The 1056826-nt window shown below is 35.5% G+C and overlaps 1 protein-coding gene across 7 annotated transcripts; it reads left to right on the top strand.

Moving 5' to 3' along the window:
- The first annotated feature begins 133544 nt into the window (after window positions 1-133544).
- Window positions 133545-1004929, top strand: NKAIN2 (sodium/potassium transporting ATPase interacting 2). 7 transcript variants are annotated; one of them, XM_088795477.1, is made up of 9 exons: window positions 133546-134689; window positions 434445-434508; window positions 558525-558662; window positions 619630-619710; window positions 863710-863910; window positions 978095-978155; window positions 998237-998318; window positions 998960-999048; window positions 1002484-1004929. In XM_088795477.1, the coding sequence occupies exons 2-8, from the start codon at window positions 434458-434460 to the stop codon at window positions 998982-998984; spliced, it is 639 nt and encodes a 212-aa protein (XP_088651603.1). In that variant the 5' UTR covers window positions 133546-134689; window positions 434445-434457; the 3' UTR covers window positions 998985-999048; window positions 1002484-1004929. The 7 variants fall into 7 exon arrangements, with proteins under 7 accessions (XP_088651599.1, XP_088651603.1, XP_074189631.1 ...); XM_088795476.1 differs by lacking the exon at window positions 434445-434508 and having other exon boundaries at window positions 133549-134222; window positions 134498-134689; XM_088795475.1 differs by lacking the exon at window positions 434445-434508 and having other exon boundaries at window positions 134287-134424; window positions 134498-134689.
- The last annotated feature ends 51897 nt before the right edge of the window (window positions 1004930-1056826 follow it).

The following is a 1056826-nucleotide window of genomic DNA, read 5'->3' as shown; positions in this document are numbered from 1 at the left end:
TTTATTTTCCCTCATTTTGTGTTCTGTTTGTCATGGAAAATCTCATTCTGTCCCCATTACTTTCTCTAAATGGCCTGTGCTCATTTGTTTAACCAGAGACTGAAAGTCATTCCATAGGTTTGGCTTACCATCTGATTTTTTAGAAACAGTGTAATCCAACTCGTTTCAAATGACAGAAGGCATTCCAGTGCAATTAAAAACTTTCCTCTCTTTAACTCTGACTCATGAATAGCTGAGTCTCCAATATCAGGCTTCTTGCCTCACACATATTTGACATTGTCAAACATTCTCTTAGAAATTTGCCTACGTCAATCCAGTCTTCAATTAACAAAGGAAACGGATACCCCTTCCTTCTTAGACATTCCATTCTCTGGAGAGCTGGCTTCTGTCCACCACCACTGTCCTTTTTATGAGAATCTGCAATATCCTATAGTAGGCAGCCCATACTATACAGTGGAGTCCATAATTCAGATCACTTTCTGCTCTGCAGCCTACAACATACGACCTTTAATTTGTAGTCCTGGCTGCTATTCAAAAGCAATTTATCATTTATGCTTTTTTTTATTTTCTTATAAAAATACAATGCCTTTTCTTATGAAATATAAAATATCTGCTGACCAGTTCTTGGATACAAATTTCTTTCTCTCTAAAAGTAATTTAAATGGGTATTTCTATTTACTAATTTTGAAAAAAATTCACGATGTCTTCATCGTATTCTTTATATTTTGATGTTTTTATACTATCAATGATGTAATCTGTTATATGTGGTCTATTATTACTGAATACCAACTAGAGTCACCAAGTTGTGAGCTTACTTATAAATAAATAATGTATGTTCAATTAATTCCATTAATTTTATATATATATGAAATTATATATACATATATACATATAGTGTGTATGTATGTGTATATGTGTGTGTATATATATGTATAATTACATATATATACATACACACACACACATACACATAGATACACAGTTTACTCTGCCTCGGCACTAGGCTAGATTCTACCGATATCAAGATGAACAAGGATTTCGTATTCAAGGAGCTCATGGTCTTGTAGGAGAGTAAAATGAGATACACCAAACATTATAATACAATGTGATAAGTATTAAAGTAAACACTATGTGTTGGGTCATATAAAAAGAGGAAAGGCTTTAAGAGGAAGAAAATACTGCAGTTGGGTCTTGAAGTATAAGCCAGTATTTAAATAAATGGTTGATTGAGGACATACTTACCAAGTAGAGAAAACAACTCAGAAAAAATTATAAAGATTCAAACATAATTAACTTTAGATGGTTCAGTAAGATTTGGTCACAGGGTACTTGGAAGGATGCTACAGAAGAACAAAACAGAGAGTAAAGAAGAGCGAGATGCTTAAGTATCTTATAAGGCATCTAAGGTGTTTGGACTAAACTCTCATTTCAGATGATGCTGAAGTGTTTTAAGCAAGAACATAAAATTATCAAATTTACCTTTTAAAAACACTATTCTTAATAACAATGTGATTATTAGTTTTTTATGACAATTTCAAAGGAGACTTAAAAATAGAAGCCAGATTACTGAATGTGGGGTGAGAGAACACAAAATGAAGAGAGAATCTAAAATACACTTAAAGGAAGCTTATATGAAAAGCAAAGTAATAAGTTGAATTAAGAGTTAGAGGGAGGCACAGGACAAAGTAGGAGATTTTTTTAAAGATCAAAGAATCTTGATTATGTTTATCCTTTTAGGAAAGGAATACAGGAATGAGAGAAGAGAGATTAATAATATGGGAGAGAGGAAAAAAATAAGGAATATAGAGAAAGCTTTAAGCAGATGAAAGGGTAAAATCAGAGCTCATGTGGAGAGGAATTATAAAAAGAAATAAAATTCTTAGTAAAGTGAAAAGAAGATTGAGACAAATATGGATAATTTTTGAGTTGTGAAAGGGGAAAATTAAAGGAATCCGTGCCTGATGGCATTATTTTCTCTAATCATTATCATCTGCTGAGAAACAAAAGATTAGAGGTTAAAATGACATCCTGAAGAGAGTTATAAAGGTTTCAGAAAGCTGCAGAGGCAAAGAGAGAGAGGCAGCTTCTTAAGAATTGCAGAGTTCTGCTGAGAGGCCAGGTAGACTTAGAAACCACAAGTTTATAGCAGCAATCTAGATTTATATCAGTTAGGGTAATCAAAGAGGCAAAAACAAGGAGATCTCCAAATATATCTCTCGAAAACTAACATCCTTCTCACGTTAACAATCCAGGGAAATGTTCCAGGTGAGTGGGCGGCTATTCGCTCCAGAGTCATTTAGAGATCCAGGATAATGGCAGCTCTGCCATCTTTATGTGACTTCAAAAATTGTTCTTGTCATTACCACTGCAGCAAGCAAATAGGGGAAACGCTTGTACGTCTGGAAGTGACATGGAGCACTGCTGCTTCTTTCTATTTCATGCTGAGAACTTGACTTTTGGCCATACCTAATTGTAAAGGGATAGGTTTGAGGCTGGCAGTGACATCATGCTAAAACCCTATTACTAGGAATGAAATCTCACCACAGGATTGTTTTTGAGTTCGCCATAGCCGTGTTAATAGATTGAGCATTGGAGCAGAGAAACAGCAGTTGAACTGAAATCTCTGGTCACGGGTGGCCTTCAAGAAAAGTTTTAGTTAAAGTTTAACGCAGGTAAGGGTATGGAAAGAGCAGTACAGAGATGACAATTCTGGAGAAAATAGATGATTTAAAAGGCTTTTTTTTTAAAGTAGTGTCTAAGGATTATAGTGCATATTTGTAAATCAATCCTTTTGCATTCAGAATATGAATTACTTTGAACTTCTAAACACATGACGAGTAACTACATGCTATGGATATTCATGTGAATAAATAACAAAAACATACCTATCAAGAATTAAATCATTTAAAAATGATTGGATATCAGGGCATTTGACTTCCATTTTTATAAGCAGTTTTTAAGCATTTGTTTATCCAAATCTCTCTTCATCTCATTTTATTTGGAAAGGGGAGTGTACTATCTCCTGAATGTACCCCTGCAGAGTATTTCATCAATTCAAATTAAAGATGTATTTTACAGTTGTCACTGATATATGACTTGGAGAATATGAACTGCTGTATAAATGTTGAATGTTCCTATCCTCATGAAAATCACATTTCACCTCAGAGCCGTGTCTAGTCTTTCTATTCATTATTCATTTTAAGTCAGTTTTCCATTTTCAATATTATAATTAATTTGAATATTATTAAATGTTGTCACAACTGGTAGATTGTCAGCTTGATTTCCTTACATATATTCACTCTCATTTTAAATACCTTATTTTTATTCTTAATCTCCTTTTAAACAAAACAGAACCGTTTGCTGTCTCTAAAAATTCCATTTAACAAAATAGATCCGTTCCTCTTTCTTCACTCCTTCCCCTTTCATTTAACAGGAGTTATTTTCTGTCTTACACGCCCCCGACAGTGTCAGCCTGACTACCTGGAAGCCAATGCATGTAAGATTTGCATTAGGGAAAAAGCGTGTGTTTTGTCAACTTTACATCCTACACAGAAATCATGTGCTCTAAGTTCAGGATAGAATTTCAAGACAACATAAGTGATATTTCATTCTGGGAACAAATTTGAGTTGTGAAAGACACCGGGGATAAAAATTGATGCTCTCTTGGCATGGTCAGTAAGAACAATAATGTAGAAAGTACCCTTATCCCAAAATGTATCAACCAGGAGTAAAGCATGTTATGTACAAATCAAAAGCTCAGGCCTATCATTTAGAAATTGAATGTGAAAGTTTTCTATTAAAAGGCAAACAACATTTGGACAAAATTAAGTTAGTGATTGGCTGGTGCATACCCATCACAGTCACAAAGCTATGTTTTCAAGGATTGTGCCCTTTGCAGACACTGCTTATTTATCATCGCGTCCTCTCCCACAAACCTGGATACAGTCTTGAAACCCTTTCCAGCACAGAATTCCATGCATCCACTACAGTTTATCCTAGTTGGCCCTGATAATGAACTTTATTGCCATGAACTTGAGAATGGAGCCACAAAAACAGGTTGAGATCCCACTGAAAAGACAAACAGGAGCATGTCCAATGCCAAATTTCATGAACTTCTAAATTCAGTGTAGAGGTTGCTGTTTCTCTGTGTACATAAGTGCTCAGCACTATAATCTGCAGAGACGATTGATTCTGACAATTCACTGTTTCATTGGAACTATACAAAAATCAGCAATTACTTCAGCTGGTTCAAATTAAGATATATAATTTTGTTTTTGCTTTGGAGATGTTGTGGACTACAGACACTTTTGATTTAGTCCTGATTACACTTACATTCCACTGGTTACTCTAGCAGCATCATACTTTTTTTTTTTTTTTTTTAAGAGAAAACTTAAAGCCAAAGAAAGAAAAAGAAAAAAAAATGTTATTATAAGAAAAAAAAATAATATTTAATACCTATTCACAGGTGGGGCACTTATTTCAAAGTGTAATTAGTTTAAAAGTGCATGTTTATAGTTTTAAAAATCTTATAAATAGTTGAAGATAATTTTGTTATTTTACAGTGAGAACTGAGAATTGGAAAGGCTGAGTGACTTGTCCACATTTACATGAATTGTTATTGAAGAGCCTGAACTAGAAGTCAGTTGTCCTGACTTTCAGCCCACTGTTCCTGACTTTACCCCTTGCTGCGTTATTTTTTGTCTTGCCTAGTTTGTGGGGATTTGAACGAGAACACCATTTATCATAAATCCCAATTCCCTTCTGTCTATTCTGAATCTTAAAGTAAGATGGATAGTTTTACATGTCTTTGAATCCAAGGATATGAAAAATATTACCAGTACTTTCTCCATATTTCAGCTCCATTCTTATCTATATATTTGCTTCATTCTCTTCTACTTTATAAAACTTTTTTCCCCCACAAATTGTAGGCATGTCTATAGATAGCGCGAGGTTCATTCAGATTAATCAAGATTATGACCTAAAGACAGAGTTCTCCTTTCTCAATATCTGTATAAAAAAATTATAGGGATGGACCTTTATTGGTTGGACTTAAATCACATGCACATCCCCCAATCAATCTTTGTGACCTTTGACGAAGCCAATCTCTTGTGGCCTGAGTGGCTCAATGCAAAGACTAGCAGTCTCATCAGAAGCCTGGTAAGATGGGGGATGGGTGGAGAGAGGAGCAATTACCCAAGGGAGAGGATGGTATCATCAGAAAACTGTGACAACGAGTACTAAGCTACCCAAAATATATGTCTTCTCTTGATTGCATATTTGAGTGCAAACACACACACACACACACACACACACACACACACACACATGCAATGTCCTGTCCTACTAACACAATTATCCAACATTCAATTAGAAACTTACTCATATTCTCCCCTGCAAAAAAACTAAACAAAATATCACATCAGTTGATTCGTCTCTGAGTGATGAGCAGTACTCTTGATTTTGTCTATAAAATTTTTTTTAATAATGTTGAACCTAGAGTTAAGTGATGAATTTAAATAATTTAGACTCACCTAATATATAGTAGTGGGAAGAGAATAATTTCATTAAAATGAAGAAATAGTAGTAACCTGTAGTCCCTTGTCCAGAATACCATACATAGTTTAGAAGGGAACAGGATTGATTTGTTTCTATTTCCCTTGAAAACTACACATGAATGATAACACAGTACAATCTTAAAATTGTAATCTCTCCTTAACAAAATCCTCAACGTCTTTTCTGTGTTCCTGTCAGCTTTGTGCTTTTCTCACACAATCTGTTAAGGAGGGGCAATATTTGCTTTTGTACCTCTGGGTCTGAAGGAATTCTTGGTGTCTTTCTTGTCATTATCTTTTCCAAAAGGAGAAACCTACCTTCTCCAAAGAGCATGCATTTACTATACCCCTTCTTGTCATTACCATCTTTACTATGTCCCAACAAGTCCCCTCATTCATTGAAAATTTTAGCACCTATATCAATGTCTTCTCCATTTCTGTTTCTATCATACATCCATATAAGTGCTGCACAGAGCAATATTGGATCATAAGGCAAAAGATAAATGAGTACCCCCTCCAACACACTTATTAAAATATCCTCCTATATTTTGAACCAAGTAGAAAAAGTTAATAAAGTTCTACAATCAAAAAATATGACTACATATAAAGCCTCCCATTGTCTAAACTATTTGCACACCAATGCTTATCCCCTTTAATCCATCCAGTGGTAGATGCAGGTACACAGGGCCAAGGAACTGCAGGCTGTTGGAAATGACTTTATGCATTAATAAAAGCAGAGTTTGAGCATGTGTTATATGCTGGAAAACATATTAAGCATTTTTCGTAGATTATCTCATTTAATCCTGGGTGTCTCACCCACTTCTCTCTAAGCTTCATTAGAGCAAAGGATCTATCTTGTTCACATAGTCATAATGTATCTCTAATACCTAGCACAGTGACAGGCCCTTGATATGAGTTATAATACTAACAGTGTAAATGTTGAAATAGAACTGAAAGTAAACTTGGATTAAAAAAAAATAAAAATGCTTGAACCCGTTAAGAATGGACAATTTTGAATCATTTCATGTTTGTAAAAATGCTTTCCTAATTGAATTAGAATATTTCTGTTAAATAAACATGCTTCAATAAATTGGATTCGGTTTCAGTAGCTTTAAACTATAGATATTTTCTTTATCTGTTATAATGGGTCTATATATGAAGAGTAATTCCAATTCTAATAATGTCAGATGAGGTATTAGCAGTTAGTACCAATTCTTTCACCACAGACAATAATAAAAGCTGGACAAAATATTTGTAAGACTGTATTTTAGAACTAATAAAACAATGAAGATTAGTAGGTCATGATCCAATGTGAATAGAGGCTCAGGTTATGAACTTCTCCTCTTTTGAGGTTATTTGTCACTTTAGAAGGGACAACTGAAGCCTAGACTGAGTTGCACTTTTGACAGTCTTCATGACTAGGAGAACAGAGATTCAGAGTACAGGTCCTCACAAAAGAAAACAGACTTTGTGAACATCACTCACTGAAAGGCTGTACCTGGGAGTAAAAGGTAAATCCCACAGGAACTGCAGCTCATCCTCATGTAATAGTAAATCCAGAAATCATATTAAGATAATCCTGAAAAAAGCTGTTTCCTTGATACAGGATCAAAGTAATAATAATAATAATATATAAATCCTCTCTGGAGTAAGATAATATCCTAGGCTACAGATTATTTCTACCAAGTGTTTGCAAATATAGTTTGAAGACATAGTTAGAAATAACTGGGCAATAAAGACAGATGACAACATGAACCAGAAGAAGCAGAAACAATAGAAAACAGAAACAGACCCCCAAATTCTCTGATATTGGAGACAGCAGATATTGACTTTAAGATAATTATACTATGTTCAAGGACATAAAAGATAAGAGTGAGAATTCTGAGGACAAAATACTTTTTTTAAAAATGGGAATCCTAGAATGGAAACAACACAATAATTAAAATTAAGTACTCAGATGATAGATTTTATATCAGATTAGGCATAGCCAAAGTGGGTTAAAAGAACATATCCAGACTAAACCAGAAAAAGGACTGAAAAATACAAATGATAGGGTACAAGACAGATGATTGAGAGAATATTTGTTAGTTGTATAATTGTTGTTCTAAGAAGACGGGTAATATTTTAAAAGATAATGATTGATAATATTCCAAATTTGAAGAATGTCATCAAGTCACAGTATCAAGAAGCATGAAGAATTAATGCAGAATTAGTACAAAAAAATAAAACATCACAAGGCATATCAATCAATAAAACCACTGCAAACCAAAGATATTAGGTTGGTGCAAATATAACTGTGGTGGGGCGGACGGGTGGCTCAATTGGTTACAACGCAAACTCTGGGTAATGGGGCTACTGGTTCGATTACCACATGGGCCAGTAAGCTGCACCCTCCGCAACTAGAATGAAGTCAGTGAGCTGCCGCTCAGCTCCCATGTGGCCAGATGGCTCAGGTGGTTGGAGCGCGGGCTCTCAAGCACAGGTGGCCGACTCCAGCAAGGGATGGTGGGCTGTGCCCCCTGCAGCTAACAATGACAACTAAACCTGGAGCTGAGCTGTGCCCTCCATAACTAAGACAGAAAAGACAACAACTTGACTTGGAAAAGTCCTGGAAGTACACACTGTTCCCAAATAAAGTCCTGTTCCCTTTCCCCAATTAAAAAAAAAAAAAAAATCTTAAAAAAAAAATAACAATTGTGAGTTTTGCATTTATTTTAACCTTTTAAACCATAATTGCTTTGCACCAACCCAATAAAAGAACCAAAAAAGTCTATGTACAGCATGAGAAAATAAGAGGTTACCTTTATAAAAAGCATATTTGAAACTTACAGCTAACTTTTATACAGGAGAATGTAAGCTAAAAGACAATGAAATGCCATCTTTAAAATGCTGAAAGAAAATGACAAATTAGAATTCGTTTCCCACCTACAAATGTCTTTTAAAAATGGAGATAAGAAACACATTTTTAGAAATACAAAATATGGAGACTTAATTATGAGCCTATCTGAAATGAAAAACAAAATTCTATAAGTCAGTATTTAATCAGATAAAATGAAAGAACTGCAGGGAATAAATAAATAAATAAATAAATAAATAAATAAATAAATAAATAAAAAGGTAAGTGTGAATATTTTTGTGGATACTGATCTTATAAAACATTAATAATGATGTTTTGGCAGATTTACAATATAGAAAGAATTAAATACATTTAAAAATGGCTTTAAAATATTTTTTAAAGTATTCTAAAATCATTGAGTCATGTAGAAATATAAAAATAATAATTAGTATGAGGCTTTAGAAAGTACGGAACAAAGGTGTTTTTTTTTTTTCAGAGAGCACAAAAAGAGTCTTAATAGTACATATCATTCAAGGTAGCAGAGGAGGAAAAAGAGTTTTTAAAAATTCAATCTAAAAGAAGTCAAGAAAGGAGAGAAAAAGAACCCAAATTGTAAAAATAGAAATAACTAAGATGGTAAAACTGAAAAATATTGATAATTACATCCAAATGTAAAGGAACTAATGTTCCATTTAAAAGACAAAAATCAGACTAGATTAAAAATACAAAACTCAAATATATGCTGTTTATAAAACACAAATTTGAAATATAATGATACTGAAAAATGAAAAGGAAACAGGTTTTATAAAAAAGATGTGTGCTTTGTAGTATCAACCAAATAAAGCAGGCATGACAATATTCATATCAAAGCTCTAAGGCAAACAAAAAAATAAATTCCTAGCGATGAAGAAGAGTGCTACATAATGAAAAAAGTTACAATGAACCAAGAATAGATAACAGTATGAAATTTGAATGCACCTCATAACATATCTTTGAACCATATAAAGCAAAAATTTACACAATGTCTTGAGAAAAATAGATAAATCCACACACTTCTCACTAACTGATCAAATAAGAGAACAAAACAAAATCATAAAGGTATAAAAATACAGAAGATTGGAACAATTACCATAATTGGACTGTATAGTACAGTGCACTCAAAACTGCAAAATAAACATACTTTTCAAAATGAAACATGGCATATTCTAAAAATTGTTCATTTGTTGAACTATAAAGTAAATCAAAACATTTAAAAGAACTAAAATAATACAGAATATATTCTCTGGTCACAATGTAATTATGCTAGTAATCAATAGCAGAAAGATCACTAGAAAATCCTTATATATTTGTAATTTAATAAAAATACTTATAAATAACCCATGAGTCAAAGGAGAAATTTCAATGGAAAAATTAAAAGATCTTAAGCTGATGAGCTGAAAGAAAATTGTGCATAAAAGGAAATTTATAGTTATAAGTGCATACATATGAGAAATAACAGCTATATATTCATTTTAAGTAAGTCATAAAAATAAATGATGAAACAGAAAAGGTAGATGGAAGGAAAGAATAAAGAGAATGCAGGACATCAAGAGACTAGGAAATGAACACATAACAGAGAAAATCAGCAGAACCAAAAATTTGTTCTTTAAAAATAATAATATAATGAATAAACCCTTAATAAGACATATCAAGTACAAAAGAAAAAAGAAAAATGGGAGGGAAGAGAGAGAGAAATAACCAGCATAAAAAAAAAAAAAAAGGTTGGCTATCCAGTGGACATTAAAAATACAATAGAATATCATAAGTGAATTTATGGCTACATTAGCTTCCTAGGGTGCCATAACAAATTAGCACAAACTAGGTGGTTTACAAGAATAGCAATGTATTATTTAACAGTTTTGGAGGTCAGAAGTTGTAAATACATGTGTTAGCAGTGTTGGGTTCTTCCAACGGCTATGAGGGAGAGTATGTTCCATGAATCTCTCCTAGCTTCTGGCAGCTGCTGGCAGTACTTGGTGTTCCTTGACTTTAGCTGCATCACTCCAACCTCTGCCTTTATCTTCACACGACAGTCTCCTCTGTGGTTCTCTTGTTTTATTTGCATTCTTTTCTTTTTTTCATTTTATTTTTTTTCTCTTCTTTTCTTTTCTTTTTTTTTTTTTAAGGAGGGCACAACTCACAGTGGCCCATGCAGGGATCGAACCAGCAACCTTGGTGTTATTAGCACCATGCTCTAACTAACGGAGCTAACTGGCCACCCCTTTTTTCCCCCTTTTCTTATAAGTGCACTTGTCATGGATTCAGGGCCCACACCCAGTTAATCCAGGGTGGTCTCACCTCAAAATCCTTCACTTCATTACATCTGTAAAGTCCCTTTTTCTAAATAGGGTCACATTCACAGGTACTAGGATTAGACTTTGGACATATCTGAGACAGGGGCCATAGTCAACCCACTATAATGCAATAAATGTGAAAAGGTATAAGCCGAGATATCTTCTCTACTGAATGCTACCAAATGTTTAAGGATAAATGAATGTCAGTGTTCACACAAAATCTCCCAGAGAAGATATAAAAGAATTATCACTCAAATGCATGTTTTATAAGTTCATGATAACTTTGATATAAAACCAGACATCAACATTACAAGAAAGAAAAATTACAAGCTACTTAATCTCTTCATAAATATAGATGCAAAAATCCTAAAGAAAAAATAGCAAACCATCCTAGCAATATATATTAAAAAATTATACTTCCATGTCCAATTTGGGATGACTCCAGGATCATAAATCTGTTTTAACATTACAAAAGCATTAATATAATTAATCACATGACCATCTCAAGAGATGTGGAAAAATTATTTGATGTAACAAAGTATTCTTTGATGCATGTGTGAATATTTATAATATTAAGGATCTTCCTTAATCTAACGAATGGCCATTATACAAAACTTAGAGCAAACACCTTATTTAACCATGAAATGCTAAAAGGTTTTCTTTGTGAAACTAGGAACAAAACACTGGCATTTCCATTCAACAAAATACTGGTAGTGATGGTCTTATTGCAATAAGGAGATTAAATAACAAAATGTTGAACTTTTTAAAAGATAAAAATAAAACCATCATTAATCACAATTTTTAATTATGTTAACCACATAATCGCAGTTGACATAATTGTGTACGTAGAAAATACAAAATAATCTTCAGATAAACTATTAGAATTAACAAGTTAGTATATGGAAAACCAGCATTAATACTAATTCTGCTCTCAAGCACATACCCAATATAATTGCAGGTACATGTACCAGATGTGTCCCGAGAGATTTTACAAGAGTGGTTCTAGCAGCATTATTAATAACAGCCAAAAACTGAAAATAAACTCAGTACCCATGAATGGATAAATGTGATATATTTATACAATAGATCACAATTTAGTATGGAAATTAAACAAACAATAGATATGTGAAACAATAAATCTCAAATCCTGATGTTGAATAAAATAAGCCAGGCATAAAATAATAGATAATGCATAGGCATCATTCTATTTATACAAATTGTTAAAATATGCAAGAGTAAATTATAATATTTGAGAATGCATGCTTAGATGGACATTGATCAAATAAATCAAGGAAACAATTATCACAAACATCAGGACAGGAGTCAACCTTTTAGAAGGATTGAAAAGGATCATTATTCGGGGGGAGGGTTATGAGATGCTGGCAATGTTCTATTTTTTTATCTGAGTGGTGTTACATGAGCATTTATTTGCTTTGTGTTAAGTCACACACACACACACACACATATCTTTTTAAAATAAAATTTTTACATGAATTATATACTTCACAATTGTAATGGTTAAACAAAAGAAAGAAGCACTTTTTGAGTTTTATCAGGGGCATCAAGAAAGCTAGTAATGGCAACAATTTATGGACAGGGTAAGGATAAGATTAGTATAAAATGAGCGAGGCATTCACCTTGAGTGCAAAATTTAAGGAAGGGCCAAATAAATCATTAATCACAAGTAAATAATATTGTAATGAAATATTATTAGGTTGTTGCAAATGTAATTGCAGTTTTTGCATTGTTGAAATTTGCTGTTTGATATTGGAATACATTCTTAAATAAATGTGATTATGTTGTACATCATTTTAATGCGCATTTCTCGCTTTACGCTTTTTTTGCTCATGACTTATTACTTGCTGTTTATTTTATATTTATTTTAGACTATGGAAATTATGTGAGACAAAAAGCAAATTTGAGTGATTTTCTTATTCGAGTTCAAAATGGGTCAAGCAGCGGAGACAACTCACAACATCAGCAACAGATTTGGCCCAGGAACAGCTAATGAATGCACAGTGTAGTGGTGGTTCAAGAAGTTTTGCAAAGGAGACGAGAGCCTTGAAGATGAGGAGTGTAGTGCCCCATCATCGGAAGTTGACGACGACCAATTGAGAGCAATCATCGAAGCTGAACCTCTTACAACTGCACAAGAAGTTGCCTGAGTACGCAATGTCTACCATTCTATGGTCGTTCCACATTTGAAGCAAATTGGAAAGGTGAAAAAGCTTGATAAGTGGGTACTCCAAGAGCTGACCACAAATTAAAAAAAAAAAAAATCGTCATTTTGAAGTATCATCTTCTCTTATTCTACGCAACAACAATGAACCATTTCCCTATCAGATTGTGATGTGCGACGAAATACGGATTTTATACAATAACCGGTGATGACCACCAGCTCAGTGGTTGGGCTGAGAAGAAGCTCCAAAGTACTTCCCAAAGCCAAACTTGCACCAAAAAAAGGTCATGGTCACTGTTTGGTGGTCTGATCCACTACAGCTTTCTATTATTTTTTTTTTAACTTTATTGGGGGTGATAATTGTTAGTAAAGTTGCATAGATTTCAGGTGTACAATTCTGTAATACATCATTTATATATATCACATTGTGTGTTCACCACCCAGAGTCAGTTCATTTTCTATCACCATATATTTGATCCCCTTTACCCTCATCTATCCCCCCTTATCCCCCCTTACCCTCTGGTAACCACTAAACTATTGTCTGTGTCTATGCGTTTTTGTTTCCTCATTTGTTTGTCTTGCTTTTTCGTTGCTTTCAGTTTCATATACCACTACAGCTTTCTGAATCCCAGTGAAACCATTACATCTGAGAAGTATGCTCAGCAAATCGATGAGATGCACCAAAAACCGCAAGGCCTGCAACTGGCATTAATCAACAGAAAGGGCCCAATTCTTCTCCACGACAATGTCGGACCCCACATTGCACAACCAATGCTTCAAAAGTTGAACAAATTGGGCTATGAAGTTTTGCCTCATCCATCATATTCACATGACTTCTTGCCAACCGATTATCACTTCTTCAAGCATCTTGACAATTTTTTGCAGGGAAAATGCTTCCACAATGAGCAGGATGCAGAAAATGCTTTCCAAGAGTTCGTTGAATCCCGAAGCATGGATTTTTATGCTACAGGAATAAAAAAACGTATTTCTCATTGGCAAAAAAGCTTTGATTGTAATGGTTCCTATTTTGATTAATAAAGATGTGTTTGAGCCTAGTTATAATGATTTAAAATTCACGGTCCGAAACCACAATTACTTTTGCACCAACCTAATATAAAGAATCAATATTAATGCAAAATTATGATGAACAAAATGTCAAAAGGATAAATACCAAATATGAAGACAGAACCAATATGTACCAGGCATTTTTGTTTGTGCTTTTATTGTATTAACTGACGTAATTCACATAACACCCTATAAGGTAGGCTGCATAATTATCCCTTATTTTACTAATCAGGAACCCCATGGCACAGAGGAAAGTAGTTATTTTCCCAAGGTCACCCAACTGGTCCATGGCAAAGCCTCAGTTCAAACCCAGTTCGAACTCTAAAAGTCGTGTTCTTATGGGCACAGTGATGCTCCCCCTGCACATTTGCAATAGTAGTAGTCCGTCAGTTTGTGACAGCCAGTAATGTCCCTTGATACTATTCAGATTCCTTCCACTGTACACATGCCCTCCACATCATGTTCGTAAGTGATTATTGTGTTCAGAGGGGAGATGAAATTGAAGGAAGGATATTAGGGAAATCAATATAATTTGGGATCTTATGAAATCTTCATGAAGCCTCTCTTTTCTTGAGTGTGATTCCCATGGTATAGGCTATGTCGAGCAGCCAAGAAAATCTTCTATTCTTTCAGCCAGATGATTCTGTCTCAGGACCATAATTCATGCTACTCTAGAACTCTTGTAAGGGTTATGTCCAATAAACATAATATTTCATAAAGACAGTTGAATAAAAATACAGATTTATATTGATTAATTAAACTATTATACCACAGTATGTTACCACATTCTAAAAGCAAAACTATGAAAAAATCGATGCCTTTCTGTAAGGATGAGGGCCTGAGTAGAGATTATATGGCTTCAGGTTTTATTTACCTTCTGAAATGTTAACTCGTTAACCAAATGTTATCAATTAGACTGTTGTTTTCTGTCAAATTAAGCTCAGTCTAAGCTAGAAAAAACAAATCAGAGAATCAGTTTGGTAACAGTGCCCAAAGCAGCTTAAATCTCAAATGTTGCTCAAAAATGAATGATTCTTAGTTTCCCCAAGGTACAACAGTATGCTGGGAGAATAGAAAAGAAACAGAAAAAAAAAAAAAAATGAGGAAACTAAATAATTCCAATGAATATTAATGAGAGATGGGCTCTTTTCAGCCAGAGCTTTGTAGGTAGAAAGGAAATAGATTTTGTGAGAGGGTAAATTTCAATAAACAGTTATTTATAGCCATGGGAAAATGAGTTCTGCTGAATGTCAGTGCTTCTTAAACTGTGACAACGTCCATTTTTTTTCAAACAACTCAAACTTTTTGAGAAATAAGGCTTGCTATAGGCTGCCAATAAATCTCACCAGAACATGAAAAATTTTATTAAACAACCACTTTAAAAAATCTTTCCTAAGTAGCCAGTTTAGTGGTTTCACAGAACTATCACTCTGAGTCAATTTTCTGAATCTTAAAAATTGCCTTCAAGTATTTAGCCATCCTACTTTTTGTTTTTATCAAACTATGGCATAATAGATCACTGAAAAAAAATGAGAGTTCTGTTGCAGAAATACTCTGTATATGACAATGATAAAAGTAGAATTGAGAAAGTGGAACTGAAAAGCTAGGGTGGAACTCTCAGCACTGAGCTAGGAGGTGGTAATAGCGTTAAGGTAAGACTTAGGGTATCAATCATAGTAGGGGGAAAAATAGAATCAAGTGTTTTAAAGAGCCATTGTGAGAAAGTCACAGTTTTCTATTCCAAACTTAAATTAGCAACCTGTGAAGGAAATTTCTCTGAGGCTGATTCTGAAAATGTTAGAATGAAAATTAATAGACAAAATGTCAGGTCCAAAACCTTAGAATAATCTTTGTGATACTCACTTGGGTCCCAAAACCTTTCAATTCACCTCCTCCTCATTATTTTTTGTAACAAAAGGAGTTATTTTTGACTGTTAATGTTTCCATGCAACCATCTTTGACTGTTAAAGCCAGAGATGGATCTGTCAGAGCTGTCAATATCTCTCTCTGTTTGGGATTTCAGTCTTTTATCTGAACATATAAATGCAGAGCTTTTGTGCTTGGCACTTTTATTTTTTCATGAGCATAAATGCAAAAGAAATGGAGCTAAGAATGGCAGCTACAACTCTTCTGACCAAAAGAAAATAAGGGGTAATACAAAAAGGTCCAATTTTTAAGAGGGAAAATGTTTGGGGCATTAACGGTTTTGTGACCCTAGCAATATGTTTCTCTTTTCCGAATTGTTCTTCATTACTGTCAATCATCATCCTATCCTTCGAATTCTAGAACTCTGTCATCCACATTTCCAAATGCAAATGAAAAAAAAAATATATGCCTTTTAAATCTGATCTTCAGATTCACTTTAATTAATTTTGTTTTGTTTTTCCCTGCATTGAAATCTAAGTAAATGCAAGAAATGGGGAGTACTCTCACCTAGTTGTAGTTAAATAAATGAAAGCTCAGATCTTTCAAGGAGACATTCGCAATTTGCGCTGAATGTCAGGAGATTGCAGTGAGCTGTGGACCACTCTTTAAGGGAAATGAATGATGGCCACTGGGGCATACAAGTAGATTCCATGAAGAACCAACTACCGTGTGAAAAGAATACTAAAAATTTCCATTGTATATCCATAGCTATTTCTTCCTTCAAGAAACAGTAATTGAGTTCTATTCAGGTACTGTACCAGGCCTGGGAATATAATGGTGAACAAGTCACGGTCCCAGCTTCAAAGAGATTATTGCTTGTGAAGGAACACTAGACTAACACTGGTGAAACAGTGTGACGTTTTCGGTGCCATTACCCCTTGTTCACTCCCAGAAGGCAGGGAGTCTATGGTAGCAGTGTGAGTTTTTAAGAAGCAATAAAAAATTACAAGTTTTGTCTTTTAGCTGTTTTCATTTTGAAGGCTCTGAGAGACCTAGAGCTTTATGTGCTGACTAAATGAAAGAGGTTAATTTGTGAGAACATACACGTTCTCTTATCTCATATGAACTAATGATCAAACTAGATCACTGTCTGGCTCAAGCCCCTCAATGATTTCCCACTGCAACCGAAATAAAATCTAGACTCTTTCCATGGCACTGAATAGCTTTCTGAACTCCCCTTTTGCATCCCTGTGATTAATTCTACTGTCACAAGAGCCTATTTCAGCCTTCAAATATGCCAAGCTTGTTCTCATGCCAAGATACCAGTATATTCTTTCGGCTTTGAAATCTCTTTCTCCAGATCATTGTATAGCTTCCTTCTCCACATCATTTAGGCCTCACTTCATAATTCTCTAAACTAAAATGACACCCTCTTTTCCCCCTCTCCCTGGATTCTAGTTAGTCTGCCAGATTTTCCTGTTTGGCTACTTTTAGCATTTACCTGTACCTGAAATTCCGTGTATGTGTCTATGTTTATTGAATATAAACATAGAATACTGTGGGCATTCCATCTTCTTCAGTCGTCTATTCCTAGAGCCTCAAGCAGTGTCTGGCCTCGTAGTGGGCTTTTCAAAAAATATTTGCTGACTAACGCCCAGACTCATTTCAAGTATTTTCAGAAATAGGACAGGAGGATGGGCAAGAGAGTTTCTACAGGTATAAAAGTTGGGTAAAAACAACAAAAAAAGTGTTTTAATGTCAATATAACTTCATTCGTATATATAGACTAAAGAAAATCATATACAGGTTATGCAATGCAATATGAAAAGTGCCACAAAGAGGGTATGTCAGAATTTGAGATGTCATAAATACCCACAAAGTAGTGATATCTTAGCTGAAACATCAAAGATAAGTCGGATATAGCCACATTCTGGAAGAATAAGATATGGATGGGAAAGGGTGTTTCAAAAAAAAAAAAGGTAATAGTATGTACAAAGCCCAAAGAGGTTTGAGATCAACTAAGAAAAAAAAAATCAAAGCCATTAAAAAGTGTGAAACAGAGTAATGGTATTATACAGGGTGCCACAAAAATGTATACACATTTTAAGAAAGGAAAAAAAACTGTATTAAAATTGTAATAATATATACCAATACCAACGACAAATGCAAGTCATGTTCGACTTTGCAGTTACAAGAGGTGCTCAAAGTGGTTACCGTCAGCATAATTTTAATACCGTTTTTTTCTTTCTTAAAATGTGTATACATTTTTTTGGTATTTTCATGATAGATCAGTGGAAGAGTTGAGACTGAAAGCAGGGGACTGAGTTAGAGAGATGTTGAAGAAACTTATAAGAGAGATGATAGCATTCTTGAACATGGGTAGATCCATAAGGGATGGATGCAACTGAATGAATCAGGAGATTAACGGTGTTACAGAATTAATAAGACTTGGTTGATTGGTTGTGAGAATAAACAAAGGAAGTAATTTTACTCCAATTGTCCTTAGTAGGCATTTGGATGCATGGTAGCCCCAGTTACTGACATAGAGAATCTCTTCCAGGAGAGGCAGGTTTAAGTGGTGAGCTTAAACTATCAGAGGAACAGCCAAGTGAAGATATCCAGGTGACCGTTGTATATGATACACATGTCTAGGAATATGCATCTGTGAGTTACCAGAATATAGATGATATTAAAAGTCCTGGTAGTGAATAAGGCCATACAGTAATAGAACACAAAGGTACAAAATAAAAAAATGCAGATGGAACCGCATTAATCACCAATATATAACACATAAAAAAGAGAAAAGAGCTAGCTATGATATTTACTTTGAACACCAGAGAGGAAGAAGTAAAATAAGAGAGAACATTTTAAATACTGATAGAAAAGAGTCAGTGGGGAGTGTGGTTTTGAAGATACAGGAAAAAGAGATAGTTGACGGAGCAAGATTACTGAGGAGATGAAAGAAATGGCTATGTAAGACTGAGATGGATAACTTATAAGAAGGAAAACTTCTTTCTCGTGAGGCAATTATAAAAGGAAAGAATATGTGTAAACCAAGTAAATTAAAGAAGTGCAATAGTAGAGACAAATAGCTAGGAGAGCACAGGGAGAATGACAGATGGTATTGATATGGATGTTTCAAGGCACCAGTCTATGTAAATCTGTGATTTCCTTCAGCAGAGCTCAACTGCCTAAATATAGAAAAAGATGGTAGCTATATTGGTCAAAATTTGGGGTCTTCTTGGGAAGTCAAAAAGATAGCAAGACAATTAAAATTGATTAGAAATTGTGATCATATAATCTAGAATAAACAGTAAATAAAGTAAGGCATAACTTAAATGTCAAAACAAAGGGGAGTTAACATGCTGGCAACATTCCAAAGAGCTGAATATTCTGACTTATCTTACTTCCCATTTGCTGCTTTTAATTCATTCCAACAAGTTTTCATCCCCACACAGTCATAGAAATTTTCCTGTGAAGAGCCCTCAAGATTTCCATCTCAGCAAGTACTGGTGAGTAATTCTCAGTCCTTATCGTCTTTGATCCCTCAGCAGCATTTAGCACATGGTGATCACTCTTTCTTGAAATTCTTTTTTGACTTGGGTTCCAAACACCACACATCTTTGGATTTGCTCCTACCTTATGAGCCACTCTTCAGTATCACTTTTCTGCTCTATCCTCTTTTTGAATAATTTTGAAAACACCCAGAGCTGAGTCATTGAACTTCTCCTTTCTTATTCCCTCCGTGATCTCATCAAATCATAAAGCTTTAAATACCATCTATTTTCTGATAACTCCCAAATTTATATCTTTAGCACCAATTTCTTTTTTTCTCACTCTCTCAACACTTAATGTCTACTCTGATGTCGAAAAGAGTCTCAAACTTATGTTATATTCTAGATCCTTACCACCAATGCCATTCCTCCTTCAGTTTTTCCCATTTTATAAATGGCACACCGATTTCCAAATTGTTCAGGCTAAAAATTTAGCAGTGATCTTCGAGTCTATTCTTTCTCATGTCCTACATCTCATATCCAAAGCATCATTGTGTTACACTGGGATTTACAGCAATATGCATCAAGAATTCTACTTCTTTAATATCCCACTATGAGTTATTATTTTCCTTCCCTAATATTTCTGCAAAAATATTTTACCTGCTCTCTTTCTATTTTTGTGCCTCTAATGTCTATTCTCCCCATAGCTACATGTGAACTTTTAATTTTTTTAAATTTGTTTATTAGTCTCAGGTGTACAAAACAACATAATGATTAGACATTTATACCCCCTCACAAAGTGATAACACCCCTCCCAGTCTACTACCCCTCTGGCATTGTATATATCTGTTACAACTCCATTATATATCTGTTACAATACCATATTCCCTATATTATACTCAATACCATTAACTATATTCCCTATGCTATACTTTATAGTGATATATATATATTATATATATATATATATATATATATAATATATATATAATATATAATTTAATTATAATTGACATTCAATATTATTCTACATCATCTCAGAATGACTACCATAGATAAGTCAATAAACAAGTGTTGTTGAGGATGTTGAGAAAAGGAAACCCGCGTGCACTGTTGGTGGAATTGCAGATTGGTGCAGCTGCTATGGAAAACACTATGGAGGTCCCTCCAAAAATGACAAATAGAACTACATTATGAACCAGCAATTCCACTCCTGGGTATCTAGCCAAAGAAATCCAAAACACTGATTTTAAAAAAATATATGCATCCCAATTCTTATTGTAACACTATTCACAATAGCCAAGACATGGAAACAACCAAAATGCTCATCAATAGACGATTGGATAAAGAAATTGTGGTACATTTATACAACAGAATATCACATGTGTTCTTTTAGAAACAGAAACTTCATCACATCTATTTCCTGCTCAGAACTTTTCAAAGCCTTTTTAATTCATTTTGATTAAAATCCATTTTTTTCTAGATACTTCAAAGTTTGCAATGATTTTGACATTAAATGACTATTAACTTGTCTTCTACCACCTTTCCATATCACTCACTCCACTTCTCCCACACCAATCAAACTGCTATCTCCTTAGTTTGTCTCTACTTCTAAGTCACTACAGTTGATGTGCCCATAGCCTGCCACGCTCTACTCTCAGTTATTCACATCACTTGTTCATTCACCTAATTCAGGTCTTGAATGCAATTTCAAAAAAATTTCCCCTTTCACACAAAGTGGGAGGTTCAATAATACATCTCAACTTTTCACTTCAATGTATTAATTTTATATATCTACAGTGTTGCATGTCCTTATGGTGGGTATAGCATATTTCTCTGTCCTTCGATTTTGAGTCTAGCCATGTGATTTTCTTTGGCTGAGGAGATACTATCCAACTGGACAAAAAACAAAGACTCAAAATGTGATTGCCCGATTGGTCTTTCCCTTATATTCCTACCTTTTACCATAAAAAGTACATGTGTGGCTAGCTGCTGATTCAAGAGACTGATAAACATGGACAAGAACTGGACCCAACCTGAATCGTGGAACCAAGTCTAGCCAAGCCCAGCCTTGACTACCAAACGCCAGACAGCCTGCAGATACTTGTGTTTTAAGCAACTGAAATGATGAAGTTATTTTGTTTTTGCCACAATATTGTGGCAAGAGCTAATTATTGTACACTAAAAGAGCCACACATATCTTACCACTTTTTATACCATTTCTCCGCTAGATTTTTGATATCACTCATTTCTACCCAAAATTATAATGCATATTTTTTATTGCTTCCCTCTCTAAAGTATAATGCCCTTGAGGAAGTAGTCTGTATGTCTTGTTTAGCATCTTCTTCCCTGTGCCTAGAACCTGATGTAGGGCAGAATAGGCACTCGATAGATATCTGTGACTGAATGAATGGTGACGCTAGAGGAATCTGAATACTGAAGGTTACAAAGTTGAAAAATCTAGTGCTGGAATTAAGCAAATTAAGTGAGTTGGCATGTTTTAAGGCTACAGACAGCAAGCCAAATTTTGAATTTGACATTGTAGAGGTGGAACAGGTTTAGTTTTCTATCATATCACAGAAAGACAGCGTGAGTAGATCTTGTGCTGTCTAGATAGAGGAATCCCCTTTTCTCCCCAGACCTCTGACACCCACCAAAACGTCAGATAATTATCTGTAAGTATTCTTTTAGGTCCCTATTTGTAGAGAATTGGATGTAACAATTTCCAAATGTGAATAGGCAGGAAAATGTTTTTTTTTCAAAGTATTAAATCACCACAAGTAGAGAACTAACAGAATAGATAAGTGGGGAAGAGAAAGGGAGCACTTGAAACTCTAAAAGTAGCACTAAAATTATTTGAATTTGTCCATTAATGTTAACAAGTAATTTGAGTTTCAGAAAAACTTCCTCTTCTTACCTAATAACTTTTACGAAGCAACCACCTCAGAACATCTGTTTGCATAATGGTTTTTCCAGGGTTCTTGAACTAAAATGTCAATTGGCAGGTAACATTTAACATTTTGAAATGCCCTGAAACTTGGGATTTGTTCATTATTTCTCCATTTTTCTGTGTTTTTACTATTTTCTTCTTTGAACAGTCATTTTCCTGAGGGCTATCTAATTAATGGTCAAGCATTGAGTATATGCTTAGCATTGGAGTGACACAAAGTCTATTAATTCTGACAGTAACTCCTTAACATTTTTATGGCAGTGCATAAACTCATGAACTCTGACTGCAGTTAGAATGAATGTGCTCCAACCCTTTTTCCATATGCTTGTGTCTCTTCAATCAAGAATTAAAGTGCCAGGACAGAGGTTCCAATTGTCCAGGCTTTGGTTAGCTGCCCACAGTGCTAGAATAGAACAGGGCACAGTGGGCTTGCAATAAAATAGAGAAAGCCCCTCAAATCAAGTGGGGTTGCTGCTCCTGAAAGAAGAGATATGGCAGCTACAGGACCCAAAACAATAAAAGTTCACCGTTCTCATGGAACTCGCACTTTTCAACAAGTCAGTTGACATAACACAGCATTCTTCTGAGGGTGCACCTTAGTAAGTGTTACTCTGACCATCAGTTCTTGATTTTCTCATTAAGATGGGTTTCAAACAGTTCAACTCTCAGATATAACAAGGCACAAAATATTTCCTTAACTTGTAATTTTTATGAAGATGACAAAGTAATGTCTGGAGACTACATAAAACAAAACCCTGTCCTCATACATTTTACTTTTTTTAAGCAAAGGAAATTATGGAGCTGTGTGTGTGTGTGTGTGTGTGTGTGTGTGTACACATATATAATTCTGTATATAAATATCTTACAAAATTATGCATCAATAAATCAGTATAAATATGTCAATGGAATTGATATAAACTCCCACTTTCCTTCACTGCTAGCTTACTGCTAACTGGATGACAGTTTTTAACAAGAGTGCATTAAGGGTTCTCTACTCTGACTCAACTTCAGGTCCTCGTCCCTTTTCTTTGCCTTAGCTTGTGGTCATTTCCAATGAATCATTAACATTAGGCCCCTGCTGTTTTGCAACTGGTTATCATTATCTTCTGAACCCAGTTGCAAACTTCATAATCTTACACCAGCCATTTAGTTTAAATACTGGATCTTTATGAATTGAAGGACATGGAAAACTTTGCTTCTCTCCAGTCTCTCGTGAATTGCTCGATACTTGCTTTATCAACAGAAATGAGTCTGTGATGCTACAGCTTTGTCTTTCTCTCTAGCCTGAGCAACCTATTGTCAATAATTTAGCATGACAAGTAGTCTCGATAAATCATTTAAAAATCTTTTGTTTTTTTTTTTTTGGATAGAATATTCACTTCCACTTGAGTCCAAGGTTTAAAAGTAAACGTACCACTTGGCAATACCATAGCACTTCCAACAAATAATGCCATCAAATGCTTTTCTGATCACAGTGCTCAGCAGTAGTATTAGTTACAATTACCACTATTAAATGCCCTACATATTGTCTATTATCATCAAATACTATTTATATTATTTAAAATATAAAGGTATGTTGGAAATTTCTCGTTTTTTTTTCCAATTTTGCTCATGCAACTTTTCTTTTAACAGTTAATAAGCCTGTCAAAGCTAACCTACAAAACAATTAAATTCAAGACACTCAGTTTATAACTACACAATACCATATATTTGATTGAACCACCTTTTCTAAGAAACAAAAAAGAAAAAGTAAGACACATTTATGTACTAGGAATTTAATATCAATTTGATTTTCCATGTATAATAGTTTATTCTGTTATACCAGGGGAGCCGCCCCCCAAAAAATGCACATTTTAAGATAACATTTCTAAAAATTTATATAAAAGTATACACATTTTAAGATAACATCTCTTAAAATGTGTATACAATTTTTTTTGGCACTCTCTGTATACAGTCCCAAATATTTCACATGTATAAAATATAACTAGCTGGATTAGATGTGTTATGATTTACCATATGTTTTAATCTATTTTTAAAGTAATCTAATGTTGACAAAAAATTTTATTTTAATTGTAGCACATGGGTGATCTTATCTTTTTACTTTGCAAACATTAGAGCGTCTCTTTGGTAGTTCCTTAAATCCTACCTTAAAATTGTAGTGTATGACAGCATTTGACACTTATTGGTAGGAACTAAACATATTTTAAAATACAAAAGTAAGTAGAAACCCATGCCAAATTCTGCAAATATTCAGTATGGCATGATTTTCAAGACAATATTAAATACAATACTGGTCTAAAATAGATATAAACTATTCTTCGGATTAGGTGGTATAAGACAAAGAGTTCTGTATACCTACACATTCCCACATTCCCAACTTTTAGTAAAACAAAAGCTTGCAAATAGATATATTGGAAGCAGTTAAAAGCAAAGTATCTTATGTTGAAGGTTTTTCATGTGCAATGATGTATATTGCAGAATTAATACTAGTTTGAGACCAGATAAATGTCAAAAAATAGGAGCATTTGGAGAATTGACACTTTAAGAACTTTTAATAATATATGTTGTTTAGAAAAATGTTAATTATGTGAGAAAAATATTCACAAGTATGTAAGTGTAAAAAAGCATGATTAAACTATCTCTATATCACCAATGTTTACTAAATAGATTACATAATCACATAGTAAAAAAGGCTGATGGAAAACACTTTAAATAATGAAAGATGATTATCTTTCTGTAGAGATGCATATGACTTTCATTTCTAATATTTCATTTCTAATATTTTCCTAATTCTCTATATTAATATAATTTGCTGATATAAAAAGAAAACTACAGAAGGCATTACAAAGCAAATAAATCCTTTCAATTATAGTGTCTGATTGTTATGTCTGCATAATAAGGTTTACACAGAGTGCAATAAAAATATATTAAAAATACTTATAAAATAAACTCAGTCTAAAAACGTTCTATTTTTAATATCAGAGTGAATTTCCCTTATGACACTAAACTATTTATTACACTAAAAAATAATATCAATGTTAGCACTTCTAAATCTACCCCCATCCCAAAAAACTGGGTGAGAATATCATTATCTGCTTTATACATATTAAAATGTACTAAACACAAAACATATAACTGTGAGGTTCCTTAATGAGAGCTAGCCAATAGTCAAACCCCCAAGTTATCTTTAAGTGCATTATTAATTTTTTTGTTAAAACAGTTTAAAACAGAATGTCAAATTTTCGAGACTGCTGGCAAGAGAGAATTATTTTTAAATTAGTTTTATAGTTCTTTAAAATGAACATTTGTTCTTCAAAATATAATTGTTTCAATCTGGTATCATTTAGATGCAAGCAATAAGAACCCCTCACAGGTTCAAAGCGCGATATTTATCGAGTGGATTTCAAGCTACTTTCTGAGAATCTAAAGTAGAAATCAGAGGACAGCTTGAGGGCCGGGGGGTATCCCATTTGTCCCCCAAAAGCCATTGATCACTGATTATTTTCACTTCTTAATTCTTTCTCTGTCATCAGATTGATAGTATCTGTGTTTCTAAGTACTTGATAGCTCTGAAGGGAACACCATGTTCTTAGATTTTAAATGTTCACGTATACTGAGTCCCCGTACCAAATTATTGGACTGTGAAACTGATTTCCACAGCTTGGATAAGGTGGCCCCAGGGACACACTCCTGTGCATAGTTCAACAGAACAGGTGGAGCTTGCCGATATGCATGCAGGACATTTTTATGACATTTGCTATATGACGACCAGTGGGCAAAGACAGATACAATGAATATGTATGTATATATATAATTTATTATTGACAAGAATAAAAACAACTCTTGTATAATACTTATATACCTTATATGCAAACAAAAGTACCAACAGTTATTAATAATATAGAACATACAATTTCATAATTAAAGAAAATTAAATTATTTTCCTAAATTCTCACTCTATAATTACACTTGCAAAGATCTGAGTTAAGAAATAAGGGCAGTAAAAGTATGGCTCTGGAGTTACTCTGTCACATTTTGAACCCTGACTCTACCATTAATTAGCTGTATAAATAAATGTGATTCACTATATCGCTCATGTCCCTGTCCCTTAATTACCTCATCTGCTAAGTGAGGGTAATGACACTCAAAGGATTGCCCAGAAGACTAACCAAGCTACTATATGAAATACTTCGACTCTTGCTGTTATGCATCAGGAATGTACTACATTTTAATTATTAAAATTTTTCTGTATATTTTGTTTTCAGATAACTGAGGCTCTGGCTTTTGGTTGATATGAACTACTAAAATACTCATTGTGGCTATAAAGTGGATTTCATGGAAGTGGTTTAACAAAATAAAGTCTACAGTGTTCTTCTGTCTCAATGTAGATATTAATGGTAAAGCAAGTATATTTGTAGAAAGTTGCAGCACAAATATAACTAAATTGTTAATTAAATGCTTTACTGATCTATACTTTTTTACTATAAAATACATACTAATTTTAGATAATTTAAGAAATAAACTAATATATAATTAAGTAGCAAAATAGATCACTGATAATTTCATTCCTCAGAGAGATTAACTGTTACAATTTTTTATTTAATACTTTATTTATACGTATTTATAATTTGAGATCATTTGTATCTATAATTTTGTCTCTTGCTTTTTCATTTAATGTAAAATAATGATTTAATAAAATAAAACAATGATTGTTATAACTATTTTATAATCGTATTTTTCCTGGGTTTGTAAATAACACAATTTATGAAGTGTTTATTATTATCTAGATACTTTGTAGTCTGCCATGTCCACTTTGAGATCATGAAAATAATAAAAATATTTACATACTTTAAAGAGTTATTTATTCAACACCTAACTTAGAGAGCCTAAAGGAGTACTTTATGCTACATAATTTAGCTTGTTCACATTCTTTGCGGTTCCTCAAGGACTTCAATACACAATATCCCTCACCCTTCTTACCTACTTCCTGAACTTCTACGACATTATCACAGATATTTTATAATCAGAACACAGATTATCTCTTCCAGTAAGATCTTGCACAAATAAAATTTTACACAAACTTAATGGTCCCCTGATATTCCTGTGTGAGGGGAGAGTTGATTAGAAGAGTAGAAATCTTCATGTTAAAGACTTCACTGACATGCATTTAAATATGTTCTAAGTCTCCTGTTGTTGTTAGAACAAATTACCACAGAATTGGTGGCTGAAAAACAACATAAATTTATGATCTTACCATTCTGGGGGACAAAAGTCCAAAATCAGTTCTTTGGGGCTACAGTCAAAATGTTGGTACAGCTTGTTTGTTCTGAACAGTCGGAGAGGAAAATCTGTTTCCTTGCCTTTTTCACCTTTTAGTGGCCGTCTGTATTCCTTGACTGCTGGTCCTTCCTCTACCCCCAAAGCACATCATTCTAATCTTTGTTTTTTTCATCACATATCTTCTTCTCTGACTTTGACTCCTGTTTCATCCCTCTTATATAAAGACCTTTGTCGTTATATTGGTTTGCCTTATAATCCAGGATTATCCCCCATCTCAAGATCCTTAACTTAACCACATCTGCAAAATCTCTTTGCCATAAAGGCAAAGTTCACAGATTCTGGGGATTAGGAAGTAGACATATATGAGGGCCTTTATTTAACCTATATATATATACACACATACATATATATGTGTATATATATATATATATATATATATATATATACACATATATATATCAATAGCTAACCCCTACAGCACATTTATGTTCTCTTTCTTAGATTATTATTAATATATTGATGCCTTTTTGCTAATATCCATATCTTCATCTCAGCTATTCTTTTTGTTCTACCAAATGCAATTATTAAATTCATAAATCATACCCAACAACTGCCCATCCCCCCAAAAAAAGAATATACCATACTATACCTAAATATCTCCCTGTTTGGGAATATATAGTTATTTCCAAAATTATAATCAAATAATGCTGTAATGACTACCTCTGAGCAAAAAACTGTCTGTATTTCAATTATTCTGCTAAGAGAGATTCCTAAAAGTAGAATTATTAGGTCAAAGAATGTAAACATTTCATTAATCTTAAGAACTATTGTCAAATAATTTTCTAAATATGTTGTCCTAAATAATATTCCCATAAGTAGGAGAAGGCTTAATGATGGGGTAGATAGACAGAAATGAGCAGGAGAAGGAGAAATTTAGCCCGGGTTAGAAAGCCTGTTGCTGCAGCTCCTACTTGCGTCAAGACCACTTAGGGCTGCCCAGCAGGATTCCAGGCTTACACTCACCTCTAAATCAAAAACATCCTTCTTATCAACACATCTTCTTTGTCAGGACCACTGATACATCACTAGCCCAACAGGTTTCCAGGTTTTTACATACCCCAAAGAGATGTGTTTACACATGCCCCCAAACCAACGGGATATGTTTACACATACCCTTAAATTGAAGAAATGCATTGCTAAACGCCAAAAAACTAGGCACTTCAGAGGAAGAGAGAGATAAGAGAATGGAGAGAGGGAGGCAATTCTACCAATGGAAATAAAAACCTTCACATAATGTAAGACCAGGCTGCTCCCCTCCTTTAGGTCAACCCATTCCCTGTCTCAGAATGTATGAGGTATGACAATTAAGTTTGCAAACTTGTTGCAAGGACGTTGCTAACCTTTTTTTTGATATCAGGGGCATTATTCAGTATGAACTTGTACCAACTGCATGAACATTTAACCAAGTTTACTATTTGGAAGTGCTGAAAAGGGTGTGTGTAAAAGTTAGATGACCTGAACTTTCGCTAACAATTCATGGCTCTTGCATCACGGCAATGCAGCAACTCACATGGCACTGTCTGTGAGGGAGTTTTTAGCCAGTAAACAAAATAACTGTATAGGAACACCCTCCCTACTCACCTGATCTGGCCCCCAATGACTTCTTTCTTTACCCAAAGATAAAGGAAATATTGAAAGGAAGACATTTTGATGACATTCAGGACATGAAGGGTAATATGATGACAGCTCTAATGGCCATTCCAGAAAAAGAGTCCCCAAATCGCTTTGAAGGGTGGACTAGATACTGCCATCAGTGCATAGCTTCCCAAAGGAAGTACTTCGAAGGTGACCATAGTGATATTCAGCAATGAGATATGTGGCATTTTTTTCTATGATGCGTTCGTGAATTTATTGTCAGACCTCGTACTTTGTTTTACTAACAAACTTCTGCTGTTCGTGCTACACAAAATTCTGTCTCTTGATTGAAGTCTTTCCTTTAAGAAGACAAGAGGTGAGGTTTCAACATCATTTCCTGGTAACACTATCTCATGACATACTTGCTGTCCCTGAGATTTCACAATTAAAAAAAAAAAATCATAGCTAACTTGCTAAAAAAATGTGAAGGGAAAAATTTTTCAGTTTAATTTTTGAAGAGTAATTAGTGATTATTTCTTTCATTTTATAATTCTTCATTTTCTTTATTGTATGCTATTTTTTAACTGTAGTTTATGTCTTAACATTATTTTTTTCTTCTTTGGAATAAAATCATTTGTGAATCCCTAGGAAAATATGTTGTTCATGTATAATTATTCTTGTAATAAATCAATTAATTCTATTTACTAGGACATTATTTAAAAGTTTTTGTAATTGTGGATGCAGTAAATATCCTGGTATGCTACTGAATTTTCTTTTCATTTTATACCCTATCAGTTCATATCAACTAATCTTTCTTCAATATATTAAAACATGGTCTCTTCAAAACCAAGGATTTATATCCAAACTTCTTAGACTACTTGTAGTTAGATGTGATAAAAACTGAATGGACTGGGGAACCTGGTGGTTCAGTTGGTTAGAGCGTGAGCTCTCAACAACAAGGTTGCTGGTTCTATTCCTGCATGGGCTGGTGGGCTGCGCCCCCTGCAACTAAGATTGAAAATGCCAACGACTTGGAGCTGAGCTGCGCCCTCCACAACTAGATTGAAAGACAATGACTTGGAGCTCACGGGCCCTGGAGACACACACTATTCCCCAATAAAACAAAAAAAAACAAAAAAAAACTGAAAGGTCTTTCATTCTAATGTTTTCTATTCAGTTTCACAACTTTAACTGACATTTTTACTTTAAATATTTCAATCCTTATTATCAACCTAGCTCACCAATTATTATGAGTGTAACATCTTTCAAAAAGTATTCTTTATAAATGCTTTGAAAAATATTTTGTACATTTATAAATAAAAATTGTATTATTTTTCTGTCAAATCCAGTTTTAGAGAATCTACAAAGTTATTTTTTAATGTGTGTTTAGAAATCTGATTTATTTCATACTATTTTTGAGAATACATATTGGAAGAGATGAATTATAGTATTTTCTATTGTTTTGAAAAGGATTATGCCTAGAATCACAATTTTTATTATATAAACATTTATTCTATAAAAAGATAAAATATTTTTATGTAATTTGAGAATTTATGATGCATAATGATAAGTTAAATTGGTCTGGATGATATTTATATAATTTTATAGTAGATTCTAATTTATTATCTAATGATTTTATTTATTTTAAGATGGCTATTCATATGTTGCTAATGAAACATTCTAAAGGAATCACATTTTGGTATATTTCAATCATGTCATATTCTACATTTTTGCTCACTTATCAATCTGACTGGCAAACAAGTTTTCAAAAGGAAAATTCTAAATAATTTTAGATTGTCTTTGGAAATTTGATTAGTAAGATTATGAGATAATTATATATTTATTATACCATACCATATTTGATAAATGACAGGCATATTAATTTCCTGAAGCTATAGTAACAGATTACCACAAACTGGTTTATCTAAAACTACAGAAATTTATCTCACCATTCTGGAGGATAAAAGGTTGAAATCAGTTTTATAAGACTGAAACAAGTTGTTTCTGTCTGGAGGCTATACAAGCAAAAAAATCCAAAAAACAAAAAACAATTTTTCCTCTTACCTTCTAAGTTCTTCTAGTTGGGCTAGTAATCAAATTAACAGGGGTATATTAACAGGAAAAAAAAACAAATTTTAATACGTACACAGGGGGAATTCATATAAACATGAAAATTCCAAAGACAGTAAGGCAAATTGGTTATGTAGGACATTTTTGACAAAGGAAAGAGGAGTGTTGGGTAGGAGTTAGAGATTTCAAAGGAAATAGACAATTTGCAGGTAGTTTTGGAAGAGCTGAACATACATGGCAGGTAAACTTTTGCTCTAGCGGGCACAGGGTGTGATCTAGCGACCAGGCCCTTGCCTGGAGCCTTCTTATTTAACATACCTAGTTCGAATTAGGCTAAGTGAACATCTTAAAATTTTCTTCCTGGGGCAGATCTTTCCATCTAAATCTCTTAGGGAGGAAAAGAGGGAGGGTCAAAGGTTCTCTCTGAGTTTCGTTTCTTAGTTACCAGCTTAAAATCAATATCCCAAAAGGCAGTTTTAGGGAAGCGAAACTTTGGTCCCCTTCAAAGCTCTAGGGGAGAATCTGTTCTTTATCTCTTCTTTGGCCTGTGGTTGTATCACTCCATTCTCTGCCTCCAAATTCTGATCACCTTCTCGACCCTGTGTGTGTATCAGCACTCACTCTGTCTCACTTTTTGATACCTGTGATGCATCCACATAATCCATGATAATTCTATCTCAAAATCCTTAATTTAATTACATCTGCAACAGCATATGTGACCATATAAGATCCAAAGACCAGGACCTGGTATGTGTGGGGATCACCTTTCAACGCAATACACCAGTATCCCAAGAGGTCTTTCAATGGGTGTGAATCTCTAATTACCCTTTGTCAAGAAAACAAGAATCCAGAAGGATTCTCTAAGGGTTGGATGTTTTGGAGAGTAGGTGTGATGTAAGCCCCATGGATGCTACACTGAGAAAGAGACAGAAAAACAGAGAGAAACAGAGAGACAGTTTTGCTTTATCTGGAACATTGGTAGCTAATTAAATTTGCTGCTTTCTACTGTTAGAGTAGTGAAACCATTGGTCCTATGACTTTAACTATATTTAATTTTAAACCCTATCATCTGTCTATCTTCTCTCTCTCCCCCCCCCCAACACATACACACACACACACACACACACACACACACACACACACACACAGAGTCCTCAGATACCCAGCCTACCCTGGGATAATCAGCAACCCCCAAGGCAGCAGAAGACAGTACCCTGGACCTGACTCATGGTCACAAGGCCCAGACCTCTCTGGCAGGCTAAAGACAGCATCTTGGCCTAAATTATATTTCAGCTCCTGAGCCCTGAGGTGGACCACCCCCTGACTACTTTCCCATGAAACCAGAAAGAAGGATGCTGGAGCAGACCTCAGAACTGTCCTCAAGACCTAAAGAGATGACTTGTTACCCTTACCTCATCTCTGATCAATCAGCTACCAGCACGACCCCAAACCCCCTAACCCACAGTGCCTTGCGATCATGCCCTATATAATCTGTAACCTACATGACACTGGGGAGTTGGGTTTCAGGCATTACATTCCCATTTCCAGATTGGCCAATTCAATATTAATCTATGTTTCTTTCTGTATTGAATCTCCTGCTCTCCTGCTTGTGAATTTCTTTGGGCCAGTGCTTGCAGGCAGATGTACTAAAAAATATTGGGGTCTGTTAACAGTAAGACTAAGGGAGGAAATGTTAGTACTAAAGAATATTATATATCCCATGTATATGTGAAATGTTTGTTTCAGAAAAGAGAGTATTCTAACGTGAAATAATCTCAACAACCAACTCTGGGAATTACAATCTTCTGATGACTACATACTTAAAAAATACTGAGAAAATCCAACACTGTTGTAGTTATGTGCATTAATCATTAATTTTTCAATAAAAATAAATTTGATTATTTTTAAAATGCACATCTATTCTTAAAAATAACAGCAAACTATTTTCATCTAAATAGTAAATTACTTTATATTATAAAATATAAAAATTTCAAAAACTAGTTTATACAATATCACACTTTCTATTTTATTATTTTTTAAAAGTTTATTAAGTAAAATGTGTCTTTTCTGCATATATATAATGCTCTTCATATATTTATTTAACTCATAGAGCTATAGTGGTTTTTATTATGAGAAATTCACATACCTCTGTATAAATGATCTTTTTTGGGGGTATCTCTATAGCTCATAATAGTTACAAAAGAGCTTGTTAAGATTTGTCAGAACTATCCTCAAATACTTCAGTAGTTTTCTTCTATAAAAACAGTGCCGAAAAGAAAAAAAAGTGAAATTTTAAAACAGATATTAGCCTGTGTCTGAGATAATAAGACTGGTATTCTGACAAAGGCAGGGCAACTTGAAAAAGTGGTTATTTCTTTCCTACCTTTTGCCCCTTCTTCCAGATATATTGCAAGTGCCTCTAAGAGTGTGTTGAGAAAATTGATGGAGCATATGTGATGCAATACTTGGTCAAGGGGAAAAAAAAAAATATCAGGCTAGTATCACACTTAAAATGTTCTTGAGGATGCATTAGATTTGGATCTTTATTTCTGCCAAATTCTTCAATGTCTGTGCACATTATTAAGTCTAATAAAAGAATAAACCAAAGCATGGGTCTCTTACTTGACACAGATCTGACAATGAATATTCATATTCACCTTAGAGACATTTTTCCCCACCACAGGCAGTCATTTGCTGACATTTCGATTGAGAGATTTGCAATTATAGACAATTGGTATCTAAATGAGTTGTGACAGCTGGAAGAAAAACTACTGTTTTAAATTTTTCTTTCATATGCCAAATCATTTCATTACATAATTTTCAATGGTACATTTAATGGCATTTTTCATCATGATAAAATTAATACAATCCAGAAATCCATTTCTCTTAACCTGCCATGTATTTTGACATACATCAAAAAACCTATTAAATTTTTAATTCACACCACATTGTGGGTCTCTAGTTCATTGTTCTTTCATCATTGGACATCTACAATATATAAGTGCTCTTCAAAATATTTGAAAACTCTCTGACCTTTCTAAAACAACATGTTTGATGGTTATTTATTTTGTGAAGAGACTGAGAAAAGTTTATTCACTAGAATTCCCTAGAGATGAGCGCTAATGTGGACATTTGAAAAATCCTTCCGGATGCAAGGCTGTCTCTAGGGGGACTCAGTTATAGTGCAGAAGCTTGACTACAAATTCTAGCATTACGTATAGCAAGGAGGGTCCCATATCAGGAGTGGGGCTTTTAAATGGTTATAAAACTCTCTAACTTATTAGGAGGAGACCTGCCACAACAGATAGAGAAAACAAAACTAGAGTCAACTAGAGGAAGGAAGTCACACACTTTGTAAGGCATTGTACCTGCCACTACTTCTTGCAAATATTCCCTGGATATGAATATTTACCTAAGAAGCTGAGAATGTAAGAAGGAACTGGGGAATTTAAGTAAGCCACTGAATATCCTTGTGCAGGTAGTGCCTTGCAAAATGCACTTGGCCCAGGGGTCAGTGAGGGCTGAATTCAGCAAGAAGCTATATATCGATATGTCTTCGGTCAGAGCTGTGTCAGTCTGATGCAAAAAGGACCCATTGGACCTCTGGGTTACATTTGGTGGCTCATCTAGGATTTTTGAACTAAGTACTAGAATTAGGAACTTAAATCAACATGCTAGCACTACATTAAGAATTTACCTTCCCCTCTGTTGAATTCATAATCCTTGGAATATCACCAAGTAGTCAAGAAAGTTGTTGAAACTACTGAGTAGAATCACAGCCTTTGGTAGGAAATGAACTATTTTACGTTAAGTGGTCCTGAGAAATAAAGAAGCGTATTATATGGTTCACTACAGTGAGTAAATTAATTGGAAAATTTCAGACTGGAAGTCGGATTTCAATCCATCCTTGACTGACATAAACTTCTTAAAAAACTGAAGTCTTTAAGGGAAAAACTAGTTCATTTTGGCAGACACTTTATGCTGATAAAGAGTCTGATCCTAAATGTAAATTGATGTGTCACTATATAAAACAGCATGAAGATTCCTCAAAAACTTAAAAGTAGAACTACCATATGATCCAAAGGAAGTGAAAACACTATCTCAAAGAGCTGTCTGCACCCCCACGATCATTTCAGCATTATTTACAATAGTCAAGACATAGACACAACCTAAGTATCCATCAATGGATGAATGGATAAATAAAATGTGGTATAGACATACAATGGAATATCATTTAGCAATAAAAACATGAAATTCCTGCTTTGTGCAACATCATGCAATGACTTTGACGGCATTTTTGCTAAATAAAATTAGTCAGACAAAAACAAATACTGCATGTTTTCACTTATATGTGGAATTTGTGAAGTTGACTTCATAGAAATGGAGACTAGAATGGTAGTTACCAGGGGCTGGAGGGTTGGGGAAATTGAGCAGATGTTAGTCAAAGGGTACAAATTTTCAGCTACAAGATAAATAAGTTCTGAGTATCTAATGTACAACATGGGTACTGTAATTAATAATAATGAATTATATACTTGAAAGCTATTTAGATAGATCTTAAGTGTCATCACCACAGGCAAAAAAAAAAAAAAAGTAATGATGTGATGAGATGGAGGTGTTAACTAACCTTATTGTGGTAATCATTTTGCAATATATGTATATCAAATCATTACATTGTATTATTACAGGGTTGTGATAATATTCCTAAATTCTTTGTCTTCTGGAGGGAAAGAATTCAGTTGAGAGACAGCGTTTGTGCAGGTATAGGATAGTAAGAAGTTTATTAGCAAAGGCAGATATACTCCACTATGTGGACTGGGCCAATCCCAAGAAAGGAAAACAGCCTCTTTTTACATTGTATGAAAGCTTTTATTTCTATGGGTAGAATTGCCTGCCTCTGCTCCCTTCTCTTTATCTTTCTCTCTTGATGAGGTGCCCAGTCCTCCCTTTTGGTTCTCAAGGCATTTTTTGTCAATTTTCTTCTTAGGATTTGTTTGAGAAGCTCACTAAAATGGTCCTGAAAAGCAGGATGTATACTCTGATAAGCCGGATGTCTTCTTCCCTTCTCTGGCTTTTAACAATATATCCCTTTGATTTAGGGGTATGTATAAGCTTGGGATCTTGCTGGGCTAGTAAGGTATTGGTACCCAAAGTGAGGGCAGCCACAAGGGGTCTTGAGTCAAGCAGGAGATGTAGCAAGGGGCTTTCTAACCAGAGTGAGGTCTTTCCTCTTGCCCATTTCTATCTACCTACCTACCCTATCAGTATGCTTTAAATTTGCATATGTTATGTATATGTCAATAAAGCTGGGGGACATAAAAAAAAAAGTACTTAAAATACAAATGGCAAGCAAAGAAAAAAAAAAACCCTGTCCCATTTCACTTAGTAAAACAGTAGTCCCCTGAGGCTGAATAGCTAAAGGGCAACTGGCTGAAAACCATTTCTCAGAGCTAAAAAAAACTCATAGAGATCCTAGCAGGGAATACAGTGAGGGGCTGGAAAATTTAGAATTTGGAGCCATCGTTGTAACAAAGTCCTAAAATATTAGAGGTGCAGGAGCCCTCAGAAAGAGAAAAATATTATGATCATGAACGAACAACTTCATGAATATATAATACTAATAGCCAGTGGATTGTACACTTTAAGTGGCTGAACTGCACAGCATGTGAATGATATCTCAATAAAGTTGTTTTTAAAATGGAGAAACAATGACAATGACTAGAGAGTTGCAGAATCTGTCAGTTGTACATGTAGTTGCAAAGCCTGAACCAGGGATGCAAGTAACTTTCAAACAAGATCTAATGTAGCAATGTTAAAAACTTAAGGCTAATCAGGGGGGGAAAATGTTGCGATAGAGAAATACGTGTGTATATAGTAAAAAGCTACTGTAGAAATTCAGACTCATGAAATAATAAGACTTATATAGTACTTCCTACGTGCCAGATTCTGTTCAAAGTGTAATAAATGCTTTAATCCTCACAGAATTGCTGTGAGGTAGGTACAATCATTATTTCCACTTTATCGTATGAGAACTAAGGCATCCAGAAAGGTCATGATATTTTCTCAAGAACATAGAGTCAACATGTAAAATAGCCAAGATTTCAGCTCTGGCAGTCTGGTTCTTCCTTTAAATGCTCTGTATATTACCTAAAAGAACACTAGGAACAGTATAAACAACACTCAAAGTGCAATAGCTTAATAAAATAGAGATTTGTTTGTTATTTATGTAAAATTTAATGTGGTTTTTCCTGTTTCAAGGCACCCTTCTTTCAAACAGTTGTTTAGGGACTCATACTCCTATCTCATGGCTCTGTAATCATCAACATATGATTTTCAAGGTTGCTACGCTCATCTGCATCAAGCCAGATTGAAAAGAACATGGAGCATGGCAAATGACAGATTTTCATGGTCTAATCCTGGAAGTGACATCACTTTCATTCATATTCTGTTGGTTGTAATTCAGTCACATGAGTACATTTAATTGCAAGGGAGACGGGAAAGTATGACCTAGTTGTGTGCCCAGAGGAACAGGTAATGGTCAGGTGTTCAGTCTGCAGCCTTTATCATTATGTTCAACTTTCACTGGAGACTAAAGATCTGTCTTGGAATAGGCCTCTTCCCTGAAGTGATCTACTCCTTTGTCCCAAAATTAAGGTCATGCAATATGGTAGACACCATAGTTATAAGTTTGCTGGACTCAAAAGAAGCAAGGTGGGCACAGCATCCCATTTCTTTAGCAGAAAGAAGACATCTATCTAATTGTTTCTACGCAGTGTGCATCTCTGACACTGGCTGAGGCTTTGAGTCAAATGGTAACAGAAGAGTGGGCAGGACCCAAGCTAAGAATTCAGCCTGCCAGATCACTTAAAATCTACCAATGAGTTTGATATAATGAAAAACACACATCCTCCAGTCTCCCAGAATCCTCGGTGAGTTTTATTGACAAAGGAAATACTCTTTGACCAGCCAAGAGTGGAGATCCCCATAGGCTAGGCATGATTACTCCCCAAACATATACAACTAGCAAGTATTTTCTCCCTGAATGTGACTCAGAGAAAATCCTTGCACAACCACTAAGGAGGAGGAGCATGAGTCAGGGAAATGTCAAGTACATGCCATGCTTTTACTATGCCTCAGATAAAAATGTGTGCCACAAAACTTGCTAAACAAATGGTGTTTTTTCTTTTTTGCTCAGAGAGAGAGAGGTTTACAAAATGTATTCCCCCAAATTCTTGAGTGTCTGGAGAAGGCAGAATACCTGAACACCGAGAGGTTTACAAAACAGGAGTATTAGCGTTTGGAAAATCTGTGACTATGAGGGATTCTAAGGTGACCAACCATTCTGGTTTGTCCCCTGAAACTGGAAGTTTCTGTTTTAAAACTGGGATAGTTCTGGGCAAACCAGAATAAGTTGGTTACCTTAGATTCATATCCAAGAAGCTAAAAGTGGGTTTGATGCTACTGAGTATTTTTCATTGTGACCGTCCTTGTTATGATTAGATTCCTGGTGGAAGAAAAAGACAAAGCAGAGTTTTGCCTCTTGGATGGTGGAGAAGGGATCTACTTGGTGTCTTTTGTAGGCATAGAACTAGTCAGAAGGTTTGTAATGGGCCTTAGTTTTGAAACTGACTAACCCCAACCTCTGAGGGGCAGAAAAGTCTCCATAAATACTTTCACTGTTGGCCTCCGGATGGCTCAGTTGGTTAGAGCGTGAGATCTCAACAACAAGGAGGCTGGTTCAATTCCCGCATGGGATGGTGGGCTGCGCCCTCTGCTACTAAAGATTGAAAACTGCAGCTGAACTTGGAGCTGAGCTGCGCCCTCCACAGCTAGATTGAAGGACAACGACTTGGAGCTGATGGGCCCCAGAGAAACACACTGTTCCATAATATTCCCCAATAAACATATTAAAAAAAAAAAAAAATACTTTTACTGCAAGTTTTTTTTCTTTTGTAAGTTACTTCCGTTTCTGTTTTGTTGTCAATAGAAAAATATTGCAAAATATTTAGGCAGTTTCAGCGCAGTTACAACCCATCTTACTTTTAGTAATCATAGCCGCTCAGTTTCTTATATTCCATTTATTTTCATAACAAGCTGTCAAAAATCAAGAAGTAAATTTATATCTAAGAAATGAAAGTGAAATGACTATAATAAATAAGAAGTGAAGTGGGATTTCAAACATTCCATGTCCTGCCTCCTTATTTTAGGATGATTTTTGTTTTCTTTAGTCATCTGAAACAAAGTTAAAATGATTGGTAAACCTTTAGGATTACAAAAACAATTAGTCTAACTAGCTCTGGGAAAATATAACACCCACTTCCCTATTCATTGGAATGTTTCTTCTGTGTGCTCTCAAATTAATGAATTTTGATTTCCTAGGTTGCTGAATAAACTTTTTGTCATCAAGCCTCAATCAGTAATGATTTATTGAGTTTCTAAATATGACATGTAGAATGTGAATACCTTTTTAATTTAAAACATATCTAGATGTTTTTAAATATGTCATTTTACAATTCATTTTCCCCCAAATTTTTAAACAAGTTTTATTCCCATGCAATTCAAAAATATTTCTTTTTTTTTCTTTCTTTTAATATACACAGGGAACATGCTGTGTATATTTTATGCAAACAATAATATAAACCCTGCCTCAACTATGTTGAAAGTGAAACATTACTGCTATTTAAGTGGCCAAAGGAAAGCTGCTGGGACTGGTGGGGCAGAAGCAGAGGGGCGGTCACCTCTGACCTTGAGGAGTCCACAAGCAGGTGGCCAGTTGAAAGATGGTTCCCAGAGGAGGAGGGAAGAATCTGACCAGGCTGACAGAGCAAAGAAGGCTCAGCCAGGGGAGTCCCAGTACCTTGGGACATGAGAATGGCCTTTCCCCTCCCTTCCCTGGTGCCATCTCCAGCATATGCCCCAACATGACTAGGTGTCTGGTATACATGACTCAGTCTGTCCTTTCACCTAAGAGCAAATGAGTGGCTTGAACCTGCCAAGCAAAGAGGAATGGGGACAACTGTCCACTCTCTGAGGAGCAAGTGCTGTTACTGTTCCCAGACAGTTGGGTCCCAGGAGACAAGTCAAAGGCTTTGCTTGTTGGGCCTGTTGCCAACCTCTATGGCATACCGTGCCCCTCACACACAAAGATTGTGGAGTGAGAGGACCTGGTCCCCAGCAACTCACTCAAGTCCCTGGAGCTTCCTCCCCTTGTAAAAGCAGTGGCTAGCTGACCAGAGCCCTCAGTGGCTGGAAGCAGATGTTTCCTTGGTCAGTGTTCACTATTACTTTCTTTAACAGACACCCGCAAAAGAATTGTATTCTCACAGGAGAGAATAGGAGGGGGCACAGGTGGAGTTGACTTTCGATTACACATACTGCAACTTCTTTTCAAGTTTCAGGCTGAGGCTAGAACATCAGTGGCCTAGGGGAAGGTCTCCCTACAGACTCCCACTCCTCACCCCACCAGAAGCACAGGCACTGGGACAGCGGAAGGTGCACTCTCCCCCGTCCTCTGGCCAGCATGCTGCTCCTAAGATGTCACCCGCTATCTACTCTGGTACATACACACATTCTGCTAGAAGAATCTCACGTGGCAGCATGCTTCCTGTCTTAAGCAGGACAAAGGACCAAGATGGCGGTGGGGTACAGAGCACCCAGGAACAGCACTGCATAATTCTCCCAGCATTCCATGTCAAGTTATGGGAAGACTGACTTAACAGAATGCTATGACACCTAATATGCAACACAGCCAATAATTCAAGACTGATCCATGAGTCACGCCTCCTAACCATGGACCTGCTCAAGTAAGTTTGATAACATGAAATGTTTACTGAAATGTAATTCTCTTCGATAAGGTTTTCAACAGGTTACCATGCAACAGAATGCCAACATTTCAAGGTTCTGTCAGTATTTGAAACCCTATTAAGCACTAGAAAATATGCATTGTGCCTCTTGTTTCCAAAATCCCAATCTTTTCATTAGTTTTTACCTTGAGTAACTTGAATTCTATTTTATCAAGTATAATTGTACAAAACTGTGACCTAAATGCACTGTTTTTTTAGACATATCTGTGATTGCAAGGTACAGAAATTCTGGAATATTAATATATCAATAAATTATTTTAAGATTCATGTAAGATTTTATCTGAAAAACAAATGTATTTTAGAGTCCTTCCTAGAGGAGTTAAGGTTTGACAGCTAAATTTTTCCATCTTTGGCCACTCTGGGGAAAGAGGCTTCCATATATTGTATGTTTATTAGGTTCTAGATATAAAACAATTTGTAGGTCCATCAGCACGATTCACTCTGATCAAGGAAGAATCATACCCCATGCACATCAATCTAATTTGTAAGTACCTAGTGCAGAAATCAAACTATATCTGATTAACAATTTGCCTTTCGAGCCATATAAAATTGCTAAATTTAAGAATCATAGAATGCAAGAACAATAAAAAAAAACAAAGATTTACATTTAAGAACTTTTTTCTTTTTCTCTCTTTTTTGTTTTTTTTTTTCTGAAAAAGAAAAAAAACTAATGCAGTATTTGGAAGTGGAGAGGAAAAAATCATAGACATGCCAAAACATATCAGGTGCCTAAGAGCAATAAATGTTAGGAATTTTCATGTTAAACATAGATTGTGATAACTATGTTCTACAAAAGCTTTCACAGAGGAAAGCTTTTCTGAAAAAAAAAAAGGGGGGGGTTGGGGTGGAGGAGTTATCGAGACAAATTTTATCCAGAAAGGACCAGGTTCTGGGACATGAAGCCTGAATTACCAGTAGTGGGATTAGATGGACCAGGCAACATGTTCACTGTCCTGGAGCTGATGGGCTCTTCCATACATTGTCTTGGGGAAGAAAGATGTAAGTTGTTTTGAAAGAATTTACAGTGCCTATAGATAAGAGAGGTGGGAAAAAGTGAAGTGGGGTCAGTTCTAGAATAGGTGCACAGTCTGTAAAGAAGAAGTATTTACTACTTTCCATTGGTGGTGGCCAATAGTCCTGAAAGTTCATGCTTATGCAGAATGTGGTGGCATCTGGTGTTTTCTACAGAAGTTGACTCAAAGCTCCAACATACATTCAGGAGCAGTCTATAGTTAGTTGGCCCATGATTCTTAACTGGTAAAATACTCTCTTCTCTTTCTCTCACTATCCAGCTTGCTTTAATTTAATTTAGGATATCTCAGAATATTTCTCCTGCTACCCAAATCTTTCAGGTACTATGCTATACTATTTAGGAGAAAAAAAAAAAATAAATAAAAAAAAATGTATATTTCAATATTCATTTTGCTATATATATTTCAATATGCATTTTGCAATATATGTATTTTATATATATATTGCAAAATGCATACTGAAAATACATCTTTTCATATCTGAAAAATAAATAATAACAACTTAAGATGCCCAGAAGTTCAGCAATCAAATCTCCCTTTCATGATGGGTTTGGAGCATTTCTCCATGTTATAACCATATTCCTACAATTCTCTTGTTTTTACAAAATCATAAAGGTAAATAACAAACTGGAATGAGCTGCATTACCAGAGGACCCTCAGAAACTTTACTTAACACCACTAGATTAAGGTTTTTTGAAAATGAATGGAGAGTTTCTAGGCTTACTATTTGCTGATAAGAAAAGAGGATTGTCATTTCATTTGCTCTATTTGCATTTTTCTTAACGTACACTTGAAATACCCACAGCTGAAAATGTGTTGCTTTCAAATTCAAATAAACAGATGAACTTTCTCTTCCTCATCCAATATTCATTCTATTCCTTTATTGACTCCTCTTTCTAAATAGCAGGTCACATTAATATCTTTTTCTTTACACAAAAGAAAGGCGTTCAAGTGTCAGAAATTTACTGCTGACCCATAACCTCAGTGAGCAGAAAACAGAGCCCTGGTAACTCTTAGGGGTTTTACACCTGCCTCTAATTTAATCACCTACTGTGACTGTTGCTCAACACCAAAATAACTCAAGTAGTCTTCATCTGCCAGGAAAAAAAAAAAAAAAAAATGAATTTTTAAAAAAGAAGCTTACTAAGAAATCTCAACTGCTCCGACACATCTCTAGGAAAAAAAAATAACTTAAAAACTATTTTTTCAAGTGATTAACATTGATTAATTCACAACTCACAGGATCATTTCCATAATTTTAGAATATATAATTAACTCCATGATTTGTCTGAACACTTCAGGCATAAAGAGTTTGGTTTTTCGAGGTTTTCTCCCTCTGAATTAATTTGCTATTTATACCCATACCTAATGTAGCTGAATCAAGGTGCTAAGGGTCTGAGTAATGCTGGGTATAGGGAGCCCAAAGAGTGCAGAGGTTAGAACAAAGGCTTTGGGGTCACAGATCTCAGTTCCAATGTTGACTCTACCAGCTACTATTTAGCCTATCAGTACATGAGTACTCCTGGTATAATTATTGTTATGATAATGTCTTTCAATGTTTTTATCATTGCCATTATATAAATTTCAAGGTCATGATAAATTCATAGAACATTTAGTATTTTATTTACTGTCACAAAAGGTTGACCATAGAGGCAGTGAGGGGTGAGATGGGAAAGGCAACTAAAGGGACTATTTCTCCAGAATGTCTTCTCACTACTTAAGAGCGTATGTCTGTTCATAGCAGTGATAAAAACTAATATATGCTTTGGGCTTCATATTTGACAAATCCTTCTATGTTCATATCTCTGTTTAAATTAGTATATAGCCAGGCAAATGCTGGGTAAACAAATAATCAGTAGAAGGTATAGGTGCTGGCAAACAAGAAGCAGAGGAGAAAGGCAGTAGCTGGAAAATTGCAACTTCAGCACAAACAAACTTCATGAATATTATAATAACCAGCAATAGTAAGTGGGTACTTAAAAATAATAAGATCTAACAGTAATTGACTGCCTAGTTGAGGCAGATCCAGGTTTCGTGAAGTTGAAAACTTACATGATTTGTGCGGCCGTGTACAAGAAAAAGAAATACAAGCTTAAGTGCAGAGCTTTAAAAGGTTGTCTGAAATGTAGGGGTCTTGAAGCCTTACTAGCTTCTTGATAAATTCACTTTTGGTGCTTACCATATGCCCAGCTCTGTCCTAAGTCAACAAAGATGCTATAGCAAATGATATGAACTCAGACAGCCTCAGTCCATATCAAGCTCTGCTCTACAAGATATATCAATTTAGGCAAGGTTCTTTCATTCTTTTATTTTCCTCTTTAAGCCTAATTTTCTTATTTCACAGTGATGCCCAGGTAACGCTGCTGTTGTGAGCCTGAAAATAGCATATATACATGCATCTGCATATAGAAAGTGCTAAGTAAATTTCATCTCAGCCTGTTATTATTTATTAATAGTTTTCATCGTTTTACTTACAAACAGGGGAAATTATGAAATTTGATCACCATTCATATAGAGAATAAGTAAAAGCAATGGCGTCCCAAATTTGTCTGTCTGCTCTGTACTCTACTCTCATCATGCTACAGTACTCTACTCTCTTCCAAACTCAGGGTGGAAGTGGAACTTCTGATAATATCTAAAATTTTGAAGAGGAATAGAAAGTATATAGGTATGTTAGCTCTCTTCCTTTGTTAATGTGTAAACAGTTTCAAAGAAGAACTAAACCCTACAGAAGATACTATAAATTTGAATTCTCAGTTAATTGAGCTAAGGCCAATTCCAAATCCTAAGAAAATACGTCCGTAGACATCCTTAGTGAAAACTAAGATACTGCATTGCCCTTAGAGTGTTTTCCTGATTTTCTATGTATTCATTCATTTCACTGCGGTCTAGAGTAATTCTTTTTCATCACTTTCCCATAAGGATGATCACTTTAATCCTAAATAAACTTGCTTAGAAAATAGGCATAAAAATATTTGTTAAACAGTAAAACTCTAAGATCTCTCCAGTTTAGGAGTGATGGAAAGAAAGTGTGAGAATGTATAGGACAGTTGTATAAATAAAAACACCTTACCCAGGACTAAACCAATACAGAATATTGCATTCCCAAGCTTCAACATTGTCAACGGATAAAGGAAAACACAGTATTTGCTTGTAAAATTTATGAGACTTATTAGAAGGGAAAGACTGAGATTCATAAAATATGGAGGGTTTCACAAAGCTGGTGAAACTTGTACCAGACAGCCTGATGCTTACCTTGAAATACATAGGTTAAAACTGTTGAAACCCACATATTTTATGTGACTTGTTTCTCTACACAAACTAACCTTATCTCTGGGATGAAGTAACAGTTTTGGATACATAACTGCCAACACAAGATTGCTGGAATATTGGACAATAAAAGAATCACCAGTAAATCTAAAGAAAACCCAGTATAAGCCTGTTTCCATCTGACTGGAGGAGGTTCCCTAGCAAAGCAGACAATAGTATGGACCATCTAAGTTCAAATCTGGGCCATATACACCTCAGTACCCTTTTCCCACATGCTAGGTATGTGAATTAATGGAGTTGTTTGATGTCTCTCTGTACCTTGGTATTCTAAAATGGAGTTTATAATAAATCAACATCATTGGGTTGTTCTGAGGATTAAATCAGTTAATTCATGCAAAGTTCTTAGAGTAGTATCTGGCACGTAGGGTGAGCACTCAATACCTATCAGCTATAGTGTCTATATTGCTATTTTAAATGCATTCGTTTCTTCCATTCACTACCCTAAAATAAAGAAATGAAAAAGAGTTATATGATCAATACTCCAGGTATTTACCTGGGATGGCTCTCTGCTTATCTTTATTCTGCAGCTCCTGACTAATCTTCTTTCCTGGTTTTCAGGGCCTGTTTCCCACTTCCATCTTCTTTGACAGCACATTTACCTTCAGATCCTGGCTTCCAAAACTCTAGTGGTAAACTTTAATCTAATCCTGTTTATTCTCTGAAGTTTCATATGGAATTCTGATATCACAAACCACAAGGTGATGTCCAAGGTGTTCTAACTCTTAACAAGTCTCTGTCCATCAACTGTTCACCAACCCTAACCAGAAGAATTTGAGCATTTTTTCTATTTAAAAAAAAGTGGGGGGAATCTAAGGACTAGAAAGTCCTCTTATTGCAAAAGCTCTATTTAAGGGTATCTCAGGAAAAGCGAAAAAAATTTCCTTCCTGAATACAGACTATATTAGGGGAGAGGAAAATCTCCTTAGGTACACAGTTCAAAATATTTTGAGCTCTGCAATTATGAATAATGGCCCCTCTTGAACATATTACCTTCTAACAAGAATATGAAACATACTTTAAAGTGCATAAAGGATTAGTATGAAAAATATGCCCAAAGAAAAAAATAAACTTGGAGAACTTACCATTCTTGGTTTATAGATTTACTATAAAGCTAATCAAGACAATTTTCTGTTAGCAAAAAGATAGATGTATTGAACAAATGAACAGAATAGAGAGTACAGAAATAGATCAACACATATATGGTCAATTATATTATAGCAAACATGTCAAGGAAATTCAATTCAATGGGGGTAAAGAATGTCTTTTGAACAAATGTTGTTTGATCAACTGGATGTCCGTATAGAAAAATAAAATAAAAGAACTTCAATTCAATATCAAATAAAATTTAGAACTAAAAAAAAAAAACTAGGAGAAAAGCATTGTAACCTTGGAATAGGACAAGGTCATATATATATATATATATATATATATATATATATATATATATATATACATATACACATATATATATGTTTTATCAAAATTAAAACTTTGGCTCTTCAAAAGACACCATTATAAAGATAACAATAATATACACTACCAAAAATATTCACAATGTATATGTCTCACAAATGAATTATGGGCAAAATATATAAAAAACTCTTATAACTCAATAATTTAAAAAATTAAATAAGGGCAAAAGATTTGAGAATAGAATTTACAACAGAAGATATACAATAAGCCTATAAAAATTATCTTCAAGAGTATTAGTTACAGAATTCAAATTAAAACCATAGTGAAATATCACTAAGTTCACATTAGAATGGCCAAGAGTAAAAGAACTAACCATACCAAGTGTTGGCAAGAATATAAAGCAACGGAAACTCATGAACTTCTGATCAGAATATAAAATGGCACAGGAGCTTTGGAAAACAGTTTGTTGGTTTCTTGAAAAGCTAAAAAAATAAAAACCTGCTCTATAAGTTCATACAAAGACTTATGCGTCAATGTTCATAGCAGCTTTATTTGAAATAATCTAAAACTAGAAAAAACCCAAAAGACCATCAGTAAGTAAGTGAATTAACAAATTGTCATATATCTATTTAATGGAATACTACCCAGAAATAAAAAAGAACTATTGATACATGCAACAATATGGATGAATCTCAGCATCATTATGCTGAGTAACATAAGGTAGACAAAAAAGAATATATATTGCCTGATTAAATTTACATAAGAGACAAAAAATGTAAACTATTGATAGTAACAGAAATCAGATCAGTGGTTGTCTGGGGATTGGGAGTACAGGAAAGTTTGATGGAGTGACAAAAAGGTTCATTTATTAATTGTGGTCATGAATTCATGCGTGCATATATTTGTGAAAACTAATCATATGATACACTTAAAATATGTGCAGTTTATTGCATGATAATTCTACCATATAATTCATATTATATGGTAATTATTTGTTAATTCTACAATTTCTATCTGATAAATTAGTAAAAAAAAATTAAAAAGGGCGTTAAGAAAAGTCAGCCCATGTTTTACTATCTTTTTGTAATAATGAATTAGAAATTAAGACTAAAACTACTAAGATTTGTATACAAAGCAGAAAGCCTAACAGTGCTTTTTCCCTTGCTTCTCCAACACATAAAGAAAAGGTCTTTTAAAGAGGCGGCTTAGAGGCTAGAAGGTTGGAGCAGAATTGAGACAGTGATATGGTTTAAGGTAGGTCATTTTCTGAAGAGAAGGCTGGGACAAGTTTGTTGTGGGAAGACCTGGAAAAGAAATGGGCCAGAATCCAGAAGAGATTTGATTAAAGAGGACAGGAATAAATGTAGAATTTTCATAGTTTGGCTCTATCCCTGAAATTCATCCTAAATTCAGTCTGTGGCCCAAACAGTATCAGAGCTCATAGATCAGGAGAAGAAACCTATGAAGAGTCAATATGCAAGTGCCTAGAAGCTGTGTGCACCCAGATAACCCGCTTAAGCTCTAAAACACAGGAACAACTGGTCATACCAGGTTGCCCATCTCATGGGTGCAACCATCACAACTACCTAAGTCCTGAAACTTCACTCAGTTAGAGTGTGAAAGGAGATCACCTCTTAATTGGTTCTTTGGGTCCAAGATGCCAAATCATTGATCTACTTCCAGACATCATCTTCCAATCACATCCCACACTGCTTAGAAATGCTTTAGGAATCAGTGGAGACATATCAGGGTGTTGGCAGAGACAGTTTGAAAACCTACATATGAGGACAAAACTGAGACATGCTAAAGTATTCCAAACTTGGAACAGAGGAGTCATACATAGAATGAATAATTAAAACAAATTATATATAATGTATATAGTTTTTCAATCTGCAGTGTTACTTTGGCGATTTCAAACTGCATTTTTTAAAATAAAATACTGATTAAGGTAAACACCTAGATCAGTTGGACTTACCTAAATAGCCTACTGAAATCAAGAATCTGGTAGTCCAACTGGTCCAACCAGATAAGCAGCACACTTGACAGATTCCTGTCTGAAGCAGACTTACTGCTGTCTAGTTCTGGTCCAGCTTCACATTTCACTGCTGAACAGTTATTCTATCTCTTCAGCTACAGAACTCATTCTTTTGGGTTAAAGTTATTGTCTAAATCTGTGGAAGATTGCATTTTTCAGTAGGTTTAAACTAGGTTTATCAGTTTATTATTATTTCATGGTTCTAACTTTCCAGTGAAAACACTGATACACACATATATACTCAGAAGAAAAGCTGCCCAATCAAAAAAAAAAATTCCATAGAACAATATTATGGGATTAAATATAGAAAAAAAATCAGTCATGTGGAAAGAAAACATACACATCAGAGTAGAAGAAAAGATAGATTTAAAAATAGAACTCCTGAGTAATGAATCTTGAAGAAAATAGAACATGTATTTCTTCTGTGGTTTTTCCTCTTCGGAACAATGATTTAATACTTTTATATCATTTTATGTTACTGTGATTTTGTTTTGAAAGAATCATTCAAGTTTCTTATTACAAAGGTTAATATAAATAGAAAAACAAAACAAAAAATAACCCTATTTTCATAGATGTTTTTATATCAAAGTTCTATTGGCTTCAAAGCATTACTGAGGTATTATTTTTACATCAGTTAAGTACAGTGTCATTTAAGTATGATATCTGAAACTGGACAAAAGTGCGTTGGACTATTATAATTTACTAATAATATAACACATTGTTTTAAAAAGTGCATGAGGATTTAGGTGTATACCAAAGTGGTCATTTTAACTCTGGAGTTCATTGTCTGTATGACCCTGGGAAAGTTCATAATTTTTTTGAATCCCATTCATAACACCAGGATAATACTACTTACATTATGAGATTTATTATAACATTTCAATGGGATAATGACATAGATAAAGTACACCCTCTGACACCCAGAATTCATATTTATGTTTTTAGAATATTTGCTGAAGACTGTTCATGCTAGAGAATTAGAATAAATTCATTGTTGGAGACATTAGGATGGTGAGCATGTATTGTTACCTATATGACCCAGAGGTCAATGAGCATTTGGCTTATTTTCTCTTGCCTCAGAGATTCAAAGGCCATGTTGCTATTATCTTTATCATTAGAGAGGATGCCTGAAACAACAACCATTCTTCCACTGTTGCTAAAAGTGCACCTGATGAGAAGGCATATCAGCACATGTTGGTACAGTGCACATGTCAGTAAAGTGGAGTTGGCTGCATGAAACTGAATGCCAGCTATACCATGTGTTAATACTGTGAGCTTGAGTAAGTTTCTCCATCTCAGTGCCTCAGTTTCTCATCTTTAAAAGACATCACAGTATTGTTTGGGGTTAAATTAGTTAATACATATTAGTTAACATACATAAAGCAAGAAGAACCATCCCAGGCACAAAGCAAGCTCTCAAAATATAATTGCCATTATTATTTCTCTTGTACTTTTCTTAGCCTCAAGCCAACAATTAGCTTTCACTTGAAAATGGAATGTAATATCCTATTTCCATTCTTAGTATTAAAAATGTTGATGTAGACAGGAGATGCTAAGTGTGCAACTGTTCTGTCCTCAAGCTTCGTAATTCATTCATTGTGAAAGAGGAGAGGCAAAACAGACTTTCAAAAAGAAAACACGCTGATGAACACAAATGGTTTTCTTTGCTTTGATAGCATAAAAAAATATTTTTTATTTGCTTGCTTTTTTAGTTTTGAATTCTGTACCATCATGTCCAACAATAAAGTTAAGAAAAAAGGCCATGGAACCATTTAGAGAGGAATTGAAAAGTGAGGAGGAGAGAAGGAAAACCTGCTTCTCTGTATTTATAACAAAACAATATTTTTGAAAAGAAAGTGAGGAAAGAGTGAGGTAAATAGTCATGATTCTTTTCTCACACATTCTATTTTCTGTCTGTCAGTATGTCTTGTCAACTCTCCCTCCAAATATATTCCAAATATGCAGCTTCTCACTATCTTTGCTAATGTTTCTCTGGTCCAAACCTTCATTATGTCTCCCTGGATTTCAGTAGCACCACTTACCTCATCTTCCTGCCTATTCTTGCCCCCAGTGTATATCTACCACAAAGCAGCCTGAATGATCTTTCTTAAGTGTAAGTCATATAATTTCAGTACCCTTTTTAAAACTACAGTGGCTACCAGTTACTTTTAAATAAAAATCTGAACTCTGTGTCATGGGCTGTAAGGTCTTCTGTCATCTTCCCATTGCCATTTTTCTGGACTCTGGTCCGTCTACCCTCTCCCTTATCCACTTTTCTCCAGGCACTGGCCTCCTCCCTCTTCTTTGGAACACATCATGCTGTTTCCTGGATTAGGGCTTTGCATTTGCTATTCTTTCTGCTTGGAATTCCCGCCCCCAAATCTCCACATGGCTGCCGCTTTCTCATTATTCAGGTCTTAGTTGAAATGCACTTAGTAGGAAAGTCTTTTTGTAACTATCCTAGACACAGAGTCATTCTCTACTATTATTTATCCTCTTCATAACACTTTTCAATACCCAAATTCATCTTATTTATGTTCAGTTTCTCCTTCTGCCCCCTTCAATTAGTTAAGCAGCTTAGAAAAATGGCTCGGTCTGTTTTATCTCTGTAACCCCAACACCTAGAACCAACAGGCATTTGTAGCCTGACTGGCCTCTCCCCAGGTGCCAGGAGCCCAGGACTTACGGCAGCTCACAACTGATGCTATCACACCATAGAAGCTCAGGCTCTTTCCGGCCTCTACCAATTCTTCTACCCTTCCACATACTTGTTTAAATAATTACTTTAAAAATATGTGCTGTGTCACTTGTAACAAGAGGAATAAAAATATTGTATGTGCTCTTAAGTTATACAAAAGTCTGTAACACAAACCAAATGGGTCTCAATGATTCCACGTCCCTGGCCTAACTAGTTACCTCTATTCTTTATTAAATGCTTTTGTCAGAGGCAAGAAATTACGCATAGAAAAAATGTACATAAGTTAAACTGATTTTCAGAGATCACAAGAGAATGTTTATATGATGCTACATTTTTTTCTAAAATACTTTTATTGCCTTCTTGTCAATAAACACCATATCTGTTATGTCTACCTAGGCAAAGCTAAGCAGAAAATCTAAATATTTGTCTAGTTACTATCGATAATATTTCTCTTAAAATCTCATAAAACAATTACCAAACATTTGTATATTTGCACACACACACACACACACACACACAGACACACACACATAACATATTTGGTAATTTTAAGAGAAAGGAAAATCTATATATTCAAACTATTCAAATTGATTACATTAGCTTTCACTTAAAATGACATTATATAGTGGTACATAACTAGTGACTTTATTACTCAGCCACTTCTCTTAAGTAAACCCTATTCAAAGACAAAATAGTATCAGTCCTGTTTTATAAAAATATTTGTAATTACTTGACTTTTCTAAGCAGTCTTTCTAACCCATTAAGGTGCAATAGTTATTTGTATCCCTTATTTAGAATTTATGAATCTGAATCTCTGACAAATCAACCTATTAATTGTATAAATTACTAATACACTTCAGGCTCTCATTACTACAAAATCCCTCCACTGTACAGCCCGGAAATACCAAACCCACTGCTTTGAAGTTAAAGAATGTAGTTAATTATTTTCAGTGAAAGTAAGACAAGTTTGGATGTCATCTAAGTGTTAAAAGTAAAACTTAAGAATTGACTGTGTATAAAAATAATTTAAATTGTGTGGGAAAATACACTGTTAGAAAACAATAACAGATAACAGAGGACCAATGGAAGGAAATTGATTTGGAGGAAAGCAGCTGTATCTTCCATCTGCACTCTCACAAGAGAAAATGCTAAACATTACATCGCAGATTTTTTTTTTTTAACCTCTCAATTGTGAACACAAGAAAAGCAAATCCTGCTTCTGTAGTTGGCTCATAAGAATCATTCTTCTTGATTTTTTTTTTTTTTAATTTATTGGGGTGACAATTGTTACATAGATTTCCGGTGTACAATTCTGTATTACATCATCTATAAATCCCATTGTGTGTTCATCACCCAGAGTCAGTTCTCCTTCCATCACCATATATTCGATCCCCCTTACCCTCATCTCCCACCCCCCACCCCCCGCCCCCCTTACCCTCTGGCAACCACTAAACTGTTGTCTGTGTCTATGAGTTTCTGTTTCTCATTTGTTTGTCTTGTTCTTTTGTTGTTTTTAATGAGAGGATTTTAGGAAGGAAGGACCAGACATTTCAAACGATCTCGTACACTGAAGCAAGGATCGTAGGGGGCAGAAAGGGTCTTCTGTAAGTACACAGTGACATTAGCAATGGAGAGCAGAGAGGTCTTCGATAGTAGTCATGATCCCAGAATATTACACACAATTATGAGAATGAAGCACTATAGGATGGATATTCTAATAACTGTATGAAGAAACACAAAATGGCATATAATATGCTTTGAGAACAATAGTATTTGTTAAGCAAATATCATCTAATAGGCTGTGAATTGAATTGTAGATTTTATTGGAATTAAAAGTAAATGAATAAAGTTAGTAGATAGATTGGATTACTTAGATTTTTTTTTTTTCTTGTGCCAGGGATTACATCATATGCTGGGTGGTGAAATAGTACATGAAACGAGGATTCTCAGTTCTGGTTAGTGGACAAAATTGATAGAACAGAATATTATGCCCTTGGTCAAAGTGAAGTAGAAGGAAAGGTGTTTTAAAAAGTGATGACACAAGTGTGATGGAAATGAAACAACAAAGTGATGTAATGCTAAACAATTTCTCTCAACTAACCAGAATTGTGCTAAGTCACAAAGAAATTCTGGTAGAAAATGAGGTTGCTTATTACAAATATTTTTAGTCAGATGTGTCAGTGGAGATTTCAAGCTGTCAATAAAGAGTTGGAAATGAACATACATGGGAAAAAATTACTAAGCAAATATTTTTAATAAATATTTTGGATTACTTTGCATATAAAGCATTATATAACTACCCTATGTGGGCATAATGTAGAATGGAAGCTGATTTTGCACACCTCTTTTAATCATCACAAGCATTCTATAATTTAAGTATTAAACCCATGTCACAGAAAAAACAGAGACAGAGTTAAATGAAGAGTACGTCCCTAAATCACACAATAAGTAATAGAACCTAGAGTTAAAATCAGGTCTTCTTATTCCAGTTTGCATCTCCTTCCTTTATGCTACAGCTGATTGTGGACAAACTATGAAGAGAAAGAAGAAAGGAAGGTCAAGGAAAAAACATGGACAAATTCATGACTCAGAATTAAGTTAGCATGAAATTTCAGTCAGCATAATTTTGAGAATTTATCCAGCAAAGTCCGGCAACCTGGGAATAAAATTTGAAAAACAGATGGTGGAGTGATTCACTTTTGAAGATTTCTAAGTTGACACAGTGCAAGGCTAAATATACAATATTTTTTTTAAGGTGATAACGGAAAGTCACTGGAAAGTTGAGATGTGTTTGCAAAGAAGAAAATGAAGCCAGAAGGTGACTGATAGACTAAGAGGTTGAAAAAGCCTTGACTTTCTCCCTCTCATTATCAAAGCTCAAAATACAGATTTTCGTTTTCTCAGCCTCCATTGATTCCAGAACACAGGTGTAATGGAGATTTCTGAAACTGGTTCTGCAAGATATAGGGCAATTCTGTAAGCTTCCTCTTATCCTCTCAATAGATTTTACTTCATCTTAATCAAAGGTTTGCAGTTTTGTTTATTTTTTCCTATTGACTAATACGATATTTGATCATTTTTCTGCCCTCCCTGTTATCCTAATTCCTTAAAATTACAGAAAGTACGTAAAACCAGTGAAGGATGTGATCAACATCAAAGAAATTGGGAGAAACTCTTAGAAGATAGGAAATAGATAGCATTGGATTGACAGGAGTAAAATAACTCACAAGCTTAAAACATTTTCCCAATCCCAATCAGACCTTTTTTTTTTTTTCAGTAATCATGGAAAAGTGCTTACTGTGAGCACTTATTACCCAATTGAAATGATTTCTTTTAGGGATGACGATGATTTTGATTTTTATCCAATTGGAAGCTTATCATGAAGCATGATTGCCTATCTTAATAAATTATATACAATCAGAAAATATACGTGAATTAGGTAAATTCTGTTGAAGTATGTTTATGAGATGCTAGGTTTAGAAGACATTGAATTCAAAATTGACACAGGCATATTCTCAGGGACAATGTCTAAAGCAAACAAACAAAAAGACCAACAACAGTAACATCTGTCCACGAATGTTCCTATGAACTTCTCCTGTCTTTGATTTCTAGTTGACTTTTATTGGTTTTAAACTCAGATTTTTATCTTGGAATTTGATTTTCACATTCATCTTATAGATATGACAACTTTTCTTTGCCAATCTGGTAACTAACTTCAGTTTATCAGTTATATTTTGTTGAGCTATATTTTATTAAGGCTCGCCTTAGCTCTCAATCCTGACCTGGCCAGTTCTTTTTGTTTTTCTCAAAATTTTATTATTAAAAATATCAAATATACAGTAACATTCTATCACTGAAATTCTGCAATTAATATTTAACCACCATACTGGATTTGCCACATACATGTCATGCTATGCATCCAATAATCTATCTCTTTTTTGATGCATTCCAAAGTTAGTTGCAGACATGGCGCTTTACCATCCATATCATTAACTGGAGTATAATAATTCTTTATTGTTGTTTTTAATTCTTTTTTTAAAGGATATTTTTTTTCCATTTTTTAACTATAGTCAACATACAATATTATGTTAGTTTTGACATAGTGATGAGACATTTATATAACTTATGAAGTGATCACTCAGTGAATCCAGTACCCCTTTGACATCATACATAGCCATTACAATATTATTGACAATATCCTTTATGCTATACTTTATATGCCCATGACTATTTTGTGACTAATTTGTACGTCTTAATCCCAATCCCTTCCCCTTTTTCACCCATCCCCCAACTCCCTCTCATTTGGCAACCATCAAAATCTCTGCATCTATGAGTTCATTTCAATTTCGTTGGTTTGTTTATTTTGTTCTTAGATTCCACATATAAGTGAAATTATATGGCATTTGTCTTTCTCTGTACTCAGCACAATACCCTCTATGTCTATCCATGTTCTTGCAGATGGCAAGATTTCATTCTTTTTTATGGCTGAGTAATATTTCATTTACATATTACCACCTCTTCTTTATCCATTCATCCATTGATAGACACTGATGTTGCCTCCATATCTTGGCTACTTTAAATAATGCTGCAATGAATATATGAATGCGCATGTGCCTTCAAAGTAGTATTTTGGGTTTCTTTGGATGAATAACTGGAATTGATTACTGCGCCCTCCTTTGTCTCTTGTTATAGCCTTTGTTTTAAAGTCCGTTTTGTCTGGTGTAACTATTGCTACACCAGATTTTTTTTTCCATTTCTATTTTCATGAAATATCTTTTTCCATCAGTTTACTTCCAGTCTGCAATATCCCATGAGAGCTCCCTTGTAGGTAACGAAATGTCTTTCAATTGCTGCTTTTAAGATTCTCCCTTGGTCTTTAACCTTTGTCTTTTTAATCATGATGTGTCTTGGTGTTGGCCTCTTTGGGTTCATCTTGTTTGGAAATCTCTGTACTTCCTGGACTTGTATGTCTATTTCCTTTGCCAAGTTAGGGAGGTTTTCATCATTATTTTTTCAGATGAGATTTAATTCCTACCTCTCTCTTTTCTTCTTCTGGTATCCCTACAAATTATACGAGTGTATAGGTACGATTGATGTCCCATAGACCTTTTAAAATATCCTCATTTCTGGTGTTCTTGTTTGTTTTTTTTCTTTTTTCTTTTTCCTATTCTGATTGGGTGTTTTCTGATACATTATCTTTCAAATTGCTGATTTGAATCTCTGCTTCATCCAATCTGTTGATTTCCATTGATGTATTCTTCATTTTAGTTATTATATTTTTTATTTCTGATTGGTCCTTTTTTATGTTTCCTATCTTCATTTTTATGTTTCCTATCTCTTTGTTGAAGTTCTCCCTGAGATCATTGAGCATCCTTTTAACCAGTATCTTGAACTCTGCATCTGATACATTGCTTGTCTCCATTTTGTTTAGTTCTTTTTCTGAAGTTTTTTTCTGGTCTTTCATTTGGGACGTGTTTCTTTGTCTTTCCATTTTGACTATCTCCCTGTGTTTGTTTCTATGTATTAGGTAGGGTTGCTATATCTCCCGGTCTTAGTAGAGTGCCTTTGTGTAGTAATTGTGCTGTGGGGCCCAGTGGTGCAGTATGCCTGTTCACCTGAGCCAGGTTGTTTTTGCTCACCTGTTGTTGTTGAGACTTGGTTCAACATGTCAAGGGAAGGGATTGATCCTCAGGCTGATTGATGTGAGGATTGACCATGACTACAGTGGAGAAGCCTTTGTGCACGAGCTGACCCTACAGAGCAAGGTTTGCTTTACAAAGGATCTGGTGCCTGCCCAGTCTGCCATTTAGGTTCGTCACCTGTGGAGGTAGCCTGGTGGTGCTCCAGCACAGTCTGAAAATGGCTACCAGGTATACCTGCCGTGGGGCCTCCTGGGAGGGGTCCCGCTGGAGGCCAACTTTGTCCTCCACCTGCACCCTTCTGCAGCTACCTGGCATGAGCCACAAAGTGATCTGTGGATGTCTTCCACCTGCACTGGCTTTGGAGGTGCCTGGGAGAGGCTTAACTGCAAACTGAGGTTGGCTGCTGCTAGTGCTGAGCTTGGGTCTGCTTAACAAGAAGCACAGGACACACCAAGTCCAAATGCTGCTTGTTTGAGGTTTGTGGACCTTTTGAGAGATTTTAGGAACATTTGCAGCATGAGTCAAGACAGGCTGTTTGGATGGAAAAGCCACTGGAAGCAATTTGGGTGGGCCTGTAATTTGTGGGGTGTGGTCTCAGGTATATACCAGGGTGGGGCAAATGGTGTTAGCCAGAATGAGGAAAACTCAGATATGGCAACCACCAGGGTCTGCATACCAGGAGGTGGGTTCAACAAAGAAATAATGGCTTCTGTCAGCATGTTTGTCTGGGAGAAAGCTGCTCTTCCAGCACTTGCCCTGAGATCAGAAAATTCAGATCCTCCCCATACGTTTCTGGCACCTTTGAAGCTGCTGCCACAGTGCTGGAGCTCAGAGTGAGTATGTCTGCCAGCGAGTAAGTCCATGTGTGAGCCCTTTAAGGGGAACATCTGGGAGTGCAGCCTCCCTCTGTCTCACTCAGCCACAATCTCTGCTATTTTTCGTAGCCAAAAGTCATGGAGATATCTCTCCCTGACACTGGAATGCTAGACTAGGAAGCCTGGTGTGGGGCTAGTTCCCCTTGCTCCTCAGAGTGGGGAGCGGGTGGGGAGGACCTCTGTAGCCAAGATGTCCTTCCCAATTTTTAACTGCCACACATGGGTGTGACACCAGCCTTTTCCACTTCCCCACTCCTCCTACAGCGTTTCCCCAAAAATAAGATCTAACCAGAAAATAAGCCCTGGCATGATTTTTCAGGGTGACATCCCCAGAACATAAGCCCTGATGTATCTTGTGGAGCAAAAATTTATATAAGACCCAGTGTTATTTTCAGGTACCAGTCTTGGTGTAACTTCTTCTGTATATCTTTAGTTATAGAACTTCGGTTTAGCTAGACTTCAGATGATTTTCAATGATGGCTATTCTGTACTTTAGTTGTAATTTTGACATGGTCATGAGAGGACGAAAGCATGGCATTTACCATCTAGACTGTAAAGTCTTTATTTGATTTTTTAGAGGTAAAATTCATATACAAAGAAATGTTCAGATCATAAGTATTCCATTCCCGTAAAATTTTGACAAATGCTTTGACCTGTGTAACCAAACCCCTATGGATATATTTCTTTCATTGTAAAGCTTCTAATAGCTAACAAGTCATAGTTCCAAGAGACATTGACATGTGACTGAATTTAGCCAGTGCAAGAAAAACCTTACTGAGAGACAAACTTGTTTTAAAAGCAGTCATCTTGTGGCATCTTATAACTAGGCTAATAAATAATGCTATGTAACATTGTCATTTGCCCTTCAACATGGAAGTCAACCTTCTTACCCTCAACTCTGAGCTCAAAACTGACAGAGGAAAATTTCACTCATCTATATCCCTAACACTTAAGAGGAGATGAATAGACATTTTACACTTTAATAAATAAATAGAAGTTACATATTAATCTACACTAGAAACGTGTCCAAACTGATAATAGATAATATATACAAGTATTCTTTGTTTCCAAATAGATTTAGTTCCTGAGATTAGATACGAAGAGTGAATATATATGATGTATGAGTATGTAGCATATATTTTTATTCATATATTATATATGAATATATATAGGAATTCATACATATATATGAATTTTAAAATTTTGTATGCACTTTAATTTCTGAATAGAGATTCTGCCTGCCCAAATACTTATTATTATTACTATTATTATTATTATTATTTCCTAATTTGACCTGTATTAAAAATCAGAAAATCAATGTCTTATCCAGATGAGGATATCTGTAACATGCTAGCTTTGCATGGTTTGCCAGTTTAATAATCACAGGTAAGACAATCTTATGAGGGATTGATTCTATATTCTCTCACTGCAGGACAGCAGGGTTGCTATAGGGGAAAATAAATTCAAATTTTTATAGACTGTATTTTATTTTACAGAAAGGATCAAATGATAACAAAAAGCACCAGAATTTTGGTATGTTTGGGAGCTCTCATGAGGTCTGCTTCCTTCACCCCAGCAAAGACTCCTCTTAGCATGTCCTTAGCAAAGGTATCACTGGGGATAACACCCCATGTGTGTCACTTCTGGATTTTATCACTTGTTGAGAGCTCATGAACTAACACCACTATTTCATGTTTTCAGAATCATTTATATTGCAAATACTTGGCTCCAAAAGTGTTTTACCTCTTCACTATATCACATTCTCAGTGTTGCACAGCTTCACACCTTTGCAATGATCATAGCATTGTGCCCTATCCTCAGATGACCCATCACTGATTATTCTGTTGGCAGTAACTCTCTTCAGTCTTCCAAGTGTTCAGAAACATAAAACAAGGTCATGTCAAGAGAGTGAAACAAGAGTGAAAGTAGATCTGACACTATACAAATTAATAATAAGAAAACAAAAACAAAAACAGAGTTTTCCAAGAAAGAGACAAACCAGGCTGTCAAGTCTTAAATTGACCAAATCTAACTTAGATCAAATTAACAAAGCTAGTAAGGCTGGGAGATTGTGTTTCGCAGCAAGCCTATGGAAACAGACTACTACAAAGCCTTTTTGCAACCTGATTCTGATATACTAGAGTCTGTTTAGTTGCCTATATTAGTCTGCTTTGGGTCTTTCCTTCCGCCTGCTGTGACACTTACAAGATCACTAATCCATCACTTACCTTCCTTACCTTCCTGGCCTCCTGCACATCCTGAATTCTAAGAACTGCATGTGCTTTTGTATTGATTGATTTACATGCTCTGATATTCCAGGTAACTTCTTTTTATTATGCTCCTTTAGTTTTGGCATTTTAAGAGTTACCAGCCTAGAGCGTTTTGCAGCACTATTAGATAGCCAGAATTGAAGTGAACCATAACAGATTTCTTTATCTATTCATTTATTCAAATATTTATTAAGCATCTATCATATGCCATGCCATAAATTAAAATCTGGGGCAGGACACTGAATACAGTGTGAGTTATATTCAGTCATAATATGAGAGGATTAATATATATACACTATACACACACACATACACACTCACACACACACACACACACACACACACACACACACACAAGAAATAATTACAACACTGTGTGATCGGTGCCAAAATAGAGATCTGTATTAGGTGTATAGATATAAATGTCTTTTACTTAGATAGGAGTGGAAAGTGGTCAAGAAAGCCTACAGAGGAGACATATAAATTGTCTTTAAGGACGAGAAGTCTGCTACTGCTGAAAATTTTGTGTAAGGTGCAAAGGGCATTCCAGGCAGATGAAGCGGCAAGCACAAAGATATATGGTATAAAACATTAGGGTGGATTAACAGTACCTTAAATAGTTTAGAATGGCAAGATGAATGCTACTGCGCGCATTGGTGAGAGATGATGTTGGAAAATTATAATAGTAACAAATATTAATGTGATAACTTGTTCTATAAATATTACATGTTGTAACTCTTTATAACAACTCTGTGAAGTAAGCATACTGTCTTTATCATTGCTCCCATTTTATAGATGTAATAACAGAAAGAGAAAAACTAAGTAAAATGATCAAGGTTGTATGTCTAATAAATTATAGAGTCAGGATTGACATGCAGGCAGTCTGTATTTTTTACTCCGGATTTTATTTCCAAATTCAGTTTTGAGGTAAAATGTACATATTATAAAGTTCATGCTTTTTACAAAGGTATGTGACAATCTGGGGATTTTGATGATTCAATTCATCCATATCATGGCATATATCCAAGTACCATTCTTTCTTTTTTTTTTTTTTTTTTTGCTTTCCTTATATGAGTTCATAATAAGTTTATCAATTACTAGTTGGAAGATATTTTAGTGGTTTTAGTTTTTGATGATTATGAATAATATTATGTTGCAGTCCCTGTTTGATAGTTCCAAAATCTGGGCCATCTCTGAGTCTGGTTCTTTTGATTGCTATATCTTTCTACAATAGCAATATTTTTTCCCTTGCTTTTTTATGTGTTTCATAATTATTTATTACACACTGGAGATCATATGTAAGCAGTAAAAGATCAAGTAAATAATATTTATACCTGGAGATGGAACTCTTTTTCTTTCAGGTGATAATGTAGGATATTGAGTCAATCCAGTAAGGAGTTAGCCAAATTTGGATTTTTTTCAGGCTTTGATCATTGTCAGTGTATGACAAGCTTCCTTTGTCTGTAGCAGTGCCTCGTGCTTAGGGTGGAGGCTAGAGTACCACGGGGGTTTTTGTTCTACCCTCCTTTTCAGCACTGTCTATACCACAAAAGGAGCTCTGCTCTTTCTTGCTCTCCCTCTTTCCCACTCTATCCATGTTCACTTACTAACCAAGGGGCAGAGTTCTGTCGTTTGTGATTTGGTACTTTTTAAGCCTCTTTTTAAGTTGGGGACAGAAGCTTCAATCTTAAGCAGGTACTGTGCACCTGGACCTCAGGGGAGGGCATTCTCAAGATTTATGCTCCTTCTTCCCATGATTGCTAAATTCTATCTTGTATTTGTGGCAGAATTTATGAGAGAATGTATTCTTCCACTTTCCTGGTAGTATCAGGATAGGATGCTTGTTCTAGGACTCTTTTGTGTTGCTCTCTCTGGGGTAGAGGGTTTTTTCCTTTTGTCTTTTGTGCAGCATTCATGTATCTTTACCTGTATCCTGAAGATGACAGGGTTTGCTCTCCCTCCCCTAGCGTCTTTAGGCTTTTGCTCCATATGTGAGACAGATCAGGAAAGTGAGTGGGGTTCCATACTTGTCTCTCACTGGTGGCTGATCTCCTCTTCCATGTCTGAACCACCATTGGGGGCTCTTTCTGCTCTCCCGTATTATCTCTCAATCTTTCTCATTAGCAAAGAGTGAAGGTCCATGGAAAAGAGACTGTGTGTGTGCAAATTCCTCTTGGATCTAGGGCTCCCAGAGATTCAATATTGTCATGCTAGTCCACTCTTGACTTCAGAAATTCATTGATTTTTCTTTTTTCAATTCCTTTTCTTTGTATTCACTTGTGTGGTGGATAATGCTTCTTTCTCCTGTGCTATTACCCAGGTGAGAAAATCCTTGTGTTCCATCTCTCCTGGGAAAGGTCTGCCTCTCTTTGGAATTCAGGCTATTTTATTGCCTTGAAACGTCCACAATCTGATGGATTCAATAAAAGCTCTGCCTTTGTAGTTAATCTAATTTTCTCTCATTGTTGGGAAGGGGCAATTCTCATTCCATCTTTTCACAACCTAGGCAGAAACCAGCTGTGCTTTTAACCATTATACCAACTTTTCCTTCCAACGTATCCATCCAAATTAGATAATTTAGGGCTTACGTTTATATATTACACTAAAATTTTATCCTCAAAAACAGATAAGAGACACAAGAAGATTTTAAACAAGGGAATAACATAATCAGAATTGGGATTTAGAAAAATAACTTCAACAGCAGTGCTAAAAGCACGTTACCATGTTTCCTTGAAAATAAGACCTAGGCAGACCATCAGCTCTAATGTATCTTTTGGAGCAAATATTAATATAAGACCCAGTATTATACTATATTATATTATACTATATTATGTTATGTTATATATTATATTATATTATATTATATTATATTATATTATATTATATTATACTATATTATATTATATTGACCAGGTCTTATAGTAAAATAAGACCAAGTCTTATATTAATTTTTGCTCCAAATGATGCTTTAGAGCTGATGGTCTGGTTAGATCTTATTTTCAGTGAAACATAGTAGAAGCAGAAGGATCAGCTGGATCTGGAATATTCTAGGGATAAAATGATAAGTAACTGAATTAAAACAACAACAACAAAAAAAACAAGTCCTGAAAAATGTAAATAAATTTTCCAGACTCAATGAACAATTAGTTGACAAAATAACAACAACAACAACAAAAACACAGACATTATAGTATAACTGCACATCCTAATTGACCAGTATATCAAATCCCCATTTCATTAGCGAACATATCATAGTTTAAATGAAAAATTAAATTATTAGTTTGGTGCAAAAACAATTGTGGTTTATAAGGTTAAAAATCATTGCAAACACTGCAATTGCTTTTTTTTAAAAGATTTTATTGGGGAGGGGGAACAGGACTTTATTGGGGAACAGTGTGTACTTCCAGGTTTTTTCCCAAGTCAAGTTTCCTTTCAATCATAGTTGTGGAGGGCACAGTTCAGCTCCAGGTCCAGTTGCTGTTGTTAGTTGCAGGGGGCGCAGCCCACAATCCCTTGTGGGAATCGAACCGGAAACCTTGTGGTTGAAAGGACATGCATGAACCAACTGAGCCATCTGGGAGCTCAGCGGCAGCTAAGCTCAAGGTGCCATGTTCAATCTTTAGTTGCAGGGGGAGCTGCCCACCATCCCTTGCTGGACTCGAGGAATCGAACCTTGTGGTTGAGAGCCCACTGGCCCATGTGGGAATGGAAACTGCAGCCTTCAGCTTTAGGATCATGGAGCTCCAACTGCCTGAGCCACCAGGCTGGCCCCGCAATTGCTTTTGCACCAGCCTAATTTATTGTCAACTTCAGCATAGGGTGATCCCAAGGTTTCCAACTTGGGAAACTGGATTGGTCATTAATATGGTAGAGATATGCTTTAAATAGAGCCAATATTGGAGTAAAGAGGATATACTCAAAGAAATATTACTATATTCCTATCAGGTGCTTAGGTTGAGCAGAGAGCTGGATATATGGGTTTGCAGATATGAAGAGAGGCCTAGGGTAAACATATAGAATTGATGATTTTTAGTTTTGGAATTTATTGATATAGATTACCCACAATGACCAGAGAAGAATGAGTGTCAATGTAGCAAACTGCCAAGATAGTAGGAGGTGTGATCAAACAATACGGTGAATGTTTAAATTTAAAAAAGAAAATTACAGTAAAATACACATTGCCATTAATCCCCCTCAAAATGCTCCCCCTCGTTTCAAACACACTTATACCATTTTTCTTGCCACTTTCTGAAGCAGTTCTGGAAGTTCTCTTTCATGAGTGTCTTTAGTCGCTATTGTGGCTGCCCTGATGTCCTGAATCAATTAAAAATGTTTTCCTTTCATGGTCATTTTGACTTTGGGGAAGAGCCAGAGAAGTTGCACATGACAGATATAATGAATAAGGTGGATAAGGACACAAGGTAATGTTTTTATTTGACAGAAATTGCCTACCAGAAGTGATGTGTGACACAGAGCATTGTCATGATGAAGATGATTGACAGCACTCTTTAAAGCACACTTTCTCTCAACCGTAGCTCACACCCAACTGAATGCACCGAACGAGTTGAAACTTGCCACACACTGCTAATAAGGTTCAACATGCCACTTCCCATACTGAAGATCCCTGACTTTCTGTTGGACGGCACTCAGCAGCAGCATTCACCATATTATTTTATTGCAATGGAAAGGCTCTGAGTCACACATCACTTGTGGTACAGCAATTTCTGTCAAATAAAAACATTATGGTGTGTCCTCATCCACCTTATTCACTACATCTGACACCGTGCAACTTCTGGCTCCTCCCCAAAGTCAAAACAACCATGAAAGGTAAACGTTTTGAATGGATTCAGGACACTGAGGCAGCCACAACAGCATAACTAAAAACACTCACAAAAGAGGACTTCCAGAACTGCTTCAGAAAGTGGCAAGAATGATGGAATCAGTGTGTTTGAAACAAAGAGGGTTATTTTGAGGAGGATTAATGGCAATGTGTCTTTTACTGTAATTTTCTTTTTTTTAAATTCAAACATTCACTGTATTTTTTGATCATACCCCATAAGTAGTTTAAGCATGGAATGATCAGATAGTCACTGAGTGAAGTAAAGATAGACTTAAATTTAACCAATAGAGTTTCAAACCCAGACTACAGAGGAAATGGAGAACAAAGCCCCAGAAGGTGTATTATACAATTGGGGAATTCAAAAAAGCCCTGTTCCACATATATCTGCACTTCTCCTCAATATTATATCTCAAGCAAAACAGTATATTTGGCAGATTAAAATAGTATGTGGCAACGATATGTTAATTTAGAAGATGGTATTCATTTTTTTTCCTTTTCTCTCACATTTGTAGCTTGATGAAAAACTTTTATAAAATCACATAATAAATAGAACTACAACTTCTATATCACAATTTATTCAGCTGATTTGATGTACTATCAAATTTTATGATTTATTACATTTCATACTATTAGAAATACTTCAGAATGTTAAATTGTGCAATATAAGGGAAGGGAGTGGTAAAGACCAGATAAAAAGGTTTTAACCTAGGACCAAAAGGATGTGTGTGTGTGTGTGTGTGTGTGTGTGTGTGTGTGTGTGTGTACAGGCATGCACACATGCACATGCCCACTACTGTTTCATTACATTAAAGAGTGTGATTAATTTAGAATTAAAAAGCCTTTTCTGGGACAGTCATCTCAATTTGACTTGTTTAAGAGTTAATTTTTCAATATTGATGAGTCAATATTTGTTCTCTGTTATGAGTGAATTTAAAGTTAGTCATCTTGCTTTTCTGCATAAAGCAAAATAATTGGATTTGTCTGGATTTATGTTTTCTTCTAACTGCATTTTTTCTAAGAATAAAGTTTTCTTTTCTTTCAGTTTTTTTTTTTTGCAAGTATAAAACAGTATTTCCCTTTCTCTACTTTTTATATCTTATAACTTCAACCAATTTAGACATATCTCTACTTTTGAAACAAAGGATATTTGTGAAATGCCATTTCTGCATGTCGTTCCAAAAGGATAGTCTCTACTCTCCCATTAAAAGTACATCTCACTTTTCAAAAATTTCCATTAGACCACTTCACTTTTACAAAAGACCTACATTAGTACCTGTTTTCCGTAATTGAAAGAAATCTAAAGAGGATTTTCACTTTTACTAAAAAAAAAAAAAAAAAAAGAAGATAAAAAAGGGAAAATAGCATTCTGCATTTGTTTTCCATTATAGAGGCAGTGGCACCCCAGCAGCGAGAGTCGCTCCGCCAAGCTCCTTCCCTGGGAACCATACTCAACATTTCAGCATCAAGTTGCCATGGCTTTGAACTGTGTCTGTGAGTATCTGTGCTTTATTTCCATTTATTTTGTGCATCCATTAGCACATTGTGTCCTAAGGTATCAGAAAAGTCTAAGAGAGCCTGTAGGGTGTTATGGTTAGCATAAAACTGGGCATATTAAGCCTTTCGGTCTTGGTGAACAAAACAAAAACATTGTGCATGCATTGAACTTATTCACATCCACTATTGATCATACTATTTACATGCAGGGATAAAAAAACATCTTGAAAGCTGCCGAAGTTACTATTGGTTCTGCTGGTAGCAAAGTGGTCTTCTATAGTCGGCATCCAATGATGAATAAAATGGAAAGTCTATTGTTTGAGTGGATTGATGGGTGAACAAATGTGGTTCAAGAAACTAGTCAGTCTTTTTAATAAATGAAACTACATTGTGCATACATTAATTCTACTTTATATAAGTGTATTTATCATGTTCCTGCATAATATCAGTGTTATTTTAGGTTTTGTGTGTTATTTGATATGATGTGATAGGTTATTTTTGGGGTCTGGAAATGCTCAAAATTTTTTCTGTATAAATTAATGATAATTGCTTCTTTGCTTTATGCCATTTCAGCTTATGAAAGTTTTCACAGGTATGCTCTACTTTCCAATGGAGGGGGGAACACCTATACTCTGACAGTGCAAACCTTTCTATTCATTTCTTTTTGTTTGTTTCTGATTATGTTTAACGTAAACCTTCTATGACCTTTTTAGAGACCTCTCAGTCTAAACAGTGTTGGCAGTGATTTTTCTTACCCTTAATTGTGCTCACGATTTTGGTTTAGTTTGTCCTTTTCTGCTCTGAGCTTCATGGTTTGTTATTTCAAAGTATCCATTCATCTGCCAGTCACTTTCCCCTTCACTCTTTGCATAGGCATTCATAAAAATCTGTCTTGTTATGCTCTGACTCTTTCTCTCTCTGGGATTTAGTCTGGAAAGAGAAATGGACTCTAATCCCTTCATTATCTTTGGAGTGGGAAACATTGAATTTTCCTTTTACCTCATCTGTTTGTAATCCATCTGAACTAGTTTACCCTCAATTCCACTTAAACTATTATATTTTAAGTACGTATTGAGAAAGGACTCTCCATTTTCATTGATTTATTTCTCTCTTTGCCCAGACAATGCTTTTTTCTCTCTATTTTCCCCTCCATCACTTATATACAATCATCTATTTTTCCTTTTTCTTTTCATTAGTCTTTCTCCCTCCATTCTTTTTAGGCCTCAGAGATATATATTTCCCAGTCATTATCTTTGCATGGGTTTCCACTGAATCTAATTTGGGAGTTCTCAACTCTTCCTGCACATGGGAATTCTCTGACAACTTAAAAGAACATAACCGATTTCTGGTGTCTTATGCAACAAAATAAAGCTGAATCTCTAAGTGTGGATTTAAAAGCTTCTCAAGTGATTTTAATGTACAGCCAGGAATGAGAACCATTGATATACCTATCCTTAGTCAGTTTGTTTTCACTTACCTTCCTGTTCAAATAAGGAAACTCATGGAGGATATCCTTTCAGTGCTTTTTCTTTTGCTGGTAGTAAAACCATATAGTATTTACAAACAGTACTGATAATCTTCACCTAAACAGATATGACACTTAACGAATTATATCATATTTACTGTTACTGGATGAGAGCTAGGTAAGGCAGGGAAGACAGAGAAGAAAGTAAGGCAAACGAGATAAATAAGTGGTGGGATGAGTAGGCTGAGAGACACACAGAAAAAGTAAGGAGAGTGGATGCAAGTTTTCCTGAAAGTGCTCACATCACCTAGGGATGCTTGTTACACATGCAGATTCCTGCCCATTCTTAACAGACTAGATCTGAGATACTCTGAGGGCCTGGGAATCTCTACTTTCATCATTTTTGAGATGATCCTATGCTTCCTAAACTTTGAGAACAATAATACTGATCAACAAAATATTGATAAATCCCACGAGAAGTCATCATTCCTTCTTTTTCAACACTTAATATCACTAATAAACAATGAACATGAAAAAACTTCATTGAAAGGTGGTCTAATATGTTTAATGTAAACATATGTTTACATTAAGCAGAAATGCTGCATGTGTAAGGATGTGGGGGACAGGTGAATGGTGCTTGCAGTTGTACATAGCATCATATTTTTGCAGCACTCCCCAAATTGGTAAGATCTGAGGATTACCTGGCTCACTTGTTTAAAATTTAGATTTCTGAGCCCCTCAATGGGGGTAAAATGAATATTTTGATTCAGTATATCTGGAATGGGCTGCAGAAGTGTGTGTGTGTGTGTGTGTGTGTGTGTGTGTGTGTCTTTCCACAAATTCCAGAGGTGGTCACTAAATAAAAGATTATTAAATAAGGGTGATTATTGACTAAGGGAAATCTAGAAAACACTGACCTTGGGCAATTTCGAGGAATTGGGAAGATTCCTCTGACATTAAATAGCCTGTTTTCTAATGCCAGAAATTCTTTTCTAAAGGGTCACTCATTTGGTAGATATAAAGTATAGATAACTGGTACCATATTTTTGTTTAAATTATTTACTTTACAGCAAATGGTGGTAAAAACACACAAAGTATACAAAGTCAGTTTTACTTTCTTTGAACTTGTGCTTTGATTAAGTGGATTAGCATAAGTAGCCGACTTGATGTTCTGGGTCATTCAAAAACTGACTGTGGGTTTGCTCGCTGGCATACTCAGATAGGTGATGTCGCCAGTCCAGCTGGCTTTCAGGGGACCATGCAAAGAAAGCGGGAAAGTGGACTTCCTCCTTTGTCTTCAGCTTCAGTCTTTAATGTATTTCCCTCCCTAGAGGCCCCAAATTCTGCCGACCTCTCCTCTGCTTCTCTCCCAGGTCCCTACATTACCTAAGAAGCCTTCCCCACATAGGGAGTTCACATTCTTTAGTGTGTTGGTGCAATTGCTTATCCTGGGATGAATGTACTCCCAATAACTCGTGTTCCATGTATGAGGAGAGCGAAAGAACCCTGCTTGGCCTACCAGCTTTTCCATGGGTAATGCAGTTCATTGATTGCTTAAATGATTATACCTGGAAACCAGTTCTCTTTCGTTTGTACACTTTGAGCATCTTTGGATCTGCTCTTACTATGAATTTTCCTAATGCTTTCCTCCTGAGCATGTAGTAGGTACATAAATTGTCCTTCATTTTTCATCCAATAATGTGCAAAACTAGGAGCTAGGCAGAAATAGGAGCTAGGCTGAAAAGGGGGCATACTCTTTCATGAAGTATCTCCTGGCTATGAAAAAGCTCTAGAATGTTTAGGGTTTAGTACAGTGTTCGTTTCCTGAGGATAAATCCCCATTATATTCATGTCTTCATCTCCATTCCTTGCCTAGTATGGAGTTTATTTTCAGTAAATGTGATTAAATGAATGACTGATATAAATAGTAAACAGAAAATGGAAGCGTTTAAAAGGGGGAGAAGAATCCAAATTGAGGGAGGAATAGTGTTGAGATAAGTAAACATATATTTGGTCATAGAAATAAAAGAAAAAATATGAGAAGTAAAAAATAAATATGATAGGGCAGGAAATGAGACAATTAAAACTTAACAGAATTTAACTTTGTTGGAACTAATGTTAAAGATTTAAGAGAGATGTGTGCCATTTCAACATGCTATTACCTCTTTTCTCGCCCCAAATGCTGTTACCTACTTCTGCCTCCCATCAGCACACTGAACTGAACCAAGAAATGAGCAAATATTTAAGATAATTATCTGCAAGAGCAGCAAAAATAGAAAGGTCTCTTCAACAGGCCTGAAAATTTGATTAATTTTGGAGAGAGAGGAGACTTGTCAGCCTTGTAAGATAAGATTGTTGTGCTGTCAACTCGTTATGAAACTGCAGTGAAAGCTGCTCAGTGAAAAAGTGGATAAGTTTCTTCCAGTAAGTATGGCATTAGTCTGGTCCCAGTGAGAAGCAAGCTGTAAGAGAAAATGGGGAGGGGTCCAAGGGAGGCTGCAAAAGCCATCACAGCGTGATTGAAATCTGACCCTGAATGAAAAAGAGAGGAAAGGAAGGAAGCAATGTAGGGTGGAAACATTATTGACTGAAGTTCAAAGGAAAGTTTGTCAAGGCTGTTGGGGGGCCAAAGTTCCTGTCAGAGGAGTCCAACACAGGAACAGGCCTACCTTTGAATCCCTGACAACCTCAGTCATTGGCAAGAACAGCCTGTGGGAAATGTGACCTCCATTAAAATGTGGCAATGAATGTCAGAACGCAGCAGCCAGGGCTGTCAGTGAACTCTGCACGCTGCAACCCAGCCCTGAGAGGAGCATTTTCATGGCTGCTGCAGTTCACCCTTTGCTTCACTACAAACTTATACAAAGGAAAGCTCCTCCATGTTTCCCTTGGGCCTCAGTTCCTGAGGGGAATTTTGAATAATATCAGTAATCTGAATTTTCAGTAGGGAGGTTTGTGAGAAGAACGGTAGCCACACTCTTTGCAGTTGATCTAGAAACTGTCATTGTTCCTCATTCTCCCTCCACTATTTGTTTCAAATTCCCCTCATCCTTGGCTAGCATCTTGGCAGGTCATGGTGTTCCGTGGTGGTATGAGGCAAACCATCATTTCTGAGAGCAGTGACTTCTTGACAATTATAACCTTCATAGTCTGGGGTTGCTGCACATGCCCATTTACAGTTACAGTGAAGCAATGGAGCAGCAAGAGGTAGCCAAGTGGACCATCTGGGTTCCACACTTATTCTTCCCTGACTCCAGTTGTAAGAGCTGCCTAACCACCCTTGAGGATCAGTGTCATTGTCTCATACCATTAAGTTGATGCCTCTTGCCGATTCGTTCCTGGCAACAAGGAGTTCAAAGTGGGAGCAGCTGAAGCTTGCATGTCAATGGCACTCCCAATGTATCCTTGTCATGGTGATGCCTCCTAAAGGCAAAGTATCTCCTCAGTCAGAATCCATTGCTTCTTGCTAGATGAGATAGTAATTTCTGCTGTGATCATAAGTATGAGTATGTGATATATTTCTGACTTTCTCTTTTTAATTTGAATCTTAAGCCATAAAATCACTTTGGAACGAACTATATCTGTTTCCCCCTTCTAAGACACTCTCAGATTGTTGAAAGAAGTACATATAAGAATGCATGTAAAAGAGATTAATGCAGTGCTTGCAACAAATTGGACTAAATAAATATTGAATCTTTATCCAAATCTTTCCCAATGATAAGCTATAATATACTTATAATGAACATTTGATTTCATGTTGCTATTGTAGCACGTGCTTGTCGTTTAACACACAATAAGTGAGGGCCAACTTGTGTCACGTGCAGCGCTGTGCATGGGAATGATTAAGATGGAGTTGTCTTTAAGACATTTCAAGTTGGGTCCTGGGCTCTCCAGTCCCTCTTTGATACTCAATCTATAAAAATTCCACTGGGACTCATATCTTACACAAATAACTTATGCTTTACCACTCAAAATATTGAAATATCCCTGAACATGTAAACATATTGAAATCATGGCATTCATTCTTTTCAGGGGAAATTACCGAAAATTGCATTCCCCATTTTAATATATTATTTATGTTTAACATGTAGCCCAGTTTTCAACTAGTTTATAATAGATGTATGTAGTTTTAATTTGCATCTAGATATTATTCATATTTCAGATGTTTAGTAAAGCAAGCAGGTACTCATCTTCCCGACACTTTCTGTACAAATCTGGGACTTTTTATTTGGTTTCAGTTGCTGATTAAAACTTTTTACACTAAACCCTTTGTAGTTTATACTGTCTGACAGTCATTAGCAAGGAGAATTTGTTAAGAAACAGTGAATAGTATATTTGAAAAATCAGTATCCTTAGTAACACCAAATTTTCACTGCCCAGAGGCAAGAAAAAAAACAAAAAACATTTTTTCTTTGGTCTCTTCTTTTGTCCTATCACAATACGTTGAATATTTTGCTTTGAATAACATTCCTATCCTGGTGTTCTTTACAATTACAGTAAAAGCTCTACACTTATCAAAAATATCAGCTTTGTAGCTGTGTTTAATTCACTGAAAAAATTTGAGCAATGAAAATTTTCCTTTCAACAATACCAGTTGAAGAAAAAATAACGAATATTTTACATCTTTACAGTGAAAAAATGAGACAAGTAAAGATAGTCAAAAGGATAAAGAGAAAAGATTGGGCAAGGGAGCAAACAATAAGAAATCTGAGAATATAATTATCATGAGATATATAATATTAGGGACATTTTCAAATAACTTTTATTCCATGTTATAGATCAATCTTAGCATATAAATAGCAAGTTCCAAAAATGGAACTTTAAACCATTTTCTCAATTATTAGTTTGGGGTTTTGAAAGGATACAATTCTGATATTGTTCCTACTGACTAAAATATAGAAGAAGCAAGACAAATGGTTTTTGGACCTGATAGTCCCACTAGATTCATTGCTAAAGTTAAGTTAATGATTCCAGATGGCCTCTGTAATAATGCAAATATTTCATCAGTAGACAAAGTATTAATCTATTGTCATTAATTTAAAAAATTATAAATAGCTACCTGCCACTTCTTAAAGTATATGGATTACTGAAAACACATGACAGAAATGCTGAGAGGAAGCAGAAAGAATGTTTCAGATCAGGTGTGGACTCAAGACCCTGAAGTTGTAAGATGAGGTTTTGAAACTGGGAAAGTGAAATCAATCAATCAATCAATCAATCAATCAATCAATCAGTAAATATGCTAGGTAGCATCATCTGGCACTCAATAAAATATTTACTTTCTTCTTATTTTATGCTCGCAGCCCCTGTATCACAAGGGTTATGTGGTTAAAAACTACATATCCTAGATGCCCTTGCAACTAACTAGTTTCCTACAGGAGATGAACTTCTACTGCTGGAGATGATGCACACATTTGACTTTGGAAAATGGAAGAGGTGAAGGCCATTTTTTTTTTTTTTGCATTACTTGGTGGAGCATCTGATAAGCAGGATGCAGCACATGTTCCACATGTTAAATAAAGCCGGCCTGTCTGGTGTGGACAAATGAAAGGTATGCGGGTGAGTGGCAGCTGTGAGGATGGTAGTGGAGTTTGCACTTTCCTGACCACTGGATGGCAGTAGCATTTTTTGACCTCTAACCACCTCTAGCACAATTTGTAAGCACCTTAATTCTGGTATTAAATTCCTGTCTGCTTAAAAACATTGAGTGATTTCTATTCCCTGCCATGACTACTGACAAAAAAAGGTACAAAAGTTCAGGAATTAGGAATGCCAAAGAACTAGCAAAGGAAGAAAGAAAATAGATGCAAAGAGCCTGTAGCAATGCTAGCTAAATTCCTTGTCTCAACCTAGGAATTGATATGTGCCACTTAATAGGAAAGTGGCCAATCCCTGGGAAATACAATCAGAATCCTTTGGACACACGAGGAGTGTAAGAGGGCAGCTGCAAGTAGAGGTGTATGAGAAAGGCAGACTTTGTCATAGGTCTGGATCTGAAGTGCTGCCTCAGGGTGACTGAAGCAGAACAGAGCAATAGGCTGGTAGAAGGAAAGAACCGGAGTGTTTAAATCACTCTCTCCACATGGAATTTGTGGCTTGCTTGTATAATTTGCTAAATATTAGAAAACTTTAGTGTTGGGTAAGATTTTTTCATTCATCTAAGTCTGCTTTGACGATTTCACATTTTATGGCAGAGATTGATAGCACTGACAAGATTATCTTTCAAGTTTATAAATGATAAGGAGATTTTTGTCAAGAGAAGAAAGAGGAAAGAAAAACTTGATAAGAAATTGAGATCTAGATGGCTCCCTACACATTATTGGTAAGAAGTAGGAAAAACTTTGTAGAAGGTTTTAGGGACAAGTCTTACCAATCGGTATTTAGTGCTTTAGCTTAATAGATTTAATTTAAATTTAGAAAGCTCTCAATTTAAAGTATGTTAGAGATGCCACTGTTAACCCCATTGATTATAAGACTGTAGGTGTATGATTCCATTTGATAGCATGTCAGGTAATTTGCTATGTTATTGTAACTCAATTAAAATAATTAGCCATTAGATTCTATAACCAAGATACAGGACTAGCAAATGAACAACACTCTAGAGTCCTGGCTTCATTCCCAGCTCAGTCAATATCTATTACAAATAAATAATCTCACCTGCCTATTTCATTTTCTCCATCTATAAATCAGAAATGCTTAGAGTTACTTAGTTAAGCCGTCAGAGCAAGTTGCAAAGATAAACAAGGTAACAGTTGTAAAGCTGTTTGTAAATCCTTAATCATAAATGCAAGGGTTATGATTATGTAAGTACTATTTAAGTCAACAACATAAAATTATATTTAATTTTAAAATAACTGGGCAGATAGAACTGTTGATATAACACGCAAGTGTCCAATGGCTATTTATTTGTATATTTTCAAGATATATTTGAAAGACATAATTTGATTATGTCTTTGGAAAAAAATGATTTCTATATGCTAGCACAAAGGAGAAAATTAGAGTAAATTTATCATTTGAAAGTTTGAGGTCATTACCTGACATAAGAAAGTCGTTACCTAATACAAGTCAAAATCAAAGGCAGAATTTAGCGTTTGTCTGCATGACTAATATTTAATCTCCCAAGACTCTAAAAACAATTCTACTGCTCTCAGTCTGAAAAACTTCAACAATTCTTCAATCCAATATTTTTTACATTTGAGTTCCCAAATGTAAAATCCTTGATTTTTCACTTCAAGCCTTAAACCAAAATATCTCTTTGAATTCTATCTTTTTTTTTCTTTCTCATAATTAATTGGATAAATTTTAGTGATGTGGGATGAGGGACAGTTTTATCAAGATACATGAAGTTTTAAGGTTTAAAAAGAGCATCGCCTTTATAAGTATTAGACGAGAGGAAATCTTTGGGAAAGAATTTGTGAGAAATGTTTACTAATTGAATTAAAAGATTTAGATAAAATAAATGTTCATAAAAGAGCATTTTTTATAATAGTGAAAAATTGCCACAAACCTAAATAGGTGACAAAGAATACAAATGAATTTTGTTTTCTGCATATAAAGAATTACTGTCCTGTCCAGCTTTTAATTGGATTTTATATCATTTTAATATTATGAACAAATGCTTAAATATGTTGCTATGTAAAATATACAGGATAAAAACTGAAATACAGAATATCTATAATTGAAAAAAAAAAGAAAAAGAATACTTATAAAATTGAAGAGCAACTGTGAGGAAAATATACCAAAATGGCAGTGAAATTATCAAAGACTTTTTTAGTTTATATATCCTTAGCTTCTTTTTTCAATTTTATTTTCAAACATTCTTCATTTCTTTAACTTCTTGAGGAAAATTCGTCAATTTGTGATATGTGAATTTTAATTAAATATTCTGTTTTACTTTTGTGATGACATGTTAACAATTTATGTATATTCATTTGAAATATCTTTAGCATTCATTCACTTAAAAGGTTTTAAATACCTCTCACTTCTGACCTCACCTCCCACTTGACCACAACTATCCTCACTTTTTCTAGAACAATCGTGCATGCTCTTGCCTCAGAACCTTTATAGGAATAGCTACCTCTTGCTGGAGTGCTTTTTCCCCAGAGAGATTGCTATATTCATTATCTATTGCATGGCAACCTATTACTCCATGATTTAATGAAATAAAGAAACCAATATTTATTATCAAACATCTCTGTGGATCAGGAATTCAGGAGTGGCTTCATTAGATGGTTCTGGTTCAAACCTCTTTTGTGGTTGCATTCAAGATGATGGCCAGGATTACAGTTATCTGAAGCTTTAACGGAATTGGAGTTATTTCTAAGGTTGATCACATGGCTGACAATTTGATTCTGAGGGTGGCCTCAGTGATTGCTAACATGAGTCTCTCTCCAGGACTCCTTTACTGTACTCACAACCTAGCAGCTGGCTTCTCCAGAATGAGGGATACAAGAGGATGAAGTGGACTCCTCATTGCTGTTTATGACTCAGCCTCAGAAGTCCCGCATGATCACGTCTGTCACACTCTGTTGGTGACTTAGACCAGTTTAAAATCAGTATAGGTCAGTAGACCACTGGTATGCACTTAAACATGTGTGTGAATACCAGGAGGCAAAAATCTTCTAGGGATTATCTTGTAGGCTGGCAACCACACTTAACTCATGTCTTTTAAGGTTCTGTTCAAACGTTTCCTGATGAAAAACATCTCATCAAGTTGTATAACGTAGCACTTTCCTGAACACCCTTCTATTGCAAGTGTTCATTTTTGTTCATATCTCTCTTCAACTGTGTTTGTTTAAATCTCCCAACTAGAATGTAAGCTCCACCTATACAGGGAGTTCTGTCTATCCTGGGTGCCTGGAATGATGCCTGACACATGGTTGGTGCCTAACAGGTAATTTTAAAAGAAATGCTCTTAACTAATTATACTTATTTTTGGCTTTTCCAAGAAAAGGATACAAGGGTGAGGGAGACAATCAAAAGGTCTTTACCCATATATGTAGAACTGATAATATGGGCTTTATAGCACACATGCCATATAAGCAGTTTTATACTGATATCAAAATGGCATAGAGATTACAAATCAGTAAAATTACCATTTACCTAAAAGATTATCATGTATATTCAAATTAGCATATACAGCTAGAGAACAAAAAAGCAAAAAAAAAAATTAAGAACTATAAAATAACTCTAATTATATAAATACTATATTAATACATTGTTAAAATAAATATTAAAACAGTTCAGGTAATGTTTGTGTTTCCATTGCTTTTTCTCCTCATTCCTTGAGTCCTCCCCTGTGGCAAACTTGTTTTCAAATGACAGATAAAAATCCCAAGCCACACACGTGATTGTGCAAGAAATTTCATTTTGTTTTATCATGTAATATATATTTTGAGCTATTATTCTACCAAGTGAAAGAAACTATTTTTTAAACATAAATACATGGATGTGGTCATTGCATACATGCTTTTTAAAAAAGAACTGTATTTTATTTGATATTATATATACTTTATGAAACACATATTACTTTATGAAACATTTCTGCCGATATAAAAACTTTCCCTTGATTGTCAGAAAATTAATCTCAATTTAATGTTTCTTCTTTTTTTTCCCAATGGATGAGAACATTAGAATTAGTCCATTGAGAGTCACTTTTTTCTCAATCCCCTTGTCCTAGGGTAATGCTTAAATCATGGTTGATAGAGTGGTGTTAAGATATACAAGGAGTTTATCTAAAGCCAAAGAGTAGCCAGGATGCACCTGTTTCTTACTAGTCATCTTTCCACACAGCTTTCTTCTGAGAAATCGTACCTGTCATCTGCTCTCTGGTCATTGGTCCACACTGATATCCACTAAAACATTTTATTTTTCTCATTTGGTCTATGCATAATGTTTGTGTCATCTTAGGTTTAAAAATAAGACTTTTCATGGTGAGGTTGGTTCTTAGGCAGTCCTTCTGCGTAGAAAAATTTGGGTACTCTTTTGCTTTACCTGGATTATGTAATCGCCATTAATTTGGGGAAGCTGGAAAAAATGTGCTCTGACCCATTACATATACATCTTCACCAGCAGCCTTGGCTTCTACTGTCAGAAACAGATTTTGTTCTTTTAGAAATCCAGTTTCCAAATGAGAAACAGAAACTCATAGACACAGACAATAGTTTAGTGGTTACCAGAGGGTAAGGGGGTGGGGGGTGGGAGATGAGGGTAAGGGGGATCAAATATATGGTGATGGAAGGAGAACTGACTCTGGGTGGTAAACACACAATGGGATTATAGATGATGTAATACAGAATTGTACACCTGAAATCTATGTAATTTTACTAACAATTGTCACCCCAATAAATCTAAAAAATAAATTTAAAAAAATTAAAAAAAAAAAAAAAGAAATCCAGTTTCCAACCTCTATAGTTAGCTAGACATTACCAAGGTAATTTAAAATATTTCAAAGCATTCTCTTAATATTAAGGTCATTACAAATTATGAGTGTTTCTGAAACAGTCCAACTCTTCTTCACCAATCTTCTCAAAGGTTTATGGCCACTGGCTTAAGATAACTTTGCTCTAATTCCAGTCTAAAAATTTTAATCAGTATATGGTGATGAAATATCTTTCACGTGGATACTTTGAAATTCTGGAAGGGCCTATAAATGAGTTAACATTCATTCTCTCCAGTTAGGCTATTGGCGTCTTTTCAGTATTTTTTTCTATGTATTTATGCATGGATGTCCATAGAAAAACATATATTATTATTATTCCATGGAGATACCTCAAAAATGACACTAATATCAATAATATCACAGTGTACACATCACATGTCAACTTTCATTGTGCCACTCTAAAATATGTCTGGGAGAACTTTATAGCATAGTGTACTGGAATGAATAGTGTTTCCCTAAAACTCATGTTAATTGAGAACCTGTGAATGTGACCTTGTTTGGAAATAGGATATTTGCATAAATGCAATCCACTTAAAATGAGGTCATACTGGATTAACATGGGCCTGAAATCCAATGACTGGTGCCCTTATAAAAAGAGGAAAATTTGGATACAGAATACACACACAAAGGGAAGACAGACTGCAAAGACAGAGGCAGAAAGTGGAATGATGCAGCCACAAGCCAAGGATGCCAAGGATGCCAGTGACCACCAGAAACTAGAAAGAGGGAGGAAACATTCAAGCCTTCAGAGGAAGCCCAGCCCTGCTCACACCTTGATTTGGGACTTCTAGACTCCAGAATTATGAAAGAACACATTTCTATTATTTTAACACTCAGTTGTGCTATTTCAGTAGAGAAGCCCTAGAAAACAAATAACCACAGAGATTATGATTAGAAAACACTCTAAGAACTAGACTGTCTCAGTAAAAATCTTGTCTCCCGTTCTCATTATCAATGACTTTGGTTGAGTTATTTAATCTTTCTTTACCTCGGTTTCTACAGCTATAGATTGGGAGTAATTTTATAGGGATGTTGTAAGAATCACATAAATTTATTTAAAGAGCTTGGGATGTAGTTACATCTGTGGCAAACACTGAAAGTTGTTAATTATATACCACATTGTCATAAATGCTAAAGATATTCCAATCTACTTTGCATTCCATGATTAACAGATATAACTTGTTTTGTGCTCTTCCCTATTAAAATCATGAAATAAACAATCCATGTTCATGGTATGTATGTATGCTGTTTTTCTTAGAGTATATTACAGGAAGTAAAACTTCTGGTTCTCAAGGAATGCACAATTTAAGTTATAAAACAAAATGATTGAACCAATTCATATACACCCACTGTGTGAGAATTCCTCTCTCTATGTTCCCTTACCAACAATACCTGACATTATAAAACTTCCTTAACTTTGTCAACAGAAAGTATGAAAAATGGTAACATTATTATTTTAGAGTAAATTTTATGTAAATTGTGCTCTGTGACTTGCTAATTTTTCTACTGTTTTTTTTTACAAGTTAGTAGATATCTTATAATTGTGTACTAATCTCTTACTGTCATGTATGTTAAACTATGTTATCCCCATCTATCTATCATTTGTCTTTCACCTATTGTATGATGTCCTCTGTCATATTCTTTTGCTTCAGATATAATCACATGTATTAATTTTTATGTATTTTGCTTTTATATGTTTTGTATTGGAGGCAATATTCTCTAACATTTTCTTCTGATAAATTTACTGATTTTTGTTAAAACAAACATGGTCTAGTACACTTGGAATTTATTTTTGTGAAAGGTGAGCGATAATGATTTAACATTACTTTTAAATGGACAATAAATTATGCTAAATTAATTTATCAAATAATCCATTATTGTCTGCTGACTTTATATACCAATTTTATCTTCTAAATTCCCATGTATAAAGAGTGCTACTTGTAGTCTTTATTTATTGTGTTATATTGAATTTTTAACACCAATCCAATGTATTTATTACAGATTTATAATGTATTTGGATATCTGGAAGGAAAAATTATCCTTTTTACATTTCTTTCAAAAATTTTCTTGACTGTTATGAACTTAATTTCTAAAAATAAATAATGTATGTGCACTTGGTGATTGCATTGAATTTGTGGCTTAGTTTTGGCTTTACAACATAGATTATTCCTACTGAATTCCACAGTATACCTCTTTATGAAATATCTTTCAAAGTTTCCGATAAAGTTGTAACATTTTTTTCCATTAAAGTCTTGCCCAGACTTAATTCTAATTGTGCCTAGTAAAATCATTGTGGAAAGGCAATTGATAAAATATTTTTATATTAAGAATAAAGAAAGATTTATTTGAGCATAGAGGTAGGAAGACAAGGTAATATGTATAAGAAAGAAAATCAGAGTGACATTAGGTTTCCTTATAGCAACACTTCATACCAAAATAAAATGATGCAACAAATTTATGAAGCTTCAAGAAAAAAGAAGGTCAATTTTTATATCCTGCCTAGTTGGTCTTCAAACATAAAGACCATAGGCAAGTGGTTGTAATTATGTAAGAATGTAGGTTTTACAACCAATTGGAAGTTATAAATGTGAAATCGAAACAAATGTCCAATTCAAATCCTGTGCTCCTAACATAGTATAGTGGGCGAAATGAAAGCCCCAAAATTGTTTAAATATGTAGAAATGACTGATGAAGTCATATCATGGGCTCATATTTGTCCTCCTGTTATTGGCTGTAATTTTAAGACTACAACCTTAACCCAGATAGTCTTGCTGCAGATACAAATGTACAAGTGATTTAAAAAAGACTTTGCAGAGGTATGCTGTGTGGATGTTTCAGCCAAAATTCATATCCATAACTACAAATAACTCATGCAGCTCTCATTTTTCTTGGGAGAGTGGATTTTCTTGATCTGTTAGTAGGTTCTCAATAATTTAACAAGTGCTCATATCAAATTATTCCTCTAATAAAGTCTAGACTAGAAAAAAGTAAGGTCATTTTATTCAGAAAATTTCACAATTGAGACAATTGGATTAATTTATGTAATAATAAGATAAAATAATATGTGAAGAATTGTAATTTTTCCAGTAATGACTTGGTATAATGGGGAATTATGGAAGAACAACAACAACAAAAATCCAAATCCAATTAAGGTTGTTTCTAAATATATTGTAAACTTTCTGTCAGTTTATGTGTGTCTTATTTTTGTATCTTCTAAAGTTCCTAGCACTACACCTACATTGCAATAGAAATGTTTAATAAATTTTGATCGAAACAGTATAAAAAGAATATACTTTCAGTCTATGAAGTCAATGTACAAAAGAACTATCAACAAGGAAAATATAGGAGAATATCTCTCTGACCTAGACTTTGTGAAGAACCTGATAATCATAATAAAAGGGACTGATAATTTAAAATGCATTAAAATTGAGAATCTTTATCTTTTAATGCTTAAATCAAAATACACCATTTCAAATAAAAATCCAAGCTATAAACTGGCAAAATATCTTTAGAACATATACAACCAAGCAAGTCTTATTACCTATAGTATGTAAGGAACTTCTACAAATAAATAAGAAAAAGATAAATAATCTAATAGAAAAATGACAAAAGATATCAAAGGCATTTTAAATCAAAGAAACATGAATGCACATAAACATAGGGACAGGCTCAACTTCCTCAGAGATCAGGTAAATGCAAACTAATACAATGAGATACCTTTTTAATTTAATAAATAGGCAATAAGCAGGCACTTTAACAATATCAATTACTCTAGAAGATGTGAATCAGTAGTGACATTCCTGGCAGCAATATGAATTGATACAACCACTTTGGGAAACAAGTTAACAGTAACTGCTAAGGCTGACATTCGTTATTTTATAACTAAAAATTTCACATCCACGTGTACTCCTATACCATAGAAATACTGGCTGGTATGTTTCAGGCTTCATGAATAAGAATGTTCATGGGAACACATTTGTAATAGCCACAAACTGGACATAATGCAAATGTCCATATGTAATATTAGTTAAAATAAAAAGTTAGGTATAGTCTCATAATGGAATATTCATCAGTGAAAAATAAAATGCATATTTACTTAAAATATTTTGTCATTTAAACAAATGTTTATAAAGGAAAAAATGAAGGCAGCATCTATCAGCCAAAATTTGAACACCTGTTTCACCTCAGACTTAACAAAGCAATTTTACTTTTTTTTCAATAAATGAGTACAACCCCACCTCCCAGCCCCCAACACACACACACACACACACACACACACACACACACACACACACTTTTACAGAAATTGCTTTGGAATCACCACAGGTTTATTTATTCACAAGTAAACTTAAATTTAAAAAGTGATTAGAGTATACATTTTGAAAAAAGGGGGAAAAGTTCAAGTAAACAAATAAAATATACACATGAAAGGCCATATGTATATATAAAGCCTCCATTTGAAATAGAGTCGCAGTGTTTGTATTCTTTCAGAATTTTTAACTTATAGAGTGGAAGGAGGTGTTTGCCTGTTGTATTATAATGTGTTTAAGAAACAATATTAACTAGAAAAAGCACTTCCCAGATGATTGCAAAGAAGATATCATTTTTAAAAGCATAAAACAACTACAACTATAATATTACATATATTTAGGCAGCCATACATATATGTAAACCTAATCATATGATTATGTTATAAGTGAAGGACAGGTGACCAAAGTTGGCCCCACAGGAAAATCCTAAACTCATCGTCACCCACAATCACACTGAGTCCACAGTTAAACATGAAACAATTCTCTCTGAAAGCAGACTTGAAAATTAACTAAGCAGCTCCTTTCAAACAAATAGTGAAAGGGCCACACTGAGATGTGTAGGCAAAGCAGAGAAGTGGTCATGCCAAAATCCCCACCCGTGGTACAGTGACCCACAAAAGATCTCACAAATCTCGAACTTCTGCCTGAGGAATGGGGAGTTCGTGTCTCACATCAGGAACCCCAACCCTTGGGAGCTGCACTGACGGAATGAGCCCCCAAATTACTGGCTTTGAAAACCAATGGGGCTCACATCTAAGAGACACAAAGGGCTGTAAAGAACTTAGATATTTCTCATTAACGGCTAACACGCAGACTCATTCACTGCAGGGACCAGTGCAAAAGGAGAAGCTGGAAAAGCACCTAGACTATACCACTTAACGATAGTGATATGTTCTGAGAAATGCATCTTTAGGCAATTTTGTCATTGTTAAACACCATAGAGTGTACTTACACACGCCTCGATGGTATAGCCTATTACACATCCAGGCCATAATCGTATAATCTATTTCTCGTATGATGTTACAATGGCTATAACATCACTAGGTGAAAGAAATTTTTCAACTCCATTATAAGTTCCATTATAATTTCCTGGGACCACTATTGTATATTTGGTACATTGTTGATCGAAACATCGTTATGCAGTATATGGCTATATATGAAGGAGATTAATTTGTTAATCCTAAAGCATCTGTCAAGGGCCCTGTTGGGACTCTCCATAGGGACAGAAGCACTGGTGTACACCGTTTCTGCACTCTCCCACAAGCAGGCGCAACCTGCCCTGTGCTCTCCCACAGCCTTGTGAAAGCCAGCTGGCTTCATAAGAAACTACTATGAGCATTTATACACCAACAAACCAGACAACATAGAAAATAAAAAATAAAAACCCTAGAAACATACAATCTTCTAAGACTACATCAAGAAGAAATAGAAAAATCTGAATAGAGCAATTATCAGCAAGGTGGATGAATGAGTAATCAAAAGTCTCCCAACAAACAAAAGTCCAGGGCAGAGGGCTTCACTGGTGAATTCTAACAAATATTTGTAGAAGATTTAATACCTATCCTTTTCAGACTCAGTTTCTTTAACTGGAGCTTGGTGTTAGAAACCAAAATCTGGGCACTAGGTTTTCTCACTGCTATTGGGGTGTCATTACTTCTAGGCCCTGTCAGATGAGTTACACATATGTATACAAACCTGTGTATATACACATATCTATATGTGCTTATATAAATAACCATCGCTATATTAAGCTAAACATGAGTTCATACTAATATGTCCAACCAACCTAAATCCATTATACTTATTCCTTTATAAGCAAGGTGTTTTTCTCTGACTTCCTTCAAGCATTCACCTTTGTCTCTGTTGTTCTGAAGTTTTAATGTGATATTGCATAGGTTAATGATGATGGCAACATTGATTATGATGATGATGATGAATTGGGTATTTATTCAGCTTGCTATTCTCCAAACTCTTGGATCTGTGGTTTGGTGTCTGTCATTAATTTTGAAAAGTTCTTGATCATTTTTAATTTTTCCTTAAATAGTTCTTCTCTCATTTCTTTACCTCCTAGTATTTCAATTACACATTTGTTACTTTTTTTTTTTTTTTTCCTGAAATTGTCTCACCATTTTGGATGCTATTTAATGTTTCCTTAATTCTTTTTTCTCTTTACATTTTCAGTTTGAGAAGTTTCTGTTTACCTATATCCACGCTCACTGATTTATTTGTCAGTCCTGTCAAATCAATTTATGGGCCCATTAAGCCATTCTTCATTTTTATTACAGTGTTTTTGATTTCTAGGACTGTCTTTTGATTCTTTCTTATAATTTCGTTCTCTCGCTTACACTACTGATATGTTCTTGCATGTTGTCTACATTTTCCATTACATCTCTTAAGATGTTAATTATAATTATTTTAAATTCCCTGTCTGATAGACTGTTGGTGGAAATATAAAGTAGTACAGTAGCTATGGAAAACAGTATGGAAGTTCCCCCCAAAATTAGAAATAGAACTACCATATAATCTATCAATTCCACTTCTGGGTGTATATCTAAAATAATTGAAATCAAAATCTCAAAGAGATATCTGCACTCTCATGTTCATTACAGCATTAATCACAATAGCCAATATATTTAAAAAAAACCTAAGTGTTTACTGATGGATGAATGGATAAATAAAATGTAGTACCTACATACAATAAAATATTATTTAGCCTTTAAAAAGCAGAAAATCCTGCCATTTACAATGTGGTTGAACTTGGAGTACATTATGCTAAGTAAAATAAGTCAATAACAGAAGTGTAAATACTGTATGATTCTCCTTATATGAGGTACCTAAAATAATCAAACTCATAGAAGCAGACACAATAATCAGTAGTTGCCAGGGGTTAGGGGAGGAGGAAATAGGGAGTTCATGTTGAATGTGTAGGAAAATTTAATTATGTTCTAGAGATCTGCTGTATAACATTGCAGCTACAGTTAATAACACTGTAATTTACACTTTATTTTTTGTTAAGAGACTAGAGCTCATGTTAAGTGTTCTTATCACAATTTAAAATATATATATTCTGTGCCTGATAATTCCAACATTTGTATTAAATGTGAGTCTGTTTTTGATACTGCTTTATCTCTTAAGTCTTGTTTGTTTGTTTGTTTGTTTGTTTGTTATTCCCTTCTCTCATCTCTTATAATTTTATACTAAAAGACAGATATTTTGTATTGGGTAATAAGAACTGAGTTTAATACTCCTTTAGACTGTAGATTTATGTTATTCTTGGTAGGATTTGGATTTTGCTTAATATTTGCTGTGGCTAAAAATGCGAAAGGATTAAAATTTCTCTAGTGTTTTTGTGTTTATTTCCCTTACATTAGTTTGCTACTGTTGGACATTCTTAACGAAGTACATAGTCCCATCATGGACTGGTCACAATCAGTTTTCCGACTAGCCACTTAAAATAGCACTATTCAGCCTGATATCCAAGTACATATTTTCTACTACTACCTACATTTTGGAAAATATGAATCCTCAGTCTAAACCTGTTTGTTGTGTTCTTGTTCTCTGATTCAGATATAGCTTATCTTCCAGGCCCTACACCTAGGCCTGCAAATGGTAATACTGTTCCAGAGTCAACACTAATCATTCTTTTGATATGTATCCTAAGATAATAACTTTCTCAAAACATTACATTTCCAAAAGAGATCCAAGAGGGTGGAGTAGATAAAGATTGTGACTGCTTCCTTCCATGAACACACTAAAATTACAACTAAATTATGAAACAGTCAACCAGGAGAATCATCTGAATTCTAGTTGAATAGGAGTTTTATAACTAAAGATATAAAGTAAAAGCCACAACGGGATAGTAGGAAGGGCAGAGACATGAAACCAGCTAGCCCCAAACCTTCCTGTGGTGGTTGAAAACTGAGAGGGATATCTCAGGCACAGGGGTTCCCCTCAAGGAGCAAGAAACCCACAGCCAAAAATCAGTTTTGACAGCCAGGAATACTGGTGCCAGGAAGAGAAGCCCCCACAACAACTGGCTGTTAAAAACGATGGGGATTCCTACCGCCTGGGTGAGATGGAAGGCTACAGGAAACCCAGACATCCTCTTAAACAGCCCATGCACAGATTCTCTCACAGGCACTCACCTTGAGCTCCAGCAGAGAGACAGTGATCCGGGAGGTGTCAGAGACATACAGGGTTCAGACTGAGGTGTGTGGCCACATAGTGAGGGCTGGAGGGCAGTTGCATTGTCCACTGTGTGGCTTCCTCCTCCCATGCAGCCGGCAGGCAGGTGCCATCTTTTTTTGTGTTGAGCCCACCCCCAAAAGGCCAAATCTGAATCCAATTGGTCTGGTGAGCTCCACTTCCTCCACCCTGCTGATTCACGGAGACCCCACCCAACACCAGAGGCACTTTCTCTGCAAGCAGCTAGCCCAGCCTGCATTATTACACTCTTTCTTGGAAAACTATCAGAGTCTATAGGCCCCAGGTGGGTGGAATCTAGCCTCAGTGTGCTCTGAGATTCTTGCTGAGTAGCTCCAGGCTTAGCACTGGCACCAAACTAGAGTCTACATTAATCTGTTGACCACAACTTTTCCAAAACTAGTAACTCCCTGAAACCCCACCTCACTCAACCTGCTTACCATAAGAGGCTTTATCAGTGGCTGAAGCTGAAGGGAGTCGGCAGGTGGCAGCAGGCCTTGGGGTGTCCTGACATTTTGTGGAGCTACCCTGGGTCTGGTACTGGTGGCAGCCATCCACAGTTCATAGCATGGCCTCTCCCACATGCCTTCAGGGTTAGCACAGGCATAGAACAACTGCGGATCACTTTGTAGCTCCTACCATGTAGTCCCTGATAGTGACAGGCAATGGGTGACCTTGGCTTTCACCAGAGACCCTTGCCGGAGGCCCCAGAACCAACATACTTGGAGGTTGGCTCAAACTACAGCAAAACACTGACCAATTAGCCCCACAAGCTGCATACCCAAAGGACAGACTCAACAAGCACCAGAGCCCACTGGGGTAAATTCCTCTCAGTGGGACAAGGCCCCCCACACACATAGCAGCCTATAAGCAATGGACCTGGGAAAACCCCACAGCTAATCACCCTACTGATTAGGGTAAATTCCTAATTGGGATTGGGTCAATCCTACCTACTAACTTACCAATAGCAATCAAAGCTCAACTGTAACAGGAGGGCACAAACAACACACACATGGGACACTCAAGGAGCACCTGGAGCAGGCAATCAAAGAGACTGTGCCAAGTCCCCTCAGGTCACTTGGCCAAGACTGAGGGACATAGCAGATCTATCTGACATAGAAAAAACAAACAAACAAACAAACAAACAAACAAACAAAAAACCAGAGAGACAGCCAAAATAAGGAAACAAAGAACAAGACAAAACTCCAGAAAAAGAATTAAACGAAATGGAGGCAAGCAACCTATCAGAATTCAAAACAATGGTTATAAGGATGCTCACAGAATGTAGTGAGAACTTCAACAGAGAGATAGCAAGCATAAAAAAAGGATACATAAACCATAAAAAAGAACCAGTCAGAAGTGAAGAATACAAAAACTGAAATGAAGAATGCACTAGAAGGAGTTACCAGCAAACTAGATGAAGCAGAGAATCAAATCAGCAATTTGGAACACAAGATAGCATAAAACACTCAATCAAAACAGCAAAAAAGAAAAAAAGAATCCTTAAAAAATGAGGAGAGTTTAAGAGCTCTCTGGGACAACATCAACCATAATAGCATTATAGGGGTACCAGAAGGAGAAGAGAGAAAGCAAGGGATTGAGAACATATTTGAAGAAATAACGACTGAAATCTTTTCTAACTTGGTGAAGGAAATAGACAAACAAGTCCAGGAAGTGCAGAGAGTGCCAAATAGGATGAACCCAAACAGGCCTACACCCAGACACATTATAATTAGAATGGCAAAGGTTAAAGACAACCGGAGAATCCTAAAAGCAGCATGAGAAATACAACTAGTAACTTATAAGGGAGCTCCCATAAGATTGTCAGCTGATTTCTCAATCCCGTCCAGAGGGACTGGCGGGAAATATTCCAAGTGATCAAAAGCAAGGACCTATAACCACAATTATGCTACCCAGTAAAGCTATCATTTAAAATTGCAGGACAGATAAAGAGCTCCCCGGACAAAAGTTCATCACTAACAAACCAGTATTACAAGGAATGTTAGAGGGACTTGTTTAACATAAAAAAAAATAATAATTAAAAAAAAATCAAAAAAAAAAATCAAAATTATGAATAATAAAGTAGCAACAGCTACATATCTATCAATAAATACTTTAAATATAAATGGATTAAATGCTCCAACCAGAAGACATAGGAGGGCTGAATGGATAAGCAAACAAATACATAATGCTGCCTATAAGATATTCCCTTATTTTTTTTTTTAAAGATATTCACTTCTGATTGAAAGACACATATAGTCTGAAAGTAACGAAATTCAAAAAGATATTTCATGAAAATGGAATTAAAAAAACAAACAAACACAAAACAAAGCAAAACAAAAGCTGGGCTAGCAATACTTATACCAGACAAAATAGACTTTGAAAAAAAGCCTATAACAAGAGACAAAGAAGGACACAGTAATCCCACTTCAGGGTATTTATCGGAAGAAGCCCAAACACTACTTCAAGGGGACATGTGCATCCATATGTTCATGGAAGCACTGTTTACAGTGGCCAAGATGTGGAGGCAGCCTGAGTGTCTGTCAATGGAAGAACGGATAAACAGGAGATGATACATATATACAAAGGAATATTGCTCGGCGATGAAAGGGAACGGGTTCTTGCCATCTGTGACAGCATGGATTGACCTGGTGGGTATTGTGCTGAGTGAAGTGTCAGACAGAGAAAGACAGATGCAATGCGATTTCACTTATATGTGGAATCCAAAGAACAAAATAAACAAATGAAACAGAAACAAACTCATAGATACAGAGAACATATTGATGGTTGCCAGATGGGTGGGGGGTTGGGGTTGAATGAAAAAGGCAAAGGGATTAAGAAGTACCAATTGGTTGTTACACAGTAATCGTGGGGATGTTGGATATAGCATAAGGAATATAGTCAATCAATCATATTGGAATAACTATGTATGGTATCAGGTGGGTCATAGATTTGTTGGGGTAGTAGATGGGAGAGGGTTGGGGGCAGAATAAAAAGGCGAAGGAATTAAAAAGTACAAACTGGTAGTTACAAAATGGTCATGAAGATGTAAACTAAAACACAAGGAATATAGTCAATAATATGATAATAACTATGTAAAGTGCCAGGTGAGTACTAGATTACTCAGGGAATCATTTCTTAAATTATACAAATGTCTAAAGAATGTGCTGTACACCTGAAATTGATATAAAATAATATTGAATGTCAACTGTAATTGAAAAACTTTTAAACGGGGGAAATAGCTGAAGGGGAATAAGAGGTCCAAATTTCCAAGTATAAAACAAATAAGTCATGGGGATGTAATTTACAACATCAATAATATTGTGATAGCGTGGTACGGTGTCAGATGGTTGCTGGGCTTATCATGGCGATCACTTCTTTAGGTGTATAAATATTGAATAACTATGGTGCACACCTAAAACTAATGTAATATTGTACGTTAGCTATGTTTTAATAATTTTTGTTAAAGTAAGTATAATATAAAGAAAAAAACTAATGGAAAAGTAGCGGGGCAATTTGTGTCACAAACCTTCAAATTTTACATTAAAACTTTAATATAAAAATTAGAAAAAAACGTTAAATTTCTAAAATGAACAAGGTTTTCTATGGCTAAATGGGAAATCGGTGATATCATTTTATTGATAAGATTCATTGTTATATTTAATATACTTAATATTTAAAATTAAGAGTATAAGTGGAGGCATAAGTTTTATCAACAGTCAAAATATATGTTGAATTTAAATCACTTACGATACTGTATAAAACTTTAAGCTCTTAGATTCATAGACATACTTATTAACCATTATTAGTAAATATTATTAATCAATATTCTTCTTGCCTGTATAACTTAAGACCCTTATTAGTATATCTTCCTTGATAGGAATTATCAAACAGTTTCAATATTCTCTAACTTTTTTTATAATGCCATTATATATCATTAAAAACAATATAAGTAACCAAGTAAGTTAAAATATTCTAAACTTCTAAACTAAAAATGTCTGGTAGAGTCTGGAATATTTCCCAGAAAGAATCCATTGAATGCAGGTTACCATGGTGATTAGCAAAAATGTGGAATGAAGTTCATTTCATGATAATTGCTACATATTTGCAGCTGAAGTGCATCTTTCAGTTTCAGTCTTACACTTTGAGACCATAATAATAGCTCTGGAATCTGAGTTATAAATTTAAACCTATAATATTGTGCAGGGACATATCTAATTCTGTGAAGATTCTTTTTTTTCTTGTGGTGACCAACATGGCAATATTTAAGAGTTTACCCATATTTATTGGCATTTCTATGTACAGTTAATTGAGATTATGTTTGACTGATTCTTAAAAAAATAGAATTTACAATGTCCACAAAGCAACTTAAAGATAAAAGAAAAGCATTTTATTTTAAAATCCACCCCCTTCAGGAAGAATTTTTAAGGCAGCTAAATACTCCTGTGCTATAATTATTTCTGAAGTTCATGGTCTACTGCCAACTTTTGTGAATTAATAATAAGTTTTGAAAAATGATGCCAAATTCAGAAAGTTGGTGATTTGAAAAGCTATTTTAACTCTTTTGGGGCTAAGTGAAAATTAAATATAAAATGTAGCAAATTGCTAAGTGTTAGTATGCAGTATTGCAATTCTATAAATAAACCTAATAAAAAATTATTAATGTTAGATACAGAATAGCTATGTCAAATTTGCTTTATTGTATACTGCTACTTCAAGTTTGTGTAATGATTTGATTTTAGAATACCGTCTATTTTTTCTTAATTCTTACAATCCTCTGAAGAAAAATAATATTAAAATGAAAATGATAACATTCATTGAGGACTTACTATGTCACAAAAACTACTCTACATGTACTCATTTAAGTCTTACAATAATACTAAGAAATAGATGAGGAGGAGGAGGAGGAGGAGGAGGAGGAGGAGGAGGAGGAGGAGGAGGAGGAGGAGGAAGAGGAGGAGGAGGAGGAGGATTGTCTTCATTTTACGGACGATGAAACCAAGGCACAGAGAAATGAAGCAATTTGCCTGATGTTACACAGTTAGTTAGAACAGAATTACATTCAGAGAGGCTGGCTTTAGCGTCCTTACTCTTAATCATATAATGTTATACTACTGATCTGAATTATGTTTATTCTCAATTAATAGAACCCAAACTATAGGCTCAAAGAAGCCAAGTACTGCCAATGGTACACAGTTATCAAGTGGCAGAAGCGGTACTGAAGTTTGTTTCCTGATTCAAAATCTAGGAAGCACTCCATCACAGTTCGTGGTCTCCTTTGACTTGAACATAAGTTGGTATTCTTTTCTCCCTGGCCAGTTGGGAATGAAACAAGTTTAGTTTAAACTGCTTATTACAGTTATAGCCTTCAGATTGGACTCGCTATCTCTTATGTATATTTGCCTTTTCTATATAGCACTGATACATAAGAATTAAACCACAAATGAGTAGTTTGCCATTAGTAACAACCAGTTTACGACTTAGCATTTTTTTTTTTTTTGAAAATTTTAGTTGAAAGGAAAAAAGATGACTACTCGCTATTAAGAAACCTATGGAATTAGCCTTTACATGTTATAAGAAATTTTTAGTCGGATTACAATAGTCCTTTTAAAATTAAGAAAAAAATACAGGGATGTGTAGCAGTGGATGGCTGAGAAATAAACTGTCTCATGTGATTAGCAGAAGAGGAAGGAACAATATTAGAATACCTAAATTTGTTCTCTAATAAATACTATAGAAGTAACCCTACCCATGAAATGCTTCAAAAGTCTGGCTGTGTGTGTGTGTGTGTGTGTAAAATAAGAGCAATTGAAATTGAAGTCCAAATTTAAAAAAAAAAAAAGACAAACGAAAAAATAAATGCCTTCTCCTCATATCAATCTAGTAGGACAATCTGCTATAGAAAAATACTAAGTGTCTCTGACAAGCAAAGGAAAGCACTTAGTAGTAGGAGAACCAGAGGAACTGAACTGCTCGCTGTGACTCGCAGACATAGCTCGTAGAAATACTTTAAATGCATAGTATTTAAGGAGAGAATTTCCATGCTGCTTTAAAATTTAGGTTTAAATAAATAACAATCAGATACAACTAATATTTTCTGACTCTGCAATGATGTCCATGACATTAAAAGAAGAAAAACTATTAAAATAACGTCCCTTATAAGTGCCCTGTGAGGGATGGCATATTCAGCATTCATTTAAGGATAACTGTTTACTCTCTGTTTATGATTATATTTGCATATACACTCGCAGCATAATTATGGACCATATTTATGAAGGAAATTAGTGTATTAGAATGAAATATAGTGAACGTCTTTTTACTGATATTAAATATTTTTTATTAAATTAAATTACAGCAACATGCATAATAGTAGTGAATTTTGATAACTGAAATTAAACACTAAGTTGCAAAATCCTTAATCTTTACAGTGAAATGATTGCAAATGGGAACTCTTTTTAGTGCTTACATAATAAATACTTTACCTTTGAGAGTGCTGTGATTATCTTATTAATGAAGTAATAGACTAGCTAGGTACTAAGTGTCAAAGCTTATGAAACATTTTACAAATTAGTCCTCAGTGACATATAAGGATTAAAACCCCCAAATGAGAAATTTGTCATTAACAAGTAGTTTGCCACTAAGCGCTCTTTTTTTTCTTTTTATTTTGGTTGATTATGCTTATGAAACCCTTATTGAGTATTTTAATTAGCTAAATTATAAAGATTCTTTAGAAATGAATGATTAATATGAAAATGTTTCTATTTTTATCGTGCCCATTTAGCAAACATATGTTGACTCCTATGGTTCGGGAAGTATGGAACGCACTTGATATTGTCTGAGAAAATGATATAGACTATTGTTACTCCTCAAATTTGCCAATGATATTTTAATATATATTATTCCCTATAAAACATTAAAATAAAACTGAACATATTAAGGGATGACTTGAAATACTTAATGATTAAATAAATACAGAACAGAAATTATAATGTTATTAAGGCTAATTACCCTACTAAAATAAAGCAGGCATTATTATATCCCTCATTCTATTATTAATATATCTAGATGAAGTTGCACATTTTTTTTTCACAGCACAAGAGTTATTGCTGATGTCGCAGATAATAAAGTACAACAAATCGATGTCAGATTGTGGATAGTGGGAGGTAGCCAATCTCACCCATCATCTGGATGAGTCATTACCACACATTCATCTCACAAAGCAGTGGTTCAAATTAGTGCCTCATCAAAATCACCAGTGAGGACATATCACAGGCCTACTATTCATAGGAACAGAAACTCCAAGTGTTAAATTGGCAAATGCCAAGTATATGTTAGTAATTGAGATCGATTCAAAAGAAAAATGATATCCTTTCAGAACATAAATAATTTAGTTGGCAGAAAGAAGACGTTCATGGAACATTCAAAGCAAACAACATCCAAATTACTACAAAAATATAGTACATACTAAATGGTTCTCTTTCTTCTATAAGAATTTTCTTAAAAATCACTTCTGTTAAGTGGCCCTGATGTCTCTAAACAAATTAATCATTTCTTCCACTGGGAATATGTTTATTAAGCATTTCTCAGTATCTATTTCAATGTTGTTGTTTGTTTTTTTTCGTAATGTCTATACTCAGCAAGAATTTGAGAATGTCAAACACAGTAATGTTGTCATACTTATCTTTGTGTGTCCTAGTATGTTGCCTGCAGGAAATATGTAGTTGTTAATCAAATGAACACATTCACAAGAAGCTCTAATGGTCCTCGATTATTGGGCACAGATCATTATCTTGCCTCTATTTGGTCCCAGAAGGCACTTACTCTGGTGTTGTCTGTTGGAGATTCAGAGCAGAAGTAGTGGCATTTAAGTACCTTTCACACAAGTTGTTACACCTTCTGGACACCATGCACACAGATACACAGAAAGAGGACACATAGAGGTATTGTTATTGGAGAGGCATATGCTGATGTGGGAGTAGAAGATTACCTTCAAGAGGAAATGCTGATAGTTTATCTTTGTTTTCTGATTTCTGTCTAGATGAAAGATTTGCATGTTTACGCTTTCTCAAAAGACAAAGTAAGGTGGCATATGTTGCCATTCACTGCGGATTTATGGGTTATATTTTATTTTCTGCCATGATTCAGACAGTTACATTTTTCCCTTTCTGTGATTTTAGTCTAAGCTGTGATAGCAGGAAGCATTTTGATTCTCTCCCATCAGGGTCCACCCCTCCACAGCTAGCTGTTGATTGCTCGGAAAAGTAATAGTTTGGGGCACAGGGGTCACACACACCTCTACTACCGAATTCCCGACACCAGATCTTTCATCTCTAGAGATTCATTATCATGATTGAATGATTTTGTCTATTTTTTAAAAATATAACTACTCATTAGTGAGGAATTCTTACTGTGAATGAATTGATCAGATCACATCTTTCTAGACTGAAGGAACCTTAAAACTTCCTTAAAGGACTTGTCACTAGAGGCGTGCATGAATGATGCACTTTGCCATTGTCTTCCTGTCCTCGTTCTGATTAACTATGGCATTTGGTTATTTTTAAAACATCATTAAGAAGAGGGGATCAGTGTGATCCCTTTTTAGTATATTCTTTTATACTTACCATAGGAAGTGGCATAGCATTACACTAACCAAAACTATTTAATAATTACCTTTCCATCAAATAATTAATAAAATATTTGCCCTTTCTCTTTCAAATATTATTTTCTTTAAAAAAGTTATTGTAACAGACATGAAGTTCTGATATTTTCGTCAAGAACGTGCTTTAATTTCAAAACTCCAAAATTTGGATGCTTCATTTACCAACTATTCAAACATTTTGCTGAGTTGACACTTGCTTAGCAGCCTAGATTCAGTGGCATTATTGGAGAACCACTTAGCTAATTTAGAAAGTTTTACAGTCTAATTCAACATGATATTTAAACAATATGGAAGATTTTCAGAAAAAGAAAACATGAAGATCTGAATTTGTATCACACTAAATTATACTAAATATTGATATAATACCATAAAAACAGAAAGACTTAGGCTTTTTTTCTTGTAAACCCTCATGAGAGGCGACATTATCTGTCATTTCTTTTCTTTTTTTGAGCTATTTTCAACTTATGTTCTTCTTGGCTATGAAATAAAGGCTAGCAAGCACTTTCTGGTTCCAGAAGTGTTGAAATGTATTCCTTCTGTTTTGGGTTGTTTTCAGAAATGCTTCCGTAAAGGCTTCATTTTCACCAAGATTGATAGTAAAAAAAAAAAAAAAAAAAGGAATACACAGACTAACAACATAATTTTCATGGATGATAGATATTTGGATGGGAAATCAATTTCATACTACTGCAAAATTCATTTAAAATATATGTGTATTTTTTATGTGTGGTCTTATAAATGTTTTGTCAATTATTGCTTATCTTACCATTAATATGGACTTTGGTATGTCAAGTAATTTAAACTATACATCTAGATATAGATAGACATACATGTAGATATAAATATAGATAGATAGATAGGTAGATAGATAAGCTATATATAGACATATATTTGCCTTTTGAATACCCAAAGTTCTATTGGCCGTGTTGTAGATGGCCAATTAGCAGGTGGAAAAAGATAACCATTTTCTTAATAGAAGCAATAACTAAGTAAATTACTTGTCTAGTTATTTTTTTAAATGTATTTATGTTTACAACATTTAAAATAGGATGATACTATGTACAGGTAACATTCTAGTTCTTGAGGAAAATGCAGTGAACAAACCATAAAAAAGTGCCTATTGTTGTACTGATATTCCTAATGGGGAGGGGTGATATAAGTAAATAAGTAAAATTAGATAAATAGTTATAGAAAAAAATGCAGCACAGAAAGGGAATGACAATTAATTTTTTAGAAAGTTAGCCAGGGTATATAAACTAGATGTTAGTTAAAATATTTTGCTGATACACTGTGTGGCTTTTTCAGACTTTTAGTGACCTAGCTGAGATAGCATATGTCTTTTTATAGACTCTATAAACTCCAATGATAATCCTGAAACAGGATCTTTACAGTTTACCAGAGTCACCTTATTAAATAGCTATTAAAACACTTCAGGGCACGAATAATGTGATTTTTCTCACCCTAGAGATGACATTAACCACTAAAAAAAATGTGCATTTTTTTAATTCAGCGGAATCAAGAAAATTTGTCAAGACTGGTTGTGCGGACGGAGGGGGAAGTATAAAATGTTTTATTTTCTGATATATAGAGGTTAGAATCTGATGCTTGATTAACCATTTGATCCCATCAAAAGTAATAATTTTTCATAGGCAGTAAGATTAATCATGGGTTTCTGTTGCATTTTGAAACGTAGCTCAATAATAATGGAGTAATATTAGTGGGGTAAAAAAAAAAGTCCCTGTTTTGAAATAGAAAATTTTATGAGACAATAGATTTATAAGCTGAAAACATCATAATAATAAACTTACAAAGATGAAAGACTCAGATCAGTGCCACGATGCATTTAATAGCAAAATCTATGAAAACAAATTATTTTGTAATTTAATTTTTTGCAAAAAGAAAATAAATCAGAAAACATTAAAATGCTTGATTAATTTTTATTTGTAGTGTAAAACAAGTTTATTTTAAATTGTAGTCTTATCCCTTTCTTTTAATGTTATTAGCTGAGAGAAAAGCTTAAAACTAAGGTCCACATAAAATTATCTTTTAATCTCAGATAACAAGTTATGAGTTAACTACAAATAATAACAACTATATTTCACATTTATAGAAGGGATACTATGTGATAGATATAATCATATTTGTTTCTTACAGAAACCTTGTGTGGTAATTATTGTTATATTAATGAAGAAATCGAGGCTCAGAGATATTGTTAGTTAAACAAGCAGTAAAAGACCGAGATATGAATCAAGTATACCTAGAGTCCATATTGTTAAAATACATCTGTTTGACTCTTTTAAGTAATATCCTTTTTTTAATGCTATCACAATATTGTTCACTATATTCTCCATGGTGTACATTATATCCCCACGACTTATTTGCTTTATACCTGGAAATTTGTACTTCTTTCCCCTTTACCTTTCCCCCTTTTCTAAATGATTCAATTAAAGTTGACATTTAATATTATTTTATATTAATTTCAGGTGTACAGCATAGTGGTTAGACATTTATATAATTTAAGAAGTGATCCCTCTGATAAGTCTAGTACCCACCAGGCACTATACAGAGTTATTATGATATTATTGACTATATTCCCTACACTTTACATCCCCATGACTATTTTTAACTACCGATTAGTACTTTTAAATGCCTTCAAATTTTTCACCCTATCCCCCAACCACACCCCCATCTATCACCCCAATAAATGAATATCCATCTGACAATATACACAGTTATTATAATATCATTGACTATATTTTTTATGCTATACCCTGCATCTCCATGACTACTTTTGACAACAAATTTGTATTTCTTTCTTTTTTTTGGGAAGCTGTTATTTTTATTTATTTAATTAGTTGATTAATTAATTAATTAACTTACTATTATTTTTTTAAGGAGGGCACATCTCACAGTGCCCCATGTAAGGATCAAACCAGCAACCTTGTTATCAGCACCATGCTCTAACCAACTGAGTAAACCAGCTGCCCCCAATTTGTATTTCTTAATCCCTTCCCCTTTTTCACTCCCATCTGGCCCTCCCATCTGGCAACCATCAAAATATTCTCTGTATCTATGAGTTTGTTTGTTTATTTGTTCTATATATCCCACATATAAGCGAAATCACATTCATCTTTCTCTGTTTGACATACTTCACTCAGCACAATTCCATTCAGGTCCATCCATGCAACCACAGAGGGTGAGAGCCCATTTCCTTATTGCACATATGAGGTCGGACAATTAAGTTCGCAAACTTGTTGCAAAGATGCTGCTAACCTTCTTTGATATGAGAGAGAGGGATTATTCATCATGAATTTGTACCAACTGGACAAACAGTTAACCAAGTTTACTATTTGGAAGTGCTGAAAAGGCTGTGTGAAAACGTTAGACAAAAATGACCTGAACTTTTCACCAACAAATCATGGCTCTTGCATCATGACAATGCATCAGCTCACACAGCACTGTCTGTGAGGGAGTTTTTAGCCAGTAAACAAATAACTGTGTTGGAACACCTTCCCTACTCACCTGATCTGGCCCCCAATGACTTCTTTCTTGCCCAAAGATAAAGGAAATATTGAAACGAAGACATTTTGATGACATTCAGGACATCAAGGGTAATACAACAACAGCTCTGATGGTCATTCCAGAAAAAGAATTCCAAAATTGCTTTGAAGGGTGGACTAGTCGCTGGCGTCGGTGCATAGCTTCCCAAGGGGAGTATTCAGAAGGTGACCATAGTGATATTCAGCAATGAGATATGAAGCACTTTTTCTAAGATGAGTTCACAAACTCAATTGTCAGACCTCGTATGAATCTAAGAAAGAAAGCATTGGGAAAATGAAAATTTCTTATGGGAAAGAGTAGAACACGTAAAGCCGACCACATTGTGAAAGGTTTTACATATATTATTGTGGAATTTAAAAATGCTAGTGGCTGTGTGTAAACATTAAAAGATCTCAAATAGTGAAATTAATAACGAATATATTTGACAGCGATGTGGAAAATAAATTGAGGGAGAGAAACCACATGAACATGGACAATAATGAGTAACTGAATTAAGATATTGACAATTGGGATAGAGTAGTGAGAGAAGTTTCAACAGCTGTTAGGAGGAAGGAACAATTTGTCTTACAAAAACAAAAAAGAAAGCTGACGGATAACCCCAAACAGAAGCGGGATATAGGATTGAAGAACAGATTTTTGTTTAATTAAAGTTTATTGGGGTGTTAGTAAAATTAAATAGATTTCAGGTGTACAATTCTGTAATACATCATCTATATATCACATTGTGTGTTCACCACCCAAAGTTAGGAGGTGGTAGATGAAGAAGAGATTTTAAGAGGTCAAAACTTTTGCATCCGTTTGTGCTAAAATGCAAGAAGTGCTGAAAAGATGCTGCTATGGATTTGGCACATCTTAGGTCAGATCATGACTCTAATTTCCAAACTGTATAATCATGTGCAAAATACTTCAATTCTACAAGCCAAAGTGTCTTTACCCCTTCTTTCTTATGTCCCCCAGTCAGTCCCAGCTATCACTTCTATTTCTTAAAAACAGTTTTGAATCTGTAACTTACTAGCTTTTGTATCCCTTTATTACATCTCGTTTGACCTGCAGAATCCTCTTAACCAGACTTTTTGGCCTCTAACACTGTCTTCTTTTAGTCCATCTTCCATATTCCATCTTTCAAAACAAACAAACAAATTGAAAAACGGTAACAGTTTTCTTTAAAGAACTCAGTGTAGACAATGCATAAAGGGAGACAAGACTTGTCCAGGGAGATTACTTGGGATTATTACAGTATTCTAGAGGTAGCTTGATGATTCAGAAGTGATAGATTAGAGATGCAGCAATAGAGGTGCACAATGTGGATGGATTTGGAAGACTGTGCTCTGGGTAGTATGGGGATAGAAGTTGAACTGTGAAAAGGAAAGAGAGATATTTTGCTTGTAAGGGACATAGGTGCTGTAAGAAAGGAGTGCATTTAGTTGTGAAGTCCATCAGTGCTCAACAGTGCCATATTGATCTGAGACAAAAGCAAAAATGTGCACCCCTAATACGCTTATCAATATATCCTCCCATATTTTGAACCAAGTGTTAAAAGTTAATACAGGTTTTACGATAAAATATGGCTGTAGATAAAGCTCCAGACTGCCCAGTCTGTTTACATATCATTGTGAATCCTTGTAAAACCAGCCTGCACAGGAACCTGGGAGCTGTGGGTTCGTAGGAAGACTGTTGTTTTTCTTGCACAATAACACAAAGTCATAAAACAAACAGTATCTTTATTTAAAATTTTGCTATTTTCTTTATTATGCATTTTAAGTAGTGCATTGAAATCTTGTTTATATTGATTACTGAGTTTATTAACATCCCTTTAAATTTTGCACTTGAATTGAGTGCCATACTCACCTTATTTTAATTGGAAATCCTAATCTAAAAGCAAGGACATCTGGTCTGGCTATTGTAGTTAATAGTGGAGATAGTGGGATTAGGACTATTCATGACAATTTAGGAAGTATGCTAAGTGCACAGCATCCTTAGGAAAGAGCTGTGAATAGTGATGAGGTAGCAAACAGGAAAGCATATATTAAAGGGACATTCATTTATTTATTTAAACAGAAAACATTTAAATATTCAAAGCACTAACTTGAGTTTTAAAACCTCCATATTTACTTATATGACACAGTTCGTTTTCAAAAGTGTATATGGTCTATTTTTGCTTCCACACTTCATAGGTAAGAAATCATACTTACATGAATTGAGAAACCTCAAGGTATAACTTTTTCTCAAGGGAAAAGGAGGGCTGACGTTTAATGTAAATTAATTAGCACTTAGACTAAGTGGGTGGGAGGCTATAAGTCAATACCATTTTATTACTAATTTTGAGTCATGTCAATAAAATGTATTCTATGACAGAGGGAGGTGCTTGATTGTTTCTTTGATACACAAGAACACAGTGATTGTGAATATGCATCTTTTGTTAGCAACTTCTTTTATAGGTCATGAAGCCTAAAAGTACCAAGCATTTGTACTGAGGTCCTTTTAACAGTGTTTTGAAGGGTTTATCTTCATTTGGCTTATGTGTATTAATTATTTCACTAGAATAATGCTTTGTGTTTAACAAGTATATTACAAGTCAAACTTAGATCCGTGGACTTGCTACTTTCTGATTCTCATTCTGAGCTCCTACTCTACCTAGGGACATAATCTGTGTAGAGAAAGTTACAGATTTCAGGAGCAAGTGTTCTTCTCACTAAGTATTCTATTGATTTATAAACCCAAACTATCCACAGTGATTTGCTTGTGCGTACTATGTCCTCTTTTCAGTTTCTTTAAAATTTTATCTACATTCTAGATTATTGACATACATAATTATTGATAGTATTTAAAATTAAAATGTCACTTAACATCTCAAATGTGAAACTTTTAAATGTATTCCCTTGTTCTAGCTGACATTGTATTTTCAAGACAATATGGCTTTGGATAGTCCAGCATATGTCCTTCCATTTGCTGGCATTTAAGGGGGTTGATAAATAACACTCATGTCTTCTCTTGTATTCAAAACTGGTTGAGATATCAGCACAGCAGTCAAACAGATGGAGATAAACACTTTCAGTTTTTGTTCTTCTGATAAATGCTTATCGCTTATCAGAAAATTGTGTCTTGAGCTTTGCACAAAATGGACAGTGTTACCCCAGAATTCGGCCTAGCTATCCAGTCAGATATTTTACCGGACAATCCTAAACCACCACTGCGGGATCCTGCCTTATAAAATAAATGACATGGAGAGCAGCTCACTGCCTTTTCTAAGTCATTTTCTAAGTTGATTACTTATAAAATAAGTAAGTATTTTATGAAACAGCTCCTCCCTGGAGGGGAATGAGTGGGGATACAGAGATTAGGATCTTTTCTTTAAAGGAGTTGTTCTCAAAGTGTAGTCAGAAGATCCCTGGAACCTCCTTTTAAAGGTCTGTGAGGTCCTTTTTTCCAGTCACATAGCTATGTGAGACTGGATCCTCTTCATGTACTGCAACCGAAGCAATATATTGCATCCAAATAAATGAGATGAAAATTTGAAGACTCAGCTGTCTTTTGTTAAGTTCAGACATTAAAGAGATTTGCCAAAAAAACACAAAATGATACATCTCATGTCCCTAATTTTTTGGTTTGAAAAATGTAATTATTTTATGAAACAACGCTATATATGTTAATAGGTAAAAAAGTTTTTTATTGCTATTTTAAATAAATAAATAAATAAATAAACACATTTTAAAAAATGTATCAGTTCCTTACTCAGCAGATGTAACCCATAGAAACAAAAGTTCTTTGACATCCTCAGTCATATTTAAAAGTGTAAAGGTATCCTGAGATAAAAAGTTTGAGAACTATTGTTCTAATGGAAGATCCTTCATCTGGAAAGATGAAGAGTGGCAAATAACCATCTTTTGTTCCTCTAATTCTCAGCATAAAGTATTAGACTGGGGTATATGCAGACTATTTTATGAGATACGGATGCATTGATCAAAAGTATATGTATTCATCAAATTTCTTTTTGAACAGATCTTGGTAGTCTTCAATGTTAGCTCATTGTAGATATTGACTAAGACTCTCTCCTTGAACAAACTCTAATCTCCCTCGAGCCCCCTTCTTGACTAGGCCTCAGATGTGAACTTCTGTGTCCAACATATCTTTGCTGGACCTGCATTGTCCAGTCTTAGTGAAAATTCTGCTAAGTGAGTTTATCAAGAATTCCCCATCCTTGATATCTGATCAAGTCCCTCACCTCCTTCTTCTGTTGTGTAAGTCTTGCCTGTAGCAAGAATTCCGTAAAGCTGATTTAGCAAGAACCTCTGCCCCCTTGATATCTCTTCTTAGTAATTTTCCATCCATTTACCCCCCACCACTCTGCTCCATGCCTATAAATGCCCACTTCTCCTTGTTCTATTTGAACTCGTACCTCATCTCTCTCCCTATTACAATACTCCATTGTAATAGTCTTAAATAAAGTCTCCTTTATCATTTTAATAAGTGTTACAATAATTTTTTTCTTTAACAGTATCTGGGGAGAACTTTAAATTTTATTTGCTAATAATTGTTTTCCAGTATTGTGTTATTGACTTAAACTGAGGGACATTATGAAAACAACACATTGTTAAAGAAGCAAAAGTTTCCTCTGGGGGGAAAAAATTATAACAATTTTCCTACGAAAGGTAATTATTTATTTATATATTTGTTTTAATTACAATATAGTGGTATCTTTGGGAGGACTCAGGAGAAATATCTCTCAGGTCTCAGCAACAAGGAACATTGTACTTATTTTAATCCACAGACTTTCCCTACACTGTAGAGGTGGTCAGTCAAGGCCCTATCCTCATGCCCTTTGCTGGTTGCTGGAAAGTTTAGGCCACACTGGCAGTCCTCTGTTAAATGCACTGCTCAGCATAAGGAAGTTGTGTGCTCATCTAATTCCTAGCTTCAGTTTAGCTTCTCCACTCTCATTTTGTTCTCTGCTTATATTCATTTATTCTGTTACCTACCCTCTTATTTTTCTTGCTTTAGTTTTTTTAAGCCATCCTAAATCTTTTCCAGAAGTTAGCAGATTTTCTAGAAATGGTTTAAAAATAGTAAGCTGAGTGAATCATAGGGGCTGAGAAAGCAGTGGTTTTCAACTCATCCCATACCTACATTAAGTGTTAGTTATTATTTTTCCCTAATTTCTGGGTTAGAAAACAAAGAAAGGAAATAAACTATGTAAATTTGCAAGGCTAAAGTTTTTATATTAATTAAACATGGGGACCTCAGGGTTTTTTTTTGTTTCCCCCCCACACACATAATTACTCCAGGATGCCTCTGTCACAGACTACTGCCATTCTTTCATTTGGAAATTTTACAGATCATTGATATAAATGCAAATATAAATGAAAAGACTTAAAACATCCAAATTCCTATCTTGAGTCATTTACTAAAATATTCTCCCATATTGGCCTTTTTTCTTCCTCTACACAAAAGGTATTTATTTCTTTATTGAAAAACTCATTGCATATGCTTGTGCAATGTCAATTAGCCATGGTGTAACAAGAATTTTATGTTTGAGCTACAATGAATTTCTAAGGAAATCTGTTGTTTTCAAGGCTGAGGCTGCAATTGGAAAAGATCCAAATCATTACCTAAATTTACATTCTATTGTTATGCATGAATCTTTTTATAACTTCCTATAGGGTATTTAGAAATAAACAAAAGTTTTGTTTGTTTTCTTTTCTCTTTGCTTCTATTGTGCTAACACATTTTTATATAGCTAACATTTGGGGGTAAAAATCTAAATTAGAAAAAAAAAAAAAAGCAGATGAACTAAGTCTCAGAAAGAACTCTACTTTGGAAGGAAGGTTGGAATCAGAGCTTCCTTGTAGCATCAGAAGAGAAACCCAAACCAAAAGTAACAGTAAAATCTTTGCTTTACTATGAGACTATTGCATTGTTTGGGAATTAATTTAGGCAGTTATGTCTCTACAGTTTTTGTATTTGAAATCCACTTTTTAAAAAATGCTATTAATTTATTTTACAATGAAAAAAATCAAGCCATTGAGATAATATTGTGGGGAAGAAATAAAATTCCACTTTCCCTCCTTGGTTCTTTTGGCTGGCCTAACAATCATATTAACAGGAGACAGATTGATAAGAGAAAATAAAATTTAATCTCATATGCACTGGAACCCCACGTATATGAGAGTCAGAGACCCCATATACATGAGAGCTTCAGAGATAGAAAGGGGGATTGAGCTATATAAAGCATTCTAAGCTAGGGGTGAGGTAAGTTGCTTTGGGCGCTTCAAAAGGTTGTTACAGGATGATAAGAAAAGTAGATGTTCAGTTCAGTAATTAGTAGTTTTTACCCCTGCTCTATAGATAGATCAAAGGATGATCTCTTATGAGCAAGGCCTCTAATTCAAGGGTGGGTGAGAAGTTTCTCTGGAGCCTGAAGCTAAAATTACCTTTAGCTCAAAGTCATCTGCTTACCAATAAAGTACATCTTGGGGTGGCTCATCCTGGACCCCCACAATGCCATAAAGATTACTTTTTCACCGTGTGTCCCCCAGAAAACTGACTCTGAGATTGAAATTAGTATAAAGGAGGTTGATGGGGAAGGTGCACCACAAAAACACTTGTAAAAAATTGAGGGCAGAAGGATTGGACAGAGAGAGAATTCGACTGAGATGCAGGTACAACAGAGCCCCAGCCAATCCCACAGGGAACTCAGGATCTAAACTATACCTTCAGAATTGTGCCATATTATCTCAAATGGAGGCAAGAGCCTGGTCTTTGTATCCGCAACATGGTCCAGCCATTAGATGAGAGCTGACTGATGGAGGGGATCATAACCTTGGGCCAGGCTGTACTTCTCATCTGCGGGCAATTTGTGGTGAAGAACTCAGCTCTGAGCTGTCAACAGGCAATGATCCAGGCAGCTAGGGTGGTAAGTCATGGTCCCCAGGGGACATCTGAGTGGCACACTGCAGCATCTGTGAGCTGCTTGGATCCACTTGCTTTGCATTAGGTTGGTACAAAAATAATTGTAGTTTAAAAGGTTAAAAATATTAGGTTGGTGCAAACGTAATTGCGGTTTTTGCAATTCTTTTTAACCTTGAAAACCACAATTACTTTTGCATCAATCTAATATAAATTCACTCCCATCTAGGAACAGTTCCTTCAGGTTTCTTGTTGGTCTCTTTCCCTAAGGAGATTTGCAAGAGGAACACTAGTAGGATAAACTATAGTCCTCATGCTGTGGCTGGTTTGGAGGTCACAACTGATACTCATCTTTTCTCTCCTCTACTACCCAGTCTGGATTTCCTCTGCCTAGTGCCTTTGCTGGTCTAAATGACTTACCCCGTGGGTTCACCCTGATCCTCTTCTTGAGGTGTCTTTTCTCCTGTCACCATATCCTTTGTCAGGTCATGGCTGCTGCATTTCTCCATTTTCTATCACAATTGGACAGAGAAGTGCTAAGAGACATGCTAATGGATCACTTGAATGCTAAACATTTCCTTCCTTGCCTGATTTACATAACAGGAACTCTACCTCCTCCTGAGGGACAAGGTTAAGTCCACCTATGAGAATGGTACTCAGTTCCTTCCTTCCTTCTTTGCATAAGGAGCCCAAAGTGACTGAGCCCCAGCCACAACTAAGTGTTTAATGGGAGATTTACTATGTTCCATGGTAGAACCAGCACATCTAGAGCTGCAAAGCTTAGACTTGCAGGTGACAGTGAATCACAGAAGCAATGGTAAGAAGGGCTTCTCCTCCTTTTACCCCTTGGCTCCCAGACTCAGATACAAATATTCTATCTACTGGGGACACAGAAACATACAAGGGTTCTTGATTTTATGTGTTTACTACGTCATAGAGGGTGAGGCCTGATCCTTGCAAAGTGTAATCTCCAAGCTGGCACCTGTGCTGTGCCTTCCAAGGTTTTTCCATCACTCTGTCAAGCTGACAGCTTCTGGGAGGTGCAGTATGTGGTAGGACCAGTGGACGCCATAGTCATGTGACCACAACCTCACCTAAGTTTCATGAAAGCATGTTCTTTAAATGATGTGATTGCATATAGAATTTCACTTACGAGTATTAAGTCTTTGCTAAGCCTGGAATAGCAGTACTGGCTGAGGCCCTACCAACAGAAAAGGGTTCAAAGTAATCAATTTAGTCCCAAGCGTCCAGTAGATCTCCTAAAAGGATGATGGCATATTGAGGGTTCAGCATTGGTTTCTTTGCTGGAAAAATTGGACATTTGGCAGCTCCTATAGCTAGATCATTTTTGGTAAGAGAAAACTCATGCTGGAAGACCCATTCAGAACTCCATTCCTACCACCACAGCTATACCTTTCATGTGCCCATTGTGCCAGCACTGGGGTGGCTCATGACAAAGGCTGGCTGATGTCAACTGGCTGAATAATTTTGTCACATTGGTTATTTAACATTTACCATAATGTGGACATTCTCTGTAGAGCTTGAATATGTGATACAAAATACTTCAGGTCCACTCCCATAGGCCCATCCACACGCTTGTTTCCCAGACCTCCTTGTCCCTAATCTCCAAATCTTTCTTCTTCTAAACAAGCTATCTTTAAATGGCCATTGTTTCATATATTCTAACCTCAGACCACTTCTCTCCTTGCAAAGGGATTACCAATGATCTGTCTGTTGGGAAGATTTTTCTTCACTGCTATCTTTCTGGCCCTCCCCTGAGCAGAGTTAGACTGTAGCTGCTGTTCATTTTCAGCTTATAGACATATACCAAGCCAACCCATCCTTAAAAGAGCTCAGTAGTTTTCCTCCTATCATTTGATCTTATGAGATACTCTCCTTCCCCTGCAATGTTGCTATAGATGTTCATACAAGGAGAGAGTCCAGTATGACAATGGTGAGTGACACAGGAGTCATGGCCACCTGTTCATGTAACTTACTTTGCCTTTGGACCCTGCTCATGTGTGATCATAGATGTACCATTTCTATTTGACAGTGGATCGCTGCTGGCCTGGCCTAACTTTTGCCTTGATGCATCTCACAGTATCCAGTTCATGATGGGCAATTCTTGCAGCATAGTTACTTTACCTCCCATGATCAGGTGCTACACCATAGGACCCAGTAGCAAGCCAGGGGCTCTTTTAGAATGGTATATAATTCTTTTCTGCAGATGACATGGTTTTGATTCAGAATTCTAAATCAGAACTGTAAATACTCATGGTGTTTACATTATAATACTTTTACTGGGACTTTCTAGAACCACCACAGGACATCTTTTCCACCACAGATGCCTCTGGAACAATAGATACTACTGTATTACGTAGCTCAAATGCCAGACCTGGTCATACTCTAGCCTGGATCTACTATAGAGAACTTTTCTGGCCTGGGCCCCACTCAGAGCTGGTGGTCTTTCATGTCACTTGATAATAAGGGCAGAAAAGAATTCCCAACTGAGGAATGTGCCACCTCAAAGCCAAAGAAGCCTACAAGGCTTGCTTCCTTATTTCTGGTGGGAATTGTAAGATGCCATACTTCATTCTTTATTTTGAAAGGGATGTGTCAGAATGCCCCAGAACACTTAACTACTAAAAATGTCCCTCATGTGGAAATTCTCTGATTCTTCGTAAGTTTTATTTCGAGTCCATTTCTCTCTCTACATTTGCCCTCACTGAACTCAACCATTGTCAGTCTAAACACAGTTAATTATTTCCCTTCTTGAAAATTTTTCCTCACTTGGCCTCCAAGACACTCTTAATCACTTCCTAGCTTTCAGTTCACTCCTTATCAGTCTCTTTGGTGTATTCCTTTTCATAAACCTGACCTCTAAACATTGGAAAGCTCCAGGTTTCACCTCTCAAAATACTTTTCTATCTATACTCAATTCCCAGATGATCTTTTCTAACTGTGCAGATTTAAATACCATCAATAATATGATAGCTCTCAAATCTTTAAATTGTTTTTGGGAATTCTCCCCTAAACCTCAGGCTGAAATATCCAATTGCCTATTTAACACACCCACTTGAATATCTGAAAGACATCTTAAATTAAAAATGTTCAAAATTAAAATCTTTAATCCCCTCCTCTGTAGCCCCCATCATCCACCCCAGAAAAATCTACTTACCCAGTCTAACCCATCTCCACAAAAGGCATCTTCATTTTTCTAGCTGCTTTAGGCAAAGATATTTAGGCTATTCTTAAATCCTCTTTTCTCTTACATTCCACATCCAACCCATTAGAAGTTTCTTTGAATTCCTGCTTTGAATCATACCTGATATATGAATACTTCCTCGCACGTCTACCACAAACATCCAGGCCAAGCCACCATCCTCTCTTGCTTGGATTGTATAACTTCCTAATTGCTCTCTCATCTTCCTCCCCACACGCTCCAGCCCCCACAGGCCATTATGTACCCTGAAGCCAGTGTGGGCCTTTTATAATATAAGCCTGATTATGTTCCTTCTCAGATCAAATTCTTAAATGGCTTTTTATATTAGGATCAGAATAAAATTAAAATGCATCACGATAGCTTACCGAGCCTTACAGGGTTTGGTGTCCCACTATTTCTCTGAACTCATCTCCAAACCCTCTTACCTGGGGCCGCAGAATTTTTTACACACTCCAAGTCTGCTTCTACTGCAGCGCCTTGCTCTTGCTGTTCCCTCTGCCTGAAATGCTCTTCCTTAAAACTTCTGCAGTCTTTTTAAGCGTTCCTTTATAAGAGGTGGCTTTGCTAACTACATTATGTAAAATAATACCCCATCGTGCTCTATCCCCGCTATCCTAAGTTGTTTCTCTTCATTGTCACTACTTCCACCTCATGTACATTTATTTACTTCCTTCCTTCCTTATTTATTATTTATTTTTTCTCCTTTCTAGAATGTGAAATCCACAAAAGAACTGGTCTTCCCTATTCTGTTTACTATGGAATCATTGCTCCAAAAACAGTGCCTGGCACATAACAGTATACTAATACATATTCGTTGACTAAATGAATGAAAACAATTCTATGAGTATTAAAACAGTGAACTAAACATAAACTTCCTCTCAGGCATGCAAATGAAATGTGTAAAATTTCACATAGGTATATTTTATTATGTTATGATGTGTATTTTTATTTTAGATTATTTCATATATTTTGATTTTATTATTTCTTATATTTTTAAGTATTAGGATAATAATTACATGAGAGTTTTAAATACTGTCCCTCACAGATAGATTTCTTTTTGCTATATAACCTTTTATGCAGTAAACATGTTATCAAACTTATCTAATTACAATAAGAAGTCTTTCTAGATAATCAGAATTTCAGACTAAGAAATTCCATAGCTATTGATATTATCAAAATGTACTTTAATTTCCCAAGGAACAACTAGGTAAGTATAATATATTAGGAAAAATTACCTCCACTACTTAACTGGTGCTTCTGTGGACTACGAAGACAATAAAGGAAATAAAATATACATAGAGCATTAGATTAAAAAAATGGTAGAAAAGAGGGAAAATAATGAACTATACACTATATCTCAATACTAGTTAAGAAAGTAGAAAGGATGAGAAATAAAAACAATAAATAACACATAAGTTTAATTAAAAATCATAGTTGGAATATTAAGCACTTTCCTGTGTGCCAAAACTCTGTGAAATACTATTTTAGTTCATTCAGGCTTCTGCAACAAACTGTCACAGACTGGGTGGCTTAAAAACAACAGAAATTTAATTCTCACAGTTCTGGAGACTGGAAGTCTGACCAGGGTGCCAGATGAGGGCCTTCTTTCAAGCTGTAGCCTTCTCTCTGTATCTTCACATGAAGGAAAGGGCTGAGGAGCTATCTGGGGCCTCTTTCATGAGGGCACCAATTCCATTCATGAGGGATCCACTTTTGTGACATAAGCATCTCCCGAAGTAACTAACTCCTAATACCATCTCATTGGGGGTTAGGATTTCAAAATATGAATTTTGAGGGGACAGAAACATTCAGATCATACCAAATGGCAGACATATATTTTCTAATTTAGGACTCATGATCACTCCATGAGGTGGATGCGAACACCCTCTTCCACTTCAGAGATGAGGACTCGGAGTCTAAAGGAAGATAGGGGATGGCCCAAAGCCAAATAAATATTGTGAGGAGTACAGCCAGGTTTTCTTATGTCAGACTCATTTTCCTTACCATTGTACTAGGAGATACGGTGCATAAATTCACAGCAGAGTATTCTAATAGGAGCAGCAGTCTGTCATCTACTGTGTATTATGTTACTTTGGAATTTACACTTAATTGGGCATTCCCTAGCTAAGATCTCACTGGGCCAGTTAGATCATTTGCCTATGATCTAACTACAGCAGTTCTCTGAAATTGGCAATAAAGGACATTACCCATGATTACAAAGAAAAGAGAGCTGAAGGTTATTTTATTTTTAGTGCTGTGTAATAATTTGAAACTGTTGTTCTTACAGCTAACAATGCAGTAAATCACTTTGGAGCAAGTCCTGAGAAGTCCTACACATTACCTTAGTTCAAGCTGGTTCAAAGACTTGCTCGGACAGAAAAGAAACATAACCATTCCTCGAAAGTTAGAAACAGCTGGGTAATGAAAACTCCGGTGCTCTCAGTTCCATTTAGGCATTTAAATTTCCCAAATTTCCATGTAGGCATTTATTTTGAACATTTTAACCCAGAACAAGGAATATTCCTTAAGATGGAATTCAAAACACTTTTGGGATGTTAGTTCAATATGCAAAAACCAGCACTGAGTGGTTTGGTGACACAAACAAGTAAGATTTAATCCCAAGTCTTCAGGACACCTTATTCCAAAATATTAATCTTTGAACAATCTAAACTTATCAACACACATAGAATGAATCCATACTGGTCCTTGGAAGGGATTGTTTTGTGATTAAAGGCCTTAAAAATAAATTATGTTGCACTGGCATGGGCCTCTCCAATCACTCATAATGGCATATATGTCTTGATATATAGCACAGACTATTCTTCTGTTGTTCTTGGTCTAATAATTGCAGGCATAAAGCATTAGCCACATGAGGTCACTGTTGTTCGTACATGAATTATAACTGCAATATAAATCTTTATTCTCCTGGTTGAGTGGTCTTGATATCTATGACTTGAATAAACAATGCGTGTGTGGTGAGGGGTGGGTAGAATATTGAGCAAAGCAGACTTTAGCAATTCATTTAACTTAGTTATACTTTTTAAATTTTAAGGAATTCTTTTATAGATAAATCAGCAATTATTTTCAATAAGTCCAGAATTTAAAAATTTTAGAGTAGTTTGATTTAGAAAAAAGATTTAATAATGTATACAAAAGCCGCCTTTGTCCTTAGAGGCATTCTGAAATTATCTGGCTATGAGACTTTCAGTCTAGTTTTCACGGGTGGTTTTTAAAGAGCACACTAAGTTTCATAGTCTTATGTGCAGTCAATTATTGTGGAATATATTTAGAAATATAAGAAATAAATCATTTATTATTTAAGTGGCATCTTTTAAATCCCTGAGCCACGATATTGATGTTGTCCCTTCCTCATAGTCAGAGGTTCATTTTTAATTAAGACAATTCAAAGTTAATGAATTAAATAATGGTTGTAGAAATACCAGGCTTTCTAAATAATGGAACATCCTAGATACAGTGTATATTTACCAGAGGACACCACAACTGGTCTTGTCAAAGTCACCAACTACCTCCGTGATACTAAGTCAAATGAACCCTTCTTTCCCTTCTTTGTTCTCTTTTTACTGTATGTCTCAGGAACATTCAACAGAATTGAGCACTCTTCAGCACTCCCTCATTCTTGAAATTCTTTTTTTTTTTTTGGTCTGCTTTCTATAATGTCACCCTCTTTAAATTTTCCCCTTACTTCAATAGCTGCTCTCTGTCTATAATACCCAACCGCTAAATATTGATTTTCTTTAGGTCTCCTTTGAATCCTCTTATCTCTCTCCTACCTCCCCAAGTGGTCTTACCCTTTCCATTTAAAAATACCATCCATATTCTGATGACTATCTAATTCATATCTGCAGCCCAGTTCTTTCTTCTCAGCTCCAGACGAGCATATCCAAACTGCCTTGTGAATAGCTCCCTGGAGGTGTCACACAGACATTTCACCTCCGTACCTAGCGCATTCCTGGCATATAGTGGCAGCATAATGGACATTTCTTAAGCGAATTAGCGAGTGAGCGCATATGTGCATCATGTGAGCAGCAGCTCGTGTATGAGTTATTTGTGTTGGGATTATCTTAGTTCACTTACGTGGCTATGAGCAGAACCATATAAAATGAAATTCTAGCATATGTGAAAGAAGTTCCTAAAGTGCTTCTCAATGACAGTATTTTTTTGAAGATTGTTGGTAAATCACATAAAATATGCTATCTTATCACATAACGTACTGAGAGTCATAAGGACTGGTAATTGAGTTTCTTTCTGCACTTGGTCACTTTTTCACGTGCCTGTCCAAACTTTCTTATATCCTTTCCCATCTCTGTTTTCTCCACTGCTTTCTAGGGTTCCACTGTGAAATATGGTCCTTTATTCTACATACGCCCTTTCAAGTATAAATGAGAAAAAGGATACATATTGTGATCGCCTCATTATGATGCTTTCATTCTTATCACACATATTTCCATTGAATATTTGCCATCTGATTATTTTTAGGATTCTTTCTAAAAAACAAATTCACCAACGTGATTCAGTGGAGACAGGAATGATAAAAATCTCCGTGAAGATGAGATAAAGAAATAAAGGAAAATTATTTGTTGATGAGAGTGTCAGCATTTTAATATTAGTATCATGTGAGATAAAACTAATAGACATGTTAAACAGAATAAAATAGGCCTGGTGCTTCTTCAGGGTATTTTCAATGTTAGAGAGTCTACCTATCTATTCATTTCTCTTTTTATGATTAGTAGGCTAATTAATTTTGAAGAGCTATTTTTGGCAAGTCCTTATTAAACTAGGATTATGCAGTCTTGATTGTCTCTTTTATGGGACTAGAGATGACTAATGAGAAATATATACTAACTTCACATTTTGTTAAAGTTTTTCACCTAATGAGTCCATTCTGGATGGTTAATTTTAAGACTTATTTTAGTCACTAACTTTCTACTTCCTGTTACTGCAAATTATGAAATGCCGAGCTCCTTATCTTTTGCTGCTCTTCCATAATATTCAATTTAAACCTGTTTCTATTTATAAGTTCTAAGTATTACATTTTTATTTGATGCAACACACGTTGAAGTCATACGAGTTTATCAGGGCTCTTGACTGTTTTGTGTGTAAATACTTGGAAGATTGATTGACACTCTTAGGGTTAAAAATTATAAGGACACCGTCATTGACACCTGTTCTGTGTTCTTTTTAATGCCTATAATATTCCTGTACGTAGAGTGAACAATAACGTACAATAAATGTTTTTGTGTTTGTTTTTTTTTTGATTTGTAAAGTAACTATTTTTTCCCTGTTCGGTCATAAATATACACTCTTACAAAGAGAAACATTTCATACCTTTCAAACCATTGCTAACAATTAGAAGTAGAAAGAACATAGAACCAATAACAGCTGTTCTTCATGGCATTTTTTTTCCATTAGTTTCAGAATTTACCGCTAACCTAACTGACATCCAATTAAAGACATTGGGAGGCCGAAAAAACAGCCTTCAGAGATTATTGACTACTAATACCTGTGTGTGTGTGTATGTGTGTGTTTGTGTGCATTTGCTAGGGTGTTTTAATGCATACCCATATTTGTTCATTGCAGGTAGAAGATATACGCAGATGCTATTCTAATAGAGCTATTTTTTTCTCTACGATTTCTAGATCAGAGTTGCCTGATTTCTATTTTAGTGCATAATCAAAATTCATATGTTGTGGTTGCTGTGAGATGTATTATACATGCTGTAGTACATTCTATTATTCCCAGTTTTATGTTGCCCTCCCTGTAAGGGGTTATACTTCCATGCTCTATTGACATTGGTTTGGCCACGTAACTTGCTTTGGAAATGATGTGGCCACATCCTTGCAAAAGCTCTAAGAGCAATTGTGTGGTTTTGCCATTGATCTTTTTTTTTTTTCCTGCCAGCACACAAAGAGTATTTAACATTAGTGAGCTTCATTTCAATTGAAATATTATTGCAATTAATAATAGTACGGTCAATCCAGATAGGTCTGATGCTTCAGCCAGGGTTCCAGGTTGCAGACATGGGATGCGAGGCTCTAGCTGACCTGCAGTTGAGGCATAACTGAGTAAGAAATAACCCTTATTGTTGTCAGCGCCTGAGACTTTCAGGTCATTTGTTAACACATAATAATTTAGGGAAAGCTGACTAATGCATGTACATATAACTTTAGCATAGTAAGCCATCACCCAAATATGTATTATTCTACTGTCTCTGCTTAATTCTCACGATAATAAAAAGATTGATTAATATAATTTATGGTTTCAAATGTTTATTAGTAAAAAAAAAAATGCAGTGCACCTGGTAGGCAAGCAGAAACATTTTACAGTTCTTCAGATCCACCTCCCCCTATTCATTCAGCTGAGAACAGATAAAAAAAAAAAGAGTCGAATGTTCAAACATTTGTATGTAAACTTCCTTTTGTTCCTTAATTAGGCTTGCTCAGTTGTTCTTTAACAACATGGCAAATAAGAACTACTTTAAGAGGTGTATATATAAAAAGTAGTATATCATTTTTCATGAGTGGTGTAGAACCTAATTTATAACAATGTTATAACCTCACTGTCTCACTATGGTACAACTAATGCTTTGCATGTTGTATCAATGTAGTAGACTTGAGTTTGTATGAGACAATTCTTTCTTATAACAAGTGCTATTTAAGAAAATATTTTCAACACACTTATGTGTTCTGAAATTTGTTAAGAACACATTTTCAGTTCTCAAAAAGCCCAGTTAGTTAAAACCTAGTATTATAAGCTCAAATTGAAGCACTGTGTTAGATTACACTTTTTATGTAATTATCTTCCTAAATTACAATTTAATTTCTGGAATTTGTGGCCAGATGTCTCCACAGTCCTTTACCAGTTCAACTAATGTGACACCACTTTTGTGCCTCTTGAAATCATTGAAAAAGATTCTCTGTGTTCATATGCAGAGATATGCTCTTTTGTACTAAGGAAGGCACAAAGATGTAGATCTCACATCCAGTCCAATCAATGCTCTTTAAAAAATAACCACCAACGTGTCTCCCATGATGCCTGCATAGTATTTCAGTTTCAGTCAACATTGATCCCACAGTCTCTGAATATCTAAAATGATAAGACTTAGTGAGACATTTAAAGATACATAGAGTTTACATTTATATAAAAGAGGAAAACTACTTTTATGCTTCAACAGAAAATAATCTGTAGTAAGTGTCATGTGGGTGACATAAAGTCACTGAAGGAACGCTGAATCAAAAATGAAAGAATGGATTCAAAATTGAGTTTTGAAGGATGGGCTGGATTTCAATAGATGCCTAAGAAGGATGAGTGGAGGGGCACTGTGGGGTAAATAAACGCATGCTCTGCCACCTCAATGGCCTCGATTTTTCCTTTTTAAAAGAGGAAGAATGTGACACTTGTGGGTATTTGTACTCTGATCCAAAATGTTATGAATAACTGATAAAGATTTTTAAGTTTTGAGTGACCAAATAATTTGTCAAAATTGGGATACTTTTGCGAATTAAAGGGGGGAGTATTAATAATTATCTTGGGACAATAGGTATAAATTAGGTTTCCTTTGACACACTGGGATGTATGGCCACCTTTTTAGAGAATCTGATAAAAACTCTGAACTCTAGGTTAGAAACCCTTGGTTATTATCTACCAGAGCCTCTGTAATTGAGTCTTATTTGCACTCTCCCCAATCTTTGAAACGAAAATAGCCAAAGTGAAATTTAAAAACTCAATTCAGGTCACATTTATTCACAGCTATAGACACTCCAGTACATTATTTTTTCTTTTTGAATAAAATCTCTCTCTTTTTTTAAAAAAAAATCATGGCCTACAAATTCTCCTTTTGATGATCTAGGACCTGCCTAGCTTTCTAGGCTCATTGTCTCCTGCTTCTAGGTTCCTTTCTATTACATTCCAGTTACTCTACTTGTCTTTCTGCCCTTTGGACATAATAAGTGTGTTTCCTCTAAGGATCAGTAAAGTTTCTATTTGTTCTACCTAGAATGGTTTTCTCCTATATACTCTTATGGCTATCACCTTCACATTCACCTTCAGGTCAACTTTTATTTCCTTAGAGAGGCTTCCCTGACCATCCTGCTTAAAGAAGGATTACTTTACCCTTTGGAAACATTTTTATTGTGAATTTCCTTATGATTACCAGCTACTAGCCTGCGTATGTGTGTTGTATGCATGATTATGCTTAGTTTATTGTTTGTTTCCCCAATAGAAAGTACATGCCTTAAAGGCAGGAACTTTGTCTTTTCCATTACTATATTCCCAGTATCCAGAATGATGCTAGCACATACTGGATGCTAAAAATATAGTCGCTGAGTATATGATCTTTGCTCTCTAGTCTGTTTCCTAAGCTTTCCTGGTTTTCTTCATACACATGCAATCTATAACAGTGTGAAGAATAAAACACAAGCCCACACCTATAACTTTACAGACCAAATCATAATCTTAAAGGAATAGGCAACTGACTCACTGTTACTTGGTGTTGACGCTGGCCTAATAAATAGTGTCAACTGAGAAAGAATACAATCAATAAGGCAATATAAAGGTAACATAACACCTTTATTACTGATAAAGTTGATATTAGAGAATATATCTGCAGGAAGGTGATTTTCTTAATATGAATTAGACAGGCATGGCTGAATAATCAGAGCCTCCCCATGCAGGAGGTTGCATGTAAAACTTACATATGGGCACGTGGGAATGTTGGCTTCTCAGAATGAGGAATGGCTAGACTGCATAAGCCTATTTTCTCCTTTTGAATTTACCAGTCATATTAAACCCCTCCTTCTCCCCTGCAGAGATGTGAATAAGAGGGCAGAGTTAGGCTGCAGTAGTGTAATCATGGAGCTGTCACCAATAGACATAACATAAAGACTGGTGAAGAAGCACCTCCAAGTCTATGACTAACACTGTGCTTTTAAAAGTGTATATATTTTTTATTAGATTAATGCTCATACATTACCTTTCCTCATTCTTAACTTTTTTAAAAAAATGTGTAATTAATCATGAGAGTAAAGGAGATAGGTCATAGTGTTTATTATTCTAGACAAAGATGAAATGGCCATAACTTTAGGAAAAATAAGTGATTTCCAAGAGTAACTTTTGAAGATACGATCCTGGGGAACTATCATAATAAGACTAATATTTGAAATGTATTTTAAGTCAACATTTTAATTCTATTGGCACTTATGCAGAAGCTGAAATGGAGAAAATATCCATTTTTATTGAAAAATGATTGCTTATTATGCCTACATTTGGAAGTTCTGCATTACTTACCCAGTGCTATAGCAGACACTCAAATGCTCATTACTAAAAGAAAGTCTTAACTTCAATTTTTTCTCCTCTAAACATTAAAAAATGTAGAAGTATTTGGAGCTCAGTGCAAACTTAACGTTAATAGCACTATTTTTTCAACTTTAAAACCAAACAGTTCCAAAATGTCTTTGAAATTTTGTTATTTTAGTTTTCAAAAGTTTTTGGCATCTATACATGGAGATTTTCAGGTATGCCAAGCATCATAATGTATGATTAACGAAGAAAACAGTACAATGTAAGTTAGCAAATGGAGAGTTTTCAGAGAAGGGGCTATATGACACATTCCCTCAGTTTCATCCCTAGGGAAGGATCAGTACCATCATATTGACCCTGGTCTTTCTGGCCATTTTCTGTGTCCTACTGTTCCTCCTAAATGTCTCCTTAACTTTATGTTTCTGTCAGGTGGCTTTTACTGAATAAATCTCATGTCATTACGTCATTACTTCTGTGATTCCTACTAGCTAGATCAGCAACTCTTCCCAGTGTTTTTTTACCAACCAGATGCTTGTCTCTCCTTTCCTAAAATTATTATAGGATGGTGAAATATCTCACTCTAGCCATACATGATACCCATTGTTAGCTTCTCCTAATCCAATATCTCACGTGAGGGAAGTGTATAACAGGACTACCTGCAAACCCTGGTCAGCTAAATACTAGCTTGAACACCCTGGGATTTCGGTGGAACTCCCCGAAGCTACTGGATACTCTATTTGCATAAGGCGATTGTCATCAGATCATGAAAGGACTTTTAGGGAATAATGAATTGTTTAAGAGCACCGTGAATCCAGTGCTTGGTGTTCTAGGCTCTAGGGATCACCACATTGTTTCAAGTCAAGTGGGTTAATGTGGCTACGTACTTAGGAAAAGTGTTAACTACCAAGTATCTCAGGAAAAAAAAATCCCAGGTGTTGCAATAAAAATGCTAAATGTTGGGTATGGTGACCTCTCTAATATAGGTTGCTCATCTTTTTCTGGATCTGGGTTTGGGCACTGAGGCAGCAGAAGCATAAATGATTCAATGGCCTCTGTGGGGACTCAGAACCATGGACAAGACAAGCGCCTGTCAGCAACACAAATTCCACCAGAAAGGATCCTTCCTGGGTGCTTGTGTGGGTTCAGAAAAACTTCACTGTGTCTTCAGCCCACAGTATGTGGTAGGTGTTGGTTTGAATCTGACCTTCTCCGTAGATTGTAATATTATGAACATTCTTTGTAGGATATGAGGCTAGTTTATTTGCCTATAGAAAATATTATGGTATTATCTGCTTAGCATGCTTGCAAGTAGGGAGGTGTCAGCTTGATGGGCTCTTGGGTGGAGCAGTTAGTACAGGTTTCATAGGTTTAAAAATGGTTCCCTGGCCTCAGGCATTTTAGATGTAAGTTTGCATATGATGGTCAAGTGAACTGAATCCACTATCAAGCGCTGGTAGAGCTAGTAATAGGTTTTGGATTAGAATTTAAATATATAAGAGGGTAAAAGAGAAAGTAGGAATTCAAACATTTTAAAGGGAAATATGTGATTTTTAATAATTAATTATATAGTGCCTAATAATAATATGCAAACAATAACTATTCTGAAGTCTTAAACATTAATACATTATTTACGATAAATTTTCAGGCAATATAATGTAATTATTATGTTATTATTCCCATATTATAGATAAAGTTATACAGGGTTAGAAAAGTTATATGAGATGTCTACAGTTGCATAAATTATAAATAGCAAAGGGGCATATTAAATGCAGGACTTGTTGACTCCAAAGCCCATGTTCCATATTTGGCCTAGCTTCACATTTGCATTGTTTTCTAGAAGCTTTGTGCTAGAATCAGAGAACTGGACTTCGAGCCCCATTCTGACTCTTCTAACTTCTTGATCTTAGTCAGATTGCTTAATCTCTTTAAGCTTCACTTTCCTGGACTCTACAATGGGGATAATAGTATTTATTTCAGATTCAATTGTGAGAAATGAGTGAGAGTATACGTAAAGTAATTGGCACAATGCTTGAAACCTGATAAGTACTCAATAAATAGTACTAGAAATAAAGAAGAAAAAAGAAAGAAAGAACAGTAAAAATTATAAGACTTTGATGACAGAAATAAATAATGACACAAGTAAATTCAAGGATATCCTGTGTTCATGGATTATAAGAATTAATATTGTTAAAATGTCCACACTTCTCAAAGCCACCTATAGATTCAATATAATTCTTGTCAAAATTCGAACGGCATTTTTAAACAGAAACAGAAAAAACAATACTAAAATTTGTATGGAACAGATGCCAAACAGCTGAAGAAATCCTAAGAACAAAGCTGGAGGTATCATACTTCTTGATTTCTAACTATATTACAAAGTTATAGTAATCAAAATAGTACAGAACTGGCATAGAAAGTAGGCACATAGATCAGTGGAAAAGAAATTGAAAGCCCAGAAGTAAACACGTGAATATAAGGTCAACTGATGTTTGATAAGAAAACCTAGAATACTCAATGGGGGAACGATAGTCTCTTTGATAAATAATGTCCCCAAAACAGGAAAACCATGTGCATAAGAATGAAAATGGATCCCTATCTTACACCACTCATAAAATTAAGTGTAAGTACATTAAACACTTAAACATAAAACCTGAAACCATAAAACACCTAGAAGAAAACTTAGGGAAATGCTTCTTGACATGGTCTTGACAATGATTTCTTAGACATGACACTAAAAGCACAAGCAACAAAAGGAAAAAAAAATCAAACTGAAAGGGTTTTGCACAGAAAAGGAAATATTAACAAAATGAAAAGGCAACCTCCTGAATGGAGGAAAATATTTGCAAATCATACATCTGATAAGGTGTTAATATAAAAGATACATAAAGAACTCATAAAACTCAAAAGCGAAAACTAAAGAAAACCAAAAACCAAATAAGGACAGAGAAACTGAGTAGACATTTTTTTCAAAAATGACCTACAGACAGTCAACAGGTACATGAAAAAGTGTTCAACATTATTAATCATTGAGGAAATGCAAATCAGAACCACAGTGAGACATTACCTCACACCTGTTAGAATGGCTGTCATCAAGAAAACAAGTGTAAAGAAAATGTGGAGATAAGGGAACCCTTGTGCACTGTTGGTGGGGATGCAAATTGATGCAGCCATTATGGAAAGTGGTATGGAGGTTCCTCAAAAATTTTAAAGTAGAACTAGCATATGACCCAGTAAATTCACTTCTAGATATTTATCCAAAAAAGAAAAAAATCTGGATCTTGAAGAGGTATCTGCACTCTCATGTTCATTACAGCATTATTCACAAAAGCCAAGGCATGGAAACAACCTGTGTCTGTCAGTGGATGAATAGATATAACTACAGTAGAATGTTATTCAGCCATGTGAAGAATGGAAATCCTGCCATTTGCAACATGCTTAGAATTTGAGGGCATCATACTAAGTGATATAAATTAGAGAAAGAAAAATACTGTATGATATCACTTACATGTAGAGCATAAAAAGCCAAACTCATAGAAACACAGAGTAGAATTGTGGCTACCAGCGGTTGGGGGCTGGGAGAAATGGGGAGATATTGGTCAAAGTGTACCAACTTTCAGTTATATGATGAATAAGTTTTGGGGACCTAATGTACAGCATGGTGATTATAGTGAACAATACTGAATTAATACTTAAAAGTCGCTAACAGACTACATCTTAAATATTCTCACCACAATAAAGAAATGGTAATTATGTGGTAATATGGTGTCAACTAATGCTAGAGTGGTAATCATTTCACAATATAAGTGTATCAAAACAACATTGTGTACACTTTAACTTTACACAATGCTATATGTGAATTATATTTCAATACAACAAGGAGGGAAGGAAGGAAGGAAGGAAGGAAGGAAGGAAGGAAGGAAGGAAGGAAGGAAGGAAGGAAGGAAGGAAAAAAGGAAGGAAATATAACATCAAATGTAAATCAAATAATTTGACACTGGATTACTACAAGGAGTTCATCATTTAGAGAAAATATGCAGCAATATTTTTTTCTAAAATTATTATTACTACCTAATTTTGACTTCTGGATTTTCACATTTTGTTTATTTTTAGAATGCTGTAATAATTTTTCATGGTGTTTTGCCTAGTGTGACATTGTATTATTTGGACTCAGAATATGCAGAAAACTGGAAGATGCTTCACTGTCTGGATGCTGGGTCCCTCTGGTTTTGATGGTGACAAGTATTATATCCTGTTTAACTTTACAATAGAATATTAAGCAGTAAAAGATGGAGTGAGTCATGGTGATAGGAAAAAGGGTGTGCTCTGCATTCTATATGAGCAGGGAAAAATGAGACTCTGATGTTCATAATCACAATAATCTTTTACACTAATAAAAATTATATCAAAACATGTGTTTTCAGTGTATGAATTTCATTGTAAACTATATGTGAAATATTTGAACTAGTGAATATTTTTGTGTAGGCAACCTTGAAGATACTTTGTAAGCTGTTGAGAACTATATATTTGTTAATCACTACCATTACACAATTTTACTGACCATGAATACCATTCTACTTCATTAAGCTTTTATCTATAATAATATAGGAGGATTTTTTTCTTGTTCTTGAACATCCAAGGCGTTTTACAGCTTATGATACTTTTCCCTTTATCAAAGAAAAAAGAAAACTCCAAAATTTGTTTTTACTTGGTTAAAATAAAGTTTTTCTTTTAAGAGCTCTTTACAAAACTAGCTCTTTACTTAAAAAGATTTCAAGCATAAGACAATATGACAATTTTGTCACCATGCAAAATGTGAAAACTGTAATTAACATAAGGCATTTCATAAAAGTATGTGACAGTATAAATGTCATTTAAGCAATCAAATCTTGAAATCCTGTAGGAGAAAGGGAAAAAAAAAAGCACTTAGCATTTTATCTTCATAGGAACCACAGTCTATCATAATTCAGTATTACAATAATCCTGCTAGAATGAATATAAACAGCTCTAAGAACTATAAACTCCCAATAATTTTTATTGTCTTAATTATATAAGTATTTCCTTGGCTTTGCTTTCCCCCTCACATCATAAACACATTTTCTAGAGCATTATTTTAAAATGACATTCTTTAGTTCAACATTGATACTTAATCACATATTGTCTTTAAATAAATACATTTAACTCCTATCATTTTATCCAAATAGTCATATTTTATTGGTAATATATTAAAAACCCAGCAAATTACATGTCTAAGTATAGTCACATGTTTTAATACATTTAAGATTGAGGCGTAATGAAGCTATTGAGAGACAAAAATGTGTTCCGTGTTTTATTTGGAAATGAAACTAATGATATATTTGGATCTGAGTATGGTGATACATACGTGACTACAACAACTGATAGGGAAAGTGTATTTTTTAATTCTTAGAATTCAAATATTAAAATACTTGCCAAAGGATCTTGGAATCAAATCTATCATATACATTTAAATTGGCAAAGGGTTGAAAAAAATAGAGATAAACTATATTCAGTGTGTTAGATTAAAAATACATTTCTAGATGTCTTGGCTTTAGTATACAACATAGATCAATGTTTTTTGGCTCCAGTTTTTCGTGGCTGCCTATAGCTACACTCCCTTCTTTTCAATCCATTTTATGCATAGTTGCTAGGTTAATCTTCCTGGGGCACTTGTCATGTCTCTGCTCAAGAACTGCAATGGGCTCCTTATTGCCTACTCAATAAAATCCAAACTATTCAGACTGACATTCAGACCTGCCATTCCAACAGCCGGGCCCACTATTCTCCTCCAGGCTCCTTATGTTGCAGCTAAACTGACCTATTTGCTGCAGCTGTATCTGTGACCTTTTTTACCTCTAAGATTTGAGCCAGTTTAAATACTGTGTTCCTGGTTCACCCAGGTGGCAGAAACTTCCCCTTGTCAGAACTGCCATACCCCTCAGCCCTCACCTCCATTGATATATGGCTCTTAATAATTTTTCTGTTTTGCTATGGTAATTTTTAGAATCTCTCCCCACCATTCAAATGTTAGCCCCTAAAGGTAACATCTGTGTTTCAGTCATCTCGCTGCTGTTAACAGGTACAACAATTATGTTCCCTTTCGGCTGGCTGCTCTCTCCCTGCACTCCACCCTTTACTATTGTCCCCTCTTGGAAGAAAATGGTATCATTTAGAGGGGGTTGCTGACCAGGCAAGGAGAAGAAAGGAAAAAAACTCACTTTTTTCAGTCAGTGGAGGGATGGTGGAAAGTGGCAGAAGCAGGAGTAGCAGAAGAGGGGAAGGTGTTTCCTGGTCTCTTCCCCACTCGCAGGGCTGAGGCTGAGATTCTTGCATGGTGGGTGTAGATGGAAGGCAAAGTCTAAAAAAGCATTGTTGCTACACTTCCCACTCCAACCCCGACATGGGGCAGAAGTAGCAGAGTAACACTGACAAGGCCATGTGGCTGGACAGAGTGAAGACCTGGGTAGAGTTCTCCAGTGTCTCCTGGACTCCTAAGTCACGAGGACAGTATCCAGAAATTTTCTGTGCCCCCACAGAGGACTCTTAAGTCAGGCTGGCAGTTCTAGCTGGAGACTTACAATGATAATGGTGTGAAGCCCAGAAAATTGGTTGTTAGATTGAACAGCATTATGACTAATGAAAATTTTATTGATTTGAAGTTAGTGCTTATGTGGGTTTCCCAAAAAAGTCATAATTGAAGATAAAAATACTACGGAAGAGGGGAATCATTCGCCATGCCCCTACTCCCAGGACCATTATCAGAAAGTATCAAAGGAACAACTATATTTACCACAAAGTACCTAGGCAAAGCTTCCTGGAAGTAGGTTAGAATCAGTTTCTTTACAGAATAGTTTCAGGATGGGCAATGGAGGCTGAACAGACTTACAAGGGAGTCACAGGTCTATATTCCAGCTCACAGCAAAAGAAAGCAAACCTGAAATGCCTTTCTGCTTCACCCACCTTCAGATTTAAAAAGGACAATTTAAATTCAGTATTTCACGAAAGAATCCACTCCTTCTCTTTCAAAAAGGGAAAACAAACATTGGATTAGAAGATTGTGTTTATATTACTGAATGTCTTAACTATAAAAATGACACAACTGTGTTTAGGGATTTATTTTTCTCCCCTCCAGAAGCTCAAAACATACCACTGTATAAGGATTTTGAATTAATCCTATTATAAGTAAGTACACTGCATCTACTTTCCCAACATTTCTCTTTGTCACTTTCTAATATTCTATTAAATTGGTATTTATTAGGGTTGTAGAAGGATAAACTGGGGAAAACACAGCAAATAAAGAAATTTTACAGTAACTACATTAGCTGGATAGATTCTTTGAAACTGTGTAATAAATCTTAATTACATTGAAAAAATGTAGAGTACATATTACTATTGCCTCACTAAAGACTAATCATTTGTTTAGTCGCATTCTATTGAATGGTTTAAATACTCGATCACTCATCTCATAATTGTAGGAAATGAATCCCAACTTTTAATTTGCTCTTGAGAATGTGAAGTCATTTGAATGGTTAGAATATATACACTCTATTTGCCGTGTTCACAATATATGAAACCCAAAGTTAAATTATTATTAATCGATTCATATTCTGGTTAATTCAGAGTAACACTTTCTTTTATGTTCAATCAGCTGGTTGCTCTGAGATGTTAATGTAAAGGTAACTTTTTTATTGTGACACAACGTCATGTCTAAATTTTTACTTATTTTAATTTTCAGGGAACAGTAAGTTTCTTTCAATAGTTAAAACGGTTTGAAAACATGGTCCTCAACTTCTTTGGCATTCCTCCATTAATAGGTGGGGATCTAGGTCTTTACCCCTTTGAGTAGACTTCTGATCACCTTGTAACTAATAGGATGTGTTGGAAGTGGAGCCGGGTGACTTTTTAGGCTGCGCGATAAAAGGCAGTACGTATAGCGTATGCCTTGTTTGCTGGGATCCTATGCTTGGAATCTTCAGCCGCTGTGTGAGAAGTCAGACCTCTCTGATGCAGCCACCTTGTGAGGAAGCCAAGCTGCAAAGAAGAGTAGATCACATGATCGCATATAGGTGATCTGCTAGGCAGTCCTGGTCTTCAAGTTCTTGCAGCCCATGTGCCAGACATGTGAGTGAATGAATCTTCAGGTAATCCCTGCCCCCTGCCCTAGAGCCACTCCAGTCTTGGAGTCTTTTCAGTTGGAGCCTCATGGAGCAGAGACAAACTTTCCCTACTGTACCCTCTTCGAATTCCTGACCCACAGAATTTGTGAGCATAATAAATCATTGTTTAAAGCCATTATGATTGGAGTGGGTTGTGACACAACAATCACAAATAGAACACCAGTTTTCTCCCTACATTTATTTACCAAGTCTTCATGGTTTTGTTTTGTTTTGTTTTTTTGTTTTTTGGTGTGTGTTTTTTTTTAATTAGCACAAACTAGAGAAAATTGAAAAATATGATTATGGCTTTTCTAATCTCTATCAAATGTTTTTATTTCTAAAAATTGTGTCTATATGAGATAATGTGCTAAAATAACATTTATAACTAAGACTCTTACATTTGTGAAATAATAATATTAATATGTCTTAGGATATTTCATATCTCATTGACTAAACGTTGCAAATATTCAAGTTAATGTATACAACTGACCACCAGTAAATAAGTACTGAGATCCCAGCATGTTCATGGTAGTTTATTTGATGTTGTATAAAATTTACATGAATTGCAAGTTAAAATAATTTGATGTAGAAGGATATAGCCCAAAAGGTGTTTAATACAAAAACATGACTTGTTAGGAATTGATAATAACTATAGTTCTGGCCATTATCATGGCATAATCTATCTTCTTGGCTTACCAATATCTCTTCTAGTTTTCTCTGAAGGCCAGAATTTTGGTCAAATACATAAATGGACTTCTGTTGCTAAGGTTCTATATATAGAATTTGTCATTAGAAAATTATTAGAAATGGAATTGAACTTTCAAGAGCTATTATCACAGAAAGGTGAGAGTCAATGCAATGTTTATAGACCTCAGTCCATTCTAGCACATTTTCTAGGTATTTAATAAATGATTATTGTATAAAAGAAATGCAACTTAAAATGGAAGATGGAAAGTTTTTTTTTTTTTTTTAAAGAAATGATAATATCGAGTCCTGATTCTTGCATAGGGAAAATGGCAAACACATTCCATGTAAGTATAAATTGATAGAACCCCCTCACAGGAAAATTGGTATTATTTATCCAAACCATTATAATTTGCTCCATTCTTTGACTGACAAGTTCACTTCTAGAAGTTTATCATAAGGAAATAATCATAACATAGGCAAAAAAATACTTACAAGTTTAAATATAAAATTTATAATACTGACACATTGGAAACAAATGGTATTGGTTTTCTATTTCTGCTACCGTGTTTTCCTGAAAATAAGACCTAGCCAGACAATCAGCTCTAGTGCATCTTTTGGAGCAAAAATTAATATAAGACCCACTCTTATTTTGCTATAATATAATAAATATAATATAATACTGGATCTAATATTAATTTTTAATTCAAAAGATTCATTAGAACTGATTGTCCAGCTAGGTCTTATTTTCTGGGAAACGGTATAACAAATTATCAGAAATTTAATGGATTAAAATGGCACACATTCATTATATTACAGTTCTGACATGGGATTTAGTGGGCTAAAATCAAACTGTTGGAATGAATGCATTCCTTCCGAAGGCTATAAAAGAGACTCCGTTTCTGTACTCTTTCTAACTTCTAGAGGACACCTACATTCCTTGACTCATGGCGTCCTCTCTCCATTTGCAAATCTGTAAATGGCAGGTAGAATCTCTTCTCACCTTGCTCTGACCCTTCTTTCACTTCTTCCATTATTCTCTCGCCCTTCATCCCCCAGTCTCTTTTTAAGGGCTCAAATCATTAGATTGGTCCCATCTGGGTATTCCAGGCTACTTTCTCCATCTCAAGGTTCTTAACCACATATTCAAAGTCTCTTCTGCCTTGTGAGGTAACATATTCACAGGTTCCCAGGATTATGGTGTGGTCATATTTGAGGGGTCATTATTCTGCTTACCACAAAACCTGTATGTCTAAGAAAAGTATATGGATTAAATAATTGGGATACACTCTTACAATGGCATGCAATATAGTCATTAAAGCTGTATTGTATGCAGAAATATGGTAATTACAAATCTTAAAATGTTAACTATGTGCTAGGCACTGTTCTAAAAGCTTTACATATATTAACATTTACTTAATCCTCCCAACAACCCTGATATATGTGAATTATTACTCCTTGCACTGCTCCTTATACACAAGGAAACTAAGGCACAGAAAGCTAAGTGATTTGCCTAAGGTTACATGGTTGCTAAAAGGCAGAGCGGGGGTATGAAGTCAAACTGACTTCAGAGTCCCTTTACGTAATAGTTAATGAGTTGGATATATGTTATTGATCTATTGTTAGGAGAAAAGAAAAGCAGATTAAAACATATGGTGTATGATATAATTCCATTCTTGTAAAAAAAATGGTCTACAAAAATAAGAGAGATTATCTATGGGTGGAAAGATTATGAGAGATTATATCCTTTTTTAAAAATTTATTTTGAAAATACTATTACTTTCCAAACAAGAAGAAGAAATCTAAGTTTGTATAAAATATTCAATGAATAAAATTTGTTGGTTTTGCAATTGTAACAATAATTGCTGCCTTTATGTTTTTAAACTATGATGAAGTAAAACTAAGAGTGAAATGATCAATGGTGTTACGAAGACCAGCTTGAGCTCTTTTGCTCTTGCTAAAGTGACTGAGTACTGAACAGACAGAAACTTACTTTGTGGTTGTGTACCTATTGCATTCCATGAGTTGTTCTGAGAGATAAATGAGATAATAGGTATGAAATAACTTGAAAAGTACTTTACAGTAGGATGCTAAGGTCAGCCAGATGGAGATGTGTAATATGTAACACGTTTTCCCCACAGAAACAAGATAATTAACAATAGTTATGTCAATAGACTAGTCAACAAAAGCTTTATGTAGTTGAATAGTATATGACTTTATTTCTAAAAGGAAGTGCAGTTGACATTCCAATTTGAGACATCTCTCTTCACACACTTCCATGGGACAGTTGAGATTCTCTTCAAAATATTTTCAACTAAGGCTCTTGGGTTAATAGGACATGGAACAAGATGGGCATGGCCACCTTAAGGACTAGAACTCAATTCTTCTTTTTTTTCATATGTCTATTTGCCATTTGTATGTCCTGTTTTTTTTTTTTTTTGTTTGTTTGTTTTTTTTAAGATTTTATTGGGGAATGGGAACAGGACTTTATTGGGGAACAGTGTATACTTCCAGGACGTTTTTTTTTTTTTTTCCAAGTCAAGTTGTTGTCCTTTCAATCTTAGTTGTGGAGGGTGCCGATCAGCTTCAAGTTGTCCTTTCAGTCTTAGTTGTGGAGGGCACAGCTCAGCTCCAGGTCCAGTTGCCGTTGCTAGTTGCTGGGGACACTGCCCACCATCCCTTGCGGGACTCGAGGAATTGAACTGGCAACGTTGTGGTTGAGAGCCTGCGCTCCAACCAACTGAGCCATCCGGGAGGCAGTTCAACTCAAGGTGCCATGTTCAATCTTAGTTGCAGGGGGCGGAGCCCACCATCCCTTGCAGAACTCGAATTGAACTGGCAACCTTGTGGTTGAGAGCCCACTGGCCCATGTGGGAATCGAACCGGCTTCCTTCGGAGTTAGGAGCATGAAGCTCTAACTGCCTGAGCCACCGGGCCGGCCCCTAGAACTCAATTCTTAACTAGGGCACCTTTATATAAATCAGGCATTGCTTACACTGTATCTAAAAGATGTGACATGAATTTAGTTTAGAGAAAACAAAATATGATCTCAATAAAGCTGGGGAAAAAAGAGATAAAGTATGTGATATATATATATAAAATCTCAGGGGTGCCAAAAATATGCAAACACATGACTTGTAGAAGGTTTGACAATTAAGTTCATGAACTTGTTGCAACGATGTTGCTAACCTTTTTTTGGTATTGGGGGGTATTATTCTTTATGAGTTTGTACCAACTGAACAGACAGTTAACCAAGTGTACTATTTGGAAGTGCTGAAAAGGCTGTGTGAAAAAGATGAAAATGACCTGAGCTTTTCGCCAACAATTCATGGCTCTTGCATCACGACAATGTACCAGCTCACACGACTATCTGTGAGGGAGTTTTTAGCCAGTAAATAAATAACTGTATTGGAAAACCCTCCCTACTCACCTGTTCTGGCCCCCAATGATTTCTTTACCCAAAGATAAAGGAAATATTCAAAGGAAGACATTTTGATGACATTCAAGACATCAAGAGTAATACGACGAAAGCTCTGATGGCCATTCCAGAAAAAAAGTTCCAAAATTGCTTTGAAAGGTGGACTAGGCACTGGTGTCAGTGCATAGCTTCCCAAGGGGAGTACTTTGAAAGTGACCACAGTGATATTCAGCAATGAAGTATGTAGCAGTTTTTCTAGGATGAGGTCGCAAACTTAATTGTCTGACCTCGTATTCATCTTGTCGCTACATACGAGGTCAGACCATAGGTACATTAATGTAAATTGTAAGTAAGTAAAGAGGGTATAACAGTGGTTTGGAACACAGATTTTGATGTCGCACTTTATACTCTAATTCTGCCACTGAGAACTCGTGAACCTGTGATCAAGATGCTTGCTTTGTCTAAACCTTATAGTCTCTGTATCTTTAAAATGAGCAATACACCAATTCATCAGTTTCTTGTGACTGATGGAGACAATGTAGTGGATGAACACAATAAATGTTCAAAGATGAACATGTATCTTGTTCACTCTTCTGAGAATACTGTGCCAATGATACCAGATCAGGAATAAAAGCTATTGTAGATTGCCTTTTATTGGGTTCCTCAAGAGGAAGCCCTGACACAAATGAGTGAAGTGGTTTATTTGGGAGGTGACCCCAGGAAGCACTGGTAGAGAAGGGAAATAAGGCAAGAAAGGAAGGAAACTACTTAAGAATGCATGAATAAGCGGGTTACCACTATTGGCTCAATCCTGGCGGGGAAGTTTATGTGTAGACTAAAGTATGTCTCAGGGGTTCCTGTCTCTGGGCTGAGAAGCTGGGGTATTTATCCACCAACTCCCATCCATTATAGGGTGCGAGTTGTTCTCAGGGCTGTAACTTGACTCTTAAATCAAGCAACTCCAGTAGCTAGAAAAAGCCCCCAGAGAGTCCCAAGTGGCTGCAGAAAGAAGATGGGCACGTACTGAAAGGCAAGCATGCAGAGACTGGGGCAGACACTGAGACTCAGCTACAGATAGCATTATGCCTTCTTTTAGCCCATAAAGCCTAGAGACCATTGAGGCTCTTGCTGGTGCAGGGAAACTAGTGCAGGATTATTGATGGATCCACATAAATGCATTGCTGCAATTATGAAACTAAAAAGGTAATAATGGAATGTTTTTCACAATATGGCAGCAACTTCTTCAATATTCAGCATCTACTTATAGCTTTTTTGTTGTTTGTTTGTCAATACAAAATACCTGCATCCCCAACAGCTAGTGGATGGTTAACGTGTAAAGACAGAGTAATAACAACTAACAGAAAAATTTGCCACTAGACATCTCTGACTTCAGTTTCACCAAGGGTTGTGGAGCAAGTATTACCTGCCAGGTCCACAGTGGGTAGGAGCATGTACTGGGTTCTTATAATTTCAATATTGAAAGGGATTTTCCAGAGAAAAGTCCATTAACAAATGAGGCGATTAAAAGTAGGCATTCTCATTACAGCAATAAAATATCCATATTACATAAATTTAACAAATCAAATCCCCTTTCGGTCTCTATGATTGACAAAATATTTTTGAAAATTCAGTACCAGGCTTCTGGTGACTAGGTTCCCTATGCCCTATTCAATTTCTTTATGTGTAGTCATTCTGATACACCATAACATTTATTCAAATGAAGCAGTCATGTGGGATCCTTATTCGTGGTTACCAGCATAACGTTATCCTACACAAATGCCATTATCTCAGTAGGGCCAAATCCTATTTGCTTCAAAAAGCTCTTGACTTGATGTGGCTTCATCTGTTTTAATCTTAGTTTTCTAAAGAGTTTTATTTATTTTTAAATCAATCTCGGCTCCTGATTCTAATGACTCAGTATCCCTGCAGATCTCAATACACCTTCACTTTCTGGAAAGGTTAGTTAGGAATGCTAGCTGCCCAGGGCTATAAAGGAAACTGGAGCCCTTGGATCCTGAACACCTAGGCCCCAGGGGTCGCCGCCAGGGACGCACCGCCTCGCTTTTCAGCTTTCGGCCCGCAGGTGGCAGCAGCGGGCTCCGAAGCTGCTCTCTGCAGGTTACAGGAACCGCTCGCTGCACAGCTTCTGGCCCGGGCTCCCGAGCGGGGTCTGCAGTGTCGACCTCTAGGAACCTTCACCCAGCCGGGACGGTCCGTAAAGCCGAAGTACTTCAGTGCTAAAGTTGTCTCTGATCCTTTAGTTTCTTGAGTGAAAACCAACAACAGTTTGAAGCAGCACGGAAACTCATTGTGTCCCTACTCCCTCCGGTTCCCAATTTCCCCACCAACTCCAGGAGCAACCCCCGCTCCCTTTTCCAGAGCAGCGTCTGCTCCATACTCTCCACGCTGCGGCCCTTGCAGTTCGTCGGGAGCCGGGTGCTGGGCGGCGGGCAGTGCGTCGGCTGCCGGGGCGCCCCTTCTCCTCCTCTGCTCCGATCCTCCCTCCGCCACAAAGGTTTTTCAGATAGTCGGGATGGCTGGGCTGCACCCCTATTTCATCACCCCATCCCCCTTCCCTTGTCCTGCTCTTCATCTCTCTCACACACACACACACACACACACACACACACACACACACACACACACGGCTCGCTTGCGCATAGCGCTCCAGGCTCAGCTATAGGTGCAGGACCAACACAAGCCCAGCAAGCCACTGACATGCCACCCGGACTCTTCGCCCCTCGGTCCCCAGCGCCACCACCGCCGCTTCTGCGCCGCTCCTTCTCGCCTAGATCCTGCTGCCAACAGCCCCCTCGGCGGCAGGCCAGGCCGGGCTGGAAGAAGTTGACGTCTTGGGAGGGGGCGGCGGGGAGCCGGTTGAAGGATTTGTTGTACGAGGATTAACACATCTGGGCGAGGGGAGGGGCAGCGCCGCTGCAAGACGCGGCGCAGACCCCGCATCACTGCGCGCCGCAGCTACCGCCACGGCCGCCGCCCGGGACCGCGGAGCCCGGACGCCCCCTCCCCGTACGCGCCCCACCGCGCCCCGCAGCGCTCCGCGCACGGGAGCCGCGGGCAGCGCAGGGAGGCGGACAGTCGCCCCCAGAGCCGGCGCGCGGTGAGCGTGGGGCGAGCGCGCGTAGGGCGGCGGCCGCGCTGGGGGGCGTGCGGCGCGGAGAGCGGCGGGGGCGAAACTTCGCGGCCCGATGCCCGAGGGCGCGGCGGCGCTGCAAGCTCACCGCTGCTGCCCCTGCGGGCCCCGGGCGCGTCTTTGCGGGCGGCGTTGCCCGCGGCGCGGCGTGTGCAACGAGCGAGTGAAGGTATGTGTGGCGGGCGCGGCTGGAGCTGCCGCCGCCGCGGCGCCAGCAGGTCCTAATGCCTGTCACTTCCCAGGACGCTGGCAGCAGCAGCCCGGAGCCCCCGAGCCCTCGGCAGGTTTGCCTGTCCTTCCCCGCGATCTGATTGGATAAAGTGGGGGCTCGACGGTGGCCGACGTGGGACAGTCTGGCTGTGGCAGGGGTCTCGGAAACCATGGGTTATTGCAATGGCAGGTGCACGCTTATCTTTATCTGTGGCATGCAACTGGTAAGTGACACTTAGATTCTGTAACGTGCCTTTGAGATAGTGGGCAGGGGGCTGCAGAAAGGGTCTGACATTGATTAGCATGGAAGAAAAAGTAAAAGAGAGAAGGTGACAGATATAGTGCCTATATTTAAAATGATTTCAGGGAGGCGCACTGTCGGGTACAGGAGAGGTGAGCCTTTCTGCCCCCACCTATTTCTATCCCTCTTGACAGTTTGGCAGGTGCGGGTTAAACTTGTATTTAATTTCTTTGAGCAAAGCAAGATGTAGCTCTTGTTCCTTTATGTTTTGCATTCCTAGTAATGTAACAACGTGATCGTCACATATAATTTATTATACAGGTGTTAAAGCAGAGAAATAAAGAATTTTTGACTTTTCTCCCACGTACTAATTTTTGCAGTATCTTTGTTTCTTCGTTGACATGTGTTATTTTTCATGGAGTATATTGTCTTATAAGTATAATACTCTAACAAAACACTATGTAGGGCAGATGGTATCCTTACAGCGGTCTGATCTGGAAGCCACATTGAGTTTTAAAAGTATGTAGGTTGGAGTGAAATACTTAGGTGAACTCAGCAACACATTGCCATAGACTGACCCAGTAGCCTTTAAATCACAATTATTACAATTCTAAGGAAAAATATTCTGTCTTATATTATGTGTGTAATTGCTCCTGAAATAGATACTGTTGTTTGATCCCATAGGATGGAGAATTATATGTACTTTTTGAGGGATGTTGTTCAGTTGTAAAGAGGCAAAGAGCCAACAATGGAAAAATGTCACGTCTCTGAATTTAAATTCCCTAAGGGCAATAGAAAGAGGGGCTGAGAATACTTTAGAGGTGACAAATACACCACTGTAAGTGGTTAATTTGAGGTAGGAGGTACTTGCTCACTCCTGTTATCAAATAGCTTTCCCTGGAAAGTATAAATTAATCTGAATAGCCACCTATGTTTCCAACATTGTTTCATAAAGGCTGAAAGGACTACAAAACTGAAGGTAATTTCTGAGATCCCAATCAGTAAAGTGTTCAAAAGAGCAAGGGTTTGCTATTGAAAATGACAGAAGAATTCCTTAAGTGTTCTTCATTGTTTATCAGTTGTCATGAGGTCCATGAGTGGTGGCTGCTGTTGTTTTATTTAGTATTTAGCTGAAGCAGTGCTTTTTCTTGTATATTATCTCAGGATGTTTTTCTTTCCGAGGAAAGTTCTGATGTATATTTTAATCTGTAAGTTACTTAGGTGCTTGGTTTAAGAAAAAGAAGATAAAAACATAAATATAATTGTAAGAATGTAGTATTTTCTTAATGTATAAACCACTTTATTTTTTCCTACCATGTATTAAAGTTTTGCAATAAAGGATGTTTACTCTTCATGATAAAACTAATCAGAACAATAAGAGAGCTTACTTTGTTAAACTACATTAGGCCAAGTATATCAAATCGCATAAACATTTTCAAAACAATCTCATGTTCATATATAGTTCAAGAAACAATACATTTGCTTGTTCACTGTGTGAAAGCATGAAGCCGTGAGATGAGTGGGTGGGTAAAAGCCTTCTTATGCTGTTTTCATTTTTAAAATGTGATTTAACTTTTAATCGTTTTACATAGTGGGGCTTTATTATGGCACATATAGGCATTAGATCTATATGGCATGTTGTGTGATGAATACAGACTCCTCAAGAACTTAAATGATTTTAGAAAAACATAAAAGGTACAAATAGGGAAGCTAAATATACCAAGGAATAGGATAAGGCTAAAGGTTTTTGTGCGTGTGTGTGTGTGTGTGTGTGTGTGTTCATGTGCATGCATACATACCGTGGTGTGTTAGAGATATGCTACATCACTTATGAAACAGAAATTCTGAATCAAAGCTAAGTTCTCTAACAAAATAGAATCTGCTGCCATATAGGAGTGTTCAGTCTAAGCAAGTATCCATTTGAACCCTAAAAAGTATTGGATGCTCTATAAGGATTATGAATTTTTTTCCATTCAGACTTATGTACCACCAGGATAATATAATTAGCAGCCATGTTCATGCAGATGCAGAACAAAAAACAAAGGACGAAGAATATCTCATTGTTTTGATAGGGTGAACTGATCACATTTAAAGGACCTCAGAGATTTCTGGTAATTGTTGGTTCTTAGAAATATAGTATTCAATTTTAAGTAAAACACTTCTTTTGCAAGTTAATAGTTGCAAAGGACAGCAACAACAAAATAGATGGGTGTATATATTTTCCTTTGCTCTTGACAGATCTTTAAAAACTTTTTGTATCTTTCAGCTTTACAAGTAAAGATTGTTTTATAAGTAGCCAGGTTTCAAGAATAAGTCATGATTCATGTACTACTGATCGACACAGAAGTTTACTCAGTTTTGTTTACTTCTGAAGTGTTTAGTGTGCATTCCTGTAACATTTGGGTGTAGCTTTTTTTTTGTAGCTGTACAGAAAAAATCTTAATTTATTAAAATTAATTGAAGACAAAGATAGTCTAAGATAGAAACTTTAGTTTCTTTAGGTAACTTTACTAAGTTTCTGGAAATATTTACTTCCAATTCTGTAAGTACTTAAAGGTATATTTATGTCTATGTAAACTTGCAACTAATCTTAGTAGAAGATGAGGTAGCTTTTGGTATTGTGGAGATGGGAATCTCATTCATTAATTAATTATCAGAGCAGACACAGTATTTTGATCCATCAACAAGTAATGGACAGATACCAAACCTCCAGAGAAAGTCACCTGTCAAGATTCTGTATCTTCACTTTTAATTATATTCAATGTGCTTTCAATTTAATGTTTGGCAGACTACAAGTGTGGATAAACGTACATTCTTTTAAAAATCTCAAAATCAGTTTATAAGACAAGAAATTAGAATTTCATACTGTAGAGATTTCATACAAAACTTCCATTTTATGAAAAAGGTGTCTGTCTCTGTATATAATAAATTAAGATATTTGATCTATATTGCTACTCCAAATTCAGATTCAGATGATTTCTGGAAACCGATTTGCTGCATGTGCAGAATCCAGAGTTTAAGCTCATAATCTCAAGAAGGTAATTTTCTTTTTATCATTGCTGTCCTTAATGCTCAGAAACTGAAGATTTCAGATAGTAACAAAACCATCATGGAATTTGAAGTGGTGGATATAGTGGGTACAGGACAAGCACAATTTAACTTCTTATCTACAACTTTCAGCAGTTCATGAGTTTCAGCTCCTCCCCACTCCCAATGTTTGGTTGAATGAAAGAGTCCTTTATATAAATGTTGAAAACTAGTACTCAGCAATTTCCCAGTGAAAAATTAATCAGTTATAATATGGAAGAATATAACTTATTTTAGATGGAAGAGACAACTTTGTTTTCAAGTATAGAAATTCAAAATCACCCACATTTTTGTACATCAGGCCCCTATATGGCACAAAGCACACGAGCCCTAAACTACTACCAGGAGAAAGTATAGATTTACATTCAACCGATTAACACTTGAAAATGCCATTCTTGCCATGTGCTCTATGAAATATTGCTAACTTGGAGCAGGTGCAAGTAACAATTAGGTTAGTACACATGTGTGTGCAGCTGTGTGAAGGAGCACGTTAGAGACTTAATTAAGAATGATCAGTTGCTTTCTACTGCAGTTACTAAACATTTTTAGAGGTACACATTTATTAGAGAAGTCCTTGAGTACCTAGATGGACTAAAAAAACCCAAATTTATTATAATTATGGAGTATTTCAGTGGTGTCAGTTGTGATTTATGCAGTGTTCATACTTACATGCTCTTTGATTACTTTTTAGAAAATAAAGCATTACATGAATTGGCTTGAAAAAAGGTTGGTAGAATCTTACGATTTTCCTAGGATACCTTTGATAAGTTTGAAAGTTCTCCAAAAGTATGGAACTTTACCTGTCACAAACCTTCCTGCCCAGAGAATTAAAAAAATGTAGGTTCAAATATCATTGATAATAAAATCTTGAGGTAGTTAACTAATCTGATTCATGGGCAAGTCTAAAAATGTTCATGTAATATGTCAGAAACTTATGATGTAAAACTATGCTAAGAGTTTGCTAAATTATAAAATAACTTACTTCTTTTTAAATGTTTTCTACTTTTGCACCCTATGTTTTGTCATGCATCTACATATATACATATATATCATTTAATTTACTCTTTCTGTGTAATTTAGCACTACTCTGCTCTAATGTTTACCAAGAAAGATGTAGAAACTTCTTCCAGTGTCCAGCTCTCTTTCTTGGTTCATAAACCAAGTGGCAGCTTTTTCTCATACACCCAAGGTTTCAAACAGCCAATCTGTGCAGAACTGTTCCCCTTTCTCAAATAAAATAAAGGCTTGGATGGCTGGCATCCTGTGTACAATGCCAGAGTCCTCTCTGGCATGGGGCCCATATGTGGGCAGTGGCCCAGAAATGCGAGTGGGCCTTGCCACTTCCTTTTCCCTCTGATGCTACTTTACTTTGGGGTCAAATTCTCTTACTTACCCAGTCAAGAAGTTCAGAACGGCAGCCATGGATTCCTTAAAATAGGAGGTCTTTATTTCTTGGTCTGTTTCTTCTTTGTGCATGTGTGTGTTTGACAAAAATAAAATCTGAACCAGAAGCACATTTTAACATTTCTATGTTTATATTGGAAATGAAAAAAAGTATTGAAATTATGACAACAATTGCATTAAATATTTGTATGTACTACTAATGGCTAAAATTTAAAAGGATATATTCAGTTATTTAGTAGAATTTCAAACAACTCAGTATAATTTATTCCAAAGTAGCTTTGAAACTCCTATTGCTCATAACGGAAATTACCCTGTTTCCATGCCTTAGAACACACAGATGTGACAAATCACACACACACACACACACACACACACAAACTCTCTCTCTCTCTCTCTCTCTCTCTCTCTCTCTCTCGCTCTCGCTCTCTCTCTCTCAATATTTCTAGTCTACTTTTTCACCTAGATAATGAACTCTTTCAATTTTGGTTCCCTTTCAGCACCGCCCCCCCATCCCAGAAATTGATTATTGTTTATTTTCAATATAATAAAATAAATAGGCCATCAAGATGTGATGTTATCTAGGATTCCTCTCCCCCCCACCCCCAACAACAATAGAAACAAGTACTGGATTTACACCTACTTCATTTCTGTAAGGTGGAAATAATAGCATATGAAACATTTGTTATTACCAACCCTAAGAAATTGAAGGACACTTAAAAATTATGAAGGCAGTTATATTGCTTTCTTTCTCTAGGTTATGGAGGAAAATTAAATTTATAAACTGGTTTCTCTTTTTATAGTTCAGGTGTGTTTAGAAAGTTCTTACTATTTAAAGGCATTATTTGCTTCATCTTCCTGAAAGCACCATTTTCCTTTTTTTTTTTGCTTAAACTCTAAAACATTCACTGGGTCTAACTGACAGAAACAGTTTGCAATGTTTAATGTAATGCATGCTATAGACTTTTCTCAACCTGGAAAAGGAGTAGTGTGACATTTAATGTCAATAATTTTTACCTTTTAAATTACTTATGGATCACATGCTAACTTTGATTGCTCTAAAAGCACTTTTTGAAAAGTTACAAATAAACTGACTTTTACGTGCATTTTGAAAAAATCTCTAAGTTTGGGTGTTTTTATAACTTGCTATGTTTTAAAAATCTAGCTTTGTGAAATACTTAATAAAAGACTGTTAGTATTTATTGGAAGCTTGTTCTGGGCTAAATGATAAACGTGTGTGTGTGTGTGTTTTCCACCTATACCTTTCTAGTAATCCTATGAGGTAGGTAATAGATATTAATCTCCCCATTTTACAGAGGAGGAAACGGAGGCTCTGAATGTTTAAGCAGCTTTCTTAAGTCACCCTCTTAGTAAGTGGGAGAGCTTACATTCAAACCCAGTAGTTCCTGATTTTAAGCCAGACTAAGTTTGTGCTGCTGTGCTACATTGCATCCTTTCCATGCAACATAAAGCAACATCAGTAGCTTCCATTTGTTTTGCTAACAAATGCAACATATACCTACTAACTGCTGGTTGACACAGTAACCAACACAAGACTAAGGAGGCTCAGAGAGTGGGGCTGATGGCAGGTTCCTGTCCACACCTGACTGGCCCAGGTGGACTTTGGCTTCACAACAATGAGCTGCTGGTACCGTGTTTCCCTGAAAATAAGACCTAGCCAGACCATCAGCTCTAATGATTCTTTTGGAGCAAAAATGAATATAAGACTCAGTCATATTTTAATATAAGACCGGCTCTTTAATGTAATGTAATGTAATATAATGTAATGTAATGTAATGTAATACCCGGTCTTATTTTAATATAAGACTGGGTCTTATATCATTTTTATTAATTTTTGCTCCAAAAGACACATTAGAGCTGATGGTCCAGCTAGATCTTATTTTCAGGGAAACATGGTCTGCGGTCTAGAGAGTAAACGGAGACCCCCCTCCCCCCCTTGCAGTCAGTGCCCCTTGCCCTAACATTGCAAAACACTCTTGTATTTCTACTCCAGACAAATCATTGCTGGTAATAGGTTGCATTTCTGTCATTGATTAAGGATGGGACAAAAAAAAAAAAAAGGTACAGCTACTATGCATTTCTAGCCGATTACTGAGACATAGCTATGCAGTAATTAGTGGCTTGGACACTTTGATATGTGTGTTTAAAAAAATTCTATGGGAATAAGAAATGTATTCATTTTTTCTCAAATTTCAGCTTTTTTTTTTTTTTTTAAACCAAACCCTGATGAATGGCTAAGGCAGAGTAAAGTCATTTGCCTTTTTCCCCCCCAACATGCCCAAAATCCTCAATCCATCCAGACCACTATTAGTGAGAATATTAGTTACAATTATTGTTGTTGGAAATGACTTTGAGTAATATGTTATTTTAAATATACATTGAATATCCTACAACACATCTGGAACTTGAGAGTACCTCTGAGTCTCGTGCAGGCTTTTTAGTACACAAATCGATGGGCTCACCCCAGACTTTCTGATGCACTAGGTCTAGGGTATGGCCTAGACCTAGAATTTGCTTTTCTAATAAGTTCCCAGGTAACACTAATGGCCCTGGTCAGGGGCCAGACCTTGAGAACTACTGGCCTAGGACACAGGTCTTCACTTAATGGTGTTGCACGAGAGCATGACCTGTTTATGAAATTCTTCACCGGCTAGATAATTAGCTCATTTCTTCTTTTGTCCTGTTATGTGAAAGAAAACTTTTCTTCAGGACCAAGTATGCCTATTTCTGACAGCCAGCTTAGTCCCTATTTAGAAGTTTAAAGGAAATGGAAGGTCTTTTCACAGCTGTTGTGTGTTTGCAATGACGAGAGATATAGAAAACACATGAAAGTGATTCAGTGCCTCTAGTCTATACCCTCTATGCCTGGTGGTGCTGGAGTGGAATTGGTTCCTTTAACTGCCTCTATTTGCTAGCCTAGCCCCTCAGTTTAAATTTCTGGAACAGCTTCTCACTGTGCTAAAGCACAGCCCTGGGAGAGTGAGAGAGAGAAAGGAGGCAATATGCTGGAAAAACACTGGACTAAGTGAGAAGGCAGATTTTTCTGTACCCAGACTGGTGCTGTTAAACTGGGTAAGTAAATAACAGTGACTTTGCTCCGGCCATTTATATTCCTGAGTGCCACTTCCTCATTTGAAAAATGGGGCAAATAATTCCAGACCTATTTACACTATAGGACACTTAGGAGTATCGGGGGGAGAAAACAGGTTTAAGTTTACATGAAAGACTTTAGTGTTGTGTTACTTCTGATACCTTGAACATTTTTTGTAATTATTAATAGTTTAATCTTTCAGAACTGTTCATCTAGTGAGAGTAGTAGTAATTTATAGGGGGGTTTATATATCATTTGACCAGTGGCACTAGTTGCAACAAGTAGTTTCTTATAGAAACATTTTTTTCTTCACCCACCATCATTTTGGGGAGACTCTATAAATAAGGATTGTAACACGAGGTGCAAATGGTTTGAACTAGATAAAACAATTTGCTTAGGTGTCTAATATACTTAGATTTTACAAACCAGTCAGCATGCTCCGTCATCTGGCCAGAATTTCTAGAACTGTGTTCCATGGGAACTAGTTCTGCAAAATGCTCGACTAAACATGAGCTCTGAGGTTTAGTAAGATGTTGGTGCTGCAAGCTTTATCATCTCTCCTACCTTAACCCCTAAGGGTCACAATATGTACATTAGCAGCTCCTGGAAGCCCTACACTAAGGAAACCCTTGCTTAATTCCATTTAACTCTGCAAATACGTACAAAGAACTTGCTCTGAACCAAGGAAACTCTTTCTGTGGTATATCTCCTATTACTCTTTCATGGAATGAGTATTTTCAGAAACAATTTTCAGTGACATTTTACTCTAGGCTAAAGATGCAGTCTTAATAATATTAAAGTATTATTTAAACTATGTAAAGGCCAAGAATTCAGTATGGAAACTTAGCCTATTAAACAGGTATCTAACAAATAAGACATAAATATGTGTAAGCACATCTAATATTATCACATAATTAAAATAAATGAAGGGAACCTTGTTTACAGATACTTGGCTATTATATTATTTTTATATGTGTACCTGAGTTTCTTGAAATTATGTTGCAGCCACTAAAATCACAAACCTTAATGTTGAAACTCAGTCAAGTCCAATTGCAGATGTTGTAAAAAAGAAGATGACATGTTGCAATAGGTTTCCAGGGATATTTAGAACTTCAGCACACCTGGCAAAGGGCATCTGCAGAAGCACTTTGTTTTAAAAGCAGTGGTGAGGAGCAATGTCTGTATAAAACCAAACTCACTCATCCAGCATCATACCCTAAATGTTTGCCTTTGCAGGCAGGGTGGTGAGGAGTAAGTGCTCATACTGACTTTTGTTTTCTAATCAATGCATGCACTCTAAAACTGTGGCACATTTAAAAAACCCAACAATGTTTCATTCTTTGAAAACAAATGGGTCTTAGTTTGGAATGGAGGGATCAAATCTCTCCTGTTAACAGAAGTCTTTGTATGCATTTGTATGATGCTAATTACAGAACAGAATAAGGAGGTGTTTCAAATCCTTTAACTGACAGCTGTGTGTCCAATGATGGACGGGTCAATGTTATGTCTGAAATGTTTAGTGGTAGGGAATTCATATGAGCCTACTCTATAAGGCTTCTAGCCATAGGAAATATACAAGGCAGATCTCTCAAGAGTATTATTTTTATAAATGACAGGCTCTGATGGCACTGGGAGACACAAATTGGGGAGGACTTCTGCAGGCCCCAGTAGGAAGAGAATACTGCAGCCTGGTGGTATGCTGCCTTCTATGCTTTTGGCCCCTTGGGAAGGGGTCTGCTGACTGGCCTTGGCATTGAGCACCTTTTTTGTTTTGGCACCTTTAGTAGTGGGAGGCAGTTTGCTCCTGGAGGTCACAATTCATCCCTGTAGACACAGGGATTCTGACCTCATTCTCTTTATAAGATAAGGATCAGTACCCTGTAGGATATGGTGTATTCAGGTGCTACCTGTTTGTTCCACTTGATTACACTGAGGTGCAGAGATGAGATTTGGGTCTGTGGATGTGTTTAACTCCAGTTATTGGGAGCAGTGAGCGAGCTACATATTTGAAAGCTTTAGAAGCTATTGTGAGTTTGACATTACACAGGTGGTACATAAAGAGCCCTGTATCTCTTTGTTCCTTCTTCTTCTTTTTTTTTTTTTTTTAATAAAGCTTGCTCACAAATTTGATGATTGTGAACCTATAACTTGTGAGTTTCTAAAATATTGGAGCTATGTGTAGGGTTATGTATTTCTTACCCTTATCAACGGGAATTAATTTTTAAACAAGATTTTCATTTTTGTCCATTTTTCATAAAATATTTCCATTTTCTTTATTTTATTCAATTCCATTTTATTCAATCAAAGGATGATAGTTAGATCATGGCTGTTCAGTAGCATTTATGAACCTAAGTTTTGCTTTTCTTTTGGCCTGGTATTAAAATTTCTCTTTTCTATAGGACTGGGGGTTGAGAGCAGGTGGCTGGCTCCTGCATGTCTGTCAATTCAAAAGCAAGGAATACTAATCTACTTAAAATGATGGATAATTTTTAAAGGACATTCTGGTGAAGTCTGGGAAGTTGACTGTGAATTCATTAATAGTTTTATAAGAACATATTTATTGTTTTATGTAAAACATTCCTGGGAAGTTCCACAGGCTCTTAGAGATGTGGGATGGTGCTTTCCCAGTTTACTATTTTATAGTGTCTTGGATTAGATTTGTTTTTGTTCAAAAAAGCTGCTCGAAAATTCAGTCAAATAGTGTAAGTTCAGTCTACACTTACTCAATATAAATCTTGTAACAACGTTTTTTGGTAACGTTTAATTATTTGTTTTTTATTATAATCTTTAAGGGAAACCTGTTGGTTTTTTGCTTTCTTTTCATAAGAATGAGGTAGTGATGATATTCTGTTACTGTATGTACCTCCTTTGATTCTTAGGTTTTGTTAGGTACTAAAATGGCCTAAAATGTTAGCTTGTCCCTAAAATTGAAAGAAATAAACCTCAGTGAGTTTTGTTTGTTTGTTTGTTGAGATTTATAGCCCGATTTGGTATAGACTGTACACACAAAAGAATTTTGTTGAATGTTTGCTGCTGATAGGTCCCTCTTTTAATTTTATCTTTCATAATATGAATAAAAACATTGAACTTTAACAGGAATACTTGCATAGGAAATATTAGCAAATTTATTGACAGAGGCAGTGATCTCAGTTTACAGGCTAAAAATCATTCCGTGAGATTAAAATGTCTCTTTTACAGACATATCTCTCTGAAGGGCTTTCTGATGTAGTTTGGATGCAGCAGTGGGTGGGCCCATTACCAGTCATGTGCTGAGAATTAGGTGTGCACAGGGCCCTGCCCTGGGTGTTGGGAGATGGAAAAGACCCAGAAAAACTCCAGGAATCAATCTGGACTCGGTTCCTAAGCTGTGATGCTGCAATGCTGTGTTCCAGCTATGATTGTTTTAAAATGAATGAATTAATTAATGAACAGTGGGAGGAAATTAAGTAATTACTAAATCAGCTTCATCAAGTAGGATTTGTGAAATGTCCACACATGAATAGCATAATGACATATGCTGAATAAATTAAATGTATGTTTCTACCCTTTTGTCAATTAGGATATGATCTAACTGAAAGGAATGTCAAGCTGTGTGTTTCTATCGTAAATTGATCTAATATCTAGTAGTTGTAATAATTGAAGATTGGTTTAAATTTCAACCTGATCCTTATTCTTTGTGTATTTAGTAGCCATACTGCTTAATGTGATAGTAGCTTAAAATGCTTTACTGTTCTGTTCATTATGTACTGGAAGATCACACATAAGCTTAATATAAATAAGATCAGTGTTGGTGAAAAATAATTGTTGATGTAAACTGGGCCATCATGGTCCATTTTTTAGAATTTTGAATTTATTTGTTTTAGATTCACATTAACTAGCTTTGTTTAATGCAGTTATTTAGCTATTATTTAGATATTCCAAAAGTTATTTTAGATCCAAATAAATAACAAAATGAATTTTGTCTTTATGTTTCATATCTCCAGAGGAGTTTTTAACTTTTGTGTGTATCATAGACTCTTTTGAGAATCTGTTAAATTCTATGAACTTTTTCACTGCAAAAATACTCATATAACTTGAGGAGATTCACAAATTTCTAACCCTAATTCATGAAACTTAGGTGAAAACCCCGATAATTTCTTTTCTTTTCTTTTCTTTCTTTTTTGGTCTGTCACATCATCAAGATATTTCGCTTATCAACAATTTTAATTCCGTTACTTTGAACTTGGCATCGTTTGAGGAGATTATATACTGGGGGTGCCAAAAAAAATGCCTATACATGACTTGTATTCATCTTTTGTTATTGGTATATTTTGAGTATTACAATTTTAATACAGTTCTTTTCTTTCTCAAAATGTGTATTCATTTTTTGGTACCCTCTGTATATGTATTTGGTATGCATTATAATATATTGTAAATATATATGCACATACATACATAAGTACACATGTGTGTCGGTCTATGTGTCATGCAACATATAAGAAGCAGAGTGCAGTCGAATAGTGTTAACAAATTGACAAATTTTGTCAAGGAGATTGAATGATACGTGTAGATACTTACAGCATAATATAGGATGATGAGAACTGTAAGAGAAGCAAGAATAAAATACTAAGGAGATATCAGTTATGTCTTCCTCATAGACTGATCACACAAGGTATGAAGGGCTAGCATACGATAGGTTAAGATAACTATAACTAGAGATGGGAAAAGAGAATCTCAGGAGGAAGAAATGATAGTAGCGCAATGGTGAGAATGAAAGAGCATCTGTGTGGGACAATGAAGAGACAGATTTACTGGTAAGTAGGGGAGAATTGGGAGGTGAAGCAGGGAATGGAAGGGGAAGGGGTGCAGTTTGTGGATGACTTAAGCACCTATGGAGGGAGTTTAAGCTTTATAGGATAGGATGTGTGTTTCTATAGTTGTTAGTTCTCAAGATGAATGGCCCAATTCCTCATAGTAGAATAAGAGGCAGCATGATGTGAGAGTGAGAGCCGAGATTTGGAACAAGTCCTGTGGGAAATGTGAGGGCAAAACAGCAATAAATTACAGGATTGTTGAATTGCATCAAAGGCCTTAATGAAACTGGGTGACATGCATTTGTAGGGAAACCAATTACTTCTCCATGATTCCCCAACATTCTAAAAACTGGAATGGAGAAACAGGAAATGGAAGTTCCCTTGTTCTTAGACTGAACCAAACTGAGGGACTGTGAGAGCATTAAGGTGTCTTTGAGAATGAAATGTCTGACCGCAAGTAGGGCCAGGTGGGAAAGAGTGTTATCAGAATGGGAGGGGTAGTTAGATTACTGGAATGCTATTGCAAACATTTGAGAATAAGGAGGTGAGTACAGCAGAAGGGGGCTAATAGAAAAGGTGGGAGGTAAGACGGTTGTGGTGAGATGATAAACACAGCTCAGAACTTGGAGAGGCATGCTACCTGGGTGATGCTGAGACCCTTGATTGGCTACAGAATTGGGTGGAGGGTTTAGTGGTCCAGAAAGATGAGAGGCAGTGAGGCCCAGCTATAGAAGAGCCATCACTGTGCATTGTGGCTTTATTAAATATGAGCAGAAGTAAGAGACTGAAGAGGAACACAGCCAGGAGAAAATGAGTGTTGTGGAGCTTTTAAATTGTGAGAATTGGGGAGAGTGGTTTAAGCAGGTGATTGGCGCTGGAAAATGAGGATGGTTAGGGACAATCTGAAGGTAGCTGAGGCAGGGAAGATGAATTGGGAGGAATGGAAATGTTTATTTAATGAATAGATGAGTGCAGTGATTAAGGAAGGGGAAAGGCAGGCTTTAGGCAAAGCACTTTCTCAACTTCAGCAATAGTGCCAGTTTGGACTGGACAATTCTTTCACGCACGTGTGTGTGTGTGTGTGTGTGTGTGTGTTCTATTTATTGCAGGATGTTGAGCAGTGTTGCTGGCCTCTACACACTAGATGTGGGTAGCATGCTCTCAATTGTGACAATCAGAAATGTCTCTAGACAGTGCCAAATTGCAAAATAGACCGCCTGGTTGAGATCCATTGAGCTAAAGCAAGGTGCTAGAAAGATCACTTAGAACAGCAGGTTTTCTTTATAACAGATTTTGATCTGTCTAGAAGACAGTGGAGGCGATTGTGAAAGGAAAACTAGCCTTGAGTTGGGTCATTGTGGACCTCTGGGAGATGTCCTGCTCACCATGGCTCTGGGTCACAATCTTGGGCGGGGGGGTGCTTTCTGAAAAGTCAACACCAGCACCTCATCCCCCAGCCCCTTGACCTATGGAAATACATTTTTCTGGGAGGCAACCTAGTTGTCCAGACATTTTGAAAGCTCTCTACATGATTTTGTTTTGTTCCCAAGCTGGTAGTAAATGAGGAGAGCAGTCTGGTGGTTTAGCCCTTGTGATGGCACAGGGAAAAGCAGGAGCAAAGGAAAAGGAGATTGGAAGGTAGGTTGAACCTACATTAGGGAAGGGGAGTGCTGAGTAAGCATTTGTGGGAATATTGACTGGAGACAAAATGTTGAACTAGATTTATTTGAAAGCTCCTTTTTATTGTCAATTACATGCTCAACCAAGCCTTTGTATTCTTGGCTGTTTTGCTCACAGTAGTTTGAGCCAGGCTGTTATCTAAGACGTGGTGAATGATAGCTATCCTTTGGTGCCAGCAGAGACTGTTAGTGAATATTTGACACTTTTAATTTGTCCTCTTCCAAATCCGACAGTCTGCTAAGATGTACATATAGTGTGTATGTGTATATGAGTATACACACACATACACCACACACAGATCTTCATGAAATGTCTTAAGAAAGATTTCAGATAAGAAATACATATTAATTATGAGATAGACATGTAATTATTTACATGAAGAGTGAAAGGTGAAAAGTTTGGGGTCAAATTATGAATTTTAAATTCAATAAAACCGTTGGATAAGAGTTAATTATATGGCAGTCAATTAAAAAAAATAAACATTTTTTAATGCTAAGGAATTTGGAAACCTTTCCTCACTCTTACGGAAGTACATGCACACACACACACACACACACACACACACACAAATTATAACCATTGCCTTTTAGGAACTTACAATTAAAAAATACTTAAGCTATTAATACTCTTAGGTAATCTCCCCAATCCAAGAATATTCAACAATATTTTAATACTTGATATCCTGATTCACCAGAAAGCCAAGTTTTGTTAAAGAAGTATAGTAAAACAATAGAGATTAATCTTTTAAATTGTCCTATCTTAGACTGTATAATTTTTCTTGGTCCAGCTTAATTTCTTTTGGTAGCTCAGACATTTGGTGGACTTTAATTTGCATGCCTGGAGGGAGGGGAGTAAATTACATGACTTCTTGAAGATTCTTCTAGCTTGATTTTATGATTAAATCTTGCATTTAATAATTGCCTTTTTCTGGAAGATCCTGGCTACAAAGTGCTTTTCCAGCTCCATATTTGTGTAGACATCAATCAGTATATCTCCTCATGTATTTTTCTTTAACATATCACAGGGCAAAGTAACAGTAACAGAGGCCAAAACAAACAAACAAACAAACAAACAAACAAAATAACCTCAATAAACTTAGGACCAGATGCTTCAGATGCTTCTGAAGCTTTTCTTATTTGTAGTTATGGGTAATCCTTCTAAAAGTATATGTGGGTCCTCTGAAACTTCAGATGTGTGGAAGGTCTGTGTGTGTGTGTGTGTGTGTGTGTGTGTGTGTGTGTGTGTGTAGTGGGTATATTGGGTGCAGGATACAAAGAAGGGAGAGAATAAAAATGGTGTTGTTCATAGCAATTAACCTAGGTGTTCTGGATATATGTGAGAAGAGGGATGTGAGTGTTCTCAGAACACACTGCACTTCTTAACATATTCATCTTCTGTATGTGGTAGGTTTTCAGCAGGTCTTGTTAACTTGGTATCTGTAATGCTCAGGAGGAAAAGCAGGAGCCCTCATACAGCATCCATGAAGAACAAAATAGAGACCGAGAATGGAGGTGACTACTGTATTCCGCTGAAACTACTGTATTCCGACTACTGTAGAAGTTTACATAGGCCAGATTGCAATGATTCCCCACTGGAATTGAGCCAAGAGACACATAGTGCATTCTACTTTCAGTCTAGCCTAATTAAAGGCTTGTCAAGAACTAATAAAGTTGGCTGACTTGCAGAAGTCGGTGCTTGCTAAAATTTGAAAGTTATAAGTGCTTAACAGTGCAATCTGATTTTTATGCTGGGGTCATCTTATTAATTAAAGTTTTCCGATCCTCTAATTAGAAATCACATTCTGAACTGAATCTGGACGACCCCCAGCCTTACATGCTAATTTAACTTCACTGCATTAATTGATTTCAAGTTTTGTTTTCAAAATGTGTCAGAAATCCACAAAAAACAAAAAGTTGACATTTTGACTATTTTATGCATAATAACAATTTGAGCTGCTTTGTATATAAATGACATTTTTGTGTAGAAAAATTTCTTATTGTTATTCATTCTTGAAAAACACAAAAAAATATAGAAAGATGTATATCCTCTTTCCTAAACTTCCTTTCTGGAACACTGACAGGATTCTTTATATTTTACTTTTGAGTGATAATTCTCAAAACAAGGAACAACACGCATTGCTAGATTTCCAGGACACATAGCACAATAATACATGGTTTGTTTTTGTTTGCAAGCACCTTTCCCCTTTTTTGCATATTGTGAGGGCATAATGCTGCACACGCAGGAATTAGGCTGCTTTTTCTTCTCAAATTGCCTGGGAAAATGGCACTCTGTCAGCCTAACTTCTTTTGGTGCAGACCCCTCTTATTTCCATCTTTTCTTGAAAATCCATCTAATAAGCCCTCTATTTAACTTTTTCTGTGAATTTCCCCTGGGTCAAGTTATTGTTAGGGTTTTGAATGTTGTAACATATATAACCATTTACTAGTGCCAGTTCAATGAGAAAATGCCGTATGGTTTGATACCACTTCTTAGACTTCATATCAAAAGGATAAGCAGCACAGAGTAGATCAAAACAGTCAACTGCACCCATAAATGCACTGTACAGAATTTGCATATTTGGTTTCAACACAGATCTCATTCCATTTTTTGATCTTACATGCACTTCACTGACACCACCATTTCCCACAGTGGAGATCATGTTAACTCTCCCTGTATCCTGGTACGTGCAAGTAAGCACTGATCGATCATGATTTTCCCACATCACCAGGAGGTCACCTCGCAAATCTTCATATCTGAAAGTAGTCCTTTCCTATTGGCACACACTGTACCATGTGCTCCAATGTTTTTCAGTCTTAGACTCTCAAAAAGTTTTACACTTGAATAAATCTTGTCTGTACAACTACATGTCCCTTGCCTTCAAATCCATTCGGCAAGCTGGACACCACTCTGTTCCCAACCCAACCTTCCTATCTTGAGATGAATCTTTGCCTGTGTATACATCAAACCACAACAGAAATCCTGTTTGTGAATCACAAAGTGACCAAATCTTTATGCCCCACTTTGTACTTGGTTTGCTGGGAAGATAACTGCTTGAAAAATAGACGCCCCTTGAATTTCAACATGAACTCTTCCACACACAACTCCTTATTGCTATTATAGGCAGAAATATATGTATCTTTCAGTAAATCTATTATGGGCCTGATTTTTGCAAGCTGATCCGTCTTTGATGGTTCATCATCATTATTGGAAAAATTAAGGAAGGACCTAATTAGCTGATATTCATCCCTTTTTAAAACAGTGTTGAAACCAGGAGTTTGAGTCAACTAACAGGTATCCTGAAAGTATGATTCTAACGTTGGCTTGTGTACCAACCCCATGGCAATTTCAACAGCTATAAACACCTTCATAATTTGGTCAGTAACAGACCAAATTATGCCACTTGTTAAACTAGACCTAGGCGAGAGTTTTTCAATCCAATATAGAATGCTTTTAGCATATCTGTTTGTTTCATTGGCAACAAACTCAAAAATAGACGAAGGAAAAAAATTAGTAAAACATCCATATGGTTCTAAATTGTAGAAACCAAGAACACTGTGTTCTCTGCTAACGTCTGGAATAGTCTAATTCAGGTAAAGAATTATCTTCCACGTTTCCAGTCTCACACCAAGATGCCAAGGAATGTGATGCCATGCTTGCAGATGGAGTCCTCTACTTCCTCCTCCGTATCGTCGTCTTCACAGGCAATTTCGCTGTCTTCATCATCACCAGTTTTTCTTTTTTGCTTCACTCCATTCATTTCTGAACTTGGAGGAAAAAATATTTCGTATATGAGACACTTCATTGTTACTGCCAATGAACTATATATACGTGTATATCTTTCAATAATGAGAAGTATTATTTCAGCAAGCTATGAAATACACATAAAATAAAAATTTACCTAATAAGTATCAGAGAAAACTAATGTAATGTTGAAGGAATGCCAGTCTTCCTTAAGAATTGCAAAATAACCGCGCCAGCCCCTGGACACCAGAGCACGAAAGGCAGGTCGTGATGGTGATGGCGTGGGGAACGCAAACCTAGGTGTTTCCTGTTCTCGCACGTTTACGGTGGTACTCACCGACTTATGGCACTGGATTCAAGTGCCTGAGAATATACTTAAACTTCACAGTAGAGGGAAAATTTTTTTTGAGGTTGTGGGGTAAATTCAAACGCCACAGTCAGCTGATGGAACTCTTCATTCGACTATGTTCTACTGTCACGTTGAAAGGGTTAAAGAAAAGTGGAAATGAAAAGCAACAGCATTCAGTTAAAGCACTGCAATGGAAAGCTAGTTTCTGGACATGCCTTCAGAGGTGCCCCATATCAGTGGGATAATTATTTAGGATGACTTTCAGTAGCGACATTAAAGGGACACCAGTTAGCTTTTAAACATAGAAACCTGTGCCAGCCCCCAAATTAACTCTTGGACTGGAATGTGAGTGCACAATGGAAAGCTGGAAGGCATGACTAACATTACTGATTTAAAATAAGCAATTTGCTCGTTGACACTATGACTTATAGTTTCAGCTCAAATAGTACTTTGTCAAAATGGCAAAAAGAGAAGGAAAAGTCTGATACAATTTTAGATGATTACCTGACACTTAAAAAAATCATCTCTCAGAAAAAAAAAAAAAGTAAATATTCTGTGTTTTCTAAAGGTAAGCTTCTGTAACTAAGATGTCATGTTTAAGACCTTAATAGCCTGGAGTTTAGTTGTCATCAGTTTCTTTATATTCACACCAGGCTGAGAACAGTGCTGTAACACACACACACACACACCAAAAAAACAGAAAAAAAAAACTTGTAAAACATTTTATTTAAACATCTCTTATGTGCCACCTGTTGGACTAACCAGAAGGTTTTAAAAGAAGGACATAACCGATGTGGCCAATGAAACATACATGGGTCAGTCTGTATCTGTCAACTGAGTAATCATAGTTTCTCATTCTCCTACTTCAGTAGCCAAAATTGAATCACTATTTCTCTACAGGCACTAGAGGATGAACTATTGGTTCAAAAAGGTTTTTAATAAAGAAGTTACGTCTTCACAATTGAACAAAAAAGATAAACAGGAACTTTTAATTTTGGTTGGAAATTTTAAAATAAGCTGCCCGTATTCTAAGTTGTCTTGATCAGTTATCTAAACACGTGTTTGTAGATGCATTTGCCATTTACGTGGCAGCAGCAGAGGACAGCATTGTGGGACATGAACACTTTTCCATGCTGGCCATCTAGATGCTTTACCACTGAACACATCATGCCAGCACCCCCAGGTGGCTGTGCCAAACCAGAATCTCTCCTTAACAGCCATTTTGTAGATGATGAGTGCAGATCATGGGTTGACCAGAGGTATATTTATTTACTGGTCAACTTAAATTCAACTGAACTGAATTGAAAAAAATTGATACTTGCTTTGAAATTAGTTGGGATGTTGTTGCCAACCCTTTGCTATTTAGTAATACCCTCCCAACAATTTTTATGTTTTTTTAAAGCCTAGAGGAATATGCTAACTAACTTAATATTTAAAAGTTAAAATATTGTGCCCATTGTTCTATAAGAGATTTTTAAATAATACATGTTAAATTAAAATTACAGCTTTAGGCCTTACTCAAGAAGCAATTAGAATGGATATATCACAAACCTTATAGGATAACTATAAACAATCGAGTTGTTTCACAGTGATTTGGCCTCAAAAATAAAGCTGATGGTTTATACCAACAACATTGTTCAGGATTCACTAGGGCTGTTGCTACTGTGTTTTTAATGAGTAATGTTGCATGCCAGCCAATCATATATCACTAGATCATTCTATAAATTGACAATTTAGAAAAAAATAAAGACCACTAACCTGAAAAGGTAGAAGTGAGGCATTTATATAAGTCAATGGATAGCGCTATAGATACAGATACAGATATGTAAAATCAATTTTCAATTGAGAAGTTGCAATAACACTTTAATGAAACATGGCTCCTTCATATTGTTCCTCACTATTTTAGATCAGGCATTTTATTTTCAGTTTGCAAGATGAGAGCAGCTGGTTCAGGCCAGGTGCTCATAGTGCTAATGTTGATGTAAGATGCTGCTTAGGTGGATAGTGCAAAGGGGATCATTGTTCTTTGATTTGGTCATGCTGGCACTAAAATTTATTTTTTGAACTGGCATTTGACTTTATGTTATGCTCAGAGAGTTGGAAATCACAAAGCTGTGCAGCTGCAGAATATATATACTGTTTTTCCTTGAAAATAAGACCTAGTTGGACAATCAGTTCTAATGCGTCTTTTGGAGCAAAAATTAATATAAGATTAATATAAGACCCGGGCTTATTTTGCTATAATATAAGCCCAGGTTTATATAATATATATGTGTGTGTGTGTACACACACACACACACACACACACACACATATATTATATAAACCTTAATAGAAGACCCATAATGTAAGACTGGGTCTTCTATTAATTTTTTCTCCAAAAGACGCATTAGAGCTGATTGTCTGGCTATGTCTTATTTTCAGGGAAACAGGGTAGATAAGACCCTGTAACATTACCTAACATACCCTAGCAGTCACTATTAACAGTCTTTAAATGGAAGATTCTGTTGTATAACAAAAGCTGGTTAGTTTTCTTTCTTTTTTTTTTTAACCATCCCTTGTGGGACTCGAGGAATTGAACTGGCAACCCTGTGGTTGAGAGCCCACTGGCCCATGTGGGAACCGAACCGGCAACCCTTGGAGCCAGGAGCACGGAGCTCCAACCACCTGAGCCACTGGGCCGGCCCCCTAGTTTTCTTGTAACTGTAAGAGAGGCCTATAGTTTGAACTCATTGTGGGTGTGTGGGGGAGATATTGGGTGGAGAACTGGGGCAAGAGGTGGGGCTATTGGAAGATTCTAGAGCCAGCCAGTTAAAAACTACTGTTTCCTTATGCTGTTTCCTTGATCTTTGAATGTATCTATGGATAAAGTGATTTTAGAATCTGAATCAGAGTTTTAATCTTGTTTTTCAAGCTGGTAAGAGTAAAGGGGTTGACCTGTGTGAAAACTAGGGAAAAGAGAGGTCAGTTGGAGTTAATTGAATTTGAATGCTTCTTTTTCCTTCCATACATTTTTTTTTTTAATTTGGTATTTTTTTTTTTGGAAGTCATGTAGTAAATAACCATTTACTAGATAACTTGTTTCAAAATCTTACATGGAATTACAAACAAGACAAAACAAAACTGTTGCTTGCAAATATTACTTTGCCCTCGTTACCACATTTAATGAAATAATTTACCATATCCAGATAGTGATTTACACAAATGCCATAATTCTTTGCAGTAGGATAGCTATGAAAAAAAATTACTCCCAGGTTTCTGATCACTTATTTTTATACCTCTGTTGTCTCCTGATTTCTTCTTACTTCCTAACTTGGGCATTTCTGATGGCCTAGTTCTCTCTTTGCTGTTCTTCAAGTTTTGCCATTGGAATGATATGTTCTGGACTTGATAAATCGGTTGGTCAATAAATATTGATTGAATATATACCGTGGGAGTAGTACTGAGCTTGATGTTGTGGAATATGAAGGGGAGGAAAAAAGATTTCCTCCACCCTCTTAGGATCCCTGGCTGGGTTTGAAAATTAAACTGACAAATACAGAAGAATAGGAGAAAAGCATACAAATTTGTTTACTATAAAGTTTCATGTGACAGGATCCTTCATAAGGAAATTAAGCCCTGAAGAAACAATTAGACCTGTATCTATTTATGCTAGGTTTGAGGAAGAGTGGACTGTCATGTAGAAATATGATAGATTAAGCAGTAGGAGGTAATTATATAGTAAGCTGGGAGAAACTTGGCAAGTCCTGTTTGTTAGGATTTTTCTTGGCATCTCCTTGTCTTCAGAGATAAGGATGCTGCTTTCCTGCAGGGACAGGGAGGGCACCTTCCACATGAGAGTTATATGACCTGTTTCAGGGGAGAAAGGTGAGGGGAAGGTCAGAATGACTCTGCTTCTGCTGTTTTCTCAAACTCTTTGGTTTAAATATTCAGTATGTCAAGGTTGTATATTTGGGGGTAGCATGTCCTGAGCCCCATCAAATACAAGGGAGGAAGAAAAGGAGCTTTCCACCTGGTCAGCAATACTAGAATGATTAGGCTGTATTAGGGAAGGTTCATTGATGTGGTCAATTTAATTCAGTGTTGAAGCATGGGTAAAAGTTAGATGATTTAACATCAGAGAATAAAGGGAGCCATGAGGCTGGGTTGATCTGAAACATGACTCCCTCCCCAGTTTAGATTGAAACATTTATGTCGGTGTAGTGGGGGTTATGAATACATAGTTAGTTAGGTAAGATTATGGATTTTAGAGTATAATGTAGTTTTTAAGGGCTTAGCCACTGGAATCAGACTCTCAAGTGCTGACTCGATGATTTGTGTCACCGCACACAAATTACTGAACCTCTTTGTGCCTCACTTTCTTACTGCACAGTGATTATGATCACAGCATTTATCTCATATAGCTGTGGAAAGAATTAAAATAATTAATACATATAAAATGGTTAGAACAGACACTAGCACTTGTTAAGCACTCAATAAATACAACTTTTGCCACGATGGAGAGTTTTGAAATCTGACAAAGAGTTTAAATTTTATGTGACAAGTAACATACAGCCAGGATAGTTTCTTTATTATATAGTGACATGTTCAAAGTGACATTTAAGGAAAAATAGGTAGAAAATACAGGACCAAGTCACATGGAGGAAGGCTCCAGCCAGGGAGACCACCTGTTAAGCTACAGCAGGAAATATCTAGTTGTAAGGTAATGAGAGCCTAGGTAATAGCTGCAACACAAATCATGATGACAAAAACAAAAAACGATGTTTTCTTTACAAAACACTTTTGACATAACAGTACCTCTACTGATACAATATCTCCAGTTCAGTTATGAAGAAATGGAAACTTGGTTCTGGCTTCCATCATGTGGTAAGAGTAAACAGAGTAAAAAACTGGTATCAGAGGATCTTTAGAGAAGTAATGGTTGGTATGGAATGGCAAGGTAGTTGGGGAGAGGGGTTGACAGGTTGCTAGGTCAAAGTTCTCAGGGAGAGAGAGGGAGGAGTGACCTTGTTGGGAGATAACCAAGTTGGGAGAAGAAACTGGTTAAGTGAGAATGAGTAAGAGCTTGTTTTGAATTCTTTTGCACTTAGTGACAGTAGTAAACTGATGACAATGTCCTTCAGGCAGTCACAGAATTTATTTAGATGTCAAACATTGTAACTCAGACTTGGATCTTTTCTGAGTAGTGGGAAGCAAGAAAAGGACCGGAGACTGTGTTTTTAGAAATGCTCCTCATGGGATTTCAAGAGAAAAATGAATTATTGGAGGGGAAGAAAAAGTCCGTTACTTGGAGTAGCGAGACAAGGATCCATCGTGTATCAAGGGAAGACATCGAGTAGGGAGAAGGCGTTCCAGAAGGGAAAAACCGCTGAAGACAAAAGCAAGGAGGAGGGCTGGGCTAGCGAACACTTGGATTCAAAGCTCGGGGAATTTTTGATAAAACAATTTCATTAGAATGGAGAAAATCAACTTGGCGGGTTTGGGAAGAAATAAGTAGTTAGGAAAAGAGGGCAAAATATATATAGAACATTTCTTTAAGGAGTTAAAAATGCTGAACTGTGAGGCAGGCTTCTTGGGGTTTAGTTCTAGATTTGCCATTACCTGCATGACCTTGGACAATTTATCAGTTACTAACAGAATTTATCTGCACATAACTGAAAGTACTTATTTTCACATTTAGGAAGCACTTTTGACCTTTTTGATAATCCCATTGTATATACTAATATAACACGTAGGATCCTGATAAGAATTGAACAAGGCCCCTGAGCATCCAGGCTGACCGATGTCACTAAGTCCATACTTAGAAGCCTATGCACCCTATAAATAAGCGGGAACCACAGGCCCTCATTGAACTGCCTGTGCTTGGGTTGAAACTAATATATGTGAGCATGATTATCTGGTATTGTACCCCACAGCTGACCACTTTTAGGGGCAAGAAAAAGAAAGAGCTTTGTGGCAGGTACACTGATGGAAATCACAATTACATTATCTAGTAAAATCCTACAGGGACAAAAGATAAGTTTAGCAAATGTAAGAATTAAAACGTATAGCAGTATGGTGACATTTTGGGGGAAAGTACAATCAGCTCCTATTCACCTGACTTGCCTTTTTAAAGCATTATTGTAGGAGCTTAATTAGTTTACACTTTAAAAGTTACTGTCCCATTACCCAGTTAGCAAGTGAAGGGCTTGCTTTTCGGGGCTGGGTCTCCTGCTTTGGGGTTGAGACAGCAGGCTGGCTGCTATCTGCTTTTTTGCCTAAAGGAAAAGTTGGGCTCAGTATATTCTGTTTCAGATTGGAGAAAGTACAAATATTTTTGAAAGATTTCTAGTCATTAAGACTGAACATAATTGATTTTTAAAGAGATTATCTTTCATTATCTGGCAAATAGCAGTTGTCTTCAAAAGGTGTATGTGTCGTATTAGTTTGGTGCAGAAGTAATTGTGGTTTAAAAGGTTAAAAATAAATGCAAAGGAGAGGAATCAAGATGGTACAGTGAGTAAACACTGTGTTTGCCTTCTCTCACAACACATCAAAATTGCAACTAATCTATAAAACAGCTATTGAGAATTGCCTAAAATCAAGCGGAACTGGAGTCTTTCAACTAAGGATGTGCAGAAGAAGCCATCTCCAGACTGGTAGGAAGGTCAGAGATGAAGAACGAGCTGGTCCCACACCTGATTGACCATTAAAGATCGGGAGGGCTATTTTCTCTGTGGGGGTCCCTCCCCATTCCCTAGAAGGGCAAGAGATCCTAGCCCCACTCCAGCCCAGGGTTCCAGTGCCGGGGAGAGAAGTCCCCATAATTTCTGGCTGTGAAAACCAGCAGAGATTGTAACTGAGTGAGATGGAAGGTAGCTGCACTTCCAGGTGCTCCTCTTAAAGGGACTACATGTGGACTTACCCACCAACAGAATCACTCGCTCTGAGCTCCAGCTTTCGGGTAGCAACTGGAGAGGAGGCAGGGGCTTATGGTGGGGAATTGAGTTGTCTGACTTGGGATGGGGGCTGGAGAGGCGGCTTTCTCCTGGATGGGGGGAGCTGGCAGAGGCCATTGTTTCTTTGTTGAGCCCTCCCCCTTCCTGGCAAGCGAACACAGGCAGCCGCCATTTCTGAGTCTCTGCCATTGGTTCGCCCCACCCTACTGATTTGAGACCTGGTCCTGCCCAACTTTCAGGCACACCAGGTTGCTTCCAGGGCTTTTTCATGCAGACCGCTTGTGTTGGCTCAAGCTGCAGACTTTCCTAGGCTCTCAAAGGTTTGCAGAACCCAGACAAGCAGCATCCAGCCTCAACATGTCCTGTGCCTCTGGCTGAGCAGCCCTAAGCTTGGCATTAGCAGAAGCCGGCTTAGGTTTGCAGCTTTGCCTCTCAAGGTGCTTCCTAACACAGCAGAGGCAGCAGCTATATCTGTGGATTTCTTTCTGGCTCCTGCTGGGTGTCCCTCGGTGGGGCACAGGCTGTGGCTGAAGTAGACATACAGCAGATCCCCTCCAAGATGGTCAGCTTCAAAACGAGCTGGAGCCATAGGGTCAGCCCCTGCACAACAACTCTTCCACTGTAGTCAAAGCCAGTCCTCGCAACCAGTAAGCCCAAGGGTCAGTCCCTCCCTCACATTGATGTGCAATTATCAACCAAGACTCAACTATAAGAGGAGGGCACACACAACCCACACAAGGGACACACTTGGAGTATGTGGCTCAGGTGACCAGAAAGACTGCACCATTGAACCCCACAGCACACCTACTACACAAGGCCATTCTACTCTGACCAGGAGACATAGCAGCTGACCTACTACATAGAAACAAACACAGGGAGGCAGCCAAAATAAGGAGACAAAGAAACATGTCCCAAATAAAAGAACAGAACAAAGCTCCAGAAAAAGAACTAAGCGAAACGGAAATAAGCAATCTATCAGACACAGAGTTCCAAACACTGGTTATAAGAATGTTCAGTGATCTCAGGGAGAACTTCAACAGAGAGACAGGAAGCATAAAAATGGAGATGGAAACCATAAAAAAGAACGAGTCAGGAATAAAGGATACAGTAATGGAAATGAAGAATATATTACAGGGAATCAACAGTAGATTAGATGAAGCAGAGGATCTGATTAGCAACACAGAAGATAAGGTAGTAGAAAACACCCAACCAGTACAGCAAAAAAAAAAAAAAAAAATCCAACAAATGAGAGTTTAAGGGGCCTTTGGGACAATATCAAGCATACCAACATTTGTATTATAAGGGTACCAGAAGGAGAAGACAGGAAGCAAGGAATTGAAAACTATTTGAAAAAATAATGACAGAAAACTTCCCTAGCCTGGTGAAGGAAATAGACATTCAAGTCCAGGAAGCACATAGAGTCTCAAACAAGATGAGCCCAACACCAACACACATCATAATTAAAATGCCAAATGTTAAATACAAAAAGAGAATCTTAAAAGCAGCAAGAGAAAAGCAATTAGTTACCTACAAGGGAGCATCCACAGACTGTCAGCTGATTTCTCAACAGAAACTTTGCAGGCAAGAAGGGAGTGGCAGGAAATGTTCCAAGTGATGAAAAGCAATGACATACAACCAAGATTGCTCTACCCAGCAAGTCTGTCATTTAGAACTGAAGGACAGATAAGGAGCGTCCCAGACAAGAAAAAGCTGAAGGAGTTCATCACCACCAAACCAGTATTACAAGGAATCTTAGAGGGACTTCTTTAAGATAGGGGGGTTAAGGATGGGTGAAAGGGGAAGGGATTAAGAAGTACAAATTGGTTTTTATACAGTAGTCATGGGGATGTAGGGTATAGCATAAAGAATATACTCAATAATGTAATAACTTGGTGTAGTGCCAAATAGGTACTAGATTAATCGGGGTGATAGTTGGGAATGGGGTTGAGGGCAGGATGAAAAAGGTGAAGGCATTAAGAAATACAAATTGATAGTTAATACAGTATGGGGAATATAATCAACAATGTTGTAAAGATCACGTAAGGTGCCAGATGGGCACTGGACTTATCAGGGGATCATGTCGTAGACTGTGTAGATGCCTGACCAATGCACTAGACACCTGAAGCTGAAGTAGAATAATATTGAATGTCAACTATAACTAAATATATAGGTATTTATATAGTTATAGGATGTGGAGTACAGCATAGGGAAGATAGTCAATGGTATTGTAATAGCTATATATCAGAGGGGTAGTAGCTTGGGGGGTGGATTATCAATTTATGAGGGGTTTAAATGTCTAAGTATTACGTTGCTTTATACACCTGAAACTAATAAAAAATGGAAAAAAATAAATAAAAGATAAGTAAATAAATGAAAAAACTGCAATTACTTTTGCACCAAACTAATGCAATATATTTTCGATACTAGTGAATTATCTAAAATCTTATTTTCAAAGTACACTAACATATTGGCACCTTTTTTTGACACAAAAATAAGTGCCAGTATAATATCCTAATCCTGAAAGAATGCTGTATCACCCAGCCCCAAATCAGCTAACTATTGCATACCAGTCTCATTGGATAATTCTTTTTCCCCCTCACATACCATTAAAGGGATCATTAAAGTATTCAGGATAGGTTAAAATGGGCATATTCGACTGCCCTAAAGCAAAATTTCAAGTTGAAGTTTGTTTTGAAAATCACTTAAACTGGCTTTGTGTAATTCAGTTACTTTGGTCATTTCAGACCACCTTATTTTGCCATCTATTGAAATCTCCCACCGTGTTTAAAGATTTCCTTTGCTTTAAAAACCATGATAAAAACTCTTATGCAGCATTTGGAATGATATGTGTTTTCAAACAGCAGCCTGTCTTATTTCAAGAGATGGAATAAGTATCATTAAAATGGTAACTCAAATCAGTCAAAACACTTTTCTGGAAGATTTAGATTAAAAGTGATTAAGAACTGCTGTGGTTTGCCAATAGACATTATTTTATATTACATTAATTTCCTTATTTAAAAGTAGATCACTGCTTTTAGTGCTTTAGGGGAACATTCAGTATCCCCTGAAACGCATGGATTTAGTTGGGTGATCCCATTACATGGTATCTTTAGCTTGAAAAGAAGAACAGTGTGGGTAGAGGACATCCTGGAAAGGCCACTCTCTCAGCATCAACAGATCCACTGCAAAGACAGCAGGGAAAGGAGAGATTTGTCATATTTTGCCTCCAGATTGGCCAGGAGAAAGTTGAAGACTAAAAGTGTAACTCAAAATGTATAGTTGAGCACCCCCAGAATGTCATTTCGAACAGAACTGGTTAGATGCTTGGTCTTTAAGAATGTTAATTCTTGGCACTAGATCAGGCAAACTGATTAAAAAATGGACTTCCTATCCCAGATGCCTGCTTTGCTCCAGAACAACTCTGGAATGACTTTGCAGCTTTTACTCATTGGCTCCATTTAGGCTTTTTCTGGGACATTTCTTGCATATGTATGTACCAGGTTATAAAAGCAAAACAAAACAGAAAACAGTAAAATTCAATTACTTGATGGATTCTGTTTTTTAGTGAAGTTAGTGTCTGTCAGTCAGAATTATCAAACTTCCTAGTAGATTAGTAACTGTGTATTATTGTTTTATGTATCAAATGTTTTCAACAAATCTGATTTAGAAGAATGTGGAATATGTGAACTTATTAACTTATATGTACCCTTTAAACAAAAGTATCCTTTGTATTTGAGCAGTTTTTTATGAGGTGGTGTTACGATTAACATAGTAAAATCTGGAAATATTTAAAGATATTTCCCAAGGTTTTTCATATTTTGAAAGGGCAAAGGTTAAAAATCTAGATCAAGAAGATGAAAATAAAGAAGAGAAGGAAAAAAAACACACCATTGTTGTCTATTAAAAATCGGGGGCTGTAGAGTTAAGTTTTCAAAACATCACAGGATGGCAGCTTCATGCATTTGAATTGTAGGTATCTATTGGAATTGTTACTAGAAATGAAGTTTAAGTAAAAAAAAGGATTACATTGCTGATCATTTTAAGGATTTTTCTCATGTTTTAAAATATTGATAGGTAACACGCAGGGAGGGGTTAAATTAATTCCATATGTATTATCTCTAAACTTTGGGAGAAATTGCTGATAATAAGACACTGTGGCAGAATGGGAGGGCTCACCCTCCCAGTCCACTGGTGTTTACCTGACAGCTCCTAAATTCTTTTGTCTTTCTGGCAAGGCAGTGGAAGAGGTGTTGTGGGGCATAAAACTGGTAATCTAGAAGATGAGCTGGACATGTTCCATCAACTATCTCTGGGGCCTGGCAGTAAGGGTCACCATATTCCAAGGGTCCCTTCATCAGCGTTATATTCTGAACATATATTGATTCCTCAGCAGTATGCTTGGTAATTTGCAAGATATGGGGAAATCTAAGGCAATACAACATCCCTGAAGAAGTCAAATATTCACTTAATTTAGTAGCGTCTCGTCTATAGAAATGCCTGTGGGAAAGGCTTGGGAATGCAGGAGAACTGACATGAATGGGGTGCCCACTCTGTGTCCGGCACTGCACCCCAACTATTTACTTGGAGCTTCATGATAAGTATATGGAGTAGATATAGTTAACGTCAGTAATTTGATAAACTCTGAGTCAGTCCTGTATCCTTTCTTCCCCTCTAAATACCTGTTTGGAAAATGATTCAATCTTTCGTTCACTAATTAATATGATGTTGTATCCTGACTCTACATAGAAGATCATTCAGACCAACTCTCATTTTACTGTTGAGATTATGAGGGCGCAGAGGGGTCAAGAGCCTTCTTGTTCCTTATTACCTTATTAATAAACCAAACATAGCTACTGAAATTGATTACAATGATGGAGGTTAATTTAATGAAAGACTGAAACACTGAAAAGCATTTTCCCACAGCCTCTTTATGGGGCATCTTGCTCTAGTCACTGTGAGGTGCAAACTAACTTAGGGCACTGGGGCCTGATGCTCCTCCTTTGGAAAACCGGACCGGAAGAGGGATGTTTCTTTTTCAACTTGATGCTTGATGGAGCAGCCTCTCTTTCCTACATTAGAGGTTTGGATTTAGAAGCAATTAAAAAAGTACTCTCCATTTTTAAATTACAAATATTATTTAATTATGTGTGGGTTTTCCTTTTTACTCTGAGCAGATTGTGAAAACCCTTTAAAGTGTAATTTTACTAATGGCTGTTTGCATCAAGAATCTGCAATTATAAGAAAAAGTAAAGTTGTAAGTACTTTACTAGAGCTTAAGTCATTTCCTCCTTTATTTCAAAATTGATTGCATTCAAATCTGTTCAGTAATACTGTCACAGTAGAAAAAAACGATCTAGCCAACATGTGGTATACTTGTGTTCTGTTTTATGACGGAGATGTCATTAAGGATATTTCTGTAGAAATGTCCAAAAATTATGTATGAGTATGACTCTTTAAACTATTAAACAAAAAATTCTCTTTAGTGGACAAAAGGAAAAATGATTGCATGAGGGTTCTCACTTTTACATCAGCTAATTTAAAAATTATCAATAGAAGAAGCCCAACATTTTGCTAAATGAAATCTACTGCATTTCTCCTTTTGTACCTAAAAGGAAAAACTTTAATCTTCTGTGAAGTTGAACATTGAACTAAAAATATGATAGGCCAGATAGGGCACCTAGGGTAACGGTGAAGAGATAATTGTAATACGCTGTTATGACCTATAATGGTATAAACTAAGCAAACAAACAAACTTGCAACCCTCTTTTCTAATTTGTATTTAGAAGAGCCTGCTTCCTTTTGTAAGAAATGCTGCTTAGGTAATACTAATGCAGCTAACCTCCTGTTTTAAGTAACCATTGGGAGCTTTCTCTTGTACCTGTAAAACTGAAAGGAATCTGAAAAGCAAATGTCACTAATGGCCCATAGATACCCTGTTTTCATTGACTTCTGAAGTATAGAGGAATAGTGGTAAAACCGTTAGGCTTTGAAAACAATTTAAAGTCAAATCAAGATATTTGATTAGGGGAACAAAATATCCTGTTTTTTCCTTCTATCTTCTGAACTTTGTCATGGAACTCTAAGCCAGGGATTTAAATATATATATATATATTTAAATCCAGTGTTTTAGTTACTTCAGTGAACAGAACAGACAAGGATTATTGACTGCTCTGGTGATGGCATATTCTGATGGCAGAACAGGGAATAAAAAAGAACATAATACTTATGTAAAGTACATATTATGAGATAAGTTAAGTGCTATGTTAGAATAAAGCAGAGCAAGGTATGGCAGGTGAAGTTTGCTGTGTGTGCCATTTTATGAAGGGTTATCAATATGTAAACTTCTTTGCCTGGCCTAAAGAACCATCCTGCAATCGACCTACATATTCAATATGTACTTATTTATGTTTGTCATGAAATTTTATTTCTCATTTGATTTTGCTTTTCCCTCTGTTTGGAATGTCACTCTCTCAAGCACTCTCTGTTAAACTTTTGTTTAACCTTTGTGGTCCTGCTCAAATATCATCTCCTCCTTGAAGCCTTCCTGAGGCCTCCATCTCCCCTCTGCATTTACCGAGTACTCAGGACTCGTAATACTGGCTTATCATTAGGTTTTTCTCTCTCTACCTCTAAATAGTAAGCTTCTTGAGGGCAAATAACAAGTCTTACTTGCCTTTGTATTACCTCATCTATTCAGTATTTGTTGAATGCACAATGCACTGGTTAAACTTAATTGGGGCTCCAAAACTTAAATAGGTCTCCAAAATTGTGTTGGTGAAGTTCTATAGAAGCTATAGTGACACTAAGTTGCTAACTGAAGAGTATTTGTATGGTTAATTTATACAGTACAGTTAAAAAGGGGTCTTAGACCCAACTCCAATATGTATGTGCAAGTTTCCCCACATCAACATGCAATTCTCAGACACCAGCAGGGTGTCTGAGAATTCAACTCAGTTCTGGCACTATCTACCCAGAGTATCTAATCAGATTCTACAAGTAAGGGCTCAGTTCCACATGACTGCCCTCCACTTCACACAGGTCACAAGCCCAGGTTGTTACCTATACTTCTGACCGACAGGCTATAAATCAGAGGTTCCCAGAACCACCTCCTTAGTTAATTTGCTCCAAGAACTGAAGAAAACCCATTTACTCAGTAGATTACCAATTTACTACAAAGGCCATTAAAGGATAGGGATCTACCTCCACTGAGATACATAGGCTGAGGTCCTGAACCAGGGAGCTGCTGTCTTTGTGGAGCTTGGGGCCTGGTGTGGTGGCACTTGGAAGCACTTTGTTTCCTCGGTGCGGAATCTTTTGGATAAAGGACCGATGAGCTGTCCTCCTGGGATATTATGGAGGCTGGGTTACGTATTCATTCATGATTGACTAAGTCATTGGCCAATGGCAGTTGAACTCAATCTCCAGCCCCTCCCTAGAGGTCAGTGTGTGTGTGTGTGTCTGTGTGTCTGTGTGTGTGTGTGTGTGAGAGAGAGAGAGAGAGAGAGAGAGAGAGAGAGAGAGAGAGAGAGCGCGCGCGCGCGCGAGAGAGAGAGTTTTGAAAATTCCAAACCTCTAATTACATGGTTGATTCTCCTGGCAACTGAACCCCTCCCGGGGATGGGGTCTAAAAGTCACCTCATGGACAGAACAAAAGACACTTTTATCATACTCAACAAGAATTACAAGGGTTTTGGGAGCTGTGAGCCCAGAACTGTGGATGAAGACTGAATATCTTTTAAACTACAGTATCACAGCAGTAATACTCAAATAACAAAGAATTTGAGTTAACAATAGCTTATAAGAAAGTGTTTCATATACTGGAACAGAGTTTTCCCTTGGAAATAAAATATGGTGCTTAGATTGTTAAACAGCTCATAAAAGCCTACCTAAAATCACAAACACGCAACAAAATTCTGGTGTTACTATTCTGTGCTCAGGAGTTCATGCTGTGCCAAGCCCAAGAATGATCTACCCACCCACCTTCACCCCAGCCAGTCTAACGCCTACTAAACTTTCAGGCCTCAGCTTAAAAGATCCTTTACAAAACTCTCTGACTTTCAGGTCCAGTAGGATTCACTGTTATCAGCTATGATAGTGATCTTTCTGAGAACGTGATAAACATTGCATCTGTGTGCCCCAAACAGTGCCTGGCATGTAGTAGATGCTCAATAAATATTCATGGGGTAAAAACAGGAGTGTAGACAGGCTGCTGAACCATCGTTGAATAGATAATACTTCTGGATATCAGTATTGACTTAAACATTCAAACCTGTTTTTTATGAGTTTTTTTGAGCCAAATTGATGACAATTGCTGGGAAGCAAAATCTCAACAAATTGAAAAAAATGCTCTGGAGAATGGCAGTTTTGCATCTTATTTTATACATTAAAAGGAAGAGATATACGGAGGGTTAGATGAAATCATTGGTGGTAGATTAAGGGGGTGGGAAAAAGCAAAGCGGGAAACTTCTGGGATCAGATAAAAAGGCAAAATAGAGAAATATATACTTCTTTTACATTGGTGTCTACAAGATATTAATGATTAACATTTACAGCACACAGAGATGGTATTTGGGGGGACAAGAGAACAATGAGGGGTTTTGTCCTCTTCTGTTCTGGTGCCAGATATGCCTTGAGGGAGCTGGAAAAGATTATTGATATTTCAAAGGTCTGTTGTCTTAGATGCAAAAAGACAATAGACAGGCTCATTTAAGGTAAAGATTGACCTTTGTCAAGGAAGCTACCGGCCTAGGACTACTGACTAGGACCTGCGTTTAATTAGGAATCTTTATGTTCAGACCATCCTATGTGGTTTCTTTCAGTCTCTGAGTTTGCAGGCCTCCCCGAAGCTTGTCAGGTTTAGAATGTGCCCCCTATGAGATCCACGCCAGTAACCATCTGCTATACCTCTACGTCTGTAAGAAGAAAATAACTTCATATTTCTGTACCTACATAAGTGAAGTCTTCCCTGCTGTTAAACTATCTAAGAGTCTCTCCCCTTCGAACTATATTTTTTCCTTAAGCCGTCTCATCCATACCAGCAGCTTTATTTGTCATCATTACCCAATTGACTCTGAAATTAAAGTCTTCAGAGTTCTCCCTTGAGCTCTGGATCTATTTATCTAATCTACCTGACAGCTTCCCATGCGTGTCTGAAAGGCACATCAACCTCTATGCATTAGTTAGGATATTGCTAGCCGTTGTAACAAACATAGTCCAACATCCCAGTGGTGTAGCCTAATAAAACTTGATTTCTTCCTCATATAACAGCCCAGTTCAGGGTTTCTGGTTGGTGAGCAGTCTCCTACATAGTCATTTAGGGAAATAGACTCCATCCTTGTAGCTTTACTCTATTTTGAGGTTGTAGACTTTTGCATGAGATCAGTAGATGGGTAATGAGGAGATCGAAAAAACACTACCCACTTTTTAAGTTTTGTGGCAGAGTACTATTGTTTGCACTCCATTTGTGAGAACCAACCACTTGGCCTCAGCTAGATGCACAGGAGTGGAGATGTTTGAGAAATACAGCTATTTTCCAAAGTAATTCCCCACTATGAAATGTCAAGTGCAGATCTGTAGGTGACAGCTAGTCATATCTGACAAATTCAGCAGGACCAAAATTCAGCTAATTTCCTGAAGTAACCAAAGTAACCAACCAACTAAGCAAACAGATACACCCTGGTCTTCTTCCAGTGTTCCTCATTTCAGATAATGCCTTATTACTGCATTAGCTGGAGACATAGATATCACTTTTGCCACCCTCTTTTCTTTAGCTCTTTTATCAAAGAGGTCTGTAATTTGCCTGCTGCTTTAATTAATGACCAAAAATCTGGAAAAATTAAAAACAAAAAAGCAAACAGACAAACAAAACTTTAAAGGTTAGGGAAATGGGAGTCAAAAGCCTCTGACTCTTCCCACCCCAATGTGCAGTCATTACCTGGTCCTGTTGATTTTGTCTCCTAACTATGTGTATCTACTGGGTTCCTGTTTCTCCTGCAGCCACCCTTTCCTGGACCACGAAATAGCCTAACTGCTCTTCCACTATCCTCTGTCTCCCCTCTTGTCTTCTTTACACAGCAGCTAAAGTGAGCGTTTAAAATGCAGATATAATCGTATTATCCCCCTGCTTTTAACACTTCAAAGCCATCCTATTGCTCTTGGCATAGAGGCAAAACTCCTTAACATGATTTACAACACACACATAGCCTGGCTCATACCTCCATAACCCTCTTTCACTGTTTTCTGTCTTTTCTAAACACGCTGTCTTCTGGTATTCTCCATGCTACCTTCTCCCTGAGAGCCTCACCTTGGAACTTCTTTCCTTTTTTTCTCAACTAGTTATCACTGCGAAGTATCACTTCCTCAAGAAAGCTTTCCCTGGTTGCCCTAATCATGTCAACTTCACCCATTTAAAAATTTTAAAGCAATTTATATTTCTTTGTCTTTTTTTTAATGTATGACAATGAAAATTTCACATTTCTTTGTGTGATTATTGGCTTAATATCTGTGTCTGTCACGGATATATTTTCCCAGTGGCCAGGGAGTGTGATTTGCTCAGTTTTCTCTTTCCAGTGCCTATATCGTAGTGCCTGACAAGTGATCGATGTTTAATAAAAAACTTTTTGAATGCACGAATCAGTAAATGATAAATGAATGAATGATTTTGTATACCAGGTGGTGTTATCAACTGAAGAATGAATGGCCATTATCTCCACAGGTGTATTGATTTAAGAATTTAGACAACCCCTAATATTTTTATAGCTGCACGGTTTTGTAAGTTTCACGGTTAAGATTCTTTGTGGAACAATGCATGTCTTGCAAAAGTTAGCGCATAAAGACCAGAAATGAATTTGTTCTGCTTAGTGATTTACATCAGATCTTTACGTGGTTGCAACTTCCTTTTTTTCACTGAGTTTCCTAACAACATGTGTTGCCATTATGGTAGTACATTCTACAGATAGTGATATCCTTGGTGTCATTCTGAAGTATTACATTTATCCCAAAATAATATACTTTGCAATTGCATTTCCTAAATATATCTATATGTATTATACATATGTATATGTATGATATTTGAAAATAGTGTTATATACGCATATTGTACAAAATTTAAATATTTTGTCGTTATGGTTCCCCCAAATTTCCTTGCATTTATTTTTAAATTTCTGGGAAAATTTATCCCAGTGGGTAAATACTTAGATTTTACTTCTTCCTCTCCTCTTCCTTTACTTTTTCTTCTTCTTCCCCGTCCCCTTCCCCTCCTCCTCCTTCCCCTCCTTCTCCTTTTTTATTGTTGGTAATTATAGGTGTTAGATTTTCTTCTCAAGTCCTCTGATCAAATATTTGAGGTATTCATTAAAGTGTATATTTCTAGTATCTTGGCCTTTACATTACATTTCCATGCTGCCTCTTGGACCCCATAGCAAAACAAAACAAAACAAATCTTGTTTTAGACTGTTGAACCAATGTGGTATTTAGAAAATGGAGATTTTCTGTAGTAATAATATATTTCACATCAGTATACACTTTTGTTTCATCCATTCATTTTTTTTTTTTTGATACACAAAGTAAATAAAGACATGTGGAAGGTGATCACTTACCTTTTCCCTGTCCCCAGAATTGACTTTATGCTGCCATTCTTTGGTTCCAAAGGAAACAGTATGGTACAAGAAAGTCTGGATAGCCTTTTTCATTAAAAACAAACAAACACAAAAAAACTTTCCAGCAGAGTTTAGGGATTCAGAATGAACCTAAGCACTTGTGAACTCATGCTTTGCTTTTTAGAATTGTAAAGGTCTTTCCTTAAAAGGAAATTCTATGCTGGGTAGACACACAATCAGAGTGTCTACCCAGCATAGAATTCCCTTTGTCATCTGATTCCTGCATTCTGAACTAAGATCATGGAGTGTTGCTGTTGCTTGCTGGTCTCTGTGACCTGATGCTGTTCAGTGTCTCTATAATGTTAGGAAACCATCCTGCTCACTGTGCTCGTAGTAAGCTGGGCCCAATCCTGTATCATTTACTTAAGACATGGCATGAACTGAGGTAAAGTTCTAAGGCAACAGATAGTTTTATATTAAGCAAGTTTGTATTGTAGTTTGGAAGATATGTAAATATATGTGATTAATACATGTGACACAGTCTGTTCTCAATACAGAAATCTGAGTGATTGTGTTAACAAAAACTCATGTCTTTTCCTCCATGCAAAATCCTTCATTGGCCTCCCTTATTACTCAGGATAGCACCAACGTTCTTATTGCACTCTGCTATTTTTTTTTTTTCTGAAATCCCCTACCGCCATTTTATTATTAATTTTAGTGTTGGATTATTTCTTACTTAGAGGAAATCTGAGATAGTTTTCATTACGGTTCCACTGTGGAACATTCTGTTCTGTGCAACGGGAAGTAGAAACTTCCTTTTTATTATTTCTAAGAAGTCCTTGTGTGTGGAAATAGTGGCACTGATTGTGCGCAGTTTTGTAGACTGTTTTAACTTGACAAAGAAGACATGTTTATAAAAAAAGTTATGCAACTACACCTGGTCTTGAGAAAGAAGCAATGGAAGATAGGAGGAAGAAAATTTTACGCTAAACAGTATTTTCCAAAAAAGATTGACACAGTAACTAAGGCAATATTCTAAGAAATGAAATGCCTAAAGTTTGTTTCATGAATGCAGAAGTGATTAAGGGATTTTTACTTTTCCTTTTGATCTCTGAGTTAAATAAAACTGAATTGAGGTAAATATAGTTTAAAAAGTGATAAATAGAAGCTCAAGTCCTGAAGTCAACCTGTTTGTTTCTAATATATATGAGAAATTAACTGAAATGAGTTTAAACCCTACATTATAAACTCTACTTTATGAATCTGTACTTTTTGCCTATTATTGCCTCATGAATTTTAAGGGATGATTTATATAATTTAACAGTGTCCTTGTCCTTCCATTGTTGATCAAGAAAGAACCAATCCACTCTTTGATATAAAAGTTATAATCTTATTCATTATGCTGCCACCTGAATGTAGTAATTTCTTATTTGAGTTATGTCAAATTTCTACTCTTAGGAAGGTTTTTAATTGCATATTTAAAAAAATACACTGTAAAATTCTATCTGTTAATAACTAGTACATTTATCTTATTTTCCATACAGTGTAAAAATAAATGTGCGTTAGGCAAAACGGTCTATCAACAGAGACACAGTAAGCAAACATAGCACATGGAGGGATCATTATGTTAAAGCAGTGTTTTTTGTGTTTTTTTTTTACTGTTCTACGGAAGGAAGCTGAGAATCTGGGGATCTTTTTTAAAGGGGTAATTGCCTTTTAACTGTACATTTGAAATCAAGTGTCTTTCAGAGTGTGAGATTTCGCCCTATGTTCCAGAAAAAAGCAATTTGCCTCCCAAGGTTAATCTAGAGAATTCATTCTTTCTTCCTTTGCATGCATAAAGATGCTGCTCGCAGTGTGCTTTCTTGGATGTGAATGAAGAGCCTCTCTCACAATTTAACCTGCAGAATTGCTACTCATACATGGCTTTCAGCTCCATCTGCACTGTAGCCAGTCTTGTAGTGTTTCAAGTCCAGAGAGCAACGCAGCTTGGGAACTGAGGACAGCAACCATCTTGTTCTGCTTAGGTTTCCCCTCTGAATGTCCTGTTTGGTCAGCTCAGGAAGCTGGCGGGACAGAGCACACCCTCACATGGTAAACTTTCAGAGGGCAAAAAGGTCATGAATAAAAGGTCATAATAATACTTCAAAACTGGAATCCTCGAAAAAAACACACATGAAACAAAAAGCCTATTTCAAAATAATTTTTCCAAGTTGTGAAATGTATAATTAATATAATTTTCTTTTTAGTGATTTGAAAATACCATGAAATTGTTTTAAATGCTTTATAGGCTCCTCATATGGAAATTTCTATTTTGACTTGATTTAGACATTTTTTTCGTTTATGAAAATGTTGATAGATAATCTTTAGATGCTTAAAAATGTCTCGAGAGAGTGTGTGCTTTATAGTCTTAATCTCTCTGTAGGGTTACACCTAAACAATACAAAACGAGTATATATCTCTTTGTTTTATATTTTTAAAGTTTTTAGAGTTCATAGTTACTATGGATAGTCTATTCTTTTTCCAGCTTTCAAGATTTATTTTCATGTTGCCTGTTAAACCTCCCCCCATCCTGCTTTTTTTTTTTTCTTAGCATTGCTGTTAGCTAATATTTCTGGCTTTAATAACTGAACTGTTAAAAGTATTTACAGTCTCTTTTTTATTCACAAGGTATTTATTCAGAGCTTAATCACACAGAGAATATAGCAATGATTATGAAAGAAGATGTTCTGTGCTCAAAATATCACTTTTTAAAATAAGAAGCCTCTTAAAGGATACAAGCACATGTACTTGGAAAAATGTTTCAGATGTCAAGAAACAAATATACAAGCATAATCCCCTTAAAAATGAATCAGCTATTCGAAAACTGTCCTTATTACTGGCCATGATTAAAAATATATTGGTTTGTTATATTTTTTGTTTTCCATGTTTTTAATTAAATAGATGTTATTTTTGACATAAAATTCGGGATAACATAATCACCTCCAAAACTTGTTTCTCCCTTAGTTTCTTTATAATTTCATATATATGGCACGAAGTATAATTGACAAATACTTTCTGTGTATGTGCGCGTCTAAGAATGTATGTTTATGTATGTTTAATTACTACTATTATCCAAAGAGTACTTAAGCAAATGCTGTATTCTTTATATGATTATATGATGTTTCTAAAAATATTTACTTTTTCCAACTACGAAAGTTGTACTCATAACATTTGCATATAAATTATATCTCTTGTGCCAAGAAATTATACAACACATAGGAATGAAACACACAGTTTTTTCTTTCACTTAGAGATGGATATTCAAGCTTGTAAAACTCCTATATTTATGCCAAAAAGTTATGTTAGATTGAGGGTAAGCTTGTTAATTGTTTCTACCTGGTTTTATTTTTATAATTCCAAGTAATTGCTTACACAGTTACTGTCAATATCAAAATAAAGAAAATAAAGAGGAATCATGGATGTCAAAGATCTAAAATGTATTTGAGGTAGTTTTCCCAGTTTTGAAATATGCATTATTAAACTTTTACTGTATTTAGAAAAACATAAATGCATTATACAGATTTTTTTTTAATATCTAAAATATACTCTGGTTGCAGGGATGAAAAGGGGGGAAAAGTGTGCAGTAGGACTTCATTTCATCATCCTGGGATTTGTATGTGATAAGGTCCCTTCATTACTTTTGTTTGGTACTTTAATAATTTATGCACCACTTTTGAATGTTTCCTTTAAGACTGTTAAAAAAATATTTAAAGTATATTCTAGATAAGATTTTATATCATTATGAAAAAGGAAAATGACTTATTTCTTTTAAATCATTAGAATTATTACTATTCTTTTCACTTCACAATTGGCTGCATTAGCAAACTAGTGGGACTTTTCTTCCCTTTGTGTTTTTTAAGTGTAATGGCAAATCCAGTAAAAATCATGAAACTCAGGTACTTTTGAACCTTAGCACAACTACTCTTTTGTACCTCCATTAAGAAAGTTGCCTAGTTTGAGAGGCGTGAATAGAGCAGTTTATGTGCACAAATAGAAGAAGAAGAAGCATAAACTTCTTGTTTTTCTTTTTGGGCCATATCTTTGGGAACTTTAAAAAAGTACTCTCATTGGGACCAATTTGCAGGTAAGATCATCTTATAACAAGGTACTTTAGATATTCTTAATTAAATTCTCCTGGATGGAGTCCAAAATAGACTGGCCTAATACCAAACTCTGCCCTGTAGTGAATGTTGTGATAGTGAGATGTCAGAGTAGAGTGTCTATTTTTTAAGACACAATAATTATATATGGACAGATAAGTCCGAAGGGAGTGACCTCCTTTATAACACTGTATAATACAGCTCCTTTGGAAACCGAGCAGGCCTCTGCCCTTATCACTGCAGGGAAGAAGAATCCCGTTATGATGGTAATTCACACCTCAATAACTTTCTCTTACGGCATCCATCCATCATCAACAGCAAGGTTGTACAGAGTGGAAGGAGGTTTCCGGATGTGGCATTCTGAGTAGTGCTCCCATCTCCCGAAGACAGTAATGCAACCAAGAGCCAGGGGAACCATTTCCCTTCAGCCGCTGAGACAGTCCTAAAGAACCCTCAATGCCCAGGCTGCTGAGGATTTTTAGAACATTTCAGTCATTTTCATCAGCAAAAGGAAAACCGGCAGAGCTCACAGTAGCAATAGTCAAGGGATCCTCTATCATTGTTAAGACTTTAGCTTGAGCTTTCTTGGATCAGTTATTGTGTAACCTTGTCAGTCATGTATGTTTGGAAGCAGCATAGTATGACTTTTACAGAATGACAGATGCTAGATGGGTTCAGAAAGCCTCATTGAGAGCTCAATTTTACTGGCCACTAAACTGTTGGATACTGTTAGCAGATAATGGGCAAATTCCATAGTAGATGAAATGGAAGTGTTAATTAGCCCGTTGTGATTTTAGGTGGCTCTGTTTACAGACATCAGTATCTGTCCAATTTTGCTTTATTCCCCCTTTTTCTAAGGTGATAGAATAATGCTGGCAACACAACAAAAAACAAAAAAAACAAAATAAATACTTTATTCAATTCATTTTGAGACATTATACACAAAAGTTAATTTTGGTGCTTGTATTACTCTGTTTGGGCTGTCATAACAAAAACCAGACTGGGTGGCTTAAACAACAGTATTTGTCTCGTTTTGAAGGCTGGAAAGTCCAAGATGAAGGTGCCAATGGATTCAGTTCCTAGTAAGGGTTCTCTTCCTGATTTGCAAATTCTTCCTTCTCCTTATGAACTCACATCTTGGAGAAAGAGAGCTCTGGTGTCTCTTTCTCTTTCTATAGAGGCACCAGCCCTATCAGATTAGCGCCCCACCCTATGACCTGATTTAACTTTTATTACCTCCTAACATGCCCTTTCTCCAAATACAGTCACTTTGGGAGTTAGGGCTTCAAGATATGAATTTTGGGAGGCCACAGACTTTTACTCCATAACAGTGTATACATAGTTAGGTTAAATATATTCTTTTGACCTTGTTGGGAACTTCACCACTACAGAATTTGAATGTTCTTGGCAATGAATTCTCTTCTACAGTTGTCCTCGAAATTTAACCCCCATTTGGAGCATTAACTCTGCTCCATGCTGGAGGGTCATTTTTTCCCTCTTCAGAAACTAGGGATATTAGAGGGCTTTATGCTAGGAGTTTAGTGAATCCTTATGTCTGTGTGTTTGGTGTTTTTGTTCTGAATTTCTACTTGGGCCCCAGCAATGAGCCTCCTTCCTCTTGTCTGGTCTGATTCTATATCCTAGACCTGGTAACCAGGTCCTGGTCTTGTGTATTCAGTGCCACAATCAATGTCTTGGTTTACTGGTTTCTTGGGAATCAGGTTTCCATCCTCAGTATATCTCTATTGATGAAACGTTAATGTCTTACCTTCCTGAACTGATGGCTAAGTATGTATTTTATTTTTGTAGTCACTATCTGCTGTGGAATAGACCTAAATAAATAGGCAATTTCAATATAGTATGCTAAATGTTAAAATAAGGAGGGATTATAAGGTGCTACAACACAATGATAGGATAGCCAAACGTGACTTGGAGAGTTGGAGAAAGTTTCTTGAACAAACTGACATTTATTTTAAGTCTTGAAGATGAAGAAGAGTTAGCTAAAGAGTTGGAAGGAGAGTCATTCTGGCAGAAGGAACTAGGTATACAGGGCATAATAAGGAACTAAATGTTTGGCTCAAGCATGGGTTATGAGGAAGGAATTAGTTCTATCTGGTTTTCACTAATATCTTCCAGATATTGGAATTCTGAGTTTGAATCACCATTTTTGTAGGTTTATTTCTCTCCACTCTGCATCGGCTGCCCCTTTAACTGCTGGTCTCTACCAAAACTCTATTACTTGCCTCCCCTGAATCATTCCTAGATAGCTAACATACGAGTATATACGTGTTTTCTGAATAAATGAAATAACTGTCAGGCCATGTAGGCTTAGATTCACACCAGGACAACATATGGGAGGGGAGGGGTCAGGTCCTAATCATACCACATGGACACATATGTGTTTGATCATGACTGGCATTGTTTGAAAAAGTAACCAATCTAGATTTGATGGCAAAGCTTATTTATTCATACCACACTGGTGGCATAGAATTTTAGTGCTAGGAGGGAGCTAAGAGATCATCTGACCCGACCTTGCTGTGCAAGTCTAACAGATGTGATACTTTCTGAGGTACAATTTGAGTTCTTTCTATATCACCATATGGCTTTCATATTTATACAATGGTAGAGATACACTCTTCCTCAAGAATTACCTCCAATTTGGAATCATTTGAGGAGATAATTGCTACTATTGTAGGCAGACTTATGTCTAACTCTCAGTAAGTGAAGCTGAACTAGATTACTTAGTGTGAGTGACAGAGCAAATATCAAATAAATAAATAAATAAGCAAGCAAACAAACATTACCCAAGAAGAAATATGCATTAACATGTTTATTTGAAAAAAGCTTTAGATCCCAATTGAATGGATAGCCTTTGATTTTTGAGGGGCCTTTTCAGACTTGAGACTAAATGTTGAATATTCTGGTTATAGTTGACCCTTGAATAACGTAGGGGTTACGGTACCAACCTCCAGTGCAATAGAAAACCTACATATAACTTTTGACTCCTCAAAAACTTAACTACTAATAACCATTGTTGACTTAAGAATTCCACCTTACTGATAACATAAATAGTCAATTAACAAATATTTTGTATGTTATATGTATTACATACTATATTCTTATAATAAAGTCAGCTAGGGAAAAGAAAATGTTATTAAGAAAAATCGTAAGGAAGAAAAAAATAAATTTATAGTATTTACTGAAAAAAAATCTACATATAAGTGGACCTGCACACTTTAAACTTGTATTGTTCAAGGGTCAACTGTATAGGTTTATATGCTTGGAGTACAATCAATACATGTACATTTTTTTCTTTGCTGATAGCTTGCTACATTTCTGAATTATTCTGAACACAAATACTATCAAATGTGATATCTTCTATAACATGCAACAATTCAGTAATATAAAGAATCCAGTCATCTGTGATAGTTTAAAAAAAGGCATGGGACTCAAATACCTTAAAAGTCTTTTGACAGAAATAAAACGTAATCATTTTTAAACATTTCATAAGTAGACATGCAGTCATCAAAAAGAATAATATAAAAATGACATGAGAAGTGGAGATTTAACAATTTTTGTCTTATGTGATATGTTTTCCTTTGATGCTTATGCCAGACACTGTATTATTTATCGCAAGTGAATTGTGCATTTTGTTTTCTCTTCATTTTCTTGATTTTTATTATATACCTCATACTTCTGATAGTTATAGAGAAGTGGCCATATCAGTAATGATAAAATATTCTAAATTAAAATACTATTTGACAAAGTTATGTAAAATTTTGGTTTCTATTGTTCAATTCATATATAAACCAGTTTTATTTTTGTTTCTTGAGTCTCTTTGAATACTCTCTGTTCTTCCCTGAAAACTTTACCAACTCTCTCTGACTCATGCTAATCTCTCTCTTTCAATTCTTCCCACTCTAATTTTATAACTGTGCTTTTGGAAGCTTGTATTTTTACTTGAATGTTTTAAATGCATCCTGTTTCCCTAACTATTAATGTGCTAAATTTGGAGCAGAACTCAATGTGTATATGCTGAGTTGGAATTAGGCTTTTAGCCCTGTCATTTCTAGGTATATGTAAACCTAGAGATGGTAGAAAAGGAGGCAAAACTGGCTTGAATGAATGGTTTTCCTTGCTTACTTAATCCCTCGTAGGCTAAAACTATTGCCCTCCTCCTGCCATCCTAGCCAGGGTAGTGCTTTTGCCTCGTTGCTTAAAAAGTGAGCCCGATACTTGCTTCTATTCTTATCAGAACACGGGGACAAGTAATGGAGAGAGGTATGCAGCTATGCACTGTTTTTATTTAAAATCTCTACTCCATGGGCTTTTCTTGATATTATCTCATCTAACTTGTAGACATCTGTTGCATAAACTTCTAATACTTTGTGATCTATTTTTTTGCCATTTAGAGGTACTATTATCTTAATTGTGATGAAATAAGTGAGATGTTAGGAATAAAAAAGTGATTTTTATAGCAACATTGCATCAAGGAAAATTAGGTTGTGAGAGCAGTAAAACAGGATGTGAGAGCAGTAAATTCCTCCGATAAAAAGGTAACAAGCAGCATTTGCCTATGGACTCCTCACTTCAGTATTTCTCAAACCCAAACTTCTGGCTGAAGGTGTTAATGGAAAATAATCTTGGAAATCTCTTTCCTAGAGACATTCCCATTCCATTCATACACACACACACACACACACACCTCTCTTGATTATTCTTTCGTTCACAAATATCAAGTGAGCTGCCAGTCTACCAGGCACTGTAGGGAGGAGGGGGATACATGGTTGAACATGCTCTTAATGGGTCCTTCAGTCTAGCACTGTGTAGGGTGGTTCAGAACTGAGAGACGTAGTTGACGAGGCACAAATTCTCTACCTCAGAGTTCCATACCTTGGCTAAAAGGCTGATAATTCCCAAATGTGCTGGCATCTTTTCTAAATCATCCTAGGTTACTATTATCCATGCATTTGTATACATGATAGTGAACAAGTGTACCCACATAATGAGCACATACAAGGGGAAACATAGTCTACAGTCTATAAAGGCATTTCATCACAAGATGACTTGGGAGAATTCTCAATTTATAGATGTCAGTTTGCTGAAAGATGGTGGAAAGGGGTTAAATCTCACAATGGTAATGATCTCCTTCTTCTTAGCTCGCATTAAAACCTGTCAGCCAAGAAGAAAAAGAAAATGTACACAGATAGTTGCACTATTCAGCAAAGGGGTCTAAAGGATGTTATTTTTTGTAATAGACAACTTTTAGAGCTGTTTTGGATTCATAGCAAAATTGAGAGGAAAGTATAGAGATTTCCCATATATACCTTGCGTATTAATATCCCCCACCATAGTGATACATTTGTTACAATTGATGAACCTACATTGACACATCATAAAACATAAAGTCAGGAGTTTGCACTAGGGTTCACTCTGGGTGTTGTACATTCTATGGATTTGCACAAATGTATAATGACATGTATCCACCGTAGTGTCTGTCATACAGAATAGTTGCGCTACTCTAAAAATCTTCTGCTCCAACTATTTATCCTTTCCTCCCCCCAGGGTGTTATGTTTTGAAGCATTAAAACAAGTGGCATATTCCTTGACTGACAGAACTCTGTGCCTGGAATTAGCAGCTGTGTCCTGATTCTACTATTTATTATTCTACCACCTTGCATATAACACATTCATTTTCTTAGGATTTGTTTCCTCTTCTTTAAAATCATTCAATACTGTTTTAATCTCAGGGAAGATATATATGAGCATAATTTGTAAACTGACAGGACTTATACAAATATTAATAATATCATTGTTTTTCACTTTTGGATCACCTGTCACCCAGCACTCAATTTAATATTAATATTGATGTATCTCAGATTCAGACCTATCAGTCTAAAGCGTTAGTTGCATTGAGAACCACCTCAAGAGCTATTAAAAAAATACCATTGCCTAGATGATAGGGTGGGATGGAGCCTGGCAGTCATACATTTTTTTTTTTTTTTAACCCTGTGTGATTCCACTGTGCAGTCAGGATGAGAATTACTGGTTTCAATGTCAAGTCCTTCAAATATGAAGACCTTCATAAATGGTCAAGCATCAGCCTTCTAGCTCATAGAGCAGTGAACTCCATCTGTAGCCAAGAAATAAACGGCAAATTTTCTTTATCAGAAAGCCATCATAATGGTGGGTACTGTTAGATGAAGGTGAAAATACTGCCTCAGAGTGTATGGTACTGTGGTCATAAAACTACATGCCTCAGTGCCTGGAGATATTTTGCTATTATCTTGTGGCCTAAAGATGAAAGGTGCTTTAGAAACCTATACTGGAGCATATAGCTTGGATTGACAAATAGCCCTACACAACAATGGGATACTAAGGAAGAAAATACAAGGCCACTACAGACTAATGCCAACTTACATATGACTTTTAAAGTGTGAATGTTTACACACTGCCACAGTCCATTTAAGGATTGGTGATGGGGAGTGGGGGGTGTGCTCACTTTCACAGTGCTCCTGCATTTCGGAATAGACAGGATTCTGGATAGTTGGAGGTATTTCTAGAATATACTTCATACCAGCATTAATATTTCGAGAGAAAGGACTAAAAAGCACAGCATCTCTGCTAATTCTAAAGAGGTCCTGCTTATATTACATCCATAAAAAGCAGAAAAGCCCTAGGACGTAGTGATATTTTTACTGAGTTATTCAAGTTAAGTTTTTAAAATCATGACATGGCCTCTCCTACTTAAAACCTTTCATTAATTTCCCATTTTCTATCAAATAAGTTGCAGTCCCATTTTCTTGACACGCAATACCTTTTGGGAATTTGGCAACTTGATTTCTCTTTACTTTGCTGTACAGCAGGTCCTTGGATAATGTTGTTTTGTTCTGTGATTCTTTCGTTAGAATGTTAATAAGATGCCATAGGAACTTGACTCTTGTTTTTATCAATTAGCCTGTGGTAATATTGGTTACATTATATGTCATTTTGCCACAGTTCCATTAAATGAGGACTTACTGTGCTTGCTCACTGATCCCTGTCATTTTGTATAACTTTTAGGAAAACTATCTCATTCATCTTTCTATTATTTTCAATCACCCTTAGTAATAGCAGATATAACAGTATTAACGATTACCTGTCCCCAGAAGCTGTCCCTGAGATGGGATTCCTGTGAAGGTGATATATCAGGATGTGTTCCTGGAAGAAACTCCAGTAGCAAGGTAGGAAAGTAGAACATGGACTGGAAGGAAGAGAAGGAGGGTAAGTTTTCCAGGAAAATCCCACAAGGGGTGGGAGTAATAAGACTCAGTCTTGCAGAGTAGCTCTGGCGAGTGTGAGGCACACAACAGAGCTGTCCCACTTAGGAAGCTAGGGGACTTCAGTATTTATAGGTCTTTACACCTGTAGTCCTTGGCTCAGGGGTCAGAGTAGAAAGGTGACAGGAACTCCCTGGTGCTTGCCACTTTCTGTGCACGTAGGCAGAGCAGTGCCGCCAGTCTTTCGGGCAGCCTTCGAATGAGAAGCTGCAGACGCTGGTGTTGGGCTGAGAGTGCATGTGAAGCTGGTGTGCAGGAAGCTGGTAGAGGGATTCAAAGGGTTAGAGGCAGGGATGCCATATTCTTTTAACTTGTGTTCAATTACTTCTTGGATTGGAAGCTCCTTGAAAGCAAATATGTTATGTCATTTCTTTTCTATCACTAACTCCTACAACACTTTATCCATAATACTGAAAAAATGTGCCTTCGTAAATGTTTATTCAGTGATTTAATGGATGAGTTAGGGTTTATTTTTTCCTTTCTCCAAATGCTTCTTTGTATCTGCTGGTCCTGAGCATCAAGCTGCAGAACATGTGCACTTGGGAATGCTGTTGGATGTGATCAGAATTCCCTCATGGTATTCGTTATAGAACACCCTCCTGGGCTCAAACAGCAAGGATGGCAGGAATCCATATTAGCTGTTATTTAGGGAGATGATTTAAGAGCTTCAGAGTTAAAAAGAACAAAATCGCATTCCCCTACATAACTGGGAAGGACCAGAAGAAAACTGAAGATAATAGCACTTGCAAGTTGCCAAAATGATAACTATTTTTTGAGCTAAGAGCCAATGAGGGGCCTACAAGTTAATGTCACCCAACAGAGACAAGTATTTTGAATTGAGACAATAAGTAGTGAAAGGAAATTGTACTCATGCTCCTTATGGGCATCTTTTCATTGTTTAGTCGCTTTAACTGTTATTTGCATGAAACACTCCCATTGTATTTTGGTAGAACCTTCTCTTCCCAAGAGTTCAAACATTTCTAGTCTCTTCCATACACATGTCATGGAAAGACCCTTAAGGAATATTGAGTGTGTAGAGTAGATATGGTGTTCCTAATAAAACTTTGGAATCAAGATACTATTGAGAATCGTCATTGGTGTATCCTAAATAAGTGCCATGATTCACTTATAACCCATATTTTTTATACTACACACCATACTGTATAATAAATAAAATTACGTATTTTAATGTGGATGTGAAACATTTTTTGATCCGTTTTCTACAAATGGTTAGGTTTACTTTGGAAAAAAAAAAAAACACACACAAAGATTTCTATTGTGACAGTGGGAATTTAGTAATTAACCCAATGAACAAAACATGTTACTCACTTTAAGCTTACTCAACTTGAATGGACATGTGCTGAAGCTTAGTAAAATACAGTGCCCTTTTTATACATAATTTACAACCTACAGTAGAAAAACTGAATGGTATCTTCAGCCTGTAGGCAAAGTACATAATAAAAAAAATTTCTGAGGAAGAGTTGCTCAATATTCTCAAGTGAAGTGGTCACAAAGAAGAGAAAACCTATAGGAAATTTAATATTAATCAAAAAGAAAGCAGATAATTAGATCTGACATTCCATTCATTCATTCCACAAACATTTATTATGCTATAATAAAATCTTAGTTATTGCATTATCAGATAAGCAGAAACAAAGAGCTATGTTACGAACACTAGCCTTTTCATTATGTTTATGAAAACATAAGGAAAAAAATAAATACAGATGACACTCAAGTACTTGGAATAATGACAAAAAAGGAGAATATTCAGTAGAGAAAAATCAGACTGGTAAAATCACTCATTCGTGTGAATTGTAATGTTTATCTGCAGTTTACCTTTGGATGGAATTGTAAAGAAGAATTTTTCTTTTGTTATTTTTCTCTTAGAGCAGGGTAAGGGGTTTAAAGGTGAACCGTGAGGGAAATTTAATTTCAAAGATGTATGGGAATCAATGCTTTCAAAACAAAATTTGAAATATACTTTGCCATGCCTTTTTATGCTGTACAAAATCCATCATTTATAAAGCTACTGATCTGACAGTGCCTATCTGCCACACAGGACATAACACAGAGCAATCAAAAGACATTTTAATTTTTAAAATGCTCTCATCTGCTTTTCTATTGCCTTTGGTAGCTTATGTAATTTTAGAACATATGCTGCATGCCAAGTTGTGTGGCTTTATCTTCTCTGTAGAGGAAAAATGTCACCACAGCAATGCTTGACTGGTTGATGGAAATGGAGATTTTTTTTCCCATGGATCAAACTTATTGTGGGTATTAAAAATACTAAGAATTAGCATTATTAGTTAACGATTATTGCTACAATTAAGTACTCTTTATATGCCAGGCACGGTGACAAATGCTTTACATTGTCACACTTTATTTTCAAAGAAGCCTTTCAAAATAATCATCCATGTCCACATTTTATAGACCAGAAAGGTGAGACTTAGAATGCACGAGGAACTTGTGTGAGGTCCATGATCTTAAAGAATGACAGGAGAAGGTCCAGCACTTGGGTGGGGGAAAGCTCCATTGTCTGGAGAGGGTGTGTGGCTTTTCTGAACTTTTCTGGAATAGAATGTTAAGGTCATTCATTTAATTAGATCTTCAGGCCTTTTCAAGAAGGATGATTCATACTGAGGCAGATCTAAAGTAGCTTTTGTCTTCTGGATGTTTCCTTGACTGGGACAGGACATCAGTGACTATCCCTGTTTTCATCTGAAACAGAATCATTCTCTTTGTTGTCCTTGGAGCAGCATTCATACCTTTGTTTTGTCCAGGATGTCCTTGTAGTCCAAAATCAAAGTCAATTAGGTAGAGATGAGCTTGGGAAGTGATCAAATGAAATACTGTACTAGGAAATAGTATGAATGTATCCCTTTACATAAGCAAATTTAACATCTTACATGAAGTTTGCAGTCTGAAATCCTTATTAATCACTTCATTGCTGTAGGTTTTCAGCTTACTGCATTTATGAGTTTTCCTAAGAGCATATCATCTCTAATTTTGATGAATTAAAATATTGTGAACAAATATTATTGCCCTTCTATCACAGTACATATGGCTGAGGCAAACAGTGAAAAATGTTCTTGGATGTTTTAAGTTTGACATTTAGAAACTGGGTGTCAAATACAAAATACTGCCAAGGTGACATCATGTTTCCTACTGAATGTGAAAACAAATTCAAATAGCAAACATTTACATTTATATTTGTATATGAATGTTATTTAAGAGGTTTTTGACTATTGCAAATTGACCCAGAAGTGATGTGTGGAAAATAATATTATCTAGCACTCATTCTTTGTGATTAGGAGTCTCTATACCCTCAGACTACGTACCATATTGGCCACCCACCCTTGTCAGACTACTGTAGACTTTCCAAGATACCTACAGTTTCCTGTCAGCCACCCTTACTGTGTTGTATGTGCCATGTCTGAGGATGATGGAAATGAGACAGATATGCTGGTGTTTTTAAATTAAGGAGGCAGTTCCTGAGTGACAAGGCTATTTGTGTATCACGTACTACATATTGCCCATTGATGTCTGAATTCACATGAATTCACTGTAGAAAACTTGCATAAATGCCAGAGAATTAATTGCATTGCTTACACTTATGGTGAAATGATTAAAATAATAGCTACAGTTTGAGGAATTTTAGGTTGGCTTTATTGGTTATACCCTGCTGCATTTTTAGCAATTCTCCGGGTTATATTGTTTTGAAGTTTTACAGTTAAGTGTGTTTTACCTTTCCACAATATGTTTCAAGATTTTATGTTTCCAATGACCTATTATTTAAAGACACCAAATTGGAAATTAAATCTTATTTAAAGACACCAAATTGATTAAATCTTTCTCATATCCTTGATTCTTTTTTATTTCTCCTTTTTCACTAATCATAATGAGCTGTCAAATTACATGGCTTGTTTAGTTTAGAACTTAAAATAAAATAACTCTTTTTTTGACATGTAAAACTAATTGAATGTTTGAGAATTAACTAGAAATCTCATAATTGTTATGAAAACTTTGATCTTATAACTCCAGCATTATAGGGATGTAAAAAATGTTCTTGTTAAACTGAGGCACAGTCTGGAATATAAAATAAATTTTATTTATGTTTTTACCTTCAATCTCGTAGTACCTGTAATCTACACTTTTGATTATCTGGTTTTCATTTATTCCTGTTTTAGTGAATGATAGCTGATAAGATGACCTTGGCGATTATCATTTGATATCATGAAAGTTTCTGAAAGTAGCATTGGCATAAAGGTATTTATTTTTCTATAGATTTACTCTACATTATAGCAGCTATAAGGACATAGGTTGCTTTTTGGAAAAAATGCTAATAAACAGAATCTTGCCTCAGGCTACCTGGTTTACAAATTACAGCAAAGCACAGACCATTTAAGGAGACGTTGTTAATGGATTGGAAGGAATGCAGTGCTTCTCACCAGGGGTTCTGTTGACTGCTTATATCTGTATCACCCCCTGTGCTTGTTAAGCAGGCCGATTCCTTGCTCCATCACAGTCCTACTGAACCTCCTGAGTGTACAAGCCCCAGGTGATTGAGCACACTTAAGACTGAGAATAGCTGATGCCTTTCAATACCCTCCTCTAATGGAGTATGTTTTGTCACACTGGCAACATAAATAACTGTGTGATTTATGGCACCTAACTTTGGGATTCAGAGCAAGAGCCAGAGCGAGAGATATTGAGATTCCTCATTTTCTCTTTTTGACCACATAATTAGATCTAGATTTAATTTTTTCATCTTCTTTGTACTATTTTTATTTCTCCTAGTTGAAGTATAATATTCTTAATCTTTTATTTATTTATGTTTTTGACGGGGAGCGTGATGAATTGCTTTAGCAGTCTCGAAAAAGGGTGGAACCTCTGTCCAGAAAAATGCGTATCACATTTTTGCATACAATATCAGGGGTTTATGGAACACTTGAAGCTCACTTTGATCCCTAAATTAACAATCCCCATACCAGTAGGACCTTATTATTAATATAAAACAAGCCTATGATTTAGAGATTTTTTTTTTTTTTTTTTTTTTCATCTGTGATAATTGTTGGACAGTATAACCAAGAGCTTTTTAATGTGTATATGATTTACTTACAGTGTATAATGGGTCCTAAGGATGTAAAGTTATAATTATGGCATTTAAAAAGTCTATACAGTTCTTCAGGTAGTTCCTAATAGCAGCAATGTGTAAACATGCAATTATGTTGTTTTTAAGGATACATTTACTCAATAGGTCATGGAAATTTCATAAACTTATTTTTTACGTTTTTGGAAAGACTAAACTCAGAGAAAACATTATATTAAAGCAGCCAGAGCACAGCGTCAAATTAACATGGATGTACCTTATAAGACCTTATGATACATTTCAAAAGTCCTTATGAGAGGACTTTTTTTTTTCAGTTCTTTTAGATATAGTCCCAGAAGTGGGATTGCTGCATTATATGGTAGTTCTATTGTTAATTTCTTGAGGAATTTTCTTACTGTTTTCCGTAGCAGCTGACGCATTTCACATTCCCACCAATAGTGAGCAAGAGTTCCAATTTGTCTTGAAGTGTCTAGAAGTGTTTTTTGGTACATTATTGGATTCTATTTGATAATGAAAAAAAAAATCTTCCTGTATATTCCCTGATTCTTCATATGAGATTGATTATTAGGTTTTGGTATGATATTTACCTTAAAATTAATTTAAGGATTTTTTTTTTATTTTTGTGTTTTTCTGTGGTCTAGATACTTTAAATAATTTTGTAATTTTCTGCTTTAAAGGTTATAATAGGATTCTTCTCTGAAAAAAAGACATTTTATATTCAGACATTTATTTAACACAGGAAAAAACATACTTATTTAGGATAACTCTTCTGAAGGTTCAAGAGAACTGTTTCTTAGGAAGAAAGACCACGCTTATTGAATGAAGCACAGAGCTATCAGTTGCATTCATCAGACACACTGCAGACCGGAAGATCAAAGTTTCCCCTTTCATAATTTCATTTAACCTCTCCAAAATGTAGTCAGCTGCCCCATGTAACCATGCAATTGTATCTGAAGACTGAGAATGACACAGATTATTGGCTTTACAAGGCTAACTTGCTTAAACAAACACATATCATGTTTATCTGATGACTTGGAAAGATAGTGTGGATATGTTGTTTCTTTTGTCATTTTGAGAGTGTATTATGGAGATATGAAACTGATCAATGAAAAGTATCCACTCGTGGGGAGAAAGGAATTTAAATGTGTTTTCACGTGTTATGTACTAATTTGTCCTTTCTAGCAGTACTGATGTAGATCAGTACATTCTTTCTGTATAGATAGACCTACATGGGAAATCAAATTATAATTTAAAAGGTATGTGATGAATTGGATGAATCAATGGGACTGGTCATGATAGAAATACTCCATTGGGCCCACTGGGTTCAAAGACACATGAAGCACATTTCCCCTGGACATGTAAGTTACAGGACCTCGTTTTAAAGAGACAACCCAATTCAGGACTTGATAGAGTTCTCCAAATCTGTTGTCCAGCACCAATTTCAAGAGCATGTTGAGAAGGAACATTTCAGCAAGTAGCTCCCCATTTGTGTTGTTGTCTACCCCCTATCCATCATCAGCATTCTCACAGTTGTCATGCTGTGAGAACAGTAGTCAGCTGTATGTTTGCCTGTCTGCTTTTGAGAAGAAAGTTTACTGGCCCAAATGGCCCCTTCTATTTAGTTAGTGAACTGATTTATTCGTAGTGCTGCACTGGACGCCCTAGGAGGACCTGGTGTCTAGTCCTGAGGATCTCACCCGACGTCAGCAGAGCATTTCTGTGCCCACAAGCAGAGGCTGGAGAGAGATCCATGTGGTCCAGAAGATGCATCCATCTTCCTCTGCAACTGTTTCTCAGAAATGAAAAATGTGCTAGGAGGTATCCAAAAATATATATAACCATCAGAAAAAGTAAACATAAGGTTGATGGTATGTTTTTGCTTGACAATCAACTGTACCAATGTGTTCCAAGAATTTTAAATAGTGCTATACATAATTATCTGTAGTAAACTTCCTAGAGCTTTCCATATATGAAAAATGATCTTTCTCTCCTGTCTTGCTCTCTCTCTCCTCTCTCTTTTGTATTTCTCTTCTCATGTAATGTCTCTTTGCCTCTTCAATCCAGCTTGGTCTTTGCCTCCTTGAGGAAGCTAACGGAAATAATAGTTAGCATTTTTGGAATGCCTGCAGTGTTCCAGGCACATTGCCAGGTGCCTCCCCAAAGCTCTAGTCCTCACCCAGCGCTGCCAAGCGGCTGTGCTTCACAGATGTCTGGTGGGGGATTGGAGACGTGGAGAGGCTGCTAGATGGATCCACACTGACCAGCTCCCAAACCTTTGTTCTTTCCACATCATGTCACCTCCTGTGCCTATTAAAGGACTTGGGACAGAGGATCATTGCTATGTAATGGTCAGTTCAAACTTACCACCAAAGCCTCTAAATCTCGTCTTCTTTTAATAAATACCGGTACTTCTAATAAAGATGTGTTAGAAGTAGAGAAGGAAAGTAAATGTAAACAGAGCAAGAAACAAATGAGAAGAAGTGCCTTGTATTTCAGTAGCATTTTTAGAGCTCAGGAACATAGTTTTCTGAATATCTGTTGAGGGTCTAATATTTTATTGTCTGTGTGTCCAAATGAAATCAGTCTATAAAGGGCAACCATGTAAAATGTATCCATGTGTTTCAGGTTAAAATTTATGATGTGCCCTATCATGATGTCTCATTAGTTTATAGCCCTGGTGACACACTATTGAAAGACATTTGGAAGTGAAAAAATAAAGGCAAACTTTGTCATTTCCTTATAGAAATAAGCCAAAGGTCACCCTGAATTTTGCTGGGATTCTATCCCTAGGTAACATTAAAACAAGTATTTTTTTTTTCTCTCTCTCTCTCTAATTCTATCATTTTAGGGGGGAAATCTAGAAAATACATCAAGTAATCTAATAGGTAATTAATTACATTGTTTTCATTTATGTAGAAAATACCAGAGATTAAATGTAACTTCCACGTTGTTCCCCCCCCCCCCCAAATTGTCCTCCTGTCTGGACTTTGAATATTGTTATATCACATATTTCTCTTTAAATTTCCCCTCTGACTTTATTTTCCTTTAATTTGTTTTGATAACTGATTTGCATCAAAATCTTGTTTGTATTGTAACATTACCAATTAATTGGATATTACAGAAGAGAAAGAAATAAGTCTAGTAGATTAAAACATATATGCATTTGATAATTTGATATCAATTATAAATCTGTATATCTGGGAACAATCTTGGCATGAAAACTATGGTTTTATTAGTAGTAGTAGTATAACCACACATAGCCTAGAAATTATAATCAAGCAGTTTTCAATCTAGATTCCAACTTTGTCAATTACTACAGTGCAAGTTGTCCATCCTTCCCAAGCCTCAATTTTCTTGTGTGTAAAATGGGAGGGCTGTTTATTAATTTATTGTAGTGAGGCGTGAATGACATACAAAGTGCTAGGAGAGTATGTAGTACTCCCTCACATCACTGAAGTTCAACATCTCAGAATTGTTATTGACATGTTGGTCTCTGGTAGCCAATCCTTTGCAAATCCAGTTTTCAGTTCTATTTTAATTATATTGTTGTTGCCTGTTTTGATTATCAGCACTTTATTCCAGATCCTTATCACAGCTCACCTGGACTTTTGTGATTGCTTCCTAATGAGCCATTATATCTCCTCACTCCCCCATCTCAGTTCATCCTCATTGCAGTTAGATTATCATTCATAATAAATAAACACAGGAATACCCTTACCTTGTTTAGATTCTTTTTATTACTGACTTTGGGCTACTGAGTTCAATGTAGCATCTTAACAGCCGTGGTCTTCTACAATATGGCCTCCCAGTCTGTTCCCTACTGCTCCACTGCATATACCCTGTGATCAAATAAACTGAACTTTCTGTTCCTACGTATTCTTCCTTATTCCTTATGTGTGCCTCTGCAGTTCTTTCTGCCTGTAATAACTTTTCTTACAATCCACTTCTCATGACCTATTTCAGTATTGGATCTCACAAATACATGCAGTATCATCTTTTTAAACCCTCAGAGACTTTGACTTTCCTTCTGTTACAGCATGTATTTCATCTTTTTATGGCATGCATTACAATCCACCATATATCTGTCTTTTCCCTCCTACTGTACTGTAAAAACTTTGTTGCATAAAGATAATCTTATTTACTATTGAGTTCCTGGGAGCATCCAGCGCAATACCCATCACAGGCGGCCAGTGACTAATCACTGAATGGAATAAGCTACATCTCAAAGCGGTCCCTTTTCCTGTTATTGGTTCTGTGGGGTTTTGTAGGTATAGAAGTCATCAACATAATACAAAGCTTTAAAACTTGTCATTCTCTAATACCAGCTGGCTTCTGCAGGAATCAACAAGGGGCAAAGGTAGACAGACAGAGTTCTGTGGAGATGGAGGGGGAAATAGTTATGTTGAAAGAGCCTCTAGGGTGGAAGTATATATTAAAATTGAGGGTTTCTTTTTTTTTTTCTCTCTAATTTTCTAACTTAATTATAATAGTCTGCAGGCTGTCTGCAGTGATCAATGTTCGTCCTCATTAGGTTTACAGGTAACTAGTAATTAATATCATAGCCTGGACTTCAAATTTACTTACTTATCCCCCATCGATTTTTATTTTTACTTCCAAGTGAAGCTCTGTTTTTACCACCTTATTTTTATAGACATCTGTGAACTTTCCATTTGTATGAGCCAATTGGAGAATTAAGGTATAGAGGGATGAAAAAGTCTCCTGACACTTTTCTTGGAGTTTCCAGTGTGTCCTTAGTTAACGATCAAATGATCTCACTCCTGAGCAGATTGTTTGGAACTATAGCATTAACTGACAGAAAGGTGATGTGTGTTCAGACCCTCTTGGCCTGGGGGCAATGAATGCTTGTAGCAGAGTTGGTACATTGCTTGGCACCTAGCCAGATATTCCTCCTGGGCCTAGAAGAACACCAGTGCCTGTGCGCATGCTCTGTGTTAAGGGCAACAGCTCTCTCCCCTAAAGTAGTAAATATTGCAAAATATTGCCGAAAGCCATTAAATGTTAATAAAAAGCTATATCTGGTACTATATCAGCATAAGATGTCTTTAACTTCAGCGGATTCCTAAAGAGTCCTGATGGAAAGACAACTCTAGAATGACATTTATTCTAGGAATAAACTTTTTTAAAGAATGCAGGCCTCATCTTCCTCCCATGCTCACCTTTTTTCTGTCTCAACGAGGGAAAATGAGGCTAATGTACCAAAACCCAATTATTTCTACCATAACAATAAAGCTATGTCATAAGTCAAATCATATTGTTATCATGAAGGGTATAAAATGAAGAAGAGGCAATTCATAATAATATTTTATACATATTTTCCCTTCTTTGAACTATGAAGATCAAATTATCATAGAACATACAATAATCTTTTGAAGACAGATATTACCTCCTCCATCCTGAGTTTGTGTTTTCTTTTTTGTTGTTGGTGGTTTGTTTTGTTTTTCTTCTGTTCCTGTTGGTGAAAGCATGAAGAAGACATAAAATAAAGTTTTGGAATCTATCTGTTGGCCAGTGTCTCTCAGATTGCTATAGCCTGTTTTAAATATTATAAGAACTGGTGAGATTATAGTTGGCTTCAGTGTCATGAGCTTTGTATTGTAAATAGACAGGAAAATATGGGTAAGTTACAGAGTGGATTTCAATGATTCAGACTCTTCTGTTTCAAAATGAAATAAATCATCTTTTCATCTCTGGATTCTTTATCAATTGTCTTCCACGTACCTAGTCTGTTAGAGGAGCTCGAGATTTAGTAGTCAACAAAACTAAGTCTACTCTTATGAAACTTAGTCCATTTGGGTTGCTGTGACAAAATACCATAGACTGGGTGGCTTCTAAACAACAGAAATTTATTTCTCATAATTCTGGATGCTAGGAACTCCAAGTTCAAGGCCAGCAGATTAGATACCTGGTAAGGGCCTGCTTCCTAGTGGCCATCTTTTTGCTGTGTTCTCACACGGTGGAAGGGGCAATATTTGCCCCTGAAACCAAAAAATGTGCTAGCTGAATCTCCATTGATCTCCTAATAATTAATTGGTTCCATAGAACAATTAGTAATAACATTATATCAACCTTTAATAATTAAACTTTCGTACAGCAATATCCTGCTTAATTATATTTGCTTTTGTTGGGGCTTTATTGCATTTTTTTGGTCATCTGGGCTCCAAGAATACTTTTACATTTTTCTCTGTTCCTTTTAATTAAATTAAATGGACTATCCTAGAAAAGACCAAATATCTTTGTGACCCTTTTAATCAAAACAAGAAAAATATTCTTAAGAATTTCTTAAAATTGTCAATAGTCCAATCACAGCTTCTTTTGATGTGAACAATGCATGGCTATTGACAAGTTAATATAAAATGTCTATTGTACCATTTATGAAATCAGTCTCTTGGAAATTTTGGTAATTTAATCGTAATATTTGAATTTTTTTCAAAGTAGTAAATATTGCAAAATATTGCCAAAAGCCATTAAATGTTAATAAAAAGCTATACCTGGTACTATATCAGCATAAGATGTCTTTAATTTCAGTGGATTCCTAAAGAGTCCTGATGGAAAGACAACTCTAGAATGATATTTATTCTAGGAATAAACTTTTTTACACTATGTATTAAGCTGTATGGAAATCTCTAACTTCTTCTAACTCTTTCTTATAACCATTCTTTAATTTTTATGGTTGATTCAAAACAAGAGTTAGAGTAATGATAGATGTATTGTATTTCACTTATTTTTGCTATATATTATATTCTACATATAGAATAAAATATTTACAAATCTTTAATATAATAATTCCGTAGTTTACTTTTGTGATAGTAATATTCTTAGGAATAAACTTTTGAATTTCAAATGGCTTAACATCTCTGGAACCATGTGGTTTCATGATTCTGTGTCAAGCCATTAACATACTGCAAAGGTCAGCAGTCCTTGGGACAATCAAAGATAAAATCGGCTTTTTTGAATACTAACAAAACAAAAATGCATAAATAAGTAATAGTGAGGGAAGATATAAAGGGTGCAAATCACTTAAAAAACATAAGCATTGTGATAAGATTTTCAAAATTTTTAATTACACAATGTACCAAAATGTTTTATCTTTCAGTTATATTTTATTAGACAAATAATCTAGCTCTCTTGGCAAACTATTTGAATACTCCCAAGGGTACCTAAGAAGGATTCTGTAGATGGCTTTTGGAGTCTGTTCTCCCTAGAATAAACCAACGGTGTGGTTTATTACATGGGCAAAACTGACTTTCCCCCTGGTAGATGTAGCTTAGAGATACATTTCTCTTGATCATTTCACTCAAGGCCTTTGCTTACTCAGTTTCCCCTCTCCTGTGCCCTCAATTTCTCCTTCATACTGACACTTTTCTCTCTCCCCTCAACCTCTGTCCTCACCTGACAGGTACACCCTGTCTCTCTCTAACCCTTAGCAGCCAAGTTTCTTAAAAGAATAATTTGCATTCACTGTTCTACTTCTTGAAGTCCCTTTTCTTCTTCAACCTCTTATAATCGCCTTCATCCCGGACTCTCCAAAGAAAGGTTCTAAGGAAACAACTAGGATCTTAATTAGCAGTTATGTTGCATGCACTTTTCCTTCTTGCCTCTCTTAATTGTTTGGGCAGCAATTGACAATGGACTTCTCATGTTAAAAGTTTCTTATCTTCCATGGTTATTATAGCATTATGTTCTTTATCCTGTTTGCCCCAGCCGTTCTGGGCTGCTCCTTTTAGCTTTTTTTAAAAAATTAATTCCTTGTCTAACCCATAAATTTTGTATTCCTTCAGTTTCCACTTTTAGCACCTCACCTTTTCTATTTATAAAATTGTCATTCTTTTTCATAGTAATTTTTTTCATGACTATACATCCCCTAGTACTGTATACATACATGTTTCTCTCTATACCTGTCTTCTGAGCTCTAGAGTGTCATCTACGTATTGCCCAGGCCAGAACCCAGGGAGACATTTCAGCTGTCTCTCTCACCATCCACACCTAATCAGTCGTGAAATCTTCTTGATCCTACCTCCTGGAGATCTCTGGACATTAGGTATTTCTCATTTTTCATCTCCACTGTTACCCTTGGATCTTATTTACACTCACTTGGAACATTAGAGTAACTTTTTTTCAATATATATAATTCCCCATCTTAAAACCTATTAATGGCTACTTACTCTGTTAGGGATAAGTCCATGCAGAGTATTACAGCATTATTTGATTATGTCTATATTCTTTTCTTTAGTCATTTTACTGTTAGCTAACCTTAAAGTCCAGTGTACATTGGTTGATCAGTTAAGAGCAAAAGCTGTGAAATCTGATTACTTGAGTTCAAGTCTAATTTTTATGTGAACTGCACAAGTTATGTAGCCCCTTTGAGCTTTGTTTCCTTATTAAAAATATGAGAATAAAATACTTCATAATGTTGTTGTTAAATGAATGCTTATTAGTATGCCTGATACATAAATAGGTACTCAGAAATGTTAGCTATTGTTAATTATTTGTGGTTTCCAGGTTGTTTTGTACTATATCAAATATATGTGCCTTTGTATAAACCATTCCCCATTTAAGAATGTACTTTCTTCACTTTATTCAAGATTTAGCTCAAGCATTTCTCTTCTCTATCTTTCCCTAAGCACACCCCATCCAAGCTCCTTCCCCCTGACATACACTGTAGTTCAAATGAGAGCTTTGTGGAGTGTGAGCATCCTTTTGTTATTCATCGATATACTGGGTTCTAATTGTTGGCTTACTTCAGTCTTCTTGAGGTGGCGGGCTCCTTGGGGACAGGGTTATGTCACATGCATCTCTAACTCTCCAGCATTGCTCAGAGTTGGCTGGTACCAAGTGAGTTCTCAGTCAAGATTTGAAGAAAAAAATGACTGGTTGATGGAATACATTAATGAAAGTCTAGAAGATAATATTTATATATATATGCGTGTGTGCCTATATATATTAAGTTTAGCGGGAACATCTTGTCCTTTTTGTTTTGTCATTGGAAGTGTTTTAGTACTTAATAATTTATTTTTTTTCAAACTGCTTGTTTTATTTTTCTAAATGATTAAAAAGAAAGTAAATCCATTTCTGGCTATAAATAAGATGTAGACTCAAGGTGAGATTTTCCAGTAAAACATGCATAGTTTACTGGTAATATCATGATGTGATTAATATGAATAGACAAGAAGAATGGATTAGAAATTAATCAATTTCAAAATTATTTATAAAAATTATTTATAAATCTCTGTCTTTACTTTGTGTTACATGGGTATAAGTAAATAAAGAAAAGGTAATTACAAACCAAATCACTACATTGGTTTCCTCATTGAGGATCTTTCACATTTTATATAGACAGAGTTACTTCACCATATGTCCTGTTATATCTTGTACTCAGAACTCTGAGTAATATTAGGAAATAATAATAATAGGGTAATGATAGAAAACATCTGGTGAGTTCTTGTTTGTATTTTGAAGATAGTGAATAGTTTTTTAAAAAGCAAAGGATAAAACAATTGAAAAGGAAAGAAAGAAAACTAGTTACTAATCAAAAAGAACAGTTTATCAGGAGAAATTGTCCTGTCCCAAATAAAGTCTGTTATTGATAGTTACATCCTAAATGTCCAAAGAACTAGCAGATCTTGAAGAGTTAGTACATTTACTTCTAAATCCAAAGAACTGTAAAGACAAATAAAAAACCAGGCATATGTGCTTTCAACAAACGGGAAACAAAACACCTTGGGAAATGAAACTTGCTTGCAGTGGCTTTATTTGTCATTAAACTCAGTGACTGCATCCATTAAAATGGTCCAAATGTGCCCATTCCTAGCTGTTAATTAACCTCTTATCAGAAAGTGCTCAGTATGTTCAGGTATGAACAGGTAATATACTGAGGATATTGCGTTGACCATTAGCTAGTTACAGCTGTGAAATCTGGAAAAGATAATACGAGTAGCCTTTTCATCTTTTAGTCTAACCAGCAATAGAATAAGTTCTCATCTTCAACCCTTCTTACATCCTCTTCCAGAATGCTAAGTTCATGCATTTATGAATTGATTTGAAATCTAAATTATTACCTCGTAAAACTTGCATCAATCCTGAGTACACCGAAGGAATAGGAAGAACATAATGATCTTCCTGTCATTAAGAGGGAGCTGAACAAATTGCATAGTTCAGCATCTACAGGGACATATTTTAAGTCACTCAATTCGATTAATAGCCATTTCTTCAGTGATTGTGCAATTTCAGGTGCTTTCTTCTGCTTGGGAGACTTTGAGGAAACACATGGTTTTCTATTTAGTTTTCCTACAGAAACTTCCCCCCTGTGAGGGACTTGTTCTCCACTCGTGGCATCCACTTTGCACAAGGCATTTGCTTATGGTTGGTTACCAGGAAAAGTCAATACTTGGAAAAACAACCCTTGTAAAGACAAAAGTAAATAAAATAACTTTTAAGACAGTACTATAAGCCATTCTTTTACATAGGAAGAAGAGGTGCAGTCTTTATGGACTAATCAGTAGGGCCTGATTTTCCATAAAAATGTTTTCACCCATGCTGTTTTTTTTATGATATGTTGAAAGTGTTTTGACAAAACTCGATAATCCCTACAACATTTTACAGTGAGTAACTCGAGTTGACGATATTGTATGGTGGTGGTAAAGAGCTCAGATTCTACATTCATAGATTCATGAATTTTCAAGCAAATCCAACAATTCGTTTTGTCACTGTTATATGCTACATGCTCATCTGAGCACTGAGGACGTGACAGATAAAGAGACAAAATCCTTCTTCTTATGAAGATTACATTTAATTGATGAAACAGACAATAAATAATATAAATAAGTGAACTGTGTGGTACATCAGATGGAGAAGTGTTCTGGAGAGAGATTAGGAAATGCTGTGTGTGTGTGTGTGTGTGTGTATGTGTGTGTGTGTGTGTAGGAAGAGAATTGGTTTCCATTTCAAGTAGGGTGGTCAGGGAAATCCTTCTAAGATTGTGATATTTGTACACAGACCTGAAGGAAGCAGAACAGTGAGCCATGTGGATTTCTGGGGAACAAGCATTCCCACCAGACAGAACAGAAATCCCACCGCTGTCACTTTCTGGGTGTGAGATTTAGGCAAAGATTGACATTTTCTTTCTGTTTTTAATTAAAATTCATTTGAGTGATGATGGTTAGTAAAGTTACATAGGTTTCAAGTGTACAATTCTGTATTACATCATCTATATATCACATTGTGTGTTCCCTACCCAGAGTCAGTTCTCCTTCCATCACCATATATTCAATCCCGATTGACATTTTCTAAAACTTAGTTTCCTCCTCCATAATGTGGGGACAACTGTAATACCTGCCTCAAAGGGATACTGTGAGAATAAATGATGTGTGCATTACAGATACATACTAAACACTAGAAAATGTCAGGGATTATTATATTGCTATTTGGAAATCTAGAGTTTCTCTTTCAAATCACTTTATGTCCTTCGTCTATTGATTGAACTAATCAGCTATGATAGAAAATATTCTATTCCTTCCAGTGGATATAAATAATATTAAATGCTCAAGTATTAGATGGGAGAAAAATTGCTCAAAGCTCTTTCTTCTCTTTTAAAATTTTATTTATTTATTTATTTATTTCCCTCCCCCCTCTCACCCTCTCACCCCCCTCACCCTTCCTACCCCCTTCATCCCCCCACCCCTTGATCCCCCCAAACTCCGAGTCAAGCCATTGTTCTCAGTCTCGTTATGGAGGACGCAGCTCACTGGCCCACATTGGTATTATGGGCATTGTGCTCTACCCAGCTCAGCCACTGCGTGTTGGTAAGCAGATTCACAGCAGCTTACCCAGCAGCCCAGCTCCAGGGAGAGCTGTTGTTCACAATCTTAGCTGTAGAGGGCGCAGCTCACTGGCCCATGTGGCAATCGAACCGGCGACCTCGGTGTTAGGAGCACAGCACTACAACCACCAGAGACACCCAGCTGTCCCTTTTTTCTCTTTTTGTAGTGTTTCACATTACTAGTTATATATGTACATAAATGCAAGTCTTTTTTCTTACCTCTATAATCCCATTTCCCAATCTTTAGAAGCAGCTACTTTCAACACTTTTTTTGCTATTCCTTTCAATGTTTGCCTCCATATATTTAAAGAACCATGTGTTTGTTGCTGCTTCTTGATTTTGCAGTTTCAGATATTCCCTATTAATTTTCCACTATAATTAATGAGGATTTGGCTCCTTTATACTATCATACATGTACACTTTTGATTCCTCCAACTTTCTAATATAGTTATGTCATACTTCAGGTTAGAGAAGTATTCAGTGATTATGTGATTATGACTATAGAGTGCTCTTCACAGATTCACAATGAATATTTTCCTTTCTTTTATGCTTTTCATTGCCTTGTTAATAACTTTATTTTCTTTGCTACTGATTTCTTTCCTTTGTTTACCACTTTGACCCCAAATACTCCCTTAGAAATACGAATTTCCTTGCAATTGTTTCAACACTTCGGGTATCCTCTCAGCTTATTTATTTATTTTTGGAGATACATTCCTTAGAGCTACATTACAACCTGCCGTAGTTTGGCCAGGCTACTCTCTAAATCAGCTTCAGCGCCAATTTTTGTCCCCCTCACCTGATGGAGACGCTTTTTGCCTTCTCTCTTCAATTGGATCCTCTTTCTGGAAAATCACATATTCCTCCTTTTTGGTTTATCCTCTTCTTTTAATGGAGTGCACATCTAAGAGCTTCCTGGGAAAAGGTGCATGAGAGATATGTTTTGACACTTTTCATGTCTGAATGTCTGCTTCACTCACAACTAATAGTTGCCTGAGTATAAAATTATATTGTGAAAATAATTTCTTAGGATTTTGAAGCTGTTACTTTTCTGACTTCTTGCTTCTAGTATTGCTGTTAAATGTCTGATGCCATTTTTTAAAATTAAATAATTCATTTAATGTAAAACATGTAAATGTCCATTTGCCAGTATTTTTTTTTAGGAAAGCAGGGTCTTTTCTTTGAATATGCCTCCCTGATTGAATTTCCTTGTCATAGTCTCATTAAACACACCCATAATGCAGCATCTATAATTTATGCTTCCATCTCTTTAAAGTGGAGTGAATCCTAGATTTTTACGTTTACCATTGACATGTCTATTCTCAATTTTACATCTCTTTAAGCTACTTATGTTATTATCTCTTACATGCACACAGTGCTATGCAGTTTTGGTAGCATCAGCATTTCCAGACAGTTTAAAATTATGGTTTTTCATTGTTCATTAGATATGTATATAATATATGTGTTTGTGTGTGTATATACAGTATATACACACACATATACACATATATGTACATATATACATATATTTAGTATATATATATATATATATATATATATATATACACACACACACACACACACACACACACACACACACACATACACATACACACACATATAATTTTGTTATGTTTCACTCCCTAGAAGCAGACCCTAAGATGAGGACTCATGTGGAAGCAAGTTCTTAGGAAGTATTCTCAGGAAAAACTGGTAGAGAAGTGAAGAAGTAGGACTGGGAAGGAAAAGCGTCCACACAAGGGTGTGATATTGAGTGTAGTCCTACTGAAGAAGCTTTAGAGAGAGTGTAGCATGTACCTTACAGTCCTCCTCACCAGGATCCAGGGACCAGAGTGTTGACACCCATGCGCCCTTTAATCAGTGCTTCAGGGAAGCCCCAGGAGGACATAAGTTCGTAGGCTCTCAGTAGGCTGATGCAAGGTGAGCTACAGCAGCCTGAAGTAACTTTCCTATGAAAAAGACACAAGTCGTGATGTTGGGACTGAAAGCATGCCAGGAACTGATGTTCGCAAAACATAGTCTAGAGATCCGAGGGGACGTGGGCAGACCACTGATTGTATCTGCTGCATTAGTTCACAAAAAATAGCTGCTCAGCAACATAGATGTGATCCCAGTACTGAGTAGCATCTGACACACAGAAGCTACTCAATAAGCATGCTGAAAGTGAGATTACTTTAGTTTCAATCAGACATGCATTGCCCTTAAATCACATGACTCCTATATTCAATTATGGAGGAATAAAACAAACTAAAAGATGTTTGTAAGTGCTGGCAACATTATCAGATTTTCTAAAAGGCTAGTGTAATTAATTATGGGACTCTATAATATTTTTATCTCTCCAGGAAGTGAATCCTTATTGTGGCACCTAAGACTATTACTGGACAGTCATATATTCTTCTATCATATATGTTTGCAGGAACATCTTACTCTCACAAGTATTTGTTGACTTATCTTGTGTTAGGCACTATTTTTGGTACTGGAGTCAACATTTTGAACAATATACGGGGAAGGTCTTGACTCAGGGTGAGTACATTCTAGTGGGAAGAGACAATAAATAAATAATGAGTAAAATGAAAATACCAAATAATGATAATAACTGTGAAGAAAATAAAATGAAGTGAATTGATTACAGAGTACCAGAGAATAAACTGAATGTTCAAGAAAGACCTCTCTGAAGAGGTACTATTTAAGCTAAATAATGAATGATAAGAATGCATCAAGCATGTGAAACGGGAAAATTATCTCCAGGAATAGGGAACTCAGGTGCAAAGGGAGGAGTGGGCTTGGTGTGTTAAAGGATCTGAAAGATCATTACCCTGTCATTAATGTTATTGCCTACTATTACTCAGACTTCTGAGTACAAGGTGTAGTGGGATATATGGTGAAGTAACTATGTCTACATAAACTGTGAAAGATCTTAAGTGAAGAAACCAGTGGGGTATCTTGGTTTGTAATCAACCTTTCCCTTTTTGTTATACTCATATAATACAAAGTAACGGCAGAGATTTATGAAAAAAAAAAAAAAAAAAAAGATTGGCGTGTCAGAGCAAGTAGGGGATGAGGTTCAAAGGTATGCAGGGCCAAATCATGACAGCCCTGGGAATGGATTTTGTGTTTTTATCACTTTGTTTCAAGAGTCATGGGAAGCCACTGGAAAGTTTTAAAGCAGGACAGTGACATGATCTGCTCTCTATTTGTGAAGTTCCCATTGAAAATTTTATGGAAAATGGGAGCAAGTGTAGAGAGGGAGAATGTGTAGGAGGGCATCTCTTTAGACTGAAAGATGACAGTGCAGTTGGAGAGAAATAGGCAACTTCTGAAAATTATTTTGGAGTACAGTTGATAAGCATTTTGATGTGGAACAGATAAGGTGCTGAAGAATGGGTGGAGTAAATTATGACTCCTAGGTGTTTGGCAGGAGAGACTGAGTGGACGGTAGGACTGTTTTCTGACCTTTATGTCTGTACTTATCAAGTAGAAGTGGTTATAAGTAATGTTACTCTTTGTTCACAGGCTTAAATAGTAGGTAAATGTGCACTATCCATCCAAATCTTCTTTGCAGTTCATGACTGATGATTTTAGCCTTTTTTCTGGTTTTAAATTTTGTTTGGTTCAAAATTTTTTTGACATACAGGAAGAGCAAGAAAAAATTTGCTCACATCATGCCACTAGCTCCTTTTTAATTCCTTTCAAGAAAATCCTCCAAGGGAATGCATTATCTTTTTGATGCCAATTTTGTCAGAGAGACTATTTCATCTCAAGTTTTAACACTGACTGGGCGTGTAGCCACCAGTACTGGTTTACTGGACACTTCCTTTCCACCATGGAGGACACTTCCTTTCCACCATGGAGGCATCCTGCTAGGCTTTGAGGAGAGACATGCTTTCCTTCCCTCTTCTGATGTGATTAAAACTTGGGCCGAATTCCTAAGTCCTAGTTTGTGACACTGTTGCCTTGTGTTTGTATGTCAGTAAATTTGTAAACTATATCTGATTTAAAAATCCCATTACAAGCATTCCAGATTATCTGGTTTATCTAAGGAATTTTTGGCCTTTGAATGCCGGACCTTGACTTCAGAAGCATGTCTACCTGTTTACAGACCTGACAGGTAAAAGGCAAGATTAAGGAAAAACAGATTGTACACCAACATTACTGAATGCATTTCAGCTGCTGTGTGAATTAGCATAGTTCCTAATACAGAACCTGAAGACATTAATTTTGGTACTACATGAAATAATTTCTTAGAAACAAAAATATTAATGTAATTTTAAAATGTAACTCATGGGTCTAGAAATGTATTTTTCCAGAATTGATTCTTATTACAATGAGATACATTACACTGAAAAAGGTTCATAAAAATTGAGTGGGTGTACTAAAATATTTTTATTGTTTCTTGTGATTATAAAAATATGTCTACTGTAGAAAATTGGCAAAAATATATGAAGTTGTGAAAAATAAAACAGCTTGCAATCCACTGCCAGAAGACAGCTACTATTGCCATTATTGGGTAATTCTTTTATCTTTTCTCTCTCTATATATATGTGTGTGTATACACACATCTACATAAAATATATGAAAGATATTTATTGCTATGTATATAGAGTTTTAAAACATGAGGTCATAGTGTTGACACTATTTTGTATCCCACTCTTCCATATAATGATACGTACATTGGAAAATTTGATGATTGTATTATATTTTATATACCATAATATACTTTACCTGTTCCTCTATTTGGGGACCTTTTATGTTGTTTCTGTTAGTTTTAGACACTCAGACTGTCCTACATAATAAATGATGCTGAAATGAAATAATTTGATAAATACATATTTAACACCATTTCTGAGTTTTTCCTTAGCATAAATTTCTAAACCACACTTATTTGGTTAAAATGTATAAACATGTTAAAAGTTATTTTTATATAACTTCCTATATGCATAAAAAATAATATATTTTGTTAATTTTCGCCAATTTGTTATATTTTTAAATGTAGTTCGCGTGTTTCAGTTTGCCTTATTTTGATTATTGGTGAGGTTGAACATTTTATCATGTAAACATATTCATTTCTTTTGTGAATTTCACATCCATGTTTTTATCCATGTTCCTTATTGGTGTTTTTATTGGGATATTAATATTTTAATTACTGATTTGTCAGATAAGTACATCTTTCTCATCTTTGTTTTAATTTTTTTTCTTAATTGAACTTTGCTTTAAATTTTGTCTGAAACATTCTTGATATATATACACATATTAAGGTATATATAATTAAATCTATTTGCCTTTTCCTTTGTCATTTTATTCCATATTTTTATGCTTAGGAGACTTTAAGGTATTAGAAGTACTTACTTGTCTTCTATAGTTTTATTTAAAATTTTAATCCACCTAGAATTCATTTGACTTATAATTTCGGAGGAAAAAAATAAGGACTTTATTATTTATCTAGTAAACTTTCCCAGTATCATTTAATGAACAATTTAACCCTTTGTTTTTATTGTTGTTATTATTATTACTAATTGTTTTTATTTTTGTTGTTATTATTATTATTACTATTATTACATACCAAGTTCATATATACCCCCAAGAATTTCAGGGCAATCTCAATAGTTCTACTATTATGTTAATTCCTATGTGTAATAATATTGTTTTAATTGTTTCAGTGTGTGTATATACACCCTCCAGTCATTTTAATAATATGTTTAGCTTCATTTGTTAATTTAGTCAGATAAATACTGCTGAATCCCTAATTATTTTCCTCACTAGATTTTACTGAAAACTACTGCTCCAGAAGTCTGCCTGCTCATATATATTTTCCACCCCAAATGTGTGATATTTTTCCATTTTTGCAAAATTATTTTTAGATTGCTTTATAAAATCATATTTTGTGTGTGTGTATATGTATGTATATATATAGTCGGACAAACTTGTTGCAACGATGTTGCTAACCGTTTTTGATATCAGTGGGATTGTTCATTATGAATTTGTACCAACTGGACAAACAGTTAACCAAGTTTACTATTTGGAAGTGCTGAAAAAGCTGTGTAAAAAAGTTAGACGACCTGAACCTTTCACCAACAATTGCTTGCATCACAACAATGCACCAGCACACACAGTGGTGTGTCTGTCTGTGAGGGAGTTTTTAGCCAGTAAACAAATAACTGTATTGGAACACCCTCCCAACTCACCTGACCTGGCCCCCAATCATGTTTGTTTCCTGAACCAAACATAAAGGAAATATTGAAAGATATTTTGGTGACATTCAGGACATTAAGGGTAATACAATGACAGTTCTGATGGTCATTCCAGAAAAAGAGTTCCCAAATTGCTTTGAAGGGTGGACTAGGCACTGAAGGGGAGTACTTCTAAGGTGACCATAGTGATACTCAGCAATGAGCTATGTAGCACTTTTTGTAGGATGAGTTTGCAAACTTAATTGTCAGACTTTGTATATATATCTTATTATTTTTTGCTAGAAAATTTTAGGTCACTTAATGATTTTAGGTTATTTGTATTGGGAATAATTTGTTTTTCTTTTCTTTAACAATTTTGCATATGAACATTAATGTTTGTAATTTTATCTTATCATATTTTCTTAATGATTTAAAGGTATAAAGTTTTTTTTTATATTTCCAGGCATAAAAATTATCTGAAAATATCAGTAGTTTTTCTCACATTTTCAATACTTCTTATTTCTGTTTCATGTCTGATAGCCTGATAGCATTGGCTAAAATTTCTATAAAGTTACCAAATAACAACAAGAAAAGTATTTTTGTTTTATTCCTGATTTTATCACAAATGTGTATTTTGTTTTTTTATTTTAGTATGCCATGCATATAATATTATTTAAAAATATAGGCTCACCTCATTTTATTGCTTATTGTGCTCTGCTTTATCATACTCTACAGATACTTTTTTTTTTTTTTTACAAATTTAAGGTTTGTAGCAATCCTCTATCAGTGCCATTTTTCCAATAGCATTTGCTCACTTTGTGTTTTTTGTCATATGTTAGTAATTTTTGCATATTTCAAACTTTCTCATTATTATTATATTTGTTGTGGTTATCTGTGATCAGTGAATTTTGGTGTTGCAATTATAATTACTTTGGGGCACCATGAAATGGTCCCATATAAGGTGGCTAACTTAATGGGTATATGTTGTGTGTGTTCTGATTGCTCCACTGACCAGCTGTTCCCCCATTTCTCTCCATCTCCTATTCCTTGACCCAGTAGTATTGAAATTAGGCCAATTAATAATCTTACAATGGCCTGAGAGTGTTCAAAGTGAGAGGAAGAGTCTCATTTCTCTTACTTTAAGTCAAAAGCTAGAAATAATCAAGCTTAGAGAAGAAGGCATGTCAAAAGAGATAGGCTGAAAGCTAGGTCTTTTTTCCAAACAGTTAACCATGTTGTTTTGAAGGAAATTAAAAGGAAAGGAAAGTTTTGAAGGAAATTAAAAGTGCTACTCCAGTGAAAACATGGACGACAAGAAAGTGAAACAGTCTTATTGCTAATATGGAGAAAGTTTTAGTGGTCAACATAGAAGATCATACCAGCCACAACATTCCCATAAGCCAAAGCCTAATCCAGACCATGGCTCTCTTCAATTCTTTTAAGGCTGAGAGAGGGAGATGTGGAAGCTGCAGAAAAGTTTGAAGGTAGCAGAGGTTGGTTCATGAGGTTTAAGGGAAGAAACTACGTCTATAACATACAAGTACAAAGTGAAGCAGCAAGTGCTGATGTAGAAGCTGCAGCAAGGTATCCAGAAGATCTAGTTAAAATAATTCATGAACGTGGCTACACTAGGAAACCAATTTTCAATGCAAACAAAACAGCCTTGCATTGGAAGAAGATGCCATCTGGGACTTTCATAGAGAGGAGAAGTCAATGTCTGACTACAAAGAATCGAGGGACAGGTTGAATCTCTTGTTAGGGACTAATGCAGCTGATGACTTGAAGTTGAAGCCAGTGGTCATTTACTATTCCCCAAATACTAGGGTCCTTACGAGTTATACAAAATCTAGTCTGCTTGTGCTCTAGAAATAGAACAATAAAGCCTGATGACAGCACATCTGTTTACAGCATGATTTACTGAATATTTAAGTTGAGACCTACTGCTCAGAAAAAAAGATTTTTCAAAATATTCTGCTCATTGATAATACACTTGGTCACTAAGAGCTCTGATGGAGATGTATAGTGAGATTAATGTTGTTTTCATGCCTGTTAATACAACATTCATTGTGCAGCCCTTGGATCAAGGAGTAATTTCAACTTTCAAGTCTTATTATTTAAGAAATACATTCGGTAAGGCTATTGCTGTCATAGATAGTGATTCCTCTAATGGATGTGGGCCAAGTAAACTGAAAATCTTCAGAAAAGGAGTCACCATTATAGATGCCATTAAGAATATTTGTGATTCATAGGAAGACATAAAAAGATCAACATTAACAGGAGTTTGGAACACCATGATTCCAACACTCATTGCCGACTTTGAGGGGTTCAAGACTTTAGTGGAGAAAGTAACTGCAAATATGATGGAAATAACAAAATGACTTAGAAGTGGAGCCTGAAGTTGTGACTGAATTGCAGCATTCTCATGATAAAAGTTTAACAGATGAGTAGTTTCTTCTTAAAGATGAGCAAAGAAAGTTTTTGCTTGAGATGGAATCTACTCCTGGTGAAGATGCTGTGAAAATTGTTGAAATGACAACAAAGGCTTAGAATATTACATAAACTTACTTGATAAAGCAGGAGAAGGGTTTGAGAGAATTGAGTCCAGTTTTGAATGCAGTTGTGCTGTGGATAAAATACTATCCAACAGCATGGTGTGCTACAGAGAAACAGTGAAAAGGAGTCAATCGAGGCAAACTTCGTTGTTTCATTTTAAGAAACTTCCACAGCAACCCCAAACTTCAGCAGCTACCACCCTGATCCATCAGCAGCCATCAACATCAAGTCAAGACCCTCTACCAGCAAAAAGTATGACTCACTGAAGACTCAGGTGATGGTATTTTTAGCAATAAACTGCACACTAAATACACTACAGTATAATGTAAACATAACTTTTGTATGTACTGGGAAAAAAATTGTGGGACTTGCTTTATTGTGATATTTTCTTTATTGTGCTGGTCAGGAAATGAATCTGTAATATATATGAGGTATGCCTGTATAATATATTATTTCATATTTTTCTCCTTTCCTAACAAGTGTGTTTAAAATCAAGAATGTGTATTAAGATTTATTGAATGTTTTATTTAGATCCTATTGAATTTATCACTTTTTCTTTTACCAGTTACTGTGTTATATTTGATTAGTAAATTTCTAAATGTTAAATCATCCTTGTGTTACTAGGATATTCCTTACTAGGTCCCGGTCACTGTTCATTTTAATATATTATTGAATTTGGATTGCCTGTGTTTTATAAGACACATATTCATCTATAATCAGAATTTAGATATAAATAGATTCCAGGCCAACTACAATCCATTCTTAGTAGCAACAATCATTACTATGTTGACAAATGTTATGAGGTTGCTGGTTTGGTTCCATGGACTCTGTAGATAGTGGTGGCATGGTGGTAGGTTGTGACAAAATACTTTGTAACATGACATCTGCATTTTCCTCGTTTTTCTCCTTCACGTCTTACCCTCCTCTTTCTCCTTCTTTTTCTTCCTTATTGTGGACCTCTAATGCCCTCCTCCATCCTTCTTCCCTATCCCTGGTCCCCAGCACACATACATAACCTTGCTATACTAGAAAACCATTACGCCAGACTTTATTCAAAAACGATTACTCCATTGAATCTCTTCTTGACCTGAATAGCAGGGATAATGCTTTTTTCTACCTTCTATTATGCCTCCCACCTTTTTTTCTGTTTCACTGCTGAAATTGTTTGTTTGAGTGGCTTTTTCTAGAAGGCGCTGTTCTTTTCATCTTTTATCCTTGAAGCTTAAAAAAAGCAATAGTATGTACATGTAATTTAATTGAGAAATCAGATTAAATATATTCCTGTTCTAGGCATTGCCTTGCTTCTTGGGAACTAAGTTGAGCTATTGGTGCTAGAAAGTCATGAGTTCTGCCATCAGTTCAAGATCAAATGTTGCTCAGACACTTTGTCTACTTATGAAGCATGATTATCTTTTAACAAGTACATAAAAACAATGGCCTTAGTTAATCCAAATTGCAGAATTTCATGTTTTATCTTTCATGCTTTATTCCACTCCATCTCATTAGAGTGAAGGATGAGTTGCTATAATAAAGATACCCTGAAATACAGTGCTTTAAGAACATAAAAATTTGTATTGATCATGTACTATTCTTGAAGGGAGTGGTTTGGGTTATTGGCACAGGTCTGCTTGTGGTCATTCGGGGAATCAGATTCCTTCTGCTTTGTCGGTCTACCGTCGCCTGATGGCATGGTAACAACTGGAGCATGAGCATTTCAGTATTCTTGGAAGAATAGGAAATACAGAAAAGGGAGAACATTCATGGCCTCGAAATGACACACATCACTTCTTACATTTATTTGAAGAGATCGTAGCAACATGGGAACCACCTGCAAGGGAGATTTGACAATATAGCTGGGCAGCTGTAGCATCTTTACTGATTGGGGAGAGAATGGAATTTAATGGACCCCTAACACCCCCTTCCCTTAACACGTCTCTACTCAAAGACTTCATATTTGACAAAGACAGTGTAGACACCAATGTATTGAAAAGAAACCTAAAAAGATAGAAGTGCAGAAAGTTGATCACTACCTTTATTTTAGAACAACCAGTTAGTTGGAACTTTCAGTAGTAAAAATAATGCTTACATAATGTATCTTGGTATGATTTTGTGGAGCCAGTTGGGTATAATCAAAGGTTTAGGTGTGGTTTTCAGAAAGTAGAACATAAAGATATTATTTGTTTCATGTAATTTTGTGTCTTCAATACTTATTTTAATGTAAAAAGTTATTTCTGACAGAATGGTAAATATTTCTTGAAAAAAGATCTAATTCAAAGCTGTACTTGAGTCAGTTTTAGTGAGAATGACAAGAATTACCAAGTATGATTCTGTAGATTTTCATCAAAGTCACATTAAGCGATGACAGAGCTGTAAGCAAGAAAAAAGCCCACCAGGGACTACTAATAGTATGCTGAGTAGGCTGTGGCCAGGGATGTCATTCCAGAGAATGAGTCAGAAAAATGGAAACAAGTCTGCATGTATGAAGAACGGTTTCATCTCTTGTTACCACTGAATGGGATCCCAAGGAGGGCAGAAGGAAAAGCAATAGAGTATGTGAAATGAAATGAAGCTGTTTACAGCAAAACCTGATGTAGTGTATCTGGTGTCATAATTTGGATTGCTCAGTAGGGAACTAGCATGGCTTTAACTGTATGAAGAGATATTAGCCAGTGACTGCATAGAAAAATGCATTATCTTTCTTAAGGAACTGTTTCTAGAGTCTGTTTTGTGTGTATGCCCATTTAAAAATGTTTCCTATTTGTGCATTTCATATATAATGCTTCACTTGTGGTAATAAAAAAAGTGCAGTTCAAAGCATGAAATCATATTAGGATAGTTCCCTAGTGACTAATATGACAGAAATATGAGACTGATATTTTGTTCTATAAACCGCTATCGTAACACATACGTATATGACATATATTTCTTTCATATACATCAGACATATGTAAAAGAAAAACATAGACATATTAAATTATATGTAGACCTATCATACACAAGTGAGTGAGCAGGACACTTTTAGACAATATTCTGCAGATCTTTAGTAAAATTTTGTGCTTAAATTCAATATTACTATTACTGTTATTATTCATGATGTTATTAAAATTCAGTAGGCCATATTACTAAAATAGAAGCTACCATATTATGTGATGAATTATATTGGAATTCACATACAGAATGTATAGACTAAAATATCTATGCAGTTTTTATGGAACTTAAAGAGATTGTTGAAATTTTTCATATTGCTGAAATATATAATTGATAATTGCCACCATCTATAAAGACTAATGTCTTCTTCTTATTTAATGTTAACTCTTGGTTTAAGTTTTTGCATAGTAAAATATATCAATTATATCTGTTTAAAATAAGTTTACATGTATATACTGTTGTTATTTGGGTAAACTCTGGTACAGGCATTCTAGAACTTAGGTAATTAATTATGGAAAAATCACTTCTTTGGATATAATGTTGAAATAGATGACATGTGTGTCATTTCCATTCTGAAAAAAAAATGTTATCTGACACTACTGGACAACAGGGGTAGTGATTTCATTTTGGTTTTCAAGGATCATCTGTAAGACTTTATGTAAAATGAGTAGAAGTAAATAATTTACAGGTGCTGTCAATGAACTTGATTGCAAAATATTTGTATATTGTTTGAACTGACTTTAGGAATATTATAGTCCTTATTTAAATGGAATTTATCTTTTACTCAATATTCAGACTCTGTGTGTGTGTGTGTGTGTGTGTGTGTGTGTGTGTGTGTGTGTCTAAACACACCGTATATATTCCTTCCTTTTAAGGAAGCAAACAGGAATTCAAAAGTAATTGGAAGGACTGAATGCACATAGTGAACAGATTTTTCAAACCAGTCCTGTGTGTGTGTGTGTGTGTGTGTGTGTGTGTGTGTGTGTGTTCTGTGTAGTATGGGCAAACAACTTTTCTGAAGGAATGCTTACACTTTTGATTTTAGTTTAATTAATACGCTAATGATTTGGCTTGAGGAAGAGAAATTTACCAGTGAGGAGGTGTGGGGCAGAGCCCCAGAAAGTAGTTTCCAGGCTCTCGGCCTCACACAGACAGGTGCTGGCTCAGGTAGTAAATGGCCATCAACTGTGATTGGCCATTGCATCAGCTGTGGCTAGTTGGCCGTCAGCTATAACCAGTGAGCCATTGGCCACTAATATAACTGCTGTGGCTAGGCTAGCAGAAAAATGGGGGCTAGCAAGAAGATGGTGGCTGAGCCTGCAAGCGGAGCAATGAGGGTTGAGAATTGTATGGCTCCTGTTTCCTGTTTCTCCAACCCAGCCACCAGCGAGAATATAGTGGTATGACTCCCCCATCTATGGCTCCATGGGTGTTCCTTTTTGGCCTCACCATGTCCTGCGTTCTTATGTGGGGAGCGGGACCAGGGACCCTGCAGGCCTCCCCTCACGACAGGAGGTAATGACAGAATCAGTTGGTTACTAGTCCTACATTTCTGTCATTGTGATCATCTATCCAGATACTTCCTAGGTTTACAATTAACAGACAGTAAAAGTAATTTATTACAAAAAATGCATGCTCATTTGTCATCATATTAGATAAAGTATGCATTCAACTCAATGTGGAGATTGGTGAATATGTGACAAAATTAACATCGTACACTACTGTACCTCAGATTACTATTACAGTAAGCAACAGGCAGTATCTTGATTATACACTGATTATTTCAGTTGTTTTAAGTGTCTGTATTCATATTTCTATATCATTGATTGTATTAAACATACATCTCATTCTTTTGATTATCCATCCCTGTTCTATATGCCTATTAGATTTCTCATTATCTCAGGTAAAAATAGGAAGTAATTTTAACCTACTCAGTTCATAAGGTTTGGTCCAGTTTTAAGTGACAGAAAGAAGTGATAATATATTCACATATAGTATTTTTAAGTACCTTATTTGATATTGTGCCTTTTAATAGATTTGTTTCCATAATAATATGATGGCATTTTTCTTAACACATATTTACCTCCGTGTCCTGTATTCTGGGTGCCTTTCCTTCTGAACATTGTCAAAAATTTCCACGTGAATTCACTTTTTAATCAGGCTTCAGGGACATTTGGCCTCTAAGATTTCAGGGTAGCCTTGTAACAAATTTGCTTTTGAGTAGCAGCTACACAGCTTGGCCTCCTACACCTTTGGTGTTTATCTCATATCGGTTATTCTGATAGTCACTTCTATAGTAGCTAGAGTTTAATAAATTCTGATACATTAGTATTGAAAAGGGGAAAAAAGATGTTTTGATTGAAATTTTTGTTGTTGATCAGATTTTGTATGCTTTAATTTTCTCAGAAAATTTTTGATTGAAAATAGTTAACATTTAGCTTGAAAATGCTCAAGTATAAATAATTAACATGATAGGAAAATAATCGTGACCACTGAGTTTTAAGAACAGCTATCAATGAATCTCTTCATTCTAAATTTGAGGCCAATATATTTTCTGTGATAAAAAAAAGCAACCACTATTCTAAGGAAGTACAAGAAAGATGTTTGAATTGCTGAGCTATATAATATTGCCTTGTATTAGTTTTATAGACTTTGTTGCGCTTCCAGTCTGAGGTTTGTTTCGTTCATCATTGCCTCTTATTTTTGTACAAATGTTGCATTTTGCACACAAAGACAAGAAAAGCAACCAAAAAATGGTATTTTTATTTTTAAGGGCAGAGTACTTTCCTAGACTTGAACTTTATGGTTTTGTTTCCACATCAGCCAATGAAGAGTGAGAAATCCAGCTGAGCTAGAGCAATGATCAAAAGAAAAGAAAAAAAGTAAGACACCCAGTTAAAAAAATGGCAAGGATATAGTCAATTCAAAGAAGAGACAGTACAAATGGCTAGTAAACAGATGAAAAAGTTTAAATTCACTCATAATAAGACAGGCAGGTTAATTCATTTTATGTATTAAATTAGTCAGGATGAACTTCAGTTGTGATGGTGAAGAACGTATATATCAGCTGGTGATGTCCACACAACCTTCACAGTGACAGTTTGGCAACAATTAATGGAATCTTTAAAATTTTTCGTACTTTTCGGTAAAAATATTTTACTTGCAGAAATCAAAACTAAAGGAATAAATACAGATGACGATTTGTATATATGTATGATGTCCGACTTGTGGCCCCGGGGGTAAGGTGTCTGCAACTCTGGGAGCTGGAAGAAGATGCATGGAGCCGAAGGCAGAGTAGACATACTTTATTCATTGAGTTTCTGGAGGCAGCCAGGCTCATTGCTGGGTGCAGCCAGCCTTGTCAGGCTACAAGCAGAAGCCCCTGGGCATAGTCAAGCAGCAGCCCCATTTCTCAGCAGCCAGCCTTGTAGAATGGTTGGACCCTCTTATACTGTACTGGGACAAAAGTGGCTCACAGCCAGGGTGCTTACATAAGCGTATATAAACAGCGACATCTTCAGGATGGACGGCGCCTACAACATTCCACCTCATGTGGCCTGCAGGTCACCGGGTCAGGGCCACCAGATGGCCAGGGAGGAAGCCTAACAAACTTTATTGTCATATATGTATATGTATATGTATATGTATATGTATATGTATATGTATATGTATATGTATATGTATATATATGGAGAGAGAGAGAGAGAGAGAGAGAGAGGAGAATTATGTAACTTTCACACGACAGCGTAGTTTGTAGTCATTAGAATATTTTGGAAGAGTAGTAAAGAATTGGAATATGCTCAGTATATAATGTTAAACATGAAACAAAGACACCAAATATACATACCTTAGTATCTAAAGCCTGTTAAAATATATGTACATCAGGAAAAAATGTGGAAGGAATATAGAGAATGCTGCCAGGCCTGTGTTGTGTCTGGGATTATGAATTTCCTACAACAAAAGTGTTAATTAGAGTGTAATCATGAAAATTGCATATAAAGAGAAAATTGAAAACTAAACTCATGCCAATAAATACCTATTTTTCCACCTAGGATATATTGAATAGAAAGGTGGAAGTATATAAAGTTAATTTTTGATGGAATTGTCCACAAAAGTAGCCAATCAATTTAGTAAAAAGGAAAATCAATCAGCTGGTCACTTCTTTCAGAACAGTAAAACATTTTGTCAGTTGCTCCAATGAAATTATTCCTCAATTGACTGTATTGACTAGCTGTTTTGCACTTGTGTAGACATGTTTTTGGAGAAAAAGTATTGCTGAAAAATACTTAGTCAGTGAAATTTAATAACAGGACACAGGAGGAGATCATTAAAATGAATCCTCTTTCTTTATTGAGGCAATATATTGTAATGCAGATTGTATTGATTTACAGCAAATATCTGTGTGAAACTGGTGTTCCCTTAAAGTGAGCCTATATGTTAAAATCTGTATATTGTAAAAGCATGCAAATTTGTCTGATATTTTTTTTAACGAACAACCAATCTAGATTATTGTGTAGTTATTGGTTCATCTTTAGATTTCTTTCTAGCATTACACAGGAATTCATTAACTAATTACATTTTCTATTTTCTCTCACTACTCAGCACACAGAAAAATGGACAATTCAGTACTGGTCTTCTAAGCTACTTGAAAAGATGATTCTGTATTTGTGACGTTTAGTGTAAATGCATTATTCATTCACAAGGTCTGCACTCACATGTGGCATGCTATAGTTCTTCATGGTTAAGAAGAAGCTCACTCTTGTCTGTTGTAGCTTAAGTGTTTGGATAATTCACATAGTTTTTGTTGTTGTTTGTTTTTTACAGTGACACCATTTTACACTTATCTTTACACTGAGAAGCCATTTTGAACATTAAAACAAGATGGAACAATCAGGAATAATTAGTGGAAAGCTATAAAAAGGACATTAGTTTTAAAGCAGGTCATGCTGTATCCTTGTCTATGTATCTTCAGCTCTTGGTGTCTTCATCCTTTACATGCCCAGGTTTTTGGAACTCTGTTGCTGATATTCTTAACTATCCTGAATATAATGAAGGACAGTAAATCAGAATTATAGAAGTTTAGAAGAAGAGATCTTAATAAAAACCTTCCATTACCTTAATGAAGAATGAGAGGTCCAGAGAAATTGCCAAAGGTCTGATGTAGTTAGTGACAAAATCAGAATTATACCTTTGTTCTGTTGTCCAATTATCTATCATTTCTTTCTTCTTTGAGAGCTGCAAATGAAGCCTCTCAATAGCATGGTGATTAAGACCATGTAATCTAGAGCTAGATTTCTTGATTTAAATTCTGGCCCTATTCATTACTAGCTTTGTGACTTTGGGAAAATTAACCTTGCTGTCTATCAGTTTCTTTATTTGTACAATGAGAATAAGAGAATGACTCATTTCATGGGGTAATTATGAAGATTAAATGAGCTAATATTTGTAAGGTGTATAAAATAGTGCCTAGGATAAATTAAGTGCTCTATAAATGTTTCTTAATATAAATACCAAGAGGAAAAGCAATCTAGACAAAGAAGACACATCGTCCCATATGCATATATGTCACTTTTAATAGTGTAGCTAATGTTTGTTATAATAATACTAATTTAATGTAAAGGAAATATAGGCACCATATAACATGAGTTATAAAGATTAACGGAGGTCATGTATGATAGCTTTCCTTAATATCTTCAGCCTGTACATTTTTCAAACAGACCCTTTATTTAGCTGTTGTTTAGAAATGCTGTTCAATTGGGCCTTTTTGAATTGATAGTTTTTAATATACACTTTTTGATAACAAAAATAAAACATTAAGTCTTACCAGAAAGTGAACAAAGGGACCATAGTGGGGAAAAATGCTGAGTTACATCTAAAACTTGATAATGCTTAAGTTTTGTTCCTTTATAAAGCATCATTTGACAATATTTGACAGTTTTCATCTTTTGACAGTTTTCATCTTTTGTATATCCATTCAATGATCCCTGAGAAATATTATTGACGTCTTCTGTTAACAATATGTGATCAATATTAAAGTTCTTATACAATACCTTAAATTTAACTAAGAATAATTTTCTTTGTTCAAATTAAAAAAAAAAAAAAAAAGATGGTCTTTTTTTCTTTTTTTCTCCTTAGTTTGAGGACTATCTTTCTGCTTAATTAGATGCCAAATGATCCCTCTATATTAGCTCCTTTTTTAATGACCTCTATTTGCAGAGAATATTTTAGAGGGACGTTTTAACTATATCTCTTAGGGACTGTCCAAACTTGAGAAAAATAGCCTCAGGCTTAACATATTCTGTGCATGTTTGAAATGGTAACTCTACCATCATGCAGGCTTCACATTCTTGAGCTATTTTCAGCTGCTTTTAAAACAGAGTGAAGAGTGAAACAGCAGCTACAGAAGCTAAGCTGGATCGTGCACTTTCAAGTGTAGACCTGGCCTTAAAGAACTATCTGCCGAATAGTATTGAAAGGATAAGACCCAGAAGAGATATTATTTTCTCTATTTTAATGCTTTCTGAGTGCCTTAAAAGTGATACTTGACCTGTATATCATAAATCCAAGCCAGAACATTTTAGAAGAGTCATTTATATCTCAGCTTTTCATGCTTTCATTGCATCCCCTGATAGTGCATATCATCATATTATTAGTTAGACTAAGTGCTTCTTAGGGGGCATTATGAGTTGACATATATGGAGCTAGTTGACCTGAATGGAATATTCTAAATGAGGTGTATTGCTTAAGTGACTAAGAATGGTTTCAGGGTGACCATTATATTTTGCCCTTTTCTACCCCAGAATGACCTGAAATAGAAGACAACTGGTTTCATTCTGCTGAGAGTGAACCTTTTATTCTGTACAAATTTAGGTTTCTTGGCATTTATTCCAAGTACCAGAAGAGAGGATAGAAGAATCAACCGTATAGTTCATTTGCTAACAGTGACAGGAGCAGGCTGTCTCTGTGTGAATGAAAGAATGAGAGAAGGCAAGGAAAAAGAAGAGGGAAATAAAAAAAAGAATTTTGGGTGGCAGCGAGTGAGGAAACACTCTTATTAAATGAATATCCTATATACTTCAAGTAAAAAGGACTCAAAGGAAAGGCTTATTTCAAGCTTCTTTTTGTAATAATAGTTTGCACAAAGGAGGATTGGTTAAATAAAACACTGATTGAGTCATTAAGTTTAAAATAAAATTAAATCAACTCTTGAATGCTAGGAACGTATTAAAGGTTAGGGGGCCTGTAATTCATGCCGCTAACCTCCATGATTTTGTCTGTTTTAAAATGAATTTTGTTTCATCCTTGAATTTTTAACAAACTCAGGGCATAGAATTAATGTTTTAGATATTTTAGTTCCTTTTTAATTTGGGGGTTGATTCCTGCTATTTTTCTTCTCATTTGTAAGCCACAAAGATGACTTTTTTAAATGTCATATCTGTATGGCTGCCATTCATCTGTATCTATTCATTGATAAAAATGTGCCATTCCTCTATTTCATTTTTCTGTCCATATTTAAAGTCCCCTGCTATGATTACAGCTCATCTATTTGGATTATTTTGGCCTCAGATACTAGAAACCCCATCTCACAATGGCTTAAAAAATAACAGCAGTTTGTTACATTAAAAGGATGTCCACAGGTAGAGTGCATTCTTTGATTCAGTGATTTTGGCTTGAGTATATCATCAAGGATTCAGATTTTTTTTTCTTTTCTTTCTGGTCCGTCATCTTTGGAGTTTCAGTCTTGTCCTCAGACTGGTTCCTCTTGTACTTTATAAGATGGCTAGAACAATGTGTTCTTTGTTTCTAGTGTTGGGGCGGCATGGTGAGGTATAGAGATAGATCACGGAGCATCTTTCAAGCTCTTTTGGAGTCTTGTTTTGTGTGACTGCATCCATCCTGGACCAAAATCAGTCACGGGGAACAGCATGAGCCAAGTGGCAGGCTGATCAACATCACCATCTAGAGCTGGCAATACAGTTGATACTTGAGTAAAATGGAATACTTTAGAAAGGGGAAAAGAAGAAACAGATGCTGGGTAAGTAATCTTCAGTGTCCATGTTAATCAGAGTCTTATGGAAGAAACAATATAACCACTTCATACCCATTAGAATGGCTATTATCAAAACAAACAACAAACAAAAGAACCACACGAGTGTTTACAGGATTTGGAGGTATTGAAACCCTCATGCATGACTGATGGGAATGTAATGAAGCCAGTGTGGAACAGTTTGGCAGTTTCTCAAAAAAAGTTAAACGTAGAATTACCATATGATCTAATAATACCACTCCTAGGTATATTCCTAAGATAACTGAAAGCAGAGACTTAAACAGACACTTGTATACCCATGTTCTTCATAGCAGCATTATTCACAGCTGTAAGATAGAAATAACATAAATGTCCGTCAACACAGATGGACAAAATGTTGTATATAATGCAGTTATTATTATGTATATTATTATTATATTATTATTATTCAGCCATGAAAAGGAATGAAGTTCAGATACATACTGTAACATAGTTGAAACTTGAAAAAAAATACACTAAATGAAATACACCAGACACAAAAGGGCAAATGTTGTGTGATTCTACTTTTATAAAGTACCTAAAATAGGCAAATTCATGGAGCAGAAAGTAGAATAGAGGTTATCAGGAACAGGGGAAGGAGAAATGTAGAGTTTTTATGGGTGTAGAGTTTCTGGTTGGAATGATGGAAAAATTCTGGAAATAGTGGTGATGATTACATAGCATTGTGAATGTGTCTAATGCCACTGAAATTATACATGTATAATTGGTTAAAATGGTAAATTTTATGTGTAATGGATCACACAAGAAATCTATACAGAACAAACTTGAGATCACATATTGCTCACATCAAGAGATTGTGGATAATCTTCAAGAATCAAGAAATTAGTTTCTTCACTGTTTTTCTTTTTCTTTTTTAAATTAAATTTATTGGGGTGAGAATATAGGTTTCAAGTGTACAATTCAACAATACGTCATCTATATGTCACATTTTGGGCTCACCACCCCAGAGTCAGTTCTCCTTCCATCACCATATATTTGACTACCCTCTTCTACCATGCCCCCCCCGTCTATGGCCATACCACCCTGAACGTGCCCAATCTCATCTTTTGATTTCTTTTGTTTGTTTTTGTTTTTGACATATGAACCATTTACTTTATTCAGTTTTTTAAATTTAAACAATTTTTTTTTAGTTTCAGGTGTACAAAGCAATGTAATAGTTAGACATCTGCACCCCTCACAAAGTGATAACCCCCCAATCTACTACCCCTCTGACATTGAATGTAGCTGTTACAATGCTGTTGGCTATATTCCCTATGTTGTATTCCACATCCTGTGACAATATATATATAGTTATAGTTGACATTCAATATTATTCAACTTCAGGTGTATAGCATAATAGTCAAGCATCTACAGAGTCTATGAAGTGATCCCCCTGATAAATCCAGTGCCCGTCTGGCACTCTGCATAACTTTTACAACATTATTGATTATATCCCCCAAACTGTATTTCATATTCATGTGGCTATATTGTGAGTGTAATTTATACTTTTTAATCACTTTACCTTCTCTCCCATCACCATCCCCATCCCATGTAGCAACCATCAGTTTTTTTTCCCTATATCTCTGAGTCTATTTGTGTTTTGTGTGTTCATTTATTCTGTTATTTAGATTTCACATATAAGTGAGGTCACATGTTATTTGTCATTGTCCTTCTGACTTATTTCACTTAGCATAAAGTTCTCTAGGTCCATCCATGTCATTGCAAATGGTAAGATTCCGTTCTTCTTTATGACTGAGAAATGCTCCAATGTATAAATGTACCACATTTCTTATCCAGTCCTCTACCAATGGGCCTTTCAGTTGTTTCCATATCTTGGCTATTGTGAATAGCATTGCAATAAACATAGGGGTGCACATATTTTTTTGAATTAGTGTTTTGGATTTCTTTGGATAGATACTCAGGAGTGGAATTGCTGGGTCATAAGGTAGTTCCATTTTTAATTTTTTGAGGTAGCTCCATACTGCTTTCTATAGTGGCTGCACCAGTCTGCAATCCCACCAACAGTGCAAGAGTGATCCCTTTTCTCCACATCCTCACCAGCACTTGAGGATGTTTGTTGTTTGTTGATTTATTGATGATAGCCATTCTGACTGGGGTGAGGTAGTATCTCATTGTGGTTTTTATTTGCATTTCTCTAATGATTAGTGACTTTGAGCATTTTTTTATGTCTGTCGGCCATCTGTACATCCTCGTTAGAGAAATATCTCTTCATGTCTTCTGCCCATTTTTTAATTGGGGTGTTTTTTTTTTTTTTGGTGTTGAGTTGTATGAGTTTTTTTATAAATTTTGGATATTAACCACTTATCAGATGTACCATTGGTAAATATCTTCTCCCATTCAGTAGGATGCCTTTTTGTTTTATTGATGGTTTCCTTTGCTGTGAAAAAGCTTTTTAGTTTAATGTAATCCCACATGTTTATTTTTTCTTTTGCTTCCCTTGCCTGAGGGGATACATCAGTAACAATATTCCCCAACAAAACAAAACAAAGCAACCACCAAACAAAAATACACACACACTCAAAAACCACACACAACAAAAAATCAAAACAAACTGAAATACAAAAACAAGAAAACAAAACAAACAAGCAAACAAACAAAAAACAGGAAAAATGACCCAAACCAAACCAAAGAAAAACAACAGAAAGAATAGAAAAAAGAAAAAGAGAGAAAAAGAAAGAAAGAAAAGAAAAGAGAGATAAATAAAAAGACAAAAAGAAAAAGAGAAGAAAGAAAAAAAATACGCTAAGTTCAGCCACTGCTGTCTACATTGCAGAGCAGGTCTTGACTTAAAGCCCTCCAGCAGTTTCCCCAGGCCTCTGCGGGTTGTCCTGTGCTGTAAAAATACTCCTTTGCTCAGATTGCAGAGGTGGGGCCAGCCACTAGGTGCCCAGAGAGCCCTAGCAGTGCAGCTCTCCCTGGGCAGGGCAGGCTTCCAGCTTGCTATGGGGTGTGTTCGGTTGTTTCCACAGAATCTCTGTCGTGTCTGCCCCAGCCAGCGAAAATGCACTGAGAACACCAGGGCCAGAACTTCTGAAACCCCAAAACTTCCCCTGCAGCCCGATGCTGAGTCTTTGTGTCTCTGCTGCTCTGATTACCCCACAGGGATCCTCCCAGAAAGGTGGGAGTGGGGTGGGATGTGGAAAGGTGACTGGTGCTTGTGGCTCGGACCAGCCCTGAGATGTCTCGTCCCATCTTCCCTCCCCGGCTTTTCCCTGTTGCTGGAGTGCTTGGGACTGTTGGTGCAGTTCGGGGTTGTAGATATTTTGTTCTTTAATCCGAGACACTGCTGCCTGTTTCTTCTGGAGCCCACTTCTAACACTGAAGGGTGGGGCAGGCAAGCTCTGGGATGGTGGGGGAGAGGCAGCCAGGCTGTGTCTTTGTCTTCTGATTTCTGCCTGGCTGTGTGGCCTCAAACCACCCTCTCACCTGAGAGGTCTCTACCTGGAATGCTAAATTCAGCCTTTTTGTATGCTGACCCCCCAGGCAGGCCTGTGGGTCACAAGGGGTGCACCTGGAGCCTGGATTCTTCTCTCTCCAGAGGCTGCAGCTCCCGTCTGCCTGAAATGATTTTCTGATACCAGCGTACCAACATAAAGAGGAACTGATTTTGGTGTATTGATCTAATATCATTCACCGATACTTTTTTCTAATTCCCAAAGATCAGCTCTCAAGCATTAGTGTTTGTTCCCCAGAAGAAACTTGGCTTCTTTTGCCATGTAAAGTTCTGATAAGCTAGCTTCAGTCATTCCTATAAAACAAATGTAACACAATGATAATCTTCAGCAACAAACACAGGGTTTAAGCTACAACTTTCCATGAATTTCTAGTCTTAGTATTGATTCTCAATTTTTTTGCTCAACATACTGACTGATAAGTTAGCAGTTGAATCATAGAAGAAAATGCCCAATCTCTATTTCTTGTTTTATTTTCCAAATGAAATAAAGACTGGATACAAAAATAAAGTGGAGATGAAAGTGAGAGCATTATTATTGGTTGTCAAGACCCCACTTTCTCTCTTAAAGCAGGACTGGTAGTCTGTATGATACAGTGAGGCTTCTACCCACAACCCAGGCAGCCCTCTGGCTGCTTTGGAACAGATCTGTGAGCAAGACTAGCTTTTCAGGCCAGGGTTGACCTATCTCACCCAACCAACCTCAGAAAACCTGGAAGAGAGAGAGAATGTGTTTCTTTTTTTTCAACGGGGAGGTCCTGCCCAGGTGTGCCTAAATGGTGAAGAAAAAAAATAAATAAATAATGAGTGTCCTCTTACAGCTGAACACAGGCCAGTCAAGATACATTATGTAGCACTTGACTGTAGCTACATGTGAGTAATGACCTAAACACATGGCTCCCCTCTACTAACAGAATATGATTCAATGACTTTCAGGCTTTCCCCAATGAGATTAGCTGCTACTCCTTCCTTGGGGCGGGGGGGCGGGGGGGACATGCTATTTTTATACTTATGGAATGGGTGTAGAAACAGGTCTAGATTTTTATCTAACAGATAAAACTTGCTCTTTAGTGGGGTCATACAGACGAGCATGTGCAAACCTTCCAGGTGGATCTGGCTAGTGGGCTTTCTATCCCAATCTTAATTCTTATACAGGACTATCCTAAGAGCAAGCGTTCCAAATGTCATTTACTTCAAATTAATCTCTTTGACTTTGATTGAACTCAATCTTTTAGTATTGTTTCTGAAACAAAGTTAGGAAACAAACGGAAGGCAAAACAAACTTAAATTCTATGATGCTAAAAAGGAAACAATTAAATGAATTTTGGTTCTTTATATTGGGTACAGGACATCCTTACCTGCCTCTCTTTCAAACATATTGTATGCAAAAATGTCTAGCTCTTATAGCTCTCTCACTGAAGCTTATTAATATAGGTCAGTAACTTCTCTTAAAGGGTTCTCTCAGCTCAGACTTATTTTTCTTATTGTATTGAAAACCAAAGAAAGTATATTATTAAATCTTAACCGCTGTAAGAGATGGCAAATATCTGGTTGATCCACTCATTTTAAAGGACTATGCAATTGATGCCTATAGCTTGTAAGTTATTTACGAGAGTCCAGTGTTACGTAACTAGTTGGTGGTAGGGTAAAGTCTGGAATGTGGGTTTTTTGTCCCTTTTAGTTAAGAGTTATTCACATATTTAAAGAAAAGGTCACAACGAAAACCTTACAAATATAGAGCTGTAATGTATTCAGCTCTTGGGGGTGATCATCCAGGAGACGTGACTGCCACTTGGCCTCTTAGCTGGACCCAGGCAGTGAGAGGCTCCCCACCACCTTCCCTGTCCATGAATGTGCGTTCTGCTTGCCTTCCACATTCCTAGAAGCTGCCTCAAGGACACGGTCTTCGGAAAGAAATGTGGTATTGGGACTATACGAATTGTATATGTGACTGAACCCAGTAAAACCTCTAAATGCACTTTTAAGACTTGGCAGAAATCTACTTGTTTTGTGGCTTGTTATAGAGACAAGCCTGGTGAGTTCCACTGTTTATTAAAATTACCACCTATCAATCTGGTGTGGTCTGCCTCTTCCTTAGGTATTTCCCGGTCCTTAGTGTACGGGACTGGTTTCAGATTATATGCAGGAAGCTCCTGAAGAAGCTGCAAACCAACATAAGATCATATCCACCCCTTGGGTGTCTTCTCTATAAGATTTCTGGCAGGGATTATCCCAGAGGAAGTTTGTCCATTTACCCAGGGCCTTAATTCAGAGAAGACCTAGAATCGTAAATTTAGATGTTTCACCTTACTTTCTCTGGGTAGCGTAAGGATATGGCCTGATGTTTTTAGGTTAAAAGTGTTAATATTTTAATATATAAAATATATTTAAATTTTTAAAAGTCTGTTTTGGCATTTTGCCCAATTTTCATGTCCCAGGTATCTGAAAAAAATGGGCATTTGTGGAGTCTCTTGGAGCCTTGAGCAGCCCTGTCCGTGGCTGTTGGCGACATAGCCCACATGGCCAGGCCTGTGTTGCTCCCTGTGGGGGAACAATTGCTGCTGTTTGATAGCTCTCACTGTCAGAATTTCCAGCTGTTCAGACCCTAGCCTTCTGAATCTTAACAGGCTTTCAGAATTTCTCAGGACTCAAGCATAACTGAAGAAAATCTAGAAACCATTACCTTTGGTAGTGAAAGAGAATCTGAAATGGCAGAAAAGAGCACAGGTTGTGAAGATTAGAGAGGGTTCTCTGGATGGTGCACAGATTGGCTGTCTGTATTTTTAAAGGACCTTTGAAACCTGAGACGCATTCAAGGAAGGGGAAAAGCAGAAGCTACCAAGAAAGGAAAAGCAGAGGAGAAAAGAGGAGGAGAGTGGGTGAGGACGAGCATCAGTAGTGTAGAAAGAGAACCAGTGAGAGGAACAGCAAAGAGTGGGCTTTCTGAGGAGCTAAAACTCAGAACTACAGACAATGAGTCATTTATACTCCAGGGTTTTGTAAAGGAATATCGTGTCTCTACAATGTGATATATGGATGGGGGAGAGGAGCAGGAACGGAGGAAGAGGTGTAGCTGAACTCTAAGGTCAATCTAAACTTATGGCAGCCATTGCGGTTCAGCACATTTTACAGGATGAACCTAACTGAGGCATTGTAAGTTGTGTTTTGACACCACTGTAATGTATCAGACAGGCTAAATTGATTGAAGGAAAAAAGAGCCTCTTAAGTTACCTCAGGGAAAAAAAAAAAAGGCAAAGGTAGTGCATTTCGAAGAAAAACATAGCATAGAAGTAGAGCTTTAAAGTCCTTAGGGTGCAGGGCATCTTTAGAGATTAATGTGTCTCCTCTTCTGCTCCCTACACATTCTCTCTCTCTCTCTCTCCCTCTCCCTCCCTCCCTCCCTCCCTCCCTCCTCTTTCTCTTTCTGAACTCTGCCTCTCTGCACATCTGATTCATCCTCCTCTCTGTATCTTTTCTGCTCCTTCCAAACTTTGAATTATTTCACCATTACCTCACAGCTGGCTGGCACCGTTTCTTGGTGTTTCCCTTTGTACATTTTGAAAACAAAGAATCTGACTGGCTTAACACCCTTTCACACCTATCCATAGGCTATGCCATATACTAGATTATGAATGACCTGTCCATACCTCTAGTGCTGATTCTTGGGCCACCCACCTGGGGGCAGGGCCAGGGTTGTGTCACAGCCCTATGAAATGTAGGTGCTTATGCAAAAGAGACTGGGGTTAGGATGCAGAGTTAGCCAGGAGAGGTCCTTTGACATCACTAGTGTAGGTTTAAGCTCAAATATATTGCAAGATAATGGATTCAAATGCAATCGAACAGAGCTGTGTTGTGGTATTGTAGAATACTGTGTGGTACAACACGGATACCTGACTTAATTTATAAAAGACAAGGCCAGACACATAAGAAAGTTGTGTTAGCTGTAAAAGAACAAACAAATGCTGTTGTTGAGAGGTTGATGAATCACTGTAACACTTGTTCATCTCCTCTCTATGATATCAAATCTTAGAAAAGCAGCTGTTCACTTTTGTTTTTTCTGTGCCTGGTAAATTATCTTAAGCTGCTGTGGAATCAGTATCATGTATATGACAAAATGAGGGAAGGCAACTGTGTGCTACATGAGTGGCTCATTTTGCTTGATGTTCTGTTACATTTGCAGCTTCATCTACATCTCAGACATGAAACTTTAAGTGATGTTCATAATGATAACCCTGAGTCATCAAGGAAATGTTGTATTACGTCCGGTACAGTACAATTGAGAAGTAAAAAGGTATAATGAAGAAAGAACAAAGACCTACTGAATACCTGCCGAATTGTAGACACAGAGAGAGATGGGGTGCTTATGCTGCTCCCCTATGAGGCAGGTATAGTTACATCCACTTTACAACTGACAAAACGTGTTCAGATAGGTTAAGTAAGATGTCCAGAGTCAGGACAGGAATCCAACTCCATCTTACTCTAGAACTTGCGCTGTCCCCATTATACCACGAAGTTATTCAATTTTTTTAACAAGAAAATTTCAAATCAGAATTTATGTGAGTTACTGTTCACGAGTCAATGTCAGCTAGTTGATATCTTAGACCTGAAATAATCCACAAAAAAGGGGAGAACTAATGTTTGGGTACATGATCGTGTGTAATGATGGTTTATTATTCTATGAGCCAGGTATTATTATCCCCAAGTTATGAGTTGAGGAAATTGAAGGTCATTGAGGCACAGTGACTTGCCTGAGGGCGCACACTTAGAAAGCGGTGGCTTTAGTCTCTGTTGCAGGCTTCTCATTCTCAATCCACTGCTTAAATCCTAATTTACGTAAGTGAGTTCTGACCTCAGGACTTTTTCCTTCTCTTTCAAAATACTTTTTTAAAGGCAGTAGCAAAGTAGTAAGTCCAACATTTATAACTTTAGACTTCACCTCTCTCTCAAGTTCCCTACCTAACTTAGATACTTCCTTCTTCATATCCTATGAGATGCTCAAATTCAAAATATGGAATCTGTTGTTTCTGTTAGTCTCCAAAGGTGCCTTGTACCTACCCCACATTCTTTGTCTTAGTGAATAGCCCTAAGTGACCAAGTTATCTCTGTATTATCCTGGTTGTGTTAATAAATATTAACCAATTACCATCTGGTATCTTTGAGGGTCATCGTCTCCTTTCTCTTCTTATGCTATTTCTCTAGTTTAGGCTAATCCTACACAGTTGCAGTAGCCTTATTAGTCTGTCTTTCTCAATACCATTGATTCTATTGAATAATTTTGATCATGTCACTTTCTTGCTTACAGTTCTTCAGTGGGTCCCCAAAGTCCAAAGGATAGCATCCATACTTCTTTGCATAGTACATAAAACCCTTCATGACCTGGCCTCTGTATGCCTTTCTAATCTGACCACCTGCCACTCACTTCAACCATCATGATAATATAGTAATTTTAAGATACTTACGGTTCCCCAGATGTATCAAATATTGTTGCAGTTTTCTGACTTTTAATGTTGTTCCCTTCACCTGCTGGTTCACCTGCTGTTGTCAAGCTTCACCTTAAATGCTATTTGATTATTATTTTTTTTATTTTTTATTTTTTATTTTTTTTAGTTTCAGGTGTACAAAACAATCTAATAATTAGACATTTACACCCCTCCCAAAGTGATACCCCCCACCAATCTACTACCCCTCTGACATCGAATGTAAGTGTTACAATTACATTGACTATATTCCCTATGTTGTACTTTACCTCCCGTGACTCAATGTGTATATATACGAGGTCTGAAAATTAGGTTCGCAAACTAATCCTAGTAAAAGTGCTACATACAACTCATTGCTGAATATCACTACGATCACCTTCAAAGCACTCTCCTTGAGAAGCTATGCACTGATGCCAATGCCTGGTCCACCCTTCAAAGCAATTTTGGAACTCTTTCGAATGGCCGTCAGAGCTGTCGTCGTGTTACCCTTGATGTCCTATATGTCATCAAAATGTCTTCCGTTCAATACTTCCTTTATCTTCGGGTAAGGAAAGAAGTCATTGGGGGCCAGATCAGGTGAGTAGGGAGACTGTTCTAATACAGTTATGTGTTTACTGGCTAAAAACTCCCTCACAGACAGTGCCGTGTGAGCTGGTTCATTGTCGTGATGCAAGAGCCATGAATTTTTGGCGAAAAGTTCAGTTTGTCTAACTTTTCCCACAGCATTTTCAGCACTTCAAAATAGTAAACTCAGTTAACTGTTGATTCAAGTGGTACAAATTCATAATGAAGAGTCCCTCTGATATCACAAAAGGTTAGCAACATCATTTGGACTCTTGATTTTGGCTGATAGACCTTTCTTGGTCTTGGAGAATTGGGTAACTTCCATTGTGCAAGTTGACGCTTTGTTTCAGGGTTGCATTGGCACACTCATGTTTCATCACCAGTAATAACACCGCCGTAAACATCGTCTTGCCTTTCCAAAGGGTTTTGGCAAACTTTGACTCTTCTCTGCTTTTGTTCCTTTGTGAACTCCTTCAGTACCATCTTTGCACACACCTTTCTCATGCCAAGATTTTCAGTTAAGATTTTCCTGTTTCTCTATCGATGTTTACTTGGTCTGTTATGTTTCTTACAGTCAGCCCACAATTTTGATTCACAATTTGATAATTTGATAGATTTTTGCAATGTTTTCATCAGTTCTGCTTGTTACTGGCTGCCCTGACCTCTCTTTCTCCATGATGCGTTCTCTCCCCTCATAAAAACATTAAATTCATTTGTACACTGACATTTTCTGCATGACATTATCCCCATAAACTTGGACTAACATGTCCCCAATTTCACTTCCACTCTTGCTAAGTTTAACAAGAAATTTAATGTTGTTCATTGTTCCAATTCAAGCTCAGATGTTCTCGCAATGACACACAAAAACATGCAACAACAATAATGAACACTACTCAGCAAGACACTGCCACACGTCAACACGAACACAGCTGTGAGACATTGATATACCAAGGTTATGAAACCTTACCGAGCTGTTTGTACAGTGCTGCCAATGTAAGCTCACTGTTGCAAGTTTGTGAACTTAATTGTCAGAACTTGTATATATATATTTTAAATTAATATATATTTAATTAAATATATATAATTAAATTAATATACATAATTAAATTTATATATATATATATATATATATATATTTAGTTATAGTTGATATTCGATATTATTCAACTTCAGATGTATAGCACAGTGGTCAGGCCTCTACACAGTCTCTGAAGTGGTCTCCCTACTAAGTCCAGTGCCCATCTGGCACCCTACGTAATCTTTATAACATTGTTGATCATAGTCCCCAAATTGTATTTCTTATCCCTGTGGATATACTGTGACTATTAATTTGTACTTTGTAATGTCTTTACCTTCTCCCCCCTCCCTACCCCCCTCCAATCTGGCAGCCATGAGGTTCTTTTTCCCCCTGTGTCTCTGAGTCTGTTTCTGTTTTGTTTGTTCATTTATGCTGATCTTTAGATTCCACATAAGTGACATCATATGATATTTGTCTTTCTCCATCTGTTATTTCACTTAGCATAATAATCTCTAGGTCCATCCATGTCATTGCAAATGGTACGATTTCACTCTTCTTTGTGGCCAAGTAATACTTCATTGTATAAATGTATCACAGTTTCTTTATCCAATCATGTATTGATGGATATTTCGGTCGTTTCCATGTCTTGGCTATTGTGAATAGCACTGCAATAAACATAGGAATGCATATGTTTTTTCGAATTAGTGTTTTGGATTTCTTTGGGCAGATATCCAGGAGTGGAATTGTTGGGTCATAAGGTAGTTTCATTTTCAATTTTTCGAGGTACCTGCCTACTGTTTTCCGTAGTGACTGCACCAATCTGCAATCCCACCAACAGTGCACCAGGTTTCCCTTTTCTCCACATCATTGCCAGCACTAGTTATTTGTTGATTTATTTATGATAGCTATTCTGACTGGGGTGTGGTGGTATCTCGTTGTGATTTTTATTTGCATTTCTCTAATGATTAGTGATTCCGAGAAATGCTATTGGATTTTCAAGCCGTTCCATTTCTTTTTCAGGGCTGCTACTACTCTTCATTGCAATTTTCATATAGCACGTGTCTTACTATGCTGTAATTACACATGGACCTTTGCCCCCTCCACTGAATACTGAATTGAGATGCGATATGTACTGCAGTGGTCATACTGCTGTTTGTGGCAGGCATCTCTTGTGATTGATCAGGTATCTGTTCTGATTAGTTGGTACTCATGCCGTACAGCTGTTAAGTATTATGAATATCAATTTCATCTTAATATCAAGCAGTGTGTGGCCTAAAGAGGGTGACCCAAAATAAATGTTGATTCTTGAATTGTGTATGATTGGATGCTTGCGTTATGGCCCCCATCACATGCTCTTCCTCTTAGCAGTGCCTCTGGCTGTACTGCGTCGAACCAGATGGGGTTCACATCCACCAGGGTTAGTTCTGTTCTTTAGCAAAGCTATAAACAAATGTGTTTTATGACAAGCTTTCACTTATTTGAGGAATGTCTGCATGTCTCATTAAGGCTTTCTTTTTAAACTAATAGTACTCACTTCCCTCATTTATTTCTCAGATAGTTTTAAGACCTCATACTCCCCATAGATTGTGCTCTAATCATTTAAGTTTGTACTTACAGCACAAGAATGAGAACTAAGAATAGTAAATCTTAGTTGCATCACGGAGAGAGAATGCATCACGGAGTAATGCACAAAGTAAGATGGTTGACTCCCATGACAAGGAAAAGCATTGACTAATTCTGATGCAGCCTTGGTGATACTGGCCCCTTCACAACTATATGGCATGGAACTTGGGATCACGTAAAGCCCAGGATTGTATTTATTTATTTTTACATATGAACGCCTATCAAATCAGATTATTCTACTTCTATACTTGTGCAATTGATTCTTGAAATCTAAATGCAAGGTTTTAATTGTGACCCTGCTCCCTTTAAAAAATAAATTTGTATTTCTGACGACCTCACCCTGCATACACCTGTGCTCTCTATCCTAGTTTGGTATTATCTGCAATGTGGCAAGATTGTTTTCTATATCTTCCTTACAAATCACTGATAAAAGTACATAAACAGCAGAGTAAATCCCAGAGCTATGTAATACCACTCTTCCTCCAACATCAGATGGATTAGATAATCATCATTTGTGCAAAATGGGTGGATATAGATTCCTGATTCTTGGGTTTTGTTTTTAATTTTAATTTTTTAAATTTCCCCTTGTCTTATTTCTCTAACTGGTTCACAAGATGTAATTAGAGGCTTAATGAAATGCCTTGCTTAGATTAATGAGCACCATGTCTGAAAATTTACTTAATCTATCAATTACTTGCCCTTATTGGAAAAGCATCACCATCATCATCATCATTGTTATCATATCATCATCATCATCATGATGTATCTTTTGAAATCAATTTTCATATGTAAAGGCCAGTCTTAGTTGTTAGCTGGGCCCCAGTCCTACATCTCAGAGTGATTTGTAACTTAGATTAAGTTCCCATTCACTCCAGGATCTGCATGGTGCAGGCTCTCTCCTGAGTTCCAAAAGGGCTCACTGATATGACCTCCTTTGCTTCTGTCTCCTCTCAGATACAAACTAATTTCAATAGAGAATGTTCTTTTGAGATTCTGTCATTGCTACAAATAATATTTCCTTATGGGTCAGAAGTAAATTTACAGTAGACATTTCCCTTCCTGCTGCCTTTATATATCAGTCATTTTTCTGCAAAGAAAGTGAAAATTTATTGGTTGGGAAACTTTGAAACATTACAATTCTATTTCTGTGTTGTGGGCATACTTCATGTCTTTGAATGGAGACTTGTTCATTCTCATATTATGAACAATGAACTGTTATTAAAACTGGCTTAAAGCAAGAGTTTCCAAGATACAATTAATTGATAATTTTAGAGAATTGAGAAAAAAGTGAGGATAAATTGATCTTGGATACAATCCTTTCTTTGCTCTTTTACTGGAAGAACTTTAAATAAGCTGATGTTAGTTTTCTTGCTATGTTCTTAGTTATGTTAAATAACTTTTATTTTAGTGGACTGTTAGACAAATTTTAAGAAAATAAAACTGTACAGAATAGTCTTTGTCTCTGTAGAAGCATAGCCTTAGTTTGTAGTCTGGAAATGTAAAAGGGTGGTAGGTAATTTAAATACTGATGGACACAATTTATCAAATGGTAAGTCAGGTGCAAAAATGGTCTTGTAAAAAGATGACTCTATTAAAGGAGGAAGTAAGCTATTTAGTAAAGCCACTGAGGATACACACAGGTGGAAAGAGACAAATCTACGTAAAACAACCTGACCTGGGACTAGATGGACTTGTTAATGGACATGAGTGGTCCTTAAGAATGGAAGTTTTGTGTTTATATGGCCTCTGTGCATCAGAAGGTGATCTTACCCAACAAAACCAAAATGAAAAAGGCCACCAAAAATGTTTTATTTTTAAAACAGGATTTCCTGCATCTAGTGTGAGTTAGATGGTTCAACTACTTTAATATATACATTTTTGATATTTATATGTTACATTACTATTTTTATATTAAATGTCATTCTATAAAAGTATGACCTCCCTAATATCGATATTGACACGGCACTATTTGCAGTCATGCAATTAATTCTAATGAAACATTACTACAAAATCTGGATGATCAGGAAGTTTTTAGTGCTGTTTTGAATCTTACGATTGCAGAATTGATTTAACAACCCTGTTTGGTGATAATACATTCCAAAAAGAGATTTGAAGAAGCATCAATTTGTTCAAAGGGGTTGTATCTGCTTCATATGCATTCTTCAGTGGTATTCAGGAAACAGCTGTCAGATAAATTATAAAAATACATGATAAACAAAACCAACTCATCTTTTTAATTGATTTTAATCTAGCTTCATCTAGGCAGCATAATGGTCTTTACTGATAGTAGGGTGAATAATATGTGTGCAATTATTTAGCAATTCACCATGACTTAAAAATACTCAGAGCCTTCATCTATTACTAATATAATCTAATGTCCAAAGTGGAAATTATTGGTAGAAACTATTGAAGATCAACTGATAATTAGTCATTTTGCTTTGTTCAAGTTTAATTTCAAGAAACAAAGGAGGAGACTTGATTACTGGTAGTAATAGCAATGACTTATGGGAAATTGCAACTGAAAAAATTATTGATTGATAGTGACTGAAAGTCATTATCCTTTGATGGCTGTTCGAACAGCTAATGTGAAACAATGCAACTGATGTCGATCATGAAACCCATGCCATATTAGCTCTTTCCTAATTGTTGCTTTTATTCCTTGCAGCTGAAAATGAAAATTAGATGGAAGACTCATGAATCTAAATTTTTTTTTTCCCTGATGGAGAAAGTGCTTTTCAGTTTTATATGCCTGCCAAGATAATAGGGAATAGAATTTATTTAGTTACTTGAAGAAATATTAAATATTAAATGATGAAGAATATCAAGGTTCCTCCATCTCAGGATATACTTTGTAACACCCAACATCAAAGGTTAGCACAGGCTCTTCAAGAGTGCTCCGTGATATTGCTATCAACCATGTATAAAAAGGGAGAAGGTTGACTCTGGCAGCTATCATTATCATTATTTTATTTCTCTTTCAAACTTAGCCCTCTCACTTTGTAGCAATTGGCTGGATTTTTCTTGAATTTGTATTGCTCACCATGAGCTGTCAGGAATACAGTAAGATTTCAGGATAGGATTCGTAGGACAAACCCAATTATCTTGATATAGCAGATATTGGAAATACGCAGAAGATATCATCAAAGTGTACTAATGTCATTTATTTAATTTTAATCCTGGTTAATAAACACTAATTTAGTTGCATGCTATCAATGTGATAAAAACACATGCTTTGAAAATTATCAACTGATTATTTTTACCATTAAACTGTACAAAGCTATTTCTGTCCATTATATGGAATTTTCTATAAAGACAAGAAACAATCAGTTATATGTGTCTATTTGAGGAAGAGAATACTGACAAGTTTTGTTTTTCTATAGATTTGGTCCATCATGGAAGTTTATCAAAATATCAAAAGGTTATCAAAATGCAGAGGCAGGTTATTATACGTGTGTTCCTGTCATCTTCAAATTGATCAAATGTTTACTATCTGCTTGTTTTGTGCACAGAACTTGACTATTATCGTAAGCATAATAGAGTAGACTTACTGGAATAGGTCCAATTGGTTGTTTCTCAGGTTACTCTCGTCACACTTGTGCAATGTTCAGCTTTGCTTTAATGATTTCTCATAATGTATAAATATGTCTTAAATATCTCACTGAGTGTTTTTCTCCAGAAGGGTTATGTATGGGAGTATATGGGGGAAGAGTCTGTAATTGAGTAGTTAATAGGCTTTTCACTCAGTGAACATATCCATGAACCTGACATGCATTTGTTTTGACATCTCAGAAATGATATGCTAAATTACTTCTTTTGGTTGTTGATTAGCAAGACTCCATCTAAAATTTTCAGTTAAATTTTTCTCCTGCTTATTTGGATGTAAGCCTAATTAGCTGAATTGCAGATGAGAAGGAGAGAATGGGTTGGCGGTGGCAACCGGGTTTGACCTATTTTGGGGGTGTCCTATAAATCTTAATCCATCAGAGCTCAAATGGCCAATAATTATATTTTTTCAGAAATCAATAGTCATGAAATTACTCCTATTATTTGTATTTTTACAGATAGTTCCTGAAGGGGCAAATTACTATTCTATAATCTTAAAACAAAAACAAACAAAAAAACTATAAAATGGAAAAATCTGCTAGGAAAATTCATTATTTTTATGAGAAATGTTTAGTGTCCTTTGAAGAATGTAAAGGGTCTGAGAATTTATCTTACTTTCAGGCCAACAAAGTAGTCTGCAAGTTTCATGGCAGATTTTGGCAGGAGACATGATACTTGCGGGTCAGAGAGAAAGACTTTATTACAGCACAGCAAGTAGCGTGAACTCCATTATTCCCCCAAGTGCTTCGGGGATGACATGGAAGGGACCAGGAGGACACTGTTTACACAGTGGGTTAGGGTCACAGCTGAGGAATCTTGAGTTTCAGAAATCTGAATCTTTTATAATGGGCACTAAGCGAATATGCCTGAACTTCATTCTGGAGAGAGAGCCATTATTTTGATTATACTGGACAGTAAACAAACGTGCCCTCGGTTACCATGGGAAACACTATCTCTGTCTGCCAAAACAGTTTACTCTGGACAGCTAGTATCTTCTGCTCTCAATATGTGCAGAAATATGAGAGACCCATGGAGATCTAGCTTCTAACGTACCTCCTATGCTGTAGAGATTGTGCTAGTTTATGGTACAATCATGTCCAGGACTGACAAGGCTCTTGATGACCTTGCATATGGCATATATTTCTGACTCAGATAAAATAAAGGGAATAAATATATGGAGATGAATGTGAACCAGTTTTACCAATAAAATTGTCTAAAGAGTATACCTAAGACAACAATATTTTTAACCTCAGGTTGAATGAATATGCACTGTCATACATCAAGTTTGAGTGCTATTGATCTTTGATATGTATTTGAATATATATTTTGTTCTCATGTTGTTAGTTTAACATTGTATCTCATATGTACCAATTTAAGATTGGTTTTGGAATTGTGTTCTGACTTTTAACACGTTTTGTGTATGGCAGGGTTTAAATCCCTCATGAAGATTCTCGTGATCCGTACGCAACGTGTTAGAAAAACAAATATGTATATGTATATATATTACAAATATCTGCTACACGTAGTTTTGATTTTCTTTTAACAGTTTGTTTTAAAACTAAGTACTAAAATTCACAACCCATTTTGAGAAAAGAATCGGTCTAAACTATTTCTTGAATTATATAGTAATAATAGATATGTGTAAAATTTCCCTTGATCTCATTTTTCCAGATTATTTTGGAAAAAAAATTGTTTTGCCTGTTATACTCTTGCATGATCCTTCAGAGACTTTGATGAATTTTATTTTGGTGAAACTACCCACATTTATTATCACCACTTTCTAAGCACAAACTAAAAAGCTTACCTTTTGGTGAAAACATCTCCATTGCCACGTTCTTTTAACCTCATCAGACTTTTATCATCTCTTATATTAAGTGGCTATGATAAATGAAGATTTGCAGTCAAATTTGATATCTGCCTTTTGATAGGTTTTATGGAAATTTTTTATCTGATGATAAAGTTTTCCATTAAGCTATTTTATACCAATTTCTTATTTACTCAAAAGTATTGTATAATATAGTATTTAGGTTAAATAAGCATTCTGGTGAACTGAAAATTATTGACACATATATAGCACAGCATTTATAATACCATAACAAGTTCTTAAAGGACTAAAAGCCAAGTATGTATTAAAGTAAGTTTGTGATTTGATCTTTCCCTTCCATTGTATCTAGTATCTTATTATGAAAAATTGTGATTTCTAAATAGTTTTGAAGATTTAAAATATTTGACCCCATCTTTATTTGCCTGCTATTTCATTTTCTATTTGCTCCTTCCTTTCTTCTATTAGTATGGTTACTTTTACGTTTTACATTTAAGAGCCTGAGTACAAAATTCATAGGAAAAAATACTCGTTACTTCTATTTTATGTTTATTAGCATTTCAAATTAATGGGAATTTTAGTGAACCAAGTTTTTCAGTACATATTTTAAGATAGATTTGTTGCAAGTATTTAAAATTAATAAAAATGTATAATGTCATAGAACTAGAAGAGACCTTAGCAATGATCTAGCTCAATATCTTCTTTTTACAAGTGAGCAGTTTAGGGTCCAAATAATTAATAGACTGACTACCGGTTTCCAGGATTATTATTTAAAGAGCTGAAACTAGAACTCTCCTACCTGCCAGTTAATTTTACATATCACTAAAGAAGAAAAAAATACTTTCAATAATAAAATTATCATGGTTTCATTAATGATAGTTCCACCCAACCCACGAATCCATCACATCTGTCCATCATTGCTTTGAAACATTTTTCTGTCTATTCTGAGAGATTGGGCAAATTTGCCTTTTTTTCAACCGCACTGAGTGGCATGTGACACAGTTCTTTTGCATGAGTATCAGTAGCAAAATATAACACAGCTTCATGGAACTGTGGTTATCTTTCTCATGTTTCATAGAGCACGTCTTTGTTACTTTGCAGAAAATCAGAAATTGTATTCATCCCTCCAATGAAGAATATTTTAAGTAAGACCAAATTTATGTCCTGTACTTTTTTGCCGTGCATTTCAGGGTAAACAGTAAATTTGTTTTAGTGATGAATCGAAGTGTTAACATTTTGAAGATGTTTTAAACAGCAGATAAACATAGCATATATTGTACCAACAATGCATGTAGCTAGGTCAGGAGAAAGACAGTTTGCTTAGCTATGACCAAAAGCAGGTAATAGTAACTATGTAATGACTATCCCTATGCTTGTCTTCCCAGCATTTGAAAGACAATATCGACTGTAAGAGGCCTCTTGATTTCAGAAATGTTAAATTGTATAATAATAATAATAAAGTCTGAGTCTCAGAATTGGTGAAATATGATACCTCCTGAAGATTTGCTAGAAGTATGCTTCTGAATATTTCTTCTTGGACTAGTATTTTTGCAGAATCCTATGGTTATTTACCTATAAAGGCTCTTTATTTCTTGTTAACACATGCAAACAGAAAAGTACATCTGGGGCTTTTGATTTCATACACATATCATATATTTCTATACTTTGCCAAATCTAATAGGTTTCTTAGTAAATGTTCCCTGATCCACATGTTCAAAGTTCTAATTTTGTATTTGGTAGGGTGCTCTTATTTTAGAACACTTATTTACATGCAATGAATGTCATAAATGACCATGGATTTTTAAAATTGAGAGTGGTTTATTCTTCATTATTTTTAAAAATTGAAATTTATTTCAAGCGAACATGATTTCAAAATCATTAAACCACTCAAAGCATTTCCCAGTTATAAACTGTTTATCTGAATCATGTTGTTGAATATTCAGTAATAAAGAGTTTGATTAGTTTTTTTTTTTTTTTTTTTTTTTTTTTTTTTTTTTTTTTTTTGATACCTTGGTTTGGAATGTATTGTGTCTATGTACATGACAGGAATTTAATTTCAAATAAGTTTTCAGACTCGTTCTAGCTCACCAAGTCATAATTACTATTTTGACAGTTATGTCTCATAGACATTTATTTTAATTGCATATGTTAGCAATTCATTTTGGCATGACAGTCTTTGCCATTGTTGTGTTGCCGAATTATGCTTACAGAAACTATGTCAGAAATTCAACATGTGGAGAACAGTAATTAACCTGAATCATCAATTAGCTTTTGTGAATACAGATGTCCTATGAATACACTCTAGTTTTTTTTTTTTTTTTTCTTTTTAATTTAAGTAAAATTCTTACTAATCCTGACTCTCTTTCCTTACCCCGTATTTCAAACCGATGACTAAGTCTTCTTGGTTTCTTTCCTAAATATGTTTTGGACCTGTCCTCTTTTATCTCCACCATCATTACCCTCATGTTATCTTAACATTAGCTCTCATCTGAGGTCTGCTTGCAACCTGTTGTCTCCACACACCCACTCTTGCCCCCTCCAATTCATTCTCCACCTTGCAAGTAGAGGAATGTTTATAAATGTGAGTCATACCTTGTCATATTTATTTCCTCGAAATGATTTGGGAGGGGTTTTTGCATAGGAGAAGACTAATATCCTTAAGAGAGGCTACAGGGCTGTGCACAATTAATTCCATTCCCCTCTCTGAGTTTCACTGTGAGCCTCTATCTAATACCCACTGGCCACATTGACCTGCATTCAGTACCTTAAAGGTGGACCCATGCTTCCTCCTTCACAAGGCCCTTGCAGATGCATTTGTTTCTCCTGCCTAGGTTATTCTTTCCACCCTACCTAGCTCTTCTTGGTCAGCTTGCACAGTTTGCACATCACGTCACTTCGAACACTACCTTCTCTGACCACCCAGACTAGATTAGGTCTTCTTTATGTGTTCCAGTAGAAACTTGAACTCATCCTATACCCTTCTCATCACAGAGTGTGAACATATATGTGTGTGTATATTTTAATAGGGTGTCTGTGCTGGACTATAGTGAGTTTCACAAAGGTAGGGATTCTATCTACCACAATATTCCCAGGCATTGGCACAGCAGTTGGCAGATAATAAGTGTGCAATAGTTGCTTGTTAAAAAAATGTAATGACTTTACTACAATGGCAGGGGTGGTTAGTAAATCTGAGCTAAAGTTGACTATTTTAAACACATGTTTGCCATGAAAAATAACATGACCAATACTGTGGTCCTTTTTAAATGGACTTTGAGGTGTTTAACACTACATTTGGAAATGCTATTAATTAAGAAAATGTGTCTTATCATTTGTGAGTCACACACCTTATATATTTGGTGGGGCATTGCCACTTCCTGGCTGTGTGAAAATGAGCACTTATAATTACCTTTCTGAATCTGCTTCCTGCTCTACCTGCTCTAAATATATCTCTGGCTTGTAAAGAGAAAGCAGGTGGGGGTGGGATTTATAAGGGGACATAATTTATATACCAAGCAGATTCACTGGCAGCCATTGATTTGATTTTTACAATGCCATTGAATATAATTTTTAAAATACCTATAAAATTATCTGCACTTCAGATTTTCCACTAATTAAAACTTACTTTCTTGAGAGTAGTCTAAATTCTTACATACTTTAAAATATTATAAATATTTGTTTAATTAAACATCATTTGTTTTGAAGACAATACATTAAAATGCATGCTTTTAAATCTAGAAATTTCAACTCACCTGAAGAAGAGCTTATAATGAGTATAAAATAACTTTATGTGAAGGCTTTTTTTCTGCTGTGTATACTGTGTTTCCCTGAAAATAAGACTTAGCTGGACAATCAGCTTTACTGCGTCTTATGGAGCAAAAATTAATATAAGACCCGGTCTTATATAAGACCCAGTGTTTTATATTATATCATATCATATTATATTATATTATATTATATTATATTATATTAACCCAGTCTTATAGTAAAATAAGACCAGGTCTTATATTAATTTTTGCTCCAAAAGACACATTAGAGCTGATTGTCTAGCTAGGTCTTATTTTCGGGGAAACACAGAAAAATCCTTATTAAGCTTTTAGCTCTTTTTTTAAGCTAATGGGTAGTCATGCAAATTACAGAAGACATTATTGAACTTAATGCAGTGACTATTTTAATAATATATATGTATTCAGCCCAAATATTGATTAGGCTTTTATCTAGATTGCCATGTTTGCATTTTATATATAAATGTACCATATCATACACATTTTTATAAATATACATTTCAGCACAAAGGTATGTGTATACCTTTCTCTTAAAACCTTAAACACTTATGAAAACCTCCTTTGATTCTGCCCATTCCATGTCATGCCATTATCTTATATACAAATTTGTAAAATAAATATTTAGAGTGCAATTGTCAAACCGTATTTGATTAATCTTTATTTTTAGTGATTTACAATGATAGTTTACAGCAAGAAGCCCTGTATTACATCTATATTGCAGTAAAATAGTTTATATATGGATATGTATATAACACATATGCATATGTTTGTTATATAACATATATATGTTATATATGTGTATATGTGTACACATATAAATATATAATGCATGCATATGTATAAATATACATATACATACACATATATATGTGTGTATGTATATCCCCAACAGTATATTTTTCGAACAGAGCATGAAACATTTGACCGGCATTTTTCACTGAATTCATTCTGCAGTTTGGATTAATGTTTATGTTTATAGCTTAAGTTATTTAATAGTAAATTAGGTATTAATAAGATTAACCATGCTTCTTACCTCCTGGATAGTCTGGAATCATTAGAGCTCAAAGACACCCTTCAGCAAAATATAGGGAGATAGATATTTTCTTGCTTAGTAAACCAACTCCCATATTTTACTTCTAATTAGGATAATTAAAGTGATTAAAGGGATTTTTATTGCTGAAATTAATAATCTTTTTCCTGTTTCAAAATATTCTTGAATGAAATATAGTCCTAATGATTAGAATTCAGATATAATTTGTAATACATGATAGTTTACATATTTTGAAATTTGTATGTAATATAATTTATGACACACTTTAGTAAATCATAGCATTTAATATTGAGTCCATTTTAATTTGAGTCGAATTACCAGCAGCTGTCCAACTTAAATTGTATTTGAAATTCATTTGCTTTATTCCAAATAGGATGTATTTTTGTTTTTGTTAAGGTGTTGAGTTCAAATTTGTCTCTTTTCACTAATACTGTGTGACTGTTGGACATTTCCTCTTGTAAAAATCTAGTAAAGTATCTATTAACTACTGAGCTTTAGCTTAAGACTACTTATTAAAGAGGCTATGCTTTTATTTTTTTGTATTATCCCTAAGTTGAAACTTGAGGCTTCTTCGACATCTAAATCAAGGCTCTCTAAGTACCTAATTCAATATTATAACACCCGCTAGTGCAGGCCAATGTGCATATTTCCATTTTCAAGCGTCATGGCTAATTGTATTAAAATATTTGTGGAAATACTGTGGCAGAAGCTAGGGTTTGAGGGAACTTCACATTTTCACCCAGATTAAATTGCTTCCCAACTCACCAACGTAACTTTCTCACATGCCAAAGGTGGTTGAAAATGTGTATGTTAATAGGAATTGATTAAGACCAATGAAACATGATGAAACATAAAAACTAATAGTGCCGAAAATCAACCATTTAATTCAGAAGTAATCAGATAGCCATATTTTTATTGACCAAACTGGAAATTATTCACGGAACACTTTGTTCTTTTATAAGCATTTGGAGTTACTAAAAGAGAAGAGAAAGTAGTTTTATTTCTCTTCTAATACTGAAATTTTCCTGTGATTATAATTAATTTTCATGAAATATTACCATCACAATTCTTCCCATCTCCAAAATGAAGATTTTGTAAGACAATAGTATTAGTCAGCACTTACTCATTCCTGTGTGCCTGAGACCATTCTAAATGCTTTTACATACGAGTATATTATTTTATTTCATGTTTACAATAACCCTCTGCTCTGGCTGCCATGACAAAATACCACAGACTGGGTGACTTAAAGAATAGAAGTTGATTTTCTCACAATTCTGGAGGCTGGAAGTCCAAGATCAGAGTGCCAGCATGACCTGTTTCTGGTGAGGACTCCCTTCCTGGCTTGTACATGGCTGTGTTCTCATCGTGTCTTCATGGAGAGAGCAAGTTCTGTGGTGTCTCTTCCTATAAGGCCACTCATCTTATTGGACCAGGGCCCCACACCTACAACCTCATTTACCTTTAAGCACTTCCTTATAATCCCTATCTGTAAATACAGCTCCATTGGTGTTAGGCTTCAACATGACTTTTTTTTTTGGGTGGGGAGGGCACAAACATTCATTCCACAGCAGCATCCAAAGCAGGCTCTGTGATAATCATCCCCAGTTTACAGAAGAGGCGATTAAAACACAGAGAATTTGGTGATTTGCCAAGTGCCACACAGTAGCAAGTGTTAGAACTAAGATTCAAACCCAGGCTATTTCACTTGAGCCTCATGCTCTCAACCATAACGCTGTCCTCTGCGTTAGCCTGAGATCATATAGAAAAGATGAATAGAGTAGACATATTTTGTGATATGAATAAGAGATGAGAAAAGGGACTTAGAAGATTCAGACGTCCTACTAGTAGTACATGTGAAATTGCTCTAATCTCTAATGAACACATACTTGCACATATCCATCTGTCTGTCTATTTATCTATCTATCTATCTGTCTATCTATCTATCTATCTATCTATCTGTCTGTCTATCATCTATCTATCTATCTTCACATTACTGAAACTAATTGTCTCGGGCTCTAAACTTAAGATATAATATCGATGTCGTAGTCAGTCTTCTCTAAGACTTTTTTAAAATTGAGAAGTTGCTGAACAAGAGAAGACCTAATACCCTGATGTATATGGAGACAAGATCACTGTCATAAATTAGAACATGTGGCACTTTCATTTTTACTTTCAAGTCTGCCATTTTTATTAGTGTTCTTAGAATTTCTTTCTCTGAAGACAGACTTTGAAACTTTCTGTAAAGTTTTTAAAGAGAAAAACTCTTTAATAAATTCAGCGAAAGCAAGTGAGCTTGGATTTCATTTCTTTTCATTTTCCTTTAGCATGAATATAATAGATTAGCAAAATTCATGTGTGCCTTAGGTTGTGACTGTCATGCTTGCATCCTCTGTAGTATAATACAGTTTTTCTCTTGAAGTGGATGTAAAAGTGTATATCCTAAGAACATGTTTCTTGAATTTTAGCTTGAAATCACAAACCATTCATAGACTGTACTTTTAGGCAAAAACTCTATATCTGAATTCTAGCTAAAAGCTTAGTTAAACTGAGCAATTAAAATTTTTCAGTATTTGCATTTATGTCAGAGTAATGCATAACTACATGTGAAAGGCCAATCCTAACCTAAATTGTCATTTTGGCACATTTCATTTCTGTGAGAGACTCTTCTTCAGTCTATTTCCTTTTCCACTTGTATTTTTTTTTTCCACACCCCTTCACATGTCTCTGCACTATCACTGTTCATCAAAGCCTGCCCTCAGGAAAGGAGCTGATAGGCGAGTTCATAATGAGTATTAATAACTGATAAGGTTGAACACATTACAGGAAGAGTTCATTATACTTTACTAATGTTAATCCTTGATTCCAAGTGAATTAAAGTTCTCTTTGTAAAATTTCATCCACCAGCAATGATTAGGAAAGGTAAGGATACAGTAGCTTATTGGAGCCAGCTTGTATTATCTCACAAAAACAGATTGTTAATTTTTTAGGAATTGGGAGCTGGCTGTTAATATAGCTATTATTAAAAATTAAATTATGTAAATTGTCAATTAAGTAAATATTATTACCATCCAAGATCTTACTTAATGCTGTCGTGTCCTAATTATACTACTACATTTCAATACTACTACATTTCATCTGTGCTCTTGAGGGTATTTCCTGTATTGGGTCAGTGGGTTGTGTAACTGCACATCTTGTGCCAACTTTGGGTAAGCGACATATTGGTAGCTTGAAATTGGCCATGATAGGCGTATTTCCATTATGGAAATTAGCAAACACTTTAAATCAGAGTTTGGTTTACTGTTTTGCTGATTGTCTAGACCTAACAAAATCCTGAAGAAAATGTTAATAGTGAAGATTAACCTTAAAAGTGTGCCATAGCTACAGGTTTTTTTTATGTGTACCCACATGTTTATCAAACATATTTGATATAGGTAACAAAAAGCCATTCTTGTCCATTATGAACATTAACTGAAAGCTGTGAATGTGTTGTTTTCCAAATGGGGAACAGCTAGCGTTAACTGTATTATCTCTTTAATGGAAATCCAAAAGGAATTATGGTTTAATAAATATATTTTCACAAACAGTGCTGTTGGGATGGGATACTTCTGCAAAGGCAAAGTTCATGTGTGAACAACTGCAGGTGGTCCGTTTTCAAAATCTCTTAAAACACTTGAACATTGAAACCTACATGGTATTTTATTTCTTGAAGAGATTCATAGTTTCAGTGGATCCCACAGTTGTTTGAAGTATGTAGTTTCATAATGCCCCAGCATTTCAAATTCAAGATTTAATAATCTCCCACCTGCCAAATCATCAAATGCCCTTTCATAACACAATCCTCTACAGTAGTACTGTTCTAACAGCCACGGGATAATATGTTCTCAAGCCACTGATATTGATAAAGAACCTGCAGAGTATGGGGGGCGGGGGTGGGAAGAAAGAAACATCCAGCTTGGATTTAATGTTTTTGCTCCTTCAGATGGTAGGAAATATTAACTTTCACTTCTTTGGTTGCTTATTTTTTTTCAACCTGCAGCATTGCATAATATAGAAAATAAAATTAAAAGAACAGACATGCAGAACAGTAGTAAGCCCTTTGCATGAACAGAGCTTCCTTAATGTTCAGTTATTGATTTCTTTTGCGTGACTTGACTTTGCAATGACTGCGACAGAAAGACACCATCAATGTGAAATAAAATTTACATAAGGGCCGTTTACTATGGGATACAGAGTTTATACATTTCCAGAGTATGTAAGTTTGTCTTTGCAAAGCAGTTTAAAAAGAAGTATATGAATTCAGTGGCAATAACCATGTGACAGAAAAAAGTACTTTATTTGGAGAATGGTGGTAACAGAACCCTGCTTTATAATTTATAATTACTACTTCATAGCACTGAGGTTTTAAATTGGGCTGATTTGGGGTCCATATTTTTTAAACTACCCATGGACCTGAACCCCATATTTAGAGCCAGTGTTACTTGATATCTGTATGTAGTGTTATGAACAAAATGTTTCCATTGCTATTATTTCATTTTAGATGCACAAAAACCCAGGATGCAGGAGAGGATAAATAGATGCCATCTTTTTCTATTTTACATGTGAGAATATGGCGTAGATTGAAGTATAGGTATGAAACTAAGGCTTCTTTATTCTCTGCCTTATCCAATCAGCATCATCATTTGCTCTACTACATCCCAACCAACAATAAGGAAAACAATTTGGATTCCTTAAATCTTCATGTAATACCCACATTCACATTTTGGCTGCATCTATTATTCAATTGTGACAGATTCAGATAGGACCAAATTATTTAGCTTCATTAATCTCCTCAGTCTATCAAGATGACTATAATGAATAACAGTAGGAAATTAGCCACATCTGTATCATTACTTGAATCATCATCTTTAGAAGTCATAGAAAATGTGCCAATGTCATTGTAAAACAAACCAGAAAAGAAGGAAACACACACACATACACACACACACACACACACACACGGTGTTTGTAGTCTAAGAGCATGTTGGTTCTTTTCTACTCCTGCTCACCAGGACCTGGAACATGACTGTGTGGTCCGCAGTGGGATGAATAAATGAATGAGCAGCTGAAGACTTGTTCTGCTGTAATAGTACTTGCTCATACGTGGGGATGGAAATGAGAATGGATTTTCAGGGCAGAGGGAAAAACCAGAAATTAATCAGCTCAAATGAGAAATGAGAGCCTAAAACAGAGAAACTCAAAGAGGAAAAGAAATCACAGCATCATAGGTTTTTAAAAAGTCAGCCAGTCCAAATGCCCATCTGTAAGCACTCCCTTCGGTAGCAGCCAAGGGGAAGTGGACGTGGCTTTGGGAGACACTCAACCTTAGCGATAGCTCATTTATTGTTAGACAGCTATAATTTATCATTTTTTTCATATATTCAAGTAAAACTCTGCCTTCCTATAACTTATACCTAATTCTGTGTTTCTAGAGTAATTTTATGGCTCTGGAAATAATCAGCAAATGATGTGTTTTAATTGATTCACCCTCTCAGTCGTAGAGTCAATATTTAACATACCTATAACATGTTAGGCACTGTGCCAGGTGCTGGATGTATCTGTTAGTTTGGTGCAAACGTAATTGTGGATTTTGCAACTATTTTTAACCTTTTAAACTGCAATTACTTTTATACCAACCTAATAGCTCTTCTGTAAAAAACAATCTATCGAATAGTTGAAGTCCTGTAACCCGGAAAATATGTATTTTATTTCTCAGATGACATCATTCGATGTCATTCACTGTTTTTGTCTCTTCTGTTTGCATCCAGTTTCTCAAATAGAAAGGGGAAGATGACCACTGGATATATCTAATTAAGAGGATTTTTTTTTTTTTTAGTTCATAAACTACAGTACATTTTCTTAGTATGTGCATCACATACTGTATATCATTTACCAGAGACTGAAATTCTAGTATTGTCAGTTTGTGGCCATTATTGCATTGTTTTTTGTTTTTTTGTTTTTTCTTTTTTTCAAATGCTTAATTTGAGGAATTATAGTAGTTTATAAATTATTGGGTGCTTTTATTTCAAGGTGTATGACTGCCATTATGCAGTGGCCATTAGTTTATCTTAGGGTTTCTGACCTTCAATCTTCATTAAAGAGACATCTGTCTAAATGTTGTTGTTGTTTTTAAGTAAAATCAGAATGAACTTGTCAAGCAACTTAATTATTTCATTTCTCAATGGATTGCCTATTTGAAACTTTTAAATATTCTTAGTTGGTAGGCAACTTGTTTAAATAGTTAAACAAGTTTCCAAACTTCTCAGCTATTGAATATTACTTTATTTTAAATCCATGCTACTTAGAGTCTAAGAAAAAATATCTATGGAAATGAGAAAGGAAGAATTTATAATCAAGCTATGAAAATCAATCATTACTTGGACTAAGGCTCACGTGTATGTGTTAGAAATTCTTGGGGAGTGACTGTTTTACATATGACAGTTCTGTTGGGCTTTAATCGCTTCTTGGTACTTATTGATTTTATAGAACTCTGTCCAGACTTGAAAGCCCCCATAGATAGTAAACTGTTAGATTAATATTGTGAACTCCTTATAATATTTTCAGTGCTTTCCTTAATGGTTGCCTTGTTCTAGCGTTTCCCTATATATAGCTTTTGGTCAGTTTGGGGGCAGGGAAAGAGGAACCCAGATTTAGAATAATGTGCTATAGTCACAATAAATAGTGTCTGACTATTTATCAGGGTGATGAGGCTCACTTTTCTCAATAAATATGGATTAGAGTGCATAGGAATATAATTTATGCTATTTGTTCAGTAATATATTTCATTTATTCCCTTGTTCTGAAAGTATGTATTGGATAGAAGTGGTGGTTAGGAGGTAATTAGAAAACTAATATTTTACTGAATTGGCCTCTTTTTACTCTATTGACGTATAAACCGCATTTTACTTTTGGTATTTTGGCTTTTCATATTGAAGAAATTGACTGTGCTGCAGTTAGAACTCAGCTCTTTCAACATACATTTCTGATAAAATATTACATAGTTTTTGTACTACTTTGGGTACATTCTGAGAATATGCTTAGCTTCTTTCTGTAGGTAGCATCTAACTAGAGGGAAAGGATAGTATTATGGCTGAATACATGGGCTCTGGAGGCAGACTATTTGAGGGTCTTCATGGCTGGCTAATCCAGTCAAGTTTAATGCCTTTGAATTTCATTTTCCCATTGTGTTAATGGTGTCCAAAAGAGTAATTTATGACCTGAAAATGTTATTGAAGGGATTAACTGAAGTAATACATGTAAATAGCCATGTTAATGTTACTACCATTGTTACTTTGAGGAAACCGCTTACTGAGTTCACCCATTTAATTTTGGTTATGGGAAAGATAAACAAAGTAAATAATTCTGGCAATTAAATAAATAAAGCCTGTGAAAGTTTTGGTTTGTGTTACAACTGACAATGGTAACTTCACTATAGCTATTTTATTATTTAAAAATTTTTTTTTTCTAAATGATTCTAAAGATGCCATTTGCTTGCTTTGTAGGAAATAAGTTTTGTTTTTGTGTTTGGTGTTCATTTATTACTGACTCTAAAGAAAGCCTTTGACACATTTAACAGATAGATTAGATATTTAATTCCCATTCATGGCAGGTGGACATGTCGATATAAACTTGACTATATATGAGAGAAAGAATTTGCCAAAGCAGGTAACATGTTGATTTTTCAATATCAAAAGTCTTTTCAAATGTGGACCTTGTTTTAATGGTTTCAAATATATAAATGGTTAAGATTAATTGTAGTTTTGACAATTGAAAATTTTCTTGTCAAGCACCATTCTATTCATGTACAATTGAATTGGAGAAATGAATTTGACAGTGATTTAGGACGTTGGGTAGACGAAGGCATTACCTGTGAGGACAGTCTGAAAGCAAGCTAGCTATCTGATAGCCAAACTTACCTTATAACATTCCATCAGGGAGGTGGTATTGTTAAGTCTGCACTCTGCCCTGACTTGACTTTCCCAGTTTGTTCATATAAACAGCCATTTTATATTTAATATTGTATATATATATGTAGAATATCAGAGATAATGCTAAATTCACTACCTATGTGACTTTGAGTAAATCACTTAACCATTCTGAGCCTATTTCCTTATCTATAAAAAGTAAATAATCTTTCTATATATCACACCTCATAGATTTTATAGTAGGGATCAGAGCTTTATAGTTTATAAGGAGTGATATGTTTATAAAAGGATGTTATTCTATGGAACTTGTAATCTTCTGCAGAATTTATTTATTGCTCAAGGACTTACTTTTTGCTGTGATGGAGATTTAGCATACAGTAGAAAGAGAATAGGACTGGGGTTATATAGGCCTGGATCATTTAATTAAGCTTTGTGTCTGAATGAATTGATTGGACTTTATGATGTCTAAAGGTTCTATCTAGCTCTAAATTTTAACTATAATATAATTTAATGGTATCTTCTTAAATTTCTTCAGGAATTGTTCCTTGTGTAACATCACTAAATGAAGGAAATGCTTTTGCTGTTTGTACATAATTCACAAAAGAATGAAACTAGGAGATTGTGTTATACTTAGAGATTGCTTCTCATATATATCTCTATATAAATATAGAGATATAGAGCTATATCTCTATATATAGAAGGTGCCAAGAAATGTATACACATTTTAAGAAAAGAAAAAACTGTATTAAAATTATTCTGATGGTAACCAGTTCGAGCACCTCTTGTAATTGCAGAAGTCAAATGTAACTTGTATTCATCTTTTGTTATTGGTGTATATTAAGTATTACATTTTAGTACAGTTTTTTCCTTTCTTAAAATGTGTATACATTTTTCTGGCACCCTCTGTATATATATACCTGTGTGTGTGTGTGTGTGTGTGTGTGTGTGTGTGTGTGTGTGTGGCGTATGTATTTTTATATATAAATAAGCACTTTAATTATGTTTTATTGATAAATAAGCATTATAATTATATATTTTTGAGTTGAAAAAAGTGTAATTAGAGCTAAAAGAAAACATGTTTATGAGGATAACATAAAATTGTAAGTATATTTCATTCAGTATGGGTTTTCTCATTTTCTAATTACTTGTCTAAATTACCATGATTTCTTTTCTATTATAGGTGCTAGAGTGGGTATGTTTATTTAAAGTACTAACTTTCCTTATTAATATAATGTATATTTTTTAACTGAGACAATTATTTGATGCACAGAAAAAAGAAAAGAGGTCAATGGCTCATGTTTTTACACCTAATGCAAATTTTGATTATAAAACATTGTGTTATAAATAATTTGTATTCAAGAAAAGGACCTCAGGATCAAGACCCAAATAAAAAGGCACTGGATCCAGAAACAGTAGCAATATTTTAGAAATGTCCAAAAGCTATACAACAAAGTGGATTTGACTAGAACTATTTTCAATTTGCACTTGCCTCCTGGGTATCTGTTCAGACCTGCTTATGAATAGACTCAGATTGATTTGTGAAGGGGGTTTGGTTTCTGTTTCGGAACAATGTGAAGCATTCTTGTATAAGCTGCATTCTTGTATATTTCTTGTTTGGTTATATATTACACTGCAAGTTGCCCTCTGTAAATTAAAAAAAAAAAGTTCTAAAGATAAAATGCAAACTGATGTTTGTTGCTTTGGTTAGGTTTGCATATGAAATAGTTCTGAAATCATTCTGACTGCATTATTGAGGATTTAGGAGACATTTTTTTGATGCATTTCTTTCTGTGCATAGCATTTTTATGTTCTCTTCAAAACTATCCAACAGATCCCTTAGTTTTGTTCATTAATTCTTCTTTTCTGCTCACCTCCAAACACTCGCATTTTACGTGCTATTTATCATTCATTCTCTTTGCTTCTTGCTCTATTCTGCTCATGGTTGTAGCCACAGCTGTATAAATACTAGCCCCTTTCTGGATATCCAGAAAAATATTTACAGCTTTCTTTGTGATATTTCTACTTAAATGATCCACAATTATCTTTAAGCAGTCTGTCCTCCCCCCTCACCCCCCGCCCCACCAAAAAGCCATGATCACTTATTTATTTATTTATTTAGTTAGTTAGTTAGTTTCAGGTGTACAAAACAATGTAATAGTTAAACATTTACACCCCTCACAGAGTGAAATCCCCCCCAGTCTACTATCCCTCTGACATCGTATATAGTCAATTACAACACCATTGACTATATTCCCCATATTGTACTCCACCTCTCATGACTATATATGTGTATACACTGTGTGTGTGCGTGTGTGTGTGTATTATAGTTGGCATTCAATATTATTCAATTTCAGCTTCACGTGTATGCACAGTGGTCCGGAATCTGCACAGTCTAAGAAATGTTCTCCCTAATAAGTCCAGTGCCCATCTGGCACCCTACATAATCTTTACAATATTATTGATTATATTCCCCCTTCTGTATTTCGTATCCCTGTGGCTATATTGTGACTACTAATTTGTACTTTCTAATCCCTGTTTTCCCTTATACCTACCCACCCCCCATCTAGCAACCACCATTTCCCTCCCCCCCCATATCTCTGAGTCTATTTCTGTTTTGTTTGTTCATTTATTCTGTTCTTTAGATACCACATATAAGTGAGATCATATGGTATTTGTCTTTCTCCATCTGAGTTATTTCACTTAGCGTAATGTTCTGTAGGTCCATACATGTCATTGCAAATGATAAGATTTCACTCTTCTTTATGGCTGAGTAATACTCCATTGTATACATGTACCATGGTTTTTTTTTAATCTATTCGTCTATCGTTGGGCATTTCGGTTGTTTCCATATCTTGGCTATTGTGAATAACGCTGCAATACACATAGAGGTGCATATATATTTTTTTAGTGTTTTGGATTTCTTTGGATAGATACCCAGGATAAAAACTCTGAGCAAATGGGAATAGAGGGAACATAATATGATAAACCCACAGCTAACATCATACTTAATGGGAAAAGCTAAAAGCATTCCCATTAAGATCAGGAACAAGACACTTTTATTCAACATAGCTCTGGAAGTTCTAGCCACAGCAATGAGAGAAGGAAAACAAATAAGCAGCCTGTCTTGAACCTAACTCTCTTCACTCCCCCGGATTCCTACTGCAGTGCTTACTATCTTTGTTTTCTAAGCTAAAACCTTGAGTAAGCTTCACCACTTCCCTTTTTCCTTACCCTCCACCAACACTCTTTTCACATTCTCTTTGGAGATAATGCCCAAATTTTGGCCCTTGTCTTTATTTTAAAGGATATTACTTTGCTCCAGGCTATATACATGCCTTCCTTATCTAAATTCGTGGCCTCTCAAAAGCTCTCCTTACCACCAGTTTTCTCCAGTCAAACTTTGGACACACAGTCACATCAGCTATTACCTCGTTATTTAACAAGTCTGTTTTGTCACTTAGTCTTTCAGGTCATTCATAATCTTCATCTTAAAGTCCTTCATAATCTGACCTAAATTCATTTTTAATGTGCATTTGTCCCCTTCTCTATGATTTCTCATTTATCCTAATGTGGAAGAAGCTTCTAGTGGTCTACCAAAATCCAATGTATTCTTCCTAGAAACAAGGGAACACTCGCAGTATTTTTTGCAGTTAAGATGTGAAAATGTGATTAAGTTCCTGATAATGAAATGAGAGCAAGAGTGACATATAACACTTCTGGGTGTATACCCTAAGATATTAGTACAGTCTCTTTTCCCTTTTCCCTTTCTACTGGCTAGAGGCAACCATTTTGACCATGGAGAAGATGACAATGGAAGGAACCTAATAACCTCAGTGCTTTCTTGCGACTGCCACAGCCAATCTGACTCTCTTCCTTGGGATGATTATATGGAAATGAAATGAACTCCTTTTCTTTAAACCACTAAGTTCTTTGTAGTTTAAGGTTTCTATACAGTATTTCTTCATTTTTTATATGAACAATCTGTTTTGCTCCTGGGAGTTCCAAATCTTTGCAGAATGGAGGTAATCAGAAAGCCTCTTATTAGTCAGTGAAACTGTTTCTAAGAATAGCAAATATCTTTTTGTAGATATGCTTATTTTATATTCCAAGATAAGGAATTACCTATATCCATGGGGGGGGATTGAAACTTTAACTTGGCCCCTAGATCACTGAACTATTTTAAAAATTTCCATCGCTAGCTTCCATGTGTTAGGATATCATTTAGTATGTATGTTATCGAAGCAAGCATGTGCGGATATCATTTAAAGTGTTTTAGCAAACCAAATAAGAGTGTGGTTTAGCCAAGAAAGATGCTTATTTCTAGAGTAAAAGTCTAAAACAATATACTGGAGACTAAAGCAACTCTGTTCTATAAGAGACTTCTTTAGTCTTGTGGTTCTGTTATTCTTGACTACATTGCCCTCGTTCACATAGCCAAATTGTGTCATCACCTACCCTTTTTAGTTAATAACTGGTGAGGAGGAAACAGAAGCCTAATCATTGTTACCAAGGCCATGACCTATAACTTATAGAATAACTTCCATCCAAATCCCATTGTTCAGAACTTAACCACATGGCCACACCTACCTGCAAGGGAGGTTCAGGGATACAATCTTTAATTGCAAGACCAGGAGCCCAGTTAAAACTTGGTTTATTCCATACTTAAAAGGAAAAAAGGGATGATGAGTATTGGGGGAAAACTAGTGATATCTGACATAGTGCATGCCTATATAAAATCTGTAAAATTACCTGCTAGATTGTTCTGAAATTCATTTTTTTGTTTTTTTGTTTTTCTTCTAAATATTCCTTTCCTATGGTCTGTGTTCTTGTCAGGCAGCACCACCATCTACCTAGTCAAAAATAAAAATCCCCCCAATACTTCCTTATTCCTTATATTCCTTATATCCATGGCACATCTTGTTGATTCTGTCTCATTAACATTGTGTTCAGTCTTTTCCTTTCCTCCCTTTTGCAAAGATTACAATAAGCCATCATTGCCATCTTGCTCTGTAACTATTAACAGTAGATCTTTAAATGGTGTTGGGCTTTTAATATTTTGTCCCTCTAATCCATCCTCCAAAGCCATAATGATCTTTCTGAAATTCAAGTATGATCATTTACTCCTCTGCTAAAATCCCTCTGATGGTTTCTCATTGTCTAGGAAATAAAGTTCAAAATCCTTAGCAGAACACTTAAGGCACTCCATGGTTTTACCTTTTATTTTGGAATATTTTCATACTCATCCCTTTAATTTACACTTTAGCCATCCTGTCCCAGTTTTCTAACTGGATTGCTGATAAGATCTTTGATGGCTTTGCTTACAAATTTTCCTTTCTAGGATAATTCTTTCCTCCTTGGTGTCCCTGGTGGAAAACCATCTTTTAAGGCCAATCTTAATATTATTATTTTCATGAAGACTCTCTTTATTCCTGTGTTCATGTAGGTTTAACAACTCACTCATCAATACCTGTGTTGTCTCCTATATAGTTATTCACAACCAGGATGAGTGTTGATCACGTGCATGTCATGGAGGCAGAAACAAGATTAAGATTATACAGATACTTGTATTATCATAGTTTTAGATTTTTTTTTTTTTGCATTAAAAAAATATGTATCTGTTATCTCTATTTGACTGAAAAGTCCTCAAGAAAAGATTCTGTCCCTTAGTCATATTTGCAGTCTCAGGATTTGACATGGAATATGCTAGGTAGGTATGCAATAAATGCTTCTTAAAAATCTAAGAATATATGCTTAAATGCTAATGGTAAAAAAGTGAATTAGTACCAATTTGTAAAACAGTCTGGCAATGTTTACTAAAGCAGAATGCAATCTACTATATGACCCAGTAATTTCATTTCTAGTCATATTTCTAACATAAATGCTCGAACATGTGTGCCAAGAGACATGGACAAAAAATGTCAAGAGCAACATTGTTTCTAATAGCAGAAAAATGGGGAATAAAGCCCACATGTCTATCTCTATCAATATTATAATGTATAGAGAAGTTGTAGTATAGTCATACAATAGAGTTTTATATAGCAAAGGAAATGAATCCACTACAAATATGTGCAATAACTCGGGTGCCTTTCTGAAAGCAAAGATCAAAGCAGAAACAAACAAAAAAGGCTGCAATGTACATTCAATTTGTATAAAATTATAAAATAGACACCACAGTGTTAGAATCAGGATAGTAATTTCTTTGGGAGATAAAGGAGAGGGAAGTGACCAGGAAGGAACATGAAGATGTTGTTTTGGTTTACTGACAATGTTGTGTAACCTGAGATGGTAGTTGGTTGCATGTTCACTTTGTGGTAATTCATTGAGCTACATGTTTCATACTTCAGCACAAAAGCTGAAAAATGAATGACTGAATGGTATGCTAGCATGAAAAAGGACCCAAAATGGGTCAGATATAATTTGTTGTCATGGCTTTTTGGATGGGTGTCCTGGGACACTCCCTCAGTGCTTCACCTTCTCTCACAGAGGATAGAAAATATTAACCCAAGGTCCCGATGTTCATTCGAGTTCTGGTATTCTATGCAGAAATTAGAGATGAAAGTCTTCTATTTCATTTCTTTTTTGATACTGCCTTATGGATTATCTCAGGTCAAATTAAAAGAAAAAAATCCAACATTTTGCTATGGTCATGCTTAAGTCAATCAAAGTTCTGAGGTACTTTGATGATAAGCAACCTAAACAATACAAGTATTTGCACTGCTATTACTTTGATTACAATGCAGAGCAAATAAATTTCCCAGTTGGCACTGGGAAAGATGTGCATGCCCCTCACTATAGCATGTAGAGTACATATTATGTAGATCTTTATCACTAATAATTTACAAGTGGTTGTCTGTGGGGGATTGTATAATGGAAATCTACTATGAATAAGAATCATCAGCCTTCAGTCTATTCAACATTTAATACCAAGACCAATGTACAACTCTTCAAAATGCCAGCAAAAGGGAAATAATTGTCCTTCGCATCTGGGTAATGATGACAATGAACCTACTTAAATAATTACTTTAAAATAAAATGCAAATCGAAAAAAATAATCAAGAATAAATTTTCACATATTGGATATTTTAGAAAAACCCGGTTTTGGACAGAATTATTTATTTTTTTACTCATAACATTTGGTAAGTGTAGATTTATCCAGAGTATATTTTGATTTAATTATCCAGAATACATAGGTATTTAATCTACTCTTTTTCAACTTTCTTCATCCTTTATTCTTATGGTCGAATTGGGGATAGAATGTGTAATAACCCTGCTTTTTTGTTTATGCTGTACATGCAATGATTAGACCTGTCTCTGCTCCAACAATCCAGACTATGTCTTGAAAGAAAATGTTCTTTAAAATTCTTGAAAGCTGGTGAGGTGAAACATTACTTTTTAACTATGAAGTCTATATTTTGAATTCTACAAACATTGCTTCTGTGGTATCCTGTTTTTATCAGTCATTTATTAGATACATGATTTAGTATAATAAATCCCCTGGAATAATAGAGGAGAGAGGAATTTCCCCTTTAAATGTGTTTATAATATGTCTCTCTCGTCGTTCAATCAATTAGAAAATATTTATTGCACATCTATTCTGCAGACTCTTGGAAGGACACAGATTCAGAATAAGGTATGTGCCTCTGTCTGTTTGAGACTCTAGTTAGGCATATTGAGACTCAGAATTACAAAAACAAAACAAAAGAAAAAACTAGAGAACTGATCAGAAGTGTGTATCATTACACATGGAACGCACTATAAGGATAATAGAAATTCAGGAAGGAGGATGATTATTGTGTATGGTTGCAATCTTAGGTGATTTCAAGAGAAAAACAAGCTCTTAAAAATAATAAGGTGTATTCTGCCTGAGAGGAGGGTTGTGAGTGTTCCAGGCAGTGTGACAGGACAGAGTCAGAAGTCCTGTTGTTCTTTTCTTTACAGAGGCTCTCACAGAAGTTCTTACCTTCTCTCTCAGCAGGTGAGATGACCTCTTAACTCACGGAGACCATCAAAGCTCTGGCCTGAATTCTCTCATCTAAAAAAGTTCAGTGTAGCATCATTTCATTTACATTGCTCTATAGTTTCACATGTTCTTCTCTCTTTCCTACCGGTCTTTGTGGAAGAGATACTAGCATTTTAATTCTTGGTCCCTTTCCTTCCCATTCTAACACCACCCTTGAGTAACTTTTTCAGATTCTTCCATTTCTCACTCTCTACTAAAATATGTACATCACACTTTGGTATTTAAAAAAAATAATTGGGCTTATTTATTTGTTCATTTCATTAGGACCTTTACTAGATTCTGCTTTGATATTTAGTTAACAGTGGAATTGTACATATGGCCATCACTGTAAGTTTTCACATATATTTTCATTCTTGTTTTCCCTCATGGTATCTTGCATATAGTAGATACATAGTGTTGGATAAATAAAAGACTACACATTTGTTCATCCTTCATCTTTTTCTTTTCTTTTATATTTTCTTCTGTTAAGCTCTCTTTCTCTTGATTATTCAAAGGATTGTAGGTAGTCTATAAAATAATATAAAACATTAAGTTAATGACAAAAACATAAACATATTTAAAACGATTGCTCATTTACCTTGAAAAAATATTTTACTTGATTCTGCTAACCCTACTCAACTCTCTTCTATTTAAATTGACTTACAAAGCATGACTTAAAAATGAGCAGTGCAGGGGAAGGTCCAACATGGTGGTGTCCCTGAATTCACCTTTGCATGGACACGCTGAATATACATGTACAGATAGAGCAATTCCTCTGAAAAATGACTGAGAGATCATTTTTCAGAGGAATGAACAGCCTCAGCATAGCAAATAAGAGAGGGACCACATAGAGAAGGTGAGAAGATCTGGAGACGTGGTAACAGTGGGAAACTTAACCTGATGGGGTGACCTACAATAGGGAGGGTACCATTGAGGGCCCACAGGGACAGACTTGCCTGCTCTCGGGCACAGTGATAACACAGCAACTTAAAAGGCTCCTAGATAATACATGAAAAAATCCATTTATTAACCCCAAGGCATCTGACAAATAGGTGAGGAACTGCAGGGACTCTCTGGGATCTGTTTAAATTCTCCAGTATCAGAGATGCTGGGGAGCACCGTTGCTTACGTTACCCCTCCACCTACATAGCATGGGTAGGAGCTCAGTCCAAATACTCTAGCTGCCTTAAAAGACCTCCACAGTGTGCCCTGGGCCACCTCAGCTAAAGCTCACTGCAGCCCCAGGCACCCCGGGCCACCCCTGGAGTCCTGTGTCCCAGGCCTCTTCGGTCAGCACCTGCTACAGCCTCAGCCAGCTGGTCTGCTGGGCACCCCTAGAGCTGCACGTCCTGGACCACATTGTTACTGCCCACTGCATTCCTGGCCAGCTGGCCCACTAGGGCAGCCAAGGAACGATATGCACCTGCTTCAGCTCCAGTGACTTGCTGAAACCACCCAGCACATACCATCTACACCAGGGGTGTCCAAACTGCGGCCCGCGGGCCAACTGCGACCCATGATCCATTGTTAATTGGCCCGCAGCAAATTCCAAAAATATATTTACTTTACTTAAATAAACCAGGTGAGGCAATACGTACTTCACCTTGAGTGAGTGGCCCGGCTGTTTGTGTATTTTACCGCATATGGCCCTTGGTGAAAAACGTTGAAAAAAGTTTGGACACCCCTGATACACAGAGGTCACTGCTACACAAGTTCATACTTAAGGTCGGGAGAGATACCATGTTTCCCCAAAAATAAGACCTAGCTGGACAATCAGCTCTAATGCGTCTTTTGGAGCAAACATTAATATAAGACCCGGTCTTATTTTACTATGAGACCAGGTATATAACATAATATAAAATAATATAAAATAAAATAATATAATAATATAATATATACCAGGTCTTATATTAATTTTTGTTCCAAAAGATGCATGAGAGCTGATTGTCTGGCTAGGTCTTATTTGGGGGAAAACACGGTAGCTATTTTCTTGGATTCATAGAAATAAACACAGAAAGAAAAAAAGAGAGAAAAGGCTGAGGAACATGTTCCAAATGAGATACTGAGAAAAACAAAACAAGACAAAACAAAAACAAACAAATAAACCAACAAAACCCTAATGAAATAGAGAAAAGGAATTTGCCTGATGAAGAACTCAAAGTAACAATCAGAAGGATTCTCCATGAACTTGGGAGAATAGAGGAACTCAGTGATAAGTTTAACAAAGAATTAGAAAATATAATAAAGGACCAATCAGAGCTGAAAACTACAATAACTAAAATGAAGACTAGGGAATAAACAATAGATTAGATAATACAAAAGAACTGGTGAGAAACCTGGAACACAGAGTATTGGAAATCAGAACAACAAAAGGAAAAAAGAAATAATTGAAAAAATAAGCAAGAATGGTTTAAGGGACGTCGGGGAGAACATCAGGCATATTAACATTTGCATGATTGGGATATCAGAAGGAGAAATTGGAGAGAAAGGGGCAGACATTTTTTTTTTTTTTTGAAGGAACAATAACGGAAAATTTTCCTAACCTGGAAAAAGAAACAGATATCCAGGTCCACGAAGTACTGTGAGTCCAAACAAAATAAACCCAAAAGACTCTCACCAAGACACTGTAATTAAAATGGTAAAAGTTAAAAACAAAGAGAGAATCTTGAGGATAGTACGAGGAAAAAAATTAGTAATATACAAGGGAAACCCCATAAGGCTATCAGATGATTTCTCAGCAGAAAATTTGCAGGGTAGAAGGAAGTGGCAGTGTACATTTAAAGTGCTAAAAGGAAAGAACATACAACCTAGAATACTCTACTCGACAAGGTTATCATTCAGAATTGAAACAGATGGTTTCCCAGATAAGCAACAGCTAAAGAAGTTCATCACCACTACAGCAGCTTTACAAGAAATGTTAGTCTTTTTTTTTTTTAATTTATTGGGGTGACAATTGTTAGTAAAATTACATAGATTTCAGGTGTACAATTCTGTATTACATCATCTATAAATCCCATTTTGTGTTCACCACTCAGAGTCAGTTCTCCCTCCATCACCATATATTTGATCCCCTAGAGTCTTCTTGAAGTGGAAAATAATTTTAAAAGGCCACAACTAGATTATATATGTATATATATATATACATATAAAAGACAAAAATCTCACAAACAAAGGCAAATGTGCAGAGGGTGATAAAAAACGTGTCCACATTTTCAGAAAGGAAAAAAACTGTATTAATATATACCAATAATAAAAGATGAATACAAGTCACATTTGACTTCTGCAATTACAAAGGTGCTCAAAGTGGTTACCGTCAGCATCCAGACGATTTTGACTACAGCAAACTACTTCTTGAGCAATGTTGACCAAAGTGTTAACATCTTTTAAACTGTGTATACATTTTTTGGCACCCACCCCCGGTATAATAAAGGCAGTGGATCTTTAAAAAGTAGCAAAATCAAATATATATACAATAAGTAGTTAAGGGATACAGAAAATTAAAAAAATCTAAAATATGATGTCAATAACATAAAATGTGGAGGGGAAAGTAAAATATAGCTTTTTTTAGAATACGTTCAGATTTATATGCATCTCAGCTTAAAATAGACATATATATATATGTATATATATATATGTATATATATATATATATATATATACACACATATATATGATGCAAAAAAATGTATACACATTTTTATGAAAGGAAAAAACTATTAATTGTAATACTCAATATATACCAATAACAAAACATAAATCAAGTCACGTTTGACTTCTGTAATTACAAGAGGTGCTCAAAGTGGTTACTATCAATGTCCAGACTTCTGATTATGGTGAAGTACTGCTTGAGCATAGCTAACATCTCTTAAAATTTGTATACATTTTTTGGATATATATATATATATACCTCATGGTAATTGCAAACTACAAAAATACAAAAAATACACAAAAAGTAAAGAGGAAGGAATCCAAACATAACACTAAAGAAAACTAGCAAACCACAAGGGAAGAGAGAAAGAGAAGAAAGGAAAAGAGAAGAAGTAGAAAAAGAACTGAGAACCAATTAACAAATTAAAATGTAAATGGATTTAATACTCCAATAAAAATATAAATAGGGTGGCTGATTGGATAAAAGCAAACAAACAAACAGAAAATGAAAACAACACCCATCTATATGCTGCCTACAAGAGACACACTTCAGATCAAAAGAAACACAGAGATTGAAAGTGACAGGATGGAAAAAGATATTTCTTGTAAATGGGAGTGAAAAGAAAGCTGAGGTAGCAGTACTTATATCAGACAAACTGGAATTTAAAATAGACTGTAAAAAGAATAAAAGAAGGGCATTACGTAATGATAAAGGGGTCAATTCCAGAAAGGGATATAACAGCCTTAAATAATTATACACCCAACATTTGAACACCTAAATATGTTAAGAAAATACAGACAAAAAGAAAGAGATAAAATATTAATGAATAATGTTAGGGAACTGGAATATCTGATTTACATCAAAGGATAGATTATCCAGACAGAAAATGAGTAAAGAAATATTGCCTGTAAACAACACATTCAAGCAGATAGAGAAAGTAATACAACACTTCATCAAAAAACTGTATAATATACATTTTTTTTCAAGTACACATGGAACATTCTCCAGGGTAGATAACATGCTAGATCACAAAACAAATCTCAATAAATTCAAGAAGATTGAAGTCATGTCAAGTATCTTTTCCAACCACAACAATATAAAACTAGAAATCAATTACAAGAAGAAAACTGTAAAGAACCCCACAAAATCAAGGAGTCTAAGCAACATGCTAGTAAACAACCAATGAGTTAAAGAAGAAATTAAAGGAGAAAAAAAAAACCTATATCTTGAGATAAATGAATATGGAGACACAACTATCCAAAATCTGCATGATGCATCAAAAGCAGTTGTAAGAGGGAAGTTAATAGCTATCCTACCTTAAGAAACAAGAAAAATTTCAAAATAATGTAATATCATAGCTATAGGAACTATAAATTAATTAATTAATTAATTAATTAACCCAAAATTAGTAGAAGGAAGGAAATAAAGAACAGAGACAAAAAAAAAAAAGAAAGAAAATATCAATTTAACTAATTTTTTCTGCTCTTCCATGGTCTCTCAACTTGTCACGTTTTCTTCCTTTTTTTTAAATTTCAATTCAATGTTCTTAGTAAGGAAAAATTAATAATTTAAGTTACCAGCATGGTTTTACTGTTCATCTTTATATTTACTGTTCATCTTTATATTGTTTCAATGCAAATATAAAACCATTTAATTTATGCATAAACATTGATATTGCACAATTTGTATTTTGTAGTTTGTACATGCATATATATTTATTTCTTACCAGGTCAATGGAAATGCTGCATGCAACTAATTCAAATGCTTTTATTTAACTTTTTGATACATTTACGTTTTAGTAATATTCTCATTTGGCTTACAAATGAAGAAGGAAGAACTGAAAGTAAAAGAAACTATGTGTTACCCTATCTTTATTTTTCCTTCTATGTCATCATTTTCAGTGTAAATGGTTGGCTAATACAGAGAAGCAGTGTGAGCAAGAAAAGGTATGACAGGGTACCTTGGTCATTTCTGTTGCTTAGAGTGCCATTGCTTTCTTTCTGCCTTCAATGCAAATTTTGGTTGGAGCAGAATGCATGGCCTCTTGGGGGCTATCATCAGCTCCATTTACTCAGCCATAAATATAGTAAGTTTATCTTATATTCACTTTGAGTCTTGCTGAATTTTTCCCCTCCCCCCCATTTTGGGTCCATTGTTATTTTGTGCCCATGGGCCATTGAGAACACTATATATGAATAGAGTAACAAGGAATGGCAGCAGACAAAATGGCAGCTGATAAAATTATTCAGAATTTTATGATGGCTACAGCAGAATATTCAACTACGTTTGGGGCCCTTATTACCATTGGGGCCCTGTGCGACCACACAGGTTGCACTGTATCTGTGGATCATTTAAAAAATAGTCTCAAATCCTACCTTCTGGAAATGAGAACCTCTAGAGTGGTCCCTAGACATGTGTATTTGAAACTAGCAACAAAAACAACTTCACTAGGAATTTTGTGAGTTTATATGAAGGTCCATATTCCCTTAGGCTAGCATTTAAAGATCTTTGTAATCAATTCCTTAACTACTTGTTTAATTTTATCATACTGCTTCCTATTTTGAGCCCTTGTCTGTGACCTAGTAGGACTATTTGATGTTTCTGGTTATATTCCTGTTTTGGTTTACTCTGTATTGCTCACATCATTATCCCCGATTTCAGTGCTCACTCTGCTCATAGGAATTGTATCATCCTTTTTCTCAAACTCATATCAAAGCCTAACTTCTCTATAAAATCTTTCTCCACTACTATAGCCCATGGTGAACCTTCCAGTTCCTCAGTTTTTATAGGCCTTATGTTCTAGGCCATTTATTTAATGTGCAATATTCTATAGCGTGCCATTACTTACCCTTTTTATGTACATGTTCTTTTTTCCTCACAAGATTCAATGTATCCTGAGCACCTGTTTTTCTATTGCTGTTTAAAATGACCATGATAAGGTCTAAGAATTATGATTGTTCCTAGAAAATCTTAAAGAATACATAACTGTAATAAATAAGCTGGTTTCTGTTTCTAAATTTGATTGGACCATAGTGCTTTTCCGAATGGAATTTCTATTCAGAATTTATTTTTGTCAGTCACCATGACAGCACTTATTTTCTGAAATGTAAATAAAATCATTAGAATTCATCTGAAATGTGATGCCTTAGCTATGCTGTCACAAGTCTCTACAAGAGTTGTTAAATTTATTTTCTATAATGTTTTTTTCCTCCCTCCGAATGACATTTGAGCAGTTTTCTTAAAATAATTTTCAAACAAAATTAAGAAGCTCTTTTTAATGAATGAAAAAGGTAACTGTATCAGGCTTGTTTCTGTAAACTTGATTTGGAGCCAGAAAGAAAGATATATAATTGGAATAGTTTTCTTTTATCCTTTTTTTTTTTTTTTTTTTTTTTTTGGTGGAAATCATTGGCAATATACAGGAGTCTTATGCAGTGATGTCTTTCCTGAGGAAGAAGTGTGAAATTGTGAGGCTGTATTCAAGTGATTGGCTTACAACTTTTGCAATTATTGGCAAAGCTAGTATTTTATAAAGTGAACTTGAATAGTAAAGTATGTTCCTCCCACATAAACACACACACATGCATGTGAAATACTTATGATTAATTAAAATCATTATTTTTTTGATAAACTATCAGTGTATCTAATTTTTTTAAAAGTTATTTTATGATTCTATGTAAGTAAGTGTATGATGTTTGTATCTACACACACACTCACATATACTAAAAGCACCACTTTAATTCTGAAAAGCTCAATACAGTGTCTTCCTATTTTGGCCTTGAAGACAGAAAGAGAAGCCACATTTCTTTTGAAGATGCATTCTGAGTATTGTACATCACACACATTGGAAAACAACAGTTCCAAAGAAAGGAACGTGCATTATAGGGAAAGAGAAGAGAGCAGCTGCAGAACTGCCTCTAATTGCTGATCTTGGATGGATTTGATAATCCAATGACTACTCTGCATAAACTAGGAGTAAAATACTAAAACATTAATTACTTCTATTATTGCTTTTAGATATTGAGATGTGGGACCAAATAACTACATAAAACATTTTAAGCACAGAAATCTAAAGGAAAGCACAATTTCCGTATTAAGATATCTGCAGTGGTGATGAAAAGAGTCACAGGAAGAAAGGAGTCCTAAAATAAAATGCTGACAGAGACACAATAAAAGTTATGTATCTACAAATTGCTGTCATTTCAAGAACTTAGAAAATGAAGGGAGGTAATAATATAAAGATACTTTATTAGATATTTAAAAGAATACAGTATTTGCAGTGTCTTAGTCTGTTGGAGCTGCTATAACAAAATGCCATAGACTAGGTAGTTTATAAACAACACAGATTATTTCTCCCAGTTGTAGAAGCTGAGAAGTCCAAGATCAGAGTGCCAGCACGGTCGCCTTGTGGTGAGGACCCTCTTCCTGGTTCACAGCCAGCACCTTTTCACTGCATCCTCACATGATAGAAGGGACTAAAATCACATGGCTTAGAACTGAATAAGCTCATTTCTAACATTAGGGGAAGAAATAAAAGGGAAAGGATAAATGCCAAGAAAACACACTCCAAAAATTGTTTTGCTTTCTTAGACATTCATTTGAGCACTTTGTGTTCCACTGTGATTGCCTTTACAATTCCTCAGTCAGGTGGCCAGAGATGGAACAATCTGAAGTTGCCATGAAACCAGACCTCATTTCCAAGGGCAGCTCTTAAAAAATGTAGCTTATTTTCTAAGACAGACTCAGAGGATGGCCTGCGTTTACTGAGTATTGCATACCTACCTGACACCAAAAAGCTGGGAGAAAGCCCGTTTATGGAATCATGCAAAGTTAGGGTGGAAGTTGTTTTATCTCAGGCTCTGTGGATATATTAGGAATTATACTAGTTAGTAAAGTTAGTGGAGAAAGTGTGAGCCTTTGCTATGCCGAACTGACCTTTACGGAGGGTTGTTAGTTCTTAGAGGGAAGTCATCGATCTGCTGAGACTATCCAAAGAACGTAGTAAAGTCCAGCCTTGTCTTCCAGGAAATTAAGTTTTGGTGGCTAGGAAAAGGCAAAAGGAGGGTCTAAGAAGCAAGCAGTGGTTCTAGAATGTCAGGTGACATTGTAGCTGTAATTTATTTTCCGAGCAGATCACCAGGCTGACTGACTTAAACAAAAGGGTCTGTGTAGCGGGAGGAAGAGTCTAGAAGGTTCTAGGCAAAATGTTAAGGCTTGGACCAAGAGAGTTTGGGATCTCGATCAGTCTCCAATCTTGATGAAGTCATGGAGTGCCAATCAGGACACTGAAGCAGAGCCCAAAAACCCAGTCATGAGGGGAGTGGTGGTGATGGTGTGGGTGGCCCTTTGCCCAGTGTTTAGCAAAGCATGAACGATGTTAGCCCACGGAGACAAATTCCTTACTGTGCATGCTTCTCAAGCTGAGATTACTTGTCAGGGCCATTGCTGTATCCTCAGTCCCTTTTGCCATGGGGAGTGCATGTCATGAAATAGAGATGCTAAATCAGCACTACTTGTGGTAATTTATGTTTAAGCTATTGGCTTTCATGCATTTTAAAATGTGACCCATGGCTAGACATTATGTGACATAAGTGGGCATAAATTAGAAATGGAGCAAAAATTGGATGGCCGGTAGTTAACTTTACTGTGAATGATGGACGCACTGTGGTATTTTCATTTTATTCAATTTTATCCTGTTACTACATGAAAAAGAAAATAAAAAAAGCTCTTGATCCACAAAACTGATTTCATGAGCCACTAATAGGTCTGGACCTATAGTTTGAAAAGTCTGGCTTAGCTCCCAGGATGATTCATTGTTAATATCCAACTTTGGTATTTTCTCTTCAGTTCCTCCAGTCAGGATTCCTCTGGCAACAGTTTCTTCCACATACCATTCACACAAGTGCTGTCCCAGCCTTCCCGGTTCTAGTGAAGTCAGTGGTGCCTTTCATCATGCCAGAAGGCTTTCACCCATCCTGACCATCTTGAAGATCTTTACCTAATGTTTCCTCAACCATTTTTATGAAAGGAACCTGGAGCCATAATACCGGCATACTGACAATCAGTGTTAGGAATTTCCTTTGTGTTCCACTAGGAGGTCTAGCCTATATTTGTCAGTCATTGTAGGCCTGAACTGCATCTGAGAACACAAAATAAGTAGCTGAAAAAGACACCACAGTGAGTGAAACATACACTGATGAAAATATTCCACTCGGGATAAAGTTGGAGGCGCTATAGGCTGAGAGTGTTAGCAGTCTGGTGCTCCTGGGCCAAAAGTTCCAGTTTAGTCTACCAGGGCAACCACCATTGGCTGATCTCATGCAAAAACACTTAAAGCACAAGAAACATTCATATAGGCTGTGAACTACATAGATTACATTTGTACACATGTAGTTTTTTTAGGAAGGTATGTCAGACACAAGTGTTATTCAAGTTAGCACAGCAGCATTAAGCATAATGCTTATTTGATCTGGTCCATTCTTACATATCTCCAGGCATTTCTTACTCTGCTTCAGAGTTCAGAAGGGAGTCTGGATAAGGAAATACTACAAGAAATACTTATTAAAAAAAAAAAAAAATTCTTAGGGGGGGAAAAAAAGAAAGAAATTCTCTTGTGGCTTTCTTGTATCTGTCGTATTGTAGGCGTGCGCCCATGAGATGCTGCTGTATGCCGCCTTTTCTTTCCCCAAGCCCTGCTTTGCAGATTCTATCCTTGGGCTTCAGCCTTAATTTGACTTTACTTTACTCTGTGGTTCTGCAATCCAGTTCCAAAGCGAGCTACATCAGAGCGAGATGTAGCACCATAAAACAGCTAGTTGGCTTTTGCTAACGCCATCATTTTATGGGTGTGTATAAAATTGGATCACTTTATTTTTTACGTATTGCTGATAAGTCCTCAGAACAATTGTGCCAATGGTTTCATAGTCTGACATTCGTTACTGATCAGCACATGAGAAATTATTTTTCTGTTTATAAAATGAAATGGAAACTGAGCATATAGGAACGGAATGTTCATTTACCTTCTAAATCAGTGCACTAGGAATAACCAAAATAATGACGAACATTAATAAAAAAAGACATAATATTGATGAGATTTCATAACTAAATGGAAACCAGTGATAGAGTTTTTCTACACATAGTTCTAGAGAGTGAAAAATTCCTTTAAGAGCATGATATAGTAGGATTAAAATAAATATTATAAAAATATTTGTCCCTGGAGTAAAGTTCTGAATTATACAAATTAGGTACTGTTCAGAGGTTTCATAGTCTAAGTTATATTCTTTGATTTTTGCTGTGACACAGGACTGAATTTTACCTTGCAGCTCAGTATTATTTTCTGCCATGTGTTAATTTCTTGCATGAATGCCTTATTTACCTTCATTTAGACTATGCTGCAGGTGGAAAGCGAACAGTACTTACTGCTAATATTTTGTTGGTCAGAGCTGAAGGAGAGCTCAGGGTCTTGCACAGCTCTAGGGTTGTATGCTTCTGAAGGCGATTATGAGGTGTGATTTGTCATCATGGAAGAAGACTGGCTTCTTAAATATTGTCCTTTGAGCTATGATTTAAATTAATACATTTTCTCCATAGCTTCGGAACAGTCAGTGTGTGTTTTAAAGGCCCTACTTTGTAAGATTTCATTGTACCCACAATTGAGTTCATTCCTGTAGGAGTGCTTATTTATACAATAATTGAGTCAAGTACTTTAGTAAACTATTGTTAAGTTTTAGCTGCTATGTTAGAAGCTCCATTTTCCTTTCATAAAGCAGCAAAGATATTACATGTTATTCAATCCCATGTGCACTGCAAAACATATGGCCATGAATTTTACAATGCAGTTTGCTTTATTTCAATTACATTTACTTTGGTAATAATTGCACATTTCCATCAGGGGTAGTTTGAAGGGAATACAGTTGACAAACTACTATAATAGGTTGGCATCTAGTGGGCTCATAAAATAATCTATTAGTTATCTCTGAGCTATAATTAATAAGTATATACAATATATATAGGTCTTTCAGAGGTGGTTAAGACCTATAAAATATGACTATTATTCTTTCCTCAAATACTTGTAAATTGGGACAGATATATAGAACTTGCTTTCACCCTAAATAGTAAATCAGTGCTTTATATAAGGTGTTTTATATGACTTGAATTATTACTTGAGTCCTTCAGGAAAAAAAAAAAAATTGATACGAAGATATGATAAAACATTTTAAGAATTCTAGTAGTCCTCTGGAGGTGATTCTTACTTTGTCCCCTTGTGGAAAGGGGGCATGCTTTGGAGTCGGCAATCTTGGACTCAATTAACTTTGTCCCCCAGTTTTATTGAGATATAACTGACATATAACATTATGTATGTTTAAGATTTTGATTTGATACATTTATATATCCCCATTTCCCCTACCTTCTAGACCCTTATAACCACTACTGTATTCTCTGTTTCTCTGAGTTGGCTTTATTAGATTCCACATATAAGCAACATCATACAATGTTTGTCTTTCTGTCTCTGACTTATTTTAGTTAGCATAATCCCCTCAAGTTTCATCTAAATTGTTGTAAATGGCAGGATTTTCTTTTTTCTCATGGCTGAATAATATTCCATTGTGTATATATACCACATTTTCTTTGTCCATTCTTCTTTAATGGACACTTAGATTGTTCCCATATCTTAGCTATTGTGAATAATGCTGCAGTGAACATGAAAGTGCAGATACTTCTACAGTTCTACAAGATCCTGATTTCAATTGCTTTGAGTATATGTTGGACTCAATTCTTAACTCTGTCCTTAAACTCAGCCTCAGTATTCCAGTTTGTAAAATGGAAATAATGCCCGCCTTATTGGGTCATTGGGAAGATTTTAGGAGAAAAATACGTGAAGTATCTGACTTACAGTAGGTACCCAATAATTATTAGTCTCTAGATGCAATTTGACTTTAATAGTTATCTCCACTTCACTGAAAATTAGACTTTAATGTAACAACCATGTTGGTTATTCCATTGTTCTAGGTATTCAGCTGAACTGAGTAGCTGGAAGAGCAATTTAGAGATGCTTTGTGGAAGTCAGAACATTTTAGCTCAATAATGTCATTTTCATTCATTTATGAAATGCTTAGTGATATTGTAATAGCTTTAAAAAACAAAACAAAACAAATGCAAACAGATGCACTATTCACAGGGCTCTGTTATTGGACCTTATTGAATTTAAGTATTTACCTGTCAGACACCTTTGAGTGACTTCTTAGATAAATATTTGTAGGCACTAATTGATTCCAAAGGGATTCTTTGAAGTTTGCTCTAGAGCCTTATGGGATAACTGCAGTTTATTTCAAAATTTGCTGGGCTTGAAGCAAAAAAAGCAAGTGTCAGCCCTTTTTTTCTTTTTCCCATACTTGAGCCTTCCTCTTGTTTCTCATTTATGCGGTGCCTTTTTTCCAGTTTTAATGCAAGCAGAGAATTACCAACCCCCTTTCCAGCTCATCCCATCCTGGTAGGATTTAGAATTATATCATTCTTGCAGATGATAGATCCTGAGACCTAGACTGTGAGGGATAGGTGATTCCCCCTTTAATCCCTAGTCAGACTTTCGACCTTGCCCCTCTGCCTCAAAGGATGATACCCCAAGTCAACATTCTCCTTGAGTCCCAACGATGTCCTTTTGACAACCCCCCAACCTTCATGTAGCTGTGTGTTTTGGTTTCTTATTCTTTATTTAGTTCAGGAAGTTACCTAGAATCATGCCTTCAGTCACAAAGCCTAACCGAGCAGCACTCCCTAATTGTCACCTTATCCCGTTACACCTCTTCTACTTCTACTCAGTCTCCATTACAAACACTTTGATAATAAAAATAAGTAAATACATAATAAATAAGACCTGAAAAATCAAATCAGTCTCTTTTCTAATAAGATCATTTCCTTTTTGGGTAAGGTGAAACTACGAAGAAATCACTCAGACTTGCTCTTTATGTACATACAGTGCAGTATGTAGCAACTTCTTAGGATTATTTGCCATACCTTGGTACCTTCAAAACTCTTTCACTGAATTCCTTCACTTAAGGTCACAGTTTGATATTTGGATAGAATTGCGTTTTACCTTGTTAGGTTTGTTATATCTCTGCCACCATGATATCTAAGGGATAAAATCAATATCAAAAGTGCTAGAAAGTGTCAAATCACACACACACGTATAAATAAATTTTGTATGTGGAAAACTCAAGTTATGAACTGTATTTAGATATTTCTACACACTTATAAAAGGAAGGTGAAATAGTGGTGGTTCATAAATTAAAGATATTGTTAATGCTTGAAATGATAAAGCACTCACATTGAACTCTAGTTTTTTGTTTGTTTGTTTGTTTGTTTTTTCCTTTCTCACTTATTTTGCCCTGGGTCAGTATAACTGTTTATATGTGAGAAAGGAATTACTGTGCTAAAGTCCTCTGCTCTGATGGTTAGTCCTATTAAATTTACTAGGAGTGCTATTTATGACAATATCCTAAAGCCAATACAGTGGAAAACTTTACCTTTGATATCTGCCATTTTTTTCTGTTTGTTTCTGGGTTTCCCAGGGCCTCTCCAAGGTCAAGATTGGTCCAGCTACTTCCATTGTTGTGCGTCCTGGTGTATTATAAAATAAAGAAATGTCTAATATTCTTATCAAAATGTTGGTATATTGAGAACTTTAAATGAACACCTTTTCCATTCAAGTGTTTCAGTATATCAGTGACTATGTCAAATAGAGATAACATCAAAGGCTAAATCTGAGGTCTTTCAAGAAGATGAAGCCCAGACTATGGCTTTCACAGCCCTCTCAGTGTTAGGCCTGGCACCCCAACTTCCATAGGGAGTGTGTGACTGTGCCTTAGGTACACATAGTGAGTGTGTACCTTTTGGTCTCTGCACCTGTTTCGCGAATCTGCTTGTACCTCTGAGTTCAAGTTGGCAATGGTGCAACTGCCACCACATCCTGTTTTAGCATGTTAGATTCAATCCCATTTTTCTTCTCCTCCTTGTGTTTCAGCAAGTAAACCTTCACGACTTGTGTTTCCATGAATTATTTTTACAGTGAACTATTTCTGTACAGCAATTGAATTTCCAAGATAATCAATTGTGTCGAATTGAAACTTTTAATCACGCGTAATTCAAGTGAGATTAGACCATATTTAAAATGTTTAACCCTGATTTCTGTTGAGGAAGTCAAAAAGAAATCCACTATGGATGACTGAGCCTTCAGCACAATTTCACCCTTAAATTATCAGACTGTAATTAATGGTAACATCTGTTTTCGATACCATATCATTTCTTTCAAGTGAATATTTTCCTTCTGTCAGTATCAGCTTCATTCAATTTTTATTATGGCAATGGAGAATAATGTATAATTAGTAAGTTATTTCAAAATCTGTAACCACCTGTATAGCCTTATTTGCATAAAAAAGGGGAGGGAATCAGCTGTACAACAATGTTGCTGTATTCTGGTAGGTTAATGGGGAATTTACTTGGCGAGTAGAGCAAAGTATTTTTCTTGAAATTAAAAAGAACCTTGGATTTAAGTAATGATTTTAAGAATGAATGCCTATAATTTCAGTGTCACACATCATTAATTTCCCTGACATGTATTTGTTGTCTGTATTTTTTCCTTAAATGTTGATTATATAACATTTATTAAAAACATGTTTCTTTGAAATACATTGCTGCGATATGCACATTAAGGTGGAGGTGCTTTAAGTGAAATTCACTTTAATTTTTAAATCTAATTTACATGGAGCTTCAGAACTCTCACTGTGCTAATGAAATTATCGCTGTGGAAATTTTACATATTTCCCTCAAGGAATTTGAAGTCTTTTCATTATTTTCAGATGATTTGCCTTAAAAAATTAACTATGTCACATTATGTCTGATGATTATGTCATTGTATTGTGCAAAGGAAAAACAATTGGAATTAGGGCAACCTGCTAAATTGCTGCTAGCTCTAAAGAACAACTTTGATAGAGTAAAACTTGTAGATTCTGTAAGCCTAATTGTTTAGAGTCCTAAGAAATCTCTACAGTGTTTCCCGGAAAATAAGACCTAGCCGGACCATCAGCTCTAATGCGTCTTTTGGAGCAAAATTTAATATTAAGGCCCAGTCTGATTATTATATTATATATTATATCATATATCATATCATATCATATCATATCATATCATATCATATCATATCATATCATATCATATCATATCATATCATATTATGACCCGGTCTTATAGTGAAGTAACATGGAGTCTTATGTTAATTTTTGCTCCAAAAGACGCTTTAGAGCTGATTGTCCGGCTAAGTCTTATTTTCGGGGCAAAATGGTATGTTGGTTTTCTTTTTTCCCCCATTGCTTAGTGTTTGGTAAAGTGTAAAAGTAAAAGCCATCTGAACCTGTACTCTCTGCATCAAAGGGGGAGTAGTGGAATCAATCAAAACCATTGATTGGCGGTCCCTCGGTATTGGGAAATGATCATTCAAGTGCCCACCTTGTAGGTTCTAGATGTTATTATACTAGGGAAAGAAGACATTTTCTGCTGGAGTCTCTACTAAGCTGTTGTATGTCTGGTCCCTCCACGCTTGTTTTCCTACACTGAGCAACAGGATGGCGTCTCAATGATGTGAAAAAGTAATATGGCTGTATAATTCAGTTATGCCTGCCCTTTTTCTTCAAGGTCAGAGCTCTGATCCAGGGAGCATGTTATCGCTAATATATATCAAAGTTTACACAACACTTCTACTTTTTCTTGATCTGACTATGAGTCTCTCCAGCTTAAAGTGGGCATGTGTGTCTATGTTTTATCCATGGAAACTCAAGTTTTGATTTGGGGAATTTGGGGAATAAATAATGGCATTTCTAATATTATATTTGTGAAAATTAACTTGTGTTCATTCTTCTCAGATAGTCTTTCATGTTACGTCCCCCCCCCCACGTGTACCAGAATATTACTTAGATCCTGTGTTGTAGAAAACTTTAAGACAAGACACCATTAAGGACTTAAGAGTATATATCTGGCATTGTTAACTTCTTTTAGCCATAGCCAGAGAACCAGGACCATGGGATGCGAAGGGTTTAAGAGCTCTTCATCTGCATTCACTCATTCCTTTTCCCTATCCCCCACAGCTCCCTCAACCCTAGAACCTCCCAGATGTTCAGTCCTGGCCCTTTTTCTGACTTGTGTTCTTTGTTGGGCATCGCACTGCCTTGTTCTTTTCTAACATTTGCTCTCAGCATTTGAGCCCTTTATGCCCAGGAGCTGAGCTTTCTGACCACGGAATGGGGAGCAGGAGAGTGTTGAAAACCTTTCCAGTAAAACAGGCTGGAAGCAGAGAACAAAACAGTGATTTGGGGGAAGCCCTATCCAGGACCTGTAATGCGTGGTCTGTGGGGAAAAAGGTGCACAAAGCAGAGAGGTAGGAGAGAAAGAGAGAGGGTGGCGTGACAGGGAGGGGAGAGGATAGATAGAGCTGACTAAACACACCATTCAGCATTTTAAAGCAAACGTTTATTATATGACACGTTTGTGCTTATAGGGTAGAATCATGTATAGCTGACTCTCAAGGAAATACTGAAGAACTGGGAAAAAGAAAAGCCCAAACTTCATAAGGCTATGTAAATATAGAACAGATTATGTTAATTAATGACATTTTTTATTATGTGTGGCTAATTATCACGACACAGACTAATGATTATGGATATCATGAATACACTTATTTGATTGTTGTTCTAAACCATTCCTATATACTTAATCTACTGCAACTTTCAATATGTGGGGCATTTTGCATGAGCACTATTGATTCTTCAAATTTTTCATTACTGAAATAACTAGTAAAGAGTACAGATGAAGGCTTAAAAAAATCAGCTATGTAGTAATGTGATCTCCTTCAAATCACTGTGAGGTTAAGCTTTTATATTTAATGGCATGATTTCATTCATAAATTTGGTTGTAATTCAATATAACATGTTGTATGTATTTCTTTAAATATACTTGGATGCTTGACTCTGAGGGAAGGAAGGAAAAGCAGTTGTTTGGTCCTTATTTATGAGTAACAACATCTGTTCTGGAGAATTGGTGAGTTCAGACATGGGAACATCCACTCCCTCGATGCCTCTTTCCAGTTCTGAACATTCAGATTCTCAGAATTTTCTGGGAATAGTATTTTCCTAACACTTCCACCTAAATTATAAGTTAAATCAGGAAAAAGAGAACACTGCACTTCAGATATGCATTTATTAGTGTTTCACTCAAGAGATAAAGCTACCCTCTCTGTGGGTCAATGCTGAAAGACTAAAAATGAATTCAACTAAGGGCTTCTATGATTCTATTGTGAAGTCTCTGTTTAAATCAATTATTTTTAATACATAAAACTTGGGGTCCCATTTAGCTATGGAAGCACAGCATTATATAGAAAAATATTATTAGCCTATAGAAAAATAATACAATTTTAAATACTCCACTAGTACTCAAAAATAGATAAGTATATCATCACTGTATGAATCACTAACTCTCTTATCTTTTCAAAATGTGTCACACTGGAGCTACTTCTTCAGGGCATGTCTGAGCTTTTTGGTATCATCAGCACCTTGCACAGTGCTGGTTACATCTTTGAAACTCAACAAAAGCACATTGAATAAAGGAATGCAATTACATTGCATATATCTGTTTTTTCAATAAATAGGATATTTTCAGTTACTGTTATGTTTAACAGATCTACATCAAATTAATTAATTTTGAAAAATTCTTTAATTGTAAGTAGTGATTTTATATCTAATTATCAAGATTTTTCAACTCTAACATCAGTTCCTGTTTTCCTGATATAACTGTTGTTTTTAGTTTAGATATTTACAAGCGTATCCATGTGGTATGCTCTTGAATTACACAATATGAAGAATCTACTTTGTGATATAATTTATTCTTAGAGGAATTGTCTTTAAAACGCCATTGTTTAAGTTAATATACTACTGAAAAAGACAATTTGTTTCTTAAAATAATTAAGATAAGAAGAGGTTAAAATGCAATTTTAAAATTAAATTTGTTTACATTAAACCTTAGTGTTTTTATTACCTAATTTTTTTTAACTGAAATTCTAGTCATTTAAAATGCTCAATGTGGGCATGATGCTATAATTGTTAGGTTGGATTGAGTGTGTTTTATAGAAGGAAAATATATAGGCAATACTTGCAAAGTACCATGTGTCATGATACTGGTAATAGTTTTAGGCATGAAAGAGATATTTGCTGCTAGTATGTCTTCCCTAAACATACCTATTGTCTTTCTAAACTTCTGACCCTGAAAAGGCAGAAAGAAAAAGGCATTTAGGGTCTCAGCTTCCTAATAGCTTGGAAACTGGGCGGTGGAGGAGGGTGTACTTAGGCCTTTCTGAGTGCAGTGTGACCTGGGAAGTTGAACGAGAGTGTTTGTAGGATAGAAATAATTTGCAACTCATCCGCAGTCATTAGAAGAGGATTACTAAATTTGAAACCATGTATTACGCTATCTATCGTCCTCATCCCCATGAAAGCTGTGGGCAAATCCAGTGAGGAAAGACACCCTAGGGGCAGCAACATCTACTCTGTTCACCTCTCTCCACCTGGGGCCCTCTGTCACTCTCTGGTCATCAGTCCCCTGGTGAAGTGTTAATATGTAGGTTTCCCTGAATTTTAGATTTAGAGTTCTTGAAGTTGGATTTAAAGTTGTTTCAAAGCAGCTGTCTTTTCTGTCCAGTCAGTTTTCTCTTCTGACCAGCTGATGCAAGAGATGACAGATTTAAATATTAACCCCACTGAAATTAGATTAAATTTCCATTTTTACTATGGCTTGCAAGGATTTTCTTTTCCTGGCCTTGCCCACACGCTCCTCCCCAGTGCCAGCTCCGGTTCTTTACTATGGTCCAGCAGGAAATAATTGAACACAAATAGAAAACCAACTAACATATCACATTGTACACATTTATTTGATGATAACTCGGAACCCCCTGCATCTATTGAGTCACATAGCCTGTTGGCTCTGTCTTCAAATTATGTACCGGATCGTACTGCTGCTCTCCACATGCACAGCACTTGTCATAGTCCGAGCCACGGTCATTGTCTGTCTCCTAGACTTCCGCAGTAGCCACTCTTTTCATGCTCTCTTTCTACTGTCTTTCTTCCACAATACAGAATACTAAATAATCACTTAGAAAAAGAGTCAGATCATGTCATGCTTTCGATGAAAATCCCTTGGTGGTTTCTAAATATACGTAACTCTACTCTGTGGCCTACAAAATCCTAGACAATTCTGCTTATGTATTCCGATGTCACTTCATAACACTCCGTTACTCCAGTCCAGCCAAGTGATCTTGGCCATTCTTGCCATAATTGTTCCTTTCCTAATTATTGTTCCTTTCAACTAGAATATTCTTACCCTTTGACTTTCCTTTGACTCTGTTCTCTACTCAAATGTCTTCTGTGGAGGACTTCCCAGAGCACCCTATCTGAAATCCCACCCTGTATTCCATCAGCCCAAGTCACCTATCCTATTTCAGTTTTCTTTAAAGTGCTTACCATTGATTGACATTACGTATTCCCTCATCTATGTAATTGTCTTGGATAAAAGCTTCTGAAAAGCGGGGGTTCGGCTGAATTGTTTACCTCATCCTCAAAACTTGCAAGACTGCTGGCCATGTAATTAGCGTATCAATAAATATGTGTGGAGTGAATGAATGAATGCTTATTTTTCATAAAATGGAAGAACAGAAACATTTACACATGAGAAAAGAAATTCCAAATGGCCAGTAATTTTCTTGGCAATTATTGGCCATTTTCTTGAATATGTGGCTTACATTAAAGATACATTTTCTTTGAAACCAACCCCAGGGAAGCTTTTGCTCCTAGGTACTCAAGCTCTAAGTGTGAGTATTTGGGGGCTAGGGATTCAGAGGAGGGGATGATACAGGAAAGAAGGGTTTATGAGAGGGAGTTTATATACACAGTGTGTCTATTGGTCTAGAAAATGAGCCAGGATTTGCCAGATAGCTATATGGAAGAAGAATTAGAGAATGAAATTATCTGTTTGATGCCATTTAATAAATACATTGATGCTGTAAGGTCCAGAGTTTGCTGTGGCCTAAGGAGTGAACCTATCTCTATAAATGCCTCTTTTAAGGTTATTGAGACATCATGGAATCCTTTGCCCTGTGGCATACAGTAGATTCAGAACGTGCTGACAGAGGCCTGTTGCTTCCTGCGTGTGGCAAGCCTGCACTGCTAGGAGTCCCTCAGGTGACTGGGGAAAAAAGGAGGAGAAATGAAGCATAGATTTAATATCGGCAACCACTGTACTCATTTTACAGTGCTCATTTTGAGAACATGGTTGTTGTAAAAACAATTTTTATATGCCCTTGAACCTAATAGTCCTTCAGTTTTTATTGTGATTGCCAAAAAGTGTATTCATACTCTTTTCTAAATGAAGAAATGGATTCTCCAGCTCAAATTGGGTTTTTGTTTCTCATACAGAGAGCAGAAATGTATTAGTTGAACTATGAGAACACTTGCTAACTTGTTGTGTAACTCAGGTTCCATATGACTATAGTGGCTAAATAAATGAGTTCCCCCTCCCCCCCCCAAAGACACATTTTCTTATTTGGTCCAGGCAGTTATAACATATATCATTAACTAGGTAACTTAACCTACCATGTTTCCCCGAAAATAAGACCTAGCTAGGCAATCAACTCTAATGTGTCTTTTATAGCAAAAATTAATATAAGACCCGGTATTATATTATATTATTATATTATATTATAAGACCGGGTCTTATAGTAAAATAAGACTGGATCTTATATTGATTTTTGCTCCAAAAGATGCATTAGAGCTGATTGTCTGGGTGGGTCTTATTTTGGGGGAAACACGGTAGTATACTATAAACAACAGAATTTATTTCATAGTTCTGGAAGCATGGAAGTCCAAGGTCAAGGTGCCTAAGGTCAAGGTGCCTGCTGATTTGGTGTTACTTCCTGGTTCACAGATGACTGTCTTCTTGCTGTGTCCTCACATGGTCGAAGGGGCAAGGGAGCTGTCTGGGGCCGCTTTTATAAATGCACTGATCTCATTTCGAAGGGCTCCACCCACATGACCTAATTGCTTCCAAAAGGCCCCACCTCCTAATAACCATCACATTGGCATAAGGATTACAACATAAGAAATTTGGAGAGAGGGGCACAAACATTTAGTTTATAGCACATATCTCTCTTGATCTATCTTTTCACGTTTCTCTTTTATAAATATGGATAAAACATAATTCATAGTCAGGAGTTGTGCCAATCTAGGAACTGAAAACATGTGCCTTTCTGAAAACATAAACGGATTATTGTCATATGGGTTTGCTGTAATGCAGGATTGCATATTTAAAATAAATAAATAAATAAATAAATAAATAAATAAATAAATACACTGGAAATAATTATGTAAACATTCTATATTTTAATACTGTCATTTAATTCTTTTTTTTAAGGAAATACTTGTAGATCAACACTAGATAGAACATCAAATTAAAGACACCTATGAGGTGCAGTTGGCTTATGACCACCATTTTGCTGTCTCTAGTTGAAATCAAATGGCATTCATCTCCCGTGCTGGTCCCACCCACATCCCCACCACTGCGTTGTGCTCAACAAGCCCTTGCTGTTGTCACTCGTCTTGAGTAGGGACTACCCTTCCCCCAGATTTTCTCTATTATTTTTCCCTGAAGCACTGAGCAAAGTCTGCATCACTAGGCAGGCTTTTCCAGGAAACTCTGACTTACTATCCAGAGAGCTCCTGCTCCAGAGTACTCAGTTGGATCTGGTGAGTAGAGATGGAGGCCCTGCCTCAGATGCATAACTTTCTTGACAATTCCTGAAATGAGATCCTAACACAGTTTCAACTCCAAGGTTCTCCTAAGGTGGCCTTTTGGATAGCTCTTCTCCTTCATGTTGTCTCCCTTGCTCTTATGCCTAGGCCACAGACCTTTGCCACATGTTTTCCTTAGATGGAAGGAGGACCCCAGCCTTCAAGGTGAAAAGTCACATATAGTGAGAGGCCCCTGCTAGGCTCTATACTCTCTTATTGTACAAATATCCCTTAGTCTCTCTTTCTAGATACATGAGAGCCATACTGGTGGATCCCTCTGAGAAGTGGTGGGAAGTCGGTTTTACTGTAGCCCTTGTTTGTTCTTTTCAAGGATTACGAGCCTGGGCAATAATGTCAAGGTTTTGTTTTTTTTTTGGTTTTGTTTTTTTTTCCCTCGAAGCAGAAAGAAAGCAGTTTCAACTCTAGTACATATTCAGATAAAAAATAATAATAATAAAAAAAAAATAGCTGAGTGGCATTAGCTAGCTTGAGTATGTTTTCCAAACACTGCACAGGTGGTATTAGAAGCACACACTATGGCAGATGAAGAGCAGAGATGTGTGTATCTTTCCCCCTGTGCAGTTCTGTAGGCTGCGATGTGGCTGTTGCTTTCGGTGATCATGCACGTTGCTGACTCTAAATCTGGAAGTGACATTCTAGTAAAGAAGACAAAGCAGAAGGAAAGAAAAACATAGTGCCATAAATGCAGTGAGTTCCCTCCTGTGTGCCATTTCACACCACAACAACAGAATAAGTCTTAAAATTGTACATAAAGCCTTTCTCTTTGTATAGTACTATTATTCTTGATTCATTAAATACTTTTGTGGCTGTAATCAAACTTGTTTAAAGTTCACGTGCTCATGGGCTAGAAACACACTTTAGAAGAAATGTGAACAATCATAGCACAATTGCCAGCATGTTATTGGTATTTTTCAGCATAATGCAGTTTCTGTTCTAGTCTACTCCCCTTTCTGAACATTTTATGTCTGTAGGCATATGCAAATACAAATCCCTAATAGAATTTTCATTACATCAGCTCTTGGGCTATATTTGCTTGCTGGAATATTCATAATGTTAGGTACCTTGTGAAAACTTTTTATTTTATTTTTTATTTTTATGGCTGAGATTGTATGAGAGAGATGATGGTGTGAACTAAGAATAACCACCCCTACTTGCTGTTTGTGGAGTGGTATAATCTATTTTCTCTGTTTGATAATAGATAAGGACACATTTTTAAACAGCTGGTAATAAAGCTTTTCTACTTTTCTTTAACTTCTTAGATTATTGTGTTAATGTTGATAACTGTTAGAGCTTTATTGAAATTAGTACTTTAATGAGACGGGAACAAATAATAAAAAAAGAAAACTATTTAAATCTCTTCCTCAAACAGCTTAGATGTTCATGTTGTTACTTTATCCTATTTTGTACTGGATGTTAATGAAAACAACAAGATAAAATTACTTTTATATGCAATCTGACCATTTTATAATTAATCTTAAGACAACTGGAAAGCAAGCATCTTTTTCAGTTTATCTGAATGAAAACCTCTAACAGTGTCACACCGACCAAAAACTTAGCATTTATTTTTAAACCTTATTTAAAGGTTTAAAGAAGACTGCTTTTTCTTTTGGGAATTTTGGAACATATATTGGTGTAGTGATATATTTCATATGGAGACCCACCAGTCGTCATTCTGGAATTAATGTCTAGAGACAAGTCTCTGAGGGAGGGGATTAATTAATGTTGGGAGGGTTCATTTGACCATCATCATTTCAAAGTCAGATAAGTCGTTTCCTTATCTCTTCTTACAGAGCTGTTTAGACGCGATGATTTTTTTTCCTGCGTCCTTTATAATCTTATTTATACTTTCAGTTTCTACTGTCAGATTTACAAGTGCTCTGAGATTAAAATTGTTTGTGTATAATGTCAGAGTTTCTACTTTTATCACATCTCATTTTTTCAGTCCTCTTCTTCATCGCTGGCTGACAAATACTGAATTTCTCTTTCATCACATATATCGGCCCATTGTATTAGAAGCTTGGTGGTTGAAGCTTACAGTGGTGGGTGGAAGACATTGCTTCATTCAGGGAGACGTTGTACAGGGGAGGACGTTGTACAAGGAGAGGAGAATAATGATTTGACTGATGTCCTGGGAGCCCGGGAGCTCACACGCTTTCACAGCACAGTCCTCATCAGGGGGAGGACTTGTGCAGCATAATGACTCACTTACTACACACACTCCTTAAGTTGCCACTTTGTGACCCATTTTTATGAGGTTGGTGCAAAATTAATTGCGGTTTTTACAATTATTTTTAACCTTTTTAACCCCAGTTACTTTTGCACCAACCTAATATCTTCCAGTGAATGGTTAATGTTTTGGGAATGAGGAAATAAAGGGGGAAGAGGTGAACTAGAGAACCAAGGGCAAAACTCCTCCCTTCCCTTCTCACTTGAAAGTTGGAAGTAACTTTTTTGAAACAAACAAACAAACAAACAAAAATCCCACCTTTTAACACAACTCCAATGTCACTGTAATGCTTCTGCTTGTTACAGGGAAGTTTGGAGAGAAACAGCGCTTGTCCAGAGAGGGGTCATAGTGTAGTAGTTTGGATCCTGGTTTCCAAACCTGGCTCTATCCGTCCCTCATGAGCTGTGTGACTTTAGGCAAGTTACCTCACTTCTCTGAGTTATAAAATCAGTGTAATAATTGAACCAATATTATAGTGTTGTCAAGAGGATTAAATAAATTAGTATCCATAAAATTCTTAGAAAGGAACCTGCAACAGAGCAAACATTATAGATAGATAGATATAAATAGAAAATATGTATGTTAGAAAAAGCAGATATTCAAGGAAACTTCCATCATGCCTATTTTCAAGTTCCAAAACTAGCCTTCCAAGATAATCCATCTGAATTCTAAGAAGGTACTCATTATTGTTGATTAAATATTTAAATTATATTTATTGTAGCTAGTATATTCATTTTTAGATAGGTCAAATTTACGAGGCAACAAAGTTGCAATATTATGTATGGTGTGTACAGTTTTATAGTGCATTTGGGCTCCTTGTATAATCAACGTGTACTGTTTATTTATGCCCATTTGATAGGATTAGGAATATAATGATGATATTTTAAATTATACAGGCCTAACATTGTCCTATCTTTGCCTTTATAACATTCTTGATCATATCTCTGATTTATTTGAAAAACAAATTCTTGTTCGGGAACACATTAGGCAATTACAAAATTATTCCTAGGGGAAAATACAAGCCGTTTTATTGTATAATTTCCAAGAATGCATTGTGGTGTGAGGTAGAAATTACCTACATCAATTTTGTTTTATTTGTAAGAAAACCATCTCTGCCTTCAAGTTTTACCTTCTTTGTTTTAGTAGCCTAAAATTTAGTAAATATGTCAATGTTTTATCATTCATAAACAAACGTTTATTCATCCCTTGATCCTTCTGTTGCCTTTTCTTGAACCTCCTCTAGTTTCATTGTATTTAATTAGTATCAATTTCTAGTGTCAGCAACATTGGATTGCTTTATAAGTCTGTATAAATGGCCTCTGATGGCTTTAATGTAAATCCTAGTCATCCCAGCTCAGATGTAGAAAAACTTTGTTTAAAAGTTGTCTTTTTTATAAAGACAGTTTCCCTCTCATCTCTATATCATATCTCAATTTCCTCTTTCATTACAGAAAGGACATGGGGATGCAGAAAGGGCATATATGAGTTCCAAAAATGATTAAAGTTTTGAAAAATAATTCTTAAGCGAAATGTCAAATGGATTTTGGAGTGTTGCCCAGCCACTTTCCTGAACCCACATTCATCAGTTTCCATCTACTTCTCCTTACCCCATCTGGAAGCTCAGCTTCACTCCTGTTCCTGGAAGCAGGCCAGCCCACATTGAAAACTAAATGAGCTCAACATCCATTTCTTACCTAACAGATTCAAGCTAAACATGTTTCCTGGTCCTGTCATCTGGGCTCTCATTTTATTCCTTTGCTCATGTTCTCACCTTGTACCTATTACCAGTCTCCCATCTTTTTGTCTAAATTCGAGTCCTTGCTTAAATTTATTGACCAGGTAACCATTGTTCCCTGGATTTTATTGTTTATTGTTACTAAGCCCCTACTTTCTATGCCAATCTTTCTTTTATGCAGAATATCTGTGTGTATTTAGCTTCCATTTAATTCAATATTAGGACTGTCTTGATAGCACATGTAATGATTTTTTGTTTTTGTTTTTTGAGAGATCCATCCATTCTTTGCTGCTGGAACTCCATGATGTTAGATCTACTCAGTTTGATCCCAGTCCCTTATGTTGTTACTGAAATGTCCTAAGATGACCACAGAATCCAGAAATGTCCTAAGATGACCACAGATGCCAAAAATAAAAGCTGGACTCTGACAACTTGGACTTGGCTATCAAGAGGTAGAGACAATAAGTTTGTCAGTAATAGGTGACTTTTACTTTATAGTGAAATGAAATATTAGAAATGTTCTTACAGCGTTTGGAGATTAGTTTGATTGGAGATTAGAACTGGAAATTTAGGTTTGGGAATCATTACATTTGTCCTTCCATGTTAAGCTCCCTTACTTGATGGTCAAAAACCTCTGTTGTCTCCCAGTATGGCCAACATTTTGCTCACAGTTCTTAGCAGACTATTCAAGACACTCTAATTGGTATTCATTCCTTTAAAGCCTCACATGCTTCATTCCCCTACTCGTATCCTGTGATCTAATAAAACTAATCTACTACTTTATTTCCAAAATCCCTCACAGTAGCCAACTTTGTCCTGTTGTTCATTTTGTTGCTTTGCTTGGAATTATCCCCTCATTTCTGTCGCTCAGAATTCTATCCTGCTTTTGAAGACAGATTTCAAATACTGCTCCGTCCATATTTAAATTTTATTTTTTCTCCAATCAGATGTGAGCTCTTCCTCCTTTGAATTCACATAATAATTTGTTTTGGCATCTCTTACTGAATCTGTTCTTAAATTTTGTCTTGTATTATTGGTATACAATTAAACAGTCTAATTACTTAGAGGGGTTCAACATTCTTAAATGTTAAAATGCTTAAAATGTTAGTGCACGTTATTGGAAAAATAATACATACGTACAGGCAATCCTCCTGAGTAGTTAGGTGGCCTGTAGTTCTCAACAAAGGGCTGGCTGCTAAAACCACCCCATTCTGATGGTGGCTATGGTTTGGTGCCACCTGCTGGTCAGGGCCCATTAAAGTTTAAATATCAGTGGGGAATGATTCTGGGTCTTATGGTTGGCTGGAACTCCCAGTATGATGGTAGCAATTTCAGGAACTTTTCCTTGGTTAATGCTCTTTTTGTCAGCCTGACCCAGGAATAATGGCGGGGAGAATCCTTGCAATGCAAGGGCACTCCCGTGCTTTCATATTCAGAAACTCAGTTGTGCCTAGTCTCAGTACTACGTAGGCTTCTTCCACTTTAATTCTAACTATGTCCTTTCCTCACTACTTTGAGGAAAGAGTCTAGGTGATGTGTATGAGCTAACTGCCAGCTATTTAACGTTCTAATTTGCTTTACTGCCAACAGACTATTATAGGATTTTACTGCGTATGTATTATATGCTTCACCAGGGCACAGGATTTTCTTTGTAATCCATCAGCAGGTGGGATGGGGGGGGTGCAGTGAGTTGATACACTGTGTGCTTGATAGTTTCTTACTTGGATTGAAGCCGAGACTGAGATCTCCAAGCAAGAGAATATGTCAATGGTGGACTTTCTTGGAAAAAAGTATAGGGAAAACTAGCAATGCCAAAGAAGCAAGCATCACCATTCATGTGTTTATGTAACAAAAACAACCAACATATTGAGCAACTCACATAACTTTGAGTCTCAAGATCGTTTTTAAAATGCTAATATTAATGTCTATGACAGAGGCTGTGTGGGGACAGAGTCCCAGAGAGCAGTTTCCAGGCTCTCGACCTCACGCGGAAAGGTGCTAGTTCAGTTATTAGATGGCCATCAGCTGTAATCAGACAGCCATCCACTGTGACTAGCTGGCCATCAGCTGTTACTGGTTAGCCATTAGCCACTAATATAACTGCCATGGCTACACTAGGGGGTTGGTTGGTTGTCAGAGAGTGGATTGCAGCTAGCAAGTGGGGGTTGGTTGGTTGGTTGGTTGGTTGGTTGGTTGGTTGGTTGATTGGTTGGCTGGCAGAGTAGTTGATGGCACATTGCGCACGGTGTGGAGCCTGCTTCCTGTCTCTCCAACTCAGCCACCAGCAAGAATATAGTGGTATGAACCCCCTATCCATGGCTCTGTTGGCGTTCTTGTGCGGGAAGTGGGAGCTGAGTCCTTGCATTACACGTGGTGCAGCAAGCAGGGTACAGTGCAGGCTAGAATCCCCAAAGGGGTAATGGAGCAGTTTATATGTATGAAAGCTCTGTTTTGGGAGGCCCATGGGGAATGATGCCGGGAGCAGGAAACGCGATCTGCCTGGGAGAAACGTGACCCCTCGGTGAATTGGTGGTCCTCTCGAGCCTCCGGATGGCATGCCACCCTATTGGCCAAAGCAAGAGTTGTCTTCCTTTTGGTGGTCTGCTGCTGCCATGGGCTCCTAGAGTTGTGGACATCTTATAGCGGGGCCACCACCCACTCGGATACCTGGCGCAGTGAGCAGGATTCTGGCCAGGTAGGAATGATGTCTGACTCTGGGCAGGAGGACATGTGGCCCTTACACAGTGTGTGGTGCCCAGTGGCCACTGTTCTCGGGCGTTGGACCCCTGTGGAGGAGTGGGAAGACATGGTCGGTTCTCCAACCAGCATAGAAAAAGCCGTGCAGCTGCTGGAGAACTGGATCCCTGTGGAAGGGTGGAAAGATGTGGATGGTTCTCCAACCATCATAGGCTGGAGAAAGCAAAGGTTGTTATGGCTGTGTGGCCTGGGAAGTGCTTGCTGAGGCTGCCCATATGTGGGACTTGCAGTCCCAGGAGGAAACGCTAGCTGAGTCCTTGGTGGAGGATGCGGGTGAGGTTGAGGTCGTCCCTCACTCCCAGGTTGGGGAGGACTTGGAGCCCTTGCCCTGTGGAGAGGGCACACATTGTAAGGCCAATGCACAGCCCTGGCGAATGACTGTGGACTATGGGGAACTGAATGAGGTGATGCCACCTGTGCATGCTGCAGTGCCTTCCATCCCTAATGTGATGGACTGCTTGACTGTTTACTTGGGAACGTACCACTATGTAGTGCAACTGGCAGATGTTTGCTTCCTGTGTCTCGACCGGCCGCCATCGAGAATATGTAAGCACCTTCGCTGTGAGCTACTACTGTTTCAGCACAGTGCCCCGAGAACCCTGGCTGTGCCCAGGAGGTCCGGCTGTACCCAGAAAGACTGGTGGTACCGTGAGAAAGACTGGCTGTGCCCAGAAAGACTGGCGATACCCTGAGAAAGCCTAGCTGTGGCAAGAATATTGCATCCACCTCCAGGTTTCTGGCACAGGGCCTCTTGCGGGGGATGCTTATCACATTGATTGTGGTGCGAGACCCTGGAGGGGTGGAGTGTGGAGACAGAGTCCCAAAGAGTCATTTCCAGGGCCTTGACCTTACATGGAAAGATGCTGGCTTGGTTATTAGATGGCCATCAGCTGTTACCGGTTAGCCATTAGTCACTAATATAACTGCCATGGCTACGCTAGGGGGTTGGTTGGTTGGCAGAGAAGCAGACGGCAGATTGCTCACTGTGTGGAGCCTGCTTCCTGTATCTCCAACCCAGCTGCCAGCAAGACTACAGTGGTATGAACCCCGTTGGTGTTCCTTTTTGGCCTCCCCATATCCTGCGTTTGTATGCGGGCAGTGGGAGCTGAGTCCCTGCATGACAGGCTGTTTTTCAGTTAGCACGTATTGTCATGAGAGACACCCTGCTTGCTGCGCCATTTGTCATGCGAGGCGGCCTGAGGGGTCTCTAGTCCAGCTCCCCACATAAGAACACAGGATATGGTGAGGCCAAAAAGGAACACCCACAGAGCCATAGATAGGAGAGTCATACCACTACAGTCTCACTGGAGGCTGGAGTCACACAACCTGCAACCTGCCGGCCGCTTCTCTGCCTGCAACCAACCAACTACCCAACTCCGGACTTAACTCACCAGCACAGCTGCAGCAGTTATATCAGTGGCTAATTGACTAGCTGGTAACAGCTGACAGATGGTCAGCCACAGCTGATGGCCATCTACTACCCGAGCCAGCACCTTTCCACGTGAGGCCGAGATCCTGGAAACTGCTCTCTGGGGCTCTGTCCCCACACATATTCATTGGTTTTGCCTATCACATGCCGAGTGTTGGACACTAGGGATACTTCAATGAAAACCATACACATGGTTCCAGATCTCATGACATTTTTTTATCTGAAATAGAATTATTTTATGCTTTAACTATTAAAATATTAAGGACATGGTTTACATAAATATTATAAAAATATCTCTAGTCTGAAAGAATAAAAAAATCATTTGACTCTCGGAAAGGATCATTATTGGAATATCTATACTTATTTTCCCTTTCACTGAACTCTAAAAGTATTTGTCCAGCTGGAGGGAAACCCAGAAGTACTCTTATGCGTAATTGGGATAGGCAACACTCTGCTGTAGGATTTGAGAAGCACTGTAGTAGCTTCTTCACACTAGCCTTCAAGTAACTGTTTATCTACCTACACAAAAGCCACTCTCAGAAATACATTGTGTGTGTACCTGTGTATGTTTTAAGTCACTGCAACTCCTAGAGTTTCTTTTGAAATAGCAAATGCCCTACAGGGGAGAAAACACATTTAAGTATTACCCATTATGCATATAATTAGTTTCTCTGATTTCTTCTCTTCATGGTACCTACCTGAGATCAATGGGAAGCCAGCTAGATCAATGGGAAGCTTGAGCACTGGGGCAAACACCATTTCTATACTTAAGAAACTTAGAAATTACCCTCTTCTTTACTCTATGACAATTCATAATTTGTTGTTACCTTGTCCTATCAGTAATTTCATCTTTTCATTAATATTTGAAGTACACTTGGTCAGAAATGGTATTGGCAGAATCTTAACTGTTGCTTTGCATGTCTCCCCGTGGGAGCAAGTCTGTGTGGAACACAGAAGTTGAATGTAGCCAATGCATCATCACCCAGTGTTCAAGACCATGATGAGAAGTGTCACTATGTAAGTGTTTATACATGCAGATATATCTATGTATATGTGTGTAATACGTATTTAGGTACACATATGCATATATGTGTTTGTGTATTATGTATATAGTAAAGATAATTCTAGTTCCTAGCACATATTTCCACCTATAAGCAAAATAGCAAAATATAGGATTGGAATTCTCTCTCTTGTCAAGCCAGCTCTCTGAATATGAACAAACCACCTTGAGATGTTAAAAGTGAGGAACCAGAGTGCTTGATCTCTGTAGCATCACAACACTTAACTAATTGTGCCTATAAAGTGACACTCTGAGGGCTCTTTAAGAAGAGAAGAGGGTTCAGGTGCCTCTCAGGATGTAAAATGACGAATTCTGGATGCACGTTTTCAACAGATGGACACGGCATTCAGAAGGCAGCCACGAAAGGCAGCAGGTGGAGGAGGCAGCGGGAAAGCGATGCCACTTACAGGAGCACTTGACATTAATTACACCTGTTGGAATTCTCGCCCAGCCTTTTGTTTTCAAATGTGTTCTCAATATAATCACTGTGAGGAGAGAGGGCAAAGAAGCTGAGAATTGTAAATGGAAATGGAGCACTTGTACTGTAAGAACAAGGAAAAAGGGGCAGATCAGGGCTTCTCTGGCTTATGTCCGCCACTTAATCACATGTGCAAAATGAGGAGCCACGGGCATAAATACTTACAGTGATCTCGGTTATTCCCTCTTGGAGCTGAGGAGGATTGTTTAAAAACTGAACATTGAAAGCTGAAGTATGCATGTAGGTCTTCAGAAATGAAACATGTTCTTCTGGGTCTGAAGAGATGAAGTTAAATATATACATATTTTGTTTCATATCGTCTGAACATATTTAAAAATACTTTGTTTATTATTATTTTTTTAATGCTTAAGATTCTTCGTTCGTTTGTACCTATAGATTTGGATCCTAACTTCCCCTGGGCTGTGCCCTTGTCAACCAGCACAGCCTCATCTGCTACCCTACAGCTCACACTGAGCTTCAATTCATAATACACTTTTGCCTGAAACTACCTGCGTGCTTCTTGTCTTTGCTCATGCTGTTCTTTCTCTCTGGAATGCCTTTGTCTGCCATGCAAATTTCTGCTCATCATTAAATGTCAATTCAAGGGTTAAATTTGCAGTGAAGATTTTAGTGATTGTCCCAGGAAGACCCGAGCCTTTATCCTCCCTAAAGTCCTAGGACCTGCACATTCATCTGTAAAATGTCTGGAACCTGCCACTGTGCAGGGGCTGTCTCCTCTTCTCTCCTGGGCTGTGAACTCCACAAGGAGAATCCCATTTCTGCTCCTCTGCAAGTCTGCTCCTTCCCTCCCAGCTCCTCGTCCTACACTTAATTGTGCCTGATAAATGTGATTGGATCGCCTTCACTTGTAGGTGTACGCCACGTCACCCAAATAAATTTAACAGTTTCTCGGTGTCCTCTGAAAAAATAAGATATGGCTTTCAAAATTATCAATGTCTCCAGGTTTTCCTTACTTTTCAATGAGGCTTACCATAACTACTATATTTTTTAAAATGGCAAGCACTACCCTTTTCCCTTTAAAAATGTATGCATGGTGAGAATTTTGCTTATTATGGTATGAAATCATGTGAAGCAGACTATATATTTTCATTAGGAAGAAGGAGTAGAGTTAAAAAAAGAAAGATCTATTGAAATGAAGGAAAAGGGTAATGGAATGGAAATAAATATAATTGTGAAGAAATGGGTATGGATTAACAATGATTTAGCTGCAAATAAAGAGAAACATGACTAATGATAGAGTCATGTTTTTCTCACCAAGACTGACACACAGTTATGTATACATAAATGATGGCATAGTTGCCCCCGCTCAGTTATGTCAATTCCAGCATCGATGCAGGTTCCCCCGCCCCCCTTGTGGTTTCAAGATACCTGCCGGAGCGCCAGACATCAGGCCCATACCCAAAGGTGACAGTGAATAGAAAGTTGCACAGAGTCCTTTAACCTCTTTCTCAGAAAAGCAAAAGCTTTATCCACTTTACAGATACTTGCCAATAACTAGATGAACAGATTAACGTCACCTGGTCTTCCCTAGATGCAAGGGAAACTAAAAAAGGAATAGCTTCTCCAGGCTCTGTAGTAGAGGGAAGAAAGAGAAACAGAGATTTAGCATGGGCTTTGGGCTACCCAAGCAGAAATGTCTGCCACAAAAATAAAAGGTAGATAAAATGAATTGATCAAAGTAAATATATTGAAAGACGACATTAACTTGTAGAGGGATATATAAGAAAAATGACTAAGTCTATCATAGGATGAACTAACATGTGCAGTACAAATGTATAAACTAGATATATATGTGTCAAATACATAATATTGAAAACAAAATGTAGAGTGATAGGAAAGCAGATATGTACAATATGCTACTCATGTGATTAAAAACACAAAGCAATAGTGATTTTTCAATGGATATATTTAGGTATAATGACATACAAAACAGACTGGAAGTTACACATCAAATTCAGCCTAGTGGTTGCTTGCTTGGGAAGGAAGAGGGTAATGGAACTGGAGAGAGGAACAAAAAGGTCTTCAACAGTATTTGCAAAGTTTCACGTCTGTCATAAAAAGTGTGTGGCTGATGTATACATGGGAGTTCATTGTACATGCTACCTTTTCATGCATTGTGCAGAAAAATAAATGAAAGAAATAAATAAGAGTTGAAATTTAGTTATATTACTGAAAATAAATTGAAAGGAACATGAAAACACAGGTGGGACTCTCATTGCCATAAAAGCCTAGGACATAGAGACATAATTTATCATGGGAAACAGTACTGAATGAGGAAGAAGACTAAGAGTCAGCCCTTGACTTATTTTCTGAACTTAATTCTCTTTGGACCTTAGTTTTCTTATTTGACAGATGAGGCTTTTGTGCTTGTTTGTTTGTTGGTTTTTTCTTTTTTCCATTTGTTAAGAATATTGATCTTTTAAAAGTATTATTAGTCATTTTGTAATAAGACATGGTTCAAAAAATCTGTACTGTTTGAATAATAAGCTATGGTAATCATGTTTCATAAAGCATCAACATTATTCATTTATTGAATATGAATATATTATTTGTGTTTATTAAATACCTACTAATATGCCAGAAGCTGTTTTAGGATTGGCAATGTGGTATAACGAGTAAACAAAGAAAAAAGTCCTTGTTCTATGAAGATAATATTCTAGTTGGGGGAGATTAATATCAGTAATGTATATACATAGTATGCAAGTAGTGATAAATGCATAAAGCAAAATGTAGCAGGCTTCGAGGATGCTTAGTGCAGGAGGTCCATAGAGCTAATTCTATTTTGGATAGATAAGGCTTCTCTGACAAGGGACATTTAGCATAGAAAGAATATAAAAGTAAAATATCTTTCCAGGTGAGAATTGTCAGGAATGATTTTAATTATATATGTGTTCTATGTATGTTAATTATAATAATTTTGACGACACTATATTTTAATACTGGGTTGTATGTGATTCACTGGCGTTTGCTCTTTCTTGTTGCACACACGGTGCTTTTCCTGGAAGTACTCCTGTCCAGTCGAGATGGACACATTCTCTGCTTTCTAGTCAATCTCTTTGTGTCAGTTTGGATGGAAACTTGTAGTTTGATCCCCACACATGTAAAAGTATCTCCTCTAGGCAAGCTTGTTGCCCTCATCACATCTGTATTAAGCAGTTATTAGATACAGTGTTGGCTGGTATTGGGAGGGTTCAGAGGATTTTCTTATCAGTTGTCTCCTGTTTCCTGGACAAGTGAAATGTAATGAGATCCAGATAGGTTATATGTCCATTTTCCACTTGAAATTTTAGCTCTTGTATATGAAGATTAATATGGATGAAAGTTGATATATTCCTTTAAAGGCTTTTAAAAGGTGAATAGGGGGCTTTACAAGTTAATTGTATTCTGGAATGACCTAAACAACATATATAAATTATTATCCAGATTTGATCAATGTGAATTTTCAGTATGTCTTTGATTTTAGGTCATCCCAGAACTCAAGGGGTTCTTGTGACAAATAGCATAGTGAACGGTTGGTTAGTGCAAAGGTCTTAATTTATTATACTATGAAAATTGATATTAGGAACCAAGGTTTAGCATCTGAGGAACTGAGATTGCTGTCACTTAGCCCAGTGTCAGGAACGTGGATATTACTGAATGATTAAAAGAAAAAAAAAAATACATATTTGAACTGTGGGACTCTCTGGATGTTATAGAAAGCTCCATAAGATAGAAGAGGACGATGTTAGCTTTGAGCAAGTCTCCCTTGAGCCATTGATATTGGTGTAACTTTGTTCCTACTCAGAAAATATTTGTCATTGTTAAAACCCACACACATTTTCATAAGCCTATAATATTTTCCCACTACTTATTCCTGCATCATTTACTCTTTGACTTCTAGGTATAAGTCCCATTCTCTGCTGTGCAGCTCATATTATAGGTAGACAGACAGTTGTTGTGTGGTCTATATAGGTGATAAAATACACATGCAGTGCTTAGAAGAGTGCCTCATACATGGTAAGCACATAGTACTTATACGTTTAATATTATTAGTCAAATAAACAGGGGACTTAACACTATCAGAATCAGAGATCAGTATATTCTACAACTTTCATGTTTGCAGCCAGATTTTCTTTGTTCCCCATATTTGAAAACTCTGACACTTAAAAAAAAAAAGAAATGATCCAGGAGAGTTTTTGCTTCATCCGTAAGCAGTCTTCTCTGTGCTGTAGTGTAATCTGGGCTGTTTTCTTTCAAATCCATCATTCTGCTGGAAACCGGAAAGTCTTTTTTTGCCATCAGAACTTAATTGTTTTCTGCCTCTGCATGCTCATAATTAAGCTATGTATGCATACCCCTCAAGGTCAACAGCTTATTATTTATGGTAAAAGACATCAAGTTCAATAAAATATTCCCAAAGAATTAGAGACAAGCTAGGAGTTGAGATATGGAGTGAATTTGAGGAGGGGAAGAAATGGAGGAAGATACCAGCAAGAGGGAAAACAGGCTGACAGAGCAGGGGAAGGCACCAAGCCTTCTGTAGCTTATATCTTTCTGTTCTTTGGAGGAGGCCCTGGCCTGCCTGTACAGAAGAGAAGAAGATTACCTGTTACCACTTGATGATTCAAGTTGAAGATTCCTAGACTTCACATTCAAGGGTTTATCACTATGGCAGGACTGCAGTTTGCTTCCTGGGTTCCTACTTATTCATAACTCCAGATTCACAGTGTGTATTCACAAAGTAGTATGAATCGTTTTACCATATTTATGAATGCAGCTATTCTGTTAGACTCTTGGCCAGAATGTTTGAAGAACTGTTAAAGGATGGGACTCTTCTTATATAGCTCAATATTGCAATAGAGTCACAACACTAAAAATAAAGGGAACTTATTTGTAAAAGATGTCTTTTTTTTTTTTTTTTTGAGACTTATTTTACAAATCAAGTTAGGAAGGAAAGAAAAAAATTCCATGGAATTTTTTTGATATTAATAGCTAAGTTACGAACTTTTTCATTGCAAGAAAAAAAGAAAAAAAAAAGTGAAAGTAAAAGTGCTTTCATATAAATGATAAAAATGAATCTGTAATATCTATCCACTCATCTATAGAGAATGTTATTAGGTCAGAATGAGAACATCCTAATAAAGAAAGGAAATTGAATAGGTACGTTATGAAGCTTTACGGGATGCTGGAAAAAAAAAAAAGGTTTGGATTTTCTACAGCTGCCTGAGGTGAGTGCCAGTACAGCTCCCCAAATTAGTGAAACTATAATTCTTTGAAAAAGGATATTTTCCCTTAAAGATGAGAAAAAGTTGAGAAATAAGGTCTTTTTTCAGATGAAACTTTGAAGTAAGGATAGCAGGAGGATTTATCAGTTCCTGCTGTGTTTCCTTTTCCTTTAGGTTAAAACTATGTCTGTTCAAGGGGAAATGATTGTATCGATTAAAATAAAAATTAATATGGTGCTTGGAAACATCTTATTTGAGTGACTTCGATAGAGGCTGAGAAGTTTTCAGTGGAGATCATAGCCTGCATATATAAGTATCCGATTCTGGGAATAACTGGAGACAAAAACTCAATGTCAATATACAGGCCCGCTGTATCGACATATTAGTTTGGGTGTTTTCTGCTTGTGTGGGCAAAAGCTTGGCTGTTGAACTGAGGAATGTGCTTTTCAGAATAATCAGTTCTTGCCAGAGAAAAGTCAGCTGACTCAGAGGACAGATTATGCAAGTGAGCTGGAGCACATCAGTGGGGGCCCTCTGAAAGGAATTGATATTACGGGAAGCATTATCTTCTGTTTTCTAAGTTCTAACAGAAAATTTAATGGAACTTAGAGAAGACGAAGTTTATTGCCTGCGCACCTTTTATTAACATTTTGTCTTGTTCTTCAGAGAGTATGTCTTGCAGAAGGTAAGAGAAGATAAAGCACTTGTCATGCTTTTAATAATGAAATGTTAGTGTGCTTGACCTCTACAGGTACTCATCATTAAAGAATTAATTTTCTGGACCTGAATCCATTTATTTCCTCATTTTAGCTTATGTGTAGTTATTAAGAGAAAGGAAGAGGAAAACTAAAAATGGAAACAAAAAGTTATTAACCTTTCTTGCCAACAAACCATTACAAGAAATAGGGAAATTGTTGAACTACTAGTTAGGTACTTATAAAGTTAAATAGATTTAAAACAATGAAATAAAATAAAATAAAACACTTCTAAGAAGGAACAAATGAAGAATAAACTGAATTTTAAAGAAATATATAATACTGTTTAAAGGGACTAAAAATGCTCAGGGAATCCACTACTCAATATGCTTCCCTTTTCTCACTTGAACATGAAAAAAAAAGTACAGATTTTTAAAAATTTTCATGGGGGTAAGAAATTGCATAAATGAATCATACCATAACTAAAAGATATCCTCACGTACAAGAAGAGCTTTTTGAAGTACTCTAACTTAACTATGGATAAAAGATATTTTTTATAAAAACAATTTTTAGAAAACTTACTGGTCTATGTACCATTTATTAGTTCAGTTTCTCCAGAGAAATAGTGTATAAATACATAGAGAAAAATATTCATTGGAAAGAATTGGCTTATGTGATTGTGAGGCTGGTGCGTTCAAAATCTACAGTGTGGGCTGGCAGGCTGGTGACTCACGAAAGCCAATGGTGCAGGTCTAATTAACAGGCAGTTCGCTGGAAAATACCCTCTCGCTTAGGGAAGATGATCTTTTTGTTCTAGTCAGGCTTTCAGCTGACTGGATGGGGCCTGCCCACATGTCAACCCTCCAAGTTGATATGTAAAATTAACCATCACCCACATACATTCACAAATGGTCAAGAATTAGGAGGTGCTACTTTGATACTCAACTGCATTGGAAGCAAAATTTTCTACAGGAAAAATGAGTTAAAAATAAAAACATACAAATTATATAAAGTTGTGATAATTTCCCCCTTCCATCATTTCAGTGCCATTACGAATACATTACAATATCTAAGAATCTGGAAGAACAGACAAGAAAGGGGAAAGAACAGTGGTAATGTTCATTCTCCTTTATCCAACTGACCCTTTTGTCTTATTTTCTCCAGTTTAGAACAATCAGAAAAGAAATGTGGTATATTAATATTCCATTCATAAATGTGTTTTAACATTAACATTGACTTAACATCAGGACAGTCATCTTTCTATTAGTGCTTTAAAAATTGAAGAGAGAAAATTAGGTAGGCTTAGGAGGACTGTATATGTAAGGGTTACATTTTAGTCAAATGAGTCTCTTTATCGAGAGGAAGGCTGTAACTCAGTAGCAGAGTTGTGGGATATATCTCATTTAGGAAAAATATGCTAACTAACATGTAAGACAAATTTCCTTTCTAATTACTTGTATCTTACCCAAAGTCCTTTCTCCAGCAGTGAATATAATGAAGCAGACAGTCTTTCTTCTGTAATCCTGGTCATGTTTGTGCTTCAGACATCCTTGGGCAGTCTGAGCAGGAATAACAATGAATTATGCAGATATATTTCCTTAATTCAGAATGTACAGCCCTTGCATAGAAAAAAAAAATTACATCATTTTCTTGATTCATTTGTCTTCCTTTTTATCTTAACTCCCATTGGATGAAAGAGTGTATTCATATTTGGATTTATTTGAACAAATCCTCAAGTTTCACAGATAGACAATATGTTGTACGGAACTTTTAAAAAATGTACCTCATGTCGTTTGAGGAGGAATATTCCATACTATATGAGAATGATAAAATACAAACAAACAAAAAAAAAGAAAAAAGGTATCAATTTAAAATATTGAAATGCTCCTTTTCACTTACAAATAGTTATCATTTTTCTGTATTACCATTAAAAAGCAACTCTTTCTTTAAATTTCCACTATATATTCATTTAAAAAACGTATCTTGTAGGAATTGTGCTTTTTTTGTTTGTTTACATTAGATGCATACCAGATGAGATCTTAATTTACTTGTTCAATTGCAACTGGACTCTGTTGGTTTCCTCACATGATATTTAGGTCAATAAAGTCAAGAGTCCCAGAGACCTGAAGGACTACAAAGAAATAGTGGTTAAAATATACTACTAATGTACGTACCATTTTCCCTCTTGAATTTGTAAAGGCATTAAAATTTGCAACTTTAAATCATTTTAGAGTTGTCAATTGAAATTCATACTTTGGGGCAAAATGTAAATAGAGTGTAGCCTGTTAACAATTATTAATATGTGATACAATGCAAATATAAGCATCAGAACAGTAAATGTTAGTCCTAACCACCTGTGTTGATACATAGTTTGAAATATGCAACTTGTCTTTATCATAGTCTCCCAGAAAATGAATGCATTATCGAACAATGTAATCAAAAACAAAACAAAAAGTGACACCGAGGAATTTTGTTTTCTGTTTGTTTTTTAACTTCTAAAGCTCAAATGTGCATGTATTTATGTATGTCTGAGTAAGCACACACACACATATTTCACATATTCATATATGAGGTTGGACAATAAAGTTTGAAAACTCATCCTAGAAAAAGTGCTACATACCTCATTGCTGAATATCACTAAGGTCACCTTCGAAGTACTCCCCTTAGGAAGCTATGCACCGATGCCAGTGCCTAGTCCACGCTTCAAAGCAATTTTGGAACTCTTTTTCTGGAATGGCCATCAGAGCTGTCGTCGTGTTACCCTTGATGTCCCGAATGTCATCAAAATGTCTTCCTTTCAATATTTCCTTTATCTTTGGGTAAAGAAAAGTCATTGGGGGCCAGATCAGGTGTGTAAGAGGGTGTTCCAATACAGTTATTTGTTTACTGGCTAAAAACTCCCTCACAGACAGTGCCGTGTGAGCTGGTGCATTGTTGTGATGGAAGAGCCATGAATTGTTGGAGAAAAAATTCAGGTCATTTTGGACTAACTTTTTCACGCAGCCTTTTCAGCATTTCCAAATAGTAAACTTGGTTAACTGTTTGTCCAGTTGGTACAAATTCATAATGAATAATCCCTCTGTTATCAAAAAAGTTTAGCAACATCATTGCAACAAGTTTGCTAATTTAATTGTCACACCTCATCTATTGTTCAGGTTTATTCTCAACTGACTTGCTTCTACAGGGCAGAGTCTATTGTCGATAAATTCAAGACTTCAATATTTATTATGCCAATTAGCTTCTTGATTAAATAGGTATGGACTGAATTCCTTCTCAATCAAAGATGACACATTTTTATTATTTGAACTTCATCACAGAGCATATGTATGTTACTGATTAGGACTTTATCCTATAGCTATGGCGAAGCATTCCATTTAAACAAGGCTTTGAATATGTACTGAACTCCACCCTCTCCTTAGGAGGCCTACTCAGATGAAACAAATACTGTAGAATTATCACTTATAGACATAAATTTTAAGTAATTATGCTTGTGACTGTTGCCTAATATTACTGCATAAAAACTTCTTTCATGTTCTTCATTTCTCTCTCATTTTTTTAAAGAAGGATCAAATGTCAATTCTGATTTGAGCCGAGTGATGCCTAACTCTCAGAAAAGCTTATATCATTTAAAAACAATGTTATTTTTAATACCAATTTAAAACCTTGTCATTAGAAAACCATACATTTAAATTATGATTTGTAGGTGATGGCATTTAGTTTTATCAAACGACTGAGTTCTAATCTTTCCGGACCGTGTGTGTGTGTGTGTGTGTGTGTGTGTGTGTGTGTATACATGTGTGTGCACAACCGTAATGTTTTTCTGGCCTAAATTATTTATTGCACTGCCAGACTGTCACTAAAGCCTCTTGGGCTTCACCAGTACTCTGAGACGTTTAAACATCTTTAGTTCTGTAAGACACTAAATGATGTCAGGGCCCAAATCCTCTGTAAGTGCAGTAGTTTATGCCATTCAGCAGTCAGAGAATTATCTCTGAATAGATGTAACTATTTCTTTGGTTTCCATTTAAGAAGGCCAACTTACCTGACTAGGACCAAATACAAATTTTATTAAAAAATGAAAGCCCATTGCACTGCACTGTATTGTTTTGCTCTTTATCTGTACCAAGGGTCAAGTTCTATTTCTCTTTGTACCATCATTTTCGGAAAGTTCAGTTGTTCAAAGACATGCTTTTAGAATGAAGCTTTAGTTTTCTGTATCTCCTTAAAACCCTTCTCAGCTCACCCTGGTTTGAATGAGCAATGGGGACAGGACAATGAAACCTGAGCAAAGGAAATAGCTATTGTTTGTATGCATGTCTTTCTCTCTCTCAATCTCTCTCTCTCTCTCTCTCTCTCTCTCTCTCTCTCTCTCTCTCTCTCTGGTAAATGGTAAATGTCATCCAATTATCTCCCATAACTATGTACAGAATTGTTAGTCAATATTATGATATAGGTATTAGACAGTGATTGGTCTAATTAGTTTTGTGAACATTTGCATGTTCAGAGAGCTGTTAGTAAATTTGGAATATTTTTTAATTTGATGTTTATATAGACTTTTTGTGTTCTTGGGGATGCTTTCATAATTGTTGTTAAGATTTTGATATGTTTCATTATAGAAGCCAGAATACTTCTTGCTAATAAAACATATAGATAAACATTATTCTAGTAACACCTCCAAGAGGAAAGCAAATTTTCTGGGCTTCTCCTAAAATAAATGTCTTTTGAAGATTGGAGGCTGTGAAGGTGCTAATGAGATATGGAAGGGGCATTTGTAAAAGTGACAAGTTATTTTAATCAAAAAGGTCATGCATGTCAGATAGCATTACTGTTTCCTAAAGTGGCTTGACTCTGCCTAAGTCAGTGAGAATTAAGACTTCAATTATACATCACTAATGGGTAGGACAGAGGGTGAGTGAGGTAGAGGTTTAAAACCTAAGTGTTACTGAAACGTCGTCTTGATTTACTGGTATCACTGCTAAGTACTCTGTAAATGCCAGCAGTTTTACCATGTCACGAATGTCCAAGAGTGATGCCACGTTCAAATACAAAACAGAAGGTGTTCTGCAGTCTGGGGCTGCAGAGTTAACTTCCAAACAAGATTCGAATACTAAAATGAGTGGCATCTGAATGATTAAGTCAGTTCTGTTTAATTGTTTAACTGAGGCTTAGGGGAGGCTTACTCTCTGTGGATGTATCTGATCCCTCAGTGGACTTTCATCCTGCTAAACTGGGAGCCAAGAAACATGGAACAAAAGAAAGACCCTAGGATTAAGTGGGATGTTCTCTTTCTATGCTATTTTAAATTATCCTTTTTTGTCCACTTATCCTTCCCTTCATGTCTCTGTTTATACAAGTGGTGGATGCTCAGTGAATGGGGTAGAGTCGTTAATGGTTCAGTCCAAAACACTATTATTTTCCTGAGGTAGGGTGTGTGTGTGTGTGTGTGTGTGTGTGTGTGTGTGTGTGTTAGAGAGAGAGAGAGAGAGAGAGAGAGAGAGAGAGAGAGAGAGAGAGAGAGAGAGAGAGAGGCGGGGTGGTGTCAATGGAGGCAGGGAGAGAGGGAGAAGGAGGGAGAGAAGGAAGGAGGGAAGGAGACAGAGGAGAGAGAGGTAAGAATAGATCAAGCAGAAGAGGAAGCAGGAGGTAGGGAGGAGATGTTTCTTTGGGTCCAGACCAGTATGTCTTACTAGACTAGCATTTATTGAAGTTGGTCAGTATCAGAGGGATCCTGGGTGCTCATTACAAATGTGAGGAGCATTGGAACACTGCAAAATTGCATGAAAAATCAAGTTAAAATTATGTAACCCATCTGACAAGCTTGGAACTTTTCTTCAGGTCTATCAAAAACGCTAATGCCATGCAACTTAACTGTTTTTCTAGAAAACATTTTGCAGTTACTGTCCACCAAGTAGCCTGATGTTTGCAGAGCTGTTCTTAGCTCTGACTTGGTGCTGGAGATGCAAAGATGCATGAGAGTCAGACCCTGGATAACCTTCAGAGGTGCTGGCAGCCTAGGGAATCCTGGAAAATAAAGTTATGTGCTTGTATTAGTCATGTTCAAATGAAAATGAACACTGTAATACACTTAACACAATTTTGTAGACACACAAGCAGGGTGGGGTGTTTTAATTCTGAAACTGTCAAAGAAGGATTTATCGAGGTGACTTTTAGGTTGACTGTTAAGGAGAGATTTAACTGCACAGGGTTCAGATGAGAAGGAATCAGGTTATGGTATTTCAATCTGTGAACACAGAATGAAGAATGGTGGCAAAAACACCGAGTCCATTTCACTTGTGCCTCTATATGACCTTGGTGTCCATGGGAGTAGGAGAAGTGTTGGATTTGGGGCTGCCAGGAAATGGAGATATAAAAGCATAATAAGAATAGGATTTTAAGGGCCCACATTAAGCTAAGGAATTTGAACATGATTTATAAACAGTGGGGTTCATTAAATATATTTTAAACCAGAGGTGACTATTACTATAAAATATACTGTACAAGCAGGATAAATTTCATAGCAGGGGAGCAGTTTGGAGAGATGAGAGTATAGTTGACAGGTGGCAGGAGACAAGTTGAAGGCTATCGCAATACTCCAATACAAAATAGAAGTGCCTGTCCAAGGGTCAGCGATGTGGAAATACAATAGAAACAGTGTATATGAGCCTCAATTTAACCTCCAAGTGGAAAGAAACTCCCTCCTTTCTCTACCCCCCCATTCTTTCTCTTCTTCCTCCATTCCTTCTTTTTCTTTTTTTCATTTTCATTTACATATAGTTACTCAATGCCTGCTTAGAGCCAGGCTGTGGAAGTGGGGAAGGGAGTGGATCAAAGATAATGCCAGAAGGTCTAGCTTGTTGAAGTAGGAGGGCTTTTAACCATGACAGAGGACATTTAGGAACAGAAACCATTTCGCAGCAGGGAATAAAATGACTTTGAGTTTGGGCAGATTGATTTGGAATTGCCTGTGGGACTTTCTTATTGAGATGTCCCACAAAGGGCTGAATGAGCTCTCTGGCGTAAGCGCAACTGTGTGGAATGAACAGTTGCTTGGTGAGCCCTTGAACTCCTATCATGAGGAAGAGACGTGGCTTGGTCTGGTGGCCTTAGGTGAGACGTGTTACATGGAACTTTGATGTGGGTCGCGTCCAGCATGACAAGAGGAGTGGGAAGCGAGAAGGGCAGCACAAAGTTAAGAAAGACAGTAGACAAGACTAGAGTGCAAGCGGGGCAAGGGACTCAAGTCTCGAGGACTGAGCCCCAAATCGGGCCAATGCATGGCTTTTATTAGTTAGGTATGGTAGTAAAAGAAGTAAAGCTTGTCAATCTCAAGATCTGTGAATCCCATACATTACAATAGGAAACTGATTCAAGCCAATCACCCTTGCCTGCAGGCCTTGGAACTATAAGTCTCAGGATAAGTACTTCCCCAAGGGACAAAACCTTTATGCATATGAATAGATGGAGAGCACATCATTGAATCTCTTCCCTTGCAGGTTGTGGGAAGGAATGCAGCCACAGAGGCAGAGGCTCTCCTTAGCCAGGGGAAGGTGGGGGGCTGTGCCCACTTCTATTGACCCCACGAGTTCCCCTGTGTCTGGCTTGGGTTGCCCCTCCCCCCCATCTTTGACTAGCCAGCCATAGATGTGGGATTATTAGCGTGCTTCAACAAAAGGGGATGCAGTGTCCTTCTAACCATGCAAGTCTATAAGTCTGCAGATGCGCATGTGCGAGATCCACACACACACACACACACACACACACACACACACACAGAGAGAGAGAGAGAGAGAGAGAGAGAGAGAGAGAGAGAGAGAGAGAGACCGACCTTGGCTTCTTTTCCTTGTATGTGACCGTATGTAGTATCATAAGCATTATTACATCTGTTGACATTTTCTATATCACTCTTCTTAACTTCTTAACCACTAAAGTGAATGATGTCTAGACTGCTAGGGATTTTTACTCCCTATTTCCCTACTGCCCACTCACTTCTTGTCTAATTAGTAGATATTCATGGTATTTGCTGTAACCTAAATATCATTTGGCACCTCATATTCTCAACCAAGTTAGGGTAAATCATTGAGAATATTTTTTTCTATTCTCAGTATTAAGTGTGAGGATATCCTATTATAATTTAAAACTGAAAATTTTATGCAGTGTCATTCTTGATTTTTTGTCGGTTAAATTTTTATAAATAAGGGTGAACCGATATTTTGTCCCACTCTCCATTATTTAAGGTGAAAGCTCAGGTTGTATTACTGGTATTATTGTTATTATTGTTACTTTTATTAATTATTTAGTTTCTACTTTTTAAATAGCAATGACACTCAAATTTTTACATATACTTCTATGAACTTCCAAGGCTTTGGAACATGTGTGAAATGGTATGCTATTCAGAACTTTGACATACGTATAAATACAATTCACAGCTTATGTAAGATTCTAAAACGTAGGCAGTGACCTACGCTATATTATCAAAACTGAAAAAATGATATTTGATCTACCATCTTATTTTTGATTTATACATGTACTGCTGAAACTGCCTCCTACTCATGAAAATTAATTTTAGATGTGAGGGTTTTTTAGTGGATTAAGTTCAAGGTAACCAAAATAAATGCTTAGGAGAGCTGTTATTACCATTCAGTTATCTATCATGAATTTGATAGGTGAGTTAAAGTTTAAAATGTTGACCTAGAGAGCTGTTTTGTACCATTCAGTGTTCATAGTTCTGTGAAATGAATCACTCTGGTCATTATTGAATGATTCATAGAGGTTGTACATGTATTTGTTAAGATGAAATATAAATGGCTTTTTATAATAGTAAATAAAAGAAAATGACAGTAACCGTTAACATTTAATAAACAAAATAAAAAGATAAACATTGAAATAATTAATGCTATTGATGGAAGTATAAATTAGAAAGAAAACTGTCAAAATGTATCAAATTAAAATTAAAATTATAAATTTTTGACACAATGAGCCCACCTGAAGGACTCTAAGCAAATAAATGTAGAGGTGACCTAATATGTATGTACAGTAGTCCCCTCTTATTCTCCGGGAATATGATCCAAAACCCCTAATGGATGAAACCACGGACAGGACTGGGCCCTATATATACTATGTTTTTGTTTTGGTTTTTCTACACATACAAACCTTTTCACTTAAAGAAAACACTACAACTTCTCTTTGGCATATCCGAATTTCCAGCATCATTACTCTTGTGTCATTATTAAGTGAGCTAAAGGTTACTTGAACACAAACACTGTGATACCAGTGCAGTTGATCTGATAACTGGTAGCTACTAAGTCACTAATGGGTGGGTAGCCTATATAGCGTGGATGCACTAAACAAAGGGATGATTCACATCCTGGGGGAGACCAAGTGGGAAAGGATGGTTTTGAGATTTCATCACACTACTCAGAAGTGCACAATTTAAAACTTTTTATATGAATTGCTTATTTTTTGAATTTTCCATTTAATATTTTCAGACCACGGTTTACCGTGGGTGACTGAAACTGAGGAAAGTGAAACTGCAGAAAGTGAAACCACGAATGTAGCAACACTTACAAGGATCTTGATTGCACCATAAGTTCTACTAGTAAAAGATTTCATCAAGCTAATTAGTAAATACAGAAGAGTATAAAAAAATGGAATTTTATAAAGTTAAACAATGCGTTAGGTCTATATGTTCTGACTTGGAAATGTTCATGACATTTTGTTGAATGAAAATTAAACCTAACATATATGGTGTAAACCCATTATAAATATATTTACATGCATTCAAAGTCTGGAACGATAGATAGCGCACTCTTGCCATTCTTTCATTCAATAAATATTTAGTGAACCCCAATTATGAACTAAGCACATAACAAGTGGCAAAGAGAGCTATTAAACAGTTAGTGTAAATTGACCTAGATGAGTTATGGTCTGTTTCGTTGTAACTGAAGTTGCAAGGGTTCTTTTGGGAGGGAAATTCCTAGTTTAGACATCGGCAAGACAGTCTTAAAAAACTGATGTTTAACTGAAACCAAAAAGGGAAGGGAGGGTTAACAGGGAAAAAATTATTTAAGGCAGAGGGAACTACATCTAAGAAAGGCTACAGGCCAGGGAGACTTAATATGCTCAAATAACTGAAAAAGGTAGGTATGAATGGATTGTAGAGTATAGGGGAGGTTTACCTCTGGGGTTGGTATTATACATGCAAATTTACTTTCTACTTTATAAATTTCTATTTTTGTTAATGAAGCTGTCCCCATTAAAGCATAAATAATTAAGAAACTAGCTAAAATTATCACAAGGGAAAAACAATGAAATGCTTTAAATAGGATACAGAAAAATAAGACAAAAGAAGTTGTAAACAATTACGTTGAAGCCTAAAACAAAAGGATAGCATTATATATTTAGCTGAATTGAAGGAGACTACAAACAGTGATTTTAGAGGACAAATCTACTTCTTTTAAGTAGGCTTAAACAGAAACATTAAATAAAGCAGCAATGCAAATCTTTTAAAATTAGGCTCCCATTGTGGAAAGGCCCACAGGAATACTTATATCAACAGAGCTGTAAAACATTTATATTTAGCGAACCTTTCTTTCAGTGATTCTTCCAAGGCCTCAGCTGCCCATATAGATATCTTGGAGCAAAAGCAGAGCCCCGTAACCTGTGTTAGTGTTTTCCTCTCCCCATTTCTTCCAGTCCAGTTAATATTCCCTGTAGTCCTTTCCAAAGGTATGATCCAATTCTACATAAGTGGCCCTCAAACTTGGCTCCATGTTGGAGTAACCTGGAGAGATTTTAAAAATTTTGACACTCAGATCCTGCATCAGGCCTATTAAATCATTGTCTATGACACTGGGACCCAGGCATCAGATATTTTAATGCTTCCAGGTGTTTCTCACATGCAACTGGGACTGAAAAACCACTGCTCTAGGTAGGCTTGTCCTATTAATACCTTCAGTGTGTAAATAAAATTGCCTAGCAGCAAACTCAGGGAACGACATCACTCAAATGGACAACTCCAAAGAACTGAGTCAAGAACTATGAATGAGAGGATTCAAAATTCATTGTCTGGTTTGGTGTTGAGGTTGTCTGGGATGTAGCCTTTGAAAGTGTTACATGCTGAGTGAAGATGGAGTCTTTGGTGGAGAGACACTTTATAAAACAGGAGAGAGAGAAGGTTGCGATAACATTAAATATATGAAAGATAAACTTCAATTCCTAGGACTCTCAGTTTTCTGGTCTGTGAAATGAGAATGTAACTACTTCATCACGAAGTTTTGGCAGTTAAATGAGAATGTATATCTGAGCAAAGTTCATAATGTAGTTCACTCATAGTTCAGAGGCTCAGTAAATAGGGTAAAAAAGACAAGTAGGGAATCAGTCGTTTTCGTATCTTATTTGTCAAATGTGTTATAGCTTCAATTCTAGGTTCCATCAAGTAAGTTTATTTTCCTTTTAGTGGACACTAGTGGGCTTTTGTTCAACGTATACAGTCAAAATCAGTAGATGAACAAACATTGTACATATTATCTTGGACAGGTAGATGGGCAGTGCCCTCTTAGACACTTTGACAGTGTTTGAATTTCCCTAATGACCCATTTGTGGAATGCATATGTATTAGTTTTCTGCAGCTGTATTACAAATTGCCACAAACGTAGTGTCTGTTAGAGGAGGTCATTGAGAGGACATGACTGCTGGTTGACCAGTGAGCTGGACCAGTGCAATCAGAGTCTCCTCACCCATTCCCATCTTTAGAATGTACATTCTGCCCACCTTCCCACAAAAGAAGCTGTTCCAAGGAGGTAGCCTTGAGAGAGTAAGGTATAGAGACCAACTGGACACTATACGTGACTGAATCCATTTAAGGCCTCTATGTAAACTTTTAAGATAATGGCGGGCCAGTGGGGAAATGTACTTACAATATACAAGTTTCATACAGAGTTTCCTTGCTTGTTAACACTGCCACCTACCAATCTGGAGTGATCTTCCTTCTTCTTTCTCTCCCTGCCCACCATGTACAGGCCAGTTTGTAAACCAACAGTGCCTTAAATCATCTCTTTGTTAGCTGAGTTCTGTAGGTCAGAAGACTAGGCTGCTAAGGCTGGTTTCTCCCCTTAGTGTCTCACAAGGCTAAAATCAAGGTCTCAGCTGGGCTGTGTTAATCACCTGCATCCCAGGGTCTTTTTTCAAGCTCATGTGCTTATGACAGAGTTCAGTTTCTGGAAACTATAGGCCTGAGATTTTTTATTCCTTTCTGGCTATTAGCTAGGGCAACTTTTAGAAGCAGCCTGCATTCCTTACCAGGTGTCCCCTTCCCTCTTCAAAGCCAGAGAATTTCCCTCTCATGCTTCAAATGTCTCTCAATCTCTCTCTCTCTATTTCTCTCTCTCCCCCTCCCCCCTCTCTCTACCTCTCCCTCTCTCCCTCCCCCTTCCCTCCTCATCTCTTTCTCTCTCTCCCCCTTCCCCCTCTCTTTTGTTCTCCCCCTCTCCCTCTCCATATCCCTCCCCCTCTCCCTCTCCCCCTCCCCTTCTTCTCTCTCTTTCTCTCATCTACATCTAGATGTAAAGGCTCTTGTGATCAGGTAAAACCCACTGAAGAGACTTCTGCTTCTCACAGTCAGTTGTACCAAATAACCTAATAATGGGAGTGATGGCCCATCATATTCACAAGTGTTTCTCATACCAAAGATGGAGATGGCGCTCTAAAAGGTGTGGGTCATTAAGGATCAACTAAAAAGGCTGCCTGCCCCTGCACATAAAAAGGTTGAGAAGATGGTGTCACGTTAAGGTGATTTTAAAGGAATGAGAAGAACGTCACTGTCACTGCTTCACTTTACCAGTGAGTACCCCATTCATTTGGTATGCTGTATAAAGTCATTGTTGGAGAGGGGAGATCAGCGTGGATTTAGTTCCTGCAGGAAACATGGGTGGGAGAGGAACATGGAAGGTTATTAATTCATAAATTAAAAACACGAGGGGATGCGCTCTCTTATTTCTTAGTTATTGTTTTTCCTTTTCATTCTTAATAAGTAAAATTTCTCATACAACGTAATCCCACGACAAATATATGCTAAACGAAAAATAAACCTTCCTCAAGGAATCACATTCTACAAATGCAAATTGACATACATGTGTTGTTTTTTGGAGGTTGTGTTGTTTGATATAAGTAACCAACAATAACTTGTTGGTACCCTCAGGTAATGTTGAGGTGTGTCTGGTTGTATGAGTTCCAGGGATTTACCACAGAGCAAGGGAAGGCTCAGCCTGCAGCCTCCTGCGGCTCTAAAACTGCTTAGCACTTGCATTAAGTACTTAGCTGCTTTCTTAATAATTTCCTATAACACTTTAAGAAACGATGGTGTTCATAGCCAGGAAGCATTGTTTATAGTTGAGCGAATTTTCTGTTTCTCCGAACCTAACTAAGGAAATACATCTTCTAGTTGTTTTTCCCGTTAAAAGAATGGGTACTACTAATAATGCAGTGTGTTGTTTGGTTAATGCAATCTTGCTGAAGAATATAAAACAAACCCTAGCATTTTGGGGAACATTTCTGTATAATTTGTATTAAAACTGTATAAGTTGCCATCAATATTTGAACTATTAATGTGTGTATATAGGGGATGTATGTGTGTTTATTTGCTGATGATAACAGGAAGGTTTGTGGACAATCTTTCCGTTAAAGGTATTTGATTCAGATCTACTCTGTGCTCTATTTTTACTTACTGGTGTGCTTTTAGGAGAACTGAACATATCTAAATGTATAAATTGCCATCATGTTGTTGTGTAGTAGACTTTAAACTGGAGTGTGCATATCCTTGGGGCTATGTAATTTTTTCCATTGGGATATAACTCAGAGAGCTTTGAGGATACCAAAATATACATACATACATACATAAATACATACATACATAAGCGCGAAGGAGAGAGAGATAATTCATTTGATTGTAGTATTACCATGAAACGGTTCGATGCCTGGGTAATGAATCCATTTGCAAGTCAGGTGGTTTACAATTCTCTATTTTAAGCAAAGTTGCAGAAGGGCCTAATTGAGTTGTCAGCAAATATATGATTAAAATAATTTTTGATGAAAGATCACTGACTTTTAGCATGTAACTGAGGAGTTCAGGGAATTGAGTACCATCCATTGCTATAATGGAAGGAATTTCTTCCATTTCCTATTTATGTGAACAGAGTCTTCACAATTACAGTAATAAAAACATAAACTAAAAAAAAAAAAAAAAAAAAATGGAAGAAAATTAATTCTGGGTCCTGTCTCCTTTTGGTAGTAAGTAGCAGTAACTCATGGAATACATGAAAAAAAAAAAAAAAAAAAAAAAAAAACAGAGAAAAGCCAAATATATACATCTCAGTAAGAGATTAATTTCCAGTAATTTTGATCTTTGCTTAATAATTATTCATCACCATTTTACAGGTTTATTTTGATATTAGTACTCTTCAAATAATTTTAATTGTAAGTCACCCCAGAAGAAATTTTATTTTTATACTTAGAGTCATATGGTTACAGGGAATTTTTTAAGCCATTTTTCAGTACGTATGTTTATTGCAGAGAAATGTCAATAAAAATACTTTCAAGCATAAAAGTTACTACATTAGGATAAAATTCAGTGGAAATGGAAATATGAGTTCAAAAAGAAATAAGATCTTGTTTATGTAATTCTCTTGAGTATTCAGATTACTCTGAATTCATTAAAAATGTGTTTTATTCCAAAACATCAATATTCTTAATATGCTACAACTTATACCTCTTGCTATTTAAACGTATAAAAAAATTAAATGTCAACCTTAAATTGTGTGAGGGATACATAGTTTTATAAAGTTACTTTAGGAGGGTCGGTTGTTTGAAGGCTACTGCTGTTGGGAAAAGGACTATCCGTGCAATCGTTAGCTTTGTCAATGCTGCAGTACGGGGTTTGGTATAGGGGCTCAGGGCCCAGATGGCTGATGCTGATAGCAACTCTCCTTTCTCTGAACTCCTGTGGACCTCACAAGTTACCTCAAACATTTGCTGTTTATTATGTATGCGATGTTGATTCAGCACGTTTTGGTCATATGTTAGATTGGTTATTGGGTTCCATTTTGGGCAAGCTCATAGTAATCCACCATCAATACAATGTCACCGTTGGTTCCAGTGAAATGATTAACCGGTTGGTGTTCAAATAATAAAATAACGTTTCATGAAATGAAATGTAAATACTGTCTTCTAAGTCACAAACCTAAGGTAATGAATATAGATATTCGGAATTATTTTATGTATATGCATATTATATGTTTTAATGAGTAAAATAGACGTTACGAGTAATAGTATTATAGTAAAGAAATAAAGCAATGTTCATTTTTCTAAAGAAATAAATAATTAATTTGAGCCAGTGTTTATTTGATGAGTGTCAATTTGTTTTATTTAGTGCAGTTTAAAAGTCTACAATTAGTTTTGATTAACATATGTTTAACGAGTGACAATACTTGATGGTGTGTTTACTGAAGGATTCTTCCCTTTAAAACCTGCTAACTTTTGAAGTTACTGACAGAGTTTCATTTGAAGTCACGGGCAGGAATGAGATGCAGTAGGCAGAGTGTGTACTGTGAGAAGAGAAAAGAAGTGAGGTCCTCGGATATTAAATAATGGTGGGAGACAGTGGGGGAGAGAGGCTTGAAAGGATCCTGAGAAGGATAGTTAGGGAAGAAAACAAGAGGCATGTCGGGATTCCAAAGCAACCGGAAGAGACTGTGTCATGGAATGCTTAGCAACTAAAATGAAGAATGAATATGTCTGCTAGATTTTTTTTTAACATAAAATATTTCCAAAATCATTACAAATTTCAAGTAGATATTTGAGTTTAAGGGGAGGGAAAAGCCTCATTTTCTGTAGGGTGCATAGATTTAGACAATATTGGGGGGTGGTCTTTAATGATTAGTTTTGTCCTTTCATGTCAGACATCTAGTGAGAGGGAATCAAAAAAGATCTTTTTAATAGTCTTGGGTATGGGCAGTGTCTCTGGGCTGGGGGTTGGGGGCTGGAGGTACGGTAGTCTTCTTGGAGGTGGAGGCATGGAAGGGAGAGGGATAGGGAAGAGGTTAACATCTTCTCCACTGACCTTGCTTCTGCATCTTTTGGTTTCTTCTGTCTTCTTCCAAGAGAGAGAATGATGTACATGAGAGAAAAAGGAAAACATGCCTTCCATAGGCAAAAGACCGACAATTATATATCATTACGTGTGGAAGGAAGAAGGCATGGCAACGTGTTGCAATAGTGTGTGGCTGGAAGAAAGACGTTTTCTCTGTTTCCTTATGAAAGTGGGTAGTTCTGTTTTTCTTATGAGATATGAAGGCACTTCTGCTGGAAATGAAGGGGTAGGAGAGTCCCAAGTGTCAGAGATTGAAAATGGTAGAAAATTTTGGAGAACATGAGCAAAGTAGGAGAATGATTTGATCAGGGAATATAGCAGGGTTGCAGGACTTAATGGATGAAAATAGTAAAATGTTAACCCAAATCTTGAGTATTTTTTGAGGAGACAGTAAATTAATTTAAAGTCCTATACTAATATTCAATCAAATCGAACAATAGGTATTTGGGTTTAAGACATTATTGAATGTAATTATTCTAAGGGACAAGATATAAACTTATGAAAAGGTACATAACATAAAACACATAAATTGCCTTAATGAACAGGAACCACTTAAAGCAGATTAACTGTGAAATACTTCATAGCAGGCAAATCTAGGACTGGAAGAACCAAAGATGGAATGATCCTATAAGTCAAATGACCAAAGAAGACATTTATTAGTGGAAGTTAGCTAAAGTTACTTCCAGTTATTGTCACTGTCTCTTGTTTCTATGTTATTCCCTTGTGATACCTAAAGAAGGCCTCTTACTTTTGTCTACCTTTAAAATAATCTATATAACATAACTAGTATGAGCCCATAATGTTAGTCATACTTATAGGGTTTGAAGGTTGCCTCGACTGCTTACAGTTCTGAGAACCCAGACCAGACAAATTATATAAACTCTCTAAGACATTTTGCTCTAAGCCCTTTTCTCTATCTAAAAAAATAAGGATAATAATACACCTATCTCATAGATGTGTTATGTGGATTAAATGGGATAAGTTACATGACAAGCTTAGCACACTTTGTGATACATAAAAATAATAGTTGTGACATATTATTATTACTAACTCTCTTTATAGGGTTCTTAAGACCCAAGGGTATTCACCTATCTCTATCTATACCATTGTCTGTCATTCTTATGCTGTTAATCTAATTCATGTCATTATCATTAATAAGTGATAATACAACTGGGGTATGAAAATCTCATTTTGATAATTATAAGGGGAATTAATATGATAACAGCTGTTCAGTTCAGCTAGTACGAACAGTTTTAGATGAAAATCAACAGTAGTCCATACATTTTAAAACTTTCTAAAATGTGTTAATATATTTAATATTTAATTTTTTATTATATTGAAAAGGGCACTTTTCATGTTTCAATATAAATATGAGTACAAGACATAAGATGTCTTTAATTGGCATCCAGTTTGCTCACCTACTATTCTTAAAACATTCAAAGGTTGACTCTTGCTGTTCACAGTACCGATACCACAGAGCAAATGACAGCCAAACAGGTAGTTATTTTGACAATTGTGCTTCTAGGGTGATCCACATCAAGTGTGCATTCTCCCCAGAGTTACATTGCTTATAAATTTTATGATTCACATAAGGTTTTATGTTCCAATATTTTTCCAAAGGACATCCTTTATGTTCATGTGCCTTCCCCTCAGTTATATTGGTACCTGTCCATTTTGTGTTACTGATCACATTGAAAATAGTTTGTGTGATATTTCTGAATTATGAAAGAATGACATTCCTTTTCCAGTAGGACTGGTGCTGCAGCTGAAGTATTTTATGGCTGAGCAGTAAGCTAATTGTGGCAAAAATCATAATTTGAGTGGTCTTCCATGGTATTGGAATGGCTGATAAAACTCACTTTGTCTTGGCCGAGTGGAAATTTCAGGTGTAGAACCAGAGTGCCCACAGTCATCTGTGCTTCTTCCCCAGAGGTAGTTCAGATTGTGGGAATGTTTTCTATTGAGACTAGAATATGTTTGTCCTGGGGCAATAGTGGCTCTAAATCTGGTTCTTCTGCCCACAAGGCTCTTTGAAATAAATTTCAGTTCGGAGAAGAGAGACGGACAAAGAAACCAAATTTTTTTCTCCCCCCCCCCCCCCCGCCCAGATTCGGAGATAGCATCCACCAACCTGCTCAGTGTACCTCTAGGCACCCCGAATAGTGCATAGAAAGGCTGTTTTGTTTTTGTTTGTTTGTTTTTGAAAATCAGTCTGTTCCCAAACTTCTTCAAGTATTTACTACTGTGGATAGAAAGAAGGGATTTTTTTTTTCTTCCTTTCAATTTTGCCTTGGGGAGGAAACATTGCTGTGCTCTCTCTAGCTGAAAGGGAGAGTAGGACTGGAGTGTCTGATGAGGCATAATTTACCACTTTATTGTAGGTCATGATCAGCTGCTGTGTCAGCAGATAGTAAGGTTCTCAGGACATTTTCCTCAGGGGTCAATAAGCGTAATCCAGTTACAACAGCTGTCCTCTTACAACCTTCCCCAGCCACCTCCAATAGGCCACACCCAAATAAGCTCCAGGTGTCTTTCTCCTTCCTCATCTTGCCTGATGCCTTCATTAAAAATAACATCTTTTCAGCTTTGTTATTTGATTTACTGTTAAATGTGATCTCCTTCCATATTTAAAGATCCACATCGCTTTTACAAAGGTGTGTGTTCTGTATGTCTACTTGTGTTTTTGTAGAAATAATTTAAAACAGGTGAAACACTTTAGCCTGCTTTGTTACAACAAGGTCCCAAGAAACTTTACACTCTGCCATTACTTTGTATTATGACATATTTGTGTGAGGGCTAAATGTTGTGCTCACTTTTTGAGGTGAAAGCCAAATGTAACAAAGTGCCAACTTGATAGAGTTCAAATTCTTAGCTTTTGAAAGTTCTCTAAAGAGAAAGCACAAGATAGAGAAGTTTCATTAGCTCTGTTAACATTTGCTGAATGTTCATCACGTGCCGGGTGCTACTGGCAAGGCTGGGAACCCACAGGAAAGAAGGACAATAACCCTGTCCTCAAGGACCTCCCCACCTACTGGGGGAGATGAATTCAAATATGATGTCAGAGGGGTGATAGAGTTGGGGGCACAGTTATCAGTTTGCAAGGGGTGTAAATGTCTAATCATTATGTTGTTTTGTACACCTGAAAATAATAAAAAAAAAGAATAAATATTAATACAAAAATAAATGAATTCTTGGATGTGGGGAGAAAAAAAAAAAAAAGATTCTAACAAATGACGTGATGGAGGCAGGCATCATGGTCAGCGAGGATGAGGAGGGGCCAGCCACGTGACAAATATGACAGGGCAATTCCAGGCAAGATATTTGGAAATGGGAGACAGTGACAGAGAGAACCTGGCCTTCAGAAACAGACAGACTTCCTCTACGTGACTGAACTGTGTGAGCTAGTTTTCTGGTAAGTAAACATAGAGTTAACGTTGCCTATCTAAGGGATTTCCTGAGGGATAAGTAGAATCACTTATGTAAGGTGCCAATCCAGGTATATGGAGTTTCTCAAAAAAATTATTTTCCTTTCTATCTCCTTACATTAGCCCCTTCATAGTGACCTCACTGTTTTAAAAATGATGCAATTTAAATGAGTCGTCAGATGAATTGGCCCTTTTTTGTTGCAATCAAATTCATCAGATAGAAGTCAAAAATAGCTGCCTTTGTTATAAAGGAATTAAAGCATTGCTATCTCTTCTGTAAATTTACATAAAATTTTGTTTATATAGTTCTCTTGAAGATTTTCTTGGTAGATGCTTTAGTAATTACTAAATACACCACAAGTTGGTTATTAAAAAAAAAGAAAAAAGAAAGAAAGTATCCCATATAACCAATTGGCTGAATATAATTAAAACTCTTTCACTTATTATTATTGTTTTCATTGTTATTTTAACAAAATATCAATTAAATTTATGGTTGGAGTCAAATACCAAACATACTCTAATGAATTTATTTTGATTTTTCAACAAATTAGTCTGCAATCTTGATAAATGGGAAGGTTTCACTTTTAATTATAATCTTCATGAATCAGTGAGATGCAGGTATAAAATCTGAAACTGTGTTTCTTGACAGTATGGTGTATGAGAAGGGAAAGCAATCAACATTTATAAATGATGCCTTTGATTAAATGTTCAGTTGTTTTTAATCCATCCTTCCTTCCCTCTTTCTTTCTTCCCTGCTTTGACTTGTATTCTTTTCTACTGAACGATAGAATACATTTCAGGTTTATTAATCAGGATAAACAGTAAACAACTTTTTGTTCTGTTCTGTTTTTTTCCTAGTAAGGCCCACAGGACTTGCTCATTAATTTTGACTATAGCCTACTGTTCTCAAAAATTTTCAAGAAAATGTTATGTCATTGTACTCTTAAATGATAGGTTATTTTCCAATCAGGAAAATAGTGTCCTTGGTAGTTGGAAATTGAAAGTTAGCTAACAAGCTGTAATATCTCATGTTAGTATTAATGTGCAAAGAACACATGATGGACAACTTTATATTCCAATTTGAGTGCTTGAAGTTCAAAAGTAACATTTTATTAAAGAATTTCAAGTTATAAACTAGTAAACAAAGTCATAAAGATAATGTTTCTCATATTTCAGTAATAAATGCCTTTGCCTTACTTGTGTGGGACATCTGAAAATGCTTTGCTCTCATTGACATAGATTATGAATTGTTTCTCTTTAAACCTGAACTTCTTGATTATTTGAGATTAGGACATGTGAGAACTTTCTTAGTTTGTATATCTTGTCAAATCTTGGAAACTTTGTTTCTTGAAAGATATTTATTCTGATTAAGAGGTCTTGTGAGCTTTATTTTAGCATATGGCTATTTAGTTTCATGGATAAAGTCACCTTACTAAAATAGTAAAACGCAATTGAAATTCTTATGAATGGAAACAGAACATTTTAGTTGTGAATCCATTTTGATACTATCATTTGAAAGAGTTGTTCAGAAATACAGACTTGTATTTTGTTCCAAATTTCATATTTCATATATATGTGTGTGTGTGTGTGTGTATGTGTGTGTATGTATATATGTGTGGTGTGTGTGTGTGTGTGTGTGTGTATATATATATATATATATATATATATCTTAAAAGGATATTGGACATTTGATATAGTTGGGCTACACATATCTGATGTTTAGCAATTTTCAGCATGCAGCAACTATTTTGTCAGTCATATCAGTAAATTTAATACAATGTGTGATCAGAAGAAAAAGTATGAAGGCATTTGAATAAACTTCTATTGATGTGTTTTTAATTACTAACTCTAGCATTTGTAGATAATTGTGCATTAAATACAATCCATTTCAAGCATTTTCTCATGCAATATTCCTTTAAGTATTCTCTATAAACATGGCCAAATGGAACGGGACTATAAAACAGGTTTCATCTAATTCATTGCTACCCATTTATGGCTATACCATGTGGTAGGAATCCAGAAACATCAGGTCTGATGTTCTTATAACATTCAAGTGGTCTCCCGGTAATAGACAAGGCCAACTGTGTTGGCCCAGTGCCAATTCACAATGGTCCAATCAACCAGCACCACTTAGCAAATTACTTTGGGGCAGTGAATAATTGTATGTGGAACAAGAAAGGATTTTGCAAAGTGGATATTTTAAAGTTCTTCTATGCAAATCAGGGTGTGTCACTAGCTGGAGTCTATTCTTCTTTGCTGAAAGAATAATTTGCTTTTGGACCTCTCTAGATTTTTTCAAGTGGAATGATGAAAACAATTGCATGCCGATCTCCTAGTCCTTCATCCCAGTTCCCTCTACACTCCACACCAGTTAGTTTTTTTTTTTCCTGTTTATTTTTTGATCAAGTGCATTTAATTAGAATTGTGGGTGTCACTCCTTAAACAACTTACCTTGTTTTGATTTTGATTTTTGATATAACAAAGACTGACAGAGGGGGGGAAAGGCAATCTGCCAAAGAGTATAATTTTTTAGTATAAACAGATTTCATTTAATATGAAATCTCTCAGTTAAACACGTTTCTTTTACTTAGCAAAAATCCCCCTTGGGAAGAATAGGTATCTATGTATTCTTATGGTGAATCTTTATGTACTATATTAAATAATAACAACTAATAAGTATATATAGACAGTGTCAAATTAAGCAATGAAAAATATGTTTTCTTTTTGTGGTAGAGAAGTTTGGCTTTTGTTAATTTGGTTCCCTGAAGCAACGAGAAGCGAAGTCTGTGCTGTGTTATATGCTCTAAAATGAAAAACCTGAAAAAATGTAAACCATAACAACTTCAAAATTAGGGGCAAATCTAGACGCTGAAATCAAAGGTTCTTATGGGGTGTTGGCAGTGGCATCTATTGGCAGGAATTATAAAGAGACATCGTCAAACTAGATAGTTCTTCCATTCAGTAGGCTGCCTTTTCATTTTGTTGATGATTTCCTTTGCTGTGTAAAACACTTTTTAGTTTGATGTCGACCCACTTGCTAATTTTTTTCTTTTGTTTCCCTTGCTCTAGGAGATAAATCATACACACACACACAAATATCACTAAGAACAATGTCAAAGAGTTTATGCCTATGTTTTCTTCTAGGAATTTTATTGTTTCCGGTCTTACATTTAAATCTTTAATCTATTTTGAGTTTATTCTTGTATATGGCGTAAGAAAGTGGTCCACTTTCATTTTTCACATATATTTGTCCAGTTTTCCCAGCACCATTTATTGAGTTGACTGTCTTTACCCCACTGTATATTCTTGCCTCCTTTATCATAGGTTAAATGACCATATGGGTGTGGGTTTATTTCTGGGCTCTCTATTCTGTTCCATTGATCTATGTGTCTGTTTTTATGCCATGCCATGCTCTTTTCATTACTATAGCCTTATAGTATAGTTTGATATCATGCAGCATGAGACCTTCAATTTTGTTCTTTCTCAAGATTGTTGTGACTATTTGGGGTTTTTAGTGGTTCTGTATAAATTTTAAGATCATTTGTTCTATTTCTGTGAAAAATACCACTGGTATTTTGATAGTGATTGCATTGAACCTACGGATTGCTTTGGGTAGTATGGACATTTTAACTGTGTTAATTCTTCCTATCCATGAGCACAGTATACACACCTGTTGGGATGGCTATCATCAATAAATCAACAAACAAGTGTTGGCAAGGATGTGGAGAAAAGGGAACCCTGGTACACTGTTAGTGGGATTGCAAATTGGCGCAGCCACTATGGAAAACAGTATGGACGTTCCTCGAAAAAATTAAAAATAGAACTAACAACAATTCCAATTCTGTATATTTAGCTGAAGAAATCCAAAACATGAATTCAAAAACATATATGCACTCCTATGTTCACTGCAGCACTTGCAATGTATTTACAATATATGGAAGCAACCCAAGTACCCATCAGTAGATGACTGGGTAAAGAGATTGTGGTACACATATACAATGGAATATTACTCAACCATAGAAAGGAATAAAATCTTACCATTTGCAACAATATGGATGGACCCAGAGGGTATTACGCTAAGTGAAAGAAGTCAGACAGAGAAAAACGAATACCATATGATCTCATTTATGTGTAGAATATCATAACAAAATAAATAAACAAACAAATTAAAAACAGACTCATAGATACAGAGAACAAACTGAGATGATTGCCAGAGGGGAGGGGTGTTGGGGAGCTGGGTGAAAATGGTAAAGTGATTAAGAAGTACACATTGGTAATTACAAAATAGTCACAGACATGTGAAATATACCGTAGAGGTTATAGTCAGTAATGTTGCAACAACTATGTATAGTGCCAGGGTATACTAGACTAATTAGGAGATTACTGCATAAATTGTATCAATGCCTAACCACGATGCTCTACATCTGAAACTAATATAAATAAATATTGAATGTCAACTGTAACGGAAGAAATAATTAAAACAATAGTTCTGCTCTTGAGGAATTTATAGACAAAAAATATACAACATGTAAAATATTTGAAATACAAGGCATTTATAATCAGGGCTACAAAAAGGGTAACAGGTATTGTGACTAATTACAGGCAGTTTGAAAATATGTTATCACTGGTCTAAACCCTAGATCCTTTGAACTACCCTTGTTCCTGCTTGGTGTGAGTCAATACTAGATTGCCTCCTGAATTCCATAGTGATACCGGAATCAGACTGTATTTTGGTGTGGGTGCAGTGATGACATCAACAGGTGAAATGGATGTTCCTCTGTTATTTCTTCTTGTCTTAAGTTTTAGTTTTCATTTTTCAAAATTAAATACCACCATTTTTTGTACTGTCATTATTTAATACTTTGTAACTTTATTTTTATTTTAATAAACTTAAGCATTTGCCTGATTTTTAGGAGCTAAGCCTAGGCTCCTAAGTAAATAGCTCATTAATTTTTATGTCAGCCTTGGTGCTATTTACATGCATACAAATGAAACTAAACTACCCCAGGGAACTTGTAGAGGGTCGGTTTCAAATCCATGAATTAATGCAAATGGTAAGGTTATATCATTTGGGTATAAGCTATAAGCTTTGGAGAATGGAGAATAAGCAATCAAGATAAAAATACCTCTAGAGCTTGCATTATTTATGAAAACGAGATCCTGGCATTTATATTCTAAGGTGCTGTTATAGGAGCTAGAGCTACCTGTTTGTGTGGATGCATTACAAAGGTCAATGTGTGTCTAGATCAGCCTGACATGTGGGCAGAGAAACTATTCTGCTACATCTTTATTCACAGGAAATCCACAGGGCTTTCATCTGACCTACTATATTTCTAATGGTTATTGCTACCACACCTGAAATCCCTAAAGGCTGAGAACAATCGTATTTCATCCATTCTAAGGTGTCATGAATTCAAAGATGTGTTATGTTCAGTATATGATTAAGAAAATAAAAAAAATACTTCCCATTAAAGTATGACTTTTGATAAACTGAAGATTCATCCCAATTTCAATGATGTGAAAAGGTGAAAAATAAAAAAAAGTCACCTTAGAGTTGTTGAAATATAGTATTGCTTTTATTTTGTCAGGTGTGCTTGCTAGCTTGGAGGTGAAGTTTCAACTTTACTTCCACAGGCTGTCTCTGTTTGACACAGACATTACCTGCAGGGAATGAGAGATCAGAGACTGCATCTCTCCCATTATTAGCACATTAGAGAGAGAAATGCACAAATATTAGAGTTTCATGTATAGGGTGGTTGGAATCTCTGCCTCTGTATCTATGTCTTCTTATATTTAATGGGTACCAGGTGATGCAAATAGACGTAAGAATACTTCAGGAGTGTTTCACATACTATTACTTTATATTAATAACAATTCTTTAATTCTAAATTTGTTTAAATTGAAAGAAACAGTGCAGGCATTCTTAGTAGAATGCCATAATAAGATGTATTTCTAGGAACTTGGTTAACAAACAAAATAAGCAAAATCCCTGATAGCCTTAACATCTCATCCTACTCCAAAAAGGCACTTTCTTAGCAACATCAAAGTGACAACTAATGTTTGGGTAAAGATATAGTAACAAGGGATAACTTCTTTATTAAGAAACTCAGAATTTCAGTTCTGCTGCATATACATCTACTTTATTAATTACAACACAGAGTTCATAGACAAAATGGAGTGCCCAGAACTTGAATTTTAGTAAATGCAAATGAACCAAATTTGAGAATAATCAGCTGAAGTTCCATAAGAGAATAGTTGTATTTACCTAGGAATTGATCAGCTTTTACTCAGCTATACCAGAACCCTCAGGAGTGAAGATAAAAAGTACACAATTACTCCAGGAATTTGGCAATTAGGAAATGTACTCCATAAGTACTTTCGATTTTAGTGTGGGAAAACAAGATACATTTCATGAAGCCAGATACAGAAAGAAAATAACTTGTCATGTCTTTTCAATTTTATTTCAACTCTGTGGGTACTGGGTACACCACCACCATCACCACCGCCACCACCACCATCACCACTGCCACCACCACCATCACCACCACCACCACCATGTGTCTAGATATCTGGGTTCCTAAATTTCTCTTAGAAAAATACTCTGTAGGCTTTGTAGTCTTTAAATATAAAGATAGATGATGAACATGTTATTCTCATCAGGTGATGAGTTGTATCTCTTTAACCCAAACACCCCTGAGTTGCCAATAGATTTCTTTCATATTGGCAGGCTAAATCCTATTATTTATTGTTTTTCTTTTTCATTCAGAAATAAGTTCAAAATCACACCAAAAAGACAGTACAATTATTGTTAGTGGCATTGCTACGCGGTGCCCCATCTCCCATCATAGTGCGATTCCTTGATGAATTATCTCTCTGCTCCAGTGACCTGTAAAATCCATAAAGGTAAACTAATTGTTCATCATTGAAGTAGACTAAATCACCTGCACTTAGCACAAAGCCTGGCACATAGGTAATCAAAATACTAAAATATGACATGACTTGGTTTTAATAGCGTTGGCATGTGATAATACATCTTTTCAGAATAATATTAACAAAGCCAAATTGGAGATGCTAGCTAGTGATGTTGAGAAACTCACATTATAATCCTTTATTATTATTATTATTTTTTTTTTATTGCTTTTGGACTACCTAACTGTTTTGTAAATTTTATTTTTCCTTCACTTCCATTCACTAAAAGGAAGGGCTTTGAGTGTCAGATTATAAATTAGACTATTTAAAGTACTTTTCAATTCTGAAAACGGTAACTGACTAAAGCTATATCTACATAGAGAAAGTGAAAAAGGAAATGAGCAATTTTTTTGTAGATCTGAACTAGTAAGATCAATTATATGTAAAATGCAGTTATCTAGAACTGTTAAGTTAATTGATTTAAGTCCTCATTTTCATATAAATACTTTCAACAATAGCAAACAGGACAAAGTCACATAGTGTTTATTAAATTGACATCTGCCTACACAGGATCTTGCATACTTCTTTTCATTTATAAACATCTTGCTTTGAAAAAAAACAAAAAATAAAAAAACAAACACACACAAAAAAATCCTAATGTATCAATGTATTTTCTAAAAGTACTCCAGTAATGTTCCAACTAAATATATATGGAAAAACGGATAGGAGTGCCAACTCTTTAGGAAGGAATGAGAATTTATTTAGCTGCTAAATTGACAGATTTTAAGGAATTGTTGCTTAGAAAGGTGAACAATGAGTCATGCACATAAAAATCAAGTGAATTCTAAAAGGAATGAGTGGTATAAATCAGTATTTATACCACTTTCTAAATGGAATGTATAAGATGTCTCTTAGATTCTGATTATACTACATATGCAAGCATAAATGCACGTTGAAAATAAGGGTTACTCAAAGGAAAAAACAGCATTTGCCTTCTATTATCATCATGTTGGTATTTCTACATTGAATCATAATCATTGTTAGTTTGAATACAATTGTATGCAATTTATTCATTCAACGAGGACATTTATTGAACCACAGGACTGCAGCAGAGTGCTACACAAGAGTGATACAGAGACAATTTCATTCCTGAAAGATTCTAGTTAAAGAAAGATATACCTTCATGTTTGACTTCAAAAAATCATTAATATATAATAATAATCAAGTTCTATCTATAACTTCTACATTCTGCCTCCAACAGTAAATAAATGCATTTTTTTGACTCCCTCTAAGTAAATTAGATGCTCCAGGCATCATTTAGATCACAACAGTCTTCCATGTCTTTAAGTTTATTTTCTGGAGATTTTTTTTTTTTTTCCATTTCCTTATGAACTCCCTTGTTACCTAGGTTATTCATTGTGCTTGATGGATTATTTCTCTACAAGGGCATTTGTGGGAAGAGTGATATTTTATTTTAATTTTAATTTTTTTTTATTTTTTTGACTTTTAACTGTTTAGGTGTTGATAGAGGTCTTTCTTTGGTTTTCCAGCAGGTGGTGATGAACCATAAGTTGTTGTTCTCTCTTGCTTACATGACTAAGACTTTCTCGGTCTCTGTGGGGTGGTGTGGCCTCCGCAGTGGAAGACAACCTGTATTTCCAGAAGAGGTGGGAGTCCTGTTTACATCCAGTCACCTTGGTCTCAGGGAAACACCCCCATGGTGGGATGTGATGGATTATGGGTCTTCTGGCCTGTGTGTTCCCAGCAACACCTTCCTACAGCCTGAAGCTTCCAGCAGTGCTGCTCTGCCTGAGATGCCCTAGTTATCTCTACCAGGTTCTGACATGATGGGTAGGGGGCGGTGTGAGGGGAAGTGCATTTGTGCATCTGCAACTCTCTTTTTTCTGTGGGTTCAGCTACAATGAGTACAAACCACTTAGGCTGGAAAGTTGTTTCTGCCATTTTTGAGATCTGCTGAGTGAGGATTTTAGTGCCAGGAGAGCAACAGGAGGATGGGGAGGGGGAGGGGTTCCTGAATCTACAGCTTCTTTTGTTTGGTTGTGGCATTTTTTAGAATGCTGACATTCTTTGTCCCATTTCTCTGCCCCTGACGATGGGCTCAGCATCAATGTACACCAACCACCCAGGTCTGATTGATGCCTCTACCCCTTTGGTGTGCCCAGTGGGGGCTGCAGCCCGACCTTTCGCTCATACCACAACTGCTGGGGCCACAACTGCTGGGGCCACAGCGGGCACCAAACTACATCTATGGCTCCCATCTCTGTCCTTCCTCTGTATCCCCCAACGCCCGTCACCCCTGCTCGTTCCTATATGCCTGCCTTCAGAAATATCAATGCTCAGATCCCTCAGACATGTTTGTGTGTTGAACAGGGAATCCTTTTTTTAATTATAGCTGTCTAACTTGTTGTAACTTCAAAGGGAGAGACCTGGAAGTCCTCTCATTGGCCATGCTGCTGACATCTAGTGTATTGTTATAATTGTTCTATTTATTGTTCTTAATCTATTATTGTGCCTAATTTATAAATTAACCTTTACCACATTATGTATGTATAGGAAAAAACATGGTACATATAAGGTTTGGTACTGTCTGTGGTTTCATGCGTCTACTGAGGGTCTTGGAACCTCTATTTCCCCTATGGATAATGGGGAATACTGTATAAATTAGCATAATTTGAGTCAAATGAATAGTCTATGAAGAAATAGAAAAACCTTGTGCTGGTGCTGGATCACTGAAGAAATTACAGAGAACCAAGTATTCTGGGTAGTTTGTTTTTAAATTTATCCTTTGGTCTGTCTATTCATTTTCTTTTACTTACCACCCACCTAAACCAGACTTTCATTTCCTTCCTGAATTATTTTTTAATAGTATTATCCTAATCCATAATCCACCCTAGTCGACCCTGCATATCATCACCAAATTAGCCTTCCATGGTTTGGCTCTAGAGTATAAACTCTACTCTCTTTATTTTGGCATTTAAGGTAGTTTAAAACCTGGCCTGGCTATAGTGCTTATTTTTCATTTACCTTTTCTCTATCTAGAAAAAAGTGCTAAATTTCTTTTCTGTTTATTGCACATACACACACACATACCAAAATCAAACAAACACGCAAACAAAAAAAGAAAGAAAGAAAAAAAGAAAAAGAAAAAGATAAGAGTAATCATGAAAACAATTCAGTGAGAGAGAATTGACAACCCTTGTGGTATTATACTGTGTTTGAATTTTCAAATCCACTGAGAAGGAGAAATGGCTTTGTATGGATTATAAATAGATGTTGGCAAGCTTTGAACTGCCCACACTTTGTTCTACGCTTTGAGCAAAGCTCTGTTGGCATGCTGAACCAACTTAAGCTCCGATATGAGTTATAAAGACACGGGATGAGTGGCTCCATTTGGAGCATTGTTAGCCAAGTAGGTGAAATTAATTCATGATTAGACTTTCTTTCCACATCCCTGTCATTCCTCAGAGGATAATTCTAATTGCTCTCCTTGACGCAAAGCAGATAAATCCTACTATTCTTTGAGGAAATGATGCTTTATTATTTAAAAGAATAATATGAGACACCAAGATTCATTTCATTGTCAGTCATCTATCAAAAAGCGGTAACATCAGGAATGTAGATAGAGATCCAGAATCACATTTTCATAGACTTACTAATCAATGACACAAGTTGTTCTAAAAGGCATTCATGGTAATATGGGATGACCTTAAATATTCTAAAAATTAGTATTATATTCTTGCCATGTCTCTATATGTATAAAGGTCACGTTACTATGTACTCAACATTAAAGAAACCAGATGTGACCTTTGATAATTTTATCATCTCCTACCATTTCATGTTCTCATCTCTGGTAATGCCAGATTTGTTTGGATTTTTCTGATGGAATGCAATTGTTCACTGAACACTGTCTATGGAGTATTCAATGTAATGTGTCTGGTACTATTTTACTAACTGGGTGTCCTGTCTCTAGGGACATTGCTAAGACATGTCCCTAGATTTTGAACACACCCAGACAGGGAAGATGTGGCAAAGTGAGTGAGAATGACCCAAAATACACTGTGAAGCACTAAGCAGATTAGGTGTTGGGTGAAGATAACTGCCCACAGTTTCTGCCTGATGATTGAGGAGGTACAGAGTAGTGGCTAGGGCAGTGTACAAAAGGCACAACTTTCTTACAGCAGCAGCACAGATGCAAGGGTACCAGATGGGGCCAGCAGGTGAATGGAGCTCAACAATGGGAAATACAGTGTTAGATGCTTATTTATTAATGAGGCAGGTGATCACCATCAGGCTTTGGCCAGAGCTCCAGACTTCAAAGACAGCATGCAGAAACTGGAGTGGAAATTGAGATAGGAAATTCTAATATTGACTAGAGCTGAAAGTGCATGGAGGATGTGTGTGAGTTTTTGTGTGCATGTCTAATTTTTATGGACTAAAACACTAAGCTGATTCCAAAACAGGTGATACCATATGCTAGTTATCTTCTTAGTCACTAACATTTTTTAGATTAATGATTTTCCAAACTGGGTGCATGAGTTACTTTGTATACCTTGAAAATTTTATTTGGATCCTATCCATAGCTCATGTCTCCTTTGGGGGCCTCTTATAGGCATTGAAATAGTATAGTGGTGGTACTGTTCAGTTGGATGAAGAACCAATCAGCATCGAGTTCTTCTATTCTAAAATATCTGGATATATGATTGATCTTCAGTGAAGAGAAATGAACCTCAAGACCACTCAGATACATATTTGTGAGAAATAAAAGAACTTGTTGCATAACTGTTTGCTAGCAATACAATTCCCAGAAAGAGGGAAGTTCAAAAGAAAAAGAAAAAAAAATGGACAAAGGAAAAGAAAAAGGGAAGGTGGGCAGAAAAGAGAGAAGAAATGAAAGAACTGAAATTTATCAACCACTTTGTCTCAAAAGTAAACTTAGAGATTGAAAGAATGTTCTGGAAAGCAGAGTAACCTATTTCCACTTCTTATCTAATTCAGAAGTACGAATTCTTTCCTAAATACATTTTTGTTAGTGCAAAAAACAATTCATGGGATGACTACAAATATTTGCAAATATCTAAAACATACTAATATAAATGAATTCTTCTTGGAATCCAATTTAACACATTTAAGCTCTATTTAAATGTATATTTGCCATGTCATATATATGCCATATGATATCATGTCATATGTATGCCATATGGTATGATATGTCATGGTCATTTAATGGAGTATGTCCCCTAGGTTTGAAGAAGTTAATATCCGTGTTCGTGTCTCAAGTATTATTGTCCTTTTTATCTATCATTTTTGCACCAATTCTGGCAAAATGCCTACTTTCTTTGAAGATAGCATCATTATTTAAATATCAAAAATAAAACCACAGTCCTATGTATTTCTTTTGCCAACTTCAACCATTGTTTTTCTTGATTGAACAAAATTCCTAATTTAGTGTCCACTAACATGACAAATAATTTTAGTTCTCATCGTCTGGTATGGTTATACCAGGGTGACAATGGGACAAGATTCAGGAGACCTAGTTTTTGCTTCTGTATCTTTATTGAGCCATTTCCACCACATGGGTAACCTGTCACCAATCTCTTCAGTCCCCTCTGACACTCAGAACTGTCCCTTCTCTTCATTCCCACTGTCACTCTTTGAGACAGGCCTTTGTCCTCTCAGCGCTGGATTCCTGCCATAGACTCCTACCAGTGTCTCTGCATCTTTTCCTTTCCCTGCTCATCCATACGTACATTCTAACAAGCTTAATCTGTTCAGAACACTGCTGCTATATATTGTTTGTACAGAATTCACTTTGAATAATACCTCTGTCTGTATACCACAAAAGCAGAGGGAGGGATGGTCAAGAAGATTTTTAAAAGGATATGCACTTTCTGCACAGGAGCGTATTGTAGGGAAAAGCAATATCATGAGCAATGTTTCAACACTCCTGGCTTTTTCAAGGGATGGTGAGTAAAATGAGATTGAGGTCCCAGCATTTATGGGAGATAAAATTGTTGAGTGGCTCTAATCTAGACTGTGCAGGTAAATGGCTGTCATGCCCAATCGGAATTTCATCTTACAAGCTTTAGGGAGCGGAATCCAGGAGCGGTGCGTTAGTTGGTACTCCTTCAGTTTCCAGTGATAGAAACACAACTGGCAATCTAGCTTAAAATGTAAAATGTTCATGTGTTTTTATTGGCTCACGTAACTTAAATGTTTAAGGGGTGTATTAGCATTAGTCCCATTGAGCCAAAATGGCTACACATTAGAAATCAAACATTAGGACACTAGAAATCAAACTCCCTTTCTCTCTATTTCTCTGTCATCTGGGACCTAGCAGAGTTATACCTTAGTGTTTGCAAATCCAGTGTTACTGTTTTCTAATTTTCATAGCAAAAACCCTAGAGGTGCCTCTAATTATACCTGGCCGGATATGGCACTCTAAGAGTCCTGTACACATATCTGCAGCTGGGGATAGGGTTAAGACATGTCAAACAAATGGACTAAGAGGAGAGCAGGACGGATCCTAGAAAGGGAAAAGGTCTGTTATCAGAAGAGAGGTGTGGGCAGTTGAAACTAACTAGTCATTCTAGGTGTTTGTCAGCAGAATATTGTGAGTAAAATAACTGTGGTAAACTGACCTAAGCAAATCTGGCCATTTAGTAATAGAGTCTTCTGGCACATTTCTATAGCCTATGGTAGTTAGAGGCTGACTGCACCCCCGGCCCACCTAGCCTTGACATTGTAACCAGTGGGCCTGAACAATGAAAGCAACACTCAGATTAAATTCTGCTAAGTGTACAAATGTTTATTGTCAAATCATCACAAAACTGTCACTCAGTTCCTTCTCATCCCTCAGAAACAGCTGTGTTCTCTGCCCACAGGCACCTGGCTTGCACTTTCCATTGAAGTTTACTTTGAGACAGATGCAATGATATTTTTGAGGCAGGATTAAACAACTTTCTAGTTGAGTCAGGTGACAAAGTCATTGAAGTAGAGTGACTTCGGACTAAAGGGGATCTAGATTTCAACCTACAGCAATGTTTATTATGAGGGAGTTTGCCAGACTGATGGAAGGGCAGGTTATTTTAACCAACCACTTGCATTGAACACCTCTTATCTCACCAACAAAATATATTTTACATCTACTATACTCTCTATTGTGGACTTTGATATTTGATGTCCTTAATTTTACTACTCTGGGATTTATTCCTGTTGAGGCCACGTCAAATGCTAACCACCCTGATAACATGGATTAAAAATTAAAATACACACATCACAGTTTAAATCTTTTTTGTTTTTGTTTATGTTTTTTTTTTTTTTTTTTCAAATTGTGGTTATTTGATCATGAAATCAATTCACCAAGTCATGGCCGTCTTTTGAAAAATAAAACTAAAGGGAATATCAAAATAGAACATAATAGGATTAAGAAAAAAAAATAAGTATAAGGATTGTACTGTAAAACTTTAGTTTCAAGTTTTAAAAATCTTATTTGTCATAAAGTATGTTTTTTGTGGGTTACTTACTGTTTAAAATGTTGTGAAAGCCACTAATTTAAAGCATGTGAGTCTTTTATTCTCCTGCTTTGTTATTGGCACAGCTGCTAGTTGAAGTTTAGTAAATACTTATATTTTATTATAGTTCTTTTACAATACTTTTTTTAAAGTTAGATTAGAATGTGTTTGTATTATATCTGTAGATTATTTTTGCACAAAATATGTCTCTGAATTTCTCAGAACAAATGGGAAATTTAATTTACTCAACAAAATTATATTTGAAAGCACTTTTGCTAGAACACACCTGTTCCCTCACCTTCTGTCTCTCACTCACTGTATCAATTCCCCTTCCCTCTCCCTCTACCTTTCTCAACTAATAATTATTGAAGGCTAAGCATTTTCTGTGTATTATCTCATATAATCCTCTCCCCCTGAGGCATTTAATATTGTCTGTGTTTTACAGATGGGGATATTAAGATTTAGAGACTTGAGAGCAGCTTTTCCTAGTTTGTTTAGTTAGTATATGAACCAGCTGGAAGTTCAACCAGGCAGTTTGACTGTTATCATTATTGTTATTATTATTATTTAATATTCAAAAGACCAAGTTGGATCATTGTGTCAGTGCCTTTTGAATCTGTTTTCCCTGAACGTGGGACACAGGGAAGCAGAGAACTGGAACGTCCCCATCCAACTCCATAGCCTCATGTCTCTGGATCTTTGAGTTTTGGGATTACAGGTCCAAAGGCAAAGAAATGAGCAGGGAAACAAAAGATCAAAAGCAAGTTGAGTACCTAGTAATTCAACAATGAGGAAATAGACAAAGGCATATAGGACCACACCCTGTTTAAATCCCACCATCCCCTCTTGGCCGTGCTGGCTCTGCAGTGACCCATGAGTCAGTCCAGGGCAGAGGGCATAGCCAGAGGAAGAATACGGGGTTTGCATATGGGGTTTCTCCTTTCTTTCTTTCTCTCTCTCTCTCTCTCTCTCTCTCTCTCTCTCTCTCTCTCTCTCTCTCTCTCTCTGTCTCTCTCTCTCTCTCTCCTTCTTTCCTTCCTTCCTTTTCTCCTCTTTCTCTCCGTCTTGCTCTCGCTCTCGTTTCTTTTTGCTTTTCTTTCAACTTGAGCTCTCTAATAGCTCTGCTTTGGTCAGATGCTTTCAGTGGTGTCAGAAAGGGGAATATGATCTTTCATCTCACACATTCTTTCTTTCGCTTTGCATCCCCTCTGCCTGCCAGCCAAGGGTATGTTTACAAGCATCAGTTCCTCTTTTCTTAACAACGAAAGAGTAGAACTGTTGTACAAACCAAACCGAATGTAAATACTTTTGGAAACCAGATAATCTTAGGGCATGGCTTTTTCTTTTTTAAATAAAAATAGAACTGCATATTATATATATCTCTTGGTAAATTATTTGAGAATTATTAGTTCAGTAGGTGTATGAATGTGAAATGCATTGTTGTATCTTTTATTCCCTAAAGAAATCAGTGTGTCCTGGAGCCCCTTAGGAACGAGACGAAATGGCATGTGTGAAGCAGTTCCAGAGAATCAGAATAAATCCCATTATGAGGCCTTAGAGAAGACCAGCTTGAAGTTCGTCACTTAGAGTAGCAGAGACTGTGGCAAAGCGCTTTTGCTTGGATGCATGTTTATGAAAACTGTGCTGAACCCCTAGCTTCTAAAGGAGCCGTTCAATAACTAAAAATTGGGTCAAGCTTCAAATCCTGTGTTTGTCATCCTGAAAAGTGACCCTGAAAAATGGCTGTCTTGGCAACAGACAACGCGTTAAAACTGACACTTGACCAGCCAGATCAGCTAAACTCATGAATGCAGCCTAAGTGAACAGTAGCTGTGTTGTTGCATAGATGGACCCCTTGAGGGCCTTGCCAATGTATGTAACTATGAATAAATGGATACGTTAGCGTGTTGCCAATCGCTATTGCAATTCTTGGACGAAAGGTAATAAAACTCTCATGAGTTTTGGGTATGAGCTTTTAAAGATGGTTTTCCATATTTTTGCATATGAAAGAAAATTTTATATTAAAATTAAAAGGATGGAAAATAGATCACCGGGCTTTATTTACATATCAGTCAAAATTAATATTGATCATTACAGATTTACAACGAACAGCTGTAATCCTGAAATACAAAGCTTTGTTCCTCCCTTTCTCTGGTTTAATTTGTTGTGCCTATTCTCATATTCACTCTTTCTCTTCTGTCTCAGTCTCTCTTGCTTTCTCTCTGTCTTCTCTCTGTGTCTCTCTGTCTCTGTCTCTGTCTTTTCTCCTTCTATCTGCCTCTCTTTCTCTCTCTCTTCTGTCTGTCTGTCCCTTATCTTGTCTCTTGTCTCTGCCTCTCTCTTCTCTGTCTGTGTCTGCCTCCCTGAAGAGGAAGACTGCACAATCTACTTACCTTGTTTCCCCCAAAATAAGACCAGGTCTTGTGTTAATTTTTATTCCAAAAGATGCATTAGGGCTTATGTTCAGGGGATGTCATCCTGAAAAATCATGGTAGGGCTTATTTTTTGGTTAGGTCTTATTCTCAGGGAAACATGGTATTTATCTAGCTATCCAACTATCTTTTATTTTCAACTGATATTGAGAACTTATGTTCTGTAAACATAAATGCTACTAAGCATTTAGCACAACTGATTACTGCATTCTAAGGAAGTTCTAAGACTTGAGTAGTCTGTTTTCGTGCTAACCTTACCAAGAAAGTACCACTCCGTTTACAAATGCACGGCAATAATGCTGGGTGGCAGCCCCTGCCATTCCACACTTTGGGAAGTCCCATTCCTCTCCCTCAACAGTGAGACCTGCAGATCCCTCTTTTGCCAAATGGGTACTTCTGACTTTATATTTCCACACTTGCCTTCATACCTTTGAAAACAGAAATTAGCTTCTGGTTAGGTATAGTCACTATATGCACAGACTTTTCTAATTCTGAAGTTAATTGTTTTGATTTTTATAAAACACTAGTAGGAACATTGCAAATGAATCAGGGCAATGTATTGTAGTGAGTAGACTTTAAAAACTTTGCCCACTGGTTTTTGGAAAGTGTACGTTTTGTTGTCTGCTGTATCCCTTGCTCCCTCACCCCCACCCTCCCTGTCTCACACTCTCACTCTCATATGCAGGGAGTTTTTGCTCATAAATCTTTCATTCTGTTTGTTTTGCTAACACGTGTAAATGTGTTGTTAACAAATAGGCATATATAATTTAAAGGGGGGCAGTATGCCTTTAACATATCTTCTCAATATTTCAGAATTTAAGATTAGAGCATTAGTAGTACTATATAAATGCTTACTCATTTGCTTATTATTACCTAACTACAGCTCTCAAAGTGTGATGTGTGGCCCTCTCAAGGAATCAGAAGATCCAACTGTTTTCCTGATAATACTGAGACATTGTTTACCTTATTCCCCTTGTTTGTTAGCATTTGTGCTGGTGGTACAAAAAGAGATGATGTTACAATCACCTTAGCTTGGATCCAAGCTGCGGTACCAAACTATCAGTCATTGTATTCTTTAACCTCTATTCACTCACAGTGAAAACAAGTAAACAATACAAACCTTACAATCCTTGATGAAGCAGTAAAAATTATGAATTTTGTTAATTCTTAACCCTTGAGTAAACATCTTAATAGTGTATGACAAAATGGGAAGCATGCCTAAGGCACTTCTGCTACGCACTGAAGTACGATCGCTGTCTGAAAGGAAAACTCTTGTGCAATTGAGTTGCAAGCTGAACTAGAGGCTTTTTTCCCCTGTATTTAACACCATTTTTACAGAAACTACAATTATTTAGTCATGGATATTTTCAGACATTTTCTTGAAAATGGACAAAATGAGTTTGTCACTTCAAGGAAGACAACAGACAGTATTATCAATGATAAAATTTGGGTTTTCATTGTTTCGTTTTCCTAGTCTCTGTCGTTGTGAGTTTGCCAGCTTCACAATACTTGAAGACTTTTCTTATGCAATGGATGGTTGATATTAATGAATACAACTTTTAAATATTGTTAAATGAAATTAATCAACATGTGGAAAATCTGAGTAATTCAGCAAACCATTATTTTCAAATTACCAATGCAGGCTATTAAAAAATTATGCATGGGCAAAAAAAATGCATTCAAAATGCAAGATGCCAATTGATTTTAATGTTATGAAATATGAAATTTTTATTGATAGAGTTTCAGATCTACATTGCAATTTAACTTTAAAAAAAATGACTATCTATTCTCTGGTGTAGCATCAAAGAATATTGAAAAGCTATTATAATACTCCTCCCTTTCCCAACTATATATCTGTGTGAAACTAGATTTTCTACAGTCTTCAACCAAAATGGTATATGCAATGGAAAACCAATATGAGAATCAGACTTTCTTTCATTAAAGCCTAGCATTTTAAGATACATATGCAAAATATACAAAAATAACCCTGTTCTCACTTTTTTTAAATTTGGAAAACAATTATTTTTTCATAAAAACATTGTAATATATAATGGGTATATTTTGGTTATTTTAAAATAAATACATGTTTAAAATTTTCTAACTTCTGATGTGGTGATATCAATAGATATAATTTACATAAACCTCTTTGGAATCCTCGGTAATTTTTTAGCACTGTAAAGGATATCTGAGAACAAATAAGTTTGAGAACAAGTGGTCTGATACAACCATATTGAAGTAATTGACTTTTTAGAACAACGTACAGAATTGTAAAGGATTATAATGGATATTACTCAATCAGAAAAGAAATTAAGTTAATTTAACAGGAATATACAAAGTCAGGTAACCTTCTGTAGAAAGTAATATCTCGCCATAGTCTATGTGAAATCTCTTCAAACAATTTTAACATCATCCAAGGTACGGCCTTGGCCTCAATGCTACTTCTCCCTTCTCATTCGGAAGTCAGAGTGCATGAAGGAGTCTAAGATTGGCCTTTAAAGGATGTCATGGTCTTGCTTTTAAATTAATATCCCAAGTTTTGATTTAGCTCTTACAGGGCCCAAACTATAAAATCATTCCTTGAAAATTTAAGAAAGTATAGTTTCTTTGGTGAGATACAGACATTTCCCTTTGAACAGGATGCACCACTCCCACTTCTAATTGAGAGGTTGCTGTCTGAAGAATTAAAGGAATCAAAGGGACCTTGTAAGATGACATAACTGTTCCCTGAATACAGATCAAAGTATCCCCTGGGCATTTTTTAACTGACAAGAGTCTAACCTACTCTTAATACTGATGGTCAGTTAAACTAAAGTGTAGCGCTAACTGCCTGATCATCACTTCAGTAGTTTATAGCAATGGCCTTGGTGATTTTTTACAGTTTTCATCCATGGTTCAATGTTGTGACATAATTATTTTGTAAGCTTTCATTGCAAATTTAAAAGGTGATCCCAGGGACAAATTGTTGAGAAAGTTGGGTATATCACACTAGTTTTCTTTAGAGACATATTTATACCATAGTGGCATTGCTGAGGGTGTTACCGAGGCTCAAACATTAGCTTTCACTCATTAACTCTGGGCAAGTTACTTAACCCTTCTTTGCCTCAATCCCCTCACCTGTAAAATAGCAATAATAGCTCTTTGAAGATTAAAGTGTGTGTGTGTTTAGATTAATGATGGACATAATAGAAGATCAATCAACTATTAATTATTAAATATTATCAATGATTAAATATTATCAACTATTATGTACTGCTGTAGTGAGTAGAGTCTCATATATATACTGTTTTAAATTTTACTGATTATTTCCTTATGATATATTTTTAGAGGTAAATTTCCTATTCCAATGGGATGTGTAATTTGAAGGATTGGGACTCATATTACCAGGTTGTCTTCAAGGAAATTTTAAATCAGATCATGAAGAGCACATTCTGCTTGCCTGATCAAATGTCATTTCTCCCATTTTCTTTGACTATAGAATGCATCTTATATTTGAGTTTGACAGCTTAGGAGGAAAAAAAGATGGTTTCTCTTTCTTGAGTGTAAATTCTGATTGGTTTAAGCCAACTGTTATTAGTCCCCTTCCCCTTGTTAGGGAATGTTTTGGAGATAAGACCATAACCCAGTTTTGGTCAAAGTCTTCTAAAAAAATAAATAAATAGGTTTCTTTGCGCTTAAAAAGAGATACAGTGAACTCCTCTTTCCCTCCACAAATTATATGTGGCAGTATTTCTGATAGTTTTGGTAGGGTCTTAAGTTTTAATTCCTCATTTCTTTAAATTTTCGAATTGAGATCTGGCTTTTTAAATCCCATCACCATGAAGTCACACAGTGTGCCTCATGCTTGAGAGGATCTTATTGGATCATTTCATAGTTCATTAAAAGAACCACATTTTAAATGGCTCAGCTGAGACTAAAAACCACCATGAGGTGCTGCAAAGCTGTTCCATAAGTGTAGCCTAACTCCTCAGGCCTCTGGTTAGTCATAAAATCATTACCTGTGACTGGGTCGTTAGTAATGATAACATCTCCTTTATATGTACCTCAGTCTAAAGAAGTTCTGTTCGTTTTACTCTATGCATCTCATAGGAAAATCAGTGTTTATGAGTTCTCTCTTGAGAAAATACTGTTCTACGTGTGTTTTTATCCATCCCCCTAAGTACACTGGGGGATGTTACATTTATAGATTTATAGTTAACAGTGCTATGGATTAGTGTGATAACTGGATTTCTCTCCTAGAATCCACCTTGTAAACATTAAACATCTCTCTCTCTCTCTCTCTTATCCCCTCCTCCCCCATCTCCTCCCCAACACTCCACCACACTCCACCCCCTTCTCAGTGTGCAAATAAGTCAGTCTGCACTCCTAAAGTTTGTCTAGTCCACATTTTATATCTTTCTAGTTGTTCATAAACCTAAGATTTTTTTCTGTCCATCCAATTTTTTTTCAGTTTTTTTCAATTTATTTCTATGGTTTCAGCGATAAATTTATAGAACAAATGTGCATTTCAAAAAAAAAAAAAAAAAGCTGTAGGAAAACTAAAACTTTTCCAATTTTTACATTTAAATTTTTAGTTTAAATTTTATAACTTAAAAAATGTAAGTAAATAGTATTACTTACCATTCAATAAATGGAGTAAAACCTGCTAATGTGAGACCTCTCTTGGCAAAGGTTACATGTAGAAAAGAAATGGAATATTCCTTTATAATACTGAAGGCTGAGGAATCATGGTCAGGTTTTGCTGTAAAACTTGCAAAGTTAAGTATTGAGAAAATTTTTCAAGCCTCAAGAAAGTATCCTGCAACAACTAATCATCAATATAATAATCTGAATTGCTGGACTTAAAAAATTGCATTTGCATTGCTAAGCAACGCTCAATGTACCTTGATTAACTTGGTAGTTCAGTGCATGCTATCCCCAAAAGCAGCGATCAATTTTTGCTCAAAATAGATTGAACTGCTCTATGACTTCATACTACACTCCACAATGCCCATCAGTTTTGAAAAAACAAAGGTTACATTTTTAAGTTGGCTTTGAAATAAAATTTCTTTGCTCAGCTTTCTTCCCTCAATGAATTTCACTTTCTCTGAGGCTGCTTCTCTGGACCACAGGCCTCTTCTACTTATATACATAAATTAGTACCCCAATAACATCATTAACCGTCCCTCAACTATAGAGACAACTTACTGGCCATCTGTTTGTTCCAGACAGAGTTTTAAATCTTTCACATAGCTTTTCTCTTACAGTGCTTACAGCAGCTAAGTGCAGTTGGTTCTTTCATTATTTCTATTTTACAAATTAAGATAACCAAAGACTAGAGGTTTTAATTAATTTGCCTGCCTAAGGTATGCATGGAGCTAGTGTTTGAATCCAGGTGTGCACTGCTGCAAATGCCCAACGCTTGTGTTAGAGTTAGGTGACACCCCATATCAACATGACTATCAAAACATCACACCTGCCTACTCTGGTACAGTTTCTCACCATGAAATGTAACCCATTATCACATGTGTTATTTTCTTAATATTCCCACCTTAATGTGCAGCTCTTAAAATATATTAATTTCAAGTGAGATTGCCTTGATTTTTCAGAGCATAATTCCTGCCTCCCTCACTATGGGGGTGGAGAGAAAACATATTGAAGTACATTAAAAAAATTTTGACATTTGAATCATGAAAAGCTCTGAAGTTTTCTTGTTTTAAGGTCTTTGATCCTGCAGTTTAATTTAAATCGTCAGGTTTTAAAAGTTTTTTTCTGAATCCTTATGAGTCTATTTTCTAGAGTAATAAACTATTCTTGGTTACCTGTACCTAATGTCATCATTTTTATAGGGAAAGAAAAAAAGAATATCTTAGTAAAAACTTAGTAAATATCATGGATAATCTTACAGGAAGGATAAAGATTTTAGATCAATTTCAATATAGGGTGTCTATTTGGAGGGAAATGTGCATCTCAGGCATGGAAATGTACTTGTTTTGTCATCTGTATTTAGATAAGTGAATGCATTAGTATTATCTGAAACTAAAATTTTTGTCATGATCACAGAAAAATATCAATTACCCCCCCCCCCATCCCCCACTCCTGGTTGGCGATAACCATTTTTTTCCATTATAACTAAACAGACTTAATTTTTTTAATATTAAAGTTGTTATACCTAGAAACTCATTCTGATGCAAAACAGTGTTCAGTGGAAGCTATTAAAATATAACTTATTAGGGCCTATTTTTTCTTTTTAGAAAATTTGAATAGTTTACTGAAATAGTTTACTTGAATAGTTTACTGTAGAAGATAGACATCTTATTGCTTATTCATTCATTCTCTTTAATACTGATGCTCACTTCCACCTGAAATAATATCATCACTTTTAGTGATCTCGCTATTCCTGTTCATAATATTTGAACAGAGAAGGTAGCAGGAAACAGAGATGACTTTTCCCCTGAGATCTTGTGAAGTATCAGCTGTACCTGTGCTGTCTATGCTTGTTCTTTGTATTTCCAAAAGCCAATGTGAATGGGTGATTCATTCTTCGTGAAGGAGGAATATTCTTCCACCCAAAATTAATGGATATCATATCGTTGATCAATGCCCTTTGTATATTAACATTAGAACAGAGTTTTGAGACTTTCTTATTGGATCCATTCTCTCAGCTAGGGTTTCTGGGCGGGAATTCCTGTCCGTTCTCGTGATTTTCTTTCTCTTTGCTTTCCTGTTCCCGAATCCCGAGAAAAGTTGGTCGGGAAATCGGATCTTTGAACCCAGTAATACTCACAATGGGAAATAAATGAACTCCTCACAGTGTATCTCGTAGACATTTTTCCTATTTATCGCTAGTGTTTCGGGGTGGGAATTCCCACCTGTTCTCAGGAATTTTTTTTTTGCTTTTCCATTCCTGAATCCCAAGAAAGGTTGGTCAGGAAATCGGAAAAATCAGCTCCTTGAACCCAGGTGTTGGGTAGTATCAGCCATGACTTTGTGGAAACAATTCATCATGGAGAACAGAAAACAGTTTATATCTCAGGATTTGGGAACGGGAAAGTGAAAAAAATTCCTGAGAACAAGAGGGAATTCCTGCCCAGAAACCCTACTCTCAGCATCATTTCTCCCTATGCAAATTATCCAAAATTGGTGATCAGGGACACTTTCTGGTATTCTAACTTCTGTGTTTGTATCTTTAGAATAGGCTAAAATAGAAGTAACATGAAATATGAGTTTCCTGCCCCAACTTCTATATATTTCAGGAAAAGACTTGGTATATATTATACTGTTATATAAGAGATACTTAATCTTTTGAAGGAGGGTTGAAAACAACATGAGGACATTTACCTTATGTTGACCATTAAATGAAATAATGAGCTAAGAGTATTCATTCTGCTAATACTTGTTGAGCACTTACTATATTCTGGGTATAATTGAAAGTCCTGAAGATACAGTCCTGAGGATTAAAGATAACAACAAAGTCTTCTCATAAGTTAAAAGTCTTGTCAGAATTATTACCTATATTATGTTTCAATTTGTATAACATATTTCTCATATTACATCTCTGAATATTTCAATATTATATACTGTGAATAGTATCCTCTCAAATCCTCAGAAATGTTCTCTTCTTAAATTAACCCAGAAATAAAGCCTTGTTTTTTACACTTTTACCTTACATTTTTAATGTAATTTTGAATTACATGATGGTTTATACTAACAGAAAAAAAACTTTTTTTTTTTTAATTTTTTGGTTTATAGATTTGCTGTATAGGCATATATTTTGTATGGCTTTGCTGGGAAATTTATTCAGGAATTCTCCTCCTCCCCCACTCCAGTTTTACTGCCTTAATTACATTATCTACGTATGCATAAGGTTTCTTTGAAAGTTAATTGAGCACAGGTAAAATCTAATCTTTTTTATGATCTTACCCTTTAACTGGGTGGATATAAAAAATTGAGTTCAATTCTAGTGGATCAAGACATTTTTGACCATTATTTATTTTTGAAAAGAAATGAAAGAATGAATGACAAATTATTCCATTATTTTGCAATTACAAGCAAGGGTTAAAAAAAACAGATTCAATCAGCTGAAGATGAGTTATCTACAAATGAGCCTACTTGGAAACAAATTAACAATTCAAATGTCTAACTTAATATTAATAATTTAATAAGATCCAGTTATAGCTTGTTGGCCCATCCTTTTTTTCCCTTGCCCTCCCACAGTCTTAGAGTGTGAGTTCCTTGCCTGAATTCCTGGGAGCAGGAGTGGGGGAAGCTTGTAGGGCAGGAGAGTTTGTAAGCAAACTAACACAGTCACATTTGTTACACCTGCTTTAGTTGTATGGGCTCTGCTACTCATACGTTTGTGTATTTCTTTATTTATTTTAGTTAAATACAAGTATATATACACATACATGTGTGTATATGTGTGTACTTCATGCATTATATAATGTATATGCATGCACATGTGTATAAGTGTATATTATATAATGTGTATATTTATATGTAAGTATTATACAATGTGTATACATGTGCATGTTATATAATGTGTGTGTATGTGTGTGTGTATGTATATGCATACACACATACATACTCATATTTTGAATTATACTTTGATTGTTCGTTTTCCTTTCTCACCTCTCTGGTTCACCTTTTCCTAACTATTCCTTCAATTCACACTTTCCCCAATTTGTAGGCATACTGCCCAAGATCCTTTATTTTCAAAGCTTTTCCCATTTTATCATTTAATATAGTAATCTTTAGTAACCCCTTCCACCTATCAAATACTAAATCTTCCTGCTCTGTGCCTTAGTTTTTTTTCCACAATGTACTTTTGTTAATTTTTAATCAACATACGAGTATTAAAATAGGATTGAGTAAACATGCAGACACGCAGGGGTTCTTTAAAATCTTCCACAATCTCCCCCTTCACTTAATCATATAATAATTAACAGAAAATGTTGACTATCCAAATCATTTCCACAAATTGGTTGATTTTGACTCTTCCTTGAGTCTTGCTCAGCAGTTTTCACAATGTTGAATGCAAAATTATGCAGACAGTGATGATATGTAAGGTGTATACTGGATTTCATGGATTATTTAAGGAATTTACAAGGACAAGTTGTCTCTGTGTACCAAATATACCTTCTTTATAATAGAAACTAATCTCACGTGAGATGAGATGCCAATTAAGATATAACTCTATATTAGCTGTCGAAACTACTTCCTTTTGGAGGCAGACAACTTCATACACATTACTTAGAATGCTCCTGGAGGGCATGAAATTATTCTTATGTATTTCTATACCCTCAGAGTCCAGCTTAGAGCCTGGAATGAATTAAGTGCTCAATACATTTGTTCAACAAAACCAAACTGGAGGTTAGCACTACTTCCACCTGAACTGGAGAAGAGCTCCCTGCTCCTTTATGACTGTTAACCACACAATGACTCTTGTGCTAGTTCTCGCTGGGTGGCTCTTCTCAAGAGAAACCAACCAGACAGGTTCTCTGGTGTCTGTGGTGACAGAGCTGGCAGGGGGCCTGAATGAAAAGAAACAGCACTTTTTAAATTCTTTTCTGGAAGAAAGCAGAAACAGGAGATGAAGCTGAAATGTGGATATGGGTCAGGGTAAGTGGGTATAAAGAAAATATCAAAGCCTGATAGAACACAAATAAAATGCCAAATATTTAGGATTCTAGGTGGCCAATATTATTATCCTAATATTTGTGCTTCAGTATGACAAGAGATGGCCAGGAAGTAATCTTTCCACTATAGTCTTCACTAATCTGTCTCTAGAGTACTGAGCCCATCTTTTTAAAAGTCTTGAGGAAGAAACCAATGATTATCTGCCTGTGGAGTTTTAGAGCATCTAATGAAGGTAATCTATTTTTATATATCTTTCAGGTTGTTTTGTTGTTGTCATTTTTACTATTTGATTTAAAATAAGTAAGTAGGTAAGTAGAGAAACAACTCATTTGTATTGGACAGTTATTAAAAGCCTAGGGGGAAAGGCACTGTTAAATTCAAGGGCAGGATCTATAGAGCAATGGAAAAATGACCAGGGTTGCCATGTTAATGTAACAGTGGAATTACAACACTTTAAACATCATTTGATTTTTCCCAATTAAAAAATAATAAAAATTAAAATAAAAACAACATTCAAAGGCAAGACTTTTTTTTTTCTTCTCTTTAGCTATCCCTTCATTTTATCATCATAGCTTTAAACCAATGAAGGTTGACTAGCAATAGTGCAATCATATATTTTTTCAGGTAATGTCTTTTTGCCTAGTGCTCTATTTTGGTATATGATACTTTCTGTGTTGGTTTTTTCTCTAGAAAAAATAAGTAAATAAAAGGCCATTGATTAACAACACCCAACCTACATGTTTTTGTCAACTGAACCCTTTTGCCTGTTGCTGGCATGATAGACACTCTTTAATACAAAATGCTCTGCCTGAGGAATGCAAGCATGTTTCTCTTTCTTTTAGCAAAAATGTGGACAACAGAAAGGCAAGCATTCACAATATAAAAAGTTTAACAAATCATTGAAAATCTCTTGATGCATTAACCATTAACAAGCATGCAGGAGTATTATATTGTCTGGTTCTCTGGAAAAAGGACGAAGATTGGTGTTCGATTATAAAGAGTTAAATGTGTTGCATTCATGACTTAAAATAACGTGGACAGTTATGTAAAAATCTGTTAAGCTTTTAAATACCTGTTAGAATATATCTCAGTGGAGATGATTTTGCCCTTCTTGTATTAGTTGTAACACTTAAAAATATTATTTAAAGTAAATCAGTGATATACGAGTAGGTGGAAGAAAGCCAAACATTATTTTAAGCAACTGCTTATTCAGAGTCCTTTAGCATCAATTGTATCAAGGTTATCAACGTACTTTCTAACTAGCATCCAGTGTAAAATAATCTGAGAATTGGTTAACAAAGGTTAAATCACATTTGGGACATTGAAAGGAAAATTGATGAACAGATTGTTGATGGGTGATTTCCATTCTCAACAAGAGAACATCCCATCAAAAGAAAGCAAGCCCTTTGTATTATTTAAAGCCTGTTCTGTAACACTGTTGGGAATTTGGTTGGGTCGTGAATGCTGGCAGGTTGTCAGGGAAACAGGAATAATGCAACTGAATGCGTAATCTTGCAAAATGGTTTTAGTATCACTACTTTGGATTGTCTAATGGCTAATCTGGAATTTCTAAAAGTAACATTAATGAAGAGAAACATATTTTCTAGTTTAATTACATATACCTCTCTGTTGATATAGTAGGAATAAAAATATTTCTCTGGATATAGCGTATTGTAATCCAACAGAAAAATATTTTTTCACAACTAAAGTGTGAAATTTGTGTTTTGATAACTAACAGCATATACTATATATTCATTTTTGACAATGGTATTACTAACACATTATCGTGGAGTGATTAAGTTTTATTAGTAGTTTGGGGTTTTGTGTTAAATCCGCATTTTCATGACCCTTTTTCTAATCACTGCTGATTAGAAAGAGGAGTTGGAAAGTATTCAATGTATTTTCTCTGAGAAAAGCTGACTTCTTGATAGCTTGATTGGACCTCCAGTAGTAACCACAAATACACAAAGATGGGCATCTAGTAATGGTTTATCATAAATATTTCTAATGACTCCAATCTACAGAAATTCAAAAAAATAAAGAAATTGGACCTCTCCTGCAAGAAACTAATAAACCCTGAAGTGGAAAAAGGTTGACATTTGGTTGTTCATAAATCAGGGTTTGATCTTTCTGAAACAAAACCAATAATTGGACCATAATTAGTTAAATGTTTCAAGTATAGGTCTAAGAGCATTGCATGTAAGCTAAGAAAGCTTTGACTTTAAAGTATAGCGCATTTTGTGGATATAGCAATTTTGTCTTGAGAAATACTGTTTTCCTCAGCTTATTTAAGCAAATCACCTTTAATATCTCTTTAATGCTTGTAGAATAAAAGTATTATCTTCATCTTATCTTTATATTTAGGACCCTGCATCAACTCCCCTCCAAATCATCCCCAGTTAATCTCCTCCAGTTTCCCAGTGGTGCCTTATTTCTTCAGATATGTGTTGCTCTTTCCCAGCTACCACACCTACTATGTGATTCTGTGCAAGTTGCTTCATCTTTATGTCCCTTTGTTTGGCTATGACTTGCTCTAAATAGTAGTGGCTGATACTCAAAAGTGCTTAATAATTACTAACCAGGTTTTTATAGTCATTCCCAACTATGTGATTGAATCATGCTGCTTCTGCCAAAAATTCCTCACATCTCTTTTACCACCATTCAAACCCCACCATGTTTTTAAGTGCTAGCAGTACACTTTTATTTAATATTGTGCACAAGAAATTGAAGACACTGTCGCTGTATTTTAGTACTGCTTATGAGTCAGAAATACCCTGTTTCCCTGAAAATAAGACCAAGCCGTCAGACAATCAGCTCTAATGTGTCTTTTGGAGCAAAAATTAATATAAGACCCGGTATATATTGTATTATATTATATTTTATATTATATTATATTATATTATATTATATTATATTATATTATATTATCTATATAATATATAATCTGATATTATACTAAAATAAGACGGGGTCTTATATTAATTTTTGCTCCAAAAGATGCATTAGAGCTGATTGTCTGGCTAGGTCTTATTTTCAGGGGAACATGGTAATGTGTGGGGTTCTTTTGTGATAGCAGAAAGGGAAGGCCAAGTATCCCAAAGTTACTTGTCAATCAGAGGTACTTGATAACAATGCTGGAGGGGAAATAACAAGGATGCTAGAAATGTGCTTTGAAAAGTTTGCCACTGTGATAATGTAAAAACAGCCTAGAATTACTAGGTATTAAAAGAATACATAATGGATATTGTCTCCTCCTTAAGATTGATATCATGTGTATCATTAGGAATTCTCTATAATACCTCAGCCCACATGTTATATCCATAATATTGATCTGATAGCCACAAACCCCACATTGTGTCTGACAGGCAGGACTTTTCTCAATGCCAGATCTGCAGGTAGGAAATCTTTTAATTGATGTTGGGGACGTGATCTTGACTCTACCTGTTTTACTGTTTACAAACTTATATGGCCTTTGAATTACGTATTTTTGTTTGATGTACACATATTTTCCTGTTACTCAGCTTACCATAGGTTGACTAGTTTTCTTCCCTTTCCCCCTTGCTGAAGACTGAGACTATAGATCCGCTTACTTGTCATTCCCAGTGCAACTTCTCTACAGTCCAAATACTTTTATACTGTGTTTATTTAAAAGTGGTGCCTTTACACCAAGCCTAAGGGGATAGTTTCTGTAGAAAGAAGAACTTTTTCATATCCGTCTTCATTCTGAATATCACAGGTATGTATCTTTTATTGAAGGAACTAAATGGACATTCATCAGCTAATCTCTCTCTTATATATCTATTTTGGTTCCTTTACAAACAAAATGTTTTACAAGCCCAACAACAGTAAAAGAATTCCTGACCTTGCCTATTTTTTAAAGACTGGAAAGTTAAACTATACCCCATAGCATTCTGGTGTCAGAATCATTTCTTTTCTACTTCAAAAGTGTGTATATGGTTTTTTAAACTGCTAATGAAAACATTACAAAGATTAGCTTTTGAAGTGGTGAGCAGCTTTCATTTCTTTTCCTTCTGGTATTCCCTCTGCCTCCAGCTAAAATTTAGAACCTTAAAAATGTTGCTCTTCGTTACTAAATTCAATTGATGTTCTATCAAAGTGCATTTGGATTATCAAAGCTCTGTTCTTATCTTGCAGCTCAGTATTCCCAAGAAAACACTAGTCAGGTTAGAATTGACAAGCCTGTAGCAGGTACTTTCAAGCTAGAAGGCGCTCCCTTCCCTGCAGGGTGCTGGCCTACAGCCTTGGTTAACTCTTTCTCCTGATGCCAGGTAGGGGAGCTGGGCACCCACACTGTGATGATAAAGGAGACTGTGTTCCCTTGCAAAAGGCAAAAGAGCAGCTCCATCCCTTAATAGAGTGGGAGAGAGTTGCACAGAAATCACCAGCAGGGAGAGCGACATGATGACATAGAGTCATAAAACTCAGGAAATTCGGAAACTTTTCGCTGTGTTGTATTATTACCTAAAGAAGAAGCCTTGATTTTTTGGTTCCTTTAATGACTTCTGACATGAAAACATTTGGACACTAATCATTGCAGTGATGACTTTATGTCAATAGTCTTTCTCTTGTTGAGTGTCATAAATTAGCACCAGTGAAATTTGTTTTCATAACATTTCCCAGATGACATTTTTTTCTTTGGGTTCCCATAGATATTAGCTCTTGAAAACCTGGGTCATTTGAGACTTTTTAGCAGTTGACCCCTCAAAAATTTGAATTTTCATCTCCTTCATTAGTCATAGAAAGAAATCAGATTAAATCAGTATTATGTTCCATGTGCACCAAATAACATCTTGAGGCACATTTAGAAACTGTATAATCTTATTTTGTGGCTTTGTTGATCTTCGGTGTTACATTATAGTAATATCATTCATTGTCTAGCCTTTGGAATTCTATACTTGTTTGGGATTACAAAATGGGTGAATTTCTGTAGAGTGACAGGAGCAAAAGTCAACTTTTTTGGTCTGAAAACAGAGTGGTAGTATAAGAAAGTGAAGCACCTGGCATGAACCCTGTAATCAGTGAGCTTGAGAGTATGTGAAAGGTCCATGATTGGGCAGAAGCTAGAGAGGACAGCAAGATCAAATGGATATAATTTAAAGCAGAGCTGTTTGTAAAAGTCAGGATCATATGATTTCCCTGAGTTCTTTGGTGAGGTCTGAGTCTCATGGGACAAGAATCATTTGGGTGCTTGACTTGAGGATAGGGAAAATGAGGTTTAAGAGATCCCTTGTCTCTATGATCCTGAAATCAACCAAACTGACCACAAATTTCATGTTAATTTAGGTGAGGCTGAAATATGGAGGGTAATTAGCGAGATCGCCCACAATTCAGCTGATAGGAGATACTTCAATTTATTTGGTTGTTGATCATGTCAGATCCAGCTTCCACCTGGAACTGACCAGGGCACTTAAACTTTGTCCTGTCAAAAGTAAGTAGGAGACCGAAGAAGGACTGTATCTAAGTTGTGGCATACATAATAACTTTATATTTTGTACTATACGATTTGAGGTAAAATACAAGAAAATCAGTGGTGAACACAGAATCCTGAGTTTTAGCAGAATATATTAATAAATTGCTACACTCCGTCGTCTACCACACCCATCCCCCGCGCCATCCTCTCTCATATTCTTCTCAAACACATCGGTCACCTCCTGTGAATTTAGTTATAGTTCCTATACCATACCGGCTTTGATAAGAATAAATTCAAAGGCAATTACTATGATATTTAACTTTAAAATGCACCCAAGCAGTTTTATTTTAATGGGTAGGTGCATAAGCTCTTGGGATCTTTATTTAGGACCGTGTACACATTAATGATTTCTAGTTTCGTCAAAAGCAAATTAACAGAAAAGTTCAATATTTTATAAGTTGCTGCACTTAGAATCAAGGGTGTTTATTCAGCAGTGTCTTCCTCCCTCAGGAGATCTCTGACAACTGCCACTTTTAAATCAAAGTCTCCTTTCAGACACGTTTTCAAGGTCATGGATAGTAGTTATGAACCTTTTTATTCTCATATATACTCTGTATTTCTCATACATGAAAGAGTATTCTTTCCTAAGTTTTTTGACATCTGTTAAAAAAAGTTTTAAAGTATTGATGTATGCTTATTTTAAAATACAAAAAAAAGGCTGCTGAAATTGCCAATACAAACTGAAAAAAAAAATAATTTGAAATGCCAGCATGTAGAGAAAACTCTATCCATAGGCAATACATAGGTTCTATAGCAGCACAGAATCATACTGTTTTAATTATTGTGGCTTTATAATATTACTTAAGATATGCTAGGGCAAGTAGCCCTTAGCAATCTTCTATTTCAAATATCAAGGCTGATTTAAGTATTTTTGGAATTATAAAAGAAACAATTTCTGTTTGATTACTGGAAATGCATTATATGAGAATGCATTATACAGTCAAATATGTTTGTATATATTATATATCCATGTGTATTATATATATTTATATTTATAATATTGAACTTGTTCATTCATTTACTCAGTTTTTCTTTTACATCTTCCTTCATATGGACTAGATGTATTTTTTTAAGTTAATCCTATAAATCCTATAATTTTATATTTTGGGTTGCTGTCATTAATTGAATATATATATATATCTATATACATATATATATATATATATATATATATATATATGTATATAGATATATATATATATATATTTGTTTTTGCCTAAATTTAGACATTTACTATTTATTTAATCACTCTCTTTTGAGTGCCTTCCAGAAATTGGGTCTTTAACTATAGGGAGGAGGCAATTCTGTTTGGTTTAGGAAAGTGATTGCTCTTTGTATGTTAGTTGTAAAACCTGCCCTTTACTAAAGTTACAGCTTTTTAAAAATGGGTTTTTGGTTGATTCTCTTAGGCTTTATATTTACCTAAACTCATACTTTCTACAAAAGAAATATAAGTTTGTCTGTTTTTTGTATTATTTTTATTTTTTTTCTTTCTCGTGCCTAATTGAAATGACTAATGGTACCAAAACGACCGTAATATTATTGGACACCTTTACTTTAAGAAGAATGTCTTGTATTACTCACATGTCATGACTCAGTTTTTGTTTTGAGAAACACATATAGACATCTCTAGTCTTACCCTTCCCTCCAACATATACATATAACACAAATGTATGCTTATGGTCTGGGTCAAGAATCCATTTGTTCCTGTGTTATAAAAGGTTTGTTTCCTCTCTTTATCAGAACGTATCTGGGGGCTAAACTATTAATACCTGTTATTTATTAGCAGGTTTTCTAATGAGTAATTATCCTTAAATTTTAAAAATAAGCCTCGTTTTATCACATTTTATTATTCAACATATTGTGTGATGGTATTTGATAATATTTTATTTATGAATGGCATTAATATTTATAAGCGTGATTTCTTTATAGTTTTCTAATTCCTTATTCTCTGCTTTTATCTTTATTACATATTCCTTCTGTTTTCCTGAGGTCCATTTTGTAGTTCTTTTTACAATTGCCAAGATAAATGCATTGTAGTTCTTTTAATTATTTGTTTAAGGAATGTGTTTAAGGCTATGAAGTTTCATCTGTATACTGCTTTACTCGTATCGCATAGGTTTTTATATTGTAGTAGTTTCTTGTTTTCCTCTTTGCCAGAACTTTCTCAGACATAATATTTATTTTGCAGACATTTTTTGTTGTTGTTGTTGCTTTTGTTGGTTCCCGATTCTCCTCCTGCTCTTTTCCCTCCTCCCTTTGTTCCCCTCCCCCTCCAGTATTTATTATTATTATTATTATTATTATTATTATTATTATATTAGCATACATTTACCAAGTACCATATTCTGTGCTAAGCTTTTCCTTGATGATCTAATTGACTGCTCCCTAGACAACTATGATGTAGGTATTTTCAGATGGAGACTCTGGGACTACCTATACGGCATTTGTGGTTAAGCAAGTTGCTCTATCTAGGCTAAACTTCTTGGATTTAAATCTTTAAAGCCATGTTACCAGAAACAAATTACTTAACATCTTTGATCTTAGTGTTTTCATCACTAAAAGGGGGATGAAAGTCGTACTTCTTTTAATGAGATGAACATTATATTATATAATGCAAGTAAGTAATTATAGAAGCTATCAACCATTACTATTACTATTCTTCTTATTATTTATTTGTCCAAGGTCAAAGAGTCAGTGAGTGGCACAGAGGAACAGAACCTGATTTTAATGTTCAGGGTCTTACACTCTATATTATACTGCAACTGCTGGACACCATTCCCAGTTTGTTATTTCATATACTCTCATTCATTGCGTGGTTCAAAACTGGGAGGGAAATTTGTAATTGTGCATTAGCAATTTTAGAAAGTCATGTGAATATACTTTTGACTGAGCTACTGTTATAAGAACATTCTCTACTTTATTATTGCAACATTTATTGTGTCTTCTTTAGGCTTTGATTCATAGGTGTAATCACCACCCCTGTCAATACTATCAACTGAATGGCTTATGCTTTTAATGATAATTTTCTGCATATTACCTCATACTATTGTGAGGATATTGCTGTCTTAATGAGAATAGAAACTGAAATAAAGGAAACTTCTGCCTTTTAAACTGGGTAGGATAAATAGAAATCCTAAAAACTTTAGGCCAATTTAGTTTGTTCAAGCTAGATACAGATACTTATGTTTTGTTAATTTTATCCTGTTGACAGTCTTTGCATTTGTTACTTAACATTTTAGCACTGCTTTCGTGTTTTGAAATACAAGCATTATTTCCAATAGATTAGTCTCAAGGCAACTAACATGAAGTGAGGTTTTAATATAATTCAGAGGTTGAAAATCCCTATACTTATAACTTCAGTTTGTTCATTTTACTATTTGGTATAAAATACTTACTTTGAACAATAAAAATAACATTTGTGTTGCTATTAAAAGGTAAGAAATGTTGTCTCTCAGATCTATGCACAGCATGAATGAAAAGGGAAAGAAAGTTTTCTATGAATATGCTCGCTTTCACAATCTTTCAAATGGGGTGAAGATGAAGTCTTTGAAACATAATGTTTTTAACAATTATTTAATAAAACCAAGTTAATTTTTAATTTACTCAATAGGTATTTATTGATATGATTCTCTTAATGAGTCATATCTAAAAATGGGCTCTTTTTCAGTTAGTTAAATTATTTGCAAGAATAAATAAGGTGTCCATGACTTTCCTCACTTAGACAAACAGAAAACTATATTCTTGTTACTTGTCAATTTTAAATAAACTAGAATGAATGAATGGATTCCTTTGTTTTTGCCATCTGAATGATGTTTGGGAATCCCACAGTGGTAGTGGAAGGAACTGGTTTCGATGACATTGGACTTACTTCTAGAAAGGAAGGCTTGGATTTAAATTGAGGCTTAATGATAGTGGGCCAGTGTGTTTGTTAAATGAAACTGAAGGGCACTCACTTCTCTCCTAATTTATTCTTATGCCCTTTCTTGCTTATGTGCTATGTAACACAAGAGTCACTGCTCACTGGGTTATTGGCCACAGTGTTTGAAGCCAGAATAGAAAGAAGTGTGTTCGGAGAAACTTACAAGGATGTTACTTGGCAGACTCCTGACTGGGCATCTAGTTCCTAAAGTTCTAGAGCACACGAGGTCTGACAATTAAGTTTGTGAACTCATCCTAGAAAAAGTGCTACATCCCTCATTGCTGAATATCACTATGATCACCTTCAAAGTACTCCCCTTGGAAAGCTATGCACTGATGCCAGCACCTAGTCCACCCTTCAAAGCAATTTTGAAACTCTTTTTCTGGAATGGCCATCAGAGCTTTCGTTGCATTACTCTTGATGTCCTGAATGTCATCAAAATGTCTTCCTTTCAATATTTATTTTATCTTCAGGTAAAGAAAGAAGTCATTGGGGGCCAGATCAGGTGAGTAGGGAGGGTGTTCCAATACAGTTATTTGTTTACTGGCTACAAACTCCCTCATAGACAGGGCCGTGTGAGCCGGTGCATTGTCGTGACACAAGAGCCGTGAATTGTTGGTGAAAAGTTCAGGTTGTCTAACTTTTTCACGCAGCCTTTTCAGCACTTACAAATAGCAAACTTGGTTAACCGTTTGTCCAATTGGTACAAATTCATAATGAATAATCCCTGTGATATCAAAAAAGGTCAGCAACATCGTTGCAATAAGTTCGCGGAATTCATTGTCAGACCTCATGTATGCCAACAACCGCATTAACGGGTAGCCTGTCTATACCTGACCAGGGCTCCAAAACCTCACTGTATTAATTAGAAAATATAAGCCAAGTTAACTCGTATTTCCTCATCCTACTCCTTATATAACCTGGGATATTTAAATTGGTTTCAATATTAATTTCACTCATGGTGGGGAAAAAATCAACAAACATACAAAAATCAGTAATGATTATATACACTAACAGCATATTTTCTGAAAAAGAAATAAGGAAATTGATTCCATTTATAGTAGCATCAAACACAATAAAACACATAGGAATAAATTTAAACTTAAGCTGGTAAAAATCTTGACTCTGAAAACTACAAGATACTGATGAAAGAAATCAAAGAAGACACAAATAAATGGAAAGGCATCCTGTGTTCATGGATTTGAAGAATTGATATTGTTAAAATGTCAATATTTCCAAAAGCCATTTATAGATTAAATGAAATTTCTATCAAGATCCCAATGTCATTTTTACAGAAATAGAAAACCCCCCCCTAAAATTTATATGGAACCAAAAAAGACCACAAATAGCCACAGAAATCCTGAGAAAAAAGAACAAAGAAGGTGGCATCACACTTCCTAATTTTAAATTATATTATAATGCTCTATAGCAGGGGTGTCCAAACTTTTTTCAACGTTTTTCACCAAGGGCCATACGTGATAAAATACACAAACAGCCGGGCCACTCACTCGAGGTGAAGTACGTATTGCCTCACCTGGTTTATTTAAGTAAATTAAATGTGTTTTTGGAATTTGCTGCGGGCCAATAAAAAATGGATTGTGGGCCGCAGTTGGCCCGCATGTCGCAGTTTGGACACCCCTGCTCTATAGTCATCCAAATAGTATGATACTGGCATAAAAACAAACAAATAGACAAAAGGATTGGAATTGAGAGCACAGAAATAAACCCAAGTATATATGGTCAACTGATATTTGACAAGGGAGCCAAGAATACTCAATGGATAAGACAGCCTCTTTAATAAATGATGCTGGAATAATTGAATATTCTCATGTAAAAGAATGAAACTAGACCTATATTTTGTACCGCTCATAAAAATAATCTCAAAATGTATGAAAGACTTAAATGTATGGCCTGAAACCATGAACCTCCTAGAAGAAAACAGTAATAAAGTCCCTTGTCATGGGTCTTGAAATATATATATAAATATTTTTTTTTGGTATGACACCTAAATCATAGGCAACAAAATAAAAAATAAACAAGTAGGACTACATCTAACCAAAAAAACTTCTGCACAGCAAAAGAAATCATCAATAAAATGAAAAGACAACCTATGGAATGCAAAAAAATTTGCAAACCCTATATCTGGTAAGGGATTAATATAAAAAATATATAAAGAACTTATGTAACCCAATAGCAACAAGTGAAATTAAAAAAAAAAAAGTGGACAAAATGCCTGGATGGATAGACATTTCTCCAAAGAAGATATCAAAAGGCCAAGAGATATAAGAAAAGATGCTGAACATCGCTAGTCATTATGGAAATAAAAATTAAAATCACAATGAGATATCACTTCATGCCTGTTTGAATGGCTGTCACCCAAAAGAAGAGGTAAGAAGTGCTGGCATGGATGAGGAGAAAAAGGAACCCTCGTACACTGTTGGTGTGATTGTAAATTGGTACAGACACTATGGAAAACATATGGAGGATCTTCAAACAATTAAAAAATAGAAATACCGTATGATCCAGCAATCACATGTCTGGGAATATATCTAAAGGAAATGAAAACACTAACTTGAAAAGATATCTGCACCTCTGTGTTCATAGCTGCATTATTTTCCATAGCCAAGACATGGAAACAACCTAAGTATCTATCAGTGGTTCAAAGGATAAAGTTGTCACACACACACACACACACACACACACACACACACAGACACACAGACACACACACACACTAACAAAGAAACAACAAGGAAATCCTGCCATTAGTGACAACATGGATGGAACTTGAAGACATTATTCTAAGTGAAATAAGACAAAGAAAAATACTATGTGATCTCACTTATTTGTGGAACCTAAACAAACAAACAAACAAAAAATATAGTAAAAGAGACCAGACTTGTGGTTACCAGAGGCTGTGGGGAGGGAGGATTGGAGAAAGGTGGTCAAAAGGTACAAACTTCCATTTATAAGATAAATAAGCATTAGGGTTGTAATGTTCATGATGATTACAGCTAACATGGATGTAAGATATATAGGAAAGTTATTAAGAGAGTGAACCTGAGAGTTTACAAGGATTTTTCTTTTCCTTTTTCTTTTCTTTTTTTTATTTGTTGTATTTATATGAGAAGGTAGATGCTAGCTAAACCTGTTGTGATAATCATTTCACAATATATGTAAATAAAATCATCATGCTGTATACCTTAAACATATACAGTGATATGTGGCAATTATTTCTCAATGAAACTGGAAGAAAATTAATAAATGAAAACTAAGGAGTTTTGAAGAAGAAAAAGACCACCTGAGGAAATGGCAGAATTCACTCAGATAATTTTGTTAAACAAGGAATTATTGATTTGTTGTATCTAATGTTGAGCTTTACTATTTAAAATTGTGCTGTATTGATAAAGGGACTGAAAAACAAAGGAATGAAAAGAGATGGAAATTCACAAAATATGTCAACACATATCAGATTTTAGTACATGACGAAAATGGTATTTAAAATAGGAGAGAAAGAAATAAAGTAGTCAATAAATATTGTTGGAAAACAATATCCACAAAACTATCTCTGAAGAGTACATTTACTACCTGTCCATTGCCTCAAATTTTGTGGTGCCACTGTGGGCCTTGCACTAATTCTGAGACTGGGAAGCCCACAGGCAGCTGCATTTGGCGATTAGTTTTAGCTCATAGAAATCTTGTGCATGGTGTACAGCTAGTTAACAGGAATAAATCGTATACTCAATTTTCTGAATTTTTAAACTTTTAATACACTCTTGAGAATCAGGATATATTTTTAAATTGAACCAAAATACCTAGAAGTAGAAGCTAGAAAGAAGCTAGAAAAACTATATTTTGAAAAATATTTTACAATCATATCGTGCAAATTAGCCTTTTCTTTTTGAGAAGAATTTCTCATGTTCTGGATGAATGGAAAAGGCCTATGACATGAAGTTAACTCAAAATAGAATGGCTTGCTTTGATGTATGTAGCTCATGTAATAATTCCCTTATTTTGATGAAGAATTAAACATTTGAATAGAAAAATCTCTTTTCCCTTCATCTCTACCAAAATATCAGGAAAATAGCAAAAGGATATTTATTGAAAGGGTGCAAATTTAGAAACCTTCCCAGCTGTCCACCATCTTAGGTATACTCCACATGACAGCAACTAATCTAAAATGTTTTTCTACACATACCAAAGCTCTTTTAAAAAGATTTTTAAAAAATCAAATGTTCCTTATAGACTCACAGTCAACACAGTGTCCTATAGATGTTTGGCAGTTAAGATCCATTGTGAGAATATACTACCTCTTTAAACAGAACATGAGCATAGAACAGAACTTGCTAGAACACCTCGCAGACGAAACAACCAAATGGTAGCTGAGGTCATATGTCCTTAGATTATACCTTTCAAATATTTCAGAGTTTGAAGAAAATATTTAGCAGATCGTCTTATATTGTTTGAATGTTCCACTCTCAGACAAATACATTTGGAGTATGTGGAATATATAGGGTATTGGTTTGGGCACTGATATATGGATGAAGGAGGTATTCTTTACTTGAAGACAATACATTTGGAGCTCTGTACAACTATGAATCATACACATCGTTAAACACTGACTTCCCTGGTGAATGGAAAACAAGACAGCCTATAGTTACTACAAAGGCAGGGAGTATAACTAGTTTCTGCTCATTTTTATCTGGACAAATATTCTAGATGTACAATTCTAGTGAGTTGTTACCGGGCATGGTGAAAAGAAACGGATTGGCAATCAAGACCCTGCTTTCAGTCCTTTATCTCCTATCTGTGACCTTTAGCAAATTGCTTAATATTTTTCAACCTTAATATCTTACATTACAATGGAAGAAGGTGATATCTCTATGGCTCCTTGTAAAACATTCAGGTTCTGCCTTTTTTTTTTTTTACTTTGTAACTGCATTAGCCAGCAGGATTACAACTCCTCATTATTACATAGTAGGCTTTTACAAGGTGGTCTGGGTATTTTAAGGAGCAACTTTTATGATGAAATTAGTTTTATAACCAGAACAAAAGTAGTCATTTTCAACTGTAGCAAAGTTCTATAGCTTCTGCAAAAGAGTGTAGTAAAATTCCCCAAGTATAAAAACTGTAGAAATGGTTTCCACACACATTGGGTCAAGATTATTCTGAACTAATCCTTCATTGCTCTTCCATCTCAAAAAGTGCCCAGTTTACCTTAGAACCATCAGGAACTGCCTTTCAAAGTAGTTCTCAGTGACGGCTGTCAATTGGATATGGACGTTTCTTTGAGTACAGGACCTGTGGGTGATCAATCCTGCAGACCTGAGTGTCCATCTGAGTACTGACCCATTCATCTCACCTCTGTGTCCAGTGCACATCAGCTGATTCCACACAAACTGCTGGGGCCGCAGACCCTTTAGGAGACTCTCAGTGCTCTTTCCTCACTCTCTGTGCATTTAACAAGGTGATTCGCCTAGATAGAATTCAAATGACATTTTTTGACCTCCTCCTTTGCAGGTCAATTGCTTTGGCAGAACACTAACTTTTCTCCAGAGTGCTGATCAGTTATCTGTGTTTTCTGCAACATTCTCAAATTATCATTGAAAGATGTTAAGGGTGGAATTTTCTGACTTTCAAGGAGAAACAGTATCAGAAGAAAACTTTTCTTTTTAAAGGCTAGAGCTGAAGTTGAGTGCACATCACCACTATAAAGAAAAGGAGTAAGACTTTCACACTTCACCCCACCTAGACAACCTCAAGCAGCCTAAACCAGGTTTTCTGATTTTTCTGGAAGAGTAGAAGCTTTGCCTTTATGCGTGGAATTATCCAGCTGAGTTAATTTTGTGGGCTCGTCAAAAAGCTGTCTCTTCATTAATGAAGTTCTCTTTTATGATACCATTCAGCTTTATTGTAGCTATTTCTTTATAAGTCAAAAACATCCTGCTTGGATATATAATATGCATTGCAATATATAATATATATTCTAGTGTATGTTTCTGACTCATTTTTTGTTGTTGTTCTTTAGTCTGTATCATCTCTTACATTTCATTGTAGTTGAATAAATACTGGTTGAATGGATGAGTGAATGAAAGAATGCATGCCCCCTTGGCATGGAAAAAAGGAAAGGTTTTGTGGAATTTTTGTAGTGCCGTATGAAAATATAAGAACAACTTGGTTTTACACTTAGAGTTAATATTAAACACATTCATGAGGAGAGGAAATCTTTACATATCTGGTTATAACTACGTAGTTTTTATTTTCTTGTTTAGAAAACAATTTTTGTCTGACCTTGAATAAGAGATTTGTGAAATCCTCAAAATTAAGCACTTAATATTCATCAAATGAAGAACAAGGACTGTAGGCTCGTAACCTTTATCTGCTTCAGGAGATTAGAAATGAGGCTAAGTGGTGATTCATGGAGATGATTATGTGTTTCAGCTTATTCCAATGTGTAAATTTCATTTAAACCATGTTATGTAATTTAAAATTGATACATTATGGTTTTCAAAGGTTACTAACAGTAGTCCTTATCAATTTCTGACCCTTTCAGTAAATAACCAATGTTTAACCTAATAGCTTAATTATCTTTTGACATAGGATTATAGAGACATGTATGAGTTAAGTTGTTATGAAATCCACAAATTTTATTTAAGAATTGTTACTGTCTGAAAATTGAAACTTGTAAGTACTGTGTAAGACTCTGTAAGTAAGTACAAAATAAATTAATTGGCAGGCATTCTGATAATAAGTACTCAGTTCAAGAGAGAGAAAATAACAATGTATTACAATTTTTTTCTGCAGGTTTTCAGGAATTCGGATTCAATAATAGGTCTAATTAACCCTCATTTCAGTCATGGGCTTAAATTTGTTGGAGTGAGGTATTATCTTAAAAATGAATCAATCTTTTTACACATATATAAAGCATCCTGATATACAAATAACACCTTTCTTTTTTAAGTGATTTAAAAAAAATAAAATGATTCTACCTAGTTTAAGTCAATCAGTTATCTGAATCCTTGGGGAAAATGATACTATTTTACAAATTATATTCCCAGAACGCTATTATTCCATCACAAAATTATTCTATAATGAAACAAGTTCCATAAAAAATACTGTTACTACTACCATATTTCCCCCAAATAAGACTGGATCTTATATTAATTTTTGCTCAGAAAGACACATTTTTCTCCAAAAGGCTTATGTTCAGGGGATGTCATCCTGAAAAATCATGCTAGGGCTTATTTTCCAGTTAGGTCTTATTTTGGGGGAAACACAATAGTACTTGGAGAGTCACAATGTACATTAGCTCATTTAACACTCTGAGAAGTTCTCCAATAAAGAAGCTTACTTAACTTTGCTTAACCCAGAGTTTCCCAAACTCTCTTGACCACTTGACCCTTCTTGATTCTGCATCAGCCCTTTGGACATTTCTTATTACAGCAGATTTCAGAGAAGAGTTTGAATGAAGTGATCAAGAGCTGCTCTTACACGCTTGCTTAGTTTATTCTTTTCTAAACATTTGGTAGAGAAAAAGTGCTCTTCAAATATAAGAAAGGTGTTTCTTCTTTTAAAGACTATTTGTTTTTAGAGTAGTTTTAGGTTTACAGTAAAATTGATAGGGTACAGAGATTTCCCATGTCCTCCCTGCCGCCTCCCCACATGCTCAGGCTCTCCCATTCCCAACATTCCTCACCGGTGCATACATTTATGACAACTAATGAGCCTACATTGGCATATCATAATCATTCAGAGTCCATAGGTTACATTAATGTTCACTATTGGTATTGTACAGTGTATGGGTTTGGACAAATGTATAATATCATGTATTTCCATCATTATAGAATCATACACAGTATTTTCACTGCCCTAAGAAGGGTGTATTTTATTCAACTTTGTGCTGTGACTACTGCTTCCAAATCAAAACTATTTTATGAAAAAGGAGAGAGAGGAGAGCAAGAGGAAAGGAGGGAGGAAGAAATGGAGGTAAAGGTAATATATAGATCAAGTAGTTACTGAATTTGTCTGTAGCAGTGCTTCTCATGATATGATCCCTGGACTAGCAGCATGAGAACCATGTGAGATCTTGCTAAAACTGATAAATCCCAGACTTGCTGAATCACAAACTCTGTAGGTGGTGCCCAGCAAGCCAAGTTTCAATCAGTTGTGCAGGTGGTCCTGATGAATGCTAAATGTTAGAGACCAGTGGCCTGCAGGTGTAATCCTATGAGGACAGATTCTGCTGCCTGATCATGGCTTTGAGCTCTCGAGTCTCTCCCTGTGATGAGTGGACTCTACAACCTCTCTCTGAAGTACTTGCTGAAAAGCTGTCAAAGAGTAGAGTAGGGTAGTTCTGTGGTATCTATTATGATGACAGAGGGTATATCAAGCTATTCAAAATGTCATCCCTGCTTTATAAAAAACTCATTCTGTACGTCAGACAAGACAGAACTCATATGAGCAATCTTAGGTTTGGTGCAAAAGGCCAGTGCCTGTATCCTTCCATCTCCTCACGAGATACTTTCTGGTTAACCCTTTACAATCTAATTACCATCCTTGAAAACCTTCAGAGAAGTCCAGTTTATGAGGTGGGAGGTCTTTGCATTTGTCTGGTGACATATTTTCATTCCCGTAGGACATTGACCACACTGTTCAATGTGGGGCATCTGAGATCTCTGCCCTTTCCTAAAAACAGGCTGTATTTGCAACCAATGACCATATATATAATCTACCAGTTGATAGATTGTTGATAATCATTCTATGCTTGCTTTTTGGTATCTACAGTAATGTAAAGAAAGTAAAATATAGAGTAGAAGAAAGTGGGGGGACATTTACCAAATAAATGTATAGTTAAAGAGCAAGCTGCATGATCTTAATGAGGTAAGAGATGTGGGCCACACAGTATCACACCGAGGAAAACAATACAGGAAATGAAGTTCTCCTCTGGCTACCAGTCTGTGTTTTAAGAGGCTCTGTGATAAATCCACACAATCTGTTTGTCATCCACCCTTAAAGTCTCTGTGAGTGAGTCTTGTAGGCACCCGAGATATTTTGGATAATGACCAATTCCTTTTTTAAGCAGAGAGCAGGGGCAGTGTGTATGATACTCAGCTTATTCTTGGCACTGGATTTAACAAGGATAAAGAGGGAGTGAAGACCTTTGATTGGTCTGTTTTGGGTATCCAGCGATATATAACTTACTGCTATATAAATAATGAAAGCAGTGGATTGGCTAGAAAGGGGAATTACTTATTTTGGTAGACCCCAAAACATCTCTGCCAGTTCTCAGAGTCCCAGAACTGTGACTCAAATACTAATTAGGTCCAGTGGAACTTAATTTTGTGCTTTGGGTACACTTGAGTGATAGGGCTATGAATATTGTTATCAATTATATTGCTTTAGTCTTGACCATCCTTAATGTCTTTGTAGGACTGAACATCAGATATTCTAACACACTTGGCTCAGGAGCTTCTGTGTCCTCTTCTGACCCTTCTGCCTCTATTGGAGCACTTCCACACCATGTGTGTGTGGATGGTTTCTTCTTGCTTTTGAAGGGAGATGTTTCCCAATATACTCAAAAGAATATTAAGCCACACTCTATCTGTAAGAATCCAAATACTTTGTGGGCTATACTAAGTTCTTTTTTTTTGCCTTTTTTATTCTCATAAACAAACCTGATGCTTGAAATCCCTCTTTTTGTACACTTGAAGAAAATTTCTTTTCTAGACTGTACTTCCATTGCCTAGAGATTACTATTATTTGAGCTATTTTGCTTTCATTTTTCAGTGTACACACACATACACACATTCTCTCTCTCTCTCTCTCTCTCTCTCGCTCTACATGTTTAATATCAGATTAGTATTCCACTTGTTTTGCTTAATATTATGCATTGTGTGTTTCCTCATATATTAAAAAAGCTTGGCAAATAGACTTTTAATGTCTCCATTATCTCCACCGTATGGATGCATTTCACTGTTAATTGATGTTCCTCATGATGTCTCTGAAATGCTGTTTGATCCTAAAGAACCTAATGAATCATCAAAGAAATATTAGATTAGTAATATTTGTGTTTATTATCGATTTCTTTTTAAATTACCAATTCATATGTGCTATGCAAGTCATATTAAATATACTAAATAGCATATCTAATAACTAAATAATGCAACCATATAAAATTAGAGTTGGCAGAATCATTAGTTCCTAGCAATGCTCAAGACACATTGTGGATTTATGCAGGTTTGATTACTGCTTAGATTATAAATGTTTCAAAGGTAAATATTTAACAAAAATAATAGTTTTTATTGACTATAAAATTAAGCACATTTTTGAAATTTTGCAATCCCAGGAAAATGAAGTAATTTTCATTGAAGAATATTTCTAAGATTGATTAGAAATATTTCAAGGAAACTTTACAGAGCTAATCTTTGCATTGATTGACACAGACAAGAAAAAGGGCCAGTCTTGAACTGTGGTACTTAATTCACTGCTACTTGGCAGAAAAAAAAAAAAAAAAAAAGAAAAAGAAAAAAACAGAAGCAGCTAAGTATACACAATTAAATATAGATGTCTACTAATTACTTAAGCCCTCAACAAAAGTAATGAATTTTCATTAGGTTATAAAGACAAGAATAAATAGGAGGATATATTTAGGTAATAGTAGGAATGCAGACTGTTAGGTATCTAAATCTTAAGAAAGCATCAGAAAAAAGAAGCATCAGGAAAGACCTGAGAAATATGCAGATTAAATGTATGTGTCCTGTAGGTAAAAAATACAAATCTTTATGACTTTTCCAATATATTTATGCCAAAATAAGATTTCTAAATCCAGAAAAATATATTGGAATGGTCATTCAAAATATTGTTTAAAGATAAAATGACTTACAGTTTGAGAACTTGAATTTTTGGTAAAAAAAAATGGATTAACCATGTCATTACTCCTCATACATTTTTAAAATTCTAGTAGTCACAACTTCCATTACAACTTTGTCGTCAAGCCCCTTTACTTTATGGCACTTTAAAATTCAGTGAGGAGTGTTGAAGGAATGTGGAAAAAAATATGGAAGGGAAGGGAGAAAATAGGGTAGTTCAGGATGCATTTTCTCAGATGCAAGAAGGTGAAACTGAACTGGAAATGAGAGCCCTGAAGCAGGATAGATGATGAGTGAAAACTCATCTATTATCTGGTATTTTGACAAAGAAATAAATATAAAAAAAAGATGTCTATTTGAGTTGATGATTCTATCCTGATGTGATCATAAGAAGGAGACGAGTGTGTGGTTACCAGTTAGATGGGGTGGGAGAAGACATTACAGGAAGGGACAATGCATGAGAAAAGCAGAGTTCACAAGCAGCCTGTGATTTATAGGAACTGAAGCAGTTGGGATACCTAGAGTGGGGAATGTAAAGTAGGCACAGTGTTTATGCCACAAAAAATTCTGAGCTCAGATAATAAAGGCTTTTGTATGACATAATATGGAGTTTGGACTTTCCAATGTTCAGTGGGGAGCCAATGTAGGATAACATATGATTCAGAATAGGGAAAACCTGTGATCAGATACATGTTTGGGGACAATTACTTTGATAGAATTTTACAGGGAAGGGAAAGATACCGGGGCTAAAGTTACAGCACTGAAAGGAATCATTATCTATCTGTTAGAAGTAGCTATTAGGGAGGTTGAGATGGTTCCATGAATGTACTAGATTAGAAGAGGGACAAGACAGAGCCCTATAGACCACCTCCCTTGTGTGTACACAATTAAACAGGCTTCTCTATAAGTGATGTCAAAAGAATGAGGAAGATTTAAACATTTCAGGAAAAATTTTCTGAACTGACTACTGTTAAGGCAATATCAGTAAACATTCCTTTCTGACTGATCAGTCTTTCCTTCTAGTAGTGGAAAATATGCCAGCATCTACATAAGACTGACAGTTACTTTGAGAATGTGCAAGAGAATAAAAATGCCTTCTGGGCTCTAAATTCTTGGGAATATTTTTGAGTCTCTGAGATGTTTATCAGTTGATTGAAAGTGATTTTCATTTTCGATATAAAGAATTGTTGGAAAGTCCAGCTGTCAATGGGAAATTAAACAAAGGAAACACTGTGTGTTTTTTAGATATAGCAAACTACTTAATGTTGTTACAGTAATTTTCCTAAGTGTATCTCTCAATCACATTAATTCTGTGGTCTGGACTCATTGATCCTTAAAGGCTGCAAAACTTAATGAATTGAACATGACTTATAGTATGAATTTATCAAATGTTCTTGAAGTGAGTTTTTAAGATCTGTTTGAAAGCATATGTTTATTGTGCTCATTGTTTAAGCTCTAGTTCCATTTATAAGAGCACATTATTTTTAAAACCCACTTTATTATAGTCAGTGACGATTTCTAAGTTGTCATGGCCTTGGCAATTTTTGAGTCAATTCTCTATATTATTATATTCTCATAATTGTAGAAATCTCAATATTAAAATTGGAAGGACTTTTATATGTAACTCTTTTTACATTTTATGCTTGTTTGTACATGGCCTAGCATAGTTTCTTGCATACAGCAGGTGTTAAAAAATGAATACTAAATGATTATGGAAATAGGTCCTTATGTACTCTCAACTGAAACAATGTGTGGAAACATCCCCCAGTATATACCCTAAAATACAAGGGAGGCCCTGGAATTTCCTGTGACCCCTCCTCTCGGATTATTCCAGATCTCTCCCAGCCATTTCAGAGCTCCACTGGGCCACTGAAGAGTACCTGGTGACAAAGTCAAAAAATGTAGCTACTTCATCTATCTATGCATCAAAATCTCTAGCTACCCCTCATTCAGAATGTGTTAAATACTGTGTCAAACAATGCTCTAGTTGGGGACTGAGGAGTAAAATCTTATCCTTGACCCCATGTAATTAATAGTTTTGTTGTGCATTCATACATTGAAGCAGTAAGGATGATGAGTCTTGCCAAAGAACACATTCTTGATGGTAGTTTACTAATGGAACATACAACAATGGAACATAGACTAAGTGGATTTCACTTAGTCTAACTGATCAGAGCACTGGATGAGGTATCTACAGAAGAAGTAAAATATATGATCTTACATTCAGTGACGTTAATGAGAAGACCCTGGGTCCATCCTCCAGTTGTATAATAACTATCTGCATCACTCTTCCCAAGTCTAAATACACTCATTACATTACTAAGATTGGATGGACAGGTTCCCTTCAGCCTGACGTGGGGCTCAGAGGGTTTCCTTGGACAACTACCACACAAAGAGATTGGCAAATGAAGTTCATTTTGTGTTCTATAACCTAGCTTTCCCAGTCACTGTGGTTATCTAAGTAAAATCATGGTCAGCATAATGCCCTTGCCCTAAACACAAACAAGGCAAGCTAAATTTATTTTTGCAATCATCTTTATTCCTTAGTTTAGGTAGAGCTATTCATCCAATTAAATCTAATACTTCTTTAAAATAATTCATTTGAAAACATTACATTTTTCCTGTATTTCTAAAAGTTGAGTATTTCAAATGATACAAAGTCTAAAAGTTAGGACCAGGACTATTTAAAATCAATTGTACCTATTGAATCAGCGAGAGGTTTTAGGAATTTTGCCAATGATTAGGATCTTTAAATACTTATTGTGGCCTTTTGTGGGAAGAAAGAGAAATGCATGAGTCAAAATAACTTAAATATCAAAGATATGCCTTTGAAGTAATCTGATTTAACAGGTTAAATTTATAGCATGTAATAGTTATAAATAGAAATCTGTTTTATTTTACAAACTATTTAAATTATTTTAAGTAAATTCCTGTAGCTAAACATTTTGTTTTGTTTTGTTTTGTTTTGTTTTGTTTTGTTTTTTCCCCACACATTTGAACACATATTTTAAGGATAGTCATGGTGAACTTTACAGACTTTTTCTTTTTTTTCGGTCTTCCTAAACACCACCTCAGAGCCTCTCTGCATGCATTAGGATTAATTAGATAATGTCTCCCAGGTGCTTAGAGCTTTTTGGAGAATGGGAATGCAGCATTGTGTTAAAATGATTATTACTGATTTCAAAGACAGCTATGTGAGAGTTCAGAAAGAAAAATTTTTATTAATAGTAACTCATAGATGCCAATGAGTGGTAGCCTTTTATGATGTTACAAATGGTCATTTATTCTCTTAACAGGTCAGTCACCTTTTTTTTTTTTCTTTATTAGATATCTTGGGGAAGAAACCAGGAGTTTATGGTATGAAGATACAGGATGGAATGTAATGAAGGGGACCAAAATGATTTGATTAAAATAGTTATGTTCATTTAGGGGAATGGAATGACTTTAACCTTGGCCTCCCTGGAAGCATTTATTAGGTTTTAGTGGTCCCCAATAAAAGGCCAAAAGCAAATAAAGCTTACAGAATTTAGCTTCTTACAAGGCATGAGGGAAGTGGAAGTGGTGTCACTAAAAGAGGAAGCTCAAAGCAGTCAAAAGTGTCACATGACAATATGTCACTTGTAACTCCCAACTGCGTGAGGAGGGGGGGTGTAGGGGAGTAGACTACCAGACTAGGTGGTAGATTATAGTCCCAATCTCTCTAGGTATATTTAGAATGTGGTGATAATAACAATTTCAATAATAACTTTCTTTGTATAGCACTTTGGATTTTTCCACATATTATTTGATGCTCAGCACAGCTCTGTGAGGTGGGAAATATTATGTCTGTTTTAAAGATGAAGAACATGAGGCTCAAATAGTTTAATGATCTTTCTAGATAGATGCGCTCTGTAAGAGACACAGGTGGGATTGGACCCAGCTTTTCTAATTCCAGCTGAGTTCTCACCCCAATACACAATTATAGGACAGTAGCTCACGCTTGTGTAAGCAAAACAAGGAGTAATGTGTGGCTGTGGGACTATATAGTTGATTCAATGACATATTCATGTTTATTATCTGTTTAGCTTCACTAATGTCTTCTTGGTAGCAGTCCCCAAACCTTGAGTTTCTAAGAAATTCTTACTTCCCAAGTGTAATTCAACTACCTTTGGGACATACTGGCTCAATATTACCCCGTTGTTTTATTTTGCAATTCATTCCTAGGGGAAAAAAACCCACAAAAAAACTATACATTTATTGTTATTGTTTTATCTTGATACTGTTGTGGGAATGGTTTAATTATATCTGTCACTGACTTACATATCTTCCCTAGGTAGAAGATACAGTCGGGTTCTCTTTGAGGTGACTATTAAGTTTATAAATCCTTTTCAATTAATAATACAGTTTTTTTCCCCCTTCATGTATTTTCATATGCTAAATCCTTTAAACATCAGGTGTACATTAGTAATGGAAAAAAATAAAGTGGTGTATTGCCATTTGCACAGTTTAATTTGTTTGAATGGTTTGCTTTAAGAGCATGAAGTATTATAAGAAAAAAATGACCCTTACAAGTAAAAAGATGTTCAAAAGAAAGAAACTGAATAAAATTTCACAAAGAAAACAATATATACAAAAAAATCTATGCGGTAGATGTTCACTTCAGTATTGTCTATAACAGTGAAATGTCCATCCTCCATGTCCACCAAATGGTGAATTGATCGGTCATACATGGCAAAATCACATAGAATAAGATGCAAGTGTAAAAAGGGATTAATAGCATCCATATTGTATCAACACGCATGGATGTTATATAAGTAAGTTGTAGTAAAAATAGCAATTTTCACAAGAACATATCGACTGCTGAATTCTATAGTTTCAAAGGTATGTACAAAACAAATGTACAAACACAAAAAAATACACAAAATCATATATGTCTTTTTCATAGGTAGATATAAGTACACAAAGAAAGTTGTTTGCGGCTGATATATATTAAATACATAAAGTAACTGTTCATGGAATGTGGAATTGAAGGTAGAGGGATAAAGGGAGCACACAAAAACAGTCTGTATTTTAACGTATAATGATATTGTATCACTAATCGAGGTTTACACATGATTGAATCAATACACTCCTGTGTACATAATTTGCAGGCAATACTCAAAATCTAAAAATTGATAATTGATTTGTACCATAAGGCTGTGTCTATGTAATCATATCAATAACAGCTTGGATGACTATTAATATTTTCATCATCTTTTATTAATAAAATAAAAGAACTTAACCAGAATGTCATGAGCCATGGATGTATGGATCTCGGAAGAAAGGGTTAGAGTTACATGCTAATACTTTTTGCTTAACCCCCAAAAGGCTATGTTATTTGTTATGTCTGCAGTCCAATGACATAAATCCTGGCCCTTGGGCAAGTATTTCACAAAAAGTGTGTCCTACTAAGAAAATAGTGTCATTATATCCCACCCTGCATATACATATATGTATATTTGTAAGCATTTTGCTTGACTGCTTTTTTAAAGTTTCTGTTAGAAACCAAGAGTTTCTGGAAAATGGAAACTAAACTTATGTAAGATTTGTATTAAATGATTAACCAAAATAAATTACAATTATTGATAAAGGACAGCCTATTGCAAAAGTTACAAGTAGAAAATGCAAATTAATAAAATACTTTGACCCCCAAATGCAAAAATATAAGCGTTACAAGCTAAGCTGTACAAAAACGATAAGCTATTCGTATGTAGGACTGTAACAAATGGCATAATATAGTAAGCGCCCACAATTATCCACCAAAAAGTATTTAGAGGTATTCAAAGAATGTTGAAGACTATTGTCACTGAACAAGGGGATGAGGAAAATTAGGGGGTGGGGGGAGTCTTATAATAGAAGGTGTGTGTGAGATAGACCTTTATAAACGGGGCTTAAATCCATTGATTCATCTCTAACTCCAGTGGTCTGTATGTGGAAGTAGAAAAGGGTAAACAAGCAAAGACTCAGAAATTAGAATGGAGGCAAACTGAAAACAAAGAGGGTAGAAAGAAGGATGGAGAGAAGGGGGAAAGGAAGTAAGGGAGGCAGAAAGAAGAGAAAGGAGAGATGGGAGAGAGAGTAGTAAAATTTGAATGAGGTAGGGAAAGGAGCAAAATGGGTGACTTCTTAAACGTAACGTCTGAGGCACGGGCCGGTATGTATATGCCATACAGGAAGCAGGTGAAAATGCCAGAGGTCAAAGCTCAAGAAGTGAGGAGGAGTAATGGTGGAAAGCAAGAGACTGAATATTTTTAATCATACCTCTTTTCTTTGTCTCTTATGTCAGCATTTCATTGGCCATTAAACAACCCCTGTCCTAGACCAGAAACCTTGGCAATGGGCTGTTTGCTACACTTCGATAGGTGTAGGCAGAATCATTATATTATCAAGTTCCTGAAGTCCTTGACAAAGGCGATTTGTGATCCCAGAGAGGATCATAAGGAGAGGCGGTGTTGTTATCCTATGTAAAAGATACTCACTGCTAGATCCTTTGTGTGCTCCTAATGCACAATGAAGACTAGTTTTCTAAGGGGTAGATTCAGTTCACTGAGTTAGTAGGTCATTTTTCATTCTCCTCTCTGTAGTAAGGTTTGAAAAGGGTGCAGGGATGAGTATATGAGAGTGTATCGAAAGGGCTCAAAGAGAAAACCATGTCCAAGAATCATAAAATTTAAAATCTGGCAACAGTGAATTTAGTGTGTTAGAATTATTATCCTTCCTGATTTCAAAGTCCCTAAGGATGGAAAAAACAACAGTAAGGTGGATGCTTACAAATGTAAGAGTAGTGGAAGACAGTACAGTCCATTTATAAGGAAGGAACATAGTATAATAAATTGATGGCATGAATAGAAGTAATCAACATTTATATTTGTTAAAGCATTTTAGATATATTACGCATGTTATTTCCACTAAAGCACATCAAAGAGAAATCCAGGTAAGAAAATCATTGGGATTTGGATAAAATCACATCAAACATAGGAGATTAGCTTCACGACACTGGTCTTCTTGGTCAAAGCTGTGGTTTCCTTGTAACTTCACATTGCCTCTTAAGGAAATTTACTGAAAGAATACAGGTGGGAGATCAAGTTAGAGGTTTCTGCTATGTCACTGGACTGGTGGATTAGTAGAAGAGGCCTAAGGGTATATGATAGGACTGAGCTAGATGAAAGTGTGCCGTTGGAAATGGTAGGATTCGTGCCTGAGGCTATGGTACAGTAGACATCTGGAAACTGCACTGAGAATTAGACCAAGGAGGCAGTGTGGTACAGAAGGAGTGTGTCTAGGCAAGCACATTTCATTTTGTAAGTTTTACTCAGGCATTAACTTAACCTAAGCAAATGGGTGGGTATATTGCAAGAGTATTCCTGGGTTCTAATCATGTTCTTAGTGTGGCTGGGATAGATAATCAAGCTAGAATAATTAGCCTAGATATTGAAGAAACCTAAATATCCATACTAAGTGCCTTTAGTCCATCGGTAACATTCAGCAAACGTGTCAGGTAATGCTTTTGTCTGCCCAGGATTTCTGAGAATAAACTTTCTGAGTTTGAGGGCAAATTTTTCCCTTCCCTTCACCCTAGTAAAAAGGGTCAGAATGGGATATTTTGTCTCTCAGTAAACCTGATTTCCTGCACGTACACACACACACACACACACACACACACACACACACACACACACACACACACTCCCAGGTTTTTCTTTCAGGTTCTAACTAGGGTGGGAGAAGGGAAGGGATCCTAACTGTAGTCAGGTCCCTGCATACTTGGTCCCATTGAGCTGGCTCCATCACTGCCCTTCCAATGCCTTGATTAAAGGAACCAATAGTTCCTCCTATGTTTTGTTGAGCTTCTGTCACTTGTGATTAAAAATGTCCTAAAATAATGACCAAAGGATTTTCTTGATGGAATATGTCAATATAATTCAAAGTTAAATAATCTTTATTAATTAGCCATTGGATGTTAGTTTTCAGCTAGAAAACTAATTTACAAATTTGGCTTAAGTACAGGTGAAATGTATTTCAAATATTATTTCACCTACTTTGTCTTATGTATTGCCCATAAAAAAATAAGAAAAAGAAAATTCCTGCCACCCGAAGAAAATTAGTTTTCTTTCATCATAGAGAGGTGAGAGAAACAACTCATATTCTAAATTCCGCAAATTTTAACTACCCCTTTTCTCCTAAATTATCCCTGCATTTATTTCCTTTCTCATGAAATTACAAAAGGCAGCATAAAAAGAATGCATAATTTAAAATATAATAACACTATGGCACTGGTGAACGGGTAATATTTTCTTTTCAGATACTAGTGTCCTGGGAATCTTTTAAATAAGAAAAGCAATAATTGTGTCATAGACTGAAAAATCTATTAGTTTTACAAGACTGAAGTTAATAATGGGCAGGTGATTTGAGAATTAGGTGGGGGGTATTTAGTCGTTGCTTGTTTTTTGTAATTATCCACTGCTTTGTTAAACTCAGCAAGGCAGTTCACCTTTGAATGAACTCCTCTCTTTCATCCTCAGAGACCAGACATTTAGGAAAACTGGGAACAAGGGTCCCCTTAGTCAAGTCATGGCAGCTCTGGGTGGAATGCCTGATTACTGGATAATTGTACAACTCTAGTATAGCACAGCACAATTAATCACTATGACCTTCAAGACGAGGAAGAATCTGAAACTTTTAGCTGAGTATGGGGTATGTTCTTTCATTTAGACTGATTTTTTAAAAAATCACTTTGCTATTCTGTTAGCTGTGGAAGTTAACAAAAATGTGCATCATTTTCATCTATTTTAGAATATAAATGACAGGAAATGGAATATTCAGAAAGGAAAGGCAAGGGCAATAGCTTCAAATACCTTAAACTAAATGATCTAATATGTCAAGAATTGACTATTATGGTTGAAATTGTCTTTCATTTTTCTCTCATTTTCTTTCCTGGTTTATACCTTTTCTCCTATCTGCATAAAATAGGATGAATGTCTAAATATAGCATTTGCTCTGTTCTGATTTTGCATGTCCTACTGATTTCAGGTGAGCTGATCCATTGCCCACATTTCTACAAGTATGCCACAGATCCTGTGCCTAAACACAACCTTGCAGTAGATTTGGCTGAGCAATGCAGGATAATAAAAGTAATGAGGCCATTGAAATCCCTTTAGTTTTGTGCTGATGCCTGGAAACTGTCATTTGTTTTGTAGTGCCTTTAATTGAGAAGTTTTTTTGTTGTTGTTGTTGTTTGTTTTTTAAATTCCACACAGTAATTGGAACTACAATTTTCTCTCTCTCTCTCTCTGTCTCTCTCTCACACACACACACGCACACACACACACACAAAAAAAAAAAAAAAGAAGAAGAAGAAAAACAATAAAGCTGTGTATCTTGTTTCTTGATCCTTAACAAGCCTTGATAGTTTGTGATTTATATAAAATTTTATTTCTATCCATTTAGGTACTATTGTCACAAACAAACTTAAAAGTCTTCTTTAGTACAGCCAAAGAAAAGATAAAGTCCAGTTCTTGTGACATTTATATACAGCAAGATTGGGAACTCAGTGATGTTTGTTTCCTCCGTGCAGTGCATAACACAGACTCACTAAATAGACTCACTAAATATAGGTGAATAATAAAAGTGCGTCATTAATAATTAATAGGATTGTAACAAAACACAGTATCAGCATAATCCTCTATGACATTGATGAGTACACATTGCCACTTTAAGTAATGGCATCAAAAGCAGTGGTGCTCCCTGATATGGATTTGCCATAGTAAATGAGTTTGTGTTACTGTATATATTTTGTTCTACATACTAGTTATCAGTAATCATCTGCATGCCTCTCAAAGGGCAGCACAAGCAGGAAAAGAATAATTGCCACTCTTCATGAAGCCAGCTTATTGATGAGGTGGACACAAGTAATATTTTTAGCCTGCTGGCTGTCCATCTGTAAGCAGTTTCCTGGAGCTGTCACTTCTCCTTCCTCTGGAAACTGTTATGGCTTTGTCTGCCCAAGAAAAATAATGAGATCCATCTAGCAAGAAAAACAAAACAAAACAATAAACCCTATACCTTCCCATTAATTTGTTTTTAACCTATGTTTACTACATGCGTTGTTAACTATCCATCATTTATATACATATATAGAAGTGCATTTTTCAAAAGGTTGAATCCATTAACCCTTTTGCTAACTAATCTATAGGTACCCTTCCAGCTAAATCAGGGACTTGTAAAAAATCAATCCTTTCAGAGAGCTCATAAACACTCACTCTCTTTCCCTCATATGTCCAATGTTGATAAATCTGCAAGCTTAATATAAACCAAACAGGTTGTTCTCATTCATCCCTCCAAACTAAGTGCATGTTTCTCCTTAAATGCCTCTTTGATTTTAATGCCACTCTAACATTTTAAGAAATCGGTATGGCATGAGTGACTTAACTTGATATCACAGCTTTAACTTGATATATATTTTTATTATTTAACAACAATTTAGTGGAAAATGGTAGAATATATCAACAATAAAATGGCACCTTTTTTCTCCTCTCTTAAAGAGTATATGTGTTTCCAAGTAAAAGACGCACACACAAAAAATGACTCAGGCAGTAATTTGTTCATAGGGTTATGCTGACATTTATAAACTATCTGAGCTTTATTGCAGCCTTGTTGCTGGCAAGAAGCTTCAACAGTGAAAGTGGTCCTGGAATTAAGTACCTTCCTCTTTTTTATCCATCTGTACTATCAAAATAGACAGCCACCATTAAATAAACTCTTGTCAAGTGCTTTAAAACCATAATGGATTGTGGCAGAGAATACTGAAAGCCCCCAATTTAAAAACAACTTAAAATATAGAACTCATAATTCTCAACATGGTGGTAAAAGTCCCAGTTTAATGCACTAGGACTAGCGTATCATACATGCATATTTAAGAATATGGAGTAATGTATCTGGATCTCATTTAACTCGATACCATTTCATTGTAGTTATGAGGAAAGTGAGAGATGGAATTAGGAATTTGTTCACAAGACAACCGCAAAGAAAACAACTATTATCATATGGGTCATTAAAAGAGAAAAACAGTGAAAGTAGACAATAGGTACATTTCTACCTAGAAAACTAGTGTTTAGGGAGAAAACACATTTAATTTGAAGAATATGAAGGGAATAATTATATTTACAAATATTTAGTGATCATATAGGTTTAAAGCACTGGTTCTTTATTCTGTGCAGGCTGATTTTGGGTTTGTTTGTTTCTCGTCCTAGGTATGTACCTGGGTTATTATAATTTTGCTAGAGGATGAGAAATGGGGGCATGAAAAAGAAAACAAGAGAGAGTAATGAAGAAAGAAAGAGAGCCTAAAAATAAATATGCAAGAATTAGGCATTCTTCTTTCTCATCTTTTTTTTCTATCAGAAGGGTGAGAATGAAAGTGTATTGTGATATACTTAGCAATGTCGTTACGAATGTGGTCTCTACACCTACACTTTCTGCCGCGTGTTAGTGTGGACACCTTGGGTGAGTTCCTTGGACTTGCCTCTGTTTGTGCCTCTGTTTCTTCAATGCAAAGCACGTGTGATACCAGTATTTACCTCATAGGCTTGTTGTGAGGATCTCCTGGCACACAGTATGCCCTCAACAAATACTAATTACTATAAGGGTCATCATCTAATCTATCATCTTCCTGGGAGATCAGCAAACTACAACCCATGGCCCAGATCAAGCCACCTGTTTTTGTATGTCATGAGCTAAGAATGATTTTTATGTTTCTAAATGATTGGAAAAAATCAAGAGTAATATTTTGTGACACATTAAAATTTTATGAACCTCAATTTTGGTATCCATAAATAAAGTTGTACTGGAACACCGCCACACTCGTTAGTTTACATATTGTTAGTGACTACTTTGTGCTAAGTGACAGAGTTTAGTTGTTGTCCAACCGGCAAAGCCTGAAATACTTGCTCTCTGGCCCTTTCTAGAAAAAGTTTGGCTATTCTGGTCTAAACCAGGACATACTTGAGAGTGAATGAGGGTACTATTGATAATAACTTGGGACAACGAAAGGGCATAAACTGAGACGATCCTGAGGAAGCCAGGAAGTACTGCCACCTTCAATAAATTTATTATACACAATAAGAAATATATTAGAATTGTGGGTGGTGAAAAAAAAGTTGATGAAAAGAGGTAGCATTTTATGTAATGATTGCAACTAGGGTCGTCTACGTTAAAGTGTAAAACTTACTGTCGCTCTCCTTGCATCAAATCCACCAGCCATTCTGAGTGCTAGTAGAATAAATTCCAAACTCATTCTATACAAGGCTTTATGTAATCCAGCCCCTACCTACTTGGACACCTTCTCCAGTAGCTTCCTCTTTCGCCCACTGTGCTCTCATTATATTCACTTTTCTGTCAAGCTAGTCACTATCTTATGGCCTTTGCTAGAAAGGAATCAAAACAATAATATTTTGATTATTATTGTATCTCTGGCCTGAAGGAATGTTCTTTCCCTGACATTTGAAAGTCGAGCCCTCCACCCTATTTAACCCTATCTAGCCTAACATCATCCTTCATTCCATTATTCTATATTAGCTCGTCAAAATGGCCACTGTCAGAGACCTAGAACATACACTTTACAAGAGCAGGGATTTTTTCCTATCTTCCTGGTCTTTGTAGATCGCTCCAGTGCCCACCACAGTTCCTGGTAACGAGTGGATGCTCAGTCTCTGTGGATGCATCCTCTTTCCTGTTGCATTGTCGCCACTCCTTCTGTGATGAGCAAGTAAGTACCAGTTCCACCTGCTGTTCTTCTCATCCTGCCCTTCCAACAGGTTTTGGCTCTAGATGGGTCGTCTGGCATTTCTGGTCTGGATGGACCCTCTGGGTACAGAAAATCTCTTTGATTGCTTTGTCCTTCCATGTTAATATTTTGGTGTGTTATCTGAGCTTAAGTATGCATCGATTTTAGCAGCTCTTTTCTATCACGGTGCTTCCAGAGCCAGGACTCATGAATTCATCACTTACAACCCTCACAGAGTGAAGAGGAATACAGCAACTTGCAAAACAAATAGATTCTTTTGAGTTTATGCTACATTGTTTTCACTTTTTTGGTCTATAAGAGATTCCAATGTTAAGGTATAGACTACTTGTGGGCAGAGGCCATAACTTTTAAACTGTATTTCTTTGTACCCAGCACAGCACTGGAGCTGACAGGGACAATGCTCTAGAAATATATGTGCATGAAGAGTATAGTTCATTCTCTATTTATTACTCTCTGAGCTGATGGAATAAGCGTCAGGAAAAACAATCGTAATAGTGGATAATATTAAAATCTTGGCTTTCAGAGACATCTTTTGACTCTGCCAACCCCAGCCCGTGTGCCTAGGTTTCTCTTATGTACATTTTTTGTTAGTTTGGTGATGGATTTGTACTCTCAGAGTTAATGGAAACCAGCCTTACATGACATGAGCCTCTGGGCAGTTGTTATCAAGTAACTATGAAGCTTGAGAAAAGAGGGGGAAATAAAAACTTTCTTGTTTGTTGGTTCCCAAGGGCCCCAGGTATACGGAAGGGAGGGATAACACAAAGAAAGGCAAGCGGTTCCAGATTGCTAAGTATCAGGTTTAACAAACAAGGGAACTTACTTATGAGGCTTGTTTTGGGCAGTCCCAAGACAAGTAGATCTCCATCGCCGCCCACCAGAATCTTAAATGGTTATATAGAGGCCTTACCTCGGTTCAGTCATGTATATTGTCCAATTGGTCTCAACAACACCTTACTCTCAAGGTTGCCTCCTTGGAATAGCTCCTAGTGTGGGAATGGTGGGTGGAATGAGGAATGTAAATTCCAAAGACGGAGGAGGGTGAGGAGCCTCTGATCGACTGGGCCCAGCTCCTCTCCATGTGATCCTCCCTCCAAATTGAGGCTGCTACATAAAAGAGCAGAGAGAAGTACAGGTTGGAAGAGTGAAGTCTCCTCTAACTCTTGCAGTGGCCGAGGAAAGCCAGCGGTCAGTTTTCTTCATGTTTAAAAATGCACCTAACTTTAAGTGCTTCCAAAAGAGAACCGTACACCACTCATGAGAATGTCAGCTGCATAAGAGAAAGTATGTCTGTCTGATGTAACATATCATTTTCTATAAATCCAGTGCCTAGAATAGTAGGGAATCAATAAATATTTTTGCATGAAAGAATGACTTCCACCCTTGCTTCTTTTCTTAATCACCCAGTAAAGTTTAGCAGACTAGGGAAAAAGTAAAATTTCATCTTCAATGTTTAATTATAAATCTCTTCAGAGTTTAAAAATTATGAAACTTAACAAAAAAAGAATTAGAAAATATGCGATACGAGGTTCTCTCTGGAATGTTGTCAAACGCTTTGGCATGAAAATATTCGCCCACTAAAAACAAAATATCATCCAGCAATGGAAAAATACCACAATACAAAAAAAAAAAAAAAAGCATTGCTATAATGATTAATGAAAATGTTGCTTTTTCTTGTAAGTACATGCAGTTAGGAGAAAGCTTTCAGCATATATATATATATATATATATATATATATATATATATATATATATATACAGGTTGAAAATAAAATTTCATGTGATTTGATCAAAGAGCTCCAACCTTTGAAAGACACTAAATAATACAGTATTTGTGAAATTGCTTTAAATATTTATTGCTCTGATTGGCTAAGATTACTCACAGATTGCTGCACATTTTAGGTATTGAAAAAACAAGTCTGAATAACACATAGAGATGACAAGTAGGAATCCAACACCATTTTTTATACTAAGAGATGGGGGGAGATATTCTCCATAATAATGACATTCTCATAGGTGTTTATAATGTTTTTCATTAACCTAGCTATTTTATGGGTAGAAGCGAGGTATTTTTTCAAAACTTTATCAAAATGCCTTTAATCTTTCTCTCTTTTCTCCTTTTGTCAAAGATTAGATAAATGCATGTGATTCTATAGTGGGGATTCCATTAACTGAGATGTAATTTAAATGATGAAAACCTTCTTACACTATTAGTGTCTTTTATGAAAAGGCAAGCAGGCTTGTATTCAAAGAAAGAAATGGAGATTTGTTCAATTATTCCTTTCCTTCCTACTCCTTGGATCCTTTCAGGTTTTACTAGTTTTGTTTTTTTTTTCTTTTTTTTTTCTTTTTTTTAAGGTGATTTAAATACTGGGGAGATGCACTATTCCTAAGCATTATCTACAAGCTATTCATATTGCTCACACTACTTAGCAACCTTAGATAATAAGAGCTATTGCCAAAAAAAAAAAATTATTATAAAAATTTCAGAAGTGAGTTCACAAACACAAAAATATCAAAAATTGTTTTGAGACTTTTTACAAATAATACTCATTCAGTTAAAAAATTTGGAAATGATGTCTGTAATTAATCTCAGTCTTTCAAAAAATGTTCTTTATTGATTTATCAGGATTAAGCTGAGTTAGGTGGGGCTAGAGACAAGAGAGTAGAGAAAATAACAAAGTATCACTCTATGTGTGTTTTAACATAAACAGTTTAGGAACTGGAATACCTTTTTGTTGAAGGAAACAGTCATACTTATTCTACCAACCAAATGAAACCATCATTATAATTTTAAAACAGTCCTTTCCAATCTGTTACCCAAAGTAGCTTTGTCCATCATAGTGATATTGAAAAATAAAGAAAAATATAAACATGCATGTGAAATTTGCTAAGCTATTATTTTTTATTTTCATTTAAGATTATGGCCTAAATTGTTTTCCCTATTTCACTCTGATTTTAAGATAAAGGCTTTAAAATCAAGATTACGGTCACTATCAGTTTTAGTGTATCTTTCCAACGAGGGAACTGCTATCTATCATTATGTAATCCTAGTGTAGGGCATTTCCTTTTCCCCACATTTTACTACTATTATAAATATCGTGAAAATAAATAGCTTTATGTTTGTACATATGTGTGTTTCTCAAAAATTTTGTGTATTTCCCTTAGCATAGAGAGAGTTCTAGAAATGGAAAATTATTAATGACCCATTCTACGGGTTTTGAAACGTAATTCCTATTTATATTCCAAAATAATTTTTGTCATCAGCAGTGGATAGTTGACACTTTCTACGTTCTTGGGTGCCAGGCACTCTTATGAATAAACTTTCACCTGAATTAACATATTTAATTCTCACAACAGTCCTTAAGATATGTAGTATTATTGCTCTTATTATACAAAAAGAAATTGAAGAATTAACTGTGAAAGAATTGTATCCGAGATGTTAGTTAACTTGCCCAAGGATGCACAGTTAATAACTGGTACTAAGAGTACCAGTTTCCATATCTTCCTTACTATTAGACAAAATATATTACAATTTGTTTTTGCTAAGGTAATAGGCAAAATGATAGCTTTATGTTGTTTAACTATCATTTATTTGATTAGTGGCAACTATATTTCTTTGTTTCTTTTCTTCAAGTTCTTTTTCACTACTGGGTTAGTAACTTATCTCACAGGATTGTTGTGGGGAATAAAATTAACACATGTGAAGGACTGCCAGTACCAAGCATGGTCATAGCTATTCAGTGTATGGTGGCTTTAAAGGTTATTTTTAGCTAGCAATTGAGAGAGTACAGACAGAAATCCAGAACCATGTATGTAGTTCATTGTTTCATCTCTTATACCATTGTTTGTTGGTGTGTGTGTGTGTGTGTGTGTGTGTGTGTTTAAGAGGAACTCAATCTTTAGTATATTTATTTTGTACATAATTGTTCCTGAAAGTAAGATGAACTCACATATAGCTAAATGTAATTTCTGGAGTGGAATAGAGTTTTGTAAACATTTTTGATATCTCATCTATGGCATTTAAATATATTTTAGCACACACTACAAATACATGTGTAGTTATTTATACTGTACTAACATATTATGTCCTCATAAAACATAAAAATTGACTTATAAAGATTATGTATGAAATGTATAGAATTATATATGTGAAATAATATTTTAAATAATCATTTTATCTTACAAATGTTATAAAATATTTGTTTTTTGCTAAAAGTTATAAATATGTTTTATAAGAGCTATATCAGATGTATTATAATTTTTACCTTTTATTCCGGCAGACAAGGAACTCCTACCAGCTCTGTTTCTTTTTTATTATTTGCTTTCACTCATTTTAATGATATTTTTGATCTGTGGGATTCTTTGCAGAAATATTTTAGGCCATTTTTGAGCATAGAGTTAGTCAAAACTAGATAATGAAATCTCTAAATCCATTTCTCTCAGCATCAATAAACTGAAAGGTGTCAAAATATTCTGGACTTCAAGAAATTTACTCTTCTCTCAAGATATCTCTAGGAGGAGACATTTGGCATCTGAAGCAGATGTGAATGCTAATTTAGATAAAATATTTTAGATATAAATAAATATCATTAAGTGGTACCGTGGGAGACCATGGGAGAAATGTGTAGTGTTTAAATGCATGTGGTTTAACAACGTATAGTTATACCTTATTCCATGAGTTTGAACACATGAGCTTCCATATATATATGGTTGGGTGGCAGAATCCTTTGAATGGTCTGTGAGCCCAGGGTGGGTGGTGCTGCGTGCTTTAAATGAGGTTAAGAAGATGTCTGTAAATTGTAATCTTGGCACACTGCAGTGGAAAGATGGTTATACAGACAATGGAAGGGCTGGAGACCTCTGTCACCTAGTAGTCCTTGGACATTTCACAGACCTGTGTTTCAGTCCGATCTCTGCCATTTACCAGATGTAGTATTACCTTGGCAGGCATTAAGCCTCAGTTTCAAATATGCAAAAATGAGGGTACTTTCTCATGGGGCTGCAAGAAAATATTAAGTACTATAAATAGATTGTTTAGAGTAGTTTCTAGTGCATAGTAAGTGCTCAGCCCTGGTTGTTGCTGGAAGCAGCATAGCCTGAGCCAGACTGCCTGGGTTCATCCCCACTTCACAAAGAATACTTGTGAACCTTGAGCATTGCACTTAACTGCTCTGTGCTTCATTTCCCTTACCAGTAAAATGGCAATAATAATGACACCTACTTTACCAGGTTGTTACGAAGGTAAAATTCAACAAGTTATTATAATTAAGAGTGCTTAGAAGTGACTGCCGTTCACTTCGTAAACACTAAATGTTTGCTGTTAGTATTATCATTGTTTCAAGTATTAGTCACTAGGACCTTGAAACAGCTTCCGATGGTAACAGCCTAGGAAGAAAAGCACTGTCTTTTGTCGGGTTTATCATATTGTCTTCTCCTCAATCTCTCCCCCTCCCTTACCCTCTCCCATAACATAGGATGGTATTCAAGATGTTGTCCCTAGAGTTTGATTGTTCATATTCAATTATCTTCTTGCTTTTGACAAATTAGCTATCTCTGGGCTTTCATATGGAGGTTTGTTCAGATCGTCATGTTTAGTAGTCCCTGGTCCTGAGTGAGTTGTTCTTTTCAATGACAAGAAAAGTGAGACAGTTTTGGAAAGTGAACCATGGAAATCCCCCAGACCGACTTTTCTGTGTTCTTATTTTCTGTCTTTCCATAAGCACTTTTACTCACAATCCTACACAAGATACAACCTTTAATTATTTCTACAAAAGGGGAGATCCTCACAGTATTCCCTTTAACTTAATCTTTTACTCCACCTGTTTGTTTTTTTCTTATCTTCATCTCTCCTCTACATTCTTATCAAGCGAACACACATGCAGACACACACACGTGACACTCAGAAACTGAAAAGGTTCAGTCACTTCCACTTGATTCACTGAGATTACAAGCTAACTCAGCGCCTTCCCACATCTAGCGTGCATGGACCCCAGCTCCCCCGACCCTGGCCTACTAATTGCTAAGCCTGAATCTTCTGTCTTACTCAGATCCCATGTTGTCCACTGTTGCAAATGTATTCATTTGAGATTCACACACTTTCAAATTCCTAAATTTCAAGTGCATAACTTAAAACAGTTTCATAATTTCCATTAATATAATCAAGTAAATGTGTATCTATCTATATGTGTGTATATGTACATACATGAACACATATCTGTATATAGCATGTAATTGCATATATGTGACTTTCAATCATGTGTGAAAGCAAGAGTATGAGTGAATGTCTAGATGTGAAGGATACAGTGTAAGAAGTGAGGAAAACATTACTCGAGTTTCATATGACTAACTGTACGATTAGCACCCTGCACCATTTCAATTTTTTAATGGCCTCCACCAGGTCTTAATACCTCGGAGTATGAAATATTTTTCCCATTGAGAACTGTGTGTGACCTCTTTGTCCCTGTCACTTTATTAGAATGTTATTTTTGTCTGAGTTACAGGTATATTTGGGACCTACAGATAATTATTTTTATCTGTCTGTATCCTGAGTCATCTTACCTATGTGGCACCTATTTTTCCCTCCTCTGCCATCTGCTGATGGCATCCCCCCTCCTGGTTTGGCTGTGGCTCCTGATGGCACTGGCAGGAGCAGGCATAGCTTTGGCTAATTAATGATTCGGCAGAGCAGTAAAGTGTAGGTACTTGCCTAGACTGCATTTCTAGCAGGTGCTATAGATTTATGAGAAAAGAGTAATGGATCTTGATTGATAGCTCATATATGCATATGCACATTAGAATTAGGATTGAGTATTTATGAATAACATAGTGATGACCTCAGCAATACCGTGTTTCCCCGAAAATAAGACCGGGTCTTAAATTAAGGTTTGCTCGAAAAGACACATTAGGGCTTATTTTCAGGGGATGTCATCCTGAAAAATCATGCTAGGGTTTATTTTCGGGGAAACATGGTGATAGGACTAAGACCATTATACATTTGAGAAATAGAAACAGCAGAGCATAATTTTAAAAATAAAATTACAACATGTGATTTAGCCATACGTGTTTATATGAAAAAAAGAAAACTTGTTATTTAGAGTGGGTTTTCTTTTGCTTCTGTAACCACTTTAATAAGGGAAAGCATATAATCCTTTGAGTGCAGAGCACATTGTAAGGTCCTATCTCAAAACACACTGATGCAACTTGAAAGTGTATGTCAACTGTGCTGCATTTTGTTTGTGTTAAAAGCACCAAATGCTCAAACTCCCAGCTTGAAAATATCTTAAATGCAATATGCCCTTTATTTGTCAATCTAAATCATCTTCCTTAGGCCAGAAGAGAATATCCTCTACTTGGCTGATCTATGAAATGTGATAGAGGCATCTTATAATGGGCACTTTCCATGAGTATCATATGGCAGATTTCTCCCTATGTTTTTAATCAGTTTTCTTGTCAGCTATTCCACTCCTTTCAGCCTCTTCCAAGTTCTTCTCTCTGGTGTCTATGGCAGACCAACAAAGCAGGTTGGACTTTAGTGTGACAGCTGGGCATTCTTCCGAGAACAGACCCAGCATGGATAATATTATTTCTGAATCACATATCTCTCATGCCGAACCTTCTCTAAAGAAAACATTGGTGTGAGAAGATGATATCTGGCCATTTTGTGAAGACCACCTAAGTCTGTCTATATTTATGTCTTCTTTTGTTCCTTCCCTTCCTTTTCACTCCACAGTCTTTCCTTTTTCAACCCCAGTCTGCAATGAAAACCTCTAATTCTCACTTGTACTTTACTTGGATGTACTTATTATAGCAACAGAACAAATGCTAGAAATAGAAGTCTGAGGATGAGATACCTAATTACTGAATTACAATGAGAATCTCTAAAATGAAACAGAACATAAAAACACTTTGTACTGAACTGTACTTGTTGGATACTTCCCGAAGTGAGGCTTTCATGTGGTTGTTATTCAATAACAAAGCCTTACATTATTATTCTCAATTTCTCTGTGTGGTACAGTGGGAAAGCATGGACTCTTGATTTTAAATTATCATTCTGCTACTAAGTAGCTACATTTCTTCTTCCTTTTGACATGTAACTTCATATTAGTTTAAGACATACAACGTAATGTTTTGATGTATGTACTATATATTGCAAAATTATCACCACAATAAGTTTAGCTAACATTTGTCACTTTGCGTAGTTACAGTGTTTTCCTTGTGATGAGAACTTAAGATCTACTCTTAGCAATTTCCACTTATACAATACAGTATTGTTAACTATAGCACCATGGTGTATTCTACACCCCCAGAACTTATTTACAACTGAAAGCTTATACGTCTTGACCACCTTCACTCATTTCCCCCACCTTCCACCCCCCCACCTCTGGCAACCATCAGTGTGTTCTGTTTGTGTGAGTTTGTTTTTTTTTTAGGTTCCACATATGAGTTAATGTAATATTTGTCTTTCTCTGTCTGACTTATGTCACTTATCATAATGCCTGGAAGTTTCATCCACGTTGTCACAAATGGCAAGATTTCCTTTTATATTGCTGCATAGTATTTCATTGTCTGTATCCCATTTTCTTTATCCATTTATCCATCGGTGGGCACTTAAGTAGTTTCCATGTCTTGGCTATCACAAATAATGCTACAGTGAACATGGGTGCACATATCTCTTTGAAACCGTGATTTCATTTCCTTCAGATATATACACAAAAGTGGAATTGCTGGGTCATATGGTAATTATATTTTTTAATTTGTTGAGGAAACTCTGTACTGTTTTCCATATGAATTTCTTCCTGAAGATTTAAACTTCGCACTTGTAGTGCAGCATAATGATAATGATATCTACCTGACAGCACTAGTATGTAGATTAAATTAAATCAATCCTCTTATCCAGATATTCATTGGCACCTATTCTGTGGCAGGCGGATAAGTCCCAGAGGCAACAATCAGTAACAAAACAAAGTCTCATTGGGGTTATGTAAAGAGAAAACAATAGCAGTGTGTGCCACATACTATTTTAAAATCTTTATGCATACCAACTTACGCAATCTGTAATAGAATTTTATGAAATGGGAACTATTGTTATTATTATTTCTTCGGTGGGAAAACTGAGTCATATGGAGTTTTAGTGACTTAAGGGTATGTAGTTAGTAAGTGAGTGGAAGATTGAAGATACAACCATAAACAGTGTGGCTCTATCACCCACTATTAACACTAGTAATAATAATTATACTAGAACAAAATGAATGAGAAAGTCAGACAAATACAGTTTCTTACAATAGCACTTGAGTTAAGGATTATGATGCAATTTACAAGATACATAGTATGTATTTAATAAACATTTTTCTCTTTTCCTGATTTTTGATAGCTTGAGTTTGAAATTACATGCAACATTTGGTATGCCAGTGAAACTTAGACTTAAATTAGCCAACTCTGTCTCAGCCAGTGATTGTAAAAGACTATGTGTAAGCTTGGCTTTCAATCATTTCATCATACTGGTGGTTGTATTATACATTTCAATAGTGTATGCCAGGCATGTGCATGTTCCATTTTTGCTTGTTCCTTTTTGGGGGAGTGGTTATGGGGGCATCGGAGAGCCTAGTTGTGGCTAGCAGGGCCGTTAGTTTGTAGATATGGGCAGCATTAAAGTATATTTTTTAGCCTGAAGAAAAACAAGTTTTCTTGCCCACTGAGTTTTTGAACTTATTTTGAAGAATAACTTAATCATAAATTTGAGAGAAGGTGACCAACATAATCAAGCCATTTAGAATTGTTTACCAAGCAGCAACTTTGTTGGCCATCCAGGGGGAAAGAAAGGGAAGCATTTCATGAGAAAGGACCTTCTGAGAGATGGGCAATGGAGGGTGGGCACTCAAACCCATGCCATTTGGTATGTCCCCTGGGCCTGGGTGAGATGAGCCAACATGGAATACCACCGAGTGGGATCACTAATAGGTTAGTCTTGCTTTGCTATTCCAGTGACTCCTAAAAATTATATTCGCTCCTGTCAGCAGGGACCGTGACTTTGTTTTCCTGTTTCCTTTTAAACTTCTGATACCTGGGTTTTTTTATTCACATTTGGGAATCTGCATATATAGAAGGCCAACTTAAGTTATCTGTGTGTTTTTTTGACTGCACAGGCGGTCAGCGTCCCTGAGTCCATGTTCTCAGGGGTCAACACTACATTTTAAAAATATTCTTGGCTATCTGTGTCTTACATTTCAGTAATTCCGAGAAACCATTCTGCAAACACAGTTGACCACCACTTCATCTGTCTCTATGTCACTGTATGTAGAATTTCATCGTTATCACTCAGGTTCTGTTAAGTTTTATTACCGCTTTTCAGTGTTTTCCCTTATAAATTGTTCACAGTCAACTCAATTCCACAGAGCAATGACCTAACAAAATGTTCACACGTGAACGTATCTCCATTAGAACGGTTGGCTTCAGGAGAATTTTGAATGAGAGGCTGTGATACTGTCTGCCTCAGTGACCAGATTCATCTACTTAGGGCAGCTGGCTGGTTAGTCTGGCTGCTGCAATCACTCCCCTCAAGAGTATGCAAAATAAACCTGGATTTAAGTCATTCAGGAAAGCCTCCCCACTCTGTTTTTATAACTTGGTGTGAATTTTCTATTGCATGCTCCCAAGGAGCCTGGGGCGGGGCTGGAGGGGGCTCCTCTAGCACAGAAGCAGCTCCTCACATCTAGACTGGGTCTGTGGCTTGCTCGGTCCCAGCTTTTCTGTGGAGATACGGCTCACAGGTGGGTGGATGGCTAAGAGCCAGGCATGGAGGTAGCATGCTGCTGTTTTTACTCTCTGAGCCCTGCTCACAGATGCCACCTGCCTCAACCAAGAGCATCCCTGCTGGCTGTGGTAGCTCAGCAGCCAGCCAGGCAGTATCCGTCCGCTCTGGCATTCATAGAAAATTCCGAATGGTCTCCTGTGAAGCTGACCTCCAATTCCATGCCAGGATAATCTGTGACCATTTGCGGTTATATCTGTCATTTATGACATTTTTCTACTTCCTCGTAAACGTCCTGGTATAAAATGGCATTGAGTCCTGGAGTAGGAAACAGGGAGCAATCATTGACCTATTATTTTAACCTAGCAAATCAGTATTTACTTACATTTTACCTTTGGTCGTACCACTGTCAGCACTTGTATTTCCTATGAGGCTAAAAGCCTATATCTCATTCATATCTTCTTACCTATAATAGCTATAAAGCTCACTAGTTTCCTGCAGCCAGGCCACTTGTGAGCTTTGGTCCTATGGATAGCATACACATTTTGGATAACAAATGAACTTGTTTTTGCCCAGAGTGTGACTTCCAGGCCATCCTCCCTTTCTAATTTTCCCAACCTGATGTCTCTATTCTGGCTATGCTCAGCTTCTGACCATGACCTGGAGATTGTGTATAATCCTTTATAGAATGCATTGACTTCTAACCTGCCCGAAACTCCTTGAACTTGTTTTTACTCCTGCTTTTTATTCCTCAAACCTAGATGTGTGTCTTCATTCTGTATCTGAGTGTGCTTCGATAGAAACATCACCACAGCAATGGATTAATCTTCCTCCGATGCTTCACCCTAGCCTGCTGTTAGATGTACTAAGAATCGTTGGCACTTATCTCATGGTTTCCTTTCCTGAGTGGCAATCCTGGAGTGGATTACAACTAGACAGGGTCCTCAAACCAGGTTGCTGACGTTTGCCTCTTAGGCTTCGAAGCCCAGTCTGGATATAGCACACCTATGTTCAGACACAAATGAATGACTCCCGTGGCCTATAGGAAAATTAATATTCCTGTAGCATTCTTCAATGTGGCCATTACCTTCCTTCCCATCCCATTTCTTCCCTCCATCTGCCCCTTTAGGCCACCCACAATGGCAATACACACTTCTAGGCCCTTCTCTTTGTTCCCACCATTCTTTTTACCTGAATGGCAAAGATTCACTCTATAAAAATGTCAATAATCTTTAGATTTTTCAAGAAATATTCCAAAATTTACCTTACTATGACTCCTGTTGTTATATTCACCAGAATCTACCATTATTCACTTGTTTTTCACTGGTTCCTGGTTTCATGGAACAGATATTCTCACCCTACCTCGACTCCCCATTAAGTTGTCATTTACTTAAGGACTGGGACAATATCTACATCATTTTTAGTCCATCTGTACTGATGGTGTTAAGTCGTTTTCCCCAGGAAACATACTCTGAAGTAGAGATTTGCTTGCAGGTAAATTATTGGCTGGCCCTCTTGGAAACAGCACTAGTGAGGGAGTGAGGAAAGCAGAATTGAGCAGAGAGAGAAGGTGAACAGTGATGACATTTCAGCCGTGGTTTGAGCAATCCCAGAAGGAGCTCTAGAGCTTGGATGATACTGCATTTCCCCTGAATTCAGGGGAGGAGACTGGGCTTTTCTACCCCCGTATGGGCCAGTCATTCGAGGCAGCAGGCATCCAGGAAAGGATTGTAACGTTGGGGAGAGCAACTCCCTTTTGACCAGGCAGTTCCTAAGAGTAACTCAGCTCTTCACTGTCAGCAGCCAACAGTCTCCGCAGCAGCTGGAGGGATGAGTGTTTCAGTCCTGAAGAGGGGCTGGCACAGCACACCACACACACACTGCACTACACCACAGACTTTGACAGCGCCAGTCTCAGTGGACATGACCACACTGTATTGAGAGTGATTCATAAATGGCCTACCACTGCAAGGCTTTATGAAGTGAACTTCATGTACACAAGTTTGGCTGTGACCTATAGAGGTCACAAAAGACCTCATGTTGCTCTGCCTTTTCCTCTCTCAGCTATTTTCCCATGGGAAATAATCTGTGATTCTTAATGTAATAATAACAGTTTCTTATTCTAACTTATGTCCAAAATCATGTACGTGTATTTACAGGAAAAGTGATACTTATGTCTTTCCAGTGTATGTTTTGATGTTTGCAATGGCTATTCTGTCTGCTGGGTATCTCTCCAGTTTGATATCTGATGTCTGATGAAACATGCCCCTGGCACTACGGTCCCACACCCCACCCATCCAGAGGAGGATCTAGATTGTATGGAACTAAAAGACTGGATGATTTGGGGTTCTTCTTTAAGAAAATGCATTCAAAACTGTTTTACTTTTGAATATCTCATAAAACATATTGTGTTGGGGGTCTCCAAAAACACCCCAATTTGATATTACACTAGGAAGACTCAGAATAGTTAATTAACATCATTTAATTGTACTCACAGCTTCATAGCTATGATTTATTATGGTGAAAGGATACAAGGCAAAATCAAGGGAAAAGGTTCACTGGGCAAAGTTCAGGGGAAACGAGGTACAAACTTGCAATAGTCCTCTCCCAGTGGACATGCTCAATTCTTCAAGCAACGGATTGTGACAAGTGTAAAATGTTGCCCACCAGAAAAGCTCCTTAGAGACTCAGTGCCCAGGTTTTTACTGGGAGCTGGTCATGTAGATACACTCTGGCTAGGATGTACCAAAACTCCAAACTCCCAGAAGCAAAGCTAGTATTCAGCATAAACTGTTCTGTTTGTATAAACAGTTTAGGACCCGTGAGTCACTCATCATTTATGGAATGGTGGGAACCCTCGTGAGAGTTAAGTTTCCAGATGCCAGTCAAGAGCCAGCTTTGCAAGCAAGCCTTCCAGGAATGACAGTCTCAGGCCTGTTAGATTAATTCTTTCCTGTACCCATATACATTTGAACCCATCACTAGGACTTCTCTAGGGCCTTTGAAAAGGATGGTACAAGGGAGGGGCTTTGTTAGCTTCAGTGGTAAGTGCTTCTCAGGCTCCAGCCGGATGGAAATGCTTTCGGTACCTCGGCTCACTAAGTCCTTGCTCATCTCTGGCCTTTGCATGTGCTCGTCTCTTATCCTGAACCACACTTGTTCCTTTCTTCAAACTCTTATTCCTGATTTACGTTTTAGCTTAGATGTCATGTCCTCCTGGAAATCTGTGGACGCTCTGTTTCTGATTTACTTTGCGTGGCACTGTGGATCCAACTTACCTTAGCGTTAGCACTTTGCACAGTTACTGACTAGCTTCCCTGTCTGCCCCATGAGATTTGAGCTCCTTGAGAACAAAGCTTATTTATTCTTCACTTGCGTCGCGTTGTACCTGCTTATAGCAGACTTATATTAATATTTGTTGAATGGTGTTACTCACTAATATTGATCAGAATTACTATTGCATGGCACTATTCCTCCAATGGAAATTAATTTAAACATTTGGGTTAAACTTGGAGACATGTTATAATAAATAGCAGTATAATACTGCAATGATATAATTGAAAACCTTCTGCTACTGCCCTCATGGCTCTGAACCTATTGGAAAACCTCTAGGAAGTCTCCCTTAGCAGCAAATAATTGATTTAAAAAAAGAAAAGAAAAAGAAAGAAAGAAAAACAGAGTCATAAGGGAGTATGTGACCCATATAGACTTGCTAATGAAAGGCTCAGGTAGTTTTCCATGTACCTATGGATGCCATGAAAAGCAACGTGCTTGAGTTTTCTTGGGTTTTTTTGTTTGTTTGTTTGTTTGTTTTTTGGTAACATTTATTTTTCATGTCTGCACATGTAAGCATATCTTAATTGACATTAATCAGAGTTAGATTTATTTTATTAAATGTTCAGAAAGCCCTGAAACCTGTTATTAAAATAGCCATCATTAATTTTGTTGTCATAATTTTAAGATGCATTTCAAGGTCTGCCATAAGTCAAGCAGACCTGCTGAGAATTCTCTGGCTTAAAGATGTATCATGCATTGCTTCTATAAAACTTGAGGGAGAATAGCATTTTAAAACTGCCTCTCTTGGCATATGGAATACACACACACACACACACACACACGTCTGTGTGTGTCTGTATTCATTCATATATGCAAAAGATAGAAGTAGAAAGAGAGACAATCTGTGTATTATATATCCCACAGGCAGGCTCTATGTGGGATTAACATGGACACTTCCGGATGAAGTTGCAGGTGGGTGGTCTCACTAACTCCCAGTGTTGACTGCCAGCAAACACTAGCGCTGAAAACGTGTTTCTTGAATCTATTGTTTATAGTTTTGGTTAGAAACAGTTTATTCTGTAAGAACTTAAAACTAAGGGAGATGATAAGATGAGGAAGATTCTGAATCAACGAGAAGAAAATTTCCCAGGAGTCAGAGTCGTAAAGAGCTGAGGCAGATATCAACCATCTGAGCTAGAAACTAGCTTTACAGGGGCTGATAAGACCCTCAGCTGGTGAGGAATGGAAGAGTTGAGGTGATTGACATTCCCAAGGGCTATTTTCATTTGGGTTTGTTTCAAAGGCTTTTTCTGGTGGCATAAATAATTATGGGATTGAAGGTCTCTGTTTTGCTAGGCTCTTTATGAGCATGCTACTAAACAAAAGAGAAACTCAAGAGGAGGTGAAGGAAAGTAAATCCACCCTATGTTCCTATCTGAGTATATGCCTCAAACAGAGCGTCTGCAGGTGAAAAAAAATGGGTAATTTCGCATAGTCGATGTTTATAATATAGAAATAACAGAAGTTTTTCCTTTACAAACAGTTCTTAAATGCATTAAGTCCCTACTGATGTGGAGTTGTTCTTACATGTGAGATAGTAGTCAAAAATCACCCTTCTGCATTTAGGCTTAACCCTTGAAAAATCTCTGTAAATATAAGCATAAATCTGGAACGCAGAGATCTAGTTTCACACTCTGGCTTTACTAGCAGCTGTTTGACCTCACACAGGTTTTACACTCTCTCACCCTTGGCTGTCTCCTTCATAAATGTGAGGTTCTCAGTCAGATATGACCATGCAAAGATTCAATGAAATAAGTGCTTTGTAGGTACTATGTAATTATTTATTAAATGAATGTATATAAAACACTTAACCACCTAAGGCACTTAGTAAGTACTGAATAACAGTAAGTTATCATCTGCCTTGTTCCATGGAGTATGCTTAAGACATCTTAAATAACTCAAAGCCATCATTCTGGCCATCCGTTACTGCTGGAGTACATTAGGATAATTTGTGTGGAAGCGTGCACACATGCCCACACATGCCGAGTGGTGTTATGCATCTTTAAGTCTTTTCAATGAATATTCTTTCACACATGCATTTTACTTTTGTCAAGGTTTTTGTATCCTTCTTCTCAGTCTTCTATTTTGCTGCTTATAAGCTGCTGTTAGTTTGTAAACCATGTTAGAGATTTGATAGAAATGTAGATAAGCTCAGAATGAGCGATTTCACAAGAAGCAGGTGAGCAGCTCAGTTCTGATTTAGGTGGGCGAGGTTTTGTGCATGGTCCATGAGACATCTACTTTATCGCTGTGGCCTTTTGAAATGACTGATTTCTGGGTTTAGAACATTTTTCATTAGTGCAGGAGCCAAATGAAGTAAAATTAGAAAGTTTGGTTTTCTCATTGCTGGAGTGATGAATATCATATGTCAAGTTTTTAAATTCTTAACTGAATTACATTTTATGATGAAAAACTGAAAATTTAATTACGGAAATATCTTAGCACTGAGGTTAATATTTCTTTTATTTTGCATTTTTATCTGTATGACCACTAATTGCACTTGTTCCTCAGTCCTCTTAATTTCATTTTCATTTAGGCTATATATTGTGAGAATAGAATATATATATATTAATAATTTGTTTCTTGTCAGGTTGGTAGAGTGGTACTTTTTTAAATGAGCTACAGGCCAGACCTTGAAGTTGTGAATAAATCAAGTATTCCCATAGAAAGCTAACAATTTTATTGTAATTTTTCTGCACAGGTGGACTGTTTTCTATATTTTTGGACTTTCACATTTATTGCTTTTGATTAAGATTTGGCCTACTGTGTTTCCCTGAAAATAAGACCTAGCCAGATCATCAGCTCTAATGTGTCTTTTGGAGCAAAAATTAATATAAGACCCGGTCTTATATTATATTAAATGAGACCTGGTCTTATAGTAAAATAAGACTGGGTCTTATAGTAAAATAAGACTGGGTCTTATATTAATTTTTGCTCCAAAAGACACATTAGAGCTGATAGTCCAGTCTGGTCTTATTTTCGGGGAAACATGGTAGGTGAAAACAGTCTCTGAAAGGGTCACTGTACAGTAGAGGAAGTTAAATCTATTTTTAAATAAACAAGTACATACGGAAACCTTAACTATGTGCTAGGCACTGTTGTCAACACTTTAAAAATATTAACCTATTAAATTTTACAACAACCCTTTGAGATAGGTGCTAATACTGAGCCCATTTTAGAGATGAGGAAATTGTAGCACAGAGAGGTTAAGTGGTTTGATAAAGGTCACACGGCTAATAAATGGCAAAACCAGGTTTGAACACCAGTTTAACACCACAGTCCATGCACTTAATTGAACCTGAGAATTATCTGCATGGAAAAACAAATGCAAGCACTCTCTTCTTCCATATGTTGTATTCTTTGTCTAAAGAACTTCTCCTGATTATTATTTTTTTAATTCCTGAATATTAAATGTTTTCAACAGTTTTGAAAATAGGATGTTTATTTTACCTCTGACACATTAAGTGAACAAACCAAAGAAGACTACATGTCATTTATGTGTTTATGCAATCATAAACCAAGTAAAATGGAGATTTTATTTATTTTTAAGTAGCAGATTGTAGGTTTAAATCTTGTGTTTTTAATATAATTATTCTATAATTTCTTAAATAATGAAGATGTTGAAAGTTATTTGTGTTAGCAATTTTAGCAAAAATGTATCTTGGATTGTTTTCCTTCTTCCTCTTCCTATCTGTGTTATTTCCTCATTACTTGTATGTCTTTACCAGACACTAGCAGTGGGGGCAAAGGAAATGGTCAGACTTCAAATTAGTCAATTTTGAAAAAAAACTTGTGGAATTGGTGAACACTTCTTCAGTATGGAGAGAAGTCACTAGCAAAAATATTTTGGTTTTTGAATTCTGTCTTTCATGTGAAAGTATAAATTAGACTTTTCATTTCCCTATCTATGTTTGCATATGTGTGTGGGACAGAAAGAGGGATACATTTTAATTTTGAATGTATTTGCAAACTTATATAATAATGTGATCACCTGAAAAAAATAGTATTCTAATGTTTCATGTAGCTGAAGCAAGAGTTGGTTTACTGACTTGTAACCATCCTTATTTTTTCTCCTTTCTATTAGCAATTCCACTAAATCAGTGTATAAATAGATAATAGACTATGTTAGTTCAAAACTTTTTGTTCTGAGCATGCCATTTATTTTGCTAAGCCTACAGCACTGAGGAGTATTAATAAAAGCATGATTTACCCTAAAGTGACAGCCTCCTGAGACACAGGAAGCCTGCTTTCCCCTGTCAATGAGAGGAGGAGAAAATACCCAAGGCAATATTAAAGGTAGTGGGCAGAGAGGCAAGAATTGATATTCACATGAAAAAACAAAACAAAACAAACAAACAAACAAACAAAAACAACTTTGCTTTCAGAAAGAAATTGTGGGCGGAATGGAATTACAGATCTAGAAGGAAAAGGAAGCTTTGGCATCAAAGGATTAAAGGAGTATAGAATATAGATTAACTTATAAGGAAACTGATAGAAAAGCTGGGACCAGGGGTTTGCTCCGCAGTTTTTTGAGAGTCAGGCCTCCAGGATGGTTCCCTACCCTGGGTATCTTATCTGAGTCAACCTAGGCTGATATATTTTCCCATCTTCTCCCCTTGGAGTTCTACATCTGTAAATTGAAGATACTGTAAGATTTGTCACAGGAATGCTAAGTTCTCTAAGATCTTACTTGAAAGGCTGTCTTGTTCCTAGAAGATTAGAACTGGGTTAGTTGGTCCCTTGCAATTTCTTCTAGATCTATCAGTCTAAATTCACTCAAGTTACATTTTTCATTATTTTAAACTTAAATGCTTCTGATGGTCAGTAGTATTTTCAAAAATTTAAACATCACTTTTTATATTTTCCTAAATTCTTCTTGTGTATCTTAAATATTTGTTATACCAGTTTCCAATTTGTATTTAATGTGCAGATTAATAGTGATGTTTGTAATACACTCCCAACAGCTAAAAAATTACTTCTTTTAAGTTTATATCATGGCAAAAATCATTATAACAAGTAATTTCCTCAAAGAAAGAAAAAGGAAGAAAATAACACTGAAAATAATCAGCACGTTAACTTACTGGTCCTCCTTAACTGGATCTACTTTTATACACAAGCATACACACAACTACTAGCAAAACCTGTTTCCCAGCTCATTATAGGAGGCCTTTTATGCCATTTCCCTTACTCCCTATATTTCTGTAAATGATAAAAACATTTCTGCAATAAACATTCTGGGAATATGAATTTGTAACATTTTTTCTAATACTACTCTGCCAGATATGTCATATTGCCATATTATAGTGCCAGGAATTTCAGAGACATAATGCTGTGTCCTACTGCCACAAATTTCAGAGAAATCAGGAGGCTTTGTAGACTAAATTTTTGATGATAAAATAAATTGCCTACATCAGTATAAATACCACCATAAAAAAATACTTGATTGCAGGTTTGTTTCAAAGATTTACTTATTCATTGACGTGTGGTATAGGTAAAATAAACATAAGTTCTTTAATTTAAAAAAGAAGGATCACTTAGTCTGATATTAAAATATTTGTATTGCATGTTGACGTTCCTGTATATAGTTTTTACTTGGCACGTCTATTTAAAATATTTTTATCTGCCAAAGACCCCTTGAAGATTGAGGGATTTATTTTAGTTAGCAACATGACTGCAAAAAATATAAGGTACGGTGTTTCTGTATAATAATGAAATCAACCTTAGGTGTGTGTGGTAGAATTAGACAAGACATTTTCAAATAAGGTTGTATTATTATAGTATAGATAACATTTGGAAAAAGGAACTTAAGGGAAAGAGAAAATCTACTTGCTTATTACTTTTAGTAAAATATGTCATAATTTAGTAAACTTGAGTTGAATCATCTAGCAGAGTCAAAAGATAAATTTTTTAAATATATTAAGATGGTTATTGAAAATACTGAGAAAGGCCATTATGCAATATGAAATTGTAGACTTTCAGAACCAGAATTTACTTGAGAAAGTCCAGCTAAAAAATGTCCTGTTACAAGTACGGAAAATAAGTCAAAAATGTGAAGTGACATTTCTGTTGAATGGCAGTGCTCATTGGATCAAATCCAATTATATTTATGTTGCATATCATTAAATTAATAACCTGACCTCTCCAGCATCTTGATTAACTCTGAGGATTGTAACTAGACAAATAGAGCACAGAGGTAAATATGATCCATCTCCAGACCTCATGGAGAGAGAAATAAAACCAGTGCCAAGTGCAGAAACAAAACCAATGCCAAGTGTAAGGGTTTAGGAGAGGTGTTTGAGGAACCCAGAGAAAGAGGCCAATAACTCAGCATTAGACACTGGTGTGGTGTGGTGTAAACCATAGTTATGAGTGTGAGAGAGAGGAAAGGAAACGAGTTGGATTCTGAGTTAGTGGTAAGGACTGGATCTGAATGAGCATCAGTAGTCCTACTCTGACATTAGTGATCATTCCGCTATATTCCTAGGCTAAACATCACCGAAAATCAAAGTGTTATTATTGTATGGGATATTTACTAGATCCTTTTATTCCCAGTTACTTAATGTTATAACCTTTTGATGTAACTGTACAATTTTCTTTAATTCCAGAATCATTTAAATGTACACAGGTTCTCTTTCATGTGAGAAATGAATGTAAAAGATATGATAAATGGTATCTAATACATACTTATATATAATTTATATGATGGATTCCTGGGGTGTTGTTTTGTTTTCCCCTTAAAGACTCCTTTGATTATTAATTAATTGAGAAATATAAATTAGAGTAAAAGGTATTTTATTAAACCTTAATAACTTATATTCCTACTCCGAATATTTGCTTTTAGCAAATGGCCAATATAAAAAATAAGTATTCATTAAAATTCTTCCAAGTTTAGGGACCAGTGTCACAAGTTTTTAGAAACCAAAGTTAAAATGAATTATTTTTATAAGCCAAGTTCTCTATTAGATTTTCTATAGGACATTGATATACGAATAGGATCTTACAAAATAGGAATCAATCTAATTTTGTTTGGAATAGAAAAATTTACAAAGATGCATCCCAAATGTGCAACTTATACAGTCCATATGAAGAACTAGTAGGTATTTATGCAAGTGAAATTACTTAAGATTATTACTTAGCATTTATTATTATAATAAATAATTATTATGTCTTTCATATACTGGGGGTGCCAAAAAATGTATAAACATGACTTGTATTCATCTTTTGTTATCGGTATTTATTGAGTATTACAATTTTAATACAGTACTTGCCTTTCTTAAAATGTGTATACATTTTTTTTGGTACCCTCTGTATATCAACTATCTGAAAGAAAAAGCCTTACGAATGTAAAAAAAAAATACATTTGGAAGAAAATTAGACTGATTTCTACTTTGATTTCTAATAACTCATACTAGAATATAGACCTTTTTATGAGACTTTATATTCAAAAAGGAAGTACATTTATATATATGTATATATGTATATATGTATATATATATCGACATATATACACATATATATGTATGTGTATATATATAATGTACATACATTATACATTTGTTTTAAATGATTTTGGATTGTAGTAAATTGAATTCAGGTTTTTTATTACTGACTGTGTGACTTCGGACAAATTACGTATCATCTCTGAACATCAGTGTACTCATTTGTAAATGGGATATTTATAAAACTTATTTATAGGGCTGCTTTGAGAGTTAAACTAAATAATCCATGAGAAACACCGAGTGGAGTGCTTGGCACACAAGTGAGCTCAAGAAGTGTTAGCTAGTCTTTTTGTCCTTGTTATTGTTGTCATTACTTTTTGAACATAAAATTATTATCAGAAAATATGACTTGTGTAAATATTTTGCTTTTGGTAATGACTGGTTTATTTTTTTTCTATATTCCAAATTTTCCTAAATTTTGATGACATAAAGTTTATATTTAGCAATAGTTCTTTCATCAATACATACCCAACTTAAATGTTCATAAGAAGTTTCAATTGATACTCAAATCAATCTATTAATGTTTATATGAAGTCTTCCTTGTTCTGTGTCAAGTTGGGACCAATTCTCAGTTATCTGTAGCAGTGGACTGGGTCTCTACAATTAGAATATTTACAAAAAAGGCACACCACATATCCTTTGTCAAATGTGCTAATAGTCCTTAAATCTAATAGAGTGTGTGACAACAGTCAGGTTTCTACAATCGATGTGAGTGTAATGGCATTTTTATTAAGGGCTCCAAGATAATAGAGAACGTGATGTTTTCACAAAATTGTGATTTCAGCATGGCTATATCCTAGAGTGAAAAGCAGGCACCAAAAAGGGGCCAGATGTGATATGGCACTAGAAAACATAATAAAGGTTTTGTTTTGACCTGATCCTGAGAGCAGCAGGGACCCACTGAAGGTTTTAAGCAATGAAGTGACAAAATTAGACTTTCCACTTAGGGAAGTCACTTTGGCTTCCCAGTAGGTAGATTATTACAATCCCAAAGATCTCAGTAGGTAGATTATTACAATCATGTGCATGAGAAGGGATGAAGGTGAGGATTAGAGTGGTGACCATAAAGATATAGAGGACAGTAGAGACTTGCTAGCGGGTTCGGATAGTTATATCGGGAGTGATGTATATGTAGTGGTTTTAGATCTCAGGATTTTTGAGTGTCATGGTTTGAGTGTCATGGAGGGTTGTCCTACACAACAGAGAAAAGGGATACAGAACAAATCGGAGTGGCTGGAGGAAATGAATGTCTCAATTTTGTACATTATGTCTCTCGTATCTCAGACCCAAACTCTATATTCTCTTTCATGACTTTTGTGAATAGTATTAATCTTATATTTCTACAGAGCCTGATAGTTTCCAAAGTGCTTTCTCATGTACTATATCATTTCATCCATGAGATACTTGGAGAAAAGAAGGAGAGAATGCTCTCCATCCACTTGTGAAAATCAAGGCTCAGAGATCAAACATATACAAATTGGCACATTTAGAACTGAAGTCAAGGTAATTGTACTGTAATCACACAAGAACTTTTTGGGTCAAGAAGAAAGCTTATCTGAAGAGAATGTAGCAGGATTTACAAGGATCTTCTCCCATCTTCATAGAAGAAGAAGAGAAAAAAATAACTCTGCTAAAAATTTGCTTATCTTGCTGAGAAACCGAAAGAGCATTTTCCACCAAAAAGCAGTGCACAGCAGGTAAATGATATATTTGCTCAAAGAGTTTAAAATTTGTTAAAAGAAGGCTCACACCAGGATCTTACTTGCCAATTTTCTACATGTATTTTTTAAGTGAATTACAAATGCTGTGAATAGTATATTTTGTAGTAAGAAACTGACAGTATCATCTTCAATGATATGAAAGCAAACTCAGGAAAAGCCTTTTTTGTTGTTTTTTAAAATAGGTTATGACTATGTTTCAGCAAATCATTGTATGCTCATCAGTTTGAATTTACATTTATGCGGGAGTGAGTTTTTATTTTTTAATGCAACTATTGAAATGAAAAGCCATACATTTCCCAGTGGTTTATTTCTGAAAGAACCTTGAAAACTATAATTTATGCTAAAGAGAAATTAAATAACCCTGAATTTAGTGTTTAATAAAAATGTATTTGAATAACATGTTTAAAAATCATTGTCTCAAATGGTATGTACAGTGTACATACTTGAAGAGTATCTGTTGCAGAACTGGACGGGGGAGTAGGCAAGTTTGAAGACTAGGCAGCCATGGCCTTTTTTGCCTCTGGCAGATGCAGGCTTAGGCTCAAATCCTAGATGATGTGTGGCTTCGTATCCTTGGTATGTGGTTCACTTTTGTTGGCTGCTATTTCTTTACATGTAAAGTGGGGGTAGTAATACTTTATATGGTTTTAAAAGAACTAAATACAAGACATTACCCATGCATGCAAAAGTATATATTGAGGGACAACTTTGTACCAGGAACTACTTTAGATGCTTATGAGGCTTAAGTGAGTAAATAAGGATGATTGCACTCCAAGAGGTCATATATATGAAGAGTTCCACAAAGTGTCTGGCATGAATGCTTAATACATTTTAATTGTGAATAAGAGAATATGAAGATTTAGCCAATCTGTGCTTACTTATATGGACAGAATAGTTATTTAAAAAAAAAATCTCATCCATCACCTATGTCTGCCAATTAAATTAATTTTTTTCTAGACAAGTACAAAATTAAAAAAATTAAAAACATCATGTCTCCCTCCTGCATAATCTACATTCACATTAAACTCTATCATCGTCCTAGCATTTTAAAGGCAATATAACTTTCAGATCACTCAATGTTTTAGGGTAAGGATTATCATTATTATAGGTCATTAGTGTTATATTGATCAAATCACCACTTCAGATTTAAAGAAATATTCCATTCTCAAAAGGCTCAATAGATTTTAAATTATTCATTAGCACAGGTATTTTCACAGATGCTCCAAGTATTGTTTTACTCCTCTCTTGCATCCAGCTCATATAAAAATTTCATGATGATAATGATTGAAATTTTGTGACTGAAATATGACTGATTACTGTACTGTGGAGTCATTTGACTAAATGAACTGTGTAAGTTTCAGATGACATTTTTCTGGTTTTATATTCATGGGCTGGCTCCCTGATTTCTTGGAGAAACCAGTAGTACTAAACATGACAGTTAGGGGGTGATAAGAGCTCAATAACTTTAAAACATGCTCTAAAAAGTATGCCTTTCTGGTATTGATATTTGTTTTGTCTTCTCGTTGTGCTTCATATGTATATTGTAGCTATTTTCCTTGTTTGTTGGTTTTGTGGTCAATAACTAACACCAGGTATGTGTAGCACAGTTTAATCTCTTCAAAGTCATTCCAAAGAACATAGTTAAAATACATTTGCCGGACATCAATACAGACCCTGTGGATATGAAAACAAGAATAAAGCTGTTCATAGTTGAACAACTCTATGCCCACAAATAATAGATAACCTGAAGAGGCCTATATCTATAAAAGAAATAGAATCAATAATGAATAACCCTGCAAAACAGAAAGCATCAGTCCCAGATGGGCTCATTAGTGAATTCTACCACATTTAAGGAAGAAATTATACCAGTTCTCTACAATCACATTCAGAAGATAGATGCAGAGGAATACTTCTTAACTCATTCTGTGAACCTGGCATCACTATAACCAAAACCAAAGATATTATAAGAAAACTAAAGACCAATATCTCTCATGAGCATAGATGCAGAAATCTTCAACAGAATATTAGCAAATCATGTCCAACAGTGTATAAAAAGAAGCACACCATGACCAGGTGGGATTTCGCTCAGTTATGTAAGAATGGTTCACATTTGAAAAATCAATTAATGTAATCCATGACATTAACAGGCTGAAAAAGAAAAAAAAATACATGATCATACCAATAGATGCAGGAAAAGCCTTTGGTAAAATCCAACATCCATTTGTGATAAAAACTCTTAGCAAACTTAGAGGGAAAAACTTAAAACCATATTACTAAGTGAAAGAAGCCAATCTGAAAAGGCTAACTGTATACTGTATGATTCCAATCATATGATATCCTGGAAAAGGCAAAAGCATGGAAACACCCTGTTTCCCCGAAACTAAGACCTAGCCGGACAATCAGCTCTAATGCGTCTTTTGGAGCAAAAATTAATATAAGACCCGGTCTTATTTTACTATAAGACCGGGTCTTATAATATCATATGATTAATATAATATAATGTAATATAACATATAATATAATATAATATAATAATATAATATAATACTGGGTCTTATATTAATTTTTGCTTCAAAAGATGTATTAGAGCTGATTGTCCAGCTAGGTCTTAGTTTCGGGGAAACACGGCAGTAAAAAGATAAGTGGTTGCCAGGGGGTGGGGGAAGGGAGGGAAAATGGATGGAGCACAGAGGATTTTTAGGGCAGTGAAACGACTGTGTGTTATACACATATAATTACACATTTGTCCAAATCCATAGAATGCACTACACTAAGTGTGAACCCTAATGTAAACCATGGGCTTTTTGAGAAAATGATGTGTCATTGTAGTTTCAATGATCATAATAAATGTACCACTGTGGGAGGGGGGGATGTCAATAATGGGGGAGTCAGGAGGGATATGGGAACTCTGTATTTCAATTCAGTTTTGTTATGAACCTAAACTGTTCTAAAAATAGTCTATTAAAAAACAAGAAGTAAACAAAACACATTGTTTATGGAATAGTAGTGAAAGAATACCACATAAAAATCCTGTATACTGTGTTTACTTCTAGTACCTTAACCAAATTAGCATCCCTTGTTAGCATGGTAGATATGAATAGTTGGCATGCAGATTCCTTTGGGGAAAAATGTTTCAGCTGTACTGTAAGAGTATACACAGCAGAGAATGTTAGTTAACACTCTTTGAAGATTTTATTACAGTGGAATCCACTTAATTTTCATATCCCAGTGGAATCCAAAACTGTGCAGCTTAAGTATTTACCACAATTATTAGAGAATGTTTACATTACATGCATTCTCATTTTCTCTTATGGGATTTCTTTCAGAATAAGCAGTATATATTAGAGTCACACTTCCTTAAAAACAGTTATAATAAAACAGGTGAGTAACAAAGTTGCCAAAGGTCTGTATGGCACAAAAATGTATCTTCCAGAAAAATAAATTTAGTTACTTGCAGAAGACAGTGTTTTACAGGTATCTGGCTACAGAAACAGAAATTCAAAACACTGACAAGTTACTCCACTTGGGGAAATGGGAAATTGACATTGATCTTAGAACTATCTTTAGTTCTCACTTATCAATTTGGTTACTAAAAAGTTTTCATCGTTCCTAAAAACTGATTTAACTTTCACCTTCTCAATACAGTTATCTCTGGTACCATTGTTTTTTGTAGCAAGTAATGGAACCTGATCAAAACAGAAATCCAGAAAATACTCACTGAATTTAATTATTTAAGCAGAGGCCATAGGAAGAAATCAATATTGATCGGCTCATCAGATGCTGGGTTCATTTACATATGATACATCATTTATTACCATTGGTTTGTGTTTAGTATCTAGTGGGATTTATGTAGTAAAATCTTTTGAACTCACATGTATAATAATCTTGAGTTTATAAATTCACAAATAAGTTCCTGAATACCTTATTTGTCTATTTTGTGCATTAGCATTAGAAAACTTAATTTTCATATGACATCATCATAGTATAATAGTGAGAAATGTTGCTGTAGGTATCACCTACAGGACTTTTAGAAATTGTTTAACCCTTTGAAAAAGTGTCCTCTGCTTTCTCAACAAGTTTGTAAAATCATGGTGAAAATAGTTCAAGTTAACTATGACATAATAATTTTCACTGAGTATGAAACAAAGTCTGTCAATCACCATTTCATTGATACATAGCATGTATTCTAGGACTAATTTCTTTAAATTGAACCCTCCGTTTAGTTACTCTCAACTTAATTGGTAATGTGCACTGTTTGATTAAATCAAATGCAGTGCATAGTTGTAATCTACTCTTCAAAATGGCTATGTATATAATACGAATTACCTGTAGTCACCCTTGATTATCCATGATAATACATAGGCACAGAATTAATTTAAGACAGCATGTATTATTTGGAAATAAATGGCATGCTTTTGTGTTGAATTTTAGCAGAAATATAGGTTGCTTAACTATTGGGGTGGAAAAGTTGAAATGAAAGAAATTATCTGCAAGCTTTCATGAGAAATATGTGAACTCTCTCCCACTTCAAATGGAGAGTATTTCAAAAAATGCTCACGGCATTATCTATGTTGATCTAATGGAAGTGTTAATTTATGTGCTTACAGAATTGTGAACTTCATGACAAAATTAATCAAATAAAAGCAGGCTGTTATCACTCAGTTGTTGATTACTGAAGAACATCGGTGGGAGCTATAAGTTAGATCTTTTGGTGGTTCTCTTATTTTGCTTTACCAATTCTATTCAACAAGCATTTACTGAGTACTTCACTTGAACAACTCACAATTCTACCTAGGAAGTCAGTGTGTGAGTGGGTCTGAGAGACAGGGTAATTCCCCTGAGTTGTTTAGCATCAAGAAAGATAGTTGACATTTAAGGATCCCACTGACAGATGTTCTCTTTTTTGCTTTTGTTTGTGTTATAATCTCTCTTACCACTTCTTTCCTCTATCCTTTTTTTTTATTAGCTTCAGGTGGACAAAACAATGTAATAGTTAGACATTTATACCCCTCAAAAAGCGATAACCCCTCTCCCCCAATCCACTACCCCTCTGACATGATATATAGCTGTTACAATTCCACTGACTCTATTCCCCTATTCCCTATGCTGTACTCCACATCCTGTGAATATAGATATAGCTATAGCTATAGATATAGATACACACACACACACACACACACACACATATATATATATATATATATATATATAATTATAGTTGACATTCATTATTGTTCAGCTTCAGGTGTACAGTGCAGTGATCAGGCATCTACATTTTCCATGAAGTGGACTCCCTCATAAGACAAGTGTTCATCAGATACCCTACAAAATCTTTACAACATTACTGATTATATTCTACAAATTGTCTTTCGTATCCCTGTGGCCAATTTGTGGTTACCAATTTGTGCTTTCTAATCCCCTCACCTTCTCCCTCATCTCCACCCCCCTCCCACCTAGCAACCCTTAGTTTTTCTCTATGTCTCTAAGACTATTTCTGATTAGTTTCTCATGTATTCTAGTCTTTAGATTCCACATATAAGTGAGATCATATGGTACTATTTGTTTTTCCTACCATTTAAACCCAAAACCCCATGCTCCACCATATTGGGCAGTAACTCTTCACCAGTAGATGGTACGTTTCCATTTCTCTATGCCCTTGTGTAGGTAGTTCCTGCCCTCCTAGAATATATTTCTATTTTCTTCTTCATAAAACCAAGTTAAGGCACAGGACTAAACAAGGTAGACCTCTGCAAAGAAATTCCTAACACTAGCTGCCTGTCTGTTCCCTCAAAAGAATAGATCGGCCATTTTTCTGAGTTCCCATAGGACTTTATTCATACATATTTAGCACATTCCATGATAATAAAAGAACATATTAGCTATCTATAATTGTCAGCTATTAGCATTGTATTGGCTACTACTCAATGTCACCTTACGTAGAAATGACTCTCATCTCCATTTCATGGATAAGAAATCTGAAGTACACAGAGCTTATGTAAGTTTCCCAGTGTTACCCAGCTAGTAAAGTGGCTGAATCATCTTTCAAACCCAATGATTTTTTTGTCCAGTCTTCTTCTTAATCTCCTTGCTATTGTACATCTATAGGCTGTATTATAGGTATTTAAATAAGTGTACACCATTACACCTTTCTTTCCCCATCTCAATATTGATTTTCTTATGTTCAGAGGTTATATTTATATCCCTGGTATTCAAAATGCTAACCAGCATTTAATAGATGCTTTGTAAATACTTGCCGAATGGTTGTTAAATAGACAAGTTCCAGTGTGTAATGTCTTATAAGAATGCTTTAGTAATCTTGTTTTGGGACATTTATAAAAATGTTGTTTTTGCCTTCAGCTCTTGTAAACATAACCTGTTTTAGAACCTTTAGCTGAAGTCAAAGTTTTAGTAGAGGACAGAGAAAGAGGTCAGAGAATATCTAATATGAAAGAAAATGGCATCAGGATATTAACTTATAACAGCAAATAAATAAGCATATTTGTGTGATGGGGTAGAAACATTCTAACTGCAATCATTTTGATATAATTGGATAATAGTTACAGGAATTTATAACACCTCTTGTGTAAATTAGTAATGAAGCTTTCAGCCTATTCTGAGTGGTCAGAAAATTACCCATCTATAGGCAGGAGTCAGGTTAAGTGACAGTTGCTATAGTGGTTGAGACCAGAACTTGCAAGTCAGCATATGTCTTCTTGAATCAAAGCTCTGTTTTATCAGAAAGCCATTTATTAATAACTTCTCAGAGCCAGAACTTGCCACTTATTAACTATGCAAATTACTTGACTTCTGCTTATCTCAGTGAAACCAGGATAAAAATAGAACCACTCTCAGGTTTGTTTGTTAAGATTAAGTCATAGAACATTCATAAAATGCTTAAAATATTGGCTGCACATATAACTTGCTGAACTATAATAATTATTCAATGCATTTACCTATAAAATATAAAAAGTAATAATAATATGTACCCCATAGAGTTACTTGAAGAATTAAATGAGATAATGAACATAAGTCATATAACACTACGCCTGACATGTAGTAAACTATAAGTAAATTGTAGCTATAAACCATTATATTATCAAATAAACATTCGTAACTTCTTCAAATTGCACATGCCTTTAAATCTAAGTCATAACAATTTAATAGCCTATTACATTTTAAATACACTTTTGAGTTGGAAAGTAGTATAGCACATTACTGTCACTCTTAATATGGTCTATGTGACCAAAACACAAAGTAAAAAGTCTAACAAATTGAATGTAGAATAAACATTAAACTAATTTTAAGTGAAGCCTAAGCAAAGCGTCGTGAGGTCTAAGAAAGCTGTATGTTACCTAAAGTACTGAGGCCGCATTACACGCCACCAAACCAAAGGAGTAACCCAAAGAGAAATTAAGAAGACTATGAAAGCAGGCACAAACACTTGACGTCCTACCTGGAAAATGTAAGATGTTATGACAAGGCTCTTCCTTTAATGACATATTCTACTTTATCCACATGTTTCTGTCTATATGTTTCTACCAAAGAATGTGACTATTTAAGTAAGAGAGAAGATTTGAGAAAAATAAAATATAATTTTTGCTACAACCATCTATATAGATAATAGGGAAACAGTTTTGTATAGATAATAGTCTCTAAACATCGTTTTTCCATCAGACAGTGGGGAATCAGAAAACGATCTTTTTCCTATAAATGGCTGAATGTTTAGTATAGAATATCATTATGAAATTCTGAATCAATTACTGCAAGCCAGCCACTGTGCTGTCTTCCAGAGGAGCACCTGGTGAAGCCTTGCTTACCCCTGCTAAGTAACCTCCCACACTTTATCCTTACTTAGGTAGTCATTTTAATATCTGGCTACTGCCTCTCACAAATAACGTTTACATCATGTTGCTTATTTTCAGCGGTTCCCTTTTTCGTGGGCATTGAAGTCCATTTTTTCTACCTTTTGCACTCTCATCTCCTTGCTCTTTCTTTCCCAGATCACAGCCAAATCTTCCATTCCTTCCCATCTTGAACTTTCAGCTTCAACAATTTCACATGCAAGCTCATCTTACTCCCTTCCACGTAACACTGTTCACATCTTTGCACTTGAATTTTCATAGTGCTGTGTTCTTCATTCATCTTTCATTACTGTTTGCTTTTTGGATAGTTTAATATTATTTTGTCTGCACGGCATATGCCCTTTAACCCCAAGTACTTTTTGAAGGAAAATAGCATTTAAAAGTTTAAAATTCAGATTGCCCATATTTTATATTCTATGTTTTGCCCACGGTGTAAGAAATCGAGAACATCTTTATGCTTGGTTTAATTTCCAGATACAATAAGAACATGCAGAGATCATCAGAGTTTAGAAAATATATAAGGAACAATGTTCTGTGAAAGTATTTTAATGATCATTATAATTTACCATCTTTTATAATCTCTTTGCTACTGAGTTTCAAAAGGATTTAAAGGCAATATTAAAGAGATTTTTTTCTGTAGTCTTTTTCTTTATGTAACACTACATATTAGATTTTTTAATTATTATTATTTCACTGTAGACTCTGACACTACATAACTATTTTAGTCAAGCTTACAGTAATCAACTTTCGTGTGACCTCAAGTAAGTTTAATTAAGCTCTTTTGGTCTCAATTTTTTCCTGATGTGTTTGAATGATATCTAACTTCCTTTCTAGCTTTCAAATTTTGAGCCTATATAAATAAACTCTGTATATAAAGTTCATCTCACTTCTACCAGTCTCAGTTCTTGGCTCACCAGAGTAAGTTAAGAACTAGAAACTCTGAAAAAAAAAAAAAAAAAATCACCTGAACGGGGCTGTTCACAGTAGGTATAAAACTATTAACTATTCCCACATCATCAACCTCTATTGTCTTCAGCACTTTGGCTTGATTAAAGATTCCTCTCCTCCTCCACTGATTTTTCTCTTTCTTTAATCTACTTAAATTTGCATCATTTTGTTTTCTTTTATCATCATTGCTTGCGGCTTCCTGCCAGTATGAATTTTAAAGTCTTATGGTCCCTAATTCTCATCTGCTTAAATGTTATAAATGTTGTGCAGATCTTAGCTGCATGATTCCCTCTGGGCATTTTTTTTCTTCTTATTTTAAAGCTTACTTAATGCTATTGAACTCCCTGCTCAAATCTACAAATTCAAGTTTTATTTGGTATTTAGAAATACACACACATACAGTCTCAAGTCAAGAGGAGTTTGATTCCTATACAGTTTCAGATGAGCAGCTTATTGTTGTAATGAAGCTGCCAAGGTAACTGGGGTAAATATAACACTGGAAGAGTCTGACCTCCAATGCCACACTGCCTCGGTTCCTGTCTAGGATCCACTACTTACTAGCTGTGACACCTTGAGCTAGCTGATTAACCTCTACGTCATAGGATTGTTATGAGGGTTAGATAAAGAGCGAGATGGTGAAGCAACTAAAGTAGCACCTAGGACAAAGTCAGTCTTCAACAAATATAATTAATATTTATTATTATTATTATTATTATTATTATTATTATTATTATTAACACAGTCAAAGACAGTTTTAGTGTAATCCTTTAAGTAGACAAGTGGCAGGAGGGGGAGATAGCATTCTTACTTTCCCAAGATTCAGAATTACATGAGCTTTGGTATACCTATTTAATATATGAGTTTAAGTAAATGAAGCTTCCTCTAAAATCCATGGTTCTAGCAAAATGTATACAATGGGGATAATGGTTGTATTATTCCTCTTAGTCTCTTAGTCTCTAAACATAAAGAATAGGGACATGCAGAACTGTATAAAGATGACTATAGCTGTTAAGGTAAGACCTCCTGCAGCCTCATTCCAGCGACGTTGCTAAGACATCTCACGGAACACATCAGGAGGAAAGAACATTAAGGAACAGAGTTGTTTTTAGCATCATGTTTTCTTGTCTAAAAGAAAGGATTTGAAGCACTGAAATCAATGTTTATGTGATTTTAAGGACCTGACCTTAACTGACAAGGAAGTCATTTGATAAATGACACTGGGTGTTTATCTTTCTTGTGCTTTACTCTATCTGTACAGAGGTGTACATGACCTCAGCTCATCCCAGAAAAACCGTGATGCAAGTCTGTCATGTGGCACCCAATACCAACACAGAGCTAAGAAACATGTATTTTCTCTTGTGGATATTTACAGTACTTTCTATTTCTATTAATGCTCTGCCACTTACCACTCCATTAGAGAACTAGAGGGTTATTTTTTAGTTGTTTCAGATACTTAAGGTTCATTTCCTCATATAGATTAAAAATTACTTGAGGATCAGAGAATTGTATCTCCTTTAAGACTCTCCTTTCTTATCCCAATTCTGGAATTTTTTTTTTAATTTTCATGTAAAAAAATGGCCTAGTAATTGTGTCTTTAATATTTCTTACACTCCAGAAATTGCCTTTGCATTGGTTCCTAGGACAATCGTGGGATTAAGAAAATATATACAGAACTCTACATGTTGGGTTTATTTGTGTGTGTGCGTGTGTTTTGTGAAGACTGAGAATGAGAGCAGAAGTGTTAAAAAGACAATAGATCAAATGTGAGAGCTTTCTGAGAATTTGAGCTTTAATTGGGCAGGAACCACTGGGAATGGTTTCCAATCACAAAGTTGAATGGCTCCTATTTTCCATTGCTTTCTCTTCAGTTCTTCAGGTACCATAACTCAAAAGGACTCACTGATGGTTAAGTCCATCCAGCCAGTGTATGCCAACCTTGTTTACATAGTGACATATTTGAGAGCTCAATTTCTGGAATCAAACAGACCTAGTTCAAACTTTATACCTTCTTACACTCTTCACTAGATGAACTAGCTCAGCCCTCGATTACATAGCAATTTTTCCTTACCTGATATAAAATTCTGAGCCTTGTCTTTATAGTATAATACATATTGTTTACTTTTTGTTACATATACCATGTTTCCCTGAAAATAAGACCTAGCTGGACAATCAGCTCTAATGGATCTTTTGGAGCAAAAATTAATATAAGACCCGGTCTTATTTTACTATAATGTAAGACCGGGTCTTATATAATATATAATGTAATATAATATAATATAATATAATGTATAACTATGTATTACATATAATATAATATAATTAATATAATATAATATAATATATAATATAATATATACCGGGTCTTATATTCATTTTTGTTCCAAAAGATGCATTAGAGCTGATTGTTCAGCTAGGTCTTATTTTCAGGGAAACACGGTAGTTCAAATTACTGAGTTCCAGACACTTCTCTCCACTTACTCTCTGTGCAATTATGAACAGGGTACTTCACTGCCTTAAGTTTCTGTTTACTTCTATGTAAAATTGAGACATTAAAAACATACTTAACAGCTGCCTTACTCAGTTCAGGTTGCTATAACAGAATACCATAGACTGGACTGCTTAATCAACAATCATTTATTATTATTTTTATTTCTTTTTTTATTAGTTTCAGGTGTACAAAACAACATATTGGTTAGACATTTACCCACCTCACAAAGTGATAACCCCAACAAGTTTACTGCACATCTGACACCATACATAACTATTAAAATATCGTTGACTATATTCCCTATGCTATACTTTACATCCCGTGACTATATATTTTTTAAATTATAGTTGCTACTCTATATTATTTTATATTACTTTCACGTGTGTAGTGTAGTGGTTAGGCATTTGTAGAATTTATGAAGTGATCCCCCTGAGAAATCTAGTACCCATCTGACACTATGCACAGTTATTACAATATTATTAACTATTTCCCCATGCTATATTTCACATCCCTGTGAATATTTTGTGACTACCAATTTGCACGTCCCAATTTCTTCACCTTTCTCACCCATCCACCCAAACCCTCTTCCATCTAGCAACCTTCAGTTCTCTGTATCTCTGAGTCTATTTTTGTTTTGTTTGTTCATTTATTCTGTTCTTTAGATTTCACATGTAAGTGAGATCATATGGTATTTGTCTTTCTCAGTGCAATTTATTTCACTTTAGCATAATATCTTCTAGGTCCATCCTTGTTATTGCAAATGTAAGATTTCATTCTTTTTTATGGCAGTAATACTCCATTGTATATATGTACTGCAATTTCTTTATCGAATCATCTGTTGATGGGCTTTTGTTTGTTTCCATATCTCAGCTATTGTGAATAGTGCTGCAATAAAACATAAGGATGCATATATTTTTTCGATTTAGTGTTTTAGATTTCTCTCGATAAATACCCAGGAGTATAATTGCTGGCTCATAAGGTAGTTCTATTTTTAATATTTTGAGGAAACTCCATACTGTTTTTAATAGTGGCTGCACCAATTTGCAATCCCACCAACATTGCACAGGGGTTCTCTTTCTACATATCTTTACCAACACTTGTTGTTTGTTGATTTATTGATGATAGACATTATGACAGTAGTGAGGTGATAGCTCCTTGTGGTTTGTATTTGCTTTTCTCTGATGATTAGTGACATTGAGCATCTTTTTTTCTGTATGTCCTCTTTGGAGAAATGTTAATTCAGGTCCTCTGCCCATTTTTTAATTGGATGTTTGGTTTTCGATGTTGAGTTGTACGAGGTTTTTTGTTTGATTGTTTGTTTGTTTGTTTTTGTTTTGTTTTTTGGATATCATCCCCTTATCAGATGTATCATTGGCAAATATCTTCTCCCATTCAGCAGGATGTCTTTTTGTTTTGTTAATGGTTTCCTTTGCTATGAAAAATCTTTTTAGTTTGATGTACTCCCATTTGTTTTTTTGTTTTTGTTTTTCTTTTGCTTCCCTTACCCAAGGAGATATGTCAGTAAAAATATTACTAAGGGCAGTGTCTGAGAGTTTAGTTCCTATATTTTCTTCCAGAGGTTTTATGGCTTTGGGTCTTACATTTAAGTCTTTAATCCATTTTGAATTTATTCTCTTATATGGTGAAAGAAGGGGGTCCAATTTATTTTTCTTTTGGCATGTATCTGTCCAGTTTACCCAGCACCTATTTATTGAATAGACTGTGTTTACCCTGATGTAAATTCTTGCTTTCTTTGTTATAGATGAAATGACCATATAGGCATGGATTTATTTCTGGGCTCTCTATTTTGTTTCATTTATCTATGTGTCTGTTTTTATGCCAACACCATGCTGTTTTGATTACTATGGCCTTGTATTAGGTTGGTGCAAAAGTAATTGTGGTTTTTGCAATTATTTTTAACCTTTTAAAATGCAATTACTTTTGCATCAACCTAATAGTATAGTTTGATATCAGATAGCATGATACCTCCAGGTTTGTTCTTCTTTCTCAATATTGCCATAGCTATTCGAAGTCTTTTATGGTTCAATATAAATTTTAGTATTATTTGTTCTACTTCTGTGAAAAATGCCATTGGTATTTTGGTAGGGATTGCATTGAATCTATATATTGCTTTGGGTAGATTTTAACTATATTGATTCTTCCTATATTGAACATGATATACGAGGCCTGACAATTAATTTCACAAATTCATCCTAGAAAAAGTGCTACATACCTCACTGATGAATATCATTATGATCACCTTGAAGTTCTCCCTTGGGAAGCTATGCACCAATGCACACGTAGTTCACCCTTCAAAGCTATTTGGAACTCTTTTTTTTCTGGAATGGCCATCAGAGCTGTCTTCGTATTACCCTTGAAGTCCTGAATGTCATCAAAATGTCCTCATTTCAATAATTCCTTTATCTTCAAGTAAAGAATGAAGTCATTGGGTGCAAAACTGTTCCAATACAGTTACTTGTTTACTGGCTAAAAACTCCATCACAGACAGTGCCGTGTGAATTGGTGCATTGTTGTGATGCAACAGCCATGAATTGTTGGCAAAAATTTCAGGTCATCTAATTTTATCACATAGCCTTTTCAGCACTTCCAAATAGTAAACTTAGTTAACTGTTTGTCCAGTTGGTACAAATTCATAATGAATAATCCCTCTGATATCAAAAAAGGTTAGCAACATTGTTGCAACAAGTTCTCAAACTTAATTGTCAGACCTCCATTTATTTGTATATTCTTTAATTTTTCTCTTCAATGTCTTATAATTTTTGAAGTACAGATCTTTTATTTCCTTGGTTAAATTTATTCCTATTTTATTTTATTTTTTGGTGCAGTTGTAAATGGGATTGTTTTCTTAATTTGTATTTCTGGTAGTTCGTTATTGGTATATAAAGATGCAACCAATTTCTGAATATTAATTTTGTGTCCTGCCAGTTTGCTGAATTTATTTATCAGTTCTAATAGTTTTTTCTTGTTGTTGAATCATTGCGGTTCTTTATATATAGCGTCATGTCATCTGTAAATAATGAGTTTTATTTATTTCTTTCTCATTCAGATATCTTTTATTTATTTTTCTTGTCTGATTGCTGTGGCTAGGACTTCCAGTAATATGTTGAATAAAAGTGATGAAAGTGGGCATCATTGTCTTGTTCCTGATCTCAAGGGGAATGCTTTTGGCTTTTCCCCATTAAGTATCATAGTAGCTATGGGATTATCATACTTAGACTTTATTATGCTGAGATATGTTCCCTTTATTCAAACTTTGCTGAGAATTTTTATCATAAATAGATGCTGGATTTTGTCATACACTTTTTCTGCATCTATTGATATGATCATACATTTTTTATTTTTCATTTTGTTTATGTGGTGTATGAAGCTAATTGATTTGCAGATACTGAAACAATCTTGCGTACCAGGAATGAATCCCATTTGATTGTGGTGTGTGATTTTTTAAAATATATTGCTGAATTCAGATTGCTAATATTTTGTTGAGGATTTTTATATCTGTGTTCATTAGGGATATTGACCTATAGTCCCAGTCTCTCTCTCTCTCTCTCTCTCTCTCTCTCTCTCTCTCTCTCTCTCTCTCCTCTCTCAATGTCTATGTCCTGTTTCGGAATCAGGGTAATGGTGGATTCATAAAATGATGGTGGGAGCTTTCCCTCCTCTTGAAATTTTTGGGATAGTTTGAGGAGAATAGGCATTAATTCTTTTTTGAATATTTGGCAAAATTCACCTGTGAAGCCATCTGGTCCAGGACTTCTGTTTGTTGGAAGCTTGTTGATTTCTGTTTCAATTTTGTTAGTAGTAATCAGTCTGCTCAGAATTTCTGTTTCTTCTTGATTGAGCCTTGAAAGATTGTATGTGTCTAGGAATGTATCCATTTCTTCCAGATTGTCCAATTTGTTGGTGTATAGTTGCTCATAACATTTTCTTTGCTTTTCTTCTTTTTTTTTTTTTTTTTTTTTTGTATTTCCGTGGTGTTTGTTTTCACTTTCGCTCTTTCATTTCCGATTTGATTTATTTGGGTCTCTCTCTCTCTCTCTCTCTCTCTCTCTCTCTCTCTCTCTCTCTGTTTCTCGCAGGCACACACTTTTCTTAATGAGTCTGGTTAAAGGTTTGTCAATTTTGTTTATCTTTTCAAAAATAAAAAGCAACAGTTCTTTATTTCATTGATCTTTTGCATTTTTTTGCCTCTATTTCATTTATTTCTACTAGTTTTTTGTTTGTTTCTTTCTTGCTTTCTTTCTGTTCCTTCCCCAGTCCCTTAGAGGTAAAGTTAGACTGAGATTTTTCTTGTTTCTTGACATAGGCCTGCATTGCTATGAATTTCCCTGTTTGGACTGCTTTTGCTGTCTTATAGATTGTGGGTGATTGTGTTTTCATTTTTGTTTGTCTCACGGTATGTTTTGATTTTTTCCTGGATCTCACTGTTGACCCACTCATTATTTAGTATCATGCTATTTAGACTCATGTGCTGGTGTGTTTTCCAGTTTTGTTTTGTTTTGTTTTTTCTTGTCATTGATTTCTAGTTTCATTCTATTGTGGTATGAAGATGCTTGATATGATTTCTTAAATTTATTGAGGTTTGTTTTGTGGCCTAACATGTGGTCTGGCTTGGCAAATGTCCCATGTGCACTTGAAAAGAATGTATATTGTGTTTCTTTGGGATGAAATGCTCTAAAAGTAACAATTAGATCCATATAGTCTAGTGTGTCATTTAAAGCCACTGTTTCCATGTTGATTTTCTGTCTGGAAGATCTGTCTATTAGTGTCAATGAGGTGTTCAAGTCTTCTACCATGATTGTATTACTGTTGATCTCTGCATTTATGTCAGTCAATATTTGTTTTTATAGTTCAATGCTCCTATTTTTGTGCACAAAAAAATAAAAATTTTTTGCACACACACAAAAAATATATTTTTGTGCACAAAAGTTTGCTAGGCTTATGTCCTCTTGTTGGACTGATCCCTTTATTATTATGTCATGTCCTTCTTTGTCTCTTATTATCATCTTTGTTTTAAACTCTGTTGTGTCCAATATAGGTATTGCTAACACAATTTTTTTCTTGTTTCCATCTGTGTCATTTTTTTTTTTTTTTTTTTTTTTTTTTTTTTTTTGCAGACTTTTTGTGTTTTTGAATCTGAGGTGGGTCTCTTGTAGACAGCATATGCATGGGTCTTGTTTTCTTATCCATTTACCTACCCTGTCTTTTGATTAGAGCATTTAATCCATTTACATTTAAAGTGATTATTGATAGATACATAGTTACTGCCATTTTAGTATTCATATTTTTTATCTATTTTTTTGTTTGTTTTCCCCTTTCTTTTGCTTAACGAATTTCTTTTTACATTTCTTGTAATACTGGCTTGGTGGTAATGAATTCCTTTAGGTTTTTCTTGTCAGGGAAGTTTTTTTGTTTTTTGGTTTTTTTGTTCGTTTGTTTTGTTTTTTATCACTCTTTCATTGTTAAATGATAGCCTTGTAGGTAGAGTAGTCTTCATTATAGGCCCTTGTTTTTCATCAGTTTGAATATTTTGGGGCACTCCATTCTGGCCTGCAAAGTTTCTGTTGAGAAATCAGCTGATAGTCGTATGGGAGCTACTTTATAAGTAACTTTCTCTTTTTGTTTTTAGTATTCTCTCTTTGTCTTTAAATTTTTCTATTCTAATTATGATGTGTCTTGGTGTGGGCCTGTTAGGGTTCATCTTGTTTGGGACTCTCTGTACTTCCTGGGCTTGTAGGTCTATTTCCTTTGCCAGGTTAGGTAAGTTTTCAGTCATTATTTATTTAAATGTGTTTTCAATCCTTGTTCCCTCTCTTCTTTTTCTTGTACTCCTATGATACAAATGTTGTTATACTCGATGTTGTTTTTCAGGTGCCATAAACTATCTTCTTCTTCTTTTTTGAAATTCTATTTTCTTTTTGTTCTTCCAATTGGGTGTTTTCTCCTACCTTGTCTTCTAAATCTCTGATTTGATACTATGCTTCGTCTAATCTTCTGTTGATTCCTTCTAGCGTATTCTTCATTTCAGTTATTGTATTCTTTATGTCTGACTGGTTCTTTTTTTATGGTTTCTATGTCCTTTTTTAAATGCTTACTAATCTTTGTTGAAATTCTCACTAAGTTCTTTAAGCATTCTTATAAACAGTGTTTTAAACTCTGTCTCTGGTAGGTTGGTTGTCTCCATTTCATTTAGTTCTATTTCTGGAGGTTTCGGCTGTTCTTTTATTTGGGTCATGATTCTTTATTTTCTCATTCTGGCTGCCTTTCTGTGTTTGCTTCTATGTAGTCGGTAGCTCTCTTGTGTCACTCAGTCTTTGCTGGGTGGCCTTATATAGTGTATGTCCTATGTGGTCCAGTGGTGCAATCTCTCTGATCTCCTGTGCATGTGTTCCAGGAGTTTCTCTTGTGTGTGTTGTGCATATTCTCCTGTTGTAGTTGAGCCTTGATTGCTTTTGGTGCATCAGTGGATGGGATTGACTCCTGGACTGACTGACTGTGAGGATTGGCTATGTCCACAGTGTATCAGCTGCTATATGGGGGCTAACCCTTCAGAGAGAAATTTACCCCTGTGGGCTCTTGTGCCTGTTGAGACCACCCTTTGGGTGTGATGCTTATGGGGCTAAACAGGTAGTGCTCTGTGTGGTCTGAAGCTGTCTTCTGGGTGTGTTGTTTCTGGCGTGTCTTGGGAGGGGCTTTTGTGCAGGTCAATTTCAGCCTTGCCTGTGACTGTCCCGGGGTACCTGGTAGGAACCTCAAAGCAATATGTGGTTGGCTGCTGCCTGTGCTAGACCTGGGGGCATGTGGGGGCTGGCCTCACGTTGAACCGAGGCCAGCTGCCACCAGTCCTGGGCCTGGGATAGCTTAGCAAAAGGGCCAGGGTCTCCTAGACCTGTTGCCAACTGTTGGCTGCTCATAACACTCAGCCATCGAAAGAGCCTCCTTAGTTGTGCAGGATGGGCTGGTTGGCCTGGTGTTGAGAGTACCTCTAGCAATGTAGCACTAGGAGGGTGGAGTGGGGTCTCAGGGAATCAGAAGGCATGGCTGGTGGTTTTTTTTACAAAGTTAATGCAGATTGAATTCTTGTGCTAGTTCCTGGCTTGTGACCACTTTATAAGATGCCCTGAGAACACTGCAGCCAGCCACAACTCACCTCGGGCTCAGAGATCCCCAAGAACCACCCAAGAATGGCTGTGGTGCAAGCTGTGGCTCACTGACTACCATCAAAAGTTCTCTGGGCAGCCATGAGCTATCTGCTGCTGTAAAAGGCTTTTGCAGCTTGTGGGATGGGCCAGCCACCCAGCTATAAGCAATGCAGCATTAGCTGTATGGGGCAGGGAACCAGGGCATCACCAAGGTGGTGCACATACCAATGTGTTGTCAGATGTGGCTCTTTGAGGGAGGGTTTAACATAGACAGGATGTCCCCCCTATCCTCCCCATAGGCTAGTTTCACATAGTGTTAATCACAGCTGTCCCTCCAACCCATTCCCCAGGGACACACACTTCAGTCTTTCCCAGTATGTCTCTGGTGTCTCTCCCATCACCACCCCCCAACTTGAGACCAGGCTGAGTGTTTATAAGTGAGTAAGTCTGTGTGTGGGTCCTTTTAAAGGACATCTGGGTTTCTAGTAACCTTCCGTTTCACCAGAATGGACAGAGTCCTCACGGATTTTCACCGCCAGATGTAGTGGGAACTCCTCTTCCTGGCCTAGGACCCCTGGGCTGGGGAGCCTGGTGTGGGCCTGGGACCCCTCCCTCTTCAGGGGGAACCTCTGCCACCAAAGTTCAACCACAGCCACTACCTGTGGGTTAGGGATCAGCTTGGTTCGCATGTCCACCCCTCCTGCCAGTCTTGATGTGGCCTCTTCTTTATAGCCTTAGTTATATAGGTTCTGTTCAGCTAGGCTTTAGCTGATTCTTGAGGTTGATTGTTTTCTAACTTAGTTGTAATTTTGGTGTGATCCCAGGAGGCAATAGGCATAACGTTTACCTAATCTGCCATCCTTGCCAGTCCTCCAAACGTTTATTTCTTAAGTCTGGAAGTCTAAGATCAGGGTGCCCGCATGTTCAGGTTCTTAGTGGGGGCTTTATTCCTGGTTTATAGACATCAGCTTTCTTGCTGTATTACATGGTGGGGGGGGGCAGGGAGAGAGAGAGAGAGAGAGAGAGAGAGAGAGAGAGAGAGGGAGGGAGGGAGGGAGGGAGGGAGGGAGGGAGGGAGGGAGGGAGGGAGGGAGAGGGAACTAGATCTGTCTCTCTCTGGTCCTTTTATCCCCTTATATGAGGGGTATCCAAACTGCGGCCTGCAGGCCAACTGCAGCCCACAATCCATTTTTAATTGTCCTGCAGCCAATTCCAAAAATATATTTAGTTTACTTAAATAATCCAGGTGAGGCAATACGTACTTCACCTCGAGTGAGTGGCCCGGCTGTTTGTGTATTTTACCGCATATCGCCCTTGGTAAAAAACATTGAAAAAAGTTTGGACACCCCTGCCGTATAGGGTCACCATTCCCATCGTGGGGTCTCCACCCTCATGATCTCATGTTGGAGGCTCTATCCTCATGAACATTCAAATGCAACTACCTCCCAAAGGTCCAACCTCCAAATTCCATTATATTTGGGATATGAATTTTAGGGAGACATAAGCATTCGGTCCATAGCAGTAGCATTATAACAACTGTGGTGAAAAATTCAGACTCTTCTTCAAAAGTAATCTCGTGTGATCAGTGTAATTGAAAAATTACTGACCTATATGATGTCTTGTCAACCCAACAGTTGCTTAGAAAATAGTTACAGTAGAGTAAATAAAACATATTGGCTAGTTGATTTTGAACTTTTTACCTGTTTAGATAATGTTCAGACTGACATATCAATTCGTTTCATCTAATTCTGTAAATATTGGGTGTTTCTCTTTTTTGAAGCATACACTTGTGACTAAGACCTATGCAGGGTCACAGTTGAGCAGGAGGCCACATATAATCCTGTGATGCTTTCTGAATCCACATAAAATGTATAGTTCTAACTCGAAAATGTGTATGTCACTTACATGTAGTTACTTTTAATTAAATGTTAATTTAATTATATTATTACAAAAATCTGTGTATACCACCTTTCAAAAGTATAGAATCATTTAAGCAGAATGTGAATTTTGCTCTTCTTTGCAGCCTAATTTTAATATGATATATATTCAAGTTATAGTCAAATGTATTTCATATTCTATGTAATTTTGATGGAAATACTAGATCTAGAATTTTTCTGATACTGTATTCTACTTACCTTAGAAGTAAGTATACAACCCCCTTATGAGATAAACTCTGTGAATATACATTAAATATCTCTCTGGGGCCTCCTTTTTTATTTTATTGCTTTGTAATACAATATGAAGTGATCCTATTTTTCAACAAGCTGGTTTGCATTAAACATCATGCTCACTCACTCCCCTGGGTCCTGTTAAATATAGTGTTATGACAGCTGGGCTAATGGTGGAAAATCAAAATCTAAAGTTGCACTGTCTTAGTATTCATGCATGCATGTGATAGTGTGTGTGGGTATATCCCTGGGCCCAGGAATTTCTTTGCTGAGACTGATTTGGAAGAATATCTTATTAGCCTAGGAAGATCAGGCAAATTATTCCTCTGTGAGCAACGAGCAAAGAGTGAAAAGCAAAACGTAGGAAAAACTTGGAACAAGAAAATATCGATCTAATGAAGTGAGTAATAGTTTTCACATGAATAAGTAATTGCAGCATCTACTTGCCACTGTTTGATTGCAGGATCTGAGGTAAAATATTGCAGCTGTAGGATTTTCATTGTTTTTTATTTAGTTTTTATAATGTGATAGTCTCCAAAATATTGTACAGAATGACCTAACATCATCAATCAAATAACATTGTCAAAGAATAGCCATTTCCTTCTCTTCCTTTAACTTGTTAGAATCTGGCCATTCTGTGGCCTAATTGGAAAGGGTTTCTCTGAAAATGATACGCATCTGGAAACCATGTAACTTTGGTGGCTTAATGAACGAGTCCATGGATTGCTCTATAGACCTCTCTGTTCTGGGATCCTCCCTCCTCACACATAGGATCTCTTAATTCTAAATTGTTTTTACAGTTAAACACCATGCTGTTCTATAGCTTTGACCATATTACTTCTGAAAATCCTTCTTCTTCTGAAAAATTGTTACTCATTTTTTAAGTCTTATTCCATTTTTAGCTTCCCCAGGAATCCTTTACTGAACTCCAGACTGGTTGTAGACACCTGTTTTTGTTGTTGCTGTTATTGTTTTTCTTTTTCCTTTACATTTCACTATTACTAAAATGATCTCTTATTGGATGTCCACTTTCTTCACTAGGCTTTTTTGCTCAGAACCAAGAGCAGTTTCTTATTCATATTTAGATATTCAAGAAATGTTTGTTGAACTGAATATGATTTTGAAAAAAAAAAAAAAAGAATAAATTCCTGACAAGTCACCTAAATAAGAAAGCATGTTTTATTTTATTGATAATTATACTTGAGATTATAGAAGCCTTCAAGATCCAAGATAACACAAAATATTTTAGTAAAGTTATCTTTCATTTTTCTTCTAGAATATAAGCAATAATTTAACTGAAACACATGCTGAAATAAATATAAATCTCATTTTTAGATAACAAATTATAGAGTTCTCCATATTATATAGACTTATAGATAAAAAAAACAACAACAAAAATAAAACTAGCCTGTCATTTTAGTATTTGCTGGAGTTTAAGCTTGTTTATAAGTGACCTGATTGCTCAGTTCTTTGTTAGCTATATACAATTGCCAAGTGCATCTCCTTAAACCAGAATTGTGGATAGTAATGCTAGGTGAGGTCAGCTACCTGGTGAAATTTCAAAACAAAGGTGAAGTTAGTTCTACATGTGGAAATGCTGACCCATAAATAAACCATGTCCTTGTGCTTTGGACACTCATTTTTCTAAGGTTACCTTATTGCCTTGTTTCATCATAAAAACAAACTGAGTAAGTATAAATTTCACTTTTTTAGATAACTATATCATTCCAAATGATATAGTCCTAGTTTAATTATTTAAAAGATAGAAGAAAAAATATGCTAGTTCAAACTAAAAATAGAACATAAGTATAATAAATGATACTTTCGTACTTTTATGGTTATAAGGAGAAGATAGTGGATTATCTAATATGTGGCATGCCCTTTAGAGATGTTATCACATTTAATTGTTCTTAAATGATATTATTGTTATCTACCTTTTTAATATGAAGACTAGAGGTGTCAGGAACTAATGTAACTTAATCACAATTACACAGCTTCTAAATGTTAAAAATGAAATTTGAATTTAGGTTGCCTAATGCCAAAGCACCAATATTCCTTTAATTACCAAATGGCATCCTCTCTAGATAAGAAGAAACCCAAATAACATTCATGACATTAAATTTGACACATTCCTTAGTTATAGATATGAATATAAATGCATTGTTCAGCCTTTGCACCTTTTTACTTTTTAACATTAAAAGTCAAGTCCTTTCTTGCTCAATAAATAGCCACACGAAGGAAATTCCATTGAGAAACTAACTAGAAGGAAATTAGATTAATGCGATTTAAACTGGTTTTAAGGGTGGGTGAGGGTGGTGGAGAGGGATTTTGTCTCCAGGGGACATTTGACAGTGTTTGGAAACAAGATTGACTATTAGAGTGTGTGTGAGAGGAGGAGGACAGGGAAGGGGATTGGAGGAATTGGAGGTACGAGTGGCATCTAGTGGGTATATTCCAAGGACATTGCTGAACATCCTGTAATGCACACAATACACCACAACAAGGAACAGTTATCCAACACAAAATGTCAATAGTGTTGAGGCTTAAAACTAGGTCAAAGCCTTTGTATGGAATCTACACAATATTGGAATCCTTTTCCAGAAACAAATTCTCACTTGTTTTGATTTGAATTTCCATTGGGTTAAAAGATCAGTTACTACCAGTGATGCTGCCTTCTGGCATACTGATTGTCTCCTAGAAGAGACATCTTAATTTTTAAAGATCTTCATGCTAGTGATTGGATTTTAAATCAAGTGCAAGTTAAAGAAATGTTCTTTTACATGTTAAAATTGAACATGGTTTATTTCTTACTGCAGAAGTTTCTTCCTCATTCACTATCTGACAAAAACACTTATTGTTTCTCATAAGATTTCCTGATTCTTGAGAAATAAAGGGACGCTTGAGTGCTTCCTTTGAATTAGCAGATTTGTGAGAGTGTATGCAGGACAAGTAATGAAGTTAGAAAGTAATTTAAATCTAAAAAGAACACTATTAGTGAAGTTTATGTCGAAGGAAAATGGTTTGGAAGATATTATTCTTTAGAAAAAAAGCAGTTTTATCATGTTTGAAAAGTAGACACAGATATATAAAATTTACTTTTGCCTTCCAAATATGTGTAATTCCTATTATTGATATATATTGAATTTAACATTTATTTAGTGCCTAGTTTTTACAGAGCCAATGGACACATATTTCTCAACATCTTCAAATGGCAAAATATTCAGCAGCAAATAGAATAGTTTATGTCAATGTTTATATAAATCTGTAAATAGAGACACGACTCTTTTTAAGATGTGATTGTATCAATATAAATATTTTTTAAAAAGAGGTTTCTGTCACACGTTAACCTCATTTGCTATTCCTAAAACGTGAAAATAAAAATATCGTGTTGCTATGTGGATGTTGAAGTCATAACATGATAATTTAGACAGTTCTGCTTTTTTAGTGGGAACCTATCAGCTCAGTCGCAGGCTTCTGCTAGTTGTGGGGCTTCTGGACTTTTAGCCCATCCCTTGTCTGATAGAATCTTCTCTTTCTCTCTCTGCCATCACTAGCATCCCTCCAACACACACACACACACACACACACACACACACACATACACACACACACATCCTGGCATATTGATTAAAACTTCTGCTTTCTGTCCAGTGTCACAATATTTTTTGAGGAAAGGGAACACAAAGAGGCCGGCTGCCTTCATGGTCTTTGGGGTAGGGAGAAAATACAGGAAGAAGATGTTACCATTTATCTTTTATATCTGAAAGAATTATCATCCTGCCACAGGTAATATATTTACTGTTACAGTAGAATTGCTCAAATTTTGCATTAGTTTCCCCCCCACTGACAGGATAAGGTCGATCCCGATTTCATTTAATTATTGTGTAACACCCCCCCCAAATAGGTAGGAAAGCCATTGTGTGTGTGTTTCAAAAAGCGATGAGGATACAATGCCAAGCTGCGAGGGAACTAACCCAGTAGACTTTAAGGTTGATATTTTAGGCTCCCTAAAATGGCCTCGTAGATGTTAATTTATACAGGACTGATGAAGCCATCAGGAAATCTTAAAAAAAAAAAAAAATCAAGGTTATCACTTAAAGTTGGTGATCTCTGAAGATCTGCCAAATGCCTGAGGAAGAGTTCTGGGAGAATCTGTCCTAAGCTTAGACCCAGGCAGGATGTATTGCTCACCATTCCATTTTAGGCGGTAAGCTGGCTGGAGGAAATACTATCATTTAGGGACGATAGTATCATTAATGGCTCCAAGAGAAAATCCTCCAGGAAATCACAAACATCCAACTAGCTAGATCATTGCTGGGCATAGAATATCAGGAGTCATCGTTTCTATTAATTTCTTGTTATGCTTCTTGACAAAGCATTATTTTTTCTACTTACTTTACTCCATCGGGAGTAAATAACCTGCCTTTCAGTTTGCTGTGATGTTGCTAAAATGTGTATGAGTGTCATGAGATGAGAGCACTTAGGATGGGATATAAACTAAGATGTAATTCAGAGTTCCAGAGCACTAAATTACTGAGCAGTGCAGTGTGGGTGCATGTATCAAAAGTAAGTGACCAACTTGGGGTAAGTCAAGCCGACCTGGGTGTCAGATCTGCTGGGCCCTCAAGCACAGGTCCCAAATGTGAACAAGTAATCTGGGCAAATGCCTACTCACCAAGGTAAGACAAGGACTGAAGAAAGATGGGTTGGCCACAGAGCCTACATAGTCTTGGAATGGGTTCTTTAGGGCAAATTTCCTGAGTCTCAATTCTAGAGGTTGTCAGTACCAAGATGTTGAAGTAGGCAAGGAGAGTATTCAAAGGATGGTTTGGCACTCTGGATACAGGCAGGTGGGAAAACTTCTACTAAAAGCCCTGCCAGTTTTAGTATAGGATTCAACTTAAAGAAGAAAACTGGTAGGTGCCAGGCAGACTCTCACTCACCTGAGAGGAGCTATTGGATAGAGTGGAGAAGGAAGTGAGCTCTCAGAAGGATGGAGCTGCTCAGGCACAGGATCAGAAAAACACAGCATAGTGCGTGGGAGTACTGCCACTTCAGTGATATAGGCCGTGTGGGTCCCCAGCTTCCATGGTCCAGCTGGCCATGAAGAAGCCCGGGCCTATGCTTTTTGCCAGTTGTCAAGGCTGAGCACCTCATACCTGGGTGTGGAAATCTAAGTGCATTCCAGGCTCCAGCTGCAATCAGAAATACAGGGCCAGTTGTTTGGATGTGGAGGCTTTTAGGAGGTATTAGCCTTTCTTGGGAATTGGGCATGGTATGATCCAAAAGGTGAATTAATGTGAAGTGCTAACGAAGATAGAGCCTAGAGGTGGGTAACTCTGGGTGCCAAATGCCTCAAGGGGGAAGACGGTGATTACAACACAAGGCACTTTTTTATGTTTCTGTTTTGGATTCATCTGCATTGATCTATGGTAATGATCAAATGAAGTCTGTGACTGTGCAGAGGCAGTTCCCTGGAGCATGTCCTCTTTTGTGAATGTATTGTTCTTCTTCAAAGAGCCTTTTATGACTCTTCCACATCACATCAATTGCTCCTTTAAAAAACTCCTGTAATGCAGCTGGGAAAATGGTATCCAGCATTTAAACAGCCCTTGCTTAATAGTCTCTAATTGTTTCAAATATGTAACTCTTCTTTCTTTCTTTCTTTCTTTTTTTTTTTTAGAACATTGGTAGGGAGGGCTGTCCTGTTGCTTTAGTTTTCCTTATGAGACCTAACACTGCTAGTCTAAACATGTGATCAAAGCATCCTTGTTTTTTGTTTTTTTTGTCAATCGATTATCTGTAGAACCCTTCACTTTGCCTTGAAATACTTATTAAGTGTGTGACATTTTACTCCGAAAACAGTAGTTTAGAAATCCATGGACTTAAAGTTCTATACCTAAAACTGTGTAAGTCTATGTATGATTTAACAAATGATGATTATTAGTTTATCTGTAAAGTAAAAATGTGGTAAAGTGTTAGTTCTCAAAACTGTTCCTATATTTTGAAGGGGAGCAGAATATGCCATGCCAAAATAATGCCACTTTAGCATATTATTTTGAATTAAAGGTACTTTAGAAAGAGCCCCTGTAAGAAGGACATTCTGACCCTTCTCTTTCCCCCTGAAAGTAGGAAGTATCCTCTCTGTACTGGGGGGGCAGAAACCATCCTAATTGCCAGAAATACGGAATTTAAGGCCGAGAAGTCTGTAAAAACAAACTTTGTTAAATATTCATTAATTTGTTACCCCAAGCCCAAACCCTTTTGTTTTGTCAAATCTTCACAAATAATTGTTTTTCTGTCTAAAAGGAACAAAAGCTGCCTGCGTCGGTCCCTTCTTTGAGTCTCATATCTTTGAGGTTCCTGTACATACAAAATTAAATTTGTGTTTCTCCTGTTAATCTTATGTTAATATAATTATTAGACCAGCCAAAGAACCCAAAGGGGGATAAGAGAAAAGTGTTCTGCCCTTACACATGGAAGATAACTTATTCAGGTACTTAGACAGACTGAAATGAGAGGAAACCAGACTTTGCCTCTGGTCCCAATCTGAGTAATTCCATTTGATATAATCTGCACAGCAGTTTGATTACATGAAATATATATTGTGAATCAAAACAAAAGGATTTTCCTAAATAGTATTACCAATATATGGTATTTATTTTGAAGAGTTTATGTATGTTCACATTTACTTTTCCAGAAAAAACAATGAAAGAGTGAGCTATGTGGCAGTCCTGTGCAGGGTGAACAAGTATAGCAGCATTGTCTTCTAAGGTCTATTAATTTAATACTTCACAGCATTTCACTATCAGTATCTTTAGGACTATAAGCTAATTAGAACTATCTGGGGAGTGTTATTGTAGAGCTAATGAATGTCTGACCCTGTAATTCATGGAATTATTTTTCTAATAGTGACTTCAAATTTATTTGAATGGCATCTATTAAATGGAATAATCTTAGGATTATAGAAATCATTATATTACATTTTAAAATAAGTATTCATTGACTATGAGGCATAAAGATGTTTTATTTTTAAAATGGAATAATAAAGAAAGAACTGACCTAAGCCACTTTCTCCTTTTTGAGTTGTTTCATGATTAAAAAACAAAAAAAACTAAACCCTATAACTTCCCTGTTCACCCTTTCATTGCCCTCTTTCTTCTTCAGATGTAGTTATATGAGACACAAAGGAATGCTTTCATTCTTTGCCTAAGATTTGGATTCACTGTCTTCATGGAAAACAATGGAAGCTTGAGCTCTGATATGGTCATGTCATATTGCCTGAGGTTGTGAGGAATGCTCTCTCTGTGTTGCCAGTGTTGTAGTTGTTGATGATGATATTTTGGTGTTATATTTTGGTATGTGAAATTAAGTTCTCTTTTGAATATTTTTCATCAAGAATAACATGTTTTTATGTTTTTATAATTTTTCATCTCAAGTTAATAATGAGATAGCTTTTGCAGTTTTTATGTATGGATTAGAAAAGTATGGCTAGCTTACATTTTCTTCTTTAGTATTTACATATATTTTTTTATATTTGCACAATTCACATACGTGTACATCTGAATGTAATATGCCCATATATTGCATTAATATTAAGAAAAATAAAATTTATTTTAAGACTCTTTAAAGTAAAGGGAAGAAAATATAAGAGATCCATGAATAAATACAGTGCTTATGCTCATGATCAAACTGAGAAATTCGTTTTATTCTAAATGAGATTATTTCTTATCTCTGCTCAATTTTATAATTATTGCACAACATTAATCTGCAATAACCAAAGGTTGCCATAGCACTTTTCCTGTGTAAGAGGGTGTCATACTGGTCCTGACCTATGAGACATGCAGCTAGTGTGTAGTGATGTGACATTTCCTCCTCAAAATCCCCTTAGATACATTGATTAACATGGAGAGTGAGACAGCACTGGCAGTGGAGGAGACATGACTTTTGTCCCCAGCTGAAGTTTGGATATGTACAAACATATTCAATCAATTGTGGTTGTGAGGTACTGTGGAAAATCAAGGTTGCAGACCATCAAGGAAACATTCTCTGTAAAGAATGTCTGACCTAGTGAGTAGAGAATGGTATAGCTGTGTGTTGCCACAGGTGCAAAATCCCAGACAGGTATAAGCGTGTAAGTAAGGAAGGAAAACAAACAAACAAAAACAACCCTATACTTCCTATATATGCGATCGAGCAAACCTGCCTAGTCACAGCACAGTGCCTGGTCTACCCGGTGGAGATCTACACTTTGGTGGGTCTCGGGGCTCAAACACAGCCACTGGGGCCAGTGAGGGAGTCCTGGTTTGGTTAATTGGTGTTTTTACATTACAGTAATGGAAGACCAGCAGGGACAAGGGCCTGTGTATCATTGGTTCTCTGGTATTGTGGCTGGCAGGGAGTGATCAGCAAGACTAGTCAAGACTGTAGTCTGTCCAAACTATTTGCAGAGAAAGACACATATGAGAAACTTGAATCTCTGATCTCTGGAGAGGCATGGGGACTTCTGTATTACAAGGTAGACTGATGTTTATTACAAAAAGGGGTATCAGGTACTCACAGTTAAACCTCTCCAGTATCAAAATTAACAACCAAATATTTAATTCAAGCATAATCAGTCACATCAAGAGTTATTTAACATACACATGCACAGCATTTGTCAGTATTACAAGGGAGAATTCATAAGCACATAAAATATAATTGTGCTATTCCCTTTACAATCACCTATAAGTCATAAAAATAGCAAACACTAGAGAACACTTTAGATTTGTTATCTCACTTTATGATCTCCACAACCCAAAAGGAAGGTGTTTTTTTAATCTATATTTTATAAATGAGGAAAGTAAGGCAGAGGGAAGTTCGGTAACTTGCCCAAGATCCCACAGTTAAAAAATGGTAGAAAAGGGCTTTGAACCCAGGTAGTGTGTAATTAATCATCACATTGAGCTCCTTACTGGGAGAGATATGTGAACAGGAACATGCTGTATGAATATCAAATAGAATATCCCTTTGAGCTGTAGTAACAAATATACTTTCCTCCTTGAATATGTTAAAGTGATTTCATTAAATCAAGATTCCATCTGAATTTCCCTGGTATATACTTCTGGTGCAGAATTACAGTGATACAAGTTAACATGGTTGAATAGTTGGTGGTTTCTGTTAGTAGAGGATTGATCATATGACAACCTGAAATGAGTGGAAGAGTTGGCAATTCTGTTTGAAAAAATATCTTTCTTCTTTAATTGTTTATGGTTTTCTGTTGTTGTAGTTGTTGGGGGAAATTCCTAAATTTATTATAGTGGTATGCTTTAATTAAAGACTAAATGAGACCACTTACAGTTTGTTTCTAAAATATACTGAGATACGTTTACTTAATGGTATAAATACAGCAATTGATAAATGCTTTGAGTATGTCCTACACTAAAATTGTTACTTTGATAAAAATGTATATGGTTGATTTTGTTAACCTCAGAAAGGCAGAATGATTTAAACTTGGCAAATGAATCTGAAAAAAATGTTGATTATTCTACTTAGATGAAGCTCAAGGAATGTCCCTGGTGTTATACTTTATGACTGTCCTGCACTCTGTCCACCTCAACCTTTTAATGAATAATAGGATGAGGATAGTGGGGACTGAGTGATCGTACTTATAGACCATTCATACATTCACTTATGGACTAATTTATATTTACTGAGTACTTCTTATATGTGAGACACCATTTTAGGCCATGGAATATAGCAGTGAACAAAATGCAAAACTGTTATTACCTATACCTAAAGTTTTACATTAAAATGTAGAACAAGAGCTACCAAAAAAGAAAAGAAAAAGAAAAAGAATAATTAAACTCTGTCATATATTGGTATAAAGGGCAAAAAAAGGAGGTGAGATAGAAAGGGCTGAGGGTTGACAGTTTTTTGTATAGTTCTCAGGTGAGGCATTAAAGAGTAGGTGACATGTGACAAAGACTTTATAGGTCAGAGTGTATATTATTCCCATATATAGGGGAAGAGGAGAGGGAGCAGAAGTACCGAGTTTCCCTGAAAATAAGACCTACCTGGACCATCAGTTTTAATGCATCTTTTGGAGCAAAAATTAATATAAGACCCGGTCTTATTTTAACATAAAACCAGGTCTTTAATATAATTGATGGAATGGAATGGAATGGAATGGAATGGAATGGAATGGAATGGAATGGAATGGAATGGAATGGAATGGAATGGAATGGAAATACCAGGTCTTATATTAATTTTGGCTCCAAATTACTCATTAGATCTGATGGTCAGGGAAACACAGTAGCTATGAAACAGATATTTCTATCAGCAAAACACGTGATGACTTGTAAGCTCGATGGTTTTCTAATTATTGAATGTTAGTTACATGTAACCGTAGCGGTTCATGTTTAAAGATTGAACTAAAGGAAAATCATAAAAATCCAGGTATTATTTAACCTTATCAGTTACTACTTAATTATTACTCCTTATGAATAAAATAGAAAAATACTAACTTTTTTTTCTACAAAAACACTAAGTAGGACTTAAAAACAGACTCCCATCTGGAAGTATTTGGAACTATTTACACATGAGAAGATGAGAGCTCTATTTCATTTCTTATAGTGATTATGTGTAACATGCCTCCTTGGTTTGAACTATTTCCCTTTCTAATTCTTTACCTTTTTATTATGATATGGGGTGGCAGGTGGGGGTGGGGTGAGTCAGTTCCTTTTTTTCCAATACTGAATTAGAAGTGAATTTCATTTTGGTTGAAGTAGAAAAAAACATTTCATAGAAAAATTCTCCAGGTAGCTGCAGTGGAAAAACTAATATTAATGAATTTGCATAACATAGTGAGGCTTACAATTCAGCAGTACTGATTACATATCTAAGCAAAAGTCGAAGCAGTTCCTCCCAGATGATCTCTCTGAGGCATTTGGTAGCATCTCTGTCAACACTTCGGATTGCCCGGGAAGCAAGCGGCAGCATACAATGGGCAGCCTCATCCTACGTATTATATTGGCAGTAAGACAGAGAGTTGACCTGACCATCTGTCCGTGTATTACTCTATTCTGATTTTAGTAGCATCAATATAATTCTACGTTGGCATCATCCCTCCTTCAACTTTATGTTGCCTTGCCATATAAAGCTGCCATTACAGCATGTGCTCTGTCTTAAATCTCATTGGCTCTCTCTATAAAAGTCCTTAAAACTATCAGGAGGAGGTGACCATACCGTAGGATGTGTTCTAACTAGCTTAGGGAATGCAGTGCTCTTTTTCTTCAAGATACAGCCCTGTACACAGTTGCAGATTTTTTTTTTTTTTTTCAACTGAGGTCTTTGTGGGGTCAGAGTATTTTCTTTCCTTCTTATTTTCTAGAGGTTTAAACTAAACCCTGGGGATAGGGCAGGATGCAATCCTAGGAACAGATTCCTGTCACAGGGGCAGAAGGTAGAGGCGTCTTTTCTTTCAGGTCTTTTCCTATATAACCAGTGCTCTCATTTATTCATGTCTAATTTTAACTTTAAAAAGATGCATTATAGCTAAAATAATGGACACATTGCAATAACATGAAGTGAAAAAGAAATCATGAGAAATGGAAACAAGGCAAGGAAGGTAAAAGGAAACCAAGGGTAAATTTAGTAAGTTGAAAAGTGTGCTCAACAATGTAAGGTAGAAGATTGCAATTTTAACTTTGAAATTTCTAGGTTCTATAAGAAAGAGAAAACAAATTATTTACAAGATTTGAAAGAGTCATGCTATTCATGCTAACTAATTCCTCATGAGGACAAAAAGAAAGAAAAAAGACGATTTCTGGTACTACAACTATAGTTGTATTGTTCTCACAGGGAACACTGTGGCGAGGTTAATATCCTCAATAAAACCTCTCCAGTGAATGCAGTGAAAATGAGTGTAGGCATTTTTCTTTTTATCTACATTTAATGTGAGCCTGTGGGTGACAGAAACATGGAACTTTACAGTAAAAAGCAATTGTCTGAGGGTCTGTAAAGAGTGATCTCTAAGGACAAAGGGCTATGAGTGTCTGATTTTGTTCCCAAAATAAAAAATCGGAATATCTAGAGCAGAAGTTGACAGACTTGTCCAATACAGGCCAGAGTAAATGTTTTTGGTCTTGCAGGTCATATGGTCTCTGTCACAACCAATCAGCTCTGCTGTGGTGGGATAAAGCTGCCGATGAATGATCAGCTGTAAACAAATGGGTGTAGCTGTGTATCAACAAAGCTCGATTTACAGAATCACCCAGTGAGCCAGAGTTGGTTTAAGAAGCAGTTTCCCAACTCCTGATTTAGAGAAATAAGGACTTCATTCACTTCAGAGTTTCCTTTGTGTCTGTAATTCCTCAGAACAAAATTTTAATAAGCATTAGAAAGCAAGGATTAGAAATTCAAATCTATCTTTCAAGTTGAGGACCTGTGACAAAAATTCTATTGTCACGTAAGGTAATATATGATACAATTCCTCAACCAGAAGCTGACAGACATCTTCATTTGGAAAGGAAATCATTGAATGAGAGCTGCCTCACCTCTGAATAAAGGAGACTAAACCGGCTCAAGCAATCAGTGTCAACATCCTCCCTCATTCCCAGATGCCATATCCTAAGAACAAATGTATGCTCATATGTGGGATACGGACAGTGTCCTAATAAATAAGGTGCACCCAGGGATGGCCAGGGATGGGTCTTTGCTCTTCTACCTGCCAGATCTGTGAACTTGAGCAAGTAACCTCACTTATATGTAACTTGATCTCCTTATCAGGAAATGGCATAATAATTCCTTTCTCACAAGGTTGCTATGAGGAAAAATTATTAGCCATTAGCTAAATGATTCATATGCATTAAAAGATAATAGTTTGGACACTGAACTCTAATGCCAGATGTCTCAAATTGTTGGCCAGGGGACTGTATCTAACATATAGACGTGTTTAATTGGCCCTGCAAAACATGGGCTATATAAAAGCCTCTGTGACGCAAATATGAAAAAAAACACACACAAAAAAACGATGGTGACTGTACATGAAAATATAGATTTTTGTGGAAAAGAAAAAGAAGTAGAAGATCTGACTAGCTAGACCTGCAGTATTAATAGAAGCAATCAGCTGTCTATGTTAGGAGGGCCTGTGGCCTCCAGTTTGCACACATCCTCTCCCTAATGCTCAGGCCAGGCTCTGCTGCCATTCATAACTCAGTTTGCCCTGCCGCTTGCCTTTTGCACTGCCCAGAAGAAACGGAAATCCTCCTCCATACCATGTCTACATCTTTTCTATACCTGACCCTCTTCATATTTATATTACCTGCATGCTTCTCAGTAGAACCCCAGAGAGTAGTGTCTTAGAGAGTATGTAAATTAAGAAATTAACAGGAATTCTGTGATAAAAGAACTCTACAGTTAAATATGCTTAGGGCTGCTGAAAGAAGCAAAAACAAAACAAAACAAAACAAAAGGTATCTTACTCACGGGTCTCTCTTTATCCTATAGTATATTAATGTGTAATCCAGCTTCCAAGATAAGCGTGTACTCTACAGGTTTCTCGACTTTAACAGCAACAACAAAAAGTTGTAAACAATCATCCTTTATTGAGTTTTAATGCTCCATGCAGTTGTGGCCACTTAGCCTTGGCCACATTCTTCCCATAGAACATGATTTGGGAAACACTGCCTGTACCATTCCCAGAATCCCCACAGACATTGTAATTTTAAACCAAACATTCTAAAATAGTATCCATTGATACTATATCAGATAATTCACTAATTAGCTGATGATTGAATCTATTTTATAACATTGCTGAATAATGATAGTGTCAAGGGTAACATAGCTAAGATTAATTGAATACTTACAGGCATTGGGCATGTACTTTGCTGGGTCACCTCATTTAATCCTCAGAAAAATCCAGTAAAGTGGTTTGTTTTATCCTTGTCTGAGAAAGGATGAAAATGAGGCACAGAGAGGCTAAATAACTTGAAAATCACACAGCTGCTAAGTAAAGCAACAAGATCCTCAGCCCTCACTTTTGCTGCTGGATTCCACTGTGTTGGGTAAATGCAGTGGCAGTTGGAAGATATCTGCCCCAAATTACATATAACTTAATGTGATCTTAGACCACGTTTCTTTCCCTTAGTAATTGTGTATAAATTGTCTATTGAGAATAACTCTAGCTTTTAATTATAAAACTTTAATAGAAATAGAAAAGTATATGTTATGTTTATTTATTCATTTATTTTTATTTTCCTTTTCCTATTAGCCAGACATATATCTGGTTAATTCAGTAGATAAACTGAATTGCAGTAAAATGTAAAAAGAAGAGGTCATGAAACATCATTACTCTATAGTTTCAAAATGTTGTATGATCTGATAAGATTGTTTCAAAAGACCCTGATACCCATAGACTTATTAAGGCACAGATTTCATGTATCAGTCCCTGAAGGTACTGATTAGCCCCAAACTGCTCCCTATTTTGAAGCAATAAAGGCCAGGAAAGATCAATAAAAGCTACACATAATTTAATGTTCCTGAAATTTTTTCTGTAAGGTGGTAGAAATTTAACAGTGCTTAATGAAGAAATAGATATGTCTCAATTCCCTTTTTACCCTGCCATCACTATCCACCTTTCCCTGGAGTCTTGTGTATAGTTTTGCCCCAGGCGGTGGAAAAAATGTGATAAGAGTATTGGGAAGATGCTCACTGGTGTTCAACAATAGTCAATAAGTTAGAAGACATTTGTTATTTAGTAGACTGATGGAGAACAAATACACAAAATAATTATAATAAAATAGTATCACCCATTATTGATTATCAGTTCTAAGTGTATAGATAAATACACCAACATAAATATATATACATACATGCTACATTTCATTGATACCAATATGATATTAATTGTAATATACACCATTGATACAATTAAAGCCTTTAACAGAGAAGATAAACATTGTATCTAACATGCCAGTTTTTGTAAGATACATTCATGTTTCAGAACTATAAGAATTTAAATATATTTTATGATGGTGTCTGGCTGAGATGGAATTGATGGATTAATGACTAGTCAGACGTAGGGGTTGATGGCATGAGAGAAAATGAGTTGAGGTTGGTTCCATGTGGCTGGGTGAAGAGCAGGGATTGGTGGATCCGGGAAGTAATATAAGGATGTAGCATTCTGTGAAGTTTACTTAAGAAATTCTTAATAGGTATCAAGTTCAAAACCTTGTTGAATTAGTTGGGGTTGCCTTTAGACGGGTCACCCTCTAATCATGCCTTATTTGTCCCTCTGGTATATTTACAGGTACTGACGATGGATGGGCATCATTAGGTATCTCATATTATATTGTCCCACAAATATCTTAACCGTGAGTTTTTCAGAGTAATCTTTTCCATTCATGTCTACAGGGTGTTATCTATGTCAAAAATTGATGACCATGCCTAAATGTTCATGTTTCACTGATATTATTCCATTAAACCAAAACATGATTTTCTTCCAGGAAAAAAAAAAAATGTTTTCTTTTCTTTATAAACATGTATTTGTTAGTTTGTTTCTGAAAACGATTCATGATAACTGAAGACAATTTGGAAAATGATGGTATAAAAAAGTGACGTAAAGTCACCTATAATTGCACATCTGCCTAGAACTACTTAATGTGAAATATGTGAAATGTTTCTAGTCTTTTTTCTTTACAGTTATTTTTCACATAAAATTGAGATTGTGTGGTGTGTGTGTATATATATATATATATATAGTTTTAATTATTTCCCATTAAAATGGACAGCGTGAACATGTCATTTATTTTAAAAAGCATGATGTTTCATCTGAATAGATAAGAAAGCACATATTCAATAGTTTGAACCAATAAAATAATAGGTTATTTCACACAACTTAGATTTATGTCCACCTATGTTGTTAGACTGACGTCAGAGAGGTAAGTTTTATAACTTACAGCTTTAAGGAAAATGTATTGCTATATATAACTCAGCAAGAGGAAAGAGGACCTAATTATTATCTCTCTAACCTTCCACTGTATTTAACATTGCAATACCAGGAGCTCAGGTGGCTCCAGATATTTGCAAATTTGAACAAATTAAATCATACGAATTACAATTGACAATAACGCTTCAAAATGCCATAGCATTTCTGAAAGAAACTAGTGATTCCCTATCATTTCAAATTATTTTCAGAAATCTCCTCAATTTTAGTATATGTGCTGCTGAAGCGAGCACAGAAATCTCCTCAAATTTAGGACTTCTGGACTGTCTCTGATTCTTAAAGATAACTAAGACTATTCCAAATTGATAAAATTCTTCAAGTCATACATCTCTGCCTTTGATTGAAGAAGTTTTCATGGCATCATCATTTATTATTCTCATCCCTAAAATATCTGATATCCACATTGATGTTTTTAAAAAGAAAATAAAAGAATTGCATAAAACTTTTAGAAATGAATTTAATTAAAGTGATTTATAGTACTTATCACTGGGCCCATGATTTTAAACTCCATTTGATATCAGACAACTTATTTCAAAATAAGCTTCCTTTTTTTTTTTTTGAGCTTGACCGCTTAGCGTGATACCTAGTATAAATGTAAATTGTTGTCCACTGGCTGTCCAGGATGCCTTGAAATCACTGCCTTCAACCATTGGATTAGTATGTTAAAATTAATATGCTATTAATATGTTAAAATGTGCTGCTGGGCAAATAGTAGGTGACTGACTACCTCCTGGAAAGCTGCTGTGACAGACTCCAAAAATGATGGGATTTGTAGAGCATAGGAAGGTTAAAACAGGGAGGGCTCTTTAAAAGAGCCCCTGGAAAAGAACTAGAGAGAGACTTAAAATGGAGCCAGAAATAAATTCCAATATGTAAAGATTGATTTGTGTTTTTCCTAGAGAAACTATTGTTGTTAAATACTCTTTTCTTGTGATTTTCCAATTTCATATCAGAAATTTCATGCCCTTGACATGTTACAGAAATCAAAAGATTTTTACATGAATGTGTATTTGTTGCACATCTATAACAAACATCTAAGACTTATTTCAGAGATTATGTATCAGTCATCAAGCAGGTGATGAGAAAAACTATCTAGGATTTATATCTGAGATTGGATGCTGACATATTAAAGGGAATATCATTTCATTTTAGTTGTGATAATGACGTTGTGGTCCTAGTTAGGCCATACAAGTAAGTAAAGGCTGTCCTCTTGGATTGTCCAGGGACTGAGCTCTTTAGCCTATTGTATCTTTTCCTGTGTACTTGTATAGTTGGTGAATCAAAAAGACTCAAACTGCAAGGAGATGCTATTGCATTTTAAGACAAAATTGATTGCCTGATCAATGTTAAGAGATGTTGAGAGAGAGAAATCTGAGACTTGACTGTGGTTAATTGGATTGTCTAGTTCTCAAGATGCAGGATACTGATTCATCAATATCACTGGCCACTTAGGATGAACTGTCACGGGCCCCCTCGTGCCTTGCGTTACTGCCTTTCACATTTGGAGGCTGCAGCAATGATGCTGCCTACCTGCTCGCCTTGAAAATGTTCATGATTTATTGATTAAAAAAATACTGGAATCTATTAATCTCATTTGTATTTATTTCTAATTGCCAGAATGATGAATTTAATTAAAATATCACACTGGAAAAGTGTTTATTTTTGTTTATAGTTGGGAAGAAAAAGATTTTATAGCATCTCCATTTGTCTATCAGCCTCATTGTCTTTTCTTTCCAGTAGTTACCTCAATAAATCACTAATTTTTAATGTCATTTGTAAAGATTATGTATTATTTCACTTCCAGTTACAAGACAGAATTAATGGGAAATTGTTAATGGAAACTTGAATCATATAAAGTATCAAGAATTTCAAAATGACAAATCGATTATTTATGAATAATAGGTTTGTACTTTAGTACAGCTACATTTTTTTTTCTTTTTACAAAATGTAATCATTCAGCCTGAATCTTTGCATGGTGGAAGAGGAGATAAATTTTAACCGAGATAAAAATGTGAATTTTGAAAGATTCCTTCTATTCAGTTCTGCGTATAGGCTCATTTCTCACCTTGTGATCCATAACAGAAAATAGAATTGAAATAATTTTTAGCTTGATGTCTGTCTTTGTGTTAGTTTTTTTTCTTCTTCTTCTTCAAGGCCCTTATGCATCACTGCATGATTTAGGAAATATTGTTCTTCCGAGTCAAGACGTGCTGGTGATATTTGCTTTGGAAGTATTATGGAAGTGAACGTAGAAGGGTCTGAGACTTTTTTGTTGTAATTTTCTACAGTTTGTTCTTCTTTTCAGTGTCACTATCATCTTTTCCTCTCAGTGCTTCCATCAAAAACAGAGCTAATATCATAGAGTTCACTTTTGTGCTATTCAAATAACAGATGATGGGAATCTCATATTTATTCCATCGTGTTACTGAAACATTCTTTTTTATTTAGAGTGATCTTTGAGACTGGGATTCTGTACTTATTTGAGTATCACCTATAGTCATTCCATCTTTTAGCTGTAACAGTGTTCTACCTGCTATATTGTCAATTCTAAATATTTTTTAAACATCAGGGGATGTATAAGATATAGAAAAAGGTCCTTTCCTTAAAGTGACATTATGTACAAAAGTATATTTGATTATTTTCTGTGTGTGTGCGTGCGTGTGCATACCTGTGTCCAAGTGTGTACCGTGTGTATGGATTATTTCATTTTGCCTGCACAATAACATTTTAGACAGTGGTCCCTTTTCTGTTGCTCTTTATTCACCTCTATAAATCTCAAATTACTCTTTAATATGTGTTTATGAGTTATGAATTTTTATTCCCTCCATATTTCAAGAAGGAAAACACAGTTAAGTCAGGATAAGTAATGGGATGGTGAGGAGAACTATAGGCTGATAAAAATTAAATAGGGTACAAATGATTTCCATTCAGAGCCATTCTTTTAAAACTAGCCAGTTATTATGAATTAAAAAACAGCATTATTAAACCATTCTTTTAATTAAATTTTGTAATAGAGATTTTCACCATTCTACTTTCTAAATCACATGTTATCTATAGTAGGTTTCAACAGGCATTAATGGTTTGAGAGAACATTCGAGTTCAAGAAACTTTTCTAGCAAGGTAGGAGTCTTTTATGCTTTTAACTGTTAGACATAGTTTTTACCAAAAACACAAAAGACAATTATTAGTAAAGGTTTACATCTTCCTCCTCTTCTGAGAACATTCTTTCCTTTTCCTACTCTCCTCTGACAGCACTGCATTCTCAGGAGCATCCCTATGTGGTGGCTCTTCTCTGGCCCCTGTCACACTGCTGGGCATCAGGTGGGGGTTGGGATACTCCTCACCCTTCTCACCATTGCCTCCTCTGGACACTTCTCTCTCCCTCCTTCACAGATCACACAGCTGTAAGTTACATGCCATCATACTAAACCACCCATTATACTTCGTTTTTCACCACCCACGTTCACACAATCCCACACAGACCATGCAGAGTTCAGCTCTTGGCCCACTGTCACTCTCTTGTACACCACTCTTGTCCTAATTATTGGTGATTTCAACATTTAGGTAGATGATCTACCCGATCATCGAGCTTCACAGGTAGGCTTCTTTGACCCCCTCTCCTCCAATAACTTGTCCTTATCTTAACTCAGACCTCACTGCATGATCGTATGCTGTAACCACTCCAGATTCTCAATTCCAAACTGTCTGATTTCCAGCCACAATGCTGGCTAATTTCCAGCCACAGTACTCGTTTTTCATCTTGCTCCCTCCACTATTCCATCTCCAGAATGCTTCAATCACACCAGGAATCTGACCCTGGCAACTTTTGACTTCTTTTATCTTTCTCTGTCCTGACTTTGTGGTGAAGATACTACAGTTTCCTAAACCTTTCCAATTCCTACTTATTCAAAAAACTTATTGTTTTTCTGGATTTTTTCAAACCTCAACCATCTCTCCCTCCATCTACCTTCTCACCTAGCTAACTTGGTTCTTGCCTCACTGAGAAAATTGAGGCGATCACAAACTTCCACAAGATTCCTCCATCACATTTAAACATCTGTCTGTAATTGAAGTTTATCGACTATTATGAGTTGTCCTTGAACTTATGGAAGGCCACTCCCTCCAAATATCAACTAGAACCTACCTTGCCTATTCAAGGATACTGCTCTAGCAATTGATTATTTCCCAGTCCTCTATTACAATAGATAGAAACAATACAATAGGATACTATTTGTAAAGTCAAGAGCAGTTTACCTACTATCATGGATGATATAAGGTATATGTTTCTAAGTTAGAGGAATATGTATTTATATAGAGAAATGAGAATATAGGTTATATAAATAAATTCTCAATTGTGTGTTATAGACATATTTTCTAGCATTGCCGATGTGAGAGTTATTCAGTAATGGCTTCAAGAAGCTAAGACTTGAATTGAATATTTATGATGAGATTTGGATGTATGCAGAGAGAATTAAAACAGCCATTCAAGGCAGGAGACACAGCATGAGCAGAGGTGTGAATGAACATGGTGTAATAAGGACTCAGAAAGGAAGCCTGGCCAACGAAAATAGAGGCTTCATGAAACAGCTCAGAAAAAGAGTGAGAGGAATGGAATCTCGGATCCTATTTAATGGTGGCCTTGAACTCTAGGATGAATTAAATATGAGATAATAGTAGAATGTCCATGTGGAAATATCTACTAATGATTTTTGTGATTTTGGAGCTGAGATTGGATAATAGGAAGCACCTAGATCCATGTCTCCTTTGGTTTCCTACTTAATGTCTTCCAAACTGAGTTCATGTATCATATCTCAGGATTCAGGAATAAGACACATTGGTGGCATTGAGGCAGGTGGTTTGGTTAATAGTGGAAAGAAGCCTGGGCATATCGAAGTTTTATTCATTAAGTGAGATGCGTGAGGGACAGATCTGGGTAGCATAAGAGGCTTTCCCAGTGAACAGTCTCAGAGTTCAAGTTCAGATTACATTTCAGCCTGCCTGGGCTTCAGAGTCCCAGGAGGAAACAGCAGGCCCTTGAGAAGAGATTAGGCCTTGTAACCGTGGAGGTTGGTGGTTGCTATTTCATGATGACAGCACAGCAACCTGAGTCGTTTTTCAAGTAACAAACCAGGTTCATTACCGCAACTTTTGTGATCCTATCATGAGCAAAAAATCTTACCACCTAGAGCATGGCTGTCCATTAGAACTTTCTCTGATAATGATAATATTCCGTGATACATGTGGGTATGGAGCACTTGAAATGTAGTTAACATTTTAATTTATTTAAATCTAAATTGTCACATGTAGCTATTGATTACTGAATACGTTAAGGCAACTATAGAACTAAACTCTAGCTAACATTTAATGAGCATGTATCATGCACCCAGCCTAATCTAAGAACTTTACATATACTAACTCATTTAATCCCTGTGAGAATCATAAGGAGTTGGTGTTACTATTTTCCCCACTACAGACAGGAGAGAGCTGAGACAGGGAGAGGTTTAGCCTAGAGAAGAAATGGAAAAGTTGTGATTAAATCTTAGGTAGTGTATCCACAGAGCTTAAACAACTGTGGCTTTCCATCCTTAAACCCTAAATTAATCTTGTTTTTTCTTCCTTTCTTTCTCTCATTTATTCATTTATTTGTGTACATTTTTATCGCCTCTCTTTATCCATACCTATGTTAGTCAGTCCTCTTGAGGCTTTATATTCTTCTCCCTTATCACTGCCTCTAAATAGCATAGGCTCACTTAATGTATGGATCTCTGAATAGCTTCTTGACTGTTAGACCACTCCTCCAGAGCAGTGCTTCTGAAACTTCAGTGAACGCTCTGGAATACAGGTGCTTGTTTCTGATACAGAAGGTTTGGGGTGGGGCCTGAGAATTTGCATTTCTAACAAGTATCCCAGTGACGCTGATACTGGGTGTTGGTCTAGTGGCCACGTTTGCAGACCCACTACCCTAAACCACATTGCAAGTTTGTTGCCATGTTAATTGACTTTAAAATAGAATTGGTAAAACTTCTCAGATTATTTCAGAAGAATACACAATCTTTCATTATTTTTGTCTTACATGTTGCACAAATAGAATATGTATTATCTCCTTGCCAAGAGGTGACAATCAATGAAAAATAATTTCAACAAAAGGGAAAGAAGAAAGGAAGAAATGAGGGAAGGAGGAAAATTGGAAGAAGAAAGGGAAGGCAGCAAGAAAAGTAAAAAAAGAAGAAAGAAAATTGATTCGTATAACTGAAAGGCCAGATATAGATCACATCAAACCTTCTAAAATTCATACAAGGATTGCCATCTGGGACCCACCAGGACAAATCTGACCACAAAGCTATAATGATCACAATAATATTTGGAAAAAAAAATCAAATTTAAATGATTATGTCTTTATTTTACTCAATGGACTATGTCTTCGTTTTACCACAGACCCCAGCTAGCCATTTTGCTTTACTGGTATTGCTTTACACATTTATATCATCTTCCTGCTGGTTAAAACATTTTAAATTTGCTAATTCAGAATTAGGACAACAGAAAACGGCAGAGACTTGATTACTCCCCATATCTTGGTTTTTCCGTACTCAAAGTGGTTTTATTTTCACATAGGTTGTCTTAATATGGTGGTGATGATGACCCTTGTCAGCTTCAGGCTCACATGAATTTTAGTCCCTGCAATCTTAGTAAAAAGAGTATCACTTTTTCCCAACAGATCTAACAAAGGTCCATGATTAATTTCAGTTGGCCCTGCTTTAGTCACATGCTCACTTCTGACTAGGATGGCTGGCCTGGGAGAAAGGAGGAGACCCTGGAGGGAGAGTGTGGGAAAGCTGGCTATTCAAAGTAGAATTATAGTGCTGTTACCCGTGCGACAGGAGTAGGACTCTGGAAAAACAAACACATCATGTGTCCACTCCACAGTACATGGTACATGAACCAAAACCATGTTTTGAACTGTAGCTTTGATGTTATTCTTTTCACCTGAAATGCAGTGACCAAATACTTACCTCATCAGTATGAGATACATCGTTAATGGTATACCTCGAAAGCTTTATTCATAAAAACGATTATAACGCCTGACTGAAATTAACATTCCTTGCTCCTTTAGCTAGTAGGACATTCTATTAAAATATCTCTTCATATAGACGAGAAATAAAAAATAACTATATATTTGCTCTCTTTCTCCTACTATTTTTCTAGGAATTTATAAATAGGAACAGTTTTCAATGCATTACCACATGATATAAACATGATAAGTGAAATAAATTCTTAATTTTTCATTCAGTTTTTGTAGAACATTATCTAGTGATTTTGTAGAATGTTATCTATGTAGCTCATACTTTTACCAACTTACAATTTGGTGAGGGACCTAATTTTAAATATAGCTCAGATAAGGGTTTCTTGTGGAGGGTAAAGCTAATGGAATCCTGGTTCAAAAGATTAATGGATTGAAATTATGAAAAGTAATAACTCATATAGTTTTTGGGGTACCTTTGTCAGTATTGATGGTCTTAATCAAATTGTAATAAAACCTGGACAGACATCAGTCCAAGATAGGACACTGGTAAGTGCTGGCATGAAGGTGTCCCTTGAGCAAAATGAATAAACAGCGTGATTTAGTGGTTTGGGAATCCCCTGATTGTATGTCCCAGATAAGATCATTTATAGCAGTCTACCCACCATTACCAGGAACACAAATTAAACTGATGGTGTTCTCTAGATAATATTGTATACATTTTTATATAAATGCAATCACAATCTCTTGGTTTTTAAAAATATTCTAAAGTTTATGTGATTATTGCCCTCAAATAATAGTTCAAAGTAAGTGTAAATGGGCAAAAAGATTAATCTTAAGTGCTAGATTTACACATTAGATAACATTCTACAAAAACTGAATGAAAAATTAAGAATTTATTTCACTTATCATGTTTATATCATGTGGTAATGCATTGAAAACTGTTCCTATTTATAAATTCCTAGAAAAATAGTAGGAGAAAGAGAGCAAATATATAGTTATTTTTTATTTCTCGTACATATGAAGAGATATTTTAATAGAATGTGCTAGTAGATAAAGGAGTAAGAAATATTAATTTCAGTCAGGCGTTATAACAGTTTTTATGAATGAAGCTTTCGAATTATACCATTAACGATGTATCTCATACTGATGAGGTAAGTATTTGGTCACTGCAATTCAGATGAAAAGAATAACATCAAAGCTACAGTTCAAAACATGGTTTTGGTTCATGTACTGTGGAGTGGACACATGATGTGTTTGTTTTTCCAGAGTCCTATTCCTGTTGCACGGGTAACAGCACTATAATTCTACTTTGAATAGCCAGCTTTCCCACACTCTCCCTCCAGGGTCTCCTCCCTTCTCCCAGGCCAGCCATCCTAGTTAGAAGTGAGCATGTGACTAAAGCAGGGCCAGTTGAAATTAATCATGGACCTTTGCTAGATCTGTTGGGAAAAAGTGATACTCTTTTTACTAAGATTGCAGGGACTAAAATTCATGTGAGCCTGAAGCTGACAAGGGTCATCATCACCACCATATTAAGACAACCTATGTGAAAATAAAACTACTTTGAGTAAGGAAAAACATAAGATTAAGTATTTCTTACCTAATGCTAGTTTATATTACTCAGTGTCCTTTGTGTGAAGATCCACATGATAAATTACTTTTACAAATTAATGGGACTAGAAAAATAATGGACCCTGAATAAATTGGTATAGATTTTTAATTGGAAAAATATTCCCATTACAGTTGATAAATAGTTCAAAATTAAATTTAATGCAATGATAAAATTACTGAATTACTCTGAGATTTTTGTGTAAAAATCTTCTTTAAGATTTTCTTAATCAACCATTTAAAGGTCTTATTATAATTTTTTTTCTGACAATTACCTTGAAATTTTCATCTCATTCTTTCTTAAATAGACAAGAATGAAGGAGAAGTTTGTAAAACAGCAGTGCTTGGGAGAAGCAGGGTATTTCCATTGCCTTCCCTCCCCTCCCTCTTGGAAAATACAAAATGAATCCCCGAGTCAAGTTTATTAAAATAAATTTTTTATAGCCAAAACATGTAGCTTAATTTTAAGATGTGTATTTCATAAGATGACACAATTTCAAAAGTTAAGATCTTATTAATTTCCATTTTATTCACTGGAAAACAGAATCTGGGAGAATATTGGCTGTGTACTGCAGTCAACACTCCTAGTTGATATCACAAGTAAAATTCATTGAAACAAGACATAGAAACATGGAAAAGAAACTGGCAATACTGAAATTATTTAAACTGAAAATAGTTATAATCGGATATTAGAATGATGAAACACAGAAAAGCATCACATGTTACTATTAGACATCAATCTTTACCTTTGAGGTCTTCTTTTGCATAATCTAAAATGTTGCTATGGTTTCAAGTATAACATCTATTTTGGCACCAAGAATAATGCAAAATACACAATATGTGGGTTGTAAAGTTAACGGGAGTTCTATGAATGACTGAAAAGCATGAATTCACAATACACATCATATTTATTCACCATTTGAAAAGTTGTTGATAGTTATCTTGGTGTGAGACACTTGACTATCCATTATCAGACGCAGGTAAAAATATTTAAAAGACATGATCTATGCAGTGGGTTTTATGAGCTCAGTTACTGAGGTGTTGCCTTTCTTTTCAAGAATGATCCGAAGAGTATATCTCTTTTTTTACTGCTCCAGTTTCTACCTTGAGTGGTTAATGGAAAGAACATTTGGGAATGACTGCCATCTTTTTCAGTGACTAGCAGTATAGCCTTTGGCCAGGACGTTCTCTGGACATTGATTAACGTCTCTAAAATGAGGCATTTGAACCAGGTGACTATTAAATTCCTATCTAACAAGGATGTTTATTTCTCTATTATATTTTTATTGCCCAAATAATGCACATTCAGTGTACGTTTTTTAATTACAAAAACAATTGTTAAAAGGTAGGAGTACCTCTAGTTCCATTTATTAATATAAAATGTTTTGATTCTGTCATCTTTCTAGCTTGACCCCAACCATCAAGCATTCCTGTAATGAATTCATTTCTACAAACCAAAGACTCATCTCTAGTCATTAATAATAGTTTTAGGAGTATGGACACAAGCTATGACAGTTCAACTTGAGACCCTCAGATTTTATAATCTTTCCTACAGAGAATAATAATTTTTCAGTTAGGACAAAATTTGCTGTGACCAGTACTACATGAGATTGCTGCAAATGTTGCACTGAGTTGACCAAGAAAAAGATCATTGGGAATTAAGCCACTAGGGAAACTATTCCTAGCATTTATCATTCAAAGATATCAGGAGCTGTATACCCTTATTGAATCAGAAATGGGAAAAAAAAAATCAAGATGTATGACCTTAGTTTCCCAGGAACAGTGAAGATTGCCATGCTTGCTTCAGGGAGCTTTACAAAGAAAAGAAAATATTTTCTGCTCTACATTTCTTGGACTGTTCGCTTAAAATGTTTCAGCCAGTCTAGCCCAAGCAAAAGAAACAATCTTCATAAAAGTTTATTTCATTTAGTGGTAGATTTGAATTTTCCACACTTATAAAAAATTCAAGTATAAAAAACCCCATAAAATATTAACTATTGGGAAGCTCAGTTTAGCTTGAGTCTGCTTTTCTTCTCAGCAGAGGAAGGCTTATCTTGCCATTGAGAGTAACTTAGTTGCTTCTGGTTTAAAATTCAGTCAATTTTGGATTAATATGGTCAGTTCATATTCTACTTTCTTACGCATTTTTCCTCTGCCCCCTTTGACCCCCAGAGCTTCTGGGTTCAGGAGAGTTTTACTAAACAGTGTAGGTGTGGGGACTGGGTTTCCGATTGAATCTAGGTTATTTTCTCTCATTGCTGACTTTTGTTGAGGTGTGACTCATGCTACCAGATCAAGAATGATTCCCCCTGTTCCTGATGTATCTGCTGCTGAGGTTCAATTCCCACTATGATATTCAATTCTCTGATTCATATGCACCATGTTTTCTTAGACCCAACCTCAATGTCTCTTCGGATAACTTTAGTCTCTCAACCAGTTCACAACTCTCCTGACATTTCAAAATTCTCAGCTTATCTTGCTACAGAACATTGGCTTGTACACAACATATTGAGACTGTGTTCAGGCCCTATCTAGGCACATTCTTTAGACACTGATTTTTCAACACATAGGTGTCATGTGAGTTGCAAAGTCTCTGTAAGACTTGCATTACCTCGCACAGTATCCTGGACTACTCTTCTGCACTGAGATTACTCCAAAATTTATTGAGATATATACTGGAGTTTCAGTAGTCCTTCCCCACCTTCTCGTGGGGAGCCCTGGGGCACCCACCAGAAATCATCTCTGTCTTGTAAACATCACTATTCTTTATCCTGCCCACTGGTAAGATTCTTATCTTCTTTCATTGAGAATAATTCCATTAGGTAATCATTAATTCCTTTCCACCAGATATTTTGGATGTGATTACCATGTTTTAAGTCTTATGGGACTCAGAAGTAAAACAAAAACAAAATATTTTTTTTCTCACGTTATGTTCTTATAATTGAAAACCATGGCATTCAAGAATATTTGTTGCTTCTACTAGATACTTTCCCAAGTTTTTTAAAGAGTGGAATAGCCCAGAGTATGATTATTGTTCTCGCTTTATCAACTCTTCCTAAATGTAGTGTATTTATTGGCAGAGGACGAGGGAAGGAAAAAAATTAACTGGAAAAAAAAACACACAGTTGGATATCAAAATGTTTTGCTGCTACAGTTAAATTTACATATTCAATAAATGTTTGAAATAATATCTTTGTGTTTTAATTTTCTTTATTTTCATAAAGAATTTACATTTTATGATTCTTATTTTCAAGAACAGAAACCCAATTTATTATATTGTGCCTAAATGGAGAAAGGAAATAATTAGGTCGTAAATTAGGGGATGCCTATATTCTAATTATAATTAATTTTATCATTTATATAGTTTTCCTTTCTCAATTAATGTTTTTTTTTTTTCATTTCCTATGCTTTATCCCAACAATTATATAAAATAGATAAAACATTTTTCTCTTTGATTGTATCAATGAAAAACATTGGAAGGAAAGAGGGAGTGAGCCAAGATAAATCAAAAGAAATGGGGAAATGGTCCAAATCCAGATCTCTTGATTCCAAAATCCATATATTTAACAATTATTCTGTATTCTAAGAAAATACCTCAGTCTCTCAATTTTATCACATTACAAATTTACCATGGATCTTAGGAGCAAGACGACATCTTACAACTTTAAAATCTCCCAAAGTCCTAAACACATAAATAATACAAATATATGTTTTGCTGGTTCCAGAACACAGTATTTTTATTATTTATTAAATGTATTGGGGTGGCAGTGGTTAGTAAATTATATGATGTTCAAGTGTATATTTCTATAATACATCATCTGTATATTGCATTGTATATGCATATCTCCTAGAAAAATCTCAGAGAATATTGAGCTAAAATACAAGTCAAAAAAATACATTTCCATTTCAAAATTTTCAAAACTGGCAAAACTGAGCGTATATTATTTAGGAATACATATGTAAGTGAAAAGAAGCCTATTGAAAGGAAACGACTGATTTTAAAATTCAGGTAGATGCTCTGGAAAAAATAAATGTGATTTGGGGAGGGAGTGAGTAGGATTCTAAGCAATTGTCAGTGTTCCATCTGGTCAATTGGATGATGGTTACAATAGTATTAGATTTATTTTTAGCCTTTAAAATGCCAAACATATAATTACATCTGTTCCTTTTAATGACTACTTCACAATAAAACGTACCATCACCATCCAATTACATGTTTACTAGAAATGCCTTTTAAGATTTTATAGAATGGTCATAGCACTCGTGATGCTCTTTGGCTATATGTTAAATTGGTATTTCTCAATGTCGGTGCTACTGGTATTTTGAACTGGGTGTGTTTTTTTTGTTTGTTTTTGTTTTTGGTGTGGACGGCTATCCTGTGCAGAGCAGTATGGTTAGCAGCACCTTTACCCACTAGACATTGGTAGCATTCCAATCCCGAGTCTTGAAAACCAAAAATGTTTTCAGACATTGCCAATACGTCTTGACGGAAGAGGTAAGGGGGCACAAAATTACTCCTGGTTTAGAACCACTGTTTTAAAGTCTTGTCTTTCCTGGTAATACTTGTATTTTCCCTAAGTTAGGTACATTTGTACTGTATATTTTCACCTCATTCGTTATGTGATAGTTACTTATTAGCCCAGGATGGAACATGCTGTGGGGATTTTTAGAAAACGTTCTCTCTAGCCTTTTCCAGCACATTGTGCATTCATTCAGGACACCCTGAAATGTGTGACATCCAGATTCATCATTATGAGTGTTCAGGTCATCCCCACTTACCTGAGAACAGTCAACAGCAGTGATTGCATTTCTGGGTGGCTGCAGTTTCACTTTTGACCTGTGGTGGTGACGGGTCACTTCAGGAGAACAAGCTCCACCGTACAAGAGCAAGCTTGTACAGAAGTGGAAGCAAAAAAATCTACACAGAATAGTTGTAAGTCCAATTTCTCCCTATAACAAAAGAGATAAAAAAAAGACTAAAATTCTCAGATGAAAGGTTTACTTTTCCAATGAGCTTCTCAAAAGAACCAAGAGAGTTGATTACACAACCTTATATATTTTGAGATTTAATTAGGCAATGTCTAGGGAAAAAAGAAATGGTTTCCTCAAAGAAAAATGCTATCAAAGTGACTTTTTTATTAACTCTGGTAATTTTGAAACATTTTCAGCTGACGCATGTTTGCTGTTGAAGCTTGTTCATTTTGCCTCCACAAGCTAGTTCTTTTAATCCTTCAGTTTAATTGGCCATTACTTGCACTAGTAAAGCTATCAGTAGGAAGATATCTTAAAGTAATGTAATACTTACATTTCACTTGTGTTTTGTTGTTGTTTTTTTTTATATAAAGGGCCATGAATATTTATATATATAAAAAATTATCCTTCCATCTCAGTAAGAGCACATAGCCCCATAATACCTACCCTGGACATAGCTATTAATTTCTGCCCTCTGAATAAGGGTACTTTTGCCTGTATATGCTATTTGATTAAAGGCCTTCACTTTTTCATTCCTTTAAGTCCTCTAAACATTCGTGAAACCTCTATTAGGCATTTACTTTTTGCAAGGAATTATAAGATGTAATCTTAGAAAGGTCACATTTTTGTGATTAATATTTTTTTCATTTTAAATATGTTTTATTGAGATATAATTCATATATCATAAAATTCAGTCTTTTTAATTTATACAATTTAGTGGTTTTAGTATATTCACAGAGTTGTACAACCATCACCATAGTCTAAGTTTGGAACATTTTTATCACACCTAAAAGAAAGCCCATATCCATTAGCATTCATTTCCTATTTATCCCTCCCACCCCCTAGCAACCAGTGATATGTATTTCTGTCTCTACAGATTTGTGTATTCTGGACATTTCATATAAATGTAAAATATAATATTACGTCTACTGGACTGCTTTTGTATACCACAATGTTGTTAAGGTTCATGCATGTTATAGCATGCCTCAGTATTTCACTCCTTTTTATTGTAGAATAATATTCTATTGTATGAATGTGCCACATTTTGTTTATCCATTCATCAGATAATGGACATTTTAGTTGCTTCCACTTTTTTGGCCATTTTGAATAATGCTGCTATGAATATTCATATACATTTCTTTCGGATATATAAATAGGATGGAATTGCTATGGTAACTGTGTGTAATGATTTGAGGAAGTGCTAAACTATTTTCCAAAGTAAATACGCCATATTTTGGCTATTGTAAATGATATTGCAATGAACATAGAGATGCATATATCTTTTTGAATTAGTGTTTTGAATTTCTTTGTATAAATACCCAAAATTGGAATTGCTGCATCATAAGGTAGTTATATTTTTAATTTTTTGAGAAACATCCATACTGTTTTCCATAGTGATTGCATCAATTTGCAATCCCACCAACAATGCATGAGGGTTCCCTTTTCTCTATGTCCTCACCAGCACTTGTTGTTGACTATTAATGCTAGCCATTCTGACAGGTGTGAGATATCTCACTGTGGTTTTAATTTGCATTTCTCTGATGATTAGTAACTGAGCATCTTTTTCATATATGTATTGGCCACTTGTATGTTCTCTTTGAAGAAATTTCTATTCAGTCCACTGCCCACCTTTTAATTGGATTGGGTTGTTTGGGTCTTCTTTTTCTTTTTCCTTTTTTTTTTTTTTTTTTTTTTTTGGTGTTAAGTTGTTTTGGTTCTTTATAAATTTTAGATACTAGCCCCTTATTGGATGTGCCATTGGCAAATATCTTCTCCCAATTGGTAAATTACATTTTCATTCTGTTGATGGTTTCCTTTGCTGGGCAGAAACTTTTTAGATTGATATAGCCCCATTTGTTTATTTTTTAAATTTTGTTTATCTTGCCTGAAGATATATATTCTTAAAAAAGGTTACTAAGAGGACTGTCTGAGAGTTTATTGCCTATAGATGGGGGACTGGGTGAAAAAGGTGAAGGGATTAAGAAGTATAAATTGGTAGTTAAAATATAGTCATGGGGATGTAAAGTACAGCATAGGGAATATAGTCAATAATGTTGTAATAACTATGTATGGTGCCAGATGGGTACTACTTACTGGGTGGGTCACTTCATAAATTATATGTCTAACCATTATGCTGTACACCTGAAACTAATGTAAAATGATATTACATGTCAACTGTAATTGAAAATTAAAAAATAAAAAATTGCAAAGTGACTGCACCATATTATATTCTCAACTGCAACACTGAAATTGAGGGTTGCTGTTTTGCTACATCCTTGACAATGCTTGTTATTATTATTTTGATTATAGCCATGCTAGTGGGTGAGAATTGTTAGCTCGTTGATTTGATTTACAAAATTCATATGTATTCTTTCAATAATAAATGAATCAATTTATCTGATTTTTATTTATTTTATTGAGGTAATACTTACACATATTGAATATAAATTAGAGGTTTTGGAGTTGATCAATTTTTACATATGTGTATGCCCAAATAACAACTTCCTGTATAAAGATTCACAACTTTTTCACATACCTTCTTCATATTGCTAATGAACATTCAGATAGTTTCCAGTATGGAGCTCTGATGTAGCGATATATGCAATAATTTCTGATGGATATCTATGTAGTATTATAATTGCTAGGCCATAGGAATAAATAAATATGTTTAGCTTAGTAGAAAATGACAAATAATTTCCCAAAGTACATTCCCAGTAGCAGTATATGATATTGCACTATATTCTTCTAAGCATTTGATATGGTCTACCCTTTTCATTTTTATCCATTCTAAATGTTGTGTCACATTATCACATATATTGTTAATTTTAATTTTCCTGATGACTAGTGATGTAAGCACTTTTTAATATGATTATTGGCCATCTGGATATTATCTTAATGAAGTATTTGTTCAAGATTTGCTAATGTTTAAAAATATGGTTACTGTCCACAGATTTATTTATAGGCATTTTTAAATATATAAGTATACATACACATTTAAATATGTGAATATATATATATATTAAATATACATATTTACCCTTTATGTATATTCATATACTGTTTTCCTTTTTACATAATTCCTCTTAGATAACAGACATTTTTAATTTCAATGATACACAAATAATCTTTTTTACACTGTTTTATCTTTTCTGTTTATTAAATCCTTTACCCAAGGCCATGAAGATAGCTCCCTATAGTTTCTTCTAGAAAATTTGTAATTTTATCTTTCACATTATTTTATGATCTATCTCACTCTATTTGTGTGTGTGTGTGTTTGTGTGTGTTGCAAGTTTGAGATTGTTTCCCAAACAGATACCCAGTTAATCTAACACCTGATTGATATTTAAAAGACTCTTTTGTCACTGACTTGTTCTGACACTTTTGTCATAATTATAGGTGACTGTAAATGTAAAGGTTGTCTTCTAGTCTCTCTAGTCAACTCCATTGATCTAATTGTTAACCCCTGCATCATGATTTAATATAGCTTCACAGTAAGTCATGAAAACTGGTAGTATATGTCATGCAGTTTTGTATCATTCCTTAAGGATTGGGATGAAATTCTGGATCCTTTATGTTTCCCAATCAAATTTAAAATTAGGCCTTTAATTTCCACAATAACAAGAACTACAACTGGTATATTTGTATAATAATAACAACAAAACAACTGGTATTTGGATTGGGACTGAGTTGAATTTGTAGATCAATTGAAAGATAATTAACTTCTTAACATACTGAGTATTCTAATCCATGAATATGTTATATCCCTCTATTTTCAAGTCTTTAATTTCGTTCAATAAACATTTTGTAATTTTCATTTTCGCAGTCTTATACATAACCCATTACACTCGTTCCCCAAGTAGTTGACATTTGTGGTGTCTTTTTTTTTGTACTTTAATTTCCCAATAATTTGTTTCTGGAACATAGATGCATGGTCTTTATTTTTGTATATTGATCTTGTTTCCAGTGACTCACTAAATTCATTTAATTCTAATTGCTTATAAATTCTTCTGCAAATAAAATTATTTTGCTTTCCCCCCCCAATTATTGCACCTTATATTTCTTTTTCTTAACTTATTGCACTGGCTAGAGATGTCAGCAATAATGTTAAATATATATGATATTGTATATCCTCATCATGTTTCCAACCTCAGGAAAAGTATTTAATATTTCAATATTAAATATGATGTTATCTCTGCATGGTTTTTATACATATCCTGTAACATATTGAAGAAGTTTACTTAAATTCCTAGTATTTTAAAAGTTTTTAGCATAATGGGGTGTTGAATTTTGTCAGAGTTTTTTTTTTTTTTTTTCACTTGTAATAACCGTATGACTTTTTTCCCCATTTATTGATGTGGTAAATTATCTTTATTAATTTTCAAATGTTAAACAGATTTTACAGTTGATGAATAAGGATCTCTTGGTCATAATGTATTATCCATTTTCCAGCTAAGTTCCATGAAATATCAAATATTTACTTGGATAATGAATATTAATACCTCATTTGAATGATGTCACTGATCCTTCATTAAAGAAATGTCTCTCAAATAATGAGAATGCAAATCTTCTCTGTCACTTAATTCTGTGTATACCCATGTTTGCCTACTTCTTCCTGTAAAGAAGTTGATTCTTGTGCTCATTTTTAAGGTATAAAGTGAATATTAAGCACAACTGACAAATAATTTTTAAGTACACACAGCACCATTGGAATGCATTCTTTGAATTTAATGCCAATTCTAGGACCTGTTTGGAAACCACATTCATAACTGAAATGATTATCTGGCAGATAATAAAATACAAATAATAATAATATCTGTCAGATAATAATGTACAAAAATATAAATATTCTGTTATAAATTCACAAAAAGTGAATATGTTAATGATCTATAACAGTGTTTTGGTCATAAAGTATTAATTGATTGGAAGAGATTCATATAAATGATTTTTAATCAGAACTATAAATAATTTATACATAATACCTTGTCACATGGCAGACAAGGGATTGTTTCAGACATAAAAAAAAGTGGAAACTGCATGATGAGTTATGAGTTCTGGCATTTCAAAATTGCTGATTGTTCTAGATTAGGAGCCATTTTAATTTAAGCCATGAAGATGTGATGTGTTTTTGAAAATATGGATTTTGTTTTGTTTTTTATTGTCTCAGCTATCTCAGCATCTAGCAGGGTGTCCAGAAGATTGCTCAAGAAATGTTGAATAAATGCCAGAATGAGCAGATTGGTGAAGGAGAAGCTTAGAATTTATAATTGGGGAAATCAGGAAATGGAGATGATGAGAGACTTATTTTAGATCAATTATGAAAGCATATGCATATAATATATGCTGTCTTTTTTGCTATGTAGTATCACCGAAGCAATTTTGATATGATTTAAGACTTGCATTGAAGGAAAATAAAGAGCAGATTATGCTACTGGCTTCTGAATTTGAGGAACTGACATATGATGATAATAAAGAAGCAGATAATTGATGCATAGTGAGTGGAAGATTACTAAAGCGGATATGTTTAAGTGTACAAAGAAATGGGCATCAAGGAAAAGATAAAGTGTCATGAACTCATTTCATATTCCCCTATGTGCCTTTGGTTTTAAATTGCACCTACTGTCCTTTGATAGGCCCAGTAACGAGAAGAAGCCCAGAAATTCAAATATTGGGAGGATGGTAAAGGGGAGGAAAAGGGATACTAAGCCTTATTTTTGCTAAAGTTTACATAGAATTCTAGGTGTAAGTGGAGTGAACGGAGGTTGAGTTGATTTTGTATAGGAGGAAGAATCTGTTTTTGGCACAAAGTACTTTATGAGCTAAGGGTACTTTGTATTTGGGAGAGATATTTGATTTTAGAAATTTAAAGGTAGTGGGGCCAGAGAAGAAGTAGATGACTGAATCCTGATAGATGACTAAGGTGTAAGGGAGAGCAATAAAGGGAATGGAGAGCAATAAAGGAAATGGGCTTCCATATTTCTTTTTAATGTATGCAGCTTTTACCAGAGCAGAGGAGGCAGGTTTTAGGGTAAGTATCCATGATCCATGCATACATAAATATTTGTTAAATACCTTCTCTGTGCCAGAAACTGTTCAAGGTACCAGGATCTCAGGAATGAGGGTCTCAGCAGTGAGGAACACACACAAGGCCTCTCATTCTAGATAGAAAAGAGAGAAAATAAACCATTCAACATAAATATATGAGCAAGATATTTCCTGAAAGTGAAAAATGCTGTGAACAAAATTAACAGGGTGATGCCATAGAGACCGGCAGTTAAGGATGACTGTTTTAGCTTGGGTACTCAAGGGAATCTTTTCTGAAGATGTGACCTTTATGATAAAAGATGAGTAGTGAACCACATAGTGATCTGGGGGAAGAGTGTGCTAGGAAAAATACAGAGCAAGTTCAGGAGCACGGAGTAAGGCATTGCTTAGGGACCAAAAGAAATCCAGTGTATCTGGCAAAGCATGGAGTGAAGGAATCATAGCATGGCATGAGTTTGCAAGGTAGAGGCTGATCTCCTAGAGCATTGCAAACCAATGGGAAGAGTTGGAATTCTCCCCTAAATCAAAGAGAGCATTGTTGGAAGTCTTTAAGCAAGAAAGTGAAAAAATTCCAGTTACAGTTTTAAAGATTATCTGACTGCCTTGTAGAGAATGCATTAGTGGAGGTAGGGAACTTAGTGAGGATATCACATGAAAAATAATGAGCTAATCAAAGCAGTCATAGAACACATGTAGATACTTCTGGGACATATATTAGAGAAACAGCAACCAGAAATTGAATTGTCTGTGGGATAGGGTAGGAGGCATGTCCAATAACAACAAAATACACGTGTGTGTGTGTGTGTGTGTGTGTGTGTGTGTATCCCTGAGCCTAGCATGTTTCTTCTTTCACTGAACACAATTGTATTAATCACAATCACTCAATCACTCACTTCTAATCCAAATTCCCCTGTAGATGTTTCCATATTTGTTTATCCATTAAACTTATAGTATATGTGATGAGGACTTCACATCTTTGCTAAAAGGTATAGCAGGTTTCAATGTAACAGAGGCCTTTAGAATGTTATATTTTAAGTTTGTGCTAGTTCCACTGTATGCAAACACTGGTCAATTAACATCCTTCTGTATTACTAATGTATTTCCCTACCCAAAGAAATATTTTCTTGTTTCTGACAGAATGTGCTAAAACTACTCATGGACACTAAACCCAATTCAACTGATATTTATGGTAGTGGCTTATATTGTGCATTGTGTGTGCCATTTCTCAGAAATACCTACTCTTAGAGAATTGTACATACTTGATGAGGGAAAATGGTGAAAGAAACCAGGTCAGATCCAATTCAAATAGTGAACTCCTCTGTTGGTCTCAGAACAGTGGAATGAATAATCAAAATTCAGAAACTAAGAAACATAATCTTTGTAATAGCCTTAGAAATCCAAGAGCAAGAGGCTAGTTTTACCTATCAAATTTTAGTTAGATATGTCCAATACCAAAATATGGCTATGGAAGAAAAATACAAATAAACTGGAACATGCAATACAGGTGACTCTAAAGCTACAAGTACTAAATAAACCAAGGCCTTGGCAGTGGAGGGTAGGGGGTACGGAGGAGGGGGGATTCTTCATGTTCTCCATCCAGCCAGTGTCTATCCTCTCCCTTTTTTCTCTCTTATTACTTCCTTTTGATGCCATCATGGGAGTTGGGACTTGGCAAGGATGCTTATTCTGACTAAGCAATGAGCCTCATTTGGCAGGAGAAGGGGCAGGTCATACATGTTAGCTTGCGTATCCCATGAGTACCATCAGGAAGAGAGTCTTCCTTCAAAATAATATACCGAGTGGGAAATCTATTCAGTTGGGCTAGATGATCAGTGAAAAAGGGACAGAACTGTAGGGTAGGAAAAATAGCCCCTTGCTTTATCTACACAGCAGTCTCTTCGCTTTCACATTAAGCGCTAACAGCGGCAATCTATTCTCAATGCCACTTGTACGTTCAAGGCAAGACCCAATCATTCCTAAGTGCACTTGTGTATTGCAAGTTATCAAGAGGGTACGAGAATAATTCTACCAGTAAAATATATTCAGGTTTTCTTTTGGAACAGCTATATCTGGGAACAAATCTATTTCTTACATGAAATACGCGCCTCATTATGTGTTACATACTGTATATATGCATATATATTAAACTTGGACTCCAAATACATGTCTAATTTATGTACAAGTTAAATGTTCATTTAAAACCAATGTCTTTGCATACATTCCAGTTATTAGAATGGCGATATTTGATTAATTAAAACAAAGGATAACAATTTTATTATGTTTATTCTAAACTACCAAATCTAGAAATTTCAGAAGCGTGATTTATATGTCTATGCATGTTTTTATGAATTATGATTGTTTTTATAGATTGTTTTGAACTATCTGAAATCCCAACTTTATAATCAAATTACAATGAGGTTTTACTTTTATGTACAAAGTATCTGCTTTTCCATAGGAGTTTGCCATGATAAAATAGAAATTCCTTGTTTGGAATTTCAAGATCTAGTTATTCTCTGGTAAAAGTTACTCAGTACGGACTTTCTTAGATATACAATTACTCTGTATTGATAATTAATTGAACTATTTGTATTTGAAATTTTAACTTACACTAAATGAGATTGTCTTTGAAAGGACTGTTGAAATTTGACCTTATATTATTAAGTTACAAATTATCACAAGTTAATAGAAAATGAATCGGAAGGTAAGCTGACTTTATCTTTTAAAATTTCTCCAGTGTGTTTTACTGATGATACTCATGCCTTTGGAAATAGTAATGACACCAGTATTTCCCCTTTATACATTTGAACCTAGAGTTTATAATAATTAAAATGTTAAGAGTGAGTATGCACAGGATGTGTTATAGGAACAACAACTTTCAGAACATATCTCTGTGTCTTATATTTTTTAATTCTTTAAGTTTATTAGGTAATCCAAGTTTGTTGGGACAGCCTTAGAAATGAAAATTAAATTATATTTTAAATTTCTTTTCTTTTTGAGGGAGGTCAGAGAGAGCTGACGTTAAATCCCAATTGTACCTTTACTTGATTTCAAACAGATCAGATAATTCTTTAAGCATCAATGTCTTTGGTGAAATAGTGGTATTAGTATACTCGTACACCTCAGAGGGATGTGGGGATTAGTTGAGATGATATATATGTTAGCACTCACACATATTAAGCATTCTATAGGAATAAGGACAATTAGAGTGGGATGATGAAGGATTACCCTCTTCTACCTGATTTATCATCTACTTATAATCTAATTTTTTCTGGATCTTTCTATTTTTGTGACATCAAGTAGATACTCTTTGAATAAGATAATGTTAAGCTTGAATGGATTTTTTTTATTTAATCCTATGAAAGAGAAAAATTGGTACAGATATGGTCCGATATAGATAAATTGAACTATGCATGTGTATAACAGAGAAAGGAGTGGAAATTTTGGATACCAGGTGCAAATAAAGTCTCACTTTTACACAGCGGTCCAGGTATTCCAGTTCCAGAGTATTTATGATACCTAGACATTTAGGCTTCATTTCATAGGAGGGAAGGTGATGAGCATTGATCACAAACTCTGAATTGCCTTGGGCCAGACAGGTCACATAGAGAGAAGGAATCCTAGTGAAAAAAACCATAGCAAGTGCAGGCCAAACACTAAGGGCCAGACATTGTATGACCTGCCAGTTTATAACCCTGGGTGTAGCTTTAGGGATGTTAGTGATATGGTGCCTTTTTAAGAATCCCTTATGTTTAAATAGTTAATACGGTAATACTTCTCAGACATGGAATCTTTTAGGCAAAGTTCTAATGCATATGGACTTACTATTTAAATATGAATATTCTTAATCTAGTAGAAATACATTTTGCCATCCAAATCAGTGTTGCAGTTGCACACTGTCTAACTTGCAGTATCCTGGTTTTCTGATTCTACCCTTGTTACAAAGTTGCTTTCTAAAATGTTGATAATATTTATATACCAAGCAAAATATGCTGCCTTTGATCTTTGCACTGTTAATATTGATGCTGCATCAACACTGGTTGATGCTTCAAAATCACATACACCTTGATACAAAATACTCATTAATTTATGTGAATTAGAGTTAGAAATGTGACTGCTAAATATATGTAAAAAATTAACAAAAAGGTGATTCTTTTTTTCCCTTCCCTTCAGGGAAGAACTATACTGTAGTTTGAAAACAAACAAATGTACAAAAGAGTAAATGTGCTTGAAGTATAAGAAACAGTGCCACTTGATATTTGTTTCTATGAATCTAAAATGTGTTCATAAGAAATGTATTAAACAGTTAAGGTCAGTTTTGCAAAAGGTCAACAAGGATGTCTCATTGATATTCTTTTTATTTATTATATTTTTGTTGTAGATATTTTTAAAAATGCAAGACTTTTTACAATTATACTCCTAATCTGGGATCCTCCAAAATTTTCCTATATGATTATGCTTCTAAATAGCAAAATATTCTGACATGAATTTTTCATATTTATAATCTGTGTAAATAATCAGCTATTTCATTGGCTTACAAAAGTCTTTCATATCCACATTCTCAATAAATCTTTAAAAGAGTGTTCTAAATCTCATGTGTTGTATAATTTTTCTATTATATCTAGTGAAATCTCTTTGAGAACCCATTGTGTTGAATAGAATTAGTGATGTTGAAGGTAATCGAAAGAGCAGAAACAGATAATTAAAGGAATGAAAGGCGGAACCTGTGAGCGAAGATTAAAGTGAAATAGTGTCATTTAGTTTGGAAAGAAGAAAAATGATCTTCACTCATAGCTTAAATATTGAAGAGAAAGAATAGCTACTCTCCATTTATACAAATGATGGATTAAGGTAAAATGAAATGGAAATTGAAGGAAGGCAAATGGAATGAGCAGATTATTGTAAACAACCTTGCACTCATTTAGAATGAACTGAATCTTTAGTCCTACTTCCTTGACTCAGTCACCATTGGATGGTATTTGCATTTTTTTTATTCCTTTCAATATGTGCAAGTAATATATGTAGAAAGTTTTGTAAATCATAAAGGAGTTTTGTGAAAACTCCTCAGTAGAGAATCGTAGAAAAGATTTTAACAGATATTTTGGCGCACTTATTTTAGTACTTGAAATGAACTTTTCATATATATCAAGTGTCATGGAAATTACAAACCCTAGAATAAAACAGCATGTACCATGGTTCCCCAACTCTTTGTTGTGATATGCTGTGACACTATAGGAAACTCACAGGGGCACCATGAGAATTTTAAAAATTTTCAAGGAAAATAGTGATGCTCGACGTTTGTTAGACACCACACAATCTACCACCTCCACGTAGTTCTCAGATTTAACATTAGCACACAGTAATTCCTTTTGATGATTTCATAGTTTTGAGAAGGTGGTTTTTTAGTCTTCCTGTGATAAATTTCAAGAACCCTGGGGGAAATCTGGGTGGAATAGGTTGTAAGGGTGATGGTGTCAAAAAGTTGCACAGCTCCCAATCAGCACACATATACTATTAGTGAGAAACTGTGGTTACTGAAAACAAAGTAAAATGTGTTGTTGTTTTTTTTTTGATTTATGTGCATTTTTTTCAAATAGCTACTAAGTGTTAGGCCATAATTATTTGTAATATTAATTTGTTCAAACTTAACTACTTATTAAATTAAACTGTTTAGATTTTTTTACTTTATTTGTGGAATGCTGTAAAAAAATTATAAATCACAAAGGTCACTGTGAAACCAGAAAATTGAGAATCTCTATTCATTTTTAAATTTGATTTTAGAACAATATCCATCTCATATTCTTCATAATATGCCAACATGGATAAAAGTGTGGGTTGAGCTTAATCATTATAAATTTGTGACAGTACCTTAGAGTTAATTAATGCTGTGACTTAATTTCTCCTTTAAATGACTTCCATAGTCAGAAGGTGCTCTTTCCAGTCCATTGTGTAGGGTTTTGGAGATATTTCTTATTAATTATCATTAATGTCTTGCAAAAACTAGGTCCTTTATTAAAGACAAGAATTGAAGACCAAGAATTTCATACGTGAGAAAGAATAATGACAGCCTATGACCTATGTCCATGTTTTTTTATCTTTGTTGTGTTAGCAAAAAAGCATTTATTTAGACCTTATAAAAATTTTTCAACATATTGAAATTTAAAAATGAATTTTTAGATATATTGAGAAGCTATCTTTAGTAATAGTTCTTTCAAATTACAAATGGAACGTCCCTTGAGGAAAAATTAGAATCACTAATCATAGGCTTAATAAAATATTGCTAATAGGCAGAAATATTCAACCCTGAATTAAAATCTTCAGTAGTGAGAAAATAAGAAAGGATACAAGTCTGAAGTTTATTCAATTTCCTCTTTTGCTATATCTTCCCAATATGCAGGGTTGTTTGAAAATGCTCTTAGTAAAATGTAGCCTCTAACTGTTGAAGTCAGTTCCCAAGTTTTGACTTCAGTGATGCATTACAGATGCGTTTATTTTTATTTAATTAGCTGGCCTCTTTAATTTAGGTCCTGAAACACTGCCTGCAATGTTTATCAAACGTGTGACCGTAGAAATATATCCCTAACCATTTCTTTCTCTTTTGAGAATCCCAATTCTGTATGGTGCTCACAGAAAAATCAAGCGTGTACGCTGCCTCAACGCCAAGTTATTTGTCATTACATTAGAATCAGAGGTGAAGAGTTTGTAGCAAAAAGTAATTAGTATCTGTCCTGCCTTATAATATTTTTGCAAATTGAACATTTAAATTTTTTAATAATGATGGATAAGATCATATTACGTTATTGTCTGTTTGAGTTGTTATTGTCTTATATGCTGGCTATAACTCTCTGTAAAACCTGATATGGTAACAGGGGGACTAGTGACCTGACATAGGTCACATGCAGCTGACCAGTACAGATGCTGTCAGAGTAATGATCCTTTAAATTCTCAAAATGGTTTCACATTTGTGTGTGTTATGACTGTAGTAGAATTATTTTAACTCTCATTTATCTTAGCTTAAATCATGGTTCAGAACTATATAATGTGTCGGAGGAATACTGTTATATGTATGCTTAATTTTAAAGATAACTTTTTTGGCTATACCTGGAATATTAAAAAGTTAAATTTACAACTACCTAGAAGTTACAGATAATTTCCTCTTACATAATAAAAGAAATAATAAATAAGGTATATAGCAGGAGTTAAAGTCTATTATATTTGTTTTCATTCTTTTTGTTTTGAATTTGGTTGCAAACGAGGTATTATATATATCTATCATACATCATTCTTCGAATACTATGAATTTCATAGATATTGTTTTTGTTGACCAATTAGAGTTATATGTATTTATGCATTGTGAAGTTAGCCCTGATACCAATACTTTATCTTGAAAGGAGAATCAAGCAGAATAAGTATGATGAGTAGTAAGAACCTCTAGTAAATTTTGTCTATTGCATTAAAAATAATTTCCATAGTAGCTATGGGGGCATAAAAATAGCTTTACTGCCATCTTCTAAATTCTTCTGACTGGGCTAATAATCCAATTAACAAGAGACAGATTAACAGGAGAAAATGTCCAAAATTTATTATGGATGTACATGCAGGGGGCCATAAGAATAAGATCCAAGAAGGCGTTGGGCAATTGAGGTTTATACGAGTTTGTCATTCTGGACCTAAGGGATGGTGGCAGAGCGTGGGGTGTGTTGGGGTGGGTGGAGGGGGTTATGGATTGGGACTTCAAACAGTAGGAAGGCAATTCACATGAAGAAGAAAAAGCAAACGTTTGCTGAATAAATGTTTGCTGGGACATCTTTATGAATAGAGTGCAGAGAGGATTTTGAACAAATGATCCTTGCCAAGTTCTGTAGTCACACAGCAGCCTAGCCAACTGTCCCCCCCGTGTCTTTCCTTGAGGAAAGAAAAGTCTGTGAGACTGTGCCTTTTTAGGACTTTGCTTATCTCTATGTTTTACACCTTATGTCTCTCTGTCTGGTCCCCAAAAGATGGTTTGCAGCCAGCCAATGACGAGTAAGATTCCCCACAGGGGGAACAACTCAAGCCAGGCGGAACCCAGTGGGGACCCCCAATGAGCTACCTTAGAAGATCCAAAAAGGAGCCTTGCCTCCCCTTCCCACCTGCCTGGGAAAAGCCCCTTGCTGACTCTGGCTTTCCTCTCTCACCTGATTGTGAGAGAAGTCATGAGGACAACAAAGATCAGTTCTCTCCACTTATCTCAACGGAACTGTTACAATATGAGAGACTTGACCCTGAGAAGGTACATACTTTAGGAAAGGCATTATGGGACTTTGTGCTTCGGCTGTTGACAGACAAAGGGTGATTAGAATAAACATTTTTCTGCTATGATGTATCAGTCTCACAGACCATGTAAGAAACAATGTTACTTTCGTGTATTTGTATACTTATCAATAAAAACCTCCAGTCAGCTTTATTCTGGGCTCCAGTCTTTCAGAACTGTGAGACCCCCTGACCTTCTGAGATTTAACTGCATTAAGTTTCTATTTCTTTCTGTCTTAAAAACTTAACCCAAAGCCGCCCCTCACTGCCCGTGTTGCGCTAGACACTGGCGCCCAACGTGGGGCTCGAGAAGGGAAGGACTACTAAGAGTCGTAAGGTTCTGCAGATACGGCTGAAGGGCTCCGAGCATCCTCTGCGGCAACTACCTGGGGTAAGGAGGTAGCTTTTGGACTTGGAGAATTTAACCAGGGTAACGAAGGAATTTAAAAGAAACTACTAACACTTTCGTGTGAAAGAGTGTGAGTGTGTGAGTGAATGCTTATGATTCCACGGTCTTTCAGACTATGGAGTTTGATTGGGCTCATCACTGTGGTTCTGTAACCACAACATATGGCATACCAGTGATTTGGCATCTCGCCAACCAGGATGGTGGTGGGGGGGTGTATGACCACACCTCTAGCCATGACGGGTTCTAAGGTCCAGAGAGGGGCACAGCCAGCCGAACATCAGAGTGGAATTGGAGTGAAAGTCCTCTTTCCTTTCCTGCTTAATTACTAACATGGGGAATACAGAAAGTAAGTACAGACCTTATATCTGCCTGCTTAAGCAGCTTCTTAAGAAGGGAAAGCACAAAACCTCAGAAAAAAGATTAGAGGAACTCCTTAAAGTAATTGAGACTCATTGTTCCTGGTTTCCAAACCTTGGAACACTTGATATAGATAAGTGGGAAGAAGTAGGACAAAGTCTCCATTAAGTACATTCCAATGGAGTGTCTTTCCCCGGTTCAATCTAGGAAACATTCCAGCTAATCCGCTCAATTTTGGAACGCTCCAAACAGACTCAGAGGAGGAGAGAGAAAAAGATGACAAAGATCAGTTTAAAACGACAAAAGAGGGTCCGGATGATGACGAGGGATCCGAGACGGTGTCCACTATCATTCCTAAAAATCTGTATCCAGATCTGGAGGAATGTTTTGGAGATGATTGTTCCCCTCCTCTGTCTCATTGGCCGCCTCCCCCACCTTGGTGTTTAAAACAAATGCGGAGGCTTTCCAAACCAGCTAGGCAAAACAATAATCCCTTTCTCAGTAAAAGTATCCCTCAGACAACTAAGAAGGGTACGCGCTCTTCATTATCAGCTACAGAGCGTGGCATACATCAAGCTAAACTCGAGGGAGACATAGATGCACTCAATTTTCCAGTGATCTTTAGACAGGCTGAAGCCCCTAATGCAGACCATCCTGAAGGGGTCCATGAGGTGATTTATGAGCCTTTCCCTTTTCAATTGCTCAAAGAATTAAAGCAAGCAGTTTTGCAGTTTGGGACTACTTCTCCATACACTGTCGGCCTCCTTAAAGGTATTGCCGATGGCAATCAGATGATCCGCGCAGATTGGAATGCTTTGGCAAAAACTTGTCTAATTCCTTCTTAACACTTCCAATTTAAAACTTGGTGGATTGATGGTACAGAAACACAGGAGAGACAAACTCAGGCTCGTAATGTAGATATTTCTGCTGACCAGCTATTAGGGAAGAGACTTTGGACTGAGACTCGTGATTAGCTAGATATGGAAAAATTGGCTGTCGGACAATTAAAACAAAGTTCATCTCTGCGTATAACACACTAGTTTACATTAAACAATAGTACTACTCTGTGATGATATCTCCCTTCCTGGAGCAGGTCCTGTCCTCCAAATTTCTTTTAGGTAGTTATGGGGAAGGTCAAAGGTTTTTCCTGAGCCTTTTGTTCCTTAATAACCAGCTTAAAATCAGTATCTTAAAAGGCATATATTGAGATGGCAAACTCTGCTTCACTTCACAGCCACGCCATTTAAGGGTGGAAGGGTGGAAGGGCTTCCTAGAAGAAGGGAAGCCATCAAATTAGTTTCTAAGTTCAGGCTTCTTTCTTTTCCTCTCATGGAATCTCCCTTCCTGTAAATCCTCACCTGACTTTTTTTGCACATTTCATTCACATCTCAACCCAAATGTGACCTTCCCTTGTCATCTAATAGTTTCTTCTCCCCTCTTTACAGTGCATCACTTTACACTGCTTTATTCGTCCCTCACAGCTCTATTTGGAATTATTTAAATGTTGTTTTGTGTACTTTTCTATTGTGTGGGTCTTTCTAATCTCCATGGCGACAAAAACTGTCTTGTTCAGTACACCTGGAATAGTACCTGGCATACAGTAGGTATTCTAGAAATATTTATTGAATGAATGATTAAAAGAGGATGCTCTTTCATTAGTTTTTGTTTGTTTGTTTTTGTTTTTTGTTTTTTTCTGTTATGTGTTTTGGTCTTGAGAGCTAATTCAGTTGTCAGAAAGCCACTTTGATTTTTTTCCTTGAGTTCTGCTCTTTAGCATATCATTCCAATTTAAATTTTTACTGACTAGAGATTTCATCTCTTCATTTTGGTCATACTAATTTGAAATGAAATGGCAAGATTTGACATGATAATAAAATATATGTGTTAGAGAATTTATTTCTGTAGTTAACTGAGGTTTTTTTCTGGAATATTTTTTCCTTATATGATGGATATTTCAGACAATTAGAAAACTAAAATATTTTCCATAACATTGTTTCTAATAAAACAATGTTAAATTTTCCTAAGGTAAAACCAATTTTATTAGAGAAATTGAACAGTTTTCTATGTTATAGAACACGGATTGTAATATGTAGCCAATATTTTAGATTTTGAATTCATTACATAATGTGTACTAGGTTTTTAAGACCTGTTTTTATGGACTCCAGTACTGAATTTTGAAATAAACTGAATGTATCAAAATCTGTATTTTCTTAGGCAAAATGGAATGGAATAGGATAAGACAGGGCAGAAAGGAAGAGAACAGTGGAATACAGTAAAGAGAATAGAATATCCTACTTGCAATTTACACTGTATTTCTTCTTATAGGTAGAAGTCAAAAAAGTTCAAAAACGTATGAGAATCTGTATAAGCTTGTAGGATCATTGCTTAGTTTCCTTTTGTTGCATTAAATTTGCCTTGAATTCAGTCCATTTGAGATTTGAAATATATATGTGCACAGCAGTCTGTTTTCATTTATTTGCTAGAGTTCAAGCCAATTATAAATATCATCTTTATTTGAACATTCAAATTCAGTTTGTTATTAAACACATAGTATGGTAATAATTCAAATACACTAAAAGTTGGCTGAACCCTGATTCCTTATGTTATACCACATGCGCAGGATTGCTTATTCTAAATACTCTTTTGGAATCACATGAGTATATTCTCAAACTTTTTCATTTAAATGGCTAAATGACAATTATATGAGCTCAAACCACCAATTGACTTTATAACTTAAGTGGAATGTGATTGAGACTTAACCTAACATCTCTTCTAAAGCTCTCAATTTAAATTGATTCCAATCTAGTCCCAAATAATGACATATTTCTTATTAACTAATTGTATGATAAAAATACATATACAATTATATTAGGAATCATTCTTGTTTTTATAAAGGCATGACTGGCTTTTAAATATAAATTAAAAGTGATTTGGTTAATTGTTAACATTCCTTAACATCAACTTTGTTCTTTGCATTTATTTTAACATATATTAACGTAACATACTTAACATTTAATTAATATACATTTGGCATGCAATATGTATTAACATACATAACATACATTACATATACTATTTTTAATACATGAGTGGGTGTTTTACTGGAAATGCTGTTGTCTTCCACTCTCTAGCATCCTTAGCTAATATTCTAATTGCAGTTATAAAATGAGATAACCTATCTCTATCTCAAAAACTCCTGCTCACAAAGACTAAATGTCATAAAAATTGAGCCTTAAAGAAGCAACAACAAAAAAGTTGTGCTTACAAAATAAAAACTCGATTCTTAACAAAATATTCACAGGCCCTTTGGAGAAATTTCAAATAGAAAGGTGCAAAAAAGCAAAAAAAAAAAACGGGGGGGGGGGGGAATGTATCTTGGTAACACTACTACAAATCAAATTATTTCTGAAATCATACTTAAAGTTGAATTTCAGTAATTTCTGATTTTTATGATAGCCATAGCAAGTATTATTTTATCTTGCTTTCTCTGAAAGTATGAGGAAAGTGAGATTATTTAACTATGTCTTTCCTTATGACACTATTATTATTATTATTAGTTTAGTATTATTAGTTTAGGTTAATACAATAGAGCAAGAAATATTAGCTTCATATCTATTGGATGATTCCCATTCCTCAGTTCTTTAAATGTCACCTGAGAGTGATTTTCTTGATAATCAATTATTGGTTTCTAAGGTGATAGCTATTCTTTTGAAAATAAGAGATTAATACTTTCAGGCTGAAGGTTTGATTCTGTTATATTTATTGTGGCATGAAATAGAGATTTTATCTGGCCATTTTAAGGCAAGAAGGGATATCATGTTGAAGTATTTATTTCTTATTTCTACATTCTAATATTATTGCAGTCTACTCTGTTTTAAACAGGGAAACTGAGCATGAGTGTTTACAAGATTTAAGGAAATATTTGACATGTGCGAAATGACATCTATACTAAATAAATAAATGCAGCATGCTTAGAAAATCTTCCATAAAAAACTTCCACAAAAAAAGGAGTAAGTAGAGTTCTCAACTCATGAAATGTTACAGAATCTTAACTTTTGAAGGGAACTCAGAGCTTGTCCATCCCAACTTCACACTAAAAGAAGATTCAGCTCAAAGGATGAGTCACTGTTTTAAATAAAACTTTATCTAGTACCTCCTTAAATCCAAGACACATTTCTAGATTCAAGGAAAACAACATAAAAAAGATACGTTTGTACCTTGCAGTAATATATCGGTCAGGACAAGCTAACTACCATGAAAGGCAACCCCATAATTTCAATGATTTGGCACAATCAATATTTCTTGTTACACTGGAGTGGGTATGATACTCTGCAGTGCAGAGTTGTTCTGAGATCCAGCATCCTTTTCCTGTCCACAGTATCCTTATTCCCGTAAATCCTGCCAATTCAAGTAGGGGAAAGAAAAAGAGAATGAGGGGAGGGTTGCATTAGGAGATATTTATGGGCCAGGCGTAAAAGTTAGTACCACTTCTGCTCACATTTGATTATTGTTATCTGATCATACCAACTAACAGGGAAAGCAGAGAAATCTAAGCAAGCTTGGTGCCCAGGAGGGAGGAAAAATGAGTTTGGTGACTAAATAAAAGCCTCTCCTGCAAGGCTTTTGCAGATTATTAGTATCACTGAAACATTATCCCTCTAGCTTCTTTCTGACCATTTACATGTCACTGCTTAAGTAAGAGTGAAAAGCCAAGTATGTGAGAATTTGCAATTAAATCTGAGGATTTCAATAAGAATCCAATTAGTAGAATGATTTTTCTCTTTGTGAGTACCTTTATCTGACTTATAAAAATAAGGCCATTTTCAGGTGAAGCAATAAATAGGAAATTGTGTGTGTGTGTGCGATTGTAACTTAGGTTATTAAAATGTGGGTGCTGAATGGTATTAACGCGACTGATTTTTTTGCACTTTGTATTCTATTAAGAAGCAGTTATTGTATGGTTGTCATCTAATAGACAACTGTGAAGTGCTTGATAAACCTGTAGTTCACCCTGGGTGATAGGTAGACACTCACACATAATAGATGACACATTTGTAAAGAGGCATTACCATTTGTAGACAAAAAAAATATGCTTCATGAAAAAAAAATGTTGTAATAGCCAGAGTCAATATCAAGACAGTCGAGATAATATTCAAAAAAAAAAAAAAAGGGATTTGCTTAATTCATCTGGTGTAACTGAAATAGTTGAACTCCTCAAATATATTCAAAAATTAAAACAAGTGCTTAAAATATATGACAGAAGCTCCACATAATATATACTGCTTGTACCTAAAGGGAAAATGAGAATTGCATACGTGTGGGATCTGATCAGTTCACACATTTCAATGACCCCTCCCCCACTTAGTAGATACATGTATTTTTATATATCATTACCTTTATACAATGGGAAGTTAATAATAGAAGCATCCCCATGCCTCCAATCTCACTGTTTCCCTTCTGTTTATAGAATGAACTCCAAACTCCAGTTTGCCATGCCAGATTTTCTTCAATATGACCTCACTGGGTTTTCAACATATTTTCCCTCCACCAAGTACACGAAAGTCATTATTCTACGAAAACTGCTCTCCCCAGTATATGTATCTTCTCTCTCTCTCTCTCTCTCTCTCTCTCTCTCTCTCTCTCTCTCTCTCTCTCTCTCTCTCTCTCTCTCTGTCTCTCTCTCTCTCCCTCCCCCATCACATGTGTAGATTTATGTTATTATAATCTGCTTTTTCAAGTTTCTTTTAAATATTAAGCTAAATACTTCATGCCCCTCTCTCACACAAAATTCCATAGTTTACAGTTTGGGTTTGAGGAGTAGCCAGTCATTAACAACTGGATCAAATAGTTTTTGGTGTATTTTTTGGATTCTTTGGGATTTCTGTTATAGGATCATGCCTTCTTGAACAAACAAACAAACAAACACACACACACACACACACACAGAGATAGTTTTACCTCTTCCTAATTTGGATTTTTTTTTTAAATTTCTTTTTCTTGCTTTGTTATTTTGGTTACACCTTCCACTACTATGTTGAATACAGTGGTGAGAACAGAATTTCTTTTCTTGTGTTTGATCTTAGGGGAAAACAGGTAATGCTTCTAAATAGTGTTGTCAACTGCAGTGTTTTACCTTCCTTGTTATAGATTTAGTAAAAATAAATAATAGCAGCTTTATCAAAGACAGGATAAACATGAAGATTTCAGGCAAGTTAATACATAATTTAAAAACAAAATAATACATATGTCACTATGATATGAGAGAGGAAAAATAATATTGCATTATAATTTCACTATAATTTGATTATTAGCTCACTAATATTTTGAATATTTTTATGTTTCCTGTATATATCCTTTGGTCAATTTCTCATTCACGTATTTGGGTATTTTTCATTTTCATGTTTGTCTTTTTTCATTAATATGCAATTTTGAATATTAAGACTATTACCTTTGCCTATATTATATCTTATAAAGTGTTTTCTATAGTGGTTGATGTTTTAAAAATGTTTTTCCATATAGTTTTTAAATTGTCACATAAAATTTGTTTGTTTTATTATTTTGGTTTCACACCCTGCTTTAAAAGTTTTATCTTGGCAAAATAAAAAGTAAGAAATATCAGGTTGCTCTCCAAAATATTTTTGGAACTTTTACAAACCCATGAAATACCAATAAAAAATAATTTTAGACTAATTACAAGTCATAAATTGGCAGTAACATTACAAAAAAATTCTGAACAATTTTGATCATCCTTGGAGGTAAGTAAATTTAAGAAGATTCGATAGAAATAATGCAACTTTTGTCTTACATATAAGTTTTGGACATTTCTTTATAGGGGAGAATCGGTAACAGTTGAACATGAACTAGACAATTGTGAGTTTAGAGAATGGCAGCTCCTGACTCAATGTTATTTCATTAAAAATGATACTTCCAAAATAATCCTGCCATGATTCAGAAAATAACTACTATTAGCATCCTTTTTTGTGGCTCCAATATTGATTTTCAGAGACAATGCACTGAGAAAATAGGATATATAATAAAAGCTAATCTTTGTTTAGAAATCATTCCATACCAGAAAAAATTTTAAGTGTTTTGCATACATTAGCTTTTGAATTGTCACATCATCCTTACGAAGCAGACATTATTTAATTGCCCCGTGTTATAGATGAGGAAACAGGCATAGTTTGGTTGAGTCATATTCTCAAGGTCACAGAGCTAGTCTGTTAGAAAGCCAATGTTCATACCTGAGCACTCTGGCTCAGACTTTATGTGCTCCATATGACTGGCTAATTTGAATCGGAAGAGTCATTCAGGAAGTATTTTGAGCACAATGTGCTCAAAAAGAACAGATCTAATTCTGACTAGAATACAAAGAGTAAATTCAGATTTTCAAAGATGACACAAAACCAAAACTCTTAAATAACCTGTACCAGGTGTAGTACTGTGTTTGGTGAGGGAATGTGCATTTGTTTTGGATGTCGGTCATTGACCTAACATAATTGGTGTACCATACAGGTGCTACAGCATAATTAAAATTAGCAAAGACCATAATAGTGTTGACTTGCATATAAAAATAAAATAAAATATCCTGGGTCAGGAATTCAAAACCAAGATGAGTAATTAAAGTACTAAGCTGCCAGGCTATATATAAGATTTGTATGAAACTATGATCAGGTCTAAGCACAAAAAGACCAGTGGATTTCAGACTTGGCTATATCGGAAGGTGGATGGGAAAAGTTCCTTAATACAGTCTATGCAGACCTTGCCTTGTTTAAAACTGACCATTTTGCCCATTTATCCAATGAGCAAGCTGTGAAGGATTTTGAATGAAAAAGAAATGAACTCAAATACAGTGACTTTAAGTTAGCTAATGTCTTCAAGTGTTATACCACCTGTCTTATGTTGAATCAGATATCATAAATACATGAAAAAACAATTGACAGAAATATGAAACTCTATGCAATTTTAATTTGATAATTAAAGTTTAAATCAAGAACTAGAGAAGTTACAAGAATTCTGTTGAGGGGAAAGGGAGGGGAGCAAGGAAATAGAAAGTCAGTGAATCGACAACCGAGGAACCACAGGGAGAGTAGCATGGTACTCAAGGCATATTCCTCCATTTCGCGTATTACCCACAGGTAGGCCTTGGATGGTGAATCTTTTATTCACAGTATTACTATCTGAGGGTGATTGTTACTGTGACTGTTATATTGGTTTCTTTTCCTGTGAAGCAATGTGCAAACATCAAAGATGTCTTCTATTAGAATCAAAGTACTCCTCAATGGGAAACCTTCTTAAATAATAGATGGTACTTGAAGATGTTGGTTGTTATTTTAAATAATTAATTCTATCTAATTTTGGTGGTAACTGAATTTTTACTGCTTTGTGAGAGCTTGACATGCTACTTGATTTAGAGGAGCAAGAGTTTTAAATATTGCGCAGTGCTTATTCTGAATAAATTTCCCACAAATTCTGAATAAATTTCCTACTGCCTTGTATGACACTTTTTTTCAGGTGGATTTTTCTTCTTTCATAGATAAATAGATACATGTAGTAGGTAGATAAGGAGGTAGGTAGGTAGGTAGGTAGGTAGGTAAATAGATATTTTATATATCGATTAATCTAAGTAAAATCTAAATATCCAATTTAGCTTTATAGTAATGAATCACTATATAATTTCAAGTATTTAAAAAAACAACACTACTTCATTATGAATTAAGACAAATAACCAAAATTGCTACTGTACTGTACCACAGAAAAGGACTTGATCTTTTTCAACTGTGTATTACTTGAAGTTACCAGTAACATTATTTTGAACATGATAAGTCTTCAATAAATATTTGTTGAATTGGATTGAAATTATTTTTCTGTTATTATTCAAGTTAATTTTATGAAATTAAGTTTACTTCTATATTGTATTTGGAAAATTTCAGTGCCGGGTCGATTTGCTTCATAAGAAGCCAATAAATTACCCCCAGCTTTGCTCCCTGTAAGAGCAGAGAGGAGACTTGTCTATATACACATTTTAGTATTTTGGACTTGAAACTAATAGTCTTGCTTGAGAAAATAATTCTAATGGCAGATGGTTATTATATTTTATTTAACAAACATTTATAATGGGCATCTATTCCAGGCACTGTTCTAAGCACTTTAAAAAATTTAGGGAAAATGCAAATCAGGCAAATACAGATAGGAAAACATTTAGTTTATGACAAGTCTGAAAATATGCTCTATTATTTTAGTGTTTACAAAATATACCTATTAGTAGATTCCATGTTTATTACAACTATGAAGCTTAGACATAACTGGAATCAAAATGTTATATATGTGAAAGAAATATTTTTTGCAAGATGAGGAATTAAACATTATTATTTTATTTTAGCACCAGCCCACTTATTCATGACCTTTATCTGTCTTTGAAAAATGTAAATTGAGACTTATGACTGTCTACCCTCTGGGAATTATCAAGGTGGAAAACTACTGAGTAGCTTTTCACATTGTAGTTAAGGAATCAAAAGTCCTGTTTTTGCAGGTCTTGGCATAAAATAGGCTGAATAGGTATATGATAATATAAGAAGAAAATACACATCAGAACTTGCAATCATAAGCAAATTGTGAATTAGGAGTAAAACCTAATATACCACCATGATCTTGTTTAAATACACTCAGACAAGTATACATTTTTTTATACTTATTACTGATTTAATGCCTGTATATTTTGCTTATTCTATACTTCTATTGTTACTAATAAAAGTATAGCAACATACTGTCATAGATTATGTTAACAAGCTTCAAAAATAAAAGAGTCAATTGAGTATAGTTGCTGCATTGAGCTTATTACATTTGAAAACTTAAACCTTTAATATAAATTTCTTACATTGCAGAATTAACTGTTATAGTCTATAAAACAGTCTGATGATTTTCCCAAGATATAAATATATATTTAGTAAATGCTGAATAATCATGAATTTTCATGTTAACATTTATTAAAATTTCCCCTAAAGTTTCTTTTGTTAAACATTGCCTGTTTTTCCTGTGAAACCATAAATTATTGATGTAGCATCTTTGATGGTTTTCAAGAGTTCGTGTATACCCGTCCTAAGTAACTGAGATGCTGGTTTTCATCTAGGAAATATTATGTCCTACAACTTTTTTCACATAACCATGAAATACCAGAATGTGATACATTATGTCATTTGCAGATTCATCTATCTCATTAGAAAACCCTGTTATTTTATTGAGATTGAGATTTTACACTGTCACCTTCAGTACAGAAAATGGTTTTTTTTAAATGCATGTTTGATTGTCATTTAAAACTGCAGAAATAGTGATGAATATACACATCTGCCACCATACAGATTGATAATGACTTTATTTGTACTTTGGCCTAATGCATATCCTGTCAGATCATCAAAACAAGAAAAAAGAAGCTCTTATCAGACAGTAAGAAATGGCCAGATGCTCACAGAATGATGAAAAGTCATTGTCTCTTGGGAGACAATGTTCAAATTATGCAAAGAAGACACTATTTTATTATAGATTTTAAAATGAATCTAACTTATCAAACTTAACTGCTACAGCAGGGATATGCCAAGTATCCCGGTCTCAGGATGTTGGCTTGTCTTCAGCTTCTGTGTTCATCCTCTCCTCTTTACTGTCAGTCTTTCAACAAACTAGTTGCTCTCCTCTATCTTGGAACCTTAAAGATCTCAAAGGCTCTCAAACTGTTCCATAACCGTTTCCCTACATTTCATGTTCTACGCAGGTTTACAAATATCTTGAATAAGTTCATGATTTCTAGACACTTCATTATGTTTTAGTCTCTCCAACTCCTAGCATCATGTCGTTTTTTGTCATCCTGGGTCACATGATCAGCCAGCTAGCTCTGTCCTCACCAGTACTGGAGCACTCCTTTGATCCCTTTATCTTCCAGGCCTAGCTGGTATCTTGGTAGAGAACTCTGAGTGTCCTCCACTGTCCATACTCTCTCTCCTAGAGAGAACTTGCTCTCCTAGAGTGCTGAGAGAAAAAAAATCAGACTATACTAATGGATTTACCATAAAATCACTTATTTTCATAATTGAGTCATTTAATTTCGGGGTGGAGAAACAACTTATACAGGATTATGCTTTTAACAGTCAAGCCTAAAGAGATGTTCTTTTAATTCTGGGGAAAATATCTAAGCTCAAACAAAGCCTTTTTGTTTAGCACTAAAATTAAAGGGATTGGATAAATCTAAAGTAAATCCTAAATATAAATAATATTTCTTCAACAACTGTTAACTGTGGATTTTAATGGACAGAGCAGTAGACTGGGGACAAGGGAATTAATTAGTAGAAATTTGCATTAATTATTATACAGTGTACATCTATTCCTATCATTTGTTGGAAGAACAAATAAAAGCATTCTCTTCATATTAAAGTTTATGTCATACTAATTCCCGTATCTTGAAATACATCATTTACTCTGTTTATGTTCATTAGCTTCCAATACTATAATTTAAATGTACAATGTATTTATATGTTTGGGCTATTCTAGGGCCCTTGGACTTTGAAAATGAAATTCATGGCAAAATGTTACTGTATTTAATATCTTCAACTTGAATTGAACTCTTCCACATTATGGAACTCTGAAATACATCATTGCCCTACAATAGTTTTGTGCAAGTAAATTATTCATTTCATTAGTACTGTATCTAAAACAAAACATTTTCAATTTTCACATAATGCAGTTTAAAATGATGAGTACTGGTTCTTTGGGGAATTCTTCAAATGTAGAAGTCACAGAAGTACTATGTGTCAGCTACAAAGCCCTAGGGATCATAACAGAAAAAAAAAACATCTCCCATTGAACCATAAAAATAAAGGCTGATACAAAGAATATCCTTTATGCTCAAAAAAAGATGAACTTTATATAATGAACTATATATATATATATATATATATATATATATATATATATATATATATATGATGGCATCTAGTGTCTGTTTCATTTTTTCTGCACTAATTGCTGCTATAAGAAATCTGAAAAGACTGATCTGTGTGATTGTTTCAATGAGCACATTCATTAAGAAGTTTTTCCATAAATTCAGAAATGTCGCAGTGCTTCTTCCTTTACATATTTCAAAAATAAGTCACTTGGTCTATGTAAATATACGTGTTATTTATATACACTATCTGAAAGATCTTAATGATAGTGCAAAGTTACCCAGCTTCTTCTTTATATGGTTAAACATAATTGTTTATTGAGGCTCCTCTTATTTGGAATTAAGTTTTGTGGATTCCTTGTATGATGGTATTAGATATTTTACAGAAATAATACCAATATCAGATAATTTAGCGGAAAAGTATGAAAATGCAAATGGCAAACATTTCCCCTTGGATTAAAATTCTCTGTTGAAAGACAAATAAAACTTATTGTTTAAAGCATTAGATTGTTACCTAAAATAGGTACAGTAGAAGCTCAGGATATGAAGCTTGGAAATGTCCATCTCTGTAACGAATGTGAGGGTGTGTCAGGGGAGATGGTGGTGGAGGGTGAGGGAACAGCAAGGCAGCATATGCGGGAACTGACACTTGACATGTGGAAAAGGATGGGGAGGAATAAAGTAATATTTCACATATGTAGATGGTATGTCTGTTGTTAAATATATACAGAACCAGAGATAAATAACGTGAACTTATTCAGGTTTATGACAGTCCTTGTCAATCAAATTAAGCATTTGAAAAACACACCTATCTTTAAGAAATCTAACTATCAGATATGAATATATGTATTTACTACCCCATAGTATTACTTAATTGATGTTACTATTCTAAAAAGTATTTATTTGGTGCTAAATTTATATGCTTCCTGTGGATAATTCACGTACCTATTTTTAATTTGGTAAATCAGAGGTTCAAGGAGACTTTACAATAAGAAATATTTGACTGTCTGGGGAAACAGTATGAAAAATGTAAGCACTAGAGCCACTGAGTCAGTGACTATGTATTTCTGAACTGTTCTGTTAAATACTATTGAGGCTGATTTTTATAATCCTTTCAGAGTATGATAAGGAAGGAAGGAATGAAGGAAGGAAGACAGGAAGGAAAGGAGGGAGAGAGGGAGGGAGGAAAGAGCGAGGGAGGGAGGGAAGGGAGGGAGGGAGGGAGGGAGGGAGGGAGGGAGGGAGGGAGGGAGGGAGGGAGGGAGAAAACATTTTGGCTGACAACCGAAGTACTGGATGAAAAATTTGTTAATTTTTATTATTGTTACTTAAATTGCACTCTATATATTTACTGATAATTGTTATTGTTACTTAAACTGTACTCTGCATTTACTGATGATATAATCTTTCTCAGAGCTGTTTGTGGGATTTATCTCTTCTATACCTTTGCATGTAGCTTTATTGGGACACATTATAGATGATTAGAAAAGCCTTAAGAATTGTTTTCTTTCACCTGTTATAATGTTGCCTTGTTTGTTAGAGCCCTTCTTTAGTCTCCTTAATGCAGCCTTGGCTTTACTGACAAATCTTAGTAGCCTCATATAAATGGATTAGAGATGACTTCATGCCCTGCCTTGGTATTTCATTTGATTTTATAGGTGCTAGTTATTCGTGGATGATTCAGAAAAAACAACATGGTCTGCAAATGTGTTGTTTTTATTCTGGATCCTCAAATATTGTGCTGTTTTTTAACTTATGGATAGGTAAAACCATCATGTGCTTCATTAAACATTTACTCTGTTCTGTAGTTATTTTGTTTGTTACAACTGGCATAGTCCAAATGGATAGACAGGGTAGGTTATGATGAGACCAAAAATTATGTTTCTAGGAAAGTGAGAAAACATGAAAATAATGACCAAGAGTAATCATATTTCTGTGGAAAAAAAAAAAGTCAAAAAATAAGTGCAATCTACAGGCTTTTTCTTGTAACTCAGATAAAAAAGCAGAAACTATGATGTTGCGAATCTTCAAACATAATCATTGTACCACTTGAATTAGAATCATCAATGGCATTTGCTTAAAAACAGAATTTCTGGGCCCTACTACAGGCATACTGAATCTGAATTTCTGTAGGCCAAACCATCTTTCTCCTCTTGACCCTCACAAGAATTTTCACTAAGCCATTTTGATTTTTGCTCTGTCAAGGAATAGCCACATATTCTATATTGCTTTTGTTACTTCCTTTCGTTAACCAAGTTATTATTCAATAAGAATGATACCATTTGATGTAAAACATGCGTAAGATGAAATAGCATATTCTTACCTGTCGCTGTGTCTGGAACCAAGGGATAGTCTTGGCTTTCCATGTCTCTTCACTCTAGATTCAATAACAATATCCTTTTACCCCACTTCAAATAACATACAGATATTGTATAACCATTGCAGAAAATAAAAATGCCCCATAATTCTAGGGCTAAGAGCTGAAAACGTATTAAAGCTCATTGATTCTACACTTTGCTTGAATTTTAGTCTGATAACCTTGTATTAGGATTCAACCAGAGAAGCAAAACCAGGACGATACATATATTAAAAGATGTATTGCAAAGAATTGGCTTACCTGATTATAGGGGCTAGCTAGGTGAGCCAGAATCTATAGGGCATGCTGTCGAAGGGGCGAACTAGAAATTTCAGGCACAGTCTGAAGCTTCTATCCACAACAGAAATTTCTTTTCTCCGGGAATCCTCAGCTTTGCCTTTCAATTGATTGAATCAGGCTAACCCAGATTATTTAAACTAAACTCCCCACATAAAGTCAACTGCTTATAGACTTTAGTTATATCTCTGCAATACCTTCGTGGCAACACCTTGATTAGTATTTGATTGAGTAGCTGGGAATTGTAGCTTAGCCAAGTTAATACATTAAACAGACCATCACAAGCAACATGTAAATTTTTATGTGTTCAACATAGCGTTTTCTGTATTGTTGTTTGTAATAAATTATTTCCTAAATAGAAGTTTTAATGCATTTGAGATACCTGCTTAAGTTTATCCTTTTTATGGAATCTATACCTACAGAGAATACTATAAGCCTATGCTATGCTGGTAAGCCTATTGGTCAATAGTTCGATAGAATTTATAGCTGTGTTTCTAGTCTTTTAATGGCTCTCTCAAAGCCATCACAATCCATAGTTAAATGACATGTTCAATATAATTAAATATTTAACAGTTATAGAAAATCTCTTAAGCTTTTTCTTGATCCCTTCCATAACAGCTTGATTAGGGGAAGCATAGCTACTTACAAAGAGCACTACACATTTTTTTTTTTTTTTTTTGTAAATAAAATGTTATGGGGTGGCCGGTTAGCTCAGTTGATTAGAGTGTAGTGCTGGTAGCACCAAGGTTGCCAGTTCAATTTCCGCATGGGCCACTGTGAGCTGCACCCTCCTTAAAAATAAATAGATAGATAAATAAATAAAACAAAATGTTATTTCTGAAGTATTTATAATAATTTGGAGAACCACTTTAACTAAACATCAAATTTCTTAGTATATCATGACAACCACATCATCATTTTTGTTGTCAAATGAGAACATATACCCTTAGGAATTCTTTTACGTTAAGGTGCTTACATGAAGGAGAAAACAAAACAAAACAAAAACCTCATGCTATCAGATATCACCCAAGTAACAAACATGAGATTGCTGAGAAGAGTATAATAGATCACTAATCTATATAACGTAATTTTGGTGTGAAAAATAGGAATGGTTTATGAAGGGTTTGTGCTTTGAACCAGCTGTGTCCTTGAAAAATTTAAATAAATAGAAACCCATAGAAATGGAATTCCATATTGGACTGAGATTTGTTTTGCTTGTTAATATTGCAAAAACAATTGCTAACTGTGCAAATGTGGTTATCCATGTTTAAAAATAATACAAAGCACTTAATATAGAACTATCCTGGGACAAATTAATAATGGCTAAGTGCCAGAAACAAGCATGTCTTTCCTCTTTTGTGGTAATTACTGCCCTTTTGAATGTTGCACACGGAGAGAGGAAAGCTTTTCATCATTGTTCTCCTAACTCAGACATAGTAAAACAGAATGCCGGGGACACAATGAGCCTTCACATTAGAGACGCTTAGTACTTTGATGCCTATATTATCTTTTGGAGATTATTCCTTTTGCTAAAAACAATGTGGACTGGAGGACAGTTTACTTAAAAGAGGTCATTACACAAGATGTATTAACTATTGTTCCAAAACTCCCCTGCACAAAGACACATAAAAGTGTGTTTTTTGGTGGAAATAGTAAATAATTGAGACCTGTAGACCCACTGCTGTTCCTCTGGTGGTCTTCAAGGGGACCATCTCCAGTCCCTATTGTAATGTGGGGTTAGCAGACCCACCTATTCGTTCTAAACTTCAGTTTCTTTACTAAGAAAATATGCTTAATTGTTAGATTGTGGGGTTATCCTGAGGCTCAAATCAGATGAGAATTGTAAAGCACTCTGTGAATTTTAAGGCACAACACAAATGTTAATAATTATATTAGATGATTTTAACCATTCAGATGAAAAGCGAGTCATCCAGTCTTGTATGTAGATGTCTGGCATCATGTAGACAAACCAATTTAATGATTAGCTGAATTTCTCATTTGTCTTTGAAAACTTGACATCATATAACAGTTCAAACACATTGAAACATTTATTTTTTCCAATAGTAACTAGCCTGGCAGGTTGTTTTGTGAAGACATTTGTTGGAAGAATAAATTATTTTTACAGTAGCTTTATAATTGACATTCTTAAATTTCATCTTGCATTAAATATCTTTAGTATGGTGATTTTTTTTGTAGCTGCAAATTGTTAATAAGCATATACCCAGATTGTTAATGAGCATATACAGTGGTAAGTAATTCAGTGTAAAATTCAACCAGAAAGTATCTATGTTCTCTGATGACAGAGCGTCAGACAAAAAAATAAATTAAAAAAATCACATGTCAGATTAAGACATTAGGAGTTCATTTCTGACATCTCCTACCCTGCCAACTCCACTCCACTGTTTATTAGCTATGTGGTGAATTTTTTAAATTCTTTTTTAATAGACTTTATTTTTTAAAGCAGTTTTAAGTTCACAGCAGCACTGAGCGGAAACTAGAGAGAGATCCCATTTACCCTCTTTCACCTCCAAACGAACAGCCTCTCCCACGGTCAGAATCCCACACCAGAGTGGTACATTTTTGTTACAATTGGTGAGCCAACAACACTGACACATCATCATCACCCGAAGTCTTCTCTCTTGGTGTTGTATATTGTCTGAGATTGAATAAATGTATGCCAACATTTATCCACCATTATAGTATGATACAGAATAGTTTACACCGCCCTAAAAAATTTACCTATTCATTCCTCCCTCCCCCCACACCCCTGACAACCACTGATCTTTTTACTGTCTCCATAGTTTTGCCTTTTACAGAATGTCATATAGTTGGAGTGATACTAGGCTTTTGGAATCATGTACCATTTGAATCATGTACTAGTTTCACTTAGTAATATGCAGTTAAGATTCTTCCTTGTCTTTTCATGGCTTGACAGTTTATTTCTTTTTCCATACTGAATAATGTTCCATTGCCTGTTTCAACCACAGCTTATCTGGTTCACTTACTGAAGGGCATTTCTCTTGCTTCCAAGTTTTGGCAATTACAAATGAAGCTACTATAAACATCCATGTGCAGATTTGTGTGTGGATATAAGTTTTAAATGACTTTTTTATTAATACCTAAGAGTGTGCTTGCTGGATTGTGTGGTAACAGTATGTTTAATTTTGTAAGAAACTGCCAAACTGTCTTGCAATGTGGCCATACCATTTTTTCTTTCCCATCATCAATGAAGGAGAATTCTTGTTCCGCATCAGCTTTTGAGGTTTTCAGTGATCTGGATTTTGGCCATTTTAGTAGGTATGCCGTGTTATCTCTTTGTTGTTTTAATTTGCATTCCTCAATGACAGATGATGTGGAACATCTTTTCTATGCTTATTTGTTTGCCATCTGTATGTTTTTTTGTTTTTGTTTTTGTTTTTTTTTGTTTTTTGGTGAGGTGTCTGTTTAGATCTTAGTCTGTTTTTTAAATTGGAATCTTTTTTTTTCTTATTACTGAGTTTTAAGAGTTACTTTTATAGTTTGGATAAAATTTTTGTTTGTTTGTTTTTGTGTTTTAATTCTCTTGATGTTGTCTTTCACAGAGAAGAATTTTTTTAATATTATAAATTCTTTCTTTTATGGACCATGCGTTTGGTGTTATAGCTAAAAGTCATCACCAAATACAAAGTCATGTCATTTTTCTCCAGTGTTATTCTAGGAGTTTTGTAGTTTGGCATTTACATTTAAGTCTGCGACTTATTTGGAGGTAATTTTTGTGAAAGGGTAAGGTCTCTGTCTAGATTCCTTTTTCCCCCCCATATGGACATATGGATGTGTAGTTGTTCTAGTACCATTTGTTGAAAAGATAATTTTCTCCATTTTGTTGCTTTTGCTCCTTTCTCAAAGATCAGTTGACTATATTTATGGGGGCCTATCTCTGGGCTCTCTATTTTGTTCCATTGATCTGTTTGTCTATTCTTTCACCAATGCCACACCGTCTTGGTTACTATACCTTTATAGTAAGTCTTGATGTTGCATAGTGTCAGTCCTCCAACTTTGCTCTTCTTCAACATCATGTGGGCTAGTCTGGATCTTTTGCCTCTCTGTATGCTATTATCTGAATGTGCGTTATCCCCACAAATCTATGAGCTTAAAACTAACCTCCAAGGTGATGGTGTTAGGTGGGACCTTTGAAAGGTGATTAAATGATGAGAGTGGAAGCTTCATAAAAGAGGCTCTAGATATCTCTCTTGCCCCTTCCCACCATGTGAAGATAAGTGCAGTGTGCAACCACAAGAGGGCCCTCACCTCCTGATTGCTCTGACCTTGGACTACCAGTCTCCAGAACTGTGAGACATACATTTATGTTGTTTGTATGCCACCGAATTTATGACATTTTGTTATATCAGCCCGAACAACCTGAGACACCATATAAACATTAGAATAATTTGTTGATATTCACAAAATAACTTGCTGGGATTTTGACTAGGACTGCATTGAATTTATAGATCAAGTCGGGAAGAACAGAAATCTTGATTATATTGAGTCTTCTTATCCATGAACATGGATCCATTTCTTTAGTTCTTTGATTTCTTTCATCAGTTTTGTAGTTTTTGTCACATACATATTGTAGTTGTGTCAATTTTTAAAGTGTGTATGAAGATTTCCAAAAATATTGTATCTAAGTTTATGCAAAAGACTTAAAAGGTTATTTAACTTTCTATATAGTTAGCGTTACATAAATAAGTTATTTCACAAATTCTGGAGCAATATGTAATGTTATACCTTTCCTTGAGCAATCTGGTAAATGTATAAAATGAGCTTTTTAATCTCTTTCTGTGTGTGTATGTGTGTGTGTGTGTGTGTGTGTGTGTCTGTGTGTTGTATATATGTGTCTATGTATGATTGCATTGTGTCATATTTATTTGATGTTTTTCACATAGATTATTACACTTAGTCTAATTAACAGTTTATTTCTTTTATGGTGTTTTTTGTATGTGTTCTTTCTAAAAAAATCTTTGCCTGTCTCAAGGACTCAAATATTCTGTTTAGGTCTCTAATATATTTCTTTCATATGTGGAATATTTATGGTTAGACGTTGAAGTTCTTCTTCCCCTCCCCCATTGAATTACCCTGAGAATTTTACTAAAAATCAGCCAGCTGTGTATATGTAGGCTTATTTATTTTTATCCATTGAGCTTGATTTTATCCCTGTACTATAGCCAGTGCTATACACTACATTACAGTAGGTCTCAAAGTCAGAAAAGATGACTCCTCTATTTTTTTTTCCTTTTTCAAAATTAGCTTGCCTATTTAAGGCCCTTTGGATTTTAATATGAATTTTAGAATTCGTGAGTTGATTTACAAAAAAGCTGGTAGGGATTATAATTGGAATTGCATAAGTCTTTCAGTCCATGAGCATGGTATAAATCTTAAATTATTTAGATCTTTTAAAATTTGTGTCAACGATGTTTTGTGGTTAGTTCTAAGTCCAGGTTTGCACATCTTTTGTTAGATTTATTAAAAGTCTTCAGGTATTATTATTATAAATTGTATTTTTTATTAATTTAATTTTAAGTGTTTGTGTTGTTATTTTATAAAAAGATAATTGTTTTTCACATTGTATTCTGCAATCTTGTAAACTTACTTATTAATTAAAGTTATATTTTTAATATTTAGGCTCCTGTACCAGAGATGGTCCTTTACAGAGAATAGAGTTTTGAGTCTTACTTTCCAGTATTTATGCTTTTACCCTCTGGCCTTACTACTATGGCTAGAACTTCCAGTACAATATTGCATAGACATTTTGAGAGCGGTAATCCTTGTGTTAATCCCATGCAGTCAGTCTCTGACCATTAATATATATAAATTCAGTCCTTCACATTAAATATAAGGTTAGCCCTTGTTTTTTTTTTGTTTTGTTTTTTTTTAAATTTTATTTTATTAAATTTATTGGGGTGACAATTGTTAGTAAAATTACATAGATTTCAGGTGTACAATTCTGTATTACATCATCTATAAATCCCATTGTGTGTTCATCACCCAGAGTCAGTTCTCCTTCCATCACCATATATTCAATCCCCCTTACCCTCATCTCCCACCCCCCACCCCCCGCCCCCCTTACGGGAGCCCTTGGTTTTTCAGATGGCTTTTATAAAATTGAGGAATTTCACATTCATTTATTCCTAGTTTGCTGATATACATATATATATATATATCATGGTTTTATATATATTATGCATGGTTTTGAATTTTGTCAAATGTCATTTTTCCTCATCTGTCAAGATGATTATGTTATATTTCTCCTTAATTTGGCTATCTTGGTAAATTGCACTGTGATGGTTTTTTTGTTTCTTTGTTTTTGTTTTTGTTTTTTCTTGTTTTGAGTGTTGAACCAACTTTGTAGTAATAGGATAAACCATCATTGGACATGAATGCATTATTCTTTTGGAATACTGCAGAATTCTAATTGACAATATTTTGTTGAGAAAATGTACGTCTATTTTCATAATGGTATTGATCTCTAGCTCTCTTTTCCTGTAATGTCTTAACATATCATGGTGTCAAGGTCAATCTGCACATCCCCGCCTCTGTTTTCTGAAAGAGTTTGTGTAAGAATGATATTGTTATTTTCTTAAACATTCTATAGAATTCACTAGAGAAACAATCCCCTTCATGAGTCTTCTTTGTATGAAGGTTTTTAATTACAAATTAAATTTATGTGATATATAGAGCTAATGAGTTTTTCTAACGCTTCTTAATTTGGTTAATTTGCATTGTTTTCCCAGGTAATCTTCCATTATATCTAAGTTATTATATTTAATGGTTTCAAGTTATAATATCCTTTTGATATCTGTAATATCTGAGGTGGATTCCCTCCTTTCTTCTGATATTGGTAATTTTTGTTTACACTCTTTTCTTAATTAGTCTTGCTAGGGGGTTATCAAGTTTATTAATATTTTCAAAGGGTTGATATTTGCTATATTAATGTTCTCTATTTGTCTGTTTTCTATTTCATTTAGTTCTACTCTTAATCGTTTCTTTCTGTCCTCTACTTTGGGCTACTTTGCTCTACTTTTACTTTCTTCTTGTAGTATACACTTAGGTTGTTGCTTTAAAATTTTTCTACTTTTCTATTTCAGGCATTTAAACCTTTTCTTCCCATAAACACTACTTGCACAGCCAAATGTTGATATATTGCATTTTTATTATAATTCCATTAGAAATATTTTTAAAATTTTTCATTGTGAATACTTTCTTGATGCATGAAAATCACATATGTGATTTACAAATTATATCATGGTTTTCTAGATATTTTGTTAATGAGTTCTAATTATATTTTGTTTTGATCAAAAAACATACTCTGTAAGATACCAGTCTTTTTAAATTGATTGGGAATTATTCAATGGCCAGGCATATGGTCTAGTTTGATAAATATTTTCTTTGTACTTGAAAAGAACTGAAAAAAAGTTATGATACAAATTGTTGTTGCATGTAATATTCGATAAAAGTTAATTAGATCAAAATGATCCATATTGTTGTTTAGATGTTGTATATCCTTACTGATGTTTTGTCTATGTGCTCTATCAATTACTGAGGGAGAATTTTTAATATGTCCAACTATAAGTGTAATTTTGCCTATTTCTCTCATTAGTTCTACCAGTTTTATGTTAATGCATTGTGAAGCTCTATTATTAAGCATACACACATTTAGTATCATATGTCTTCTTGATTAGTTGCCAGTTTTTTAAATAATTCCTTCTTCTTTCATAACACTTAAATATTAAGGTAGTCATACCTTTTCTTATGCTTACTATTTTTATACTGTACCTTTTTTCTTTTTCTTTTTCTTCCAACTTATCTGTGGCTTTATATTTCATATACATTTATTGACAGCATTCAGTTTTGCTTTCCTTTTTTATCTAATCTGGCAATAGTTGCCTTTTAATTAGTGTTGCTACATTTATATTTAGTTGATATGTTTAGATTTAAATCTACCATCTTACTATTTGCTTTTCATGCATCCCCTCCAGGGTTGTTTTTTTTTTTTCATTCTATAGCTCCTTTCCTACTTTATTTTGATTTACTCAATGTATATTTATATTTGATTTTATGTTCTCTATGTTCTAGGTCAAAATGGTTTAAGTTCTATAACACATCATGTTATCTTACGTCTTTTTATTTCTGCATGCACTATTATTAGATCAACTTACGGGACACAACTAATAGGGCATCCATTTTACTATGTATAATGGAAGGGAAAGAGAGGAGTTAAGAGTTACTTTCAAATTTTTGGTAAGCTCTGATTCCATTTACTGGAATAGGGCACACTGGAGTATGAGAAGCAAGGATTTGGGGAATTAATTTTGTACAGATATAGTTTGAGATGCCTGTAAAATATCAAAAAGTATATGCACAAGGCTGTGGAAATTAGAAGTGAAAGTTTCATGTTATTTATCTTATAATATTATTAATTTTTATGTGTAATAATATAAAAAGATATAACAAGTTTTATTCATATTCTATTATCAAATGTTAAATATTTGTAAAATTAATTTATAATTAATGTTAAATAGTAATAGATGCTTGCTGTATTTATTATACTCCTTTGGATAGCCTTTTAAACTTCATTTAAAAACACTTTTAAACGTTAATGAGTCTCTACAAATTGCATGCCCTAGTTCTATAATGACCATGAACAAATCAGTTCTATTTTAATTTTGTCCAATTTTGTGAAATCTTATTAAAACTACATCAACTACCATAGAATGCATCCATTCTAAAGATTGCTTTGTCCAGTTTAAACATAACTAGTTTTAAGAAAGTAATCTAAGTTGTTAACTCAATGAAGTGGATACAAGTTTGAATGTATTTACAATGAGAAGGTCAGTGTTACCCCTCCTCCTATTTTGTATGTTGCCCTAAAGTTATAGCAAATATTCATACAAATACTTGCTCAGCATTTGATTAAAGAGTTCCACATGCAAATATATATTATATATAATATATATATTATGTATATGTTATATATATATATATATATATAGAGAGAGAGAGAGAGAGAGAGAGAGACAGAGAGACAGAGAGAGAGACAGAGAGACAGAGAGAGAGAGAGAGAGAGAGAAAGGTATCCTGAAGACTTCTCATTTACATATGAGTAAACTCAGTCTCAAATAGTTGAGTGATTTTTTTCCAAAGTCACTGATTGGGTGAGATTTAGGTCAAGTAAGGTCTTCTCACTTTGCCACTTCTATTTTATTTTCATTTTCATAGCAGTTTCTCAATGGAAAGGTTAATTTTTGTGTGATCTCAAAAAGCTGTAATAGATCTATGAGCTATTGAGTTGTGGAAGGTAATTTTTTTTCCTTCCATAAATAATTTTAAACTGCGTGTGTGTGTGTGTGTGTGTGTGTGTGTGTGTGTTATATTCATCTCCCTTTTCCTTCACTCTCAGCCTCACTTCTTGCTACTATCTAAATGCTGTGTCTGGGACCTACTCTGCTTTCTTCTCTTCTAATTTTCTTGAGAAATATCAATATTAACTCAATTTTCTCCAGTATATTTTTTTCTTTAAATTTATATCATATTTTTTTTCAGTTCTTAATGAAGAGGTGTATATATCTATCACTAAAAATGATTATGGATATCAGAAAAGCTGCTACTTTCTAACATACTGGTGATTAAACCTCATTCACTGATTTGATAATCCAATCTTGTTATATTCAAACATTTTTGAAATACTAGCTCCTCCTCATTTATCAATGACTGTTCAAGACAAGCAAAAGGTTATCTTGAACAAATCAATAGTTATCCAAGTAAGTATAACTTGAAATACAACATTGAGTGTCTTTTATTTTAGCAAAATGTTAAATCATAAATAACACAACAGCAACAATTAGCATATAATGAATGCTTTCTAGGTGGCATTTACTCTATTTATGCATCATAACAGCTCTATAAACAAGAAAAGTAATATTATCCATTTTATGGATGTGGAAATTGATGCTTGAAGAAATTTTACAAAATGGCAGAACTTTTCCGGAACAGAAAAGCGAAAAAAATTCCCGAGAATGGATAGGAATTCCCACGGGGAAATTTAGCGATAAATAGGGAAAATGTCTAAGAGATACATTGTGAGTAGTACGTTTCTTTCCCATTGTGGGTATTACTGGGTTCAAGGAGCCGGATTTTCCCAAGTTTCCGACTAACTTTTCTTGGGATTCAGGAATAGAAAAGTGAAAAAAATTCCTGAGAATGGGCAGGAATTCTCGCCTGGAAACCCTAGCACAAACATCTCACATGTTCAATTTTGCATTAAGTTTTATTATGTGTTTTTATTGTCCAACTTCAGAAAGCATTCAGTCACACATTTTGATCTTAATTATTTTTACAAACTTGATTGAACTCTCTATTAGTATTGATGATTAAACAGGGATGTAAAATATATTTTATCATGGTGATTTTGTGTGAATTTTAGAAAAGCTGTTTTTATTCATAAGTTTCAACTCTTACAATAAGTAACTGGGCTAAAATTTGTGGACTGTCCTTAGTTAAACCTGACTTTATTGCCACAAAATGCAGGCATAATCAAGAAAAATATTCAAGATTTTTTTTATTTCAGTGAGTAAAAGTATTAAGAAAAGTGTTATCTGTAACATAAAGGAAAAAAGATATTGATTATGTAATAGCATGCTTCTTGGTTTCTTAGTGTTCTTTAAAACTTTCTCTAGCAATATGTTTGTTTAAAATGTAGAAAATATTGGACAATTCTTGTCTTTTCACAACTCTCATTCTATTCCCAACTTTTATTTTAAAACGTTGTATTTATTTTTTGATAAAAGCTTTTTGTGCAAAATTCATAAATATTGGTATATTTCCTTTCCATCTTCCTTTTTTCTTTCTTTTTCCCTTACTTGTATTGTCTCTGTATCTCTCCCTTCCCTCCTTTTATAGTTTTGTGTGTGCCACTTTCTTTATACACATTCTTAAAGTCAAATTCATTGAGATTATTTTCACATTGTAAAATTCACCCATTAGGGTGTGTGCTAATCTATATATTTTGACAATGCATACAGTCATGTAAATACCACCACAGCCAAGATAAAAATGTGTATTACCATCACCCTAAAAAAGTTCCTCCATGCCCCTTTGTAATCAGTATTTTCCCCTTTACCACCCCAGACAACCACTGATCAGTTTTCTGTACCAAAAGTTTTGCCTTTTTCTGAATGAAACATGTAGCCTTCTATGTCTGGCTTTCTTTAACTTAATACAATGCTTTTGAGCTATACCACGTTGCCTCATTTATCAATACTTCCATGTTATTACTGATGGCATTCCATTGCATGGCTATAGAAACTCAATAGTGACTGATGCATATAGTATTTCCAGCTGAGAATGGGCAGGTTTCAACATCTGCCAGACCACTTTTGTGGGAGATTGAGCCACTGTGGTCAGGAGTTGACTGGGTTTGGGTTTAGACATTGCTATATTTCCTGGTAATACAAGTTTGAAATGCCTCTGGAAACGGACTACTTTACCTTGTGCTTAAGGTGATATCTGGGATGATGAAGTGTTTTTCTCAGTACTAATTCTCCACGTTCAGCTTGCTAGCGTCCCTGTAGGTCTGTGCTACCAAGGGCGGGAGGAGGGTGAATGTGTTAACATTCTTCTCTTCTCCAGCAGTAGAGTGCTGTTGCTTGGTACTTCATGATAGACTCATGTTGGGGAAACAAGGGCTCTCTATTGTTCTGGCCCACCCACAGTTTTAGGAAAGCCTTGCATCCTGGACTCTGGGTGGGGATTTCTCAGTCCCTGCTACTCATCCCCTTGGAGTTCCAACTCTCTGTGCCTTTTATCTGTTGTTGTCCTTGATCTTGCATAGGAGTTTCTATTTTCCTCCAGTGATAGAAGATCTAGGCTTTGAGTGTGTATAGGATCTTAGATCCAAGATGGTTTCCTGCTCTTCACATAAACCCAATTTAATTTTGTTTTGTTTCTACCCTTTCTTCAGCTACAGTGCATCTTTGCTGTCCATCCCCTATGTCTTAAGGCTCTTGGCTCTTCATGAGAGAAGGTTTCAGAGAATTTCAAGACATTTCACACCTCCTCCAGACTGTCTACCTCACCTAAGGTTCTCTCTTCAGTCTCCTGTCCTGCCCTTTCTTTCTACTTGGCACTGGGTGAACACTACTGGAGAGAGCATGCAAATGAGTTTTATAATCTGCTTTTAAATTACAAATATATTCTAAACAACATTCTTTTATAAAAATGAAATCAGATACCCCCCAAGTTGCATCATCAACACGCTCTTTTTAGACTTATTTTCCAAAGACTGCTAATACATTTTTAGCTAGATGACAGTATCATACTTTACACCAATAGCAGCCATGGCAATGTTTCTTTTAAAAGCTGGCTGACTATAATCTTGGTGAACTGAAAAAAAAAAAAAAAAGGAATAAGAAATAAAGGAAAGAAAAGAGAAATACATTCCATTAGTAATGAGTTTCCTTCCAAATGGGATGGTATGGTGTGATCTTTTAAAGAATTATGAAAGGTAAATGCAAGATCTGGCTATTTTCCCATGTCCTTGCTCCCTGCAGTAGATTTCTTGTCTAGAATGCACATTAAGTTTTCTGCTTCAAGGATGGCCTATGCTCAGGACCCGTATGCATTCTCACTCCTAAATTATGTGATGCTTCCTTTCCTTGTTTGATATTGTCAAAGTGAAAAGTGTTATTGCCCTGGAAACATGAAAATATAGTCAATTGCAAAGGCTGTCCTGAAAAACCTACAGAAATGTCTGGTCTTATCAGAGTAAAACATAACTGAAAGGGAAAAAGTATTAATATGCATTTCTGCTAAAGAATCTGATTTTCTTAATTGTGTAAAGATCACATTTTATAAAAATTTGTAATATGGAATGCTACTGTAGCATTTTGAATGAGATAACTAGAAAATAAATGAGCTGAAAATTAACTTAGCACTTTGAATATAGTAAAGAAATAGTTGGTTTTTTGTGGGTTTTTTTTTTTTTTAGATTTAATTACTGAAACATTATTTTAGCATAGTGCTCCAATACATATCTCATAATGCCAGTGACAATTCCACCTAAGCTTGGATAAACAAAACAAATATGTCTTCAAGAAGAAAGATATTCTCAAATACTGATATTTTAAAGTGTATAAATATTATTGTTTAGCATTCTGAAGTCCTCTTTTTACGTGTGTGTTGTTGTTGTTTTTTTAATTTAAGTAAGGATGGAAGATAGTAACATTAGTTAAAAAAAAAAAAAAACATACAGAAAAGACCCTGTTCAAAAATAACCAAAATTTAAATGTCACATTGTTTCATATAAGCTCTGTCAAGTTTTGATTATCCACATCCAGATGACAGACAATAAGATAAAATGAGTTATAAAGTAATCTTTCAATGAACGCTCACTGCCTCCTTATTCACTCTCATTTGCCTAACGCAGCCTATAGCTTAGGAGAAAGCTTCTGAAACCATACCTACAGTTATTTCCTTAAACTCAAGAATGTTTTTAAGAGGATAAATATTTAAACTTTTCGTCAAATTTCATCAGTTTTAGGGGAAATCCTATCTATCCAGGTACGGAGTGAGGAACAGGGAAGATACTGCTCTAGAAGGGATTCCAGCTCTGTTTTATTCAGTGCCAGCCCTTCACAGTGAAGCTTCCCTGTTTCAAGTTCTGTGAGTTCATTATCTTCAGGTACTTTTCTTCAAACATAACCCTCAACATGGTTTCCTAAAACAAGTGTATATGGTATTTCTCTGCTTGTCCTTTAAACCATGCTATATTTATGTCACCAACCAATTCTTGACTATCTTAGATAAATTTCGCATATACATTTCTTTTTCCAAGGATTAAGAATTAGAACAGCACGGTGAATTGCGCCTCTTCTTTTCTCAATGAAGCTCCTCCAATTACTTCAGTGCACTGTACTTTGAAGTTCATAATCATTACCTTCGTTTTTATTCTAACTTTCAAAAGTGAGGACCTTATTATTTCCATACGACTTGTGCAAATATTCCACTTTGCAGTATGTGCTGCATATAAATGTGCGGTTTGTATAGTAGGGGGTAAAATGGGCAGCCTCTCTGCCATCTGTGTGCTAATTAACCAGTGTTGAACACAGTCTTGTCATAGGAAAAAGTCATCTTCATTTCTACAGGGTGCAAATTGTGTTGCCAAGAAGATCACAAGGACGGGGTCAAAGTTGGCTGTCAGCAATGGTTCTTGGATTAGTTTATGCTTTGAAAAGTTATGAAAATGTTCGAATAAAACACAGACTGAACTGTACTTCCATATCTAATTTGTACACCTATATATTATAGTTGTAAGCATAAAACAAAATATAAAAGAACCAGCCTTTGCATATACGAGGAATATTTGTTACTGGATCCTTTTCTGTACTCCAAGGATCTTATGTACTCTATCGTATGTACTCTAAGACTTACACTCTTGGGGGAAAGCTTAAATTATTACATTAAATGTACATAGAAATATAATTAAAGTAAGCCTGCCTTAACGGTTCTTTCGATTTTCAGCACTGGAAAATATATGAACCAAATGCTCTATCAAATAGAGCTTGACTTTAAAAAAAACAAGGTATTTGTCATTTTAAATACAGCGACTCATGAGTTAACTTTTTGGTCAGATAAAGAACAAAATTTAAAGACTTTAAGACATATATTAGTGTTAAAATTAACATCAGTGCCAATGATTCAAACTAGTAGGAATCCCAGCAGAAGGTGAAGTTAAGGGAAATTCGTTACCTATTTTTTTAACTATAATTTAAAAATCTGGTAATGTTTGATAATGGATTGTTAGCAAAAATGAAGTGTGCACATCTCTATCTTGTGCCCTACTCTGCCAATATTGCTAAATAATTAAAAATGCAATATCAAAGTATTTTGCACATTTTGTCAATGTAGTCTCATAATTAAAATCTTGTAAAAGTTGGAGGGGTAATACCTTTATCTTGCGGACATATATAGAGGCACAATATTATTTCTCACATTCTTTCAAGCATATGTTACCAAGATGGGGATAATAAAAGAATAATCATCTAATGGAAGCTAAGTGGTCTGCCTATATTCTTAACTGATTTCTTTTCACCAAAATGTTCTCAATTTGGAGCTAAAATTATATTACCTTATTTCTTATCAAAGTAAGAGGAGAATTACTTCAAACAGAATAACATACTTATTTCTGTTACCAATTTTCCTTTTTGGGGAAAAAACTTCCATTTCCATTTGAGCTTTTAAAAATATATTTTATGTTTGGTTGTATTTTGTCAACAAATGTGGTTAGCTATACTTTTCAGACTACCTGTAGAAAATATTCAAGGGTATTTTTACCCATTGGAAGAGTAGCAGTGTTATGATTGAAGAAGCACTGAAAAATATACATTCTTGAAAATTATGACCTTTTAACTTGTAATTATTTTTGACTTAAGGAGTTCTGGAATGTCCCTAAAAAGTGAAAATGTGTTATTTCCAAAGATTATTCATTAATCCTTTAAGCCAATTGCACCCATCAATACGTTACTTTATTCTATAAGAGTCACTTGTGATGTCATCTATGCTGTGAAGCTTTCCTTCTTCCCAAGAGAGCTATGTTATGGTCTCCATGTTCCCACAGCAACTGGACTACAGTCTTTAGAGAGCAAGGAGCAGATCCAATTATTTTTTGTATGCGCTGGACCTAATAGAAAGACCAGCATCTTAAGTATGTACAACTTGTTGAATGAGTGAATAAAGGAACATGTTTAAACTGTCATTCTAACATAGAACAAATCCTTATGAAAATTGGATTTAAGGCAAGCATTGGGTGGAAAGTCTTGTCCTGAAGGAAATATATCTAGATTTTGGATTTCAAGAGGCCTAGGTTAGAGTCCTGGTTCCTTTATTCATTGGCTGTGAAAACTTAAACAAGTAATTTAATACCTCTGAATCTTAGTTTTGTCATTCTAGGAATGGCGCTAAACATGGTACCTTGCAAAAAATTGTAAGAGTTGGATACCTTGTTCCTAAAATGCCTGACAATGCCTTCTTGCACACAATAGGTGATCAACAAATGATAGCTCTATTTTAATGAATGAGAAATATTTCCAGACCTAGTAAGAATCACAAGAGCTTCAGGAGAAACTTATGAGGAGATTACATGTAATACTCTTGTAGGCTTTATGTTGCGTGTTGTTGTTTTTTTTAACTTGAAGACATAGAAAGAAATAATAGTTCACAGTGATTTTAACACCTACAAGAGGCATAAAATAATAATACTGCTGGGTAATCTCTCATTTAAGACACCATTTTAGGCATGTGGTATATTTGTTGGTTCAAGTTTTAAGTCAGCTTTGTCATATATTATAGCTCTGTCATGTAACATGTCATGTGTGTTCAAATGTTAAAAACAGAATATGAAAGTAGAATTTTAGGTTTGATTAAATTTCACTTCCAGCTCCACTTGTCTGTTTGGTACCTTAAGAATTATTAAAATATTTCCCTGGCAGAATATGAATATTTATATCATCATGAGAACTGTATAGATTGCTAATCTGGTTTGTGAAGGGGGTCACATGGTTTGGGAACATTATTTATTATTCTGGCCCTTCTCTCCATGAGATTACCAGTGATAGCCAATGTCTAATTTCACAATAGAGAAGAGCTGAAGAGGGAAAAGTCATGCATTGCCTTAGTAGGCTCCTGTTACTGAGAGAGCCATGTTAAACCTGTTTTAATACTATCTCATGGGAGTATTGAAAAGACCATCACAGGCTCCAAAATGTCTCCCTGTAGTTGTGTTCTTTAGGGACTAACTCTCAAGTGAGTTATTTTTATCAAGTGATTCTAATTTTCTTATTTTTACTTCAGAGAATTTTAAAGCAAATTCTGCCCATCTCAGCCCTGATAGATAAATATAAATAACTATGCACAAATAGAATGAACATTAGAGTGTAGGGGTGATATGGAGGAAGGAGTGGTTTGATTCCAATGATATATCTGGAAATTTCCTATTACAGAGAATATCCAAATTATGCTTGCTAACAGCTATACATGTAGTGAGGTTTAGAGAGAGAATACAGTGTGAAATCTTGGCAAATTATAACCACTCACAGCATTCCGCGTTCTTTTTTTTTTGAAGTACCAGTTTAGTAGGTTTGAGCATCATGAAAAATTAGATATTCAAGAAGTAATAAACTGAGCCCATTTTTTAAGACAGTAATAAGAACATTTAATAGATGTGTAAAACTGCTAAATGATTTTGCAGAAGGATTGCCTTACTTCTTAGTCAATCATAAACTCATAAGCAAGCATTCAGCAGGAGATCAATACTATTTTGTGGTGTGCCTACTATTATAGCATCTACTCCAATACGAAGATAAATTCAATGCAAACCATGTATTTAACTTCTTGGCCTGGTATCCTTGTCCTGCTGTTCTGATTGCACCTAAACTACAGATTTCAACAATCTTGTGTCTCGTTAAAGAAAAAGCAGTTGCTGATGCATGCATTATCTATATTTATCTCAAGACAAATGCGAGCATAAAATTGAAACACAAGTTCTAAAGTAAGAAATATTCTGCATGTTATAAAAGTTTGTTGTAGTAAATCATCGAAAATTAGTTTAGGGGTAATTGGGGAAAAAGACACAAATAAAAATAACTTCATATTTATACCTGATATGTTGGAGAAATCATTTTATTAGAGAAGGGGATAAATCACAAACATAAACAAATAGCCAATTCATTTGAATTTTTCCCAAAGGATATATTGAAAATACACCATGCCAGATACCCTGCTAGATGAAGGTTATCATGAAGATGAATACGATACGAACAGTACTGTGAAGGTCATAGTTTATCTAGATGTGTTCAGTGATGTGCTTTTATAGGAGTTTTTAAAATTGTATCTGGTTTTTAAGATGTTGGAAAGCAATTACAGGATACTCTGGGTTATTCTGAACTGCCCTGGGTGCTAAGAAACAAGATCCCTTAATTGGCATCTCATTGGCAACGTCTTACATAATTCTTATGCAATGCTTTGACAATTCTCTGGCTCATCCTTATGTGTGTTGCTCATGCATTTCAGAATCTTTATTCTGCTTGGACCACAAGCCACTCACTTCATGTTTAGCTCTCCAAAAAGTATCTAAAGGTTTGATTTTTTTTCCCCACTAATTCTTCTGTATCCTGTAAGCCAATCATCAAAATTGACTTTCCCTCTCAATTTTAGAGTCTATATATAAACCTACAAGCCAAGGAGCTGATATATTTATTCAAGTTGAGTGGCCACTGGCTTAATTTGTGATGCTTCTGAAGATATTTATATTTAAAAAAGATTCTTTGTGATGTCATACCTTAACTCAAGTGCATGAATCTCACAGTAGAAAGAGGGAAAGTCATTAGGAAGATAGAGGGTTGAAGTTTCTAACCTCGTCAGAACACAGTCCTCTTTAAGTATGAATATATCTGTTTGCTCTACATATTTATGTCATTCAAATACCTTCTCTGATTAACAAAAAAGTGCCTTTACCTCCCCATAACTTTCTCTTTGATTTAAGAAGAGACTTAATGTTATCTATAATATAGTTTAGTATGCATATAAAAGCATTCTACAAAGAACACAAATGTTTGCGCTAGAACAAAATGTGCACTGCTTCTCTAATTCTGATTTTCCTGGGGTAAAGGATCATACTGGTCATAGTCTAGAAACCCTTCTGGAAACACACACACACACACACACACACACACACACACACACACACACACACACCGACGTATACATGACCTTAAAATTTTCCCCAACTACAATAATTTACAATAAATTTCCAAGTGTGTCTAAGTACCTCCCGCAGTTCTGTCTCTGAGTGTCAAGAGTAGTCATTAAGCGTCGTTTTCTGTTGACTGCTCCCTCAGCTTTATGCCCAAGTCCATGCCCAAGGAGGGAGTTAACTGTATACTGTGCCAGTAGTTTCTTTGTATATCTGTTTGTTTCTTTTTTATTTTTCAATACAGTCAACTTTGATCTCACTGTTGTAAAGAACAAAATATATAAAATAAAGATTAAGGGTATGTAGTAAGCTTGAAGTAGTTTCTTACTTAGGAAACACAGATACTTCTGTAAACCAGAAAGCTTTCCAGTTTGGCACACACTAAGTTTCAGAATAAATAAAATACATTTCCCTCAAATGTAATATAATATATAATATATTGCTCAAAATATAATAGACTCTGCTTATGTACAGGTTGTTGTGTTGTAGGCATCTAACATATTTGGGGGGTAAGTTAAGCATACTAATTAATTTAAACAATGCTATTGAATATTATATTGTTTTTATTTTTAGTTTCATTATTGTCCTATTTTTATCTGAACTTAAATCATCATCTCCCTATCAAAAATAAATCATTTACATGGAATTATATCCCCTTCATATATCTCTTCCAGGTCATATTGCTACTTCTTCTCCCAATTCATATTTTTTTATAATTTCATGACTTTTTTAAAGTTGTTTTTCTAACATACCCTTTTAAAGAGGATCTTAAGGAGGTAACTATAAATGGTAGTAAATAGAAATGATCCATAAAAGTATTAGCCCAGTGACTAACACTCAATTGGCCAGATTGGCTTCTGGCCTCAAACATGGCAGATTGAACTCTATCTCCATGGCATGGTGATATAATGCCCTTTAGGCTCAAAATCTGGGATTCACTTATGACATCCTCTCTCCGTTACAAAAAATTGTGAATATTACTCAGTGGATTGGTCAAATACATGTGGTCAGGGAGCACATTTCTAATTAAAAGAAATATTAAATTTTACATATAACCTAGCTCACACCAGTGCCCCCCAGTACCCCCGCTCCCAGAGAATTCATTTGTTCTCTGAATAAATGAATAAGCAAATATCACTTTAAAACAGTAAGGTACTTTATTATAGATCTATTAAAGGCAATCTCTTAAGGAGCTTCCATCTCAAGCTCTTCTTAATTTTAAGGATACTTAAACTTTCTTTGTTTAAGGAATCTAAATGTGCTTTGTTCCTTGGAAACTGGTAAACTTTTGGGAAATAAATAAAATACAGGTTCTAAACAATTTCACCCAATTATACTATATGCAGTTACTTACGTACTTCTCAGTGTTGTCACATGATTTTTTTATATTTTTACTATAGCCCTCATTTCATTTCTCCATTTATTTTTTTAAGACTACTTTCCTAGGCAGGGACTCCATTTTTTATGTTTTATTTTTTATGCCTTGTACAATGCTTGACACATGTGCTCAACAACTATTTTAGAAATGAATGAGTAAATGAATTAAAAACATTGATTTGTTCCTAATTGCATAAGTTACCAAGACAGTGGTGAAAGGACTATTTTACGCTAAATAAAAGAGACCTATTTTGTTTTGACTTCAGTAAAGTCAATCAATATTTATTTATTACTAGGACAACAGTATAAGCAACTTAATAAAGAATATAGTACAAATAATCTGCATATTACTTGTCCAATTTCAGATGTAAACAATGAAATATTAATTATATTACATATAACAACTGTGTCACATGCATTAGAATTCCACCGTGGTGTTTGCTACAGGGAGACTTACTAGCCCATGAGCATTAGATGTACCTTGGATGCTTTCTTTGGGGCAATTTAATTAATTTATGGTTAAAACACCAAAAAAAAATCTGTGTAAAGTTTTTGTTTTGATGGCTGTTCCTGTGTTAACTGTGTAGAGGAGCTCAACCTATACACTGTGATAGACTTGATTCAAATTCTCACTCTGTTACTAGGCAGCTTGTTGTGTGATCTTGGGTAACTAATTTAACATCTTAAACTCAATTTCTTGGTCTGTAAAATTTGAATATTTGTAATACATAACTTCATAAAGTAGTTTTGTGGGTCCAAGATTGTGTTTAGTCCCTGGCTTGTATTAAGCACCTAATGTAACTCATCCAGTAGTGCAGTATTCATTGTTAATGCATTAAACTGGCAAACAAATACCCCCCGTATTCTTCAATAGAAATTTAGATTATCCATATGATAGCCATTGATACGGTGAGAGCTTAACAAAAAATGCATGTTTTTATTTATTGGCCAGAAAAATGAATTATCCATAAATTTAAGGTTTTTTTTATATTGATGTGTTTCCTTGGGAATATTTTTTGAAATTTCAACAATTACTCCAATGACTTAGTGACACATGTATGTACATTATATATGGAAAGTATTTATAAATTCCAGATAATAGATAATTAAATTGCAATAACCCCAGATATGTTATATCATATTATACTATGTTTACGTTATACTATATTATATTTTTAATCCTACACAAAATTTCATTAAAATATATCTTTATTTCTATTACATATTTTGTGATTTTTCTGAAGAATTTTATTTGAATGGAAACTCTGATATATATTATTTCCCTGCATGCATTGGGAAACTTTAAAATATGATTACAAGGTGACACCTTTGTAAATATTATTGGAGCAATAGAAATATGAGAGGCTAATTAATATTTTTTGGATTTTTCTTGACTCTTCTCCAAAGAAACCAAAATTTTGCCAGTCAAATTACCTGGTTTCTCACAGGATTTTTTAAAAAAGCTTTGAAAATAGTAGGTATTCATAAAATGTTACAAAACTGAAATAGATGTGATCTTTCAAGTCATTTCATCTCCTAACAAATCACTGTCTTCCTGACCCTGCATAGTTCTGTTCTGGTATAATAGAAATGATTGACATTTCAGAGCACTTAATATTTGCTAGAAACTGTCACACACAGAGTTTGGTACTACGTGAGGTAAGGGTTTACTTTAAATTAATTTCTTTAAAATTTTGTTGGAATGATTCTCCTAGATCTTGGAAATGTCTAGAATTCTTTTGCCCCAGGCACACAACTGAGGGCTCCTTTGAAGTCTTGGTTTTCTTCTGTTATGGAATATATTGTGTTAATTTTATCTGATTTTGTGAGATTTTCAGTTTATTGAATGAGAATCGAATATGACCATTTGTTTTTAATAAGATGAAAAATAAACATGGGGATACATTGCTTTTTAAATGTAAACTCAAACAACTTTTTAAACTAGTGCAATTCTCTCGTGGCATTTGTAATAACCTGCCTAAACCATTCATTCTAATCACTTTGTCATTATTTGTGGTTTAATTTTTAAGCAGTCTTTTTTTTAATCTCCCTCATTATTTTTGTTTAAAAAATAATCTATGATTCTCTTTTAAATTTCCTTTAAATCTTTCAACTGAAGTCTTTAAATATAGGGAAAAAAGGGAATGCCTTAAAATGTAGTAATGCTGAAGCCTTCATAAACAATAGTCATTTTAGACAATATTTAGTATAATTTGGTCATTCTTGAATCCCATCTCAATAATAATAGTTAATGGACCACTGGAGAGCTTTGCTTTATGGAATTCTCACCTAGGGGGTGGTCCTCTGGCAGCTACTGGGAGGACAGCATCACAGTGAGGCACTGTGCAGGTGTCCATTCAGTATCAAAGAAACACAGTTGGTACCTGTAACAACCCATTTGTGTACTTCCATGACCATTGTTTTAGATCTCCACAATTCAAAACCAGACTTGTTACATTATATAAATTCATAATTCAAATATATATATATATATATATATAATATATATATATTCACACACATATATATATATACACATTTAAATGTACTATAAATATTGATTCAAATTTTAACATTAGTTTTTCTGCCAAATCTCTTTTTTATATAAAGAAAGACACTGATCATGAATTAAAATTTGTCTTTCAGTGTTTAGAGTTATATTTAATTTTCTGATTATTTTACTGAATTTTCATTTGATTTAGTTATTAGAGTCAACATTATGAAATTTAACCTTTAGCTTTTTTCAGAGTAGTAAAGACTTTAGGACAGGCATTTGTGAATCATCAAGGAAAGGAGAAAACAAAAATCAGTTTATTAATAGCTCTCCTCTTGGCACATTCATGAAGGAAATTGAACTAGTCAACATTCAATTCAATAGATAACCTTGCATATTTCTGTGCCTTTACTCAGATACCTTTAAGGAATAGTACCTACTACCTGTGGGTCTTCTCCTTCCGTATCCAAATCCCACCTATCTTGTCAAATTCAGATCTTACATCATATCATCCTTAATGAGATGTTGAATGATCTCTCCAGCTGTCAATAGTCACTTTCTATGAGTTTCTCATACCACAATATCTGTGTTTCTTAAGATATGTATCACTTTTTACCCTTCATCATAGTAATTTACATATGTCCATCCTTTCTCTATTTTGGATTTTTTGAGGACAGATTCTGTGTTTCACAAATCTACAAGGTGTGATTAAAAAATACGGTGAATGAGGGCCGGCCTGGTGGCTCAGGTGGTTGGAGCTCCATGCTCCTAATTCCAAAGGCTGCCAGTTCGATTTCCACATGGGCCAGTGGGCTCTCAACCACAAGGTTGCCAGTTCAACTCCTTGAGTCCCGCAAGGGGTGGTGGGCTTGGCCCCCTGCAACTAAGATTGAACATGGCATCTTGAGTTGAGTTGCCACCGAGCTCCCAGATGGCTCAGTTGGTTGGAGTGTGTCCTCTCAACCACAAGGTTGCTGGTTCGACTCCCACAAGGGATGGTGGGCTGCGCCCCCTGCAACTAGCAACGGCAACTGGAGATGAGCTGCGCCCTCCATAACTAAGACTGAAAGGACAACAACTTGACTTGGAAAAAAGTGCTGGAAGTACACATTGTTCTCCAATAAAGTCCTGTTCCCCTTCCCCAATAAAATTAAAAAAAAAAAAAAAAAAAAAAAATATATATATATATATATATATATATATATATATATATAAAGAAAAGGTTACATATAATTCCCTTCTGTTTATATAATTTGAAAAATTATGGTGACTGTTTAAATAAAAATTTATTACAATGAAAGACACATTTCCATTAACCCCCCTCAAAATACTCCCCCTCACTTCGAACACATTTATCCCATTGTTCTTGCCACTTTCTGAAGCAGTTCTGGAAGTCCTCTTTCGTGAGTGTCTTTAGTTGTGCTGTCATGGCTGCCTCAATGTCCTGAATCATTCTGACTTTGGGGAAGAACCAGAAGTCACATGGTACCAGAGCTGGTGAATAAGGTGGATGAGGACACACTGTAATGTTTTTATTTGACAAAAATCGCCATATACCAGAATCGATGTATGACACGGAGCATTGTCATGATGGAGAATAATTTACAGCACACTTTAAAACACACCTTCTCTCAATGATAGCTCACACCCAACTGACTGCACCAAACAGGTTGAAACTTGTCATACACTGTTACTAAGGTTCGACACGCAGCTTTCTGTATTGAAGATCTTTTCTGTTGGATGGCATTCAGCAGTAGATTTTGATCACAACGGAAAGGTTCCGTGTCACACTTTGCCTTTGGTATGACAATTTCTGTCAAATAAAAACATTATGGCATGTCCTTATCCACCTTATTCATCGGATCTGGCATTGTATGACTTCTGGCTCTTCCCCAAAGTCAAAATGACCATGAAAGGTAAACATTTTGATTCGACAGGACAGTGAGGCAGCCATAACAGTGCAACTAAAGACACTCATGAAAGAGGACTTCCATAACTGTTTCAGAAAGTGGCAAGAACAATAGGAAAATTATGTTCAAAGTGAGGGGGTATATTTTGAGGGGGATTAATGGCAGTGTGTCTTTTACTGTATTAGTTTTTTATTTATTTAAACAGTCACCATATTGTTTGATCATACCCTGTACTCTGGGTACTCAATAAGTATCTGTCAAGCAGTTGAATAAATGAATGAATGAGCTATAGTAAAATTGGTTACAGGATTTTTAGTTAAATATAGTTCTATACAAATATATATATATATGCAAATATATATGTATATGTATATGTATATATACATATACATATATATATCACCAGATATATATATACACACACATTTATTGTTATCCCTCACAACACTTCATTAAAATTAGAGGACAGATATAAGAATCATAACATTAACATCAACCCACTGGAAGAAAGAGAACAGATAAGAAGTGAAAGCAGAGGAGAGAGATAAATAATTGTTTTATAACCATGGAGTTTATGAAAATTATAACATTGTCAGAGGAAGAAAGCTTTAATGCAAGTGCCTATATTACTATTAAATATTTAACAACTGGCTCTCTGAAAAATTTGTACATGTGTATGTGTACTTTATTACTATAATTTATGATAATAATAGGGTACAATAAGTAATAAAATTCATAATATCCTTTTTGTAAAATCCACATAGTAATTTGATTCTTACCGAATGCTTTATTGAATTTTGCAAAATTCTGGTATCTATAGCCAGTCTATTGTTGGTAATAATGCACCGGTCTATTTCTTCGATGGGTGACATTTATTTTTACATTTATTAATGAGTAAGATGAAAGATAAACAATGAATACATATATGGGAGCTTACATGTTTGAACAATGATGTGAGCAAGTTCTTTGTTGAATTGGAGAATAGCTTTTAAATATTGGAAAAATGTTCCCTCAATTTGTTGTACTATTCACAATGTACTGCTACAGAGATGCTGACATTTTAGGTTTAATCAGCATTATTAACATTTTCTCCATTACATTCTTAAATCCAGACAATCAAGTAAACAATAAAATCAAGCCCTGGTTTGTAGCATTTGCCGATTTCCATGTTATACATACAACTACCTTGGCCAATTTCAAGCTATTGTGTCCTGTCACTGAATGTGAATTTGATAAGAGACATAAAGTACTTCACCATTATGTATCATTTTCCACCACACAGACACATAGATATAAATAATAGTAGCAAAATGTCCGTAAAATAGTTAAGAAATGATGAGTTTATAATGTATATTTATTTGTCATATGTATTTATGTTTAGAAATAATTTATTTAATAGAAAGTTGTATAATTTGATTTTTAATAACTGCTGTGTCTAGCAATGAGCTTGCAAAATCCTAAAAGCTTACAAATCACATCTCACAAAAGAGAAAAACTTGAACACATTTGATCCCACAGAAAATGGGCTTTTTAGGATGGGGAAGAAACAGTCAAATAAATGGTTTGAAAGTATTCTCAAATTCTACCACCACCACTCCCCCACCCCCCACCCCCACACACACCAGCAGTCAGGCCTGTATCCATCCCCTCAGGAACAGGCTGTTGTCAATATATAAAGAGTCCAATCAGTTTTCTAGTGCTTCACTCTCAAGTATAAAAGTCACCCCAAATCAGGCAGCTTTTAAGAAATTCCTCCTGTAAATGAATAGAAACGAAAATATAGAAAACAATCTCACAGGTAAGAGAAAGTGAGAGGACTCAGAAAAGAGATACAGGAAATGTTTGCAAGACACAGGAGAATGATGTTTTTGAAAAAGCAATAACCATAAAACATAATCAAAGATCATATTTAATTACTAAGAAAATAGGAAAAAAAACACATTTTGGCATTCAAATATCATGGCCATTTTTTTTAAGATCAATAAACCATTTGAAATATAAACCAAAATATATCTGTAAAAAGTGTAATTAAATCAGTGAAAAATAGGAGATAAAATATTTTAATAATTAAAAGATCACTCAAGGAGAGCTAATATCCAATTTATAGGAATTTTGTAAAGATCAGACAGAACAAAGGAAAGTGATATACACACAAATGATACACAACAGATTCCAAATTTAAAGATAAGAGTCTCCAATATGAAGAGCTCAATCTCCATGTACCGCATATTATAAATTTAAAAAGTTGTGCACATGGTATATCATTTTATAACTTCAGAACCACCAAATCTTAAAAATGGCATGGGGAAAAGCAAAGATAAAAACAAAACAGATGTGATTGGAAATAAGAATGTCATAAAGTTTTTCTATTGAATGCTAAAGATCAACAAAACAAAGATTTTAAATTAAAGAAAATTATTTTCAATACAGAATTTTATACTCAACAGTCATTAAGAGACTATAATAAAGATCACACATATTTCAGGTCTGAAAAATTTTACCTGTAAAGTATTCTGTCTTAAGAAGCCACTGCTGGACTCCTTAACGAATCAGGTAAAAAGAGTTGAGATCAAGGAACTAGAGAAGCACTCCCAGTAGGTTGCTTAAAGGTAGTCCCCAGACCACACCCAGTCTAAATAGGAGCATTATTGGGAGTAGGAATGTTTAGAGATGTGTGTGAAAGTTTTAAAGAATTAGGAATTGAAAACCAAAAGTAAACAAGCAGTTAATTCCGGGGGAGAGAGGGAAACTTTACTGGAGGAAATATTAGCACAGTCTATCTTCATTATGCACTACTTCTGTATGTGCAAATTTGCCTACCACTAAAATTTATTTGGAACCCAAAAATCAATACTCATGGCACATTTTCAGTCATTCACAGATGAGCAGAGGAGCAAATTTGAGTCTCCTGACAAGTACATTCCCAGCTGAGGTCAAATGAGGTGACACTTTGCCTTCTTGTTACTGCTCTCATACTATATGTTTGTTGTTTTCACTGTCTATTTAGTGCCATAGTTTTTAAATGTTTATGCTTTTTGTTTGTGAGTTCAATGTTTCAAATGGGCTCCAAGTGTATTGCCAACGTGCAAGAAGGCTGAGCTGTGCCTTATGGAGAAAATGCAGGTGTTAGGTAAGCTTCATTCAAGCATAAGCTGTAGTGCTGTTGGACCTGATCATAATGTTAACAATTCAACAGTATTGTTAAATATGGAGTTTTTAGACAGAAACACATAAAATGAGGTTATGTATTGATTAATTAATGAATATGTTGTGATTAGAGGTTTGCAGGAGCCTAACCCTGTATTTCACCTAGGAGCAATGGTTCAGTATTCACTAATGCAGTGTTGGCAGCTACTTTATGCAACATAACTATTGTCAATAACAAGAATTGACTCTATATTACTGCATTTTTCCTGGTAATGAATATTTTTTATTAATAAACATTACATTTATAAATTTAAATATGACCTAAAGTTTTTGTAAAAGTGTACTAGGAACATGGTGCAAGGAGAAGCAAAATAGCAAGTGAATAGACATTGTCTAAAATTAATATCAGGAAATGCTAGTGTAAGCATATGCTTTATAATTATGTAGTTAAGTATCAGGAGAAATAATTAAAAACTTGAAAGTGGTGGTTTATGGAAGCAGATTGGGAAATGGGGGAGAGTCAGTTTGGAGAATAATGTTTGTAATATAAATTTTGATATTTACATGTGGTTTTAAACAATGAATAAATATTCACTTGAGAAAAATAAGTATTTAAAAATTTTAAAAAATGAAAACAGTTTTGATAATATAATTAAAACCTAGATGATAACTACACATTAAAACACTAGATCTTAAAGTAACAAGTTTGCTTGTTGTTGTTGTTGTTGTTTCTTGTTTGTTAGTTTGTTTGTTTTTTTACCTGAATAGTATAGATGTAAGAAATGTCCAGTCCTGTAGAAAACATTTATGAGTTTATTTGAGCCAAACTGACGAAAATTTCCAGGAAGCAAAATCTGAATGGATGAGGAAATGCTCCGGAGCATGGCAGTTTTAGTTTATTTTCTATGTGAGAATAATAGAAGGAGACTTAAGGAGGGTTACATGAAATCATTAGTGGTAGATTAAGGAGGTGGTAGAAATAAATGGAGGGAAATCTCTGGGGTTGGGTAAAAAGGTACTTCTTTTACATCAGTGGGTACAGGATAGTTAAAAATTAACATTTACAGCATATAGAGATAGTGTTGGGGTGGGGACAAGATAACAGTGAGGGGTTCTGTGGTCTCATGCTCTGGTGCAGTGGGTGTGTCCTGAGGGCTCTGGAAAAGGAGACTACTCCGACATGTCAAAGGTCTGTTATCTTAGATACAGAAAGACTATGACAGGCTCACTTAAGGTAAAGATTGCCATTTGTCAAGGAAGCTGTAGGCTTAGGACAAGACTACTGGCCTGACCCGTTTTTAGTTGGGAATTTTTATGTTCAGACCATCCTATGTGGTTACTTTTGGTCTCTGAGTTCGTAGGCTCTGCCATGCTGGCCTCCGCTGAGCTTGTCAGATTTAGTATGTGCTCCCTTTTCCAACCACTGGGGGGGAAAAAAATTGTCAGGGCTGTTTTTTTTGGTGACACTAAAAATCATTTATAACATGTTACATGATTTCATTTGGAAATTAAATATTGATAAAAAATAAATACTTCTAAATTTCTTGTATTTGTTTTGTATGTTTACCCAAAAGTATTTTGACATTTATAACTGTGAAAGCATGTCTAGTTAGATCATTTTCTCATCTTAGAATTCCAATTAACATTTTCAACTGCATGAATAAAGGATTCTACTGAATTTAGTCTTCCACTGTGTCACATATCATAAGGCAATGTTGTATCTTGGCAAAAATTCTGCTGGTAGCTACGTATATAAAGCTCAAATTTACACTGAGGTATTCTTGTTGCCAATAATTCCTAAAATATACATAAAACTAAATCACTTGAAGTTCATTTAATACCATTAACCCTATTTCTATGGAATGAGAATAGACTAATAGCTTGGTTGAATCTTCAGAAAGCTACATTTTCAGAGGAACAAAAGGAAAAAGAGGAACTCTTCTAGTAAAATATAATTGGCAAAGTAATATAAAAAAAGTGGAAAAGGCATTACTGACTTATAGAATGTTCTAAAAATACCTCATTTAATAAGCACATCTTGCTAGTTGACACACAATTATGTTAATTTAGTAAGAGTTGAAGAGTAATTTAAATATGATTAGGGCTTAAAAGATAAATGGCATAGAATGTGGAACTTGTTTTCCTGTTTGTAGAGTATTATTTTTTTATAAAAAATAATAATAAAAGTAATCTGTAAATGTAAATCCTTGCTGTATTTTCAACTTAGTTTGAGTTTGTACTTGCATGGAGATAAAGGTGATGAAACAAGTGAGTTTCATCATGAATTTATTCTCTAATAAGTGATACTTTTCAACATCTTCTTTTGCAGCAAGGAATTAAAAATGTTTCTTTATTTTAAATACAACACTTTTTTCACGCACATTCCTTTTCATGCACTGTCCAGGGTTGCATCTGTAAAAATAACAAAATAACTTATTAAATAAGGAGAAATTTAATCTACCAATCACTAATAGCCAAACAACAATATAAAAAATCACTTTTGCTGATACATATTTTCAGTGGGTTTACTGACTTTTTTAAGTAGTTGATGTGTTTTGACACAATCTGTGATCGATTTTAGTATGTCACAGAAAGGTTGAATTAGTAAGATCTGTGAACAATTATGTGCTCTGACTTTTGTTTGTTTGTTTCTTCACGGTACAAGTAGATCAAATGTGACTCCTGGTATAAATTGAGTATGCAAATTGATCCTTTCCTAGAACTTTGTTTCAGATTTTCAAAATTACATTACACCAATCTATTAACTCATTCAACATACATTTATTGAATATGCATTGTAATTCAAGAATCTAAAGTATTAACTATATATATACATACATACATACATGCATAAGAGAAAGTGTGTCAGATGGTAATTAGTGCCATGGAGAAAAGTAAAATAGGGAAAAGAGTGGGAATATTGGTGGAATTGGACGTACATTTAAATTGAGAAGGGGACCTTTGGGTAAAGAACTGAAGGAGCGAAGAGAATGAGGCAAGTGATAACCTAGGGGAAATGTATTACAGGCAAATGAAATGGCAAGATCATAGGTCTAAGTTTGGAGGTCCAGTGAGACCACTGAGAACTGAGCTCTGGTCACTCTAGCATGAAGAGGTTAAGTTGATGAGGAGAAGCCTATGAGTCGGGAAGAGACCCAGATGAGTGAGGTGTACAAACAGCCAGGTGAAGACAATGTTTCAAGGCAAAAAGTCACTATATGACTTGCTGCTAAATCATGTAAAATATGGACTGAGAATTGATCATTGTGAGGTGTACAAACAGCCAGGTGAAGACAATGTTTCAAGGCAAAAAGTCACTATATGACTTGCTGCTAAATCATGTAAAATATGGACTGAGAATTGATCATTTAACCATGTGCAATCGTTACAGGTGACAAGAGTATGTTTTAATCGCATGGTGGGCATGAAAGTCTGACTAATAATACTTTCAAAAGAGAACAGGAAGAAAGGACTTGGAGAAAGTGGATATAGACTACATTGAGATATTTGTCCTATAGAGAAAGAGAATAATGAAGTGGTAACTAGAGAGGAAATGGAAACAAGAGTGAGCTTTTTTTCTTGTTGTTGTTGTTGTTCCAGTTTGGGGGAGAAATAAGGGAATATTAGTATGCTAATAAGAAAGCTCAAGTAAAGAGGAAAACAATTGATGGTACAGGAGAAAGGGGAAGAGTTGCTAAAGCAAAGTCTCAGAATAAGTGAAATGGAATAGAATCCATTTCTATTTTTCTACCAGTTGGATATCCTTTCCCCACCTTTGGTGCACTCTTGGCTTTTGTCTTATTATTTACTTAAGACATTACTATTATAAAGGTATGTGCAAAAATTTCATTAAATATTTTTTTTTCTGTGATTTAATTCTATGTAGGACTTGAAAGGGACTTAAAACTGTGTTTTGTTTGGACCAATTTGAGGGTTCTGTACAGAAAATACAGTTAACTTCAGTTACTTTTTAAATTTCTTTTTGCAACTTGCGTGGACAAATGGAATTCAATATTGTGTTAGTTTTTGTATGTCCCATTTAGGCATTCTTCCCTACTGAGATTTAGTTAGAATATTTGCTTTCATTGAATCATCTGCTGACTTAGGTTAGTTACCGCTTATCATTAGATGACAAAGACAATGAAATGAGATCTATAGAGTAATACAGAATAAGAGTATTTACTGCCTGTGTACATTTAAGTCTGGAAAAGAATGCAGAGGGAAAAATGTTTAAATTGAGATGGTACTGATGTGCGATCTGCCTGCAGTTTCTGGGTGTGGGCCAGGATTGTGTCTTGTGAGACCGAAGACTAGAAACACAGACCCAGGAGAGGCAAAGAGTTGTAAAGGAATATAGTTTATTAAAAGCAGGAGAAGAGGTTGCAGCTCCCGAGTGGGAGGGGTACCCAAAACTGGGAAGCCCAATGACTGAGGCAAGTTCTTACTTTTATACCTTCCCCTGCCTGCTTGGGGGAGGGGGCTGGAGCCATCTAATGGAATTCATCTATTAGGTTTGTCCTGTTTGCCCATCCTGAAGGGGTTAACGAAATAACCCATTCTTATCTATCAGATCTGCTCCTTTGTTGGGCCAGAAGGGATTTGAGATAATTTGTTAACCTCCAGGCATATTCTTGTATCTCTGTCCTGGAGTGAAGGAGACATTCCAGAACCTGGAGTTTTAGGATATGGCTGTTTTTTTGTTTATTCCACCAGGGACCTCCCTGTCTACCTAGCAACTTACTAACTAACCTGTCTCAGTACATGGGGAGGATATAGTTTCGTTCGTCTTATTTGGGTATAAAACTACCCTTTTAGGAGTATGGGGTTTGGGAGTTTTTTATTGATACTGCAATCTGTCTTAGTCAAGAATAAGAGCCTGTTGGAGAGATAAGGGCTAGCACTGCTTTGTGTTTGTATGTGTATACATATGCAGGCATACATGTCTACATATAATCATACATGTATTACATATATCTGCATACATATGTACATATACATGCACATATTTGTATCTATATTTTGAGTAAGGTACTCCTGATTATTGTTTTCAGTTGAACTAATTAACTATGATCCTTTGATAACTCTCCATTCCATACATGAAATAGGTAATATACCAAACATCTCAATTATACCAAAGCATAGTCATACCTCAAATGAATTATTTGACCCTAAGTTACTGTCAGAATGATTTTGCTAACATGTATGAGAGACAAGTCATTTAAACATCTACTGATTAATGAAGGCTGCTATTGTGTCTTTTTGAAACATTACCTTAGGTAGACTAAGACAATAAAATCCTCTCTCTGAGAATTACATGTTTTCTCATTTTTGTGTTTTTTTCTAAGTGCTGGTAAGCAATCTATAACTCCTAGAAATAGACTAGATACATCTGCTTGGGAAATATTGTTCTGGAAAAAAAATATACCATTACAATTCTGATTGATGACCAGTATAACAAACAATTTTTCAGATGTCTCCCTTTCAGCTCTGAGTAAACATACCTAGAAAATGATTTTTAATTTCTTCTGTGTACAAAGGTTTTAGGAATCCTGACCTTCTCACATTCCATGAAAATTGTTTCCCTAAGACATGGATCACTGGCATTAATAGAAGTGGCATCTTTTCCAGCTTTGTGAAATCTCTGTAAGCCTTGAAACTTTTCTGGATATTTAGGTTTGAATAACTCCTTTTTTGTGTTTGTGGCTGTTGGGTATAGCATTTTAGGATGTTGCCATTCAGTGGACAGGAATAAAGTTTTACTTTGGAATACAAGCTATTTTTCTTATTATACTCAGTCAAATACTATAGTTAAGTATAACAGTGGGCCCTGAGGTAACTAAGAAAGCAAAGACTTATCCTCTATAGTAACATGCATATCCTATAGCCACAGCTATCTAATAATTGATTTGATTCATTCATTTATTCTTCCATTGTATATATTTTTATTGGGCATTCAATATGAGTTGCTTTATGTTAAAAGATGTCTATTCATAAAAAATAAGGATGAAATATAAGATATTCAACTAAAATATTTCCAACTGTTTGCTTTGATCAATTTTCTTTTAATTAAAAATTGTAATTTTGAAAACTTAATTTATTTCTAGGGAGCCAGACTTCTCCAAGAAAGAATTGATAAATTTACCTGAATGGTACTTAAAATTTTAAGGATAGTATAAAATGGCAACACAATTTTAATACCATATCTTTACAAGTTTTTCTTTCCTAGCTGATATATCAATATAAAGGTTTCATATTAAGCTATTCTTTATAATTATCTGAAATCATGAGAATGTTTCTGTCCTACTTAACTATTACTACCTGCCTCCATTACTAATAAAATTATCTATTTTAAACTTTATTTTTTGTCTCTCTAAGATATCCCTGCCATTCACAGAAAGCCGGAATTGTTAATATCAGATTGTCTTAAGGATCAGAAAGTAAATTACTCCTTTGTAAAACTTGAAATTCGGAATCTTTATGACATCACAAAGCATGTGCTATTGTCACGGATCATAGTGATGTTTTGAATTAAAATTGAATGTGGAAAATAGGCATATAAATATAGAACATTTAAGATTATTTTATTGGTTATTTTCAAATATTTATCATATTCCTATACCATATTTCCGCAAAAATAAGACTGGGTCTTATAGTAAGGTTTGTTCCAAAAGACACGTTAGGGCTGATGTTCAGGGGATGTCATCCTGAAAAATCATGCTAGGGCTTATTTTCCAGTTAGGTTTTATTTTCAGGAAAACACAGTAAAAATATAAGCATCTACTAGTTTGTAGAGATTGTTTTTCCATTTTGGTCAAAGAATTTCTTGTCCAGATGTGCAAATACCTCTGAGACACAGGAAGCTTTGTCACACCACCCAGAAAATCCTTATCAAAACAAAGCTCTGTTTCTCTGGTGGTACAAGGTATATGGTGTGATGATGATTGTTCTGTTTTGCGGTTTGTACACTGGTCATTCTAGCAGAGGCCATTTATTAAAGAAACAGATGGGGAAACATCAGTTATATTTTGTACCTTCAGTTTACTATAAAATGTTGGGAGACTTGGACACCAGAAAGAAAATAATTGCAGACATCAAAGAATAAGCCAGATATAATAGGAGAGAATGGACATTCTCAGTTCCAGTAGAAGCAGATTTTATTTTTACTACTAAAAGCTTTGGAAAAAATTTATATATTTTTTCCCTAGGTAAGCTATTAAGTCAGTGGATATTTTGTGAGGTTTTTAACAATTATTTTTACATGAGTTTGACAGTTGACAGTCTTCCAGAGCTGACTGTTGCATATACAGGTAGGTTGTAACAGAACCCCAAATATCTTTGAGTAGTAAATCAGTGGAGTTTGGCATCCTTTATAATCAGAATCATTTTTTTCTTGTTCATAACAGTTTATATAATATACATATTCCCAAGAAGTATAATTTCTCTAAACGTTTCTTTTCTGCAATACGTTTTCCAATTTTACATGGTTGAACATTCCTTCTCTCAGATTTTCAAGACCTGTATCTTCCTTTGAAGAGTTCTACAGTTGAATCATTAACAGTAGATAATGTGTCACTACCGTTGTCACAGGCACAGTTTTTCCCCAATGAATAGATTTAATTCTTTGCCATACTGTTTTGAACCACTGAATGTTTTATCTTCTTCCTCTCCCTCCTTTTCGTCTTCATATTCTATTCTATTTTGTTATTTTTTTGACTTGAAGATTTCTTGCATCTCTTTATGTGACAAATAGTTGTATTAGAGGCTAGACTTTGGTAAGGCAAAGGTCCAGACTTTTTACTTTGTTTGACCACTAGAATGTGTGGTGTCTGCTTTTAACAAATAAGAATTGCTTTCAGTAATGCTAATAAATCTGCCAGGTAAAATTTTAGGAGGTATTTGGGGAGATATTCCAATTTTATTTATTGTGTTTTACTTATGATGAATTTAGCACTTACACACAAGAGTCTTTTTGTAAGAAGCACTTTACAGATATCTTTGAATTCTCCCAATGACCCTGTAAGAAATAGAAATAGAGTATTTATAACCTCCATTTCACAGGTGAAGCTGCTGAAACCACACTTTTTTTTTTTTGAAAAAATACATTTCGCTCTTTGAGAGAAATGTCTCTTCGGGTTTGGAAAATTCACCATTGCTTCTCTCCCAAAGGCTAAAAAACTAAGTCTAATGTTACAGTGGCCTGAAATCAAACCTCCTTATTGAGTGTATTTATGGCACTTAAAGGGACTTGATCACACATGTCTATTCAGATCCTTTTTATGCTGGTTATTGACTGACATTCCCTGAATTTTTGATCCTGTGTCACTGAGGCTTTTTCTATGAGATGGTTCATGTGTTTGATTTAAAAGAAAGTAGAGTTATAACTTTGCTGTTTTGTAGAACCATTCTAATATTGAAGCTGGAATTTACATTTATATGCATTTCTCTAAGGATTTCAGTGCCTGTGTGTTTCTGTAAGCTTTGTGACTATTTTATCTTTTAATCCGTTTTTTATTGTAAAACATTTAGAATATTTGCAGATCTGAACACCCTTAAATTAAAGGAGTGATATTAATATTAATGTTATAATTTTAGACTTAGAGAGTATTGTTACCTCTAATAAATAGTCATAAACCACCCAATTTTCCAAAGATGTCACAAATTTTATTTGTGTCTGCTTTTTGTTAATGACTCATGTTTATGGTAGACTCCTTTTCACATGCGCCTTTCCCAGTCCATTTGTGTAGTGAGAAACTCAAGCTGAGTGATGACTTCTTAGATCATGGAAGGTAATGCCATAGAGTTGAAGGAAGGTTGGACTTCTGGGCCAACATGAAATACACAAGTAATCCTATGGTGGTGGGAGACAAATAAAGTATGAAATATATGAGACTAAACATAGTAGTAACCAATTATCTTGCTCCCACTTGCTTCAGTCTGCACTCTAGTCCTTTATAAGCCTGGTATCTACTCAACAACACTATTGAGTATGAGCTCCTACATTCTAGAAAGCAAGTCTCCTACCCACTTACCTGTGTGTTTACTATACCTCTATTGCCAGCCCTTACTTTACTAAAATTATCTTTAACATGCAACAAAGTAGTTTTAACAGTAAAATGATATGTTATAACCATTGAGCAATGCAAAGTAATAGACAATAGAAAAATATATATACATAGTGTCTTTTGTCTAATATCATTCAGTTTACTATGGGCAGCTTTGTATCACAAAAACATCAGAAAGACTTTCTAATAAGCAGACGCTTACATTCCAAGTTGAAAGATCATATCATAAACAGAGCAGAATTGAAGGGGTGTTTCTTAAGTCATGATGGGCACAAAGTTAGGAAAATATACGCAGTGATAAGGAGGGGTCCAAAACATTTATAATATTTTCTACACTAGCCTGGCTGAGATGAGAGTATTTAAAGATAGGAATCTTCTGACAGGCAGAGAAGATGGGAGAAAAGTAGCAAAAGATAACAGAAAAGGGGGAATGCAGCATGACACAAGTTAATGACTCATTAATAAAGATGAATTTACCTAGGCTTCATAGTATAGGGACTGCCTGTAGGACAATTGTTAGTCCAGGCCTTGATTCTAAATATGTCCTGAAGACGTTATCTCATAATGTATAACATAATATAATTTGTTTTCTAATAGTATATTATATTCACATTATTTCCACGTATGCTGAAAGATACATACATATAAATAAGCGTATGTCTAGAAAGGATATTCAAAAATACATACAGAAAAGGTACAAAATACATTTCTTAATTAGGTCCTATTTTCTCTGTCTTCCCTCTTTTAACCTCCATAACTAGTTACAATATTTTTATATCAAAACTCCTCAACTCCATTTTTGTAGGCAAACATGACTTAGACAAGAGCTCCAAAACTTCTTTACATTTGTCAACCTTCACGTATTTTCTTTCCATTCTTGCCTAATTTCTGAGCTTAGTATTAGGCATATCGACCATGGGAGCTTCCAACTCCCCAGCCTCTTCCATGCAGATTAGGATCCCAGCTCTTTCTTTGAATATGACTGACTAGACCTCGGTGGGCAAATAACTCAAGGGTGTTTCATCCATACGTTTCTCACTGAACTATACAATGGCCTAGTCTGAAAAGATTTGTTGAATTAACTAGACAATACCAAGGGAATGAAATGGTTATTAGTGGGAACTGAGGTTGAAAGGAAATATATAAAGAAAAGCCATAATAGACCATAAACCACAAAAAATCATGACAAGCCTAAGTGCTAAGGAAGACAGAACTACAAATAAGCAGAATGTTTGAGGTAAAGAGAAAAATGCATAAATTCAGTGGAAAGAATAAGCCCATTGGAAATGAAAAATGAGCAGATCCTTAGAGAGAAGCTGAGGCACAATACAAAATAAGAGAAGAGACACTGATCCCTAATCCAAGTCTATGTTTATCTTTATATAGATATCAAAGTCTAAACATACCCAAGTTTGCATTTTTCCTTTTTCCTGATTAAATCTATATATTTTTCTCTGAAATTTGGTTACATAAAATGTTCTCCAGTTATCACTGCTTAAAATAGCATGAATGACATCATTTTGAAGGAAAAATAATCCTATTTTTAGGAGACTAGAACTGCTATCTTCCAGTATATGCTGATGATCACAGTGCTCTTCTCAGTCTACTTATTGTACAAATTAAGAAGCCACATAGACCCCACCCCACCAGCATTGTAACTAATTTGTGATAGTTCATGCTATTTGGTAGAAATGGAGAGATTACAGTCTTTCTATATAGATACTGTAGAGAAGGAAAGCACAGCAAATAGACTGGGCAGTAGCTTTAAGTAGGAAAGGGAAGAAGTCTGAATTGCTGGGGGTCTTTGGGAGCCCATCTGGGCCTGAGAAAGCTATCTGGTCTTAACATTTGAAAGATTTATGAACTCCCATAGTTTTAGCACATGTGTTCACATATCAAAATTTGCATTATGCAATGCCTGTTAGACTGTAATATTGGTCCTACAAGTGATCCTCACTGAGCTAATCTTAGAGGACAATGGTGCCTTCTTAAAAGAAAACAGAAGATATTCCCTCTACATCTAAATTTTAATTTTGAGAATTCTACACAAACTACCCTTATGTCCTATCATAACATTTTCTGCACTAGGATTGAAGTACAGTTGGCTGGATCCACTGCCTCCTTGATAAGAAGATGGATTTTGCTCTCTCCCACCTGTGTATCCAGGTTTCCCAGCTCTGCTGTTCTGTTCCCTACAGTGAGCCCTGATAGTGACTGTGATACGACCAATGAAAGATGAGTGAAATCCTGCCTATGACCCATCTTCCCATTGCAAGGCTTTGGAAATGAGCTAGGAATATGCTTGTGTCCTTTTCTTTGTTACTCTTTCCTGAGAACTCATACTTATATATAAGGAAACATAGTGAAAATGGGTCCAAACAAGACATCTTTACTGTCTTCAAATTTTAAGATATACTTTGACACCATACAGATTTTATTCTTCATGCCCCAGGACATTTGTAACTTATGACCTTGTTATCTTTATGTTATGTCTAATCTAAATAACCAGAAAAAGTATAAGAATCTCTGAAAATTCTGAAATAACCTACATGAGATCTTCTAAAACTGACCCATTTATATGCTACATTATGCTTTCTCGCTGTACTAGATGAGCATCCCCAAATCTCCAGGTAGCATCACTCTTTGCTTTTAAATTATTGATCAACACAAACCTTGCTTTGAATGGTCAGTTCTTAGTGCCATTTATGTTTTCCTCTTGTCCTTAAGCTTTGTAGATAATTGTCTTCTGAGAAGTTATCCTGGAATTTAGATCATGTCTGTATGCGTCCCCAAACTTCATCAAACTTCATCAGGACAGCCTAACTCTCCCACTTTCTCTAACTCTTCCTTTTGCCTGCTTCAGATCTCTCAGGAGTCTTTTCACACTATCTCTTCAGCATCAGATTTGCCTAATGATTTCTGTCTCTAAGGCATCATTGAAACTGAACATGACATTCCAATGATATAGTTACTGAAATCTTAGTTCTTCTTCCCTTTATGCAAATCTTTCGTAAAATTCTATTTCATTCACAGTCCTTTTTTAGTCAAATAATAATTTATTTTAACATGAAGTTCATTAATCATCAGTGTGGATTCAGCACAATGCTGGTTGTACCCTTAAAATCATCAATATTCCTTTAATTACCAGGAGGTCTGGCAGGTAATAAAAAATAATTCTAACCAACTAGAGAGCTCAATTAGTGGTACATTATCAAGTACAAAATTCTACTGTGCATATCAGATATTTCTTAGGAAGGTAAATACTATACGTCTTTCATCTCTTTCTGTTTAATCAAATGCCCATCATGACTCTAGCCTTGCAACCACTACACAGTACAGATGCAATGCATGTTTCTGTACATACTGATAAAATGTTAACCATTCACATATTTCTTGTTCAATTTAGTTAAACATTTTTCTTCACCCTCCATCAATGTTGTCTTCCTAAGGAAATATGCTTATATAGGTTCTGGCTTTGTAAGCTTTACTAATTGTACATTTAACTCAGTGGCCACTACAAATTCTAAGTCATATTCTAAAACTAACAAAAAAGTTATAAACATTTTATATTTTGTTGAATAAATGAAGAATGTTGGATCACCAAGTTTTCATTATAAGTGCAGTTTATATTTTTACACTTATTGTAAGCTTTAAGTATCATTAACTTCAAGAATAGTAGTTCCCCAGTAGTGCCAATCTTCCCATCATGCAACTTAATAGAGTTGTAATAGTGGCTACCACTCAGATGGTGACAGGTGACAAAGAAAGCACACAATGGAATTTTCCATCTGTTCTCTACTTTCTATCCAAGGTTTAAAGGGCAGAGTGTATTTTCTTACTTTCTTCAAACACTTTTTTCCATCTAAACAGCCTTTTTAAAAAATGCACTTTAGCTTACAGGAGGCTCACGAATCTTGAAGGGCAAAATCACGTGCTTATCTCGCCGTGTCTTTTTTGAGGAAGCACACTGGTTGATTCTTTATGAGCAGCAGAATTCTGGCTTTGGCTTTTACACTTATTCTGTGGAACATACCTTACCTCCTAACAGCTTTACAAAAACCAGAATGTATGAATCCATAAAGAGTAACATATATGAAGAAGATCAGTACATTTCATATTCGTCGAATGGTTAGATGCATTAAAGACAGCCTCACTTTGGTATTATTAATAGTTTTGCATGGTTTAGATTTTGATGGTACTCATAACGGAAGCAAGATTATAATGCTAATAAAGAACATAACTTATGATAGAAGGAGGGCTGGCAGATTTAAATTTTGCATGCAAGGGAAAGTATTGTGTATTTTGGATGGAAATGTGGAGTTTTGAATTAAAGTTTTAGGTTTTTTTTCTACTTAATTTTTCATGAGCCATTCTTTATATGGCCTGTTCTGTGCGCCACTATAATGCAGTAACATTTAAGAACACTAGAAAAAGGCAGAAAATATGTAGTTACATAAGGAAATTGCCCTCCTTTTCCTGAGTATTTGGGGAGTATTTGTGGATGGCAAGTAGTAGGCTGTATTTTAAAATGTTTAATTGTAAGTGAACTGTTATCTGAGTGAACTATGTTAAATCTAGTAATTCCATTTATCTTCACAATTGTTAAATACTTGATACTTACAAGGCAATGCCTACGTGCCACACAATGTGCAAAGTTAAATATGTCTCTGTCTTGGAAGAGTTCACAGAGTTTCTATAATGGGGGAGTGAATAAGGAAATCATACAAATAAAGCAGAGAACATAAACTGGAGTTGAAGTGTGTCCAAGAGGTTACCAAACCTAGATGCTTACAATGATACTCTGAGGAGCATAGTAAACATATAGAAGTCTTGGTCTAGTCAAAGGCGATTCTAATTCTAAAACTTGGGGTTGGATGGGGTTAGTTAAAAGGTGACACAAATAATGCTAAAACAGAGGTCCACATAAAAGGTTTTGAGAGCTCCTGAATGCTAAGGTGAGAAACGAAAAACCTGTGCTTGATTTGGTAAGCAATGGGGAAACACTAAAGGTTTTTGAAAAGATAAATGATATATTCACAGAAGAATGCTTTTAGAAGATGCCTCTGGTGTAAGGAAAGATAGTTGTGGCACTGAAAATACAATGGAAAAGAGGGACGTGTGAAATAAATACGTAGTGTACAAGTTGCATTCTTAGGGCTTGGCAAGAAGTGTGGGACTAAGAAAAATTGGGGCACTGTTGACAACAATATCTAATGGAAAAATAGAAGTGTTGGAATGGACAATGAAATAACAGACATAGGTAGTCAATTGGCTATGTGGTTTGACGTAAAACATAAAACTGATTTTTCATGTGTTGAATTTATGGTTGTAAAAAGTCTGTCTGGACAGAGGTGTCTACTAGGTACTTGTGATCATAGCTCTGACATTCAAAAGAGAGAAAGATTTGGATTATCCATATAAGTAGTATAGTTTAAAACACAGAAACATAATCTTTGAGAGAGACTACAGGAAAATAAAAAATTCTAATTAAGAACATTGACACTATCTGCACTGTGAAACAGGAGTGAGTAATCCATGAAGAAAGAGATACTAATCTAGTAAAACCAGCAGGAAAATCATATGGTGGAGGTAAATCATGGAGTTTAGGATACTGGATATAACTGGCCAAGTGAAGCACTGCAGAACAATTGAGGAAGGAGAGACTTAGAAAAGCTCAGACCTGCTGTGCTGGAAATTGGTAAGAAGTAGAGGAAGGACATCTTTCATATGATAGCCTGGTACGAAACATATTGCAATTGGTTAAGGAATGGGTGATTAGTTAGCAAGTGGAGGCACAGGTGTAAAAAGTGTTTATCTTTTGTTTTACTTTGTTGTGGAAGGCAGCAGTAGTACAAGAAATTAATAAAACGCTAGCGAGAGAAAACATAACTGAAAGAACTACCCAAGAAAGTTGTGTGTGTGTGTATGTGTGTGTGTGTAAGGACAGCTTTCCAATGGAATAGAGTATTGACAAGTTAGGAGGCATACTTCTCCCACAGAAACAACAGTGAGTAAGGAAAGGAAATAAAAATATTAGGAAAGTGTGGCTAAAATTCATTAAACATTATGGGACTTGACTGATAATATAGCAGTGTCCTGGATATATGGGGCAGCAAGGGTATTCTTAGGTAACACTGATATTTTGATCTTGATAACTAACAGAAAGATGATGTTATTATAAGGATGAGAACGGAAGAGGGGTTGTACTGAGGAGAAAGATAATGATGATTGACTTGGGGTGGGGTTTTTAGGTGTCATGAAGGCTTTTATAAGGTATGTCCAGCAGGCAGTTAAAACCAACATGCTCATTTAGAAGTCATTTGCAAAGAGTTGAGAGTCGAAGTTGTGGAATAAGATAAAACAAAATAAATGACAGCATAGGGAAAAAGAGAGACAGGGATGAAAAGTTCAGTAACACCTCATTATTTTCTGACATCCGAGGGGTACATGGATGAAGGGTAGGCAGTGAAGAAACTAGAAAGGGGGAGGAATAGCAAAAAGGAAAAATCCTGGAGATATATAAGACAACTGAGATAAGAGAGATTTCAAGGAAACGACAGTTTTTAATTATAACAAACATAGTTGAAACATTAGGAATACAGGAAATTTTAAAAATATATAACCTCATGGTTTGGTTTTATTTTTTTCCATATCATTGGGTACCTTCATGAAAGCTATTTTAGTTAAGTAGGAAAAATAAGAAATGATACTAAAATAGGTCAAAAGATATGTGTCAGGCAAATAACATGTATGGAAGCCAATAAATACAGACTATTTTTTTGAAATTTTGATTTTGGAAAAATAGAGGGTAACATTAAAGAGAAGGTTTTGAAATATTATTTATTTATACTATGAAAATAAATTTTAGAATATACAGAAGAATCTCTAAAGCCTTACTTCTGTAGTGACATCTTCCATCACTATTAAATGTTACATTTCCTTATATGTGTCATGTACATGTTTTACTTTTATTATGGTAGTGTTTTTTAAAAGATGTCATTAAATAGATTTCACGAAGGAAGGTATCTTACAATGAGAAATTTACTATGCTTTCTCCCATGGAAATCCTTTCTCGAGTATAGGAAACATGAAAAGGAAAACCTGACAGGGGAAAATGGAAGTTAAAAGTGAGGAAAATGACAAAGTTCTCAGAAGAGATTTGATGAGAGAGGTACAAGGACAGAAGTGGGAGAAGTAGGCTTTCTGATGATTGGGGCGTGGTCTGAAACAGGAGGTAAAGAGACGATGGAGAGGCAGGTGGCAAAATGCGAAGTATAAGGAATTTGGCTGCCAGGATGTTGGGAACATTAACCATATGGATCTTGAAATCACCAAAATTATTGGCACCACGGCCTTCCATAAATTTTGCTATTGTTTTATAATAATTGTTTGTGTGTGAGGAACTATGTGAATCTTCCAAACTCTCAGCATTTATTGATTTGGCTGTTCCTACAATAACCTTGCTGCAGAAGAACAGAATCCTAGATTATTGGATAAGGTTGAAGCTTTCAGCAATTTTAGCTTGGCTGATTGCTTTTCTTGTCAATAGTAGATTGTGTCCGCAGTGTAACCAAGTTATATACAGGGAATTTTACCATCACATGCCAAATTTTGGCTTCAAAGTATTAGTCATTTCTTAAAATAGTATTAAGAGTCTTTCGTGCGATCAACATATCTTGCTATTTATAATGATGATAATAAGAAAATAGTTTTAGTATGCCATAAACATATCCATCACCTCCAAAAGGTCCCTCTCACACTCGTTACTTATTATTTGTATGTGAGGTAAAGATTATTTAATAGAAGATCTACCCTCTTAGAAAACTTCCAAATATTTAATACAGTATTGTTAACCATAGGCTTTTTTTTTCAGTACAGTAGATCTCTAGGAATGCCTCATCTTATATTACTGAAACATTTTACCTTTGGCTAATAGTTTCCTATTTTCTCCTGCACACCCACTACCCCCTGCCCCAGTCCCTAGTAACCACCTTTCATTCTTGTCTCTGGTTCTGTGAGTTTGACAATTTTAGATTCCTCAAATAAGTGGTGTCATGTAATATTGGTCCTTCTATGGCTTATTTCACTTAGTATCGTGTCCTCCAGCCTCATCCATTTTATTGCAAATGGGGAGATTTCCTTCTTTTTTTTAATGGTGAGTGATATTCCCTTGTATGCATATACCACATTTTATCTAGCATCCATTGATAGACATTTAATTGCTTTCATGTTTTGGCTATTGTGAATAATCCTGCAATGAACATAGTAGTGCAGATTTCTCTTTGACATCCTGATTTCTGTTCCTTTGGGTATATATGTAGCTGCAAGTATTGCATACAGATCAATATAATAAACTACAGAGCCCAGAAATAAATTCATGCATTGATGGTCAACTACAAGGGTGCCAAGAACACACAATGGGGAAAGGATAGTCCCTCCAATAAATGGTATTGGGAAAACTGTATAACCACATGCAAAAGAATGAAATTGGAAATTTATCTTTCACCATACACAAAAATCAACTCAAAATTGATTGAAGACTTAAATGTAAGACCTGAAGCTATAAAACTCCTGGAAGAAGACATCGGGAGAGACCTCCTTGACATTAGTCTTGGCAGTGATTTTTTTGGATATAAAACCAAAAGCATAGGCAACAAAGCAAAAACAGACAAGTGGAACTGTATCAAATTAAAAAGCTTCTGCACATCAACAACATGAAAAAAGCAACCTCTGGAATGGGAGAAAATACTTGCAAATCATAGATCTGTAAAGGGTTAATATCCAAAGTGTATAAGAAATTCCTACAACCCAATAGCCAAGAAAAGAAAATAACCTAATATGAAATGGGCAAAAGAACTAAATAGACATTTCTCCAAAGAAGACATGCAAATGACCAACCAGTATATGAAAATGTGGTCAACACCACTAATTATCAGTGAAATGCAAATCAAAACAATGAGATATCATCTCACACCTGTTAGGATAGCTATTATTAAAGAAAAAAAAAAAAAGACTTAAGTTGGCCAGGATGTTGAGAAAAGGGAACCCTTGTGCACTCTTGATGGGAATATTAATTGGTATGGCCGCTATGGAAAATAGTATGGAGGTTCCTCAAAAAATTTAAAATATAGCTGCTCAGTATTTTTCAATCCACAGCTCAATCACTCTATATCCACTTATGCTGTATGTTGTTGGCTCCATCCTCAAAGTGCATTTTAATTAGCGTTCTACTACTTTATTGCATTAATTAGATGGAGATAAGCTAGCACATTTTTAGTTCAGAAACATGTCTCATGCTATTTCTCAAGTGTTTGCTCTTGGTCAAGTCTAGTAATAGTTTCTTACAGCCTTTTTTTCATCTAAGTGTTTTTCTCTTAGTTTTTAAACCTAGTGGTATTTTGAGAGACATTTAATCCATGTGGTTTTATTACTTTAGCTCTTACACATCCCATTTTATCACTTCAGTGTATTATAAAAAGTATTTGGTCCAAAAGATAGTAAGCAGCTTAGTGAGTATTTAAAGAATCTTACTCTGGGAGAAATAAACTTTGGCAATTTATGCCAATTCCATAATTTCAGCATTTTGACTTAATTTAGCACAGAATTTAGAATCCACAGGAGTGGTATTTATATATTTTTAGTTTCATTAGCTTCAGATCTTGCAGCTTAGTTACTGCAAATTTCAAGGCTATTTTATTTGCTAAGAATAAAGAGATCCTTATTATTCTCCAACTTGAATTCGTGTTTGTCCCCAGTTGCTAGATTAACCAGAGTGAAATATCTTTGGTGCTCCAGTAATTGATATTAAGAAAAAATAAAATTAACTTCCTCTGAAATCTAAAGCTTTACCAAAATGTAATGCAGTATCGTTCCAGGAACTGAAAGCACATGTCTACAATTTAATGGTTGGACTTCTAACTCAGATAGCTCTGAGTTTGAATCCAGTCTTGGGTATTTACTAATTTTGTGATCATTAACATGCTTTCTTTCCTTTCTGCCCCTCAGTAACAAGGTGCTACTGGCCATATTAAGGACCGTATTAAGAGTACGTACCTCATAAATTTGTTTGAGATGAATATGAGATAATACATTCACTTAAAGCAGAGCCCCAGAACTGTAGTGCCTAAGGAATGTTAACTACTGATGGAATTTATATAAGCTACATAAATAATACCTGATAAATGATTCCCAAATGATAATTGGGAGAAGTCTCAGATTATGAAATATCATTTTCTCCACTGTATCTGCATTCAACATTCCTCCTCAAAACAGTTTTTGGGGTTTGGTTTGGTTTTCTTTGATAGCTCAAAACTGCCATTTCCTCTACTTTAGCCATAAGCTTCAGTTTTCATTGCAGTTCATTGAAGCTGATAAAACATTGTTCCAATAGTTTGGGGTTTCCTATTTATAGTGTGTTCCTACTACAGCTCTTTCTTCATGATGCCACTAAGGTGATCATTTTAGTGCACATATTTGATAAGCCACATTCTTGTTCAAAAGCCATTGATGCCTCACCATTTTCTGTTGAATATAACATACATGTTTACCACGGCATTCAGTATCACTCAACCAGAATTATGTCAGTATCTTCTCCATTCCCTCTCCTGCTATTTCTCAAGGGCCAGTGACATCAGATCCCCAGGTATTTCTCCAAAACCGGATTATTTTTTCACACTTCTGAGACTATGCCCAGCCTATCTACACAACACATAATTCACTCATCTCTGTCTTGTTTTACAACCTCATTGGCCCAATAGCTTTGTTACCTGTTTATTGGGGTAGTAGTCTAAATAAGTCAGTGTGTCTTCAACACTTCTTCCATAAAGGAATGTTTGAGGAGCGGTGCATTGGTCTGGTTTTAGGAGGCAGGACCTTTCTTCCTGATATCACTACCCATTAGCAGATGCATTTTTGGGAAAATTTCTCGATTTCAGCAGTAGTTCTCTCAATTGTAATAGAGACACCAACTTTCTCTCACCTCACAAGGTTATTCTGAGGATCAGGTGCTATATTCTCTTTCTATTGCTTCTGTAACAAATTACCACAAACCTAATGGCTTAACACAACATAAATTTATCTTATAGTCCTGTAGGTCAGAAGTTCAACTGGCTAAAGTCAAGGTGTTGGCAGGGTGGCATTTCTTTTTTCTTGAGTATTAAGGGAAAAACCCATTTCTTTGCCTTTTTCAGCTTCTGAAGGCCTCTCTAAGATCTTTGCACGTAGTCCCTACATTTCAGAACCAGCAAGAATGGATTGTTGTGTTGTTTTCGTGTTGTCATCTCCAACCACAGGTTTTCTACTTTTAAGGACTCATGTAATTAGATTGAGCCCACCCAGAATCCATAATAACCTCCCCGTCTTGAGGTCCTTACCTTTAAAGATACGCGTATGTGCAAAGTTTGTCTGGCGATGTAAGGCAGTATATTCAGAGGTTCCAAGGACTGGAACGTGGACATCTGTGGGAGCCATTATTATAGCTACCGTGGATGCAAAATGATGTATATACGTGAGCAATTATTAGTGGCATAGTAAAGGGCCAAAACGTGCCTGAGAGGAACATTTGTTCATCCCTCAAAATGTTTCCTTGTTTCTTACTATCTGCCATGGTCCTTTTTTTATGAGGAATATGAAATTTCAGAATTTTTTTGTGTTTGCATGTTTATGCTAAAACATTAACAATGTTTTTTTCTCTGACCACAACCCAAAAGTTAATAACTAATAATAAGAAATGGTAATTCAGTTAAAAGGCTATTTAATTCTTTTTTCCCTACATTTTCTATTCAGCCCCATAAACTATATAGTTTAGTTCCTTTAATACAAAATAATTTAAGCAAGCAGATGCTCAGATAGATATGATGCTGATAGATTTCTTATGTGAAAATGCTTGGGGTTGATCGTATTCATGTAAAAGGAAGTTTCTCCTGAAGATGTAGGAGCTGCATAAAGGATGATTGCTCTTCGTGTGGGAGCAGCAAGAATGAGCTGTTTCTACTATGCTTAGAATCTAAAATGTACATGTGTGTGACGTACCTATTATCCCCCTTCCCTTTGTGGATTAAATTATGTATTAATGGAAACTAACATTAATATGTTTTATATGCCTTCAGTAGACTGAATTTTATCAGTTCTCCTTTGATATAATGTGGGCATTCGTATATTAAGAATTTGCTGTATCATTAATTTAATTGAATTAAGTAGGAAAACTCTTCTAAGATAAAGTAGTGTAAGGTGTTATAATTGAAATAATTAATGCACAAAACCCTTTAATAAAAATTGAATCTTATGATACCACTCTTTCTAAAAGTGTAGCCTTTGCTTTATTAGAGTGATGAAAAATTTCCTGTGAACGTATGTAAGAGAGAAAAATGAAGAAACTTGCTCTATAATGTGTTTTAATTCAGTGACCATTGTGTTAACAAAATCCTAATAATATCGCTTTTCTTACAATTTTGGTGCTCAAATGATAGGTTAGGGCTCAGGTACCATGTTCCCATTAATCTTCTCTTGGCCTTAGTTTGTTCATCTTTAAAACGGAGTGATCAGAAAACAATGGTTTTTGAATTGCCTTCCATTTAGATGTGATGTCTGGGTACTTGGGCAGAGCTCACTTCGAGCATTTTTTTTTTTTTTTTAAAGACATCAATGAAACATTTTATTTATTTATTTATTTATTTATTTATTTATTTATTTAAATTGCGTAACAGTATGTTTTTCCCAGGACCTATCAGCTCCAAGTCAAGTAGTTGTCCTTTAATCTAATTGTGGAGGGCGTCCCTCACTGGCCTATGTGGGAATCAAACCAGCAACTTTGTTGTTAAGAGCTCCCACTCTAACCAACTGAGCCATCCGGCCACCCTTGGAACAATTCTTGTACATGAATGTCGTCTGCTGTTAAGTGGTTAATTAGTACACCTATTTTTTTTTTTTTTTTTATTAAATCAGCCTTGTTTTTCCCCTTTATCTCATAAGTACTTTGCTCATATAGTTCTAATTAAAAAATGCATTAAATAATTATACTTATTACTCATTAAGGACCAAGGATTATTTAAAAGCTTTTTTAAAGACATGATTTGTGCTTCAAAAACCATCACAAATTCTTTAGTGTCTGTTGTACTTTTACAATTAACCAAATATAAGCTACTTTATAAAAATAATTTTACACATGTAAATGTAATTTACCCATAGTAGATTGATGGGTAAAACCATATTTTGGATATCCTACTATGATGCCATTGAGCATCTAATAAGCACATCCTAAATCCTGATTGACAATGCAAAGCCTAGCCATACAAAGCATGTATCTTGTCATATGATCTAAATTCTAGACATAGATTGATGAACTGAGTCTGTTTATAAATATCAGTGTGCTAACACTAGATGAGGAAAGGGAAAAATTATAGGAAACTTCCTCCTGTGCTCGACATTATATAACCTCAGAACATAATTATCCCTGTAGAGCATGATATTCTATATGCAGATGTTGGAAAAGAGTGTGAGAATAACAGGCAAATAGATTAAATGCTCTGAGGACAAGATGAGGTACAACCTCAGGTTCTAAATTTCAGTAAATTTACTGAAGGGGGAACTCTTTGCCCCAGTTCTTAAGGCAAAGAGTTGTGAAATATGTAAAGTAAAGTGAGGACCCCCTGATACACAATTAGTTAGTTTTTGTGCATCTAGTATGTGGCACCAACACGTCTATTAAAGAATTAGTCTAGTCTGAGAAAAGTGTGTTTCACACTGAATGAGAGTGCCAGGTTATGCAGTTTCCTGCCCTTTCCTCTTTGAAAGTAAATCGGATGCTGCAAAACAGAGATCATTACAATCAAATGACGTTCTTGATACTCAGGATAGAGGAGACTGCTGGTGACTGAAGACTCATTTTAGGGAGAGGTGTGGCAGTTTAGTCATATGAATCCCACTGCAGAGGATCATTAATGCAAATGTTTTATGAATGTCCGTTCATTTTCCAGGTTTTCTCACTAAGAAGATAGAAGGAGGATGCTTTTACACTAGTGTGATGGATTAGATATCCTGAGCAAGTCTTATTGAAACAATAGATACAAATATTTCTAAAAATCTGGTCAAGTGCACTACTAGGAACACACACACACACACATACACACACACCAAAGTATCCAAGAGTCCTGAAATAAAATGGGACTTGGAACTATGAGCTTTGAGTGAACACCAAGATTTCTTTCATCTTAAAGGTTTATGCTGAATTCTCATAACCTGGAGTTTCTACTTCAAAGGCTGTCTGAGACACAAAGGGAGTTAAACACGTAGAGCTGCCCAAGTACAGGGATCTAATATGCGATCTCAGCAAAAAGCTGGAAACCAACCCAAAAGATTGCCTGCTTGGGTAAGAGTGAAATGACCAAGACTGTCACATGGAAGGGGATCGCAAAGAAACTTTCCTGTCTCAACCTTGATGTAGGATAAGGGAAACGGGTCCACTTTCAGAAACATAACCACAAGTTTTCTGTAGCTGAGAATTTATAATCACACAAAGCTTTATGTGTCACTTTTTAAATCCAAATAATATTATCAATTTGAAAGGGAGGAGGGTGAATTTCAGGAACTAATTTGATTTAAAGTCGTACTTGGTTTGTTATTCCCCCAGCCAACAAGAATAAATACTATAACTTCTTTTGTAGTGGTTCAGCTTTACCCAGCAAGTTATTTAGTTTCTCTGTGCTTCAGTATCCTTATATCTAAATTAGGGGTAATAATACCCAACCCATGAAGTTGTTATGATGATTACATGAATTCGTATTTGTAAAGCACTGAGAACAATGCCTGACACAGAGTAACAATTATACAAGGGTTAGTTAAAAAAAAATATGAAAATAAATCTTCCTTCTTGTGGCTATTTATACATTTACTTCTCAGAATATGTAGGATAACAAAGATAGGGGAAATACCAAAGGTGTTTTGATTGTGTTTGCTTTGAATTTATAATCATTTTGGGAAGAAGTATGTTTGGCAGTTCATGAACATGGTCTATCCCTGTATTTATTTAGATTGGTCATTTCTCTCAGTCACATTTGTGGATTTCAGTGTCGAGGTTTTGCACGTGTTTTTTTTTTCATTAAAGGAATTTCTAATTATTTGACAGACACATTGCTATTGTGAATATATCTTTTATCAAAATGTCATCTTTAAATGTTTTTTGTTTCTGAATATAAGTACCATTTGCTTTTGTATACAGCAAAGTTGCTACCCTCATATTCTAATTCTAATAATTATGTATAGATGACTTTTTTTAATTTCCTGAGTAGGAAATCATGTCTTCTGAAAATAGTGATAACGTGTTTTTCTCCAAATAAAGGACTGAAAAATTAAATAAGATAGGGAAGGAGTTATATGTTTAGAGCATTCCTTGCAGAATAAAGATTCAATATCAGCACATCTAGGGTAGTTTGTTAGGTTGGAGGCTGCTTTAATTCTTCCTTAATCCAACAGTACTCTACTTCTTATGGCAAGAGGTATGTGTGTGTTTGTGTGTGTTCGAATCCTTCCTATTATTTACTCTGAAAATCAGAAGTGAGCCTTCTTTACTTCCTAATAGCATTTATTATAAAATTTAAATGAAGAATCGTAGATGTTATTTGAAAGAATGCAATAGCATACATGTTTTTTCCTAATATGTTAACTCACTCTGTGACTCTGAAAGTATGTCTTTCTGTATCATCTTTTCTTTAATATTTGTTTTTCATGTGCAGCTGTTATTTTATTAAGTGCTCCCTACTCCTGCAGTTGAAGTAATTTTCCCAATCTAACAGATTCTCACTCTTGTTTTTTATAGCTGATGTTTGAGGGCATCCCTATGAGACAAACATCTGCCAAATATTGTACTTTGTTTTATAAAGAGACTGCTTTTAGGAAACGGTGAATTGCTTTTTTCTTATTTTTTTTTTAAGGAACTGGAGAGTGTAGTGGTGCTGTATATATTGATTTGTACTTCTCCCTTTTATTCTGTGGTAGATTTATTTGTTTCATTGTAAAAGCCAAAATAATGGGAGTTTTCAAAAAATGAGAGGCTATGACAAATATAGGTATGGTGCAACGCCAGATAATGATTTTAAATATGAAAACATCCTACATGAAGGACTTGGAAGACTTGTGACGTTGTCTCATCATGAAAAGGATGCTACAACTTGATGTAATTTCCCAAGAAGCACTGTATCACCATCCTCACACTTAAATATTGATATTATACAGATTAAAAGTAGATAGTGAAATGGTTTCACCAAAAAAGCGTTATAAACACTAGCAGAACCTAACATATGCCTCATCGCTTCATGAACATCTAATTATTACTCTAATGTAGTTACCTCTATTTATAGTCAGCTTTTTATTGTGCTTAATAGGCTTTCTCCTTAAGTCTCACAACTGCTTTAGTCCTCAAACAGAATGGAATTCTCCTAAAATTGAGGACAGGTGATGAATTAGGCCCCTTGGCTCTGATAGTGAACTAGTAGAGTCCGATTGTCTAAATAGCTATTCCTGTTCAATTGCATCATTGTGTTTCCCTCCAGGGTGATAATTGCTCAGACTACACTGTGGCTTTTTTTTTTTTTTTTTTTTAATAATGCCTATAACAGTGTTTTTTCAAGGGAAGGAACTGCATATTTTAGTGCTGTGATAAAATGCAAGAAGCCATGCAGCTGTAATATGGTTGGCCCCCATCTTATGTACAGCTATGAACATTTGTATTTATTACAGCCATTTCACACTTGTATATTTGGGAAATGGTGAAATGTTTATGTGCTCATATACCAGGATTTGTGATTTTTTTCATATTCTTCTAAGAATAAAGAACACTTGTCTCATTTCAAACATTTGTTTGCACAGTGTCAACCTAAGAGGGAAAGGCAAAGTGGTTGTCGACTGCCTCATTCTGTAAAGAAAACAGGCATGTAAAGTAATGCTGATATTTTGAACGAGGTGCAGCTGCTGGATAACCATGTGATCGATCCTTCCATCTTGCAGAGGGTGCCGCCTTTTCATGCAGCCAGTCATGAAGCAATAGAAAGAAAGCTTCCGTTTTGTAAATTTGTTACAAACAGAAAATAAGAGAAAGGGAGGCTCACCTGTGAGTAATAAATGAGAGAAAGCCCATTCCAGCCAGTGATGAGAATGTCCAGAGTTCTTTGTGTGGCTCATTGATACCCAAACAAACCACATGGAGCTCTATTTGCCCAAACCATAATTGAAACCATCCCCTTAGCCATAGTCAGTTATAAGATGCTTGTATGAAAATACGCTCTTACTTGTTCTTTGGTTTAGAAATACCACAGTCTCTGATCTGTTTTCCCTTTATGTATCTAAGTCATAAAGGGAAAACAGATCAGAGACTGTGGTATGTGGGGCTGGTGTCTCCTGAGTATTGTTTCCTTGTTCAGTCTACTGCTCTTCAAAATCTTTAGTAATTGGGAAGAAGCAGTATCACCTTTTTTTGGATGCTCATCTTCGTTAACAAATGGATATGGAATAGAAAGTTCATTTTCGATATCTCATTAAATCACCTTGTACAAGGCTAATTACCCCTTGGAGTGTTGGCACACTATTCTCAACCAGTCATTTGGCAAAAAGGAATCTTTAATCCTTGGGCTCCACGATCATCATCTAGGCACAATACTTTGAAGGTAAGACTATGTTGCTGTATTAAAAATCCGAAAGGTCTTCACCCACAGATACAGGTCACAGATTTGTCTTAGGAAAACTGCACTGGTTTCTGATGAAGGGTGATTTTCTCTCACATAATTCTGTGAAAAACGAGATAGTGCAGAGAGCCCTTACATGTCTATGTATAATTCATGGCCTTGTTAAAAATGAGAGGCAATCTGATCAATCTTAAATGTAACCACCCACCTTTGCCATTTCAAAGCCCATAGAAAGGTAACCCAGGAACTAGATGGAAACTGGCGATCATTAATACTTCTATGTAACTTCAGTGCCACTGCCAGAAAAAGAGAAAAAGGAAAAGAAAAAACACACAATCCTAAATCTAACAGCCCCATACCACAAACATTTTTCCCCAATAGCATGACTATTAAGAGTATATAGTTTTGAAATTCAGAAAATCTTGGTCGTATGAAATTTACTTAAAATATCTGTGCCTCAGTTTCTTCATCTGTGCAACAATAACTAACATCTTAGAATTCTTGAGGAGGTAAGATACTTCAAGTTAATATTATATTAGTAAGTAGAATTTATGTGTGGATGTGTCAAGAGGATATATTTCATCTTCACATTTTTTTTCCATAGTGTCTTTCCTCCTGGAATAAACAGAGTCTCAATTAGCATTCTATTCTTGACAAAAAGATGATCATTTCTTGGCTTTTTGGCGAAGATCAAATGTAAAAAGTTACATGTATGTACAGCAACATACAAAAGCAACACATTCATGTAGAAGTGACAGATAAATAAAATCTTGTGCCTGAGATTGCCAGGGTCTTTCTCATAGGCTATGTCACTTAATGGATTTCTAGAGGATCAATTTCCACATCTTTCATCAGCTTGGTCATCCAACATTGTCAAGATGACCAATGAAATTTTAGCTATTTTTTTTTTTTTATTGTCTCCATTATTCTATGGTCAACTAAGCAAAGAGTAAAACACTTTCTGTGAATCTCTATCCTCAAGCCTTGGTTGCTCTTGCATGCTTTTAGAAAATGCTCCATTGACAGTAGCCCCTAACTGAGGAAGCCAAGTTTCAGGTCTGTGGTTTAAGATGTGCCTCAGGGATCAGGCTGCCCCAGCTTCTTACATCTCTTATAGGCTCAGAGTATGGAATGTGTCCTGCATATCACCTAGAACTAATTTATTCGCCCAGTACTTTCAGAACAGTGAATTTTCTCTTGGAGTACACCATATTTAATTAGAGTCCTCAAGATTGTAAGCTTAGAAATTATTAGTGTAAATAAAACCTTTTAAATTGTCCTTACCCACTTATGGAAGTCCATTCAAAATGCAACATGACAAAATGTGATTTACATAGACCTAGAAAGTTCTACCCTTATTTTTCCAGATATGAGAAAAAAGAAGAATTTGAAATAGTGCCTGCTTTAAAACACAGGCAATACTTTAAAGCCCCCACTATGTGCAAGCACTCCTCTCTGTACACACGCCATATGTTAACTCATTTAATTCATAAACTGCCGTATGAAATGAAGTTCGCGCTACTGTGATACTCTTTTTAAAAATTAAAAGAAATGAAGTATAGACAGAGGAATCAAATTGGTCAGAGTCACACAGTGGCTAAACAGCAAAGATATCTTGGAATTCAGGAAACATAGCCTTCCTTGTACAACTGTGTACATTTGTGTCATTTGATTGTTTTATTATGCCCTATTTCAAAAGGAAATGAACGATCAGAACTTACATCATGGAGGAGATTTTTATTCATTTATTTCTTTTCATTATTTGTTGCAAACTTTAAGGGGAAAAAAATCCAACAATTAAAGTAATGGTTTTTCAAAAAGCTTTATTTTCTTACCTTATTGTTTCAGTATATCCAGGAAACTATGAAAAGCAAAATAATAACTCAAAACTATATGATATTTAATAGTATAAAATTGGCAAGATTTTAAACTGTATGATGCAGAGATTAAGAACATTGGAACCAATCAGACCTTCAGTCAAGTTACTTAATCTCTCTGGGCACCAATTTTTTCAATCGTAAACCAGGGAAAATAATAGTTTCTCCTACATAGAATTGTTTCAAAGAGAAATAAAATAGTGCACATGTAGCAGATATGAATCTCAGATGGGCAGGGGATATATTCTTCACTTTCTGCCAAAAATGACCCTGAATTTCTGTTTTAAACTTTCATTCTTCTCTACTGGTGGAAAATTTAAGCTTAGTCATTTGGAGAGTTCTCCCCTCCATGCATTCTGGTCAACGTTGTAGTGTAAGTTGTGTAATGCCACGGCACTGTGAGCGCACTGGAAGTTTCTCTAATGACACTTAGCATAAGATTAGGAAAATTGGAGAACTTACATTTTCTAAGTGATGCACAAGGTACCTTGCAAGCCCAGATTAAAGACCCCCCCATGCCTGAGGTGGGACGTTCTCTCTGGGCATCTTTGTCTACTTCCCTTCCATAATTCCTCAAGCTCATGCACAGAAATAAAATCTTGTGGGTTCATTCTGTGAATAACCCTTCTAGCAAAGTTTAAGATAGATAGAATTAATGATTAGTAGGCTGTATTCCCTTTGGTATAATTTTGTTGAAGATAGTGAACCAACTTTGGTACTTACTACACAACTAGTTAAAAGTAGAATAATATCTATAAACCACTATAAAAGCAAGCAAGTGCCCTCCTAATTTTTAACACTTATTATGTTAAAAAGTATTATAATGATTGTGATTTGTTCAGTCCTTCAGCAATTTACATGGAGCACCTTCAATATGCCAAGCACTGTACTGGGCACTGAGTATATGTTAGTAAACCAAAGGGCAAGCTCCCAGCCCTCATGGAGCTCACATTCTAGTGTGGAAGACAGGAAATAAATACAATAAGAAGGTAACATACATAATATGTTAGTGATACATGCTAAGTAGAAATAATAAAGCAAAAGTGGGAGGTTTGGAATACGTGGTAGTGGTGCGATTGTAAATTTAGATAAGGTGATTAGAAAGATCTTAATGAGGAGATTCACTTTGAGTAAATAATTGAAGGAAATAAGGGATGAGCCACACTGATATCTGGGGAAAGAGTTTCCCAGGCAGCGGAGACAGAACCTGTGAAAGCACTGAGGCAGGAGCATGCCTGCTGTATTTAAGAATCAGCAAGGAGCCAGTGAGCCTGTAGTGGAGTGACCTGAGGGGTAGTTATATATGATTAGGTCAAAGAGGTGAGAATCGGGTGGTGAGGCACACAATGGAGAGTTCAGGGCATTACATTTATTCGGAGATGAAGAGCCTTTGGAGAATTTTGAGCAGAGGGATGACATGATCTAAGGATATTTTAAGAGAATACTGCTGGCTTTTGTCTTGAAAATAGACTGCAAGGGAACAAGGGCATGTAGAAGTTCTCTAATTTATGAGCTATTATAGGGAAAATTTTAATGTAGTCAAGACCCATTGAATTCTAATTCTATAAATCCTCCTTTTACTTTACTGCTGTCTAGAATTACGAAGTGAAATTCTAACTTTTACGTTTGTAATTATATCCGCCCACCACCCAGCGATTGTGCTGAGGATGACACATGTGTGCTATAGTTCTTGGTACGGACAGCAATACCCTATGAACCAGAGAGGACTGCTTTCAAGAAATCCATGTTTTAGAAGCCATAATAGAGCATGTAGATATGTGGACTTCTAGAATATTGACTGAGAAGGAATAGATAAAGGATTGCCTACAGTGCTGCTGTTGTCCAGGCCTCTCACAAAAAGTCTCAAAACAAAATTGTCATCTGCAAATACTTCAGATATGAGAAAAAAGCAAGTAAATCTGTGGCCCAATAGGGCCTTGTTTCAGTTCGTTTTTTTTTTTTTTCTTTTCTCTATTCTCTCTCTTTTCTCTCTCTTTTTTTTTATTATGAGGGGAAACTAAGCATTGTTGACAGCATTAATTGATGAGTTTGCCAGTTTTCTAAATTTTCAAACAAATAGCCATTTTCTATTTTGGATTATCACTCAATGAACACTTCTAGCAGACTAGTTACAACTGCTTTACACTTTTGGATCTCTCAGATCATGATGAAATTAAGTTACAATCTAGCTGGCTGTCATAGTTATCAAGATGGGGGTAGATGCAGCTGCTAAACGGAAAGCATGCTACTCCATTAGTAGTTGAGGTTTAAATGGCAATTTGGGAGGATACAGCCTTACTCTTCATGCTCTCTCCTTCTCTCCTCAGGCCGGGGTAATTGTTTGTATTCTGTGCTCACCTAACGCCCCATCTATAACCATGTTAGTAGAATGTATCAAAGTTAACTAGAAATGTGCCTGTGTCACTCCAACTCCTCTTCAAGGGCAGGGTCATGTGTGGTTCTTACCTGTTCATCCTTAATAGCTGCCTGACAGCCATTAGTGTCCCATAAATGTTTGTTGAATTAATCTCTTGAACTGGCTGTTAATGTGGCACTTAACTGATTTTCATATGGAAAACAAGTTGGACATTGAATAAATGCTTTTAAGGGCCAAATATTTGCCTGATATCAGGCACTTATCACCCAAGTCTACATCAAACTTCGTTCTCATCCTAGAGGAGCTCACAGTCGAGTGAAGGAAAGAGACCTGAAAATTCATAATTGTGACATAATAGGATGTGACTGGAACAAGTTTAATCCCAGAGATACTGGTAGGCAGCCCAGAAGCAGCTACTCCGCTCTCTCTCAAAACTGACAGGATTCACTGAAATTTGATCAGAATCTTGAAAAGTCGATATCGTTTGTCTGGTAAATAGTAGGAAGTTCATTCCAGGAAGTGTGCACCAGATCTAGAAAGCTATAGAAGTGTGTGAGAAAATGTGTTGTTGATTTGTTTTATGCATTTCTTTTTTTCATTTTTAAATTAAATTCTTGGGGTGATAATGGTTAGCAACATTATATAGGTTTCAAGTGTACAATTCTATAATACATCATCTATATATCAAAATCTGTTGTCAATTTTAAGATGGAGTTGAAGATATGTTTGCGAGCTTACTGGGTGAGTGGAATGAAATCTTCAACCAGAAGCAAAGGGTATTTTCAGATGTGAGAAGGAATTTGAATGTATGGATTTAGTGAGAACACTTTGAAAGTTATAAAAAATAATGAGTTAGGATTATATTTTAGAATGGTAATTTTGGTGACATATAGTGGGTGGATTAGGAAAGGAAAAGACTGAAGACTGAGCAACCAGTTAAATTAATAACAAGCTAGTGTGGGGTATCACATAGTACAGTGTTTTGGTTGGAAATGTGGATTCTTGACCCAGACTGTCTGGATTTGACTTCTGGTCTCCATGACCTTGTGCAAGTTACTTAACTACTCGGTGCTTCAGTTTCTTCATCTATAAAACGGGCATAATAATGAAACCTACATATAGATGTTGTAATTATTAAGTTAAACATATAGGATGCATGATATATAGTAATCACTTAATAAGTGTTTATCATTAATATCTCATTCAAAGAACATATCTCATTCAAACAGCATAAAAACCCTATGAGAGAAAGGCAGTTTTTATAGCCAATTTTATAAGCATGAATACTAAGGCTTCTAGGATTTAAGACTCTTTGATGGCTAATCACTGTTTTTATATACTTGTATAATAAATACACATACAACAGGTCATATGACAATGGGTGAATAAGGGTTTACTATCTATTAATATATATTAATGGATTTTTAATTTGCTAGACTTATTAAAATCATGCAATCATGAAGCTCCCATTTTCTTTAGTTTTGCTATGAATGTATTAGAAGATTGGGATAGAACTGAAGCAACCAAATGGCATATATAGAAAATAACATTTGCGCTATAAAGCTGAAAAGTATAGGCTATAAAATATAGCATTTTTTCACTGGCCTTGCTCTGCAGAGATAACCCTCATCTGCCTGCTCCATACCTATATTTCACCTGTCAATTGAAGAGGCACTCTGTAGACTCTTAGTGTCACAATATGGTCATGTTCATACATTTTACCAAGTTGCATTTCTTGTCAAGAAGAAAATAAAATTCATCATGTAGTTAATTCCTAGCCTTCTGTCAAACTAACCGCCCAGATAAGGTCAGCATTACAACTGGTTTATAAATCATATCATCTATCCTGAAATGTCTGTGTTTTTTGTTCGTTTATAATAACAAGTGACATCACCATCTGCCAGCTTAACAAATGCTCTATGTCCCCCATGGTTCTTTAAGATGCGTAGCTGTTTGTCATACTCCTCCTCAGATGTGGGCAATATCACTTGGTCAATAATGAAATTCAAATTTGAGAAGCATCTGTCAGGGACCCAATCTGGGAGATCTCTTACTCAATTCAAGCTCTAAAACATTACGTGGCAGTGTGTAGAACAATACAACATAGTGGAAAAATAAACATTAAACTTTTAATATTGATTAAAGATTAACTGTTTTCTTTATACATTTCCAAATCTTAGTTTAATTTGTGAGGATAATCATGTTAATTTTCTAATTAAAAGTAAGTGTAATATAGAAAAAAATCTATAGTTAGATGTTCTAACCAGCCAGTTACTCCTGATGAAATTGCTCTATAAAATAGATATAAAACCTCCTATATCACTAAATCTCAATTACACTGTGGAATGTGAAAACTGACATTACTCAGTGACCTTAGAATGAGATTGAACCTCCAATGAGAACAGACACTGAATAGCAGGTTGAAATGCCGCATCATTTTTATATCTGTTGTATGTTGGTAAATTATTTTTCTTTTATTGTTTTTTTCAGCTTCTTTGAGAGATGATTGACAAATAAAAAAATGATATATCTTTAAAGTGAACAATGTGATATTTTGGTATAAGTATGCCTTGTATAATGATGACCACAATTAAACTAATTAACATATTGATTGCCTCACATAGTTGCCATTGCACCTCACAGAGTAACCATTTGTTAAATTCTTGAAGAGGTGCAGCATTAAAGTATAGTTTTCAGTTTTCTGTTGATATTTTAAAATGTATGTCTTCTATAGTGTCAGCTAATACTTAATATCAGTTATCAATAATGTTTGGACTTTCTGTGCCGGCTATATAAAGTGAATAAAACACAATTCTAACCCTTAATATGTTTAGAGTCTAGACACAAATCATGTCATAATTTATACCTTATAATTTGCATGATCTGTTTGCTGATAGAAGTCACTGTATAAATGTCACAATTTTTAAATTAAATTTATTGGGGTGACATTGGTAGTAGAATTATATGGATTTCAAGTGTACAATTCTATGATACATCATCTATATATTGCATTGTGTGTTCAGCACCCAAGTCAATTCTCCGTCCATTATCATCATCTTCTACCACCCCCTCCCTTGCCCTCTGGTAACTCTTAAACTGTGGCCTGTGTCTATGAGGTTTTTTTGGTTGGTTTGTTTGTCTTGTTCGTTTGTTGTTTTCATGTTTATATCCCACATAATAGTGAAATCATATGATTCTCGACTTTTTTTTCTGTCTGACATATTTTGCTTAGCATGTGTAACATAGGAGGTCGACTCCTGGCAGCTTCTTGGATTCAGTGAGGTTGAAAAAAGACAACGGAGCCATGGGTAAAGGGTTCATACCACAGTTGTTTTTGAGGCGCCGGTCAAGACACAGGAAGTAGCATCTGTGTTCACTGGAGCAGCCACTGCAGTTATATAGCACACAGAACAAAAGTGGCTTGCAGCCAGCTGGTTACGTAAGGGAAGAGGAGGGGCTCCAGGTGGTCTGCGCATGCATGGGCTACAAGCTGAGCCAGTGTTTTCCCACAGGAGGCCCAGAGCCTAGCTCTACTGCTCTCCAGGCTCTCTCCCAACACTATGATAATCTCAAGATCCATCCATGTTGTTGCAAATAGCAGCATTTCCTCTTTTCTTATGGCTGAGTAGTAAGTGTATATATGTACCATGTCTTTATCCAATCATCTATCGAAGGACACTTTAGTTGTTTCCATATCTTGGCCACCATGAATAATGCTGCAAGGAACATAGGGGTATATAAATTATCTTTAAGAATAAATGTTTTCAGATTTTTGGGTAGATACCGAGAAGAGGGATTGCTGGGTGGTGTGGTAATTCCATTCTTAATGTTTTGAGGAATCTCCATACTGTATTTAATAGTGGCTGTACCAGTTACATTCCCACCATCAGTGTATGAGTGTCCTTTTCCCCCACAGCCTCTCCAACACTTGTTATCACTTGTCTTGTTGATAAAAGTCATTCTAACAGGTGTGAGGTGGTAGCTCGTTGTGGTTTTGATTTGCATTTCCTTAATAGCTAGTAAAATTAAGCATTTCTTTTTTCATATATCTGTTGGATGTTTGTGTGTCTTCTTGGGGGAAGTGTATGTTCAGGTCCTGTGCCCATTTTAAATTAGATTGTGTTTTTTTTTTCTTGTTGAGATATATGCGTTTTTTATATATTTCAGATATTAGCCTCTTATTGGAAGTATTCTTTGCAAATTTCTTCTCCCATTTGGTTGGTTGCCTCTTTGTTTTGTTGATGGTTTCTTTTGCTGTACAGAAGCTTTTGTAGTTTGATATAGTCCCATTCATTTATTTTAGCTTTGACTTCCCTTGCCTTTAAGGTCAAATTCATAAAATCCTCTCTGAACCAAAGGTCCATAAGTTTAGTACCTATGCTTTCTTTTATACAATTTATTATTTTAGGTCTTATTTTTAGGTCTTTGATTCATTTTGAGTTAATTTTGGTATATGGTAACAGATAGCAGTTTATTTTTATTATTTTGCCTGTGGCTTTCCAATATTCCCAGTGCCACTTAAAGAGGCTCTCTTTTCCCCATTGTATGTTTTTGGCTTCTTTGTAGAAAATTATCTGCCCATATATATGTGGATTTATTTCTGTGTTCTCAATTCTATTCCATTGGTCTGTGTTTCTATTTTTCTGCCAATATCATGCTGGTTTAATTATTGTACCATAAATTAAAGTCAGGGAGTGTGGTACCTCCAGCTTTGTTCTTTTTTCTCGGGATTGCTTTATTCAGGGTATTTTCTGATTCCATTCAAATCTGATGATGTTTTTGTTCTATTTCTTTTAAAAATGCCTTTGAGATTTTGATGGGAATGAATTAGATCTGTATATTGCTTTGGGTGATATGGCCATTTTAACTATGTTGATTCTTCCAATCCATGAAAATGGAATATCTTTCCATTCTTTCGTGTCTTTTTCAGTTTATTTAATAATGCCTTATAGTTTTTAGTTTATAGGTCCTTCACATTTTTTGTTAAGTTACTTCCTAGGTATTTTATTATTTTTGTAGCAGTTGCAAAATGAATTATGTGGTTTTTTTTTCATTTCTTTTTTCTGAAATTTCACTGTTAGTGTGTAGAAATGCAATGGATTTTTGTACATTGGTTTTCTATCCTGCAAGTATACTGTATTTGTTTATTGTTTCTAATAAGTTTTTTTAGTAGAGTCTTTAGGGTTTTCTATGTAAAGAATCATATCATCTGCCAAAAGTGACAATTTGGCTTCTTCATTTTCAATTTGAATGGATTTTCTTTCTTTCTTTTGCCTGATTGCTCTATCTAGGACTCCCAATACTATGTTGAATAACAGTGGTAAAAGGGGCATCTTTGTTTTGTTCCTGATCTTATAGCAAAAGCTTTCAGTTTTTCACCATTAATTATGATAGTAGCTGAGGGTTTGTCATATATGGCCTATTTAATGTCACAATTTTGTACAGACAGGTCCATATCCAACATATGTGGACATAAAATCTGCATGTATATTATATACATAGATAGATATAAATATAGACATATATAGGCATGTAGATTATATAAATAGAGGGTGCCAAAAAATGTATACACATTTTAGTAAAGGAAAATAGTATTAAAATTATAATAATATATACCAGTAACAAAAGATGAATACAAGTCACACTTGACTTCTACAATTACAAGAGGTGCTCAAAGTGGTTACCTTCAGCGTCCAGACAGTTCTGATTACAATGAAGTACTTCTTGAGCAACATTGACCAAAGTGTCCACTTGTATATATTTCTTTGTCAATACACACACACACACACACACACACACACACACACACACACACGAGGTCTGATAATGAAGTTCGTGATGATGTTGCTAAGCTTTTTTGATATCAGAGAGATTATTCATTATGAATTTGTACGTACTGGACAAATAACCAAGTTTACTATTTGGAAGTGCAGAAAAGACTGTGTGAAAAAGTTATTTGACCTGAACTTTTCTCCAACAATTCATGGCTCTTGCATCACGACAATGCACCAGCTCATACAGCACTGTCTGTGAGGGAGTTTTTAGCCAGGAAACAAATAACTGTATTGGGAAACCCTCCTTACTCATCTGATTTGGCCCCCAATGACTTATTTCTTTACTTGAAGGTAAAGGAAATATTGAAAAGAAGACGTTTTGATGACATTCAGGACATCAAGAGTAATACGATGACAGCTCTGATGGCCATTCCAGAAAAAGAGTTCTAAAATTGCTTTGAAGGGTGGACTAGGTGCTGGCATCGGTGCATAGCTTCCCAAGGGGAGTACTTCGAAAGTGACTATAGTGATATTCAGCAATGAGGGATGTAACACTTTTTGTAGGATGAGTTTGTGAACTGAATTTTCTGACCTCTTATATAGAATTCATAGAAACCTATGGTGTTTGGTTCCTTTCTAGTACCTTCACTCAAATATGCTAAAATTAATAGAAACAGCTTATATAATTTTAATCATTAGTTAAACCTTAAATTATATCTATGTTTTAGGTTCAGGTTTGTGAATTATCAAGATATAACTTAATGTATGATTATTTCCAAAAATACATAAAAAACAAACAAACAAACAAAAAAACCTTTGGAACATTTTATAATTTTAAAAGTATCATAGTCTTAAACATATTAGAATATAAATATAGTATTTTCTTATAGTTTATTTTCAATACTATTGAATACACAATTAATTACAATGAGTTTAAAGCAGGATATCTAGCACCTATCATTATTGTAAAATATACCCAATTTTAAAGTATAATTCAGACTTACAACTTTCAGAACAGATACACTGAAGCAACCTAAAATTGCCAACTAATTTTGAAATAAGATAACAAAAGGGAGTTCAGGCAATTCTCTTTTCCTTTTATCAAAAGACCCACGATTATTTTCTTCCAGAAAAACCATCATTGGAAGTAATTAGTAGATCATGCTTTACTGACCAGGCTGATTTCTAATTCCCACCATGATGCTGTTTGATTCTCTGCACTAACAGGACCACAATTACATACAAGGATTTGAACTTGGCTGGGCCAACAAGGTACTCAAATTCTCTTGGGACAACTTGGAATGGGAACGTGGCAGGAAAGTGCATAACCCTGGTAATGTCAAGCCAGGAAAAGCTGCCTGACTGACTAATTGTGGACTTGGCGGAGCTCAGCTGGAGCCTAGGGATTGGGGTCTGAGACTGACATTGTTTCCTCCAAAGTGAAATGTGAAATGTGATTATTGTGGAAGCAAATGAAGACAGTCAAAGAGAAATAAAGAAGCAAACAATAGCAAGAACAAACCCTGAGATTAAAAAGGCAAAACAGGAAACACCATTATTTTAAGGCTTGGTTACAATCTTTATTTTGTTGACTTGATTGTTCACATGTGAAGCAAAATATAGTTTGCATAATTTGATGTACTATTTTTTTTAATCTGTCATAATCTGTGAACCATTATATAATACTCATAATATTACTTTATTATAAATTGACAATTTAAATATTTTTATTGAAATATAATTCCTTAAATTTTCTCTAACATTTTTGAGTGATCATTAGGTAAAACTCTATGTATTTGGCCAGGTTGTAACTGGCTTCTCTCTGTATTTATGTAAGAGGTGTTCTCTATATGTCTATATCTATATCCACATCTGTATCACTCTATATACGTACACACACACACACACACACACACACACACACACACACTTTTTTTTTTATTTTTTATTTACCCTAATGTTTTCTCCAACTCTGTTAAATTAGATGGATAGCCTTTGACTGTTTTTCCATGGTTTAAAATGTATAACAAATTCAATTCAGTATTTTGCCAGGGATATTTTACTACTTTTAACCTCTCTATATACATGTAACTGGTTTGAAACAGAGATAGAAGACATCTTCAAGGTATCAAAGCCTTTTATACAGACCCAAGTTACTTAAACATCGTTTAGCATAGTGAGAGGACATGACATAAGGGAGAGAGTACTGGCTTCAGTCTTCCTATGTAGGTTTAAAACCTACTTCTGCTACTTTCTGTATTTAAGCAAGTTATTTCATCTTCAAATTAATCAGTTACTCATCCATCAAGTGGGGATTATAATAGCTACCTTGCATGTTTGGGCAAGTAAATGAGATACCAACCAATAATATCTGATAGAGGATGTGTGTGCATATACATATGTATTTGTATGCATATATGTATACACACACATACAATTCTTGGTCTTAATTACCGTATCTTTAAGATACAAGGGAAAAGACAATGTAATCACCCTTCTCAAGCCTTTCTTTCTCTTTTATGACTAGCAAACCCGAAGAATTAAGAAATTTCTACCTTATAGTAGGGGAATTACCTAAGGACAGTATGAACATCTGAGCATTTTTTGATACTCTAGGAATAAAAGATGTTACACCTCAGGAAGACTTGCCAACAAAACAAGTCTTAATGATATATTTTGAAAAGGTCAAAATTATTGTCAGAACTTTAAAAAACAATACAGCTCTAAAACCTGATGCTTAATTCCCACTGAGATTGTCATGCACAGAACAAATGGAAGTAGGGTCCTGATTAAATATTTATCTATGGATCCAAGAAAAAGAATTGGTAACTTTCAGAAAGTTAAAACCACTTTCATGAAGGAAGTCAAGCAGGCTGTAACCACTCTTCTGGCTTTTATTTGCTCTAAGGTATCAGAATTTATCTTTCCTAAACAATATCATGAGTTAAGATCTATGGAACCATTAGAATGCTTTAGATTATGGTGTAATGTAGTGGATATGTTATTTATTGTATACACAAAATTACAAGAAATATGTCGGGTACCAAAATAATTATATAATACAACCCTGTCTTTTGACATTGGATCAGTTAATCAAAAACTTTTTAAGGCAGTGAATTATAAAAGTGATACGTATCTACCTGATATGTTTTATTTTATGTGAAATTTTAAAGATTCTTCTGTTGATGTAGGACTAAGGACTCATCTTTGTACATGGATTCACTGGCTGGAATTTGACATTTTCTTTTTTGCATTTGAAAAAATCCATAATTTATTGTCTATGGATGTTTGTAAGTTGGTTTCTTTACAATGGGATACGGACTTATAGACTTGTAAAATTATTTGGGAAAAGATTTAAAAGATTTTTTTTGAGTTTTTTATCATTGTTTTTCCAACTATTCTTTAGAAACACATTTTTATGCTTTTATGTACTTTTCAATATGCTAAACTGTTTTTTAAGTGGTATTTTTTCACTCATAAGTTAGTTATGTATGTAATAATGAAATCATGTAAGGATCTATGTTATGAGTAAAAATGCCAAAACCAGGTATCACTTTGTGTTTACAACAAGCACTGCATAAACATAAAAATTGAGTGATGGAACATAGTAGTTCAGTGCTTTAGATAGCTCATAAGTAAATTAAACTACTTAAAAATAGTTAGCATTCAAAATTTCTTCCAGATAGTAGTATAACTTCAGAGATACTGTGTAATGAATCTCCCATTGCCAATGGAATGTGACTTTATGTCATTGGGAGACAGAAAACTAAAAGTGTTGCCACAATGTGGTACCACGTGGAGGGTTACATAAAGTGAAAGAAACTCCATTACTGAAAAAAAAAAGTGATATTTTGTGTGGTTTCATCAATTTATTATTGAACCCACTGAAAAGTAATGGTATAATGAGTTAATGAAACTAAAAAGAAAAAATCATTCTTTAAACAAAGTATAACAAAATATGTATATGAGGTCTGACACGTTTACGAACTTGTTGCTAACCTTTCTTTGATAACAGAGGGATTATTCATTATGAATTTGTACCAACTACAAACAGTTAATCAAGTTTACTATTTGGAAGTGCTGAAAAGTTTGCGTGAAAAAGACGAAAACGACCTGAACTTTTCGCCAACAATTCTTGGTCTTGCATCACGACCATGCACCAGCTCACTCAGCACTGTCTGGGAGGGGATTTTTAGCCAGTAAACAAATAACTATTGGAACACCCTCCCTACTCACTTCTGATCTGGCCCTCAATGACTTCTGTCTTTACTCAAAGATAAAGGAAATATTGAAAGGAAGACATTTTGCTGACATTCAGGGCATCAAGGGTAATAGGACAACAGCTCTGCTGGCCATTCTAGAAAAAGAATTCCAAAATTGTTTTGAAGGGTGGACTAGGTGCTGGCATTGGTGCATAGCTTCCCAAAGGGAGTTCTTTGAAGATGACCATAGTGATATTCAGCAATGAGGTATGTATCACTTTTTCTAGGATGAGTTCTCAAACTTAATTGTCCGACCTCATATACACTTGTATCTATAACAACATCCATATAATATATACACACATATATATTCATATATGCATGTATTATATATGTATATATGTTTTTCATATCACTTGGTAGGTTATATGATTGTGGTACAAAGCTTGGACTCTAGACAAATCATCTTCTCCAATTAACAGCCATATAACCTGGAGCAATTAATCTCTCTCTCTCTCTCTCTCTCTCTCTCTCTCTCTCTCTGCTTCAGTTTTTTTCATCTTCAAAATGGAGGTAATAATATTTCCTACCTCATTAATAAGCTCATATCTGTAAAATGCTTGGAATAGTGCTATGAATTGTAATAGTACTATATGAGATATGTGTGCAAGCAGACAGAGAAACCATGTATATGATTTAGAAGAACTTGTAATGCTTTGACTTCTCAGGCTTAAGGTATGAAATGCATTTCATAGCTTGACAGAATTTATCGTTTGAGCCTGCACCAGTTATATGTGCTACATTAATGGAGTCTCTGGTAGAACTCATAAAGCTGATAGAGAACATCATCTCTTTCTGCATTTACCCATGAACAGCCACAGACACCTTTTGTCAAAAGGAAAGTAAGTATTATGATTGCCCTTTTTCAGAACAGCATCTCCATATCTGTGTTAAATTCAATAATATGGTTAGTTTAAAAGGGCACAGAAGACATAGTATTTACCATGGCAAAAATAGTATACCTCGGGGTCAAATTCTAAAATGTTCTGTAGCCCTCTGAAAATGGTATTCTGTTGTATTTGTAGCCCTCTGAAATGGTATTCTCTTGTATTCCTAGCTGCAATTTCTGATGTAACCGACTGCCACAGTGACTGCCTGGACACGGTAGTGATCTTGATAACATTTCTACTTTCATTTCAGCTCTTGATTGGCCTTTAGCAGTCAGAGTATGTGAGGCTGTCATTCCATCTCCTATCCTTATAAAATTGAATTTTATGAAAGAGACATAACCTAGTGTTTGAGAGGTTTGATTGACATATTCTATATGGCTACCTTGCTTTAGTCAAAGAAACAGTGCCCTGAAATTTTACTGGTGCCTTCGTTAAAGTAAGGCTCGGAGAGTAGATGGGAGAGACAGAAGACAGGGAAGACACCAGAGCGCAAGACACTGTGACATCCACTTCTGTTCCCTGCGCACTTTCAACTCCAATACTGCCAAATATACAGTGTTTGCTACACTGCCTCAAATGGGGAGAAGGCAGGAGTATTGGAGTAGCATTTTATCTCATTTTGAATTCACAAAATAAAAATCCACACAGAGATACACAAGTATTTATTAAGACTGAAACTGAAAGCGACCTAGACATTGCTTCTCTGATAATGATATGTGAGTCATGTTTTTGGACTGTTATCAGCTTTTCAGGGGAGAAAAAAAACAGTATATCTGCATTTTTACCTAGTTGACAAATTTCAAATTCTCCAGATGGCAGCTTTAATATGTTTAATATGACTGTGCTGTTAAAAAATAGCAATTGAGTTATCTCTAGAGAAAGTTATTTGCTATGAGAAAGCAATACTATATGATACATGCCAATAAGAACATTGCAAGCTATTTTTGTTATTTGGCTTTAACTGAGCTCTTGATGAATAAAAAGTCATTACTGAATGAATAAATGAGGCTGATGATGAACTTACCCACTTATTCTACCTAATTCCTAAAGTCCCTACTTAAATATAGTCAATGCATCCCTCATCTGCTTTTCCATGTATTGGTAATATTAGTCACATCATGATGTTTTATTTCTATATATTTGCTACTTAAATAGTAGGAGATTTGGAAATGGATCAGAATCAGATATATAGATTTTGAGTAGGGGTGTCATTTGAACAGCTGCACCTGGGCCCTCTTGAGAATTTTGAGAATTTATTCCCTAAGAACCATTTCAGATATTAGCAAATCTCATAGTATAAAACTAAGTCTTCCAGATAACATGAAAATTGTGTGATTCCTATAAACACCTATTCTCAGTCCCACATACTCACTAGTGCCTCCGGCAGGGCTTTGCATTGCCCAATATTTAACAGGACACGATCAGTGCTCGTAGAATCCATGATTTAAAAGTCTGTGGCCAAAGTTTTATGAATGTTAGACTTTGCTTCCTATGTTATAAATATTTAACCTACTTAGGTGTAATTTGGTCTTGAATCAGCTAAGGCTTTATTATGGAGATGCTGGAAATTCAAGGTCAAAAGGGTACATTCAAGTTCCCAACTTGTGTCTGTCATGTACGCTGAGTGAGCTATGAAAACAACCTAGAACAGCTGTCATTTTGATGTGTTATGATTCTTCTGGGAAGTTCGATTTCCACTGAGAAAGATCATAGAATCTGTGGAAAAATCAAAACAATGACCCATCTACCAAGAGGACCTAGACTGTGATCTTTTTAGCTCATTCCATATAAGTACAGGGAGATTTTAAACTTAATGAATACGTTTGACTGCTAAGGTGGGAAACAATGGCACAACTCCTGATAAATGTAACTTTGTTGTAAATTTATAGGATTATTAGTTTATGAACTGTGTTGATGTTATAAATTTTCAGTTTATTTTATTTTCAAAAAGGTTCTGTCCTAACTGTACACCTGTCTGTAGAGTGAATTGCACAATTGTAGTAATAATACTGATTATTTTATGGGGTTATCATGATGATTATGTGAGTTTGCAAACCATAGAGCTGTATTTAAAAATAGTAATTAGTATATCTTTTTTATCTTTTATCTTGTACTGAAAACAAGGAACCTCTTATGTTTACTTTCGTATTGAATTAGGAAAGTATTTGGTAATAAAGCCTAACTGATGTCCTTAAAAATTTAGGAAGAAGCATCATAAGGTCTTACTAGTAATTAGTTTTAAATGGTTTATGGTTATAAACATGGACATTGAAATGAGAGTGACTACAGTTTTATCCCAGCTCTACAGTCATGATCTTGATCGTCACATCAATTTCCTTAGCTGTACAATTAAGGTAATGGTAGATAATGTTAAATTATCCTTGTAGGATGCATGATTTAAAAGTAAGCATTAATTTAACCTTTTAAAGTGTTTAAGATAGTGCCTGGGATAGAATAAGCATTCAATCTACTTTTAACAATCATTACATCAGAGTTTAGACTCAGTGTCTATTCAGAGGGCAGAGACTTGTGTTATCATAAAGAGATATTAAGTTAATTTATTTTAAAAAATCCCTACCACTAAAAACCAAATAACATTGTGTTAAAAAGACACACATACACACAAACGTAAAACTTGGCATATGAACACACATATATCAATCATATGACTTAGTCGTTCAGTTCAACAATAGTCAAGCAATATTTTTATTTGTGCTCTATTAACTTATTGTGCTACTTTTTAGAAGACTATTTTCTATTTTTTAAACCTAGTATAATATGCTAGTCATCAACTTGTCTTTTGATAGCATGAGTGTTAGCTATGAAATGATTATAAATTGCTATTCAGAATGAACAGCTGTGAGAAATAATAAATGATTCTGGTATCACAACAGCTAGAATATTAGCTGGCATGTTTAGAATTGTATATAAGTGGTATTATCACACAAAACATTAAGAACATTCCTAAAATATACTGTTTGACTCTTATGTGGGTCAATTAAGTAACCCTATTAATTGAACCTCAGAAATATGTGACTGACTCTATATTCCATAAAAGGTCTGTGAAGAAATATCATGTACTTGTTTCAGTAAAGCAGCTTGTATGAAAATGTACTTCTGTGAGAAATGTAAATGCTTGGATTTGTTTAGTTCCTTTGAGCTTATGCAAAATCTTCCCCAGTATTTTTCTTGAAAATCTTGACTATGCAGAGTTTTTAAAATAAATGTTGATTTTTATCCCATTTGAAAGGTGGGGAGAGTGAAGGGAAAACACACAGGGAATGATGATGTTCAAAACCTGATCTTTTGCCAGAGTACTATGATAGATTAGATACATGAGGTATTGAATCAGGCAGCAAAATATTCATTAAGAAACACACCCTCCGAATAATTGAAGTTACCCATGTCTGCTGTGTTATTATTCATGTTTGTGAACAATAGAATAAAAAGTGTTTGATTACTCGAACCAAAATAATCTGACAAGAGTATCTATCTAGAACGGTATCTGTACTAAAATGCTAGTGTCTGAACTTGTTATGCATTGTTGAAATATGAATTAATAATACCAACCATTTTAGGATGCAACCTAGACATTTAAATAAGTATTCTACATACATTATTACTTTAATATTTATGGGAATATTAGGAGCTGTGTAGTACGACATGTTGATTTCCATTTAATCAGAACCATTAGGGCTGGATCTTATTTTGATGATGTTTTTGTTGTTTGTTGTTGTGGTTTATTTCTTTTCATTGCTTTTAAAGAAAAGCAGTTATGTGGGAAAAGACAGAAAATCATTGGTTCAGTTGAATCAGGATTGTTATTTGTGACCCATTTTTACCCCAAATCTTACAACTTTGTTTGTTCCCTTTAGTGAACAAACACATGTGCCACATGCACATACACGAGCATGCACATGTGTATGCACACGCACACACACACACACACACACACACACACACACACACCCCCTTGAATAACTCCAGTTACACAAGGGAAACTAAAGCTCTTCAAGTAAAGCTGTGCTTGGCTTTGTCCATACCTCACATATACAGTCATTGCAGACCCTCCTTCAACTTTATTCTCTTCATTTCACGTGTAAATCAGGTTTCTTGATAAGATTAAAAAAAAAATAAAAAAAAAATGTGTTTCTAGTATATCTCCTGCATATAGTGTTTAAAAGCTGGCATATATGTTTTCACTTATTTTGTCCGCTATGAACACAGAGAATCTTAACGGGGGAACGTCATCAATCATATTTATACAGTTTTGTTTTGTGATATTGCATTATTTTAGACAATCATAAAGACCTTAGCACCTCAGCAATACTATTGTAAAGACCCAGAATACCACTAGTCTTTACAGCTTTTCTGGGGATCGGTTAAAAATTCGAGAAACCAGCATTGTGCTTCCTTTTTAATTGTGGAGCAGACAGGTCCAGAGTATGCTCAAGATTATACTTCAGTGTAGGAGACTGCAAGGGAGGGTAGGTAACCAGCACGTGGGTAAGATGTAGTGTGGTGGATCCAGCAAAGGGACAGACTAAACAGACATAGAACAGGCAGTTTGGCCAAAGTGAGGAGACAACAAAGCATGACAACAGAAAATGCTGCACTGGGGAATTGGGTGCAGGAGAAACCTGTAACCAAGGTGAGGTCTCAGGACTGGAACATCTTGCTGAAGGAGCAGAGTTCTGTGTGGGTCAAGGAGAAAGTACCAAAACCGCTTTCTTACCTCCTTCCGCATGAAGTTATTGCTGGGGCATAAAACAAAAAGTGGATACAACTGGGAAAAATAAACTGACCACACTTGAATGTAGGAAATAAAGGTCAGCAGTAATTTCTATGAACAAAAATTTGACAAATAAATGGCCATACAGCGAGTCTGCTTAGAAGTTTATCTAAACTTTCATGGTTCCTACAGACGAAATAAGAATTTCAGACTCATTCTGGGAATTCTGATGCCCATTTCCATTTTCATCAGGTCTTTCCCTAGTACTTCCTACGTTTTATGCTGTAACAAAGCTAATTTTACTTGTTAGGAAAATAATCTCCTGCAAACAACTAAAATGCAAATCATTTCTTTATGACTTCCTGAAATTCCACAATTTAGATTTTATTAACTTTTGACAAGCTTTGTCATTTCCCTGAAGGCCATTTGGACAAATGATCTTTGAAGGGGAGCACTCTGCTTGCCTAACATCCGAATCTCAGTCTATCATGTATCTTTCCTCAGAGACTTGAATGTTGTTGAGACAGTCTGAAAGCTTGGGTTCCTGAAGGAACATGGAGACACTGAAAATGGGGAGGGTACAGGAGGAAAACAAGGATGCCCATAGATAAGTTCAGTTTATAATTTTGCACAAAAATCTTAATTTGGTTCCTAGCCTTTAATAACTCATTTTTTTTTTCTATCAAGACATCCATGTTCAACCATGATAGAATGAAAGGCCTATTTTTTTCTCTCTCAAAGGCCATGTGTAAGTTTATTTTGTATTATTTGTGATCTCACAACTTAAATGTTAAGGTTATAAGAAAATTACAATAAATTTAGGAGGAAGTTTATTAAGAAACCTTAATTATTATTAGCAAAATGCAGTGTCTCAAGGAAACCAATTCCACGTCCACCAGTTGATAAAAAAACTAGCTGTGTTGATACGATTTGGCTTTAAAAAACAACATTTTAACATGTTTATGTAGATGTAATTTCCTTGTTAATAAGGTTAGATGGCAATAGCTACCTATGAAACACAAAGGAATCCTATTTGCTATGCAAACATTTAAAGCAAACTTGTTTCAGACTGAATACTCTCCATTAAGATGTCAAACTTAGTTTAACAAATGGTTAACTTAATTGGGCCCAGTTTTGTGAGGTATAAATTGAGGTATGTGGCATGAGTCGCTTTCAGTTTGAAAAGTCAATACATTTATTTATCTCGAAGACATTTCATTGGAGCTTTTTTATGAAATATGTTGTCATTTAAAGTAAGATAAACTTAACAGTACTTAACAGAAAGGCTTTTGAAAGCTTTTCTAGCTTAGGCATACGTTGCTAGATGAACAATAACTATTAGAATTCACATTTACTATAATGTAAAAGGAAAGTGTAATTTTCATGTTTTAACCAGTGCATATGCATATATCAAAGAAGAATTAAAAATAGTTGTTATAATATTTAGGATTTTGCTACCAAAATTTGACCCAGCATTTCCACTTTTTGGGATTTAGCCTGTGGTTATATCAAATACTTACACAAGGCTTTTAATGCACTGATGTGTGTTATAGCCAAAAATTGGAAACAAATTAAATATCTGTTAAAAGCAGAATGTTTAAATAAGGGTATAATGAGATAGATCTATAAATGCAGGATGTGCTAATGTAAGGTAACCTCCACGGCACTAAGAAGGTCAGTTCTATTTCTGTAAAAAAAAAATGATGTGAAAATAATTTACATATATATATATATATATATATATATATATATATATATATATATATATATATAAGCTGATATGCTGGTATCTGCATACAATATTGTTTTGAAAATCTGTACACGGGTTAACAGTGCTTCCCCAAATTGAGACAGGTTGCTTTTGGGGAAAGAGAATAAGACTGACTGGATGGTCGTGCCAAAGTTTATTAAGTGTTTAGGTAAATGTTGTGACTTCTTTATGTCTGAAGGCTGGTGCAATCTTTATAACAGCGCTAGAGAAAGAGGTAATTATAGGTCAGTTTATCGATACAAAACTGTCAAATAAAACTTTATTTAATCCAGACTGAAACTGTGATAAAAATAATACTTCATTTCAAGTAGAGATTTTTCCCAGGAAGAAAATGATAATTGAACATGACAAAAACTAACAATATAATCAATCACATTAATGTTCTAAAATAAGAGAATAAAGTGATTATCTCAATAGATACAGAATTACTAATGGATAAAGATTAGCGCCTATTTATATTAAAATAATAAAATCCTCATAAATGACAGTAATGGAAGGGGACAAAATTCTTTGCGGAAAGCAACAAGTTATGCATTTATAATAGGTTTCTGTGCAGAAGCCAAACACAAAAAACTAAAATTTATAGAGCAGAATGGACAAGCATGAAAGAGGTATATTTCACAAGACTTTTTGTATGAAAACGACAAACACACACAACAGCAGTCTACATTTTTCAAGGCCATATGCATATATTTGTATGTCAGATGATTGAAAGGACATGAAGTCTATATGTTACAGAGGGTCCAGTGGGAGAAAGGGGAATAACACTGTGGACAACTACTGAAAGAGGCAAGTAAGAAAATGAAATGAACAAAATAAAACATGTAATAAAGGAGGTTTGTCTTGACCAATGATCATATAATGTCATGATCTGACAAGTGTAATCAGGAGATTCTCTATATTCCTAAATAAATAAGATGAAAAGTAGCATATATCCTGTAGTAGCATAGGTCTGCAGCATAAACCATGAAAGAGTTTTGTCTGGGGACTATGTATGTCTGGAGTCCACGAAGTAGGGACAGAGTACAAGGGCTGTGCACAGAGGCCGGCTGTCCTGCTCTCCCACTTACCACTTCTTAGACCTCACGGGAACCACTTAGCTACACCACCACTTAGATTTCTTAATCTGAAAGTAAGACAGTAACATTTATCTCCCTGGGCTTTGTGCAGAATCAATGAGATAATTCCTGACTTGGGAATAGGAGGAATGCCCAGCACATAGTAAATGTTTTAACAAATATTCATTCTCTTTCCTCCAACCCCACAACCCCCAGTAATTTCACACTTGGTGCACGTCCTGTTGAAAGGGATTCTTAGGAAAGACTGTAACTATTTCTATAAAGTGTCACTCCCTTGATACTCACTGAATTTTTTAGAAAATCTTCCCTTTTTCAGTGCTATCTCTAAATTGCAGAACCCGTGATAATGCTACTTCTGATGGCTAACAGGGCCAATCCCAAAGAGGGGGGAAAGCAGAAATATTATAAGTAAAGAATTGTACATTGACTTATTCAGTCAGTAAACCTTGTAAGTATTGTTTGATGGAAATATTAGTTCTGTCATAAACAAGGCTGATAAATGCTGATATAACTTCATTTTACCTTGCAGTCATAGCAAATATATTCACAAAGACACACACACACACACACACACACACACACACACACACACACACAAGGTGCCAAAAAATGTATACACATTTTAAGAAAGGAAAAACTGTATTAAAATTGTGATACTCAATATATACCAATAACAAAAAATGAATGTAAGTCACGTTTGACTTCTGCACTTACAAGAGGTGCTCAAAGTGGTTGACATCAGCGTAATTTTAATACAGTTGTTTTTTCCTTTCTTAAAATGTGTATACACTTTTTTTGGCACTCTGTGTGTGTTTCTGCGTGTGTGTGTGTGTGTGTGTGTGTGTGTGTGTGTGTGTGTGTATGTGTGTGTGTTATATAATAATTAACAATGGTACTGCTATTTTCTTCATAATTGGAACATTTATGGAGAGAATATCCACTGTTTGACTGGTGTGCTTCATCCTCTGTACTTTTGTCCCTGCTGTGTCCTCACAGTCATGATGCTCAAAATTTATAGTTTAGATTCTCCTTGCTGCTGTTTTACATTCCTACTTACTGTTTGCTCATAGGATAAGGGTAAGGGAGATCTATGTTAGAGCTTTTGAGCTTTTATAGAGATAATTAGCAATGGTGCTCTGAGAATAACCACCTATTTCATGATGCCATTGATGAATTCCTGCAAGGTACATGTGATACTGCCTAACATCACAAGTGGGTCTCCTTTAGATGATGTGTTCACTGCCTGGTAACAGTGGAAGGCATGTTTCACCAGAAGGCAGTTCAAGGTTTCTGAGGCTGGGGTTCTGTGCAAGTTCTATGACAGTCTGTTTATTAATCAACCAGAATATTTCATTCCACTGTTGGGACTCTGTTGGGAATTGTGGATATAGATTATACAGGGTAGAGCAGATCTAGATTATCTTGCTGCTTTTAATCACTGCCGTGGCTAAGTGAAAATGAAGATTTGACTAGGCAGGACTGTGAGTGTTACAGCTGCTGCATGGCATCCAGTGTGCCTTAGGAAATAGAGGTGTTATGCAAACAGTTGTCATGAGATTATTTTCCTTTTCAATGCCTGATGGGAAAATGAGCTGCTCAGCTAAAGAAGTGCAGTGGGAATAATGATCATTCAAGAAGTCAGCAAAATGAGCTGCAGGTATTTAATTTAAAAGCACTCTGTTCCAAGAGTCGGCATATCCTTCTGACAAGAAATACCTTTAAAACATAGTGATGTTAGTAACTTAGGGGGTTTTAAAATAATTTTCGTTTAAAACCTGGCTAACAACAACAACAAAAAAGTTGAATCTTTTCTTGGAAAATCAGGTCCTTTCACAGTGTTTTACTCTGAACAGGTAGTTTATTATCATTCCACCTGAGCGCAGGCAGGAAGAAGAAAACTGGCTTTACCTCACACCACCTCCCTTTACCTTTTGCTTTGTTAGATCTGAAGAGAGATTTGCCAGATATCAGGTTTCACTTTTTAACATAAAATGGTACTTCTGGACTATGGATCAGTCTTAGTTTTCTTTTGGTTGGTTTTGTTTTTCTCCTCTCACTGATTAGACTTTTACATATGTCTTCATTATAAAATTGTAACCACAGATGCATGTAGGAGAATTTGAAATGATTTAAGTTCCTTGCTTTTAGTAGACAGGAACTTTATTTTTATTTTGTTTCCCTTGGAATGGAATTCTAATTCCATTAAATCGAATTCCATTATATTTCCTTTTTAATTTCCTTTTAGCGCCCTTCTTTTACCTTGTTACTATAGGTGACTGGTATGACAAAAAGTCATGTTCAATTTATAACTCAATGCTATTAGGATTAGCAGGGCCCTAGATATTAGTTGAAATCCAGCAATTTATCCATGAAGTAAATTGCAGGACTTCAGAGAAGGGAAGTAACTTACCTAGGGCACTATAGCTACTTAGTGACTGATCTACGTCAAGAATCCAGGTCTCTTGACTTACTGAATAGTTTTGTTGTTGTTGTTTTGTTTTGTTTTTGTTTTTTTCCCCTCTATTTCAAAACCCTTTCTTCTGTTCCCTTATATAATGACATTTGAGCAGATCCTAAAAACAAACCCTTCATGTGGACTTCCTGAACTTTCTGTTGATGAGTTCAAGTGTTTGACAATGACTGTCAAACAATAAAATTTATCCTGTGACTGCACAGATGACACCCTGTGACTACTGCTTGATGCCTCCACAGAATCATCCCTGAAAGGACTGTAGTGTCTATGAATCCACAACTTCCATTTGAAATATACCTGAAAAATGTCATTCTCACTGTCAAAAACAAATGCCAGATATGGTAACACAGTTATAATTGCCAATTATAGTGTCAATTATTTTTTTTTTTCCTCATTAGTGTACTCAACTATATATCCTGTTTTGCTATTCTAGGTTTGTGTGCTGGAGAGGCAAATATTTGACTTCCTTGGATATCAGTGGGCACCTATCCTGGCAAATTTTGTACATATTATTATCGTCATTCTTGGTTTATTTGGAACTATTCAATATAGACCTCGTTACATAAAAGGAGTAAGTACCCTGCCTGCCTTTGTAAAATGTTATTGAAATAGAGAAATATATGAAAATGACAAATATTTTGAAAAATTTTATGTATACCCTTTCCTTATAGTACTGTGTGTATTTTTCATAGTTTTAGATTATGTCTACAGTAACTAAAAATGTCAAGTTTAAAGAACTTGACAGTGAATGTAACCCAATTGTATTTTCATAAATTGTACTTTCAGCAAATATTATTTTATAATTAAAAACAGAACTATACTCCTGTATTTCCAAATATAAAGTCATAACCTCTAATTTAATAGACTTAATGGGAATTTCTCCTGTTTTAAATAATCATATTTTTAAATTTAATAAAAATAGTTTAAACTATTTGTAAACTAAATTTATAGTTTCAGCATGAAAATAGTAATATACATTAGGGTTAATATTTGACATACTTGAAAAAGAAGAGTCTAGATCATTGTCGCTATACTCTCCATGGTTTCCTGTTTGACTCAGAGAAAGTATTTTGCATTCCCACTCAAGTTAAACTTACTTAACATTAAAGTGAAATCCAACTGTGTTGCTGTTGCTATGGGAACCATAACTTAGGATTTTTTTACTTTTGTATGTGCCTCAGATCTCAGCTATAGCTCTTCATTAATGTAGTTTTGTTAGTTTCATCATTTTTTTTCTATTTCTTCTATTTTTGAGAAAGGAAAAGTCTATAGGCATTTATTTAAAATTATAAAGCGAGTTTGTGGTAAAGGCATACACAGAAGATAGGCAGGTAATGCTCTGCCTTATTCAATACAAACCAGCAGGTGGTTTTGAGTTTCAAGAAAGCCTCCCTTACACAAAAGACACTCTCCTATGACCTGTTTGTTCTCTTTGTCATCTGGAACCCAGATAAAACTCATGGGTTTAGAGACAGGCTGTATGATTGACGGCAGCTGGGACCCAGGGATCCACTGGTTAAGGATGAGTGAAAAGCTCATAGTCTTCTCCTCTAGATACACACTCAGAAGTGAGTGCACGTCATTTCTAAGGGCATTTAGCCACGCAAATTTTGTAAAAAGTAGAATATTTTTCAATGCACAAGATATGATAGTTTGGTTTATTTTCTTTATAAATTGTAATTTGTTCCAATATAAGGAAGACAGTACAAGGTTTGGGAGTGAATCTTCTAAAGTCATAATACCAAGGCTGAAATCTTACATCTGCCAAATTCTGTGAATTTAGACAGCATAACTGCACTGATCCTTAGTTTTCCTACCTTTAAAATGAAAGCAATAGTTACATTAACTCATGTGCTTTAATTGATACATTATAAGCCATTATATTAAAGATTCCTTTCATATTCCTTTCATTAGACTTTGAGGCTACTCCATGATTTTATCTAATAAATAATACTCTCTGATCATTATACATATATGCTATCTTCATTTCTGATGAATTTCTTGGGATAGAAATTTAGATGTGGATCAAAATGTTTTAAAGTTTAAAAACGCAGAGGTTTGTTTTGAGAAATAAGTGAGAAATACTCTATAAAATATCCGTAGCACAATGCTTGGTGTTTAAGAAATATTCAATAAATGTTACTTATAATGTTTTTCTCCTTATTGTTATTATTATTATTTGAAAATAATACTCAACTGTATAGACTAGCAATAGGATGACAGGCAGTTTAAAATAAAGTAAGGTATTCCAAGCCATTGGTTGAACTATTTCTGTCCCTTTTATTCCAAGCTGCTATAACGCTTAAAAAAAAAAAAAAAAAAAAGTGTGATTTCTGTGTATCAAATTATAATCCCATCCATTTAGATAAAATAAATACTCACAAATCTTTTCAAGGCTGCTCTCTCTCTCTAGCATGAGGTAAGAGGATTCCATAGGATACCTTTCAGAAATTGTAAAGCCATGTCCAAAAGAATGCAACTAGATTACTATCTGTCACCATATACCAAAATTAACTCAGAATGGATCAAAGATCTTAACATAAGACCTGAAACAATAAAATGCATAGAAGAAAGCATAGGTACTAAACTTATGGATGTTGGGTTCAGAGAGAATTTTATGAATTTGACCGCAAAGGCAAGGGAAGTAAAAAAAAAATTAAATCAATGGGACTATATCAAACAAAATCTTCTGCACAGCATAAGAAACCATCGGGGAAAAAAAAAAAAAGAGGCAACCAACCAAATGGGATAAGATATTGGCAAACAAAGCCTCGAATAAGGGACTAATATTCAAAATATATAAGAAATCATATAACTCAACATAAAAAGAAACAATCCCATTCAAAACATGGGCAGACATTTCTCCCAAAATGACATACAAATGGCCAACAGATATATGAAAACATGCTCAACTTCACTAGCTATTAGGAAAATGCAAATCAAAACCACAATGAGATACCACCTCACACCTGTTAGAATGGTTTTTATCGACATGACAAGTAATAATAAGTGTTGGAGAGGCTGTGGAGAAAAAGGAACCCTCATACACTACTGGTGGGAATGTAAACTGGTACAGCCATTACGGAAAACAGTATGGAGGTTCCTCAAAAAATTAAGAATAGAATTACCATACAATCCAACAATCCCTTTTCTGAGTATGTACCCAAAAAAAGTCTGAAAACATTTATCTGTAAAGATATACGCACCCCTATGTTCATTACAGCATTTTTCACGGTTTCCAGACATGGAAATAACCAAAGCGTTCTTTGACAGATGATTGGATAAAGAAGTAGTGGTACATATATACAATGGAATGTTACTTGGCTGTGAAAAATATGAAATACTGCCATTTGTGACAACACGGATGGATCTTGAGATTATCACGCTGTGTAAAATAAGTCAGACAGAAAAAAGCTAAGAACAACATGACTTATTCGTATGTAGGATATAAAACTGAAAGCAACAAACAAACAAACAAACCAAAAAAACAAAACAAAACTCATAGACAAAGATAACACTTTAGTGGTTACTAGAGCATAAAGGGGAAGGGGGAGGTGGTAGAAGAGGAAAAGGGAGTCAAATATATGGTGATGGAAGAACTGACTCTGGTTATTGAACACACAATGAAATATATAGATGATGTATTATAGAAAATTGAAACCTATATCATTTTACTAACCAATGTCACCCCATAAATTTAATAAAAATTTAAAAAGAACTTGTGTATAGCTGAGAAAGTTACTGAACTCTTTCTGAGGTCTTAAGAATATGTCTTCAGCGCTGTGTCTTTGATTTTATCTTGGCTTGCAGACAGTATTCTGAATTTGATCTCTTCCTTGAGACTGTCTTACTTGGAAAATCTTTTGATAGCTGCAGCTACATACTGTAAATGTGAAACTTTTATTTTCCAAATCAGCAAGTCTTGAGTTGGAAATATATCCTCTAATTGTGCTTGAAAAATAAATAGTTCTTTTTTTATTATTGTATTATATTTATTGGGATGACATTGGTTGTTAAAATTTTATAGGTTTCAAGTGTATAATTCTATAATATATTATCTGTATATTGCACTGTGTGTTCACCACCAAAACAAGGTCTTCTTATGTCATGATGCGTTTGACTCCCTTTACTCTTTACATACCTCCCACCCTGCCCTTTCCCTCTGGTAACCACCATACTGATGTCTGTGTCTATGAGTTTTTGTTGGTTTGTTTGTTTTATTTGTTCATTTATTGCTTTCAGTTTTATATCCCACATATGAGTGAAATCATATGGTTCTTCATTTTTTTCCATCTAACTTATTTCACTTAACATGTTTTCTCAAAAGGCGATATATCATATTTTCTTATGGCCAAGTAGTATTCCATTGTATATACCCTGTTTTCCCGAAAATAAGACCTAGCGGGACCATCAGCTCTAACGTGTCTTTTGCAGCAAAAATTAATATAAGACCCAGTATTATATTATATTATATTATATTATATTATATTATATATTATACCTGGTATTTATATTATATTATATTACATTACATTACATTACATTACATTACATTACATTACATTATATTATATTATATCATATTATTAGACCTGGTCTTATAGTAAAATAAGACTGCGTTTTATATTAATTTTTGCTCCAAAAGACGCATTAGAGCTGATGGTCTGGGTAGGTCTTATTTTCAGGGAAACACGGTTTGTACCACATAATTTTTATCCAATCATCTATCAAAGGATACTTTGGTTGTTTCCCTGTCTTGGCCACTGGAAGTTATACTGCAATGAACACAGGGGTACATACTCATACGAAGGTTTCTGTTTTCTCTACAACCTCTGCAACATTTGTTATTACTTGTCTTGTTGATAACAGCTATTGAAACAGGTGTGAGGTGTCTCATTGTGGTTTTAATTTGTATTTCCCTAATGGCCAGTGAAGTCATGCATGATTTCATACATCTGTTGGACATGTATATGCCATTTTGGTAGAAGGATCTTTTAGGTCCTCTGCTTATTTTTTAGTTGGATTGTTTTGCTATTGTTGTTGTTGTTTAGTCTCATCTTTCTCTTACAATATCATATTTTACATGATTAAAAGGTGAAATATAGCACTGTCAATTGTTTACTTGGAAATCTCTATTGGCCTCCATCTGCTATCTTGTCTCAAAATTAATGCTGTGTATTTTTGGTTTATATTACAGGGTCACTCAATGTTTAGTGCCAATTTCAGTCCTAGTTACCTATTTCAGTGTAATTTCTATATAACAACCCGTTCCTGTATAATCAAATTCATGTAATCTAGTGTATGTGATGCTATGTTGAAGGTAAAAGTAGATTTCGGAAAATGATTAATTTGCCATAAAAATGGAATTAAGATTTTTCAGTTTGCCTCAATATGACAAAAATATTACAATGAAAAGAAATTTGAATGGAATCATAGATGACATAGATTCTTGTCAGTGAAGGATCTGGGTTATCAGGAAAATACATAATTGGAGACAAGATGTAACTAAAATAATGTATTACTGGGGTTGAGAAATTTCCACAGGCTCTCTGTGCACTTGGAGACTTAGATATTAACAGTAAAATTTATTTTTTTAAATGTGGACCTTTATGATTTCTATATTTGGCATTTTATATGTTTGCATTTTAAAATAATTCAGTGTAAAAATAGAGATAAGCAAACACTTTGCTAATCTCACAACTGAAAATTATTAAAGGTTTTCCTATTTCCTTCATTATATGAAAATGAAACATCTGATTATGTTATGTATTCAAAAATATCTTAAATTATTTACTTAACACTATATGAAACACCTTTGAAATCTATATGGCTATTGCATAGTTCATATCGCCTCTTACACTATTAGTATATGTTATGTTACATAACAATATATAATATATGTATATATTATGGTATGTTATATATTATGTATTATGCTATTTCTATGTTTTTATGGTAAATTAGTCTCTGTAATCCCCATAAAATATTCTTATCTTTTTTTGTGATTTAATTCTTTAGGAGGAATCTCCTAGATATAATTTAATAATATGACGAATTTTAAGTCTCTTAGCACATAATTGACGATTACCTATTCCAAATTATTGTACTGAATTATCCTCCCACCAATGTACAACAGAGTCTATTTCATTGCACTCTTGCTAACCCTGAATATTATCTGTTCTCATTCTTATTAATCTGATAGGAGAAAAAATGTCATTTTTTAAAATTGCATTTCTTATGGTTACTGAGTTGAATTTTTTCATATGTCCCTTAACCATTTTTATTTCTTTTTGAGGGATTTTCTTTTTGTATTTATTGTTCATGTTTTCCCCTGGAGTCTTAGTATTTATCGTAACACTTTTTTACATTTGGATCACATAGTAAAGATATTTACTCTTTAAATATTATAAATTTTCATTTTGATGTTTATTATTTTTCTCTTATTAAAATTAACCCCTTTTCTCTTTGTGATATCTTCTATTGCTTTAAAAATTGTACAACTTAAATATCATTTGAAAAGTGTAATAATAAGGCTTCATTATCTTTAGGTCTAAATTTGCTAAAACAAAAGGACAGATTCTCTGAAATAGAGTCTGAGGAAAAAGTCTCCCCTTCCGCATTTAATATTTGCATAGAATTTCATGTATTGATGGGACATTTTATTATATTTAATTGAAAAAAAAGCCCCCCAAAAGCTTTTGGATATCCTCTGAAACAGAGCATAGTAGCAACGAATAAAATTTAGAGAGTATCGGTATGTTTTCTTTACTAATCTTCTCTTTCATAAGAGTAAAGAAGAAAAATTTAAAAATTTAAAACAGTTAATTTGAACAAGAACTCATTAGTGCCTTTTGAGAGCCTCTGGCTTTCAAGGAATATAACATGTGGGAAGAAAATGAAATAGATGTCTTCAATTCCAAGCAAAGGAAATAGAAAGCCAGAATTCATAGAAAACATCTCTATTGTGTAATTCTAGACCGCATCAGTCAAAAAAAAAGAAGAAGAAAAAATCCCAATTAACTCTGGTGGAATAAGAATAATTCATAAATAAATACATACAATGGCTCCCATGAAAACATTACCTTATGTCATAAATGGAATTATCCAATGCATATTCATTTGGGCTAAAGGGAAGCAGATTGTGATTCAGGATATCCAGTGTTTATCAGTTAATGACAAGAAAATGTTAATGAGTTGCACTGCTTTAAATTTTCTAAAATAATCTGAAGGGTTTGTAAATTTCTAACTGCTAAAGGCACAGCACTTTTCTTAGTGATATTGTCAAAGGCATGTTACCATAACCCTCAAAACATTTATTTCTTCCTTTTCCCTCCCTCCCTCCCTCCCTCCCTCCCTCCCTCCCTCCCTCCCTTTCTTCCTTCCTTCCTTCCTTCCTTTCTCCCTCTCTTTCTTTTGCTTTTTTTCTATTTAACTAACTTATTTTGAAAGAAAAGAAAAGAATAACTTATAGAGATTAGACCCACTGGCTTGATCAAAGAAACTCAGTTCCCTAACTAGAAACAAATTCAATATAGCTAAAAATTCATTTACTCAAATTTCATAAAAACAGAGAAGAGTACAGCATACCAAAATCAGAGTAATATTTATAAGAATCATATTTCTTTTATCTTACTACTTTTGTTATTCTCCACAAATGTGCCTAGATACCTTTCTCTACAAACCCTATAAACCCTGCATTAACTTCACAAATCTTTTGTCCAAAGGTATATGACTGGGAAATAACAGAGGAGGATATACACCCAGGTCCTTCTAAATGCCAAACCCAAGCTGAAACATGGTACTGAACTGCCTCTTAGGAGCACAGTTCAGAGGCCACAATCTTGCTGAAAAATGAAAACAGGTTTTATTAAATTGTTGGCAAATTTAAAATCTATTATGGCATTTGCAATTTAGAGAGCATTTAGATTTTAAAGTTTGGTCCACCACAATTGAAGGATTATGTTTTCAGCTCTGTATTTACTGAGGAAATGACCTCACGTCTCAAAAATTAAGAACAGAAAACCTTTAATGATATCCAACAATTTTATTGTTGGGGAAAAACAGTATCACAGGGTATCCTTAATTTCCTAACTGGTAAATTAGTGGGTTAGAATGGTATTATTTTTTCTTACAGCAATCAGTATTTTGATGATGATAATTCATATATATGCATATATGCATATGTGTATATAATGTAATTTATATGTAATATGTTGTAATTATATATTAAGGACAACATATCTCTTTCTACATTTGTTTTTGGTAAAGAACTTCAAATAATTGATGGGATACTTTGTTTATATACAACATAATTGAAAAAATACCCATATTGTATACTAATAATATCTACATATGTGTATTATCATATCTTATACAGAGTCTTTCCATGACATCAGTTTAGAGTCCAATAACTAATCCTAAAATCAGGTGAATGGGAAAGATTTGGATGATTTCCTGTTTGTTACTGAAAATTCAAGAGATTAAAATAATGTAGTTAAAGCTGATTTGGTGCAGCAGGGCTGTGATGATTAGAAAAAGGAGCCAATGTTCATAAATTTTCATTCCTTTGTGTTTTTAGAGCAATAAACTGTTAGACTTATGTCATCATACCCCTACTTATTCTTCCAAAATAATTAAGAAAGGAATTGAATACTCCCTTTAGTTCACATATTGAAGTTTTAAATGATGATTTCTGATTATTTTTTAGTACTAACTTTTGGTTCCTCAATTTAGGCGATGTTGTTTGTTTTAACACACAAACACACACACACACACACAATCTTTTAAGTTATTACATGTGCTTGTCAATAAGTTTTGATTTGTAAACTGACACATATCATTCTCCCCATTGAGGGAGGCCTCAGAATAGAAAGACAACAATGAGACAGTTTCCAACAAGGAATTACCTGTCTTTACTTCCTTAGTTGTGCTTTTCCTTGAGCCAACATGATAAAGGTAAGGATCCCCACTTCCATACTGGGTGAGGTTTGGATGCTGTGTGGTGACTGAAGCACAAGTGGACAAAGCTAAAACCCATTTCCTAAAAGACATTTGATACGGCATTTTGAAAAATGTATGCATACCTCATAGGGTCTGTAAAAGCAAATCATCACATACTCAATATGCATAAAAAAATGTGCCTTCCCTAAATTTCTGGAATTTACTATTTACTGATGGCTGGCCATGATTTGGATGTTCAGATCTCATGGACAATGTACCTAACAGTAGTAAATGAGGAGCACTTCCTAGGTCCTACTTCCAGGTCATATGCTTCTTTCACTCTAATAATGTTACCTCCCTAAAAATCTGTACACTCACTGCGTTCATTTTAAGGAAGTTATTTATCTGTGTTCAAGCAGTTGTTTTGCCTCTTTTATTTGATTTTTTTCTAGCAGAAAAAAATATCCAATAGAAAACTTATTGCAGCTAAAACATTACAAATGTGCACTTTCTGTCTTTAGGACAGAAAATCAATGTAGATTAGAGATGAAGAAACTTGAAACAGCAGTAAATTAACAATGCTTCTAATGACTTAGAGTAGTCGTGAAAATAAGTCTTTTCCCACAAGCCTGTGAAGAAAAAAAAAGGTTACAAGTTTTATGGATTTAGCCTATAGTCCTAAAATAAATGTGATAATGCAACATGGTGAATGCAATTTATTTTCAAAAGTATATTTTCCCTTGGGGAAATCTGGGCCATTTATTCTACAATAAGATAGATACTTTGTGCTCACATTCTGATATTAGACTGTGACTAAAGATTTAGAGAATGTGATAAATATAAGTAACTATATTCTGACAGTTGAAATTCATGTTTATAAATCCTCTAACAACTTTTTGAAAAAGTTTTGGAGAAACATGTGGTATGCGTATGTATTAGTTTCTTCCCTAAAAAAAAAAAAAAAATCAAATTAATTCATGTACATATTTTTAAATCAAACAGTTAAATTTGGCATGTAATAAAATGAAAGTCCTTTTCCTTATCCCTCTCCAGCTGGTCCTAATTTCTTTATTGTTCTTCTGGGGTACATATGTGTACACCTCAGAGGTCTGTAAAAGCAAAATTATTTTAGACCAATTTTTGAATCATACTTGGTTTCTATAGCCCTCCTACCCCTCTTTTGGAGCTCCTGGTTGGCTTTCTTTTATTCTTATAAGAGAGAAAACTGACTTTTTTAAAACAGTATTCTGAATATATTTCCATGTCTTACTCATTCTGTGTGTTAACTGGTATTTATTCTAAACTTATTTTGGAAACCTACTGCTTTCCTGTTTGAATTTAGAACATTTTCTTTACATGTGACCATGATTTTATCTCTAGCTTTTTGTTTTAATGGTAGCTATTATTCCCTGGAGATTTATTTCTCTTCTAGTAGTCTATGCATTTGCTCCTATCAAAATTGATTGTGCTCTCTGCCTATTAGACATCTGTCTTCCCGGCTCTGCTCTCCTGAGTTAGATTCATGCTTGCTTAGATACTAGGAATTTTCTTTCTGATATTCTTCACACAACTTCCAGAAAAAGTGGTTGTGAAATAAACTTTTTCAGTTTATTCTATCTTTACACTTGAGAAATAGTTTTTCTAGATGCAGAATTACTTTTTCTTAAAGCACTGAAGTAATTGTTCCAGTTGCATTCTGGGAAGCAGTATTAGTGATGGGAAGTCTAGTACGAATCAGTTCATCATTCACTCATTTTTTAAAAAGTTCTTGAGATACTCATACTTGTTTTACCATTTCAGATTGTGGTGTCTATGTGTAAACCTAATTTAAAGTTATGCACATCCTTATAATTTGAAAATGAATGCCTTCATCTCTGGACTTTGTTATCATTTTGAGGATTCTTTATGCTTTTGAACATTTATTTGCTTTTATTATCCCCCAGGTAATTTAACAGTTATTATGTATTGTAGCTGTGCATTTCTTTGTTTACTTACTTACTTAAAAATATTTCATTTTTCTCCAAAGACTTAAATATTTGGCTGAATCTAAAAGTGATAAATGGAATATCCCTGTTTTCCAGCCCACTTTTTACACTTCTTTGTTCACATGTTTCTTCCTCAAACCTCTAGAGGATACAGAATTCTGCCTAGCAGTTCAGCTTCCCTTGTGTATGTTGCCTCTCTACACGTATTGTAGATGGCCAGTTATTCCACTCTGCTTATTAATCAGCAATTATATGGCTGATCTTCCTTTTTCAGCAATTGACTGCAGTATCTGCACTGTTAATGTTTTACTGCTACGTAATAGCGATAGGACTGTACGAGTAGCATATTCAGTTTGCTTTCTGAATCAACAGTGGAACAACAATGATTGAAGTGTATTAAACATATTTTAGAGTCTTTTTTTTCCAATGAGATCTGAACAGATGACATTATTATACAAAATTGTGGAAATCCAATGACCCTTAGGATCTCTCCACCCTTTTAAAAGCCATGAATTGATCACCTATCACATAGTAAGCACTATGGTATGCACAAGGTATACCATGATATCAGAGCTTTCAAATATTTACGTTTTAACAGGGGGCAGACGATATGTATGTAGTTAAATGCAATGCTTTTCAAAATGACCAGGAGAGAAGAATGTATAGGATATAACAAGGGCCAGAGTACAGGTTGGGCAGGTCAACTCAGGGGCTGTGAAATTTCAGGAGATGCTTCATAGAGGAAGTGACACATGAGCTAAGACTTAGGGAATGAGAGGTATATCACTGGGAAGACAGAAAGAGGGGAGAATTCTAGGCAGAGCTAAAAACAGAAGAAAAAGCATGGAAGTATTTAACATTATTGTTGTATTTTTATTAATTTTACTAGATTATATAGCTGCTACACAGCGGCTGGTTGAAAGTAAGGGTAAATATGTAGACAGGGACCAGACTATGAAGAAAACACTGCCAATGCCAAATTGTTTTTATATGATGTTATTCTTCAGATAATTAAACGATTTTATATATAAGGAATGATCCTAAGCTGCTACAACATGGGGGAAAGAAGATGAAAAGATAAATATTTGTAGATAGTTTTGAGAGAAGACTGGGTTAATGGTGGAGCGTTCGATAAGGCAGGGATTAAAACAAGAACAATTTTGGGGAAAAGTTGAAGAATTCAGTTTTGAACTAATATATAGAAGTTATTTATATATGTATACACTCTCTTTGATACTTTATAATGCATTCAATTATTTTTACTGCGCTGACAACTATTCTGCCTTTACACTTGAATAATAGCAACTGATAGAATGTAATTGTCAGTTACTAACCTGGAAAAGACTAAAGAAAGATGAGGGCATTTGGGTACAGAAAAGAAATTGAGAGATATCTAAAAACCAAGCCAAAACATTAAAACCCTGATAACCAGAGATAAATGCATTGTTCTCAGTTTTAAAAATACATGTCCAATTATTTTGTGTCCACACATACTTTTTTTAAAAACACTAGTATATTATACATGCTATTTTGCTGCCTGCTTTTTACTTACTATGAACATTTATTTTATATTGTCAGATAACTCTGAATATGTTAAATCAATGTACAATCTATAAAATGTCCAAATCTTCACTCATTTTTGAAGTGTTTATCTTTTTCCTGTTAATTTGCATTTATAAATATTAACCTGTTTTGATATTATACAGAAATTAACCTTTCATCCTTCAATGTGTGTTGAAAATTTCTCCAAATCTCTCTTATGTTATGTGTTTTTATTTTGTTTACTTTGGCCAAAATAATTTTTATTTTAATTTTTATCTAATAAAATATTTATAGTTTCTGAGTTTCCTGCACACATTTAATCCCCTACATTTTCTTCTAAGATATTTATTGTTTACTTTTTTATAGTAAAATTTTAACTCATCTGGAATATACTTTAATATTTAATAGTGCACCCACACTATTATCTTCCATATGGATAATCATTTGTGCCACCATTTATTTTCCCAAATAATTGAAATATCTTATTTGTTTATATTAAATTATCATATATTCTGTATTTTTTCTCAATTAACTATTCTATTCCACTGATTCATTTGTATCTTATGTCACTACCTAGTTGATGTTACAGTGGGTTTATAGTATTTTCTGATAGTAAAACAAATCCACTCAATATTTTACTTGCTAATAACTTTCCTTGGCTATTCTCCAGCATTATTCTTTAATGTTATTTTAATGTTATTATTCCATTCAAAACAACAAAATCTATTAGGATTATAATTGAAACTGCATTTTTAAATTAATTGGACTAAAGTGATACTTTATGAGGTTTAGGCTCCCCATCCAAGGAGCTAGTATGTCATTTCATTCTAATCTCTTATTTTCATTTTGATCTTCAATAAGACTTTGTAGACTTTATCAGATAGATTTTGTACTTATTAAATTTATTCCTATGTATTTTGTTGGTTTTATAATAACCATGAATGGAAAATTTTCTCCTTTCTAAATGGTTAATATTAAAATAAAGAAAATATGTCGTTTTGGCATATTTATCATGTTGGAATTCTCTTATAAAGTTTTTCTAGCATCCCTTTGTTTTTTATTGGTACTATCTTTACAGAAAAACTTTGTAATTTATGTCTAATATTAATAGTATTTATTTTGTGTTCTTATTTTATTCAAAAAACTCCAAGAAAGTGTTAAACGTAAATGGCAATAACAAAAATATCAAATTCCTGAATTTATATGTAAAGATTTTATTATTTTTGTTATTTATTGTGTAATTGCTATTGGTATTCAGTAAATAGTCTTTACCATATTTAAGTAGTTTCTTTCACTTATCAGGAATGACAATGTATTTTATTAAATGTTTTTGATCCTATATTAACATGATAATGTGATTTTTTTTTAAATTTTGGATGTATTCTATTTAGTTGATAAATGTTCTGGTATTAACCAACCTTCCTTTACTAAACTGTACCTTATTTGTTCATAATATATTGTTTTGCTTCAATTACTATATTCTACTTCTAATATTTTCCTTTCCGTTTTTACATCTTTTTTCAAAACTGAGATTCATTTGTAGCTTTTTACTTGTAATATTTTACAAATTATGCAAGCTTCCTAAAGTAAATTGGGAAGATTTCTTTCTGTGATCTAATATAGTTCAAATAGGAACAGAACTATTAATGTTTCTTAGTACTTATCTTTGAAATCAGCTCATCTAATACTGTTATGAATGGTACCTATTTAATCATCTTTTCAGTCCATTCTACAGTAATGCTCTTTTCAAATTTTCCATCTTTGCATTATTTTATTAATATCAATTTTGACTGAGTATTTTCTGGAGCTTTTGTTTTATGTTTTTGATATAGAATATTATTTGATTTTTTTTTTTTAATATATCTTCTTTATTCCTGATTTGGTCACTTTTCTCCTTCCTTGCTTTTTCTTCTCATTCCATGTATTATTATCGCTGCCCTCCTCCCTCATTCTTCAGTAATAGGAAGAGGCAGCATCTTGACATAGCATGGACACCACCTAGAGGATGTTTGCTAATTTTTATGGTAATGGAAGTGGCAAAATGATGATGTTGATTTATGACTTCTTGGTTTGGATTTTCTGAGCATAGTCTTTGTGTCAAATAACAATTGTAAACAATCATTAGATAGAAAAAAAAAGGTTTTGACTTAGCAAAGGATTTCAACTTCAAGTTATTGTATTCTGAAGTTCATTAACAATTTTCGTTTTACAAATCCAGCCAAATTAACACTAAATGAAGAATGCTCTTTGGGAGTAGTAATTACTGCAAACAAGTTTAAAATAATATTCTCCATACTATTTATTTTAAAATAAATCTTCCTTTGCAACAATATCACAAAATACTTTGAATTTGACCTGTCAGATGACTTGTTAACAGTTTTTGCTGCAGGATGCCTTTTGATCGCACAGCTGTCTCATTAATGGAATACTTGTTATTTTCCTGGTCATCTCTGTGTTTATTTGTAGACATTTTTTCAGTAGTTTTTGGAAATGTTGACTCATCTGGGAACTCTGCACAAGAACATGCTATCTAAACTTCAGTTAAACCTCTGTCTGCCTAAACTTGTCATTTTCTGGAACATGATGAAATCAATTTTCTTAATTTTCTCTCTTTTATCCCTCCCCTTTTTTAGAGGTTCCACTTATGTTTAAGGAATTTTGTAAAAAAAAAAAAAAAAAATATGTTGCTGCATGTATTGAACATATTTAGTCCAGAATTTATTTTTATTGGGGTGTCTAGAATTTATTTTTATTGGCTTGCCTAATAAATAAATTGCCAAAAGATGCATCAACAAGAGGAAAAAAAAGTTTAACGTCATGTGTACCAGAACTCATAGAAATATGAGACTTAAAGAACTAACCAAAACAGGTAGTTTCTCAACAACAACAAGAAAAATACATTTGTGAAGAATTGACAAGACAAAAAGTTCAGGTTTAGGGAAATAATTAGTAACAGGGTTTGTTTATACAGCCTTTTTGGCCTTGAATCCCTCAGTCTGGTGATAAGAATGTCTCTTTAACTCGTGGTAGAGTATCCTTCTTGTCACTGGCTGTTTCTTAGGTACCGTTAATTCACAATAATCAGTATGCCAAAGGGGCACATTTTGGTGCAGCCTGCCCTGAACCTCATCAATTTATAAATGTTGTGCCTATTAAAAACTTATATTTTTCCACATGATCAAATTTCAAGTGAATCAGCCAACAATTTCCTGGGGTGAGAACTTGAAAACATAACTAAATGATTAGCCAAAGAACTATTGTAAACTCCATGTATTGTTTTGGTTTTATATTCAAAATGCAATTTAAGAACTTCTTAAGGCATTTTCTTCAGTGTATTTCCATGTGGCAAGAATTATTTCCTGCAATTCAGCCGCTTTGTTTTACTATCTGAACATTTTCAATTTCTATTAACGTTGAAGTGATGCAAGGTCTATTAAAACATAAAAGATTTAAGGGTAGATTGTTTTAACCCTCATATACTACTTACCCCTTATACTTCTGTGAATAACCGGTTCTTCTTTTATTGCTCATCTTCATTTATGTAACACTAATATATTTGATTTCACAACCTATTTTTAGGGCTCTTGCAGCCTCTTGTTAGTAATTGGAAAGTTATAGGATTTTGATAATTATACCCTTACTTGGAGAAGAATAATTTATGAAAGTACATCGTGCAAGTTATTTTATAAAGGTATGTGGGAATATAAGGATCATATTCATTAAATGTATTCAGGAATTTGAGAAGTAATTCTATTGATAGTAAGTTCGCTACAGATTCCCATATCAGCATATTTATAGGAATGGTATCTGTTACAAAACAAACTGTAATAACTGAAGAGGAAAGTAATGGAAATTGTTATTAGAGGAATCAGGATAGATGAGTGTATAATCATATATATGATACATTTTTCTTCTTTCATCAAAGGCTGTGCATATTTTCTCAGAAAGTATTTAATGAATGCATTTTCCAAAGTTTTTCTTGATACAAAGTTGTGGAGTAATAAGAGATAGAGTGGCAGCAATTTTAAAAAATCAAATTTGTTTAGGATTGTTGGGATAATTTTGAATTATTTTGGAAATAAAAATTATAAATTATGTCATGTAGATTCTAATTTAATATAGTAATGTTTCAATTTTTAGATAATTTTACATGAAAACAACTTTTAATGTTTAGATGATTTTTCACAGTATAAAATTTTATTTATGTTGGTAACGGGTTAATTGTTAACAATATAAAAGCATTCAAGCCCTCTACTGCTTTTATTTTGTATTTTTAATAATGAACAGTCATGGAAATCCTGAGCTTTCTGTTATTATACTTAGATTTTCATCTAGCTAGCTTCTGTTTATGCGATTGTGATATAACATATGTGATTGTGATATATACTGAATATGAACTTTAATGTCACAATCCAGGAAATAGCTGAATCAAAATACATATATTTTGTAAGAGGTGGTCTGCCAATTTATCACCATAAAAACACTAAAGCTTTAGTTCTTCGAATTTTACACCCCTTTCTTCCCTAAAAATACTTCTAAGCCATTTTTCTTCATCATTCTCATCTCCATATCTAGTGGGTTCATTATAAGCACAATACCAAATATTAAGTTCAGAGTAGTTAATCCCTAGGCAACAGTGTTCCTGCAGTTTCCAGGGCTACTTGCATTTCCTTTCTTTTTTGACTTTGGAAAGTATAGTTCTGTGTCTTTCTAATTTTTTTTGGTAAAGAGAGTAGATGTTAAATTTGTAATGTAGAAAGAGAATGCAAATAAATGAAAGAACAATTTTTTTACATAGGTAAACTTTTAAGTTTATTTCTGAGGAAGATGATTTAATAGTAATTTTTTTTCTGTCTTTATAGTTTCATGTTGCTTAGAGATTTTTAGCTTTTTTGGTACTTCTAATATCTTCCAATTCTAGCAGTATTTTTGGTATTTATTTATGTACATACATATTTATTCTTTTTCAAAGAATATTTACTCTGTTTCAAAATTAAGTGGACTTTCAAAATACAAACCAATCTTTTCCATTAACTTCTCTTTGCATCCTTGTGACACTGTGTAGACCCTGTGTAGACCATGAAAGACTGAGCTTTTTAAAGTCAATGACTCTTGGGCATACTGCTAACAAATGAGTCTCTACACTGTGTTTCCCTGAAAATGAGACCTAGCCAGACAATCAACTCTAATACATCTTTTGGAGCAAAAATTAATATAAGAACCGGTATGATATGATATGATATGATATGATATGATATGATATGATATGATATGATATATTATCTAAGGCCGGGTCTTACATAAATTTTTGCTCCAAAAGATGCATTAGAGCTGATTGTCCGGCTAAGTATTATTTTTGGGGAAACACAGTATTCGGGAAAACACAGTGTTTTTCTAACATGTTTCTATCTACCCCTGAAATCGCTGAACAAAATTATTATTCCTCAAGTAAAGGATTCAATACTCCTTAAAGCACTGATTTTCAAAGCATCTAGAAATACAAATGTTAGAAATACAAATTATCTGTCAGCCCCACCTGCTGAATGAGTAGCTGCGAATGGGGCCAGCTATGAGCTTTGAAGCAAACCCTCTGATAAGTCTGATAGTTGAAGACTTGTGACATCTTTTTTTGTGGAATATCTTACAAGAGGATTTTTTGTTTGTTTGCTTTCGTTTGCAGTGTACTTTGCAGTGTTTTCTTGCAATGTAATTCAGGAAAATAGATTTTTTGATCTATAAATTATTCAATAATTTGGCATCTTTAATGCTAGCTATATGCTTTTAGGTGTATTGGCTAAAAACAGGTTTTTGTTTGCTTTTTCATAATTCAGGTAACTGAGTATTTTCTCTGCTTTGCTAATGAGGGAAAAAAGGAGACAATTTTGCTGTTGTCATGTGTCAGGGTCTCTTTAGGGTCACAGTCTTAGGAATAGGTTACACCTAAAAACAGCTAACATGAATTTTGATTATACTATTTAAAAATTCAGTGTCATCACAGAAAAAATACCAGTCCACAACTGCAAATCATATAAAAACTAAGACAGATCTTGATAATTTGGGGAGGGAGTGATACTAACCACTTTACCAACAACACAGAGATCTTTATAATTTTAAAGGACCAAAGAGAAGGACAAGCCTTCAGATGAAGCCATTTGTTACCAGCCTATAAGACTCAAAGTCTTCCTGAGTTTTCACTGGTGATATGCTTTTGCTCCTGCATTTAGGATTTCAGTTATAATTTAGCCAACTGCAGTAGATATGGTTACTCTGATTTTGATAATTTGCCTTTTTTAAATTTTATTTAAGAGCAGCACACTACGATCTGTGACAGATCCTCTCACTGTAAGTCCAGAGTCAGACAATATGTTTTCTGTTTTATGGGGAATGAACATACATCATTGAAGTAGTGTGGCTATTATTTTTTTCCATGGCAATAAACCAACATTTGTTTCGTTATTTACATGGATGCCTGTTGATATTTTGATTTACACTTTTCTCCCCAAGATATGTAATTTAAGTCCTAGAGTGAATATTCTGAAAAGCAGATAGTTTACTAAGTCACTGTCATATTGAAAGGCAAGTCTCTGCGACTTTGCTCTTCACATTTGGAACAGGGACAATAATTTGTAACTGGCATTTCAGATGAATAATTTATTGAGACATTAACACATCAGAAATAATAATCTATGTCAAAGTTTACATCAAAATATTCAGTGTATTTGGTTATGTCCCTAAACTTGATCTAGGTTGTGGGGATATAACTAAATAGGAAAATGAACATCTGTCTTGATTCTCTAGTGCTCTCATTTCTAAAATGTTGATGATGAATCTGCTAGAGGAACACCTTTATTGATATTATTTTCGAGTTGGTTTAAAAGAAATACCTGTTATTTATTTCCTTGCACTGAAGACGAGTCATGCTGAACTAAGTCTTGTTGTTATAACAATGCAGATTATAGGGTTAAGTCATAATCCTTTGAAATTGCTCATGGGACCTCTGCCACCTGCCAATAAACAGAATTGTCATAGCTTTATATTTACTTAGCTTTAAATTGGAACTTAGATGTCTTTAGATGTCATCAGCTTGGAACAAAATAAAATTAAAGTTCCTTTAATACCCAAATTAAACACTCCAAGTTCACATCTTCCCAGACTAGAATAAAGTGTAATTTCTCCCACTCCATCACTCCCTTGCATGTTATGTCCCAGCATGCCCAGGGCTTCTTATTCATGTCCTAGAAGTTAGATCTGATTATTTCACCTTACTAATAAAAGCAGTGTTCAGATATACTTCCACATGGGTGAAGGATCACACCATACCTACCAAGAATGATGGATGTTCCATAAAATGCCACCGCCTGCTGCAGTACAATGACTGTACACAGACAGTCCAGTTAATTTGCCCCTTTTCATTTTTGCTGCTCCCATAGTTACTAGGGGTCAGAGATTAGTATCCCCATTACCTTCTGTCACAGTATTACTCTGACTCTCCATAGACACTAGTCTCTGATGACTGCTTCAGGTTTTGCTGCCGACTCATCCTCATGGAGCCCCTTCCAGCTCTGTCATGCCATGTCTGTGCTAGACATATCATTTGCTTTGCCCCAGTGTTGTTATAAGAGTTACCACTTATTCTGTTCCCTTAACTCTTCTAGAATGCCTGGTTTGATAGGATTATAATGTTAGTTACACCTTATTCTTAAACCTAGTACTTCCTTCTGACTTCCTAAGCCCTGGTATTAGACTTAGGTCACTAGTTCACATTTTTCTTATGTTGATATTCCTCAGAGGACACCTCTTTTTCCTCCTGTCATTGAGTATTACTTGGGACTACCCCAGAAATCAGATATGTTCAAACAATGCTGATTTTTAAATGGAAAGGAGATGGGTCGCCGACCCTTTCAATCTCCATCATCACAGGAATTGTTTTAGTCTATGCCAGTGGAAAGATTCTTCCAGATTCCTAGGGGAAAGGTATTAAATGATTTGCATGCCGGCCATCAACGTGTGAATGCTCATCTTTGTCTAACCAAACTAGAGCTTGTCACAGTTACACTTCTCTACTGACCTTAAATGAGCTTAAATGAGTGCTTGTCTTATATAAATAAAAGACAGTTGTGAGCAGAACTAATGGAGCGTCTGCACCAGTGGTGCGAACAAAGACCTCTCCTCCATGCAAACAGCAATTTTCATTCTTCAATAGTTTTAATACCTAGCCTCCTGTGGTCAGTTGATAGCACAGTGAAGAAATCCAGCAGAACTTATGAGCTCTAACCACCTTCTTACTGAACAGAGTTCTATTGGTCAGTAATTTTTAATGCCCTGATTTTATCCCCATTGTTATATGGGACAACATTGAACATTTGCCTGGAAATGGCCAGTTGCTCATCACTTCATCACTTAATGTAATTTTTTTCTTTTAAAAATTGTAGAATTCGGTAATAGGATTCTGGAATCTGAGGATAAGGATATGGTTCTATTATTTCTGAAATGTGTTGAGCTGTTCACTCTTACTCAAGTCAAATAAACTCTTTAAGCTTTGGTTTCTTCTTCTCACCAGTTATCAGTTGTGAGTGTAGAATGAGAGAAAATATGAAGTACTGAGCATATACCTGACATAAGTAGGCTCTCAAATGCTCTTCTATTACATTAAAAATTTTTACTTCTTGTCTATTTCAACATGATCTTTGGCCATGCTTAATGAGACTCAGACGGTAGCAAAGACACACCATCCAGGAGTCAAAAAGTTTCGGAACTAAGAGATAATCAAACTTATTTAAGTCCTTTCAATACTCTTCTAACCAAACTTTATTTAAAAATGTTCTTTCTCTATCTCCCTGCTACAAATCTATAGCAAATTTTGAGTAGCAATAGACCTGCTTTCCTCCTCTTTATCTCTTTTCATTTTTAACATTTCCATTATGATTTCCAACTTTCAGGGCTCAGCAGAAAAGCATCCACTACTTTTTCAAAACCTTGCTCATTGTCATGAGAACCATTACCAGGAATGAAGCATTTTCAATCTGACACTAAAAAGCAAGATAAATAGCATACGTGGTTTTAAGCTGTCTCACTAAAGATGTTCCAAAATTCCCATTTCTCACTATTTCCATAATTGACCTGCCAACAACTCTATTTATTGGGGGATTGTTTTTATGGGTTATTGTCTTTACACAGGCATAGGTGATAAGGCCACACACATTCATCTAGGATAAACAGAACTATAAATTATATATAATTTAAAATGCAAAATGATAAAGATCTCAAAAAAAGCAGCTTCTCATTTTTTGTGAACTCAGTAAATAATGAATGAACGGGTAATATTTGAATGTATCAAAGACCATGCTACAAATGTACCTGTTATCAGAAGAGATGCAGAGATGCTGTTGTTGAACTGTTTTAGAATAGCACCTCAAAGTGTTTCCTGTAATGCTGTGGGAAGAGCTGCCACAGGAATTTTGTGATGTCCTCAGAGAGTAACGTGGTTTTAGCATGCCGAGGGCTAATGGTGTATTGAGGGTCTCTCCAGAGTAATCGTGTGTTAGCTTATGGATGGGCCTTGTGATCAGTAAAGAAATATGAGTAATCTTCCCAGTTGCTAAATTCAATGAATAGGTATCTTAATCCATTTAAATATTTTTAGATTTAGACACAAACAGGCATTGGCACGCTGTTACATTTGTAAAATGCCTATAGAGTCTGATGCCCCTTGGAGAATACAAGGCTTTTATTGTGAAGGACTTTGATTATATGAATAATAATAATAATAATAAACATAAGCAACCTCTGATATTGGTCTCTAGAAGACATAAATGAGGAAATTAGGGAAACAAAATTATAATAAATTCAATTTCCAAAATTCCTTTTGGGAATCCGATAGATTTCTGTGAGTTGCCTATCACCTTTAATTCTGGTATTGAAACTGATAAAACAGACCTTTCATACTGTTATTAGATCCTAGAGTATTATTTTTCAAAAATATATAGATATATTTTTTAGATATCTATAGATAGACATATATTTTTTCCTACGTTTTTTTTTTTTTTTTTTTTTTTCCAAATCAGATCATTGTGCTGAAAAGAAAAATGGCATTTTTAAAAGGGTGAATTACTAAATGGAGCATTTCCAAGGATAATTCACGATGTACATTGTATTTTGACAATAATGAAGACAAGCAAATTTGTTTGAAATAGGAAGGGAAACATTATTTTTATGTCATAAAAATGTGATTGTCATAGATATTGATGTGACTATATTCAAAATTCCATTCCCCTTCTTAAATATTTCCCCAAGTGTACATTACTGCAAATTTTGTAGTTCTACTTCCCTTTTGTATTATCCCCTATTTTTCCATTCTGAATAAGAACTGAAGTTAATTGCATTAAATTAACTTATTGGTTGAAATGTTTCTAAAAGTTGTCTACTACAATCTGTACAAAATGTCTAATTTAAGAGTATAACTCAGCAATTAAGAGTGTTGTACTATGTTAAATGATTTGTTTCATATTTTTGTCACAGTATGTGTGATGTTTTATATTATTTTACTGGAAAGAGAGAATTTGAAACCTATTCTGATGTCACTTTATGAATGATTGTGGCATTTCTCAGATCAGGGAACTTAGCATTGTCTGGATGTTTACTCAGCAGAAATACAGGATAGAATTTACATACTGGCAGGATGGTTGGAAGAAATGATATTAGTATTCCTTCCAACCACTGAAGTCTCTGATTCCTAGATTTCTAGACTTTAAGATGGCTTTTTACAAGTATTTAAACTTTTCTTCCATGATAGAGACAATAGTTTGTAAGTATTTTAATGAAGATTTATCTGTAAATAATTTCTCATCTCTAACATTGTTTTTTATAATTTTTAATATGCTAATATGCTAACATGTCAATATGGGTGATGTTCTTTAAAAAGTTGTCTTATACATGTTAATAGCCATCTCATTCGAACTAAGAAACTCGTATCTTTGATTTTTGCATATTAAGTCTCTACTGTTATAATCAGTTGAGAATTCATTAAAACAGTACAAAAATGATCATCTACCATAATCCAGGCACATACTTTGATATATGCATTTTCTACAATATCTAAAATATAATTTTCAACTTCAAGGGGCTCACAGAACAAATAAGCGTAATATTATGTGCTATATTAGAGAAATGTAAGAAGAAGAAACATTTATATCCATCTGATGGAGTTAATGAAGGCTTTGAAGGGAAGTTAAAATTTAGGCTGAAACTAGGAGAATTCATAGTATTTTGCCAGGCAGAAAAAAAACAAAAAATCTAAGAAAGGGATCATAATACTCAGGGGTAAAGAAGCAAGAAATAACTTATCATATTCACAAGACAAACAGCGTTCCTACCTAGGGCTTCCAAATTAAGGTAGCAGTTCTGTAAACTCTCCTTTTTTTTCCTCTCTCCCTCCTTCCCTTCCTTTCTTATTATCATCCCTTCAGTTATATTTGGCCTTCTGTTTTATATTTAGTTGCGCCCAACTCCCCTTGCTCTTCAGAGTACTAGTGGATGATTTCTACCATCACTACACCGAAAACCAACACCACCTCCACTACCAACTCCAGATTAGTTTACTTGATTTTCACAATCAAAATCCACAAGCATTAACTGAGCAGAAGCACTTTTGAAATAGATTATTATATGTTTTCAGGAAGGAGGTCTCTTTAATCTTCTAATATGGTAAATTATTCCTTATAACCAAAGCAATAGGCAAGAGATTTAGGTAAGGGACCTTTGAAAAATAAATGTCTGACTCTGGTTGCTTCCAAGTTTCAAGTTCCACAGACCCAGGAAATAGTAAGTACTAGGTAACATTTCAATAGACTATATATAAACTGTAAATAGGCTTAATAATCCACTTCCATATGAAGATGTATATTTGATTCATATAGGAGAAGCATTGTGAAAATGATGCAACAACCTTTTACCATCTAAAAAACAAAGTATGGACCTTAACTCCTCATGCATAAACTAGATGTTTCAGGAATTTTAATGTAAACAAGTATTTTATTCCAAGCAACTGATGATTAAAGAAAACCAAATCTGCCAGGACTCAACAATTTCATTGGTCCATATAGTAATAATATAGTAACCTGCCTTTGAAATGTATCTGGGGAAGTTTTAGCAAATGAAATAGGTACCAAGTTATTCTAATGCCCAGCCATGATAGACACATTTTTATTATTATTATTATTATTATTATTATTATTATTATAACTCTGTCTAGTCTATGTCTAACATGTCAGGAGTATGACATAAATCACATTTACTCATATATTTATAATATATTGCTAAGAGAGTTCTGTTTCCGCAGTGAAGAAACAGATGCCCCTTAATCTTAAGTAACTAGCTCAAAGTTACAGGATTGATAAGTACTGATTATGACCATAGTTATCAGAACAAGTCATGTTTTCTCAAGATATTTGTGAAAATGAGAGGCCCATGCCATTATTTAAATGAAGGTTCCTCTAGTGCCATGGGAATTGATGGCCTCATGAGATGATTTTGAGTCCTCTGTTAGAAAGAGGATCTCAACCCAAGGGCAAGTCCATTTCCTGCTGTATATGAACTTTTGTGGGAAGCACTTTTTATTCTTCCCTTACTCAACTTTGGATATCAATTTATATTTAAAACATATATGAGTGAATAAATATTACCATATGAGTATAATTACACACATAGTAATATACATGTGTATGTGTATATATGTCAAACTTTTGCTGCTAAATTTAATTGAATCTTATTAATCTTATTGTCATTAACTAGAAAATAAAAATCTATAATTCATATTTTGTTTCAAAAGGTCTAACATATGGAGACCCTCTATGTGAAAATCATTTTTCTAATATAAATTCAGTATATTTTTATATTAGTTAATATGAATACAATGATTTCCCTGATAGCAAATTATATGGAGGTTAGGAGAAAAGGCAAATGAGTAAGGTCTGCACATGCTTATTTTAAGGCATCCAGCAGATATTTGAGCAATTCACAAACAAAAGTAAGCTGTTAAATGTTCTGGCTAATAAAGGTAAAGAACAAATCATTTCTTGAACAGCCCAGTTATATCAGGGTATTTACAGTAATTAATATATGTTTAAATTATTGTTCATCAGCTTATTTCTTATTCCACAAGGAACTATTTTAAGAAAACTCTGGGGAAGAGTGATAGGTGGGTGAATGGGTTTGGATGTTGTTAATGGTTGTTTAACCGTGTGAAGTTTTGATGAGATCAGGTTGAAATATTCATATTTACAGGAGAAGAAACCATTAATCCCTCCTGTACAAATAGTTTACAATCAATAGCCATGTGTATCCTGTGGTAGTCATGGGTGGAAGTGGAAAGCTTTTAATATACATAAAGGTTGACAATTACAATTAAATTTCTCAATTTTTATTACCATAATCCATAGGAAAATATCCTCTTAAAGCAATGTAAATTACTATGTCTTGGAATTACTTATTAAAATATGCTACTTTTGTTGTACTTTTAAGAATAAATGCATCCAATAAATTATTTAAAATGAGCCTTTCTCAGACATGTTGTATTCGTGCTTAAAAAATTTAACAAGTTTGTTAGAACTAAATATAGATTTTCCTTCTAAATATAATAATAAATTGCCAGACTATGTCATTTAAACATATAAAATGTGAAGCATGGTAGAGAAAATGTATTTATAACTCTAAATGAAAACTATAAGTAACTCATTCACCATAACATTAGTTATATACCATTATGTTACTTGATAGATGATTGATCAAACCCCATAGCCACAATTTTATATGACTAAAGAATGACATATATTTTATCTGCTAAAGATAAGCCAAGTTTACATGAGATCTAAATGTATAAAAATTAATAGTTAGTAAACAGATATAAAAGTTCAAAGATGAAATGTTTCCTGAATAATTAATGACATGAGTTTTTATTTTACCCTCAAACAGGAAACATTGCAATGAAAAATGAAGGCTTGTTCTACTTTAGAAAGAGATTCAGATCCAATTATTTAATCTCAGCACTCTTCTTGCCTTCTTTAGCAAAATATATCTACATTCTCTGCTTAAATATTTTCACACAGTTTATGGTCATGGCTGGGCATTAGAGTGATCTGGCACCTATTTCATTTGCACATTTAAACTAATTAATGGTTGAGATGGTGTATAAATGAATTCAGAGCTAAAATCTCCTATCAAGGAAAGGACCGCACTTGAGTTTTCCATTCAAATCACAAAGGTTTTAACATATGGTACAGTTGAATCCATTACACTAACACATCCTTTTACTTGGAGAGTTGAATTCAAAGACAATTACGGAATAATAATACCTTTTGACTTAAAAAATGAGATGACAGAAAATGAGAAAAGACACTCTTCATGTTATATTTTAGCTTTGAAATTTGACTTTTGTTTCTAAAAGAGGAAATGTATTAAATCTGGAAGAACCTTAAACTTACTTGCATAGTAATTTAATTTATAGTAGGGTAGAGTGGACAAGGAATTTAGGAGTCCTTAAATTCAAACTGCTAATTTAGATAAATTACTGGAAGTTGAAAAAGGGTTAAGGACTTGCTGAAAGCTGCACAGTTCTTTTAAAAGATTCAAGCCTAGAGTTAAGTCTCTGGTAGATTTTTAATCACAATATGCTATTTGAAGTTATAAGTCACACCAAGAGCATTTTTTAAATTAAAAATTTGTTTCTACCAATTTATAATTTGAAATAATAGCATGTCTATCTATGAGATCAAGTTGCCATTCTAATGAGTAATGAAATTGTGACTTCATGCTGTAGACATTCCGTTGATCGGGGTTTTAAATAGCCTGTACCTGCTGATTTTTTAATATTTTATTAAGACTTCCATCTGTCATTCTGACAGCTTACTTTTGTATGTTTGTTTCAATAATTAACTTTTACTTGCAACTCTTCTCTTTATATTTCTTGTTTTTTTTCAGTCAAGAACCCTGGACTAAACAGCAAAAGTTTAGTTTCTAGCTCTGCTACTTAATGACTGTATGACCTCAGGGAAGACAACCCTTCTTAGGGTCTTGGTTGTTTCAATTATGAATAGAATGAGTTGCACAGTGTGATTCTATAGATTCATTCCAGTAATAATATTCTATCATTCTTTGGCATTTTTGGTGGACCTTTTTAATGACATGCAGCAATCTTCCTCTATCCATGTATCTCACCCCAAAATGTTGATCAAAGAATATCCCTTTTTTCTAACTTTCAGTCTTTTGTCTCTTCTTTTTCTTTCCTCTCTTCTCGAATTTATTTTGGTCCCTTTCATCACTTTCATGATCACTCTTAGGATTTAGAATCTCAAACAATAGTAAAAGAGGTCAATCTACTGAGTTAAGCTTATTTGGATACATGTGGCAGACTTAAAATACATGTGCCTCGTCGAAATTTAAGTTATTTCAGATAAATAGGACTTAGTGGAAAGACATATTCCCGCTGTGTTCATTACAGAAACATGGAACTGATTAAAGATTAAATGAGATCAAACCAGTAAGCCAAATGAAGAAAAATACACAGAAAGGCACATGTGTTTCCCTAGGGTTAACATGGGGATAGAAAGTGATTTACATAGCTAAGTTAGCCCTTCCACTGAGGTAGACAATTTTTATTGTGATTTTAATCTTATTATTTGTGCAGCTGTGTTGGAAGTGCCTTGAATTGTTATCCTTGCTTATAATGGTATTGCTGACATCTCACTAACGATAAGACTTTCAAATTACATAAGACAAATATTTTATATTGTTTCTGAAATTGTGATTAGAAAGTTAGTATTTGAAATACATTTGATGTTTTAACAAACAGAGTATGGGATATAGATTTCCTTTTTTTAAATGTATCTACAACTCACAAAATCACCAAATATATCTCCCTGAGTTATAATCTCTTAGGATTGACTACAAATATCATTGTCTCTTAGAAGACATTATGAACTTACAATGCAACTGGAACATAGCCATATAATTCCCACTGGATGAGTAGATTCATTGACTGAAAGCTAAACGTAGCTATTCTACCAAATATAACCAAAATCCACACTGAACTCAGAGGTAATTTTATTGAACAACCGCCATCTTGACTGCTAGATTTTCTGGGCACACCTATCAATTATTTTGACCAGAAATATTCAAAATCCCAGGCCTAAGTTAATAATACTAACAAAGAAATTAGCAATAAAAGGGATGCAGTGTAGTTAGTTGAAACACACTGACCTGAGATTGAAATGCCTTGGTCCTGGTGCTGGTTACACCACAGTGTTTGGAACTAAATTCTTTGAACAAATCACTCATTCATAGTCACGCAAAAAACTAATTTTGTTTTCTCATTCCTAAAATAAAGTTCTTTGTTAATAACACTTTCAAATTTCCATCCATAAAAGTTCAGACATTTGATTCCCTTTCTCATTTACTTATTAAAAGAGGTCTTAATATATATAACCAAGAAAAGTGGAAATACTCAAGTGAAAGCAGAGGGAGGGGACAAGAGCTTATTCTACCTTTGTGACCAACTCTCCCTCCCACCACCACCACCAGTCCATAGCAATAGTATAGCATAGCTCCTCTGCAGAGTCCAAGAATAGTGGGAAGCCCTCATTTTGGACAAGATCCCATACTAACATTCACAGACAGATAAAAGTATATCCTTCTTGAAAAATATAGAGAAGAAAATGACTCAAGCTCCCTTTAGAAATCAATTTTAATAAGATTAAAGGCCCAGCCAAAAGATTTCCCCTCTTATAACCAAGCTTCTGTCACTTTGTTCTCACATACATCCAATGTAGATATACTCCTGGGCTGCCCTAGGGATGTTTATATAACCCCTGCCACCATGGAAAACCATAGATTTATTTTTATATTTAAAAACAAGGATTCATAGTTTAGCCAGCTTTCAAAGACCATGTCTGTGACATTAACATATGTGAAACCAAATTGAAAAGGGAAGCAAGAAGCAAATATGAAAAAACAACAACAAAAAAACCACAGGCCACTATGGAGTTCATAAAGTTTTCATCATGGCATGTTTTCCTATGGGATTTTCATTTGTATGCTCAATAGAGCCATATATATATATATATATATATATATATATATATATATATATACACACATACACACACATATATATGATATACATATATACACATATACATATACATACACATACATATACATATATCTGTATAGACATATATATATATATATATATATATATACAAGTATATATATAGTGATTTCATACTGACTTTTTTTTAAAATTACACTTGACATTCAACATTATTTTATGTTAGTTTCAGGTACACAGCACAGTATCCAGGCATCCATATAATTCATGACGTGATCCCCTGATAAGTTCAGCACCCACCTGGCACCATACATAGTTATAATATTATTAACTATATTCCCTATGCTATACTTTATATCCCATGACTATTTTACATCTACAGATTTGTACTTCTTAATCCCTTCACCTTCTCACCCAGCCCCCTAACCCCCCTCATCTGACAGCCATTAGTTTGTTTTCTGTATCTTTAAGTCTATTTCCATTTTGTTCATTTATTTTGTTTTTTAGATTCCACATATAAGTGAGATCATATGGTATTTGTCTTTCTCTGTCTGACTTATTTCATTTAGCATAATGCCCTCTGGGGCCACCCATATTGTCTTAAATGGTAAGATTTTTTTTTTATTTTTATTTTTTTATGGCCAAGTAATACTCTACTGTATACATGAGTATGTAGCACATCTTCTGTATCCAATCTTCCATTGATGATCACTTCAGTTTCTTCCTTATCATATCTTGGCTATTGTAAATAGTGCTGCAGTGAACATAGGGATTCATGTATCTTTTCAAATTAGTGTTTCGGATTTCTTCTTAAAAATACCCAGAAGTAGAATTGCTGGGCCATAGAGTAGTTTTATTTTTAATTTTTTGAGGAACCTCTATACTATTTTGCATAGTTGCTGTACCAATTTGCAATCTCAACAACAATGCACAAGGGTTCCTTTTTTTCCACATCCTTGCCAACACTTGTTGTTTGTAAATTTATTGATGATAGCCATTCTGACAGGTGTGAGGTAATATCTCATTGTGGTTTTAATTTACATTTCTCAGTAGTGCCCATTCTTAATTGGATCTCTAGCAATTATAAAGTTATGTCATATTCACTAATGTCTGAAGAGACCTGCATGCTGAAAAGAGACCATTGACTGTCTGATGAATCTATTCCTTTGTCTTTATTTTCTTGTTTTAAAAAATGTGTACATATTTTTTTTTAATTTCAAATGTATTCTATATTTTAAATGTATGTGTTACAAAAATTGCAAACAATACAAATAAATAGAAAATAAAGCAAAGGTTTAGTCTCCCTTCCCTCCTAAGTAATTCTTCTAACCACTGTTGTCTATTGTTAACCTCTAGTTTTAGAGTGAGAGAAAGAGATATAGAAAACATACACAAACATATACTTATGGACTTTTTATTTGCATAAATGGAATGATCATTTACTTGTGGATTTCTTTTTCACTCACTGTTATACTATGATCAAGCTTATTTTCATGTAAGTATATGAAAATTTTGAAGTAAAAATAAAGACGTGTAGCAGAAAATTCTTTAATAAACAGAGAATTTGTCCTTCAGTTAGTGTATCTTGTTAAGTAGAACAGTACATGTTTTAATGTAATCAGTCACATCCAATGAAGTTGGCAAACATATCTACCATATTTACGGAAATGAAATGTAACCTACTCCTGAACATCACCCCAGTGGGTGGGCACATAATTAATTTTCTCCAATCGTTGCCTTTGTGCTGTGTCTGATCCCTACTTTCCATTCCTTAAAAACACTTCAGGCCGACCTCATAAAGTCCCAGTCTCTTTCAGATATTCATATTCCAGTTCAATCCACTCTAAAACTTCAGTCATTTATCCAACTTATCACTTATCCTTCCCATCAGCCTCCCTCCTTGATTCAGGTACCTGCCCTGAAAAGAGGCTGTGGCTTGCATTTGTAAGCTATCTTTATGCTTCTGCTCTCTCCCGCCTCTTCTGGGACTCTTTTTTCTCTGGTGTATTGGTGATCAGAGGGGAGATGGGGAAAAAGGGTAAATATCTATTACTTAATTTATTGTGTTAAAGTTCTCCCAAGTAGAGTGATTATATTTTTCCAGTTATCCCCTCTCTCTTGCTAGTGCCCCATGCTGGCTCTTTATGATAGAGGGTGTGTCATTTCCTTAAAGGATTCTTCAGCAGTCTCATTATGGCAAAATCCATCTTCAATGCAGAAAATCTACTCTGGCTCAACCTCTTTTAACCTCTCCCACCCCCGCCCCTAACTTCAAGGCACTGAAGTCCCAGCAGCAAGTCTGCTACCAAAATGTCCTACTGAATGAGTTGCCAGCCTCTCTTTTTTGTGATTATCTCAGATCTCTATAAGGGATTCTCTTGGAGCTCCCACAGGAGGTGGACATTTGGGGAAGCTATGGCAGTCTCTAACTAGACCATGGTTTGCTATTCAGAACTTCCAGTTTCTGCTTAAAACTAGGCTGGATTTGGAGGGCTGTGATGAAGGTTGAGGGTACAGAAGTGGATTGGCTGCCAGGGGTGTAGAAAGCCATTGGTTTTCCTTTTTTTTAGAATGTGAGGTACTTTCTCCATGTCTTTATTTCCTAGCAGTGTTTGATAATTTAGTCTATTAGAAAAATCTTCCTCAACATTCATTACATAAACAGAAATTAAAGAAAATCACAGAGAGACTTGCTTTACCTTTTAACTAGAATAGATTATTAATAGAAAATGAAGAAAACATTCAGGATGTTTAGTTGGGTACTTGGTGTTTTGTGCTCTCTTTAAACTAATTTCCCAAATATTTCTCCTATGAAGTTTTGCAAATGAAAAGACTGAGAAGTTTTCTTCGATTATGTTGTGTGGGGACACACTATGAGATGCAGAGGCCTTACTGGGAAGTGCTCTGGGAGACACTCCTGCAGGAAAGAGAGGGAGGCTGGATAGAGCAGAGGGAGAAGCTGCAATGCTATTGCGAAGGAAGACTCAGCTCAGCCTCCAAGGATTTCTGGAGCAGCCATCGCCCTTCAGAGTTGTTCCAGGCAATGCGAGGGTTGGGCTATTTCTTCCCACGTCAGCTATCTGTAGCAGAATCCTGTCCTGTAGAAAGGGATGCAGCTGTGGACAAGGCAATTCCCTGAGGCCAGGGGCAGTGCCCAGTGAGAAACTCAGCTGTGCGTCCTCAATAGCCAGCCTTCACATCACCTGGGGGTAGGTGCTTCCACCTAGAGAGGAAATGGAAAAGGACCCCTGTATATCCATTACAGAAAGCATATGAATTCATCCAGTAGTCCATTAGAGCAAGTTGCTTCTGTTTGAATATACATTAATCAGAATAGTCTATCTCAGGAGTGCCTGGCACATATTATATTTTAATTTATATAAAGAGGACTTAGGTCAGTTTCTCCAAGTGTAAAATGAAAATTCTAATGTGAAATATTTAATACAATAATCATGTAAATTCTCTATGTACTATATGATTGTTATAGGCTGGAAGTGGTTATATATATATATATATATATATATATATATATATAAAATACATTATTTTTGGTATATTATTATTAATGAAAATCCTTAGAACTTCTATTTAAGGAAGAGCTGCATTTATCTTTTAGATGATGAGGCAGATATATCTACATTTGTAAGATTTGTATCTCACCTAGAATCAACCTGTCTGGCATCTTGTGGTCGTGAATTAATCAACAAAGCCATCCCAGTTTCCCAGACACATGACTACAAAGTGACACAAATTCAGAGATAAAGCTATGGGTGTTTTCCAATAGGATATTACAAAAGGATAATAAGCAGATATCATATATAGAAAGAAATATTTACAATGTCAGAGAAGGTAATGAAAGCACTAAAAAGTGATTTCTCTCAGAATAGCAACACAAAATGAAAACCTCATAAAACTAAAGAGACTCTTACAATTTTAGAAGCAACTGACATGTGTAAAATTATTCCTGGATCAGAAGTTGCTAACAGCCTAAAATCTTTTCTAGTTTCTACAGAATCAACATATTGAAGGCAGGGACTTCAATTATAAGGACTTAGCACATCAATAGAACTGGCAGAGGATTAATGCCCCAAAGTGTTGAATCTTGATATAAATTATACTGTATTGGTTTTTTGTTTGCAGAATGCAAGGGAGAAAAGACACTATCCTGCCAGGTATCCTTGTTTTCCTTCTAAAATGCACAATTAGTACAATGTCCAGTCCTTTTGTTATTCCAGTGAGAAATGGAAAAATGTGCAGTTATGTTACCATTAATTCTTATTTGCTTATACATCTTCTTATTCGAAACATCTTATTTTCCTAGTAAAATAAAACCAGCTATTAGAAACTCAGAATATTGATGGGGTTAACTTAAAATATTTCTGTTACAAGATGGGTGACTTTCTTTTTCCTAGAACATTGCATCTAGGAGGTTCAGAATCATGAAAAAAAAATATCAACAAAGTGAATTTTAACAGTATAATCATTAAATTTCTTATTCATTCTCATAACTGTATGTATGTCTGTGTGAGACAGAAATGAATATCAACATACAGAAAGAGATGATTCATGGATGAATAGATTCAGAGTAATCAGTGTAAATAAAGCAGACTATGATATATGAGCATACCATGTCTCATTAGCATATACAGTAATTTGCATAGTCACATTTTCTATACTGTCTGTGAAAGTCATATGGTGAGAGAAGTAATTTTATGATATAGTAATGAAAATTATAAAAATAAATGGAAGTGGAAAAGGGATATTAATTTTATTAAAATTACAAGAGAAATCTAAGAAAAAGAAAAGTTAGGAATTTCAGATAGAACATCCCAATGCAATGCAATGTTCTGGAGAAGTTTCTAAACATTAGTAGCAGACGTGCTAGAGTATAAATTAAAGTACAATAAAATGATTTATTCTACTCAAAGTACCTTCAAGAATTTAAAGGCTCAGGCAGGCTGGGAAATCACCATTATGTATTAAATGTGTTGTGTTGCTTTATTTATTTATTTATTTATTTTTTTGCTGGTGGCCATGGAAGATAAAAAGCCACAGTGCTTCATTAGCAGCAGCGCTCAAACAGAAGTGAATTGAAGGAGATTTCTGCTGGGCTCTAGCAGTGGCAGATTTTAGGAGAGGTGCCTGCAGCTGGAGAAGGCTGAGTACTAGGCTGTATTTCTCCAAAGCTTGTTAGAGTAATGCTGTGTGAACCTTTCTCAAGGTTTAACTCTAATTTTCAAAACATCAATGCATCAAGTATCTCTTGAGATTCAACTTCATCCAAGTCTTTGGAATGAAGCCTTATCCTGAACAAAATCCTATGCAGTGTAGAGAAGAATTTTCTCTTTGGTTTTAAAAAATTTCAGAGAGACCAATTTAGACACTAGGTACTGATTCACTATTTCTAAATGACTCCTTGCATTTCTACTGCTTAAGTGATATTAATAACAGGGCAGGAGAATTGGCTAGTGCTGTACGAAGCAGGCTGTTCTCATTGCTTTGAACACATGTGATGGTCAGAGATCATAACCATTTGTCCTTCCTATGATTTTTACGGGGCTGACTGAGTTAGGTTACAGTAAAAATCATTCTTTATCATCTCATTTGGTACAATTTTAACACAAACTAGAAAAGGAGGGAAAGAAAACATCTGATTAATTTTCTTAAGTTATACACCCTTTAAATAAATTTCTTCATGCTCAGGGAAATACTAGAGCAGACTGTTCTTTCAATTACGTTGATCGTCAGACTAATAGGTTATTCACAACTTGTGCAACTTTCATTGAAGAATTCTCTAACATTCTGCTCACGATGAAATTCAGTATGTTTATAACTCCACCAAAAATGACTAATATGTAGACTCATTTCTTATAACACCAGCAAGTAGTACCTTTTACTTTTCCTGTAACTTTCTTAGCTAATGAAGTTTGCTGGTTGGATTTGTTCTGATCATCCTTAAATCCTTCCATGCTGACAGTTTTAATTAAAAGAAAAAAATCCAATCATTTCTCTAATGCCAGAGAAATGCTAAGTACAAATCATTTCTGTTCAGAATTTCAATACCATCTCCTCTGCTGAAGCCTCATGAAATAGTTTTGGCATTTATAGAGTTTTTCATAGATTGCGTAGTAAATGTGAGCAACACTAGTTTACTTATTGTAAACTTATTATATGGCCTAAAGATATTACAAATGTAATAATACTGATGTTTTCTATTATATTCTTATTACAGTTTTAGACTCCCCTGCCAATTTTAAAATTTTATCAAAATTGCTCTGCTTTCCCCCATTAATTCAAATCACCCTTCACCATGTTTTTTGAGTTTTATGTCTGTTTCTGACGTTTACTCTAAATAATCTTTGGAGAGAATGAGGCAAATTATGGATTTTCATTTGAGCAACAATTTCCTTATCTGCCAAAAAATTATTATTGATAATTCTTGAGACAAGGATGACCTCTTGATAGACTTTTGGGTGTTTTTTACATCCGGATAATATCTTAGTATTGTTACTCATCTCTCTATATCACCTATTTAAAAAAAAAAAATTCCCCTGCACTCTTCACATTTATATTCTTTCTTTACTTCAATATATCTTTCTTTGACTTACAACTTTTCAACTTAACTGAGAATCTGAATACCCAATAAAAAAGAATATGTATTTCTGGACCAGATAAGGAAGTTATGCTGAGACAAAAAATGATAGAATCATAACACTAAATGTAGAAACATAGAGAGTAAGCAGTCCAGTCAGGGGAGCAAGTAGTTTAGCCCTGTATGATCAAAACCTGACCCTAAAATATCAAGGCAAATTATTGCTTGTTCTCAGATCCCAAGGGAAAGAGATTTTAAAGCTCACTCAGTAAATAACTCTGGGGCTTCCATGGAACTAAGAGGCATTTCTGAACATTCTCATTTATTATAATTGTATGTATTTAATACAGAATTGTGCTGTAAGGTGCTTTGCTTGTTTACTTTGAGCAATGGTGGTTTATCCAGGCTCTTTGCGGGCTATGAAGTCTTACTTGGGCCTTTTTGCCCTACTGCATTAGCATATAAAGTTAAAGCTGCAGCCTGTCTGCCCAGTCCCAGAAGGGAGTGATAAGCCTCTGTAAACCATTTCACAAACAACAAAACAGTGGCCTAGAACATTTGTGACACACTGGAAAATATGAAAATAGTACAGAGAAGCAACATATTTAAATCAAGCTCTAACTTCAAGCCTTACTTCTATTTCCAGTTGTAGCCAATATTTCAGCAAGGTACATTTGGATATCCAAATGATGATTCTATACCTATTTTGCCCCCCAAAATACAGGGGCATATTTTATCAGCTCACTAATCAGAGAGGTCTAGTTACCTCTGCACTCAGCCACAAAAATTCTGAAGACTTCAAAGACATGAAGAGATCTCTTTTCATATTTTATTGGTGATAGGGTGATTTTTGTTAGATGATTTATGCAATGCTCCCTGAGAATGTCCATATAATTAACTATGCCATTATCTCTCAATGTTTTCAGTACTTAGAAAATTATTCTGTTCTTTTTGAATCCCAGGTATTTTTCTTTGTTTTCCATAACCTCTAGAAACGGAGGGTGCTAAAATGTTATGATATATGCTGGGCAAATAAATATGTCCATCATTTAAGTATCTTGCCCTTTAATTTCATTGAGTTTGTCCCCTCCATCTCTTATTATGCATCGGGGTACAAGGGCAGAACAAATTCATTTTCATTCTGCCCTTTGTTATTTTGAAAACTCAAAGTCAAGTCTTATCTTCTATTTTTCTAGATCGATAATTCTATATTTTTCACATTTAATTTTAACTTTATAATTAGTAACAACCAGACCATCAGGTAGAGAAATTAGCAGCCATAAATTAAGCTACAGTTTAAAAATGGGCTTTAAATAATATGTTGAAAGGTGACCAGATAGAATATGTTACACTTTCACTGTGAGCTTTGTGGAGAATCCATTTGGCTCATGATCGGCTGCCCTTGAATTGAAATCTGGGTTAATTGAGGCAAAGCTGAACTTACTCTTCTGTGACATGTGTGGAAGGCTTCTGCTCTTTTAATTGCTAAAATTGTCAGTACTGTCGTGACACTTGGATATATTCCCATTTTATTTGAAGTTTCAGCTGTTTGTTCTCATATTTAGTTCACTTTTGCCCCATCAGGTTTTTAATTTAATTTTTTTATCCAAAAATGGCATTCATCTCTAATGTCTTAAGAAATGCAGTAGAATTCTACAAAACCAAAGTCCTGCTCAGAAGAGGAGATTTTAAAAATGTGTTTCCTCTTTGGAAAGTCTTTGAAATAAAAAGAGATAAAATACATTGGAGTGATGACATTCTGCAACTCTCCAAGAGTTCCCAAGGATAAGATTCCTCCTAAACCGAGACAGTTATTCCCTATATCCACATCACGTTTTCACATAAAATTCATTCCCTTGCCCATATCACCCAGTAGACTGAGATCTTTCAAGACAAACTGCTTATTATTATTAATACTCTAGCTGCAGCTCCCAACCTCATTTATGGGCTCAATAAATATTTGTTCTGAGAATAAATATTTAGCCAGATGGTGAGACTATAGCAAGATGTTTCATCCATGATATTCAATGAGTAATCCTAGGTACAATGACTGCCATATCCATTGTTTGAAATGGTGAACTTGATGGAGCTGTGAAGACTTTTAGAGTGCTTGTGGGTTCTCAAACAGCTAATAGTTTCTTCTATAAACCTTAACTGCTTTCATGCAGAGGATGACAAACGAGGACATTAACGGCAGCTTTAGCTAGGAAATACATGATTTGTTGGCTCACTGAATTTTGGGGTGACCTGAGTAAGTCTTTCCTGCCACAGCAAAGCAAAGTTAAGCATTTCCAGTGCCCCCTGAGCAAACTTCCATCACACTAATTTAAATGATCACACAAATCACTAATCACACTAATTACTAAATAATCTGTAATCATTTCCTGCCTCATGTTGACTGTGAGCCAATGAGAGTAGACAGTATATGGGGTTTCATGTCAAAGTTAGTACCTAATACAACTAAATGTTCAATAATTCAATATTTCTTGGGCGCTTCATGAAGGAGAAAATTGTTGGAATAGATATTTTCACTGACGTCATCCAAATCATGTCAATCTTGCGTTTTATTACTTTTCATCTCTCCTTTCACTGCTTACTTTAAGTTTTCCATGAGCCTTTTACTCTTCCTAAGAAACTCATAAAGCTACCTTGTTATTCTCATAAACATTTGGATAAATAGTTGTAGTTAAGAGAGTTTTGTTAAAATCATAAATAAAGTATTCCACTTACAAGGTAAGTCTTTAATGGAAGGAACATTTTTAATATGTATAGTGTCTTAAATTTACATAGGGATACATTTCTGCAAGCTCTCAGTTCTTTGGCAGGTGTTATTTATGTTTACAACAAACACCAGTGAAGAGCCAGGATACAGCTGGTCATATTGCCTTTACTCTATAAAAGAACCACCTAAGCGCTGATTCACTCATGGGATTGCAGCTCATCACTGAATTGCAGGACTCCTTGTGAATTCTGTGGTGCATCCACTCAGAAGTGGTGAAAATGCTGGCATGGCTGCTCAGAAAATGCTGAAATTTTACAAGCAAATCGGTTCATCTGCTATTATCCATATGGGCTTAATACTTTATCAACTACCACTTGAAAGGGAAATGAACAGAAAATGTGTAGAAATACAATACATTTTGCTTTTAAATGCTGACTTTAATACTTGCTTGTACATTATAGGAATTCTGTAATTTTTAGATGTACAATAATGATGGTCTACAATAATATAAACTGGCTATATCATGATAAAATAATTTTCACATTGAGCCACATGTTAACAATTTCAAGCAAGAGATAAGTACCTTATATATGAACAAAAACATTGCACTAAAAAACTTTATAAATCAGGTTTCGTGGAATACCCATGTCTCTTTGCTTAATAAGGTGAAAATATTTATTTCAAAAAGATTATAAAGCATTACACTTGAGGGTGCTCATTATTTTAATAACTCTAGCTATAATGGATAAGCATCAAAGACTTACTGAAACGATAATAAAATAGATTTAGCTTTATATTTGGAATAATTATAGATTTCAGGATGTTGCAAATATAGCCCAGGCGTCTCTTCCACCCTTCACCTATTTCCTCTAATGGTTATAGCTTACAAAACTACACTACAATATCAAAAACAAGAAATTGACATTGGCACAGTGTGTGTAATTCAATGCCATTTTACATGTGCAGATTTGTGTAACCACCACTGTAATCAAGATGCAGAACTATTGCTTCACTATAAAAATCTCCTTAGTGCTACCACTTATGGTCATACCCACCTGCTTGTCTCCACTATCCCTTAGACCCTAGCAATCACTGATTGGTTTTTCATCTCTAACTGTATCATTTCTAGAATATTGTATAAATGGAATTATACAATGTATCACCTTTTGATATTGACATTTTTTTCACTCTGCATAATGCCTTTGAGATCAATTGAAGTCATTGTTCTGTCAATAATTTGTTCTTTTATATTGCTAAGCAGGATTCCATGGTATGCACATAGCACGGTTTGTTTAACCATTTACCCACTGTAAGGCATTTAGGTTGGTTCCAGTTTCAGGCTGTTACAGATAAGTTTGCTATAAACAATCATATATAGATTTTTTGTGGACATAGGTCTTATTTCTCTGAGATAAAGACCCAAGAGTGTGATTGTTGTATAATATGTTTTCATTTGCTTGTTTGTGTTTTATAAGAAACTGCCAAACTACTTTCCATAATGGGTGCAATTTCCCATCCCCACTGGCAGTGAATGAGAGAGACAGTTTTTCTACATCCTCACTAGCATTTGGTGTGGCCTTTTTTCTTTCTTTTTTTTAGCTGTTCTTTTTTTTAGCTGTTCTGAAAGGTATATAGTGATATCTCATTATTTTCTTAATGTGTAGTTCCCTAATGTCTGGTGATGTTGGAAATCTCTTCTGTGTGCTTATTTGCTACCTGTATATATTCTTTGATGAAATACCACTTCATATCCTTTGCCCTTTTTCTCATATTTTTAGTGTTTTTTTTAAGGTTGTGTTTTGAAGATTGTTTTTTATGTCCTAAATGTGAGTTATTTATCAGATATGTGGTTTGCAAATACTTTCTTTCATTCTGAAGTATGTCTTTTCATTCTTCTGGCAGGATTTTTCACAGAACAAAATATCTAATTCTAATGAAGTCCATTTTTTGTGGTTGTTTATTATATAGATCATGGTTTTGATGTCACCTAAGAACTCTTTGCCAAGATTTTGTTCCCAAAGATTTTTTTTCCTACAATGTCTTATAAAAGTTTTTAAAAACAAATTTATGATTCTTTCTGAATTTGTTTTTGTATTAAGTTTAGGTCAACGTTTATTTTTTGCTATGAATATCCATTTGTTCCCATGTTTGTTGGAACCCCCCCTCCCCCCATTTCAGTGCTTTTGTACCTTTGTCAAAAATCAGTTGGACATATTTGTGTGGGACTATTTCTGAGTTCATTATTATGCTCCATTGATCTATGTGTCTATCTTTCTGTCAATACTATATTATCTTGATTACCATAACTATAGTATTGGTAGTCATTCCTCTCACTTTATATTTTTCCAAGATTGATTTAGTTATTTTAATTACTTTACTTTTTCATATCATTTTTAGATTGTGTCTGTATCTACAGAAAGTCTTTCTGGGATTTGTCCAGTAATGACTTTAAACTTATATTTCATTATTGGGATAATTGACATCTTTACTAGATTGAGTCTTCCAATTCATGAACATGGTATGTCTCTCCATTTATTTAGATCATTTTTTTCTTTCTTTCATCATCATTTTGCAGTTTTTACCATAAAAATACTATACATTTTTCTTCTAGATTTATACATTAGTATTTTGGGTTTTTTGAGTGATGATAAATAAGATTATATTTTAATTTTTGTGTTTATTGCTAATATATAGAAGTGCAATGTGTTGATCTTATAGTCTGTAACCTACCTTAACTTACTTATTAGTTCTAGAAGGGTTTTTGTAGATTCTTTTGTGATTTTTGCAGAGACAATCATGTCATCTACAAATACAGATAATTGTATTCATTCTTTTCTGATCTATATGCCTTTTCTTTATTTGCCTTGTATTATTGTGCTGGCTAGAACTCCCAGTATCAAGTTTAATAGAAATGGTGGAAACAAACATTCTTGCCATATCCCCAATCTTAGGGGAAAATCATTCATTTTTTAATTATTAACTGTGATCTTTGTTGTAGGTATTTTTAGATGTTCTTTATCACATTGAGGAAGTTCATCTCTATTCCTATTTTACCAAGGTTTTTTAAATCTTAAATTAACATTGAATTTTCATAGTTACATTAATGTAACTATGTGATCATTTTTCTAACCTATTTCTTGACATACTCTATGACCCAGCAATCCTTTCCTAATATTTACCCAACAGAAATTGAAACTGTGTTATACAAAAAGTATTATACATGAATATTAATAGAAGCTTTATTCATTATAGCCAAAAAGGAGGAAAACATGAAATATCCATTAACAAATGAATGGGAGAACACATTGGGCATTCATAAAATGTAATGCAATGAAAAAGAACAATCTACTGACACAGGCAATAACATTGCTTAATCTCAGAAACAGTATGTGAAGTGAAAGAAGCCAGACTCTGTATACTATATGATTCCACTTGCATTGAGTTCCAATAAAGAAAGAACTAAGCTATATTGGTAAAATCAAAACAGTAGTCACCTTAGGTTGAAGGTGATTATTGGGGTGCTAGCAATGTTCTGCATCTTTATTTGGATGCTGCTTACATAGGTTTGGGTTTATACAATAAAAACTAAGATAACTACAAACTTAAAATGCATTCATTTTATATATAAATTATACCTCAGTTTTTTTGTGTGTTGTTTTTTTTTTATAGCCATATGTTTACTGGCATATGTCTCCTTTATATTTTAAGTTGATTTTGTTTTTCAATACATAGAATTGATTCTCTTTTATTTCAAGGCATTTTTTATTGAATGAGGGGTTTAAATATTTTTGTTCCATTTTTTGCTTTAATTCTTTTCTCTCTCTCTCTCTCTCTCTCTCTCTCTCTCTCTCTCTCTCTCTCTCTCTCTTGTATTTTCTTGAATCCCCTGTACCTCTTTCCTTATTTCTATTTTATCCTTTCTACTTTTCTGTACACCATTTATTTGCCTCATAGTTTATTTTTCTTGGGCTATGTACCTTTTAATTTCATCATCATTTCTCATTATTTTAATTTTTTTCTAAATCTTTCTTAATAATTTTCAGTTCTTCCCATCCTCCCATTGTCTAATTACCTAATTTCTGAGCTTTTCCATATCTAACGTTTTTGTTTTTTCAGTGATCTGTTTTTTGTTTTGTTTTTTAATTTATTTTAGCTCATTTTGAAATATTAGAATTTAATTTTCATCTTTTGTGGCCACATGTTTTGTGATATTTTCTTTTATTATTTTCATCTTTTCCCCCTCGTTTGAATTATGTAGAATTCCCTGGCCATTTAGGAAGATATTATTGTGGAGAAAGCAGAAGTGGATCAAAATAGCTTTCACAGCATCATCACTCCAGGGGTGCCTCCTCTCCTCTCATCATCTCTATATTACGAATGACTCAATTTATAGCCTTTCTGTGTGGTTATGTCTCTGTCAGAGCTAAGCCTAATTAAGCAGGTTTACCTCCTCAAGTCTGTGTTTCAAGGCAGTGCTCTCATCTTTAGATGATATATTCTGCAGTTACAGGATTTTCTGGGATCTGCTGTCTCTAGACCCATTCCCTCTAGTATTTATCTCTCCCTTACTCACAGTGTTTTTGCTCTATTCATTTTTATTTCACTTCCAGTAGTGTTCCTTCAGGGTGAGGCTCTATACTTCTAGATATTTCTGAGATCTTGTAGAGTTCCCTGATAAAATATCGAGGCGTAGTAAAATTTGATTTTTTCAATAAACCATAGATATACATTTTTAGTCTCAATATATCCCATAGAATATTTTCATTTGCTAAATCAGGTAGACCTATATAGAGGGCATGTATAACCACAGCTGTGTCCACATTCTTCATCTGCTCCTCTCTCCCAACTTAGTGACCTGAACCACTTAGTTTTTGCACCCACACTTGACTCGCCCACTTTTATTGTCCTTTCCAAGAATCTGAAGGTCCTTGCCTTCTAGACGAGATCTATTTATGATTTAGAGGTTCTATGACTCACGGGACTTATCAGAAATTCCTTTTTATTTCCTGTAGCTTCAATTGCTCAGTTCTGTTAGTGATTTGACCACATCCTTACATATTCTGGGATTTATACATAGTGATTCCTTGTCAACAAGTATTGTTAATCATGCTTTGTTATTTTCTCTCCCTACCTTGGCTGACATGTTTGGTTTCTAAAGTTATGGAGAATAAAAAACTTACATGGCTATATTGCAAGGGTAAGCTAGAAGCCCCAGAACCAATAGCTTTTAAAATGATATTTTCTTGCTATTTTTCCTTGTGTATAGGAATACAGTTGATTTTATATATTGATCACCCTTTATTGTTGAACTTTTAATTAGTTCTAAGAATTTGCCAGTTCACTTGTAAATAATCATATTATCTATAAGTGAGGAAAGATGAATTTCTTCCTTCCCAACATTTTATTTATCCTTTGCATTTTCCTCTGCTGCCTAGGGTATCTAGCATACTCTTGAATAGAAGAGATGAAAGCAAGCACTCTAGTCTTGTGTCTATTCATTCAATTTTATAATGGGAATAATAGTACCTACTTAAAAGGATTGTTTGGGGATAAAATGAGGCAATCATGTGAAATTATTTTAGCAATATTTAATACATATTGAATTGGTAATAAATGATAGCTACTATTATTTTAAATGTCAATAAAATCATCTCATCTTATATTCATAGAAATATAAAGTGGCAGGAATAAATTAAAGAGTTATATTATTATTTCCTAGAATATGAAAGTGGATACTTTCACAAATAACCATATTATTACTTTGGGCAACTCTGCATTGAGAAAGAGAATACGTTTGGAATAAAAAATAAATATATAGGGATTTGTTTAATGAATCGTGTTTTTCCATATCCTTCTCTTTAAAAATAAAAAGGCTAGTCACATTTAAGTATTTAATATAATAGCTATTTGTTTTAAGCATGGGATACCATCACTACAGTATAGGGAAAGCATAGGATTTGGGTGGTAGCGTAGGGAATGAAAGATCAGGAGAAGGAAAAACAATCTAAATGGAAAGGAAAACCCAGCTGAAGAAGCCAGAAGTGAATGCAAAGCTATCTTATTTAGGAACAGTATCTGAGTACTACACTCTGGAGGCCAGCTTTATTGAGATTGTGGTACAGACATTATTATATATTGTTGGACATTTGGACTATACACCCTTTAATATAGTTATAACCTGTGGGATTTAAAAAAAAAATCTGTAAAGTATTTGTAAAGTAATAGAGTATTTCAGGTATTTATCCTGGTTTATAAATTTTCACATGTAATTGAACCCTGTTCTTGCTTATTTCTTATGGTGCTATTACTATTTTGTTTATACTTGTGGTATTTCACCAAAGTGATTTATGAAATCTCTTTTTTTATTTTGCTGAAGATATTCATAGGGCTTTCTCTTTGCTATAGTCTTTAGTGTTTTTTGCACATAGTCAGCTTCCCTGGGCTACCAACTCTGAGACAGAGATTTACACACAGCCAATTTATTGGAGTACGTTCTTAAGAAGAACAACAGGAGAGGGCAGACAAAAACTTGGAACTGCAATGTGGTTGCAACACTGGCACCATTTCATGTTATGGGGCTCTCTAAAGACATGGCGATCTTTCATATATGCCCAAAATTGGACCTATCATTAGGTGTAGGCTGCCTGCAGGAGCAGGACATGTCCTTGAGTGAGGCAATTATCTTTGACCAGGGGGCAATTCCTTGAGAGGGACTCAACTGTGAGACATTAACAGGCAACACTGGAAGAATAAGTGCTTAATGCTGAAGGGGAAATCTGGGTGGCCCACCAGAGGAAACTCCACAGTCCATGCCTTACATTCCACAGTCCACTTGATTCAAATAATACTGTCATCCCTTCTAGAAACAGTTCCTACGGGTTAGTAGCTGGCTTCTTTTCCAAAGTGAACTTACAAGATTAGCAAGGGAAACCACAGCCCCACTGTTACAGATGGTCTTGGGTCAAAAATTGATACACATTTTCTCCATCCTTTACTATTCATTCTATCTATATGATCTGGACCCTTAGTTATCTGTCTAGGTGGCATATACCTACTGGAGCAATCCAGACCCTCAGACTTGAGGGGTCTAAGTCATTTCACTTTGCTTGTAAAGTGTGGCAACTCCTCCAATACATTGCTATCCAAACTGAGTAGGGAATTAGTAAGAGATGCCCCACTGTTTCATCTGGATGCCAAACATATTCTTCCCTGGTCCCATGTACTCCTTATCTTCACCATTGGTCTCTTGGCTCAAAAAGTCTAAAGTAACTGGGTGGCAGCATAGCTTAAAATTAGAACTCTTGCTTTATCCCCTAGGAGAAGCATTTCCCTCTGGAATCCAGGACCTCTAGATATACTGAGCCTAAAATGTAGGGACAGGAAGCACAAATTCCCCAAATACATCACTGGGAGTGATGGTTAGCAGAGCTCCTCTGGCTTCCACTGCTCCATTCCCGAACCCATGTATTCTACTTATTAGAGATCCAGCACCATGTGATAGACATTCATCCATGGCATTCACTGCAACCTGGAGGAAGATACTTAGCCTTGCACAGTATCAACTCCAAGTTAGCACTTCATCTGCATATTTCAAAGCCAGACGGGTCTGCCAAACTGACAGCTTCTAGATGCCATGAGATGGGTAGATCCCGTAGGCATTTGTTGACCCCCAGGCCTTAACAACAAAGTGGGCTCTTTGTACCAATGCAGTACTTTACGGGTTCTTGTGTTGTTGAACCACATCTTCTTTAAGCCCTCAATCAATGGTTCTTCCAAAGCCTATATAAGCAGCAAAGGCAATGCATACTCAGAATGTTTCAATTTCTGCTCACATGAATCACTCCCACTTTTAAGGTAAAAGAGGTCCAATGTAATCATCTTTTACAGACTGGCTCTTGGTCTTCTCAAGGAGTGGTGCCATACTGAGAACTCAGTGTTACTCTGTTGCTGGCAGCTTAGTTGTTCATCTATGGCTATATAAGCCATCTTAATTCACCACCTATAAAAATGTTACTAGTTTTGAGAATACTGCATGCCAAGAATTATCTTTACAACATCTATTCCAACGATGAGGCCCTCATTACCAGCCATCAGGAACTGATCTAAGTCTAAAATCCCCCATAACATCTGTTTTTCCAGCACCAATTCTATTTTTAATGATTATTAGTTGGGTTCCTCTGGTAGTAGACTCTCAGACAGATATCCAAATGCAGATCATTTGTAGGGGACTATTCTCAGGAACAACATCTGTAACAGAGTGAGGGAAGTAAGACTGGTCAGGAGAAGTTGAACTGCCATACAGCAGCAACAGAAGACTCAGCTGATCCAATGTACAACTCTGAAGCTGGGCTGTGCTTTCATAAAGGTCCAGAATTGAGAATAGGGTCTGGGAAATTTGTAGTTCAGTATCAACCAGTCATGAGGTGAGGGCTGCTCCTGGAAGTGAGCACAATCCTAAGCAAGGCAGCTCACTTTGACTGAGATTAATTCCTGACAGGAGACGTAGCTGTGAGCTATCGACAGGCAACACTTCTGGCAGCTGGATAATGACCAGTGCCTCAGTCCTAAAAGGGTACGTGTAGGCAGTGCCCACAGCATCTGCTATAGTCGGACTTCTAGAATGCTTGATTTAATTTCTATTTCTTTTAAATACATGTTTGTCATCCTATAATTTTGTACAGAAATTAGTTTATAGTGATTATATATATATATATATATATATATATATATATATATATATATATATATATATATATATAAAATTTATATGTAGGATCTGTTACAAAAATATAATTTCTACATAAATATGGCACTATTAATGCACCAACAATAAGTAGGGCACATGATTTTACAAGTTGTTGGGATGGATTTTCACCATTGTTCGCATTCACTTACCTTGTAACACCTCGTAGACTTGCATTTGCAAGACATGGCTCTGCTAAGACTTATGTTCTGTAGACAGCGAGCAGGGGAAAACTTGAGGAGCCAACCTGGGCTTCTAATCCAAGACCATGGCCTCATTAGGACAGTATTTGAAACACCTGGACTAAAATTGTCATAGACTTGCATAGTAATTTGATGAAGGTGTAATAATTATTTCTAGAGCCAAATATAATATTTAATTTTATATACTGATTTGCAGTAAACACAATTTTACTCTTGAATAAGAGAAAATATTTTTTAAATGAAGATGATTTTCAAACTTTTTTATCCTTGAATCCTATGTTTAAGCTGAGAGTTAATAATTTTAGCCTTAGAGTGATTAAAAAATAGATCGGAAGAAAAAATATGTGTAACGAAGCATAACTATTATTGGTGCTTGCAGATCATTACTTGACTTTTTTCATCTTTTGGAAAAGGTAATATATATAGTAAGCTCTCACTCAAAGATCATTTTTAGGACTGAATATATAAAAATTTACACATTTTTAGACATAATTTTAATATATTCTCCAAGGTCCTGTCTACTGACAATACCATATTTGATCAAATAGTATCAGTCTTGCAAATAATGTGATTACTTGATGGCCATTAGAAGGCCTGATGGATTTTCTCAAAATATATTTCTTAAGAAATAGTGAGTACATCCTTTATAAAAGAGTTCTTGTATAATGATATAAAACATGATTGCCAGTACTAATACTTTTGGTTGATATCACTCTGCAATCATTATTTCCAATAAAAATGATTGACTGTCTCAGTGGCTGACATAAGGAGTGAAACATTCTGTTTATTTCTGTCGCCATTGTTGGACTAGCCCATGGGCACTGCAACTAAGGTTTGTTATGTGAGAAAGGATTACTTCTCCAGTAAAATAACAATAAAATCACCTTGTATTCATCCAGGAATATTAGTTTCAAAAGTAGGTAGAAATACTATTAATAATATTTTCCATATTATAGAGGTAGATACATTATAGAGTTAGGATTTATACCCAGGTCTCTTAACTTCTAGATATATCTATTAAATAATTTAAATAAATACTACTACTATATTTATGGAAACTTGTATAGGCAAACTAATGTATTATGTCAAAGTGTCTTAGAATTCAAAAGGAAATACATATACCAAAAGTCAGCCTGAAAGATTCTATTAAATTCAGTCTACTTAATGTACACTGTATTTATAGCACTTGGCTCTTATGGGAAATTACTTGACAGGTAAAAATATTTTATAAAAATTTGAAAACCCCCATATTAATGTGTTAGTTTCCTATTGTTACATAACCAATTTACACATACTTAGAGGCTTAAAATAACAACCATTTATTCTCTCAGAGTTCTCTATGTCAGGAGTCCAGGTGGGCTTGACTGAGTATTGTACTTAAGGTCTAATGAGACAGAAATCAAGATAGTGAATGTATTGGGCTCTTGTCTAGAGCTCCAGGGAAGGGGATGGGGGATGGATTGTTGACTTACAGCTCATTCAGGTTGTTGGCAGAACTCAGTTCCATTTGATTATAGGACTGAGGTCCCCATTTCCTTGCTGTCTGTTGTCCTGGGATTGTGTTCATCTTCATGTGGTTCATATCCCTCTGACTTCTTCTTCTGCCACCAGCCAGAAAAAGTTATCTGCTTCAAAAGACTCACGTGATTGGATTAGGCCCACCTGGATAATCTTCCTGTTTTATGTCTATGGCATAACACAATCATGGAGTCATTGCTCACTATATTCACAGGTTCTAGGGATTAGCATGGGATACATTTAGGGAGCAATCATTCTGCTACCACAGTTAAAATAGGAAATAAAATAAAATTAAATGAATTTAAGAAAACTACTAAATTGATTATTAAAAACACTGGTTGATTAATACTTCATTTATGAACCAAAGTTTGCAATTAAAACCAAAGGCCTTAATTAATAAAGTAAGCCTATAACTTTATATTCTTGTCCTCAAAATCTATAAATGAAATCAAAAGGACATTTTTATTTGATGATATTATTATTTTTAGAATATTTTTTGTGTAGCCAAAAGATACATATTTTAAAACTGTTTATGCTCTGCATTGGACCAGGCGCTTATAAGAGATTTTTCCCATTTAAACTGACTGATTAAAAAAAGAAATTGTTCCTACATTTCATGATGATTCATTTTTGCTCTTTTGTGGTTACGCTTTCTATAGTCAGTGCTTCTGACTTATGTAGCATGAATTAAATACAGATATTTAACTAATTAAAAGTCTGGTAATTTTAAGTTTTCCTGTCTAACATTGAAGTGATAACATTTTTATTTGAATATATGGTTATCTCTTTAAAAGGTTTCATTTCTTGGGCTTCTTAGCATTTAACACTTGAGCCTAAAATACCAGTATAGGAAACAGTATTCACCAAATATGGTATGACTAAGCTTTTACTATTGACAGTATCCAACCAAGAAGATGGGTATTCAGAAGACACATGTCACATGAAATATTGGTAAATGTCCATACTGTCACATATGTAGGCAGAAAAGAAATTTATTCAGTAAAAATTTGATGGAAATTTTCTGATCCAAAAGCAAGTTAGGAAATTGTATTATTTTAGTAATTTTAAATGTTTGTGAGAACTTTATTCTCAGCCCATCCTTACCATGTAATGTCATGCAAAGAACCCAACAGGAGTCAAGTTTACTTAATGTGTCAGTCTAAAACAACACTCACACACACACACAAACACACATACACAAAGTGTGATCAAATAATATGGTGAATGCTTCCTCCGAGTGCCATCCAATGGAAAGTAGGGGATCTTTGATACAGGAAGTGGTGAGTCGAACCTTAGTAACTGTGTATGACAAGTTTCAACTTGTTTGGTGCAGTCAGTCGGGTATGAGCTACGGTTGAGAGAAGGTGTGTTTTAAAGTGTACCATAAATCATTCTCCATCATGACAATGCTCTGTATCACACATCACTTCTGGTATGCAGCAATTTCTGTCAAATGAAACCATTATGGTGTGTCTTCATCCACCTTATTCACCGGGTCTGGCACCATGCGACTTCGGGCTCTTCCACAAAGTCAAAATGACCATGAAAGGTAAACGTTCTTAATCAATTCAGGACATTGAGGCAGCCATGACAGTGCAACTAAAGACACTCACGAAAGAGGATTTCCAGAACTACTTCAGAAAGTGTCAAGAATGATGGGTTAGTATGTTAGCAGTGAGGGGAATTAATAGCAATGTGTCTTTTAGTGCAATATATATATATTTTTTTTTAATTTAAGCATTCACCGTATTATCTGATCACATCTCGTATATATGTATTTTACCCTGCATCTGTATATCAATGTTTTTAAACGAAGCACAACAAGGAGACATTGTTAAAGGTCATATTGATAGATTTACCATATCCCCCAATTAGGATAATTTATGTATTTTAGAAGGCTGTTTACCTATTAGAATTACTTTGAATCTAAGATGAAAACTATGGTAATAGAAAACCTAACAAGAGATTAAAACCTTTCTGGAAAGCAGACCAATTATTTTTCTAATTCCAAAAGAAAAAAATAGACTGTGCATAATCACTCAAAATACTTAACCACTACACATCTACCATATCTTAGTGAAGCATATTTATATAATTTTTGAAAATGTCATCATTAACTTTCTACTTTGACTCCTTAAAAGTCACCATTTTTCTTATTTTAATATTCTTAATATTTTCCATAATATTTTTTTCATTCTCATCAGACATAGATGGCTTACATTTGCAGTGAGACATCTAACATTATGTACAGTATTTTTCCTCTTTGTATGCTCCTCATGCTGAACCTCGCAGATTGTAAAACACTTCGTCTGATTCATGCTCTTCCTCCATGGATCATCTAATCTTTTACTTACTTTGGATGTAATATTAAATTACTTTTCTCTTTAATTGAATATGTGTAGTCTTACTGAAGGAAAGGGTTTGGGGATTTCTCTAGAAAGAAAGAGATACTCATACGAAATGTTAAATAACAATTATTTACATCTGGATATTAAAGAAAACAAAAATTTAGGATGTCCATTGGTTGCAAGGGCAGATAGCCCTGCCTCCGCATTCCCTACTAACAGAATCAAAATTTTGTTCTGATAGTTGGATGGTCAGCAAAAGTATTCAAGGAGGTCTGATCCTCTTTCAGGTCCAGGGAATGAATTACAATTGGTTTAAAACAATGGTGATAATCATAATCCTTTTTGCCAGTGATTGGGTTCAGGAAAGTAGGCATAAGACACAGTTGTACCTAATGAGATGTAAGGAAGCCAGCTGAGTACACCTCAGCTTTTCTTTTCTTTTTTTTTTTTTTTTTTCGTTTCCCCCTGAAAGAATAAAATGTTGCAGAGAAGGAAGGGACCTTTTCTGCTGGGCACCTTTCTGCCTACAGATTATGTTAACTGTGTGAGGATTTGAAAGAAAATCCCACAGGTATATAGATCTACAGCTATGTCAGCACTGAGCCAATGAGCCAACAGTAGCCCGCTTCCAGATTTCATGTACTAGAAAAGATTTTTAAAACCCTACTTATTTAAACTGCCTGTAGTTCCATATTATGTTACTTGCAGCTGAAAACATTCCTGAGTTGTTTTTTGTTTTACTTTCATTATTATCCAATTTACCAAAAGTAATTCTGAAGTTAGTAGATTTGAGCCCTGCTTTTAAGATAGTAAATTTACTGTTTAGTAAATTGAAGGGAAAAAAGGGAGAAAAACATGTAGCTTTAATTCATTACTAAACATTTACAAATGTATTAATTCTATTAATTAATTTTATTCTCCAAATGAATATTTGCAATAAAAAATATACTCAATCACCTAGTTTAGAATACTGTAGGAAAAATATATATTTATGTTTACATGTGGCCACAGAATTTAACTTTGCCTCATTGATTTGTCCATAGTAGCTACAACTGCTCCTTTCAATGAATCCCCCTAGCCTTAGGTCCGAAGGGCTATAAATATCTTTGTATGAACTATTTTGTATGAGTTAAAAAGACATTATTCATATACAGGTGTCTTCAGGCCAAATGAGTATCACTGTTTTTCCAATCAAAGGGAATTATTTTCCACTTTTTGCTTCAAGAGGAAAGAATACCTTTCAGGATACTGTTTTTATTTGGAATTGCATAAAATTCAATAGCCATGTTTATATGTTCATTAAAATCATGCCCGTTGAATGGTCTAACATTTACAGTCTGTTTTAAAAATAGTCTGTTTAAGCAAACTATTTTCAGGTATGATTTAATATGTCAGACTAAATTAAACATTTTTAAGCCTAATCAAAATATCAAGGAATTGATCAAAATAGAACAATGAGAAAGCACAAAAAAGTTAAATAATAGAGAATTAGTTGAATGATTAAGTGCATCATTGAATTGACATATATGTTACAGAATGCTCAAGGAGAGTGTTTTTTGTTTTGTTTTGTTTTGGTTTTTTGTTTTGTTTTGTTTTTAGTTTCAGGTGTACAAAACAATGTAATAGTTAGACATTTATCATTTATTCTTTTATATCCCTCACACAGTGATAACTCCCCTACCCTCCTCTACTACCCCTCTGACATCACATACAGCCATTACATTTCCACTGTCTCTATTCTTAATGCTGTACTCCACTTTTTGTGAATATATATATATATATATATATATATATATATATATATATATATATAAATTATAGTTGACATTCATTATTATTCAGCTTCAGCTTCAGGTGTACAGTGCAGTGATCTGGCATCTATATCATCCCTGAGGTGGTCTCCCTAATGAGACAAGTGTCCATCAGATACCCTACAAAGTCTTTACAACACTATTGATTATATTCCCCAAATTGATTTTCATATCCCCTTGGCAATCTTGTAGTTACCAATTGTGTTTTCTAATCCCCTCACCTTCCCCCTTATTTCCACTCCCCTCCCATCTAGCAATCTTCAGTTTTTCCTCTATGTCTCTGGGACTGTTTCTGATTAGTTTATTCATTTATTATTTTCTTTAAATTCCACATATAAGTGAGATCACATGGTATTTGTCTTTGTCTGTCTGACTTATTTCACTTAGCATAATGTTCTCTAGGTCCATCCATATTGTTGCAAATGGTAAGATTTCATTCTTCTTTATTGCTGCATAATGCTCCATTGCCTAAATGTACCACAGTTTCTTAATCCAGTTGTCTACCAATGGGTATTTCAGTTGTTTCCATGTCTTGGCTATTGTGAATAGTGCTGCAATTAACATAGGGGTGCATAAATTTTTTTCAAATTGGAGTTTGGATTTCTCCGCATAGATACCTAGGAGTGGAATTGCTGGGTCATAAGGTAGTTCCATTTTCAGTTTTTTGAGATACCTCCATACTGTTTTCCATAGTAGCTGCACCAATCTACAATCCCACCAACAGTGCACAAGGGTGCCCTTTTCTCCACATCCTCGCCAGCACTTGTTTGTTGATTTATTGATGATAGCCATTTTGACTGTGGTGAGGTGGTATCTCGTTGTGGTTTTTATTTGCGTTTCTCTAATGATTAGTGAAGTTGAGCATTTCTTCATATGACTGTTTGACAGGTGTATGTCCTCTTTAGAAAAATGTCTCTTCATGTCCTCTGCTCATTTTTTAATTGTGTTGTTTGTATTTTTTGGAGTTGAGTTGAGTTTTTCATAAATTTTGGATATTAACCCCTTATTGGATATATCATTGGCAAATATCTTCTCCCATTCAGTAGGATCCCTTTTTGTTGTATTGATGGCTTACTTTGCTGTGAAAAAAATTTTAGTTTGATGTAATACCACATGTTTATTTTTTCTCTTACTTCCCTTGCCCAAGGGGATATATCAGTAAAAATCTTACTCCGGGTAATGTCTGTAAACTTCCTATATTTTTTTCTAGGAGTTTTATGGTTTCGGATCTTACATTTAAGTCTTTGATCCATTTTGAATTTATTCTTGTATGTGGTATAAGGAGGTGGTCCAGCTTCATTTTTTTGCATGTGTCTGTCCAGGTTTCCCAGCACCATTTATTGAATAGACTGTCTTTACCCCACCATAAATTCTTGCTTCCATTGTCGTAGATTAAATGACTGTATAGGCATGGATTTATTTCTGGGATTTCTATTCCCTTCCGTTGATCTATGTGTCTGTTTTTATGCCAGTACCATGCTGTTTTGATTACTGTAGTCTTGTAGTATAATTTGATATCAAGTATCGTGATACCTCCCACTTTGGTCTTATTTCTCAAGATTGCCAGGGCTATCTGGGGTCTTTTATGGTTCCATATAAATTTTAGGATTGTATGTTCTATTTCTGTGAAAAATGTCCTTGGTAGTTTTATAGAAATTGTGTTGAATCTGTATATTGCCTTAGACAATATGGATATTTTAACAATATTAATTCTTTCTATCCATGAGCATGGTATGTGTTTCCATCTATTTGTATCCTCTTTAATTTCTCTCTTCAGTGTCTTATAATTTCAAGGAGAGTTTTTAATCAAGTGAGAAAATCAGGTAAAAAGTATGAGCAAGATTCCTATTTAAACACATATGATTGACACATATAGTCATAGAAAAAAATGGAAACATATACACTAAAATAATATTAATGATTATATTTAAGGGTGATATTTTCCCAATTTCCCTTTTCTGATGTTCACAATATGCAATTTTTCTATAATAAGATATTTCTGTAATTGGGAAAAAAAACACATAATAAAACTGATTTTAAAATGAACTAAAAGTCACGCAATTTTTATAATATCTAAGTAAATATAAAATCACAAGGAAGATTAAGCATAAGATAGCAGCATTGGTAAAAATGAGAAGGTAGAAATCTGCCTTCCTCTATGATCTGTAGCATGAGCTATGATTAGAATCAGATTTCTGTAAGATTCTGGTTGATTATGTAATCAGGTCATCCCTGGTCAAACTAGAAATTGTACTAGTGAATTTTTATGTAGGTATTTATTTTAAGGGACACATTTTTATAGCATGAAGTATATGTAACAAGATTGATGAATTAGGAGACAGGATTTAAATCACAAGACAGGCTGTCACTGATCATAAAATGATCAAGAATTAGGAAATAAGCTGCTTTATTAGGGCCACTTTTGCTCTTTTTTTAATCATAATAATGGATGAGAAAGTGATGAGATTGCCTAAGCAGATTAAATGATACTGCTGTTGAAGCTGAGAAAATTAAGCTAAAATATAATTAACTTTCAGCAAAAGATGAATATAGTCCAATCATTTTGACCAGAGATACTTGTTTTATGAGCATATATTTATGTCTATTAAAACACCTTCATTGTTAATATTAAAACACCTGGTTGTTAATAATTCTAAACTGTTGCTTAAAGGAGTTTCTTTCAAGGCATGATTTGCTACTCCAATCCTTCTTAGGAAAGCTTCTATCACAGTTCATTAGAACTGATTACATTATTACTTTTATAGTAGCAGTGTATCAGTGATATTGGTAAGCTGACACAAGTGTAGCTCCCTAGTAAAAAAAAAAAATCATACCTGAACACATTGCTATAGATTGCACGGATTGTATATCAATAATAAATATAAATCATTTTAGGGGAGTAAGTGACTTCATTACATCCTTTAATGTTTTTCTGCAGCATCTGTTATAGTCACTTGCATCCAGCTGGTGCTTCATAAATGTGAACTGATTCACTGGCCCAACTCCTTTTCTAATTAAAGCACTTATTTAATCATGTGACTAGTGTTTTAATTATACTACCTTCTTTCATCTTCTAATAATTGTCGTAATAGCATTGAATAATAGTTTTCTAAATTGTGGTAATTTTTAAGAGAAAGTCACTAATATGATTCAGATCTTTCATATACATTTATATATGTCATCTGTCTATATTTATGTATATACACTTGCATACACACGTACACACCCACACACACACACACACACACACACACACACACACACATTCACACATTCCTGTTATAAGGGCAGCTCTGTTTTTTCTTAAAATTGATTTTAGAATCATTGTGAATTAGTGAGAAATATAGGAAAATTTGTTCGTCTTAAATGATATCCTCCTTTTTCTAGAATTTTTCTAGAAAAATTATTTTGATAATACAATGACATAAAGATTTGAGTTTTTCCCCAAATTAACTTATAAATTAAATGTAATTGAAATCAAAATGAAAAAGTTACATCTGTGTATGTGTGTACATGAAAACCTAAAAAACTGATGCCAAGATTCATGTGCTTTGTATATATTAAATTTACTTTATAATTTTTAAAAAAATATATAGACTTTAATTTTAGGCAGATTTGTTGTAAGAGACAGCAATGGAAAAGCACTGGCAGTGTCATTAAGGTGTGACTTATTATTTTCCAATAAAATGTTTATCAGGCTTTGAGTCTACCTTTCTAGTTATTATGTAAACATGCCATATAATATTGTGTCTCTGCATCTATCCAATGTTTTGGCCTGTCATGATTGACAGCCTTAACAAACTTTTATCTTACACAGCTAATTTGATTTTATCATTAGAGTCACAAACAATAACAAGGAAACCATGATGATTCAATTACCTTTTTTAGTTGATAATGTTAACTATTTAGTTGGAGACTCAAGTTAAATCATCCTCTCAAATGGTCCACTTAGTCCTGCAGAAATCAACCCTTAAAGAATGAATTTTACCATACAAGTGGGATTTTATCTATCATTACAGATAATCTCATAAATTTTACCTGAAGCATAAAATATGATTTTTTTTTTTTCAAGAAAAGATGAGGCTAAAGAAAAATTAGCTGTAGAGTAGAAACTATAAGTTAGGTGCTATCTGGCAAATGTGATACTTTGTTATCCTGTTAGGTTATCTTACCTGGGCAGGATATCATTTTCAGTTACCTTCAAACTGAACAATTGTCAATTATGTCACATCAACTAGCTGTAGCAACTGGGAAGAAGTTAGTACACATCTTTATGCTCTTAAATAACTATGATGAGTAATTTTTGAACAGTGTGAAGGACAGGGTTTATTAACAAAAATCAGTCATAGGCCAAATTACAAGGGAATGCAAAATCTTCAATATTTAGGCAATTATGTAAAATTCAATTAGAGGAGATTTGATTTAGATAAATGGCAGCTACTAAAATGAGAAAAGCAGGTAGAAAAAAGAGTAATAATAAGAAAAGAGAAAAAAGAAGACAGAAGGTTTAAGAAAGTTAAATGAAAGATAGTTAATGAGTAAAGTTAAATGAGACACAGTTAAATTAGATAAAGCCTTGCTTTTGAATAATGATGCAAATACAGGATTACCCTCTGTAGCATTGTGCTGATTTCCATGTTTATTAAAGTTGCCACACCACTAAAGGTGATAATTCTTTTACAGATCTTTAATAAAGTAGAATGCATGAGAGCTAACTAGTTTGTAACGAAGTATACAATAAAATGGAACTATCTCTCTAGATTATTCTGAGAGAAAAAGGATAAAAAAGGAAAACAAAATCAATATTAATAAAGACTATAATAGAACAACTCTTAAAATATGATATAGAAAATGCTTATAATTATGTAGCGTAGTAAATCACAAAGAATAAATTCTTGTTTAATGAAACCAAATGAAGAAAGAGTTGTTTCGTAAAATATCATCTGTCAATATTGTCATTAATGTGTCACAAAAGAACACTTATTCTAGAGAAGAATATATTGCATTAGGGAAACAAAGGAAACAAGCCTAGACCAAGTTCAATTAGTGGAAGAATGTTTTACGTAAGTTTATGTGGAAAGTATATTTTTTGATATCCTAAGGAGACAAAAATTTGGGGATTACTGCTGTATTATTTATACAAGGAGAAGGGATGATGTAACATAATAATCATAATAAAATTGCAACCTGTATTGAGAACTCAAATAGTGACTACTTTTAAACATTCTATTATTATATCCTCATATAAACCATTTGAGCTTACTATTGTTACTAAGACTATATTGCATTTGAGGAAACAAGTATAGTGAGACCATGACTTGAACTTAGCCACAGAGCTCCTAAGCAACAAAGCCACATTTAGGTCCCCAGTTCTTAGTCTCTATGTGCTATTTATTTGCATGTGACCCATTATCTTACCTATCCTTCCATAAAAATGTTAATTTTGGTAACTAAGACATAAATTTTTCAGCTTGATTTTTTTTAACCAAACTAGTTATAATTTACAGTTACCTATATACATAAATGTAAGTAACTAAATGTAAGTGATGTCTAAATCAATCTGGATGGAGTTTGCAGATTCTTATATATTTAATAAATAATATTGAAGTAGTGACTATGATATGATGCATGTATATAACATTTTCAGCATTTAATGAGCTTAAAACATAATTTCAGCTGTGAAATAGAAAAGCTACAGCGTTGACATTCTTTTGCCCCAGTAGCAAATGACAAATTTTCAGGAATATTTAGTATATGTGATAACATCTTTATCAGCATTTAGCAAATCTTTTACTTATCTTTTGTTTGTTTGTGTTTGTGTTGTTTTGTTTATAGCGAATAGTGCTTATTTAGCTCTCCATTATAAGTCGGGAGGGAATAGTATGTCACCATGAACAAAGGACATGATAAAACACTTCATTCAGTCATTCATTCATTCTTTCTTGGTCACTTAAACCAAGTCACTGGACGGTCTAGGCACTTTATATTTTTCCTCACCCTGTTACCCTTAAAGTAGGACTACACTTCTCTGTATTTCTAAAACTAAAATCCAAATCTGCAAAAGAGCTGAATAAATCTAGATTTTAGGGTTCTTTTTTTTTTTTTCAGTTTTGTGAGATGACTTTACACTTCACAATATTGAGCACACTTAAATGTCCCATGAGATCTCTGTTCTAGAACTGAGATCTTTGCTACAACCCACTCAGCTCTCTTACCCTGTTTCTAGTCCCCAGCCCTCAAGGCCCACAGCCTCTCAAACCCTTTTTGTCTTGGACCATTTAGTGTTGCCCCCATTCAGCAGTTAGATGAACCCATCACCTGGAAAATAGCTGAGACATTATTTATTACATCAACACATCCTGTAGGGCCCTGGTCCTCACGCTACATGGATGATCATAGTACACTCAGAAAAACTAAGTCTAGGTGGGAAGATGAGGTTCTGCCTCTGAAAAGTACTAAGAGTTTCTCCATGTTGCTCCTCATTCATTCACTGATTTACAAAATATTTTCTTAGTACCTATTTTGTGCAAAGTACTAAGTTAACAACTTAAAGACATAAACATAAATTTTAAAATGGTCCCTTTTCTCAAGGAGTTTATGCAAATAGATATAAGACATTCGGAAAGAAATTAGGGCAAACAAGATCTTAAGCATTAAGCAGGGCTAAGCGGATTTTGACTGGATATCACTGAGGAGGTGATATTCAAATTGACTTTTGAAGAAAAATGAAATTGATAGGTGGCAAGAGGTGTACCTAGGGCATAAAAAAATTATTAAAGGATGAAGAACTAGCATACAGAAAGGCACAGCGGTGGGAAATAGCTTTCCAACACACACTTGTAACAGCAAGTAATCAGATGTGTCTGGAATCCATGATAACTTTAGTGATGAACTGAAACCTGAGACTGAAAAAACTAACAGGGAGGTCATTGAACTATAAAATAAAAATTGTAGAGCTTATCAAGAAGAGAGCAATTGGTGTTTATTTAGCAGAGAAATTCCATGATATCCTCTTGTCCCATTAAAAGAAAAAGAAAAAAATTCACACCTGATGTTTCTTTGCTTACAGCACCCTCCCACCATAGCCCTTCCAGGCCCCCACGTTTTTATTTGGTAAAGTCCATGACTTAGCTTGATTCACCTGTTATGGAAAGTGTTGCACTGCTTCTGTTAAGCTTTGCAGGACTACTTCTTCTCAGGATAAGTTTTATGCTTCTTGCTTGTGTCAGACTTACTTATTTTTTTTTATGATTCTTGTATAAAAATCATCTCTCTCTCTCTCTCTCTCTCTCTCTCTCTCTCTCTCTCTCTCTCTTCCTCCCTCTCTCTCTTTTAATCTATCTCCCTCACTTGACTTGAGTTCAGGGAGAATTTATCATTGATCTTCGTATACTTAGTGTCTTTCTAGCATGTTGCCTTCTAGGTGTTAATAAATTTTAGTTGACTGACAGATCCGAACTATGTCTTGGTAAGAAAAAAATGCATCCTCAGTGAGAGGATAAAATAAGAAGATGAAGAGGGAAATGAAAAAAAGACACCAAAGAGAGAAAGCTGATTAGACGGGATAGAAACATGAGGACTGATTTGAAGCTGGCCCTAGGGAACTTGGAGAAATGTTGTGTGTTATAATACAGGGGTTGATTTTGCTAAAGGAAGATACGTGTTTTCTTTTTAATGGGTTGTATTTGATATGTCCATAAGAGCATTTGATTTTTTTTTTTTATGTCTATAAACCATAATCATTCCCTCTTAAAACAGAAATGTGGGCTACTATATTTTTTGTCAGAAATCCTAAAATTTATTCTTAAGCAAGATTGAGCTATAATACTATTAGAGCCCACAACAGTGAAAAAAACACACACAAAAAATCAACAGAGGTAAGTGTACATCTCATCCTGTTCCTTAGAAAGAAGCAATATCTAATATTTTCTACTAATTTTAAGGTTTGGAATGCATAAGTTCAAGTTCTATTTAAATATTACTCAGCTCATTCAAAATTAATTACATGTTATTTCTCTCTTGTTTTTCTACAGTATGCTGTCTGGCTAGTCCTCTGGGTTACGTGGAATGTGTTTGTTATCTGCTTCTATTTGGAGGCTGGAGACCTCTCAAAGGTAATTTGTCATCTGATTTGCCTGAGTCATCAGTAGTGTGTTAACAAGCCTCTTCCTAAGTAAGGCAGAGTGTCACCCTGCTCTTGTCACTTAGATGCACCTCGAATGAAGGTAAATTGAAAGGTGTCTCATCTATATCTCTGCATTTCTACCAGCAACGATGTTTTAGTGTGTTAAAAAATGTTGTCATTTTTTTAAGCAAAACTAGTATGAAATAAGGATTATACAATGACCATGCTGTAGACTTTTAAAACAATGACTAATGAGAGATTTCTAAGCAAAATGGGAATTTTTTCAGAGATAAAATCTTGAAGATCATTTAAGTCAGTTAGTTTGCTTACTCATATTACTCTGCTAAAGGTTTTCTCTGATCGGGCCCAAATAGCAATGCAATAATTCGAACAATTAATAGGCTTTAGTTGAGTAAATTGTTACCACAGGGATACAATTTATTTTATAAATGAATAAAAAAATATTTTATTCTGAAATAGTCTAGGAAAGACTTAAAAGACTTGCTTTTTCATTAGGTTTCTTTAGTTTGTGCTGTCCTCATGTGACTGGGTATAGGTTTGTGTTTGAGTGTGTATGTTGCTATTATATCTCTACCACGAATGCCTTTACTATTGAACTCATGTAGTTTTTAGATCTCTAAAGCCAACATCATTCTATTAGACTGCAATTAACAGCAAGTAAGTTAAATGAGATAATCCATTCAAAGTAGTAGTCTATTTTGCTTGAGACCCTTGAGAGGGTTGCAAATTTGTACTTCTTAATATTAACTGTAAAAGACAGCTTGTAAAATGTTATTTTACCTATCCCTCATTAGAACAGAAAGATCCTACAAAGATGTTGCCATTTAAAAAATCCCAGTGGTGATAACCTTCTTTAAAAGGCAAATAAATAAATAAATAAATAAATAAATAAATAAATAAATAAATAAATAAATAAAAGCTAGAAAGTCACCAAGAATTACCTTTGCAGGGCTCTATATTGTGAGGGTGGGGGGATGGGGTAGTAGTAATATACATTTATATTCTAGTATATAGGAACCTGTGATTTTATGATCAGGTTTTAGACAAATCTTCACTAGGGCTTTCTGCAAAACCTGACCTGGTAGAGGCATTTCCGTGATTCTTGTAGCGCGTTGTCCTCCACACTCTTGGCAGCAAGCAGTCCTTTCCAGAAGATGCCGTGACCAATGAAAAGGAATTGTTCAGGTCGCTCTAGGAAGGACACAGACAAGACTGCTTCTTAGATCGTACATTCCCTCTGTGCCAGAGAAGCAATACACACTTCCAAGGACTTGAATTCCTTCCCCAATTTATATATCTCTGCTGCTTGATGATTTACTGTATTCAAAGAAATTCCACACTAGAATGACTTTTAATGACATTTTCAATTTAAATCATCACCTTAAAATTTGGAAGGCATCTCTTCAGGCGTATTGGCTGAGTAAAATGATCTAGCAGATGAGAGTTTGTTTAATATAAGAGAAAAAAAGAGAGAAATTTGAGCCGTGCTGGATGCATCAGTGTTCTGTAATTGTGGTAACTGCAGGCACAAAATAAAGCTTGTGATCATATGACCTTGCACATGGGCAATGAAACCAAAGAGAGGGCACATCCTAAAACATTATTGTTCAAGACAGTTGCAACCCAAATGACTAAGAATTCTTCGAATGCACATTAGATAGGTAATGACTATCCCTTAGCAATGAAGCAGTTAATAATATTCCTTTTCTTTTCATCTTATAAACCAATGCCAGGCTCTGCAGAGCACATGAAAATTTAATATTTTTAACAAATAATCTAAAAGAAACCCATAAAGGGCAAAGTTATATAGTTATCTCTACCGGGTTTTACCTCCCTTTCTTGCTCAAAGGGTTTGAGAAAGGAGTATTTATACCATTCAATTCTTTAGCTTCTGCAGCTGCCTCACATTCTTCAAGTAATACTGTGACAGAAGGAAGTGATGGTGATTGAAAAATGTACAGATATATGAAAACTCAAAAATTGAGTCCTGAAACTGCTGATAATACTTAGATTGCAGAATATAAACTGTTTATCAACCCCTTAGCGACACCCCCCCCAAATAGTTTGACCTTATGAATGGATCAGTTTGTTTCAGGCTGAGGGAGAAATATGGGAAATTGAATCAGGAAAAAAATTATATGGTCTTACATATGTGAAAGAAATGCATTTATTTCCGTGAAATATTTTATAAATTGTGATTCCTTCATAATGAATAGGCAAGAAATGATAAAAAGTGGTAAAAATAACAAGGCAATCTTTAGTTACCTGTTAAGAATTTAGAATGTTGTATGATCATTTTTCCACAGTGTCTTTTCTGCTTTTTCTGCTAAAGTAACTGCCATGTACTAATGAGCAAAACAGAGATTAGAGTCATTAACTAGCCCAGTGTGTACATTCAATAATGAAATGGCTTAATTATAATAATATGATAGGCAGCACTGACCTATTTGATTTTCAGTTTTCTTTGTACACATAGTAGTATAGTTAGTATTTTCTTAATTGAAAGTAAGTGTAAATTTAACATTATTATTAAAATATCAATGAATATGTCTTAATTATTATCCCCATAAGACTTAAGGAAAAATAATACAAATCCACAAGAGAGGCTGCTTTACATGTTTTTTAATCTCAGTTAAATTAAAGTGATAGCAACAGATGATAGTAACAAATAAACATGCATTGTATAATAATTATTTCTATATTATCTATATAAATGGTTTAGACATTAGTGTTATAACTAAATATCCTAAAGCATCATATAGTGTGTAACATCTTGGATTGATATTTTAGTAGATGCCCTGTTAAAGAAACAGAGATGACATTAATTTGTAACCCAAAGTGTCTGCTAACTTTGTAGGCAATTGCCTTTTAGCATTCAATGTCCTGGACTATTGGATTAATAGTTTTGAGAATTCCGATTGTAAATAGTCTTATTTTTCTGTTGTGTTATTCTGGGCAGTTGTGATTATCTAGCTCACATATAAAATAGAAAGAAATAGGAACTGATCCCAGCTATCAACTGAATAGAGTAATTTTGAAGAGAAGAGATCTGCTAATTTATAGTAATTTTTAACTTCAAAGTACATAGCAGTTAGAAAGAAACATAGATAATGTGGTAATTCACCTATTAGGTTCATCACCTGGGAAAATTATATTTGTGAAATATTTGATTAGTAATACACAGGAAAATTTAGTGGTCTTCTGGTTATCTGTAAAAATTTGTATTTTTATTGGCTGTGATACAATTGTAATTTACTTTTAGGCAGAAATTGTAACACATTCTTTGAATAACTATTTTGAGATTTGTTTATTTTGTGTGTGATTTATGGGGCATTAGTGAATGATGCAACTATCTTTAGAAATAAAACAGTAAACGTACAGAGCACGAAGGAGTAACCAAGAAATTATTTTACACTTAAAACAACCCAATTTGTTTGTTTTTAACCTTTTGAGAGTAGGGGTGCAGGAACACATCTTTCAGGCTTTATTATACTATCAGAAACGTATCTAGTTAAACATAGCTTAAAGCAATTAATTATACCTAGTGATATGTGTGTTTCAGAATGAACACATTAACAGTAACTTCTAGAATGCTATACTTGAATAATTTTGATATTTACTTTTGAGATCTAAATGTAAATTTTTATTTTAAAATGTTGATATATAATAAATATAAGAATGTGGCTTATTTAAGCTTATTTAATTGCACATTTGCAGACATGAGAGACAGGAAGGAGGTTAAAAACCTGTCAAACACTGTAGGCAATAGGGAACAGATCCTTACAAGCAGATGTGAGTGCTGTGTAGAATAATGTACCACTGCAAAAATCCCAGTTTTATTCCTTCTATTAAAAAATATTATTCATTTATAAAGGTATCTGATATTTCGATATTTTCTGCTCAATGAAGTCAATACTTGTATCAAAATTTGTTTTATGATTTCATATGGAAAACAGTGGTATGGAGAAAAATCTCTTGTAATCATTTTTTAATTTGATTTAGTGCTGTTCATCAAGAAGCAAAAATATCTATGCAATTACTAATAAAGAGTTCCTCTGATAATTGACTTAAGACTAAATTAAACAAATATCAAGAGGACAATTCTGTGGATTCGTTTATTTTTATTTTGCTTTTCTTACTGTGAAAATGTATATAGTCTAAGAAAACTTCAATTAACTATTACTAAGCTAATTAGAAATTTTTCATTTCCCAACCATCAAAGTAGATTTTGCTTTAGGGTATAGAATAAAACATCCTACATGTTATTAAGAATTAAACATGTAATTTTTTTCCCCAAATAGAGATGAACCAACCTATTATAATTTGGTCAAATAGTCACTGCTTATCTTTTCTTGTTTACTTTAATAGTACATTGAATTGAACTGCACATTTCCTTACTTCTTTAATTCCCTTTTCTTTGCTTACTTTTTCTACTCCCTTTTAATAGCCCTAAAGGAAGGATTAGGGTCCTTGAAGCTTTCTCCTTCTCTGTCTACATTCTTTTACTTGAAAATGCCATCCACTGTCATAATTCAAACAATCATCTCTACGCATGTGTCTCCTAGATTTACTTCTTCTGTCCTGACCTTGTTGCTAAGTTCAAGTTTCACATCTCCAACTTTGTGTAGTGTCATGTTAATTTCATTGTCACCTTAAATTTAACGTGTCCAAGAAGATTTATCATTATCCCTAAAGAATCCAACTTCCTTACTTCACTTCTTACTTAGAAGAGAAAAAAAGACAAACTTTATTTTTAAAAATAAATAAGAGGAAAATGAGTCATGTGGAAGTGGAGGTGGCTACAGACATCTTTATAGATTGACCATGAAATGAAGCATGAGATAATTTTTTTTTTAAATGTAGTGTCTCTGTGTGTGTATTACAAACTTCAGACACCAACTAGTCAGAAGGAGTAGAGAGGTGCTGAAGTAATAATACTTTGGAAAGATAAGGACCCCAAAGCGATGAGCTGACCATTTGAGATACTGTAATCTGGGGGCATCTGCTGATTCTGTCTGGGACAGGAAGCTAATAATCTAGGCTTTGAACCCATAGAAGGATATTTATGGAGTATGTATAAATTAGCATAGCTTTGAAGGATTGGACCTTGAGCACATGGATAATTTTCTTATTAGAGCATTTGGCAAGTTCTTTGTAAGGCTAAAAATATAAATGAAAATACTACAAAGCAGAATGAAAAAAAATGGCAGTCTTGCAAAATAGAGTTTGTAGATAGGAGCGAAGATCTACAAAATAAACTAGGTTTACAGTTGACAAACCAGGAGATTGAGCCAGAGGCAAAGGAGATGTACAGTAAATATTATCAGGGCTAAAATCTAGGCTCAAATCAGCACAGTCCTTGCTTGGAATAAGCAGATCATTCTTTGCTTTATCTGTCTCCATAAAGAAAAATGGAAACATCTCAAGAGAAAGACAACATTGTCTTAGTCCTTTACAATTTATGGCTGTGAATGATATTGGGCAATTGAAAATTGCTATACATGCTAAAGCGAAAACTTCATTACTAAAAGTTAAGAAAATAATAGACAATTGAGACAGACCAATAAGTGATTCAGATATTGTAATTACCTAATAAGGACTTAAAAAAAAAAAGCAATGTGTTGAAGAAAATAATGGGAAAAACAGGAGATGAAGAATTTACCCTTAGAAAGTTGGGCTCTATATAAATAATGAAATGGAAATCCCAGAACTGAATAACATAATATTTAAAAGTAAGAACTCCTTAGATATGTTTGATAGTAGATTTTAAGGATTAGAAGAGTGGTAAACTGGAGGATAGGTCAATAGAAAATATCCAAACTGAAGCACAGAGGTTAAAAGAAAAAAAAGGATAAAAATATAGAAAAGATGTAAAAAATATATAGATGGCTGCTAAAGTTTCAATATACAAATAATTGAATACCTAGAAGGAGAAGAAAGGTAGAATTGGACAGAAGCAATGGCTGAAGTGATAATGGCAGAGAATTCTTCAAAACTGATTAAATATATTAACCTACAGATTCAAGAAGACTTTCAGATCTCCAGTTAAATAAGTACCAAGAAAACCATATCCAGGTATAAACTAGGAGCACTTTTTGAAAATCAAAGAGAAAAATCTTAAAAGCCATCAAATTTTAAAAACCTTTGTCTTTAAAGGAACAGCAAAAAGACTGATATTGATCTTTCAACAGAAACAATGGGTCTAGAAGGCAATTGAATGGCACCTCTAAAGTGCTCTAAAAGTGGCAACCTGGACATCCATGCCCTGCAAAAATATTTTCAACAATAAAGGTGAAGTAAAAGCATTTTCAGGCAACAAGAGCTAAGAAAATTTATTAACAACAAACATGTATTAAAACAAACACTACAGGAAGTTTTCCAGGCAGTAGGAAAATAATCCCAGATGAAAATGGAATTTCAGGAAAAACAAATGATAATAGAAAGGATAGATATCTGAGTAAAAAATGCAAAACCATCATAGTAAAGTCTTTTGGAATTTAAATACATATAGAACTAAAATGCATTACAACAATAATACAAAAGGCAGAAAGGAATTAAAGTATTCTAAGTATCTAGCATTGTCAGGGAAATGGCAAAGATAATATTTATATTAGATTATAATATTTCAAGAATTAGTAAGTAATTTTTGTGTAATGACTAAAAGAAAGCATAATTACCAACACCAACTAAAGATTAAAATAATAATAATATAATTAATTAATCCAAGTGAAGCTCAGAAAGGAGAAAAACTAACAGAAAGTTCAAGAAAAAAAAATACCAAGAAGTATGCTATAATCCAAAATATATCAATAATTACTTTAAATGTAAATAAACTAAATTCTCTAGTTAAAAGACTAAGATTGCCAGTCTATATAAAGACACAACACCCAACTATATATTGTCTATAACAGGTACACCTAAAATACAAGGTTTTAAATCAAAAAGTTAAGAAAAAGTAGAAAAGATATACCATGTAAACACAAAAAATGGTGTAATAATCCTAGTATCAGACAAGACAGTGTTTGAAACAAGAAGCATTACTAAAGATAAAGAGGATATGTCAATGATAAAAAGGTCAGTCCACATGAATATACCGTAATTAGTATTACCTGAGTAAAATATTACAGCTTCAAAATATATAAAGTAAACAAGGACAGAATTAAAAGGAGAAATAGCCATATTCATAATCACAGTGAGAGATTTTTAACACTCTCTCTGAATACATGAATCAGATGAAAATTCCAAAAGTATATAGAATATATATACAACACAATTAACAAACTTTACCTAAGTGACATATGTAGAACACTACACCAAACATTAAAAAGGTACATATTATTTTCAAAGGCATATAGAACATTCAATTATAAAATGAGTCCAAATTTAGAATGATCAAAATATAGAATGATTTGCAATTATTCAACAAGTATTTTCTGACCACTGTGAAATCAAGCTAGAAAAACTGTGACTGCTTAGAAATTAAGCAATATCCTTCTAAGTGCCCTATAGGTCCAATAAGTTGGAAAGGAGATTAGAAAATATTTTGCATTGATAAAATCTTGGGGGCATTAAGAGGCGTTAGAGTAAAATATATGACCTTACATGGAGATATTAAAAGAGTAGAAATGCTGCAAAATCAATAATCTAAGCTTCCATGTCAAGAAGGTAATAAAGAAATAGCAAATGAAACCTCCAGAAGCAGAAAGTATTAAAATAATGAAGATGGTAACAGAATTCATTAAGCATGAAGCAGAAAAAAAATCAATAAAGTCAAATAATTTCCTTAAAAATGATAATTTTAAAAATGCTATCAAGAAAGATCAAGGGGAAAAATAAGTAAAAACGTATTTTGGTAGTATCACAAAGGACCCTACAGATTAGATAACAAGAGAAAGTATATTGTGAACAACGTTAAGTCAATATATTTGACAATCACAATGAAATGGACAAATTTGTTGAACAACAACTTGAATTAAAAACCTGAACATTCTTTGATTTGTTAAAGAAACTGAATCATTAGTCAAAACCTTTGATAGAGAACACCAAACGTGATGACCACATGGCTTCACTAGTGAAATCTTAAAAACATTTAAGAATGTTGTACCACTAATTTTACAAAAACTCTTTCAAAGTGGGAAAGCCATCTATTTCAACTTATGAGGCCAGTATATATCACTTATTGGATATAAGTGTAAGTGTCAAATGACCTACTGATTTAAAATGTAATATAAACAAGAATAAAGAAAAAATGGTATCTCCCCATAACTTTATAAATAATTATGTATTGCTTTTCACACTGTATTACATTTATTTAATTTCCATATCTCTTACTAAACTTCAATTTTCTAAAAGGCCGTATGTCATCATCATTATTCAAAAGAATGTCTACCCCGGAGCTCCCACACAGCAGTGGAGAATTACATAATCAATTAAGAGCATTTGGGATGTTTATAAATAAGCCTATTTGATACATCATAAAACAAAAGCAAAAAGTTGCTCTTATCAATGTATTTTAATTATTTGTTTACCTAACTGTCCCTTCTTCTAATTCATCCCCAGAATCAAAGGAAAGTCCAAACATAAGAACAATGCTCATTGGAATGAAATTGAATCATAATGGAGTGGATTTCAGTAACTGCCTAGCTCCACCAATAAGGCGGTTGGAGGCATTGGCTTCTATTCCACCATTGCATGGGTAATGGAATCAACATCTTAGGGCTGGCCCAGTGCTCTTTGGTGGTAGCAAGCACAAGGAAAGTCATCTGAGCAGCTGGCCAACAATGTCAATGTTTTTCAAGATTAATAATCATATGAACCACTTGGATATCTTTTTTAACTACAGATTCTGATTTCTTTGGAGTGAGGTCTAAGTTATTTCACTCCTAACCAACTCCTACACAATGGCATTCTTATTTGTCTATTAAACATACCTTGACTTGTAAGGATTAGATTACCTAGAACCTTTAAACAGGACTCAAGGAGAGTGTTTGCTTTCTGGCTGAAGCAGGGATCCCAGTGTAGATCTTGATATTTGTGCATATGTAAATTTATTACCTGACTTATTAATATTGATTCAACTAAGGTATCAAATGAAGCAATAAAATAGATTACCCAGAACTTTGGAGAGAACTTATGCTTAAGTCCATCCTTTAATACACAAATCATATGTATCATTTCTTTGTGTGGCAAAATCCTTTCCAGAAACCTCCCCTACCTTTCTTTATGGTGGAATTGACTAGACCATGAATGTCCATGCCTCTAATTTTACCTTATTTGCATTTTTTATTATTAATGTAATTGAATTTTGAGAAGCTGAAGATCCCTATTCCTGGAGTAACAAAACTATCGCATGCCTAGGGCAGCTCTGATTGAGAACTACAGCTATATCTGAGAATCCCTACGTAGATGTCATTTTTTCTTTTTTCACTCTTACAATTTGGCTGTTTCCTCTCATGGTTGAGTCATATTCTCTTTCTACAAGAACTAGATGGCATACATAGTTTCTATGAATCTCGTAAATTAACTGCTTTAATTTCTACTTTCGTACATTGATATCTTTCCCTCTTACTGATTTCCTACCAAATGCCCTGTGGGTGTCAAAAACCTCATCTGTGTGTGTGTGTGTGTGTGTGTGTGTGTGTGTGTGTGTGTGTGAGAGAGAGAGAGAGAGAGAGAGAGAGAGAGAGAGAAAGAGAAAGAGAGAGAGAGAGATTGAGAGAGAGAGAGAGAGAGCACTTAAAAGTGTTTTGGGTGTTAAAGAAGGACCTTTTACATGAAGGAGCCCCCGTGAGCACTGGCAAAGTCTTGGGGCATGAACAACCATGATTATTTCTGCTGGGTGAGTCACAGGCATCATGTGTGGGAAATGTTGGTAGAAGAGCCTCCCACAGAGCAATGGGAGCAGGCAACTGGGGTGACTCTCTAGAATAGCAGAGTAGTCTCCAAGTATTGACTTGGCTCTCCTGAGTCTCCATGCTGCTGGTGATTGTCAATCTGACTCAGAATGCTGACTCGGTTGCTCTTTATATTGTTCCGTATCTGCTACTCATTTAAAGGCACAGCTTGTCCCATTACTCAAACTCCTACTCCCTTCTCTCTAGGAATGGCCTTTATGGTCTTATTTGTTCTCTTTCCAATCTGTTGTTAAAAAATATACCATGCGTAGTTTTCCTTATTCAGTCTCTCTCTCTCTCTCTCTCTCTCTCTCTCTCTCTCTCTCTCTCTCTCTCTCTCTCTCCAACACTTTATTTTTTTCTTATAAATCAAGAATTTTTGTTCTACAACTATTATTTCTGATGTGGACTTTTAGAGTCTTTTTTGGAAGTGAAAAAAGCAAAACAAAAACAAAAACAGAAACCGTAACCATTTCTTTCTTTTTGCCTTCCTACTAAAACAATGGTAATTTTATTTGAGGTAGTGAGGATGTCACTGACTCACCAGGGAAAGTTTGCAAAAGGTGAGTATGAAAAATAAAAGCACAGAGATTAATATTTCAAGATAGCATCCTCCTGGAAATAAAGAGAAAGCAGATACAAATGTGGTCTAAGCAATTGCCATCCGCATTTTTATCCAAAGCCCAGTTTATAGAGATGATTCTAGAACAGGAATCATCTGTGCCAAACATTATTCTGTGCCAAGCATTAAAACAGCTAGGTTTTTATAGTTTTCTTATTTACAGAGCTATGTAAAAAATATAACAATATGTTTGAATTAAGAATCCCCTGGCTTGAAATTTAGAAATATTTGATTTTTTAAAAATTGTGAACCACTACAAATTTTTTTTTTTTTAATCTTGGACTATTTGGTCTAGATTAAATGATCTCATATTAGGCGGGGCCTTTAGATCCTGAAATATTTGCAGAATTTACTTGAGAATGATGTCCAATTCAGGATTGTCCACCCCAACCCCTAGTGTACTCTCAGTCTGTGATAACCTTACCAAAATCAGCCTCTTCATTGTAAACTATCATCCTAACATGACCCCTGGAATTCATTTGGAAGCTAAATTGGGATTGTCAGTTGCCAAATTAGCTTTGGAAGGCAAAATGTCAATTTCTGTGTCTGTGGATTTACTCAGGGACAATTGATGCTTTGATGAACTGTGGGAAATTATACAAAAATACAATTCAAGGGACATTAAATAGTGAAATGAATCAAAGTTTATTTATTTATTTATTTATTTATTTATTTATTTATTTATTTATATTTATTTTTTTGCTTCTAGCATCCAGGGTTATTTATCCAGAAAAAGCAAGTGAGTGATTATTTCCCATGCCTTTCATGTGGTAACAAGCCTACTCTATTATTTCCTGTACTTAAAATTTACATAGAAAATACAGTTGCACTTTGGATTAGTAGTTCAGTGCAGTATAGGTGACCAGGGAGCAATGTTCAGTAAATACTCTTATTAGTTGTAAAGCAATACACAGACAATGAGACTATTTAAATTTCTTTCCTGATTAAGAATGATATGGAGAAATTTTGAAATATTTAAGATGTTTTACATTCCAACATCACAAAATGTTACTTCCCCTTCTCCTCTTCAAAGATTTATTTTTGACATTTTATAAAGCAAAATGTGTACACAGCCCGATGCAACCAGAAAAGCAACTTAGAAGGGTGAAAAGAAAAGGATGACTCATTAATAAACAGCTATTTAGAGAATTATAATTAGGTTTTTTTTTTCTTCATTAGCACATGTAGACTGCTACAGGAATGAGTGTAATGGTAATTGCAGGACTCCAGGGTTTCACACTCATAGGTAGAAAAATATATAAAACTGAAGTAATTAGGAGGTATTTCAAGAAGTGTCATCTTTTTTCATAGTGTAAAAACTAGGCATTTTGCAGCAAAGTAGCTATATCGATACCATAGGGACGCGCTGTCCCTTTTCCACTCTGACAGAAAAATCTCTAGTGACAGGTCCTCAAATCTTTTATTTGAATCACAAGTGAGAATGAGTTTGGTGCTCTCAATTAGTCCCAAGAGAGGAACTAATATCACACAATTTGGCACAGTCTGAAATTGCTCCTGAAGAGATCTGTAGCTAGCTAGACACTCGGAAGGGCTGTGACCCTCCTGGGGGTACATTCCGTACACTAGATTCATCAGGCAGCCTGCAAAATGGATGATCTCGAGCTTTTGCACTCCGATTTTACGAGCACTAAAATTAATCCATTAGGCATTTTGTATACCCAGACCCCCACTACTTACTTTTTAACGCATTTATATAGGATGTTAACTGTGGCATCATAGTGTGCAGCATAATGAGTTCAATTCTTCTTGTCTTTTTGCTTCCTGTTTCCTTCTTTTCAATGGGAAAAAAAAAAAGAACAAAGATAGCTAAGTTTCATATTGCCCAATAGCCAAATAATTAGTACTAGCAGATATATTTTCTGTTTAAGTTTTTCCTCAGAAAATATAAAGCTAGAAGCACAGTTTTGAAAACCAAGATAGCAGAATATTATCTAATAGATATAAAGGATGTGAATGTACATTGCAAAAACCATGAAGTATTCCTTGCTTATGAAATAATGAGGAAAGAGTATTTCACTGCAGTCTCCTAACCCTGGAAAGATGGGCCCTTAGTCTGTGACTAATTCCATTGTTTATTAAGAATGCAAGTTTTAGCAGCTTTATGGGTTTATTTTAGAAAAGGGGAAAAAAAATAAAAGCTACTATGTAAATGTGATTTCTAAGGGTTGTAACATTTTTTAGGTTTAGATCACTTTCCTGGTGATAAGCATTTTATTTTCTGAATTATTTCATTCTCTTGTCATAAGATCAAAATCTCTCTATAGGGGCACAAGTGACATGATTTCATTTGGAAAACATTATCAGACTGTCAAACTAAAACGCAAATGAGACACAAGCCCTAGTATTTTCCCTGTTAACTATGGAATTACTAAATCTGAAGACACATGAAGAATGGAAAAGGGGAGGGGTGGATAAAATAATTGTATATTCAGAAAAAATGAGAAACTGGAATAGTTTAGATGATAAATTTATTGGCACAACAAAAAGCTTTCATGACCAATTAATGTAAATAGTTATATAAAGTATATTAAGAGAAGAAATATGGCTTCAGAATTGCATATTCTCAGAGAATATTTTGTAATCTAAATCATTATTTGACCCTACTTGGGTCAGATTTTAAGTTATATTCTCCCAGAGTATGTTAAAAGAAAAACAACATGAAAAGACAATACTTTGAGTAGCACATGCAAGCAGACTGTCTGTAATATCTATCACCCCTTAGATCTCAACAGGCTGTTCGATCTTTGTCATTTTTTTTCCTGAATCTGTCCACTCGCTCAAGAAGGTGCCCTTCCCAAAGAGAGGAGAGCCAGAATTGCTGTCCTCAGGATTTTTAATGATTTTTGTTTGTTTGTTTGTTTGTCTTAATTGATAAATTGCCTTATAAGAGACAAACTCAAATTTACTTTGAGCTGAAATGCTCTCTTTAGGAAAACATATTTACAAATTTTGGAAAATGTTTAAAAAAAGGCTTTAACATGAATTTAAAAATTCACCATATGTGGTGACTTTACATTGAATTTTTCTGTATTTTCAGAGTATAACCTCAGTTTATGTGTCAAAATTACCTTCATTTTAATCACTGGCAAATACTATTCATCATTATTATTATTATGGCTCATTTTTAAAAATTTCTATATCTTATTAATATACTTTACTAAAAAACTAAATAATAGATATTGTTAAAAATATTTGAACACTATCAATTAATTTTCAAGTTGGAAAGAACTTAAAACAATGTAAAATAACTCCTAATTTTTCTCAGCTTTCTGAAAATGCACAGAGTTTGTATATTATTCTAAGCGTGATGAGATATTGAATAGGGTAAGAATGATATGATCTAAAGTCTATTTATAAAATATCACCATGACTATTGTAAAAATATTTCATAAGGGAGGCAAGAGTAGCAAGAGGACAATCAGTTTGGATACTTTTACGTTTAAGTTATAGATGCTTTTGGCTTGGTTTGAGGAGATAGCAGTGGAGATGTGAAAAGTATGATGCAGATGCCATTTAAGATTATAACTAGTTATATTCTTAATATCAGATGATGTTAGGGCAACATATAGCTATAGCTATAGCTATAGATATAGATATGGATATAGATATAGATACCTGAGGGTGCCAAAAAAATTTATACAAATGGACGCTCTGGTCAATGTTGCTCAAACAGTAGTTCACCGTAATCAGAAGTGTCTGGACACTGATGGTAACCACTTTAAGCACTTCTTGTAATTCAAACGTGACTTGTATTCATCTTTTGTTATTGGTATATATTGAGTATTACAATTTTAATACTTTTTTCCTTTCTTAAAATGTGTATACATTTTTTTGGCACCCTGTGTGTGTCTGTGTGTGTGTGTTTGTGTGTGTAATAACTGCCCAAGTACTTTATTTTTTTTTAATTACAATAGACATACAATATTACATTAGTTTCCTGTGTACTACACAGTGGTTAGACATTTATCTAATTTGTGAAGTGATCGCCCTGATGAATCTAGTACCCATCTGACACCATACAGTTATTACAATGCTAGTGACTGTATCCCCATGCTCTACTGTACATCCCCATGGCTATTTTGCAACTACCAATTTGTACCTCTTAATCCCCTCTCTGCCTTCCATCCATGCCCCCAACTCTCCCTCCATCCAGCAACCATCATAATGCCCCTGTATCTATGAGCTTGTTTTTGTTTTGTTTGTTCCTTTATTCTGTCAGAGAACTGACTATTGAATAAGCTTAGTTAGCATCAATTTTTCGTATTGGTTCCTTACATGTGTACTTTAAGTTTTGTTTGTTTTTAAACAAGTTATTAGTCATCAAAGGCAACTTTAAAGTGTCCTGCTATAATTAGAAATTGGGACAAAATATCATGTGCTAAGATGTAAAAGCATTATATATATTGGGGGAAAATAGTAACAACTGACATGTCAAACAGTAAGAGAATTGTTGTTAAATAAGTTATGATATACCCATATGTAGCTTATTCTACAGTTCTTTTAAAAATCAGAAAATAATTCCAAAGCTATCATAATAAAGATAATTCTGTAGGAAAGCATTTGACACAATGGCACGTAACACCTTTTCTGAAACGACTTCTGCCAGGCTCCGCAGCGCCTTCCTGCTCCCCCTTTAACCTTGAAGACTCCTTTCTAGCATACTCCCTTCTGCTATTGCTCATTACTTTGAGTACATTTTGTCTCAGTCCCTTATTATCTGTTATTTCCTCTCCCCAGAGCTTTGTTCCTCAGACCTTCTCATACCCCACAACTTCTCATCAAATAGGTCTCCATTTAAGGGTCACCTCTTCCAAAAGATCTTCTTAGACTATTCTGTTTAAAATAGCTGTTCCAGTTCTCACTCCTCTTACCCATCTTTAGTTGTAATCATAGCACTTATTACAGTCTGGCATTACTTTTTACATTTATTTGTGTACTTGTGTAATGTCAATCACTCTTATGAAAACAGGGCTTTATTCTTTTGTCCTAAGTACTGAATACAGAGCCAGGAGGTACTCACTATATATATAAACAATTTGATTAATTATATGAATTAATTAAATTAATTTTTATTAAAATGAATTAATGAAGTAATAACATTTTAATAAACTCTATAAAGACATATCTGTGCGGTGAGATTGGCTATTGCTCATCTAGAAAGATTTCACGTCATTAGGTATCAGTAACTACCCAAAAAGTACCAGCACAGACTCCACACAGCTGATGAAGAATTAAATCAGTAAAAATATTCAGGTGGATCACATGAAAATTGGAAAAGTTTTTTCCCATTCAGCCAGAGTAATTATATTCTCTTTTCGCTTCTAACTATCAGTTCATGAGAAGATGTGGTTGATATTGTCATCTTCTCCAGGAAGTGAAAGGGATACAGAATTGAGAAAGAAAGGGGAGAAGGACATTTTCTAAATGAAGAAGATAAATTTCTAGTCAGAAAAACACCTCTACCATGTTTCTCCGAAAATAGGACCTAGCTGGACCAAAATTAATATAAAACCTGATATTATATTATATTATTATATTATATTAGACCTGGTATTATATTATATTATACCCGGTATTATATCATATCATATCATATCATATCATATCATATCATATCATATCATATCATATCATATCATATCATATCATATCATATCATATCATACCTGGTCTCTGTATTAAAACACGGTATCAACAGAGTATGATTGCCAGACTTCTTTCAAGAACCTAATGGCTTAAAAACTCTAACTTAGTGCTCCCTTACATTATACCCTGCTTCCCCCAAAATAAGACCGGGTCTTATATTTTTTCTCCAAAAGATGCATTAGGGCTTATGTTCAGGGGATGTCATCCTGAAACTCATGGTAAGGCATATTTTCCGGTTAGGTCTTATTGTCGGGGAAACACGGTATTTAGCAGTTAATCTCTAGGTTAAGCCTTTGCTCTTGATTCAAATATAGACCTCTGAGAGACATAATATCTGAGGTTACCTGTGCATAGCTTACACTGGAGTATGAATATGGAATGTAAAGGAATTTTCCAATTGTAGGTAGCAGGAAAGGCCATAGGAACAATGAACAGGTTTGAGATTTGAAGTGTTTGTGTGGGGAGGAGGCTGCAGAGGAACTGAGATTTCAGAGCCCTCTAATTGGAGATATAACTCTGCTTAAAAAGAAAAATGTTACAAAATCACAACTCTGACTAAAACTGGCTCTGCTAAATCCCTTACCTTATCCACCTTCTTTTAGCGACATGCACACAAGCAAAGACAGAAAAAATGATTTCTTTTCATCCAAATGTGATTAAATGAGATTTGGAAAATGGTTGTTTGTTGAGATTATTGTATTGAGCTTGAACCAACGATGTTTACAGTAAAGAACATAAGTTGTTTTTGATCTATTGTTTATTTTTCAGTCTGAATAATGCAAAATGTTTTTATTTAAAAAATGGCAAATGCTAAGCAGACAAAACCCCGTAGTGTGAAATACATTAGCACATCAAAAGATTACATTAAGTATCTCCTACAAGGAGAATTAGCCCTGAATGTATGCCTTATATATTTCCCCAAAGCAAACTTAATTTGATCCATATTTTCAAATTTAAAAGTTTTCTCTCTTTATTAAATCAGAGAACGTATGACAGGAATAAACTTCCTCAATGTCTTTGTATGCCCCACACTTAAATGCCCTCCTCACATCTAGCCCCAATCTTTCCAGCACAATACAAGACAGCATAGTGTGGTGTTTCTTAAAACACCACATTATTTTAATTTTTTCTAATATTGTTTTCTAATATTGTTATTGTTTTTATAATTTTTTCTAATATTGTTAACTATAATTTATCTTACTTTGATTTTCAGTCCTTCTTGGGAAAATGACATAAAAATCTATGCTGTTAATGATGTTTGTTTTATCTAGAGGTGTTCTAATTTATAAAAGAAGACATATTGCCTTTAAAATGAATCTCTTAGTTAAATTCAACCATACGTCCCTACAGATTAACTTCTTGATCAACAAATTGTTCTCAGTGGCTGAACTTTGGTATTGTTAGCACTGTTGACAGATGCTTGGTAAACAATATTGTATTATCTCATCAATTTAATATGGATTTTGGATTACAAATAAAGTTTCCTAACCTATGGAGCCATCAAAATGTTGCTTCAACGAGGAGTTTAATACCATGCCTGCTGGATGGAAGAAATATAGTATCACTAAAAAAAAAAATGTCACTCAATGTCAGTGTAGTCTTTGATATTGGACACTTGGAAACATTATTCCAAAAATCTTCAGATCTTGTCATTTACCAATATTCTATCATTACAGTCCTTCCTTTCAACAAATATGTTTGAGCATCTTTTATGTGCCCTGGACCCAAAAGTCATGGCAGTGAACAAGCCAGACCCAGGTCATGTTTTCTGAAGTCTAATAAAGAAGACAGGTGATTAAAATGTAATGGAACTGATATGTCACAAGTATAATAACAGAGAGTGTACAAGATGGAAATAGCTTGAGGACCTCACTGAAGTTCAGGGAAGGACTCTCTGATTTCCTATGGTGAGACTCCGGCCCCCTTTCTTTTGCATATCTGGCATCTCCAGTGCCTTCTGGGATCTCAAGAGAGAAGAGTTGAGCTTACTCGAATCCTGCCACATGAGTCAACTATGATAGGTGATAGATATTATCTAAATCCCAAAAGCTGAGTGAAATCCCCAGTTCCCTTGTACACTATCAATGCCAATGTGACTTAGCACTCCAGCATCAGGTACACCCAGACACAATGGCCAGGCCTTTAGGATATGTTTTTAGTTCATAACTGATCTTCTTAAACCAACACTGTCACCCTCCAGGAGGGTGAGCTGGAAATGATGAGGCAGTTTCAATTTTGACTGTGGTGCCAAAAAGTTGTGGGGTTTTAAAATTCTTTTCAGTTAAAGAATGAGGTAGAAATGAACCTCTCCAACCAGAGGTACAGGCTGTGGGGAAGTAAAGCCCTTTCATGAGGTGAGAGGGCAGGTAGTCCTTACCTGGGAAGTATGAAATCCTTTATGAACCCAGCACAGCTGGATCACTCTGATTTAGCGTAAGTTCAGGAAAGGAATGTGTTACCCAGCCTGGCAGGGCTACCCACAAGGTAAATACTGGAGTGTACTGTGGAAGGCTGAGGCCTCTGGTCTGGCTGCAAGCCGGGAGCTGGAGCAGTCACACTGATTCTACAGGGAAAGCAATATTTTAGTCATGCCTGGTAGAAGTTCCCCATGCTTTAATGAGCCCAAGACCCAAACAATACAGCATCTCCCAAGTATATTGTTTGGTAGCAGAGGCTGGAAGCAGAAGGTCTAGATTCTGCAACCTCTGTTACTCAGATTCATTTCCTCCATTTCTTTTCTTTTCTTTCATTTTTCTACTCTGTGTTCTCTCTTTCATGCCTCATAGAATTTTATTTCAATGTCTCTGTACCCTTTGCTGACCACTGGGCATTGACTGGACTCATGCCCAGTGTAGACCATTGACTCGTCTACCTTGTCGGTGCTCCCATTATTGAATCTCTGGAAACTAAGAATAGGACCCTGGGATATTAATGCTCTGCTCTAAATTTCAAGAAAGCTGACCCACTCAGGCTCTCCATCATCTGGCTTCTCTCTAAGTTTAGCCAACGACAGGTACTCGCAAGATTGGTGGAATACTGATGAAAAGAAATGAGAATCCAGATATTTCTTTTCCTCTTCCTGTGTGTCAGAGATCCCAGCCATGACTGCATCTCCTCTGTGTCCTGCCGGCTATACCTACTATGGTTCTAGATTCTAATAGTGGCTTCCAGTCGTGGGCTCCATAAAACTGCCTCCACTCTTCATCTCCAGCCTAGGATTGGGAGTACCTTTCTGCTGCCACTAGTCTCTGTTTTTCCTCATCATCCTAAGTTCAGCTTCTCAATTTTTTAAATCATGTCTGTTATCAGTTTCCAATTCCTAAAAGTGTTTTATGTGTTTCTGATTGGACCCTAACTAATACAGGTTTTATATAAAATAAGGATAATGGCACAACAGTTCTGTGTAGGAAAAAAGCAGGATATTACTTGTAGGCTTAGACAAAGTCTGGGAGTACAGAAGCCTAATTCTCTGATTGCAGAATCTGTACTGTACTTGATTATTATTTCTATAATGAGAAAATACCTCCAACAGAAGAATGTATGTCAGATATCCTCTTGGAAAAAAATCTATCAAAAAGTCCAGTATCAGAAACAAGGGGCAGCTACTGTGCCTACTTGTGTCCCAGTGGTTCAGCAAAGCACCCAAATTATGGCTGCATCTCACTTGTGAGGACCTACCTCCTTTTTGTTCACCCATGTTTAGAATTTTCTTAAGAAGTAACTATGGGCTTGTCAAGCAGCTGAGGTTTAAAGAATCCCTCATGCAGCCCAACCCATACACAGCTATGATCTGAGAGCATTTTAGCAACAAGATATTTCCCAGGGACTACATTTCTTGCTCCCTCCCCTTGCATTCAGACTTGACCATATAAATAGTTCACGCTAATGGAATACCAGCAGAAATAATGTGTGTCATTTCAGGGAAATGAATTTTTAAGAATAAAGTGTGCTATATAGCATATTTCTCCTTCTATTGGCTGGACATGGACAAAATGATGGAGTCTTAAGGAGGATAGTGAAGCCACAAGCTTAGAAGCAGCCAGGGTCTCTGGATCATCATATGAAGCGGTAATGCATTACATATCATTTGGGAGCTTTTGAGGGTCACAGAGACCCTTTCAAGAGGTCTATGAACTCAAAACTTTTCATAATAACACTAAAGAAAACATCAGTGATATTAGCAAACGTGACTTTTTGCTATTATGTAATGAAATAAGTTAACATTTGGGAGATCTGTGTAGCTCAGTAAACCAGTAATTTCCAACTGACCCACACTTGATATTACAAATCATCTAGGGGTAAAATGATCCATTCAAAGTGCAAGAAACACTAACAGGATTTAACATAAAAGAGTATGAAATTTAATTGATATGGTCCAGATTCCACAGTAAAACTAACCTTTAAAAACTACTGCTTGTCAAGTTTGGGTATAATATCAAAGGAGAATATCCACTATTATTTGAAATATTTGCAAATATCAGAAAGGGCTATGAAATTGCTCTTCTCTTTGCTTAGTATATTTCATTGTGAGACTATATTTTTAAAAATATATTACAATGAAAACAACGTGTCACAAGAGATTAAATGAAGAAGCAAATATGAAATCCAGTGGTCTGTTAAACCAGACATTAATGAGATTCACAAGAATGTAAAACAATGTCACTCTGTTCTCTAAATTTTTGTTTCAGAAAATGTTATTTTTCATCAAAATATATTTATGCTCACACGTAGTGGGTTTATCATTACTTTAAAATGAATTAATACATGTTTTTAATTTTCACAGTTTTAATTTTTAAGTCTGTAAATATTGATAGATATAAAATATCACATGTAAATAAAAGCTCTGTAGGGCACTCTGTAATATATAAGAGTGTAAACGGGTCTTCAGGCAAAATATTTTGACAGTCGTTGTTGTGAAAGAAAGTTACCTGATCAGGAACTGTTATGGTGCAAAAAATAAAATCTATTGAGTTTGAGGTCTATGTGTTATATCACTTAACTATATTCTAACCAATGCACACCCTTGGGATCTCTACCCCATACCCAAGAGTAAGATATCATATATTTGACTGAACTTTTCTGTAGCACCCAATTGATACAGGCTTGATTATATTCACATCTATCATTAAGGACCACAGGGCAATGATGCCAAATGATAAAGATCAGCCAAATAGAAAAGGTTTTGAGAACTTTAAAAAATGCTAGTTGCTTGTATTCTTTCAGGACAAAAAATAATTGAATTTCTACTTAACACAGGTCAGGAATCTCCATCTGTAAATGTTACTTTTGAGCCACGGATGAGTATTTGCATACGTTAACATTTGCATTATTTGATTCTAAGCTTCTCAGGGCTGTCGTGTGAAAGCACACATTTGGTGCTTACCACCTACCTGTAAGGCAATGAAAATATGTCTTCTCTTTGTTTTCAGACACATCAAATTAATTGATCACTTTATTTATAATAGTAAACAGTGCAACCAAGACAGTATATTTGAATTTTGAGGTATCTTGGACTGTAGATAGTTTTTAGGAATAGTATTTCTTTTTCTCTGTCAGATTTATGATTGAGGTAATGCAGTTACCTAATTTTTTTGCATTCATATAAAAGGTATAAAACAAATGCTTTACTATAACCTTATATCCAATAAAAATATTATTTAAAGACTACTGACTATGGGAAGAAGAAAGTACAGCTTATAGTTTTTATATCCTTGATGCATGCTTCCTGTTCAGGAGGAAAAAAATGGAAAATTAATTTATGGGCAATCTATATTTTAGTAATTTTCCAACTTTTCTCTTTCTATCAGTTATCTGCTTAAATCATCAGCAGACGAGCACCTAGCCAAATGGAAACAAATGGGGGCTAAAACTCTGCTGTCTGATGGTCCCAGCGCCATTCTGATCCAGTTCTGTATAATGTGCTCATAGCTTGGGAGATTTATCCTGAGGATATGCCTTGATAGGTCCTTTCAAGTCTGTTCAAGCCACACATTATTGAGGTAGCTGATGTCATATGATTGATTCTCTGGCAGAAGCTCCTAGCTAATGGCAGAGAATGTAAAGCAGGGAAGTATGGTGGGGCTATGAGATTTCTCTATCCTCAGCTATATCCCACATAGAGTAAATAGAAGAAAACAATGCCCTAATGTCTATTAGAGGGACTCAAACATTCTATGTAATGTAGTGTCCCAAGGACAGCTACAACATTTATTTTGGGTTACAAATTTCAGATTTCTCTGTTTAAATTCATATTGCCAACTTCTGTTTATTTGCGGTAATAACTCAATCATGGATATTTTTCATCCTTAACCATTGTGAAAGAGAGTGGATAGCACAATTATATAAAATCTATTGCTTGGGGCATTAAAAGGGTTAATGGTTTTCTGACATGTGTCCAGAGTTGTCCTATATGACTTAGATATTTTACAGTTCGTTAGTCCTCTCCACAGTCAGAGGAAAATGCTATTTTTCTCCTCATTTTGCAGATAAGGAAACTGAAGCCTAACAGTTACCAATTTGCCTGATTTTTACTCAGTTCTGTTGTTCCTCCAACAGCATATCCATTCAACTATTTCCTTAAGCCAGAAAGCAGGGAATCCAGTCTGACTTCTCCCTCCATCTCCTTTTCTCATCACAGTCACCAAGTCATATTAATTTTGCCCCCCTAATATCATTACCAGAAATAATATTCATCCCCACAATTACTAACTGACATAAATTATCAACTCTTGACTGATCCACAGATAAACTTCCCCAGTTGTTTTTCTGGCTACCTGTCTGGCTCTCTCCAATCCATTTTTGACACTGGCAACAGGGTGATCTTTCTAAAAGGGCAAATCGCATAAGGTCATATAGCTGCTTGAAACACATCAGTGGTTCCCTGTTAGCTACAGAATAAAATCAAACTCTCTAGTGTGATATACAAGGCCCTCCACACTTTCACCTCTGTCTATCTCTACTTTTAGTGCTCCCCCACCTCCTGCAGCTCCTTGGACTTACACCCCTGTCACACAGGATCTGATGGCCATGCTCTTGCCACCATTCCCATGCTGTTCCTTCTGCCTGCGGTGCCCCTTCATCCTTACTTCTCTTGTCTACACTCTATTTCACCACACAGTTGACTCTAATGCCAGCCTCCAGGAAAGATTTTCTGATTCTTCTCTCTTGTTTCCACTGTTCTCTACTTCTGTACTTCCAGCCCTTTCTGTGTACTTATCTCTCAGTTAGTTTGTTTTCATCTCTCTTGGACCATCAGCAAGCCTGGCTCTAAATCTTCCCTTCCCATTACCTGAATGACATTAAGCAAGTTACTCTATTTCTCTGACTCTTAGTCTACCCATTAGTAAAATAGGAATATTAATTATGCTAACCTCATAAAGTTAATTTAAATAGGAAATTCTTTTATAGGAGTAACATTTTTTTCTTTTTCTTTTGTTTTTCCCTGTCTGAATAATATTGAATGTCAACTATGATATATATATATATATATATATATATATATATATATATACACATATATACATATATGTATGTATATATATATATATATATTCATTCACAGGATGTGGAGTACAACATAGGAAATAGAGTCACTGTAATTCTAACAGCTATATACGATGTCAGAGGGGTAGTAGGTTGGGGGAGCAGTGTTATCATTTTGTGAGGAGTAACATTCTTAATTACAGGCTTATACAGTGAAATCATTCAATAAACATGAATTATCAGTATTAGCTATTCTCTGGGCACATAATAGAAATACTTTTTTCCCAGTGAATTATCTTCATAGTACTTATCATTCTCTGAATTTATATTTTTTATATATGTTAAATATCTTTCCCCCCTGACCTAGAAATGAAAATTCATGAGAACGGTGAACTTGGCCGACTTGTTCACTATTGTAATCTTATCATCTAGCATGTCATGGTCAGTCAATATATATTATTTGAATAAATGTAAAAAAAAAAAAAAACAAAAAAAAACAAGATGGCAGCCACCTTAAAAAGCTGACATAAGCAGCGAATTGAGAAGTATCCAAGTAAGATTAATGACACATTCAAATATTGCAGAGTTACTCTGGATCAGCTTCACCAATAATAATGGTGCTATATAAGACTTCATTGATAATTTAATGTCACTTAATAATTGAATTGTGTGCCTCTTTATCAAGGTATAATCGATAGTCCAGACTAATCACAAAAATTATTGTAATGAATAGGGCTAATGTGTGATGGTAGCATTTGCTTTATGATATACAATTGCTTACAGTGATTTGGCTCTTTTATTCATTTTTTAAATTCCCCTTAACTTGATTTCTAACTATAAGACATCGATGTTACTGAATGACCAAAACTCATTAATTCACTTTTGCTGACCATTTAAAAATAATATCCCTGAAATTGCAAGAATGGAGTCCAAAGGAGGAAATTGCTGTTGAACATAACGTCACAGTGCCAAATTTTCTAGTCAAGTAAGACTTGGATCACAAGTGGAAAAGACTCAACCTCTGAATATGTTTCCTTGTAGCCAGGGAGGAAGTGTAAAAGGTTCTGTTGGACATTTTTACTAGCCAGCTGTAGAACAAGGCCATCAGCAGGACGGGGCATGTCAGGGAGATGGACAAGGTACTGTGAGAAGCTGTGAAAGGAGAAATAGGAGTCCTTAGCCACTGACAACTTTCTCACAATTCCTTGAGGCTGTTTATTGACCTGCTGCGAGGCTTCCTCCCTCTCATATCACTCTGAACCAATGCAGCTGGTCTCTGTCTCGGCAATGCATGATTATAACAACTCTTAGATCTTTTGTAAATATTCCCAGGATGAATTTGAATTTTTAATTCTCTGTGCTAAAGTGATCATAAATCCTTGTTTGCCCCTGGCAGTCTTGATCTTCCCTGGTTATTCTATTGCAGTTCATTCTAAAAAGGTCCTAGTTTGGAAAATGAAGTATATGTTCACCCTATGTATAAGGTAATTCTCACCCTATGTATAAGTTAATTCTGAGAGGCCAAAATTAATAATTCCTCTCAACTACTGCTTTTCATATTCATGCTCTATATTTATAGAGGTCTTGCTAAAACTTCCTTTGACTTACATATATATATATACACACAATAAGTGTGTATATGTGCATATACATATATGAATACACATATACATACATATACATGCATGTATATGTGTATATACATGTATGTATGTATGCGTAGGCGTGTGTGTGTGTGTATGTATAGTTTAGACTTAGATTTCACAGTAGAGAACTGATAAGCGTAGCATCTTGGGTCTCACTCTTCTATTCTGTAAAATGAGGCTTTGGCCTAATTAAAGTTATCTTCTATCCCTGCAATTCTTGCAGAATATCGGAAATGACACCCCAGCCCACTTGCATGAAACTGAATGTATGAACTGAACTACTTCAGACCATGTAGCACCTGCCTCTAGTCATTTAAACAAAGCCTCAGACCTAGAGACAAAGGAATACTAATCCAGTGTCTGGCTGATTAGCTCCAGTCCACCCATTATTTTGTGTTCAGTGATGACAAACATTAGATGAAGCTTGAAATGCCAAAACAGACCACACAGAAACCAAAGTGTATCAGTAACAAAGTTCCAGTCTAATGTTTGTGGACAGCCCTGTGATTTCAATATTGTATTCTTCCAGAATGTCAACAACTAAATCTATCAGTTGATGTCTTAATATATATAAAATTAGAATAAAAACATGTATTTCTCACCTTTTAAAGATGGGTTGTTTCTAAAATTTAACACCTTAGAAAAAAAGTCATGGTAAAACTGTGCCTAGTTTATCTCTACATCTCTAACCCAAGCCTCACCTGAGACCTAACTAATGGTTAATAAATACTAGCTGAACTATGCTGAATAAATTAATAAGCAAATAAAAACAGCACTGCTTTAGGTCAGTAGTTCTTACCCAAGGGCAGTTTTGCTTCCCAGGGGACATTTGGAAATATTTTGAGACAGTTTTCAACTGTCACACTTGAAGGGAGATGTGACGAGCATCTAGTGGATAGAGGCCTGGGATATTCTGCTAAATATCCCACAATGCACAAAACACCCCTAAGAACACAAAAATGTCCAGCCCAAGATATCTGTTGTGCTGAGGTTGAAAGATTTTGCTCTCGGCCATTACTCTGCATGTGTAGCATTTCCAATTTTTTTTAAATCCTTAATTATCAATTTTACAAACTTGTTTTCCTTCTGTAAAGCCAAAAAAAAAAATTTACCTTCTTACTAGTATTGAATAAAGACCAATTTTATTGACTTGGTCATCACGACACTGACAACCTGTGTTATACTCTACCTACCTACTGTGTTTCCCCGAAAATAAGACCTAACGGGAAAATAAGCCCTAGCATGATTTCAGGATGACATCACCTAAACATAAGCCCTAATGAGTCTTTTGGAGCAAAAATTAATATAAGACCCGGTCTCATTTTCGGGGAAATACAGTACCTGCTTACCCTTATTTCCTATTATTACTCTTCAGCTGGAACCATCTACAGTGATAAGCCATCCAGATGACTCTGTATCACAGTCACCTGGATGGCTTATTAAAACACGGATTGCAGAGACTTTGATTTAGCATGTCTGGGGTGGGACCCAAGAATTTGCTTTTGTCATAAGTCTCCTGGTTGTGATGAGGCTGCTGGTTGAGGTACCACACTTTGAGAAAGACTGATATACAGCAACATGACCCACCTCTTCGCAGATTCCCCAAAGTCCTGTGCTCCTTTCTCTCTCCCAGGTTATTTTTAAAGAAGACTGTCTGCTTTCCTTTATAAACATAATCAATATTCATTATTAATGGGTTCCACATTTTCAAATTTGCCTACTTACTGAAATTTCTTTATCTGTACTCACAATGATTTCAGTCATTCATGCACGTGTGCACAGCAGCCAGATACTTGGGTCACCCACTGCACAGATTCTTAGATAAGGTTGAAGAAGAAAGCTCTGCCTGTAAACAAGTGCCCTTTCCCCAATCTTATTTAGTGGCACTGTTTCTGCATTCTATGTGCTTTCTGTTGCTGGTCAAAATGCCCCCCAAACATAGTGCTGAAAAGCTGAGTAGTGTTCCAAAGCACAAAAAGGCTATAATGTTCCTTATGGAGAAAAATGTATGTGTTATATAAGCTTCCTTCAGGCATGAGTTGTAGTGCTGTATACAGTGAATTCAATGTTAATGAATAAAAAATGTATATCGCATAAAGTATTTTTAAACAGAAAGACACAGAAAACAAGATTATATATTGATGGGTTGATGAAAACGTGACCAGAAGCTCACAGGAACCTAATCCTGTGGGTTTTTTTTCCTGTAGAAACAATGATTCAGTACTCATTAAATCAGTGTTGGTAGCAACGTTAAAGAACATAACTACAACAAGTAATGAGAATGAACTGTAAATAAATCTTTCTGACACATCTTCCTTCTATACCCAACTGCCCTGTTGCCCTATACATGCAGAGCTTCCTTTCTTTGCATCCAAATAGCTCCTCCTATCTAAAAGACACTTTAAGCAATAAAAAACAAACAAACAAACAAACAAAAAACCTCTGTTGCAACAATGCTGCTGTTATTTTGTAATGCCTTACTGGGCTGGATTTATATTTTATATTGGTTTCTTCTTTGTTAAGTATAGTGCTGGATATTTAATGTGTGTTTACCAGATAATACTAAGTCAATTCAAATGCAAATATGATATCTTCTTAGAGGGATATTGAAATGTTAGCAAGCGTTACTTTGCTTATTCCCTGGAATCTAATAAAGCCCTAAGGAAAGAGGCTACCTCACAAGTCAATGTTAAGAAAAGGTAAGTTACAGAATGACTTTTCCGAAGATAAAAGGTCCAATCCATTACATCCTATTTCTGTGTGTGTGTGTGTGTGTGTGTGTGTGTGTGTGTGTGTGAGAGAGAGAGAGAGAAAGTGCGCACGCACGCGAGTCTATTGGTTTGAATCAATTATTATGGTTCAATAGAATTAAGTGTTTCTGAACCAGTGAACGTGAGAAGGAAAATATTAATAAAAGCCCACTTATTACATGTCAGAAAAGAGGGGAAAAATTGACCTGACACTAACTACCAAACGATGCATCCATTTCCATTCCCTACCCATTTCTAGATTATGGACTCTGTTGAAGCCTTATTTTTGGCACTAAAGTAGAAAACTCTTATAGGTGGATATTTCTTATATCCATGGTAATGGATATTCCTGGACTGTGGACAAACTGCATGTGAGTTCCCATCTTTCACCCCCTGAAGACATTATAGACTTCCGTTATGTTGATAGCATCAGCCTGACAGTGCGGACGTAAAGCAAAATGCAGTAGACCTGGTAGATATCCCAAAGCTCTATAAATGTATAACGTTCTCTCATCTTTGCCACCAGTGCAAAGTTTTTGGTTCGTTGTTGTTGTTGTTGTTGTTGTTGTTGTTGTTTTCCTTAGTCTTTCCCCCCAAAGGCTCTCATATCAAAAACTCAGGGGTGAATGGGTGGGGCATTATCTTTCATTAGCTCACCCTCACCTGAGACAGAAGCAAGGGATTTGAATGATTTTTTCTTATGTGAGATAAAGATTCAAAACACATGAACACGGACACTTCTTGAGCACAAACCCATCAGAACTGAAGCCAACATGAGGGTGAGTAGTGTCCCAGGCGCCCTTTGTTGTGCTAAGTGTGACATTGTAGTTGCTGTGTCATTAGGAGGATGGGGAGAAGACATCTTGGAAGAGGAACCAGGACAGGGGTGCAGCACTCAGGGAGCTTGGGGCAGTGCTACTTACTAACCCTTTGGAAGGGTTTCAATATTCTAACAATTAGACAGGCTAAAGCAAACAGGCTGGAAATCAACTATGAAGGCAAGTTTAGTGAATCAGAATAGTAGTCTGTCTGAAAAGTGCTAGCCAGTAGAATACTGGCTCTTATTTTTTAAGATGCTATCTGAACATTAGATTTGGCTCTGTCTTTCTCGGAGGGAGAAATACCATCTGCAAATGAAAATGTTCTAATATAGACAGAAACCTGCTCCATATTTTCTATCCCAATCCCAATGTTAGATAACCACGAACAGAACTTAAGAAAGAGTCACTATAGAATAGATCAGAAAAGGCTCACTACTGTATTTTGCAAGGTGAACATATTAGAATCACCTAAGGAACCTTCCCCAGAAGATGGTGATATACTTCTCTGTTTCAGGGTCTAGGAACTGGTGGCAGGGGTCATAGCCACAGGACTGAGGGAGTAGAAGGAAGCACGAGTGCTGCCAATCCAGAATGTTAGTCTATAGAGTAAAGAAGAGACTAGTCTGTCCTCGGTTTAAGAAGCTAGGCGATGTAGCAAAGGCCATTGGGGAACTAGAAAAGGAAAAAGAAGCATCTGAAAAATTTATTAAAAGGCCAAACTTCTGGGACTATTTGGGTATTTTTAAGGAAAATTCTTCTTAGTTAATATAGTATATATGAAGGGGATTTTCACCTTCTCATCCTGGTTTCCATGAAATGAGAACTACATTGTAGTAACCCAGCATTGTGCTATGCTCAGATGTAGGTGATCAATAAACACACATTGAGTGATTAAAGCCTTGCTACCCAGGTCACAGCCATCCAAGCATGAAAGCTCCAAGTTAGAAATGGATGGCAGTGAGGATTGATGTTCTGAAAATTATTCTTGTCACAAACATACCTGTCCGCTGATGATGTGATGTTTATATGTGTGGGCAAAAAGGGTTAGCGGGTATCTGTAATCATTCTGTCCTTTTGGACTTTTGTTTTCTTAATCTGTCAATGGCAATTTGGCATGAAGTGACCTTTGGAAGCCTGGGACTGTGCCTGTCTTGTTCACCAGGGCCTGACACAGAGTAGCTACTCAATAAGTATTTGTTTAGTGAATGAGGAACCGTTACACAGTTGGCAGCATATAACTCTGCAGAGCAATAGACTGAACCCATTCTCAAATCACTTCTGCTTTCTGTCTCTTTACATCCTAAAGAATCAGAGCCCCCAGAGGAAACTCACTATCAAGGAAAAATCTCCCAGTGACTACAGAGTCTAAGGTTAAATATAATTTTTTCAAGTTGTCTTCTAGGATTCAGAGTTCTTAGTTTCAACTCAGGAAGCTCAAAGAGCAGGGAAAAACAAATGTGAAAAGACTGAGTCTATTTATAAATTACTTTTGATGCTGCACAGAACCTGGTTCAAAACTTGAACTTCTTGTGATCCTATGTACCCTCCAATCTCCCAGTTCTCAGCCGCACTCTTTCTCCTGACCCAGGTCAGAGAGTGGATTTAAAGCATTCTATTGGTTGCTAATCCGATGGTTTAGCAATCCAGCACTTGTGATTCTTTCTATGAAACTAGACTCTTCAGGTAAAAAGTAATTTATCTTGTTTCTTGATGCCACACAACCAAGTCACCTCATATATGGAGTTCAGTGAATATCTGTGCTTCTTTATATAGGTAGAATTCAGGCATTGAGTCTATTATATGCAAGGTGTTTTTGTCTCCTTTTGTAATGTCACTGTTGCATTTTTATTTTCCTGAATCGAAAATACTTTAAAAGCTGGAAAATATGCCTTGGCATCTTTTTAATTTCTAATTATTATTTTTTTAAAAATAATTGACTTCATTCAGGGCAACTGGATTCTTAGAATGATAGGTCACATAGACTGTAAGCTTGGTGAGGCCCCTAAGCTTTTTTGGTGTACCATAGTATCCAGCACCTAATATAATGCTAGGTAGATACTCAATAAATACTTGTTAAATTAACAAAAGAATGCCCTTTGTGGTACTTTTGTTTCCTCCATTACTTCTTAGCTATAGACATAGATGAATAAATTGGCCAGAAATGACCCTTAAAGTTTTGAAGCAGATTGATTTTTCAGTCTTAGAAAGATCAGGTGAGGCTTTTCCAGCAGAGGGCATATGGAGAAATACTTTTGCCCTGTGCTTGTTTTTAGGACTGTGTTTGCTTATGGCAGTCACCATTGGAAAAGCTGTCAAAGCATGCTCACTGTAGTTGGTTATTTCATGGCTTTGTTCCAGTCACATAGAAAAATGTATTTATGATAGAGGAGAATACAACTCTTCCTTCTATTAATTTTTGAAGGGTAGAACAATTTCAAAGTTGCTACATTTGACAGAAATGTCAGAAACTTAGAATAATTTTTAAATTATTCAGTGGAAGTCTGGAGGTCTTATCTCATGCAAAATAGGTTCTCTGTCTATTGTTAGTCACCTAAGAACTATGCTCCTAGTCTTTCCTTATTTCCTTCTTCTCTAGAAAGTTTGATTAGTGTCCCTTCTCTTTTAGACTTTGCTTCCTGTCAGATTGTCAATAAGTAAATAAAACTGAAAAGTTGGAAACAGCTGTGGCTTAGTAGAATGTTATTGAGGCTAAAAGTAATGAAATACAGGTTTAGTTTGACTCTCTCACTTGAGCAATAGGAAACGTTTAAATAAGTTAAGGCATGTGAAATTAACTCATACCTATAAATTACTGTATACATGTAAAGAATCACACAGATATTCATTAGCATCATTGTTACACAGTGGTCCAATATATGGAATGCAACCATGAATTGATGAGAATAATTCTTTCTGTCTCTATAGAATGTTTTCTTTCTTTATGGAAATATCTCGTGTAACCGCTCTTACGTGTTATTTATATATTAACAAGACTGTGGGTGGTGGAAAGAGTTGGAATCAGACTTGGTTTCTAATCTCAGCTATGCCATTTGCTAGGTTTATGATATGGACCAGTCATTTTCCTTTCTAAAGTTATAGACTCATTTATAAAATTTAGGGAAAGTAATACTCAGAGCACTGCTGAAATATAAAATATAAAACTGAGTAATCATTGGAAAAAATTGTGTTATTATAAGTAATTAAAGGATTGAATCATAACGAAATATCACACAGTAGTAGACACTGGTGAGAAGTCACGTCTCCAAACCTCACTCCCCTGTAAACATTCCACACCAGCAAGTAGCTTCCTTAACTTCCACCTGATGCTCCGTGTTAGTCACATATACATAGTGGCCCCCAGAACTGTTCAAAGTAAATTTCTGTTAGGTATAAGCCACCCAGACTGTGGTATTCTGTTAGATCAGCCCGAGCAGACTAAAATAATTACTTTTGTATATAGAATGATATATAGAATGTAGAAGTATTTGGATAAACAGTTGCTGAGCTTGCATTGTAGGGAAATAGGAATAGTTACATTTCATGATGAGAAAATTGTCATGTTCTGTACAGAGTCTCTGCATAGTAAGTATGGATCAATCTTGTGGGGACATACTTGTTGATTGATTCATTCAGTGTGTTCAACGAATATTTATTGAATGACTACTGTCTGCTGAGCCTCTGGGCTCTGGAGCTATAGCTGTGAACAAAACAGACACAATCTCTGCCCTAAGGAGCTTGTGTTCTGGCGGATCTTCCCTGGTACTTTTTATATTTATATCCATCTCCAAGTGCTCCCAGTGCAGGCAGAAGGTAACACACTACTGTTTTGCCATCTAGAACGTTATCTTCTTAAACATAGGAGGTTAGAGGTATTATACTTTACCATGCTAAAGAAAACAATGTATATCTCGGAACACTTAGTAAGATATGCCACATGCACAATGTAGTTGCAAGAGGAACTTTAAAAATAAATTGTAAATACTAGAATGGAATGTGAGAAAATAAAAGGTGATACTAAGATAAAAAGAATATTGTTGGAGCAAAGAGAGGTTGAAGAATGAAAAAGGAACTGGAGAAAAGTGATGCAATGAAATGCAATGAGGTTTGGAGAAGGTTTGTTATCTGAATTTGATGAAAGGTGTTGGCTGACGAGTGGAGAGATTTAAGGGGAATCGTTTTAATGAAATACAACAGTGAATCAGAAATGTGACTTCAGTCATGTCAGTTTGGCTTAATTAGAGGGGAGAAGGTTTAGAAGCAGAGCTGCTGATAAGGAATATGTTTCAGAGATTCATGCTAGAGATTATTAGGAATTACAGAGATAAAAAGGAAGAAATAACTATTAGAGATGTTGTTGAATTAGAGTTATATGTGGGAAGAGTATAAGGACCCAAAGGTAACTTAAAAAGTTGCTCGCCTTGGGGACATGATAGGTGGTGGCATCTCTCACAATGATGGAAATGTTACATCGGAAAAAGGAGGAATTTAATTTTTGGAAATGTATTTTTAACTTTAAGACTGTGAGGCATCATTTAAGTTTCCTTATGGAGAAGTATTAGTTGTCATTAGAACGTTGTGTTTTTTAATTAGTTGTGGTGAAAATACTGAAATTCGTTATAGAATAATTTCATTCCTTATCTAGAAGAGGAGCAGTTGACCATATTATTAACATTATGGGTTGATACTTCAGTAGGTCTAGTAAAATGAGAATGGCCCTTTGCTTTTTATTCTTTTCTCTGGGATAATGACTGTCATGCGGGAGACCCTGCTCGCTGTGCCATGTATCCTGCGGGGCAACCTGCAGGGTCTCAGCTCCTGCTCCCCACATAAGAATGCAGGATATGGTGAGGCCAAAAAGGAACACCCACGGAGCCATAGGTAGGGGAGTCATACCACCATAGTCTCGCTGGCGGCTGGGTTGGTGACACAGGAGGCAGGAGCCACACGACCCGCAGTCCACACTCCTAACTGCAATCCGCGCTTGCCAGCTCAGCCACCATCTGCTTGCTAGCCCCTGTTTTCTGCTAGCGTAGCCACAGCAGTTATATTAGTGGCCAATGGCTCACTGGTTACAGCTGACGGCCAACTAGCCACAGCTGATGGCCATCCAATCACAGTTGATGGCCATTTACTACCCGAGCCAGCACCTTTCCACGTGAGGCCGAGAGCCTGGAAACTGCTCTCTGGGGCTCTGTCCCCACAATGACATAATAGAGCCCTCAATATAATTCTAAATAACCACAGTAAAGTGAACTGTGATGGTGGCTTTAACACTCACATCACAGTGTCTCTCCTTTGAAATTTTCTTCAGGGGATGTGGGGGCGGAGCCCCAGAGAGTAGTTTCCAGGCTCTCGGCCTCACATAGACAGGTGCCTGGCTCAGGTAGTAAATGGCCAACTGTGATTGCATGGCCATCAGCTGTGGCTAGTTGGCCGTCAGCTGTAACCAGTGAGCCATTGGCCACTAATATAACTGCTGTGGCTATGCTAGGAGAGGGAGAGAAGAGAAGAAAATGGGGGCTAGCAAGAAGATGGTGGCTGGGCTGGCAAGCGCGGATTGCAGTTAGGATGGCTGGTTGCGGACAGTGCGGATCCAGCCTCCAGTGAGAGTATAGTGCCGCCGGCGAGAATATACTAAGTATGACTCCCCTATCTATGGCTCCGTGGGTGTTCCTTTTTGGCCTCACCATATCCTGCGTTCTTGTATGGGGAGCGGGAGCAGAGACCCCGCAGGCCGTCCCGCACGACAAATGGCGCAGCGAGCAGGGTATGGTGCTGGCCAAAGCTCTCCAAAGGACGGTGGAGCAGTTTGTGTGTATGAACACTCAGTCTCAGGAAGACCAGGAGGAGCAGCTGCCGGAGAGCTGAACCCCCGTGGAGGGGTGGGAGGACGTGGACGGTTCTCCCACCAGCACAGGAAAAGCCATGCAGCTGCTGGAGAGATGGAGCCCCGTGGAGAGGTGGAAAGATGTGGACGGTTCCCCAACCAGCACAGGCCGGAGAAAGCAAAGGTCGTTGCAGCCCTGTGGGCCGGGGAAGTTCCTGCTCAGGCAGCCCGAATGCAGGACTTACAGTCCCAGGAGGTAACGCTTGCTGAGTCCTCCGTGGGAGATGAGGGTGAGGTCAAGGTCGTCCCTCACCCCCAGGACAGCCCTGGCGAATGACTATGGACTATGGGGAATTGCCTTCCATCCCTAATTTAATGGACAACTTGACTGTTTGTTTGGGAACACACCACCATGTAGTGGAACTGGGGGATATTTGCTTTTGTGTCTTGACTGGCTGCCATTGAGAATATGTAAGCACCTTGATTGTGAGTCGCTGTTGTTCCAGCAGGGTACCCTGAGAGGCACAGAGAGAGTGGCAGTGCCTGAGAGCCCTGGCTGAGTCCAGGAAGTCTGGCTGAGCCCTGAAGGTACCCTGGCTGTGCCCAGGAAGTCGGGCTGTTCCCAGAGAGAGTGGCAGTGCCCTGAGAGCCCTGGCTGTGTCCAGGAAGTGTGGCTGTGCCCACAGAGAGTGGCAGTGTGCTGAAAGCCCTGGCTGAGTCCAGGAAGTGTGGCTGTGCCCACAGAGAGTGGCAGTGCCCTGAGAGCCCTGGCTGTGTCCAGGAAGTCTGGCTGTTCCCAGAGAAAGTGGCAGTGCCCTGAGAAATCCTAGCTGTGCCCGGGGAAACTAGTGGTACCCTAAGAAGTCCAGGAAGTCTGGCTGTGCCCAGGAGTACTGGTGGTGCCCTGAGAAACCCTGGCTGTGTCCGGGAAGACAGGTGGTACCCTAAGAAGTCCAGGAAGTCTGGCAGTGCCCAGGAGTACTGGTGGTGCCCTGAGAAACACTGGCTGTGTCCGGGAAGACAGGTGGTACCCTAAGAAGTCCAGGAAGTCTGGCAGTGCCCAGGAGTACTGGTGGTGCCCTGAGAAACCCTGGCTGTGTCCGGGAAGACAGGTGGTACCCTAAGAAGTCCAGGAAGTCTGGTTGTGCCCAGGAGTACTGGTGGTGCCCTGAGAAACCCTGGCTGTGTCCGGGAAGACAGGTGGTACCCTAAGAAGTCCAGGAAGTCTGGCAGTGCCCAGGAGTACTGGTGGTGCCCTGAGAAACCCTGGCTGTGTCCGGGAAGACAGGTGGTACCCTAAGAAGTCCAGGAAGTCTGGCCGTGCCCAGAAGCACTGGTGGTGCCCTGAGAAACCCTGGCTGTGCCCAGAGAGCCTGGCTGTGTCCAGGATATTGCATTCACCCCCAGGCTCCTCGCACAGGTCCCCTCGCGGAAGACGCTTGTCGCGTAGATTGTGAGGCGAGAGCCTGTAGGGGTGGAGTGTGGGGGCGGAGCCCCAGAGAGTAGTTTCCAGGCTCTCGGCCTCACATAGACAGGTGCCTGGCTCAGGTAGTAAATGGCCAACTGTGATTGCATGGCCATCAGCTGTGGCTAGTTGGCCGTCAGCTGTAACCAGTGAGCCATTGGCCACTAATATAACTGCTGTGGCTATGCTAGGAGAGGGAGAGAAGAGAAGAAAATGGGGGCTAGCAAGAAGATGGTGGCTGGGCTGGCAAGCGCGGATTGCAGTTAGGATGGCTGGTTGCGGACAGTGTGGATCCAGCCTCCAGTGAGAGTATAGTGCCGCCAGAGAGAATATAGTGATATGACTCCCCTATCTATGGCTCCTTGTGTGTTCCTTTTTGGCCTCACCATATCCTGCGTTCTTGTATGGGGAGCGGGAGCAGAGACCCCGCAGGCCGTCCCTCACGACAGGGGAATAAACTTAGAAGTATTTAGGTGAATTGAATTATAATTTAGATACTATAAAAAGATACAATTGTGATTTTCAGCAATTAATAATAATTATTTACTTTTATCTAAAGTACTTGATGGTAAAATTCAATTCAAATATTATTCAGTGCTTTCTAATAATAAACTCTAAGAGCAACCATGATAAAAAATGGCTCTTAATAATAGCTGACAACTGTTGAGCATTTACTGTGTACATGCCATCGGGCTAAGTGCTTTGTGCATTTAATAATAAATACTGTTATTATCCCTGTTTTATGGATCGAGATACTGAGGCAACAACAAGTTATTTTGTGTGACTAGGTTTGCATTGGAACCAGGTTTTGAACCCAAGGATTTGAACCCGTGTGTTACATAAACACTATGCTAGGTGCTGAAATGGTGGGAAGTGGGGAAGGAATACAAAGAATGAGTTGCATACATTTCAAATTGTTTCCTCATAGAATTTTTTTAATTGATCAATATAATAGTATATCAGCTGGACAGGTGTCATAACACCTGTCTCTCTCAAACCAGGAAATTTGGCTTAGGAAGATTAATGAATGTCGTGCAGGGAAGCCTGCGGGGTCTCTGCTCCCACTCCCCATACAAGAACGCAGGATATGGTGAGGCCAAAAAGGAACACCCACGGAGCCATAGGTAGGGGAGTCATACCACTACGGTCTCACTGGAGGCTGGGTTCACTGGACGTGCGACCTGCTGTCCCTTTTGTCTGCAACCCACCAGCGACTCTCTTTCACTCTCCTCCACTCTCCTCCGTAGCCGCAGCAGTTATATTAGCGGCTAATTGGCTAACTGGCTACAGCTGACGGCCAATCAGCCACAGCTGACGGCCATCTACTACCCGAGCCAGCACTCCTCCACGTGAGGCCGAGAGCCTGTAAACTACTTTCTGGGGCTCTGTCCCCACAATGAACTATCAAAGTCAAAACGGTTTTTAAGTGGCAGAGTCAGAAGTTAAACACTCTTTGTTTTATTATTTTCAGTTTTAAATTATATTAGCTTTATTGGAAGAAGAGAGATCTGAGCTGCTCCGTAAGCCAGGTCCTCAGAACTTATTGTGCTTAAAAATTACCTGGGGATTTTCTTTAAAATGAAGAGGCCTGAGCCCAAATCCCAGCACTCCAAATCTCAGGTGATTCTGATGAAGGTGAGTCTACATTTAGCTTCTGGCAGGATAGCACATAGAGTTAGAACTTCAGTGGGCTGTGGCATGAGGAGGATTCGACCAGAGGCATCAAAGAGAAAAACCTAAGGTAGGTGGGCGGAAATCAGACAAGTTGATGGGCAGAGGTTGTGCAGAGGTGACAATAAAAGGTAGGGTGGAAAATAAGCTGGGATGAGTTTATACAGATCCAGATTGTAAGCTCATACTTACATCTCAAGTGTCCACACTTCACTCTTGGGTTTGGGAAAGTCTTAAGAGGTTTTGAGCATGTGTTTTACCGGCAATTAAAACTGGCTGCGGTGTGAAGAAGGGCTTACTGAGGCAATTTTAATTGTGCGGATTTAAGTGAGATGTTATTAACCTGAGTTTGGGTGTTGTAAATGTTACTGGATGAAATGGAAAAGATGTAATCAAGTCTACTAGTTAACTGATCAGAAATGAAATATAGAAAAAGTAAACAGATAAACATAATGGGCTTTTAAGTCTGTATTGCTGAGTATACGCTCCCAAGGGGAAGACATTTAAAAATCATCTTGGCAGGTTATCTCACATTTCTGAAAAACATCATCAACAGCTATTACTTTTGACGTTACTGGAAAAATGTGGTGTTTTATGTTGTACATATTTTTAAGTGTATGATGTCTGTGAGGCCTGGCAGATTTCTATATTGGAATGGGTTGGGGTTCACCTTGTGGTTTTGTAATGTCTAAGAGTTGAAGGTCAATTAGTTGGGATTCTTGGATGTTCATTACTGGAATATCTTCCTCTAGAGTCTAGTGGCATCGTCCAAATCTATAAAATTTATTAAGAAATATGGTCTTAGAGTTTACCGAGACTAACAACAACCCATAGAGTCTTTTTGTGAAATTAAACTTGGGTACATTTAACTTTCAGATGTGTGCAAGCTCTCATAAGGATCTACAGACAAGTAATCAGGGGTCACAGTAAGGGTTTGGCTTGTTGGGAGAGGGTCAGACAAGCACAGCCTTCCAGAAACACACTGCAAATCTTGGCAATCTTTGCCTCTCGTGGTTAGATACAACCAACAGATGGGGATTCCTTATTGAATCAGAAGGCAGAATTAGAGGAAGAATAGAAGGCTTTGGCCAAATATTAGGTATAATTAATGGTTTCCCCTTTAAAAAAAAAACTGCTCGTGAACAATGCAAGTGAATGAGACAGCTCATTGGGAAGACTCAAGAGCCTACTGGGGCCAGAGTAATAAGAATTACTACCATAGATCAGTGAATCATTTGTTTCTTTCTTTCTTTTTTACTATACTATTTCTATGAATGAATGAATAAATTGGAAGTTTTCAGACAGGAAAGAAATATATATATATTTTTTAATGGGCAAGCTTTAACCAAAGATTTTTCCACATTTGCTAAAAATAATCTAGAGGCTACGTGAGATAAATTTGCCCTTACTAGAACCATTATTTTTTCTTCTTAATGACTACACTGAAGCAAATTGAACATTTCTGACAGAAATATGCATACTTCTAAGAAGGGGCTATCAGACAGATCAGTGGTTCTCAAACCACCACCACACATTAGAACCTCCTGGAAAACTTTAAAAACACCTGGGCCACACCGAGAGAGAGGGGGGGGAGGGGGGGGAGAGAGAGAGAGAGAGAGAGAGAGAGAGAGAGAGAGAGATTTAATTTGTTTAAGCTAGAGTTAGGCCATAGATTTTTTTTTTTTAATTATCAGCTGTTTTTAATATACAGTCAGGGCTGAGAACCACTGAGACAGGTAAATGTCAGCACTTCAGGGCTCACCTATGAAAAACTGTGTTTTTTACAAAACCAGTGACTCTTCTAAGTATTACGCAAAATGCATCGTAAAGATGGAAAAACTGGGAAAATGAACTGCATTATCTTCTTTTTTTTTTTACATGTAAAGTTATGTTAGTTGGCTTGATATAATCACAAGAAGAGATAAATACCTGGCATGCTGTGAATTTGGCCCAGGCTGCAGCACTCAACATCTTTTAGGAGGGGAAACTTACTAATTTCATTGTCTGTTATAATCCAAGTCTGTTTTACATGGCTATTCACTTTTCTTTCTCTTTTTCTAAGAAAAAAAAAAAAAAGAGAGAGAGAGAAAGAAAAATCTAAAATGCCAGTAAATTGTTTTTTAAAACTATTTTATTTTAAAATGTAACATTCAAACAAAAATGTGCGTGTGTGCATGAAATGAAGCAAATTCTTATGTAAACACTATCTAGGTCAAAAAAAGAATATAGATAACATCTCAGAACCCTTCTTCTACATGCATGCCTTCTTCTAATCTTATACCAATATCTTGACTTTCATGGTAATACTTATTTCCTTTTTCCTTTTACTAATGTTTTTATATAAAATAAGCATTGCTAAACACTATAGTTCATATATATGTGTGTATTTATATATATACTATATTAACTTATATATATATATTTAGTACTATATATATATATATATATATATATATGTATAAGAGATAGGTTTTTGATGACCGCTTATGAAAAATTAAATTAAAAAACACAGTATGTAATCTTTTCTGTCTGGTTTCTTCCACGTATGCTTAGTTAACTCATTTGTCCTGTTTTTTTATTACAATAAAGTATTTTGTTTTTAATATATGTATCCCTTTTGTTGTCAATACATGCATGAAATATTTCTGTTCCTTTTCACTACCAAAAATAAGGCCAGCAACTTTTTGTACCTATCTCTCAATATGTTTGATTACATTTCTGAGGAGTGTATAACCAAAGAGTGAAATTGCTGAGAGGGCACAGGTAGCTTAGAAGATCTAATTTAGAAGATGACAAATTGTTTTCCAAATTTCTTGTACCAATTTACACTTCCACAAGTAACATATAAGCATTCATTTTTCTCTACTTCATAAGTCTACAAACTGTGGCTCACTGGCCAAATCTGGCCTGCCACCAAGAGTGTAAAATAAAGGTTTTTTTTTGTTTTGTTTTTTTGTGTTTTTTTTTAACAAAGTGATGCCCATTTATTTACTTGTCGTCTGTAGCTTCGTTTGTGGTATAGCAGCACAATTGAAAACGTCGTGACAGTGATCACATAGTCCGCAATACCTAAAATACTTACTGTCTATCCCTTTACAGCAAAAGTTTCGCTGACCACAGTCTACCTCCTCTGTCACTCTTGGCATTGTCAGGAGTTTCCATTTTTGCCGTTTTTGGTGGACATGTTGTAGAATTTTCTTTTGATTTATTTCCATTTTCCTGATTACTAGTGATTCGGAACACTTTTTCATGTCTTTCTTGGTCATTTGGAGATCTTCATTTTGTGAAGTCTCTTGATCATTTTCTATTAAGTGTTTGCCATTTTCTTACCAAGTTCTTTATAATATCTGATTACAAACCAGCCTCTTGCAGGTGAGACTGCTATTATGTTCTCCAACTCTGTGGCTTTCTCATTTACTCTCCTGTGATGAACAGAATCTCTTATATTTTAATGTAGTCAAATTTAACAGTTTTTACTTTTGGTTAGAGCCTTTCATGTCCTGTTTAAGAAGTAGTTGTTGTTGTTTTTTATCCTAAATAATAAATATTCTTCTATAATATCTCCTAAAACTGTTGTTTTTATCTGACGGCAATGTACCAGGGTACATTTTTCAATGTCTGAAGACATTTTTCGACGGAGGGTGTTCTATGGTATCCAGTGCATAGAGGCCAGGGATGGTGCTAAACAAACCACAAAGCACAAGACACTCCCTCAAAGAAAGAATCATCTGGCCAACTGACAATAATGCTGCTATTGAGAAACCCGGTCCTAAAACAGAATATATTGATTTATCTTTCACATTAAGATCTATAATCTAATGGGGAATTGATTTTTATGAATTGATTTTATTAAGTAGAGTTCAAGTTTTACTATTTCCATAAGTATATCTGATTGTCCATTTACTAATATGACTGTCCTTTCCCATCACATCTACTTTATGGTAATCAAGTGTCCATGTATACAAAGTTCCCTGGGCTTTTCATGCTATATCAGTCTATTTGTCTATCCTTGTACCAAAACAACTTCTCTTAACTATTACAGCTTTATGTAAAGCCCCAATAAAAGTAAGCATTTGCTCTCAATATATTCTTCCTCTTTGAGAATTTATTTAGTATAAATCCATTTTCATACCTTTCTGTTGTGTAGTCTACACATCTATTTTTTATATTTTTCAACAGGTATTTTATATTTTGATGCTATTTTATCTTTTAAAGTTCAATTTTGTAATTATGTCCAGTATAAATATAAATTTGATATTTGTTTGTATTGACCTTAAATCCAGCAACTTCCTAAATTGATTTACTTATTCTATAATTTATATGTAGAACATTTCAAATATCATACAATCACAATCATATTACCTTTGAATATCAACAGTGGTCAATTCATATTTCTCTCTCCCTCCCTTCCTTCCTCCTTCCCCTTCCCCTTAACCCTCTCCTTCTGTCCCTCCCTCCTTAATTTTAGTACCTAATTTTATTTCCTTTTTTCCCCTTCTTCATGAATTATAGAAAATTATTTTAATATAGTCAGCCATATTTAATCAGCACACACTCTTAAAAGTATTGCACTGTCAATTATTATACAAATGAATTTTTCTGAAAAAATATTTATTTTATCCAACAATTTTTAATGAGTATCCACTATATGCTAAAAATTCTATTAGGCACCAGTGAAACTGCAGTGAGCAAGACATGATCCTGGGACTCAGGCAGTTTATTTTATAGTGGGAGGAGGTAGACTAAAAACAAATAGGAAAATAAATTGCTTCATTCTGTGTATGTTTTTCTGTTTTAGCTTTTTTATTTACTAATTTTCACTTTTATTATGTGTAATCTGCTGTTTAACATATGCTTTTTGTTTTTAAGTTTGGTAAGTACTTTTTAGTTCTAGAATTTGAATTTGATTCTTTTCAAAAACCTTTTGTATCCTTTCCTTTATGCTTTCCATTTCTTTGCCAAAATTCTTAATCTTGTATTTTATTTCTTGAATTATTTTAAAGTATATAAAACTTTACTCCAATATTTAGAGCAACTGTGGGCGTGTTTTTATTTTCGATTGTTTCTATTAATCATGTTGGCCTTCGTGTGTGTGTGTGTGTGTGTGTGTGTGTGTGTGTGTGTGTTAGTTTTACTGAGACTTTATGTTTTTAGAGCAATTTTAGATTCACAGCAAAATGAAGGAGAAAGTACAGAGCTTCCCCATATACCCCCTTCTCCCAAACTTTCATACCTTCCCCCTTATCAACAGTCCTCACCAGAGTGGTACATTTGTTACAATTGATGACCCATGTTACCACATCATAATCACCCAAAGTCCATAATTTACACTATGGTTCACACTTCGTGTACATAAGATGGGTTCGGATAAATGTATAATGACATGTATCTATCATTGTGATATCACATCTGGCTTCTTTTTTTTAAAATATGTACCAGACATCATATCTGGAAATGTTTTGCAGAAATAAGTTAGCATCTAGTATGATTTTATCATTTTCCTAGAGAATTTGCCTTCTGTTAATTGCCTGGGCACTGGCAATCCTTGATCATCTTTATCCATTTTCAGAAATGGAGATGATTGAAAGATAAGTTGCTGTGCTTGGGAAAACTTTTATCACTGGAAAGAGGTTCTCTGAGGTCCCAATCCAAAAGGTAGAGGGTTCGCTGGAGAACGCTTCTTGGTGATCCCTGAACATCATTCACTGTGCACCAGCCGAGGAAGGCTGCCAAAATTTCCCTCAGCACCTCACTCAGGAATTAGCAGTACCCCAAAGGAATAGAGGCACTACCTCCCTAAGTCATTTTTTTTGTTCTCCAGATCCTGACCCATTAATCCTTCCCTATCTTGTAATTCCTTTAGATGCTTTTGCAATTTGTTCTGCTTTTCTGGTGTACTCAGTAGAAGAGTTGGTCAAAATTACCTAGTTCACTGTTACTGGAAGGGAAGTCATCAAGAATTATTTGTTTATGTAAAAGATTAAAGAGTAATGGAATTAAAATTTATCAAAAAACCTTATTTTTGAGTATTTTATGTATACTTCCAAAAAGTTATAAATTATGCACACATACATATTTTTAACCTTGTTAAATTTACATTGATTTAAAGTAGATTTTAAGATATGTTTACTATATAATTAAAATATAAATCCTGTATCTTCAATTTATCGAGAGAGTCTTTTCATTAATTTCATTCCCAAATGAAATATATTTAGTACAGAAAAAAAATATTATTTAGTCTCTATCCTCGCTCTGCAGTGTTAACACCACGACCCAAGATCATGTCTTCTGTGTCAGTTCTTATACCCCAGTACCTACTGAATGCCTGGTCCACATTAAAAATGCAAATGAATCTTTCTTGAATAAATGAATTATGTGTTTAAACTATTTGTTTCTATAGTCATGCTCACTGCAATACTTTTAACAGATCGCATGCCCAATAAAAATGGTTGATGATAATTCTGGATTTTCTGACATGAATTATACATATAGTTAAGTATAAGGCCATTTTTCATGATTTACTACATCCTAACTTGATGTAAATATTTTAAGTTTTATAAAGTATAGTAAGTATATAATCCTAAGTTTTATAAAGTATAGTAAAAAACACAGATAATCTTAATGATACTTGGATTATTAATAGGAAATAATAAAAATGTTTCCAGAAAATTTATCAATGCGTATCCTGAATCTAAGGAAGCTAGAGGCTAGAGGAATGGTACACAGTTGTGTGTACCATAGAATTCTTCATCCAGGTATGTAGGAAGGAATATATATTTATAAAGCCTCAATATTGAAGCTGTTTCTGTTTGTGGTATTTTGAAAGTGTTATGAATTCACACTATCAAGATAAATATTGAAAATTTTTATTCTAAAATATTAGGAAACCCAAGTTAATAGTGCTACTAGTGAAATAGCATAGAATCTCCCTAAAAATATTATTTTAAATCCAAACAACATAAAGTTTAATGCATTTTGCAGTGCCAAGTCGGAGAATTCTAATTTACAAAATAAAACCAAATAGCAACAGAAAAAAAATAATAAAGTAACATTACTTTATTGTTAGGGCTTTGAATGAAATTTGAGCTGTCTGAAATTAGTAGTTTTCTTAAATTTAAAGCAGGCCAGCCTCAAACTAGCTGGACTCATTGTAAACCTGAAATCTTTACCTCATTCACTCATTACTGCCAGGGTGTGTGTGTGTGTGTGTGTGTGTGTGTGTGTGTGTGTGTAAGTAATTCTACATAAATAGTTTAGCTTTTTATTAAAGATTGAGACATAACGTGCAATAAACTTCTATATTTGGAATGTAAATTTGATAAGTTTTGGCACATGTATAGACCTCAGAAACCATCACCACAATCAAGATAATAAATATATCCATCCCCACTGAAAACCTTCCACATACTCCTTTGTAATCCTTTGCTCCTGTCACCTAAGCTGTCCCAAAGTAATCAGTAATCTTTTTCCTGCCACTATAAATTAGTTTTCATTTTGCATAGTGTTATGTAAGTTGAATCATACAGTATGTACTCTTTTATTTTTCCTGGCTTTATTGATTCAGCATATTTATTTTGAAATTTATCCATGTTGAAGCATATACCAATAATTAATTTCTTTTTTATTTCTCATAAGAATTCTACTGTATGTATAAATGGCAATTTGTATATCCATTCACCTATTGATGGAGTTTTGGGTGGTTTCTATGTAGAAGGCATAAGTCCATATAAGGACTTGAATGCAAAGTTTCTAAAAATGTGTGCATAGGTCTTTGTATGGATATATGCTTTCATTTATTTTGGGTTAATTTCTAGGTATGGAATGGCTGGATTATACGAATCATCATATGTTTAATATTTGATGAAACTGCTGAAGAGTTTTGCACAATGGTTATACCATGTTACATTCCCACAACAGTAGATTTCCTTTACATCTTTTCTTCTGCCATACTTGCTATGGTCAGCCATTTTCACATTCTGTTATTTACTTCCTCCTCAAATGTGGTTGTCTGATAGGTAGCAGGGAATTAAGACATTCAGATGGACAACAGCCAGACTTCTCTTCCTTTATCTCAGTCGTTTTAGGAAGAAATGCAAAATGGTAATTAAAGGAATGAGATTCAGAATCAGGCAGTGAGGATTTAAATTCCACCACTCCTACTTCCTAATTGTGTGACACTGGACAAGGTACTTAACTGCTTGCTTATGACCCAGTCTCCCCATATATAACAGTTTAGGAAAGTGAGAGACTTATTAGTCATTTCATAAATGTCAGCTCCATTTTCTGTCTTATGAAAAAAAACAAAAGAACAAAAATGTTATTAACATGAAGAACCAGAGTAATTTGTAGCAAAACCAGATTGAAACCAGGTTAAGACAAAATGCTGCAAGGGAACTATTTGCTTTGTTTTTCTTTCTTTGAACATGAAATACTACTTTGTTATAAAAAATAGGTAGGGTCTTCCAAGACTATTTTGACACCCCAATATCAGGGGATTCTCTGAGAATAATAGAGCTTTTTGTTAAAGTAACTGAACCCATTACTAGAGTTTTACCATTTTGTAATAATAACTTTAAAATGGGAAATACGAGTATATGCATTGCTGTATAGTTAACTTGGGCATATAATATACAACCAACTAGAAATATTATGTAGTTCATGCCAGTATTATTTTGTGCTTTCTCCTCATTCAGAAACTAAAAAGATTTCTTATCCCTGTGTTTACGACTATGAGGTGTTCTGTTTCTTTGAACTCCCCCTAATAATGTGTTATCACACTACTGATCATTGATGTACCTACCGTTAGCAATCTTATCTCATTTGGTCCTGGGCTAGAATCATGGATTATTTGATTTGGCTCTTTTACTGGTACTGAATCTTCTGCATACGTGCATGATTCACATTACACATAGTCAACATCAAATGATTTCTGAGGAGGCTTTTTATCTTTCTTCATGCATTGTGCAATTCTTCCTCTGTATTTTTGTTTTAACCAAGGAATGATTCTCTCTGAAATTAGAATTTATTATTTTTGTGTCTGCTTTCCATTCTGTGAGTAACACTCACTCTGCCCATTTTACTGTTTTCTTTCAGACAAACTGGGGCAAAATAAATTTAATCTTCCATCCTTGAAAACAGTTGTTGACTCTTGAAGGAATACAACCAATACTCACTCATTTCCTTTCTCATCTCAGTTTTTCTCTGTGCATCAACTTTATTCTTCTTTGTCTCTCTGCATACCCCAATGTTCATTGCTCTATTATTTTTCAAATGACCTCTATTAAGCTGCTAAAGTTTCCTCTCTTAGAAGGACTGCTTGTAGAAGGACTGCTCTGACATCACATCTGATCACCTACTATAGTGTTTTATCTCTAATACCAGATCAATGCCAAAAGGAAACATTATTCCTCTACCCTCTTATGTTCTGAATGAAGGAGCATGCAAATTAAATTAACAAATGACATTAACAGGAAAAATGACACACAGTTCTTATTAATATTTATATGCATGGGAGTTCACAGAAAAGAAGTGACGCTCAAAGAAATAGTTAGACTGGGGGCTTATATAACCTTTTAACAAAGAAAAGAGGGGTTGGGCTTCAAGGGATGATAAATTGTAGAGAAATCTCTAGGAAGTATATGTGGGAACTAATGGAAGATAAGGGTTATTTTATTAACTCATGCAAACTCATGTTTATGCAAACTAATCTTGGTGTCAACTCCCTGTTTTTAATAAGAGTCATTCTTCCCTCCCTGGTACAAGATGGGGTAGCTTTCTCAAAAGGAAATCTATGCCCTGCTTTTAGGCAGATAATGGGAGAGTAGAGAATTCTTCCTGCATCTGTCGACTTTCAGTTGCCTTCAGCTCAAAATGGTCCTTATGCCAAAATGGCATATTTTGGGGTAGCTTATTCTGATCTCCTTTATCAGTTATGACATGTTCCCTAAAATTTCAGTGTGAAACAAAACTAAATACCTAAGGGACTTTACTTAGTTCACCATAGTTTGGTATGACTGTTAGAATCAAGATGCTCTGACAACTGCCAGGGGGTGGAAATTGTGTTTGGTTCAGTTAAACACACATTGGACATTGTAGACACAGAGTTGCCTAAGACTGAGGCATCTGAATTCCAAGTTTTATGCCAGAAAAATGAACATATAGTTTGGATGAGGATACTCCTATTTTTGTTCATGACCCAGATTAACTATTATTGTTACTCAGAAAGCAACAAGTTCATAATCCTGAAATGACTCATTCATTCACTAACAGTAGAGGACAGAGTGGTCTACATCCCCTATTTGTTCCTTCCAGACTTTCCGAGTCTGGCAATGCTTTAAGTTTTCTGTGGTGCAAGTTAGTTTTAAAAAGTCCATCATCTTACTAGGAAAAAGATTTAAAAATTACCTTAATTCCGATCTCCCTGTGTTTGTAATATTTTACTTGCAAATACAAGATTCCAAAGCACTGCCAATAAGTGTGAAAAGGTTGCACACTGTCTTCTCAGTAAGATTTATTCCTTTTTGTCCTGATTATTATGAAATATTATCAGTTGAACAAAGTGTTCCTATATGGGGAAGATTAACTGATGAAGAAGAATTAGAAAAACACTATTATTAATTTAGCCAGGGCAAATTAAAGATCATTAAACTTGGCCATATAAGGTTTTAAAAAACGGAAAAGAAAAATCAATAACTTCAGAAAAATAGTTACTTGAAAAGATAGGCTTTTGATGACAGCTTATGAAAAATTAAATCAAATACTCCACTAGTTCTGTGGCCATTAATGCATTATGAAGGAATTCCTTTTGTTCTGACAGTTGAAGCAGGGAATCTTTTCCTTTGTCTCTGGCTTAGTCTCTGCATTGTTGCTTAGAAACCCAGGCTCCTAGAGGCATTTGCCCATCAAAGTGCAGGTAAGGGAGCACATTTGGTTTTCAGATGGAGATGAAAGCCGTGGAATGAGGGTAGGTTAAAAAAAAAAACAAGACTTTTATGTATTTGTAGGTAGAGTTTAAAATTACAGTAGCTGAGTACAAATACAGAAGAATTGAGTAGAGTTAGAAAGAGAAGAATAAAACTATAGGGTAATTTCTTTAAGAGAACAAAAATTGAAAGTTTCTCAGTAGTTAAAATTGTTAAAGGAACCATGTGTAGAAGCTCATTATCTGCACAGTAAAGACAATTAACAATTGACTGTGTGCCAACCATTTCCCTTTTGAATGTTCCCACATTGCCCCAGATTGGTTTAGATTGGTCAGCTATATTGCTGTTGATTTGTGGGGTTACAAGAAAGACACCCAAAAAGTCTGGGCAACTGATGAGGTTATGTTTGTATGTGGATTATCCTATATTATATCTGCTGCATTTGGCTTCATATAGCTTTATTTTCTTTCCAATAATATAGAATTAGTAATAAAGCACTGTGAAAACAAAACTGTAACTACACATTTTGCTGTCTAGGATTTTCAAATAGAAAAAAAAAGTAAATGCCTACAAAAACTATTTTACCACATACATACAAATATAATATTATATCGTCTTCCTGTATTCATCCCACATCTGAGTTTTAGGCAATAAATAGCATTTAAAAAAAAAAATTCAGAGGACCAGACAATGGCTGCCACTATCAAAACCCAAAAAAGCATATTGTCCCTCAATTGGTCCCATTATTCTTGTAAAAATATCCTGAGTGGTTAGTTGATATTGGTTTCCTCTTCAGAAAGCACAGATTTGCCTATTTCTTCCGACTGAACTGCTGCTCCCATTATTTACTCTTGAGGGCTCTTGCTATTCTGGCAACCAAAACCATAATGACCAAAAGAATATTAAATCTTGTAACTGCCCTCAAGTTTTCAGAAAGGAAAGTGGTTTTTACTTCTAATAAATGGTGTTGTATTAATATCCAACTAGGCCATTAGTAGTGATTGAACATACGGACGACTTCTTAGAGTTACTTCAAGTCTATCCCTGTGAAAGTGCTTCTGTGGGGCATTTCTTAAAATGTCATCCATACGCGACAGAAGTGTTCTAATTTCAAATTCTTTACGTTGAATCTAACTGCATTTATTACAATAACTCTGACAAAAACTTGACTGTAGAATTTTTAATAGATCCAAAACAGTAAATGGGTGGCTGTTAACTCCTGTTCATTGTTATGTACTAGTAGGGAGAGTCATTGATGATTCAACGTTATAATACATATTAGGGTTAAAGATGTACTGTGAACATGCAACATGAGTTCACTTTATATGGACTATTATTTGTCATCCTTCCCATAGATTTCTTATTTTGTAATATGAAGTCTTAGCTATCATCCATTATCAGATACACTCACCAATGCATATTGAGTAAACACATGCAGCTCAGAAGACATTTCCCTAGTTCCAGAGATGGACTTGGTAGTCAAAAGATAATAGCCTAGCAATGGTCAAACAGGATTGTTTACTGTATAATGGGAACTGTGAAGTATGATTAACACACTGCCTGGCACTCACTAGTAAACTATTTTAAGTAAATGAATAAATTGAATTAGGGAGAGAGATTGAAGCAAGATGAAAAGGAAATAGCCTGTAGAGTGACAGGAAAAACAAAAGTATGATTTGATATGATAGAATTAAATAATTTATAATATCAAATATTAAATAACATTGTGATTTATTATTATTTTCCTTCGATTTTGTTATTTGCCCTAAGACACTCATTTAAATTAAACATTTGTATATGATGGTAGCCAAATGGGATGTACTGATGATTTGTTTCTTTTGGAGCTGTCTTAAACATATTGTAGCAAATTGAAAGCACAACAGTAAATCACATACTTACAAGGACCAAAATAGGCGGGTTATGAAAACTTGAAATGCATTTCTAAAGATATAATGTATAAAAAGATGGATATCATCACCTGCATGGCCTAATGAGGGTTTGCTTGTTTAGCAATTAATTTCCTTGTTCAAATAATTACTGTGTGCTATCTCAGAAAGACTAATTTTCTTTTCTTTCTTTCTTTTTTGGTCATTGATTTGAATTTAGAAATGATATTAGCACACTCAAATTTGAATTAATAGCTTATTCATGTCTAGCTAATGAATGAACTGGAGTTTGTCTTTGGCCTTTGCCTGCAAAGAAAACCAAAAAACACAACAACAACAATAAAGCAGCTCGCTTGCAACCTGGGTCAAATATCTTCTTTACTATTCTCAGCAGGGTTGGAATTGCGCTGAGCCAAGACATAGCAGCGCTGTGTTGAAATTGTTTGTCTTTTAAGGTTCATTGAAAATCCTGTGAGGTTCTGACCTTTCCTACAGATAGTATGTGTTTGGGGCTGTGTCAGTATTTGCTCTGTGTTTCTCGGGATCTTATTATGAATGGTTGAGTAAATCCCCAAACCGTCAACTTCATGACATACAAAATGAAAGTATTTCAAAAATAAATAATCCCAAAGGTAAACATAATAACATGCACACATTTTAATTTAGCAAACTAGTCAAGAAAAATAGTTGAATATAAGTGCATTATTATTATTATTATTTTGCAAAACTAAATAGTTTAAATATTTCTGTTGCTGATATTTATACTCAAGTGCAAATGCATACCTGTGCTTCTTTCTGTGAGCATTCAAAGTGATGTATCAGTGCTGGAAAAGGAATTTTTTTTTCCACTTACTTCTTACTGACTAAAATCTTTAACTGTTTGCATAGACTATTGCTATAAATATTAGTTGATAAATAATAAAGAGAAGGAGAATTTGTAAGCACTGATCTTACAGCCAGTCAAACATTGTGGGAATAGTGGAGACTCTGGGGTCAGAAAGACTAGACCTTGAAATGAGCTCAGTTATCAGTTGTGCAAATTCGGCCAATATGTATAACCTTTGTGAGAAAGGTTCCCCATATGTCAAATGTACAAAATAATACCTACCCCACAAAGTTTTCAAAGAGGGACATATATAAGTACCTAGTATAATATAGGGATTCAAAAAATGGTATTTATTTCAGTATTACAATAAAGACAAAAAATTAACCTGTGTAATAGGTATTATTCTGTCATAAACACTTTCGACTTATTCACAATATTGTTCTCATGCTTTTATAATTTTTTGTTTCTATGTAATTTTTTTTACATACTTCTATAACGAATAAGGACAGAATTGCTCAAATATGCCAATGAATACTTAATGGCCAAACACAATTAACAATTTATAATTCACATCTAACCTAGGCTTTCTGTACTAATTAGCACTTGTGCCTTTTTTCCTTTTTCTTCTTAAACCTGTCTCCTCCCTCGGACATATGGCAGATTGTATTTTCCAAAGATAATTGTAACAATAGCCCCTATTCCTCGTGCCTTTTTTTACAGTATGACTTTATATTTGTGCTATGGAAAAGTGGTGCGTAATGCCTCTGCCCTTGAAATGGGGAGGGCTGTTGTGATTATGTTGATCAATAGAGTATAACAGTATGCCATGTGATTTCCAAGCAATGTGGCTTCTACCTTGCTCTATGGAATGTCGTACTTACCTAAAACTGCCAGGCTATGCAGAAACTCAAACTGGTCCATGTGGGGAAACTATATGGAGAGGATCTGAACTTAGTTGAAAAAAGAGACTCAACTAGCCCCAGCTACTTTTATTTCCTGTTATGCTAGCTCCAAGTACAGTGTGACTGCACCTTCATGAGAGATGCTAAACCAGAACCACACAGTGCATCCTTTCCTTAATTCCTGAACCACAGAAACTATAAAAGATCAGAAAATAATTTTGTTGCTTTAAACCGCTAAGTTTGTAGTGATTTTTTTTGCATTATATAACCAGAACTGGTTATTGGCTATAAGAAATCTTGGTCTCCCCTGTGTCTGTATTCCTCCTTCATCACCAGAAGCTCCATTTCCTCCTGCTGCCCTTTAAATGTTGACACACGCTATGTTTTTATTCACAGCCTTAATCTCTGCTTTCTGCATATTCTTCTGCAGATATTTTGTTCGCTGTCATGACTGTGAATGTTACCTTAATTTTACTGAGGAATACACAAGGAGGAGAAAGGGAAATCAGGAAAAATATTTGAATAAATCATGGCAGAAAATTTTACAACTTTGATGAAAACTATAAGCTTACAGATCCACAAATTTCAATAACATGAAAATGAAGCAAAGAAACATAAATAGAACTATACCAAACTACATCATAATAAAATTGGGTAAAATCAGTGACTAAAAGAAAAAATCTTGAAAGTAGCCACAAGAAAAAAAACACCTTAGACACAGAGAAACAGAAATAAGTGTTATAACAGAATCCTCATTGGAAACCATGTAGACGAGAGGTGCGATGCCATCTCTGAAGTACAGAAAGAAAATAACCTGTCAACCTAGATTCTCTACCCAGTGAAAACGTCTTTCAAAACTGATGGCAAATTAAGTATTAAGAAATTAGAACATTGAAAGAATTAATTATTTAACAGACTTCTCTGTAACAAATGTTAACGGAAGCCCTTCAGGCCAAACCAGAATTATGTCAGATGGAAATCTGCATGTACACAAAGGTACGCAGAGCACAGGAAATGTTAACTACATGGCTAATTATAAACTAATGTTTTCCTTATTTTTCAAATCTCTTTAAAAGATAATTGACTGTTCAAAGCATAAATGTTAATAGTGAAATGTTAACTACATGGCTAATTATAAACTAATGTTTTCCTTATTTTTTAAATCTCTTTAAAAGATAATTGACTGTTCAAAGCATAAATGCTAATAGTATATTATGGAGTTTATGACATATTTGAAGTAACATCAAGTCTGGAATTTACCCCAGTATAATGTATAGTTCTTATATGTTAAGTGTACAACATAACATGAAGATAAAATATGGTAGGTTAAAGATGCATACTATAAACCCTGAAGCAAGCTGGAGTGACCACTTTAATATTTTTCAAAGTTTATTTCATATCAAAATAATAATACCAGCGGTCAACTCATCAAGAGAATCTAAAAATCATGAATATTTATAGATTCAATAGCAAAGCTTCAAAATACATAAAGTGAAAACCAATAACACTGAACAGAGAATAATACAAACCCACAAATATAGTCTCATGAGATTTCAACACCAACATCACAATAGTATAAAGAACATCACTAACGATATAGAAGACTTGAACAGTCCTATCAAACAATTCACCTACTTGATATTTATGTAAATACTAACTAGCAATAGCAGGATAAAAATTATTTCTAGGTACACATGGAACATTTATCAAGACAGACCGTTTATAGACCATAAAAATTCTTAAGAAATTTAAAAACATTCAAATCATATAAAGTATATTTTCAAGGATTCTGAGTACAGTGGAATTAAATTCAATATAAGTATCAGAAAACCTCAAATATTTGAAACCTAAATAACACATTTAGGAACAGATAAAGACCATCTGTGGGGAAAAAAACACCTACAGCTAACAACATATTATTAACTATGAAAGGCTGCTTTCTTAACGAAGATCAAGAACAAGGATGCCTGGAACATAATATAAGACTTAGTTACTAGCTCTGCTTAATATGTTGGGAGAGGCAACATGTTTCCCAGTGGTCTCATGGACCACATCTTTCCCAGTTTAATGAAAGTCCATTGCTTCCTCCAATCCTATGAAACAAAGGGAAGGGATCAAATCTTCAGCTACCAAAATTTGTATCTGGCATAGTTACATGCTTGCAATTTAAAAAGTTATTTAGAATTACATGTTATTTAGGTTTTACCTATAGAGACTAGAACACTAAAGATAGATTGTTCTAATTATTCTAAAGACATTTGCTGACTTTTTTTTATATATTCTCTTTTTCTCTCTAGATTCTAGGCTAGTACTGTGCAACAGAATGTTTGCTGTATATCCCTACAAATAATCCATCCAACAGTTATTCCATTGCTGGGTTTTATTCAGCAATTTTATTGTTTTGAAGAATCTTTTATTCTGGAATTCCTTCCACTCCTACCCTTTCCTAAGAACCATAAACTAAGTTTGTAAACATAAATTTCCTTGGAGGGAGTTCTTCTTACAAAACAGAAAATACCATCAGAGAGCTGTAAACATGTTTCACCCCAACCCCAGATTGCTGGCAATAAGTAGGATTTGTCCATACCATACATGTCTGTTTATTAAAAATATCATGGGGCTGAGATGCCATGGCTGAGAGACCAAACTAAGTGTGCTTCGTTTTTTATTTAGTCAAACTGAAAGCAGCTGCGTTTCTGTTTGAATTGCTCCCTGAGCTCTCCTGCAAATATATAAAAGGATGTTATAAATAAGTTAGGAGTTGATGATTCTCATTTGTCAGTGAGGGCAGCCTAAGTGAAAGCTACAGCAGGAAGGAATGGGCAAATATACTAGAAAATCCTTCATAATTGTAGAATGAGTTAATCATTCAGAGGATATTCTCAGGCAACCTGAGGAAATATTTAAGGCTAAGAATAATATCTCTGCTGTCAGAGAGGTAGAAGGAAGGAGATATATCTTTTCCAAGATTAGGTGTAGGATTTTATATCTCGAATCTCTGATATCACGGAATCAATTTTAACACTAAGTGCATTTCAAGCCTAAAAGTATGTGCATCTGTGAGCGTGCATGCGTGTACCCATTTGTCCCTGCGCTGTTGTGTGTTATGTAAGAGTAGAGACTATGCATTGCATTCAAGTCTTTTGCCACTCAGCCCTCACCTGTTCTCCCGGAACGTGTTTCAGTCTGCCCATACCCTGTAGCAGTCAGCAGCCCTCAGTTCCAGCAGAACTAGCTACTTTCTGTTTCCTCAATGGGAACTTTGACATATGTCTTGTTCTCGTGCATGTGAACTCATATGTATATTTTTTATTTTTATTTTTTATTTTAAATTATCAGTTCCAGTGTTTTATTAACTGAGATATCTTCTCCAGTCTTCCTAGGCTGACATGGGAACTCCCGCCTGCATATCCCTATTGTACTTTAGTCATACTTCCATTGTGACCAGCCATTCATCAAAATCACTGGGTTTGGCTCATTCCAGAAGGAAGGTTTTGAAGACACTGGTCACATTTTATTCATTATTTATCTATCTATCTATCTCTCTATCTATCTCTCTATCTATCTATTTTTGTATCATTGGTGCTGAGCCAGTATGTGGCATTGTAGTTGGTGTTCTTTATAGGCTTGTGGAATGAATGATTGAATAAATAAATGAACAATCCTGAGACCTCAAGGGACAAAGAACAAATGCAATACTCTGGGGGTGGGGGGCTTTAATTAGCTGGCACCAACACTGGTGACACAGACATTGGTTTAGCGGACTGGTCTCTGGCAGCTACTACTGCCCTTGCCGCCAGGCCTCCTTGTGTCCCTTGGCCAATCTTGAATTACTGGAGAGTCTGGCTGCATAAACATTCAAAATGGAAAAAAAAAAAAAAATGTTGATGCTCAAAAGAATCAGTAATGGACTGAGCTGAAATGATTTATATGGTCAAAGAGATATGAAAATCACTGAGATGAAATATGGCAATGAAAAATTCTAGGGGAAATATGTAAAAAAGATATCAAAGGAAAAGACTGTGTAACAAAGACAAAATATTTCAATATTTTGGAAAACCCAAGAGATAAAATATATAATGTAAGTTACTAAGTTCAATCATTTTTAAGGATAATAAACTATTCGCATAATCTTTTGATGAAATTTACAACATAGAGAATTCATTTATTCACATTGAAAACCCCTTCTTTTATGTTATGATAGTCCAGAAAGTAGCCCAACTTATTTTGAACAAAAATGTTTTCTCTGAAAATACACGAACAACACGGAATCATTCTCACTTGGTATGTGAGATCACATGGTCCCATTACCTATCCCTGTATAACAGACTAGCCCAAATTTCAATAACTTACTGATTTACAAAACTGCAACCATATTATCATTATCTCTTATGGAAGTTGACTGGACTCAGCTAGGCTCTTCTCACTTGGGTCTTTTGTGTGCTTGCAGTCAGAAGGTGGCTAGGGCTGAAATCTTCTAAGGCACACTCACTCCTTTCTGACATTTGGGTGGGTAAGACACGAACAGCTGAGGGCTCTAATAACCTGGAATCTCCTGCATCTCTTTCTGTCTTGTTGTAGTATCTCCATGTAGTTTCTTCAGAATGGTGGCTTCAGGTAATATTCTTACGTGGTGGCTCAGAGCTCCAAAGTTGTGTATCCCCAAAAAGGTAGAAGTGTATTTCCTTTATGACTTCAGAAATAATGCCATGTCACTTCCACCACATCCATTTGTCAAGACTATCAATAAGACTCTTTTAGGTTGAAGAGGAGGTGACATCAACTCCACGTCTTTCTGGGTGGACATTTTGAACCATCAGACACGGTTTCAAGTACAAATTCACATACACACACACACACACACACACACACACAATTTGTTACAAGCTTTCAATTACTTGGGAGTCATGAATTTTCATTATGCTTTTAGAACTGCTTATGTCTCACTGATATGCATGACCTCCATAGACGAACTTAAATGGAACTTTATTGAGTGAAAATGGCAATAAATTAGAATGAGATAATAACTTCTTCATTGCCTATTTTTAGAAAGACTTATTCCTAGATAGATTTTATAAAGTGCATATGATTGCAATGGGATTGCGATACTCATTCTGACACTCTATCGCAGGCAAATGTTGCTTGGGAAACGGAAACTGCCAACTGTTTTGCATCCAGGGGCTTGTTTGATTGGATAACTGATTTTTCTTGGTCCCTGTTCTCTATTTACTTGCTGCAATATATCTGGCCAGATTCCCACATGTAGATTTTCTATTTATGCCTTATTTTCGGTTCTCTTTAAAAAAAAAAAAATGACTAAAGCTGCTATCACTCCACTGTAAACCAAAATAAAACCATGAATGCCAAAGCAGTTACCAGGATTATTTTATTTAAAAAATTTTAAAAACTAATTACTCACTGTTCATTGATACAATCACAGGTGCACTATGGCAGTATTATCAACCTTTTCTTTTTCCTTATTGTTACCTAAAGATTCTTCCTTTATGAAGTTTAATACCACAGATATATTGTATATCTGTTTATATTGTACATATAGCTATACTTTACACATAAAAAGAATAAGATTTTTTATGTGCCCAAGCTTATTTTTTTCCTCCTTGAAGTTGCTGTCCCATATAGGGACATATTTAACCTAGTGATTTAATTAAAATAGAAAATCAGATATGCGACTGTCATTCTGAGAGATGCACATTTAAATATTGGCATCATCAAAGTATTTGTACCTAACACACCTATGTAATTGTGTTCATGTATCTAAATATCTCCGCATAACATTTAGAGATATTCTTACTGCCAACCAAAGTAAACAAGAGGAATAAGGGGTCAGTTTATATGGTTCAGACATTGAAATATATCAGTGAAGGTCGGAATCAGTGTTCAGAAAGAGGGCTTTGAGAAATATGGGAAATAAAAGCTATTGTTTGGACATTAGAATACTCAACTCCTTTACATTCCCTTCTTATTCTGAATAGTGATCTTTGAGAAATTTTCAAAAAGGAGATCTAGTAGGTTTCACAGCTTTGTACATGCCTTGAACATTAAAAAGGTGTGTTTACTGCTATGCCTCAGATCCCCCCATGCCCTAGCCCTGTGGAGCTGCATTCCAGGTCAGACGGTCAAAGAGTTTCCAAGTCAGAAGGTTCATATGGACCATTAAAAAGGAAGGGGCGTTTAATCTAGGCTTTCCCTCTCATGCAAAAAATGTGAGTTCTGGCATGTGATTGTCAAACCGTATGTTTGTAGTGTCTTCTGTCCCACGAGTATGGTGTTCAGATGTGTGATATGATACCTCCTCAGTGTATAAATATGCATATGTTTAATTGTAGGTTTCCTGAGCATTTTTGGAGGGCTCTATTTAAAATTGTAAAGTTTGAACAACCCATTGAGTAGAGAAAGACATGTTTAGGTTAAAATGAAGGTGAAACAACCTTACTAGAGTTTCAGGCTCTGCGGCCATCGCTAGGAGAACCACTGAATTATCTCCTTAGAAACACAGAATTATCTTCTTAGAATGGACTTCAGCTACCTGCTCCAAGAGGTCTTTCCCGACTCCCCCCTATCTCACTCCAGCCATCAACCATTCCTTCCTCTGTGTCTCAAATGGGTCAATGTCCCATGTATGCAGCTACTGTAGGAACCATATTCCTTACACATATGCTTTACTGGCAGTCCCGCTACATACTTATGAAATTGGGAGCCCTTAAGTAGTCAAAACATCTCAGTTGTTTTTGTATTCCTAGTTGGCAGCAGAGTGATTAACTTGTAAAGTATTAATATTTTGGAAGAATAGGAAGGCAAATAGGCAGGTTATTTTAAATTCATTTAAAAGATTTCCTTCAGAGCCAACCTGGTACGGCATCCATATGAGCTCCTGACACTGACCATTCTTAATCAGAAGATACCAGGACTGAAACTAGGTAGTCGAAGCATTAAAGTGGACTGGACCACTTTTCCTTGCTTATTAGAACACAGGCCTAATTATATTCTATAACTCTACTCTTCCTCTCTTTGTCACGCCGAAACCTGAAGAAAGCTTATGGGGTGTCTGTCAAAGGGGAGAGAATCTGTCTTTAGTTGCGACCCTACTGTATTTTTATGGTCACATTAATGCCTTTGGGGGGGCAGACCTCCTCAGCTACAGGATAGAACTTGTCTCATTTTCTATCACCAACCCTTATGACTTCATGTAGAATTCCAGAATTCTGATAAACTGTCATGTGGAAAAATGATAAAGTGATTTATGCTCAATTTTGCTGGAAGGGAGAAATGCAAGGGCTGTCAGTCTGGGTCTTGAGAACAAATGAGTTACAGTTCATGAGGCAGCTCAATAAGGCTATCATTTCCCATCAGCTCCCATCACTGACAGCCCAGATTTACTAGCTGGAGAATGGGAAGGGGGCTGAGATATGGTGCCAGGTGAATTGGTACTATTATTCCATCAACTAGGCTCATATAGACAAGAGGCTACCATGAATATTTGATAGTAGCGTCTTCCCAGAAATGCTTGTGAAACATAGCATTACTTTTCTTCCATTTGCTGGGAGCCTCTCTATCCATGTGCAGGTGCATCTCTTTGAAAAATGACCACTTGTAAACCACAAAGGCATTTGGGATTGTTTGTTTTTTGCTGTTCCAGCTGATGGCGTGTTCCTCTTGGCAGCCTGTGCATGCAGTGCACTAATTCATGTCCTTCAGTCCTCAGAGGATGAACTGAAAAACGCTTCATCTGCTGAGATGCTGTATACACTACATCTGTCATTATCCATCTGACACAGTGGCAGTGAGCAGACAGCCTCAAGCCCCCTATGTGCTGAGAGAAAAACAGGCTTTGATCTATGGCATTTTCTGTGTTCTCCAGCAAACAAAAGGTGGAGAGGTGGGGATGGATTTACATTAGGCCTAAAAACACTTCCTGCTGATTTTCTTTGAGGTAGAAATATGTAACTTTGTAAATACTAAACTATTATAGGCCTCTTTTCCTTGAGACATTAGTTTTCAGTGGGAGGTGTGTTTACCTCAATACATATGGTGCTTTGAAAAGAAAGCACCTTTAACCTTTGCTCTCTGGAGCTAGGGAAATGTATTTCTAAAATATCTCCAAGGAAGTTTTAGTGTTTAGTTTGTATTCAAAATCAACTCAGGATGATTTCCTATAAGCCTTGCCTATATCATTATCTCCCAGTTGTAATCTTTGGTGTTCTAGTTCAAAAAGGTAACAGCTGTTTTATGAACATATGGGGAATTAGGTACATACAATACCAGGGAAATTTTTGAGCCACTGGATATTTTGTTTGCCTTTCTACTGGCACTATATAGGCAGATTGATTCTTTGAATCATGAAACTTTAACTTCTCTTAAGAAATTATCTAAACATTCATTCTGGTAAAATATTGAACAAAATATATTCCTTTAGATGAATATGATACTGGGTGCTGAACACGAGTCATTCCGGCACTGTGAGTTCTTTAATCTATTAGCAGACTAGGTTTGAGGCTGCTTGAGACATGTACTTCCATCAGATAGCGTGTGAGCCTGTGAGACAGCACATATAGTCAAGTATGCAAAGGGTGAGCAGAAAGTTTATGCTAATGAAGTAAACATTTTGAGTTTTAATTTGTCCATTCATTCAGCCATGTATATATATATATATAATACAGGCACTGTTCTTACTACTCTGAATAGAGTTTTGAGTTCTCCTTTAGGTTGAAAGTTAATTAAGAGAGAGAGAAAGAAAAACAAATAGTCAAGAAAAGTTTCTGAAAGTCACAAACTGTTTGAGAGAGCTAATCAGACTACGATAAAAGAGAGTGACTGGTTATTGATTTTAGTTTGGGAGTCAAGGACGTTTTTCTGAGGCAGTGACTTTTAAACTGAAGTCTGAATGACTAGAAGGAATATGGCATCCAAAGGTCTGAACGAGGAGCTTTCCCAGAGGAGGAAATACTTAGTACAGTAGCCCTAGGATAGGAACTGATTATCCTGTTTGAGAAATTAAAAGAAAACGAGAGGCCAGACCATTGAGGTCTTGGTAAGCCATTAAGTTGGTCTAAAATGGAAGCCCTAAAGTTCTCATTCTGGCTTCAGGGAATGATACACTTAATAAGGTTCTTTAAAAAGAGGAAAAGGAATATTCTGTTGATGAGTATTCTTAACAGCCAATATAGCTAATGGTAAATGAATGTTTATTAGGTATCAAATATGGTCCTAATTGTTACCATGTTTCCCTGAAAATAAGACCTAGCTGGACAATCAGCTCTAATGCGTCTTTTGGAGTAAAAATTAATATAAGACCCGGTCTTATTTTACTATATAATATAAGACCAGGTAATATAATATAATATAATATAATATAATATAATATAATATAATATAATATAATATAATACCAGTTCTTATATTAATTTTTGCTCCAAAAGATGCATTAGAGCTGACTGTCTGGCTAGGTCTTATTTTTAGGGAAACACGGTGTACATATACACACAATAGCCCTATAAGATCAATATTTTTTATGAACCCTCTTACTATTGTTAAAGAACAAAATTCAACCAAGTAAATGGACACCTAATTAATTTTATTAAGTGATTCATGAATCAGGAAACATCTCATCTAGCAACTAGAAGGGCACTCCAAGGGGTTGTACAAAATAGAACATTTTTACAGGAAGAAGGATGAGACAAGAGAGCTATTAACAAAAGAAAAGAAGGGATTATTTTTGGACTGGGACAAGGGGAAGGGTTTTTATCATGTAGATCGCCTTTTTCTTTTTCCCTGTGGAGGATGGTGAGGGCCCACATGACAGATTCTCTAGCACTTGATCAGAAAATTCTAGGCTGTGTGGTTAAGATTACATTTCTGGGAGACATTGAAAGCTACAATTAGATCAGGTATTAAATCTAGATTTGGTATCATGGGTTTTTAGCATGAGTGACGCCATTTTGGGCCTGTGGTTTTCTCTTTAACATTATACAGGAGGAAACAGAATCAGAGTTTAAATGCACTTCCCGCAGTCTCACAGCAAGTGGTTGATCTGAGATTTGACCCAGGTGGTTTGACTCCACAGCCCATGTTTTTATTGAGAGACTTGCCACACTCAGCGGAAATCTTTTCTGGATATTTTTTTCTGAACTGCGTGTGAATGTAAAATGTTTGCCACTGATATCAAGCAGTTAACAAAGCATTATGTTTTTTCTCAAATTTTTCTTTTATGGAGTTAACAAAATCTTAATATTAAATTTTTTCAAAACCTAACATTATTTAGCCCAGAAAGACCCAGTATCATTTGGTTCTTGGAAATCTAGTCTACAGAAATATAAATTCTAAAATAAAAATACCGGATAAAATGTAAGCGGTTTCTTCCTAATTCTTGAATTCAAAATCCTCAATGTAAAATTTTCTGTGGAAAAAATACTCGATTTTATCACTTAAACTTAAGTTAATCACAATGTCAAGTCAAGTGATAGTCACTAAACAGCCAATTATTATTTTTAACATGTAGTTTTGTCTTTCTGCTTTATCAGCAACTAAAATATTTTATGCTTTAAGTAATTCTATTTAGACATTGATGGAAATAATATGCTAGGTATTGTGTACGTTTATATGTAGTCTATAATACTTTCATTTAATGACAACATTTCATTTATTAAAACTAGCCAAAAAAGAAAGACCCTCTATTGTGTCAATTGTTCCTTCCCATAAGATTAATTCAGATGCTTTCTTCAGTTCCTTTTACTAAATCTAAGGTAAAAAACACCAGGAATGAGGACTTTTCCAATTAAAGGAAGTATTCCAAGTTCACAAATGCTTATTTCTCTACCATTACAATATCAAACAACACAGTATGTTTTTTTATTCATTAAATTTAGTACTGATATAATTCATAGTAGTCAATAGGTGGAAATAAAAAGGAATTCAGATTTGTTTTCACTCATATAAACATATGACTGCTTTTGAGAAACATAGAAACATAGCTGAATAAAATTTCATCCCCAGGATAGGGATTCAGTATGAAAGAGATTTCTCTTGGTTCCTCCTTCTCCTGCAGCCCACTCAAATCAAACTTCAGATCATATCTAGAATCCTACCACTTCTCCCACCTCCACTGCTGTCACCCTGGTCCAGTCCACCATTATCTCCTGCCTAGCCTCTGACTGGCCCCTGCTTCTATTCTCAATGAATGCAGCAGCCAGAGTGATCCTTTTAAGTTGTAAACCAGATAGTGTCACTCCTCTGCTGAATACCCTCAAATGGCTTCCATCTTCCTGAAGTAAAACTCTCCAGTAACTTAACAGTCTCATGATCTGTTGCATTTCCCCATCACCTTTATTGGCTTATCTTCTTATTCGCTCCCCTATATTGGAGACTGAGCAGATTCAATATTTGACAGTGACAGGAGCTAAATTAGTCTTTGTGAATAAGAGCTTATGCTCTTGGGCCCATATGTAGCTTCTACTCCTGCCACCAAGACCACTCCATCTATGCATATAAGGCCAGCACTTGGGAAGCTGATGTTGTCATTCTGTCTACTTGGCAGATGCTTTCTGGTGGTGTTTAACCCCAATAAAAAGATCTTTATGCATCTTGACTATCCCCTATGTCCATCTATCCACATGCCTCTATCTTTAACCTCCTCATCCCTCACTATCCACCTTTTCTCCTTTCAGATCCTAAGTCAACCAGCCAAGACATTTGCCACTGTTTACAAGTGAGTCTGTGTTTTCACCTCAAGCCACTTTTATTTCCAAACCAAGTGGGCAACCAGAAGTTTTAATGATTGGCAAATTTCCCCTTACCACTTTGTTTTTCGGTCAACCCTGAGTGGAGCTCTAATATAGTGAGTGCTCATTCTTATTTTCACTCACATACTGATTTGATCCATACGCGATCCCAGGTTGACTTTTTCTTTCTTCTATCAGCTGGTTATAAGGGACATTCCAGTCAGTCATATGAACTGAGAGGTGTTGGTTCAATGATGGTGGATGGCCATGAGGTTTGGGATACCTGCTCATGTATCTTACTTGTAACTTCTGGTCTTACTGATGCCCAATCCCTGAAATGCCACTTCCATCTTACAATGGTTTGTTACTGGGCCCACCTGAACTGATGACTTAGTAGTCCCAACAGAACCTAGATCACGATAGGCGCTTCTGACTTTATGTCTTATGTTCAGGCACTCAATTTCTGTCCTATGTTCAGACAATCAATTTCTACCAGGTCCCAATAGCAAGTAGGAGGCTCTATTTTGGCATGGTGTTCTAGATGTTATGGCTTTGTTCCAGGAACCTAAGGATCTAGTATGTTATGTTTCTGTTTCTGGAGTTGGCCACAAGTTGCAACTGGGCTTGTTCACCACAGATACCCTCTAATAACATAAGGTCTTCTGGGTCCTATGGTTGTAGTGAAAGGACAACTTACACCACTGCCTAGATCTGCTCTAGGCCCACTCAAAGCTGGAAACCTTTCATGTCACATGGTAAATAGATTTGAATAGTATCTCCAAGTATGGAATACCAGACCTTTAGAAGATTATGAGGCCTAGAAAGTGTTGTTCTATTTTCTTGGTAGTGATAGTTGTAAGATGTAATTATTTGCCCTTACTTTAAAGGAATGTCCCATTAAGCCACACACCATTGGACCCCTACAAACTTCACTCATGTGTTGAGTCTCTCAATCTTTGTAGTGATTATTTCCTATCATACCATATGTGCCTTCCCATGCTTCCAATGTATATACTACTTTTGCTCATCTGTTTTGATTGTTATGGACGTTGTTGATATGATTTCATCAATATAATGGACCAATGTGATATTCTTTGGCACATCCAGACAATCCAGTTCCCTTCAGACTATATTTTGACAAAAAGAGGAGGAATTCATAGTTCTGAAGCAAGGCCATAAACATATATCGTTTCTGACTTTCATTTCTGACTAAGATAGAAAAGGATGCATATGAAAGTCCAGAGGCAGTTTTAATCTCCTCTAGCAAAGATACCATGTCTGGTATGGTGGCTGCAATTAGGGATGCCACTTGTTTCAGTTTTGAATAATCTGTTGTCATCTTTCAGCATCCATCTGGCTTTGATAGAAGTGAAAATCATGAATCATGTGAGGGTATGATGGGGACATCTTAAGGTTGACTCTAAACTCTGCTATTATGTACAGGAAATGATATTCTTTTTCATTTACTCTTTTAATAGAGGCTTCCATGAGGAGTTTGTCACTACTCTAGTTCTTCCCCTTCACACCAAGGAGCATGCTGGGAATTTTCCAACTGCAAAGTACTCATATATCCATTCCAGGTGTACCTTTAGGGTCTAGGTAAATAACCATGGCTGCAAGCCCTCCCCTCACAAATCTTTGCAGATGCTGTTTTCTCCCCAGGATGCTATCCATTTCCCTCTTTGCTTATTTGACTCCTATTTATGCATTAAATCTCAATTCAGAGAAACCTTTTTAAATAGGTAAATCTCACATCTTAAGCTCTTGTATGACCTATAACTCTCCTTTTTAGTATAGAGGAGAGTTTCAATTTTATAATTATGTGCATGCTTATATAAGTAATATTTATTTTCCTGGCTAAATTGTAACTTCCATGAAATGGAGGGAGAATATTTGTATTTGCAGCATTTACCGTAGAAGCTGGCATGTGGTCAGTATTTAATAACTTTCATATAGTTAGTTTATACAGAAAGAATATAGGAACATATTAATGAATTAGGGGATGCACTAGAATTTTGATTAGATACCTGATATTCTATCTTATAAAAATATCTAATAGTCTATTTTATAAAAATAGATCTGTAGGGACCTTAAAATGAAAAAAAAAAGTTAATTAGTAACTGGTACATAGTATTAATTGACTGAATTATTTGACATATTTTTGACAGAATGAATGGTGTCCATATTTTAAATATTCTACTTTTTTTTGCCAAATTCACGTTTAACTAGCTTGAATAGCTCACAACCACTATTTGTGCCTAACTGGGATAGTTGTACTGTAATGGTTGATGCTTTCAAGTTATCTTCAGCCATGCGGCACCCATATAAGGACATTTGAGGGAAATCAGAGTAACCGTGTTATCATGTTGTTAAATCATACATTAGTTCAGTGTATTTATTTTTGTTCAATTTTACCTATTCTAATCTAAACTGCTAAAGTTTTCTGATATTAAACATTATATTCTTGAATTGGGCCTTCATTCCATACAGTCGTCTCTCAGTATCTATGGGGATGGATTCCAGGACCCTCCCCAGATACCAAAATCCACATGTGCTTAAGTCTTATATAAAATGGCATAGTATTTATATATAACCTATGGACATTCTCCCATATACTTTAAATCATCTTTAGATTACTTATAATACCTAATGCAATGTAAGTGCTCTATAAGCAGTTGTTATACTGTATTGTTTAGGGAATATTATAATGACAAGAAAAAAGTCTGTACATGTTCAGTACAAATGCAACCATTGTAAGCCTAACTACATAGTTCACATCAGCAACAGCACAACTTTTTCTTTTTCTAATATTTTCAATTTGCAATTGGTTGAATCTGTGGATGTGGAATGCACAGGTACAGAGGGCCGACTGTATGTATTATATTTATATTATGTAACATTTTAGAGCATGTTCAATGTAAGGACATGAATTTCTCTTTCGTAATATTTCTGTATCCCAATAAAATTCCAAACTCAAAATTAAATATGAAAATAATTTCTTACTGAGAGAAAGATCTAATTCAAAGAGACTTTTTGAAAAAAAAAAACCAAAACACTACATTAATTGGGGTGACATTAGTTAAAAACATTATATAAATATCAGGTGTATAACCTTATAATGCAGCATCTGTATACTCCATAGTTTTCTCATCACCCAAAGTCTAGTCTCATTTCCTCACCATATATTTGACCCCCTTTACCACTTCATCTTCCCCCCACCTCCCTTGATTTTTTATTTACCATTCTGATTTTTGTGTCTATGTGGTTGTTTTGTTTGTTTCTTTTTGTATCCCACATATGAGTGAATTTGTTTCCTGTCCTTTTCCATCTGACTTATTTCACTTAGCATGATACTCTCAAGATTCATCCATGTTGTCACAAATTACAATATTCATATTTTTTGAAATTGAAGAAATTGAATTTGAAGAAGTATCATGCTAAGAATGAGTTCTATAAATAGTTTCATAGAACTTCTTAAGGATGTATGTACAAAATGTACACTGTAGACATAATGTGTACACAAAGAAACTGAAAATCTGCAACGCTCCATAAAAGAGAAGTGTTAAGAACAAATAATACATGCATGCAATAGAATATATACAACATTTTGTTGTTGTTTTTTTTCTTTTTTCAGACTATAAGGTTATTATAAAGAATACAATAGATGTACGACTATGAGTTAGAATATGGAAAACACTGCAACATGTCTTTAAGTAAAAAAGCAAGATGTAGAGCATTACAATGTAAAATTGTCCCTTCCTTACAAACAAATCTTTTTGAAAGGTTATACAAGAATATTGTTAATACTTCTTGGGGAAAGGTATTAGGAGTTGGTTGAGAGAGGATGTCCTTCACTTTTTTTTTTTTTTTCTTAAGATTTTATTGGGGAAGGGGAACAGGACTTTATTGGGGAACAGTGTGTACTTCCAGGACTTTTTTCCAAGTCAAGTTGTTGTCCTTTCAATCTTAGTTGTGGAGGGCGCAGCTCAGCTCCAGGTCCAGTTGCCATTGCTAGTTGCAGGGGGTGCAGCTCACCATCCCTTGCGGGAGTCGAACTGGCAACCTTGTGGTTGAGAGGACGCGCTCCAACCAACTGAGCTATCTGGGAGCTCAGTGGCAGCTCAGCTCAAGGTGCCATGTTTAGTCTTAGTTTCAGGGGACGGAGCCCACCATCCCTTGCAGGACTCGAGGAGTTGAACTGGCAACCTTGTGGTTGAGAGCCCACTGGCCCATGTGGGAATCGAACTGGCAGCCTTCGGAGTTAGGAGCATGGAGCTCCAACCGCCTGATCCACCAGGCCGGGCCGGCATTTTATTTTTTTCAGCATGACCGTTTTTTGTTTTTTTTTGCTTTGTAAGAGTTTATCAAAACAAATATAAAGAAGCATAACTTTTGTTCAATTTTATATGCGTTCAAAATGAGGTACAAAAAAAGAAACTTGCACAATACAATTGCTTACCTAATTGCAGACTAACTGCAAAGCATCGGTCTTGCTGGATATCTTGCTCTGCCAGGGACACTGTGCACTGAGAAGTGGCAGGATGCACATCTTGTTTATTATTTTACTCCCATTGTCTTGAAAGCAATCACTATGTTGTTCTTTTCTGTACTTTTTTTTGTTTGTTTCTCCATCATAAGAGTGTTTTTTTTTACCTTTATAAGAGTGTTGCATACATGAGGAATACTAATGATTAGAACTGTTTCAGTGGTACATATTAATAGAGGAATTTGGATCCCCTTTTAAAAGAACAAAGCCTCAACTTCTCTCCAAAACTGCATATATTCAAAATATACAAGTATTGTAAACTTTTATAAAATGTCAGGGAGTGTGTGTGTGTGTGTGCGTGTGTATATATACATACACATACTAAGGCAATGGAATCTCTGTGACACCTTAGCATCTAATTTAATATATATGGTGTAACATTAAATTGTTTTGATGGCATGTACAATCTTTGTTGATCTAGCTTCTACCAACTGTCCAGCAGTTTTCAGCTAATGTTGATTCTGCCCACCAGGAGAAATATGGAAAGGTCTGGAGACATTATTATCATGACTGTCCGACCCACGCGACGAGGGTTATGGGGAGCGAGGAAGGCGGTGCAGGGTTAAGAAAAGACAGTAGCCATGAATAGAGTGCAAGCAGGGCCAAGGAACCCAATCTCAAGGACTGGGCACTAAATCGGGCCTATGCATTAGCTTTTATTAGTTAGGTGAGGAAGTAAAGGAGATAAAGTTTGTCAATCTCAAGATCTGTGAATCCCATACATTATAATAGGAAACTGATTCAAGCCAATCACCCTTGCCTGCAGGCAGCTGAACCGTAAGTCTCAGGATGTATGTACTCCCCCAAGGGATACAACCTTTATGCATACGAATAGATGGAGAGCACATCATTGAATCTCATCCCTTGCATGTTGTGGGAAGGAATGCAGCCACAGAGGCAGAGGCTCTCCTTAGCCGGGGGAAGATGGGGGCTGTGCCCACCTCTATGAACCCCATGGATTCTCCTGTTGGTCCCCACTCGACTGCACGACTGCACGTGGCTTGAGTTGTCCTCCCCACCCCCCGTGGGGAATCTTACTCCTCATTGGCTGACCAGCCATCTTTTTGGAGCCAAACAGGGAGACATAAGGAGCAAGTACAAAGGTGAAGCAGTGTCCCTGAAAGGATCCATCTCACAGACTCTCCTTTCTTTAGGGGCAGGTACAAGGAGACAGACGAGTAGGCTGCTGCGTGGCAACAATGATGATAGTGATGATGGTGGGGAGTGTGTGCTACTGTCATCTAGTGGGTGAACACCAAGAACTCTGCTAAACGTCTGCAAAAAATGCACAGGATAGTAGTCCCAACAGCAAAATCAGCAAGTCCAAAATGTCAATAGTACCAGAGTTGAGATATCCAGGATTACTTTTACCTTCTGCTACTTTCTACATCTTAGTCCCTTTCTACACAAACCACTTGCCATTCCCATGAAGATTTCCTTGTTCTACAATGTCCCTTCCCCGTTGACCACATGGTCACTTATATTTAAAGAATTTACTTTTGGGTAACTCCTCATCAGTTTTTCCATAGAATTGTGCTGTGAGTACCTCCATTGTAATATTTCATAGTGATGTTTGCTAGCATATATATATATATATATATATATATATATACACACACACACACACACACACACACACACACACATATGTATATATGTCATATATGTGTGTTTATAGATATCATATACATATATATCATATACATATATATGTATATGATACATATATATATACACACATACACACACACACACACACACACAACATATGTTGCCCACCAGACCTTGAGGTCCTTCAAGGTCACTGAAACCCTAGTGCCTAGTAGATGGTAGTCACTCAATAACTATTAGTTGAATGCTACCTGTATAAAGACATATTTTTAAAGGTTAAAATATTTGAATTGTATTTGATGTTTTCATGACAGACAGATGAAAATGCCTTAAGCCAGTTATATTTGTAATGGATCCAGGAGGTTGATTATTATGAAATTGGGGGGAAATGACCTATTATAGGAAATAAAATCTCAATCACAACAAAGAAGTACTCTTCGAATTAAATCAGAACTATGCAGTTGCAGGTGTTTTCATTATGCAGTAGATGTAAAATAGTGGTTGAATGGTGCTTTAGTAGCACAGAGATGATACAACAACATGTCATAGAATCTTAATTGCCTTCAGTTCTTTTAAGCATTCTACTATCCTGTAGTCATTGCAGCCTGACTTCTGCTTAATTGTCTCCCATCTCTGCGGGGCACAGTAACTCTGGGAGCTTCTCTAGGACTGAAAGTTTTTTAATTCCAATGAGTTTGTGGAGGTATAACTGAAACTCATTCCCTGCATTCCTCATCCCTATGGCACACATTAGCAGTATGACCCTCTTTCCATATTGCTCTGTGAAGGGCCGTCACCCCTTCAAGCCATTAGGTTGCCCTTTGCACTAAATTCATTCATATGATGTGTGAAGTGATGCAGAGCGTTAAACTTTCCAGTTTCTCTAGTTCAGGGTTCTCTTTTCAGTTTCCATTGCAATACTGTGTACATTGGACTTCTTAGGACACTTGTCTGACTTCAGGCTCTGCTGTTTGTCAACTAAATGGCTCTTTGCATATCATTTGTGACCTTGGCCTTCAGTTTCTTTATCTGTAAAGTGAGGGATCACAATAAATGATTTCTAAGGTTAGTCATAGGTTGAACCCCGTTTAATTCTATGTTTAACATTGATAAAGGAAATCTCTGCTCAAATTTTGCATATGCACATAAGGGTTTGATCATGACTGTAAACCTAGTTGATCTTTAAACAAGTCATCACCAGACCTTACTGTGAACAAAGCTAACTTATTTTTTAATATTTTTTTTGTTGCGTAAATTTACACAATGTTAGAGCTATCCTTTTCCATTTGACGGACTCTTTGCCCACCTAAATGAATTTGCATTTGTATAATGACCTCACACCATGAGACATTTGTCATGTCCCTTTGATGACCAATCAAAAAATCCCTTTCCTCTTTGGAGAGACGTCTACTCAGGTTCTCTGCCCACTTTCTAATTGGATTGTTTGTTTTTTTGTGTTGAGTTGTATGAGTTCCTTATATATTTTGGATATTAGCCCCTTATCACAGGCATTATTTGCAAAAATCTTCTCCCATTCGGTAGGTTGCCTCTTTATTTTGTCAGTGGTTTCTTTTGCTGTGCAGAAGCTTTTAAGTTTCATATAGTCTCATTCATTTATTTTTGCTTTGACTTCCCTTGCCTTTGAGGTCAAATTCATAAAATCCTCTCTAAACCCAAGGTCCATAAGTTTAGTACCTATGACTTCTTCTATACAATTTATAGTTTTAGGTCTTGTATTTAGGTCTTTGACCCATTTTTGCATTAATTTTGGTATATGGTGACAGATAGCTGTCTAGTCATTCTTTTGCATGTGGCTATCCAATTTTCCCAGCACCATTCATTGTATGTTTCTGGTTCCTTTGTCAAAAATTATCTGCCCATATATATGTGGGTTTATTTCTGGATTCTCAATTCTGTTCCTTTGGTCTGTGTGGCTGTTTGTTTTTTTTCTGCCACTACCACGCTGTCTTGATTATTGTCACTTTGTAGTACAAGTTCAAGTCAGGGAATATGATACCTCTAGCCTTGTTCTTTTTTCTCAGAATTTCTTTGGCTGTTTGGGGTCTTTTATGATTCCATACAAATCTGATGATTTTTTGTTCTACTTCTAAAAAAAAAAAAAGTGCCATTGGGATTTTGATGGGGGTTTCATTAAATCTGTATATTGCTTTGGGTCAAGATTGTTTTCCAGAAAATATAATTTAATCTGACTTCAATGTTTTCTTTCTGTTTTTATAATGGCTATATTTTAGAAAAGAACTTTTTGAGGCATAAACTCATATGTAAGTAGGAATCAGCAGGCATCCTTAGTGTTGAACAATGTGCACCAGGCAGAGCCCAGGATATCTTTCAGCTGTAACCAGCCAATATTGTGAATAAGTAGAAAGCAATAGAGAACATGCACCATTTTGACACATGACCAAAAATTGAGGTAAGTGACAAATCTGGAGATCAAAAAGTCAACAAGCATCTTTCAAACAAGGCAAAGGATGCACACAAATTAGTGCTGAGGAAGATTCAGTATTGAGGGCTATGAAGGACAACTTTATACTTAGACCTTGTGAGCAATGCATCCCTTTATTTCAAGAAAAGTTTACATGTACAGTCACACATGAAATTTCAAAGTTGTGAGTCATTATGAAGTTTTCTTGAGGATAGCCAATATAATGTAACTGAAATAGCTGTTGGTATAGTCATGACTATTTGGAATACTTATCTGACCGAATATGTGGAGCTGTGGATCAAATCAAGAAATGCTATTTGGATCTGGGCTGTAAATTATCCATAAGTGCCAGATTGATTGTATGGTGTTACTTTTTGTTAGATGATTTATTTGCTTTTCAAAATTTAATTCAGTATAGACAAAAACTGAAGTAAATTAAATTGAATAAATTTGACTTTAAATAGGTACAATCAGTAAATTATAATCTTCAGAAAATCTTTAGCTTGCAATGCTAATTTGGATGTGCTTATTATAACTGAAGAGTTGCATCTTCAAATGGGAAGAAACAAAGGTATTTTCCAATATCAACTATATAGTTAGTTGCAATTGTTTTCTTCCTTTCCATGTTTAGCCTCATTATCCCATCTCTCAAAATATGGCATTTAGTTTTTATGATCCACTGAACCAGCTAGTTGGAAGACTACAAATATTAATAGAATAAATTTCTGACATACTTTTTTCTATATCATCTTATATCACATAGAAAACTTTACAATTTGTATATGTATATATAATTTTCTGTTTTCTAAATGTTAGAAGTAGTGCATTTGCAATTCTCAAAAATTCCTTATTTTTAATCTGGAAACTCCCTTGTTATTTGTATATGTGAGTACGTGTGACACATTTTTGATATCCAAGTTTTGTACAATTAAAAGTATAGTAATTATTAATTTACTAAACATCAATAATTCACATAAACATGGCCATAAAACAAGTCATTCTTATTAATAATGTAAGCCTACAGTTATAATTTTAACTCAATTCTGTAAGGATGATTTTGTTTTCATAATGATAATAAGTTCTTCACAATGGAAAGCAAATGAAGGGACACTTTTATTTGATAGACTGCATATCTTAATAAGAATATTAATTGATTCTGAGATTGGTCAAACATTTAAATACAGTGGAAATATCAAGCTGTCAATTTACTCCTTATATTTGAACCTGAGATTGTTAGATTATTTAGTACTTTTTTGCAAAGCATTTTTAATTTAATTTGGACCAAAATAACAACATTTTCACTCACAGAATAATTTTTTGTTGTTGTTTAAATACCACCAGTTGCTTACCTCCATGTAGTTTAAAAATTTAAACAACTATGATTCAAATTCCTGAAGGTTTGTACATTTACTGTTCTGGAAAATAATATGAAGATCAGTAATGAGGCATAAAATATACTTAACCCAACTAAACAGAAATAGAAAAAAATGGCTGAAACATACATCAATGAAACCAGAAATGGAACGAATCAGTTAAAATAATGGAACCTTTTAGCCCAGTCACACTTTTTTGTAAAGTAATTTTATCGTGATTATTCTAGGTCCTTCCACATGAAATAACTTATCTATATTCATTGAAAGAAAAGCCAACTGCATTATCTATAGGGTCCTAGTGAATTCATATTTATTTTTCCATTTTATTTTAGGTCCATTGAATTTTCATTCCTTTCAGATGTATTTTTTAAATAACATAGCAGCACAGATGTTTAAAATGCAACATTATGATGTAATGAATTTGCTGTTAGGCTATAAAACTCAAGACAAATAATTATACTTCCAAAGAAAAACTATTCATTCAATTTAGTTATATAAAATGGATTATTGATCAATGGAGTTTATACTTTTTCTCTAATTCCAGAATGGTCAGACTCTATCTAGTGTTTTTCTTTCATTTCTTGGTTTCCCACTTTCAGATAGATATTTACAAGCTAGGGCTGCTCAGAGAAAAAAAGGGAAGAGAGTAATTGTGGCTTAGAAAACGTCCTTCCTAAAGGATGGTTGAAGCAAGTAAATATGTGTAACTTGGGGACAGTGTCAATAAGTTTCTTCAAATATGTAAAAGTCTACCATGGAAAAGAGTGAACAGAATTGTTCCTTTGTACTTGACCAAACCTATGATTACTAGTGATCATAGGTCAGTATAACGATGAGCATTCTAGCAGCAGTGTCCAAAAAGGGGGCAGGATTGATTTCTTTTTGTTTATGCCTTTCCCCTGCTGATTGAAGTAAAATTGACAAACAAAAATTGCATTTATATACTATGTACAATGTAATGTTTTGATATATGTACACAGTGTGAACTGATTATACCATCAAGTTAATTATCATATGAGGTTCTAACAATTAAGTCTGCAAACTCATCCTAGAAAATGTGCTATATACCTACCTCATTGTTGAACATCACTACGGTCACCTTCGAAGTTCTCCCCTTGGGAAGTGATGCACCAATGCCAGTGCTTAGTCCACCCTTCAAAGCAATTTTGGAACTCTTTTTCTGGAATGGCCATCAGAGCTGTCGTCGCATTACCCTTGATGTCCTGAATGTCATCAAAATGTCGTCCTTTCAATATGTCCCTTATCTTTGGGTAAAGAAAGAAGTCATTGGGGGTCAGATCAGGTGCGTTGGGTGGGGGTGCCCCAATACAGTTATTTGTTTACTGGCTACAAACCCCCTCACAGACACGTACCATGTGAGCTGGTGCATTGTCCTGATGCAAGAGCTATGAATTGTTGGCAAAATGTTCAGGTCGTCTAACTTTTTCACACAGCCTTTTCAGCACTTCCAAACAGTAAACTTGGTTAACTGTTTGTCCAGTTGGTACAAATTCATAATGAATAATCCCTCTGATGTCAAAAAAGTTTACCAACATCATTGCAACAAGTTCACAAACTTGTCAGACATCGTATGCAGCACCTCACATAGTAGTTATAATTAGTTTATTGTTTTGTGTGTGTGTGTGTGTGTGTGTGTGTGTGTGTGTGTGTAGTGAGAACATTTAAGATCTACTCTCAGCAAACTTCAAGTATACAATACTATATTTCTTATACTGAATTTCTATCTGTTATGAATGTGGTAAAGAGGATTTCCTGGGTGTACCCTTAAAATCCTTTCCAACTCTTAATTTTATACATCTGGAATTGTCTTAAGATAAAAAGAATCAGTGTATACTGACCTGCACCTTTTGCAAGCCTGAATTTGTTGACCAGAGCATTGATCTACAAAGAGAAGTAAGCCCATCCCACAGGGTATGAAAAACAACCCGTCAGAATGGAGCAAGAAAACATTAAAACTCCTATTGGGGTTTATTTTACCTATTTTATTCTTTCATATATTTAATAATCAATACAATATTAGTACAGCCACACATGATTATGATTTATAAGTGTTTAAAATGTATAAATACCAATATATATATATATATATATATATATATATATAATGTTTTATTGATAAGGGTGTGATATAAAAGAAAACACCTGGGACCACTGAAATGATAATATGGAGTAGAGGAAAGTTACCTTAGAATAAATGCAGTAGAATTTCATATATTTATTACAGAAATAGAATACAACTCAAAGTAAACCTTTAGAATTTTATGTTTTTCAAGTTTATGCCAATCAGGATATGCTCAGAATAAAAACTGAGAGTATGCTAGAAAGGCAGAGCTTGTTAGCCACATTAATGTTAATAAGTTTATACATTGTCACAAAATTAATTCTGTATGTAAATTAGAATGCAGTAATAATGGCATCATAGATGAAACACTACCCTCTCACATCTAGGGTTATTCTATGTCTAACCCAAGGTTTTAACCACAATTATTTTAATGTTTTGGGGTTGTTACCTATAGGCAGCAGTTCTCCATTAGAATGAATATAAAGCACATAATTTATCACAATTAGGTTTAATTGGCCATCTTAGTCTCTGTTCAGTAGATGCCAACACTTCTCATCTCAGTACCTGAAAAAGACCATTTTAGGTCCTTTCCTGACAAGTTCTGTGATGGATGTGATCTGATTTAATTCTCAAGTACTCAGACAGAGCACTCCATATCTTACATTAGCATATTTCGTCTTACTAAGAGTTCCTACTTCTAACAACTCTACCAGGAGCACTCAATATTAAACACCAAAAATGATTGTTTTTCTCTCTTTTAATAGTCTCTGGATTAAGATGTTCAATATTAGAAAGGATATTTTGCAAACATTTAGCTAATATTGCAAACATTTAGCTGAAAATTGTTCATTACATTTTTATCCTCATCATATAGAAATTCTTTCAGTATCCAATATCAAGGCAGGAGTGACAATTGTGGATCGCACTGTTACAGTCACATTCCTTCTTGTATATTCATTGCTTAATTGGAGTCTTCTGATTGACATCATAAACTCTGAGTACATGCGTGCATGAGTGTGCACGTGTGTGTGTGTGTGTGTGTGTGTGTGTGTGAAAGAGAGTGAGAAAGGAGAGGAGGGGAGGGGAGGGGAGGGGAGGGGAGGGGAGGGGAGGAGAGGGGAGGGGAGGGGAGGAGAGGAGAGGAAGGGAGAGTGAGAGAATGCTACTGGAGAAGGATGAGGGAGAAAAGAAGCTAGGATAAGAAAAGAAAAGTGTTTATCGAGAAAACACATCAGTGGAAAACCACTATGATGACATTATAGAAATACCCGAGTGTTCCCTTTTAGTATTTTTGGTTTTGTTTCTCATAGAAATTAGCAATATTTCTCTTACTTACAAAACTAATGTTTAGTTATAAAAAATAATAATAAGGGAAAAATTACCTATTAGTCCAATCATCAGAATTAATAATGTTAAATTGGTTTGTATGTATCTGCATAAGTATATACACGAACATGTAAACAACCATACAATGCAACAGACACCCCTTCAGCTTCTTTGGCCCCATGGCTACAAGCCTTTTGAAGTTGCCTTAACTATTTAAAAATAAAATTAAAGACCCATATCTTATAGTGCAGTCTGGACAGACTCCTCACCAAATTTTCCTTTCTTTCCTTTTTTTTAAAGTGAGGTGCAGCATGGCAGAGTGGTGGTGGGTGGTGATGGGGTGGAGATACTGTAGCAGAAGCAGAATCAGGGATTATTTTAAGTGACACTTTTTTTTTTCCCTTCAGGTATTCCCATACACATACATACACATCCCACCAGACACACACACACACACACACACACTTAAAATAGTGGTACATATCAATTTCTGCTTTTTGTTTATTACCCTTAATACATTTTAGAGCTTTAATGTCAATACATATAAAGCTCTTTCTCTTTCACTAATATCTAATATTCCATTTGTATTAATGTACCAAAATTTATTTTTACTTTCCCTTTCCGGTGATTATTCTATTATTTCTGGGTTTTTGTTACTGACTACAACTCTGGGGATGGGGGCAATCTATTTCCATATGAATATATAGTTATAGCTCCTTACCAACACTTTCTCATAGCAATGCAGAGTAGATTACTAATTTAAAATTTAACTATCACAGAGTATGCAAAATTTAAATTTTTTTAGGTATGAAGAGTGCCATTTTTGTGTGTACTTGACAACACTGGATTTTTATCAGTTTGGTTGACCTCTTATTTATTGTGGTATATGATATAAAAGGGGCTTCACTTGGATCAGCATAGTTAATGCATTTAGAAAAGTACCTGGACCATTGAAAGCTCTCAGGGGATTTTCTTTAATTTGCATTGCTTATCTTTTGTATTAGGTAAAGTTGCATCTCCTTGTAGTACCCACTCTATGTATATCGTCTCCACCTGGAGGAGAAGTATATGATAGAATGAACAGTCAAAATAAGCACCTAGATTCTAGATCTTTCTCAACCAGTTGCTAGTTACTTAGTAACCCTGCTGAAGGAACTTGATATTCTAGGCCTCAGTGTCCTGCCTGAGAATCAGCAAATCAATCTCCATGTCACTTCTCAAATTGTCTTTTCCCAAGTGTTGGTTGTACAAGGTGTTTATTCATTTTAAGAAAACAAAATAAGTTTCTGAAATGCTGTATTAAAGAAAGATACAGAAGTGGTGTGTGTGTGTGTGTGTGTGTGTGTGTGAGGGCTGAGAGAGAGAGAGAGAGAGAGAGAGAGAGAGAGAGAGAGAAAGAGAGAGAGAGAGAGTTTTGTTTTGCTTTTAACACTGGCCTTCTCAAAGCCATTGCAATTACATTTGTTGTGAATCAACAGGTATTGTAAAATATTTTCTAAACGTACCTAACCACATACTTTTAAAAAAAAAATTCAGAGAATCTCACACACACACACACACACACACACAAATAAAAATTATAATTTGTGAACAGCTGGGTTAGATGATCTCTGATTCCCTTTCTTCTTTCATGTTCTAGAAACATCAGATATTCTGAGGCTAAGACTTGCTATGATATAAAATTTTGATTTCTCAAGTTATTCCACAGGATATACCCTACTAACACTCACTTTGAACAATTACCATGTTTCTTGCTATGGCCCCACACCATGCATTATTAAAATGTTAACTAGTTCCATCGACAAAGTTCTATCGACAAATATCACCCGAGGTGATGGGCATAAGCGCTTGTGCAATTTTTAGATCCCCTAATACCTCTGTAGTGTTTTGGAAGCACAGTTCATTTCTTAATTTTAGAATAAAATCCATTTTGTTAAACTAGTTATTCACTAATCTGTGTGCATGAAAGGTGCATAATTTTTTTATTGTTGCAAGATGCTTATGAGATCAAGTCTGTTGCTTTTTAGAAAATGACTTTTTTTCAGTGTAAGATGCATTTATGCTTTGTCTTTTGATAGCTTTTAAATGGGGTAATAAGTTGCTTCTGTGTCATATTTGCTTAAAATAATTCTATATTCAGATTTCTGTATGTAGTATGGCTTATGCAGATTTATTGCATACATTTCTAAGGGAATGTATTGCAAAACTAAAGCGTGCAGCATACGGAAATATTACAGAGCCATTTAAAAAAGTCAATAACCCATATGATCAAGGAGCCATTCTGTAGAACTATTCTGTGATTTAAGTGTTTTAAGATAGAATATAAAAGAACCAAAGCAAACCTAAATAAATTGATGTGGCAGGTTTAACATGCTTTTGTTGTTTGTGAAACTCTAGCAGGATATTTAACAGTTGTAGGAATTGAAAAGTGTACCATTGTTTTGAGCATTCTCAACGGAAACTGAAGTAGTGTGTTGGATGGAAGAGTAGCTACAAGGCTGCAGCTTTCAATCTGCTGTGGGGTCTGTATATCATTACCGTATTTTCCCGTGTATAATGTGCTCTTGTGTATAATTTACACCCCCGTTGTTGGCCCAAACTTTCAGGGGAAAAAATATTTCATTTTAATTTTTTAATTCAAATTTTTATTTATATTTAGGTACTTGTTTTTTGTATTGTAAAGGAATTTTAGCATGTATTTATTGATTATTACATGTTTAACTCATGAGCATAAAAAAGAATTAAAAACATTTATATAGATATAGAATTATTACTACCCACATATAATGAGCATTCTTATTTTTCCCTCACAATTTGTGCATCATACATGGCAAAATATGGTAATTGCAAAACAAATGACCCTTTGAGGGAATACAGTACATATCCGTACATATATGTACCATACTCATTATCATTAATAGGACTTAAATGTGCTTCCATTTAAAATAAACTCCACAAGAAGAAAAACAAACCAAAAAAAAGTAAATAAATAAACAAAAAATCTAGAATCCTGATATTGTATGGTAGCATAAGGAAAAAACTTTCAACCTTAACGTTTTGAGGTAATCTCCTTTTAAGGCTATATTTAGACATCACAATATTTTTAAAACTGGGGATTTGCATGGGATCTGGTCATCCCACCCTTAATGCTTAGAACTAAACATAAATGTGTAAACTAGATTGTCATAGCTGCCTATGAGGAACAATTTTGAAATGTGAGCATGGTCTCAAGTGATGAAATGCAAAAAAGGAGCCAAGAACCTCCATCCCTGCTTTAAGATTCCAACCACTACAAGGACTGAATGAGTTCTTGCATAAGTTCTTGTTACTTCTGATTCAGACCTCTGGGTCAGGCCACCAGACTAAGGGTCTGTGCAATTTAATAATTTGTAATGAATGTTGACTGATTTGCTAGTTTTTGATCACTGACGGCAAGTGTAATATGTGTAAATTTATATTCCTTTTCTAGTATATTTTTTAAAGTTTCTTCTAAGTGCTGCTGCTTTCTAAGCCACTGTCATGAAGGGAGAAGGAGTTCTGAAACAAATAAAGAATAAATCAGCCTAGACCTTGGGGAACTGATTAGTTCATTTAGGTAGTCTTATGTTTCTGACTTCAATGGCCGGAACTAAGTCCACAAAAAAGCCAGAGCCTGATTCTGTGGCTTACATGTGTCCTTCAACAAACCAACTTGCTGATGCAGTGTCAGGTGAATTGCTTTAGCACATTTACATTAAAATGTGACGTGATATCAGAAGATATTAAGATTGCAAATCTTTGGCATAGTGTCCTGAAAAAAAATGGGGATAAGTGTCATGTTAAAAATCTTGTTCTGTCATGATTATAAGTAGACTAGTAATTGCAAATGCCAGTTTAAAGAGGATAGAAAAAAATCATCTTGACACCTAAGTGATTGTATTGTTATCTATATTATGAATAATTTTACTTACAACAGGTATTGCTCTGTAAGTTTTTTGTTTTTTGTTTGTTTGGTTTTTATGATCTACGTTTTCGTTATGAAGAGAAGACCATTAGAGCTGAATTTTATGTTCCTTGAAATTTATTTACCCTGATGTCAATATTGCTTCACAAGCTTTTGGAATAATATAATTTGGAATAATTTAATTTATTTTCATCTCTTTAATGTAAAATTCCCTGGGTTATTTTGGTAAAGTGTATCTTCTACAAATAGTATGTGACTGGATTTTATATTATTATTATTTTGAAGAATACAATCTCCATTTTTCAAGAGGTAATTTTGAAAGCTATGTATTCTATTTCTAGTCTTTCCAGGTTTACTCTTAACATGTTTACTTAACAACATCACTATGTTTCTACCAAATAATATGAGAAACACAGAATTCTCTAATCTTAACTTTCACATATCCAACCTTACATTATCATTAATTCGTTTTCTAGTTTCACTTTTTAAAACCTCTCCCATATTAGTCAATATTTATTTTAACCAATGTATGTTCATTTACATTAATCCATAAGTTGAGTGATTTAGTTGCTCACACTTGCTTTGTACATCCTATCCATTCTGAGTTCGGTTTTATCTTACTAAAGTACATCCTTTAAAAGTCCCTTAAACAATGGTCTTTGTCTTTGAAAATGTCTTTAGTTAGCCCTCATTCTTTTCACTGCTAGTTGTGCAGGGTATGGAATTCAAACTTGATAGGTTGAAAACATTTTTTTTACTAGGAACTATTAAAACATTATTTCACTCCTTTATTTTTTGCTGATCAGAAATCTATCAATCTGTTCATCATTTTTTTATAGAGGGTATGAACCTTTTTTCTACTGATTTTAAGGCTTTTCCTTTTATGTTCTAAAATTTCACCATGGTTCTCTAAAAGTGGTTTCTTTTGTTACATTGCTTGAAATTTGGCATTCTACTTCAACTAGAATACTTAGGTCTTTCTTCAGCTCTGGAAAATGATTGACCATTTTCTGTTTGATTACTGCTTCCCTTTCATTCTATCATTCCTCACAGTCTGAAATTCCTATTAGATGTATATTGGACCTATTTTATGCTTCCTTTTCACTTAACTACACTTTCTTATTTTCCCTCTCTTTCGTTTTCCTTTCTGAATCCTGGGTGGTTCCCTTGGGTTTCTAGTACCTGGAATTTTCCCTTTCTTTCTCGGCAATGTATTTATTTATTTATTTATTTATTTATTTATTTATTTATTTATTTTTGCATTTAAATTGTATTTGACATTTCTAGGAACTGGTAACAGGAGAGGGGCCATTTATATTAGCTCAGTCTGCCATGATGCTAGATTTAGTTGAATTCTCTATACTAAGTATTCATATAGAATGTGACGTCATTCAATGGTGAGATAATGCCCAAAGCTTCTGAGAAATAGACAAACACTTTTGTTTTCTTGATCCACCAAAATCAACATGACTTAGAAAAGTGCTGAAAGTATAAGATGACCCTACAAAACCACTGGACCCATACAGAATTTTCTGTGTGTGTGTGTGTGTGTATGTGTATGTGTGTGCAGATGCATGCATGTATATAGAAACTTCATTTCCTTCCAAACTCCCAGCCAATGGAAGAGATACATAGTATGCCGCTCTACCTTGCAACTTCTCTTATGCACGTTTTACTTTCCCCTAACTTTAATTTAATATTAGACTATCTCCTTCTTAATTCATTTGTGTTTTATGTCCTTCTTAATTATTTTTAGAAAATTTCTCTTCTTCACTCCTTATTTTTGCCTCTCCAAGTTATAAGGGAAAAAAATTCCTAAATTATGTGTTTTTGTACTTGGAATTGTATATAAATTTTAAAACTATTATTGTTTAAATGGAATCCGAAAAAAAAAATTTAATACTGTCATCACCAAAACCCTTGAGAATGCCTTGGAATTCCATTTGTAATATCAACAATAGTTAATTGGCCAATGCACTTATTGAAGGAAAGCCTATTTTCAATATTTTACCAGGAGCTGTGAGAGAAGTAAAGACAAATTTGATGTGCCACCTGGCATCTACTATTTTATAAACTAATGGGAAAATAAACATTAAAAATAAAATCAGAAATAAAATTAAGGGGAAAATCATATAGATATCATCAACTCACTTAGAAAATGCTCATAAGTCTCCTTTGGTTTTATGGAGTATTTCTTGTTACTTCTTTATCCCTTATTAGCCTCAGTAATTTGCATTCAAGACTTTTTGAGATTTTCTTTCTTTTTCTTTATTTTGTTTATGTTGTTTTTTCTAGCTACTGGTATTACAGCAATATTAAATTATATCAAAAAGGCATAATATTTCAACTACAGTGTAAATTTTAAAGATTTTCAATATGCTTATTGGGATAGATCTGTCACAGTCTTAGTTCTCTGAGAAGATATATTCTGGCATCTAAAAAAAGTTACTTTCAACGTTTGTAACACAATAAGAAATTGAGAGAAAGGTGTAAGGGAAAAGAAGGAAGGGGAGAGAGAGAATATATGTGATGAGAGAAAACATTACTGTTCTCTCTGTTCTAAGAGAGAAAAAGTAATATCATTTAAGTTTAACTATAGAGAGTAGTCTTATTCTGTGGTTAATTTGAGATTTTTGTTTGTCCCCCCCACCCCGTAGATTTACTAATTTAAATATTATTAGTACTTAGCAAAAAAAAAAAAAAACATTTAGTAGACTAGGCCCATTTACTTCAAGGTATAAACCTCTCACCTTTTCCCAAATACAAACCTTTCCCATAGGACAAAATTCATCACAATACCCATGTAAGTTTCCTTATTTTTTATCTCTTGTTCATAACTTTATTTTAGAGCTTCCAAATCTGAAAACAGTTACAAACATACAAAAGGGAATACTGTACCACTTTTATATAACCAGATTGACTGAGTCCAATAATCTAGAACAAGCATACTTACCTTCAAAATTACAATCTTCTTTTTATATCAATTTTTGGAAATATTTCTTTGATTTCTTTGATTTTGCATACTGTATGCTTGTTTAGGACTCTAGAGAAGAGCCTGTCAGCAACGAAAATCAGCCAGTAGAGTGGTGATTCCCCACACAAGAGAACTGAAACAAATATTTAGACTACATTAAACCTAAATCAGTTACCATTCAAAAGGATGGAATTTTGGAATAAAGCTGAGTTATAAATGAATGCAATTTAATATCTGTATATGTGCACATGTGTATATTCCATTCATTTACCTGAAAACCTAAGTTTAAAGTATAACTCATTATTGAGTAATATAAAATAAGCCAATAAAGTACAATAAAAGAGAATGTTTAATTATTGCCACTACCACATAGAAATGTTGCACTTTCTACCAATTATATGCATATATGTATACTGTATACATTTTGTTGTGACAAGAGAGGTCTTGTTTTTCTTTGGATCCTCTAATGCATCTAAGATAAATTTCAAACCTCCTAACATGAAAATCAAGTTGTCCTGTTGGTCCTATTATCCATATGGTCCTATTGCATCCCTCCCACCTTATCTCCTACTTATTCCCTACCAATAAAATCTACTCCAGCCTCCCTTCTTCCCATCCTGTCTCTTAAACTTTTTACCATTTTCTATCTACATATACTAATGCACCCCCCACCTCCACCCCTAACTACCTCTGGCAAGCCTTTCTGCTTCCTCAGCGTTTATCTGAATCTTTCCAATTCTGTACAGAGACAACTTTATATTATCTCTTTGCCATGATGCCTTCCTTAACCTCTTCTGCCCAAAATTAATACTCCTTTTTATCGAACCCCATAGCAGCAATTAACTATAAAACCATATACATGCATATATGGTGCTATTACTATTATTTAAAGACTTCTTTGTTCAGTTGCTGTTCAGAATGTTATTGCTTTCCCAAGTCATTTAAATGTTGTAGTTATTTTTATTGTGCTTGAAACCTAAGAGGTTTAATTCAAAATGTGATCTTTAGAAATGCATAAAACATCTATTTAGTTATTTGTAACCTCTACAGATAGTAAGAATGGTATAGGAAATTATTTGAATTGCACTTTTAACCGGACAATTTCAGAGACCTTGACAAAATAAAATCTTGCATTGTTTATTATAATCTGGAATGGTGTTAAGAAGTCATTATTGACATTCTTCTACTTCCATGGCAAAAATAGCGATAAACTATAAGGTTTTGTTTTTTGTTTTTTTACCTAAACTGTTACTTAGTGAAAGTATAACTGAAGACCCTTAATTTATCACTTCTCTCTTTCCACTGAGGCATAATTATCCCCAAGTGGTTTAATGTCCATTGCATAAATTCTACCTTTATTAGATTATTAATTTATTACCTAATAAGAGTAGTTTGTATGTTGTAAAAAACAATTATCCTTGGGGAGTTCCTTTGACATTGATGATTTTCAGTTTCCTTGTTCATACAAGATTGTGTGAGAAAAAATGCCTGGTCACATCCATTTCAAATTGCTATTATTCAATGAACTCCATAGCATTAAGAGGGCATTTGCCTAAGGCTTATCTACAAAGAAGGACAATATATTGCATCAATAGTTAGATTATTTTATGCTTGTAGAAGATGATTTCATGAAAGTAGTATTTATAATTTTGTACATGATGATTTAATGAAATTCTAAATATGTGAAGATTTGCCAAAAACAATTTCATTTGCCCTCCCATCCAGGAAAGACTTCTATGAAAATAAACTCACAGATAAAGACACGCATCAATATTTCCTATACATTTTCTTTATTTTTGAATCATAAATCATACTTCCTTAATAGTTTTGGAATCTGTATTGATGGGATCAGTGTACTGTGTAACACAATGTATGGCTGACAGTAATTGCCATTTGTATTAAGAATCCCAATTTAAGCACAAATCCTTAGATGGCACCAGGAAACCCTAATCCTTGATCTAAGGCAAATAAAATATCCTTCAGATTTTATAAAAGGGTGTCCCTTATAACTAATCATGACATTGTAATACTCATAGTATGGTGTTCAGTGAGAGAACAAGCAACTCTACGTAGCAAATGGTTGAGAACTGAAGAGTTTCATGTAAAATGTAAGCTACTTTTAGTATACAGCTACAAGGAGCTTGAAAAATAATTCAGTAATTCAGCTTTCAGAGGATAGTGTTCAGTTGTTAAAAGGTCACATGCCCTTGGCCTCATTTCAACTTAATTGGGACAGGCTAATCTTCTTTTCTGTTTTTCTTTCAATTTGGAATGAAACTGGGATCTCTGTTAGTACTCTTCATCCATCAAATCCTGTGACCTTGAAAGAAGACAGCAGCTCTCCTTCTCAGGAGAGAGTCTGAAAATGAGAATTAAAATAGGTCTTCTCAGTAGAGACCCACACAACATGTAATAAGACATGTAAAAAAAGATCCTATCACTGCAGGCATTCTGTAATATTTCTCAAAGTAACATATGGAGTCAAAAAGAGAATTCATTTAAGTTCAGAGTAAAAAAAAAATCAGTAAAAGATGTTAAATCTTCTAAAATTCATCTATGAAAATGTTATAATTTGTTTCCTTGCAATGCAAATGAAAAGCTCCACACTTCAAAGTATGAAATATTTTAAACGGCAACTCTAGAAAAAAATCCCCAAAAGAAGAAAAGAAATCGCACAACGTATGGGTAACTATGTAACTTTTCATTATTATAAAGAAAACCTTTTTTATTTAAAAAAGTGAGAAGACATTTTTAATTAGCCACAGGGTAGGCTGCTTTTATGAAAAATAAAAATAAACATGAATATATAATGAGCATTGCTATAGCAGCAATATTCATTATCCAGAGTCAACATTACTTCACTATTTTCAACATATTGAGGAAAATCCTTATGATCCCAGACCATCATGAAAAGTTTATGAAAGTATCAGGTGTAATGCTTCCTTTTAATTTCACAGTAAGCAACCTGTGTAAGAACACATACAAATCACCAGGTAAATTCCCATTCTTCTTCTAGAATTACCCAAGAAAACAATATTAGAAATAATAAGTTTGATGAACTTATGACAAAGTCCTTTGGACACAATTTAGTACAGATATTATAGTCTGAATAAATAAAAAACGTACGCTATATTAGTATAATCTTATTTAATACCAGCTTCATGCAAAACCATTATCTGTAAATAAAAGAAAACACTGTAGGTATGTGTTTTCCATGCTTCCTGTACCTGAAGTCATGCATGAGCATGCCCACATCTCCAAATTCAGCGCTGTTTTGTATTTACAAGTTGCTCCATTTTCAAGAAAAAGCCCAATAATGCTCTCTAAAAATGACCCAAGGTCCAGAGATAGTTAACAATCACCCATTGCAAAATTGTTATCTTTACTTTACATTAAGGATAACCAATCTCATACATACTAATTTATTACTAGCTACAAAATTATCTCGGAAAAACAAGTATATTCTTAACATCTGATACAAATTAAACATCTAAAGGATAGTAATTGTAACATTTCATGTTTTAGTCATTTTAAAAGAAAATACTGTGAAAATATTGTTAGAAATTTAATGATCAAAGCTCAGGCTGAGTCAACTCAGAAAGTCTCTGTGTTCCAATTTCATTGGTTACTGCCTGGTGGCCTTGGGAAAATTATTTTACCTTTTTAAGCTTCAGTTTCCTCATGTGTAAGCTTGGGGTAATAAAGCCTACTCATCATCAAGCTGTTGTAACAATTAAATAAGAAATACTGTTTGGTTAATACTATAAATAACATGGTACTAGATACATAGCAAATACTCAATAAATATAATTTAAAATTTTTCGAATTTTATTTTGACATCTGTATGGGATAACATAAATATATCTTATAAATCCAATATACAGATTTTTGGTATTTTAATATTGGTAAAGAAAGCAACCTATTTGGTACTACTTAAAGTCTCAATAGAATTTTCAAGATAAATTTGAGCAGGATGATGTCATTGCACTGGATGATTTCATTTCCCAGGGCAATTAAATGTAAATATCAACCAAATGAAATGTAAGGATAGCAAAATTTTGAAATCTTGATTTAAAAGATCCCCCAACTAGCAAAGATTACTATGACAGTGAAAGAAAAGAAGGGGGAGAGGACAATGGTGGAGGTTATAAATCATAATTAAGGAAAAGATAACAAAAATAATGACAAAAATATGAATAACTACATTTATTGAGTAGTTGTACTATGCTGCAGGAATTATATTAAATACCTTAAACATATTATCTCATTTCATCATCTCAATAGTCTACCCTTTATTTGAGAGGAAAATAACTTTACATATTTAGATTATACACCTCAATGAGAAAAAAAAATTTAATTAAAGTATATTTGACATATAACATTGTGTAAACTTAAGGTGTATAACATGTTAATTTGATACATTTATATTATGTAATATGATTGATCATTAGTACTTCTATCATGTTATATAATTATCCTTTCTTTTTAATTATTGGAATAATTAAATTCTTATCTCTCAGAATGTTTGATTACTATAATACAATAATGCTTTGTATATTCACTTGTACTGTGCAGTAGATTTCTAGGGCTTATTTACTACTCATTGCAAGTTTGTGCCCTTAAAATTAACATCTGTCCTATTCCCTCACCCCTCATCCCCTCATAACCACCATTTTACTCTGTTTTTACAGATTTGTTTTTTTCACATTCTACCTATAAGTGATATCATACATACTTGTTTTTCTCTGACTTATCTCACTTAGCACAGTGTGCTCAAGGCCCATCCATATTGTTACAAATGTCAGGAAGTCTTTCTTTTCTTATGGCTGTATATGTCAGTGTAGAAAAGCTTCTTCACAGCAAAAGAAACTATTTGCACAACAAAAAGGCTACCAACAGAATAGGAGAACTTTTTTGCAAACCATATATCAGATAAGAGGTTAATATCCAAAATATATGAAGAACTCACACAACTGAATGACAAACAATCCATTCAAAAATGGGCAGATGAACTAAACAGACATTTTTCTTTTTTAATTCCAAAAACGACATCCAAATGGCCAACTGCTACATGGAAAGATGCTGAACATCACTAATTATCAGGAAATGCAAATCAAAACCACAGTGAGATATCACCTCACACCTGTTAAAATAACTATCATCAAGACGATAACAGATAACAAGTGTTGGCAAAGATGTGGAGAAAAGGGAACCCTTGTACACTGTTATTAGGGATGTAAATTGGTTCAACCATTTTTGGAAAACAATACAGAGGTTCCACAGAAAACTCAAAACAGGTCTACCACATGATCCACTTCTGGGTACATACCCAAAGAAAATGAAAACAAGATATCAAAGAGATATATGCTCTCCCATATTTATTGTAGCAGTACTCACAGTAGCTAAGATATGGAAACAACTCAAGAATTCTTATGCTGATTAATTTAGCAAACATATATTGAGAGCCTAATTTGTGCCAGAAAGCCAGTTAGGCATTAAAATGAGTCCATGTCAGCGTTGATCCACATGGCACTAACTCTCCAGCCACTAATATTGCAGTATATATTATTGTTTACCTTAGCTAATTTTTGCAATTTAAACTCTTCTGACTTTTTGTTTTACAGATTCACTTCTCTAAATTCATGGTGAAATATGATGGGAAAACAGAGTGTCTTGACCCAAATTATTTTAGCTCAAATTGCATAAAATTTCCATTATACACAGTTATTACTCAATACTCAATCTCTGTTACAAGATGCACATATATTTAGTCTTTTGCTCCACTAACTTTATAAAAAAGAAAACAACATGATAGTTCTTTAATTATTTGCATTCTGTATTTAGTTCTACCAGATGCTGAAAAAAAAAAGTATAAGAAACATTGATCAATGAAACCTATATGGGCAAAGTTGCTGCGGGAGACGGAAACTTGCCTCTTGAGGTAGAGTGTAATTGCACTGTAGCTAACAAGCACACTGGCATTTTGAACCAAACTGAAAATGAGACCAGAAAATATTATGACATAGGAGTATAGAGTTTTAGTAAGTGTCTAGATAAGGTGGCTTTTTTTTCAATTTTTCTTTTCTTTTTTTTTTTTTTTTACGAAGGCACAGCTCACAGTGGCCCATGTAGGGGTTGATCCGGCACCACACTCTAACCAACTGAGCTAACTGGCCACCCCTTCTTTCAATCATTTAATTTTTATCTTGTAATTATGTAAAAGTTCAAGATAAAGCTCTGTCTTATTTCACTACATTGATCTAACCTATTAATAACAATTATACCCTCGGGGCCACCCACTTTGGGACCTGTATTCCCAGATTATTCCACGTAAAGGTGTCCCTAGAATTGCTCAGTGCAGGGGCCCTGCAGGTGTCCAGGTGCTCTGAATACTTGATTGAACCTTTTTCATCACACTTAGTCTTCCGTATTTCTCTGAGTAACCATTGCTTACAAAGCATTCCCTTAGGTGACTTTTTTCTTTCTTTTTTGATGGAGCAGTGTGCAAAGTTAAGGTGTTACAAAGTTATAACATTTTGCCAATAAATTTTAGAACGAAAAGATAAAACAACATAAAACTCAACTAGCCTATGAAAAATAATTCTGCTCAGAAAGGTTTTTCTTTTTTGCAAGATATCCAAGATCTTCTTGATGGAATGGATATATTAATAGACCATGGCCGATTTAAGGCTATGACCCTTTAAAGAAATCAAATCTCTTCCAAATAGTTCATTTTAATTGACTCAGATGTTTTTCGCCTTCTATGTTTTGGACACTTTACTCAAAGAGCAGATGGTGAACTTTGCAACTGCTGCTAAACTATAAGGTGTGTGTGTGTGTGTGTGTGTGTGTGTGTGTGTGTGTGTGTATGTGTGTGCATGTGTGTATGTGTGTGTGTAGGTGAATATATTCAATCTGCACATATTCAGGAAATGAAAATTTGATTCTAACTCATCAGTTTTAACCAGTGTTATCTTGATAGTCATTGCATATAACAAAGATCTATTATGGTTTTCTTTTTGTATTTTCTCAAATGTAAACAATGATAATATGAAGCTATAACCTCTTTATAAATGTGTTTAGAATTGAGCAGTGTCTCATTTAAAAATATAAAAATTACACTCCATTGAGTCCCTACAGAACCTTCCTTATAAATCTTATTTTGTCGGTTTTTAATTAAATTTATTGGGGTAACATCGGTTAATAAGTTTATAGAAGTATAAGGTATGCCGTTCTATAATACATTATCTGTATACTGCATTGTGTGCTCACCACCCAAAATCTAGTCTCCTTCCGTCACCACATATTTGGCCTCCTTTGCCATATTCATGCTCCCCTAACACCCTTTCCCTTCTAGTAACCACCATACTGTGTCTATGAGTTTGTCTATTTGTTTTGTTTGTTCATTTGTTGCTTTGTTTTTTGTCCCACATATAGTGAAATCATGTAGTTCTTGTCGTTTTCTATATGACTTGTTTCACATAGAATGATACTTTCAAGATCCATCTATGTTGTCATTTAATGGCAGTATTTTGTTTATTTGATGGCTCAGTGTTCCATTGTGTGTGTGTGTGTGTGTGTGTGTGGTATTTATATACCACATCTTCTTTCTCCAATCAACTAAAGGACACTTAGGTTGTTTCCATGTATTGGCCACCATGAATAATGCTACAATGCACACAAGGGTACATATATCTTTACGAGTAAATGTTTTCACATTTGGGAGTTAGATACCCAAAAGAGGGATTGCTGGGTCATATGGTAATTCCAGTCTTAATTATTTGAGGAACCTCCATACTGTTTTCCATAGAGACTGTACCAATTTACATCCCCACCAACAGTGTATGAGTGCTTCTTTTTTTCCACAGCCTCTCCAACATTTGTTATTGTCTTATTGATAATAGCAATTCTAACAGGTGTGAGGTGGTATCTCATTGTGGTTTTGATTTGCGTTTCCCTAATAGCTAGTGAAGTTGAGTGTCTTTCCATATATTTGTGAGCCATTCACATGTCTTCTTGGGAAAAGTTTCTGGTGAGGTCCTTTGCCCAGTTTTAATTGGATTGTTTTGTTTTGTTGCTGTTGAGTTGTATGAGTTCTTTGTATACTCTGAATATTAGACCCCATCAGAGGTATAATTTGCAAATATCTTCTCCCATTTGATTGGTTTCTTTTTTGTTTTGTTGATAATGTCTGTTGCTGCACAGAAGCCTTATAGTTTGATGTAGTCCCATTCATTTATTTTTGCTTTTACTGCCCTTGTGTTTGGGGTCAAGTTCACAAAAACCTCTCTGAAACCAAGGTCCATAAATTTAGTAGCTATGTTATCTTCTATGTGTTTTATTGTTTCAGATCTTATATTGAAATTTCTAATCTATTTTGAGTTAATTTTTGTATGTGGTGTAAGATAGCAGTCTGGTTTCATTTTTTTTGCATGTGGCTTTCCAATTTCCCCAACACCATTGATTGAAGAGGCTTTCCTTTCTCCATTGCATGCTTTGTCCTCCTTTGTCAAAAATTAGTTGCCCATATATGCATAGGTTTGTTTTAGGCTCTCAATTCTGTTCCATTGTCTATGTGACTATTTTTTCCTGTCAATACCATGCTGTTTTGATTACAGTAGCTTTGTAATATAAGTTACTTAAAGTCAGGAAGTGTGATATCTTCAGCATTGTTCTTTTTCCTCAGGATTGCTTTGGCTATTGTTTTTTTGTTTGTTTGTTTGTTTGTTTTTCATTTGTTTGTTTGCTTGTTTTTGTGGTTCCATACAAATTTGATGAGATTTTGTTCAATTTCTTTGAAAAAATGCCATTGAGATTTTGATGGCAATAACATTAAATCTCTATATTGCTATAGGTAGTATGAACATTTTAACTATGTCGATTCTTCTCATCTATGAACACAGAGTACCTTTCCATTTCTTTGTGTCTTCCTCAGTTTCTTTTAGTAATGGCTTGTGTACAGGTCCTTCACATCATTTGTTAAGTTTGTTCCTAGGTATTTTATCATTTTTGTTGCAACTGCAAATGGGATTGTTTTCGTCATTTATTTTTCTGATATTTCATTGTTAGTATATAGGAATGCAATGCATTTTTGTACATTGTACATTGATTTTATAAATTGATTTTGTATCCAGCAACTTTACTGTATTTGTTTATTGTTTCTTATAGTCTTCAAAAGTAGAGTCTGTAGGGTTTTCTCTATATCGAATCATGTCATCCACAAATGGTGACAGTTTTACTTCTTCATTCCCAGTTTGAATGCATTTTTTATTTCTTTATCTTGCCTGATTGCTCTGGCTAAGACTGCCAATATTATGTTCAATAACAGTACTGGGAGTGGTCATCCTTCTCTTATTTCTGATCTCAAAGGGAAAGCTTTCAGTTTTGTACCACTGAGTATAATATTGGCTGAGGACTTTTCATATTTGGCCTTTATTATATTGAGGCACTTTCCTTTTGTACACATTTTATTGAGTGTTTTAATCATAAATGGATGTTGTATCTTGTCATATGTTTTTTCTGCATGTATTACAATGATCATGTTATCTTTTGTTAGGGTCGTGTATCAATTTGATTGATTTGCATATGTTGAACCATCCTTACATCTCTGGTATGAACCCCACTTTATCGTGATGTATTATCTTTATAATTTACTGTTGTATTTGATTTGCTAGTATGTTGTTTAGGATTTTTGCATCTCTGTTTATCAGAGGTATTGGCATGTAATTTCATTTTTTTGTGTTGTCCTTGTGAGGCTTTGGTATCAGGGTAATGTTGGCCTCGTAAAATGAGTTAAGAAGTATTCTCTCTTCAATTTTTGGGGAAAATTTGAGAAAGAAGGATAGGTACTAATTTTTTTTTTTTTTTAATGTTTGGTATAATGCACCAGTAAGTCAAACTCGTCCTGGACTTTTGTTTTATGTTGGGGGAAGGGGGGTTGGATACTCTTTCAATTTCATTACTCTTGATCGGTCTATTTAGGTTTTCCAATTCTTCATGGTTCAGTCTAAGAAGATTATTTCTAAGAATTTGTTCATTTCTTCTAAGTTATTAAATTTGATGGCATATGGCCTTTCATAGTATTCTTATTTAACCCTTGTATTTCTGTGGTGTCCATTGTTACTTCTCTTTCATTTCTGATTTTATTTTTCTGAGTCTTTTATTTTCCCTTAGTAAGTCTATCCAGAGGTTTGCTAATTTTATTTATCTTTTTAAAAAATCAGCTCTTTTTTCATTATTTTTTTCTATTGTCTTTTTGTTCTCTTTTTGTTTAAACTTTTTTGTTTAAAAGTTTGTTTTGTCTAGTTTTTCTTATTTCCTTCTACTGACTTTAGGTTTTGTTTGTTCTTCTTTTTTCATTGCTTTAAGGTGAAATGTTAGATTATTTGAGATTTTTCTTGTTTCTTGAGGTAAGTCTGTAATGCTATAAACTTCACTCTTAGTACCACTTTTTCTGCATCCCCCAAATTTTGATATGTTGTATTGTCATTTCATTTTCTCTATGTAACTTCTGATCTCTTATTTATTCTTTGACTCAGTAGTTGTTCAGTAACATGTTGTTTGTCTCCTTCCCTACATTTGTGTTTTTTCCAGCTTTCATTTTGTAGCTAATGTCCAGTTTTATACTGTTGTGGTTGGAGAATATGCTTGGTATGATTTCAGGCTTCTTAAATTCACTGAGACTAGTTTTGTTCCCCAACATATAGTCTTTCTTGAGAATGTTCCATGTGCACTTGAGAAGAATGTATGTTTTGTTGTTTTGGGTTGGAAAACTTTGTAATTATTTATTATGCCCATTTTGTCTAACATGTCATTTAAGGCCAATATGTCATTGATTTTTCTGTTTGAATAGCTATCCATTGCTGTCAATAAGGTATTCAGTTCCTCTACTATAATTGTATTTTTGTCAATTCCTCCTTTTATATCTGTTAGTAATTATATTATATATTTTGGTGCTCCCTGGTTGAGTGCATATATATCAATAAGTATAATGTCTTCTTGATGTATTGCCACCTTTATCATTACAAAATGTCCTTCTTTGTATATCTTGTTCTTTTTTTCTTTTGATCTCGAAATCTATTTGTTTGATATAAGGACAGGTACTCCTTCTTTTCTCTGGATGCCATTTGCTTGGAGTATCATCTTCTATCCCTTCACTTTGATTCTATGTTTGTTTTTGTAGCTGAAATGGATCTCCTAAAGGCAACATATAGCTGAGTTTTGTTTTATAATCCATCGCGCAATTCTGTGTGTTTTAATTGGTGAATTTAGTACATTTATATTTAGGGTTATTATTGATATATGAGGATTTCTTTTGCCATTTTACCTTTTGTTTTCTGGTTGCTCTGTATCCTCATTGTTTCTTTTCCCTTGTGTTTCTGACTGCTATTTCAGTTTGGTTGCATTCTATGATTTTTTTCCTGCATTTTCTTTCTTTTTTCTTCTTTTTTAATATTATATGTGCTAGGTTTTCATTTTGTAGTTACCATTATATATATATATATATATATATATATATATATATATATATATACACACACAATAGTCCTTTTTCTTCTGATTGAAACTTGTCTCTATTCACCTGTGCAAGTTTAGTCCTTTACCCCTCCCCTTTATGTTTTTGTTGTCACAAATTATCCCTTTTTATGATGTGTGTTCATTCTCAAATTGCAGAAGCTGTAGTCTTTTATTTCCTTTTCTTTATGTTATATTTAAGTGTTTAATACCTGATTCTGAAAATCAGTTGTAATTTCCTATTTCTATCTGTCTGTCATCTTACAGGTTAATATCTATTTTTGTTGTTGTTGTTGTTTCATGTAGAAAAGCTTATTCAACATTTCTTTTTTTTTTACTGAATTCCTTTTTTTTTTTTTTTTTTTACTAATTGGGGAATATTGGGGGAGAGTGTGTTTCTCCAGGGCTTATCAGCTCTAAGTCATTGTCCTTCAATCTAGTTGAGGGCGCTGCCCACCTCCAACTCCAGTCGCCATTTTCAATCTTTAGTTGCAGGGGACATAGCCCACCATCCCCTGAGGGAATTGAACTGTCAACCTTGTGCTCTAACCAACTGAGCCATCCGTCCACCCCAACATTTCTTGTACTGCAGTTATTGTGGTGGCAAATTCCCTCTACTTTTACTTATCTGGAAAACTTATTCTTCATATCTAAAGGTTAACTTTTCTGGATATATTCTTTTTGGCTGGTGATTTCTCTCTTTCAATATTTTCAATATTTTATTCCACCCTCTCCTAGCTTGTAGGGTTTCTGCTTAAAAATCTGATAATATTCTAATAGGGTTTCCTTTATAGGTTGCCATCTTCTTTTCCTTGGCTGCCTTGAGACTTACTTCTTTGTATTTAACTTTGGACAACTGTAATATAATGTGCCTTAGAAAAGGTCTTTTAGCATTAAGATAATTAGGTTTGGGAACTTCTCATCGATTATTTGTTTGAATAAGCTCTTAGCTTCTCCCTATCTTCTGCCTCTGGCATGCCTATTACTCTTATAGTGCTCTTTCTAATGGATGCAGATAGTTCTCTCTTCCATGTGGTCACCTAGTGAGAGCTGCAATCTGACATCTCCACTACCACCACATCTGCAGGAGCTGGAGGACTACAGAATGGGTGGGGGTGGGTGGGGGGAGATTTGTAAGTCTGCTGCTTTATTTTTTTCCCTGGTGGTGGCTGCTATTCCACTGCAACCACCAACCCCCACCCTTTGAACTACTTCTCTGCCTCTGTAACTGGCTCAGCCTCGATGTGTCCTGGCCACTCAAACCAGAATGCTGCCTCTGCCCCTCCAGTCTGCCAGGCTGCCCAGTGGGGTTTGCAACACAACCCTACACTTCTACATTGTCTGCTGAGTCCACAGCAAGCACCAGACTATGTCTGCATCTCCTGCCTCTGTCCTCCCCCCATCCTGCCTTCCCTGCTGGCTCTGATGCACTCACCTTCAGATGTCTCAATGTGAGGATCTCTCAGTCATGTTTGTGTGTTGAACAGGTAACTCTTTGTTCAATTATAGTTGTTTAACTTTTTGTAACTTTAAGGAGAGAGACTAAGAGATTTTCTTAATCTACCATGATGCTCTTCTTATGTCAAGGATTGTTTTTTACAATAGGTAAAGAAGTACAGAGACCCACAATAGGACATAAAGTATAGGCTAAAAATGACACAAAGGAATGATACATATTTCCCATGCCCTCATTGTAGACACTGAACTCACCTAGAATTATGTGGTGATTGGATGTCATTCTCTCTGCCTCCTCTTCTTATCTCTCTGATGATAATTACCCCATACTTGTATGGTCTTGAGAGAGAGAGTGCATCCTTAGTGCCTCAGGTGCCTCTCCCTAGTCCAGTCCCTAATGGTGCAAAGAGAGTCCCAATAGCAGAGCTTTGAGCTCATCTGTGAAGTGATGAAAGGATTCACTGGGGAAGTGAAACCTAAAATGAGCTCTAAAGTATGAGTAGAAATTAACTAGATATGGGGAGGAATCTTTCACGTAGAATAGCATATGCAAAGGTCCTTTGATGGCAATATGACAAGTATGAAGAACCAAGAGCAAGCCACCGTGACCAAAGTCCAGAGCATGAGAAGGTACAGGTGAGAAACAAAACATGATAGGATTCCAGGAACTTGGCCAGGAAGAGCTATAGAAGCCTCATGAAGAATGTAACTTTCTATATTAAAAGGAAAGAATTTAAGCAGAGGAGTTCTGCCATTTGAAAGTAATACAAGAGCTGCAGTGTCCAGAAAGGACTGGAGTTGGGTTCCAATCAGGGGACTTTGCAGAAGTCAAGATCAGAGATGGTCGAGGTGTAAACAGAGAGAGCTCTTTAGGAAACAAATGAACAGGAGGATTGGACTGCATAAGAAGGGTGAAAGAGGTGTCAAGAATAACTTACAGGTTTTATTGTAATTGCAATTAGGACAGATAATTAGGTCAATATGTTGAGCACACATATATAGAGAGAAATAGAAAATCTTTTTCTCTGATTAGACAATGGTCATCCAGATGATCATTATATTTGTAATTAGGAGAATAGAAACTTAGTGAGTCCCAAAGTTTAAAGAAAGTGAAGATGTTCTCTGTACTATACAGCAAGTATTCTGATAATTTTAAATTAGGATAATATTAGTCTAATAGAGAAACAGGCGATTTTGTCATTGTAAAATACTATCCCTCAATTAAATCAATTTAAACTCACTTAATTAGCTTTACTAAACTAATACCTTCCTTGTCCTTTATTCTCTTTTTTATTTAAAACAAGAGTTGGTGAAATACAGCCTGAGGATGAAATCGGATCATCAGTCTGTTTTTGTAAATAAAGTTTTATTGGAACACAACCACACCCATTCATTTACCTCTAGCCTATGGTTTCCCTTAGGCTATGAGGGCAGAATGGATTAATTGCAACAGAAACAGTATGACCCACAAAGTCTAAAATATTTGACCTTGTGCCTGGGGCTTCAAAACACTAAATTCTAAATACATAATAATAAAATGTATTTTTGAAAAACTTTATCTTCTGCCTTAAATGAATTTCTTGTGTCTTTAGAACAAACCTAGTTTTATATGTAATTTTGGGGGGCCCTAGAATAACTAACATTATCATTCTGTTTCATCATTCTTAAATTATACTTTCTGCTGTTCTCTTTTTCTAATATATACCTTATTAGTCAATTTCTGGCATATTCAAAGACAAGCACAGTCCAATGACAATTACATATATAAATCTCAATTTTTATTGCATACATTCCATGCCAATTCATCAACTGCTTTATTAAAATATTTGGAAATCATTTATACACCAAAGTGAGTGCTGAGTGTAGATGTTTCACTGAGAAATAAATAAAAGTTTTCACCTCAAGGTAATAATAATGTATTGATGTTATGAGAGCCTACTCTCTTATAAAAAGTAATCTGATAGTCTGGATCTAAGAAGCTCAATGAGATCTTTTCGATAATTTAAGTACAATTATTTAGATATAGCTAAGCTCATATATATATTTTCTGTTAGGTTGGTGCAAGAGTAATTGTGGTTTAAAAGATTAAAAATAATTACAAAAACCGCTATTCCTTTTGCACCAACCTAATATCATATGTTTTTTGTGTTATATTTTTCACAGAATTACTTTTGTAAGTCATTGGTGAGTTACCAGGGAAATAACCAAAATGAAACATAATTTTACACTGTTGAGAATTTTTAATGGACAGATATGGTTATAATTTTTCAATTATTCTCCCTATCTAGAAATTTGTTAATGGCCAAACAGTTTATAAAGTATATTTTATTATGTAGAATAATCAGTAGGCAATAACAAAGATAACTTCTTTTCACCATTTTGATATAAAGTTTTTCAATGACTAGGAAATTAGATTAGAAGACCATTCCTTATATAAATAATGTTCCACAAAGACACTGCTCATTGACATATTTTATTTAACTAACTTATACTATACAGATTGACTAATAATATGCCAAGATATCTGTAATAGATACTTAAGAATTACTTAAGCTCTAAAAATAAAAGCCTTCCTGAAAGGATATTTTAGACTAATCTCAGGAAAAATCCTCAAACTTTATATTCATTCACAAAATGATTTGTTTATCACCTAATTTGAATAAGGCGTAGTGATGTTATCCAAAATATTGAAGTAGAAAGATAATCCTGTCCTTAAGGAACACAGTACATAGAGAGCAGATAACTTAGACTTAAGAAATACTTGTAGGATTAATGAAAACAATTACAACGCAGTGTAAAGAATGCTACAAATCATCTGTACACAGGCTGTCTGCTTGCAGTAGATAACACAGTGCTTTGAGAGCAGAGACAAGGAGCATAGACAGGGAGCTTAGGGGAAGAACTCAGGGAGCTGAAACCTGGGGAGTCAGAGGAAGTTTTTCATGCAAACAAGATTGGGATCAAGAACAGGGAACAGCATCATCAATGATATAGGCCTGAGCAAGCAAGAGAGTTTGCAAAATACATCCAGTTCCTTATGATCATTGTGGGGAGGCGAAGAGGCAGAAGAAGATGGGTAGGTAAAACAACTAGATTATGAAGCACCTTTTATTATTTTTTAAAGACTAGATTTTTTAGGTTATTTTTTATTTTTATATTGCATTTATTGAGTCTAATGGAGACACACGCGCACACACACACACAGGGAAAGAGAGAGGAGAGAGAGAGAGAGAGAGAGAGAGAGAGAGAGAGAGAGAGAGAGAGAGAAAATGTGTCTTATCGGGATGCACAAATAAAATTCTTTAAAATGGAACTGTATGATGAATTGGGAGAGTTGAACTTGGAATTCCATACACCCTGCCTCCTCTCCCTGGTGCAGCCCTTGTTGGAGAACAGTGGGATTCACCAGTGATGCTCCTATATACACCCAACAAGACTCTGAAATAAGGTGGAAGTCCTCTGTTACTGAACCCACCGATTGAAACACCCAATTATAAAATTGTGCCATTAAAATAACTAATTTTGTTAGCACAGGATGATGAAACAATTTGTATTAAAAGGTCCAGGGATTATTGATTAACTTAATGACTGTTCAGTTTTACTTTTGGAGGTCATCTTTCTAAAACACTAACACTGTCTGTCAGTGGTGTTTATTGGAATCCTCCGGTTTAACAAGGGTACTGGGAGTTCACCAGAAAGGTGAGAAGGATGAGGTGGCCAGGCTTCCACTAGAGCAATTTCCATAGGTAAAACAGTAGAAGTAAGGTTTTAGTAAGATTGACTTTGAAGAAAAGTACACCTTTACTTTAAAATTTGAAAAGCATTGCACTATTTAATAAGATCTACAGCTCATAATCCCTAAACTCAAGAACATATATGGCTTTGGGATTCATTTCTTTCATTGTAGTAACTAGTTTTGTTTTTGTTTTTGTTTTTTTGAGATTTATGCAGGCAAAATCTCATAAGAGTAATTCTTATATTTGTTGACACTTTTTTAGTATAAGATAATTCCCTTATATAAATGTTCCACAAATACACTAGAATAAATACTACCCATGAAAGGCTGCTGGAAATGCCCCATGGCAATTTCATGGTCTTCTGTGTGCTCCATTGTTGGAGAAGTAGGTAGCTCTTCCTAAAACGAGACTCTGTAGACCTGTTGTCTAAAGCTGTGTAACTTGTGAGATACTGATCCACCGTCATCCTCATATCCAACCATTCATCTGGTACGCACTGAGTACATTGGTTCCACATCAGTTCTGTTACACCATGTGTCAAAACCTGGGGAACAATAAAACAAAACACAAAAACCTCAAGACACAGTGTGCAAATAGAGCCAATAAAAGCAGCAATTATAGCTCTAAATAAAAATGACTGTCTTTAGGTACTAACCAATAATAATAGCTTTTTTCAACTAGATGCATGTATACGAGTACATGAGCAAACATCAAAGTCAGTGTTATCATCTTCTAATAAAAATCATTATTGTATATCAGTGGGAGACAAAATATAATATCAATAATTACATAGGCTTTTGATTTTATTAGAGTATTTAAAGGGAAAAGAAATTCCACCTGTTCTGCCAAATGTCATCATTTTGAAAGTGTCTTTTCCTCTTTGTAAGCTATTTTAAGTTTTTATCACAAAGAAGGAAAAGGAAATACACAGAAACTGGGCAAAATTAGCACAGTCTATGCTAAAACAAACACCCTGTGAGCTTGCTTCTACGGGGATTTAGTGACGGTCTCCATGAACATGCCATACATGCTGATTAATGCATCTCTTGTCCCACTTGGGAGAACGAAGTGATTCTTCAAACAGAGCCACTTCCAACACTCAAAAATGCTTCTGATAATTGTGCTCGGATGTTTGTTCTCGCAGTATATGAGTGTGCATGTGTGTGTGTGTGTGTGTATGTATGCAAACACTCTTTAAATATACATGTAGGCTTTCAGTTAAAAATGAAAAACAATATTTTAAAGAAAGCAGAGGATACCATGACTAGCACATATTAACTAATAAATATTTTCTAAGTGTTGTAAGTTTAGAACTAACTTTCTTTGGCATAACTTTTGTCAGTAGCTATGCTTACAAATATAAGCAACAGAACTAGATTGGGGCCTCTCTGTAATATGTATTTCCTATATCTATCTAAAAGATTCCATTAGATAGATAGATAGATAGATAGATAGATAGATAGATAGATAGATAGATAGATATAGATATATAGATACCTATATCTAGATATATAGAGATCTAAATAGATATCTATATCTGTATACATATATATGTAGTTTGTTCAAGAGTAGTTCCATTGTTCTTTTGACCCAATTGGATATCAAACAATACACTGGTCTAGACTAGAACCTTCTCGAGCTATGCCAAAATAAGTTCTTAAAAAGTCTGTGGGCAGATTTCTCAAGACATCAGAAGTGGGCATTAGACATGCAACTCAACTGATTTTGATGTGACCAGAAATCACTAAATTTAGAAGATGGGTATAACTTAGCATATGCGTTTGTTATGGGCCTGAGCAGGGTGGCCTCACTTTATTGGTCTCTAAGTATGAGTTGTTTGCAGAACCAGACTTTAGAATGCATATCTCTAGTTTCTGCTAAAATCTGTCTAGTGGTTAACACTTTGGTACTTATGCTACAGCATATTATCAGTTTCTAAAACAACATAACGTTTTTTTAAGCCAAGCAAAATGATTTAGCTTGGAAATCTAACAAGACCTAAAGACAGAAAATATAAAAGACCTGTGAATTTTCTTCCATGGATAGATGTAAATGCTAATGAAATGTCCCTTAGAACACATTTAAATTAAACCATGAGCTACATTTAGTGATTATAGAAGGTTCCAGAAGGATTGAAAATGTAACTGACATTATGATAAGACATAGTACCGATGCGTTGATGGACCACTTCCACATTGCTATAACTAGGCTGAAGGTAGTTTTCCTTTTCCTGCATATTAATAATGACAGGTGGTGCTTGAGATAATTTTAACCAGATTATGGTGAACTGTAGTTCTGACTCAAAGACTTTTTTCACTGAGTTGCTTGAATAGAGTAAGACTGAAAACACTTTAAAATTCATTTATTTCCCAAAAGCATTTGAAGATTTTTCTGAGAAAACTGATGAGGTACTTGCTTTTTTCATAAATAAATAAATAAATCTTTGAAAAACTTAAAGCACTGATTTTTTAAAGAGCTTCTCAGACATTTATGTGACGATAGCTTTTTCTAATTCCTGAAGATGCCTGCTCATAGAGCTTCCAAACATTGAAAAGTATGTGTATGTAAACAATGCACCAAAAACCAATTCTCATCCTTGGACTTTAAAACAGATCTCCTCCTAATTGGCAAAATATGGCAATCATTTTAACTATGAAGTAAACACTTATATCTCTTTAGTGTTTTTAATCTTAAAAAAAAAAATTCTAAGTAAGCTAAGTTTTGACTAACATTTGCCTTTTGGTCACATTCTGAGGCATTTGAATCTTATCAAAAGGCTTAAAGTAAGCTTTAAATCAATCAAACCTGTTTCTTTTACTGAATTCAGGAGAGAGAGAGGAGGGAAAGAGAGAGAGTGTTTGAGAACATTAGAAAAAATATAGACTCTTCTGATTTTTGGCAGGCACGTTCTCATTTGCTAAAGCAATCAGAAGTAAAAGATATAATCAGAATTCTCAGATACCAAGTTTAGAAACCAATTAAACATTGTCAGTATTAAGCCTTCAAATTGCTTAGACAAGAGTTTCTTTTTCTAAAGCAACACTATATGCATTGTGATAACAAAAAAAGTATATCTAAAGATAGCACCAAATCATTATAGCACAAGTAATTTATTTTTATTTATCACTAATATCTTGCTTACTGTATTCTAGGTCTTTGCAAATATGCAATCACTTAGTCCCCTTAACAATAATATGATGAGGTAGGAATCTGTGTGCTTAAACCACCATAGTCAGTTTCACCCTTTGAACTGAAAGCACTTTATAAATACTGGGTCTTGGACTTCCAACCACAATTAGATAATCTTGAACAAGAAAGGAGAAAGCTATACCCCTCTGCATTAATTCTTTCTGTCAGATATCCCATATACTTAAAAGGCATCCCTTATCAGGGTCTTTCAGCAGGTGGTGGATTTGCTCTAAACTTTGACCAAAGTAGAGAGACTATAAGAGGTATGATGGGTATGAGTCTCAGTCCATAAACTCAAATGAGCTAGAAATGTGCATTAGTGCTCTGTAGCTCAACTAAGTTTCTAACTTTGAGCTTCTCTGTGTGGCCTTACCCTGGTTTCTCCTCTATGCCTAGTCTTCCACAGTGTCAGGATTCTGGGGAGGAGGAAGGAGATGGGCCATCTGCTCTAGTCAGTGGCACACACAGGTTACCAATGAGATGCTTGTTTTTCCGTTTCTGAAGGCCTCTTCAAATCCTGTCATCTGTTGGCTACTTTGTGCTACCTGTGAGAGCCAAGAATCTTTTGCAAGGTTGCAAATAATGCTGTCTGTTTGTATCTACCTGTCTGGAGCTTCCACAATAGTGCTACCCCTGCCTAATCTCTCTCTCTCTCTCTCTCTCTCTCTCTCTCTCTCTCTCTCTCTTTCTCTCTCTCTCTCTCTCTGATTATGGTTTCCTCCCATGATCTGCTGAAAATTCCCTGTAAATTCTGATATATATCCTTTTACAAAGAGCTTTCAGTGCTTTGAACACAAATCCAGAGAGACTGGCAAGTTATTTTGAGTTTTGCCCTGCCACATTTCTCCCTTGAGGCAATGAGCACAAAGCCAATTATCTGCTAGCATGGGTGAAAGGTAAAGAGGAAAATTCTGACCCCGGCACATAAGTTTCCTCTTATAAATAGTATGCTCAGCTCAGAATGAGGGCCCTTCTAGGAGTTAAGTTGAATATATTGTATATTAACAGGTATAAGGAAAGGGTTTTTTAAAGAATAATGTTTATCTTGATATCTGTTGTACTGTCAGATCAGAAAATACTGTCTAAAAACAGTGCTGTATTTACCAAGTAAAAATTAACTCACACACTCATCAGACAGGTCTATCTTTTTTAAATGCCATTCTCAGGTAAAAGGAACCAGGGTTCCTTGGAGAAATGACTGATTCTAGGGCTGCAGCAGGCAACATGCAAGGTGAGCCTAGTACACCTGGTACCACTAAAAAATAAGAAAGTGACAAAATGCATGCATATACAATAATAGGGGTATGAGAAAGGGACATAGGAGCCGACAGAAAGAGCTCCAAATGGCAAAATCTGGAACAATTTGAACAAGATAAATAACAGTATTGGATTATAACCCAAAGCATGAAATAAATATCTGTGAGTTTATAGTGATATAAATTAATGATTACATAGGTTGGAGAGAATAAACAAATCTGTGCAGAGGAAACCCAAATACTATTTGTAGCTACTCTACCCTCAAGGAGGTAGATCATAACTATCCATTCCTTAAATGTGGGCTGTCCATCGTAACTTCCTTCCAGAAAACACAGTATAGAAAAAGGAGGAAAAGTAACTTTATAGTAGAGAAACCTGACAAATACCATCTCAATCACTTGATTAATGCAACAGTGATATACCATGTTGATCGTGTGTACCCTTTATATAATGTGATGAAAATGCCACTTTCCCTCTGTTGTCTTCCCCAAAAAACATTACCCTGGTCTACTCATAAGGAAAATAGACTACACAAGTTGAGGGACATTTAGTACTCCTCAAAGCTGCCTAGGCCATCAAAAACAGGGAAAGTATGAGAAACTGTCACAGTCTAAAATCTAGACTAAATGTAATGTGGTTCCTTGGATGGGATCCTGGAACAAAAAAGGGATATTAGGTAAAAACTAAGGATACTGAATAAAGTATGGCTATTAGTTAATGATGCATTCACATTCATTCATTAGTTGTGACAAATGTACCATATTAATGTAAGACATTAATGATAGGGGAACTGGTTGTGGGGTAGCTAAGAACTCTTTGTACTCTTTACAACCTTTCTGTAAATTGGAAACTTTTCTTAAATAGAGACTCTGGTAGGTGAACACACCATGTGAGATATAGATAATGCATTACAGAATTGTACACCTGAAATCTATGTAACTTTACTAACAATTGTCTTTAATTAAAAAAACTTTAAAGTTTTAATTTTAAAAACTTCAATTTAAAAAACTAAAAAAATAAACTTTAATTGAAGAAACTAAAAAAGTTTTTAAAAGAAAGAGTTTATCTTAAGAATTTGACTGGTAACCAGTCAGTGGGATGGTATGAGTCATCTCATTGAGTTTTCCCTGCCCTGTTGTCTCAGCAAAGGCAAGTCCACTGTGCAGGCCTTTGCACAGTAGTGTGAGGGGAAGACTTCTGTCAGTGGCAAAAATCATGACATAGGAGAGGGTTAAGAGTTGAAAACTCTAATTTTTTTTTCAGTCAGTTGACATTCAGTATTATTTTATATTAGTTTCAGGTGTACAACACAGTGGTTAGACATTTATATATGTCTAACTGTATGCAGTCTAGTACCCACCTGGTATACATCAAATCATTTGTTTGCTTAAATCAATATATAGGATGAAATTTAAAAAGAAAAATTAGACAGAGCATATTTTCTTAAATGGTAATTTTGCTTCTTCTTCTTTTTTCTGTTTGTTTGAGTCTGTAGTAGAATACAATTTGAGAGCTTCTGTAGAAATTGTAACTGTAGTTACTTTTTTTTTTCAAAACAAGCTTGTAAAGACATACCAGTATACAGTTATTTTTAGAAAGAAAATGAACAAATAGACAAAAAAGAAAAATCAGTAACATATCAAATTTAGGTACAAGTACTAAATCCAATTAGAAAGAATATTAAAAAACAAAAACACAACACAGAAACAAAAAAGTAAGAGAAAGCAGTACTCTCCTTGGATGGAATCACAGCTGTACAATGTTGAGACACTAATGTGTTCTGCATCAAACAGATTGTAGAGAAGACACTTATTTTGGATGCAATTTAGATTTTGGCACCATCTCCTAGCTTCTGAGGTCACTTGCTTTTTGGCTCATTACAATGCATCAATGTTGCTCACACCGTGTTAAATGCAGATTCAGTGTATCATTGTAAGTGAGGTAATGAAGTTCTTTTTTTGAATGTGCGGCATATTGAGAGGCTTTTCATTTCAGGGCTTAAAATATTTAGTGAGCAGGTGGCTTACTGCCAGCTACAACTTACCACTCATCAACTAGAAAGAGAAAAAACTATAAAGAGTTCAATATCAGCTACTCTTACAGCCCCTTTAGATCAACGTTGGTAGGGCTGCAAGAACATTAGGACAAGCCTACAATACAGTTCGTGAAAAGAAAAGAATATGTGAAACATGCAGGAGCAGACATTGTTCTGATATATGCTAATATTTGACTTTTCGGCTTCTAACATTACTTTTATTGATGATTAGTAGAATTTATATTTTCTAACTGCAAATTTAACTCTAGATTTGCTTTACTTCCAAAATATTGAGGTAATATTATTATCAGTATTGTTATTGTTTTTAAATTATCAGCTTTAGTAGGAGTAGGACTTTGATGTCCTTCATTTGAATTTCCTTTGAAAAATTGACTCTATAAAGATATTTTTATTCTTAAGGTTTCCTTGGTATTTTCCTACTTATTATTGTTGATGTGTCAATAGCAAATAAATTTCTGAAACTGTTTTGTAGTGTGTGAAATGGTTATAAATAACACATATTTAAAACCCGATAAATAACAAAAATGAAGCTTTGTGTCCCCTTATAAAAGATAAATTGAAATAAGAGTTACACACATCAAAGAGGAGACTATGCAACCCAAAGAGTGTTCACAGGTGCTTGTAAACTCTTACTAGAGTTGACACTGGACGCTTAGAAGATGCCATCTTCATTCTGAAAACATCTCAGATTTCTGAATTTCATGTTAAGTTCTATTCCATGTTATATTGAGAAACCACATTCAAGGAATGAGGGGCAACTATCTTAAACTAATATAATAATTAAACTGTGTATTAGTGATTTATTTCCTGGCCGGTCAGAATTGCTGACTTTTTGTACAGTGGGCCACCCCAAAGGAAACAAACTAGCTTAAGAATTATGACAAATACTTCAGGCTGAGAAGAAGAAAATCCTATTCCCAGCTTTAAGCTGGCATTAAATGACTCTGGTAATACCTTTAGTACTCAGATTCTCATCATTTTAAAAGAATCGAGGAAGAATGAGCTACAAGGTCTCTTCTAGCTCTAAAATTATCTTGTCCTACGAACACAGATATTCTTATTCTCTACAAAATAATCAGTACTATACATCATTTTGTAAAAGTGTATCAAGGAATAGTTTAATCACCATCTGCCATTATCAAATAGAAAAATTTAACTCACTTTGATCTGTGAAAGTATTATCATAATCAACCTGCTAACACATCAATTGTTCTTAATTCTTTTTTCCAGTTCTTCAAAACAGACTATTATCAGTATTGGAATTTAGGTACAAAGTCTTTTCTATTTCAAAGATTTAATGAAATAAAGGCTCTCTTACCAGTTGTTGTTGTTTTTATAGTAAAGCAAGTTATAACTGAACTTGCATCTTATATAATATACTTTCACTTTGAGAAAGTTTTTTGCATATTCATTAATTAGCAGAGATTTTTTTTATTAAAATTTATTGGGGGTAATAATGGTTAGTAAATTTATATAGGTTTCAAGTGTACAATTCTATAATATATATTATATTTTGTTTTCACCACCGAGTCAGTTCTCCTTCCATCACCATATTGTTGACCCTCTTTATCCTTTTCTATTCTCCCTCCCCCCTTACCCTCTGTATCTATACTATTGTCTGTATCTATGAGTTTTTGTTTCTTTATTGTTTGTCTTGTTCATTTTTGTTTTCAGTTTTATGTCTATATCCTGCGTATCAGTGAAGTCATATGGTTCTCGACTTTTTCTGTCTGACTACTTATTTTGTTTAGCATAATAATCTCAAGATTAGTAATAAAGAAATCTTGAAATCTGTGGAACCCAAGAGACTTGTAGTATTTCTGTAGATTATGTATTTTCAATGGGTGTGGTATCTTCTCCCAAAGGAGTAAAAATTGTTTTTTTGGAGGTACAATGAAAAAATTTTAGCCATTGCAATATTTTCAGGCATTCCAAAGACCCTTTGTACATCAACAGATATATCAGTGGTTTTAAAATTTTATGAGGAGTGACTAAGAAAAAAATGTTTAAAGCAGTTTCTTAGCAGGCAATAATAAAGAAAAAATCAAATCACTGAAAAGTCAAAGCAATTTAAATGTGTATATTTTTAAACCTCAAAAATGTATCTGGGTTAGAAAGCAGAGTGCCAAGTCCCTTCCCAAAGCAAATTAAACTGGCTGAGTTATAAACCTCTCAAAAATTAGACTTATAATGAGCATGCAGACATAGTTTTCAATACAGTGTTTCCTTCAAGGACTGAGCTACTCTAACATTCTTCATGAGCCTAATTGAAACTGATTATGGTTGGCAATTCATAATAGACTTTAGTTTCAATGATTTTTTTTTTGTCTCTAAAAACACTTTTGGTTCCATGTGTTTCTACAAGGTACAAGAAAATTCCTTTTTAATTCAATAAAGATAGGATGTCTAAAATGTTAAATTTCTAAAAATATGTCCAACTGTCTTTTAAAACACAAACATGAGCTAAACCAAAGTGTGGGCCACACTAGTCATGCTTCTTCACCTTCACTTTGTGCTTGTGTAGACTAGTGAACTCCTGGGAGTTTTTCTTTCTGACAGGCTAAGTCTTTGAGAGGATCTTTTTAAGCAAAACCTAGGGGAAAGTGCCAATTGCCATCTTCGGAACTAATTTCATTTTGTAAATATGGTAAAGAAAATTAAGAATTTTCCTCTAAGTAAAAACTGGCCTCTGAGATTCATAATTACAGGGAAAAGGCACACCTCTAATAGAATATTTGATTCTATTGAAAATGTACGTGTATGGTATATAATCAAATAGTTTCATACAGCAGCAGTTTACCTTTATGTTATTTTAAAATTTTGCTAATAACAATGGTAATCAGCTACACTCTATAGCAAATGCAGAATGCAAATTATAATAGCAATCATACGAGCAAAGTATAAATTATAACTGCCTACCTGTAAAATGCTTTCATTGCAGTAGATCTGTCAAGTTTTGATCATGAAAATTTTTGTTTTCTTTTGCGTTTTGCCAGTATCACCTCATATGCTGTAGCCATGAAAAAATAAAAGGAAAGAAAATATGTTTTGCACCTATGTGGCATGAGTTTCACAAGAGATGAGCACATCCAAGAAATGTAGGAATCGAGTCACAAAACCATAAGTGCAGGTAGTAGAGCAAATCAAATCAGGAGAAATGGTGACATTAGTATTGAATCTTATCTTTCCAACTCTAAGCTTTAAGAGTTATATTTTAACAGTCTTATACTTCGTATTTAAGTGAAGGTAAATATACTCTAATCTTTTGACTTCTTAATCCAGACCTTGATGAAAGAGGAACGTGTTTAGTTTGTGCTCATGACTAGGGAAAAACAAACAAACAAACAAACATGTAGTAGAATAAAGAAAATAAATATGAATAATAAGATAAGCTATGATAAAAACATAGACTATATTCTATCACAGTTCATAAAATTGGATTTTAAATCTACATAAGGACAGAGTGAGAAAGCACATGAGAATCTTGATTCCTTAGAATCTCCGAGGAAATAAAAATTGTGTAGTGGAGCAAAAAAATATAACAGCCAGTATTACAAATAAATGATTTCATAAAATATTGTAAATAGTATTTTACATAAATGTACTAAAATTAGATAGGATCGCTTTTTAACATCTTAACCAATAGTCATGGTTAAAAAAACAAAATAATGATTAAAAATACAGATAATTCCCCAGCAATTTGCTGTGAAATCCTCAGCAGCTCAACAGCTTAGCACAAGTTACAATAGTAATTTTAGTTCAGCAGTCAACATGGGGTATGTCAAGAGTTCCAGATTAGAGTCACTGGGCATAAGTGCACTTGTTAATTACCTGAGTGACATCTCTGGGTATGTTATTCTCTTTATTATTTTTTAAGGGGGTGGTAGGATTGGATGCATGTTTCTGAAATGTTTAGACCCTGACCAACTTGAAAATGAAAACAAGCTATGGAATGGCTCAAAATAATTCACATGTTCCAAAATATTTCCATTTCAAGAAGATTCTTTATGTCCTTGAAGCCACTCTCTGGAACCCTCAAGATCCATTGGTTTTATAAACTCAGAGTTCAAGCACCTTGAACTGGGATTATTTTAAAGATTCCTTTCATCTATTATATTTATGGTCTGTGTTTCTAAACCAATTTTATTCTAAGTACCATGGGTTCTCTGACCTCCTATTTTGAAGCAGAAATCAAATAGATTTTTTTTTACTTAATTGCATTTATGGAATACAAATTGGTCCACATTTACTCAAGGATAAGTCATCCAATCAAATTTAAGGGAAACTTATATATGTATGTCGCATCCCGTGCGACAGGGTTGTGGGGAGCGAGGAGGGCGGCGCAGGGTTAAGAAAAGACAGTAGTCATGAATAGAGTTTAAGCAGGGTCAAGGGTCCTGGATTGGACTCCCCAAATCGGGTCTACACATTAGCTTTTATTAGTTAGGTGAGGAAGTAAAGGAGATAAAGCTTGTCAATCTCAAGATCTGTGAATCCTATGCATTATAATAGGAAACTGATTCAAGCCAATCACCCTTGCCTGCAGGCAGTTGAACCATAAGTCTCAGGATGTGTGCACTTCCCCAAAGGACAAAACCTTTATGCATATGAATAGATGGAGGCACACCACTGAATCTCTTCCCCTGCAGGTTGTGGGAAGGAATGCAGCCACAGAGGCAGAGGCTCTCCTTAGCTGGGGGAAGGTGGGGGCTGTGCCCACCTCTATGAACCCCATGGGTTCTCCTGTTGGTCCCACTCAACTACGCCTGGCTTGGGCCCCCCCCCCCCCCGTGGGGAATCTTACTCCTCATTGGCTGACCAGCCATCTTTCTGGGGCCAAACAGGGAGATACAAGGTACAAGCACAAAGGTGAAACAAAGTCCCTGAAAGGATCCATCTCACAGACTCTCCTTGCTTTAGGGGCAGGTACAAGGGGACAGACAGGTAGGCTACTGCGTGGCAACATATGTAACTGGTTAAACTATAAAGATTTTGAGTGATCCAGGATCACACATCTGTTCTTAAATCATTCACTACTATAATTGGAAGGCCAGGTTATTGTTTAGTGTTTTTATTGTTGCTGTTTTTATCCCTCAGTCATAATTTCTGGGTTTCCGACCTCCTCATGAAGGTAGAAAAGACAAATTACTAATATCTGGTAGCAACACTTTAGATGGCAGTGAAAAGGGATTTTGTCACAGTCAAACATGGCACACAATTATATTGCTTCCTTGTACTGGTTAGGTAACTACTATGGTAATTTAATTTCTGGCTCCAACTTTCATTTTATTTATTTGTAAAATAGAGTATAAAACCTCCAAGCCTGGATTTTTGTGAGCTAACAGAACACACACACACACACACACACACACACACACACACACACTTTTCAAGGTAGGGTTTTTCAGAGATAAGACAAGACACATGCATATACAGAAATGCATACATACACGCATGCATGTATAAATAAATATATGTGTATATATGAATACACATGCCTATGTAAGTATATACATACATGTGAACACATGCTCTGTGTGTGTGTGTGTGTGTGTGTGTGTTCTAGCAAAATTCCAGCATATAGAAATAACCTAACCAAGCGAACTTCTATTGTTTTTTAGCAAGGCCCCTGCTAGTATGAAGCACTTTGTACATAATAAAAAAGGAGTTTCTTCTGGATGAGTACATTATCAACAGGTGCCTGTTCCTCCTGGCTAATACAAACCAGTACCAGGGCTCAGGACTGGATTTCAGCCATTACACATGCCTTGAGCTGGGCAATAAAAATGACTCTGCTAGATACTAAGCTGCTCTCACTCTGGTTCTTGCTATGCCCTACGCCAGTAACTCTCAAAGGATGGTCCCCAAACCAGCAGCATCATCACTTGGAAACATGTTGAAATACACATTCTCAGGCCCAACCCTAACGTACCGAATCAGAAACTCTTGAATAGGTACTAGAAATCTTTGCTTACCAGCCCTCCAATTGATGCAGATCCTTGCAAAAGTTTGAGAACTACTGACCTAAACCGCTTCCCACTACCCTTTCCACCAACAAGTGGTAAGTAGTTAGTGAGAGCAGACTCCTTCCTTCTCCTCTTCCTGTTCCTCCTCCTCCCTGTGCTTCTCAACCAGAGACTTTACTGTGACATGCTGAAGAGGTGTGAGGACATTCATGCATTATAAACAATAAAGTGTCCTCAGCCTATGTTATACATTTTATTTCTTCTAAGTGTTACATCTCCTACTGAATTATGCTTCCGTGGGGTTCACTCAAATGACCTCCTCTCCCTGTGATCTCTATTTGCTTCTGCTTGAGCCATCTTCTAATAAAGCTCTACCTGTCCACAGGTCAAGTGAGGCATTTGGATGGGGGCATATATTCAAGGTGATGTCAAAGCTCTGCTTCCATGAGCTGGTGTCCTATTAGTTGTACGGGCAGCCTCGGTTGATGCCGTGAAGACCCACGACAGGTGTGGTCACCTGGATGATGACTCTGACTCTCAGTCTTAGAAGTGTGGATTTTTTCATAAAGATGAGTGGAAGAGTGTTTCCTTAGTTATTGACTCTGACCCACCTTCATCCTTAACAAGCTGACTCTAAAGATTGCTGGGTTTCCGTTTTCATTCTTCATATTAGCTCTTAACCCAGGATCCTCCTAACTCATCCCTTACTTGTTATAAGAAAGAGAAAAAAAAATAAGACAGTGTGGATTTCAGTAATACAAAATGAAATAGATTGAAACTCAAGGAGTGTGCTGAATATTTCCTAAAACTCTTTTGTTAGTCAGCTGAAGAAATATGAAGTTTGTCTCCTCAACATCAGAATATTACAACAGCAGAATTTCATAAGAACTCATTTATGAAATATTTTGTGTGATAAAAAAGGAATAGTTTATAAAATAAAAATAGAAATGGGAAGTGGATAAATGCCTCCAATAAGGAAATAATGAAAAAAAGTTCTTATTCTTTTATTTTGAATGTGTACAATGTACCTGGTTTTGTTTGCTTTTTGTAAAAGTCTTTTTTTTTCTTCTTCTTTTCATATTTACTTGCTTTTCTCCTGTATGTTTGAATATTGATCTTGGCTTTACCAACTCTCTTTACTGCTTTATACTAAAATAACATTTTTAAAAACCAGACAGTACAATGAATGTATGAGCTACAATTCTGTAGGTTGAGTGTGGTCCATTCTTAATATTGTCCAACATTCTAGAAATTTGTGATTTTTTTACTGCTATAATCAGCAAATTTCAGTTTGAAAGTATTTGAAGACCTGTCCTTTATAGAATGTGAAAAAGGAAACTTTATTCTTAGTTTCATCACCTTTCCTTTTTCCCTATGTACCTTATGTACCCATCCCCTTCATGCTCTTCCTTAGTTTCTCAAAGAACCAATTGGGATACCTCCCTGGATATGGCCTTCAAGTTCAACCCTTGCTTTGCCCACTATCTGAAGGTACCATTTACTTATTCTATGTACAAATCTTTTTTCTGATCAATATGACAATCTAACTTAAGCTAAGATTGTGGTTTAAATGTACCAGTTTTCCCAAGATGATAGATAACTCTGGTGGGTTAAGCATTAAGTCAGCTCAAAACTGCAATCAAAGTAAGCACAGGTAGGTTTACTGGACACCTCCAAGTAACTTTCAAGCAGTGTATCTTATCATAATATGGGAACTGGAGGAGTCGATGCTAAATTATTTGATAAAATAAATCATCATAGAACAAAATTGATGTTCCTTGCCATTAATAAACAGTATCATCGATCAGTGTGCCCAGAAGTGTCTAAATTTCTCACTTAGATTCTTGATATTTATGTTCTGCTTCCAATGATTCTGTTCACTCAGTGTCTCTACTCTAGTTGCTGATGGTCATTTACCAAGATCCTTTTGGTGCATGAAAACTGTAATAGTACGCAAGAAGATGAGATTCCAATCGTCTTAGTATAGCTTTTATCTGATTATGGAAACTCAGCCATTTTGGTCCAAGAAAATCCTCCTAGAAAATGTCTGAACTATGCAAATATTCCCACTCTTAAAATTCCACCCATTTAATTTATTAAGACCTTTAATATACTTATCTTCCCAGATGACATAGCCTTTTAACAAGGCATTTGAAAGGAGTGACTAATATGAGAATTGCAGACCATGGGGCAAGTCCATGAGGAATAGCTATTTGAATAGCTGGATTGACCATTTTCCAACACTCAATACAGTAATTGTTAGAAATTTAATATACCTTGTTAATACAAGAGAGATAGCGATATCCTTGTACATCAGAGGTCACACTCTTATCACCTTTATGTTTCTATTCATATTTAGAAGCAAGTGAGTGATTCCTTTCATAACGTAATGCTTTTGTGGTATTTGGAGTAATAAGACTAAGAGAGAGCTCTGAGAATATCTGTTCTAAGACTGTTAAGTCCCAGAAGGTGTACTTGCCCAAGGTTACAGAGAAAATGAAAATGGTGCCAACATAGGACCTCTCACTATGTCCAATTCTCTCTTTTGCACAGTGACACTTTTCATGTTTTATTGTACAGAAATGAAAAGCCAAGTGATCTTGCTTTCCTGTCTTCCAAGAGTTATTCAGAGTGATGTTTGTTTATATTCTTGGTGTTAATGACAATGTCAGCTAATACACTGGAAATTTCCTCAAGTAACATGACAACCATATATGTGGCATTATAGATCTCTTAAATTAAGAGAAAATTATGACTAATGCAGCATGCATCAAAATTAATTCTGTCATGAACTACTCTGTATGAGTCATAGAAGCCACAATACTGTATTTAGAATAATAAGACAAGGAATAATAGCATCCTAAAATTTAATGAGGTAGTTTAGTTTAAATGTACATTGTTAGTTTGTGTCAACCAAGTGCCCATTGCAAGCAGCGCATTTTTTTTAACAACCTTGTGCAATGGGGCTGTAAATTACTATAATTAAATTAAGCCATAACCTTATCCAGGCAATATAAGGTATTTGTACTTTGTTTCTGTAATCATATTATCTGCTCAGAACAGAAACCACAATGGAAAAAAAACCAAACAGTACAATTAATCACGTCATTTGTAAGTTTTCAAACGGAAAGTAAAGCTACTTGGGATTATCCACCCATTTTCCAGGCATGTCCATCACAGCCCCCTTGATTTGAGGAATTACTATTTAATACATCTGCGTTAATTGGTTGGTAAATTTGAAAGCAGAGGAGAGTGTAGGATGAAAAAAAGTTTGCCTTACATAAGCATATCTACTTTCTTTTAGGTTTGTTTCTAATCTCGTTTTAAGATGATAAAATAATGGAGAGATATTACTAGTTTGATTTTATGGCCTGGTAGAAATTCTGATAGAATTTCTGGAAATTCTGATAGAATCCTGGAAACAATATAATAACATTAGCTTTTGGGGGTTATTCTATTACAGTTTTCATAAAATTTGTGTTGTGCTTGGACAATTTTGTGTAGATTATTTCACTGGGTATGTACCGGTTTCCCCTGAGCATAGTATCTGAAGGAGGTGCTTGTTAATAAATGCAAAGAGGAGTTAATCATTTGTTCCTCTCTATAACTTCATTCGTTTGTAATATCTGATAGCACTTGTGATCTATTTTAACCAACATTGTTTTCAGGGCTGATTTCCCACTAGACAATAATTTCTTTGAAGTTGCAGCTATGATTTATTCCAAGCTGTACCAAGTGCCCAGCATAGTACATGGAACAAAATAAGTGTTCCGTAATGTTTATTGAGAGAATTAAAAAGTTAATTAAGGTAATGAGATGTGTTTTATTCACATATTATGACTTAGAAACTCTAATTTTTTTATTTTATTTTATTTTTTTTACTTTTAAGTTCCCTGCAAACTTTCTTGTATTAGTTAAAAGACTAGGTGGTCATGAAAGATGTTCTATCATTTGTAGCTTCCACAACCACTTTCAATGTTTAGAAAATTTGGACTTCAAATGATTTCTGAATTCATCACTATTGCCTTGTCTAATTCATTCATAGCTCCAAAGTATTCAAAGAATGTGGATGGAAGAGTCACAAACAAATTCATTTTCATGTTTCTTTATCATGGTACACAAATGTGATTAATTACCATACTATATTCCTGACCCTCTCTCTGTCTGAGAGAGACCAAGTGCGGCACAGGTCAGGTCTTTTACAACCCCATTGTCACTGCACTTCACCCTTTAAAGCTACATGTATTGTTACAATCATACAAGAACTGGAATTGAGGCAACAGGTGTTTCTACAGAGATATTGAATGTGTGCATATAAGATTGTGAGTTTTTTTGGTCAGTTAATATACTTGTATACTGCTCTCAATGTCAAGGTTAGATTGACTGTGTTACTTGGCCCTGGTTACCCTTCAGCCTTGTTCAGGAGAACTTCAAATGCATAATGTTGGTTGTTAAAAAAAAACCCAGTGGTTACCAGAGGGTAAGGGGGGTGGGGGGTGAGAGATGAGGGTAAGGGGGATCAAATATATGGTGATGGAAGGAGAACTGACTCTGGGTGGTGAACACACAATGGGATTTATAGATGAGGTATTACAGAATTGTACACCTGAAATCTATGTAATTTTACTAACAATTGTCACCCCAATAAATTAAAAAAAAAAAAAAATCACCCAGTGTTTAAAAGTCAGTCAAGTGCCTTAGAGCATCCAGTTCCCTGTAGAGGATGAGTGGATATCTCACCATTACCAATGAAAGAGAATTGAGGCCAAGTGAGTAGTTTCTAAATAGAATTATATGCATGTGGCAAGGGATTGTGGAATTTACCGCAAAGGAAAAAGTATAGAATCATAGATTTCGTTTTATAAATAATCCTTGTACATTGTTTACTCTTTCCTTGTTATCACATTAATAGTTAATGGTTTAAAATGTGAAAATAGTCTATGGCCATACCACCCTGAACGCGCCCGATCTCGTGTAAAATGTGAAAATAAAATTGCATTTAAACACAACCAAGCATTTGGTAGTGGAGTTATGTTGCTCTGTGCATTATCCGTCTATGAGGTAAAACAGCAAGCAAAAATACCATTAATTTCAGTCATGTGAGTTTGAATGAATCATGATGTGTTATTGATTTATGTTGTCACTGAGTATGTCAGGCGGGAGGCTAACTTGTTTGAAAATCTCCTTTAGAACATCTTCTTCTACTCTATAATCCCCGAGCATGGAAATTTAACACAGTGTTTAATAAAAGAGAATTCAATGCAATAGCGTTAAAACAACAATAACAACAACAAAAACATGTTCTTATGTTTATCTTCCTGTAAATGAAAGTAAAGGGCTAGAGTCTGTTTTGTCTAATTGCTGCATTATTAAAAATTGATGATGTTTTATTAGTCCTAAAGACCATATATGATATTCAGCTGAAGCTCTAGGATATAAAATATTTTCTAGAAAGAACTAATTTATTTTAGAAGCAATTTACCTACTTTCTATTGTTATCATTAAATATGTGCCAAATTGCAATACATATTTTTTTTTTATATTTAGAAATTTCTGGTTGTAATGTTTAGATTAAAATTCCTTCAAATTAGTATCTTTAGAGAAAATAAATACCAAGTTTTAGAAAATGATGAGCTCTAATTAGTGAATCAAGCACTTGATAAATGTTACACGTGTGTTATTTATTCACTTTTCAAGTAACATAAAAATAATTACCACTATGACCATTTTACAGAAGAGTAGATCTGGGTTACATGCCAGTGTGGTAGGGAAGGGTTTAGAACTTAGTATGATTCGAGAGCTTGAGCTGTGCTGTATGTATTGTATGAGGTGTGATAAAAAATATGATGAATGCTTAAATAAAAAAAATATATTACAGTAAAAGACACATTGCCATTAATCTCCCTCCAAATACTCCTTTCACTTCCAATATACTTATCCCATCATGCTTGCCACTTTCTGTAGCAGTTCTGGAAGTCTTCTTTTGTGAATATCTTTAGTTGTGTTGTCATGGCTGCCTCAATGTCCTGAATTGTTTCAAAACTCTTACCTTTCATGGTCATTTTGACTTTGGGAAAGAGCCAGAGGGCACACGGTGCCAGATCAAGTGAATAAGGTAAATGAGGATACACTGTAATATTTTTATTTGACAGAAATTGTTATACCAGAAGCAATGTGTGACAAGGGGCCTTTCCATTGTGATCACAAAATACAGTGAATGCTGTTGATGAGTGCCAGTCAATGGAAAGGCAGGGAACTTCAATATGCAAGTGGCTCATTAAACCTTAGTAACAGTGTGTGACAAGTTTCAACTTATTCAGTACAGTCAGTCAGGTATAAGCTATGGTTGAGAGAAGGTGTTTTTTAAAATGTGCCATGAATCATCCTCCATCATGACAACACTCTGTGTGACACATCGCTTCTGGTATATGGAAATTTCTGTCAAATAAAAACATTACGGTGTGCCCTCATCCACCTTATTCACTGAATCTGGCACCATGTGACTTCTGGCTTTTTGCCAAAGTCAGAATGACCTCCAATTCAGGACATGGAGACAGTCACAACAGCAAAACTAAAGACACTCACAAAAGAGGACTTCCAGAACTGCTTCAGAAAGTGGCAAGAATGATGGGATAAGTGTGTTCGAAGTGAAGGGGAGTATTTTGAGGGGATTAATGACAGTATATCACTGTAATATTTTTTTTTATTTAAACATTCACTATATTGCTTGATCACACCTCATAATTTAGCCCTGAGTTCTTTTGTTCTCAAATATTCTACTAATTTATTCACTGAACAATAATTAATCTTTATCAATCAGATAATTGAAATTATTGATAAAATATTTTAATAAAACATATTTTAACTCTTACCACTTCAGAAAATAAATGCTAATAAATGTTGAGAATGTCATGAGAAAAGTACTACCATGTCCTATATTTGGAGTGCAAATGGGTACAGTCTTTTTAAAGAGCAATTTGGAAATATGAATCAAGAGCTTTAAAAATTTTTGTACCTTTTTTTTTTTACCTTGTACTTCCATAGCTAGTAATGTATCCAAAAGGAATAATCAGAGATGTAGATAATAATTTATGTCTAGCCTATAACCATCTTTGAAGAGAATGTTGAACTATACTAATAAATTTGAAACTTAAAAATTACTAGATAAGTTGATGCAACAGAAAATGTTCTCAATTCCAAACATGCAAATAATAAAGTCTGTAACTGAGGTTAGTGACAACATATAAAAGTCAAAAAAGTGTTGAATATTTTTATTGGCTATATCCCTTAAACAGGAAATGTTACTTTAAAGGACAAAAACAAGAGTAGCATCTGCATAAGGACGTGCTCACTTTTGCCTGAGAAAATTCTATAGAATTTAGATTAAATTTACAATAAAGAAGTAGCAGCCAAGAACCTCTGGGGACCATGGAAGCCAATGATAATGATGGATTAAAAAACTGGATAAGATTCATATCAGTAAAATTCTAAGAGAATAAAGGTGAAGGAAATCCCTTTGGATTTGATTGTAATAGCTGACCTGTTACTGACATTTATAGCTACAAAATATGTTAATATATTTTCATGATCTTCACACAACTTTGTGCTGTAGGTATTATCTCTAAGAGAACAGTTTCATTAGAGTCATTGGGACAGAGGTCAGATTTTTAAGAACTACTAGGTAGATAATTTTAATTGGTAAATGATATGTTTGTTCATATGTCTTGCTATTATGCTTTAGTCTGCATCATAGATTTTAAATTAATTCATTATATACAATTCCTTTGATCTTTACAATGGGTTGTCTTTCAACCTTTGTGATATTTAATGTAAAATAACCTTATTTCAGAGATGCCAGATTCAAATAATTTAAGAAATATTTTTTAACACATACACACACACACATACGCACACACATACACGTCAAATGTAACTTGTACCTTCCAACAAGGTCAACTTGAATAAAAGCAAACATACTGAAGATACTTGTCTCTGGTTTCTTGGGAATAGTACACTATATCGGTCAAGAAACAGGCTTGCACACAAGGTAGATGAGTTCAGACAGGACACTGGCCTTCGTAAGCCTATTTCTTTCTTTCTTTTTTTTTTTTAATTTTTTTTAAAATTTTATTTTATTAAATTTATTGGGGTGACAATTGTTAGTAAAGTTACATAGATTTCAGGTGTACAATTCTGAATTACATCATCTATAAATCCCATTGTGTGTTCATCACCCAGAGTCAGTTCTCCTTCCATCACCATATATTTGATCCCCCTTACCTTCATCTCCCACCCCCCACCCCCCACCCCCCTTACCCTCTGGTAACCACTAAACTATTGTCTGTGTCTATGAGTTTCTGTTTCTCATTTGTTTGTCTTGTTCTTTTGTTGTTTTTGGTTTATATACCACATATCAGTGAAATCACATGGTTCTCTGCTTTTTCTGTCTGACTTATTTCGCTCAGCATTACACTCTCAAGATCCAGCCATGTTGTCACAAATGTTCCTATATCATCTTTTCTTACCGCCGAATAGTATTCCATTGTGTATATATACCACAACTTCTTTATCCATTCATCTATCGAAGGACATTTTGGTTGTTTCCATGTCTTGGCCACCGTAAACAAAGCTGCAATGAACATTGGAGCACACGTGTCTTTATCTCTAAATATTTTCAGATTTTTTGGGTAGATACCCAGGAGAGGGATTGCTGGGTCATATGGCGATTCTATTTGTAATTTTTTGAGGAACCTCCACACTGCCTTCCATAACGGTAAGCCTATTTCTTCAACAATAAAATTATGTACCTATTTATAGGGTTATTAAGTGATTAGATTAGAAAATGAATGTAAAGGATTTACCACTATGCTGACACACAGTGAGCACACTTATAAAATATTAACTATTATTGTTATTGAGATTATTTGAGGGAGAATTGAACCTATCACATGTTATTTTATAACTGTGGGGATTTATTAAAACCTAATGAGCTAAGTCAGAAATACGTAAAAATAAATTTAGCCTAAGTTGAATGCTTGGTACATATTAAATCTTCTGATGAATTAAATAAGTCAGTAAATGTGACAACTTTAACCTATAGAAATGTCATAGAGTTGTTTCTGTATTATATAAATGATAATAAGAAGAAATATGCTTTGAACACTATCTCAGTTGGGAAATACTCTTGTGGATTCGGAAGAATATAAATTGAAATAGGTTTTGTCATGAACATCCAAACCATATTAGCAGTGCAATCATATAATTGACTGATAATGATCAAGAAGCATGTCCTCTGGGCTTAGCCTGTTAACATTATATTAACTAATTTCTGTAGTTAATAGCTAATTGTCATTTGAAACAATCTTTTTTATGTACTTCTTAGAAATCCCTTGACCATTCCATATAGGGACTATTATTTCACATCTCTGCATCTCTCTGTCTTATACTATCTATTATGCTAAGTGTGTCTTCTTTTTTCCCCTGATAAACCCTAACATTACCAATCTATGCATTTTCCTGGAAAGAACCTTGCTACTGCCTCCCCCACCCAAACTAGCCCACCACCAATGATTGGTTAACACAACCCCTTCCTTCAGGAGGAATCAACAGAAGAGCCGCCCCTGAGACCAGTCTGAAACTTTTCTTCATCCAAGACCACATCCATACTGAGTTTTACTCCCTCCTATTCTGCTTTCCCCATTGCCCTTCCCCTAAGAACACTCTAGAAATCACTTTCTCAGGAATCCATGTCTCAGGCTCTGCTTCCAGAAAATCCAACTCATGACAATTTTTCTGATTTCTCCAGACCAGTCCTCAGACAGAAACTCAATCATGAATATGCCTATTCCATTACCCCTTTATAATACAGAATGCGTGGCATGAATTAGGTTAACTGTCTTTCTTCCCTACAAAACTAAACTCCTTGAGAGAAGAAATACTGTCTTATGGTCTTTGGATTCTTAAAAACTTGCATAGTGCCTGGCACATATCAGGTGCTAAAGAAATATTTATTGAGTGAATAACTCAAAATGCATTCCTTTGAATTAACATTAAGATTGAATCTTTTTTATGTACTCATTCAAATCCACAATTCATTCACAAAAGAAATGCCTTTAATATAAGCCACTATTTTAAGTATAACAAGATTCTAACTTTCCTGAAAACGTCTTACACTGCATCTGAAAATCAGAACACTTGGCTTTCATTAAAACTAGACCTTTTTCAATAAGGATTTTCATGAACTTAGTATAATTCTTAATATGAGAATAGCACAATGAAATTTGATAAATAATAACATGTGAAGCTCTATAAATATATCTAAAATAATAATAGATAAATCATAATGAAGTGAATTGTGAATTTCACTTATGTCTAAACTTAATGAAAAAAACAAAATGTATTTAATTTTGATTTGAACTCCAAACAACACAAGCAATATTAGTACCCAAATGTCATTTGGCTGTCACTTTTGAATATTTTAAGTGGGCATGTACTTATTTTTATGAGTGTTGCTTTAATAGAGGAAAAGGCTTATTTTTTAATCCATCATTAAACGTTTTTTTTCCAGGAAAAAGTAAAAACAGCATTAGCATTAGTAAAATAGGAAAGCAGGGAACTCATCATCTAAATATTTTTCCAAAACCATTTTGTTCTTACTAATATTATGAAAAATACTGTACTTAGGATTTTAAATATTTCTCTATAATTGCAATGGAATTGATATTCTATAATCATTGGTTAATGTTTAATGTATAAACATTAATGTATAACCAATGGTAAATGTATAATCATTGGTCTATGTTTTATGATAATGTTATAATAAATGCTTATTAACTATAATTGATTAGAAAGGAACAAGACAACCAGCATGTCTAATGACTCATTTGAGGTGTTCTGAGCAAGTACTTATATATTTTTAGTAGTTATGGATTTGTCATCAAAAAGATGACAACTTTTTGGAAAGGAAATTATTTGATTATCACAAGCACTGTCTTCAGGGAGGAGGGTTATTTCCCTCTTTGTTTTCTTCTTAGTTATACAGCTTTATTTTCTTTAGTTTTGAAAGGTGTTTTTAAATTAAAATATTGGATAAATTGAATTGGAAAAGTTGCTTCTATATTTTTAAAACCCTTTCTAATCGCAATGAGGTACAAAAAGTATTGTTGTTTCCTTTTTCTTGACCATCCCGATCTTAGAGAAGAGCCTCTTATAATCTAATGGGAGAATGAATCACCTAGGATTTTGTTAAAATGCAGACTCTCACTGAGTAAATGTTGAGGGTAGCCTGAGAGTCTGCTTTTCTAAGTAGTCCCTGGTCTGCAGTCCGCACTTCAAGGAGCAAGATTTGAATTGCTTATGTTTTATAGTTCCAGAGTTAGTCTTTACATTAGTTCCTTCCTAATATAGGAAACTTTGAATAATTCTAAGTGGTGGTGCCTCTGCAGAGTTGCTACCTTGGACCTTTATACCAGATGGTCAGCATCAGCATTTCAGAATCCATCTCTGATTCCTTTGACTTCCCACCAGGGATGGTGCCAAACCATAGACGATTTCAACAATGACACTAACATGTTGGCCCGCAGCAGTGGTTTTATCAAACTTCAGTGAAATTTTTTGGCTACCAAGAAGGTGGAGTTGGCACAACATATAGAAACTTTGCTATGACGAGAAGACAAGATAGTTAGTGGCAGACTGACAAGGCTTTCTGCGTGAAAACAAATTAAGATGCCTTGACAGCTCTGAAAAAGCTGTTCTGTTTGGCATTTTACTTCTTCCAGCATTCTCTGAGCATGTTATCTCAATTTCTTGTAAAACTACAGTTATTGCCCAGGAATTTCTTTAGTAGCCAAGTCACACCTCAGAGTTCTGTCAGTTGTGAACAACCCTCAAGGATTTTTTTCTCTTGTCAAATGTGCCTGTAGAGTTTCCAGCCATCAGGCCTTGCATTTCAATAAAACTTTTACTTTTCCAAGGCTTTCACATCCGTGATCTTATACCATCTTATCTTCCCACTGAATAAAATAGTATAGATACCTTTTTTGTTTTAATATTCATTGACACAATAAACATTAATTAAATTCCCGCTACAGGCAAGGAAGGCTATGGTAGGTACCAAGGAAGATACAAAGATTAATAAGTTGTGACATTGCCCTCAGAGAATCTATAATGTAACAGAGAGATGAAACCCTGTGCATGGATTGCAAGGTAGAAAGGGATAAGTGCTTCAGTGAGCTATAGATCACATACTGGGAGAACTTATCAAAGCATGTGATGATTTCCAGCCCAGAGCAGCATGTGGGAGATACAGAAGACACCACAGCACAGGAGCTTCCTAGCTGGACTTTGTATTTAGGGTAGTACTTAGAGGTGGGGATGAGAGCAGAAGCTAGGGCAACCTACTGTACAGCTGGGAAATGAGGGATGCTGCTTGTGGAATAGGAGGTGGTATGTCCTCCCTTTTTGTTTTCAGTTTTGGTTGTGGCCATTGTTCTTAAAGTATGAAGAAGGTAGATTAATGCTAGAATTTGGATGGGTTATATTGGAAAGATGAAGGCTTAGGCTTGTACTCACACTTTTGCAGCTGAATAAAACGAGGTACAAGGAGAGGAGATGACTCACGTAGGGTCAGAAAACTCAGAAATGTCAGTATTGTGTTTTCAACCTGGTATCTGGGCTCCCATTTCTCCCCTCAAGGTTAGTGATGTGTTGGATCCCATTTCCACCCCTTCACTGTAGCCAGAAAGTCACTCCGGGGGAATCAGAGGACATCACTTCATACCCCAGGAACAAGAGAGTAAAGCGCAACAGGTTTTTATCTGGGAAAAAAAAAAAAAAAATGAAAGTATCATTTAACACTCATTTGCTTTTGCTTTGGGACTTTTTTGTACTAAACTATCTGGTTTTTATGCAACCCTTTTTCATGTATTTTTGTTTTTGTGAAACTACAAACTTTTTTTTTCCACTCATGCTTCAGGTGTATCCCTCTACAAAATATATGACTTGCCATGAAAAAACACAAATTTGTAAATTGCATTTGGCTAGCCATCATATTTAATTTTTTTCTTAAACTGTGTTATTACCTCCTAGGCACTTTCTGTAGCCCATTTGTTCAAAATAGATAATACATCATCATGGCTTTTCACAGCAAAGAAGGGGATTTTAATGAAAATGCCACTTTTAATAAGCAACCTCAATAATATGTGGTCTTGGTTGTTGCAGCTGAGATATTAATGTCTTGCTTTTTTTTTTTCTAGAATTCAGTAACTAAAGATGGAAGGAGTTTGTTTTGAAACACAGTGCTAAAGAAGTTGGAAAGATAGTTGTCTTGAGATAGAACATATAGTGTATATGAAGTAAATTTTTCAATATTTACTGCATGCTATATACTATTTCTTCTCAATGTTTTCTTATGTTACCAAGCCAAAGAAGGGAGGAAGGAAGGTAGGAAGGAAAAGAGGGAGGGAGGGAAGGAGGGAGGGAGGGAGGGAGGGAGGGAGGGAGGGAGGGAGGGAGGGAGGGAAAAAGGGAAATAAAGGAACTGAAATAGTAATTGAATCAAGACAAATTATAATGAATATATTTCTACTTTTTCAAATTTTATGGATTTGTTTTCAGAAAAAGAGAAAAATGTAGACAAAAAGACCTTAAAATCTTCAGTGTTCTATTCTAAAGAAGTTTGCCCCCACACTAAGGGAATCCTGAGCAGCTTTAAATTTACCTCTAAGAAATTTTCAATATGTGTATTTCCATATTCTTTTCTCCCCAATCCAACCAAGTGGCCATATCAACTCTTCAAGGAGAATACATATAGTTGAGAAGGACAGGATGGGTAATACACCTTCCCATTTTTCAGAAGTCTAAATAAGAAAGAAAAGCAAAAAATGTTTGAAGTAGGGGAAAGTTCAAAAACAAGTCATTCATTCATCCACGCAATATTGAGTGTATTGGGTAACAATACCATGTATCAGGTAATGTGAGGCAGGGGGATGAGGTGGAGAGATTGGCAGGGGCCATGCACGAAGGGCCTCATAGCCAAGCAAGCAGATTGAATGGTATTCTCAGTCTAGGGCCCTCAGAGTACAGAAATGCCATTTACTATTTGCGAAGGAAGGGACCTGACAGGAAAGGATGGATCAGATATGAGAGCGTAGACATGCCGTAAAAACTAGCAAAACTTAAGCACAGGGCTCAGTGACTGCTTAGTAAGTATGCTAATAGTTGGCCTACAGAAAGAATGTGAGTTTCACAGGATAGAGGCTATGTCTGTTTTGTTTATACTGTTCCCAGGAAAACACGTGGAAATCTGGCATTCACTTGGCACTCCTTATTTATTGACTGCCCCAACTCTCAACTTAGTAATTGGCTAATAAATAACTTGAAGTCTTTTACAAATATTAAACAAAAATGTTTTGAATTCCTTGTTAAATATACTTTGTGATACATTTGATGGTGGTTATTACCAATTGTTAATAAGTTATACTAAATTACTACTGAATTATACCAATTAAAACAAAAAACAGGCAAAAGCTTTTAAAAGAAAAAGGCGAGTAGGAAGTCAATTAAAGTCATACATCATAAAGCCTCAAAAGCATATCTTTCTTTAGGAGGGCAGAGCTAAGATTGTTTTAAATGATAGAACTTATAAGCATCTCAACATAATGACTCAGAAAAGGGAATAATTATATTGGCTGTAATATGATAAAACCCTCAAAAGTGCATGGAACCAGATGCATACATTGTCTGAAACATAGATCAGTATTATACTAGTGCCGTGATAGTGAAAACATACATTTTTTCATTAAGATAAAAATCAAAGAAAATGTGAATGTCTTGTTCGGGAAAGTTTTTCTATCATCCATTCTAATTACTCTCCTTTTTACTAACTGTAGGTGGTACTCATGGTCAGAAAACCTTGTGTTTTACTTGCTGTGGGTAGTACTTAAGACATTTTGAGTAATTAGTATGTATTTTAAAATCATTTCTTCATCAAAGTACTGCCAAACAGATTGTTAATAAAAGGGCATTGTATAAACAGAAAGGAAAACAAGATTTACGCCTATCTTGTCTATTAACTTGCCACGTCATTAAGTAAAATAAATCGTCACAGGAAAAGAGATTGGATGAGATGATTACTACAAGTCCTTTTAGATGTGTTAATAGTATTTTTGTAATCTTAGTCATCAATAGATTCACTGTATTTCTCAACTCTTTCAGAATTTTTGCCTTTATTTTTTATAGGTAGATAAATATCCCTAATCCTTGTATACAGGCCTTACTGGAAACTCTGCATATTATAGCCCACGCAAAGATAAAACAGCACATAAAAAATTTCACAAGTTTGGAGAGTTCCATATTCTAAATAGTCTTTCTCAGCTTAAGAAAAGTTAAAAGTTGACAAATTATTAAATTACCAGGTCCTTAAAATTATTTTTCCCTTATTATTATCCCAGATATATGATTTCTCTTGTGTTTCTGACTGAAATGAAGATCCATATTATCTGCTGGACCACTGATCTCAGAAACATAGGCCGACTCACATCTATTAGAGACAATAGTTTTGTCTGTCAGTAAAAGGTAGACAACTCAACTAACGCCCAAAGAAAACCTTTGTGCCCCTTCACAAGGCTTTGAGATCCTAGAGCATAAAGAAGTTTACAAAATGGAAGCACCCTTGGTCTCAGTTAGACTTGAATATCTTTGTGATCATATGCAAAGCTTGATGAAGATTTTGTATGGCATTATATATGTGGAAGGAAGAAAGAAAGACTCTGAACTAAGAATTCTCAATACTTCAATTTATTTAAAAATATAATCTCCTTTCAAGTTTGGGGGGCATTAATGATTCTACACATTCCACTTACTCAGACTTAGAAAAATAGTGCACAAATAGAAATAACCTGAGTGTCTTTACAAATGTATCTGGATGAACTTTTTCCAAGCTGTCTTTCTGAAAGTAGTACTATTCCAAGAGATATAAACAGTACTGAACAAGATGATGCGTGGCAAAGGCTTAATACAGTATCAGAAGTATCGTCTATGTGCTATGAATGTTACTAATCTTAATTGCTATTTTTATATTATACTTTTAAAAAGGTGAGGGAGATTTGTGGTGAAACCAAATACAGTTTAGTCTATCTCCCACTTCATTATTAGCATATGAAAGTTTCTGAAAAACCTGTTTAAATTTGTTAATCCCCCCCCCCCCCAAATGTAAACAGACCGGTTTTCACAGAATGAGTAGGAAGTCAAGTTTGGGAAATATCAATTTAGTCACAGCTTATGAATAAATACATTTCAGTTAACTGAGTATGTACTGATTTGTTACTGCATGTCTGGTGTCTACATTGCACTGAGGGCTGCAGTAAAATACAAAAACTTGACAGAGAATGTTAATTAAAAAAAAAAAAATCTATATTGTCCTTTTAAACTTAGCCTGGCTGGTTGCTTTTAGGGCAGGGTAAGAGGATTCATGTAATATACAAACATTAGTTAAAAGTTGTAATTGATTAAGTACCTCATTCAAATCAGTAACATGACAAATGGAATGTACAACATCTTTATCTATAAAATTTGAAATGAACACTAAAAACAAATAGGAAGATACACTATTTTATTTTATAAGACTACTCAACATCATAAAGATGTTGACTGTTCCCAAATTAATCCATGACATTTTAATTATGCCATATAATATTTTTTTCCTAATAGTCCAAAGAAAATGATTCTAACATTCATGTAGAAAATTAAGGAGCAAGACTTGCTTCTGGAAAATATTGACAGTAGGGAATTAAATCATAGCAGATATTAAAACATTTTATAAAGAATAAACCAAAACAAGAATGACGATGCACACAAATAGATAAACAGATCAATTAACAGCAAATTAAAGTCCATACAAGACTAATGTTTGAGATTCAGAGAGCATTTCAAATTAGTAGCAAAATGGCTTATTAAAGAAATTTTTTTAAAAAGTCTTCTGAAAAAATTCGGTTAGATCAACACCTCATCATACACACGCAGCTTCAAAATATAAATACAAAAAATAACCTATAAATGTACTAGCTGAAATAAGAATATTTCTCTATAATCATGAAGTAATGAAAATTACAGGGATTCAATTCAAGACTGCCACTTTCAGAAAGTACCTTGGAAAAATCTCCTCCAGATACACTCATAGAGATCCCTCTCCTCAAATGAGAGTGATAAGGTTATTTGATTTTAGGTGAAAAGAGCCGAAAAGTACCCCAAAATATTTTCTACTTATACAATATTGAATCATGCAAGAATTTGCACAAAATAAGGACAGGATAAGTAAAGCAGTCTGTATAAAAATAATATTCAGTAGGAAGGGTTACACTAATATTCCGATGTCCTCCTGTAGAGTCTTACGCCAATCAAAGTCCCCTTCCTCACTGTATGAACTGGTAGTTCTTCACTAATGAAGTATTCATCAAATACCTGTTTTATACCAGTCAGTGTCCTAGGTGCTAAAGACACAAAAATAAAGCTGGTTTTAGCGATTGCTAATGAACAGTTCCTATTCTTAAGAACAACAATCTGTGTCTTGGAAGTTAAGCTAAAAGATTTCTATATGCCCTGCAATATCATAGTAGAGTGTTCTGACTGAGGAAAATTTGATACCGTAAATGGGAAGATAATTCTATTTTATTTACTAGTGATTGGGCACAGACTTTATGAATTACACATTAATTTGAGATGATTGATAAATAGTAAGTGATTTCTAATAGAATCATAGAGGTTCTGGTGGTCTGTAGAAGATTAACCTATCTTATATGAAACATCAAACTTATTCCAGCATTATTCATTTTTTACTGAATATATAAAATTATGTATACGTAACATATATAATATATACACATATAATATTTACATAATATATGCATTTATATAAACAATATATACCAGTATATGAGACATTACCAGTTTCTCCTATCCTCGTTTAAGCCAGCTTTATCATTCTGCTTGTTTCCCTCATTAATAAGCTAGATAACCTTTGACATGCTCTCACTATATTTTTGCATGGTAACAATGTTTTTTAACTTTATTAAACTAATACTTAGACAACATCAATAAAGCCTTATTTATTTTTCCTTTTTATACTTGGGCTGATTTCCAATGCCATTGTGAGAGAATAATGGCACTGTACATGAAAAAAAAAAAATTTGACTTTAACTTTTGCTTTATGACGATTATAAAATCCTTTAAATTGTTTTCACTGCTTTTGAATATGAATAGATAGTTGAAAAAGAACTCATCCACAGCATATTTGTCCCATTGTTTCTCAATGCTGAATTCTACATTTTAAAATAAGAACATTTTAAATTTGAGCACAAGTTAGTCATTGTTTAAAATCATCAACTGTGCCTCATCATATTAGAATAGAAAAAACAGAATTGAAGTGAATTGAATTGAAAGTATCACAGGAACTGCACACAGCAAGAATAAGGATATACATCTACAGTGTGCATTAGATCTTTTAAACTGGGATTACGATCAAAAGAGTTTGAAAACCAGTGGTTTAAACATCCTTTGCTCAAGGCTATTGCAAGACAAGTGACTTTAGGCATGTAAGTTGACTCTGGAAAATATGAACTAAATGATCACACCTACTTTCACATCAGAGTACTCAGAGGAAACAGATATTTGAAACAGCAGCTGAGGCAATTGTACTTTTGCCTATAGTCTTGCGTGTCCTTTATGTGGACATATTTCACTACAGGATAAGCATATTACTGAAAGACGTGCCCACCAACTCTGCTTTCCAAATCTGGTAGTTATGATGCGTTGTTTTTGGAAATGGAAGGAAAGTCTTTATAAATCCAATCCTAAGATGTATCATTAGGTATCTGAGTACACATGACAATGAATACAATATGACAATGAGATCTAAATGGAAAATGAAACCTATGTCAAAGGGTTGTGAAATATGCATTAGAGAAATATAAACTACAAAAAAATTTCCATTTCATATGTGAGAAAAAAAAATGCTTGTGCTTATCTATATGGTATATTTAGTGAGTGTAGTGTGAGATACTCTGCCATATTTCATTTTCCTAATGTATCCTTGAAGTTCACGTGTCAGTTGATCCTCTTCAATATGGAGAGTTCTGTGTAGTTGGCCTAACAAATTCAATGTATTTAAGTGAAAATATAAAGCCAACCAGGAAAAAGACTTCAAATGTATTTTAACATCAGAATTTCTTCCATCATATTGCCATTCATAATTGTGGCACAGAATTTCAATTTTGTGTAGGAAGAAGAAGATTTTGCTTAAATAATTTAAAGTTGAGCCAGTTCTTTAATTGGAAACTTCTACTAGGCTAGAAAATGTGTTTAAATTCCCGGACGAGGTTCAGGATGGGAAATGACCTGCCTTTTTGTGACTGAGTTCTGTCACAATAGTGCACCTGTCAAACATTTTTAAATCCCAAAAAGAGAGCCATAAGTTTGGATGTTCTTTTAACACAGCATACAATTTTCTTTCTGTTTTCATTTTTTGGGATAGGGACTCCAGACCCATCGGTTAGCATTGTGAAACTCCCCCAGAGTTTCTGCAGGCTCTTCCTTTAACGGTCTGGCCCCGACACTCAACACCTTCAGAACAGTCTTAGTGAGCCACTATGGAGGTTGATACCCTCAGGTATATTTAGAGATACGGCAGTCAGAACCTTTCATTGCTGTTATGGAAGGTGTTGAATTCAAGTTATTCTTGCTTTTTTATATCGCCTAATATCTGCACTATATCCTTTTCGAGTTCAAATTTAGAGGTGGTCACAGGAAGTGTTCTCAGAAGCTTTGCTGTTCAGAGTGCAGAGCAATAAGGGCTGATCAAGTGCACCTTAATGTGTAGTCTCTCCACAGGAGTGATAGTGAATTCAGCTTATCCCAAAAGGGTCAGTGAATTGAAGAGCTATCAAATTCACTGGAATGGCCCCAATTGAGCTTTTCATATCTTTCTCCTCTCTCACACAGTAGAGTTTAACTCAATGATGGGAGCCAAGTTTAAGAATGTTTTTAGGGCAAATGCAACTGGAAACTTTCCCAGGGCAAAGAAATAATGAGCTCGAAAGCCCAAGCGACATTGTTTTAGTGGAACTATTTTCTCTGTAAACTACTGATATCAGAGTTTCATGTAGGAGGGACAAAGAGGGAAAAGGTTAAAAAATAAATGTATTTCATTAGCTGTTTAGATTTCATACGTGTGTGTCTGAAGATGTAACTTAGGTCTTTGCAGGCTATTTTTAGTAATGATCTAAAATGCATTGCTACATGATGTGCCCCCCCACCCCTCCCCTAAATAAATGCATGGGCATCACCTTGGAGCTAGACAGAAATGCAGCATCTTAGGCCCCACCCCAAGGCTCCTGAATTAGAATCTGAAATCTTAACAAGATCTCCAGGTGACTGGTGTGCACAGTAACATCTTAGAACCTATGGTTGAAGTGACAATGCTCTCCTGCTAGTAGAATACGCACTAAACTTAATTGCTCCAAAGATATAAGTGAAGAAGAAAGGATAAGGATGTTAGAAGTTCTTTGCACACATTACAAGATTGTACCTCAGAATGGTCTCATTGATTATTTTTTTTGTACCAATAGAGTATGAAAGGGTCTGTTTCAGTTACACTTCGGTTATCATTATTGGGCATTATCATTTTTTAGATTGTGAAATTTGCATGTTTAATCCATGTGATGTGGTATGAGGTAAGGATGCAGTTTTCATATTTTTTTTAAATAGTTAACTGGTTATTCCAGAATTAGTAAATCTCCCTTTACGTATTGAATTGAAATGCTACCTTTTTATTTCTATTACAGAGATTTGGGACTTTGTATTTTCTCCATGGGTATGTCTTTGTTCTGACATCAGTCCTGTGATAGTCTAATGATGGTGGCTTTATGCTAGGTTTAAATATATGCTTTGTGGTAGTTATCTTGTCCATCTTGAACTGTTTCTATAAAGATTTCTATCACATTCTCAACTATAATGTAAATGCCTACAGCATCCTACGTATAGTTTCATAATAAATATAGATATAAAAGAGGCTCAGCTTTCCATATCACTTATTTTATAGACATATAGTGAGAAAAGAAGAGTTGATCTTGACACTCAAAAGATTACCATTTTTCTGACATTCTACCATATGCTGATTTTTCTTTATCATGTTTGTAATATGAGGTTCATTAAGACAACAAAATCTATTGAATCCCTGCATTCAACATGATACCAAGCCAAGTGGCATGGTTAAAAGGGATTCAAAGTGAGGAAAATTAAGGAAATAAAATTCATGGGTTTTGCTCTTAGGGAGATTGCAGTGTAACTGAGAATTTAAGTAAGGTTTACAATACAGACTCAGATACTCTAAGGTAAAAGTACGGAATTAGAGAAAATTAAAAGAACTTGTATGAGTTTTCTAGAGCCTTGGTAACAAAGGATTAGAAACTTAAACAACATGAAAGTATTCTTGCACAGTTCTAGAAACTAAAAGTCTGAAATCAAGGTGTCAGGAGAGCCCTGCTCTCTCTCTTAGCTTCTGGGTGTTACAGGCCCTCTTGGTGTTCTGTACAACTCCAATCTTTGCCTTCATCATCACATGACTTTCTTCTCTGCATCTTTTGTCCTCAAGTAGTATTCTCTCTGTGTCTCCTTTTATAAGAACACCAGTCTTATTGGATTAAGGACCCACCCTGATCAAGTATGACTTCATCTTAACTAATTACATCTGTAATAACTGTAATTCTCGGTGAGGTCACATTCTCAGGTATTGGGGGTTTGTATTTCAACGTGTCTTTTTGGGAGACACAATTCAAACCTATAACTAAGCTCTTTAAGGCAAAGGGATGACTCAGATGGGATTCCAGTTGGTAGCCACTTTAGAATCACACACTGTTACTACTGGCAAATAACACAAAGGAAAATACGTAAGAAGGATGTCCACACCCTTCCCCACCCCAACAGCTAAGTGCACATTCAATTTAATGATAGAGGGAGTGAGACTCTTTCACTGGGTGCTCAGTTTGGAGACAGTTCCATCGGTGATTAATACTAAGCAGAACATGCTATTATCAACAGGAGTTAGAAATGGTGAAGGAAGGCAAGAGTTTATGAATGACTACACAGTTTATGATCCTGGAAAACTGAAAGAGTATACCAACTACACGCCTGAGTAGTGAACTTTACCCAGGACTTGCTGTGTATATGTTTTATTTTGCTTTTTTTTATCAGTATAATTAATGCACTGCCTTATTATAGATCATTGTTAAGCTATTGTTAATTATTTTTCCTGTGGTTTCCCTGGCTAGTTAAAACTCTATTTTGTTCCACTATAACACTTGTATTTCTGAACAAAAGTGTTTTCTGAGCCCATGACTCATCTAACCATCTGCCACTCGCTCAGGAAAGGACTGCATTTACACATATACTCAGTATTTTGTGAGCAAGAAGCCAAGGTGTTTGATTAAAGTAATTAATTTTCTCACATCATCCTTAAAATGAGCAAGATACACAGCCAGGGGGTTTGCCTGCTATCTTTTAAGTCTACCCTCTCTTATTTTGTTTATTTTCATCACGTGATTGAACATAATTCTAAAAAGCAGCACACTAGAAAGGTACATCATAAAAAATTGTACTTTGAAAGAATATAATCAAATAAATATAGACATAAGTTTTATGCTCATTTTGAAATGAATATTCAAGAAAATGGAGATTTGGGATTTGAAATCAGTCTTTAGAACAAATGTCAGAGGAAACATTACTTAACTACTAAGACATACACAAAGGGGTGTTATTCTAAATCTATTCAAACCAAAGCCTCTTTAACACATGAACAATTCATTTAATCTCTGTCATTTTCCTGTTGTTCCCTAACTAGGGACAATGTCCTCAGAAGAATATTTGCTGCGATTTTTGAAATTTGGTTAAATCCTTAGTGCTTTGGTGAAAGAAATGATAATATTTATAATTGTATGGATGGTTAGATCTCATGAAACTTTAGAAATGACTAAGTCTAACGCTTACTTTTTAAAATTGTGGGAGCAAATTCCTTCAATTTATCTTAAAAACAGAATCTCTCTTGTTATCTAGGGGAATTTGAATAGGACCTTGTTTTCAATGCTTTTTTAAAAAACTTTGAGAAGTCGTTTGAGTCTTTTCTTTAACCAAGACTTTTAACATTATGGTGGAACCTGATATACAACATTTTGACATCCATATAATTGTTCACAAAGGGTCCAGTGTAATGCTTAAATGCGTGCTTCCTCATAAATGTTAGTAAGTGACTTAATTTTCCCAAATGTTAGAGTCTGCATGCTATCTTTATAAAGTTAAAAGATTCATGCTGTCCTTTATGCAGTTGATATTTACAGTTGAAAGGCCTGTAGCCTAAGCAATCTGGTTCACAGTTAGGCATTAAACTTGACATTTTATAAAGCATAGACCTTTGAGTTCTCAATTCTTTCTGCTTATTTTGAACTAATTGTGAATTAAATGGTGGGTGTTGAGGCTATGCATGATATTTTAATTAACAGCTCTTCTTGTTATAATTATTTTTATCTGATTACTCAAAACAATACATTATTGAACAACGTTTATCTATTTTTACCCGCTTGTAGAAACTATTTCAGGTAATTCCTTCCCATTCCTAGCTGCGTTTTTCAGCATTACCTATTAGTAAATATTTATAAGATGCGTTTCAAAAATATACATTTTTGTTTGATGACCAAGCAATAAGTTCATCTCAGTATACATATAATGAAATGTGTTCTTAAAAGACCTGGAAGCGAACTGCTACATATATTCTGATAACTATATGCTGCCAAGGACAGAATTGACAGTACTAGTTTCAAATGAATCACACGAGTAGGGATAAGATTGAAAAAAACAGAGACTAATTACATATCCTAAATCCTCATCAAGAAAGATATAGTTGGCTTACAGGTAATTTCAGACCAGAGATTGGTTTTAAAAAATCTGTAAATTAATATTTATTACAGATCTTGAGGATCTTAGTTCAGAGATTATAAATACTGCTGTAGATCAAATAGGGAGAAAAGCAAGCTAAATCCATTTTTTAACCTTAAGTCTAGTGAAAACATGATGAGTTCTACCCTAGAGCAGTTCTGAGAGCTGACTGTGCCCTGAGTTCAGAATGTTTTTCTTCAAATAGGACAGAAAACTATAGGTCACTTTGTACCTTTTTGCAGAAACTGCCCACACATGAGAGCCTGAGGCAATTAAAAATAGAAAAAAGAAAAAAAAACATATTTCCTCCATCCAGTTAATTTGCAGTTTACTCCATTTCTTCTTTTTACACATATCTAACCCATCCCCAGTCAAACCAGAATTTACATTTTCTTTAGCTACCATTTTTCTAAAAACTGTTCTCAGAAAATACCTGACAAGAACAATTCAAAACTACTACTAATAATAACAACAGCTAAATATGCAAAAATAATTCAAAGTACTGTGTAAATGAATCATCACTTTTCTAGGTGGTACTTTAGTAAGAGTAAATTCTCTGGATCTGAAGAAATTCCATGCCAAACATTCCATCGGAGGAAATATTTTGGGTGATTAGGGGTTCATCCTTGTGTTCCCTAGATCCCAGTAAGTCAATTTACTTGTCAAAAACAAAACAAAAGGCAAGGAATTATTCACCAAATCTCACCTTGCTGTATCCTCTTTTCAAGCTTCTGTCCGGCTTAACCCAACAGCCAAATACAATGAAAGTAGAGGTAAAAAATCATTTCCTCATTTGACAAATGCAGCATGTTAACACATGTACCCTTGTTGACCCTCAAAAGGGCTCAGTACTTTTGAAATAATTCTCCAAAAGTATTTATAAAACCATTCAGATACATAAAAAAGCAATGAGGTTCAAAAATATATTTATTTTTTGCTTTCCCCACTGATTTTATTCTTGAATTTGCTCTAGAAATGATGTATGCCAAGTTCTACTTTAATTTAAATGTGTATTTGGTAATGTGCCTTTATTTTAGGTGATCTTTTGGCTAACACAGCTATATAAAAGTATTTTGTATACAGATCCATTACTGTAGTCATCCTTTGGAGAATAACGGAAAGGATAGATATTTGACAACATCCACAAGTCATGCCACAGGTTGCAGTTACACAGGAAGCAGAATTGCCCACAAACACAAACAAATCATAGGGTAATGACCTTCGTATTTCATCTCTCCAAGAGGCTCCACCTCCTCCCACAGATTTTTCAAATCTCTGTCTCTCGTTGACAGATCAGAGAAGAATTTCACCAAGAGTGCGTGTCCTTTATGTTCCACTAAGATTAGAAATAAATGTAAATGAATGAGAGGCAAGGCCCGTATAAACTTATATTGAATGAGTCCTAGTTGCTTAAATTATTTGAAGTTTAGAAAGTAGTGAGAAAGAACAGGAAGCCAACAGTGAGTCACAGAGAAGTAGCCATGGAGAAAATTAAAATAGCTCTCAGAATGTAAACAGTAGCAGAGCGTCCTCCCAGTGAGTAACAGGTGCAGGACTCAACACAGAGCAGTCAGTCAGCCTGTTGCCATATGGCCTCAGCCACAGCCTGTGTGCCTGGCAGCCCTACAACACAATGCACAGCCACCCGCAGCTGACTTCTACAAGAAAACGTGATTTGTGTCCCATTTCGGTGGGAGAATTGTGAAAATCTGTGGGAGGACTGTCAATAAATAGATGAAAATTGGTGGGCTGCTTCGAGAATTTTTCTGCAGTTTGTATCTTGTGGCATTGCTAATACTAGTACGAGGGTTAGTTAGTTAGAAGAGCAGATAAATGGTAGTTCCAGACTTGTAAATCTACAAGATATTTTTAAGATTCAAGATATTATAAAAGAAAGAAAGAAAACATTGATGGCATCATGAGTCTGTTAAGAAAAATCAGCAAAATGTCAGGTGCTTTTCCAGCCATGGTTCATCATCTGAGAATACACAAATGTCCTCCAATAGACAAAAGCAATATGAATTAGTGGAACAGAATTGTGGACTCTTTATTGTGATATTGGAGCCACATAAACTCCTCGTTAATAACCAAAATACGATGAAGTGTATTAAACTACAATGACATGAAAAGTTTTTAATATATGACTAAAGGTATATTGGTTCATATTTAGAGATACATGAATTTACTATTACTTGCTTTCCTAGCATTGGAAAAAATTAGAACTTTTACTGGACAAAAATTCTCTTCTGAATTTTTCCCTTTCAACACACCTATGTAAGCAAGTGCCTAATTTGGCAAATGCAAAAATACGTGGCAAGAAACAAATCCTCACCCTTGCACACACTATCATTTAGTGGCAATATTATATCAAGAGGCTATTTTATTGATGTCACTGGTAACTTACTTTAGTGTCTCTGTTTAGCCCCAGATAGATATTATTTATTTTTTATTTTTTATTTTTTCTGTTTGAAGGTCTTATTCAAGACCATTCCAGTGTTAAGCAGAAATGTCAACCCCTATGGGTCATAGGACCAAAAACCAAGATAAACAATGATGTATTTAGCCAAACCATTTTATACCTCCCCCAGTATTTTTATGTGGGTTAAATTAAATTCTAAAGGAAATATTTAATAGGAATAGAATCACAAAGGGCCAATCTGAGAGTTATGTGGGAAGTTTAGAACCATTTTTGACTTGGTGAGCTGTTGAGCTGATTATGCAAATAGTTCCTTGTTTTAACCATTGCTAGTTCTATATCCTTTTACCTCACTAGCTTCCACATGGATCCATAACTCTAAATGTAGGAACCATGGATATTGTCATGAAGAATTCCACAGATATATAGTATATGCTTAATGTTCTGATAGGTGGGATTTTGAAGATGAACATGGTGGGCCCTGCTCCAAGCAGTGCAAAATCTTGTAAAGGTGAGATACTGTGCTGTATTTGTGAAGTGCCTAAAGAGAGATGTTCAAGAACCAAATGTTATTGAAACAGAGAGAGGACGAGCGATCAGAGACATTATCCAAGAAAGCTGGAAACACATTACACATGTGCATGTTACTGACATTGGGGAATGGCTCTACCGGTGACACATAGGGGATTGTGGGCTGTTCCAATTCTTTCCATATGTCTGTTTTAGATCTGGGCCAACCTTGAAGATAATGAGTAACCAAGGATTTTGATACATCAGCTGAGATGCACTGGAGATCCAGAGTACATTTGGAGTGGGGGATGTGACAATAACCCCCACTGGATTTTCTCCAGGGCTCTCCCAGCAGTCCTGACGATCTCTATCCCAAAACGCTCTTTCTCTAGGGCAATGGCTTTCAAACTTTAGTTTGCAGATAAATCACCTGGAAGCTCCTTAAAAAGATAAATGTCAGGCCCCACCCTTGGCCTGAATCAGAATTTGTAGAGGTGAGGCACAGGAATCTGCGTTTTAATAAGCTTCCCAGGTGATTCTGAGCTATGTTAAAGTTAGAGACAGACTGCTAGCATTTACGCTTACAGTTTCAGTTTGGGGTAGATGGCCGATTAGCCCTTAAGTTCAGGAGATTCTCCAGTAAATGAAGTTTTAAGATTGACAAACCTCCATACAGGAAGTTAGTAAATAGGGGATTTTCAGTAGTTGTTAACTTGGCTGCATACGGGAATCAACTGGGATGCTTCCAAAAAACACCCATGCCTGGATCTCACCCCGCAAGTTCTCATTTACCGGTCGGGCACTTTTAGAAGCTCCCCAGATCATTCTGATCTGCAGTCAAGTTTGAAACTGCTGCATCAGAAAGTGGTTCACCACCCTTTCCAACTAAGAATCTAAGGGAGCTGGCAAAGAAAACAATTTTGACAGCAGAAAAACCCAGATGGGAATATATATTTTTTAAATGTGTCAAACTTTTTTTCTTAGGTTGCATAGCATTTTTGAGACTTCTATCTAGAAAGAAAGACATTTTCAAAGAATCTTACTCTATAATGACTGACTAGCATAGATATTTCAGGGAGGTTAAGGGTGAAAATCTAGGAACACTATTCACATCATAGTCAAGTATATAAAACCCTGAAGCATCTAATTAAACTGTTCTCTTTTTTTTTTTTCAAGACATTTCTGCTTGTCCTTTCTTCACTTTTCCCCTTATTCATTTGTTCCCGTTTTTCAACCCCTGCCTATTTCCTACTTCACTTTCAGCACCTGAAAATTTTCTTCTACCATCACAAAATGATTTATTTTAGAGTCCTCAGTATTTAATTATTGCACTTTTAAATATTTTCTGGGCATCTCTTTTAAGAGTCATGGCAGGTTTCATAGTTAGTTATGTGATGATTACTTCATATTTCTTTAAAATTTTTTATTGCATCTCTACTACATTCCAGGCATTGTTGTAGGTAGTTGGGACATGTCAGGAAATAAAATATGCAAAAATCTTACCTTCGAGGGATTTTAATTCTAGTGGAAAAAGCGACAAACAGTAAACAATATACTTGACAGTATATAGTATACTAGAAAGTACAGACTATGATAAGTGATTGTGAAGGGGAAAGTAGAATAGAGTAAGGGAAATTGATAGTGCAGGGGCGAGGAACTTTAAACAGTGTGGTTAGAGAAGTTCTTATGGAGAAACCTAGTATAACATTGTATATCAATTACAATAAAAAAACTATTTGAAGGAAGCACAATTATATGAGGGAAGAACACATCAGACAATATGTTTCTTGAAATGTTAGACAGCAATTTTTTTTAAAGAAATTGTTTTATTTTTGCAATAATAAAAAAAAACAATTTTCCCCCAATTACTCTGGGCTGTTCTATTCCCATCTCTCAATTTGTTCCATGTTAATAGATTTTTTTAAGTTAATGATTAATTTCTGCCTTAGGATATTCATTTTTGTTCATTTTCCATGGAGCATTATGAAATCACAAGTTCACATGGTTATTACCGTATTGTCATTGACAGTGTCTTGGCAAATGTACATTAGCCTTTCACCAAACACATTGATAATTTCCAGCATCCCAAGGCTGTGTGTGTGTGTGAAACATACACTGCCGTGGATCCTAATGAGACCTGTATCACAACCAATTAGACACCTGCAGTAGAATCGCACTGTGTCCCCAAATGCTCTTTTCCTCCGCTCATTATCTGTTCAAATAAAATCACCTTATATTAGGTCAATGCAATTTTTGACTAGAATAGTCAAAAATTGCATGTGAGATTTACTCTTTGGCTTAAACCAATTTTTGGAAATGTTGGACACATGAAAACATCTCCAAACAAAATTTAATTAATGAAGCAATCCCAATATGTATTGAACTTTGTGAGGGGCATTTGCTACATTTTGCCAAAATTTGATACAATTTGATACACAGGGTGCAATCTGAGTTAGAGTTACTTTACATGTACTCTAAAGAACAGCGTCTGCCCTCTGTTTTAGTTGTATCTTGGGAGACTAATTGTGATTAGATTTTCACATTAGATTTTTCTGGTAATTATACGTTAAAGCCCTTAAGTTCAAGTGAAATTCACAGAAGTCACAGGTGATGCAACCAAATTATTGGTCATGAGTGTATACATAACATTGAAAATAAATCTTGTTACATCTTCAGTAATTATCAGTGGTCCTTTAGGGAGTCACTCCAAAACTAAAGAGGGAGCAATAATATGAAACCATCTTTAGGGCAGAAGAGTAGTTTAATTTATAGTTTATGTCTTTTTTAAATTTGTTATGTTAACCGATGAGCTCCAAATATAATGCATGAAAAAAATCTGATTTTATTCCCAGAGCTTATTTTTGGTTTACTAGATTTATTTCCAAAGTACTCCAAACAGTGACTTCCATAGTAAGGCCCTTCATCAGCAATAGTAATCAGTTGTCTTATCCAGGCTTGGAGGGAGACTTGCTGATGGTAGAGCAGAGAAGGGAGAGCCAGGCCTCCGCTGGGCTCCTCCCCTCAGCCGTCCTGTTCTTTGCTTCCTAGACAGCCTTAACTTAGTTTGCAAGGTTCACCCAAAGTCGTTATGTAACTAAATTTCTATAAAACAAATATTCTGAAGAAAAATAATCACATTGTATTTAATTCTGGATTTTGGATACAATTAAGTGTCAAATTAATTCTGCTTTGTTATTTTCTACTATCTTCCATTTAAAAACTTTTGTTTTGCATTAAACTTTCTAGGAGATGCAAATAACACTTGATTTAAAATAATTTATGACACCTTATTAAATTGACCACTTTTTTATGTTGTTCAATATGTGAAGGGAGGAATATGGAGAAAAATATACTCAGGCAAAATTTATTTTAGATTTTCAAAGAATATGATCTAACATACATTGGTTAGATTTTCCATTCTTCATAAAAGTTTTTGTATCATGAAAGGTAGGTTGTTTTTTTGTTTGTTTGTTTTGTTATGCTTTTTGTTTTTTAAGGAGCCCTTATTTTATTATATTACATTTATCACACTCTCTTCGAAAGCAGAAAAAAATTCTCTCTGCATGTTTTGTTAAGTTGACCATATTTGTATAATTGGCAATATAAAGCCTAAGCCATTACTGTAGTGATCAGTACAGACTCTAGTAAAAAAGAAAAAAAAAAAGAAAAGAAAGAAAAAGAAAAAAAAAGTGCACTACTTTAGATTCTAATGTACATGAAACTGAGGTTAGTCTCAGTTCTGTATATATGCTTCTTTCTACCACTGATCATCTTGACAGAATTGATTTGTTTGAAAGGGGATAAAAAAACTGAGGGGTCATAGGGAGATTATCACTTGACTTAATAGATATAATATCTATCTATCTATCTAGATAGATAGATAGATAGTTAGATAGATAGATAGATAGATAGATAGATAGATAGATATCTTTGTGATCTTAGGTACTTTAGAACACTATTCATTTAACAAACACATAGGAATTCCTAAAGGAAAGTGAATTCTTCTTGTTCCCCCCAAAAAAGTAGAACAAGGATGAATTAGCAGATGAGGGGAAAAAGTCATTGAGACAGATGTGGACAGACAATTAGCTGGGAAATACTGAGCAGCGAGTGAGTGAAATCAGGGTACAGTTTGTGAGGTCAGTGAAACAAAATCAGAAAACTAATTCAATTTCTTGATAAGCTAGCAATGGGACATAACAAACAAACTAAAACACAGCAAAGAAAGCACAGTAAACAAAAACAGGAATAAAAGAGAAGAAGAACTGAACTAAAAAACGGGTATGGAAAAGAACCACAAATATAAGAGTAATAATAAGATTTTTGGTAGATGAGCAAGGAAACAAACTTGACTAGAATATTTCTTAGTAGGGCATGATTCTGGCTGGCAATCAAGGGAAACTGACCATGAATTGGTGGAAATTTATCTGGGCTTAATAATTGGACTTAGGATTCCAGGATAATGAAAATATCACACAAGAATTACACTGTTAGAATTTGTAAAATTTGCAGGTGTAAAAACTATGAGTCAGATTCTCATATTTGAGATGTAGAAATCATAACATTACTTTCTCTCACACACTTAAAAGCAAGGTTACTGTAGCTAAGGAACACAAAATTTCTAAGTAAGCATCATCATCTCTACAGATTTTGAAAGTTTAATGCAAGTTTTCAGAATCTGATTTAAATTAAGAATGGCTACATTGTTAAAGAATTAATAAGTGTCTATACATAACATAAATTTCATATCTACAAATAGAGTATTTAAAAATTTTGAAGGAAGTTAAGTAATAGATGTGAATGTCAGAAGTTCTAGTTTACAAAAGATATAAGAACAGATCTATATTCATACTTTAATATTTACCTGTCTTACTAATGACATGTAGAACATCAAAAGAGAAGAGATAATATATGAAATATTTTGAGCTTTTATTACATACCCAATACCATACCCGGTTCTTCAAGGGTATGAGCTCATTTAATCCATATAACAGCTCTATTGGGGTAACTTCCGCTAGACAATTAGAGGTGAGAGAACTGAGGCTAGAGTGTTTAAGCAAGTAAACACTTGCTTAAGGTTACAGGCAAGTAAGCATCAGGTCACAGATGCAAGCCTGTCTGCTGGTACTAGGATTTAGGTTATCAACTACTACATTAAACTGTCTAGCCAGATAGAAAAAACAGAAAAGCCAACAAGAAAAGGAATCTTCCCTATGTATTCTCAAAATGTGCAGTTTAGTTTCTAGGAAGGAATGGAAAGAGACTCAATGGCAGTGTGAGCCCTTATTTTTGTTTGTTTTCCCTCAATGATGCTTGTGATCTTATTAATAGCATACTTGACTATGATATCTGTGCTAATGTGCTTTGTGTTCAATATATGATGAATTTCCTCCCATTGACTTTTGTGAAGCCCCCAAATACTACTGCACAGATAATTTTCTTAAGAATTATGAGTGGACTATTAATAATTTCTAGTAATTATACAATCGTTTAACATTTATAACATTGCAATAATTTTGCCATACTAGCAACCACTTTCACAATTACTTTTAAAAGATGATAGTGCAGAAGTAGTCTTACAATGTATTGCCACTTGACTTGTGCATCAGAATATTTGGCAACATTAACAAGGGCCATAATAAAAAGAAACATCAAAATTGTGGACAAAATTGTAGCACTAGTTTTGTGGGTCTGCTAAGTCATTTTACGTCTCTGAATTCATATTCATTCTTTACATAAATGGCAATCCCTACCTACTTCAATTCCTGTGACATGATTATCATATTTCAACAGAGGAAACTGGAAATTACATAGTTTGATCAATGAAGATATACTCTTTGTTGATTTGATTTGAATGAAATCACTTCAAATTCTCAAGATGATAAATGGGTTCTTTAAACCCAAACTATTAAATATTCAGTTTCCAATTGTTCACTGCTAGCATATTGAAAAACAGCTGATTTTTTTATATTAAATGCATATTCTAGATTCTCGCTCAACTAATTCATTATTTCTACTAGCCTTTTTTTGTAGATTTTTGAGGGTTTTCTATATAGACAAGCCATGGAGTCTGCGGATAGTTTTATTTCTCTGTTTCCAATTTCTATGGCTTTCATTCCTTTTTCTTGCCTTATTGCACTGGCTAAGAATACTAGTACAATATCAGGCAGGAGTAGTAAGAAAAGATATCCTTGCCTTGATTCTCATCTTAAGAGAAAAGTATTCAGTGTTTTACCATTAAGTTTAATGTCGGTGCTAGGTTGTTTTCTAAATATTCTTCGTTAGGTTAAGGCAGTTTCTTTCTATTCCTAGTTTGCAGAGAACTTTAAAAAAATTTTTATAAAGGATGTGAATTTTGTCAAATGCTTTTTTCTACATTTATGGAGGTGATCATATGATTTTTATTCTTTAGACATCAACTTGTGTTTTAAGTATTTATTAATAAAATAATAATTATGTTAATCATTCATTTGCATTCATCTCCCTAAATACTTATTTGCCACCCTGGTATTTAATCACCATACCTGGAATATAGTAGATAATTAATAACTATCTATTCAGTGACTAACACATGAAAGCTGGATGCTGTGCTATGTACTCAGAATTCTACCCTCTCTATAAGTACATTTCTTATTTCTGCAATGCATTTTAGGTTATAAATAAACAAAAAGGGTTAATTATGCTCAGGAGTAATTGATGGTATGATTTTCTCCTTATCACCTTGAAATCAAATCTAGGTAAAATATTTTTTATATGGGCTCAATTATCTCCTGAAAATGTTCAGTTGTAATAGATGAATTATGGACATTGTGTATGTGCTGTAATAACAACTACACAAGCATAGAGATATAGTGCTCTTTTTTAGCAAATAAATTATTTAGAATTATGTATGTATGTATGTGTCTCAACATGTATATATATATATTTTCCTATCCTTAAAATATTTTTTACCTTCTTAAATGAGCCACCTTGTTTAGTTTCCTAATCACCAATAGAAAATGAAAACATATCTTACATAGTGATCCTTTCTCAATACTAACTCCACCAGATATTTCAACTGCTCCTCGGCCTTCTACTCGCTCTGTTTTATCCTCTGCCATACAATTCACTTGCTTATGGTGGCTTTACTGGGAATAATGAGGATAGTTTTGTAGAATTGCTTTAAACCATTAAAGGATAGTTTTCTGACCTAGGGTTCACTGCATAAAGTCACTATCATGTATAATGGATTATTTATAACGTTATACTATAGTCTCTAGTAAGAATGGTGTTAATGTGAACTGTTTCCAAATAATAGAGAATATAAGATATTTCTACTAAGTCACACATATGTTCTTCATTATATGTAGTGTGACATTCAATTTCGTTGTAAGGGTTTTTCATAACAAAATTTGAAGAAATATATATCCTGCAATGGTAAGCATTCTTTCAGGGGGAGAAATATTCATAATATGGTTTTGGATGAGTCTGTGTATGGGAATAAAAATATTTCAGTAAATGGAGTATAGCCATTGAATTCATTCTCCAACTGGGTACTATGATTTTCTTGTCAGCTTATAGTGTCACCTGCTTAAGTGATAAAAAAAAATCCCTGTAGTTTCCTCTTATTTTCTATTACAAACAGAAACCTAGAAAGACACAAACTACCCACTCCTAATGTAGAGTACCTGTAACATTGTAAACCACAGCAGGCAATAGTTTGGCTATTAGTGGATTAATTTCTCAACTCCATAGTAAACTGTCCAGAATATGTGGATCAAATCGAAGTATATGCGTTGAAAGTAAAGGAATGACATATTTTGTTTGGAATGGTACATAAATGACTACTCATTCAAAAGAGCTTAATAATATTTTTTTGCTCAGCAGCTACCACTTTTTCAGATGTTGTATATGGAAGAACTGTAAGTCTGTCTTGACCATATGGTATTGATATGGATGAAACAAGATCAATAGGTATTATAGTTAGTCAGTGACTTGGTTATTAGAAAAATAAATTTGGAATTATCTTACTGACAAATAAGCATAAATTTTATAAGACATGCTCAAATTTGTTTACATGTTATAGTGTTTTTATTGTTTTTTTGCAAATACAAATAAGCCTTTCCTAATATAAACTTTATCAAATGCTGGAATTATATTTGCTTGGAGAAATTTCACTGTTCTACACAAGACAACTTTATATAACTGATTTACTATACCTTAACACTATTTAATATCAAAGTTCACTGTCATTTTCACAAATATCATGAAAGTAATGTATTAATACTAAGTGTATTAATACTGTCATTATATTTACATGTCTTTGTCTACAAACTTTTTTTATTTTACGAAATTTGTACATGTGTTCTTGATTTGTGCCCCAGAAAAACTTCAAGAAAAAAAAAAGGGACATGTTTTGTTAGTTCCTTGTGTGATGAGTACATTCGGGGGGACAAAAATTCAAGGGAATTTCTTAAACTGACAGAGCCAGTTCACGACAGAAGTAGACTTCTGATTCAGTTTCTTTAATTTGCATTTGCTTGTCAGACTCACTAGTTTTTAACATATCCCTTTGACCCAAGATGTTTCTCTGTACTTAATTAAATAAATATACTTGCTTTACATTGTAGTGATTACTATAAGCAATTTTGACATTATCACTGGTGATGTACAGTGTAAGATACAAAGGAACTAGAGTCTGAGGCTCCAACACTGAGGGACTTTCAAAGGTATTAAACATACCCCCCAATCCACACATATCTGTACACAGACACCAGGTAAAATCCCCACAGACAAGAGACTACGCTAGTGAACACCAGCACAGACAGCAAACATTCCTGAGTGGAATTTGTAAGCTTTCTAGACATGGAAAATGAGAACTGCGGTTAAGTGACACAACCAGTTTCTGAGGGAAAAAGCTGAGCTTCTGTTCAAGCTCTGTGGGTATCTTTTATAGCTCAGTGAACCACTGACAGAAAAGGAGACAATAGCTTAGAGAGAAAGGAAGGAGAATGTGAAGGGAATATTTGAAAGGTCAACAACGGGACCTTATACTCTGCATGTGTGTCTCTCTCTGGACTCAGAATTGATTTTTTAATTAAATAGAATTGTCTATTTATCTCATATAGGCAGTAGGAGTTTAACCTTTTTTTCTTATATGATGTAAAAAAAGTTTCAAATAAGGTATTTTCTGATAAAATTCTTATCCATTTTTAATGATAGAAAAGGTTTGTGAGTTGCTTTTTTCATATAATGTAGTAAACAAAACAAAACTAGAGTCTAACCAGAAAGTAAAATAATCTCCTTGTACAACTTTTAATTTCATTATTCCAGCAATTTCATGTGAGTCATAATGATTTGGTAAGAAGAAGAAGGAGCAATGGGAAGAGATTTACATGGCCCAGGACATTCTTCTTTATATCACACAGTTTTTAAAACATGGATTAGGATGTTGTCTTCTGCCATAATAAATATACCTAGGCATGCATTTTAATGTAGCTACCATAATGTAAAGGTAGAGAAGGAATATAACTCAGAATTTTTATTGGGTTTTGTTTAAAATTATTAATTTACATATGCAGGAAATACAGGGTTAAAAGTGAGGACTTTAGAAAATGCTACATTTTTGGAAGGGATCTGAGGGTAGAAGACGCTACGAACCTGGTATCTGTGGCTCCAAACCTGAGGGCCTTTCAGAAAAAGGTATATTGGGAAGATGAAATAAACAAGCAGGAAATGGCCTAAGAAAACTTACCAAGTTTCGTATCAGCAAGTGCAAGTCAACGTAGCACAAAATGAGTTCCAGGGTGCTCAGAGCGTGCAGATACAGCAGTTCAAAGAAAAAGAAAAAAAAGATTGATGATAAGGTGGATCAGGCTTACTGGAGAGGTAAATTTCCATTCAAATTTTGAGGTAGGTTATGCATATGCAGTAAAATGTGTAGTGAGTGCATTCTAGATAAAAGGAATGATATGTATAAAGGTGCAAATGCAGGACATGGTAAGGAACATGAATGAGATTAAGAGAGCTGGGATGGCAGAGTGGTTCTGAGAAAGGTTAAAAATCCTTAAGGCAAGTGCATTTAGCAGGACAGGAGAAGAACAGAACAGCATCAGATGACAGAGGAGCGTAGGTAAGGAGTTTGGAGTTAATATGGTAGGCAAAGGGAAACCTTGAAAAGCCTTGAACATGACACTTACATGGGTTGAATATACCTTACAGGTTAAAAAGAAAAGTGCTGGAGAAAGTGAGGGCCACATGAGGTTATTTCTTTCTGCCAATTGGAAGTGGTGAATGCCTCCAGGCCTTTTACATAGTAATTGCTACCAAGTATAAGAGGGCTCAAAAGAAAGAGAAAGAGATGTATCTCAGAGACATTCCCAGGAAAAAGATAATAGAACCTAATAATGGTTTATCTCTCATGGAGTCAGAGAAAAGAGAACAGTTAAAAAAAAAAAAATGTATCCATGATCTTTGAGCCTAGGAAACTAGAAGGAAGCTGCAACTGAAAATGACTCTCTCAACTAATCAGTTTTTATTGAGCCCCATCTTACAGAAGGCACAGTTCTAATCATTATGCATGAGTCAGAGAAAGGTAGGAGCAAGTCCCATTGCATTGCATGACTACTGGTCAATGGGGGAGGAATGGTATATGTGATGAGTTTAAATGTAAATGTCTAATACAAAACTATCAGTACAATAGCCTAAAAGATCTATCTCCAGGACCAATCTTCTGGTTTGAATTTTTTCCCTTATTAATTTCAGCTATTGTAGGAATAGGGTTTGTATACTTGCCCCTTAAATTAAGCACCACTTAACTACCATGCTACCCAGAAATCTGAAATCTACTAGTATACCCTTCCTTCCTTTAGAAAACTAGAAATAAGTACCCTACCCAGAGCTATCTATTATATAACCTACACTTTAATGTAATTAGAACAAATAGGCAAATCAATACCAGGTCTTGTATTTGCAAAATCACTAGATGCATAGTCAATATGGTTCCATTTGGAATGAGGACAGGCCACAATGACTTTTTAGTTGGATTTTTTTTTTTATAACTATTCTTTTGTGCTTACTGTGGCAAAAACATCACATAACATTTAAGAATGTCATAAAAATATGACTTTCTCCTTGCCATTGTGTTCTGAGTCTAATCCCTGTTCCAAACACCTGCTCTGAAATAACTGAAGTGTCTAAAGTGTCACTAGCTCCACTTTCAACAACCCGGTATACTTTTCTTGCACTTCTCTAAATGGAAAACATTTCTGAAGGTGTATCATTAAGACTAGAATTTGTTCCTGACTTTTATGTCACATTATATACTTTTTTATTGTGGGGGTCAAAATGATGTATTTTGTGTTCATCTGTTCTATGAACAACTTCATAGATGAAGATAAAACTATTCATTTACTTGTAAATTTAGCTAGTGGCTGTTGGGCGCATACCATAGCACAATCCACAGTCATGTGGTCTTACAGGAAAGGCAAACAAGATAGAGCATGATAAAGATTACAGTGTGGTCAGTAGAGGGCTATGGGGACACTACCGAGTTGAACATCACCCAGTCTGGTGCAGCAGGGTGGGTGGGCACGTGCCAGGAAAGGACTAGCACACCCCTGAACTGGGTCATGTAGGAGAGGAGAGGCTGCACAGATGAAGGGAGTTGGAAAGGTTTTCTAGGCAAATAGTGCAGTTGGAGAGTTCAGCAGCTTCCACATTATTAACTACATTGCAACCCATGCCAAAGAGTTTAAACTCCACCCGAAGGGGCCTTGGTAAGGAGGAGGGTGATATGATTAGCTTCACACTGGGGAAGATCTGCAGCAATGTGAGATTTGCTTAGAGGGAATAAAGGCTGGAGTAGTGGGATCCATTAAGAGGCTGTTAAAGCAACCCGTAGAGAGATGCTGATAGCCTGAAAAAAGAGAGTACCAATGCAAGGGGGACAGAAAGATGTATCCAACAGCTGTGAAGAAATGAGAATCAAAGGGAATCTAGATGTTTCTGCAATGGGAAGCATTAAGTTCTTCATTTTACCTCAGCACATTTTTGCCCTCTGTTGACTTGAGATTCCTTTATATGTGCTGATGGACATAATATCTGTTTTTATTAAACAATGGGTCAAATACCCTAGTATAGTATTTTGTCTTTTTAAGTAAACATTCACAAGGAGTTTGGCACCTTGCACAAATGTGTTAAGTATTCGCTCACGCAAGGCAATTTCTTAAGTATAATTGACGGTCATCGGGTCATTCTAGCCCATTGTTCTAGAAAACAGGCTACCCTGCAAAAGTTTCAATAACCGCGATTACCACATATAGAGAAATATTATCTAATCCTGTTCTAGTAATTTTCTTCAAAATCAGTGCCTAGGGGAATATGAAAGTATCTAATTTTTTGGAGGACTAATAACTTTCTATATCCTATAAAGAAACCAAGTATGTAGAAATCCTCAAAGGGAAATAATAAATTAGAAAAAAATGTATTTTCAATTATACCTGCTACTTAATTGAGTAAAAAGATAAGCTATTCTTCACTGTGTAGATCCTAGCAATAAAAATCAACAGCCAACAAAGATGAGTTTTGAAGCAATTAGTAGATGCCATACAGGATAAGCTAAGATAAAAATTCACAGAATTATAGCGGTAGAAGGGACAACTGAAATCAAGTTTTCAAATAGAAATATATAGTTAGGAATAAAGCTCGAGCTTGTCTGAATTTCAAGGTCCAGCCAACTCAGAAAACATCTGCCCTTTATGCTCAAGAATGTGGTTTGGGGCATATTTCATTGTAAAATTATAGTCACATTTGATGATTATTATGGCAATAGTCAAACACATGTTTCTTTTGGGTAAAGAAATCATCTCTTATACCTTGGTACAAATCTTAGTGCCCAGCACCGGTTTCTGCCTTAACATTTGCTATTCATGTATATGTAATAGAAACTCAACTCAAACTAGGATGTGCAGCTGAACAAAATTAGGGGCAGGAGGATGGAGGGGATGTTTATGTTACCAAAAAGTCCACAGCCAAACTGGATCTAGGGGCTGAAACAATGTCACCAAGATGCACCTCTCTGCTCTTTCTCTCTGCACTGGCTCACTCTCAGGCAGGTTTTCCCTTCAACCAGCTCAATAATTCAGTAAATAGAAACCAGCTTCTCTTGCCTAGCAGTGACAGAAAACACTCAGAATTTGGTGTTATTGGACCGCCTGGGATGACTAGAGTCAGATTTAGTTTTCCTGTAGCTCTCTACCCAACCCATCCTGCATAATGGTGCCGTGTCTAAGACAAGTACAACCCTGATTGGCCAGGCCTGGATCACACGCATACTCCTGCTCAGCAGGCCAGCATCACCTGGACTGAAAACTGAGGGGAAGGTGGTTCCCCAGGGAAAACAGTGGTGATCTTGGCAGAAAAAGGAGCGTCAGATAATGGTAGGGTGAAAACATAAGAGGTTCTCTGCACTGCAGTTTTGTGATTCTCTTTCCTCCTTGTCTTTACCACCTGAATCACAATTTTTTTCCTTGTCTCTGTGCCAACTAAACCTCAAAATAGGCTTTTTTTTTTTTTTTTTTTTTTTTTTTTTTGGTTAGGCCTTTTTTGTAACCAAAACGTATTCCTTATTTGGAAATATCCCTCTTGTCCTAATCCAAATAGGTGTCCCTATGTTGTTCTACATGCAATCCTCATATCCTTGTGTAGTCAGATTTGGAAATGATTAGGGACAGCGTGAAAGAGTGTACAGGCATCGTGAAGTAATAATGGCCGGTGACCTGATTCAAATTCCAGGGATCAGAATGCGCTCGTGTGTTTCCTCCTCCCAATGAGGAGGCGGGGGGGGGGGGCATATTTCCTCCAGCACTGATGCTTCATGATGCCTGCAGAGAACACAGGTGTGCTTCTGTAAGGTAAGAGTTGGAATCATGTTAGGTTTCTTCCTTGGTGTGAGTATCCCTTACCCATGGCCTGACTGCTCTCCTTGGACTTCCCTTTCTCTTCTGTGGTCTCTTCTTGCTTAGTGCTCAGCCTGGGTCCCCCTCAAATGCAGAAAATGAACAGAGAAATATAAACAGGTCGTCATTTGAGAAGTGATCCCAGGGAGCAGGAATGAGGGACCAGGAAAATGAAAGAAAGAAGAAAAGCTAATAAGAGGGTGAATTATTGAGTTCACAGGGTGATTGGGCCCAGATTTCACCAGGACCTTCTGAGGAATCTATAGAATGCCTGAAAATGACAGCGAGATGCCTGTCCCTGTGGGCCTCTCTATTATTGTAGAGGTTTTCCTTTGGGATGCAGACATTCTAGCTCACCGAAAAGATACCAAGCCAGAAAGCAAAACACAATAATGCATGTTTGAAACAAGATGATGTCAGCATGCCGTGAAGCCTTATTGGAACTGTCTGCTGCAGCCAGGGCTAGAGTGAGAAGGGAGACCAAGAGGACGTGAGCTGGAGGTATAGTATACCTCCCTTGCTGCCTCGTTTTTCCCAAGCTGTCCCTCACATGCGTGAAGATCTAATAAGATCTAACGCAGATTGGCTGCTATGCTTCAACATGTCGCTGACCCTGGACGCTTGGCCCCTTAGCAACATGGCCTGCTTCTGACTCTAATGCCTTGTCTTACTGCTTATCTTTTTACAGTTTCTCCTGGCTTAGCCAATTCCTGGCGCTTAAAATTTGATGCTGCTTTTGAGACAAGTGATTTGTCCCGAGTGAACAAATCCCCTCCACTCTACCAGTAATAATGATTATTCTAATAAAATATCACATGAACATGATATGCCAATCCTTTTCTGTTTCTATTGGTCTTTCCACTTAAATGCCTATCTCCATCAACACTCCAAATTATCCATATCCTTCAAAGCTTTAGTCATCTAAGTTTTTCCTCACCTGTTGGAACCCACATTGCTTCTCTCACAGTTCCTTTAAAATCTCTTGTTTGCCCCCATTACGAAGATATATTTATTGCTAGCTTTCCCATATGTTCACTTTACCTCAGGTAAATTATTAGTGGCTCGACACACAGTATGGTTAATATGTTTTGTATCGAGCACCTAGATTAGTGTTGGACAGATAAAGGCAATTTAAAAGTTCCTGCTGATTTTAATATTACTTCCATGGGTGGGGAGAGAGCGGGCTCAATGGCTCAGATTTATATCTTCTCCCAGCACTCACTGTGTGCATGCCACCTGTCAGTTCTTTAGCTGTAAGTGGATCTAATAAGAGGACTTAAATCAGAGTGTGAAGCGTAAATAACGTATGTGAAGTACTTGGCCCAGCGTTCAGCCCAGAGATGATGAGTCCTGCAGTTGTCGGCTATTATAATTGCCCTGAAATAATGGCCAGCACTGCTTCTGTGGTGCATGTGTGGTTTTGTTCTTTCCCAACTAATTAACTTGAAATTAGCCCTGTTAGTTGTGGAGATCAATAGCTGATTACTAAGTGTATGCAATCCCAAATGTTGATAGCTATTTCTGAGCATAACAAAGAGTTGGTTTAGATTTGAGAATAGTTTGGTGTTTGGTCCAAGGAAGCAAACTTGGGAATACATAAGGAAGGTGCTTGGACTTCATTCACGTTGTTGTCTGCCTAGCACCCCTTTCCTGTCTCCTTCACGTTTCCTATTTACTAACCCTTTGTTTAGTGGTCACCTCCTGCATGAAGCATTCTCTTTTCCCCAGCTTTCAACTCTAATGTAGTGAGAGGCGATAGCTTTCAGTTCTTCCTGCATTTGAAAATCTTATGTAACATTTGGCTCTTACCTTTTTCTCTAAAGCTTTACCTACACTAATTGCATCTTTACAACTAGATTTTACGCTGCCTCAGGGCAAGGATCACAGCCATTCCCTTCTTTATCTAGGACAATAGTTAGCACACTCCTGAGTTCACAAGAGGCTCTGAGAAAAGATTGGCTGATTTTTTTACTAATTAAATCACATTGGATTTCTAAATTTGTAGTTCAGTTTACTAGTTTATTTCTAACCAATACTCAAGGCCGAAGTTATATTTATCAATGCTATACCACTGGCCTTTAAAGATGACAGTTATGTTACAGAATGTCAGTTGAGGTGTGGAATCTCTGAATTGTTTATTGGAATGAAAAATTAAAGAAACGCAATGACTTCCTTTAATTAGAAAGCCTTAGAAATTATAGTGCGTGAATCACCAGGTTGCCCTTAAGAAATACTGGAATTTTCCTCTCTAAATGCTCCAAAACCAATATTTCATTAAACTTACTGTCACTTCCATGTGTCTGTTTTACACTGAAGAATCCAATGGTTAACATCAGTGACCTGAAATCATTGCCATCAAATAAGCTTGCTTCTGATGAAAGTTCAGTTTTCCCTGAACGATGCCTAGAGCACAATCTGCTGAACTGACGGCAGCCTGCAAGTTTCTCTGTTTCCGGCCTAGCAAAGGAGGAGCAGGAGCAGTTGAAGATGGTGGGCCTGTGACTTCCCTCCCTTCCTCTTCACAGCTGCCCTCAGGCATGAAACAACAGTTCTGGCTTAAGGAAGAAATGAATCATTATTTCACTTTCATGGTAAAGCACAGGCTGCTGATGCACAACTTCTTGATGGGCAGCTAGCTGGTCAGGCCAGGTCAGAAAGCAGGCCTGGGGAGACTGCCCTTCCACAGAGCGAAGCAGACAGAGTAACACTGGACTTTGCAAGTGGGAGAGAACTACTGAGCTAGAAATCACTCAATAAAAATTCACACTCCCACGTAATGACTATAGAACGTAAGAAACACATACAAAACCAAAGAAATGAGAAAGAATTGTAAAACTGTAAATATGAAGTGGTTTCTCTTTAGCAAGACTTCTTAAATATTTTCTGCGCTGGGTGCTTTGCAACTTTATTATATATGATTTATTTATTTGTTTATACCTTTAGCAGGCCAGCCCTGGGCAAAACTCCTAAAGTAGAAATCATCACCTCTACTGCCCTCCCCAAGTCCTCTAGTGGACACATCTTATGCCTCCTCAGTGAGCTCTTGCTGCCCACTGACTGGCCAAGTCCTGCCTGGGGTGTGCCCTACGTGTGCCAGGTGTCTTGTGCTCTGAAATTTCCCTGCCTCCTGACCCCTTCCATGCATGCGGCCCTATTCCTTTTTGAGCCTTGCTTGAATTGGTTAGAACTTTCCTGATAACTACTAAAAGAAAAATGCATGAGCTGGCTAACCCAAAAGGAGAATTTATAAGGATGCAGGGGTGTTTCATGTGCTTCAAGGGCTGGGAAGCTGCTAGGCTTCAAAGACTGGAATTGCAGGTTATCAGGCTCTTTCTCAGGCTCATTTGCTGCTTCTCATGGGACATTGGCTGTATTTTTTTCTCTCTCTGCATGAAATGTCTTTCTCTACAGGATCCATGTGGCAAACAAACAAACAAACAAAAAAAAAAGGAAGTGTAAACCAAAAGGAAATGAGTGTGATTCATAAAGTATGCATTCCATAGCCAGCATCCAGGGCTGAGAGTCACTTACTTTGAACTTCAGCTTCATGAGACGACTGCTCTTTGGACAAGCTTTAACCGTAATGGTTGCCCTGACCCCCGCTAATGTAAACGTAGCTGCCACCTCTGTGACCATGTGGAAGGCAAGAAGCAGTTCCTGTCAAATGGGGGCAAAAGGCAAATAGGAGTTCACCGTTTACACCACTGTCTACAGAGCCACTGTGCTTTTCTCTCCCCATGTATGGACTCTACGAGCTCACTGCTGCTTCATTCCTGTTAACAAACCATTTCTCAGAAGGAACATTAGAAAATTCTCCAAAATTGAGAACATGGTATATTTCGATGTGGCATGCACCTAATGTTTGAAAAACACTTCAGTTTGAGAACATATCCATTTGGAAAATTATCAGTTTTTATTCTTCAGTTATTATTTCTCTGCCACTTCCTCCATTCTCTTCATTGGGAATTAATTTTGCCTTTGCAAAAACCTCTCAGGCTATTAACCCTATCTCTTAACTGCTTTTTAGTACAATTTTAATAATTGTATCTTTTTATACTGTGTGCTACATGTGCTACAATATAGCAATTCTGCAGTGCTATATTTTAATATATTTATCTTTTCATTAGTTCAGTTAAACTAAACTTATCCATTTTTAGTTCCTTCTTTATTCAATGACTATATTTTGTGCTTTCAAAATACTTAAACGGTTATTTTATAGTCAATTGCTCTTGTTCTATTTCTGCTTGTTTTTGTTTTATAATATTACAATTTTTAATAGAAATTATTCCTTCATGTATCACATGACACTTCTTAAACGTACTTTTACATAATTTCTGTCAGGCTTTTTTATGAAATTAATTTCATTTGGAATTAATGGTAAGGCAAGGGTGATATTCTATATCTCTACATTACTAATGCATAGCACATGTCAGGTACTTAGTAGAGATTCAGAAAAACATTTAATTAATAAGTATATCAGTGTTCTATTTTTTGTATAATCAGACATATCTGTTCATCTAGAGTTAAGAGAATACATAGTTTACTACTACTCTTCAATGATGAGAGAACTGAAACTTAAGATAATTTTATCACTTTCTCAGTTAAACAAATACTCTGGGTCAGAGCCATGCATGAAGCAAGTGTCTGCCACTGCCCCTATTCTAGTCTGCCTCAAAATCCTCTTTTTTCATTCAATCATTCATTTATTCTTGCATGTATATATGCTTTCCTTCATTTTTAGAATTTTCTTTTTGCCACTATACTAATTAATCAAATTAAATATCTGGAATAAGTTCTTCACACAGGATCATATTTTATAACTTGAATTAACTCTAGATAATAGGCTTATTATTTTTAAATAAATGTCTTGTTAAAATTTAGCAAAACAATTTTAATTATGTTTTAACTAACTTATGCAATTGTTTTAATAAATATGTTTAACAGTCATTAAGGAAAGAAAATGGCAAGATCCATTATGGATTTTCAAGCTATATTCTAGTCAAACTTAAATTTGTTATTTAAAATGTTTATGTATTAAATGTGCTCAGTATCTTCTGTAGCAGAAAGGATGTGGATTTTATATTTGATTTCTAAGCAAATTAGTGATGTAGTCGGGAAGCATAGCAGGATATAGTGGGCTATAAAGAAACCAATTTAAGTAATTTGTGCAAATACTTAAAAAAGTTTTATGGATTAAATTTCAGACAAATTTCCTATGACAAGGCAACTTCCTCACAGAACACAGCTCCAGTCATATTGATATACTGCTAGGCAATTAAAAAATTCAAATGAAGAAATTAAGGCTCATAGATCTAAATCAGCTGATTTTTGTAATTTACCTTTTTTTTCCCTTTGAAAACAGTTTCCTTCAATTAAATATGCCAGCACTTATAAAGCTGTCTTTCTCTCTCCCTCTTATCACTGAAAATTTTTGCACATCTCTAATGATCCGTGTTCATTTTCTTTTAAGGAAATATAGTTCACTAGAGTCGTTGAGAACAAAAATATTTCAGTCAAGCAGACATAGGTTTCAATACTACCTTAGCCATGTACTAGCTATGGGATCGCACATAAGTTACTCTAGTCTTTTAAACCTCAGTTTACATGTTTGTGAGATTGGGATAAGAATTTGTACTCCATAGTGTTTTCTATGAAGAGAGAATGAAATAATATGTTATAAAGTCTTTAGTACTGATTAAATGGCACCTGGCTCTTTTCAGAGTTATTTCCATTTTTACACACACACACACACACACACACACACACACACACACACACACCTTGTATTAACCTGTATTTCTAAAATACGTATTCTGTTAGTAATGATCATTTAAAATACTTTGTCTTACTGACTCCTTTAAATCCTCTCCTAAGGAGAAGTAGGCAGCATTTTAGCATGACAGGCAGTATATGATAGAGGTTAACATCTGGAGTATTTCAGTCAGACACATAAGGGTGAGTGAGAGCAGCATGAATAACTAACTTAACTTCTCTAAGCCCTAATTTCCTCATTCTTACAATGAAAAAGATAATGGAACTATATAAATTGCTGAGTGGATTAATTAACATAAAGGGCTAGCCCAGTGTGTGGAATATATTAGGTACTCAGTTAACATAACCATCTCTAATATAACCATTATTATAAAATATACTTTGGAAAATTTACCTAGAAAGATGCATTTGAGAGCAAGTATGTGCTTTGCTTGGTGTTAGAGTTAGTATATTGGCAAATGTCTTTAACACTGTGACATTCAACTGTGAAAACCAATTATTACACAATTAGAAGCCTCCTCAATTAGGGAAAGATTAGGTCATGTTTTTAAAACACCCACCAATATTTTCTGCCAATCCCATCTGTGACACAAATTAAAGAGATCCCAGTTAGCAGTTGTTTAAGTCATTTTCCTAACACTGGCATCCGTCTCCTTGGAGACATCCATGAGACTTGCATTAACATCTTTCAAGTTGCATCTGAATAAGACCAATATGTGATCAGCCTATTGCTACATTTCATTGACAGACAATATAACATATGCTTTTTGTTCTATTTTTAAGCTTGTTTATAATAAATAACTGCTTCATGATTTTTAAAAATTATATTACCATAAGTTCTGAGCAGTTGATTATCTAGAAAGGAGACAACTATATATTTAGCCATTTATTTTCTGCATATAAAAAATTTATTTAAAAATTAAATTTTAGATATAAATGAAAGTGACTATGAATTTCAAAAAACGAGGAAAACAGGTAAATACTGTGATGTAAATTTAACGTAAAAGGAAAATGGGATGCTTTCACAAAAAATATGACCTGTCTTTAAGGAACATCCTTATTTTCATAATTTAAATATATAACATGTTATAGATACACTATTCATTTTGCATTAAATAAAACAGATTTAAAAGTCAAAATACTCTAGTATCTCCTGTTATCTTTTAGGTTCAAGGAAGAGAAAGTATGATGGTATGAGTGGGAAAAATAAAAGTATTTAACATTAATATACAATTTTGTAGTTTTTTTGTATAAATTATTTCCTGTCTCTGAAAGTCTGGTGTCTTTAGCATCATTTAAATAATGAAACAGACTCAGATAGGTATATTGGGCAACTAGTAAAAGGTAGAGCAGAAACACAAACTCAGATCTTCTGATTCCAAGTTCGTTTTGAACCTTCTCAACTGCTTAGAAGGAAGGAAGGAAGGAAGGAAGGAAGGAAGGAAGGAAGGAAGGAAGGAAAGAAGGAAGGAAGGAAGGAAGAAAACCAAGATACAGACTATGTGTTTAGATTAGATAAAGGCACTTCTCAGTCTTAAAATCCTTAGTGCCATAATAACAACGTTGCTTGTCTAACATGCTCAAGGTGGGAGAAGAGATTGAATAACCTCAAAGAGTCTGTATAGGCCCAAGATCAATTATAGGCACCCCTCAGCTTCAGCTTTGATTATCATAAGTTCATGGTTATTAATATAATAGTTACTAAAATTCTTATCTTGAGTAATCAATAAACTAAGATAAAGCAGGCTATAAAAACATAATATTCATAATATTCAAAATTTTAAAAGAAGAATGAAATAAGAAGTAATAAAAAAGGAAAATATGTGTTCACCAAACATTTTGATGACTAGATAGTCTGAATTTCTAAATATAATAATATTAGATTGGTCCCCTTTATCTAAGTACTTCACAGCACTTGATAAACATTAAATTAGAGCTTTGCTCAGCATGGCTGCTTGGTGAATATTAAATAGTAATAAAAATAATCAAAACACCACTGTGAAGTCAAAGGAATATTTCTTTTCACTAGATATTTCCCCCCATGTTTACAACTTTAATAGAATTTAAATCTTGTACACTGTGCATACCAACTGTTCTAAAAATTACAAATATAGTTGATGTTTTGTCATCGGAATCAAAATGTATATTCCATTTACCTTGGGAAACTCTACATGTTGTTTTACAACTAATCCTTTCAATACCTAACCAAATAATTAATACCTTTACAAGCACATCATAAAGTATAGATTAGTAAATAACTCATTATGAACTTAATTTTAATACTAATTGCCTACAGATTTAATGAGCTCTTCATTCTATTAAGAAAACTGGTGTTTATTTTTATTAGATGTAACTTCAAAACAAAACACACTTTACCAATCTATGACCCAATTTGATGTTTAATAAAAATGCTTAAAGGGAAAGTTTTGCCATTGACTTGTGTTAGGTGATTTTAAGTAAATATTGTATAATAGACTGTTAAATTAGAAATTTTAACTGATGCACTAGAACACAAAAGCAGGCAAAGCAGGCTTAAAAGGCAGGCTGATTTCTGAAATGGTACAAGACTATATAGAGAATTTACAAAAGCAGTACAAAACCTCTAGTTCACATTAAGTGGATAGAGGATGGTGATGGGAGTTGAGAGGCTCCCATGGGAGTAAAGGGGATTTTGGCACATAGCTACAGGGAGGTGGAAAGTCCCACTTTCCCTTTCTTGGGGAACTCCTGAAGACTAGAAAGGTCTTCAGCTGGGACGTGAGCTATGCGCTCTGCAATTAGTGGGCATATTGGACTAGTACCTGAGTCCTGCCTAGAAATTGATGAGGTAAAGACACACCTGGTAGAGCTGAACAAAGAGTGAGAAGAGTTGCTACTGTATTGGGATCAGTCTGTTCCCAGTGTTTGTTGAGGTCAAAATGAATGCTTGTTTTCCAAAGAGTAGATGCAGGCCACCCCTAAGAGGGAGAGCCAGCAGAGGGTCACACTAGATTCTGTCAAATGAGGCCTTGTAGAAGTTAACAGTTCTTGGTAGAGAAAGAACTGCAAGTAGGTCATTCAACTCCTGGGGTGGAATAGAGTGCATTTGCACTGATCAACTAACCTGCATTGTGAGAAACCCACCATGGATTGGAGGCCTTACAGAGACTCATTCAGCTCCAAATAGCTCTCAGGTAGAGAGAGCAGGAAACCAGCCAGTGACACTATAGTCAATAAAGAACTTTCAGCTTCCCTACGTCTTCTCTTCTCACTCCTCACCTTCCAACTACATTCCAACCTCAGATGGGTCAGAAATCTGTTTCCAAGATAGAGGATAAAGAGCTGTGAAATAGGGAATGACCAGCCCCTACCCCTCCACTTTTCCAGCCCCGGGTTCTCTCCTTTAGCAGGTACAGCTGTGGAAAGTATAAGCAACAGCACTTTTGGATAAATATGAAGCTTTAGAAAATTATATAAAACTGGACCTTCTTATTACACAATTTAATTTGTGATTTACCACTTAGAATGAGCTTTTTAGTAACTAACAGAGAGCAGAAATATTACAGAACAGCCTGTGTTCTAATCCAGGGGTAAGGAATGTTTTCTTTGCCTCAGTAAAAATTTTTTTAATTAAAGTTTATTGGGGTGACAATTGTTAGTAAACTTACATAGATTTCAGGTATACAATTCTGTAATACATCATCTATGTATCACATTGTGTGTTCACCACCCAGAGTCAGTTCTCTTTCCATAACCATATATTTGATCCTCTTTACCCTCATCTCCCACCCCCACCCCCCTTACCCTCTGGTAACCACTAAACTATTGTCTGTGTCTATGAGTTTTTGTTTCTTCATTTGTTTGTCTTGTTCTTTTGTTTTCAGTTTTATATACCACATATCAGTGAAATCGTATAGTTCTCTACTTTTTCTGACATTTTGCTTAGCATTATGATCCCAAGATCCATCCATATTGTTGCAAATAGTACTATTTCATCTTTTCTTATGGCTGAATAGTATTCCATTTTGTATATATACAACAACTTCTTTATCCATTCATCTATCAAAGGACACTTCGGTCGTTTCCATGTCTTGGCCGCTGTAGAAAAAAAAAAGCTGCAATTAACATTGGAGCACGTATGTCTTTACGGATAAATGTTTCAGATTTTTTTGGTAGATACCCAGGAGAGGGATTGCTGGGTCACATGGTAATTCTATTTCTAATTTTTTGAGGAAACTCCACACTGCCTTCCATAGCGGCTGCACCAATCTGCATTCCCACCAACAGTGTATGAGGGTTCGTTTTTCTCCACAGCCTCTCTAACACTTGTTACTATTTGTCTTGTTGATGATAGCCATTCTGACTGGGGTGAGGTGATATCTCATTGTGGTTTTGATTTGCATTTCTCTGATGATTAGTGATGTTGAGCATTTTTTCATATGTCTGTTGGCCATTTGTATGTCCTCTTTGGAGAAATGTCTCTTCAGGTCCTCTGCCCATTTTTTAATTGGATTGTTTGTTTTCCTGTTGTTGAGATGTATGAGTTCCTTACATATTTTGGATGTTAGCCCTTTATCAGAGACGTTGTTTGCAATAATCTTCTCCCATTCAGTTGGTTGCCTCTTTTGCCTCAGTAAATTTACAGTGACAGTAGGAGGGGGAAAAAAGACTAGATGGTATCTGATTAAATTCAATGTGTACTGCCAGTCACAATTGTTACATTTAAATTAAAAATAGGTTACTAGTAACTCCAAAACTCCCTGAAACTGAAGATCCCTAGTTTTTAAATCAAGGACTATGTGGTGATAGAGCCAACATTTTTATTTTTTCTTTCAGTTTTTATTGGGGAATATTGGGGAACAGTGTGATTCTCCAAGTCCCATCAGCTGCAAGTCGCTGTCCTTCAATCTAGCTGTGGAGGGCGCAGCCCAGCTCCAAGTCTAGTCGCCATTTTCAATCTTAGTTGCAAGGGTTGCAGCCCACCATCTCATGCGGGAATTGAATCTGCAACGCTGCCGCCCTGAGCTCACACTCTAACCAACTCAGCCATCCAGATGCCCCAGAACCAACATTTTTAAGTGTTTAAATCCTAGTATCCTCCAAAAGTTATTCTGTGTATCTGTAGATAAAGATGAAAAGAATTGATGACAGAGTTGCATGGGTAGATCCCTTTAAATTTGTTGATAAATCAAGGAAAGCATGGAAGAATCAATAACTCTTTCTGCAGACAGTGATTTAAAATTCTTCTATTAGAATAGGATAAGGCCTTCTCACTTCATTTAAAAAAGGAGAGGGAAAGTATTCAAATTTCACATCAACTGAATTGCCTACAGAGGTTTGGGACTGAATTCTATTTAACAAGGCACATCTTGTGTACACAGAATTGCAACAATGCCTGCCCAGAAAATAGCTTAATTTTGAGTCACTTGCTCTTTAAATAGAAGCTGGAAGCTGTTTGACTTGAAAATAATCTCAAACACTTAAGATGGAGAGCTAGCTTCCTTTCATTAGAAACAGTGAAAAGTAATTTGAGCATGCCATTGTCTTCTCCAGGCTAAAACTATAACCCTTTTTAATCAAGTCAAGCAATGTGTCAAATCCATGCAAGAAATAAGATCATTGGTGGGGTAGCATCCGTACATTTCAGCAGCACAGCTAGTTTATATCAGCTAAATCTTATGGTGAGATTCTTTAGATGACTGAGATCACTTATAGCACAAATTATTTTGTCCTTTCTAAGTGTTTATTATTTGACAAACATAATTTTAAACCAACTGATTTAACTATTATTGTCTGCATTTTCAAGTTTACAATAAATAATCCAGAAAGAGTATGTCTCTAGGAGATACATACATATATATATATATAATTGTTTTTATTATTGTATCTGATTCCCTACCTCTGTGTGCACCCATCAAATGCTAACTATTTTACTTGATGACACTGATATAGTTGTTTATGTGCAATGTACTAAATGATGGTAATATAATTGGTAAAATTGGCTTTCAGTTACCCACAAAACAACTACAGAATGAAATGACACAAACATTAGTCTCAGGAATTCTGCCATGAAATTTGATTATTTCATTCTGTGTTAGTGACAGATACTGTATACTCTAATGACACATTAGATGTAAATAGCAACATTCAACAACTGCTGTATCGTCTTCAACTATTTTCAATGTTCTATTTTGAACAAACTCCCCCAGAAAAAAAAAAATACCAGTGAAGAAAAATACCAATTTGTTGCTTCCCAAATTCTTTTTAATCCTCATTTCTGATCAAAGTTCTGATGTTGTATATACAAATGAAAGAATAGTGTAAATAAAGAATATTATATAGATCAAGGTACAAGTGATACTGTTAAACGCACACACACACACACACATCAAATTTCTGATTTATTGAAGCAAGGGTACAGAACTTAATAGAAGTGAGGTTAATAGAGCAGGAGCAGGAAAGCATATTAGCATGGCTTTTATTCCCTTAGTTTATACCCTTAGTGCCCCAATGTGGTTGCTTAGTTCCAAAACATGGCAAGCAAGCAGTTACTGATGATGCTCTTCATGCAGATATTGTCCGCCTAGAGCAGGGGTGTCTGAACTGTGGCCCGCGGGCCAACTGCAGCCCGCAATCCATTTTTAATTGGCCCGCAGCAAATTCCAAAAATATATCTAGTTTACTTAAATAAACCAGGTGAGGCAATATGTACTTCACCTCGAGTGAGTGGCCTGGCTGTTTTGTGTATTTTACCGCATACGGCCCTTGGTGAAAAACGTTGAAAAAAGATTGGACACCCCTGACCTAGAGTTAAGAAAACTGTTGAAAATTTGTTGAACAACTGCTTTTTATATATCACCAGCAAGGCCCCGTCCTCAAACAAAGTCAGTACTCAAGTGTTTCTGAATAAGAATCTCAAGTTATCTAGAAGATATGTATATATTCACATATATTCATCCCATCTCACCTAAGAAAATCTGCGTATGTCTTTATTTATTGAACCTGTTGAGAGACTACAAAGGTGTGACAGAAGTAGTTAATGATTCCACCCTGTCTCAGTTCAGGCTGCTGTAACAAACATACCATAGACTGGGTGGCTTAAACAACAAACATTTATATCTCACAGGTATGGAAGCTAAAAAGTTCAAGATCAGGGTGCTGGCAGATCTGGTATCTGGTGAGAACCTGCTTCTTGGTTTGCAATGTCAGTCTTCTGTATCCTCAAATGGCAGACAGCAGATACAGTGGAAGCAAGCTATTTGGTGTCTCTTCTGATAAAAGGCACGAATTTACAAGGGCCCCACTCTTATGATCTAATCAATTCCCTAAGGTCCCACCTCCAAATACCATCACACTGGGTATTATATGAATTGTGGGGGGGACACAAACATTCAGTCTATCGCATGCACTCAAGATATCTGTTACCTAATTGAATAAAGTCTTATGGGAGAATAAAGGAACCCATTGAGAACTCAAATAGGTTGAATAGGAGATATTTAAACTGGGCTTTAAAGAAGTAATGCTTTAGGGGCTGGCAAAGTGGGGATGGAGACAGGGGAGGCAGGAACGAGTAGGTGAAGGACATTCCAGGTGGAGAAGTGAGCAGAGAGAAAGTGGATTGCGCATTTCAAAAACATCTAAAGACATCTTCAGGGCATCACAGTTCTGACGTGGGAAGCAGTGAGATTTCTGAATATTAAGTGTACAGCAACCTTTTCTTTGCTATTGGACAAGTCAGATAACTCAGCACACAGAACATCTGAATATCAAGACATCTCTGATGAAGCATAGAACATCAACTATATGAACATCAAGTTTTTGTTTCACCTTTTCTTTTGAACACAGACTATATGGTTCTTTTTAGAATTACATATGTGAAGAAAAATTATTTTGTTTACATTTTAAAAAGAAATAAAGTAAATGATTATTTATTGCAAATGGCATTAGAGAAAACTCAATGTTTAAAGTAAGTTTGGACAAGGATACCATGAACTGCTAAAATATGATCCTTTTTTCCCTTGCTACTATCCTAGATTTATTAGTCGTTCAAATAAAGTAAGAAGAGAGCATTTTATTGCCTCTTAATAGAACTATCTAATATACACAAACTAACTGAATGGTATGAAGTATTCAGGGTCTCTAAATTATGTTTTAACATAACATTTTAGATATGTAATAACATTTACGAGACTTGACTATTCCATTATAAATACATACAGAGATTATGATAAAGTCTAGAACATTATAAAACAATTATTATTATTATTATTATTATTGTTCTTACATTTTACATCAGCCAGTAGCTGTAGAACAAACCAATTTAGAACAGCTGGATCCTAAAACTGACATTTGTAATGCAGAGAGGCAGTAGTTTAAAAATTGTACTTGAAGAAACCCCAGTTACTATTTTTTTTTAGTCAACTGTCCTGTTATTTGTTTTTGTCTCCTGAAAATATGATTCAATGTTTTTCTTTAATTAGTAGTTTAAGTACAATCAGGTGGTTACGAGTAAAGTCTAATACATCTAGGGCATCTGTCCCATTATTTTTTCATTTACAGTGCTACTAGTCTAATACTATTTCCTGAACTTACAGCATAGTAGCTTAGCTAATTGCTTCCATTTCCTTTCCACCACACTCTTCCCCACCCCTTTCTCTATGCACATCAACATAAGCAGACTGAGAGCCATTCCGGTCAATGAAAAATCATGAACTTCTTTTTGATAATGTTACAAATCTCCTAATATCTCTTGGATGCAGCATTATTGTTATATGACATTTACAGTGAAATTTCAAAAATGAACCTTCAAAGGCCCATGATACTAACTAACCATGTGATATTTTCTCTTTCTATGGAAGCAAAGGATATTGACACATTGACATATTCCCTAAGCAACACATACCAAGATTTTGATTCAGTTTAGTCTGTATTATATCTGTAAATCATCACTTGAGGAATAAAATGTAAATATGCTAATCCCTGAAATAGAAATGTATTTGTATAGGAATCCTACTCACTTGTGCTTTTAATATGTGTGGCCTCCTAAATATATTAGGAAGGAAATTGTTTCTCTGAATTGCAAATGAAGCAACAGCCACGGGAAGCAATAATGAGATTTGATTGGTCAGTGAATGTAATTAAGTTTTTCCAGTGGCATAGGATATTTACCCTAGAAAATACTGAAAGGATGACATTTCCTCTTCCCCTTCACTGAAAGGGAAACTGGTCAAATATTCCAGAGATAGAGTCACAAAACTCTTTTGCCCCAAGGTCTTTATCTAGCCCTCATTGCTAAAGAAGAAAGCCAAGATCCTCCAGGCAATCAAAGATTGTCACCTTGAGATAAGACAGGAAAGGTCAGGGCTGAAGATATAGGCATGTTATGTTTATAGCTTTTCCAGTCAATGGAGTAGATAAATAATAGAGGGGGGCTGTGCAGAGAAGAAAAGACAGCCAAGGACTAAATTTTGGAGACTCCTGCATTTACAGAGGAGGAGAATGAATTAGAGAAGATGGAGAAGGAACACGCAGAAAATCACATATATAACCAGGAATGTGTGGTGACATGAAAGCCGAGAGGACATAATATGTCAAGAAGGAGGAGATTGCCAACTTTGTAAACTACTCCAGCTGAGAGATGGAAGTAGATTAGGGTAGAGAAGCCACCATCAGTTTTCCCTAGATGCAACTATTGGAGACAGTTTTAGTCAATGGATCCATCTAAATCTTGATTGAATTGGCATAGAAAATGGAAGGCAAGGAAATAGATCAAAAGCCACAGACCACTCTTTCAAGAAGCTTTGCTATACGGTAGCTAGAAGGAGATATTAGATAAAGGATGGCTTTTGTGTGGTTTTTTTTTTTTTTTTTTTTTTTTTTTTGAGATAATTTTAGACATATAGAACAATTAAAATGTATTGCAGAGTCCCCACATACCCTTTGCCCATCTTTCTCTTACGTTAATAGCTGATATGACTACAGAGCATTTATCAAAACTAAAAAATTATCTTTGGTACAAGACTGTTAAGCACAGAACTTACTTAATGTTTCTACTAATGTCCTTTTTCTGTTCCAGGATCATATTCAGGATCCCACATTGCATTTAGTTTTCATGCTTCCTTAGTCTCTGATCTGTGACATACAGTTTCCCAGTGTTTGCTTGACTTTCATGACCTTAACACTTTTGAAGAGCACAAGTTGGTTATTTTGTAGAATGTACTTGTTTTGGTTTCTCTGACATTTTCTCATAATTAGATTGAGAGCATGTATTATTTAAAAGGATGCCACAAAGTTGATATGCCCTTCTCAGTCCCTTAAATCAGGGAATACACGTCTAACTGTATTCTTGGTTATATTGACCATGATTATTTAACCAAGGTGGTGTCTTCCATGATTTTCTTTGTAAAGTTACTATTTTTTTTCCCTATGTAATTACTAAATGTTTTGGGAGAGATATTTTGAGATCATGCAAATGTCCTTTTTCTCCATAAACGTTTGCTCATACATTTTTGCTCCATCAGTGGATCCTGCCTGTGGCAAATATTACTGTGGCGTTCTAATGGCAATTTCTATTTTCTTCATTCATCCTATTAATTACTTGGAATTCTTCTGTAGGTAATACTTCTTCCCCGTTTTTTTTTTGTTTGTTTGTTTGTTTTGGTAGCTTATTAGTTATTCAGTCATTTATCTATATCAGTACAAATTCTTGGGTATGTTTTGAATTCTTTTGCTGATAATCCAATAGTATCATTATTTATTCTGCCACTCAGTTGATTTTCTTTTCTTTCTGTCTTTCCTTTCTTTCTTTTTCTTTTTCTTTTCTTTTTTTAAATTTAGCCATTGGAGGCTCTTTCAGGTTGCCTCCTATGACCTACTTATATGCTCCAATCCTTTCATTTTCTTTTTTTTAAGTTAATTTTATTTTCTGTGTGTGATTGTGTGTACTTGTATTTGTGTGCATTTCCTTCCTCTCTGGCACCACTAGGTGCTCATCACACATTTTCCCTAGCACAGCCCTGGAATCAACCAGTTCTCCCAGAAGCCAGCCCTGTCCCTTTTAGTGGAGAACGGTATTTAGAAACTGCCATCTGGTGCTAGATGTGCTCACCATAGGGACATTGCTTCTCACCTCAAGAGTGACTTATAAGACAAAAGATAAAAGAGTTTTTGGATATAGCCTTTTGATCCAAAAGAAAGTGAGAAATTGATTATAAACGGGTAGTACTACTTTTAGGAACAAAGTTCTTAGAAAGGAAATAATGATGGGTTATAGAGCACAAGTGGAGGAGTTAGCCTTTGTTAAAAACGGAGACATATTCATTGTAAAAGAACAAAAGAGAGAACATGTGTTCAGATTCAAATCGATTTTTATTTTGGAAAAAAATGAGAAAGTTTCTACTTGTTTTCTTAGTGTTACTATGTATTAGGCAAGATCATTAACTAATAGTGAAGGAGGAAATTGATGGAATTTTGAGGAGACAGAAGGTGTTGGACTGCATGAAACTTAATAGATTGAGGAATTAAAGTAGAATTGTGGAACATCCTGGTTGTCATTTTGGGTTTTGTGGTCATGAATATAAAATATCACAGTGCATAGTTGTCTGATACAGGCATGGAATAGGGAGACAGATTTGATTAACCTAAAATTGAGGTTTTTCCTGATGACTATAACTAAGAAGCACGTGGGAAAGGGAGGTAAAGGTATTTGTAAATTAGCTTTTCAGTGTGGTAATAGTGAGCCATGGAATTACACTAGATAAAGGAATTAAAGGGACAAAATGGTCTGTTGTCATAGGGAAAACATTTGGTTTTGTTTATAGCCATAAATTAATTTACATAATTTAGTTAAGAACTGTGTAACTAAAATTGAGAAGAGTAGAAAATTTGTACCAGTTTTTTTTTCCTTTCCCTTTGAATAGAGTCCATAGCAACAGTGCTACCATCTTCTCAGCTTTCATCCTTTGATCTTGTTAGTTGACTTCCTATCTCTTACATGTCTTAGTCTCTGATACTCTTTTCTTTCATCACCAATTTCTACCAAGTGTCAATATTGCAGGACCATTTCTTAGGTGAGAACACAATTAGTTTCTCAGCAGTTGAAGCAAGCAAAAAAATGGAAAAAATATTACTGCTTTCAAAGTCATAGACACCTCACCCAAGCTTTTGTCAGGTCAAGGTGATATTTGTCTTGGGGGATTATGGTGAGTTTCCACAAGGTCACTAGAATAACAAGTTTGAGAATCACTGACAGCATCATTGCCAATATTCTACCTGAAAACATTTCCTCTATCCCAATCAAGGTCATATAAATGAAGCCAAAAAAGTAAAAATAAAATCTATTATGTAGGAGAGTCCGTAAACTGATCTGAAAACAAATTGACGAAAGGATGTGAATTAATTTTTCACTGGTCAGAGTCATTACTTTGTGAGACATGTTTGGTCACCTTTGATGTGTCAGCTAAATGGCTGTTTCTAAAATTACCTTGACCATTATTCATGAAAGTGTTAGTAATTTCTCAGTGGTTAATGAAGTTGGTTTCCAGTTGATGATCATTAGAAATTGAGCGTGACCCTTTCCACAACAGCATACTGAGCAGAAGTCTCAGATTTACCCACCCTGTGCTCATTGGACTTGTTTCTAACCTGAAAATACTATGAATAGCTCAGAAAAGAGAACGTTTTCTAAAAGAAACATTGACATGCAGAAACCCCAATTTCAATTATCTACTGGTGATACTATTGGTATTATTCTCACACTTTTTCTATGTTGTAACTAAGTTATGTACATACTATAGGGTACACACTAGTTTTATATCTGTCTATTTCAACTAAACTTAAAACCTGTGAGGGTAGACACTGTTTGCCTTGGAATTCCAAACCCTGGAAAATGTTGGACACACGGCAGCCACTCAAACCAGAATGAGTCAAGCAAGTACTTTTCTGCTATTCAAAGTTAGAGAAGATGTAGCAGTCTTTTAGCTCATGTCCTTTTTCATCTAAGTTGCCAACTCAGACCACTTCTTTCCACAAACAGTTAGGTCTACAAAGATTCATAGTATTTTAGATGTGGAAGAAATATTAAAGACCATATAATCTGGTATATTATTTTATATAAAGGAATAAAAAGTGATCTAAAAGGGTTAAATTAATTTCTCAATATTATACAGTTAGTATAGCCAAATCAGTGAAGCCACTGAGCTGAATATTTGGGGGGAAAATATCTTCTTGATACTCACTTGATGCTCAACAGAAGGAAAGAGGATCTCAGAATCAGGGTCTAAGGGTCGAGCCATTCACTTGTCAGAAACAAAAAACAAAATCACTTGTTTCCCAATCACTTCTTAGTCATTTCCCAGATCAGAGCCTGAACATCTCAGTGGTTTAAGTTTAGGCATGATACTTGGTCTCCAAATGTATTTATACAATTAGGAATTTAGAAACATTTAAAAGAAATGCTGCTCTGGTATCATTATTTGGACGGTTTTATATTTCGCTGCCATTTACTTCAAGCTGATCAATTAAAGACTATTCTAGAAAGCAAACAGAAATATTTTTTTTTAAAAGTCCAATTCTTTTCCACTCCCTGATTGACAGACAAAAGCAAAAGCTTCTCTCTGGAATTTTTAAAGAATTTTTTAAGTTCCCAGTCCTTTCTTTGTCCTCAGAAGTGTTTAATAACAAATAGAGGAGAAATTTTAAAATCATAGTTGTTTTAGCAAAATGTTTGAAATTCAGCAATGAGTCCTTATTAGGCAGAACATCAAACAATTTCAAATTTATTGTCAGAATTTTGGCCAGGATTATGTTATGATCCATAGATTACAAGGGGGACAAAAATTAACATTTATTGAATATCTGTGTGCCAAACAGGTAGGGGTTTTATGTAGTACTTACCTCATTTGATCTTCACAGAAATCCAAGGAAGTATATATGTTTGAAACATTAGCCCCATTTTTCAGATGTATTTAAATCAGAGAAATAACAACCAATGATATACAGTGTAATTTAATTTAATCCCTAGTTTGTCCATTTCCAAAGGTTTTACGCGCATCTGGTACAAAGTATTTAGATTTATCATATAATATTTTCCTGAGGTGAAGACGGAGCATATCTTGACAGGTACTTCCTAAAACATCATTCCATTAAATCACCAGAGCCCATTTTCTCTTTGTCACATACTTAAATAAACTGATTTGGTGGCTTTTGTTTGTTTGTTTGTAAGACTGAAGTATGCCCTTTTACAACCAGAAAAATGGGAGATAAGTGCGCTCCTTATGCCAATGACAAACTTTTACTGTCATAAACCAGGAACATACCCCAGAGACAGTTGATCTCCGTACATAGCTGACAGAAATAATAGCGCCACTTTAATTATGTCAAAACTGAAATTATCATCATTGCTAAATTGTCTTCCACAATCCAGTCGGTCAATTCCACGTAAGTCTCTCCAGCCAGGGCACTCATTCCCCTTCCCGAGGGCACGTCCACAGCCAACGACTCCTGGCAGGCTCCCTGGGAATCAATGCTGCTCTAACTCAGACGGTTTGTAGAAGCCCTTCTGCAGCTTTCCTGCTGTCCCTGTGGGGGACTGTTCTCCCAGTGTGAAGTGGTTTTAAGCCAAAACCATTTCTGCTGTGTTCTCTGGGGTGAGCGTGGAGTGTCAGTCAAATGTTTATCTAAGAGCCAGAATCGATCTAAACCGCCTTGTGGAGAAGGACCTTAGGCTGCCCCCAAGTAGCCTGGCTCTGTGCTCCTGCTCGGAGGAGCCCCGGGATTGAGAAGCCACTGTTTCATCGTCTGAAGTTCTCTGAGACAATTATTTTATCCGCACAACCCAGACGTTATAAGATAATGTAAATTTATTATTTCCTATGACTGAGGCTACTTTGTCCTCATGAGCCCACCCACCACAATGGGAAGAAAAGTCACTTAATTTAAAATTGCCAGTGAAGGGTGTCTCTTTTTCTGAAAAATAGTTCCGATTTGGTACAATTTGTGAAAATTCGAAGTTTTTCACAATTCAGGATGAGCACTGTTCCCCCTGTCTTTGTTTTTGTTCCCAAGATGGTGTCTGAGCTTTAGAAAGGGTCAGTGCCTGCTTCTCAGGCATGCAGGCAACAAGTGGGGAGTGTGTTTTTTATACTGGTCTTTGTGTTGGTCTTTTCTTCAAGGGGAGTTGTGGTCAGTCTGTGCATCCTGGGATCACCTGCCACTGAATCCCTCTGGCCGGTGTAATGGAGAGCCTCATCTCTGCTTTCAGGGGCTTTCAGATACCTCTGACTTCAGATATCCCTGGGTCTGAGTCACATTAGGCCCCCTGGATAGCCCACACTGAAACCTTCAGACCCACTACTACTTCTCTTGTGGAGCCCTCGGCACATTCCCCACCTAGCATCCCAGCTTCTTTCTGGGTTCCTCTTGGGCTCTGACAAACTTGTAGATCATTTCCATGCTGTGCACAGGCTACTGACACAGAGCTGCCCCAGGTAGGATGACACTGGTCCCTGGATGCCAAACAGAGAACATGACAAAAGTCCCCCGGCTTTTAGCTTTCTATTAAGCCTATCAAACATCTGCTGCCTCTGGGACTTTGGACATGATGACAGCCTGTCTCTCCTGCCTGTTTCACAATCCCCAGAGCTAAAAAGTGGACTTTTTATCCCCTATACACGGGACAAGGACTTACCAAAATTCTGTTTACCTCTGACAGTCAGTAAAATTATGTGTGTAGTCTCTACCTCTGCCATGTAAAAGTGTATAATGTACTTGGCAAGGCCTGCCTCTTGATATAGAAACAGATGATTTTTAAGAAGTAGAATATCGTATTATCTTTCCCTAAATCAGGATTTCAAAACTATGTATTCCTGTGACTCAAGAATATTCTTTTGCATGTCAAACTCTTACTTCTGTCTCTGTTTTTCTTTGCATTGCTGCTTCAAGTACCCTATTTTTGCCAAAGGCAAATGGATGATCTTGTTTGCATAGAAGGCAAGTAAATCAAAAGACAAAAAAAGATGTTAAAAAAAACAATAATCCAGACAACCCTGTGTAACCTGGTTTCCAAGTTATATTAATTATATGGACCAACCTGCTCTCACTAAGACACAAAAGGAACTAAAGGAACACAAGTTACCTTCTATTTAGCTCTTGTCAAAACCAACTGAGAAAAGAACTCTTTATCAAAGTGAAGGTTTGTGTCACCATTCCTCTCGTCTTTTATCTCTGTGTTAAGTCAGCAGCAAGTTGAAACACATTCAGTTTGACCTTTACGAGTTGTTTAAATGGTACCTTTGGCTTTTCTCAATAGGAAAGTCACGTAAAAACTTCTAGATTTGCAGCAATTATTTGTCCATTATATTGTTGAGTTTTCTATTGAAAATATACAATCTAATAAAGGGAAAACATCTGTATCTTTTCAGAAATTAGCCTACTTTTAGCTTTTTTCCTCCTCATTCTGTTAATCTGTGTATTTCTTCCTATTTTCACTTTTATCCTGGCTAGAAGGAAGCTCAAAGACCAATGTGATATTGGTTATTTCCATTTTTCTTTCTTAGGAAGACCTATTAATATTATTTCATCTATGTCCTTTTTAGCCACTACAAACTCTTGAGGTATGGATAGGGTATAATTAACATAAAATTAACCTCCACAAAACCCCATGAGGTAGGTATTATATGTTTTACAGATGAGGAAACTAAAATTTATAAAGTTCATAACTTGTTAAGGTCATATAGTTGATAATTTGTAAGGATGGTGTTAAGAGTCCAGTTTTCAGACTCTATATGAAGTGTTCCTTCATCTCTAACAAGAATGTTTTCATTTTAAGACAAACAAAAATTCCCATTTAATCACCCAAACCTTAGTTGTTCAATGTGTAATATAAAAATATATAAATGATTGAGAAATTATTTCAAGTAGATGCTTATATATGATTGGAAAATCATACTCTTTTTTCTTTACCCTTATTTGAAAGCATTTTACATGATGTAACAACACTGCCTAAACCAATGCAGTAGTTGATAATTAGGTTTGATAGATACCAGAACAAAAATCTGACCACTATGGCTTCAGATACCGATACCACATGCGTATTATTGTAAAATAAGATGCAGAAAATTAACTCATAACATTAACATGGGCAAGTATTGATGACTTTTCTTGTGCTATTATAGATCTGCTCCAGTAAATAATGGTGAGAACAGTCCTATGATGGAGCAGTGCCTCTACTTACGAATCATCAAACATTACATACCGCAGTGGAAAGGGATTTTAACAATTGAGAATTTAACATTCAGGGTACAAAGAAGTAGAGATTTTTCTGAAGATGGCATGCTTTTCCTTAGGGGAAAAACTCTTTGGTTACATTTTGCTTTATAGCTTCGTACTAAAAAGGTACCGTTTTCCTTTTTCAAGATAATCCTACTTTTCCAATTGTGTTTGTGGACAAAGGCTCCCTTTCGATTCAGGTAACTGTACTGATTAAGAAACACAAAACAGAACAAAACAAATGCCCTGAACTATTAGGACTGAGTTTGTAACAAATTAGCATTGTGCTTACAGACAACAGAACTCTGATAGGAAAACAAAGAGGAATTAAGCAGAACTCTCAGTGACTTTTTTCCCCACCTTGGGACTTTCTGCAGGATTCAGTGTAATCTGAGCTTTTTAATGTTTATTTTGCTTCTCCTCTGAGATAATCCTGTTCTATTTGAGGTCAGACATGAGGCATAATTTATGATGCTTTAAGAAAACTAGAAGCTTCCTACATCCTTCCTTTATGTGCAATTGGTTTAAAGAAAAGGCTTTCTTATTAGAAAGGCTTTTCTCCCTGTTATTAACACTGTATCATTTTGACTTAATACTATTAGATTTCTAAAGTGATTCATTCTGATATAAAATGAAGGTGCTGTGATTTTTACATTATCATAGAAATGTGAGTTTAAATATTAGTAATTACTCCCAAGTTTGCATGTAACTTGGTAACCCATGTGTTATATGACAGAATGTGTTGCTTTTTAGATCAAACAAAAAAGACATTGTGTTACTCTTTGTGCTTCAAAATCCATTAACTCTTCTCTCCTAGGGGAACATAATCTAAATCTGAACATTTCTCTGTTCGGTTTAAGATGATGATGGGGACAGAATGGGAGAAAAGCAACAGGTTGGAGTGCTATTTCAGGAAGGACAGACATAGTGCTTTTATATCTTTGCATAAGGTTCAGTCTTGCTCCTGATTTATGTGTAATGCCCACAGTTCTCACAAAGGTATTCAGTCCTGTTTGGGTATGAAATACACAATGAAGGTGTAATGGAATATCCTTGGTTAATAGGTGAATATAATCTGAGGTTTGTGACAACATTTATAAATTCCAAATTAGTCATCTCACGTCCAGACTCTTCTTTCTACTTCACTTTTTTATTTCACTAGACTCCCTTTCCCCTCATGGAGGCTAGTCTTTTGGCTTTCTAAGTCTGTATCCCTTTCAAGCCAGGAAAAGAATCACTTTGATTGTAATTCGTGTTAAGGTAACTCTCCCAGATATTTATATTTTTATTCCTTTAAGCTCTATTTGTGGAATGAAAAACCGAGTCTCCTGTTCAAGACACCCTAAGGGGTGGTGAGCAGAAAGGAGAGAACCTTCTCTTTGTCTTAAAAATTATGATGGGGTTTAGATGACTGACTGAGAGGATACGATGGGTCTACTTAATCATGTAAGGTACTTAAGTGAAATAGGTTAAAAAAGTCTATGTTTGTTGGGTACACATTCTTTTCCTTGTATACTCTTCTTGGCTTAATGCATACTTACTGGTTTAATATTTATTGGAATGATTTGAATCTTGAAGTATCAGGGTATGGTGGAAAATGGTTGAGTACAGCAATGATAAATGAAAATTCGTTCTCTGTCTTCATGGAGCTTATATAGAATCTTTCGTAGAAGAGAGCAAATAATGACAAATATGATGAGTTGTATGAAAGAGGAAGCTGGTTTTATAAGAGTGTATAGCAGGACTTCTAACCTAGTTTTGAGTAGTCTTAAAAGTCGTGTCAAAGCTGAGACTAAGATGACCCTCAGGTTTCATGGATCAATGTTCCCAGCCCTTGGTGAAAGACTAACTCTTTCTGTCTCAACTTGCCCCTCCTCAACACGGTGACTCTGCTGTGATCGCCTTTAGGACTTTCATATATCCCAATTTTCTGACCTCTAAGCACATGAGAGAACTATACTTTCCCCTCAGAGTTAAGCAGAGCAATGTGTTCTCTTAGGCCAATAAAAAGTGAAGAAAATGACATACATTACCTCCAAGCAGAAGCTTTCGTGGTTGGCAAGTGCTTTGTCACATTCTCTTCCTCCCAAAATGCTACAGTGGAATGGATGCCTTGGGCCGTCGGGAATTCTAGTGTGCAGACAATGACAATGCAGCACAGTCCCCCGCTAGCCTACGATGGCTATGGAACATGAGTAAGAAATAAATCTTTGTTACCTTAAGCCATCAAGATAATGGGGCTGTTTGTTACCACCGCATAACCTAGCCTATTCAGACGCATACATCTGCCCATACTTCAGTGTGTGCTGTCCCAAGTCCTCTCACACAATATTAGCATTCATTCAAAGATATTTAGGTCAGAACAAGGAGGTTAGTGACTGTATATGGTATTACAAATGTGGCATTATGTTTTTGATTATTATTTATTGGTAAGGCAGTATGGCATTATAATGACAAGCATGTATGCTTTGCCAGCCTGAGTTTGAATCCTGAATCTTGTAATTATTAGCTGTGTGGCTTTGGTATAGTTATTTAATTTCTCTATGTCTCCGTTTCCTCATGTTTAAAATAAATATAACAATGAGGCTATACCACGTGTTTTGTTATAATGATTAAATGAGAACAGGGCCTGGTGCATAGTGTCACTATATAAGGATTCATTATTATTATAACACTAAATTATACATGGAAAAATTCCACCTTCAAACTAATAAGTGTAAAATGAGATAGTGACTTTTGTTGTTTATCAAATTTTATCTCAGGGGAAAAAAATGAAATATTTTTTCAGAATATTGGTCTTTGTTTAAATCAAGAACTGAACAATGACAGAGTGAGTGTATCATTCAATGCGAAATCGTTTGAATACTTCCATGTCCTGCATGTGACTACTTCTTGGAAGACACTTCAGAAATAAGCAGATGATTAAGGAACCGGGCATTCTAAGCAGGCCCAATAACCTTCCAGACCCAAAGAATTTGGGGGTAGTTCTCCTGGAAGCAAAGGGTTCTCTGCAGTGCCCTCATCAGCCTTGATATGAGTCACTGTCTTGCTTCCAGGCACACAGCAACATAGATGCAAACAGAGTGATTACAGAGAAAAGTCTGGAGGAAGGGTAACTATGGTACCATAGGAAACTATAGGATCCCAGATGCTTACAATACAAAAGGCCATTTTTGGTCCAAATCTATAGCTAAAATAATTGGTTTTAACATATCCTTCAAGCAATTTAGCCAACATATCCATATAGTGTATATAAATATCCCATAGTCATTTATCATCTCTTTCCTGTGACATTTGCAATCTCATGTTATATGCAGCCAGCTATTATGATAAACCTGGCCAATTTTGCATTTAGGTGCATTGTGAAGTGGCATAGCGTTTGATGGAATGGCAAGGTTGTAAATTGCAATCTGGTGTGTGGAAAAAAACATTGAAAAAAACATTAAATTCATTTTTGTTGCTTAGCGCTCACTCACTCTCTCCCCTTTCTCCCCCACCCCTCTTTATATAGCAAGACTTAATGAGAAAAAGATCATAGTGGATAAGATGTACTGTTTTATGTTTTTCTTAATCTGTGACTGGAAAAAGAGTAACAGACTTACCCTACAAACTGGAGCAGGTGGAAGACAGGTTTTTGTTTAATTCCATTGCATTATTTTAATGGTAAATATATCCTAAAAGAAGATAAGTCTTGTACTGTTTTCTCCTGAAGTAGTCTATGTCTTAAAGTACAGTGGATACCTCTTTTGCGCTTTGGACTGTCAACAACAAGAAGATCCATCCACAGCTGTCAGCTTTCTGGATAGCAGTCAACCAATGCATGGCCATGAATTCTTCACATAGTAAGTCAGAGCATGCACACCGCGCCTTGCATTCAACTGAACTGACTTCAATCTGGGAAGATCTCATATTTTATCTCTATGCTGTTTTAGTGTCTGTCATTGTAGGGACATTTACCATTAAGATTGAAGTTTCTGAGATCTAGTGCCTTTGGGAGTTTCCTGAACGCTCAGTTCATAGCCATATAAATGTGTAGTGACTTTTCAAGTTACTTCTGAGAATCTAACAATCGACACAAATTCCTTTAAATTTCAGCACTTGGAAATTCACATGATACTGTAGAGTGGATGCTGGATATACTAAGTCATGAAAAAGAGAAATTTACCATTGTAGAAAGAGTAAAAAGGTTTTTTTTGTGTGTTTTTTTTTTTTTTTTACTTCCATGCCAGCATCACTGAGACACCATCTCATTCAAATAAAAAGTGTAGTGCAAATTCATCTCGGCCTGCAATAGCTAAGGCAGACACATGAAACTTATTTTTTTTCACACGGTTTAGCTTATTTAAGATAGAAGAAAATAAATAGGTAGTGTCAAATATTGAACGCTTTATTTGTCTTGACTGGAGATTCTCAAACTATTTTGGTCTCGAGAACTCTTTGCTCTTAAAAATAATCGAGGACCTCGAAAAGCTTTGATTTATGTAAGTATTAATTACCACATTAACAATTAAAACTAAAAATTTTTTAAAAACTTACCCATCAATTCATTTAAAAAGAAAATAAACCCACTGGAGTTTACTATAAGAGACATATTTTCATGAAAAGTAATTATTTTCTAAAACAAAATATTCATGAAAAAGAGGCATTGTTTTACCTTTTCCAAATCTCTTTATTGTCTTTTTTAATAGCATGTTGCTGATTTTAATATCTGCTTCTGCATTTACTCTGTTACAATATCATATATGAGGTGGTTTTGGGAAGATTCTACTGTACTCTCAGGAGAGAACACACACAAAAAAAGACAAATGAAGTCTAGTGTTATTATGAAAATAATCTTTTCAAAAAGGGTCCTTTGATCATTCTTTGAGACCTCTACACTAGACTCTATAGAGATTTCCAAAAATATATGAACCCCTAGGTAATTTGTGAACATTAGTATTATTTTGATTAATTGTAAACTGAGACCTAAAACAAGAGTAGCACTAATCAAAAGTCTCTTGACATATTTTTATTTCAAGGTATTCTCTTCATTTTTAAAATAAATTTTCATTCAAATTCCCACTGCTGTTGTCCTTATACTTCACCTCTCTGTACATCTTCTTGCATTGCATTCGCACTGATTCATACCCTCTTCTCATCCTTTGTAGGATGACAGCAAGGTTGGTGTGTTTCTGATTGCCAAAATAACTTCAAAGAGATAAGACATGAGTTTCCTTAGAGACTGATTCTCCACTTTAAATATATGTGAATTAAATAGGACCCAAATATTTTCACTCTAGTTACTGCTTTCCCCCCAATTTTCTCAGACTGACTTTCATTGCCTAAGAGTTTACACAAACTTCTGACATTTCACCACCCAAACCTCACCTCTCTCTGTAAAAGCTTCCACATTTGCTATTTTTCCGGCTCTTGCCATTAAAGCAAGAGATGGGTCTGGGGTTGATGGCGGGTGTCAGTAAACTCAGGGAGAGTCTCACAGGGTGATGGAGGGACCATAGCCAAGGTCCTGACCTCCACTTCACATGTGCCGAAACTTAATTATTTGAGTGCAAGTAGAATTGACCAGACTTAACGGAATGCTTGATACTAAAATCCCCTAAAAGAATGAACATAAACCAGAATGCCAATGCATTACATTTTACTGAGTAATATGACTTCCAAAGAGACTAGAATAATTACATTAACTGGTGAGTACATTCATTCACCTTAATACAATCTATATGAGAAGCCAACATATAATCAAAGCAAAGGAAGCCGGTGGGATTGTCTAAATGGCTGTTTTATTAGGCTACTGTAACCTGATGTGTCTATTGCCATTCTAAAAAGAGATTTATCTCAATATGTGATTAAGACCCAATTTTCCCTGGATAGAACTAGAGACTTAATCTCTCTCTCTTTAGATTCACTTTCCCCTTCATTCTCTGTGAAACAACTTAGCATTCTTTGTATTTATAGTAGTGTTTCATGTCTCTGCATCCTTACAGAATTTGTTAGGCACTGACCCCACATGATTTGGCCTTGCGTAGGTTTCTTCTTTGTGGGTTCGGGTAGTGGATAAAGAAGCCTGAGTGAGGGAGAGAGGAAATATTTCGAACAATGGCGAGATCAAGGATTTCTGTGAGAAGGTGTTGGGAGCTTGATTCCAATGGATAAATACTCCAAATCTTACTCACAAAATGATGGGGAATGTGTGCAGCATGTTTTAGCCAATCTTGATACTATTAATTTCCCCAATGAGAGCCTTTTCTCACATTCTTCATGATAAATAAAAACCACTCAACTCTACAATGAAAACATATTTTCTATGCTAAGCAGTAGGCCCTCAGTCTTCATCGAAATCTGGATGATGGAAGACTCAGTACCACCTGCAGAGTATGGCCTTTCCAATGAAACGTTAACCACCTTTAGAGTGAGGATGCTCACAAATCCTGTAATCCCCACAATTGAAACTTACATCAACTAGCAATTATGATTACCCTGTGTTCAAGTCTGTGTTCAAGTATTTTAAAGTAAATTACAGATGTGGTAGCCCAATTACCTCCTTCTAAAAGCATTTTCTTATCCTTCATTCAGCCCCACCCTGCCCCAACCACCAAGTCCCATAGTGATGTGGGTTTTCTTCCCAGAGAGAACTCCTCACAGGCATTTATTAGTATTCACATTCTGCTTGGCAGTTCTTCATTTTGTTAGTTTGTGTCTCTGTCTCTCTATTTGGATTGTGGGTGGAGGCAATGTTGTATTCCTTTTGTTCTGTGGTCACTGTTAAGTAGCAATGGCTCAGAGAGTGTCCAATGCATGCAAGAGGAGCTCTGGGGCTCCTCTTTCTGACTCTGTGAATCCTCTTTTCTTCCTGTTGACACTCTTTCCACAGATATGTTAATGCAATCGATTAGCTGACACCATTGTTTACTAAAATGTTTCCCTGGGCAGAATATTAATGGTCATTAAGCAATAAAAGATTTTGGTAGGCAAAAAAAAAGTCTGTGAAAGGCTGAGTTAAACAGAGTTTTACAGGACTCTTTACTGTAGGACTTCCTAGAATTAATATACTAATATGTATTTTAAATCTCCAAGAACTAAACTAGGGTGAACTCTTAGGGAGGCATAATTATGTATGAAAAAAGCCATAATTTAGTGTTTCACACACAAATCAAAATTTTCCCAAGAGATATTGTCCTGTAATATTCATAACGAAATGAAGAAAACAAGAGAAAGGAAGGCATGAAGGAAGAAGAGAAGGAGGGAGGGACAGAAGGAGAGAGGGAAGAAGGAAGGAAGGGGAGAGGGACAGGGAGAGATAGCAAAGAGACTTTCCATGACTAATTAAATTTGTAACACTTGCATTCCATAGTCATCAATGCAAACCTGTGTCCTGACCATAAACTCTTATTCTTTGGCTTCATTATAAGCCATACTCATGCGACCTGTTCTTTAAATTCTTCAGTACCTTAAAGCCATGACCTCTTAACATTTTCCCAATCTACCAGCCCTCTTCTTGGAGCTTGGATTCCATTCTCATTTCAGTAACTCTTGACAATACACCAAGTTCCTGTACCTTCTGACTCCGTTATCACACCCTGGTTGTAAATTCCAATCCTAGAGGAAACCAAAAAATGTGCTCTAGACCATCTACCTCACCCACACTAAAGCTGAACAATGGGATACAGGACAGATGAGTTGTCTCTCTAATTTTATGTTCAACAATTAGTTGGACCTTCGTTGCTATTCAGAAATCCCACTCTGCATTTCTATTCATTTTACTTTCCATTTTCTTCGGTAACTCTTTCAAATATTCACTTCCCATTTTCAAACCTCCAATCTCCCATGTCTCAGTTTACAATATTTATCCAAATTTGTATTTGTATATTTCTTCTTGTCATTATTTAACAGCTCTCTGTCACCCTAAACAAAATGTGAGCTCCATGAGGATAGGGAGCATGTATGTTTTCATTTTTATCACTTTGCTTTTATCATGGTAATGCTGCAAAAATAATTACAAGCATGTATTTCTCTGATGACTGGAAGTTGGCAGGGGCAGTTCCGTTGATCTCAGAGGGGATCACTCATGGTCTGATAGCTGGCTGCATGTTGGTGATCTAGACAAAGGGTCATCAAACTTGTTTTCTTTTTTTTTTATTTTAGAGGTAAAATAGTAAATATGTTAGACTTTGTAAGCCATATATGGTCTCTATCACATATTCTTCTTCCTTTTTTTTTTTTTTTTTTTTTTTTTAAGACTTCTTTTAAAAAGCACTAACAAGTCTTACTTTTCAGCCACACAAAAACAAGCCTCGGGCTGCTTTTGACTGTTGGCCATAGTTTCTCATTCCTGATCCAGATTGTGTTTGGGAACCTCTGCTTCACGTTGTGTGTCTAGTTGAACTTGACTATTTGCTACATGCAGGTGGGGCTCTGGTCAGCTTCATAGGTGTGCATTCTAGGGCCCAGGGGATGTTCTTGTTAAAAGCAGAAGGGAGCAAATAAAAATGCATAATGCTTAAGACCTAGGCTTAGAACTGGCTCATTGATACTTCAGCCCACATTCTGTTAACCAAAGCAGCAGCCCTTGGCTCAGCCCAAAGTCTCAGTGTGGGGAGGTTCACTTTCCCTTTAGTAGAAGGACAGAAAAACACATAGCAAAAAGGTGTGGATACAGGGATTGGTAAAGAATTGGAGCCAATAATTCAGGAACCAATAATTCAATCTCCCACATCATTTTATATTGGGTATTTAGAATAGTGACTGATACATAGTAGGCCCTTAATGAGCATTTAGCAAAGGAAGGAATGAATTCTGCAATAAATATAAACACTAGTCATGTACAAGATACAGAGAACATGTACTTAGTTCCAGGAGCCATGCTAAACACTTTACATATATTATCTTTTCTGATGCTTATAATAGCTGTTCGGGAGAGCTAATATTTCTACTTTCAGGGGAAAAACACTGATCCTCATAGAGTGTCATGTCCTGCGTGAGGAGAGTTGTGGGGAGCGAGGAGGGCGACACACGGTTAAGAAAAGACAGCAGCCATGAATAGAGTTTAAATGCAGAGGCCAAGGGACTGGCAGCCTCAAGGTCTGGCCTGTGGCACCTGGTCAGGCCTGTGCAATAACTTTTATTAGTTAGGTGGGGAAGCAAAGGAGATAAAGCTTGTCAATCTCAAGATCTGTGAATTCTATACATCATGATAGAAAACCAATTCGAGTTAATCACCCTTGCCTGCAGACAGCTGGACTATAAGTCTCAACTTCCCTAAGGGACAAAACCTATAGGCATATGAATAGATGGAGAGCACATCATTGAATCACTTCCCTTGCAGGTTTCCAGAAGGAATGCAGCCACAGAGGCTGAGGCTTTCCTTAGCCTGAGGAAGATGGGGGTCTGTGCCCACCTCTGTGAACCCCATGGGTTCTCCTGTTGGTCCCCACGACTGTGTCTGGCTTCAGTTGTTCCTTCCGTGAGGAATCTTATTCGTCATTGACTGTCCAGTCATCTTTCCGGGACCAAACAAGGAGGCATAAGGTGCAAACACAAAGGTTTAGCAAAGTCTCTGAAAGGATCCGTCTTATAGACTCTCCTTTCTTTGGGGGCAGGTACACGGAAACAAAAGGTTAAGCTGTTGCATGGCGACAATAAAGGATAAGCAACTTTCCTGAGATCAATTAATATTAAGTTAGACTATGTTCAATTTCCAAAATCTGGGTTTAGTTATTCTATACTCTGATATACTGAATTTATCATTGTCAGTACATATCACTTCTAGTTGGCCACCATGAAATCAAGCTGTATAGCCCATTACAAATGCAGGGTGATCATTTAGTGGTGAAAGAGAGACTCTGTTGGCTATTTACAAAGGAAAAAGCCAACAAACAGAGGGAAACAAAGATTTTTTTTTAGCTTTTGTTTTCTAGTATCATTGCCAAAAACATATTGTGGCAAAAAAAAGGAGGAACTGCCTGGAAAGCCCTTATTAAAATAAACCCATAAATATTTAAGTACTTTTAAAAGGGTGAATAAACACTCAGTACTCGGTATTTCTGACCACATGCTCTTAATCTGTTCTCTCTTCCATTTCCTAACATTTATGCAATTTTCTCTCTTGGCCTTACTCCCATCTCCATCAACTCCCGAATCCAGGCCCAATCCTGACAATACCGCCCTCACTTGCAGTCTAGAACCGCAGTCATTTGATCATCCACATCGGTTCATACTGTACCGCCCAGGATGACAAAAAGTGTTGGAGAATGTCAATATCTGAGACCATAAATAATTCACACTAACTCTCTTATGTTGGCCCTCATTGCTGCTTTTTGTCTTGTACTTCTTTTCTCATTGATTCCTAATAATACTCCCTCCCTGCTCTTCTAAACTCTATGTTCCTCAGCCCCCAATTCCACCCCAACTCCATTCTAGCGGATAGCTTCACTCCTAATTGATTGAGCTAGATGCCATGCGATGCCAGGTCTCACAGATTTCTTTCCACCTAAAGATGAAAAGAAAGTTTCTAGTTCCCTGTTTATCTTTCTTTTGACTTAATAGAAAACCTCCTTCCCTCTTCCCTATCAGAATATCATGTGTCCTCCTTCCATCTTCTGTTCTCCCTTTCCTCACATTTTTTAAAAAAATTGTATCTCCTGCTCCTCAGCTCTGCCACTTTCTATCTACTATCCCTTTCTCTTACATTCCATTCTCTCTTCTTTGGCTCCTTTTCTTTGAACTGTAAACATACACATGTATTCTTAATCTAGAACAAAATAATTTTCAACCTCATAACTCCCACAAGCTGACTCAGAATGTCTCTTCTAACCTAGATGTGTCTCGGAGATAGTTTATCAACTCCTTATTGCTCTCCTCTTCTCCCACTCTGCCTCTGCAATTTGGTTTCTGTCTCCAGGACTGTATTTGATCGGCTACTTTGCAAGTGATCCGTGACCAGCCCATTACCAAGCGCAGTGAAGTTTTCCTCGTCCTCATCCTCCTACAACTCTCATGATTTCACTGTGTGGGTTTTCAGCTCAAACCCTTCAGCTCAATCTCTTGATTCTTGCACTATACTGTTTCTTTTGTTATCTTTTAGGACTCGGGGCTCTAACGCTGATGGTTGTTCTTCTTTCTCCCAATATATAAGCACTTTCTCCTCTCTTCTATTTGTATGCCCTCTCTCAATAATGCACAGTTGATTTTCAGCACAGCACCATTTGTTCAGGACCTACTCTTTGCCAGCCATTGGCTATAATGATGAACCGATTACCCCAACCCTGGCAAACTCACAGTCTGGCAGGAGTGACAGAAAAGTCAATGATTACTGAATTCCACTTGGTAACTGCAATAAAGGAATATGTAACCCACAAAATACGGAAAAAGTGCAGAGAAGTAATGGCTCATTTGTTGTCTATAGGGAATGGGAGTAACAGGAGTAAGAAGGGAGCAGTTTGAAGTGAAAAATGTCCAGGGAAAGTGTCCCAAGAGATGATCAAGTAATGAGTCAAAGTTAGGACTCAACAATATTGTTGTGTAAAAAAAAAAAATGGGTTCTAAAATATTAAGTTGGTGCAAAAGTAATTGTGGTTTAAAGGGTTAAAAATAATTGCAAAAAACGCAATTACTTTTGCACCAACCTATATAACTGTATTTGGCTGTCCTATTCCAGAGTCTTGAAAGACAGTCAGTCATTCCTCCCCCAAGTATGTGCCACAAAGAAGAATTCCCAGCTGAGGTATTTACCCAGTAATGTTATCCTCCTTATTTACCCTTTGTTGCCTGAACTTTCCAGCTCTAGGGATATACATTTAGGCTTCCTTATTTTGGCAGCTCACTCAGCTTCCTTTTTCTGGATTTCCTTCCTACATTACTGCAAGGCCACTGATTCAGGGGGACGCCTACAACTGCTAATGGGAATCCCGGCTTCTGCCAGTCTAGAACGGCATTGACTAGGTGGGCCTTTCACACATTCTTCCATCCTCCCCACCAAGATGAGATAAAGTTGGAATCAGATTCCAGATAAGGGAAGCAACTCTTACTCTCACAAAGCCTAAGTGATTGCTCTGACTGTGAAAACAAAAGTGGTCAAAGAAATCTAGAAAGGGAAATTTAATTTTTAAATGGGGTTTCCGATTCCAAAATAAACAGAGGCCAGAATAAGGGCAATGAAATATGGAAGGCAAAATACTTAAAATCTTCATTTTCCATAAATTGAATATTTAAGTTACTGTTTTGTTTTCAAATTTTAGAATTAAATAAATATTGATTTAGTGACATTGATTACTATAAACTAACAACTAGTAATTTTTTAAAAGACTAATTTCCAAATCACTGCAGAACAAATAGGAAGTAATATTATTTAAACATTTAACATCATTTAAAGCATAAAAGAAAGATGGAGAAGTCAGATTAAGTTTCATATTTTGGCAATAAATACAAGCAATTTGAATCTCCTTATCAAAGAATAAGAAATCTTTTGGATTTAATCCAATCTGTTCCTTACAGAAGATGTAATTAATAAAACACCATTAAAATGCTATAAACAACCTAGGAAATTGAATTTCAATGAAACAGGGACAAGGGAAAAATACTAGCAATAGTTTTATCAATCAAAGAATTTAAGACAAAGAACTGGATGTTTTTAAATTGAAATGATATAATTTTATGAAGTATAAATTTACCAAATGAATACAAGAGGAAATAAAATGAGCAACAATTAAACAAGAAATCTCAAAAATGATTTAGAGATACTTCTCAGAAAACTTTGTATCCCAACCCCAGATAATCTTAAATTATTTCGTATTTTCAAAGAGCACTTAATTCCAATTTATTTTACAAAGAAAGTTTAAATACCCCAAATGACAAACATGGCACACACACAAAAAGAAACTGTTCCACTTACGAATGTTTGCACCAAAAATGTCTATCAAGCCCTATCAAATGTAACCTAGTTATATTAAAAGAATTCATAATTTATCATGACTTTATAAGGTTTATCTCAGGAATGTAAGGTAGATCAAATATGAGGATATTTTATAAATTTCAATTAGATAATTATATCAATTAATTCTATAGAAGCATTTGTTAAGGTTTAATACCCATTTCTGCACATAGCTCTTTTTGAACAATGAATAGAAAGCCTGACTGTTTAGCCTTCATCAATGACACACCATAGACCCAAAGATGTGGAACAATACATTGGATTTGATTTCATTGTTATGTTGTTTGGGATGTTCTGGCCTCAGCACATGTCGTTCTTTCAGTATTGAAGTTGGTAGAACTAAGGGCTAAAAGAGCAGGAAGTCTTATTCAATTATTTCTTCCATATTCCGTGCTCTGAGACCTGTTGCTTCTCCTCCTCATTTTTCACTATTCATTTCCCTCTTCTACCTTCTTGTAGAACTGTTAAAATTGACACCTCAGATCTTACCTCTTTTTCCAGACTCTTGAAATAGTCTTCTTGCCCCAGCCCTGTCTCCATCTAATTATTATTTTAAATTCTTGACACAATGATATGAGGTCTGACAATTAAGTTTTCAAACTCATCCTAGAAAAAGTGCTACATACCTCATTGCTGAATATCACTTTGGTCACCTTCAAAATACTCCCCTTGGGAAGCTATGCACCTACATCAGCTCCTGGTCCACCCTTCAAAGCAATTTTGGAACTCTTTTTCTGGAATGGCCATCAGAGCTCTTGTCGTATTACCTTTGGTGTCCTGAATGTCATCAAAATGTCTTCCTTTCAATATTTCCTTTATCTTCATGTAAAGAAAGAAGTCATGGGGTGCCAGATCAGGTGAGTAAGGAGGGTGTTCCAACACAGTTATTTGCTTACTGGCTAAAAACTCCCTCACAGACAGTGCCATGTGAGCTGGTGCATTGTTGTGATGCAAGAGCCATGAATTGTTGGCGAAAAGTTCAGGTCATCTAACTTTTTCATGCAATCTTTTCAGCACTTCCAAGTAGTAAACTTGGTTAACTGTTTGTCCAGTTGGTGCAAATTCATAATGAATCATCCCTCTGATATCAACAAAGGTTAGCAACAAAAAAGGTTGCAACAAGTTCTCGAACTTAATTGTCAGACCTCGTTCTTCTAAAATGCAAGCATGCTTATATTTTTCTTCCTGTTTTTAACCTTTTTTATAGCTTCACACCAGAATTTTTTTTAAGGTTCATTTTAAGGCAGAGCAGCCCAATGTGATCTCCCTCTCAGATCTGAAGCTGGCATAGTATTTAGAGCACCCAGCATAATATAACATATGCTAAATTTATGTATGATGTAGAACACTGTGGAGACAGAGTCGCAGAGAGCAGTTTCCAGGCTCTCCGCCTCACGTGGAACGGAGTTGGTTTGGTTAGTAGATGGCCATCAGCTGTGATCAGATGGCCTTCCGTTGTGGCTGGGTGGCCATCAGCTGTTGCTGGTTAGTTTTATGCACTAATACAACTGCCATGGCTACGCTAGGGGATTGGTTGGTTGGCAGAGAAGCTGACGGTGGATCGCGCATTGTGTGGAGCGTGTGGATCCTACTTCCTGTGTCTCGCCCAGCCGCCAGCGAGGATGTAGTGGTATGAACCCCCTATCCATGGCTCTGTTGTTGTTCCTTTTCAGTCTCACCATATCCTGCATTCACCTGCTGGGAGCAGGAGGTGAAACCCTGCATGACAAACACAGTGTGTGATATATAGAAGGCGTTATATTCATGTTGAATTTTCCTTCTAGGTAAAATGCTCCACTCAAACCCTTCCGACTGAAACTAATTTTATTCAGAGCCAAGCTGGGTGGAAAAGCCACTGTGTATTCCACTTTGGATAACAAAAAGGTAGAGGTGTATTTGCTCTGCTAACAGAAGCTTTGCCACTCATGTGCAGTTAGAGCTACAAAAGGTAGCTATAACCAGAAGCAGTTCCTTCAGCTTGGATATAAAATGGAAATGCTCCATGCATTGGCATGAACAATCTTAGGCATTGGGGGCAATTTAAGAAAAAAAGAGAGAAAAAGAGTTGAAAAAAGCAAGTAGCAGATGTCAAACCAGAGACAGCACGTAGTGTAGGCAGCTGCAGGGCAGCTGTTTTCTATCTGGAGAGCCCTTTGGATGTACTTTTGAGTTTCTTCAAATATTTGATTAGAATTTCATGGATGCTGATGCTATATGAGGAGCTCTAACATTTTAGTGTTCTGCTTAAACTTTTATCTTATTTATTTCTTTCTGCTAAAATAAACAAAAATATGTTGAAAAATACTGTTAGAAATGAAAAATCTGTGGGTTTTAGAGTCTGATAGACCTGGGTTTAATTCCAGTCTCCAGTGTCAGTGCCATCTTGAGCTACTTAACCTCTGTACACCTCAGTTTCCTCATCTATTATATGCAACACTTATCTCATTAGGTTATTGAAGTTACTATTTTTTTTTTTTAGGTATACAAAATATCTAGTACATAGTGAAGTATGGATTAATACTAGTTTTCACTATACCTCAACCTATTACCATTGTAAGACACACTGAGTTACAAATTTATTCAGAATGTCTCTTAAGGTAGAAGAAATAAGATTTCTGTGAACACTGCAGTATCAGAGTACCTGGATATCAGTGTATAAAAATCTGCCATAGGTCTATATTAGAGACACAAAATTAAAATGCCAAAATATTTGCATTCTTAACTCATGTACAGTTAAACTGCAGAGTTGTTGTTTTTTTTTTTGTTGTTTTTTTTTTTTCTGAAAAGAATGAAGGTAAACTACTCATTTGTGTAAGCTTGCTGTTTAGAACTGGACTCCAAAGCTCAGGGAAGATGGTGGCACTGAATTTGTCCTGGCCACCGTGACATAGAGATTGCCACAGTGCTGGGAGGGCCAAGCCCCCAGCCCTTCCATTTTAGATCTCTGAAGACCCCATCTCATTTTCATTGTTCCTTATTTCTGATGTGTACACTCACCATACTTTGGGTTAAAAAAACTAATTCAGCCATGCAAACTGTGTTTTCTTTCAGAGCGACATTTGTAAAATTGCTGCCTTGTTACAATGTTTAGAAACCAGGGATGATGGAAGTCCTAGACCTCATGCCACTTCTAAAGTGTTTGTCTTGCTTTCTGAAACCTCCTGACTTTCCATCTTCCCTTTGTGCCATAACTTTCTAGGACCCTGCTTCTGCATTGAGTATGTGCTTTGTCTAGTAGATATAGTTCCGCTATTTCTTACAAGCAGGCATTTTCAGTCTTGTTCTACCAGGCCTGCTTCCCATGCTTCCTGCTAGGGAATGGCTTACGCCTGTGAAAATGGCCTTCCAAGGAGGATTCTTTCTTCATTTATGTTTGTTTTAGTAGAAGGCTGAAATGAAGCTTCAGATGATGTTTCTAAAGTAGGTGCTGCTTCTCTCTTCATTTCCTTGCCTTTTCAATATGCTGGACCAGTGGTTTTCAAAGTGTAGTCAATGAACCCCTGGGAGTCCTTGAGACCCTTTCAGGGGGCCCATGAGATTAAAAAAAGAAATGTGTGTATGTGTGTGTGTGTATGTGTGTGTGTGTATATATGTGTGTAAATATATATGTATGTATATATGTATATATACATATGTGTGTAAATATATATATGTATGTATATATGTATATATACATATATGTGTGTGTGTGTAAATATACATGTATGTATATATGTATATATATATACATATATTTTTTTTTTTTCTTTATGATGCTAAGTCGTATTTACCTTTTTCACAGTGTTGGCATGTGCATCGATGGTATAAATGTAATGGTAAATGAAACCAGTGGCACCTAAGCACAAATAGACAGTAGCATTAAACTGTGCCAGTAGAAAGCATGTCCTTTACCAACATGCATTCACAGAAAAGAAAAAGAAAGCCAACTTCACTTAGTAATATCCTTGATCGAGCAGTGAAAATTATTAATTTTATTAAATTTTAACCCTGATGACACAGCTTTTTAATATTTTGTGTGATCAAATGAGAAGTATACATGAAATACTTCTATTACATACTGAAGTAGATAGTTGTCTGGAAGGAAAAGCAACTGTGTGATTGAATTGCAAACTGAACTAGCCACTTTTTTCATAGAATATGATATTTACTTTAAAGAACAATTGACAGATAAAATATGACTATACAAACTTAGATATTTGGCAGAGATTTTTGTGAAAATCAACACATTCACCTTAATTTTGAACTTCCAAGCAAAAAATAGAATTTTTGAAATTTATATCAAGCATAGTGAGCTTACCAGCTTGCAAATAAAGATATTTTTATAAGATTCTTGGTAATATTAAAATATGTGACTTTTTTGATATGTTGTAATGAAGTATGTCAACATTTGGAAAATCTACACAGCTCAGTGAGCAAATATTTTCCAAATGGGTAATATATGATTTCATAAAATCATGCAGGGTAAAAGATTCATATAAAGTAGAAGGTACACCAATAAATTTTATTGTGACAAACAATGAAAATTTCATTGATGGGGTTGCAAATATTTGCACATTGCAAACAACCTTTAAGAAACTAATATTTATTGAGTTTACTATTGAGTCAAAGATCTGTTCCTCAAGTCATATACAAAAATTAAGTAAAAATGGATCATAGACTAAATGTAAAACCTAAAATTATAAAACAACTATAGGAAAATATAGGTAAAATGCTTTATGACCTTTGATTAGCAAAGAAGTCTTAGTTAGATAAGACACCAAAAGCCCAATCCATAAAAGAAAACTATGATAAATTGAACTTTATCAAAATTTAAACCTCTGTTCTTCTGCAAACATGGGTAAGCAAATAAAAGGAGAAATATTTGCAAATAATATATCTGATAAAGGACTTACAGCCAGTCTATGTCAAAAATTCTCAAAATTGAAAAATAAGAAAACAAATACCAAGTTAAAAAAATAATCAAAAGCTTAATCAAAGAAGATATGCCTATGGAAATTAGCATATGAAAGATGTCTAAAATTATAAATCATTAAAAAAAAATTTAAAACCACAGTAATCTATCACTACATACTTATTAAAATGGCTAAAGTGTTTAAGAAAGAAACCGATAAGATTAAGTAGTGGTAAGTATGCAAAGTGAATGGAACTTTCATACATTATTGGTCAGAATGCAAATTGGTATAGCCACTTTGGAACGGTTTGGCAATTTCTAATAAAGTTCAATATACAGTTACCATATGACCCAGCAATCCCATTTCTAGATATTTACCTCAGTAAAATAAAAAATTATGGTCATGCAGAATTCTATATGTAAATGTTTATAGCAGTTTTATTCATAATTATAAAAAACTGGAAAATCCCAAATTTCCTTTAGTAGATGAATGGATGAATTGTGATACTGCCATACAATGGAATGCTACTCAGCAATAAAATAACACAAATGACTTAGATGACTCTGAAATATATATATGCCCAGTGAAAGAAGCCACTCTAAAAAGGGTACAACTTCATTGATATAATTCCATTTATGTGATATTCTGGAGAAGGCACAACTGCAGAGGCAGAAAACACATCCATGGTTTCCAAGGGCTAGTGTGTGAGAAGGGTTTGACAGCAAAGGGGCACAGGGGAATTTTGGGGGGTGATGGAACTCTTCCATCTACTGACTTGACTGCTGCGGACACTTGTGAAAACTCACAAATTTGTAAATTAAAAAGGGCAAATTTTTATGTATGTATGTACATTTGTAGTGAAATTCTGCTATCATCATCATCATCATCATCATCATCATCATCATCATAAAAGGAAGCAAAAAGAAAAAAAGAAAAGTGGGTGTGGGGAGGAAGATCCCAACTGCGGTTCCTCCTTTGTTACTGCTAAAGCTGATACCAGAGAAGGTAGTGTTTATCTCTGGGCAGATTATTGGAGTCACAGGCTGTGGTCAATAAGAGCAGGCCTCACACCCAGGGCCAGGCCACCAAGCCTAAGCTCATTGAAAGGCTAAGACCAGTCAGCACACCTGCTTTCTGCAGGTAGGCCCTAAAGAGAAGGATGGGGCAGAAGCTGAGCTTCAGGTGCCCTAGTCGTCTTCCAGTCCTCCAGTCAGGCAACGCACTCCACCTCCATCAGAATGTTACAGGTTGGGGAAACAGGATGGATTCATTTACAAAACATCTCCCCTTATAGAAACAGAAATGGGAAGAAAGCTGCTCTGCTCACTCATATCGCCAATCAAGTTTTCTTTTCTGAAAAATGTAAACATATTGGCACCCAACAAAGATAACTAGCAGGGCTTTTAAAAAGAGCCTTTTTACAGCAAGTGCCCAATTTTTCTAATAGCATTGTCTCTAGAAGACTCCTTTCCTTGCACGAAATCACTAAATGAGCATGCTCTATTGCTTATACATGGCCCAAGTAAATTATGCAGATTCCATTGCAATATTCATTCAACTACATGTCATTTAAGTCTCAGTGATTTCTCAGAGGTACAAATTTTGTAACAGCCAAGAATCATGTCTGTTTAATTACCTATGAATTGTGCCTAACACAGCAACTTGGAGAGATAATTAATTAAAAATTGCTTTTGTTAAAATGATGATGTATACTAAAGCTATAAGTATGAATTTCCTGTAATTTAGTTTTTTTTCACTGATCACATCCATTTGCTTCCAAGAATTTGCAAAGATTCTTTACCAAGAGTCTCATAGTTTAAGAAAATCTTTTATTTCAAAAATATTTATGGCCAATTATAACTTGGAAAAATTGACCATAAGAACTTAAAATGCTGAGGCCTGTACTAGTAATTATTGTAATAATCACCATATACTTATTCACTGAACATATTATATTTTCTTTGGATTCACTATTTTTGAATTTTTGCCACCATTTTAATGATATATCAGGCTCTAAAATAAACTGTAGGACAGGTAAGCTCGATAAATGAAATTCACTTTCAGTTTTATATACTAATAATTGGGTGAGCTATGGTAAGTTATTTGGGACTTTGGGCCCATATTTTTTCTCAAGAAAGTGAGCCCACAGATACTCAGAGGTGCTACCACTTTGTGATTGTAATGGAGCTCTTGATTCTATTACAGGCATCACAGACTTTCTAGTGATGCCCAGCTGAAAGCTCCTTCAAAATAAGCCTCAGGGACCATAGAGAGATTGATCATTTATCTGAAATAATGTTATTTCTGTGGTGTAGTCTGTTTGTGCAACCTCTGGAAAATATTTCCTATCTGACTTATAATAAAAAACTATGGTTAACAATTGGGAGAATCTACTTCAGTGACCTATTTTGGGTCTTTTCTCATTATGGGAAATAATATATTATATTTTTTAATGTCTTCTTATAATAATGCTGTGTTCCTTATTCATCTGTATATAGGATAGATACATCTCTTTAGACTATCATCATGTAAAAGTAAAAGGCAAAAGATAAACTTGTGAATCAGAGAAATATATATTTATATAGTTAAATATAACACGCTAATCTTTTATAAATCAATATGAAATGAATAGAAATTTTCTTTAACAGAATATAGGTCATTTTGCAGTGTTTTCTTTTCACTTGTTAAAGAACAAACAATGAAGCACTAGGTTTTTTTCAGCATAAAGACTCATTTATCTGCTGCTGCTAGAGAATTCAATAAGTGAATTTTCCAGATAACTGAACTGTAATTTCAATAATCTTCAATACAACGTATTTAACCTCTTTCCCCTTGTGGATGATTTTCTAATAGTTGTTAAATATTGTAAGATCTTTCTAAGCAAAAAACTTTGAATACAATTTAAATGTTTCTTAATAATTTAGGATCACTATTAGTAGGATCACTTTTCCTCCATTGTGAGACTTCACATTAGGAAGTCCCATTGCTGCAAAAACAAGTCTTCTAGAAAAAACAAGTGAAGTAAATATTAAATATACCCATTGACAAGATACATTCATGTCAATTTCAAAACATTAAAATGTGTAATGGGCGGCATCCCAGTTTCGGGTACCCCCTCTCACAAGAGAGCTGTACTTTTGCTTTAATAAAAAGGTTTGCTTCTCTAAAAAGTAATAATAATAATGTGTAGGGGAAATTTTATCTTCAATTGTAGAAACTATGTATTCTTAAAAATGTTTCCCAGTATGGAGCAGAATACTCATGCTTTTGGTCTTCTCTTAACTACTCACCAGACCCTCAGTTGTCATTTCTCACCTGTGTTACCTTCAGTATAAACTCATGCTCATTACCTTCTATTTTTCTGCTGCCCTGAGCTGTTGGCTGTGAGTTGGGAAACCCAGAGAGCAAACTAAAAAATAATTATGTGCTAAATTGTAGCAGTCAATATTTTCCCTAAGGCCATACAGCCATACTTCAGTGCTGATGTTTTGTGACAATTTTTCTGTGCTCAAACATTTTTATGTCATATCCAGTGTCAGGATTATGTCCCAATGAACTAGAATTGCCAGGAACTTGCCCTTTGGAGGAATGGCATGTTAACTACATTAGGAATTTTGTAACACATTTATGTAGACTACTGAAGTCTGCACAATCCTGTGCTCTCATTTCTTAAAAGAATGTATGGAATGTTGACACTATATACCTTCATTTCAGAACTGACTGTCCGGAGATACACTGGGATCTCAGGGACAGGACATGTGGGAAACAAGAACTTGGGAGCAGAGTGGATGCTACTGTCACCTTGTTGTCAGGACCAGTGGCTTTTAGACCTTCCACACATCACCCCATATCTGTGGCAGACATTATCATGGTATTTCCAAGGGATGGGAGAGAGTGAGGAATTAAGTCAGAGTGAGGAATTAAGTTCAAGTCTTGGGTGACTCTCAAAGTCCTGAAGAAAACATCAGTGTGGGTTTTTCATAACAGGACTTCAGCCAGTAGCTTCATAGGAGGTTTGAGAAAGGACTGAACAATTTCCTTCAGCCCAAGGGAAGTAGATAACAAAGATGACCATGGTCTTCATGCTCCAGGGAAGCAGTCTGGGTTCTACTTAGGTGGGTGGCTAGGTCCCAGATGATGATTGGAGTGTCTGAAGGAAAACTTTAGAAAGACCCAGATTTTCCAACTGGATCAACAACGTAAGCTAAAATATAATTACTAAAAGGGTACATGGTGTTCAGATTTCTCTCTTCTCTGAGAGAGATACCAGGTATATCAGCAACAAAGAGCAACCCCAGCCATCACCAAAGGGGGAGGAGGATGTGGGACCCCTAATTTGATTTTGCTAGGGATCTGGTGAGTCTAAGCCTGAAGGTCATGGACACTTGTGCCCACTTTTCTTGTGAGAACTTGGAAAATTCTAGAGAAGTCAAGAAATGACAAACACATTGTTGTTTTCAAATTCCATGGTGTCAAACATTGGAATGTACCATCATTGTAAGGAAAAACATAAATTTAGCCACAAGTCTATTTATAAGTCACTTATTTACAACACTAGACTCTTCTGGCCTGTGGCAAGAAACTCTTGAGGGAAGGAGGACAGAAATGTCCATATGACAGACAGGAAAAGAATTAATCTGACTGATAGTGAGAGGTGGAAAAGAAAACTCTTAGGAGAGAATGAAATTCAAAATGGAGTAGGTAGGAAGAGGAAGGAATGGAGAACTTTGAGCCAAACCTTCACGTCAGTATGTTCTTATGGGCGTGTTTCACATCCTTGAGCCATTTCTACCTACATTCTGTCTTTTCTTCCACTGAGGGTGATTGACCTGCTCCCTTTCCCTGTCAATACTTGCCACTGCCCATTGCAAATGCATTGTTCTGCCTCCCTTCTGCTACCAAAGCAATTTGAAAAGGTTTTGTTGTTGTAGTTGTTTCTGATACTGTTGTGTTAAGGAAATCAATACAAATAATAGTGAACCAAATAGGTAATAAATATTTTTTCCTCTTCTTTACCTTTCCCCTGTCATTGTATACCCCATTGTTGTTTCACGTATTCTGTGAATAAGGAATGCTGTCAAGCTCTGAGGCTGAAAAAGGGACATATAATTGCAGTGTCCTCTTGGAGCATACAGTCTAGAGGAGAGCCGTGCACAGAATCAGAATCACAATGAAAATGCATAGGTGTTACAATATTAAGTATATTTCAAGTACATCAGAAATCTTAGAAAAGGGCACTTTTCAAGGACAGGGAATGAGCCAAGTGTTCACAGGAAAGGAAGTTCTTGTTGACTACCAAACCAAAACAAACAAAGAAACAAAAATGCCCACCATCACCATCACCAACACCAACAACAAAAGAGAAATGGCAGTGCAACAAGTATCTTAGGTCATTCCTTAAAAGTAGAGTCTGTAATGAAAAGAACAAACAAACAAACAAAAAAATCATAGACCAGACAAGAGTTGAGTGGTTATCTTGATGAATAAAAAACCCATACACTTTTCACTATACCAACCTTTCTTCTACAGAAATGAGACCCAAGAGAGTCAAAACTTTATGCTTGCTCAACTTTGATGAGTATAAAGAAGGGCCACTCTAATGAAAATGTCCTTGACTAGCGAGTTTGAGCTAAATTTGGAATCTGATAGAGGTTATATTCATTAGCCTTGAGGTCAAAACAAAACAAAACAAAGAAGAATACTTCTGATATTGGCTAGTTTTCAGAATTTCAGACAGTTGTTTTTATACGATCATGTTCCAATATATATAGTATTTTCTTCACTGGTGTCTGTTACCTGCAAGAAAATGTTTCAGTGAAGTTTTACATTAATACATCAATAGAGTCTGTGAAATACAGAAATCGAGGAACCTTTTAACCCTGGAAATATACAAGTAACTATTTAAACCATAATAGAGTCATTCTGCATAATCTTTTGCATAATTATTTTGATTCCTAACACTTAACTGTCAAAAGGGCATAGGCTGACCAAGGAAAGCTAACATTTGCCTGAGCTATGAAGCTTTGGAAACCTCTATTTATAGAATTTTAGAGAGATCTAATTCACCTTCTCTTTCACCCACAGTTAAGTTGCAGAGGTAATGAAAATATTTATTCACCAATACTTGAGTCCAAACCATGCTAGCAAGATGCTCACCTCACAGTGCAGTTCTCTTACCATGTAGTGTTTAAGTTTGCAACTGGAGTTGCCACTTTGTAGCTGTGTAATTTTAGACATGTTCCTCTGCTTTCGTTTTCTCACCTGTAAAATGAAAACAGAATATTCCATGTAAAGTTCTTGGATAATTGCTGGGAAAGTTGTAAGAACTACAAAATGCTAGGTAACATAATTCAAATTTAGGCTAGCTATTCCTCCACCAAAGTTCAACTAAAAGTTTCTCTAAAGACCTCTACTTTCTTATGTTCTATCAGCAAACCATCATGCACTTCCCTCTGCTAACACCCTCCCAGTGTGGCCCATCCTCCACATCACATTCCCTGTGCTCTCTGAAACTTCGCTTCTGTTATGAACAAACTTCTAAACCCTTGGTCTCTTCCCAGAACAATTCTACTTCAGCATCTTATTTGAAATTTAGCTTTAGTCTAATGACAATGTTTTCTGTCCAGCCATCCAAAGGAGAAGATAACCAGGTTTTCTGTGCCTCACCTATCCATAGGCCAAAAGGGTGAAGAAAGATGAAAGGATTTCCAGCTTTCTTTCTTTCTTTCTTTCTTTCTTTCTTTCTTTCTTTCTTTCTTTCTTTCTTTCTTTCTCTCTCTCTCTCTCTCTCTCTCTCTCTCTCTCTCTCTCTCTCTCTCTCTCTCTCTCTATTAGTTTCAGGTGCACAAGACAAAGCAAAACTTAGACGTTTATCATTTATATCCCTCGCACTGTGTAAACCACCCTCCCCCCATCCACTATCCCTCTGTACGATCCCCAAATTAATTTTCAAACCCCCATGACCATCTTGTGGTTACCGACTATTTTTCAAAACCTCTCACCTTCCCCTTATCCCCACCCCCCCGCCCCTCTAGCAACCCTCTGTTTTTCCTCCATGTTTCCAAAACTGTCTCTGATTAGTTCATTCACTTATTCTTTTCTTTAGATTCTGCATATAAGTGAGATCATATGGTATTTGTCTTTCTCTTTCTGAGTTATTTCACTTAACATAATGTTCTCTAGGTCCATCCATGTTGTTGCAAATGGTAAGATTTCTTTCTTCTTTATGGCTGCGTAATACTCCATTGTATAAATGTACCACAATTTCTTAATCTAGTCATCTACTGATGGGTATTTCAGTTGTTTCCAGGTCTTGGCTATTGTGTATAGTGCTGCAATAAACATAGGAGTGCATAAAGATTTTTGAATTGGAGTTTTGGATTTCTCTGGATAGATACCTAGGAATGGGATTGCTGGGTCATAAGGTAGTTCCATTTTCAGATTTTTGAGATACCTCCAAACTGTTTTCCATAGTGGCTGCACCAATCTGCATTCCCACCAACAGTGCACCAGCGTTTCCAGCATTCTTCTTATCGTTCACGACCCTACTCTGTCTTGCTCTTGCCTAAAAACATTGTTTTTCCCAATGCTTATGTCATCTGGCTGTAACACTCTGCAGATACGAGTATCCTAATTGCTAACTTTTAGTGACCTTTTCCCCCAGGCTTCCCAATTTGTTTGAGGTGCAGAAAGGAGGGAGTGGGCAGTGAGGCAGGAGACAGAAGCTCCCTTTACATCATCCACCAAAGGACTGAAGTTCATAGTAATATGGACCTCTAAGGAAACAAAAAGAGGAAGAGGAGCTTCCCTTCTAGGGAGAAATAATCAAATTGGAATTTTAGATCACTGTGACTGCATTGTGAAAGTTGTTCCAGGAGCTATTGGTACATATTACTTAAGGCTACACCCAATTAGACTAGAAATAAAGAGAGAATTTGAGAGATATTATGGAAGTAGATCAACTAGGATTTGGGGAATGTTTAGGGTATTAGTGGGAGGGGAGCCCAAAGTAAACTCCAGATTTCTGTTTTGAATAAGTGGGTAAATACTGATACTACCAGGTTTCCCCGAAAATAAGACCTAGCCGGACCATCAGCTCTAATGCGTCTTTCGGAGCAAAAGTTAATATAAGACTGGGTTTTTGCTCTGAAAGACGCATTAGAGCTGATGGTCCGGCTAGGTCTTATTTTCGGGGAAAATAACACAGAATTACATTTTGTCACAATTAGAGTTTCTGATGCACCAGGTTATTGTAAAGATTAAAGCAGTTAGGACATTTAAATTCCTTAAACCATTCCTGGCATGCAATATTTTTTTTTGCAGAGAGGCTGACTATCCAGAGGAAATTAAGGTCTTTGTGAGAGAGGAGAGAAGAGATGAACACAGATGATAAGTTGAGTTTGGGACTTGAGTTAGAAGTGGGTCCCCATTGTACATCCAGTCAGATATGCAGAACTCATGAAACATAGCAGACAAAAATTCGAATGTTAACCACAGACATTAAGAGAAAAGATTTGAAAAAAGGAGAAAACTTCAGCACTGTAAAATGTTGCAGAAAGTTCAATTAAAATAAAAACTGAAGTATGAGTGATGGATTAGGTTCAAAGAAGATGTCGATCAATGTACCTAGAGATATTTCCATAGAGTAGTAGGATTTGATACCTGACTGAGGCATGTTGAGGTCTGCAAAAGAGGAAATAAGAGAATGAGACTTCCTTTTCCAAATTTTGTTTGAGAGGGGACTGAGAAAGATGTGTGTGGCTAGAAGGAAATAAGGTTTTCGTTTTGTTTGTTTTAACTAGAGGGACTTATTTGTAGAGGAGCAAGAGAGTGGGTGCGGCTGGGGATGGAGGAAAGGACAGGGATTCCGAACATAGAAGGATCCATTACCTTAAACAGGAAGAAGAGCACCTACTCCCCTGTCACAGGAGGGAAGCTGAAAAGATAAGGACAAGAAGTGATGTAAATATTGTTGTTAAAAGAGAAATTCAAGATACTTTTCTCCTGATGCCCTTCGTGAAGTGAGAGAGTCCTCTACTAAGAGACAGGTGAAAAGTCCTTGCTTTGGAAGTTTGAAGAGAAACTTAAAAGTTTGAAATAAAAGCAGAATGAAAGAGCTGTCTAGGTTTGTGTAAGACAATTTCGGGACCCAACTGAAATTACACATCATTGATTTGTGGAGGCTTCTTTTCACAAGGTTCGTTGGTATTCTGTAGGAATCTTCTTGCTGCTGAGGCCCCGTGATTATGGCTCTGATCCCTTGCCTAGGTCTGGTCTTCCTCCTTTGCTACTTTACCCGGACTGCTCAGCTTTGACCCCAGTCTCACAAGGCTGAACTCCTCTTCAACACTGCTTCAACCTGGGACTGCAGACCCCTTATCTGGCCCAGTCCGGAGACCCTGCCTGTTCCCTCCTGGTTGTGCTAACATAGCAGGACCTGACTTCTGACCCACCTGACATTCTGACAGCTACAAGAAAACTCGTGCTTGGTAGCCAGGCCCCAGGCTAGCCCCTCTTGAAGATCTGAAAGAACAACACTTTTTTAGTAAGTGATTAACAGCCCTGGTTTGGTGAAACCCCAGGGTGTCTCTAGATATCTCAGGGACTGTCTTGGAAATATTATTTTTTCCCAACACAATATTAAATTTACTTTAATACATACCTTTGGGAAGAAGGGAAAGGAAAACAAAAACAAAATTAAACATTAATATGGAATTTAAATTCCTATAAAATATAGCCTCTTTCTGGCAATAGGATGTTGTGTGTTACTTACTGACATTTTTTCTCACCTAGGTAAGTAATTAGTACTACAGAGATTATAACAAAACTTCGAAAATGATGATGTTACTGACTTCTTCAGGGGCAATTTCACATAAGGCCTATTTCTTAATGTGCAATTGACGGGGTACCCAACAACTAAAGGGATCAAACTGATGTGGCAGCCTTGATAACACAGATTTAAAGTGCTAGTGTAGGAGTGGAGGGGTGGAAGGGGCGAGAAGGGAATGTTAAGAGTTCTCCAATTGGGAGAGTGAAATATTCATGAAAAGTGGCCCTCCTCTCACATGACCTCCCAGAGGCTAGACTAGTTGTTCTCCTTGGAGAAAGAAAAAAGTGAATGGGAACCCCAATAGAATTATTGAGCATGTTTGATGTCTGTAAGAGAGAAATAGTAATGCCTTAGTCTTCCAACTGTTATCTACTTAGCCTGGGCCTTAATGACTTGCCCAGGTACTATCTGAAAATGGGGAGGCAATTAGAAAGGTAGGGAGAGGGCATCAAATATTTTGCCCTAGGGTTTCCAGTGCTCAAAGTGTATGAGAGGTGACTATTGCTATGTTGATCTAGAATTGAATCCTAGAGTATGGATGAGATTGGGAGTTGCAGACTTGCAGGGTCAGGAGAAAGGCTTACACATCAGAGAGTGCTATGTGAGAGCTCGAGGTGGCAGTCATGCTGGTTGTGGCTGAGGATCGGAAGAGACAACCTATGCTTAGCCAAGTTGCCTGGGACTGAGTCCTCCCAGCAGCAGATCATATTGATGTCTCCACCCACCCACCCCAAGTCCATACATAAAAGAGACATCAGCAGAGCTGACCAACAGAGGGCAACTTTTCTATCATCAATTATATAAAGAGTGGACATTTCTTCTTTCTTCTTACCATTTATATTAATCAGTGTTCTCTAGAGAAACAGAACCAATAGAATATGTACATATAAAGGAGATTTATTACAAGGAATTGGCTCACACGAATATGCAGACTGAGCTGAGACCCAGGAGAATTGCCAATGGTTCAGTTTGAGTCCAAAGGCCTGAAAACCAGGAGAGACAATGGTGCAAGTCCCAGTCCAAGGCCAAGACTGATGACCGCACTTAAAGACAGTCAGCTATAGAAAGCAAATTCTCCCTTACTCAGCCTTTTGGTTGTAGTCAGGCCTTCGACAGATTGAATGAGGCCCATCCACACTGGGGAGGGCAACCTGTTTTACTCAATGTACTGATTCAGATGTTAACCTCATCCAGAAACACTTTCACAGGGACACCCAGAAATAATGTTTAACCAAATATTCGGGCACCCTGTGGCCCAGTCAGGGTGACACATAAAAGTAACTATCACATCCTTCCAGTACCATAAATTTTAAAATGAGCAGAATTTTTCTTCATATTTAGATTAAGACTCTTTTAATAGCTGGCAATGACTGAAAATCTATTTAATCAGACCAAAATATTAAGGGAGCTATGTAATATTTCAAACATACTTACACTAAAATATTATTTATTATTTATCTAAAAATCAAATCTATATAGGCACCCTCTATTTTACTTGGCACCCCTATTTCCATGCCCTATACCTAAATGAGTAATAATCTGAGTTAGGAAATTAGACAGACATGCTCATTTTATTCATTTAACACCTTATATACAAAAAATAAGTTGTACTTGTTTCACTGGTTGCAGTAGAAATGAATTGGGAATAGCAACTAATAATGCATGTTGTTACTGTGTTAACATTTGAGAAAGAAATTATAAGATTATTTAATTTTCCACCTCAGAGCCACCCTCCAGAATTTTAAGGGATTTCTGGTATTCAGACTTCAGTTAAGAGTTAAATGGCAAAATTCTGGCTTCCTCTAACCCTGAAAAAATGGTTTAAGCTCATAAAATCACAGTCTTTTAGAGCTATAAGGGATATTAGGGATCATCATTTGATTAAAACTACTCTTGTGCTTTTAAATGAAAAATTTCTGGTTTTAGAGAAGAGAAGTTGTTCGGATGATCTTTCAGCTCAGTTTCCTGACATTCAATAAAGCAGAACATCTAAGTCTTACTATCAAACAGCTATAACCATGCTGTCAAGTATGACTTTTTAAACCTGTCAAATAGTCATTAGTTCTCCCTTCTTAAAACATCTAACTTTGAAGCTGTCTAACCTTTGCTAAGAAAAATTCAAAGCATAAGATCATTTTATGAAAAATTACCTAGATAGAGTTACTTGTGCCTTAAAAATCACTTATGAGAAACTACAATTGAAACCATTTTGATTATTACATTTCCAGGGGGAAAAAAAAAAAAGAAAACTAGTTGTGAATCTTGCTGATTAGAATGCCTCTACGTTTATTAGTTATATCTCCTTAAATAATTGAATGTCTAAAATTATAATCAACTTTCTCTTTCATAAGGAATCAAGAGCATAAAACTTCTTCGGTTTTCTCATGATCCACAAAAGTGGTACTACATCAATTCATGAGTTAATAAATGCCCAAAGTACCAGTAGTTTTAAAACTCATGAAACAAATAGTATTCGTTGACATCTTTTCTCTTCATAGTTAATATCCCCTTACTAGGGTATCCAGTTGTTGATGAGAGGAAAAGGCAGTAACAACAGAACCAAATGATGGGTCTCAAAGTTTCTGCTTGGATATGGAGTATGTCACTCCCACTCATAGCACGCTGCCCAAAGACAGTCCACAGCCAAGCTTGACAGCAATATAGTTGAAGTATATGCCTTCCACAGGGAAGATTGCCTAGGGAACCCTGTAAGTATGAGCCCAATAGAAAAGTGCAGTTAATTTTTTTGGGGGGAAAAATATATATACACACACACACACACACTATATATATATATATATCACAGGATACTAAAGCCCAAAGCAGTTAAAAGACTAAAGCACATGCCCAAGTTCACAAATTGATAATTAACAAAGCCATGATTGGCACACGGCCTCCTAATGAGTTGTTCATAGATTTTTCTGATCATTTGTATTTGGCCCCATTTTATGGGTGTATGCACACATGCTCGTAAATACAATAGCTTCTTAAATTCCTATCTCAGAGATTTTACCCTCTTCTATGTTCAGAAAGAAAGTGAGTCAAATAATTCTAGAATGACTTTAAGCGGACTACTATTTGAATTCATAGACCAGTAAAGGAAATGAGTTACACAAATCTGTTTTCTCTCTTACAACCTAACATCCCACTGCAGTTCTTTCAAAAGCCTGAAATCTCATCAGAGGGAGTACAAACAGCTTCTTGCCAACCAGTGATCTCTTCTTGGAAAACCTAATAACCACTTCCTGTCTTTGCCTCCTACCAAACCCCTACAGTTTTGGAAGTTTCATCTTAGAATTTTGTCTTAATACAGATAATGTTGAAAAATAATAATGAGAAAAAAAGGTGACGAGAAATTAAAAAAAAAACACAAAAAACCGGTAAATCAGGCAAAATAAATTGGTGTATAAAAGATAAGAACTGATTTTGAAACATGGAGATTGTAAAGTATTTGGTTATAGCTTGAAGTTAGTGTGGATTTTAGCAAAATACTTTTAATTGGTGCAAGATATCATAGTTCCATTTAGTCTTTTCTCTTAGCCTCACTATGAAATTCCACAGAAATTGCCTGCTGGAAAAGATCATGTTACTGCAGCTCAAAATAGTCAGAAATTACTTTTAATCTATGTGTGAGGTCAGAGACACAGCCACGAACTTACACCCTGAGTACTCTTCAAAACTGAACATCTCTTAAGATGGTGGATATTTCTTGAGTGAGAGCTAAAAATAAGAAGAAACAGAGTAGTTGAAATGTCATTTTTGTAAAAGGTGCTCTTTGCTCTTTTTTGAATATCACTGAATGGCTAAGAAATGATCCACAATGCGTCAAGTAGCTTTCTTTTTGCAGCCAAAAGGGAGCCCAGCAGTGAATGGCAGAGCTCATCTCCCTCTCCTGTTCTTTCAGCTCTGCGTGGCCAAGGCTGATGATAATTGACATCCTTGGGGTATGATGAAATACAACACAAGTCCTTGGAATATATGAGGCATACTCTGTGTCAGAGGCTCTGTCTAAATCAAAAGTGGTGCAGAGCAACAAAATCACCTGTTAAGGAGTCTGGCAGCATGACTTCTCAAATCTATGCTGGTTAAGGTTTCCAGGGCTCCCTTATGGATTTCATTATCTTGAGGAATCTATGTGAAAGGAGAAAGATTGGGCTACTGTGAGTGAGAACCGCGTTGCAGTGAAAAGAGAGTTTAATATTCACTTCAGCAAACCAAGCAGCTGTATTGTGACTGCACACGACCACTGCAGTTACAGGTGTTGTTTATAGGAGGATGTAATAACTGACTGCTTATGGACACCCATAGATATATTGAACATTTAGAGGTTAGCATCCAGCTAAGTTCTGAATGCCATCCATATATGTAGCTTTTTCAAGTGGAAACAACTATTTTTCATGGCAGCCCATGAAAGCATCTGAAATCAATGGCATGTTTATGTGCTCTTATAATATAAAAGCAGTCAACCTGATTGAAACTAAATTTTATTTTTACAAAGGAAATTCATTTTTGAATCATGATTTATGTCATATTAAACATTTTATATGACAGTGAGCTGCCCTAGAACCCTACTAAAAATATTTATTTTCAGGAATCCATGTTTAAAATTTATTTTTCTTGTTGCATTTTCATGTTTATGTCTAGTCCTTTTAAAAAAGGTAGTTTACTTTGAGATTACTGTAGTATTTGAGGAATCTATGGGTAGCAGCAAATAGAATCCGAAGAGTTCAATTTATCTAGCATATATTAGATATTTGATATTTTACAGTTGCAGAATATTTGGATTAACTCTATTGTAATTTGTCACAGAAAAAAAAATTTATGTAAGCCTTCTATAGAAAATGATTTAGTTATACTTTTTTTCCCTAGATGTTTGTTTAGAAACAAACATTTTCATGGGTAGAGGAATAGGAGGTATTCTCTCAATTTTGACCAGAAATAATTTTCTCAATTAAAAAACAGTACCCTTCACTTAATAGATCTTTTCTATTTTTTCTCAAATTAATTGATGAAGGAGAACCATCAGACAAAATGATGATCTAAGTAAAATCTCCCAAATGGCATTACTACTGGTACATGAATCATACATTGAAAATATTGACCTCTTGCTATAGGTGGTATTTTTTGAGTCCCCATTGAGTTCCACTTTGAAAGTCAAAATCATTATCATATAGGTAGGGAGATAATATGGTACCCGGTTTACACAAAGGCAAGAGAAGAAATTTAAGGCACCCCTGATCAATTCAAGCTTTATGCATAATGCTCTGTCAATAGACGCGCCATGAGGCACCTCCAGCAGAATGCTAATCCTTCCATTTTAAAAAGGTTACATGGCATGTTAGCTTCATGACTTCCATTAAAGCCAATGGGAGTTATACCATTACCATGCTTTGGAAAGAATGCCCTCTAATGCTATTGATTTTGATCTTTTGAACTCAAGCTCTGATGTCTGTGTCCATTGACAACTACCCTGCGTAGTTCTTACAGAATTCTATGCTGCTGAAGTGCTGGGTTAACAAGTAAGCTCCTTTTTCAAATTAATCAGCTTATCTATCTGAGACAAAGGTTTTTATCATAATACTCTTAGAAATGCCACATATCAAGCTTATCCCCCATAGTTCAGAGTTACAGAACTGCCAACCTTGAGTTTTGTAGCAGTAAATGGAAGGCCCAGCCCAGTAAGAGGAGAGCCATTGTGATATGGCTAGATTTTTATTGTAGGAAGCACAATGTGTCTTACTTGATTAGGAAATGTAGATGACAGGGCAAGACAGAAAGCAGTACCAGTTAGAAGGCTGCTGAAGATATCCAGCCTGCAGATAATGACAGTCTGGACCAGCGTGTGGGCAATGGAAATGTAGGGTAAATGAAGGAACACCAGTCATAATTAGGTTGTAGAATTGACATGGGCCAGGCTTGCAAAGGAAGAGTGAAAAGGGTGTCATTAACAGTCAGATAATGCATATTGGTGGTCTATATAGTAAATTGGAGAGCCCAGCCAATAGGACCAGCAGAAACTCAGATCCATCCATTTGTTCCCAAGCAGGAGTGTAGAACTAGTGCTGTCAATCCTCCCAATTAAAAGAAAAATAAAATTACATTTGGAGATTGATGTGAATCTTCCAATATTTAGGTATTAAGACCATTTTAAGACCATTGTGTAGGCATCAAAGAACATGTCTAGATGCTAAATCTACCCATGGGCTGCCATTTTGGGGTCCTCTACTTTTGTCCCTAGTGCATGATTGGGATGCAATAAATCTGAATCTACATTAGATAAATGAATGGAGTAGAGTGGCTCTAAGGTTTTATATGGTCTCAGGTATTTATAATTTCAAAACTGAGCTTATATCAATACATGTTTCATACTAACTGCATTATAGAAAAAATTTCCTGTTTTATAGTGTGAAGTTTAAATAGTCTTAAAGCTTTCGTTTTGCGTTAAAATTATGTATGTATTTTATTTATATTAATATTTAACATCTTTTTATTCTAGTTCATTTGTGAAGTTTTCTATTTGTAACAGGTATAAATGATGATTACTTAACAGCTAATACCAGGGTTCTCTTAGAATTAACTTTTTTGTTAACACATCATGAGCCACTTTTAGATGAATTTTGAGGACTAAAAGAAAGGCATAAAGTGTTCTGCATAAAAAAGGAGAAAAGACGACAGTATATGAGAAGGAGAAAGAAAAAAAAAAAGGCCAAGGAAAATGCCAGAAAGTATAATGATGAAGGATTTTTCTTGTTGTTGCCTTTATTGCCTTTATTTTCTTCAGAATTACACTTTGTTCTTTGTTCTGCATTTAACTCCCTATTTTGGAAATCAGGCATTGTTGATCACATTTATTTTTCTAATATATATACTTGAGGATAAACATTTTCTAAGTATTTCTTTACCTGCATAACCCACATTCTGGTACATAGAACTTTTATTGTCCACAAGCTCCGTGAGAAACACCCCTTTGCATTCCTTCCATCTCCACAGTGTCCTCATTATGTTATAATTGTTTACTGCCAGTTTTATTTTATCTAAAATCAGTACACCTAAAAAGAAATTTCAACTACTGTCATACCTCATTAAAGGGCCTCATCTAGTAACGAAAACCATGAACAATGGGTATAATAGAGCATAAAGATGAGATTGGCTCATAGATTATAACCAGAATTTATAGATCATTTATAATATGTGCTAATTTATTTCACCTTTATAATTTAATCATCACAACAGCTGTGTTAGGAGATATGCTCCCCATTAGACAGAAGAAAAAGATAGTCACAAAGATTAAAGGAACCCAAGCCAACAAAAGCCACATACATTTATTCCACAAGACCTAATAACTCCGTGTATCCTGATGTTTTCCCTCTTCTCTGCTACTGAGAATGATTCTGCATGGTAATATGTCATGTCTGCCTTTATGGCAAAATGGTGCTTTTATGTATTCTTTTGGTTAACAATGTTTAATTCTCTTCAGAGAAATAAATCAATAATTACTTGTTTCAACAAATTATAAAATTAACAAGTTACTTCATCAATTTAACTCATTTTGTATCTGTATGTCAGATAAAAAAATTATTAGTTACAAAATGATGGAATATTTGATTAAATAAGCTGCATCAAAATGTAGTATTCCTCATTAAATTTTTCTACAAATTAGGGTTTTCATGGTTTCAGTTCCCTATTCCTTTCTATTATATTTACATAGGGTGAGCATATCATTTATTGCTCAAACTAATTTACTATAGGAGTGAAAGAGACAAGAAAATGAGACAGCAGCACGAAAAAGACTGTCCTATGAAAACTAAGATGTACGGTCACCCTAGAGTGAAGTCATATTAGATGAACTGAATTTGATCATTTCCCCAAATGTGAACTCAAAAGGATCATTCCAGGATCCCAGTGATGTTGGTATCAGAGGGTGAAGTATAAAAAAATCTGTAACTTCACGGATGTTCAATCACCTTCTCAAGACAGTCTCAGCTAGTTGGGTTTTGCTGTCATTTGGAGGATGACAATGCTACAACTGTAGGTCTGCGATATAAAGAGTGTAAAGGACACATTTTTCTTTGAGGATCGAGATCACAGTTTTCGCCCATGGGAGTTCTTGTAGTTCTCGTAGCTGGGGACCACTAAATGGTTTCCAGCCACCAGACAGCTCCCCGAACCACTAAATCAGAAACTCCAGGACAGACCCATGAACATGAAATTGTAATCAAGTCTATCAATGATACATATCTGTATTACATTTGGAGAACCACTGATTTAAATTAAATGCAAACACTAAAACAATGTGATATGATCCCAAACTGCTACTTTCTTAGCCCTTTCCTTGGCTTATTTAGTATCTTAACGACTGTCAGAACCCTCCACCAATTTGAATTTTATCCATAAATTTGGGTGGAATTAAACCATTTCTAGGCTTTCTAAAACTCTTCCCCAGTGTCTCTCTGTCCCTACCTCTCCTTCCCTTTTCTATTCTTCTTTTATTTCTTTCTCTGTCTTCTTCTTTTCATAAGAAATGGATGGATCATCACTATATCTTTCTTTCCATGCCTAATAATTTTTCCTCAGTATCTTAACTGAATAATTATAAAATGCTTTTTAAATAAATATTAACATTTAATCATTTTAATAAATACATAAAATGGAAAAGTAACAATACATACTCCTTTCCCAACCAAAAAGTACTCCTTAAGCATTTTATCTGAGTTGAAACATACAATCTGCTCTCCCAGTTATTTTACTCATTCGCATGTAATGTTATAGAAATCTGTCGGATACAGATTTCAGGGCTCTAGGCGCTGTGGCCTTACCACCTGGCTTTGACAGTATTCCTGACAACAAAGCATCATACGACTGGAGGGCAAGATCTCTGCTGATTCATTGTTGTATCCAGAATAGCTCCTAGCAGAGTGTCTTGTACAGGGAAGACACCCATTAATATTTGTCAAATGAATGAACAGAGGAAAAGAAAAACCTGGCTTCCTTTTAACTTGTCACACTGGGCTCATGAGTGAATCAAACACATGAAGAGACCCTTTCATGAGAATAATAACCCCTGCTCTGTCTGGCTTTGTAACAATATTTTAACAAGGAAGTTCAATCTTTGTAGATGTTATGACTTTGAAAATAAAAGGGAATGTTTTGTAGGAACAAATAATTTGAAATATTTCCAGGAAACTTATAGACTGGTTATTGTTACTTTTATTCCCTGACTTGGTGAGGATGTTGATGGTATATAGTTAGGGAGCTTTGAGAGGCATGACTAAGAAGCATTTATTGAGCCCTTACTGTTTGGTACTATTTAAAATGGTACTATTTTAAAATGGCATTGCTGATTTAAAATAGATAAAATACATGGCATGTTTACTTCCTCTCTAGTATGGATCCTTGATAGAAGGCAAGATTCAAAGCACGGTTAAACAACAATATGACTTGTACAACAAAGTGCTAAATTGAATATAATTAAGACATTTTCCATAAATAATTCCAAACTACAAGAAGTCAGAGCAGGGAAAGATTGATGTTGGCTGCCAGTATAATGAAGCATGCCATAATTAATTGAAGATGATATACACTGGATTTCAAATTCTATTATGGGGAATATCATGGGGGTATATCCCCAGTAGATTTTGTAGCTCAAGTTTTTCCATATACAATGATGAGAAAATTTGATTTTATATCAGAATTTTTCTTTGTAGATGATTTTGGAAAACCCTCTATTTCATGAATTTAGGACGGGCTACAACAGCTACAAAAAAAAAAAACACAACTTTGTATTATACTACATGATTTTCTTTAAAAAAACATTCATTTTCTGACAGCATTTGTACTGAATCCCTCTAATTTATAGCTACTACAGAACAAGGGACAGTCTTCTTCGTGGAGTCGCTGTATCAGGGAGTGCAAGGTGACCTGTGTGTCTCCAATGGTTTTGTTTCAGTGCAATATTCCTAATGTCCATATCTTTTCCTGAGATGAACTCTTTTGGGATACAAAATCTGTGAGAGATAAGATTTTGGACTTAAGGATATATTCTGTATCTAATAGAATTTCTAATGAAATAGTTGTGTGTATGTATGCGTGTGTGTGTGTGTGTGTGTGTGTGTGGATATATATAACCAAAGGATATGTAGACAGATACAATAAAAGAATGGATATCTAACCATCTGAAATAGCAGAAGTAACAGAGGACAATAATTCAAATATCCGCTAGAGCCAAACAGGCAACCTAGTTATGAAGGTGGGTTGGTGATGAGAGTGGAGTGAGTGTGCCCTCCCTCCAGGGGACTGTGGCCGCTCAGTTTCCATTGATTTCCTACTGAACCCTATGCTGCCAAATCGTCCACTTTTCCAAAGAAGCTCAACATTCCAATATTTATATGGAAACTTCTGACTTTTAAATGTTGGCAATTTGAAATAGTTTTGAAAACACTGCCCCTGATAAACAAAATATTTCTGTGGCTCACATTCAGTCCCTGGACTGACAGTTTCCGACCTCACTCATGGAAAAGGAAAAGCTGACCAAGAGGGCCAGCATGTTCATTAGGCTATACTGCTGTCCACCGGGGATGCCGACAGACTATAAGTCTTCACCTCACTGTCACCTGTCTACAGGGTGGTAGTGTTAATGACATTTGAGCGAGGCAACGCATATGTCCATGAAGATTTGTCAGTCGCTGGTGTCTTCTCATAATGGCTGAAAATCAGCTGTCTTATTTGTTGTGGTTTGCCTGGTGAAACTCTGGGCTTGGGAGTATTTGTGGTTTAAGAGCTTGCAAACCTCAGTGTAAGTGAACATAGGAATTGTGCAGGGAGGTGATGGATGGGAGAAGTAGGAAACCAGAATGCCACCTCTAATTTCAGTTGTTGTCTGGAATGCAAACAAAGCTCCTAGTTACCTGACCAATATTTCCCCTCAATTTAAATGATGTGATGAAGACAAATAAATACTGTTTCTCACAGCTCCAAGAGTTGGCAAAAACCATCTCATGGCCATATTTGGAAAATAATTGTTTTAGAAAAGGAAAGACAGCCAAAATAATCATTACAAAGCTTGAAGCTAAAGTCAGTTTTACTTTATTCTTTCATCATTCACCATAGAATAGTTTTATAGGATGTTTGGAAAGATTATAAAATGAAGAGAAATCTTAGAATCTCCAAATGTTAGAAATTATTTAGTAGAATATTTCTAAAACTCATTTGGTTGTCAGCCCCCTAGAAGTCGTGACATACGGGAAGTTTAAAAAAACACCTGGACCATTTGGCTGGCACGGGGGATAGGAGGATGAGTGAAGGTGATGACCTCAGGTTCCAGTTCTGTCCCCTCCTAGCCTCCTGCCTCCTCTCCTGCCTCTCTCACCCGTGTGCACCCAGCCTCGAGCAGCCTCACATTTCTCACTTCCCATGAACACCGCACACCCTTTTTTAACTCAGACTTTGCATCCATGTGTGTAAGACGCTTTTCTACCTGGAAACTCTTTTCTTCACCTTTCAAAGCTCATCTCCAAAAGGCGTTGAAAAGAGACAGACTGCAGTAGTGGTTGAGGGCTCAGACTCTGAAGTCAGACTGCCTGGGTTTTTCTCTGTCTTCACCTCTTAGTATTTGTGTGGCCTTGTCCCTCAGTTTCCCACCTTTACAATAGAAACAATTGTAACCTTAAGGGTAGGTTTGAAGTTTAAATTAATTAGTAGATATAAAGTGCTTGGAAGAGTTCTAGCCACATAGTAAACATGGCGCAGTGCTAACTGTTGTTGTTATTTCTCGTGCCCCCTTCTCTGTGAAGCTGGCCCAGAGCCTGAGGCCAAATGAGGTTCACAGCACTGTTAAGTACCTGCTCTCTAAAACAAACTGTTACATTTGAACTTTCACTAACTTGGTTAAGACAGTGCATTATATCTACTTGCACATCCTCCTAAGCTGCGGGCTACTCAGGGCACAAACAATTGTATATTCTTTTGTTGTGTCATCCAGAACTTATTTATCCCTGTGTCTAACACCTAATAGATAACTCAATATATGTCAATTGGATGAAAAAATACATAAGTATGTACATGGGAGTTTGATTCTCACCCGATTTCATGCCTTCTGTTTAGATTAAATATGCATTGGGATGAACACTACGTTTTGTGGTTTTGATTTGATATTTGTCATAGCACAGTGTGCTCTAATATATTTTCCAGAGTTATGTGCTCCCTACTAGGTAAAATATTGTTTTTATGTTACCACTTCACCCATTACGATTAGTAAACTCTGACTTTCCCAATTTTAAGCATAACATTCTCACCCACTTCGCTATGGGGTGTACTCATAATATTGTTGTGTTTGGCCCTAGTTTTCCTGAGTACAAGAGTATCATTAGGGCCTTATCTCCTAAACGTAACTTCACCTGTCTCAATTCACATTGAAAGAGGAAGCAGATAGCAACTTTACTTACTTCTCTGCTATGAGATCAGTAAATGTGATCACACCGCAGTTGAAATAAAAAATGAATAAAATTCTAAGTGGCACTTCTCCTGATGCAGTATATATTTTATGACATTTTTTTCATGGAAGGTGCTTGACCATTGATAGAATGTTTATAATTCAGAAAAACTAATGCAGAACAAGTTCTATTGTAACCTTATACATCATCATTGGCCTATTTTAATAAGTATATGCATAAAGGATATTATTTTCCTACCATTATTGAATCCCTGACTTCAGTCTAAAAATCTATTAAATCAAAGGCCACTGAGTAAAATTTCAAAAATATTGTTTCATACCATAAAAAGTTTTACCAAGCATCTTTATTCTAGTTTAGTTTGCTATTGTTATTAGTTTAGTCATCTTTAGTGACATTAGGACATCAGGATTAAAGGGCTGGAAATTTGGCCTAAGACACTAGTTAAAGGAATAGGAATAATTTTCCTTGGATAAGAAAGAGATAAAGAAAATAAACAGTATTAAACATAAGTTAAGAGGTAAACATTCTGTTTTTAATTATATTCAGAATACGTAGGACAGAATGAAGTGTGTGTGTGTGTGTGTGTGTGTGTGTGTGTGTGTATGTAGATATATATATATATAACCAAATGGATATGTAACCATATATACTAATAGAAATTTTGGTCTCCCATCCCCTGGATGTTTATAATATAATTAGCTTTGCTAAGATTGCTTTAATGGGACTCTCTTGAGGCATATTTATGGGCTAAAGTGAACCTGCCATTCTATCTTGAGGTCCCCATAATGACACAAAGACTCAAAATGGGGGGAATTATGAGAGGTTTACAGTCAGTACAATTTAGAAGATAAATTATTTCTACTATCAACTTTAAATTTTACAGTATATATAGGCATCAATTGAATTTCAATCTTACTTGCAGCTAGAGAGACAGTAGTGGGTATTTCCACTGTTTTTAAAATTTTCTTTTTACTCTTTTAAACTACCATTCATTGTCAAAGTTTATATAAAAGTTGGCATTAAATTTGAAATAAATATTTACTTCTTCCCATAATTTATAGGTATTTTGGTTTGATTATGTTATTTGTGCTGAATTTTTGTTAGAATCACTCCATGCTTTTAGAATAGATGAAAGTCTTATTTTATAGGAACACAATTTTTATGTGAACAATGCTAGGAGAAAAAAGAACAGAATCAAGCAACAGTTTAATTTGTATTAATTAACAGAAATTACCCCCTTCCTTATTATTTTTGATATACCAGCACAATATTAAATATACCTTAATATTTGTGATATTTTCGATAAGTTAAATTCATATAACTAACAGTAATATTGACTATCTTGAACTTATTTCTTTTCACAGGCTTACCCTATGGTAGAGGTATTGAAAAACAAAAATATTCAAAAGATGGAGTTACCAGCCAATTTCTGTGGAAATCTAATTCTTGAATTCTTATGCCCCTAAGGCAGGAGAGAATAAGGGAGGCTGAAAGTCACGGGACCCTGACTTTCGTTTCCACTATGTACAACTTGCATATTCTGTGGCTTAAAAATGTCAGGAGCTGCCCTTTTCTCTCTTATAAAAGGAAGCTATTGAGTCAAATGATCTCTAAGGTCGCTCTTAAGCTTTATGAACATATGGATCAAAAGAAAAATGAAAAGTCCAGGAAAGATATGGTAGTCACAATGCCTCCAAATAAGTAAAAATCTTACAGAGCATATATCTTCAAATTATGTCCAACTATGTATCGGATGATGATTACTGATGTGGTTATTATGTATTATTTTCATGGGAGAGTGGGGAGGAACATCTGACTTTTGGGGGAACCAACTATAAAAATGAGGAAAATAGGATAATCTTTTAGGAACTATACCATCAAATCATCGTGTTCAAGAGCCAAGAAACACAAAGGCATCTAAAAGAGAGCAGGGGGCTGTCATGCCAGCAGTGCTGGAATGTAACTTTGAATGTTTCAGTATGTCCAAAGCATCAATGTGCAGTAGTGGAATCAATCAGCCGTAGAAGAATAGAAAAAGGACAGTTAATGATGGCATGGCCCATCAAGCATAATCCAATGGGAAGTGAGAAAGAGTGCTTTAAGTATTCCCATCTCAATAACAGGACCATTGTGAGATGAATACATTAGGTTATCTTACCTTGATGCCTTTAGACCTTTCATTCATCTGACTCCCCTTGTTCTGACTTTCTGCTCACTACACTACCTTCTGATTATAATCTAGCATTTCATGGAAGTCTTCCTACTGGGAGAAAGTGCACAGAGGATACACATTTTGAATATGTCCTGTCTCTATCACAAGTGATGTCTTGTGGAAAATTAAAATGGGTTTCTGATTATGATATAGCTTCCCATGTGCTTGATCACAGAGAGATCATGCCAACATGACTATTCGAGTCTATATAAGTATATTTTTCATTATAAATGAATAAATACATACTCTAACCTTATACAATATTTAGTTAACATAAATCAACAGTCAGGGCATGAAAAACCATGCGTGCCAAGAAATGTCTGGTCATTCAAAGCAACGGGCCAGATTTTCGGATGAGGCAGTTAATCAAGGTACTACCCAGTGACTTCTTACATAACACTCATTCATCAACCTATTTCTCAGGGCAGAGAAATTCCACCAAGAGAATCTAAACAATCTTGTTTTATGTAAGTCAGTGCCCAGTTAATTTTGGAGTAGGAGGATGACCAGAGAGTATGGCACATCGAGTATCTTTTAAGCTTTAGTGGCCTAGAATATGTAAGGACTTCAAGGAGAAGTCCTTATATTCCATTTCTTCTTTTTTCTTTCACAAGATTCAGAAAGGCAAGGTCTTGGTTTGGTTCATCACTCTTTGTACAATACTTAGTACAGTGATTGAAACATAGAAGATGCCATAAAATGCATGTGGAATAAATAAATGAGGGCGTATTCACATTTTATAACACGTTATTTTTTTAACTTCATTGCTGTGTTAATTTTAAGCAAGTAATCTCAGTTCCATTGTTTCCGATGCAAAATATGTCACGAGAAATCTTCTCTTTACCTTTGCTTTTTAGCAGCTTATCTATGAAGTGTCTAGATATGGTTCTTTTTGCATTTTTCCTGCTTGCATTTGTATATCTTTCCCTAGATTTGGGAAAATTTCAGCCATAATTTCTTCAAATGCTTTGTGTGTGTGTGTGTGTGAGAGAGTGTGTGTGTGTGTGTGTGTGTGTGTGTGTGTTACCTAACACAGTCTCTTTTTCCTCTCCTTTTGAGATTGCACTTACATGGATATTACCTTTTGATATTGTAACAAAAATTTATAAGATTCTGGTCATTTTTCTACTGTAATTATTTCTGTTCAGATTAGATACCTTTTATTGCTCTGTCTCCATGTTCACTAACTCATTCCTCTGCTATCTTCAATCTGCTATTATTAAACCTTTCCAGTGGGTGTCTTTTTCCCTACATCTTATAACTATAGCTATATATACACACACACACACACACACACACACACACACACACACACGTATACATACACATGTATATGTGTATATATAGTTATAGTTATATATGTATATATATATGTGTGTAACTATATATGTGTATATATAGTTATAGTTATATGTGAATATATACATATATATAGTTTCTACTTTTATGATGAGATTTCCTATTTTTTTCATATATTTGAGCATATTTTCATTCCCATCTTTGATTGTTGTTATAATAGCTGATTTAAAATCCTGTCTGCTAGTTCCAAAATCTGAGTTACTGAAGGGTTGATTTCAGTTTATTGTTTTTCTCTTCAGAATGAGTAATGTTTTCTTGAATCTTCATATATGGGTTTATTATGGACTTTAACCTGGATATTGTCATTTTTATATTGTGTAGACTCAGGATTCTGTTATCTTACTCTGAAGAGTATTGACTTTACATTTGTGTTTTGGTGTGTGTTTTTTTCAGTTTTAGTAGGCAAGTAGCTTTTTGAATTCAAACTGTGAATAAAAGTCTGTCCCTTGAGCAATGACTCAAATATCCATTTGGTTCTTCAGTTCTTCTAATGCTTGGAGTCTGCCCTGTACATGTTTGGTTTAGGGCTCAGCCAGAGATTTGGGCAAATGTAGACACAGAATGTGGAGCTATTCCTCTTTGGCTATCTCCTTTTTCGTATTCTTTCTGTATTTCCCAGCACTGTAGTTGCCCCGAACTCTGTCCTCTGGTTCTTTTGGACAGAAACTCTGTGATTTTCTATTAGAATTTTATAAGCCACATGTAATATGCCATTTCCTTCTTTTAAGTGTCAGCACTTCTCCACTTTTGACTGCATTTTCTATTTTGTATTTTACCCAAAGTTCATAGTTGTTATTTGATGAATTGTTGGTCTTAAAGGAGCTTAGTGACTATATAAGAAATCAAAATCTATCTCTGTTATTTTAATTGAAAGCATTAAATACATAAGTGATTTTCCTTATAAATCTTTTCAGCATAATGTTATATTCCTTATGCACCTGTTAGGTTCTAGCTCATATTATAGTATTTCATAATTATATGTTAGCTGCCTTATTTGCTTAATTGTCAGTATAAGGATTTACTCATGTCCAGTATATTTGCTAGATGAATTAGTAAATAGGATATATGCTGCTTATAAAAATCATGACTGGGATTATGAAGTTTAAAACCTTATTGTGTTCACACAATGATAACTTTCTATGATTTGAAGACCATGTGTTAGAAGAATTGTATTAAGGAGACATGTTAATAAATATGGGCTTGAAAGATTAAATTTTCTTCATATTTATAACTTTTTATGAATGGTTCAAATATCCAGCTGAACTTAGACACTCAAATGGGAAATTTCTAAGGGATTCTTGGGCTTAGAGAACAGTCTACTTAAGACAAGTCTGAAGTAGAAAAAGCAGGGGATGAAGGATTTGTCTCTTACAGGTGGACGAATGAATACAAAAGCAAATATTTTATTCAAAATATTCTTCAGGCAAGACCCAATAAATATGAAACCCTCTTAATTATGAATCTAAATTTTGAAAGGAACAATATATACTATAATGGCAGAGGACAAAGATTTTCAGAAGAAGGGGAAACATGATGGTATGAAAAGCAATTCATAGATTATTTTAATGCCTTCATGAGTGAAGAAAGAAAACAGCTAATGAGAAGATGGTTTTGAAACTGTGGCATGTCAAGATTGTTGGCCCAATAAATGTGAGGCAGAGATAAAAGTGCTTTACATGTTATATTCATAACCCATTTTTTTCTGAATAATCTGTTGTGACATTGTTGATATATTAATCATCTTTGGGGCCAGGTGTTTCTGTGTAAATGAGTTTAAATAAAAAACTGGTTTTCTTTGGATGAATTTAAAATAAGAAGGCACTATATCTAAGATTGCTACAATTAAAAAAAAAATTCCCTGTCCTCCCAAAAGTGCCTGGAAAGTTTTCCACATTAATCATCATATTAAAAGAAAAAAATTATTACAGAATTGTACACCTGAAATCTATGTAACTTTACTAACAATTGTCACCCCAATAAACTTTAATTAAGAAAAGAAAAGAATTATATTTCATAATTAGAACATGGAGACCAAATTATTTTTATTCTGATTCATTACCTGAGGATCAAGTAGACACAATAGGTATCTGACCTGGGGGTGGAGGTGGGGTATTTCCTTATGTTTACAAAGATTCTCAGCCTGTGCCATGTTAGCATTATAATTCTATTCCCATTAAAGTGGAAGAAGTGGTTTTTTTTACCAAGTGAATTACTTTTCTATGCTCCTTGGAAGCCAGTTCTTTGACCTTGTAATTCCATTCACTTGAAGGGAAAAAAATCCAAAATTCCTAAAAGAAGTATTTATATTCAGAATCTAGAATGTATATATTTTGTAAAATCTTGTCCTTTTACAGAGACCACTGTCTCTGAAAAGCACTACCACTTTGGTGATGAGAACATCAAAGCAATGCTAAGGTGACAAACTAAAATCTTACAAATTGTTTGGCTAGGGGCATGAGGAATCTGGAGCAGCCCATTTCCTGCATTGAATTGCACCTTCTAAGCTCACAGTATAAAAAATAATTGGTAGGGAAAGGGTGTGATAATTGTCAGTGTTTCCTATCCCCTTTTAGATGAAAACCTGTTTTTCTGCTGGAACTGGGAGACATGAGTGTGACCTCATTGCAAACAAATGGCCATGTAGTTAGACCTGATTTTAAATTCCAATTCTGCCATTTACGTGCAATATAGACTTACATTTCTTAACATCCCTGGGCCTTGGCTTCCTCACTGGCTTATTGTGAGGATTAAATGAGACAGTGCCTGGTACATATCAGGTACTCAACTAAATAATGTTAAATAATAAATGATGTATTAAAAACTGCCTAGCTCATAATAGATGCCTACATACTATTAGAGTCTTTTTCCTTTGATATGACTGACATTGAACAGAAACAAATAAGATTACACCATAAACCCAGATATTTTCTTTTGGGTTCCTATTCTTCTCTGATCCATGAGGTACAATTTACTTGGATAAGTATTAGTTTAGTATTTATTGAAACATGTTTGTTCTTCAAATCATACAGGCAAAACTCACATGTTTGGTAATCCTATATTTCCGAAAATTCTATCTTATATTTTATCTTTATTTTTGGTTTATAAATTTCATCCATGCAAGAAACTATATTTTATGTATCCTATAAGATTGATAGGTGAAATATCATTCACTTAGTTTACAAAATGAGAAAAACTAAAACTCAGAATGGCAAACACAGCTACTCAGTGGTAAACAGATTTATGACTCTAAAGCCAGTGCTCTTCCTTTACTACATGCTTCAAATTCCCACTGTTCTAGAAGTTTCCATGGTTTATCATAAGTGATATTCAGTATTATATGCTCAGAGAGGCTGAGATCTAAAAAATCCATAATCTGCACACAATTTAACAGTAGCTATTAATATAACACTAATACCTTTCATAAACTAAGCTGAAGGGTTTAAAGATAATAAAGTCTGGTAGCCTGCCTCATATGGACCAATAAGCTTTTTAGCAGTGTAAATGGTCAGGTTAAATTTATTAGTCCCTAATAAAATAACGAGCTCAAAAACTTGGAGGGGTTTTCAAAGAATAAAAATAAATGAGCATATCCTACTGAGGCTAAAAAGATATTCTCTTAACTCCTGCTAAAGAAAACTAGCCACAATTTGCCAGAGGGAACACAAACAAGATTAGAAGCTGTCTCCACAGAGGTAGTGAACTTCAAAATCTTGACACAATAAATAGGCAATACTTAGGGCTGCTATTTAATGTAAAACCCTTCATTTTTTGTGGGTGTTTTTTTGTTTGTTTTATTTATTTATTTTTTCTCCACAAATCCCGTTTGTGAGTTAGCTGTAAAGCAGTGCTTCTCAGCATTAGCTGCACAGCAAAATCACCTGGGAACCTTTAAGAACACAGTGAAGACTGAGTCTCACTCACAGGGACTCTGATTTAATTGGTATGGACTCCTGCTGGACATCAGGTGGTTTTAAAAGCTGTGCACGTGATTCTAATGTGCAGCCAAGGTTGAAAAACCACTACTCTAAGACAGTTTCTTTGGGACTACATTAATGGCATTTCAGACTAATAGGGTACTAGTATTTATACTGTATATGTTACATTTTAGGAATGATTTTAAGTGGCTTTACATAGTTTATCAACACTCTTTGGGTGAAGCGTCTTGGACAAAATGTAATTTATTGGGTATTGTAACTAAAAAGTCTGGGGGATACAGCAGAGCTGAACTTGAAATCTTCAATCACATAACCAATGCCTCACTTCTTTCCCAATCTTGGTTTCAATTTTTCTGTTTGGCTCCATTCTAAGACTAGATGTCCCTTCAGAGTCAGAAGATAAATCAGCAACTCACAGCTCTATAGTCTTCTCATATTTGAATCCATAAGAGGAGAGCAAAGGTTTCTTTCACAGACTCTGATCAGAATTCTCATTTGCTCTGATTGGATCAGAGACTGTTCAAGATCCCAGAGCTGAGACTGAAACTGTACTTTGCACTCAGACCTGTCTGATTACAGCTTCATGTACCTTTTACTATAGATTGCTGTCTCAAGGAAATACTACCAGTGTTACTGGAAGTAAATGTTTCTCTCCTAATGAAGAATTTGGGAAATAAAGAGATCCCCTCAGTAAGAGTTTGCTTGTATCTGAAAACTTTTCCCCATTCTGTGGCTGGAGGCATTTTCTTTCCTCTCTCCTTTGCATCTACTTGCCCTTCCCTCTTATTGTTCCAGAGCCAATTCTGTCCAAGGGCAGGCCAGGGCTGTGTTCCAGGCTGGGAACCTCAGGGACAAAAATAACCTCTACATTCGTTAGTTCTGAAATAATTGATTTTCACATTTATTTTTTATAAAGTGTATTTGTTTCCTGTGGCTACCACAAAAAAAAAAAAAAAAAAAAATTACCACAAACAGCAGAAATTGATTCTCTCACAGTTCTGAAGGTCAGAAGTCTGAAATCAAGGTTTGGGCAGGGCCAAGTTCCCTTTGGGGCCACGAGAGAATAATCCTCCCTTGCCCCTTGCAGCTCTGGTCTCTCCAGGCATTCCGTGGCGTGTAAACTCTGTCTCCATCTTCCCATGATCTTCCCCTCTGTGTATCTTCTCCTCTTCTGGATCTTATAAGGACATTTGTCATTGGATTAGAGCATTCTTGAATGATCCAGGAAGAGTTCATCTCGGGATCCTTAATTACATCTGCAAGGATGTTTTTGTTTTGTTTTTTTAAAGTCAGGCCCCATTAACAGGTTCTGGGAGTTCAGACATGGATACATTTTTGGAAAGGGCCATCACTACAGTGCTCATAGCCATTTTATCCTGAGAAGTGAAACATGTTTCAGGTTTTCACGTTAGAACTCTTCTCTGGCTAGTTCTCTGGCTAGTCTCGTGCATGACTGGGCTGCAAGGGAAAAGTAAGACAGACATGTCATCAGTGGAGAAAGGGAACACTCAATTGCAAATATTGGAAGATCCCTAAGCATGTAAGGTTTATCAGTAGAAGACTAAAAGTAATTCTTCAGGGCACGACACACATTATTGAACTTTAAAATGTGAGTAGAAAAGGAAGCACAAAAGAAGAGGCAAAGTTTTTTAGATCTTAACGTTGTAGAGACTGATGGCTGTGTAATAACAAGTACAATTAGCTGTGGAAAATTTGAAGATGCAAATAAAGAATAATATTGTATTAAAATTGTTTAAACCCAAATGACAGGATCCCAATTCAAGCTAGTTTAAGAGGAAAAAGTGAAAGTATTGGCTTATGTACGGGAAAGTCTAAGGAGGTGATACGAACCTCAAGATCACACAATCCAAGAGTTCAAGAGATATAAATCTATCAGGAATGTGTCTTTCCTTTTCTTTGTTGTTTTTATTATTGTTTTCTTCTGTGTTATTGCTTTGCTCCCAGACATGCTTCCTAATGTGGTAGGAGAGATGACACAAAGCCTCTGCAGGCTTTCTCAGTTTTTAGTATATCCATTCCCTCAGAGGCACTCTCTTCTGAGGTCTATTTCAGTATCCCCCCAAAATGGACTCTGATTGCCTCTGCTTAAAACAGGGCCTTTCCCTGTTACAAATCAGTGTGTTTGGAAGTACTGGAATTTGTCAGTTTACCATCATATAGAAAGGCAGTTCTCAAGACAAAGTAGTATTCCTGGTATCAGAAGAAGGAAAAATAGCTGTCAGACAAGTAATAATAACCCATACACAGTTACATACTCTTCAGAAGAGAAAACCTCCGAGGCTCTTATGTTAAGTGAAGACATCAGTCTAAGAGATCAATAGAAGTAATTAGTGAGCATACTTGCAGATAGCAAATTCCAGATGTGGAAGAAAGGAAGAGAAAATGGAGGGCATTTTGCTTAAATAATGATCTCTGTAAAGGCAATAGGATAAGGGTGCATAATGTGTCCACTCTAGAAGAATAAAAGTGTGAAAAGGAACATTGGAATAAGATTTAGGAGATTTGGAACTTCCGCCTGGTTCTGCTGCTTAAAAGCAGAAAATATAATTTCTGAGGCACTTTGTGGTTCTAAGACTCTAAGGATTACACAAATCAGAGAAGAAGGAAATTAAGTGAGCTCAGCTCTAATACTTAAATACTAATTTTCTATCCTATTGTGAGATGGTAGGATGGTTTGAAGTGAAAAGATATGAGTTGAGCAAAATATCTTCTCATAAGTGTTTTTCTTTTTTTTTTTTTCCCAAAATCCCGGCTCTGAGGAAGCTTTACAAATTATGGCCAGAATATTACCTATTATCTGTACTTTCCCACAAGCAGGGAGCAGAATCACACTTTTTAAGATAGCGCTTTTAATTCTGGCAATATGTTGTCCTCAAGAAGTTTGAGTCTATTTGTGGTACATGTTTGTCTTGAATCAGAGTGCGTACCTGTTAAAATTAGAAGTTTGAATCTGAAAATATCACTTGAGCAAATGGTTATGTGATTTAAATAAAAATGAAACCCATCATAGTATTTTCTCATTAGTGCTTCTAAATAGTCTGAAGTGGCTCATTTATAATGCTTAGTTTCTTAAAACTTTCCATCTTAACATCTAGCTTTCTCAATGCAGCTTTCCTATATCTGTTTTGTTCTAAACTAAGAAAATTCAATCACTAAGATGCCGCATTCACATATCAAAAATACCAAGTAGGAAGAAAAGTCATTTCCTTGAGCATCCTCCACAGTATTGATTTGTGCTTGCCTCCTCTATCTTCCTGACACTAGAGCTTGCTTCATTCCACTTACGCACTAAACACAATGATCAAAGGGTCTAATCATAAATCGTGAAGCCATAGTTGAGCATAATTCCTTTTTTTCCCTGGGACATATCTTCTCTTAAAAAAATCTAATTTTTAAAACTCACGGGCAGCAGTTGGACTGCATGTCTGTTCCATACATAAAGTTTCCTTCACTATCACAGCAGGAGGGTCACTGGCTGCCCAGTGCAAATGCTGTCCTTCCCCAAGGCTGGGACACTAGTAATCCAGGAAGGAAAAGGCTAGATGATTCAGGAATGTGCCATCACTGTCCTTTGTTTTAGTTTATTTTCTGGTGAGAAATAGTTTCTTGAAATAATAGCAGTCAGGAAGTATCTACTTAGTTTGATAATACAAAATAGTTGGATATGAACAAGTGGTACATCAAACCTAGTTTTCAAAATTCTTGAATAGCTTGTCTCACTTTTTACAGTTTAAAGTTATAATGAAAGGAAAAAATAAATTATTTTCGTTAAAAACTTGCTTTGTGCTGCAGATGGTTTATGTGTTTTGGTCTCACAGACAAACTTCAATGTATTATCCACATTTTAAAGAGGAAGACAGAAAGGTTAATTAACTCGGCTAAGGTTACACAGTTAGAAACCATCAAATGACAGATTCAAGTGTGTCTTTTTCCAAAGTGCCTACTCTTTTTACTGTAACATATTGTCTTCTTTAAAAAAAAGAAAGAAAGAAAATAAAAATGTAACTAAATTTACTTAATTTGTGTTACCACTTGAAAATAGAAAAAAAAAAAAGAATACTATTTGCTTCTTGCATGAATATATAAAGAAGAAGTAATTGCCAGGGTCTGAACTAAGTAGGAATACAATGAATGGAGCATTAAAAGTTAAAAGCAGAAGCAAAGAGCCAGATTCCAAAAGTCCCATTCAAAAAGCTCTCTCTTGCGTTTGTGGAAGCATTGAGATCACCTCTGAATTGATGAAATTCGGAGACTTACTAAAAAAAATATGCAGTAAATGAATCATGGAGACATGATGTAATTGTATCAAGGGGCAGTTTTAGGATACCTGAGCTGTTATCATCAACTTTATACAATGCAGATTCATAGAGCAAAGAAGCAGCATTTATATATCCAAGTGTATAAATCTATCTATTTAACACGCATTTAAAGATGCGTTAAACATCCGGGAAATCCATTCTGTGAAATGACTCATGCCTCATTAAATGCCTTTTATGGGTACATAGTAGTCTAAAAGAGGAATTCAGATATCAAGACAAATGACAGGCCCCCTCCTCTTCTGTGAAATGCAGCATTTCCAAAAGCATTGTAGACTATATAAAGGGGTCCATGGCCAGGCAGGTGTTTGCTTGTTTTTGGTTTTTCGTTTGTTTTGTTTTTTAATTTAATAAGTATAGTCAAGGCCACCACATAAAGCTGCAGGTTGTGCCCTGCCCTAAGGCACCTGCCTAAAGGGGTAAATGGAAGCTGGAATACAACCTTAGTTTTGCTCACCAAGCCCTGTGTCTTCAATCAGACCTAAGCTAGGCCAGAATCCTTGGGGGGCTTGGGTGCAGCTTTTTATTACAAAAGATGCTTGATATATTAACTAGAGGATGCCATGTTACACAGGAATTTTCAATTTGTATTCGAAAAGCGTAACCAGCACTTTGAATAGTAATGTGAATTTCCTTTTCTAAATAAATTAATTAGATTATAAGTTAATTATAAAACCAATGCTAAGAAACTAGTACAGTGGTAATAAGGCAAACGAAGGAAGATATTATGCAAGTCACTAAAATTTGGATATCACTGATATTGGGGAGGGGAACCATGAGCTTTGGAGTAAGACAAATATGAGTTCAGTCCAGGTCTTAGTTGTCCTGTAGCAAGTCAATTGCTCAGCTTCAGTTTTCTCTCTGTCACAATATTCTCTTCAAAGGAGTGTAGTGAGAATGACATGAGATAATGTTTATGAAGTATCAACATATGTTAGTTTCCATGCATTAGTTTTCCTTATGCAATGCAAGTCTAAATCCTCATTCATCCAAGTTGGCTTCCTAGGTTGTATAAATTCAAAGTTTGATTTCTTGTAGGTATCAAGCTCAAAAGGATTCTCCATTGATCCCAAGATACTCAGTCGTCTTAACTGTTAGCTTTAGTGCCCCATGATTCTCATCTTTCCTATAGTATACCTCACTACCCTACTGTGACGGTCTCAGGGGCATGTGCATACACACACACTCACATACACTCACATGCACACCCTCACTCACATATATTTACACACACACTCATGTTTTCACACAGCTTTACGTACTATGCTTGTGCACACGCACACACATTTGTACACTTGTGCCGACAGAAACTCACATACACATTCACGTACATACACACATATATGAAAGCAAACCACTGTAGCCCCACATATCAACTCACCATTTCTTAAGTATTTCCTGTCTAAATTCTTTTGTTCACTTTGTACCTTTGTCCACATTTCCCTCTTACATCTCTGCCTACTTAAATTTTCTCTAATCTTTAAGGCCTAGTTAAAATATCAACTCTACTATTAAGCTTTTCATGATAACCCAACAGAATGCGACCTTTACTTCAAAGGTGTTTTGTTTTGTTTTTTATCTTTCCTGAGGTTATAGCCATGTTCTACCTTATGATGTAATTCTACATGCTGTTTGACTGCATATCAGATTGTACCGTCTTTGAAGACCAAATCATGTCTCATTTATATTTTATCCTTCATAGTGGTGGCCGTCAATTTCTTGAAGAACTATAATCTTAGTCAATTTTCATGAAATAGGACCTTTCAGGTTCCCTTTTCATGTTTCAAGTTTTTAAACCAAGACATACTCAGAATACCTTCAGTGACTCTGGGATGAATATTTTAATGACATACAGCTGATTTTATCTGAATGTACTATATTTAATGTGGGCAAAAGACAGACCCTAACTAGTTCTGTTAATCTCTGTCTATATAAGGTTTATGTTCATTGTCCGCTTAGCTGTGAACAGGAATTTTGGGTCACAAATTCAGCATTCCTCAAAAGTGGACTATGGGTACGTTGGGCCCTTTGAGTGTTACAGACTTCTCTCCAGTATAATCCTTGGGCCTCCTGTTCTGTCTCCCATTCTCCAGCTCAGTATCATTCAGCATCCAGACATACATTCAGTTGAGTTGAATATTTTTATAAAGGATAACCAGAAAAAAATATGAACATATCTTTATAAAATATCCATATGAACATATCTTTATGAAATATCCCTATGAATATTACTACAAAGAAGATGTAGCATGTGCCTTTGATTTCACCCCGTGGAGGTATAAAGATTGTGTGCATCCTGCAGATAGGCTGGCTCCAAATAAGAGAGGTCTGACTGAGCTGAGCATGCTTTTGACTGAGCTGAGCAAGTTTTCCAAACTTATCCATCAAATATGTCACTCTTCATGGAGGTGGTGGGGCTAAGAGAGAGAAAAGTGAGACATGGGAGATATATTTCTCCCATCCTTTTCCCTGAGGAAGAATGAAATAGAAATTCTTTTTCATCTCTGAAAACCTGAAGAGTGGGAAATAAGTACTTTCTTTTTTTCTCCTCTTAATCTATTGAGTCTAAGAAGTGAGCCCCAGGCATATGGAGAGAGGAGGGGACCAGAAGCCAACCAGAACAGTCCTCCCACTGTCAGTGGACTTTTGTCCCCAAAACTGTTGAAATTTTAGATATTTTCCTCAGACACTGACAGGTAGGTTATCTTTTGCCTCTAGAAGGCTCTGAAATGATTTCTATCAGACTCTACTAGCCCCTCGGTTCATACTCAATCCTATTTCCCATCTCAAATTATGCCCCTGAAAAACGAATGTATCACAATTTTTTTCTCTTGCTTATTTTGGCCCATGGGAAGGAATAATTTACCCATGTGCACAGGAGAAATATTGTTTTCTGTTTATATTGAGGACAAAAACAAGTACCCTGGAGCTTAAGAGAAGCAAAGCTATATCTGCTTTTGATCATTAATCTAATTGAACACAAGTTGCTTATTAATTTCCTTTAGCCTCTTTGTTTACGGCTTAAATCTGATAAACATCAAAACCTTTTACAACATTAAGATATTGAAAAAAAATGATATACTTTACAGAAATCCATTTTAGTCAAAAAGAAAGGTTAAACCAAGTTATAAAGAGACGGAGCGCACATGACTGCAATACATTCATTGTAAGTACATGAAACCTATTGACTCAATGAATGTTGATCAGAAGCTGTACTGGATACTTGTCATATCCAAGAGACAGATATGCCAGTAATTAGTTATTGAGTATATTTAGACTCTAAGTTCTATGGTGATGTTCATTGAGTCTTGGAAAGCAGTCAGATGCAGAAGAACTTCAATTCTGCCCAGAATCTGAATTCAAACCATGCTCGCAGGAAATCACAGGCAGGAATACAACTAGCATAGGAAGTGGTGGTCACATAAGTAATGCGATTTCGGGTACAGAGTCTGGAGTATTAGGTTAGAGTGGAGAGAAGGTTTAGAGCAGGGTAGGTAAGCCAATACTTTGTCTAGAAATATACCCAGGCAAATGTAGGCTCCTTATATGTAGGCAGAGGTCAGGATGGGTGTAGGAGGAAGTACTGTGGACAAAGTGACAACGTAGAATAGCCGTAGGACAAGATCTGTAAGATCTTGCACTAATACTGTAAGTGCATGTCAAGAGGATCCTTTGCTATAGAGGAAATAGTCTTAAAAGTGATAGAAAAAGATTCTCAGCTGTGTGCTAATCTCCTGGTTAAAGGTAGGATGATTCAGATGAAAATGGTTAATTATTACGAATTGTCAGAAATCTCATTATAGCAATATTCCACAGAGCTTTACTACTAAGACCAAATTTATCCTCATTCAAAGTAACAATTCCCATTATATATACTTCTCTGGTACTCAATTACCTGGAAAGGGATGGTCATTATCTCCTCTGTATTACTGAATGAGAGAACAATATAGAGAGAATGATACCCATGGTCCTGAGCTCAAGTGTTCTCTTTCACAGTGTTTTACTTTTCCCACCAGCCCTACTATCTTAGTTTCCATTTGTAAACAGAGCAGAGAAGTTACATAATTACCTGGATAATGTAGACCAGAAAAACAAAACAAAACAAAACAAAAAACGATTGCTATTAATTACATGAGCTCTTGCAATATTTTCCTGAACATGAAATATTTTTATTCTTCCTTTTTACTTATTCTCAGTGATCTCAGACAGGCACATGCATCTCTCTTTATGGAAAATGATTAACATTTACTCAACTAGGGAGAAATCAAAAACTAAAGTTTCAATCCATGCTAAGTGACGGTATAGCACCAGGGAAAATTAACTATTGCATTTTAGAGTGGAAAGAATCAGACATGTAGGTATGAATTTAGCTATAGGATCTAAATAATAAGTTTAAGTTCTTTGGTGACTGAATTTTTTAAAGTACAGTCAGGTGCCACATAACCATGTTTTAAGTCAACAACCAGACAAATATATGATGGTGGTCCCATAAGATTATAATGGCGATGAAAAATTCTTATCACCTAGTGACATCATAGCAGTTACAATGTCATAGCGAAATGCATGACTCATGTGTTTGTGTTGATTCTGGTGTGAACAAACCTGCACTACCAGTTGTATTAAAGTATACAATTAAGTACAGTACATTATATTTGATAATGATGATAAATGACTACATTACTGGTTTATGTATTTACGATATTATACTTTTTATTACTTTTTATCTTTATTTAAGAGTGTACTTTTCCAACTTATAAATGAAGTTGCTGTAAAATAGTATGTTGTGTTATGCTGGCAGCAGCCTCTTACATCGTGTTTATAGTGTCTCTTGATTGTATCATTTTCTTTTGTGCTTGATTCAATCTCCTGTAGTTTTATACAGTAACACACTATACAGGTTTGTAGCCTAGAAACAATAGACTATACCCTAAAGCCTAGGTGTGTAGTAGACTGTACCATCTAGGTTTGTGTAAGTGCACTCTGGATGAAATTGCCTAATGATGCATTTCTCAAACATATTCCTGTCATTAAGTGGCACATGACTGTACAAAGTTACTCAAAATTATGTAGCCATATTCTATAACAGTAAGGAACCTTTTTAATATTCTAACTATATTAAATTCTTAAATTGCTCGAATTTCTGTAAGATTCTTTTCAGATTCATTGTGTAAATTCAAGTCGTTCCCTTGGCTCTAGCTGTGAACAATCAGTGATTGGTGAAAATGTATTGAAATTGCTCCTTTTCACAAGAGTGTTTAAGTGATTTTGATACTCCTGAAGAGATTCTCTAAGTGCCCTGATGCTGAGAATTTATACATAATCATTGTCAAATACAGCATAGTGTAGTATTTAATAACTAAAATTAGTACTTGTCAATAGAGGCAGGTAACTAACAGTTTGACATAAACTTGCCATTTATAGACTTTAAATTTTAGTGTATTTTTCTAAATCATTTCATATAAACTAGATAGGGTGATATCCTCAGAAATTTATATTACTCTATTTAAATGGTACTGAATAAACCTAGACAACAGAAAATCCTATCATAGGTGATCTTTATTCTCTCTTTTCTCCTATAATCACAGAATTTTTTGAGGGAAGAGACTATACAAGTTTTGAGTGTGGTCTTCACTCTTAAATGACCATCCAACCTTTGCTTGAATACCACTGGTTACAAGGATATGTTATTCAGAACATCACCCATTCTTTTTGAGAGTACTTGTAATCCTTTGGTCCTGGTCTACCTTGCTTCCAGATAATTTCATCAGCTTGAATCTCTTCTTGCCTTTCTGGAGTTAACTATAAATAATGCGTCTGATCCCTTTGAATGTTGGTATTTCTTTAAATATTTTAAGACAATTATGAGGATCCCTTTTATTCCATTCTTGTCCAGACAGTTCAACCCAAATTCTCTCAAGGTTCCTCATATGACATGGTTTTTAGACCCCACAACCACCCTGGACACAGTTGGGATGCAATTTTACCAGTGTCTGTCAAACACCAAAACAGTCCGACCAAAAGACATGTGATTCCTTAGGTGTATGAGATTATATGTCACACATTTCCTACGTCCACTGAAGGAAAACAGCTGGTTACTTTACCATTCCTTTAGCTTAACAAACTCCACCTATAACTTAAAATCATACCACCATGTTTTTCTCAATGTGGTTTCCAGTTTCATATTAGATGTGCCAATGTGCATGATATAAATTCAAGTGGCTCTTTGGCTTATCACTATGAACAACCCCTTTGGATGGGGAATTACTAAGTTACTGCTTTCTACAAGACTTTTCAAGTCATTCTTGACACTGTTAAAAAGAGAATCATCAATAACTGAAAAGAATATTTTGATAGATAATGATGCCTTTCTGTAGGCAAAATTAAAAAAAAAAGGACTTGGAAGTGCATCTTTTAAATAAAAGGACTAAATGATGGCTGATACCACTGCAATATCAGCACCATTTCTAGGATGAACTACTATCTTGCCCACCACCCCACTATACCCTCATCTTTCTACCGCTGCAACATTATGATTGAATTATTTCTTTCCTGTATTTGTGGCCTTAACTTATACTTACGTCTTTCTTATACTTCCGAGGAGAATATCCCCTCTTCCTAAAGGAGACTAAGGACCTAAGTGCTCTGACAATATAAAAGTGATGAACATTTTTTCTGTTTCTTGATGTTTTCTTCTAGACAGTGACCTTTCCACCAGTAGCCTCTTGCCCTTGTATGTTCCAATAGCTACAAAGAGCTCTTTGGAAGAAATCCAAATGAAATAGGTACACATACTTAAAGGTGTTTTATTTAGACTTAGAGGTTTATTTATATTTGTTTCCACAAATTCTAAGCAGTATTGATCTATGTACTTGCCAGGATAAAACAGGACAAGAGACAAATCTGACCACTTTAAAAAAAAAAAAATTCTCTCATGAGAATAAAAACAACTAAAATTAATCTTTAAAAGCTTTTTCATCCAAGTGCATGGCAAGTATAACTCTACTGTAAATGCAGGCAGAGTACAATGTATTTTGGATTAGAGTTAGTAAACCCTCTAAGAGGACAAGTCAAGGTCTTTTATAATGCTGAGTAGCTTTCTGAATAGCAGTTGGAAATTTTTGAAATAAATTGTGTGAATTGTGTGTCCCCCACTTTTAGTACATTCTCCTGAAGAATACTGAATATGGTATTTTGGCAATAGTTGATTGGGTGGCCAAGATAATTTTCTTAAAAGGCAACAGAGACCAGTGGGAAGGCATGAAGTCAGGCAAAAATACGTTTAAAACCCAATTTCATCCTTAATAAAACTAAATTGATGTAGTTATATATCTATGCTTAGCTTCATTTTTTTTCTTATGTTAAATCAGGATAATAACCCCTACTTCTAAATGTTGTTGTAGCATCTACTCAGTAATGAATACGTAAACTTTGTTTCCTTTCTTTTTTGAAGTATATGTTGCCTCAAATTTAACAATAAGTTGCAGAATTTATAATGCACCAACAGATACACTTATCTTCAAAATGAACAGATATACTTATCTTCAAAATGAGAGATTTTATAGAGAAATTTTCTGTTAATTAGTACTTCATTTTCTCTCCAATTGCGGCCATTCTCAACAACTGAAAAATGACTATGAAGTCCATCAATAACATTAACACTTGGTTCATCTCTATCTTGCTACCATTTGGGGGTCATTTTTCTATGGACTGTTCTCTTCCAGAGAACGAGTGGAGAAAAAAAGAACATAAAACTTTATTAGCATCTCTGGTAACAAACTAAACCAATATTCATTTTGAACTATGGATCAAAATGAGATTGGGCTCCGCATTCAATTCTGTTGACAGGTTGACATCCTTGGAGGCAAGCACAGGTGTGATCCCAGTCAGAGTGTCTGACGTTGCAGAAAGGATGATGTCAGTGCCACAGAGAGGTGGGCTGCACATGAAGGTGGAATAATGACAGGCCGTAATGGTGGGGAAGTAGTGAGGAGGACATTTCCATGTGCCTTAAAATGTCTCCCAGTCTTCAATATCGTCAGTACCTCTGTGCTTCCATGCCAGCTAAAAATCCACATATACATATATGCTTAAAAACAAATGATCTGGTGGTCTTTCGATGAATGCTAAAATGGCAGTAACATCATGAAATAACGAACACGGGTTTTGCTTCCATAAGCCTCTAGAGTAAATGCAGATCACTTTTCAAAGTGCTTAGACAGGAAAGGAACACTCACAAGATGGAAAAGTTACCTGCAGGGAGGGAGCAAACTGGGAAAGTGAGAAAACAGCTGGAAAAGCTGCCTACAGAGGTTTTAGTGCACCGAAAACTATATAGTCAATGAGAAGTTGATCTTTCATTATTGTAACCAACTGAGAAAACTCTGCCTCTAGCATATGTTACTAAGGGTTTGAAAGAGAGAAGACTCATTTTGCCAAACATAGATCCCACTCAAAGATAATGGGTCCTAACATTAGAAGTGAAAAACTAAAAACTGAAAAAAATTAAGACTTTTGGTCCTGGAGATTCAATTAGCTTTAACATTAACATAGCTTGGAATCTTTCTTATTGAATTATTTATTTTTTCTTTTCCTTTCCCCTGCCTTTCTCTCCTTCTTTCTCTTTTAGAACATTACAAAGAACATACTAAAATATTTTTTTTTATGTTCTAGATGCAGACTTTCTTCTCCAGCTGAGAGTTAATATGCATTTTTTAGCAGGAACAGCAACTATATTTGGGCTTAACATACTCCTTTACCCATAAGAAGAAAGCAATTGACCAAATTAATATTTTATATATATGAAGTACCAGGCATAACATTGTGATGTTAAAAAGAAACAGAATTCTTAGAAGGTATAGCCCAAAGTATTAATTTAAATAGTGAGAGATATACAGGATGTTAATAGGAGGTATTGAGGAGGATTTCATAAAAATGTGATTTTTGCAACAATGCTCAGGATGCAGATGGTACAAACCAGTTGTGGAATAATATAAAACATTTATCTGGATTAAGAAGGGTTATTTAGGCTAAGATTTAGAAAAGTGAAATCCTGGTCTTTTTTGGAACACAGACATGAGAAACCTATTTTCAGGTTAGAAACAATGAAAATATATATCAACAAACTTAAAATATTTTATACTAAATCTTTAATGACTCTTTCTACCTAATGGGAAGAAACACATTTTGATTTCAAAACTGTAGCTTCTAGAAATCGATATACCATTGGGCTTTCCTCATCTGTTTTTAGAGCAATGTTTTCCATACTACAGAAATCTTTTCTTGAATAACTGACAGCAGGAACCAGAAACTAGAGTTAACATTAGGTGTGGTGTCATATTGAATCATGATCCATCATCAGCCACATTCCAGAGGTACCCATAGTTGAAGATTCTAGAAGAAAGTAGAGGCACAAATGTATATTTGATGCTTCATCTACTTCTTTTAAATTCACCATATAGTAGGATGAATAACATCTTTGGATTTTAGACCTGGTAGATATGAACTTTCTTATGTTCTGGGATACATTCCTATAGATGTAACATTCATTCAACCTGTTAAAGCGCATTTGTAATTTTGCTTATCTTCTCAAAACCATATTTTCTCAGCTCCTTCCTCCTGGCATCTTGAACAATATGATTTGCTTTCACTGATTCTCACATGTTACCAGAATAAATATAGCATTGGCGTTTTTATATGTATAAGCAGAAGCATAGATCTATGAATATATTAACAGAAACAAAAAACAGCTATATTTAAGGTTAGAATTTTAAGTTCACCAGCCAGAAATAAGCCATGAATGATGGTGATTTTAAAGAATGTCCCGCGGTTTCCTGTGAATTAGTAACCACATGTAGATTTTAGCAATGAGATATAATACAATGCTTTCTGATGATATTTTAAACTTTAACCCAGTGTATATTATTGGTTGTAAATAAATAAGAATTCATTTAAAAAAAAAAAAAAAAGTGATTCTTGGTATCAAATTCAGCCATCCCTGTTATCCCAGCTCTTGCCTCCTTAGCTAATTGCAGAATGCCATTCAATCACAGGGTTTCCTAACTACTTGTCTTAGTCCTAACAACTAAATATATATGTTTTTGTTAATATAAATATTATGACCTCTCATTGTTAAAAGTTGCTTCTTTCCATTAAATGTGCTTGTTTGGCATTTCTTTATTGTCATCACCAAAGTATGTTTTAAGGTAAGGAGAATGCTGACTTGTCCCCATTGTTACTCTGCGATTGTTGAAAGCAGTGGTCCTGGTCCTAACCTCCTTGCACCCTCATGGAACTCAGCAGAATAGTCTGGTTAAAGTCGAGCATTTGGATTTTATAGCATTTGTGTCATCACCTCCATAATGACTGTTGCTTAATACAGTGACCGTACTGGACTCAACACATGTTTCCTGCACTATCTACCTGAAACCTCCAGGAGATTTGACTGTTTATTGTAATACCTCTTGGTTCATGTTTCACAGTGCCAACGTCTTGTCACTGATCAAAAATCTTTCAGTAAGCCAGGATGTTTGGTTTGGCATTTAGGTCCCTCCCAAGTCTAGACCCAACTTATCTTTAAAAGTGACTTTATACTATTCCTTCTTATAAACTCTCATCTCATAAAATGAAGGCTACTTACTGGTCCATAAATATATAAGTAAAGTAGAGTAGTGTTAGCTCTGCAATTTTGATTATTTGGTCCACTCTACTTAAAAAGTATTTTCCCACTCCCGAGCTGTAGGCCTGTCTAAGGCTGGCCCTTCTTTCAGGCCTTAGCTAGCGTTCCCATCTCTGAGCGGTTGTCTCACCAGAGTTGCAGACATCACACTCTCTTGAGTACCTGTGTGAAGATTGTCCACACCTCTCATTAGATACTTATCAGCTACTTCCTCATATTGTTATAGTTTATCTTTATACTTTGTCCCCCAAAAGAGACAATAAATCTCATAACAGCAGGGATACCTTCATATATCTCTTTATATCATTATGGCCTGGTAGAATGCTTTGCAAATGGCATATGAATAATTAATTTTTTTTAGTAACTATGCTGTTAACTATAACCTAATTGCCATTTACTGAGAAGTGCAGTTTCTAGCCTTTCAGTTTGTAACTAAGTAGTTTAGATATGGGAATATATCAATTTTCAATATTATTATTCCAAAAGAGAATCTAAGTATTAGAGAACTTCAGCAATCTAAGAAAATATTTCAGACTTTTAAAACTGCAACTCGATTTCTGCAATACAGCATCCTTACTTACTACCAGAACAGATATATGCATGCATGGTCTTCTTCAAATGCCATAAACTCTGAAAATAAATTTTAGCTTTTATTAAAATTCTGAGATGTTACTAGTATCATATTCTCATTTACTTGTCACAGTTTTTTAATCAAATGTGTATTATTTATTGAGCAATTAGGCTTCCTATGTTGACCTGAATATATACAGCCCCTGTCAGAAACAACATTTTAGTGCTAATAACAGCTTTCATGTAATCCATCAGACACTGTTATTTTGAAAAACGACATGACCGAGAATGGGGTCTTTTAATGTGAACTTTTTGAATACTTATTAAGAGAGATGAATAAATACATTGATACATAGATTTTTTTGGTCACTATACTGATCTGAACATATAATTATGCAAGTTTTTGTTAGATATAAAAGTTTTTAAATTTGATAATCCTGAGCCAATTTTGTATGTTTTTCAATATAAATCCAAGAATATACAAGATTCGGTTTGCTGTTTTCATCCTTGTTTTGTACTATTGAGACTAGTTCTTTGTTTCAATAATCCTTATAATTTTGAACTCAAAATTACAAATATATAGGAATTAAATAACCTATTGATTATGTATGGAGCAGGTCACATTCAGCAATTTCTGTTGCATTTAAAAAGGGATTTCAAGGAAACCTTTCTATTGTCAGTTTTACAACTAGGAATTTATAGTCTGTGGTTAAAATAATGTACATATGCATATATACACAGAGACCTTTTGTTAAATGTCTAAATGAAATAAATGAGAATATATTATAAGATTATGCCAGGAATCACCCAGTTAATGATTGCTGGTTGAATATATGCACTTACTTATATTTCATTCTGAAACTCCACTAAGTGATATTAAAGAATAAAAAAGGGTTTAACCCACAGGAATCAGAATTGGAAAGGGAAAAAATGTACAAGAAGTGTCAACAGTTTTTGGAAGATGGAAAGTAAATGAAAGATTAGCAAGTGACTTAGGGGGAAAAAACCTAAATCTATAGACATGCAAAGGAGTGTTCCAGTACAGATTTGATTTATATAACCCATGGAAAGTCAGGATTTAAAAGTGGAAGGAGTATGTGAAGGTGAGGACTGAAAACAGGAATGGATTGAATAATCTGTTCAAGGAGCGGTTAGACTGTCCTGGGCTCTTTAGTCTATACAACCAGGCTTCTCCTTTAGACAGGTGAGACTCGTGTTCCACACCTTAGAGCAGAAATAAAAGAAATTGAAAAGAGGAAATCGATAGAGAAAATCAATTACAAGCTGGTTCTTTGAAAACATTAATAATAAAATTCATGTCTTTAACCAGCCTAAGAAAAATTAGAGAAGACACAAATTACTAATATCAGAAATGAAAGAAGGGTTATCACTGCAGATCCCATAAACATCAAAAGGATAATGAAAGACTATTAATAGGTTGGTGCAAAGGTAACTGAGGTTTTTGTAATTATTTTAACCTTTTAAACCGCAATTACTTTTGTACCAAACTAATATTAACAAATCTATGCCCACAAATTTGATAATATAGATGAAATAAACAAATTCCTGTAAAGACACAATCTGCTAAAACTCACACAAGAAGAAACTGACAATTTAAATAGGGCTATATCTATTAAAGAAATTGAATCAATAATTAATAACTTGCCAAAACAGAAAGCACCAGGCCCAGATGTTTTCACTGGTGAATTCTACCAAACATTTAAAAAAGAAATTATATCAATTTTCTACAATCTCTTCCAGGATATAGAAACAAATGGAAAACATCCTAACTTGTTATTCAATGAGGCAAACATTAACCTAATGCTAAAACAAGACAAAGACATTATAGGAAAACAAAACTACAGATAAGTATCTCTATGAATATAGACGTGAGTGTCCTCAACAAAATATTAGCAAAATGAATCTAACCAAATACAAAAAATAATTACCAAGTTGGATTTATTACAGGTGTACAAGACTAGTTCAACATTCAAAAATCAGTTAATATAATCAAAAGGTGTAGACACTTGATTTGTCAACTTAGCAGATAGCTTCAGCCACAACTTGATTTTGAGAATTATCAATTCTGAGTCAGAAACTAGTTTGCTGCATTGCCCAGGTTCTAAGGGCTACGCTAAAGCCTCTCTCAATAGGCTTAAAAGGAAGAGATATTACCCCCTTCCCCCACCACTACCCTATGTAGATAATGAGACTCAAATCACAGCCCTCTCCAAAGGAATCCTTTTAATCTTCAAATTCGCTCTCCACTTTAGCTTAACACTTTTCATATGTTCAGGGTGAGTGAATGGTTTGAGGTCACAAAACCTGACTTAAGATATTTTCTCTGCAAGATTCACCTAGTCAATCTAGCACCTCATTTTGGAGTGAGAGAAGTTGGCATATATTATCTTGCAGCTCTGTCACTGAGACTGAAATAATTCTTTTTTCTCACCAATGACTCTTTCTGTTAGAATTCATCTTCTCTGATGACTTGCTAAGTAACAGACTGTGTTTGATGCATTCCTTTTGTCCATTCTCTTCCTGGAAGACAACATTTGCCCATGTGCTATTGAGAGTTCCATGTTGGTGTACATGATTGCAAACTCCCTAAGTGCAAAAACTCTCTACCTTTTATTTCATTTATAGCTGCACATTAACCTAACATGTTGAACCTCATCTAAAGAGTTGTTCACTTATTATCTCCACTATGCAAAAATTTGATAATTATATTTCCAAAGAAATATTATGGCCAATTTTTCAGTACCAGGTGACAAGATTGAAAAGACCCTGAAATAATTGCTAAAATACTAGGAAGAGAGAGAGAAAAAAAGTAGTATTACATTTCATTAAGTAAAAGTCTTACAAATTGTAGTATTAGCCACAATATTATGTTAGATTTTGCTGAATTGAAGTACAAGTTTAACATTTAAAATGGTGAAAAAGTAAATATTCTGAGGGAGAAAAAAATAATAGATTTAATAAAGGATGAACTTCACTTGACAAAATAGTTTAGATTATTCCTTTTGTAATATTCACAAGACCTAAAAGCTAAGGACTCTCAGTGTTATAATTAATGTAAGTCATTGATAATTTTACTCATAAATGTTTTTATTTTATATTATTGTAGTCAGATAAACCTTTATAAGTAGAATCCATAGATACATAATTTTCACGTGGAACTGAAATTTTATTTTGGATGATTTCTTTCTACCTATAAAATACATTTAGAGGAGGGGGAAAATACCCACATTTCCAACTGATAAAGTTAAGACAGCTCAGCCCAAATAAGCTAATTAACATTTATAAAGTAATACTCATCCTTATAAATTACCTTCTTGCAGGAAACAGACCTTATCCTGACTTTTAATATTTCAATGCACCGATCTTGGTGGATGGAGAATGGACCAGGATGTACGGTGACATCAGTGACACCTGCCCCAGACTGGGCCCCAGAAGACCATCGCTACATCACGGTCTCAGGGTGTTTTCTGGAGTACCAGTACATAGAAGTGGCTCATAGTTCCCTCCAGATTGTCCTCGCAGTAAGTGTTGACAGCCAACCACTCTTTCTAGTGCTTCTGGACTTAATGTTATTTCTGTGCAGTCTCAGTGCACACAAATGGAATATGCAGGTAAAATGTGGCTATTTGCTTTTTCCTAATTAATGCCACTTTTAACAGGGATTTGTTAGGTTAAACCAAGCTGTGCCTGGGACTGAGTGTGCTGATTTTTTTCAGTAATCACTAAATAAGCATTGGCATCTTTAGTATTTTATTTAAGAAATCCAGTCAAGGTTTGATTATTTGGCTTTTGGTGGACTTTCCCAAAGAGTCTAAAGGGAAAATCCAGAGTTTTCACAACTGACATGCTGCAATACCCACATTTATAAGATTTCAATAGATATTCTCCCTCCACTGCGTGCTTCTTTCTAACTGTGCTGTTAGTCCTGGGAATTCTCTTCTCCGTTTGCCCTTATCTTCTTCTTATATTTCCCCCAGGTAATATCCATTACCTTTCATCCCTTTTCCCTTTCAAAACAATTCAGCTTTTCTGTAAATTCTACTTCTAGGACAATCATGCCCTCATTTTTTTACAGTATTATGCTGATAAAAATCCCTCCCTCTACCAGAAAGCATTAGAAGTTATCAATGACTCCTTTGTATTGTAACTGTAGAACATATTTGTATAATATATATGGATATTATATAAAACATTATTTTACATTGTATCACTATGTCAAAGAGATAAATAAGACACTCCTTTTTCAAGAAAAAAAATTTCTAAGGCTAAGTGCATAATTCTGTGGAATTCATAAAGTTTAGGCAACTTTATTATATTAATACTTGTCTTCATTTATTTATTGTACATCTATATGTGCTGATCCGCATATATTTTTCTCAGACTCCATGTAGATCTACAATGAGTGCACATAGTCTTAAACTTAACAGCAAATAATGCAAGTAGAATCTGCTTTTTATCTTTTTCTTCATTTTGTTACTTTGGGAATTATATTAGCTCACAGTTTTTAAATAACAAGACATAGGTTCTGGGAAGAATGGCATCAATTAGTTCAGTTACAATTCTTCTGGAATTTAAAAAAAAATATGTGAGTGTATGTATTAGATTGTATAACTAATATATAGGTATTAGATTTTTTAAATGAGCAATTTACATATATACACAATACACATATTTTATAATTTATATATGCATTTTATTATATATATACATATATATGTATATATATATATATATATATATATATATATACATATATATATATATGTATTACAACAGGCTAAGCATGCTATGCTAGTAAACACTGTCCAAATCTCTGTGACTAAAAACCACAAAGGTTTATTCTCCTGAGTTAGCAGTACGTTCCACCATTACTGTCACTAAGAAAGCAAGAGGAGCAGAACAGCCACCATCTAAGCAATAATGGGTTGCCATGCCAGAGAGCAAAGAGAGAGCTGGAGTGTTCACACTAGCACAAAAATGCTCCTCTAGTGAAAGGAGAAGCTCACTGTCCGCAGTTCATTGTTCAGAACAAGTCCCACTCAATCACAAAATGGGCAGAAAAAAAAAGGAGAACTGTAAATATTTTGAAATCAGCATAAATTATTTCCACAACATATGAATGATGTTCTTAGTTAAAGTGCTCAGTGATCTCCCTTGAATTTGTCCAACCAGAGACACTTCTTAACAAACAAAGCCTTCTAATAGGTTTAAGTGCTAAAACTCTTTCTTTTCATTATCTTGAAATAAAGATTAGTTAGATTTGATGGGATGGAGATAGTCATTTCATTATTTAAAATTCACTTAGATGAAGTATTCATTCACACATGAGATAAGTAAAATATTTCTGGTTTGGGACCACGGATAAAACAGCTTCATATACGTATGTGTTAGAGAGAGGTTGTGGATTAAATATTCCTTTGTGGGAACTCCCTTTTTTACTGTACCCAAACATTTAGAAAAACTTTCATTTATGCGTCAAAAGTGCTATAAAGATATAATTTATTTATATGCATGGATAGTTATATGTGACTATTTTAGAGAGTTAGTTGAAATAATGTGTGCATGTATAAACTATATTCACAGATTTATTAAACCCCTCGTAAAATTTTGGCACACGAGTAATTTTCTAAAAAATACACTTGGACATGGAAGCATATGTTGAGGCTGACATATTGCCCAAAGAAAAAGTGTTTTCATCCTACTTTTATATTAAACCATCTGTAAAGGCAAAGAGGCTACAGCACAAAGAAGATGGATGGGGTGTCCCTAAGAGCAGATGTGACTGATATTTCAAGCTACTGGATATCAGTGCTGTCTACATTGCCCCCGGTTGAGTGGGAAAACAGTTTGAGCAAGCTATCACAGAATGGGGCATCTTTACCTTTCCATTTCCACCTGTTCTTCTGCCCAGGGGGCATTCTTTTGCAAAGCTGACTATGGATCACCTGAGAGTAAGTTAGCAACAGCATACCCAAGCCAATTACTTGGAGAAGTTTCAACATCCTTTCTGTCTTTGGGCTTTCTGTTGTCTAGCCAGCCTTGGGATGAAAGCATCTGCTATGCAGAAAACTTAGCAAATCTTAACTCAAGTTTTAGAATGCAAATCAAAATTGGGCTTATCATGAACAATTTGCTCCACCTAGTTAAATGCAAGCCTTCCAACTCCATTTCCCTATCGTCATTCTGATCACTTCTGCTGTCGTGATTAAGGGATGAAATAGTGTCTGAAATCTCTGCTCCCCCCATTTTCATGTTACCCAAATCACTTCCCTGACAACCTAATGTTCAGTTTCATCTGGTCCAGTGAACACTACCTGAGTGCTTGGCCCCTGCTGGTGTCTGGAGAAACAAATGACAGGATCCCTGACCTTGAGGATGTCACTGCCAGAAACAGAGTGAGGTTCCTAAGGATACAAAACCATGTGCAAACAGGCACATTTCAGAGAGGTGATAGACAGAGAATACAGTTTATGCCGTTTATTGCGTAATCTTGGTTTCTTAGTTCCATCGTGCTTTTTGTAAAGTCAGCTTAAACTCTCGCTCTTCTCATTGTTTTCACCAGTCTTTGAAGCTACCCTCTCTTCCAGAATGTGTGGCTTAGATTTGCTTTCATAAAGTGCTGCTCTCCCAGCCACTGCTCTTGATTAACTCCTAATTTCTCTATTTTTTTTCCTCTACCTTCACCAAGCTTTTCTTTCACAGATTCCTGACCCCTGGCACGCCTGTCACCATGTTGTTCTGTTTTCTGCCAATCAACTCCTAGCTGATTTTGAAATTAGCATTCACAAAGCCCATATTTGCATTGCACATACATGAGATATCTCCCATCTACAGCCAAGGGAAGATGAGTATAATATCCATATAATTGGGAAGAGGGGCTATTAATCACACAGCTTCCAGGCGAGCAGAAAGGACTGCCAGAACACCATAATGAGGAGCCAGGTGTGAGATTTTGAGCTTTCTCCTCTTCCAGCAGCATTTTCTCCTAGTTAGGATCACATTCAAAAGGAATGCAGGTGTGCACAGTTTTAATAAAACCCAAAATAAAAAATAGCCCACACTTATAAAATAGATCCAATAAATATGTATGGGGAGAGTCAGGGAGGAGATCAACTAAAGAGATGGTGTTGTTCACATTACAAAAGAATTAAGCCAATATTTTCAAATGGGTGATTACAATTGCATGGTTCACAAAAATGTGTTCACTGGAATTATGTATTTTGACTTGTGAAACAGTCCTGAGAGGGCAGCTGAACAGATTCAAAGCCTCTCCCGAGATTTCTTAGCTAGTAAATAGGGAAGATGGACATGCAGACCTACCTTTTTCTCTGGCACCAAGAATTGGAAGTAGGCTTCAACCCTCATGCCAGCACCAGAAACCCCAAATTCAGAGCTCTTTAGTGGCAAAGAATGGCATGATTGATTAGCTATGTCTGCCGTGGGTGAGGGGAATGGAGGTGTGTGTGCCTCATCTTTGTTATGCACACATTATACCTCACTTCCCATAGCCAATACAATGAAAAGGGAGGATGTTTTACAAAGAAATGACACTAAAGGGAAAACATTTATTGCCATAACTGAAATAACTTTATATTTTAAGATACATATTAAGATTCCAAATAATTTATTGGGGTAAAATAAAACTTATTCCTTCTTTTCTTTTTTTTAAATTAAAGTTTATTGGGGTGACAATTGTTAGCAAAGTTACATAGATTTCAGGTGTACAATTCTGTAATACATCATCTATGTATCACATTGTGTGTTCACCACCCAGAATCAGTTCTCTTTCCATCACCATATATTTGATTCCCTTTACCCTCATCTACCACCCCTCGCCCCCCTTACCCTCTGGTAACCACTAAACTATTGTTTGTGTCTATGAGTTTTGTTTCTTCATTTGTTTTTTTTTGTTGTTGTTCTTTTGTTGTTTTCAGTTTTGTGTACCACAGATCAGTGAAATCATGTGGTTCTCTACTTTTTCTGTCTTACTTTTTTCACTTAGCATTATAATCTCAAGATCTATCCATGCTATCACAAATGGCACTATTTCATCTTTTCTTATGGCTGAATAGTATTCCATTGTGTATATATACCTCATTTTCTTTCTTTTCTATAACTATGTCCACAGGACCAATACCTCTAAATTTAATATAAACTTCTCCAACCAAAATTGCTGGGTTTTGTTTCCCTGTATTCCCTTTCTTTCTTTTACTTCCGACACACTTTTAAGTTCATAGCAGATTGACTATTAATATTTTTTAGGAGACCAGCAGAGAATATTGGTAAAAATGTAAATAAACTTAATATTTCCTGCAGATATTAAAATTGGTTTAGAAACCATATGCGCATTTGCAGGGAAATCATAAAAGACTTTAGAGTAAGTCAAAAGGTGCTGTTCATAGGTTCACTGCCAAGTTCATCCTTCAATTGTATCTATTGCCTATTCAGAAAACTTTGTACTTTTTAGAGTGCATAAAATCGTGGAAACCCTTGTTCAATAGACTGTGGTATAAAAAAAATGCAGATACAATACATGCCTTCAATGGATGGACTCAGAGCTGGTTCTAATTATTCCTAGTTAATGATAAAAATTAATATTTGCTACTTGGCTTGCTAAGACTTTCCTAGGAATACCATTGGTGGAGAAATTTTCAAAACTTTGGATGCCTTTATCCAAGCAGTTTGGGGTTGCGTTGGGAGTGGCAAATGAGTATTTCTTTGGACTTTGCTGACTGGTGTGGTACATGGATGAGAGGGAAGGGTTTACTGCTCAGGATATACTTGAATCCTGTAATCTGGAAATGCTTAAAAGTATTCACAAAGATTGGATTGTTGAGGAGCTGGGTCCTGATTTTCATGTAGTCTAGGACATTGCTATTAAATTGGTAAATAGTAAATCTATGTTATGAACTTGCATCACTTTGAAAGGGTAAGTGAGGAAATGGTATGAGCTGATACCCAGCTACTGCAGTAGTTAGAAGTGAAATGGTTGCCATGTGTATGTTGTTTGTTACATTTGAATTGAAAAAAATTAAGGCAGATTTTATTAAATTTACTGGGGTGACATTTGGTTAATAAAATTATATAGGTTTCAAGTGTATATTTATATAAAACACCATCTATATATTTCATTGTGTGTTCACCATCCAGAGTCAGTTCTCCTTCCGTCACCATATATTTGACTCCGTTTTCCCTCTTCTACCATCCCCACTCCCCCCTTATCCTCTGGTAACCACCAAACTGTTGTCTGTGTAACACAGATGTTTTAAGAAACAAAGTAAGTTTGATTTGGTTGATTTGTTTACAGTGAAATATGATTTAACCATTTAATTTGTAAGTTACTGGTTTTGCCATTTTTTATAAATTAAATTAGCCATATCTGCAGCTCCGCAGTTAATAAAAATACACTCAAAGCACATATTTTTTAAAAAATTGACAAAAATATTATGTCAGCAAATACACTGAAATTAAATAGTTCAATATTTCCCACACATTGTTTATATACATCAGAATAATCTAGGTGGCTTTAAGAGAAAGAGTTATGAGAGTAATTAATGGTTGCTTATTATTTTCTGGTAGTGTTTTTGGTATATTTCCCAGAAATTGCTGATGCAAACTGGGCAATTTCCAACTCCTTGCTTTCCTTAAAATTGAAGAAAAACTTAATAGATCTGTCAGTTGGTATATAGTATTTAAAATAATGTTTATTTATATAATTATGTAAATTGTGGCCCCCAAATCAGAAGTTGCAGAAATTGAGTGACATCATTGTAACGAAATGTCTCTAACACTTCTCTATAACAAGATTTTCTGTACTTAAACCTAAAACAAACAGACAAAAAAATAGAATTCATACTGAATTCTGCTTCATTCTAGTACTAATAAGAAACGCATTTCAAATAAAATTTTATTTTTGTACCTAATGATTTTGATCAAAATTTTAATAAGCTATGTTATTATGATCAGTTGTGTAAAATCATAATTGTCATGATAACCCAAATAATAACTTTTTTTTCTACCCCCAAGAAAATAAATATGTGAAGTAATGGTTGTGTTAATTAAGTAGATGGTGGAATCCTTTTACAATGTATCTGTAGATCAGATCACCACAGTATACATTTTAAATATCTTACAAATTTATTTTTCAATTACACAGCAGTAAAGCTGAAAAAAATGAAAATGTCAAAAAGTGAATACATGTTTAATACTTAATACCTTATAGCCATGGGAAAGAAAAATAAAATTTATATTTATACATATTTAATTTAACACATATACAAATTTATATTATACACATATATAGTTGTTGCAGAGAAGTATGATAGAGTGATTGGTAAAACACTTTCAAATAAATAAACATTACATCAGTCAAAAGTTCTATGGAAACATGGCATGGAAATGCAAGTACAAAAGAAAGGGAACTACATAAAAAATTTACGATTATTATAGAAGACTATGTACACATGTTTTTAAATGAAGGAAGATGAATTTCGAATAACAGTGGCATTCAAATTTTATTGAATATATTTAAAAGAATGTCTCTTTAAAATATACTAATATTAATAATATGCCAAGATAAATAGCCCTTATGTAGCCACATAAACTAATGATGAAAAATATCAAACATCAATTTCAATATACACAGTTTTCAGGTGAATTTTTAAAAATTCTTCAAAGCCATTACTCTAGAGCAGTGATTCTTAATGCTGGTTGAGAATAGAAATTGGTTACTCACTTTTTTAAAGGATTACCATAAACATGACCTACTTCTGGAAATTTTGTCTCCTTGGGCCTGAGGCAGGATCTAGGTAGGTGTCATTTTCAAAATTTTCACCAGAAATATTAGTATCTTCCTTTTTTTTTTTTTTCCATTCTTGATCTGCTGTCCTGAATTGCTCAGAAACACATGGTGTTTGGTCAGAAAGATGATTTTATAATACCAAAACTGGTACCTTATCATATCCTTTATTTGACTTTGCTTTATCCCTGAAATGTGCCCTTATAAATTGTTGAGTAGTTTTGTGAGTTCATGAACAACCAGAGTGCAAGGACTTGAACAGCCTCTAAAATCAAATTAAGTCTAAGATTTTTTTCTTTTGCCTTTAATGTTGTCTGGTATTCCCTACATGAAAATTCAGAAATAAAAGGTAAAATATTCACAGTCTGGGAGTAACAATCCTTAAATCTCACACCCAGCTGTATAGTAAACTATTTTATAATTATGAACTAAATGAGATAATGGTTAAGAAATTGCTGTGAAGATAATAAAGGTGGTATTATTTATTTTCTCCTTAGCTCAGTTTCTTCCACTGCTCATTGAGAATACTATTATTTTTTCAGGCTAACTCACAGTAATGTTCAAAAATCCAACTAAGTTTACTTACTCCCCAGGTGCAACTGTGATTCTTAGAGCAAGTGTGATACTACATAGTGTACCGACACAGGAGCAAGTTTTATCCCATATCAACCATTATCACAGTGTGCAATATCTGCTTCCATGAATATGTAATGTTTGAAGCGCCTGCTTACCCCCAAAGCATAATATCACTTGATCTACGAGAATGCCTGGAAACGTCATGGAATAAAAATACCAATACATTTAAGATGGTAATGAGGATTATAGGCTGCAACAAATCACCAATAATTAGGTTTTCTTTAATACTATGAAATATTTAATAATATGAAATTGTCTGCATAGAGTATTGTGCAATGAACCACGTACAATTCCATTTCTTATATTTAATTTTATAATTACAAATTTATTACAGAACAAAATAAAATACATTAAATCATAAGTTACTTCAGAAAGAAATAAAGTATATATAAATATACTAAAATAGAGTATTTTTCGAAAAATACAACAAGCCTTTGACCTTGAACAAAAGGTTACCATCTTCCTTTGTAATACATAATATCATTGTATTTTGGGATGTCTTTTCAGTCATGATTAATTATTGTGATGAAAACATTTTTAAGGACTAAGTCTTTGTTGATACTTCTGAAATGGGCAATTTCCTTTTCATGGGAATGTCTAACTAAACACAGTGATAGATAAAATAATAATAGTAGAATGTGTTAATGTTTTCAAATAACGGCAAGGCATTCTCAAAGGAAGGAGGTAAAGATGATTTATAATGACAGCTATAATATAAGGGATAATTTATTGTTTAGCATGTTATACTTGAGTGAAAAAGAATTAAAATATGGGCAAACACACTTAAGCTAAATAGTGTTTACACAGTAGAAGAAGAGCCATCTGTAATATTCCTTCTGTATCTTTTGCTTGAACCAAGCCTATAAATAGGATTTTAAACTCTGCTATTCTCAACCCACGCTTTCTCCTACACAATTCGGTATATGATTTCTGGTCCTCATTATTCTCTTGCCTATTCCTGTCCACGTGGCATTATGGCTGTATTTGTCCCAACTCTGCCATTTATTTCTCTGACCTTTGTCCTGGCTCCTACACATTATTAAATTCCTCTCAAGTAGTGTCCCTGAGAGTCAAGGCCACATGTTTTTACACACATGTTTATGATTTGTAGTATTCTCTGAACTTAATTCACAATATTATATTTTATTGTACTTAATGAGACAGCTATTTGTCACATGATTATTTGGGTTAATGTTAATTACAAATATGGCTCCAAAGACCAAGACTGAATTACTGTCATACCTCCAAGGATATTTTGGGTTTCTTTATCCCTTCTTTTATTCTGAAAAGTCTGTATTGCTCTACTCTTCTTATTGATTCTCAATCTCTCCACCTTTTAAATTTGATCAGTGTCTTATCAGGAACTTTATAAATACAAAGTATTCCTTTTACCTTTCACTACCCAGTGTCTTCCAGTCATTCATCTCCACTTGCCCCACCTCTTTTCCATAACTTTATTGATTTCCTCATCATAAAATAATGGGTAGGTTCCTTTATTTTAATTTCTAAATTTTACGAATAACATTTCCTGTAATTTCATGTCATCTTAGTCATCTGAATAGTCACATACTAGGTTTAGGTTGATTTTATCCTAATGTACTATGTATGTTGCAATAAAAACCAATTGTAAGTGAAATTATACTATGAGGTACAGAAAAGTTCCATGTCAGTGATAACATAGTACTTTATGAATTTATTATCAGCATTATGCTTATTTCACAAATTTAGAAAAGTCTGTGTTGCTTGGAAATTAGAAGATTGGAGAAAAGTTGTCGAAGAAGCTGAATTCTGAAAAGATAATAAAGTTGTGATCAACACTAGAGGAGAAAATGTGTTTGGCCAATCCTTTATTGTCCTTTAATTCTAAGTCTGAGATCTGCATTGGAATCACATTGCCATGGTGATGCCCACAATTTCTTTGGTTCGAACTATGGTCTTAAAAGCTTCAGAGTTCCCTTGGTACTTCATCTGGAAGTAATTCATGGAAACCATATTCCAGAAATGGAATGAGTTTATACCTGGCAAAATATCATGGTTACATGATAGGGTACCTCTAACAACTTATTGCCAGGATAGCATGTGAAGTAATGAGTCACAATTGTTGTTTTCTAACGCACTCGGGAGCTTCATCAGAAACTGGATTCAGGGTAACCAACAGTCCTGAGCAAACCCAGATGGTTGGTTATCCTACATGTTCTTGAAATTCCATACGTTTCCCAGGAGATGAGCTGCATGCAGAATACACATTTCCTTCCGTTATTAACCCCGTACACATGTTTCATCTATATGGAATTGACACATAGACTCATGCTCATAGTGAAAGATAATTTCCTTTTCCTATTTCAACTCATCACCTGTTGGGCTCTGTATTGATGGTCAAGGAGCTCTCCTCAGAACCTATTGCACCTGGGAGAGAGGCCAAACTGGAATGACACAAAGCCAAACTAGTCATTCAATTAAAAAATACAATTAGTGATTCAGTTAAGTCTGCTAGACACCATGACTTATCAGTGGGTGGAAATTTGCAGTTTTTAAAGGGTGGTTTAAGTTTGTATCAATTCTATCTAAAATTTCAAATTTAAAAGAATTGTATTTCTCCATATTGTTTAACTGCTTGGAGCTAGAAACAGCTTTGCATTCATTCAGTTACTGAACAAATATTTGCTGAATGCCTCTCCCTGCTCCCATGGAACTTAAATTCCTATGAGAAGAGAGAGATGAATATATATCGTGTCCCCCATGCAACTGCTCTACTGCAGAATAAAGCAGGATAAGGTAAAAGAGCTACCAGGGGGTGATCTGATAGGTGATTTTTGAGCCAAGTTCCGAATATAATGAGAGCTGGGCTATGTAGATATTTGGGAAAAGAGCGTTCTAGGTAAGAGATAGGTAAGGACATGACCTCCACTCATGAAGGTATACCTGCAGCTCTGACCCTGTGAAGTCTGGTCACCAACCTGAAGTCAGGAAATACAGGTCACCATTCTCTAAAGTAAGTTAGCTTACCAGTTTCTTTCTTATTTCCTCTCTCTGCCTTCAGTCCATTTAAATTTTTGTCTTTCTTTAAAATGCTCGGCACTTTCCTTCAGAATGTGGCCATTGTCCCACTCTCTATTTCTCACATTTCAATGAGCCTTAAATTTACTTTGTAAATGTTTTTAAATTCATTTTGCCTTCTTCCATTTATCTGTTTCTGTCTGCCTGTCAAGTCTGATGGTGAGCTTACTACTCCCCTTCTCAAGCCTCCCACTGCCTGTCTTTCTCTCCATCACTGTCCTGATAAACAACAGCTTCCCTTTTTCTGAAGGTTGGAACCATGACGTCGTCTTTACTCTTCTGGTACCATGTTTCCTCCCATGTTAATAATCCACATCCATTTCTATGGCACTAAATTTTACAGAAACATTAGTTATTTCTTGGCTATGAGTCAATATTTTTCATGGTTTTTCTAGAAAATTCCTCCTGGTGTTACATTTTACTTATTCATCAATTAGATTTTAAAGTTTATTCATCACAATCCCAGTGATGTTAAATAAGATTTTTACAGTAAACAGTGCCTTACCAAAGATTAATTGGCATGATGCATTGTCATCAGAGATCCCTCTGTACCAATTAGCAATTAGTTCATATAAACCTTGAAATTTGGGGGAGTTTTTTTTTTTTTTTTAAAGTTCCATTCAATTAGAAAAATCTAGAATAATAATAATGAAAACATACCTTTGTATATCATTATTTTAACTATAGTGTATAAAACATTTTCACACACAAGTTATTTTTTGTGTTCAACGACTCTGTGAGGTGAACAGGGTTAATTCAGTGGGCCCTGCCAGTGTGGCTGGAAATAGTATTTGATTGTTTAGGTTATAAATTTAATATATCATTGAAAGCTCTATTTAAGTATATTTGCATGAACCTTTACCTGAGATTAATCTTCACTTTCACTTTCTATTTGTGATCGATTTTGGATTATTTTTCCCTTTCAACCTCATGTTTTACAGATGTTAATCTCCAGAGAAACATAATGATTCTCCCAACAAAAGCGGTTTGTTGCTTGGCTTTGCTTTTCAGAAACCTAGTCAGAGGCTCTGATGACAGATAGTCTGCTTGTCAGCTTTGCCTCATGAATCCAAAGAAAATGGAACTTATCAAGAGCAGAGCCTCCAGCACTACCTGTGCCTCTTATTTGGGCCATTTCATGCTAGGTTTGGCGGAGGTCTTAGTCTTTCATCATTTAGTTCACTGACAGAAAGAGAAGGGAGCTGTTGCACTTTTAGGTACCACTCTGCAGACTGCTGTATTGCAAAATAAACAAACAATGTATTTTTAGGGCACCACCTGCAGCAAGCAGCTGTACCAAACAGAGCAGAACCACGAAGGATGTGATTTGTTCCATTTAACATGAAGCCTTGAGGTTTGAGAAGAGAGGGAGGAGAAGGTTCTATGTATACAACCCACACATCCGCAATTTAAAGGGAAGATGATTTTCTTTCTTTTTTAGATTGGAATTGAGGTATCATTATATCGCTCCTCCTTTCCCACCCCACAACCTCTGGTTGAAAACAATTCTATTATTGAGGTTATAACTGTTAACTGACAAAATCAGTTTTCTCTGCCAGTAAACTTCCTCTTCCATTCAAGAGCAACTTTCTCTCATAGGACCCTATACTTAAATGCCAACATCTGCTATATCTAAGCTGCATATAAAATGGTGTCTGGCATTTACATGATGCCAATGACATGATTAGAGAAACTCACACGCTTACTTGGCTGACATAGAATTTTTTTCTTATCTTATAGCTTTCATCTATTTCAGTCCTTCTTCAGGATCTGTCTGCCTCTCTAAATGTGCCACACAAGTCCATAACACTCAGAAAGCTGAATGTTTAGCTCTTATTTTTGATTGATAATCAGTTCTTGCATTAACTCCTACCATTCTAGACATTAAATATGTATAATACATCATGATAAAATTTCACCATATCTGCATTGTCTGAGTATCTAGAATTTGGAAGCTGATGCAAGGGATATTTTAAGTATTTGCTTTTTTCCTAGATTTAAAAATCTCATTCTCTTAATGGCTATTGATTCTGACCTCACAAACCAAAGTCACCATTTCATTTTGAGTTCTCCTAAGTGAACAGGGATACATATAATTAAATTATAGATGACTCTGGAAGTGATCCAAGTAGTTACAAACTGAGGTCATTTTAAGTACAGAGAGGGACAGTTACCTTTAATATTAGATTGGCCACCAAGCACTATATAATGTTTTGCTTTTCCCTGACAATGAACATTTTAAAAAGAGGGAGGAAATGGGTTTAATATCTAAGAGGCGAACTAGAATGCCATTCTTAACTCCTGTACCACTGACTAGATTTTCAGTCTGAAGGAGAAAAGTCCTCTGACCATTATTCATTATCATTCGCATTAACACTTTTTGGTGGGACTTGTAGATGTTGCTCTAAGACTCAAAGAGGTGAGGTGAAGGAATTATAAATCTGCAATGATGCATGCCTCCAGCTAATAGAGGAAATCAAATCCTGTGGGCCAGGAAACTAAGTTCTCTCCATTACTTTCATCTTCGTTATTAAGATGATGATTTTTAAGAATATTGGGCACAAAATAAATTCCTGCCGAAGAAGTCTTCATGAGTACTGAATATGAGAACTGCTTCCATCTCTTTCACCTTTCTAACATTTAATTTTTTTTTTCTGGAAAAGCTCCCAGATTGGCTTTTGCTAAATTATGTCTACTTTTGAATCCTTGAAAATAAATCAAGTTTATCCTTTATGACTATGAGTCAGTGCTTTTTAACTGTATGTCACTGAAACTTTAGAAGAAGGAAGGGAAATATCTTTAGTTCCAGAGAACAGAAGAAGACCTTTAATCAGAGCATCATGTTCTGCAAGAATCCATTGGATTGATCTTTAATGATTATTTATAGTGTAGCAAGTATTCTTCAGAACTCTCTGGGGGATATTAAAAGAAAAGAGAGAAAATCTTTGACTGTGAGGCTTAGGGAGTGTAGAATGAGGGAGAGGACTGTGTAACTGGTTAATAAATAAGGTAAAAGAACAAAAACAAAACAAAACAAAAAAAACAGTGGGTGACAAAGGAGAGGATTCAACATTGCAGGTGATTGAACCTGTGTGTGAGGGGTACAGAGACAAACATTAGGCATCTTCTCTCAGCCTCAGTTTCTTCAGCTGCAAAAGGCATAACAGTAGTTATCTATCTCATTTCTTGTGTGTATGGTGAAAACACGTGACATGAAATTTACCTTTGTAACAAATTTTTTTATTGTACAACACAATGTTTTTAACTAGATGTACAAGATGGTTATGTAGCAAAACTCTAGAACTTTTTCATCTTGCTTGACTGAAACTCTATACCTTCTGAACAGCAACTTCCAATTTTCCCCTTCACCCAGCTGCTGGTAACATCATTCTTTTTGCTTCTGTAAGTTTCACTATTTTAGACACTTCATATAAGTGAAATCACACAGTATTTGTCTTTCTGTGACTCGCTTATATCACTTGGCATAATGTCCTTAAGGTTTATCCTTGCTGTTGCATATGACAAGATTTTCTTCTTTTATAAGGCTGAAATGTATATACCACATTTTCTTTATCCATTAATCCATCTCTACTCGTCTGTGTATCCAGGGTATGTATATATCACATTTTCTTTATCCATTAATCTGTCAATAGTCGTTTAGGATGTTTCCACCTCTTGGCTGTTGTGAACATAGAATGGCAAGTATATTTTCAAAATCCTGTGTTCAATTTTTGGGAGTAAATACCCAGAAGTGGGATGACTGGATCATGTGGTAGTAAGTTCTTTTTTTTTTAATTTTCAAGAAACTTCCATACTCTTTTTGATTATGGCTGTACCATTTTACATTTTCAATAACAGAACACAAGGGTTCCAATATGTCCACATCCTTATCAACACATGATTTTTTATTTTTTTATTTTTTTATAATTATTGATTTTTATGTGAAGTAATATCTCATTCTGGTTTTGATACATATTATTGATGATTAGTGACACTGAGAATTTTTTTCATCTTCCTGTTAGCCATTTGTAGGTCTTCTTCGAAAAAATGTCTATTCAAATATTTTACCCATTTTTTAAAAATTGGGTTAGTTTTTTTGCTATTGAATTGTAGGTGATTTTTTTGCTACTGAATTCCTTACATATTTTATTTATTTATTTTATTTTTTTTTTAATTTTATTAAATTTATTGGGGTGACAATTGTTAGTAAAATTACATAGATTTCAGGTGTACAATTCTGTATTACATCATCTATAAATCCCATTGTGTGTTCATCCCCAGAGTCAGTTCTCCGAATTCCTTATATATTTTAGAGATTAACTTTATATCACATATTAGGTTTATAATTTATCTCATTATGTAATTTGCTTTTTTTTTTTTTACTCTGTTGATTGTTCCCTTTGCTGTGAAGAAGGTTTTTTAGTTTGATATAGTGCCATTTGTCTATTTTTGCTTTTGTTGCCTATGCTTTCAGTGTCATTTGCAAGAAATTGTTGCCAAGACCAATGTTATGAAATATTTACCCCATGCATTCTTTTAAGAGTTTTATAGTTAGGTCTTATGTTCAAGTCTTTAACCCATTTTGAGTTGATTTTTATTTTTAAGTGGTTTTAACTGCCTAACTTTGGATTTTTTTGAATTTTAAATTTATTTGTATTCTGTACTCTTGGAACACTATATTTTCTATTTTGCTTTTAGTAGTGGTCAGCACTACATTTTACCCTGTGTCCTTAACAAAGCTGTTTATAATCAGTATGTTTAGCATCCTTCTGAATAATACAGGACACTTATAACACTCTAAATTCCCCCAAACACCCTACTTTTCTGTATCCATGACTTTTTGTCTATTATTTTATGTCTATTTTTACAACTCCCTTATTATTAATTTTATATTTTTAATTCTTTATGTCCTCCCCCATTTTGAAGAACTCTTTTCATTCTGTTGCTTCTTTGTATTTCATTCTTCTCTTTTATAATCAATTGTCTTGTTGCTAGTATATCATTTTAATAAGCTTTTGTGGGTAATAAATGTTCAGTCTTCATATATCAAAACCAATATTTACTTTTATCCTCATCTCTTAATGATAATCTTTTTGGTATAGAATTCTAGGTTGATAGCTATTTTTCCTAAGCACTTTGAAACTATTCGATTGTCTTCTGGCATTAGTTGTTCCTCAGAAGAAGTTGGCTTGCAATCTGGTTGTCATCGCATTATATGTAATGTATACATTTCCTTTAGAAGTTTTAAAAATTCTGTCTTTATCTTTGATATTCTGAAATACCACTGAAGAACATAATTACATGTAGATTTTTATATGTTATTTTTGGCTTGTCACTCAGACTTGCTTTTTCATGTCCTTCTTTAATTCAGAAAAATGATCCACCATTTTGAATATTGTTTTATCTTTGCCTCCTGGAATGTTGATTGTGTATTGGAGTTTCTTGTTCTTAACTTTCATTTCATATGTTTTTTCCCATCTGTGACAGACTTGAAAAATTTTAATGAATATGTTTTCTATAATTTCTTTTTAATTCTCCCAAAAAATCTGTTCCATTTCTCAAATATCTTTCTTTTTCTTTCCGGTTTTATTTCTTTATCTTTTTTGGGTGTTTTGAACATATTAGTTTTAAAGCATTTTTAGTTGCTCTATTATCTGTAGTTCCTGGACTGAAGATCTTTGTTATATCAGCGTTTTTATTGCACACCTGAGGGTACCTTATACACTGTAATTATTTACTGTGAGCATCTTGTTTCAGGAGGTGTCTTGAGGAAAGCTCTACAATTGCCCTAAGTTGGGAAGTCGGTTTTGCATTTACCTAACTTAACATTTGACAGCCGTGAATGCAAGTCAAATCTAGACCCCGCTTTCATGAACAGCTGAAGCACAGGGTTTCAATTTTCATGGTGGCTTGTTTCATCCACCTGATCCAAGGCCACCACTTAGGCCAATCCCTATCCACAGTCAAAACTGCCACTTTCTGTCTTCTCTCTTTTTGGAAGAAAACACACTTCCATCTCTTCATTGTACCTGGGTCATTTGATGCCAATCCTCATGCATAGTAAAACTCTTCGTCCTCAGGTGCATATTTAATGTTTACACATCCAAAGATTACAATTTTTACTTTATTCCTTGTCTAGGCTAAAAATCCCATTCTGTTTATTGGACTTGAAGCTTTCCTTTATTTTCCTTTAAACTTAGCTATGACTTGCATTTCACTTACATTTTACCTGAGAGAATTCCTATGTATGTCCCATTCACCATAATGACTATAAGTCTTTTATAAGTGACTAGAATAATTTCGGTAAAAAGTGTTCTAAAATATTTTATATTTTTTCATGATTTGTTAAACAGAGAAAAATTGGTATAGATATATATTTAGAAAAAAATATTTTCAAGCCATATATAGGAGAAAGAGTGCTACTCTCAAAGAATATTAGGTCCAGCTCTGCCACTTGGCTCTTGCCACTTGAGCAGAAAACTGTACAATTCCCAGTTTCTCCATCTGCAAAATGAACATTATAATATGTATCTTAAAATACTTTATATGGTATTACAAATATTATTTAAAAATTTTTTGAAGTTAATTTAAAAATAAAGTCACCTCTATTAAACAATTAACATTATATACTAGACCTTCAGTAAAAATATCAGTTATTTAATGAACCATTTTGAAATATGACAGCACATTTAAGGCCCATTGAAAATGTGTTGGAATGTTTTTCTTAAATCACGTAGTCATAGGTAGTTAGGAATTTTTGTGTCCTTATATATACTATCTATGTTTATATCTGTTTGTTTGCAATGAGTTGATCATAAGTCACTGTTGTCATTTGAGTTATGTCTGCCTCATTTGACTAAAATTTTCTTTTCCCTCTTCTCCAGCTTCTATGTTCCCTATTTTTCGTCTTCTGTGGACAGGAAAACTAAGATTGTTAGAAATATAAAAATAATAATAATTTATTTTTCAGTCACAGACTTAGGGCCTCCTCCATGAATAAAGTGCATAGAATTGATGAAGTGTTTGAGAAGCTCAGAATGGTTTTGCGCATTTCCTGACTTGTGACCATATTCTAGTGAATGACTTTGGTTAAGAATCAATTTACAAGTAAGTGAGGTGTTTATGTATAGAATAAAACCCCAACAGTACATATTTCCCTGTTACACATTGAAGAAAACCCTCAGTTTGCTGGCCTGTCAATTACTTAGTGGTTGAAACTGAGCTTAGAACCCAGTTTCATTCTACAGTTCTTCATCCTTTCCAAATGCCTGTATTGATGCTAGTTGCATACCATTTTGTTAACACTGTAAGAAATATGACCTAGAGCTCTATTTATATATTATTTATTTTCAAAGCCAAATATAAAGCAGTAGAAATATATTTTAAGGTCACTTTTCCATCCTTTCTACCTCCCACTAAGAATATCATCTTGTTTGATGTAGGTTATGCCACTTAACTATCTTCTCCTCCTTTTTTGGGGAAATGTTATTTAAAAAATAAAAAGAAAACTTCTTTTGGTATCTTATACTCGTATTTTTCAGATAAATAACTTTGTGGCCTTTGACTTACACCTGCTGTAAATGATATACTTTTCAAAGGAGGTAATTTTGTTGTTGCTGTTCCATTCTGGTTACTTTGCATCTGGCCAAGTAAATGCATAGTATACTCGTATGTGCTCTGTTGCCCTAGATAGGAATAAAGAGTGGAGACTGAGATATACGGGGACAGAGAAAATGAATACTTGGAAATCTATAATTGGATATTATTTAGGATCTTGCCGGTTTCCTTTATATGTGAGAAAAGCTTATGTTTCTTGTATCTTTCTAAGTACCTTCACCTACAAACAGGTGAGAAACCAGAAATAGAAAAAAAGGTTTGAGAGGTCATTTACATTCAGACTTTGTATCTTGAGTATTAGTGAAGCAGACAAACTTACAGCAAAGAGAAACTAGTGAAAAAACAGGAGAAAAGGGAGGAGAATAATGACACAGGAAAGGCAAGGGAAATGTCAGAGAGTAAAGTGGAGAGCAACCACCGGAAAAGAATGTAATACACATAGCCCTCAAAGAAGCTGAGATTTACTTCAAATTCCCAATATATTATATATCATATATCATATATCATATCTAATATATATATATAAATTCCAACTTTTTTTTCAGGAATAAAAATTATGAGTGACACACTTAAATGAAATGGTGAACAGATTCAGAGGACAAATGACTACAAAATGGCTAATCATTAAAGAGCCAGAGAACTATGATGACACTATCATTAAAGAGCCAGATACTTAATGACTGGTATCCAGTGCAGAAAACATTATAGTCTTAAGTTAGAAAACTTCAAAAAGGCTATTTGAAAGATAGTAGTCACAGTAGTAATCTGTTATGATCTATAAAAGGGTCACAATATTTGACTAGGGACAGAAACATTAAAAATATTTTACAGCTAAAATTTTGACTTTTAGATTATGTGACATGAAGTTCTTATAGTAGAGGACAATATCTTTGTTAGAACTCACAACTATCAGATATTATTATGTCACCTCAGTATTAAGACACAAGAAGAATCGTGTAAGCAAAATAGTATTCAAAGTCACTGCAACCCAGAGAGAAAATACTCCCAACATCTGTGATAAAATACAAACAAAATTTGCTGGCTTTGATAAAATGTGTTCCTCTTGATCTACATGTAAAGAACACTATAAACCAATGTTTTCTAATATCAACTTTAATATATTGCAACTTAAAATCATGACCATCAGAACCATAAACTAGATAAAACAATGGTTTTTATTTTATTTTTATGAGATGAGATAAATAACACCCCCCCCCCCCAATCACTACACATGCGGAAGGCCCAGCTAAAAGAATTACCTCTGCTTTACTCAGGCCCCACATTTGACATATCAAACTGCGTCTGCTGAGAAAGTGGCTTCCGCATAGCTATCCTATCGAGCTTCCGAAGTTGTGGGCGGTGATAAGTTTTGACTGTGCATCCAGCATATGTCATGATAAATTTTCAACTCTCTAAGCAAAGAGAATATACATTGTTCCCTGATCAAGATTAGGTTTGATTTCTCACCCACCCTCTTCTTCAAACACATTTTGGAACAAACATAAGTAAATACTTGACAGGTGAAATATCATCCATACCGTTCACTGAAACCGAATGAACCATAAGTAGAAAGTGTTAATTCACTACTACAGTCACATCCCATTAGCAGGAAAAGGATCACATGTTCTCATCCCTTTTAATGTAGCCGCAGAGAACAGGAACTACTGTTCCTGTGGGCGACAGGAGAAGTCTAGATATTTCAGTGTGGACCCAATGGGTACTTTTTAATGAGACTTCTTTACATCTCCATGTGCTTTCTACTGGCTATGTTTAACTAAATTATCTCTTTATCCAGACTTGAATCCCTTTGTCATTCCTGTGCTGCTCACATATCAGTATCTCCTCCGCTCACAGAAGCTGCTTTTTTTGCCTAGAGTTTACTAAAAGAAGGGAGTCTGGTAATTCATCTAGCAATTAAATTCCACATGAAAGGCTCAGAGAGAGAACAGACTGTGAGGGCTGAGCAGCAGCACATCACACGCTGTAATCAGCCTCGTGTGTGGGTGCTTGACCAGTGTGCTAGCACCAAATTTGATCCCCCTCCTTCAGCTTTAGCACATGAAGAGCCAACGCCAACCTCTCTTCAATCACTCAGGCATATGCACTGCCTTCAAAGCAAAGACAAAAGGGACAGCTGTTCTGATTCATAGCAAGTGGGAAAAACAGTCACTATGTAGAGAGATCCGGGACTTGGCAGCAAATGGCGAAGCCCACACGGTTCTGGCTGGCATGCATGGGATTCTGAGAGACCTGTGGAAAGTCTGGGCTCCTTGTAATCCAGTAGCAATCACTGCATTTCTAAAGGAGAGTGGGTTCTTTACAGGTGAGTCCATGTAAGGAACCATTACATTTCAAAACAATAAAAACATAAAGCCCAACAAATTAGAAATGAGCATTTATATCATAAAATGTGTTTCTCTCATGAGTATTCAACTTAAAGTTTGTTTTCTGAATGATATAAAATGGAATTTAGCCTATGAATAAAGTTTCAGGAATGTACCAATTCCATAAAATTGATTACACCTGCAGTCTGATATCATCAAATGCAATAACAACTATATGTCTGCTGGAAATTTTGTGTTTGCATGAATCTGTTCAAAATAATTTTCGTTTTTAAAAATATAGAAGAGCAGTCAACAGCCCAACTACTTATAGTGGAGAGTCCTCTACACTGGGTTTCTCAAAGTGTGATTCCTGGACCAGGGGCATCAGCAACATCTGGGGAGTTGTTATAAGTGCCGATTCTCAGGCCCCACCCATGACCACTAAATCAGAGACTGTGATGGGGCCCAGCAACGTGTTTTAACAACTCTTCCAGGTGATTCTGATGCACATGAAAGGTTGACAACCAACTAGCCTAACTAGCAAAAGAAAAATGTTGATAACAGCTCACATCAAATATTATTTTAAAACATTTGGGGAGAGAGTGAAATAGAGATAAATTTCATAAAACAAAGAGCCCATTGAAGAGAATCCAGAACAAAAATCTGACAAATCTAATCATTGCAATGGGTTTCTTCTAGACAAGAGGATGAAAATGTAAGTCCCTTAGTCTGATACACACGATTCTTCACAGTATGTTCCTCATCTATGTCTCTAGCCTCTTTCATTAGCCAGCTAGTCACTTAACCGATATTTACTGAGTGGCTGCTACATTTGGACACAAATAAGTAAATACAGAAAGACAAATATTGATATCCAACTTCCATAACCCCAAAGGGCTTCAGCTCCTTGTATCCCATTCCCTATTCTTAGGTGATTCTGAAACTTGAATGTACTTTTTCTCATTCAAAAACATTATTCCACTCCCCCTCTTCTTTCTCCATCAAGCAGACTCTTAATCATCCTATAAAAGCCAACTCAAATAGGTAAAGTCTTTCCTTACTTTCTCAAATAAAGTTTGTTACTGGTTACTTCTTGTTTTGGGCTCTCACAGAAACGTGATTACTTTTTTTCTATTTCTTTTTACTTTTTTTTTTTTTTTTACTTGCACTTAGTATTGAAATCCATCTGTTTATAAGTTTAAAATCTACTAGTTTGGGGGCTTCCAAAGATGAGAAACTGGCAAATCAGTTAAATAATGGTGTACTTGGGATATTTCTAATATGTCACACAAGTAACTTGATGTAAACATGTGGAAAGCTACTATAGAGACCTGAGCAACTTCAAAGTTCTGCTTATTTTAGTCCGGGTGGAGAGGTAAAGGATTCTACTTCACACAACAAGGCAAAGAATCATTATAATAAGTAGTATATGATACATTAAGTATGATATGTTATTCTTTAATGCAATAATTTCCCAATTTGATCCATTTGTCATTGTTCAAAACCAAACACTAAAACATTTCAAACCATATTATATATGAGATTGTTTGCAAGAAGTTGTGTGAAGCAAATCATCCTAATCATGATACAAACTCAGAACATAGAAACTGGACGACATTTTAGAGATTTTTCTGGTCAACCCACTATGAAAGTTAAGGTGACTTCAAAAAGGATGCTTTTCAAGGAGAATAAAAAAAAAAAAGAGCCCAAATAGGGAGAACAAACCCTAGACTGAGATGATATAGAGTTACTAGATCCTTGACCAAAGAAACTAGATACTATTATAGTATAAAAGATAAGACATGTTATGATTTTACATTCATACCCTTCTGCTCTGTCTTTAATTTTGAATGTATCTTCTTGAGTCTTTTCTGTTTCCTCAGGCCTTTTTAATCTTAAAAGAACTTCTTTTCTGTCCCCTTACACTCCAGTTGGGCTCCTCTAACCTATGCTTTTTCTACAGTGCCTCTCAGATTCAGCCGTCCTCCTATTGCCACCATTGCTGTCCCATCACATCTCCCCTGCGTGGTTACAGCAGCTTTCTCTTAGAAAATACTGACTCCATTTTCTCCCTCTTCTGTCATGTTGTTCTATATATTTAGAGTCACAGTTTTCCTCCTAAGCATTGTGTTCGTATTGCCACAAGATTTCCTTTTGCCTGTCATTTCAGAATCAAATATTAATGTTTAAGACCCTCTCTCCATTTTATCCATCCTGCTCTCCCAACACCTCACTGTGCCTAGAATACGTTTTTAACCTGATTTGAAGGAAGGGAAGGGAAGGGAAGGGAAGGGAAGGGAAGGGAAGGGAAGGGAAGGGAAGGGAAGGGAAGGGAAGGGAAGGGAAGGGAAGGGAAGGGAAGGGAAGGGAAGGGAAGGGAAGGGAAGGGAAGGGAAGGGAAGGGAAGGGAAGGGAAGGGAAGGGAAGGGAAGGGAAGGGAAGGGAAGGGAAGGGAAGGGAAGGGAAGGGAAGGGAAGGGAAGGGAAGGGAAGGGAAGGGAAAGAGGAAAAGTATGCAACAAAGGCAGGAGGTTAAGCTATGACTTTTTATATTTCTCTTTAAATACCCCTGCCCCCCGACTTTTATTCCAATTCCACTATAGGAAATACTACTTTTATTCCAAGCATGGAATTAAGCTTGTCTTTACATTCATATTTTCTTATGCTACATTCAGATTGTCCAAAAAAATCCCAGATCACTTCTACCAAAATGTCTCTAGAAATCATCCCTCCATCCCCGTTAACCAGATGGTGATCTCCGCTCACACCACGACACTTCTGGACCTTTTGTTTCCGTTTGACCTTGCTTCTCTCAACTATCTTGCTTCTCCCAACCTACTTCCTATTAGCACAAAATATTGCTGCCAAAACCAGCTTTATTGCCTGCTAGTCCCCAAACTCTGTGTTTGCTCTCTGTCACTCCTGGGTAAAATTCAAATTCTTCACAACTGATATTTCTGGCTATTCATATGAGAGTCTTTGCTGGGAGTTCTGGCAAACTAAAGCCCATGGCCTCCTATGTTGTGTCCACCTTTGTCCTTTATTTTCAGGTTGGATAGCCACTTGTTCCTGTGTCAATTCACAAGGTTACATTTCTTTCTTCTGCATTATCCAAACTTCCTTTTCCTGTGTGTCCTTTCAGGACATCGACCCTGACTAAATAAGGATGGAGAAAAGTCAGACACCTAGCATGATCCAGAGAAAACTTTGACCTATTTGGTTGTCAAACTTTAAGACCTTCACCCGGTTCGTAATAGATTTGGCCTCCATTAGGCCACCTCCTCATACAACATAGAACAAGCACAGTCAGTAAACACACAATGGAACAAAACACATGGTAACAAATTCAAATGTGCTTAATAGCTTCTCTTTTGAATATAGTTCATAAAGAACTCAGATCACTGCTTTCTAACCTCTTTCCTATGTCTGAGGTACTATGATTACATCGTAGTCATCAGAGAATTGAAATGCAGTTAGGTATATTTTGATACTTAATGTTACAGAGTAAAACTCTGGAATGTGATATTTGGATAAAACTGACTAGCTCTCTTTCATTGAAGGGAACTTAACCACCTCTATAATATGTTCTTCTACATTTACAATTACATGTTGCCTGTCTTTGAAATACTGCTTTAACTCCTATTGTAACTAGTAAATTATAATTCACCAGTGCATCAGGGAAGTAATATTCCATGCTAGCTTCACTTTTTAATATTTTCATGAGGCGTAAAAGTAGGGAGGAAGAAATAAACAAAAATATCTTTGCTATTTTTCTCAGAGCTTGATGTAAACGGACTCCAAGGTTTGTAGATGAAATAATAGTCACTGAGTTAAAGTATTCGTATTCTCATAAAGGTACTATTTGCTCCTCCCCATTTCATAGTATAAAAATGAGCATAAAACTATGTGAGGTAAGTGGGCATGAAATAAAGTAATTTTTAAAACCCAAGGTGGTTATTTTCTCATAGAAACTAAGAACTAAGATTTTTTTTTTTTTTATGATTATGATAGAGACTCTTGGTATCCTACATACAATGATCACTTACTACGAAAGAGTCAATTATGTGGTACAGGCTCTAGTATTACAAGATAAACTGTGGATTTGATGTGGGAACCATATTTTTTTAGCATTTTAAATATCCAACTTATTTATTGCAGCAATCAGTATAATTTGAACTCATTACAATGAGCAGTCCATGTCACAATGCAGGCGTTAGGGAACCATGATCTAGCTTGCACTTTACACTGATGTACACTTCACATCTCTCTCAAGACACATCCTTAGAAAAGTATCCATTTGGAAGTCTTCGACGTCAGGATGGCATCACTTTGTATACAAATTTCCTGCCTGTGGGAGTATATTCCTAGTTGAAGACAAATACATATTAGTGATTAGTATTACAGAAAAAAAAAAAGCCCAGATAATAGGGGAACTCAGATAAGGAAAACTTAGCCCACCTGGGAGATTAGGAAAGCAAGGGTGGAGGTGAAATACCCTGACTCGGTCTTGAAGGGTAAGGAGTTATCCAGGAGCAGCAGGTGAAGAGGAGAAGGGAAAGGCCAGGAGTTTGTGTGGCTGGAGCATAGGGGGTGGGTGCACTGAAGGATACAAGCCAAGAGAAGCCAAAGAGATCCAGAGATGCTGGATGCCGACACATGAGCCCACCATTTCTTATAGCCCCATTAATTAGACACTTCCTGTGTAAGGACCTGTGGGGAAAAGATGCTAAGAACCCAAAGGCATCTATTTTGAGAAATAAAGTCCCCTGAGTTGCATCTGTGTCAGTCCTACTTACTTGCTTGTAAACTGTGAGAAGAATAAAGGTACATTACTAAAAGAATTTTAAAACACATTTTTTTAAAAAGGAAAAATAGATGCCATTACCATAAAATCAGTACCCCAAAGCTATTACTGTAAATCTGCATCTTATACACACCATTCTGTCAAGTGTTTTAGGTATTTGCTTAAAAGCACTTCTGTTTGCATATATGAACAATTAATATATGGCATGTAGTTAAACAAGTATATATATATAGTATATATTACATATTACATGTAATATATATTACATGTTTATATATATTATATATATCTCTTTATTGAGCATTATCTTTAGCAAAATATATATATATATGTATATATATGTATATATACATATATATATATATATATATTTTTTTTTTTTTTTTTTTTGCTAATGTTTTGCAACCTGGCATCCACATTTCTGCTGTCCTAGCACATATGGTGAGTAGAAATAATAGTTGAGGCTTACTTGTGCAATCTTTTTAATGAAACCACCACAATCAGGCACTCAACAAGGCAGTATTCTATTCTTTTGTCCATTAAATACTTCCCCCATCCCTTTCAACTCGGCATAAGTTGCATAGGCAGTATTATTTACCATTTGGAACTGGCAGCATTAAATTAGCACTGGCTGATTACTAGACTTTTGCTCAGTGAACTTGATGTTCACCCATTGAATCCGTTTATTGTTGCTGTTCTTTCTTTGGAACATGAGTTCCCTAGAAAGCATTTCTTCATTCAGCCTCTGCTGGAAACAGACAACAGCTTGAAGCCAGCAGCTGCTCTTGAACAAAGCAGGTAGAGAAGCAAGAAAGGCTGCTGAAGCCATAACAATAAGCACATCATGACATAATTATAGTAAATCTCCAGAGTGACCTGCACACATTCAATACCATATGGTTATTTTTGGTGCTGGAAACGTGGAGCTGAGAGCCATAGTTTAATCTAGCCACTTTCCACAGTATTCCTGCTAGCATGAAATTGATTTTTTTTATCCAGAAAATTAACATGAATATTTATTGACAGAAGTGAAAACTACATTTGCACAGTCAGCTAAATGTGCCAGTAGATTTATTAAAAATATTTGAATTTTGTTTTACCTGAAATATATGAGTAGGTGAATAGAAGTTTTGTTTTCTTTTTGTGTGTGTGGAGTTGGATTTGTTTGTTTGTTTCCTTGTTTTATTCTAGAAGTACTTTTATACTATGCAATATATGCCTTTCAACCTCCTCTGCTCCCCTCCAGATTTTGGACACTGCCTTTTCAGTGATGCGTGGAAGGGCTGTTCTCTGTTTCTCTTATTGTGTTCATTTGACTTTTACCAGGTTAATAGGATTTACTGCTCCTGTAGCCTGCCCAGGAAAAACATATTGCCAATGTGGACAGTACCTTGCGGTCTATCAGGAATTGACAAATCACCCTTTCTCTCCTTGCTTCTGAAAATAATCTGTTCTGCAAGAGATTTAGATATAGACATATATTAAAGAGGTGGACCAGCCAAGAATCCCAGCCTCCTATATTCACTGAGGGTTTTCTCAGGACAAGTCTAGTCTTACCTGGACAATGGAATGAATCTCAGATAAATATAAAAATTCCATAACTCTCTTGTAAATATTTTTGATGGAGCCTCACTTATTCACTTGAGTTTTGAGACTTTAAGAGGACTGAATGTGGTTCTGTGTGTTCGTGAAGTATGATATTCTCATCTTGACAACAAAATTACCAAATCCTAGTCCATGTCTATTCTAAGCCAAGAATCCTGCAGGATTCTGGGCAACCTGCCTTGTGACTTGAGAGGAATTTTATTTCCAGAAGAATGTGGTGCATTAAAAATACTCCATTGTAGAGTCATATTAAAAGAACAAGAAAATGGAGGACAAATTCTGCTAAAGTGGGAGGGCTCATAGAACATAAGGGTTCATATAGGACTGGGAGCCAAATACAAACTGGTTTCACTTCAGAGTTTTCTCCTTGCCCTGTGTCCTAGCCATGAGCTGCCTCCAATGCCCTGAGCCCTGTGGGATTGAAAATATGCTTCAGATTTGCTGTCTTCTGGGATGGATAATGGGAGTTTCCTTCTCCTGCCTGATAGCATTCTTATAGCAGGACTTTCTTACTCCATTATCCACGGGAAGCCACATAAATCCCCAGCAACAGAAACAAACACTGAACACTCTGTATCACCTCCATAAATTAAATTGCTGAAAGTGCACCCACATTTAGGTCTCTTCTTGAGAATCAAAGAAACTGACACGTTGTCTCATAGGCTTGACTGTATATACGTATGTACAAAAAAGGAAAAGGATCTATTTTATGCAGGAAAATAATTGGGCAGTAATAGTACAGAACAAGAAGATTGAAATAAAACAATTTAGAGAATTTGTTCAATAGCAGGCAGAACCAGGCTTTATTTAGGCCATTGTTCTTTGTCACTTCTATGAATGTGGGTTCCAAACAAACTCTCTGGGGACTTAGTAAGTGCCTCGGTAAGCAAAGAAGGCAAAGAAAGAAAGAGGAAGGAAGGAAGGAAGGAAGGAAGGAAGGAAGGAAGGAAGGAAGGAAGGAAGGAAGGAAGGAAGGAAAGAAGGAAGGAAGAAAAAAAAAAAAGAATATTTTCTACAGGCTCCTTGCACAACTTTCAGGGAGTTACTTTCACGTCACCTCCATTGCCTCCATTATAAACTAGAAATCATAACATTAATCAGTTTTCTCTCAAAGTGTTCTTAAGTCTTGAAAAACTTTTCAAAATTAAAGTGCAGTAAAATCACCAAAAGTCTAATAGAACACATAACCTGAGCTTCTGCAGAATTTCTAGACCTTAGAGCGGCCAAAGCAAATCAACTAGATTTTCAGAATGCAAAGGTAAAGTCAAAGGCAATAAATAGGACAAAATAGAGGCAGAATGAAGTGTGCAAATCAGACAAAGAATAAGTAACAAATGTTTTGTATGGAGAAATATAATTAAATTAATTAGATGATAGTGTTTCTGGCATAATCTTGGGTTACTCAGTAAATTTTTAATCTAATGGATCGTTAAGCATCTAGTAGCTAACATAGATCCTGAGTTTTTAGCTCACAATTTGTTCCATCACAATAAATATTTATTATTTTATATTGCGCTCATTAGTACACTTATGTGTCTTTATTACACTAGAGCTCTCCTAAATGACAAACATTATGACACTGTAAATACTTACTCTGCATAGGCAATGCTTTTATGAACTCCAGCCGAAACTAAGGCAGAATTTCAGGCCCGCAAAATAAATGTAGATTAACAGTCATTTGTTATTTATAGCAATTAAACTAACTGTTCCTGTCTATATTGTTTCTACCCCAAATTGCTAAATGTTGTTGTTCCTATAAAGCATACAGATAGTGCTATTTCTATTGTATACTAACAGAGATCAGTAAAAGAAATATTATTTTCAAAAACACTTCCTCTAGGAAGAACCCAGGCGTTCATTTAGTCCTACCCTTAAATTTCCCGTATCACACACTGGCAGTGCATGAACTTATAACCTATTTCTACAGCTGGTCAACCTAAATGAGCCAGAAATTATAGGCTCGTATATGTGTACTGCACTAAGAAGTCTTAGTGTGGTGGGCTTGTGCCATCTCTGACTTAATTAAAATTACACCTGTGGCCAAACAGGTGATTAAACATGGAGCAAATATACAGAGACAGATGGATTGAGACTGTCATAATTGTAGTTTTACTTGATTATCATTTTCACAGGCTCCAGGTGATTTCTTTGTGTTTTTTTTCCAGCTTCACTTGTCTCAGGAAGTCCCAGTGGACCTTGAAATAGAAGAGAGAGATGCATCTGGTTTTTGTCTAGGCCAGTTTGCAATGTGGGCACTTTAGAGAGTTGTGCTATGAAAAAGCAATTAGCTTCTTGAGTCTAGGGTGCCATTTAGAATATCTAAACTACTGTGCTTCATCATAAAATTGACCTTTTTTAATTTTTTATGTTGGAAATTTCCACTAAAAGTATTAGCATAAAAAAAGTACAACTCCAGGGAAAATATGAAAGGCATGGGAAGGAATCATGAAAGGCTGTGCTACCCTGAGGGAAAGTTGAAATGATCTCCACTCGGATGTAATAAATACCATGTCACGGAGTACCCCGTGCTTAATTTTTAAATAATTGGCATCATTAACTAACATAACAATGACATAGCAACACCAGATCTGTGTATGAAGTAGGAAGGCAGGATATTTTAGATTTACCGTCAACTTACAATCATGCAGCATAATTGCTTTGCTCTCTAGAAAAGAGGTCCTTTTCTCATTATTTTTTACTGTCATTCCTATGCTGTAATCATCTTAATGTGATAGTAATTTATGTACTGTATTTTTCACAGCTGTATCAGATGTGCCATTTTAATTTCCCTGTCCAACTCCATTGTTTCAGCAGAAAAAAATAGTGTCATTGTCAATAAAAAATAAAGGAAGGGAAGTTATTTAGGAACAGAAGAATTGCCACAGAAGGTCATCAAAGCCATCCATGGAGTCCACAGTTCTGTCACTGCCAGCAACAAAACAGTTTTCTAGAAAAGTGTGGGGGAAGTATAGGATAAAGTTTGAGAGTTAAGTTACCTATGTTCTAGTCCCAGCAATTCCATTTATCAGCTATATGACATTAGGCAAATTTTTTGACCTTTTGGTGTGTCAGCATCTCTATCTGTATAATAGGAATGAAATTTAGTTTGTTGTGGTTGTATATCAACCCTAAAGCTTAGTGGCTTAAAGCAACAATTTAGTATCTCTCAGGTTCTGTGTGTTGACCAAGCTCGGCTAGGTGGTTCTGCCCTATGGACCTCAGTCAGATGATGGCTGGGCCTGAAGCTGGAGTCATGCGGACTGGGCATCCAAGGTGACTCACTCACATAGTGGGAGGGGCAGGCATTGATGCTAGCTGGCACTGAGGACTCAGCTGGGAGGTGAATTAGAGTGTCTACCTATGGCTTTCCCATGTACCTTGGATTACTCAGGGTATGGCAGCTTAGTTTGGAAGGGAAGAATATTCCAGGAAAGTGCTTTCTGGGAGACCCAAGAGGAAGCCACGGGGCCTTTATGACCTAGACTTGGAAGTACCAGATTTATGGGGTAAAGAATTAGACTCCATATCCTGATGGAGGGGATGGTGAGATCATACTCTAGAAGAGCATGTGGGATGGTAGAGGTCATTGCAAACATATTTGGAAAATAAAATCTGCCCTAGGTGAACAATTATTGTATCTACCTCATAAAGTTTGGGGGAGAATTATATGAGTTAGCAATACTAGGCAAATATTTTAAAACAGTACCTGGCATATCTTGGGCTCTCAATAAGTGTTGGATATTAACATTGTCCTCCAGAACCTGAATATTCTGGATCATGTTGAGATCTTGTTCATCTCTCTGCTGTTTGTAGCTGTGATCAATTTTTTTTTTTTTCAGTATTTCAAAATTAACATTACAACCTTTGTGTACTCTTGTCAATAGGGGAAAAGAAACAAACAATTACTGATTTTTTTAGGCTTGAATGAATATGTAATTAGTCACTCTGTTTATATTTTTCATAGTTTATAAGTTGTAGAATTTTTCCTCTTAAAGAACAGCTTTCAATATTGCTGACTCCCAATACACTCCTTCTGTCCCACTAGTCCTTTCCCCACTACTCCATCACCTCTTCTTGTGACGACTGGTTATGGCATGTGGAATCTCTAGTCTACAATGGGTCAGTTCTAGTGGTGTATAAAATCTTACATAAGTGATGAAGAGATAATCATATTTTTAAAAATGTAAACAGCTCTCAGGCCAAATGATAGCATTTTTATCTTAAACGTTACATTGATGGAAAAAGAACTCAATTTAATATGCAAAATCTTATTCTTACAACCAAAAATGCTGCAAAAAATAAAGATCAACATGTTGATACAATGCAGTTTTATTGGTATTATATCTAAAAACAAATGGAGCCAAAATTAAGTTTTCTTTTCTTTTTCTTGTACTATGCTAATTAAGTAGGATTTAAAATCTAGCACAATTCATTGCTCATAGCAAAGACAAAAAGAAATATATGTGTATAAAGATGATTCATAGATATATTTTTTAATTTCACATTTTGATGACTTCAACACACCTCATTACAAATATTCAGAATAGCTTATTTTCTCTCTAATCATTATTCTAGAGATGAGTATTATTGGAATTAGATGAAAAATCAGGCAAAATCATGGACATCACAAGGGAAAATAACCCATGCATTAAATATTTTAATAGTATCTCACCAAGATGCAGTAAAGACATTTAAATATATACTTCCCTCTGATTTGATTAGTATTACTCTTTTTTCAGTTGGAATCTCAGTAATAAAAACCAAGGTGTTGAGTTACATCAGTAACTCTCTGCCAAAAGCAAGAGGTTCATCACAACTTAGAAATTAAATTATAATCACAAAGGAGGAGACTTTGTGTTCAAAATATAGTTCCACCCCTTGTGAATGTCAGATAACTGACTTGGGCCTCAGTTTGTAAATGAACAACATAATTTTATTTTTACCAGCCTTCTTCAAAATGAACTAATAATTAAACTAAATGATAGCAGCCATCACTGACCAAAGATGTGAAAATGTGCCCCCAAAAATAATTACAAGTCATTTCAGTGACGTTTACCTAGGAGCTGGCTTACAGGCATGTAGAGCAAGCAAATCATAAAATACCTGATGGAAACAAATTATAGAGAAAAATGCACCTGAAAAAAAAACTGGATGCCCTACCACAGAGCTCATTTTTCATTCTCAGATAACAGAATATTAGGGTGTTTTTCTTGGATTCCAAAAAAAAAAGAATTTACTAGATCAGGTTCTTCATGTAGAAATCATCTCTTTCATGGCATATAAATACTGAAATTAGAACATTTTTAAATAATGCTTTAGAATTTTGAAACTGTGGAGACTAAGTCCTATAAAGCTTTCAGAACTAAGCTTATTATAAATTACTTTATTTATTTGTGGAATACTGTCATCTAGAATTTTTAGCATAGAAAATAAAACCCTGGTTGATGAAACTAAGAATATATAAACCAGACTGTGTATGTATTAAAAAACAAAAAACAAAAGCCTGGGCCACATTTTGGAATCTTTTTTTCTTTTTTTTCTTTTTTTTGGTAATGTCTTATCTTGAGGTTTTTTTTTCATTCAGTTCTGTTGCAATATTATAACTATGAGAAAACACATTAACTATGTGATCTTATAAGGTCTTTCTTAGGAACAATACATTGACTATGACTTTCTTTGTTTGAGCTGCTTAACCTGAAACGTCTATCCATATGAGTTTTATACATATTGTTTAAAAATACTTAGAAGATTAGCTATGCATGTATTTATTTATGCTTTTTCTGTTTACTAAAAATTTGATACAGTTTTATAAAAATTAAACATGGCATAATACAATCAAAAAATAAACAGAAAACAATGTATTAAAGGAAGCAGAAAAGTAAGCAGATGTAATCCATTAACTGGGATCTGTTACCTATAACATTGAATAGTAGTAGTTTTTCAGTGGTAAAACATAATAAATGGAAACAAAATTATCTTATTCTAAACAACAGAACATACATTTACATATGTTGCTTTTCTTTGTGTCATTACCAAAGTTCGAGTTTCTGTATTTTTTAAAAATATTAAGAATCTAGAAGCTTCTGGAATTGCTTTTGGCCATCACTGGTAGTGCCATGAGAACCAATCATTTAGTTCTAAATATTTATTGGGATTATTGCATAGTCCAGTGGATCATGTCTTTATAAAAATTTAACATAGTTTTAGGATTTGGGAAGGGGATTAGCTCTGTCCCTCCATTCCAAATTCAGCTAAGGACTTGTACTGACCTCTGGAATTACAGTGAGCCCACGTAGGACTTCTATGGACATTCAAAGACCTTGGACATGGCTACAATTTGATCCATTTGTATTTTTAAAACATTCTTCTTCAGAGAATAGTTTAAATTGGAATATATTTTACTGACAGACACAAATAAGTGTAAGTACTGCCAAATGTACACATTTGCCTATATACCAAGTATACATGATGAAAATGATATAAAATATCAAAATCAGACACACAAAGCATTCTGAACTGCTTTAGAATGCTTTCTGAATATTTAATTTTATTTTATTTTTTTGTACGGATAAATATATCATGTTTTAAATTTCATGAAAATCTCCACCTTATAAATCACAGACCAAAAAGTTCAACTTTTGGGGGTATGATATATTTGCACTTAAATGTATAAGGACAAACAACAAACAGACCATTCATGTTGACTTGAATGATTATGGTAAGCATTGCAGTTTGTCTTCATGAATCTCATATCTGGCTAATGTGAACAGCTAACGAATTCTTGCCAACATTGTTCTCATTTTCCTTCACAATGGGACTTCTTTAGATACATTACAGAGTTTAAGTAAAGTGTCAGAAAAAGGCAATTTGTAGCCAAAAAAAAAAGTGGAGGAGGGGGAGAAAAAATAGACTCATGATGCTCCTTTCCATCTTCTATATTCAACATCCTCTCGGTCTACCCTCCTTCATGCTGGCACTGTCCTTTTCCTGCTAAGTTGACAATGCTTATTAGTTGTCTGGGAGGAGCAGAACACAAAATTTCAAAAGCCAAACTGACAGTACAAATGCGCTGCCATTGGGCATTATATCTCTGTGCCCAAAGACAGTCTCATTAGTCATTAAAAATGCAAACATGGCATTGAAAGTACAGTGAGATTTTTTCAATGCTATGTGGGTAATTTTCCAAATCAAATATATTCCTTAAATGTATGGTTTTGTGAAGTGAAATTTGGCTCACAGCTTTACTCACATGATAATGTTTTTATTTAAAAATGAATTGAAAATAATCTCTGTGGGCTTAGAAGTCATCTTGAGCTCATGTGCCGAACAGAGTAAATGTTGCATGCAAGAAAAGGGCATTACTGCTTGTTTCCATCATTCTACTGGGTATATTTAAATTCAGATTCTGCCAGTTCTGTGCCTTTCAGGAAAGCATAAACCTTTTTACAAATGTATTGTCACCAAAAGACAAAAACTGCCATGTGGAACAAACCAATGATCCCTGAAGACTACCTCTGACGGGTTTCCTGGGGGAATCTTGAAAGGTTGATATAACACATTCTCCAACGTGAAAATGACTGAAAAAAGAAAGAAGAAAAAAATTACTGTGTGGGAAAATTTCTTTCAGACTTCAAAAATCAGTGTAATCACTGAACCATGAGCCCTGATTACTCCTTACCATCCTTTCCTATTTGAGGCAACTTTGGAAGTTGTGTCTGTATGACTTTATATAGCAGAAAATTCTCCTACTTTGCTGGGTTATTTAACCCACACATTTCTTTAATTTTTATGTGGTGCTTTATTAACTACATTAACTCATGTATTCAATTGTACCTTATCTGTGATACTATAAGCAAGAGAGAAAAAAAAACAACTAGAAGATTGTACAATGTAAAAACTGGCAGCTCTGACAAGTGTGTGGAAAATATTTGTTATTCCCAGGAGCACAAGACTAGTCATGAGGTTTAGTTCCATTAGCTGAGGAGTAAGGAAGTGACCCTATACTATCTCTGACATGTCTGTTAGGAGATAAGCTATCTTGCCAGAATATAAATGTGAGACATAATAGAAAACCTGCCAAGAAGTATAAAATTCATGAACAAATATTGACTTCTGATAGTTTGTGGATGAATCTCGAATAGGCCAGAAGATATCTGTATATATGTTTGTAAAATTCAATGTCACATAGGAAATAAAAATGGCTTTGGGTATATGTGTTCAATTTTTTATCTCTACCATTTGAAAGTAGTTTCTCTGGGCAAAAAAATAACAAGAAATAAAGAACTGACTATGTACATGGTACTGGAGTGCAGTATTTGCTTTTCTAGACCATGATTGCTGATACCAAAATGGGTATTCTTGGCAAATGTTGGTGTATATCATAAGTATGGTCCAAAGGGAATTCATAATGGCAAGATGAATATTGTGTGATGAGACTCACTAAAGCGTTGGAAGAGAATTTGAGAGAAATTCACCCCCCTCCCTGAAGTAATGCCAATGAGAAATGTGTCAGAGATTAAAGAATAAATAATAATAATATATTAATTCAAACATTTATAAAAATAATCCTATAAAGCAGACACTGTTAGGAACTTCTTAGAAAAACATCAGAAAAAAAATCAGAAAAGAATGTAGGAAGAAAACTTAAGTACATTGGTCACAAACGCTGTGGATACAATATCTATATTTTAATTCATGGAAATTAAATAAACAATGTAAGTTAAACTTTAAATACAGGTTTACAAGTATAGTCTCTTAGATATTACCCAAGATTGACCAAAATGGCTTATGATTTATGGCAATGAAAGGCTATTTCCCCAAAAATACCATAATGGAGGAGTAAGAGTACATGGCACAATATATGTATAACTATAAATTCTACTGTTAGAAAATAGTGGACAGTATTTGATCGGGAACAAAAAGCAAGAATGAGAAAAAAAGAGGAGGAGGAGGAGAGAGAGAGAGAGATTGAAAGAGAGAAAAGATACTGACCTCATGATGGAAGTAATTTTCCTGGTTAGATGGTTAGATTCTCCTAATACCAGTTATGAGGCAAAATATTTTAATTCTTTCATTATCTAAATAGCTACTATGATTTATATCCTGATAGAACCATAGCACTTAATAACATTTCTACTTAGGTTCCTGATGATTTTACGTCTCAGCAGGAAGAAGCGGCAAAAAGGGGAGTGTTAGCTGCACTTAATTCTGGCCACCCAAGAAGAACTAATTAACAGTAAAATGGAAGCAAGGAAATTCTTTGTGAATGTGATAATATTATCTTAATGTTTATAATAGCCATAGGAAGACATGCTTGATTTAGTCACAGATAGGTCCTCTGTTCTTAAAAAAGTTTCTACTGAAAGATATGAGCCAATGGCCAAAAGCCCTTAAAATGAATATTGCTCAGAAAGAAACTAGGTGTTCCCCAGAACAAAATCCTGACCATACAAAGACAAACTTGATAAATACCAGGAAGAGTTGACTAAATAGATGAATGGATCTGGATGCAGAGAGTTTTCTGAGCTCTTATTGAAAAGGAATACGTATAGGTGGCCGGCCCGTTGGCCCAGGCGGTTAGAGCTCCATGCTCCTGACTCCGAAGGCTGCCAGTTCGATTCCTACATGGGCCAGTGGGCTCTCAACCAAAATGTTGCCTGTTCAATTCTTCGAGTCCTGCAAGGGATGGTGGGCTCCGCCCCCTGCAACTAAGATGAACACAGCACCTTGAGCTGAGCTGCCGCTGAGCTGCCGCTGAGCTGCCGGATGGCTCAGGTGGTTGGAGCGCATCCTCTCCACCACAAGGTTGCTGAAAGAAAAGGAATACGTATAAAATTTGGAAGCCCTTCAAGTATTAAGTAAAGCAAGCTGAGGCTTTTGAAAAATAAATAAGATAATAAAAATGATTTTTTTTTCTGGTATGTTCAGAACAAGATACAAATATAAGCGAATGAATCTGCTATTAAGATAGTTGACAATAGTATCAGATGACATGGTAAATGCAGAAATTCCCAGGTGTTTTCTTGTTCTTATCTCTTTTTGTCATGGATTGATGTGAGGAGAGAGAACATTGGTAAGAATGAGTTTAATCCTAAACAGAGGAAAGAGAAGTACCTAGCAACTCTACATGGATTCAGGTCTCTTACTTAGTAAAAATTGTATCGCAGGGTATTGAAAATTTGTGACTAAGATTGTTGAGATGATATCAGTAACATTTGGGGAATTATAAACATGTCGCCATTGGGAGACTAGAAATAGGCAAATTACGTACTGATTTTCAGAAGCTTAAAAAAGATTTCTGAAGGGAAAAAAGGCAAATAAGCTTTTCAGAGTCAGCATAAAGTCATAAAACATACTATTAAACTCAGAATTTTGAACACCTAATGGAGGTGGTGATTAGTAAAGCTCAAAATTTTAAGGGCTGGAAAGAATTTATAGAAATAATTAAGCATTATTATGTATAAGAAAAAAAAGTAGAAGAAATAGCATTAAAAACTGTGAAGCAGCAGAGGAAAGCTTGAAAAGAATAGGGACTCAGCAAATTAAGGTACCCACAGATTCCTCCACATATACTGTTGGCAATCATTGTATCCTTAGAGAAAGTAAGGGTGGTGAGAACAAAAACAAGGCAATGTAACCATGACAATGATGATGGTGATGGTGATGATCATGATGATGACAGGGCCACTGATCCATAATCTCCTGAGGGCAGAAACCATTTTTGTTTAGTCCCTGGTGTGGTTCAGTACCTAGTACCTATTGGGACATGAATATGTTTTAATTGAATTGAACAGTAGCTAACAATAACTGCTCAACAACTATCTAAACATCTTAAAATGCTTTATTTCATGTAATCATCACAACACACCTATTCGGTTGATGCAAAAGTAATTGCGGTTTGAAAGGTTAAAAAATAATTGCAAAAACCACAATTACTTTTGCATCAACCTACTATAAGATCCAGGCAATACCCCTACATTAGAGATGAAGAAATGAGGCTCAGGAAGGTCCTTAGCCAAGGTCACCTTTAAAAAGTGGGGACATTCTAATGCAAATCCAAGGCTGTCTGATTCAAAGACTTAAATTGTTAACCACTCTTACTATATCTCCAATGACAATGAGCGACATTCCATCCTGACTGAAGCCTGATTTTGTGGCCCCTGAGATCATTTTCTTTATTCCATGGAGGTCCAAGGGAAAAAAGAGCGAATGGCAGGAAGCCCAGTCAGAGACATCAGAAAATGTGGAAATGCTAGGGAACAAAATGAATAAACTGACAAGTTCAAAGGAATTCAGATGCGAGAAGCTGGATACAGCAATAAGGGCTAGTGAAAGCAGGCAGAAAGTGTCAATATCAGTAAGTGGCCAAACAGCATCAAGGCACAATAGCATGGCACCAGATCTTCATCTGACCCTAACACTTTACCTGGGGCATAATGAGTGCCCAACTGAAAAAATTACAGTGTTGTGTTAAAGTAAATTAAATTAAAATAATAAAACGAATGAACCTATTAAAGATATTTTTCTATTTTACTCCTGGTTTTAAGAAGCTCTACTTCTTAAATAGAATAGCATTACATCTAACTTTACAAGAAGAGAAATAGTGCTCGCTTCGGCAGCACATATACTAAAAAAAAAAAGAAGAGAAATAGCTTCCTAGTAAGTAGTGGAAAAAAGGCTTAAGTCTTAAATTATGGTGTTTTGGTTTTGGGTTTTTTTATTTACTTATTTTTTATTTCAGTTATATTCAACCTACTTATTTCTGCCTTACATAAACACATAATAGAGATGGAAGGAGAAAAAAACAATTTCATCATGACAGAGTGAACATTTAAAATAATAATTACAGTGTGCATTTATGGAGTGCTTCCTACGTATCAATCACTGCAAAGAAACTGTTTATAAAGCTCATTTAATCCTCATAGCAGTCCTATGATATAGGTGTTATTATGATTTTGTTATATTGATAAGGAAATTGAGGCTAAACCAGATCAATTGCCTTGTATCTGGTAATAGCTATTAAGTAGAGGAGTAAACTTTCAAATCCAGAAAAAAATTTCTCTTCTAGCCTTAATGAACTGCCATTAAGCTTGGTTCCTTCTTAAGAATGCTAGCAAGAATAGCCTCAAATAGAGTACTGGGTAAGATGTATATGGTTTAATCACAAGAGATCACAAGAAAAAGCCTCCAGGATTTTCAGTTGACAGCCATCCCAGTATGAGTCAACAATGAGCTGATGCTCATTGGCTTAAATAGCATTAAAATATCTCAGAATTTCCAACAATGGAGTTAGGTAGAGCTCACACCTCCACCTTTGGAGTATTGTAGTCACTTGTGGACACCACGTATGTGTTAGGTGAATCTTTAAGAAATGGAAATGTATCCAAAAAATAGAGACATGGAAGATATTTTTTTTTTTTAGAGCCATTGTGTATGAAAAAAATTATATCCTTGAGCCAAGTAAACTCAGGATATTAGGACACTGTTTTCGTATATTAAAAAGGCTGTCACCTGGAAGAAGTGTAGGTCTACTCTGTGTAGTTCAAGTGGCGGGAGGCAAAATTTTACAATGAAAAAGAAATAATTCTAATAATCAAAGCCTTTCAAAAATATAATGGAAGTGAGCATTCCACTACTGCCCTCATACACTGCCTAACGACGGGAATACATTCTGAGAAATCATCGTTAGGCAATTTTGTCATTGTGCCACATCACAGAGTTCACTTACACAAACCTAGGTGGTACAGCCTACCACACACTTAGGTTACATGGTGGAGTCTATATGGTATACTCCTAAGCGACAAAGCTATGCATCATATTACTGTACAAAACAACACAAGATTAAATCAAGCACAAGAGAAAAATGTTGCAGTCAAGAGAAGCAGTAAACATGAGATGTATGAGCTGCTGCCGGCATAGCACACTGTTTTACAGCAAACTTTTTTTTTTTTTTAATAAGTAGAAAGAATACTCTAACGTGACAATAAAAAGTATAGTAAAGACATGAACCAGTGACATAGTTGTTTATTCTACTTATCAAGTATGTACTGTACCTAATTGTATGTGCTGTACTTTTTATATACAGCTGGTAGCAGAATAGTTTTTACACCAGCATCACCACAAACACATGGGTAAGGCATTGTGCTAGGACTTTACAATGGCTGTGAGATCACTAGGTGATAGGAAACTTTCAGCTCCATTATAACGTCATGAGACCACTGTAGTATATGCAGACCATCCTGGACAAACATGTCGTTACACAGTGCATGACTGTATAAGGATTCAAGGAGATGTTGTCTGGTCACGTGTCAGAAGTGCTATAGAAAAATGAGTAAGTGACCCTGAGTAATTTATATCTCCACGAAGCCTATTTGCTCATCTAGCAACTTTAAAACTGGCTTGGACAAGGTCTAGCTGTTCCTGAGCGCCAGCTGTAATGTCCTCAAGACATTCTCCTAAATATCTCCTTTGTGTCAAGGTAATTTTTTTCCACTGAGGAATGTATACCTGATCCTGACGTGTTGTTTCCAGCCATTTTAAATCTTTTGTGAACTCCTTTTATTTCTGTGTGACTCTAACTTCAAGAGATTGAAGTTATATATCTACTGAAAGGGAGGGATCTAAATGAAGGTAAAGCCTCTTGTTTTCCTTTTTAAAAAAAGACCAGAGTTCTGAAGAGAGCCATAAGCACAGTCATAAGTTATTCAACCAGAGGTAGCTGTTTGATTGATAAATCAATTTGCAGGAATATATTAAATGATTAATGAATCTGTCATATCAACTAGGACACTTGCTAATTGTTTTCAAGGTTCCAATAAATGTAATGGCAATTAATTGCACCTGCTATAATCCACTTCATGCTTGTAACTGACATGGAAGTTTACCTTTCATTTTTTACTTACTGGTGAAAAGCCTTTAGTCTATTCTGGGGCTTTCTCCAAAGCTGCCTGACATAGGAAAACAATATTTGTGGTAGACAGAACTCTGCTTATTAATGGCTATAAATTTAAAGCCCTTGCAGCATTCTCTACAAACAAAGGTGAGAAGTTTTGCAAGCTGCCCAGAGAAGGAAGTAGTGTACTTACAAATCTAATTTTTATCTGACTATAGTATATTGTGGTTCCCTGAGGCAGGCCTTGATATCACAGAAAGCAATTTCTGGCAGATTGGAAGGACTATTCCCTTCTGGGTTTCCAGCATCTGACAGGAGATCAGAGTAGAGGTCCTACTCTCAGGGGACTGGCAGCTTCATGAAGCAGATGGGACCTGACAGGCTATTTCCAAGAAACGGAGGCTCTGAAGCAGGAAGCAGGTATGCCTGACTGAGGAATGGGATGCTCCTCATTTAAACTGGGAGAGTCAGAGCCCAGTGGCGTGAGACGCATTTCTTCCTGCCGAGGAGCAGTGCCAGCCATCCCAGGAATGATGAGAAGACAGAAGGATTCAGAGAGCTGAGCACCGGCTACAGAATTCATTTAGGCACTTTAACACTATTAATGCCATCCACTTCCTGAAAGTTCTGTGAAAAAGTAGATTTTATTTCATTTTACTTTGTGGCTTTTCATCCCTGGAGCCCTCAAGACGACAGACATTTTCCATTTTCAGTTCTAGCAAGATCATCCTTACTGTTTTTCCCAATTTGTAGCTGCTGAGAATGAGAATTGGCTGCAGAGTCTCCCTCCACACTCCAGAACAAGGTGTGACAAGGCTTGGGGGTGGGGTTGCATGGCCTGCCACCTCAAACACAGGTGCCTGCTCACCTTTTTGAGGAAGGGGTTGAGGTAGAAGATGAAAAGTGAAAGGGCTGCTTCACTCCCTAGTTGCTCACTCTCACTCTACTGTTACCTTCATGCCCCCTACCCCTCTCCCCTCCCTTGCTGCCGGTGCTGGAAGGTCTATTGCCATGAGCCCACAACTCCTACCTCAACACCACCACTGATCACTTTGTAGGCAGATCTGGAAAGAACCCAGAAGAGGCCTGGGCTTAGGTCCTTGAATGTACACCCTGAAAGCAGGCTGTTCAACACCATGGTGTAATCCCACCCAAGACAGCTAGCAGCAGCATGACAGGTGGGAGTCATTGAGGAGTCCCAGGTGAGAGAATTAAGTCACAATGTACATTCCTAGTGGCCTATAGCCCATTCCCATCAACCCCTGCCCCTTGTCACTGCTTCCACCAAACATCACAAAACTGCCACCTGGTTTCCTTTCCTCTCTCTCGTCTACCTTCCTCACTGCCCCCACCCAACCAACCAATATACACAAACCAAAGAAAAAGTATAATACCTAGATACTGACTAAAGCTATTACTCTAGTGATACATATTTAGCTAGGGTTAAGGAAATACGATTGTTGGAGGAGACATACCCTGAAATAATTCCACTATACATTTCCCCCAGAAAAAGAGCAATGTCTATAAGTACGGCTCTTTTCAGAGATATTCCTTTGTGTTTTCCGATCAGCTTGACAATATTTTTTTTGGTCCCTCTTTTCATTGCAATAGGCTATGAAATCAGGGATTTGAGGTCTATTGGCAAACTAAATTTGCTAGAACATGCACACAGAGATAACATAAGATGCTAAAAGAATCTGGAGACCTATATAATCAATACCTTATCTTGCTTTACAATCAGGGTTCAAAGTTCAGGACATAATTTGAGATAATGGACACACCTCTGACTTGTGCCCAATCTACTGCACCTACCATATATAGAAAGTATAGGGTAGTTTCTACCTTACTCTCCTTATGTTCCTAAATGTCATTGTATATACTTTCTACAGCAGCACCCACAGAAGCTGGAGAGAGCTTTATGAATGGGCAAAGTGAGAGACACCTGGGTCCAAAATGTGGCATGAGGAGCACTTAAAATCCCAAGTCTGAGAGTATCTTTGGATCACAGAGTAATGAGATGGATTGTTATGAAACAAGTCCTTGTCCCACTTCAGTCAAAACTCAGCAGCATGGTGATCCTTTTAAAACATGAGTTTTATTACATCACTCCCTTAAAAGCCAACAATGGCTTCCCATATTACTTAGTTAAAGCCAAATTCAGTATAGTGTCTACATCTCCTTCATCACCTGGTCCCTGTTATCCTCTGACCACTTCTTGAACGTGCCAAGAAAGTTCCAACCTTAGGGCGTGGCACCCACTATTCCCTCTGCCTAGAATTCTTTTCTAATAATACCTCACATAGCTTTCTCCTCACCTCTTGCTTTCTTTTTCTCCACTTACACTGTAGCTCACTAATTTGTCTTGTTTATGGTTGTCTTCCCCACTAGCGAATAAATGCCAGGAAGGCAGTGACTTTCGTATGTTTTTGTTTTCTGCTGTATTCCCTGCACCTAAAACAGTTCCTGACCCATAATAGGCCTTCAACAAATATTTGTTGAATGAATGAATGAATGAATGAATGAATGAATACATCATACAAGTATATATAGGTTTATCTAAACTTGTGTTGTCTTATAAAATTGTAGTGCAAGATGACATTCTAATTTAAAAGAATCGTCCAGTAGTATACTACAAACATCTAGTTTTGAGAACTACTCTGTCACTTTCTCACATTTGTATAATTTTCTCATATTCTATTAAAGTGAGATTTTTAAAAATCTTGCAGTTTTTGTAAGGGTTTTATGAGGTAAATTACGGAAAATCATTTAACAAATTGTAGTGATAATAAATGTCCATTACTTTTCCCTTCAATGATGTCATCTTATAGAGTAATACATTTTCCCAGTGTCTACGGCACTTGTTGATACCCAGTAAAGATATGTAAAATAGCAAATGAATTAGATATCAATTACTCAAAATAATTTGAAACTCTTCTTTTGGAAAAGTCCAATGGATATTGATTTGTGAACCCCAGTAGTACTACTTAATGTGATTAACTACTGGTCAAATCCATTTGCTTTGAGTTCAAATAACTTTTGGAATATCTCAGAAATAAAATTCATCCCCAAAGAATTAGTTATGTCCACTATTTAAGAGAAAGTATGAAAACTTTCTAAAAACAATCTCAGAGTGCCGTTAGCAATCATTGTAATAATAATAAGCATTTAAATCAATAGACATATTTAAAGTATGTATAGACCCTCCCTCTGTAATTTCTTTGAAAGGAATAGCACTAATTCAGCCACCTTATATAAAAAGTACATCTCTCCCACCAAACTGTCACAAATTCTATTAAAGGCCTATTTCTATGAATTAATTGTGTGTTCTGGGGATTCATAAGCATAAGACTTTAGCATATTTCTGTTCTAGCCATTGCTGGGGCACTCTGCCTTTCTCTTCTGGAGGAAGGTTAACCTTGGATATTTTTCTATAAAAAAAGAGAGTAAAGGGGAATGAAGAGGGATGCTGATTTTTCAGAATTCTAGTAGAGTTGTGATTCTCAGGAATATTAAATGATATTTGATTTACATGGTTTCATCTCTGAGGGCTCATTTACTTAATATTGTAAAATGAAGAAAAAACATGGGATCATTGTGACATTTAATAACTGAATTATCTTTTTTAGTATCTTATTGAGATATAAGTCACATACCATAAAATTTATTCATTTGAAGGATACAATTCAATGATTTTTAATATAATTGCGTTGTGTAACGATCACAATCTAAGTTTAGAATATTTTAATTACTCCTAAAAGAAGTCCCATGCCCATTAGCAGCCATTCCCCATCCTTGCCTCCCCCAGTTCCCCAGAAACCGAAGTCTATTTTCTATCTCTATAGAATTACCGATTCTGAACCGTTCATGTAAGTGTAATCATGTAATATGCGGTCTTTTGTGACTAATTTATTGTACTTAAAATAATGTTTTCAAGGTTCATCCAAAGCATGTATCAGTATTTCTTTCATTTTTATTGTCAAGTAAGTTCTGTTGTATGGATGTGCCATATTTGTTTATCTATTTATCAGCTGATGGATATTTGGGTGTTCCCACTTTTTGAATATTATGAATAATACAACTATGAACATTTGTGTACAACTTTTTGCTCATTGTCTTTTAATATATCAAGTACAATGAGGACGTTCGCAAACTTTGTAACTCCATTGGCTAGTACTCATACCCTAACTTGCTTTGTGATTTTAACTTCTCTAAGCCCTGTTTCTTAATCTGCAATGTGTATCCTGGCAGAAAGTAAATACTCAAAAGTGATATTTATGCAGGAAACTCAAAAAACTTCCAAACATTTTCTCCTGTGTCTGTCTTCACAACTACCTTACAAGATGTCTAGTTGGGAAGTGCTCCCTCTCTGTGTCAATCTAAGTAATCTAAATTTTGCAAGTAAAATTTGAGGAATAAAAAAACCAGTAAACTGCAATCTATAAATTTGTTAATAGAGTAAAAATCCAATTGAACACACCATTTTTGACGAATAAAAGTGAGCAGTAAAGATTTAAATAAAATTTATGAGTTGGAATGTAATTTTTTTTAGCTTTTTGTGTGTGCCAATTTATCAATATAGGAGGGAAAGGAGAAATAGTAGTATGCTTTATCATCCATCACTAGTCCCAGTTATTTTTTTCAATAACATTCTTAGTATAAATTGCTGATTTCCATTTTGTATAAAAATCCTTTTTTATAATAGTCTTGGTCTCAACCTATTCCATAAAAAGGAAGTTCACTTTACTCAAAGGCTAAAGGTTCCAACTTTAATAAGAAAATAAATGTAGAGCCTCTCTCTCTCTCTCTCTCTCTCTCTCTCTCTCTCTCTCTCTCTCTCTCAACATTTCCAGAGGGGGAAAATGTTTAGCAAGGTGTTACTTATCACTATGTGACTTTATTAGAATGTAACTCAGAAATGTCATATGCAATCAGCAGTGACTTCTTCCTGAATTACTCATAGCAGGCGGTCATGACCAATTTCTGTACCTTTACAGACAGTCTGTAGACAAATAGTTTTCTTTATTTATGGTGTGCTTTATAAGATTAAAAGAAGACTAAGCGGACTTTTATTACTTTTCCAAGGGCATCTTCACCTTTTTTTCTGTCCCTAAACAGCCTTCTCTTCCTAGAAATTAAACTCCACAGTTGACCTATAACCAGATAGTTCTGTTCATTAAACCTATCCTGCTGGGCAAGAGAAACAAGGAAGTTTGTGTGCACAGGCATAATATTAATGGTGGAACTGATTTCTGCTCGTTGGTATTGTAATGAAATTTTTCCCCTAAGGTTCATTCATCACTTTAAAAAATTAAGCCAATTTAGAAATATAATTTGAATGTATAATTGAATTTGTCAGTTGATCTTAGCCTTTACAAGTTAATCAAATAACGGAGACTTAAGGAAGTTTCCTACACATGCTGCCATGAATGGGCAGCCAATCGTTTCCTACAGAGAATGTCAGAATCTTTTAGAATTTTTTGTTGATTAGAACCTCATTCTTTCTTTAGAGGATTGAGTCATTTTATTTCCTAGCAATCAAGATTCATGCTATCAGTCAAACTGAAAGGAAGAAAAGGGTATAATTTTAGCTAAAATACAGAAAATGACAAATAAGTGAAATATGTTAACTGGAGTGGAAAAGAAATGTGTAATTAAGCCATACAAGGACCATATGTCAGATTCTTCTATAGTAATAGATGGGAGGAAAGTTTAGACTTTTTGCAAAGACCACTGTAGCTGTCAGGAAATTTTAGACTTCTTTATGATTCAGTGGACTCACTGGGGACAACTCACTCCAACGAACAACTGACAAGTTAGTTTGTTTTCCTTGTTTTGTTTTTTCATTAAGTGTAAGATATAGATCAATTTTAATCTATGACAAACTAATTGGAGCAAATTATAGTGGGAAAAAGATATATGTGTGGTTTAAATGACTTAAATACATGCAAAAATAGGTTATTTGGAATCTTGAAATATCAGAATTGCTACCTTTCAAATCCTCCTCAGCCCTGTGTCAAGCATATTTTGAAAATTTGAGTGAAAATATGTGCCACACTTAAAATAGCATCTGCTTTGCAGTATTCCAATGGTATTTTGGCATAGGGCTCTCTTTAGATTTTCTTTAAAAAGCTAGGCGGTCAGACATTTAGGTTACTAAAAGGCTACTGTGGTCCTGCACTGTGCAGGCAGAGAAGCACCTCAGCACCAGGTGACTTCACCTCCCCAAAGCACAGAAAAGCCCAGGAACTAGATTGTTTCATTTGGAGGAAAGAATAGCAGGACCTACAAGTTTTAATATGAGAATATATCTAAACTCTGAAGGCGTCATAATTAAATCTAGGTCCCAGTATTGGAATTTGTATTCTTTATCCTCAGCATTATAGTGGGATTGCCAAGATTATTATGTTTGGAAATACTATTCCCATTTTGTTCATAGAATCAATGTCATTAACTGATTTTATGAATAGGTGTGTGCCGTGTAAGAACAGTGAAGTGAACCTCCTTCCACATTTGGCATTTCTGAAACTAATAATAAAACATTTGGCTTTTCAATGCTATCATGGTTCCAATCAGATAAGTAGGAAGGACTTTTAACCATAATACCTACCCTCTTTCACTTATGTCTTGTATATGGAAAGTTAGAGTCTCTCAGACATTTTACCCAATTCACTTTCTGGTGCAAAGTGTACATGGAAGGATTAAGGATATTGAGAGCCTACTAGGTGTTGTTTTACTTGTGAATTACACTTACCTTTCACATATGCCTATACTTAATTCACTTGCTTTATCAACATTTCTCTCTTCATTGAGTTATTTCCTTCAGTTTAAAGTCTTCCTAAGACTCTTCCATGCAAAACAAGAAATCTTTATTTTTGTCCTCCTTCAAACTGCTGCCCATTCTGCTTTTTCTTCACAGCCAAAGTAGTATCAAATTTACCATCTTAACCATTTTTAAGTGTACATTTCACTAGTGTTAAGTGCATTCACATCATTGTGCAACCTATCTCCAAAAGTCTTTTCATCTGTAAAACTAACACTTTATACCCAGTAAACAACGTCTCCCTATTCCACTCCCAACCGCCTCTGGCAATCACCATTCTACTTTCTATGAATTTGACTACTCTAGATACCACATATAAGTGGAATCATATAGTATTTGTCTATCAGTGTGGCTTGTTTCACTTAGCATAAGGTCTTCAATATTCATGCAAGTTGTAGCATGTGTCAGAATTTCCTTTCGAAATTTCTAAGACCGAGTAATATCCCATTTTGTGTGTGTGTGTATATATATATATATATCACAATTTGTGTATACATTCATCCGTTTCACTATTGATGGTCGCTGCAGTTGCTTCCACCTTCCAAATTGGGTGTACAGATATCTCTTCAAGACTCTGCTTTCAATTCTTGTGAATATATACCTAAAAGTATATTGCTGGATCACACAGTAAATAAATTTTAATTCCATTTAAAATTTTTTAAGGAACCACCATTCTGTTTTTCATATTGGCTTCACCATTTTATATTCCCACCGACAGTGTACGAGGGTTTCGGTTTCTCCACATCCTGTTCTGTCTTTTTGATAGTAGCTATCCTAATGGATATGAAGTAGTGGCTCATTTTTAGACCTAAAATTTTACACAGCCTTTCAAAGTGTGGGTTGCGGATGGCATATATTAGAATAATTTCATAAACATTTATGAGGTGTGATAAAAAATATGGTGAATGTTTAAATTAAAATATATATATATATATATATTACAGTAAAAGACATGTTGCCATTAATCCTCCTCAAAATATTCCCCCTCACTTCGAATACATGTATCCCATTATTGTTGCCACTTTCTGAAGCAGTTCTGGAAGTCCTCTTTCATGAGTATCTTCAGTTGTGCTATCGTGGCTGCCTCGATGTCCTGAATCGATTCAAAACGTCTTCCTTTCATGAACATTTTGACTTTGGGGAAGAGCCAGAAGTCGCAGGGTGCCAGATCCAGTGAATAAGGTGGATGAGAACACAGTGTAATATTTTTATTTAACAGAAATTGCTGTACCAGAGGCAATGTGTGACACAGAGTGTTGTCATGATAGTGGATGAAGTAAAGACACTTATGAAAGAGGACTTCCAGAACTGCTTCAGAAAGTGGCAAGAATGATGGGATAAGTGTGTTTGAAGCGAGGGGGAGTATTTTGAGAGGGATTAATAGCAATGTGTCTTTTACTGTTATATATGTGTATATATATATGTATTTAGTTCAAACATTCACCATATATTTCAATCATACCTTGTAGAAACATCCAGATTTCTGAATCAAATCTCAGGATCAGGCCTGAATGATATTTGAACAAGCTGCTCAGATGATTCTTTTGAGGACTTTTAACATACAACTTGCCCTGTTGGATGTATGTGATGTGAAAGTACCTCAAAGTAGGACAAAACACCCAGCCAATCCTATAAATATTGTGTAGAGTAGAATACTTGCTATAAAATCTCTCAGTTTTTAACTGGATAAATACATTGAGATGATGTAGAAACAACTAACGATTTGTCACCTCTAGGTGTGTAATTCTGCAAATATAGCTACGTCCTTGAGCTACACAATGACACTTTACAGTATGCTGCTGAATGTTACTGTTATCATCACTGAATTTAAGGAAAACTATAAGAGCTTTCATTATGTTCGTGTGTGTGTGTGTGTGTGTGTGTGTATGTGTGTGTGTGACATATATAATGATCTTTGACTTACTGCTGTACTGGCAAAGATTTTTATTTTTATAAATGTCCCTTCTTTTGAGCACTGAAAGTCAGAGTTGACATTTCAGTTCTTTTATTATTATTTGAGTCTTTCACACTGACTACTCTGCTAGGCACTGTTTATTTTCTACAAACAGAGTACACAGTGCCTTAGACTTTAGCTATTTGGGAAGGTCTTGTTTTGCTCTTAGAGGTATTAAAAAAACAGATATCATAAGTATATATCTTCACTAGAATATATTTCACATTCACTATTCAGTGTTCTACCCAAGGGTAAAATTAAAGTTATTTATCCTTATGAGAGAAGACCTTAGAGACAAAAAGGAAATTATGTCCAAAATGACAGTGGGTAGGAACTGGAGCTGAACAGGAATTAAATTAGTTTTCACTGTAAGTGAAGAATAAGTTAAAAGGTGCTTAATGTCAAGATTTGAACTAAGAAGCTTTAGTTTATGCCAAAGAATTTTTTAAAATTTAAATTACTTGTACTGATTTGGCATCAGCAAAATTACATTTATAAAATCATGTATATACAGACCCTTCAATTCCAAAATACTGGGCATCTTTCCAAACCTAGTCTTCAGCTTTCTTGTGTTTCTATAGTTCCGTACTGCTATTTTTGTATTTCTGAAACCCTGTCTGCTTTCAGCAATTAATAAAAATATTATGGGTTTTGATTTGCATCACTGCAGCATATGAAGTAAATTACTTTTCATCTTCACGTTTAAAAAAGAATAAAACTCTTTGTGATAAAGTTTCATACTGTTCAGATATGAGTCGCTGAACCGTGGAATCCAATGAGCCAACACCAAGGCAGCCAGGGAGAGTGGCTGCATTTTGTTTCAGTTTATATCATTCCAGCTAAACAGTCTGCTGTTCTAGGAGGTTTTAAATGCTAAGCCCCTATGGGTCTTTTAGGAATTGATGAATAATTTTCCAACCAAAGCAACCACTGAGCTAAACCAGAGCACAGAATGGGATGGCACCCCAACTTGTCCGTCACGGCTTAACAATTGCAGTTGCCAATTTAGTGCAGAAAACTTTCCTCTTAGAGGTATTTAAAAAACAGATATCCTAAGTATATATCTTTACTAGAATATATTTCACATTCACTATTCAGTGCTCTACCCAAGGGTAAAATTAGTTATTTCTCCTACTGATTATTCTGTGTATCCCTGCCTTTCTTCATATCCCTCCCTTTACTCTGGTTCAGTCTACTGTGTAAGAAGTATAGCTTATTGAGATAGTGTACTCAACTATTTTTACTATAGTGTAAAGGAATATATATTTATATATATTCTAGGAACAGGATGGGGTGGGTTTTATTTAAATAACTATTGCAACATCATTGCAAAGATAAGAAATAGTTCATTAATAGCATAAGAATCAAGGATAGCGATTGTGTTTATTTATATGCATACCCTTCTCAGTATTTAGTACAGTATTTTTTTTCATGTAAGAAAGAATCAAACTCTAAATGCATGAATTAATTAAGCAAAATTTATGGGTTAGTTTTGTCTAGGTATAAATATTCCTCTTTGGTCCATAAATCTTTCCACAGATTTTGGCCTTTGCTTTCTTGTTCTTCTGGGTAATGTACCCTAAATTCCTCCAATCCCACGTTGAGTTATTCCCTTTTAATAACTATTTTGTTCTCTTTGGGTCAGGGGACCTTTTTGAAAACTGCAATGATTTTTTTTTTTTTTTTTTTCTGCACACCTCTCTCACCAACTCTGCTACAATTTGCCTAAAGTCTACTAGGAATTCTGTTTTTCCCTTTGCTCTTTCTACAGCTTTTAACTTAGATCCACTTTCTGGTACATGCATTTTTCCCCCAAATGAACCATTATACTATCTTGAAATTCCCAGACTGTCCTCCCATCCCCACTACCATGTATTCCCCATTCTTAGGTCAGTTGCAATTTGGACTCTGGCCAACTGGCTTTTGCCTTTGTGTTAAGCTATGTTTGAGGGCTTTCACTTGTTTGGGTGTCATCATCCTGGAATATCTTTGATCTCTGTTCTATTTATAGTTCCCTTTTAAAGAAAGGACTTCTAGTTTTTTCTGTCTTCCTCTGGAAATAATATGCCAAGTGATTTATCCTTTATTACCCAAACCTAGCTATTACGTTTCCTTTACAACAGGAATATTCCAAAGGGTAAATTTGGCTTGAATTCTGAAAGTTGAATAAACTGTTTAAATCCCAGAACACTATTCCATACAAAAACTAAGATGGAAGCTTCATGATGGCAGACTTCCTTTACTCACATTGTCATAGCTACTGCTAATCTTCTACCTATCTTTCTTCTAAGTAGCTATCTTGAATTGTTCAGTTTACTCTATGCCTATATAGCAATATCAATATAACAATAGACAGTGTTTATAGAACCATAGCAGTGTCCACATAACAGTGTCTATAAAGTTCATATAAAGTGAATAACAGTAAGTACTAAATTAACATTTTTTGTTAGAATGAATATAATAAATGGATCTTAGGCAACACTTTAAAAGCCTACTTAGTTAGCCCACATGTGAATGAATTATCATTGTAATAGTTCAGTATCATGTGCTCTAACCTCCATTTATCAAAGTCTTTCTCATGAAAATTCTATAGAACTTCACAATACAGAGGAAAGGATCTCTTCTGCTATGACCTAGCACAAAGAACGTCCATCTTCTCTAGCCTTCTCTTTGCCTTTTGAGTGGGAATAGCCACCCTCAATTCTAATTCATCTCTGGGGGTTCCAGACAGGGAAGGACATTTGGTACCATGAGAAAAGAGTAAGGAGTAGAGATTTAGGCCTTTGCAGAGAGATGAGAAGTAGGACAGAGTTTGGTGAAATGAGAAATAGTAGGGAACTTAAGCACAAGCCTAAGGCTAGGAGGGAATAAGAACAGAGGATTGGGTCATGATGATGGAATGGAACAAGGGATATTTGAATAATCATTACATGCCAAGTACTGAGTAAGCATGCTACAAGATTAGCTCATTTAATCCTTACTGGAATCTGGCAAAGTTTGTATTATTGCATCCCATTATATAGGTAAGAATACTGAGACTCAAAAATTTCATTCATCTGTAGTACACCATTAAAAAAATAATAATAGCACAAATGAGTACAAGTAAACGTGTTGAAATCTAAATAGGATCAGTAAATTATGTCTGTCAATCTCCTGGTTGTAATATTTTCCTATAGCTTTGCAAGATGTTACCTTTGGGATAAACTGCAATAAGTACACCTCCAATTTTTAGGAATTATTTATATTGTAGATATTAGCCCTTTGTTTGTCATATATGTTGTAAATATTTTTACCTAGTTTTTCACTTGTCTTCTCTTTGTTTATAGTGTTCTGGTTATGGGGGGAAATATGGTTTTTTTGTAGCCAAAGGTATTAATCTGTTTTTATTTTTGCTTCTGAAATTTTGAGTCACAGAAAGGGTTTCCTTATACCTATATTAAAAAGCAATTTACCCATGTTTTCTTCCAGTAGCTGTATGGTTTTGTTTATTACATTTAGATACCTAAATCCTTCTCAGGCTGTAGTGCAACTTCAGTCCCTTAGGAAAACTGCTGAGAGATTTCAAGATGACATTTTTTACTCATTAGTCATGAAAGGTTTTCTGAGCACATTGATCTACGTACATTTTTTTTTTTCCTGCGTGATAAGTAGCAGATAACTAGTGGTATTTGATTATTGCTCTTGCGGTACTTCCACAGAAAGCATGCAATCAAGAACAAACTTCCAATAATGAGTAAAAGTGTCAGTTCTCTAGACTCATGGGATTTTTATCAGAACTGTCTGTGTTAGAATGGGGTTTTAAATTCACGTGAATTTCTAAAGCAGACAAAGAGTTTATCAACTGGCTCCTTTTTAAAACTCTTCAGGAAGTTCGACACTAGAAATATGGATGATAATATTTGTGGCTGTTTTCAGTGTTTGGCTTGGTATTATGGAGAAGACAACAGTGGTGGCAAAGTGGACCATAACATCAGGAGTCCAGAAGTGTGTGGATGAGACCTTGGATGAGAAGTCAGCATTTTGCTAGCTAATGCTCACCCTAATCATTGATGTCTACTCTATGTATGTTGTCACCCTATGGGTAGCATTTATTTTTTAAAAAAAGATTTCACATTATTTACCACCACTTCTAGATATTGTGGAACAACACTTAGTTAGGGCAATAGGTCCAGGCAATCCACAGATTATTAGCAAATTGCTATTATTTAAATCATACTCCCTCAGAAATAATAGCAATATAATGAGGTCGAGATAAGGGACTGAGCTGAAATGGGAATAAAACACCATAAATAACAGTATAAGTTAAAATCAATTTCAATTTCTAATGGATCATCTGGGATCTTCTAACTTTAATATCTAATTTTCTTTTCCAGATGAGTAGAGCTAAATACAGTGAAATATTATTTATATCATTTTGTTCTCTTCGAAGAGTGCATTGCATGACAATAAAATTGTTATATCAGGAATATTATTTTCATTTAAAATATATATGTTTATATTAGATTCAACAGAATCTTAAATTTCCACTATCCTAAATTTTAAGAATACAGTGGTGACGATAATTGAGGTCAAAACACTTCTATCTTCAACTATGATTAAAACAGTACAATGTAAAATTATTTTTATTATAAATAGAAATAGCTCATAAAAGTCACCAATATGTTTGCACAATAGGGATTCATTTTTAACTTTTTATTTCCATAAGAAATCAAATGTAGTCACTTATGCTTCTTTATAATGTAATATCTTTGGAAGCTATTTAATCCAAGGTAGTTTATGGAACCATCACTCCATCTCCCCCTGTTAGTTGATGTGTAGAAAGAATGTAAAATACTATTTTAATTTTGCCTGAACTTGAAGCTGCACAATGCCACATCAGAAAGTTAAAGATAAAAGTACTAAATTAAATTAAGAAGTCACGCAAATTTAGTATAGATCAAGAAACTCATAATAAAAAATTAAACCCTTTCCTACCCAGTTATTTTCGCAATATATAGCTATGACACTTAATTATAATAGTAAATTTTCTATTACAAGACAAATCATATAATGCATTCAAAAGGCAAACATAATTCATATTTAGATTATCCCCCTTTGTATTATTCATACTACTGGATCCCAACATAAGTGTTTAATCAACGTTTGGATATAAGTTTTTAAACACTGTTGCTAATTTGTTTTTATTATAAAGAGAAGATGGGGATCTAGTTCATAAAAATCCTGAAAACTACAGTATATAATTTAAAGTGTTGTAAAATTAAATGTATTGATGATGACTTTCAACTTGGAAAATGATGCAAAATCTGATAAACTAGAATGCCAGGATTTTGCCAGCCTTTACAATATGTATTCTACTTCTATTTATTATATTAAAAGTTAAAATAAGTTTGTAAGTGTTTTACACACCTATGAGAATAGCTAAAATCCAAAAAAGAATTTTAAAAAATGGACAATACAAAATGCTGTCATGAATATGCAGAAACAGGAAACCTTATTCACTGCTGGTGGGAATGAAACTAGTACAGCTACTTTGAAAGACAGTTGGCAGTTTCTTAAAAAAAACTAAACATAACCTTGTCATTTCATTCAGTGCTCATTCTACTAGGTACTTACCAAACTCATTTGAAAAAATTGAAAGTAACCAATATGTTCCGCAATAGGGAATAGATAAACAAAGTGTGGTGCATCCATTCAATAGAATATAATTCATTAGTAAAAGAAAATGAGCAAAAAAAAGAAAGAGAGAGAGAGAGAGAGAGAGAGAGAGAGAGAGAGAGAGAGAGAAAGAAAGAAACAAAGAAAGAAACAAAGAAAGAAACAAAGAAAGAAACAAAGAAACAAAGAAAGAAAGAAAGAAAGAAAGAAAACACGGATAGACATTAAATGCATATATGAAGTAAAAAAGATCAGTTAGAGAAGTTATTTACTGTATGATTCTAATTATATGGCATTCTGAAAAAGCCAAAACAACAGCACAGGAAAAATAGCAGTGAGGGAGGGAGGAGCACAAGAAGTAAGATTGAATAGTGAAGTACAGGGAATTTTTCAGGATAATAAAACTATTCTTTATGATCTTGTAATGGTGGATACATGACAATGTGCATTTGTCAAAACTCTTAGAACATTACACCATAGAAAGTAAAACTTAGTGTATAAATTAAGCAAAAAAATCATTTAGAAGGTCCAGCGATCCCAGGAAGGAATACAGACCATGACAAGGAAATCTAACTATTATAAATGTGTGAAACAACTTTCCTGAAGAGAATGGGGGAAATGGTCCTGACCAAAGTAACTTTGGAAATGAATCTATAAGACTAAAAAAAAATAAAGAAAAAAAAATAAAGTGTACTCTAGTTGATAAAGTTGTGTCCCATAGGGGTACAGGGTAATAATTCTGATATAGCTACACATGTATACTGGAATTGAGCAATTACATAAATGGATGATGGGTGGTGGGAGCCAAATTTCTCACTGCTATATTGGGAGGTTGCAGATAAGCAAGGAGAGGCATTGAGAATGCATTAGAATTAAAGATATCAAAATGAACAAATGTTTAGCTTAATATATATATAAATATACAGAGGGTGCCAAAAAATATATATACACACTTTAAGAAAGGAAAACTGTATTAAAATTATAATACTCAATATATACCGATAACAAAAGATGAATGCAAGTCACATGACTTCTGCAATTAAAAGAGGGACTCAAAGTGGTTACCATCAGTGTCCAGACACTTCTGACTACGGTAAAATACTGCTTGTGCAACATTGACCAAAGTGTCCACATGTATGCATTTCTTTGGCACCCAAGTATATATACAGTTATGCACACACACCACACACACACACACACACACACAGGTTAGTATATACATATACATTCCCTTGCTCTGTCAGATGAGATGCCCCAAAGCAATGACACCCCATTGAGATGAGCACGTCTAATGCCCAGATATTGGCTTCTAATAGTATTCTTCAATAAGAAAAAAAAATGGGCATCTTAGAAAAATAGCTGATATTAAGATGAGCTTGGAATATCTTATAATACCAGAAAGTAAGGAAATATACATTTTAAAAACCCACAGTGTTGGGAGTATGTCAAAAAGACACAGTAGTTAACTACTAATAGCAAAAGTTGGAACAATTTATACACTAAAATAAAGTAGTTGCATTAGTCCTCTCTGGCTACCATAACAAAATACCAGAGACTAGGTGGTTTAAACAACAGACATATATTTTCTCACAGTTCTAGAGGCTGGAAGCTTCGCCTATATCTACAAATCTCTTTCTTTAAATATGCGTAGCACTTGTTTTGCAGTCCATTCATTTGGCTCACGTAATATACAATTTATTTAGTTTAGTTTTTTATTCTCCCTTCCTTTACACAAAACTAGAGGAGTTTTAAGGAAAGGACTTTGTTCCTCACCCTGGCATACTTCCTTGCTCTTGGTAGACATTTCATAAATGCTTATTGATTCTAATATCAAGATTTTGTCAAAGAGGATGTCAGTGGGAGATTAAAGGGGTGATATTAAGATCAAAAAATTAAGTGACCTTATGGGATATCACAACTATTTCAAAATGACAAGTTTGAGTATTGCTAAAATTCTCTAATGTAAGCATTTTTTTTAAAGATAAGATTAAGTAGCCAATCATTCATTCACTAAAACTTTATTTTTTTCTGCTATGTGCCTGGTACTATATTAAATAACAGAAATATGGCATGCATCCTTCCCTCAATTATCTATCTATAGAGAAGAATTTACATGTGCATATATAAAATATATATCTGAATATTTGTATATATGTGTGTTTATATATGTATGTGTGTATATGTACATATAAATATATACACATATATAAATATTAATATATACATATAAAATATATATACATATATATGTAAATACACACAGAGGGAGAGGGACATAAATACTGTGTTTTTTTTCAAGGAAGTAAGAATAGGTATATTTATTTCCCTTATAATCAATGTAGTTGCTATGTAACACTCTGAAACATATGCAAATAAAATTTTATAAAGAATCAAATCAGATAGAAATTGCACTATTGCATAGCATTGCAATTTATAAGAGAACAGACTCATGAGATTTGTATTATATTTGTTCCCTTCTCTAGGAAAAATACACAAACATTTTATTGTATTTCAGAGGAAACATATCCCATTTATGATGAAAATGGTCTAAATTCATGAGCAAAATGAAAATAAACCGTGAGATTCCTTTGTAATAGGCCAAGAAAAACTTTTAAAGCACAATAATAACATATTTTAGAGGGCATAATTCGGGATAGAACTGCAGACAGGTTATTAAAAGTGAACAAAAAGATTATAAAAGTGAAAGTGTGCTATACAGGAAGAATTCACAGAGCATAAAGTATACATTGCTACAGAAATTTAACAACTGTATAAATGTTGGAGGTTATATAGTACAGTATAGTAAAGAAAGATCCTAGGATACCAAAGTCGAAACAGAACATAGATCTACAACATACAACCTCCCAACAACCATCGGTTCTGTACATAAATTCAAGGAGAGAGCAGACAAAACCTGGGAGGAACATGAGCCCAGAAGCCAAGGTCATATTCTTTCACTGTCAGACAAAAGGTAGCTGAGTTGACCTTCAGTTGGCAAATTTATGTACCCCCTGTAGTGAATTTCTTATTTTTAACAATACCCACATTTTGAAAGAGACTAGGTTACTAATTTCTTCTCTTCCTCAGAGGGAAAAAAAAAAAAAAAAAAAAAAAACTTATATAAAGAATATGACAACCCTAATTTAACTAACTCGTAATATAGATGTGGAAACCAGAGCCTAGAAAAGTCAGGTGACTTGCTGAATCTCACAGGGCTATTAGTTACATAGCCAAAGGGGGATGATGACTGAATCTACTCTGAAAAATCAGAGAGACAGACAGAGAGGGAGAGAGAGAAACAACGGGGTTACCTTTATGTGTCTATGGATATATACACATATATAGTGAAGAAAAGGTACGGGATCAGAAAATAAATGTAAATAACACAAAGTAGAGTTAATATACAATTATACAATGTGGCTTATATACTTTACTCAGAAATATATAGTTACAATATATATTATTATATTTAAATACTCATCTTTTTTCTTATTGTTACTGCTGTACTTTTTTCTCTCTCACTTATCATTTTGTGCTTTATCTGTGTACGCCTCATATCACCCTGCACTAAAATAATTATTTTCTTGAAACTTGGATTTTATTTTAATTGCCCAGCTTTTTCTGTCCTTCCTTCAGCAATGGCTCAGAGTTGGAGGCATGAAGTACAGGTTCCTCCCCAACTATGTTTCGATAACTCTGGTTATCTCCTTCCCACCCACGTACTATTGTCAGAGCTTGTGCAGATGCTTAACTATGCAGAGTATACTCTGCAAAATGCCTGGCACCTGTTTTAGTCTGGACAGCCTTCTCAAGCTGATCTGCGTCTGCTCTCTATGCTTTCTCACTTCTATCGAGTCTCGCTCTGACCTGCCAAGGTAGCTAGCTACCTAATTTGTGGGGCCCTGTGCACAATGCAAATGTGAAGCTCCTTTGTTCAAAAATTATTAAGAATTTCAAGATGGGAACAACAGCACATTACGCCAAGGACTGGGTCCTTCAAAGCATGAGGCCCTGTGTGACTGCACAGATCTCCTATTCAGGAAGCCAGCCCTGCCCTCATGGGTGAATGGAAGGATTTGAGTGCTGTGATGGCTTTTGGCAGGAATACAACTGCTTCCAAGCTAAATACAGCCTACTGTGCAGAAGTCATTGACTGAATGATGCTTCCCGTCTCGCCCTATTGCACATCGTCCCCTGGCTGCCCTGCCATCTGGGTATTGCTCTTTAACTGTTTCTTGTGCATTTCCACATGGGCTTCTTTGGGACTAGAATTGAGGTTGCCCAAATAATTCCATGTGCTTTTCAACTCTATTACCTTTCTCCTGACTTTTGTTGACAATATCTGTGAATGTCTCTACCAGTCCTTGGAACAGAACAGATACTCGGTATGACATTTTTATTAAAATACTTGCAGACTCATAGACAGAATGTAAAGGGACCTAAACCAACCTCCTCCTTTTCCAGAAATGCAGAGACAGATAAAGTTGCTGAAGATCACAAAGATTTCCTGGCACAGCCCCCTGCATTCTCTGTCCTTCCACCTTCTGGAATTCTGTCCCTGCTTGAAGCTATGCTGGCAGTTTTCTTATCCGGTTTATAAACCCATTCTGTTTGAAAGTACGAGAAACTTATTTTCTTTCCCCTTGTTATTTGACTCTGTTAAACATAAGAAGAAGTAAACACTATAATTTCATTTACTCGACAAATGGTAACTAAGCAATTACTAAGCATTATGCTAAGAGATGACAGAGGTTCATGAAAAATATAAAAAGGGCTCATGATCTTCAGAAGCATAATCTAGACATGGAGCAATTAAGTAACGCAGGATGGCAGGTGATAATTGCATGCCAAATGCTTTTTAGGGAAAATTACAGGGGTATCACTGATGGGGAGATTGCATGAGGTGAGATTGACTGAGGAGGACCTCATGGGCTCCCCAAAATCAGGAAGTCCACATCAAGGTGGAGGGGGAGGTGCTAATTGCATGACTAGATTCCTGGAGACCAGAACTAGCATGATTTTTCCATTGGCAGTGAAGCTGTTTTGTATTTTTCTCCCATTAGGTTGAAATGTACTTGCAGAAAAGTGTAGTGAAGTCTTGAAGTAAATCAAATTTTTTAAAAGAAGGCAGAATTATAAAACATTCAATAATAAAAGGATTCTATAACATATACTTCTAATTTCTGAGTCCTAAGAAATTGCTACTTGCCAGTCTTGGTAAAAGTTAACCTTGGTGAGAAGCAGAACTGTATACCAACATTTTCACAGCTATCTTTTCTCAAAAATTCAAGCACTGTTAGAACTCTGTGAAAATGTGTAAGGAAGAGCAGGTAAGAGGAGTCCTCCTGAGCAAAGAATTCTTATTTTCACCTATAACCCACATTTATAACAGCAGCAAACCAATTGTTTGAGCTTAACAGCATGACATATTCTCAGTTACAGTGATTCACACACCAGCCAATGATAGTTTCTGTCAGATAGTATATTCCAATCTAGATTAGCTAGAAAGTAATGATAATATGTCATCCTGTCGTGCTTAAAAATAAACCCTTGGAATTTAGAACTTCATATAGTTTGTCAGATATATTTAATTGAACTAAAAAAGTTATTCCACAGTTCAAATTCCAATGGCATTATGAAAACATCATAAGAAATAATATGCACAAACACAGAGGAAGTACATGGTAATGGAACTGTCTGAGGTCATAAGCACTTCAAGGGAAAATAGTAACAGTAAAATAAAATGTGATTTAAGGTTTAAATGGTCTATGAGGTCTAATGAACGTTAAGCAAATATGGTCTTTCTCTGAGTCCGGATCCTGTAGAAAAATAATCCTGGCTCCATTTATCTCCATCCATACTCTATTTGATATTGTCATTAGATCAGTTAGCATCAACCTTGAATATTAAAAAGTAGCAATAATATTGGTTGTAATAAACAGCAAGCTCAACCATTATTTTTAATATTTTTGCTATGTTTGGCAAAATGCCTGACATTTAAAAAGTTGTTACAGAAACAATCTAAATAAGCCAATAAGCCAAGATAGTATGAACATAATTCTTTTCTTGGGTAATAAAATATAACAAGAAAAAAATGAAAATAACTTTAAAAATAAAATAATTTTTAAATATCCAAGGAGTAATTCAATAATGTACAGCTTTTTAAAAAGGCATTTGTTATCATTTTTTATTAAGTTCAAGAGTACAAAACAATGTGATAGCTAGACATTTACACCCTACACGAAATCTACTACCCTTCTGACATCATATGGCATTTATTATTTTTATTCCACAGAACAAAATTATAGTATTACCTTGTATGTGCAATATTTTTATATCTAAAAATGGAAAAACCATGGAAATTATCACTATACCATTCAGCAATATTTTATACAGTTCTTAATTGTCAATCATGAATTGTTTAGTATGTATGCAATTTCTCTTCACCTAGATTGTTCATCTATGAAGAGCAGTTACCAGATGCCTTTGTTTGGGGTCCTGTTTCTGAGAGTCATTTTGGGAAAATCACTTAATCTCTTTTGATTTCATCTTCTTCATCATAAAATAAAGCTCCACATCTCTGTTATCGCATTGTTCTAAGAACTAAAAGATATATTGTATGAGAAAATGATTTGCAACTTGCAATGTATTACATATTTTAACAATTATTATATGTCTTTTTTTTAATGGATTATTTTTCCCTAATGATTCCCAGTGAATTTTAACTGAAAGCCGTGTTTATTAACTCCAGTTTATCTATCTAGTTTATGTAATATATTCTCTTAAATTTTTTGTCATTCCATAATGCTGATGACTACCAAAAACAATTATTGAAAAACTTTATAATTATCAGCACATTTCCAGATTTTGATTCTTGAGGGAATGGCAGCCAAGATCAGCATAGGCAACATTTAATCATAGGTGGTTTGGAAACTCTGTTTTCTCCCCTGTGTGTGTGTGCCTCTGTGTACCATCCTTCACAAATAACTAGGAAATGACTTACAGTGGTGGCTTATGGAGCAGTGGTGGTCTGTGGCCCTTCCATACTGTGATCATTGAGAGCCTTTACTGGGAATGGTTGGGGCCAGCTCAGGACCACCCATTCCATTGTCAACATAGCATGTCTCTGAGGTGGTCGGGGGAGGTGGGAGGCATGTGGTCTAGATGACTGTGTTGCAACTATGAAAAGAATCTAAGAGGCACCACACACATCTTGAAGGTGGGCTGGGCTTATGATATTTTCAACCAGGTCATAAATGAAGTCAAAGGGTGAGCATTTCAAGCAACCTGATGCATAGGCCAGCCAAAAAACAAAATAAACAACAACCAAAAAAAATAAAAAGAAAAGAAAAGAAAAACACTGCATGATTCAAAAAAGAGCCTTGCATTCCTGCTGCCTTTCTACAAGATGGTTCAGTCTCCTAAAGAGGCCTGATGATGTCTGAGTAGCTCCCTCACAATCAGCGTGTTCCGGCAAGGGAAAACTGGATAGACTGTTCCAGGCAGCAAGAAAAGCATGGGTTGGGTTATAAGTGTTCTGTGGTCTTGGCGATGCTGCTCCTGATTTGTTTTGTCTGAGACAAAGGGGCCTAGAGGGTGTTTAATTAGTGGCCAGTTCTTCCATTTGTGCACAGAAGTCAATGGCATTTCCTCTAGTCTTCCCTCAAGGGTTCCCATCCAAAATAACCAAAGGTTGGTTACCCTCTTTTGTCCTTTCTAGCATCTCATTATTTTGACTAAAATGTGCAGTTTAAGTATTATAATAAGGAAAGGAAGAGTAAAGGTATGGAGCCAATAGGGATTACATGGTTAATTCATAGCCCACATAATCTATACCCAGAGAATTTATGTGTGTAAGTATTTATTTATTTCAACAAATATTTGCTGAGTGGCTACTAAGTACCAATCATTGCTTGAATCCCAGAGAACACATTAGAGAACAAGACAGAAAAAAACCCTACTCTTCTGGAGGTTACATTCCAATGAAGGAGGCAGAAAATAAACATATCTGTAATATGACAGGCAGGTGCTACAAAGAAAAATAGAGTAAGGTACGGAAACAGAAGGAAAATGGTTGGGGGGTGGGGGGAGGTAGATCTGGATGAACAAGGAAGCCATGTCTGATGACATGTGATCAAGGACTGGAATGAAGTCAAAAAGTGAATGTGTTCATCTCTATGGAAGGAAAATTCCAAGCTTAAAGGAGAGTAAGAGTAAAGTCCTAAGGTGGCAACACGTTTGCCTTTCTCAAGAAACTGCAAGATAGCCCATGTCTGTGAAGAGGAATGAATGAGAAGGCACTTAGAAGATGAATTGGGAGGAAAAAGTCAGATTCAGTGGGACAGTGACGGCTGTGATAAAGACTTTGGATTTGATCTAATTATATAATAGGAAAGATTTTGAACCACACATGTGCAAAGAATTAATTGCGGCAAGTCAAAAGTGGAATTCCATAGAAAGAGACTAGTTTGGATGCAATCAAAGTAAATTAGCTGAGAAAAAATGGTGCCTTTGGCCAGGGTGGTAGAGCAGAGGGGGTGTCAAAAAATGAACAGATTCTAGCTGTATTTGGGGATCTGCCAAAAATACACACATGAGAAGGAGAGAAATCACAAATAACTCTTAAAGGGACAACAGTTGAATAGTGATGTTATTTATTGAGATGGGAATGATATGAAGAAGTAGAGTCAAAGAAGAAAATCATAATTCTGTACTGAACATATCAAGCTGGATATCTATTATACAACCAGGCAGAGATGCTGAGCAGGCAGGTGGATCTATTAATCTGAGCTCAGTGGAGAGGTCACTGCTGGAAATAGAAATTTGGGATCCGTCAGTATGTAGATGTTATTTAGATCCATGAGATTAAATATTAAAAGAAAAAGACTCAACTTTTTTTCCATTAAAATTCATTTGAAACTAGAAATCCAGTAGAAATTGTGCCCCAATTTTGTAGGAACTACAACTCAGGATTTTTAAGTATTGGGGGTGAATGCTGAAAATAATACCAGTGCAAGTCACAAATACAGCACTACACAAGCTCTGACTAATCCATTACCAAAATATGAGGCCCCTCAGATAGAAATGCAATGTGTGCTTATCTCTGACTAGAAACACTAAGTCAGGTGAGAATAGAAAATGAGAAGCTGAACTTCCCCTGAACCTCAGGACAAAAGCAGCTGAAGATGGCAATTGTTATTATTTATTGTGATTATGAGCCTCATTTTGTAATTTATGAAGGCAAACTGCTTTATAATTGATTTTACTAATCCATCACAGCCTGCTCTATTTATGTGCCTTTTGGTCTTTTTTATTGTCCTAATTCACATGTATTTTAACAAGTAAGCCACTTTGATCCTCCTTAGAATACAAATCATAAAAACAAATGTTTTATAATAAGCAAGTCGAGTCAGTTAATAGGTAAATGGTACAAGTTTAAGTTTATCAATGAAGACCAGAGGCCTCGGCAAATTCATTGATGTGTCCTGTGTCATCCAACAAGTCAAGAGTAGAGTGCTCATATTCCACCAGGGTCAGTGTCAAGGCTGGGTTGTTGCCCTCTAGACTCCCCACTTCTCACACCCCAAGCCGTAGATATCCTCTAAAATGCAGCAAACAGTACTTTCTCTGGATTCCATGTACCTCTCGCTCTGATTTTATGATTTGGATAGATTTCCTTAAGCTGACTCTTTCTATCACAAACATACTGGGTCATCAAGGACCATTCCCTCCCCAGCAATGTCCACTGAAGATCCCCAGTGAGTGCTATCTCGCCTGCTCCATCACACCATCAGTCAGGACATAAGCCCAGCCCTGGGCTTGTGTGTGAGGAAGTTGTGCTTCCTGCAAGGTGGTCAGATGTTAAATGCATAGGGCTATTACTTTCAAAAAATACAATGGAGATTTTATAAAGTAACATGATCTAAACATTAAAATTGTAATTCATTCAAATGTTAATTCTTTCAGAATTCAGCAATGTTAGCCTAGGTCCACAAGAGAGGTCTTGTCAGTTCTGTTCACTGCTTCATGCTCCGCATCTGGCATCATGTATGGCGCGTGTCTGGAGCATCAATAGACACCATGGCATCACAGAGGCAGGACATGGTGGCTGAAAGTACAGATGCTGCTGTCAGATCCACTGGGACAAACCATAGCTCTGCCCCTTACTAGCAGCGTGACCTTGACAAATTACTGAACCTCTCTGAACCTTTACATCCTGGTCTATGAAAACAGAGTACTTGCCCAGAAGATTTTTGTGAGGTTCAATAAACCACTGCACAAATAAAACTTAGAATTTCACAAACCCTCAGTTTGTTTTAGATATTGATGATGAATCATTTAAGAATTGATGTTATATGTGTGATGAGTTAAAATCCCTGTCTCCACGTTGATTCCATCATTTAAAATGGTGTATGTCTGCAAAGATTTAGGCAGCTGCTTCTTCCCTCTTTCCTATTTCCCCCATTTTATGAAGTCCATGACCCTTAGAGTCCATGATAAAATCACAGCAGTTAGAGATATTGTCAGTAAGCACTGCCCCCCGACCCAAACAAGGGGAGATCACCTGTTATTTTCACATAAGCCTCAGGCTTCAAGGTTCCCAGTCATTCAAGTTTGCCAGAAGAAATCAGGGTCAGGAGACTCATTAAATTCATTGACATAGACCACAGCCAAAGAGTTTGCTGTAGAAACAATAGTAATATATTAATTTATAAAAAGTGTTAATAATAACCAATATATTAATTTATAATGCAAAGTGAAATTACCCAGCAGACAAGATAATTGTAATCAGCTGATTTTATTAACAAAATTATTAGAAAAATCTATATTAAAAAAACAAGTAATAGCAAGAAAAAAAAATTTTCTGTTCTGTTTTCCTTGAGGATGAGCTTAGAAACAGAACATAATAGTTACTTTGATTAATGGCTTATGGAATTAAAATACATCCCTTGCTATTGTAGGAATAAATCAGAATAATATTTTTGGTTCCACTGTACATAAATGCCTCTGGTTTGTGTACTTATGTACTGGAGGAACACAGACGAATCCTTACTCTCTGACCTTTTATTTGTATTGATTTGATGGGAGTGGGGTGGATCTGGGTTATAAGAAGACCATCTGAATCACTTACGATAGTGATTATGTGTAACTTTTCTGATTACTCATATTGTAATAATGCCTCCTTCACATTTCATTCAAATGGCTTCGATTGAACTTGTGTCTTCCCTAATTTTCTCTGCTAATCTGTCAAAAAAAATTAGTACGTCTACGTCTTTTTTTCTCTCTCTTTTCTCTCAATTGTTGAGTGTAAGGCAAAGATTAATACCCATATAATGACCATCCGACATTTCCAGAAAGCTTATAATTTAGAAATTAATTTTTAACCACTTTGAAAGCAAGTAACATTACATCTATTCGATTTTGTGTATTTGGGGTCACATTGGGGCCCCATCAATTAATCAAATGATGCAAATCCTTTCTACTAAGCTAACAATGGTCATGATTGTGGAATACACTGATTTTAGCAGAGATGTTTTCTAACACATCATTCTATCAGCACTTTCCTATCAGCACTAAAGAGATAGATGCTGTCCATTTAGAAGCATAAAACTAAAGTGTTTTCCAAGAAGTGTCCGTAAGATGGTAAAATTCAAGCAGGAGATGTCATCCTTGGCTACATGTTAACTCCATTTTCCAGTAAAGGGCAAATGTCTTGCACAATTAACAAAGATTCCATCAGCCCATAATTGCCTGGCTTGAATACCAACCACTTTTAGATTGCTGGGAGATCTTTGGATTCTTTTCTGAATTTTTTCCCAATTAATTTTCTTCAGACACCTAATACTATAGTGGAAAAGATAAATTAGTCTAATGCAGGACCCTGTAAAATGTTCAGTTACTGCAAAAGATATGCCAGTTCCCAAAGGAAGGAATGTAATCGAAACTAAATCAAAGTGAAAATGTGAATGACAGGATATATAAATAATCTCACATGCTTAAAGATGATTTTACAAAAAGGCTTAAAAATTAATATATTGGAGTAGATGTGCAAACACTTAGAGGTATTGAATATGTCCATCACCTGGTGGAATTTTAACATTTAATATGACAGAATTTCTGAGACAAATTTAAGGATGAATCTCATATTGACCATTAGTGGAAATTTTATATCAGAATTTTCCTAAACCTACTCAGATTTTGAAATATGGCTCTGTAATAAGTTTTAAATTGTCTTTATGTTTCAAAATAAAAATTATTATGGAATAAATACATGATAATATTACAAATTTTCAAGTTATTTTACACATCCTTTTTTCAGATATTTTTATAACTGTTTACCGAGATCTGTGGGTAAATATCAAATTTAGAACAATCATAGATACTGAAATAAGAAAAGCTTCATGTCCCCAAAAAGAATATGAATGGTACTGTTATTTCATTGTACTTCTGTATATTCTTTATCCAGAAATCTCTGTGTTCTGAAGATCAGGCAAATATTTAGTGCACAAATCCATGTAAATATTCTCTTTTTATAAGATTGCCCAGTTATCAAAATAATAATACAAATATATGGTGATGGAAAGAAAACTGGGTAGTGAGCACACAATGTGATATATAGATGATGTATTATAGAATTGTACACTAGAAACCTATACTAACCATTGTCACCCCAATAAATAATTTTTAAAAAGAAATTAAATCATAAGTAATAATAGTAATAAATATGTTATTCAGTTTTTCATTAATCTTGAGACATCCTATGGCATAAATGGAAAAAAAAGTTAAAAGTTATTAATTGAATGCCAATCTCAAGATTGAACAGTATGGGAATGTTTTCAGTTCCAGGCATCAAAAGAGAATCAAAATGAAAAGTAAAAGATATACAATACTGATTTGCTAGTTACTCCTTGTAAAATGGTTTACTGGTTGTATTGTAAAACTCTCATTAGGTATAGGTATATGCTTCACTTTTGAGATCTCAACCATACAGAAAGTTAGTGTGATATAGTTAGAAAAAGCTACTTTTGGTATGACACACTTGCTTGTCAATGACAGGGCTGTCTCTTACAGCTGTGTTATCTTGGCTAATTACTTAAACCATAACGCAGACTGTGGTGAGAGCTGAAATTCAAAACGATGACTCTGAATCACAATAAAATTAAAATATTCTGATACTCTATTTATGACAGTAGGAGAAAAAAAGAATCAGTGTCAATAGGTACAGAATATTTATAAATCAAGGAGAAAGAATGACATGATCAAAAATGGGGAAAATGGACAAAGAAAAAAACAAAAACAGACTAGTTTAAAGAGAAGTACAAGGAGCTAAAATACTCCCCTTCACCAATGACCAAAATTAATTATACTTACTGGACCAGCTGACAAATAATTATGCAGTTATTAAAAACATAGTCTATGAAAAAATGCTCAACATCACTAATCATCAGAGAAATGCAAATCAAAACCACAATGAGATATCACCTCACCCCAGTCAGAATGGCTATCATCAACAAGACAAATAGTAACAAGTGTTGGGGAGGCTGTGGAGAAAAAGGAACCCTCATACACTGTTGGTGGGAATGCAGACTGGTGCGGCCGTTATGGAAGGCAGTGTGGAGGTTCCTCAAAGAATTACGAATAGAATTGCCATATGACCCAGCAATCCCTCTCCTGGGTATCTACCCAAAAAATCTGAAAACATTTATACATAAAGACACGTATGCTCCAATGTTCATTGCAGCTTTGTTTACGGTGGCCAAGACATGGAAACAACCAAAACGTCCTTCGATAGGTAAATGGATAAAGAAGTTGTGGTATATATACACAATGGAATACTATTTGGCGGTAGGAAAGATGATATAGGAACATTTGTGACAACATGGATGGATCTTGAGAGTATGATGCTAAGCGAAATAAGTCAGACAGAAAAAGCAGAGAACCATATGATTTCACTGATATGTGATATGTAAACCAAAAACAGCAAAAGAACAAGACAAACAAATGAGAAACAAAAACTCATAGACACAGACAATAGTTTAGTGGTTACCAGAGGGTAAGGGGGGTGGAGGGGTGGGGGGTGGGAGATGAGGGTAAGGGGGATCAAATATATGGTGATGGAAGGAGAACTGACTCTGGGTGGTGAATACACAATGGGATTTATAGATGATGTAATACAGAATTGTACACCTGAAATCTATGTAATTTCACTAACAATTGTCACCCCAATAAATTTAAAAAAAACAGTCTAGAGAATTGTTTAATGACAGTAAAAAAGTTTTTGACATATCAATGTTGAGTGAAAGAGGAAGATACCAACCTATGCAATTAAATACCAATTTTAGAGGGAAAATGTATATGTGTATCTATATACAGTGAGAAATTATTAAGAAAGCTTATCTCTGAATTATGGAAATATGCAGGATTTTAATTTATTTTTGTACCTCTTGTATGTCCCAAGTTTTATGTGATGGGTACTTATTACTTTTATAATCACACAAAGAAAATTTTCAAGACTAAGAAATAAACTTTTAGACCTGGTTCTACCATTAATAAGCTAAGTGACCTAGCGGAAGTCATTTAATCACATTGAGTTTCAATTTTCTTAGCCATAAAATTTTCACATTTTATAATGGAGGAATTGAACTAGGTCACCTCCTAAGGTCACTTTCACTTCTATAATTCTATGAAGCTATAATGCATTACTAACTATCTGATATCCAAAGAAAACAAAGAGTATTTGAAGTATTAGTAGCAACAAAAGTTATTGCATTATACATAAAGCCTAATAGGCATTTTTAGCAAACCACAACTCAAAGGCCATGTCCATCTATGAATCATACCTTATGTCTATTTATAATAATACTAAATTTACAAAACAATTTCAAAGATAATATTCATTCAAAAATAATAATAGCACTATTATTAGGACAAAGGTAGAGAGATGCTGCATAAGGTCAGAGGTGGGGGAACACATGTTTCCTAATCTCCGACCACCATCAGGCCTTTCTCACTTAGAATCCCATCAGGTTGTATGTTGCATTTTTGTTGTGCCATTTTCATAACCAGTTAATCAAATAACAGTGTTTTTTCTATGATTTGGGGGATTGTTCCAGTAATGACTTTGCAGCTATAATTAAGAAATATGTTAAGCCTTCTGTCAATTAACTTAACTGATGTGAAAACATGACTGGTCCAGAGAGCGATGGATTTCCCCAGCTGCACCTTATCAGAGAACAGCTTCGTGTGAAAAATAGAAGTTATGCTGAAGCCAGGACTGTAAAAGTGCCAGGAAAATTAGCACAGGCTCCTAATACAGAGGACGACGAGGAAAACATGCTCACAGCTAGTGTGTGAGTGTTGCTTAAGCAGGATTTCAAAATCTTTACTTATTAGGACGAATTGTTGCATACATTTTTGTTATACAAAAAATGTCTCTAAATAAGTGGGCCAACTGGAGAAACAGAGGAGGGAGTCCTATATGCAAACAGAGGAGAGGCATTGCTTCTACAAAAATATTCCTGATAGTTTCTGTAATGTGGCCTCGTGAATATATAAAAAGCTCAGGCCAAAGCAATAGCTGAAACAAGACAGCCCTGAATTTCCTTTCTCCCCTCTATTTCCACCCAGCCTAGAATTGACGCCTCTTTTAAGTTCTAGACCAGTGCTTTCCAAATTTTCTTCCCCCCCAATCAATCACCATGGATATTTTTATAAAGTGTAGGAAAAATAAATTACTACAAAAAATAAATTTTAAAAACATAAAAAATAAACCAATTTTTATTATTAGATTAAACAGACATTAAAATCACTGTCAATTTGCTATAAAGTTTCTTAACGTTTAGCTCTGTACATTAGCATCACACACCAATAACACACAACGCCCCCAGACAGGTACTTTGAACTTGCACTATAATCAACAATTACCCTGTAAACACTTAGCTCTTTCCATACTACAACTATTTACAGTTCTACACACCCCCATTTAACTGGGACAGCCCGCACCTCACATTCAGAGATGCTCAGCAAGCACTCATTGAACGAATGAGTGTAAATGAATAAATGAATGAAGCACAAAGGAACAAAAGCATTTCTGCTAATATCTGCGGGCACCTTTATAACACCTAAAGTAGCTCCCATTCTCTCTTCACTTCCTTTGACAGATTCCAGAATAAAGCATAGACTCGGCCTCTTGGTTCCTTCTGTTCAGAGATCATAAAAACAATGGGGTCTTGTAGCCTTATTTTTGGGTATCTGTGTTTTCCCCATTTGGTATATTGGACCTCTGTGAAAATGGTTGTTAAATCTTTCCTTGGAGCCCCTTGCTGCTTCCTTCAGCTCTGACATTAGTATACAAGTATATTAGTTTTCTACTATTGCTATAACAAATTACCATAAATGTAATGGTTTTAAAACAACAAAAATATATTATCTCACAACTTGCGTAGGTCACAAATCAAACACAGTCTCGTTGAGCTGAAATCATAGTGTTGTCAGGGCTTCATTCTTTTCTTGAGTCTGTCGGGGAGAATTGGTGTCTTTTCTATTCCGGGTTGTAGGAATAATTCATGTCTTTGAGGTTGCATGACTGAGGTCCCCATTTCCTACTCTCAGCATCTAAAGGCCTTCAGTTCCCTTGGTTTGTGGCTTCCTGCCTTCATCTTGAAATCCAGTAGTGGTGGGTGGAGTCCTTTTCATCTTTCTGACCCTTACTTAGAAAGGTTCTCTGCTTTTAAGGGCTCATGTGATTAAATTGGCCTCACCAGCATCATACAGGATACTCTCCCCATCTCAAGATCTGTGAATTTAATTATATCTGCAAAGATCTTTTAGGCCTGTAATGTAACACATTCACAGGTTCTAGGAAATAAGAAGTGGCATATTCAGGAGACTTACTCTGCCTACCACAACAAAAAAATCCATGAATCTATGCTGGATAAAAAAGAAATTTTAAAATGTATGTCATTAGCTTTTATATCCTTGGAGAAGGGCCGTACCAGGTGAGGATTCTAGGTAAGGTTCTAACAGCCTTCCTGGTAGGCCCTTTGCGATGTTTATCTTTGTACACCTGGCCTATTGGATGATTCCCCAAATACTCTCTCTTTTCCAGTGCAATCTCCAGATAACTCCAGTTAGCTCACACACTTGTCCTCTGCCTGAAATTCTTTCTTGTAGACCCAAATTCCACTCTATAAAATCCAATGTATTTTGTCCTGCAAATCTGATTCTTCATAATTGAGGCCCACCATACTGTACAGCCCCATTTCTCACAATTTCTTACTCATCACCTACAACATACCAAAATACGTGCAAACTTCTGTGCCATTTTCTGCTTCTCTTTGCACATGCTCTTTCTTCTGCCTGGAGGGAGCTGCCTCTGCCTTTCTGTTTGGGGACATGTGGTGTAATAGAAATAGAAAAAGCTTGAAAGACACTTTGATTTGAATTTGAACTCATCACTCTGCCACTTCAAAACCTGAAGCCACCAGATGCCCCTTTGGCCTGGGAAAGAAAATGGGATTATTAAAACCGACTCTGCAGGGCTGTTTTGAGGCTTGAAAATAATGTACATTAAAGTATATAACACTATGTATGTTGTATAATAGACCTTAACTAAATGTTATTTATTATTTTGCCCTACAGAACCTCATTTTTTTTCCCTCATGCCTCAGCTTATCACCTCTACTTTCAAGTTGTCTCTAACCTGTCAGGTATAGTTAAGCTCAAGCCTTGGTTATTCCATAAGAGTGTGTGTTTAGTACTATCGTATTTTAGGGGTAATGTTGACACCTCTCTGTACCTCTGTTAGATTATGAACTTCTTGAGTACAAGAATGTCTTGTTTATCATTTTATCTATACTGCTTAAAAAAAGGTACGGATTAGTCATAAAAGGTTTGAATGGATACAAGGATGGATGGATGGATGGATGGATGGATGGATGGATGGATGGATGGATGAATTAATGTAGAATCTAGCATAGTAACTAATACATAATAAATACTTAATAAACATATGCTTAATTTAAATTAAATATACCTATCTTGTAAGTAGACTATTCTGACTGTGAGTTATTTTATCTTTTTATCTTTTAGCTGTCTTGCTTACCAAATGGCAATGTCTATGTGTTTGTATTTTTATCTCTGTAACCATAGCAAATTTATAAAAGGTTGTGTCTTTTATTTCTTTGTTACCTTCATTCAAGCAAATCTCTGTGTTCTATGCATAGGAAGTGTTCAAAATGATCAAAGAAGATACTATAATTTAAAAAAAAACACACCCTAATATTTCAAGTTTTTAGATGGACAGGTGCTGATTCTTAGAAAACCAAATGCATACAGAGGAAAGTTTCAACAGCTGATGTAACAATGAGAAGTATTTGGAAACTTGGTAGTGTCAAAGCCACTGTGTTTGCTAATTGGCCTCACCCAAATGAAAAATGAACTTTCTAGTATCTTCATGACAGTAGATAGTTTTACACGTTGGAAAAAGGTACCCAACCAAGTTAAGCTCCTATCTTCCCACAGAAAGTAGGAGGTAGAGTTGCTCTCTTCCTTGATGATTTCATTTCAAAGGGATGGCTCCCAGGACCTTAAGAAAGACATTTCTGGGTTGTAAAATGGGCAAGAAGTTGTGTGTTTTTTTTTAAGATTTACATCCCAAAAGGGCAGAGAAAGAATTTACAAATACAAGTTTCTAAAGCTCTAAGAAAAGGGAGGTCGGGGCAAAGAGTCTGGAACAAGTGTCTAAAGTTTAGTCAAACCACAGAGAACTTTAAAGCTCTTGGTCAATAGGAACCTAAGTGTCTATTTCAGGAAGGATGAGTTAGAAATGTCCCTTGAAAAACAGCATAGTCATGGGTGGGTAAATTCCTTAATGGGATCTATCCATCACTGTGCACCACAACTTGTCTATTGACATGCAAATTGAATTTAGCAAGCCCTTGGTGGAGGTAGAGTTGGTATATGCCCAAATCCTTAGGTGTAAAGAAATATTTGGGATAAAAAACAGAGATTTAGATTTGGCTTCATATGAACATATATGCAGAAGTGTCTGTATTTCAGAAAAATTATTGCTTCAGAACAGGTTGTATAGCTTTGCTTTTCAAGTCCCATTTTTCAATTAAAAGGCAGTAGAGATTACAAACACATGATAGGGTCCACGTCTTCACTTCACTCCTATTCTTCTAATTACAGAAAAGGATATTGAAGGGGAGGCTCAGATACCGCTCTTGGCAGATTGTTGTGATTAACTTCAGGCATCTTTCAGAATAATTTTTAAATGCTAATATTTTAGGCATATTTCACCTTTACTCTTCGTATTTGTCTAAAGCTTTTGATTCTGCAATTCTCTAAAACATAATCCAGACATTAAGTAAAAAGTGGAAAGTAATGGGAGAAAAATTATTTGCTTCTTTTCTTCCACTATATCGTCTTTTCTTCAGGTTTTCTTTCAGTTTTCTCTTCATTCTTACTCCCATTGACTCCATGTTATTCACTCCATTCTGATGATGATCAAACTTTCTGGTTACCATAGTGATCCATCAGTGTGTGTGTGTGTGTGTGTGTGTGTGTGTGTGTGTGTGTGTGAGCATGCATGCCTGTATTTTGGGGGAGTATGAGGGTTTGTAATAATTTTATAGAGAAACAATCCCACAATTACCTGACTACTACTTAATGACTGCTTGACAGAGCTTGGCTAGAGTTCCTGTAAGGTCAGTGGAGCTCATATGCACATTCCTATGCTATTTATATAACAACAAGTTAAACCAAAAGCATATATCTAAGCACATATTCTTATGAGGGTAGAAATGAATTCTTCTTATGAAACAAATGAATTATATTTATGAAATAAATTATATTTATGAAAGCATACTTATGAAATGAATTCTGACGTATGTGTTAAAAATATTTCAAGTATCTCATAGATTATGCATAAACAAAACAAACAAACAAATATCCAAATTTTAGATTACTCTTCTCTCTATTTCTTGTCCTCTTGACTCTTAATGCCCATGCGCAGGCATAATATTTAAACGCTGTTTTAGCCAGTTTTCACTGAAGAGGTCAGGTGAAGTGAGGGTCTTTACAGTAAGTCTCACTCTATCTGTGTGAAATTCTGTCATACTCGTCATTTCTCAGTTAATTAAGCTGGATATCTCCTAGGAGATCTTTCTCATATGAAATTAGAAACTGGCTTCATGTTAGTGATTATACCAAAATGGGCTTTAGAATGTAAAAGTCTCTAATCCTCTTTTAAAAGGGCAAATGTTTCATGTTGTCTTGTCTGTAGAGCAAAATCTCTTTCTGAATGAAAGATGCAGCTTGGCTAAACTGCACACTCTGATTATAAATCAACCAGCACAATAACAGTACTGCAGACACAACCTCCTAAGATAATCTCTTTAGCACCAAATTGTATTCAGAAAGATGAAAATCCTAACAAGAAGGTGACTTCTGTCGGTTTAGCTTTTCAAGCATGCCGTTTACACTAAGATATTTTTTCACACTCCTATTACCAGTTCAACTTGGAGAAAAATGTCTTATTGTATGATCAGAGTTCATATGCATGGACCACAATGGGTATAAAGCATATAAGGATTTATTATCAAGAGTCAAAATTCCTAGAGATTAGAGAGCATTCAAAGAACGGAAATAAAAGTGATTAGAAGGCCATGATTGGCTCATGAACAGACTAAAGGAACAGAGGCGCACAGCTGGACTACATATTTCATGCCAGGAAGGAATGAGGAATCTCTGAAGAGTGCAGCTTCAGAGGAGAGGCTGAAATTGTTTATTGTTGCCCCAGGGAGGTGTAATTGGGGTTAATAGGATGAAATTAAGCAAAGAAAATTTCAGGGTGTGTATCAGGAAACACATCTTAATAATGAGGCGTTTTATAACATTGTCCCAATGGAAGTATTAGGAACCCTTTTGTTTGAGTCATTCAAACTTCAAGTAGAAAAATATATGGGAAAATAGGCTGTAAAAGACAATCTCACACCAGTCCTCCAGGGATGAATTACATAGGACAAATAGATCTTTCTCAGCTCTAATTTCCATGACTCTTTCAGCAACTTCCTCAAGGCTTAATTTACAAAACGCTTGTTCAATTGTTTCTACTCTACACCTGCATCAGTAGCAGGTTCCAATTAACTGAGCTTGCAGTTGTGTGCACTGCAACTATTGAGAGGTTTGCCTGAGAACCGTGGAAACGTGAAATCATTTGCAATGACCTCAGTCAATATTTATGATTGTAAACGTAGTTAATATAAAACTCAGTATAATAAATTTCTGAAGAATGCTACCAGCAAACTGAGCTAATTGCTACACTGAATTCTTTGTCTCATTTGATTTCTCATCACATTCTTTAATTCACTAAATTAGAGTTTATTCAGGATCTCCTATCTCCTGGTCACTGAGTAAATGCTAAGGATAAAAAATGAAAATATTAAATAAGGTTTGGTTTTTCTATCTTCTTTGAAATGCATTCTGGCTAAAAATTTGTCTATTCTGCCATTGTATGTCCTGATACCTAAGCCAATGTCTGTAATATATATTGAATGAATGAATAAATGAATGAATGAATATCCACACTCAAGACTAACACATTTGGTACATTATCTTAGTTTCCACAAACACATTTTGTGCCTTGCCTTCAATATACTCATTACAAAAGCTATATTTTAGAATCAAATCAAATCGATTGATTGGTTGATTAATAAGCAAGCAAGTAAAGAAGTGATGGTTTAGGCATAATGCTACTCTATACCATCCACCCTATTGCATTCCAAAGGTTCTGGATAATCCCAGAATAGCTACAAACCTGGGCTGTTATCCTAAGGCCTCTTCCTCATTCTTAGGAGTGAGACTGAGGCAGTAGTTTGAGGAAAGATTCCTTCTGTTTTTAATACTGGGTTTTTTAAAGAAACTGGAGTAAACCCCTTTCTGTTGTCTATGGAAAAGAGAAGAAAGATTATTATCAAGGAGTTTCCAAATTGTCCCACTATGACCAGCTCAAGAGTGCTAATCCTCTGTACCAGTAGATACTAAAAGAATATTTAAATGGGGGAAAGGCAATTTACAGTAAAGAAAATCGAGAAGTAGAATGATGGAATTCATAGTACATTAGAGAGGTGCTATTGATTAAACCATGAGCTCTAGTGCTTGTCAGACTATTGAAATCTTTTCTTTCCTTTTCTTTCTTTACCTTTGGTTCTTTCATGTCATTTGTCTTTCTTCATGTTATCTATTACAGAGCATCTTAGTTACTTTTGTTTCTTTGATCTTTGGTTGCAAAACATGTTTAAATGTTTTAAAATATTTGTGCTTTTTTTTTTACTACCGTGTTTCTCCGTAAATAAGACCTAGCCAGACAATTAGCTCTACTGAGTCATTTGGAGCAAAAATTAATATAAGACCCGGTCTTATTTTACTATAAGACCAGGTGTAATATAATATAATATAATATAATATAATATAATATAATATAATATAATACTGGGTCTTATATTAATTTTTGCTCCAAAAAGATGCATTAGAGCTGATGGTCCAGCTTGGTCTTATTTTCAGGGAAACACGGTATTTAATATGGCTGTCATCTAGTTTTCAATCTTTTTCTGCAAATGTTCAAAAATAAATTATTGGCTTCATATTTTCCTACTTTGCATCTATGGGTATATTTGTATGAAATCAATATGAAGAAAATTATAGTGACATTGTTAGAACTGTATGTATTCATTTGTAGCCTTTTTAAATAATCCTCTGCTCTTCCCCTTCTTTTTTTTTTTAATTAAAATTTATTGGGGTGACAATGGTTAGTAAAATTACATAGGATTCAATTATGCAATTTGTAATACATCATCTATATATCACATTGTGTGTTCACCACCCAGAATCATGGCTCCTTCCATCACCATATATCTGACCCCCTTTACCCTCTTCCACCACCTACCTCTCCCCTTACCCTCTATAACCACTAAACTATTGTATGTGTCTATGAGTTTTTGTTTCTTTATTTGTTTGTCTTGTTCCTTTGTTGCCTTCAGTTTTATATCCCACATATCAGTGAAGTCATATTGTTCTTGATTTTTTTCTGTCTGACTTATTTCACTTAGCATAATATCTCAAGATCGATCCGTGTTGTCGCAAATGGCACTATTTCATCTTTTCTTATGGCAGAGTAATATCTCATTGTGTATATATACCACATCTTCTTTATCCAATCATCTATCAAAGGACACTTTTGTTGTTTCCATGTCTTGGCCACCATAAATAAAGCTGCAATGAAACTTGGAGCACATATGTGTTTATGGATAAATGTTTTCAGATGTTTTGGGTAGATACCCAGGAGAGGAATTGCTGGGTCATATGGTAATTCTATTTGTAATTTTTTGAGGAAACTCCACACTGCCTTCCATAATGGCTGCACCAGTCTGCATTCCCACCAACAGTGTATGAGGGTTCCTTTTTCTCCACAGCCTCTCCAACACTTGTTATTGTTTGTCTTGTTGATGATAGCCATTCTGACTGGGGTGAGGTGATATCTCATTGTCATTTTTATTTGCCTTTCTCTGAGGATTTGTGATGTTGAGCATCTTTTCATATGTCTATTGGCCATCTATATATCCTCTTTGCAGAAATGTCTATTCAGTTCCTCTGCCCTTTTTTAAATTGGATTGTTTGTTTTTTTTCTTATTGAGTTGTAGAAGTTCTTTACATATTTTGGATATTAGTCCCTTATCAGAGGTGTTGTTTACAAATATCTTCTTCCATTCGGTTGGCTGCATATTTATTTTGTCAGTGGTTTCTCTTGCTGTGCAGATGCTTTTTAGTTTGATATAGTCCCATTCATTTTTTTTTTTTTAGCTTTTATTTCCCTTGCCTTTGAGGTCAAATTCATAAAATGCTCTTTGAACCCAAGGTCCATAGGTTTAGTATGTATATTTTCTTGTATGCAGTTTATTGTTTCATGTCTTATGTTTAAGTCTTTGATCCATTTTGAATTAATTTTGGTACATGATGACAGATAGCAGTCTAGTTTCATTCTTTTGCACGTGGCTTTCCAATTCTCCCAGCACCATTTATTGAAGAGGCTTTCTTTTCTCTCTTATATGTTTTTGGATCTTTTGTCGAAAATTACCTGTCCATATTTATGTGGGTTTATTTCTGGGTTTTCAATGCTATTCCTTTGGTCTGTGTCTGTTTTTCTGCCAATACCATGCTGTTTTAATTATTGTTACTCTGTAGTACAAGCTGAAGTAATACCTCCAGCATTATTCTTTTTTCTTAGGATTGCTTTGTCTATTCGGGATCTTTTGTGGTTCCATACAAATCTGATGACTTTTTCTTCTATTTCTTTAAAAAATGCCATTGGGATTTTGATGGAGATTGCATTGAATTTGTATATTGATTTTGCCCTTCCCCTTCTTATTAGCAAAGAACAACTCTGTTGCTAATAAACTGAAATTTTATATTAGAAGTCATTTCATCCCTTACTAGCTTTAAAATGTGTGTTGGAAACATCACTTATTTATCTGACCTCCAATGCAATCTTCCTCTCATTTTCCACATTTATTGCTCCTGCATTTCATTTTGTTAAACAGAGTATAGATTTATTTGGTCATTTAGAGACCTCGTTTGCCTTGCCATTATTTTACTCTGCACACCTCAACATTCCTGAAACTATCATATACTGATTCATATTGTTATCCACTGGTATCCCTGTTCTCATTTTTCCCCAGATTCCCAAGATACATGTACCATGTAAAGGATTCATAAAAGACCATTTACATTTTATTCAACCAAACATGATCAGAAATCAAACCAGGTACATCCACTTATAAAATTGTAGTTCGTTTGTGACAAGAGTAAGTATGACAGAGATAGGATTTTTCATCTAAGTTTAGACCAACCTATATAGTTAACTACAAATGCCTCAACCCAGAATTCAGTGTCTGTAGAATTAAAACGGGCTTCTCTAGGACACATGGTTTACATTTTCCAAAGCAATAAAGCATGACAGGGTGTAGTCATTAAAAAGTAATCATTCCTGTGGAGATGGAGCATCCTGGGGCATACAAGTTTATCTAGGATTATCCAGAAATGAGCTAATTTAATGAGGAGTGACTTGTCATCTTGGAAATATAAAATAAACCAGCATACTAAATTAAATAGGCACAAATAGTTTTAAACAGCCTAGGCTCAAATTTAAATGTATTGAAATTAAGCATAAAATAGCCTGTACTTCAATATGAGTGCCAATACCGTATTTATTGTTTTTAACAAATAAGGTATTGTTGCTTTATGAGATTCTCTTTGTTAACGTAAGACAGAAAAACATGGAAGAGAACAAAGTGTGACTAACTACAGCCTCTGAATTTCTTATTGTAGGCATTCCAGTTTGGTAAGTTAAATTGGTAAAGGAATATTAGGATAGTATGCCAAAATTTCAATTGTTGTGTTACCAGTGTGTTATACAAGGCTCAAACTGTTTTAATATTTTGAAAAAAGGCTCAGCTTCAGACTCCAGTTCTAATTACTAAGTACCCAAATGGCTGTCAGCATCTCCACCCAATGCATGCTCCCTTCTCACTGTTGCACACTGGCCTCCCTTCTAACTTTCTTGCTACAGACAAGGTCATTCCAGAAGCTACTCTTTGATGAGGTCCAGTACCTGCCTCACACCCATGGAAGAGGCTCACTGATTAATCTCTCTGTCCCCTGCAGCAGCCAACCTGCCAAAGAATGCTGCTTAAATTACAGCTCAGCTGGCTTATTTGTCTCTCATTTCAAAAATGTTGAATGGCTTCCCATTTCTATTAAATTAACTACAAATGCCTCAACCCAGAATTCAAAGTCCTATATAATATGGCTCCAACCTATCTCCTCAGTTCATCACTTTCTACTCTCTGACTCAAGCTCTATATTTCAGTAAAATTGAACATCTCATATTTCCTCATATTTTCTACTATTTTTCTCTACTCCAGGGCACTGTTTTTATTTTCCTGTGTCAGGAGAGAATCCTTAATATGATTTTAAATATTATCTGCTGCAAAAACAACTTTTCTAATTTTTCAGTCATATATTTTATCCCACTTCCTTAACACACCAGTCATTTTTTTCCTCTTGTATTGTGCTTTATATCATGGTTGACTTTTTTATTGGCCATGTCCCTGGTGTTAGCCCATCTACTCTGGGAGAGGACATACAGCATTTAACTCCAAGAAGACATCTCCTGCAGCAACCAGGACAGTGCCAAGCATACAGTGGCTGATCAGCTATTTATCAATATATTCAACAAAAACTTATCAAGTAGTCAATATGTGCCAAACACAATGCTACTGATATTTAAATCGAGTTTCACAAGTAAGGTCAGAAAAATTTTCTAATCTCATGACGTGCTTTGGAGAAAAATTTTTCTACATCACCAATTCCTACCAAGCGTTTATAAAATTATTTTAATTTAATAAAATTCACTAAGGAATCTAATCTATAAATGTATTATATAAAATATTAATTGAATATTGAGTATTTCAAATGATCTATGCCTGGAATATTCATCCTTCTCACAGAAATTCCCTTAATTCTCTCTTCACTTCATTCAGGTCTTTGCCCAAAGGACACTTTCTCAATGAGGTTTGCCCTGGCCTCTCTATCTAATATTCATGCCGAAACACACACACACACACACACACACACACACACACACACACCCTGTATCCCTTTCCTTCTTTAGCATTTTATTTTCTTCCTTAGCACTTACCACTATTTAACACATAAATATTTTATTTATATATGTTTTTATTGTCTATTTCCCACACTAGAACATAAATTTCATAAAAGCAGTTTCATTTGAAGACTATATGACTATTTACACAAATAATGTACCATAGTAAATTTAAAATAATGCTTACTGAAGAGATTTACAAGCAGAGAAGTGACCAAGTGCACATGATCTCATCCATGAGCCCTCATTAGCTGACAAAGAGGCAAGTGAACCTGGACTGGATGCACAGACTGAAAACGGACACTGCCCTTGAGCCATTTTACATGATCTCAGGAGAGGGAAGTGATGAGGGGACACTTAGTTAACTATGTTAACAGTGAGAACTTCCTGGTTAGAGGTTGGACTTGTAAGAAACAGGCAGCTTCCATTGAGCTGGATTCCTACTACTCTACTGGAAAGGAAGAGCCTCGGAACCATCCAAATCAGACTCGAGTATGTGAGAGTTCAGTGTATATAGGAGTCTATTCATCAACTGTGACAGACACTTAATTGTTCTGTTGTTTAGGAGTTGAGTGTTAATAAATATCTCCTGTAGCTGGGTCAGGTAAAGAATAATATAGCCAGTATTTCAATGAGTTTGTATTAAAAGCCATTGATTGGGACAATGTTAGAAAGATGTTCGGATCTATCTGTCCACATTTGCAATAGAAATGAATTTTTCAAACCACCCTCGCCATGCCAAAAATCTTCATTTACTTCCCAAGATTTTATGAGTTTATCCCCAAACTATCACCATATATTGGGAATGAGCCAAAATTTTTTCTCCACTTTCTTCACTGTTGTATTCAAGTAGTTAGGATGGTTCCTGATGCATAGTAGGCACTCAATAGATATTTATTGCATGAATGAGTTAATGAAACATTGCCAATCAATGAAGTGTCTTGCCCTCACTTGTTTCTCTCATGTCTGTATTACCAGTAAAAATAAAAGAGTTATGTAGTTTGATACAAGAGGTTATTATTTTTTTGCCAATTTAACCTTTTATATATGTCCAGCCATGTCAATGAGCGGATAATAATAGCAAAATTCCTTATAATAACTAATTTTCAATTACTTCATACTGAGGTTCTTCTTAGATTCTTGTTATCGCTAAGGTGCTCTGCCACTATGAGAAAGATGCCAATCATCTATTTTCAAAAAATCTTTTCTGACCCTTCATCAAGAGGTTTTTCATTCATCAGCTTCCATGGACTTCTTATTTTATTTTTGCATAATATTACATATTTCTATACCACGTAGTTTGTATCTTTCCTTCCTTCTTATGCCAAATGGTCTCTTAGTTCTCCTACATATTACCTTCTGAGAATATTTTTTCAAGCGTTTTAATACTTTCTTATTTCATTTTCTTTAATTGACATTCTCTAACATAATCTTCTTTTCATTGTAGCACTTCCATTTATAAATGCAATATAATTTATCAAACTAGCATGATGCAACATCTATCTTTGTTATGATAATCACATAAGATCCATTAGCAATCTGAATGAGAAAAATCTGAAGGGAGTTAAAATGTTATATTAATCAATTCTATAACATTTTTAATTTTAAATCCATTTGACTAAGGCATCATGAATTCTGGAGAAACAGAAATGGGAAGGGAGTTATATGTCTGCAAAATGTACAAATAAACACCTTCTTATGTCAACTTCAGTATATGTGTGTGTGTGTGTATATATATATATATATATATATATATATATATATATATATATTTAGAAAGTTCATAGCTTATATTAGTTTACTGAGGCTGCAATAAGAAAATACTATAGACTGGGTGGCTTAAACAACAGAAATTTATTTTCTCACAGTTCTGAAGTCTAGAAGTCCAAGATCAAAGTATCAACAGGTTTGGTTTCCTCTGGAGCCTCTTTCATTGGCAGATGGCTGCCTTCTTGCTGTGTCCTCACATAGTCTTTATTCTGCGCACTTGTATCCTTGGTGTCTCCCCGTGTGCCCAAATTTTCTCTTCTTATAAGTATACCCGTCAAACTGGATTAGGGCCCATCCTAAAGTCTTCATTTTCTTTTAATCACCTATGTATAAAAGTCTTATCTCCAAGTATATTCAAATTCTGATGTACTAGGGGTAGCACTTCACCATATGACTTTTGGGAAGACACAACTCAGCTCATAACATAGCTCATGATAGAGAAAAAAAAACAGTCACAAAAGCATGTAATTAAAAATAATTTATGATAAATATGGTGAATTCTAAAGGAAGATAATGATAAATATGGTGAATAATAAATATGGTGCTCATGTGGGTTGGTTGGTTAGATGTTTGATTGTTGTTTTGTTTTTGAAAGAAGTGGGGCATGAGCTATGCTACAAAAGGGTACAATTTGGCATCCAAGAACAAGCATTGTACAGTAGAATTGGAGACTAGGTGAAGGAAATAAATTGCGCACATCCCCCGTGGCAGGAAAATATCAGATAAAGAATAAAAAATTGGTCTGCCTGGAACGTTAAGTATTGGAGAGTAGTGATTTGCAAGAGCAGGAGCAGGGGTGCCCTTTGGGTAGGAAAAAGTGTAGTGGAATCTAAGACAGGAAACCTAGGTAGGACTTCACCATCACAATTTGGATTTTACTCTGTCGGCAATAGGAAAGTATGATGGTCAAAGTACCCTTGCTAGTTCTAAATATTTACATGTATACTTATTTTTTGAATGTCTATATTAACAAAAATCTAAATTATAAAGCATTTGGTTTCCTTCAAATGTTTGAACACTTCCTATTTCATAACAGTACCCCAAACTCAGTTGAAATTTTTATATACTAATCCTTAAGAAACCAAATCAATTATTTATTTTGATCACTTGGTCACCCTTCACAAATTCTAACACCCTTTTTCCTTTTTTCCATAAACTATGGCCTTTGGTTCCCTAGGCATCCATGGATTTATTCTTACAAGTTGAAGAAAATAATTTTATTTTTACGTACAAGTTCTTAAAGTGGGACTCTTGAAGACTTGTGAGAAAATAATTGCATGCCTTATTTTCACTGACGTCTAAGTGAAATATAACATTTCTTTCTAAAATGAATATAGTCATGCATCGCTTAATGACAGTGGTATGTTCTGAGAAATGCATTATTAGTTGATTTTGCTATAGTTCAAATATCATATACTGCACTTACACAAACCTAGATTGTATAGTCTACTGCATACACCTAGGCTATATGGTAACCCTGTTCTTTTTAAGCTATAAACCTGTACAGCATATTACTGTACTGAATACTGTAGGCAACTGTAAAAAAATGGTAAGCATTTGTGTATCTAAACATACCTAAACATATTAAAGGAATAGTAAAAATACAATATAAATATTTATAAAATGATACCCTGGATAGGAGAGTTACCATGAATGAAGCTTGCAGGACTGGAAGTTGCTCTGGGTCAGTGAGTGAGTGGTGAGTGAATATGAAGGCCTAGGTCATTACTGTACACTACTGCAGACTTTGTAAACATTGTACACTTTAGCTACTCTAAAGTTATAAAACAGCATGAGATTAAATCAAGCACAAGAGAAAATGATACAGTCAAGAGATGCGGTAAACACAAGTTATATGAGGCTACTGCCTGCATAACACAACATACAGTTTCACAGCAAACATTTTTTAATAAGTAGAAAGAGTACACTCTGAAATAACAATAAAAAGTGTTGCGCAATAAATACATACACCAGTAACAATCCTTAATTATCATTATCAAGTACGATGTATTATACATATTGTATGTGTTTTACGTTTATATGACTGGCAGCGTGGTAGGTTTGTTTACACCAGCATAACCACAAACATGTGAGTAATGCATTGCACTCTGACATGACAATAGCTGCGATGTCACTTAAGCAATAGTAAGTGTTCAGCTACATATTATAATCTTATGGGACCATCGTCATATATGCAGTCCATCACTGACCAAAACGTTACACAGTGCATGACTGTATTGGTGGCAAATCAGGCAGATACTGTTACAGGAAATTACAATTATTGTGAAAATCTTGAATACTTTTGTGCTCATCTAATTCAGAATTATAGAAGTATCAAACCTGATGCAAGATCTTATTATTTATTATGTTTAAAAAGATGCACCTATATTAAATGTTATGATTTTTAAGTATTTTTATTACTATAACATAATTGTGTATAGTTGATTTTTTTCTGTAAGCCTTTGAATTTAATTTTTATGTATTAAAAACAAATTATTCTGAGGAAAGGTCCACGAGTTATACCAGATTGCCAAAGTAGTCTATGGGATAAGAATAGTTAAGAACCCATGCTTCAGAAGGAGTCTATATGTTACTCAAATATGGGAAGGGAGAACTGTCTTTTGTTATTGCTCCCCCTTGTTGTAAGAAACGTGTATTTAGGCTTTTGACTACTAAACCATCTATTTCTGTATTTATCAGACTCCTCTAAGTCAATACCTATGAGCTTCCCTAGACAGCTTCTTATCACTTGAACGTTGACTGTAAATGGATTCTTTTATTTAGTTTACCCTGGAGTCAGAACAGGCAGGAAGAAATCAGGATGAAAGGAGTAAAGCATACTAAGAAAAACTCTATCAATTAAGTGTTAATGCAAAAAAAACCCACTTTATTTATCTTCTTGATTTTTATTTCTTTAAAGTGAAATTCAGCATACTGCATGAGCTTATCACAAGGTTGCCTAAATGCTTGCAACTTTTTGGCACATTCTTTCACCAAGTTCCACTAGGGATAAAATGTAAATATATATTTCCACTTAACCAACCTCCAGATAAGATTTTAAAAGGTAACAAAATAACATCTGAGCTCCTCAGATGGAAGCTGCTCTATAAGTACAAACTACAATTCTTACTATTATTACAAATATTTGGATCTTCGGATCTCACTGAAACATTTAACATTCTTTTCACATGACCTGTGCATAGGAAAGTGCAATCAAAGCATGTTGCACTGGAAATACCTGCTCCCTGTGAGAAGTAACAAGAGTCTCAGTGAATATGTCTTGCTGAAATTCTCATGGCGTTATCAAATGAGACCCCAGCCAGTTTTGTCCAACAATATGTAAAGCCTCCCTTAGCGATTTCACTGCATTTACGGAGAGACTGCCATGACCAAGAAGGAAATGTGTGTTTTGCTGTTTCTTGGCTCACACAAGTGCCTGGTTTTATCAATCTGCTGCACAGCACTTCTGTCCTGAAAGATGTCTGTGTGACTTGGATACCATTTCAGAGTCATACTGGATCCTCTTATGTCTCGCCAATTAAATTATCTTCTCCAGCCTTTATTCCTGCCAAAGAGGTTCAAGCTGAGATTAGGTCACACTCCTCTTAAATTGTTCTTTGAAATAGTGTGGAGGGCCTCGTGGAGCACATGAGCATGCGCAAAGCATAAATGCTGAGTCGTCTGCCTCCGCAGGCGATAACTGAATTTCTCTGCCCAAGTTCCTCCTGTTGGGCACCACCACCTGAACCTCTCAGAACTCAAGAGTCCTCTTTAATCGTATTAAATTAAATTACAGCACTACCAAAATTGTGTGTTACATGTGGGATTTGACTATCACTATGCCAATTAAATTACAGATCCGGCATTACAGGAGTTGAAAGGGAGTTCTTCAATTGGTCCTCTTAAGGGACTATGGGGACACAGCATTGATTCTGTCTTGTATTTTTATAAAACTGTCTCTATCTTACTCCACACCTAAAAAATTAAATGTTTATGAGCTATCTAGGTATTTGCTATTTTGCATGTGTTGCATCTGCACTTTGCCTCAACCGTTTCTTTCCCCATCAGAATGCTTCATAAGACACACCAAAGATAATGGGCCTTTATTTTGAAGTAACCATGACGTATAAAATTGAGCTCTTAGTGGATTTTATATTTTCACCAAGGTACCAGCTTTCCATGAAGAGCCAGCTGCAACCTCATACCCTAGACTTGCAGGAGACTGTAGAGCCTTCTCTAAAACATTTGTTTAAAGTGCCTCTTAGGACTGTTGAGAATGTCAAGATGAATTTGACTTTCATTGCCCAGTTGAGGAATGATAGAAAGAGAACCTAAGGTTGTCTTGTAAAAGTGGGCACAAGAATGAGAAATCCTGGGGTTATGGTGCCCTGTTCCACTCACGAACATATCAGCTTCCAAAACCTAATCATTCTCAGCCACTTGTCCCTCCCACACCTACTAACCCTCCTCTGTTCCCTCCTCTGCCTACTAACAAAACCATAGTCATGTGTTGTCTAAATGCCTACATTTCTTTCTATTTCTTTCTATTTCAGTGCTCCAAATTCCCCATGTCTGCAGGTGATGTCACACTTAGAACACATTGCCCGTATTGCAGAGACTGGAGAAGCACAGGGAGCTCTTGCTTAAATGTTTGCTTACACAATTGTTGGCACAGTAGAATAGTAACATGAGGAAAACATAGGCTCTAGATGACATGATTTTCCAGAATTTTTCTCTTTATTCAGAGTTCTGAATCCAAAGAATAATTTTAACAGAGTTAACAGAATAAAGGGTTGAAAATTTTTTGGCAACTAGACTTATTGGGGTGATCACATCCTAAGGTATGTAAATGCCCAACCACTATGCTGTACACTTGAAACTAATACAATATTATATGGCAACTGCAATTGGAAAATAAATTTTAAAAAAAAAAGAAAAACTTTAGACAGGCAAAAGAATTGAAAGCAGAGATTATTAACAGGCCTTCCTCATCTATTAGGATTTTTCTTTGAGGTGTCTTTTTTTTTTAATTTGAAGTACAGAACACACTGTGTTTCCGTGTCTCAAACTTCATGCCAACTTCCTGTATTACTTCAGGTGTTAATGAGGCACAAGGAAAATGAAAAGAAGCAACACGGTTCACTTTCCTGTTTTTTTTTTTAATATTTTTTTTTGGTTTAGTTATAGTTGACATACATTAGTTTCAGGTGCACAACATAGTGATCAGCTATTTATTTAATTTACAAAATGATCACCTCAATAAGTCTGGTACCCATCTGACACCATACGTAATTATTGCAATATTATTGACTCTATTCCCTATGCTGTACTTTACATCCTGTGACTGTTTTTATAACTAGCAATGTGTACTTCTTAATCCCTTCCCTTTTTTCCACCCTTCCCTCCCAACCCCCCTCCCACCTAACAACCATCAAAATGTTCTCTGTATCTATGAATTTCTTTCCGTTTTGTTTGTTCATTTATTTTGTTTTTTAGATTCCACTTGTAAATGAAATCATATAGTATTTCTCTTTCTCTGACTTATTTCACTTAGCATAATACCCTCTAAGTCCATCCATGTCATTACAATTGGCAAGATTTCATTCTTTTTATGGCTGAGTAATATTCCAGTGTGTGTGTGTGTGTGTGTGTGTGTGTGTGTGTGTGTGTGTGTATCACCTCTTCTTTATCCATTTGTTTATCAATGGGCACTTAGGTTTCTTCCATATCTTGGCTATTGTAAATAATGCTGCAATGAACATAAAGATGCACATGTCTTTTTATATTAGTGTTCGGAGTTTCTTCGTATAAATACCCAAAAGTGAAATTTCTGGGTCCTTCTTTGTCTCTTGGTATAGGCTTTGTTTGAAAGTTTATTTTGTCTGATATAAGTATTGCTACCCCAGCTTTTTTTTTTTTTTTTTTCCTTAAATAAGTATCTTTAATATTTCTTGTAATATTGGTTTGGTGGTGATAAACTCCTTGAGCTTTTTTTTTTCTTTTACTTTCCTATTTTTTTGACAGTGCTGCTCCAAAACACTTTTCCATGTAAACTAGATTTTGCTTTACAATTCTATAAGCTCTTATCCACCAAGGAAGCACTCATGGCAAAAGGCAATGGAATATATGCTCTTGCTTTCACAGTTGAGGACATTGTCACATTCAAATTCCACAAGAATATTTGTTTTACTTTTAAATATTGGTGGAGGGGCATGTAAGATATCAAGTCCTTGATATGCTTCTTTTTTCCCCCTTACCCATCTGCACACATACACATATTCTCTCACTTTATCGCTCACATTTACGCACCCCACTTGTAAAAGACTTTGCAATGCTTTTCTTCCCACCTAGTTCTTCTCAAGTCCCATTTTTCTGGCATGTCCTCCCTTTCTTAGCCTCCTCCATCTTTTCTCTATATCCTGACATTTTAGCCAACTAGACAACTTTAAAATTCCTCCTTATATAGATTCCATAAGTTTATTTGCTAATTTTAATTATACTTGGTAAAAATAAATTAGGTGAAACCATGCTGCATTCAGATATGCAAAAAAATAGATTGCCAATTACTGGTAGAACTCAGTACTGTTTTGTGCCTATAGATTTAAAACAGCACTTTAAATTCATACGCTACACAAATTTTGTTTTGTTTTGTTTTTTAATTTTTAACTGGCTCTTGCCCACCCTTTCAACCTCAGCTCCCATTATATTTACACTGGCTCAAGAAGTTCTAGCCCCATTGATTTTCTTTCTGGTGCCCAAATAATGCCAGCTTTTTTCCTACATTGGGGCTTTTGCACTTGCTGGGCCCCTATACCTAGAAAGCTCGGTCACCAGATCTTTGCATGGCCGGTTCCTTGTTGCCTGTTAGGTCTCAGTTCAAACACTCCTTCCTCAGGAGAGTCTTTAAACACACCCACTCCAAATCTAATTCTTGTCCCTTATACAAAGGGCTGGCTATCTGATAAAGGTTGACTGTAGGAGTAAGATTTCAGTACTTTAAAAATGACCATCTATTGTCTTCTAGCCTCCATTGTTTCTGATAAAAGTAATTTTTTTAATTGAGGTGTAATTTACATGAAATAAATATTTTTTCAACTTAGAATTCTATATCTAAAGAAAATTTTTTTTTCCAATAAAAAGGGTGATAATTTCTGAGTAAAATATTTTCCAGCAGATAGGCACTGCACTATTAAAAATATTAGCAGGAATTCTTCCAATTGAAGAGAAATGATACTAGAATATACATTAAAGAAAGAACACTGGAAATGTTAAACGCCTAGCTAAACATAAAATGTTGTTCCTGTCTTTCATCCTTTACAAAACAATTGATTGGCACATGCAGAGCGATGAAATTGTAACCTTATTGTAACCACTCACAAAACTTAACTTGAAATGTATCAGACTTAAACAGACCCAATACTGTAAAACTCCTAGAATAAAACATAGGAAAGAAACTCCTTGACATCGGTCTTAGTAGGTTTTTTGGATATGACACCAAAAGCATAAATAACAAAAGCAAAAAGTCATTAGCCTAGAAGCAGAAGCAACTACTGTTCTTATTTCTATCAGTATAACTTAGTTTGCCAGTGCTAATACCTTAATATATAGGGAATCATATAGTATGTATTTTTTTCAAGAAACAATTACCTGGCTATTAACATTTTACATCACACCATATGATAATGGATGCATATTCGTTAAAATTGCAATTACATTAATCTTTGTAATACCATTAAAAGTAAACTAAATGGAATGTTTGTGTCCCTATTCTACAGATAGAAAAGAAGTCCAAGATAGTTAAAATAAAAATGCTAACAATTTAAGTTTAAGAGAATGTCCTTAAAAACTAAGTATGTAAATTTATATTATCTTTAGATGGTATATTACTATAATGTGTGAAAATATTGACTATAACAGACCAGGATGGAGTTAATTAATTTTTTATTAAGGTTTTCTATCCAGCCTGATTGCAAAGGAAAGCATGTACAAACTCTACATTTCTGTCAGTGTGAAGAAATAATAAATTTTACCTCTAAGAATGCCAAAAGCCATCTCAGCTTTCCTCTCCATCAGGCCATCAGTCTAATCTGTCATCTCAGCGGCACTCACTGGCCATTCTGTGAAACAGCCTTCAATCTTAGCCCTTTGAGAGCCCAGACTCCAAACTTCACTCTGAGAAAAACAACAAATCACACTGTCCTGATTTGACAATGCTTCTTAAGCTAAAAGAACAATATCACAACCTTCATATACAAGACCTCTGAGGTAACTGTGAACAGATGTCAGTCACCAAATACACCTCAATCATTTTCTAGGTAGGTGAATTGTTTAATTACCCAAAGTTCAAAATTTTCCTACCTGAGGGGGAAAAAAAAACCTTCTAGTTGATTTTCTCTGCCTTATTTGTAGTAGTTTAATAATTGGCATGACATGTGACATAAAAATTTATACCTTGTCTTTGACTGGGTTGTGCTTCTTTCCAGAGATAGAACTGTTGATGCAAATGCCATTAAATACCCATTTTATAGCATCACATTTACAAAGATGTTTTGAGTTACCACAATCATTGAAATTCACTCACCCGTCAGACAATATTTCATTCTGTTCATAACATCACATTTCTCCTCTCGTGCAAAACAAACAATCCATAGTCATATACTGTTTCTTTCTTTAAGCTACAGTTTTCTAAATTGAGTGTCTAGCATTTATAATCAACTGCTTCATTAAATTCAGGGGAACTTTAAATGCTACGGTAGGCATTCGTCTGGTGGGCTGTATGACCTGTGGTTTTGTTTGATCTACAGCATAAAGAAACAGTTTTTCTTATCCTGATCCTATAGCTGTCTGGGAAAGGTGACACATGGTGAGACATAATGATAAGAAAGGATATAGCTGCCCTAGGCAGTCAGATACCAAAGCCAGATGATTAAACCATTATGTAGAATTCCCCAAAGAAAATGCAGGGGGAAAAAATTGTTTAAAATGCTTAACACTAAAAAAAAAAAAAAAAAAAAGAAAAAGAAAAAACCCTCCAAAACAGAACTCACATATCTCACACATGCTGTATGTGTTTTTGTCCCTCCAGACCCCATCCTCTGGCTCTGTAATTCTTCCTATTAATATAGAATTCATAAAGGAAGGAATGGTTGTTTTTTAAATGTCTGTTTACTGGGAATTCTTTTCTTCAGTTGTTGTATGGAAATATCAACTAGATTAACTTTTAAAATATTATAAAAGGGCTTAGAATTTCCCATATCTCCCAATAAGGAAGATTGTTTTCTCTCTTTCAAGCAGCAGACCTAAAAGACACACTCATGCATTGTACTGAATCTCCGTATTTATCGTTCTAATTCAAACACCTAAAACAGTAAAGGAACTGAAATACATTGAGGACAGTTGAGATTGCTAGATTAATTACTATTGATTGATGTGTTTATTTGGCAACTTCAAGATCTATTTACTCTTTAAAAGCAAACCCTTAATCCTAAATCTAACATGAAGATTCATAATTTGGGTAGACTGCTTGTAGGTCCTTGAAGCATGCTCTGTATCGACACTCTTGTTTTAGGTAGAAGAGTGGGGAAGAAGGAGGAATGGTGTATATAGTTTTATACCTCACCTTCTGGAAATTCAGGAGTTAACTCCTTTCCTTTATTATCTTCGACTTGGTTGAAGGCAGGTAGCAGCCCTCTCTAGAGACAGATTCTGTCAGCACTTCAATAGCTCCCTCGAATGAGAGAAGTCACATTCAATAGTGGTTAGAGAAAATAGAGGACGTATTTGCTTTAACCAGAGAAGAGGAAAACATTAACAAACCAAGCATGTTATTTTAAATATATGAAAGCATCACGTTTGAAAGGTAAGAATGCCTAACTGAGTCTTGTAATATGATGTTAGGATTACCTGCACAGAGGCACAACTTCAGCCCTTCTGCTGGGCTGAGCTTCTCTCAAGCCAGACCTTTCCCTTGGGAATTTCCTGTTTCCTGCCTATTGGTCTCCTTTCACACCTTCACACTCATTTTAGTCTTCCTGAGAAAGGTGATAAGACTTCTCCAATCTCTTAGCAACATTCTAGCTGTGCGTCTATGAACAGTGTGCAGATAAACACCTTAAAACCCCATCCCATTTCCCTACAGAATTGGACCTCCTAGAGTGAGGTAGTATGGGGTTTGGTTTCCATTTTTTCAGGAGAACAGTATCTTTTATTTTAACTACCTCTGCATGTCATCCATTTCAAAATTTCATTATGTAATTTACACCTTTTCATTTCCTTTCTTGTCTTTTTTTTCCCGTTTTTATCTTTACCGCCTAAAGTCTGCCTTCTCTTGTTAACTGCTTTCTGACTCGTTATTTCACTTCTTATCATCTGTTTTAAGTCCACCAGAGGCTACGTAAAAGATCATTAAACCTCCAGAGGACTGATTGGTACTCATGCATTAGCTCAGTGATTCTTACTTGTTTTCCCTCCGATACTCTCGTTAAGGCTTTCTTTTCTAGCAAACACTACGTTATCCCTATTATTAAAATAACACCAAAAAAATGATCCACAGTTTATCTTCCTTTTGCCATTTTAGAAGAACTGTTAAGTTGTGAAGGAAAAAACAAAAGAGGGAATCTAGAAATGGCTCTTCTCACCATTAGTTAACAGCCACTGGTTACTCAAGTTTCTGTTTTTCAAACTTCTCAGAACCCCTGATGGCTCCCCGAAGATGCTGACTCCGTGAGCACCTCAGCCAGTCACATAGCCCTGTCCTCTGATTTAATCAAGAACTGAACAAAAAATGAGCGTTGTCTAAGATACTTTCTTTGCACCGTAACACATTTAGGAGAACCTATACCTTTGAAGTCATTCAAACAGTGTTATGATATGTTTTATCTAATTTAGGCTATGCTTAAAATAGAGTTTGAAATTGTTTATGGAAGGATGAAGTGATGGTTTTGCGAAAGGTGTAAAATTTATTAAAGTGCCCAGGCCAGCAATTCCATTTTGCATATGTTCTAAAGAAATAATTTGGTAATTTAACCAATATGTGTGTTTGAATAAGAGGCCTTTAATAGAAAAAAATATTGAAGCTACCTAAAAATCATAAAAAAATGAGTGATTTATAATGCACTTATAACGGAATATATATACATATAACCACTACAAAAAATTAGAGTTCTGTTTATTATCATTGAAAGATTTTTATGGTATTTTGCTGAGGGAGAAGAATGGGTTTCAAAGAGAATATATAATAAGATGATATTTAACATTGTTACAAAAGTTGTTTTATAGATATATTTTACCATATATAGAGATGTTATGATAGATAACAGTATGTTAACAGAGATTAAGTGGCAGAATTATGAGTAATTTCTATATCTCTAGTTTTTTACGAGTAAGCATAGCTTGATTTTGAACTTAATGAAATTCAAATCCAGTTTTAAAAAGAAGGGTTTGTCTCAGAGTAATGACCCTAAACAAAGAATGAGGAGGTGACATCTAAGATAAGTTTTGAAGAAAGAGAACAAGTTCCCAAGGTGAATGCAATAGTGCTCTTTGAGGCAGAAGGAACAGTAGGGACAAAGGCTGTTACAGGTTGGGGGACTTGTTGGAGAGAATGGCATTTATGAACAATTGCAAGCATTTCAGTGTGGCTAGAGCATACAGTGCAATGGAAATAAAGCTGGTGTGACAGGCAGGAGGCAAATCTTGAAATGCCACACATGCCAGGTGAAAGGGTTTGAATTTTCTTCTGAAGGAATGTGAAGGATATTTTTTAAAAGAAGACTGACATGATAGGATTGCATTTTTAGAAAGATCACTCTGGCAGCACTGTGGAAAATAAATTGGCAACCTATTACAGTAAGCTCTGCAAGAAATGGCAAGGTCCCAGACAAAAGCATTGGCAATGTGTTTGGAAAAAAGAAAACCAAGTTTATAGATCTTTAGTAAGGAGAAACTCAGGACTTAGTAGGTTGGAGACAAGGGTTCAGGTGCCAGTGATAACCTCTGGGATTCGGGCTAATACAATGGAATAGACAACAGTGCAATTAACTGAGACAGGGAGCAAGAGAGCAGGGCCAGAGCTGAAGGCAAAGAGGACTCAGTGCTGAGCAGGATGAATTTGAGGGACCCCAGCTCTTCCAAGTGAAGATGCCCACATTAGAGTCTGTAGTACTGGAGGGACTGCTGAGCAGTGGATGTTAATTTAGGAGTCTTCTTCCATTTGCAACCAGGTGTTTGAAGGATTAGTCTATACTTGCTCTTAATATGACTTTCATTCCACAATCCAGTGTCTCCCACTTTCTTCTCTGTATAATACCATTCTCAATTAAAATTATATCCAACAGTCATCAGGATGCTACCTCCATTCACAGTGGAAGATGTGAAAATGAATACAGAAGTATGTGAAGTGAGAAATGAAAAGGACCCAGGAAACAACTTTGATGTCATAATTTCTTAATGCTCTGTTAAGAAAAAAAAGAACCTAGAAAGAAGACTGAAATGTACTTGTATCAACAGGTAGGAAGAAAAACCAGAAGAGAGCTTTGTCACTAAGGCTAAGGGATATGAGAATTTCACAATGTTGTGGGGTTTTCGATGGTGTTGGAACCCAAGCCAAGTTAAGTAAAATAAGGTCTGAATGTGGTACATGGACTTAGCATTCTGAAAGTCATTGGATATCATCTTAGTGAGAACAGTTTTAACATAGAGGAGAAAAGTAGAATCTGATTGTTCTGGGTTGTGGAATGAAAGACATATGAAGAGCAGTGTAGAATAATCCTTCAAAAAGCCTGGCTACAAATGGGTTTGGCAGAAGCGGGAGGAGGGGTGGGCGCTTGTGTCAATGGAGGGCTTTTTAATGTTTCAGTGTTTTTCTGCAGAGGGGAAAAGAACAGTAAAATGGGAGCATTTAAGAGTAAAGGTGAGGTAAAGCTAGTTGATGAAGAAAGGAAGTAGGAGGATGCAGCATGTCAATCACAGTGGAGGGATCAACTATGGTCCAGAGGATGAAGCCCCCACCCAGGGAAATGGAATCATAGACCTTCAGGATGGGTAAGGATGGAGTGCATTTGGATGTGGAAGAAATATTTGGGGCTTTCCTCTGAGTAGGATACCAGGACCAAATTACAACTTACATTGGGTTTCCCCAAAAGGACCAGAACTAGCAATTTCTATCCAGATTATTAGTGCCAAAATAACCCAGATCAATCACACAATAAATTTTAGAAATGGAATAAAAAGGACTTGTTCATGAATCAGATGAAGTTACCATGGAAAAATAATAGAGCAGGGTCTGAGGGACTGAGAGTTCCAAGGAAGGTGCTATTTAAAATAAGGCAATGAGGAAAGCATCATCATGAAGGCGACACTCGAACACCTGAAAGATTTACATAGAGAATATCCAGGGCCCAAAGGCTGTCGTTGGCTTGTTTGTTCAAGTAACAGCAAGACAGCTCATGGCATCTACAGAAGAATGGCACAGGGAAAGGGAGGAATGGATCAGGTCAGAGAGATAATAGGGGGGCAGATTATGTCACACTTGGCAGTCCTTGTAATAACTTTGGCCTTTACTCTGAGTAAACTAGAGAGCCAAGAAGGTTTTGAACAAAGGAGTGACATGATCTGACTTAGATTCTTAAATGATCACGCTGTGTTGCATAAGTAGATTATTGGTGGAGGGGAAAGATCGGAAATGGGGAGATGAGCTAGGCGAGTCTGCAGCCGTCCAGGTGAGAGAGATGAAAACTCGGACCTAGGAGACAGCAGTGGTTAAAAGTCATCAGGTTCTGGACATAATTTGAAGGCAAATCCTACAGTATTTCCTGTCAGATTGGTTCTACCATCTGACAAAATAGGATAGAACAATTCCGCAGGCTTTGGGATTCAACCTCTGGAAGGATAGCATTGTCATAACCTGAAAGAGAAAGGCTGGGGTACACTCAGAGAGAAGAGCAGTTTAGTTCTGGTAAGTGTGTGATGTCTACTAAGACATCCAAGGGGAGATGCCTGCTGGGCAGTTGGAAACACAAGTATGGGACACCAGAGATGCTGTCAAGGAATTTGGTGATTATTGTCAAAAGTAAACTTACCAGCTCTAAAGGGAGCTGAAGATAAAGGTTTTATTTCCTGCCCCCTCAATCCTTTGTACTCCCACTGCACTTGGGTATAGCCTGTGGAAGGGAACCAGTCAATATTTGATGATCAAATAAATCAAGCACAAACAGTCTTTGCTACCATCAAGGGAAAATGCTTCATCTTTTCTGGCTACAGGACTTTGGAATGTTAAGCATTCAGTGGATTGAGTGGTAAAGGCAAGAGTAAGTAGTCAAACAATTTTTGAGACGGGCAAAAATGGAACTCAGAAGTAAGTTCTGCATCTGCCAATTTCCCAGAAGACTAAGTGGGCCAAGTCATGCTGAACCTTCTTTTGCACTTTCTTGGGATGAAGCCAGCCTTTAATCGCCTCAAAGGAATTTCCATTTTTACCTATTGGATTAATGGTTTCAACTTAGAAGTTGATACAGGCCAGATTTAAAAAATAAATGTATATATATACCTATGTTATAAATTGACATCATCTCCAAACACTATATTTAAATTCTAAATTTCTTAGGAAACTTTGAACACCCAGAAAGCATGACATTATTTCTTTTTGTTTAATCCCATTTCATTTTCACCCAAAAGCTCTTTGAATAGGATATAGTTGTATACAGGCGAAACTTTGCAATCTATCATGAAAAAGTATATTGTAATTCCACATGAACATAAAGAGAATTTTATCTCTGAAGTGAAAAAAATTCCTATAACATCAGTCTTTTATTCAAGTTGAGCAGTGACCCACCATCTTAGCTATGATAACCCTGAAAGAACCAAAGTGTATCGGGCAGGATTATTGCACTGGAAAGCTCCAGAATCCTCTTGACACTAGTTTAATTGAAATAAAGATTTTTTTTTCCTTTTACTATCTTGAACTTTTCTGTTCTTTTAGTGAGGTCAAGCTGCTGAAATAACAGTATTATCCAAAGAGTCAGGGGCAAGGGACCAAAAAAGAAATTTGAAGTGGACCAACCTGGAAGGATTCGGTAATGTGAAAGTGCCTGACTTGTGCCCGTATCAACATTCTGCTCCTTTTGACTGAGGTTGGCATCTCTGGCAGAAAGAAAATCAAACCTCATCCTCCTGAGTCCATTTGCAGTTTGCTTCAGGGGAATTTTTGTTCAGAAACATTACTCAGAGGTCTCTGTTCACACTCAATCTATCCTGTGAGAAACGATTAAACCTAATTTGTCTTGGTTGTTCATTAAGCCTCCACAGGTATTTTTGCATAACTATGGACTGTATATTTCTACTCAATAAAATAGCATTGGATTTTCTCCAATAACACCATAGCCCTTGCGTTTACTGTACACTACACTTGGTTTTTAATGAAGGCATCATACTTGAGCTTGACGTTACTGAGTTTGAAAAACAGCAGAAGTTCTAGACTAGAAGGACTGAGAATACAAAGGGGATTGTTTCACCTCTCTTTTTCATCTGCCCTCCAGTCTCTCAATACACGCCCTGACAGTGGAAAAGGAATTATAGCCACAAAAAGTTAGTGAAAAAGTACACTGTCATTCCAGTTCTTTATTCCGTCTCATTCAAGAAGTATGTAATGTGTGTTGTGTATCTGTGTGTGTGTGTGTGTGTGTGTGTGTGTGTGTGTGTTTCCTTCCCTTGCCTCCCAAACAGTGTAATCTCCTGAAGGTGGAATTGTGTATTTTATTTCTGTGATAGCCTTGTATTCCTCTGAACTTCTACATTAATATAGCCTGAACTCTGTTATTATATGTCTTAATTTTTATGACATCTTTCTACTGTGCTGTATTTTCTAGGAGATAAAACTGGTTTCTTTCCTTTTTTTTTTTTTTTTTTTTTTTTTTAATTTCACTAACAATAGCTGGAATACCAAGCTTCAAATTACAGGCACTCTATACTGACAACTATTCATGTATTTTTATGCCAAGTCATTTTTTTTCTTAGTTACTTTGCCCTTAGGAAAATTAAAAATTTCTTTTTTTCTACTGCTGGGTATGTATATTTCATCTTTCTTGTAGACATACAACTCAGGTTACAGGCTTAGGTAGTTTCGTTAATTATCGCTAATGACTAGAAATCATTGAGGTGAATTTTTACCTCTGCAAAGTGAAATGTAATCAAAGAAATGTACTGCATGTGGTAAGATTTTTTAATTGCCTAAAGATTTAAATATAAGGAAATTGATTCTCTATAATTCAGATTTTTAATAAATAAATAATTTTAAAACCCAGAAGGAAAGTTATGCTTTTGGGTATTCATTTATGTTTACTTTTCCCAACAGCTGCATTTCAAGACAGAAATTTTAGTTCATGAAGTAGATATTGTCGAACTCTAAGTGCATAGATTGGGTTGGCAGCATTGTGTAGTGGTTAAGAGCGTGTATTCTGGAGACAGCCTGGTTTTAAATCCATCTACTTACTAGCAGGTGACTTTCAATCAGTCAAACTTCTCTATGCTCCAAATTCCTCATCTATAAAGAGGGTATCATTATTATACCAACCTCATAAAGTGAATGTGAGGAGTAAAAGAATGTATGCGTGAACAGTGCCTGGCAGAGTATGATATAAATGTCAATTATTATTATTCGCTAATACTCTCATATTGAATATGTTTATCAGGGATGAGGAACAGCAGTGTCTCCTTGCTCTTCAGGAAGCTGTGGATTGAATGTGGCATGTGACAGGGATAGTGAAGTTGCAAGTAGTTGGGAATCAGAATAAAGGGATTTATTTAGAAGAACTCATACTTAGTCCCAAACAAACTCTAGATGGGGACTTTGAAGTGGAAAGGGAAGTTAGGTATAGGAAAAGTATCTCATAAACTGTCTTAATTTTAGAAAATTGATCTGCAGAAGCAGACCAGGGGTAATTTTAGAACTCAATCAACCTTCATAAAAAACCATGAAAATCAACAGAATGTCATCTCCTACTCAGTATTTCTTGCTCCCTTAAGCCCACATTCACACACCCATGCACACAAGCGCACAGCAATGACATTCAGTAATGAGGTTTCAACAATTTTGAAGTCATTATGGTAAAGTGAGGAGATAGATTGTCATCAAGCCTCATTTTTCTGGGAGAACAACTGATAATGACAGCATCTTTGAAGACAAGAAAAAAGCAGACGTCTTTCTCCCTCTGATTCTGATGCTGTGGCTGTGAAGAGCATGCTCCTTTGTATCTTTTCAAACATAAGAAAAAAATACATACAACTAAATGGAGACCATACTTTCCAGGAATTAGGGGGAAAAACAAGTCCATGTCAATACTAATATGCTGAGTTAAAGGAATGAGAACTTGGTTTTTATAGCATCAGGATCACAATTTTAAAGTAATGGGGAAAAAATTTAATCCCTGCATAGGAGGCCATTTTCAGCAATCTTTTTTTTTTCCTTCTCTCTGCAAATTTATCAAATGCTTTTGTTTTCTCCTCTCTTCTTCTTAAGTGGCATCATCAATGTTGTGTTTGCTTTAATAATTTTTGACAAGTATATAATGAGAAAAGTTTAATGATATAAAATTAGAAGGAGAAAATAGAAACAGATTATCTGTATAGAATTAGTTTGATATAATATACGAAGAGTGAGAGCTCAAATATATGAATAATACTTATTAATAAAGAATATGTAAACATTTTTAAAGGTTTTTTTATACTTTTAAGATTTTGGAGTAAGGGAAACAATTTTAAACCCCATGTATTTAAACTTCAATTTTAGAAGATGTTTCCATGAAAATCTCGAAATTAGTTGACAGTTCTCAATTCTACACCCTTAAATGAAAAAAAATAAAGAAAAAGGAAATCGCTTGAGCAAATCAGTACATGTTGGAAACAAAAAAGAAATTAAAAACTGTCTTCCATCTTGTGGGGATGGCTGAATGGTTTGAGTCTGATAGATATTTAGAGAGAAAGAGAATTATTACAACGCATGGTGTTTCTCCAAGGAGCTCAAAGTGCCTTCATAGTTGTGATTTCATTGATCTTCACATTGACCTGTAAACTATATGATACATAAGCTTCTGTGTCACTATTTAATAATGAAATTTTAAAGTACAATTATTTAAATGAGTTAGCCCAAGATATATGTTTAAAACTAACTGAAAATAGAAGCCAATGAATCCTTCACAGCCTACAAAGTGTTAGGTATTATGCCTATTCCTTTCCCAGTGAAAGCCTTCCATCTACTGGGATCAACTTATTCTCTGGGATTAAAAAAAAAAAAAAAAAAAAAGAGTATTCAAAACTCCCACCCCCTATACAATGTATTCTGCAGCATCACTGGGTATTTCTTGGAACCTTTCTTGACACCTTTAACTCCACTCTTTCAACTGAATTCTCAATTGTTCTTTACATCCCATCTTGAACATCATCACCTTTATTCTTTCAGTTTCCCAAAGTACTTCTCATATATGAATGCATAGCAAACCTTTACTGAAGTTTAGGGTATAATGAGATGTTGGTAAGATGATTACATTGTACAAACATACCAAAAAATTAAAAATAAAATTTGGATAACAGCAATCTATATTCTTGAAGAATCACTACTTATTCTTTCTGCTAATTATTTTCAGAGGCCCAGATCACTTCCACGCAGCCAGGCTTCTACACTGCAATGACCAAGCAATTCCTCTAGTAGGTATTTCTTTAAGAGAAATGAAAATATATATTCACAAAAAGATCTGTAGAAAATGTTTAGGGCAGCTTTATTCACGGTAGCCCAAACCTGGAGCCAACTCTAATGTCCTTCAACAGATGAATAGATAAATAAATTGTGGAGTTGTGGGAGATTTTTGCTGTAATGGCCACCCAATCATTTTGATATTGAAGTGATAGCAAAAAAAATGCAAACGGAGACTTGAAAAGTTCAGCCTACTATTATTGCTCTTGGAAACTGCCACATCAATGTGAACAAGCTAAACTGCCCTGATGGATAATTAAATATGTGATACCACAAATATGTGGTCCATTTGTTATCATCACCTCAACAAACAATCAGCCAACCCCAAGGAAAAGGGCTGCCTAGGTGATTGACAGCCAACCACAGATGCACAAACGAAGTCAACCATGTCTAGTAAAAGAACTGTCCATCTAAACTCACCCCAAATTGCCAACCCACAGAACAATGAGCAAAAAGTGAACATTTGCTTCAAACCCTAAATTTTGGGGTGGTTCATTATGTAGCAACAGTTAACTGACATATGAATATTCATACAATGAAATACCAGTTGAGAATAAAGCAATGAATTACGGCAATATCTTGGATTAATTTCAAAAATAGTATGCTCAATGAAAGAAGACAGACACAAAATAGTATTATTCTATTTGTATAAATTTCAAAACCATGAAGTTATTCAATGATTATTGAAATCAGAAAAGTTGCCTGGTGAGTTGGGTGGGAATGACAGGAATAGTGACAAGAAAAGGTCAAGAGGGAACTTTTTGAGATAATGGAAATATTCTTGGGGTGTTTTGAGAATGCTCATAGCGCAGTTTAAGAGTTAATATGAATTACAGTAGAATAACTTAAATTGTGTAATACAGGTATTTAACTATATAAGCACAGAGCAATGAGTACCTATCTGTGCCTTTTGGCATTTAGGAAAACTTCCCTGAAAATTATTCTTGAAGTAGCCCATGTTGCGTGTAGGCACTCGCTATATGGTGTTAAATTCTGTTTGCTAGATAGGGAAATGTCATATTCAAAAGCATGAAGGTATCAAACAGTACAGCACGTATATTGGGGGAACTTTCCAGAGATTCAATATGGAAAAGTAAAGAGGAACCACAGGAGTTGGAGCTAGAAGAATAAGTAGGATTGCACTAAATCAGGTATGTTCTTGTATGCTTTGCTAACAGTTCTTTGTTTTATGAGCAAAGAGAGCCATTGATTATATTTGGGGACCCTTTAAACCATACCACCCCTCTGAGGATCCACCTAATGTGAAGCTCACCTTGCTCACCAGAAGTAAAGTGAAGGTAATTAGTGGCTCAGCATTCTATGTTTAATATTAGAAGCCCAGTCTAGTGTGTAGAAGTGTACATAAACAATTCAGAGGAGGACTATAAAGTCATGATGAGTTGGAACCACTGAAAGAGAACTGAAATGGTAATTAAATGAGTGGGAGGGACACTATAGTTCTCCTATATACTCCAGGTTTCCCACGAGTGTCATTAAACTCCTCTGTGGTTTCTTTGGTAGCTGAGCCAGTTTATTTCTTGCTGATTTCCAAGATCTGCTAATCAAAGCTCCATACTATCCTCTAATTTCCAAATTTCCAACTTGGAAAACTAGGTGAACTTAACTTTAGGATTTTTTTTTTTTCTGAATGTGAATTCACTCTGATTTTTAGAATCTTATGATCCTTTCATTTGAGAGTGTTCTCAGTTTTGCCTATTTGATAAGTTAACAGTACTGTGTAAGAGTGAAAAAAATAGGATTTCAGGTTTGTAGACATTGACTCAAAGCCTTTCTTTAGTATCGCTTAATCTTGAGACATCCCTTACTTTTGCTAAGCCTCAATTTTCTCATTTGTCAATTATGGGTGATGATAAAAATTATCTTTTTTGTTCTGGAAAGAATAGAGAGGACAATAGTTGTAAAGACGTTCACATCTGCTCAGAATGCCGTGAGCACTCCAACAATGCCAGCTATTACCTTGAATACTAACCCCAAACCACTAGCTTTTCTTTTTCTACCTCCCAGCGATTACCAGGATGTGAAGGGTTAGTCAGGTGATTGGTTGTTCTGAGGTTTAAACATTAAAAAGTAAAACACACAAATACGGTTGCAGTGTTTCCTAGTTTATATATTTCCAAGTGGTAATAATTGTGTTTCCAGAAATTAATGAAATCCTTTCATTATGAGGTAGTTGACAGTGTCTTTCACCCCCATATTGACTATAAATTATGTGGAAAGAAGATAATCTAGGATTCATGTTGAAAACAAGGTAACTCATAGAAAAGAAGAAAGGGTCCATGAAGAACACTAATCATAGCCAGTTTCTAACTCCAAAGTTATTCAATCCAATTAGATTATACTGCTACACAAGGATATGGTTGACAAGCCTTTCAAGTGACACTTTGATTCAGTTTTGGGCCTTTTGAAATTGCTTTGGGAAAAAACTGGTCTTCAAATTTGTGTCTTCCCCAATCCACATCTTATTCCTCTTGGGGGTTCTTTTTCTCTTACTACTTTCACTCTCATTCATCTTCCTCTGCCATATATTGCAGCAAGTACTTTGCTTCAGAAGCAAGCTTCATTGAATGCTACATAAAATATGTTTTCATAGAGCATAAAGCTTATTCCCACAGATGTCATGGTAAAGGGACCGATTGCTCTAAGGTTCCTATTCAACTATGTTTTCAAAACCCTAATAATACATCTACGTTTACTATAACATTCAGAAGCAACTTTTCTCTCTAGCTGGTATGTCCTAAAGTTTCCTTTTTATATAGTTTCTTTTTTCCATTTTTAGTACATTGAGAGCATTGAGAATTATTCTCGTTGTTCTAAATTGATCCCTTCATCATTGCTCTTTTCAGAGCCCAGAGCTTCAACCAGATACAGATCCACTGCGTAGTCTCCATGCATATATTATAACGTGTACATATTCTCATGACATCATCTCATTTATGATTCCTTGAATTATGGTGTTGTAATATGTGCTGCAGGATTAGGTACATTATATATTCTGCACTTTTCCTTGTCTTCTAAACTAGCACCATTAGGGAAAAAATATTAATGTAATTTTATCATCTTCTTTAATATTAGTTATTTTCACCAATAGTATTCCAATATAATTCTCTTATTCTCTTCAGAAGAATCTAGCCTCATATTCTCATTGTCATAATTGCAACAGCACACTCCCTGCAATGAAATACACTGAAATGTTTTAGTCTTGTCTATTAATGTTGACACACCTAAAATGGGTTGATTTATTTTTAATACGCCTTACTTGTACAATTAATTTTACTCTATCTTTTCTATTATCTCCTAGCAAAAGCTATGTTATCTGTATCATTTGCCCCCCCAAAAAGTTATGTACTTATTTTGTTGAAAATTTTTGGCCGGCAGTATTGATTGTTTACATTTTAAAGAACATTTTAAATTGCACTTTCAAATGCTTCATTATAAATAAATGAGGGTCCCTATTATATGTGACATATATGCAATCTTAAACTTAGCTTTACTCCTAAAATAGTAGGGTGTTGTTGATAGGTTGCTTTTTACATTTTCCATTTTTTAATTGAGATATAATTCATACATAACACTGTATTAGGTGTAAAATGTAATGTTAGTTATTTTCAATGAACACTTTTGGTTAAGGACTCCCATTGTGTTTCCTACTTCAAAAATTGAAGACATCTTATGGCAATTCTATTGCACTAGATCAGCTGGTTACTTTATCACCTCCCAACTGCTGTATGTATAGAATGGTTAAATTACTTCTCTCAGTACAATTTTTAAAACTAACCTGATATTTAAACTCTGACAGAAGTATCGATAACCATGATGACATTCGAGTTTTATCATTTGTCTTTCACCCTGACTGAATATCTTCTGCTCTGCCAACTTTACTAAAACATTAGATTCATTGGAACTCAGGTCACTTTTTGGTAATTTTGCCCTGAAGAAATCTAGTAGTTTCCAGAGGTCGATTTACAATGGGAATTATTGGGTAAGCCAGTGTTGGCATTTGGTTCAGTCCATTTCCCAGCCATAAGTAGATAAAACAAGTTTGCATGTATATCTACTTTTATTTAATCTTTTAAAAAGTGTTTAATATCGTCATGCTTAATGATGCAACACAAATCTAAAGGCTGGTATTGGATATGTTTCTGATCCTCTGCAAAGCTTTTCTGACCCAGTAGACTGTGAATGTTCACAATAGCCCTACAGGCAATCCCCCAGGAGTTAGTGCAGGTTGATAACTGCACCTGGATGATTCAGAGCAAAGACAATTTGCAACATGCTCTTTAGTAGTCCAGCCAGTGGAATTGTATGGAATAAGAATTATCTGGTGGGCAACAGAGTTGATACACCAGCCCACATAAAAAAATTTCATGTAAAAGACCTTCATTAATAATACTGATATAATCATATTGGAATCCTTTGCTGAAGCAATCTCCAATTATATAAATGGAATAAGATACAAAAGAGCAAGTAAGATATTTGCAACAAAAGTATATTCAGTGAGGGCACAATATTCTTCTGTTCAAATTCATATTACAAAAAACATGGCCTTATAGCATCTCAATTATGAATTCAAAACAAAAATAGATGATTTAATTTAAATGAATCAGAGAACTAATTTATTTGAGAATGAGATAATTGCAGATTAAAAAAAAAAAAAAAAGTGGTTGCCAGCCCCAGTCTTCACTTCCAGTCAAACAAAAAAATGTTGAATAATGATTCTATATTATATCAACATCAAAAACTATTATGGATTCTTATTTGATCTAAGGGCTCAGAATTAAAATGTGTCATAAATGTGTATTTAAGGAAACAATTATATACACCTTACTTAAATATATTTGAAAATTTAAAAATTATAATACAAAAGATTTTTAACAAATAATAATACCCTAGCATGTATTAGTTTTAAAATAAACTTTTACCTGAGATAATTATAGATCAGGAGCAATTGCATGAAATAATGCAGAAAGATCCTCTGTACCCTTTACCCAGTTCCCCCTAATGGAAACATCTTGCAAAACTATGTACGGTACCAATATCAGGATACTGACATTGATGCAATCAAGTGAAGAACAGTTTCATGACCACAAGGACCCCTCATGCTGCCTCTTTATGGCCACATCCGCTTCCCTGAGACCCGCCACCTCCTTATTCCCTAGCAACCACTAATCTGTTCATTTCTATAATTTTGTCATGTCACAGATATTATACAAATGGAATTATACAGTATATAACCTTTTTGGATGGACTCTTTCCACTCAGCATAGTTTTATGGAAATCCATGCAGGTCATTGCATGTGTCAATAGTCCCTTCCTTTTATTGCTGAGTAGTAGTCCATGGTATGGATATACCACTATTTGTTTAGTCATTCACCGAAGGACAACTGAGTTGTGTCTAGTTTTTGGCTCTTTTAGACAGAGCTGCTATAAACATTAGTGTGCACGTTTTTGTGTGAATATGGTTTCATTTCTCTGGGGTAAATGACCAGGACTGCAATTGCTGGATCTTATTGTAGTTGTATGCTTACTTTTTAAGAAACCTCCAAACTGTTTTTCAGAGTAGCTGCACATAAATAGTTTACTCTTTCTGCTTTCAAGATTTTTGTTTCTGGTTTTCAAATTTTGACTATTATGAACCTTGGTGTGAATTTCTTTGGGTTTATCCTGTTTGAGTTCCACTCAACTTCTTGACTATATGTAAGTTTAGGTCCTTTGTCAAATTTAGAAACTTTTCATTTCCTTCAAGTATAGTGGTACCTCAGTTTTGGAACATAATCCACAAGTTTTGAAACTTTCGAAAACAGCCGACAGCTAGGCCTCAGGATCTTGCACCCAGCGGAAGCCGTGTGTCATGTTTGACTTTTGAGTAGTGTTCAAAAACTGAAGCATTTACTTCCAGGCTTACGGCATTCATAAACCAAAATGTACGTCAATGGAGACGTTCAAAAACCGAGGTACCACTGTACTTTTTCAGTACTGCTCTGTTTAGTTTTCTTTTCAGGACTCCAATGTCACAACCTTTAGATGTATTATTATAGTCCCAGGGATCCCTGAGGATCCATGCTCAACTTTTTTAATCTACTTTTTTTCCTTTCTTGCCCATTTTGGGTTATTTCTATTGTTCTGTTTCCAGGTTCACTGATTCCTTCCTCTGTCTCTTCCATTCTGCAGTGGTTTGGTTTGCTTTGGTTTGGTTTGCTTTGGTTTGGTTTGCTTTGGTTTGGTTTGCTTTGGTTTGGTTTGCTTTGGTTTGGTTTGCTTTGGTTTGGTTTGCTTTGGTTTGCTTTGCTTTGGTTTGCTTTGCTTTGGTTTGCTTTGGTTATTGCATTTTTTTTTCAGTTCTAAATTTTTAATTTGGTTCTTCTTTATGTTTTCTATTTCTTTGCTGAAACTATTTTTTCATTTATTTTAAGTGTGTTCGTACTTATTGAAGCATTTTTGTGAAAGCTACTTTAAAATATTTGCCAGATAATTCTAATAGCTCTGTCACCAGCTCTGTGTTAGCTTCCATTGAGTTTCTTTTTTCATTCAGCTTGAGATCCTCATCATTATTGATAGGATCAGTAATTTTAAATTGAAATATGGACATTTTGGGAATTATGTTATGAAACTCTAGATCTTTCGTAAGCCTTCTTTTTTAGCTGGCTTCCTCTGACACCACTTTAGCAGGGGAAGAAGGGACACTGACTCATTACTAGTGGGGGTTACAAGTCCAGGAACTGGGGTCCGCCTAGTGGCTCAGGTGTTTGGAGCGCCGTGCTCCTAACGCCAGTTCAATTCCCACATGGGCCAGTGAGCTACGCCCTCTACAGCTAAGACTGTGAACAACAGCTCTCCCTAGAGCTGGGCTGCAGTGAGCAGCTGGAGGTCCGTGTGAACTGCGGTGGGGTGCTGAGTGCTGCCACGGGCTTGGGGGTCGGTAGGTGGAAGAAGGAGGGGGAAAAAAGAAATCTAAGAAGCCCACACAGACTCTATTAAAACCCAAAGAGGAAGGGCCTTCTCACTAAGGCTGGGAGGCAGTGGAAGTCCCTGCTCTGTACTCAGCCTTCACTGATACCTTCACTGATACCTCCATAGGTCACTGATACCTCCATAGCAAGGAGAGATAGGACTGCCTTGTTACTACTTACAGGTGGCAGGGGCAGGGGACTGGCCTCGTTACTGTGGGGTCTTGGTGAAAATTCTCCACTAGACCCCCACTGACACCACCCCACTTGGGAAGGGAGGGTTACCTCCTTACTACCAGTGAAGCTAGATGTCTAAACTCCCAGTGTGCTTCCTTCCAACACTAGGGAGGAAGACTTCCTCCTTCCTGGCAAGAAAGAAAGTCCAGGGTCCCTGTCGCACTTCTCAGGCACCACAGCCTGGCCAGGAGGAAAGTCTTGGCTCCTATTATTTGCTGCTCTGGTGAGAGAGTGGGGCTACGGTTGTTTTCTCTGTAGTGTTGGCTAAATAAGAGCTATTATTGTCTTAAATATTTTGTGCCTTCCTAGGTTATTCCCTTCACAGTGCTTTGGCTGGAGAGAGCAGGCTTTTGTTGGGGCTTTTTTTCTGTGTCCATTGACATTTCTGGATTGCAGGTTTCTTTAGCTCCAAGTCTGATATATATGAGACAAAAGAAAAATAGAGCACTCGCTGTCATGTCCTTTCTCAGGCCCCAAGATTCCTAGCCAGTCTAACTTCTTTCTGCCGTTTGCAGTCTTCCAATGTTGGTTGCACATATAATGTCCAGGGTTTAGAGCTGTAAGTAGAGGGAGGGTTATGGGAAAGCACGTCTATTCCAACTTCCTAGAAACAGAAGTCCAAAAGACACATAGTATTTTAAACACAAGGTTGTTACACTTTCAGTTACTACAATTGAATCTTTTTAAATACTTACCAAAAGGCTTTGAGTTCCTCCTACCTCTTAGCTTCTAAGTGAATTTCTTTGACATACCATCATAATTTGGTTTGTACATATGAAAAAGAATTTTAATGTGATTTAGTTATAGAGAGAAAATATGATTTTCTTTCAGCCAGTAATGACATCAAGATAATATGTAATTCCCTATCAGGTGAATTAGAAGTGAACAAATCATATTAGATGTATCAAGGTGAAAAGATGAATAAAAATAAACACATTGAGGCTTAGCTCTGCTTTGAATGCCAAAGACTGACGTAATATTTGGGGTTTTTATAAGTGTATAATTATATGTTTGACTATTATGAGATCACTGGTATCTTTTATGATTATTGTAGCCATCCTTAAATAAGAAACAAAATAAAATAACTGTGTTTTAATTCCAGGTACTCACATCTGCTCAGGCAGTCACTGTTCGCTGCCTTAGGTACCATCACTCCCTTTCACATTGCCCAAACTCCTCTGAACTGGAGCCTTTTGCTCCTTCCTGAACATAATTTACATCTTCCCGGAGCTTCTCTGAGTTCTGCTTGGAAGATGTCCTCTCCGTTCAGCAAACCACCAACAGCTTACTACTGGCATGAATCCTGAGACTAAAAGTGGTAGGAAATAAGGCTAGAAAGAGAACTAAGTATCACATTAGGAAGGCTTTGTATTCCATAAAAAATGTCATACTTTTCAGTAGTCACTTAGTATATATTCAATTTCCTTCCTTCTTTCCTCCTGACACTGAAATTAATCTACTTAGAATTACAATCACGTGTGTATTCTTACTACAAGATTGCAAATTCCTTCAGGATAGGATTGTATCTAAAACAGTAGCTCAAACAGGGGCAGTTTTGCCCCTTAGAAGACATAGGGCAATGTCTATTGACATATTTGATTGTCTCAATTGTCAACTGTCTTAATGGTAGGATGTCACCAGTTAAACATCCTACAATGCACAACAGACCCCACATAAAAGATTGTTCAACCCAAAATGTCAATGGTGTCACAGTTGAGAAATCCCGGCTTAGTTCATCTTTGCAGCCCAGGTAGCAATTAGCACAGTTGCACATTAGAGGAGCCATTCAGTTGTTACAAAGAATTTGAAACCCCTTTTCTATAGGTAAATTTTATCAATTGCTATGAGGGAGTAAAAATTAAATTAGAAATTTATGCGGTATGGGAAAATTAGAAGATAACAGAGGTTTATGAATCTTGATTAATTTGGGGAAAACGAATTTCCATTTGTATTTAGTGGTAACCAATTTAAAAGCTGAAGTTCTCTTAATCAGCAAGCTTTGGTAATGAAATGCAGCAGGATTTACTTTTATATCAAAGACGCTCCCCGGATAGTTAAAGAATGCAACGGAATACAATTAAAAGATCACTGGTAAGCAAAACACAGTGCCTTCGCTGCATTCTGGGAGAGGAACGCAGTTAATAATCTAGAATCGAGTGACACCTTAATGAGAAACTTAAACTTATTCACCCTGAATCTCAGAATTTATTAATGCTCTTTACCTAGATTTTTATTTCCAAAGTAATGAAGTGATGAGTAAGAATCAAAAGAAAAGTTTGTGAGTGGGTAAAAAATTGCTTTATAGATCATTCAAGTGACAAGTATTTGAAATTAAAGAGAAAAGATAAGCTATTGATACATCTATAGCATTTAGCCATGGATGGTAAGGACTTAATGTGGAGGAAGGGGGGTGGGGGGAGCTACAGACATTACCCAGCGGATTTAACCAAACCCATGCCTCTTTATAGCCACAGGCAGATCCAAGTACCAATGACAAAGTACTCACGGGACTGGGTCACTCAGCAATTCGAGCATTTTCATGGGTCCTGGTAGATAAAAGATTAAGAAGTGTTAAGCATAGTCCAATTTTCCAGTACCCATGAAAATTCTCAAATCACGACGTGATTTTGTTTGGCCAAGTCAAAATCTTTCTATCATGTGTACTGGCTCAGATACTACATTTGGGGTTGGGAGGGCAGGGGGTACACATTCCCTGTCATCCGGGATCTGAAAACAAAAGCCCTGGAAGAGCATGTTGCACAAGTCTTCTTCCCCATCCATTCCTCCCCTAAGCAGGGTCACTACTTCTGTGCCAGGATAGCCACTGTTTCATTCCCTGCCAGTTCTCTTTGGAAGAGAGCTAGAATCTGCCAGAACATACTTTCTCCCTCAAACCCCAATTAGAGATTTTCTGAAGTTCCTTTTAACTGGACTCCCCTTTGCCTCCAAATAGTTCTGTGCTAATTAAATATCTAGCAGTGTACCCTGTGACTTCAAATGTTCCATTCACATCTTCCAGAAGGACTGGTGTCAGCTAATGAAAAGCAGCTTCATTAGCCTTATTACAGCACCTCCTTTGGCCGTTTCTAAGCTTGCTGATGCAAGACTGCAGCCTTTCCTAACGTTACCTTCCCCACACCAAACACTGTCCCATAGGGTCAGTGCTCAGGCAGATCAGTGCCTTTCTGAAGTGTCACCATGAATAATCTTTTCTGTTCTGAGGACGTATTTTTAAAGATTCTCCCAAGACAGATTGTTTGGGGAAACAATTTTCCCACTTACCAGGGAATTATATTAGTTTGCTTCCTTTCAGCAGGACTCATAATTTGACTAAATAAATATTACACTGATATGAAGGAATACAAAACTACTTAATCTGAACGGATAGATATCAAAGGACTTCGCTGTGTTCCTTGATGGGTACCAATTTCAGTGAGTGAAGACTTCCTGACCACAGGGACCTTTCAGTAGTGTGTTTCAAAAAGGATGACGTGATGTGTGCAATCCCAAATCCAATGTGTTGTGACACTCCTTGCCTGCAGGTGTCCACCCCATGGCTTCTCTGTAACACGTCATCCTAATTATACTTGGTATGGCCTGGTTCCTGTTACAGCTCTAAATAAGAAGTCTTTTAAAAAAATAAATAAATAAATAAATAAAAATAAATTTAAAAAAAGAAGTCTTTCTACTTACAAAGTGTTTCTGCAACTTTGTAAGTGGAATCTTCTTAATAGCTTTCCCTCAAAGCGTTTTTATAATAGTGGCTAATGTAAGTAAATTAGAAGTCGGTTGGCACAAACGCAAGCATGATTGCATTAATGTATGGCAATAATTCTTTTTTGCTTTTCCTGCGCCTAAAATAACGTTCTAGATTCACTGGTAATTAACAAATCTTACACATAAATACAGGTCAGAGGAAAACAGAGCAAAATATTTATAAGGTAAATAGACATCACTTGAATCAGGAATCCACACTGAGTCAAGATCCAGTCTGACGAACCATTTGGAATTCTAACTGTAAATGTCCTGCCTTTGAAAAGTCACTCCCCCCGTGAGATTCAGGTCTGTTGCCTTTCCCTCATGTCTAACGCATCTTTGTTTTGTTTCAGCTGGCAGGGTTCATCTACGCCTGTTATGTTGTGAAATGTATAACTGAAGAAGAGGACAGCTGTAAGTATTAAAGCTCCGTTCTCTTTCTTTCAAGTTCACAGCGTCTTCTCACTGCCTTTCACCTAGCCTCCATCATTCTCAGACTATATACCCCAACACAGCATTAGAACAGGGAATAATGTGTTTTCATCAAAGTAAACAGCATATTGAAAACATTGGGAAGCACCCATTTTGAAAACATATTTCTTTCATTTCATTGAAAGGTACTAAGATCTTGTTTCTCTTGTGACAATTCTAATAGGGAATACAGAGAGGAGACTGGAGTAATTTAAAAATATTACTAACTTGACTGTTCTCTTTTTATACACCATGTATTAGATATTGATAAGTAATCCGTTTCACCTAGAACTACAAATCTTAATCAACAATTTACAATAGTTCCTAAAATTCTAATGAGTATTGACTTTGGATTAATTCAAGAAATTTCTCTTCAGGGAACCAAATGTTCATATGTCCTTTTTGTTCCTACACTTTGATACAAATGGCTAGAACTCTATGTCAGGTTCTCAGCATGGAGTCCTATTGCTTGATCCAGAGTAGAGACGGTGGTACCCTCCTACAAGCCTCTAAGTGGTTCCATTGTCCTCTGCTCTTCTAAAAATGGCAGGTAGAAGGTTTCACTTCTTACTTGTATTCTAAGGATCTGAGTGCTGTCATGGATACTTGCTCATGCAGCTATATTTACTCTGAAGAAAAATCAGAGATGGGAATCATTTGTTTTGTTTCCAAAAACATTCATATTGATTGGGATTTTGAGAAAATGGGGGGAAAGATGCTCTGTTGCAGGATGATTTGAGGGGGAAAAATCCAGGAAAAATGTGTGTTTCTTTTTCACTTTCCAATCACATCAGAAAGGAGGAGGCAGTATCAGGTGGTTAGAGGGAGAAATTGTTCATCCATGCTAATACGTGGTGTAAAAGCAGGAATACACAGTATATTGTTTATATAATTTTGTGTGTAAAAGGAAATGATGATCCTTTCATTAAAAAAAGCATTTATGAACCACTTTTCAATGTATCAAGTGCTCTGTCAGGCTTTGGAGATTTTAAGATAATAACACAGAATCTTTTACCTTTAGGAATTTACCATCTAGTAGGGAAAAGCAAACATGTGGACAAATAGGTATGATAAAAACTCTCTAGAGTACATAATGGGAGGAGATAGGAAAGAGACCAAGAAAGCCTTCATAGAGAAAGACAATCTTGAGCTTGGTCTTGGAAGCTGAATAGCCAAAAGATGAATAGGGGAACTGATACAGGAGTGAGGTGATCCCCTGCAAAAGGTGAAAAAACACAGAGGCATATCACAGCCAGCCCTGTTGGGGGTAGAGGAAGCCAGGTTAATACGACTAAATTATATCTGGTGCTAGAGGTGGGCACCCAGAGAAGACTGGAAAAGAGAGCATACATGAGACAGTAGAAAAATGGTTCTGACAGAGTAAGGAATTTGGAGTTTATTTTGTATAGCATGATGGAAATCAATTGGCAGGTAGTTTATAAAAATAAAATAGCATAATCAGAAATGTACTTTAAAAATACATCACATCGGTATCAGTATGAAGGAAAGAGATTGGGGTTGGGGGCAGCAGCTTAGGAAAAGGAAGACTACTTAGACACCATGCAAATGACTGAGATAGGGGGGACTAAGCCTAGTACTGGAGGCGGAGAGAATAGATGTGATATGAGACATGTTCGAACAAAATGATTAAGGGGATATGGATGGGTACTGTGTAAGGGACAAGGAAAAAACAGATAGATTCCTGGGTTTCTGGTATAAGTGAATAGGTAAATGGAAATGTCACTTGAGGAAAGTAGAATGAGGATGTGACAATTGGTTCAGTTTGAACAGGTTGAGGTAGAAGTGCCTAATGAATATTCAAAAGAAGGCTTCTAGTAAGCACTTGTCTTATGCACAAAAGATTTATTCAAAGATTAGGAAGGGTAATAGATACATGGATTTTTAAATGTATGGACTCCACAAACTATGTCAGTTCACTCAGATATTACCATTCAATGTTTTTGTGCCAAATCCTTGATGAAAGGGAAAACGTACAGGTTAAATTTCATATGGGAATTGGACTTTCCTTGGACTATAAGGACTGATTTCATTTCACAATGATGCCAGTGCACTTTTATCTGCAGAAAATACTGACACATCAAGTCTCCTAGACAGATAATAAGTGTCTTTCCAGAATAGTGCCTCCCAAAGGGGATCCCAGAAATGCTCGTTCTATAAGATATAGTGCTCAAAGATATCCTAAAGCCAAGTAAGTTTGACACTGGAAATGTATAATGCACATTTATGTATTCACGTCTCTGAGAGTATTACGATAAAGGTGTTCAATTTTTTCCTAATCCACAGTTTTATTTTAACCATGTTACTTTGGGTGAGGTGTAGTGGGGACAAATGCAGATCAAAGAGAGCAACCAAAAATAGTTTTGCCATTTTATTATACTCAACATTTTCCTGGGGAGACCACTTGATGCCACCCAGGGCCACTCAAGAAACACTAGGATTGGTGACAAGGCAGAGAGACAGAGACAGCAGAATCGTGGCAAGCACCTTTATTGTGGTTTCTTTCCATCTAAAGAAATGGGCAAGGCAGGGTAAGCAGGTTTAGTATGGCAGGCTAAGTTTGATAGTGGCACCCTGTGAAATTCATGTTCACTGTACTGTTAAGGAATATGCTTTGGAGCTATCTGAAGTCTCCAGATATTTTAGGTGAGCTAGGGTTTGCTTGGTAACAGTCAGTGGTCACTTTGTAAATGTTAAGGCATCAATTATAGAGATTGAAAGTATAGTTAATATCCAAACATTTGAACACAGAGCCCTTTTTTATAAGAAATCTTAATATTCCAGAGAACTGGAATTCCAGAGAACACCTTTAGGGAATTTTGTCCTAAATCCAGTTATTGCCAAAGCCATGTAAACCCAAGCCATTATTGTTCCAAAATACAAGCTGACTTCTCATAGGCAAGTGTATAATTTTAGTCTTTTTGCTCAATGAGCAAGATATGAATTACTTTTTATTTTTATATTCAAGTAGACGACTGATGCTTACCTTAGACATTCAGGGGACTAAAGCCTGGAGGAGACGGTCATTTGAGCTAATTCTCCGTTCAGTCAGGTTCATTTATTTGTAGTCATTCACATATGCACAGACAATTAATGAGTATTTGTTGAGTACAATGCTCTGAATTAATATTTGCCATGTATTATTATTATTATCTTAGTGTCTTGTCTGTCTGTTCACCTCCAGACATTGCCTAGAACACATGACTTCCAGTGCTCAAAAGTAAAAAAAGTTTTAAAATTTCTGTCTAACTTTTGGTAATTATATCATAAAGAAAATTACTTTGATCCATTCAAAGCACACTGGCTTGATGAAAGTCGGTCAAACACACACACACACACTCACACACACTCACACACACTCACACACATACAGATGCTCTCAGAAAGTAAGCCCTGACATATAGGAAAAGTTTAATATCTATGTAAACAGGGAGCGGATCTCCGTGTGTCTGCTCTTACCTGCGGTGGATTTGTAATGAAGCATCCTGATAGGAAAGTCATGCAAGAGGAGGTTCTAGCAACCTGCCTGCCAAATGAGTTCAGTTTCTGTTCCTAAGAGCCTCATGAGGAAGAGAGGGAAGTTTTGGTTCTGTAACTGTGCTGAGAACGGACTGTGGAGATAAGAGTTCAATTATGGCAACTGGATAATTCAAGTATTCTCGACGTCATTATGAAGCTGACAGGCTACGTGCTCAGTTTTGACACTTCAGGCCTCAGCCGTAAGTGCAGCTAGGAAGCCTCAGAGACAGAAGCCTCTGGGAGCTATGGAGAGGGTTCAGGCTCCAGGAGCAATGACTCAAACTAGACTCCCGAAATAGCAATAAATCATCGTTGAACTAGAGGGAGTTAGACTGCAGGCACCTCAAATGCCTGAGAATTTTGTTTCCCTTATTTCTCCTTTTAAACAGTATCTCATTTGCTTTTCTAGAGCCTAGTCTGATTAATATTTCTATTGACATTTTCATGCAAAGTTGTTGTTGTTGTTTCTTATGAAAAAGCCTGGACCTTGAAGTTCACATCTCTGACCCTGGAGTTATCTAAGCCAGAGCCACAGCTTGACAGGCTGGCTGGCTGTGCAAACTCACAGGACACCACTGCCATCTACTGTGCCTCCCAGGAGATAGCAACCACCTTGGGAACAGAGAAGTCAAACAGGAAGATGCAAATACTCCTGCCACCAGCTATTAGTTGCCTGGGGCTGCAAAAACAAAATACAACAACTTGGTGGCTTAAACAACAGCAATTTATTTTCACACAGTTTTTAAGGCTAGAAGTCCAAGATTAAGGTGTTGGCAGGTTTGGTTTCTTCGGAAGCCTCTTTCTGTGGCTTACAGACAACTGACTTTTTGTTTTGTCCTCACATGGCCTTTCCTCTCTGTGCGTGCATGCCCTTGGTGTCTCTGTTTCTTCTTACAAGGAAATGGCCTCATTTAACATCAATTATCTCTTTAAAGGCCTCATCTCCAAGCACAATGATGTGGGGGGTTAGGCCCCCAATGTATACATTTTAGGGGAACACACTTCAGTCCATAATATCACACACACACACACACACACACACACACACACACACACACACACACACACCATGTGGCTCCTGGATGTTTGAAAATGCCTACGGGACACAGAATGGGGCTCACTTTGGCTCACTGGCCCATGAAATGCCTGTGGGTAAGGCTCCAGGCTGCAATGCTACTGGCTTCCTTGGGCTCCATGCTTCCTGCCTCCAGACAGGAGTATATTCAGCATCCCCTGCTGTGGAGCAGAGTGATCTGCCTTCAGATGAGTAGCTCCTCACCAGAAAACAAGCTGGGACCCTGCCCCGGAGGGTGTGTCTTGCCATTTGAAGCCTATTTTGAGTGGGGCAGCCATCACAACATACTTTTATATATTTGTTCATGAAAAGCCAACAATGTGTCATAGGAAAAAAAGGTTTTCTCCAGGAAAGCAGACATCCCTTGCTGAGCTGTCTTTGTGGCTGGCTCCTCACTGTACCATCTGTTGCCAGCCATGCTGAGTTTTCCTTATGACCTCCAGTATTTTCTATTCCCCTCTACTTGTTCTCTTTTACAATATTCTGTGAAAGAAATAAAATGCTCCGAGACTCTTGGTCTGGTGCACCTTTTGTCATATATGTAGCTCTTCTCTCCATCAATCCTCAGTTCTCCTGCACCACAGTTGGACGTCCACTTGCAGTGATAGAACTGAGAACTTATGTCTCTGCTTCATTAGCATTGTTACATCTGACAATTAAAAGGAAGACATGCAGCCCTGATAAATATCACTAATTGATAATAGAAAAAAAACAGTATAGTTTGATTTCTCAATTTTTATTCTGTGGTCTTACAAACCTTTGGTTTAATAGTTAAGCTAAAACTAAACATTGATCCTCTAAAAATGTGTCCCTTTTTCTAAGTAGACACTATCGTTTCTAAAAGAGATTCAGTGTATTTGCAAGTGTTAATTACATAGTCAAATCATTTGGAGAAGTTATGGAATGTCATTTAAAAGTATATGCTACAGGAACTTATTTTGAAAAAAAGTATTTAAAAATGAATTCTAGATGTTTAAACTTATAGATGCACACATGCATGAACCTACCAACTAAGCACAAGTTCATAAAAACCTGTCCTGAATTCTTCAAAATCAACGGGCCTTGGGATAAAAGTCACAATTGATTTATAGAACCTTTCATTTGAAAAGCAAACCACAGGAAATTATTCACTTCTCTGAGGCTAATAATTTTCTGTTATTTTTGTTTGATTTTTCTTCTAAGGCCTGCTGACCTAAGCTTCTGTGTATTGAACTCCATTCTGTGTTTTGATCATTTTTCCAGTTTGTCAGGATCACTGAGTTTGGATGCAGTTCTTTAAGCACAATCATACACTCTCCCACCTATGGGGGAGGCTAGAGAAGGGAGCAGGGAGGCAAACTCCACCATTAAAAAATATTTGTTTCTTCCTTTTATAAAGGAATGTACATTGACTGCAGAATGTATAGAAAATATAAATAAATAAATAAATAGAATGACCCCACAATTCTGAATTCTGGTTCTCAGTTAATATTTTGGCATATTATATATCTCCTAGTCTTACTTCCTTCTTTCCTTACTTCTTCCTTCCTTCCTTCCTTCCTTTCTTCCTTCCTTCCTTCTTTCCTTCCTTCCTATATCTATCTATCTATCTATCTATCTATCTATCTATCTATCTATCTATCTATCAATCATTCTTTCTGTCTGGTTGTTAGGGCCATACTATACAGCTGTTTGGTAGCCTGAGCTTTCTTTCATGTTATTTATAAATCACTCTACAAACATAACCTAATTAGCACTTCAAAAAAGGTGCCAAGTTCTTGGGTGCCAGGTAGCCAGGTGCAATTAAGAGAATGATGTGTCTATTCTACTTTTCAAATATCATATTCAAGCAATCAAATGAAAGAAAGAGTAGTATCCTATTGTTTTACCATCTCTTTACAAGATTTGTTTTATAATTCTGAAGCTGACTGAGTGAAATAATCTTGTGCATATCTGCCAACCTCACACAAAAATAAAACGTGTCATTTCTTGCCCCATCGCTGAACAGAATCATCACGTTATCAGAGCCTGGAGAGCCAGACTTTGAGTGCTGCTAGTCTCTAGCCATACTCTATAGAACCATAATGCGACTAAGGTAGACGGTGTCACCTTGCTCCTTCCCCAGCTCCCCGAAACACAGGAGCTCTGCATTTACTTAATTTAATAACTTTTCGTTCTGCTTCGGAATTCTTTTGGACTCATAACACCGAAGCGTTTAAAACAGTGGAAAGCTACTGTCTATAGCTATATTTCAGCACCTTAATTTTGTAGAAGCACAAGACTAAACGATGTGCCCAAGGCCACTGCGCTTATTCATGCACTTCTGACACCAGTACAGCACATATTGTACTCCCTCAGGGGATGCCATTGGGGGCCACACCTACATTGACGACTACTATGTATACTCTCAGCATCTAACATATCCCCAACCTAGAGCAGGACTCAATAAGTATCTGGGAAATAAATGAATCAATCAGTTAACACTCCACAAACATTTTCTGGATTACATGGAAACTGCTAAGGAAATGTGATATGTCCCTAGACCCCAGTTTATTCTAAGCAAATGAATAACCTATCAAAACAAAGCAACTTTTGTCATTTTCTAAACAAATAAAAGGAAAACCAAAACTGTGTTGTCATGTATAAAAGTAAAAGACTAAATAAATGATCAACACCTGAAACAAATGCCTACATGTGCCTATGCCTCTTGTCAATCATATGCAAACTCTTATCAATGACAACAGCATTCCCTAACAGTGAGACATACAATTTTTTCATTAAGTCTTCCAAAATTAACACTGGTCTCTTTTTCAGCCTACTGTTGAATTCCTCCCTCTTGTGGTCACTGAGAAAGTATCTGAGCTTTACTTTTAAATCGGAGTCTGATTCATCAACAATTACATATTTTCTCCCCCTTTCTCATAATGTCTCCTCCATTATACTATACTGCTTTGTACACACACACACACACACACACACACACATTCACACATACGCATGCACACCATGAACATTTTAAAATAAATCTTATGTTCCCAATTCAAAAAACGGGAAAGAAATTGATTCATTTCTATCCTTTGTTGATGCAAAAGAATCAGGATCTTGTTTCTAATTTTAGTATATGTGCTGCCAAAGCAAGCACGAGGACTTTGTTTCTAAAGAATCAATGTTGTGGTGAAAATATTCAGACAAGCAAAGGAAGACCTTTACTGGGTATAATAAAGGAGGCGTGTTGTTCAGAACACTAAAGTTATCCATTAGATGAATAATATCCAAGTTGTTTAAATCAGCCTCAACAGAAAAGAAAGCCAGAGCATGTGACGGGAGGGAGAAGTGGTGACATTTACAGAAATGACTGAAAGAAAAATCTTCCATTCTGATTATTCTTCGATGCTCAGAGCACCTGTAATGGGGGTTCTGTATCTGTTTCCTCTTGATCCTCGCATTGGTGACGACATGAGAAAGAAAACAGCTAAGTGGCAGAAAGATAGGATGCTTTGAGCACCAGAATGTAGACATACATGCTCACAAAATAAAGTTGCTTGTCCCTTAGTCCCATCTCGAAAGAACAAATGAGAGCAAGACAAAGTGCTGGCACAGGAAGCAGAACTCTAAAAGCCCTTGGAAGCTGAGGCGTGCAGAGAAAGAACCTTCAAAGTTAGTCTTTTGATAAATGATGCTGGCGGGGGTGACCACTTCAATATGTCCAGTTGTGCTTTGGTTTTGGAAGTGGCATCTAATGGAAACAGAAGGCTGGGCTTAGCTATTTCCTTCTTAACAGCAAGAAGACTGAAAAACACTGCATCTCTAAGGATGGCCACCAGGTATGCGGAACTAAAACATCTGAGTACAGCAGCCTTACATGCAGCTCTGAAAGAAAGCCTTGTAAATAAGCGAGTGCAGGGCAAACCCTCAGTCCTGTGTGACATTTAAATGAGGCAGTTCCAGCAGGGGGAACTCAGGGAGGCCTCCACTAGGATTGGTTGGCATTGTGTGCCAGGGACTGAAGGAGAAACAAACTTGAAGCTCACAGGAGGTGAGGTTTGTTTAAATAATAGAAAGTAATTAGGCTGAAGACAAAAATCAGCAATGGCATTTTATAATTACAATTAATTTAAAGGTTAATTTCCTTTGGTGCTAAAATCTTATTTAAAACATTTACCAGGAAAGGAAATTAGGATGTTACTATCAAGAGGCATAGAGTGCTTCTGGGAATCCATGCCTATTATCACTTGAAATTAGGTTAGGCCCAAAGTGGGAATTTCAATTCATTTTTGTGTATAATAGATGGTGGTCAGGGCTCAGAATCAGCAGGGTCGGCTGTGGCAGGCAGTGCAAAATTTGCATTTTTGGTTTGTTGGTTTATAGGATTAATTGCAAATGTTTCCAACAAAGGACCCTAGTTTATACATGAACAATCCTGACACAAAAAGAAAATTGGATATGGATTGCTGCCTTTGTAACTAATGAAGTTGATGTTAAAGAAATTCCCAAGAGCAGAGAGGCAAAGGAAGCACATAGTCACACATCCATACACCTACATCCCTGAACTAAATTGATTGGGGAGACAATAGTTCTGATGGCGCCAAAACTGTCAATCCTGTTCCCCTCTCCCAAGCCCCTCTGTTTTTCATCACTCTGTTTCCCATTTGGGAATTGTCAAGTCTCAGGTTCCAAATGCCATATATATGTATATATCCTATTCAGCAGACCATTTCCCTGTAAAGTTGACTCGTAAAATTGGTGCATAACAGTTGCGACAGCCGGAGGAAAATAACTGTTCTGTACTAATTTTTCCCATTCACGGTGCCTTTGCAGATTTGCTCATTTTAAGCATTTTATCAGTACCACCAGTATGTAAACCAATCCCAGAAATAAGGACTCATGCAGAATCACAATGCTATGAACAACACTGGCAATCATTTACCTTAATCCCCTAATTTTACAGTTGAGGTAAGGAATGCTCAGATTGACTTGCTCCAAATCAATCAGTCATGTAGAGACAGCGCTGGGAGCAGAACTTAAGTTTCCTGATTCTAAGTCAACTTTCCGCCTCACTCCATTGTGATACTCGAGATAGACTCTTTCAACACATATTTCTTGAGTAACCGCTCTCTGGTTGGCTGTGTTAGTAGTGAGGGATGAGGCAGTGAACCAAGCAAATACTGCCTTTGCTTTCCTGGTGCTTTCAATCCAGCACATTTCACACAATGAATTACCCTGAAGTTCTGACAAAGGGAGTAGGGGTGCTATGAGAAGGTACCCCAGGGCCATCTGCACCAGTTAAGAAGACAAAGAAATTCTTCCCTGAGGAAGTGACATTTCAGCAGAAACCTAAAAGATAAATCAGAGGGATATGTAGACTTTAGCAAAAACAAATGTGCCTTTTTTAAAGACAGCTACAGTTTCGATCTATAGTTATCAAATGTACATCATAATTTACATAGGATTAAGTGTTTTAAATGAGCTCGATAGAGCAAACCTCAGTTTCAACTTTCCCAAGTATCAATAAAAATGTCAGAGTAACCACTGGACATTCTCTTTCCTGAAACTGCAACTGTCGTCCTAAAAACATGGTTAATTTAGGCTCAGGAGCTTTGTGATTTTCCTTTCTGGAGGCTGCAAAATGATGCACAGATTATGTTAACAAAAATTTCAAGCCAAGAAATATTTCTATATTGGATCATTATAGCATGCATGCTTTATTTTTTATTTCCCTAATATACACATTAATGTGCCCACGCCCAGTTAAAATCATTGCATTTAAATGGGCTACGCACTGTAAATATATTCTGGATGTCAGTTGCGAAGACATGCCATCATGTCTAACTAGCCCACCTATAGCTTGTAGTAACTGGTCTCAATTTCACCTGAAACGCATGTTATATATAATTGAAAGCCATTCTAATAGAAAAGAACAAAACAAACACTGGTAAATCTAATCCATCCAAACGTCATGGCATAAAGTGAGTCCAAGCACATTTAAGGTAAAGTTTTCTTAGTTAATTTATCACATTTTGCATGCTTCTCCACATCTATCAGAAGTATTAAAGATATCTGGATACATAATTTTCTGATTCTAGCTTTACAGATTTTTGACCTTCTCTGCTCTTACCACACTCATCACCATTCACTGCATCTACCCCCTTGATTTCCTTCATCAAGAAGGCTAATTTGGATTGCCTTTATTATGGAGAAAGGAGCCTTCTCGAAAACCACCAATTCCAAAGTTCTCTGACTGACTGTAACAGCTATCTTTTCTCCCACCTTGTTCTCCAGCCTTCCTCCTGGAGAAATGTTTCTTCAGGAACGCTCCCTCCATTGGAACCTTTGTTTCATACTTTGGATCTTTCTAGTTATCATCCAGTTCCAGGATGAGTAATGGTGGTGATACTCTCACTAGCACCCTTGGTTTTCTTTCTTGCTTGCACTTGCATTATGCTTGGATCCTCAAGACCTATGCCTGATAAAGCTCAGGTTCAGTTTCTCCACTTCTAATCCTGGGTTGCTGCCTAGTACTGGAGAAGTCGCTACACACAGTTGTATGCTCTCTCCTGCTTACAAGACTTTCATTCCTCTGCTGCTGACAGTGCTTTCAGGACCTGCTCCAAACCTTTCCAAGCTCCTTAAGCCTACTACTCAACTCTGAGAAAATCAATGCTATCAAACATAACATCCTTTATTTTTTCCCCCAGAACTTTAGCAGCACGCTATACCAGCAATTATCCTTTTGTCTCCTTGCCACCCTGCCCAAATCTGAGAGAAAAAGTTACTCCAAAGTAATCCTTCCACCAAGCATTGACCTCATGAGCTCGCAAGATCTGTATTCTTGCCCCTCCATTGGATAGTTCCTTGCCTACATCTGTGTCAAAGCCTCATAGACCACAAATCAGACAGGTTCCAGCCTCTCTCTGTCCTTTTGGATAATATACAAGGTGATTTCCCAAAACACTTGAGATGTGGAAACTCAGTTCTATGTAGCTTTTAATATAAAATATCTTTCCTTTTTTTCCACATATGTCACACATGTTGCTTGTCAGACCACAGTTAACCAACTAAGTGGGCAGTGGAAGGTTTTCCATAGGCCTACCTCAGTTCTTCTCAGCTTCTGCTGATGACTTCTATGCTTATGACATTCCATACAAAACTCTAGTAAATTATCATACAAAGTGCTCATCCTCTCAGAAAAGAACCTAATATGCATTTTTAAAGCATAGTTCAAATCATTTTCTTTGTATAAATCCCTTCCAAAAAGAGACGAGATCCCAAATCCATCCATCATGTACCTTTAATATACACGCCTCTAAGTATTACACACATATGATTCTCTTATTTGCCTTGGGTCCTCTGAAGACAACTCAGGACTGTTACGTTTTCTTTGCAGTTGCTACAGAGTTTGCTCTTTGCCTCAGCTTTCCTATCTGCAATATGGGTATGTTTACATCTGATCAATGGAGGCATAGAGAGGTCCAATTATTTTAAATTAGTAAAGCACCATATCAGTTAAAGAACTATGATTTAATAGCACTAATAGCAGTGTGATTTTGAAATTACCAAGTAAGAGACGAGTGCTTTTTGAATAAATATTCTTTGCTAAAATACGTTCCCTGTTGTGAGCTTCCCTTTTATTTAAACATTTTATTCATGAACACTGAGTCCAGCAAACCTAAAGCTGCCTTTTTAAATACATGCTGGCAATGAGGTATTGTAAAATAAAACTGTATCTTGGTTGTTAATGACAAAGCCACTAGTCAACATACTCGCTTTTGGAGACAGAGCTGGGAAAGGCCATGAAGGGAAACAGATCTGAAGCTAAGCTTAAATATTTAGAAGAACACATTTGAAGACATTAAAGAGTTTGTGTGGGCCTATGAAAATAGAGCATATATCCATTATCTCTGCAGGTAAGGATTTCAAGGGTACTTATCTCCAGTTGTACAAAAGGAATTTAGACCATAACCAACCATAGGCCAAATTCAAAAGAACTGCCTTTCTCCCACAATTCTTAACCCTATGAAGTTAGAATTGTGTTATCATCCCCACCTTATGGAGGAAGAAATTTGTGACCTGCTTATGGGTAGCATGCTCGTAAGAAGTAAAGGCACAACATGAGCCCAGGTCTTCTAACTCCGAAGCCCTCAGTCTTTATGCTCCTTCACAGCTTCCCTGGAATGTAACAGTGTTTTATATTATTAGAACACTGTTAGATGGCAAGATCCTGGTCTCAGCAGAAAACCAGCATGTGTTTCTTCAAATCTCATCTAAGGTATTACCCTCACTGAGAGCTGGCAGAAATAGGCAAGAGCAAAAAGACAAAACAGTTTATTCAGTGGAGCTCATATTTCATTTTTTAGTAAGTTTTTAGAACCAAAAGCTTAAAGTGATTACTCAAACTATTTCTAAATATATATATATATATATATATATATATATATATATATATATATATATTTTTTTTTTTTTTTAATGATACCACTGTGGTGATTGCTTTTCACTTTCATTGTTTAGCATATGTAAATGCATTACCAAGTTTAAAATATTGAAGATCTGATTCTGTTACAACTGAGAGAGAAACATGGAAAATAGGACCCTAAGACCCTAAGGAAATACATATTTGCTGAACAAGGTTAAGAAGTGAAGCATTTGTAGTGATGTAGCTGGTAAGTCCCAGTTCCCTCATTGTGTGCTTCGCCTGCCAGAAGCTCTCCATAGTATAACACTTTAGTGACCTTTCAAGCAACAACAAGATAAAGTGCCCCTATAAAGTGTTGTGTTTTCCTAATCAGAAAAAAAAAAAAAATCTCAGATTCCACACTGAGGGATTTTAGCCCAGATCAAATACCTCAAGCTCACACTTTACTAAGCTCAGTTGTTACCAGCAAGTAAGTCTGTGTGGGAGAAAGGCAGTTCTTTTGAATTTGGCCAATGGTTGGTTATGGTCTAAATTCCTTTTGTACAACTGGAGATAAGTACCCTTGAAATCCTTACCTGCAGAGATAATGGATATATGCTCTATTTTCATAGGCCCACACAAACTCTTTAATGTCTTCAAATGTGTTCTTCTAAATATTTAAGCTTAGCTTCAGATCTGTTTCCCTTCATGGCCTTTCCCAGCTCTGTCTCCAAAAGCGAGTATGTTGACTAGTGGCTTTGTCATTAACAACCAAGATACAGTTTTATTTTACAATACCTCATTGCCAGCATGTATTTAAAAAGGCAGCTTTAGGTTTGCTGGACTCAATGTTCATGAATAAAATGTTTAAATAAAATGGAAGCTCACAACAGGGAATGTATTTTAGCAAAGAATATTTATTCAAAAAGCACTCTTCTCTTACTCGGTAGTTTCAAAATCATACTGTTATTAGTGCTATTAAATCATAGTTCTTAAACTGATATGGTGCTTTACTAATTTAAAATAATTGGACCTCTCTATGCCTCCACTGATCAGATGTAAACATACCCATATTGCAGATAGGAAAGCTGAGGCAAAGAGAAAACTCTGTAGCAACTGCAAAGAAAACGTAACAGTCCTAAGTTGTCTTCAGAGGACCCAAGGCAAATACCTCCAATGAGGCAAAGTGTAAGCAAGTACAAATTTTATTTTTTCAATTTCTGCCCAGTTATGTACCTGTTTAACATGCTATAAATTGGCCAGAGAGAGAAAAGTGTTTTTTGCACCAATTCTCAACATTTGCAACACTCAATAGCATTCATTAATGAATGACCCTCTCACCCTAGTCATTTTGATGCTAAAGGATGTCCTAGCTTCTTTCCTTCCACTCCTCTAGATCAAAGAGACTACAGTGGTGGCTTCTCCCTACTGGTATCCAAAAACAAAACATTTTTGTTTTTTTTTAATCTCACAAGACCCAGACAACAGCTCACATTCCAGATCTTCTATAAGAGGTTTTCTCTTTATTATCATTCAAGTCCTTAACGAGGAAAGGGTAGAAATAACCAGTCAAATTGCACTTAGAAGTTTTTTCATGCTCCAGTCAATTGCCTTATTTTTCTTTATAACCTATAGCATCTAAAGAGTTCATTCAGTAAATCTATACTGAGGGTCTTTTATGAGCCAGACTACGCTCTGGGTTCTGGAGCGACTGTAATAAACACTAGTAAACAGTACTTCTCACGCAGGTTACACTATAGTGATAGAAACAACAAATAAACAAGTAGATTTATAACATGTCAGGTGGAGATAGGTTGCAATGAAGCAAAATAAAACCAGGTAAGGAGAAAGAAATCCATGTCTAAAATCCCAGCAAGTCCCCAATTCACTTTGCACCAATTAATTACATTTCCCTTTTTCCCAGTGTTTCCTGGCTTTTGCCACTTGTATGTGCCACTTACAACTTAAACACTACATTTCCAAATGAAGCCAAACACCAACTCCCTCCTGACATTCTTTTTTGTTCTGGTAAAGGCAGCCACATTCTCCTAGACAAATAATTTCTGAGTGAACTTCGCATCTTGCCTTTTCTTCCCCTTCCCCCATATTCAAAAACGTGGCATGTCCTAGGTTTTCTACCTCTTTCTCCATTTATCTTGCACTCATTCTCATCTGTCCTTTCTCAGTCCCCTATTTCTAATTCAAGCCTTCAATATTTCCTCTGTCTTTCACATTTTCTGATAAGCATTGAAAACAAAGCATTGAAATAACATAGTACACCAAGTGGCTTTAAGGAAAACATCTCTCCTTACTTTGAACACCATCACTGTAATCAGAGTTACACAAGACGAGACTGAGAAAATACATAATTTCCAGAAGAATGGACTGCTTCAATGTTTATATGATGTCTGCACAATTTATCAGACACAAAGGAAATGAACTAAACCTTGAAAGAAGCTTACCTTATCACCTCTTAAAGATACATTATAGAAAATCAAAACTTCTTATTCATAACTATTACTAGCAAATCCAGCACAGGTAGCTTTTCTTTGATTATTGTTCACATCAGAATATTCTGAGAATATTAAATTGGAGATAGGACAAAGATGAAGGAGTAAATTTTCTTTAAAAAATAAAACAGAGAAAAGATGCTGGAGAATAAATAACAAAGGGAGACATCTACAACCAACAGAAACTCAAATGAAGAACTCTAAATTTTTTAAAAATGAATAATAAAAGGAAAAGGAAAGCCTAAAGATTTGAGATTTAATCCAAAACATGATGCAAAACCTTTGATAACATTCCAGAACTTTTCTAGAATGACATGAGTCAAAAACAGAAATGCTTTCTCAATATATTTAGTAAGAAAAGAGAATGCCTGTCTTCTAGTCCCATCCTGAGCTGGTGTGTTGTCCCACGTAGTCCAATAAATCTGTATTTATCTGTAAAATGAAGATAATTACTCCTACCCTCCTCACAACAATACTGTAAAGATAAATGATATCTCCTGACAGGACTGTAGGAATCAAGTATTTTGCAATGTCAGGAATGTATTTTATTTTATTTTTTATTTTCTTTGGGGAGTATTGGGGGACGGTGTGTTTTCCAGGACCCATCAGCTCCATGTCAAGTTGTTATTTTCAATCTAGTTATGGAGGGCGCAGCTCAATGGCCCATGTGGGAATCAAACTGACGACCTTGGTGTTATGAGCACTGCACTCTAACCAGTGAACCATCCAGCCTCCCATTGGCAGCTCAGCTCCAAGCTCAAGCTGTTGTTTCTCACTGGCCCATGTGGGAATCGAAGGCGATCCTGGCGTTATGAGCACTTCTCTCCAACCACTGAGCCAACCGGCCACCCGAATGTATTTTATTTTTATTTTTGATTCTGGTTTAAATATTAACCTTCCCTCACTCCATGAGTGAAATGGTAAAAATCCATCCTGATTACAGTTAGAGCCTCTTCTTTTCTCATCTTGGTTCTGAATCACCTGCTGTTGGAGATAGGTTGCAATGAAGCAAAATAAAACCAGGTAAGGAGAAAGAAATTCATGTCTAAAATCCCAGCAAGTCCCCAGTTTCCATGGTCCTGGCTGATGTGAATGATCAGGACATTTGCAATCCTGCCACCGGAGCTTTAGTGCTATTGTCCTCAACTGAGTAGCTGTAAGCCAGTTCTACCAACCCACACAGCAGACAGGTCATGGCTAAGAAGAGCAAGCCCCAGACAACTCAAGCTCCATTTGCAACACACGCTGAGGGCACACTCATTTCCCTTCTGGCCTTTTCTCATGTCTTAGGAAGGTACATCGTTTCAGACTCAAGCTTTGTTTCCCATTTTTGGCCATGATTCTACCGTGTTTCCCCAAAAATAAGACCGGGTCTTATATTAATTTTTGCTCCAAAAGACTCATTAGGGCATATTTTCAGGGAATGTCGTATTTTTTTCATGTACAACAATCTACATTTATTCAAATACAGCCATATTATCTTTTTCTGGAACATCGTCATAATGCATTAAATGTGTCCGTCTGGCTGACTATCTTAACTGGGGCTTATTTTCGGGGTAGGTCTGATTTTCAGGGAAACACAGTGTCTCTTGGACTTGAAGCTTCACCTTGGTTCCATCAGGTTATCCCTTGGTTCACTCCATATTCTTTGGCTTATAATTGCCATCTGGCTTTTTCTGCCATCCATCTGAAATGCCTAGAAACAAGGTAAGGAAATATTCTTAAGCAACACCAACACTAATAAACCTGAGCTTGACTTGGATCTCCGTATCAGTGGAGAACTTACTGTTTACATCTGCCCTGATCTTCTTCGTCTACCCTAATCCACTCTGTTCTCCAGCACTAGTGTGTGGACCATCATACTGAAAGGGAATCTCAGAACAAGAAAACTCTAAAACTGTGAATATCTCTCAGCAAATCAATCCTTAATTAAGTGTCAGTGTCGACAAGAGCAAACCCAAATGAACAAGAATTTAGGCACTATCTGCAGTCATGGACAATAATTTCTCAAAACATAGCCATTAAATATAGTTGTCTTTCAATTATTACATAGCTCTTCTGGTACAGCTTATATTAGCTAAAGACAAATGTGAGCAATTCGAAAACAAAAGAGATTCACTCTCTTTTAATTCATCTTCTATAAAATACTTGGTGTAGTTTCAAAGTTGTCCCAAATTAAACATTTTGTCTTTTTTATTTCTCCTTACTGCATGGGCTTAGAAGAGTCCTAAATTTTTTCAGGGGCTTTTAGTGTTCTTCTTACACACCATATGTCTCTCACCCAGAGCTCTGCATTCATTATCTTATTTTATCCTCACACCAAGTGTATGAAATAAGTATTATCATCCCTTTTTTCAGCGATGTCAAGAGATTTGTCTAAGGTCACACAGCAGGCAAGTGGTCAAACTAATATTTAAACCCTGATCCTTCTAACATCAGGGTCTCTTTTTTTATACTAGTCTATTTTTTTATGAGAAGAGAAAGTCTGCCTTGAATAAAAGGGTTTTCACAGTAGAAAGAAATGAGATATTAAACTACAAGTAGACATGGAGGCACTTGAAATGCATATGAGTAAGTGAAAAGGAAATCAGAAAAAGCTACACACTGTAGGAGTCCGACTACATGACATTCTGAAAAAGGCAAAACTATGGAGACAGTTGAAAGATCAGTGGTTGCTAGAGATTAGGGGAGAAGCAGGAATAAAAAGGCAAAGAACAGTGTTTTTTCAGGGCAATGAAACGATTCTATATGATACTAAATTTGTGGATACATATTATTATAGATTTGTCAAAACCCATAGAATATAAAACACCAACAGTGAACCCTGATGTAAACTCTGGACTTTGGGTGATAATGACGTGTCAATGTGGGTTCACTGACTGTAGCACATGTACCACCCTGGTGAGGATGTTGATAGGAGGGGAGGGTGCAAGTGTGTGGGGAGAGGAGGTACATGAGAACTACTTTCTGCTCAATTTTGCCATAAACCAAAAACTGCTCTAAAAAATAAAATCTATTAAAAAATAATTCCCCCACTAAACGGAAAAATGGACATAATGGAGTTTATGGTACTTCACACCTTTCTCCAATTTCTGCCTGTAACACTTAGGATATTATAAATAAAACCAGAATTAGGCAAAACTAAGCCAATAGAATAAGATACTTGAAAGAGTGAAGCTATCCTAGGGCATCCTACTTCAGTCTCTATTCCCCTTTCTTTCTCCTTCCTGCCAACTATCTTGTCAACCTTTTTGTTGGTTTGCCTCTTTTACCCCCCACCACACAACCTCTATATCCAGGAATGGAAAAGAAAAAACAAAACTTTTTCATAGTACTCTCAGTATTTACTGTTCCAGTTACTACTGCTACCAAAACAGTGTGTGTAAAACAACCTTTTAGTATGCTCGTGGATTCCGCAGGTTAAGAATTCAGACAAGGCACAATGAGGATGTCTTGTCTCTGATTCCTAAATCCCTGGCCTCAGCTGAGAAGATACTAAGACGGCTGACTCAACAGCTAGGGGCTGAAATTATTTGGAGGCATTTTTTCCTCACAGATCTGGGTGTTGATATTGGGTATCTGTTGGGATCTCAGCTAGCCTGAGATCAGGGTATTGAAATACGATCCATGGGTTCTCCATTGTTCTCTCCATGTGGGCTAATTTGGGCCTGGTGACAATGCTCCAAGAGAGGGCATCCCAAAAGAACAAGAGGGGAGTCCATGACAGTTTTAGGATCTAGACTTGGAAGTCACATAGTGTCACTTCTAGCATACTCTATTGATCAAAGCAGCCACAAAAGTCTATTCAGGTTCAAGAGGAAGGGACCCAAACCACTGAATGGGAGGTGTGTCAAGGTTACATTGTAAGCACATTTGAAATGGAGATATTGTTATAGCCATTTTGGAAAATATAATCTACCATAGTAACTCTTGTTATGTCTTATTGTACGTTAAATATCTAGGTATATACTGCATTTGAATGTTTGGCTAGACCTAGCTCCACATCTTTATTTGTGATTGATTATTTCAGATTATAAACCACAATGGCAGGGACAGCCATGTTGAGTTAATTTTCATGAGCTTCACTATAGCACCTTGTACTTAACAATCACAGTGTATAGTGTTATTACTAGTGTTTTAAATTGCTAATAGATACATGTGCTTGCCCCATCATTATTTTTTACATTTGTGATGTGTTGCAGAAAATCTCCACACTAACCAAAAAGACATATAGCGTCTTTAACATGCAAGTGAATTTTATTACTACAATTAGGTTTTGCTAGCTTGAGAAGAGTACATACATTCTTCTCCCAAGTGAATAGATTCTTGTAAAGCAATAATTGCATCTCACAGTTGGGGCAGGGGGTGAATCACTATCTTGAGGGAACTATCTTTTTTTCTTCCACAATTAGTCACTTCTGGTTTACTAGATTATTAAAAGGTTCATATTAGGCCACTGTGTCAGGCCATGATCATGAATAGCTTATGTCTTCTGAAAAGTTAATTAATGGCGGCAATTGTCCCTTTTCAGTTGATTTCATAGGTGGCTTTGATTCTTATGGCTATCAAGGGCCTCAGAAGACATCTCATTTACAACTACAGCCTATGTACATGTAAGTATTCTACTTGGGAGGTATTCTTCTGGGATACTAAAAACTGGTTAAGAAACAGTCTTGTGGCACAAAATAGATGGCATGCAACTTTTTTTCAGTTCTATACTTTCAGTATTTTCTCTTCTATTCATATTGTTTTGTCTGGGATAATTCTAATAACATTTTCTTCATAATTTTTTTTTAAATTTAACTTATCAGAAATGCCATAGCTCAAGTTACTTTTAGTTGTACATGGCTACAAAAAAACCTATATAATATATTACTTTTTTGAGTTACCCAAAAAGTGTATATTTTGAAGATGATATAACATTATATATAGTTATATGTACTATATATAAACCATATGTTTTGATTTTCCCAGGATAGTCTGAGTTTACACAGGTTGTCCTGGTACAATCACTACCAGCACCCCCCATTTCTCTCAAAAGTGTTCTCATTTGGATGATAAATGATAAGCTATCAGTCTAGTTATACATAGTGTTAAAAATCAAAAACTGAGCAATACTCTTTCTCTATAATTTTTCTGATATTAAAACTGAAAATGAAACATAGTATTAGCACTGAAACTTATCAGACCCTTAACTCTAGCACTCAAGAGAGCAGACATACAATCAGAGCCTGATTTTTATATCTGTGTTTAGGCAAATTCCCTTGGATAACAACTGATAACAAATTCTATATATCAGCATCAAGTGATATGCTGAATTGCAAGCGAAGATCAAAATAGAAAGTAAGATTCCAATTCATTTTGAAATGTGAGCTTCTCTTTTTGAAGATATGTGTTTGTCATTGTTGTCCTTCACCATTGAATCATTTTCCCTTTTAATATTGTTAGTGTGTAGGGTAATAAATGGATTTGTGGAGAGATTAAAGTAATCTTTATACGGACCTTTATAAGCTCCTTTTTTAAAAGGGAATGATCTATGCATCCTACTTGAATTTTTCTTTGTGTCCCTTGTAGTTCCCTATTTGGTAACACCTCTCATAAAAACAACTTTATCAGTTCAGATATCAGTCAACACTATATGCCACTCAAAGCATTCCCTCTGTAAACAGTATATCACCTATCCCGTCTTACAACCGCTGTCCTAATTCTGCACTCATGACCTTAAGTTTTCCATTCTCTTTATTTTAGAACTCCCATCCCATCTTCCATAAGGCTGTCAGATTAATCTTCCTAAAGTATAACTCTGATAATTTCATTCCCCTGTCCCCAAATTATCAATGACTCCCTATTACCTACTGAACAAAGTCCAAACTCCTTACCATAGGCTGAAACTGTGCTGATCTGGCCCCAAAGTCTCATTGAAATGTTATCTAGTCTCTTCAACCTTTAATAACTTTTGAGCCTCAACAATATGCGGGTGATGCTAGGACACGCTAGGAAAACGGAATGATGACTAAAAACTGGCCCCAGTCCTCCAGAAGCTGATAATCTATTGAGGGCTTAAATTGTCTTATGTCTCCTCTTAGCCACTTTTTTTTTCAGGCAAACTATTAGGTTGGTGCAAAAGTAATTGCAGTTTAAAAGGTTAAAAATAATTGCAAAACCCACAATTACTTTTACACCAACCTAATAGAACTCTTGCCTTGTGCAAATATGACATGTATTTTTCCAATTGTTCATGCTGTTTTCTTGACATAAACATCTTTTTTTTCAAATTCCACTCTTTGAAACCCCACTAACCTTCATATTAAATCTTAAAATATATTTCCTTTATGAAACATTTCTTAATCTCTTTTCCTCTGTTACTTATCTTTTTTCTTTTGCCCTATATTACAGTTGTTTCTATTTATATCATACTTTTCCTTATCTTCCCAGGAAGATTAGATAGCTTAATAACAACAACAACAAAAGATAAATCCTTTAACTACTTTGCCATTCTTCTCAACATTATATCATAGCTGTATGTTAAAGTAGCCTATTAAAAATAAAGGCAAAGTGGTATGGAAAAGTGGTTAAGATGACTTATTGCAAACAGCCTGAGATAAAATTCCTTATGAACTTGGACATATAACTGTATTTGAATAACTTTATTTATTCTCACAAAGCCTAAGTTTCCTCGCCTCAAAATAGAGATGATAACATACATACTTCATATAATTGTTCTCAATCTAAATGAAATAATGCGTGTAAAGCATATAAAACATAGGGTGTACCATACAGTATGTGCTTAGTAAACATAATTTATTAGTACTAGGAACATGCTTATGTTAACCATTATTCATGAAAAGACTTTATCAAGTCAGAAATCATTATATACTATATTTCATTCCCAAAGGATTTCCTCTGGAAATAATATATCTCATATAATACTAGGCCAAGTAACATGTAACAATATGTTTGTGATCAAGAGTAAACCAGGACATCTACCATTGCTTGCTTCTGACAATATCATGTAACATTTTTATCATGCAGCATTTCATTGTGTTGGTAAATAGGAATAATCAATAAATATGATCAAGCTATACTAAATTAATTGTAATTTATTGTAAGCGTTGGCTATAATAAAAATATAAGAATGTTAATTTTATATCATCAACTACTTATTTCAAAACAGGCATTTATAATTCTAATGTTGTCTTTCAACAGCAGACTCTGCAAATTTAATATCCAGCACCAAATTGTTTGAGGACAAAACTTTCTGTGATTTGTTAAATAGAGTACTTTAAATGATAAAGCAAAAGGAATAAAAATATCGTTTTCTTCTTTACTGCTAAGGAATGGTAAAATTATATAAGAGCTTTCAACTCTTACTGCTCATGAAATAAGTTAAATATTTAATGGAATTCAAATTTAGGAATTTAGAAATACTTAAGGTATGTAATAAATCACCAGCCAAAATATGACTACCATCGCTTCCACAAAACATCCCCTAGGGGCCTCAAAGACTAGAACACTAAGATTTTATTTTACAAATAAGGAACCTGAATCAAGAGGAAGGAAAACAAGGTCACACAACTTGGCAGTTGTGCAGCCCCAAATAGCAACCTGGTTTCCCGACTCTTAGTTCAGTTGTACTTCTTCACACTAACTTAGCAGCCATAATTCCATCCATGCCTGCACCCCTCCCCCTTTCCTTCATTTATTTTATTCCCTTTTGATTTCACATTATGCAGTGTTGAATGAAGAAGGGCCTTTTCAACTTTGTAGACCTCAAAATCAATCACTGGAGAGCTGCTGCCTACTCAAATCCTATGAAAAAAACAAAGCTGACTCATGCATAAACCTCGTCCCCTGCCGAGCAGCAGAGACCTGAGTGTCTCCTATATCTTTGTCCTTCAGGGTGTACCTTCTCCTGTCAACCTGCTATAAATAAGTCTCATAAAGTAAGCGTAACTGAACATCACGGGCCAGTCCAAGCACCCTGACAGTATTACATAGCAACTGGAAGTAAAAGCTGTTCCTTAGAAGGAGAGCAAATGCTGAAAAGTGATGTGTACTTTGAGCCATGGGACTTCCATTATCCCAGCAAATCTTCTGAGGCAGAGAGCCTGGTTAGAGCTTTGAAAACACTGCCTAACTGACCCACTCACGGTCCTGTGTCCACTCCTACAGACAGTCGTCTTTTTTTTTTTTCCTTTTTTTTTTTTGTGCAGTTACATTTGGTAAATGTTCTTGGCCTATAATTCTTCAGATTACCTATAATCATCTAAAAAGGAAAGGTTTTCATTCATTGTTGTCTTATAGTTTGGTAAGCCTCTCTGAAACCAACAATCCAACAATCTCTACGAAGTTGTTGCACAAAAGCATTCCCCTTTTCTAAGAAAATAGCTGCTTTGACTAGCACTGACCTATGTGCCATAATAAATAGAGATCTGGTTGGGCTCCCTGCAGTATAAACTGTGAGAATGTCCCACGGTCTATTAGACAACATTTGAAAACATCACCTTCTTTCTCGAAATTTAACTGTACAGCAATACATATTCATTTCATTTGTCCCAGAAATGGATTTTAAATTACTATAAGTGGCCTTTCTATCCAGGAGGTTGCACCGAGAAAAAAGAAAAAGAGAGGAAAATTGTCTATTTAAAAGCACAATTGGGCTTGGAGGGTTTTTTTTTTTTTTTTTTTTTTTTTTGCTTGCTCTTATGCTTAGAGAGGTGACAAAAGGTGCTGCGCTTCCCCCTTTGATTAAAAGCATCTTTGCTTTCTCTCTCTCAGGTCAAAATGATACAGATGGCTTCAGAATGTCAGCTCTTGGACCTTTCAAAAAAACTTGTTTCCCAGTGGCCTCCTGCATTTTATGAAGAGCAAGAAGCAACTGATTTTAAATATCTATACATGTTAACAAAACAAACACAAAGCCTCCACATACACTGGGGCACACACACACACACACACACACACACACACACACACACACACCAATTCCACTTGGCCTCCTCTGTATAACTGAAACAAATATGCAGGACACGCCCATCTTGGATTTCCTGAAAGCGGGCTTCCTTCTTCCAGGCCTTTGGAAAGTTTAAAAGGAGACGTGTTGGTGCCCTCTGCTGGCCATCACTGACTTCTCTGCAACCCACTCAGTGGGCCTCTGCAAGCTGCGAAGTCACCCAGGGCACAGTAGCTTGAGAGTCCTGTCTTCTGCACTCCATAAGTCTTGATAGTACCACGGCTATGTAGGCAATATAATTGCAAAAACAAACAAAACATGCCATGATGACCTTGTAACTGAAGTCTGAAACGGCAGTTTGTTTGCCCTAAAGGCTGTACGTACATACTTGCCTTAACCCACCTAAGTTGTGCGCCCAAGAATCTCAGTGCAGACATCCCCAAGTCACTTCCTTTAGGCTAACACACTGCTATTAATTCCGAATGAGTTCGAGTCTGTGTGTTTTAAGTCAAGAAACAAGACTGGATAGCCCAGCAGCTCCAGTGTGTCTGTGGATGAAAACTGCCAGCTGTCAGCAAAGTGCTTTACCATTGAGCCTCCGCAGTGGCCAAAAAGAGACAAGTAACAATAATCACGACAATAATAAATCATCTTTATAATTCTTAAATATGGTCTTCTGATGCGGTTAAGTGGGACAAAGTAAAACTTAATCTACTAAACTCAATCTACTGGAAGCAGAAAGCAGAAATGGCATAACTCACTGATCTTATTTATCGCACTCTACGTGCTTTTCTAAGTCTATAAGTATCTACAAATGTCTTTTACTAACACAGAAACAACTGTGGATTTCTATCAACAGAGGCCAACTGAATATGTATTAGCTATGTTTACTCTTTTATATCTAATTCAAATTGGAGACCCTATGTAGGTGAACTTTTTTTCCTAACTTCAGCGTATGAGATTATTTTTTGGGTGGGCGGGGCGGGAGCAATAGTTACCTTGGTGAAATATTTGAGATCTCTTCGTGGTAATTGGGGGATTCGTTGTGTGTTAGAGTGTATTTTAATCCTCTTGTATTATTGTGGCAGAAAAACTGTGCTGTTAACGTAGTTGGCAACAAGATGCCTTTGGAAACTTAATAGTAGGTCAATGTGTTTATGGAATATTCTGAATTCCTAGGAAATTTTGTTCAATATATTCAAGCATTATTTGGTTTTCATTAGTAGAAAACATAGCTCAGGCTTGTCAGGAACTCAGATGAGTCATATTTTTCTTGGATCCACCTGAAACACTAAAATCAGTTTTTTTAAATGAATACACCATCTTTAAATACAGTGAAATTCAGACTGGCAAAGGTATAAATTGGCATAGAACAACATTTTCTCTTGGTTGCTATGACGTTTCGGTTATTGGGTTAACCTACTTTGGACCTTAGCCCATCCAGAGCTACATAAACCAGTCCCATTAATGTGTTGCATGGATGTCTATGATATACAAGTACACGCATATACATTTGAAAATGATAAAGGAACAAAGGTTCCTATTGGAACATAAACTACGGAAAAGCTTTCAGCACTTGTGCTTGAATTTCTCAGTGGCTTGTATATGTTTGTCCATACATACATGTACAAAACATAAAATTACAAACATGTCAGTGAAACCTCATCTAATGATTTTATAGTGACATGCATGTTTAATGTATGAGAAAATATTTACCAATGTATTGTCCTTTGATTCTTAAAATATAAATACTATACATGCCAGAAACTATTCCAATGTAATTATTAATGTGACTATTAAAATGAGGTTTCACTGTACATTCATGTTCTGATAAGATTCCACCTTCTAGGACATGTTATATGGATGGAGATTGAAATGCACAGAGAATAAGACCTCATATTCCTGCTTTAAGTTGCAGTCAAGTTACCACTAAATCACTACTATCATCACCACCAAAATTTCAAAAAACAGTTGTTGACTACTAAAAAGTGGACAGGTCTTTTTTTGGGAGCAGTGAGCACAGTAGTGTGATTAAATCTGGAAAACATCTAAGTTGTATAGCTGTATCCTCCTCAAAATCCGGTGAAGAATGCTATTTTTCTAGGCTGAGCTTTTGTTATAAACCTAATATTCAGAAGGCAAGAGTTACAATCCTGATGTGTCTTTTTTTCTTTTTTTGCGTTTGTTAATTCTGAATGTATTTTTAACAGAGTGATTTTTTTGACTTACTAGTGTAATTTGCATTTTAAAAATAAATGGAAAAACAATTAAGTTTTGGAGCCATCCCTGGAAGCCCCTGATCCTTTTCACGGTGTACTTGATTATGTCATCGACAGGATAAGCCTATTAAACTTACATGGAGACAATGCTGATATTCCATTCCAAGCACAGATGTGTCGACAGTAAAACGAAAATGCCCGGTCATGGCACCATTTTAGCTCAGTCACATAGTAACACGTACTTCCATTATCTCCTGACACTGTGTTTTGTTTTTTTTTTGTTTTTGGGAGTTTGGGGCTTTTATTTATTTATTTATTTATTTATTTATTTATTTATTTATTTATTTATTTATTTATTTATTTATTTATTTATTTATTTTTACAAGACTGCCTGGAATAGACTTGCTGTCATTTGGGGATCTTTTTCTTTTTTTTCCCTACCTCTATGTGGAATTTAGAGTTAACATCAGTCTAAAGCTGACAGAGGTATTAAGGAACTATATTAAAAACCTTTGGTTAACGTAGGTAGGCTTTTTCATGTTTTGTACACCAAATTATTTAAAATAATTTATGTAAAATGCTCATTTATTGCCCCTTGATGACATAGTCTTTGACAGTGACTCTAGTGAAGCATGTTGGGGTAAGGTAGGCAAATAGAAAAGATTAACCCCTGGCATTTGTGATTGTCCAACCATAATTTCAGCTGAGGTTCACTGTATGGATTAAAGGGACAGGAGGCCGCAGGCTGAGGCTGCTGGTGGGTTGTGTCCTTTCTCTCACTGTACACAGGCACACACCAGCCCCCAGAAGCCGAAATGCCCAAACTGGTGAAAACAAGGAAGGCTTTGAGGCAGCATTCAAGAAGCTGAAGATCAGCTCATAGTACTTGACTTCCCCGCCACACGGTGAGAGCCTTGTAAAGACCAAGTCTGTTTTCCCTTTGCTCACTGCGTGAAAAGTATGCTGATGAGGGTTCATTGAAGTAGGTGTGCATGGCTGTCAGGTTGTTGCTTCACACTGTGAGGTCAAATGCACCCAACAGCTCAGCTGAATATAAAGAGATTAAAGTTAATAGATCAAATATAGATCCTAAAGAAAAATTCCTTCTTCTGGATTTCTCAATTAAATATTGTGTGCATTCAGTAAGTAACAGTACCAAGATCTTCCTTTGGTAACTATTAAAAAACAATCTCTGATATAGTGAAGCAAATATCTAATATTCCACTGTTCTATAACAAATGGACCATTATAAACTCAGAAATACAAATTTGTTTTAAATTGGTCACACTGTAGAACAAACTTTTGAGAACCAACCCACTTATTATAGAGACAGTAAACTAAGGCCCATAGAAGTTAAGAAATTACTCAAGATTACCATATATCCTGCAAATGCAAATAACTCACTATTCTATAACAAATTCTAGTATGTGTACTGTGGTCAGAATAGAATAAAACAAATCCCAGGCCTGTAAACTGACCCTGGACTGTGTAAATCAGAATGAACCCTGATAAGGAAGACCCTAAGATAGTGTAAGATTATAAATGTCTCTGAATTATTGTGTATTAGGTTCAGCATAGTCTAAATGTTAAACATGTTTTATCGCTATACTTCTTTTAAAAACCAATAACTCATACATATATGTGTGTATATATATATATAGAGAGAGAGAGAGAGAGAGAATATATAAATATGTTCTATGTAAGTCAACTAATTATGTTCAGTTTCAGGGTTAGAAATTTGTCCGTTATTTCTTTTATAACACATTTATGAATAGCTAATATTAGAGAGATTAAGATTACTTCAACTGTCCCATCTTGAATACTTCCTATGATTGTCAAGATGCTCTTCCTTCAGACATTTTATCTGTCTTTGGCAAAATTTTAGCACTCAACACTTGCACTCAGGAAGCTTTGATATCAAAATCCACACATTGTGAAAAACGAAGCCCCAGGTATTCTCGTCATATGTGAATCTTTGCTTAGGAATCATGTTCAATCCTCTTTTCATTGTGTTACTTCTACCTTCCACCTACTCTTAAGAAAGGAAAGAACAAACTCTGTGATTGATATGTCCAATTTTAAGCATACTAGTATCTTGAAACAATCACTTTTGATAGCTATGAGAACAAAATCTCTAACACATTTATGTATTCTATGCCTTTTAATTCAACAAAAACATGAACTAGGTAGTACACTCAAGTGTCTTATTTACCGCTGAAATTTGCACAAGTGTCATGAGTTATGACTGCTGGTGATAACAAAGAAAACAAAGGTGAGTTCCTCCCGCAAGGGATAAAGGCATATTGTTCTATATTCTCTAGAATTATAAAGAAGGTTGGGTTTTGGTTTTTTTTTAATCCTTAACTATTATGGAGCTTGGAAACAAATGAGCTAAAAATTTTATAGTTAGGGAAAGTTGATTTCTGTAAGATAAATTCAGAGAGGAAATATCCTTTTATAAGTCACACGTAGATGCTCTGACACAGTCTAAATCATTATTAAAAATGTAAGTCTTTTCTATAATGAGGGCACAGAATTGTAGCACCTTAATAATAAAATAGGTATATTTTTTAACCTCTCATTCTACCCTCATATGAATTTATGCTGTAACAGCTATGGAATAAAACAACTCCCCAAAAAAGATTGCAAATTGATGCTGTCACCCCAAGGATGATGGATTGATTCAATTAATCAGTAAGTCTTTTCTAAGAGTGCTTCAGGGAGTTATTTACCAGAGGCATAGCCTGTTTATTCCCTCCTACGCGCCTGTCATTTTTCTTCATTATTCTTCTAGTTTTACCCGTTATATCCTTTGGGGATATGTTGATCTCCATGTGCAGAGAGGTTTTGCACGCAGCTGTCTAGATATAAATCTTCCAAGCCTCAAACTGGAGGCCACCAAAACACCTGTGCCTCTTGTCATTGTCATCTCAGGCTGAGCAAGACTCTCTCAGGGAAGTCGTGCAAATGGACACTGAGTTAGAAATGATACGTCACTGGGAAAGCATCAAACTGAGTGAAGACTGAAAAATCCTCCCCTGGTAAGGATGTAACAACCTGGTGCTCCACACACCTTGGAACGTGCCTTCCCATTTCCAAAAGCAGGTAGGTAGGGAAGAACCAGAGGGCTGAGAAGCTGGGGCCTATACTTATAATTCATGGAAAAACAAAACATATGTGGTGATTGTGTTGTTGTTTTGAGTGCTGAAAAGGTAAATATTCTTAAACATGAACTATTTCTAATAGGAAAAGTCATCTGTCAGTTCAAGTTGTAAAGAGTAAAGATTCAAGATGTCTAGAGAACCTCATGGCTAAATCGGGGTTGGCTACATAGTTTGTGAGGCCCAGTGCAAAATCACAATGCGGGCCCCTTGTTGAAAGAGTAGGGGAAAAAAAGTGCTGTGAAAGATACTAAAATATAAGAGATTTTTCCCAGGACAATTACAGCTACAGAGACATACACAGAGGTCAACGGCAGGTGGCAGAGGCAGCTCTGGGCTTTCAGCAGCTCAGAAATCTCGCGCCCACACCCCCTGACGGGAAGAAGTGCCCTAAGACGCAGGAGACCTGGACACAGGGAATAAACCCATCTCCCAGGGGCTGGCTGTGGTGCTCTCAGAGCGTGTTATGTTCAGGCAAGAGCAGAAATTACACTGACTTGGTAAAAACTACCATCCACACCCCACAGCCCCACTCATCTACAACTGCAGTGCTAGGGACACGCTGGGCGCCAGGTGGCCAGCTCTGCCTCCACAAGATGCAGAGGACTCTATGTACAAAAGAGGACAACCTGGAGATTGTTTGGTGGGCTTAAGCCAAGACGGGCGCTGCTTTTCTTTTCTTTTTTTTCTTTTTTTTTTTTTGGATAAAAGATTTTTCCTTTAAAAACATTTTATCTTCAATCAGTATAAGTGGATGTGATATAAGTCACTCTTGGCAAATGTATCACAGCTGATTTTTTATCATTTTTAATTTTGAGAAGCATCTTCCTGCTGATGTAAATGTTACTGGTGCCATGAAGAAGATTTTATAAATGGTGACAACACTGGGATACACTTCTGATAAGTTATTTTGAAATATAAATGATTTTTTGTCATCTGAGTGAGTGGTTCACAGAATAGTTTTTCTAAAAAGATTTAACTCTTCATCAAACTCAGTTTCATGTACATCTGAATTCAATTTTAAATAAAAATTATACAGTAGCATTTTAGTGTTTTCTCTGGCATTGCCTATAACTTGTAGAGATTGTTCAAGAAGCTAAAAACGGCTCCATGATTTCTCTATAATTGAAAACACCTACTTATGTATGTTGCTGTATCTTCAATTATAAGAAAAATAATGTTAAAATTGTCTTAATAATTAGTTTATTTGAAGAATCATGAAAATAGAGTTATTTTCAGTCTACTGCTAATGCTACAATCTTTAAGTTTAGTTTCTGTTTGAAACGCTGTGAATATTTGTTTTACAATGTTACAGTAGTTTTCAAAATCAGAGACTCTAAACTCTTTGAATAATTCTAATATCTCTGATATGCTGTATTGCAATGCCCATATTTATGCTTTTATCTTAGAATAATTTACTGACAAAGTTTCCTGCCTGAGCACCAGTAATTCCTGTCCCAGCATGAAGCCAGGTTAATGTTTATGGAGAAGCTGCAGGGACTGGCTCTCTTGGGGAATTAATGGGCAGGCTGGGATCCCACAGTTCCCAGGGCTCACCTGGGTCCCTGCTTTCCCCTGGGATACAGCAGCTGCCACTTCCGCTGTTGCTGGTGCTGTCACTCTCACCACTGCCAATCTGGTCCTAGGACCCTCCGTCAGCCTGGTGACTCCTCTGACTGCCCTGAGGCAACCCAGGCCAATTGCTCTGCAAGCTGCACTCTGTGCCCAGGGGTCTGAGCCAGTGCCATTGGGTGCTGATGATGGATCACAAACAGTCACATGGGGTGTCACTCCAGGACATCGCCTGTGCTTGCCACATGCTCAAAAATGATAGGTTAAGAATTTCATGAAGAGGATAGTAGAGCATAAACCAAGAATCAGACTCCTTTGAGCATACAGACCATTGTGTGATGGCACACGTCTCATGTCCATAAAGCTAGCCCTGCTTGCTGTAGAAGCCAAGAATAAAAAATTCTTCTATCACTACCCCCACTTCAAACTTCCTCTCATTTTGTTACTGGAATAAACAGAATTAGGGCATATTTCACTTATTATTAAAAATAGTTCTGGGTTTTTGTTTTATTTCCTAAGAATGAAAGAGTGATTATGTTTCAAAAAGGAATAAAACACAAAAGGAATAGAGCAGATACCTTGAATACTAAGGCTGGTGAGTATTTTCAGACCTTACGATGAGTTGGATCAAACATCTGCTTCCATGCATAATTAACCAGGTTTTTATTCCACTTCTACTAAAGGAAGAGTTTTGTTGGCATAACTGAAACCTATTACGGTGCATGGGCACTAACATTTCCTGGCTCTACTGCAATCTGGTAAGTCAAGTTTAAGAATAAGTTTCAAGAGAAACAGCAAGGGTTGTTTCTCAGTCCCTCCCACTAACATTCTAAACTGAGAATTGTTGATGTCAGTGATAGTATATAGCTAATACAGTTAAAATAAGATGGATATATTGTTAAAGTGCATTTAGGCACTGAAAGTATAAAAATATAATTATAATGCATCATGTATCAAGGCACCATATATCAAAAGAGTAAATTGAAGTGATTATACATTACGTAGTTGAGGGATATTTTCATCCTTCATATTTCTCTATGTAGATGTAGATTGGAAGCAGTTGAGTAGCAAATTCCCCTCCCTTACTCTTTCATCTAGTTTTCAACATTCAGCAAGGTACAATAATATTAAAGATACAATAAGTGCCGCACAACACTCTACACGCTCAGAGCATCTAAGTAAAAGATCCAAATCTCAAACACAGTCTATCCACAGAGCCCACAGTTCAAACCTCTAATAAACAAGTCTCCAAAGAGGAATATGCAGATGTGAGTAGCTATGTTTTCCTTTGAGGTCAAAGATATGTCTCTCTGATTATAGTCCATTTTTATTTATTCACTCAGAAAATATGTAGTTCTGACCTTATTCAAGTCACTTCCTTCCATCTAGTCCCACGTTCCCAAACACATTCCATGGAGGCATGACATGGGATTTCTTGACAATGAAGGCCACGAGGCAGAAGATGGACTTAAGGGGGTAAACTCTGGAATTATCTGTAACACAGAATTGTACACCTGAAATCTATGTAATTTTACTAACAATTGTCACCCCAATAAATTAAAAAAAAAAACTCTGGAATTATCCCTCTCTAAAGGTCACTCAAGGCTGAAATATGATCCTATCCTGACCACAGAATCACTCCCCAACATCCATTCCCTGTCTGTACAGGGAGGAATGAAAGCACAGTGAATTTTGGTAAACATGGTCAATTCTGAAGGAAAACAAGACATATAATATATTGTGTTTATAAATTCCCTTCTCCATAAGCCCCACTTCAGTAGTGCTTGACATTTAAAATTAGAGAAGTGCTGATCCAAAGTAAAAAGGGATATGGATGGGCAGTAAACCAGAACTTGTTCGGGATTCGTTGCCAGTGTCACTCATTCCTACAGACAGGATTTAATGTCACTACAAAAAGTCACATTTTCCTAAAGGACTATTTACATTAGAAGGTTAGACGGAAACTGAAACAATTCCCTACAGTCTTCCACCATTCATGCCAAGGGTAATAGTAGTCCCTCATTCTCAGTCTCATCAAATATCTATTGACAATTTCTCCTTCTTAAATAGTGTACATTTACAATTAAAAGCCAGGCATCTGAACAAAAAGGAAAAAAAAATACTAAAAATCCTTACCTACTGATTTATCTTCTCTTATATTTTGTCCATAAAAGTCAATAGCATTTTATGTGTATTACTCATGATGCTTTGGCTGACAATTTCTATTTGTATTAAGGGAGATGGAAACACATACAATTGATGTAACCCTCAAATTTTAATTCTAGATGTGGATCACTGTATTAGTTTCTTATTGCTGCTGTAATAAATTACCACAACTTGGCGATTAAAAACAACATAAACATATTAAGATACCCTTCTGGAGATCAGAAGTCAGAAATGTGTTTCACTGAATTAAAATCAAGGTGTCAGCAGGATTTTGTTCCTTCTGGAAGCTCAAAAGGGGAATCCATTTATTTGCCTTTTCCAGATTCTAGAGGCTGCCTGCATTCCTTGGCTAGAGGGCCTCTCAAAGTCAGAAGTATTACATCTTCAAATCTCTCTCTGACTCTATGACCTGTGATTTTTATCCTCACATCTCCCTGTCTGACACTGACCCTCTTTCCTCCCTCTTATAAGGACCCTTGTGATTACATTGGATAATCCAGAATAATCTCCCCATTTCAAAATCCTTATTCATGTCTGCAAATGGGACTACAAAAGTCCCTCTGTTATGTAAGGTAATATATTCATAGGTTTCAGGAATTAAGGCATGGGACTCTTTGGAACCATTATTTTACCGACCATAATCACCTAAGTCTCTACCTAGGTACTACCCCACACACCGTGGTGTAAGATGTTTCTGCGGAGAGTCGGCCTTCCTAATTGGTGATATATAATATCATGTAGCATATTAAAAAATCTTTAAAGAGTTCACAGAACTTCTAAAATTAATCCTTTGCTTTCTAGCAATAAGAGAATCCAGGAATGCTAGGGTGGGACAGAATCTTAAAGATGAACTTGTTACTTACTACTTGTAACACAGGAGATTGTTGTGTCTTAGACTAAAGGTGCCCAAAGTGGAAGAGGCCCAGTGCGACTCTCAGGTCACTGCTCTTTCCACGCCATCACACTATTACTAATAACTTATAAAATCCAACTTATTTTTACTAAATTGTTTTTAAAGATTGAGTGTGACTGAAAAAAAGAAAAGTGAGTCTCTAGAATGGATTAGCTGTTCTCTACTTGGGAAATTTTTACAGGAGTTTTCTATAATATATAACTCATCCATTTTGATTCGCATCAACTTAGGAAAACATGAAACATGATATTGAACATTTTTCACAGAAGCATAATATAAATCAGCTTTTAAGTATTCATTAACTAAAAATAATATATGCACATATTAAAATATAAATGCTATAGAGATTTATAAAGTGACAAATAAAAGTCATCCACCCATACATCCACCATATTTCCTATCCCTAAAGGTAATGCCTATTCATCATTTCCTGTGTGTCCTTCCAGAAAAGAACACTGACATATAGAATAGCATATGTACATAATGTTCTTTGTGGGGGCTTAAAAAATGTCCAGAAATGAAACTGCACATACTGAACTTTGCTTTTGTTTACTTACTAATTTATCTATACCTCAATACTTCATTCTTTTTAAGAGATGCAGAGTATAATCCATTCCATGGAGCACCATAATTTATCTAACTATTCCCTTATTGGCAAACACTAAGCAGTTTCAAGGGTTTTGTGTGTGCATTTTTTTTTTTTTTTTTGTCACAAAGGGCTTTTAAAGTTGTTTCATTTATTATTTTTATTTATTTCAGCATAGGTAATATACGCACTTGGTTCAAAATCAAAAAGGTCTCTCTCACACCCCTGTCCTTTAAGACCCGGCTTCTCTTTTTGAAGGCAGCCATAGTTACACATTTTATGGGTGTACCTTGCTTTTCTCTTTTTAACTTCACAAAATACCATGAAGACCTTTTCATAGCAGCACTCACAGTCTTCAGTGAAATCTATTCCACATCTTTTAATTATCACCATCTCTGGGAATAACTAAGTCCTTTTATAAAAGGAATTTTTGATAGGAATTTTTGTTGTTGGAGGTTTATTTTTGTTTTCAAAATATGGGAAATGTACATTTGTTTATGATAATTCAGATCATATTAAGATAGGCAAGATTTATTCATAGAAATCTATTCTGAGGCCAACCTACACCTATGTCACCCATTCAAGGGCCCAACAATGCTTACTACAGAGAAACTCTTCCCTGTGTCTATTCTAAGTGCACTCTTCAGCAATTTAAACATATTGACAATTTCTTTGTCTTCAGTGAAGACAGAATGACTGCTTATCACTCACTCCAAAAATGAGAATAAATGTTTCTTTAAAAATATCTGCCATGTGGATTTTTAATTGTTTCTTAATATTTCAAAATAACTACAATCTTTGACATAACATATCAGAAAGAGAAACATTTACATCTGGAAAAAAGGCAAATATACATGTATTTGTGTGTGCATATACACATGTATATATATATATATATATATATATATATATATATATCACACAGAAGAGGATGTAATTACTGACAGATGCAGTATATGTATAAATTGTGGTCAACAAAGGAGGCAACAACAGCTCCATCTTCATCAGGAAGAAGAAATTGATATCCAAGAGTCTCTGGGAAGTATTTATGTATATGCATGCAAACTGAGAAAAAGATTGTAGTCAAACACCATGTTGGTTCCAAAAAACAGGATTTATAACATATCTTTTTCTCAAACTTTACAAAATGCTTAAGAGTGCAAATCTGATAAAAGACAAGCTTTGAGATATACCACCATTCTTTGTAAATTTCTCATTGCATAAGTAACTACCCACATTTCAGAAACATTTTCTTTTTTTTTTTTTTGCTGGAATTATCCACCAGATATTTCACTTCTAAATGTTCATTGACTTATCCATGTGCAGTTAAACAGATCTCAAATTTTCCAACTGGGATTACCAATGAACTTGAACCTATCCTATCTTTCACAGCTGTATAAATTAATTTATATGCATTGAGGATCTACTATGTACTATAATTTCTGATGGAATACAAAGGAGTTTTAAGACTGAGATAGCTGCTTCAGTGAGCATAAAGGATTCATAAGGCATGCTAAATATGAAGTGAGCGTGATAGACTTGAGTGCTGATTGAACCACTTATGACTATAAACAAAGAGTCTAAATTTCAATGATTTATTTCTTATGTATGGTACTGAGATTTCACTAAGTAAATAAGACTAAATAGTGTTAGGGAGGAAAAACAAAATACCTCTGATGATGATAGACACCTATACTGTGAAAAAACTTACAAATTGTTCATAATCTGCTATGATTAAGAACAAAGCAATCAACTGCAGAAAATATAAAATTCATTGGCTCTCATTTTTTCTTCTTTCCCATCTTAACCTCTCTCTTCTAAGCCTATTAGAGAGAGAGAGAGAGAGAGAGAGAGAGAGAGAGAGACCAAGATAATTTGCAATTATGCAAAAGTTTTCCATCTTTTTGTCTTGTATTTTCTTACTTTCAAAATAGTTGAAGAATCAGAAATTCCTGTCCTGGTTTTAGATATTAGTGCAAAAGAACTTGACCTAAGCATGTGTTATGTAACTTGTCCGAGAGAATTTAGACCAAGGGGGCTTAAAATTAAAAATGAAAATAAATGCTCCGTATTTCAAGCATCAGGAAAAATACATTAGTTTTCATATTAGACACACTTGAAAAATGAAACTCTGAGAAGCTAAATTGAATGTTTGTCTTTGGATAGTAAAAGCAGTAACTTCAATTTGGTGCTACAGCAGTCCCCCTTATCTGGGGGATATATTCCAAGACCCTCAGTGGATACCATGACAGCCAATCTGATAACCCAGGCTGCTACTAGGTGACTAATGGTCTGGAGCATATATAGCTAAGATATGCTGGACCAAGGAATGATTCACATCCTGGGCAGGACAGTGCAAGATTTGATGGCACTACTCAGAAGGATGAACAATTTCAAAGAGATGAATTGTTTATTTCTGAAATGTTCCATTTAATATTTTTGTACCTGGTATACCATGGTTGACTGGGGGTAACTGAAACCAGAGAAAATGAAACTGTGGATAAGGCAGGGACTAGTGTACTATAATTAGATCTGGGTGGGAGCTACTAAATCCACAGTTATGTCTGGATCTTGAGTAAAGTGTGTTTTTCACAGCAAAGTACCACTCTCTTCTCATTTGAATTATTCCATACATGTGGCCTCTCGTGGTGGTTACTGAGATTCTTCCAGTGCAGCCCTCTGGCCCAAGTCCACCCTCCTAGAGCTGCCTCAGAGTTCAGATGCTAAATATCTGATGTTTCACCCATCATGCAATCCAATCTCAAATCCTATTCTCCCTCCATTCTCCTAAACCTGTCGAGTATGTGCTTTGAAAGCTGTAGGATTTTCATAAGCTAACTCTCCTATGTCCTTATACATTTTTCTAAACATGAATGTGAGCCTCATTCTCTGTATCATGGTTTTCACATGTTAGGGTCATAAACATCTCGAGCGCTAGAGAAGCTGCAGCAGCCTCTTCTCCCACCACCCCTTTGCCACCGGACTTCTAAGGAATCTGCAACCACCCAACGAGTGGCTCAGGGCCACTGGCTCAACTAACTACCATGGACTCTGTGTCCAGCCAGCAATTTGTAGGTGGCAGTGCCCAGGCACAGGAGGAGGCACTGGAGGACATGGTCCTGGGGGCAGAGAAGCCACAGCTGCAGCATGGTGCAAGCATGTGCCAGTGAGTCACCATGTGCAGGAGGTTCAGTTTCCTGTCCGTGAACTCCAGCACAGAGGTCGCACTCAACTCTGGGTCCAACGTCTTTGTGCCCCAGAGTAAACTGCACATGAAAGGGTGTTGAGCCTGAAGGAGGATAAGGCAGTAGAGTTCACCTTTAAGAAATCTGCCGAGGGACTGGAATCTCACAGTGTCACCAGCCCTGGTGGGTGTTCTGTATTGGGAATGAGAGGCAGTCAAAAGAGAAGAACAAGAACATGAAGAGCAGATCAAGGGGAGACAAGTGGGACAACTACGTTGGGTGCACAGATGTTTGCTAGGGTTGTGTCCTCTTGTTAGATTGATCCCTTTATTATTATGTAGTGCCTTTCTTTGTCTTTTATTATAGTTTTCATTTTAAAGTCTATTTTGTCTGATATAAGTATCGCTACCCCAGATTTTTCTCGTTTCCATTTGTGTGAAATATCTTACTCCATCCCTTTGCTTTCAGTCTGTGTATGTTTTTTGATCTGAGGTGAGTCTCTTGTAAACAGCATATGCAAGGGTCTTGTTTGATTAACCACTCAGCCATGCTATGTCTTTTGATTGGAGCATTTAGTTCCTTACATTTAAAGTGATTATTAATAGGTACATATTTATTGTCATTTTATTATTTGTATTTCTGTTCTTCCTTTGTTAGTTTGATTTCAATTTTCTTCTTCTGCTTAAAGAAATCTTTTTAACGTTTCCTGCAATGCTGTGTTGCTGGTAATGAATTCCTTTAGCTTATCCTTTTCTGGGAAGCTGTTTATCTCTCCTTTTATTTTAAATGATCGCCTTGCTGGGTAGAGCAATATTGGTTGTAGGCCTTTGTTTTTTATCACTTTGAATATTTCCTGCCACTCCTTTCTGGCCTGCAACATTTCTGTAGAAAAGTCAACTAATAGTCTTACTCCCTTGTAAGTAACTAGCTGTCTTTCTCTTGATGCTTTTAGGATTCTCTCTTTGTCTTTAACTTTTATCGCTTAAACTATGTGTCTCACTGTGGGCCTGTTTGGATTCATCTTGTTTGTGATTCTCTGTGCTTCCTGGGTTTGTATGTCATTTTTCCTTCACCAGGTTAGGGAAGTTTTAGGTCATTATTTCTTCAAATAGGTTCTTGATCCCTCACTCCCTCTCTTCTCCTTCTGTTATTCCTATGATGTGAATGTTGTTGTGCTTATGTTTCCCACAGGTCTCTTAAACTATTTTCATTGTTTTTTATTCTTTTTCCTTTTTGTTGCTCTGATTGGGTGAATTCTGCTATCTTGTCTTTTAAATGCTGATTCGATCCTGTGCTTCCTCTAATCCACTGGTGAGTCCTTCTAGTGTGGTCTTCATTTCAGTTATTGTATTCTTTATTTTTGACTGGTTGTTTTTTTTATGAGTTCTATATCCTTCTTTACGCTTGCTATCTCTTTGTTTAAATTCTCACTAAGTTCCTTAAGCATTCTTATCATCAGTGTTCTGAACTCTGTCTCTGATAGGTTGGTTGCCTCTGTTTCATTTAGTTCCATTTCTGGAGGTTTCTTCTGTTCTTTTATTTGGGACACGTTTCTTTGTTTCCTTATTCTGGCTGTCACTCTGTGTTTGCTTCAATATATTAGGTAGATCACCTATGTATCTCAGCCTTTGCTGGGTGGCCTTATGTAATATGTGTCCTTTATAGTCCAATTGCACAGTCTCCCTATACTCCTGTACATGTGTTCCAGAGGTGTCCCTTGTGTTGTATGTATTCTCCTGTTGAAGTTGAGCCTTAATTGCTTTTGGCTTGTCAGTGGATGAGATTGACTGACTAGCTATGAGGTTGACTAGCTATGAGAATTGGCTATATCCCCAGTGTATGAGCTGCCGTGTGAGGGTTGACCCCTCAGAGGAGGTTTCGCCCCTGCAGGTTTCGCACCTGCAGACCCTAGTGACTGTAGAGAATTTCCACCAAGTGGGTATGCCACTTGTAAGTTAAACCAGGTAGTGCTCTGGTTTGTTCTGAAGTTGGCTTCTGGGTGTATTGTTTCTGGTGTCTCTTGAGCAGGGCTCCCATGCAGGGCAGCTTCAGCCCTCTCTGTTACCTGCCTGTGGCTTCCTGGTAGATGCCTCAAAGCTGTAGGCAGTTGGCTGATGCCTGTGCTGGACCTGGAGGCTTGTGGGGGTGGCCTCACTGTGAACTGGCTGCCAGCAATATTGGGCCAGCGCCTCCTAGGCCTGTTGCCACCTGTCAGCTGCCCATAAGGCCCAGCTGTTGAAAGAGGCTCCTTAGGAGTGTGTGTCTGGCTGGTTGACACAGTGTTGAGGGTGTCCTCAGTGATGTGGCACTACTGGGCAGGATAGAGTTCAAATGAGTCACAAAATGAGACAGGTAGTTTTTACAAGTGTAATGCAGATTCAGATCTCATGCCTTTACTGGCCCGTGACCCCCTTGTACAGTGCCCCGAGGGCACTGCAGCCAGCCTCCACCAAAGGCTTGCAGATTCCCAAGAGCTGCTCCCGATTGGCCGTGGTACAGATTTGGGGTCAATGATCACCACCAAAATCTCCCCAGGGCACTGTGAACTGTCCACTGCTGTAAAAAACCTTCTCCGTGGTTTGTGGGGGCGGGAATGATCACTCAGGCACCCAGGGTGCTGCTGGCAATGCAGCTGTAGGTGGGTGGGGTGGTGTTACAGGGAGCTAAAGAGTGTGGTCAGTGGTTTCTACCAATTCAGTGTAGTCTCAGCTCCTGGACCAGTGCTGGGTCCACATCACCCCACAAAATAAAACAAACCAACAACAAGAAACAAATATACCCACACACAAAAAAAAACAACATAGATAAGACAAAAATATAAAAACCAAAATCAACAGAACGAAACAAAAAAACAGTAACCAAAAACAATAACAAAACAAACAAGAGAAACAATAACAAAAAAGAAAATAGAAAAAAGGGAAAAAAAGAAAAGAAAAAGAAAAAAGGGAAAGAAAAAACAGAGAGAGAAAAAAAAGGATCTCTGCCTGCTTTAGTCTGCAGGTGGCCTGTGGGGCAGAGCCAGCAGCCCAGCAGTAAAGAGTCTCCTGGCGACTCAGCACCAGCTGTGCAGAGGGCAGGGACCCAGCACATCACAAGGTGGTACCTGTGCTCGGGTTCCACCAGACCAATGAGGTCCCAGACCTGGCCCTCTGGGGGAGGGCCCAACCAGGAAAAAATGGCCTGATAGCCACACATGCACTGGTCTCCACCTCAGGTTTGCAGGCTCCCAAGAGATGCCAGCAAGTAGCAAGTGGCCTCTGGGAAAATGCTCACCACCAAAATCTTCCCAGGTCGCTGGGGGCTGTCCTCCCTGCAAAAAAACTGGATGGTGTGTTGGGGTGGGGCCAGCCACAGGCACCCATGGTGCCCCTGGCAACACAGCTCTAAGTGGAAGGGGCAAGCCCCTAGGGCTCCACGGGGTGTGGTTACTGGCTCCCTGTGGGGACAGAGTTTCAGAGAGCAGTTTCCAGGCTCTCAGCCTCATGTGGAAAGGCGCTGGCTCAGTTATTAGATGGCCATCAGCTGTAATCAGATGGCCATCCGCTGTGGCTGGTTGGCCATCAGCTGTTACCAGTTAGCCATTAGCCACTAATATAACTGCCGTGGCTACGGTAGGGGGTTGATTGTTTAGCAGGGAGGTTGACTGCGGATTGCAGATCATGTGGCTCCTGCTTCCTGTATCTCCAACCAAGCTGCCAGCAAGACTATAGTTATATAAACCCCGTATCCATGGCTCCACTGGTGTTCCTTTTTGGCCTCACCATATCCTATGTTCTTGTGCGGGGAGCGGGACCAGGGACACTGCATGACACTCCCACAAAGTCAGAGCAACCTCCGTTCCTGCACCAGCAACCAGCCTGCAGAAATGCTCCAAGAACGCTTTGGCCGGCCATTGCTCTGAATGAACAGTGCAGCTCCCAGCCTAAGGCCCTCCAGCAAATGCTTTCCCACTGCCAGAATCCCTCTGCCTGTCTCAATCTGCAGCCTGTGGGGCAGGGCCAGAGGCCTGAGAGTCAGGTGTTTCCCAGGCAACACTGCACAAGTAGTGTGGAGGGCAGAGACCCAGGGCATTACCGAGGCAGCATTCAGGCTTGCGCTGATTCCACCAGACTAATGAGGTCCCAAACCTGGCCGTTTAAGGGAAGCCTTCACCCTGAAAAGATGGCACCCTCCTGTTATCCACACATGTGCACGCTCCACACAAGGAGAACAATGGCCCCAGCTCCCCTGCCAAAGGCTGAGCTCCCTTGCCGAAGACGCTCAGTTCAGTCCTTCCCTGCAGGCTCCTGGGACCCCTGAGCTGCTATTCCCTCCACCAGAGACCAGGTGAGTGCTCGCCAGCAAACAAATCTGTGGGCCAGCTCCACAAGAGGGTGTCTGGGCCTCCAGCTGCCCTCCGCCCCACCTGGACAGGCAGAGTTCTCGTTGATTTCCACTACCAGCTGTGGTGGAATTCCTTTTCCCAGCACAGGACCCCTGGACTGGGGAGCCTGGCATGGGGCAGGGAGGGAAGGCTTCCTCTTCAGGGAGGACCTCTGCCACTGAGGTGTCCCTCCCAGCTTTCACCCCTTCTCCATGGGCCTGGACTCAGCCTGCCTCGCGTCTCTGTCTCTCCTACCAGTCTCGACACGGCCTCTTCTTTAATTCTTTTGTTTTAGTGGTCTGTTCAGCTAGTGTTCAGATGAATCCCAAGGTTGATTGTTGTATAATTTATTTGTAATTTTGGTGTGATCCTGGGAGGCAGTTGGTACAGCGCCATCCTAATCCGCTATTTTAGACCACCTGTCATATATCATTTTAATTTTTCTTAATATAAATATTCTGGTTTTGTATATTTTGTGTGTTTTAGTGTAAGGTCTTCATTTCTGCACTGTGTTCTCAGGGTACATGAGCAATCAGGGATAGTGGGCAGAAGCTCCAGGTCTGTACAGCAGGAATACTTTTTGTTGTTGTTTTATTGCTACAGAGGACAGCTATTTGGAGTGCAGAGCCTCTTGACCTACCTCACTTTTGCCTATTGGAGCTGGCTTTTCTGCCATGGTGTCCTCTGGAAACGCCTTCACCTTGAACGTTTCATGGGAGACTAGGTTTTTAATTAGGGTGCCCCATAACTTGATTTCCTCTACTGGAAGATTGGAAATTGATCTGAACAGTATAAGATGGTACAGAGAGGTTAGGAGAGGCTGGGTCAGGTGAAAGGCATTGAGAGGAAGCCAACACTAGGTGAGGGTTGTCTAATATGTGATGAAAATGTCCTGTTCTAGACCTCTAATCCCAGGGAACATTTGCTTTCTATATTAGATCTATCCTTCACTGGATTGGTCCAGGCCTACCATGCACAGCAGGGTGTATGTGTGTTTTTATAAAAAATGTGAGTTGGTAAGAATAGGTTTTAATAATAATACCTTCGTACCCATCTTTTGCTGCCTAGGAATGGATATATGAAGCAAGGACTAAAATCTTTAACCTTTACAAATTCTGGGCTTCTCCCCTTTGGCTTCTAGAGAGACCATAAGGGATGGCTTCTGTGTGGTGCCTGGAGCCAGTGTCTTGCCCTACTGCTGCCTGACAGCTAGTGGAGAAAAGGGGGTCCATTTACCATGACTTCATCCCTTAATCCTCTCAGTTTTGTACACTCTGTTCCAGTCACACTGGACTCTTTGTTATTCCTTAAATATGTTAGGCATCTTTTCTCTGTTTATTGTTGTGATTTCTGCCTGGAGTGTTCTTCTTCCATATATCCACATGGATGTCTTCTGTACTTCCTTCATGTCTTTATTATACAAGAGTCATTTCAGTGGAATATTCCTTCAACATTTCATATCTTCCTACCCTCTTCATTTTTTTTTTCTCTTTAGTACATATAACTAATACTATAAGACTACTTTTTGTCTCATTTCTCATCATTTCCCCCAACTAGAATGTAAACTCCTTTAGAGCAGAGATCTATATCTATTTTATTACTTTATCTCCAGAGCCTAGAAGAGTGGCCTGGCATATGATTGGTATTAAATTAAATATTTCTTAAATGTGTGAACAAAACTTCTATCATTAAATTATTCCTCTTGATTTAAATGTGGATAATATTCATAAAGAAAATGCATGTTCTGGAATCTTTATTTCCCTTCAAATATTAAATGAGTGAATTTAATATAATTTGAGAAAATGGGATGGAGAGTGACAAAGTCAGGGAAACTAGTTAAAATAGTACCATGCAAATGTGAGGTAATTTTGATTTGGACCAAGATGCTGGCAAAGAGATTAGAACAGCAGGGGAAAATTTGGTTTCACTGTGGGAGATGATGAGATGGTACAGAGGAAGGAAGGCAGAGTCAGGACTGAGATAGCATTTTGAGTTTTAGTTACTAAGGAAATGACCAAATTAGAAGGATCCTGAGTGGCAAAGAAATTGAGTTTATACATCCCAGCAGGAATTTTAAATTGTGGAGCTGAAACTAAGGAAAAACACATAGTAGACATGAGAAGTTGAGGATTCTTTACATAGGGATACAAGCTAAAATCATGGAGGGAAAAAAAAAAAAAAAAAGCTCTATAGAAATCAGAGCAAAGAGAGAAACATAAAACCAGCTGTGGGCCTTGTTATATACTCATATTTTTAGGAGGAAAGAAGGGGAGAAATGTGACATAGATAAGGGTCATTCAAGAGGTAGATGCAGATAACAAAATATTAAGCCAAGAGAATGTTTTAAGAAGGTAGAGATGGTCAACAGTGGTAAAAGGTTTAGGAAGATCATAACAAATAAGGTCTAAGACAGATGGTTGGATTTTTCAATTTAATGTTCAGGAGTCAATTTTTAAAGTATTAAGATATATAAAAGGAAATTGATTCTTTTAGAACATATATACTATATATATACTATACATATAGACTATAATCTATTGTCAGCTTTCTTGCTATTGCATTTACAAATACACATAAATTTATAACACACTAGTTCATTAACACTATAGGAAATGGTATATTTTATGTAATGCACTAATAATGGTTTGGCTATTAATACTTCACTTCTTTTAGGGGAGATAATTCAACTTTATTCCTTTGCAACAGAGCTAAGTAAAAATCTATTGAATTATTTCAGGGTCTACATCAATTCCATTAAAAAAAATTAACCCTGATTCCAAACAAACTTGAGCTAAGAGAAACAAAACTGTTAAAGTACCCTCTCTCCTTCCCTTCTTCCTGTGGAATAGCTCCTGGTGTCCAAGGAGGTTTTATGTGCTCAAAGAGGACACTAACCTCCCAAATACTCTGAAACAGTGATAGCTCCAAAACAGAAATTTTAGTAGTTCTCTCATTCCCTTCTCATTTTTAAAAAGAAAAGGATTTTGGACTCTTCTTTCCAATTATCTGCCTACCTTGCTACCACCAAGACTTAGACAAAGGGGTCAGCAAAACATTTTTTTTTAAAGGCTAGATAGAGATAGTAAAGATTTTAAGCTTGTTCACTCTGCAGTCTCTATCGCGATTATTCAACTGTGCTATTGTAGCTTGAAAAATACCATAGACATGTAAAAATGAATGACTGCAGCTGTTTATCAAAACAGGCAGCTGACTGGATTTTTCCCATGGGCTATAGTTTGCTGATTCCTGATATAAACTAAAAGTATGCTGAAGAGAGCACTATAACCTTGAAATGTTGTCTATTTTGAAATAGAATCATAATTTCTTGTAGACATAGAAGAAAACACCCTCCTTTATTTTTTCGAAGAGTCTCTGGTTGTTGCATATTTCATTTTAAATATAAACATATACCTAAGGCCAAAATATTAAAAGTTCAAATAAACAGGCAGAGAAAAACATATACTGTGACCCTCAAGTCAGACAATGCTTACGCATTCATTAATTTATTTTACATCTATTTTCATGTTGCCTATGCTGTATAAGTCATTGTGCTAGGTACTATAAGGAATGCAAACATGGATAAGATTTAGACTCTTTCATCAGGAAGTCAAGAGCCCGGTAGGGAAAATAACACATGTTCATAAATATATATAATACAAGGTAAACAAGGAAATGTGTCACAGGAGAAATATACATTTTTCTAGATGTGGGAGGAATTACTCTTGACTGACTTAAGGAAATGTGGAAGTTTGGGAGAAAGATCAGAGTACTTTTTGTGAAGAAAATGGTATACAAACCAGGTCTTATAGATCGAGGCAAATAGAAATTAGAAGGCAATACCAAGAGAAAGGACATAGAAAACAAAAGAACAGCATACACAAAAGTCCGGTCATTAAAAAAAAAAAAAAAAAAAGCATAGACTGTGGAATAAAAATGAATAATTACTTTTTATAGGAATACCAGATTAAGGGCTAGATACAGATAAAGCCAGGGAATTAAGTAGGAGCAAGGCATTGTGTGTGTTATATGCCACTGAGTCAGCTCTGATTCCTGATGGCCCTATGAATAAGTCCACAATGACCTGTTCTCAACAGCTCTGCTCAGCTCCTGTAGACACATGCTTATGGCTTCTTTTATGAGATCACGCCATCTCATATTTGGTCTTCCTCTTTTCCTGCTGCCTTCTATTTTTCTTAGCATTGTAGTCTTTTCCCAAAAACCCTGCCTTCTCATGATGTGTCCGAAGTAGGACACAAGGCATTAGCAGGAATTAAAAGGAGTTGGAGCAAGGTGGATCCAAGTCTAGGGTTGTGCAATCTGAAGCTTACACCATTTTTGGAGCCCTATTTAAGGAAAGGAATACAAAATTTACATATAAAAATTACTATGCATTTGGAATGAGTAAAGAAGTTATAAAAATTAGAAACTTTTAAAAGCAGACAAACACTACAACTATCACAAGATCCAGAAACTATCCAGAAACTATGAGAACACTTTGGAGTACATTATTATCTGATACGTCTCTCTGTTGACTGAATACATTCGTCAATCACACCTCCATATTACAAGGAAAACAACCTAGTCTTTCTTCTAGCACAGCTGATCAAAATTTATTATCAATAGTATACAAAAGTTTCTTTCAGTTTCACAAAACATTTTGATAATAAGTAAATTTTTAGGACTGCTACAAATTTAGATAATTCTTTAAATTGAGAGATTCCAGGCATTTCAAAGTATTCTGTACCGTGACTAATCATAAATATTCCTTGGATTGATGACAAATCAATCATGAGTCACTGATGTTGGTACATCATTAGTCTTATCTTTTTAGGAGAATTTATCCTTGTCAAGAATGTAAATCTTTTATCAATGTGTACATCTGATTCATGTCTCATCATTAGTCAGATTATCAAACAGTTCAAGAAGCTATTCATTATTTCCTTTCACAACATATTTCTTCCTCTTAGTGAGCTTAGAGGGGAACAACCTCAGATGATGCAGAAGCCTTTGGTAAGGATATATCTGTGGGTCACTGAAATAACACTTTCAATGATTTTAATTATGAATTATGTATTTCTACAGTTTGGCAATCTTATTACCTGTGTCTTTAATCAAGTGTATTTAAACTGTTTTAGAGGTTTAAAAAATATAAACAAAGGAGGTCATAAAATTACGTATGCTTTTTCCTAATAAAAAACAATTTATCATGATATTTTTAGTGCCATCTAGTGTTTAAAAGACTTCATAGACAAAATAAGTAAACAATTTACTTTTAATTTTTTGTTAACGTATATTCTTTGGTTCTACATTCCAGTAATTCCTTCTAAGAATTTATATTAAATATTGTACAGAAAATAGTTGAATGTAAGACCACATGAGCTTTTAGAAATTCAATTCAATTAATTATTTGCAATAAGAGAAATTAAACTATTCCTTCACTATTAAGGAGATGTGGGGTGGGACCTCAGTTACCATAAGACAAAGAGACTAGTTCTCATTAAAATGAAATGTACAGTCAGAATGTTTTCATAGACTCTGTGGTCTAGAAGGATATGTTTGATTCAAATCAAGATGAATTTAAGTAGTATATGGTATCTACATTAAAAAAAAATGTTACTAACTTATATCTCTACTAAAAGTAAAAAATTAGCAAATCAATAGATTTTTATCACCATCACCAGCAACAGATGTCTAAGTTTCTTAATTTTATCAAAATAAAGCTTGCTTCGTTTTGCTATTTTTATCCTATAACAAACAATACTTGATTAACCAAACAAGCGTATTTAAACTATTTTATTGTTATATATGAAATATAAAACTAAAAGTGAAATAATTTCTGTGATGTCAACATGGGAAATAACAAGTGATAGGCAACAGATTCAATCTTTCTCCTCCTTTTGCTATTAACTCGTTGACCATATAAAAGACCTGAATTTCCATGCTATTAAACTCATATTGCTCTTATATTCAGAAAATTTAGACTGAGAAATGAAGTCAAAACAAATTACACATTTTTAAAAAAGTGATGCATACTGCAAATACCACAATATCCTGAAAATACCATAATATTTTTACATTTTTTTTATCATAAGCTAACTTTTTTAAAACTCCAAGTGGCAAATTGCACTCTCATTGGCTCACAGAGGCATTTGCAAGGATGAAGCAATGCCACTCAGCAGTGACTCTCACTAAACACTAAGTCTTCTAACTGGAGGTGGGTGCTCACTCTTCAGTCCTTAGAAAACTCAGCCACAAAGTCAGGGGCCTCTGTCAGCCTTTCTCTGCAGGAGCAATCCCCGCCAGCCTGCTCCATCTAGTTCAGGCCTGCGCAGGTCAGGAGCTGGCTGTGCCAGGGATTGTAGGACCACAATCCTGATCCTCCAGGAAATTATGGAAATAGGAATATGTTATTTAAAGAAGTTATCCATCAATGATGCAGCACACTGAACCTTAGTCAATCCCAGGGAAGGAGCACAGGAGTGGGCCATGGTTAAGGCAAGTGAGTAGTGCCTGGTTGGAAATTCCCTTGATTAAAACTGAATCTTGGAGAGCAGCAGCATCAGTAGGTGTGCGGGACTGTATGTGAAAATCTGTGTATATTAAGTGGCAAGCAACACAGGCCTCTCTGACTAGTGCCCCAAAGTACATTTTGCTGTGAATTCATCTTTGATTCATAAACATATACAGTCATATCTACTGTTTTGCTATACTTTCTAATCACTCGGTAAATACTCTGAGTGATTGATTTCTCCCTTTAAAAAGAGAGAGCAAATGAGAAAAAAATTTTGTATATAAAGAAGAAGCAATTTTTATCTCATTAGTTTCTGCTTAATACAGGCTCTATTAAATTTTCTCTGATAATTAGAGTTGCAATGTTAAAAGAGTGCCCCCAAAATATTTCTTGAGTTATTCATCCTTAACCCTAAAATTTATTCTGGTTTTTGTGGATGGTTGAATCTGGGCTGACAGGTCTTACTTATTATCAATTACAACATTAGTGCTCAAAAAAGATATAGAGACAACAAAAAGAAAGAAAAATCATAAATTTGATTTGCTATTGTGTTTTGCTTACAATTTTCTTGTTTTCATTTAAACATTCCATTAAAAATTGCTTCAAATGTGACACAATGGTATGGTATAACCAAAACTGTTATCATTGCAAAATTTTGAAACCGAGTGCTATATGTATTTTTTATTTTTCTAAAAATAAATTTGTAGGAGACTTGTATGTTTATTATATTTTTATTGGTAAAAATTATTTTTATTTAGCCCATGTATCTTATTTTCTTTTCCACATAGAATCAGAATTAAGTAATCTCAGGCAAATAAAAGCAAGTTATTTTTAAAGAATTGTCTAAAAAGTCCCAATCACAACTACCTGCATTAATCTTTTACAATATTTCTCAATTTTCTTTGTACAGAAATTCTTTCTAATAAGTAACTATTCTATTTTCGAGTATTTATAATAAATACCCAAGATCATTTTCTGAGGTCCTGTGTTCAAAAAAATCAATTTTAGTGCATCATTCTGAAAAACATTTTAAAAGATGCCTCGTGAAGCTTTCTTTTATAAGGTAAATAATTGTTTCTTTTTTTCTAGGTCTGCACTACAAACTCTCTAAGGCAAAGTAGGTTACCTACTTACATATTTGTTCATTTAGTCATTTAACATTGAAATCCTTTCTTGATTACAAGAAAAGAGCTTGAGACGTTTTACAGATATAAGAAAGCTTTTTAGAATAAAGCATACGGGAAGACAAAAGCATGTAAAATGCTTAAGTATTAAATATATGAGTGTCCTTATAAGAGGAAAAGCAAATGCCTTTAGATGTGAGACAGTGAATCTTTTATTGCGCCATTCACAATAAGCCAGTTTTATTTTTTTGTACGACACTTCTAAGTTTCTTACTGTGGCAAAAACCATTAACTGATGTACCAGAACTTAAAGATAACCATGCCACACAGATTCTCCATGTTTTCTTGCCTGCACTACCTCTGCTGACTCTTCAGAAGCAGACTGCAGTTGGGTAGAGCCGCAATCCACATCTGGTACTACTTAGAGGTCACAGGGATGCAGTCAACATGGCCTTTTTGCATAAGAGACCAAGGAGCATGATGGGAAAAAAATCACTCTGGAGAAACAGAGTCAAGGTCCACATGCTGGAACCAAGCACCATAGGTCCTATCAGAGGGGGCAGGAAATGTATTCTCCCTGCTTCTGTGGGGCAACAGCATATGAACTGACAGACAGGAGGTGGCATTTTATGAACCAAGTGGGCAACAGGAGTTGAGCACGGTGGCCTGGGAAGCAAATCAAACTAGCTCATTTGGTTGGTAACGATGGGGAAAATATCGCTTGATAAGTCAGAAATCTAGAAAAAAAAATGTTGCTTGGCGGATCTTGACCTGCAAGAGTCCTAGAATTCTTATTTAGAATTAAAAAGGACTGTATAGTCACAAAACGATAAATATTATATAATGCCACCTATACACGGTACCTTGAATTCATAGAAACAGAAAGTAGAATAATGATTGCCAGGTGCTGGGGCAGGGGGAGGAATGGAAGTTACTGTTCAGTGGATATAGACTTCTAGTTTTGGAAGGTGAGAGGAGTTCTGGAAATGGATGATGGAGACAGTTGCACAATATGAATGTGCTTAATGTCACTGAAATATACACTTAAAAATGGTTAAAATGGTAAATTTTAGGTAATGTATAGTTTACCCAATAAAAACAAATGAGGGAAAACTGTATACTAGTCTTCTCTCCAAGTTACCTGGAGAGGTGGTGGGGGAGGCAGTTGAGAGCTTGGAAGGAAACAGTGGCTGCTGTGGAGCTAGCAAAGGTGTGACCTTTGGCAAGTGATGTAACTATTTGAGACTTGGTTTCCTTTAATTTGTAACATGGAAATAATAACATCTACCTAGTAGTGCTCTTGCGAGAAATAAGATTTGGTTTTCGTTATAAATTTTAAGCTTTCTACCTTCACAAAGCATTTTTAGTATTGTAAATAACAGTGATAAGAAATCCATCTACAAGACATTCTTTACTTTCTTCCAAGCTGCACATTTTTACATTATACATTAACATCTTTCAATGACGTATTTCATGTGTCAAGTATAAACTTCCATTTCCCCAAAATGATAATTTCCATGATGGGAGTCTACTTTCCTCTATGACCAGCTAAGACTTCATGGTGCAAAATTATACCCACTCTTTGGCAAATATTCTTTACTCCCCAAATCTCTCCTTAAGCTCATCTAAGAAAAAAATCTTCTCACCTAAACTTGAAAACTGAATGTGCTGAAGACAACACACAACCAGGACAGAATAGTTTAGTTTCTGGGGAGGCCTTAACATAAGGACCTCTACGAAGGTCTTATAGGATATGCAACTGTCTAACTCCCCAGCTCCATTTCATGTCCCCTTTCCCTTCATTCACTTTTGGAAAGAAAACGATATTTTATGTAAGTTAGCATTAAACACACATCACATCTTTCTATCATCAGCCATCTTTAAGAGATGCGTTTGGCTTCAGAAGGTGTCATCTATTGTATGGTATTGTAGTTGAGTTCGGCATTTCGCATGTTGGATATCAAACCATTAAGTTGAGGAAACCCTAATGACAAATACAGGCATGGGGAACTAATGATTCTGACCTTGATTAAAACGTTCATAGATTTCCACCCTCCCCACAAACTCATGATTGTTACCTTCTCAATCACCTCTACAATATTTTACAAAAACGAGCAAGCACTACATTTAAAAACAAGCCTATTTCTTTTTTTTTTCTTTTTTGTAAAGAAACAAGTGGAATGTTTCTCCCCCACGCCCCAAATAATCTTGGTCATACTCCCGGCCACCACAGCCCATCTATCACTCTGAGCCTTCTGGGAGAAGAGGAGGTGAGGATGAACAAGACAAGGGGAGTGTGGGAGAAACGAGCACTTTGAGAATAGCACGGGCAGAATAAGACTCTAAAAGTAGAGTAGGTCTTCTTCTCTCACGCCCTGTGATTTCCAGTGTGTAACAACAGCAACAAAAGAAAAAGAAAAAAAAAAGGAAAAATACCACTAAGAGAGGAGGAGGGTAATGATGAAATAGTAGATAGGGGGCCAGGAAAAAGGAAGAAAAGAAATCTACTGGTCATTGCTTTGTGCCTGTATCCGTTTTCTGTTGCTGCCATAACAAATTATAACAAATGTGGCTGCTTAAAACAACACACGTTTATTATCTCACAGTTCTAGAGGTCAGAAATCCTACAGGCTTAGTGTCTCTGAGTCCCACATGCTTAAATCAATAGATTAGCAGGGCTGCATTCCTTTCTGGAGGCTCTGGGGAGAAATCTGCTTCCAAGTTCACTTAGGTTGTTTGACGCAATTCATTTCCATGCAGTTACAGAATTGGAGTACCTGTTTCCATGCTGGCTGTTGTCCAAGAGTTGTTCTCAGCTTCTAGAGGCTTGCCAGCATTTCTTGGCTCACAGCAGCGCTCGATCGAGTCTTTTTCATGGTTCAAGTATCTCTGACTTCTCTTTTTCCCACATCCCTCTGACTGATGTTTCTGCTCTCATTATAGTGGGCCCACCAGATATCCAGGACAATCTCTCCATTTTAGGATCAACTGATTAATAACCTTGATGATATCTGTAGAGCCTTTTCACAGCAATGTTGAGATGAGTGTTTGATTGAATAATGAGGGGATGGTAATTTTAGGGGGCAGCTTTAGAAATCCTAGGTATAGTGGTAAATGCCATGCAGACTGCTTTCCATACATCATGGTATTTAATTATCCTAAAATAATGTAAGCAGGGGATAAGTATCACTAACAACAATAGCAACAACAAAAATCCCCATATTTTTTTTGTTTCCAAACTAGTCAACTATCGCTATCAGGCTACTTCAATAAATCTATAACAGGATTTTATTTGTTAAAGTTATACATAAAAAAATAAACTTTAAAGGACGTGTCTGGCATAAGCAAGGGACAAGTATAACAGGTTATTCTGAATCTTTTTAAAGAAAATCTAACCTTGCCTTGTCGCTGTGCTTATTTAGTGTGCCCCAAAATCCTAATGCTGAATCAGTGATCGTGGTGTTTCCATGGCAACACATCAGCTTGCCTCCAGCATAAGGCCATCTTCACTTAACTGCAGCATAAACAATTCACCTGATTATGGGCTATTAAGAGGCTAGACACAGGACATGTGAGTAGAAAAAGAAAGGGAAGGTTCTCTTAATGTACCTTGGGATACATTTTAACAATCTCTACTAAGCCAAGATGAGTAAGAAGATGCTGATAAAAATTATTTCAATTGGATTTTGCAAAAATTGCACAGGTTCTCAGCTAGCTTACTTTGTAGAAATGGTTTGCAAGATTCAGGATGGTTTTTCTCTGTGCAAAGTGCCAATTTCGAAATATTGTTTCTCTCTTTCTTCCTCATTATCCACATGAAAAAAAAATCCTTTTCTCACACGTAAAACACAAAAGTGTGTTTCACACAAAAGTGAGAAAGTTTATACTTGTATTATGTACTTTATATGTTATTTTGAACTGAGAGAGAAGGGAAAGAGTCTATAATTTGGATTTCTATGCCAGGAGCCAAACCCAGAAAGAGAACAGCTTTTTGAAATCATCATTGACAATGTTTAAATCCACCTAAATGCATAGAGGTTTCCTGAGAGGCACCCCACCAATCGTCTTCACCTCTGAATTGAACTTTCCAGGCAGACCCCTCACTGAAATTCATACATACTGTCATTTAGGCTGTCAATGCTGAGATTTCTGTCTGTCAGTAAGCCTTCTAAAATGTAAATATTCCTGGGAGAAGAAATGTGTTGTCACATTAAAGTCAATGAGTTTTAACAAGTTTGCTATCTGTTCACAGTCCCCCCACTATCTTTCAGAAGAAGGGGGTGAAACTGCTTCCTTTTAGGTACACATCTTCTATATGCTTCTAAGACTGCCTTTCTGTAAGCTCTTCCCCCAAAGGTGCCCTTATCGTGCATTTCACATTCAGGCTTCAACCCACTCTCCCCCTTCACCGATGACCCTGTGCTCATGCAGCATGTCTCACCTGTGGATAGCCGTTCTGAGGATGAGTTTCAAGGACCTGTATGTTTGATGACTGAAAGTTTTAATGCAAAGGACTCTCTCCTCTCTGACAATGACACAATTTTACCAGGAACTCATTAGTAAAATTATTATTCAACAACGTTAGCATTTTGATCTGATAGAGCACTACAGAAAGGGCAGATTATTAAAAAAAGATAATACAGCCTTTCAATGTCATAAGAGCTTTTTGATATGACCATGTAAAGCACTGTATGGTGATCACTCTACAAAGCAACCAAATAGAATTTTATATGTAAACTTTAATCGCAGTTATGACTTAGCCTATAAACCTGTAAGATAAGCAATATATCACGTGCCTCAATAGACAAGAGAGAGTCAAAAAGGCCCTGAAGAAATTCTGAAGATGTTGTGACAGATGCAATCACGGCAGAGCAAGAAAAGTATGGGCATTAGAATCAGGCAGAATTATCTCCCAGTCCTTACTTGGCTGGTCACCTTGGCACATTGCTTACCTTCCCTGCGCCTCTGTTTCCATAAGCATAAACCATGGATAATTAGAAGGACATATAATACATTGTCCAAATTGGGATATTTTAAAGAGTGAAAGGGGGTGCTATTAATAATAACTCCTGGGCAACAGGAGTTAATCAAGACGGTCTGGAAGCCAGGTAGTATGTCCCACAGCGTTGTTGGGACAATTAACAATTTACTTAGCATGTAAAAGACATGAAGCAAAAAACTATCATTTTTTTTCTGTTTCTTTTCTGCTCATCTGGGGGACAAGAAAAAACACAACATTTTATGTTTAAAAAAAGGTTAAGAAGGACACAACTTGTTAGTACTTATGACTATGTAATGAAGAGATTATGCAACAGCCAACAGAATTTATACTCTATCTGCCCACTAAAATATTATAAATTAAAATATAACTTATTTTTAATAATATATACTCGATAATCCACAAACCTAATCATGCTTGTTAAAGGAGTACTTGAATAAATGAGTCACAAACTCTCCTCGGTCATACATCAATCACTCTTTTTCTGCTTGTCTCCGTCTTTCATCAGGTGTCAGTGGAGAAAGGACAGCATTTGGAATAAGGAAAAACTTGATGCCTGGCCCTGCCAGTTATGTGATCTTGGGAAAGTCAATTAAACTCTTTGCACCTCAAGTTCCTTTTTGTTCAACCAGCAAGCATTGGACTTTTTGAGGTGATGGCTAGGGAATACATAGTACTTCACTTGACATATAATAACTGCTGAATTACATCAGTTTTCTTGCTTCTTCTTCCCTTCTGGTGTTCCCATTTGACCCCTAAGATGCACTGCATCTTGACTCCCAGATGTAAGCTTCTTAGAGGCTCCTGGTGTGTATAAATGGTTCCTGGTCATCATACACTGACTGCATTTAAGGTAAACTGGGCAATCACTAACTATCAAAATTATTGATCTACAGTCACATTTTAGAAATTTAATTATAAAATATGAAAAGAAATTCTAACACAAGTCTTGGAACCCACTGATAAAATTCAGAATTTCTCTTACCTACTAGTAACCAGAAGAGGGAGCTCTAAGATTAGAATAAAACCAGCCTTCTTTAAAGCTAAAATTTTATCACATTTTCAATATAAACAAACTCTGAACCAAAATTATATAAATTATATAATAAATCTAGATAGAAGGCAAAAACACTCTGAGTCTTTATCCAAAGATTTAAATATGGAATAAGTTGTCTTTTTGTTCTAAGTGCAATATAAACACTGATTTTATTAATACAAAATACTTTCTTTTACATGTTTATAAAACAGTGTGTCAGCTCACATATATGAATATATACAAGTATTTTAAAGGTTTCCAAGGGTATTATGACATGCTATTTTTAATGTTTAAAAATGTTTGAAAGTTACAGAGGGTAGGGTCATTTTCCCCTCTGTTATATTCTTCCAGCTTAATTTCTCCTGGCTGCCAACGTTTAAGGGCTCAGTCCTACGGCTTTATGAATGCTCAAGTTCTGTGATTCTCAGTGAAATTAGTCTTTTATCCATTTATGGTCAAGCCTGACTGGCTTTTCTTTTTCCTAGTAGCTATACCTATCTATCCATCTATCTATCTAACTATAATTTCATCAGTCACACCTTGTGATCGATATACGTGTGGCAATTTATCAGAGATCAACCAGAAACTATGAAAACCATAATTATGTCATGACTGATTTTCCATGTAGTTACACACACAACAGCAGGGGTAGAAGATCAGATCGTGAACTGCTCCAATCCATTAAACTAGCTGAAACATCAAAAGGAGGAAAAGTTCATCTCCATTCAATCAATATTTTGCTCACAGATCTGAATACATGTTTTACAAGAAAGTAAAAATACGGAGTTGGGGAATTTAAATATGGTTCTACCACTAATAATCTGTATGTATAGCTCTTGAAACATGATTTCTCTGATCTCAGTTCTGAAATGAAAAGAATAATTGCCATTGTACAAGGCTATTGTGCAGATTAAATGAGAAAATATATAGAAAGTTCCTCCCACAGTGCCTGTAACACAGAGGATCAATATAAATGGCTTTCTTCTGTTCTAATTTTACAAGACCTCCATCATTAAAGTTTGCATTTTTATACCAACCACATACAGAAAACTCTATTAATCAGATTTCCGTATTAAAGCTTTCTCATATACAGAATTGATAGTTGATTATATAGTGATAGTGGCAAGGCAATGTCAAATTGTAATAAAACCTAACACTTTTTTGAGCCGTTCATCAGGCACTGTATATCACAAGTTGGAGTTAATTCACTCATCAGAATCTTTTGAGCTAGGTCCTCCTAAGTGTCATCCTTTTACCCAAGAAGCCATGAAGAGGCTACTTAATTGACTCAAAGCCACACAACTAGTGAGCGACAGTTTGACCACAAAATCCAGAATTCTTAGCCATTGCCCATTACTGCTCAAGTATATTCTAAAAAAGGAAGTTTGCTTAAGCATCGTTTTCAGTAGAGTTTCAACACTCAGTGTATTTTAACAAATCGGTAAAGAAATTATATGTATGTGCCAACTCTGCTAATATGATGAATATAAACATCACAGTTTCCACCCCTATTATTCCAGACAGAGGTTGTTATATCATCATTACAACTTTGTCCTAGAAAACAGAAAATTTAGCAAACAAGTAAATTAATAATGTTATACATTTATTGACACTACACAGTATATTAACATGCAAATGAGTAAAGACATCCCCTTTCTCATTTCTGGTTAAAATTCAACAGATATTATTTGCAAAAAGAACCCATTTTGTTGAACAATACTGAAAAGGAAAATATATTGAGCAATGATTGCTTCCCTGCAATCAACCATCATTAACTCACTGTGAGTTTCGAACACACCTGTGTTTTAAGATACATTGTTTTACTCAGATGTCTCTGTATGTTGTACCAGAGGAACTCCCTTCAGCATCACTGAAGTCCACTAAAGTGATTGCCAGTCTTAGACCTGAACCTCACCTGCTCTATTGAAAAGACTGTTATCTGGCTTCATGCTATCCACATTCTACTTCATATTATTATTTCACCAATACCTATTGATAAAACTTACTACGTGCCAGGTACTATTCCAATCATAGATTGACTCTTTTAAATCTCACGATAACTTTGTGAATTATGTATTTTTGCTGTCCCCAGTTTATAGCTGGGGAAACTGAGGCAAAGTGTGCAGTCACCTGCCTGAAACTAGTAAATAAACTATAAAATAGTACATAGCAGAAGCAAGATTTTAACCCAAACAGTCTAGCTCTAGACTTTATGCTTTAACCACTATGCTATCTATCATACACACTACCTCCCAAGCTAATTTTCTAAAGCACAGATATAATTACAGAAAATTAAATCAAATTTCTTGGCTTAACATACAAGTTCGTTCACAATCTGTCTTCAATAAACTTCCCCCACTTCTTCGACTAACACTACCCCACCTCCACTTTGTCTGAACCCTAGTCAAAAGTTCTGGTCACTCTGAACTTCTATTTCATGAATATACCACATACCGAGTCTTTGCAAATCTGTTTGCACTGACTCAAATTGCCCTTTTAATTTTCTTTGCGTGGCACATTATGACCATTCTTCAAGTCTGAAGTCAAAATTCTCATTTTCTAGGAAGCCTTCCTGTAGTATCTTTGCTGAAGTTACTCAGTATGCTCCTAAGCACTTTAGTCATTTATTCTGATGATAGAGTTGTGTTATGAGTCACTGATTTAAGCACTGGGACTGTTGCTGTCTGAGAGTAAAGTCAACATATTTTCCATTTTAGTGCCTCCGTCACCTATTCTGCATATTAATTCCACACGATACTAATAACTGGCAACTTTGAGCAAAGTATTTACAATATACAGCAATTTCAGTGTTTTTATATGAGCTCTCATGGATGCTAACTAACCCTTTGAAAGGTAAATGTTATCCCCATTTTGTACATGAGAACACTGTGGGTCAGAAAGAGACACATAACTCTTCAGCTGGAGAGACAAAATACATATAACAGAAGGGAAAAAAGTTACTAATGTCCATGTAAAAGAAGTTCAGTGATAAGGAACTTTGGGGAATGTTCTAAGCATCCCCACTTAGCGGAAAGCAATCACAGAACTGTTTATACTAAATGGAAATAGTATTGTAACTGTCTTCGAAACTATGATTTTGAAATTTAGTAATTTAAAAATCAACCATAACTATTCCACCATAATGCTATTAGAACACCGAGTATGTATGAGGAATTAAAGTTGAAGGAAACCACTAAATGAAAAACAATAATGCAAACCACAAAGTTCATGTTCTCAGAATCTTGGGAACGGTATTAGAAAGCACTTACCAGGGAATATTGGTATGTCTCTGACATTCAAAGGCCTGAGGACTGGAACCTAGCCATCAGAATCAGTGGCTGTTATGAAAATGACTCAGCCTCTCTAATGCATGCAATATACATTTACGTTATTAAAAGTAAGGAAAAAAGAAATGGCTGGAAGAGATGGCCCAGTCTTCTTCCTTCTTCTACCCAGAATAACATCAAAAGCTCATCCTGAAAGTCTGCAGTTTATTCATTTGCTTGCTCATTCTTCCATGCTTGCTTTCAATAAATATTGTGTAGTCCCTACTTCATGCCAGGCACTGTTCTATGTACCCAAGATACAGGCAGAACAAGGCAAGCAACATCCTTGCTCATGCAACACGCCGGTGTCCTCGTCTTTCGAGGTAAAATCTCCTGCAGTGGAAGTTCACTGCATTAGGACTTCTGTTTCTCCTGCTTTTGCTTAATTAAAATCCTTATTAGCTGGTCAAGGAATTCAAATGAGTTCCAGTAGTATCAAATGCTATTTAGGTAGAGGGTTAAGATACTTCGTTAAAAGAACAAGGAAGAAGTGTGGCCTTTAAAATCTTGAATTCTGTGATATAATCTTAAATTGTTATGCTCACATTTTATAAAGTGACAAAAACAGCAAACTCGGGGAAACAGCTATAGAAAGAGATAATCTCATCAGGGGAATACAAAGTCTGTCTTCTTTACAAAGAAAAGGAATTTGAGAGTGACTCCCATCTGAATACTCAATAACCAGCAGAGACAAAAATATATAACATAAAAGCTTCATTTTCTGTCTCTGAATTGCAGTAATAGTGTTTCCATCCAAATAAAATAAAAATTTTCTAGAGCAATTGATTTAACTTCCTAATTCTTCTTTCCTACATGGTAATAAATGGCCCCCATTCATCCCACGGATAGAATATAAGTAGAACACAAATGGTTGAAAGTTATTGGAGGATAGATGAGCCACCAGATCACCATTTATAGAAGTGACTCACCATTTATCCTTAGACGTGCTGAGTAGTTTCCGTATTTATAACACGGGGTTCACAGAACTTGTTACAAAGAATGTATGAACTCTCAAGTAAAATTTAGTACATGGTGCCTCATACTCAGAATTATATCACATTATTACCCAAATTGGAATTGGCTTTGTAGCAGATTTCAGATACCAGAATCCTGCAAAGCAACTGCAACAAGTCTGTACATTCCTAGCAAACCTGAAAGCACATTCAAAATATTGGTGCATCTGGTTTTCCCTAAGGCGGCAGCTGCAGCTGCTCACGTTGCTGTGCAATCTGAAGTGACAGTCCTCTCCTGCGTTACTGTCATTCAGGAGAGAGATCACAGAGACCATATCCTCTCAGCCTTTGACGTTCAGTTTACAGAAGCCAGTGGGAAGCCTGATGTCATATCAGGCTAGAGATTAGAAACCTGCAAAGCAGGAATGCCTTCTCCTACTCATGGAGATTCAACCATCCCTGTTGGGACTGGACAGATCCAAGAATGAGAGAAAAATGCATTAGAAATCTCCACCTCCTTAGGTTTTCATTAACAGGAGACAAGCAAACCCAGAAATATGAGCCTTGGTGCTGACACCTATGGTTGAGAGACAGAGGCAGAGAGAGAGAGAGAGAGAGAGAGAGAGAGAGAGAGAGAGAGAGAGAGAAAGAGAGAAAGAGAGAAAGAGAGAGAAAGAGAGAGAGACCTTACTTTAAATGTCTCCAGGGGTGGGCCAGGGGAAGTTTCAGGAAATATAAGCATTTTTTTTCCATCCTTTTTCGGCAACTTTTTTTTTTTTTTTTTTTTTTTACATGGGATTTCCTGGTCACACCATGAGGAACTATGTATATATGCCCCATTTGACTTAGTGGCAAAAATCATTTCCTGTCATGTTCTTTTAAGGAAGATAAAAAGAGGCCCCAAACAGCCAAAAATAATACAAATTGTCATGAAATTCAATCAGGAAAATTTTTTAAGAGAGGCAAGAATTATCCTGTAATCATTTTAACTTAGTTGCTTTTGTTTTGTTTTCTATTGTTCTTTGGGTCAAATATACTACTTACATTGTGAAATACACTGGTATTTCTATTTTGTGATCATCGCTCAAAATAAATTTTACTTCTTGAAAGGTTTAGGCCTTATATCAAGCTCAGGGTGATTTATTGTTAAAAACACTTCCTCTTTCTCTCCATTCTCATCCCACCTTGTTTTGTTTATTGTGAAAGGGGGAAATCTTCAGTTGACACAGATGTGGGTGTTTAGTTTAAGAAAGAAAAATGTTCTAAAATGTTTTTCCACACCAGTACAGAAAAAAAAAAAAAATTCATGGAATGAGATGGATCATTTGCCTTTAATCGAAATGATTCTCACACACCCTCTCTCTCTTTTGCTCCTATTCCCTATCTCTAACTTACAGCATTTAATATTTCCACATCAGTGCTATTCAAATCCTTTGAACAGTAAGTAGCCTGAAGGTTTCAGCCATTTCTGCCTACTTGAAATGTTCTTGGTATTTTCCTAACTCAAAAATTTCTTACAATTGTTCAGTTGTTCGCTGCTTGTCTAGATAAATAGTCTCTCTCTCTCTCTCTCTCTCTCTCTCTCTCATAATATATCTAGGTAGTATTACTATTTAATGAAACACTCTTTGGAAAATGTTCTAAATTAAGAGCTTTATAGGGATTCTGGTTCCCTACAACTATATCACATATTATACCAAGTATCATATTTTGTTACAAGTAAATATATGTCTAAACACTAAGTACCCAGACTCTAGCTTCTCATTTTTGTTAGTGAGTTCAAGAATGATTATAGTTCAAAGGATATCTTTTTACAATCTCACAGGATCATGTAATATCAGCTTGCTTACACTTTTTTGTTTTTCTTTTAAATCAGGGGAAGAAAGAAGAGTAAGTGCATCTAGTATTTACCTCCAGTTGAGCACCAACAGAAGAGAGCGCTTACCCGATGCTCAAGTGCTATGACCTGAATGTTTGTGTGCCCCTCAAATTCATGTGTTGAAATCTTAATCCCCAACGATGATAGTATTAGGAGGTGGGGATTTGGGAGGCGCTTAGATCATAAGAGTGGACGGCTCATGAATGTGATTAGTGCCTTCCTTATAAAAGAGGCTGCAGAGGGCGCCTTAGCCCCTTCCGCCATGTGAGGTCATAGTGAGGAGGTACAGGCTATGAACCAGGAGGGTCTTCACTAGACCATGACCCTGCTGGTGCCTTGATCTTAGACTTTTCAGCCTCCAGAACTGTGAGAAACCAGTATCTGTTGTTTATAAACCACCCAGTCTGTGATATTTTGTTATAGCAGCCATACGGAGTAAGATACTAAGTCACTGTTAAAGAAAGTGATAGAGAGAGAGAGAAAAAGACACAGAGAGAGAGAGAGAGAGAGATCTGTAGTGAAGAAAATTTAAAACTATTCTATGCAACATACATGTTTTGGAGATTTATAATGCATCATCAGGTATTAAAAACAATAGTAGAGAAGCCACTTTCATTCTTTTTATCCCAATGTTTTCCAAAGTTTACAATGAAACTTTTTTAAAAAGTGATATTTACGAATATTCTAAGACCCAGTGTTCTTTAAAACACCCACTAGAAATCACAAATTTAGAACATATATAAACAGCAACAGGAGAAAATTTCCTATAAAATTAAAAGCATTTGTCATTAATTTTTAATATTAAAAATTATGTATATTGTCGCAAATTAGCCACTACAGCAGACTGCTATGCTATTGTTGCTATGACACTTGCCACTACTTTAAGTTACATTTTTGAGTTCAACCCAAGAGACTATTGTTCTTCCATACTTGTTTTTCCACTGAAGTGACTGAATGATTCCACAACCACAAGTACCTTCTTCGGGTGATCAAAAACTCAAGCGTATGCCTTATCAGAGAATTAAATCCCACTCAAACTGAACTCATTAAGTCAACTATACATTAATTACTTTAAAATGGAAACACTAGAGAAAATTTTCTGGACATCAGCATGGCTACTGCACTCCTTAACCTTATTGTCCTCACACCTTAGCCCCTTTCTAATCCACCTGTCTCCTATCATGCAGTTGTATCTCTTTTCTGTGGACACCTACTTTGTAAAATAAGTGATGTTTGCTATTAAAATGTTTTGTGGCTGTCACTTAACCACAAAAAGTATTTAAGACAAGGTCCTTTGCCTCAATGAGTTCAAAAGCTAGAGGTAGAGAAAATTGCATAAGCAAATAATGAATGAAAAAGAGTAATAAACATTGTACAGGCATACTTCAGAGACCTTGCTGGTTCAATTCCAGACCACTGCCATAAAGCGAGTAGGGCAATACAGCGAGTCATAATCTTTTTGCTGGTGGAGGGTCTTGCCTTTAATTTGCAAAAAATCACACTTGTGAAGCACAATCAAGTGCAATCACACGAGGTATGCCTGGGGGTCTGTAGGGTTCTGTAGGAAGCTGTGGTGAGAACGGTGCAGAGTGACTCGGCCTCAGGGAATTCTGAAAGATTCACAGTGGAGGTGAAGTGTATGTTGGATCTTCAAGAAAAGGGGCATAAAACATGATTGTGTATTTGGGGTTTTCTGTGTGGTTGAGATGGGGCATATAGGTTAAAACTGACAGGAGGTGAGACAAGAAATAAAGGTCAGGGGTAACAGATGAGAACATCCCTCAGCCAAGCTAAGAAAACTGGACCCTTCCCTGAAGGGACAAGAACCTCAAGGAAGTTTTAACCAGAGAAATGATACGATGAGGTGCTGTTCGTCTTCTTTAAACTGTCAGAGAAAATTAAGGGTTTTCCCTTAATCTTTAAAAAAGCTTAAATCAGACTTCTGGCCTCTGACCCTTCCACGATCTTATGCATATAGTCGAAACAGAAATAACAAGCACACGTCTCTGAACTACATCTCCAGTGGGAGCGAGCTGCTCTTGACGAAAGCTCTCAGACAAGAATTGGTGCCCTATGTTGTTCTTAAAGAAATATACTTTTCCCAACAGTTTTTAAATGGAAATGCTAGTGAGGTGTAGCTTCATGTATGTGGAAGTTCCCTTTAATAGTCCAAACTCTGCTGCTGTCAATAGGTCCAAACTCTTCCCCTCCTCCTATGATAACACAGCCTCATTAAGATCAGAAAGACACAAAACCTGCACGAGGTATAAGGCACTTCTGATAGGTCTGAGCCACCATATAAACCAATTTTATGACACGGGAATATACTCTTTACTTTCTGTTCTTTACAGGCCAGGGGTAAACTTTTAAAGCATTACATAGTCTTAGGGCAATTAGATTCAATGTAGCAAAATTTGATGGCAAGTTAAAACAAAACAAAAGAAAACAAACAAAAAACCAGGCAGGTGGAAACTGGTTAGTATTGGAAGGGAAACATTGTACAAAACCAGTAAGTACAGCCTTAGGAATGTGCACAGAAGAACCACAAAAGCTGAAACTGATCATCCCAAACAAATAATCATCTTCTTATCTCAGTTATTTTATTATCCACACATAAAAAGCGAGTGAGAGTAGTGCCTTCTTTACAGGATACATGTTGGAGCTTAAATGAGATATGTTCAAGAAAAGCATTCTGGAAATAATAGTGTTTTGTAAGTTTGAGTTGTTCTTACTGAATGACTGTAAACATAGTAACAGCTCTTTAAACACCGGCTTATAGAACTGTATCGCCTCTGCTGCTACCCCATGAATCAGTGTGAACATCCTTCTTGCAATGAAAAGTCCTGATTCCAGAATTTTTTATGTGGTCCATAGGGCCAACGCATTTTCTTGCCCTCATATTCAAGCACTATGAGAAAGACTTGCAGTGATGTAATTATAGGTAAAGGTCTATTCATTTTCTATCTTAGTCTCAAAGTTTTTTTCTACCTGTGGTTCTCTATGTTGTTCCTTTTACCTAAGATCTTTTAACTGGTTTTCACAACTGTTCCTTTCCTGGAGACTCCACCCTTATGGTCTGTGTCTTACACATTCCTTTTGGTATTGCTTTTCCTTCCTCTCACTGAGCAAAGCGTTCTCCAAACAAGAATTGCTGGTTATTTTCTTCCTTCCTTGAGAAAGCCCATCTGTTTCAGGTCTTTAGCCATCGTTTTTTGTGAATGATTTACCCACTGACCCCTGACCCCATCAAGTTCCACATTTTTTCCTGTTCTCTGATGGTGACACCCTCTCAAATGAGAAAAGATAAACACTAAAATCTCCATTTCCTCCCAAGATTTGTCCATTCTCACAAACAGGACCCTTCTCAATTTCACTAACTGTGTAGAACCATCTCTCCATTCTCTCCAATCCCCTAGGAGCTGTTTTCCCCTATCACACTTAATCAGTTGCCAGACTCTGTTGCTATTTCCTCTGTATTATCTCAGAGATCTGCTCCTTCCTCTCAATGAAATAGATACCTGAATCAGATTGTCTAGCCTGACTAAATTGGTTCTCATTTTCTTTTGTGCCACAATTCTCATTTTCAAAGTTTTGAATTGTTTATTATTATTATTATTATTATTTGTTAGTATCATCTTTTCCACCCGCTTATTTGTCCACAGTTCCCTCCAGACTTCCTTTTCACTCTGCACTCTGTTCTGTCATTTGTACTTGGTTTGAAGAACTTCATCCAAAGCGGTCTACGAACATTTTCTCTCTCCGCTTCACTTTTTTTTTTTTTCTTTATAACCCAGTTAAGAGAACTTGCAATATTCCATAACTAAATTGAAATGTAATCTATAGACAGCACGAATGTCTGTACTTTCAGGGCTAAGATTGGCCTAGATCAGTACTGTCCAATAAAATTTTCTGTGATGATGGAAATGTTCCATACCTGCATTCTTCAATATGGTAGCCATTAAACACTTGTGACTACTGGACATCTGAAATGTGGCTAGTGCATCTGTATTTTAACTTAAATACAAATAGGCACATGTGGCTAATGGCTACAATATCATACAACACACTCTAAGTCTAAGCCCTAGGCTATCAAATGAGAGTTCATTTGATATGAACTATGAGAGTTCAACCCATTAAAACATAATAAGCTTTTCAAGGACCTAGGGAAATATATGAGATGTCCTTCCAAAAAATTATTACAGAATAACAACAAACTTCAAAATTAATACATGTTTAGATATTGCAAAACATACTCAATTTGTCAGTTTTAAAATTATTTAAGAACTCAAAAACTGCACTGTTTCCAAATAACTGTTGCTTGTATTTTTTGTCTGCACAAAAATTCAATAATACATACTTACTAAGAAATCAAATAACAGCTAGTTGTAAATTAAATGCATTTCTCATGGCTACATTTTATCAAAAACAAACTATAAAAACCTCTACAAATTTTATAGCAAAGCTTAATGTTTAATGTGTACATTTTTTATATATTTGATATGACATGAGGTGGGGACTCGGCAAGAGTGTCTAGTCCATGTTCAGATGTAACCTACTGATCTACCTAACTAAAAGCAGGTTCCAAACCACACACCCAGTCTCTCTTTCCCTTTACTCAGGCCCATCCTTAACATTTACAGGAGAATGCAGAGTATAAATGGAGCTTCCTGCCCCATAATCACCTTTCTTCCCATTCTATTTCCTCATGTACCAAGAAAGACCTCATGCTCTTACCTGTGGACATCTCAGTCCAGCCTTCTTGCTTTCAGTAATTGTCCTAGGAAAGTTCACACCTGTGGCTCATTCTTCCCTTTAAAATACAAACACCTTAGGAGGTCCTGGGAATGGGGAATTCTGGGATTGCTGATTTGGGGTGTCCATGACCCTTAATGGCAGGTACTTCTTGCTTTGTGGGCAGAAGTACAGCTGGAGGGCTAGAGTGGCATGCTTTAAAGCATGGCAACGTGGTAGTGCTGCTTTTACGTTTCTGTACTCCCATCATAGAATTTAACACTATCTGAAATGTCCTTTTTTTAATAAAATTGTTGTTGTTGTTGTTGTTTTCTGTTTGTTTAATATTGCTACCACTGGACTAACAGTAGACTGCCAGTTATGGTACCTAGAATGATAGGATCCTGATGATAGAACAGCAACGGGCTTTAGCAGATACCAAATAAGTATTTGTAGAAAAAACTAAATGTTTACTTTTTTAAATTTCCTATTAAAGAATGACATTCATATTGGAAAGAATATTGATTGATTTAAATTAAATTAAATTCCTTCTCACCCAATTATTTGCCATGATCTTAGTTGGTGGGGATAAAACTAAAATCTATTCAATGGTATTTCTTTCATTACCCCTAAATTTCTTCTTCTTTTTTTGTTTTTTAATTTTTCTGCGTTACTGTGTTCTCTATGTCCAACTGCAGTTTGCCACCTGTTAGTGGGTTGCCAAACCAATTCAGCGTTGTAGTTCCCAGGGTGGTCTGTGGAAACCTGACTGGTACCAAGATATTTTCAGGGGTTTCATGAGATCAAAACCACTTTTATAATAATGCTAAGATATTATTTGTCTTTCTCACTGTGTTGACACTTGCAACATAATGCATGATCTCTCAAATCATGGTGCAAAATCATAGTACAAAAAGAATAATGGGTGAAACCACAGGTCCTTAGTAAAAATCAAGGCGATAGCACCAAACTGTACTAGTTTCCACTATACTCTTCACTGCAACACACTCACAGTTTTTAAAAAATGCTAATATCACTTAGGAATATCCTTGATAAAACAGTAAAAGTGTTCATTTGATTAAATCTCAACCTTAAGTATACATCTTTTCAGTATTCTCTGTGACAAAACAGGAAGGGTGAAGTAAAATGTTGTCTCAAGGAAAATTCTCATACAAATGAGCTACAAGATGAACTACATACTTTTACAATGACATACCATTTTTACATGAAAGAACAACTGAGAATTCTTATTCCAACTAGCATATTTGGCCACTACTTTCTTGAAGATGAACAACGTGAGCATACATCATCATTGCCCTTATAAAATTCAAGATTTCCAGCAAAAAATGGAATTTTTGGAAACTTACATCCACCACTGTGAGCCTGACAATGTCCCAATACTTAAGGACTTTTTTGATGAGATGGATGACTGCATTACCAAAAGCAATTTTTTATATTATATAATGAACTATATGAACATATGGGAAATCTTTATAAATCAGTAAACCAATATTTTTCAAATGACCAATGCATGATATTCCAGAAACATGCATGGGTAAAAGATTCATCGAAGTGCAAGCCAAGCCAATGGATTTTGTTATATATAACATATATAATATATATAATATACATAATATATATTATACAATGTAATACACACACATACATACAATGGAATCTTACATAGCAATAAAAACAAATGAAATCTTGCCATTTGCAACAACATGGATGGACCTAGAGGGTATTATGCTACATGAAATAACTCAGATAGAGAAAGACAAATACTGCATGGTTCCATTTATATGTGGAGTCTGAAAAAATAAAACAAATTAACAAAACAAACAAGACAAAAACAAGCTTATAGAAACCAACCAAAGGCGTGGTTATGAGAGGCGAGAGAGTAGGAGGATAAGTTAAAAGGTGAAGGGGAACATAAAAAGATTGTGATAAATTTGCACAGTGACAAATTACTAAAATTGAGGTAATCACACTGTAAAGTATAAAAATGTTGAATCATTATATTGTACACCTGAAACTAATGTAACTAACATAACGATGTATACCAACTAAACTTAAATAATCAAATAAAAAAGACAAACTCATGAAAAAATAGTTCACTGACACAGTTTCAGATTTCATGATGCAAGTAACTTTTAAGAAACTATCACTCATTGAATTTCGGTATAGTAACAAAGAATATCCACCATTTGCTTCAAAATGTTACTAAAATGTTCCTCCCTTTTCTAGCTACATGTCTGTGTAAGGCCAGACTTTCTTCATATTCTTCAATTAAAACAGCGTATCTCAATAGACTGAACACAGAAACAGATGAGAATCTAGCTCTTTTATGCATTAAAGGGATTAGCAAAAATGTAAACCAATGTCTTCTTTCATTAATTTTTGCATGGGTTTTCATTAAAAATAAATTATGTTAACATATAATGGGTTTATTATTCTCATTTGTAGGTAAATATTTTAGTTACTCATTAGAATTTATAATATGGTAAAGATTGATATGTATAACCCACATAAACAACAGCTTTTTAGGGTCTTTAATAATTTTTAAGAGTGTAAAGAGTTCCTGAAACCAAAGTATTTGAGAACCACTGACAATATATTTTGACTAGCATTTTTAAATGAAATAGAATATAAAAGAGCAATGTATTTTTACATTACTAAAATCATATTTTACATTAATTTTGTTTTACATGATATGGGTAAATATAGTTTCTTGAAATCTTTGTTTTGGTTATGTAGATATATGTGCATGTATACTGGGTCACAAGGTAATATTTATTTTTTACTTTTGTAGTCAAAAATTTTGAAAAAACTGTGTACTAGGTCATCTGCTTCTTAAGAACAGAGACTGTTCTTTTTCTGTATTTTTAGGCCAAGATGCTTAGCTCAATGTTTGACACATATACTAACTCAGTAAATATAAAATGGACCCACTTTCAATTTCCACATTATATATGTCAGCAAATCCTGTTCACTCTGCCTTCGAAACCTACCCAGTACCTGATCACTTAGCACTAAATCCATGACATTCTTATTTCTACCCTGGATTATTGTCATGGTCTCCTACCGGTTCATCATGAGTCAACTTTTTTGCCTATAGTCAGACCCTAGAATGATTCTGTTTCCTGTCTGTGATGTCAACTTCTGGTATTCTTCCCCTTTGTTCATTCCCCTCAACTTACCCTGGCCTCCTCCTTGTTCCTAGAACATGCAGTCCTGTCACTAGGACTTAGATTTCATCATCACAAATTATCCATTTGTATTAAGGACAATCAATTAGCACCCCTTCCATGGTTGCCTTTTGCCACCAGCCTCCCTACATCACATTTCCCACATTGTTGGATGAGTTTTTCCACTATTTTCTGGAACCCTACATTGCCAATTGCACTCTTCTTAGTACTGAGTACATGGTCATGCCCATGCTTATAACTGAATCACCTTCGCTAAATGCTAATGAAAGATCTGCAGAAAGCCGTTGAGAAATTAGCAGCCCTCTGAATATTGCTCATAAATCAGATGTCAACATATAATAAAAGGAAAGCTTAACTGAGGTACTATGAAATTCAGTAATAACTCAAATAATATTTTCTGGAGTAAAACGTGAAATTCTTCATATGGACCAGTTCTTAAATAGACAGTAGGAAAATTTAAAAAACAGAAATGTAAAGTGATATTTTAAGGAAATAATTTCGGTAAATTAATCTATGTCTCAATTAAGACAGGGCTCTGAGTTTATTAAAAAGTGGTGTTAGAGGAAGACATGTGACTAGGGTCATGAAGGAGTTGACTCTCTACCCTTCCTTTCACAGCAACTGAAGTTTAGTTCTTATTTTAAAAGTAATTTAGAGTTTAGATGTAAAATTGACCAACTAGGGTTTTGAAATTTTCTTTTTGATTATGCTCTATATTTTCTGAATGTTTATATATCCTTCTGTCAAATAGAGATAATTATTTTTCCTGGAAGTAATATATGACCATAAATTTAATTTCTGTGATAATTATAATCCGTTTCTTTGGCAAGTAACAAAGAGAATCATAGAGAATAGTAGATATTGTAGTTATTTCCCAGACAGCAGTAAACATTTTTTTTTTCTATACATGACTAATCCCTGGTCCTACTCCAGTTTCCAAAATGACTGTAAATCAAGTCAGATTTCTGCAACATTTCTTTCACAATGTAATTTACTTTGTGGATAGTCTTGTAGGGTTTGAGGGATATAAAGTACTGGAAGAAATTTTTATTGTATTTATGATAAGGGAAATGACCAGAAACAGAAAGTGAGGGGCAAAAGAAAAAATAACAGTCAGACAAATATAAATTAATGTAAAAATGTGTATCCGTTAAGATGGGCAAAGATAAAAAGAAGGCAAAATCACAACAGAAAGCCAATTGGCAGCTTTTTCAGACCAGTCCACACAGAGTCTGGCATGCACTGATGTCACCCTAAGCTTAGGAACTAGTCCTGCATTGTAGTAAATTATGTTGCAACTCACTCTGAGATGTCCCAACTTAAATCTCTGGGATGACCCAGAAGGTTCTTAATCAACACTGGATAATACATGACTGTGGCTAGGATTAATCTGTTCCCGTAGAACAGAGACATTGAGCCTGGAGTTGAAAAATGCCCAGCACCGTGGCATTATTACCTTAACCAAGTTTTTAATAAAATAACTTACTCAAAATAATAGCATGTAAAAGATGAATGGGAAATATACGATAGAAAAAATAATCAAGGCTGTATCAATATTAATGAGTAATGGACAGGCAATTTGTTCTTCCTCTATTCATTCGTTTATTTACGTGACCATTCAACAATCATCTATTATGCACCTTCATCTCCTGGTGGACTGATGAGACAATGTTCTTTGCCTTAAAGATCTTACAGTCCACTATCTGGTTATTGCTGCAAACCTCAAGGTACCATAGCTAATACGTTTATAATAAGCATAAATACTTATGAGTGTTTGCAATTTAATACTTAAGTCTTTCAAGGACTGTAAAGAATATCTAAGAATAATATATCTTAGCATAATTGCCCAGACATCTGAGGCAGCAATTTGGTGAACAAAGTCCATAAATAAGATAGAAAATAAATGGAGATTATAACACAATAATTTTATAGTTTTAAGGTTGTGACATCAGAGCCATTCTATGAATTTGGGTTGCTGTGTTTTGTTGTTTTTTTAAATAAAGGAATCAGAAATAATAAGAAGATCATCCAGAGAAACTTACTCTAAAGTAGGCAAATCTAATTCCCTTTGGAGTTTAGCATAACCCAGAGAGTGATTACTATGAGAAATGGTTAAGATTTCCTGAACTTTTACTCCTCCTCAACATATTATTTTGTTTTTCCATAGAGAGTGCTTATAAAACTCTTCAAAGGAAAAGACGGTGCATGCTCTTTTACTGACAACTAGGAAAAATGAATCTGAGAGATGATGTCCTTTTGCCTGGCTGGCCCAGGGGATAGAGGAGCCCCAGGAAGAGGTCCTGACAGTGGTGAAGGGAAGGAATCTGCTGATGCTGGAGGAATCTGCTAAAGTCGCCAGAAGAAAAGAAAGGTAAGGAGTCAGTTTAAAAGAAGCTCCTGAAGCTTTACCCGATGTTCTAATTCCTGTGCTCCTGGGTACTTCCCTTTTAATGGGTCTCAGCATAGCCTTCCAGGGGAAAATATTTTGCATGCTTATGAGTATGTTCTGATGAATTAGTGAAAAGCATACCAAAACAAAACAAAACAAAAAACAACGACAACAAAAAAACACCCAAGTTCATTGTTTTCTTATGGAATAGGTAAGTTTTCTATAGGATTTTATATAGCAAAGGTTAATATTGATAGAGGGTGTATTCCATGCCAAATACTCTACATGCACTGTTTCCTTTAATCTCAGAGCAGGTCTGTGATGGGTACCCTTCAATTAAACTCAATCTGCAGCAGAGGGAAGTGAGCAGGTTAGTGTCCTCAGTCATGCACTGAGGGCTATAACTGGGGATCAAAGGCTCTGAAATTTTAAAACATAGTGCCTGAGGCTTCCTTGAGCCCTTTCCTTATCCTGTTTTTCCAATGGCTGTTTTGTTTACTGAATTTTTTTTAGTTCTTTGTTTTCCTGGCTAATACACAACGTGTAAACCTCCTGGCTTCTGTTAAAGGAGTAATGCCAATGGACCCCGAACATCAGAGAGCAGCTGTGTTATCTCAAGTCATGGAATCCTCCAAGGTCTCAGCATCTTTGCAAAACTCAGGAGTTAGATTCAATTATCTTTGAGTTCAAGGATTATGTTGTTGATGTTCCATTCTGGGAAAAATTATAGACACCAGAGATGTTTCCAAAGAATAATTGATTAAATCTCACTAGATTGTTTTTTTTTTTTTTTCAAGAATAAGATCCAGAAAGATGTTAGTGAATATAAAAATAAGGAGAAAAAAGTTCTCTTTATTTCTCATCAAATCTACTTTTTGAACAGTAAGGAAAATATGTATACTATATATGAGGCTAAACAGAAAAAAAATCAATTTTTGTGGTGAAATGTATGTATCACAAAATTCACATTTTGATTGTTTTTAAGTATACAGTTCTGTGGCATTAAGCACATTCGCATTGTTGTGCAACCCTCACCACCATCCACATTCTTCCATCTTCTCCCCCAACTGAAACTCTTCACCCATTAAACATTAACTCTTCATTCCTACTTCCCCTAGCCACCACTCTACTTTCTGTCTCTATGAATTTGACTACTCTAGGAATCTTATATAAGTGAATCATACAGTAGTTGTCTTTTTGTGATTGGCTTTATCACTTATCATAATGTTTTGAAGGTTCTTCCATATTTTAGAATATGTCGGAATTTCCTTCCATTTTAAGACTGAACAATATTCCGTTGTGTATATATACCACATTTTGTTAATCTATTTATTTGTCGATAAACAATTAGGTTGCTTCCACCTTTTAGCTATTGTAAATATTAGTGCTATAAATATAAGTGTACAGATATCAGTTCAAATCCCTGCTTTTACTTCTTTGGTGTATATACCCAGAAGTGTAATTGCTGGATCATATAATAATTCTATGTTTAATTTGTTAAAGAACTGCTATACTGTTTTCCCTAACAGCCTGCACTATTTTATATTCCTACCAGCAATGAATAAACGTTCTAATTTCTCCACATCTCCCCAACATTTGTTATTTTTTTATTTTTTTAAATAATAGATACCCTAAGGGATGTGAAGTGGTATTTCATAGGGTTTCGATTTGCATGTCACTAATTACTAGTGATGCTGAGCATCTTTATATGGGCTTGTTGGCTATTTGTATATCTTCTTGAAGAAATGTCTGTTCAAGTCCTTTGCCCATTTTTTAAAAATCAGGTTGTTGTTTTTTTGTTGTTGTTGTTGAGATGTAGCAGTTCTTTATATATACTATATATCAATCCTTTATCAGCCATGGGATTTGCAAATGTTTTCTTTCATTCTGTGGGTTGTGTTTTTACCCTGTTTCTAGTGTCCTTTCATACACAAAAGTTTTTCATTTTGATGAGGTCCAACATATCTATTTTTTTCTTTTGTTTTCTGTTCTTTGGGTGTCAAATCCAAGAAATCATTGCCAAATCCAATGTAATGAAGGTTTTTCCTTGTTGTCTTCTAAGAGTTTTATAATTTCAGGTGGTACGTTTAGGTCTTTGATTCAATTTGAGTTAGTTTTTGTATATGGTGTAAGGTAAGATTCCAACTTCATTTTTTTTGCATGTGTATATCCAGTTTTCCTAACACCATTTATTGAAAAGACTGTCTTTTCCCCATTAAGTGATGAGGAAATTTTCTTGTAGAAAAAATTTTGAACATATACACAAGGGTTTATTTCTCAGCTCGCTATTCTATTTCATTGGTCTATATGTCTGTCTTTATGCCAGTGCCACATTGTTTTGATTACTGTGGCTTTGTAGTAAATTTTTAAATGAGGAACTGTCAGACTTACAACTTCCGTCTTTTTTTTAAAGATTATATTGGCTATTCAAGAAAATTAATTTTAACACAGAAGTAAGTATACCATGTCTCCCCGAAAATAAGACCTAGCCGGACAATCAGCTCTAGTGCGTCTTTTGCAAAAATTAATATAAGACCCGGTATGATATTATATTATGTTACATTATACTGTATAAGACCTGGTCTTATGTTAGAGTAAAATAAGACTGGATCTTATATTAATTTTTGTTCCAAAAGATGCATTAGAGCTGATTATCTGGCTAGGTCTTATTTTCAGGGAAACACAGTATTTAAAGTAAGATTAAGATAAGCATTTTTCCATAGACGTACAATAAAATACCCTATTTGTGAATGGGAACTTGTTCTCCAGGAGCTAGTTCTCTGATAGGGGAGATGTGTTCTAAATTAGATGCAAAGTAAAGTGCCACAAAAGAAACTAATAACTAAGCAGATTTCAAAGAAGTGAGAAATTATTTCTGGTGAAGTTTAATAAGGAAGATATTTTTGAGGAAATATAGTTTGAACTTGGTCTAAAAAATAGGAAACCAAGATGATGAAGAGTATATGTGTTGATTGATTCTTCTACCGTCTACTTTTACCTTGATTCTATATACAATAAGGAGTTATCCAACCTGCTGTTACATTATTTTAGTAGTTGTGGCTGAAAAAGAATACTCAAATTACTTATAATAGTTCATATTTTGTGTCGTTATGTACTTTCCCAACTTTCAGGTAGAACTGCAAAAATTTCTTCAACATACTTTCAGAATTAATGACTTTTTAAAAAAATTCCTATTTAAAAAGGTCTGTTGTTTCACCTGCCACCCATCCCCCCCACCTCCTCTCTCATCTGGCAACAATCAATTTGTTATTTGGGTGAAAAAGGAGAAAGGATTAAGATGTACAAATTGGCAGTTATAAAAACAGTCACGAGGATGTAAAGTACAGCACAGGGAATAGAGTTAATAACATTGTAATAATTATGGATAGTGTCAGGTGGGTACTAAACTTATCAGAGTGATCCCTTCATAAGTTACATGCATGTCTAATTGCTATTTGTACACCTGCAGCTAATATAATATTGCATGTCAACTTTAATTGAAAAAATTTTTAAAGTTAACAATTAATTAATTATTAATTAATTAAAATATATGTTTTAACATCATCAATGAAGATACATACATGGCAAATACATATGAAAAAATGACCCACAGCATATACAAATTTAAACAACAAAATACCACTACACTGCGACAAGAATGGCCCAAATCCCAAACACTGACAACACCAAATGCCGGCAAGGATATGAAGCAATAGGCACTCTCGTTCATTGCCCACAGGGATGCAAAATAGTACAGCCACTTTGGAAGACAGTTTGTCAGCGTTTTACAAAACTAAACATATGCTTACCATGTGATTCAGTAATCGTGATCCTTGGTATTTACCCAAAGGAGCTAAAAACTTCTGTCGACACAAAAGCCTGCACATGGATGGTTATAAAAACTTTATTCAGAATTATGAAAATTTAGAAGCAATCAGGATTGTCCTTAAGCAGGTGAATGGATAAATAAAGTGTGGTATATCCAGACAATGGACTGTTATTTAGAACTAAGAAGAAATGAGCTATCAAGCCACAAAAGGACACGGAGGAGCCTTAAGTGTATATAAGTAAGTGAAAGAAGGCAACCTGAAAAGGCTAAATACTGTACAATTCCAACTAAGTGACATTAGGGAAGAGGCAAACTTATGAAGATAGTGAAAAGATCAGTGGCTACCAGTGGTTAAGAGGGAGGAATGAATAGACAGAACCCAGAGGGTTTTTAGGGCAGTGAAAACACCCTGTATGATACCACAAAAATGGATGCATATCATCATACTTTTGTTCAAACCCATAAAATATATAGCACCAAGAATGAACTTAAATGTAAACTATGGACTCTGGGTAATAATAACATGTCAGTGTAGGTTCATCACTTGTAAAATATGTACCTCTCTGGTGGGGATGCTGATAATGGAAGAGGCTGTGCGTGTGTGGAGGAAATAGACATGTGGGAAATCCTGTCCTTTCCATTCGATTTTGCTGTGAACCTACAACTGCCCTAAAAAAAAAATAAAGATTTTTTAAATTTTAAAAAGGCCATTTTGAATTTTGGTTTGAGATGATGAAAAAGTTCTGGAAATAGATAGTGGTGATGATTATACAATAGTATGCATGTACTCATATCACTGAACTGTACACTTAAAACTGGTGAAATTGGTAAATTTTGTTATGTATATTTTACCACTGTTTTTTAAAGGCCTGTTTGTTGCCTCAGATGTAATGTTATTTTACTTAATGAAAACTTCTACAGATGTTAGGCAGAATTAAATATATATATATAGTAGTTGCAAGCCTGTGGGACATATGTAGGCTATGATAGGGAACCCTAAATATTGGTAATTGCTACTTGTACAAGTGGATTTTGGCTCCAGGATAGATAAACTGATAATGTTGCACTATGGAAAAACAAAAGAGCTTCCAGGAAATTCTGAAAAGTCAAGTGGAAGATTTTAACTTAAATGAAATGTTTAAAAGCAATTTAGAGGAAGATGATTATCTAATACCTCAGGATAAGTGCTAAGGGATGTAAACCCAAACTGGAAAGGCAAGTTAATGAAGCAATTTTTGACATGAAAATAAAGAGATAGCACTTGGTGCCCAGTCAAGATGTTTTTCTGCAGAAATCTAGAGGAGTAGAGAAGAGAACTCACTCTAGACCTGGGGGCCAACCAGAAATGTTCCCAGAGATTTTTGGCTTTTTCTCAACTGTAAGGAATCCTCTCTCTCGTGGCTTCTCTCCAAGATGAGTCATGCATCTGGGCATCAGCTCCCGCTTCCTTAGTAGTCCCCAGACATTCTAGATCCAAGATTTCATAAGAAGCTAGAAACGATTATTTGGTGTTTTGAAATGATGACAGCCTGCCTGGGAGAAATAGGGTTGTGAGGATCTCATGCTACCCCAGAGTGGGCCTTCAAAATGTGCTCCTTCAGATTCCCTCCCCCTAAAGCAAAGATTAGCTCTGAGCTAGACTATATCAGGAGCATGCCTATATGTTTACCAAATATTGATGAAAACCCACCGTGTGTAATGAAATGGATAGGACAAGGAGGCGACTGTCTTCGAGAAAGTTTCAGCCTCAAAGAAACTTGACATACTCGATCTCAGCAAAGCAGCTCAGTATGTATTAGACTTGTGTATTAATTTACTCAGTTAGCCCTGATTAAGCCCCTTCCATGGGCTATGATTGGTTCTAGGATTAGGGACAATGTAGATAAGTACCATGCGCTTGTGCCACCGGCGCCTATGGACATACTGTAAATACGCTTTCCTGTGGGCATTAAAGCTTAAAGGGAACAAGAAATTATCAATTTTTTTTACTCTATATTTGTTAGATGTGGTTTGTGGT

This window comes from Rhinolophus sinicus, chromosome 2, assembly GCF_057876585.1.
Source record: "Rhinolophus sinicus isolate RSI-liver-muscle chromosome 2, RSI-T2T, whole genome shotgun sequence".
Lineage (NCBI taxonomy): Eukaryota > Metazoa > Chordata > Mammalia > Chiroptera > Rhinolophidae > Rhinolophus > Rhinolophus sinicus.
This window is presented reverse-complemented; position numbering and strand designations above follow the sequence as displayed.

Excerpts from the sequence above, each read along its gene's own strand:
- NKAIN2 (XM_088795473.1), top strand. The coding sequence starts at position 134,311 with ATGCCCGAGGGCGCGGCGGCGCTGCAAGCTCACCGCTGCTGCCCCTGC. Across the intron at positions 863,911-978,094 it reads CCCTCCAGATTGTCCTCGCA|CTGGCAGGGTTCATCTACGC; the intron begins GTAAGTGTTGAC and ends GTTTTGTTTCAG. Across the intron at positions 978,156-998,236 it reads AACTGAAGAAGAGGACAGCT|TTGATTTCATAGGTGGCTTT; the intron begins GTAAGTATTAAA and ends GTCCCTTTTCAG.